The 1,153,433-nt window shown below is 45.4% G+C and overlaps 2 protein-coding genes, 1 non-coding gene and 12 pseudogenes across 4 annotated transcripts; 7 read left to right on the top strand and 8 right to left on the bottom strand.

Annotated features, from left to right (window-relative positions):
* Positions 1 to 167,119: 167,119 nt before the first annotated feature.
* Positions 167,120 to 209,916, bottom strand: LOC143933928 (dual specificity protein phosphatase 8-like). The gene is made up of 7 exons (XM_077457084.1): positions 209,747 to 209,916; positions 186,169 to 186,391; positions 182,922 to 183,051; positions 179,349 to 179,515; positions 175,330 to 175,489; positions 174,612 to 174,735; positions 167,120 to 173,551 (listed from the first exon to the last, which is right to left on the bottom strand). The coding sequence occupies exons 2-7, from the start codon at positions 186,379 to 186,381 to the stop codon at positions 172,777 to 172,779; spliced, it is 1,569 nt and encodes a 522-aa protein (XP_077313210.1). The 5' UTR covers positions 186,382 to 186,391; positions 209,747 to 209,916; the 3' UTR covers positions 167,120 to 172,776.
* A 67,963-nt stretch (positions 209,917 to 277,879) lies between these two features.
* On the bottom strand, positions 277,880 to 277,997 carry LOC143934733 (5S ribosomal RNA; annotated as a pseudogene).
* Positions 277,998 to 278,267: 270 nt separating this feature from the next.
* Positions 278,268 to 278,386, bottom strand: LOC143934736 (5S ribosomal RNA; annotated as a pseudogene).
* A 718-nt stretch (positions 278,387 to 279,104) lies between these two features.
* On the bottom strand, positions 279,105 to 279,223 carry LOC143934670 (5S ribosomal RNA; annotated as a pseudogene).
* Positions 279,224 to 279,501: 278 nt separating this feature from the next.
* Positions 279,502 to 279,620, bottom strand: LOC143934731 (5S ribosomal RNA; annotated as a pseudogene).
* A 66,802-nt stretch (positions 279,621 to 346,422) lies between these two features.
* Positions 346,423 to 346,531, top strand: LOC143934737 (5S ribosomal RNA; annotated as a pseudogene).
* A 589-nt stretch (positions 346,532 to 347,120) lies between these two features.
* Positions 347,121 to 347,239, top strand: LOC143934639 (5S ribosomal RNA). Its single transcript, XR_013263320.1, has one exon. It is a non-coding gene; the product is annotated as a 5S ribosomal RNA (ribosomal RNA).
* Positions 347,240 to 347,554: 315 nt separating this feature from the next.
* On the top strand, positions 347,555 to 347,673 carry LOC143934729 (5S ribosomal RNA; annotated as a pseudogene).
* Positions 347,674 to 347,774: 101 nt separating this feature from the next.
* LOC143934718 (5S ribosomal RNA) lies at positions 347,775 to 347,893 on the top strand (annotated as a pseudogene).
* A 1,595-nt stretch (positions 347,894 to 349,488) lies between these two features.
* Positions 349,489 to 349,606, top strand: LOC143934730 (5S ribosomal RNA; annotated as a pseudogene).
* A 314-nt stretch (positions 349,607 to 349,920) lies between these two features.
* LOC143934728 (5S ribosomal RNA) lies at positions 349,921 to 350,051 on the top strand (annotated as a pseudogene).
* A 97-nt stretch (positions 350,052 to 350,148) lies between these two features.
* LOC143934734 (5S ribosomal RNA) lies at positions 350,149 to 350,267 on the top strand (annotated as a pseudogene).
* A 41,758-nt stretch (positions 350,268 to 392,025) lies between these two features.
* PNKP (polynucleotide kinase 3'-phosphatase) lies at positions 392,026 to 996,002 on the bottom strand. Of its 2 annotated transcripts, none has more exons than XM_077457083.1 (17): positions 995,937 to 996,002; positions 993,160 to 993,328; positions 894,574 to 894,620; positions 824,459 to 824,989; positions 767,743 to 767,822; positions 709,256 to 709,313; positions 701,317 to 701,424; positions 658,481 to 658,552; positions 563,703 to 563,751; positions 563,198 to 563,268; positions 556,676 to 556,768; positions 536,647 to 536,743; positions 438,194 to 438,255; positions 429,298 to 429,407; positions 421,775 to 421,862; positions 421,624 to 421,691; positions 392,026 to 392,529 (listed from the first exon to the last, which is right to left on the bottom strand). In XM_077457083.1, exons 2-17 carry the CDS (start codon positions 993,305 to 993,307, stop codon positions 392,409 to 392,411), a joined length of 1,803 nt encoding a protein of 600 aa, XP_077313209.1. In that variant the 5' UTR covers positions 993,308 to 993,328; positions 995,937 to 996,002; the 3' UTR covers positions 392,026 to 392,408. The 2 variants fall into 2 exon arrangements, with proteins under 2 accessions (XP_077313209.1, XP_077313208.1); XM_077457082.1 differs by having other exon boundaries at positions 995,915 to 995,994.
* LOC143934683 (5S ribosomal RNA) lies at positions 589,286 to 589,404 on the bottom strand (annotated as a pseudogene).
* On the bottom strand, positions 761,283 to 761,401 carry LOC143934695 (5S ribosomal RNA; annotated as a pseudogene).
* Positions 996,003 to 1,153,433: the final 157,431 nt, after the last annotated feature.

Here is a 1,153,433-nt window from a genome sequence, read left to right as displayed (position 1 = left end):
ATTGTCTCCCTTTTATATTGTAAAGTGCTGCGTAAATTGCTGGCGCTATATAAATCCTGAATAATAATAAATAATAATAATATTCAAGTCGGTTGTTGTAGTTCTAACATTCTGTGGCAAATATATCAAAACATCAGACAATGAACAGTGTGTGTATTCTTAAACTACTAGCTTAAGTTGCAGCCTAATCAGGGGGCCAAGGCCCAATAAGCCAAAAACATTCAGACAGACTAGAACTCTGTAGGGAAACAGAGGGGGAAGAGTGGGCGGCCATTCATTATATACAGTGAATTATGTTACCAGTGGAGTATATTGGACTTTAAGGGGGCAGAGGAGGGAGAGATAGAAATAGAAAGTCGAAAGAAGGAGAGAGAAGAAGGCTATAGGTCCGAGTAGGTGGTTGCCTAGAGAAAAGAATTAAAGAGAATACTTATCATCTAGTCCCTGGTTCCCATTTCATTTTAAAGGATCAAGGCTTCAGTAGGCTCGAGTCAAAATTAGGAAGAAGGAATTGCTCAATCCATGGTTGCCAAACTTTAAGATGTTGGGGAATCCTGTGTAGAATTGTAGCATCAATTTTACTGTGGATCATGGCCTGGGTGACCCTATTTTTAACCTCAGTAATATTCAGAGTTGGAGTCCGCCAAGCCCTTGCTATTGTTTGCTTTGCTGCAGTTATAAGTTGGAGAAGTGAAGGGAGGTTCAATATAGCGAAGACCGGGTCAGGGTCAAGTTTTATCTGAGACAGGGCCGAAGCCATTTGCAATATGATCCCCAGAAATTTTGCACCTCCAGGCAAGACCACCATATATGCTCATGTGTGCCTGTTAGGTACCTGGTGATGAGCCCGACTTGATGGAAGAAGACTTCTCTTACAGCTCTGGTTCAGGGACCACTGGAGTGGAGACAGTGGCCCCGTGAGCGCAGTGGGGTAGGAGTGTCTGACTGGAAGCAGTGGCTGGTGGCTTCTGGATGCTGGAACCCCAGAGAAGATGGTACAGGCAGGCAGTGATCAGCAGGCAAGGCAGCGGCAGCAAGGACTGGGTGCAGCACACTTGGACAGCAGAAGAATGGTCAGGCGGGCCGGGTCACAGTGGATAAGCAGACAGGTAAGTACAGCAGGCAGAAGAGAAGTGCAGGCAGGCAGAGGTTCGGCAACGGAGGTACAGTCCAAAGCAAGGTCAAGCAGGCCGGGGTCAGAGCAGGAGAGGTCAGCAAGGTCAGACGGAAGCCGGGTCAGATATCACAACAGCAGGCAGATAGCAGGTAGTTCAGGTACAGAGTTGCAGACAAACAGCACCGAGTAGATGAAGCAGCCTCCTTTAAATAGGGCCACTGGCGCCAAACAGCGCTAACGCGCGCCCCTCGCACGCGCATCCGCCCATTCTGTGCGGGAGAAACCCTGACAGTGCCGCTTTCGCCACATCCCCTGAAGCAATCCGGAGGATAGGATGGAAGGAATGTAGCGATTCTCGCCGGGACCAGATACCACCGCATAAGAACCTTATAGTTTGCCTCTGATGCAATGACATTCTGAGATGAGTTTTTCATATACAACCATATGTCCGACCAGTCTTCTAGCTCAAGGTCTATTGCTTGGTCTTTGGATCATTGCTGGGCGTATGGCGGGAGGGAGGTGGGAGGAGAGGTGAAGTGTGTATAGAGACGGGAAATTATGCCCTGAGCGTGGGGGTCTGAGACGCACATGCCCTCAAATATTGATAAGTTATCCAACTCCTTATTCGGTGAGCGAATAAAATGGGAGATTTGCAAATATCAGAAACATTCCCAGTTCGGGAGTTGTTTCTGCACCTGCAGGGCTGGAAACGATTTTATAGCGTCTCCAGAGACAAAGTCGTGTATGCGACTCAGACCCGCCTGTGCTCAGGCCTCGAAGTAGCTGGGTTCGGATTGGGCTGGATAAAAGAGAGGGTTGCCAAAAATAGAAAGCAGTGGCGAGTGTGGGGAAATTAGTTTATATGGTTTACACAGTTTATCCCATCATTTTAGGGTATGTTGTGTTATTGGATTCATCACAAGGCCACGGACAGAGGCAGGTAGCCAGAGCAGGTTAGTCACTGTGACTGGATGGAGGTCCGACACTTCCAGAGCGACCCATAGGGGGATTTCAGCTTTTGCGTGATAAAGAGTAATTTGGGCTAACTGGGCTGCATGATAATAGCACAGAAAGCTGGGTACTCCCAGTCCCCCTTTTAGTTTGCTTTGGAGCAAAATGAGCCTTGAGATTCTGGGCCTCGTGGTACCCCATATGTATTTGTATACCTGACTCTGCACTGCCCTGTGGAAATATAGTGGGACCGTGATCGGGAGGACTTTATATAAATATAGAAGTTTAGGGAGAAGGGACATTTTTACTGCCGCTATTCGCCCCAACCATGAGACACAAAGAGATTTCCAGGTATTTAATAAGGAGGATAGCTGATTCAGCATCGGTAGATAGTTGGCTTGGAATAGATGGGTGGGATCACTCATAAGTTTAACTCCTAGATAAGGAATGGTTGTGGTGGACCATAGAATGGGGAAATTCGATCTTAAGTGATTATACTCTGTGTGTGGTAGAGACATGTTGAGGGCCCTGGATTTTGCCTGATTTACTTCAAGACCTGAGATCGCCACAAATTTATCTAGGAGTTGGATAAGGTTTGGTAGAGTGGTGTGTGGTGAAGTAATGAATAGCAACACATTATCAGCAAATAAGCATACTTTATGGGACATTGATGCTATTTCTAGGCCTTGAATGTTTGGGTTCATCCTGATCAAGGCCGCAAGAGGCTCAATTGCAAGCGCAAATATTAGAGGGTAGAGTGGACAGCCTTGCCTTGTCCCTCTTTGTATTGAGAAACTTTCAGAACGGAACCCGGAGTATTTCACATATGCCTGGGGCTGGGTGTATGGGGCATTCACCCACTGTAAGAAATGCAGGCCAAATCCCCAACGTTGTAAGATATACTGCAAATAGGGCCAGGAAACCATATCAAATGCTTTCCTTATGTCTAGTGACAGGAGGTGCATGGGTATATTGCGGGATCTAGCTATGTGCTGGAGTTGAATGACCCTGCGAATGTTATTGCTGGCTTGTCGCCTAGGTATGAAGCCCATCTGATCTTTACTGATCAATTCTCCAATGATTGGGTTAAGTCGTAAGGCTAAAATCTTGGGTAGGATCTTTATATCCACGTTTCATAGTGATATGAGCCTATAGTTTGACCAAAGGGTGGTGTCTGTGTTGGGTTTGGGAATCATAGATATTATGGCGGTCAACGTGTCTCGACCAAACGAGTGTTGTTTTAGCAGGCTATTAAAAGATTTGGCAAGAAGGTGGGCTAATGTATCTGCAAATTTTTTATAATATGTGTTAGGGAGACCATCCAGGCCAGGGCGCTTATGGGGTTTACGTGTTTTTATAGCATTAAGGACCTCGTCGACCAAGACCAGACCATCTAGTGACTCGCAGTTGGTTTCTGATAAGTTTGGTATTGAAAGGTTTCGGAACAGTGCGTCTGCCTGGTTAGGGGAAAAAGCGATCTTCGCCTAATAGAGTTTAGCAAGCCGTTTGCAAAACTCGGTGAGCATTCTGATTGGGTTGCTAGTATGTGTGTCGTTACCCACTTTGAGCCTAATAGGGTTAATTGTCCAGTCTGGGTGCCGAAGTCGCAAGGCTAAGAAAGTGTCAAGCTTGTTTGCCTTGGTGTATATGGTATGACCTGACCTACGAATATCCTTGTCTGCGGATTCAGCTAAAAGAAGGTCAAGTTCTAACTTAGTTTTTTCTAGGGTTAGTTTGTGGGCTTCAGTAGGGACTGCTTGAAATTGTAGAAATTGGGTGTGATAGTTCGCTTCTAATTGTTGGAGCCTAATTTGCTTGTCCATTTTTAGGTGGGTCGCGATGGAAAGACACTTTCCCCTAATGACCGGCTTATGTGCCTCCCATAGGAGGATCAGAGAGACTTTAGGGGTAGAATTAAATGTGATGTAGTCCTTGAGGGCCATTTGAATAACTAAGCAGTATGACTGGTTGGCGAGATGGGCTTCATTCATGCACCATGTTTTGTCCCTAGCCCGGGGAATCAGTGACACAACCGTGGTGATCACTGCACAGTGATCTGTCCATGTGACTGGGAGTATAGTGGATTGTAACAAGATCAGGGAGGATACAATTGGGATGAAAATATGATCGATCCTCGAAAAGGATTTATGGGGATATGAATAGTATGTATAATTTTTCTCGTGTAAGGTGATTTGTCTAAATGTGGGTAAAGAGCCAGATTAGTGTCTCCACACATAAATAGGGTGCCTCTACAGTGAGTTTTAACAACCTGCAGCAAATGTGTGAACAAGGGATTTGGATTGGTGTTAGGGGCATAATAGGAGACGAACGTTGCTTCAACATTTCTGTAGGTGGCCGACCAATATAATGTAGCGGCCCTCCAGGTCTTTAATCTCTGAGCCACAAAGTGGGTCTCTTGGAGGGCAACTATATCAGTCTTCAGGGACGTGAAAGTTCGGAAAGCCTTAACCCTCTTATTAGGGGACTTGAGTCCCTTCACATTAAGGGAAAGTTCGTGGGAAGCTGATAACATAGGAAGCAGGAGCCAGACGAGCCACCCGACCAATAGAGGAATAGGTAAAGGAGAAAAAGCTAGGGATGAGAAAGAAGAAGTGAGGAAAGGGGAAGGAAGGGATGTGGTGCGTAGGGCAAATCATTGAAGCTTTAAAGGAAATCAACTAAAACCATATTGCCCGACTAAAGGGCACACAGAAACCGTGACCAAATCAATAGCCAAGGAGTGGGTGTACCGTCAAGTGAGGGAGCAGTGGCTGCTTCCCACTGCATTCGGGAGAAGCGCGTAATCATTTTGACAATGTACAGATAACATTTCTAGTTAAACATGGCTATCTGGCAACTATCTTTGATTCATTGAACACTGCAACCAAGGCGGAAGAGTGTGTGTAACACGAGGAATAGAACTGGAGAGAGTGTGGCGCTGGGTTCAAACTGAGAACTTCGCTGTGGGGTACCATACAGCAGAAGGAAGGGTGAGAGACAGTATTTATGCTGCTAAATCTGACCAGTATCCACTGTGACCACCAATGCCTTGGAGTGAAGTACGCTGTTGTGAAGGATTTGAGTGATTTTGAAGTGCTTTTATTCAAGTTTTGTCCATGTGAGTGCATTAATGAGTGGCTTTTAAAGTTTGCAATTAAAGATATTTTACAGTGTTGCACTATGGGAGGTCTCTCTTTTTCTCTCTGAGGTATTTTGAGGGATAATCTTATTGGAGCCTGAAAATAGGAGAAACACTGACTGAGTGCTGAACATCTACTGTCTTCATTTAAGTGATTTAAACGCCTGTTGAGCTTGGCACGAGAGTGCTGAGCGCTGTAGCTGGTGAGTGCTCCAACAAGGGGGATCACTGTCACGGCTGGTGTGGTGAAGGTTGTATCATTTTATGGACACTGACAAGAACTGCACATGAAAAGGATTTAACGGTCCTTTCTATCTCCCCTTTTTTTGGACTTTTTTTGGACTTTTGCTTCTATTTAAAAATTATACACATTCGCACTTTGCGGTTTAGGGATAATCACAATCGTTGTGTTGCTCACTAATATTTCAAAGGAAGTGTATATGTTTGTTTTTATATATATATATATATATATATATATATATATATATATAGATTTCTTACTTATAAAATAATTTTTTTATTTTTTTGGGTTAAAGCGGAAGTCCGCCGGGACTCCGCGTTTTTTTTTTTTTTAAAGCCAGCAGCTACAAATACTGCAGCTGCTGACTTTTAAAATAGTGACACTTACCTGTCCAGCGCGCCCGCGATGTCGGCACCCGAAGCCGATCTCTAGATCGTCTGTCGGGTGCTGCCGCCGCCATCTTGGGTATGGGAATCAGGAAATGGAGCCTTTTCGGCTTCATTTCCCGGTTCCCTACTGCGCATGCGCGAATCGCGCTGCGCAATAAGGGCGGTCCCCGCTGCCTCTGGGATCTGTGTGTTTCCCAGCAGGCAGCGGGGCACTTGCGGAAAGGGGCGTAATCTACGCCCCTTTCCGCAGAGAGCTATCCCGGAAGTGGGTGCAGAATACCTGTACTGTACAGGTATCTGCACCCCCCTCCCCCCTGAAAGGTGCCAATTGTGGCACCGGAGGGGGGGAGGGTTCCGATGAGCGGAGGTCCACTTTAGGGTGGACCTCCGCTTTAATCACAATTAGGGTGTCATTTATACACATCCTACAATAGTTAGGCTGTCACTTGCACATATTTTATAGAGAATTGTATATATTTTCCCATTCTATTTATTTGACTTGATGTAGTTTTGTGGGAGAAATACAAAATACAGGGTGAGGGGCAGAACCTATATAGGGAGTGTCTGCACTAATTAAGCGCCACAAGGTGATATTGATCTGACAAATTGGAGTTGTTGATTTATATTTACTTTTTGATCTATTTAGTTATTTATATAAGTGGCAGCTGGGGGAGGGTGGTTGCTGGCGCGGTGATGATACACTTGGTGAATTTTGAGGTGTGTATCTGTTTTGGCATAACATCTCTAAACTGGAACTGCTCAGACCTGGCAAAAAAGAGTTGAGTCCCGAAATATACAGGTTATAAGCCGCTGTGTATACCATCAAGCCAAATGGTGCCTAGAGGGTCCATGGGGGATGCTGTGGAACATCAATATACAAGTAAATGCGCAGTGAACCAGATCGCTTAGAATTTTTTACATACACAGAGCAGGTAGCCTGAGATTATATACACATGCTGTTTAAGCAAACAGAGTCCATATAATATAAAGTGTCCATAAAGGATTTTAGTTAGAGATGAGGATCCGATGGCAGGGAGTTCATACACACAGGGCAGCCCCAAAGGAAACAGAAACCATGTTCCAAACTGTAAAAGATACAGTGTAAGCCCGTACACTCACGAAACCGGTCGCAGCATGCGAGACGTCATCATCCTCCGCCTGTGTTCCTCCACCTGCTCTATCCACAGCAGTTTCTTGGATTTGACAGCTTCCAGTGTCTAAGCCGGCAGGATGTGCAGGTCTCAGCCCGTACACTCACGAAACCGGTCGCAGCATGCCAGTGACGTCATCATCCTCCGCCTGTGTTCCTCCACCTGCTCTATCCACAGCAGTTTCTTGGATTTGACAGCTTCCAGTGTCTCAGCCAGCAGGATGTGCAGACTGATCTGATGACTCCCACTCCCTGGATTGTTTTATCCATCGCACTTTTTTAACCTTTGAAATGTTTTTTAACTTTATGTGATTAAAACTGTTTTTAAATCTACACCCAGAGGCGCCTCTCCTTTTGTGTAGAGGAGTTTGGTGGAGCTATAGAAGAAGTCATTACTTTTTCCCTGCTATTTTCCCTTTTTAAGGGTGTTCCGCCTTTGGAGCTCCAGTCCATTGGACTTCCTTTTGGCCTGCACTATCTTTAAAAGGTCGCTGTTACACCTGCACTGTGCTCACGCCACCTGCCCCTCCTTTTTATATTTCTTTATGGGCTTTGAACACTGGCAAAGTTAACTATGTATGTGAGGCCATCTACTGTCTCCTGTTTTTACTAAACAATATTTCTGGGATACTACTAACCCCACCACAAGTGCTGTAAGTACTTTTTGTAATCCCCTTTTTGTAATTAACTGCTTCATCTATGTCTTTGTACTTGTTTGGTTACCTCCTGGATCTAACATCTTGTCCCCTGTTATTTATTAGATTCCATGTAAATGTTGTATCTACACCCCTGAAGAAGGATATGCTTTATTAAGCTCCGAAACGCGTAGGGTGACTATACCTACATGGATTACACTATACATTTAAGTGGTGTACATTGTTATTAACAGTGTTTCTATAATTGTATCCAGAGATATATATTTTTTATGTATACTGTACATTACTTCTCTGTTTGTTTTATGTAATAAAATATTTTTGTACTGTTTTCTAAGTGAGTTGTACGTGCCTTTAAAATCCACCCCCAAGGAATCCCTTTTTTTATTAACTATTTTTCTGGATGTGGCACAACTTATTCACGCAGCCCTGTCATACCATCTGCTTGTTTATTAAATATTTGGTAGTAAATACCGTTCCCCGTTTAATGGTTCGGCAGTCCTGCGTGCCTTTTTTTTGTTCAAGGTTTTTGATCTAACTTTGTGTTATGCTTCTACGTAATCTTTAATTATAGTTTTCTATAATTATTTGGTTTTATTCCTACTAAAAAATATATGTGAACATTTCCAATCTATTGAATCTCAGGGAGCCTACAATGACAGTGTACACAGGCAAGGAATGGGATACACTCGTGGAAGGTTTTCTAAAGGATTTTGGGGACAAGGAACAGGTTTATGCAGAGATCCTGGTTCCATAGACTTTCTAAAGCATTGGAACGTAAATCCATGCTCTTTTGACATATTTGGTTCTTTAACGACTACATTAAGGCCGATATCAACCCGTTGGGACTGTGAGTGCAGATCTTCCCTGCCTTGGAGGGTCTGGACTCGCAGCTTAAGGAGAAATGGGAACAAGTACTGTAAACTTGCTCGCGGGGACTAATGGAAATCCTCGCTGAGGAGTGCAGCAAATGTTCCAAGGCTCTTGATATAGATATTGTCTCTGTCTGTAATCAACTGCAACAGTTGAAATCACAAAGACCACTAATACATCAAGAAAACAAACTTAAGTCACCCTTAGAAGCGTTCAACAGAGACATTCTTAAGAAGAAAAGTCAAAAATTCTCCCGTGATCAAAATGCCTTCCGTGATGGTAGGACCTATAAGTGGACCTCTGCCCCCAACAAATCTAATCTAAGTAAAGGCCACACCCTTTGGTCAACTCTACTCAACTAAATAGAAACACCTTTTCCTTCCCCTGTCCCACATCTAACTCCACGTATCAGTCGCACCCTTCACATTCTCAACCCAATCAGAAATCTAAGACCACACCGAGTACTAAACGTCTATATTCTGACGATTCCACCAAAATACAACAAGCCAAAAGACTCACACTTGATATGACCACACACCCTCACTCTATACCTTCATCTATATCACCCCCGGAGCAGCTGGTTACACATCCCCCAGCTGTTCCAGAAGGTTTCCCTAACACCCACACTAGCACTGCAATGCAAAATCCCACTACCATTACTTCTATAGACACCATTTCCAACGACCCTTCTTTTTTAGAACGAATCCTTGCAGGCATCCCCCCATCATTGGACAGTCTCAACACTTACACTTACTCAACACTTACACTCAATTGGCCCTCTAGCACTATCCCACGAGTTACCGTCTGATTTAACTATAGTTAACCTTTCTTCTTACAAGCTCTCTGTTGATGAAATCAATGTTCTTAGGAAAGGCCTCAATTTTTGCCCCAACCAAGATATCGACGTATATAAAGATCTTCAATTATTTGTTCATAAATTGCTTCTCTAGAAACTCTTTTCCAATAAGGAAGTTTAAACTACACACACTCCCCAAGAAATACAAGCCTTGGACCAATTAGTGGCCCTTTTAGAAGAAAATAATACAGTTGACAGCATTGATCAACTGGATTTGACATCCTTGTTGGTAGATACAGTAGATCCCCAGGCTATCCTTGCAAGATCAGCTAAATCCATTCTAAAGAAGAAATCGGATTTTTGCCCTGCCCCTAGTGCATGCCCTAATGCTGCAGCATTTTTAAAGCTCATCTACAATGATTTGGAAGCGTTGAAAATTCGGACGCATGCCCCAGCCAACCTTAGTAAACAGGAACACATAGCCTCTTGAGTTTTATGCTATTATTGTTTTGGCCTTTTCGAATCAAATTATCACCCAACAAACTTGGGAATTTGTTAAAAATGCATTTCCACGTGTCCCCGTCTTTTATGCTTCACCAAAAATTCACAAGAATGCAAACAACCCTCCTGGTAGGCCAATCATCTCAGGGGTTGGCTCACTGACAACGCTAGCAAATTGGTTGACGAATTTTTGTCAAGGATACCCTCCATTTTCTTCAAATTATTGATTCCTTAACCATTCCGGACCACGCCATCTTTGTAGTGGTGGATGCAGAATCCCTTTACAATTCTATCCCTCATGACAAGGGGATAGCGGTTGTTCAACATTTTCTATCCATGAACCCCGAGATCGACCCGAAATATTGGGAGTTTATTGTGTCAATTTTAGATTTCATTTTATAACACAATGTATTTACCTTTAATGGCTCCCACTTCCTCCAGGTGCAGGGGGTAGCAATGGGGACATGTGGTGCCCCATCCTACGCTAACCTGTACCTGGGGGAGTGGGCAGCAATGGTCCTGGATGATGAAGACTCGTCGATGTACTCGGACCACATACTTTGTTGGTACCGGTGCATCAACGACATCTTCATCATCTGAGATGGCCCCCATGATCTGTTGGAACAGTGGCTCTTGAGAATTAACAAGAATAATTTTAATTTACATTTTACTATGAATTTCGATCCTGATCGGATCACCTTTCTTGATGTGGAGATTTACAGGGGTGAATCTGGTATTTTGTTAAGCAAATTATTTAGGAAGCCAACTGCAGGTAACTCTATTTTATATGCGTCAAGCTTTCATCCTAAACCTCTAAAAAATTCCATCCCGTACAGCCAGTACCTTCATGTCAGGCGCAATTGCTCAGATGAGGTCGTGTTTCGGGAGGAGGCTAATCAGCTCCGCAATAGATTGCTTTTACGGGGTTATTCCTATACCTCCCTGAAGCACGCCTTCAAATGAGCTTACCTTCACAATAGAATTGACCTTATACACCGCAACAAATTTAAAAAGGAAACTGAGGATATCAGAATTATAACTTAATTTAGCAACCAACATGAGCAGGTCAAGAAAATAATTGCTAAATACTGGCATCTTCTTACATGCGATCCGATTCTAGGTAAAATTGTGACACTAAAACCTTCTTTTACTTTCAAACAAGCCACATCTATTGGGGACACCCTTGTGAAAAGTGAATTTTGAGACACTACGAGCTCTACACATTGCAAATACAAGGGTACCTTTATGTGCGGTAAATGTCATTACTGTAAATTTATGTTGACACAAAAAAATCCACTTCTGCCCAATGGCAAAATCTTCCACCCAAAACACTTTGCTAACTGCCGCACATTTGGAGTAATGTATTTGCTCCTATGTGAGTGTAGTTGTTTTTACCTTGGCAAAACCAAACAGGAATTTTGGAAACATGCATATAGGCACATCAACAGTATGCGTACTTGTGATCCGGATCTCCCCCTAGACCGTCATACCAGGCTAGTTCATGGGGGGAAATTCCCCAAAATTAAATTCCTCATTTTAGATAGAGTTCATCCAAACCCCAGGGGGGGCAATTGGAACAAAATTCTCCTGCAGATGGAATCCAAATGGATTCACTCCTTGAAAGACACTCAGGCTTCAGGTCTTACCGACGCCATTTGGTTCAAACCGTTTCTGGAAGGGTTCGTTTCAGGGGGGTAGGGAACAATAGTGAAGTAGCTACTTACTGTTGCTTAGGATATCTATACCACCATTTTCCCTGTCATCTTTTATGCTATACACATACCAGTCACTTATTATGTACTATTATCAATTCCTTGTTGTGATTCTGTGAAATGAATTACTATGTGACTGCGTGATTGTTAAACTTAGCAGTAGAGCTGTTTTGTACTGTTGTACTTGAATACTGTTTCATTTTGCCAGTGTTCGAAGCCTACTTTGTATTTTTTATTTTTTTGCACCTTTAATGGTGAGAGTGGCCCCGTGCAGTTTGTGTAACTGGTCTATATGATCCAATTATACCATACTACATAATATACTCCTTACCCCTTAATCCACAGTATTTCCGTGTTTTATTTGGACTTTTCTGTTAACTTTTATATTGATTACATTTGGGTGCCTTTGGCGGGGTTCGCCCGGCACACCAAGCCGCCTAAATTAACTTCCTTGGGCGGCTTGTGGGATGGGGATGTTGACTGGCATTCCTTATGCCGTCTCTCTCCCATCTTGCTGCACCAGTCTCTCTGTGTCGGTGGGAGGAGTGGGCAGGGCCTCGCTCCGGCGTCACTGGCCTCTGACGAGGACGCCGGGGGCGTGGCTGCGCACGCGGCGCCCAGGCGCCATCTTGCTACTCCGGCGGACATGCTCTGTCCGCCAGGTTGGTTTTGTGATGGCGTCGGGTGCGGTGGGCGGGGCCCCGGTCCGGCGTCCTATCTCTATGGCAGACGTTGTTTTTGGGGGCGTGACCGCGCGTACACCGCCCAGGGGGCTGGCTTTTTCTGGGCTCTTTCTTCTCTGTCAGCTGGCGCAATTATCTTAGCGCCAGCTGATTAGAGTTTCTCCTCTCTTATTTATTAGGCACCGGTCCGTCTGACGTCCTGCAGACTTCACATGCGGTACGCCAGTCGGACGGTTTGCCATCCAACTTTTACTTCTATGCACTATTAAGTAAGTATTTTCTTATAGGTATGCCTTGTTGTACTCACACTGTATAGCTGTGGTCTCTTTCTTTATCTGACCATCCTCCCCTTTAAACTATCTCTATATTGATAAGGGGTTTCTCTACTCCGATATCTGTATTTTACTTTACTCTTAAATATATATATACATATATATATTGTAAGGGATCTTCCCGGGGTAGGGTGTGTTTGGACACAGTTCACAGCAGACTTGGAATTTATAAAGCAGATCTTGGCGTTTATTCGTGGTACAAACAGTCCAGCAAACAAAAATATACAGCAACACTGTGCTTTCTAAGTACAACAAAAATAAAAGACCTAGCCCGGCTGGGCGCTTACTAACAGGTTCTTCTCACCTATCTGACACTTACAAACACAGCGTCTTTCGCCTGGATATCGCAGGGTGGATTTTAGCTCCAGCAGTGGCTGTGCTTGCAGCTTCCTCAAACACACAGACTGTTCGTTTCCCTGGCTGAGAGCAATCACCTGCAGGCCCAGCAGAGCCTTTACCTTCCCAGGCTAATTAGGATCAAAGCTCACCTGATCCAAAACCCAGAACTGGATCGGGGGGTGTGGAATGACAGGTCCCTCTACCAAACCTACCTGCCATTCCATATAAACCCAGGCCCGGCAAAATTAAATAACAACTCAGCAGCATATTGCTGCTGAGAAACTGATCCATCCTGGATTTACCATCTCACACTGTGTAGCAACCTAGGTGAGATGTACACCCCCTCGATCACTTCTCCAGTGACATGTCTACAATATACATATATATATATATATATATACATATATATATATATATATATATATATATATATATATATATATATATATACATACATATATACATACATATATACATACATATATATATATATATATATATACATATATATAAATATATACATATATACTTCAACATGCATGGAGGGGCGCATGCGGGTAGTGACTTTTTTGCCGTTATCATCTTTATATTCCTTTCTATACATATTTTTTATGCTTACTACAATATATATTTTACATTGGTGCATCTATTTTCTTATATATATTCTTGCACCATATGTATTCTGTATTATGAAATCTTTATATATAAAAAATATAAATATATATATATATATATATATATATATATATATATATATATATATTTTTTTTTTTTTTTTCTGTTCTTTGACCCAGCATTCTATTTTCAGCCTCAGTGTTTCTCTGCGGATTGGCTCCCTGCTCATTACTTTTTACAGCTACTTTTTCCCTGCTATTTTCCCTTTTTAGGGGTGTTCCAGGGTGGCCCGCCTTTGGAGCTCCAGTCCATTGGACTTCCTTTTGGCCTGCACTATCGTTAGAAGGTCGCTGTTACACCTGCACTGTGCTCACGCCACCTGCCCCTCCTTTTTATATTTCATTATGGGCTTTGAACACTGGCAAAGTTAACTATGTATGTGAGGCCATCTACTGTTTCCTGTTTTTACTAAACAATATTTCTGGGATACTACCAACCCCACCACAAGTGCTGTAAGTACTTTTTGTAATCCCCTTTTTGTAATTAACTGCTTCATCTATGTCTTTGTACTTGTTTGGTTACCTCCTGGATCTAACATCTTGTCCCCTGTTATTTATTAGATTCCATGTAAATGTTGTATCTACACCCCTGAAGAAGGATATGCTTTATTAAGCTCCGAAACGCGTAGGGTGACTCTACCTACATGGATTACACTATAAATTTAAGTGGTGTACATTGTTATTAACAGTGTTTCTATAATTGTACCCAGAGATTTATATTTTTTATGTATACTGTACATTACTTCTCTGTTTGTTTTATGTAATAAAATATTTTTGTACTGTTTTCTAAGTGGGTTGTACGTGCCTTTAAAATCCACCCCCAGGGGATCCCTTTTTTTATTAACTATAGAAGAAGGTAAAAGGGATAAGGGAAAGGAGGGAAAAGTAGGTAAACCAGGGCAGGGTGGGCAGGGTAGGAAGGAGAAAGAGAAATGAAGGAATAGGGGGAGGGGAGAAGGGGGAGAAGGAGGAATGGTACGGGGAAATTCCGAGAAGGGGAAGAGGCACTGACTCAAACAAAAAGAAAAGTAAATATACATCAGGTATACAGGGGCTGGTGCATGTCCAGGTTTGGAGCCTGAAAACAGAGCTGCCCCAACTTTGAGGCCTGGCTTTAATGTTCTACCAAAGGCATCCAGTTCTGTTATTAGCAACAGTGCCAGGCTAAACTTAACCAGTCAAATAATTTGTACAGTAGCTTAAACAATAAAAAAAAAAGTGCATTCTGTACAGTGTGATAAAGGGGCTTCCCAGCCTTAAGGTCCTCTGCTAGAGTTGAGTTGACATAATAAGCTGACTAATGGGGTAAAACAAGTTCAAGCACATACCCCAACCTGGTGCCGTGGGTTTTGGGAATATGAGGGAAAGAAACAAACGTTCTTGCGTCCTGTGGTCAAACAAGTTCAACCTAGGTAACCAAAACCACATTGCACTGTGGGGTACAAAGAAAAGATATCACAAGCCAGGGATGATCCGGGCTGGGTCAGCAGATAGCACGGGATTGCAGACTGGCATGTGGGATCTCTGAGCGCCGGGATGGGGTGCCCCGCCGGGCTGATGGTGGGCCGTGCAGATTACGTTTCGGTGTGGTTGAATGAGGATGGGGCGTGGATCATGCTGGGGTGCGTGGAAGCATGATCTTAGACTGCTGGACTGGAGTGGTCAGATGGAGAGTTTCCAACAGGTGCTCTAGAGACTCTGGGGAGGAACAGGAATGCTGTTGACCCTGGTATGTGAACTGTAATGTGAAGGGGAAGCGCCAGTTGTATTTGATCTGGTGCTGCAGTAAAATTTGAAGCTGCGGTTTCATAGCGCATCGTTAGAGGCGCCAGGTCAGAAAATAGTTGGCATGAGTGGCCCTGGAATTGGGGAGATCCTTTTTTGCGGGGTTGCAGCAAGCAACTGTTCCGTCATGCGAAAATAGTGCAGCTTCACAATAATATCCTGTTTGGCGACGGGTAAGGGCTCTATGTACCCTGTCAAATTCTAGCCGCGCGATTGATATAGACGGCGATAGCTCCTAGAACGGGGCCATGGAAAAGGATTGGACATCATCAATTTCTTCGGGTATGCCGCGTAGGCGCATGTTAGACCTGCGAGAGCGATTTTTGGCATCCTCTAAATGGGAGAGCAGAGTGGTGTGTTCCTCCCGGAGTGCCGCATGCTCCTGAGCGTGTTCTTGGAGGGTGAGTTCAATGTCATGAACCCTAGTTTCCAAATCAGATGTGCGCTGACCTATTTCTCGTATTTCCTGAGAGAGCCTGTCAGTAATCTGTTCTGAGGGTGCTTTAAAGGCCCTCTGTAGCATTGTCGCCATATGTTTCAGAAAGTCACTCTGCGACATACCTGAAGGGTGTAGGGCTGGCGTGCCACTGAGGTTAAGATCCATGTCGTCCAGGTCTCCTTCCTCTGTTAGCTCTTGTCTGGCTGGCGGCAGTACGTGCTGCTTAGCTTAGGCCTTTGCCGCCATTTTGGAAGTTACACGGGCAAGCGCCTCCTTAATAGGTTTAGTCTTGTGTTTGCCTCTGTGACCTGTAAGCATCATACCGGGTGGTGCTGGTGTGTGTCTGACTAATATCCCCGTATGAGCGGTGGCGGAGGACGGCTCAGACGCCCTTGTAGGTCCCGAAATTGCGGCGGGCAGTGCGAAGCTCTAAAAGGAAGCGTCCTCCATGTCGAGCCTCGCGCATGTGCCCCCTTTATGGACATTTTTGATGGTTTATTTTAATGTGCACTTTACTAATCAGAAACACATTTCATATTTATAATTTGATATACTTGATTTATGCATTGTTTCCTTTGCACCTTTATATATATATTTGCATTGTGTTATTTGTTTCCACTAATTTTAGGTGCAGCATTGGTGTAGTGAATTAATAATTTGTCCATTTGATTTTTATTGTGGTGCCTCAGGTTTCAGTAATGGCAAGTAGGTTAAAGGAATTTGTGCTAAAGAGGTTGTGGAGGTTTGTTACAGACAGAGCGTGCCTTCCAAAGGGCACAGGAGAAGGGGGAGCTGGTTTTGGAAAGAAGAAGAATAAAGACTAAGTTCTGTGGGTTGCGGCTGCTGCCAGAGGGTGTAGGGATTTGGGAGCATTGGGCAAAGACAGATGATGGCGGCCCAGGGTTTGGGGATATGTCACCAGAGGTTAGGAGAAGCAGGAGGGGGAGGGAGGTAATGTGGGAATGTGATTTATATGAAGGGGCATGCCTCGGAGTACTGGCGGTTTTATCAGTATATGGATGTAGAATGAGCAAGAGTTGGTAGGAGCAGTAGTAGAAAGAGGACAGAAGGCAGGGTGATATGTATAAGCAGGGGGGTGAAGGTAAGAGAGTTTGAGGAGAGAGGACACAAGTGTCAGAAGGAGTGGTAGAGACTAGAGAGCGCATGTTAGAGTGGAAGGAGAGCTTACTAGAGAGACAGGGTCACCACTGCAGGTGTTAGGTGCTTTCCAGTGCAGTTTGCTATGTATGTTTGCTTTGTGCAATCGCTGAAGTGCCGAGATTGAAGTGCATATCACTTGTAGAAAGAATCACTTTGAGAAAGAAGCCTTAAGCATAGAAGACCCTGCAATGTGCTCCACCAGCAATGTGCTGACCCCTTAACGGTGCTCAAATTTATACCGTTATAAGGGTGGGGTGGAAGTTCGTTAATCAATCATGAGTGAATATAAGAATGCCTAACAATCATAGTGGACCTTTCGCTTCTAACGTCCTAATAGCAAGAGGCCATAGGCCAAGATAAGATCAACACATAAAACAGGTAAGATAGTCCAGAGCAACAAAAAGCAATATCATGGTTATGCACACAGGGCAACAGATAGAGAAGGCCACACATACCAAAGACACATATACAGAAAGAGCAAGCTGATCCCAATTAAATTTAAAGGTGGAAGATGTGGTTGAGCTGACACATATCAAAGACATACACAGAATGGGCACACTTTTTTAGTTAAACTAAAGGAAATCTTCTCAGTCCTCATATTTGTTCTGCCCATTATTAGTACTCGTTCCATTTTGTGATTACTATTGTGTTGTATAAAGGAACACAGGGGATGCCAGCTACTCTAAATATACCACTGAAATCTCACCCCCTTTCTCTCTCTATCATCCTCCCTCTCGATTTAATTTTATTTGTTAAAAAAAATGCAACCAATTTTTTGTTATAATAAAAAGCCTCACCAAAATTCTCAGCATCAGGCCCATGATGTTCTTAATCCGGTCCTGCGCCTTTTGTGTGGCTATTAGGTAATCTTGCCAAGGGCTGAGTGGTGGGAGGTTAAATGCCTTGTCAAGCTTGTGGTACCCAAATGGCTGGTGCTTTTGCCACGCTTGATGTGCTTGAGACAAAGTTTGCATACACCAGCAGTGCGATCGGCTGCACATGTGCTAAAAAAGGCACAGATGGTTGAGCTGTGGTAAATGGGCCAGGAGATAACAGCTCCACAATGTGATGGAACAGGGTGGCTGCTCTCTACTCTTCCATGAAGAATAAAGGGACAGAAAAGGAATAATGGAGGGTCAGGCATGACAAATGGGAGAAGGAGAGGCAATCAGAGGTTTACGTTTGTAGGAGGAAAGAAAGAGAGGAGACATGGAGTCAGGACGTAAGAGGGAGGAGGAACTGTATAAAGGTGGAAGGCGGGGTTGACTGGGAGCAGAGTGGGAAGAGGACGAAACAAGGAAAGTTTGGACGAGTCACAGTGAGAGGAAGTTGCTGCATTATGGCGGATGTGGACATTTTATTGGCGTGCTTGCATGCGTGATGGAGGTAAGGATGTGGCCTTCCCTTAAGAGATACCCAGATAGGGAGGCGGCTTGAGTTCTCGGGGAAGGTTTTTCGGTTGGTTTCAGGATTCCATGTTCATTGGTGGTGGTCCCTCCGATGGTGTGGAATTTGAAGTCGGCACTACAGAATCCGGGGGTGGTTTCGGAGAAATTGGCAAAGGAGGTGGCTTTGGTGCGGATGTGTGGCCCTCTTTTTGAAAAGCCTATACTGGATTTGGTGGTGTCGCCTTTGGGGGTGGTGCCCAAAAAGGTACCAAACAAGTTTTGCCTGATTCATCACCTCTCATTTCCGAAAGGGGGTTCGGTGAACGATGCCATAGATCCCGAAGCTTGTATGGTTTCTTATACATCTTTTGATGCAGTGGTTGGATGGGTTAGGCATGGGGCACTCATGGCAAAGTCAGACATTGAATCAGCATTTTGATTGCTATCTGTGCACCCGGAGATCTTTCATCAATGGGATGCTGTTGGCAGGAGCAGTTTTATGTCGTCCAATGTTTACCCATGGGTTGTTCCATCTCATGCGCCTTGTTTGAACTGTTTAGCTCGTTCCTAGAATGGGTGGTTTGGGATGTATCGGGATTGGATTCCATGATCCATTATTTTGACGATTTCCTGGTCGTTGGCTCAACTTCCTCCAGTGTGTGTGCGATCCTGTTGGCCACGTTACAGCACATTGCAGAGAGGTTTGGGGTCCCGTTGACGTTGGACAAAACAGAAGGCCCGACGACAGAGCTTAGTTTCTTGGGCATTGAGATTGATACCATTGCCATGGAGTGCAGGTTGCCGAGGGAGAAGGTGGAAGGGCTCAAGGTGGATATTCGGGAGTTGATGGGGCTGTGGAAGGTGCAACTTCGGAAATTGCAATCAGTCTTGGGTAAGTTGAACTTTGCGTGCTGCATTATTCCAATGGGCAGGATTTTTTGCAGATGGCTGTCGGCGGCTACATCGAGGGTGCAGGCGCTGACCCATTTCATTTGATTGAGCAGGGAACATAAGGAGGATTTGAGAGTGTGGTCCACGTTCTTGGAGACTTACAACGGACGATCGGTTTGGATGGATGGGCTGGTAAGTAATTTCGACTTAGAGTTAGTCACAGATGCGCCAGGGTCGACCGGCTATGGGGCCTTTTTCCAAGGGCAATGGATTGAGGAGGCTTGGCCGACATCATGGGTAGAGGCAGAATTCACACTGAACTTGGTACTGCTGGAAATGTTTTCGGTGGTGCTGGAAATGGAAATATGGGGCACAGCTTGTCAGAATTTGAAGATCAGGTTGAATTGTGATAACATGGGGGTGGTACAGGCAATCAACCGCATCTCCACGTTATCTTGGCTGGTGATTCGGTTGTTGCGACACCTTGTGTTGCGGTGTTTACAGCAGAATGTTTTTCTGCACATGGTCCATATTCCGGGCGTTGAAAATAATTTTGCTGATTCCTTGTCTCGGTTTCAGTGACAGAGATTCAGGGAGTTGGCTCCAGCAGCAGAGACGGAAAGGATTCCTTGCCCGGGTTGGCTCTGGGAGATTGCATTGGAGTCGCCTCAGGATGGATCAGGAGGTCGGTAAGTGGATCGACCTGGGCGGCTTATACCAGAGCTTGGAAGGAGTGGGTGGCTTTCACGCGGCTGGCCGAAGCCGAGCTGGGGTTTGTTAGTGTTGTATTTTGTCACTAGACATATGGAAAAAAGGGGGTCAATATCTGCTATTGAGTGGAAGCTGGCGGCCTTGACATTTTTGTTTAAACTTCAGGGCATGCAGGATTTTATGTAAAATTTCTGGGTGAGACAACCGGTAAAAGGGTACCAGAAATGTTATCATCAACAGGATACGCGGAGGCCGGTGCCCTTTTCTATACTACAGTTAATTTGCAATAAGTTAGGAGACATTTGTGTGTCAGGTTATGAGGTGTTTAACGCAGCTTTTTCTATTGTGTTTTTTGGAGCTTTTCAGGTGGGTGTGCTGGTCAGCCGGCAAAACGGGTAGCAGGGGGATTACTGATGCAGGATGTGTAAATAAGGGAAGATAGAGTTCGAAGGTTTGTCCGGTAAGGGTAGTAAGGGAATTTATTAGTGTTCGACCAGTGGGGGGTGGGTCTTTGTTGGTACATCGGAACCTTTTTATCGAGGATCCAGTTTTTGGCAGTTTTTTGGAAATGCCTCGTAGCTGCGGGACTGCAAAGTATACAGTTTGCCTCCCACTCCTTCCGCATCGGGGAGGCTACAGAGGCTGCCAGATGTGGGTTGGATGAGGCTGCTGTAAAGAGGATCTAGGAGATTCCGGTCTAGGAGATTCCAGTCTTATGTCTGCCCTCAATTATTAACTGAAAGAATAAAAAAAAAAATATATATATATATATATATATATATATATATATATATATGTCTTTATAAGTTACCATCTGACAGTGAAAGGATGAGTGGCGAAGGTTTATTGTGGGGTAAGCAGTGTTGGTAATTTTTGCACAGGGATTGTTCTGTTATGTCATTACAGATGGAGGTCAAATACGCCTTGTCTGGATTCTAGGGCATTCTTATATTTTTTGGCTAGGAGAGCGGATGTTAGGCCAGAAGGCAGGCAGCTGGGGATTTCTCGCAGGGAAGTGTGCGTTCGGTGGTTGGGTATCTCGGGGATGGGATGGAGCAGAGTTGTGCCTGAAGTACAACGGTATGCTCACCTTGATAGGCCACCGGATGTGTTGGTTCTACATGTGGGTGGAAACGACTTGGGTGTCAGGTCTACCAGGGACTTGATCTCTGACGTGAAGTGAAATTTTTTGTTGCTTCGGAGGGTTTTTCCGGGGATGATATTGGTTTGGTCCGACATAGTCGCACGGATCACCTGGCGGATGGTGTGATCGGTTTCCAGGATTAACAAAGCGTGGATTAAAGTAAATAAGGCGGTGGGTAGATTTGTCACTGGAAATGAGGGATTGGTAATTCGGCACATGGAGTTGGAGAAAAATGTGGGAATGTACCTGCGGAGGGATGGAGTACACCTCTCAGCTGTGGGCATTAACTTATGGGCTTTGGGCCTTCAAGATGGTATTGAGAGAGCCCTGTGGGTGTGGAGGGGCCCTTAAGGCTAAGGGGGTCATCCTTTGCAGGCTGTGGCAGTGTCTTTGGTCTTTGATGGTGGCAAGAAAACTGACGTGATGGAAATGGTGAGGGGCTCATAGGTGGTATGTGCCCCCTTTTGGTGTATTGCAGTGGAAGGGTAAGTTGGAATACGGGAATGGTTGCACTGCAGGAAAGAGGGTTGTCTCTGGGCTGATAAACGGCCGGAGGCCTGTTATGGTAAGAAGTTGGTCCCACAGTGTACTGGTGGTAAGTGTTTAAGTGGAAAAGGTGAAGTTCAGGGTGCCGTCAAAGACCAACAGACTGGGAGTAAAAAGGTTGTTAATTGAGTTTATTTAATATTGGATTGAATAGTTATTAGTAAAAGGCTGCTATGGCCAGTTATACTCCAAACTCCTATGTGGTCTATTTATTTGGTTAATGAGGAAAAAGGTAAAGGTAAAAGGGAGGAAGGGGTATTTAAGGAAAAAGGAAGGTATGGGAGAATTGAGGATGTCTTGGATACATTGGTTAAGAGAGGCCCGGAATAAAAGGACAGAAAAGGAATAATGGAGGGCCGGGCATGATGAATGTGAGAAGGAGAGGCAATCAGAGGGTTAAGTTTGTAGGAGGAAAGAAAGCGAGGAGACATGGAGGCAGGACCTAAGAGGGGGGAGGAGCTGTATAAAGGTGGAAGGCGGGGATGACTAGGAGCAGAGTGGGAGAGGACGAAACAAGGAAAGTTTCCCACCCACTCTCCCTATATTGGGGGGAATGTCTTACTGGGTTTTTGTTTGCTTGTTTGTTTGTGTTCTTTCCTTACAGTATCCTGGGATTCGGGACGTCATAGCAGTGGTAGTAGCTGTGTCTTTGGTCTTTGATGGTGGCAAGAAAACTGATGTGATGGAAATGGCCGGGGGCTCATAGGTGGTATGTGCCCCCTTTTGGTGTATTCCAGCGGAAGGGTAGGCTGGAATACAGGAATGGTTGCACTGTGGGAAAGGGGGTTGTTTCCGGGCTGATAAATGGCCAGAGGCCTGTTATGGTAAAAAGTTGGTCCCGCAGTGTACTGGTGGTAAGTGTTTTAAGTGGAAAGGGTGAAGTTTGTGGTGCCGTCAAAGACCAACAGACTGGGAGTAAAATATTGCCGTAAAAAGGTTGTATATATGTTAATTGAGGTTATTGAATACTGGATTGAATAGTTGTTAATAAAAGGCTGCTATGGCCAGTTATACTCCTGTGTGCTCTATTTATTTGGTTAATGAGGAAAAAGGTGAAGGTAAAAAGGGAGGAAGGGGTATTTAAGGTAAAAGGAAGTTATGGGAGAATTGAGGATGTCTTGGATACATTGGTCATGGCTGCCTCATTGGGGTTGTGCCTCACCCTCACCCTTACTTTCCTCCTCTGCTCTATCTGACACCAATGTCACGTCATTATCATCTCCTCCATCCCCATTACCACTGGAGACAACTTGGCAATACGCTGCAGCTGGGGGAACATGACTGCCAATTTGTGTACCAGTGTCCCTCTCTGTAGGCTCATGTTCCTGTCTTCCTCAACTTCAGAACCAACATCTGAATCAAGTAATGGCTGTGCATCGTCAAGGAGCAATTTGTTGATGCAGTGTTCAAATAACTTAGCTGACTCCTCCATGCTTGATGCTGGGCAGGAATAGCTGTGGACAAGGAGGCAGGTTTAGCCACTCTGGCAGCTGCAGTGGACTGCACACTAGTCTATTGTTGGGTGACGGTGGATGAGGAGGATGAGGTTGGTTTAGTAAGTCCAGTCCATCACCCCCTCTGCATACTGTGGCTGGATAGCATGGGCAAAATCACTAAACAGAGGAAATGATGCCCTTCCACGGGACTGACCACATCCACCTTTGCCTGTGGACACATACACCGTTTCCCCCTCACAGTGCCATGGGAATGTCTGCCTCTCCTTGTTGTCCTCCCAGACATGATGGGGAGGGGGTTGCTTATTAACAAAATGTAATAGAGATGTGGAAATGTGTACGTGAATACACTTTAACTTGCTACACACACTCCACTGATACACTATAATATACTGCAGTAAAAATGCACTGATGCACTACAACATACTGTGTCAAATGTGCACTAACGCACTGAAATATAGAGTGTTAAACGTGCAATAATGCTCTGAACTATACTGCATTAAATGGAAGGTAACACACTCACTGAAATTTACAGCGTTAGACTTGCAGTAATGCACTGCACTATACTGCGTTAAACAGGAGGTAACGCACTGAAATATATGCCGTTAAACTTGCAGTAACACACTAAACTATGCTTAAAACGGAAAGGTAACACTGAAATTTATGGCATTAGACTGGCAGTAACGCACTGCACTACACTGCGTTAAACGGAAGGTAACCCACTGAAATATATGGTGTTAAACTTGCAGAAATGAACTGAAATACACAGCGTTAAACTTGCATTAACGTACAGAAATATGCTGCGTTAAATGGCACATAACGCACTGAAATATTGTGCGTTAAACTTGCAGTAATGAGTTATAGAAGTTCTATAGATTAGTATAAATGTATAGGATTGTTTTAATGGTTGTTACCTCAGCTAGGGAATGCTCGGAGGCTGTATTATGTAACTCTTTTTCTTTGTTTTATTTTTTTTATGCAAACTCAATACAAATAATAAAAAAAATAAACTTGCAGTAATGCACTGAAATGTACTGTGTTAAATGGCACATAATGCACTGAACTATATGACATTAAACTTGCAGTAACGCACTGAAATATACTGTGTTAATTGGTCACTATTAGGGATGAGCTTCGTGTTCGAGTCGAACATACGTTCGACTCGAACATCGGCTGTTTGCCCGTTCGGCGAATTCCGAACGTTATGGGCCGTTCGCGCCAAATTCGTGTGGCACTCACGGCCCACAATGCACTGCGATGGCGCAGTGCATTGCTGGCTCATGATTGGCCAAGCATGCACTGTGACCCCGCATGCTTGGCCAATCACAGCGCCGGCAGCGAGGAGAGCCATGATTGGCCACAGGCAGGATGCCTGTGGCCAATCATAGCTCAGGCTGTGTAGTACACGCCCCACACTATATAAGGCCGCCAGCGCGGCGGCCTTGTGTAGTGTGTTGGTGTCTGTAGCAGTTAGTGGGTGTTCTGTGTACCTTCAACACAGTATACACTGATCGTTATCGGACGATTTTTTGTTCTTGCTCTTCTGTAGTGGTTGTTGTCTGCGTGCCCTGACCGCAGTATACACCGCTATATTCACCTATATAGCTAGCGATATATCTATCTTTTATAATAGAGCTTGCAGTCAGTGTTAGGAGATTGTGCGTGCTGTCTGCGTGCTCTGAACGCAGTATACACCGCTATATCCACCTATATAGCTAACTATCTTGCTCGATTTAAATAGAGCTTGCAGTCAGTGTTAGGAGATTGTGCGTGCTGTCTGCATGCTCTGAACGCAGTATACACCGCTATATCCACCTATATAGCTAACTATCTTGCTCGTTTTAAATAGAGCTTGCAGTCAGCGGTAGGAGATTGTGCGTGCTGTCTGCGTGCTCTGAACCCAGTATACACCGCTATATCCACCTATATAGCTAACTATCTTTCTCGTTTTAAATAGAGCTTGCAGTCAGCGGTAGGAGATTGTGCGTACTGTCTGCATGCTCTGAACCCAGTATACACCGCTATATCCACCAATATAGCTAACTATCTTGCTCGTTTTAAATAGAGCTTGCAGTCAGCGGTAGGAGATTGTGCGTGCTGTCTGCGTGCTCTGAACCCAGTATACACCGCTATATCCACCTATATAGCTAACTATCTTGCTCGTTTTAAATAGAGCCTGCAGTCAGCGGTAGGAGATTGTATGTGCTGTCTGCGTGCTTTGAACCCAGTATACACCGCTATATCCACCTACATAGTTCTTCTCTATTTGAGCCATCTGCCATCTGCAGGAGTTAGTGGAAGTTGTGTGTGCCTCCAGCACAATATACACTACCCAATTGCTGGTTTTCCCAACTCCCTTCAGGCCATTACCATGTCTGGAATGTCAGCAAGGAGAGGCAGACAGGCGCGAGCCAATAAAAGAGGGCAAGCAGGCTCTGTGTCTAGAGACAACAGTGCTGGTCGCGGACGCGGTGCATTGTCATCATCAGCACGTGGCCATGGGACACGCTTGTCCTTCTTTTCAGCAGCTGGACATGTTGAGCCGCAACATAACAATGACTTGGTAGAGTGGATGATCAAGCCCTCTTCATCCTCCTCATCCTCTCTCACCCAGGCTCAGGGTACTAGCAAAGCAGCTGCCAACGCATCGTCTTCCCTCCTCTCAATGTCATCATCAGTGACTCCTTCCCTAGACCCACCACGTCCTCCTGAGGAGTCTTCTGAACTCTTTGAGCACAGTGTTGGGTACATGCTCCAGGAGGATGCCCAGTGTTTTGTAGGCTCTGATGATGATACTCAGCTAGAGGAAGGCAGTAGCATGAATGCAGAGAGAGGGGGTGCTCAAGAAGGACAGCAATCTGGCAGTCATGTTCCACAAGCTGCAGCATACTGCCAGGTTTGCTACAGCGATGAAGAGGGAGGGGATGATGAGGGCACTGACTCCACGTGGGTGCCTAGTAGGAGAGAGGAGGAGGAGGCAGGATGCCCTCCGGGGGCCAGCTTAGGGGCAGCACACCGACTGAATCACACCGCAGAGCTCCGCCTGTGCAGGGCGCTGCCTCTGCGTGTTATTCTAAAAGTTCTTTGGTGTGGGCCTTTTTTGAGACGAGTGCATCAGATCGCACCGCTGCTATTTGCAACATATGTCTCAAGCGTATCTTGCGTGGCCAAAACATCAGCCGCTTGGGCACCACATGCTTGACCAGACATATGTTGACCTGCCATGCAGCTCGTTGGCAAGTGTACCTCAAAGACCCACACCAAAGAACAAAGCGGACCTCTCTTTGCTCCTCATCAGCTGGGATCTCCAACCCCACTAGACCTTCAGTCCTCTCTGAAACCTGCTCTGAGAGGAATGAAGGTGTAGAATTAGGTGTGTCACAGCCAAGTGCTTCCGGGCACTCTGCTAGCAGTACACCCACGTCCGATTATAGCAGGCAAATGTCCCTGCCCCAGCTGCTGGACCGGCGAAAGAAGTTCACTCCCAGCCATCCACATGCCCAGCGGTTGAATGCTAGCTTGGCTAAATTGCTAGCACTTCAACTGCTGCCTTTTCAGTTGGTAGACTCGGCCCCCTTCCGTGAGTTTGTACAATGTGCGGTTCCTCAGTGGCAGGTCCCCAAACGCCACTTTTTCTCACGGAAGGCGATTCCGGCTCTCTAACGGCATGTGGAAGGCAATGTCCTTGCCTCGCTGGACAGGGCGGTCAGCGGTAAGGTGCATATTACCGCTGACTCATGGTCCAGCAGGCATGGACAGGGACGTTACCTGTCTTTCACGGCCCATTGGGTCACTCTTCTGGCAGCTGGGAAGGATGTAGGACAAGGTGCAGTAGTGTTGGAGGTTGTTCCGCCACCACGCCTCCAAAATGCTACTATTGGTTGTGACACACCTCTCTCCTCCACCCCCTCCTCTTCTTCTTCCTCCATGGCCTCTTCCAGTGCTCTGTCCTCAGAACCAGCGGTGCTCCGTAGGCGTTCCAGGGGCTACGCAAGTACGCAGGCAAAACGATGCCATGCTGTGCTTGCGCTGGTTTGTTTGGGGGACAGGAGCCACACTGGGGCGGATGTTTTGTCAGCTCTGCAGGGGCAGGCCGAGAGGTGGTTGACGCCACGCCAGCTTAAGCCAGGAATGGTGGTTTGCGACAATGGCATCAACCTCCTCTCCGCCCTCCGACAGGGACAACTGACCCATGTGCCCTGTGTGGCTCACATCCTTAACCTGGTGGTTCAGCGGTTTTTGGGCAGGTACCCGGGCTTACAGGATGTCCTGAAGCAGGCCAGGAAAGTCTGTGTGCATTTCCGCCGATCATTTAATGCCTGTGCTCGGCTGGCTGAGCTCCAAAAGGAGTTGAACCTGCCCAAGAACCGCCTTATATGTGACATGCCCACCAGGTGGAACTCAACGTTGGCCATGCTGCAGCGGCTGCACACGCAGCAGAGGGCCATCAATGAGTACCTGTGCGACTACGGCACCAGGACAGGGTCAGGGGAGCTCGGTTTTTTCTCACCATGCCAGTGGGGCATGATCAGGGATGCATGCACTGTCCTGTCACCATTTGAGGAGGCCACAGGGATAGTGAGCAGTGACAGTGCATGCATCAGTGACACTGTACCTCTTGTCCACCTCTTGGAGCATACGCTGCGTGGAATAATGGACAGGGCACTTGAGGCAGAACAGAGGCAGGAAGAGGAGGACTTCCTTGCCTCTCAAGGCCCCCTTTATCCAGACAGTGTTCCTGCTGTGCCACCCATCACACAGGAAGAGGATGAGGAGGAGGAGGATGATTGTGTCAGCATGGAGGTGGAGGCTGGCACTCAGCAGCAGCAGCAGTCTTGTAGGGATGATTTACAGTCCCAAGAAACCCGTGGACTTTTGCGTGGCTGGGAGGAGGTAGCTGCGGATCATGTTGTCCTTAGTGACCCAGAGGACTCCGGACTGAATGCCTCAGCTAACCTACGCTGCATGGCCTCCCTCATCCTGCAAAGCCTGCGGAAGGATCCTCGTATTCTTCAGATCAAGGAGAGGGACCATTACTTGCTGGCCACTCTCCTTGATCCACGGTACAAGGGTAAGGTTGCAGACCTTATCTTGCCATCGCAGAGGGAGCAGAGGATGAGACATCTACGGGAGGCCTTGCAGAAAGGTCTGTGCAATGCGTTCCCAGAGACTGGGAGGTTACAAACTCCTGGTCCTGGACAACGTGTTGCTGAGGCATCGGTCAGAAGGAGCGGTGGAGAAAGTGGCTGTCTGACCGATGCTTTCAGACAATTTTTTAGTCCGCAGCCCCAAGGTATGATCGGTTCCAGCAACCATCGCCAGTGTCTGATTTACATGGTGCAGGAATACCTAGGGGCAAGGTCAGACTTGGACACCTTTCCCACCGAAAATCCTCTGGCTTACTGGGTCTTGAGGATGGATCACTGGCCAGAGCTTGCACAGTATGCAATTGAGCTACTGGCCTGTCCTGCATCCAGCGTTCTTTCGGAACGCACCTTCAGTGCTGCTGGTGGCTTTGCTACCGATCACAGGGTGCATCTGTCCACCGAATCAGTTGATCGACTGACCTTCATCAAGATGAATCAGTCTTGGATCACCCACAGCTACCAAGCACCTGAAGCTGATGTAACCGAATAATCTTTTTTGAAATATCACAGCCCTTCAAGACTGCCTATGCTGATACTGAGTGACTGTCCTGTTATGTTGATTGTCTATCCTCTTCCTCCTCCGCTGGTATGTTGGAAGAACATTTCTGGTTCTGGGTGATGCCATCAGCCCAATTTTTCTGCCCCTGTTTAACAGGGGCGTTTAATTACAATTTTTGATGCAATGCTTTGCAGCAGGGCTAATTCCTGCACTACAATTAGAGTATATGGGAGAGGTTACAGTGTTGTGGCACCAGCACCAGTGCCTAAGGCCCAATTTTTCTGCCTCTGTTTAACAGGGGCGTTTAATTACAAATTTTTGATGCAATGCTTTGCAGCAGGGCTAATTCCTGCACTAAACTAGAGTATATGGGAGAGGTTGCAGTGTCGTGGCACCAGCACCAGTGCCTAAGGCCCAATTTTTCTGCCCCTGTTTAACAGGGGCGTTTAATTACAATTTTTGATGCAATGCTTTGCAGCAGGGCTAATTCCTGCGCTAAAACTAGAGTATATAGGAGAGGTTGCAGTGTCGTGGCATCAGCACCAGTGCCTAAGGCCCAATTTTTCTGCCCCTGTTTAACAGGGACATGTAATTACAATTCTTGATATAATATTTCACAGGAGGGCCCGTTCCTGTGCCCACCCAGAGTAACTGTGAGGACTTATAGTGTTGTGGCACCAGCACCACAACCACCAAAGGTCAATTTTTCTACCACTGTTCAAGAATGGCATGTAATTACAATTCTTGATATAATCGTTCACAGCAGGGCGCTCCAGCACCCACCAAGAGTCACTTTGAGGGCTTACAATGTTGTGGCAAAACCAACACCTTGTTCCGCCATTTCTGCAGAGCACACAGGGCAGGCCCCTACTTTCAAACATCCAACTTACAAACATCTCCTACTTGCAAACGGAAGGAGACAACAGCAAGTGAGATGAAAAAAGATGGACGGCAAAACAAATTATACAGGGGTGATAACCCTTCCCTATGTTTTCCAAAAAGCTTAAAAATATTTTTTTGGACTGGAGCTACACTTTAAAAATGTACCAGTTGAAAATTACAAACAGATTCAACTTAACACAACAAACCTACACAGTCCCTATCTTGTTTGCACCGCCTGTATACTGCTGTTCTGAGTATATAGGGCCTGGGGGCCACACGTATTTCCTTTTTTTAATATGGGTACGGGGTTCCCCTTAATATGCGTACAAGACCCAAAGGGGCTGGTAATGGGCAGGCAGGGAGGGCTACCCATGCCATTTTCTCAATGATTTTCAACCATATTGCAGGAACTAGATATAACATTAAAACCGCAAGCAGTTTTAAATGACATTATTTCCGTTAAATGTCATTTTGTGCAGGGACTGTTCTAAACACGGGAAACACGTGGCACTTCACAGGCATTCTACAGACACCCCCCAGGCACGATATTTAAAGGAATATTTCACTTTTTTTTTTCACTTTAATCGTCATTAAAATCAGTGCTCCCGCCAAAACTGCAGTTTTTAAAACTTTTTTTTGCATTGACCCATGTCCCCTGGGGCAGGAGCCAGGTCCCCAAACCCTTTTTAGGACAGTATCTTGCATATTAGCTGTTAAAATTAGCACTTTTAATTTCGAACGTTCGAGTCCCATAGACTTCAATGGGGTTCTAACGTTCATACGAATTTGGTGTCCGTTCAAAAGTTCTGGTGCGAACCAAAGCGCGGGGGGGGGGGGGGGGGGGTTGTTCGGCTCATCACTAGTCACTACACACAAATTTCACAAAATATGGAATATTTGGACAGAACCCCAGTCCACTAATGCAGATTCAATAGATGTTTAGTAACATTATGCTGAGCACCAGGAATGATGTGGGTGCCATCCCTGATCTCCTAAACATCCATGGGATTCTCATGTCACTATCTATGGGGCGAAGGGGGAGTAAGGCTATGTAAGTGTATTGTACATTTTATCGCATGAACAATTGAGGAAAGTTGCAGGGTATATGTGATTTTGGAGGTTCCTTTCCATATTCTGCATAGGTGGTCGAGCGTACAGTGGTTTTGTAACAATTTATATGTATGACTCTTTTTTTTTTCTTTCTCTATTCTTAGTAGTTGTATAGGAGTGACCGAGCCTGGGTATGGCCATTAGGCTGTTGTTTTGTATTTACCTTGAAATTTCAATAAAAATAACTTAAAAAAAAAAATGGTCACTACACTCAGACTGACTGAACTATCACTAAATTCACACTAATGTAAAGATGAATGGTGGTCACTAAACTCACATTGACTGAACTATCGCTAGATTCACACTAAACTGATATTCTACATTGACAATAGAATCAGAATAGCACACTATAGCACAGTGGTCATCAACCCTCAGGGCCCACAGGCCAGGTGTTATGTATTACCTTGGGGATATGCAGACTAGAATACTGCAATCACTGAGCAGCAAATGATATCACCTGTGCTGTACCGTATGACACGTGCCGGCATATAACACGCACCCCAAGTTTAGGAGGGAAATTTAAGGAAAAAAACTTTTAGGAGGGAAGTTTTAGGAAAAAAACATTTAAATGCCCATCAATGCAGCCTTATCAGTGTCCATCTGCAGCCTTGTCCATCATTGCAGTCTTGCCCAGTGTCCATCTGCAGCCTTGTTCATCATTGCAGTCTTGCCCAGTGTCCATCTGCAGCCTTGCCCAGTGCCTTTGCAGCCTTGCCAGTCTCTTTGCAGCCACTGATTATTTAAAATTGGCGCCGATCTCCGCTGACTGTGAGCGGAGATGAGTGAGCGCCGCCGACATACAGAAAGCCGAGTGTACTCGGCTAGACTCGGCCCCTCTCGCAGTCCCATCAATCTCCACTGACTGTGAGCGGAGATGAGTGAGCGTTGGCGACATACAAAAAGCCCAGTGTATTCAGCTAGACTCGGCTCTGCTCACAGTCAGGGGCGGGACTGCGAGAGAAGCTGAGTCTAGCCGAATATACTTGGCTTTCTGTATGTCGGTGGCGCTCGCTCATGTCCGCTCACAGTCAGCGGAGATTGGCGGGGATCGGCGTATAACACGCACCCACAATTTTTCCCTGATTTTAAGGGGAAAAATGTGCGTGTTATACGTTGATAAATATGGTATTTCAGTTATCTTGCAAACATCGCCTGTTAGTGGGCCCTGAGGACAGGGTTGATGACCACTGCTAGAGCACACTATCTAGTAGCACTGAACAGAGCCCTGTTCTATCTCTCTGCATGCTGATAACACACCAAAAATTGCCACTATTGAAAGAATACTTTTATAGTGTGGGGCGGGACTAAGGGCAATGACATGACAGTGTCCAATCATGGCTCTGACAGTGTTCTGTGCCCTGACTGGGCAAAGCTTTCTGTCATGGTTATGCAATAGAGTTCATCTGCTTACCTGTCTCCGTGTGTTCATCTCTAGAGACCAGCCGACCCTCACCTGAAAGCTTTTGTAATCCATCCTCTGGCATGGCTCCACCCTAGCTCCTATCAGAGAACTCTATATTAACCTGTGCACTACAGGCCAACCCTGCTGATCACCCTTTGTGTGTTAGCTTCCTGTTACCTGCCGTGTGCTCTGCTATTGTTCCGTTACCGACTTTGGCGTGTCCTTGACTATCCCTGTTTGCCTGTGATCCTGACCTTTTGGCGTGTCCCTGACTATTCCTGTCTGCTTGTGGCCCCGACCTTGGCTTTGTCCCTCACCATCCTTATCCTCCTGTTGCCTACTGTGGGTGTGAGCTGGGGGACCCTGGGGGTCGGGACCTGGAGCCAGTTGCAGCCAAGTCCATCCTCACCACTAGAGGCTCTGGTGAACACCTGATGGCTCTTAGACTCCGCGCCCCAGGGAATCTTACGCTCTAACCCCAGTGGGATCCATCTTGGTGTTCTGGCGGCCCTGCCTTCCTATCACCTTGACCCCCGTCCGCAGCAGTCAGCCATAGGGTCCACAACCTTGCGGTGCACTCCTGATCCCTACGGTGTGCATCTGTCACCTGGCCTCAAGGTGACCTGACACTTTCATTGCTTCAGCCAACCAGGGATTCCAATGCACTGTGCAGCTGCGCAGTGCATTGGGGTCATTCTGCGGGCCGAACAAATGGTCGAATGCCCCAATAATTTGGGTGTTTGTCAAACAGGCGAACAGCCAATATTTGGCCTAAACTCATGCTTGAACCGAACTGTTCACTCATCCCTACTTGGAACACATTCATTTAGAAAAATACTTCCAATATATATAGTTTTGTATATATTGAAACCTAGAGAGAGAGCTATGTGTAAAATGAACTATTAGATAGATTAAATTCCTGCTTCAAATTAGCAAATGATTTCATGGCATTGCCAGCAAATAGCTGGCTTATCCGCGTAATCCCCTTATTTACCCATTCCCTAGACACTTTATTTATTTCAATTAAATTCCTATTATCCCACAGTGGAGCCATTTCTGATACCCCCTGATATCCAAGCATGCCCCGCGTCATTTGCCAAAGTTTAGAAATTCAATTTATCGTTTTGGGCAACGTATCGCAAAAGAGTTTGCCTCCAGGGCCTCAATGAGTGTATTATGTGGACATCTCACCATCATCAGCCTGCCACTAGGGTTGCCCCCCTTGGAGTTCCTCCTCCTACTAGATTTTGTAGCTGGGATGCTAAAAAATACAATCTGGGATGTGGGACCGCCAATCCCCCCTCTCCCTGCGGCAGCTGCAGCGTCCGCAACCAAACATAAGGTCTCTAAATAGGGATTCTATTCTCTTAAACCACTTGAGGCCTATCCATAATGGAGCATTATTAAGAAGATATAGAATCTGGGGCAGCCATACCATCTTGATAAGGCTGCAACGTCCCGCCACTGAAAGGGTAAGGCGGCTCCAAATGTCCTCCTTATTTTTCAACTTCAGTAACAGGGGCTAAATTATCCTCAAGATACATATTTACATCTTTTTTTTTTATTCCAATAATTTTTATTGAAGTTATATTTTTCCATCAATAACAAGGTTTCACTTCTATACATATTTAGTTCACTTTCATAGTACAGTTGTGAATCTCAGATCCGTACAAGAGAAGCCATAAGTATTCATATTATAACACGCATCAACAAACTGGCAAATTATAGAACAACCAACCTTCACCTGCCAGGACTATTCATTGAATATCAGGATCAGATATTAACAAAAGCCTTTGTGGCTTACCATAGAAAATTGTCGTGAGGTGGAGATCAGTAAACCGGATCTGAATTGTAGTATTCGTGTAATAGTGAACGCTTGCTGTTATAGACGCTCCACAAAGTCCACTTTTACCCATTTGAAATCCAAACTATGGGAGCAAAGTGGCCCTTTTCGTAAAATATAGAGTAAAAGAAGAAAAGAAACAAAGGAGAAAAGAAAAGAAAAAAAGTAGAGCGGAAAAAGAGGGGAAAAGAAAGAGGGAGTAAAAGGGGGAAAAAAAGAGAGTATATAGACGATCCCCACGCTCCAGCCCACTAACCCCCCCCCCCCCTCACGGTGACTGAAGATATTTAACCCAGGGATTCCATGTCTTTTCAAATCGGTTTTGTTGGTCTCGGAGAATACTAGTCAATTTTTCATTAATCATGATCCAGGAAATTTTATTTTTGACGAGCGCCAGGTTTATTTGAGGAGTTTTCCATGCACGCGCTATGGCAATCCTAGCTGCCAAAAAAATGTAAGAAATGAGGGACCTGAGGTGTTTAGACAGGTTACTTGAGAGGTCAGAAAATAGCGCTGTTTTAACGTTTTTAGGTATATTCACTCCAGTCACCGAATACACCAAATTAAAAATTCTTATCCAGAATCTATTAACTTTTGGACAGGACCACCATATGTGGAACATTGTTCCCTCTTGACCGCACCCTCTGAAACAGAGGGGCGAAGCCTCTGGGTGTATTTTGGCTATCCGCGCTGGAACCAGATACCAACGCGACAGTACTTTATAACCGGCCTCCACAAGGGAGGTGTTCAAAATTCCCCTGTGCACCCCGGCTGACCACTTGGACCAAACATCCCTGTCAATCGTCTCCCCCAAGTCCGCTTCCCAAGCTGCTTGATAAGGAAGCTTAGAATTTCGGACCGTTAGCAAGGCGTACAACTCTGAAATGCCTCCCCGTGCCCCAGGTGCTTTGAGGCATTTATTTTCATAAAGTGTTCTAGTGTTAATATCTCCCTGACTTTGACCAAGTGATTGAATATAGTGAATAATTTGAGAGAATCGAAATGTCTCCGTCAAAGGCATTTCAAGAGTGTCCCGAAAATAAGAGAGTTTTTTGATGCCTCTATGGTCTATGAAATGTGCTATCCTGAACAGGCCCTTATTGGTCCACCAAGAAAACAGTTGCGGGTGTTGCCCTGGGGGAAAGTGCGGATTACCAAAAATAGGGGCCACTGGGATATGCGGTGACCGTAAAGGGTATATTTTGCACATCCTATCCCATAGGTCCAAAGAGTGGGAGAGGGAAGGGCTCAGGATGGCCCTACGCTCTCTAGAAGGTAACCACATTAAAAGATCCATGGGGAGGGGAGAGCACGCCTGAGCCTCTAAATTAACCCAGTCCGGTCAGTAGGTGGTAGAGTAGATGTGGTAAAGCTGTGTCAGTTGAGCCGCTCTGTAGTAGTGTAAAAAGTGTGGAACCCCTAATCCCCCCTGCCCCTTTGCGGCATACAGGGAAGATCGGGCCACCCTGCAACCCCCTTTATTCCAAATAAATTGAAAGATTAATGATTGGAGTTGTTTAAAAAATGTTGCGGGGACTGGGACCGGGAGGGACCTAAAATAGTAAAGAATCCTAGGGAGGGTCATCATTTTAACAGTGCCTATTCTACCCATCCAGGAAAGACCATGGTTCTGCCAATTCTGTAAATCCTCTGATGTGGAAGAGAGAAGGGGGGCGTAATTAGCCTCGTACAAGGTGGACACATTTGTAGTGAGTTTAATGCCAAGGTAGGGGAGAGCCTGTTTGCTCCATCGAAATGGGAAAGAGGCCTGTACAGTGGTCTGGGTTGAAACAGCTAGATTAATGTTCATGGCCTCCGATTTGGACTGATTGACCTTCAGGCCCGATACTGCCCCAAACTCCGAGAGGAGCGATGCCAAATTAGGTAATGTCGTGATGGGGTCCGTAACGAACAGCAGGAGATCGTCTGCAAACAATGCGCATTTATGATCTCTGCCTCCGCTAGTCACCCCATGTATATTGGGATTGGCTCTGATAGCAATTGCCAGTGTCTCTATTGCAATTATAAATAGAAGTGGCGACAAGGGACAACCTTGTCTGGTTCCTGTTCTTATTTGTATTAAATCTGATTTGTGCCCAAAGGCGACGATGTTAGCCGATGGGGTAGAATATAATTTAGATAGCAAGGAGAGAAATTTAGGTCCAAAATTCCATTGTCTTAGGATGTGGAACAGAAAGGGCCAAGAAAGGGAATCAAAGGCCTTGTGGAGGTCCAATGACAACAGCATGCCTCTTCTTGTTCCCAAGCCATCCCAATTAGAATGGAGCAAAGATATTATGTCTACTGCCCTACGGATTTGATCCCCTGCCTGACGACCTGGGACAAATCCCACTTGGTCCACATGGATGTAATGTGCTAGGAAGGTGTTGAGTCTATTAGCATAAATTTTGGTTAACAATTTCAAATCCACATTAATAAGTGATATAGGGCGATAATTTGTTATGTCACTATGGTCTTTGGCAGGCTTTGGTATTAAACATATATTAGCTCTATTTAGGTCTCCCCCCAGATGATCTCCTTCTCTTAAGGCCATGAAAAATTCCAATAGGTGGGGCGCTAGGGTTTGGGCAAACTTCTTATAATAAGAGGCGGAGAAACCGTCAGGACCCGGTGTTTTAGCGGCGTGGGCTTGCTTTATTGCAGACAATACCTCTTCCGTGGTGATAGCACCATCTAGTAATTCCTTGTGGTGATCAGCAAGGGACGGTAAAGACAAGTCCCTGATAAAGTTATTTATGGCACCAGATGATAGAGTCTCCGGCTCTTTGTATAAGGAGGTGAAATAGGAATGGAAGAGTTTTAATATCTTTTGTGGGTTCTGCGTGAGGGACCCGTCAGGTTGCCTAATCTTTGGGACCATCCTACAGCGGGGTCTGGGGGTCAGCTTACGTGCCAACAGTGTTCCCGGTCTGTCTACTTGTGTGTACAATTTTGCTTGTGTCCACCTGACATTTTTCTCCGCCTTGGTTGTAAGACAAAGGTTTAGTTCCAGTCTGACCGAATCAATCTGAGCCCTTAGGTCCAAGTCAGGATTGTCTTTGTGTTGGACTAACAGACTGGACAGTTCGCGACCCTTTTGGTTGATCAGTGACTCGGAGGTTTTTTTCAACCTCGATGCGATCTGAATGAAATACCCCCGAATGGTCGCTTTATGTGCCGCCCAAGTATTCGCCACAGAAGTATCCGTAGGATCATTCTGAGCAAAATATTCCTCAAGCTTTTGTTCAATTTCAATGCAAATCGAGGGGTTGCTAAGTAGTGAGTCATTTAATCTCCAAGGGGCCGGGCCTGAATAGCGTTGTAAAGAGTCACTAGCTGTCCAAACGGCTGAATGGTCAGACCAAGTCACGTCTATAATCTTACTTGTTTGAAACAGAGAAGTTGTCGCTGGGATCGTGAAAAAGTGATCTATTCTAGAATAGGTATTATGGACGTGGGAATAAAATGTATAGTCTTTCCTGGATGGGTTAAGCTCTCGCCACAGGTCAATCAGGTTATGATAATGCAACATTTTAGCCAATTTACAACCGATTTTTGGAAAGTGTCTCCGAGGGGCCGAGGGTCGTCCCGTTCTGTCCAGTATGGAATCCAGGGCTACGTTAGAATCCCCTCCAAACAGAACAGCACCCTGTAGGTCTGGGGTCACCTTGTGTAAGAGTTTCCGGAAAAAGGGCAATTGTCCCTTATTAGGGGCATAATATGATATTAATGAAACCAAGCTACCATCTAATTTACCCACCACCATCATATAGCGACCTTCCGGATCGGTCACAAGCTTTTCCAGTGAAAAGGTCACCCGTTTAGAAAAACAAATGGCCACCCCTCCCGTCTTTCCTGGGCCATTTGCTAAATAAAATTGAGGGTAATAGTGGTGCAAAAAGGTGGGATTATAAGTCGGTGAAAAGTGCGTCTCTTGAAGAAACAGCACATCAGCCTTTAACGATTTGTAATATAGGAAGGCCATTCTGCGTTTAACCGGGGCATTTATACCCTGGACATTGTGGGAGACGAATCCATAAGGTTGACTTCTATTAGTGGTCACCATGATGCACAAGGGAAAAAAAAACTGTCACTTACTTGATCCCCAAGGAGCAGGGGGCAGCATTTCCCGTGAGGAGGAGTCCGTGAGGGGGCCAGAGCCCGGAGCCGCGGAGCCGTAACATAGTGGGGAGCAAACACAAAAGGATCAGTAAAGAAATTAGAAAAGGAGATAGTGAAGAGTAAGTGGCCCAAGGGAGAGCCACCTAATAAAATCAAAAGGTTTGTGTAAAACTGTACCAGTTTTAACAGTAAAAACATCATAAATCAAAGGGGATAATTACCCCAATTCCTTTCGGAAATGGTACAGTGTCAGAAGACACTGCACTCCGTCTGATCTCGGTCCTGTCACACCGTGAGAGGGCCGAAAGCAAACTGGGCGAATGACCGCCACTACTGGCCTCCGCCAATCCCTGCAAAACTATCACACAAATGAACATAACATGTGGTAACGGTAAGGGGAGGGAGCCCCCAACATCAAAGTAGTAAACTATCAGTGCTGCATAGAGAAGTTCAACTTATCGCTTGCATAAGTAGGATAAAAGTACTTTCTTGGGGTCTTCCCGGTGAGTTAGCCTCCCATCAAACTAAGAGAAAACCCCAACTATAAAGTCTCAGGCATTATAGCGATAACCACTGTAAAGTTCCAATTCTTGAACCCGCCTACGGGGCGACAAAAAGTTTCGGAGGGTGACAGCCGTCACAATGGTAAAAGAAAACGGAAGGGCATCCATCACTTCAAGAGTTTTTGGGTTTCAACTTGGCCTTGCTTCTGGTTGAGCGCCAGATTGGCGAAAGAGGACACTGAGGTGACTTGGCCGGCGGGGTACGTTGTTGTGTTGGGCGCGGAGAATCCGCATTCTCCACGGAAATCAGGCCCACATATTTACATCTTTAGCAATCCAAATCCCCAAATATTTTAGTTTTTTCTACCACCTTAAGTTTGGGGATATCACTTGGTATGTGACTGGCACCTGTGTTGATCGGGAGTAACGCCGATTTATCCCAGTTAATGACTGACCCAGAAATTTGACCGAACTCTCCAGCCATCCTACACAGTGTGCATGTTTGTTAAAAATTATGCCTCTAAATACCTTTTTTTCACATCTCTTCTGGCCAGTCACGTGACTCCTTGCTGCTCTCCTACTCAGATCTATGGGCTACAGTGGGAGGGGTAAAGCTCTCCCTTTGACATCAGCCAGGAAGGTCACGTGACTGCAGTTCTGATCACTCAGCCCCTCCCACTGTAGCCCTTAGATGGGGGAGAAGCGTGGCCTGGAGTCACCTGACCGACCAGAAGAGATCTGAAAAAAGGTATTCAGAGGCATTGTTTTCAACAAGCATGTACACAACTGTTAAAACATTAGTAAAAATATTCCCAGTCCAATTACTGAAAACAGTGTTACTAAAACAGCACTAGAAAATGATATTAGTCCAATATGATAGTGTGTAGTCTTCCCCATACAATGCAGTTGGTGAGTGATATAATGAGACAGTTCAAAATGGAGAGATGGTTCAGAGCGTAGACTGGGTACATAAGCATTCAGGCAAACCAACTGTCATAGATACACGTCCTATTTCCTCATCTTAATCACCACAAATTTCCAGAAAAGCACAGAGTGTAATCAAATTTATTAAAGAGAAACCCCCCCGTGCATAACAGGACCCCTTAGTAAAAACTGCATACATCAAATAATAGAATCACAAGCATAAAAGTGAAAATGCAGAGGGAGCTCTATCTACACTTAGCCGTCCACGATGGAAAGCACATTTCCTGTCAGAAGCTGCTATCACTGCCGGTTAGGGCACAGGAGGGCTGTGGAGCGCAGAGCGTCACTGCTAAGCTGTCGTATTGGTCATGCCCTGACCAGTTTCGTCACCACAGACTTCAACAGAGGGCATGGCCACACAAAGTACGAACATACCTAAATATCTTCCACTCCGTCCTTCAACCAATCAGCTCCACTTAGCAACTAATGACGTCACATGTCATTCGGCAGCCAATTGGTCAAAGTGTGGTCCTAAAACTAAATGGGGAGTGGAGGCTGTCAGCAACATATAAAATAATTTCAAATGTGAGAGACTTGTCACAAATACAGTAACAATGCATATACAAACACTGCTGGCCGGCAGGTATAGATTGATATACCTTGGTGGGAGATATGTGGAGCGGAAAACATACCAAAGAAACCCCAATATGCAGTCATGGTATTAGCTATTCAGTTCCTAATGGGACAATCAGAGCATACACATCTCCATATAATGTAAATGCAAATCCATCCAGTGGATCTCAGCTAACGAGTAAATAAAGGTCAATCTAATAAGAAATTCCCAATACATACAATAAATCAGAGTAAAAGAGGGTTTAGACATACAAAGAAGTAGCTTTAATTATGCTGACGTCCCATCCATGTACATTCATGGATAAAGTATAGTAAACAGCTACCTCACTGAGCAATAGGTACTGTTAAGAGAGGGGTGAGTGTTTACAATCCTCTACCAACATCCATCATTATGCTCCCTCACATACCCAGTGGATATCTCAGACTGCATAGTAAAGGAAGTAGAACAGTGCGACTGCAGCAGCACACAGTAATAAGGTGCTAATTCTCAAAAATAAATAATCATAAAAATATATTTTTTTTAAATTATTTCAAAAAACTAAATTAAAACACATTGGGACATATATTTATTTACAGATATTTGTTTTAAGAGTGAAAGCACAAAATGACATGGTTAAAAAGGAGGGGCAGTTATTCATAGAAGGAGAGAGCAGGACATCCAGACGCAAAAAAATGGAGAGGAGCAAGCAGGGAAAAATCTAATTCAGAGTCCCTACCCCATACGAGTAAATGATCAAACCAATATTAGACTAAATAAAGCATTGTTCATCAAACATCGGAAACACAATTATAAAGTCATTATAGGCAGTGATGAGCCTTTAAGAATCGCAGATAAAACAGTTGATGTCAAGAGCCCCTTAGGGCATAAAGTATCAACCAAAAAAATCCAATGGGTTTCACGTTTTGAAAGTTCCCTTACCAAATTAGCCCCCCCTCCAGTAGGGTTTTAAATGGTCAACCCACAAAAATTTTAATCCAGAAGGGTCCTGGCCATGATGTATCTTAAAATGCAGAGACACATTATGGTTGTGTTCAGCGATCCTTATTCTGAGTAGCCTTTTCGTGCGACCAATGTAAATTAGCCCACAGGGACATTGGAGAGCATAGACCACATAAGCTGTAAATTGCAGGTTATAAACTCCTTAATGCTGAAGTCTTTGTTGTTACTAGTAGATGTAAACTTATCCAGCGCTCTAAGTTGAGTTCTCACTTCTCTGCAAGCCTGACACTTCCTACAGGCATAAAATTCATCTTTATTCCAGAAAGAGGGAGGTCTGCTTGGAGGATCCAGCACCTTCTTCCCCACTCTATCTGCAAAACTCGGAGTGCGTCGCTAAATAAAGACAGATTTCAGAGGTAATACTAGGTTTAGTGTTTTGTCCATCAGGAGTATATGCCAATGTGAATCAAAGATACTTTCAACTTCCTTGTACTGTGAGTGGAAGCCAAATAAAAAGCTACACTCCTGAGCACTCCTCTCTTGAAGATATATAGTATCCTTCAGGAGTGTCTCTCTTGATGTCAGGACAACCTCCTCAATAATAGAGTCTAAGTTATCTCCAGAGTACCCCTTTTCTGTAAACCTTTTCTTGATCACCAGCGCTTGTGTGTGGAAGTCATCAATTTCTGTACAATTCCTCCTATTTCTGGTGAATTGTCCCTTAGGGATGTTCCTTAACCACATAGGGTGGTGGCCACTTTGAATAGGTAGGTAGCTGTTAGAATCTGTTGGTTTGAAGTAGACTGAAGTGGCGAGTTTATTCCCTTGTCTAAAAATTTTAACATCAAGAAAATTGTTAACCTTATATTGTTCACATTTGAATTTGATGTATTTGTTCCAGCCCAGGTAAAAAAGAGATCGTTGATGTACCTTCTATACATCAGGAGTTGGTTTCTCTTTATCAAGAAGTTTTATCCTCCCATTTGCCCATAAATAAGTTTGCTATACTGGGTGCAAACTTGGCACCCATCGCTACGCCTCGGCTTCAGGAATAAAAATCACCATTAAACCAAAAGTAATTGTGCCCTAGGCAAAAGTCAAGGGCATTCCTCAAAAATACTTTCTGGTTATGTGATAAATCATCTATTTGACTAAGGGCCCAATTAAGTGCAAGTAATGCATCATCATGTTGGATAATTGTATATAGAGATGAGACATCGGCTGTTACTAAATAAACTTCTTCCGATGTAGAAAGATCAACTTCTTGCAGAAGCTGTAGTAGATTCTTTGTATCCCTTAAGTACGCTTTAGTGCGTACAATGCTTTACTGTAAAAAGGAATCTAAATACTGTCCCATTCTCGAGGAAAGAGATCCTATCCCATTAACGATGGGTCTGCCTGGAGGGCAGTGTGCATCCTTGTGGATTTTCAGTAACGTATATATAGTTGGAATTCTACTATAAGTTTGAAGTAGGTACCTCTTTTCTTTAATGGATAGTACATCCATTTGGTATCCTGATTCGACAAGAATATGTAATTCTTTTTCATATTGGGCCGTAGGGTCTCTATTGAGCTTCTTATATGTATCTTTATTCAAGAGCATCTCCATTAATTGATTGTGGTAAAATTCCTTAGCTAAAATAACCACTCCGCCACCCTTATCTGCTGGTCTTATCACAATTTTCTTCCTTCTTTCAAGCGATTCGATCCCTGCTTGTATATATCGAGGATTGACATCTTTTTTTGGGATTATATTGTCTAAATCTCGCAAAACACCAATCCTTTAAAGACTACAACATGCTGATTGACCCCATTAAGGGGATTAAAAAGGGATTTATCGCGTAGTCCACTGTCAACTGTCACTGACGATAGGTTGGTGACTGGCTGGCAGTTTTTATTTAGAAAATACTTTTTCATGTTAACTTTCCTCATGTATTTATGTATATCAATAAATACATCAAATTTATTAATGGATCTTTACAGGCCACACTTTAGGCCTAAATTTAAAATATTAGTCTCATTGTGTGATAAAACAGTGTCTGTCAAATTAAAAATGCCTTTTAGTCCTGTTCTCTCCTTTTCCTGGACCCTTCGTCCAGCTCTACATCCTCTTGTTCGTCTCTCCTTAGGCCTGGGTAGTGAGATCATTCCCTCTCCCATTAGGGTGGGTCCTTCCATTGTGGATCCCTGTATTCCTGTATTAGATACAGTCTCCCCCTTTGTGGTGCGAATCCTTGACCCCAATTCTACCATCCTCTCTCTCTCCCTAAAAAAGGACGGAGGATTGGTACATTTCTCTATTATCCTGTGGTCTTAGGGCTTCATATCTATTATGGACCGGGACTTGATACTGGTTGTTAGTAGTTCGCTGATGATAGACATTAGAAGGACCACCCCTCATCTGTTTATCTCTTTCATGGTCTATGTTTGTCCTAATTGGGGTAGAATGCCCTACTGGTAGATATGTAGACCGCAAGTTGTTTTCTTAATCTCTTATAGGGGGGTCACTGGTACTGGGATGCTGAGACTCATCCATCTGATTAGTACTGCATCTGGTCTCAATCATCCCAGTATTCATTATAGGATTTTTTTGTTGTTGCCACAGATAAATACAGTTAGAATGAAAATCACCTATATCCCTATGGAATTTCTTATGCCTTGTACAAACGGTCGGACATTCCGACCACAAAATCCGTCAGATTTTTTCAGACGGATTTTGTCCGAAACTTGTGTTGCATACACACGGTCAGACAAAGTTGTTGGGATTTCCGATCGTCAAGAACGTGGTGACGTAAAACGCATACGACAGGACTATAAAAGGGAAGTTCAGCACCATGTGTGGCACCCTTTGGGCTCCTTCTGCTGATCTTGTGTTTATCGTGTGTTAGTAGAAGTTTGGTTAGAGATGATTCATGCTTTTCAGACTTCAGATTGTTACTGCTCTACAGTTTGTGCTTGTCCGTGTGTATCTGCTTATAAGTGCGTGTAGTCAGTTTGCATTTGTTTGTCATTGCGGCCTATATTTATATAGTACGCTTTGATTTTCAGTGCTTATTGTCCGCTAGTTTCTGGTTTTCAGTTCGTTCTTTCAGGCCTTGCTGTTTATCGGTGCTTTCTGTTAGTCCGTTCTGACCAGCCAACCGTTTTGTTATGTTGCGTGTACGTACTCGTCGTAGAGTTTGTGCTGTGCAGGGGCTTGGAGTTGGGCTTTTAGCTTTGACACAAGCCCAGTCCATGAACAGGGTGAGGAGGAGTTCATAGAGCAAGAATTGGTTGCTCCAGCGTGACAAATTTTTCGCACATGCCTTTGCTTCGTGAGATTCGGGAGAATAATCCTGATGTTTTCAGGAATTATCTTAGGATGACGGACCCGGTTTTTCACCATATGTTGGCTTTGCTGACCCCTTATATCAGCTGGCAGGATACCTGCATGAGGCAAGCCATCAGTCCGGAGCAGAGGCTAGTTGCCACGTTGCGGTACTTGGTGACAGGGAGAAGCCTTCAGGACCTCAAGTTCTCTACAGGCATCTCCCCCCAGGCTCTGGGGATCATTATTCCAGAGACCTGTTCTTCCATCATTCAGGTCCTGCAGAAGGACTATATTAAGGTAAGTTTTCTCCTTTAACATCACATTCTATGTATTTAATGTTTGCTAATGTATTGTATTTCTTTCATCATTCCATAATTACCATGATTGGAATATGCTGTAATATGCTATGCCCCTTTGCCCTCATGCATGCTGGAAGCTTTTAAACTTCCTTTTTTGTCCTTCATGCATATTTGCCTTCACTAACCTCCCCAACATGCTCTTCTGCGCCCATAAACACCTCTAGCCTAGTCACTTAGCAATGTATTTTTTCAGCTCCATAGTAGTGCTTTCCCATAAAAATACCCCCTGAAATGTGTACAAATGTTATGTGTGTCCTTAAAGAGGAAGTAAACCCTGATGAGTTTACTTCCTCTTTCATTCTCTGCAAAGGTAAAGCATAATGGACTACTATGCATACTATTAATCTAGGCTTACCTGTAGGTCAAAGTGTGTTGTAGGGGTTTACAGCCACTTTAAATTCATGCAGAGTGCCAGAGGCTTTTTTTTTGGTGTGCCAAACTCATTAGGAACCCCCCTCCCCCAACTGCTAAGTCAGCTTATACCAATCCTCTATTTGCTGACTTTGTCAAACCTATACACACTATACCTACCTCTTTTGTGGTCAGATTTATGGATGAATTCATCAAAGAATGTAGTGCAAGGGCCTGCCAGAATACTTTCAAATGCTACTGTTTTAAGTTTGTTTATCCTATTATTATCTTGATAGGTAATAGCAGAATGTAAAAATGTGCTTCCATTTGTTCATTGTTTATTTTGTTGGATTATGACACTTCTTACCTGTCCAGTGGGCTGCCAAAAGTGTAAGTAAGGAGGGTCTGGCCAAAGTATCATACATTATTCATGCATTCAGCTCTCAATTAAGTGGAGAGGGTTACCTGTCCAAAACACCCCCCCCCCCAATTTTTTGCAAAGGGCCATCAGATGGGGTGAGGAATCTAATAAGGGGACCTTATACTTTTGGCTTTAAATACTAATTTCCAAAAATGTTATACTGATGTTGGCCAAAAATGTTTGTGTCTTATCTGCTTGCAATGTTGATGTGCAAAATTACTATTTTTTTTTCTTATTTGACTCCACAGTTTGCTTCAACGCCACAGGAATGGCAGACTGCGGCCTCCCACTTTGCCACCCGTTGGGACTTTCCCAGTTGTGGGGGTGCAATTGATGGGAAACGCGTCTGCATCATCCCACCCCCAACTCGGGGTCCTACTATTATAATTACAAGGGGTATAATAGTATGGTGATGTTGGCAGTGGTGTCAGGTACCTACGAGTTCCTCTATATGGACGTGGGCAAAAATGGCCGGATGTCGGATGGTGGAGTGATCACGCAGACGGAGTGCTACTGGCGTCTCCAGAGTGGCAGTTTGGGCTTGCCACCTCCAGAGGAGAATGTGGAAGGATTCCCATCCGTCTTCGCCACGGATGAAGCGTTTGCGCTGGGGGACCATCTTATGCAGCCATTCCCGATGAGGACCCTCACCCTGGACCAGAGGGTTTTTATTACCGGCTGGCCAGAACCAGTAGAGTGGTGGAGAATGCTTTCGGGATAGCCGAATGCACCTATTTTTGACACCCATCCACATGCGGAATATAAACTGAACCATATAGTGCTTTCCTGCTGCATTCTGCACAATTTTTTAAAAAAGTACTCTCCAAACTATGTGGCCTCAGTTGGGCCTGAGCTTGCCAACCTGACAGCACTGGAAGCTGGCCGTCCTGGCTTGCCCACGAGGTCAGAAACAGATACACGGAGTACTTTGCGTTACTGACAAAAATATTCCTCATTTTCAGTACCATGACAGAAATGTGTGGAGTCCTGAAAATGGCGTGATTGGGGAAAATTCTAAAGTACTGTGGGTGTTATTTACTAAGGCAAAGCCACTATGCACTACAAGTGCACTGCAAAAGTGCATCTGAAACTGCACTTGGAGTGCAAAGTGGATTTGCCTTTGGTAAATAACACCCATTGTCACAGAAAACAACAACTTTACTACAAATACTGCTTTTGTGCATTGAAAAAGGAAGCCACACATTGTTGATAATTAAACTTTTTACTCAAAGCACATTCACATGTGCGTTTATAAAAGGATTTTACAACAAACCCACATTTTTATTGTATATAACATTATTTTTGGTAACATTAATATAACTTGCCGTTTTTGAGGAAACAGGCATGTATCAAAGCATAACATACAAAACTGAGTAACTTACAAAGTTGAACTTTGAAAAGTGAAGACAATATCAGACATGAGTATGTCCAAACTGCGTTGATATTGCCTTCATCACATGGGGTGTCACCTATGTAAAAGCCAAATTTGGAAGATGCACACAAATTGTGATTGGGCATTTTCCTTCAGATTCCATGCCTAATGTCAACATGTGCTATCTCCCATCATGTACGTGTTTTGGGGGTGCAACCCCTTCATCTCAGCCACTTTAGTAGCAAGGAAGGGGTTGCATCCACAAAATGCGTACATTGATCCCATATGATGGGAGATAGCACATGTTGACACACTGTGTGCATCTTCCAAATTTGGCTTTTGCCAAAATATAAAACTGTTTTTTCAAATATAAAATCGATGCTAGCTAGTTTTGGGTGTTTCAGATTCTCTCTAAAGCATCAATGATGTTCTTCATTTTTTGTTGAACATCATTGATGTTTTTCTTGAGATTTTCTAAATCGCGATTGCATCCCATTATCTCCCCGATGAGGATCTGTGCACTTTCACTGGTAAAATGCGATTCTTCTTCCACAACATCCACATCACCTAAAAATAAACCAAAAAACACACCATAGTTACATAGTTAGTCAGGTTGAAAAAAGACATAAGTCCATCTAGTTCAACCACAAAAAAAACTAAAAATAAAAATAATAATATTATCATACAATCCCATATACCCAATTCTATACCCACAGTTGATCCAGAGGAAGGCAAAAAACCCCAGCAGAGCATGAGCCAATTTGCTAAAGCAGGGGAAAAAATTCCTTCCTGAGGCAATCAGATTTTCCCTGGATCAACTTTACCTATAAATGTTAGTACCCAGTTATATTATGTACACTTAGGAAATAATCCAGGCCTTTCTTAAAGCAATCTACTGAGCTGGCCAGAACTAACACTGCACGGAGTCTATTCCACATTTTCACAGCTCTTACTGTGAAGAAACCTTTCCGTATTTGGAGATTAAATCGCTTTTCATCTAGACGTAAAGAGTGCCCCTTGTCCTCTTTGTTGACTGTAAAGTGAATAACTCAACACCAAGTTCACTATATGGACCCCTTATATATTTGTACATGTCGATCATATCCCCCTTAATCTCCTCTTATCAAGAGTGAATAAATTCAGTTCCTCTAATCTTTCCTCATAGCTGAGCTCCTCCATGCCTCTTATCAGTTTAGTTGCTCTTCTCTGCACTTTCTCCAGTTCCCCGATATCCTTTTTGAGAACTGGTGCCCAAAACTGAACCTCATATTCCAGATGAGGTCTTACTAATGATTTGAACAGGGGCAACATGATATCTCTCTCTCTGGAGTCCATACCTCTCTCAATACAAGAAAGAACTTTGTTCACTTTGGAAACCACAGCTTGGCATTGCATGCCATTATTGAGCTTATGATCTACCAAAATCCCCAAAAATGCAGGCATACATCTATTACCTGAAGCTGTGGTCTCAGACAATTTCACCAATTTCAACAACCTCTCCATCGTCCTCTGCTTCTGGTTTTTGTATTTCCCCTTCTTTGTGAGGTGTGGGGTCCCTGTTGTCCTCAGACATCCAGAGTCTTCTCTCCCCTATGAGAATGTAAAAAAGGGGGGGCGTGACCGGAAGTGCTGGGGAGAGGACGCATCTCGGCTGAGCTCCGCCGGCCGGGAGTTAATCCTCATCCATCCGCCGTTCCAAGGCAAGATTCAGGCCGGCGGGCACCTCAGCCTACTCCTCAAGAGTCCCGGGAACGTTTTTATCCCACTATTACTGCTCCGGTCCGGCCGGAGCCCCGCGATTAGGCCCGAGGCCTGCTGCATTGCCTGGACGCCGGCCGCCATCTTGCGGCCTACAGGGACGCCGGAGCCTCCGCGCTCGCGTACCGCGGGCCGCGCGGACAGCGGTGACACGCACCCACCCAGCGGGTGTCGGAGGAGCCCCCCTGAGGCCTGGGAGTGGAATTCGGTGGAGGGGACTGGTGCTGGCAGCCTGCACACTACCACTGAGGACACACTGCAGACTGAGGTAGGCGGCCATCTTGGTACACCCAGTCCACCATTACAGGCCCCTCACACTTCTTAAGGCACTTTCTGCTCCCCCCCCTGTACTGCATACCATCCACTCAGTATATAGAGGCCCTGGAGGGCCTAGTGATGGACATGTGATAACGTACACCTTAACTGGGAGTGCATACGCGGTAGCAGGGAAAATGGCAACGTAATTCCCTAGCACCGCGCCGTCGGAACTTTACACTTGGCTGATAAGGCATATTCATCTAGCATTTCTTGTCACATCTGCCCCAACTACTGCATGCGCTTTTGGGCTACTGGCGGGTATGTATAATACACCCCGGAACCGTCCCCGCAACAGATCACAGCAGAAATCCTCTCCGGTCCGTGGGAAGGCGAAAGGGAAGGGTAAGATGGCGCCCGAACCCCCGGAACCTGATGACACCACACAGCACTCTGACGATAGCCTGTCACAGTTTCCCTCTAACCTAGCCAGCCCTGTGGACACTAACTCTGATGCTTTGCTACAGAAATTCTGCACCATAGTAAGGGACGAGATCACCTCGGCCTCTCGTAAACTGTCTGCTGAACTGGTGAAGGGTCTTAAGGAGCTAGGCCACCGCACTAATCAGTTGGAGGAACGGATGGACCTAACAACCACGGTACTGGAGGGTCATGAGGAAGAGGTGGAGAAACTGAATGCGGAACTTGTAACACTCCAGGACAAACTTGAGGACTCGGAAAATAGGGCCCGCAGAGGAAATTTGCGTATTCGCGGCCTCCCAGAGACCATTACGGATCTCCAGGGTACAGCTACAGCATTCTTTCAGGAGCTTGCGCCTGATATTCCCACGGAACGCCTGGAATTCGACCGGATCCATAGGTCCCTCGCTCCCAAACCAACTGAGGGCCCCCCCAGAGATGTGATTATAAAATTTCACTTCTACAGAACCAAGGAACGACTTCTCCAGGCGGCCAGGGAATTGCCGGACATTACATTCCAGGGAAACTCCCTCCAATTGTTCGCAGATCTTTCCCCGGTCACTATCGCTAAACGGCGGAATATGAAGCCCTATCTGCAAATCCTGCAAGCCAGAAACATCCGCTACCGGTGGGGGTTCCCCTTTAAACTATCCTTTTATCATTTGGGACGTCAGTTTCATGCCTCATCTTTACCGGATCTGAGACGGCAATTCCAGGAGCTACAGTTTGACCTCCCTCCTTCTCAACCCGAAGCAGCAGTGGCCCGACCGGGTCCCTCTCGGGCCCCACCGAGATCCTCACAATCCTCACAGCACGGATCCCAAGCCCTCCGCACTCTCAAGGCTCAGAGGTTTCATGAAGCCTCTACAGACGGACATCGCTAGAAACATGTTGTCCCTACCTTTTGCAAGTTTGTGCTTTGTTTTTGTTCTTTTTCCCTGCCTTTGTACAGCAGAGAGACCTCAGCCTCTTGAACAAGCTGCGACTAACGCCACCAGGAGACTGGAGCAAGACACCTCCGACCCACGATACTGAGGGGTGGTAAGCTGGTCGGTATTTGATTACAGTCAGACTGTGCTGGTTTTCAACTCTGGACGGTAAAGATCCACCTTGCCAGCTGCTGATGACTGGCAGGGAACCTGTTTTGGTCCTTTTATTTATTTTTTATTTTTTTTGGACAAATGATGCACTTTTGGTATTGACTGCCGCCCCCTCCCCCCCCCCCCCCCCCCCCCCCTGATCGCATATGCTTTTTCAAATCCTCATTCCCTTTTCTACCCCCCCCCCCCTTTTTTTTTTTTCTTTTTTTCTCCTCTTCCCCCCCCCCCTCGCCCCTTATGGCCCTGATCTCTGTATACTGAGGCATTGTTTGGGTTCCACTTAGCTGACACCGGGTTCATGTTGATTATTTATGGACAGGGGGTCACCACATGTATTGACCTGTTTTTTTTTGGGGGGGGGGGAGGGGGATGGTGAAATTTTTCTCTTTTTGTCTTTAGTTATTGTTTTCAGTTTTTTACTAGCTCTTGGGGTTTACATCTATATGCCATTGTTGACATGTTCTTTATATTCATGGTTATGGTTTCAGTTAAGCCAAGTGGTCTCCGACGGACCACTGCACCCTCATGATGTGGTACTTGATCCGAACTAACGTTCGAATCAACACCCGACCAGGTAGTGGGATGGTTAACCCACGACTCATAGCAACCTTAATGTTACAGAGTTATTTGTTCACAGCATTGCATGACTCTACTACCTTTCCTGATGTGATACCTTACTTCTTTCTTCCCTCTCTATCTTCACTGCTTCTATCCCTTTTTTTCCCCTCTGGGTTCGCAGGGCGTGTGCTCTGGTTCAAGGTTGATGGCCATTCAGTGCGGTCCCAATGACGATTAACTGGTTGTCCCTGAATGTTCAGGGCATGAACTCACCCCATAAGAGGGTGAAGATTTTTAAATATCTGCGCAAGCAACAAATTGACATTGCTTGTTTACAGGAGACACATTTTTCCGAGACCTCTCATCCTAAGTACTTCGATGCTCAGTTCCCTCAGGTATTTTTCGCAAATGCTCCCACTAAACAAAGGGGGGTTCTCGTGGCTTTTCGAAAATCTGTTCCATTTAGTTGCACTAAACAGATTGCAGACCCTAACGGACGGTACCTTTTGCTCCAAGGCACCATTCATGACACGGAGGTTACCATACTTACGTACTATGCCCCGAATGTAAATCCGGGGCCTTTCTTGACCCATGTCTGCGCCCTGCTTATGTCACACTGCAGGGGCACCCTCCTTCTTTCGGGTGACTCGAATCTTATATTAAATCCCAAATAAACATTGCTCTCTCACACCAAATAATAGAGTTGATTGCATTAACCCATTGTTCGATTGCTGGGGGATTTTTGGCTTGCCAATTTATAGCTATCAGCCGTCTGGCCTGGTACAAACATCTCAGGACAGGCAGCTTGATTAGAGGGGGGATTCTATCCTCCTCAAAAATCCCCAATAAACACGTCCTAGCTTCTGGTTTCAGGGTAATCTTAAAGATCCTGTTTATTCTGAGTACTATTTCCAGCCAATACCCATACAATTTTGGGCATTTCCATACCATATGGAAGAGGTCCCCCGTTGCCCCACATCTGGGACAGCTGTCGCTGGATTTCCTGCCCATTTTCCATAGCTTATAGGGGGTATAATATACCCTATATATAAGGAATAAGTGTGACACTCACTGCGATGGAGATATGGAGACCAATCTCCCCTGCTCAAGAGTCTTAACCCATTGTTCCTGAGTTATCGGGCCCACATCTCCTATCCACCCCCTCCTGCTCTTATACGGGCCCTCTCCCTTCAGGATCCTTCCCCTAATCTTTGTATATAATCTGGAAATCTGACCTTTTGCTTGCCTGCAATCCATGAGGCTCTGGAGCAGGGGAGCTTCGGTCCGTTCAATCTCAAGTGACCCGTATTGAGCTTGAATACCATGTCTCAGCTGTAGATATTTTTTATTATTAGAGACATCAAATTCCTGTCTAAGGGCCTCAAAAGATTTCATTACGTTCCCTTCGTATAGCTGCACCAACCTATTAATTCCCTGCCTGTCCCATTCTAAAGATCTGTCTATATTGTTTAGTTCACTTAAGTGTCAGTTATGCCATAGGGGCGTGTAGCTAGTTACTCCCACATATCCCATGCTTTGCTTTACATTATGCCATACCTTCCTCATTAATGCATTAGTAGGGCATCTATGGACAAATGAGTTAGCCTCCAAGGCTTCCACCAATAGCTTATGGGGTACCCCGACCATCATCAATTTATGGTTCGGGGACCCTCCCTCTTGGAGCCCTGCCCCCTCTAAATGCTGAAGTTGGGCAGCCAAAAAATATGCTCTCAAATGGGGTACGGCCAATCCTCCCTCCTCTACGGGAAGTTGCATCGTCTGCAGCCCAATCCGGGCATGTCCCTTTTTCCAGATTAAGTTAAGTTCTAAATTTCTGGTTAATCCAGATTGGGGAATTGTGTAGAATATATAGTATTTGTGGTTGCCATATCATTTTTATTAGATTGCATCGTCCCGCTACAGAGAGAGGAAGGCCGCACCACCTATCAAGTTTTTGCTTCAATCTCGTTAATAGTGGTGCTAAATTCTCATTGATATACTGATTCACTTCCCCAGTGATCCAGATGCCCAGATACTTCAGTCTGGGCACTATCTCTAGGCCTGTAATCGCCGGCAACACCCATTGATCCCCAGGTCTAGTCAGTGGCAGGAGAGCTGATTTGCTCCAGTTAATTACAAGGCCAGATTGTTGACCAAACTCCCCCATCATCTGCACTACCCTGTTCATGGTTGAGTCCATATCTCCAATAAAGAACAGGACATCATCCGCGAACAGGGCGATTTTATCTTCCACTACTCCACGCCGGAATCCCTGGATGTCCGGGCATGACCTTGCCAGGACAGCCAGGGGTTCCATGGGCAATACAAACAAGAGGGGAGACAGTGGGCACCCCTGTCTTGTTCCTCTCTCTAGCTGAAAAACCTCAGAAAATTCAGTTCCCATCTTGATTTTGGCCCTAGGCCCATTGTAAAGTAATTTTATCCACTGGATGAAGTGAGGGCCAAAGCCAAACCTCTCCATCACTCCCCACAAGTAGCCCCATTCCAGGCTATCAAAAGCCTTAGTCGCGTCCAAGGCCAGAATAGCTCCCGGCCCATCATTATCCCTGGGTATTTGGACATTAATAAAAACTCTTCTGATATTAGTGCTGGTTGTCCTACCCGGGATAAAACCCGACTGGTCTGGGTGTATTAGTTTATGTATAAATTTATTTAAGCGGGTTGCCAGGGCCTTAGCTAGAATTTTGATATCCGAGCACAGCAGGGATATTGGCCGATATGATGAGACTTCCTGTTGATCCTTCCCCTCCTTGAGTATTAAAGTTAGATTGGCTTCCAGCATCGAGGCGGGCAATTCACCCACCTCAAAGGCATGGTTCAGTGTCTCCAAGAGTTCCGGCAGTAACGCTTCGCCATAACGCTTGTATATTTCTGCTGGCAACCCGTCTGGGCCTGGGGATTTATAATTAGGCATTGCAGCTACTGCATTTTTTAGCTCCTCCAACGTAAGTGGTGAATCGAGACTCAATTTGTCCTGGTCTGATAGTGTTGGAATTGCTGCTTGAAGTAGGAAGTCAGTAGCAAGGCTACCCTGGCCCCGCAGGACCAATCTGTATAGATTGTTATAGTAATCATAGAGTACTCTCATGATCGCAGGGGGGCTAGAAACAAGATCGCCATTTGGCGACTTAATCACCTGAACTGTTGTCGGGGAGCTATTAGTTTGGACCAAAAGGGAGAGGGCTCAACCCACCCTCTCCCCTTCACCAAAATAATGCTGACGTTGAAATATTCGCCTGTTCTCTGCCTTTTTTAAAAGAGCCATTTTATAGACTTGTTGGCTATCCAGCCATATCTTCTGGTTTTCAGGTGATGGAGCTTCTATATATGCGCTCTCTGCCAGAGTAACCATATTTCTTATGGCTGACTCCTGTTCTCGGGCTTTCCTTTTAATTATTGCGATTTGTTGGATTAATATGCCTCTAATATAGGCTTTTAGGGAGTCCCAGACTATTCCGGGTGGAGCTGTGCCCTTGTTTATTTGGAGAAATTCCTTTATCTTGTCCAGAGAGGGGCTAGATCTATCCATTAACTCCAACCAGCTGGGATTTATCCTCCACTCCCCTAAGCCTGTTCTAGCTCCCAGGGCCACAATAATGGACAGGGGGGAATGATCTGAAATCCCCCTTGCCCCGTATTCTATTTCCTGCACCACTTCTGCTGCCTCTTTATTACCAAGGACCATATCAATTCTTGATAACGTATAATAGGTCCCAGAAAAACAAGAATACTGTCTCTCCTGAGGATGACGCATTCGCCATAGATCACTTAATCTTGTTTCGGATAAAAATCCTTGCAGTCGCCCTGCTCTAACCCCATCAGGTTTAGGAAATCTGTCCAGGCTCCCTTCTAGTGTTTCATTGAAGTCACCCAGTACTATCCACGGAACTCCCAGCTTATCCAGGCAAAACGCCAGCAGTTTATACATAACCTCCAACTTAAAGGGAGGGGGTATGTAAATGTTGGCTAAAATATAATATTGCCCTCTCATCGAGCCATATAAAAAGACAAATCTCCCCACCTCATCAATAGAGGACTCCTTACATAGGAAATCCGTACCCCTCCTAACTAAGACACTCACTCCTCTTGAATATGAGGTATGGAAAGAATGGTAATATGCCTGAAATTTCCGATTATTTAACTGTGGAGCTGTACTGGGGGTTAGGTGCGTCTCTTGCAAAAAGAGTAAGCCCGGACCTGCCCTCTCTGTTTCCAACATGACCGCTGCTCTCTTCTTTAAATCTCCCAGCCCCCTCACGTTCCATGAAATGATACTTACTCTACTCATGATCACTGGTGATTGCTAAACTAGCCGGGGACAGGGGGAGGGGGGGAGGGAGGCCCGCCCTCCCTCGACGGGCCCCCCCACGCCCCATATTCCCCCACAGCCCCCACCCCCCCATACCCGCAGTGTGCGCTCGAAGTTCCCCCCATCCCTCCTGCCCTCCCACCCACCCCTGCCCGTTTGAGCAACCCCTAGGGGTCTCTATTGTGGCCCACATACTCCAAAGCTCATCCAAAAGATGCCCAAGCTCCCTCTATCCCCACCCCCCCATTTACCCCGCCCCCCCCAGATCTAATAACCATGTCTAGGTGTCATACTTTACTATGGTATCAGTTAATCTCCCCCTTATTTATAAGGAGGGGGGAGAAAGAAGGGAGGGAAGAAAAAAAAAAAAAAGGGGGCATATATGCAATTATTATATACCATTATTTGTGTCCAACCATAATCTCCATCTCTCCTATCCCATGGTAAGTGCACGTGACTAATCATAAAAAACACTATCCATTGGTTTGTGACTAATTATAAAATTCAAAAAAAAGAGCATATAAGTCATCGCTATGGCGCCCTATACTCAACACCGCCCCCCCTCCCTATCTCGTGAAAAGTACATTATATATAACATCACGCGGATTATCAATCAGATTAATAATGTTTATGGATTCAAATTTACCCAAAAAAAAAAAAAAGGAGGCATATATGCGATTATTATATACCATTATTTATGTCCAACCATAATCCCCATCTCTCCTATCCCATGGTAAGTGCACGTGACTAATCATAGAAAACACTATCCATTGATTTGTGACTAATTATAAATTTCAAAAAAGGAGCATATAGGTCATCGCTATGGCACCCTATACTCAACACCGCCCCCCCTCCCTATCTCGTGAAAAGTACATTATATATAACGTCACGTGAATTATCAATCAGATTAATAATATTTGTGGATTCAAATTCAAATTTACCAAAAAAAAAAAAAACCCAAATCCCCCCCCCCGCACCACCCCTAGTGAGGAAACACTATCAATTAGCTTGGCAAAGACCCTTTCTGCTCTTCTAGCCAATTTGCGGCCTCTGTTGGGGAGTTGAAAAACAAGGTTGAGCCCTGGGCAGACACTCTGAGTCGAGCAGGATACAGCAGAGCATAGGTTAACTTATATTTTTGCAAAGAACGTTTAATAGGAATAAACTCAGCTCTCTGTTTCTGCAGATTCAAAGAGAAATCCGGGTAGAACGATACTCTAGTCCCTTTGTAGAAAATATCCCCTAGTTCACGAGCTCTTCGCATCAAAATCATTTGATCGTTGTAGTTAACAAATTTCAATATTAATGGTCTGCAACGATCCTCTGCTGGCCGGGATCTAGAGGGAACTCTGTGGGCCCTTTCAATAGAAAAAAGGGGGGAGAAAGGGGTATCCCCCAGTAGCTCCTTGAACCAATTTTCCAAAAAGATGATAGGATTGGGGCCCTCACTACCCTCTGGCAGACCAATTAAACGCACATTATTCCTGCGATTATTATTGTCCATGTCGTCTAGTTTCGATGCCTGTATGGTGAATTGTTTCTCAAGTCCTATTATTTTTTGTTGTAAAGGAGAGAGCTCGTCCTCCACTGTACTTAGTCTTCCTTCAAGGGCAGCCATTCTACAAACAGTGTTGCTCAATAATTGACTCATAGAGTGCAATTCATTTTTGATATTACTGAGTTGGTCATCAAGGCCTAAGATGAAGTTCTTGCATTCTTTAAATGCCTGCAATATCTCACGTAGCGTGGGCTCACCGGACCCCCTTGCCGAAAATATCGGGGGGTCCGCCTCGCTATGGGGGACCTTGATCTCAGCAGGGGGTAAATTATGCGTGTTGCTTCCTGAGGATAGAGTAGCAGGATTTGACACCAAATGGCCAGTACTTCTCCTATCGCAGGACGATCCCTGCGATTTTGTTTGCCCTGCTAATTGCTGATGGCCTTTCCTGCCCGGGGATGTTGCATGGGCAAATCGCTCAAGTTTTGCCGCCGCAGAAGCTTGATTTAATTTTTCCTTTGCTGCCCTAGTCTTATGGTTCCCCTCCCCATGTGGTACATCTTCTGTAGCTCTTTTACTAAGCATGGTAATACCAGAGTAATAACAATGAGGTCGTTGGTTCAAAAGGGCTTATGGTATATAATGTTCAGCAAAAAGACCTGGTCATGCGGCAATAATAATCTCATCAGAGTATTCAGAGTATATTCAAAGCAGCAGCAGCCCAGGTAATACAGCCAAATGGCTTTAGCTGGAAACAACTGTAAATCAGCCCCTTGGGGGGGGGGGGGGGGGGTAATAGAAGGGAGGATATTCACCAGGTCAAGAGATACAAGTCATTGTTCCAACTTTAAACGTTTAGCAATGTTAGCTTAGTCTCCCCCTCCACCTCCTCCCCCGGGTTACCATACACCTGGGCTGATGCCACAGGTTGCACTTGTTAAGCCGGCATTTCGCTAATCTCCTCCGAGGCTGTCAGGAATTTGGGTCGGGTTCCCCTCTTGCTCTGAATCAGCAGCCCCACTCAGTAAATGGACTTCATCCACTCGTACTGGCGTCCTGTCTCCCTCCGGTCCGTCCTCGAGCTGCCTTCAGGGCCGCGATCGAGATCTCGCGGTAATCTGAGCCCCCGACGGGAACTCGTTCGGGTATCCTCGGCTAGTTTCGGAGGCGCAGCCTGTGCACGCCGCAACCTCCCCAAAGTCCACGGAGCGAGGGGTCGAAGCGACAACGTCAGCCTGCAAACGGGCAAGTTCCTCAATCAATGTCCATTGCTTGGTCAGGGGAGACGGAGGGCTGGACAGGGAGAGAGCTCAGGCGTCTTCATCTCACTCTCGCTCACACACACACACCGTCATACCGGCCACGCCCCCGCAATCGAAATGTGCTGTACAGTCATACTTAGATGCATACACCTAGACTTTAACACAGTGTTGCTGGGACTTGTAGTCCCACGGAGGAGAATCTAATGGACAGACTGAGTTTAAGCAGGCCTCAAGCCTATTCATCACAATACTATTAGCACTGTGTTACACCAGAGGCAATTACAAGTGTATCACGCTACAGGAATGGTTCTAATATTCATCTCACGTTAACCTCTGTTGTTGCACTGTCGGATTACTGTTGGACTACAATTGTTACAACAACTATAGCTAGTAGAAGAAAAGAAGATCAAATACTGCATCCTTTATTGCAAGGCCTTGCTTCTTATTAAAGTAGGGGGAGCTCCCTAGGGATTGTGTTGTAATTCATTATTGATCCTGCATTTCTATAGCTACTAGGGTGTGCTGGAAGTGGGAAGGTGCCAAGAGTAAGGTGTAGTCCCTCTGAGCACTAGTCCCAATTGGAGACACATTCTAAGGGGTCATTTAAGACAACTGTACAGGTATAATCTGTTGTGAACCTACTGTTCTGTTACATTATGTTTATGTGACAGGGCAAATGTTGTACTTACTATTTTACTTTACTCAATACAAGTTCCAGTAAATATATGTTTCTGGTTAAGTACTTTGGTGTGGAGTGTTGTTCCTTTTTCTCCCAGCAGGTGGAGCCAGTGAATCCTGAGGTTGCATTACATTATATTGTATTGTATTGTGTTGCACCACAGCTGTGTCAAGGGGACTGAGTCAATTCAGGTTGGGGACATTAGCAGGGTGCAGGCCCAAATCAAATTCAGCCGCTCCTTCGGGGGTAAGTGCTACATGTAGTTAAGTGCAAGTGCAGTTAAGTTTCAAAAACATTGTCTTTGAAGTGGGCAAACTAACAATGTTTACTATGAACAATAGAACCCATGAACATATAAGTGGCCATTTTAAACTGTACAACACTAAATAAAAGCACACGGAACAGTATGCAAGCAATAATAATGATATGAACACCCGACAACTACTTGCTTTTTTGAAGAACTCGCTTGATCCTTCTGTACTGATCGTGCTCCCTCAGTTTCAGGTCTGACCAGCATTTTCTTAATTGATCCTTGGATCGTCATTCTTCTGAAGACCCTTCACAACTTTAGTCATGATCTTGGTCTTTCTGATATTTGGGTTTGGGTAAGGTCCATACTTCCCATCATAGTCGTTCCTCTTCAATATGTCCACCATCTCCAACATCTCTACAAAAGACATATTTGAGGCTTTAATTCGCCTCCAGGATCGTGACGTTTCTGGCTCCGGGCTTTCCTCGTCCTCCTCCTCGTTAGTGAAATTATCATGCACCTGCTGTCTCTCTGCCATATGCTCTCCCCACTGTGCTGAAAGAGAAGGGGCGGGGAATAGACTAGAAAGAACGTCAGGGGTGGGCGGAGTTTCACGCATGTGCACTGTATATAAAACGTAACACGCGTGCATCGTACGTACTATCTGTGAGCAGAGGAAGGAGTAGCGGAAGCGCCAATCGTTCGAAGGAAGGTACAATTTTAACTTGGTACATCACTTGCCTATACTGCTTCTAGATTGAGGCTTATATTGGGACAAGATTAGAAGAGTTTAGCCAGACATTAGGGTTTGTCTTGTGTTGTGTCTTGGAGAGAATATGGATCCCTTCAAGGAACCACATTTTCTTGGCATATTCATTGATATGCTCGGGGAGCTGCCCTGCCGATGACAGATGAACCACCCCTTTTTTAAGGACCTAAGAAAGAGGAAGGCAGCACTGGAGAACTGCTTGCTTTAGTGAAGACGATGGTCCTCACGGCAGACATCACCTATGTGAAGGCCAAAATTGGTGGCCTGAGGAGTACATATCTGAGGGTGCGCAAGAAGGTCCAGAATTCCCTGAGATCAGGAGATGCAGATGATGTTTATGTCCCCAGGATGTCTCCATTTTCTGGCAGACCAGAGGGAACCTAGGCCAGCACTCTACAGTCTTCCTTCAAGGCTTGCTTCCCCCCAGCTGAGGCTTCCGAGGTCCAACCTGGGCCTTCCAGGCAGAAACACGTGGAGGGGCCCAGCTTAAGTCAGGTATAGCATTGTTCAACATATTTATTGTCGTACATTTAATGATGTTAACTAGATGTTTATATTGATCAGTAAGTTCTGATTTAACAAAGTGTTTTACATATCAATAGACAGTAGTGACCAAAAATGATTGGGACAAGAATGAAAAATGTTGGGGTCAGAATGATAGTCTGTTCTATTTATTAACATTCAATTTGCAACAGTCATGAGCTGAAAATTGTGTGATTGATGAACAAAAAACTAAAACTATGTCCCATTTACATACTACATACACAGGAAGACCTCAGCTGGGAGGAGGCTGTGGCAAGTGGCAGCTGGGAGGTAAACCATCGCTCTACTCCTCCTCCACCTCATGCCACAACTACAACAGCAGAGCCACAGCCTGGAAGGAAGCCTGGAGGGAAGTGTCTAAGGAAGACCAAAGAGTGATGGCCTGGGTTCAGTCTGGTCTGACAGAAGATGCAGGCTCTTGGATGACCACAGCCTGGGGATGTCATCTGCTCTTCCTGATCTCTTGGACTTCTGAACCAAACTGTTCTCCCTTAGATATGGACTCCTCAGGCCACCAATTTTGCATTAAAATAATTGACGTCTGCCGTGGGGGCCAAAGGCTTTGCCAAATTTACCAGTTTCTCCAGCGTTGCCTTCCTGTTTATTTGCTCATGACACCTAATAAAGGTTTTTTTTGGTTAAAGAAATACTTGCCTATGTGTTTTACTTCAAAAAGGACAGTTTATTTGTGAGTAGGCAGGTACATTTCAAAAATACAAAGTCAAAATAACAAGGGGCGCCAACACCAACCAACCTCCTCGAGATTAAAAAAATAAAACAATAAAATAAAAAGATAATAATGGTGTTGTGGTAAGTTGACACACCAAACACGCAAAAAAATTACGAAGATGACCAACATTTTTAAAAAAGGAGATCTTGATTAAAAAAGCAACCACAAAATGTAAAAAAAAAGATAAAAATCCAAAATTATTCAGGATCTGACGAATAAAAATATTCTATTCATGAAATAGAATATGAAATGAAATCAGGAAAAAGAATAAAGAAATATTTTTTGGAGAAGTCTGTGTGAATATGAGAAGCAAAACAAATTCATTCTTCTAGCATTATAAAGAAAAAGAGAATGTGCTGCATTAAACAATTTTTAAACAATTTTTAACATTGCAGCATCACGAATATGCTATATCCATTAGTTTTACCTGACCGAGCACTTCCGTGTCATAATTTATTCTGAGCATGGGTGGCACTTTGTGCGTCAGACTAGGCTACACACGATCAAAATTGATGCGATCGGATCATGTTGTCCGAAAATTTGAGATCCAGCTCTCAAACTTTGTGCATCGGAAATTCAGACAGAAAAAGTCCAGTAGAGCCCACACATGGTCGGATTTTCCGACAACATGATCGGATCGCACAATTTCCGTCGGAAATTCTGACGGTGTGTACAAGGCATTAGTCTTTTTCTTTAGGTGTCCTCTTCTAGTGTTACCTCTTCTAGTTTCTTTTTGATACGAGTATTAAAATCCGCTACTTGCTGTGAATCTTTAATGGGTTCAAGTTGTGTACATAATTCATTAATTTTGTGACATTTTCATGCGTTTCCTTTTTAATATGAGTTCTTGCAACTTGAAACCCACTCCATTAAAGAATTCCAGCCATTCTTTAGTTGATTCTGGGTCATCAAGACCATCTTGTGGTACAACCAGGGCCGGGACAAGGGATGGGCAGGAGGGGTGGCTGCCCTGGGCACTGTGGTATCATGTGAGATAGGGGGGCACCACAAGGAGGCTGGGGGAGGGGGATTTGTGTTATGAAGGGGAGTCTGGGGGGGTGTCAGGGGGTAAGAATTGTTCTAGGATGGTAAATTTGGGAGGTGTGCTAGGAGTAGTGATTTGGGGGGATTTGTGTTGGGAAGAAGAGGGATGGGAGAAGAGGATTGCTAGAAGGGGGATTTTGGGGGTTTGTGCTAAAAAAGTAATATCGTAGAGTGGCAATATTTTTTTTTTGTGTGTGGAGAGGGGTGGGGGGGCGCAATTTGGCAGGTTTGCCCTGGGCTTTGGATGGCCTTGTCCCACCACTGGGTACAACGTCCCATCTTAAACTTCTATAGATAATGTTTTCCTTCAAATATTGCTCCAATGTACATATATCCCGCCAAGCTCTTACCTGTTTTTCTTTTTTTTTGTTTACAAACGATTTTTATTTGGTACATAGAGGAAGTACAGAGAGTAAGCATAGATATAACATAATAAATGCAATGTATGTCCAGTTAAAGCTAGAAAATCACCATAGATACAAAATTTGTACAAAATTCAGTGCATATATATTGCAATAGTTTGTGATTTAATTTGGCATAGTGATAGGCTAGAGCCGCAATAGTGCAGTAAATTGTAGACAGTCCAATTTCAGGGAGTATTAAAAAAGGAGGTAGAATGGTTAAACCAGGGATCCCATTTCTTACTGTATGAATGTGTGGTATTACCAAGAGCATTAATTGCTCCATTAAAGTTAGCTTGTGCTGTAGTGTGTTTATTAATAGCAAACCAGAAATCAAAAAGCAAAGGTGTATTGAAAGGCCTAGACACAACACCAACTAAGCGCCAATTCAGTCCTTAAACAAATCGGTAGCAGAAGAAACACAATAAGAAATCTTAAAAAATATCAGAATATTCAATAAGAATAAGCAGCTGTTTAGAAAATCAAAAATTTTTTAAAACATTAGTAAAAATATTCCCAGTCCAATTACTGAAAACAGTGTTACTAAAACAGCGCTAGAAAATGATATTAGTCCAACATCATAGTGTGTAGTCTTCCCCACACAGTGCAGTTAATAAATGGTGAGTGATATGAGACAGTTCAAAACAGAGAGATGGTTCAGAGCGTAGACTCCAAGGTGTAGACAGTAAGTACACATGTCACGGAGATACAGTCCACTGCATGCTACACACTCCCCCTGGGGGTCAAACTCACCAGACTCATCTGGGTACATAAGCATTCAGGCCAACAACTGTCATAGATACACATTCTATTTCCTTATCATCATCACCACAAATTTCCAGAAAAGCAGAGGTTCCACAGTATTGTCATAGAATGCAAAAGAATCCGCACATAGTGTAATCAAATATATAACAGGACACCTTAGTAAAAACTGTGTACATCAAGTAGAATCACAAGCATAAATGTGAAAATGCAGGGGGCGCTCTCGCTATACTCAGCCTTGACTTTTGCCTAGGGCACAATTACTTCTGGTAGAACAGTGATTTTTATTCCCAGAGCCGAGGCATAGTGGTGGGCGCCAAATTTGCACCCAGTATAGCAAACTTATTTATGGGTGAATGGCAGGATAAAACTATCTTCTCGATAAAGAGAAACCAACGCCTGATGTATAGAATGTACATCGACGATCTCTTTTTTTATCTGAGCCGGAACAAGTACTTAGAGCGCTGGATAAGTTTACATCTACTAGTAACAACAAAGACTTCAGCATTAAGGAGTTTATAACCTGAAATACAGCTTATGTGGTCTATGCTCTCCAATGTCCCTGTGGGCTAATTTACATTGGTCGCACGAAAAGGCTACTCAGAATAAGGATTGCTGAACACATAGCCAACATTAAAATTGATTTCAAGGACCATAATGTGTCTCTGCATTTTAAGCTACATCATGGCCAGGACCCTTCTGGATTAAAACTTTGGGGGTTGACCATTTAAAACCCTACTAGAGGGGGGCTAATTTGGTAAGGGAACTTTCAAAACTTGAAACCCATTGGACATTTTTAGTTGATACTTTATCCCCTAAGAAGTTAAATATTGATCTTGACATCAACTGTTTTATCAGCGATTCTTAGAGGCCTATAATGGCTTTATAATTGTGTTTCAGATGTTTGATGTACAATGCTTTATTTAGTCTAATATTGGTTTGATCATTTACTCGTATGGGGTAGGGGTAGGGACTCTTAATTAGATTTTCCCTGCTTGCTCCTCTCCATTTTTTGGGGTCTGGATGTCCTGCTCTCTCCTTCTATGAATAATCTGCCCCTCCTTTTTAACCATGTAATTTTGGCTATTATGTTTTGTGCTTTCAATCTTAAAACAAATATTTGTAAATAAATAAAATAATAATAATATGATTATTTATTTTTGAGAATTAGCACCTTATTATTGTGTGCTGCTGCAGTCGCACAGTTCCACTTCCTTTACTATGCAGTCTGAGATATTCACTGGGTATGTGAGGGAGCAGAATGATGAATGTTGGTAGAGGATTGGAAACACTCACCCCTCTCCTAATAATAGCTATTGCTCAGTGAGGTAGCTGTGTACTACACTCCATCCATGAAAGAGAGGCACGGAGCAATGCCGAAGGTATTCGGCGGAGGGCCGGCATGACAGGGGTTAACGGGGGCGGAGCCAGGCAAGGGGTGTATTCCGGGGGACTGGACAGATCAGAGTATGGGCGGGCTCCATACTCTGTGAGGCAGGAAGAGGAAGGGGAGGGGCCAATCTGCACGAGGAGCTGTGAGGGTAAGGAGCTTCTTCCTTCCCTGCTGCCGTGGTTCATTACAGACCCCCCCCCCGTTCGGATCGCCGCGGGGGCACTCGGCGGCCGCGTTAGTCTCCCCACTACAAAAAATAAAATAAAAATTGTTGCTGCTCGTACGGCCGGCCATGGCGGACGTTGAGCGGCTGTTACAACAGCTGCGGGATGCGGCGGCGGTGCACGGCACCAATTGGCTGCATGCCCAGGTGGGGAGTTATTGACAGGAGCCGGAGACGGGGGGGCTGTCCCTGCGCCCCCTGCTGTATCACGGCCTAGGAGGTCTAGGCCTCCGGAGCGCCTCAGCCCGGAAATCTCCTCCAGAGTCCAGCACCGCGCTAGGAGCCCCTCTGAGCGAGCCTCTAGGGACCCTCCGGCGCCTGCACGCAAACACCGTACTCAGGCGGGGGCAGGTAGGCCCGGGAGGAATCCGCTGCCCCGGCAGGACTCACGGGATGGGCCGGGGGGATCGCCCGCAGCCCATTCCTCCGCGGGGGATCAGAGCTGCAGTGCGGCGCTCGGGTCGGCCTCTGAGGACGCCCGGGTGGCTCGGCGGGGGGGAGCTATGGATTCAGGGACCAGCCTGATGCCTGGAACGGCTGGTGCCCCCCCCTTTCAGGAAGGGGCGAGGGATCGGATGGCGATCGGCAGGATTTCAGCTGGGGGCGGCCGGAGTGGAACTACGAGAGGTGGGGAGAAAGCGGCACCGGCCCTGCCAAGTGCCTGTCGGGTCAGTGATGAGGAACAGCCTGGGCCCTCCTGGACTGTGTCGAGGAGTGACAGCACGGACGGCCGCGGCGGCGTCCAGCAGCCGGAAGTTTCGGGCCGGAGCAGTGTTGGAGCTCGGGAGGACGCCCCCTTGTCGGAGGGAGAGCTGGAAGATGGGAGCGCAGATGAGTCCGTTCCGGTGCCGGCAGCGATGGAGAGCGTGATGATGGCTCGTGGAGGTCAGATTCCGCGGCAGCCTAGTAAGCGGCCATATGGCCACCCTTTGTTGTCTTCTTTGTGTGTGCCTGGGGCTGGGGGTGTGAGTGCTGGGGGTGGGGAGCATGGTGTGTCTGTCTCAGGGACAGGGGGGGGGGTTGGATTCTAGAGGGCCAGGGTCCGGTTCACAGGATCTGGCGCTGTTACTGTCAGGTTTGAGGGATATCTTGGGGCGGCTGGTTCCGGCGCAGGGTGCTGCGTTGCCCACGGCGGCTTGGGTTCCGTCCTCGGCTGCGATCGGGAGTGGAACGGGGCTCGGGGGTTCCGGGGCGTTGGGTGTGGTGCCGGTCGTGCCATTGGCAGCTGTGGGGGCGCCTCCTGGCCCGGGGTCGGGGGCACAGGGAGCCAGAGATGGAGTCGCCAGTGCGGCGGATGGCGACCAAGGTAAGTTGAAGGAGAAGGAAGTGGACAGGGTGCGTTTGGCAGATTCTGCCAAATGTGAGGTGTACGTTTGTTTTGAAGGGCCGATGGGAGCGCACCTGAAGCAGGAGGTTCGCGAAAAGATATGGCGAGGGGAGTATGTTGAGATCTTTTCGCTTCTTCCGCTGGAGAAATTTAATCTGGACAGAGGTAAGTTGGATGACAGCAAGAAGGAGGAGGAGGAGAAGCGGAGATACAGGCTCATCCCCAGATCATTTGCTAATTGGCTTCAAGCGTTTGCCATTCTAGCTAGTGTGGTGGGCGAAAGGGCGCTGGAAAACTGCTCCGCGCTTTTTTGTTACCTCGATGCGATAGGGGAAGCTCACCGGGTTTACGGGGGTTTGGCTTGGCTCAGGTACGATGAACAGTTCCGTCAGAGGAAGGCGGTCCGTCCGTCATTGCGTTGGGATCACAAGGACATTAGTCTTTGGATGCGTCTCATGACTTCTGCGCGGCCTGAAAATTCGTTTTTTCAGGCGGGGGCCGGCGGATCTTCTGCCTCGGGACAGTCGGCCAACAAACGTAAGGGGTGTTGTTGGGCTTTCAACGAAGGGACTTGCAAGTTCGGCACCACATGCAAATTTAAACACGAGTGCTCCGGCTGCGGTGGCTCCCATCCCTTTACTAGATGTACACAACGCGGCAAGGGTGAAAAGGGGGAGCTTGCAGGAAAAAGGGAAGATGCCAGTGAGCATAACAAGGATGTGCCTGTTTCTAGGTAGGTATCCACGGAGGGAGGCGGCGGAGCTGCTGGTTTCGGGATTCGTCGAGGGATTTCGGATTCCGTGTAGACTGGCACAACCACCACCTCCTGCAGATAATTTGAAGTCAGCGTTGGCCCATCCAGAGGTGGTATCTGTGAAGTTAGCGAAGGAGGTGGAGTTAGGACGCATGGCTGGTCCTTTTTCTTCCCCGCCGCTGGATAGGTTGGTAGTTTCCCCTTTGGGGGTGGTTCCCAAGAAGGAACCCAACAAGTTTAGGTTAATTCATCATCTGTCCTATCCCAAAGGGGGTTCGGTGAACGAGTTCATAGATGCGGATCTATGTTCAGTTTCTTACACTTCCTTTGACGCGGCGGTGCGTTGGGTTTGAGAATATGGGCGGGGAGCTTTATTGGCGAAAACGGATATTGAATCCGCGTTTAGATTGTTGCCGATGCATCCGGACAGTTTTCGTTTGTTGGGTTGCAAGTGGCAGGGGTCATACTTTGTTGATCAGTGTTTGCCCATGGGGTGCTCCATTTCTTGTTCTTTGTTTGAAACTTTTAGTTCTTTCTTCGAGTGGGTGGTCCGGGAAGTGGCTGGGCTTCAGTCGGTCATCCACTACTTAGATGATTTTTTGTGTATTGGGCCGGCAGAATCTAAGCAGTGTAGGATTTTGTTGGCGACTGTGCAGCACATGGCGGAACGCTTTGGCATTCCACTTGCAGCGGAGAAGACGGAAGGCCCAGTGACGGCCTTGTGTTTCCTCGGGATTTTGATTGATACCGTGGCCATGGAATGCCGCCTCCCGAAGGACAAGTTGACCGACTTGCGGGCGGCGGTGGTTGCGGCGCGGGGTGCTGGTAAGTTGACGCTGCGACAGCTTCAGTCGCTTCTGGGGAAGCTCAACTTTGCTTGTCGAATCATGCCGATGGGCAGGGTTTTTAACCGCTGGCTGGCGGCAGCTACAGCGGGGGTTTCAGCGCCAGGGCATCACATTCGCTTGACGCGGGAGCATAAGGCTGATCTGGGGGTTTGGGAATCCTTTTTGGATTCTTATAACGGCAGGTCTATGTGGATGTCGGAAGCATTGTCCAGTTTTGACTTGGAGCTGTTCACGGATGCAGCCGGATCTGCTGGTTATGGGGCGTATTTTAGGGGCCAGTGGAGTGCGGGCCCGTGGCCGTTGGAATGGCGTGAGGCGGCATTTATCCGGAATTTGGCCCTTCTGGAACTATTTCCGATTGTGCTAGCGGTGGAGCTTTGGGGGTCACAGTTTTGTAACAAGAAAATCCGTTTTAATTGTGATAACATGGCGGTGGTTCAGGCGATTAATAGTGTGTCAGCGTCCTCGCCACCCGTGGTACGTTTGTTGAGGCATCTGGTGTTGGCATGTTTGCGATGCAATGCTTTTGTTTATGCTGTTCATGTCCCGGGGTGCACTAATTCATTGGCCGATGCTCTTTCTCGGTTTCAGTGGGACAAGTTTCGTTTGTTGGCGCCGGGAGCGGCGCAATCGGGAGTTCCTTGTCCGGCGTGGCTGTGGCGGATTGCCTTGGAGTGACCGCGGCGCTGATTCGACGGTCGGTGAGTGAGGCGACCTGGTCCACATATTCCAGAGCCTGGGAAGAGTGGTTTGGTATGGTTCGGACTTTGGGTGAGGGGGTTGGAGTCGGGGACGAGGTATTCTTGGTGTTGTATTTTATCGGACGGAATGTAGAAATGGGAGTTTCGGTGTCGTCATTGAACAGTAAGTTAGCGGGGTTGGCGTTTTTGTTTAAGTTGATGGGTCGCAAAGATTGCACTAAGGATTTTTTGGTGCGGCAAGCGGTTAAGGGATACCGCCGGGGCCGTCGATCGGCGGATTGTCGCCGCCCGGTGTCTTTTGAGTTGTTGGGCGCGTTGTTTTGGGTGCTGCCCGGAGTGTGTTCATCGGAATATGAGGTCCTGCTGTTTAAGACGGCTTTTTCCTTGGCATTTTTTGGGGCGCTGCGTATCGGGGAATTGGTTGCTTCATCGAAAAGGGGGTTTGATGGATTGCAGTGTGCTGATGTGCATTGCAGTGGGGTTTCGGTGTTTTTTTGGATCCGGAGGTCCAAGACTGACCAGGTCGGGCGGGGGGTGAGGGTGGAGTTATTTGGTGTGGACGGGTCTCTGGTTTGCCCGGTGCAGGTGGTGGCTCGTTTCCTGGAGTCTCGCCCAGCTGGGTCAGGACCACTTCTGTTGCATGCGGATGGTTTGGCATTGTCTAGGTATCAGTTTACGGCAGTGTTCAGAAAATGTCTGGGGGTATTGGGGTTTTGCCCTTCCGACTTTGCGTCCCACTCCTTTCGGATTGGGGCAGCTACTGAGGCAGCCCGCTGGGGGTTGAGCGAGGGGGTATTACGGCGCATCGGCAGGTGGGAATCAAGGCGTTTCCGCCTGTATGTTCGTCCGCAGTTGCTTTGAGTGGATATTTGTGGGGTTAGTCGGGGTATGTATGTTGTCCTGTTTGTCCCCTCAGTTATGGTAAAGGGGGGAGGATGGTTTAGGCACCTTTAATACTGGGGATGTGGTGTGTTGTTTTTTCTTTTCAGACAGGGGCTCCTGCCTTTTTTGGATAATGGGCCACTCGTATGTCCACTGGGGAGCGAGAAGAGCGGACGTACGGCCTGACGGACGTCAACTGGGCATTCCCCGGGAAGAGGCTGTGATTCGGTGGATCGGTAGGCCCGGCCTGCTGTGGAGCCGAATTGTTCCGGATTTTGAACATTATGCTAGGCTGGACAGGCCCCCCGATGTTTTGGTGCTTCATGCTGGGGGGAATGATTTGGGGCTGAGGTCCATGCGGGAGCTCATCCGGGACATTAAATTTTATTTTTTGCGGCTGCGCATGGATTACCCAGACTTGCTCATAGTCTGGTCTGACATGGTAGCACGCATGCGATGGAGGTGGGCCAGGTCTGTGGTGGGCATCAATAGGTCCAGGGTCAAAATTAATCGGGAGGTGGCCAGATTCTTGAGGAGGAATGGGGGTTTAGCGGTGAGACACCATGAGCTTGAGGAGGAGCCCTGGAGATATTTCCGAGGGGATGGTGTGCATTTGACCGATGTGGGAATCGACATGTGGTCTCTGGGTTTGAAAGAGGGTGTGCAGAGGGCCCTGAGGGTGTGGAGGGCCTCTCAAACCTAAGGTGTCAGGTTTGAGTGGCGGTGGCGGGGTGCAAGGTACTTGTGAAGGTCATATGGGCACCTAAAGGGCATGGTTTAGGGACCCGTCTGAGGGCGGCTCCCAGTTGGTATATGGGTACCTGCTAGTTGTCTCTGAGTCGGAGGCTTTAGCGACTTGAGGCCTGAGAAGTGGCTAGCAGGTACAGTCATGTGTTATGCCTATTGAACCTTGTGCCCCATGGTGGTGATAAAACGCAAAAGAGATATATAGATATATAGGTAAAAAGGTTATTACGTTATTTATGTTAATTATAAAAGTTATATTTTGGTTAATAAAAAATAAGATTGGCTGTTGTGGCCAATTCAATCCACCCCGTGTTGTGTGATCATTGAAGGGTGGGATGGGCTATTGGTAACGGGTGCAGCCATAGTTAATACCATAGTCATGCACATGGATGGGACGTCAGCATAATTAAAGCTACTTCTTTGTGTAGATGTCTAAACCCTCTTTTACTCCAATTTATTGTATGTATTGGGAACTTCTTAATTGGTTGACCTTTATTTACTCATTATCTGAGATCCACTGGATGGATTTGCATTTCCAGTATATGGAGATGTGTATACTCCGATTGTCCCATTAGTAACTGAATAGCTAATACCATGACTGCATATTGAGATTTCTTTGGTATGTTTTCTGCTCTACATATCTCCCACCAAGGTATATCAATCTATACTTGCTGGTCAGCGGTGTTTCTATATGCATTGTTATTGTATTTGGGACAAGTCTCTCACATTTGAAATGATTTTATATGTTGCTGACAGTCTCTGCACGCCATTTAGTTTTAGGACCACTCTTTGACCAATCGGCTGCCGAATGACATGTGATGTCATTAGTTGCTAAGTGGAGCTCAGTTGCTAAGCTCCACTTAGCAACTAATTGCAGTTTTTACTAAGTAACTAACTAACTAATTGCAGTTTTTACTAAGGAGTCCTGTTATTCATGAGGGGTTTCTCTTTAATAAATTTGATTACACTATGTGCAGATTCTTTTGCATTCTAAGACAATACTGTGAAACCTCTGCATTTCTGGAAATTTGTGGTGATGATGACGAGGAAATAGGACGTGTATCTATGACAGTTGGTTGGCCTGAATGCTTATGTACCCAGAGGAGTCTGGTGAGTTTGACCCCCAGGGGGAGTGTGCAGCACGCAGTGGACTGTATTTATATCTCGGTGACAGGTGCACTTGTTGTCTACACCTTGGAGTCTACACTCTGAACCATTTCTCCATTTTGAACTGTCTCATTATATCACTCACCATTTATTAACTGCACTGTGTGGGGAAGACTACACAATATGATATTGGACTAATATCATTTTCTAGCGCTGTTTTAGTAACACTGTTTTCAGTAATTGGACTGGGAATATTTTTACTAATGTTTTAACTAGGGATGAGCGGAACACCCACCGGTTCGGTTCGCACCAGAACTTTTGAACGGACCCCAAATTCGAACGAACTTTAGAACCCCATTGAAGTCTATGGGACTCGAACATTCGAAATGAAAAGTGCTAATTTTAACGGCTGATATGCAAGATACTGTCCTAAAAAGGGTTTGGGGACCTGGCTCCTGCCCCAGGGGACATGGGTCAATGCCTAAAATGTTTTTAAAAATGATCGTTTTGGCGGGAGCACTGATTTTAATGATGATTAAAGTGAAAAAAAAAAGTGAAATATTCCTTTAAATATGGTGCCTGGGGGGTGTCTGTAGTATGCCTGTGAAGTGCCACGTGTTTCCCGTGTTTAGAACAGTCCCTGCACAAAATGACATTAAACGGAAATAACACCATTTAAAACTGCTTGCGGTTTTAATGTTATATCTGGTTCCTGCAATATGGTTGAAAATCATTGAGAAAAATGGCATGGGTAGCCCTCCCTGCCCATTACCAGCCCCTTTAGGTCTTGTACGCATATTAAGGGGGAACCCCGTACCCATATTAAAAAAAGGAAATGCGTGTGGCCCCCAGGCCCTATATACTCAGAACAGCAGTATACAGGCGGTGCAAACAAGACAGGGACTGTGTAGGTTTGTTGTGCTAAGTTGAATCTGTTTGTAATTTTCAACTGGTACATTTTTAAAGTGTAGCTCCAGTCAAAAAAACAATTTCTAAGCTTTTTGGAAAACATAGGGAAGGGTTATCACCCCTGTATAATTTGTTTTGTCGTCCATCTTTTTTCATCTCACTTGCTGTTGTCTCCTTCCGTTTGCAAGTAGGAGATGTTTGTAAATTGGATGTTTGAAAGTAGGGGCCTGCCCTATATGCTCTGCAGAAATGGCGGAACAAGGTGTTGGTTTTGCCACAACATTGTAAGCCCTCAAAGTGACTCTTGGTGGGCGCTGGAGCGCCCTGCTGTGAACGATTATATCAAGAATTGTAATTACATGCCATTGTTGAACAGTGGTAGAAAAATTGACCTTTGGTGGTTGTGGTGCTGGTGCCACAACACTATAAGTCCTCACCATTACTCTGGGTGGGCACAGGAAGGGGCCCTCCTGTGAAATATTATATCAAAAATTGTAATTACCGTATATACTCGAGTATAAGCCGAGATTTTCAGCCTCTTTTTTGAGGCTGAAAGTGCCCCCCTCGGCTTATACTCGAGTCATCGCCGTCTGACTGCTCGATCAGCGTATCGAGCAGACAGACGGCGGACATACTACAATTCGAAAGCCGCGCCTCCGCCTCCGCCTCCGCCTGTGATAGGCGGAACACTGAATTTCCCAGCAGCCTGTGTTCCGCCTATCACGGACATCGTCTCATCCTCGTCCGTAGTACGGGGATGAGACGATGTCCGTGATAGGCGGAACACAGGCTGCTGGGAAATTCAGTGTTCCGCCTATCACAGGCGGAGGCGGAGGCGGAGGCGCGGCTTTCGAATTGTAGTATGTCCGCCGAGGCGCCGACGAAGAGCGGCGATCCTGGCAAGGCACGGGACGGAGGCAAGGCAAGGCACGGCACGGGACGGGACGGAGGCAAGGCACGACACGGGACGGAGGCAAGGAGGCAAGGCACGGCACGGGACGGAGGCAAGGAGGCAAGGCACGGCACGGGACGGAGGCAAGGAGGCAAGGCACGGGACGGAGGCTCGGGACACAGGCTCGGGACACAGGTAGGCTGGACACACACACACACACACACACACACACACACACGGACACACACACACAGGGATGGATGGATGGAGACACACACACACAGGAATGGATGGATGGATGGAGACACACACACACAGGGATGGATGGATGGATGGAGACACACACACACAGGGATGGATGGATGGATGGAGACACACACACACAGGGATGGATGGATGGATGGAGACACACACACACAGGGATGGATGGATGGATGGACACACACACACACAGGGATGGATGGATGGATGGACACACACACACACAGGGATGGATGGATGGATGGACACACACACACACAGGGATGGACGGACACACAGGGATGGACGGACACACAGGGACGGACACACACACAGGGATGGACAGGCATGTCTCACCCTCGGCTTATACACGAGTCAATAAGTTTGCCAGTTTTTTTGGGGGTAAATTGGGGGCCTCGGCTTATATTCGGGTCGGCCTATACTCGAGTATATACGGTACATGTCTCTGTTAAACAGGGGCAGAAAAATTTGGCCTTAGGCACTGCTGCTGGTGCCACCACACTGCAACCTCTGCCATATACTCTAGTTTTATTGCAGGAATTAGCCCTGCTGCAAAGCATTGCATCAAAAATTGTAATTAAACGCCCCTGTTAAACAGGGGCAGAAAAATTGGGCCTTAGGCACTGGTGCTGGCGCCACCACACTGCAACCTCTGCCATATACTCTAGTTTTATTGCAGGAATTAGCCCTGCTGCAAAGCATTGCATCAAAAATTGTAATTAAACGCCCCTGTTAAACAGGGGCAGAAAAATTGGGCCTTAGGCACTGGTGCTGGTGCCACCACACTGCAACCTCTGCCATATACTCTAGTTTTATTGCAGGAATTAGCCCTGCTGCAAAGCATTGCATCAAAAATTGTAATTAAACGCCCCTGTTAAACAGGGGCAGAAAAATTGGGCCTTAGGCACTGGTGCTGGTGCCACCACACTGCAACCTCTGCCATATACTCTAGTTTTATTGCAGGAATTAGCCCTGCTGCAAAGCATTGCATCAAAAATTGTAATTAAACGCCCCTGTTAAACAGGGGCAGAAAAATTGGGCCTTAGGCACTGGTGCTGGTGCCACCACACTGCAACCTCTCCCAAATACTCTTGTTTAATTGCAGGAATTAGCCCTGCTGCAAAGCATTGCATCAAAAATTGTACTTAAATGCCCCTGTTAAACAGGGGCAGAAAAATTGGGCTGATGGCATCAACCAGAACCAGAAATGTTCTTCCAACATATCAGCGGAGGAGGAAGAGGATAGATAATCAACATAACAGGACAGTCACTCAGCATCAGCATAGGCAGTCTTGAAGGGATGTGATATTTCAAAAAAAATTATTCTGTTACATCAGCTTCAGGTGCTTGGTAGCTGTGGGTGATCCAAGACTGATTCATCTTAAAGAAGGTCAGTCGATCAACTGATTCGGTGGACAGGCGCACCCTGTGATCGGTAACAAAGCCACCAGCAGCACTGAAGGTGCGTTCCGAAAGAACGCTGGATGCAGGACAGGCCAGTAGCTCAATTGCATACTGTGCAAGCTCTGGCCAGTGATCCATCCTCAAGACCCAGTAAGCCAGAGGATTTTCGGTGGGAAAGGTGTCCAAGTCTGACCTTGCCCCTAGGTATTCCTGCACCATGTAAATCAGACGCTGGCGATGGGTGCTGGAACCGATCATACCTTGGGGCTGCGGACTAAAAAATTGTCTGAAAGCATCAGTCAGACGGCCACCTTCTCCACCGCTCCTTCTGACCGATGCCTCAGCAACACGTTGTCCAGGACCAGGAGTTTGTAACCTCCCAGTCTCTGGGAACGCGTTGCACAGACCTTTCTGCAAGGCCTCCCGGAGATGTCTCATCCTCTGCTCTCTCTGCGATGGAAAGATAAGGTCGGCAACCTTAACCCTGTACCGTGGATCAAGGAGAGTGGCCAGCCAGTAATGGTCCCTCTCCTTGATCCGAAGAATACGAGGATCCTTCCGCAGGCTTTGCAGGATCAGGGAGGCCATGCAGCGTAGGTTAGCTGAGGCATTCAGTCCGGAGTCCTCTGGGTCACTAAGGACAACATGATCCGCAGCTACCTCCTCCCAGCCACGTACAAGTCCACGTGTTTCTTGGGACTGTAAATCATCCCTACAAGACTGCTGCTGCTGCTGCTGATGCTGAGTGCCAGCCTCCACCTCCATGCTGACACAATCATCCTCCTCCTCCTCATCCTCTTCCTGTGTGATGGGTGGCACAGCAGGAACACTGTCTGGATAAAGGGGGCCTTGAGAGGCAAGGAAGTCCTCCTCTTCCTGCCTCTGTTCTGCCTCAAGTGCCCTGTCCATTATTCCACGCAGCGTATGCTCCAAGAGGTGGACAAGAGGTACAGTGTCACTGATGCATGCACTGTCACTGCTCACCATCCTTGTGGCCTCCTCAAACGGTGACAGGACAGTGCATGCATCCCTGATCATGCCCCACTGGTGTGGTGAGAAAAAACCGAGCTCCCCTGACCCTGTCCTGGTGCCGTAGTCGCACAGGTACTCATTGATGGCCCTCTGCTGCGTGTGCAGCCGCTGCAGCATGGCCAATGTTGAGTTCCATCTGGAGGGCATGTCACATATAAGGCGGTTCTTGGGCAGGTTCAACTCCTTTTGGAGCTCAGCCAGCCGAGCACAGGCATTAAATGATCGGTGGAAATGCACACAGACTTTCCTGGCCTGCTTCAGGACATCCTGTAAGCCGGGGTACCTGCCCAAGAACCGCTGCACCACCAGGTTAAGGACGTGGGCTACACAGGGCACATGGGTCAGTTGTCCCTGTCGGAGGGCGGAGAGGAGGTTGGTGCCATTGTCGCAAACCACCATTCCTGGCTTAAGCTGGCGTGGCGTCAACCACCTCTCGGCCTGCCCCTGCAGAGCTGACAAAACATCCGCCCCAGTGTGGCTCCTGTCCCTCAAACAAACCAGCGCAAGTACGGCATGGCATCGTTTGGCCTGCGTACTTGCGTAGCCCCTGGAACGCCTACGGAGCACCGCTGGTTCTGAGGACAGAGCACTGGAAGAGGACATGGAGGAAGAAGAAGAGGAGGGGGTGGAGGAGAGAGGTGTGTCACAACCAATAGTAGCATTTTGGAGGCGTGGTGGCGGAACAACCTCCAACACTACTGCACCTTGTCCTGCATCCTTCCCAGCTGCCAGAAGAGTGACCAAATGGGCCGTGAAAGACAGGTAACGTCCCTGTCCATGCCTGCTGGACCATGAGTCAGAGGTAATATGCACCTTACCGCTGACCGCCCTGTCCATGCCGGTAGAGAGCCGGAATCGTCTTCCGTGAGAAAAAGTGGCGTTTGGGGACCTGCCACTGAGGAACCGCACATTGTACAAACTCACGGAAGGGGGCCGAGTCTACCAACTGAAAAGGCAGCAGTTGAAGTGCTAGCAATTTAGCCAAGCTAGCATTCAACCGCTGGGCATGTGGATGGCTGGGAGTGAACTTCTTTCGCCGGTCCAGCAGCTGGGGCAGGGACATTTGCCTGCTATAATCGGACGTGGGTGTACCACTAGCAGAGTTCCCGGAAGCACTTGGCTGCGACACACCTAATTCTACACCTTCATTCCTCTCAGCAGGTTTCAGAGAGGACTGAAGGTCTAGTGGGGTTGGAGATGCCAGCTGATGAGGAGCAAGGAGAGGTCCGCTTTGTTCTTTGGTGTGGGTCTTTGAGGTACGCTTGCCAATGAGCTGCATGGCAGGTCAACATATGTCTGGTCAAGCATGTGGTGCCCAAGTGGCTGATGTTTTGGCCACGTGAGATACGCTTGCGACATATGTTGCAAATAGCAGCGGTGCGATCTGATGCACTCGTCTCAAAAAAGGCCCACACCAAAGAACTTTTAGAATAACGCGCAGAGGCAGCGCTCTGCACAGGCGGAGCTCTGCGGTGTGATTCAGTCGGTGTGCTGCCTCTAAGCTGGCCCCCGGAGGGCATCCTGCCTCGTTGGACATGTGCCTCCTCCTCCTCCTCCTCCTCTCTCCTTCCAAGCACCCATGTGGAGTCAGTGCCCTCATCATCCCCTCCCTCTTCATCGCTGTAGCAAACCTGGCAGTATGCTGCAGCTTGTGGAACATGACTGCCAGATTGCTGTCCTTCTTGAGCATCCCCTCTCTCTGCGCTCACGCTACTGCCTTCCTCTAGCTGAGTGTCATCATCAGAGCCCACAAAACACTGGGCATCCTCCTGGAGCATGTACCCAACACTGTGCTCAAAGAGTTCAGGAGACTCCTCAGGAGGACGTGGTGGGTCTAGGGAAGGAGTCACTGATGATGACATTGAGAGGAGGGAAGACGATGCGTTGGTAGCTGCTTTTCTAGTACCCTGAGACTGGGTGAGAGAGGATGAGGAGGATAAAGAGGGCTTGGTCATCCACTCTACCAAGTCGTTGGCATGTTGCGGTTCAACATGTCCAGCTGCCGAAAAGAAGGACAAGCGTGTCCCATGGCCACGTGCTGATGACAATGCACCGCGTCCACGACCAGCACTGTTGTCTCTAGACACAGAGCCTGCTTGCCCTCTTTTATCTGCTCGCGCCTGTCTGCCTCTCCTTGCTGGCCTTCCAGACATGGTAATGGCCTGAAGGGAGTTGGGTAAAAAAGCAGTTGGGTAGTGTATATTGTGCTAGAGGCACACAACACCCACTAACTCCTGCAGGCGCCTTTATTATAGAACACCAGAGATAAAGGGGTATATACAGATGTATACTGTGCTGTGCTGGAGGCACACACAACTTCCAATAACTCCTGCAGATGGCAAGTGGGCTCAAATAGAGAACAGCTATGTAGGTGGATATAGCGGTATGTACTGGGTACAGAGCACGCAGACAGCACGCACTATCTCCTAACACTACTGACTGCAAGCTCTATTATAAAAGATAGATCACTAGCTATATAGGTGAGGTGAATATAGCGGTGTATACTGCGGTCAGGGCACGCAGACAACAACCACTACACAACAGCAAGATCGAAAATCGTCCGAAAACGATTGGTGTGTACTGTGTTGAAGGTACACAGAACACCCACTAACTCCTGCAGATGCCTTTATTATAGAACACCAGAGATAAAGGGGTATATACAGATGTATACTGTGCTGTGCTGGAGGCACACACAACTTCCAATAACTCCTGCAGATGGCAAGTGGGCTCAAATAGAGAAGAGCTATGTAGGTGGATATAGCAGTATGTACTGGGTACAGAGCACGCAGACAGCACGCATAAGCTCCTAACACTACTGACTGCAAGCTCTATTATAAAAGATAGATCACTAGCTATATAGGTGAGGCGAATATAGCGGTGTATACTGCGGTCAGGGCACGCAGACAATAACCACTACACAACAGCAAGATCGAAAATCGGCCGAAAACGATCGGTGTGTACTGTGTTGAAGGTACACAGAACACCCACTGCTTCAGACGCCAACACACTACACAAGGCCGCGGCGCTGGCGGCCTTATATAGTGTGGGGCGTGTACTACACAGCCTGAGCTATGATTGGCCACAGGCATCCTGCCTGTGGCCAATCATGGCTCTCCTCGCTGCTGGCGCTGCGATTGGCCAAGCATGCGGGGTCACAGTGCATGCTTGGCCAATCATGAGCCAGCAATGCACTGCGCCATCGCAGTGCATTGTGGGCCGTGAGCGCCACACGAATTTGGCGCGAACGGACCAAAATGTTCGGACTTCGCCGAACGGACGAACAGCCAATGTTCGAGTCGAACGTATGTTCGACTCAAACACGAAGCTCATCCCTAGTTTTACAATTTTCTTGATTTTTTAAACAGCAGCTTATTCTTATTGAATATTCTGATATTTTTTAAGATTTCTTATTGTGTTTCTTCTGCTACTGATTTGTTTAAGGACTGAATTGGCGCTGAGTTGGTGTTGTGTCTAGGCCTTTCAATACACCTTTGCTTTTTGATGTACACAAGTGTATTATGGCTCGATAAAAGAGAGTGCTGGCAGTGAAATTTTTTTGAGTTTAATTTGCTACTAATAGCGGCAGGAGGGGGGAGGGTGGAGAGAGCTCACTCACACACACACGAGCTGACAGGCAGGGAGGGAGGGGGATAGAGGAGGCAGGTAAACTGACCACGGTAATCGGGGATCAGGAGCCATGATTACTGTGGTCAGCACACCAAGGGGGACACAGGAACAGGCAGGATCAACCAGGTTTTTTTTTACAGCTTACAGGGGGACAGGTTAGATAGCAAAAGCACTTTGCTGTTTAACCTACTATAAGGGAACTGAATTTTTTTTTTTTTTTTTTTTTTTTTTTAGGGTTTTAGCCACTTTAAAATAGATGATTATGAAGGACCCTGGGATGAAGCCAAAAAATAAGTACTGCAGTATATGTAGCACCTACGGTAGTAGTAAATGATGGTCATGGTCAAGCTGTACCTAACAGTGGGAGCGGCTTAAAGAGAGATGATTAAACAGAAGCTGAGCCTAATTGCTGTATATAGTGCAGCATTGCTTAAACAAATTAACATCAGAAATAAATCTTATCTCAAAGGTCAGAAATATGCAACATAACACTTAGAGCTCATTTACATTAGTTTTTGTAGGGATGGTAAAACCATGGCTCAGCCACAGGGTTTTACCACCTCGCCAAGTGCTCCCCTTTAGCTGCAGAGGCAGGAGCCGGGATGTGCATATGCTGCAGCCGCAATGCTTTGATTCAGGGCTATGGCAGGAGTTGTATCCCCTGATGCGTTGGCAGGCACTACTGCCCACTGACCATGACCCATTCAAGTGAATGCCCTGCAAAGCACTACCTTTTCAAATTGTACCACGCCAAACCGCATAGTACTGCAGTATTATGTCATTTGGTGGCCGCAAACACGCTGCCGTTAACAATTAATGGTTGCATGCAGTGCAGGAAATGCGCATGAAACGTGCATTTCCTACACTGTGTTCCAGTGTGAATCAAACCTTAGGAATAAAGATAGGGAAGGATCATTATGGTACATGGAAGAAAGAAAGGAGTGATCACAATGGTACATGGAAGGCAGGAAGGAAGGATCGAAGGCAGGAAGAAAGGATCACTATGGTACATGGAAGGCAGAAAGGATCACAATGGTATATAGTAGAAGGGAAGGAGGGGTCACTGTGATACATGGAAGGAAGGATCACTATGGCATATAGAAGTCAGGAAGTATCACTATGGTACAGGGAGGGCAGTTAGGATCACTGTGGTACATTGAAGAGAGGAAGGATCACTATGGCACATGGTAGGCAGGCAGCATCACTATGACACATGGAAGGCAGGAAGGAAGGATCACTATGGAACATGGAAGGCAGAAATGATCACTATGGCACCTGGAAGGCAGGAATAATCACTATGGCACCTAGAAGGATCACTATGGCACATGGAAGGCAGGAATAAAGGATCACTATGGCACATAGATGGCAGGAAGAATCACTATGGCACATGGAAGGCATGAAGGAAGAATCACTATGGCACATGGAAGGCAGGAAGGATCACTATGGCACATGGAATGCAGGAATAAAGAACCACTGTGGCACATAGAAGGCAGGAAGAATCACTATGGCACTTGGAAAGCAGGAAGGAAGAATCACTATTGCCGCGTACACACGATCAAACAAGCGGGTGGAAAAGTCCGGCAAACTCAAGTCCGCCGGACAATCCCCCCATGTGTAGGCTCCGGCATACTTTTTTGACCCGAAAGTACGGCGGACTTAGAAAGTAGTTTTGCACTCCAATCTTCCCGCCGGACTCGCATTTCGGCGGACAATCCGGCCGTGTGTGTGCCAGTCCGCCGTACTTTTGAAATAAACGGACTTATCCCGCCCGGATAAAAGTCCGCTCATTTCGAGCGGGTCTCCAGGTAGGCGGGGCCCGCGAAGGAGACGTCGCTGGCCCCGCCACCTGGTATGGACTTAAAGGGGAACCCCAACGCCCAAAAAAAATCGGCGTGGGGGTCCCCCCAAGTCCACAACAGACCCTTGTCCAAGCACGCTACCCGGCCAGCCAGGAAAGGAGGGGCAAGTGAGCGCCCCCCCTCCTGAGCCGTACCAGGCCGCGTGCCCTCAACATGGGGGGTGCCTTGGGGAAGTGGGGGCTGCGCGGCCCCGCCACCCCAAAGCACCTTGTCCCCATGTTGATGAGGACAAGGGCCTCTTCCCGACAACCCTGGCCGTTGGTTGTCGGGGTCTGCAGGCGAGGGGCTTATCGGAATCCGGGAGCCCCCTTTAATAAGGGGGCCCCGGATACCGGCCCCCCACCCTATGTGAATGAGTATGGGGTACAATGTACTCCTACCCATTCACCTGTAAAATAAAGTACAAAAAAAAACAACACACAAGATAAAATAATTTATTGCACAGCTCCGGGGTCTTCCGTCTTCGGGGGTCTTCTCGCCGGACTCCTCCGCTATCTTCTTGTAGCTCTTTTGCTAGCGGAGGAGCCCGGCATTCTTCTTCGTCGCCGCGGCCTCTTCTTCTGACTTCGGGGGTCTTGTCCCCCTCTTCGGTTCTTCTGCCGGGCCACCGCTCCTTCTCATAGCTCTTTTAGCAAAAGAGCTACAAGAAGATAGCGGAGGAGTCTGGCGAGAAGACCCCCCCGAAGACGGAAGACCCCCGGAGCTGTGCAATAAATTATTTTATCTTGTGTGTTGTGGTTTTTTTTTGTACTTTATTTTACAGGTGAATGGGTAGGGGTACATTGTACCCCATACTCATTCACATAGGGTGGGGGGCTGGTATCCGGGGGCCCCCTTATTAAAGGGGGCTCCCGGATTCCGATAAGCCCCTCGCCTGCAGAGCCCGACAACCAACGGCCAGGGTTGTCGGGAAGAGGCCCTTGTCCTCATCAACAAGGGGACAAGGTGCTTTGGGGGGCCCCGCCTACCTGGAGATGCTCTCGAAATGAGCGGACTTTCCTCCGCGTGCATGGGCGAGTCCGTTCAGTAGGGCGGATAGTACGGCGGACTTAGTACGCCTTATTAGTCCGCTGAAAGTGCCGTGTGTGGGCAAGTAGCCCGTTTGGAAAGTCTGGCGGACAGTCTGGCGGGAAGTCCGCCAGCAGTCTGGCGGGAAGTCCGCCAGACTAAGTCCGTCGGATAGACGGCTACGTGTGTACGCGGCATTAGGCACATGGAAGGCTGAAAGAGTATCACTATGGCACATGGAAGGCAGGAAGGAAGGATCACTATGGCACATGGAAGGAAGAGAGAGAGGGGAGAATTCACTCACCCGAGGCTGGTTGGTCTCCAAAATCTTGGGTGGTGACAGTAGGATCACTGTTTTAAAATTTGCAAATACATAACTTCTTCATATCCACAGGACTGGCGGCTGCTAGACATGTGCAGAGTGAAATATTTTGTTTCGTTATTTCGCTTTCTTCCGAAAACTACATTTATTTAGTTACATCCCCGAAATTCGTTTTTATTTATTTAGTTTTTCGTTCAAAAATTGCATTCGTCCGAAAATCCACATGAATTAGTCGAATCTGTCTTTGAAGGCTTATGGTGTCTGTCGAATGGATAAAGAAGATTCGACGGAGCTGCTAAACTCTATATAGCCTATAGGTGGAGCATTTGATTCCTGAAATGTACGATTGCAGTGTCATAAAGTTGCGACGATCCCATCGAATATTATTATAAACGTGTATATTTTAACCACTTCAATACAGGGCACTTAAACACCTTCCTGCCCAGACCAATTTTGAGCTTTCAGCGCTGTCGCACTGTGAATGACAATTGCGCGGTCATGCTACACTGTAGCCAAATGAAATTTTTATAATTTTTTTCCCACAAATAGAGCTTTCTTTTGGTGGTATTTGATCACCTCTACGGTTTTTATTTTTTGCGCTACAAATAAAAAAATACCGAAAATTTTGAAAAAAAAAATGTTTTTTTGTTTCAGTTTCAAAACTTTGTAAATAAGTACGTTTTCTCCTTCACTGATGGGCACTGATAAGGCGGCACTGATGGGCACCAATGATGTGGCCCCAATGAAGTGGCCCTGATGAGGTGGCATTGATGGACACAGATATGTGGCACTGATAGGTGGCACTGATGGGCACTGATAGGCGGCACTGATGGGTGGCACTGATGGGCGACACGGATGGGCACTGATAGGTGACACAAATTGGCACTGATAGCTGGCACAGATTGGCATGGATGGGCGGCACAGATGGGCATGGATAGGTGGCATGGATTGGCACTGAAAGGTGGCACAGGTGGGCACTCATAGGCGGCACAGGTGGGCACTCATAGGCGGCATTGTATTATGTTATACTGTACTAATGGATGCCAATCAGTGCCAAACAATAATGCATGCCAATCAGTGATGCCCATTGTGGGCACTGATTGGCATCCATTATGGGCACTGATTGGCATCCATTGTGGCACTGACTGGCATCCCTGGTGGTCTAGGGAGGTTTACCTTTTGCTGGGCATCCCTGGTGGTCTGGTGGCGTCCCTGGTGGTCCAGTGTGGGCATCCTCGGGGGGGGGCTGTGCTGATAATCGATCAGCACAGACCCCCCCTGTCAGAGGAGCAGCCGATCGGCTCTCCTCTACTCGCGTCTAACAGACGCGAGTGAGGAAAAGCCGATCACCGGCTCTTCCTATTTACATTGTGATCAGCCGTGATTGGACACGGCTGATCACGTGGTAAAGAGTCTCCGTCGGAGACTCTTTACCGAGATCGTAGTTGCCGGGTGTCAGACTGACACCCCGCAACAACGATCGCCGCGATGCACACCCCCGGGGGCGCGCAGCGGCTCATAATCCTGATCACGTCATATGACGTCCGATCAGGATTATGCAACCACTTTGCCACCGTCAATTGCCTATAGGGCGGGCGGCAAGTGGTTAAGTAGCTTTGTTGAATCTGCGTCGTTCATGTCGAATCTGCGTCGTTCATTTCGAATGAATACTCTATGTGCGTCTCCGCCGCAGTGTCCAGGTGGTCAGTGTCGAATTGACAGACTGAGGACGGAGAGCGAAAATGGCGGCGACAGATGCCAATATCTGCTCGGAGGCAGCATCACAGGAGGAGAAAGTCCCTGGGCCATCTACTGTGGCAACAGGGACAAGAAAACCACAGAGCAGGAGGGGGAAACAAGCTGCATCCAGCAGGACGTGTAACATTACCTGGACTCATATTGAGTCGCAGGTCCTTATAAGGGAAACGCTTCCTTGCTGGATGCAGCTGTGTGGCCCCCACTCCAGGGAGACCACGCCTGAGTTAAAGAGGCGTAAGTGGGAGGAGATCGCCAGGAAAGTGGAGGAAATGTACCACCACCAGCGTGACCCGACTGCCTGCCGTAAAAAATTCAGCGACCTAAAACGGTAAGTAACGTGTCTGATTTATTAAAAAATTTTTTTTTTTACATTTTAACCACTTCAGCCCCGGAGGATTTGGCTGCCAAATTACAGTGCCAATTTTTGCGATTCGGCACTGTGTCGCTTTAACTGAAAATTGTGCGGTTGTGCGATGTGGCTCCCAAATAAAATTGGCCTTTTTTTCCCCTCAAATAAATCTTTCTTTTTTTCTTTTTTTTTTTGTCTTTTTGCTATATAAAAAAAATATTAAAAAAAAAGTTTTTCCTCAGTTTAGGCTGATACGTATTCTTCTACATATTTTTGGTAAAAAAAAATCCCAATTAGGGATTATTGATTGGTTTGCGCAAAAGTTATAGCGTGTACAAAATAGGGGGTAGTTTTATGGTATTTTTATTAATAATTATTCTTTTTACTAGTAATGGTGGCGATCAGCAATTTTTATTGTGACTGCGACAATATGGCGGACACATCGGACATTTTTGGGACCATTGTCATTTATACAGCAATCACTGCTATATAAATGCAGTGAAGGGGTTAACCAGGGGGTGGCAGTGTAGGGGTTAAGTCTGTCCCAGGGGCGTGTTACTAACTTTGCGGGGCGTGGCTGTGTGTTAGTGACTGAACACTGATCTCTGCTCCAATCACATGGAGCAGAGATCAGTGTCACTTGTTGCTAGGCAGAATGGGGAGATGCTGTTTACAATGGCATCTCCCCGTTCATCCGCCCAGTGAGACGATCGCGAGTATCCCCACAGCGTTGGAGCCCGCAGGACCCCGACCGGACTCATGGGGGTCCTGACTGGCGGCACGCACGCGATGGCAGGGTGGCATATAGAAATGGACGTACCTGTACACCAATATGCCTGCCCATGCCATTCTGCCAACGTACATTGTCGTGCGCCGATCGGGAAGTGGTTAACTGACAATTGCACCCTCCTGCGATGTACTACCCAAATTAAATGTATGCCCTTTTCCCGCCACATATAGAGCTTTTATTGGTGGCATTAGATCACCACACTGGGTTTTACATATTTTGTTATTGAAAAAAGAGTTAAATATAAAAAATAAATAAAACAAAAAATTTTGTTATGGTGGCTGAACTTAACCAGCTTGCGGACCCGCCACCATATGTGGAGGGGTCCAAATCCACAAGTGGTTAATGCAAAAGAAACAAGAAAGGAAATGTACACCATACACAGTTCAAACAAGCACCTAATTAGAAAGGTGGACTGGACAGTAGACATCTATATTAATATTTACTCGGCACAATCCCAATCCTGTCTTTTATATTTTATTATGCACCAAAAAAGCATACCTTTTTCTTAAAATGAATTTGGTTAATAAAAAAATGTGAACATCTTGGGCTAAATGAAAAAAAATGTGCCTAATCCAAAAATTGCATTTGCATTTCATACTACAGGTTCATTCTACAATTGTTTCATGTGTTGATGTCATTTTCAGATTACAATTGTAGTTTAATTATGGAACCCGTTTCTCTTCTCTTTTTGTTTTGCAGCTCCATTGCACGTAAACGCAGGCAGTCGGGGCGCAGAGGGAAGCAGGTGCCTCTCCTACCCCATGAGGCGGAGCTCTTAGCGGGCATAGGGGAGGAGGAGATAAAGCAGCTCCTGTCTCATCAAGGTTGGTGTCAGCATTACATTGTGCAGGACGGTTTTTTTGTTTGTCAAGCATCGGACATTTACCATGTTGTGTTTGATTTTATTTAAAGATCATATCCAGGAGCGCCGCCTGAAGCGGAGGAGGAGAAGTCCTCGACATCAACATCCAGTAAGTACTGTAGTAGTGACACTAATACAGTGGGTCCTTTTCCATTTGTCCAGCCTTCCATTGTCGATTCCAATGTCATTGCTTCTCGCTCAAGCAGTGACAGGTAGAGCCTCTATGACGTTCTGTCAGGTAACGCAAGCGCTTGTGTAACTTACGTAATCTGACAGAACGTCGCCGCTCTGAACTGAGGCGCCTGATCAGTGTCGTGCACCTAGCACTCGCCGCTGGAACCAGGACAGGTAAGTGCCTCCTTTTTTTTTTTTTTACTGTTTTTTTATTTTATTTTTGGATTGCCATGCTAATGGATAATTTTATCTATATACAGTATTTATTTATAGTAATAATATCTTTGAAGCTTGAACATTGTAACGTTCATCATTTCTCCTTTATTATTAAATAGGTCTCATCATCCAGTCAGAGGGGGAGACTGAGGAGGAGGAGGAGGCTGAGGCGGCAACACCCACATGTAAGTTAGTATAATCTTGCTGGTATCTGCTGCTGAGTGATCATACATGTTTCAATGTTTTTGTACTAATGTGTGTGAGATTGTTGTACACTGCAGATTGTAATCATCTTTTCTATATTAAATTTATCAACAGCTGCTGAGGCTGAGCAGGAGGTGGAGGAGAAGTGCCCTATAGAGGCTGCTGGGGATGCGCCGGAAGGTGACCAGCCAGACGCGGCAGATCCAGGGAGTAAGTACAACTTTTTTAGTATTTTCCAGGCAAATAGTATTTTAAATATGAAATTCTGGTGGCATACCTTGTCTAGAAATGGTTCTGCTTTATTCTGCAAGGCTTTGGTTTAGCTGGAATTATTAATTACATTAGTCCCCCTCTGCAGCCGATTCCAGTCTTCCGGTTAACGTGACCTGTGCTTGTCACTTCCTCAATGTCACTTCCCTGATCACGCCACCTTCTTGCTGCAGTTCAGATTCCCAGTCTAAGCCAATCACTGTTAATCATACTCGTCAATCAGCGTGAATAAAAAAGCAGGCTGGAGGAGGTGTGTCAGACAAGAATCTGCAGCTATTGTCCCTGGAAATGTTCAATCTCTGGCATGCCGCTAATGCATGCATTAACACTTTCCTCATGATGTCTGATTGTCTGGTGCCTCCTCTTTGTCATCATCTAAAGCAAAAAATTGTAAATGATCTTGTGACCTCGTAGATCTTTGTGCAGGCAAATGTCTCTAAAAATTGAGTCTTTAGGCTATAGTTCAGACTCCAGAGTGTATTGTGTTGCACATTGGCAACAGGCTGTTTGTTTTGTTTACTGACATATTTTACATGTACCCTGGAGTTTTTCTTTAACGGATGCTCATTTTTGTCTAGTGGTTTTTGTTTTAGAAGTTTTAGACATACCGATCCTTGGATCCCCATTCCCCAGTGGTCGGACACATTTTCCATGCACCCTCAGTTATTAAGACCTGCATAGGTCTTGAAGGCTCAGGGAGAGACCAGACCACTGCAGTAGCAGAGGGGAGCAGATGAAGCACTGGGATATCGAAGGTTCAGTAATTGTAATTTATGTAATCTCTGTTATACATCCTAGCCTAGACCAAGAGTAATAATCTACCTAGCCTAGAACAGAAGTGGGGCTTATTCAATCAGTGGCCACACGAAATTTATAACCTTTAAAAAGTAGTCTGCTATATTTTATGAAACAACTTTTTTTTAGTAGGTCATCCCTAATGCAATGGCTTCTCTTTGGTGAGTGAGTGTAATGTAACTTGATATTAATAGCTGGTATAGCTTATATGTTTTTCTGCAAGTGCAACTGATCTTCCATATTTGCGACAGTCAGTCTGGATGAGGTAGATTAGTTATGTGGTGGTCATGGTCACTGGTCACCACTTAAGCCTCCATTACACTTTAACATTTTCTCCAGCCGGCCGGCCGTGCGACCAAGCGGATAAAATCTTTGGGAGATTCCCTTTTACAGTTACACTGCTCGGTGTGTAGAGGGGAATCCCTTTGTACTCTGGCTGGGGAGGACACACAGCTCCGCCCCGGTCAGAGTACAGTAAAGTACTACATCTTCCTGCACAGCTCTGCAAATCTGGGATGACGCAGCAAATTGACACAGACACCACTCTTCTACACACAAATTTATTAGGTGCATCTCACTGAAGTGAATATCAAAAATGGAAAACTGGTATATGTAGAAGTGAAAACATCTCAAGATGTTACATGATTGTCTACAAGGGCTGGGAGATAAATAATTGCCTTTATGTAAGGTTAGGGTGAAGAAGCCATGTGTAATGTATGTATTGTATTATCTATCTAATGTATTTGCTTTTCCTCACAGGTGAAGTCTACATCTTTCACCTCCACGCAGTGGATGAGGAGTCCAACCTGCCTGCATCTGGTTGGCCTGACCGTCCTTCCTCCCCAGCAGCTTCTCCAGGGCATGTTCCCTTCCACCCTCCACTATCCTCCCCCCACCTGGACACAGCCATGGGTGCCGCCTCCTCCTCCTCAGTGCCTCAAGTTGAGGTTTCTCCACCCCTCCCCCCTCCTCCAGAGCCACATTTGGATTACGTGCGGCGCAATGGGGAGGTCCAAGAGAGACATTATGCCTTAACCAGGAGGCTATGTCGCTCCTTGGACCTCCACAATCGATATGTGGCTCTGGAGAGGTGCCTAAGGAGCCTTCAGAGGCAACTGGAGGCTACTCGGCACCTTGGTGAGCAGATGGCTGGGATCAATATGTCCCTACAGCGTCTGCTCACCAGGTCGGGGAGGACATTTTGTAAATAGTTACGTTTTATAATTTTATTTTTCTCTATTGTTCTATTTTAGTTTTATTTTTCAAAATTAAAAATTTGCTGTTCAGAACTACTTGTTTTCTTGAGTTTTGCCTTCCTTGTTAGATTCAATATGTATGTGATGTTTATCTAAATTAACTACTCCATTTATTGTTACAAACTTAGTAGAGGCCTTATAATTGTGGTTTTCCATGTGGATTTAACCATCAGGCTGAACTTAGAAAATATAAGAGATTTCTCTCTACACTATTTCACTGTGCAGAGGGTAATCCCATGTATAATGTGTCCAGCAGTGGCGGAATTATCAGGGTCGCAACAGTCGCAAGCGCGACTGGGCCCTGTAGTTCTCCACCACTTCAGGGGGCCCACTGGCTGCCCACCCGAAGCGTGAAGGGCCCACCTGCCTGTCCGGGGGCTTGTGTCTGTCGGGTTCATGCCGCGGGGAGGGGGGCTTTTACCCACTGCGAGGGGAGAGACCGTGAGCTCTTCCCTCTGCGACTGCGACTGCGCAGTGTTTAGGGATGAGATCGGTGGTGGGGGGATGGGATCAGTAAGAGGTCCCCCTCCAGTACCAGTACCACCATTGCCCCCCTCCAGTACCACCACTGCATTGGTGACACAGGCTGCACTGGTGGACACAGGCTGCACTGGTGGACACAGGCTGCACTGGTGGACACGCTGCACTGGTGGACACGCGCTGCACTGGTGTCACACGCTGCATTGGGGACACAGGCTGCACTGGTGGACACAGGCTTCACTGGTATCACACGCTGCACGGGTGACACATGCTGCATTGGGGGACACACGCTGCATTGGGGGACACAGGCTTCACTGGTGGACACGCGCTGCACTGGTGGACACACGCTACACTGGGGACACACGCTGCACTGGGGGACACAGGCTGCACTTGGGGACACAGGCTGCACTGGTGTCACACGCTACACTGGTGTCACAGGCTGCATTGGGGACCCATGCTGCACTGGTGGACATACGCTGCACTGGTGTCACACGCTGCATTGGGGACACAGGCTGCACTGGTGGACACAGGCTGCACTGGGGTCACACGCTGCACTGGGGGACACAGGCAGCATTGGGGGACACAGGCTACACTGGTGGACACAGGCTGCACTGGTGGACACAGGCTGCACTGGGGTCACACGCTGCACTGGTGGACACACGCTGCACTGGTGGACACAGGCTGCACTGGGGTCACACGCTGCACTGGGGTCACACGCAGCATTGGGGGACACCGGCTGCACTGGTGGACACACGCTGCACTGGTGTCACATGCTGCATTGGGGACACAGGCTGCACTGGTGGACACACGCTGCACTGGTGTCACACGCTGCATTGGGGACACCGGCTGCACTGGTGTCACACGCTGCATTGGGGACACAGGCTGCATTGGTGGACACAGGCTGCACTGGGGTCACACGATGCACTGGGGTCACAGGCTGCACTGGGGACGCAGGCTGCACTGGGGACGCAGGCTGCACTGGGAAAGCAGGCTGCACTGGGGATGCAGTTTGCACTGGTGGACACAGGCTGCAATGGTGGACACGGGCAGGTTGCATTTTTTGGGCATGGATAAAGTTGTTGTTCATAAAAGCTTCCTCTTGACAGTTATGGTAAGTTTAAATCAGAAATGTTTTACTTTGTTATACATTGTAAAAAAAACATAGTATCAAAATAATGCTTTTTGGGGGTGGGGAGTTTTAAGAGGGTGCCTTCCTGATTTCTTGCACCGGGGGCCCTGAGGTTTCTAGTTACACCTCTGGTGTCCAGTCACGCTTTTCAGCTTTCCCCCCACCAGAATACACAGCAGATAGTTACAGCAGGGGTTAACCATACAGCCCTTAACAGTTTACAGGGCATAGGTTGAAGGCTTGCAATCACGAGGGCAACGGTTAACTAGACAGAGGTTCACAGGCTGAGGCTAGCGCAATCACAAGGGGCAACAGCTCAAAGGGCAGGCATCATTTCCAGGGCTTGAGTAACATGGCAGCAGGGTAGATTACTCACACCGGTGACTTCAGACAATTGCAGATGGTCATGAAACAGGCGGTGTCATTGTTATTCAGTAATCTTCATCTGTCTGCTTACCTCCCCTCATGTGTTCAGACTAAGAGGCCAGACACTTCCACCTGGTGGTTTTTATAACCTCTCCTCTAAGCATGGCTCCACCCCAGGCCCTATCAGGGAACCCTATATTAACCTGTGCACCGCAAGCTAGCGGTGATTATCAACCACTATCCAAGGTGTGTTTGGCTTCCTGGTTCCTGCTTGCTGTGTGCTCTACGTTTGTCTCTGTTAGTGACATTGGTGTGTTCTCAGCGATTCCTGTCTGCTTGTGACCTTGACTTTTTGGCATGTCCACAACCATCCCTGTCTGCCTGTGACCCGGAACCTTTGGCGTGTACTCTGTTGTTCCTGTCTGCTAGTTGCCCTGAACTCTGCCTTATCCCCTTACTATCATTGTCGTCCCAGCCTGCTGCTTCCTTCTCCTGTAGTCTACTGTGAGCGTGAGCTGTGAGACCCTAGGATCCGCGACCTGGAGCCAGACTGCAGCGAAGTCCATCCTCACCACTGGAGGCTCTGGTGAACACCTGCTGGCTCTTAGACTCTGCACCCAGGGGGAATCTATGCTCCAGCTCCCATTGGGATCTGTGTTAGTGATCCTGTAGACCTGTGTCCTGAATCTCCCTGGGTACAATCTGCAGCAGTCAGTCCTAAGGTCCGCTACCTATACCTAGCGGTGCACTTCTGACTTCTACGGAGTGCATCTGTCACCTGGTCTCAGGTGACCTGACAGGCAGAGGATCAGAGAGGGCCCTGGTGTCCCCAAGGTAAGAGATGGCAAATAGGAGGGGTCATGGGCATCTGGGTGCAGCTCAGCAGTGACCAACTAATCTATCTTGCATAGAATCACGTTTCCAGCTGTATGTTTCTTTGTTCTATGTTGTGTTGGTAACATATTCTGATCCTTGAGTTGACAGTCGCTCCATCAATAATGATCATTGTCTCTTATTTCCAGACCATCATACAAAAATGGTTAAATTAGCACACGTTGCTATTTGTATGTACAAAGACAGCAACACGTGAGCAGTAGCACCACGTCAAGGCTTCAACCCTTGCTACTGTCCATTCACACAACATTCATTCATGGAATCACACACACTCTAGTCACTCTACACATACACATTCATTACAAAAAAGGGTCATGGAAGAATAAAGGGAGTAATTAGGATTGTTTGAAAAAATCTAATTCTATTTAAATCTTGGGGTCACATCGAAGAGAACTGCTATTGTCAATGTCAACTTCAAGTGGTAAGAAAAAAAAAAAGATTTTCCTCAACATTTGGATGGTTCCTCTGAGTCCCATGTATCTTCTTCACATGGTGGCAATGATTTGGGTCTCACAAGTTAAGGGTAGGGTAACCCAGCTTGGGGAGGTTAAATTTGAGGAAAGTTATTTGTTCCATCAAATGGGGTGTTAGTTGTGCACGGTGTGCATTAAGGATGTTCCCAGTAATAGAGAAAAATCTCTCACTTTGCACACTTTGGTTGGAGGACAGGATAGTAGTTTCTGGGCAACCAGGCAAAGAGCAGGCCACACACTTTTCTTACCATCCCAATAGGTCAAAGGGTCCTCTGTAGGAAGCAAAGGGGCTTCATATAGGTAAGCCCTGACCATTTCAGAGGCACTGCTCTCCTCTCGATTACCTGCTGCTTGACCTGCATCCACCAACATGCACATGCTCCACTCAGTTGTTTTTGAGTGATGGTGCCAGGCCTTGGAATAGCAGTCATTGCAGGTGAATGTTCCAAATTGGCCTCATTCAGCATACCTCTTTGTTGCTGCAAATTATGGACTCTTTCAATTCGTTTTTCTTTCCAGTAGGAGAGGATGTTGTCTCTGAGTGCCAGTTTACCTTTGATCCTGGGATCACACAGAGTAGCCAGCATGAGTTCAGGGCTTTTGCGGACACGGTAATTTAGCCGATCTTTTAAATTGTCTTGTAGCTTTCTGATGAAAGACGCTACATCGGCATGAAGTGGGCTGCCACAAACAGGCTCACTGTTTTCTAGGAATGATCCCATCTTATCTATGAGATAGGTAAACGAGGGTATGACCTGTCCTAGGCAGGCATTGCTCTGACTCAAGTTTTCCGTCACATTACGAAAAGGTTTTAAGATAGAAACAAGCTGCCCAATTATACACCAGTCATCACGTCCCAGTGTGGAATCAATCCCAATGCTATGGTGAGATGATAGATTGTGGATGGCTGTCTTTTGCTCCAAAATGCGTTCCAGCATTTCCAGGGTATAGTTCCACCGGGTGCTGACATCTTGTTTCAGGCGATGTATGGGGAGCCCTGATTGTTCTTGCTCCTCCCTCAACAGTTGACTAGCAACTACACTGCGGTGGAAATGCCCTGCAATCTTCCTGCAAAGGTCCAAGATTTGAGCAATCTTGTTGTTTTTCTCCACTGGGATTGCACCCTTGACCATTAAATGCAGTATGTGTGCAGAACATCGCACACCGACAAAAGATCCATCTTGGAGCGCTTTGACCATGTTTGAACCTCCGTCTGTTACTATGAACCCAACAGAAACATTGGTGACTGCCCGCTCTCCAAACCAAATGGCCAACATCGCTCTAATTGCCCGCAATATGTTGGCAGAGCTGTGTCTATCATCACGGACTTCTTTGTGGAGCAGGAAAGCTTGATAACCCTGCTGGTCTTGAGCTGCAGACCTGCTCCCTGATGAAGTTTGAGCTCTTGCAGTAGTGCCACCACCAACAGGCACGGTGGCCTGCCACCAGTGTGCAGTCAAAGACAGGAAAGCATGTTGACCGCTGGGAGCTGTCCACAAATCAGTGGTCAAATTAATTGCCTGACTCTCAGCTTTGGCCATTTTTTCCTTTAAGAATGCAACACATGAATGGTATAGTGCTGGAACAATCTTTCTGCTGAAAGTTGTTCGTGTAGGAACAACGTATCGTGGAGCAAGGGCATGCATCAGCTGTTTAAATGGCTCCCCTTCAATCATGCGAAAAGAGGCTCCTCCAACAGCAATGAATTGGCCAATGAGGCGGGTGATCTTGTTGGCCTGCTGTTTTGACATGCCCTTGGAACTAAAGCCAACAAAACTGTCTAGAGTAGGCTGATAATGTCCTTGGGAGGATGAGGAGCCTGATTGGGCCTGCAGTGGAACTACTGCATGTGGACGGTTTGTCCTAATTGAACCCTCTCTATGGGCTGTGCTCTGAGTCTGTGGTGTGGTTGAGGAGGTACCACCAGTACAGTCAGAGTCTGTTATGCTGCTTCCTGCGCTACCATCTTTTTCTGCCTCTGCCCGCAGTAAACTAGAACTGTGGTGATTTTTGAGATGAAGGTTCATACCAGCGTTGGTTAAATGTCCCAACTTTTTACCCCTGCTGACTTGCTTCGCAAAGAACCCGCCTTCCAATGTTTGGAAGTATTTCCACACATTGCTACGGCGGGATGCAGCCCCTTTACCCTGATCACTAGTAGTAGTAGTATGGGCTGATATAGCTGCATCAGGTAGCACACCAGTGCTGGAAGCTGTTGCCACTACAGTTACACTTGGTGAACTAGTGCTAATTACAGGGGTGCTGGGGAGGTCATCATCACAGGATTCTTCCTCCATAATAACAGAGGGAGAAGGGGAGTTAGCAGCAGATGAAAAAAGTGGACTGCTACCTGTCCTACTCCTCACAGAATATTCCTCTTGCACATTCGCTACGTCATGCTGCAACTCTTGTGGGGTAAGAGTGTATAAAACGTCTGCAGTGGTTGGGGAAAGAGGAGCATCACATTCAGAATCATTCTCTTGGGCCAATGACAAAAAAGTCTCACACTTTGTCTCTGCTGCTGTCTACCTCAATTGCTTCTTTGGGGAGCTGGGCAGTGGCACTGGCTGTGTGATTGGTGGTTGTGAGTGTACAGGCAACTCCACTTGTTTTATACTAGGTTTCTTGCCTATCCCATAAAAATAAGAAGCCATGACACCTGTAGAAGCAGAAGGAACCACTGCACTGGCAGTGGAAGCGGCAGCAGATGGTGGTCTGGCAGGAAAACTCCTAGTAGAACTGGTGGTGGTGGTGGAACTAGCTTTGCTGGTGGCAGTGGTGGTGGCACCCACTGTTGTGGACAGCATGTTTGTGGTGGCAGAAGTGTCAGAGACACTAGTAGCAGAGACCTTGCCACTTTTTTTAGCAAGGCGTCCACCGCGACCACGACCACTACCTCTACCTGCCTTTGTGTTTCCAGTAGAACGGTACACTGCTGTTTCTGTATATATATTATATACTCGTTCAAACAGAAACTGGTGGACTGGTGATAGCGATCACTAATCAGACAGGTAACAAGTCTAATAAAGCCCAACACAACACAGGCAGCCTCTGAGGCTATCACAGCAACACTAGCAGCAACACTAGAATCACTAAGGTTCTCACACTAACACTATAGCATCAGATTTTTAGGAAAAAGCTAAGTTCAACTGTAGCTTGCTTCACTATTGTTCTGCTGCTGTGCTTATGCTTGATTGCTAAATGATTCAGGAACACAAATGGACTAGCTAAGATTGACTGTCTTCTGAAATAATTCAGTGTGTCTCTCTCTCTGCTAGCAAATCGTAAGTGAATGTAAGTTGGCTGTACACGTGTACTGTTAGTTCCGGCTATTTTACTGCTCCTCCTCTTTGGTTACAATCAGCCAATAACATTCATCATCATCATTATTTTTTTTATTTTACTTCCCCCACCCAATTCCAGAATCTTTTCTCTCTGTTGAATCTGTTCTCTCTATGTGGAATATTTACTCTCTGTCAAAGCTTTTCTATATAATCTTGGACTAATAGAGGTAAACTAAACTTAGGCACATTCGACCACAGGTTCAATCGACAGATTGTTATTGTCAGAGTCACGTCGAATCACCTATCTATATCGAACGGTCACATCGAATCTCCTATTCTATATCGAACTGTTGTAACAACGAAAATGGAAAAAAAGCATTTATTTATGTCGGATCTTTTGTTTTTCGGATTCTGCGCTTTCGTTATCGTTTGTCAAAACGAAAATACCTGAAATTCGGACGAAAACGAATGCACATATCTAGCGGCTGCATGCCAGATGTTGTAGGCAGGTGGAGTAGGACCTAGCCAACCTCCTCTCCCATTCTGTAGCCTGTAGAGCGGCGGGTGGGTGACTGGTCAGGGGGGTGGGGGGTTGTGTTGGCTGGGCAGTACTGGAGTGCACCTGACTGAGGGATTAATGGAGCCATGGAGAAAATGTTCTGGCACTGGGTTCTGCAGCAGAACTCTGGGACTTACATGAAATCTCGATATGGTCATGGCGATTCCGGGACGATTGGGAGTGGTATGTAGTGTGCATGGACATAAGTTTCTGGCCTCATGGAGCTTACAATCTAAGGTCCCTAACTCACATTCATACACAATAGACATATGCACATATGCACACTGAAATATTTTGTTTCAGTATTTCGTTTTCGTCCGAAAAATTTAGTTTCTCCCGAAATTCATTTTTATTTATTTTGTTTCGTTAAAAAATGCATTCGTCCCAAAATCAGAAATAATTAAGGTCGAATCTGTCATTGAAGGCTTATGGTGTCTGTCAAATGTTCTAAGAAGATTCGATGGAGCAGCTAAACTGCACGACGCCGCAATCGTACATTTCCAGTCGAATGTTCCGCCTACAAGCTATAGTAGAATTCTAATGTTGTATGACACTAGTAATAATTATATTTATTAATTATTACTGCTAGTCAACCAATATTAGAATTCTTCTATAGCCTATGGGCAGAGCATTTGACCATAAATGTCCGCTCGCGGTGAGTGTTTCGTCAAATCTTCACATCAAATCTTTCCTCTGTATGTCGAATAATCTTGGACTAATAGAGTTAGGTTAGGCACATTCAACCTTTTTTGCTATTGTCTCTATAATGTTGAATCTTTTCTCTCTATATCGAATCTTTTCTGTCTAGGTAGAATAATCTTGAACTAATAGAGCAAAGGTTAGGCACATTCGACCACAGGTTCGATGGACGCAGATCGCTATTGTCAGCGCCATGTCGAATCTCCTATCTATATCGAACTGTTCTAACGAAAACGAAAAATTTGTTTATGTCGGATCTTTCGGTTTTTGTATTCTGCACGTTTGTTATTGTTTGTTAAAACGCCTTAAATTCAGATGAATATTGGGACAGGAGCCAAATAATATACCAGAATGTGTTTGTAGACTGAGAGGAAACACACACAGGAACAGAGAGAATTTGAAAACTTCAGGCAAGTAGTGCTGTGGTTGGGATTGGAACCAACAACCCTAGGGCTGCAGGCAGAAGTTCTAACCCAGGCATGCTCCACCAATGGCCCAGTGAGCCATCTGATGTGGCCTGCAACTTCAAATATATGGCAACACGTACAGCTTGCTTCGGGTGCACACTTCTCTACTGAATGATTGCCAGTCCTCCATAATCCTGTTGGCTGTCTCTGCTTTCCTCTTTCTTTCCTAACACACAGCACGGGGAAAGGAGCCTTTAGCCGAATGTATTACATCTAGTGGCATCATAGGTGTGCGCATCCTATAGCATTAGGGTGTGCACCCAAGGCTAAAACACACATGCCTTTCTCTGCACCCTCAGCTGCATGGGACAGTGAATGATGGGCAGTGTTCTGTGCTGGGCAGCTTCTTGCTCATGCACAAACTGAAGCATAGTAAACATAGTTTACTATGCTTCAGTTATGAATTAACACAGGGAGTGAGTGTGTTCATTTAGAAAAGGAAGGTGCTGGTAAATTACATAATTACTAGCCCTTTCCCCCACTCCACATTCTGAATCATTCCCCACAGCAGCTGGGGTGAGAGGAGGAAAGCTAGCAGCTCTGTGGGGCAGGGGGCCAACACGGGGGTAGCCTGGGCAATAGGGAGAATTGGCCCTGCACATATTGATTAGGGTGTGCCAAGGCACACCCCCTGCATACGTCAATGAGAGCTTGGTCTCATTTCATATCATTAGGGTTGTATTATGTTTTTAGCTTAACCACTACCTGCCGTTGCCATAGCCGAAAGATGGCTACAGCGCAGGCTTACTTTTCCGGGAGGGCCTACATGTACGTTCTCCTGTGATCTCACTGTTCGCGAGCCTCTGCTTGGACGCAGCTGATCACAGATCAGGGTAAAGGGCCAACCACAGCAGCCTTTTACCACATGATCAGAAGTGTCCAACGACAGCGCATGACAAGATGTAAACACAAGCCGTTTATCCGCGTTTTTTTTTTTTTCTCACGATGACAGCATGAGGAGAGAAGAGAGCCAATAACCGGCTCATGTTAAAGGAACATCGGCACTGATTATCAGTGTTGAGATTATCAATGCAGTCCCAACAGTGCTGCCAATCACTGCCCACCAGTGCTGCCAATCAGTGCCCATCAGTGTCATCTACCAGTGCAGCCTCATCAGTTCCGCCTCATCAATGAAGGAGAAAAGTTACCTTTGCAAAATTTTGTAACAAACTATGGGTGTACATACATTTCACCCCTGTAGCATTTGCGGGGAAGTGCCGCACACTGAATGCAACCTATTCAAGTCAATGAGCCATCCATTCAGAGCTGCAGTGTGGTGATGCTGACTTTTAGGGGTTAAAAGAGGTGGTGACAAGGCAATATATTGCATTTTCCTGCAATGACATCGTCTTTAATGAAACTAGTAGGGCAGAGATGGAACACATGTCACTATGCATATGTAATCCCGCCACAGCCATCTTGGATTCTGGAATGGGAGTTGTTTATTAGACATGTGCGCCGTCAATAAATGTGTTTCGTTTTGTACGAAAATGAATTAATATTTCGTAATTTGTGTCAGAAATTCAATTTGGATTCGTACACAATACAAATTTTCGGTAGATTCGTCAACTTTTCGTAAAATAACGAAAGTTTGTTATGATGAATTTATCATTATGAGGGGCTCCCACCATCCCTGTGCTGTGCTGACTTCCTGGGTTTTTAACCTTTAGGTTCATTAACTTTTCGTAAAAATAAAAAATGTTCGTTGTGATGAATTTATCATTATGAGGGGTTGCCACCATCCCTGTGTTGTGCTGACTTCCTCTGATTGGGGAACAAAACACCAGTCACGTTTCTGTTGTAAGGGAATTTGGATCTGAAATTCCGAAATTCGTTAACGAAATTTCGTATAAAATTCATAAGCATAGAAATTCCCACAGGGTTGCCACCATCCCTGTGCTTAGTTACCAGGTCTATACACCTGCTGTGTCTACTATGAGGGGTTCCTACCATCCCTGTGCTGAGATCCCAGGTCTCAGTGTACACCCTGTGTCCATTATGAGGGGTTCCCACCATCCCTGTGCTGACTTCCTGAGGTTTTAACTTTTAGGTAAGTTAACTTTTCATAACAATTACAATTTTTGTTATGATGAATTTATTATTATGAGGGGCTCTCATCATCCCTGTCCTGTGCTGACTTCCTGGGTTTTTAACCTTTTAGGTTCGTTAACTTTTCGTAAAAATAACAAATGTTCGTTATGATGAATTTATCATTATGAGGAGTTCCCACCATCCCTGTGTTGTGCTGACTTCCTCTGATTGGTGAACAAAACACCAGTCACTTTTCTGTTGTAAGGGAATTTGGATCCGAAATTAGTTAACGAAATTTCGTATTTTGTATAAAATTTGTAAGCATAGAAATTCCCACAGAGTTCCCACCATCCCTGTGCTGAGTTCCCAGGTCTGTACACCTGCTGTGTCCATTATGAGGGGTTCCCACCATCCCTGTGCTGAGTTTCCGGGTCTGGGTGTACACCCGCTGTGCCCATTATGAGGGGTTCTCCCCATCCCCTTGCTGACTTCCTGGGGTTTTAACTTTTAGGTTCGTTAACTTTTTGTAACAATTACGAATTTTCATTACGAGGAATTTATCATTATGATGGGTTCCCACCATCCCTGTGTTGTGCTGACTTCCTTTTAGGTTTAATTTTTCGTAACAATTACAAATTTTCGTTTCGAATTTGGATCCGAAATTCGTAAACGAAATATCGTATTTCGTACAGAATTTGTATGCATAAAAATTGGTATTTCGTATTCGTTTAAAATTTTCAATTCCAATCTCACATGTCTATTGTTTATATGATATGGAGTGCCTGGTTGCCATCTCTTAATTGTAAGTGCATTTACCACAATAACCACTTGACCGCTGGGCACTTAAAGAAGGATTTCACTGTGAAAAAAAAATATTAAAAGCCAGCAGCTACAAATACCGCAGCTGCTGACTTTTAATAAATGGACACTCACCTGTCCCTGGATCCAGCGATGTCGGCAGCCGAGGCCGATCAATCGCTCAGCTCTCGGCTGCTGCCGCCACCATTCTAGGTGAGGGAATCAGGAAGTGAAGCGTTGCGGCTTCACTTCCCCCTTCCCTACTGCGCATGCGCGAGTCACGCAGCGCAATAGGAATTGTCCGCGCTGTCTCTGGGACCCGTGTGTGTCCCAGCAGACAGCGCGCAGGGACAGGAAGAGGCATAGACTCCCGTGGGAGTCTATGCCCGGAAGTGGGTGTAAATACCTGTCTTTGACAGGTATCTGCACCCCCCCCCCCCCTGAAAGGTGCCAATTGTGACACCGGAGGGGGGGAGGGTTCCGATGAGCGGAAGTTCCACTTTAGGGTGGAACCTCGCTTTAAAAACCCTTAATAACCAGACCAATTTTCAGCTTTCGGTGCTCTCACATTTTGAATGACAATTACTCAGTCATGCAACACTGTACCCATATGAAATTGTTGTCCTTTTTTTCACACACATAGAGCTTTCTTTTGGTGGTATTTAATCACCGCTGGGTTTTTTATTTTTTGTGCTATAAAAGAAAAAAGACCAAACATTCTGTAAAAAAATAATTTTTCTTCATTTCTGTTATAAAATTTAGCAGATTAGTAATTTTTCTAAATACATTTTGCCCAAAATGTATTTCACTACATATCTTTGGTAAAAATAAGTACAAATTGGTGAATATTATTTGGTATTTTGAAGGTTATAGAGTCCACAAGCTATGGTGCCAATATCTGAAAATTGATCACACCTTAAGTACTGACGGCCTATCTCATTTCTTGAGACCCTAACATGCCGGAAAAGTAAAAATACCCCCCAAATGACCCCTTTTTGGAAAGAAGACGTTCCAAGGTATTTAGTAAGAGGCATGATGAGTTTTTTGAAGTTGTCATTTTTTCCCACAATTCTTTGCAAAATTAAGATTTTGTTTCCTTTTTTTTTTTCAAAAATTGTCATATTATCAGGTTATTTCTCACGCACAGCATATGCATACCACAAATTACACCCCAAAACACATTCTGCTATTACTCCCGAGTATGGCGATACCACATGTGTGAGACTTTTACGCAGCGTGGCCACATACAGAGGCCCAACATGCAGGGAGCACCATCAGGCGTTCTGGAGCACCCAGGACAATTCTGACATTTCTCTCCTACATGTAAAAATCATAATTTATTTGCTAGAAAATTACATAGAACCCCAAAATATCATATTTTTTTTTTAGCAAAGACCCTAGAGAATACAAAGGTGGTCGTTGCAACTTTTTATCTCTCACGGTATTTGCGCAGCAATTTTTCAAACGTGTTTTTTTAGGAAAAAAAACTGTTATGGGCTTAAAAAAAAAACAAAGCAGTAAAGTTAGCCCAATGTTTTTGCATAATGTGAAAGATGAAGTTATGCTGAGTAAATAGATACCTAACATGTCACCCTTCAAAATTGCACACGCTCGTGGAATGACGCCAAACGTCGCTACTTAAAAATCCCCATAGGCGACGCTTTACATTTTTTTACTGGTTACATGTTTTGAGTTACAGAGGAGGTCTAGGGCCCAAATTATTGCGCTCACTCTAACGTTTGCAGTGATACCTCACATGTGTGGTTTGAACACCGTTTTCATATGTGGGCGGGACTTATGTATGCGTTCGCTTCTGCATGCGAGCACATGGGGACAGGGGCACTTGAAATTTTTTAATTTTTTTATTGTTCATTTTACTTTATTTAGTTTAGTTTGACATCCCTTGTAATAGGAATATGGCATGACAGGTCCTCTTTACAGGGAGATGTAGGGTCAATAAGACCCAACATCTCACCTCTAGGCTGGGAAGCCTGAAATAAAAAAAAACAAAAAAAACAAAAAAAACTATTTCTGGCTTTGATCATATTGGCGAGTCGGTAGAAGCACTGGAGGGCGGTGGGAGGTCCCCTCTCGCCTCCTGTAAGAACGATCAAGCAGCCGAACAGCCGCTATGATTTTCTTATGGTGTAGAGAATGGCCGGCTGAAAAAGCTGATATCTGAATAATGCCTGGTCACGGATGCTCTCGAATGTGTGCCCCAGGGGGCGCGCGAGAGCGGAATTCTGGGAGGACGTCATATGACGGCCTCCCAGAGTTAAGTAACCACCCTGTAGCCATCATTCGGCTATGGGTCAGTTGTTAAGTGGTTAAATTAGTGTTTTAATTGGGATTACACTATGGAGAGCCTGTCTTTTTGTTTTTCATGATCCTATGTCCAATTGAGTATGTATGCTCTGTGATTTATTACAACGCAGCAGTACCATCATCTGACATGTGGTTTTGAGGAAAACTGAATATCTTGGATTGATACACCAGTGTTAGTTGACCACTCCTAAGGCTAGGTTTCCACTAGTGCGACTTTTCATGCAATTTGGATCTGAAAAGTCGCATGACAAGTCGTACCCCATGATTTCCAATGAGTAACAATTATATCTGTGCGACTTCAAGACGCAGTGACTTCAAAGTAGTCCCTGCACTACTTTGGTCCCACTTTGATGCGACATGAGGTCCATAGACCTCAAGAATACACAGGCATTGCTTCAAGACGCGGCATTAAATTGCGGTAAAAAAAGTGGCAAAATCACGCGATTCATAATATTTTGGTAAGCCTCCTTCTGTTGCACACTGAGGTGCTGTTTGGTTTATTATAAAGTCCCCATGCACAGGGTGTAATGCCACGTACACACGATCAGACTATCCGGCGGACAAACCGCCGTAAAGTCCGCTGGACTGTACGAACGAGCGGACCTGCCCACACACGGGACTTTTCCAGGTGGCCTAGGTCCGGCAGACATAGTCCGCCGGACTATCCACCGTACTTTTGAAATGAACGGACTTGCCCACACACAGAGGAAATAGCGAAGGAAGTCAATGTTGCCACCTTCGGCGGCGAGATTGACACGTCGCTGGCCCCGTCACCTGGTATGGACTTAAAGGGGAAGACCTATGGTGAAAAAACAGCGTGGGGGTCCCCCCCAGGTCCATATAAGCCGGTCAGGAAAGGGGGTGGGGACGAGCGAGTGCCCCCCCTCCTGAGTCTTACCAGGCCACGTGCCCTCAACATGGGGGGTGCTTTGGGGAAGTGGGGCCGCACGTCCACCCACCCCAAAGCACCTTTTCCCCATGTTGATGTGGACAAGGGCCTCTTCCCGACAACCCTGGCCGTTGGTTGTTGGGATCTGCGAGCGGAGGCTTATCGGAATTAGGGAGCCCCCTTTAATAAGGGGGCTCCCGGATACCGGCCCCCCACCCTATGTGAATGAGTATGGGGTACAATGTACCCCTATCCATTCACCTGTGAAAAAAAATTTAAATAAAACAAAACACACAAGGATTAAAAATAGTTTATTGCACAACTCCGGGGGTCTTCTTCCGTCTTCGGGGGTCTTCTCACCGGACTCCTCTGCTATCTTCTGCTAGCTCTTTTACTAGCGGAGGAGCCCGGCTTTCTTCTTCGTCGCCGCCCTCTTCTTCTGATTTCGGGGGTCTTGTCCCCCTCTTCGGTTCTTCTTGCCGGGCCTCCGCGCCTTCTCCTAGCTCTTTTACAAGTGGTGGCCCGGTCTTTTATCGCCGCTGTCTTCGCCGCCTTCTGTTCTTCTCTTCTTGAGCTGTTGACTCGTCGCTGTCTCTGGCCACAATGACAGGGATGCGGTGTGCGGCAATATATAGGGACATCGCCAGGTGATGTCCCCGCCCATTATGATGTCACAGTCCCAGTGGACTCTGGGACTGTGACATCATAATGGGCGGGGACGTCACCCGGAGATGTCCCTATATATGTCCCTATATATGTCCCTATATAAGTCGCCGCACGCCGCGTCGCTGACTCCCTGTCATTGTAGCCAGAGACAGCGACGAGTCAACAGCTCAAGAAGAGAAGAACAGAAGACGGCGAAGACAGCTGCGATAGAAGACCGGGCCACCGCTTGTAAAAGAGCTAGAAGAAGGCGCGGAGGCCCGGCAAGAAGAACCGAAGAGGGGGACAAGACCCCCGAAGAGGGGGACAAGACCCCCGAAGTCAGAAGAAGAGGGCGACGAAGAAGAAAGCTGGGCTCCTCCGCTAGTAAAAGAGCTAGCAGAAGATAGCGGAGGAGTCCAGCGAAAAGACCCCCCAAGACGGAAGAAGACCCCCCGGAGCTGTGCAATAAACTATTTTTAATCCTTGTGTGTTGTGTGTTGTGTTTTATTTACATTTTTTTCACAGGTGAATTCACATAGGGTGGGGGGCCACTATCCGGGGGCCCCCTTATTAAAGGGGGCTCCCAGATTCCGATAAGCCCCCCGCCCGCAGACCCCGACAACCAATGGCCAGGGTTGTTGGGAAGAGGACCTTGTCCTCATCAACATGGGGACAAGGTGCTTTGGGGTGCCCATGTTGAGGGCACGCGGCCTGGTATGGCTCAGGAGGGGGGGTGCCGCTTGCTCGCCCCCACCCCCTTTCCTGACCGGCCGGGTAGCGTGCTCGGATAAGGGTCTGATATGGACCTGGAGAAGGGGGTTCAGCAGTGTGGGGCAGATGTGCAGTGTGGCAGATGTGAAAGGAGTTGTATTGGTGGGGCAGATGAGCAGGAGGAACAGAGGTGGGGCAGGAGATCAGGGGGAACATATGTGAGCAGGTGGGTACAGTCTGGTGGGGCAGATGAGAAAGGAGGTTACAGTGGTGGGACTGATGCTACTAAAAACACTATTCTGGTCTTTTGTATATTACAGGTGAAAGGATATGGTTGCAGCTGGATCTGCACGCAGTCATGGAGGATATGCGGACAGCAGAGGAAAGGCAGCTGGAAAGAATTGAGAACCTTGCTGGGAGGCGGTTTTAGGCACTGCATCAGGATGCACAGGAAGCTATGCGCCAGGAGGAAGAAATCTCCCGGCAGCAGATGGAGCAGTTGGCTACCTTCAACCAGGCCTTCCTCTGCGTCCTGGGTCAGCTTGTTTAAGTGCTTGGATCCCAGGTCACCACCAAGACAGTAGTGCCTTTCATGCAGCACAGGACCTGTACACTTGTTTTTGTTAAAACATAGTTAAGTTTCTGTAAAAAAAAAATCTTTGTTAATATATTTCTTTCTCGTACATCACGGGACACAGAGACTCAGTAATTACTGGTGGGGTATAGGGTATCACTAGGTGATTGGACACTGGCACACCCTAGACAGGAAGTTCAATCCCCCATATAACCCCTTCCCCTACTGGAGGTATCTCAGTTTTTTCGCCAGTGTCTTAGGTGTTGGTCACAAGTAAAGATGTGCTATGCTGAGCTCCACTGGAATATCCTTACTGGGGCCAGATATGCAACAGGATCCATTCAAAGTGTCTTTTCCAGACCGAATTGGATAGTACCCGGGCCTTGTGTCCGAAGAAACAAGGTTTTACCTATAACGCTTCTCTTTTTAGAGAGCTGGACCCTGGGATCCAGTATTTGTTTTTTTTACCATATTCCTGGCAGGGTGCTTTACGGGCCCAGAACTGCGGATCCCCCTATTCAAGGGAGCCCCAGTCTCTGAAGGTTTTTTTCCTAACGGAGCCCACCGTGAGAGGTGAAGATTGGGTCTGTTATTCAGACCCTGCAGCTGGATAAGGTAAGGGAGACTCCTCAAGAATTTTTCTAATTCTAGTAGGTTTTCTCCTTTAAAGTAAATGTATGCTATGCCTATAGTCGCCACCGGGGGCTTCCAAGAGCACATACCCTTTCATGTCTGATCTGTCTGCTGGGTGTCCACGCTCTATGCTCCTCCAGCCATGCTCCAGGAAAGATGAAGGTAAGGGTTTTTTTTTCCTTCTGGGATTCTCCCTCCACAGATTAGGAGGCTGAGACAGGCCTGGGCAGAGAGCGGTAATATACCCCACCACCCGCTGCCGTCCACCCAGTCTGCCGCCGCCATTACAGGGGCTTCACATCCACTGGCCCTTCCCTCTCCTCTGTCCCAGCCTCCCCTTCATGCTTGCCAGCAGGGTTAGAGCCTCTGCTCACGCGGGGGGGGTGGAAGTGGTCGGAGGGGAGGCGGAGCAATAGGCTACACAGGCTTTAAAGTGCACTCTTTTTCAGATGCGCACAGCCTATGAAGGGACACAGAGCTGACATGCGCATGTGAGTGTGGGAGACACAGGCATTCCCAGGCAGCATTTACTTAGGCACCAGACTGAGTCTTAAGTAGCAGCGGCAGTTGCTGGACTACAGGGCTCAGCAGTCAGTGCATTTTTTTGTGGTACCTCTACCTTTTGTTGCTTTGCACTATGGGTAAAAGAGGTACAAGTACCCTGAAGAATAGGGGTTCTAAGGGGTCCCCTTCAGGCTCTGATGACCCCCCTCTGCAGCACCTTCCCCCCCCCCTGCAGGACCCAGGGAGGCTGACCAGGGAGAACCGTTGGGGTCAGGGGCTGCAGCTGCTTTTGGCACTTCAGCCCCTGTGTACATTACACAGGAGGTTTTTTCCTCAACCATAAACGGTTTAGAGGAAAGATTAGTGGCCTTAATCGCATCTTCACTCAGTGGAAGAAAACGCACTAGGCCCCCCTCTGTCACCCAGGACCCTCAGAGTGAGCAACTCTGGGATAAAGTAGAGGAATCCCCCTCAGAGGATCGGGAGGAAACTGATGATTCCACTTCTGAGGAATCTAGTGGAGAAGGGCCCTCTTCAGCTTCTCAGGATGAGAAAATGTTGGTGCAAATTCTTGCTGGATTGGTCCGTTCCACGTTTAAGTTACCCGTACCTGAGTCCGTTAAAGAACCCACTTCTTCTCTGGGTTCACTGAAACCTCCTCAAACTGCACATGCTTTTCCTGTCCATGGTTTGCTGGAAAGGCTTATCTATTCTGAGTGGGATCACCCAGATAAACATTTTTTTCCTCCTAAAAAGTTTTCTACACTTTATCCTATGGAGGAAAAATGTACTAAGATGTGAGGTATACCGGCAGTTTACGCCGCCATTTTCTCCGTAAACAAAAGCCTGACTTGTCCTGTTGACAATGCTCTGATCATAGTTGCCAACGGTCCCGGGATTAGGACATTTGTCCCAAATTAATTTTGTCCCAGGACATTCGGTTTGTCCCGGGAAATTCAAATTTCCAGTTTTTCTGGATGTCTCCGCCGGCCGCCATTTTTAAGAAGACCAGCAGCTGGTCTTTAATAGAGAACCTGTGGCGCCGCCCACCCCCGCTGCCAGTGTGTGTTTGTAAAGTGCAGTGGGCGGCGCCACAGTTCAAAGTTAGTCTCCATGCGGCAACGTGAACGACGGTATGTCGGGGGCCAGTCTGTGGATGGGATCTGTCAGAGGGGGCCAGTCTGTGGATGGGATCTGTCAGAGAGGGCCAGTCTGTGGATGGGATGTCATGTCAGAGGGGGCCAGTCTGTGGATGGGATGTCATGTCAGAGGGGGCCAGTCTGTGGATGGGATGTCATGTCAGAGGGGGCCAGTCTGTGGATGGGATGTCATGTCAGAGGGGGCCAGTCTGTGGATGGGATGTCATGTCAGAGGGGGCCAGTCTGTGGATGGGATGTCATGTCAGAGGGGGCCAGTCTGTGGATGGGATGTCATGTCAGAGGGGGCCAGTCTGTGGATGGGATGTCATGTCAGAGGGGGCCAGTCTGTGGATGGGATGTCATGTCAGAGGGGGCCAGTCTGTGGATGGGATGTCATGTCAGAGGGGGCCAGTCTGTGGATGGGATGTCATGTCAGAGGGGGCCAGTCTGTGGATGTGATGTCATGTCAGAGGGGGCCAGTCTGTGGATGGGATGTCATGTCAGAGGGGGCCAGTCTGTGGATGGGATGTCAGAGGGGGCCAGTCTGTGGATGTCATGTCAGAGGGGGCCAGTCTGTGGATGGGATGTCATGTCAGAGGGGGCCAGTCTGTGGGTGGGATGTCATGTCAGAGGGGGCCAGTCTGTGGATGGGATGTCAGAGGGGGCCAGTCTGTGGATGTCATGTCAGAGGGGGCCAGTCTGTGGATGTGATGTCATGTCAGAGGGGGCCAGTCTGTGGATGGGATGTCATGTCAGAGGGGGCCAGTCTGTGGATGGGATGTCATGTCAGAGGGGGCCAGTCTGTGGATGGGATGTCATGTCAGAGGGGGCCAGTCTGTCAATGGGATGTCATGTCAGAGGATGCCAGTCTGGAGGGGGATGGTATGTCATGTCAGAGGGGGCCAGTCTGTGGATGGGATGTCATGTCAGAGGGGGCAAATCTGTGGATGGGATGTCATGTCAGAGGGGGCCAGTCTGTGGATGGGATGTCATGTAGGAGGGGGCAAGTCTGTGGATGGGATCTGTCAGAGGGGGCCAGTCTGTAGATGGGATTTGTCAGAGGGGGCCAGTCTGTAGATGGGATTTGTCAGAGGGGGCCAGTCTGTAGATGGGATTTGTCAGAGGGGGCCAGTCTGTAGATGGGATTTGTCAGAGGGGGCCAGTCTGTAGATGGGATTTGTCAGAGGGGGCCAGTCTGTGGATGGGATTTGTCAGAGGGGGCCAGTCTGTGGATGGGATCTGTCAGAGGGGGCCAGTTAGGAGGGGCTCCGCTGATGGACACCAGATGTGAGGAAGGCTCCGCTGATGGACACCAGATGTGAGGAAGGCTGTTGTGATGGACACAGATGCGAGGAAGGCTGCTCTGATGGGGCACCTGATGTAAGGAGGGACTCTGATGGGGCACCTGATGGCATCTGGTGGCAGGCAACGTGGCTAGTGACGCGCTCATGGCTCCCACTGATTCGGCATTTATGGTGAGTTGAATGATTTAATTTCATATTACAATGTAATAATAGAAATAATGCGCTTCAATCATCCTGACACCATAACAATCATGGCGCCGGGATGATTGAAGCGCTAACACCAGGTATTTGTCAGGTATCTTTATCTGCTGATTGTCAAACTCTGGAAAACACATTGCTATTGTGGTGTAGGATCGGGGGACTGCTGTCCCTCCATCCCTCCCCCCTTTCCCTCTCCCTCTCCATCCCGCATTCATCTCAGACACTAACCACACCCTCCGAGCCACGCCCCATGTAAGCCACGCCCACTATTTTACATAAACCACGCCCATATTTTGCCGTTGCGCATTTTATCCTTTTCCTATGCCACACCTACAACCGCATGCCCCATCCCCTAATTAATACACAACTCCGCCTACTACCAAAAAAGTGTCCGGACATTTTTTTTTTACAATGTTGGCAACTATGTCAGATGCTTAGGGATCCAACTGATAAGAAAATGGAATTCCTATTAAAAAATGTTTTCTCCTTGGCAGGTTCAGTAGCACAACCTGCAGTGGCAGCAATTGGAGTCTGACAATATTTGAGAGACCATGTTAAACAGGTGCTTAAAGCTTTACCTGAACAGCAAGCCCAGGGGTTAGATAGCATCAACAGCAAAACACAGCGCTGCTGGAAGGTTATCAGAGATTCTATCCTTCAGACCTCTTGCCTTACGCTTGGATTGGTACACATGCATAGAATCTTGTGGCTGAAAAATTGGTCAGCCAAATCACCATGTAAGAAACTCCTGGCGTGATTTCCCTTTCGTGGTGCAAAACTGTTTTGGAGAGGACTTGGACAATTATATCCAAAGGATCTCTAGTTGGAAAAGCACCCTTTTACCAGTCAAGAAAAGGAGTAAATGTTCCTCCTTTAAACGGGCGCTTTCTCCAGTGTCAGGGTCATCAGCCTCCAAGCAGTTACGACGGCCTCCTCCATCAGGCTCAAAGGTTAAAACTCAAAGTCAACCCCAGGGACAAAAGAAGTCCTGGGGGAGAAGGTCTTCAAGACAAAACGCTAAGACCTCCTTATGAAGGGGTGCTCCCGCTCACTCGAGTGGGGGGGAAGGCTACTAAAGTTCTCAGGGCTCTGGCAGGAGGAATTTCGGGACAAATGGGTGGTCTCCACAATAACTCTAAGTTACAAACTAGAATTCCAAGAATTCCCTTCTCCTCGTTTCCTCAGATCAAATGTACCCAGAAACCCAGAGAAAAAGAAGTCTCCTTCTAGCGTTGTCGCAAAAAGTTATCATGGTAGTTCCCATGCAAGAGCAGGGAATGGGGTTTTATTCAAACCTTTTCACGGTACTGAAGCCAAACGGAGATGTCAGACCCATTCTAGATCTCAAAGATCTAAACCGATTTCTAGAGATACGGTCCCTTCGCATGGCCAGATTAAGGGCCCAAGGTATAACGATAGTAGCATATCTAGACGACTTGCTCTTGATAGACCGGTCTGTAGCCCACCTGGACCAAAATTTGGTCACCACAATCAACTACCTGAAACACCTAGGTTAGGTCCTCAACTTAGAGAAGTCTTCTTTAAAACCAGTAAGAAGACTAGAGTATTTAGGCCTGGTCATAGATACAGCCCAGCAGAGGGTATTCCTACCCCAAGCAAAGATCAGTGCTATAAGAGAACTGATTCAGGTAGTCGGGGCAAAGAAGGGTCCTTCTATTCGTCTTTGTATGAGGTTGTTGGGGAAGATGGTGGCTTCATTCTAAGCAGTTCCCTACGCTCAGTCTCATTCAAGGCTACTGCAAAACAGTATCCTATAGGCCTGTAACAAGAAGGTTCAGGCGTTAGATTTTCTGATGCATCTATCCCCTACAACGTGTCAGAGCCTCAGCTGGTGATTGATACCCAAAAAACTGCAGAAAGGAAAATCCTTTTTACCAGTTACCTGGACAGTGGTAACAACAGATGCCAGTCTTTCGGGTTGGGGGGCAGTCCTAGAACAGTCGACTGTCCAAGGGAGATGGTCCAGGACCGAGAGGGCCTTACCCATCCACATTCTGGAGATCTGTGCAGCGTATCTAGTCCTAAAAGCCTGGACACTCAGGTTGCAGGGTTGCCCTGTCAGGATCCAGTCCGACAATGCCACAGCAGTGGCTTATATCAATCACCAAGGGGGCACCAAGAGTCATGCAGCTCAGGAAGAAGTAAACCAGATCTTAATCTGGGCAGAAAGACATCTGCCATGCATATCGGCAGACTTAATTCCCGGGGGTAGAGAACTGGCAGGCGGACTACTTGAACCGCCAGCAGTTAGTACCAGGGGAATGGTCTCTCCACCCCAACGTCTTTTTGGCCATATGCCAGAGATGGGAGGTTTCCGGATGTAGATCTCTTTGCGTCCAGGTTCAACAACAAGGTTGACAACTTTGTGTCAAGAATGAGGGATCCTCTTGCATGCGGGACAGATGCGTTGGTTACTCCATGGCATCAGTTCATGATTTATGCGTTCCCTCCTATTCTGCTACTGCCAAGACTGCTTTGCAGGATCAGGCAGGAAAAGAAGTTGGTGCTTCTGGTGGCCCCAGCATGGCCCAGAAGAGCTTGGTATGCAGAAATAGTGACCCTACCGTCCCGTCCAGACCTGCTATCCCAGGGACCGGTATTCCATCCTACCTTACAAACACTAAATTTAATGGTTTGGCTATTGAAACCCACATTCTGAAGAATCGTGGGCTTTCGGGCCCTGTGATATCTACCTTGATTAATGCAAGAAAGCCAGCTTCCAGAATGATTTATCATAGTCAGGAAAGCATATGTCTCCTGGTGTGAATCCAGGGGTTGACACCCCAGAAAATGTCATAGGCAGAATCCTCAAATTTCTTCAAAATGGGTTAGAGATGAAACTGGCCTTGAGTACCATCAAGGGCCAAGTCTCGGCCTTATCGGTTCTGTTTCAACGTCCACTTGCTTCACATTCTTTGGTCCGAAGCTTTATACAAGGGGGTAACACGCCTTAATCCTCCAGTTAGGGCGCCTCTGAACCCTTGGGATTTGAATTTGGTTCTGTCAGCTTTACAGAAGCAGCCTTTTGAACCAATACATCAGATTCCCTTAGTTCTGTTGACAAGGAAATCATTTTTCTGGTGGCCATTTCTTCTGCCAGAAGAGTATCAGAATTAGCGGCCCTCTCTTGTAAAGAACCATATCTGATAATGCACAAGGATAGAGTGGTGTTACGGACTCATCCTAGTTTTCTACCAAAGGTGGTCTCAGGTTTTCATCTAAACCAAGATATAGTTCTGCCTTCCTTTTTTCCAAATCCCTGTTCTACGTTAGAGAAGTCACTACATTCTTTAGATGTAGTCAGAGTAGTCAAAGCCTATCTGGAAGCGACAGCTCAGGTTCGCAAAATGGATGTTTTGTTTGTATTGCCAGAGGGTCCTAAGAGAGGACAGGCAGCATCAAAATCTACCATTGCTAAATGGATTCGACAAGTAATTGTTCAAGCTTATGGTTTGAAGCAAAAGATTCCGCCTTTTCAGATCAAGGCGCACTCCACTAGGGCTATTAGTGCTTCATGGGCAGTGCATCACCAGGCCTCCATGGCTCAAATCTGCAAGGCCGCAACCTGGTCATCAATCCATACATTCACCAAATTTTATCAGGTGGATGTGAGTAGGCATGAGGACATCGCCTTTGGGCGTAGTGTGCTGCAGGCAGCGGTACAGGGTCCTCAGGTCTGAGTACACCCTATGTTGTGTGGTTCCCCTCCCCTCAGATAGCATTGCCCTGGGACATCCCACCAGTAATTACTGAGTCTCTGTGTCCCGTGATGTACGAGAAAGAAAATAGGATTTTTATAACAGCTTACCTGTAAAATCCTTTTCTTTTGAGGTACATCACGGGACACAGAGGTCCCTCCCCTCTTCTAATACACTTATATTGCTTTGCTACAAAACTGAGGTACCTCCAGTAGGGGGAGGGGTTATATGGGGGATTGAACTTCCTGTCTAGGGTGTGGCAGTGTCCAATCACCTAGTGATACCCTATAACCCACCAGTAATTACTGACTCTCTGTGTCCAGTGATGTACCTCAAAAGAAAAGGATTTTACAGGTAAGCTGTTATAAAAATCCTATGTTTTCACATTTATACTTTTTTTTTTTTGAGTATGTCTGATTTAATGTAAGACTTTATTAAAAATATAGCAATACCTCAGTAAAAATTTCATGGTAAGAAATTAAACGTTGAGGTGCTGCATCAGAGCCTGACGTATTTCACTGCACTCTTCTTCAATATCCTGCGCTGCTATTACCAATACTGGCTCTTCTGAAGATGTATTCCAATCCTGGTGGAAGTCTTCTCCATGACTTTCACAAAGATTGTGAAGAGCACAGCATTAAGGACCATGGATTTGGCAAGTTTAATGTCATTGTCATTCCTCTACATAAGACACCGCCATCTACCCTTAAGTCTTGCGAAAGCATTTTCCACTACGACCCATGCCCTGGATGTTTTCTTGTATGTAGGTTTGTTGTTCTGGTGTCAGGTGGCCATTGTCAGGAAATGGTTTCAGGAGCTAATTTTGTAGAGTAGGCAGAGTCCCCGAGCACATAATAGCCAACATTTACCCCACAAATGTTCTTCGTGCAAACAGGATACAGGCCTCCCTGGCCAACCCAATCCCAAAATGTGGACAATCATAGAACGCGAGCATCATGCAAACTCCCAGGCTTTCCTACATTCACATTCCAGAACAGTCCTTTCCCATCCAGTACTCCCTGGAGAATGATGGAATGCTAGACTTTTCTGTTGAAGTAGTCAGTGTGGTATTCTTGTGGTGCTATTATTGGTATTTTTGAGCCATCAATACACCAACACACTGTGGAAGGCCCCACCTGTTCTCAAAGTAGTCAGCCATGTCTAAGCTTTTCCCTGGCCGGAAAATGAACAATTTCAGGAGCTAGCAATGTGCAGACAGCCTTACAGAAGTCCTGCACATACCGGCACACTGATGATTTACGGACACCAAAAAGATGACCTATACTTGAGTATTCACTGTTGGTAGCCAGCTTCCACAGTGCAATGGCAACTCTTTTCCTCACAGGCAAACTGGCTCTGAAGTTGGTGTTTTGCTTCTCCATCACTGGACGTAGCTTTGCACAAAGGTATGAAAAGGTTTCCTCAGACATTCTGAAATTGTGCACCCACTGTGTGTGTGTGAATCCTAGGACGGTCACATCTCATCACTCATTGGTGCGGGGGAGAGCCCAAATGACTGGTTGGTGGCGCTGAAGCAGAAGTATCTAAAAAAAACAAAAAAAAACAAACACAGATGGCAACATATCACAATAAATACAATATATATATATATATATATATATATTGTGTGTGTGTGTATATGTGTATATGTATATATATATATATATATATATATATATATATATATATATATATATATATATATATATATATATATATAAATGTAACATATATATATATATATATATATATTACATTTTTCCATATACTATACATTATTATTAAGTGTGTGTGTGTGTGTGTGTGTCAGGTAGATGGGTCTGTGTGTGGTAGGTGGGTCTGTCTGTGTGTGGTAGGTGGGTCTGTCTGTGTGTGTGCGTGCGTATGTGTGTAGGTGTGTGTGTGTGTGTGCATCAGGTAGGTGGGTCAATGTGTGTGCATCAGGTAGGTGGGTCAATGTGTGTGTGTGTGTGTGTCTCAGGTAGGTGGATTAGCTTACCCTATAGCGCTGCAGTCTTTTTCTTTGCTGCCCAAAGGTGTACTTCTTCCGGCTAAATATCCAAGCTAGAAGTTTTCTTTTCTGCTGTGTTTCTCTTTGCCGCTCGCAACCTTCCCTCATACAGTGTGGCATTTATTTTAACTACAAAGAACTAAAAGGCAACTAGAGAAAAGACAAGCTGCTGTATGACCTCCTTTGTTGTTTGTAGCTTCAGGCTTCTAGTCGCACTAGTGTGACGTGACGCTAGCAGTGGCGGCTGGTGCTCCATTTTTTTTTTGGAGGGCACAAAGAATGCCCGAACCCCCCCCCCCCCCGCTGGTCACTCATCCGCAATAGGGCCCACAAATAGTTTGATAAATAGACAGAGAAATTAGATAAATGGACACATGGATGGATAGATACTGGGTGGGAGGGAGGGATGGATGGATAGATACTGTGTGGGAGGGAGGGATGGATGGATAGACACTGGGTGGGAGGAATGGATGGATAGATAAATAGATACTGGAGGGAGGGATGGATGGATAGATACTGGGTGGGAGGGAATGGATTGATGGACACTGAGCGGGATGGATGGACACTGAGTGAGTGGGATGGATGGACAGTGAGTGGGATGGATGGATGGATGGATGGATGGACAGTGAGTGAGTGAGTGGGATGGATGGATAGTGAGTGGGATGGATGGACAGTGAGTGAGTGGGATGGATGGATGGACAGTGAGTGAGTGGGATGGATGGACAGTGAGTGAGTGGGATGGATGGACAGTGAGTGAGTGGGATGAATGGACGGACAGTGAGTGGGATGGATGGACGGACAGTGAGTGGGATGGATGGATGGATAGACAGTGAGTGAGTGGGAGGGATGGATGGATAGACACTGGGTGGGAGGAATGGATGGATAGATAAATAGATACTGGAGGGAGGGATGGATGGATAGATACTGGGTGGGAGGGAATGGATGGATGGACACTGAGCGGGATGGATGGACACTGAGTGAGTGGGATGGATGGACAGTGAGTGGGATGGATGGATGGATGGACAGTGAGTGAGTGGGATGAATGGACAGTGAATGAGTGGGATGGATGGATAGTGAGTGAGTGGGATGGATGGACAGTGAGTGAGTGGGATGGATGGATGGACAAGGAGTGAGTGGGATGGATGGACAGAGAGTGAGTGGGATGGATGGATGGACAGGGAGTGAGTGGGATGGATGGATGGACAGGGAGTGAGTGGGATGGATGGACAGGGAGTGAGTGACATGGATGGACAGGGAGTGAGTGGGATGGATGGACAGTGAGTGAGTGGGATGGATGGACAGTGAGTGATTGGGATGGATGGACAGTGAGTGGGATGGATGGATGGACAGTGAGTGGGATGGATGGATGGACAGTGAGTGAGTGGGATGGATGGACAGTGAGTGGAATGGATGGAGAGTGAGTGAGTGGGATGGATGGATGGACAGTGAGTGAGTGGGATGGATGGACGGACAGTGAGTGAGTGGGATGGATGGACGGACAGTGAGTGAGTGGGATGGATGGACGGACAGTGAGTGGGATGGATGGACGGACAGTGAGTGGGATGGATGGACAGTGAGTGGGATGGATGGACAGTGAGTGGGATGGATGGATGGATGGATGGACAGTGAGTGAGTGGGATGGATGGATGGACATTGAGTGAGTGGGATGGATGGACATTGAGTGAGTGGGATGGATGGACATTGAGTGAGTGGGATGGATGGACAGTGAGTGAGTGGGATGGATGGACAGTGAGTGGGATGGATGAATGGACAGTGAGTGAGTGGGATGGATGGACAGTGAGTGAGTGGGATGGATGGACGGACAGTGAGTGGGATGGATGGACGGACAGTGAGTGGGATGGATGGACGGACAGTGAGTGGGATGGATGGATGGAAAGTGAGTGGGATGGATGGATGGACAGTGAGTGGGATGGATGGATGGACAGTGAGTGAGTGGGATGAATGGATGGACAGTGAGTGAGTGGGATGAATGGATGGACAGTGAGTGGGATGGATGGATGGACAGTGAGTGAGTGGGATGAATGGATGGATGGACAGTGAGTGAGTGGGATTGATGGATGGACAGTGAGTGAGTGGGATTGATGGATGGACAGTGAGTGAGTGGGATGGATGGATGGATGGATGGATGGATGGATGGACAGTGAGTGAGTGGGATGGATGGATGGATGGATGGACAGTGAGTGAGTGGGATGGATGGATGGATGGATGGACGGACACACACAGATCAGTGATGAAGACTTACATGTCTGTTATTGAGGCTCTGTCCTGAGCAAGAATCCATGGCTAGTGACAGACAGCTGCCTGTAACTCCTCCTCTGCCCCATACACTGGCTGTGGTCTTATCTCGGTGTGTAGTCAGTCACACAAGGCTGGTCTCCTTATATCTACAGGATGGGCTGTGTGTTTAACAAGTGCCTCCACTGACACTGCCAAACCGAGACACAGCAACACCAGTGGAGATAATAGAAGCATTGACGATCAGCACTTGTTAAACACACAGCCTGTGTGAAACCTCCCCATCCTGTAGATATAAGGAGACCAGCCTTGTGTGATCGTCAATGATTCTATTATCTCCACTTGCTGTGTCTCGGTTTGGCAGTGTCAGTGGAATTATTCTGCTTTGCCCCCCTCCTGTGGATTTCCTACTAGGTGCTTGTTGTTTTGTCTCTGACAGAGGCAAGTGAAGGAGTCCGCTCCTCCGCTCTGGCGCACTGGTCTGACACAGGGGAAACCGGAAGTGAAATACTAACTAGTCTGTCACTCAAAGCACAAGGCCATAGTAATCCTATGGGCGCCGGGCGGATGCAGATCGGCACTTTTCATTGCGCCACAAGGCGGGTTAAAACCCCGCAAATGAAGCGCCGCGTCTGCAATCTTGTGATTGCATTGCATTGTCCGGCGCTCGAACACAGTGCACTTAAAGCGGGAGTCCGCCGGGAGTTCCGCTGTTTTTTTTTTTTAAAGCCAGCAGCTACAAATACTGCAGCTGCTGACTTTTAAAATAAGGACACTTACCCGCCCAGCGCGCCCGCGATGTCGGCACCCGAAGCCGATCTCTCGATCGTCTCTCGGGTGCTGCCGCCGCCATCTTGGGTATGGGAATCAGGAAGTGGAGCCTTTCGGCTTCATTTCCTGGTTCCCTACTGCGCATGCGTGAGTCGCGCTGCGCAATAAGGATGGTCCCGCTGCCTCTGGGATCCGTGTGTTTCCCAGCAGGCAGCGGGGGACTTTCGGAAAGGGGCGTAATCTACACCACTTTCCGCAGATAGCTATGCCGGAAGTGGGTGCAGATACCTGTACTGTACAGGTACCTGCACCCCCCTCCCCCCTGAAAGGTGCCAATTGTGGCGCCGGAGGGGGGGAGGATTCCAATGAGCGGAAGGTCCACTTTAGGATGGACCTCCGCTTTAACCACTTCCCGACCAGCGCACGACGATGTACGTCGACAGAATGGCACGGGCAGGCATATTGGCGTACAGGTACGTCCAATATTCAATGCCGCCCTGCCATCGGGAGCGTGCCGCCGGCGGCGCGCTGGTCGGGACCCCCGTGAGTCCGGTCGCGGGACCCGCGGACTCGATCGCCGCGGGCATCCCCGCGGTCGTCTCACGGAGCGGCCGAATGGAGGAAATGCTGAGTAAACAGCATTTCTCCATTCTGCCTAGCAACTAGTGACGCTGATCTCTGCTCCATGTGATTGGAGCAGAGATCAGTGTTCACTAAATGAAAGCCCAACCCCCCCACAGTTAGTAACACACCCCTAGGAACACTTAACCCCTACACTGCCACCCCCTGGTTAACCCCTTCGCTGCCAGTGTCATTTACACAGGAATCACTGCATTTATATAGCAGTGATTACTGTATAAATGACAATGGTCCCAAAAATGTCAGATGGGTCCCCCACAATGTCGCAGTCACAATAAAAATCTCTGATCGCCGCCATTACTAGTAAAAAAAAAAAATAATAAAAAATTATTAATAAAAATGCTATAAAACTATCCCTATTTTGTAAACGCTATAACTTTTGCGCAAACCAATCAATAATCGCTTATAGCAATTTTTTTTTTACCAAAAATATGTAGAAGAATACGTATCGGCCTAAACTGAGGGAAAAAAATGTTTTTTTATATATTTTTGGGGGATATTTATTATAACAAAAAGTAAAAAATAATGCGTTTTTTTCAAAATTGTCGCTCTATTTTTGTTTATAGGGCAAAAAATAAAAACCGCAGGGGTGATCAAATACCACCATAAGAAAGCTCTATTTGTGGGAAAAAAAGGACGTCAATTTTGTTTGGGAGCCACGTCGCACGACCGCGCAATTGTCAGTTAAAGCGACGCAGTGCCGAATCGCAAAAAGTGGTCTGGTCTTTGACCAGCAAATTGGTCCGGTCTGAAAGTGGTTAAGCACTTTTTTTCATTTCTTTTTTCTTTTTTTTTTAAAGGGCCATTTGAAGAAAAAACTGAAAATTCCTATCAAAATACTTACCGTAATTTTCCTTTCCTGATGGACTCCATGGCAGCAACGTGTGGGTTAAGTCCGGCCTCCACTACCCTATAGGACACTACTCCCATAAATCTTTGCTCCCTGCCCATGGCCGTGTTCAGTAACTAGCCTACTCCAGCCATTTTGGGAGGGAACTGCTGCTGCCATGGAGTCCATCAGGAAAGGAAAATTACAGTAAGTATTTTGATAGGAATTTTCCGTTTTCCTGACAGACTCCATGGCAGCAACATGTGGGAAATACCTCGCCAAACACACTCAGGTGGGCAAAAATGCTGAAGAAAAATTTATTTAACACTGTCAACTGACAGCACCTTTAAACCAAAATCAACGGAAGATAAACTGGCAGGTTCAACACAATAGGAGTCATAAATGTATGAATGGATGACCAAGAAGCAGCTTTGCAGATAACCTCAGGAGCCACATGACGTGAAGCTGCCCAAGAAGTAGAGAGACTTCTCGTGGAATGTGCCATAACCGCCTCAGGAGGAGCCCTTCTCTTTATAAGCCCACTGGATCGCCTGAACCACCCACGTGGAGATGGATCTAATCGAAGCCCTAAAGCCTTTGCTTTTACCGTGAAAAAGGACAAAAAGATAATCCGATTGAAGCTGTCGCCTCTAAGTATCGTTTCAGAATAACTCCCATGTCGAGAGGATGAAGATCCTGACTCCCAGCAGAATTAAAGGTAGGAAGAGTAATATCCTGATTTTCGTGGAAGACTGAGGTAACCTTTGGTTTCGACCCCAGCATTGGCACTAGGACCACTCTGTCAGGGAAAAATGTGAGGAAAGGTTCCTTTGACCCTAAAGACTGTATCTTAGAGACTCTCTTTGCCGAAGATATGGCTACCAAAAAAGATGTCATTAGGGACAATTCTTTGATTGAAAGTGGTCTGTCCAGTTGTGAGAAGAAGTCAAGAACCAGCGGTAAATCCCACTTGGGGAATCTAGGTTTCCTCTGTGGTCTAAGTCTAATTGCTCCTTTAAAGAATTGCTGAACCAAGGGATGTTTGGCCCAAGATACTCCAGAAAAGGCCGAAATTGCCGAGACTTGAACACGAAGAGCGCTGACAGATAGGGAAATGTCTAATCCGGACTGTAAGAAACCCAAAACATCCTGAACCGTCAGATTACCGTCAGAGCAAGACCTGGAAGACATGTGTCTTGTGAATCTAGACCAAATCCTCTCATACACCTGGTTGGTACTTTTCCTCCTTGCACTCACGAGAGTAGGAATGACCTCCTTGGGGCAACCCAGAGCCTCTAACCTTCCCCTCTCAAAAACCAGACCCTCAGACATAGATGGGCCGGACAGGGATGTAGTTTCGAGCCCTGGGATAGAAGATCGGGTCTGAGAGGTAAGGGAATCGGGTCTCTGACACTGAGGAGCATTAGTAGTGGAAACCATGGCCTGTTGGGCCAAAAAAGTATTACAGCTATAACCTCCACTGCTTCTGATCTGAGTCTCCGCAGGCACTGTAGAATAATAGGAGTTGTAGGAAAGGCGTAAGCTCTGTTGAACCACCATCGATCCGTCAGTGCATCCACTCCGTAAGCCTGAGGATCCCGAAACCTGGAATAACACCTTGCCAGTTTCTTGTTGCAAGGGGAGGCAAACAGGTCGACCTCTGGGGAGAACCACAACGTTAGAATCCAACTGAAAACTTCCTCGTGAAGGGACCATTCGTTGTTGTCCAGACTGACTCGAGACAGGAAGTCCGCCTGAACGTTCTGCGTCCCTGGAACATAAGTTGCTGTAATGTTGACCAGGTTCTTCTGGGCCCAAGACATGATTGGCTCTACCTCCTGAAGAAGGGACAGACTCTGAGTACCTCCTTGTCTCCTTATATATGCCACTGCCGTTGTGTTGTCTAATCTGAGTAGAACCGAGGTTCCTGAGATCAGATGATGAAAAGCTGCCCTTAATTCCAGAATGTTCGACACCATCCTCCTGGAAGGGAAGTCCCAGGTGCCTTGTGCTACTTCCATCAAACAGTGGGCACCCCAGCCCCTGTTGCTGGCATCCGAAGTTATTGTTATCCATGAAATGGGGAGAATGGAATGACAATTGAACAGATTCTCCTTCTGAAGCCACCAGGGCAGAGAGATTCTCATTGAGGATGTGATCCGGATAAGTTGAGTTTTGTCGCCTAGCCATTGGTGAAGAAACCCTTTTTGGAACGGTCTCATCTTCCATTGGGCCCACTTCACCATTGGAATCGTGGCCACCATAGTGCCGATAATTCTCAGACACTGAAGAGCCTGGAGATGGGAGGCTGAGAGGGCCGGACGAAATTCTGTCCCGGATTACCGATACCTTCTCTTCGTGTAATGAGATGGTACCCTTCACTGTGTTGAAGAGTGCTGCTAGGAATACAAGAGACTGAGAAGGGATTAACTGACTCTTTTCTAGATTCAGGATCCAACAGAATTCTTGAAGAGTGGAGATAACCTGATCCTTGTGTAATAACAGACGGTCTCTGTCCTGGGCTAGCAGCAGAAGTTCTCAATAGAGCCACTATGGCTAACAACACCTTTGAGAAAACTCGGGGGGAAATTGAAAGCCCGAACGGGAGACATACGAACTGAAGATGTCGTTTTCCTACTGAAAATCGCAGAAACTGCTGAAAATCTTCTGCCACAGGGACATGAAAATAAGCGTCCTTTAGATCTATTGAAATCATCCAATCGCCTGACTGGACTGACTGTTGTATTGTTGACAAGGTTTCCATCTTGAACCTTTCCCTTTTGATAAAACGATTCAGATGTGTAAGGTCTATGACTGGCCTCCAAGATCCGTTTTTCTTTTGGACCATAAAAAGAGGAGAATAAATTCCTCTCCCTCGTTGATCGTTTGGCACGGGAACGGCAGCGCCTTGAGCCAATAAATATTTCACGTAGGCCAACAGGATCTGCCTTTTTTCTTCTGAGGCCGGAAGGGAGGTGGGAACATACTTTAGTCTTGGGGACCTGCTGAAGGTCCAAGAATGGCCTGAAGAGACCGTTCTGACGGTCCAGAAGTCCTGGATTGAGGCCGCCCAGACATGCCGAAAATGTAGAAGACGAGCCCCCACCTGGCCTATCTGAGCGGGCCCAATCTCAAAAAGATTTAGCTGGTTCCCTCTCTCCTGTCGCACTGCTCTTGGCGGATTTCTTAAAGGAAGACTGCCTTGACTTCCATGACCTGGAATATTCCCGACCAGGTCTATAGCTATGGGCCTCCCTGGCCTCCTCTTGATATTGCTTTTTGGGAAAAAATCTTCTCTGGCTTTTTAAACGTCTATCCTGAGGAAAAAACCCAGACTTCCCGCCAGTGGCCCGGGTTATGGCATTATCCAATTTATTACCAAAAAGGGAAGAACCCTCAAAAGGGATACGGCACCACACCTGTTTTGACGCTGGATCAGCCAGTCAGGGACGGAGCCAAAGAGTCCGTTTGGCGGAGACGGCTGAAAGCATAACAGGAGACACTAAGCGGATGATGTCAATCGAAGCCTCCCCCAGAAAAGCTGATGCGAGCCGTAACTCCTGGATAGGAGAGTTTTTTGCGTCTTCATCCGAAATGTTTCTGAGGGTATCATCCACACCGTCCGTCCAAACTTCCATGGCCTTGGACATTGCCGCTAAAGCCAACGCTGGCTTGCATGCCATACCAGCAGTGAGGTAGACTCTCTTTAAATCGGAATCAATCCGCTTATCCAAAGCATCCTTGAATGAAACTGTATCTTCCAATGGAAGGGTCACATGTTTTACTAGTCTCATCACCGCTGCATCCACGAGTGGAGCTTATTCTAGATACTTGACCTCATCCTCCTTAAAGGGATATAACTTTAAGACTTTTGAAAGCATACTATTCTTTTTCTCAACTTTACTCCATTCATCCGTGATGACCTCACCAAGTTCAGACAGGAATGGAAAGTTAAGACGCTCCCTTTTAAGTTGCTTAAAATACTTCCTTTGTTTAGAAGGACTAGCCACCTCATCTTCCCAGTTCAAAGCCTTTCTGATAGCCTTCACCAAGGGGGAGAGTAATGCCGCGTACACACGGTCGAACTGTTTGACGTACTTAGTCCGTCATACAATCCGACGGACAATCCGGCGTACTTTCCACTGAACGGACTTGACCACACACGGATACACAAACAGTCCGACGAAAGCTTGCGCGATGACGTACAGCACGTACGACGGGACTAGAAATAGGAAGTCCAAGACACAGCAAAGCCCTGTAAATCCTTTCTGGGCATGCGCCATTCTTAGTCCGTCGGACTAGCATACTGACGACCGTATTGTCCGCTGAAACCAAAGTACGACGGACAGATTTTTGGAAAAACCGAAATTCTTAGTACTCCGGACTGAACGCTGAAAAAGTCCGCTGAAGCCCACACACGAGTGGATTGTCCGCTGAAATGTGTTTCAACGGACTAAGTACGTCAAACAGTTCGACCGTGTGTACGCGGCATAAGGCAAAGTCAAACCCCACACAGGGACTATCTTCCTCAGATTCACTGTCTGATGCAGCAGCTGAAAGGTGGCTTGTTAGAGAGGACTCCCAGATCTCTTGAACATGCAACTCCCTCACTGGTGACTGAGGTGACTCTGACTGAGGCACAGGAGCCTGACTGGCCCGATCCCTCTGAGGGATTCTTTCACCACCTTTTCCACAAGGGATCTTAGCTGCTGGTCCGTACCCCCTCTCTCACTAGAGGCTTTGGAAAAGCAGCGGTCACACAGGGATTTCCCAGTAGGAACTTGCAACCTGCATCCCCAGCAGGTACTGACAACTGAACGGCTGGAATGAGCCTTGGAGGAGCGAGATCGATCCTTGCTATGGCGCCCAGATCTTGAGGGTGAGCCGTGATGTTTAGATTTAGAATATGAATGCCGGTGGTAAGATTTAGAAGAATCGCTTCCTCTGTGCGTTGAGCTGCGTTGCTGTTCTGATCTAGATGGGCTATTATGAGAGGGCTGGCCACATACAGGTGGAGGAGAGTCCATATCTCTATGGGTTTCCATAATTGCTCCACAGAAGAAATCCTGGACAAGGGGAAGTCATGTAATAGCCTGCAAGCATGCGCGAACCAAGCCTCGTTCCTGTGCCGCACTCGCGCATGCGCAGAACGAACGCACAAATGAAAAACCAGGAAGTGAGCGGCGGCTGCCATACCTGTAACTATACACATAAACACAGAAAAAACTATCGTCTCCAGGCCGAAGGTAAGAAAAGACACACCGGACTTCTTGGGGCAAAATAGGTCACCTGCTTTTTAGCTGGGCTATCCGACCAAACGCGCAGCCTGCCTGCCAATGGCTAGGTTCCTGGCTTCCTCCAGCGCTTATATCCAATGCCCACTCCATACCCCGCTAGTAGCTAGGGCTTAGCGGAGTCATGCGACAATTCCATCCACAGTCGCTATTCGGCCAAACCAACAATGGAACCGTGTGGGAGCAATCTTCAGGTAGAAAGACCGTAATGGGTCCTACGGAGGAGGACAAAAAAAGAACATGGCCATAGGCTGAGAGCAAAGATTTATGGGAGTAGTGTCCTATAGGGTAGTGGAGGCGGGACTTAACCCACACGTTGCTGCCATGGAGTCTGTCTGAAAAAAATTAATTTGAAAAAAAAAAAAAATTATTTTCCTCTTTTTTTTTGTGACTGACTGCCTGGAGGGGGGCAGCGCCCAGACGAGCCGCCACTGGACGCTAGGCATTTTTTTCTAAACCCCATATGGCCCCTAGCGGTCTAACTTTCAGTGGAAACGCTCATCTGAACAGGCCAGACCATTCCAAGCCTTCCAAACTGTACCAACCTGAACCAATCCGCTCAGTGGAAATGAGGCATTAGGAAAGCAGTAATTTTTGACATGTCAAAAAAACAAAAACAAACCTCTGGATGTGGCTTAATGCTGTACCCAGCGTTAAGCCGCACCAGACTTTCTTACAGCTATAACGCTGGTCTTCAGAACTCGCTGACCCTGGGTTCTTTTTGCAGCATGAAAACACCTATGCCACTTACAGCTCCTAAAAGCCTGTGTGTGCACGATGCCATAGAATAACAGTTTTTTTCTTTTTTGCAGCTTAAAAGCGATCTGACGCTGCTGTAAAAATACCCTGTGTGCGCGCGTGTGGACTAAGACGTTTGGTGGCATTTGGTATATACAATTTGTCATTTCCCTCAAATCAAAAAAACACTGAAGTCACAGTTTTTGGCTTCACACATGGATTGCTTTGTTTTATGGTGACACAATAGTTTTATATATTTGTATTGCACTTACATTTTAATTTTTCTTAGAGCTGCACTCTTGTTTTGTGATTGCATTCAGAGCGTAAAAGGTTTTACAGGGAGACAAGAGTAAGCCCCTGTACACACGGTCGGAGATTCTGCCAACCAAATCCGTCGGATTTTGTCCGTCAGATTTAGTCGGACTAAGTTGTCGAAAAATCCGATCTTTCAGAACGTGATGACGTAATTTCGTTACGATGGGACTAGATTCAGGCTAGTAGCCAATAGCTTTGATGTAGGAATTTCATCTGAGCATACGTGGCACTTGGTCCAATCAAAATTCTCTACACATGATCGGATTACTTCCGACTGGCACAGTTGGTCGGGAAATATTTCCAACATGTTGGAAAATTGGGTCAGACGGAGATTCAGACGGAATCAGTCCGATGCATACCACACACAGTCGGATTATCTGACGACAAGGTCCGATAAGACGCATTCCGACGGATTCTCAGACCGTGTGTACGCGGCTTAAGGGGAATATACTGGACCAGCACAGATGGTAAAAAGGGGGAATCTGCTAGGGAATTTACTATTCCTGGAGTAGTCAAATTTTCAACCAAGTTTAATGGCACATTGCAAGTGAATGAAAAAAAGTCATTAACCACTTCAGCCCCGGACCAATTGTCAGCCTAAGGACCAGAGGTCTTTTTACAATTTCGCACTGCACTGCTTTAACTGGTAATTGCGCAGTCATGCAATGTTGTACCCAAACAAAATTTGCGTCCTTTTCTTCCCACAAATAGAGCTTTCTTTTGATGGTATTTGATTGCCTCTGCGATTTTTATTTTTTGCGATATAAATGGGAAAAAATGAAAATTTTGAGAAAAAAATATATTTTCTACTTTTTGTTATAAGAAAAATCTAATAAAACGGAAAATTTATATCCAATACTTACCGTAATTTTCCTTTCCTGGTGGACTCCATGGCAGCCTATGTATGGGTTAACCCCGCCTCTCCTACCTCATAGGACCCCACTCCCATAAATCTTTGCTTCTAGTCAGAGACCACGTTCCGTAACTTAGCCTACTCCAGCAAATGGGAGGGAACTCCTGCTGCCATGGAGTCCATCAGGAAAGGAAAATTACGGTAAGTATTTAATATAAATTTTCAGTTTTCCTGACAGACTCCATGGCAGCCTACGTATGGGAAATGACTAGCCATACACACCCGGGTGGGCAATTGCTGGTTAAAGAAAAGAAGGTTTAATTGGCACCGTCAACAGATAAAACATTCAAACCAAAATTAACCGAAGACAAGGAAGCCGGTTCTACACAATAGTGTGTCATAAAAGTATTAATCGACGACCATGAGGCCGCTTTACAGATCACTCTCAGGGAAACATGACGGGAAGCTGCCCACGATGTAGAAACGCTCCTGGTAGAATGAGCAGTAACCGCTTCTGGGGGAGCCAGACCCTTAGCCTTATACACCCTTTGGATGGCTTGGACAATCCAAGATGCTATAGTTCTTGAAGAAGCACGTAAACATAAAAGTAGATGAATAAGTGGTCAGAATTCCGGAAAGGAGCTGTGGCTTCTAGGTATTGCTTTAAGACTTCTCCAACATCTAGAGGATGAATATTGGAGTCTTCATCTGCCTGGAAAATTGGAAGGACAATTACCTGATTTTCATGAAAAACGGTTGTTACTTTCGGATTTGAACCTAACATAGGAATCAGGACTGCTCGATCTGGGAAAAAGGTGAGAAATGGCTCCTTGCAGCCTAGGGAACTAATCTCAGAGACCCTTTTGGCCGATGTTATGGCCACAAGAAAAGCAGTGGGATCAGAGAGAGATCAGAGAGAGATCCTTAAAGGATGCTTGTCCCATATGCATTTCTGAGAAAAAAATCCAAAACAAAAGGAAGATCCCATTTTGGAAACTTTGGCTTTCTCTGAGGTCTGAGTCTTCTTGCCCCTTTGAAGAACTGCCTAGTGAGAGGATGCTTGGCCCATGAGATACCTGAAAATGCAGAGATCACAGAGACCTGAACCCGCAAGGAACTTACAGATAGGGACAAGTCTAGACCCTTTTGTAGAAAACCAATAACATCCCGTATCTTCGGATCTCTACATGAGCTGTTGGATGTAGACACATAGTCCGCAAATTTTGCCCAAATCCTCTGATAAACTTTGTTGGTACCTGGTCTTCTGGCATTTAGTAGAGTAGAAATGGCTGTGTCAGGATAGCCTAATGCCTTCAGCCTTTCCCTTTCAAAAACCAAGCCATCAGATGGAGCTGAGATGGGCAAGGGTGATAGGTTGTTCCCTGTGACAAGAGGTCCAACCTGAGAGGGAGTGGAACTGGATCCTGGTAGCTGAGTTGTAATAAGAGAGGGAACCATGGTCTGTTGGGCCAGTATGGAACAACCGCTACTACTTCGACTTCTTCCCATCTGAGCCTGGACAGAAATCGGAGAATAGTGATGGACGAACGTTTCGCCCGGCGGTCGTTTCGCGGCGAATTTCCGACATTCGCGGTCCGCACGTTCGAACGCCTTTTTCCGTCGTTCGCCGCGGCGGACTTACGTGTTTAATGTATACAAGAACTTTAACCTTTGGTGACACGTTTATCATGTGATACAGGACAGCCAATTGAGACATGACAGCACATGGACACTTGGACATTCCCCCTAACCTATAAATACACCCGATCCGGTGGCCATTTTACATTCTTTCTTCTGTTACGATAGGGACAGGTTCCTGTGTGGAGTAGGGAGAGATAAACCACTAGCTATTTGGTACACAAAAGTTCTTTTCAGGACTGGTATAGGTGTTAGGTGTTGATAGGTTTGCTGTGCTGCTGATTCTTGCAGCAGCCTGAGTGTCTTTTGTTAGTTTAGAGAAAGGGAAAGGACGGTGTATGCTACAGGGACAGCCAGATTAGTCTTTCATCATCATCATCATCATCATCATCATTAGCTGTTACTATCAAGGTCCACAAAAGAGCTGTTCCAGTAACCACTAATCGTTCTCTTTTTTTGCCAATTTGTATAGGGACAGGAAGGAAGCAGTGTTGTCAGGCAGTGAGGGTAATTTTAAAGACTTGCTGTTATTATTAGTTCCACAAAGGTTCTTTTCAGGACTGGTATCAGTGGTACAGTAATAGGCTTGTACATGTATAATATTCTTTCTTCCAAATATAGAAAGGATATTATACTTGACTGCTGCCCTTCTGCTGCAGTCTGCTAAACATTCACAACTCACTTGTTCCACAAAAGTTCTTATAAGGACTGGTAACTTGGTATAGGGTGCTACGGTACATAGGCTTGAGTGCGGTACAGTCTGCTGTTCTGTAAGGACCGCTATCGGTCCACAATAGATAGGGTTGACGTGCACCACTGCTGACCGCTGCCCTATACTGCAGCAGTCCTTCAGCGGTATAGGGACTGACGTACAGTCTGCTAATCACTAACACACAACCTGCTTGTTCCACAAAAGTTCTTATAAGGACTGGTAACTTGGTATAGGGTGCTACGGTACATAGGCTTGAGTGCGGTACAGTCTGCTGTTCTGTAAGGACCGCTATCGGTCCACAATAGATAGGGTTGACGTGCACCACTGCTGACCGCTGCCCTATACTGCAGCAGTCCTTCAGCGGTATAGGGACTGACGTACAGTCTGCTAAACACTAATACACAACCTGCTTGGTCCACAAAAGTTCTTATAAGGACTGGTAACTTGGTATAGGGTGCTACGGTACATAGGCTTGAGTGCGGTACAGTCTGCTGTTCTGTAAGGACCGCTATCGGTCCACAATAGATAGGGTTGACGTGCACCACTGCTGACCGCTGCCCTATACTGCAGCAGTCCTTCAGCGGTATAGGGACTGACGTACAGTCTGCTAAACACTAATACACAACCTGCTTGGTCCACAAAAGTTCTTATAAGGACTGGTAACTTGGTATAGGGTGCTACGGTACATAGGCTTGAGTGCGGTACAGTCTGCTGTTCTGTAAGGACCGCTATAGGTCCACAATAGATAGGGTTGACGTGCACCACTGCTGACCGCTGCCCTATACTGCAGCAGTCCTTCAGCGGTATAGGGACTGACGTACAGTCTGCTAAACACTAATACACAACCTGCTTGGTCCACAAAAGTTCTTATAAGGACTGGTAACTTGGTATAGGGTGCTACGGTACATAGGCTTGAGTGCGGTACAGTCTGCTGTTCTGTAAGGACCGCTATCGGTCCACAATAGATAGGGTTGACGTGCACCACTGCTGACTGCTGCCCTATACTGCAGCAGTCCTTCATCGGTATAGGGACTAAGAGTTTTGTCACAGGGTCATTTAAAAAATGACAGGCAGAGGAAGAGGCAGGCCCTTCCGCAGGGGTGGTAGGGGTAGGGCAGGAGCAACAGGCTTGAGCCAAAGTGGGAAGTTGCAGAAGGTGCGTTCAATTACTTTAAAGGATGCACCAGACTTGGTTGAGTGGCTCGCTCAGCCTTACTCTTCTGCACCCTCCTCATCCTCTCGATCTGCACCCTCTTCTTCACTCTCTGCTATGTGCACCCCCAAAGACACTACCACCAACAACACGACCACCACCACCACCACCACATACCTTCCGCTTGAGTCACTGGAATTATTTTCCGATCCATATCAAGAGGACATTTCTGATGCGCAGCCACTCTTGGTATTGGATCAGGAAGAGGAGGTAGCAACAAGCGCTACTCAGCAGTCTGACGACAGTACCCAGATCAGCCCAAGGAGGAGGTTGGTCCCCGGTGTTGCTGCCTACTCCGAGATCTCTACTTATAGCGGTGGGGAAGGTGACGTTGATGATGACGTGTCTAGTGATGTCACGTGGGTGCCCACAAGAGAGGAAGAGGAGGGGAGTTCAGAGGGAGATATGGACCAGCAGATAGGGAGGAGAAGCAGCAATGACTTACATTGCACAGCAGGGACAAAGCAGACTGCAAATGTATCAGGAGCGAGTCATCGACCATGTACGGTCACATCTGGCGCTCCCAGGACACCGGCACATGGCTCCGCAGTGTGGGCTTTTTTTAACGTGTCCGCTGCTGACAATAGCGTTGCCATCTGCAATCTTTGCAGTCAACGCGTTAGTCGCGGTAAGCCCAATACTCACCTAGGGACGACCGCCTTAAGAAGGCACATGAGCAGCCATCACCGAGCCCAGTGGGAGCAACGGAACACACAAAGCCACACTGCAGGCTCTCACCGTCCAGCCTCGTCTTCTACTTCTCCTTCTCCTCTCTCCTCACAATTGTCCTCCACTCCACCTTCCATCACGCCAAGCTCACATTTTTCTGCAAAAAGGCAGGCTTCCGTGGGCCTAATGTTTGAGCGTAAAAAAATGATGACGCCGGATAACCCTCTTGCCCAACGGTTGGCGGCTGGCTTGTCAGAACTCATAGCCCGCCAACTACTGCCATATAAACTGGTGGACTCGGAGGCCTTTCGCAAATTTGTGGCCATTGGAACACCACAATGGAAGGTCCCAGGAAGGAAGTATTTCTCAGAGAAGGGCATCCCAGAGCTATATGGCCATGTTCAGCGGCAAGTGAATGTATCTCTGGCACACAGTGTCGGTGCCAAGATACATCTGACCACAGACACGTGGTCTAGCAAACACGGGCAGGGAAGGTATATCAGTTTTACTGCCCACTGGGTGAACCTTCTGACGGCCGTCAAGCATGTAACCCGTGGCACCCGTGTAGATTTGGTTTTACCGCCACGGATTGCATGCAGGCCTGACTCTTCTTCTCCTCCTCCTACTCCATCCTCCTCCCTCTCCTCCTCAGCTGCCTCCTCCTTTTCCGCTGCTAGCGTCTCTTCCGCTGCACCGCCCAAGCTCCCCAGAACCTATTCCACATGCCAGGTGAGACGTTGCCATGCCGTGCTGCGTCTGTTGTGCCTGGAAGCAAAGAGCCACACTGGCCCGGCACTCCTTTCAGCTTTGCGTTCACAGGCAGATGAGTGGCTAACACCGCTCAATTTGACAGTTGGTAAAGTGGTGTGTGACAACGGTGCCAATCTGCTTAGCGCATTGAAACAGGGCAAAATCACGCACGTGCCGTGCATGGCACACGTCTTAAACTTGGTCGTGCAGCGATTCCTTGTCAAATACCCTGGGGTCCAGGACATCTTGCGGCAGGCAAGGAAAATCTCGGCCCATTTCAGAAGATCTTACACGGCCATGGCTCGCCTTGCTGACATTCAGCGGCGACACCATCTGCCGGTCAGACGTCTTATTTGCGATTGCCCGACGCGATGGAACTCAACCTTCTATATGCTTGATAGGCTGCTCCAGCAGAAACGTGCAGTTAACGTCTACCTGTATGAACTCTGCGAAAGAAACGGTTCTGGGGAGCTGGGTTTTTTTTCACCGCGCCAGTGGCTGCTCATGCGCGACACATGCAGACTTCTGCGGCCATTTGAGGAGATCACCAAACTGGTCAGTCGCAGCCATGGCGCCATCAGTGACATGGTACCTTATGCCTTCTTTCTGGAGCGTGCATTGCGTCGTGTCATTGATCAGGCTGTGGAGGAGCAGGAGCGGGAAGATGAGGAAGTCGCAATGCTGGATGAATTCCCAGGGGGGGCTACTCTATCTGAGACAAGTCAACAACAGGAGTCTGATGAGGAGTCAGAGGAGGATGGTGCCGGGGCGGATGAGCAGGAGCAAGAAGAGCATGCTTTAAACCTTTCTGGGATCCCTGTTGTGCGAGGATGGGGAGAGGAGAATGAAGAGGACGACATTATCCTGGATGATGAGCAGGAGCCAGGCCACCACACCGCTTCCACTTTAGTGCAAATGGGGGCCTTCATGCTCCAGTGTTTTAATAGGGACCCCCGTATAAAAAGCATGAGGGTCAAGGACCAGTACTGGGTGGCAACGTACTTAGACCCCCGGTACAAACACAAAATGGCGGAAATGTTACCGCCGTCGCAGAGGGCTGTCAGAATGCAGCACTTCCAGGCCTTGCTTCGAGAAATGCTGCATTCTGCTTTTGCGTGCGCTGGCAGAGGAGCAATTCCCACTCCCAGAGAAGGATTTGCGGGTACCAATCCAACAGCGCCTGCAAGAAGAGGCCGGTTTGAAGATGTGTTGGTGACTTCGGATATGAGGTCATTCTTTCAGCCGACCCATCGACAGGTGTCATCCGGATCCAGCATCAGGGAACGCCTAGACCGTCAGGTGTCCGACTACATTGGGTTAACGGCCGATGTGGACGCTCTGAGGAGTGATGAACCCCTAGACTACTGGGTGGGCAGGCTTGACCTCTGGCCAGAGCTTGCCCAATTTGCAATCGAACTGTTGGCTTGCCCCTCATCCAGTGTCCTGTCCGAAAGGACGTTCAGCGCAGCAGGGGGGATTGTGACCGATAAGCGTACTCGCCTAGCTCACGACAGTGTTAACTACCTCACATTTCTAAAAATGAATGAGGCATGGATCTCGGAGGAATTCAACACATGTGACCAGTAGACCATGTATATGTCTATAAACTATTTTTTTAATCAAGCACACAGACCTTCTTAATTCATTTGGCTCACTTCCTTGACCCAAAAAAGCACACCGTACTATATGCCCCTACCCTCCTCTTTGAAGAGGTTGAGCGGTGTCATATTTCTACTGGGGCTGCTTATGATATCCCTGTGCTGTGCTGACTTCCTCCTGGGGGTTATTATTATGAAGGGATCACACTATCCCTGTGCTGTGCTGACTTCCTCCTGGGGGTTCTTATTATGAGGGGATCACACCATCCCTGTGCTGTGCTGACTTCCTCCTGGGGCTGCTTACGGTGCTGCTGTCAGTGCTGTATGTCACGGTGCTGCTGTCAGCGCTGTATGTCACGGTGCTGCTGTCAGCGCTGTATGTCACGGTGCTGCTGTCAGCGCTGTATGTCACGGTGCTGCTGTCAGCGCTGTATGTCACGGTGCTGCTGTCAGCGCTGTATGTCACGGTGCTGCTGTCAGCGCTGTATGTCACGGTGCTGCTGTCAGCGCTGTATGTCACGGTGCTGCTGTCAGCGCTGTATGTCACGGTGCTGCTGTCAGCGCTGTATGTCACGGTGCTGCTGTCAGCGCTGTATGTCACGGTGCTGCTGTCAGTGCTCTGTATTACGGTGCTGCTGTCAGATGCCTCTATCACGGTGCATGTGTCATTCCGGTATGTCACGCTGCTGGTGATCATCTCCTGCACCCTCTTCTTTGCCTACCCTGGTCCCTGACCTTCCCTCTCCTCCATTGCCTTCATTAGCTCCATAGTCCTGAATTGTTAGAACAATTTCCCAAATAAAATAAAAATGCTTGTAGTTATCGATCCCAAATTCACCTCATACATGTATTATGTCATTGTCCAGATGGTGGGACTACGTTTTACCCCCTAATAATTACCACGTGGCCGCAAATTCGACATGAAGGTTTGCAAAGTTCGCCTCCCATTGAAGTCAATGGGGCCCGCGGCGAACGTTCGGTTTCGCGAACGTTTGGGTCCGTTCGCATTTCGCTTTCGCGAAACGTCCCGTCGGAAGTTCGTCCATCACTATCGGAGAATGACTGGAACCGGGGGAAAGGCATAAGCCTTGTGGAACCTCCACTGGTCCGTCAGTGCATCCACTCCGAAGGCCTGAGGACAACGACACCTCGTGTAATACTTCTCCAGCTTGAAGTTGCACGGGGAGGCAAACAGGTCAACCTCTGGTAGAACTCCCAGAGACAGAACCCAGTTGAACACCTCGATGTGGAGAGACCACTCTTTGTCCAGGGAAAACCTTGATAGAAAGTCCGCCTGGACATTTTGAATTCCCGGAAGATAGACTGCCGTTAGATTCAACAGATTTGACTGGGCCCAAGCCATGATTGGCCTTACTTCCCTCAGCAAGGAAAGACTGCGGGTGCCCCCTAGTCTTTTGATGTAAGAAACAGCCTTCGTATTTTCCATCCTTAGAAGGACTGAGGATCCTGATGTCAGGTGGAGAAAAGCCTGTAAAGCACGGAAGGCGGCCCGGAGTTCCAGCACATTTGAGACTACCTTCTGGGATGGGAAGTCCCACATGCCTTGGGCTACTTCTGACAAGCATAGAGCACCCCAACCTCTGCTGCTGGCGTCCGTTGTCACCGTTACCCAGGAGACCGGGGCTATTGAATGGCAATTCAGAAGGTTCTTCTGCTGTAACCACCAAGGAAGACTCTCCCTCATTGAAGAGGTTATCCAAACCAGATGATCTCAGGAGTTTGGATCCCACTGTTGGAGAAAGCCCTTCTGAAATGGTCGCATTTTCCATTGCGCCCATTTCACCATTGGAGCTGTGGCCACCATGGTACCTATTATCATCAGACACTGTGAGGCCCTGAGAAGAGGAGATGACATTGCAAGATAGATTCTGTTGCGAATCACCGGAATCTTCTCTAGAGGTAAGGAGATTGTACTCTTTACTGTGTTGAATCGGGCTCCAAGAAACGTTAAGGACTGAGTTGGGATTAGATGACTTTTCTCCTTGTTCAATAGCCACCCGAATTCCGTCAGGGTAGAAATGACCTGATCTCGATGTGACAAGAGATGGTCTCTGTTTTGAGAGAGTAAGAGCAGATCGTCCAAGTAATGGTGCAATCGAATCCCTTTGACCCAGATTAGAGCCACTATAGCCAGTAAGAGCTTGGAAAACACTTGAGGCGATGTTGCAAGCCCGAATGGGAGACATGTAAACTGAAGGTGTGTTTGACCCACTGCAAAGCGGAGATACTTCTGAAACTCCGTTGCGATAGGAACATGAAAGTAAGCGTCTTTCAGGTCTATGGAAATAAGCCAATCGCCTGGTTGGATCGTCTGGCGTATTGTTAGCAATGTCTCCATCTTGAACCTTTCTTTCTTTATAAATGTGTTCAGGTGTGTCAGATCGATGACCGGCCTCCAGGAACCACTCTTTTTGGGGACCATGAAAAGGGGGGAGTAAATCCCTTTGAACCTTTCCTCGGTTGGAACCTGAATGGCGGCTCCTTGGGCCAACAGGGATTCTGTATAAGACAAGAGAATCTGTCTCTTTTCTTCTGGGTGTGGCAGAACGGTTGGAACAAACCGGTGTATGGGCAGGCTACTGAAGACCCAGGAATGGCCCACTGACACTGTTTTGATTGTCCAATAGTCTTTGACTGAGCCTGCCCAGACGTGCTGGAAAAGGAGTAACCGGGCCCCAACCCGCTCCGCCTGGACAGGCTCTATATCAAAAAGACTTGGAAGGCTCCCGTCCCCCAGATGTAACTGACTTTGAGGACTTCTGGCCAGAGGGCTGATTTCTCCTCCAATTTTTTCTAAATTCGCGACCAGGCCTGTAGCGACGGGCATCTCTAGCGCGTTCTGGATCTGACCTATATTGAGATCTCCTCTGACCCAGGAGACGGCGATCCTGGGGTAAGAACCCCGACTTACAACCTGTAGCGCATGTAATGGCAGAATCCAATTTGTTCCCAAAAAGGGAAGATCCCTCAAAGGGAATTCTGCACCATGCCTGTTTGGAGGCAGGATCAGCAACCCAGGGGCGAAGCCACAGGGCACGTTTTGCCGTAACAGAGGAAAGCATAACACGTGCTACAAGGCGAATAATATCAAGGGACGCCTCCCCCAGGAAAACCGAAGCGAGTCTCAGCTCATGTATTGGTGATCTTCTGACCAACTCTTTGGACATACTGCCCATGGTTGCACCAATTTCATCCGTCCAGGCTTCCATAGCTTTTGATAACGCTGCCAGGGCTAAGGCTGGTTTACAAGCCATACCTGCTGTTATATAAATACGTTTCAAGTCCGTATCAATCTTTATTTCTAGGCCATCCCTGAAGGACACAGTATCTTCCAGAGGAAGTGTAACATGTCTCGCTAGCCTCATCAAGGCTGCATCAATGAGAGGGGCCGACTCTAGATGTTTCACCTCATTGCTCTTAAATGGGTACATTTTTGAAATCAAGGAGTTTTTCCTCTCAACTTTACTCCATTCGTCCATGATAATTTCGCCAAGTTCACCCAAAAAGGGGAAGTTTGGGGCGCTCCTTTTTGAGATGTTTAAAGTATTTCCTCTGTTTAGAGGGAGCTTCTACAGGATCTTCCCATCTCAATGTCTCCTTGACCACCCTGACCAACTGCGGAACTAAGGAAAAGTCAAAACCGGCACCAGGTTCCAAACCTTCAGTCTCACTGTTGGAAGAACCGGAAAATGAGGGACTATGACGAGAGGGACCAGGAACCTCTGTATCCGAAATATCAGTGGCTAGAGCCGTACCGGAGGGAGGGATAAACAGTTGATCAGAATCTGCTTTATTCAGTGATTCCTGAACTACTCTCCTGACCAGAGCTTCCACTTGCTGGTCCCCAGCTCCTCTTTCCTTCATGGCTCTTCCATAACATAGCTCGCAGAGGGATTTAACCTCTGGGACCTGAGCATTACATCCCCAGCAGGCTCTTCTCTCTGAGCGGCTGGCATGGCGGTGAGAATGGCGACCAGACTCAGACTTAGACCTTTCTTTACGGTGTCTGGATGGTGACCTAATATGTCTAGAACTTGATGTGGAATGGTGATGTTGTGAATCTTTATGTGCTGATAACTGAGGTTCAGACCTGGAAGGGCTGGAAAGAAAAAACATGCAAAACAAAGTCATCCTGATCCTAACCCAAGCAATACAGGCAGAATGAAAAGAAAAAGATTCATTCCTACCTGCGGCATAAGGGTTGGCCACTGGGGGGGCGGCGATACGTCCATAGCAGCAGACTCAAACAGCTAGGTAGTAAAAAACAAATACAGTGCTTGCAGAGTATAATAAAACAGGGTGGACCCAACTGACCATGAGAAAAAAGGGAGACATACCTTGAGAAAACAGAGCGCAGAAACCGGGATCACAGCCTGAGCTCAAAAGCATCCCAATCAAATAGCTGTCTCTGACAGCTATTTGAATCTGCCGCCGAGTGATGACCTCATCGCGCCCACAGCGTACTTGCACCGAGACTGACGCCGCCGTACAAAGCCCGCGCGTATGCGCGGCCGCCGCCATCTTGCCCCGACCGCGCCTGCGCAAATCAAGCCTCGATCTCAATCGAGACTCGGCAGCTGTGCAGATCGAAGCAGGAAGCAGCGAGATGGAACGCAGGAGCATCCCAGGACCATAACCAGGAAGACCACAGACAGAAAAACGGTACAAACACACAAAAACTGCTGCCATAGATAAAATGTGTGTATGTTACCGGCCTCAAAATGTGAATTAAGAGAGCCGATGATTGTAGACGCGATGAGATAAGGTGATCAGCTTGGCGTGGACTGCAAAGAATCACACAAACAGCATGAGATATGACCACTGACTTTATGGCTGGAAGTAGTTTAATTTTTACATATCAATACATCTTTTACATTTTTATAGTCACATGTTTATAACCATTAACAATATATATAATACCGATTTTAACTAAAGTATTTTAAAACGTAGTTACAACAATGAACATTACTAAATTTAATAACATATATATCCCTGTTATTCAGTGTTATAGATAATTATCTTTATCTCTCTGGTACACTTTAAGTGTGCAATAATCATACTATGCATTGCTTTAATACAAATATTATCATGGTGGTACTCTTTTTTAACCACTAGATGGTGCACATTGCATGTCTGTATGATGCAATACATAAGCTTTACATACAATAGGTTTTTTTCTATATTAAATAACAGAAAACATGTGCTTCTATAAATCTATGCAATTTCCAATAAATCAGGTTTAAATATACCTATTTAGAAAGGTTTAGTGTTTATCATAGACATTTGTTCTGACTAATGCAGTATTTTCATGTTCTTATGCACTTTTCACTTGTTTCTGACACATGCTGTTCTAAACTTCTAATTACAGCAAAACTATAGCATAAAATCTGCTGAGACTTTTTCTGCATCTGCTCAAGATGTTTAGGAATCTTTCTATCACAGGTTAATACAGATTAGGAACAATTTAGAGTACATACCTGCAAAGAATCACACAAACAGCATGAGATATGACCACTGACTTTATGGCTGGAAGTAGTTTAATTTCCAGTCACATGGTGTGTGGCCTTATATAGACTCTGTTTGTGTACCTTCTCTGCCATCTACTGGTTATTAATAGAATAGAAGGGAGATGTTTAGAAATATAAAAAAAAAATGAATATGTACTTTGCTTTGGGGTGTCTGTTTTGTGACCATATAAACCCCAGTCCGTCACATGTACATTACCAGTCCCGCACAACACCTGATCCGACCTGGTACTGGGAGCTTGAAGTACTCATAGTGCACCTGGGGCATCATAAATGGGGGGGGGGGCCTCCCGCTAATAGCAAGGACGTTTGGCCAAATTGCCGCTTGCCAGCCAATGGCTGGTTAGTAAGCTCTTCATGGCATCACATCAAATCGCCCGTGCCCACCCTGCTAATAGCTGGGGAATTTGGCTCCAGAAAGAACCGCCATCCTGAGATTCGTGCACAAACCAGCCGGCCTGGATCCAACTTCATAAGGTAAAACCTTGGTCCTAGGAGGAGGACAAAAAAGGAACGTGGTCTCTGACTAGAAGCAAAGATTTATGGGAGTGGGGTCCTATGAGGTAGGAGAGGCGGGGTTAACCCATACGTAGGCTGCCATGGAGTCTGTCAGGAAACTCAATTTTAGTCATACATTTAGGGCAAAATTTATTCAGCCACATGTCTTTAGTAAAAAAAAATGTCAATAAGCGTATATATTTATTGGTTTGCGCAAAAGTTATAGCGTCTACAAACTAGAGTACATTTTCTGGAATTTACACAGCTTTTAATTTATGACTGCCTATCTCATTTCTTGAGGTGCTAAAATGGCAGGGCAGTACAAACCCCCCCCCCCCCCAAATGACCCCATTTTGGAAAGTAGACACCCCAAGGAAATTGTTGAGGGGCATGTTGAGCCCATTGAATATTTTTTTTTTTTGTCCCAAGTGATTGAATAAAAAAAAAAAAAAGTTTACAGAAAGATATCACTAAATGATATATTGCTCACACATGCCATAGTTATATGTGGAATTGCACCCCAAATTATATTCTGCTGCTTCTCCCGAGTACGGGGATACCACATGTGGGGGACTTTTTGGGAGCCTAGCCACGTACGGGACCCCGAAAACCAAGCACTGCCTTCAGGATTTAAATATAAAACGCTACCAAAAAAACTGTTAGCGATCGCAGGGATCAGGCCTGACTCTGCGAACGCTGCAGTTATGTGTTTAGTGTTTTGTAAGTGACAGTGATCGATCGATACTGCACTTGGGTGGGCTGGGCAGAGGGGCAAAACGCAGGTGCCAGCAGGTATCTGGGCTGATCCCGCTAACAATGCGTTTTTTTGGAACCCTAAACTGCTGGGGGGGTCAGATCAGATATTGATCTGTTCAGATTCTATACCACTACGGGAGGTGTATGCTTTGCGCGTGGGTGTTAGCGCTACTGGCACTAACCTAGCGCTGCCTGGGGCGACGCAGACCCTGACCCTAAAACCTAATTGATATAGCTCGCCGGGTGATCAGGGGGTTAAACCTTTATTGGCTAATAAATGGTGGGTACCCTGATGCTATAAAAAGCAAACTAACTAACCAGAGTCACCCGTAACACTTATATAGGGGCAATCAGGGGGTAAAATCTTTATTAGGTAGTATATGGGGGTCCCTGGCGCTATATAAAAACCTGACGGGGAACCTAAATAACTAACTGGCTAACCAGCATCACCAGTGGCACTTATATGGTGATCGCTGGTGAAAGGGTTAACTAGGGGCAATGATCGGGGGGGGGGGGATTTGTGTGCCTATGTGTACCTACATGTCAGTGTAGTGTTTGGTGCACTTACTTTCTGTGTTCTCCACGCAGTCCGGTCAAAAAGACCGCCCCGAGGAGAATGACATCACTTCCTCCCTGCCTGTGTTTACAATACACAGGCGGGGGAAGCTTCTCATTCGCCAGGAGCGATTGAGAGGGGATGGCCAGAAACCAACAGCCATCCCCTCATCCCGGATCGCTCCTGAAGCGAAACGGACCGCCGCATCCAGTGGGAGGGGGTCCGATCAGACCCCCCCACCCGCTGGAAGGCAAGCACGTACATGTACGTGCTTGTGCCTGTCGGTGCCATTGCGCCGACATACATTGCCATGCGGCGGTCCTTAAGTGGTTAATGGACATAAAACCATTGCAAATTAATCTTAACACTTGATTTTTCTTCTTTATCTACATTGATTCTCAGTTGGAGTCAGAATCTCTTTAATATTACCCTTTACTAAGGATGAGCTCAGGCGTGTTCACAGGGTCCACGTGCAGAGCCCGCCAGGAAGTTAGCGCAGCGCTGCGCTGTTCACAGGCAAGGAGACATTGCCAATCTCTGCAGCCGCGCATTGGGGCAATGTACTGCCTGTGATTAGCACAGAGCCCTGGCGGGCTCTGCACGTGGACCATGCGAACATGTCTGAGCTCATCCTTAGTAGAGTTATATTAAACAGATTCTGACTCCAACTGAGAATCAATGTAGATAAAGAAAAAAAATCAGTGTTAACCACTTGCCGCCCGCCGTATAACAAAATGATGGTGACAAAGTGGTTTTAATATCCTGACCGGACGTCATATGATGTGATCAGGATATTAAGCCGCTGCGTGACCCCGCAGCTACGATCTCGGTAAAGAGTCTCTGACAGAGATTCTTTACCATGTGATGAGCCATGTCCAATCACGGCTGATCACTGTGTAAATAGGAAGAGCCGGTGATCGGCTTTTCCTTACTCGCGTCTGTCAGACGCGAGTAGAGGAGAGCTGATCGGCTGCTTCTCTGACGGGGGGGTTTGTGCTGATCGATTATCAGCACAGCCTCCCCACTGGACCACCAGGGATGCCCAGCACCAGGTATGCCCCCCTAGACCACCAGGGATGCCAGTCAGTGCCCACAATGGATGCCAATCAGTGCCCATAATGAATGCCAATTAGTGCCGACAATGGGCATTACTGATTGCCATGCATTATTGTTTGGCACTGATTGGCATCCATCCCTAAAATACTGTACACTACAATGCCGCCTATCAGTGTCCATCCATGCCACCTATCAGTGCCCATCTATGCTGCCTATCAGTGCCCATCCATGCCACCTATCCATGCCACCCATCCATGCCAATCCGTGCCACCTATTCATGACAATCCATGCCACCTATCAGTGCCTATTTGTGCCACCTATCATTGTCTGTGTTGCATATCAGTGCCACATCATCGGTACCCATCAGTGCCGCCTTATCAGTGCCCATCACTGCAGCCCCATCAGTGCCCATCAGTGAAGGAGAAAACGTACTTATTTACAAAAAGTTTTGTAACGGAAACGAAAAAAAAAACATTTTTTTTTCAAAATTTTCAGGTTTTTTATTTGTTTAGCGGAAAATAAAAATACCAGAGGCAATCAAATACCACCAAAAGAAAGCTCTATTTGTGGGAATAAAATTATAAACATTTAGTTTGGGTACAGTGTAGCCTGACTGCGCAATTGTTATTCAAAGTGTGACAGTGCTGAAAGCTCAAAGTTCGTCTGGGCAGGAAGGTGTATAAGTGCCCGGTATTGAACTGGTTAAGATTCATTTGCAGTGGTTTTTCGTCCATTAATTACTTTTTTTCCATTCACTTGCAATGTGCCATTGAACGTGGTTGAAAATTTGACTACTCTAGGAATAGTAAATTCCCTAGCAGATTCCCCTCCTCCTCCCTTCTCTTTTGGTGAAAGAGTTTCCTTACGGCTCCTATGGCTATAAGATGCCCAGGTCCTCTTGATTATATTAGCTTCTCTGGCATTGCAAAGTTTTCATTAGCGGTTTGTCAACTTCACCTCTTAAAGCAGTGTTCCAGGCGCAATTTTTATTTTTTTTAAAGTCCGCAGCTACAAACACTGCAGCTGCCGACTTTTAATAAGGACGCTTACCTGTCCAGGGAGTCTGCGATGTTGGCCCCCCGAGGCCAATCTGTTCATCAGATCAGGTGCCGGCGCCGCCATCTTAACAAAGGTAAACAGGTAGGGGAGCCTTGCTTTGTGAATGGCCCTGTTGATTTCTGGGACACACACATGTCCCAGAAGACAACAGGGCAGTTCGGCGAAGAGGAGCAAGTGAAGGGCCGCAGAATAGGAAGAGGCAGATTAGGAAGACTGCCTAGCAACAGGGGTTTCTGGTATGTAAGAAAAAAACAAAAAATTTTTTTTGAGAATATTAATGTAATTTTTTTATTTTAGGGTGGACCTCCGCTTTAATAGAACATCCTGTTTTTCCCAAAAAACGAAATTATCACTTATTCAATTATTTGTTAAAATCTATGCTTTAATGAATACATTATTAATTAGATAAGAAACACCTCACTAATTGTACTTTTAATAAAATACACACATTAGATGCATTTTCTCTTGATACCTGGTTTCTGTAATCCCTGTACAGCAGCATTTAAAAAAAAAAAATGTATTATTTATTTTCATTATATCAAAATACATTTGATCTTTACAATTCCCCCCTTGTTTCCCTTTCCCCAATCCCATCCGCTCTCTTTATAGTTTTTAACCACTTGAGGACCAGGGCTATTTTTCAAACTGTTTACAAGTTAAAATCATTTTTTTTTTATAGAAAATTGCTTAGAACCCCTAAACATCATATATATATATAATATCTTTTTTCAGACACCTAGAGAATAAAATGGTGGTCATGGCAAAACTGTGCCTGCTGGTGGAATGGCAACAAAATTTTACCCTTAAAAATATCCATAGGCAACGTTTAAAAATATCTACAGGTTACCAGTTTTGAGTGACAGAGGTGGTCTAGAATTATAGCTCCAACGATCGTGTTGATACCGCACGTGTGATTTGAACACTGTTTTCATATGCGGGCACGAATTGCATATGCATTTGCTTCTGCATGTGAGCTTGGCGGGACAGGGCACTTTAATTTTAATTTTTTTCTTTATTTAACTTTTTTATTTTGACACTGTCCTTTTTAAAAAAAAAAAAGAAAAAACACTTTTTTGGGGCACTTTTATTCCTATTACAAGGGATGTAAACATCCCTTGTAATAGAAAAAAAGCATGACAGGACCTCTTAAATATGAGATCGGAGGTCAAAAAGACCTCCGATCTCATATTTACACTAAAATGCAATAATAAAGAGCATTGGGTGAACGTAACGTTTGACGCAGCTTACGCCCTCAAATGCTATGGTGCCCAGTGTCAGAAATGATCAGAGCATGGTGGGAGGGGTACCCTTCTCCTGCCCCTGCTTAAAAGTGATCTTATGGCGAATCTGCCGCAGAGACCACTTTTATCTGAAAGCGGACTGCCCGCTGAAGAAGAGGACATCTGGGTTATGGCAGCTAGCTGCTGCCATAACAATATTCCTCTTCAAACTGCCGACATATAATGACAGTCCATAAGTGGTTAATTACCTACCCTCCCGTTTCTCTCAGCTCCCCCTCTCTTACCCTCCCGTTTTCCATATATTGTCTTTTCTTAAAGGGTAAGTTCACCTTTGTACACTATTTTTTTTTTTTTTTTTAATCCCAGCTCCCCGATGCACCAATATAGCATTCATGTACCTTTTTATGCAAAATTATCAAAGCTTTCCATTAAATCTACAGTCACTTACTTTTCTTGTCTAAATCCACATTTCCAGATGTTTCCATTAGTAATGTCTTCTTCCTAATCAGACTGTAGGTCTGTAGGAGGACCAGCTGACCTTATTAGCACACACCCTGCATTGATCACCCTCCCATTCCTAGGTGCACGTCTTTTAAAAGAAATGCAATCAGTGATCACCCTTCTGAGTGTTTCTGTCCACTCTCTCCTATGTACTTTTAGAAAGATGACCATACACTATGCAATCTTATTGTGTATTTAGTGAGAAGGGTGATCACTGATTGCATTTCGTTTAAAAAAAACGTACACCTGGGAATGGGAGTATGGATGATGCAGCGTCTGTGCTAATGAAATAAGCTGGTCAACTCCTTCCTGTGTCATGACCTAAAGTCTGATCAGGTAGAAAATACTAATGTAAACCTGGATTTAAAAAAGAAAAAGTAAGTGATTCTAGATTTCATGGAAAGCATTGATAATTTTGCAAAGTTACATGAATGATATATTGGTGTACAAAGTTACCCTTTAAATTTTATCCAATCTTTCCACTTATTAGAAAATCTCTCCATTTCTTCTTCCCCACTACATCTCAGATATTCCATGTTATATGTATCTTCTACTTTTTTTAATCCACTCCCTTATTGTAGGGCTTTCCATTTATTGCCAGTGTCTTGGTATGGGGGTAAAAGTGTCTGGTATTGAAGTGGTTAAAACTAGAGATGGGTCCGGGTGTTCATAGAACAAACGACCATATGGGGCGCTCATGGGATGTTTGCCTGCCTTGGAGCGCCCCATAATACACTGTGAGATCGCAGTGCATTGACGGCTGCTGATTGGCTAAAGCATGCACCTGACCTGTATGCTTTGGCCAAACACAGTGTGATGTGCTGTGAGAGCCATAATTGGCCAAAGGCAGGGTGCCTTTGCCAAATCATGCCAAGTCCATGCCCCACATAATGCTGCTTACATGGCAGCCATATGTAGTGTTATAGTGGAGATAGATTTGGCAAGTTAGTTAGCGCAGTCAGTGTAGAACATATAATACAGTGCAGGCAGTGTAGTGTATATAGTGCAGTATAGAGTATATAATACAGTGTATTGAAATGGTTAAGGGGAACAGCATGGGGTCACCCAGTGACATAACCAGATGACCCAACCCCCTTCCATCATGTGACGTCACATGACATCAGAAGGGACAGGGTCACCTGGTTATGTCACCAGATGGCCCCGCTCTTGCCTATATAAAAACTGTCAAAAGCAAAGAAAGCAGTTGGCGGGAGGCCTCCCATGGAGGGGAAGCGGTTTCATTTTTGACATTTTCCAGTCCATCAGGTGGCGCGATTGATGGTGGATTTACATCACGGGACACTTTTTTCTTTTTAATAAAGTATTTGTCAAATAGTCTCTTGTGGTTTTTACTTAGACTTTTTTTGGTGAATGGGTAGGGGTACGATGTACCCAATACCCATTCACATGGGGAAGGGGGGTGGGATCTGGGGGCCCCCCTTGTTAAAAAAGGGGGCTTCCATGTTCCAATAAGCCCCTTGTCCACAGACCCCGACAACCATCAGGCAGAGTTGTTGAGAAGAGGCCCTTGTCCCCATCAGCATGGGGAAAAAGTGCTTTGGGGGGCACCCCAAAGCACCCACCCCCCATGTTGAGGGCATGTGTCCTAGTTTGGTTCAGGGGGGCTGGTCACTCGTCCCCCCTCTCTTTTCCTGACCTGACAGGCTGCATGCTCAGATAAGTGTCTAGTATGGACTTTAGGGTGGACCCCACACCTTTTTTTTTTCCCCTATTTTCTTCATCTATATTTCCTGGAGCCGACAATACATTACAGCCGCGAAGAAGTTTCAGTTACACTTTTTCCTTTAGAAATGTAATTATTGCTGCAGCATGTTCTATACATCGCACAGATGCCCCACTTAACAGGCAGACTAAGGAGACCCCCCCCAGGCATGTTATTTAACCACTTCTGCCCGGATGTATTTCCCCCCTTCCTGACCAGAGCACTTTCTGCGATATAGCACTGAGTCGCTTTAACTGACAATTGCATGGTAGTGCGTCCTTTTTCCCCCGACAAATAGGGCTTTCTTTTGGTGGTATTTGATCACCTCTGTGTTTTGTTTTTTTTGCGCTATAAAAAAAAAGCGATAAAAATTGTAATAAGCGTATAAAGTTATAGCGTCTACAAAATAGGGGATAGATTTATGGCAGTTTTATTAGAAATGGTGGCGATCTGCGTTTTTTTTTTTTGTTATCATGACTGTGACATGGCACTTTTGACACTATTTTGGGACCATTGTCATTTATATAACGATCAGTGCTATAAATGGGCTTACATAAAAATAAAAGATCACCCCGCAGTGAGTAGAGTAATAAGGTGCAAATAGCAAATCAATAGCATAGCATAAACTATGTAAATAATAGTGAAATTAAGAAAAACACAATTTATATAAAAAGATAGGTGTAAAAGTTCATGTGAAACATGTCATGTAAATCATATATATCTATAAAAATTAAATTTCCTTTAACCACTTGCCGACCAGTGCATGACAATATACATCAGCACAATGGCATGGCTGTGCAAATGGGGAGATGTAAACAAGGCATTTCCCTGTTCTGCCTAGTGACATGACAGATCTACTGCTCCTTGTCATTGGGAGCAGTGGTCGCTGTCATGTCAGTGGTAGCCCCCCCCCAGTTAGAATCACTCCCTAGGACATACTTAACCCCTTGATCGCCCCCTAGTTTTAAACGCCTTCCCTTCCAGTGTTATTTATACAGTATTCAGTGCATTTATAGCACTGAATATAATTATAATTGCGCTACCAAAGAAATATTAAAAAATATATGTGTAGCCGCCAGCATCTACAATGATACAATTGCAAAAAAATTAGTGAACAAAAAATGCAGCGCTTACATAAAAATAAAAGATCGCCCCGCAGTGTGTAGAGTAATAACGTGCAAATAGCAAATCAATAGCATAGTATAAACTATGTAAATAATAGTGAAATTAAGAAAAACACAATTTATATAAAAAGATAGGTGTAAAGGTCCACGAGAAACATGTCATGTAAATCAGAAAAATAGGGCAAATTAATGGAACCTATAGCCTGAAACCAGACCTAGACCCATATAAAGAAACAATTGTCCCTTTAGTAATGGATGATTATTTCTCAGTGGCGGGTAGCCGGAAATAACAACAATGTCAAACATCCAGTGCCTGAAAAGTTGAAGCGATATAAACACCACCGAGTCGACACCCTTGAGTGTTTCTTCGTACAAGTACCACTACACACAGATTGTATACAAGGAAGGTACTCTTACCCGAAGGTGTGGACCCACACACCTTAGTGGTGAGTCATTCAGGCATCAAGTGGCAACTAGCAGCAATCAATCCTCTCGTGGGGATGCTGTAGACCTCAGCTGCATCGAGCAATCCTTCGTACTCTCCATGCTCGGGATGTCCAATATGGGATACCGCCAAGTTGCACTCCACAGAAATTACATGTATTGACACCCAGGTTGGTAAATGGGGGAAAAAATATAAAAAAATGGAAAATAAAAGGCTTCCTCATAGAGCAGATTAATCCTGTAAAAAATGTATTAAAAATAAAAAATCAATAAAATACAAAACACATGCATGTACAAGCCGTCAGTGAAGAGGGGTACAAAAAACAAGGCTATCTTTAAAAAAGCGTGGAAGATATGGCCTGCAGGCTATGTACCCGACATGTTTCGCACTAACGTGCTTCAACTGGGGCATAACGTGCTATAAAATCCCACGCTATATATGTATTATTGTCACATTAACTCAAAGTACACTAGTAGACTCTAGACACTAGTACCTATATATCTTTACCTAGCAATCCCACTAATGTATTTAGAAATCAATTGGTCAATAAGGGTTTCCAATCTGGTATTCTTGATAGGAAAGAGAAAGATTTCTTGGTACCAGTAGCTCCGCGTATACCTATAATGTATTATCTCCCTAAGGTTCACAAAAATGCGATTAAGCCTCCAGGGAGGCCTATTGTTAGTGGAATAGTCTTGGTTACATCAAGGATAGGTAGTTATGTTGATTTTCATTTACAGCCACTGGTGCGCTCTGTCCCATCTTTTTCGAGAGACACGGGCGACACCATACGGTTATTAGAAAGTATTGATTATCAGCATGACTATTTATTAGAGACAAAAAAGGCAGTTGGAGGGGAAAGGGATTATTACGGTGCCTAGATTTATAAAAGACAAGGAAATATATTTAAAAAGAACAATTTTAATACATAATAAAACAAAATACAAAAGTCACAATGGTATCAAAAAGATTTGTACAATCATAAATAAACAAAAGCACATCCAATGAAGTAGGGCCAAGATGATATAGGCCTGGGTGTGCAGAGGGGTCCAAATCCTCCCTACATGTTTTGCCGTACAAACGGCTTCATCCGGGAAAATGGAGTGAGACCACCATATGAAGACAAATTCTAAAGTAAAAAGAAAAAAGGAGAAAAAAACTATTTAATAAAAAATTCAATTATAAGCACCAGTAAGTACTGCATCAATCAAAGTAATCCCAACAGTGCTATAAACCGCCAAATGTCCCACAGTTTCCATCCTAGATGGATAATACATGTAACCCATGGGGGCCAGGTACATACCTCCAGAGCCAGTGCAGAAGGGACAAACCCGGCGCGGAACCAGCGCACAAGCCCCCAAGTGGCAGGACCACCTAGGTGCAACTGCAGGGGGTAGTCTAAAACAAACAAATAAGGTAATTTTATCAGTACTCAATGTACTCTTGTGGGGTATGTACATCAAGAAGCAAAAAACCCAAAGCGGGATATACTCAAACACAGCAAGAGGCCACCAGGGCCTTCTGAATTTACCTACCCTATTAAAAGCAAAGACGAATATAAGATACGGAGGCGCCAATAGAAAAGTGAACAACAGTAGAATTGAAGTCCAAAATGATAAGTCCTAACAAAAAACAAAAAAACATTTATTTATTTTTAAATTTATATAGTTCAAAAAAGAAAAAAAGAAAAGAGAGAAGGGAGAAGGGGGCCTTACCCGAACTTTAAGTTTCACAAACAAGCCTAATAAGGGCTGTTGGAAATATATATATAACCCCTAATGGGACAACGCTGTTGCAAATAAACCAGATGAGGGTAATAAAGAAAGAGCTTCAGTGGGGGGGCGTGTCCGGATGTAACAGGGACTAGACGTGTTCCAGAGGAGCTCCGCTGATCCTGACACAATCAGCAACCATCCTGCACCTACATAGCACGGGGAGGCCTCAAACTTTCCCCACAGGACACCGGACACCAGCTGCACCAGCCCCGGTGAAAATTGCGGTGCTCACCTGTTTGATTCAGCCTTGATAGGGTCGCAGCCAGCGCTGTACTCCGGCCGCCATCTTGGGGCCTACCTGCCTCGGACATCCTCAGGCATCCTCGGGCTTGGTATCAGCGATCCGAGGGAGGAGAGGAGACGCTTCCACACACCTCAGCATCGGTCACCCCCGGGGGTTATAGGACGAAGAGGGAGCCCACGCCATTGAGGGAGATTCGCGGGGCCGCTCCCAGGAGCTTGCGGCCGCCGCCATCTTGCGGCCTAACAATCCACGGCCATCCTTCCACTGCCGCCGCCTGAGGGCTTCCCGGGTTTCCCCCACAGACTCTCGGGAGCCTGCTACATCTGGCCCAGCCTATATTGTGAAGCGCAGACGGCCGATTGCATCCGATCGGGCCTTGGCCGGTCCCACACTGAGGAGAGCTGCCACCATCTTGAGGCCTACCTGGCCTCCGACATCCCCGGGCTCAATGTACAGCGATCCACAGGGGGGTGAGGCGGTGGACCCCCCACACTTTTGGAAGAGGCTGAGTTGAACGGGGGCCTTGAGAGACACCAGGAGATCTATCCAGGCTGTTTACAGGCGCCATCTTGTGGCCTACTACATCAGGCTTCTCCCCCACCTCAAGGTTCAGTGCCAGCTTACTAGACTACCCTCCCTGTGTCCCCATCTGCTCCCTGGAAGCAATACACCCCTCTCCTTATGCCACCAGCTGGATCCCAGAGCTGCTGCTTCCTTTTCCCTGTGCCTTCATCCTCACAGCGGCAGCCCTTTGCCGGGGGTCCTGTCCCTGTGCAGAGGCTCACCACTACCTCTCCCACTGTTCCAGCGGAACCCCGGAACTTGCCCGTTGCCCCCCCAATAGGGAGATTTAGCTCCTGTGTCAGGGTATCAGCCCAGGCACGGGTTTTATTCTACTGACAGACCGCAGGCTCTCAGCTCATACACTCCTTCCAGATTTTCCCCATCCCAAGGGGAACCTCGGATGGGCCATCCCAAGACCCGCTACTCCAAATCCGGCTCCAAAAATCCCAGTGCCTCCCTGCCAATGGCAGCCTCGTCTGCAGGGCGGTCGGCGGCTGAGATGGCGTCCGGTACGCGGGCAGTAGCGGATTCGGGGGAGGTGGGGGCTCCCACAGGGGCAGAGATCCTAGCAGCCATAACATCCTGCAAGGAAACCCTCACAGCAAAGATCGACTTCTTGACTGTGGATGTCGGGCTCATCCGCCAAGATATGGATAAGTTCCGGTCGCGCGTTGTCGAAGTGGGGGACAGGGTTTTCTGCGGTGGAGGACACGGTCCGATCGGATTCCAGGGAGGTGAAGGCCTTTCAGCTCCAGGTGAATGCACTCCAGGAACGGGCAATAGATACTGAAAACCGCCTTAGGCGTAACAATATCCGTATACTTGGGCTCCCCGAGAGAGCTGAGGGCTCCAAACCCGCTAAATTCACTGAGCAGCTGCTATCCACTTTGTTCAATCTAGGGGATGTGCCGCCCACCTTTGTAGTGGAAAGAGCCCACCGGGTCCCACCGCTTCCTCCGAGGCCCGGGGCACCTCCGCGCCCTTTCCTGTTGCGGCTGCTAAACTATCGTGATCGGGACCGCATCCTGGCGGCGGCTCGTACCATGCCTGAAATCAAGTATGAGAACACCAAACTGCTCTTTTTCCCAGACTTTTCTCAGTAGGTGCAGCAAAAACGCAAATCCTTTACTGATGTGAGACGCCGGCTTTGAGAACAAGGAATCCGTTTTGGTCTTTTGTTTTCCAGCAGATTACGGATTACTGATGGTGACAGCACTCGCTTCTTCGATACTCCAGAGGCTGCGGCGGCTTGGCTGGACGCCCGCTAAACATAAGCGATCACAAGGAAGAATGACCAACCACAATCAGTTGGTAAGTATCCCTCTTCTTTTCAACAGGACTGTCTTTTGCTGCTTCCCTGCATTGACTGCTCTCTGCCCCAAGTCCTCTCCTCCCTATTGCATCCCCCTTGTACCCTTACTGAGTATAAAAAGTAACACTTTTTTTTTTTTTTCTTCTGTTGCTGGTTGAAATACCGTTTACTCCTGCTTAAGGAGCTCCAATGACTACCACTGAATTACCTTACCTTTGATCAGAAGCGCCCCCTGTTTACCCCTCTGTTCTCCCCTCCACACTTGGATTCTCCTCCCGCACTAGAGAAGGACTCTCTCTAGAAGGTCTGCATCCACCTTCGGCCCAGTGGCCCAACGTCCAGGGGTCCCAGTGACCTAAAGACTCTATGTTTTTTCTAGTTAAGGGACAAAACCCTGCATCAGGTTATATGGCTCTCTGGCCTACAGTTTGGGCCATTGAGCTTGGTTCTCATGATGTTTGGGTAGGGTGTTTTATGTTTTGGGGGGAGGGGTTTTTCAGTTTTAAAGTAATGAATAAGTACTGTGCTGCTCATAGGCCGCTGATTGTATGTGCTCAATTTGGGTCAGTCTATATTTCTTGGTTGGTTAGGTTCATCCTGTTTCGGTTTCCCCCTGGTGTTCCATGATGGCCCCCTCAGTTGCTGAGTTGCTGACCGTTATATATCGTGGAACGTCAGGGGGCTTAATTCTAAATATAAACGGTCGCTGTTATTCTAATATTTAAAGCTACATAACCCCCACATAGTACTGCTACAGGAAACGCACTTGACTGGCAGTAAGGTTCTGGCTGCGATGGTGGTGTTGAGTATTTTTGATAAGAAATACGTCATTGTGAATGTCTATCTGCCTCCTCCGAGCCAGATACACATTCTGTATACACTGTATGAGAGGCTGGCTCTGCATTGTCCGGCGAGTGTCCTGTTTATGGGTGATTTTAATGCCACACTGTCACGTGATCTTGATAGACCCTCCCCACAATCTGCTTTCAATTCTGATCTTGGTGTGTGGGTCCAGGCAACAGAATTCCAAGAGGTATGGAGGTGGTTACATCCCCAAGAAAGAACGTACTCCTGCTTCTCATCTACATTTAAAACGTCCTCCCGCATTGATTTGGCTTTTGCCAATGATACCCTCCTGGCTAGTATCCGGGAGGCTAGTTATCTTCCCTCTGGCCTATCTGACCATCACCCTCTTAAGCTTATCATTGGGACCTCCAGGACAAGGAGCAAAGCCCTCTGGAGGTTGCAGCCCTACTGGATTAACAATGAGACAGTACACGATAGGGTTTCTCCCTCCTTGCGGGACTATTGGGTGCATAATGCGGGGTCAGCCTTCCTGGAGACAACATGGGATGCTTCCAAAGCCCACGGCAGGGGTCAGTACATCTCGGCCGTGGCGGCGGTTAGGGCGGAACTCGGGGATAAGGTCTCTGACCTTCAGCACAAGGTGGAAGAGGCTCTCAGGCAATACTCAGCCACGGCTACGGTATCTAACTTTGAACACCTTTCATCGCTTCAGCAAGAATTGCATCTCCATGTCTCGGACACTACCAGGCTTGGTATACAGCATAGTAGACAGAAGTACTTTGAACATGGGGACAAGAACAGTAAGCTACTAGCGATGTTAGCACGGCAGGACAGGCCCTTAGCGGTTATTTCAGAAATACTCATGGCAGATGGGGCATTGGTTACCTCTCCGGAGGACATTCTACTTGCCTTCACCGGGTTTTACACCTCCCTATATGTTTCCTCGCTCCCCGATGATTTTGATCCCACACCTATGACCGCCAGGTTGGACACGTTAGCATTGGGGTGGCTCTCTGATGCAGAGAGACTACTCCTTGTCTCAGAGATCACACCGGAGGAGGTGGCGATGGCCATCGGGTCTTTCCCGGCTGGGAGGACCCCGGGGCCAGATGGACTACCCATAGAGTATTATAGAGCCCACGTAGAACTACTTGCCCCCAGGTTGGCTGAGCTGTATCGTGAGTGTCTTCAACAGGGTTCCCTGCCGTCCTCTATGAGGGAGGCCCATATTGTCCTCATCCCAAAACCTAATAAGGACCCCAGGTTGTGCCCCTCCTACAGGCCAATAGCACTCCTAAATTGTGACTTAAAAATACTAACCAAAATATTGGCCACTAGACTCAATAAGGTGATTAAATCTCTGATTGACCCGGACCAAACGGGCTTTATGCCGGGTAGATCCACAGACATCAACATCCGTAGACTATTTTCTAATATTCATGACCCCCATACTAATCAAGGCACTAGGACTATTGCCACCCTTGATAGGGAGAAGGCATTTGACACCGTAGAGTGGGTGTATCTATGGGAGGTGCTCAGAAGAATGGGGTTTCCACTGAAGTTTATTGCATGGTTGTGCACATTGTACACCGGTCCCCTAGCATGCATTAAACTGAATGGCTCCTTGTCTCCTCAGTTACCCCTGTGGAGGGGCACCAGGCAGGGATGCCCTCTCTCCCCATCCTTGTTCGCCCTGGCAATGGAACCTATTGCGGAGGCCCTCAGATGCTCGGCCGACATCCGTGGACTTAGGGTGGGCTGGCTGGAGGAAAGAGTGGCTCTCTATGCGGATGATTTACTGCTTTTTTTAAACGATGCTGGTGACTCTTTGCGGGGAGCACTCGGAATTATGGATGATTTTTTTTAAGGGTGAACTGGCATAAGTCTCAGCTTTTCCCAGTGGATGAGGGGGCCAGGTCCTCCTCTTCCCCCTCTACCCCGCTTCAATGGGTGGATAGTTTCACCTATTTAGGTATCATTATTTCAAGGGAGAGTGGGGATTTTGTCCGGCTTAATCTTGAACCTGTCCTGATAGGGATTAAATCCAAACTAAGGGCATGGGGTAATCTTCCCCTCTCCCTCATGGGGCGCATTAACCTTCTAAAAATGAAAGTCCTCCCCAAACTAACGTACATATTTAGGAATTCCCCACAATGGCTAAATAAAACTTTCTTTAATTCTCTTAAACAACTCTTCCTTTCATTTATTTGGGGATCTGGAACGCCTAGATTCAAGTATACCACTCTGACCAGGCCTGTGGACAGTGGGGGCTTGGCTCTCCCGGACTGCCACAAATACTTCTTGGCTACTCAGCTTGTAACTGTCCACTGGTGGTTGCTGCCAGATCTGACCAATTCTGCTACGGTGTTGGAGGCAGCTATAGTGGGGTCTCTGGAGGCCTTGAAAGGGTTGATATTCAGGGGGCCAAAAACACCTCATTGCCTCACCCCTTCCATGCGCACCACTATGAGGGCATGGAGGGTGGGGGAGGCGCTGAGAGCTTCCCCGCAGAACACCTGGTCTCCTCACACCCCCCGTGGCTAAATCCTAACCTACCACAGTTCACCACTATCCCGGATCCTCAGGCCTAGGCCAGATACAAAATACTGACTCTGGAGCATGTTATCACCAATGGGGAGCTTGCTCCCTTTCATGTATTGTGTACAAAGTTTAACGTGCCTGCACGGGCTCATTTCAGGTATCTCCAGATCGCCCATGCTCATAGATGTCAGTTCTTAGGTCAACCAGTCATAATGGAATACTCGGAGCTCGAGTCCACCCTTCGGGTGAAGGATTTGGAAAACCCCACTTCTCAGATTTATGGGTCCCTGTTGGTTGCTGCCATCCCCGAACTGTCCTCCCTACGCAGGAAGTGGGTGGGGGACATACCGGAACTAGACAAAGATGATTGGAGGGAAATTTGGGTGTTCCCGTTCTCTCCACTGGTCTCGGCCAGGGACAAACTTGTTCAGTATAAAATTATACACAGAGCGCACTACACACCCCATAGAATGCACTAGATGTCGCCGACACATTCCGCGGCGTGCTGGAGATGCTCGTATCAGCCAGGGGAGTTTTTTCACATTTTCTGGGCTTGTCCAGCAATTGGGCATTACTGGAAGGAAGTTCTCCAGGTTATAGTTAACATTACTAAGATTAGAATTCCTTATGATTATAAATGTTGTCTGCTGGGGCTGGTGGAGCAGCTGATAATCCACAGAGCTAGGAAAATACTCATATCCTTATTACTATACTATGCACGTAAGGCCATCACGATGAATTGGAAGCAATCATCTCCCCCCTCTGTCAAGTTCTGGAAGGGTCTAGTGAATGCCAGTTTGCCCCTTTATAGAGCCACCTACGAGGGCAAGGGATGCCCAAAAAAATTTGAAAAGGTGTGGACTTGTTGGTTAGCTGATAGCACTAAGGCGACTGATGCAGTAACTAACCCTTAGACCAACATTAAGGGCATGATATGGTAATAGACTGACCCAGGTATTACTTGTATTTCTATGTTATGACATCGTGTACTTATGCTTTTGAGCACGGATTCTCCTGCTGTTAACCTCTCCCCACATGGGGGTTTAGATACGTTTAGTTTGTATCGGTCTGTCTGGTTGAGGCCTGTTGTTGCTTCAGAGGCAGACCGATCATGCTGTGTTACCTTATATGCCCTGCTGCGGTCTGTAGCCCCTGTGTGGGTACTGTTGGCCCATGTGTGGGCAATTTTCTATGCTATTGAAAAACTCAATAAAAAAGATTTTACAAAAAAAAAAAAAGAAAGAGCTTCAGTGCTCAACATCCAACCTAAGAAACACAAAAAGGATCAAAGAAAATGTGAATCAGAGTGTAATCGTTAAAAAGTTTTTTTTTAAAGGAAAGACCAAGTATCATCTTAAATATTACTGACCTAGTCATGGACGAACTGACAGAGAGACGCCTCCGTGGAACCGGCAGTGGACAACCTGTTCCACTTCCTGATATACCCCCCACCCGTACGACGTGATTACGTCACTGCCGAATGGGAGCGGACGTAATACGATCCGAATACATGCGCACCAGCACCAATCCATAGCCTACAATGCCCATAATGCAACACCAAAACAAGACACACGTGGGCAATGATCGGATAGGTCAACGCGAACGGCCCACAGTGATCAAAGTCAATCCCTTCGATGGGAAGACAGAATGGAAAAAGGGGGAGCTATATTGGGAGAGTGAAATAAACTGTAGAAAAGGGATGATGGAAAATGGGTGGTTACAAAGCGAAGGATCGCTAAAGCGGGCCTGTATCCATTGACAAGCCCTTGGGTGTCCATACAGTTGCAGGTAGTCAATGGGGATCCATACGCTGAACCACAACCGGTCAGCCCCAACGCACCGGCAAAGATAAATAGGGATGCACAGTTAAGGCCCAACAATGGAAACATATAGCAAGATAAAGAAACATGAGAGGGACATCAATGCGGTGCACTGGTGGGAAAAAACCCCAAATGGTACAGCCAAATCTAGGTGCAAAAAAAAGAAAAAAATTACATTTATATATTAATTTATTACAATAGAGTATTGTCATAAATAAATAATCCAAACTGATAAATTCATAAATGCAATCAAGAAAACTTAATTACAAAAAATTCCTTTATTTACAAAACAGAAACAATTCAAAATTATATCTCAAATAAACAAACCAAAAAAGTTTTTAAGCCTGACAAAAAACAGCCAAATGGGCCGAATGATGGAATATCGGTCCATAGGAAACTTTCACTGGGTGGCACTCACACATGAAAGTGGGAGTCCATGGAGAAAAATAAAATAAATCAAATTGTCTAATAGCCAATGTAAAAATGCATATGGTGCCACAAGGTCTACATTAACTCAAATAGTACCATTACAAAAAAGATTTGGTCGATAATTTCAATGCTGAATATTATAGTTTAATCTTTAAGGCCTACCAACGGGGCATTATCGACCTAAGCACTTGGAAGTATCTAAACGTCAAAAATCCTAAAATACCAACCTTTTATTCACTTCCGAAAGTACATAAATCCCTGATACGGCCTCCGGGCCGTCCAATTGTGTCGGGTTGTCAAGGATTAACTGAAAACGCCAGTGCTCTAGTCGACAAATACTTATATCCACATGTAATCTCCTTATCGTCTTATGTAAAAGACACAATTGATCTATTGCGTAACCTGGATGGTAAGCAATTACCTCCTGGTACTTGGCTGCTAGCCCTCGATGTAGAAAGTCTCTATAATTCAATTTCACACACCAAGGGCCTGGAGGTTATTCAATCTCAGCTCAGGGAACGTGGTTCTACTTTTGAAACTTATGGCCAGTTTGTTCTCCAACTGCTGGGGTTCATCCTTACACGTAATGTATTTTTGTTCGGTCCTTCCCACTACCTCCAGGTACAGGGTGTAGCTATGGGGACCAAATGTGCCCCCTCCTATGCTAATCTGTACCTGGGGGGGTGGGAGAGGGAACTATTTTCTAATGACAAACTTTCAGATTTACTACATGTTCTAATTTGGTATCGTTATATTGACAATATTTTATTTTTTTGGACTGGTACTAGGGATGAACTCCTGCCATTAACTCACTGGCCATTAATGAATACAATTTAAAATTTACATTTGAGTGTAGTCAAACTACAATACATTTTCTTGATTTACAGATCCAGGTTGATGATGCAGGGATTATTCGTTCTTCCCTGTATTGTAAGCCGTCAGCTGGCAATACTATTTTACACGCCAATAGTGCACACCCTCAATCTCTCTTGACCAGTATTCCCTATAGTCAATTTTTGCACCTACGACGCAACTGCACCTTGGAGGCTGACTTTAGATCTGCCGCCCGGGATTTATCCACTCGATTACATCAACGAGGATACAGCAAATCCCTATTGAAAAAAACATTTAATAAGGTCGTGAAAATAAATAGGAATGATCTTATTCATTCCAAGAAACCATCTTTGACAGATCAACCTGTTTGCATTATCACCCAATTTTCAAGACAACACTTTCAAATGAAAAATATTCTGACTAAATATTGGTCATTATTAACGGCAGATCAGACTATTAGGAAATATGTTAAATCTTATCCTCTTATCACTTATCGTAGATCACCGTCTATGAAAGACCATCTTGTAACTAGTAATTTCATGCCCAAACAAGCAGATAAGCTGATCAAGTGCGGCACTTTCCCTTGTGGAAGGTGCGATGTTTGTTCTTTCATGTCAAATTCAGTCACCACAACTTTACCAAATGGTTACATTTATACCGTTAAAAAATAATTTTTTGTAATTAAGTTTTCTTGATTACATTTATGAATTTATCAGTTTGGATTATTTATTTATGACAATACTCTATTGTGATAAATTAATATCTAAATTAAATATTTTTTTTTTTGCACCTTTGTACCATTTGGGGGTTTTTCCCACCAGTGCACCACATTGATGTCCCTCTCATGTTTCTTTATCTTGCTATATGTTTCCATTGTTGGGCCTTAACTGTGCATCCCTATTTATCTTTGCCGGTGCGTTGGGGCTGGCCGGCTGTGGTTTAGCGTATGGATCCCCATTGACTACCTGCAACTGTATGGACACCCAAGGGCTTGTCAATGGATACAGGCCCGCTTTAGCGATCCTTCGCTTTGTAACCGCCCATTTTCCATCATCCCTTTTCTACAGTTTATTTCACTCTCCCAATATACAGTGGTGTGAAAAAGGGTTTGCCCCCTTCCTCATTTCCTGTTCCTTTGCATGTTTGTCACACTTAAGTGTTTCGGAACATCAAACCAATTTAAACAATAGTCAAGGACAACACAAGTAAACACAAAATGCAATTTGTAAATGAAGGTGTTTATTATTAAAGGTGAAAAAAATCCAAACCATCATGGCCCTGTGTGAAAAAGTGATTGCCCCCTAAACCTAATAACTGGTTGGGCCACCCTTAGCAGCAACAACTGCAACCAAGCGTTTGCGATAACGTGCAATGAGGCTTTTACAGCGTCCTGGAGGAATTTTGGCCCACTCATCTTTGCAGAATTGTCCTAATTCAGTTACATTAGGGGGTTTTCGAGCATGAACGGCCTTTTTAAGGTCATACCACAACATCTCAATAGGATTCAGGTCAGGACTTTGGCTAGGCCACTGCAAAGTCTTCATTTTGTTTTTCTTCAGCCATTCGGTGGTGGACTTGCTGGTGTGTTTAGGATCATTGTCCTGCTGCAGAACCCAAGTTCGTTTCAGCTTGAGTACACGAACAGATGGTCGGACATTCTCCTTCAGGATCTCTTGGTAGACAGCAGAATTCATAGTTCCTTTTATCACGGCAAGTCTTCCAGGTCCTGAAGCAGCAAAACAGCCCCAGACCATCACACTACCACCACCATATTTTACTGTTGGTATAATGTTCTTTTTATGAAATGCAGTGTTCCTTCTACGCCAGATATACTTGGACACACACCTTCCAAAGAGTTCCACTTTTGTCTCATCGGTCCACAGAATGTTGTCCCAAAAGTCTTGGGGATCATCAAGATGTGTTGTGGAGAAATTGAGACGAGCTTTGATGTTCTTTTTGCTCAGCAGTGGTTTTCTCCTTGGAACTCTGCCATGCAGGCCATTTTTGCCCAGTCTTTTCCTGATGGTGGAGGCATGAACGCTGACCTTAACTGAGGCAAGTGAGGCCTGCAGTTCCTTGGACGTTGTTGTGGGGTCTTTTGTGACCTCTTGGATGAGTCATCGCTGCGCTCTTGGGGTAATTTTGGGCGGCCGGCCACTCCTGGGAAGGTTCACCACTGTTCCATGTCTTCGCCATTTGTGGATAATGGCTCTCACTGTGGTTCGCTGGATTCCCAAAGCTTTGGAAATGGCTTTATAACCCTTTCCAGACTGATAGATCTCAATAACTTTCTTTCTCAATTGTTCCTGAATTTCTTTGGGTCTCGGCATGATGTGTAGCTTTTAAGGATCTTCTGGTGGACCTTACTGTGTCAAGCAGCTCCTATTTAAGTGATGCCTTGATTGTGAACAGGTGTGGCAATAATCAGGCCTGGGTGTGGCTAGAGAAATTGAACTCAGGTGTGGACAACCACAGTTATAGTATGTTTTAACAAGGGGGGCAATCACTTTTTCACACAGGGCCATGATGGTTTGGATTTTTTTTCACCTTTAATAATAAACACCTTCATTTACAAATTGCATTTTGTGTTTACTTGTGTTGTCCTTGACTATTGTTTAAATTGGTTTGATGTTCCAAAACACTTAAGTGTGACAAACATGCAAAGGAACAGGAAATGAGGAAGGGGGCAAACACTTTTTCACACCACTGTAGCTCCCCCTTTTTCCATTCTGTCGTCCCATCAAAGGGATTGACTTTGATCACTGTGGGCCGTTCGGGTTGACCTATCCGATTGTTGCCCACGTGTGTCTTGTTTTGGTGATGCATTATGGGCATTGTAGGCTATGGATTGGTGCTGGGGCACATGCGTTCGGATCGTATTACGTCCGCTCCCGTTCGGCAGTGACGTAATCACGTCATACGGGTGGGGGGTATATCAGGAAGTGGAGCAGGTTGTCCATTGCCGGTTCCACGGAGGCGTCTCTCTGTCAGTTCGTCCATGACTAGGTCAGTAATTTTTAAGATGATACTTGGTCTTTCCTTTTAAAAAAAACTTTTAAACGATTACACTCTGATTCACATTTTCTTTGATCCTTTTTGTGTTTCTTAGGTTGGATGTTGAGCACTGAAGCTCTTTCTTTATTACCCTCATCTTGTTTATTTGCAACAGCGTTGTCCCATTTAGGGGTTATATATATTTCCAACGGCCCTTATTAGGCTTGTTTGTGAAACTTAAAGTTCGGGTAAGGCCCCCTTCTCCCTTCTCTCTTTTCTTTTTTTCTTTTTTGAACTATATAAATTTAAAAATAAATAAATGTTTTTTTGTTTTTTGTTAGGACTTAGCATTTTGGACTTCAATTCTACTGTTGTTCACTTTTCTATTGGCGCCTCTGTATCTTATATTTGTCTTTGCTTTTAATAGGGTAGGTAAATTCAGAAGGTCCTGGTGGCCTCTTGCTGTGTTTGAGTATATCCCGCTTTGGGTTTTTTGCTTCTTGATGTACATACCCAACAAGGGTACATTGAGTACTGATAAAATTACCTTATTTGTTTGTTTTAGACTACCCCCTGTAGTTGCACCTAGGTGGTCCTGCCACTTGGGGGCTCGTGCGCTGATTCTGCGCCGGGTTTGTCCCTTCTGCACTGGCTCTGGAGGTATGTACCTGGCCCCCATGGGTTACATGTATTATCCATCTAGGATGGAAACTGTGGGACATTTGGCGGTTTATAGCACTGTTGGGATTACTTTGATTGATGCAGTACTTACTAGTGCTTATAATTAAATATTTTATTAAATAGTTTTTTTCTTCTTTTTTGTTTTTACTTTAGAATTTGTCTTCATATGGTGGTCTCACTCCATTTCCCCTGATGAAGCCGTTTGTACGGCGAAACATGTAGGGAGGATTTGGTCCCATCTGTACACCCAGGCCTATATCATCTTGGCCCTACTTCATTGGATGTGCTTTTGTTTATTTATGATTGTACAAATCTTTTTGATACCATTGTGACTTTTATTTTGTTTTATTATGTATTAAAATTGTTCTTTTTAAATATATTTCCTTGTCTTTGATGAATCTAGGCACCGTAATAATCCCTTTCCCCTCCAACTGCCTTTTTTGTCTCTAAATATTTGGGGATGAGGTGCCATATCTGAAATGGACCCCATAGCCACACTTCTCCACAATTTTATCACTATTTATTAGTCAGTGCTGACGTTGCCTCCCTTTATACTTGTATACCACATAAGTTAGGCTTTGCAGTAGTTGAATACTTCCTTCGTACTGCAAGTTCTGTTCCGGCCAAACAACAATCATATATCATGGAGCTGCTCCGTTTTGCGACACAGAGCAACTATTTTTGGTATGATGAACAGTTTTTTCTACAAAGAAGGGGTGTGGCGATGGGGGCTAAATTTGCCCCCAGTCTCGCCAACCTTTTTATGGCCGTATGGGAGGAGGATGTCGTCTATGCCTTACAGCGCCCTGAATTGGCGCTGTGGGCACGCTATATAGATGACATCCTCCTGTGGAAAGGAGATGAGGAGTCACTACATGAATTTATGGTTACTCTTAACAATAACGATATGGGTATAACTCTGACATATGATGTGAGCACCACTCAAATACATTTCCTGGATTTGGATATATCCGTTGTGTCGTCGGTTGGTCACTAAGACACATTTCAAACCGACGGATCGCAACGGCTATATCCCGACAGATAGTTGCCATTACGCCCCATGGCTTAAATCTGTACCGCAGAGCCAGTTGCTACACATTAGGCGACATTGTGCAGACCTTTTGGATTTCTTTCAACAGGCCGATATCCTGAAATCTCGATTTTTGGATAAAGGTTACCTCCCTGATGCCATTGATGATGAGATCCGTCGTGTCTCGATTTTGGATAGGTCTACTCTTACTAGTGTACATACTACAAGGAAGGTGGATACCAAATCTAAATGGTCTTTTGTCACCCAATTCTCCATACATTCTAAGCAGATTAAAGGCATCTTCAATCGTCATTGGGGCGTATTGAGGAATGACCCATATTTGGGACCTGTACTTCTAGAAAAGGCAGGTGTTATTTAGAGGGGTGCACCATCTTTGAGAAATCGGATTGCCCCAAATGTGATTGGTCCTCTATGAAAAAAGTCATTTTTTTCAGGAGACAAAGGGCTTTTATCCATGTAAGACAGTGATGGCGAACCTTGGCACCCCAGATGTTTTGAAACTACATTTCCCATGATGTCCAGCTACACTGCAGAGTGCATGAGCATCATGAGAAATGTAGTTCTAAAGCATCTGGGGTGCCAAGGTTCGCCATCACTGATGTAAGAGATGCAATGTGTGCATGCACAATGCTTTATGTGGCAATAGGATTGATGTTTTCGAGTCCTCTACCACCTCGACAGTATACCACATGAAATGTTTCGTCACTTGTGCGACACGTTTCGTTGTGTATCTCATTACTTGTCCCTGTAAGCTGCAATACATGGGCAGCACCATTCGTACGTTTTCAGTGAGAGTAAATGAATATATTACTAATATAAAATTAGGATTGACGAATCATAGTGTACCTAAACATTATTTATACTGTCATAACAAAAATCCATTCGGGACCAAGTTCCAATTAATTGATACCTTTTCTCCACACTGGAGGGGAGAATCTAAAATAAGGGGTGTTTCTAAATTAGAAACTTTCTGGATCTGCCAATTAAAATGTTACTTCCCTTTTGGGTTGAATCTTGACTGGGACATAAACGCATCTATTAATAAAACATAGTAGATTGGTTACTGTTTGATGAGTGACCTGCTCTATGGTTCATTATAGCTTTTTGGTCTCTCTTTTCTGTTGTACATTTATAAACATTTATTTACTTATATTATCTAGGGTCTTTCACCCCTAGATGTTAATATATGGGTAATGGCTGATAATTTTTATTTTTTTTATTTGTATTATTTTTTTATTTCTTAATATGACTATTGTATAGCTATATACATCAGCTGTTGTTTATTTTGGATATGCCTACAGAGATGTATATCTCTTGTTTTGCCACTAGAAGGGTCTGTGCGAACATTCTATATGGAGAGCCCATTGCCATGGCGAGTCTTAGCCACAGCGGTAGTTCACCAGTCGATGTCCATCTGCTAGGCGTCGCTCCTGGCTCCGTTTGTGTTATGGAGTTCAAAGAGAGGCTTGGAGTGCATCCCCCATTGTACGGGGATGCGCGATGACGTTGCACACCGTATATGATGAGGATTTGGACATTCAGGCATGGGCTTTCTAATAGAGGTCGCCGCTCCTCCTTTTGTGGTGATGCGATGGGCGGTTATAGCCGCATGGTTGCGGCCCGCCTCTTTTTGGTTGTTTTACAGCTTCTAATATACGGTTGTGGGCTTGTTTTAATAGGGGGCGGGGTTATGAGCACGGCGTGATAACACGCTCTAGCTCTTCTTTGCTGATGGGGGGCGTGGTTATGAGGACGGCATGATGACGCGCTCACGCTCTACTTTGCTGATAGGTTTATCCCTACCAGTGTCAGCAATGTATGTAATGGGTATCCTACATAGTGTTTGAACTTTGTTTGCCGCCACTACTTGTAAACAACAGCTGATGTAAATTTGAGTTAATGTGACAATAATACATATATAGCGTGGGATTTTATAGCACGTTATGCCCCAGTTGAAGCACGTTAGTGCGAAACATGTCGGGTACATAGCCTGCAGGCCATATCTTCCACGCTTTTTTAAAGATAGCTTTGTTTTTTTGTACCCCTCTTCACTGACGGCTTGTACACGCACGTGTTTTGCATTTTATTGATTTTTTATTTTTAATACATTTTTTACCGGATTAATCTGCTCTATGAGGAGGCCTTTTGTTTTCCCTTTTTTTTTTTTTTTTTTTATTTACCAACCTGGGTGTCAATACATGTAATTTCTGTGGAGTGCAAGTTGGCGGTATCCCATATTGGACATCGAGCGTGGAGAGTACGAAGGATTGCTCAATGCAGCTGAGGTCTACAGCATCCCCACGAGAGGATTGATTGCTGCTAGTTGCCACTTGATGCCTGAATGACTCACCACTAAGGTGGGTGGGTCCACACCTTCGAGTAAGAGTACCGATTACCTTCTTTGTATACAATCTGTGTGTAGTGGTACTTGTATGAAGAAACGCTCAAGGGTGTCGACTCGGTGGTGTTTATATCGCTCCAACTTTTTAGGCACTGGATGTTTGACATTGTTATTATTTCCGGCTACCCGCCCCTGAGAAATAATCATTCATTACTAAAGGGACAATTGTTTCTTTTTATGGTCCAAGTCTTGTTTCAGGCTATAGGTTCCATTCATTTGCCCTATTTTTCTGATTTACATGACATGTTTCACATGGACTTTTACACCTATCTTTTTATATAAATTGTGTTTTTCTTAATTTCACTATTATTTACATAGTTTATGCTATTGATTTGCTATGTGCACCTTATTACTCTACACGCTGTGGGACGATCTTTTATTTTTATGTAAGCGCTGCATTTTTTGTTCACTAATTTTTTTGCAATTGTATCATTGTAGATGCTGGCGGCTACACATATATTTTTTGATATTTCTTTGGTAGCGCAATTATAATTATATTCAGTGCTATAAATGCACTGAATACTGTATAAATTACACTGGCAGGGAAGACGTTTAAAACTAGGGGGCAATCAAGGGGTTAAGTGTGTCCTAGGGAGTGATTCTAACTGGGGGGGCTACTACTGACATGACCGCGACCACTGCTCCTGATGACAAGGAGCAGTAGATCTGTCATGTCACTAGGCAGAACAGGGAAATGCCTTGTTTACATCTCCCCGTTCTGCCCCTCCGTGACAGGATCGCGGGACACCGGCAGACAGAGTCCACAGGACCCACGGCCATGGACTACGTGCCCACAATGCCGCGTCTTAAAGGGGACATACCTGTATGCCCATTTGCACAGCCATGCCATTGTGCTGATGTATAGTGTCGTGCACTGGTCGGCAAGTTACATAGTTAGTCAGGTTGAAAAAAGACACAAGTCCATCCAGTTCAACCAAAAAAAATAAAAATAAAAATAAATAAAATATACTACACATACACACATATATATATACATATATACATATACATACACACACATACACATATATATACATATACATATATATACATATACACATATATACACACACACACATATACCAGCCCATATACCCAATTCTATACCCACAGTTGATCCAGAGGAAGGCAAAAAACCCCAGCAGAGCATGATCCAATTTGCTAAAGCAGGGGAAAAAATTCCTTCCTGATCCCCCGAGAGGCAATCGGATTTTCCCCGGATCAACTTTACCTATAAATTTTAGTACCCAGTTATATTACGTACACTTAGGAAATAATCCAGGCCTTTCTTAAAGCAATCCACTGAGCTGGCCATAACCACCTCTGCAGGGAGTCTATTCCACATTTTCACAGCTTTTACTGTCAATTAAGTGGTTAAAGGAAATTTAATTTTTATTGTATTACTTTAAGCATCATTAAAATATCACGGCTCCTTTAAAAGCGATTGTTTAAAAATATTTTTTGCATTGATACATGTCCCCTAGGGCAGTACTCAAGTCCCCATACACTTTTTATGGCAATAACTTGCATATAAGCCTTTAAAAATTAGGACTTTTGATTTTTCATGTTCGTAGGCTTTAATAGAGTTTGCATGTTCTGCTGCAAACCGACCCAAAACAGTGCAAAGGCCCCAGCGTAGTGTGCATTGGTCCCCAATCTTCTTTTTCTTGCTGGCTGCACAGGGACTCTAAGCCAACAACAGCTGTGATCGGAATTCACCTCCTCTTGCCAAACATAGCCTGCTGTTTATTAGCAGCACAGTAAACACACAAGAATAAAAAAAAAAGATTCATGTCTTTATTATCATTAACCATATAAGCACTAGGGAGCAATGCATTCAACTGCTAGAACATCAGAGCATTTGTGTACCTGCACACAGGAATAAAATACAACAAATAAATATTCTCATGTATAACAGAACAGGGTCAGACTGGCATTTGAGTATCCATGTTTGTACCAATATTAAAGCTGAATTCTACTTTTAAATAGATAATTTTGAGAGAAGGGTTGATTTAAAAAAATAAATAAAAAAAAAGAACCATGTTGGGTTTATGGAGTACCATTTGGCTACTCTGCCTAAAATTTAATGACCCATCATAGCTGATGAACTGCTTTAAACAAGTTGTATAGGTTGCCTAGTGCGCCAAGGACTGTAGCTCTCTAGCCAAGTGCTACAGCTACTCTTGTGAAATAAATGCACTTTGTTTAAAACACATTTCCACAGAATTACAAAATTCTTTGGCCATTGCTTTAGAAAAGATGGTTAGTCTTAAAGCACAAACCCATTTTTTGACAAAAAATAAAAAAAATTGTTATAAAAATCCTGCATACAGTCTTCAAAATAATGTCTCTGATTACTGTATGACCAAGTCTAGATTAACAGCTTGGCAATTTTTTTTTTTTTAATTCCTTCGACAGCCATATGTCCTTCCTGCTGTTAGACACATCCACCAGGGATAATCTTTTCTACACAATATGCTTTTCATTATGAGCACACTCACTGTAAAGGGCTTTGCTATGCAGTTGGTTGGAACCAAAACCACCAGAGTTCTGTGGGACCATTGGGCTCCTCCAGAGGTGGTTAGGGGTTCCTTGATCAATGAGTAATGACAGCCTCTCAGATAAGTAACAACTGATGTAAGTGATCATTTTAGTCATCTGTAAGAGGGAATTTTCCTACTGACTGAAAGGTTAAAGGGGCACTCTTCCCAATGGCCATCATGGCAATTCATCAGTAATTATTAGCATGGATTCCCTGATTCGAAAAAAAAAAAAAAAAAATTATGTCAAGGGTTCTTCAGTGTTAAAAAGGTTGCGAAAGGATGAGCTGCACTATAAGTTATAAGAAAAAAAATCTGACATGTTGGGATCAATAAGGATTAGTAATCCCTTTTCTAGTTAAAATGGGCCCATCTTCAAAAAAAGGGATCCCCTACTTAGCTATTTGGTCACCACCATGTCATCTTTTGTAGAACAGTAGTAGTTAGGGCCATCCAGGGTTAGTGTATGAAGAGTCTATGCAAAAAAGGTGTCTTCGGTAGTTAAATTGGCATATGAGCCCAATGTGCTTGTTCAAAGGATAGGCACGGGTCGTCTATTATTCGCCGATAGTGAGATACACGTGGGAAATATTCTTTACTGGCCACTCGGTGGAATGTAGAGTTTGTGGCAGTGATGTCATCTAGGTGGATCATGTAGGATGATGATGCAGTATGATCCACCTAGATGACATAACTTCTACAAACTTTACAAAAAAGTTTTTTTTCCTCCTGTGGAGCGCACCATCAGCTGATACTAGATGACTCGTGCCTGTCCTTTGAACAACCACATCAGGTGCCTCTGCCAATCGAACTACTTAACGGCCCTTTTTGCGCTGACATTTTCTACCACTTCATTCACCCACCTGGGAACCCCCACAGAGCACTCCGGATGGGAATGCCTGAGGCATAGAAAGAGACCACACTGACCCTGCATGGAGACAGGTTTTCTCCATTTGTGCACTAGGACTAATGCATGTTTCCCACCCCTAGCTGGGTGACTGCAACATCAACAGTTTTAGGTCTAGTTTGACTCCCCCCCCCCCCTTTTTTTATTGTGGAAGTACTGTATCCTTGTTTCTGAATTAATCTTCTAAACTATAAGGGCTCTCCCATCTCCCTCTTATTTTTGTTGGAAACTCTGAACTTTACTAGCTCCTCAAGATCCATTGGTCCATGATCTACCACCACACCCCATAACCTGGGGTTAATTTATAATAATAATAATATTATATATATATATATATATATATATAAAAAAAAATTAAAAAAGGTAGAGACAGAAGCAGGGGAGCTTATTTTGATGGGTTTCACGTGGTCAAGTTTATATTTTACACTTCACATGATTTCACCTATTGGATCCTTCATGAGGATCTCTTCTTACAAACTTTTATCACCAATGACCTTTCGGTACATTTGTTTAATTTGCACTTTATTCTTGCTAGCAATTTAGCCATTTATTTTTTATTATATTCACATGAATATTGTACATTAAATTATGGTTCACATCTGCACCTTTTCTAGTTTGTATATTTGCATTTGACATTTTCTAGTGCGGCACTTTTTATTATATATTCATATCTTTGTGGTGTGGTGTTTTATAGTGGTGGGACATTTAGGTCCCTGTATACATTACTGTGGTCCAAACGTGTGCATCCAGACTACATCAGCTTTAACCCTGGTGGGATGCTTTATAGCTAGGAAAAATAAGGCGAGGAAGACCTTGTACAAAATCTGCATTTACCAGAGCAATCAAGGTACCTTTGTTGCCTATTGCAATTACGAGGGGTACAATCTTTATTTTACCCTAAATGACAAATGGAATCAATTGCTTGCTGTAGGCAACTGTTCTATTAGCCAAGCAGCAGCCTAATTTTTATTTTATGGGACATGCATGATAAGGATAGCCATTTTGGTGGCTTTTTAGTAAATCCATGACATCGTACAAGAGAAAATTTAGATAGTTACACCAGAAGATGATTTATGAAACCTGGCTGCTAAGGGGAACCTTTGCTCCAGAGCCTTCTGCTTTCAAATATGAAACCTGATTAGAAAAATATTGTGTTTGTGATAGTTTATTTTAGTTCAGGAGACACTTTAATGCAATCCAAATTTATAAAGTATTAACATCAGTCAGTAGGAGTATGTAATTTTCTATTTATGGAAAGGACATTTCCCAGCAGCACCTTTTCTAACAGTTACAGCATGTCTGCAATACTAAAGAATGTCTTTAACCAGCTGATAATATTAAGGCTTGTTAAACTAGGGGATGATCAAATACAAAAAGCAATATAGTCCTGAAGTCTACCTCCCTGCCAGTCTCTGACTAGTCTTTCCACTGCTGCTCTCATGGATGGCATTGCATACATCACAGCCATATATTGGAGTCAGAAAAGAGGACTGGAGTATCAGTTGCAGCAAGACCGCAAGGCAAGTTTTCTTCTCTATATTAGTTTTCTTCTCATCCCTCAGTAAAACAAGTGTCATCTTCATCAGCTGGGGAGGAAAGATCCAATGTTATTTATATATGTCTCTAGTTAACATTGAACTTTTTCCTCCTAGGTTTATTTGCCCAAGTTTGTATGAATTACTATTTGCTTTATCAAAGGGTAACTTGCACTTAAAAATTGTAGAGTAAAAATATTACATGCAGGCATCTTTACTATATGAATTAAGTATTTCAAGATAATTAGGTCTCATGTATTAGAACTAATCCAAGGGACAGCAAGTAAGATGATTGCCCTTGGCAACCATTCATACCCTAGCTTTCATTTGTGTATTTTTTTTTATAAAAAAAAAAAAAAAAAAAAAAAAAAAAAACTTTGGCTGATTTAGACAGCTGTAGTATTTCATTTTTCTCACTTTAACTGGTGGCCGTGGATGCAGTGAAGAGTCAAGAGATCTATTGATTCTAGATAATCATCTTTTGATCCTGCTCACAATGCCAACAATGATTGCTTTGCCCATGGATACTTTCTATGAATTCCTATGTAATGACAGATGCTTGAAGGTATGTTTTTCCATACTTCCATACATACTTTTGGTTTAAAAATATTCACCACAGTCCCTTAATAAAACAAAAAAACAAAAACACAACATTAACCTTTTTAAATATCTTATTCAAGAATCAGTTTGATTCCAGCTCATGAACTCTCTAATATACTATACATTATGTGCCAAACATGGCTGTTCTAGGGCTAGCCTTTCCATAGGCACGGTTGGTCTGACTCTAGGCAGAGAGGCGAGTCTATGGTGTTCTTTATAGGACATCAATCCTATATGATGCCTCTATCTGTGCATCAACCAGTGCAGTAAATAAATTAAGTGATGTCAGGCTGAGGAAAGGTACATTATTTGGCTGTAAGACCGTTTAAATATTGTAGAAGCGATGAGAAAGTCATAGCAAAGATCAATATCAATAAAAAGACAGGAGTATGGAGAAGGATTGTCCTACATAGACACCATGCAACAGACACTCAGTCTAGAACCAGCACAATAGCTTTTCAATAAATGGCTATATATGAATAGCTTTTTTTTTTTTTAACACAAAAGTATTTAGAAAAACAAAATCAAGATACATCAAAAAGGAAAAGTCAGGTTAAATTTGTTTTGAATGCACACATTGCATCTGCTTGCTTTGTCTTCGTATATGAACTTTATCTGGTCACAAAACCTTTGGTACGGGTATTTATGCAAATCTGTCAACCATGCACAGTACAGACTGCCATTTTGTAGTTTGTGAAAATACTTCAATTCACTGGGAACTAGCCATGTCTCTTCAGTCAAGTAAAAGTTTAATATTGGTCAAGCAGAGCAAAATGTCTGCCTCAAGTTCTTTGTGAATTAACAGGCTGAATACCAGTTCACAAAATGGCTGCTTCTGACAAGCAAAGGTGATCATTCCACCTCAAGTAGTGAGTACTAGCGGCTCCAATGATTATTAACTTAAGCAATAATAATAATAAAAAGACAACACATATATAAATAAATAATGAAAATAAACAAAGTATGCTCTTACCACCTGCTGGTTAAAAAAAAAAAAAAAAAGGACAAAATATGTCCTTGGCTCCTGAGAGGTGGGGGACATTCTGTAGCTGTATGCAGGAGAGCATACCCAAAGCATGCTAGGGGATCATTAAATAAATTTCACAGCAATAAACTGAGGTAAAAGGGCAGCAAAGTATTGTCACAGACACCGTTTGGCTTCTAGGGCTTACATTCAAGTAGGACCTAGGGGGAATTAGAAATATATATATTTTGCAGTACTACCCTTAATACTTTTCTACATTACACCAAGAGTGAAATTGCATGGACCAGTCTGAGATATTTCAATAATTTTGACAAGTGGACCAAGCTGGATTAAAGAGTCCATAGCTGTAAAGGTCAGAACACACCATGTTATTACTGAAACAAAAAAAAATATATATATATATATATGTCACCCCTTTTGTTTGGTATAGGAAAAAAAAAAATACACTAAAAGACCATGTTCACTCTAAGTTTTTTGTTTCAGCTTTAAGAAGGCTGTACAGCAGCAGCGATGCTACCCCTTCAGGTCAGTTTAGATAATTGCACACAAAAGCATTTAGCCAAAGCCTTCATAAGTCTTAGGCTAAATAATTAAATAAATAGGGCTAGATCTCTGGTTTTGGCAATGTCACAATCACCTAAACCAAAGTCCTGTTTGTTACCCACAACATTTTTTTTTTGTTTTGCTCATTCAATATGAAGAAACATTTAAAAATACGTTAAATTTCTCAACAAGCTATTCAGTTCTGACATGGGTCTTGAACATGCGGAAAAGAAAATCTGGGGAAAGGAAAATAAAAACCAGCAAGACCTATGTTCTGTTCATTTGTTAGATCCCAAATGTCTTTTCAAAAGTTGGGAGTTCCTCACAGAGGAACTGGAGAGATTGTCCTTACTTGCGAGCCAACTTCCAAAGTCTTCTCCTTAAAGAATGTTTGGCTTTTACAGCTGGGAATATTTAGAGTAAATGGACGAGAAGGTCCTTCATCGAGGATTTTTGTGTTTGCTCTTCTTTTTTTTAAGTTTTCTGGAACCTCCCCTTGTTCACAGTTCCCCCTTGGTCTTATCTTGTGACCTAGCATTTGGTTTTCTTGTGCTTCTTCTTCAGAATAGAAGTAAAGGAAATTAAGTCCAAAACCAAGGAAACGATCCCACAGTCCCACTGGTTTAGAGGAGATGGGTTTTGTGGGGACAAGCTGTGACCTGGAAGGCTGATACAAATTTTTGTTTGTCTCTGTTGATAAGGAAGTATATACAGATTTAATGTCCAGGGAGAAAGAACGCTTTAAGCTACCGATTTCATGTCGCTGGTATGAGGAGATCCCCATGGATGTAAACCTGCCAGTCAAAATGGATTCAGACTCCTCTTTTGCCAAGTTATTTTCCAGTTTAGTAGCATCTATGGCCACCTCTATTTCCTGCGATTTAGCGGTGACATGATCATTTTGGCAACTTTGCTCCTTGTTTGTTGGCTTACCATCAGAAGGCTGAACAGTGCATGCTCTATGTGTGGGGCTTTCTAACTGTACCGGACTAGGAAGGTGTGATTGCTGTGAGTTTGCAAGACTCATCTCGTATTCAAGAAGTTGTCCCAAAAAATTAAAATTTGGAGAAATGGTGGGCCTTTTTTCTTTAACAAACCTGTTAAAACAAGAAGTGAGTATCTGTAGTTAAAACAACATCTTTGTTCAATTTTAGGAGAGGTGTGGACTTTCAGAAAAAAAACCTCCATACGCCTGTCCCCTCCATGCTGCAGCATCGGTGTGATGCTGCAGCTGTCCCCGGCTGAGTCTAAGCCCAAGAACTAAGCAATAAAATGACCATGAGATCCGTCAGTCACTGCTCTCTGCCCCTCCACCTGTCACTGGAGCACCGTATGCTTAGCCAGCTGCCGATCAGACATCTGGATGGATCCCAACCATACGGTTGGGATCCTTCTAGAGCAGGGGTGTCGAACTGGCGACCCTCCAGCTGTTACGGATCCACAAGTCCCATCATGCCTCTGTCTGTGGGAGTCATGCTTGTAAGGCCTCATGCACACTCCTGCTGATAAACAAGTGTTTAGGAGCAGTTTTTTTTTCAGCAGGCCCTGAACTCTCCTCTTATCTGTCCATGTACATGGAGTAGTTTATAGTAGTTTAGGGGCAGTAGAGTTTAGTGGCATTTTTTTCAAAAGCAAAAAATTGTGTGCAGGATGGAAATTTATTTTGCATTAGAAACACCAAATGCTTGTAAACGGGGGCAAACACGTCTAAACGCAGTAAGATTTATTAATGCCTTAGGGCAATGCATGGTTTTAGCAAGTTACTGCAACTTATACCAGAGTAAAGGGTGCTGCAGCGTCATTTATTTTGTATTTTGCATTGTTACAGTGGCTGTCCAAACACTCAAACTACTACACAATGCACATGGCATATGTTATTTGCTGCTTTAACACAACACACTACAACATCCAGGAGAAATGTGAATGGCCATTCAGTGACTAAATTATGTGTGTAAGAACTGCGTAATGCTCCATGGGGAAAGTCTTGTCATCTCCACTATGGTCCTTTGACAACTTTTTACAAACTCCAATGATTTAGTGTCACTAAAGTTTTACATTAAATCAAATTATCCATGTTAAAAAAGGAATGAAACTTGCGTCCCTCAAAAGTCCTGCAATAAAGATGGTTACTGCATATGGTGCATTGCTGCTCCTTACCTGTAGGCATCATCAAGAGAAAGCCCCATTGACCTCATGATATACGCAATCGCTACTGCTGCAGATCGTGAGATACCTGCAAGGCAATGGACTAATACTCGGCCATTAGCCAGTTCCACTTTTCCTGTAAACAAACAAAGATCTAGTAAGGCACAGCTTCCATTCTTGTCTAATGTCAGTATATAATACAACCTCAACTGGCTGAAAACACTGGCTATATGTTGTGGCATGTCTTCAGCGATGAAAGTATTGAAAAAAAAAAAAAAAAAAAAAAAAAGAAAGAAAGAAAGAAATAGGGTAAGAAGCCCAAAAACTTTCAGATGCTACTGTAAGGGAAGAATTAAAGCTTTGTACATGTGTCTAGGAATCTTGGCAGGCACGACTAGGCATTTAGCCATTTGGCTGAAGTCAAAATTATCCAAATGTTTTTTGAAACTCTAAAAACAGGAGGGAGAGGAATCTCTCCCCCAATGTGAGGGAATCTTAGAGACAGTTGTCATCTGGACAAAGTGTCTCCATTGACAATTTTCTGTAACGTAAACAGACAGCAACCCCCCCCCCCAAAAAAAAAAAAATACTGATAGAGGTACTAGCTCTTCACCGCTATCAAAAGCTAAAAATTAAAAGTTCAGGCTATAGATAAACTTTAAAAAAAAGCAGGCGATCATAATAATAAATCACAATATTACTACTACTACGAATAAGACTAAGAATGTACCTATGAACTCAACAGCTGCACTCAGCCAGGGCAGGATCTTCTCACAGTAACTGTCATTGATGGGGATTCGAAGAAAGTGGTTATCAGAGATGAAGACTGGCTTTGGACAGCTGTAGCTGACATTCAGAACATGAGTGATGCCATTCTGATTTATTACCTCCTACAAAACATTTAACATTATATAATTATATATGTAGAATTTTTAAAAGAATGCTTTATTTATTTGTGCACAAATGCTTAATACCATGACATCTCAAAATGAGTCAAGTTTTGTAAAAGTGGTGTTCATGGATACTGAAATATTGCTTTGCCCGCAACACTAAACTCTTCCAGAACCCAATCCAAGTGGTGCCATGGTAACATACAAAATCCGTAAGGAGACGCACAGGATTATTTCAAGGTTTAAACAAGTTTTAGTCCCAAAATCCATAAACGTTTTTATTACACTAAATAGAGAGTTAACAGTAAACTTAAATATGATTATATTAGTTACAGCCATGTACATATCACTACTGTAACATTAAAACTATGTCATCAAGAAGTTTGTTTCTCAAAGCCTAAACCACTAATCAGCTGGTTGAGTCAAGCAAAAGTCAAAACATGCTAACCCTATAAAATAAACTGTATAGCACCATATAGTACAGTGCCTTGAAAAAGTATTCATACCCCTTGAAGGTTTCCACATTTTGTCATTTTGGGCTTTTATGTGATAGACCATCACAAAGTGGTGCATAATTGTGAAGTAGAAGGAAAATTATAAATGGTTTAAATTGGTTTTACAAATCAATATCTGAAAAGTGTGGTGTGCATTTGTATTCAGCACCCTTTACTCGGATACCCCTAATTAAAATATAGTTTAGCCAATTGCCTTCAGAAGTCACCTAATTAGTAAATAGAGTCCACCTGTGTTTAATTTAATCTCAGTATAAATACAGCTGTTCTGTGAAGGTTTGCTAGAGAACCTTAGTGAACAAACAGCATCACGAATGTTAAAGACCCCACCTAGACAGGTCAGGAATAAATTTGTGGAGAAGTTTAAAGCAAGGTTAACTTATCGAAAAATATTCCAAGCTCTCATGGAGCACTGTTCAATCCATCATCCAAAAATTGAAAGCATATGACACAACTGCAACCCTACCAAGACCTAGCCATTCACCTAACCTGACAGGCTGGGCAGGGAGAGCATTAACCACTTTCAGACCGGACCATTTTGCTGGCTTAAGACCAGACCACTTTTTGCGATTTGGCACTGCGTCGCTTTAACTGACAATTGCGCGGTCATGCGACGTGGCTCCCAAACAAAATTGACGTCCTTTTTCCCACAAATAGAGCTTTCTTTTGGTGGTAAAAAAAGCATTATTCTTTACTTTTTGTTATAATAAATATCCCCCAAAAATATATAAAAAAACATTTTTTCCCCTCAGTTTAGGCCGATACATATTCTTCTACATTTTTTTTTTTTTTACAAAAAATAAATCGCAATATGTGATTTATTGATTGGTTTGCACAAAATTTATATCGTTTACAAAATAGGGGATAGTTTTATGGCATTTTTATTAATAATTTTTTTTTTTTTACTAGTAATGGCGGTGATCAGCGATTTTTTTTTTAATTGTGACTAACATTATGGCGGACACATCGGACATGTTTGACACATTTTTGGGATCATAATCATTTATACAGCAATCAGTGCTATACAAATGCACCGATTCCTGTGTAAATGACACTGGCAGTGAAGGGGTTAACCAGGGGGTGGCAGTGTAGGGGTTAAGTGTTCCTAGGGGCATGTTACTAACTGTGGGGGGTTGGGCTTTGTTTTAGTGAACACTGATCTCCGCCCCAATCACATGGAGCAGAGATCAGCATCACTTGTTGCTAGGCAGAACGGGGAGATGCTGTTTACAATGGCATCTCCCCGTTCAGTCGCCCAGTGAAACTATCGCGGGTATCCTCGCGGCAATCAAGTCCGCTGGACCCTCGACCAGACTCACGCGGGTCCCGATCGGCACACGAGAGCGCCAGCGTGCACGCGATGGCAGGGCGGCATATTAAAATGGACGTACCTGTATGCCAATATGCCTGCCCGTGCCATTCTGCTGACGTACATCGGCGTGCGCTGGTCGGGAACTGGTTAATCAGAGAAGCAGCCAAGAGGCCCATGTTAACTCTGTAGGTGCTGCAGAGATCAACAGCTCAGGTGGGAGAATCTGTCCACAGGACGACTATTAGTTGTGCACTCCACAAATCTGGCCTGTATGGAAGAGTGACAAGAAAAAAGCCATTGCTGAAAGAAAGCCATGTTACATGTGGCGGAAAGCTAACCTGCACATCACCCTGATCCCATCATCCCCAACATGAAACATGGTGGGTGGTAGCATCATGTTGTGGGGATGCTTATCTTTAGCAGATACAAGGAAGCTGGTCAGAGTTGGTGGGAAGATGGATGGAGCCAAATACAGGACAATCTTAGAAGAAAATCTGTTAGAGTCTGCAACAGACTTGAGACTGGAGTGGAGGTTCACCTTCCAGCAGAACAGCGACTATAAACATACAGCCAGAGCTACAATGGAATGGTTTCGATCAAAGCATAGTCATGTGTTTAGGCCCAGTCAAAGTCCAGCCCTAAATAATTCAGAATCTGAAAATTACTAATCACAAATGCTCTCCATCCGACCCGACAAAGCTTGAGCTATTTTGCACAGAAGAATGGGCAAAAATTTCACTCTAGACCTGCAAAGCTGGTAGAGATATACCCAAAAAGACTTGCAGCTGTAATTGCAGCGAAAGGTGGTTCCACAAAAGTATTGACTCAAGGGGGCTGAATACAAATCCATGCCACACTTTTACTAATTGTAAAAAAAAAATTGAAAACCATTTATAATTTTCCTTCCACTGCACAGTTATGTGCCCCTTTGTGTTCGTCTAGCACAGGGGTAGGCAATCCTGGCACTACAGTTGTTTTGAAACCACAAATACCATCATGCCTCTGCGAGTCATACCTGTGATGGTCAGGGTTTCATAGTTAGTAAGGTTGAATAAAGACACCAGTCCATCCAGTTCAACCTGAGTGAGTGTCTACAATTGTCCATATCCCTGTACATTGCACACTCACATCAGTCCTTACCCTCAAAGAGCCCACAATCCAAGGTCCCCATTCATATACTAGGGCCAATTTTGGACAGAAGCCAACTGCATGTCTTTGGATTGTGGGAGGAAACCAGAGTACCCGGAGGAAACCCACGCAGGCACAGGGAGAACATGCAAACTCCAGGCAGGTAGTGTCGTGGTTGGGATTCGAACCAGCGACTCTTCTTACTGCTAGGTGACAGTGCTAACCAATACACCACTGTGCCGCCCACAAGGGTCTTGTAGTTTCACCACAGCTGGAGGGCCGAGGCTGCCTACCCCTGGTCTAGCACATAAAAGCCCAATAAAAATATATTTACATTTTTGGTGGTAACATGACAAAATGTGGAAAATGTCAAGGCACTCTATATGACAGCAAAAAATCTTCCATGCTATAAAATTACATGTTATGCTAAGGTAAAAGATCAAAGCTATTTTCAACACATCACATATCATAGCTTGATCAATGAGGCTTAGACAACACACTTCTGGAGTGTATGGGCAATCAGCGATTGTCAGAATATCTACACATCTAATCAGAATTTTCCATCCTCCTTTGATTTTTCAAAGGATGTCAGGGAGAGGGCCACCTACAGAGCAAATTAAAATGGCGCATGAAAATTCTGTGAATTTTGCCGACTTTTTTTTTCACTTGGCCCCTTTGCTTTTTTTTTTTTTTTTTTTTTTTAAAGAGCCCTGAATGAGACCTTGGCAATAGCAAAGAACGAGAGGCTTATGTCTTTCAGAATATGTCCAAAACGAAAAAGGGTCTGTTACTATTGGCTACCAACCAGATTCCAGCTATCCTTTTTTTTTTTTTACTTAAACTACATGGTTTTTAACTTAAGTTGAAAACCATGTAGATCATGTGTATTATTGTTTATTGTTCATACCTGATCCATGACATCATTCTGGGAACCAAGGTAAAGGTGTGGCAGGATACGGGTAACCGACACGGTTGAGGTGGAGAGGCAGGGCTGTGATATGCTGGTGTGCAAAAGGTTAGAGGTTCGCCCTTCACACAAATTCGGGAACTGTGAGGAGAAGTTTGCAAACCCCCCTGTGGAACAAAGCAGAAGTATAGGTTACAAAAAAAAGAAAAAAAAATCATGCATACAATAGAACAGGGGTCCACTTCTCAAAGCCTCTTTTAGAAACAGCCATCTTAAAAACAGTAGGCTGTGTTAATAGTCACCAACTACACAATCTCTCCTCTATGTTTACAGTGCTAGAAACCAAATTTGTTTTTCATAGGTATGAAGGTTGTAATATATGTGGGCGTTACTAGATTGCCAATTTATATATGAACTGCTTTGCCATTGCAAAGAAGTGAAAAGGATGGTTTGCAGTATTTTGTAATTTTTAAGACTTCCCATTTTAAAATGATTATTCTAGATTCTTACATCAATTGGTCTATAAAAAGGTAAAAGGTATTTTTGAAACATTACCCAATTTGGTTCAGGTGAGATTGAGAAATATGCATATGCCATTTAAACAAGGGTGACTGCAATACAAACACATAGTTTGCTTGGGAGAAGAAGACTTTGGGGTGAGAATTTTTTTGATTTTCAATGACATTTAAAGCCTACAGCCAATTCCTAATTTATGATGCAAATTTCAGCTAAACTGCTGGACTGCTGAGCAAAAGCGCAAGAGATAGATGAAAAATTTTAGGGGCCCTCTGCTACCCATAGTGACCAATCTGTGACCTTGCTGATAGACCTGCACTGTGTTTACGGAAATTATATATGTAACTTCTTGGTGCATTACACTGCACATTTAAAGGAATGGGTTTCCATAACCTGATGCATGTTAACAGATGGCATAATGTGCATTAACCCGCATGTGCGAACGCACTGCAATTGTGTGTATGGGCCCTTATCTGAGAAAATAAAACAATCATTCCAACTTGTCACTATAGGCCATTTTATTTTCTATAGTTCTTAAAAACATCCCCCCTCTGTGTGTTCCATAGCATAATAAATCAATTCATTTCAAAAGGAACTTTTTTTTTTTTTTTTTCTTTTCTTTTTTTTTTAGACAAGAAAATACTATTACCAAAGTGGAATAATTGTCATCTGTCCTCAAATTGCAAAGAAAAAAAGCAAATCAACTTTCACATAAATCAGACATTTCAAGCTGAGAAAGGCTACCTGCAATGCATCTCATTTGTTTTAAAGGGAAGTCTGATACAAGTTGTAAAATAGCGTCAACCATAACACTTTTACCCAACTTTTTGAGCTCAAATAAGGCTGTTAGATTTCCGTACAAGCTAAACAATTATTTTAGTCCACTTTTATTTTACCAGTTGTTGTAATATGTTGGCCAATTCATGTAGGATATTGTATTAAAGTACCATAATGATCAGACTGCATTTTAACATATCAAAAGGGACAGCTGAAGACCCTTTGATGTGTTAATCTTATGCAAGTCTACCTAGGTGTGTGAGGTATGGCCTGTTAAAGCGGGAGTCCACCGGGACTCCGCGTTTTTTTTTTTTTTTTTTTTTTTTAAAAGCCAGCAGCTACAAATACTGCAGCTGCTGACTTTTAAATAGTGACACTTACCTGTCCAGCGCGCCCGCGATGTCGGCACCCGAAGCCGATCGCTCGCTCGGCTGCCGGGTCCCGCCGCCATCTTGGGTATGGGAATCAGGAAATGGAGCCTTTCGGCTTCATTTCCCGGTTCCCTACTGCGCATGCGCGAGCCGCGCGGCGCAATCCGGACGGTCCCCGCTGCCTCTGGGAGCTGTGTGTTTCCCAGCAGGCAGCGGGGCACTTGCTGAAGGGAAGGGGGCTTGCGGAACGGGGCGCAACGTATGCCCCGTTCCGCAGAGAGCTAGCCCGGAAGTGGGTGCAGTTACCTGGATTATCCAGGTAACTGCACCCCCCTCCCCCCTGAAAGGTGCCGATTGTGGCGCCGGAGGGGGGGGGGGATTCCGATGAGCGGAGGTCCATTTTAGGGTGGACCTCCGCTTTAAGCTAATTGAACATTTCAATGGATACATTGTTTAAGAAGTATTTATTGATGGTAATAAGATTGGAGGGAGGTATTCATGGGAAACATTTGGTTGACCTAGCAGAACCCCCCCCCCCCCGTGTCAGGCCAGTATTTGAGAGGACATTCAAGCTGGCATTCAGGCAGTCTTGTCGGGGTGTGTGTGTGAAGGCATCAAGGATTAAGGAATATGGGGATCTGAATATGTTCTAGATCTGTAAGATATACTCTGTTGGATATTTTGTCATCTGTTGCAAGACTTTGTTCTGTATTGGAAGTCAATAAAGTGCATCTCTCTGGAAGAATTGGGTTGCTGCGGAAGAGTACTTATAATAACGAATTAATCATCTACCCGCCACTATATATACATTATATCACTACACCAGTCATTCAAGATTTGATGGCTGGTAACAAACTGGCTTCAGCGACCCCGAAATTTTTTTTATGCTCATACACAGGTGATGATTTTATGGTTATTAGAGATGATTCATGCTGAAAAAGTATATCCGATTACCGCCTCAACACAATTCCCATTCAGCAGCCTCTGTTTTTTTTTTTTTCTCTAGGGTAATGACCTAAGCCACAGACATGGATTTCAATGCATCATACATTGAAATCCAGTAACCGCATAGTTGCTAGCCTTTTAGAACATGATATAACTCAGAAATAAATTTGTCAGTTGACCAATTTTAAATGAATGGAAAAAGAAAAATCAATAAGAGACCATTTTTTAATGCAACTTAGGTCATTCTACACATGGTATCACCATTCAAAAAAAAAAAAAAAAAAAAATGTATCCAATTCCCCCAGTGCTTTCATTGAAATGGTACATTCAGAAACTTTTTTATAACTGCATTTAAATATTGCCATGAAAGTTATTAGGCAGTAACTCGAAAATGATAGATTTTGGCTGTCATGCGATCGCGCTTGATAGATTAGAAAAAATAAATGCTAGGAGTTTCAAAAATGTTTTTTAAATAATTGTAAGCTTTGCAAAATGACATTTTTTGTGGATTCAGAATAACTACACTTTTAGCTTTTGTTCAGCACCTATTTAGAAACAAGAGAAACTTAATATGGTTTAGCCGTATATTTTTGCTGCAGACTCTGCGTCCTCTATGTTGCACAATAATAACACTCTAAAGTGATCCTGTGCTTTGCCCATACTAAGCAAAAACAGATTTGGTGCCTAGGAGACACCATAGGCAGACTGTATGTACCTTTTCTGTGCTCCACTGTGAGATTGCGGATAAATTCCTGTATGCTAGCATTACACACTCTCCCAATGTTTAAAAAAAAAAAAAAAAAAAAAAACTAAGGTCTGGTGGTGTTACCACCGTAGTGCATACTTTTAAGCGCTTTGGAAGCAGATCAGACAGATAGAGACCAAAAACAACCTAAATACAGCCTGCAAATGGTGCCTTTTATGCACTCTCACTATAATAAAAAGGACTTCAAGAACTGCTTACCTTCTAGAAGAGAAACAGAGCTGTATTTTTTCTCCAGCTTCCCTACAACCAATGAGACAAAATGGCCAGCAGATAACTCTTGACTGCCTTGATCATATACCACAACTTGCTTCTCAAAAGAAGGGTCAATCTGTTTAGATGAACCAAAAAGAAAGTTGAGAAAAAACAAAAAAAAACTATGCAGACGCGGGTTGATTTACTAAAACAGGAGAGCACAAAATCTGGTGCAGTTATGCATGGTAGCCAATCCGCTTCTAACTTCAGCTTGTTCAATTAAGCATTTACAATAAAACATGGACACTTATTGGTTTCTTTGCAGAGCTGCACCAGATTTTGCACTCTCCAGTTTTAATAATTCAAGCCCAATGTAACAAACAAGTCCTATAAAATATCTGACAGAACAAAGCCAAATATGCATACACTGTTCACCAGGATATTATCTTTATTTACTTTAGAGACAATAATTGTATTTGGATTAAATTTCCCCTGAGGTATGACTCTAAAACCTTTGCATACGATATTCAATACTGAAACTATATTGGATTTATAGGAGTATCCTACTGTCACCAACTCACTTCAGTCAGTACACTCAGTTTAACTAGATGATGAAAATGTATTGTTACATTTAAAAACATTACAAAATTTTGGGAATTCAAAAATGTAAGATAATGAAATAATCCTTTGTGCCGATATACCTTTACAAAGTTGTACAAACATACTTTCATTTACTGGGACTTTGCTTTCAGCTCTCCAGGAGACATAGGTATATGCTTAAATCCCCCATCCCTAAATAAAACTAGCCATGATTCCTCCACCATGCTTAACAGCATGGATGGAGGAATTCGCCCTGCCAGCACCCAAGGCTGCTTGAATACCTCAAGAGCGACTGTTCTAAAAAGAAGGCAGTCACTGTTCAACTGACAATTTTAAGCCCAGCTTCTTCAATTTTATAAATCAGGGGTTGTCCAGCTGGATGGTGCCAAAAGGACCACCCAAAACCTACATTTCGGCAGATTCAGAATGTATGTGGCTGGAATGAATAATACCAGCTTACCCCTTACTTTGCTCCCTTGGCCCCTGCTGCACTCTTTAGCATCAGGAGCCAACACAAACACATGGTACAATACTAGGATAATCCATACTGTCACAAGGGGATTTCATAGCCCTGTGAAAGACAAGAGTCTAGTGACTTGTACTATACACAGGAAGATTTATTCTGCTAGGGAAGATCAAGTTAAAGCAGACCTTGCAATAAAAAAAAAAAAAAAAAAGCACTCTACGCAGATTGTGGACTTTGTTTTTTACTGCAAGCTTTAATGTGAACCTGTTGTGTTGCCCTGAATGGGCAAAGATCAGGTTCATGTTAAGGTATACCAAAAATGGAAAAACGATCATGAACAGAACCCAAGTTATTTTGTTGCTGGTGTTTAATCTCCAACAATTTTAAACTAGCTAGCCTATTTTAAGGCTGGATGATTCATAGTAATTTAAAAGTAAGCAGTATCAATGTGTATGGTTTACTGGGGGGGGGGGGGGGGGGACGATAAATGGCAACTTGTTTGTGGGACTTAAAGCTTTATTGCTCTAACCCAGGGACGTGCGGTGAGGTCAGTGGGCTAGTGAGGCACCTGAATCAGGTATCAGAGCCAGATAAGCACAAGTTACTGATGCTGCGAACATTAGAGCGAGAGCAAAAATTCTAGCAGAAGACCTCCTTTAATTCTAAACATGTAAAAAAATTTAAAGCATCGCCTATGGAGATTCAAAAAAAAAAGTCAGATGAACGGTAGTTTTTTTTGTTGTATTCATGAAACCGTTTCTTTCCAAAAAAAAAAAAGAAAGTTTGAAAAATTGCTGCGCAAATACCATGTAACATAAAAAGTTGCAACGACCACCATTTCATTCCCTAGGGTGTCTGCTAAAATTAATATTTTTACATGTAGGGAGAGAAGTGTCAGAATTGGACTGGGTGGCAAGGGGTTAATATCCATAAGTAATATGCAATTCTAGATTGAAAATATAGTAAATTTTAACTATAAAAAACTGAATCTGTACTCAAGCAGGTGGCTTAACAGACAAATTACTGAAGTTTGAAGTTATAACTTCAAACCAGTAATTTCACAGTAAATCGATAAATAATACATTATGTTAGAGCATATAGCACAATGTGATTTAGTGAACTAAAAAAAACAGTACCTTTTCAGCAGTAGAAGATACTCATTCTCCCTCTTCACTGTGTGAGACAAATATGGGATTATGAGGAAATCTTATACCCATAAACCCAAGTTTTTTGCTTCTAGTTAGAGGGCTGGGCTGGAAGGGAGCAGGTGTCTTTTAGACATGCCCCCTTCTATGACACTGCAGTGAGAGGACAGCCTCCACTGCAGCATTTTTATTGGAAAGCTGGGGCCAATGGTACTTTACCATTGGTCCAAGGCTCCAAACTATCCACTGAGCTCAGGGCCTCTGACAAGAAGTGAAATGCACTGTGAGCTCATCCTCTCAGGCTGCTGCAAACAGTGTGAGCTTGTATTTAAACTGGCCACTCTGTATGTAGCTTCTCTTGCATAAAGAGCCTGTATCTCCAGAACCATAGGTCTCATGTCACACACACACACACACACACACACTTTTTTTATATTTGTGTTCATGGCAGCCTTCCCTGACTGCACGTCCTTGCGCCAACCCTTATATAGTTTTGCAAGCAGGGCTTTGGTTTACTGACTGGTGAAGTGTCCTCAAATAAGGTTTACTATTTCTGGGTAGAGAGGACACAGCAATTATTGTCCTGTGGGATTTTAGGAGAAGTAACCAAGAGTTACAAGAGTATGAGATAATGTTCCCCCATCTTGGGGAGGGGCTGTGTACCTAGGGACCATGAAAAAAAATCCATTAAGGGGAAGGTTATTCTAGCAGTGCACCTGCCAGCAAATCAAAAAAGAACCGATAGTGCTAACAAGAGCAGAGCCTAATTAATTTGATCATGCTGAACATTGTAATTTGTACAGCTACAGTTAAGCATATTGATGCATCCACCTCAAAGAGCATTTCAAATTACTCTATCAAAGGAGAGCAAAGGCATCTCTACAAAAAAGCTCACAAGTACTGCGTGCAAAATTGAGGACACTAAAAAGGTGTATGGACCCAGAGGCTGCCAGTAAAGTAAAACGCCTTGGCTCAGAATCAAAAGCAATGTCCCCCAAGAAGCCTTTCAGCTTTACGAACCACTATTAAATATACTACCAACCTTAGGGTAATGAGGTAGGACAAGAAGCTCTTTAAGAAGACGTTTCTTTGCCAGTTTGGATCCGCAGAGATTAACAGAACCCACTACGTGGAGATTGTTGTACTCTGTGAAGGATCGGCAGTCGATTACTAGGACCCCTTCACTGTCCTCTCTTAAGATTCCTGCCAGTCTCTGGGCCTGTATCGCCTGGGGTGGTTTCTTCTCTCCCCCCATGTTAAACAGTCTGTTCAAAAATGTAAATAAAAAAAAAGAAGATGGGACATACATATATTAATTCATACAGATGGATATAGCATGTCTTCTTTGCCAACCTCTTAAAATATTTTTTTTAGTAACACTTTGCAGCTCAAGTTGTGTATCAAAACAAAATCTCAAAATAAAACGGTAATAAACCCAAAACCAAAAAACTAATATATTACTGCTTAATCAGTTTTAGATGTGGTGGCTCCATTAGTTTTCCTTTAGGCTTTTCCCCTTTATTTTCACCTTGTAATCTGGCCACTAATACTCATCCATTCTGGATGAAGGGGCAAATTTGAACCGCAGCATTTTCAGACTAGGGGGAAGGGAGTGTTAGGTGTACTAGCAGCTTAGTTACAATAACATTACAGCACAACTCCACCTCACACTGCAGTTACAGCAAAATGTTTTTTCCTTATGGGATAAAGGTTTTACATGAATAAAAGCTGATCATTGTAAGCACCTCTGCCAGCGGTTAATGGTTTGTTTCAACCCTGTAACTGAAACCATTGTAGGAGAGCTTGTCCTTTGGAAAAAACTTACCTGCAGGATCAGCATGTGAAAATAAAACAAAGCCTAAAAAAGAAAAAACAAATGAAGCCATGACATCTAAGAATTGTTAATCTGCAATATAGTAAGTGTTTGTTTTGGGGTTTAATACCACTTTTAGAATTATAATAAAGTCAAATCAGGTTTATAAAGCAGCAATAGAAAATGTTTCAATGTAAACGGTTTTACAATAATGCTACATACATATACCTCTACATATTCAAAAACATGAATTTATGGCATCCATTTAAAAGCAGAAAAAAAAAAAATCATTCTAAATACAATGAAATTGCTGGCCTCACTGCTCTGTATTATACATAATAAAAAATAACACTAGTTTAAGCACCATGAAAGTAGACGGTACACAAAAAAGCCAGATTGTGGATTTAAAATTTGAGTTACCTAGTTATTCAGGAAAAAAACAAAAACAAAAAAACACACAAGTACATCTAGTTCAAACCAATAAAGTTGTACATATAGTCACAATGGAACAGCAAACTAAAAAACAGTCCCACCCTAAGGCATCTATCAATTGTGTTCCCGTTTAATATTGTTGGGCAGACAACCATTCATCCTGGCTTGCTTTTTCCCACAGGAACTGCATGGTGAATATGCCACTGTTACTAGGTTAAGCAATTAATCTGCATGGAAAAGTTTATTTCCCCTGCCAGACTAAGATCAAGACTATAGATCTTAAACTTGACAACTCAATGCCAATTAAAGTCGAATTATAGACATTGTTCAACAAAATTGGTGTTGCAAAACAAAATTCCAGTCAGCGACAAATCACAGAAATGCAGCAGCCAGCCCACCGTCGCACTAGCCCAGCAAGCAGTCCAGCCAAATCAGCCCCTAAATACAGTGAGTAATTTATTGAGCAGGTATCTGGCACTGGTCATCCTCATTAGTACTGTATTGGTCAGTCTATTTTTATTTTATGTATTGCTATATAGGTTTGCCCTGCATGCCCCGGACCTGGGCCTATGGGCTGCAATTCAAATATATAGACTATATTGTCACAGTCAATGCCTGTAAAAAAAAAAAAAAAAATTATATTTATTGGCGTCTGCCACTAGACCATCCCAAAAGATAATTTTGCATTGCTAGTAAAAATAGGCTCTACTTTAGTTTCATCTCTGCCTGCCAATCATGGAATAGCACAACATAACAGGGCATTTTGGAATTGGCAAAGAATTACTCAAGTTGAACTTGCCCTTTCAGTTGAGCTACCCCTCTCAGTCACAGCATGTTAGGTCCCAAAAAAAAGAAAAAAAGGGTGAACTCCAGTGGTCTAAAGCTTTGCCTTCTCCACTATCAGCCTGTGATGAGTTTCCTGTATTAGAAGTCACCATCAAGCCACGGTTAGCAAATGGGAAAACTATAATTGTCACAAAGTGATAGCTAAACAAGTTAAGACCTCAGAAAAAAAAAACTGCCTCTGCCAGGTAACAGTGATCTTAAGTTGATCACTGTATGCTGTTGATTGTTTGCAATATCGGAGATTTACCATTGGTGTTGCCACCCGTTTGATTGTCACAGTAGCAACTGTGGAACGCAGTTCTGTATACCAAGTAGCATGCTGGATAACAAGACTTTTTCCCTGTATATGAAAAGAGGGCCTGAAATACAGCAGAAAGAGGGCCTGAAATACAGGTGAATACAACATCTTACTTCCTCATGTGGCTAAAGCACCTCATTGTGAAAGCAGTCTGTTCTACACCAGGGTCTCTACAACAGCTTTTATTTTTATCTCCTACAGGTTGCTTTTTAATCTGCAAAATTAGATTACTTGTAAACAGTTTTTCTGTCTAGTTTTTCCGCAATAGGCTCAGATGTGTTGATAATGTAAGTACACGACTGCTACATGGGGCAGGCTCACTTTTTTCAAATTATTTTTTACTGCTAATGGAACAGAAATATATTTTTGCAAATGTGAACTGCTGCTGCTGGTGGCAGGGGGGTGGGGGGCCAGAAGCAAGATCAGCTCATTTTCATAGCTGTATTTTGACCCATCGACAGACAGAATTAAATAAGTACATTTAATAAAGATTTGAAGCTTGTGTAGCGGTCATGCCACATGCTCGGTTGTTTGAATTCCCCTGTAGCGGCTTTATTACCTATTGTTCCTGACAGCCTATTCATTATTTTCCCACATGGTGACAAGGCCGTTAGCGCTGCTGTGATATCACACATGATTGTTGTACTGCAGACTTACCGGCTACCATGGCCTAGAGCTGCACGATTCTGGCTAAAAAAAAAAAAAAATCACCATTTTTTTTTTTGCTTAGAAGATAGATCACAATTTCCGTGGCGCAACATCTTTCACATTAAAACAAAAAAAAAAAAAAAAAAAAAAAAAATTGGGCTAACTATGGTTTTTTCTTTTTTATTTGTTGAAGTGTATTTTTTTTTTTTGAAAGACCGCTGGGCAAATGGTGACCTAAAATATTGCCACAATTGACATTTTATTCCCTAGGGTCTCTGCTAAAATCTATATAACGTTTGGCAGTTTCAAGTAATTTTCTAGCAAAAAATATTGATTTTAACTTAAACAAGTGCCAGGAAAAAAGATTTAAACTTGAATTAATCTTCCTGCATTTAGTTGCTTAAAAACTTGGCAGACTGCCTGGATTTTATTTTTTCACACAGAAGTTTCTCCCTTTGATCTAAGAAAGAAGAGTTGGTTACAATGTTTCATGTTATACTTGGCAGACTGCCTAGATGTTCTTTTGGCAGCTGAGTGAGCAGAGAATTCTCTACAATCGTCAAACTTTGCGATATAGACCGGGAGAAAGGGGTTGAATCGAGATCACGTTTAAACGATTAATTGTGCAGCTCTACCGTGGCCGCATTTAACCAATACCTTACATGAAAACACGACTCTGAATGGGTTTAAATGGCCATAAGCAGCCTTTTATTAAGAAACCATAAACAATTATCTTATTAATCAACACCGACGCTACTGTAGCAGGTATTTGGAAGCGAGCATGGGCTACTGAATCTGCTGTATCAAGCACCAGTTCCATACCACGGCCCCCAGCCGCAAATACACAGACTCGGGGACAATTATTTAACACATTACCATCTGATACAACCCCAATACCATTCTCACCTTACTGACGTCACTTATTCGTGAAGATACCCATACCAAAGATGAGCCCCTCCCATCATTCTCCACAAAAAATTTGTGACCATGCCCACCTTCAAAACCCTGATACCCCTGCCACAGATGCCAAAGTGCGGTGTTCAGGTGCACTCTGTCCCCTTGCAAATAGAGCCAGTTGTCACCCTCCAACTCGGCATGGCATACAGCAAGGCCTCAAAGAATTGTGCCACCTCCTTGTTTAGTTTAATTCTTAAGTTTCGCCACAGAGCAAGCCAGATGCCAAAAGGCTCTACCCACAATGTCGGACCACACTAAATTAGCGTCCGGGAAAAAGGATCTTTGTCTCAAGAACTCAAATTATGTCCCTGAATCAACTCCCGAGTAGCCCAGATCCCAAGATCATTGCCCCCAGCGTGCAACAACAAGATGTCTGGGGGTCTATCCAACCTGGCATACCGATGCACTTCAGGCAATACCCGGGACCACAGCATGCCCGGAACTCTGATCCACCCAACGCTGGCCTCACTCCGTGGTAAGCCCAATTGCCTCCCTTCCAGTCTAACTGAAGCCCTTTTTGCACCCCAAAAAAAAACAAACAACATAGAAGTGCCCCAAGAATCCACACCAAACAGTCTCTGTCTGAAAAACATGAAAATACAAGAATAAGGAATAACAAGGCCATGAAAAGCAGAAACAAAGAAAAAAAAAAACATTACATATGACAGAGGGATACAACTACAAACAAGTTACAGAAGAGGAGGAAGAACTTTTAAACTAAAATGTTGCGATTCCCAGCAACCGATTCGCTGAAGGATTTGGTCACCCAAACCCCATCTGGATGCCTCCGTGGCAGCCCCTGTTCTGAAAGAATGTGAAGCATATGCTAATGGATTAAAACCAACAGACAGGAGGCATTTTATAAAAAACGAAATAAACTGGAAACAGGACAATGCCAACCCGTCAGTGTGTGTCAAAAAAGGCCTGGGCACAGCCGCCGTGACTCCTAACCAAGTGAGCATAGCTGTAACCAGGCAGGAAGATTAAGTTCCAAAAGTAAACCAAACATCCCAAAAGAAAACAGGACGGCGGGAAACAGGCACCGGCCTACCCTTTCTGTAAACCTTGCAAAGTTTTTTTCACCAAAAAAGCACCCCCGAGAGCCGGAAAATTTTTCAAACCAGACAGCTTTTGATTCAGTGAGGAGATCGATACTCCTTCCTCAAAGTTTTTACCAATGTAATACAGTAGTACCTGCAAACGATCTTCCTGAAAACCACCACCCACCAAACTCCCCAATCTGTGCCATTCGCTCCCCAGACTCTCATAAGCTATCCAAGTAGCAGAACAGACCAACTGCCGATTCAAGCCAGCTATGGTGGAAAGGCGACGTCCCGAAAGTGATCGGGGCATGGAATTACGAGCTGCTCCGCCTCCAGTGCCAACTGGCGGAATTTATTCCACTGCAGACAAGCAAGGGCATCAGCCACTGTTTTATTCATCCCAGGAAAATGGACAGCATATACAAAAGCATTTAAAACTCAAACAACACAAAACCAAACACCTTAGAAAACACACAACTGGTGGGGGAAGAAGCATTAACAGTGTTACTGGCCTGTACAACCCCTAAATTATCACAGTGGAACCACACACGTTTGTTTCAGAATCCCTGGCCCCAAATTTCAACCGCCAACACTATCGGGAATAATTCCAACAGTACAAGGTTGCGTAGCAAATCTGAATTATTCCAGGACTCTGGCCACTGCCCCGCACTCCGACTCCCAAAATAGGCTGTGTATCTAGCCAAGCCCACCGCATCTGTGTAGAGGTCCAAGTCGAAGTTGGACATCGCTTTCTCCATCCGCAAGGACCGCCCATTGTACTGGTCAAGGAACATTTCCCAGACTCGAAGATCTTCCTGATGGGCCTTAAGTAGTCGCACATAATGATGCAGGGATGGCAGCCGCCAGCCAAAAACCCGCCCCATAGGCATGAGGCGGCAGGCAAAGTTGAGTTTGCCCAGCAGCGACTGCAGGGAATGAAATTGCAACTCCTTGCAACTCTGGGCATGGGCAACCATCCCCCGAAGATCTTCCAGTTTATCGACAGGTAGCCTGCATTCCATCCTAATCGTATCAATGATGATACCCAGAAACTTCAGTTCCTCAACCGGACCTTACATTTTCAGGCGCCAAGGGCACCCCAAAAACCTCAGACACATGCTATAACGTGGCCAACAAGATCTGGCAAGTCCGAGTCCCCGGAGGGTCGACCACTGAAAAATGAACCAAATAGTGGATAACCGACTGCAAACCTGACAAATCTCACACCACCCATTCCAGAAACTAACTGAAAGTTTCGAAGGAGGAACAGGAAATAGCGCAACCCATGGGCAAACATTGGTCCGCAAAATACTGCCCTTCCCAAATGCAGCCCAACAGGCGAAAACTCTGTGGGTGTACAGGCAGCAATCGGAAAGCTGACTCAATGTCAGTTTTAGCCAACAGCGCACCTTGCCCAAACTTACGCATCCATTTAATGGCATTGTCGAAAGAGGCATAAGACACCGCGCACCACTGGGGGTCAATAGCATCATTGACTGACCCACACCGGGGGTGTGACAGATAAGGCAAAAATTTGTTGGGTTCCTTCTTGGGGGACCACCCCAAGCGGAGAAACCACCAAATCAGCCAGTGGAGGGAAACAAAAACAGGCCCACCATCCTACACATGGACACCTCCTTGGCTAGTTTTGACGAAACCACCTCTGGGTGCAAGTGTGCTGAGCGCAAGTTGTCCCCCACCGGAGGAACAGTAGACAATGTACAAGGAATAGTAAAACCCTCTCTGAACCCCTGAAACAAAAACTGCCCAGCGGCCCTCTCCGGATACCTACCGAGAAAGGACACCATTTTTTCCACCCTAGCTGGAGTTCTCCCTCTTTCCAGCATTGGTCGACTTCCCTTTACCCTGCTTAAAAGCACTTGAACAATGGATGTGAACCTCCGCATCCATGATGATACCAGCAGGATCCCCCGAATCTGCAAGTTCCATCACTGAACCACCAGCAGTACCCCTCCCAGTTTGCGGCCAATGGTGTTGAGGCATTAGCACCCCCCACCCCCGAAAAGGGAAAAAGGTTGTGGAATGGTCCTCGCCTGCCTAGGTCATCAGCTTCATCCACAAGCTAATATTATTGTGGTCTCACCTCTGCTGTTGAAACTGCTGATCATAGAGTAACCAGGCTACTCCTCTGTACACTCTTTGGGCCTCACTAATAGAGTCCAGATAGCAGAACAGCACTCCGGCGCCTTCTCCCCGATCACGCTGAACAAAATAGCGAATGCCTGGAGCCAATTCCCAAATGTCCTTGGAATCAATTGGTATTGCCGCTTTTCTTCCTCCTTTTTACTTTCGTCCGGTTTAACCTCGTCTAACTTAAAACTTTTCCAGTGGCAGAAGTGCAGAAGTGCAAATATCTCAACGTACTCCCCTTTCCAAATCTGTTCTCATCTCTGGTTTGAGAAGCGCACCTAAAGGGCCCTTGAAAGCAGGCGTAAATCTCGCCTTTTGCCGAGTCGGACAAACACACTCCATACAGAATCCCCTCTGATGGCTTGGGCTTCAACGCAGTCTTAGATGCTCCATCTGCAGAAACCAAAACAGGTGCTGGTACAACTGATCCAGCAGCTCTGTCCGCAGCCACAAGGTCACTCGCAGTAGCCTCCTGCATCCAGTTGAGCCCTCTGGTCATGCAAAGTGTCCTCTTCATAACCCGATGCCGCGATTTCTCCTTCCGAACAGTCCTTTTCCTCACGCACTGTGGTGCCCAGGGAAGGGTTAACAGCCAGCCCTAGCAGTCGTCCGCTGATGTCAGCGGCCACCCCACAGCCTGCAAATCTTGTCGCCTCCTTCCTCCCACGCTGGAAGCTCTGCCTAGGATAGCTGGAGGCAAACACTGCTCTCAGCTCCAGAATGGGGGGCGGTGACACGGAGAACTGGCGCCTGGAACCACATCTGTCAGATGGGGTCTCGGCCGTGCCAGGGGACAGGTCAGCACCCGTGGACACTTCTCTCCCAGGCTGGGCTGACAGAAGGGGGAGGCCCCCGGGAGCCGGCCGCCTGGTCCTGTGCATCAGCAAGATGGGAGCTGTGTAAATTAGGTGATTGGTAACTCCCAGGGTCTTGCCGAGGTAGGGGATTCCTCGCTGGCCTGAGAGAGAGGCTGCCTCTTGGCCTTTGGAGCTGAAGGTTCCCTCCCGATTTTTGGGGCTCCTAGTGCGGAGGCCAACCCTAGGGGTCATTTAGGGGCTCAGGAGGGTGAGACCTCCTAGCCCATGATGGCCGGGGGGCAGGTGAAGCAAGAACCTGCCCCGACCCCTGCAGTATACCTGCCATCTGTCACTCGAGCCACTGAGGCCCGTTAGCTGTCCTCAATTGAGAAAGCAGTCCCTCAATGTCCGCCATGGTAAATCCTTGTATAACACCTACTTGGAACCAAAAAGGTCACTTGCTCTGCCTGGCCCCAACTAACTCCCCTTCACGGATTAGACCACCGTTAGCCAACCCATACTGCTCCAACCTACCATGCCTTGCTCTCATTGAATAGCTAAGGCCTACTGCCATTTGAAACATTCATTTTAATCTGCCTAACTACAGCCTTTACTGCAAAGCCAGTCATGTAGGCCTTACACTTAATGCTGTGCATATCATTCCAGGCCTGTACTGTTGTGTTGTCACCTAGTGCACAGCGTAGTGTAAAATGTAGTTTTAAACTAGAATTTCAGGTTTATTTTCACTTTAGTTTGTGTGGGCCATGATTTTTGGCAATTAAAAAAAAAAAAACGCAAGCGTGGCATAACGTACATTTTAAACGTGGGTTACTATCTGTCAAGTTAAATTGTTCAGGAGAGGTTGTAAAAACATCCAATGTACATTAACCACTTACAGACTGGACCATTTTGCTGGTCAAAGACCAGACCACTTTTTGGGATTCGGCACTGCGTCGCTTTAACTGACAATTGCGCGGTCGTGCGACGTGGCTCCAAAACAAAATTGACGTCCTTTTTTTCCCACAAATAGAGCTTTCTTTTGGTGGTATTTGATCACCCCTGCGGTTTTTATTTTTTGCGCTATAAACAAAAATAGAGCGACAATTTTGAAAAAAACGCATTATTTTTAACTTTTTGTTATAATAAATATCCCCCAAAAATATATAAAAAAAACATTTTTTTCCCTCAGTTTAGGCCGATACGTATTCTTCTACATTTTTTTTTTTTTTTTTTAACCAAAAAGATCGCAATAAGCGATTATTGATTGGTTTGCGCAAAAGTTATAGCGTTTACAAAATAGGGATAGTTTTATAGCATTTTTATTAATAATTTTTTATTATTTTTTTACTAGTAATGGCGGCGATCAGCGATTTTTATTGTGACTGTGACATTGTGTCAAAAATGTCCGATGGGTCCCCCACATTTTTGGGACCATTGTCATTTATACAGTAATCACTGCTATATAAATGCAGTGATTCCTGTGTAAATGACACTGGCAGTGAAGGGGTTAACCAGTGGGTGGCAGTGTAGGGGTTAAGTGTTCCTAGGGGTGTGTTACTAACTGTGGGGGGGTTGGGCTTTCATTTAGTGAACACTGATCTCTGCTCCAATCACATGGAGCAGAGATCAGAGTCACTAGTTGCTAGGCAGAATGGAGAAATGCTGTTTACACGGCATTTCCTCCATTCAGCCTTCCCGTGAGACGATCGCAGGGATGCCCGGGGTGATCGAGTCCGCGGGTCCCGTGACCGGACTCACGGGGGTCCCGACCAGCGCAGGGCAGCATTGAAAATTGGACATACATGTACGCCAATATTCCTGCCCGTGCCATTCTGTCGACGTACACCGTCGTGCGCTGGTCGGGAACCGGTTAACCACTTGCCGACCAACACACGCCGATGTACGTCCTATTTTTGAAGAGGGATAACTAGGTAACGGCAGCAGCTGCAGCCGTTATAACGATAACGGTGGTCTCCGCAGCAGATTCGCAGCGAGATCACCGCTATCAGCGGCGGGAGAGGTGCCACCCCCCCTCCCGCCGCTTACCGGAGCCGTCGGTAGCGGCGGAGGCGATCGGGTCCTTTCGTTAGCTGGGTATGGAGACGAGTGAGGCTAAGATGGCCCCCACTCATCTCTATACCATAGGAGGGCGGAAGCGACGTCAAAACGTCACTTCCGCCCATACCTCTTAAAGGTATATTTTTTTTAAATGTTTTATTTTTTTGCATTTTAGCCCATATATGAGATCTGAGGACTTTTTGACCCCAGATCTCATATTTAAGAGGACCTGTCATGCTTTTTTCTATTACAAGGGATGTTTACATTCCTTGTAATAGGAATAAAAGTGATCCATTTTTTTTTAAAACAGTGTAAAAATAAAATCAATTAAAATAAATAAGAGAAAAAAAAAAGTTTTTTTTAAAAACACCCCGTCACGACCTCTGTAGCGCAAAAAATGCAACCTGTAGAATTTTTTAAATATCGCTTATGGAGATTTTTGAGGCTAAAAGTTTGACGCCATTCCACGAGCAGCGCAATTTTGAAGCATGACATGTTGGGTATCAATTTACTCGGCATACCATTATCTTTCACAATAAAAAAAAAATTGGGCTAATTTTACTGTTGTCTTATTTTTTTATTCAAAAAAAGTGCATTTTTTCCAAAAAAAGTGCGCTTGTAAGACCGCTGCGCAAATACGGTGTGAAAAAAAGTATTTCAATGACCGCCATTTTATTCTCTAGGGCGTTAGAAAAAAAAACAATATAAAATGTTTGGGGGTTCTAAGTAATTTTCTAGCAAAAAAAACGGTTTTAAACATGTAAACACCATGTCTGAAAAAGAGGCCTGGTCCTTAAGTCCTTAAAAAGTAGACTTTCACTTGGATCACATGGCTGGCTGAACAGAAATACTTATTTCATTAGTGAAACTGTTTACACATATATAAATTAAAGCTTTTTATTTAGAATTATGCCAGATGTTCTATTTTAATCCAAAGTTTTCACAAAATTCATATTACTTAATTCTTATTGGTTTTCTTTTATCACATTAAAAATCGTGATTTAAACCAAAAAAGTATAGCCAATTTTCAATATATGTTGCAAATTTGTGTGTTTCACAATAATTTGTATTCAAATCAAGCTCAAAGAAAAGCAGGGTTTCCGTTTACTGCATAGTGGATGATGTCTGAAATGAAAGTAAAGTTATTTTATAGGGGAAATACTCTCTCCACATTCAGCAGCAGAAAGAGTAAGAATTACATAGTATAAGCACCAGCGGTAGGCAACCTTGGCACTCCAGCTGTGGTGAAACTACAAATCCCATCATGCCTCTACATCTAGGAGTCATGCTTTTGATTGTCAAGGTCTTGCAATGTATTACGGGACTTGTAGTTTCACCACAGCTGGAGGGCCGAGGTTGCCTACCCCTGGTATACACTGTCAAAACTCAAGAACAAACATGGCTCTATTACTTTTCTTTATTTCCAACTTATGATCTTGCCAATTACACTTCCTGTCCCAGGGTGACGGCGCTCACTCATCTGTATCCAAGAAAAGCAGAGTTGGCACCCTAGGGCACAAATATAGAACACCTCCCTTGTCTCCTATCACATGGGGGGATTGGACTGAAGGCAGAAACAATTATTCTGATAAGAGCGATGTGCAGGCAGAGAGCACAGGAAAGTAGCGCAAAACAGAAAAAAATAAATAAAAATAAAATAAAAATAAAAACTTTCTAGGGTATATTTAACGATCAAAAAAATTACATGCAAGTGAGCCACGTTTTGCGGCGATAGAGCGTTTTTACATCCAGAAAACTCAGAACACACTTTTTTCTTTTTACAGCCCATAAACACCCCTTCCAAAAACAGTTAATAAAAGTCTATGTGTGCATGGACACATAAGATAACATGATTGGGAGTTTGACCGTAGAAAAAAAAAAGTGTGGCGCAAAAAACAGCAGCTGTAAAAGAAGCCTTTCACATGGGTGGATAGAATTCAGCTTTTAGCTGCAGATACGCAATTAAACTCACACAATGCTTTCCTATGGCCCCATTCACACACTGCATTTAGCGACAGATTCGTTTCATGGGGTTTTGTGCGGCTAGAGAAATAAATTTGACTGCATCCAGGACCGATTTAGCACAGCTATCTGCACATAACAGGTAAATCGCAGTGTACTATTGCGGATAGCAGTAGCAACGTGGAAAGAAAAAAAAAAAAAAAAAAGTATGGCAAGAATGTTCGACTGCAGCTAAACGCAGCCGCACGTAAACACTGCTAATCACAATGTACAGCTGCAAGCGATTGCTGTGTCTGGAGTCTTGGAATTTCAAAACAAAACATGCTTTTAACAGAGGCAGAACAACCGTCCATGTGAAAGAGGCCTTCTGGTTTGCATAAACTTTAACAGGGACTCTTGTGTGTTTGAGATGTGTTTGCCAATACCCAAGGCTGCTTTGAATTTATTCATTAATAGAAAGAAAAAAAAAGAAGGAGGAAGAAGAAATAGAATATATATATTATACTGCTTGGAGGACTTTTCTCCCAAATGCTTGGTCTTGCACTGAGATAAGGTCCAATCTATAGTGCTTCATGCAAGTCGAGTAGTTTAACCATGTTGCTGCTCGACAGATTGGTTCTGGTGTCGTTCCAGCTCGCTTTGCCCAGGAGGCCGATAACGCCCGTGTGGAGTGAGCCATGGGGGAAAAGGGACATTCCGTTTTCATAATTTTGTAGGCTTCAACAATAGCTTGTTTAATCCATCTTGCGATTGTGTTTTTTGAAGTTTGGGACCCCAATTTTTTTTCCCGCATGTAAAATAGTGCATTGGATTTTCTAATGCTTTTTGACATTTCCAGATACTGTAAGACACAGGCTCTCACATCCAGTTGGTGGAATTCTATTTCCTTTGGACTGGTGGGGGACCCACAGAATAACGGTAAAACAATTTCTTGAGTTCTATGGAATTTTGTCACTACTTTAGGTAAAAGCCCTGGGTCTGTGCGTGGCACCAGTCAGCCCGTAACCACGTCCATCTAGTGACGAAACGCGCAGGGAGGAACGGCGTGCTGACGTCACCGCGTTCTACGTAGACCCAGAAGTGCGGGCGGTAGCCGAGAGCCGGCCGGCTCGATTTTGCAAATCGTTGGTTTTTACGCTATGCGAGTTTACTTGCTTTTTACTTATCAGCTTAATAAAAGGGTTTTACACTATGCGTATGTTCCCTTGTTTCCTATATACGTTGGGGCATTAACGTTTCAACTGCTTGGAGTGTCTGGAGAGAGTGGCTCGGTGTGGTTCCCAGGACTGACTATCTAGACCATCCTCTAACACGCTTTTTATCTCACTTAACACTGAGATCTTATATTCTGGTAAGCGGCTCTTATTACCCATTGGTGGAGGTGCTTCAGCGGAATCCCTGTTACACGATTTTGGTGTTATTTTTCCTTGCACATTGGACCAACTGATTCACTTTCTATGGGACTTGTATGGACCGTTTTTCTGGCTATATACACACACTGAATGAAATTTATTCATGAAATGTTCATTCTTTTTACTTGCATTTATACTCTTGATGAGTTTTTTTGCCGCCAGACCTCTAGAAAAATAGCCAACAGCCATGCTCTGCATAAAAACTACAGTAAAATGGCCGCGGCCGCCAGAAAATGGCAGGAGCACATTCTGGAGGTAAATTTTACACAGGCACCTCACACACAGAGAAAAGGGACAGACAACAAGCGGACCCAAACAGACAGCGCGGCCCCTGCCAAGGTTCAGAGCCCCCTCGGAGGACCCCTGGCCAAGTTAAATACACCGCACCTCATGCCCAGTCATGCAGCGGCCCCCACGGGGGGGGGGGGGGGAAGAAAAAAAGGGATAGGGAGAGAGGAAAGGGAGAGCATTCACAAATGTCAATTTATAAGTGCTTGAAAATAATCCACGCGATTCAGTGGTTGCTGTAAGAGTGATCCAAATAATAAAGTGCTGTATTCACACTCAGGTGCTCCCCCCTATGTATTGGATGCTCACCTTAGAACATGCGACCTTGCTGTTAAGCTTGGTCAATGCACGCTTTAGAACCACTTATGGGTTCAGTAGTACATCTGGAATCCTGGATTGGTCCTCACTTATGCCTCAGAGTGTCAATAAAATGCCATTTGTGCCTCAGTATGTACCCTACACTATCTGCCAGGAACGATCAGCACACCATCTCAATGGCACTGACGTGCCATGCTATTGTAAGTACCGTGTGGGAGTTTATTGCGTTTTAAAAATAAATTGTTTTACATACTACACCATGAAGTCCTCTTCTCTCTATTAACATACCGAGGCACAAATGGCAATGTCACACGATCTAAGGTGAGCGTCCAATACCTTTCATGTACTGCACAATTATCGCTTTATAGCTATTTAGTACTACTATTTATGATAGCGCAACACATACATATTTTTGATCTATTTACGTGTAACGCTAGCAGCTGATTCAATAGAAGAATATTGGTCCCAAAGAGACTTATCTGGTCTTAAAGTCAGTGGAGACTCACAGGACGTCGCATTATAAATTATTGAAGTTATACAGGGTTTCTTACAGTAGACCAGACAAATCAAGCACATGGCTCTGAAAGCAGCAGTGGTACTGCAGCTGATCGCCACCTGTATGGCTGCCTTTTCAACTTATTGAGTCATTAAATATATTCATTCACTATGACCAGCTATTTTCTACTGTGTGATTAGAAGTACTATAGATAAGTTACTGCCCAGCAACAGCCTTCTTTGGAGTGCCTATTAGGTCACACTTGAGCTCTGGATGAGGTAATGCAGAAAGCTGGGCATGCTACTTGTGATGTAATGGAATACCAAAGTGGTGAGTTATAGCTGTAAATAAGCTTTGCTACACTAGTTAAATATGAATCAGACACTTAGATGTTACAGTCTACCTCTAGAATCCAAGAGTCTCCAGTAAGGTTTTATATTAGGTAAATGAAAAATAATTCCAGGATTTTCTTGAACAAACATCTTCTTTTGCTAGTTTTTCATTATCTACCCTGATCTAGAAGTTAAATGGTTTCATTTTTAGTATGCTTTTAAACTAGCTATTATACACTTTCAATTATGTGCAATATTTAGAAGTACCAGTCCTATTTTTGTGTTCGCTTTATAAAAAAAAAAAAAAAAAATTTCACATAAATGCTCTGTCTTTTTTAAATATGCAAAAAATTATAAATAGAAAGCCAACAGAAAAGACTAAGTTAGACTTACCGGTGACGGTATTTCTAAGAGCCTTTCAGGACAACCCCGGAGAGTGTAGCTCCACCTTGCAATCAGGAAACACATGCCCACTTTAAAAACACCTCCTCTTCCTCCATGGCTTCAGTTATTGTGGCCTTCCGACGCTGGAAAACAAAGCACAGAAAGCACAACACCATGGTAGAACTTAATACATTTACTAAGCATAACCTAGGGAGGGAAGTAACGGTTGTCCTGAAAGGCTCTTAGAAATACCGTCACCGGTAAGTCTAACTTAGTCTTTCTCAAATCGCCTTTCAGGACAACCCCGGAGAGGATAACCGAGAAACTTGCCCTAGGGCGGGACTACTGCCTGCAGAACCTTCCTGCCGAAGGCCTGATCTGCTGCAGACAGTAGATCTAACCGGTAGTGCCGGAGAAATGTCGAATAACTGGACCAAGTGGCAGCCTTGCAGATTTGTTCAGGCGTTGCACCGGCCCTTTCAGCCCAGGAAACTGCCGTGGATCTAGTAGAGTGGGCAGCAATACCTGAGGGAGGTATTTCTCCTTTTGCTTTATAGGCTTCTGTTATAGCCAACTTAAGCCATCTACCCAGCGTACTTTTAGAAGCTTTCTCCCCCTTGCGTGATCCAGAAAATATCACAAAGAGGGCGTTTGATTTTCTAAATTCTTTAGTAACTTTCAGAAACTGTAAAAGACATCTTCTCACATCCAATGTGTGAAAAACTTCCTCTCCTGCATTTGCTGGGGTTGCAGAAAATGTAGGTAACACTATTTCCTGTGATCGATGGAAAGTTGAAGATACTTTCGGTAGGAATGCTGGATCCGTCCTCAGTACCACCCTGTCCTGATAAATTTTAAGGAAGGGTTCTGTAATAGCTAGAGCTTGTAGCTCGCTGACTCTCCTGGCCGAGGTGATGGCCACCAAAAAGATTGTTTTTAAAACCACCTTCTGTAAAGAAGCTTCCTGTAAGGGTTCAAACGGTGCTCCCGAGAGACCCTGTAAAACCGTAGACAAATCCCAACTGGGAAAGTCTTTAAGGGCTACTGGTCTATTTCGAGCAAGAGCCCTAAAAAATCTAGAAATTAAAGTTTCTTTAGATAAAGTCTTTTCAAAGAAAACTGATAAGGCAGCCACCTGAGTCTTCAGGGTACTGGCTGCGAGACCCTTCTCCATTCCTTCATGGAGAAACTCCAAGACGGACACCGTGCTCTTGACCTTGAGTTCTCTAGAACTGCACCAGGAGTTGAACTTTTTCCAGACCTTCATGTAAATTGCCTGTGTAACTGCCTTCCTACTGGACAGCAGGGTCTTTACTACTTTATCTGAGAGACCTTTGGCTTTTAATAGGTCCTCCTCAGAAACCAGGCGGTTAGCTGCAGGAGTTCCACCTCTGGATGACTTACTGTCCCCTGGGATAACAGATCTTTTCTGAGTGGTAACCTCCATGGGGGCTTCGAGGCTAGGTTTCGAAGACCCGCGAACCAGGGCCTTTTTGGCCAAAAAGGAGTGACTAGTATTAAGTCTGTCCTTTCTTCCCTGAATTTCCTCAGTACTAGTGGAATTAGAGGAAAGGGGGGAAAGGCATAGCACAACTGGTAATGCCAGGGGTGAGCGAATGCATCCAACCCTATTGCTGCATCTCCTCGGTGAAGAGAAAAAAACCTGTCCACCTTTGAGTTCTGCTGGCTGGCAAAAAGGTCTACCTGTGGAACCCCCCAGGCCTCGGAGATCATCAGGAACACTTCCTGATTCAGACTCCATTCTGCCTCTAGTAATTTGCACCTGCTTAGGAGGTCCGCAAACAAATTCTGAGAGCCCTTCAGATGCACTGCCGATAGTGAGGCTGTGTTCTGTTCTGCCCAGGCTAACAACAGATTGGCCAGTTCCATCAAGCTCCTGCTTCTGGTTCCCCCTTGCTTCATAATGTAGGTAACCGCTGTTGTGTTGTCTGACAACACCTGGACATGGTGGCCTTTCAAACTCTGCTGAAATGCCAGTAAACCCAGAAAGATCGCCTTCAACTCCCTCCAGTTGGATGATCTTTGAGCTTCCTGTTTGGACCAGACCCCCTGAGATGTCTGACCATCCAGATGGGCTCCCCAGCCCCAGGCACTTGCGTCTGTAGTAAGGCGCTTGTCCACAGGAAAGGTCCACACCAGGCCCCTTGAGAGGTTTGCCTGGTCTCTCCACCACCAAAGAGCCCTTTTCGTCTTTGACGAAATTTTTAGCTGTTTTTCCAAAGGATCTTGATGGGACCAGCTTGACAGAACCTCCCTCTGAAGGGGTCTGGAATGGAACCTGGCCCACTGAACAGCCGGGATTGCTGCCGTAAGCAGGCCCAGAACTGCCATAGCCATCCTGACTGAGACTGTCTGGTTGCTCTGTATCCGCTGTAGAGCTAGCTGTAACTTTTTCCTGTTTTTCCAACGGTAGGAAAACTTTCTGGAGAATCGAATTTAAGGTATACCCCAGAAATTTCATTTCCTGTGAGGGGGTCAGGATTGACTTCTCTAGGTTTAGAAGCCATCCCAGGCCCTCGAGGTGAGACTGGGCCCTCTGGAGATTGACTAGGACCTGCTCCCTGAAGTCTGCAAAAAACAAAAGGTCGTCCAGATAAGGAACTACTGGAATCCCCTTCAATTTCAGGGGTTCCAAGGCCTCTGCCATAATCTTCGTAAAGACCCTGGGAGAGGACGAGAGTCCGAACGGCAGAGCCCTGAATTGGAGGTGCCATACCGAACTCCCCACCTTCAATGCCAGGCGCAGGAACTGCTGCGATGCCTGATGAATTGGTATATGAAGGTAGGCATCCCTTAGGTCCAGGGATGCCATGAAGCATTCTGGGGTCAACAGCTTTGTGATGGAGAAAATTGTATCCATCCTGAAAAGTTTGTACCGAATGAACCTGTTCAGGAATTTCAGATTCAGGATTAGACGGTACTTCCCTGAGGGTTTTTTCACCAGAAAAATATGTGAATAAAAACCCCCGCCCTGCTGGTTTACTGGGACTTGAATCAGAACCTCTTGCTGTATCAGCTCCTGTAACAACAGCTTCATTGCAGAGGCCTTCTCCTGATCCCTTGGCAATGTTGTCACATAAAACCTGCTTGGGGGTAGTTCTGAAAACTCCAACCTGTACCCCTGATCGACAACGCTCTTCACGAACAGATTTGGAGACAGCCTGTCCCATTGTTCGCGAAAAGCTGACAGTCTCCCCCCCACTGGGGAGATATTGTCACTTGTTCTTAGGGGACTGCTCTGGGGGAGATCTAAAGAGGACTCCACCCCTGCCTTTGCCCTTCTGTGAACCCCATCTGCTCTTGTGCTCCTGGTCTTTTTTATGGGACTGCTGAAAAGCACGAAAATTCTTTTTAGCAATCTGCTTTTTCTTAACTGGAAAAGCCTTCTTTTTATCGGCTGTTCTATCCAGCACAGACTCTAAATCGGGACCAAAGAGCAAGTCACCCGAGAAGGGAAGACCACACAGCTTGACCTTAGAAGCAGTGTCCCCAGACCATGTTTTCAGCCAAACTGCTCTCCTGGCTGAATTTACAAGAGCCGAAGACCTGGCGGCCAGTTTAACCGATTCTGCTGATGCATCCGCCATGTATTTGACTGCATTCAGGATCAGTGGAAAGGACTCTAAGAGATCCTTGCGGGGTGTCCCCGCCTCAATATGGCTCTTCAGCTTCTCTACCCAACATTCCAGATTCCTGGCCACCACCGTAGCTGCCATTGCTGGTTTTAGACTGACTGACGCGGCATCCCAAGATTTTTTAAGGATGGAGTCAGCTTTTTTGTCCATTGGGTCTTTAAGGATCCCCATATCCTCAAAGGCTAGATCCGTTCGTCTGGATACCTGTGAGAAAGCTGCATCGACTCTGGGTTTTTTGTTCCAAACCTCTGAGTCCTTATCTTCGAAGGGAAACCTTCTCTTGAGAGCTTTAGAGAAGAAAGGGGCTTTTTCTGGGTCCTTCCACTCTTTTCTCACTGAATCTGAGAGGACCCTGTGGACAGGAAAAACTCGCCGTTTTGTTTCGTCCAACCCCTGGTACATTTTATCATGAACTGACAGTTGTACTTTTTCTTCTTGAATTTCTAGAGTAGTGTAGATTGCTTTTAAAATATCATCTACTTCCTCTAGTGATAGCTTGAATTTGGAGCCCCTGCTATCTTCTTCCTCTTCCTCCTCCTCAGAATCCCTGAAGGAGATGAGAGTACTACCCCCTTCGTCTCCAGACTCTTCAGTTTCCACCTGTCTGGATGACGACGCCCTGGGGCTGGGCGGTAAGTTCTGAGGCTCGGTCTGTGCGGGAGGGTTTTGTATCAGGATGGACCTGACTGAACTCAAGGAGTTTGTCAGCTCTTTAACCGAAGAAAACAAATCCTTATATTGTTGAGATGTTTCCTCTTCCATCAATTCTCTGATACAATTTCTGCACATTGCCTTCTACCATGAATCTCTGAGGGGGGTTTTGCAAGAAGGACATTTTCTCTGACCTGGTCTAGCTTTTCCTAGTGATTTTTCCTGAAACGACATACAGGTTTAACTCACTAAAAGCTCTCAACAACCAGTTGTTTAACACCAAGCCAGTGCAGAGACCCACCACCAAACAGACCACTAGTGAGACCCCAGAACTAGGCTGCAAAAGGTCAGAGCGAAGTCCACCTCAGACCTGCAGCGACAGGCCCCCAAGAGGGGGGAACAAAACAAAGACATAACCCACAGTAAAGCAGAGGGTGCCAGTGCACCTTACGTACCTGGGCTGGACCGGTGCTGGGGGCGCCTGTCTCCGCCATAGCTGGCTTGCACTCTTCCATCGCTTGAGTGAGGCAGCTATTTTACAAACAGCTCTCATTTTAAATTTTCCCGGCCGCCGCGTCATCAAGGCCGGCCGGAAGCGGAAGCACGCGGTCACCTGACCCGCCCCATGACCCCTGCGTTCCAGGCGCTGAACCACGGCGCCACGCCCCCTCAGAGCGCCCGCGCGTCACCGTAAACGACGCCGCCCGGGACCCGGCGCCGAAAACGGAGCCATGCCGCTGACCTGCAGCGGCCTCCGCCAGCAACAGAGCCCTCCCTGTGCTAACAAGCGGACACCGGGCACCCGACGCCGGCACTCCGAGGGTCCTTACTCCCGTGAGATGGCGGGACCAGGAGCTCCAGGAGTCCTCTCCCCGTGGAGATGCTGCTGGGGGTCAAAGAGAAACAACCTGCAACAAAAGGTAAGCCTTACTCCCCTGCAGAGAGTGTAGCTCTCCCTGGTTCAGGCACATGCTTCCTCCAAGGAGGAAACACAATAACTGGAGCCATGGAGGAAGAGGAGGTGTTTTTAAAGTGGGCATGTGTTTCCTGATTGCAAGGTGGAGCTACACTCTCCGGGGTTGTCCTGAAAGGCGATTTGAGAAATTTTGGAATCTACAGAGTTAGAAAACCCCCTGTTTTTATATAATCTATCGCTCCACAAATGCGAACTATAAAATGCTAACTATAAAATAGATTTTTACTCTATGATCGATTATTTATAAGGGTTAAATTGTAAGGCATGAAATTCAATAAACCATAGCCAACAATTTCCGGCCATCTGTTTAGACTATTATGTGAGGGTAGGTTGGGGTCACCAACCTACCCTCACGTTGTAACTAAGTGGATTTAATTTGATCCATCTCGGTGAACGCAGCAGTTCCTTGATCTATCACATAATAGTGGCAGCGCAGGAATAACTACCCTATTAGCCTGTTTAGACTATTGCAAAGCTGTGATGGACAACCTTGTGCCATCATCTAGAAAAAGGCAAAAAGCCATGTTCCCTAGAATATCAGTTCACACCGCTGTGCTTACAAAAAGTATGGTGTGCAGTACTTTTTTCTTCCCATCGCAGGGTGGTGCAAAGCAATCCACACCATCTGATGCTGCAGTCAAGTTTGTGACATTTTAATAAAGTTTTCACAACAAAAAACAAACAAGCAGTTCGATGCACTACTTTCAGCTCATTGCTTTAATAGACAGTCAAAAACTTTTGGATGCTATGGGAAACTGCATATCATGTAAAAGTGCTTATTATATAAGACTGCAGTGTAGGTAGCAATTTTACATAGTTATGATCTTCGGTCTTTAGCCAATATTGGCTCATAAAAGGTTTCCTTCCCTAAACTTCTGAAATACTCATTGGCAGGAATTCCACTGCACAGAGAGTTAATACCCCTTACATAAAGCCAAGCACAGATTTACCAATAGGCAAAGTAGGCCTGTGCTTACCAACAAGCTGCACACTTCCGTGTACTGGCCAATCCACATATAAGCTACAAGGAAATGTTCCGTATAAAATAAGAAGTGATCCTAGCAGAAGGGGGTTCTCAGGCAACAAACATTGTTCATCTTTAGATCTGGTAATGAAAATCTCTACAAATGTTATCTTACATAGCAATAGGCCACAAAAAGGCCCATTAGTACCCAAACACCTTCCCATAGGCTTTTGTGAGAAAACATATCTGGAGTGTAGGCCCCAGAATTACTCCTACTGCTGCACAAGTGTTATAGTACAATTGACTGCATACTTACAAACTGCTGCATAAAGCATTGTGAGAGGGCTCCTCAAAAGGCCCTATTTCACCACATTGCAACCACACATTCTTTTGAGGTCTCTGGTTGTCAAATGAATGAACCCAATATGTCTGAAGTTATTCAGTCATCGGCATTGCCTAGTGACAACCAAGCAAATTCAAGAAACGCCCATAGAAAAATGAAATATGAAAGTTTAATTAGGATTGGCTACTATGAGGCAATACAGTTTTTTTTTTCTTGTTTTTTTAGGCTTTGTTAAATGAGCACCCAAATGGTTTCTCGTCTAGCATCCCAAATGCTAGCCTGCCATTACACTATGGCCACAACACAGGGCTCCGGACAGATTAAGCCAGTCTTTCTTAACCCCAGAGGAACCACTAAAATAATTTTCAGGTAGCAAAAAAGCCTTACTAAAGTCAATTCATCAGGGTCAATGAGAAAAGTTCCCCTGATGTTGGTGGGCAATAGGAAGATTCCAACCTTTAGGCTACTTTCACACTGAGACACTTTGCAGGCGCTATAGTGCTAAAAATAGCGCTGCTTTACCGCCGGTGCCCGCCTGCCCCAGCGTGAAAGTAGCCTTAGACAGCTCAAAAGATTGGCGTGATGCTGCTGGCTTTGCCAAATTACATCGGCCCCAGAATTACGTAGGCACCATCATTTAAAAGTCAATTAGCCATTGCTGAAGGAACCTCAGGGTTCTACAGACCCCTAGCTGTGAATGACATGATTAAATGACTGTCCCTTGATATTGACTGTACTCGCTAATATATCATTATGATTTTCTTCCCCAATATCCGGTTGGTTTATAAACATTTAACTCTTTATTCCTTCTGCTTATTGTGTCACCAGAGGTAAACTTTTTTACCTACTAGGCAAGATTCATTAGAGCTTTTCTATCATTTATTACCCCATGTATCTGCATCACTATTTAACCACTAATTATTATTTATTTTAAATCCAAAACAGTTGTTAGTATTGAAATGAAAATAAAGTAACATCAATGCTGACGAAGACACGCACCTATAATGTACATATTCTGCCATGACTGCTTTATATGTGCTACTTTCAGCAGTAAAAATTAACACATGACCTAAAATGACAATATAAACACCCCTTTCTACTACAGCTTCCAACATCCTCCACAAGCTGCTTCAATTTACTAAGTGTCATGAAAAACCTACCAATGATCCTATGACCAATAAGCACATTCCATTTATTTTAGGATCCCCTTAATTTATAAGCCCCCCCCCCCCCCCCCCCATCATTTGCAATGATGCACGCGCTATTTATGATTTTAGCCATCCCCAGCCCTCCGCAATGCGTCCCTGGCCTTCTTACAGCAGATCAGCCATCAGCCAACCCAGTAGAATACGCAGTTATGAACACAACCCCATTAAGGCACGTTTATAGCATTCCTCTCCTTTCCATTAATGACAAAAGAAATCGAATCCCAACACAATCAGTCATGCACAGAAAAATAGAGGCAAAAATAAAATAAGCACATAGAGAATGTAAAAAAAAAAATAAAGGAAATAATAGACACATTCAATAGCCAATAATGGGGTTGCTGTCACAACGCTGAACACTGCAATGAATAGCTTGCTGCCTGCAAAATGCATACCCCCGGTCAGTGACTGGATAGGAACAGCTGCTGGAAGGGATTACTTCTGCCTTTCTCATACAAATATGACCAGCTTGTCTGCAAAGGCAGAATGGATCAAGCAGCTAGAACCCCAGATTGCCCTATTGCACAAAAGATGGGGGCGATCTGCTGCATAAGCATACACCTGCAATCGGATCAGCACTCATCTCCTACCTTACAGGGTCTTTGGAAGCTGCTGAGCCCCAATGCAGCAATGTCAAGGAGAGAGTAGCAGCACCACCTGCACAAGCCCAGGCAGGCACGGACAGATGTATATACTGACAGACGCAGGGAAAGCAGCAGCGTATTCCAGGTGCTCTGTACTATATTGTTATGGTGACTGGAGCCAGCAGAGAGAGAGGATGAGGTAATGTGCAGGAAGGGAGGGAGGGAGGGGGAGGGGGGGGTGTGGGAGTGTTAAAAATAACTCAGGTTGATGTCATCTCCAGCCAATCAGAATTCCAGCCAGCCAGAGCTGTGATGTCACCTCTTAGCCTGATTAAAACAATCCCCTCGGTGGATTTTCCACTGACACACGGCATTAACCCTTTCCCTGAATCAGCACACAAAGCCTGGAGTCTTGATGAGGGTGGAAAGTAAAAAATATTGACAAGTATATTATCCTAGTGACCAGTTCTGTTGAGAGATGCAATATGTATAATTTTGGTTGAATGTTAAAAAATAGATTGCAACGGTAAATAAGAATACAATTGAAAAACACAATAGATTGTAATGGTGAAAAAAAAAATGGAAAAAAATGGTGTAATGTATGAGATAATGCTAGAGACAGGGGGCTAACCCACAACCATCTCTTCTTTTCCTTACCATATTGTTCTGTCATGGTTCGCAGCTTTAATTGAATTAGCACAATAAAAGGTACAGAATACTTCTGCTTGCTTTCTCTGTTTATATTTTTCAAATCCCCACCTCCATCCTGGTCACTGATAAGAAGACACAGAACACAGCTATTGCCAAAAGATCATCTTTGCTTTGATCCATGAAAAAAAAAAAATGCCTAGAGTGAAAGCTGAAAGTAAAGCAAGCAAACAATGGGGTTAAAGATTGTTCAGCATCTGTGGTCTGGCACAACAATCTGAATCTTCAATCAAACTGTCATCTCCATCTCATTTCATCCAATTCCACAGGGTAGAATAGAGGGCCTGCTGCAGGAATTTATTTTACAAAGATTTTTATTGTGAAGTAACAAGTTTATGAGTCAATACAATAGACTTACAGTTGGATTTCGGTACAGGTAGTTTCAGTTAAGTATAATTCAAGCAGATTTTCTTCTAACCGTGTACACATTCACTGGATCAGGAGAGACCCTAGGTTTCACATAGATGTAACACAGACCTGGCCTGGAGTTTGCCCGAAGCCTATAGTAATCATATCTGATAAAGTGGAAAGAGGGAAAAAAGAGAAAAAAAAAGGGAGGGAGGGAAGGAAAGAGGGGAAAGGTGAAGAGACAAGAGTAGGGGGAATAGAGGGGTCTGGAGAGAAGAGAGGGAGGTCAGAAAGTGGAGGGGGGGGATTGAAGAGGAGGAGGATGAGCCCACGGGGTGCGCACCACTGGGCCCCTACAGCGACAGCAAGGTGACATTGAATCTGGGAGAATGGTGGTACTCTATCCAGGGTTGCCAGACTCTAAGAAATTTGGTATGAGTGTCAGAGAGAACAGAGGACAGTTTTTCATTGACCATGGCATCATTCAGACGGTTTTTGACTGCCTCAAAGCTAAGGGCCGGGGGTTCTCCATGCCCGCGCTATTGTCAGCTTAGTTGCGGTAAAGAGATGCTGCGCCAACTGTCGTTCTGGGCGTAGTAGGTCTGGTATTGCTTTGCCGAGAAGAGCCTCGAATGGATCCTTTTTTAGGTTCACCCGAAGTAGGCTGCGAAGCAACGCGTAAACCCTGACCCATAGTCTGCACACCTTCGGGCACGTCCACCAAATATGGGCCATTGTGCCCTCCTGGTCGCACCCCCTGAAACAGAGGGAGGAGCAGGTGGGAACGAAGCGGGCTAAACGTGTCGGGGTGTAATACCACCAGTATAGGACCTTATAGGCGTTCTCTAGGATCGTGACGTTGCATGAGCATTTTGACAGGGTTAGGGTCATTGCCTGCCAATCTTCTGGATCCAACTTCTTCCCCAGATCCTTCTCCCACTGCAGGTGATAGGATCGCACCGTGGATTTCCTCTTGGCGATCAAGGCTGAGTATATTAACGATATCAGACCAGGAGAGTGAGGCCTGGATCTGCAGATGCTTTCAAACGGAGACAACCTGTAAGGGGTGTCCTGGGATTTGGTAAGGCTTTGAAGGAAGTGATGAATCTGAAGATATCTAAAATACTCCCTTAAGGGTATATCGTGAGACGAGCGCAAGGCTGCAAATGGTAGTATTCTAGTGGGTGCAAGTAGTGAATGAACGTCTACGAAGCCATTCCGGGTCCACCAATTGAATTGCGCAGAATTATCAAGACCCGGGAGGAAAAGAGGGCAACGAAGGAGTCGCAGCAGCGGGAGATGGGGAGAAGCCAACCCTGCAGAAAACTTCACTGAGTCCCAAACTCTCAAAGTGTGGATCATGCAGGGCCCCGTAATCGTGGGGTGGTGTTTCGGCCGGAGCCAGGGTAAAGAGGAAATGGGGATGGGGTCCACTTTGAGTAGGTCGATCGACGCCCACAATGGGAGATGATACGTCTCGTGGAGGTGAGAGAGGGGTGCTATAGCGGCTGCTGTATAGTAGTCTCGTAGATTTGGGACCGCAAGGCCTCCATTCGCTCTTTTAGCAAACATGATTTGTCTGTTGATACGAGGGCGAGACGACCCCCAGATAAATTGTAGGACCCTACGCTGATGAATATTGAGGATATGCGAAGGAACCGGGATTGGGAGGACCCTAAAGTAATATAGTAGCTTCGGGAGATATGCCATTCTGATGGCTGATATCCTCCCGGAAAAGAGAGGGGTGAAGATGACCACGATGTCAGCATATCTGATAACTGCTTGAACAAGGGTGGGTAGTTGGCTTGATATAGGGCCTGGTATGTGGAGGTGATGCGAATTCCCAAATAAGGTAGAGAGGAGACCCATTGATAGGGAAAGGCCGATTGCAAGTCCCTCAGTAGCTCCTGGGACAGGTTGGTCGACAATGCCTTGGATTTGGACGGGTTGATCTGAAGCCCTGAGAGTGATGCAAACGTCCGTAGTAGGGCGTGTAAATTGGGCAGAATGGTTCTAGGGGAAGTGACAGAAAGGAGAATGTCGTCGGCAAACAAGGAGATCTTATGAGGAGAACTGGCAATTTCAATGCCCTTTATATCAGGGTGCGTTCTTATCGCTTCCGCCAGGGGTTCCAGCGCCAGTACAAACAGAAGGGGCGATAACAGGCATCCCTGGCGGGTCCCTCTTCGAATGTCAAAAATGGGGGATTCAAACCCGTAATTTTTTACTTTTGCTCTGGGGGAGTCGTAAAGCGCCGACATCCAGGACATAAACGGGGACCCAAAGCCAAAATGCCGCAGAACCAACATAAGATAGAGCCATGACAAGGTATCAAAGGCTTTAGTCATGTCGAGGGAGAGAAGCATAGATTCAAGGGAGCGAGTGTGAGCTAGGTGTTGTAGTTGCACTATACGGCGGATTGCGTCGCCAGCTTGTCTCTGGGGCACAAAACCAACCTGATCTTTTTTTATCAGACGAGGGAGAAACGAGCTTAGGCATGTCGCCAAGATTTTTGTCAGGAGCTTCATATCGATATTGATAAGTGAGATAGGCCTGAAATTGGCCCAAGATGAGTGATCTTGGTCCGGTTTCAGAATCATAACTACGTTTGCCGTCAGAAGATCCGGGGTAAGAGGAAAGCCTCTCTTTACCGAGTTGTACATAGCCACCAGATGGGGCGTCACAACTGATGCCAGTTTCCTGTAATATAGCGCGGTATAGCCGCCCGGCCCGGGTCGCTTGCCCACCCTAAGTTCTTTTATAGCTTGTAGAACCTCTGAGGGTTGAATGTCCCTATCCATAAGGGCGACATGGGCTCCGGTCAAGGATGGGAGCAAAAGACCCGCGAGAAAGTCCACCGTTCTTTGAGTGGAAGCTCCCTCTGATGCCGTATACAGCTTCGCTAGGCGAAACCCAAACTGTTCTAGAACATGCTTCGGGTTCCCGGAAAGGACATTGTTGCGATCTCTCAGCGTGATTGGGGTTATTTTGGGGGCAAATATTCGGAGTCTGTTGGCCATCATGCGAGTCGGTTTATTTGCTCTCTGGTACCATCGCTGACGGGACCAGCGGAGTACCCGCTCAGCCCCCTCAGTTAGGCACAAGTCAAGCTCAGATCTGGTTCATTCCAGTAGTTTGCGGTTGCCCGGGGTAGGAAACTGTTTAAACCTCTCGGATATCTCTGCCAGTCGGGACTCCGGCTCCTTTTGTTTTCTCTCTCTAGTTTTCTTACAGGCCGAGGCTAGGCCAATTATACATCCATGCAAAACTGCTTTATAAGCCTCCCAGAGGACCACTGGCGAGGTAACTGAGCCCAGGTTTTCCCGAAAGCAATCCTCAGAGGCCTTAATAATTTCCTCTGTAGTTTCTACATGAGTAAGGAGCGAGTCGTTCATGACCCAAGGAGAAAGTCAGGGTCTATCCAGGATAGAGTGGCAGACAATCAAGACAGGGTCGTGGTCAGACCACGGTACGGCCAGGACTGAGGCCGCTACCACCAGTGTTAAGTGTCGTCTAAACATAAACATGTGGTCAATCCGTGAATGCACTTGGTGGGGGTGGGAATAATGGGTGTAGTCTCTGCCCTGCGGATGGCATTCCCTCCATAGGTCAACTAGGTCATGGGACTTGTGACACTAGAAGGAGTACGGGAGTGGTCTTCATTCTATCTTTATTTGCCGCTGAATGTTACTTGATGCCTTTTTATCTCATCATAAATGTGAGTTGAACATCATTTTATTTAATAAAAGGTTATTGACCTATCATTAAATCTGCGCAATGAGACCACTCTTCTTATATTTTCTATGGTTATTGGGAGAATTATTTGTCTGAAACTTGACAACCAGAGGAATACCTGGGAAGTGAAGTGTTAACTAAGCAGGAATAAGAGTTCTTGGATGATTTTCTTTGAGAGGATTACATTCTTGTAGATGAAGGGAAGCCGACATAGAAGATCTTCTTTGATTCATTACATGTGTTTATATTTACAGACTGATGGTAAGAGTCAGTGATTTTGGGTGTTGGTGACGGTTCCCCCCACTTTTACATATGAAATGGAATATGTTCCTTCACTTCTCTACGTTTGAATCTGATTACTTTATTTGAGGATATCCCATTGGAAATCGCTAATTACCGAATTGAACTCTAAAAAAAATTTTTATTTTATATGTTGTTTATATTTTACAAAGAGCGCTATATCATAATTTATATTTAGGTCATGGGATTGTAGGGCTCGGGTGAATAATTTGGCGCTCGACGTCGGGCCGTTTTTCTCCGGCGGGTGTTCGTCTAATTTAGGGTTAAGAATTAGGTTGGAGTCTCCTGCCAGTAGAAGGGTGCCCTTGCCGTGGGAGGCCAGCAGCGCGCAGACATGGGTCAGAAAGGGTCCTGGGCTCACATTGGGGGCGTAGTACGTCAGTATGGTCACTTCCGTGTCATGGATAGTGCCTTGAAGCAGTAAATATCTGCCGTCAGGATCATATCTGTGTAGCGCATCTAAATGGAGCTGACTTGTGGAACGTCACGAGAACCCCGCGTTGTTTGGTTGGGGCATTAGCCAAAAAAACCTGAGGAAATTGAGCATAAAAGTACTTAGGATGAGAGGTCTCAGAAAAATGTGTCTCCTGTAAGCAAGCAATATCAATGTGTTGTCTGCGAAGAAACTTAAAAACTTTAACTCTCTTGTGGGGGGAGTTCATTCCCTGAACATTCAGGGACAACCACTTAATCGTCATTGATAGAGTAGCAGAAAATCGCTTACCTGGAGCCGAAGTGCACACCCCGTGCGGCCGAAGGAGAGAGGGAAAAAGGAAAGAAGTAAAGAGGGGGGTGGGGAAGGGATAGAGAGCATCATTATAGCATGGAAAGTAGAGACATGCAATGCTAGGTACCAATAATTATTACACAGCAAGATTGCTATCGGTCGTGGGACATAAAACCCACTACGTGGTTGGGAGTTGGCTCGAGCAGGAGTCTGAGCCAAGAACCAACACATGGGGGAGTGGTGGTCCGTCGGAAACCACCTGACTTAACATTAACAATTATTGCAAATGTCAAAGAACATGACAACAGTGACATAACTGCATAAACAATAAAACAAACATCAGTAAGAGTAAACAGAAAGAAAAGTAATTCTGACATAAGGAACAGAGAACCCATAAGCTAAGGCCTGAAAAATTGCTGTGGTTAGACGGTAAATCTCTTGTTCCAAAGAGGGAGGGAAAAAAAACAAAAAAACAAAAACAAACCCCCACAGCCAACCTGCAGCTAGTACCGTCTAAGTCAGGCATTAAAAACATATGAACCCGTAAAACCAAAAAACAAAAACTTTGGGACGGGCCGAGGGCCACGCCCTGTCTTAAATGAAACAGTCTACGCATAGGCCCATTGAGTAAGCGTAAGAGCAGGATAATAGTCCTCAGATGGTCACGGTAATAGACCTCCTGGACTAATAGTTCCTGGGTAGCAATGGGGGGCCCTGCTTCGTAAGGTCGTGCGTCATGGGTCACAACCGCCCATTTCTTTGAGGGCCAAAAAAAAATAACAAAAAAAAAAATTTGAGTAAGGCGGTGGACAAAAATCTCAAAAAGAAAAAGGAAGAAAAAAAATAAAATTTGGATTGGGCTGTTGTGGCTGGGGGAAGAAGACAGTCATTCCCTGAGTGACATCAGTCCTCATGGAAATGATGGGCTATAGTAGACCAAAGTTGTGGGTAGCCCTAGTCCATCCAAGATGTAAAGGGGGGGCTCAGCGTGGCTCCCATTTGAGTCACAACAAAGGATATATGGATGCCTCCTTCTTTTAGTCTGGGCGCCCAAGTTGTGGCAAACTTTCTCGCTACCGGCCCGCGGCATGGTTCTGTAGAAATGAAATTTTATTATTACATCCCTGGGCGGACCTTCCGTGGGCTTGGGAGCGAGGGACCTGTGTATGCGATCGAATTCAAGGCGTTCGGTCGGGATATCAGGTGCGAGCTCTTGAAAGAATGCAGTTGCTGTTCCCTGAAGGTCTATTATGGTCTCCGGGAGGCCGCGGATGCGGAGGTTGCCTCTGCGGGCCCTGTTTTCAGAGTCTTCAAGTTTATCCTGTAGAGTAAGGAGTTCCGCGTTCAGCTTTTCTACCTCCTCCTCGTGACCTTCCAGCACCGTGGTCGCCAGGTCCATCCTCTCCTCCAGCTGATTTGTGCAGTGTCCCAATTCCTTGAGACCTCTCACCAGTTCTGCAGATAGTTTACGGGAAGCTGCATTGATCTCGTCTCTCACTATAGTGCGGAACTTCTGTAGCAGGGCGTCGGAGCCGGTGTCCACCGGGTTTGTTAAATTCGAGGGGAATTGGCACAGGCTATCGTCCGAATGTTGGGTGGTGTCATCAGGTTCTGGGGGTTCGGGCGCCATCTTGCCTTTCCCTTTCCCCTTCCCATAGGCCAGAGATGCTTCCTGTTGTGATCTGTTACAGGGGCGATTCCGGGGCGTATTATACATACCCGCCGCTTGCTCAGTAGCGCACGGCCAGGGCAGTAGTGGCAGTGAAATAGGACTGGGTATGCCTTATATGTCAAGTGGTATTTTCCGACGGCGCGACACTAAGGGACTACACTGTCATCCTCCTAGCGTCCGCGCATACATCCCCATACAATTTTGTCAGTCACTCTCAGGGCCCTCCAGGGCCACTGACATGTATTGGGTGCTGTAAGTTGCTGAAGGTTGCTGGGGGGGCCAGGTCTCAGCCCAGGGAGCATAGGGTGCCTGCAGTGGTATGGAGGGTGTACCAAGATGGCCGCCTACCTCTGCCTCTGGGTGTACTTCTTCTTAGCTTGCTTCCCAGCAGAGTTGGGCTGGCACCTCCGCGCTCGGGCCTCAGGCCGAAGGGGTCCATGCTGACCGCGGTGAAACGACCACCGTAGCGTTCGCACCGTTCACGCCGTTCAGTACTCCAGGGCGGAGGCTCCAGCGCCTCCGCAGGCCTCAAGATGGTGGCCGGTACTCGGAGTGCCGAGTAGGCCGCAAGCCTGATCGCGGGCCCCGCGGGTGTAGACAGCGGCCAAAATGTTCCTGTCACCTCCCGCCACTGTCTCCCGACAACGCTGAGTCCGCCACCAGCCGAGAACCAGCCCGATGAGGGCGGATGGCGGTAGATAGAGGATTAGGCCAGCGGAGCTCAGCTAAAGCACGTCCTCCCCTTGCTGCATCCGGCCATGCCCCCTCCTGCTGCAGGAATTTCTATGCAGAGCGCAGGCAGAGAGGCCTGGCTTAGAAGCTACATACAATCTGCCTCCCAATCCATGCAATTCAGGCCTAAATTCATTTCCGCAGGCTTGTGCTGATGGGTTGCCCAGCTCTAACAAGGCAAAAGGTAGTGCCGGTCAGGGCCGTCTTTAAGGCAGGGCAAAAGGGGCAGCTGCCCTGGGCCTTGTCATTGTTGTGGGGCCCAAAACAGCTGCCGCATACTTGCCAACTATCCAGGTTTAAATTCCCTTGTCCCTTGAAGTTTTATTCCTGTGATGTGTCCCAATATCTCAGTGTGAAGTGCTGGTACTAATGCTGCCCAGCTCTGCCCTATTGTTATGTGCAGATGACTCACCTGCAGACCCTATGTTTACATGTAAATAACCGGCATTAGTATGTAAATAGGGGCGACAATACTAAGTAAATAGCTGCGGCTGGCAGCATTGATATGTAAATAAAGGCGGCATTCCTATGTATATCATGCTCCCCTGCTGTGAGGGGGGTGATGTGCTGTAACCTCTAGCAACTAATCAGTGAGCCGTAATGTGTGCTGTAACCTCTAGCAACTAGCTGGTAAGCAGTAATGATATGCTGTAACTGTTGGAAACCAATCGCAATCGCTGCCTGATCTGATACAGAAAACTGATTTTAAGTCTAGCTGCTATTTATTGTATGTCTCAGAGTAGGTGGAGAGGGAAATTGCATGGGGGGGCCCTAAGAAAAATTTTGCCCAGGGTCCAATCTATATTAAAGACAGTCCTGGTGCCAGTTCTTTAAACCCCATTACACCTTCCAGAGCTTCAGCTTATCAGCCATAAATGTCGGACAGGCGCAGAACTACTACTGGCTTTCTGGGAGAAGGTTATCAGAGCAGTGGCGTAGCATGGGGTGGGGTCTAGGCCCTGGGCGCAACATTTGGGGGGCGCAATCCAGCACCAGTGTCACCCTCGCTCCATACATCTAAATTCTATTTTCTGTGACCCCGCTCTCCGGCAGGCCCCTGGCACCCTGTGATTGGGAGAAAGGGGTCATGTGCGGCAGGTGGGGCTGTCCTGTCCTCAATCACGGGGGGGCAGGCTGGCCTTCGCTGTTGCCGCTATCTTCTCCTGCTCCTCCTCTTTGGCCCGGGTCACCAATCATGTTCCCATCGCGGCAGGCAGTCTTTGGCCGCCATCTTCTCCTCCTCCCCTCCGGGCGGGTCACCGATCATGTCCCTGTTGGGACAGGCAGTCTGGCAGTGTGACAGGCAGTGGCGCAGAGCAGATGGAACAAAAAAAGGTAAGAGACACACTGGTCTGGGGAGAGGGAGCAGCTAGAAATTTAGTGTATAGTCAATGTAATGTATAGTGTATTGTATTGGTCTGTGGGTAGAGTATTGTGTAGCAGTGAGTATGTAGTGTATTGAGTAGTGGTCTGTGGGTAGTGTATAGTGTATTGTGTAGTGGTCAGTATAGCAATCAGGTAGGTTAGTGTGGTGTGTAGTGGTCAGAGGTGTGTAGTGGTCAGTGTTGTGTAGTGGCCAGTGTGTAGTGTAGTGGTGTGTAGTGTAGTGGTCAGTGTGTGGTGTGTAGTGTAGTGTGGTCAGTGTGTAAAGTGGTTAGTGTGTGGTGTGTAGTGTAGTGTGGTTAGTGCGTAGTGTTGTGTTCAGTGTGTAGTGTGGTCAGTGTGTAGTGGTCAGTGTGTGGTGTGTAGTGGTCGGTGTTTAGTGGTCAGTGTGTGTAGCGTAGTGTAGTGGTCAGTGTTGTGTAGTGGCCAGTGTGTAGTGTAGTGGTGTGTAGTGTAGTGGTCAGTGTGTGGTGTGTAGTGTAGTGTGGTTAGTGTGTAGTGTTGTGGTCAGTGGGTAGTGTGGTCAGTGTGTGGTGTGTAGTGGTCGGTGTATAGTGGTCAGTGTGTGTAGTGTAGTGTAGTGTAGTGGTCAGTGTGTAGTGTAGTGTGGTCAGTGTGTGGTGTGTAGTAGTCAGTGTGGTGTGTAGTGTAGTGGCCAGTGTTTTGTGTAGTGTAGTGGTCAGTGTGTAGTGGTTAGTGGTGTGTAGTGGTCAGTATAGGATTCGGGTAGGTTAGTTTGGTGTGATGTGGTTTGTAGTGTAGTGGTCAGTATAGGAATTGGGTAGGTCAGTGTGTAGTGGTCGATGTAGGAATCAGGTAGGTTAGTGTAAGGGTCAGTATAGGAATGAGATAGGTCAGTGTAGTGGTCCGTATAGGAATCAGGTAGGTTAGTGTGGTGTGTAGTGGTCAGTGGATAGTGTATTGTGTAGTGTAGTAGTATAGTGTAGTGGTCATTATAGGAATCGGGTAGGTTAGTGTGGTGTGGTGTGTAGTGTAGTGGTCAGTGTATAGTGGATTGTATAGTGTAGTGTAGTGGTTGATGTAGGAATAAGGTAGGTTGGTGCAGTGTACTGGTCAGTATAGGAATCAGGTAGGTCAGTGTGTAGTGTAGTGGTCGATGTAAGAATCAGGTAGGTTAGTGTGTAGTGTAGTGGTCGATGTAGGAATCAGGTAGGTTAGTGTGTAGTGTAGTGGTCGATGTAGGAAACAGATAGGTTAGTGTAAGGGTCAGTATAGGAATGAGATAGGTCAGTGTATTGTATAGTGTAGTAGTATAGTGTAGTGGTCAGTATAGGAATCAGGTATATTAATGGTCAGGTAGGTCAGTACTATAGTAGGAAGGGAAGGGACTCAGGTAGTGTGAAAAGTCCGCAGGTTAGGGGGCGCAAATTACTTGCCTTGCCCCGGGCTCTGACAACCCACACTATGCCACTGTATCAGAGCCAGAGGCAGTGTAGTCAAAATGTATCACCCACTTGTGAGGATTTTAAACACCAGGCCGAGGAGGTTCCTAATCCAGAAGTCAGATGCACATCCCAACGCTGCACAAGTCGGGCAACCACCAGGTAACGGAATTGCCAGGAGACAGAGGCAGGCCCCTTGTAAAAGAGGAACACAGCCCCAGGACCTCGAAGAGATCTAGCCGAGTGGTAAACAGCACTAGGAAAGCAACTATCATGCCTGCAAATCTTCAGGACCAAGCACCTATTTTGGGACAGGAACCAGGACCTTCTTCTGCACTTGGTGAGTGCAATACAGGGGGGCAGGAAGGTATCATTATGCTGTCCTACTATTCCCTAGCTGACAGCCAGTTAACAAAACAGACAGAAATAGCATTTGTATTTTATTCCAAAACTGAATTGACTTCTATCATAGTTTCATAGTTAGTAAGGTTGAATAAAGACACCAGTCCATCTAGTTCAACCTGAGTGAGTGTCTACAATTGTCCTTATCCCTGTACATTGCACACTTACATCAGTCCCTACCCTCAAGGAGCCCACAATCCAAGGTCCCCATTCATATACTAGGGCCAATTTTGAACAGAAGCCAATTAACTTACCTGCATGTCTTTGGATTGTGGGAGGAAACCAGAGTACCTGGAGGAAACCCACGCAGGCACAGGGAGAACATGCAAACTCCAGGCAGGTAGTGTCGTGGTTGGGATTTGAACCAGTGACCCTTCTTACTGCTAGGTGAGAGTGCTAACCACTACACCACTGTGCTGCTCAATAGTTCTGCTATATCAATCAGAGAAACTTAGAATTACAATATGTATTACATGTGACACTTTGCAAATAAGTACAACATTAAATATTACTATACATAAAGCTGATATTTAAATCATATATCAAACACATAACAGTGCAGTCCAAGTGTAAAATGAACTTTAGGAAATAATAAATAGACTTACAGTCTTTTGTGTTTCTAGAGGTAAATTTGAAGACCTTCACTTATCTGCATCAGAACTAAAATGGAATCTGTAACTGAGGTGAAAAATGTATGTTGTTCAATAAAAACCTTTATTCACAAAGGCAAGACTTTCCTGTGAGGATCTGAACTGCAATTGCAACAGGGAGCCACCAGGTGTCCTCAAAATGACTGTAGTGATATGGCTGAACCAGAGTGACTCCATCTTTATAAGTTCATATAAGATTAACCACTTAACAACCGGCCCATAGCCGAATGACAGCTACAGGGCGGTTGTTTAACTCTGGGAGGACGTCATATGACATCCTCCCAGAATTCCGCTCTCCTCCCTGGGGCGCGCACTCGAGAGCATCCGTGACCGCCGGGTCCACAGGACCCGGCGCATCATGGATCACGTGGTAAACGGGCGCTCATCGTGGCCGTTTACCACGTGATCGCTCTGTCAAATGACGGAGTGATCACTTGTAAAAAAAACATGTTATGACGCCGGTTCCTCCCTCCCCTCTCTGTACCAATCGGTACAGCGGAGGGGGAAGAGATCGGTGTCAGCAGCAATGTGGGCTGCATCTGCAGTGCCCACATCGCTGCTCACCGAAATTTAACCCCTCAATTCCCTGCCAATACTCTGCAATACCCCCCAATACTCTACAGTACCAGCAAATACTCTGCAATACCCCCCAATACTCTGCAATACCCGAAAATACTCTGCAATACCCACAAATACTCTGCAACACCCGCAAATACTCTGCAACACCCGCAAATACTCTGCAATACCCACAAATACTCTGCAACACCCCCCAATACTCTGCAACACCCGCAAATGCTCTGCAACACCCACCAATACTCTGCAACACCCACAAATACTCTGCAACACCAGCCAATACTCTGCAACACCCGCAAATACTCTGCAACACCCGCAAATACTCTGCAACACCCGCCAATACTCTGCAACACCAGCCAATATTCTGCAACACCCGCCAATACACTGCAACACCCGCCAATACTCTGCAACACCCGCCAATACTCTGCAACACCCGCCAATACTCTGCAATACCAGCTAATACTCTGCAATACCAGCTAATACTCTGCAATACCCACTAATACTCTGCACTACCCTCCAATACTCTGCACTACCCTCCAATACTCTGCAGTACCCGCCAATACTCTGCAGTACCCGCCAATACTCTGCAGTACAATTCCAGCCAATATTCTGCAATACTAGCTAATACTCTGCAATACCAGCTAATACTCTGCAATACCCACTAATACTCTGCACTACCCTCCAATACTCTGCAGTACCCGTCAATACTCTGCAGTACAATTCCAGCCAATACTCTGCAATACCCTGTCATAAATTGCCATACTCGGAGATACCCAGCCATACCCGGAGATACCCAGCCATACTCGGAGATACCCTGCAATACCCAGCCATAGTCGGTGATACCCAGCCATAGATACCCCCCCCCCCCCTCCCGGCACCCTCCGGTGCTTCTACCGACTCGCCAATACAATCAAAGCCAGAATCTTTTATTATTTTTTATTTCAGGCTTCCCAGCTTAGAGGTGAGATGTGGGGTCTTATTGACCCCATATCTCACTGTAAAGAGGACCTGTCATGCCATATTCCTATTACAAGGGATGTTTACATTCCTTGTAATAGGAATAAAAGTGATCAAAAAATGTATTGTTGGGAAAAAAATGTCAAACTAAAATAAATAAAGTAAAATGAACAATAAAACATTTTTTTTTTTAAAGCGACCCTGTCCCCATGTGCTCGCATGCATAAGCGAACGCATACGTAAGTCCCGCCCACATATGAAAAAGGTGTTCAAACCACACATGTGAGGTATCGCTGCGAACGTTAGAGCGAGAGAAATAATTCTAGCCCTAGACCTCCTCTGTAACTCAAAACATATAACCAGTAAAAAAAAATTAAAGCGTCGCCTATGGGGATTTTTAAGTAGTGACGTTTGGCGCCATTCCACGAGCGTGTGCAATTTTGAAGAGTGACATGTTAGGTATCTATTTACTCAGCGTAACTTAATCTTTCACATTATGCAAAAATTGGGCTAACTTTACTGTGTTTTTTTTCCCAAAAAAAAGCATTCGAAAAAAATTGCAGCGCAAATACAGTGTGAGATAAAAAGTTGCAACGACCACCATTGTATTCTTCTGGATGTTTTCTAAAAAAACATATATAATGTTTTGGGGTTCTATGTAATTTTCTAGCAAATAAATTATGATTTTTACATGTAGGAGAGAAATGTCAGAATTGTCCTGGGTGCTCCAGAACGCCTGATGGCGCTCCCTGCATGTTGGGCCTCTGTATGTGGCCACACTGTGTAAAAGTCTCACACGTGGTATCGCCGTAATCGGGAGTAATAGCAGAATGTGTTTTGGGGTGTAATTTGTGGTATGCATATGCTGTGTGTGAGAAATAAACTGATAATATGACAATTTTGTGAAAAAAAAAAAAGTAAAAAAAATCTTGATTTTGCAAAGAATTGTGGGAAAAAATGACAACTTCAAAAAACTCATCATGCCTCTTACTAAATACCTTGGAATGTCTTCTTTCCAAAAAGGGGTCATTTGGGGGGTATTTGTACTTTTCTGGCATGTTAGGGTCTCAAGAATTGAAATAGGTCATCAGTACTTCAGGTGTGATCAATTTTCAGATATTGGCACCATAGCTTGTGGACTTTAACTTTCACAAAGACCAAATAATATCCACCAATTTGTACTTATTTTTACCAAAGATATGTAGTAGTATAAATTTTGGCCAAAATTTATGAAGAAAAAATTACTAATCTGCTAAATTTTATAACAGAAACAAAGAAAAATTAATTTTTTTACAGAATTTTTGGTCTTTTTTCTTTTATAGCACCAAAAATAAAAAACCGAGCGGTGATTAAATACCACCAAAAGAAAAGAAAAATTTCATATAGGTTCCAGTGTTGCATGACTGAGTAATTGTCATTCAAAATGTGAGAGCACCGAAAGCTGAAAATTGGTCTGGTTATTAAGGGTGTTTAAGTGCCCAGTGGTCAAGTGGTTAACTTGGGTTAATCTGCTAGTTAGTTTAAGTTCTGTATTCACAGACTGTAGCAGTTTTCTATAAAGCATACATATAAGAAAATATAGCTTACATAAGCAGTTTTATTCTGTACTGTCTAAATAAAGAAATTGTGTCTCAATATGTCTGGGCCACCCCAGACATAACATAGGGAAGCAGGACTCATGACTATGAGTCATAAAATCAGATGGCATAATTAATGATATGTAATGATATGTAATGTACACCTCTGTATTAACCCCGTCCATGTTACATATTATAATTGGCTAATGATATCGCATATAAGTTGTAATTATACCTAGCTGGTCAGGTATATAGAAATACCATTTCATTTCACTACAATGACAATCCTATAGACAATTCTATAATAGACAGCACACTCCCCACCTGGTATAAATATACTGTATACCATTACTATATAATCTATAAATTACTGTACTATTCCAACAGGTAAAAATTTTATTTGCACAAGAACAACCAGATTGGAGACAGGCCCGAGATATACTTTAGCAGTTCCTTGTTTAATGACTTTGACCTCCACTTTGCGAATTCTGCTGTCAACACTGGAGATGGTTTTCACGACATTGGCTAATCATTGTGCTTTGCCTGAGAGTCTTTCAACAACACAAAATCTCTTTCTTCAACATTTGGTTTCTCCTCTTTCCACTTTCTTCTTGTTTGGAGTGATGATAAATACTTTTTCCTTCAACATTTCCGAAAGGTGTCAGCAAGGTTGTGAACTTCCTTCCAGTGACACTTGTAAAGATCTTTTTAAGGTGAACTCACCAGGAGGAGATGATGCACAAGTTTTTTTAGTCAGCATTGCTGGCGTAAGAATTTCAGGTCTCTCAGGGTCTGTTGAAATGGAAATCAATGGTCTAGAGTTTATTATAGCTGTAACTTCAGCCATCAGGATAGTAAGCACATCATGTGACAGTCAAGTGTTTTTATTTTGCATCAACATTGAACCTAGAATAGGCCTAGCAATACCAATCATTCTCTCCCACAGTCCACCTATATGAGATGAGTGGGGAGCATTGAAGGTCCAAGTGCATCCCTGACCTAATAGGTACTTTTGGATCTCGGGATCTTCTGAGTTTATTTGTAGTTCCTGACAGGCTCCTACAAAGTTTGTCCCTTGGTCAGATCAGAATTGCATGACTGGTCCACGAAGAGACAAAAATCTTCTTAAGACATTAATAAAACTTGAAGTTGACATGGATTCAATCACCACCAAATGAACCGCTCTAGTATTTAAACAAATTAACATAATAGCCGATTTCTTATTCCCTACAGAGTGTCCTCTAGTATAACAAGACATTACATTCCAAGGCCCGAAAACATCAAGCCCTACATGTGAGAATGGATGAACTACAGTGAGCCTGTCTGTTGGGAGATCTGACATTTTCTGTTCCTGCAGCCTTCCCCTCAACCTCCTGCAGATCACACACTTATGGACAAAACTGGAGATGACCTTTAAGTGCGGCGTGAAGGTGGGGTCAGGGGTGTGATGAAAGTCAATATGGTCTCTCTTTCTTCTCCGGAGATCCAAATCTTTCTGCATCTTCAGGTCTCGGTATGGTTTGTCTTTGTTCGTTGTATGGCACTGCCCCATCTTTGCTGTCTTCCATCTTGTTCTCCCCATCAACCTTCCCAGCTTTTCCCAGCACTGCAGGCTCTTTCCTTGGCACCTCCATTGCTTCTGCATCAGCTGGATTATTCAGCTCCTTAAGGTTCAGTTCCTTGGGGAAATTAAGGTTAGGACTTGGTCTTTGCAGATCTTGGTCCACTGTTTGAACTTTGACTTCTTTAGCTCCCTCTTGAGGTTGGACCTTCTACTGCTCCAAGCCTCCATTTGTTATTTTTACCACCTTATCGACCGGGGTGTGCTGTTCTACAATAAGCTTCTGCTCCGAGGGACTTGACAAGGCCTTGTTCACTTTTTCCTTAAGGTCACCCTCTTGGTTTTCGAGGAGGCTCTTGTCCTGGTTTTGCCTCTTTATACAGATTGCCTGCTCAGCTGGAACTTTGGCTTCTGCTTTTTGCTGTGGAATGCCAACCCTCTGAACAGTGAGATGGTCCTATGTCTTCTTCACCACCAAGACCTCCGGGCCTTTTTCACGATATTCAAATCATTATTGTTCTGCAGGACAGCATTTGCCTGGGCTGCTTTCATCCCAGGTGCGGGCAAGGCAGTTCACTGTGTCTTTTCTCTGCTCTTCCTTCTGTGGGTTTGGTTTCAGCTCCTCATCAATAGCGGGATCTTTATCTTCTGCTCTTCCCACTTTTATCTCTTCTTTACTCCGTGGATCTTCTGGAACAAGGCCGTCAGCCTTGTCACCTTGCTGCTCCTGGTGGATCTCCACGTGCTGCTTCTAGATCACAGCTAACAGCTTCTCCTGTTGATCCAGAAGATGTTTCTGCTGCACCTGTTGCTCTTTAATGACTTGTAACAAGATGGTGCGATCCAGCATCCCCGTCTTCCTGGCTTCTGTTTCCAATGGTGGGGCAGGTTCTGCTTGATCTTCTGCATGAAAAAACAACAAGGGTTGCTGGTGTTCAGCAAACCAATGTGAAATAAATAGTTAAAAATTTAATTAAAACATAATAATAAAAAACATTAATAGCAATAAGATGAAATTAATATAAGACCAGTGTCCAAACAAAATGGATTCAAAGTACTTGGAATGTGGGAAATGTCCAATCACTGGTTCTTGCTTGATGTGTAGGCTTAAGACACATACACTGTCATAAAGGGCTGCTCTTCTCTAGAGTGAAGCCGACTCAGAATCATCCGAAAAAAACAGAAATAGGAGAGCACCACTAAGTTAAAGTGCTTTAATAAATGATAAAACGAAATAGTATCACTTACATATACAATGCAAGGAGCTGTACACAGAAAAATGATTGTAGTCAACAGCGTGTGTACAGGAGTTATTCTTTCCATACTGCAGTAGCTGCAAGAATGCCAGGGGGGACCTGGCTAGGACTCACAGAGGAAAGTGTAGAGTGGCTCGTGGAAACAGCATGTGACGTCAGTACATGCAGAAGAAACACAACGCGTTTCAGAGCATGCGCGAGGTCCGTAAGGCACATGTAGGAACAGGGAGAGAGGGAAGGACGGCACTTAAATACTCCATCTTAACCACTTCCCGACCAGCGCACGACGATGTACGTCGACAGAATGGCACGGGCAGGCATATTGGCGTACAGGTACGTCCAATATTCAATGCCGCCCTGCCATCGGGAGCGCGCCCGCGGCGGCGCGCTCCCGTGCTGGTCGGGACCCCCGTGAGTCCGGCCGCGGGACCCACGGACTCGATCGCCGCGGGCATCCCCGCGATCGTCTCACGGAGCGGCCGAATGGAGGAAATGCTGTGTAAACAACATTTCTCCATTCTGCCTAGCAACTAGTGACGCTGATCTCTGCTCCATGTGATTGGAGCAGAGATCAGTGTTCACTAAATGAAAGCCCAACCCCCCCACAGTTAGTAACACACCCCTAGGAACACTTAACCCCTACACTGCCACCCACTGGCTAACCCTTTCACTGCCAGTGTCATTTACACAGGAATCAGTACATTTATATAGCAGTGATTACTGTATAAATGACAATGGTCCCAAAAATGTGTCAAAAATGTCCGATGGGTCCCCCACAATGTCGCAGTCACAATAAAAATCGCTGATCGCCGCCATTACTAGTAAAAAAATAAATAATAAAAAATTATTAATAAAAATGCTATAAAACTATCCCTATCTTGTAAACGCTATAACTTTTGCGCAAACCAATCAATAATCGCTTATTGCGATTTTTTTTACCAAAAATATGTAGAAGAATACGTATCGGCCTAAACTGAGGGAAAAAAATTTTTTTTATATATTTTTGGGGGATATTTATTATAACAAAAAGTAAAAAATAATGAGTTTTTTTCAAAATTGTCGCTCTATTTTTTGTTTATAACGCAAAAAATAAAAACCGCAGGGGTGATCAAATACCACCAAAAGAAAGCTCTATTTGTGGGAAAAAAAGGACGTCAATTTTGTTTGGGAGCCACGTCGCACGACCGCGCAATTGCCAGTTAAAGCGACGCAGTGCCGAATCGCAAAAAGTGGTCTGGTCTTTGACCAGCAAAATGGTCTGGTCTGCAAGTGGTTAATAGGGGATACAACTGAATACATAACAAATACATAATACATGATCAGGACAAGAAAAACATGAATAATTATAATTGTGCTGCATGTCCTACTGGAGATAAATAAATAGAGATGCATGATTAGTGATTAATTAATAAAACAATACAACAACATCGGCATGGGTGTGTACCCTAAATTGGGGAGCAAAACTGCATCAAAAAGGCACACATATACAAACACGGGCACAAATCAACGCCGACCAGATATAGATAAACCTAAAATGGACATCATGCAGCAATTATTTAAAATAGTAATACATAAAAAATTATTAATAAATAGAAATGTAAATAAAAATGAGAAAAATAAAAAATAAAAAATAATTTTTATTGTAAAAATACATATATGTACACACAAGCACACTAATGTGATCAAATGCGCTGGCACGATCAAATAAATAAATAAAATCTATAAAAAATCTATTAGGAGTCTATATCAAAAAAAGATAACATTTAAAAATTTTAAAAATAATTTTTAAACACTTATCGAGAGTACAATACATGATGTGATCAAATGCGCTGGCATGATCAAATAAATAAAAATAAAATCAATTAAAAATCTATTATGAGTCTATATAAAAAAAAAATACAATTTTAAAATGTAAAAAATTATTTTAAAAAACTTATTAAGAGTACAATGCAGAAATATGTGTGGGAAAACTATACAAGAGACACCTCTAGAGAATGTTTTTACAAGGGGTATATCATGTGACAGCTAAAATATATACGCGTGTGTTCACAGATGCTTAAGCACCAGTACGCAAAAGGACCCATATACTTATATGTGTATGTAATTAAATGTAAAGTTATGCACTTGGGGGCTAAGAATATGCATGCATCATACATGCTAGGGGGAGTACAACTGGGGGAATCCATAGTGGAGAAGGATCTGGGGGTTTTGGTAGATCATAAGCTCAATAATAGCATGCAATGCTAAGCTGCGGTTTCCAAAGCGAGCAAAGTCCTTTCCTGTATTAAGAGAGGTATGTACTCCAGAGAGAGCGATATAATTTTGCCCCTGTTCAAATCATTAGTAAGACCTCATTTGGAATATGCAGTTCAGTTTTGGGCACCAGTTCTCAAAAAGGATATCGGGGAACTGGAGAAAGTGCAGAGAAGGGCAACCAAACTGATAAGAGGCATGGAGGAACTCAGCTATGAGGAAAGATTAGAGGAACTGAATTTATTCACTCTTGATAAGAGGAGATTAAGGGGGGATATGATCAACATGTACAAATATATAAGGGGTCCATATAGTGAACTTGGTGTCGAGTTATTCACTATACAGTCAACAAAGAGGACACTCTTTACGTCTAGAGGAAAAGAGATTTCATCTCCAAATACGGAAAGGTTTCTTCACAGTAAGAGCTGTGAAAATGTGGAATAGACTCCCTGCAGAGGTGGTTATGACCAGTTCAGTGGATTGCTTTAAGAAAAGCCTGGATTATTTCCTAAGTGTACATAATATAACTGGGTACTAACATTTATAGGTAAAGTTGATCCGGGGAAAATCCAATTGCCTCTTGGGGGATCAGGAAGGAATTTTTTTCCCGTTTTAGCAAATTGGATCATGCTCTGCTGGGGTTTTTTGCCTTCCTCTGGATCAACTGTGGGTATAGAATTGGGTATATGGGCTGGTATGATATTATTATATATATATATATTTTTTTTGTGGTTGAACTGGATGGACTTGAGTCTTTTTTCAACCTGACTAACTATGTAACTATGTTATATATAGATGCATGTGCATAAACGCACATGCACCATAGATAAAGAAAACCTATCCATAAAACAGCGTATACACTTATAAAATAGTGTGTACCTCAAGCTCCTCGTTGAGGCCATTAGGGGCAAAAGTGTACAAGGTGAAAATCCACGTTCAACATTTCGCGTTCACAAAGTTTTGAGAACCGTTCTGCCTGAAACAAACCCCCAGGTATGGATTCAATGACTCACACCCATAGGCCCACTGGGGATTGATCATGGTACTCTAAGCCCTTGTACACACGGTCGGAGATTCCGACAACGAAATCCGTCTGAATAATTCAGACGGATTAATTCCGGACGAGGTCCGGAAGTGATGTTGCATACACACGGTTGGACCAAGTTGTCGGAATTTCCAGTTGCCAAGAACGCGGTGACGTAAGCCGCGTACGGCGGGACTAGAAAAGGGAAGTTCAGCACCACGTCCGGCACCCTTTGGGCTCCTTCTGCTGATCTCATGTGTATCGCGTGTTAGTAGAAGTTTGGTGAGAGACGATTCGCACTTTTCAGATTAGTGATTCAGTTCGGTACTGCTCTTCAGTTTCTGCTTGTCTTTGCGTATCTGATAATCAGTGCGTGTAGTCAGTAAGTATTTGTTTCTCATTGTGGACTATATCTTGGTATAGTACGCTTTGATTTGCATTGCTTATTGTCTGCTTGCTTCTGCTATTCAGTTCGTTCTTTCAGGCATTGCTGTTTATCGGTGCTTTCTGTTGTCCGTTCTGACCAGCCGACCGTTTTCAAACCATGTTTCTTCTATGTACTCATCGTAGAGTTTGTGCTGTGCAGGGGCTACCCCTACCTACCCTACCCTCAAGGCGCCTACAATCCAAGGTCCCCATTCATATACTAGGGCCAATTTTGGACAGAAGCCAATTAACCTACCTGCATGTCTTTGGATTGTGGGAGGAAACCGGAGTACCCGGAGGAAACCCACGCAGGCACAGAGAGAACATGCAAACTCCAGGCAGGTAGGGTTGTGGTTGGGATTTGAACCAGCGACCCTTCTTACTGCTAGGTGAGAGTGCTAACCACTACACCACTGTGCCACCCACCCACACCACTGTGTTGGGGTTCTTACTTTGACACAAGCCCGGTCCATGAACAGGGAGGGGAGGCGTTTGTGGACCAAGAATTGGTTGCGCCAGCGTGACCAGTTCTCGCACATGCCTTTGCTCCGTGAGATCCGGGAGAATAATCCTGATAATTTCAGGAATTATCTCCGGATGACGGACCCTGTTTTTCACCGTCTGCTGGCTTTGCTGACCCCTTATATCACCAGGCAGGATACCTGCATGCGGCAAGCCATCACTCTGGAGCAGAGGCTCATCACTACGTTGCGCTACTTAGCGACTGGGAGAAGCCTTCAGGACCTCAAGTTCTCTACAGGCATCTCCCTCCAGGCTCTGAGGGTCATTATTCCAGTGACCTGTTCTGCCATCATTCAGGTCCTGCAGAAGGACTATATGAAGGTAAGTTTTATCCTTTAACATCACATTCTATGTATTTAATAATTGCTAATGTCTTGCATTTCTTTCCTCATTCCCTAATTACCATCATTGCAATATGCTCTAATTCATATACTCTGCCCCTTTGTCCTCATGCATATTTGCCTCACTAACTTCCCCACCATGCTCTTCTTGGCCCATAAAACTATAGTCTACTCACTTACCATTGTCTTTTGTCAGCTCCATAGTATTGCTTTCCCCTAAACACCCCCTAAAATGTCTATAAATGTGATGTGTGTGCTTCACTTCATGCAGAGTGACTTTTTTTTTTTTTGGTTGCGCCAAACTCATTAGGAACCCCCCTCCCCCCAACTGCTAGCTCAGCTGCTAGCAATCCTCTATCTGCTGACTTTACCAAACCCAATACACACTATATCTACCTTTTTTAGGCCTCATGCACACGGACGTTTTTACAGCCGCTTCTTTGAGCGTTTTTTGCAGCTTAAAAAGGCCTGTCCATGTTAGTCTATGGCTTCATGCCCACCTAGGCGTTTTTGAGCTGCAAATGGCATAGGCGTTTTTAAGCTGTAAAAAAAACCCAGGACCAGTGCGTTCCGTGGCGCGGAGCTAGAGCTGTAAAAACGCGAATCGCGGGAAAACGCGCAAAAACGCGCATAAACGCGCAACATATTTTCTTTGTTTTCTGAGTGCTATAGCCAAGAGATGTGTTTCTTTAAAAACGCTACTTAACGCTAAAAAACGCGCAAAAACACCAATGCAAAACGCGGTAAAAATCACGTTTTTAACGCCGATTTTTCCAGGCGTCGGAGCTAGCTTTGCAGCCAGTTTTTTAAAACGTCCGTGTGCATGAGCATGGTCACATTTATGGATAAATTCACCAAAGCATGTAGTGCAAGGGCCTGCCTACAAAACTTTCAAATGCTTTCATTTTTTTATTTTTTTACCCTATTATTATCTTGCTATGTAATAGCAGAATGTCAAAATGTGCTTCTTTTTTTGATATTATGACACTTATTACCTGTCCAGTGGGCTGCCAATAGTGTAAGTAAGGAGGGGCTTCCCAAAGTATCACCCATTATTTAGGCATTCAGCTCTCAATCAAGTGGAGAGGGTTACCTGTCCAAAACATCCCCCCCCTCATTTTTTAGCAAGGGCACATCAGAAGGGGGGGATGGGGGGGTGAGGACTCTGATAAGGGGACCTTATACTTTAGGCTTTAAATACTCAGTTCCTAAAATGTTATACTAATCTTGGCCAAAAATGTTTGTGTCTAATCTGCTTGCAATGTTGATTTGTAAAATTACTAATTTTTGGTCTCGTTTCACTCCACAGTGTCCTTCAACGCCACAGGAATGGCAGACTGTGGCCTCCCACTTTGCCAGTCGTTGGGACTTTCCCAATTGTGGAGGTGCAATTGATGGGAAGCACGTCCGCATCGTCCCACCACCCAGCTCGGGGTCGTACTATTTTAACTACTAGGGGGTTTCATAGTATCGTGATGTTGGCGGTGGTGTCTGCGCCATATGAGTCCATTTGTATGTGGACGTGGGGCAAAATGGACGGATGTCGGATGGTGGATTGTTCTCACAGACGGAGTTCTACTGGCATCTCCAGAGTGGCAGTCTGGGCTTGCCACCCCCAGAGGAGAATCAGGAAGGACTCCTGTTCGTCTTCGTCGCGGATGAGGCTTTTGCCCTGGCGAACCATCTGATGCGGCCTTTCCCGATGAGGACCCTCACCCCGCACCAGAGGATTTTTAATTTCCGCCTGTCCAGAGCCCGAAGAGTGGTGGAGAATACCTTTGGAATACTGGCTTGCCGGTTCCGCCTTTTTTTAACGCCTATCCACATGGCGGAATACAAACTAAATCACATTGTGCTGGCCTGCTGTGTTCTTCACAATTTCCTAAAAAGACATTCTGCAAACTATGCGGTCTCAGTTGTCCAAGAAGCAGACTTGCTGGAAAATGATAACCTCACGGGCCTTGAAGCTGCTCATCCTGGCTTGCCCCCCAAAGTGCCCGTGAGGTTAGAACCCAATACATGGACTACTTTGTGGGTAGGGGGGCCATTGATATGCAGGCAATGTCTGAGCGGCATTTTATGAATACATTTTTCTTTGAAACTCCAATATTTGTTTACATTTACTGCTTGGCTTGGTTTTAGGTGTCTCCTAGGTAAATTTATGTTTTTTTCTTGTTGTGTCTTTTTCACCAACAGTGCAAACCCAAGTTCTGAGCGAGATAAGGGGACAGTCTCTTGTCAGGTCACCTTGAGGCGAGGTGACAGATGCACACCGTAGGAATCAGGAGTGCACCGCAAGGTTGTGGACCCTACGGCTGACTGCTGCGGACGGGAGACAGGTCCCACCGGGGATAGAGCATAAGATTCCCTGGGGCACGGAGTCTAAGAGCCAGCAGGTGTTCACCAGAGCCTCGAGTGGTGAGGATGGACTTGGCTGCAACTGGCTCCAGGTCACGACCCCCAGGGTCCCTCAGCTCACACCCACAGTAGGCAACAGGAGGATAGGGATGGTGAGGGACAAAGCCAAGGTCGGGGCCACAAGCAGACAGAAATAGTCAGGGACACGCCAAAAGGTCAGGATCACAGGCAAACAGGGATAGTCAAAGACACGCCAAAGTCGGTAACGGAACAACAGAAGAGCACACAGCAGGTAACAGGAAGCCAAACACACAAAGGAATGCACAATGGTTGAACATCCCTGATAGCCTGCAGTGCACAGGTTAATATAGGGCTCCCTGATAGGGCCTGGGGTGGAGCCATGCTTAGAGGAGAGGTTATAAAAATCACCAGGTGGAAGTGGCTGGCCTCATAGTCTGAACACATGAGGGGAGGTAAGCAAACATAGGAACATCACTGCATTACCATGACATCTCTTCTTCAGATAATGTTATTATGTTGTGGGTCTACTACACACACACCTTGTTTTTGGTAACTAATGTATGTAGTGCATTACTGACCAAAATCGTGCTCATTTTCAGCACTATGGCAGGAAAATGGCATGATTGTTAAAATTAACACATCACTGTGGGTGTTATTTACTAAAGGTACATCCACTATGCACTACAAGTGCACTGCAAAAGTGTACCTGAAACTGCACTTGGAGTGCAAAGTGGAGTTACCTTTAGTAAATAACACCCATTGTCACCGAAAACAACAATTTTACTCCAAATACATCATTTGCGCAATGAAAAGGGAAGCCACACATTGTTGATAATTGAAATTTTTAATCAAAGCACACTCACATGTGCTTTTAGAAAAGGGTTTTACAACAAACCAACAAATTGGGTGTATCAAAAACATTATTTCAGGCAATTTTTGTTTACTTGGTGTTTTTGTGTAAACAGGCATGTATCAAAGCGTAACATACAGAACACAGGAACTTACAAAGTTCAACTTTGAAAAGTGAAGACAATATCAGACATGAGTATGTACAAAGTGGGCTGATATTGCCTTCATCGCATGGGGTGTCACCCCTGGAAAATCCCAATTTGGAAGATGCACACAGTGTGTCAACATGTGCTATCTCCCATCATGGGGGATCAATGTACATGTTTTGGGGCTGCAACCCCTTCATCTCAGCCACTTTCCATAAAACACGTACATTGATCCCCCATGATGGGAGATAGCGCATGTTGACACACTCTGTGCATCTTCCAAATTTGGATTTACAAAAAATACAAAAGTTGTGGTTTAAAAGCCAAAAAATAAAACCCTAGCTAGTTTGGGCTGTTTCAAACTCTCCCCAAAACATCAATGATGTTCTTCATTTTATTTTTAACATCATTGATGTTTTTCTGTATATTTTCGAAATCCCGATTCCACCCCATTATCTCCCCATTCAGGATCTGGGCACTTTCACTGGTAAAATGTGATTCTTCTTCCACATCACCTACAAAACAAAGCAAAAAAAAACACCATGTATTATAAATATGGTGACATACATTGATGAGCTTACCGGAATCTGTGTTCTCCGACACTCTGTTGTGGTGACAATTTGTCCAACTTCAACGATCTCTCCTTCCTCCTCCTCCTCCTGCTCCTCTGCTTCTAGTTTTGGAATTTTGCCTTCTTTGGAAGGGGTGTGGTCCCTGGTGTCCTCATACTTGCAGAGTCCTCTCTCCCCTATGAGAATGTAAAAAAATAATAATTAGCACACAGCAGAAATAGGAATATGAAACATTGCTTGGAAGTGTTGTACAATTGTGTTTTTTGGCCGAGTTCCAAGGTGAGAACATTATTGTGGACACTTTGTTAAGCTGGAATACTTACCTGCAGAACGATGTTTCTTACGAAAGTGGCCATTTTAAAATGCACAACATGAAATCAAAGCACATGGAGCAGTATGCAAGCAAGAATAATGATATGAACACACGACAACTACTTACTTTTTTGAAGAACTCACTTGATCCTTCTGTACTGATCGTGCTCCCTCAGTTTCAGGTCTGACCAGCGTTTTCTCAGTTGATCCTTGGATCGGCATACCCCAAAATTCTTATGAAGACTCTACACAACTTTAGTCATGATCTTGGCCTTTCTGATATTTGGGTTTGGGTAAGGTCCATACTTCCCATCATAGTCGGTCCTGTTATATGTCCACCATCTCCAACATCTCTCCAAAAGACATATTTGAGGCCTTAAATCTTCTCTTCCTGGAATGGGAAGTTTCAGGCTCCGGGCTTTCCTCGCCCTCTTCCTCGTTAGTGGAACTCTGATTGCGCACCTGCGTTCTCTCCGCCATGTGCTCTCCCCAATGCGCCGAAAGCAAAGGGGTGGGGAATAGTCTAGAAAGAACGTCAGGGGGCGGGCGGAGTTTCACGCATGCGCACTGTATATAAAACGCAACACGCGTGTGTCGTCCGTACGATCTGTAAACAGAGTGAGGAGCTGACGCGACGATCGTGCAAACGAAGGTAAAATTTTGAACTTGGTAAATCACTAGACTAGACTGCTTCTATCTAGGCCGATTTTGGGACAAGATTAGGAGGGTTTATCATGGCATTATTAGTATTTTAGGGTTTGTCTTGTGTTGTGTCTTGCAGAGAAGATGGATCCCTTCCAAAACCCCAATTTTATGGGTCTATTCCTGGAACTGTACAGGGAGATGCCCTGCCTGTGGCAGATCAACAATGTCACGTACCTGGTGGAAGGAGCCCGGAGTGCAGGGAGCGGCCTCTCGTAAGCCTCTGGCTCGAGATCCCCTGAGAGTGGGAACAGGGACTCTAGAGGTCAGAGGGCACAAGTGCCAAGTCCGTGTAGGTAGGCTTGGTCCTGGAGCTGGTGTCAGACAGCAGCGGGTGCAGGCAGGTGGTTCTGGAACAGCTGGAGAGCAGTCAGCGGCTGGCAGCAGGTGCAGGAGGTCACACAGGAATGGCTGGCAGGCGGGCAACAGGCAGCAGCGGTCACAGAAGACAAACTGGATCAGCAGGCAACAGCAGGGTCAGACACAGGCCGGGTCGTCAACAGGCAGGCAGCAGAAGTACCGAAGGAGAAGGCAGAAGCGTGGTCAGGAAGTCCGAGGGTCAAGGCTGGCAGCAGGCAGGGGTAATCAGGAACAAGCCGGGTAGATCAGAGACAGGAACAATCAGGTTTAGCAGAGGTAACTCACAGGAACGCTGTAGACAGAACAGCACCGGGCCACTAGAACAGATCTCTTAAGAAGCCTTCTGGGCGCCAAGAACGGTCGCGCGGCATGCCCGCGCGCGCCCACGTTAAACCGTGCAACCGTTCGTGACCCCGCGCACCCGCGTGCGCACGTTCGCAACCTCGCGCACCCGCGTGTGCCCGATCGTACCTGCTCGCACCCGCGTGCGTCCGTTCGCGCTAACGCGCGCCCGGGAAGACCTATTAGTGCTCAACGGACCAATTCCGTGGATAGGTCTTCCATGGGCCGCTGGGACTCGGGAACGACCATGACATTGCCCCCCCCCCAAGGGGCAGCCTCCGGATGCCCGATTGAGCCATTTTACTAGGATGGGCCCTTTTAAAGGCAAGAATCAGTCTCCTGGCATGAATGTTGGATTCAGGTTCCCAAGAATTTTCTTCAGGTCCGTACCCTTTCCACTTCACCAGGAATTGAACTTGATTCCGTCTACCCCTACAGTCCAAGATAGATTCCACCTCGTACTCGACTTCTCCGTCGATGATTACAGGTTCAGGTGGGGCAATCCTCCGGCTGTCAAAGGGATCCGGGATGGCTGGTTTGAGTAAAGCTACATGAAATACGGGGTGAATCCGGAACGATTCTGGCAGTTTTAGCTCAAATGCTACGTCGTTTATCTTTTTCACAATTGGGAAAGGACCCACAAACCTTGGTCCCAATTTCTTAGGACAGGCCATCTTTAGGTTCAACGTGGAGAGCCAAACCTGGTCCCCAACTTTGAGTTCAAGTTCCCCCCTTCTTCTCCTGTCAAAGACTTCCTTATTATGTCTTTGGGTCCTTGCCATGGTCTCCTGCAGCAGTCTGTTGTTGGAGCTGAAGAAGTCGATACTCTCCTGGACCGCTGGTACCGGGCTTTCAGGCAGGTCTTGGGACAAAAATGAGGGATGGAAGCCATAGTTGGCGAAGAACGGGGACTGACTTGTGGCAGAGTGGATGGAGTTATTATAAGCAAATTCTGCTAACAGGAGCAAGGGAGCCCAGTTGTCCTGAGAAAAGGACGAGAAGCAGCGCAGGTACTGCTCCAGCGTCTGGTTCGTCCGTTCTGTTTGCCCATTGGTCTGTGGGTGGTAAGCAGATGAGAGACAAAGATCAATTTTCAAGGCCCTGCAAAGTGCTCTCCAGAATTTAGACGTGAATTGCACACCCCGATCAGAAGTAATGTTTGCGGGAACGCCATGTAGCCTCACAATTTCTTTAATAAATACCTCAGCGGTTTCTGCAGCGGAGGGGGTGCCCTTCATCGGCAAGAAGTGGGCCATCTTGGTTAGCCTGTCCACAACCACAAAGATTGTGGAATAGCCTTCTGATGGTGGAAGCTCTACGATAAAATCCATTGATATCATCCGCCAAGGCCTCTCTGGAACAGGTAATGGTTTCATCAGACCCCAGGCCCTGGACTTGTTGCTTTTGTTCCGGATGCAAATGACACATGCCTCCACGTACTTCTTACAGTCAGATCTCAACTGGGGCCACCAAAAGGTGCGCTGGACTAACTCAGTGGTCTTGAGGGCACCGAAATGGCCGGCCAGCGGGTGATCATGGCATGCACTGAGGATTGGCACCCGAGTCTCCTGGGGAACAAAAATTTTGCCTTCATACCAGAGAAGTTCGTCTTGGGCCAGAAGTGTGACGTTAGGTGGAGGAGTGGCACCAGCGGAGGCTTGCTTGATCAGAGACAGCAAATCTGTTTGAAGAAGAAGAAAGTTCCCTGAGGTCAGGATGGTATCTGGATGTGGGGAAGTCTCTGGCTCGTTGAACATTCGGGACAGGGCGTCCGGTTTGGTATTCTTGGATCCCGGGCGATAAGTTATATGAAATGAAAACCGGGAAAAGAAAAGAGCCCATCTGGCCTGACGTGGCTTCAACCTCTTGGCGGACTTCAAATACTCCAGATTTTTGTAATCTGTGTAAATAAGGATTGGATGTGTGGCCCCCTCCAGCAGGTAGCGCCATTCCTCAAGGGCCACTTTAATGGCTAATAGCTCCCGATCTCCGACGTCATAATTCGCCTCTGCTTCGGATAGCTTGCGGGAAAAGAATGCGACTGGGTGCAGACGGGCCCTAAGCCCATGTCTCTGGGATAGAATCGCCCCAACCGCAATCTCAGAGGCATCGACCTCTAGGATATAAGGCCAGGTCGGGTCAGGATGCTTGAGAATAGAGGCCGACACAAACCAGCTTTTCAGAGTAGAGAAGGCTTCCTGAGCCTCTGGGGACCATTGAAACTTCAGACTCTGCCTGGTCAGTCTTGTGATGGGGGCTATAATAGTGGAAAATCCTCTAATAAATTTCCTATAGAAATTCGCAAATCCAACGAAACGCTGGACCCCTTTTCTGTCAGTGGGACCGGGCCAATCACGGATAGCGGAGATCTTCTGAGGGTCCATCTCGATGCCATCTACAGAAATTACCAGCCCCAGGAATTGAATACTTTGTTGTTCGAAGGTACATTTCTCCGGTTTGGCATATAGCCCGTGGAGTCGGAGTCGGGATAGTACTTTCCTGACATGTTCCCGGTGTTCTGCCAGGGAGGAGGAGAAGATCAGGATGTCGTCCAGATAGGTAATGACGAACAGGTCTAGGTAGTCTCTGAATATGTCGTTGATGAAGTGCTGGAAAGTGGCGGGAGCGTTACATAAACCAAAGGGCATGACCAGGTACTCAAAATGCCCGAAGCGAGTACGGAAGGCAGTCTTCCACTCGTCGTCATCACGGATGCGGACCAGGTTGTAGGCCCCCCGGAGATCCAGCTTCGAAAACACTGCTGCTGACCCCAGTCTCTGTAAGAGTTCCGGCACAAGTGGTAGGGGATAACGATTCTTTATAGTTATCTTGTTAAGGGCCCGGTAGTCAACGCAGGGGCGCAGAGTCTGGTCCTTCTTCTCCACGAAAAAGATTCCCGCTCCCGCCGGTGAAGTAGAGGGACGTATAAATCCCTTCCTGAGATTATCATCCAGGTAGGACTTCAAGGTCACCAACTCAGTCTCTGATAGTGGGAAAATTCTCCCAAAAGGAATTTCTGCCCCTGGAAGTAATTCAATAGGACAGTCGTATGGCCTGTGAGGGGGTAAGGTCTCCGCACCCTTTTTGCTAAACACATCCAGGTAATCATGGTAGGCAGGTGGTACAGCTTGGCGGGTTTCCGCGTCAACTTCCAGGCAGAGCAACGAAGAGGAAGCCTGGTCGGTTCCCGACAAGCAGTGCTGGAGACAGTAAGGTGAGAGGAATCTTAACTCCCCGGTGGACCAGTCAATAAGGGGGTTATGTGCCTTTAGCCAGGGCATGCCGAGAATGATAGGGAAGAGGGGGGAAGTAATAACATCCAGACAGAGCAACTCTTGGTGGATCCCGGCAATAGAGGTTAATAAGGGCTGAGTCTCCTGGGTTACAGGACCGGACTTGAGAGTAGAACCATCGGCCAGATGTATAGAAAGTCCCCTTGCCCTGGGCCGGAGAGGGATGTTATGTCTTGAGGCAAAAGTTAAGTCCATAAAGCCACTGCAAGCTCCCGAATCAATAATGGCGTTGGTCTGGACGTTCCCTCCTGGTAGCTGCAAGGAAATGGACACAGTCAAATGGGAGGTAGTACTAGGACAGTCTAACGTAAGGGCAGGAGATACGGAGAGACACTTACGGAGCTTGGCAGGGCAATTGCGCACAAAGTGTCCAGACCCTCCACAGTATAGGCAGAGATTCCCCTCCCGACGGCGTTGGCGTTCTTCTGGCGTTAAGGAAGGCCTAAGTAAGCCCAGCTGCATGGGCTCAGGGGGATCCTGACTCGTCGTGGTGACAGCGGGAGAGGTAGGATGAGGAGAGCTGGGGACCGAGGAAGCATCCATACCGGACGAGGAGTTGTTGAGGACCGCTCCAGGCGGCGTTCCCTCAGCCGCCTGTCTATTTGGATAGCTAGCTCCACCAAGGCTTCTAGAGTCTTTGGAATGCCCACTCGGGCGAGCTCGTCCTTCAAGGGTTCCGATAGGCCCATACGGAACTGATAGCGTAATGCCGCATTGTTCCAGTCTGTGTCGGAACTCCAGCGTCGGAACTCCGACACATAGTCCTCTACAGGTCGGCGACCTTGCTGCAGTGAATGCAGGGCTGCTTCAGCGGTGGCGGTTAATTGCGGATCTTCATATAACCGCGACATGGCCTGAAAGAAGATGTCCAGGGTTTCAAGGGAAGGATCCTTCTTCTCTAATAGGCGGTGGGCCCAGGACTGAGGTTCGCCGGTTAGCAGAGAGATGACATAACCCACCTTGGTGGCCTCAAGGGAAAAAGTCCTGGGCTGTAGAGCAAAGAACAGTTCACATGAGTTGCGAAAAGTCCGGAATTTCCCACGATCTCCAGAGAATCTCTCGGGTGTAGGCACCCTGGGTTCGGGTGGCAGCATTACTACAGCAGGAGTAGCAGAAGTTCCCGGAAGCAGCAGGAGAAGAAGTAGACAGGGCCTGGACCCGTTCCTCCAGCTGACTATAGCCCTCTTGTAAACTCTTCACTGCTTGAGTGAGGCCTGCGAGGTGGCAGCAAAGTTCGTCCATAGGAGAGGCTCCCTGCGTGGGCTCGGACATGGCTGTTCTGTACTGTCACGTACCTGGTGGAAGGAGCCCGGAGTGCAGGGAGCGGCCTCTCGTAAGCCTCTGGCTCGAGATCCCCTGAGAGTGGGAACAGGGACTCTAGAGGTCAGAGGGCACAAGTGCCAAGTCCGTGTAGGTAGGCTTGGTCCTGGAGCTGGTGTCAGACAGCAGCGGGTGCAGGCAGGTGGTTCTGGAACAGCTGGAGAGCAGTCAGCGGCTGGCAGCAGGTGCAGGAGGTCACACAGGAACGGCTGGCAGGCGGGCAACAGGCAGCAGCGGTCACAGAAGACAAACTGGATCAGCAGGCAACAGCAGGGTCAGACACAGGCCGGGTCGTCAACGGGCAGGCAGCAGAAGTACCGAAGGAGAAGGCAGAAGCGTGGTCAGGAAGTCCGAGGGTCAAGGCTGGCAGCAGGCAGGGGTAATCAGGAACAAGCCGGGTAGATCAGAGACAGGAACAATCAGGTTTAGCAGAGGTAACTCACAGGAACGCTGTAGACAGAACAGCACCGGGCCACTAGAACGGATCTCTTAAGAAGCCTTCTGGGCGCCAAGAACGGTCGTACGGCGTGCCCGCGCGCGCCCACATGAAACCGTGCAACCGTTCGTGACCCCGCGCGCGCACGTTCGCAACCTCGCGCACCCGCGTGCGCCCGATCGTACCTGCTCGCACCCGCGTGCATCCGTTCGCGCTAACGCGCGCCCGGGAAGACCTATTAGCGCTCAACGGACCAATTCCGTGGATAGGTCTTCCATGGGCCGCTGGGACTCGGGAACGACCATGACAAACAACCAGTTTTATCACGACAGAAGAAAGAGGAACGCAGCGCTGGAGAAACTTCTTTCTTTGGTGCGGATCATGGTCCCCACGGCAGACATGACCTATGTGAAGAGGAAAATTGGTGTAATGAAGAGTATATATCTCAGGGAGAGAAAGAAGCACCTGGAGTCCTTGAGATCAGGAGATCCAGATGCCATTTATTACCCCAGGATGGTTTACTTCCAGAGGCTGCATTTTCTGGTAGACCAGGGGGTACCCAGGCCACCACTCTCCAGTCTTCCTTCAAGGCTTCCTTCACCCCCAGCTGAGGCTTCCAACGTCCAACCTGGGCCTTCCAGGCAGCAACATGTGGTGGGGCCCAGCTTGAGACAGGTATTGCATTGTTGAACGTGTTTCTTGTGGTACATTTAATGATGTTAACTAGATGTTCTTATTGATCAGTAAGTTGTGATTTAACAAAGTGGTTTACATATCAATAGACAGTAGTGACCAAAAATGATTGGGACGAGAATGCAAAATGCTGGGCTCAGAATGATAGTCTGTTCTATTTAGTAACATTCAATTTGCAAAAGTCATGAGCTAAAAATGGTGTGATTGATGAGCAAAAAACTAAAACTATGTCCCATTTTCATACACAGGAAGACCTCAGTCGGGGGGAGGCTGTGGCAAGTGGCAGCCAGGAGGTCGACCAATGCCCTCCTTCTCCTCCTCCTGCCACAACTACAGGAGTCCAGCCACAGCCTCGGAGGATGCCTGGAGGGAAGTGCCTATGGAAGACGAGAGAGTGATGGCCTGGGTTCAGTCTGGTCTGAAAGAAGATGTAGCCTCTTGAAGAACCACATCCTGGGGACATAGATGGCATCTGATTTTCCTGATCTCTAGGACTTCTGGACCAGACCTCTCTCCCTGAGATATGTACTCCTCAGGCCACCAATTTTTATTTTTCTAATTAGTTCCTGTCTGCCCTGGGGGCCAAAGGCTGCGCCAAAGTAACAAGTTTCTCCAGCGCTGCCTTCCTCTTTTTAGTTGTTTGAGACCTAAATAAAGTTTTTTTTTGTTTGAAGAAATACTTGTGTATGTGTTTTCCTTCCAAAAGGACCGTTTATTTGTGAGCAGGCAGGTACATTTCAAAAATACAAAGTGAAATGAACAACAAGGGGCACCAACACTAAACAACCTCATGTAGATTAAAAAAGAAAATAGAAAAAATATAATAATGTTGTTGTGGTAAGTTTACACACAAAACACACCCCAAAAAATTGAAAGATTTGTCAAAAAAGGAGATGTTTATGAAAAAAAACAAACACAAAATTCACCCAAAAACCAATAAACAAAAAATAAAATTGTGTAGATGTGACGAATTCATAAATTGTATTGCTGAAATGAGTAAAAAAGAGTCAGGAAATACGTTCGGGAGAAGTGTGTGTGACTATGAGCATCAAAAGAAGTTCCTTCTTGCAGCATTGTAAAGAACAAGAGAATGCGCTTCATGAAAGAATTTTTAACATTGCAGCGTGACTAATGTGCTATATCGATTACGAGCAGTAGTTTTACCTGAGCGAGCGCTTCCTTGTCCAAATTGGATTGTGAGCATGCGTGGCACCTTGTCCGTCGGAGTAGGCTACACATGATCGGAGTAAAATATTTCCAGCAAGTTGGAAAATTTGGTCCGTCGTAAACAGTCCGATGCAGACCACACACAGTCGGAATATCCGCCAGCACGCTCCGATAGGAAACATTCCGACTGAATTTCCGACCATGTGTACAAGGGCTAAGAAGTGCCGTGGCACACTATGTATGTCACGATCCAATTCCACAAATCGGCGGTGCTTGCCGAACCGCTGCCTGAGTGGACAGATGGTGCGACCTACATATAGCAATTTGCATGGACATGTCAAACAATAGACAACATAATCGCTGGAGCAATTATGAAAATGATCAAACTGATTAGTTATTCCTTTATGAGTGAAACTTTTTTGACCATAACAAACTGGCAAGTTTTACACAGGGGCTTATTGCACCTATATATCCCTTTAAGTGGAATAAGGCACAAAGGATTTTTCTCACGTTTACATTTAAGCTTGCTGGGCACTATTTTATTTTTCTATGTGGGAGCCCTCCTATAAGTAACTTTAGATCTTCTGCATAAACCCCACATCTTTCATCTCAGGTTTTTTTTTTTTTGCAAGAGAACATTGTAGAGCCAGGAATCTTTTCTGTGCCTGCTTTATATTGTGCGGCAGTCTAGGACATGTCAAGTGAAATGGTAGGGGTACTACCCAATCATTTTCTTCATCAGCAAATATCTCTTGTTCAACTACATCAAGGAACATTCTAACTTCAATAGACATAGCAGATTTTTCATCATTTAAAGTTCTAGCAAGCACATTATCACCTAAACTGAGTTGCAGTTCCTAAATAGCACAGTGAGTGGATGCATAGCTGTTTGTAAGCATCAAAAATCTCTTTAACCTGCATATAGTTAGTGCAAGGGCTGAATAGAGAAGTGCTTCTACTAGGCAGCAAATTTATCTTAAAAGGAAGCAGAAAGCAAAGATGTGAAACGCCTTGATCTCTTGACACTGTACTAGCAAAGATCTACAAATTTAATAATGACCGAAAGGTCATATTAATCGGAATGATATAACTGAATTGATTTTATTTGAAAAATAATTTGTAAATAATTTGTAATAAATCTATTTAGTATAATTTTGTTTCATTGTCCTTCTCTGGTACCGCTAAAGTCTGTCATATCAGTTATATCTTCTAAAATATCATAAAGGATGAGGTACCCCCATAGCCCATACAACCTCAAAATGCTGTGTAACCTCAGGTGTTGAAATTTCTGACCTGTCATCGGGTATCATGTCACATTCAATGAGTGTAGGAAGGTTTATGTGTATTTGCTTATCAATAGACTGAACAGTGAAGTTGGACACCCTGTTTTCTCCATGATGCTTGAGCATGCTTTTAGAGTGTAGGAAATGTTTCTGTTAAAGAAACTAGAACATTTCCTCAGAATCTCTAACAAAGACAATCTAAAGTTAAGAGAACTTGGTTACATGTTGCTGGAAGTGGATGCAGCAAAGTCAGGAGGCTACTTGCCAGGACTGGCATACCTGGACACAGCTCATGGGATTGAACCAATAATTGAAAAGCTCCCATATAGTCTGCAGGAAAAGTGGCTTTCTCAAGGGTCCAAGTGTATAGAAGATCATGTTTAGAAAAGAAAAGGTTTCAATAGTTTGCATATTTGGGTTAATTAAAGCATAATTAAAACCAAGAGCAAAAATGTTATATATTGCCGCTTACCAGTCCCTAGATGTGGTCAATAGGGATGAGCTGAACATATCTTTATTCAGTTATAGGCAGGATTCGGTGAACACTACTACATTTTTGGCTCTGAATCCGAACCCCATTGAAGTCATTGAGTATTAGAGATGGGCCAAACGACCCCCTGTTCGGTTCGGAACCAAATAACAAACCCCATTGAAGTCTATAGGACCCCAACTGGAAAAATCAACTGATGATTTTGAAGGCTTATATGCAAGTAATTGAGCATACAATGGTTATGGGGGTCCAGGTACTGCCCTGAGGGATATGTATCAATTACATTTTTTTTGTAAAAAACATAATTTTTAAATGAGCAGTGATTTGCTGATGCTTAAAGTGAAAACAGCAAAATGAGAAATAACAATAAATAACAATAAAAATTAAAAAATATTTTAAATATACTGCCTGGGGTTCCCTTACTCTGCCTGTATTGTGGCACATCTGTACCGTGTATAGAGCCTGCTGCAGACTTTGGATAGTAGTAACGTGTGGAAAAATGTGAATGTTGGTGGTGCCTTCACACTGTTACACTATAGAGGTAGTCTTGATGAAAGCAAGAATTGGCCTTGCTGTCAAAAATTGAAATGATATGCGCCCGTCAAACAGGTGAAGATAAATTAGTCTTTGGGTGTCATTGGTGCCTTCACATCATAACCCTATTGAGATACTCTTGATGAAAGCAAGAATTGGCCTTGCTGTCAAAAACTTAAATTTGATGCCCACTCATACAGTTGTGGAAAAATTGGTCTTTGGGTGTTGCTGGTGCCTTCACACGTAACCCTATAGAGGTAGTCTTGATGAAAGCAAGAATTGGCCTTGCTGTCAAAAATTGCAATGAAATGCACCTGTCAAACAGGTGTGTAAAAATTGGTCCTTCGGTGTTAATGTGCCCATGATACCTACACCAAAAAATTTCTCCCAGATGAAATCAACACCCACAAAGCTAGGCAGCCTAGACGGTCTTTCAGAGATTTGAGATCCAGAAAGCACTTAATCAGTGACATTGGTATCAGAGGCTTGATAGCTGCTGCTAATCCAGAACTGATTCATTTTGATAAATAATCCATGGAGTCTGTGAACAGAGGCGCTCTCTTATCTGTCACAAAACCTTCGTCAGCACTGAATGCCCATTCGGGAAAGCACGCTGGATGCAGTGCAGCTCTATTGCATACTGGGCAAGTTCTGGCCAGTGGTCTATTCTCATGACCCAGTAACCCAGTGGGTTGTGAACTGGAAAGCTCTTCATATCTGTTTTCGCCCCTAGATAATCTCCCACCATGTGATGAAGACACTGCCAATGGGATGTAGAAGCTGACAGCCCTTGGCACCGAGGACTCAATTTTTTAAAAAGGCATCACTGAGGGGCCCCTTTCTTCACCACTCCTTTCTTGACCAACAGAAGCCTCAAAACTACGTTTTCCACCAGACTGTAACCTATCAGAGTCAGGAGAGGCATTACATAAACTCCTCTTTAAGGTGTCCTCAAGAGATTTCATCTTCTGCTCCCTCTGTGGGGAGGGGATGAGTTCTGAGACTTTCTCCTTGTAACAGTGGTCATGGAGGGTCACCAACCAATAGTGATCTTTCTTCTTTGTGCCACATATTCTATTGGAGTGGGGGGGAAAAAAGCCAGGCTGGCCTAAGCCCGCTGTCCAACCCTGGGTACCTATTTAAAAAAACGCTGCTCCACCAAATTGAGGACATGTGCCAGGTATGTGTCAACTTTCCCTGTCTAAGGGCGGACAGGAGGTTTGTGTCATTTTCACACACCACCATTTCTGGCTCCAGCTGACATGGCATGAACCCCCTCTAGACCTGCCCCTGCAGATCTGCCAGAATCTCTGCTCCGGTGTGGCTCCTCTGCCCTAGAAAAACCAGATGAAGTACTGATGGCACCTTTCAGCCTGACTTCTTGAATAGCCCCTTGAATGCTTAGAGGGTACTTGTAGTTCATGGGACAATTCAGCAGAGGAGGGCATGGAAGAGGATGAGGAGTAGGTGGAGCTGACAAATCCTACATCATCACCACTAGCTGTATGGAGACATGGCAGCACAACAAACTGCAGCACTCAGACCCATCCTGCATCCTTCTGAGTTGCAAACAGAGTTACCCAGTGGGCTGTGTACAAAATATATTGTCCCTGATCATGGTTGTTGGACCACGTGTCAGCAGTAACGTGGACCTTTAGGCTGACTGCCTTGCCCAACGATACTACAACATTGCCTTCCACATGGTGGTAGAGCTGTAATAGCTTTACATGAAAAGAAATAGTGACTGGGAACCTGCCATTGTGGTACAGAACATTCTGCAAATTTGCGGAAGGGGGCAGAATCCACCAAACAAAAAGCCAGCAGCTTTGACAAGCTTGAATCTATGACGTCACGACGCAGGTCACGTGGTCCGATGTGTTGCAGTCAGCATTTAGATTCAAGCTTGTCAAAGCTGCTGGCTTTTTGTTTGGTGGATTCTGCCCCCTTCCGCAAATTTGCAGAATGTTCTGTACCACAATGGCAGGTTCCCAGTCAATATTTCTTTTCATGTAAAGCTATTACAGCAGAAAAATTTGCCTGCTGTAGTCTACAGCTGGTGGTGTGGTACTGGCTGATGTGCTGCAAGGACCCGGGACAGCCTGCGCTATACCACCATCCCGGACAGTGGAGGCTGCTGAGAGGTCAGGGCTGGGGTAGACCGGAAAGGTGAGGATTGAGGAGGAGCAGAATTGTCTCCCTTTTGTGTGGCTTTCGGGTGCTTTTGCTAATGGGCTGAATGGCGGGAGGTTAAATGCCTTGTCAAACATGTAGTACTCAAATGGCTGGTATTTTTAAATTGCTTAATTGCTTAATGTGTTTGAAGCAAAATTTGCAAATTGCAACAGTGCGATTGGCTGCACATGTGCTATAAAAGGTCCAAACAGCTGAGCTGTGGGAAGTGGGCCAGGAAATAACAGCTCCAAAATCTGGTGAAATAGGGTGGCTGCTCTACAAGGCAGCCATCAGATATTTTGGGACCCCTTGCACAGCTTTAGGCCTGGCCCCCCCACCCCCCGCTAGTTTTAGTGGTGCTTTACCGTTGTTTTAGCTGCACATTTCAGGCCGCTAGCAGGTGTTTTTAACCCTCGCTAGCTGCCAAAAAAGGGTTAAAAGCACCTGCAAAGCGCCGGTGCTGAATGGCTTTGCAGGCATTTCGGCAGCGCTGCCCATTGTTTTCAATGCTAGGGGCGGTTTAGGAGAGTTGTATTCACCGCTCCTGCACCACTCCAAAGATGCTGCTGCAGGAATATTTTTTTCCTGTCCTGCAAGCGCACAGCTCCATTGTGAAAGCACTCAGGCTTTCAAACTGGGGCTGCAGAGAAGGCAGTTTACAGGTGCTATTTTTAGCACAAAAAAACGCCTTTAAAATGCCTCAGTGTGAAGGTAGCCTAACAGGACAGATTCTATAACATGAAAAGTTACCCGGGGGGGGGGGGGGGGGTGAAAGTGTGATTCAGTCTATTGTTACCATGGCATTTACATATCCAGAGTCTGTGTGTCTTCGCGGGGTACGGACTTGAATACAAGTAACACCACCTCAGGGGTCCCCAGGCATACAGCTCACAAAGAGCACTGTTCCCCCAAATGCGAGGGCCCATAATCACAAGGCAAGAGGCTCGCATTCAGTCCCCTCCAAGAGCCTCGGTCCCAGCAAGCTACTGGGTTAATCCTGCGTAGGATACGGAATAGCCCAATAAACCGAGGTGCAAACTTCAGTGAAGGAACACGAAGCTGGAGGTTGCGAGATGACAGCCAAACCCTGTCCCCAACCTGGTAGGAAGGCGCAGGCAGGCGTCTGCGGTCAGCATGGAGTCTATACCTATCATTAGCATGACGCAAAGCCTCCTGGACTTGTACCCAAGTGGAACGAAGACCATGGAGATGCTCCTCTAATGCAGGAATACTCTGCGGAACAAACAAGTCAGGCAACATGGAAGGTTGGAAACCATAATTCGCCATAAATGGAGGAAATCGGGAGGCAGAATTCAAGGCACTGTTGTGAGCAAACTCTGCCCAAGGTAATAGGTCAGACCAGTTGTTATGATGGTCAGAAATATAGCAACGTAGGAATTGCTCCAAGGACTGATTGGCTCCTTCTGCAGCCCCATTAGACTGTGGGTGATACGCAGAAGAGAACGCAAGCTGGATTCCCAACTGTGCACAAAAGGCTCGCCAGAACCGGGAGACAAACTGACTGCCCCTATCCGAGACAATAACCTTGGGTAGCCCATGTAAGCGAAAGATCTCCCGAGCAAAAATGGAAGCCAGTTCCTTAGAGGTGGGCAACTTCTTAAGTGGAATACAATGACACATCTTTGAGAACTGGTCAACCACCATACGGATAACAGTGCTGCCTTGGGAGTTGGGCAATTCCACAATGAAATCCATAGTCCAGGGCCTCTCTCCATTGGGTATGGGTTGTAGGAGGCCCACTGGAAGGTGTCGTGGAGTCTTACTCTGAGCACACACGGGACAGGCAGCTACGAAGGCAGTAACATCAGCCCATAGACTAGGCCACCAGAATTGTTGGGAGATGGCCCAAATGAGTTGATTCTTCCCAGGATGGCCAGCTGCCTTGGGAGAATGGTAAGTCTGGAGCACTGCAGTACGTAGACTCTCTGGGACAAAGCAGCGGTCACAAGGTTTATCAGGAGGAGCATGGACCTGAACAGCAAGAATTTTGTCACCCAAAGGAGAAGTAAGACTGGTGCGAACCGTAGCCAAGATACGATCAGGAGGAATCATAGGAACCGGAACCGACTCCGACTTGGAAGTTGAGGAAAATTGTTGTGACAAGGCATCAGCCATTACATTCTTAGTACCGGGTAAGAATGAGACAATGTAATTAAAGCTCGACAAGAAAAGAGCCCATCGCGCCCTTCTGGGAGAGAGTCACTTAGCCTCAGACAAGAATGTAAGATTCTTATGGTCAGTAAGAATAAGAACGGGCACAGTGGTACCTTCAAGGAGATGTCTCCATTCTTTCAGGGCTAAAATGATAGCCAACAGCTCTCTGTCACCAATCTCATAATTGCACTGAGGAGGTGCCAATTTCTTGGAAAAGTAGCCACACGGATGCATAGAGCTCCCAGAGTTAGGACATTGAGACAAAAGGGTGCCAACTCCCATCTCAGAAGCATCACATTCTAGGATAAAAGGCAACATAGGATCAGGATGTGCCAACACAGGAGCAGAAACAAAGGCAGCCTTGAGAGTCTCAAAGGCCTTAATGGACTCCGGAGACCAACTCTGTGGGTTACCGTCCTTTCCTTTGGAGCCAGGGGGCCCCAACCCTTATGATTTGGTTTGGGTAGGTGGAGGTCTTCTTGTTTCTCTGGGCATGTCCCAGAGTCACTTTTTTGAGATACCGCAAGCGTTTGTCAATTTTGGCAGGCCATGCGTTAATTCACTGTTTAATAAATCTGGTTGTTAAGCTTTCATCCTACTGGGTTACTTTTGCCCCCTTTTAGGAATACTGACCACATGAACCCGGCACACCTCAGATCTATGTTCTCTGTTGCTCTGTTCCTTTCCTATACTATCCACAGATTGACTCCGAGTACAAGTGTAAGGCTGACCTCAGGTCAGCCTGTGTTTGTAGGAGGAGTCAGGCTGCATAAAGCCTACCCTTTGTCTCCTCCCCTCGTGGTCATAGGCGCTCATGTCCCACCCCCTTTTATTTTTCTTTCATTTTCATTTAATTTCATACTTGGGTATACCCCATTTTAGGCATACTGACCACATGACCCCGGCACACTTCAGGTCTATGTTCTCTGTTGCTCTTTGTTCCTTTCCTATACTACCCACTGATTGACTCTGAGTACAATAAAGTCCAAATAGATTAATCCACCGTGCTGAACAAATGGTGAATTCCAAAGCAATTGGGTTGTGATTGACCACCACCATCCAATATATGTGCTTAGCAAAAAGCAGTACAAGCCTGTATATTGCCTTTCTTTAATCCTCTAGGGCGAGTAGACATGTCTCCACCAAATCCCAGACTATTCTCTTATAATTCTCCAGTTAATATGGTTCTCAAAAGACAAAAATTTCCATGATTGCGCAAAATTCCTACTTTAATGGTTTAAAAGGTCATATAAAAGATTTGCACTCACATGTATGAGTCTCTCCAGCTTTCCAGTATTTGCCTATAATGGCTGTGTGTGACTTGGAGCCAGCGTGCAGTTCAAGCCTTGTTTTCAGTGCGGTACATTCTGCAGGAAATGACGTCAGCATCGCACAACCAGCCTCAACACGTTTTGCATAAATAATGCGTCATCAGGAAGCTGGTTCCACCATCTTGATAATGGTTTTTATACCCTTACTTGATAATTGTTTAACCAAACGGCTGTATCACAGACTGGAAGTGTATTTTCCACCATTTCGTTTACCGGAAGTGTATTTTCTGCCATTTTACTTACTGGTGTCATTTTCCCTTTGTAGCCTTAATGTGTTGTTCAATTAGAGCAGCCAAACCAAAAATGTTTTTATATTTTAATTCTAAACAGGCCCTACTGGAACTCATGGATAGACTCTGAGCAATCTTATTACAATCCTACACATTATAAAATCAGTTAAAAAAAATACCAATATAAGGATATATGCTCTATCAATATTGTCTTGCATTTAATAGATCCGAATTATTTTTTATAAAAAAACGAAAAAATACAAATAATAAAAATGAAAAAAAAAATAAAGATAAAGAATGGAAAATAAAAATAAGAGTATAAAGTAAAGCCATAAACCTATTTCAACATATTAAAAATCTAAAAGTTTCATTACGTGAAACCTCTCTTCTCAAATTAATATTTGACAGAGCAATCCCCACTGAGCAAGCGGATGTTCACGGGTGGATCATCAGGGATCTGTCCCCTGTGAAAGGACCCTAACGAAAAGCTTTCTTGTTGTTCTTCCCATGTACTGGATGCCACAACTGCGCTCCACTATGTAGGTTTCATGTACAGTGCCTTGCGAAAGTATTCAGCCCCCTTGAACTTTTCAACCTTTTGCCACATTTCAGTCTTCAAACATAAATATATAAATTTTTTATTTTTTGTGAAGAATCACCAACAAGTGGGACACAATTGTGAAGTGGAACGAAATCTATTGGATTTTTTAAACTTTTTTAACTAATAAAAAAATGAAAAGTGGGGCGTGCAAAATTATTCGGCCCCCTTGCGTTAATACTTTGTAGAGCCACCTTTTGCTGCGATTACAGGTGCAAAGTGACTTGGGGTATGTCTCTATCAGTTTTGCACATCGAGAGACTGAAATTCTTGCCCATTCTTCCTTGCAAAACAGCTCGAGCTCAGTGAGGTTGGATAGAGAGCGTTTGTGAACAGCAGTTTTCAGCTCTTTCCACAGATTCTCGATTGGATTCAGGTCTGGACTTTGACTTGGCCATTCTAACACCTGGATAAGTTTATTTGTGAACCATTCCTTTGTAGATTTTGCTGTATGTTTGGGATCATTGTCTTGTTGGAAGATAAATCTCCGTCCCAGTTTCAGGTCTTTTGCAGACTCCAACAGGTTTTCATCCAGAATGGTCCTGTATTTGGCTGCATCCATCTTCCCCTCAATTTTAACCATCTTCCCTGTCCCTGCTGAAGAAAAGCAGGCCCAAACCATGATGCTGCCACCACCATGTTTGACAGTGGGGATGGTGTGTTGAGGGTGATGAGCTGTGTTGCTTTTACGCCAAACATATCGTTTTGCATTGTGGGCAAAAAGTTCGATTTTGGTTTCATCTGACCAGAGCACCTTCTTCCACATGTTTGGTGTGTCTCCCAGGTGGCTTGTGGCAAACTTTAGACGAGACTTTTTATGGATATCTTTGAGATATGGCTTTCTTCTTGCCACTCTTCCATAAAGGCCAGATTTGTGCAGTGTACGACTGATTGTTGTCCTATGGACAGACTCTCCCACCTCAGCTGTAGTTCTCTGCAGTTCATCCAGAGTAATCATGGGCCTCTTGGCTGCCTCTCTGATCAGTCTTCTCCTTGTCTGAGCTGAAAGTTTAGAGGGACGGCCAGGTCTTGGTAGATTTGCAGTGGTCTGATACTCCTTCCATTTCAAAATGACCGCTTGCACAGTGCTCCTTGGGATGTTTAAAGCTTGGGAAATCTTTTTGTATCCAAATCCAGCTTTAAACTTCTCCACAACAGTATTACGGACCTGCCTGGTGTGTTCCTTGGTCTTCATGATGCTCTCTGCGCTTTCAACAGAACCCTGAGACTATCACAGAGCAGGTGCATTTATACAGAGACTTGATTACACACAGGTGGATTCTATTTATCACCATCAGTCATTTAGGACAACATTGGATCATTCAGAGATCCTCGCTGAACTTCTGGAGTGAGTTTGCTGCACTGAAAGTAAAGGGGCCGAATAATTTTGCACGCGTTGCACGCACCACTTTTCAGTTTTTTATTTGCTAAAAAAGTTTAAATTATCCAATAGATTTCGTTCCACTTCACAATTGTGTCCCACTTGTTGGTGATTCTTAACAAAAAAATTAAAATTTTATATCTTTATGTTTGAAGCCTGAAATGTGGCAAAAGGTTGAAAAGTTCAAGGGGGCCCGAATACTTTCGCAAAGGCACTGTATACTGCAACATGAAATAAGTTTATTTATTTTATATTTTTTGCATAGTTTTATTCGATTGGAATTCAGTCATGTTTCTTATTACTTTTTTATTTGTCCGTCAGGGCTTGGGTATCTATTTACTCGACGTAACTTCATCTTTCACATTATGCAAAAACATAGGCTAACTTTACTGGTTTTTTTTTTTAAAGCACAAAACAGTTTTTTTTTTTTTAAAGCGTTTGAAAAATTGCTGCGCAAATACCGTGCAAGATAAAAAGTTGCAACGACTGCCATTGTATTCTCTAGGGTCTTTGCTAAAAAAAAAAAAAAATATATATATATATATATATATATATATATATATATATATATATATATATATATATATAATGTTTTGGGGTTCTATATCATTTTCTAGCAAAGAAATGATGATATTGTAGGAGAGAAATGTCAGAATTGGCCTGGGTGCTCCAGAACGCCTGATGTTGCTCCCTGCATGTTGGGCCTCTGTATGTGGCCATGCTGTGTAAAAGTCTCACACATGTGGTATCGCCATGCTCGAGGGTAATAGCAGAATGTGTTTTGGGGTGTAATTTGTGGTATGCATATGCTGTATGTGAGAAATATCCTGCTAAGATGCCAACTTTGTGAAAAAAATCAAAAAAATCTTGAAAAAAATGACAACTTCAAAAAACTCACATGCCTCTTACTAAATACCTTGGAATGTCTTCTTTCCAAAAAGGGGTTATTTGGGGGGTATTTGTACTTTTCTGGCATGTTAGGGTCTCATGAGATTCAGATATTGGCACCATAGCTTGTGGACTAAATTACTGATTTGTACTTATTTTTACCAAAGATATGTATTAGTATAAATTTTGGCCAAAATGTATGCAGAAAAATTACTAATTTGCTAAATTTTATCACAGAAACGAAGAAAAATTCATTTTTTTACAGAATTTTCTATCTTTTTTTCTTTTATAGCGCAAAAAATATAAAACCCAGTGGTGATTAAATACCCCCAAAAGAAAGCTCTGTTTGTGTGAAAAAAAGGACAAACATTTCATATAGGTACAGTGTTGCATGACTGAGTAATTGTCATTCAAAATGTGAGAGCACTCGAAAGCTGAAAATTGGTCTGGTTAGGAAGGGGGTTTAAGTGCCCAGTGGTCAAGTAGTTAAATCCTGTGATAAAGGGTACTTAATTTTGGTCTTGTTTTATCCCTTATGTTTTCCTTAAGCATATTGTCCCTATCTAGGAGTTATATCTTATTTCTAGTATGCTCCACTTCCTCCTCCTGTATCCGTTATCGACATGGGAGAGAATATTCGCTTCAATGGGCACAGAACAGAAATGGGAATTCTTCAAAAAGACTGTTGGGGACCTCACTGCAAAGTATATTCCCATGGGCAATAAGTTTAAAAGGCTAAAAACAAAACCTATGTGGCTCACGGCCAAAGTTAAAAAAGCTATAAACTGTAAGAGAAGAGCTTTTAAAAAATATAAAAATGAAGGATCACTAGTGTCATTTAAATGTTACAAAGAAATTAACAGTATATGTAAAAAGGAAATCAAGGATGCAAAAATTCAAAACGAACGACAGATTGCAAAAGATAGTAGGACAAACCCCAAAAAATTCTTCAAATATATTAATAGTAAAAAGGTCAAGTCTGAGCATGTAGGCCCTTTACAAAACAATCTAGAGTTGGTGACTGGGGACAAAGAGAAGGCTAATTTATTAAACACTTTCTTCAGCTCTGTGTACACAAAAGAGCATGGGGGAGCGCATGTCCATAATGGGGGTGGTAGTGACACAGCCCCAAATGATCCACAATGGCTCAAAAGGGATATGGTCCAGAAATACTTAGACAGAATAAAGGTGGATAAAGCACCTGGACCTGATGGCATCCACCCACGGATCCTAAAAGAATTGAGCTCTGTAATTTCAGAGCCATTGTATCTAATTTTTAGGGACTCATTAATGACGGGAATAGTCCCACTGGATTGGCGCAGGGCGAACGTGGTGCCTATATTTAAAAAGGGATCAAAGTCTTTACCAAGTAACTATAGACCTGTTAGCTTAACTTCTATAGCTGGGAAGATACTGGAGCGTTTAATAAAAGACCACATCGACGAGTTCTTGCTGAACAATAACACTTTAAGCAACAGACAGCATGGATTCATGAAAGACAGAAGTTGTCAGACAAATCTGATTTCTTTTTATGAGGAGGTAAGTAAAACCTTGGACAGAGGGGTGGCGGTGGACGTGGTATACTTGGATTTTGCAAAAGCATTCGATACAGTTCCGCACACACGGCTCATGTGTAAGGTAAAGTTTACAGGTTTGGAAATATCAGTTTGTAAATGGATAGAAAATTGGCTAGAAGACAGAATTCAAAGAGTCGTGGTTAATGACTCTTACTCTGAATGGTCTAAGGTTATCAGTGGTGTACCCCAAGGTTCAGTGTTGGGACCCTTACTTTTTAACATCTTTATAAATGACATTGGGTCTGGCATCAAAAGTAATATTTCTGTCTTTGCAGATGACACCAAGATATGCAGTGGAATAACGTCTTTACAGGATGTCTCCAATTTACAAGCCGACCTCAATACACTGTCTAATTGGGCGACTATGTGGCAGATGAGGTTTAATGTTGATAAATGTAAAGTTATGCACTTGGGGCCTAAGAATATACATGCATCATACATGCTAGGGGGAGTACAACTGGGGGAATCCATAGTGGAGAAGGATCTGGGGGTTTTGGTAGACCATAAGCTCAATAACAACATGCAATGCCAAGCTGCTGTTTGCAAAGCGAGCAAAGTCCTTTCTTGTATTAAGAGAGGTATGGACTCCAGAGAAAGAGATATCATTTTGCCCCTGTTCAAATCATTAGTAAGACCTCACCTGGAATATGCCGTTCAGTTTTGGGCACCAGTTCTCAAAAAGGATATCGGGGAACTGGAGAAAGTGCAGAGAAGGGCAACCAAACTGATAAGAGGCATGGAGGAACTCAGCTATGAGGAGAGATTAGAGGAACTAAATTTATTCACTCTTGAGAAGAGGAGATTAAGGGGGGATATGATTAACATGTTCAAATATATTAGGGGTCCATATAGTGAACTTGGTGTTGAGTTGTTCTCTGTAGGTCAACCCAGAGGACACGGGGGCACTCTTTACGTCTAGAGGAAAAGAGATTTCAGCTTCAAGTACGGAAAGGTTTCTTCACAGTTAGAGCAGTGAAAATGTGGAATAGACTCCCACCAGAGGTGGTTCTGGCCAGTTCAGTAGATTGCTTTAAGAAAGGCTTGGATACTTTCCTGATGGTACATAATATAACTAGGTACTAACATAGGTAAAGTTGATCCAGGGAAAATCCGATCGCCTATTGGGGGATCAGGAAGGAATTTTTTTTCCCCTGCTGTAGTAAATTGGAGCATGCTCTGCTGGGTTTTTTTTTCGCCTTCCTCTGGATCAATTGTGGGCATAAAATTGGGTATCTGGATTGTACGATTATTTTTTATTTTATTTATTTGTTTTTAAGGTTGAACTGGATGGACTTGTGTCTTTTTTCAACCTGGCTAACTATGTAACTATGTAACTATGTAAATCTTTTAATTAGTGTATTCGTTTTTGTATGATAATCCTCAAAGGTACAATTGCACCTTATTCCGATAAATTGTCCTTTTGGTATGGCTTTTTTCCATTGTGGATGATGACAGCTACTATAAGGGATGTATCCGTTCCTGTCGATGTCCTTGAAGTGTGTCTTGGTGTTTAATTGCCTTCCATTTTTGAAAATCTCGAAATCTAGGAAATTGATGGTATGCTCATGTGCATTGAAAATACAAAAGTGTAAGCGCCAAGCATATATGAATATTACCCTTATGATTGGCAAAAAGTAAATAAACAATACTGTGTGTATATATCTATAACGGACAAATACAGTTTGACCAAAAATGCGTAAATATCATATTATGTGTAAAAAATGTGATAATAATAAGTATATAAACAATGAAGCCCATATAGATAAAAAAAACTAGACATATATCATACTAAACAGAAGAAAATACAATTATACTGTGAAGTAATCCCGAAAAAGGAAGAAATAACAAAGATACAGTGAATATCCATGTGAATGTGAAGTAAAATTAAAAATGAAAAAGTTTTTTTAGGGAAACATTGAAGTTCATACGGAGGAAAAAATATATAGAGTGTAAGTCCCAACAAACTTCGGTGTCCACAAGCGTTTCACTTCACTGTGACCAGAAATGACAGAAATGACTTCACCCGGTGAAAATCCCACCACCTTGAGAAGTGCAGGCTTACCAGATGGACGTGACCCACATAGACATATGCCTAGAGGGTCAGAAATGGCTTGTAATCGCAGTTACTGCAACTTTGAATACGGCATTCCACCATGAAGGAAGTTCCACCATAAAGGATTCATTCAGCGTCACGAGTTGCGTGTAATCACCGTTATTATGTATATAAACAGCTCCAGTATCAATTTCCAGCATAGAAATAAAGAGATATGGCCAACATAGCGTAATAACGTTTAAAAAGGCTTTAATAAGAATAAAGTATACAACTCGCATTTCCAGTGTGATCAATAGACATATCAAAGAGAAAACAGGCAGTGGCAGAGTCCTCCCAAGTGCTCATGTGCATTAACTGTAAATTTTATTCCGTAATTATTAGCCCCTATATGTTTAATGAACTCCCTTAGTTCCTCCCAGTCCCTTTTTCCATACTATTAAGATGTCATCTATAAATCTTGTGTATAGCGACATCTGTGGCCAGCTTCTTCCAAAAATGTCCTCTTTTTCCCATTTGTTAAGGAATATAGTAGCCACTAGGGATGAGCCGAACACCCCCTAGTTCGGTTTGCGGCAGAACATGCGAACAGACCAAAAATTTGTGCGAACCAGCAAACCTCGTTAAAGTCTATGGGACTCAAACGTGAAAAATCAAAAGTGCACATTTTAAAGGCTAATATGCAAGTTATTGTACTAAAAAGTGTTTGGGGACCCGGGTCTTGCCCCAGGGGACATGTATCAATTTCAGGAGCAGTGATTTTAATAAGGCTTAAAGTGAAAAAATAAAAGTGAAAAAAAAATCCTGGGGGCTGGCTATAGTATGTCTGTAAAGTGGTGCATGTTTCATGTGTTTAGAACAGTCCCTGCACAAAATTACATTTCTAAAGGAAAAAAAGTAATTAAAAACTGCTTGCGGCTGTAATGTAATGTTGCCCCCCCCCCCCCCCCCAGCAGCCCATAAATGGGCCCTTTAGGTCTGGTATGGATATTAAGGTGAACCCCACACCCAAATTTAAAAAAAAAGCTGTGGGGCCCCCAGGTCATATATACTCTAAACAGCAGAAGTATACAGGCGGTCCCCAGGTTACAAACAAGATAGGGACTGTAGGTTTGTTCTTAAGTTGAATCTGTTTGTAATTTGGAACAAGTACAATTTCTAATGCCCCATATATATGATCGGAATTTTGGTCGGAAAAAGCTCTGATGTTTTCGCGAGGAAAGATTTAGCTCAATCTGTCTTGCATACACACGGTCACTCCAAATTCCAACCGTCATTAACGCGGTGACGTACGACACGTACTATGTGACTAGAAAAAGGAAGTTCAATAGCCAGTAGCCAATAGCTTCCGTCTCGTAGTTGAATCTGAGCATGAGTGAGTTTTTGCGCATTGGAATTGCATACACACGATCGGAATTTCCGATAGAAACTTTTTCTGTCGGAAAAATTGAGAACCTGCTCTCAATCTTTTGCTGGTGGAAATCCGCCCAGCAAAATTCCGATGGAGCATACACATGGTCGCATTTTATGATGAAAAGCTCTCATTGGTCTTTTGCTGGCTGAAATTCCTACAGTGTGTACGTGGCATAAGTGTAGCTCCAGTCAAAAAATCAATTTAAAAGCTTTTTGGATAACATAGGAAGGGTTATCATCACCCCCTGTAAGATTTGGTTTGCTGTCTGTGCCCCTGTTCAGAAGATTTCACCTCACTTTCTGTCCCAATGAGAATTGGATTTTGAAAATGTTGGGTTGTTGTAGAAACAATGATTGGTGATAAAGCATCAGTGGAGACACCTTTTTCCCATATTAACTCTTACAAGAGAGAATTTCCCTTCCTAGGGGTAGATTTCCACTCACTTCCTGTTGTCTCCTTCTGTTTGTAAGAAGGAGTCGTTTGTAAGTTGGATATTTGAAAATGTATACTATACAGCCTGCCCTATACACTCTATACACTGTAAAATTGGGCCTTAGGTGTTGGGGGTAACAGAACACTGTAAGCAGAACACTGTAAGCTCTCACAGTTACTCTTGGTGGGCACTGGAACGGGCCCTGCTGCAAAATATTATATCAAGAATTGTAATTACACTCCCCTGTTAAACAGGGGCAGAAAAATTGGGTCTTAGGCAGTGGTGGTGGTGGTGGCACAACACTGTAACCCCTCACAGATACTCTTGTTGAGCTCAGTAATGAGCCCTGCTGTGAAATATTAGTGCAAATATTGTAATTACATGCCCCTGTTAAACAGGGGTAGAAAAATTGGGCTTTAAGCACTGGTAGTGGTGCCACGACACTGCAACCCCTCACAGATACTCTTGTTGAGCACAGGAACGGGCCCTGCTGTGAAATATTACAGTACATATTGTAATTACATGCCCCTTTTAAACAGGGGCAGAAAAATTGGGCTTCATGCACTGGTAGTGGTGCCACAAAACTGCAACCCCTCACAGATAATCTAGTTGAGTGCAAGAACGAGCCCTGCTGCAAAATATTACAGCAAAATCTGGAATTACACGCCCCTGTTAAACAGGGATGAAAAATTGAGCATTAGGCACTGGTGCTGGTGCCACAACACTGCAACGACTCACAAATATTGTAGTTGAGTGCAGCAACGAACCCTCCTGCAAAATATTGCATCAAAAATTGTAATTACATGCCCCTATTAAACAGGGGCTTAAAAATTGGGCCTTAGTCACTGGTGCTGGTGCCACAACACTGCAACCACTCACAAATATTGTAGTTGAGCGCAGCAATGAATCCTCCTGCAAAATATTGCATCAAAAATTGTTAAACAGGGGCTGTTAAACAGGGGCTGAAAAATTGAGCCTTAGGCACTGGTGCTGGTGCCACGACACTGCAACCCCTCACAGATACTCTAGTTGGAGAGCAGGAATGAGCCCTGCTGCAAAGTATTGCATCAAAAATTGTAATTACATGTCCCTGTTAAACAGGGGCTGAAAAATTGGGCCTTAGCCACTGGTGGCAGTGCTCCGAGAAACAAAAATGTTCTTCCAAGCTATCATGTGAAAAACAAAAGAACAAAAAATATCGCGCTTGGGGTAAACCTAAAAGCTGCAACTACAAACCATCTAATATCAAGATATGGAAAAACTCAGAAAAAATTATATATAAAGTTGCGCTGAAATTACATGAAAGATAAAAGTGAAAAATCAAATGCAAATTATTGAGATTATAAATCAAAAAACATCTTGTGTAAAGTTCAATCAAGAAAGAAAGTCTTTTTGTAATAAAGGACTCTCTGTTTCCAAGGAAAACCAATGGATAGGAAAATCAATCCTTTTTACGAATTCAGTGTAATCTTCTTACAAATCCAAAGCTGAAAAAAGTTTGACCCTTACCACAATGGGTGGACTCCCAGTCAATGGAGTCGTTAGCGCGAGCAGACAGCCCTCTGCGGGGTTCTTTTAAGTGTAATCCGTTCCGTTGTGCTGCTAAACGCGTGGATAGATGCGGATCATTCGGAAGTAATCGGCATAGATTGCAACAATTCCGTACGTCCTACTTCCCTTCTCGAACACCGTAAATAGTGGTAATCCGATCTCTCTGTACGTCTGGAGTTTGTTTATAGCTCCCCAGCGAATCGTCCGATGTCAAGGTTTTTCAATACGCAAACCTGTGGTAAGACACAAAATACTCGGGCCTCTCGGCCACGAGTAGAAGGAAGGGGGAAACAAAGAAGGCCTCCGATCGTGAACGTACCGTTTGACAAGCGGCAATTTTATTAAAAAATGTTTTTATTTTTTTTTCCAAACATACAGCAGACCAAAGATATGACAGAATAGGTCAGATTCTAGAGGAAATTTTTAATATACAATAGACCAATAGACCAAAGGTATGACCGAATCGGTCTGATTCTAACAAATGAAAAAAAATATGTATGCATAAAAAAACGGTTAAAAATAAGAACAAATATACACCCGTGCTAGGGAATATTCTAAGCGTGGTGGTATCAGCACAAACAGCCCAAGCTATCAGCAGGATCATTGAGGAGGAAGAGGATAGTCAATCAGCATAACAGATGTGACATTTCAAAAAAAATTATTCGGTTACATCAGCTTCAGGTGGTGATCCAAGGCTGATTCATCTTTTTGAAGGTCAGTCAATCAACCGAGTTGGTGGACAGGCGCACCCTGTGACCAGTTACAAATCCTCCAGCAGCACTGAATGTGCGTTCCGAAAGAACGTTGGATGCAGGACAGGTGTCACATACCTAGTGGTGAGCCCGGAATGCAGAAGGAGACCTCTCTTGCGTCCCCGACTCACGGCCCCTGATGGTGGTGACAGGAGGCACGGGAGTCAAAGGTAGCACGAGTGCCTGGCAGGATCAACAGCCGGAGGATGGATCAGGCTGACTTCAGGAACTGTAGCTGGACAAGCAGGCCTCAGTGGCAGCAGACAGGAACCAGTAAACAGCAGGAGACCAACAGGAACAGGTAGATCGCTCAGGGGCAGGCACACAGAAGAGTCGGGCAAGCCAGGCCAAACCAGACAGTCAGTACAGGAACAGATGCAGCAGGCAGAGGCAGGAACGTGGAACAGGCTGCGTTGGTAATGGATGAGCATGGATGGACCAGAGGATAAGACAGGTGCAGAGTCGTAGACAAGCCGGAGGTCAGAGGCAGGCAGAAGGCAGGGAAGGTCACAGGTCAGGCCGGGTCAATACACGAACAAGTCAGATTCAGGCAATAGTCTCAGGAACGCTGTAGATCAAGCAGCAAGATCTGAAGGGAGAACTGGGTTTAAACAGACCGCCTGGCGCCGGTAACCGGCACCAGTGCGACCGCGCGCACCTGCACGGAAACGCCCAGGCCTCCGCAGGCGCGCACAGACAGGCGACGGACCACTGTCCCCAGCCAGCTCAATTGCATACTGTGCAAGCTCTGGCCAGTGATCCATCCTCAAGACGCAGTAACCCAGGGGTTTTTTGGTGGGAAAGTTGTCCAAGTCTGACCTTGCCCCTAAGTATTCCTGCACCATGTAAATCAGACGCTGGCGATGGTTGCTGGAACCGATAATACCTTGGGGCTGAGGACTAAAAAATTGTCTGAACGTATCGGTCAGGTAGCCACCTTCTCCACCGCTCCTTCTGTGACTGACCGAAGCCTCAGCAACACGTTGTCCAGGACCAGGAATTTGTAATCTCCCAGTCTCTGGGAACGTGTTGCAAAGACCTTTCTGCAAGGCCTCCCGGAGATGTCTCATCCTCTGCTCTCTCTGCGATGGCAAGATAAGGTCCGCACCCTCACCCTTATACCGTGGATCGAGGAGAGTTGCCAGCCAGTAATGATCCCTCTCCTTGATCCGAAGAATACGAGGATCCTTCTGCAGGCTTTGCAGGATTAGGGAGGACATGCAGCGTAGGTTAGCTGTGGCATTCGGTCCGGAGTCCTCTGGGTCACTAAGGACGACATGATCCGCAGCCACCTCCTCCCAGCCACGTGCAAGTCCACAGGTTTCTTTGGACTGTAAATCATCCCTAAAAGACTGCTGCTTATGCTGAGTGCTAGGCTCCACCTCCATGCTGACACAATCCTCCTCCTCCTCCTCATCCTCTTCCTGTGTGATCGGCGGGACAACAGGAACACTGTCTGGATAAAAGGCGCCTTGAGAGGTAAGGAAGTCCTCCCCTTCCTGCCTCTGTTCTGTCTCAAGTACCCTGTCCATTATTCCACTCTGCGTGTGCTCCAACAGGTGGACAAGAGGTACAATGTCACTGATGCATGCACTGTCGCTGCTCACTATCCTCGTGGCCTCCTTAAACGGTGACAGGACAGTGCATGCATCCCTGATCATGGCCCACTGGTGTGGGGGAAAAAAACGAGCTCCCCTGACCCTGTCCTGGTGCCGTAGCCACACAGGTACTCATTAATGGCTCTCTGCTGCATGTGCAGCTGCTGCAGCATGGCCAACGTTGAGTTCCACCTGGTGGGCATGTCACAGATTAGGCGGTTCTTGGGCAGGTTCAATTCCTTTTGGAGCTCAGCCAGCCGAGCACTGGCATTATATGACCAGTGGAAATGCACACAGACTTTCCTGGCCTGCCTCAGGACATTCTGTAAGCCCCAGTACCTGCCCAAGAACCGCTGTAACACCAAGTTAAGGACGTGAGCCACACAGGGCAAATGGGTCAGTTGTCCCTGTCGGAGGGCAGAGAGGAAGTTGGTGCCATTGTTGCAAACCACCATTCCTGGCTTAAGCTGGCGTGGCGTCAACCACCTCTCAGCCTGCACCTGCAGAGCTGACAGAATATCTTCCCCAGTGTGGCTCCTGTCCCCCAAGCACGCCAGGGCAAGCACGGCATGGCATATTTTTGCCTGCGTACTTGCGTAGCTCTTGAATACCTACGAAGCACCGATGGCTAAGAGGACAAAGCACAGGAAGAGTCCATGGAGGAAGAAGAAGAGGAGAGGGTGGAGGAGAGAGGTGTGTTACGACCAGTAGTAGCATTTTGGAGGCGTGCTGGCGGAACAACCTCCAACACTACTGCACCTTGTCCTGCATCCTTCCCAGCTGCCAGAAGAGTGACCCAATGCGCGGTGAAAGAAGGGTAATGCCCCTGTCCGTGCCTGCTGGACCATTAGTCAGTGGTCATATGTACCTTACCGCTGACCGCCCTGTCCACCGAGGCATGGACATTGCCTTCCACATGCCGGTAGAGAGCCAGAATTGCCTTCCTTGAGAAAAAGTGGCATTTGGGAACCTGCCACTGAGGAACAGCACATTGCACAAACTCACGGAAGGGGGCAGAGTCTACCAACTGAAAAGGCAGCAGATGAAGTGCTAGCAATTTAGCCAAGCTAGCATTCAACCACTGGGCATGTGGATGGCTGAACTTCTTTCGACGGTCCAGCAGCTGGGGCAGGGAAATTTGCACGGACGTCAGTGTACTGATAGCAGAGTGCCCGCAAGTACTTGGCTGTGACATACCTAATTCTACACCTTCATTCCTCTCAGTGTAGGTTTCAGAGACGACTGAAGGTATAGTGGGGTTTGAGATCCCAGCTGATGAGGAGCAAGAAAAGGTCCACTTTTTTCTTTGGTGTGGGTCTTTAAGGGGGCACGAACTGCATGGCAGGTCAACATATGTCTGGTCAAGCATGTGGTGCCCAAGCGGCTGATTTTTTGGCCATGCGAGATACGCTTGAGACATGTTGCAAATAGCAGTGGTGCGATCTGATGCACTCTCTGGGCTCACGCTACTGCCTTCCTCTAGCTGGGTATCATCATCAGAACCTTCAAAACGCTGGGCATCCTCCTGGAGCATGTACATGAGCATACACTGTGCTCAAACAGTTCAGGGGACTCCTCAGGAGGATATGGTGGGTCTAGGGAAGGAGTGACTGATGCCATTGAGACGAGGGAAGAGGCCGCGTTGGCAGCTGCTTTGCCAGTACCCTGAGCCTGGGTGAGAGAGGATGAGGAGGATGAGGAGGGCTTGGTCATCCACTCTACCAAGTCTTCAGCATGTTGCGGCTCAACACGTCCAGCTGCCGAAAATAAGTACAAGCGTGTTCCATGGCCACATGCTGATGACGATGCACCATGTCCACGACCAGCACTGTTGCCTCTAAACACAGAGACTGCTTGCCCTTTTTTATTAACTCGTGACTGTCTGCCTCTCCTAGTTGGCCTTCCAAACATATTAATGGCCTGCAGGGAGATGAGAACACCAGCAATTGGGGTAGCTTTAGGTGCACACTGAACAGATGACACAGTACACCGACTGTAATTACTGCAGCTGCATGCCTGTTGTATAGGATCTAAAGAACATGAGCAATTGGGGTAGCTTCAGGTGTACACTGTGCAGGTGGCACAATACACCGACTAACTGCTGCAGCTGCCTGTGGTATAGGACTAGAACAACACCAGCAATTGGGGTAGCTTCAGGTGTACACTATGCAGGGGGCACAATACACCGACTGTAATTGCACTAGGTTCAAAAGAAATGAAGACACTGTCTCTGCCTATCTGTCTCTATGAGCCGCAACACACTGTGGCCAATTATGGCTCTCCTCGCTGATTGGCCAAGCATGCGGGTCATAGTGCATTCTTGGCCAATCATCAGCCAGCAATGCACTGCGATGCCGCAGTGCATTGTGGGCCATGAGCGCCACTCAAATATGGTGCGAATGGCCCATAAAGTTCTGGTTTCGCCGAACGCCCGGTTTTTTCGAGTAGAACATGCGTTCGACTCGAACACCCAACTCACCCCTAGTGATGTGGCCGTAGGCAAACTCTTTGGGCACCTTCAACCCTCTTGACAAATGCCAAGATGGTCACCATGGGAAACAAGCAAAGAAACAGAGGTCAACGCCAACACAAAATCTCATCCAGGTACTAACCAGGACTGACCCTGCTTAGCCTCCGAGATAAAGAGAGGGAAATTGGGACTTTAAATGACGTGGTTGACTCGTGTAGATCAATGCGTAGATCAATGCAGAGAAATTTTATTGTAGGAGTAAGAATTTGTCAATACATAATGATAATAAATTCCATAAGTAACCATTATCATATGTGTACATATACATTATATAGTATTATCAGTAGTAGATACATTTCATGTGAAAAATTCGTGGGAAGGCTGGCCGTAGGCCAGAGGAGTCTGAGAGACTATTTAACCCTCCTCCTCTGTCAGGGCCAGGGTTGGTGTTTTCTAGGCGACGGTTGGCCACGGCAATGGAGGCCGCCCTGCCGTCTACCCCCGCGGCCCAGGTTCCAGCGGAGGGAGGGTGTTGCCGCCGCCTGTCTCTCCCGGATGCCGGCGTGGGGCCGACCATTCATCCTCCACTACCCACGGCTCCCTTCACAGCGTTTGGTCCAGCATTTCTGTCACACCGTTCTGCTCGGCATTTCTGTCGCACCGTTCTGCTCAGCATTTCTGTCGCACCGTTCTGCTCGGCATTTCTGTTGCACCGTTCTGCTCGGCATTTCTGTCGTACCGTTCTGCTCGGCATTTCTGTCACACCATTCTGCTCAGCATTTCTGTCGCACCGTTCAGTCCAGCATTTCTGTCGCACCGTTCAGTCCAGCATTTCTGTCACAGCGTTCAGTCCAGCATTTCTGTTGCAGCGTTCTGCCCAGCATTTCTGTCACAGCGTTCTGCCCAGCATTTCTGTCACAGCGTTCAGTCCAGCATTTCTGTCACAGCGTTCAGTCCAGCATTTCTGTCACAGCGTTCAGTCCAGCATTTCTGTCACAGCGTTCAGTCCAGCATTTCTGTCACAGTGTTCAGTCCAGCATTTCTGTCACAGCGTTCTGCCCAGCATTTCTGTCACAGCGTTCTGCCCAGCATTTCTGTCACAGCATTCAGTCCAGCATTTCTGTCACAGCGTTCAGTCCAGCATTTCTGTCACAGCGTTCAGTCCAGCATTTCTGTCATAGCGTTCTGTCCAGAATTTCTGGCACATCGTTCTGCCCAGCATTTCTGGCACAGCGTTTGGCCAGCATTTTTTCTGTCATAGCGTTCGGTCCAGCATTTTTTCAGTCATAGCGTTCGGTCCAGCATTTTTTCAGTCATAGCGTTCGGTCCAGCATTTCGGTCACAGCGTTCTGTCCAGCAGTTCTTTCTTAGCGTTTCTGCCCTGGCATGTCTGTCATAGCGTTTCTGCCCCTGGATTTCTGTCTTAGCGTCTCTGCCCCTGGATTTCTGCCTTAGCGTTTCTTCCCCTGGATGTCTGTCTTAGCGTTTCTACCCCTGGATGTCTGTCTTAGCGTTTCTGCCCCTGGATGTCTGTCTTAGCGTTTCTGCCCCTGGATTTCTGTCTTAGCGTTTCTGCCCCTGGATTTCTGTCTTAGCATTTCCACCCCTGGATTTCTGTCTTGGCGTTTCCGCCCCGGATTTCTGTCTTGCCGTTTTTCCCCTGGATATCTGTTGTAACGTTTCTGCCCCTGGATTTCTGTCATGGTGTTCTACCCCTGGATTTCTGTCATGGTGTTCTACCCCTGGATTTCTGTCACAGTGTTCTGCCCCTGGATTTCTGTCACAGTGTTCTGCCCCTGGATTTCTGTCACGGTGTTCTGCCCCTGGATTTCTGTCACGGTGTTCTGCCCCTGGATTTCTGTCACAGTGTTCTGCCCCTGGATTTCTGTTGTAGTGTTCTGCCCCTGGATTTCTGTCATAGTGTTCTGCCCCTGGATTTCTGTCGTAGTGTTCTGCCCCTGGATTTCTGTCGTAGTGTTCTGCCCCTGGATTTCTGTCGTAGTGTTTCTGCCCCTGGATTTCTGTCGTAGTGTTTCTGCCTCTGGATTTTGTCTCGGCGTATAGTCTCTGCATTTCTGTCATAGCATTTCCTGCCCCAGTATTTCTGTTAGTGTTCTGTCTAGCATTTCTGGCTCAACGTTCAGTCTCAGCATTTTTTATCATAGCGTTTCTGCCCCAGGATTTTCTGTCATGACATTGCTGCCTCAGCGTTTCTGCCTCAGGATTTTCTGTCATGACATTGCTGCCTCAGCGTTTCTGCCCCAAGATTTTCTGTCATGTCATTGCTGCCTCAGCGTTTTTTCTGCCCCAGGATTTTCTGTCATTGCATTTCTGCCTCAGCGTTCTGTCATTGTGTTCTGCTCCTGGGTTTCTGTTTTGTTTCTGCCTCAGCATTCAGTTTCAGCGTTTCTGTCATGGCGTTGCCTTCTGTCATATCGTTTCTGCACCAGGATTTATGTCATTTCGTTTCTGCCTCAGCATTCAGTTCAGCATTTCTGTCGCAACATTCTGTCATAGGGTTGCTGTCCTTGCATTTCTGGCCCAGCGTTTCTGTCACTCATGGCATACTACTGTACCTGTTTTCATATTTGTTGGTTGTCATGTCTCATTGTGCCTGTGTTCATGTTTGTACCTAGGGCAGTTAGCTAGGGCTCACACATCAGGATCTGTCACGTCTACAGATCCATACGGGCTGAGGTTTCGTTATTAATGATTGTCTCGCCCGTATACCATACGTCATACGATGCATGTTCATTCACCACACCTGTACGTCTACCCACCACGGTCTGTGGGTACTCTAGCCCTGAGTTTCTGTTAATTACCTGTCTCTGCGCTGCCGGTTACTCGGGCTAACTCACTACTCACACGGGGGGGGGGGGGGGTTCGTCATCAGGCTCATTTATGCTCTGTGGTCTTGACTTTTCTGCTAATGTTCTCATTCTTAGGTAGGCAGAGGGGCGTTGTTGTTCTCATGTGTGGTTGTCTGTCTTTCCTTCTAGTTGCTTTCTTAGGTTGGGCCGTCTTGGCATCCATACCAATATCAACCATGCCTGCTCTCACTTACAGATGTCGTTTCGCCACTGGGCTCACCCTCGGGTCGGAAGCGGACGTCAATTTTCTTCAGTTGACATCCTGTTGCATAGAGGCCCTGGTTACTGCCCTGGGATTTATACTCTCTCAGGGTGTGTCCTAAGCCACGGTCCTTAGGTGGTAGGTTGGGCGACATCGTCATGATTCTGGATTCCACTCTCAGCTCCGATCTCTTGTCTAGGAGGTTGCCTGGAGTACTGCTCAGGGACGTCGGTCCAGTCATCTTTGCTGATCCCCGGTCTGTTCCAGGTGGGGAGGGGGGGCTTTAGTCACTTTGGGCATGGCTGGATCATGTCATGGGACTTATTTCCCTGGGTTGGAGTCTGTTTCTCCTTCTTCAGTTCAGGATTCGGTCTTGGTTGGTAGGTCTCAGGCAGTAGCATGACCTGTTCGCATCCGGTGGGACCAGTCTGTCTTGGTGTCTCCATGTTGATGATGCTCATTGCCATGGCACCTACTTCATCACATCAATCGGGCAGCCAGCTTTTCCTCTCCTATCACTTGTATTTTTGGCACTCACCCTCTCACTTCCTCTTACCAGGTATGGGTAGGTCGGGGGGGGGGGGGTGGGGGTGTTTCACGGTGCTTCTTCTGGTGTCCGTTGTAGGTTTTTTCAGTCTGCTCAGCCATCTTCTTGCAGGGGTTCCTCGGGTCAGCCCTTGCTCACTTTTCCCCACGTATCCTCTCATTCACAAGCAGTTCATTCTCATGTCTGGGTTACCTTGGGCATCAGGCTCATCTTATCCTTCACGGGACGTTCAATTGGGTTTGCGTAGCTTGCAGGCTCTAAGGGGGTTCCTTCTCATCTCCAGGTCAGGAGTCGGTGGGTTCTACTCTCACAGCGGATACTTACCGGTTACTTACGGTTGGCACTTGGGCATATACGTCATTTTATGGATGGGATCTTTACCTTCCCTTTTCCACCTAAACTTGTGTCTTTTTGCCCTCTTTTCAGGCATACTGACCATCCAGGCCATGGCACACCTCAGGCCTTGTTTCTTAAGTAATATCGCATTTCCCACTTGAAGACTCCGATTACAAGTGGGAAGGCTGGCTTGACAGATTCTTACTCCTACAATAACATTTCTCTGCATTGATCTACATGAGTCAACCACCTCATTTAAAGTTCCAATTTCCCTCTCTTTGTCTCATTGAACCCGGGATGCAGGAGCATTATATGCTCCTCATTTAAAGTCCCAATTCCCTCCAAATATTGCAGCTTCCGAGATCGGGCGCTTTCAGGGTGATATTGTCATAGTTACTCTCTTTGGGCACCCTCAAATGACAAATGCCAAGAGGGTTACCATGGGAAACAAGCGACAAAACACAGGTCAACTCCAACAAGAAAAATAGAAGCCTACAGCACCTGGTATTCCCAGACGGTCTCCCATCTAGGTACTAACCAGGCCTGAACCTGCTTAGCCTCCGAGAACAGACGCTTTCAAAGTGATGTGGCTATAGGCAATCTCTTTGGGCAACCTCGATCTTCTTGACAAAGCCAAGATGGTCATCATGGGAAACAAGTGAAAAACACAGGTCAACGCCAACAAAAAAAAAAAGAAGCCTACGGTACCTGGTATTCCCAGGCAGTCTCCCATCCAGGCCTGACCCTGCTTAGCCTCTGAGATCAGGCATTCTAAGGGTGATGTGTCCCAAGGCAATCTCTTCTTCCCTCCCGCACTTCCCTGCCCCCCCCCCCCCCCATCCAATTTTCTCAGCTGCAGGGTCTAGCTGGATCTTCTACACCATCTACTTTTCAACGATTCCACAAAGGATCCAAGGTCATTTCCTATCTGCCAGGGACAGTATCATTGACAGGTAAGCTCCTTTTGAAAAAAAACATGACACCAAACACCTCATGACTGACACCACACAGGCAGAACTAAGAATTAGAATATTATCTAATAACGTCCAGGGCCCAGTAAAAAGACGCAAAATAATGCATCAGTTTCATGCGCTTAAGGCGGATGTTTCATAGTTTCATAGTTAGTAAGGTTGAATAAAGACACCAGTCCATCCAGTTCAACCTGAGTGAGTGTCTACCCCTATCCCTGTACATTGCACACTCACATTGGTCCCTACTCTCAAGGAGCCCACAATCTAAGGTCCCCATTCATATACTAAGGCCGATTTTGGACATAAGCCAATTAACCTACCTGCATGTCTTTGGAGTATGGGAGGAAATCGGAGTACCCGGAGGAAACCCACGCAGGCACAGGGAGAACATGCAGACTCCAGGCAGGTGGTATCGTGGTTGGGATTCGAACCAGCGACCCTTTTTACTGCTAGGTGAGAGTGCTAACTACTACACCACTGTGCCGCCCATGTTGCACTGCTACAAGAGACGCATTTCCCTGCAACTTATAATCCCACTTTCCTCCACATAAATTTCTCTCAATTTTATCTGGCCAATGCAATTAACAAAATCAGAGGGGGGGCAATTTGCTTCTCTAACAAAATACGCTTTTCCTACGCAAAAACCATAAGAGACCCCGAAGGTCGCTACATTCTAGTGACCGGAACAATTAACGAGGAAACATACACGTTTATTTCTTACTACGCCCCAAATACCCACCAGGACAAATTCTTTGAGACAACTCTGCAATCTTTGAAACCTCATCTCCTCGGCGCAGTGATCCTGGCGGGAGACTCGAATACCCCTTTTGATCTCTCCTCAGATAGATCCAACCCCTGCAAACCTAAACCCAAAAGACCTCCTAAACGCAGCCTTCGGGTGGCACAGACCATTCAATCAGCTGGTCTGATCGACATCTGGAGGGAGATGAATCCACGTGCCAGAGACTATATGCACTATTCAGCTCCCCATAATACGCTCACCAGGATTGATCACATCTTTGTCCCACCTCGTTTTATACCCAAGGTGGAATCCTCTAAAATTCACGAGTCTCCCCTTTCGGATCACTCCATAGTCTCGGTGACTATCAGAGGAGGAATGGGCGAGAGGGGGACTTTTCGATGGCGACTTAACGAATCGCTCTTGAATAACCCGGCCCACTGCAAATTAGTTGAAACAGCCTTAACGCAGTATTTCTCCGAAAACAGCACGGAGTCGATCTCACCAGGCTCTCTATGGGCAGCACACAAGGCAGTTCTGAGGGGGAGACTCATAAAATTATCTGCCCAACTCAAAAGGGAACACGCTGCAGATCTCTTAAAGCTCACAGACGATTTTCGTCTGCTGAGTAAGCGCCATAAGCAAAACCCTACCCCGGATAGCTTAGCAGAACTTGACAGGGCACGAGTACAACTGAACCTCTTACTTACCACCTCTGCTGAAAAGCACCTGCGATGGACAGGGGCCCGCTTCTATTACCAGAAAGATAAAATAGGATCCAAGCTGGCTAGTAAACTAAGCCCAAGAATTCGTACCTTGGTCTTCCCCAAAATCAGAACTCAGACGGGCACTTTGACGCAGAACCCGGTAGAGATCCTAAAATCATTCCATGACTACTACGAACGTCTCTATGACAAAATGCCAAAGCTAGAGAACGGTTCCTCCAGAACCTTAATCTACCTCTCTTACAGCAAACACACCGTGAGCTATTGGATAAACCCTTCTCATCAGATGAAATACTGGAAGTCATAAAATCCTTGAAGTCTGCTACTAAAAGAAATTCGGTCCACAGTTGGCTCCCCACATGGCCCGGTTCTTCAACTCCCTCCGGGATGGAGCCCCCCTCCCAAATGACTCAAACACTGCTTTCATATCGGTCATACCCAAGCCTGGTAAAGATACCTGTGAAGTTGGAAATTATCGTCCTATATCATTGATTAATAATGATCTAAAAATTATGACAAAAATTCTTGCCAACAGGATGTCCAGCTTTATACCCAGCTACATTCATAAAGACCAGGTGGGCTTCATCCCGGGGAGACAGGGACCGGACCAGGTACGGAGGGCAATTGATTTAATATCCCTTCTGCATTCCGGATGGGATGGGGGAGTGGTACAGGAGGGCTTCTTGCTATCATTGGATCTACAGAAAGCTTTTGATACTGTATCATGGCCGTATCTTTTTGATATCCTAACGCGTGGGGTTTTGGTACTGGGTTTATAAAAATTATACACACCCTCTATGCACTTCCCTCTGCCCAGGTGCGCCTATTAGGACATTACTCCTCACCAATAGCTATCCACAGGGGCACATGCCAAAATGTTCCCTGATGCTTCTCCCCTTTGTTTTAGAGGTTGTGGACACGTAGGCACGATGCTTCTGGTGGACATGTCCCCGTATTAGAAATTATTGGAATGGGTTTCTTCATTTACTACGAAAAGTTACTAAAGCTGCAATACCCCAAGACCCTACCTACATATTATTAAACCGTAGATTGAAGGACACTCCTAAGGCCACGCAGCAACTAATTTTTTTATGTGCTTGGGAGCCAAAATCACGCTTGCAAAAGCTTGGAAAACCAAAACCTCAAAGGTTTTCATCTCGGCTACCAAACGAAAAATCTCTTGGATTATGACACAGGAACAAACAGTGGCAAAATTAAGGGACACGGTCCAGCTCTTTGAAAGAATCTGGGAACCTTGGGCGTTATACATTAGGGTCCCGCTTTTCCCTGGCCATATACAACCCTGAAGGATTTTACTATGAAATCATATTCCGGTCCCTGCACCCTATCACCTCCTTCCCACATACCCCCTTCCCCTTCTTATCCCACTTCTTCTCTTTCTTCTTCCTCTCTTAAGAATATCCTGCATTGGTTACTAGCCTGATTCCACACGATTTAATCCTCTTTCATCGGATAGACTGCATATCTACTCTAGAGTATTCTATACTGAAAATGGATGAGGGTTACGATGAAAGTCCCATGGACTCCCACCTGGGGGTCACAACTTCAGTGTGTCCCCTGGGGGAGTCGGAGGGCGACAGTCTGGGATCTCCGTAGTGGGGGTTTCCGGAGCTCTCTCACTCCACAGCTTGATCCCATAGGGGTGGAGTGATGATCCCGGGGGTTACCGTATATACTCGAGTATAAGCCGAGATTTTCAGCCTCTTTTTTGAGGCTGAAAGTGCCCCCCTCGGCTTATACTCGAGTCATCGCTGTCTGCCCGCTCGATCAGCGTGTCGAGCAGACAGACAGCGGCCATTCTATGATTCAAAAGCCGCGCCTCCGGCTCCGCCTTCGCCTGTGATAGGCGGAACACTGAATTTCCCAGCAGCCTGTGTTCCGCCTATCACGGGCGTCGTCTCATCCTCGTACTACGGACGAGGATGATACGACGTCCGTGATAGGCGGAACACAGGCTGCTGGGAAATTCAGTGTTCCGCCTATCACAGGCGAAGGAGGAGGCGCGGCTTTTGAATTTTACAATGGCCGCCGACGAAGAGGGCACGGGACGGAGGCAAGGCAAGGCACGGCACGGGACGGGACGGGACGGGACGGGACGAAGGCTCGGGACAAAGGCTCGGGACACAGGTAGGCTGGACACACACACACACACACACACACACACACACACACACACACACGGATGGAGACACACACACACGGATGGATGGATGGATGGAGACACACACACACAGGGATGGATGGATACACACACACACAGGGATGGATGGATGGATGGAGACACACACACACAGGGATGGATGGATGGATGGATGGAGACACACACACACAGGGATGGATGGATGGATGGATGGAGACACACACACACAGGGATGGATGGATGGATGGACACACACACACACAGGGATGGATGGACGGACACACAGGGATGGACGGACACACAGGGATGGACGGACACACAGGGATGGACGGACACACACACAGGGATGGACAGGCATGTCTCACCCTCGGCTTATACACGAGTCAATAAGTTTGCCAGTTTTTTTGGGGGTAAATTGGGGGCCTCGGCTTATATTCGGGTCGGCCTATACTCGAGTATATACGGTACCTCAGGAGATTTTCCTGGAGATTTGGTTCAGATTCTCATTCCCTCACACAGACCCTTATTCACTGTGACACGCTAGGGATTATTGCCAACGTTCATGAGGCAATCGTGAAGTTTTTCCCCGATGCCATGGGGGGTGTGCTCTCTCCAAGCTACCAGAAAAAAGCTTTATATAGCCCATAGGCAAGATTATGGCTGGGGTTGCACACTAAGGAGATTCTACTTATCTAACTTCTCCTTCTTAACCATAGTTAATTTCTTACTTTAGGAGGGGTTCTTAACCCCCTAGTTATATTCTCTCTGTTTACCACGGGGTTGGATTTAGAGTTGTTGCCTTTCAGGGGTTCTTCTTTATATTGTTTTATGTTTCAGCATGCACAAACCCTATAACGGAGGTATACTAGCTGATGCACTTAAGTTGTTAGGCCTTTCTAGCCTCCAGCTAGCCTAACCGAGAAGGGGATAATATGATACTTTGATGTATAACTTCCTGTACCTCTCTTTACGGGCTATGTTTATGTGCCAATTTATCCTCTTTTATGTCATTGTAAAACAGTTACTGTACAAGTTATACTTTGCATACTCAATAAAAATATTGAAAAGAAAAACACAGGTCAACGCCAACAAACAGAAAAAAAGAAGCCTACAGCACCTGGTATTCCCGGGCGATCTCCCATACAGGCACTAACTAGGCCCAACCCTGCATAGACTCCGAGATAAGACAAGATCGGGTACTTTCAGGGGGATGTGGCTGTAGGCAATCTCTTTGGTCACCCTTAACCCTCTTGACAAATGCCAAGATGGTCACCATGGGAAACAAGTGATAACAAACAGGTCAACGCCAACAAAAAAAAAGAAGCCTACGGCACCTGGTATAGCCAGGCGGCCCCCCATCCAGGTGCTAATCAGGCTGGACCCTGATTAGCCTCTGAGATCAGATGAGATTGGGCGCTTTCAGGGTGATGTGGCCATAAGCAATCTCTTGGAGCACCCTCAACCCTCTTGACAAACGCCAAGATGGTCACCATGGGAAACAAGGGAAAAAACAAAAGGTCAACGCCAACAAAAATAAATAAGCCTACGGCACCTGGTATTCCCGGGAAGTCTCACCTCCAGGTACTAACCAGGCCTGACCCTGCTTAGCCTCCGAGATCAGATGAGATGGGGGCTTTCAGGATAATGTGGCCGTAGGGGTTCTATTTGGGCACCCTCAACCCTCCTGACAAAACGCCAAGATGGTCACCATAGGAAACAAAAGAAAAAGAAGCCCAGGGCACCTGGTACTCCCAGGCCATCTTCCATCCAGGTACAAACCAGGCCCGACATTGCTTAGCCTCCGAGATTAGACAAGATCGGGCACTTTCTCTTTGGGAACCCTCAATCCCCTTGACAAATGCCAAGATGGTCACTATGGGAAACAAGTGAAAAAACACAGGTCAACGCCAACAAACAGAAAAAAAGGAAGCCTACAGCACCTGGTATTCCTGGGCGGTCTCCCATCCAGGTACTAACTAGGCCCAACCCTGCATAGCCTCTGAGATCAGACAAGATCGGGCGCTTTCAGGGTAACGGGGCTATAGACAATCTTTTTGGGCATCCTTAACCCTCTTGACAAACGCCAAGATGGTCACCTTGGGAAACAAGCGGGAAAAAAAACAGGTTAACGCCAAAAAAAAAAGAAGCCTACGGCTCCTGGTATTCCCAGGCGGTCTCCCATCTAGGTACTAACCAGGCCTGAACCTGCTTAGCCTCCGAGAACAGACGCTTTCAAAGTGATGTGGCTATAGGCAATCTCTTTGGGCAACCTCAATCTTCTTGACAAAGCCAAGATGGTCATCATGGGAAACAAGTGAAAAAACACAGGTCAACGCCAACAAAAAAAAAAAGAAGCCTACGGTACCTGGTATTTCCAGGCAGTCTCCCATCCAGGCCTGACCCTGCTTAGCCTCTGAGATCAGGCGTTCTAAGGGTGATGTGTCCTAAGGCAATCTCTTTGGATACCCTCAACCCTCTTGACAAAAGCCAAGATGGTCACCATGGGAAACAAGTGAAAAAAAACAGGTCAACGCCAACAGAAACAAAGAAGCCTACGTCACCTGATATTCCCAGGCGTTCTCCCATCCAGGTACTAACCAGGATTGACCCTGCTTAGCATGTGAGATCAGACAAGATTGGGCGCTTTCAGGGTGACGTGGCCGTAGGCAATCGCGTTGGGCATCCTCAACCCTCTTGACAAACGCAAAGATGGTCAGCATGGGAAACAAGCGAAAAAACACAGGTCAACGCCAACAAAAAAAAGAAGCCTACGGCACCTGGTATTCCCAGGTGGTCTCCCATCCAGGTACTAACCAGGATTGACCCTGCTTAGCATGTGAGATCAGACGAGATTGGGCGCTTTCAGGGTGACGTGGCCGTAGGCAATCGCTTTGGGCATCCTCAACCATCTTGACAAACGCAAAGATGGTCAGCATGGGAAACAAGCGAAAAAACACAGGTCAACGCCAACAAAAAAAAGAAGCCTACGGCACCTGGTATTCCCAGGCGGTCTCCCATCCAGGTACTAACCAGCCCTGACCCTGCTTAGCCTCCGAGACCGGGCGCTTTCAGTCTGATGTGGCCGTAGGCAATCTCTTTGAGCACCCTCAACCCTCTTGGCAAACGCCAAGATGGTCACCATGAGAAACAATAAAAGAAAGAAGCCTACGGCACCTGGTATTTCCAGTCGGTCTCCCATCCAGGTTCTAACCAGGCCAGACCCTGCTTAGCCTCCAAGATAAGACGAGATTGAGCGCTTTCAGGGTGATGTGGCCATAGGCAATCTCTTTGAGCACCCTCAACCCTCTTAACAAACGCCGCTCTCCTAAATAGGTACAATGGTTTCCCTGGATGCAGGGGTAAGACGATAAGCCGATTCGAATCACCATGGGCACTAGGAGGTCCATGCAAAGGAAGGATTGGAGGCTTCCCACAGTCACACGGCTGCACAGTACATAAAAAAACTAGTTTTGGGGCTAAGGCCATTAGACCCCTTTAAAGATTGACATAGGTGGTCCAAGGATACTATTTTGGGTATCCCTCTGGAGTTGATGTAGCGCGACTGCGGCTTCAGAAATCTGTAATGGTGAGTGTGTTGAGGGATGTGTAGTACATGCTTTTGGGATTCTCAGAGGAGGAACTGTGGTTAAAATTCTCGTGCCCATTTTAGAACTTTGTGTGGCTGGTCCATATAATATTGTGAAATGCTCTTCTGTCTTTCCCATTGTATGTATGTTTTTTCTATCGCTAAAAGAGTGAAGGCAGCATTCCATTTAGATATTTTTAATTTTGGATTTGGGAACTATGAAATATCTCCCCCACATTTGTATCTAAATGTTTCTCTCATGTTTTATTCTTCTCATTGTTTGTATGTGGTAACGAGAATATGTCTGAACCCACTGTGGAAGCCCTCTTACGCGTCGCGGGTGTTGTATTTTAGTAAGAACGTAAAAGAAAAAGGTTACAGAGGGTTTAGTTATTATGGGTTTTGAGGAATGACAATGTACACGAATGTTGTATTGTTTATGAAGGACAGAGTAATAACTTTTGTGTATAAGTATCTTTTCAGGTCCAAGGAGTTTCTGAAAGTGTATGTACAAGTGTATAAGAAGGTAAAGTATCATAGGCTCTGCACCATTCTAAACCCTGCGTGACTTCCTCCACTTTGTAATGAGGAGGAAAAAAGGGGGGATGAGAGTGGTGAGAATGACAATTTTTCAAACCAATAATACTAACTAATTCTAGCCAAGTTTGTGACAGGTGACTGGATCGTTGTAAAGAAGCTTGAAGAACGACACAAGGGTGAGAAGTATCTTTGTTTATTTATATTTTTAAAGTTTATTTTCCAACTAGCTAATAAAGTGAACAGGACACATGGTTGGGTCTACTCTGAGCCTCCACTGTGCTCTAGTACCCCAGCGATGACAGTGGTACATGATATATAGGATGTTCCTATTGGTGTGAGGAGTTTTGACAAACTAGTAAAATCCAAACAGACACTTGTCAATAGAATTTAACAATACATTTCTAGAGGGTAAAATTAATTATACATTTTAACAATAGCTCTGGTTCTTGCCAGTTTTGGTATCGGGTATCGGGATAACTAGGTAGCCCACAAGTGTGCTTCAACTTTAGGTTGATATTAATGCGGATCTACAGCTTATAATGTAATTCCCCTAAGGGAAGAGGTTCATGTGTGCTAGTGAATCTCGTCCCAACATCTTATGTCGTTGCTGATCGCGCGAGAGAAGGCAGGAATGGCAGGGACAACTAGAAGGGAATTGCTTGTACACGGTGGGGGCTTGAGCTTATGAAACGATTGAACAATTTCTCATCCATTAAGGATGGGATGTTTTCATGTAACTGTTGAGGCTACAAGGAAGTTCCCACAATCCAGGGGGGGTTCCTGGGAATTCATAAGTAAAGATTGTTATTCCTGGATCGAGGATACTAGTGACAAAGTTCAGGCCCATATGGATAAGGCTTAGATCCCTGCAATGCAAAGCCAGAGCTATAGCTAGTGAAGGTTGGAATCCTCTTAAGGATCTGGGAATCTGTGGCTGTGCTTTCCTTTTTATGGACTGTAAAGACTGGTTCATTTCCTGGTGTAAGAGCTGACTGGGGCAGACTGACGCTGGTTGAGACCTGTTAGGTAGTGGTAAACTTCCTGTTTGGAGAGAGGTGTTTGCAGAGTGGGGGTATGTCCGCCAGCGAAAAGGCCCCTGTACATTGCACAGATGATCGTCTGAGGGGATATGTTTGCTCTGCAAAGATCGGTTATGGGCGGATGTACACTCATTGTCTTTGGTGTGTCTGATTAGCACATGTCGAGATTCACAGCGTGCATCTGCAGATAACCTTCCATCCACAAGGAAGGTAGCATAATCCAGGTATTCATTGTTCTTTGGAACAATGTATATTAAGGATTTCTATCAGTGGAATTGTAGTCATCATTCATTGGTTATTGTATAAATTTATTTATTTTGTGTCATGTCTTTATTTGGTCATGTCTTTATATGGTCATTAACATCCTGTGTTGTTCATTTTCCTCTGAGATCACAAACTGTAGGAGGGGTTTAGCTGTTGGAGGCAAACCCTCCAGGGTGTGGCTTCCTGTTTATATCTAAACAAAAGAACCAGGCTGACTACCCGCAGGGGAAGTTAGACTGATGGAACTGAGAACATAAGAAGGATGGTCATGTCTGTTAATTTGGATGAGTGGGTTAAAAGGTAAAGTATTATATCATTGAGACAGAAATGGTGCATAGCATACAGCCAAAATTCTACCACAGGGATGATCAGACACACAGTTTAGGAACAGTTCCACTGAAAAGTATGTAATCTCCCTGCACAATTGAGAATGTACACTTAGGAACACATGCTATACAATGAAACAACACCACATAAAGCATAATATAACATTGCTCAAACATAAAGTTCACATTCTCACCCTGAAAGGTTACCAGACACACAGGACAATGTTACTTGCATGCTCACACCTATCTACAAGTCCCCATCCACGAGGACTCCCAAAAATATTTGAGGATAGCAATCCAGTGGGGAAAGCAAGTCCGACATTTTCAGTTCAGGGCCCTACCATTTGGCCTATTGTCATCCCCTAGGATTTTTACAAAAATCCTGACGGAAGCACTGGCTCCCCTGAGATTGAAAGGGATCTCAGTCCTACCGTATTTGGATGACCTTTTATTCTTTGCCCCCTCTGAGCTCCAATTACAGGGAGATCTGTGGACAGCCATTTCCTTTTTTTAAAAACTGGGGTGGTTGATAAACAAAGATAAGTCAGACTTAATGCCGACACAAGCCTTACAGTACCTGGGTACCTTGGTGAACTCAGTGACGCAAAAGATTTATCTTACAGTGGAGAAGGTAGAAAAGGTGAAGGCGACTGCAATCTTTTTGCAAATCAATCTGACGATTTTCCTCCGCTCAGCTATGTCATGTCTGGGTCTTCTGGTAGCAACCATTCCTGCGAATCCATAGGCAAGGGCCCATTTCAGGTGTCTCCAGGTGTCTCCAGGCCAACATCCTGAATAGTTAGGAAGGAGAGCAGGAATCCCTAGACACAACCATCCCCCTATCTTCAAAGACCAGAAGGTCTCTGTGGTGGTGGAGAAAAGAGGAGAACCTGGTACAGGGTCTATCGTGGTCTTTTCCAGTGTCTGTTCATATCACCATGGATGCCAGTGCTTGGGGCTGGTGGGCCTATTGGGGGTCAAAAATAGCCCAAGGGTGCTGGGAGGAAGCACAGTCCCAAAATGTCAGCCAACTAGAGGGAGTTACAGGTGATCTTGAAAGTGCTAAAAACATTTGTCGAGATCAGAAGGGTCACCACGTACAGGTCCTCTCAGACAGTGTGGTAGCAGTCTCTTATCTAAACAAGCAAGGGGGAACAAGATGTCCTTCCTTATTCAGACTAACATGTATCATCTTGTGTTGGGCTGAGAGAAACCTTAAGTCGGTATCTGCAGTCCATCTGAGAGGAGTGGACAACCACCTGGCGGACTTTCTGAGTCAACACCAAGTGTGCAAGTCAGAATAGTCCTTAAGCAGTGAAATCTTTCAAATGATAGTACAGAAATGGGGTCTCCCAGAGGTGGACTTGTTCGCCAACAAAGCAAATGCCCAGATTCCAGTGTACTTCTCGCTATAAAGAAAAGCAGGGACCAAAGGGATAGATGCCTTGGCCCAGAAGTGGGCCTTTCCCACTTGCTACGCCTTTCCCCCAGTCAAACTTATTTCCCTAGTCCTGAGGAAATTTCTTTAAGAACAGACTGCGATGATATTAGTGGTTCCGTATTGGCCGAAGAGACCGTGGTTTTCCACACTGTTATGCCTGTCAGAGTAGCCTCCCCTCATGCTGCCCGAGAGAAAGGATCTGCTGTCCCAGGGCCCAGTTCTGTTACCAGAAACACAGACTTTAAAATGATCAGCTTGGTGTCTGAAGTATGCCTCCTGAAGTCTAAGGGGCTCTCGGACAGGGTGGTAAACACAATTCTTTCTAATAGAAAGAAGGTAACCCAAGCGATTTATGTTCAATTTTGGAAAGTTTTTTGTTCATGGTTAGATACCAAGAAGGTGTCTGCAGGTATTCCGGCCATCTTAGAGTTTTTACAAGACGGTGCGGATAAAGGACTGGCCATTAGAAAATTAAAGGTGCAAGTTTCGGCCTTATCCATTTTTTTAGAGCAACCCCTGGTGTTAGACCCGATAGTTAGCAGGTTCTTTAAAGAGGAAGTAAAGGCAAAAAAAAAAAAACACACCCTGTAAGGCAAAGGCATAATGAGCTAGTATGCATAGCATACTAGCTCATTATGAATAACTTACCTCAGAACGAAACCCCTGAAGTGGTCCTCCGTCTTCCTCTTCACCGCTGCCATGTATCCCGGAGCGACTTCCGGGTCTCGTGGCTCCGGCGCTGTGATTCGCCGGAGCCACGATGATGTCACTCCCGCGCATGCGCATGGGAGCCGACACTTGCGGCATATCGCCGCCATCTGCAGCCTGCCCAGTGCGCCTGCACGCCGCTGTCTATGGCGCATGCGCCGTAGACAGCAGTGGCTGTCTTCGGGTAAATATCTCCTAAACCGTATAGGTTTAGGAGATATTTCTTGGACCTACAGGTAAGCCTTAATCTAGGCTTACCTGTAGGTCAAAGTTGGTTGTAAGGGTTTACAACCACTTTAAGGGGTTAGCCAGAATTAGACCTGTTCCGTTTAAAATTTTGCCAAAATGAGACCTGTCAACAGTACTACAGGGTTGGATAAAATGGTCGCCAGAAGAAGAGCTTTCCTTAAAATGGGTCACGCTCAAAATGGTCTTAGTGGCCAGATCCACAGCTAGACGCGTTAGCGAGCTTCAGGCGTGCTCCATTAAAGAACCTTTTTTGCAATTTTTTTTTTAGACAGGCTGGTACTACGCACAGACCCAGGGTTTTTACATAAAGTAGTGACAAAATTCCATAGAACTCAGGAAATTGTTCTACCGTCATTCTGTGGGTCACCCACCAATCCAAAGGAAATAGAATTTCACCAACTGGACGTTAGAGCCAGTGTCTTACTGTATCTGGAAAGTTCAAAAAGCATTAGAAAATCCAATGCTCTTTTTATTTTATATGCAGGGAAAAAATTGGACAGACGACTAGAGAAAACTAGAGTTAGACTTACCGCTAACTCTGTTTCTAGGAGTCATCCAGGACAGCATGGATTCCCTCCCTATATGCTGTTATAACTTTGGACGAGTGTTTTTGTTGTTTCAGAAGCCGTTCTCGGTTAAACACTGAAGCAGGGGGATGGGAGCTGCCCTTTAAAGATCTGCTGATGTGTTTCCTGCCTCTGGAGGTGGAGCCTCTCTCTCTCTAGTGCTGTCCTGGATGACTCCTAGAAACAGAGTTACCGATAAGTCTAACTCTTGGTTATTTATGTGCGGTGTGGGCAGTGTGTGTACATCAGTGCTCCCAAGAGGAAGATTTTGCATCACAATTCTGTCCTCTCCTCCATTTTGGAGGAGCTCCACCAATAGCAGCCTTCCCATTCACTTAAAAGGAAGCTGGAAGAGGCGTGATGTCACTCCTGAAAACGCCAATCATGGCAAAACATATGTCGGAGCGGAAGATCCACTACTTCCGGGTCCTAACTTGACATCCCACACTAGGCTTTGTCCACCGGAGCAAGATGTGGAACGCATGCTATCCTCAAGGGATTAGCCAACTTACATTTGCTGATTACACCTAGTGCCAGGCCAAGTACTTTAACATGTGAGTGTAACTGCTATTGCTGCTGCTGTTTTTATTCTACTTATTAAAATCATTACACTATGAGACTTTTACCCATGTTTCCTGTGGAGTAATTTTTTACATTCTAGTTCCATCGTGAGTGGCTAGTGGAGTGGAATTGTGCTATCAGTGGTATTCCAAAAGCACTCAAACATTTTTGGTAAGTGGCCAACCTTTCATTGAGCACTCATGGTGGAAGAACTATAAGTTATATCTCAGTACACTTCGATCTGGTGTTTGGATTTATCACATATGGACCTTTTAGCTTGCTATAATTGCAATTTAATTTGTGTCACATATTTATGTTGTATGTTATTATTGTATACATTTATTTTTTTCCACAGCCTTTCACTGAACATTTATAGCGCTGTGTCCTGTATTTCAATATTTACACAGTTTTCCACACTGCCTTTCTTGAGGAAGTGGTGGCCTTTTGCAGGGCATCTCAACAGAACAGTAACTGCTGTGTGAGCTAGAGTTTGGCTTCATTTTGTTAGTGTATCTAAATCTACTAGTACATCTAATGCCCCGTACACACGAGCGGACTTTTCAACATCCAAAGTCCGAAGGACCGAGTCCGTCAGACTATCCGATCGTGTGTGGGCTGCAACGGACTTTAGCTTCGCAAAAGTCTGACGGACTTTAGAAATGAAGCATGCTTCAAATTTTCCCGACGGAACTCCGCCGGACCCGGTCCCCTTCGAAAACTCCGCTCGTGTGTATGCTACTCCGACGGACTAAAACCGACGCTAGGGCAGCTATTGGCTACTGGCTATGAACTTCCTTATTCGAGTCGGGTCGTACGTCATCACGTTCGAATCCGTCGGAGTTTAGTGTGATCGTGTGTGGCCAAGTCCGTTCGGCCGAAAAGTCTGTCAGAACTCAGTCGGAACTCCGGCGGAACTCCTTTGGAAGTCTGTCGGACATAAGTCCTCTCGTGTGTACGGGGCATAACACTCCCCTGCCCCCAGGCTGACAATGCTGCTGTCTACTCTGCCCCCTGTGCTCCTTCTTCCAGAGGAAGAAAAAAAAAGACTCATGCATCCATCATAGCTAATGATTGGTAAGTTGCAATAGATTACATTTTTGGTTTTAATATCACTTTAAGTGCAAATAAAGCTACTGAATTTGTCAGAAAGCTTGTGAGCTGATAACGTCCATGCGCTGTAAGACCTTGTGCTTAGAAAATCAGAGCTTAAAATACACTACGGAGTTGAATTACTTAAGCTGGAGAGCCGGGGTTCACACAGGGGCAACACGGCTTTTGGAGGCAACTTGGACACGACTTCTCAACATGACTTGGGGCGACTTACAACACGACTTTAAGTTGCCCCAGGCCAGGCGACTTTTGCCATGGCCAATCAGAGAATGAGCTCTCAAGGGGGAACTCCATGCCAAATAAAAAAAAAAAAATGGTGTGGGTTCCCTCTCCGGGAGCATACCAGGCCCTTAGGTCTGGTATGGATTTTAAGGGGAACCCCCTACACTGAAAAAACGGTGTGGGGGTCCCCCCAGACCCATACCAAACCCTAATCCGAATGGGGTGGGGACGAGCCCCCCCGGTCCGTACCAGGCCACGTGCCTTCAACATGGGGGGGGTTGGGGCTCTGGGGAAGGGGGGCGTTCCTGCGGCCCGGCCCCCCCACCCCAAAGCACCTTGTCCCCATGTTGATGAGGACAAGGGCATCTTCCCGACAACCCTGGCCGTTGGTTGTCAGGGTCTGCGGGCGGTGGGCTTATCGGAATCCGGGAGCCCCCCCAGATCCCAGCCCCCCACCCTATGTGAATGAGTAAGGGGTACATCGTACCCCTACCCATTCACCTGGTGAAAAAATGTAAATAAAAAACACAACACAAGTTTTAAAAGTCCTTTATTAAGCTGCTCCGGGGGTCTTCTTCCGACGTTGGGGGGTCTTCTGACGACTTCTCCGCTCTGTTTGGCCTCTTCTCCCGGTGTCCGGTGTCTTCTCCTGCTCTCCAGCGTCTTCTTCCGGGCTCCTCCGCTGTCTTCTTGCAGCTCTTTTACTAGCGGAGGAGCCCGGTCTCCTCCGCCCTCTGTCCTTCTTCTCTCTTCTTCCGATGTTGACCCAACGCTGTCTTCCGCTGTACTGGCTTGTGCGACGTGCGTGGTGACTTATATAGGTATGGGGCGTGGTCACCGGATGATGTCCCACGGTGACCCCGCCCCTTTATGGCGTCACAGTCCCAGTATGCCCCCCGTTTTTAGCTGACACTCTAGAATTCTTCTTCAACTCATTGCAGTCATCTTTACAGGATGCCCACTCCTCGTGAGAGTAGCAGCAGTGCTGACCTTTCTCCATTTATAGACATTTTGTCTTACAGTGGACTGATGAACAGCAAGGCTTTTGGAGATACTTTTATAACCCTTGCCAGCTTTATGCAAGTATACAATTCTTAATCGTGGGTCTTCTGAGAGCTCTTTTGTGCGAGGCATCATTCACATCATGCAATGCTTCTTGTGAAAAGCAAACCCAGAACTGGTGTGTGTTTTTTTTTTATAGGGCAGGGCAGCTGTAACCAACACCTCCAAACTTATCTTATTGATTGGACTCCAGTTGGCTGACATCTCACTCCAATTAGCTCTTGGAGATCGCATTAGTCTATGGGTTCACATACTTTTTCCACTGGCACTGTGAATGTATATATGGTGTGTTCAATAAAAACATGGTAACATTTAATTCTTTGTGTGTTATTAGTTTAAACAGACTGTGATTGTCTATTGTTGTGACTTAGATGCAGATCAGATCACATTTTATGACCAATTTGTGCAGAAATCTATATCATTCCAAAAGGGTTCACATACTTTTTTTGCAACTGTAGTTACATAGTTAGCAAGGTTGAATAAAGACACCAGTCCATTCAGTTCAACCCGAGTGTGGGTGCGTGTCTACAATTATCCCTATTTATTTAAGGTACCCATATAGCGCCATCAATTTACACAGTGCTCCACACATACATCACACACTCACATCGGTCCTACCCTCAAGGAACCTACAATCCAAGGTCCCCACCTCACCTTATATACTAGGGCCAATTTTGGAGTGTGGAAGGGTACCTGGAGGAAACCCATGCAGGCACAGGGAAAACATGCAAACTCCAGGCAGGTAGTGTCGTGGTTGGGATTTGAACCAGCAGCCCTTTTTTTTTACTGCTAGGGGAGAGTGCTACCCATTACACCACTGTGCCGCCCCTAATTTGTGCATATTTACATGCACTTTCGCTTGTTTACGCGCCTGTGTGCATAGGCACATTACAATTAATGGGCTGTATTTTAGCTCAGTAAAAAAAAAAAGCTGTACTGAGGCCTTAGTGTTAGGGTGGAATTCTACTTTAAGGCTGTCAGCAGACCGGCCTCTACAAAGTAGTCAGTGCCTAAAAATATATAGCAACTGCGCATGTGCAGAGCAGGGTGAGACAGTATATTACTGTATATCAAACAGTATGGGCACTTATTTTAAATGTTTTACATAGCTATACTTGCAAAAGGGTAAAGCCTGAAGTGATCTAACAGGACTTAAGTAAAGTTCCACTTTAATTCACGTGATCTGTAAATGAGAGAACTACAAATACCATCACTCACCATTGCAGTCAAGAATGGGGGGAGAGCAAGGGGGCGGGACTTTAAATGAGGCATGTGGTAGCAAAAGAGTAATTTGGTAATAATTGGAATTTATTGGTTGCCATAAATTACAAGTTGGATACATTGAATATAGACATATTGAGGTGATGCATAGGTAATACAGTATCTCAGTCAAAACAGGAATGTCACAAAAAAAAAGCAAGCAACAGCTTTCCAAAGTGCACCAAAACCATGATAAGAGTAAAATTTAAAAATTTGGATAATGCCTGCAAAAACTCGGGCCTCTTGGATCTTGAGTAAGATATAGAATTAGCTGGCAAAGCGAAATGGGTATTGATGAATAACATGGCGTATGGCAGCTCTACGCGTTTCGTATCTGGGGCCACTCGTCAGGAGCCAGCACTTGATGTTTCTAAAAATAGAAATATTGGCATTAACTTACTTAGTAGAATAAATGTAAATATGGGCAGGGGTGATACTGAAACCCCCGTACCAAATACAATTAAACTTACTTGAGTTCAAAAGATGGTGGTGTGGTGCCAGGCGACACTAGCCATCCGAGCTGCAATCCCCACCAGGAGCCACAGAGGGCAGTCCAGTGGAGGCACCCCATAGGCACCGACCAGGGCGGGCACAGAACCGTGGCAACCTAAGTGTAAAGTAAAATATAGGGTGAACCAAAATATTCACATAGGAGAGGTGAAAGGTATGGAGGGGAGTGGAGAAGGGATATGTAGTGAAAGGGGGGAAGAGATGGTGAAAACTAACACTAGAAAAGAAGGGGTGGGGTAGAGCACCAGTGAAAAAAAGTGAAGGGTGAAACAGATGCGGATAAAAAAGTGACTGAATACCTGAGATGGAGACCAAATGATTCAAGAGGAAAGAAAGCCTGAGTTGTGTGTAGACCGGTATAAATAGGAGCATAACAAAAAACATACAGGTTTATATGAAACATTAAAAGTAATTTCAGCAGGAGGAGGGGAAGGGGCAGGCACTGTCACAAGCTGACAGGCAGATGAGGACAGGAGAGCTGCGGATCACGGAGGCACGTAAACTGACAACAGTGTCACGGCTCAGCAGCCATGATAAACCGTGGTCAATTTACAGGGGGACGGGCAGAACCGGGCAGGATAAGCCAGGGGACATTTCAGGTGATACAGGGGGCCAGATTACACAGTACAAGTACTGTGCTGTATAACATACTTTAACCACTTACCGTCGCCGCACAACGATGTACATCCCTTTTTTGAAGAGGGATATCTCGGTAATGGCAGCAGCTGCTGCCACAACCGAGGTATCCATCTTTACAGGCAGCAGTTCGGTAAACGATAATGGTGGTCTCTGTGGCGGATTCGCCGAGAGATAACATTTTTCGGTGGCGGGAGAGGTGCAACGTCCCATCCTACCGCTCTCCGCCGCTTACCGGAGCCGCCGGTAGCGGCGGAGGCGATCGGGTCCTGTCACTTCCTTGGTATGGAAACGAGTGAGGCTAAGATGGCCCCCACCCATCTCCATACCATAGCAGGGTGGAAGCAATGTCAAAACGTCACTTCCACCCTTAAAGGCACATTTTTTCAATGTCATTTTTTTAAATTACAATATTTTTTTTTATTATTGAATTTAAGTCCAAATATGAGATCTGAGGTCTTTTTGACACCAGATCTCGTATTTAAAAGGACCTGCCATGCTTTTTTTCTATTACAAGGGATGTTTACATTCCTTGTAATAGGAATAAAAGTGATCCAAATTCTTTTTTTGAAAAAAAAAAAACTGTAAAAATATATATTTTTTTTAAAGCAGCCCATCCTGACTACGTGAGTAGCGCCTGCATATAAAAATGGTGGTCAAACCACACGTGAGGTATCGCCATGATCGTTAGATCGAGAGCAATAATTCTAGACCTCCTCTGTAACTCAAAATATACAACCTGTAGAATTTTTTTAAACGTTGCCTATGGAGATTTTTAGGGGTAAAAGTTTGATTCCACGAGCAGGCGCAATTTTGAAGCCTGACGTGTTGGGTATCAATTTACTCTGCGTAACATTGTCTTTCACAATATACAAAAAAAATTGGGCTAACTTTACTGTTGTCTATTTTTTTTTATTATTACAAAAAAGTGTTTTTTTTCCAAAAAAAGTGCGCTTGCAAATACCGTGTGACATGTATTGCAATTTTATTCTTTAGGGTGTTAGAAAAAAAAAATGTATAATGTTTGGGGGTTCTAAATAAATTGAAAAAGAGGCCCAGTCCTTAAGTGGTTAAAGAAACAGGATCCATTTTTTTTTTTTTACGGTAACAAATGCTTTAACATGTCAGTATAAGGCTTGATTCACACCTATGCATTTTTAGTGCTTTTTGCATTTTGCAGATTTGCTGTACAGAACGTGTTCCATAGGAAACCATGTTAAATGGGCTGTAGTGCAAATGTGCAAAATGCGAAAAGCCCAAAAAATGCATAGGTGTGAATTAGCCCTAATTTTAAACTGAGAGTTGCTGTCAGTATTTTAAACATGCAGCAGCTTTTATTAAAAATAACTGGAAAGCCTGCTGTGAAGGTCCTTTTTAACCACTTTGCGCCCGCGCTATAACCGAAAGACGGCTACAGTGAGGACGCTAACTGCCGGGAGGGGGGCCCTGGACGTCCTCCTGTGTCCTCTCTCCCCACGCTCCCTCAAGGGCGTGCATCGGGGAAAAAAATCTGTTGCCCGTGCCCTTTGGACACGGCCAATCACAGATCGCTGTAAACGGCCAATCACAGCGGCCGTTTACAGCGCAATCGTATCTGCCAATGAGAGATGATCTCAAATGTAAACATATTAGATCATCTTTCATTGCCGGTGTCCTGTCTCTCCCTCCTCACACAGAGACAGAGTGTGAGGAGGGAGAGCGATCTGTGACATTTGTCAGTGAGTGTTAGTGTATTACAGTGTTTACACAGTGTTACAGTTGCCAGCCCCATCTGCCAATGCCATATTTCAGTGCCATCTGCCAGTGCCTTTTGCCAGAGCCAGCCTCATCTGCCAGTGCCATCTGCCAGAGCCATCTGCCACCAGTGCCATCTGCCAGTGCCACGTATCAATGCCACCTGTCATCAGTGTCAAATGCCACATCAGTGTCACCTGTGATCAGTGCCACCTGTTAGTGTCACCTGCTAGTGTCACTTGCCACATCAGTGTCACCTGTCAGTGTCATCTGCCACATCAGTGTCACCTGTCAGTGTCATCTGCCACATCAGGGTCACATATCAGTGCCATTTGTGATCACTAAGAATGTCACAAAGGTTATATTCAGCCGAGGAAGCATACAATATTCTTGCGGCCGACGAGAGCAACAGGGAGCTCTCCGCTTCAGATTCCTCCTCATATTTAGATTCTGAGTCTGACGTGGACTACGAGCCTGTCCTAAGCAGTGGTACAATGACAGCCTCAGAGGAGGAATATCAGAGTCTGCCCTTCAGACGAAGGCGTACTGGTGAGGAGGCAGTACCATCCACCAGCACTGCAGAGCCATCCACCAGCAACGCAGTGCCATCCACCAGCACCGCAGTACCTCGGCAAAGGCCAAGGACCAGTGGGGTGTCAACTCAGCCCAAAAGGGTTAGGTCCCATGTCAGCCTTCCCTATTCCCTGCAGAACCCCTTGTAGCTTCCTCCTAACTCAGGAGAAGCTAACGTTCCCCCTTTCACTGCCCACCCAGGAGTCCAGGTGGATACAGAAAATGTTTCCCCGATAGACTTTTTCTATTTAATTTTTACTAAGGACTAGGGATGAGCTTCGTGTTCAAGATGAACATACGTTTGACTCGAACATCGGCTGTTCTCCCGTTTGGCGAATACGAACATTATGGGCCGTTCGCGCCAAATTCGTGTGGCGCATACGGCCCACAATGCACTGCACAATCGCAGTGCATTTCTGGCTCATGACTGGCCAAGCATGCACTGTGGCCCTGCATGCTTGGCCAATCACAGCGCTGGCAGCGAGGAGAGCCATGATTGACCACAGGCAGGATGCCTGTGGCCAATCATAGCTCAGGCTATGTAGTACACGCCCCACACTATATAAGGCCGCCAACGCGGTGGCCTTGTGTAGTGTGTTGGCGTCTGTAGGAGTTAGTGGGTGTTCTCTGTGTACCTTCAACACAGTATACACCGTTCATTATCGGCCGATTTTGCGTTCTTGCTCTTCTGTAATTGAGCTGTTAGCAATCTGCAGGAGTTTGTGCCTGTTGTCTGTGTGCCCTGACCGCAGTATGCACCATTATATCCACCTATATAGCTAGCTATATTGCTCTTTTGTAATAGAGCTTGCAGTCAGTTGTAGGAGATTGTGCGTGTTGTCTGCGTGCCCTGACCGCACTATACACCGTTATATCCACCTATATAGCTATCTATATTGCTCTTTTGTAATAGAGCTTGCAGTCAGTTGTAGGAGATTGTGCGTGTTGTCTGCGTGCCCTGACCGCAGTATACACCGTTATATCCATCTATATAGCTCTTCTCTAATTGAGCCATCTGCCATCTGCAGGAGTTAGTGGGTGTTGTGTGCCTCCAGCACAATATACACTACCCAATTGCTGGTTTTCCCATCTCCCTTACCATGTCTGGAAGGCCAACAAGGAGAGGCAGACAGGCGCGAGCCGATAAAAGAGGGCAAGCAGGCTCTGTGTCTAGAGACAACAGTGCTGGTCGTGGACGCGGTGCATCGTTATCATCATCAGCACGTGGCCATGGGACACGCTTGTCCTTCTTTTCGGCAGCTGGACGCGTTGAGCCGCATCATGCCGAAGACTTGGTAGAGTGGATGACCAGGGCCCTCTTCATCCTCCTCATCCTTTCTCACCCAGGCTCAGGGTACTGGCAAAGCAGTTGCCAACGCATCATCTTCCCTCCTCTCAATGTCATCATCAGTGACTCCTTCCCTAGACCCACCACGTCCTCCTGAGGAGTATCCTGAACTCTTTGAGCACAGTGTTGGGTACATGCTCCAGGAGGATGCCCAGTGTTTTGTAGGCTCTGATGATGATACTCAGGAAGGCAGTAGTGTGAGCGCAGAGAGAGGGTATGCTCAAGAAGGACAGCAATCTGGCAGTCATGTTCCACAAGCTGCAGCATACTGCCAGGTTTGCTCCAGCGATGAAGAGGGAGGGGATGATGAGGGCACTGACTCCACATGGGTGCCTGGTAGGAGAGAGGAGGAGGAGGAGGCACATGTCCAACGAGGCAGGATGCCCTCCGGGGGCCAGCTTAGGGGCAGCACACCGACTGAATCACACCGCAGAGCTCCGCCTGTGCAGGGCGCTGCCTCTGCACGTTATTCTAAAAGTTCTTTGGTGTGGGCCTATTTTGAGATGAGTGGATCAGATCACACCGCTGCTATTTGCAACATATAAATACAGAAAAAAATCAGCGCAGTACAACCCCTTTACGAAAAAGCAGCGGAACACCAAGGATCAATTACCAAATCCCAAAATACAATATATCAAACAGATGGTACAGCGCTCTAACTAAAATAAAATGATTACGAACATATTAAAATTAATTTTAAAAAAAAGCTATCTTTGGACTTTTAATTAATTTCAATATGTTAGTAATCATTTTATTTTAGTTAGAGCGCTGTACCATCTGTTTGATATATTTGCAACATATGTCTCAAGCGTATCTTGCATGGCCAAAACATCAGCTGCTTGGGCACCACATGCTTGACCAGACATATGTTGACCTGCCATGCAGCTCGTTGGCAAGCGTACCTCAAAGACCCACACCAAAGAACAAAGCGGACCTCTCCTTGCTCCTCATCAGCTGGCATCTCCAACCCCACTAGACCTTCAGTCCTCTCTGAAACCTGCTCTGAGAGGAATGAAGGTGTAGAAGTAGGTGTGTCACAGCCAAGTGCTTCCGGGCACTCTGCTAGCAGTACACCCACGATTCCGGCTTTCTAACGGCATGTGGAAGTAAATGTCCTTGCCTTGCTGGGCAGGGCGGTCAGCGGTAATGTGCATATTACCGCTGACTCATGGTCCAGCCGGCATGGACAGGGACGTTACCTGTCTTTCATGGCCCATTGGGTCACTCTTCTGGCAGCTGGGAAGGATGCAGGACAAGGTTCAGTAGTGCTGGAGGTTGTTCCACCACCACGCCTCCAAAATGCTACTACTGGTTGTGACACACCTCTCTTCTCCACCCACGCCTCTTCTTCTTCCTCCATGGCCTCTTCCAGTGCTCTGTCCTCAGAACCAGCGGTGCTCCGTAGGCGTTCCTAGGGCTACGCAAGTACGCAGGCAAAACGATGCCATGCCGTGCTTGCGCTGGTTTGTTTGGGGGACAGGAGCCACACTGGGGCAGATATTTTGTCAGCTCTGCAGGGGCAGGCCGAGAAGTGGTTGATGCCACGCCAGCTTAAGCCAGGAATGGAGGTTTGCGACAATGGCACCAACCTCCTCTCCGCCCTCCGACAGGGACAACTGACCCATGTGCCCTGTGTGGCTCACGTCCTTAACCTGGTGGTGCAACGGTTCTTGAGCAGGTACCTGGGCTTACAGGATGTCCTGAAGCAGGCCAGGAAAGTCTGTGTGCATTTCCGCTGATCATTTAATGCCTGTGCTCGGCTGGCTGAGCTCCAAAAGGAGTTGAACCTGCCCAAGAACCGCCTTATATGTGACATGCCCACCAGGTGGAACTCAACATTGGCCATGCTGCAGTGGCTGCACACGCAGCAGAGGGCCATCAATGAGTACCTGTGCGACTACAGCACCAGGACAGGGTTAGGGGAGCTCGGTTTTTTCTCACCACGCCAGTGGGGCATGATCATGGATGCATGCACTGTCCTGTCACCGTTTGAGGAGGCCACAAGGATGGTGAGCAGTGACAGTGCACCAGTGACACTGTACCTCTTGTCCACCTCTTGGAGCATACGCTGCGTGGAATAATGGACAGGGCACTTGAGGCAGAACAGAGGCAGGAAGAGGAGGACTTCCTTGCCTCTCAAGGCCCCCTTTATCCAGACAGTGTTCCTGCTGTCCCACCCATCACACAGGAAGAGGATGAGTAGGAGGAGGAGGAGGATGATTGTGTCAGCAGGGAGGTGGAGGCTGGCACTCAGCATTAGCAGCAGCAGCAGTCTTGTAGGGATGATTTACAGTCCCAAGAAACCCATGGACTTGTACGTGGCTGGGAGGAGGTAGCTTTGGATCATGTTGTCCTTAGTGACCCAGAGGACTCCGGACCGAATGCCTCAGCTAACCTACGCTGCATGGCCTCCCTGATCTTGCAAAGCCTGCGGAAGGATCCTCGTATTCTTCGGATCAAGGAGAGGGACCATTACTGGCTGGCCACTCTCCTTGATCCACCGTACAAGGGTAAGGTTGCAGACCTTATCTTGCCATCGCAGAGGGAGCAGAGGATGAGACATCTCCGGGAGTCCTTGCAAAAGGTCTGTGCAACGCGTTTCCAGAGACTGGGAGGTTACAAACTCCTGGTCCTGGACAACGTGTTGCTGAGGTATCGGTCAGAATGAGCGGTGGAGAAGGTGGCCGTCTGACCGATGCTTTCAGGCAATTTTTTAGTCCGCAGCCCCAAGGTATGATCGGTTCCAGCAACCATCGCCAGCGTCTGATTTACATGGTGCAGGAATACTTAGGGGCAGGGTCAGACTTGGATACCTTTCCCACCGAAAATCCTCTGGCTTACTGGGTCTTGAGGATGGATCACTGGCCAGAGCTTGCACAGTATGCAATTGAGCTACTGGCCTGTCCTGCATCCAGCGTTCTTTCGGAACGCACCTTCAGTGCTGCTGATGGCTTTGTTACCGATCACAGGGTGCGCCTGTCCACCGAATCAGTTGATCGACTGACCTTCATCAAGATGAATCAGTCTTGGATCACCCACAGCTACCAAGCACCTGAAGCTGATGTAACCGAATAATTTTTTTAGAAATATCACATCCCTTCAAGACTGCCTATGCTGATGCTGAGTGACTGTCCTGTTATGTTGATTGTCTATCCTCTTCCTCCTCCGCTGATATATTGGAAGAACATTTTTGGTTCTGGGTGATGCCACCAGCCCAATTTTTCTGCCCCTGTTTAACAGGGGTGTTTAATTACAATTTTTGATGCAATGCTTTGCGGCAGGGCTCATTCCTGCACTACAACTAAAGTATATGGGAGAGGTTGCAGTGTCATGGCACCAGCAACAGTGCCTAAGGCCCAATTTTTCTGCCCCTGTTTAACAGGGGCATTTAATTACAATTCTTGATATAATATTTCACAGGAGGGCCTGTTCCTGTGCCCACCCAGAGTAACTGTGAGGACTTATAGTGTTGTGGCACCAGTACCACAACCACCAAAGGTCAATTTTTCTACCACTGTTCAACAATGGCATGTAGTTACAATTCTTGAATAATCGTTCACAGCAGGGCACTCCAGCGCCCACCAAGAGTCACTTTGAGGGCTTACAATGTTGTGGCAAAACCAACACCTTGTTCCGCCATTTCTGCAGAGCATATAGGGCAGCCCCTACTTTCAAACATCCAACTTACAAACATCTCCTACTGCAAACGGAAGGAGACAACAGCAAGTGAGAGGAAAAAAGACGGACGGCAAAACAAATTATACCGGGGTGATAACCCTTCCCTATGTTTTCCAAAAAGCTTAAAAATAGTTTTTTTGACTGGAGCTACCCTTTAAAAATGTACCAGTTGAAAATTACACACAGATTCAACTTAACACAACAAATCTACACAGTCCCTGTCTTGTTTGCACTGCCTGTATACTGCTGTTCTGAGTATATAGGGCCTGGGGGCCACACGTATTTCCTTTTTTTAATATGGGTACGGGGTTCCCCTTAATATCCGTACAAGACCCAAAGGGGCTGGTAATGGGCAGGGAGAGCTACCCATGCCATTTTTCTCAATGATTTTCAACCATATTGCAGGAACCAGATATAACATTAAAACCGCAAGCAGTTTGAAATGATGTTATTTCCGTTAAATGTCATTTTGTGCAGGGACTGTTCTAAACACGGGAAACACGTGGCACTTCACAAGCATACTATAGACAACCCCCAGGCACGATATTTAAAGGAATATTTCACTTTTTTTTCACTTTAATCCTCATTAAAATCAGTGCTCCCGCCAAAACGGCCATTTTTAAAACTTTTTTTTGCATTGACCCATGTCCCCTGGGGCAGAAGCCATGTCCCCAAACCCTTTTTAGGACAGTATCTTGCATATTAGCCGTTAAAATTAGCACTTTTAATTTCGAACGTTCGAATCCCATAGACTTCAATGGGGTTCTAACGTTCGTACGAATTTGGGGTCCGTTTCTTAAGTTATGGTGCGATCCGAACCGGGGGGTGTTCAGCTCATCCCTACTGTTTACACAAAAACACCAAGTAAAAAAAAATTTGCTGAAAGTCTGTTTTTGATACACAAAATTTCTTGTTTTGTTGTAAAAAACATTTCTAAACGCACATGTGAATGTGCTTGGATTAAAAAGTTAAATTATCAACAATGTGTGGCTTCCTTTTTCATTGCGCCAAACATGTATTTGGAGTAAAATTTTAGTTTGCGGTGAGAATGGGTGTTATTTACTAAAGGAAACTCCACTTTGCACTCCAAGTGCAGTTTCAGGTGTACTTTTGCAGTGCACTTGTAGTGCATAGTGGATGTGCCTTTAGTAAAAAAACACCCACAGTGATGTGTAAATTTGGACAATCATGCCATTTTCCTGCCATGGTGCTGAAAACGAGCGCGATTGTGGTCAGTAAAGCACTACATACATTAGTTACCAAAAACAAGGTGTGTGTGTAGCAGACCCACAACATAATAAGCTTATCTGAAGAAGAGACTGTCCCCTCATCTCGCTCAGAAATTGGGTTTGCACTGTTGGTGAAGAAAGCACAACAAGGAAAAACCTCAATTTAAATTAAAATGTAATTTTAAAATTCAAAATCCTCTGGTCTGGGGTGAGGGTCCTCATCAGGAAAGGCCTCATTAGATGGTTCGCCAGGGCAAACAGCTCATCCGCAACGAAGACAAACAGGAGTCCTTCCTGATTCTCCTCTGGGGGTGGCAAGCCCAGACTGCCACTCTGGAGACACCAGTAGAACTCCGTCGGTGCGAAGACTCCACCATCCAACATACATCCATTTTGCCCCACGTCCACATACAAAAACTCATATGTCACAGACACCACCGCCAACATTACGATACTATTAAACCCCTTGTAGTTAAAATAGTACGACCCCAAGTTGGGTGGTGGGACGATGCGAACATGCTTCCCATTTATTACTCCTCCACAATTGGGAAAGTCCCAACGACTGGCAAAGTGGGAGGCCACAGTCTGCCATTCCTGTGGCGTTGAAGGACACTGTGGAGTGAAACAAGAACCAAAATTTGTAATTTGACAAATCAACATTGCAAGCAGATTAGACACCAACATTTTTGGTCAAAATCAGTATAACATTTTGGGAACTGAGTATTTAAAGCCTAAAGTATAAGGTCCCCTTATGAGAGTCCTCACCCCCCCATCCCCCCCATCTGATGGGCCCTTGCTAAAAAATGAGGGGGGGATGTTTTGGACAGGTAACCCTCTCCACTTGATTGAGAGCTGAATGCCTAAATAATGTGTGATACTTTGAGAAGCCCCTCCTTAGTTACACTATTGGCAGCCCACCGGACAGGTAAGAAGTGTCATAATACCAAAAACAAAACAAAATGGAAGCACATTTTGACATTCTGCTATTACATATCAAGATAATTAATAGGTGGAAAAAAAATAGCATTTGAAAGTATTGAGGCAGGCCCTTGCACTACATGCTTAGGTGAATTCATCCATAAATGTGATCATCAAAAAGGTAGGTATAGTGTGTATTGGGTTTGGTAAAGTCATCAGATAGAGGATTGCTATCAGCTGAGCTAGCAGTTGGGGGGAGGGGGGTTCCTAATGAGTTTGACACAACCCCAAAAATTTAAAAAAAGTGACTGCATTAATTGAAGCACACACATCACATTTGTAGACATTATAGGGGGTGTTTAGGGGAAAACAATACTATGGAGCTAACAAAAGACATTGGTAAATGACTAGACTATAGTTTTATGGGCCAAGAAGAGCATTGTGGGGAAGTTAGTGAGGCAAATATGCCTGAGGACAAAGGGGCAGAGCATATGAATTAGAGCATATTGCAATAATGGTAATTAGGGAATGAGGAAAGAAATGCAAGACATTAGCAATCATGAAATACATATAAAGTGATGTTAAAGGATAAAACTTACCTTCATATAGTCCTTCTGCAGGACCTGAATGATGGCAGAACAGGTCTCTGGAATAATGATCCCCAGAGCCTGGGGGGAGATGCCTGTAGAGAACTTGAGGTCCTGAAGGCTTCTCCCAGTCGCCAAGTAACGCAACGTGGCGATGAGCCTCTGCTCTGGAATATTGGCTTGCCGCATGCAGGTATCCTGCCTGCTGATATAAGGGGTCAGCAAAGCCAGCAGACGGTGAAAAACGGGGTCCGTCATCTGGAGATAATTCCTGAAATCATCAGGATTATTCTCCCGGATCTCACAGAGCAAAGGCATGTGTGAGAACTGGTCATGCTGGCGCAACCAATTCTTGGTCCACAAACGCCTCCCCTCCCTGTTCATGGACCGGGCTTGTGTCAAAGTAAGAACCCCAACATGAAGCCCGTGCACAGCACAAACTCTACGACGAGTACGTAGACGAAACATGTTTTCAAAACGGTCGACTCGTCAGAACGGACAACAGAAAGCACCGATAAACAGCAAGGCCTGAAAGAACGACCTGAATAGCAGAAGCAAGCAGACAATAAGAAATGCCTTTCAAAGCGTACTATACCAAGATATAGTCCACAATGAGAAACAAATACTTACTGACTGCACGCACTGATTATCAGATACGCACACACAAGCACAAACTAAAGAGCAGTAGCGATCTAAATCACAAATCTGAAAAGCGCGAATCGTCTCTCACCAAACTTCTACTAACACGCGATAGACACGAGATCAGCAGGAGGAGCCCAAAGGGTGCCGAACGTGGTGCTGAACTTCCCTTTTGTAGGCCCGCCGTACATGGCTTACGTCACCGCGTTCTTGGCAACTGCAAATTCACACAACTTGGTCCGACCGTGTGTATGCAACATCACTTCCGGACCTGGTCCGGAATGAATCCGTCGGAATAACTCAGACGGATTTGGTCGTCGGAATCTCCGATCGTGTGTACAAGGGCTTACAGTGGAGGAGTTTAAAAAAATTTTGGGCCTCACATTCTGTATGGGACTAAACAGAAAAAATGATTTACGTGCATATTGGTCATCCCGCCCCATCTACCACATGCCCATCCTTTCCTCAATAATGCCCAGGACCAGATATCTCATGATTATGAGATTCCTACACTATAACGACAATACCCAGTGCCCTCCCCGAAATGACCCAAATTTTGATAAACTTTACAAAATTTGGCCAGTAATAAAAAAAAATTCTGAGATCTTCCCCCAGTTGTTTACCCCAGATCAACACATATGTATGGATGAGTCCCTTATCAAATTTTCTGGCAGGCTGGGCAGTTGGTTGAACTGGATGGTCTTTTTTCAACCTGACTAACTATGTAACTATGTAAAACAATTTATTCCCTCCAAAAGGGCCCGCTATGGGGTGAAGATGTATAAATTGTGCGATCGAGACACAGGGTATACATATTCCTTCATGGTATACGAAGGGATGGACACCCGGCTACATCTCCCTAATTGCCCAAAATACATCGGATTGAGTGGGAAAGTCGTTTGGGAACTCGTAAAACCCACTCCTGGAGAAAGGCTACCATCTCTATGTGGACAACTTTTATACAAGTTTACCCTGTTCCGCAACCTTCATAGAAAGAACACTCCAGCATGCGGCACCGTAAGGACAAACTGGAAGGGCTTTCCTCAAAGCCTCGTCAACAAAAAGTTAAGAAAAGGGGAAGCGGCGAGTTTACAGAACGAAGAAATTCTGGCTGTGAAGTGGAGGGACAGAAGGGATGTGTACATGCTTTCTTCGATCCACAACAATACATTCGTTGAGATCACCAGGAGGAATGGCCCAATACAAAAGCCAACATGTATCCATGAATACAACATGTTCATGGGGGGTGTCGACTTCAACAACCAGATGCTCGAACCCTACCTTTCCACAAGAAGAACATACCAGTGGTATAAAAAAGTTTCAATTTATTTCTTTAATTTGGCCATATACAACACCTATGTAATCTATCGAAAATCCACTGAAAGACCCAAACCCTTCATTGGCTACCAGGAGGAAATCACCACTGCCCTTATATACCCGAATGGCCCACCAGAAAACATTCGATCCAATGTGATTAGCAGACGCCACTTTCCTGATAAAATCCCTCCCAGACCAACAGGCCGAAAACGTCAGAAAAAATGCTGGGTGTGCACCAAACGAGGATTGAGAAGAGACACCACTTATCATTGTGCCCAATGTCCTTCCCAACCAGGCCTCTGCATAGGTGACTGTTTTCCGCCATTACCATACTTCAGTGAATTATTAGTGAATGATGGTAAACATAACCCTCACTTCCTGCCATTTACCTTCACACCCCTTATGCCTCTGCTTGCTCTGTAACTAAGCCTGGCTTGTTATTCGACCACGCTTCTGCCTACTGATTCTGTTTATGCCTCTGCCTGATCTGGAACTGACCCTGGACTGTTTGACCATACCTCTTGCCTGCCTCTTGGACTGATCTTGCACCCTCCCAGTGGACTAGTGGGATTCATAACAGGGGTCTCACATATGTGAGGGGCTCCAGAATTGTTTTTCTGGATGAAGATAGCAATTTCATTTGTTTTCTCATTCCTAGATTAGGGTCTGGATACTCGGAGGCTTCAAAGAGATTTGGGTGGGAGAAGCCTCTACCCCTGTCCCCATTCTGTCCTTAACGAGGCCTTACTTTTGCTTGCTGCCTGTAGGACCTATGCCATCATGCCTCTGCCTGTCGCTGACCACACCACATGGATGGACCATGTTCCTGCCTACTACCAGGACCAATATTTTGGTACTGCTGACAATCTCTGCCTGCACTGACTCTGGACTGTATATGGACAGTATCCCTGCCTGCATTGACTATGGACAGTATACCTGCCTGTTGCCTGGAAAATTGTGTTCGCTTTAGCTGACCAAGTCCCTGCCTGCTACCTGGAGCAGTGCTATCATCCTGTGGACAACTGCGCTACTAAAACCACAGGTAATCTTTTGTTTACTCTTTGCTCAGCAGAATGTATTTTGGGGTGTAATTCTTGGTATGTGCATGCTATGTGTCCCTGGAACACCTGATGGTGTTCCTTGCATGTTGGACCTCTGTATGTGGCCAGGCTGTGTAAAAGTCTCACACATTTGGTATCACCATACTCAGGAGGAGTAGCAGAATGTATTTTGAGGTGTCATTTTCGCTGTGTAGAATGTGTCAAAAGATTCAACGTGCCTCATAGATTATAAGTTGGGGTGTTAACTTTCCAAAATGGGGTCACTTTGTGGGCGTTACCATTGTCCTGGTGCTCCAGGGCCTTCAAAAGTGTAATAGCCGGTTGAGAAATGAGATGTGTAATTTATGCTCCTAGAACGCCTGATGGTGCTATTTCAATATTGGGCCTTTGTATGTGGCCAGGCTGTGTAAAAGTCTCACACATTTGGTATTGCCATAGTCAGGAGGAGTAGCAGAACGTATTTTGATGTGTCATTTTTGCTATTTACATGCTATGTGTTGGAAATATCTTATAAATGGACAACTCTGGAAAAAAATGAACCGTTCAAAAGGTTTATATTGTCACAAAAAATACACTGAAACCATTATTAGCAGATAAACACAATTTTACAAAATTCCTGCTAAAATTCTTGCTAAAATTCCTGCTAAATATCAAAGCTTATCCTGTTACTAAATAACGTCCGCAAATGTTTATCAGAACAATGTTTTTTCTAAAAATACAATAAAATCATAAATAGTGGATTTAGACATGGCAAAATTTACACAATTCCTGCTAAATTCCTAGTATATACAGTGCCTTGCGAAAGTATTCGGGCCCCCTTGAACTTTTCAACCTTTTCCACATTTCAGGCTTCAAACATAAAGATATAAAATTTTTATTTTTTGTGAAGAATCACCAACAAGTGGGACACAATTGTGAAGTGGAACGAAATCTATTGGATATTTAAAACTTTTTTAGCAAATAAAAAAACTGAAAAATGGTGCGTGCAAAATTATTCGGCCCCTTTACTTTCATTGCAGCAAACTCATTCCAGAAGTTCAGCGAGGATCTCTGAATGATCCAATGTTGTCCTAAATGACTGATGGTGATAAATAGAATCCACCTGTGTGTAATCAAGTCTCTGTATAAATGCACCTGCTCTGTGATAGTCTCAGGGTTCTGTTGAAAGCGCAGAGAGCATCATGAAGACCAAGGAACACACCAGGCAGGTCCGTAATACTGTTGTGGAGAAGTTTAAAGCCGGATTTGGATACAAAAAGATTTCCCAAGCTTTAAACATCCCAAGGAGCACTGTGCAAGCGATCATTTTGAAATGGAAGGAGTATCAGACCACTGCAAATCTACCAAGACCTGGCCGTCCCTCTAAACTTTCAGCTCAGACAAGGAGAAGACTGATCAGAGATGCAGCCAAGAGGCCCATGATCACTCTGGATGAACTGCAGAGAAGTACAGCTGAGGTGGGAGAGTCTGTCCATAGGAAAACAATCAGTCGTACACTCCACAAATCTGGCCTTTATGGAAGAGTGGCAAGAAGAAAGCCATTTCTCAAAGATATCCATAAAAAGTCTCGTCTAAAGTTTGCCACAAGCCACCTGGGAGACACACCAAACATGTGGAAGAAGGTGCTCTGGTCAGATGAAACCAAAATCGAACTTTTTGCCCACAATGCAAAACTATATGTTTGGCGTAAAAGCAACACAGCTCATCATCCTCAACACACCATCCCCACTGTCAAACATGGTGGTGGCAGCATCATGGTTTGGGCCTGCTTTTCTTCAGCAGGGACAGGGAAGATGGTTAAAATTGAGGGGAAGATGGATGCAGCCAAATACAGGACCATTCTGGATGAAAACATGTTGGAGTCTGCAAAAGACCTGAAACTGGGACGGAGATTTATCTTCCAACAAGACAATGATCCCAAACATACAGCAAAATCTACAAAGGTATGGTTCACAAATAAACGTATCCAGGTGTTAGAATGGCTAAATCAAAGTCCAGACCTGAATCCAATCGAGAATCTGTGGAAAGAGCTGAAAACTGCTATTCTCAAACGCTCTCCATCCAACCTCACTGAGCTCGAGCTGTTTTGCAAGGAAGAATGGGCAAGAATTTCAGTCTCTCGATGTGCAAAACTGATAGAGACATACCCCAAGCGACTTGCAGCTGTAATCGCAGCAAAAGGTGGCTCTACATAGTATTAACGCAAGGGGGCCGAATAATTTTGCACGCCCCACTTTTCATTTTTTTATTAGTTAAAAAAGTTTCAAAAATCCAATAGATTTCGTTCCACTTCACAATTCTGTCCCACTTGTGTGTGATTCGTCACAAAAAATAAAAATGTTATATCTTTATGTTTGAAGCCTGAAATGTGGCAAAAGGTTGAAAAGTTCAAGGGGGCCGAATACTTTCGCAAGGCACTGTATAAAAAAGTTAAAACTGTATTGACTTCATAAATAACAAATATTTGTAAATTTTAACCACTTTTACCCCCTTCCTTACCCAGGCCATTTTTTGCGATACAGCACTGTGTCATTTTAAATGACAACTGCGCAGTCCTGCGATGCTGTACCCAAAGAAAATTTATGTCCTTTTTTTCCCTACAAATAGAGCTTTCTTTTGGTGGCATTTGATCACCTCTGTAGTTTTTATTTTTTGCGCTATCAACAAAAGAAAAGCGTCAATATTGAAAAAACACAATATTTTTTACTTTTTGCTGTAATATCCCCAAACGAAAAAAAAACAAAAAACGTTTTAACCCCCTGATTGCCCCCAGGTAACCCTTTCACCCCTTTTTGCCAGTGTCACTAAGCGATCGTTTTTCTGATCGCTGCATTAGTGTCACTGGTGCCGCTAGGTAGCTAGTTATTTTTTAGATTCACCGCCATGTTTTTATAGCGTTAAGTACCCCCATATACTACCTAATAAAGATTTTAACCCCCTGATTGCCCCTAGAGTGAACCCTTTCACCAGCGATCACCGTATAAGTGTCACTGGTGACGCTGGTTAGCCAGTTAGTTATTTAGGTTCCCCGTCAGGTTTTTATATAGCGTCAAGGACCCCCATATACTACCTAATAAAGATTTTAACCCCCTGATTGCCCCTAGTAAACCCTTTCACCAGTGATCACCGTATAAGTGTTACGGGTGACTCTGGTTAGTTAGTTTGCTTTTTATAGCATCAGGGCACCCACCATTTATTATCCAATAAAGGTTTAACCCCCTGATCACCCGGCGGGTGATATCAATTAGGTTTTAGGGTCAGGGTCTGCATCGCCCCAGGCAGCGCTAGGTTAGTGCCAGTACCACTAACACCCACGCGCAAAGCATACACCTCCCGTAGTTGTATAGTATCTGAACAGATCAATATCTGATCTGATCAGATCTATACTAGCGTCCCCAGCAGTTTACGGTTCCAAAAAAAACACATTGTTAGCGGGATCAGCCCAGATACATGCTAGCACCTGCATTTTGCCCCTCCGCCCAGCCCACCCAAGTGCAGTATCAATCGATCACTGTCACTTAAACACATAACTGCAGCATTCACAGAGTCAGGCTTGATCCCTGCGATTGCTAACAGTTTTTTTGGTAGCGTTTTATATTTAAATCCTGAAGGCGGTGCTTGGTTTTCGGGGTCCCGTACGCGGCTAGGCTCCCAAAAAGTCCCCCACATGTGGTATCCCCCTACTCAGGAGAAGCAGCAGAATTTATTTTGGGGTGTAATTTCACTTATGACCATAGCATGTGTGAGCCATATATCATTTAGTGACAACTTTGTGCAAAAAAAAAAAAGTTTGTAATATTCCCGCAACTTGTAGCAAAATATAAAATATTTCATGGACTCAACATGCCTCTCTGTAAATAGCTTGGGGTGTCTACTTTCCAAAATTGGGTCATTTGGGGGGGGGGGTTGTGCTATTTTGGCATTTTATGGCCTTCGATTTTATGGCCAGGGATAGGTAGTGAGGAGTGAAATCAAAAATTTGCACCCTTAGAAATCCTGAAGGCAGTGATTTTCGGAGTGCCTTACGCAGCTAGACTCCCAAAAAGTCCCACATATGTGGTATCCCCATACTCAGGAGAAGCAGAATATATTTTGGGGTGCAATTCCACATATAACTATGGCATGTGTGAGCAATATATCATTTAATGACAACTTTTTGTAAACTTTTTTTTTTTTTTTTTTTTTGTGTCATTATTCAATCAGTTGGGACAAAAAAAAATATTCAATGGGCTCAACATGCCCCTCAGCAATTTCCTTGGGGTGTCTACTTTCCAAAATGGGGTCATGGGGGGGGGGGGTTGTACTGCCCTGCCATTTTAGCACCTCAAGAAATGAGATGTCATAAATTAAAAGCTGTGTAAATTCCAGAAAATGTACTCTAGTTTGTAGACTCTATAACTTTTGCGCAAACCAATAAATATACGCTTATTGACATTTTTTTTACTAAAGACATGTGGCTGAATACATTTTGGCCTAAATGTATGACTAAAATTTAGTTTATTCGATTTTTCTTATAACAAAAAGTAGAAAATATCGTATTTTTTCAAAATTTTCAGTCTTTTTCCTTTTATATCGTAAAAAATAAAAATCACAAAGGCAATCAAATACCATCAAAAGAAAGCTCTATTTGTGGGAAGAAAAGTACGCAAATTTCGTTTGGGTACAACATTGCATGACCGCGCTATTACCAGTTAAAGCAGTGCAGTGCGAAATTGTAAAAAGACCTCTGGTCCTTAGGCTGACAATTGGTCCGGGGCTTAAGTGGTTAAAAAAAAAAATTTTGATTACTTTTATTCCTATTACAAGGAATGTAAACATCCCTTGTAATAGGAATATGGCATGATCGGACCTACCGTATATACTCGAGTATAAGCCGAGATTTTCAGCCTCTTTTTTGAGGCTGAAAGTGCCCCCTCGGCTTATACTCGAGTCACCGCTGTCTGACTGCTCGATCAGCATATCGAGCAGACAGACGGCGGACATTAAAATTCAAAAGCCGCGCCTCCTTCTCCGCCTCCGCCTGTGATAGGCGGAACACTGAATTTCCCAGCAGTCAGTGTTCCGCCTATCACGGACATCCGTTCATTCTCATACTACGGACGAGTATGAGAGGATGTCCGTGATAGGCGGAACACAGGCTGCTGGGAAATTGAGTGTTCCGCCTATCACAGGCGGAGGACGGAGGCGCAGCTTTTGAATCGTAGAATGGCCGCCGAGAAGAGCGGCGATCCATCGGCACGACACGGGACGGAGGAGGCACGGGACAGAGGAGGCACGGGACAGAGGAGGCACGGGACAGAGGAGGCTCGGGACGACGGCGGCTCGGGACGGAGGCTTGGGACACAGGTAGGCTGGACACACACACAAGGCTGCACGGACACACACACACACACACACACACACACACACACCCACACACACACACACACACAGGGATGGATGGATGGATACACACACACACACACACACACACACACACAGGGATGGATGGATGGATGAATACACACACACACACACACACACACACACACACACACACACACACAGGGATGGATGGATACACACACAGGGATGGATGGACGGACACACAGGGATGGATGGATGGATGGATGGATGGATGGACACACACACAGGGATGGATGGACGGACACACACACAGGGATGGACGGACACACAGGGATGGACAGCCATGTCTCACCCTCGGCTTATACACGAGTCAATAAGTTTTCCAGTTTTTTGGGGGTAAATTGGGGGCCTCGGCTTATATTCGGGTCGGCCTATACTCGAGTATATACGGTATTTACAGAGAGATATGGGGTCAATAAGACCCCACATCTCACCTCTAGGCTGGGAAGCCTAAAAAAAAAAAAAAGTTAAAAAAAGATCACGGCTTCCCAGGGCACCGTTATTTGAATGCAGAGGCCGGGCGTGACATCATAACATTGCGCCCGGCCTCCGAACGGTCCACCGGAAATCTCTATGATCACCATCCGGTGGGTCGGCGGATCCTGTGTCCGACTCATCGATGGAAGCAGTGAGTCGGTAGAAGCACCAGAGGGCGGCAGGAGGGGGGGACGTCCCCTGCCGCTGCCCGTATGAACGATCAAGCGGTGGAACAGCCGCTATGATCGTTCTTATGGTGCAGGGAATCGCCGGCTGAAAATGCTGATATCTGAATGATGTCTGTAGCCTCAGATATACCCCGGAAAGTCAAGGACGTCCCAGGACATACCTTGGGCGCCAAGTGGTTAAAAACAATATATAATAATTGTTTGTATATTACTTATAGTAATTAACCCCTTGCCACCCAGGTCAATTCTGACACTTCTCTCCATGTAATAGTCATCATTTGTTTGCTAGAAAATTACTCAGAACCCCCAAACATTATATATATTGTTTTAGCAGACAACCTAGGGAATAAAATGGTGGTCATTGCAACTTTTTATGTAACATTTTCCTTTTTTACTTTTCAAACTTTCATGAATATCTAAAATAAAAACCAATAAAGATAACCAGATGTGACAGATGATGTTACGCCAAGTAAATAGATACCCAACGTGTCACACTTTAAAATTGCGCACACTTGTGGAATGGCGCCAAACTTCGGTACTTAAAAATCTCCACCGCCGATGCTTTAAAATTGTTTACAGAATACATGTTTAGAGTTACAGAGGCAGTCTAGTGTGTGTATCTGGCTCTGATACTAGCCAGTGCTTCACAAACCGCTGACCTCACCACACGTTCTTGCGATCTAGGTGATATACTTGGAGAAATGAAAGTCAGCTAGCCTGAGAGTCCAGCTGCATCTGCTCTGTCAACACAACAGTGAGAGAAAAACCATACACAAAATTGAGTACAGCACTGATTCATATACATACTTAAAATTGTAATTAGACATTTTAAAAACCTTTATAGCTCATTAAATTAGAATTGACTGACACTTGACTGCCCTAGAATTATTCCTCTTATTCTGGCATGCACAACATTCACATACACACGTGTGGCCCAAGTGCAAGTTTTGTCTTGCATGGGGATGGGAATCCTTTATATTTTTTTCCATTTAATTTTTACACAAACTTTACAATTTTGTGAAATATCTTTATTAACCACTTTTGGAAGATTTTACTTGTTTCATAACCAGGCCATTTTTTGCTTTTTAGTACTGCACAACTTTAAGACCCCTTTAACACTGGGGTGGTTTTTAGACGCTTTAGCTCTAGCAATAGCCTCTGCTAAGCGCCTGAAAACCACCTCCCATTCATTCCAGTGTGACTTTTCAGACTCGGGCAGTGTGTTTGCGTGACGTTACCAAAAGTCCTGCAAGAAGCATCTTTTGGGCGGGTTGGGGGGGGGGGGGGGGGGGCGGGTTGGTCGGCAACTGGTTAATATTATTCATTACTTCCTTCTCTTGACTTTTAATAAGTCTCAAGGCAGTACAAAATCCTGCCACAATATAAGTAGGAGAGGCATTAATTTTTCCCATTTATTATCAACCAAATGTGTTTACTCTTTTTAAATCATAATGGCAACAGAAACAACCCAAATTACCCTGATCAAAAGTTTACATACCCTGGTAATTTTGGCCTGATAACATGCACACAAGTTAACACAAAGGGGGTTGAATGGCTAATAAAGGTAACCGTCTTCACCTGTGATCTGTTTGCTTGTAATTGGTGTGTGTGTATAAAAGGGCAATGAGTTTCTGGACTCCTGACAGACCCTTGCATCTTTCATCCAGTGCTGCACTGACGTTTCTGGATTCTGAGTCATGAGGAAAGCAAAAGAGTTGTCAAAGGATCTGTGGGAAAAGCACCGAGGCCAAGATGCAGAGAGCGGTGGCTGTTGCGACTCAGTGCACACCACCCCTGGAGGTGATACAGGGAGTGGGTTGTACCAAGAGGCACAGACCGGACCAGAAGGTAAGTAGCAAGCAAGTCTGTAAAACAGGTAAGAAATGTGCAGAAACAGGCCGAGGGTCAAACACAAGTAATCAGTCCAGGAGCCAGCAAGGCTGAGTGCAGAGGATAATCCAGAGGCAGGCCGAGGGTCAAACACGGGTATCAGTCCGGGAGCCAGCAAGGCTAAGTGCAGAAGACAGAGGTTAATCCAGAGGCAGGCTGAGGGTCAAACACAGGTATCAGTCCGGGAGCGAGCAAGGCTAAGAGCTGGAAGTCCATTAAACAAGCCAGGGGTCAGGTCAGCAGAGAATCAGTGTAGTCTTCAGGCAATCCGGGTCTCAACAGGAAGTGGTAAACAGGAAGCAGAGGAACACAGGTGAGCTGAGACAAACCAGCATCTTATCTGTGGGCTAAGGCTCCTTTTATAGTCAGGGAATTCACGTTATGCGTGTGCTTGTGCGCACTCGCTCGTGCCGCTCAGTAGGGCCGCGAATGTGCATGCGCCAGAGCGCCGATCCATGGCAAATTTGTGTGCGTCTTTGCGCAGGGAGATGGTGAGCTTGATCCAAATTACTTCCCTGATAGGTGGACTGACAACTCACGAGGGCCCCCGGGCAATTTGAGATCATGGGGCCCCTGTGTCCCCGTCCACACTCAAGCCACACCCATGCAAAGCACCACCTACATACCACCCTGCTAACATTACATGCGTTCATTGTTTCCCCCTTTAGCAGCAGAGGCAGCAGCTGAGGATGTACACATATTGTGGCAGGAATTTTACCCCTTGTTGCTTTTGGTGGGTGATCGTGACCCATTCAAGTTAATGGGGCCAATTTGAAGACACCCTGCATCCATTTGCAATGCATGCAGTTGCAGTGTGCAAGTGTGGGAGCCAAGGGGTTTAAGTAGGTGCTTTAACCGCTTGGTTGCTGTACTGCACAAGGTTGGCATGGTCTTTGTAGTGCGGCCCCATTCACTTACCTTACGCTTGGCAAGTGCTACACCTGCCAAGCATGACGCTGTGTATAATTCCTGCTGCAGCTGCGACATGTGCACACCCTACGCCCCCAGTTAAAGCGGGTGCAGTTGGGGGGAGTAAAAACAGGGCTCAACTATGGGGTTTTACTGCCCCAAACTGAAAATGTAAAGAAGGCCTTACTGTCCTTGTCCTGAGCCCCCTATCACAGGTGCTTTAAGGGAACCCCTTGGATGAAGGCAGAGAGGGACCCTGGGATGAGGGCAGAGAGGTGCCCTGGGATGAAGGTAGAGAGAGGCCCTGGGGTGAGAGTAGAGTGGGGATCCTGGGATGGTGGCAGATAGGGGCCCTGGGATGGTGGCAGAGAGGGGCCCTGGGATGGGGGCAGAGAGGGGCCCTGGGATGGGGGCAGAGAGGGGCCCTTGGATGGGGGCAGAGAGGGGCCCCTGGATGGGGGCAGAGAGGGTCCCTGGGATGAGGGCAGAGAGGAGATATTGGGATGGGGCAGAGAGGGTCCCTGGGATGGGGGCAGAGAGGGGTCCTGGAATGAGAGTAGAGAGGGGATCCTGGGATGAGGGCAGAGAGAGGCCCTGGAATGAGAGTAGAGAGGGGATCTGAGATGAGGGGAGAGAGGGGCCCTGAAATGGTAGAAAAGAGGGGCCCTGGAATGGGAGCAGAGAGGGGGGCCTGGGATGGGGGCAGAGAGGGTCCCTGGGATGGTGACAGAGAGAGGCCTGGGATGAGAGTAGAGAGGGGATCCTGGGATGGGGGCAGAGAGGGGCCCTGGGATGGGGGCAGAGAGGGGCCTTGGGATGGGGGCAGAGAGGGGATCCTGGGATGGGGGCAGAGAGGGGATCCTGGGCTGGGGGCAGAGAGGGGATCCTGGGATGGGAGCAGCGAGGAGATCCTGGGATGGGAGCGAGGAGATCCTCGGATGGGAGCGAGGAGATCCTGGGATGGGAGTAGCGAGGAGATCCTGGGATGGGAACAGCGAGGTGATCCTGGGATGGGAGCAGAGAGGAGATCCTGTGATGGGGCAGAGAGGGGCCCTGGGATGGTGGGGAGGAGGGGGTATGAGGATATGTGTTGGGGGTGCTTTAGGAGGGGAGAGAACCCCACCTTCCAGAAAAAGTTATTTCCCCTCTAAAAACACCCCCAACAGATATGCTCTTACCCCCCCCCCCCTCCATCCATAAACTATGCACAGACCTCAGATATTCAGTGTGGCTCCTGCAATGTAAGATCTCCTAACGTAGCTCCTCCTCCTCCTGTCTGTGTACATCCAAGCCGAGAAGGAGGATCCTCAGAGAGCTCTGTGTGATGTGCAGGCTGAGGGGGAGAGAATCCGGTGCCCACGTTAGCACACCCACCCCTGTCAGTCCAGTAACCGGAGCTCAGTGTTGGATCTTGTTCCCGCACTGGGCTCTGGGATCAGCACAGATTCCTCGGAAAGACAGAGGTACCCGGAGCCTCTTATGGGGCCCCCTACTGGCCCCAGGCCCTCGGGCAGTGCCCGAGTGCCCTAACTGTATAAAACAGGAAAGGGATTTAAAACTATATTCAAGGAAATGTCAATCAGCAGTGTTCAAACTCTAATCAAGAAGTCGAAAATGAGGGGTTCTGTTGAAACCAAACCAAGGTCAGGTAGACCAACTAAAATTTCAGCCACAACTGCCAGGAAAATTGTTCTGGATGCAAAGAAAAACCCACAAATAACTTCAGTTAAGGCTGTTTCAAGATACACAATAAGGAGGCACTTGAAGAAAGAAGGGCTGCATGGTGGAGTAGCCAGAAGAAAGCCATTACTATGCAAAAGCCACAAAATATCCCCCTTACAATACGCCAAACAGCACAGAGACAAGCCTCAAACTTTTCTGGCACAAAGTCATTTGGAGTGATGAGACCAAAATTTTACTTTTTGGCTACAACCATAAGAGGAGTCAACAAGGCCTATGATGAAAGGTACGCCATTCCTACTGTGAAATACGAAGGTGAATCGCTGATGTTTTGGGGATGTGTGAGCTGCAAAAGCACAGGAAATTTGGTCAAAAATTGGTGGCAAGATGAATTCAGTGTTATCAAAAAATACTAGAGGGACATTTGCATCAGCGCATGGGATGTACTTAGACATTCCAACATGACAACTGGATAGTCATATCAAGGCCACCGATAAAGGGCTCAGGCCCTATCGCTTCAACAGGAGTACCAAAGCAACTGACAAGCAAGGGGAAGGCAATCCTGGTTAGAGAGGGCGATCAGTGTGATGAAGGGGGGGGAGCAATTACTGGAAACAATGCCACTGTTGCCTCCCCTACAGTTCAGCCAGCTTCTCCTTCTCTCCCTACCACTGGTTCTGAAGGGAATAGGTTCCAGTAATTACCCTCCCCCCACTGCATCGATTACTTTCCCTGTCCAGGATCTACTTCCCATTTTCCGGCAGCTCCAATTGCCCTAGCATACATTTCACAGCATTTCCCCACACCTCAGGTACGAATATTTGTCTTTGCTCAAATCCAAATAGCTTTATATAGATATATAACCTAACCTATCAGGTGTTAAAGGGGTGTGACCACATAAACACCAAAATATGGGGGCACATGTGTGATGCAATGCAAGCCAGCAGCTCCTCGTAGCAATTCCACCCAGGGCGGCCATCAGGGGGGTACAGCTGATACACCTGTACTGGGTCCGAGCGTCTGGAGGGGCCTGGCAACCAGGAAGTGTGCATGAGAGAGAGGAGCCCGAGGAGAATTAGTGCGGGAGAGGCACCGTAGGCTAAGCACATACGAAGCACAGTAAGCTGGCAGGGCTGGGACTCTGGAGATCTTAAGAGGGCGGGACTTAACAGCCTTTCAGTTGCTCATTGGTTGAGGAGGCAGCAAGAGGCAGGCTGCTCCGCCTCATGCTGCCTCCTTAGCCAATAGTTACACAGGGTGCACTGTCCATCACTGCAGAGCCTCGTGCTTCCTGTGTTGGTGGGAGGGACAGAATTAATCTGCAAAGAAGCTTCTTCAGAGATCGAGCTGAGTGAGAAAAAAAAAGTGTTTCCCTGAAGTTGCTAGACAGACATGTACATGCACAGCCTGTGCTCCCCTGTTAATATCAATTACTGTATTGCCAGCCCTTTTGCTGTCCTTTTAGCAGAGTGAAAGTAACGTTACACATGTGTAGCATAGGTGTCAGCTTATGTCACCATTAGGGATGAGCTTCGAGTTCGAGTCGAACTCATGTTCGACTCGAACATTGCCTGTTCGCCTGTTAAGCGAACAGTGAACAATTTGGACTGTTCACGGAAAATTCGAAAAGCCAGAACGCCCTGTACAAGTCTATGGGAGAAATCAAAAGTGCTAATTTTAAAGGCTAATATGCAAGTTACTGTCCTAAAAAGTGTTTGGGGACTTGGGTCCTTCCCCAGGGGACATGGATCAATGAAAAAAAAAGTTTTAAAAACGGTCGTTTTTTCAGGAGCAGGGATTTTAATAATGATTAAAGTGAAACAATAAAAGTGTAATATTCCTTTAAAATTTGTACCTGGGGGTGTCTATAGTATGCCTGTGAAGCGGCGCATGTTTCCCGTGCTTAGAACTGTCCCTGCACAAAGTGTCATTTCGCAAGGAAAAAAAGTATTTTAAAATCACTTTCAATTGTCGGCTCCCGTAATAAAGAGAACACCCAATGAGTGTTCTCTGTATTACGGAGCGGACAATTCATTCACTGATAAAAAAAAAAAAAAAAAAAGCGTGAGGTTCCCCTAAATTCAATTACCAGGCCCTTCAGGTCTGGTATGGATATTAAGGGGAACCCCGCATCAAATTTTAAAAAAATTGACGTGGGGGTCCCCCTAAATTTCCATACCAGACCCTTTATCTGAGCACGCAACCTGGCAGGCCCCAGGAAAAGAGGGGGGGGCGAGAGAGCGTCCCCCCTCCTGAACCGTACCAGGCCACATGCCCTCAACATTGGGAGGATGCTTTGGGGGTCTGTGACCCCTCAAAGCACCATGTCCCCATGTTGATTGGGACAAGGGCCTCATCCCCACAACCCTGGCCGGTGGTTGTGGGGGTCCGCGGGCGGGGGGCTTATCAGAATCTGGAAGCTCCCTTTAACAAGGGAACCCCCAGATCCCAGCCCCCCCCTGTTTGAAATGGTAAGGGGAACAAAAGTACCCCTACCATTTCACAAAGAAAGTGTAAAAAATGGTTAAATAAGACAAACACACTTTAGAAAAATTCCTTTATTAAAAAATAAAAATAAATAAAGATTCAAGCGGTACTAATCCACTCTTGCTATCCAGCGATGGATGATCATCTCTCCCGGGTCCAGCGATTTTCAGTCCAGCGCTGTCCATACATGCATCCGTCTTCTGTCTGCACTGCGGAGACACTGCGGGGATCCCAGCGCTGACGTTTCTTTCTGTATTATGGGAGCCGACAATTGAAAGTGATTTTAAAAGACTTTTTCCTTGCGAAATGACACTTTGTGCAGGGACAGTTCTAAGCACTGGAAACATGCGCCTCTTCACAGGCATACTATAGACACCCCCCAGGTATGAAATTTAAAGAAATATTATACTTTTATTGTTTCACTTTAATCATTATTAAAATCACTGCTCCTGAAAAAACTGCAGTTTTTAAAACTTTTTTTTTCATTGATCCATGTCCCCTGGGGCAGGACCCAGGTCCCCAAACACTTTTTAGGGCAGTAACTTGCATATTAGCCTTTAAAATTAGCACTTTAGATTGTGAACGTTCGCGTCCCATAGACTTTAATGGGGTTTTAAAGTTCACACAAAGTTTAGGTCTGTTCGCAGGTTCTGGTGCGAACCGAACAGGGGGTATTCGGCTCATCCTTAGTCACCATGTTAAAAAGGACAGCAATATGGGTAGGATTACAATGACTGTTATTAGTCCAGGTTCACTAAACTAGTCAATGCTCTGAAAAGCAATCCATGCTCATTGTTTTTCAGGCCCCTTCCACATGAATGGCCAGATTGGGTTCTCCTGTCCGTTTCTGAGGCAAACCCGATCGGACCACCCAGTGTCATGGCTTTTGGGGCTAAAGCCCCCGAATCTGAGGCCTATAGTCCAGAATCTCTCAGAGATGCCCATGACCATGGCCTCTCTGCAGCTGGGCTGTGAGTGTGGCGGGCAGCATGGGAGAGCTGGGCGGGCGAGAGAGCAGACAGACGACATCTCTCACCATCCGCCCTGCATCACCGCTATTCCGCTCTCACTGTGCAGCTGCGGGCAGCAGAGAGATGACATCATCTCTCACTGCTCGGCCTCTCTCTGGTGACCCTGATGTAAGGAGCGGCTTTCTAGGGACCCTGATATAAATGGGGGGACTCTCTGGGGACCCTGATGTAAATGGGGGGACTCTCTGGGGACCCTGCTGCAATGAGATTATATATATATATATATATATATATATATATATATATATACACACTGTAAGAGTATGACTTTCCTTACTTCACTGTTATGGGCTCTAGTCCCAGATCTTTTGTAGACATAGTAACACCCCTGGCACCACTCATTCACCTCTATGGAATGACAAATTTGTCCCTTTACACCTGCCTACCTCCGATCTGGTAAAAAAAAAAAAAAAAAAGATGGAAGGCCTCCATTCTTCTCCATCTGGCCGGATCAGAGGGCATTTGGGTGTAAACGAACAGCATGAGTGTACAAACCTGTTAGATGCCCGCTCAGCTCAGCAAGGGATCCACGGATAGATCCCTTTCTGAGAAAAACTGTATCGGCCCCTGTGAAGATTGCAGCTAGAGTGCAGATAAGGCCAGCTATAGATGGTTTGAATCTTGGTCTGTTTAGCAGAGACTGGTCGAGATTCAAACTATGTATGGGCAGGCTAAATGCACCCAAGTTGATTGATCAATCAAATTGAGAAAAACCAGCCTCTCAGACTTTACATACAATTATCGGTAGCAGCTCTTTTAGCCGCTAGCAATAATCACTGTGTTCTTCTGGTGGGGCGGTTTTAACCCCCCACTGGGAGAATACAATGGCTCTACAGAAGGGATTCCCCCATCAATACTGTCTGTGTTGATTGGGGAATCAAGCAATTTTTTTCCTGCAACCCGTGGGACACAAAAGGGGGGGGAAAAATGAATGGGGGTTTAACGCTTTAATAATTTGGCCAAAGTGGGGGGAAAAAAGTGCTTGCTTTATATGTACTTTAGTTTCTAGAATATCTAACAGGGTTGTGTCATTGCAAGAGATTTCCCCTCACTTTCTGTCTTGGTGTCACCAGGACAGGAAGTGAGGGAATCTCCATGTGTGGATATAGCCAGCAATTGTTTGTATGTATGTATAATAGGATTTTTTATAACAGCTTACCTGTAAAATCCTGTAAAATGAGTACATCATGGGACACAAAGCCACATTGCTTACTGTATGGGTTATATGGCAACTTCAGGTGAATGACACTGGCATATCATAGACAGGAAGTTCAATTCCCCAATAAACCCCTCCCCTTACCGGGAGTACCTCAGTTTTGTAGCAAAGCAATACATGTGTAACCAGATAGAGGGGAGGGACCTCTGTACCCCGTGATGTACTCCAAGAAAAGGATTTTATAGGTAAGCTGTTATAAAAATCCTATTTTCTTTATCGTACATCACAAGACACAGAGCCACAGTAATTACTGTATGGGATATCCCAGAGCAATGCTATCTGAGGGGAGGGGACACTAACAAAAGTAGGGTGCAATCAGACATGAGGACCTATACTGCTGCCTGCAGCACACTGCGCCCAAAGGTGACATCCTCATGCCTTCTTACATCCACCTGATAGAATCTGGTGAATGTATGGACTGAAGACCAAGTTGCGGCCTTGCAGCTTTGAGCCATGGAGGCTTGGTGATGCACTACCCATGAAGCACTAACAGCTCTGGTGGAGTGCCCTTTTTTGATTTGAAAAGGTGGAACTTTCCTCTTCAAACCATAAGCTTGAATAATTCATTGCCGAAATCCATTTGGCAATAGTGGATTTCGACTAGGTATGAGCTGAACACCCCCCGTTTCGGTTCGCACCAGAACCTGCAAACGGACCGAAAATTTGCACGAACTATAGAACCCCATTAAAGTCTATGGAACACGAACGTTCAAAATCAAAAGTGCTCATTTTAAAGGCTAATATGCAACTTATTGTCCTAAAAAGGGTTTGGGGACCCGGTTTCTGCCCAGGGGACATGTATCAATGCAAAAAAAGTTTTAAAAACGACTGTTTTTCCAGAGCAGTGATTTTAATGATGCTTAAAGTGAAAAAAAAAGTGAAATATTCCTTTAAATATCGTACCTGGGGGGTATCTATAGTATGCCTGTAAAGTGGCGCATGTTTCCCGTGCTTAAAACAGTCCCTGCACAAAATTACATTTTTAAAGGAATAAACGTCATTTAAAACTGCTTGCAGGTTTAATGTAATGTCTGGTCCCGGGAATATGGATGAGAGACAAACGGCATGGGTACCCCCCCAGTCCATTACCAGGCCCTTTGGGTCTTGTATGGATATTAAGGGGAACCCCGCACCCAAATTAAAAAAAGGAAAGGCGTGGGGCCCCCAGACCTTATAAACTTTGAACAGCAGTATACAGGTGGTGCAAACAAGACAGGGACTGTAGGTTGTTGTTAAGTAGAATCAATCTGTTTGTAATTTTGAACTGGTACATTTTTAACCACCTCAATACAGTGCAATTACACCCCCTTCCTGACCAGACCAATTTTCATCTTTCAGCGCTCTCACAGTTTGAATGACAATTACTCAATCATGCAACACTGCACCCATATGAAACTTGCGTCCTTTTTTCCACACAAATAGAGCTTTCTTTTAGTAGTATTTAATCACTAGTGGGCTTTTTATTTTTTGTGCTATAAATAAAAAAACAAATTACATTTTGTGAAAAAAATGCCCTTTTCTTTTCTTTGTTTCTGTCATAAAATTTTGCTAATTAGTAATTTTTCTTCATAAATTTTGGCCAAAATTTATACTGCTACATATCTTTGGTAAAAATAACCCAAATTAGTGTATATTATTTGGTCTTTGTGAAAGTTATAGAGTCTACAAACTATGGTGCCAATCACTGAAAATTTATCACATCTGATCAGGCCTTCAGTATATCAGGTGAATCCCATTTCTTGAGACACTAACAAGTCAGGAAAATACAACTACCCCCCCAAATGACCCCTTTTTAGAAAGTAGACATTCCAAGGTATTAAGTAAGTAGCATGGTGAGTTTTTTTAAGTTGTCATTTTTTCCCACAATTCTTTGCAATATGAAGATTTTTTTATTACAAAATTGTCATATTATCAGGTTATTTCTCACACACGGCATATTCATACAACAAATTACACCCCAAAATATTCTGCTACTCTTCCTGAGTATGGCGATACCACATGCGTGAGACTTTTACACAGCCTGGCCACATACAGAGGATCAACATTGAAGTGGCACCTTCAGGTGTTCTACGAGCAAAAATGGCACATCTCATTTCACAACCACCCATTACATTTTTGAAGGCCCTGGAGTACCAGGACAATGGAATTGCCCGTAAAATGACCCCATTTTGGAAAGCTAACAATCCAATGTATAATCTATGAGGCATAATGAGTCTTTTGAATGGTTCATTTTTTTACAGAAGTCTTTGGAAAATGTGGAAAAAAATGAAAAACCCTACACAAAGTTGTCAATTTATAAGATATTTCTAACACATAGCGTGTATATAGCATGTATATAGCAAAAATTACACCCCAAAAACACATTCTGCTACTCCTCCCGAGTATGGCGATACCACATGTGTAGGAATTTTACACAGCCTGGTCACAGAGAGAGGCCGAACATTGAAGTAGTACCTTCAGGCATTCTAGGAGCATAAATGACACATCTCATTTCATTCCTACCCTTCACACTTTTGAAGGTCCTGGAGCACCAGGATAATGGAACTACCCACAAAATTACACCATTTTGGAAAGCAAACACCTCAACGTATATTCTGTGAGGCATGGGCTGCATATAGGTACTCAGGTACTCTGATGGGCTGCAGATAGGTACTTGGGGACGCTGATGGGCTGGTGACAGGTACTCGGGTACTTTGATGGCCTGGTGGCATGTACTCTGATGACCTGGTGACAGGTACTTGGGTACTCTGATGGCCTGGTGACAGGTACTCGGGTACTCTGATGGCCTGGTGACAGGTTCTCTGATGGCCTGGTGACTGGTATTTGGGTACTCTGAAGGGCGGTGATAGGTGCTCAGGTACTCATATGAACTGTGACAGGTACTCGGGTACTCAGATGAACTCTGACAAGTACTCAGGTCCTCATATGGACTGACAGGTACTCAGATGAACTGTGACAGGTATTCAGGTACTCATATGGGCTGTGACAGGTACTCGGGTACTCTGAAGGGCTGTGACAGGTACTCGGGTACTCTGATGGGCTGTGACAGGTACTCGGGTACTCTGATGGGCTGTGACAGGTACTCGGGTACTCTGATGGGCTGTGACAGGTACTCGGGTACTCTGATGGGCTACCCGAGATTGTTACCACAATCTCCTCCTCACACACGATCGGTGTGTGAGAAGGAGAACCCGGTAACATCTTGTTACCGCGGTTTGTTTACATTTAGTGATCGGCTGTGAAACGTCATTACGGCCGATCACGTGGTAAACAGCCATACCCAATGGCTGTTCACTCCCCTCGGTGGCGAGCAGTGCCTCCGTGACACACCGCCACAGAAGGAACAGGGATGCGTGTGTACATTCGTTGTTTAAATGGGATGCCGTCATATGATGGCCTCCTGCCACAAGAGCCGCGCTGCCTGCCCGTCATTTGACAGCCGGCGGTCAGCAAGCAGTTAAAGTGTAGCTCCAGCCAAAAAATCTATTTGTATTTCTAGCTTTTTGGAAAACATAGGGAAGGGTTATCACTCCTGTAACATTTGTTTTGCTGTCTGTGCACCTCTTCAGAAGATTTCACCTCACTTTCTGTCCCAATGACAAATGTTTTTTGAAAATTAGTTTATTTTTAGTGAAACAAGGATTGGTGATAAAGCATCAGTGGAGAGGAGACACATTTTTCCCATATCAACTCTTACAGAAGAGAATTTCCCTTCCTAGGGGTAAATTTAATCTCACTTCCTGTTGTCTCCTTCCGTTTGCAAGTAAGAGACGTTTGTAAGTTGGATGTTTGAAAGTAGGGGCCTGCCCTATATGCTCTGCATAAATTTGGGCCTAAGGTGTTGATGTTGCCACAACACTGTAAGCCCTCAAAATTACTCTTGGTGGGAGCTGAAAGGCCCTGCTGTGAATTATTATATCAAGAATTGTAATTACATGCCATTGTTGAACAGTGGTAGAAAAATTGGGCCTTTGGTGATGGTTGTGCTGGTGCCACAACACTGTAAATCTCCACAGTTACTCTTGGTGGGTGCAGGAATGGGCCCTGCTGTGAAATATTAGATCAAGAATTGTAATTACATGTCCCTGTTGAACAGGGGCAGAAAAATTGGGCCTTAGGCACTGGTGCCACAACACTGCAACACCTCACAGAAACTATAGTTGGAGCGCAGGAATGAGCCCTGCTGCAAAGTATTGTATCAAAATTTGTAATTACACGGCCCTGTTAAACAGGGGCTGAAAAATTGGGCCTTAGGCACTGGTGCTGGTGCCACAACACTGCAACCTCTCACAGATACTCTAGTTGGAGTGCAGGAATGAGCCCTGCTGCAAAGTATTGCATCACAAATTGTAATTACAACGCCCTGTTAAACAGGGGCTGAAAAATTGGGCCTTAAGCACTGCTGGGAAAACATATAATTTATTAAATAAATACAACCGCCTCCAATATACTATAACGTGCAACCAAACAACCAACAGAAACCCACAAATAGTAACAGACAAATATATACAAGTAAAGGGGAATACCAGAATCATAAACAGGGCCAGGCCAGGGTCGACAACGGGAGGTCAGCAGTTGGGGGAAGGAAGACAAACAGGACAAGGAGAGGATGGATGGGTCACAGGAGGGACGGATCAGGTACAAGGCTCAGGGTCCAGGGTTCCGGAAACAAACAGGAACAGGTTCAGGTTCAGGACTTCACAGGTTCAGGGTCAGGGCGCAAGGAAGATACCAAGGCAAGGCATCAGTGTGTCTGCTGGGTACTTATACACACCTCCTGCAATTACTCAGGTGACGCCTAATTGCAGGAGATGATGTCAGCCCCACACTGCCAGGAACCACCCGCCGGTGGATGTTAGTACTGCAGCCCAAGGATCATATAATACTATTAACAGGGGAAGGCTCCCCAGGCAGTTACAGACTGCCAGGAGACACATGCTGGTGGACCACAGTTCTGCACGCCAAATGTCAGACAGTATCATGAGCAGGTGGAACCTTTCCTGACAGTACTCCCTCTCAAAGGAGTGGCCTCCGGACGCTCCAACTAGCCGTTGCTGAGAAAAGTCCATGATATCAAGCCGGACAACGGATGGAGGTACATCAAGCCGGGCAGCGGGCACATCAAAGCAGATAGCTGACTCCGGGTCCTGAAGCTGGGGAGCAGGCTCTGGGTCATCAAGCTGGGCAACAGGCACGGGTACGTCAAGATGGGCAGCAGGCAGTGGCACGTCAGGCTGGGCAGGAGGCAGAGGCTCATCAGGCTGGGCAGCAGACAGGAGCTCATCAGGCTGGACAGCAAACAGGAACACATCAGGCTGGGCAGCAGACAGGAACACATCAGGCTGGGCAGGAGACAGGAACACATCAGGCTGGGCAGCAGACAGGAACACATCAGGCTGGGCAGCAGACAGGAACACATCAGGCTGGGCAGCAGACAGGAACACATCAGGCTGGGCAGCAGACAGGAACACATCAGGCTGGGCAGCAGACAGAGGGTCACCAGGCTGGGCAGCAGACAGGAACACATCAGGCTGGGCAGCAGACAGATGCTCATCAGGCTGGGTAGCAGACAGAGAATTATCAGGCTGGGCAGCAGACAGAGGATCATCAGGCTGGGCAGCAGACAGGAACACATCAGGCTGGGCAGCAGACAGAGGGTCATCAGGCTGGGCAGCAGACAAGGGGTCATCAGGCTGGGCAGCAGACAGAGGGTCATCAAGCTGGGCAGCAGACAGAGGGTCATCAAGCTGGGAAACAGACAGGAACACATCAGGCTGGGCAGCAGACAGAGGCTCATCAGGCTGGGCAGCAGATAGAGGATCATCAGGCTGGACAGCAGACAGGAACACATCAGGCTGGGCAGCAGATAGAGGATCATCAGGCTGGACAGCAGACAGGAACACATCAGGCTGGGCAGCAGACAGAGGGTCGTCAGGCTGGGCAGCAGGCTCTGGGTCATCAAGCTGGGCAGCAGGCTCTGGGTCATCAAGCTGGGCAGCAGGATCTGGGTCATCAAGCTGGGCAGCAGGATCCGGGTCATCAAGCTGGGCAGCAGGATCCGGGTCATCGGGCTGATCGGCAGGCTCCGGGTCATCGGGCTGGGCAGCAGGCGCCGGGTCATCAGGCTGGGCAGCAGGCTCCGGGTCATCAGGCTGGGCAGCAGGCTCCGGGTCATCAGGCTGGGCAGCAGGCTCCGGGTCATCAGGCTGGGCAGCAGGCTCTGGGTCATCATGCTGGGCAGCAGGCTCCGGGTCATCAGGCTGGGCAGCAGGCTCCGGGTCATCGGGCTGGGCAGCAGGCTCCGGGTCATCGGGCTGGGCAGCAGGCTCCGGGTCATCGGGCTGGGCAGCAGGCTCCGGGTCATCAGGCTGGGCAGCAGGCTCCGGGTCATCAGGCTGGGCAGCAGGCTCCGGGTCATCAGGCTGGGCAGCAGGCTCCGGGTCATCAGGCTGGGCAGCAGGCTCCGGGTCATCGGGCTGGGCAGCAGGCTCCGGGTCATCGGGCTGGGCAGCAGGCATGGGCACATCAAGCAGGGCAGCAGACACAGGCACATCAAGCTGGGCAGTAGGCACATCAAGCTGGGCAGCAGGCACGGGCACATAAAGCTGGGCGGCAGGCACATAAAGCTGGGCGGCAGGCACGAGCACATCAAGCTGGGCAGCAGGCACATCAAGCTGGGCAGCAGGCACATCAAGCTGGGCAGCAGGCACATCAAGCTGGGCAGCAGGCACGGGCACATCAAGCTGGGAAGCAGGCACATCAGGCTGGGCAGCAGGAGTGGGCACATCAGGCTGGGCAGCAGGAGTGGGCACATCAGGCTGGGCAGCAGGCTTGGCACATCAGGCTGGGCAGCAGGCACATCAAGCTGGGCAGCAGGCACTGGGACGTCAGGCTGGGCAGCAGGCACCGGGACGTCAGGCTGTAGTGGATTAGCTGGTGCGGAGGCAGGTTGGGCTACTGGCAGGATCAAATGGGTAGGAAAGAACTTCCGTCTCTTTTTAGGTTTAGCTACTGGAGTCCTATAGGTAAATTCAGGACTGTAGGTAGGGAATGAAGCAGACTGGAGAGGAGGATTGGAATAAGGCAGGGAAGAGGTAACAGTAGCTGGGGGAAGTTCTTGAGGGATTGCAGGCAGCCGAGAAGAGGCAGGTGGGTTAAAGGCAAGATAGGTGCAGGGAGGAGAAACTGGGTATTGATATTTGGTGGCAAGCAGGGTGTACTGAGCTGCCATGGGTGAAGGGGAAAAAGATTTGGGCTGGCAGGTGTCTGATGGCAGAAGTGGTTAGTTTTGGGTTGGCTGGGGCTGATTGTAGCATATCATACCATGCTAAGAGTATTGGTTGCACGAACTGTAGTTTACATTCTGCCTGTCTGACCAGGGACCGAACAGACTCAATGCACTCCGTTATCATTTGTTTTGAGCAGGCCAAATAGTGTTCACAAAAGTATGTGGGATCATAATCCAAAAGCCATACCAGAGACACAACTTGATTAATGTTAAAAGATGGAGAAAAGTCATCACGGCCTTTGGGAATACTGGGCATGCCCAGCTCTGTACATATGTGAATTAAAGGCTGCACATCCCCAAACAGCAAACAACCCTGATCCACCAGAGAGTGAGCTAAATGCATGATTTCAAACAACTGATCACTCGTCCACTCCTTAAGTGTCTGGCGGATATACCACTCTCAGACGCCAGCAGAGCATAGTAACTAATAACATCCAAATTCATTTCACTCTGTGCAGCCACTTCTGGTCAGTAATGGCCTTGGTATACTGTCACATATCTGGTGAGACCAGAGCTGTGTGGACAGCAACAGCGGAACAAACGCAGATAAGGTGATGTCATGGTTATGCAATAGAGTTTGTCTGCTTACCTGTTCCATGCTTTCATCTCTAGAGACCAGCCGACCCTCACCTGACTGCTTTTGTACTCCACCCTAGCTCCTATCAGAGAACTCTATATTAACCTGTGCACTGCAGGCCAACCCTGCTGATCAACCATTGTGTATTCCTTTGTGTGTTTAGCTTCCTGTTACCTGCCGTGTGCTCTTCTGTTGTTCCGTTACCGACTTTGGCGTGTCCTTGACTATCCCTGTTTGCCTGTGATCCTGACCTTTTGGCGTGTCCCTGACTATTCCTGTCTGCTTGTGGCCCCGACCTTGGCTTTGTCCCTCACTATCCCTATCCTCCTTTGCCTACTGTGGGTGCGAGCTGGAGGACCCTGGGGGTCACAACCTGGAGCCAGTTGCAGCCCAGTCCATCCTCACCTCTAGAGGCTCTTGTGAACACCTGCTGGCTCTTAGACTCTGCGCCAGGGAATCTTATGCTCTAACCCCGGTGGGATCTGTCTCTTGTCCGCAGCAGTCCGCCATAGGGTCCACAACCTTGCGGTGCACTCCTGATCCCTACGGTGTGCATCTGTCACCTTGCCTCAAGGTGACCTGACAGGTGAAAATATATTATTTATTAAGATAAGTGAATAAATACAACCGCCTCCAATATACTATAATGTGCAACCAAACAACCACCAACAGAAACCCACAAATAGTAACAGACAAATATATACAAGTAAAGGGGAACACCAGAATTATAAACAGGGCCAGGCCAGGGTCGACAACGGGGGGTCAGCAGCTGGGGAAGGAAGATAAACAGGACAAGGAGAGGATGGATGGGTCACAGGAGGGACGGATCAGGTACAAGGCCCAGGGTCCAGGGTTCAGGAAACAGACAGGAACAGGTTCAGAGCTTCACAGGTTCAGGGTCAGGGCGCAAGGAAGATAAAAAGGCAAGGCATCAGTGTGTCTGCTGGGTACTTATACACACCTCCTGCAATTACTCAGGTGACGCCTGATTGCAGGAGATAATGTTGGCCCCACACTGCCAGGAACCACCGCTGGTGGACGTCAGTACTGCGGCCCAAGGATCATATAATACTATTAACAGGGGAAGGCTCCCCAGGCAGTTCCAGACTGCCATAAGACACCTGCTGGTGGACCACAGTACTGCACGCCACATGTCAGACAGTATCATCAGCGGGTGGAACCTTTCCTGACACTCTAGTTGGAGCGCAGGAATGAGCCCTGCTGCATAGTATTGCATCAAAAAATAGGATTTTGATAACAGCTTACCTGTAAAATCCTTTTCTTTGATGTATATCCGGGGACACAACTATGTAATAACTATGTGGGTTATATCGGACCATCAGGTGCTGGACACTGGCACGCCCCTTAAGGCGTGAACTTCCCGCATATAACCCCTCCCACTACTGGGAGTTCTCAGTTTTGTAGCCAAGCAATCAAAGTGTATAAGAAGGGATGGACCTCTGTGTCCCCTGATGTACATCAAAGAAAAGGATTTTACAGGTAAGCTGTTATAAAAATCCTATTTTCTTTTCTTACATCAGGGGACGAAGACATAGTAATAACAATGTGGGATGACCCATAGCAATGGCAACTGAAGGGGGAGACAGAATCAAGGAAACAGGAGGCCAGAGGACTCATACTGCAGCCTGCAGTATATGCTGTGCCCAAAGGCAATATCCTCATGACCTTTAATATCGTTTTGATAAAATCAAATAAACGTCTGAACCAAAGACCAAGTTGCGGTCTTACAGATCTGAGCCATAGAGGCCCGATGATGCACCACCCAAGAGGCACTAATCACCCTGGATGAGTGTGCTCTTAATCTGAGTAGGAAGAACTTTCTTCTTTAAGCTGAAGCTTGATCAATCACTTGACAAAATTGACAAATCCATTTGGAAAATAGTGGATCTTGATGCTGCCTGTCCATATCTTGGACCCTCTGCCAGTACAAACAAAACCTGTGTTTTGCGAACCTGAGCGGTCGTCTTTAAATAGACTCTGATCGCTCTTACTACATCAAGGGAATGTAGTGCTTTCTCTTCCCCAGATTAAGGCTTCTGGGGAAAAAGAAGGAAGAATAATATCTTGGTTTAAATGAAAACCCACCTTTGGTAGGAATTCAGGATGAGGACATAAAACCACCTCATCCTTATGCATGATGAAATATGGCTCTTACAAGACGGAGCCATTGGTTCCGATACTCTTCTAGCAGAAGAAATGGCAAGCAGAAAAGATTATCTTTCTTGTCAAAGAACCAAGAGAATTTCTCATAAGGTTCAAACGGCTGATTTAACAAAGCCGATAAGACCAATTTTAAATTCTAAGGATTTAGAGGTGCCTTGATAGGGGGAATAAACCATGCTACGCACCAAGAGTGGGAAGCAAGAGGCCATAGGAAAATACATTGACACGGCCTGGATCTGGCTATTGATAAAAGTCAAGGCCAGCTTCATTTCAGATCCCATATGCAGGAATCAGAAATCCTACCTATTGACATACTTCCTGGGATGCCAACCCCTGGATCCATACCAAGAAACCTATGCCTTCCAGACCCTATAGTAAGTGATTCTGGAAGCCGGATTCCTGGGCTTAGTCAAAGTAGACACTACTGAAGGAGATCACCCACGATCTTTCATAGAGTGGGATTCAACAGTCAAACCTGTTAAACTCCTTGTCCGTAAAGTAGGATTAAATACCGGACCCTGTACCAGAAGGTCTGGCTATAATGGCAGAGTCCAAAGGACTCCTACTGCCATCTTTATGATCTCGAAAAATTAAGATCTTCTGGGACCCAGCTGGGGCCACCAGAATCACCTCCTTCTGTTCCTGCTTAATCCTGCGGAGAAGGCGTGGAAGTAGCAGAGCTGGAGGAAATGCATAGATCAGTGAAAACTGATCCCCTGGGAAAACTAATGCGTCTGCTCTGCCTGCCAGCGGGCCCCTTGTTTGACATAAAGTTGTTGACCTTATTAATAGTGATGGACGAACGTTTCGCCCGGCGGTCGTTTCGCGGCGAATTTCCGACATTCGCGGTCCGCACGTTCGAACGCCTTTTTCCGTCGTTCGCCGCGGCGGACTTACGTGTTTAATGTATACAAGAACTTTAACCTTTGGTGACACGTTTATCATGTGATACAGGACAGCCACTTGAGACATGACAGCACATGGACACTTGTACATTCCCCCTAACCTATAAATACACCCGATCCGGTGGCCATTTTACATTCTTTCTTCTGTTACGATAGGGACAGGTTCCTGTGTGGAGTAGGGAGAGATAAACCACTAGCTATTTGGTACACAAAAGTTCTTTTCAGGACTGGTATAGGTGTTAGGTGTTGATAGGTTTGCTGTGCTGCTGATTCTTGCAGCAGCCTGAGTGTTTTTTGTTAGTTTAGAGAAAGGGAAAGGACGGTGTATGCTACAGGGACAGCCAGATTAGTCTTTCATCATCATCATCATCATCATCATCATTAGCTGTTACTATCAAGGTCCACAAAAGAGCTGTTCCAGTAACCACTAATCGTTCTCTTTTTTTGCCAATTTGTATAGGGACAGGAAGGAAGCAGTGTTGTCAGGCAGTGAGGGTAATTTTAAAGACTTGCTGTTATTATTAGTTCCACAAAGGTTCTTTTCAGGACTGGTATCAGTGGTACAGTAATAGGCTTGTACATGTATAATATTCTTTCTTCCAAATATAGAAAGGATATTATACTTGACTGCTGCCCTTCTGCTGCAGTCTGCTAAACATTCACAACTCACTTGTTCCACAAAAGTTCTTATAAGGACTGGTAACTTGGTATAGGGTGCTACGGTACATAGGCTTGAGTGCGGTACAGTCTGCTGTTCTGTAAGGACCGCTATCGGTCCACAATAGATAGGGTTGACGTGCACCACTGCTGACCGCTGCCCTATACTGCAGCAGTCCTTCAGCGGTATAGGGACTGACGTACAGTCTGCTAATCACTAACACACAACCTGCTTGTTCCACAAAAGTTCTTATAAGGACTGGTAACTTGGTATAGGGTGCTACGGTACATAGGCTTGAGTGCGGTACAGTCTGCTGTTCTGTAAGGACCGCTATCGGTCCACAATAGATAGGGTTGACGTGCACCACTGCTGACCGCTGCCCTATACTGCAGCAGTCCTTCAGCGGTATAGGGACTGACGTACAGTCTGCTAAACACTAATACACAACCTGCTTGGTCCACAAAAGTTCTTATAAGGACTGGTAACTTGGTATAGGGTGCTACGGTACATAGGCTTGAGTGCGGTACAGTCTGCTGTTCTGTAAGGACCGCTATCGGTCCACAATAGATAGGGTTGACGTGCACCACTGCTGACCGCTCACCTATACTGCAGCAGTCCTTCAGCGGTATAGGGACTGACGTACAGTCTGCTAATCACTAACACACAACCTGCTTGTTCCACAAAAGTTCTTATAAGGACTGGTAACTTGGTATAGGGTGCTACGGTACATAGGCTTGAGTGCGGTACAGTCTGCTGTTCTGTAAGGACCGCTATCGGTCCACAATAGATAGGGTTGACGTGCACCACTGCTGACCGCTGCCCTATACTGCAGCAGTCCTTCAGCGGTATAGGGACTGACGTACAGTCTGCTAAACACTAATACACAACCTGCTTGGTCCACAAAAGTTCTTATAAGGACTGGTAACTTGGTATAGGGTGCTACGGTACATAGGCTTGAGTGCGGTACAGTCTGCTGTTCTGTAAGGACCGCTATCGGTCCACAATAGATAGGGTTGACGTGCACCACTGCTGACCGCTGCCCTATACTGCAGCAGTCCTTCAGCGGTATAGGGACTGACGTACAGTCTGCTAATCACTAACACACAACCTGCTTGTTCCACAAAAGTTCTTATAAGGACTGGTAACTTGGTATAGGGTGCTACGGTACATAGGCTTGAGTGCGGTACAGTCTGCTGTTCTGTAAGGACCGCTATCGGTCCACAATAGATAGGGTTGACGTGCACCACTGCTGACCGCTGCCCTATACTGCAGCAGTCCTTCAGCGGTATAGGGACTGACGTACAGTCTGCTAAACACTAATACACAACCTGCTTGGTCCACAAAAGTTCTTATAAGGACTGGTAACTTGGTATAGGGTGCTACGGTACATAGGCTTGAGTGCGGTACAGTCTGCTGTTCTGTAAGGACCGCTATCGGTCCACAATAGATAGGGTTGACGTGCACCACTGCTGACCGCTCACCTATACTGCAGCAGTCCTTCAGCGGTATAGGGACTGACGTACAGTCTGCTAATCACTAACACACAACCTGCTTGTTCCACAAAAGTTCTTATAAGGACTGGTAACTTGGTATAGGGTGCTACGGTACATAGGCTTGAGTGCGGTACAGTCTGCTGTTCTGTAAGGACCGCTATCGGTCCACAATAGATAGGGTTGACGTGCACCACTGCTGACCGCTGCCCTATACTGCAGCAGTCCTTCAGCGGTATAGGGACTGACGTACAGTCTGCTAAACACTAATACACAACCTGCTTGGTCCACAAAAGTTCTTATAAGGACTGGTAACTTGGTATAGGGTGCTACGGTACATAGGCTTGAGTGCGGTACAGTCTGCTGTTCTGTAAGGACCGCTATCGGTCCACAATAGATAGGGTTGACGTGCACCACTGCTGACCGCTGCCCTATACTGCAGCAGTCCTTCAGCGGTATAGGGACTGACGTACAGTCTGCTAATCACTAACACACAACCTGCTTGTTCCACAAAAGTTCTTATAAGGACTGGTAACTTGGTATAGGGTGCTACGGTACATAGGCTTGAGTGCGGTACAGTCTGCTGTTCTGTAAGGACCGCTATCGGTCCACAATAGATAGGGTTGACGTGCACCACTGCTGACCGCTGCCCTATACTGCAGCAGTCCTTCAGCGGTATAGGGACTGACGTACAGTCTGCTAAACACTAATACACAACCTGCTTGGTCCACAAAAGTTCTTATAAGGACTGGTAACTTGGTATAGGGTGCTACGGTACATAGGCTTGAGTGCGGTACAGTCTGCTGTTCTGTAAGGACCGCTATCGGTCCACAATAGATAGGGTTGACGTGCACCACTGCTGACCGCTCACCTATACTGCAGCAGTCCTTCAGCGGTATAGGGACTGACGTACAGTCTGCTAATCACTAACACACAACCTGCTTGTTCCACAAAAGTTCTTATAAGGACTGGTAACTTGGTATAGGGTGCTACGGTACATAGGCTTGAGTGCGGTACAGTCTGCTGTTCTGTAAGGACCGCTATCGGTCCACAATAGATAGGGTTGACGTGCACCACTGCTGACCGCTGCCCTATACTGCAGCAGTCCTTCAGCGGTATAGGGACTAAGAGTTTTGTCACAGGGTCATTTAAAAAATGACAGGCAGAGGAAGAGGCAGGCCCTTCCGCAGGGGTGGTAGGGGTAGGGCAGGAGCAACAGGCTTGAGCCAAAGTGGGAAGTTGCAGAAGGTGCGTTCAATTATTTTAAAGGATGCACCAGACTTGGTTGAGTGGCTCGCTCAGCCTTACTCTTCTGCACCCTCCTCATCCTCTCGATCTGCACCCTCTTCTTCACTCTCTGCTATGTGCACCCCCAAAGACACTACCACCAACAACACGACCACCACCACCACCACCACATACCTTCCGCTTGAGTCACTGGAATTATTTTCCGATCCATATCAAGAGGACATTTCTGATGCGCAGCCACTCTTGGTATTGGATCAGGAAGAGGAGGTAGCAACAAGCGCTACTCAGCAGTCTGACGCCAGTACCCAGATCAGCCCAAGGAGGAGGTTGGTCCCCGGTGTTGCTGCCTACTCCGAGATCTCTACTTATAGCGGTGGGGAAGGTGACGTTGATGATGACGTGTCTAGTGATGTCACGTGGGTGCCCACAAGAGAGGAAGAGGAGGGGAGTTCAGAGGGAGATATGGACCAGCAGATAGGGAGGAGAAGCAGCAATGACTTACATTGCACAGCAGGGACAAAGCAGACTGCAAATGTATCAGGAGCGAGTCATCGACCATGTACGGTCACATCTGGCGCTCCCAGGACACCGGCACATGGCTCCGCAGTGTGGGCTTTTTTTAACGTGTCCGCTGCTGACAATAGCGTTGCCATCTGCAATCTTTGCAGTCAACGCGTTAGTCGCGGTAAGCCCAATACTCACCTAGGGACGACCGCCTTAAGAAGGCACATGAGCAGCCATCACCGAGCCCAGTGGGAGCAACGGAACACACAAAGCCACACTGCAGGCTCTCACCGTCCAGCCTCGTCTTCTACTTCTCCTTCTCCTCTCTCCTCACAATTGTCCTCCACTCCACCTTCCATCACGCCAAGCTCACATTTTTCTGCAAAAAGGCAGGCTTCCGTGGGCCTAATGTTTGAGCGTAAAAAAATGATGACGCCGGATAACCCTCTTGCCCAACGGTTGGCGGCTGGCTTGTCAGAACTCATAGCCCGCCAACTACTGCCATATAAACTGGTGGACTCGGAGGCCTTTCGCAAATTTGTGGCCATTGGAACACCACAATGGAAGGTCCCAGGAAGGAAGTATTTCTCAGAGAAGGGCATCCCAGAGCTATATGGCCATGTTCAGCGGCAAGTGAATGTATCTCTGGCACACAGTGTCGGTGCCAAGATACATCTGACCACAGACACGTGGTCTAGCAAACACGGGCAGGGAAGGTATATCAGTTTTACTGCCCACTGGGTGAACCTTCTGACGGCCGTCAAGCATGTAACCCGTGGCACCCGTGTAGATTTGGTTTTACCGCCACGGATTGCATGCAGGCCTGACTCTTCTTCTCCTCCTCCTACTCCATCCTCCTCCCTCTCCTCCTCAGCTGCCTCCTCCTTTTCCGCTGCTAGCGTCTCTTCCACTGCACCGCCCAAGCTCCCCAGAACCTATTCCACATGCCAGGTGAGACGTTGCCATGCCGTGCTGCGTCTGTTGTGCCTGGAAGCAAAGAGCCACACTGGCCCGGCACTCCTTTCAGCTTTGCGTTCACAGGCAGATGAGTGGCTAACACCGCTCAATTTGACAGTTGGTAAAGTGGTGTGTGACAACGGTGCCAATCTGCTTAGCGCATTGAAACAGGGCAAAATCACGCACGTGCCGTGCATGGCACACGTCTTAAACTTGGTCGTGCAGCGATTCCTTGTCAAATACCCTGGGGTCCAGGACATCTTGCGGCAGGCAAGGAAAATCTCGGCCCATTTCAGAAGATCTTACACGGCCATGGCTCGCCTTGCTGACATTCAGCGGCGACACCATCTGCCGGTCAGACGTCTTATTTGCGATTGCCCGACGCGATGGAACTCAACCTTCTATATGCTTGATAGGCTGCTCCAGCAGAAACGTGCAGTTAACGTCTACCTGTATGAACTCTGCGAAAGAAACGGTTCTGGGGAGCTGGGTTTTTTTTCACCGCGCCAGTGGCTGCTCATGCGCGACACATGCAGACTTCTGCGGCCATTTGAGGAGATCACCAAACTGGTCAGTCGCAGCCATGGCGCCATCAGTGACATGGTACCTTATGCCTTCTTTCTGGAGCGTGCATTGCGTCGTGTCATTGATCAGGCTGTGGAGGAGCAGGAGCGGGAAGATGAGGAAGTCGCAATGCTGGATGAATTCCCAGGGGGGGCTACTCTATCTGAGACAAGTCAACAACAGGAGTCTGATGAGGAGTCAGAGGAGGATGGTGCCGGGGCGGATGAGCAGGAGCAAGAAGAGCATGCTTTAAACCTTTCTGGGATCCCTGTTGTGCGAGGATGGGGAGAGGAGAATGAAGAGGACGACATTATCCTGGATGATGAGCAGGAGCCAGGCCACCACACCGCTTCCACTTTAGTGCAAATGGGGGCCTTCATGCTCCAGTGTTTTAATAGGGACCCCCGTATAAAAAGCATGAGGGTCAAGGACCAGTACTGGGTGGCAACGTACTTAGACCCCCGGTACAAACACAAAATGGCGGAAATGTTACCGCCGTCGCAGAGGGCTGTCAGAATGCAGCACTTCCAGGCCTTGCTTCGAGAAATGCTGCATTCTGCTTTTGCGTGCGCTGGCAGAGGAGCAATTCCCACTCCCAGAGAAGGATTTGCGGGTACCAATCCAACAGCGCCTGCAAGAAGAGGCCGGTTTGAAGATGTGTTGGTGACTTCGGATATGAGGTCATTCTTTCAGCCGACCCATCGACAGGTGTCATCCGGATCCAGCATCAGGGAACGCCTAGACCGTCAGGTGTCCGACTACATTGGGTTAACGGCCGATGTGGACGCTCTGAGGAGTGATGAACCCCTAGACTACTGGGTGGGCAGGCTTGACCTCTGGCCAGAGCTTGCCCAATTTGCAATCGAACTGTTGGCTTGCCCCTCATCCAGTGTCCTGTCCGAAAGGACGTTCAGCGCAGCAGGGGGGATTGTGACCGATAAGCGTACTCGCCTAGCTCACCACAGTGTTAACTACCTCACATTTCTAAAAATGAATGAGGCATGGATCTCGGAGGAATTCAACACATGTGACCAGTAGACCATGTATATGTCTATAAACTATTTTTTTAATCAAGCACACAGACCTTCTTAATTCATTTGGCTCACTTCCTTGACCCAAAAAAGCACACCGTACTATATGCCCCTACCCTCCTCTTTGAAGAGGTTGAGCGGTGTCATATTTCTACTGGGGCTGCTTATGATATCCCTGTGCTGTGCTGACTTCCTCCTGGGGGTTCTTATTATGAAGGGATCACACTATCCCTGTGCTGTGCTGACTTCCTCCTGGGGGTTCTTATTATGAGGGGATCACACCATCCCTGTGCTGTGCTGACTTCCTCCTGGGGCTGCTTACGGTGCTGCTGTCAGTGCTGTATGTCACGGTGCTGCTGTCAGCGCTGTATGTCACGGTGCTGCTGTCAGCGCTGTATGTCACGGTGCTGCTGTCAGCGCTGTATGTCACGGTGCTGCTGTCAGCGCTGTATGTCACGGTGCTGCTGTCAGCGCTGTATGTCACGGTGCTGCTGTCAGCGCTGTATGTCACGGTGCTGCTGTCAGCGCTGTATGTCACGGTGCTGCTGTCAGCGCTGTATGTCACGGTGCTGCTGTCAGTGCTCTGTATTACGGTGCTGCTGTCAGATGCCTCTATCACGGTGCATGTGTCATTCCGGTATGTCACGCTGCTGGTGATCATCTCCTGCACCCTCTTCTTTGCCTACCCTGGTCCCTGACCTTCCCTCTCCTCCATTGCCTTCATTAGCTCCATAGTCCTGAATTGTTAGAACAATTTCCCAAATAAAATAAAAATGCTTGTAGTTATCGATCCCAAATTCACCTCATACATGTATTATGTCATTGTCCAGATGGTGGGACTACGTTTTACCCCCTAATAATTACCACGTGGCCGCAAATTCGACATGAAGGTTTGCAAAGTTCGCCTCCCATTGAAGTCAATGGGGCCCGCGGCGAACGTTCGGTTTCGCGAACGTTTGGGTCCGTTCGCATTTCGCGTTCGCGAAACGTCCCGTCGGAAGTTCGTCCATCACTACTTATTAATTCATTTGGACACGAATAGGTCCATGTCCGGAGTGCCCTATCTGACATATTGCTAGGAATATTTTGGGGGTGAGGAGATCACACTCCTGGAAATAATTGTTGACATCTCAAGTAGTACGCCTGAAATATTCAAATTGCCGATAGGCAAGGAGTGTTGTGTTCTGCCAAAGTTGGAACATTGTTCACCTCTTTTTTTGGGCTGCGCGACTTCTCGTGCCTCCCCCCTGGTGATCGATGTAAGTCACCGCCATGGCTCTGTCAGACTGAATACTGTCAGGGCAGTCCCGTAGTCTGACCGCCCAAATTCTAGGGCCAGATGTACTGCCTGAAACTTCCAACAAAGTTGATAGGGAAGGTCCTCTAACCTGGACCATCTCCCTTGGTCAGAATCTTTTTCCAGGGCTGCTCCCCAGCCTAGAAGGCTGGCATCTGTTGTAAACACCTTGCACGATAAAGATTTTTCCTCCTGCAGCCGAATGAAGGAATTTTCCTTTATCCTGGTAAGTTGAATTAGTCCTACAATGGAACCGATTCACGTCTGGGGTAAGAATACCTTCTTCTGTAAGGTTTTAAGGAGAATCTTCCTAGGCTGAGAATCCAACCTAGAGATTTCAGATATCTACAGCTGAGATCAGACTCTGGTATCAGACCTGAAACTGAATGATCTATTAAAAGTTGATCTTTTAATAGGCTAGGACCGTTATGCCTTGAGCCCTTAACCTGGATAAAGGAGGTGCCAGAATCTTTCAGAACACTCGTGGTGCTGTGGCTAAGTCGAATGGCAGTGCCATGATTGAAAAAATATTCTTATATTTCAAACCTCAGAAATTTCTGATAAGCAGAATACTTTGGTACATGGAGATATGCAACTCCCCTCCTTGCAGGATAGACACAGCCGATCAAATTATGAAAGGATCGGATGTTTAAGTGCCGATTCAGATCTCAGAGATCTAGAATGGGTCTTACCTCTCTGTTTGGCTCTGGGACTTTAAAAGGTTTGAGCCAAAAAAAACCTGTTCCACTAAGGGAATCTCTGATATCACCGACTGGGATAACAGCTGATCCAGAGGCCAGAAAGAGAGACATCTCTCTTTTTTTTCTCTGGAACCTTAGGAGCATTCTTTGAGGAGACGGACAGTCTTGCATAAAGACTGGCGCATCAGCAGCCCCAAGGACCACACAGGCAACACCCAAACAAGACCCGAACCCCGGACCCTAAGATCAAAAGCCGACTGGGCCATCCGGGCTTTTGAAACTCTAGATGTAACCTAGAGAACAAAAATCGCAGAAATCCCTCTGCTCTTAACATTGTTCCTGCCAGACTTTAAGAATCAAAGTAACTTTCCCCTCACCCAAACGAGTGGGGGTGCTCCTTCATGAGAAGGCCTTAGCATTCTGCTTTATGGGCTTTCTGCCCCCAAGATCTTGGTGCTGCCCCTGGGAACTTTCTCCTGAACCTGACGATTGAGACCGTCAAGACTGCCTAAAGGCATATACCCCAGGCATAGGAGAGGCTGCACGATTAAAGGAGAACTGTTTGAACCTCCTTTTACTGATAAAGAGAGATTTACTCCTTTTTGAATGTACTTATCCACTCTAAATAGTCGTACTCCAGGAAGGGACACAGACTGGCTAAGGGTTTTCACCTGGTGCTTCAGCTGATCAATATTTCAGCCACGGACCTCTGCAAAAATGCACTAGTCTAAGTATAAGCCATAGGGCTTAAACGATCAAGTCCTTTATAGCATCTGTGAGACACAGTGCGTCAAATACACCAGCCCCTTGCCGGGCCTGCTGATCAGGTAGAACTTTCAGGCATCTCACACCTGTTCCTTAACCCCTTGGAGTCCACATTCCAATGTATTGGCATGACTCAAAATGTGCTCCATCAAAATTGTGGAGCAGACGTTAAAGGGTTAATGGACTGAGCTACTCCAATTGTAGCAAGAGCTGCAAAAGACATCTTGTCTTTAAAAGGAAAATCCAACCTTGACTTGCTGGATCCTTTAACATGAGTGCATTATCCACTGGACATGTGAGACTCTGCTCACTGAGGTGATTGCAGCATTAATGGCTGGAACCCCCCATTTCTTTCATAGAAATGTTCCCATTCAGAATACATAGCTATGCATGAATAGGAAAAACATCCCCAGGTGGGGGAGGTTCAAATGAACCCTATTAGAGGTAGATACCTCAAGAGCTTGTGCTGCAGGCAATAAAAGATTTGAGTAAGGGTTAAGTAAGGGAGTAGACAACCACCTGATTTGTGCGGCTACTCCCTCCCTGTTAGGATCCTCTGAAGAGGAAAAATAAGTATCTTCCAATATTTGGGAAGATCTACCTGATCCCCAGCCTCCTGCACCTCAACAAAAGGGCACAGAGGACTAGATCGGAATCTGCTATGTTTAGTCCTATTATGGAGAGACATCATAGCAATAACCTATTAAATGGTAGAAGAAAAAAACCTGTTTGTATGAAATACACAGGGACAGAAGTGTTCTACCCTTGACGGCTCATCTGACTGGCCGTATTTTTATTTTTACCTCTCAGGGGAGGAAGAGATTCTTTTGGAAAGGTTTTTAGTTTGTTGTATACCATTAACCCCTTAGAACCCTTAGAGGAGTTCCTGGTCCCTTTGTCACTCATAGCTTACAGTACAAAGCAGAGGCAGTACCACCAAAAGAATGTTTCACTTGCTAGGCTATAGTACAGTACAATAACTGCTATTAATCCTAGCTATACAGTGCAATGTTGTCAAAAGGAAACCTGACCAGAAACCACTCTGCTCTGTCCTTCCACCGCCGGGAGCAGCTTCTCTTGCAGAGCTCTAAACTACTTCCTACACGTGTGGCCGATGTCTGATGACCTTTAGCCATGTCCCCCACACGAAAACGCCCCCCCCCTCTCTCAAACAGTGAAGCGTGTCTCCCGCGTGAGCGCCGGCATCATGTCGGGTGGCGGCGGGGGAGGGTAAATCCTCCGCTCAGTGAGCGGCCCCGACTTAAAGATAAAGAGGCAGCTGGCTGGCATTCAAATAGACCAAAATCGCCAATCTGGGGGCCCAGGAAGTGATCAGAACCCCCTTTCTCTTACCTGAGGGTCTGATCTGGCTTGGGCGGAGAGGAGAGTGGAGCTTCTGCTGTTTCCAGCATCAGAATGGTGAGTGCTCAATACAGCCTCCAGTGGTGACACATAGACATGACATGACAACACAATACATGGAAGGAGAGATTCCTGAGAAAATCTCCCCTACCTTATCCTCGCAGCAGGGTTTATCAGAGATAAAAAACCCAATCTTCGCCCTTCACGGTAGGCCCCTGAGACCTTTAAAAGGAAACCTTCAGGAACCGGGGAACTGGTCAGGATGGCTGGCTCTCATCAAAGGATTAGTGCCCATGGATCTCAGTACAACACATCCTTACACATGCCCAACACCTTAGACACTGACGAAAAAAAACTGAGGACTCCCAGCAGAGGGAGGGGTTATATGGGGGAAGTTCACACTTTAAGGGGAGTGCCAGTGTCCAGCACCTGATGGTCCGATATAACCCACATAGTTATTACTATGGCTCTGTGTCCCCTGATGTAAGAAAATAAATTGTAATTACATGCCCCTGTTAAACAGGGGCTGAAAAATTGGGCCTTAGGCACTGGTGCTGATGCCACAACACTGCAATCCCTCACAGATACTCTAGTTGGAGCGCAGGAATGAGCCCTGCTGCAATGCATTGCATCAAAAATTTTAATTACACGCCCCTGTTAAACAGGGTCTGAAAAATTGGGCCCAGAACCAAAAATGTTCTTACAAGCTATCAGCATGATCATTGAGGAGGAAGAGGATAGTCACTCAACATAACAGGATAGTCACTCAGTATCAGCATAGGCAGTCTTGAAGGGATCTGACATTTAAAAAAAAAATATTCAGTTACATCAGCATCAGGTGCTTGGTAGCTGGTGGTGATCCAAGACTGATTCATTTTTATGAAGGTCAGTCGATCAACTGAGTCGGTGGACAGGCGCACCCTGTGATTGATTACAAAGCCTCCAGCAGCACTGAATGTGCGTTCCGAAAGAACACTGGATGCTGGACAGGCCAGTAGCTCAACTGCATACTGGGCAAGCTCTGGCCAGTGATCCATCCTCAAGACTCAGTAACCCAGAGGATTTTCGGTGAGAAAGGTGTCCAAGTCTGATCTTGCCCCTAGGTATTCCTGCACCATTTAAATCAGTCGCCGGCAATGGTTGCTGGAACCGGTCATACCTTGGGGCTGCGGACTAAAAAATTGTCTGAACGCATCGGTCAGAAGGCCACCTTCTCCACCACTCCTTCTGTCACTGACCGAAGCCTCAGCAACACGTTGTTCAGGACCAGGAATTTGTAACCTTCCAGTCTCTGGGAACGTGTTGCACAGACTTTTCTGCAAGGCCTCCCGAAGATGTTTCATCCTCTGCTCCCTCTGCAATGGCAAGAAAAGGTCCGCAACGTTACCCTTGTAACGTGGATCAAGGATGGTTGCCAGGCAGTAATGATCCCTCTCCTTGATCTGACCATTACAAGGATCCTTCCGCAGGCTTTGCAGGATCAGGGAGGCCATGCAGCGTAGGTTAGCTGAGGCATTCTGTCCGGAGTCCTCTGGGTCACTAAGGACAACATGATCTGCAGCCACCTCCTTCCAGCCACGTACAAGTCCACGGGTTTTCATGGGACTGTAAATGATCCCTAAAAGACTGCTGCTGATGCTGAGTGCCAGGCTCCACATCCATGCTGACACAATCCTCCTCCTCCTCCTCCTCCTCCTTGTCCTCTTCCTGTGTGATCGGCGGGGTAGCGGGAACACTGTCTGGATAAAGGGGGCCTTGAGAGGTAAGGAAGTCTTCCTCTTTCTGCCTCTGTTCTGCCTCAAGTGCCCTGTCCATTATTCCATGCAGCGTGTGCTCCAACAGGTGGACAAGAGGGACAGTGTCACTGATGCATGCACTGTCAATGATCACCATCCTCGTGGCTTCCTCAAATGGTGACAGGACAGTGCATGCATCCCTGATCATGGCCCACTGGTGTGGGAAAAAAAAAACAAGCACCCCTGACCCTGTCCTGGTGCCATAGTCACACAGGTACTCATTGGTGTCCCTCTGCATGTGCAGCTGCTGCAGCATGGCCAACATTGTGTTCCACCTGGTGGGCATGTCACAGATTATGCGGTTCTTGGGCAGGTTCAATTCTTTTTGGAGGTCAGCCAGCTGAGCATTGACATTATATGACCGGCGGAAATGCACACAGACTTTCCTGGCCTGCCTCAGGACATCTTGTAAGCCCGGGTACTTGCCCAAGAACCGCTGCACACCCAAGTTAAGGACGTGAGCCAAAGAGGCACATGGGTCAGTTGTCCCTGTCGGAGGGAGGAGAGGCGGTTGGTGCCATTGTCACAAACCACCATTCCTGGCTTAAGCTGGTGTGGCGTCAACCACCTCTCAGCCTGCCCCTACAGAGCTGACAGAATCTCTGCCCCAGTGTGGCTCCTGTCTCCCAAGCACACCAGCGCAAGCACTGCATGGCATCTTTTTGCCTGCGTACTTGCGTAGCCCCTTGAACGCCTACGGAGCACCGCTGGTTCCGAGGACAAAGCACAGGAAGAGGCCATGGAGGAAGAAGAAGAGGAGGGGGTGGAGGTGAGAGGTGTGTCAGAATCACCAGGAGTAGCATTTTGGAGGCGTGGTGGCAGAACAACCTCCAACACTACTGCACCTTGTCCTGCATCCTTCCCTGCTGCCAGCAGAGTCACCCAATGCGCCGTGAAAGATAGGCAATGTCCCTGTCCATGCCTGCTGGGCCATGAGCCAGTGGTAATATGTGCCTTACGGCTGACCGCCCTGTCCAGCGAGGCCACGACATTGCCTTCCATATGCCGGTAGAGAGCCGTAATCGCCTTCTGTGTGAAAAAGTGGCATTTGGGAACCTGCCACTGAGGAACCGCACATTCCACAAACTCACGGAAGGGGGCAGAGTCTACCAACTGAAAGGCAGCAGTTGAAGTGCTAGCAATTTAGCCAAGCTAGCATTCAACCACTGGGCATGGATGGCTGGGAGTGAACTTCTTTTGGCGGTGCAGCAGCTAGGGCAGGGAAATTTACCTGGTACAATCGGACGTCGGTGTACCGCTAGCAGATTGCCCACAAGTACTTGGCTGTGGCACACCTAATTCTATACACTCATTCCTCTCAGTGCAGGATTCAGAGAGGACTGAAGGCATAGTGGGGTTGGAGATCCCAGCTGATGAGGCGCAAGGAGAGGTCCGCTTGATCTTTGGTGTGGGTCTTTTAGGTACACTTGACAACGAACTGCATGGCAGGTCGACATATGTCTGGTCAAGCATGTGGGGCCCAAGTGGCTGATGTTTTGGCCATGTGAGATACGTTTGAGACATATGTTGCCAATAGCAGCGGTGCGATCTCATGCACTCGTCTCAAAAAAGGCCCACACCAAAGAACTTTTGGAATAACGTGCAGAGGCAGCACCCTGCACATGCGGAGCTCTGCGGTGTGATGCAGTCGGTGTGCTGCCCTTAAGATGGCCCCTGGCGGGCATCCTGTCTCATTGGAGATGTGCCTCCTCCTCCTCTCCATCAGGCACCCACGTGGAGTCAGTGACCTCATCATCCCCTCCCTCCTCATTACTGGATCAAACCTGGCAGTATGCTGCAGCTGGGGGAACATGACTGCCAGATTGCTGTCCTTCTTGGGCACCCCCTCTCTCTAGGCTCATGTTACTGCCTTCCTCTAGCTGGGTATCATTATCAGAGTGTTCAAAACACTGGGAATCCTCCTGGAGCATGTACCCAACACTGTGCTCAAACAGTTCGGGGACTCCTCAGGAGGACATGGTGGGGCTAGGGAAGGAGTAACTGATGCCATTGAGCCAAGGGAAGAGGCAGCATTGGCAGCTGCTTTGCCAGTACTCTGAGCCTGGGTGAGAGAAGATGAGGAGGATGAGGACGGCTTGGTCATCTACTCTACCAAGTCTTTGGCATGTTGCGGCTCAACGCGGCCAGCTGCCGAAAAAAAGGACAAGTGTGTCCAATGGCCCATAGCCACGTGCTGATGAGTATGCACCGTGTCCATGACCAGCACTGTTGCCTCTAGACACAGAGCCTGCTTGTTGGCCTTCCAGACATACTAATGGCCTGCACGGAGATGTAGCTGCACAAAGCTGGGACGTATATGCTGATATACTGCAGCTAGCAGAATCAACTGCCTGCTTGTAGTATTATTAGTATGAGAACACCAGCAATTGGGGTAGCTTTAAGTGCACACTGCGCAGAGGACACAGTACACCAACTGTAATCACTTCAGCTGCCTGCGGTAAAGGATCAGAAGAACACCAGCAATTGGGGTAGCTTTAGGTGCAGATGACACAATACACCAACTGTAATTACTGCAGCTGCCTGCCTGTGGTATAGGATCAGAAGAACACCAGCAATTGGGGTAGCTTTAGGTGCACACTGTGCAGATGACACAATACACCAACTAATTACTGCAGCTGCCTGCCTGTGGTATAGCATCAGAAGGACAGCAGCAATTGGGGTAGCTTTAGGTGCACACTGTGCAGAGAACACAGTACACCAACTGTAATTACTGCAGCTGCCTGCAGTATAGGATCAGAATAACACTGGCAATTGGGGTAGCTTTAGGTGCACACTGTGTAGATGACACAATACACCAACTGTACACCAACACTATCTCATCTACCTTAAACCGCCCTCGGGAACTTTTCAAAATAGTCGCTAAATCAATGAACCCTACCCGGTTAGAGCCCTCAGGAAACAAAACTCAAGAATTCTGCAATGAGTTATCAGACTTTTTCATGAACAAAATCGAAAACATCGGGAAGACAATTCACCAGAAAAAAACAACCAACCTCCTTCAACCAAAGCAAAAAGAAGATACAGACATCACAAAAGCACTGAATTTTTCTCTGACACCAATCTCCACCGACACCACTAAAAACATCATCAAAAGCCTCCGAGACAGCACATCACCAATCTACATCATTCCCACAAAACTCCTGAAAGAATGTTCTGAAATCTTGGCACCTACCATAACACACTTGATAAATCAGTCATTCAAAGGCCGCGTACACATGTGGCGGACTGTCTGGCCAACTAAGTCCGTCAGACAATCCGACAGACAGTCTGTCATACTTTCGAATGAACGGACTTGCCCACACACGGCACTTTTTGAGCGGACTAATACGGCGGACTAAGTCCGCCATACAATCCGCCCTACTTTTGAAATGAACGGACTCGCCCACACACGCGGAGGAAAGTCCGCTCATTTCGAGCGCGTCTCCAGGTAGGCGGGCCCGCGAAGCAGACGTCGCTGACCCCGCCGCCTGGAATGGACTTAAAGGGGAACCCAACGCCGAAAAAAATCGGCGTGGGGGTCCCCCCAAGTCCACAACAGACCCTTGTCCGAGCACGCTACCCGGCCGGCCAGGAAAGGGGGGCGAGCGAGCGCCCCCCCTCCTGAGCCGTACCAGGCCGCGTGCCCTCAACATGGGGGGTGCCTTGGGGAAGGGGGGGCCGCGCGGCCCCCCCACCCCAAAGCACCTTGTCCCCATGTTGATGAGGACAAGGGCCTCTTCCCGACAACCCTGGCCGTTGGTTGTCGGGGTCTGCGGGCGGGGGGGCTTATCGTAATCCGGGAGCCCCCTTTAATAAGGGGGCCCCCGGATACCGGCCCCCCACCCTATGTGAATGAGTATGGGGTACAATGTACCCCTACCCATTCACCTGTAAAATAAAAGTACCAAAAAAAAAAAAACACAACACACGAGATAAAATATTTTATTGCACAGCTCCGGGGGTCTTCCCGCCGGACTCCTCCGCTATCTTCTTGTAGCTCTTTTGCTAGCGGAGGAGTCCGGCTTTCTTCCCCGCCGCCGGCCTCTTCTCCCGACTTCGGGGGTCTTGTCCCCCTCTTCGGTTCTTCTGCCAGGCCACCGCGCCTTCTTATAGCTCTTTTACAGGCGGTGGCCCGGTCTTCTGTCGCCGCCGTCGCCTTCCGTTCTTCAAACAAAAAACCAAAAAAAAAAAAAAAAACAGGTTAATGCCAACAAAAAAAAAAGAAGCCTATGACACCTGGTATTCCCAGGTGGTCTCCCATCCAGGTACTAACCAGACCCAACAAGCCTTCAAGATCAGACGAGATTGCCTAAGGCCACATCACCCTGAAAGCGCCTGATCTCGGAGGCTAAGCAGGGTTGGGCCTGGTTAGTACCTGGATGGAAGACCACCTGGGAATACTAGGTGCTGAAGGCCTCTTTTTTTTTTTGACCTGTGTTTTTTGGCTTGTTTCCCATGGTGACCATCCTGGGTGGGAGACTGCCTGGGAATACCAGACACCGTAGGCTTCTATTTTTTTCGCTGGTTTCCCAAGGTGACCGACCATCCTGGCGTTTGTCAAGAGGGTTGAGGGTGCCCAAAGAGATTGCCTATGGCCGCATCACCCTGAAAGCGCCCGATCTTGTCTGATCTTGCAGGCTAAGCACAGTCGGGCCTGGTTAATACCTGGATGGGAGACTGCCTGGGAATACCAGGTGCAGTAGGCATCTTTTTTTTGTTGGCGTTGACCAGTTTTTTTCCGTTGTTTCCCAAGGTCAACATCTTGGCGTTTGTCAAGAGGGTTGAGGGTGCCCAAAGAGATTGCCTACGGCCACATCACCCTGAAAGTGCCCAATCTCATCTGATCTCGGAGGCTAAGCAGGTTTGGACCTGGATGGGAGACCACCTGGGAATTCCAGGTGCCGTAGGCTTCTTTTTTTGTTGGCGTTGACCTGTTTTTTTCGCTTGTTTCACATGGTGACCATCTTGGTGTTTGTCAAGAGGGTTGAGGGTGCCTAAAGACTTTTCCTATGGTCACATCACCCTGAAAGCATCCGATCTCATCTGATCTCGGAGGCTAAGCAGGGTCGGTCCTGGTTAGTACCTGGATGGGAGACCTCTTGGGAATACCAGGTGCCGTAGGCTTCTTTTTTTTTGTTGGTGTTGATCTGTGTTTTTTTCGCTTGTTTCCTATGGTGACTGTCTTGGCATTTGTCAAGGGGGTGGAGCGTGCTAAAGAGATCGCCTACATTCACATCACCATGAAAGCGCCCGTTCTTGTCTGATCTTGGAGGCTGAGCAGGGTGGGGCATGGTTAGTTCCTGGATGGGAGACCGCCTGGGAACACTAGGTGCTGTAGGCCTCTTTTTTTTTGTTGGCGTTGACCTGTTTTTTTTCGCTTGTTTCCAAAGGTGACCATCTTAACGTTTGTCAAGAGAGTTGAGGGTGCCCCAAGAGATTACCTAAGGCCACATCACCCTGAAAGCGCCCGATCTCCTCTGAACTCGGAAGCTAAGCAGGGTCGGGCCTGGTTAGTACCTGGATGGGAAACTGCATGGGAATACCAGGTACTGTAGGCTTCATTTTTTTTTGTTGGCGTTGACCTTTTTTTTTTTTCTGCTTGCTTCCAAAGGTGACCATCTTAGCGTTTGTCAAGAGGGTTGAGGGTACGTAAAAGATTTCCTACGGCCACATCACCCTGAAAGCACCCGATCTCGTCTGATCTTGGAGGCTAAGCAGGGTTGGGCCTGGTTAGTAGGTGGATGGGAGACTGCCTGGGAATACCGGATACCATAGGCTTCTTTTTTTTTTTTTTTACGTTGACCTGTTTTTTTTCGCTTGTTTCCCAAAGTGACCATCTTGGCGTTTGTCAAGAGGTTTGAGGATTCCCAAAGAGATTGCCTACCTCCACATCACCCTGAAAGTGCCCAATCTCATTTGATCTGGGAGGCGCATGTTCTCGGAGGCTAAGAAGGGTTGAGCCGGGTTAGTACCTGGATGGGAGATCGCTTGGGAATACTAGGTGTTGTACGCTTCTTTTTTTTTTTTGGCGTTGACCTGTTTTTTTCCGCTTGCTTCACAAGGTGACCATCTTGGCGTTTGTCAAGAGGGTTGAGGGTGCACAAGAAATTGCCAATGGCCACATCACCCTGAAAGTGGCTGATCTCAGAGGATAAGCAGGGTCGGGCTTGGTTAGTACCTGGATGGGAGACTACCAGGGAATACCAGGTGCCATAGGCTTCTTTTTTTTTGTTGGCATTGACCTTTTTATTTCGCCTCTCCCCCAAGGTGACCATCTTGGCGTTTTGTCAAGAGGGTTGAGGGTACCTAAAGAGGTACTCTGAAAGCGCCAGTTCACGTCTGGTCTCGGAGGCTGAGCAGAGTCGGGCCTGGTCAGCACCTGGATGGGAGACTGCCAGGGAATACCAGGTGCCATAGGATTCTTTTATTTTTTGTTGCCGTTGATCTGTTTTTTTTTTTTTTTTGCTTGTTTCCCAAGGTGACCATCCTGGCATTTGTCAAGAGGGTTGAGGGTACCCAAAGAGATTGCCTATGACCACATTACCCTGAAATCGTCCGTTCTCGGAGGCTAAGCAGGGTCCGGCCTGGTTTGTAGGTGGATGGGAGGCTGCCTGGGAATACCAGGTGCTGTAGGCTTCTTTTTTTTTTGTTGGAGTTGACCTGTTTTTTTCCGCTTGTTTCGAAAGGTGTCTATCTTGTCGTTTGCCAAGAGGGTTGAGGGCGCCCAGAGAGATTGCCTACGGCCACATCACCCTGAAATCGCCTGATCACGGAGGCTATGCAGGGTCTGGCCTGGTTTGTAGGTGGATGGGAGACTGCCTGGGAATACCAGGTGATGTAGGCTTCTTTTTTTTTTTTGGCGTTGACCTGTTTATCGCTTTTTTTCCCAATGTGATCATCTTGGCATTTGTCAAGAGGGTTGAGGGTGCCCAAAGAGATTGCCTACCTCCACATCACCCTGAAAGCACCTAATCTCGGAGGCTAAGCAGGGTCGAGCCTGGTTAGTACCTGGATGGGAGACTGCCTGGAAATTCCAGGTGCCGTAGACTTCTTTTTATTTTGATGACGTTGACCTGTTTTTTTTCACTTGTTTCGGAAGGTGACCATCTTGGTGTTTGTCTCGAGGGTTGAGGGTGCCCAATGAGATTGCCTATGGTCAAATCACCCTGAAAGCATCCTATCTCGTCTGATCTTGGAGACCAGGGGGGGTCGGGCCTAGTTAGTACCTGGATGGGAGACCGCCTGGGAATACAAAGTGCCGTATGCTTTTTTTTTTTTTTTTTTTTTTGGCATTGACCTGTTTTTTTTTCGCTTGTTTCCCAAGGTGAACATCTTGGCGTTTGTCAAGAGGGTTGAGGGTGCCCAAACAGGTTGCCTACAGCCACATCACCCTGAAAGCATCCTATCTCATCTGATCTTGGAGGCCAGGAGGGTCGGGCCTAGTTAGTACCTGGATGGGAGACCGCCTGGGAATACTAAGTGCCGTAGGCTTCTTTTATTTTTGTTGACATTGAACTGTTTTTTTTCGCTAGTTTCCCATGGTGACCATCTTGGCATTTGTCAAGAGGGTTGAGAGTGCCCAAAGAAATTGTCTACGACCACATCACTCTGAAAGCACCAGATCTTGTCTGATCTTGCAGGCTAAGCACAGTCGGGCCTGGTTAATACCTGGATGGGAGACTGCCTGGGAATACCAGGTGCAGTAGGCATCTTTTTTTTGTTGGCATTGACCAGTTTTTTTCCGTTGTTTCCCAAGGTGACCATCTTGGTGTTTGTCAAGAGGGTTGAGGGTGCCCAATGAGATTGCCTACAGCCACATCACCCTGAAAGCACCAGATCTCGTCAGATCTCGGAGGCAAAGCAGGGTCTGGCCTGGTTAGTACCTGGATGATAGAACGCCTGGGAGACCGCCTGGGAATACCAGGTGCTGTAGGCTTCATTTTTTTTTTGGGCATTGACTTGTTTTTTTCCCTTGTTTCCCAAGGTGAGCATCTTGGCGTTTGTCAAGAGGATTGAGGTTGCCCAATGAGATTGCCTACAGCCACATCACCCTGAAAGCGTCCAATCTCGTTTGATCTTGGAGGCTAAGCAGGGTCAGGCCTGGTTAGTAACTGGATGGGATTCCACCTGGGAATCCCTGGTGCCATAAGCTTCTTTTTTTCTGTTGGCATTGACCTGTTTTTTTTCCGCTTGTTTCCCAAGTTGCCTATCTTGCCATTTGTCAAGAAGGTTGAGGGTGTCCAAATAGATTGCCTATGGCCACATCACCCTGAAAGCCACCGATCTCAGAGACTAAGCAGTCTCGTCTTATCTCAGTCTTAGCACGGTCGGGCCTGGTTAGAACCTGGATGGAAGACCGCCTGGAAATACCAGGTGCCGTAAGCTTCTTTATTTTATGTTGGCGTTTACCTGTGTCTTTTTGCTTGTTTCCCATGGTGACCATCTTACCGCCAGGTGTCTTCTTCTGTGGTGGATCGACAGACTACAACTAGTCCCCCAACTAGAAACCCTCATGAGGCGTTATTACCCCCCGAATGAGGTCTCTACCCCTCACAGTGTATGCATACACAAGCGTTTCTGTTGTACGCCCATAAACTGCGTCGCCAGATTAAGCCGTACAGAAAATAGGATTTTTAAAGCAGCTTACATGTAAAATCCTTTTCTTTGATTTACATCAGGAGACACAGAGCCGTAGTACTTACTACGTGGGTTCTATTGGCTTATCAGGTGCTGGAAACTGGTACGCCCCTTAAGGCGTGAACTTTCCCCATATAACCCCTCCCAATACTTTTGTAGCCAAGCAATCAAAGTGTACAAGGAGAAGAAGGGAGGGTCCTCTGTGTCTCCTGATGTACATCAAAGAAAAGGATTTTACAGGTAAGCTGCTTTAAAAATCCTATTTTCTTTTCTTGCATCAGGGGACACAGAGCCATAGTACTTACTACGTGGGATGTCCCATAGCAATGGCAACTGAAGGGGGGGGGGCACAACAAAAAAGGAAGTCAGGGGACTTATACTGCAGCCTGCAGTACGCTGCGCCCAAAGGCAGAATCCTGACCCTTAACATCGTTTTGATAAAATCTAGTAAATGTATGAACTGAAGACCATGTTGCGGCTTTACAGATCTGAGCCGCAGAGGCCTGATGATGCACCATTCAGGAGGTACTAATTGCCCTGGTAGAGTGTGCCTTAATATGAAAAGGAGGAATCTTCCTCTTTAAACCATAAGCCTGCACAATGACTTGACAAATCCACTTGGCAATAGTGGATCTAGATGCTGCCTGTCCTCTCTTTGGACCATCCGGCAGAATAAACAAAATATCTGTCTTACGAACCCGAGCGGTCGCCTTTAAATACACTCTGACCGCCCTTACTACATCAAGGGACTTTAGCAACCTCTCTTCCCTAGATTGAGGCTCTGGGAAGAATGAAGGAAGAACAATATCTTGGTTTAAGTGAAATCCTGTCACTACCTTTGGCAGAAATTCAGGATGAGGGCGTAAAACCACCTTGTCCTTATGCATAATCAGATATGGCTCCTTACAAGATAGAGCCACTAGTTCAGACACTCTTCTGGCAGAAGAAATAGCAACCAGAAATACTATCTTTCTGGTCAACAGAACCAACGGAATCTCCCATAAAGGTTCAAAGGGCTGCTTTTGTAAAGCTGACAGGACCAAGTTCAAATCCCAAGGATTTAGGGGTGTCTTGATCGGAGGACTGATCCATGTTACCCCCTGCACAAAGCTACGCACTAAAGAGTGAGAAGCTAAAGGCTGCTGAAAGAACACTGACAAGGCCAGATTCATCTCTAATCCCATCTGTAGCAATTCAAGAATTCTACCTATAACATATTTCCTGGGGTGCCAACCCCTGGATCCGCACCAGGCAACATATCTATAGTATAGTTGATGATCCTGGAAGCTGGCTTCCTGGCATTAATCAAGGTAGATATGACTGAAGAAGATAACCCACGACCCCTTAGGCTGTGGGTCTCAATAGCCAGACCGTCAAATTTAGCATCTGTAAGGTAGGATGGAATACCGGACCCTGCGAAAGAAGGTCCGACCGTGATGGCCAGAGAACTCCTACTACCATCCTTATGATCTCAGTGAACCAAGGCCTTCTGGACCACGCTGGGGCCATGAGAATCACCTCCCTTATTCCTTGTTCCTGCCTGATCCTGCGAAGAAGACGCGGAAGTAGCCAGGCATGTACTGGCCATTGGGACTACCGGGAGTTTCCCGGTGGGCCGATGGCTCAGTGGGCTGCTTTGAGTGACAGCCTGTCAAAGTAATGGCTCCAACAGGATCACAGGAGGCCCCATTATACTCTCCTGTTCCACCCCCACGTTGTCCCCCTCTGTCCTCCACCCTCACTGTGTCCTCCACCCCCCACTGTGTCCTCCATCCCCACTATGTCCTCCACCCCACACTGTGTCCCCCTGTGTCCTCCACCCCCCCATGTCCTCCACCACCCACTGTGTCCAACTGTGTCCTCCACCCCCCCCACAATGTCCCCCTGTGTCCTCCACCACCCACGCTGTCCCTCTGTGTCCTCCACCCCACTCCCCAACAGTATATATATATATATATATATATATATATATATATATATATATATATATATATATATACTGTTTTTGTGCGTGTTTGCAAAAATAAAGTGGCCCGGTCTGGATGAAGTCCAGGGCCAAATTTTTGTCCCAGTCCAGCCCTGGAAGTAGCAGAACTGGAGGAAATGCATAGATCAGAGAAAACTGATCCCATGGGTAGACTAATGCATCTGTTCCACAAGCTAGCGGATCCCTTGTCCTTGACACGTAGCTGTCGACTTTGTTGTTGAATCTGGATGCGAACAGGTCCATGTCTGGAGTACCCCATCACTGACATATTGCAAGAAAGATGTCGAGGTGAAGAGACCACTCTCCTGGAAACAGTTGTTGGCGGCTCAAGTAGTCCGCCTGCCAATTCTCTATCCTGGGAATGAACACTGCCGTTAGGCAAGGAACATTTAGTTCTGCCCAAGACAAAATGTGATTCACCTCTCTCTGGGCTGCACGACTCCTCGTGCCCCCCTGGTGATTGATGTAAACCACAGCCGTGGCGTTGTCGGACTGAATCCTGACAGGACATCCCTTGAAGGAGGCCACCATCTTCCCCAATAATCTCATGCACAACCGAATTGAAGGCTTTTTCTTTTCCTTGATGAAATGAATTAGTTCTACAAAAGGAACTGATTCTCTTTGGAGGTAGAAATACCTTTCCCTGCCTGGTATCTATGATTAGTCCCAGGTACTGTACTCTCCTTGATGGCCTCAAGGATGACTTTTCTAGGTTGAGAACCCAGCCTAGAGATTCCAGGTAGTTTACGGTTGTCACAAAACCGTGGTCTAACCCGGAAACCGAATGATCTACTAAGAGTAGGTCATCCAAATAGGCTAGGACCATTATGCCCTGAACCCTTAATCTGGCTAAAGCAGGAGCCAGAATCTTTGAGAATACTCGAGGAGCTGTGGCTAGACCGAATGGCAGGGCCACAAACTGAAAGTGATGGTCTTCTACTTCGAAGCGTAGAAACCTCTGGTGAGCAGGAAATATTGACGATATCGATTGAAGCCAAAAATTCTCCTCCTTGGAGGATGGCTACCCTCGTCGCAGGGCTTTATCAGAGATAAAAAAAAAAAACAATCTTGGCCCTTCACCGTAGGCTCCGAGACCTTGAAAGTAAACCTTCAGGAACAGGGGTACACTCGGGTAATCCCGCAATCCTGGACCTGCGAGTAAACTTTTTTTGGCACTGCCAGTAAACTTTTATTGGCCTTACTACCAAACTACTGGATCCCAGGGCCCAGCTTAAAAGCATTCACAAGCAAAACCTTGTTTCTTCGGATGACGAGGCACGGGTACCGTTCATTTAGTCCATTACGGAGCCATCAGAACAGATCCGGTCAGGATGGCTGGCTCGCATCAAAGGATTACTGCCCGTGTAGCTCAGTACACACATCCTTACATGTGCCCAACACCTTAGACACTGGCGAAAAAAACTGAGGACTCCCAGTAGTGGGAGGAGTTATATGGGGGAAGTTCACGCTTTAATGGGCGTCCAGCACCTGATAAGCCAATATAACCCCTAACTTCTACGGCTCTGTGTCCCCTGATGTAAGAAAAGAAAACACAATTACGCCCACTTACTCTACAGAACAACATGGCTTCTCTCTGTACCTAGATATTACAACAAATAATATGGATGCCTCCTCTCTACCCAAAACTGTATTACAGTATAATAATTAGAAAAAACTGAAATTAAAATTTAAAACACTCTTTTAAACACCAATGTTTTCCCATTGTCCTTCCAAGCACAAATCTCATTGCTCACCTTTCAGAAGACCAAGCTTTTCCCGCCAACTTCCTGTTGCATGCCCAGCTCTTCAAACTGGTTTATTTACATATCAATGTTACAGGGGAGGGTTAACCTAGTGTCATATGCAGGATATACAATACAAGCCTAAAAAAAACAATGAATTGCTGAGAAACTCCCATACATTTGTAAAATAGAAATAACACACCGCTGTGTACAAAAACTCATAGTTAAAGCTAGCTTCACTATCCATTGAAACCCTGTGCAAAGCAGAGATTTCAATCAAAACCAAAATTCAATACAGAAAACGCAATAGCTTTAGTTAAAAATATGTAAAATGTCCAAAAATAGAATTCACTTAAAAAGGAAATGGTGCCTAGAGAGAAGGTGACAGCCCAGACCACATAGCTACACACACAAATGAATTGGAGCTTCCACTCTGGGATAATTTACAAGCTGAAAAGCACAACATCCTTAAAACTGCACATCTTAAAATGGCCGCCGACCATGACCTCATGGTGATTACAACAAAAGCCAGGCCACTACAAAATGGCACATTTTCCCCCACCAAAACCAAAATCCAATACAAAAATCGCCACTCTTATACTGAAAAGTTGATAAAAAACACAGCTAACCTACAGTAGCTTACATTCACTTAAAGGAAAACAGAAATAATGCCTATAAACAAGGTGGTGACTCATGTCACATGGTTTCACACACAAGGTAATGGTGTCTGCACCTTCCCCTATAGGAAGACTCACAGGTCCTCAAAATGGCCACCGACCCTAGTCACATGGCAGACTACAAAAGAATATGGCAGACGAATGCAGTTGTTTTTCCCACCAAAAATCAACATTTCTTCACTTAGCTACACAAACTTCTCCCCCCAAAATTACACATTTGAGATACCAAATGAACATTTAACACATAGACAAACACTTTAGGCTAACTCACATATAAAAGTGTTAGCTTCATGAAAAAGCACAACTTAAAACATACACTTCTTTTCTCAACCTAAAATTCATATACTCACTGTGGCATCAGCTTCCATAACATTAGGGTGCCCTTCCCTCAGGGCATAGCCCGTTCAAAAATTTTCCTATTGTAACAACCATGCATTCCCCTCCTCCACTGAAACTCATGGTAGCTAGCAGGCATTTTCTCAAATCAAAACTTTCAATCACACAACACAATGTACGCTGCATCAAATAGTCCCAATTCATACATTTCTCATTCAGTTACTTACACATACACTCAAGCTTGCAATTCCACATCACACACACACACACACACACACACACACACACACACACACACACACACACACAGGCATACGATCAAAATGCCAGCATTATTTCAAAAACACAAAACATTTGTTCTTTTGCAAAGCAGGACCTTCCCAGCACATCGGATCATGGACTTCCCCTGCTGATCCAATGTTTAAAGAGGCCCTGTTCACTTCTATTTTGGCCCGCCATCCCTGGGGTAGAATTTTGGCTGTATGCTATACACACCGCCACATCTATTGTGCTCATATAAGCACCTATTTCTGTCTTAATGATATAATACTTTACCTTTCAACCCACTCATCCAAATGAACAGACATGACCATCCTTCTTACATTCTCAGTTCCATCAGTCTAACTTCCCCTGCGGGTAGTCAGCCTATTTCTTTTATTTATACATAAACAGGAAGCCACAACCTGGAGGGATTGCCTCCAACAGCTAAACCCCTCCTACACAGTTTGTGACCTCAGAGGAAAATGAACAACACAGGATGTTAATGACCATATATGGACATGACACAGAATAAATGAATTTATACAATAACCAATGAATAATGACTACAATTCCGCTGATAGAAATCCTTAATTTACCCTGTTACAAGGAACAATGTATACCTGGATTATGCTACCTTCCTTGTGGATGGAAAGTTATCTGCAGATGCACGCTGTGAATCTCGACATGTGCTCATCAGACACAGCAGAGACAATGAGCGTACAAAAAATGTTTCCCTGGGGCTTTCTTAGCCTTGGTAGGGAAGGCTGCCTTCTTGTCTGCAGTATGATCTAGAACTTTTTCTACAGTTACATAGCTACATAGTTAGCAAGGTTGAATAAAGACACCAGTCCATCCAGTTCAACCTGAGTGAGTGTCTATAATTGCCCCTATCCCTGTACATCGCACACTCACATCAGTCCCTACCCTCAAGGAGCCCACAATTCAAGGTCCCCATTCATATACTAGGGTCAATTTTGGACGGAAGCCAATTAATCTACCTGCATGTCTTTGGAGTGTGGGAGGAAACCAGAGTATCTGGAGGAAACCCACGAAGGCACAGGGAGAACATGCAAACTCCAGGCAGGTAGTGTCGTGGTTGGGATTTGAACCAGCAACCCTTCTTACTGCTAAGCACTACACCATTGTCGACAAAACAAACAAAGATTTCACCGCTCCAAATCAAAACCACTGACAGGCTGCTAGCTTTTGAAAATGGGGTTCCAGGTGCAGGCTGATTGCATAAGCCAAATGTGTAGAAACAGAACGAAACTCTGGATAGCCGCACTCCGGATTGTGTAAAAATTAGATGCCTTTATTTCTTCAAAATGCAAGTGCAAAACTTCATTGAACAAAACGTCACAGCAAAAAGGGAACAAAAAAGGATTTTTGAATAAAATAGCTAACGCGTTTCACGCTACAAACAGCGCATTTTGAAGAAATAAAGGCATCTAATTTTTACACAATCCGGAGTGCGGCTATCCAGAGTTTCGTTCTGTTTCTACACACTACACCATTGTGCCGCCCCAATCCTGTCCAAACCATCTCCTTCAAATGGGATGCCACACAGCCTAACTTTTGAGGCCAGGTCGCCCAACCAGGATTTCAACCACAATGCCATAAGAGAGGAGTTTATAAGGGCAGTGGTCTTTGCCGATAGCTTGACCGACTTGGCAGAGGTGTCTGCCATATAGGCCGCTGCCGTATGCAGCATTGGGAGGGAATCCCAAATTTCCTTCTTGGAGGTCCCACTTTCCAAATGACCTTGTAATTGGTCCTGCCAGACCTCCAAATTACGAGCCACTATTGTTGTAGCCATGGCGAGTTTTAGGTTCACCATGGCTACTTTCCATGACCTTTTCAGCAGTACCTCCATCCTTTTGTCCATGGGTTCCCGAAGGATGCCCATGTCCTCAAAAGGTGAGGTCTGTTGATTTGGCGCACTGGGAAAAGGCTGCATCTACTTTGGGCACCTTGTTCCAAATACAGGTGGAATCCTCACTGAAAGGGAATCTCCTCTTCAAACTTTTGGGAAAAAACGATTTTTTTCTCTGGTTCCATCCACTTTTAATAGAGTCTGTCAGTGTGCTGTGTACCGGAAAAACCTTGGTTTGGTTTGGGTCTGGTACATTTGGTCATGCAAAGAAAAGGAGACTTGCTCTTTAATCTTGAGCGTCTTGTAGATCACCTCCAATAAGGCATCAACCTCCATGGGTGAGAGCCTGTATCTGGGTGAACTTGTCCCTTGGCTTGGAATATCTTTGGATGATGCCGCCTCACTTGTTTCATCCAAAGAATCTGATTCCTCCCCTCCTGATTCGTCACCCACCTCTGGGGCGGAAGCAAAGGGAACTGCGGCTGGTTATTTTGAGGTTTCCAGGTTTGCCAGCATTGTCTTAATGCCCTTCATTTCTTTCTAGACTCCAGAAATCAATTCCTTATAGGCCCCTGTTGCCTCTTTGTAAACCAATTTGTCTACACAGGGCTTACAAAGGGGCTTGTTCCACCCTTCCTTAATTTTGTTCATACAGAACGGACATTTCCTCTTCCCCCCTGACTTCTCCGGTTCTTTGAGCTGAGCCTGAGATTAAGGAAAGAAGGAGGACAATGGAAGGGAAGAAAAAATAAAGACAAGCTACCATTCAGCAAAACCATTTAGCAGATTATGGGTGTCCTTACCAACAATACAGTGCACCCCACCAGCCGTTAACGGGATTCACAGGACTCTTGTCTGTATTCCTTCTAAAAAGAGGAGGGGGGGCAAAAAAACAGGCTCTAAGAGTCCATTACACCCCCCCAGCCCCGTAGGTCTAAGGCACCCCTGTGTCCGCCTACCTGAGCTGGGTCGGCTCCACTGCCACTTGGATTGCCTGCATCCATACTCTGTGCACCTTGCACTGTAAGGTAGACTGTTCGCTTGGTCCCAAACTGGTGCAGCATTGTCCTGTGTGGCTGGTGCTTTTTAAATAAGGTGCCCTGGCTCCATTGTCCACGCTCGCCACGTGACCCGGAACCAGAAGTGGTCCGCCGGAAGTCCCCACCCTCCTCCTGCATTTCATAGGCTGGAACTCGAGGCCTATGCCCTGTGCCTGACCCATCGCCAGATCGTATCATCCAGCAGTCAGACGGGGCACACCAGCCCTCCCCGGGCTATCAGGGAGGAGGGCGTCGGCACCAGCTACATTTAACCTGGCCGGGGGACCCAGAATGCCTGCCACCCATGCCACCAGGAATGCAGACCTCCTTCCCCTTCCCCCATGGGCAGTCACAGTTTCAGGGGAAGGAGAGTTCCTTAGCTAGCCTCCTCCTCTGGTGGAGGAAACACAAATACTGAAGCAGAGGGATGGGAGCCACCCTTTAAAGATCTGCTAATGTTTCCTGCCTCCAGAGGTGGAGCCTATCTCTCTCTAGTGCTGTCCTGGACAGACTAGTAGAGAAATATAAAATCCATCCATGCCTAAAATGAGTTGGAAATGGGAACAGGAGTAATCAAATGTAAAAACTAAAAAATATAGAAAAACTAACAAAGTATATAATGCTGAAAAATATAAGTATGTTTGAATAGGAGCCCTGGTGATTCCAGAGGTCTTTTCTTAAAGTCTATTGCAAACAATTAAAATAGATGACCTAATATAATAACCAATCAATAATCAGTTAAAAAACATTTTGAATCGGTATCTATATTTAATACCATAGGCTAAAGTGATTGAAGTCTATATATCCACAGTGCCTCAATCTGTGACTCTCCAATGTCGGGAAATCCTTATTGTGCACCAACCTAAAATGGTTGGATACACTATGGTGTTTGAACCCTTTTTTTTATATTATCTATATGTTCTTCCACTCTCTTAGCCGTGACTCTGCCAACATATTGGAAATTGCACAGGCAGGTAGGTAACATATCTTGTGTCACGGGTGATGAACTGTCTAATGTCCTATTCACCATCCGTGACCACTGATGGAAAGCTAGTAGCTTCCCTAGTTTTGTCCCTGGTGGTTCCACGTGCTTTACATCTCCTACATTTTTAGAACCCTATGTAATTCAAAAAAGTGGAGGGGTTTCTTGGGGGGCCAGATAACATTTTTAGCTAACATATTGCATAACCCTGGGGCCCTTCTATAGAGAAACTTGGGTTTATTAGGAAGGATCTGTGCAATTTCCAATATGTTGGCAGAACCACCAGAACCATGGCTAAGAGAGTGGGAGAACATATAGATAATATAAAATAAGGGTTCAAACACCATAGTGTATCCAACCATTTTAGGTTGGTGCTCAATAAGGATTTCCCGACATTGGAGAGGCACAGATCGAGACACTGTGGATATATAGACTTGAATCACTTCAATCTATGGGATTAAATATAGATATCGATATAAAATGTTTTTTAACTGATTATTGATTGGTTATTACATTAGGTCATCTATTTTAATTGGTTGCAATAGATTTTAAGAATAGACCTCTGGGATCACCAGGGCTCCTATTCAAACATACTTATATTTTTCAAAGCATTATATTCTTTATTGTTTTTTCTATATTTTTCAGTTTTTACATTTAATTACTCCTATTCTCAGTTCCAACTCATTTTAGGCATGGATGGATTTTTATATTTTTGGCCATATGGATATTCACCACTAGATGGTGCTATCCTAAGTATTTCCTTCATTATTTAGCGTGTTAAGACGAATACATTTAGTTTTAGCTGTTACCCATTTTATCGATTAATCATTGGTTAACATGTTTTTTTCACATATTAGTCATTTAATTGCTTGGTTTTATGGTTGCCTCTTTATGTGCGGTATGGGCAAAGTGTGTGTACATCAGCACTCCCAAGAGGTAGATTTTGCATCACAATTCTGTCCTCTCCTCCATTTTGGAGGAGGTTCGCCAATAGCAACCTTCCCATTCACTTAAAAGCAAGCTGGAAGCAGCATGACATCATTTCCTGAAGACGCCAATCACAGCAAAACATATGTCAGAGCAGAGGATCCACTACTTCCGGGTCCTAACTCGACATCCCACGCTAGGCTTTGTCCTCCGGAGTGAGATGTGGAACACACACCATCCTCAAGGGATGGGAGCACATGCTGAATACACCTAGTGCCAGGCACTTTAACATGTGAATGTAACTGCTATTGCTACTGCTGTTTTTATTCTTCTTATTAAAATGACTACACTATGAGGCTTTTACCTGTCTCCTGTGGAGTCATTATTTACATCGTAGTTTTCATCGTGAGCGGCTAGTGGAGTGGAATTGTGAAAGCAGTGGAATCAATCTGGTATTCCAAAAGCACTTTTTGAATATCCTGTAAAAAGGGGTCAGTGGCCACCATTCCATTGAGCACTTGTGTTGGAAGAACTAGAAGTTATATCTCAGATAGGGATGAGCCGAACACCCCCCGGTTCGGTTCGCACCAGGACTTTCGAACGGACCCCAAATTCGTATGAACTTTAGAACCCCATTGAAGTCTATGGGACTCGAACGTTCGAAATTAAAAGTGCTAATTTTAATGGCTAATATGCAAGATGCTGTCCTAAAAAGGGTTTGGGGGCCTGGCTCCTGCCCCAGGGGACATGGGTCAAAGCCTAAAATGTTTTTAAAAATGGCCGTTTTGGCGGGAGCACTGATTTTAATGACGATTAAAGTGAAAAAAAAAAGTGAAATATTCCTTTAAATATCGTGCCTGGGGGGTGTCTGTAGTATGCCTGTGAAGTGCCACGTGTTTCCCGTGTTTAGAACAGTCCCTGCACAAAATGACATTTAACGGAAATAACATAATTTAAAACTGCTTGCGGTTTTAATGTTATATCTGGTTCCTGCAATATGGTTGAAAATCATTGAGAAAAATGGCATGGGTAGCCCTCCCTGCCCATTACCAGCCCCTTTGGGTCTTGCACGCATATTAAGGGGAACCCCGTACCCATATTAAAAAAAGGAAATGCGTGTGGCCCCCAGGCCCTATATACTCAGAACAGCAGTATACAGGCGGTGCAAACAAGACAGGGACTGTGTAGGTTTGTTGTGTTAAGTTGAATCTGTTTGTAATTTTCAACTGGTACATTTTTAAAATGTAGCTCCAGACAAAAAAACTATTTTTAAGCTTTTTGGAAAACATAGGGAAGGGTTACCACCCCTGTATAATTTGTTTTGTTGTCCATCTTTTTTCATCTCACTTGCTGTTGTTTCCTTCCGTTTGCAAGTAGGAGATGTTTGTAATGCCGCGTACACACGATCAAACAATCCAGTGGAAAAGTCCGGCAAACTCAAGTCCGCCAAACAATCCCCCCGTGTGTAGCCTCCGGCATACTTTTTTGACCCGACAGTACGGCGGACTTAGAATTTCGGTTTGCACAAAAATTTGCACGCCGTACTCGCATTTCGGCGGACAATCCGGCCATGTGTATGCCAGTCCGCCGTACTTTTGAAATGAGCGGACTTTTCCCGCCCGGAGAAAAGTCCGCTCATTTCGAGCGGGTCTCCAGGTAGGCGGGGCCCGCGAAGCAGACGTCGCTGGCCCCGCCACCTGGTATGAACTTAAAGGGGAACCCCAACGCCGAAAAAAAAAAATCGGCGTGGGGGTCCCCCCCCAAGTCCACAACAGACCCTTGTCCGAGCACGCTACCCGGCCGGCCAGGAAAGGGGGGCGAGCGAGCGCCCCCCACCTCCTTAGCCGTACCAGGCCGCGTGCCCTCAACATTAGGGGTGCCTTGGGGAAGGGGGGGCCGCGCGGCCCCCCACCCCAAAGCACCTTGTCCCCATGTTGATGAGGACAAGGGCCTCTTCCCGACAACCCTGGCCGTTGGTTGTCGGGGTCTGCGGGCGGGGGGCTTATCGGAATCTGGGAGCCCCCGGATACCGGCCCCCCACCCTATGTGAATGAGTATGGGGTACAATGTACCCCTACCCATTCACCTGTAAAATAAAAGTACAAAAAAAAAAAACACAACACACGAGATAAAATACTTTATTGCACAGCTCCGGGGGTCTTCCGTCTTCGGGGGTCTTCTCGCCGGACTCCTCCGCTATCTTCTTGTAGCTCTTTTGCTAGCGGAGGAGTCCGGCTTTCTTCCTCGCCGCCGGCCTCTTCTCCCGACTTCGGGGGTCTTCTCCTCCTCTTCGGTTCTTCTGCCGGGCCACCGCGCCTTCTTATAGCTCTTTTACAGGCGGTGGCCCGGTCTTCTGTCGCCGCTGCCGCCTTCCGTTCTTCTTCTTCTTCTTCTCCAGGAGATGTTGACTCAACGCTCTCTCCGGCCACAATGCCAGGGACGCGCTACGCGGCCACTTATATAGGGACATGGGGCGGTGTCACATGGCTTTATGTCACATGGGTTGGTGTCACATGGTGACCCCGCCCCCTTACGATGTCACAGTCCCCATGTGACATCAACCCATGTGACCAACCCATGTGACATAAAGCCATGTGACACCGCCCCTTGTCCCTATATAAGTGGCCGCGCAGCGCGTCCCTGGCATTGTGGCCGGAGAGAGCGTCGAGTCAACATCTCCAGGAGAAGAAGGAGAAGAAGAAGAAGAACGGAAGGCGGCAGCGGCGACAGAAGACCGGGCCACCGCCTGTAAAAGAGCTATAAGAAGGCGCGGTGGCCCGGCAGAAGAACCGAAGAGGGGGACAAGACCCCCGAAGTCGGGAGAAGAGGCCGGCGGCGAGGAAGAAAGCCGGACTACTCCGCTAGCAAAAGAGCTACAAGAAGATAGCGGAGGAGTCCGGCGAGAAGACCCCTGAAGACGGAAGACCCCCGGAGCTGTGCAATAAAGTATTTTATCTCGTGTGTTGTGTTTTTTTTGTACTTTTATTTTACAGGTGAATGGGTAGGGGTACATTGTACTCCATACTCATTCACATAGGGTGGGGGGCCGGTATCCGGGGGCCCCCTTATTCCCCGCCCGCAGACCCCGACAACCAACGGCCAGGGTTGTCGGGAAGAGGCCCTTGTCCTCATCAACATGGGGACAAGGTGCTTTGGGGTGGGGGGGCCGCGCGGCCCCCCTTCCCCAAGGCACCCCCCATGTTGAGGGCCTGGTACGGCTCAGGAGGGGGGGGGGGCGCTCGCTCGCCCCCCTTTCCTGGCCGGCCGGGTAGCGGGTCTGTTGTGGACTTGGGGGGGACCCCCACGCCGTTTTTTTTCAGCGTTGGGGGTTCCCCTTTAAGTCCATACCAGGCGGCGGGGCCAGCGACGTCTCCTTCGCAGGCCCCGCCTACCTGGAGAAGCGCTCGAAATGAGCGGACTTTCCTCCGCGTGTGTGGGCGAGTCCGTTCATTTCTAAAGTACAGCGGACTTAGTACGGCGGCCTTAGTACGCCGTATTAGTCCGCTGAAAAAGTGCCGTGTGTGGGCAAGTAGCCCGTTCGAAAATTCCGACGGACAGTTTGGCGGACGTCCGCCAGACTAAGTACGTCGGACAGACGGCTACGTGTGTACGCGGCTTAAGTTGGATGTTTGAAAGTAGGGGCCTGCCCTATATGCTCTGCAGAAATGGCGGAACAAGGTGCTGGTTTTGCCACAACATTGTAAGCCCTCAAAGTGACTCTTGGTGGGCGCTGGAGCGCCCTGCTGTGAACGATTATATCAAGAATTGTAATTACATGCCATTGTTGAACAGTGGTAGAAAAATTGACCTTTGGTGGTTGTGGTGCTGGTGCCACAACACTATAAGTCCTCACAGTTACTCTGGGTGGGCACAGGAACGGGCCCTGCTGTGAAATATTATATCAAGAATTATAATTACATGTCCCTGTTAAACAGGGGCAGAAAAATTGGGCCTTAGGCACTGGTGCCACGGCACTGCAACCTCTCCCATATACTCTAGTTCTAGTGCAGGAATTAGCCCTGCTGCAAAGCATTGCATCAAAAATTGTAATTAAACGCCCCTGTTAAACAGGGGCAGAAAAATTGGGCTGATGGCATCACCCAGAACCAGAAATGTTCTTCCAACATATCAGCGGAGGAGGAAGAGGATAGACAATCAACATAACAGGACAGTCACTCAGCATCAGCATAGGCAGTCTTAAAGGGATGTGATATTTCAAAAAAAATTATTCGGTTACATCAGCTTCAGGTGCTTGGTAGCTTTGGGTGATCCAAGACCTATTCATCTTGATGAAGGTCAGTCGATCAACTGATTCGGTGGACAGGCACACCCTGTGATCGGTAACAAAGCCACCAGCAGCAATGAAGGTGCGTTCCGAAAGAACACTGGATGCAGGACAGGCCAGTAGCTCAATTGCATACTGTGCAAGCTCTGGCCAGTGATCCATCCTCAAGATCCAGTAAGCCAGAGGATTTTCGGTGGGAAAGGTGTACAAGTCTGACCTTGCCCCTAGGTATTCCTGCACCATATAAATCAGACGCTGGCAATGGTTGCTGGAACCGATCATACCTTGGGGCTGCGGACTAAAAAATTGTCTGAAAGCATCGGTCAGATGGCCACCTTCTCCACCGCTCCTTCTGACCGATGCCTCAGCAACACGTTGTCCAGGACCAGGAGTTTGTAACCTCCCAGTCTCTGGGAACGCGTTGCACAGACCTTTCTGCAAGGCCTCCCGGAGATGTCTCATCCTCTGCTCCCTCTGCGATGGCAAGATAAGGTCGGCAACCTTACCCTTGTACCGTGGATCAAGGAGAGTGGCCAGCCAGTAATGGTCTCTTTCCTTGATCTGAAGAATACGAGGATCCTTCCGCAGGCTTTGCAGGATCAGGGAGGCCATGTAGCGTAGGTTAGCTGAGGCATTCGGTCCGGAGTCCTCTGGGTCACTAAGGATAACATGATCCGCAGCTACCTCCTCCCAGCCACGTACAAGTCCACGGGTTTCTTGGGACTGTAAATCATCCCTACAAGACTGCTGCTGCTGAGTGCCAGCCTCCACCTCCATGCTGACACAATCCTCCTCCTCCTGCTCCTCATCCTCTTCCTGTGTGATGGGTGGCACAGCAGGAACACTGTCTGGATAAAGGGAGCCTTGAGAGGCAAGGAAGTCCTCCTCTTCTTGCCTCTGTTCTGCCTTAAGTGCCCTGTCCATTATTCCACGCAGCGTATGCTCCAAGAGGTGGACAAGAGGTACAATGTCACTGATGCATGCACTGTCACTGTTCACCATCCTTGTGGCCTCCTCAAACGGTGACAGGACAGTGCATGCATCCCTGATCATGCCCCACTGGCGTGGTGAGAAAAAACCGAGCTCCCCTGACCTGGTGCCGTAGTCGCACAGGTACTCATTGATGGCCCTCTGCTGCGTGTGCAGCCGCTGCAGCATGGCCAACGTTGGAGTTCCACCTGGTGGGCATGTCGTATATAAGGCGGTTCTTGGGCAGGTTCAACTCCTTTTGGAGCTCAGCCAGCCGAGCACAGGCATTAAATGATCGGCGGAAATGCACACAGACTTTCCTGACCTGCTTCAGGACATCCTGTAAGCCCGGGTCCTTGCCTAAGAGCCGCTGCACCACCAGGTTTAGGACGTGAGCTACACAGGGCACATGGGTCAGTTGTCCCTGTCAGAGGGCGGAGAGGAGGTTGGTGCCATTGTCGCAAACCACCATTCCTGGCTTAAGCTGGCGTGGCGTCAACCACCTCTCGGCCTGCCCCTGCAGAGCCGACAAAACATTCGCCCTAGTGTGGCTCCTGTCCCCCAAACAAACCAGCGCAAGCATGGCATGGCATCGTTTTGCCTGCATACTTGCGTAGCCCCTGGAACGCCTATGGAGCACCGCTGGTTCTGAGGACAGAGCACTGGAAGAGGCCATGGAGGAAGAAGAAGAGGAGGGGGTGGAGGAGAGAGGTGTGTCACAACCAATAGTAGCATTTTGGAGGCGTGGTGGCGGAACAACCTCCAACACTACTGCACCTTGTCCTGCATCCTTCCCAGCTGCCAGAAGAGTGACCCAATGGGCCGTGAAAGACAGGTAACGTCCCTGTCCATGCCTGCTGCACCATGAGTCAGTGGTAATATGCACCTTACCGCTGACCGCCCTGTCCAGCGAGGCAAGGACATTGCCTTCCACATGCCGGTAGTGAGCCGGAATCGCCTTCCGTGAGAAAAAGTGGCGTTTGGGGACCTGCCACTGAGGAACCGCACATTGTACAAACTCACGGAAGGGGGCCGAGTCTACCAACTGAAAAGTTGAAGTGCTAGCAATTTAGCCAAGCTAGCATTCAACCGCTGGGCATGTGGATGGCTGGGAGTGAACTTCTTTCGCCGGTCCAGAAGCTGGGGCAGGGACATTTGCCTGCTATAATCGGACGTGGGTGTACTGCTAGCAGAGTGCCCGGAAGCACTTGGCAGTGACACACCTAATTCTACACCTTCATTCCTCTCAGAGCAGGTTTCAGAGAGGACTGAAGGTCTAGTGGGATTGGAGATCCCAGCTGATGAGGAGCAAGGAGAGGTCCGCTTTGTTCTTTGGTGTGGGTCTTTGAGGTACGCTTGCCAACGAGCTGCATGGCAGATCAACATATGTCTGGTCAAGCATGTGGTGCCCAAGCGGCTGAGGTTTTGGCCACGTGAGATACACTTGAGACATATGTTGCAAATAGCAGCGGTGCGATCTGATGCACTCGTCTCAAAAAAGGCCCACACCAAAGAACTTTTAGAATAACGCGCAGAGGCAGCGCCCTGCACAGGCGGAGCTCTGCGGTGTGATGTGATTCAGTCTGTGTGCTGCCCCTAAGCTGGCCCCCGGAGGGCATCCTGCCTCGTTGTACATGTGCCTCCTCCTCCTCCTCCTCTCTCCTACCAGGCACCCACGTGGAGTCAGTGCCCTCATCATCCCCTCCCTCTTCATCGCTGGAGCAAACCTGGCAGTATGCTGCAGCTTGTGGAACATGACTGCCATATTGCTGTCCTTCTTGAGCATCCCCTCTCTCTGCATTCACGCTACTGCCTTCCTCTAGCTGAGTATCATCATCAGAGCCTACAAAACACTGGGCATCCTCCTGGAGCATGTACCCAACACTGTGCTCAAATAATTCAGGAGACTCCTCAGGAGGACGTGGTGGGTCTAGGGAAGGAGTCACTGATGATGACATTGAGAGGAGGGAAGATGATGCATTGGCAGCTGCTTTGCTAGTACCCTGAGACTGGGTGAGAGAGGATGAGGAGGATGAAGAGGGCTTGGTCATCCACTCTACCAAGTCGTTGGCATGTTGCGGCTCAACATGTCCAGCTGCCGAAAAGAAGGACAAGCGTGTCCTATGGCCACGTGCTGATGATGATAACGATGCACCGCGTCCACGACCAGCACTGTTGTCTCTAGACACAGAGCCTGCTTGCCCTCTTTTATCGGCTCGCGCCTGTCTGCCTCTCCTTGCTGGCCTTCCAGACATGGTAATGGCCTGAAGGGAGTTGGGAAAAACAGCAATTGGGTAGTGTATATTGTGCTGGAGGCACACACAACTTCCACTAACTCCTGCAGATGGCAGATGGCTCAAATAGAGAAGAGCTATGTAGGTGGATATAGCGGTGTATACTGGGTTCAGAGAACACAGACAGCACGCACAAGCTCCTACTGCTGACTGCAAGCTCTATTTAAAACGAGCAAGATAGTTTGGTATATAGGTGGATATAGCGGTGTATACTGGGTTCAGAGCATGCAGACAGCACGCACAAGCTCCTACCGCTGACTGCAAGCTCTATTTAAAACGAGCAAGATAGTTTGCTATATAGGTGGATATAGTGGTGTATACTGGGTTCAGAGCACGCAGACAGCACGCACAAGCTCCTAACACTGACTGCAAGCTCTATTATAAAAAGATAGATATATCGCTAGCTATATAGGTGAATATAGCGGTGTATACTGCGGTCAGGGCATGCAGACAACAACCACTACAGAAGAGCAAGAACGAAAAATCGGCCGATAACGATCGGTGTATACTGTGTTGAAGGTACACAGAACACCCACCAACTGCTTCAGACGCCAATACACTACACAAGGCCACCGCGCTGGCGGCCTTATATAGTGTGGGGCGTGTACTACACAGCCTGAGCTATGATTGGCCACAGGCATCCTGCCTGTGGCCAATCATGGCTCTTCTTGCTGCCGGCGCTGTGATTGGCCAAGCATGCGGGGTCACAGTGCATGCTTGGCCAATCATGAGCCAGCAATGCACTACGCCATCGCAGTGCATTGTGGGCTGTGAGCGCCACACGAATTTGGCGTGAACGGCCCATAACGTTCGGAATTCACCGAACGGGCGAACAGCCGATGTTAGAGTCCAACATATGTTCGACTCGAACACGAAGCTCATCCCTAATCTCAGAGTACTTCGATCTGGTGGTGTGTTTTTTTTTTTATATCACATATGGACTTTTATCTCCCTATAATTGCAATTTATTTAATCTGTGTCACATATTTAGGTTGGATGTTATTATTGTATACATTTATTTTTTCCAGTCTTTCACTAAACATTTATAGAGCCTTATCCTCTATTTCAATACTTACACAGTTTGGCGATCCATTTACTTTTAAAGGGACAGCTGTTTGTTACATGTTCTTACCCCCACAGGATGCTATTATTGGTTTATATTTTTCAGTGTGGACAACTGTTGGGTCTGGAAGAGTGAAGCCTGTGGAACAAAAATATGAAGCTTTTGGTGGGACATTGTATAACCCCTATAGCAATGATGGCGAACCTTGGCACCCCAGATGTTTTGGAACTACATTTCCCATGATGCTCAACTACGTTGCACAGTGCACGAGCATTGTGGGAAATGTAGTTCCAAAACATCTGGGGTGCCAAGATTCGCCATCACTGCTCTATAGTATTCTTTCTGAGCTAGAACCAGATACAAAGGTTGCAAACATAGCTGCTAGAGATTGGCAAATCTTCCCTGCACAGGAAGGAGGAGCTTGAGAAAAAAAATGCAATTCCGTTTTATTTGAGGTTGTGAACCAGGCGAGTGTTGTGGATAAGGCTCCGAAAAGGAGAAGTAATCTTCTTATTGGTGATTCAATTGTAAGAGGTGTTTCTTTAGGAAATCATGTGGAAGCATGGTGTAGGGGCAGCACAGTGGTGTGGTGTGGTGGGTAGCACTCTCACCTAGCAGTAAGAAGGTTGCTGGTTCAAATCCCAACCTCGACACTACCACCTTTAATAGCAACTGGGATCATCTTGCTAGTTCTGTGTATGTTTCAGCTCACAAATTCCACCTTTAATTGCAACTGGGATCATCTTGCTAGTTCTGTGTATGCGTCAGCTCACAACTTCCCCCTTTAATTGCAACTGGGATCATCTTGCTAGTTCTGTGTATGTGCTTTTGGTGATCTATGCTGCTGTCAAATTCTTTACCTCTGTCCATATCAGAATGATGTTTATTTAACTTTCTTATTGTCTCACTATACCTAAATTTAAGAGCTGTTCTTATCTTTACGGCACTGACCTTTTCTGCTCTCTTGCTGTGTCTTGTAGTGAGCCTTGGTGTGAGAAGTTCATTCTGTTAGCCATGTGTTCCTCCTATGCAATCCTGACTAATTAATTGGCAATACCCCCACCCAAATTCACTATAAATTCAGGCCTTACTTAGGGGATGCCCAGGCAGGGGTTGCATTAGCAACTATCATCTTGGATAAAGTATTCATATTGGATTAAGTATTGTACTCCCGCTCAGCACTTCAGCGATTGCACAAAGCGAAAATACACAACAGACTTCCAGAGAACATTAAACAGACTACAGGTGACCCGATTCTCCAAACTTTTTCTTCTCTCATTCATGCTTCCTCTCAATCTCACCACTCTATCATGCACTCTCTATTTTTCCTTCTCACAGTTGCATCCTCTCTGCTTAAATTCTCACTCCTTCACCCACCTTCTCCCCCCCACAGCTTATATATATATATATATATATCACCCTCACTCCTGTCTTCATCTTATTACTGCACTCATCAGCTTCTGCTAACTCTAAATCCATATGCCAATAAAGCCTGCAGGCCACTGGGACGTGTTCCCCCACATAAGTCACACTCCCATATCACCTCTCTCACCCTTCTACTCCTAACTTCTGGAGGTATTTCCCCAAATCCTGGACCACAATCATTTACCTTCGGCCAACATACTCGGCACAACCCATCCTCTGCTAGCAGCCGCAATCCACACAATCTCATTTCTATTCCTCTTAAGCCTAGAGCCAGCCTCCCCTTCTCCTGTGCCCTTTGGAATGCCCGCTCTGTTTGTAACAAACTCACCACCATCCATGACGTATTTATCACTAACTCCCAGAACCTACTTCCAATTACTGAGACCTGGATTCAAGAATCTGACCTTCCTTTTCTGCTTCTCTCTCCTATGGTGGTCTCCTGTGGACTCCCTCTCCCAGGCCTAGTGGACGGAAAGGAGGTGGTGTTGGAATCCTCCTATCCCCTCAAAGCACTTTTCAGGTTCTTCATCCACCCCCCTCTCTGTCCCTCTCTTCATTTGAAGCTCACTGTATTTGCTTATTTTCTCCAGTTTCATTGAGATCTACCACCCCCCTGGACCGGTATCAAACTTCCTTGACTCCTGTTACTTCTAAGCTGCTGAGTCTAACCTCCTCTTTTGATCTAAAACAATGGACAAGTGCTTCTACTCACTCTGTTGGCAACTGCCTTGACCTCATCTTCTCCTACCTATGCACTCCGCAAACACCCTCTCCAATATTCCTTTGCCTCTATCTGATCACCACCTTATTAGTTTCAATCTCTCCTTGTCTGCCTCCTCCTTGCCATCCAACTACCAAACTATTACCCGTAGAAACCTTCACCATCTTAACCCTTCTCTTCTTTTCTCTGCTACAGATTGTCTCTACGACAAAATCTCATCCTTGTCCTGCCCCAACTTGGCTACTTCTGTCTACAACAGTTCACTGTCATCCACCCTGGATACCTTGGCCCCCCTTACTACACACAGAATCAGGCCCCGACTGCTACAACCCTGGCAGACAGACAATACCAGAAGCCTCAAAAATTGTAGCCGTGCTCTTGAGCATCTGTGGCGTAAAACTAAGTCACAGCAAGATTTCAGCCAATATAAATCTGCCCTCCAAAAATACCATTCCGGCCTGCACCCTGCCAAACAGACCTACTTTATCACTCTCATTAACACCCTCTCACGCAGTCCCCGTCAACTATTTTCTACCTTTACCACTCTACTTCGTCCTCCATTACCCCCACCCACTAACTTACTCACTGCCCAGAAGATTGCTTATCACTTCAAAAATAAGATTGAGACGATTCGTCTCGAGATCTCCGCTCTACAGACATCTCCCTCACCTTACTCTCCCTGTCCTCCTGCACAATCAGTACTTTCCTCTTGTGACCCAGCTACTATAGAGGAAGTCACTAAACTTTTTTCGAATTCCCACCTAACCTCCTGCCCCCTGTTCCTTCTCAAATACTACTGTCACCGTCTGACTCAATACTACACTCCTTAACTCATATCTTCAACCGCTCACTCTCTACTGGCATCTTCCCCAACCCTCTAAAACATGCACTAGTCACTCCCATACCAAAAAAGGCCTCAGACCCTACCAATCTTAACAACTTAACACCCATCTCTTTACTCCCTTTTGCCTCCAAACTCCTTGAACTTTTAGTCTACAACAGACTGAGCAACCACCTCATTGAAAATAACTTTCTCGATCCTCTTCATTCTGGATTTCGCCCACAGCACTCCACAGAAACTGCCCTCCTAAAACTCACTAACGACTTACTAACAGCCAAAACCAACGGTCCTTATTCCATACTCTTACTCTTGGACCTTTCTGCTGCCTTTGATACAGTTGGCCACCCCCTCCTCCTCAAAAAATTAAATTTGCTTGGTCTCCATGGCTGCACTCTCCATTGGTTTGAATCTTACCCATCTCATCGCACCTTCAGTGTCACTTATAACTCCACTTCCTCTTCCCCAACTCCCTTTCCATTGGGGTCCCCCAAGGTTCTGTCCTTGGACCTCTACTATTCTCGATCTACACGTCCTTCCTGGGTCAGCTGATAGCCTACCATGGCTTTCACTACCATTTATATGCTGATGACACCCAAATCTATCTCTCTGTCACTCAGCTCACCCCATCAATCTCCTCACGCATCACTGATCTACTAACACAAAAACTTAATCTATCTAAAACCGAGCTCTTAATATTTCCTCCCCCACGTGCCCCTTCAACTGACTTCTCTGTCAAGATCAATGGCACATCTATCAGTCCGTCCCCACATTCCAAGGTGCTAGGGGTAACCTTAGACTCCGCACTGTCCTTTCAGGCCCACATACAAGCCCTGTCCAAATCATGCCGCCTTAGCCTTCCGCAACATTTCCAGAATATGCCCCTTTTTAACTAATGACACCACCAAGCTTCTAATTCACTCCCTGGTCATCTCTCGCCTCGACTACTGCAACTCCCTCCTCGTTTGATTACCTTTACATAGACTATCCCCCCTTCAGTCCATAATGAATACCGCTGCCAGACTCATCCACCTTACCAGCCATTCAGTGTCCTCCACTGCCCTCTGCCAATCCCTGCACTGGCTTCCACTCACCCAACGAATAAAATTCAAAGTACTAACAATAATTTACAAAGCCATCCATAACTCTGTCCCTAGTTACATCATAGTTACATAGTAGTTACATAGTTAGTCAGGTTGAAAAAAGACACAAGTCCATCCAGTTCAACCTTAAAAAAAATAAAATAATAATCATACAATCCAAATACCAAATTTTATGCCCACAATTGATCCAGAGGAAGGCGAAAAAAAAAACCCAGCAGAGCATGCTCCAATTTGCTACAGCAGAGGAAATAAAATCCTTCCTGATCCCTCAAGAGGCAATCGGATTTTCCCTGGAAAATTTACCTATGTTAGTACCCAGTTATATTACGTACATTCAGGAAAGTATCCAGGTCTTTCTTAAAGCAATCTACTGAGCTGGCCAGAACCACCTCTGGCGGGAGTCTATTCCACATTTTCACAGCTCTAACTGTGAAGAAACCTTTCCGTACTTGAAGATGAAATCTCTTTTCCTCTAGACGTAAAGAGTGCCCCCGTGTCCTCTGGGTTGACAGTACAGAGAACAACTCAACACCAAGTTCACTATATGGACCCCTAATATATTTGAACATGTTGATCATATCCCCCCTTATTCTCCTCTTTTCAAGAGTGAATACATTTAGTTCCTCTAATCTCTCCTCATAGCTGAGCTTCTCCATGCCTCTTATCAGTTTGGTTGCCCTTTTCTGCACTTTCTCCAGTTCCCCCATATCCTTTTTGAGAACTGGTGCCCAAAACTGAACTGCATATTCCAGGTGAGGTCTTACTAATGATTTGAACAGGGGCAAAATTATATCTCTCTCTCTGGAGTCCATACCTCTCTTAATACAAAGAAAAGACTTTGCTCGCTTTGGAAACAGCAGCTTGGCATTGCATGCTATTATTGAGCTTATGATCTACCAAAACCCCCAGATCCTTCTCCACTATGGATCCCCCCATCACTAACCTAGTCCCAAAATACCAACCAAGCCGCTCTCTTCGGTCATCCCAAGACCTCCTGCTCTCTAGCTCCCTTGTCACCTCCTCCCATGCTCGCCTCCAGGATTTCTCCAGAGCTTCTCCCATCCTTTGGAACTCCCTACCCCAATCTGTCCGACTGTCCCCTAATCTATCCATCTTTAGACGATCCCTGAAAACCCTTCTCTGCAAAGAAGCCTAGCCTGCTTCTAAAACTGTTTTACTTCCTCCATCAGCTCATCCCCCCACAGCTATTACCTTTTGTATCAATTGCCCCTTCCTTTTTAGATTGTAAGCTCTAACAAGCAGGGCCCTCTGATTCCTCTTGTACCAAATTGTAATGTAACTGTAATGTCTGCCCTCATGTTGTAAAGCGCTGGGCAAACTGTTGGCATATATAAAACCTGTATAATAATAATAATAATAATACTCTTCTAGCAGAAGAAATGGCAACCAAAAGATTATCTTTCTTGTCAAAAGAACAAAGGGAATTTCCCATAAAGTCTCAAAAAAAGGCTGATTCTGCAAGCCAATAAGACCAAAATTAAATCCCAAGGATTTAGAAGTGCCTTGATAGGGGGATTAATCCGTGTTACCCCCTGAATAAAGCTATGCACCAGAGAGTGGGAAGCAAGAGGTCATTGAAAAAACACTGACAAGGTCGAGATCTGGCCCTTGATAGAACTCAAGGCCAGCTTCATTTCAGATCCCATTTGCAGAAAATCAAGGATCCTTCCTATGACATACTTCCTGGGGTGCCAACCCCTGGATCCACACCAAGAAACATATGCCTTCCAGACTCTATAGTAAATGATTCTGGAAGCCGGCTTCCTAGCATTAATCAAAGTAGACACTACTGAAGGAGATCACCCACAGACAAACCTGTTAAATTTTTTGTCCGTAAGGTAGGATGGAATACCGGACCTTGTGCGAGAAGGTCTGGCCATAATGGCAGGGTCCGAGGTGCTCCTACCGCCATCTTTATGATCTCGGTAGACCAAGATCTTCTGGGCCAATCATCTCCTTTCGTTCCTGCGGAGAAGGCGCGGAAGTAGCAGAAGTGGAGGAAATGCATAGATCAGAGAAAACTGATCCCATGGGAAGACTAATGCGTCTGTTCCGCATGCTAGTGGATCCCTCGTTCTTGACACAAAGTTGTCGACTTTTCTATTGAATCTGGACGCGAATAGGTCAATGTCCGGAATACCCCATTTCTGACATATCGCTAGGAAGATGTTGGGGTGAAGAGATCATTCTCCCGGAAATAATTTTTGGCGACTCAAGTAGTCTGCCTGCCAAATCTCTATTCCTGGAATGAAAATTGCCGATAGGTACGGAGTGTTGTGTTCTGCCCAAGCTAGAACATGATTCACCTCTTTATGGGCTGCACGACTTCTCATGCCCCCCTGGTGATTGATGTAAGCCACAGCCGTGGCATTGTCAGACTGAATCCTGACAGGATCATCCCGTAGTCTGACCGTCCAAGATTCTAGGACCAGACGTACTGCCCGAATCTCCAGAATGTTGATAGGCAAAGTCCTCTCTAACTTGGACCATCTTCCCTGGACAGAATCTTCTTCCAGGGCTGCTCCCCAGCCTAGAACGCTGGCATCTGTTGTCACCACATTCCAGTATACAGGTAGAAAAGATTTTCCCTTTTGGAGGTTGCTGGATATCAACCACCAATTTAGGCTCTGATGTACGTTGAGAGCGAAGCGTATTGGAAAAAACCAAGGCCTGAATCTTTTTGTTCCAGACCGACACAAGGTGGTGTTTTAAAGCAGTCTTGAGTAAAAACTGACTGCGGGACGGTCTCAAAGGAGGCCACCATTTTCCCCAACAATCTCATGCACAGCCGAATGGAAGAATTTTTCTTTGTTTTGATAAGTTGAATTAGTCCTATAATGGAACTGATTCTTGTCTGGAGTAAGAATACCTTCTTCTGTACGGTATCTATGACCAACCCCAAGTACTGTAATCTCCTTGATGGTTTTAAGGAGGATTTTCCTAGGTTGAGTATCCAACTCAGATTCCAGGTAGAGAATAAATATATAAATATACAAAATAATCGCATATTGATAGGGGAGAGTGGGATTTTGTGTGAAGCATATGACAGCAAAAGGGTAATGGATGAACATACAAGAATTTTATTAGATTGAAACAATGTATTATAAAATCACATAATTGAGATAACATTGATAAAAGACAGTGTTAAATTAATGCCTAAACCATTAACACAGTTCATAATACATATGATGACAATAAAAGTAAAAAAGCAAAATAGTAAACATATTGGTGGTAATCTCTTAAGATGAAACATAAAAATTCCTATGTTCACCTCAGATATTGTGAATGTATAACAATGATGCAAGATTAGTATTAGCTGCAGGACCAATGGCCTCATTAAGCCTGTTGGGAATATATATCACGTGAAAACTTGAAAGAATCTTGATACAAGAGGTAGAGATACGACAATCAACGTCTCTACCCCCGTTTCGTGGCTTAACTGTCACTCATCAGGAGAAGCATGTGTACTGTCCATAATAGAGTTATTGAAAAAGTAGAAAAATATAGAATTAAATATAAAAAGACAAGGTTAGGGGTTAGGTAAAGGTAAGTATAGCCAAAGCTTTACTTACTAGGGTTTGATGTGTTGGTGGTGAAAAAATGGGGCCCTACAAGTGGCCCAGATAATAACTCCAACCAGGAGCTGAGGTGGGCAGCCCTACGGATTTGGAAGGGGCGAGACCCAGGGTGGGCACCAATAGCGAGGACATCCTAGGAATGAGGGAACAAGTTGTAATGAAGGAAAGAAAAGGGAGAAAGCAAAGGGAGGGGGAGGGAGGGGTGGTGAAAAGGGAGAGGAAGAAACCGAGAACAAAAGGAGGGTGCAAAATCACAAAGAGGGGGAAGAAAAGAAAAAACAAAACAAACAAACATTATTTGGTTACCCTTTGGCTCACTTGGCTCCTATTGCTCTGGGGTCGCCATCTTTACTAGGTAATTTGCTGCAATTATCACCATTATCACAGTCTCCTCACACTCAACTTCCATGCTTTCCTCCATGGCATCACTTCCCCTCACTCATCCCCATGATATAGTCACTTTCAATCATTCACCTCATCCCCATCATCTAGTCCTCACTGCACAGTGATGTAGTGGTTAACACTCTCACCTAGCAGTAAAAAGGGTCGCTGGTGTGAATCCCAACCACAACACTACCTGCCTGGAGTTTGCAGGTACTCCCTGTACCTGCGTGGGTTTCCTCCGGGTACTCCGGTTTCCTCCCACATCCAAAGACATGCAGGTAGGTTAATTGGTTTCTGTCCAAAATTGGCCCTAGTATATGAATGGGGACCTTGGATTGTGGGCTCCTTGAGGGTAGGGACCGATGTGAGTGTGCAATGTACAGGCATAGGGACAATTGTAGACACTCACTCAGGTTGAACTGGATGGACTGGTGTCTTTATTCAACCTTACAAACTATGAAACATTCCCTTCCGCCACCTTTTTTACTCCCTCATTTTCTTTCTTTCCCCCTTTTCCTCCCTCCCCTTTTCCTTCATCCTTCTCCCTTTCCCTTTCCTTTCATTCTATTTTTTACCCCATTCTTCCCCCCTGCCTCCTTTTTTTTTCTTCTTCCCCCTCATTGTGATTTTACACCCTCCTTTCGTTTCCCGGTTCCTTCTCCCCCTTCCCCACTCCTCCCTCCCCTCCCTTTGCTTTCCTTCATTACAACTTGTTCCCTCATTCCTAGGATGTCCTCGCTATCAGTGCCCACCCTGGGTCTCACCCCTTCCAAATCTGCAAGGCTGCCCACCTCAGCTCCCGGTTGGAGTTATTATCCGGACCACTTGTAGGGCCCCATTTTTTCACCACCAACACATCAAACCCTAGTAAGTAAAGCCTTGGCTATGGAGGTTCTTTACCTAACCCCTAACCTTGTCTTTTTATATTTAATTCAATATTTTTCTACTTTTTCAATAACTCTATTATAGACAGTACACATGCTGTCTCCTGATGAGTGGCAATTAAGCCACGAAACGCGTAGAGCTGTTGATTGCGGAGTCTCTACCTCTCATATCAAGATTCTTTCAAGTTTTCATGTGATATATATTCCCAACAGGCTTAATGAGGCCATTGGTCCTGCAGCTAATACTATCTTGCATAATTGTTATACATTCACAATATCTGAGGTGAACATAGGAATTTTTATGTTTCATCTTAAGAGATTACCACCATTATGTTTACTATTTTGCTTTTTTACCTTTATTGTCATCATGTGTATTATGAACTATGTTAATGGTTTAATCATTAATTACATGCTCATCTTTTATCAATGTTATCTGAATTATATGATTTTATAACACATTCATAGTTTCATAGTTAGTTAGGTTGAATAAAGACACCAGTCCATCCAGTTCAACCTGAGTGAGTGTCTACAATTGTCCCTATCCTTGTACACTCACATTGGTCCCTACCCTCAAGGAGCCCACAATCCAAGGTCCCCATTCATATACTAGGGCCAATTTTGGACAGAAGCCAATTAACCCACCTGCATGTCTTTGAAGTGTGGGAGGAAACCGGAGTACCCGGAGGAAACCCACGCAGGCACAGGGAGAACATGCAAACTCCAGGCAGGTAGTGTTGTGGTTGGGATTTGAACCAGCGACCCTTCTTACTGCTAGGTGAGAGTGCTAACCACTACACCACTGTGCTGCTGTTATTGTTACATTGTTTCAATCTAATAAAATTCTTGTATGGTCATCCATTACCCTTTTGCTGCCATATGCTTCACACAAAGTCCCACTCTCCCCTATAAATATGTGATTATTTTGTATATCTATATTTTTTTCTCTCTCTCTGTTAATGGGATGGATATTCATGACTTTATGGGGTCATGTTATCATTTAAAGTCCCTAGGGATGGAAATACATGGTCTTACCAGACCATGGCTTCCTGAAAGTCCCTAACCATTTTTTCCCCTTAAACTTTATTCAGATTCCAGGTAGTTTACAGCTGTAATCAGACTCTGGTTTAGACCGGAGACTGAATGATCTATTAAAAATAGATTGTCTAAATAGGCCAGGACCATTATGCCTTGAGGCCTTAATCTGGCTAAAGGAGGTGCCAGAATCTTTGAGAACACCTGTGGTGCTAGACCGAATGGCAGGGCCACAAACTGAAAATGATTATTTTTTATTTCGAAGTGCAAAAATTTCTGGTGAGCGAGAAATATTGGCACGTGGAGATATGCATCCCTGATATCGATTGGAGCTAAAAAACTCAGCTCCTAGCTCCTTGCAGGATGGAAACAACTGATCGGATTGACTGCATGTGAAAGTGTTTAAAATGTTTAAGTGCCAATTCAGATCTTTGAAATCTAGAATGGGTCTTACTTCTCAGTTTGGTTTTGGAACCGCAAAAAGGTTTGAATAAAAAACTGTGCCCTGATCCTCTAAGGGAACCTCTGATATCACCAACTGGGATAATAGATAACTAAGGCAATTGCAGCATCCATTGCTGGAACTCCCATTTCTTATAGAAATCCTCTTCCATAGGATAAACAGTGGAGAATGTCTTAGTAGGAGAATATTGTTTATCCGGATGTTCCCATTCAGAATACAGAAGCTTTTTTAGCCATGAATGAATGGCAAAGGCATCCCCAGATGGGGGAGGTTTAAATGATCCCAAACCAGAGGTGGGTTCATTAAGCGCCTGCGCTGCAGGCAGCAGAAAAAGGTTTGAACCAAACTAGTAAGAGAGTGCACAAGCAACCTGTCTTGTGATGCTACTCCCTCTATATTAGGATCCTCAGAAGAGGCTATATTAGTATCGTCCAAATCTTTTGGAAGACCTTACTGATCCCCCTGCGCCTTGCACCTCAATTCGAGGGTCCTGAGCACTGGATGGGGATCTGCTATGTTTAGACCCACTATGGAGAAACATCATAGCATCAATCTTCTTTTCAAAATTACAAATGGTAGAAGAGAAAAACCTCCTGTGTGATATATATAGCAGCTGCAACAACAGTCTCCCCTGACGGCTCAATCTGACCGGCCGCATCACTCTGAGGATGACATTCTTTTGGAAATGGGCTTAGTTTATTGTGAAACCATTGACCCCTTTAGAGGAGTTCCTGGTCCCTTTTCCACTCACAGCCTGAAGCACAAAAGCCGAGGCACTACCAAAAACAATGTACACTTCTAGGTTATAGTTCAGCGCTATAAGCTGCTATTAATACCTAGCCTGGTAAAGTAATAATGTGTCAAAGGAAAAAATGCCTGTGTCACCAACCTGAAGTAAGCCAATCTCCTGCTCATGTGTCCCTCCATGGCCAGCAGCAGCTACACACAGTGCTTTAAAAACATCCTCCACGTGTGGCAGACATCTGACGCGGTTAGCCCCGCCCCCCGCACTAATTACAGCCCCCCATATTTCAAAAGAAAGTGTTTTCCCACGCGAACAGCAGACTGCAGGCGCCTTGTAAAAAGTTGACATGGTGGCGGGGGGGGGGTAAAAACTACTGCTGAGCAGCCGCGCTGCCTGTCTTTTTTTTCAAAAAATTAAATGCTTTTGGGAAATAGGTCCTCCGAAGGGAAAGATTCCAACATTGGGTGCGCAGGAGGGGAACCAGTTCCCCCTTTCTTACCGGAGGCTCTGCTTGTTGTGGCCGGAGGAGAGGAGGCATGAAGGCTTGTACACAGCACTGTTTCCAACATTAGGCGGTGAGTGCTCAATACAGCCCCCAGTGGAGACACATAGGAATGACAACATTTTAACTTAAAAAGGAGAAATTCACAAGAAAATCTCCACTTACCTTTCCTTGCTGCAGGGTTATCTGAGATTAACCCAATCTTCACCCTTCACGGTGGGCTCCGAAACCATCAGAAACAGGGGAACCTAGAGGTAACCCACAATCCTGGACCTGCAACAGCACCCTGCCAGTAAAACGTTATGGCCTTACTACCAAAAAGAATTGGATCCCAGGGTCCAGCTCTCTAAAAAGAGAAGCATTCGCAAGCAAAACCTTGTTTCTTCAGACAAGAGGCCCGGGTACCATTCCTTTAGCCCATGAAAGGACACTGAACAGATCCGGTCAGCATGGCTAGCCCCAGCAAGGATTGCTTCCAGCGGAGCTCACCACAGCACATCTTTACTCGTGACCAACACCTTAGACACTGGTGAAAAAACTGAGGACTCCTAGTAGTGGGAGGTGTTATATAGGGGGTACACTTCTTGCCTTAGGGCGTGCCAGTGTCCATCACCTATCAGTGGCCCTTTAACCCACATAGTAATTACTATGGCTCTGTGTCCCCTGATGTATGAAAAGAGAGGTATTTTTAATTAATAGTGTAAGCGTACTTACTCTTATTGGACCATGATGCCCTTCCAAGCATCCCTGGTAAGCCACATACCTATCCTAACTTTTCTGAGACCATCGACGTGTGAAATGCACACCTCTTCATCCATGGATTCTGCTCTTCTATGCATGTGTGCTGTGTTCTCCATTAATTTCACTGGGAAGGTAATACATTTTCCCAGTAAAATTAAGGTGAATCTGTACTATACTAAACAATAAACATTACACAGAAGAAATCGAATCAGCACGGGGGACAAGGGTCGTCATCAGCTGTCCGAAATATAAAACAGCCTTTATAACTGGAAAAACAAAGATAGTATCTGCTTCCAATAGAACATGTTTTCTCTAGGAATGCAGATGCACTTTAGGATACTGAGCCTATCTTTGTATGACCCAGGGTAAGGATACATAGGCTACTTTAAAATCACTGAAAAAATGTTAAAGATTCCAAGAGAACACTGGGTTACATGTTTCCATCATAAACCTCCAGCCCTCAAAAAGACCCAATTCAAATTAGCCACTTATGTACTACTAGTTGCCAAACAAACTATTGCAAGAGGTTGGAAGAAACAATTCACACATTCAATTAAAGTTTAACAGTGCATTTTTTATCAGTGAGAAACTTTGCAGATACTCTCAAAAATGTTAAAGCGGGAGTCGGCCGTTTTTTTTTTTTTTTAAACTGCAGCTGCTGACTTTTAAAATAATGACACTTACCTGACCAGCGCGCCCGCGATGTCGGCACCCGAAGCCGATCTCTTGATCATCTCTCGGGTGCTGCCGCCGCCATCTTGGGTATGGGAATCAGGAAGTGGAGCCTTTCGGCTTCATTTCCCGGTTCCCTACTGCGCATGCGCGAGTCGTGCTGCGCAATAAGCATGGTCCCCGCTGTCTCTGGGATCCGTGTGTTTCCCAGCAGGCGGCGGGGGACCTTCGGAAAGGGGCGTCGATTCTGCGGAAAGGGGCGTACCTTCTGCAGAATCTACGCCAGAAGTAGGTGCAGATACCTGTACTGTACAGGTACCTGCACCCCCTTCCCCCTGAAAGGTGCCAATTGTGGCGCCGGAGGGGGGGAGGGTTCCAATGAGCGGAAGGTCCACTTTAGGGTGGACTTCCGCTTTAACTGTTACTTAAATGATTCAGATCAAACTAATTTTAATATTACACAAAGATAACCTTACTAAATCCAAGATGCAGGTTTTAAATTATTTCATTTATTAAGGGAAAAAAGCTGTTCAAACCTGCCTGGCCCTATATGAAAAAGTAATTGCCCCTCCCATGCTCTATCATGAATGAACTGTGATTAACCACAATTTTTTGGAAAGCAGAGTTAAATTTCACTTGCCACACCTAGGCCCGATTACTACCAGACCTATTGAATCAAGAAATCACATGAATAGAAGCTGTCTGACAAAGTGAAGCAGGCTTAGACCCCTTTCACTCTGGGCATTTTTCAGGAGCTTTTGGGCTAAAAATAGCACCTGTAAAGCACCCAAAAAACGCTTCCCCTGCAGCCCCAATGTGAGAGCCCGAGTTCTTTCACACTGGGGCAGTGCACTTGCAGGACTTTAGAATACGTCCTGCAAGCTGCATCTTTGGGGCAGTGCTGCTCCACTGCCCCTGCCATTGAAATCAATGGGCACTGCTGCCAAAGCACCTGAAAAATGCTTCAGCAGCGGTGCTTTGTGGGTGCTTTTAACCCTTTATTTGGCCGCTACTGGGGGTTAAAAGCTCCCCGTTAGTGGCCTAAAAGCGCCACAATAACAGCGGTAAAGCGGCGCTAAAGCCCCCCCGCCCTAGTGCAAAAGCAGCCTAACAGATCACAAAAAGCCACACAACATGGCACAAGCTAAAAAAAAAAAAAAAAAAAAAAAAAACGAGAACAGATTAGAAAAAAGTCATGTACATGTATTGGTCTAGGAAGGGTTTCAAAGCCATTTCTAACGGGGGGAGCCATTATCCACAAATGGAGATAACTTGGAACAGTGGTGAACCTTTCCAATGGCCAGCCTACAAAAATAACTCCAAGAGCATGACGACAACTCATCCAGGTCGTCATAAAAGAACCCAGAACACCTAAAGAACTGCAGGCATCACTTTCCTCAGGTAAGATCAGTGTTCATGGTTCAACAATAAAAAAGGAGACTGGGCAGAAATGGCATACATAGAAGAGTTCCAAGGCCAAAGCCACTGCTGACCAAAAAGAACACAAAGGCTCATCTCACATTTCCAAAACGTATTAGCTGCGCTGAAAAAAACTTTACGTAAAATATCTCAAAATACCAATGAATCTAGTGAAATAAATACATGCAATAAAATGACACAATCCCAGAATAAAATGAATTAATGATTGGAACAATAGATAAATAATAAAGTCCTGGAAAAAACTGTCAAAAAGTGAAAGTCCACCAAATAGGTTTAATCCTTAGTGATGTATTAATCGAGGCATCACACCAGAAGCACCCGAGAACAGTGATGAGTTCCAAAGAAAAGATCCTCCACCTCTAATCACACTGTGTCAGGCTAGGTGCAGATAACAAGTAACAGTTCAGGTGTGCTGATTATACAAAGAGTTCAAAGCACATACCATAAGCAGGTCTAAGCAGAGCAGGTCAGCTGGGACTTGTAGTACACCGCTGCAGACGAAGGTAGATGATTGCTGGACCTTGTAGTTCACTGCTGTAGGTGAGGATAGATGATTGCTGGACCTTGTAGTTCACTGCTGTAGATGAGGATAGATGATTGCTGGACCTTGTGGTTCACTGCTGCAGATGAGGGTACTAGTAGAATCAGGCAAAGCGTAGTCTAGGCAAGCTGGGTCATACACAGGTAGATCAGAATCCAAACGGTACAGAATCAGAAGCAAGTAAGAAGGGTCAAACAAGCCGGGTCAAACACGAAAGTCACAGAGCAAATATCAGCTGGATCAAACACGAGTGAACTCTAACACGAGCACTGACTGAATGCTGATACAGGTGATTTTAAACGTGAGCTGGCCAATCACTGTTGTTTCCCAGACACAGGCTGTGTCAGGTGAGTTGTGCTGGGCCCTAAAGGGATTCTAGTACTGACACACTGTCACTTAGCAGATTCCGAGATCTCTTTTTAGGGAGATCTACAAAAGCCTGCAATTCCTTTCCAACCAAGGGTTCACTTTGAGAGTCAAGAGGGTGGTCCGCACTGCAAAATCCCAGATGGTAACGAAATATCGAGATATCCTAGGCAGTATTCCTCCCCCATGTAAAAGACAGAAGACGTCATCTGTGATGAAACGGCGTAGGGAGGAGCGACGTGTTGACGTCACCGCATACCGCGCTGGACCCGGAAGACACCGGCAGCGTTTAGGAGCCGGCCGGGTGTGATTGAATGTCTAAGTGCGGAATTTTATTATTTAATAAATTATTTGTGTGAGAGTTACACTATGGAGGCTCTTCTGTCTTTTACATGGGGTTGGAATACTGCCTAGGATATCTCGATATTTTGTTACCATCTGGGATTTTGCAGTGGGGACCACCCTCTTGACTCTCAAAGTGAACCCTTGGTTGGAAAGGAATTGCAGGCTTTTGTAGATCTCCCTAAAAAGAGATCTCGGAATCTGGTAAGCGACAGTGTGTTTAGAGGTGGAGGACCTTTTCTTTGGAACTCCTCACTGTTCTCGGGTGCTTCTGGTGTGATGCCACGATTAATAGATCACTAAGGATTTAACCTATTTGGTGGACTTTCACTTTTTGACTGGTTTTTCCAGGACTTTATTATTTATGTATTGTTCCAATCATTAATTCATTTTATTTTGGGATTATGTCATTTTATTGCATGTATTTATTTCACTAGATTCATTGGTATTTTGAGATATTTTATGTAAAGTTTTTTCAGCGCAGCTAATAAGTTTTGGAATTGTTTTGGTGTGGGTATCTCACATTTTTTAGTTGCAGCAGTTAATTATTATTTGTTAAAATATTTTTAAGGACAGTGCAGTATTACCCTTTTTTCTTTCTTTTTTTTTCATCTCACATTAACCAAAAAAAAATCTTAAAATCTTGATTATCCCCAAAGCAAATATTCTGTGAACAAAAATTGAACTTTTTTGAAGGTGTGCATCCCGTTACATCTGGCATAAAACAAATACAGCATTTCAGAACAAGAACATCATACCAACAGTCAGACATGGTGGTGGTAGCGTGATGGTCTGGGGCTGCTTTGCAGCTTCAGGACTAAGTATGGCCGAACTGTTCGCCCGGCGGTCGGTTCACGGCCCAATCGGCGGACATATGTGTTTACAGTGTGAAAGAACTTTGACCTATGATGACACATCCATCATGGGGTACAGGACAGCCAATAGAGACATTTCAGCACATGGACAATTGGACAGTCCCCGTACCTTATAAATAGACCTGATCTGGCGGTCATTTTACATTCTTTCTTATGTCAGTTTAGGGACGCTGTGTGGAGCAGGGAGAGACTGTAGTGACACAAATCGCTAGCTATTAGGTCCACAAAAGTCCTTTTAAGGACTGGTATAGGTGTAGTACAATATATAGGGTTCAGTGCACTTCTGCGTTGGTGATTGCAGCAGCCTGTCTTTTGTCAGTGTAGGGACAGGACACTGTGTGCAGCAGGGACAGTCAGTTTAATCACTAGCTAGCTGTTACTATTAGGTCCATAAAGGTCCTTTTTAAGGACTGGTATAGGTGTACAGTATATAGGGTTCTGGTGCACTGCTGTGCTGGTGATTGCGGAGTGCACTGCTGACTGATTCTGCAGCTGTCTTTTGTCAGTGTAGGGACAGGACGCTGTGTGGAGCAGGGACAGTCAGTTTAATCACTAGCTATTACTATTAGGTCCACAAAGGTCCTTTTAAGGATTGGTATAGGTGTACAGTATATAGGGTTGTACACGTATAATATAATTTCTTCCAAATATAGAAAGAATATTATACTTGACTGCTGCCCGATTCTGCAGCTGTCTTTTATCAGTGTAGGGACTGAAGGACAGTCTGCAAATCAGTAGCTACTAGGTCCACAAAGGTCCTTGTAAGGACTGGTATAGGAGTACAATATATAGGGTTGTGGTGCACTGCTGCCCTATTCTGCAGCAGTCTTTCATCAGTGTAGGGACTGAGGGACAGTCTGCAAATCTCTAGCTACTATGTCCACAAATGTCCTTTTAAGGACTGGTATAGGTGTACTATTTGGTGTGCAGTATATAGGTGTGTAATACACGTATAAAATACTTGCACATAGAGAAAGCATAGTATAGTGCATTTCCACTGTGCAGTATTGTGACTGCTGAGCAGTTCTGCAGCGATACTACAAAGAGTGACAAACGCACTAAAAAAAAAGTATTATAACTGGTGTGATAGACCAATGGCCCCCAAAAACGACAGATTGAAGCCGGGTGTTTTATACCTTCTTCCACATACATACTGCACTTCTCTAGAGACTTTTGTCACAGGGTAATTTAAAAAATGACAGGCAGAGGAAGAGGCAGGCCCTTCCGCAGGGGTGGTAGGGGTAGGGCAGGAGCAACAGGCTTGAGCCAAAGTGGAAAATTGCAGAAGGTGCATGCTATTACATCAAAGGACGCACCAGACTTGGTTGAGTGGCTCACTCAGCCTTACTCTTCTGCACCCTCCTCATCCTCTCAATCTGCACCCTCTTCTTCACTCTCTGCTATGTGCACCCCCAAAGATACTACCACCAACACCACCATATACCGCTTGAGTCATAGGAATTATTTTTCGATCCATATCAAGACATTTCCGTTGCACATCCACTCTTGGCATTGGATCAGGAAGAGGAGGTAGCAACAACCGCCACTCAGGAGTCTGACGACAGTACCCAGATCAGCCCAAAGAGGAGGTTGGTCCCCGCTGTTGCTGCCTACTCCGAGATCTCTAATTGTAGCGGTGGGGAAAGTGACATTAATGATGATGTATCTAGTGATGTCACGTGGGTGCCCACAAGAGAGGAAGAGGAGGGGAGTTCCGAGGGAGATATGGACCAGCAGATAGGGAGGAGAAGCAGGAAGAACTTACATTGCACAGGAGGGACAAAGCAGACTGCGAATGTATCAGGAGCGAGGCATCAACCATGTACGGTCACATCTGGCGCTCCCAGGACACTGGCACATGGCTCCCAGTGTGGGCTTTTTTTAACGTGTCCGCTGCTGACAACAGTGTTGCCATCTGCAATCTTTGCAGTCAACGCATAAGTCGCGGTAAGCCCAACACTCACCTAGGGACGACCGCCTTAAGAAGGCACGTGAGCTGCCATCACCGAGCTCAGTGGGAGCAACGGAACCCACAAAGCCACACTCCAGGCTCTCACCGTCCAGCCTCGTCTTCTACTTCTCCTTCTCCTCACAATTGTCCTCCACTCCACCTTCCATCACGCCATCCTCACGTTTTTCTGCAAAAAGGCAGGCTTCCATGGGCCAAATGTTCGAGCGTAAAAAAATGATAACGCCGGATAACCCTCTTGCCCAGCGGTTGACAGCTGGCTTGTCATAACTGATAGCCCGCCAAGTACTGCCATATAAACTGGTGGACTCTGAGGCCTTTTCGAAAATTTGTGGCTATTGGAACACCACAATGGAAGGTCCCAGGAAGGAAGTATTTCTCACAGAAGGGCATCCCAGATCTATATGGCCATGTTCAGCGGCAAGTGAATGTATCTCTGGCACACAGTGTCGGTGCCAAGATACATCTGACCGCAGACACGTGGTCTAGCAAACATGGGCAGGGAAGGTATATCACTTTTACTGCCCACTGGGAGAACCTTCTTAAGGCCACGGATTGCATGCAGGCCTGCCTCTTCTCCTCCTCCATCCTCCTCCCTCTCCTCCTCAGCTGACTCCTCCTTTTCCGCTGCTAGCGTCTCTTCCGCTGTGCCGCCCAAGCTCCCCAGAACCTATTCAACATGCCAGGCGAGACGTTGCCATGCTGTGCTGCGTCTGTTGTGCCTGGAAGCCAAGAGCCACACTGGCCCTGCACTCCTTTCAGCTTTGCGTTCACAGGCAGATCAGTATCTAACACCGCTCAATTTGACAGTTGGTAAAGTGGTGTGTGACAACGGTGGCAATCTGCTTAGCGCATTGAAACAGGACAAAATTACGCACATGCCATGCATGGCACATGTCTTAAACTTGGCCGTGCAGCGATTCGTTGTCAAATACCCTGGGGTCCAGGACATCTTGCGGAAGGCAAGGGAAATCTCGGCCCATTTCAGAAGATCTTACACGGCCATGGCTCGCCTTGCTGACATTTATCGGCGACACAATCTGCCGGTCAGTGGTCTTATTTGCGATTGCCCGACGCGATGGAACTCAACCTTCTACATGCTTGATAGGCTGCTCCAGTAGAAACGTGCAGTTATTGTCTACCTGTACGAAGTCTGCGGCAGAACAGGTTCTGGGGAGCTGTTTTTTTTTTCACCGCGCCAGTGGCTGCTCATGCGCGACGCATGCAGACTTCTGCAGCCATTTGATGAGATCACCAAACTGGTCAGTCGCAGCCATGGCGCCATCAGTGACATCGTACCTTATGCCTTCTTTATGGAGCATGCATTGCGTTGTGTCATTGATCAAGCCGTGGAGGAGCGGGAAGATGAGGAAGTCGCAATGCTGTATGAATTCCCGGGGGGCTACTCTATCTGAGTCTGAAGAGGAGTCAGAGGAGGATGGTGCTGGGGCGGATGAGGAGGAGCAAGAGGAGGATGCTTTAAACCTTTCTGGGATCCCTGTTGTTGTGCGTGGATGGGGAGAGGAGAACGAGGAGGACGACATTATCCTGGATGATGAGCAGGAGCCAGGCCACCACACCGCTTCCAGTTTAGTGCAAATGGGGGAATTCATGCTTCAGTGTTTTAACAGGGACCCCCGTATAAAAAGCATAAGGGTCAAGGACCAGTACTGGATGGCAACGTACTTAGACCCCCGGTACAAACACAAAATGGTGGAAATGTTACCACCGTCACAGAGGTGTGTCAGAATGGAGCACTTCCAGGCCTTGCTTCGAAAAATGCTGCATTCTGGTTTTGCGTGCGCTGGCAGAGGAGGAATTCCTACTCCCAGAGAAAGAGTTGCGGGTAGCAATCCAACAGCGCCTGCAAGAAGAGGCCGGTTTGAAGATGTGTTGGTGACTTCTGATATGAGGTCATTCTTTTAGTCGACCCATCAACAGGTTTCATTCAGATCCAGCATCAGGGAACACCTAGACCGACAGGTGTCCGACTACATCGGGTTAACGGCTGATGTGGATGCTCTGTGTGAGTGACGAACCCCTGGACTACTGGGTGGGCAGGCTTGACCTCTGGCCAGAGCTTGCCCAATCTTCAATGGAACTGTTGGCTTGCCCCTCGTCCAGTGACCTGTCCGAAAGGACGTTTAGCGCAGCAGGGGGGATCGTGACCGATAAGCGCACTTGCCTAGCTCACGACAGTGTTGACTACCTCACATTTATAAAAATGAATGAGGCATGGATCTCGGAGAAATTTAACACATGTGACCAGTAGACCATGTATATCTCTATAAACTATAATCGAGCACACAGACCTGTTTGAAGAGGTTGAGCGTTGTCATATATTTGGGGCCCAGCAGCGGGTTGCTGGTATCAGTGCTGCTGTCAGTACTCTCTATCTCGGTGCTGGTGTCAGTGCACTCAATCACGGTGCGGTTGTCAGTGCTCTCTATCTCGGTGCTGGTGTCATTGCTCTCTATCTCGGTGCTATTGTCATTGCTCTCTATCTCGGTGCTGGTGTCATTGCTCTCTATCTCGGTGCTGGTGTGGTGTCAGTGCTCTCTATCACGGTGCTGGTGTCAGTGCTCTCTATCACGGTGCTGGTGTCAGTGCTCTCTATCACGGTGCTGGTGTCAGTGCTCTCTATCACGGTGCTGGTGTCAGTGCTCTCTATCACGGTGCTGGTGTCAGTGCTCTCTATCACGGTGCTGGTGTCAGTGCTCTCTATCACGGTGCTGGTGTCAGTGCTCTATATCACGGTGCTGGTGTCAGTGCTCTATATCACGGTGCTGGTGTCAGTGCACTCTATCACGGTGCTGGTGATCATCTCCTGCACCCTCTTCATAGCCTACCCTGACCTTTCCTCTCCTCCATTGCCTTCTTGCGCTCTGGAGTCCTGAATTGTCAAAATTTCACAGATAAAAAAGAATGCTTGTAGTTGTCAATCCCAGATTCACTTCATACATGTGTTATGTCAGTGGCCATGTAGTGGGACTATGTGTGCACAACTAGTAAGTATTTTGTGGCTGAAAATATGACCTGTAGGTTTTTAAAGTTCGCCTACCATTGAAGTCAATGGGGCCCGCCACAAACTTTGTGGTTCGCAAACTTTTGGCCGTGTTTGCGAAACGTCCCGTCGGAAGTTCGTCCATCTCTATTCAGGACCTGTGTGACTTACCATAATTGATAGAACCATGAATTCTGAGCTCTACTAGAAAACCCTAAAGGAGAATGTCTGTGATCAGTTTGTGACCTCAAGCTCAAGTGCACTTGGGTTATGCAGCAGGACAATGATCTGAAACACAACAGCAAGTCCACCTTCAAATGGTTCAAAGCAAAATTTAGGTTTTGGAGTCAAAGCCTGGGCTTAAATCCAAGTGAAATGCTACATTATGACCTTACATAGGCCATTTCTGCTGGAAAACCCTCCAATGTGGCTGAATTAAAACAATTCTGCAAAGAAGAGTGGGCCAAAATTGTTCCACAGCAATGTGAAAAACTCAATGCCAGTTATCGCAAATGCTTGATTGCAGTTGTTGTGCCAAGGGTGACACAATCAGTTAATAGGTTTAGGGGGGCAATTACTTTTTCACATAAAGTCAGGCAGGTTTGGACAGATTTTTTGCCTTAATAAATGAAACCATCATTTAAAAACTGTATTTTGTATTTACTTGGGTTATCTTTGTGTAATAATAAAATTAGTTTGATCTGAGTCATTTAAGTGTGACAAATATGCAAAAAATAAAAATAAATCTGAAAGGGGGCAAATTTTCACAGCATTGTATAGTGTACAATCATTATCCATTTAGCTGTATAAAGCAGGTTTGTGTGTCTGTGATGTCATTTCTCCTGGCTGAATTGCTAAGTTCTCCGACTTCCTGTTTCCTTCCTTTTCCAGTTCTTATAGGTATACACTCGGAATAGAATAGATCAGGAAGATTCCCCCCAACTACATCAAGTGTGTGGATGGGAGAATTGATTCAGTGTTTTTCATTCAATTTGCTGTTTGAACTTAAAAAACTGACTCAGCTATGAATTGTCATACACGTGGAGGGCTCGGATGTTCTCCTCCCTTCCCTATGCCTCCCACTCTTGTGTTTTTCATGTACATGGTCATGTCCTTACAATAGTCACAATCTACATTTTATTAATTATGCTGTTACAGGTGTACAACCACATAATTTACTAGGACAATAGATGTTCTTTAAAACCCTTTAATAAAAATGTGTTAAAAAGAAGTTAAAGAAAACTATACTTTTATTCATCAACGAGGCATACAGTATTTCTTTATGATAGAATCAGTAATTTAATATTACCTCTTTAATTTCAATTGTGTAAATTCAAATTGTCAAAATAATGCCTCATGTAGCAAACATATGTTACATAGTAAACAGACTTACTTGATCAAAAAAAAAAAAAAAAACAAGCACAGAAAAGTATTGGAACCAAATCCACCCAATCAGAAGTAGCTTTAATTAGCCTGCCCTACATGGAATTACATATTTTTTTTAATATTTCTTTAATATAGGGTTTTTTTCTTCAGGTCTTCCTTGGTCCTGGATGTCACAATTCTGAGTCCAATTAGCCTTCTGAGAACTGCAGATACAAAGATTTTAGCTCTGGATGCTTGAAGCTTGGTACAAAATTAATTTTCAAAATTTCAGTGAAACCTTCATTTAGAGATGGTGCCACATATTTGCTCCTACACAAATACAAAAAGACATATACACAGTTGAAAACATACAGATTATTTTAGTTAAAAACAATGCATTTTTTTTATAACTGTCAATGCTCTAGTCAGTCAAGGCTTTACTGCTGAGTACAGAACCCTCATATTAATGCTATACTCTTCACAGAAGAGAAGAACATGGTAATGACCTTATTATTGTAATGCTCTTCCTTTATTGCCCAATCAGCAGGCTGGGAGACTAGGTTCCTTGACTGAGGTGGAATGCCAACTTGTACAGAAATGTACCTGGCTATGTTGTCTGGCAAAGTTGGCAACATCTCAAGAGTACCTAAACGGTAATAAAAATATTTAGCTTGCTAATACATTTCACACATTGTATATGTACAGTGCTGTATACAGTCGACCCCCCCCCCCCCAAATTCACAGGGGTTACATTCTTTGTGCACCCTCGAATTGTGAAAATCTGTGAATTTTGGATGCGATAGAAAAAATGCCTAATAAATGCCTTGAGTGGCACCTCTTCTTCAGGTGGGGTGCGTTTGGGTGGCATCTTTGGGCTTTAAGAAGAATAAAACAAAGAACACTCAGTGAAACACTCAAGATTACTACATGCGGTAAACTGTTATGATGCAGTAAAAAAAATCCACGAACAACTGAGGCCGCAAACTCTGAACCGCGACTTCACTGGAGTCGACTGTAGTGGGATTACCGTATAAAATATATTCATTAAAAAAATGTTTTCACATTTCTTATCAATAAACAGAAAAACTTTACCAAACTTTGCCGTAAAAACAGAAACAATTGTTAGGTACATTTGGATACAATTTCTGAAGGAACATGTGTGATAGGTTCATGCTAACTGACTTGATGATATTGAGATCAGGGCTCTGTGAGAATGGTACCATTCATAGAAGGATTCCCACCTGGGGGGGTGGGTGGATGGGGGGTTAAGGTTAATGGATGCGAAATACAATTGTAAGTTGTGGTAGTGATTTATTGGTATTGGTATAATCTGTATTTGTATTTGGTACATGTTTTTTTAAAAACGAAAAATAAAGAATATATAAAAAAAATATATGAGAAGAGCGATGGATCGGCAACCTGTCACACATTAGTCTAATAAAATAGGGTTTTCATAACAGCTTACCTGTAAAAGCCTTTTCTTGGAGTACATCACAAGACACAGAGCCTTAAGTATTTACTTAGTGGGTTATAGCTACCTTCAGGTGTAGACACTGGCACACCCAATACAGGAAGTTGACTCCCCTATACAACCTCTCCTCCTTCCATGAGTTCCTCAGTTTTTGTAGCCAAGCAATATAAGAAATATACTTAAACCCCATAAAAGAAGAGGGGCGGGACCTCTGTTCCAAGAAAAGGATTTTACAGATAAGCTGTTATAAAAATCTATTTTCTTTATTGTACATCATAGGACACAGAGCCTTAAGTATTTACTTAGTGGAACGTCTCATAGCAATGCTACTTGAGGGGAGGGAGACGCAACCCGTAGGGCACCCCCAGACCTTGAGGACTTATACTGCTGCCCAAAGGTGATATCCTCATTCCTTCTTACATCCACTTGGTTAAAGTTTGTGAATGTATGGACCGAAGACCAAGTTGCGGCCCTGCAGATCTGAGCAAAGGTGGTCTGGTGACGCACTGCCCAAGAAGCACTAACCGCTCTGGTAGAGTGTGCCTTAACTTGAATAGGGGGAATCTTACGCCTTAAATCACAAGTTTGAATTATAACTTGCCGAATCCACTTAGCAACAGTGGATTTCGACGCTGCCTGTCCTTTTTTAGGACCTTCTGGCAGAATAAATAAGACATCAGTCTTACGAATCTGAGCAGTTTTCTTTAAATAGATTTTCACTGCTCTCACTACATCAAGACAATGTAGTGATTTTTCTTCCCTGGAAAGATAGCAGGACAATATCTTCATTCAGATGGAAGCCTGAAACCACTTTTGACAAAAAGCCTGGACGAGGCCGTAACACCACTCTGTCCTCATTAATAATCAAGAAATAGCAACCAATTCTGAAACCCTCCTTGCTGAGGATATAGCAACCAAAAATATCAGCTTCCTAGACAGAAGTACTATGGGAACATGCTGTAATGGTTCAAATGGCTGTTTTTGTAACACTGACAAAATTCAAGTCCCAGGGGGTTAAAGGTGATTTAACTGGTGGATTAATCCGCATCACCCCTTGCATAAAATCCCAGACTAAAGAATGCGTAACAAGTGGTCTCTGAAATAAAACAGATAAGGATGAGACATGGCCCTTAATAGTACTTAGGGTCAACTTCATCTCTACGCCCAATTGTAGAAAGGCAAGGATTCTGCCTATAATATATCTCCGAGGGTGTGAACACTTGGATTCACACCAGGAAACGTAAGCGTTCCAAACTCTATAATATACAGCTCTGGAAACTGGTTTCCTTGCATTGATTAAAGTTGAGATAACAGATCTGGAAAGCCCACACTTCTTCAGAATGTGGGTTTCAATAGCCAAGCCATTAAATTTAGCGTTCATAAAGTAGGATCGAATATCGCCCCCTGCGATAGCAGGTCTGTCCTTAGTGGGAGAGGCCAAGGACCCTGCACTGCCATCTTTACAATCTCTGCGTACCATGACCTTCTGGGCCATGCTGGTGCTACCTGAATTACCAGCTTTCTTTCCAGCTTGATCCTGCAAAGAAGTCGAGGCAGCAACTGAATCGGGGGGAAAAGCGTAGATCAGTGAAAACTGATCCCACGGAGTTACCAGCATCTGTTCCGTATGCGAGTGGATCCCTTGTTCTGGACACAAAGTTTACTAACTTCATGTCGAATCTGGACGCTAGAAGATCTATGTCTGGAGTCCCCCATCTTTGGCAAACAGCCCATTCCCCCCCCCCCCCCCACCCGGGTATAACTGCTGGTGACTTAGATAGCCCGTCTGCCAATTTTCTACTCCTGGAATGAAAACTGCAGAAAGGGATGGGACATTCCTTTCTGCCCAAGTTAGGATATGGTTCACCTTTCTCTGAGCTGAGAGACTCTTGGTGCCTCCTTGGTGATTGATATAGGCCACAGCCGTGGCACTGTCAGATTAAATCCGGACTGGACAATTCTTTAACCTGCAGCAAATTCTAGCTTTGTAACCACCAACTGAGGCTTTGAGACACTCTTGGGGACAGCCGCATTGGAAAGTCCAAAACTTGGATCGTCTTGTTCCAAGCAGAGAGCATATTGTTTTGCAACAGTGTTGAATGGAACTGGGCATGGACTGCTTCAAATTAAGCTACCATCTTTCCTAACAACCTCAAGCAAAGGCGAATTAAAGGATTTGCTTTTGACCTGAGCATCCATACCAGCTCTTGTATGGAGGTGATCTTTGCTGGAGGCAAGAACACCCTTTTCTGGGCTGTATCTATGATCAGGCCTAAGTAATCCAGCCTTCTTACTGTTTTTTTTTTAAACATGTTTTTATTGAGAAAATTAACATAAGACATTTATACAGGTTACCATCAGTCTTTTTCCGGGTAGTACAGCAGTGAAGTAAATGAAACAGAGAAAAGCACAAAGGGTATCATCTGAGCAGTGCACGTAAGGACAATTATCGGGACTGGAGTACAAGCCAGAGAAGTTAACCACATAGAAGGATAAATAGCCTGAGTAGCACAAGAAGGCTCATTTAGTGAGACCAAAGTAGTCTTCTTGCGAAAACATAATCAATACTAGAATACCGTATCTAGGCAAATAAATGATGCATAGAAAACTGGATGGATCTGTGTACTAACCATTGAGAAGCGGGAAATGATTGACATGATGGAAAAGGTTACAACTGGGGAGAACAGGGAAGGCAGGGAAGGAAGGGGGGGTGGGGGTTTCCAAATGGAAAAAGTCCTGATGGAGTAGTCCCGAAGATATGCAATGAGTGTTGAAACGACAACCAGAGACAGCAATGGGCAGAGGGAAATATGGGTGGCTGCTATTTTTCAGAGATCGGCTCATCAAAGGAGAAGGATAGAGTAGGAAAGGCTCGTTGGTCGTCTGAAGAGAGGGCTGAAGAAATAAAAGTTTGCCATCGGAGAAAGAAACGGGATCTGGATTTGGTATCTTTAAAGTCCGTAAGGAGACGTTCTCTATACAGGAGGGCAAGAGATTCATGCTTGAGCTGGGAGATAGTTGGGCATTGAGGAAAGATCCAATTCCTGAGGATAAGGCGTCTAGCGATGAGTAGGCAAATCAGGATCCAATCTCCGGAGGAAGTCCTTGGGCAGTTTCAATAGGGTGATCTCCAAAATAAAAGCTATAACCTGATCCCAAAAAGAGGAGATGAAGGAACATGACCAAAATCGCTGGGATAGAGAGGGTCTAGAAGCCGAGCATAGTGGGCAGAGGGTTCCATCCCTTACTGGTTTTAAAGAAGACTTCTCTAGGTTGAGGATCCAACCGAGACTTTCCAGGTAACTGGTTGTAATGCGTATGCTTTGCCTTAAGTGAGTCACTGACTGGTCTATTAACAATAGATCGCTTAGGTACGCCAACACTGTTATGCCCTGTGCTCTCAACCTGGCTAGAGGTGGGGCAAGTATTTTTGTGAATACCCATGGTGCTGTGGCTAGACCAAAAGGAAAGGCCGCAAACTGAAAGTGCCGTTCCACTTCGAATCGCAGAAACCTTTGGTGAGCGGGAAATATAGGGACATGCAGATATGCCTCCCTGATGTTGATGGACACCAGAAGTTCTTCACCTTGTAGGATGGAGACCACTGACCTGATCGACTGCATTCGAAATGAGCAGATTTCTAGCAACCAATGTAGATTTTTTAGATCCAGAATGGGCCTGATATCTCAATTCGGTTTTGGTACCGTAAACAGGTTTGAATAGAAACCTAAACCTTGTTCTTCTGTGGGGATCTGTATGATTACCACTTCAGTCGATAATCGGTCTAATGCATGAAACAGGGATGGTCTTTTCCCTGGATCCTTGGGAACGTTTGATCTCAGAAAGTGTGATGGTGGAAACTCCCAAAACTCTAGTTTGTATCCTAGAGTCACTGTGGAGAGAGCTCATCTGTCCTGAGTTTCCCTCTGCCAGACCTCTGCGAAATGCAGAAGTCTTCCCCCCACCTTGGTGAGGGGAGACGCCTCTTCATGAAGAGGTCTTAGTATTCTGCTTTGTAGTCTTGTGGCTACTGGTCTTCCTTTGAGCCTGGGCCTGACCCTGCTAATTTCCTCTGGAATCCAACAGTGGAAGCAGTTACCACTGCCTAGAGGCAAATGCGCTTGGTGCAGGAGATAAAATCAGTTTAAATCGAGGACGTTTAGATGGATTAAATGGATAAATGAAGGATTACAATACCAAACCTATTGGGCTTTGGAAAAAATACAGAGAAATTTCAAATTTTAAAATAAACCTCAGTAAGTCTGAAATCTCAAATTTCAAAAAATATTACAATGCAGTAGCACTTTCAGGGGTGATTGAATGGACAAAAGAGAGAAATGACAATAGATGGATTAATATTGAAAATATAATGAGTAATATAACCTTAGGTCACGTAATATGGAACCCACCAAAACATAGGACTCTGGGATTGAACACATATGAAGTAACACGTATAACACTTAAAATATGGGATAGCTTGCATACACAAAATCAATCGAAGTGCAATTCCCCTTTGATTTATTTAAAAGAAAATGAGTTTTTTGAACCAGGGGAGGAGGGCAGTGGGGGGAAGTTGATAAAAAAAATGAAATGCACAATTGAGAGAGGAGGAAAAATTTGCACATTTAATGAATTATAATTAGACACAGAATTAATGATGATTGATATATGGAGGTAAAACCAGTTGAGGCATTTTGTGGAGAAATTGCCACAACCAATTTGATTTGGAGAAGATCTTACGCAGTTAGAGCGGCTTTGTTTTTGGGAAAAATCAAAAAATAATATATCACGAATTTATAAAATTTTAACAGATGCAGGGGGACTGGGTGTCCCTCCATATATCAAGAAATGGGAAACTGAATTAGGATCCCGTTGTAGGAAGCACAAACTAGATAAAATTTGGAAATTAACACACAGCTCAGCGAAAGATATTAAAACGGCCGAAACAAACTATAAGTGCTTGTCAAGATGGTATATGACACCTGATAAAATTTGTAATTTCCACCACGAGAAATCCTCTGAGTGCTGGAGAGGATGCGGAGCCGTGGGCACAATGGCCCATATATGGTGGGGTTGCCCTACCATAAAAAAAAGCTGGAAAGAGGTTCTACAATGAATTAAGATTATTACTAAGAAAGAAGTCCCGAAAGGACCCCATATGTTTGTTCCATAGGACAGATAGCCCTAATAGACAATACAAAGCCTCTATAATCTCTACCCTGCTCAATGTAGCTAAAAGTTTAATTCCGAAAGAATGGCAGGAAATAGAGAGCCCCAAAATCCGGGATTGAATAGCCCGTATATGTGCTCTACAAAAACTGGATAGCATTGACGAAAAACAAGAGGAGCAGGGGGAAGGGTCCGAACAAAAGGATAAATGGGAAGAGTGAAATAAGTTTAAGAAAACATGGAGATATGTTGAGGAGATTACTAAATAAGTTGACATTTAATATGCTAGAAGGAAGGTATATGGACAAAATTGGTGTGAATTACTTACCTTGAAGAGATCGGAAGAAGGTGGGGAGGGGGGAGGGCATGGGAAATTGACTTGTGATAACATATGGTGGATGAATTATGTACTGTATATTTTTTTCCTTTTTCCCTTTTTGCATTAAATACATTTTTATAAAATAAAGATTACATAAACAGGCAAAAAAAAAAAAAAGAAGGACGTTTATACTTTCTTTTTCCACTGGAAATTGTCTGGATGTATTCATCCAAATCATCGCCAAATAGTCGCTCCACATGAAATGGGAAACTAAACAGTAGGTTTATGCAGGGTGCTTCGGCAGACCAACCCTTTAGCCAAAGGGTCCTACGCATGTGTACTAGCACAAGTGCAAGGCGAGACACTTGGTGAATAGAATCCTTTATAGAATCTATGGAAAAAAATAATGCTTTTGGTAAATCAGCCAACTCACTGGCCTGTTGTGCAGGGAGCTCGTTAAGGGCCTCTGTGAACTGGTCTTTTAAAGACTGACAGAAGCCTATAGCTGCAATTGCAGGCTGAGCAACAGTACCTGCTAAAGAAAGAGGATTTTAACAGGAATTCCAACTTTTTATCTGTTGGATCTTTAGCATTTGTGCATTGTCCACTGGAAAAGTTAAACTTTTGTTCACACTGGAAATCGCAGCATCTACTGCTGGAACTTTGTTTTTTGGTGAATTTTTCCTCCATAGGATAGAGAACTGAGAATCTCTTTGGAGGGAGAAAATGCTTATCCGGATGATCCCATTCGGTATAAATAAGCTTCTCTAGTAATGTGTGGACTGGAAACACATGCACTGGTTTGTAAATGTTTCAAGGAACCCAAAGAAGAAACCAGACTTTCAGCTGACTCTGTTAGGGGTAAGCATGAAATTGGAGCGAACCATGTCCTTAACCACCTCAATACAGGACACTTAAACCCCCTTCCTTCCCAGACCAATTTTCAGCTTTCAGTGCTCTCTCACTTTGAATGACAATTACTCAGTCATGCTACACTGTAACCAAATGAAATTTTATCATTTTGTTCACACAAATAGAGCTTTCTTTTGGTGGTATTTATTCACCACTTCATTTATTATTTTTTGTAATATAAGTGAAAAAAGAGCGAATATTTTGAAAAAAAACAACAACATTTTCTACTTTCTCTTTTAAAAGAAACCAAAAAAAAAAATCAAATTTTGGCGAAAATTTAGGCCAAAATGTATTCTACTACATGTCTTTGGTAAAAAAAGAATCTGATAAGTGTATGATCATTGGTTTGTGTGAAAGTTATAGAGCCTACAAGCCATGCTATGAATTATTGAAAATGTATCAATCCTAATGCACTGATGGCCTATCTCAGTTCTTGAGGCCCTAAAATGTCAGGACAGTACAATAACCCCCCAAGTGACCCCTTTTTGGAAAGAAGACAGTCTGCGGTATGTAGTAAGAGGCATAGTGAATTTTTTGAAGTTGCAATTTTTCCCCCACAATACTTTGGAAAATTAAGAAATATATATATATTTTTTTTCTTCACTAAATTATCATATTTACAAGTTATTTGCCACACATGGTGCAGGCATAATTGCAATTACACCCCAAAATACATTCTGCTATTCATCCTGAGTATGGAGATACCCCATGTTTTCAGACTTTTCCACAGCCTGGCCACATACAGAGGCCCAACATCCATGTAGCACCATCAGGCGTTCTAAAGGCATAAATTACACATTTCATTTCCTGAGTACCTATCACATTTTTGAAGGCCCTGGAGCACCAGGACAATGGAATTACCCACAAAGTGACCCCATTTTGGAAAGAAAACAGCCCAATGTATATTCTGTAAAGGCATAATGAGTCTTTTGAACATATAATTTCTTTCTACAAGTTTTTGGAAAATGTGGAAAGAAAATGAAAACCTATTTTTTTCTCACAAAGTTGTCACTTTAGAAGATCTTTCTAACACATAACATGTACATAGCCAAAATGACAACCCAAAATACATTCTTCTACTCGTCCTGAGTATGGCGATACCCCATGTGTCAGACTTTTCCACAGCCTAGCAACATACAGAGGCCCAACATCCATATAGCACCATCAGGCGTTCTAAAGGCATAAATTACACATTTCATTTCCTGAGTACCTATTACATTTTTGAAGGCCCTGGAGAACCAGGACAATGGAATTACCCACAAAATGACCCCATTTTGGAAAGAAAACCCAATGTATATTCTATGAGGCATAATGAGTCTTTTGAACATGTAATTTCTTTCCACAAGTTTTTGGAAAATGTGGAAAGAAAATAAAAACCTATTTTTTTTTTCACAAAGTTGTCAATTTAGAAGATCTAACACATAACATGTACATAGCCAAAATGACACCCCAAAATACATTCTGCTACTCGTCTTGAGTATGGCGATACCCCATGTGTCAGACTTTTCCACAGGCTGGCCACATACAGAAGCCCAACATACAAGTACCACCTTCAGGCTTCTAACATATAGCATGTAAACACCAAGAATTACACCCCAAAATACATTCTGCTCAGCAAAGGCTAAAAAAAGGCTCACCTGTGGTTTTAGCAGGCAGGGACACCGTTGCAGTCAAAACATTTTCTAGACAGCCAAAGGAAATGTCCAGGAATTGTCCAGGCAGCAGACAGATACGGAAAATTATGAACATGGTTCAGTACAGTCCAAGGTTTAGCAGGTAGTTCAGGCATAGGCATGTCCAGTTCAGGTGGCAGGCACAGGCATGGCCAGTTCAGGTGGCAGGCAAAGGCAGGGCCAGTTCAGATGGCAGCAGGCGGCACTTTGTACAGTGGGCCTTGGTCAGGTAAGACCTGAGGACAGGGGTAGAGGCTTCTTCCCACCCAAATCTCTACGAAGCCTCCGAGTCTCCAGACCCTAATCCGAGAAAACGAAAAACCTGGAGAAAAATGTTTTCTCCACTCGGAAAACTTTTTCTGGAGCCCCTCACATGTGAGACCCCTGTGCTGTACAGTGGCAGGGCAAATGATCAGTTCAGGAGGCAGGCAAAAAGCATGGTCATTTAACAGGCCGAGGTCAATTCACGTTGAAGGCAGAAACATGTTTGGCAGAGGCATAGTCATTTAACAGTCCGGGTCATACACAGAAATGGCAGAAAGTGGAAACTGGAAAGAAATCATCTTCACTTTACTAATAGTGTAGTGAAGTATGATAGCTTCGATAGCAAGTTCCAATGCAGAGGCCTGGCTGGGAGGGACAGTCTGGACAGTAGTATCGGGTGTCGCGGCGAATTCCTCTACTTGTACACACACAACATGTTTTTGGGGGTTTGCAACCTGTTTGGGTAGGAGGGAGGATGTCGGGAAAGTGCCTTTCATGGAATCTGGATACTGCATCAGAGCGAATTAGTTGAGTGGGTTGGCCATGGGGATAGACAAGGGCTGTGATAACATCTTGGAATCTTAGATAGGTCAGGGAACTTTGGGTGCTCTTAGAAAAAAAAATATATGAATTGAACATGGCCAGTTGCATCAAATAAACGGCGACTTTCTTGTACCAAAACAGTGATCTCCTGGTGGCCAAGTAGGGCTGCATCATCTGGTCATTCATATCCACCCCCTCCCCATGTATAAGTTATACTCATGGATACATTTTGGCTTCTGGATGGGGCCATTTCTTCTCTGCAGTTCCACCAAGGTGTCATTGTGTATTGTGGAAAGGATGTAGACATCTCTTTTTTTTCTCTCTCCACTTCACCGCTAGTACCACGTCAGTCCGCATACTGGCCATTTCCCCGTTTTAATTTCTTGGTGACCAATATCTGTGGGAAGCCTTTGCGGTTGGACCGTGCTGTCCCACAGGCCACAGTCTGCTTAAGGTGCAGATGGCGGAAAAGTGGGAGACTTGTGTAGAAATTGTCTACATATAGGTGGTAACCTTTCCCAAGCAATGGTTGTATCAGCTGCCAGACAATTTTGCCACTTGTTCCCATGTAGGTAGGGCATCCAGGGGGGTTTAGCTGTCGGTCTTTTCCCTCATAAATTATAAAGTCATATGTGTAACCCGTGGCCCTGTCACACGCCTTATAAAATTTTACCCCGCGTCTGGCTCTTTTACTGGGCATGTATTGTTGTATTCAAAGTCATCCAGTGAAGTGTAATAGGGATTCATCCACACAAATATTTTTATCAGGGGTAAACATCTGCTTGAAACTGGTGGAAAAAAAATTGATTAGGGGCCGAATTTTAAATAATTTATTGTAACTGGGATGATTTCGAGGGAGGCATTGGGCATTGTTATTGAAATGTAAAAATCTCATGATCATCTCATAACGGTTTCTGGGCATAATTGATGAATAGACCGGCATGTGGTGGATAGGTTGGGTAGACCAGTAGGAATGGACTTAATTTTTTTTTGTTAGCCCCATGTTGAGGCCAAGGAAAATTTTAAATTCTTCCATGGTGAGAAGTTTCCAAAAAAAAGGACAGGCATAGGAAGAACTTGGATTGTTGGCTAAATGTTGGCTGGCATATAAATTACATTGCTCCATAATGTCGGTTAGGAGATCATTGGTAAAAAATAAATGAAAATAATAAAGTGGGATTACATTTTCCGTCTGTATCTGAGGGCCTGGCAGGGATGTTAAAAGGGGAATTACAAGTTCTACTGCCATGTTGGATACAGTAGAACATCTGGAAGGCTAGTATGGGCACTGCCTCGTTGATGGGATGCTCCATTGCTAGCATCTGGCCTATCTTCAAGGAAGGTTGCAGAACTGCTGGTGGATGCCTGCCTATCCCGGAGTGCTGCGCTGCTGGTGGATGCCAGCATATCATCCTGGAGTGCTGCGCTGCTGGTGGATGTCTGCGCCTGCTCATTTCTCCCGTTTCTCCTTGTTAGGATTCTATCTTCCACAGTTTCCACCTCGGAGCCACTGCTTTCCACTTGCTCATAATCACTATCCGAGTCTGACGGAGAGAGTTCCCCACTACTCTCGTCCGACATACTCTGGAGTATCTGGAAAGCCTCCTCTGCGCTGTACGACCTTTTAGTCATGTTGACGGGCAGATGTCAAATGGCGGGCGGGAGATGTCAGATGGCGGGCGTCAGTTGTGCCTGGTGGCGGGCGTCAGTTGTGCCTGGTGGCGGGCGTCAGTTGTGCCTGGTGGCGGGCGTCAGTTGTGCCTGGTGGCGGGCGTCAGATGTGCCTGGTGGCGGGCGTCAGATGTGCCTGGTGGCGGGCGTCAGATGTGCCTGGTGTCGGGCGTCAGATGTGCCTCGTGGCGGGCGTCAGTTGTGCCTCGTGGCGGGCGTCAGTTGTGCCTCGTGGCGGGCGTCAGTTGTGCCTCGTGGCGGGCGTCAGTTGTGCCTCGTGGCGGGCGTCAGTTGTGCCTCGTGGCGGGCGTCAGTTGTGCCTCGTGGCGGGCGTCAGTTGTGCCTCGTGGCGGGCGTCAGTTGTGCCTGATGGCGGGCGTCAGTTGTGCCTGATGGCGGGCGTCAGTTGTGCCTGATGGCGGGCGTCAGATGTGCCTGATGGCGGGCGTCAGATGTGCCAGATGTTGGCGGGAGGCAAATGTGTGATGGCAGGTGTCAGATGTGCCTTGTGATGGGGGGCAGATGTGCCTGGTGATCGCGGGCAGATGCGCCTGGTGATGGCGGGCAGATGCGCCTGGTGATGGCGGGCAGATGCGCCTGGTGATGGCGGGCGGCTGATGTGTCAGATGGCGGGCTGATATGCCCACTGTTGGCGGACAGATGTGCCCGCTGTTCTGTATGACAGGTGTTTTTGGGGGACACTAGCTGGGTGATCAGTGGGTAAACAGCAGACAAACAGCTATAAACTCACTGATCTTCCCAACTGAAGCACAGATCTCTCTTCCTCTCCTCACTGACAGGTTCTGTGTGAGGAGAGGAAGAGATAAGAGCAGGTACAACCGCTCTCTATTTACATTACATGACGACTGTGATTGGACACAGTCGTCATGTGATCAGGAGGGCCAATCACATGGCCCTCCTGTTGTATACTGCTCTGCAGTCTCCAGGGGTCACAGGCAGATCGGGATCGCGCCGCTGCGTGGGCACGCGATCACCTGTTATCTGCCACCCATCATCCTTTGTTTACCATACGATGGCTGTGATTAGACACAGCCATCGTGCGGATCAGGAGGGCAAATGACATTGCCCTCCTGCCGATCCGAGATGCGGCGTGTGCGGGGATCGCGCAGCTGGGCGGGAGCGCGCCCGCGCGATCCCGCTACTTTGACAGGACGTTCAGGAACGTCCTGTCAGAAGTAGAGAGCTCCCACCCGGCCGGGTGGGAAGTGGTTAAGGAGGGAGGGCAGCACAGTGGTGTAGTGAGTAGCACTCTCACCTAGCAGTAAGAAGGGTCGCTGGTTCGTATCCCAACCATGACACTACCTGCCCGGAGTTTGCATGTTCTCCCTGTGCCTGCGTGGGTTTCCTCCGGGTACTCCGGTTTCCTCCCACAATCCAAAGACATGCAGGTAGGTTAATTGGCCTCTGTCCAAAATTGGCCCTAGTATATGAATGGGGACCTTGGATTGTGGGGACCGACGTGAGTGTGCAATGTACAGGGATAGGGACAATTGTAGACACTCACTCAGGTTGAACTGGATGGACTGGTGTCTTTATTCAACCTAACCATGAAACTATGATTTGTACCTCAGATTGTGAAGCTGAAACTTCAACTGTTGTTTCCTCCGCAGAGGAGTAATGAGTTTGTTTTTCACAATCATTTGAGGGTAATAGATCATCCTGTCCCCACTGTTCCCCTGTTAAGGGGTTTGGAGTGGGAGAGAGGGATCTAACATGCTTCTTATCCCCTTCAATGGAGGATGTGATTAAAGCCACTAATCTTCCTTCTAAGCCCTGAAGGGCAGAGGAACATGCATCTTCAGTCACGTATACAGGGCCTGAAGTGTGGGAAGCAGTTGGAGGAGATGGAAACTGTGGAAGAAAGAATCCTAACAAGTAGAAGCAAAGAAATGAGCAGGCGCAGACATCCACCAGCAGAGCAGCACTCCAGGATGATAGGCAGGCACCCACCAGTAGCGCAGCACTCTGGGACAGGCAGACATCCACCAGCAGTTCTGCAACCTTCCTAGAAGATAGGACAGATGCTAGCAACGGAGCATCCCATCAACGAGGAAGTGCCCATACTAGCCTTCCAGATGTTCTACTGTATCCAACATGGCTGCCCGATACATCAGTAGAACCTGTAATTCCCCTTTTTACAGCCCAGCCAGGCCCTCAGATACGGATGGAAAATGTAACCCCAATTTATTATTTTCACTTATTTTTTTTACTAATGACCTCCTAACCTACATTGTGGAGCAATGTAATCTATACGCTAGCCAACAATCCAAGTTCTTCATATGCCTGTCCTTTTGTTTGGAAACCCTCACCGTGGAAGAATTTAAAATTTTCCTCGGCCTAACCCTCAACATGGGGCTGACAAGAAAAAATGAAGTCCATTCCTACTGGTCTACCCAACCTATCCACCACATGCTGGTCTATTCGTCAATGATTCCCAGAACCTGTTATGAGATTTTTACATTTCAACAACAATGCCCAATGCCTCCCTCAAAATCATCCCAGTTATGATAAATTATTCAAAATTCAGCCCCTAATCAATTTTTTTTGCACCAGCTTCAAGCAGATGTTTACCCCTGATATAAATATTTGTGTAGATGAATCCCTATTACACTTCACTGGAAGATTTGGAATACAGAATACATCCCCAGTAAAAGAACCAGACGTGGGGTAAAATGTTATAAGGCGTGTGTCAGGGCCACGGGTTACACATATGACTTTATAATTCATGAGGGAGAAGACAGGCCGCTAAACCCCCCTGGATGCCCTACCTACATGGGAACAAGTGGCAAAATTGTCTGGCAGCTGATCCAACCATTGCTTGGGAAAGGTTACCACCTATACGTAGACAATTTCTACACAAGTCTCCCACTTTTCTGCCATCTGTACCTAAAGCAGACTGTGGCCTGTGGGACAGCACGGACCAACCGCAAAGGCTTCCCACAAACATTGGTCGCCAAGAAATTGAAACAGGGTGAAATGGCCAGTATGCGGACTGAAGAGGTACTAGCGCTGAAGTGGAGAGATAAAAAAAGAGATGTCTACATCCTTTCCACAATACAAAATTACACCTTGGTGGAACTGCAGAGAAGAAAAGTGCACCCAAGGTTCCCTGACCTATCTAAAATTCCAAGAAGACGTCATCACAGCCCTCGTCTATCCCCATGGCCAACCCATAAATTCGCTCTGATGCAGTAGCCAGACTCCATGAAAGGCACTTTACCAAAATCCTTCCTCCTACCCAAACAGGTCACAAACCCCCCAAAAAAGTTTTGTGTTCAAGTAGAGGAATTCGCCGTGACACCTGATACTACTGTCCCGACTGTCACTCCCAGCCAGGCCTCTGTATTGGAACGTGCTATCGAAGCTATCATACTTCACTACATTATTAGTAAAGTGAAGATGATTTTTTTCCAGCTTCCACTTTCTGACATTTCTGTGAATGACCCAGACTGTTAACGACTATGCCTCTTCCAAACATGTTTCTGCCTTCAATGTAAATTGACCTTGGCCTGTTAAATGACCATGCTTTTTGCCTGCCTCCTGAACTGATCATTTGAACTGCCACTGTACAGCACAGGGGTCTCACATATGTGAGGGGCTCCAGAAAAGGTTTTCAGAGTGGAGAAAACATTTTTCTCTGGGTTTTTAGATTTCTCGGATTAGGGTCTGGAGACTCGGAGGCTTCGTAGAGATTTGGGTGGAAAGAAGCCTCTACCCCTGTCCCCGGTCTTACCTGACCAAGGCCCAATGTACAAAGTGCCGCCTGCTGCCATCTAAACTGCCTATGCATGTTACCTGAACTGCCTGCTAAACCTTTACTGTACTGAACCATGTTTATACTTTTCCATATCTGTCTGCTACCTGGACAAATCCTGGACATTTCCTTTGGCTGTCTAGACAAATGCTTTGACTACTCTGGAACGATATTCCTGCCTGCTAAAACCACAGGTGAGACTTTTTTTTTACCCTTTGCTCAGCAAAGGCTATGTGTTAGAAGCCTGAAGGTGCTACTTGCATGTTGGGCCTCTGTATGTGGCCAGGTAGTGGAAAAGTCTCACGCATGGGGTATCGCCATACTCAAGACGAGTAGAAGAATGTATTTTGGAGTGTAATTTTGGCTATGTACACGCTATGTGTTAAGGTCCATACACACGATCAGACTTTTTGACAACAAACATGCAAATTAGCTGTTTTGGAGCAACATCCGACCATGTGTACGCTCCATCGGACAAACTTTTTTGGTTTTCATCGGACTTTTGTTGGCTGTGCGAACGGACAAACTTTCTGGCAACAAAAGTCCGATGGAGCAAAGTCTGATCGTGTGTACAGAAAGCCATAGGACTTTTGTACAAAGTACAAACAGGCATGCTCAGAACTAGAGGTCGACCGATATATCGGCCGGCCGATATATCGGCCGATATTTGCCGTTTTTTAAATAATCGGCATCGGCCGATTGTGCTGATAAAAAGCCGATTCTACAGCGGGACTTTGAAATGACTTCTGTAAGAAGTCAGTGTGAGTTGCCTGAGTCGTCATAGCAACCCTTTCCTCCTCTCTGGGCAGACTGCCAAGAAAAGAACTAAATGATACAATGTTTACACTTCTGAATGAATGAAGTAATCTCTGTGTGTAGAAGTTCTCAGTTTAACCATTTAAAGACTAAATCTTTTCTGACACTTGTTGCTTACAAGTAAAAATCCTGTATTTTCTGCCAGAAAATCACTTAGACCCCCCCAAAATTATATATATTTTTTTAGCAGAGATCCTAGGGAATAAAATAGCGGTTGTTGCAATATTTTATGTCACACGGCATTTGCACAGAGGTCTTTCAAATGCATTTTTTTGGGAAAAAAATACACCATTAAAAAAATAAAAATAAAATAAAAACAGTAAAGTTAGCCCATTTTTTTTTTTTTTTGTCCAAAAGTTTTGACTACCTGTTTTTATTTAATATATAGGTTTTTTTTTTTTTAATCTAGATCATACATACAAGTAAACTGATTGGAGGTTTGTTTTGTTTAATAAATGTTTAAATGTAAGACATTTTCTGTATCACTTATGAAGGCTGCTTTCACACTGGAGCGGACAGGCGTTGATGGTAAAACGCAAGTTTTAGCGGCTCTTTACCATCATTTTAGCGGTGCTATTTGGCTGCTAGTGGGGCACATATAACCCAGCTAGCGGCCAAGGAAGAGGTTAAATGCGCCCATGAAGCACTGCTGCCAAATCGCATTGCATGCGCTTCGGCAGTGGTGCCAGGTCATATCAATGGGCAGGAGTGGTGGAGGAGCGGTGTACACCACTCCAAATGTGCTGCTTGCAGGCACCTTACAGGCGCTATTTTTAGCCCAAAAGCGCCTTAAAAAACGCCCCAGTGGGAAAGGTGTGTTAGATCAAGGGGGATTAAAAATAAATAAATAAAATAAAATCGGCCTAACATATCGGCCCAAAAAAATCGGCATCGTATATCGGCTATCGGCCGCCATGATTTCTAAATATCGGCATCGGCCAGAGAAAAACCCATATCGGTCGACCTCTACTCAGAACCAATGCAAAAGATCAGACAACAATACAGAAGTTGACCAAAGGTGGCAGGAAAGAGCAGGAAAACCACATGATTTGATGAAAGTTGGCTGAAAAAGTCCTGCTGTGTTTATGCAATACAAGTTCAGGGCCGACACCCTTTGTACAAAAATCTAAAGGAAAGTTTGTACAAAGTCCTATCGTGTGTATGAGGCTTTAGAAAGATCTTCTAAATTGACAACTTTGTGAGAAAAAAAAATAGGTTTTCATTTTCTTTCCACACTTTCCAAAAACTTGTGGAAAGAAATGACATGCTCAAAATACTCATTATGCCTCATAGAATTATACATTGGGTTGTTTTCTTTCCAAAATGAGGTCATTTTGTGGGTAATTCCATTGTCCTGGTGCATCAAGTCCTTCAAAAATGTGATAGGTACTCAGGAAATGAAATGTGTAATTTATGCCTTTAGAACGCCTGATGGTGCTATATGGATGTTGGGCCTCTGTATGTGGCCAGGCTGTGGAAAAGTCTCACACATGGGGTATCTCCATACTCAGGACGAATAGCAGAATGTATTTTGATGTGTAATCGCTATTATGCCTGCGCCACGTGTGAGAAATAACTTGTAAACATGACAATTTAGTGAAGAAAAAAATATATACATATATTTCTTAATTTTCAAAGCAATGTGGGGAAAAATTGCGACGTCAAAAAATTTTGCTATGCCTCTTACTAAATACCCCAGACTGTCTTCTTTCCAAAAAGGGGTCATTTGGGGGGTTATTGTACTGTCCTGACATTTTAGGGCCTCGAGAAATTAGATAGGCCATCAGTGCATTAGGATTGATACATTTTCAATAATGCGTAGCATGGCTTGTAGGCTCTATAACTTTCACACAAACCAATGATCATACACTTATCAGGATTTTTTTCACCAAAGACATGTAGTAGAATACATTTTGGCCTAAATTTTCGCCAAAATAAGATTTTTTATGGTTTCTTTTAAAAGAGAAAGTAGAAAAACATTTTTTTCAAAATATTCGCTCTTTTTTTGCTTACATCACAAAAAATAATAAATGAAGTGGTGAATAAATACCACCAAAAGAAAGCTCTATTTGTGTGAACAAAATTATAAAAATTTCATTTGGGTACAGTGTAGCATGACTGAGTAATTGTCATTCAAAATGAGAGAGCATTGGAAGCTGAAAATTGTTCTGGGAAGGAAGGGGGTTTAAGTGCCCTGTATTGAGGTGGTTAAACAGTGTCTATACACTATTAGTCTCTAGAGGAGTTAAGGCATTTTACAATATAATTGAAAGAAAAGTCACAGGTGGACTTTGCAGTTCCTATGTTTTCCTCTTACCTTTTCTTCGCTGCAGGATACTGTTGCAAGCAGACAGTTACAAACTTCACCCGTCACGGCGGGCAGCGTGGTTAAACCTTCAAAGACTGGGGTCCTTTTAATAAGGGTTATACTCCTTTGGACCATGTATAGCACCCCTCAGGACAGCTTTAGGTAATGTAGCAAGACCAAAGAGTCCTGGTTCCTAGGGTCCAGCCCTCAAAGAGGAGTGTTCTTTTATGCGAGGCCCGGGTACCATCCTGGAGCCGCAGTGGCGGGATGGATCCAGTTGTTGAGGCTTTTTAAATCCAGCATTGATCCCTCCCGGAGCTCCACAGAGCACATCTTCACTCGTGCCAACACCTTTAGACACTGGAGAAAAAATTGAGGTACTCCTGGAAGGAGGAGGGGTTATATAGGGGAGCCAACTTCCTGTATTGGGTGTGCCAGTGTCAACACCTTAAGATAGCTATAACCCACTAAGTAAATACTTAAGGTTCTGTGTCCTATGATGTACAATAAAGAAATCTCTGTATGCAATAATTGAAAGGATGTGTTAGGGGGCCATGGCCAATTGATGGAGGAGTGAGGACGTGTCTGCCTTCAGCTCCACTCTCACTGCAGCTAACTTCAGCCATAACAGGGGCGTACTCAATCGGGAATCGCTTAAAACATGTCTCAGCGATCGCGGGCAGCTTCCCAGACACTGAGGACGGACCGGGCAAAGCATGGCCTACTGGACTCGTTCTTCCCAGTGATCCGTTGGTCTGGGAAGGCAGGCACCAAGATGGCGTTGGAGAAGAAAGGCCCCCGGCACCACGAGGCCACAGCTCCAGAGCCGGCAGCATCCTCGATCCCATTGTCTCGATCGGTGAGTGATACAGCTCCCCATGCCTCACCAAGCTCCCTATCCTCATAGTGACAAGGCCCAGACCTCACAGATCGGATGGGAGACGGCGACCTTAAGTGCCATATTTGGTCCCTCCCTGCTAGAAAGGACCTGGATTCACTGCCAGAATAGAGAAGGCATTTATCCAGGACATTGCTCAATTAAAAGCAGATACCACACATTTGGGGGGCAGGCTGGAGACTTTACAATAGCCTCACATAGTCATGCTGCAGGAGGAATGCACTGCACAGAGCCAGAAGATGGAAGCCCTAATATCCTAAATGGATGATTTTGAAAATCGCAGCAGAAGCGCTAACATACGCATCCGCTGCATGCCTGAAGTTACTGTACCGCAAGATATTATCCCATCCTTGGAAGGAGTGTTTAGGGAAATACTGGGACTTTCAGACACCACCCTGATAGAAATTGCTCGGGCACATGGAGCCCTGAAGCCACCTTTCTAGGACCCTGAATCCCCATGTGACATTATCTGTAAACTTCACAAGTACACTTTGAAGGACCGCATAATGCAGAAGATGAGGATCAAACCTTACTTTGATTTCGATGGGGCAATGTTGTTTTTGTACCAACACCTCTCCAGGCGCACTCTTATGCAACACAGGGCCCTGCGCCCCCTGCTCACACCCATTCAAGAGGCAGGCCTTACCTACTAATGAGGTTTTCCTTTTAATCTGCAAGTGGTGAAAGAAGGGCGGCAAGTTATGGTACGCAGTATAGATGACTTGCCACACTTCCTGTCTGCCCTGCGACTAGGAAATGTGGACTCAGATTTACCAGCTTTCTCCCTCCCACAGCCATGGCAAACAGTGAGAGGCAAAGGACGCCATAGGAGCAACCAATACCGCACTGCCAGTACCTCCTCCGGCCCTGCTTCCATCAGGAACTGAGGAAACCTTACTTCTAAGTGAAGATGACACCACTGTACTTCTCTCCTGAGCCTAACTGAACTTTCATACTTTTGGCAGACACTGGACTTGCATAATGGGCACCCCCTGTTAGCACTTAGACGCCTTATAGAGGCGTTAGGAGTGAAACGGGGTTCTTATCTTCCCCATGCTGGCCTCTGTTCCCCCAGTAGGCTTACACACATTGGGTGTAAACCCTGAACAGGAAGGTGAGTCACGGCCTGGGACCTCTCATGTGGTAGGAAGGCACCCCGGGTTGGACTCGCTGACTACTTTTTTGATGGGTTGGCTAGACTCTGCCAACCCCTCCCACATCATGACCAGCGGCTACTCCTCTGCTCTGATGGAATTCCTGGATCTCCAGGGCTTCTGTTAAGGTAGTTCCTATAATGTCTGGGGTCTTTGCTCTCCACACAAATGGAGCAAGTTATGGCTGAAACTGAAAAGGTTGGGGGCCCAAATACTGTTTTTACAGGAAACACACTTCACCACCCAACCCACACCGAAACTACCCACCCACATATTCAACCAGTGGTTCCTTAGCACCTCTATGGTTCCTAAGGCGAAAGGCACGGCCATAGCCATACACAAATCATGCCCTTTCCAACCTAAAGCACATTTCTTAGATTCCATGGGTAGGTTTGTCTTACTGAAAGGGGAGATAGCTGGGACTCCTTACACTCTTGCTAATGTTTACGCCCCTAACTCCAACCAATTGGCATTCATAGACACAATATTGGATCGCCTGAATGAATTTAGGGAAGGCCACTTTATCCATAACTGCTCGGCTCACTCACATGCGTTTAAAAAACGGTTTAAAAAAAGGCATCCAATCCCATTTTTGTTTGACAGCTGGTGAATACTATCCCCCTCAGCTAGGTACTACAGCTATTACTCTAAAGTCCAAGATGTTTACACCCGTATAGACCTCCTATATGTAGGTTAACACACCCTCAAGCTACTACAGACAGCATCCATAAAGAGCATTGCAATATCAGAATACGCGCCTGTGACAGCTACTTTTACATTGCCGCAAGGCACTCAGCGGTTATAGTCATGACGCCTAAATGAGAATCTCTTGGATGACACTGCAGTGGTGGCGGGGGTCTCAGATGTTAGAACGCATTACTTTAAAGAAAATACTACCGAAGATGTATGCAAGGGGATGATATGGGAGGGACACATAAGTCTGTCATCGGGGGTGAGCTGATTTCACAGGGAGCCAGGTGCAAGAGGGCACGACAGGCTGACTTTCAGAGGGTTTTGAAAACCCTGCGACAAGCGGAGCTCCTTCATAAGCATCACGGAGACCCGGAGGCTCCAAAGAGGCGGCTGGAGCTGAGAGAGCTATTCTCTCGACTTCTAGACTGTAAAGAGTGTCAGCAACTTTGTTACCTTTCTCATAAATACTATGAGCTTGGCAACAAAGGTAGTAGGATGCTGGCTAGAGCCCTCCGGAAACGTAGGGCCCACACTCACATCCATAAACTCCAATCCACTTCTGGTGGAGTGGTCTCCCATTCCTCCAAAATTGCCTCCCTGTTCGGCGTGACTATTATGCAAAACTCTATTCATTAGATTCTGCCGCATCACCTGAGATTGAGGCCTCTAAATGCCATGACATTCAGGAGTACTTGGTAAAGGTTAGAGGAGCAAAAGGTGGAGCTGCAGTCTCCTGTGGTGTCCTAAAACATTGAAGCGATAATACAATCATTACCCAATGGGAAAAGCCCAGGTCCTGATGGGTACACAAAGGCGTACTACACAGCACCTTCCTCCCCCTGCTTGCCGGTTCTATGTGTAGATACTTTAACTCGATAGCCAAGGGAAATCCGATCCCCCCTGAAGCCCTACTAGCTCACATTACAGTGCTTCCCAAAGAAAGCAAAGATCCCACCCTAGCTCAGAATTACCATCCAAAATCACTATTGAACATGGACATTAAAATGCTAGCAAAAATATTAGACAACCGCTTGAAACATCTCATTCCTCACATTGTACACCCCGATCAAACGGGTTTTGATGCAGGCCACGAGGCACGCGACAATTCGCTAAGAGCTATCCACCTAATTCATTGGGCACGCTCTAGTCCAAAACAGAGCCCATACCTGGTCCTATCGACAGATGTAGAGAAGGCCTTCAATCGGGTAGATTGGTCCTTCCTGAGAGCAGTCCTGGAGACCGTAGGACTAGGCCCCTTTGTGCTGACATGGATCATGGCCTCTTCTCCTATAGATTCCAGATAAAAAATGGCACGAGGCAAAGCTACTCTCGCCCCTCCTGTTTGCCCTTACCCTGGATCCTATGTTGAGCAGAGTGAGGGCTAACCAGGACATTAAGGGACTGACGGTAGGAAATATGGAACACACTCGGCCTATGCGGATGATGTCCCGTTCCAACCAACGGAGCCCCTGATCTCGTTGCCGAACCTCATGAAAGAACTCCATCAGTTTGGAGCCATCTCCAATTTCAAAATCAATTGCTTAAAATCTAAAATTTTACCGATAGTGCTCCCCTCTTTTACTCAGGTATAGCTTAAAGGCGGTGTTCCCCTTCACCTGGGCCAAATCCACTATAAAGTACCTGGGTATCCAATTGACTGACAGCTTCGAGACAACAACTACCCCATCTTGCTGACAACGGTCAAAAGCGACCTCAATCACTGGACTAAAACAACTTTCACCTGGCTAGAATGGGTGATTATTAAAATGAAGTTACTCCCCCGCGTACCATTCTATTTGCAGATGTTACCGATACCTCTGCCCAGTACCAGTTTCTCTTCGATCAACAGCATGCTTAAAGAATTTGTGTGGAACACAAAGAGACCTAGAATAGCTATGAGAGTGCTGAAACGCTCCAAGAGGGTTGGCGGCTTAGGTATACCAGATATCCGAAGATATTACAGGGCCATTGTTCAACGGATTCTGAATTGGCGGTTTCATACTCGTACTAGGCTGTTGGTCCCAAGTGTATGGTCGGTAGGGACCTTGCCTATACCCCATGGTTAGCTACGGAAAACAGGGGGTTGTCAGAGACCACTTCCCCCCTAACGAGACAGGCTCTTAAGGTCTGGGATAGGATTAATGGTATATACTCTCTGGCCCCCTGTGTCCCCACTTGGGGGCTTTCGCTGGTTTCTTCCAGGGGAGAAAATTGCATTTTTTAAGATTACCCACATCTGATGATTCCAATGCCCCCTGTGGAAAACTTTTAGAAAACGGGAAATTCCCCAATCCGGAAACTCTTAGGGCTCGCCATGGTAGCTTCCCAGTGGACTTTTGGCACCATAAGCAACTTAGCCATTTCTTTACAGCACGTGGCATACCCATTAGAGCCATCTCTCAACTTACGCCTTTCAAGCTTCTCTTTGCTGCGAAGAAATCAACCCCTCACATGATATCCAAGCTATATCAGCTACTGGGCACATCCACGTCAGAGACCAAGGCGGCCTATATTAGGGGGTGGGAGTGAGACCTAGGAAAGGAGGAGATTTCTGAGGCACAGCTAGCTCCCCTATACCATCTAACTCAGTCTAACTCTATTGAGTCTAGCACACAAGAAACCAATTATAAAGTTACTGACAAGGTGGTATAAGGTGCCGGCTGCGTTCTCCCACATTTACCCTACCATGTCTGACCGTTTCTGGAAAGGCTGTGGCCTCCGCGATACATTACTTCATATATGGTGGGAATGCCCAAAAACCCAACTTTTTTGGAAGGAAATTAAGACACAAATAAAAGCCGTACTAGATATTGATGTCCTCCTCTTACCGATGCACTTCTTCCTCCCTATACCTCCTATGCCGGTTAGCCAACATAGGAAGTGCATGTTACCGCACCTCCTGAATGTGGCTAAGCGCCTGCTTCCAATCTACTGGAAGCAGGCACATATACTTAGTCTGGAAAAATGGACCAGGAAGGTGACGGAGATTAAGGAGGCAGAGGAATGGGTAGCAACATGCAATGGCACTAGCGAGCGCTTTAATACTATTTGGGCTTCATAGCTGCACCACACCTCTGATGCAGGGTTAATTCCCTCCAGTCTAGATACCGCCCTCCTGGAACTTGCAGAGCCCTCCATTTGGGGACGTAAAGGGCAAAGTAGTGCAAACCCTTGAGGCGGAGACCCCAGGCCCATGAAGACCATTACTATAATATACTCTATTCCTCTTTGGTAAGTTGAGTGCTGGTCGTGAGCCAGTAATTGAAAGTGCCTTGTAGTAAAATGGATATATGCCAAGTGGAGGTGGCTCTGTCCTCCCCCTCCCTTTTCATTGTTTTGCCTCTCTTACTCTTCTCATTTTTCTGTTAGGTCATGGGTCCACATATCTTTACCCAGTCTAGGCCACATAAAGACCATCAGGTACCATCCCACGTTCAGGTCTGCTTTCTCTAAATAATGGAAGAAGACTCCTCTCCTTATGGTAATGTAGATGGGACTTGACGGAGAACTAGGCCTCCCCTAACCTGCGTGCCCATGGAATGGATTTCTGCCGGAGAGGGTTTGATGGAGGCTATTTCAGCCCCCCCCCCACACCACCCCACAGAGGGCACAAGGGCAGGGGCACTCCTTCAGAATTGAGACTGTAGACCAGGGGTCTTCAAACTACGGCCCTCCAGTTGTTCAGGAACTACAATTCCCATCATGCCTAGTCATGTCTATGAATGTCAGAGTTTTACAATGCCTTATGGGATGTGTTGTTCCACAACAGCTAGAGGGCCATAGTTTGAAGATACCTGCTGTAGACCCTAGCAAAAACTAGCTGACAAATATACCAGCTGAAACAGAATAAAAAGTCTACAGTCAAATATACCAGCTGGGCGGACTATTCCTCCCACCGTAAGTGCCACAATAACACAGGGAAAAGTACCATGATCTAACATAGTTGATGTGAATCTTAATAATTGAGTTTGGTCTTACTGCACATTGCGGTTAATGTTTGAAATATATTTTCTCATAACTTGTTATGTTTGTTATTCTAAATAAAGAATATATAAACAAAGACGGATGTGTTAACCTCTTACGGACCGCCCGCCGCAGTTTTACGGCAGCTGTTTGAAGGAGGATATAGTTGTTATGGCAGCATAACCTCGGTATCCCCTTCTTCAGCGGGAGGTCCGCTACAAGATAAAAGTGGTCTCTGTGGCGGATTCGCCGTGAGATCACTTTTAGCAGTGGCGGAAGAGGGTCCCCACTCCCACCGCAATCCGGTGCCCTCTGCCGCTTACCGGAGCCGTCGGCAGCGGCGGAGGCGATCGCGTCTTGTCTCCTGCTTGGTATGGAGACGAGGTGAGGGGAAGATGGCCCCCACTCGTCTCCATACAATTGCTGGGCGGAAGCAACGTCAAAACGTTCCGCCCACAGCTCTTTTTCCCCCAAAAAAGCGTGCTTGTCAGACCACTACGCAAATGCGGTGTGAAAAAAGTATTATCATATCATTTTATTCTCTAGGGTGTTAGAAAAAAAACATATATAATGTTTGGGGGTTCTAAGTAATTTTCTAGCAAAAAAAACGAGGTTGGTCCTAAGTGGTTAAGCTGGCCATACTTTTTTCAGTCAGTGAGGTGAACTAAAAAACGGAACCAATTCCATCATTCACACTTTGGAGGTGGATAGGGGAATCCTCCCCGCTGTCAGAATGCACAGATCTGTCAAGTCTGTTCAACCGCAGTGGGCCAACACATTTAAAATAAGTCTGGCCCCAGGTAAATTTTGATCCACGTATGGCCAACTTTACCACCCTCTTGGATAATCCTAATTTGCCTAATCCTCATCCGAGCGTAGCATTGTGATGATTAGGGACAGTACTGGGTTTAAGGACGTACTTACTATTAAGGAGCAAAGAGACAATACTATAAGCACTTCATAGCATGTTTAGCAATGAAATATACAGTATGAGGTGCATTCATAAAGTATTCGGATCCCCTTCACTTTTTTTATTTGTATTATATTACAGCCTGATGCTACAGTTGTTTAAATTCTTTTTTTTTCTCATTAAACTACACTCCATAATGACAAAGTGAAAACAGAATTTTAGACATGTCTGTGTATTTATTAACCACTTAACAACCGGCCCATAGCCGAATGACGGCTACAGAATGACGTCCTCCCAGAATTCCGCTCTCGTGCGCCCCCTGGGGCGCACACTCGAGAGCATCCGTGACCATCGCGTGATCAAATGACGGAGTGATCACTTGTAAACAAACCGGCGCCATGTTATGACGCCGGTTCCTCCCTCCCCCTCTCTGTACCGATCGGTACAGCGGAGAGGGAAGAGATTGGTGTCAGCAGCGCAACACTCTGCAATACCCTGCAACGCTCTGCAATGCCCTGCAACACCCGCCAATACCCTGCAACACCCGCCAATACCCTGCAACACTCTGCAATGCTCTGCAACACCCGCCAATACCCTGCAACACTCTGCAATACTCTGCAATACTCTGCAACACTCTGCAATACTCTGCAACACCCGCCAATAACCTGCAACACTCTGCAATGCTCTGCAACACCCGCCAATACCCTGCAACACTCTGCAACAGTCTGCAACACCCGCCAATACCCTGCAACACTCTGCAATGCTCTGCAACACCCGCCAATACCCTGCAACACTCGCCAATACCCTGCAACACTCTGCAATGCTCTGCAACACCCGTCAACACCCTGCAACACCCACCAATACCCTGCAACACCCGCCAATACCCTGCAACACCCGCCAATACCCTGCAACACCCGCCAATACCCTGCAACACCCGCCAATACCCTGCAACACCCGCCAATACCCTGCAACACCCGCCAATACCCTGCAACACTCACCAATACCCTGCAACACTCACCAATACCCTGCAACACTCACCAATACCCTGCAACACCCGCCAATACCCTGCAACATTCTGCAATGCTCGGCAACACCCGCCAATATCCTGCAATGCTCTGCAACGCAATACTCTGCAACGCCATACTCTGAGATACCCAGCCACAGTCGGTGATACCCTGCAATACCCAGCCATAGACATCCCCCCGCCGCTTCTACCGACTCGCCAATACGATCAAAGCCAGAATCTTTTTTTTTTTTTTTTTTCAGGCTTCCCAGCTTAGAGGTGAGATGCGGGGTCTTATTGACCTCATATCTCACTGTAAAGAGGACCTATCATGCCATATTCCTATTACAAGGGATGTTTACATTCCTTGTAATAGGAATAAAAGTGATCAAAAAATTTATTTTTGGGGAAAAAATGTCAAACTAAAATAAATAAAGTAAAAGTAAAAAAAAAAATATATATATATTTTTATTGTTAAAGTGCCCCTGTCCCCATGTGCTCGCATGCAGAAGCGAACGCATACGTAAGTCCCGCCCACATATGAAAACGGTGTTCAAACCACACATGTGAGGTATCGCTGCGAACGCTAGAGCGAGAGCAATAATTCTAGCCTTAGACTTCCTCTGTAACTCAAAACATATAACCAGTAAAAAAAAATTAAATCGTCGCCTATGGGGATTTTTAAGTAGCGACGTTTGGCGCCATTCCACGAGCGTGTGCAATTTTGAAGAGTGACATGTTAGGTATCTATTTACTCGGTGTAACTTCATATTTCACATTATGCAAAAATTGGGCTAACTTTACTGTGTTTTTTTTTAAGCACAAAAGTGTTTTTTTTTTCAAAAAAAAAGCATTCGAAAAATTGCTGCGCAAATACCGTGCGAGATACCATTGTATTCTCCAGGGTGTTTGCTAAAAAAACATATATAATGTTTTGGGATTCTATGTAATTTTCTAGCAAATAAATGATGATTTTTACATATAGGAGAGAAATGTCAGAATTGGCCTGGGTGCTCCAGAACGCCTGATGGCGCTCCCTGCATGTTGGGCCTCTGTATGTGGCCACACTGTGTAAAAGTCTCACACATGTGGTATCGCCGTACTCGGAGCAGAATGTGTTTTGGGGTGTAATTTGTGGTATGCATATGCTGTTTGTGAGAAATAAAATGATAATATGACAATTTTGTGAAAAAAAAAAAAAGTTAAAAAAAATCTTGATGTTACAAAGAATTGTGGGAAAAAATGACAACTTCAAAAAACTCATCATGCCTCTTACTAAATACCTTGGAATGTCTTCTTTCCAAAAAGGGGTCATTTGGGGGGTATTTGTACTTTTCTGGCATGTTAAGAGTCTCAAGAATTGAAATAGGCTGTCAGTACTTCAGGTGTGATCAATTTTCAGATATTGGCACCATAGCTTGTGGACTCTCACAAAGACCAAATAATATCCACCAATTTGTACTTATTTTTACCAAAGATATGTAGTAGTATAAATTTTGGCCAAAATGTATGAAGAAAAAATTACTAATCTGCTAAATTTTATAACAGAAACAAAGAAAAATTAATTTTTTTACAGAATTTTCTGAATTTTTCTTTTATAGCACAAAAAAAAAAAAACGAGCGGTGATTAAATACCACCAAAAGAAAGCTCCATTTGTGTGAAAAAAAGGACAACAATTTCATATAGGTCCAGTGTTGTATGACTGAGTAATTGTCATTCAAAATGTGAGAGCACCGAAAGCTGAAAATTGGTCTGGTTATTGAGGGCGTTTAGGTGCCCAGTGGTCAAGTGGTTAAAAAGAAAAAAACACAAAAATATCACATGTACACAAGTATTTAGACCCTTTATTCAGGGTGTGGTCTTTTTGGGTTTAAAACTTACTTGTAGCTGTTGATTACCATATCATTTACCGAAACGTGTCCTTTACCCGTGTAAGTCATCTCGCGGAACTGCAAACAGTAAAGTACAGCTTTGTCGTGACATATTAGAGAGCACAGTTCGACTTCATACTGCCAGCTCCTCCCACACTTACCCTATTATTGTGTTTGGCCTGTTCAATGGTGGCAGTAAAGAGGAAACATCGTGCTGGAACTCCTGCTTTCTTTGCACAGCTGATGTACCTGAAATATTGGAATACTAGATTATTCTAAACATTAGCTGCTACTGTGGCTGTTCTGTTGCTGCTAAATTTCCCCCAGATTTTAGTGCAGACTGATTCCCAGAAGTGTCACCAGCTCTTGGACAGGTATAGCCCCCATTCACACTTGAGTGTTTTTCTGCTTGTTTCCCTACCCCCGACTATGCAGAATCACATTCTTTCTAATTGTGCCTGTGCACACTTGTACACTCTGCAACCACATGAGCTTTTTTTGTGTAGTCAGACATTTTTGATCATATAGGCTTCAATGGGAACACCTGTAAATGCACAATACATGCATATTTACAGCTGAAAATTTCTGTTCTTCTATAGAACTGTCCTGTACTGAAGAGTACTGAAGCTTTCAGCACTCTGTGGGAGCTTTGGCAGTGACAGAGTCCCTTTAAAGTGGTTTTAAAGGCTCAAGCTTTTTCACCTTCTGTGTGCACATCCGAGCTCCCTCTCAATCCAGCGATGTGCATGAGAGCTGAGCTTTTCCTGAGTCTCTCATTCCTCATAGGTTGAGACAGCAGTGGGAACCACTGGCTCCTGCTACTGTCAATCACAGCCAATGAGGAGAGTTGGGGGGACGGGAACAGGGGACGAGCTGCTGCTTTGTGTGTCTTATGGATGCATAGAGTGGAGCTCGGGAGCGAGTATGCACCAGTGCCCCCAGAGCAAGCGGCTTGCTGTTGGGGGCACTGGCTGAAGAGCGCTGGCTGGGGACCCGAAAGGAGGAGGATCAGGGCGGCTCTGTGCAACACCACTGCACGGAGGAGGTAACTATAACATGTTTGTTAGTTAAAAAAAATAAAAATAGGATTTTTGTACCGTAAAATGCTTTTCTCTGAAGGCAGAACATGTAAAAACAGCAAAACTGCACAGTACCGCCCAGGGGCGGGCGGGGGGGCGGTCCCTACTGGCTATAACCCCTCACTCTGCTTCCAGCAGCTCAGTTAATCAAAAAGCAGTACAAAAATAAATAGGAGGGTGGGTGTTGTGTCCATCAATGAACTTCAGAGTAAAGGATTTTACGGTGAGTACAAAAGTTCTATTTTCTCTTTTGTTCATTTGACGGATACAGCATCTTTAATCTTGACCTTAAAGACGTTCCCCCAAGCAGTGTCAAAAAACGAGGGATGGGAATAGAAGAAAATAAACTTCACCCATAACAACCAGAACTCCTCAACAGAGGAGTTGCAACCTTAACCACTTAAGGACCAGGCCTCTTTTTCAGACTTGGTGTTTACATGTTTAAAACAGTTTTTTTTGCTAGAAAATTACTTAGAACCCCCAAACATTTTATATTGTTTTTTTTTTCTAACACCCTAGAGAATAAAATGGCGGTCATTGAAATACTTTTTTTCACACCGTATTTGCGCAGCGGTCTTACAAGCACACTTTTTTTGGAATAAATTCACTTTTTTGAATAAAAAAAATAAGACAACAGTAAAATTTGCCCAATTTTTTTTTTATATTGTGAAAGATAATGGTACGCCGAGTAAATTGATACCCAACATGTCACGCTTCAAATTTGCGCCCGCTCGTGGAATGGCGTCAAACTTTTATCCTCAAAAATCTCCATAAGCGACATTTAAAAAATTCTACAGGTTGCATTTTTTTGCGTTACAGAGGGCTAGAATTATTGCTCTCCCTCTACCGATCGTGGCGATACCTCACATGTGTGGTTTGACCACCGTTTTCATATGCGGGCGCTACTCACGTATGCGCTCGCTTCTGTGCGCAGCAAGCTCGTCGTGACGGGGTGTTTTTAAAAAACGTTTTTTTTTCTTATTTATTTTAATTGATTTTATTTATTTTTACACTGTTTTTAAAAAAAAATGGATCACTTTTATTCCTATTACAAGGAATGTAAACATCCCTCGTAATAGAAAAAAGCATGACAGGTCCTCTTAAATATGAGATCTGGGGTCAAAAAGTCCTCAGATCTCATATTTGGGCTAAAATGCAACAAAAAAAAAAAAGAAAAGAAAAAATGACATTTAAAAAAAATATACCTTTAAGAGGTATGGGCGGAAGTGACGTTTTGACGTTGCTTCCGCCCTCCTATGGTATAGAGACGAGTGGGGGCCATCTTAGCCTCACTCGTCTTCATACCCAGCTAACGAAAGGACCCGATCGCCTCCGCCGCTACCAACGGCTCTGGTAAGCGGCAGAAGGTGCGGGAGGGCGGCGGGAGGGGGGGTGGCACCTCTCCCGCCACCGATAGCGGTGATCTCGCGGCGAATGCGCCGCGGAGACCACCGTTATCGTACAGCCGACCGGCGCCTGAAGAGATGGATATCTCGGTTGTGGCAGCAGCTGCTGCCGTTACCGAGATACCCCTCTTCAAAAATAGGACGTACATCATCGTGCGCTGGTCGGCAAGTGGTTAAACAGCCGCCTGCAAAACCTTGCGGCTGAAGCATGCATCTGAAGATGCTCTCACATCAACCTTGTAAAATGTAGTGAAAGTGTGAACCAGGTCACCGCCTTACACACCTGGGAAATGGATGCTTGATGTCGGAAAGCCCAGGAGGCACCGATTGCCCTGGTCAAATGTGCCGTGCCCGGAAAGGGGGGGTGCCCGCCCACTTACGGCATAAGCCTAAACCACAATCTGTCTGATCCACCAAGAAATGGTGGCCGACGAGACCGCCAGGCCCTTCTTTGGAACAGCCACTGATGCAAACAGCGAGTCCGACCTCTGGAAGGGAGCTGTAGCAGATACACCTGCAGGGCCCGGACCACATCCAAAGAATGCAAGGCGACCTCTTTGGGATGTAATGGCCGAGGACATAAGGATGGAAGCACAATGTCCTCATTTAGATGGAAAGTCGAAACAACCTTTGAAAGAAATGAAGGCTGCGGACGCAGCACTGCCTTATCCTTGTGAAGTATCAAGTAGGGAGACTTGCATGACAATGCCGCCAACTCAGAAACCCTTCTGGCAGATGTAATAGCCACTCGAAAGGCTACTTTCTGAGAGTGTGTCAATAAGGGAATCTCCCTAATGTTTACAAATGGCGGATTCTGAAGCACTGATAGCACCAGATTCAAATGCCACAGTTGCAGCGGTGGTCGAACCAGAGGGGCCACATGTCAAGCCCCCTGAACAAATGTACTCACCAATGAACGAGTCGCCAAAGGTCGCTGAAAAAAAAGACAGCCCAAAGCTGATACCTGCCCCTTAATGGTGCTTAATGCAAGTTTCTGATCCACTCCTCGCTGCAAAAACAGCAGGATCTTGGAAACTGAATAAGTACGCGGACCCCACCCCATCTCCTCACACAAGGAGATGTAGACCTTCCACATTCGATGATAAATCATCCCAGAAGATGACTTCCGTGCCCTCAGCATAGTGGATATTACCAAATCCGACAGACCTCGGTCCCTTAGCACCAGGCTTTCAACAGCCATGCTGTTAAAACCAATGATGGTAAAGTACCGGACCCTGGACAGAAGGTCCTCTAGCATCAGCAGCTGCCAAGGAACATCCACCACCATTTGCACATGTCGGCGTACCAAGGACGTCGAGGCCAATCTGGGGCTAGCAGAATCACCGGAATCCCATCAGCCTCTACTCTGCGTAGCAGACTTGGTAGAAGTTCGAGTGGGGGGGAAGGCATAAATCAGCCGATATTGCCCCCATGGAGCCACCAACACGTCTGCCCAGGGAACTTTTGACCTGGCCACAAACCTCTGTACCTTCCGATTGAGTCGAGAGGCCAAGACAAAGGAGCCAAAATACATCCGGATGCAGCGACCAGTCCCCCTGGTCCAGCAGCTGACGACTTAGGTAGTCCGCCTGCCAGTTTTCTACGCCCAGAATGTACACAGCCAACAGAGCCAACATGCACCGCTCTGCCCACTGCAGGATGTGAGCAACTTCCAGTGCTGCAGCCGATCTTCTTTTCCCTCCTTGATGGTTGACATACTCCATCACCGTGGCGTTGTCCGACTGGATCCTGACCGGACACCCCTGCAGCCTCTGTGACCATGCGGAGAGGCACTGCCTGATCGCCCAAAGCTACAGCACACTGATCGACAGGTGGGATTCTTCTTGTGTCCAGTGACCCCGGGCCGACTGTACGAACCAAACTCCCCCCCCAGCTCGAGTGTAGAATTAAGCATACGGTACTACCTCGAAAGTGGTTACCATGAGACCCAGAAGTCACATGCAAAAACGTAGCAACGACCACCACTGGCCGCAATGCTGACCCCACCACTGTAAACATGGACCTGGAACCGCCTCGGCGCTTCTGTAGGCAGGGCCCTTCTATCGGAATCATGGTTACCTTATTTAACCTGGACACGGGGGTTCAATGACCGGAGGAGATGTCTATTTTTTCAGGAAACTCTCCTCAAAGGGGTAACGCACCACTATTCGTCTCGGGACTGAAAAGGCCTGCTGTGGGCTTCCCCACTCCTTGTAAATAAACTTATCAAAATAAGTTAAAGCGGAAATCCACCCTAAAGTGGACCTTCCGCTCATTGGAACCCTCCCCCCCTCCGGCGCCACAATTGGCACCTTTCAGGGGGGAGGGGGGTGCAGGTACCTGTACAGTACAGGTATCTGCACCCATTTCCGGCGTAGATTCTGCAGAAGGTACGCCCCTTTCCGCAGAATCTATGCCCCTTTTCGAAAGTCCCCCGCTGCCTGCTGGGAAACACACAGATCCCAGAGACAGTGGGGACCATCCTTATTGCGCAGCGCAACTCGATTCCCATACCTAAGATGGCGGTGGCAGCACCCGAGAGACGATCGAGAGATGGGCTTCGGGTGCCGACATCGCGGGCGCGCTGGGCGGGTAAGTGTCACTATTTTAAAAGTCAGCAGCTGCAGTATTTGTAGCTGCTGACTTTTAAAAAAAAAAAACGGCGGAACTCCCGGCGGACTCCCGCTTTAAATACAGAAACACCTTAGCAGAGCAGGCCAGCTTGTGGGACCCAAAATGGACCGACACCTCTGCAGATGCGCCCGCCGTATCCTCCATCTTTGGGTATCCCGATAAGTGCTCCTACTAGTGCTTTTTCCTGCACTGACCCAGACACGGAGTCATCCTTGCGGTCCTGGTCCGCGTCCTCTGAAACGTCAGAACAGGGGCCGCCTGCCAGAGCGGGACCAGAGTCTGAATCAGAGCTTTCCCCAGAAGACAGTGGGGGTGTTTTTTTTTTATCCTCCTTGCACACGCACACCACTTCCACCCTGGCAACAAAGGACTCCAGGACCACCGACGTCCCTAGGCACCACAGGTGCAGGGGAACCAGCTGCAATAACAGGGATGTCTGGGGAAAAAGCACTAGCTTCTGACACCATGCTGACACACACTCGCCTGTCACCACTAGGGACCTAAGGCAAGCCACAGAAAATGCCCACCCTCCTAGCTGCCACAAACTGAGGGGGGCCCCCCCGCAGGACTCACCACCCTGACCCAGGTACTGCGCTGTGCTGCTGCCATCCGTTCTCCCCTGTGCCAGCCACAAGGTGTCCTGTGTAAGTTTCGTGCTGTTCCAGAATGATCCAGCCATCCAGCGCTATGGTAAAACAAACAGACTACTCAGCAAAAAACGTCCGAGAGCGCTGGGAAAATGGCCGCCAGACTTAGAGAAAATGGGCAATTAAGAAAACTGTCTGTGGCTGCAGAAAAATGGCCACAGTTCGTGCAGTGGCCAACCCACATGGCATACACACAGATACCCCAACCATAGCCTAAAACCAGGGAAAAAGACGAGCGGACCACCAACCTCCCAGCGCAGGCCCCTGCCAGGACCCAGAGCCCCCCCCCAGAGGACCCCTGGCCAGGTACTTGCACCACATCCCCTCTACCCAGTCACACAGCTGCCCATACCAGGAGGAGGGAAAGGTACAGGGAGAGAAGAAAGGGAGAGGGAGAGACCCCCTAGTTGACCTCCCAGGGAATGCCCAGCTGCTCCCTCCTGCCGAGACAGGTGGAACCATAATTAACCCTCCTGCAGGGACTGCTGGACGCATTCCACGAACAGACCCATCACCCGAGCAGTACGGGGTGGCTGTCGACCACGGCACACTGTGACACAGACAGCAGTAGCTGGCCATATGTGTGCCCCAGAGCATATGTCTCATCGGCCCCACCCCTGGATCAGACCGGGCATGTCGTGGCTGACCCAGAGCATAGCTAAGTTTTGCACACTCTTGATGGCCAGGCTGGGGAGACTACCAGGATCTATATTATCCATCCTGTCACCCAGCCCAGCTGTTGATTGTAGATCACAGGAATCAAAAATCAGAAAAAAGAAAAAATTCCCAGGACCAATGGTCCCCACCGGGAGCCAGGTCCTTCTACACTAGGCAGAAAAAAAATGATCTGCTGGAAGCAGAGTGAGGGGTTATAGCCAGTAGGACCGCCCCCTGGGCGATACTGTGCAGTTTTGCTGTTTTTACATGTTCAGCCTATTCCTCTCCTGAAGGTGGCTATATAACCCCTAAGGTCAAGATTAAAAGGTGCCATGTCCGTTAATGAATGAAAGAGAAAATTAATGCTAAATGTCACTTCAACCTTGTATGTTCAGTGGCTTTATACTCTTGTCTATGACTTTGTATTGTACACATAGGAGTAAGACAAAATACTTCAATGGTGTGCTAAAATCTGATTAGCTGTCAGAATACAATAGCCCGGCAGTGGAATTTGTCCATCTGTTTATAGCTTGGGTGGAGGAATCGATTAAACTTTTCTCTTTCAGCTCACAGGTCGAAAGAAAAAAAATCTACTAGTATATGGTCAGCATTACTACTCTGGAGTGCAGCCTCATTTTGCTCTGTTGAAAAGCTGTGAACTGTGGTTCCTCCCGCTGGCCCCTACATCACTAAGACTGGCCATAAAGGAGTAATTTTTTTCTGGTCAACCAAGGAGTTAAATTAAATACAATGGCTTGATTCCCCTATCTACACATTTGATGTAGATGGGGGAATCCTTCCCACTGAGCTATTAAATTCTAACAGTGTGGAGACTTCCCAGCAGTCAGAATCGACTGATAAGTACCGCCGACTGTAACCGCTGGCACTGATCAAGAAATGACCAGGCTGGTTTTACACTGATAGATCAACTTGTGTAAAACCAGCCTGCTCAGATTTGCTGCTAAAGCAGCTGAATTTCGATCCATGTTGGCTTAAAAGACACAAAAGCACAGTGCCCACAAGCATGCAATACTCCTAAATGTGTAGGGTGCTCAAGATTCTGCTGGATATTAAAGCAAAAAGAGGATGCCCTATTTGCAATGGAGACATTATCGGAAACTTTTATTACAATTATTTTTTTCCAGTGACAGAGTTGCTTTAGGCTGTAGAAAATAGATACATAAACATGGAGATAATATTGAGGATTCAGCAAACATTTCTAAACACATAAAACACCAACTGGTTAAGCCAGCACACCCACCGGCCACGGGACTCCACATCTGGATTGGTATTATCAATAACAATGCTCTTGCCATTTTTCAGTGCTTCTTCACAGGCTGCCACACACTTTTGCCATGTTCCAAGTGTGTCCTAAAAAATACACAACAGGAGTACAGATTAACAGGCCAAACTATGGAATTTTTTTTTTAAACTCACTGTAATCTTTTTTTCTACAAGTTCAATAAAAGGACAGAGAACCCACCTAGCTGACTTACTGCTGTTCGTATATATGCGAATACCTTTATGTTTTTTTCATTGTATTGACATTTACATAAGTTGTTACCAGTGTGGAGGGGATTTTGTCCACCTGTGTTGGATATTATTTTTTCTTTTCATTTTACCTAGCATCAACTGGCACTATACCCAATTGGTGATTATCCTGTGTCCTCCAAGGAATAAAATAGAAATTTAAATTTCTTTGTTGACAGAGATTGAGGGATGTGGGGAGACTAGAATATGGAAGCTGTCGCCACAGACTTTCTTTTTATTGGAGCTCCAGGGCTACTATTCTTTTTTGTTTTCAAATATACTTAACATTTCTGAAAAGAATCATCAAAAATAAACAATCCAACCACAAAGGGAATACAAAGTTATCTTCTGGAGATGGAAACAGTCAATACACAACAGTACTTGCACATTTAGATTTGAAAACCTGACAGCACAATTATGCACTCTGTTTTCAGATTTATTATTGCAAACTGTCAAATACCCTATAAACAAACAAAGCATCTCGCATAGGGATCATAAATGTACTTAGGATGTTATGGAAAAAAAAAATATCTTAGGCCTCTAAAGTGCTCCTCTTTTTGGCTTGTCTTATTTGGAGGCCAGCTCCAGATCTAGAATATGTGCAAGTCTCAGTATTTGCTCACAGTCAACTACAGGATCCAGGAGGGAGCACCCATATAAAAGGTGAGAGAAGGGAAGGCGGTAAAAAGGTAGGCAGTAAAAAAGGAAATGTTATATACAGTCCTTGACTTTTTCCAATTCGGTTATAGTGCAGCATGATATTACAATTACAAACAACTTGGGGGTCTCCACAGAGAGCAGGGATGTGGCTGTTTTTTCTCCTCACAAAACACATTGCTTAGTAAAAGCAGCACATACTACACAGAATACACATTGTTAGGCATACAGTTTTTTTTTTTTTTTTTTTGCCACCTCAGTGAGTTTATTCGGGAGACTCAGTTCACTTTTAGGTTCATCTATATCTCCTCCCACATTACACATCATTGTGGCTTATTTATTCAAATATGTTCTATTGCATAGAGTTAGTTTACAAATAAACAGCCAAGATATCGAGTCTCTCTGCCTACGACTCTTCTTAGTCTAACCACAATGGTTATTTATCTTGTTCTACACCTAGGTGTTTTAATCTACCCGGTTCTCCCCTACCCCCCCCCCCCCCCCTCTTCTCAAACCCACCCCCCCTCTTCTCAAACCCACTCCCACCTCTCATCGCATATAGAAAAAAAACACACACACTTAAACAACAGAGAAAGAAAAAAAAAAAAAAAAAAAAAGGAAGAGAAAAAGAAGAAAAAAAAAGGAAAAGAGAGGAATGTACAGTCTACGAGACGCATGGTTTTTCTCGACTACCTATAAGGGGATCCCTAATTTCATCAATCCATAGCTCCATATCCTTTTAAATTTCTTACTATTACCCTGTTTAGTATAGAAAACCCTTTCATTACTAATTATTTTCCTTATATTCATCAGCCATGTTTCAGGTAATGGACTAGAGTGTGACTGCCAATTTTGAGCAATTAGCCTCCTTGCCTGAAAAAGGCATCTAGTAACTGGTGTAAACAAATTTTTAGGGATTTTATATCCCTCCAGTATAGCCAACAAGCAGGTCCTCACTGTTGCATCCAGTGTCAAGCTAAAGATCTCATTTATATGCTCTATTACCCGTGTCCAATATCTAAAAAGCTTCGGACACCTCCAAAACATATGGATGAAGTTTCCAACCTGACCACATCTAGGACACTGATCATTGTCTCTCCACCCCATTTTAAACATTTTCCTAGGTGTATGATATACCCGGTGAAAAAAGAAAAGCTGGGAGGCTTTCCGTGCCGGGGAAATAGAAACCTTGGTTCCCTGGTCCATTATCCACTCCCAGTCGGGTACGGACACTAGCCCCACGTCCCTCTCCCATTTCCTTTTACTTTTGATCATACCGCTTCGATCTAACAATTTATCCCCCAACCTAGTATATATGAATGAAATCAAGCCTTTAAGCGTATCTCGAGACATGATTTGAGATATCACCGGGATCTGGATCAGCTGTATCTCCTGTGATCTAAATTGGGCCTGAATCGCGTGTCTGACCTGGAGATATTTATAAAATGAGCGGTTTGATAGAGAGAATTCAGATCTTAAGTCAGCAAATGACCTAATAGCCGAACACTGAACAATTTGCGCTAGCTTATGTATCCCTTGAGTTTCCCATTCCTTACATCTTTCAACCTTAAATAGCTCATCTAAATTCCTATTATCCCATAGGGGAGCCAACACGGATATCTTCTGATATCCCAATAGAGCCTTGACTGTTTTCCAGAGTTTAGTAACCTGAGTAGTTGTTGGGCAATGCATATTAAACGAGTTTGCCTCTAGCGCCTCCATAAGCGTATTGTGTGGACATCCTAGCATTAATAGCTTGTGGCAAGGGTTAGCTTCATTTATTGCTATTGCTCCAGCTAAATGCTGCAACTGGGCCGCTAAATAATAGAGTCTAGGATATGGAATCGCCATCCCCCCTTCTTCCGACGGTAGCTGCAATGTCCGCAGGCTAATCCTCGATGGACCCTTTTTCCATATAAGAAGTCTAAATAAGGATTCTATTTTCTTGAACCATCCTTCCCCAATCCATACTGGTGAGTTATGAAGGAGGTACAGAATTTGAGGAAGCCATACCATCTTCACCAAATTGCAGCGGCCCGCCATCGAGAGGGGGAGTCGACTCCAAATATCGGCCTTTTGTTTTAACTTTACTAAGAGGGGAGATAAATTATCTTCCAGATAAGAATTTACATCCCTAGTAATCCACACCCCTAGATATTTAAACTTCTCAGCCTGTTTCAAATTCAGAATATCCTGGGAAGCGCAAATAAGCCCCCGTTCCAGCGGCAACAAAGCGGATTTATCCCAATTTATGATTAATCCTGATATGAGACCAAATTCTCTAATCATCTTCATTGCCACTTTCAATGAGGCCTGAGCATCCCCCAGGAAAAGCAAAATGTCATCGGCAAACAATGCTATTTTTTCCTCTACCTGTCCTCTCCTAAATCCCTGTATATCAGGGCTAGCCCTAATAGCGATGGCCAATGGCTCCACTGCCAGAACAAATAGTAAGGGGGAGAGGGGGCACCCCTGCCTCGTGCCTCGTTCCAGCAGAAACGTCTCAGAGAGCTCATTATTGATTTTAATTTTCGCTCTTGGATCTGTATAGAGCAATTTAATCCATTTAAGAAAATTTGGTCCAAACCCAAATCTAATAAGCACTTTAAATAAATATGCCCATTCAAGGCTGTCAAATGCTTTGGCTGCATCCAGAGCCAAAATTGCTCTGGAGCTTCCATTGTCTACCGGAATCTGAGCATTCAGAAACAGTCTACGGATATTAATACTAGTAGATCTATTCGGGATAAAACCCGACTGATCGGGGTGAATAAGCTTGTGGACACTCCTTTTTAGGCGTGTTGCGAGCACCTTTGCTAATATTTTAACATCTGATCCCAGAAGCGAGATCGGGCGATATGAGGCCGGGTCCATAGGGTCCTTATCCTCTTTAGGGATAACCACTATAGTGGCTTCCAACATCGAGGAGGGCAAGGCTCCACACTCCAAAGACTGCCTCAATGTCTCCAATAATTGTGGCAGCAGAATCTCCCCATATCTCTTGTAGACCTCGATTGGTAATCCATCGGGTCCTGGTGCTTTTAAATTAGGCATATCTGCCACCGCTCTTTGGAGTTCCTCGATAGTAATTGGGGCTTCCAATGTTACTAAGTCTTCGGCTGTTACTGTTGGCATTTTCAGGTTCCCCAGAAAGGCATCTGTAGCTCCCCCTTCACTCCCCCCTTGGGATTTATATAGTGAGCTATAATAATAATAAAATGTGTTATTAATAGTAGATGGTTCAAAAGTAGTCTCTCCCTCTGGGGTCCTAATTGATAGTATCGCTGAGGGGGCCATATTCACTTTAACCAGCAATGACAGCATTCGCCCCACTCTCTCTCCCTCCCCAAAATATGCTTGTTTCTGCAGTATACGTCTGTTATCCGTCTTATGCCTAATGATTGTCTTAAATTCTTGCTGTTTATCAAGCCAGGCCTTCTGTGTAATAGGATTCGGATTTATAATATATTGTCTTTCTGTCTCTAATACCGCCTTAATGGCTTCCTCTTCCTGTTTTTTCATCTCGGTCCTATTTCTAGCAATTTGTTGAATAAAAAGACCTCTTAAAAAGGCCTTTAAAGAGTCCCAAACAACCCCCCCCCCCCGATGCTGTACCCATATTAACCTTAATGAACTCTTTTATGGTTGTCACCCGATCCGTATCTTTCGTTAGTTCCAACCATACGGGGTCCATTTTCCATCGGCCAGAATATTGTTTCTTACCTACACAAAGTGTCAGTGTTAAGGGGGAGTGGTCCGAGACTCCTCTCGGGCCATAATCTACCTCGTCCACTCGTAACATCGCACTACTATTCACCAGAGCCATGTCAAGTCTTGATAGTGTAGAGAAAGTTGCTGAGTAACAAGAATATTGTCGCTCCCCCGGATGGCGAGTGCGCCATGCATCGCAAAGGCCAGCTTCATGTAGGAAGCGAGCTAACCTCGTTGCGTCTTTCACAGTTGATGTATTAACAGTTGGGTACCTATCCAAGAATTTATCCAAAACTTCGTTAAAGTCCCCCACTGCTATCACGGGGATATCAGGTTTATCTATTACGAAGGCTAATAACTCATATAAAATTTCCAATTTAAATGGAGGAGGAATATACATGTTGGCTATCACGTAGGGATTATTTTCAATTTGGCAATACAGGAAAATATACCTACCCTCTACATCTATACAGCTATTATAGCAGGAGAACCGAACCGCCCTATCAACAAGGATGCTAACCCCTCTTGCATAGGTTGAGAATACGGAATGAAACTGGGTCTGGAATTTCCGACCTTGTAGACACCGAATCGTATCACCCGTCAAGTGAGTCTCCTGGAGACATAATAATTTAGGTCCTTTGCCCTCTAAAGCTGACAAGACCACTTTTCTTTTGGTCGGATCTCCCAGGCCCCGCACATTCCACGATACCATCCTAATTCTTTTCACCTGCATCACTACTTAAGAACCTATAAATTGGGCAGTTTTCTTTCTTTAAAAAAAAAAAAAAAAAAAAAAACAGTGTATAAATGTATTAATACCAAAAAAGACCTTCCCCTTTTTTCCCTTTTACATACGTGTGCTCTATATAGTGCATAGTATTTTCTCCCATCCCCTTCTAAATAGTACATCTCCAAATTTGTGTATCCTTGTATTATTTTTGTTGTCATTCCCTTAGCCCACCCTCCCTTCTCATCTCTCCCGCCCAAATTTATGTGTCCTTGTGTTGTTTTTATTATTATTCCCTTTCCCCACCTTCCCATCTCATCTCTCCCCCCTCCCCTTTTACCAAACTCCCTCTCCCACCCCCCTCGCCCCATAGGGCTACCCCCTAGGGGTACAATTGTGGCCTTCTTACAACACTCCCACCACTCACACATACCAATCCTACTAGGTGCTCTCACCCCAATTTTCCACCCACTCATGGGAACCCTTTGTCCCCCACTACAAATACCCACTTGTACTCCACACACCCTTACTGCTCAACCCCTGCCCCCCACCCATATTGTGCATGATACCAATGTAACAATTTTCAACAAACTTACCCCTTATTCCTATCCACCCCCCCCAAAAATATATACCCCGAATCCCTTGAAAACCACCTAACTGCCCTGTAACATATATTTATAGGTCTTTTTTACTTGCATCTAACCATTGGGATGCTTCCTCTGGCGTATTGAAAAAGAGCGTCTTTCCTAATGCAGTCACCCTTAAGTGGGCTGGATAGAGGAGTGCATATTCTAACTTATATTTAACCATTTCTCTTTTGACTGGTATAAATTCAGCTCTTCTTTTCTGAAGGTCAGGAGAGAAATCGGGATACAAAGACACCCTAGCTCCCTTAAACCTAATGTCTCCCCTCATTCTGGCCTCTCGCAGTAGAGACACTTTATCCTGGTAATTAAGAATTTTAAGCATTATAGGCCTAGGACGCTCCTCCATATGGCGGGTTTTTCCCGGGGTACGATGTTCCCGTTCTATTGCGAATATCGGGGTAAATGTTTCCGCCCCGAAAAGTTCTCGGAACCACCCCTCCAGAAAACCTATCAGATTAGTCCCCTCGCAATGTTCAGGGAGACCTAGCACCCTAATATTATTTCTTCGATTCCTATTCTCCATCTCGTCGAGTTTATCCGCTTGTATAATAGCTGCTTTTTTAAATGAATCAATTTCCAGCCTCATAGGCCTCAACTCATCCTCCATTGCACCCATGCGTTCCTCAAGCTCGGTAGTTCTTAGTATAGTCCTATTCAACTCCTGTCTCATGGACAATAGTTCCTCCTTTATATATTTTAGCTGTTCATCAAAATTGGATATCGAGTTTTTGCATTCCTTAATTGCGTTCAAAATGTCTCTTAATGTAGGTTCCTCATCCGCATTGCTCGGCATCACTGCATGGGAGCTACTTAGCGTTGTTTCCGAATTTATTGTTGCTATTGATAATTTTCCTCCCCCCCTCCCTTATTGCCCCCCAATTTAGCAGCTGGTAAAATGGGGTTGGCCAGAGACTGGCCTTGGCTCCTTCTATCAGCAGATAAGTTCTTGGTATCTTTATTATGTAAATCTCCCCGCTGAGTGCTTGAATTACTGGGTGAAGCTGGGCCAGAATGGGCATAACGCTCCAATTTTGCCGCTGCTGACGCTGCCGCCATTTGATTAGTTTTGTCCTTGGCGGCACGAGTAATTTGTTGACCCTCTACGGGTATTTGCTCCTCAGGGGATCTTTTTCTCGACATAATTAGATTAAGTAGCCACGTAAAAACCCACCTTACAAGTTATCAGCTTCTGCTTATCAGCTAGTCAAGTAATAAACAGATAGTAATATCCCACAAAAGAAGAAAAAAAAAAAAAAGGGGGAGAAGGAGGGGGGCAGCAATATTGTGGTGTCTTTCCTAGTATAGATAACACTGCTTATCAGAGGGGACGATGCTGATTAACTCCTAACCTCCAGCCTCAGCAGATGACTCAATAGCGAGAGACTCACCGCCCTATAATGAGTTATTTATATTTGCATACATATGCATATATTCACAGTGTATTCACAATGTATATTCAAAGTAGGGCAAACCAGGTCAGTAGTTCACATCAATAATAATTAAAGACCAGAAGAAGGAAAGGCACTTATCTCAGTTGCTAGTACATAATCCATGGATCCGTAGGAAGAATATACAGGTCATCCAGATCTTCCCCTCACTTCCCCATGAGGTTAGGCAGTCAGTACAATTACATTTAATTGCCTCTCATCTCACCTTCCGTGCTGGCAGGTAAACAGGAGGAGGATAGAAACCAGCGAGTAAGAGGGGGAGAGGGAGCTCTTTACAAGCATCCCCTCTCACCTGCCCAGCCCGCCGTACAGCTCCTGGGGCGCACGACATGCCGCACGAGTCCGCGCGCCTAATTCAAACAGAGCGGAGAGCACAGCGGTACTACGGGAGCCCAGGAGCCGTTAGAAATCTCGCGAGATCTTCAGCGAGATTCTTGGCCCCTGCTCCACCAACCACCCATCAGCAACAACGGCCCCGTACTCCGAGCCCCGGCGGCAGCAAACACATCAGCTCAGGTAAGCGATATCTGCCTAAGCATGAGGCATGGGAGCTATAAAAAGGCAGTGTACAGGGGAGCCTTTAAGCAATGCCAGGTAGCCCGGGGTATACAGGATCAAAGCGAAGAACTCAAGGTAGGCAGGGTGGGGAGCGGGAGAGCAGCTCCATGCTTTCACTCCTCACACGTCTTCACTCCCATTCACATCCGGCCACACCCCCAACTCTGCCAGGCATACAGTTAAACCCTTTGGTTGTCCATAGATCTTAAGCCCTTCCCAGCCAGTGTCATTAGTACAGTGACAGTGTATAGTATTATCATAGTGATAGTGTCACTGGTGATGTCAGTCCCCCCCCTGCGTCAGTGTCAGATAGCCCATCATCACATTCCCACTATAAGTCACTAATCACTGCCAATACTAGTAGAAAAAAATAAGTAAATAAAAATTCCAGTATACTGTATATTCCATAGTTTGTAGACGTTATAACTTTCAAGCAAACCAATTAATATGCACTTATTGGAATTTTTTTTACCAAAGATGTAGCAGAATACATTTTGGCATAAATTTATGAAGAAATTAGTTTTTTTAAATGTTTTTATTGGATATATTTTATAGCAGAAAGTAAAAAATATTGGGTTTTTGTTTTTCAATATTTTCAGTCTTTTTTCATTTATGTAATAAAAAACAGTGGTGATCAAACACCACCAAAAGAAAGCTCTACATGTGTGAGAAAAATGCTATGAATTGAATTTAATTTGGGTACAGTGCTTGCATGACCATGCTATTACCAGTTAAAGTAGCGCAGTGCTAAATAGCAAAAAATGGCCTGATCATGAAGAGGGTAAAATCTTCCAGAGCTTCACATTAAGCAGCCACCTAATTCTCTCAAACATCACTTCAAATATTTTAAATGTTTTTTTATTTTTTACATCTACTTACTCTGTTGGCATATGCATAGCCTTTCGATACCAGGTGTTCTTTTATGAAAGTTGATTTTCCAGCTAAAACAGAGAATGCATTGGTTAGGGGCTAATCTGATTATCTTTTTCATACTTTATAAATATTAGGAATATGAGAAAATGTATGAAAATAGCAAAGTGCTAATAATAAAATCAAGATGCATACATATGAAAAGTTGAATTGCAGTGTACCTATAGCCCACATTCACCTATAGCAACTACTACCCCTTTTTGCTACTTTTGTACACCTAAAATATAATTTACCCAACATAAAAAGTACCATTTACACATACATTTATACATTTTAATGAAATGAAGATATGCACACTAAAGAATAAGTTAACCCCTTGTACTGCTTGTAAGCATATTCCTTTTATTCCTCTACTGTTCTATGAGGATAAAGGGGAACCACCCCTATTTCAGAAGCATGCTATATACAGAGGCCCTGAATTTTGCTTTGATTCTGAGTCTCTCTCTTGTCAATAAAAAAAATGTAAAGGGTAACTCCACTTTTGTGGGGGGGAAGAGGAAATAAACAAAAACAAAAATATATACAATTTCTACACACATTGTTTTGTAATTAAATGTTATAGAAGATTAAGGGCCGGTTCACACAGCGAGGCGATGCGAGGCGACACGGCTCGCCTCGCCTCGCTCCCGCAAGTCGCCCCCGTTCTGTACAATGGAACCGTTCTGAGAGGAGCGACTCGAGTCGCTCCGACTCAGAAAAAAGGTTCCTGTACTACTTCTGGGCGACTTCCATTGACTTCTATACAGAAGTCCTCTGCAAGTCGCCGCTGAGGTCCCCGCAGGTCGCGGCGAGGCAAGTCGGAGACGCCTCACCGCGCCTCGCTGTGTGAACCGGCCCTTACTCTCCTTTACAATTTGGAGAACTATAATTTTCTATAAAATGTAATGCAATATGGTAACCTGGAGGTGTTCTGTATAGAGCTGGTACATGGAATGCCCCCAGAAATGTAATTTCTTGCTTATGTGATGGCTTGCTGATTTTCACAGAAATCTGCACTAAGATACAAGTCATATATTAGCACCTTCTGCAACAAACAAAAATAGGATTTTTGTACTCACCGCAAAATCCTTTTCTCTGAAGTTGACGGACACAGCTCCATTAATTTTGACCGTATGGTTACTACGCCACCTTCAGCAGAGGACTAGGCAGAACATGTAATACATGTGAAAAACAACATAACTGTACAAATCCGCCCAGGGGGCGGTCCCTCTGGCAATAACCCCTCAGCCTGCTTCCTGCAGCTCAGTACGTCAACAAGCAGTATAACGTAAACTAATAGGAGGGGAGGGTGCTGTGTCCATCAATTAACTTCAGAGAAAATAGGATTTTTAAAACAGTTTACCTGTAAAATCCTTTTCTTTGATGTACATCAGGGACACAGAGCCATAGTAATTACTATGTGGGTTATATATCGGACCGACAGGTGCTGGACACTGGAATGCCCCTAAGGCGTGTACTCCCCTATATAACCCCTCCCATTACTGGGAGTCCTCAGTTTTGTAGCCAAGCAATACAAGTGTATACCAAAGAAGGGAGGGACTTCTGTGTCCCCTGATGTACATCAAAGAAAATGATTTTACAGGTAAGCTGCTTTAAAAATCCGATTTTCTTTTCTTGCATCAGGGGACACAGAGCCATAGTAATTACTATGTGGGATACCCCATAGCAATGGCAACTGAAGGGGGGGAGACACAATAAAAAAGAAAGGAAGTCAGAGGACTCATACTGCAGCCTGCAGTACACTGAGCCCAAAGGCAATATCCTCATGACCTTTAACATCGATTTGATCAAATCTGGTAAATGTATGAACTGAAGACCAAGTCGCGGCCTTACAGATCTGAGCCATAGAGGCCTGATGATGCACCGCCCAAGAGGTACTAATCGCCCTTGTTGAGTGTGCTTTAACATGAAAAGGAGGAATTTTCTTCTTTAAACCATAAGCCTGCTCTTCTGTTAAAAAAAAAAAAAAAAAAAAAAAAAACATAAGCCTGAATAATGACCTGACAAATCCACTTGGAAATAGTGGATCTAGACGCTACCTGTCCTCTCTTTTGACCCTCTGGCAGTACGAATAAAACATCTGTTTTACGAACCTGAGCAGTTGCCTTTAAATATACTCGAACTGCTCTTACTACATCAAGGGAATGTAGAGCCTTCTCTTCCCTAGATCCAGGCTCTGGGAAGAAGGAAGGAAGAACAATATCTTGGTTTAAGTGAAACCTGTCACCACCTTTGGCAGGAATTCAGGATGAGGGCGTCACACCACCTTATCCTTATGCATGATCAAATATGGCTCTTTACAAGAGAGCCGCTAGTTCTGATACTCTTCTAGCAGAAGAAATGGCAATCAGAAAGACTATCTTTCTAGTCAAAAGAACCAAGGGAATTTCACATAAAGGTGCAAAAGGCTGTTTCTGCAAAGCCGACAAGACCAAATTCAAATCTCAAGGACTTAGAGGTTGATCCATGTTACCCCCCTGAACAAAGCTACGCACTAAAGTGAGAAGCTAAAGGCCTTTGAAAAAATATTGACAAGGCTGAGATCTGACCCTTGATAGTATTCTAATCCCATTTGCAGGAAATCAAGGATTCTACCTATGACATATTTCCTGGGGTGCCAACCCCTGGATCGGCACCCGGAAACATATGCCTTCCAGACTCTATAGTAAATGACCCTGGAAGCCAGGTTCCTGGCATTAATCAAGGTAGATATTACCGAAGGAGACAACCTACGATCCTTTAGAATGTGGGTCTCAATAGCCAGACCGTTAAATGTAGTGCCTATAAGGTAGGATGGAATACCGGACCTTGCGCGAGAAGGTCTGGCCGTAATGGCAGAGTCCAAGGAACTCCTACTGTCATCTTTATGATCTCGGCAAACCAAAACCTTCTGGGCCACAGTGGGGCCACCAGAATCACCTCCTTTTGTTCCTGCTTGATCCTGCGAAGAAGACGTGGAAGAAGCAGAACTGGAGGAAATGCATAGATCAGAGAAAACTGATCCCATGGGAAGACTAACGTGTCCGTTCCGCAAGCTAGTGGATCCTTTGTTCTCGACACAAAGTTGTTGACCTTGTTGTTAAATCTGGAAGTGAACAGGTCTTCGTCTGGAGTACCCCATCTCTGACATATCGCTAGGAAGATGTCGGGGTGAAGAGACCATTCTCCCGGAAATAATTGTTAGCGGCTCAATAGTCCGCCTGCCAATTCTCTATTCTGGGAATGAATATTGCTGATAGGCAAGGGACGTTGTGTTCTGCCCAAGACAGAACATGATTCACCTCTTTTTGGGCTGCACGACTCCTCGTGCCCCCCTGGTGATTGATGTAAGCCACAGCCGTGGCATTGTCGGACAGGACAGTCCCTCAGTCTGACCGTCCAGGCCTTTAGAGCCAGACGAAATGCCCAAATCTCCAAAATGTTGATAGGCAAGGTCCTTTCCAATCTGGACCACTTCCCCTGGACAGAATCCTCTTCCAGGACTGTTTCCCAGCCTAGAAGACTGGCATCCGTAGTTACCACTTTCCAAGAGAATGGTAGAAACGATTTTCCCTTGAACCTTACGCTTGAGGCCCTTGAGACTGCTTAGAGGCTGATGTGCCTGGGACAGGAGAAGAAGCCCGCTTAAAGGAGAAATGTCTGAATTTTCATTAGAAATCTTTTGTAGGTATTTATCCAAATCATTTCCAAATAGCCATTCACCATGAAAAGGGAAACTAGCTAGGAGCTTTTTACACAGCGCTTCGGCTGACCAACTTTTCAACCAAAGAATTCTGAGAGAATGCACTAGTCCAAGCATAACCCGGGAGATCTGAATGGCCGCATCTCTCATAGCGTCTACTGTGAAACAGCGCATCTGATAAATCAGCGCAATGTTGGGCCTGTTCATCAGGCAGAAATTTAAGCATCTCCTCTAAACTGTTCCTTAATGGACTGGGATACACCCATTGCAGCAAGAACCAGCTGCGCTGCTGAACTTACTAAAGCCATATGATTTTTAGAAAGACGCTTTTTATCTGCTGGATCCTTTAACATGAGTGCATTATCAACTGGACATGTGAGGTTCTTATTCACTGAGGTAATCGCAGCATCTACCTCTGGAACCCCCCATTTCTTATAGAAACCTTCTTTCATAGGATACAGTTTGGAGAATCTCTTAGGCGGATAATATTGCTTATCCGGATGTTCCCATTCAGCATACATAAGCTTCCTTAGCCATGCATGAATAGGAAAGGCATCCCCAGACGGAGGAGGTTTTAATGATCCTAATTTAGAGATGGGATCATCAAGAGCCTGCGCTGCAGGCAGAAAAAAGTTTAAACGAACCAACTTAGTAAGAGAGCACACAAGCAAGTTGTCTTGTGGTGTTACTCCTTCTATATTAAGATCCTCAGAAGAGGATAAACCAGTATCTTCAAAATTTTTGGGAAGATCTGCCTGATCCATGGCGTCCTAAACCTCCAAAGGAGGGTCTTGAGCACTAGATTGTGATCTGCTACGTTTAACCCCACTCTGGAGGGATAAAATGGCATCAATCCTTCTTTTCCAAATTGGCAATGGTAGAAGACAAAACCTATCATGTAACATACTCAGGGGCTGAAACATCTTGTGCGACTGCAAGCAGTTTTCCCTGACAGCTCAATCTGACCAGTCGCAACACTCTCAGAGGCTAACACCGTTAGCCACGCATCCCCCCCACGTGGAATACGCCCCCTTTCCTTTTTAAAAGGAGGGCATTTTCCCACGCAAGCGGCATCTGCAGCGTGGCGGGGGGTAAATCCTCAGTCGAGCGGCCACGGTCTACCTTTTTTTTATTCAAGAAAATGAGGCAGATGCTCTGGCATGTCCCTTCAAGAGGAATAATGCCAATTTGGGGGTGCAGGAAGAGACCAGACCCCCTTTTCTTACTAGAGGGTCTGTTCTTGGCTGGAGGAGAGGAGAGTAAAGGCTTCTGCTGTTTCGCAGCGTCAGGACGGTGAGTGCTCAATACAGCCCCCAGCGGTGACACAAACATGACAACACTATACATAGAAGGATAAATTCCTGAGAAAATCTCCCTTCCCTTATCCTTGCAGCAGGTTTTTTTTTTTTTTAAAGATAAAAAACCCAATCTTCACCATTCACGGTAGGCTCCGAGACCTTAAAGGAAACCTTCAGGAACCGGGGGAACTCTCAGGTTGTCCCACAATCCTGGACCTGCGACAGCACCCTGCCAGTAAAAGTTTATGGCCTCACTACCAAAACGTACTGGTTCCCAGGGCTCAGCTCTCAAAGAGAAGCATCATTAATTTAGCCCATGAAAAAGACATCAGAACGGATCCAGTCAGCATGGCTGGCCCTCATCAAGGATTACTACCCGTAGAGCTCAGCACAGCACATTTTTACTCATGCCCAACACCTTAGACACTGGCGAAAAAACTGAGGACTCTCAGAAAAGAAAATAGGATTTTTAAAGCAGCTTACCTGTAAAATCATTTTCTTTGATGTACATCAGGGGACACAGAAGTCCCTCCCTTCTTTGGTATACACTTGTATTGCTTGGCTACAAAACTGAGGACTCCCAGTAATTGGAGTGGTTATATGGGGGAGTACATGCCTTAGGGGCATGCCAGGGTCCAGCACCTGTCGGTCCGATATAAAACCCACATAGTAATTACTATGGCTCTGTGTCCCCTGATGTAAGAAGAGAAAAGGATTTTACGGTGAGTACAAAATCCTATTTTCTCTTTCGTTCATTGACAGACACAGCTCCATTAATCTTGACCGTAGGGACGACCCCAAGCAGTGTCATAACGAGGGGTGGGAACAGCAAACAAAACTTTACCCACAATCGAGGTGCTCCCCAATGGAGGAGTCACCATCTGAATCAACCACATCAGAACTTGCGGTCAACATATGCATCAGAATGCATTGAAAATCAAAATGTAACTTTCGCTAACAAGAAGAAAGAGTGTAAATTGCAACATTACACGGTCGCTTACAAACCTTTGCGGCCAAAGCAGGCATCAGAAGATGCGCTTACATAAACTTTGAAGAACTTTGTCAAAGTGTGAATGGTCGACGAGGTTGTCACCTTACACACCTGGGAAACTGGTGCTTGATGTCGGAAGGCCCAAGTGGTCCCAATTTCCCTGGTGGAATGGGCTGTGACCGGTTTTTTCAGAACAGCTACCGAAACGAACAGAGAATCTGACTTCCGGAAAGGAAGCCGTGACAGACAGGTATACCCTTAGGGCCCGGACCACATCCAGGGAATGGAGAGCCACCTCCTTAGGGTGTGCCAGTTTAGGACACAGAGATGGTAACACAATGCCCTCATTGAGATGCCGAAAACCACCTTCGGCAGAAAAGATGGTCGCGGACACAACACCACCTTATCCTTGTGGATAACCAGATAGGGCGACTTGCAGGATAAGGCTGCCAGCTCAGAAATCCTCATGGCATATGTAATAGCCACTAGGGAGACCACTTTCTGAGAAACAGTCAAGGGAATTTCCCTGGTGTTCTCAAACGGTGGCTTCTGCAGCGCTGATAGCACCAGGTTCAGATCCCATGGAGGTGGGGTGGGGGGGGGGGGGGGTTGCACCGGAGGGACTACACGTCAAACCCCTTGCACAAAGGTGCTCACTAATGAGTGAGACGCCAGGGGTCATTGGAAAAAAACAGCCAATATCTGTCCCTTGATGGTGCTCAAGGCCAGCTTCTGGCCCACTCCTCGCTGTAAGAGCAGCAGGATCCTGGAAACGGAATAGGTGCATGGACGCCATCCCATCTCCTCACACATGGAGATATAAGCCTTCCAAGTATGATGGTATATCTTCCGAGAAGATTTTTGTGCCCTCAGCATAGTGGAGATTACAGAGTCCGACAGACCTCGGTACCTTAGCACCTGGCTTTCAACAGCCATGCCGTTAAACCCAGCGACGGTAAAGCAGGATGGAGTATCGGACCTTGCGATAGGAGGTCTTCTCACATCGGCAACCGCCAGGGAGCATCCACCACCAGGCGTACTAGGTAGGCGTACCAAGGCCAATCTGGGGCAATCAGTATTACTGGAATACCCTCAGCCTCCACTCTGTGGAGAAGACGTGGTAACAGTTGGAGCGGAGGGAAGGCGTAAATCAGCTGGTACTGCTCCCATGGAGCCACCAACGCATCTGACACGTCCGCCCAAGGTTCTCTTGTCCTGGACATGAACCTCCACACCTTCTGATTGAGTCAAGAGGCCAGAAGAGCCACATCTGGAGTGCCCCACCACAGGCAAAGAAGCCCGAACACCTCCGGATGCAAAGACCATTCTCCTGGGTCCAGCATCTGGTGACTTAGATAGTCAGTCTGCCAGTTTTCTACTCCTAGGATGTATATGGCCGACAGGGCCGGTACGTGTCGCTCTGCCCACCGAAGGATGTGAGCGACCTCTCATGCTGCAGCCAAGCTTCTTGTTCCTCCTTGATGGTTGACATATGCCACCGCAGTGGCGTTGTCTGACTGGATTCTGATCGGACACCCTCGTAGTTTCATCGACCATGTGGAGAGTCATAGCCTGATCGCTTGAAGCTCGAGCGCATTGGTCGGTAACTGGGATTCCTCCCTCGACCAGAGGCCCTGGGTCGATTGTACTCCTGATGGAGTGCAATGACTACGGAGTGAACTGATTCCATTCTGAACCTTTGTACTTTCACAAAGCAATTGAGGGCTTTTAGGTCCAGGATTGGAAGTACCCCTTCCTTTTTGGGGACTACAAACAGATTGGAGTAGACTCCCTGAAACCTTTCCAGTTCTGGAACAGACATTATCACCCCGTGCCTGAGCAGGTCCCTTACTGCTCCAAACAGGGCATGTGAGCCGGGAGTAAGGGTATGCTGAAGGAAAAAAAATCTGTTTGGTGGCCAAGAGTGCTCTTCCCAGCTGTGACATTCTTAACAGCGAAGCTCCAAATAGCCGCTCACCAAGGAAGGGGAAATCCGTCAAGGCTTTTTTAGATGCCTGGTCCGCAGACCAGTATTTCAGCCAGATTAGACGCCGTAGCCCCACTGCTGATACCGATGCTCTGGAGAGCAGTGGGAGTGTATCCAGGGCCGCATCACAGACATACTTAAGGCCGTGCACCATCTAGTCTGCTAGTTCTATGCAGACTGGAGGGGACTGTTGCTTCTCCAATTCCCAGTGCAATAGTTTTGCCCACTCAGAAATGCCGTGGCCAGTACCGCTCGTAGCGCTGACCCCACCACTGTAAACATGGCCCGGGCCACTACCTCAGCCCTCCTGTCGGTAGGGTCCTTAAATGCAGGAGCCCCCTCTACTGGAATCGTGATTACTTTATTTAACCTGGATACTGGGGGGTTCACAAACGGGGGAACATTTTTTAAGGAGGCTCTTTTCAAAGGGGTACCGCACCGCCATTCTTTTTGGGACCAAAAAGGTCCGTTGTGGGCTTCCCTACTTCTTGCATATGAACTTATCAAAATAAGTCAGATACGGAAACACCTTAGGTGTACGGGCTGGCTTACGGGACCCAAAAGGGACCACCACCACAGCAGATGATCCTGCTGAATCCTGTATTTTCAAGGTATCACGCACAGTGGTGATAAGTGCTCTTACTAGCAACTTTTCCTGCGTGGACCCCAGAATCATCCCCACTGTCTAAACGGTCCTGGTTAGCATCCTCTGACACAACGTAACAGTCTGAACCAGAGCTCTCCCCGGAGGACAGGGGGGGCAGGGGGTGTTTTTTACGCTCCTTGCGCCTGCATGCCCACTCCACCCTGGCAACGAACGTTTCAAGGACCGCCGACAAAGAGTCCAAAGGCACTGCACTGTTTGCAGGTGAGCCGGTTGCAATTGGAGGGAGATCTGAGGAAGAAACGCCAGCTTCTGACGCCATGCTAACCCACTCTGTCTGCCACTCTTGGGAACTTAGGACAAGGTGCTCAATCCCACCCTCCTAGCTGCTATAGACTGAGGGGCCTCCACCGCAGGACTCATCACCCTGACCGAGTGATGCGCTGTGCTGTAGCTGATCGTGTCCTGTGTCAGCTCACAAGTGTCCAGGAACAAAAACTGTGCTGTTCTGAGGCACAGGAACCAGCGCTGGGGAGAAAAACCGTGATGAGGCTACAAGAAAATGGCCGCCAGCCTTCCTTGAATAGAAAAAAAACAGGGAAAATGGCCGCCGAACTCAGAGAAAATAGCCGACAGCCATGCTTCTCACAGAGGCTAACAGAAAATGGCCGACAATCATGCTGTACACGGAGAACACACTGAAAATGGCGGCAGTCAGCGATATGGCGGCAGCACATGCAGAGCCCACAGACACCAGCAAAGAGACAGATGACAGAACAGGGACACAGACAGCCAGCACAGCCCCCAATCAAGGATCAGAGCCTCCCGGAGGACCCCTAGCCCAGGTACATACACCGCACTACAGCCCAGTCATGCAGCATCCCCCACGGGGGGAGGGAAAACAAGGACAGGGAGAGAGGAAAGGGAGAAGAGGGACCCCCTAATCAACCTCCCAGGGAATGGCCAGCTGCCTTGTCCTGCTGAGACAGGGAGAGCTGTACTTATGGTCCGGACGAGCAGACCCACACCCGTGCAGTATGGGATGGCTGCAGGCCATGGCACACTGTGACAAAGACATCCGTAGTCCGGTCATATGTGTGCCCCAGAGCATTGTGCTCACCGGCCGCCCCTGGAGCATAAGAGGTAAGTCGTGGCCGACCCAGCACGTAACTAGGGCCTGCACACGCTCGATGGCCAGGCTGCTGATAGAAGATCACATGATCAAAATCTTGCGCAAAAGGCAAAAAAACTGAAAAAGCCCCAGGACCGATGGTCCCGCAGGGAGCCTAGGTCCTTCTTCACGAGGCATAAAAAAACTGAGCTGCAGGAAGCAGGCTGAGGGGTTATTGCCAGAGGGACCGCCCCCTGGGTGGAACTGTACAGTTCTGTTGCTTTTCACATGTATTACATGTTCTGCCTAGTCCTCTCCTGAAGGTAGCGTAATGACCCTACGTTCAAGATTAATGAAGCTGTGTCAGTCAATGAACGAAAGAGAAAATCGTTTTTGGTGTTGTACACTCAAAGGGTTAATCATTTCTAAAAGGGATGCCGAGTTTCCTTATTAGAACACTGCAAGTTCATCAACTGATTAAAAATGAAAATGTTCATATTTACTCTGCTCATAGACAAAAAACAAAAACAGCTTTTTCTTCAGAGCAGAAACAGGTAGGAATCTGCAACCACGTTTGTTAAAATCCCTGCAATGTACATTATTCACCCAGAGGGGATATTTTTGGCAACATGAGTTGGGTAACTCTGCGAAAACCTCAATAACCAATTCAGGTTCCAACAGCTAGAGCAGAGCTTCGACGGGGGAATCGTGCTGCTACGGTGCCCAGGCCTTTTACTTCCGTGGCCGGTGGCTCTCCAAGGACCACGCAGCACCAGGTGAAGTCAGAGGTGTGGAGGAGTGGCGGTGTGAGACCAGCGCCCTTACTGCTCCGGTAAGGTGACCCAGAAATCGGTGGGTGGAGCCGGTGCAAGCAGCCGCACAGATCCTCAGCATCCAGGGCCACTACTCCTGGGTTGCTACCAGACAGAGAAGATGTGGAGGTAGATGAAAGAGAGATCGGAGGGCAAGTTGTCCGCTTTAGAGGGGGAGGAGTCGCATGGACGGCCTGCATTGATGGAGACGGGACCTGCGGCTGGTGGGATCCTTCCTAGGCAGCCTGGTAAGTCTACTACTTCTTTTAAAATGTCTGTGTTTTCTGCTGTTGATGATAATGTGTGTCTAGGGGGGAGTTGGCTGTCTGATTTGCCATCGCTTTCTGCCTATTCTAGTGTGGCCCATGGTCACGCCACATCTAGGTCAGATGAGGGGTTGCAGGGGTTCCTTTTGGGTTTCAGAGAGCTGGCCCAGCTATTTGAACCAGAAACAAAAGCCCAAGCCATGCCATTGTCGGCGTGGATCCCGCCGGTGGGTCGGTCAGAGGCGATGAGGCTTGCTTTGGTGTCCAGAGTTAATTCCCTTGCGTCGGCGGTGCCCGCCACAGTGGCAATTGCAGCGGTGGGCCAGTCTGCGGTGGGGTATAAGTTGGCATTGAGGGACAAGGCTGAGTTATCGGGGTAGGCTGTTACTAAACAGGATTCAGTCAGATTAGCCAACTGCTCTGTGAACTGTGAGGTTTACGTTTGTTTTGAAGGGCCTCTGGGTGTGCACCTGAAGCCAGAATTCAGCGAAAAAATTTGGAAGGGTGAGTATGTGGCTTATCCTGCGGACTTTCCCTAACTGGCTGCAGGCTTTAGCCATTATGGCAAGTGTAGTATGGGAGAAGAATCTGGAACATTGTTCGGTGCTCTTCTATTATCTTGACGCCATCAGGGAGGCCTACAGGGTCTACGGAGAATCCGCATGGTTGAGGTACAATGAGCAGTTCCAGCAGCAGAGAACTATCTGCCTGTCCTTGCAGTGGGACCACAAGGACATTAGTTTGTGGATGTGACTTATGACCTTGGCACGGGCCCCTAATCATTTTTTTTCCAGGGGGGGGGGGGCAGTGGCACATCTACCCTCGGACAACCGGCCACAAAGAAAAGGGGTGTCTGTTGGCTCCTGCAAGTTTGGGGGGGCTTACTGTTACCAGCATGAGTGCTTCGGCTGCGGAGGTATCCATCCCTTTCCCACTGCTTCAAACAGGGGAAGGGCCGTGCCTGCAAGTCAGTTAACAAAAGGGATGACGTTAGTGAGGGTGGAAAGGATGCAGCCTTTCCTCGATAGATATCTGGATCGGGAGGCTGCTTGGTTGTTAGGGGTGGGTTTCTCTGAAGGCTTTTGCATACCTTGTTCCCTGGCCTCTGTTCCACCAGTGTCCCAGAACTTGCATTCGACCTTGCAATATCCTGTAGTGGTTTCTGAGAAATTGCAGAAGGAACTTGCGTTGGGCCCCATGGGTGGCCCTTTCTCCTCGCAGCCTTTAGCGAATTTGGTGATCTCGCTCCTGGGAATCGTGCCTAAGAAGGACCTTAAAGTGCGTTTTCACAATGACAATCTTGGGGTGGTACAGCCTCGTCGCCACCCGTGGTCCGACTTCTTCAGCACCTAGTGTTACACTGTCTACAGTTAAATGTTTTTCTTTATGCTGTTCACCTCCCGGGAGTTGAGAACGGCTTAGCTGATGCAATGTCTTGCTTTCAGTGGGGCAGGTTCCAGGAGTTGGCACCAGCAGTGGAGCAACATAGGGTCTCTTGTTCTGAATGCCTGTGGAGGATTGCCTTGGGGTCATCTCTGGATGGATCAGACGGTCAGTGCGTGACATGACGTGGGCAGCCTATAATAAATTAAGACAAGAGTGGTTGTCTTTGCTGCAGCAGGCTGAGGTGGAGCAAGAGAGCCCGGAGGTAAGGTTGCTGGTCCTTTACTTTGTTTCACAGAACCTTGAGGGGGTGTTGGTGTCAGTTGTGGAGAGTAAATTGGCAGGATTAGCATTATTCTTCAAATTGCAGGGCTGTCAAGATTTCACAAAAGATTTTTTGGTCCGACAGGCTCTAAAGGGGTCTCAGAAGTAGGTCTCAGAAGCACAGGGATTCCAGGCGCCCTGTTTCGTTTGATATTCTGCAAAATGTTTTAGCCCAATTGGTTTCCCTGTGTTCCTCAGCCTACGAGGTCTCTGTTTAAAACGGCCTTCTCTCTGGCTTTTTTTGTAGCATTTTTTGGGGATTAGCGAACTAGTCAGCCCTTCCAAGAGGGTCCATGGGGGTAATGTTGAAACGGGAGGTTTTCTGTGTGGAGGACAGGGTATCCCTGCTTTTGCGATGGTCCCAAACGGATCAGGCTGACAGGGGCAGAAGGGTTCAGATTTTTGCTGTGTTGGCTTTGCCCTTGTGACTGTTGGGTGCTGTCAGAGTTTCTCACAGTTCGCCTGGATTTGGCTGGGTCCTTTTTGTTACATGCAGACGGGTCTCCCTTGTCCAGATTTCAATTCATATCCATTTTCCGTAAATGATAAAGGGCACTGGGTTTGGAGGAGAAAGAATTCATCTCGCACTCATTCCGAATTGGAAGCCGCCAGGCATATTTGTAGGTGGGAATTCGAAGAGGTTCCAGCTATATGTTCATCCTCATCTGTTGTCTGATTGGGGGGGTAGGTGATTTTGTGAGTGTTCTGTGTTGGTAAGCCTGTGTTTGCGTGCTTGTTTGGTGCTATTGTGTTGTTTCTTCTCTTTCAGGTGGTGTGATGGGCCTTGTCTGGACACTGGGCCACTCCTGTGTGTTTTGGGGGGGCCAGGCGAGCAGACATTAGGCCCAATGGTAGGCAACTAAGCATTTCTTGGGGGTACTGGCTATGCTGTGAAGCAGAATGGTGCCGGAAGTGCATCGTTTTGCGCGACTGGATAGACTGCCGGATGTTCTGGTGCTACACGTCAGCAGCAATGATTTAGGACTGAGGTCCATGTTGGACATCATTTGTGATGTCAAGTTTGATTTCCTGTGGCACCACATGGCCTTCCCGGGATATGCTTGTCGTGTGGTCCGACATCATGCTCAAACGACTTGGCATTTGGCTAGGTCAGTGGAGCGGCTCAATAAGGCCCGCAGGAAGGTCAACAGGGAGGTAGGCAGATTTGTAGTTAGGAATGGGGGCCTGGTTAACTGGCATTGGGAACTGGAAACGGATACTTGGGGATAATCAAAATCCACCATGTGTTAACTTGTTTTGCCAGAACATTAGCCCTTCAAAAAAGGTACAAATGAAATAGATTCATTGAGACCCGGATATATTGTGGCCTGAAACCTAAATATCTATTTTTGCTCAATTTGCAGTAATCACTTATTACAGTCACCGCCCCGAATTGGAATATGCACCTATTCTTTTTATTTTATTTTTTCATCTTTAGGTTTTCCTTGGACCTGGCGCTTTGGACGGGCCTCAAGGCATGGGGGAGAGAGGGAGGTAGAGGTCCTTCAGGACCTCCCCCCGATCCTTGTGGCCCACCTGTGGACTACACGGGACTCAATCCTCTGCCGGCAGCATCCTGTGATCGCCTCCATACTAAGGAGGAGGCGCCCATGCGCGGGGTTCGTCTTGCCTTTGCACACGCTGTGCACGATCTTTCACCGTCAGGCGATGATCGCACTTGCGTGGTGGGGCTGCTCGGCCCCTGATGTCAAGCCTTTGCATCGGTGACGTTGGGGGTTTCCCGGGACATCAGTAGTGTCTTCCGGGAACGCAGAGGCGGCCACGATCAGGCCATAGTACTAGCGGCCCTGAGCTCTCCACCGTTTGGACAAGTAGAGGGGCGGTCTTTTCTTACACACCAGGTACTAAATTCATTAATTATTAGTAGAATATAAATTGCCTGCTTTCCGCCTGGATGGCTCAGTTGATCCCTGGCTGAAACAGGACAAACAGCATTACAAGATCAGGTAAGGAGGGCTAGGGGCACTTATTGGACTCTGGTGATTGATCTGAGAAACCATTCCTAGAGTCTAATGAACTTTTTTTGATTAATCTTTACTATTTAGATGTCAGGCTCTCTTGTGAAAAGAAGCTTTCTTATATAGCGGCTTACCAGCAGGTATTTTTCATTGGTTCAGTCATACTTTTGTCACTCCTTTCCTTCTCTCACACCCTTTTCCTTACACCTGCCATTCTGCTTCACTTTAGGACAGTCAGCTCCCTTCTTTTCACTTTTTCATGTCTCACTCATTTTTATTCACACTTTAATTACTGTAAGGGAGGCTTGTTGTACCGTGACTGCTTGCAGGTCCCACAGGGGCTCCGGTAGCATACCCCCACCCTTGGAGGCTTTTTATGGACATGGTTGACAGTGCAGTGAAGTCCAGGATCACCTTTGAGGGAGATTGACGGTTTTAATGCAAGTCTCTGGTTTAAATGCATGTATTTGATGGAAAGGGTAAATATTGTTTTTTCTTTCAATAGATACCTATAAATTGATGACTTAGTGGAGCTTAATATTTAAAATGATCCATTTGCTTTATCAACAGAAATACGAGAACCCCCTGAAGGCGACTGTTATTAGTCCTAGGTTGAAATGCATTGGGGTATTTCCATCCATCAAATGGTTCTCTGAATTATAAATATGGGAACTTACTGTTAAAATCATTAATTTAAGTACAGATAAACTATGTGAGAGATTGTATATTTTTTCATCAATATCTGCATTCTTTTTGTATACACCAGAGCTCATATTTAACTATTTTCATGATGTACAAATATCTCATCATTTTCTGTTAATAAACGTTTCTGCATTTTAAGAAATCTTGTGTCTGTCAAAATGCTGCTAAAAAAAAAACCCACGGGAAATTGTTCCTAACTTCATATTGGGGTGTGCAGCTACTCCAGACCCAAATTGTATGTCCATCCCCCCCCTTTATAAATGGACTGAGATACACCAATTGCAGCAAGAACTGCAAAAAATATCTCGTCTTTACAAGGAAATTCCAACTTTCATTTGCTGGATCCTTTAACATCAGTGCATTTTCCACCGGACATGTGAGACTCTGCTCACTGAGGTGATTGCAGCATCAATTGCTGGAACCCCCCCCCCCCCCATTTCTTCATAGAAATGTTCCCATTCAGAATACATAAGCTACGCATGAATAGGAAAAAAAAATCCCCAGGTGGGAGAGGTTCAAATGAACCCTATTAGAGGTAGATACCTCAAGAGCCTGTGCTGCAGGCAACAAAAGGGTTAAGTAAGGGTGTAGACAAACACCTGATTTGTGAGGCTACCCCCTCCCTGTTAGGATCCCCTGAAGAGGAAAAATAAGTGACTTCCAATATTTGGGAAGATCTACCTGATCCCTCCTGCACCTCAATAAAAGGGCCCTGAGGACTGGATGGGAATCTATGTTTAGTCCTACTATGGAGAGACATTATAGCAATAATCTTTTAAATGGTATGAAATAGACAGGGACAGAAGTGTTCTACCCTTGATGGCTCATCTGACTAGCCGTATATCTCTCAGGGGAGGATGACATTCTTTTGGAAGGGTTTTAGCTTGTTCTATACCATTACCCCTTTATAACCCTTAGAGGAGTTCCTGGTCCCTTTGCCACTCATAGCTCACAGCACAAAGCAGAGGCACTACTAGCAAAAGAATGTAAAACTTGCTAGGCTATACTACAGTACAATAACTGCTATTATTCCTAGCTAATACAGTACAATGTTGTCAAAAGGGAAATGCCTGTGTCACCAAACCTGACCAGCCAACCTCTCTGCTCTGTGCCTCAACCGCCAGGCAGCAGCTTCTCTCACAGTGCTTGAAACACTTTCTGCACGTGTGGCCGGCGTCTGACCCGGTAGCCATGCCCCCCCGTGCGGAATATGTCCCCCCTCTTCCTTTTTCAAAAAGGAGCAGATTTTCCCACACGAGTGTCCTGCAGCATTGGGGGGGGGGGGGGGGGGTGGGGGGGGGGGAATCCTCCGCTCTTCCGAGCAGCCGCGGTCTGCCTAAGAAAAATCTTATTTTTTTTTTCATAAAACAAGGCAGCTGGTCTGGCATACGAACAATAACAACCGCCAATCTGGGGGCCCAGGAAGGGACCAGGCCCCCCTTTTTGTTTCTTACCAGACGGTCTGAGCCAGCTTGAAGGAGAGGAGAGTGAAAGCTTCTGCTTCAGCCCCCAGTGGTGACACAGACATGACATGACAACACAATACATAGAAGGAGAAATTCCTGAGAAAATCTCCCCTACCTTATCCTCGCAGTGGGGTTTTATCCGAGATAAAAAAAAAACAATCTTCACCCTTCACGGTAGGCTTTGAGACCTTAAAAGGAAACCTACAAGAACCGGGGAACTCTCAGGTTATCCCACAATCCTGGACCTGCGACAGGACCCTGCCAGTAAACTTTTATTGGCCTCACTACCAAAAATTACTGGATCCCGGGGCCCAGCTCTTAAAGAGAAACGCTCGCAAGCAAAACCTAGTTTCTTTGGAATTACGAGGCCAGGTACCATTCATTTAGCCCATTACAAAGACATCAGAACGGATCCAGTCAGGATGGCTGGCTCTCATCAAGGATTAGTGGAAAAGAAGTATTCCTGCGCCACGTCAGGGAAATAGAGGGAGATAGGGTACTGCTGCACACACTGAAAGGGAAATATCTGAACCCCGGGGAATAATGAGTAACAAAGGTAGTGGTGCGCTGTACACAAAGAGGATATATCTATTGATAAAAGCAGTATATAAAATTCGCAATGGGGGGATATACAGTAAACAATACAGGTCTGGGTATATCTATGTGACTAGTTTAAACAGCAACACTCATTTCTACTAATAGTCCACAACATAAATACATAAAATAGTGAAAATTCATATAAAATCCAAAGTGCAACGTGTTGCGATCCTGTAGTCGCATAAAAGTGAAAATATTCGACTATGTATGAATGTTAGTCAAGATTATCGTGCAAGCGGGCGAGGGGGAGTGACCGGATGTGAGCGGTGTGTATGGAGGACGCAGAGTGAGGAGTGAGATGACGTGAGAAGGCCGGCGGGCTCTCTCCCTGTGTTCCTGCTGTTTGGCGTGCCCTAGCTGGGAAGGCAGAGCGGAGGCGATAGGAGCGTAGGAGAGAACGACGCGAGACTCCGAAAACACCCGAGGGTCACCGAATGTAACCGGAACCTGCCGAGGATCACCGAAGGTCTCCGAGGTCTCCCGAAGCTCACCAAAGTCGGACGAGAGAAGCCGAGGCAACCAGGAAGTGGAGTGAAGCCGTGACAGCTCAGCGGGACACGGCACAAACGGCTGCGGGCTGAGTATCGCCCTGCAGGACGCTCTGGTTGCCTGTGAACGGGCCGAAAAGGACACCTCTCCCCTCCCTTCTCTGGTGGGACTCGGAAGAAATCTGAAGGCCTCCGAGGTATGTGAGGTGGATGTGGGGGAGACTGGATAAAGCTAGAGGAGGCAGAGCGGTGAGCAGGCTGTATTAGCAAAGGAACATATACCATCTAAATCCTTCATTTGGTCATAGTTGCTCCTGGTAACAAGTCCTCCATGTACCTTTATGCTAATATAGCGCACTAAGGGAACTTAAAAAAAAAAAAAAACTCTTGCATACTGTTAATACGGATACCACGGATGACCCTGACTGAGAGAAACAGGGCTAGGGGCTGTGTGAATATCAGAGTTTCTCCTATGGTGCAATAAAAGTTTTTGAATAACAGCTATTATACGTTAATACGCCATAAGCTCTGCATAACTGCTTATAACAGGACAACGACTCTGTATTGCGTATTGTTGAAGGAAAACCGCTTGATTTATAGACAGTCAGATAACTCAGTACAAGGGGTTCCCTCCCCCTTTATTGCCATCTCCCCCCCTCTTTCGCCCTTTTTTTCTTTCTTCCCCCTCTGTTGCATCTTTTTTTTTTTTTTTTTGTGGTGAATAAAGTTTGTGTCTTTACCCTGAGCAAAAATGTCAAGGTGGCGAGGAGAGGAGCAGGTATCACAGGAGAATGAAGGGACACAGCACCTTCGCTCCTCAAAAGAGAAGAATACTCAGGTAGCGCAAGCAGCTGCAGCGAAATTAGAACGATACGTGCGCACCCCTGGTCAATCCCCAACAAAGGGAGAACAGATGGCACAACAGGCTCAATCTTTACAAGTCAAAATGCAACAAGGGGGGCCAGCGGATAGAAAAAGTCAAGGACATGCAGGCTCAAATGCTGCAACAGCTTCAGGTTTAAAGAATGCAAGTAAACGTCAAGGAGTAATTCAAAGTGAGACTGAAGTTGTTACCAAGGGTAGTTCCCAGGTTGAGGAGGACCCGACACTAAGAGAGGTTCTTCAAGCTGTTAATGTATGTAAATCCTCATTGGGAGAGTTATGTGGCCAATTTAAAAGCATGAAGGAGGAGTTATTACTGATCAGACAGGACATGCAGAAGGCAGCGGAAAGAACAGCAGTATTAGAAACCAGGATAAGCCAAATGGAAGATGACTTGCATCCATTACAACAAGAGGTCAATAGTATGAGGAAACAGCTGACTAGTCAAACCGCTAGAATGGACGAAATAGAAAATAGACTCCGAAGGGATAACGTAAGGATACTGGGACTACCCGAGAGAAGTGAAGGCCCCGACCCTGTAAAATTTTTAGAGTCATGGTTTATAGAACTGTTTGGCAGAGAGAATTTTTCATCTTTCTTCTCAATAGAACGGGCCCATCGAGTTCCCTTTAAAGCTCCACCACCTGGGGGCCGCCCTAGAGCAATGATTTTGAAATTTTTTAATTACACTGATAAAGTGACGTTAATGCGCAGGGCAAGAGACTTGGGAAGTGTTACCTATGATGGCGCAAGGATATCTTTTTACCCAGACTATTCTCCGGATCTGCAGAGGCGCAGAGCCGAATTTTTGGAAATTAAACGTACTCTGCGGTCATATAAAGTCACATATGCACTTTTATATCCAGCGGGGCTGCGAATAGCAGCAATGGGCAGAACCCAGATGTTTGACTCTCCGGCGGATGTAACCTCATGGCTAGAAGCTAATAAGGGGCTATTACAGATGCATTAAGGGGACGGAAATGGGGATGGGCAGTTGGGGGGAGAGGGGAGAAGGAGAGGGGTTTTTTTGAATTTTTTTTGAACACAGGGAGAGAATTGAGAGAGATTCGAATGAGGTTTGGAGCTATGATAGAAAGGGAGAAAGGGGAAAAGGTTTTGCATCTTCTCACTTTTTTGTTATCACTATTGATTTTTGTTCCCTTCCCACTGGAGGAAGGGTGGTATGAAAATGGGGAAATGAAGGAAGGGAGGGATGGAAGGGGAGTGTGCGAGAAGGTCACGTGTAATCCCCCAGGGGAATACCTAGATAGGTGGTGGGTTGGGGGGGATAGTAGGGTAGGGGGGAGTTAGAGTTGCTGGGAGGGGAGGGTGGGAAAAAAGGGTCAAGAAATGTTGAATATAGAGTACTCTAAAAGTACTCTAGAGCACGGGTGGAATGAGACACTATTGGAACCCCTCTTTTAAAATTTATATCTTCATCCCTTCTTGTTTCATTGTTATCCTATGGTCTAGGTATGCAGGATAAAATACTCAATATCGCCTCTTGGAATGTAAGAGGCTTGGGAAGCCCGATCAAACGAGCGACAGTTTTTCCGCACTGGAGAGACATGGGATTGGGCTGGCCTGTCTGCAGGAGACGCACTTAACGAAATCAACGACACCTCAATTTAAAAACAGGAGGTACCAAAATCAGTACCACTCTACTCATACATCTTATTCGAGAGGAGTGAGTGTGATGATAGGAAGGGGGGTGAGGTTTTCCTGCAGACAGGCCAGTATTGATGAACTGGGTCGTTATGTTTTCCTGTATTGTGTTCTGGAGGAAAAACTCTGTGTTGTGACGTGCGTCTATATACCGCCTCCGTTTAAAATGGAGGTGGTGTATAGACTCATGGATTTCATGGCGGATAAGGAGGAGGTACCAATTATGATATTAGGGGATTTCAATGAAGTATTGGACAGCCAGGTTGATAGATTTCCCACTAGACTTCAAACGGGGGAGACAGGGATAACAAGATTAAGTCACTTCCTGAAGGAAGTGGGATTATTGGATTTGTGGAGAGTGAGGAATGTGAATATTAAGCAATATTCTTGTTTTTCAAGTTCGCACTCAACACTCTCCAGAATAGACATGGCCCTGGGCAATGAAGAAGCGTTACAAAGTGTGAGGAACATAGAGTATATGCCCAGAGGGATTTCGGATCATTCACTTTTGAAAATAGCAGTGAGCATAGGAGAAAGAAAAAAAACACCCGGGGGTTGGAGAATAAGCCCATTCTGGCTTGAATTAATGAAAGATGTAGAAGAAGTCCCAAAGAGACTAAAAGAGTTTATAGTGTTCAATACAGATACTGCCCCAACTAGTATAATATGGGATACATTAAAAGCTTATATTAGAGGTATTCTGATCCACCAGGTAGCCAAAATCAAACAAAAATCCAGGAGCTGGGAGGAGAGTATTAGGAAGGAAGTAATGGAGGCAGAGGATAACTATGTTAAGGATCCTACATATGAGAACCAATTAATATGGTTAAATAAACAGCTGGGGTATAAATCGGCAATTAAAGGGAAGAAAACAAGCGACTATTTCAGAAGCAATGCCATTTCGGGGAGGGAGAAGGGGTGGGGAAAATGCTGGCCCAATTGGTGAAAACCAACTCCCCCTCATCTACCATCCCAATGATTAGGTCCATGAATGGGACCGCAATCACAAGTGGGAAGGAGATGGCAGAAATTTTTGGGGCTTTTTACAGGGAATTATACAGTACTCGAGGGCAGAGAAAGGAAGGAGCTATGAGCGCATTTTTGGAGAAAGTGAAGCTTCCAGCCCTCACCCAAGAGGAGAGGGAGGACTTGGAGACCCCTATAACCCTGAATGAGTTACAGCAGGCAGTGGCCGGAATGGCCACTCAAAAATCTCCAGGGCCAGATGGCCTTCCGGTGGAGATATACAAGAAATATAGTGAAATCCTACTCCCAGAATTGCTTAAGACCCTGAGAGGAGCAAAATCCGAGGGGAGATTACCAGCCTCTATGATGGAAGCGATCATTATTGTGATCCTCAAAGAAGGAAAGGATCCCCAAGAGGTAGCCTCGTACAGGCCGATCTCACTCTTATGTTCTGACGTTAAAATACTGGCCAAGGTATTGTCAAATAGGTTAAATAAAATTATTAATAAGCTTATACATCCAGATCAGACAGGATTTATTGCAGGACGATCAACCAGCATGAATATAAGAAGGGTATTTTCGAACATTCAAAAGCCATCGGTGAATGTGGGCTCGAGGGCCATCCTGTCCTTGGACATGACCAAGGCTTTTGATAGCCTAGAGTGGGAGTACTTGTGGCGTGTCCTAGAGGGGTGTGGATTCGGCCCCACATTCATCGAGTGGATAAAAATGATGTATAGCACCCACAGTGCAAAAGTAAGAATAAATCAGGAACAATCTGAAAGAATAGAGATGAGTAGAGGATCGAGACAAGGGTGCCCGCTCTCCCCGTTGCTCTTTGCAATTGCAATAGAGCCGTTGGCGATTGCCATTAGGTCAAACTCCGATATAACTGGGTTCCAAAGGGAAGGGGGCAGAGAGGAGAGAATCGCATTATATGCGGACGATGTTCTCCTTTTCCTGGGGGATTCTGGTCAATCCCTGGAGAAGGCAATTAAACTAGTAGAAGAGTTTGGAGGATTCACGGGCCTGACGATAAACTGGGGGAAGTCGGAGCTGCTCCAAGTTGATACCCCAGGTGCTGTGACTGCATTGGGGATACCGCAATTGGAGGTGGTAGATGTAATGAAATACCTTGGTATATATTTAACAACAGATTTAGATCAGTACGTTGACAAAAACATAGTTCCGTTATTGGGAAAATTCAAGCGGAGCTGTGATGCCTGGAGTCGGCTTCCTTTGTCTGTAGCAGGTCGATGTAGCTTGATAAAGATGATATGGTTGCCACAACTATTATATGCTCTACATAACGCCCCGATATGGATATGTACAAAGTGGTTTAAAAAGTTTGAAACCCTTTTTCGGGAACTGATCTGGAAAAAAGGGCAGGCGAGGATCCGGCTCCGGGCACTGCAGCTCCCAACGGACAGAGGGGGATTGGCGGTACCCTGCCCCAGGAATTACTATCTGGCAGCGCAGTTGCAGCACCTGGTGGGTAGTGATCAGGAGGGGGAAGGTAACTTGTACGGCAGAGCAATACTGACAGAAGCCCCACATAAAACACTGGTGGAAGCACTGGAGGCAAGCTCTTTCCAGCGCAAGGATCCCATAATTAATATGATGAGCAAAGTATGGAAAACGGCAAAAAAGTTGGCGGGCTGCACAGGATGGTCAGAATATACACCCTTGTGGGATAATAATAACCTACAGGAGGTATTATTAATTGGGAAAATTAGCATATGGGAGAAGAAAGGTATAACCAGGCTGCGCCAATTATACGATGGTAGAACTTTGAAGACATTCATGGACCTAAAAAGGGAATATAATTTACCACAGCAGACATTTTTTCGTTATTTACAGATTCGGCATGCTTTGACAACGCAGTTCAGGCCACAGATACCTGAGTGGGATAAGATATCTTTGCCCCAGAAGATACTTAAATTAGACAAGTCTAGGGGATTTATATCCACCATATATGAATTTTTATGTAAAGGCCCTGATACGGAGCTCGGATTAGTAAAATTAAAAAAGAAATGGGAAGAAGATATAGGAGGAATCACAGAAGAACAGTGGAGGAGAATATTGGAATTGGGTCCATCGATATCTGTTTCTCCATCACAGAAAGTATCACATCTGATGCTGATTTATAGGGCTTATTTTACCCCTAAGAGGCTGTACTCTTTTGGAAAGAGGACAGACGCTAACTGCCCCAGATGCCAAGGTTTTGGAGATCTTATACACATGATGTGGAGGTGCCCAAAGCTGTTTCGGTATTGGGAAGGCATAGTCGAAACTATAAATAGGATATTTGGGACCAAGCTGGATCAAGACCCTAAAACATGTATATTAGGATATAGGGGAAGCTTGGGGGAACAGAAGAATATTACCCGTGCAGTTATACGTTGTTTATTTCAAGCACGTAAATTGATAGCGCAGAAATGGCAGTCCGAGAGAGCACCTCTTCTGGGTGAATGGACCCAGGTTATTAATGATCTAGTGTGGAGGGAGAAGACCGTATATATACGTAGGGGAAATATTAGAGGATTTGAGAAAATATGGAGACCTTGGCTGAATAAAATAGGGTATCCGCTTGACCAATAACAGTGGGAGAGATACAGGATAAACAATAAGTTCAGTTGAACACCGTAGAGTGAAACATCTGGAGATAGAATAAAGGAGATATTGTTTAACTTCGCATGTAAGAAATTCAGAGGTGGGCTGGGGGGGGGGGGGGGGGGAAGGGTTAGGGGAGGGAGGGCGGATGGGAGTTAAAAGGGTGTATTATGTAAATACATAAGAAGCTACGAGACAAAATAAGGTAGAAAGTATGGAAGATAACTGTTTAACCCAATTTTATTGTCCTATGTTTATATGGTGTATATTTTTTTAGCATCAAAATTTGTATTATAGAATAAAAATAAATAAAGAGAATTTAAAGTTAAAAAAAAAAAAAATAAATAAAAAAAAAGAAAGAGAGAAAAAAAAAGTGAAAATATTCCAATGTGCCGCTGTGGCTGATAAAACAATAATGCTTGTTGCTATTAGTGTAAAATCTACAACATGAAACCGTGAAACAATAAAAACAAGAAAAAAGAAAAAACACAATATAACATTCAAAAGTGCAGCGTGTTGCGATCCTAAAATCGCATAAAGTGCAGGTGTTCAGCTGTGGTGCACATAGGCAAACCTTCAAACATAAATGATAATTAAGTGACAAAAAATATAAGTGTATCAGACACAAAGTCCGTTTTCAGTGCAAAGTGCTGCGATTATTCTCAAAATCGCATAAGATGTGACTTCTTCAACAAGATATACGATGTGGAGCTGTTGCAACGGAAAGGGCAGTGGTGCTGGTGGAAGGGGATATGGCCTTGGTGGTCCCGTATATACCAGTAATGGATGTCCTCTTACCTTACCGCTGTAAGGTAACAGCGTATATATATATAGAGAGCTTTTTAGGATCCTTTTAGCAGAGTTTTCCCTTTAATGTGGGGTGCCCAGGTCCTGACCAATGATATGGTCCCTTTAAGGGGGTTTCCTCTGTGGTATTGCAGTCAGGGTTCCTCAGTGGTATGGCATATACATGGGTTTAAGCACTGAAACACAGTCATCTGGCAGCACAGTGCTATGTTATGCTTTTCGGGTGTGTTTAGGCCTCTCACATTATGAGAGACCAGGAATAGTCTTTTGTCTAACCCGGAATAGGCCATAATAGAGTAAATGATTGGTTATGTGATTCTAGCTCTTGTGCCCAAGCGATGCTGGATTTCGCGTGTAAAGGTTAACCCAGTTATCTCAGGTATATGGTATAAGATAGCGAGAAGGAGAGAAAAGAAATAGAAAGTTTGAACTCTTATTAAGAGAAATAAGAGTAGTACAAAAAGGATAAGTGGTAGTATACGTCTCTGGTTGGTAACCTATAGAGAGAAACAGGGGATTACACCTCTAGCTAAATTGCCGAGCGTAATCCTTAGGTAGAAGCTGTGGTAGGTGCTACAGCATAAAACCAAAAGTAAATGCAACAATCATCAGTCAGAAAAGTATGATATGTATCTATGACCAAAATTCTCTAAACACCTCCCGCGGCCATTGTGTAAAAAGTCTTAAAGGAGCGAAAGCGCCCCCCTCCAGCCCTGAGTGTAGTGTTAACTAAACAATAAGATGGACAATTGTCCCAGCTTTAAATGGTATAACATTGACATGTAGGAAAAACAGCTAGAAAAACCTGACAACAGTGGTAGTATATGCTGCAATTTCAGCCAGCCCAAGCTTATTATAAAGGTAAAGATCATATAGTCTCTTGTCTAGTTCCTAGCTGACATTTCAAATAGTATATCTTATCTATAATGTTCACAGCAGACCCATGCCTGCTTCCTTGCGTAGGTTAATATCTATTTTCTAGGCAATTCTGTGACATCACTAATTTGTGAAACGGAACAAAGTAATATCTACTGCTTGGGTCGATAAGGACCCATTCCTTTTGCCTTATAAACTTCCTAACTCTTAACCTGCGATTCTCCTGGGTCCAAAGTACTCACAACAGTCTGCTGTGAAATACAAGAAGTCCCGAGCTGTCTCTGTAGGAAATTGCTGCTCGAGTCATGTTCATGAATAAGTGTCTCCGCCAGGTCAGATAACTAATAATCTTCAGTGACGCCATTCTCCAAACAGTCAGGCATCATAACTACTATGGTAACAGAGCTCCTTCATTTAAATGAACACATTTGAGTGCATTACCCATAAGTGTCACTGGGTGTCCTCGGTGGACAAAACTTCCAATACAGGTAACTGTCAGTCTTTCTCAATACAAGCTGGCATTCATTATGGAATGGCAGTTTCTGAGTAGAAGCGCAGATCCAGTAAAGTAAGAAAAGTCATTTAAACGTGCTTATCTAATTGTCATAGGAAGCACTGAATCAAACCATAAAAATAAATTTAGTCTCATAGACATAACTGTAACAGTGAGTGGTTGAAACAAAAGATGCATATCTGCCTCTGTAGATATCCTCTACTTCATAGCAGGGGTAAACTTTCAGTCACAGTTATGTTGTTCGGGTATCTTCCTGAGACCTGACCCCTCTGGCTGAGCATTGGGACTTGCCGTGGTTTGGACCTGAACGTTTCTTAAATTTAGATTTCTTGGATGAAGGTGGCTTTGTCTGCGAAGCCTGAAGGGAGTGAGGTGGTGTTGAGCCATGTGATGGGATCCTGAATACCTGATACCAATCGGGAAGATCAATCAGTGGTAAATGCAGTTGCTTGCAGAATGTCGCTATTTCTTTAGGTGAGCGAAGGTAGTGTTTGCCATGGTATATGACATTAAGGGCGAAAGGAAATTTCCACCTATATGGAATGCCCTTCTCTCTCAAGACCTCCAGCAGGGGACCCAGTGCTCACCTGTTATTTAGTGTGATACGAGAAAGGTCCTGAAATAATGATATAGGTTGATCATTGAAAATGATGCGGTAATTTTTTCTGGCTTTATTTAGAATTTCCTCTTTAACCACTTTCAGACCGGACCAATTTGCTGGTCAAAGACCAGACCACTTTTTGCGATTCGGCACTGCGTCGCTTTAACTGACAATTGCGCGGTCGTGCGACGTGGCTCCCAAACAAAATTAACGTCCTTTTTTTCCCACAAATAGAGCTTTCTTTTGGTGGTATTTGATCACCCCTGCGGTTTTTATTTTTTGTGCTATAAACAAAAATAAAGCGATAATTTTGAAAAAAACGCATTATTTTTTACTTTTTGTAATAATAAATATCCCCCAAAAATATATAAAAAAACATTTTTTTCCCTCAGTTTAGGCCGATACGTATTCTTCTACATATTTTTGGTAAAAAAAATCGCAATAAGCGATTGATTGGTTTGTGCAAAAGTTATAGCGTTTACAAAATAGGGATAGTTTTATAGCATTTTTATTAATTTTTTTTATTATTTTTTTTTTTACTAGTAATGGCGGCGATCTGCAATTTTTATTGTGACTGCGACATTGTGGGGGACCCATCGGACATTTTTGACACATTTTTGGGACCATTGTCATTTATACAGTAATCACTGCTATATAAATGCAGTGATTCCTGTGTAAATGACACTGGCAGTGAAAGGGTTAACCAGTGGGTGGCAGTGTAGGGGTTAAGTGTTCCTAGGGGTGTGTTACTAACTGTGGGGGGGTTGGGCTGTCATTTAGTGTACACTGATCTCTGCTCCAATCACATGGAGCAGAGATCAGCTTCACTAGTTGCTAGGCAGAATGGAAAAATGTTGTTTATACAGCATTTCCTCCATTCGGCCGCTCCGTGAGACGATCGCGGGGATGCCCGCGGCGATCGAGTCCGCGGGTCCCGCTACCGGACTCACGGGGGTCCCGACCAGCGCGGGAGCGCGCCTCCGGCGCCGCGCTCCCGATGGCACGGCGGCAACGAATATTGGACGTACATGTACGCCAATATGCCTGCCCGTGCCATTCTGTCGACGTACATCGTCGTGCGCTGGTCGGGAAGTGGTTAAGAGAGAAACTTTGCAGACAGCATATGATGTCTCTCGGAGGGGCTGAATCTGCAGGGCGTGGGTTCATGCCCTGTGCGCCCTGACAAATTCAATGTCCATCTCTTTGGGGAGCTCCAGTAGCTCATTAAAAATCGTGAAGACGGAGGAGAAGAATTCAATACCTTCGCCATCTACCCATCCTTTGTAACCAGATGTCCTTCCTCATTCTTTATGAGGCCAATATGGTCTGTCCTCCCTTTTTTACTGTTTACATACTTAAAGAATTTCTTGGGATTTTTTTTTGCTCTCCCCCGTGTCTTTTATGTTCTATCTTAGCCGTCCTTATTGCACCCTTACATTTCTTGTTGCATTCTTTATAAAGTCTTAATGCTGAGGATGATCCTTCAACCTTGTATTTTTTGAAGGCCTTCTCCTTTGCTTTCATATGCATTTTTTACATTGGAGTTAAGCCATCCAGGACTTTTGTTCGTACTTTTAAATGTATTACCCAATGGGATGCATTGGCTAATGCCCTTATTTAAAATGCTCTTAAGGCAAACCCATCTCTCCTCTGTGTTCTTTTTTCCTAAGATTTTATCCCAATTTATGCCTTCTAGCAAGGTTAGTTTAGGGAAGTTGGCTCCTTTGAAATCCAGTGTCTTTGTATACCCATTATGTTTCCTATTTGTGTGATTTATACTGAAGCCAATTGACCTGTGATCGCTGATACCTAAATTGCCCCGTATTTCCACATCCATGATCAGGTCTGCATTGTTGGTAATCAGTACATCCAGTAACACTTTATTTCTAGTTGGTGCGTCTACCATCTGACCCATAAAATTGTCCTGCAAGACATTTAGGAACTTACGAGCCTTAGATGAATGCGTGGTTTCCTCCGCCCAGTCTATGTCTGGATAATCAAAATCCCCCATTATGATAACATTTCCCATCCTTGCTGCTAATCCAATTTGTGATAGATCTGTCTCCCCTTCCTCCCTCAGGTTAGGGGGGCTATAGCATACTCCCAGTATTATTTTCCCCTTAGCGTCATGCCTTTGGAGCTCTACCCATAAGGATTCCACCTCCTCCCTAGCTCCCTTAGTGATCGCATCTCTCGCATTCACTTGTACATTATTCTTGATATGTAGGCATACCCTCCCCTTTTTTTACCTTCTCTATCCTTGCAATAAAGGGTATACCCTTGAATGGTTGCCAGCCAATCATGAGAGCTGTTGAACCAGATCTCTGAAATTACCACAAAATCCAAATCCTCCTCGTACAACAGTATCTCTAGTTCACCCATCTTGTCCGCCAGGCTCCTGGCATTGGTGAACATGCCACGTAGTTTAGAGCGGTTGCATTTTATCCTCTTATTGGGTGTTCCAAGATTGATACTAGGACTTGCTACTATACTTACCTTGGGTTTATGTGTTTTGGTCAACCTATTACTAATGCCCCAATACTATTGTCTGGAATATGTTCCACGCTGACTATCTCTACCTCTGGACGCTCCCCCCTGTTGTCTAGTTTAAAAACCCCTCTATAACCTTTTGGCCATCTTTATTCCCAGCTGATCTGCACCCTCCTCACTTAGGTGCAGTCCGTCCCTTCTATAGTACTGGTGATTGACTGAGAAGTCTGCCCAGTCCTCCAGGAATCCAAACCCCTCCCCTTACTACACCAGCTCTTTAGCCACTTGTTTACTTCCCTAATCTCCCTCTGCCTTTCTGGTGTGGCTCGATGTACTGGTAGTATTCCTGAGAATACTACTTTTCCTCAATTTAGCTCCCTAAAAAAGTTTCTTAGGACACTCCATCTGCCTCTGACTTTGTCATTGGTGCCAACATGCACCATGACAGCTGGGTCTTCCCAAGCCTCTCCCAGTAATCTGTCCACAAGATCCATGATGTGTCGAACCCGTGCGCCCAGTAGAGAACATACAGTTCGGCGCTTCAGATCTTTGTTACAGATTGGCCTCTCTGTCCTTCTAAGAATAGAGTTCCCCACCACTAGAATCTGTCTTTACTTTCCCTTCGCTTCACCCCCCACTCTCACTGGAGGAGTTCTTCCCTTGGAGCTGAGGGACACCCCTAGCTGCCAGCAGTGCTGGTCCCTGACTGGTTTCACCAATGTCACTCAATGGAGCATACTTATTGGGTTGTTTAAGCCTTGGATTGGCCTCCCTGGCACTTCCCCCTCTACCCTTCCTGTCGCCCATCTACTCTTTCCTATCGCCTGCACCTTTTTGACTCTATCACCCTCTGTGCTGGCTCTTGCTCGCACCTACGATGTACGTTCCTGGCTCTCCTTTAGTATGGAGGGACTTCTCAGTGCTGACAGTTGCTTCCCCAGATTCAGAACCTGGGCTTCCAGAGAAACAATGTGCTTACATTTTGCACAGCAGTATTCACCCTCGATCGGATGATCAAGGAACGCATACATGCTGTACAAGTTGCCTCTCTACACCCACCTGGCATCGTACCTATTAATTTAATGAGGATTACTTAACAACTAGCTTCCTGACACTAATACTCAAGACAATACACAGATCTACATGCGCTCGCAGACCTACGTGAACCTGCAATACACAAAAATCCTATCGATCCACAAACACTACTCAGACAACACTCAGGTACTCACACTACACAGATACTATGACCCCTGTTATAACCTCCAGGTTTCAACTCTGGTTTTTAACTCACCACTTAGTCCAGTTCCACTTAACTCTGTTTTTTAACTCATCACTTAGTCCAGTTCCACTTGATCTAAGTTCCAGCAGGCTCAAAGATGAGTAGCCTCACAATGAGTGCTACACAAGGTTATATAGGCCTTAAGCACCTGTGACCAATCAACCACTCCCCTTAATTAGTAGGCTGAAGCAAGCAAAAAAATAAATAAATAAAAAAAGCTGTTTAAAAAGTGTCAGAAAAAGGTGTTAAAAAGCTGCAATAAAAAGCCCCAAAAAGAACCTAGAAATGCAACCCAGCAATCACCAGCAGTCAAAAAGCAAAACTTGTTCACTCTCCACTCAAGGTCCCCACTGTTTAGCTTCCAACCAGCAGTCTGGCCTTGTGTCTTTTTTCAACCTCACCTTCTATGTAACTAAGTACGTAAGTATGTATCAATGCAAAAAAAAAGTTTTAAAAACAGTTTTTTTCAGGAGCATTGATTTTAATAATGCTTAAAAGGGAAACAATAACAATTAAATATTCCTTTAAATATCGTAACTGGGGGGTGTCTATAGTATGCCTGTAGAATGGTGCACTTTTCCCGTATTAAGAACAGTACCACAGAATTGTCGGGTCTCGGCAATATAGATAAAATTCATTGAAAAAAAAAATGGCATGGCCTCCCCCCCAGTCCATTACCAGGCCCTTTGGGTATAGTATGAATATTAAGGGGAACACCAAACCAAATTTTAAAAAGAAAACCACACCTGAAGGACCGCAACATACAGGGATATACAATGTAATACCGACATATAATGACACACATAGGTTGTACTTGATGGACTTGTGACTTTTTTCAACCTCACCTACTATGTAACTATGAAGTGTGCCTTGGCAGGAAAAGGTAGAAACTTGTCCTTAAAGTGATTGTAAGGTCTTGTTTTTGTTCTATAAAAATAACAAACATGTTATACTTCAGTGTTGCCAACCAAAGTAAAATTTACTGGCAGGACACCAAAATTTACAAATGGCACCAATTTTTTACTGGCAAAAAACATGAAATTTACTGACAGAACTGCATTTTTTACTGGCACTGCAAAAAAAGTACCTAAAATGCCTGTTTTCAGTGCTAAACAGTGCAAATAGCAATATTTAAATGACATATTGCTAATGCTATTCGCAATGTGTTTAAGTTAAACAAAAGTCAAGAACCATATTTCTCCATTTACATGAAACAGGAGGGGGTCAGAAGCTACGTGGACATGGTACGGGGGGTGGGGGGAGGGGTCAGAGGCTGCTTGGAAATGGCACAGGGGGTCAGAGGCTGCTTGGACATGGCACAGGGGGTCAGAGGCTGCTTGGACATGGCACAGGGGGTCAGAGGCTGCTTGGACATGGCACAGGGGGTCAGAGGCTGCTTGGACATGGCACAGGGGGTCAGAGGCTGCTTGGACATGGCACAGGGGGTCAGAGGCTGCTTGGACATGGCACAGGGGGTCAGAGGCTACTTGGACATGGCACAGGGGGTCAGAAGCTGCATGTGTAGTGTTCTCCTATTGAATGGCTCAGCTCTGCTCTAGCTGTCCTCTCTCCTCGGCTTTGGCTGATCAGCACAATTCAAATCAGTTTCTGACTGCGCTAGAGTGGAGAGTGGATGATCAGTCAGGCCAGTACAGTGGCGCTCTGTTCAGCACTCCCTCCGTTCCAGGCAGAGACAGACCGACCAACCTCCTCCTCTGCTGTCACTGTGGCGAGCTGCCAACGAGAACAGAGCACTTGACATTCAAAAATGGCGCCACCATCACTTCACTGCACATGCCCTGCCGAGCATGTACGAGATTTCCATAGCTTGGCAGGCTTCAGAATGGCGCATTCGCAGTTGCACTGTCGGCCAGCAACCATCTTTTCTATGGGCACAGTGGCCCATAACGCACATTTACGGGTGGCCCAAAAATACTTATCTGCTCTGTGCAGTGGTTTTGCACAAGGCGGTGTAATATATTAAATAATGGTGCTATATTACACTACTCAGTGGGTACGGTTTGACCCACACTTGGTGTTTGCAGCAGTTCCCCCTTTTTTCCTTTCTTTTCCCTATACACAGTAGCGTAAGAATAATCACCCATTACACTTTGCACAGGGCAGCCCAGATCCTCTTCTCGGGTCCCTCTTAGGCGTTACAGGCCCCTCCCTGCTGTTGAGTGCCCCCACAGCAAGCAGCTTGCTATGGGGACACCCGAGCTGAGCCTTAGCTCTGTGTATCCATTCAGACATGGAGCCATGGTTCGACCCCGCCCCCTCTCTCCTCATTGGCTGACTTTGACAGCAGCGGGAGCCAATGGCGCCACTGCTGTGTCTTAGCCAATCAGGAGGGAGAGTCCTGGATGGCTGAGGCACTTGTGGATATCCTGTATAGAGAGGGGACTCAGGTGTGTATTATAGGGGGTGCTGGGGCGGCTGCTGCACACAGAAGGCTTTTTATCTTAAAGTGGTTGTAAAGGCGGAAGGTTTTTTTATCTTAATACATTCTATGCATTAAGATAAAAAGCTTTCTGTGTACAGCAGCCCCCCTCATACTTACCTGAGCACCATCTAAATCCAGTGATGTTGTAGGAATGTGTCGACTGCCCGGGACTCCCCTCCTCATTGGCCGAGACAGCAACATGGTGCTATTGTGAATCAAAGTCAGTTAGCCAAAGAGAAGAGAAAGGGGGCAGGGCCAGGAAGTGGCTCAGTGTCTGATTAGACACAGAAAGCTGTCTACGCCATCTTGCTACATCCCACACTTGTCCACAGTAAGGAGACAATGAGGAAGAGGCAAGTGGACATCTTGTTACACCCACCGGAGTCATGCATTTCACATTTATTTTTACCAGTCAGCTGAGCTTATATAGTCAAATACAGTATTTAAAAGTCCATCTGAATGTGCACGTTTTCATCCGTAAAATAAATTTAGTTACTCCTGAAACTCGTTTTTATCTATTTTGTTTCATTTAAAAATGCATTAGTCCAAAAATCCAAAATAATTAAGCTCAAATCTGTCATTGAAGGCTTATGGTGTCTGTCGAATGTTCTAAGAAGATTAGACGGAGCAGCTAAACTGTACGATGCCACTATCGTACAGTTCCGGTCGAATGTTACGCCTACAAGCTATAGTAGAATTCTAATGTTGTGTGACACTAGTAAGAATTATATTTATTAATTATTATTACTAGTCAACCAACATTAGAATTCTTCTATAGCCTATGGGCGGAGCATTTGACCATAAATGTCCGCTCGCGGTGATTGCTTTGTCGAATCTTCATGTTGAATCTTTTCTCTCTATGTCGAATAATCTTGGACTAACAGAGCTAAGGTTAGGAACATTCGACCACAGGTTCGATGGACACAGATCACTATTGTCAGCATCATGTCAAATCTCCTATCTATATCGAACTTTTGTCGGAACGAAAATGAAAATATAGCATTTGTTTATATCGGATCTTTCGGTTTTCAGATTCTGCACACAAACGATAACGAAAATACCTGAAATTCGGACAAAAATGAATGCACGTCTACTGTTTAGATGTTGAATTTTAAAATCAGCAGCGAGCCTGCTGATGTCACAGGTTTGCCAATATGACAGAACAAAGCTTATTTGAAAAAAAATCAACATCAAAACAAAAATACTGCATTTCACTATATAAGCTGAGTTTTCTATCAAAAATAATTGTGAAATGCAAGACTCCGGTGGGTGTAAAAAGATGTCTGCTTGCCACCTTCTCACTGTACCCTTACTGTGGATGAATGTGGGATGCAGCAAGATGGCGGCAATGTAAAGTTACTTCCATTAAGGGGCCATTGATAGCTGCAGAGCCGGAGTTGTGTGTCTATGTAAATCCAGGAAGTGAACAGGCAACAGCTTCAGCTGCCCACAGTTAAAATAAATGCAGCCAGACTCAGTGGAGAGAGATTTCTGCAGCATATCTGGCAAGTACAGAATTACAGAATATATAAAATAGAGGGGCGTTGCTTGGCGTGCAGCGTGGATGGCCGCTAACTAGAGGAGCGCTTGCTGTTTGAGTGCCCTGGGAGATAAAACAAAAGGGTGACACCGAATCGATCCCCAAGCTCGTCAGCCACCCCAAATGGCAAGAATTTCTCGGCAATCCTCAACAAATATAGATGCAGCGGCAGTAGAGGGGGAAACAAGATGGTGCTGACCTACAGGACAATAGGAGAGGTGGAGGATGATGAGATCTCCCTGCCAGCATCTGAATATTCTGCAAGAGGTAAAGAGCTCACTGACCACCCCTTGACTTTTGCTGACATGACAAAGATCACAGCAGATATAAAAAAAAAAAAAACTCTCTCAGCTGCTATTACAGACTTAAAGAGGAAGAAAACTCTCCCACTCTGATGCTTCTTTTCATTTAGTCCATTATAATAAGTAATTATCAAACTATAGCCACTGTAATCCAGCCCAAATCGCATATTACTTATTAAAGAAACTTTAAAAAACTAGTTTCCAGGGGTTAGGCAGCTCCATCTTAAATATTGTTTTCTGAGTCCACAGTGGAGTGCATTTTCGCCCTTACATTGAGCACTTCCTGTACTGTTAACCAAGCCTCCCTCTCAATCCAACATTTCTATGGCAACCCTGCTTTCCTGTTCATAGCTGACTTGTTTTATTTCATAGTATTTACTTGTGCCATTGTCTAATGTTTGCCTATGTCAGTGTTATCAGCTTCAGCTGATAAGACTGCAGTAATGTCCAGGTTTACACTGAATGTGATGTCACATGGGGTGTAGGAGGAAGCTCTGATTTATGCAGCCTCCTTGGATTTCAGTGGTGTGCCGTAGGAAGTCCTGATAACAGATAGACAAGCACATAGAGAGTGTGCCGTAAATCAGGGGAGATCTGGGCATGCTCAGTGACATCATTCTAAAGAACAAAAAGGATTACAATACTAAGCAAGTAAGGAGATATCTACAAGCAGTGTTCATTAGTGTTTTTTATGCTGATTTACATGGGACAAAGTTGTGGGGGAGAGTTTACAACCACTTTAAAAGCAGATCTACTGATGCTCACAGAGCAAATAGCAGTCACTGAGAGAGCAGGGAAACGGAGGGACAGAGCACTGCTGAGGCTGGATGATATCACAGCCACACACTCACAGCATCTGACTGATATGAACAGGCAGACAGAAGACCTGGATAACAGGGGGAGAAGACATAACATCAGAGTAAGGGGGTAGCTGAAGCTGTAACCACTGATCAAATCAAGACTGCACTTTCCGCCATCTTTAATAGCCTCATAGAAAGACCTGATGAATCTCCAATATAATATGACAGAGCTCACAGAGCCTCAGATAAATCACATCCTAGAGACATTATTTGCTGTCTCCCCAACTTCTGCCTTAAGGAAGAGATTCTCCAAAAAGAAAGATTAGATGAAATAGTCACATTTAAACAGAAGAGCTCTGAAACCTCTTTTAGAAGTCTTAAAGGAAAAAGGCATTACCTATGTTTTGGCCCCGAACTGGAAACAGCTCGGTACCTTGTTACTGTCCCCCTGGCCAAATGAATCCTTAATATAAAGTGTGTACACTTGTAATCAAACACTGACACACACGTACTTCAGTATTCAGATACTTCTGCTTTTTATTTCCTGAACTCCGACTGATATACCATAAGCCGGATATCTTACTATCAAATCAAAAATTAGATAAAAGATAGCGTGTACAAACCACAAATTATACATATTCATTATTGTGATGAAGCATAAGCTTTTTAGCTGGGTCATGTCTTAAAAAGGTAACAGCAAACTACGGTAGCTAAAATAGAGTCTTGTTCCCAGCCCCCTTCCTCTTGGTTGTACTGTCACGGTGGCCGAGAACAGGTGCAATTCTTCTCTTTGACGTTGCTCTCTTTCTTTTAACTCTTGCAGTTTCACATGAAGGGAGAAGCTGGCAGACATCTTAATTATGATTAAATGAGTATGATTAAGGTTGATAACTGATAATGAAAGATAAGCACTTATATCTATAAGAGTACCAGAAATAGGCATTTCACTTATAACACTCATGATCACATCCATTACACCTATAGATAGAAGTGTCCGTTTCATTGCAGGCTACCTTTAATGGCAAACAACACATATTACGTGTTCCCGATGACCTAACAAATTTCTGTCAAAATCTACAGATTGCCCGGTTGAATTGCCAGATTGGTATGCAGAGTTCCGCCTGCCACCAGCCATTTACAACATACTTGCCAGGACCCTCTCCTGCAAAATCTAATTTCCAATCAGGAAAGCAACTAAGGAATGTGAACTGAAGTAACTATAACTCTCCAGCAGGCCCTTCGCGACAGGACAGGCAAACCAAGCAATTGCTTGGGGCCCCAGCCGCTTTCTATAAGTAGGGCTGTCTCTAGCGTAGGGCAAACAGGGAACATGCCATGGGCACAATCTTTGTAGGGGGGGCACGCACTACCCGTGAATTGGGGCCCCCCGGCTTTGCAGAGTGCACAGAGGATACGGGAGGATGTATTCCCGATCCAGCCAGCAAAGAGGGCGGGGTCAGTGGAGCTCCCGACCCCCCTCTATACTGGCTGGGGAATACAGGTATCGGGAGCTACACTGATGCGCCTACTCCAATCACTGCTCTAACTACAGCCGATCTGTTCCGAGTGGAGCTCCTGGCCCCGCCCCCTCTCTGCTGGCTAGCACGCGAATACAGCCTCCTGTGTCCTCTGAACTCTGCAAAGCTGTCATCGGGGCCCAGTTCACAGGTAATCAGAATCTCATGTATGTCAGCAGTCTGGTAATCCCATGCAGTATGTCAGCAGTCTGGTAATCCCACGCAGAATGTCAGCAGTCTGGTAATCCCACGCAGAATGTCAGCAGTCTGGTAATCCCACGCAGAATGTCAGCAGTCTGGTAATCCCACGCAGAATGTCAGCAGTCTGGTAATCCCACGCAGTATGTCAGCAGTCTGGTAATCCCACGCAGTATGTCAGCAGTCTGGTAATCCCACGCAGTATGTCAGCAGTCTGGTAATCCCACGCAGTATGTCAGCAGTCTGGTAATCCCACGCAGTATGTCAGCAGTCTGGTAATCCCACGCAGTATGTCAGCAGTCTGGTAATTCCACGCAGTATGTCAGCAGTCTGGTAATCCCACGCAGTATGTCAGCAGTCTGGTAATCCCACGCAGTATGTCAGCAGTCTGGTAATCCCACGCAGTATGTCAGCAGTCTGGTAATCCCATGCAGTATGTCAGCAGTCTGGTAATCCCATGCAGTATGTCAGCAGTCTGGTAATCCCATGTAGTATGTCAGCAGTCTGGTAATCCCATGCAGTATGTCAGCAGTCTGGTAATCTCATGCAGTATGTCCGCAGTCTCTGGTAATCTCATGCAGTATGTCCGCAGTCTCTGGTAATCTCATGCAGTATGTCCGCAGTCTCTGGTAATCTCCTGCTGATCTCACAGGTTTGCCAATATGACAGAACAATGCTTATTTGAAAAAATCAACATCAAAACAAAAATACTGCATTTCACTATATAAGCTGAGTCTTCTGTTAAAAATAAGTGTGAAATGCAAGACTCCGGTGGGTGTAAAAAGATGTCTGCTTGCCACCTTCTCACTGTATCCTTACTGTGGATGAAGGTGGGATGTAGCAAGATGGCAGCAATGTAAAGTCACTTCCGTTAAGGGGCCATTAATAGCTGCAGAGCCGGAGTTGTGTGTCTATGTAAATCCAGGAAGTGAACAGGCAACAGCTTCAGCTGCCCACAGTTAAAATAAATGCAGCCAGACTCAGTGGAGAGAGATTTCTGCAGCATATCTGGCAAGTACAGAATTACAGAATATATAAAATAGAGGGGCGTTGCTTGGCGCGCAGCGTGGATGGCCGCTAACTAGAGGGCTCTTGCTGTGCTCTGGGAGATAAAACAAAAGGGTGACACTGAATCGATCCCCAAGCTTGTCAGCCACCCCAAATGGCAAGCATTTCTCAGCAATCCTCAACAAATATAGATGCAGCGGCAGCAGAGGGGGAAACAAGATGGCACTGACCCGCAGGACAACAGGAGAAGTGGAGGTGGAGGATGATGAGATCTCCCTGCCAGCATTTGAGGATTCCGCAAGAGGTAAAGAGCTCACTGACCACCCCCTGACCTTTGCTGACATGACAGAGATCGCAGCAGATATTTTAAAAAACTCTCTCAGCTGCTATTACAGACTTAAAGAAGAAGAAAACTCCCCCACTCTGATGCTTCTTTTCATTTAGTCCATTATAATAATTATCAATTATCATTATAATTATCACTCTGCAAAGCTGTCATCAGGGCCCAGTTCACAGGTAATCAGAATCTCATGCAGTATGTCCGCAGTCTCTGGTAATCTCATGCAGTATGTCTGCAGTCTCTGGTAATCTCATGCAGTATGTCCGCAGTCTCTGGTAATCTCATGCAGTATGTCCGCAGTCTCTGGTAATCTCATGCAGTCATTCACCGAACAGCGAATAATATGCGGTGTTCATGACAAATTCAAAAGCCAGTAACATGAAAAATCAAAAGTGCTAATTTTAAAAGGCGTATATGCAAGTTATTGTCATAAAAAGCAATTGTCAGTTAAAGCGACGCAGTGCCAAATCGCAAAAAGGGGCTTGGTCCTTTGGCTGCAAATTGGTCCGGGATTAAGTGGTTAAACATAAGATCTAAACAAACAAGAATAAAAGAAGAATAGAACCCTTTGACTTCACCAAACAAGGACTGGGACCAGTTCTACCACTCCCATTTTGGGCCAACAAAGACTACTTCCTTGACAACTCAGAACATAGCAAGAACTGAACCCAATTCAACATACTTGCTCATTGAATAAGAATGTTTGACTTAGAAATAGAAATAGTCAAAGTTTATGTAGATATGGGTCACCTTATATACCGTATACAGAAAAGACCATCTCTAACGGAGATCCATACTCAATAAAATCTTCTTTAACCACTTGGGATCCGCGCTATTGCCAAATGACGGCATTAGCGCGGACCTACTTTTCCGGGACTACGTCTATTGACGTCGCCCCGTGCACGAGCGGCCTGCGCGCCCCCTGAGGGGCGCGCGCGGCGCGCTCTGTGATCGGCGAGTCCATGAGACTCGCCTGATCACCGATCCGTGCAAGGGGTCGATCCCGACCCCTTATGTGATCAGCTGTCAGCCAATGACAGCTGATCATGTGATAGAACGGAGCTGGTAATCGGCTATTATTCCTCTTCGCACTGACAGCGCGAGGAGAAAAAAAAAAGCCGATCACCGGCGGCCGTGATCGGGACATCAGTCCCGATCACGGCCAGCAATACAAGCGACCACCTGCCCCCTGCCAGTGCCCACCTGCCCCCTGCAGTGCCATCCTGAATAAAAGTAAGTGCCCCCCGTCAGTGCCACCCAGCAGTGCCCATAGTGCCCACAATCTGCCTCAAAGGTGCTGCACCCCAGTGCCGCCCATCAGTGCCCAGCAGTGCCCCCCATCAGTGCCCCCTATCAGAGCCACCTATCAGTGCCACCTATCAGTGCCATCTATCAGTGGTACCTATCAGTGCCCATCCGTGCCACCCATCCGTGCCACCCATCCGTGCCATCTTATCTGTGCCCATCTTTGCCCATCAGTGCCGCCTTATCTGTGCCCATCGGTGCCGCCTTATCTGTGCCTATTAGTGCCGCCTTAACTATGCCTATCAGTGCCCACCAGTGCAGCCTATCAGTGCCCACCAATGCAGCCTATCAGTGCCCACCAATGCAGCCCATCAGTGCCCCCCAATGCAGCCTATCAGTGCCGCCTAATCAGCGCACTTTAATGAAGGAGAAAAATGAACCGTTTGCAAAATTTTATAACTCAGAAAAGACAAAACTCTCAAACTTTCACCTACAACCCACTCACCAGTGCTCCTCCCACTCACCCCCCAGAATAACATTTGTCATTATCGCAGTACAACAACACTTGATAGTTAAGAATCCTTGTGTGTTCTACTTAGTAGAAACACAAACTTGGTTCCACCAGGACCAACCTCACCCCCCCTCCCCACTACCCACCTTCCCCAACCACCGCCCCTTTTCCCCCCCACTACCCCCTTTTTTTCTCTCTCTTCATGGCCTACTCTCTATTAGGAAAATCACCGAACCTTATATCACACAACGTGAATGGTCACTCCTGAAAAAGGGACCAAAATTCTAAAAGAAATGCAAAAATTCAACCCACAAATACTTTTCAAACACATATCAAAGGCCAAAATATCCCGTCTTAGGCCTCATGTACACTGCTGCTGGTAAACGGACATTCAAAGACAGTTGGATGCTTTTTTCAGCTACCCCTGAACTCATCCAATGTCATCTTATGTGTACATGTACACAGGTTAGTTTAATGTTGTTTTTCGGCAGTTGCGTTTAGAGGCTTTTCTTTGAAGACCCCAAACGTGTCTAAATGCGACTAAATGCAGTACGAGCATTTAGCCATGTTTTTGTTTAGAAGCGTTTTTAAAAGGTGCCCTATTTTTTTTACATTACAAAACCTAAAAATGATAGCAAATGATGAAAAACCACGAGTATTGCTGTTAGCCAAAGTAGAATTGGAATTTAACCTATATGTTGTTAGAATTGAACCAGATGACCCCATCATTGAGCTTGACCCTCGACTTGATCAAACATATTTGCATGAAATTTAATAACTGGCTTTTTTAATTTCCTCCATTATGCGATCCATAGTAAAAGCACAGAAATTGAGGTAGAATACAAGTACACTGCTGCTCTCAGTTGCTGCTACTCACTCTGGTCTCACAGAATGGCTGAAATAGTTAAATAATAAAAAAAATTGTGCTTTATGATGCTATCTTAACTACTTCCCAAGCAGCCAATGTACATATTCGGCCGGGTGGGTGCTCTCTCCTTCTGAATGGACATTCAGGAATGCGGTTGTGTCACCCGGACATGGCGCATCTCTGATCGGCAGGAGGGCTCTATGATTGGCCCTCCTGATCACATGACGGTCGTGTCCAATCACAGCCATCATGTGATGTAAACACAGAGCCGGTTTCTAGGCAATCAGCACTCTTCTCCTCACACGGAAGTTGTCAGTGAGGAGAGGAGAACAGATCCAAAAACATGTAGCAGAAAACAAACATTTTGGCTTAAATTTATGACAACATTAGCTTTTATTGGATTTCTTTTAAAATAGAAAGAAGAAAATCGTTTTTTTCCCAAATTTCTGTTCTTTTTTCGCTTATATCGCAAGTCGTGAATAAATACCACCAAAATAAAGCTCTATTTGTGCAAACAAAATGATAAAAATTTCATTTGGGTACAGTGTAGGATGACCGCGCAATTATTATTGAAAGTGTGAGAGCAATGAAAGCTGAAAAATGGTCCGGGAAGGAAGGGGGTGAAAGTGCCCAGTATTGATGTGGTTAAATAAATACTCCTAGATGCAAACACGGGATGCAAACGTGGCTAAACTGGCATTTTTAAATGCAGGTTTCAAGCTGTCAAAAAAATAGTTCAGAAGAGGTTGCCTCAGCGTCCCGTGTACATTAGGCTTTACAAATAACTACTTCAGAAATGCCTTTCATGCCACCAATCCTATAGCTAAAACCAAGGGTGTCACAATCCTAATAAGTGAAAACTTCCCTTTCATTCCCACACAACAACTTATCGATCCTGAAGGCCATTACATGTTCCTAAAAGACACTTGGGATGGAACCCCAGTAACGACCCCAGTATCGACACCTAGACTCCTCCCTGATGCGTTGCGTCACATATCACGTGACTTTCTCAAAGGGTACCCTTTGAGAAAGTCACGTGATATGTGACGCAACACGTCAGGGAGGAGTCTAGGTGTCGATCGTCACTTCTGGCCGAGACCGGAAGCATCAGTGTTTACATCTGTATTTCGATTTTTAATGTAAGTGTGGATATTTCTTATCAATAAAGTGTTTTAACGGTACTACACATTGGCGGCCCCCTTACTCTTTTGTATATGAAACCAGAGTGTTGATAGTGGATGAACTGAGTCTGGGTCCCGGAGGTGTACGGCTAAGAGGTGGAAGACTGTTCTACCAACCACCCCCGCTAAGCGGCATCCGGTCAATAGGGACCTTTATTTGAGGTGAGTGAGAGGCTGGGGGAAATAAGGGGTGCACGTTAAGCACTGAAGCCTGGAAGAAGGATGTAGATTGCACTTTACTCACATTGCACGGTTTAATATTAGCCGTTTGGACGGATTGCACATCATTTGAGTGGACTTTGTTCCATTTACACTTTTCACTGGATATATATAATTTTTATTGTTCTATTTTTGATCTTTGAACATTTGTTTCCATTTTGGCATGCTCATTCTTGCTTTGTACACTAGTTTGCACTATTTGCATGGATTGATTGCTTGATGTCATTTAGTATATTGATATACATTTCCTTGCACTTTAATACGGATACTTTTATGCACTTTATTATCTTACTATTTGTACATTTGTATGTACTGTATTATTATATATTGCGTTATTATTATTATTTATGGTCTTTGAGTAGACACAGGTAGCTTTATTATAGGTAGCGCCACATAAAACACCCCCCCTTTTTTATGTTTGAGTGTAGAGAACACTTTGTTATGTGAGCAGCTTTCTAGAATTTTCATTTAGTCCTTCTGGCAAGGTTGTGAGCAACAGTATTAATTTATTTTACATTGGCTCGCGGCTATAGCTGCCGGCTGTATCACGGGAGCGCGCCCGCAGATGCTTCTCACCATGCGAGAGAGCTCACATGAACGTGAGAAGCACCTGCGGGAGGAAGCCGAGACAGCTACCGAGGGACCCCAGAAGAGCAGGTTCGGGGCCACTCTGTGCAAAACGAGCTGCACAGTGGAGGTGAGTATAACATGTTTGTTATTTAAAAAAAAAAATCACTTTACAATCCCTTTAATATTCATAAATCAGAGAGATTTGGTAACTAAAGCCAAAATAGGCATAATCTCAGTATCAGACCACGCACCCACCCGCATAACTCTAAAACCACAATCACCTAAACTGACAGTTTTTAACTGGAGACTTAATGCAGCATTGTTAACGGACCAAACAATACAAACTGACTTGCATGACTCCATTAAAAACTACTTTGAGATCAACACTGACACCAACCCCCTAAATAGCTGGGAGGAACACAAAAGTGTTATCAGAGGTGAACTGATAAAATGGGGTGCAAGGGAAAAAAAAAGAGAAAGCGAAAAAGAGATCGCAATACTATCCAATAAAATAGCTAGACTAGAAAACACAACAAACAATCTCTCCCCGCCAAACTAGGCAAAGAGCTTATACAATGCAGGAAATCCCTTAAACAGATCCTTGAACTTAAAACCAAAAGATCCCTATTTTTCAAAAAAAGCATCTTCTATGAACATGGAGATAAAAGCGGGAAACACTTAGCCAGAGCCCTTAAAGATGCTAAAGCGGCAGGGTACATACACACCATCCACAATAAGGAAGGGACATTAGAAAACAAACCAGAAAAAAATAGACATCTTCCACAAGTTTTACACCAAACTATATAATATACAACCTCAACATAAGCCCCCACACTTATCAAAAGCAAAAGAAGAAACAATTCAAGATTTCCTGAAAGATATCAAAATCCCTTCTCTTAACACAGGAGATGTAGAAAAATTAGAAGAACCCATTATCACAACTGAAGTGCAGGCAGCAATTAAAGATCTAAAACCTGAGAAGAGCCTGGGCACTGATGGATTCACTTCCCAGTACTACAGAATATACTCTCAACCATTATCCAAACATCTTCTGGTAGCCTTTAACTATTTAGCAAAAAACAATTCAAACTCCTTCTTAATGGCCTACATTTAAGTAATCCCAAAACCTGAAAGAGACCACAAAGATTGCACACATTTTATACCTATTTCCCTCCTTAACGACCTAAAAATATTAGCAAAATACTAGCAAATAGAATGAAATCCTTGCTATCAAAAATCATAGGACCGGAAAAAGTAGGCTTTATGCCAGGCAGGGAAGCCAGGGATAACATAACCAAAACACTGAACTTAATCCACCATGCAAACAACTCAAAGATCAAAGGATTTTTGCTGTCCACAGATGCCGAAAAGGCCTTTGATAGAGTATTTACCAAAACCCCCAAGCCAAAATCAAGATAAACAATATCTCTTCAAATCTAATAAACATATGCAATGGAACCCAACAGGAATGCCCTCTCTCACCCCTCCTCTTTATACTGACTCTTGAGCCCCTCATCAGAATAATAAACCTTAAGAGACGCAATACATGGCTTCCAAGTGAACAATAGAGAATACAAATCTACAGTATACGCAGATGAGTTATTTTTTCTTAACCAACCCCTCTCAGTCCCGAACCTAATAACATTTTTTAAAACCTTTGGTTACATCTCCAACTTCAAAGTCAACCAAAACAAATTTGAGGCATTTAATCTTACCTTAACTCCTGAACAACGACACCTTACACAAATTAATTGTCCTTACAAATGGAATCAAAAAACTCTTAAAAAAAAATATATCTTATATTCAGCTTAAAACCAAACACAGATTCTCTATACAAAACCAATTTTAAACCCTTACTGAATGCCATCACAAAAGACCTTAAAAACTGGACACCTAAACAATTCTCTTGGTTCGGCAGGGCATCAATATTAAAAATGACAGTACTCCCAAGGCTACTGTACTTTTTTTAATGCATTGCCTATCCAAATACCCAATTGAGTCTTTAAAAAGCTATCTGCTCTACAGAGAAAATTTCTATGGGCAGATAAAAAAAAACAGAATCAATCTTCGCTTGCTCACCCTCCCTAAAATTAAAGGAGGTATTGGCGTACCGGACTTTAAAAAAATATTACTTTGCAACACACTTCTCCAGACTTATTGTTTTGCATTGCCATGGAAACAACAAAGACTGGGTAAACCTAGAATTATCTAACAATAGATAAAAGCTTTTATACTACCCTTGGACCCTCCAATCTAAAATATCCAAAACACTAAAACCCCAGTTGATCACAACCACTCTAGATATACAGTATCTCACAAAATTGAGTACACCCCTCACATTTTTGTAAACATTTTATTAGATCTTTTCATGTGACAACACTGAAGAGATGACACTTTGCTACAATGTAAAGTAGTGAGTGCACAGCTTGTATAACAGTATAAATTTGCTGTCCCCTTAAAAAAAACTCAACACACAGCCATTTATATCTAAACCACTGGCAACCTAAGTGAAAATATCCAAATTGGGCCCAACTAGCAATTTCTCCTCCCCGGTGTCACGTGACTCATTAGTGTTATGAGGTCTCATGTGTGAATGGGGAGCAGGTGTGTTAAATTTGATGTTATCGCTTTCACTCTTTAATACTGGTCACTGGAACTTCAACATGGCACCTCATGACAAAGAACTCTGAAGATCTGAAAAAAAAAAAAATGTTGCTCTACATAAAGATGGCCTAGGCTATAAGAAGATTGCCAAGACCCTAAAACTGAGCTGCAGCATGGTGGCCAAAATCATACAGCGGTTTAACAGGCATCGCCATGGTCGACCAAGGAAGTTGAGTGCACATGCGCAGCATCATAACTAGAGATTGTCTTTGGGAAGTAGACGAAGGAGTGCTGCCAGCATTGCTGCAGATGTTAAAGAGAGGGGGGGGGGGGGGGTCAGCCTGTCAGTGCTCAGACCATACACCGCACACTGCACCAAATTGGTCTGCATGGCTGTCATCCCAGAGGGAAGCCTCTTCTAAAGATGATGCACAAGAAAGCTCACAAAAAGTTTGTGGAAGACAAGCAGACTAAGGACATGGATTACTGGAACCATGTCCTCTCTTGAGACCAAGATAAACTTATTTGGTTCAGATGGTGTCAAGTGTGTGTGGCGGCAACCAGGTGAGGAGTACAAAGACAAGTGTGTCTTGCCTACACTCAAGCATGGTGGTGGGAGTGTCAAGGTCTGGGGCTGCATGACTGCTGCTGGCACTGGGGAGCTACAGATTATTGAGGGAACCATGAATGCCAACATGTACTGTGACATACAATAGCAGAGCATGATCCCCTCCCTTCGGAGACTGGGCCGCAGGGCATTATTCCAACATGATAACGACCCCAAACACACCTCTAAGAGGACCACCGCCTTGCTAAAGAAGCTGAGGGTAAAAAGTGATGGATTGGCCAACCATGTCTCCAGACCTAAACCCTATTGAGCATCTGTGGAGCATCCTCAAATGGAAGGTGGAGGAGTGCAAGGTCTCCAACATCCACCTGCTCTGTGATGTACTCATGGAGGAGTGGAAGAGTACTCAAGTGGCAATGAAGCTCTGGTGAACTCCATGCCCAAGAGAGTTAAGTTCATGCTGGAAAATACTGGTGACCACACAAAATATTGACACTTTGAGCCCAATATGGACATTTGCTTTTGTTGCCAGCGGTTTAGACATACATTGCTGTGTGTTGAGTTGTTTTAAGGGGACAGCAAATGTACACTGTTATACAAGCTGTACACTATTTTAAATTGTAGCAGTAAAGTGTAATTTTTTTTTCAGTGTTGTCACATAAAAAGCTATAATAAAATATTTACAAAAATGTGAGGGATGTACTCACTTTTGTGAGATACTGTATTTCACAAGATTGCCATGCCATATAAATTTGCATCCATACCAGGACCCCTAACACCAATATCCTTGATTTCCTACCAGGTATGAAACAAAAAAACCTGAACACAAGCAAAACCTTCCTAGCAACACATTGCCTCCCTCAAAGACAAAATAAAAACACAAGAATTACTGAAGGATGAGTTTGGTGATCCATTTCCTGGCTACTGGTTCTACACACCACTCCATGATTTCCTACAAAATAGCAAACAAAGGAGCATCATACTTCCTTCCCATGACTCCCTTAGAATCAATTTGCTACAAGAGGTCTCCCGTTCATAAAACAACCTCCTTAGCCTATATATGGATAAACCAGATAAACCATAAAGACAATAACAAACATAGGGAGACATGGGAACGTGAACTTAAAAACAAAATCACAGATGCTCAATGGGAAATGCCATGTATCTTAGCACATAAAAAAAAAAAAACTCGGGAAACATCCTATAAAATACTAACTCAGTGGTACATCACACCACAAAAAGCCAGGGGATGGTACCCAACAACTGTTGGAGATGTGGTACAAAGGAACAGTCCTGCACATATGGTGGTATTGCCCCCCAATCCTTGACTATTGGCAAAAAAATTATAAAATGGATAAAACATATCACGGAGACTAAACTGGATCTAAATGCTGCAGCCTGCTTACTGCATATAAACGCTTACTCATTGAGCAAGTCTAAAAAAAACACTCACTAGACATCTTTTAAATGGAGCCAAGATCCTCATTCCTCTTCATTGGAAATCCACCCAAACTCTAAGCCCTTGTACACATGGACGGAGATTCCGATGGAATGTGTCCGATCGGAACGTTTTGTCGGATATTCCGACTGTGTGTGGTCTACATCGGACTATTTCCGTCGGAGTATCCGACGGACCAAGTTTTCCAACTTGTTGGTAAAATTTTTCGACAAAATGCTCCAATCGGACATACTCTAATCATGTGTCGAGAATTCCGATCGGACAAAGTGCCACGCATGCTCAGATCAAATTCCTACACCAAAGCTATTGGCTACTAGCGTGAACATAGTCCCGTCGTAAAGAAATAACGTAATCACGTCAGATTTTCCGACAACTTTGTCCGACCGTGTGTATGCAACAGTTTCGGACAAAATCCAACGGATTTTGTTGTCGGAATCTCCGACCGTGTGTACAAGGGCTAACAGTCAGGGATTGGCTTGACAGAGTCAACACCATCTACAAAATGGAAGAAACCTTAGCAATGAAAAAAGAAACTGCATCCAATTTCCATAAGATGTGGCAACATTGGTGGTTATTCACACAATCCGATGACTTTAATGAAGCAAATGCATAATCTATATATACCTATTCATATGGCGGACTCATTCCTAAATCCTGACGACTTAAAGAGTAAGTAAAGGCTAAAAAAAACAACAACAAAAAAACAAAAAAAAAAACAACACACCCTGTAAGGCAAAGGCATAATGAGCTAGTATGCATAGCATACTAGCTCATTATGAATAACTTACCTAAGAACGAAGCCCCCGAAGCGGTCCTCCGTCTTCATGTCCGCCGCTGTCATGGATCCCGGAGTGACTTCCGGGACTCGCTGCTCCGCTGTGATTCGCCGGAGCAGCGATGACATCACTCCCGCGCATGTGCACGGGAGCCGATACTCGCGCATATCGCCGTGATCTGCGGCCAGCCCAGTGTGCCTACGCGCCGCTGTCTACGGCGCATGTGCCGTAGACAGCAGTGGCTGTCTTTGGGTATATATCTCCTAAACAGTATAGGTTTAGGAGATATTTCTTGGACCTACAGGTAAGCCTTAATCTAGGCTTACCTGTAGGTCAAAGTTGGTTGTAAGGGTTTACAACCCCACTTTAAGCTTCAACAACACACATTAAAAGGACCATTTTTTTTATTATTGTTAGTATTACTTTCTATTATTTAGTTTTTATATTACTTTAGGAATTGTGATTATTTTATCCTTAACATTTACGTTTCCCCACATATTATCCTAACTATAATTTTCCCTCAATGTACCCCTAACGTATATCTAAAAGCATTAAGCTAGATCTTATCTCTTTATTGATGCACACTTTAAATTGATCACCATTCATGCAAACTGACATAATTATTCATGTGTCCTATTCCATATCAGCTACAATGTCATACTGTATGTTATTACACATACTTTCAATAAATCTTGATTGTGAAAAAAATATATATATCAAATAATAAGCAAGGTAGTTGGAGGGAAGCTTCAGAATAGCAAATATGTTTTTATTACAAATTATGTGAGCAGACTGCAGTTCCTCTTTAAATAGTATTTCCACCTTTGCAGGTATATTGGGATAACACCTACTTTACACTTGTTATGTGTTCCCACTCACACAGCACAACTTTAAAAAGAAGAAAACTTTTTTGCCTTTTTACATGCTCTTAAAAAGCAAAATCTCAAAAAATCAGGCTCTGAAAACTGAAAAATTCCTACTTAGAGTTCCCTCTTTATATAAAGTCGATGAGTGGACAGGGAAGTTATGCTTACTGTAATGAACCCTGTAAGACGTAAACTACATATGTACATTGTCTTTCCTGCTAAAGGGTTAAATAACTTGGATTTCTAATTTTTTTATAAAGGTTTGGCAGTTCTGAATTTTAGGTGAATCCCAAAAAAATCCACAAGGGGAGCAGTGGGGAGAATAAAGAGACTTTGGTGATACCCATAAAAGTGTAAGACGGGTGAGTGTGGCCTGGATGGAGACCAAGATGGCAGCTTAAGTCTAGGGCTCCCGTAACCTGGGGTCCGTGATTCCCCTTTTGGGGAGCCTGAACCACTAAATCGCCATGAACAGATCAACCGGGAGCTCCTCTACCTCCCGTGCATCCACTGATACCGGGACAAAGCTGAGCCGAAACATCCCGGAGCTGTTCTGGACCCAGCGCCTGTCGGTGCACGTGGCTTCACAGGCCCAAACACCAAGCTCGTCTGATACAGCATTTGCCTCGCAGATGTCAGGAGATGCCCACCCTCACGCGGACCCCCCTGTCCATGCTGGACCTGGAGGAAATCAACTCAGATATCAAAAGCACCGTTACGGTTGCCATTGCTGATCTCTGTTTGAACATCCAGGCGGTCGCTCACCTCATCAGCGATGTGAAGAAAACCCCACAGGCCCATGCTGCAGCTATCCGCCAAGTCCAGCGGGCTTACGACGCACAGCTCACACACCTTTTAGATCTTCACAGACATGTAGAAAATCTAGACCAGTGGTCATCAACCCTGTCCTTAGGGCCCGCTAACAGGCCAGGTTTGCAAGATAACTGAAATACATCACAGGTGGTATCATTTGCTGCTCAGTGATTGCAGTATTCTAGTCTTCATCTCCCCAAGGTACCGTATTTATTGGCATACAACACGCACCCCAAGTTTAGGAGGGCATTTTTAAGGAAAAAAGTTTTAGGAGGGAAGCTTAAGAGTCCTTTCACACGGGGCCCCGTGGATATCCGTTTGCTCAGCGGGGATCACTCCGTCGATCCCCGCTGAGCAGGGAGATGACAGGTCCGTCTCTGCACACTGCGCAGGGACAGACCTGTCACAGCGCTGCTCTCCCCTATGGGAGATCCGATGACGACGGACCGCAGTGCCCGTCGTCACCCGATCCGATGACGGATGGAAAAATACCTTTTTCCTCCGTTACACTTTTTCGGATCGGAGCGGGTCAGATGTCAGCGGACATGTCACCGCTGACATCCGACGCTCCATAGACCTCTATGGAGCACCCGTTCAGGTCCGCCTGAAAAACTGACAGGCGGGCCTGAACGGGACGTCAGTGTGAAAGGGGCCTAAGGAAAAAAAAAAAACCTTACATTTAAATGCCCATCAATGCAGCCTTATCAGTGTGCATCTGCAGCCTTGTCCATCATTGCAGAATGATCAGTGTCATTTGCAGCTTGCCCTGCATCATTTGCAGCTTGCCCAGCGCTGTTTGCAGCTTGCCAGTGTCATTTGCAGCTTGTCCAGCGCTGTTTGCAGCCTTGCTCACGTTTAAATTTCCTGCTGCCGAGACAGACCGAGCGAGTGCCGCCGAAAATACCGAGCCGACTGTACTATGTACTGGGCTTGGCTCCGCTCGCAGTCTCACCCAGTCTGGGGCGGGACTGCGAGCGGAGCCGAGCCAAGTACACAGTACAGAAAAAAAAGAGAAAAATGCAGTTCGATTAGCACGGACTGCAAAAATAGGTTACTTTAGGTACCAAAAAGTCTCTTCAAAAATAAGGTTAATTCATATAAAAATGTATAATTTATTTAAAATTTTGAATAACTTAATTAATACTTAATCACTAAAAAACCAAGGACAATTCATGAAGAATATCCATATTCCAAATAGACAAAACATATATCATGTAAGACAGACCACGGACAAAACAAATGACACACACAACAAACACAAGAAAATGACGCTGGTCCGGACCCATTGCTGCTGGTTGCCGTAAATAATTGTAGTAGACCAATTAGACCTGGAGAAATGCTCACAATGTCAATACATTTATCAGGCAATCAACAGCAAGCTAGGGGGAGAGACTAATTTTGAGTTGCAGCTATTACTATCAGCCTGATTACCAACTATATTTGCAACGGAGTGTTCATTCAATAATTATAGATATAAAGTTAATTTTCCAGTGACAGTGTAAACTATTTCCGAAGATTATCGGCTTGGATTAAGCTAATTTGTTTCATAAAATTGTTTCCTTCAAAGACAGCTATCAGTACCCGGAGGCCACAAAAAGCTAATATATGACAAATCTTCTGAGTTATTTCAAACCGAGAAGCAGTTCTTTTTCAATAAATCAGTAAGTGCTGCGATATCCCAGTAAATCAACAAGTGGTTTCAAATATCCATAGATATGTATCGCATACATTACCACAGCCCTCCTGGGAACTGTTGTCCGGTTCTCTGAAGAAATTAAGTTGTCCAATCTTTCTGAGGTCACTTCGCGGGCTTATAGTTAGCTCGACAAAGCCATATTTTACAACATCCACAGAATGTGCGCTACTCACAGGCCGACCGCACGTCGGTTGTTGTCATTTTAGATGTAAAAGATTTCGACGGCCCAAGAAAACAGTAGTCCTCAGCTATTAGTGGTTCAGTGCACACAACCCGCTCTAGCAAACCAAGGCTTACAAAGGCACCGGTCATCTGTATAGGGGAATAATGTTGATTTTCTCAGGGCAGAAGAGACACTCCGTATATCAGGCTGTGCCCGCTGTCTCCAACCTATGCAAGGTTCGTCCAGCGTCCGGATGTGACGTCAACGCGTTTCGCTGGCTATTAGCGTAGCTTCATCTCGGACGATTCTTACCACACAGTCACACGTCCTTTTGTAACAGATTGTCCAGGTTTGTTAAATTAATCAATCAACATTTATTTTTGTCTGTTTTTAACAAAATGCTATTAAGTCTGTCAAGAGACCTCCTTTCATAGAGGCTGCTCCTATTGATTTTTTAATATTTCCTCAATTGGACATTCTTAGAGATAAACGTATAGGATACTTAAAGACGAGAACATAGACAAGACAAAAAACACACAAACAGAAAAACCGCACACTCTCACTGTGACGGTTACCAACATTGAAGAAAAAGTCACTATCACCCAATGTACAGTGCCTTGCGAAAGTATTCGGCCCCCTTGAACTTTTCAACCTTTTGCTACATTTCAGGCTTCAAAGATATAAAATTTTAATTTTTTGTGAAGAATCACCAACAAGTGGGACACAATTGTGAAGTGGAACGAAATCTATTGGATATTTTAAACTTTTTTAGCAAATAAACTGAAAAGTGGTGCGTGCAAAATTATTCGGCCCCTTTACTTTCAGTACAGCAAACTCATTCCAGAAGTTCAGCGAGGATCTCTAAATGATCCAATGTTGTCCTAAATGACTGATGGTGATAAATAGAATCCACCTGTGTGTAATCAAGTCTCTGTATAAACGCACCTGCTCTGTGATAGTCTCAGGGTTCTGTTGAAAGCGCAGAGAGCATCATGAAGACCAAGGAACACACCAGGCAGGTACGTAATACTGTTGTGGAGTAGTTTAAAGCCGGATTTGGATACAAAAAGATTTCCCAAGCTTTAAACATCCCAAGGAGCACTGTGCAAGCGATCATTTTGAAATGGAAGGAATATCAGACCACTGCAAATCTACCGAGACCTGGCCATCCCTCTAAACTTTCAGCTCAGACAAGGAGAAGAGATGCAGCCAAGAGGCCCATGATCACTCTGCAGAGAACTACAGCTGAGGTGGGAGAGTCTGTCCATAGGACAACAATCAGTCGTACACTGCACAAATCTGGCCTTTATGGAAGAGTGGCAAGAAGAAAGCCATTTCTCAAAGATATCCATAAAAAGTCTCGTCTAAAGTTTGCCACAAGCCACCTGGGAGACACACCAAACATGTGGAAGAAGGTGCTCTGGTCAGATGAAACCAAAATCCAACTTTTTGCCCACAATGCAAAACGATATGTTTGGCGTAAAAACAACACAGCTCATCACCCTCAACACACCATGACCACTGTCAAACATGGTGGTGGCAGCATCATGGTTTGGGCCTGCTTTTCTTCAGCAGGGACAGGGAAGATGGTTAAAATTGAGGGGAAGATGGATGCAGCCAAATACAGGACCATTCTGGATGAAAACCTATTGAAGTCTGCAAAAGACCTGAAACTGGGACGGAGATCTATCTTCCAACAAGACAATGATCCCAAACATACAGCAAAATCTACAAAGGACTGGTTCACAAATAAACGTATCCAGGTGTTAGAATGGCCAAGTCAAAGTCCAGACCTGAATTCAATCGAGAATCTGTGGAAAGAGCTGAAAACTGCTGTTCACAAATGCTCTCCATCCAACCTCACTGAGCTCGAGCTGTTTTGCAAGGAAGAATGGGCAAGAATTTCAGTCTCTCAATGTGCAAAACTGATAGAGACATACCCCAAGCGACTTGCAGCTGTAATCGCAGCAAAAGGTGGCTCTACAAAGTATTAACGCAAGGGGGCCGAATAATTTTGCACGCCCCACTTTTGATTTTTTTATTAGTTAAAAAAGTTTAAAAAATCCAATAGATTTCGTTCCACTTCACAATTGTGTCCCACTTGTTGGTGATTCTTCACAAAAAAAAAAAAAATGTTATATCTTTATGTTTGAAGCCTGAAATGTGGCAAAAGGTTGAAAAGTTCAAGGGGGCCGAATACTTTCGCAAGGCACTGTAAGAATACCACATAAGACACACCGACCAAACAACATTGGAGAGGAAAAGATCCGAATTTTAAAGTTTTATTGTGGCATATACCTAAATATGTACGGTAATAAGTAAAAAAACAACAATACTGACTCCTTTATCAAAGAATACTGATGTAACGAGTCTAGGTCTCAATGTTCCAAGAACACCTGCAGATTGAACTCATTATTCAAGCCTACTGGAGCGAGCGATTTTAATCGATACACCCACCATTTTTCTTTTTGTAGGCGGATGTGATCAAAATCACCCCTCCTGCTGGGCAATTTTAGGGCATAAATACCCTTTATTGCCATGCCCTTTGGATTGTGGTCATGGTACATAGCAAAATGTTTGGCGAGTAGTTTCTCAGGTGGTTTGCTCTCATCTTTAATTTCACGTATATGTTCACCAATCCTGATTCTCAACATTCTTTTAGTTTTGCCAACATATATTTTAGAACAGGGGCAGGTGATTACATAGATCACTCTTGTTGTTGCACAATTGATTAGGTCACATATCTCAAAAGACACTTGGCCAGTGGCGTCTGTAAAGACTGCTGTTCGATGCACATACGGGCAAATTTGACACTTAGTGCAAGGAAACATTCCTTTAGCGCGTGGATACTCAGACAACCAGTTTGGCTCAGAATCTTTAGTGAATTCAGAACTAATTAGTATATCACCAAGGTTTCTTGTACGTCTTGCTACAAGGCTGGGAGATTGGCCGACAATTTTGGCCAAACCAGGTGAGTTAGTAAGGATACCCCAGTGTTTATTCAAAATTGATCTAACCTTGTCCCATTGGGATCCATAATTTGTTATGATCCTCACTGGCTCCGCTGCTTTTTGTGAAGCTTTCTCTGTCATAGATGGACCTATCAAAAGGCTCTCACGTTCCCTCAATGCTACTTTCTTCTTAGCTTTTTTGATTTGCCTGTGGGAGTACCCACGCTCACGGAAGCTTTCGTACAATTCCTTTCGCGTCTAAAATCATCAGCATTTGCACAATTCCGTTTGGCTCGTAAAAATTGGCCAACCGGGATGCCATTTTTAAGCCAATATGGATGGTGGCTGGTTGCATGCAAAAGAGAGTTTGCTCTGAATGAATGTGCAAGTGCTGAGTCGACCATTTTTAAGAGCTATATGTAGGTCCAAAAAGGACAGCTTCTCCTGATCATAAGAATAAGTTAAACATATATTACGTTGGTTTGAGTTCAACTCTCTCATAAATTGATGTAACTGTTCTAGGAAGCCCCTCCAGATCATCAATACATCATCGATGTACCGCAACCACACCTGGGTGTGGTCGCGGTACAATGAGGATGCATAGACGTCTTCTTCCCATATACCCAGGTGGAGGCACGCATAGGACAGTACAGTCGGGCTCAGTCTTTTTTGGCAGCGCTCGCTCCTGAAACAGCAGGGAGGTGGGACTGCAAGCGGAGCCGAGCAGTCGTTTCGGTCTTTGTCGAGCTCAGTCTTTTTCAGAGGCGCACGTTTTTTTCTGCGCCACTCAGTATTTGTCGGCTACCAGTCTCTCTCAACCCATCGCCGAAAGCCCAATGACAAAGATACAGGAGACATAGGGTGGATCCACCCTCCCCACTAACCCTGGCTCTCCTCCATCCCCATCTGTGAGATGAGACTGCATGGAGGCCTAACAAGTGACACTCTCACTGGAACGCTCCAGATGACGTCTTGAGTAATGAAACGCGTAGGACGGAGTTACAGTTTCGTTTTTAAACCACTGCATGTGATGTGAAACATTATTGTGAGTATAATCTTATACTTTTACTATAAACATTTTAAAAGCATCATTACGCTATGGGCACTTCTTTCTCTTATATGTGATTACCCAGTGGAACGCCACTAGAGCTGCAACTAATGTTTATTTTGTCTGTCGACTAATCTAGCGATTATTTTTTCGATTAGTCATCGACTATAATGATTATTTTTATTTTATTCTTTTTACTTAATCTAGTGTTCTTTTTTTTTGATTAGCTAATTAATCCTTTGGATAACTTTACAAAAAATGATAAGTACATAAAAAAAAGAAGGTAAGATAAAAGAATATAACTAGTACATACATATAATATATAAGTATGTAGTTATATTCTTTTATCTTACTTTTTATGTACTTATTTTTAAGATAAAATAATATAACTACATATACACACACACATATATATATATATAGGTTATATATATATATATATATATTATATATATTGTGGCAGCAGGCAGGTAAAGTCACCTGGTTGTATCCAGGATGGTAAATATGTGTGTCCTAGATTCAGGCTTTATGCAGACTTTTACAATTAGAGGGGAAGAGTTAATGAGCCCAGCTGAATTAAGTGGGCTCATTAAGGCCTCTACAAAAAACCCCAGCATGCATAGGGAGATGCTCCATCCTGGAACCAGTTTTGTGTGTATAGACTGGGGAGTCTGAGATCTGTTCTGTGCGGTGAGTTAACGCCTGTGTGGCAAACCCCTACAATAGAGACAGGGACTGGGGCAGCACAAGGCTGCACCCAGTTGTTAGACAGGGAGTCTACGTGTGTAGTTAGAGGTCAAGCTGACCAGGATTTATTTTCTTGTTTTATTTTGTTTGGCTGTTATATGTATCACTGCATGTAGCCTAAATAAACCGGATCTTTTGTTTTTTTGCACCTATACCGCTGTCTGCTGTGCCTGACTTTGTGTTGTGAACCCATCCAGGGGGTCACACACACCCGCTACCGAGCTAACCCCCTCACAGTTGGTGGAGAATGCGGGCAGTTTTTTTTTTTCAATTTTTTTTTAAAAGGCCAGCATGGAGGAGATACTGAGACAGCTGGCTCTAGCAAATGCAAATCAGCAGCAAGCAAATGCAAATCAGCAGCAAACAAATGCGGCTTTACAAAAGAGCCTTGCAGCTCAACAACAAGCCCAGCAGCAGGCAAATGCAAATCAGCAGCAGACAAATGCAACTTTGCAGCAGAGTTTGGAAGCTCAGCAACAAGCCCAGCAGCAGACAAATGCAACTTTGCAGCAGAGTTTGGAAGCTCAGCAACAAGCCCAGCAGCGATCTGAAGCCCGCTTCATAGACCTGTTGCAGAAGCAAGAGCAGAATTTTCAACAGCAAATAGAGACATTGATACAGCAACGTCCGCAGACCAATGAAGCAAGTGGGTACAATAATACCGCATCCTTTGGTGTGAGCCGTTTACTGACAAAAATGACTGGAGAGGATGATCCGGAGGTGTTTTTGACCACATTTGAAAGGACTGCTGAAAGGGAAAAGTGGCCTAAGGAGCAATGGGCTGGACTGGTGGCCCCTCTGTTAACTGGGGAATCTCAGAAAGCTTATTATGACCTAGAGCCTGACCAAGCAAAAGACTATGTGGTGCTAAAAGCAGAAATATTGGCACGGCTGGGTGTCACCCTGGCAGTCTGGGCTCAGCGTGTGCATAACTGGACTTTTCAGGTTGGAAAACCTCCCAGGTCTCAAATGTATGATCTCATTCACCTGAGCAGGAAGTGGCTGCAGCCAGAGATTTTGACCGCACCAAACATTGTGGAACGTGTGGTTATGGATCGTTTCCTGAGAGCTCTTCCTACTGCCATCCAAAAATGGGTAAGCCATGGAGACCCAGAAAATGCAGATAAACTTGTGGATCTGGTTGAGAGGTACTTGGCTACAGAGAACTTGACCACCTCTTCCAGGGACTCACGGACTTTCCCCCCTAAGACCAGATCATCCCCAGTGGCGGGTAAGATGACTCCAAGGGGTGAGGGTGGAGAGAGTGAGAGGGTGGGAGTTCTACCTAAGGTCTGGCGGGAGCAGCCCAGGAAGCCCATGCTGCAAGAGGCAGCGAAAAAAATTATTTGCTACCGCTACCGGCAAGAGGGACATATTGCAGCCAATTGCCCGGTTGTGGATGAGCCTATGCAATGTGACTTTATAAGGGAGAGACGTCAGTCGCTGTTTGTGACAGTTGCATGCACGGCCATTCGGGGACCTGAGAAACATTTATGTAAAATGTGTATTAATGGTAGACATGTTGATGTGTTGCTAGATTCAGGTAGCCTGGTAACATTGATAAAAGCTGAATTAGTTACTACAGAGGTCTCTGGGAAGAACAGGGTGGCTGTTATTTGTGTGCATGGGGACACCCGAGAGTATCCTGTAACTTCAGTGTTATTTGAGACCCCCAAAGGTAACCTCTCTCATCATGTGGGGTTAGTGTCTCAGTTACCACATGATGCTATTGTGGGAAGGGATTTTCCAAAATTCTGGGAACTCTGGGATTGTCCTGAGGCCCCCATTGGTGCCCCTATAAACCAGGAAGATGACCAGAATTCCTCTGGGAGTGGTGAGGACTCTCCTGAATTTCCCTTGTCGGTATTGGCGGGGGAAACTCGAGAAACTGGGGAGGAGCCAACATCCTCAGATGAAAACATGCCGTCTGTGGAGTTTTCGGATCTTGAGGTTCACAGGGAAAATTTTGCCACAGAACAGTTAAAAGACCCCACCCTAATAAAGGCACGGGAAAATGTGGTGAAAGTAGATGGCGAGTTAGTGAACCCAGATAAGACTTGCCCTTATCCTTACTTCACTATGGAAAGGGACCTGCTATATCGAGTGGCTCAAAGGGCAGAAGAAACCATTGAGCAACTTGTAGTACCCAAACCTTACAGGAAGTTGGTGTTAGAATTGGCTCATGGACACATTCTGGGAGGTCATCTGGGGACAGAGAAAACCAGAGAGAGGGTATTGACGAGATTCTATTGGCCTGGGGTCATGAAGGAAATAGAAAAGTATTGTTCCTCCTGCCCTGTGTGTCAGAAGTCGGCACCTATGCCACATTTCCGTAACCCACTGGTACCTCTTCCTATCATTGAGGTCCCCTTTGAGAGGATCGCAATGGATTTGGTAGGTCCGATAATGAAGTATGCTAGGGGGCATCAGTACATTTTGGTTATATTGGACTATGCCACCCGTTATCCGGAAGCAATTCCTCTCCGAAATACCTCAGCCAAAACCATAGCCAAAGAGCTATCCCTTGTTTTTAGCCGCGTGGGTATTTGTAAGGAACTGCTTACGGACCAAGGTACACCCTTTATGTCCCGGGTTATGAAAGAATTATGCAAGTTGTACAAAGTGAAGCAATTGCGTACATCTGTGTATCACCCCCAAACAGATGGGTTGGTTGAAAGATTCAACAAAACCCTAAAACAAATGTTAAAGAAGGTGGTGGATAGAGATGGAAAGAATTGGGATTGCCTAATACCCTATCTGATGTTTGCCATTAGGGAGGTACCCCAATCCTCTACGGGTTTCTCACCCTTCGAGTTGCTCTATGGGAGACACCCAAGAGGGCTGCTGGATATCGCCAAGTAAACTTGGGAAAATGAGAGTTCTCCTCACAGGAGTGTGATTGAGCACGTCGCCCTGATGCAAGATAGAATTGCACAGGTAATGCCAATTGTAAAGGAACATTTAACCCAAGCGCAGTTAGCACAGCAGAGAGTGTACAACCGTGGGGCCAAGACCCGTACTTTTTCCCCGGGGGATAGGGTCTTGGTGCTAGTCCCTACGGTTGAAAGCAAATTTCTGGCCAAATGGCAAGGTCCATATGAAGTAATTGAAAAAATTAGTGAGGTGAACTACAGGGTTAGACAGCCAGGAAGGCGAAAGCCGGAGCAGATCTATCACGTCAATCTGCTGAAAGCCTGGAGGGATAGGGAATCCCTAGTCGCAGAGACTTTGTCACAAGTACAGCCTGATTGCTTAGTTCCTGAGGTTGGAATAGCAGACACCTTATCGAAACCCCAACAACAGGAGGTTAAAGAGTTTGTACTTCGTAACAAAGAGATTTTCTCTGAGCTTCCGGGACAAACATCTGGCGTAGAGCATGACATTATCACCCCGCCAGGAGAAAGGGTAAAACTAAAACCTTATAGAATACCAGAGGCCCGACGGGAGGCAATACGTGGGGAGGTTCAAAGGATGCTGGAATTGGGTGTGATAGAGGAGTCCCAGAGTGACTGGTCCAGTCCTATTGTACTAGTGCCCAAACCTGATGGGAGCTGGCGGTTTTGTAACGATTTTAGACAATTAAATAAAGTTACAAAATTTTACACCTACCCCATGCCACGTATAGATGAGTTGATTGACCGGCTGGGAACAGCCCGATATATGACAACTCTTGATCTCACCAAAGGGTATTGGCAAATTCCCCTGGCCTAGTCGGCCAAGGAGAAAACTGCGTTTGTAACCCCAGATGGGGCATTCCAATATAAGAGAATGCCGTTTGGGTTACAGAATGCACCGGCAACATTCCAGCGGAAAATGGATACGATTCTGAGGCCCCATCAGAAATATGCTGCAGCTTACCTGGATGATGTGATTATCCATAGCACAGACTGGGTCTCACATTTGCCGAAAGTACAAGCAGTCCTAGACTCTATCCGGGAAGCTGGGTTTACGGCCAATCCAAAGAAGTGTACCATTGGACAGGAGGAGGCCAAATATCTTGGGTACACTATTGGGAGGGGGGTGATAAAACCCCAAGTCAATAAAGTCGAGGCCATACAGAGTTGGCCACATCCCAACAGCAAGAAACAGGTACGAGCCTTTCTGGGAATCGCTGGCTATTATCGACGATTCATTCCCCATTTTGCTTCTCAGGCTGTGCCCCTCACCAACCTGACAAAAGGGAAAGAGTCGGTTATGGTTAAATGGTCCCCAGAGGCTGAGGAAGCATTTCAGTCCTTAAAAACAGCCTTATGTAGCCAGCCAGTGTTGTACTCACCAGACTTCTCTAAGGACTTCGTGGTACAAACTGATGCATCAGACGTTGGGTTAGGAGCAGTGTTATCCCAGGTCTGGAACGGGGAAGAGCACCCAGTCATTTACCTCAGCAGGAAGTTGAAGTCCCATGAGGTAAATTACTCCACGATTGAGAAGGAATGTTTAGCAGTGAAGTGGGCTCTAGATTCCCTTCGGTACTATCTGCTAGGTAGGCACTTTGACCTGGTGACTGATCACGCTCCTTTAAAGTGGATGGCTCAAAACAAGGAGACCAATAGAAGGGTAAATAGGTGGTTCCTGGCCCTTTACAGTTAAGCATCGCCCTGGTGTTAAAATGGGGAATGTGGATGCTTTTTCTCGGATACATGTGTGTCTGACTGCTGGTGTTACAACCCCAAGGTTGAAACAAGAGGGGGGGTTCTTTCTCTTATATGTGATTACCCAGTGGAACGCCACTAGAGCTGCAACTAATGTTTATTTTGTCTGTCGACTAATCTAGCGATTATTTTTTCGATTAGTCATCGACTATAATGATTATTTTTATTTTATTCTTTTTTTTTTTTTTCAAATATATAATTTTATTGATTTCCAGAGGGGTCGAAGCTCCTCAGTACATATAATAAAACATATACACAGGGCAAAGATTACCAAAGAGGCAGTACAAAAATCAAGTCATAAGACAGGTGATAACCAATAATATTCCGTTGTACATGCAACCCAAAGAAAGAAGGAGGATAATTAGTAGCCCCTGTCAACGTTCAGTTGGAAAGCATCGGAGCACAAGTCGACCCCTATGTCCCCCCCCCCTGTAAATAGGGGTGGGGGGGGACGTCCCGAGCTACTAAATAGGGAAGCTCGGGACCAAAAGGTAATAGAAGCTAAAGACATAGAGGGGTCAGAAAAGGAAAGAGAAAGAAAAAGGGAAGAAAAAAGAAAAGAAAAAAAAAAAAAAAAAAGAAAGAGGGGGGGGGGGGGAAGAGAAAGGCAGGGATCAGGCATAAAAGAGATTAGAGGGGAAGAACTAGCATGGACACGACGGTGGCCCCAGCCCACTCCCACTCGGGATGGTGGAGAAGAATCAGGGCGACAATAGACGCTGACCTTCGGTCGAGAATATAAATATGCACCAGATGTCCCAGGTCTTTTTAAAGACTTCTTGTTTGTGTTGCGCTGTGAGAATCACGTCCTCCAGCCTCCGCACGTCCTCCACCCTCCTCAACCAATGTGCCACAGTTGGGGGAGAGCTTTGCTTCCAATACAGAGGGATGCACGCTTTGGCCGCATTGAGAAGGTGGCAGACCAGAGATCTCTTATACTGTTTGACTGGTGTCGGGGAGTGGTGTAGTAAAAAGTAGGCCGCCTCATTTGGAACCTCATATGTCGTAAATTGCTGAGTGATGCGGCGTACCCCATCCCAAAACTCCCTCAGTCTGGAGCATGTCCAAAAGATATGGAGTATGGTACCCTCCTCCTCATTGCAGCGCCAGCACCGGTCTGAGGAGGAAGGGAAGCATTTACTCAGACGAGAGGGGGTTAAATACCAACGGTTTAGGACCTTAAAGTTAGTCTCCTGGATTTTGGTGCAGGACGAGGATTTAAGAGCCAAGGTGACAATGCGCTGCGCTTGTGCTGTCGAAAAAGTGCATTGAAGGTCCCGCTCCCATTTGGATAGACAGGTTAGGCGGAGCGGTTCCCGAGGTGTGGATAGCAAGGCGTAAGTCTGCGAAAGAATGTGTGCCAATGGTTCCGAATCGGAGCATAAGAGCTCGAAGGGGGTTAACCGTTGCCCAAAGTCCCGCGGTCGCGGTAACGAAGAAAGGAAATGGTGTAGCTGTAGTGCTTTCCAGAAGGGGAGTCGATATGTCCCTGCCGCTGCCGAAAGGTCTGTAATAGAGGGCCAGTGTCCATCGGCCATAAATTTGGCCGCATGATCATGACCGGAGTCTCTAAGAGACGCGTAGTTCGTCCGGTCGAGACCCGGTTCGAACTTCGGGTGACCCAGAACGGGGAGCAGCAGAGACACAGGTGACAAGAGGGACGTGTGGGCAACAGCCCGATGACTCTGCGTCAACGTCACCCCAATCAAGGGGTGTGTCTTCAACATAGTCGGAAGGTCCTTGTAGCACCAGAGTGCTCCCGGCAGGGATATACGGGTTTGGGATTGTTCTAAACAAATCCAGAGCTTGGAGGTCTTATTTCTGCGCCAGTCAAGAATCCGTCCGAGATGAGAGGCTAGATAGTAGCGGCGAATGTCGGGGAGTGCCAAGCCTCCCCACTGTTTGGGAAGAGTCATTTGGGAATAACGTAGTCTGGGTTTCTTAGTAGCCCACACAAATTTGGTAAAGAGAGCCTGTACCTGTTTAAAGAAGGAGGGAGGAATATGTATGGGTAACGCTTGGATGAGATAGATAAATTTGGGTAAGATGGTCATTTTGAGAAGATTGCATCTTCCGAACCAGGAATGGAGACCCCCATTCCATGATCCAAGGAGCAAACGGGTAGAGGTCAATAGGGGTGGGAAGTTAAGATCAAACGTCCGGGAGATGTCTGCAGGGATTTTCGTGCCCAGGTACGTGAGGGCCGTGGTAGTCCATTTAAGCTTAAAACTGGCCTGAAGGTCCGACAAAGTTCGGGTGGGGACTGCCAACCCCATGGCCTCCGATTTAGTAAAGTTGATTTTTAGGTGAGAGAGTTTCCCAAATTTCTCAAACTCCTGCAGTAAATTCGGCAATGACACACGGGGGTTCGTTAGGGAGAATAAAAGGTCATCCGCATATGCAGAGATTTTATAGTGGGAGTCGCCGATCTGAAGCCCCGAGACGTCCGGATTATTGCGGATGGTACAGAGAAACGGTTCCAGGGAAATAGCAAAAAGTAGCGGGGATAGAGGGCAACCCTGTCTCGTCCCATTCCTGATAGGAAAGGGAGTCGACAGGACCCCATTGGCTTTAACTTGAGCTGAGGGGATTGAGTAAATACTGGTGATCCACTTCATCATTCTCTCGCCTAGGCCTATATGTCTGAGAACAGAGAACATGTATTGCCAATTAACCCTGTCAAATGCCTTCTCGGCATCAGTATTGACCAAAAGGCACGGGATTTTACGGGAGTTAGCAACCTGGAGCAAGTTCAAGACCTTGATAGTGTTGTCTCTTGCCTCCCTGTTGGGTATGAACCCCACCTGGTCCAGGTGTACGAGGGATTGTAGATGGTGTGCTAATCTAGAGGCAATAATTTTAGAAAACAGTTTCAAGTCCAGATTTAACAGGGAGATCGGCCTGTAACTGCCGCATTGGTGGGGATCTTTCCCCTCCTTAGGGATCAGCGATATGTGGGCTCTCAACGTGTCCCCGGGGAAGCCCGTCCCCGCGCCCAAAGCATTAAAGAAAGACACCAGGTGGGGTCCCAGAATTGGCAATAGGGTCTTATAATATTGTGCGGTAAAACCGTCCGGGCCCGGTGCCTTATCCAACTTCATTGCGGCCACAGCAGCTTGCAGTTCCTCAAAGGTGATCGGCGCTTCCAATACGGCCCGGGCTTCCGTGGACAGCGAGGGGAGTCGAGAATCTGCAATATAACCGTCTATGTGTACTTGTGTGCAATTAGAACTAGGTAGATTATAAAGACCTGAGTAAAATTCGCCGAAGGCCGTGGCAATCTGCTGTGGGGTGGAGGCCCGCTGGCCCTGCGCGTCTAGCACCTGGGGGATGTAGGACGCTGATTTAATCGCTTTGACCGACTTGGCCAACATCTTCCCGCATTTATCTCCCGTTTCGTAGGACAGTCTACGCGAAAATTGTACCGCCGCTTTCGCCTTGTATTGGAGGGCTTCCGTTATTTGTGTACGAAGCAATGTCAATTCTATTTCCAAGGGTTGAGTGGGGGAACGCTTATGGGAGGACTCCACAGAGACCAATCGAGAGAGTAGATGGGCCAAGTGAGCATTCCTCTTTCGTTTCAGAATAGCTCCATGTTTGATTAAAACCCCCCGGATGACCGCCTTATGCGCTTCCCAGAGAATCCCGGGGTCGCCGCCTGGGGTAGCGTTTTCCCGGAAAAAAAGGTCAAGTTCTTTAGAGACATCTGCGAGGATCTCAGGAACCTGCAGAAGGCTTTCGTTCAACCGCCAAAAGAGGGACCTAGGCGAAGGTTGGGCGCTAAGGGTGTAAACTAAAGAAATGGGAGCATGGTCGGACCACGTGATCTGACCCAAGGCAGTGGAACCGACTAAGTGCAGTTGATCGTGGGGGATCAGGAAAAAATCTATCCTGGAATAAACTTTATGGGGAGGGGAGTAAAAAGTATAATCCCTCTCTCCGGGGTGCTGAAGTCGCCAGACGTCTATTAGTTGAGCGTCATGTAGTGTCTGTGTTACCCGTTTCCTACAGCTTAATGGTGCAGAGGACAACCCAGAGGACGTGTCAGACGCCGGAAACAAAGGCACATTGAGATCACCTCCTAAAATTAACTGGCCTGTTTTGATTTCCATCAATTTAGAAAGGGTGTGTCGGAGGAAGGTGTCTTGACGGTCGTTAGGGGCATAAAGCGTGGCCAGCGTGAATTGCGACTCCCCTATCTGTCCTACCAAAAAAAGGAAACGCCCTGCCGGGTCACTCGTAACCGTATGGCACAGCCAAGGTAGCTTACTGGAGACCAAAATAGATACCCCCTTGGACTTAGAGAGGGGGTTAGTGGAGTGATAAACCCTAGAGTAGTGTCTATTTTGGAGTAGGGGGAGTTTATCTGATCTAAAGTGGGTCTCTTGAATAAAGGCTATGTCCGCGTCACCTTTTTTGAGGTCATGGAGGAGCATGCGTCTCTTTTCCGGGGTATTCAAACCCTTAGCATTTAAGGAGACCACCTTGACGGAGGCCACCGCCATGTCTCAAGAATGTGGTAAGAGAGGACAGGAAAGAAACCGCAGGAAGGTGATGTTAGAGACAGACAAGGAGGGGATGGGAGGGCAAGAAAAGGGAGAAAGGGGGGAAGGAAAAGAAAGGAGAAGGGAGAAGAGAAGGGGGAAGGTCAGGGGGGAGTAAAAAGAAAAAGGGGGGGGGGTTCCACCACTCCGGGATTTCTGGAGGTGGCTGGGAGTAAACTAATAAGAAGGCCTAGCCTTCGGTAGTGTACAGCACCGAAGTACCGGGAGTACACAGTGGCCTATGCGGGGTGAGGGCAGACGGGGGACCGGTGATGAGCCCCCAGGCCTCCCCCCCAACCCGGCGCATTCAAAGAAGAAGAAAAGGATGACTCTGCAATTATATAGAAAATTGGACGTATAGCATATATCACATGGAGCAAAAAAGAAAAAATATGAGAGACAGTAAGGAACAATCATACATAATAACAACATTCAACAAATAACATCAACATAAATTGTAACCTATTGCGATCATGGTCCGCGACTCATCGCTGGATGTGGCCTCCAAGGTGAGGGACCAGGATAGAACACATAACCAAACAGGAACCTGGCACCTGTCGTGCAAACCTACGCGGCTCAATATGGGAAGGGTAAGGTGAGAGGAAAAAGGAGAAAGAAAAAAAAAAAAAAAAAAAAAAGGGGGGGGGGGGGGAGGGGGGGGAGAACCAGGGGTGAGGAGAGAAACAGCTTGTCAATTATAGTATACATTTCCCCTCCCCCCCCAGCACCCCACCACTGCAGCATCATCACAGAACCATAGCACGGTACCCAGAACCCCCATGGGTCAGAAGAGTCTCGTGGAACTGCAGCCCTCCCGGCAAAAAATAGAACAGAGAACCTCCCTCTCCTCTTCAGACCATACCGTGCGAGAGCGTCCATTAGGCGGGTGCAGTATTAAAGAGGAATGTCCACATCCGTTCGTCTGGTAGCAGCACTTCCAAGGCGAGGGACCGTTAACAACCGACCCCCATTGCCCAGCCGTGAAGTAAAAGCACCCCCCTCCGCCAAAACGGTGGGCAGTGGTGGTCACCAACGGGGGCAATATGCAGTGCGGGCCACCAAGCCAGGAGAGGAGAAGCCATGCAACAAGGGGACATGGGCAGGAGGGCACACAGGAGGGTCGAGGCAGGGAAACCGCTGCTCCAGGAGCCCTGCATCCGAGCGATCAATCAAGTGGAGTATTCGCCATACAGTGGGCGTCCGCACGCTCCATCAGATCAGGCGCTGCGGCAGACAGAATCCGGGAGGCACGAGAAGCAGGAACCCCCCTCAAAGTTAATGCAAGGGGTAGCGGGGACTGAGGTAGTGGGAGAGTTAATGGGATAAAAAAAAAAAAAAAAAAAAAAAAAAAAAAAAAAAAAGGGGGGGGGGGGGGGGGGGGGAGAACCAGGGGTGAGGAGGGAGCAGGTGCCGGCCAGGCCAGAACAGTAAATGGGAGGTCTAGGTACAGTACTTACGTCTCCCTCTCCCCATCCCGGGATATGGAGCGCAGACGGCGGACCTCACGTGACCTCCTTTGCGGCAGTGGTGCGCTCCCCCCCGGGACGTAGGAGCGAGTCTGCGAGCGGGGGATGTAGGCCAGCCAATCAGGAACATCAATGGGGTCTGCGGCCAGAAAAGCAAACAGAGCTGGAAGGGCCTCCGGAGATCGTAGCAGGAAGGATCGCTGGTTCCGATGAAAGGTAACAGAGAGGGGGAAGCCCCAGCGATATGTAGCGTTACAGCGTCTGGCCAGGTCCAAAAGCGGCTTAAGGAGTGCTCGGCGATGCAGAGTCGGTCTGGAGACATCAGGTAGTATCTTCACCGTAGCACCATCGAAATCCACTGCACCCAGTTCCCATGACTTACGAGCAATCAGTTCCTTATGTGTGTAATGGTGCAGCCTGCACAGGACATCTCTCGGCCGGGCCAGATCCGAGGATTTTGGACCCAGGGTCCTGTGAACCCGGTCAACCTCTAGACGCTCTGGTAGTTGGTCGCCCCCAATCCGCCGAAAGATCGCCGTAACTGTGGCCAGAAGGTCAGTAGCACCAGTAGCCTCTGGGATGCCACGGAGCCGCAAATTATTCCTGCGGCTCCGGCCTTCAAATTCCTCCATGCGGAGTTGAAGGTCCACCGCTGCCATGGAGTGGTCACTGTGTCGGCTCTCCAGCGCGGAGACCCTGCGCTCCAGAGCGGCCATCGATTGTTCCCCTGAAGTAACACGGGCGTCCAAAGAGCTGACTTCTTGACGGACTACTGCCATCTCCTGTCTGTGGGCCGCTTCCACTCGTCCCACGATCGCCTCGATGTCTGCCTTGGTTGGCAGGGACTGAAGGATCGCCTTCAGCTCAGGATCAGTGCGGTACAGTAGCGGTAGGGGAGGAGGTCCCCCGGGGTCAGTCAAAGGTGCCGCCTGTGAATTTGAGAGAGGGAGCGGGTTCTGAGACCCCTCTGGGGTAGTCAACAGATCTTCCTGAGTCAGGGCTGGGGGATGAGAGCCACGCGGCGCCGCCATCTTGGATCCCGAGACACCGGGGCTCGAACGGCCAAAAAGTCTCTGTAGTTCCCCCGCCGCGGGAGTGGTAGGGGTGAGAGCGGTCCGGTTTTTGTGCCTCTGACTTGTCCGCTTTTTAGACGAGTGCATCCTAAGTAAAACCGTGGATAAGCGCCAGGTTAGGAGGAAGGTGGCCGGGAGCTCAGAGCAAGCACTTCTTCACTCGGCCATGTCCAGACCACGCCCCCTATTTTATTCTTTTTACTTAATCTAGTGTTCTTTTTTTTTGATTAGCTAATTAATCCTTTGGATAACTTTACAAAAAATGATAAGTACATAAAAAAGAGAAGGTAAGATAAAAGAATATAACTAGTACATACATATAATATATAAGTATGTAGTTATATTCTTTTATCTTACTTTTTTATGTACTTATTTTTAAGATAAAATAATATAACTACATATACACACACACATATATATATATATATATATATATATATATATAGGTTATATATATTGTGGCAGCGGGCAGGTAAAGTCACCTGGTTGTATCCAGGATGGTAAATATGTGTGTCCTAGATTCAGGCTTTATGCAGACTTTTACAATTAGAGGGGAAGAGTTAATGAGCCCAGCTGAATTAAGTGGGCTCATTAAGGCCTCTACAAAAAACCCCAGCATGCATAGGGAGATGCTCCATCCTGGAACCAGTTTTGTGTGTATAGACTGGGGAGTCTGAGATCTGTTCTGTGCGGTGAGTTAACGCCTGTGTGGCAAACCCCTACAATAGAGACAGGGACTGGGGCAGCACAAGGCTGCACCCAGTTGTTAGACAGGGAGTCTACGTGTGTAGTTAGAGGTCAAGCTGACCAGGATTTATTTTCTTGTTTTATTTTGTTTGGCTGTTATATGTATCACTGCATGTAGCCTAAATAAACTGGATCTTTTGTTTTTTTGCACCTATACCGCTGTCTGCTGTGCCTGACTTTGTGTTGTGAACCCATCCAGGGGGTCACACACACCCGCTACCGAGCTAACCCCCTCACAATATATATATATATATATATATATATATATAGTTATATTTTTTTATCTTAGCTTTTTTTATTTTCTGTTCAGAAGTTCATGAATGTTTATAATTTATTTTTTACAATGCTTTCTTTTTTTAAGGGAGAGGGTGTGTGGGGACAGTGTCAGTGTGTGTTTTGTTTTTTTATAAATTTTTACATTTTTTTTTTATTATTATTTATTGCAACTTTTTTTTATCGGCCCTGTTGGGGGGGGGGGGGGGGGGGCTTTGGTGAGATATCAGGGGTCTTAACAGGCATCTGACATCTCCCATTTGAGGCAGGGAAAGGGACTGGGGACAGAGATTCCCCAGTACCTTTCTCCGCAGCCTCTGCTGCACTGATAATGAATGGAGAGAAGACAACAGCTTCTCTACATTCATTAACTGAGACATCGTAATCACAGGAGGTTACTATGTGAATGGACAGAGTCAGTGGTCACTGACTCTGTCCATTTTGAAAACGAATGAGCCGGATATACCGGCTCCTACCTCCGCTCTCCATCCTGAGATACCAAGGGGCAGAAGAGAGGGGGACAGATGCACGGAGGGGGAAACAGGAGAGAGAGGAGGACAGATGCACAGAGGGGGAGAAGAGAGGGGGGCGGCAGCACGGAGGGGGACAGATGCACAGAGAGGGAGAAGAGAGGGGGCGGTAGCACGGAGGGGGACAGATGCACGGAGGGGGAGAAGAGAGGGGGACGGCAGCACAGTGGGGGAGAAGAGAGGGGGGCGGCAGCACGGAGGGGGACAGATGCACGGAGGGGGAGAAGAGGGGGGGAGGCAGCACAGAGGAGAGTGGGAGACAAGGAGCAAGATGAGAGAAGCACCGTGCTGAAAGCCACGGTGGGGGTGTGGACCTGCAACTCTCACCGTGTGACGCATCGACGCCTTGCACGCACGTCAACGTACTTTCGTAGTCTACATCATCGATTACGTCGACTCGTCGTTGCAGCTCTAAACACCATTAGCTATCCATAATTTGAACAGTGTACACCAGAGTGCTACACAGTGGATTATACTGTGAATGCACAGTACCCCGTGGGGGGAGGGATGAGGCCTTCTGGTGAGTGCAACTATATTACCAGCACGGATAAAAGCATATGCACCATTGTCACTTTAAAACATATAAACAGTATTATTCTGAATAAGCACTGGACATTGTGAGCACAAGTCACTTTACTGATGCATTGTTGGACTAAATGGACTGATATTTAACGTTTGAGTTTATGTATTTTTCCCTCTGGGTCATACAGTGGGATACATTTTTCTTGAACTGTGTTCTATTTTATTTTTGCTTTAGGATTGATTGTTTATTCAATGAGAAGCAACAGCAGAGGGTCAAACACATATACCACTTATAAACATGAGTAGTATTAAGTAGTGTATGGTAACAGATGACTTGCACCTATACTACTAAAAACTTAGAATCAATTCATTAACCTTTTTTGATACTGCAGAGGGTGTAACACAACAAGCACGTATCACTTTAAATTGTTCATATGTTTAACCACTTGCCGCCCGCCATATAGCAAAATGACAGCGGCAAAGTGGTTTTAATATCCCGACCGGACGTCATCGTGGCGATCGTTGTTGCGGTGTGCTACGATCTCGGTAAAGAGTCTCTGACGGAGACTCTTTATCATGTGATCAGCCTTGTCCAATCACGGCTGATCACAGTGTAAATAGGAAGAGCCGTTGTTCGGCTTTTTCTCACTCGCGTCTGTCAGATGCGAGTAGAGGAGAGTCGATCGGCTGCTCCTCTGACGGGGGGGGTCTGTGCTGATCGATTATCAGCACAGCCCCTCCGAGGATGCCCACACTGGACCACCAGGGATGCCCAGGACCAGGTATGCCCTCCTAGACCACCAGGGATGCCAGTCAGTGCCCACAATGGATGCCAATCAGTGCCCACAATGTTTATCACTGATTGGCATGCATTATTGTTTGGCACCGATTGGCATCCATCCGTACAATACTGTACACTACAATGCCGCCTATCAGTGCCCATCTGTGCCCATCCGCACCGTCTATCAGTGCCCATCCACACCGCCTATCCGTGCCTATTTGTGCCACCTGTGTCACATATCAGTGCCACCTATCAGTGCCACTTCATCGGTGGCACATCATCGGTGGCCATCAGTGCCCATCACTGCAGCTCCGTCAGTGCCCATCAGTGAAAGAGAAAAACGTATTTACAAAGTTTTGTAACTAAAACCAAAAAGAAAATGTTTTTTTTCAAAATTTTCATTTTTTTTTTGTTTAGCAGAAAATAAAAATCCCAGAGGAGATCAAATACCACCAAAAGAAAGTTCTATTTGTGGGAACAAAATGATAAAAATTTAGTTTGGGTACAGTGTAGCATGACTGCGCAATTGTCATTCAAAGTGCGACAGCGCTGAAAGCTCAAAATTCGTCTGGGCAGGAAAGTGTATAAGTGCCCTGTATTGAAGTGGTTAAGGGCTAACTGTGCTCAGCAGTATGTGTGATATTTTTTAGCACATTTTCTTCAACATCACTCTGCACGGGGCAGAGGGTGCAACACACATCCCCTTTGTTGTTTCCATTTTTATCATCACTCTGTACAGGACAGAGGGTACAACACTAAGGCACCCTATCACTTTATTAAAAAGGTCTGTTTAACTATTGTTAAAGGAAATTCCAAACTGAATTTTTCAGCAAGCACAAGCTCTTAGCACCGTTACAGAGGGTGTAACACTTTTTGTCCATTATTACTCTGCACAGGACAGAGGGTGTAACACATAGGCACTCATCACTTTACCAAAAAGGTCTCCTTATCCATCAGAGGTAATGTCAAATGGAAACCTATAGCAATTATAAGATTCTAGCACTATTTTGATAAACACGTATATATCCATCTTTTCTTCCTCATATCAAGTATTATATATTAAGGGAACAGCGCCACATCTACACCTTTCAAATTCACATTGCTATACGCCATCTAGGTGGAAGTATTATGTAGGGGCAGCAATCCCCTTTTCTTCTTTTGATTATCAAATACCACACCTTGTCACCTGTCTTCTTTATTCTATGGCGCAGTATCACACACATTTTTTCATTTTTAACACTCTCACTCTGCCTTGAAGCAGCCCTGTCCGCGCAAGTGCTCCTTACACCAGTCTACACTTGTCTCCCCTTTACTTTCTTTATTTTCACCCCGCTCTTTTCCTCCCTGCCCCATTACTTCTCCCTACGTCCCCTTTCTTATTCCGCCTGATAGACATGCTAGACCGGGCCGGCTGCAATCCCCTCTGGTTGGAGTGGAAGGAGCACCTACATGAATATCCTCTGGCCTGCTCACAATCTGGACTTTGCAGTGGCTGTTTGAGAACCTGACACCCGGTTGTCTACAAGTCTGCTACGTACTGCACCTCTGGTAGACAATCCCACTTGGAAGGTAAGCTACACTGAACTCTGCATACACCTCAATAACCTCCAGCTCCCATCTCAAATTTTTAACTAGCACAGTGATGGCTCCCATCTCAAATTTTTAACTAGCACAGTGATGGCGGACCTGTGAGTAGGCGGAATTGAGAGACTTCCTCGTCCATGGTGCCCTGCACCGTATGCCCCAGACATCAATGCCCCCTCCCCCTTTTACAGCAGACTCTTGCAAGTTCCTCAATTACCTCTGTGACATTTTGGTACATATCAACCCCCCCCCCCCCCCCGCCGGAACCCTCATTCATTTTTGCAGAACACTTTTTGTGACCCCCTCGCAAATACATTTTTAGACACCTCGCATGCGCTTACCTAGTCAGTGTGACATGCTTGCCCCCCCAAAACAATTGCCCATTTATAATAGAATTCAAATGCTTGCTATGTCAAGGGAGAATGTGCGTGGCGTCCCTTGCACCATACCGGCCCTAACAGGTTCTGGAATCGCACCTGTATTCATTGCAGACAGGCTGTGCACTTCACATTGGCTGCTGAAGCGTGGGGCACACAGAGAATCCGAGAATGCCCCTTTTGCCCACTTGGAACCGTTCAGACTTTCTCTATTCTTATGTCCGTCAATGACACTCTTCTTCTATATTCCTGTAAACATTTCTGATTGAAGATAGGTAGGAGGAGAACCAGGATAAAGCAGAATCACGGAGGCCAAGGGAGTGTAATTTGCTGAGGAGGAGCAGATGGTCAACTGTGTCAAAGGCAGCAGAGAGGTCTAAAAGTATGAAGTAGTGCCCATTGGTTTTAGCAGTTAGTAGGTCATTAGTGAGTTTTAGTAGAGCAGTTTCAGTAGAATGTTGTGGGCGGAAACCAGACTGTAGGGGGTTGAGAAGGTTGTTGTCCATGAGGTAGCGACTCATTTGGTCACGGACAAGGCGATCGATGAGCTTGGAGGAAAACGGGAGCAGGGAGATGGGTCTTAAGTTATTCAAACAAGCAGGGTCTAGTGAGGGTTTTTTGCGTATGGGGATAACCAGTGCATGTTTGAACAGGGAAGGAAAGGTGCCGGAGGAGAGGGAGAGGTTGAAGATGCGGGCTAGGGAGTTTAGGATAGAGTGGGAAGGTGCTCGCAGTAATTGAGAGGGGACAGGGTCCAGGGGACAGGTAGTGAGATGGGCCATGGAGAGGAGTTTATCAACTTCCTCTGTGGTAACTGGGCAAAAGAAGTATAGTATTGAGTGTGGTGTTGGACCCGATGTGTTGGGTAGGGGAGAAATTTGAATGCTGGATATCTCCTTGCGAATTGTGTCGATTTTGCTATTGAAATGGTTGGAAATCTGTTGAGCAGTAAACAAGTTTGTGGGTGGGGGCAGTGGGGGGTTAAGTAAGGAATTAAGGGTAGAAAAGAGGTTTAGATGAGAGGGTTTTGATGAGTGTTGTAATAGGTTTGTTTAGAAGTATGGAGGTAGGAGTTGTATTTGAGCAGGGCAGATTTGTAGAGGGTAAAGTCTGGAATTTAGATTTACTCAATGCTCGCTCAAGAGCACAGCTTTGTCTCCTGAGACTTCTGGGGTTGTCTGTTTGCCAGGGTTGTGGCAGATGGGGCCTGGTTCTGTGTGTTAAAAGAGGAGCAAGTATGTCTAGGGAGGATGACAACATGGTGTTGAAGATGGAAGTGGTTAGGTCTGAACAGGACAGGGGTGCGATTTTGTCATAAAGGCCATCAGTAGCAGTGTGAAGAAGGGAAGGGCTGAGGTTGCAAATGTTTCTGCGGGTAGTGGGTTGTGGGTAGGCAGCATGGGATGTAGGAGACAAGGAGAGTGTGAAATGGATAAGGTTGTGATCAGAGAGAGGAAAGGGTGTGTTAGAGTGATTGCAGGGAGTGCAGCGATGTGAGAATACAAGGCCAAGAGTGTTGCCGTTGGAGTGGTGGTTTGTGTCCATTGTGTTAGGTTAAAAGAGGAGGTTAGGTTGAGTAGTTTAGAAGTAGTAGTAGTATTAACATTGATTGGAATGTTAAAGTCACCTAGGATGATGGCAGGCACTTCAGATGAGAGAAAGTAGGGTAGCCATGCAGAGAAGTCATCCAGAAAGCGTGACACTGATCCAGGAGGCCGATAAATGACTGCGACCCTCAGACAAGCTGGAGAGAAAAGACAAATGCAGTGCATTTCCAAAGAGCAGAGGGAAAGAGAGGGAGGTGTGGGAAGTACCTGGAAGGTGCATTGTGGGGAGAGGAGAAATCCAACACCACCTTCTTTTCGTCCAGTGGGTCTGGTGGAGTGAGTTCAGAGGAGGCCATTGTGGGACTGGGCAGTTGGAGAGGTAGTGTCAAATTCTTGGAGCCAGGTTTCTGTTATAGCAAATAGATTAAGGTCATTGATATAAGCTAGTTGGTTGAAGTCTGAGCGAGCATTCCAGAGGGCACATGAAAGAGGGGGGCTGACTTTTGAAATCGGGAGTATTGGGATGAGAAGGTTGAAGTTAAGACTATTGTTGGAGGAGGTAGATGGCCAATTTTGGCAATTGGAATTGGGTGTGGGAGGGCCGTGGTTTGGTTCGATGTCCCCAGACAGTAGAAGTAGCAGGAGGGTGAGGGTGGTAAGGCGGGAGTGGGATTTATAGGAGGGCAGATGCTGTGGTGGAATGGAAGTGGTGATACTGTGTGGGCTTAGAATGAGCAGGAGGTGGTAAGTGGAGGAATACTGAGTGGGCAGAAGAGAGGGAGATATGTACAGGTTGGGGGCTGGAGGAAGAGGGCTAAAGACATCCGAGTTTGAATTTGAGGAGAGAGGACGTTATAACAAAGATTAGTGTGAGCATGTTGGAGGGTGAGGAGAGGGGAATAGAAGGAAGGCTGCATAAAGTTACAGAATGAAGAGGAACTTCCTGCAAAATAGCAGTGGAACAATGTCTGTACTTACTTTTTTGTAGCAGTGCCTTAGTCAAAGTGCCTGTGTACAAGTGCCAAACACTTGTTGCCAGCATGACACTTTGTGCAAGGAGTGGCCAGCCTAAACCCTCGACCCATGTGTGTTATGTTTTATTTTTTATTTGTTTCATCTTCTTAAAAGGAGGGAGCTGTGTGTTTTGGGGCGAGTTCTAAATTGATAGCGAACACTTTTTTTTTTTAAATAGCTCTTTTGATTTAAATGAAACATATACATTTAAACATGCATTGGTCTTACATGGCAACACTGGAATCCCCAGGGGGACTCCGTATGGTTGTGTCATAAATAAATAGCAGGCATATAACTAATATTGTGATTATTATACAACAACACAGAACCCTGGGTCACCAGGTACTATCGTTAACCTTTATGTATGTTGGCATATCAGATATACTTGGTGTGCACAGTTGGTACTCATGTGGGAGCTATTTGGAGCCGGTACTACTAGGCGACCTCTGAAGCAGAGGAGGGATCTGCCAACCATTTAGACCAGATTTTCTCATACTTGTTGGGACAGCCTCTATTGGCGTATGTGTCTTTGCAGAGAGGTAGGCTATTATTGATGAGTTGTTTCCACAGAGAGAGAGGAGGGGGGGTTGGTTTGCGCCAGCTGAGGGCTATTGCTTTACGGGCGTAGAACAGCAGGAGTCCCACGAGCGTGGGACCCGCCACCGTAGGGATTAGTTGCTCAATCAGGCCTAATATGCAAATTGCCATTGTCGGGCCAGAATCTCTTTCCAGTAACAAGCAATTGCTGGGCAGGTCCAGAAGACATGGGTGAAGTCCGCAGGAATCCCACCACATTTCCAACACCCGGGAGGGGGAATCGGGGCTCATTTTATGTAACCTGCAGGGGGTAAAGTATGCCCGGTGGACGATCTTGAACTGGATCAGGCGGTCTCTCAAAGAGACCAGGGATTTAAAGGGGGGAGTCCCTGTTGAATGTTGAATTTAATCCAGGCATGGGACTCAGGCAATCTGTAGATGTGCTCTAGAGTTGGGTTTCGCCAGAGGGGGGCACTGGGTGAAATTGCCTGTTTAGGGTATTGTATGGTTTTTATACCTGCTCCCCATGCACGCAACGTGGTGCGCATGGAGGATGTCGGTGGATAGGGGGCTCGGGGCCTCGAAAGAGTAAAAATTTGAGGGCCTCAAGGGATACCAGCACGGTGACAGCGGCCTGCTCCCTCCAGATCCCAGCAATTGAGGAGATGTATTGCCCTCTGGTGAAGGCCTTAAAGGCATCCCAGGTCACAGTTGTGGAGGAGGACCCTGTGTTGAGTTCCCAAAATTCTGTCAAAGGTGGTGGAATGCTATTTGCTAGGTCCACATGGGAGATCCATGTTTCCCCAGGCTTCAAGGGACGAGGAGCGAGAGGATGGTGAACAAATGGTAAGGAGTAGGTGACAGTGGTCTGAGAGACCGCTGGGTAAGTAGGAAGCATTCAATATGTCTGTCAGCATAGTCGAGTTGGCAAAGGCAAGATCTATACGGGAGGAGGTTTTGTGCGTGTTAGAGAAACAGGAATATGCTCTAGTCATGGGATGTTTCCATCTCCACACCTCAGACACACCCAATGCCTCTGCCCATGAGTGCAAGTCAGTGGAAATTTGTTTAGGGGGGACGGGCCTGTCCAGGTCCGGGGCTAGAATGGCGTTGAAGTCACCCATGAGCAACAATTTGGCCAGGCAGTATGGAGTGATTTTTCCCAGAATGGTATATAGGGTGGAGGGGGAGAAAGGGGGAGGGATGTAAACACCCACCACAATATATCGGACACCCCAGACAGTAAACACTATTATCACATATTTGCCCCTTGTGGTCAGTGTGAACATGTTCAAAGGAAGGATTTTCTGATTAATATGGCCTCTGGCATATATGGAGTAAGAGGCGTGGAAGGCTCTCTGGATCCATGTTTTTTTCATTGCCAGTAGTTTGCTGCCCACGAGATGCGTTTCCTGTAGAATTATTATATGTGGGGAATGTAGTTTAAGGTATTTGAAGAGCACTGCTCTCTTAAACTTAGAATTTAGACCCCGCACATTCCAAGACAGTACACTGTAGGTGCGGGTGTCACGTCCCGCCATTGGGTAGGGGTTTAGTGGGGAAAGAGAGGAGGGCCAAAACAGCAAAGACCCAGGGGACCCGCGCCAGGTAGAAGTGCGACCAATGGAAGACCAAAACAAACAATAACAATGACAAAGGGGTCTGACTATCGGTGATAGAGAATTCAAGGTTGCAGCATTTGCAGATGATATCCTACTGTCACTGAAATTGCCCCGCACGTCCCTGCCCAATTTGTTGAAAGACCTTGAATTTTTTGGCAGTCTTTCCAACTTCAAGATTAGCCATTCAAAATCACATGCCCTAAATATAACTCTTCCCACTCAGGAAGTGCTTCACTGTCAAGAGGCCTTTCCCTTTCGGTGGGAGAAGGAGGCAATCACATATTTGGGAATCAGAATTACCACCCGACTGTCAGACCTCTATGTATCTAATTTTCACATAGCCCTTACCAAGGTTCAAAACCATCTCAAAGGTTAGATGGGCCTGTGTGTCTCTTGGTTTGGCCGCTCTGCATTAAGATGATCATTCTGCCAAAATTACTTTATTTAATGCAAACTATCCCTATCCACCTCCCCCCAGCCCTTTTCTCAACTTACTGGAAAGCTTTCCTTCATCTGGAGAAACTCTCCACCTTGTATAAAATTTTCCCACCTTACGTTGCAAAAAATCAGTGGGAGCATCGGTGTTCCAGATTTATACAGATACTACCTGGCATGCCACCTGACTAGGATAGTGGATTGGAACGTACATACAACCAAGGAGACCTGGGTAGCCCTAGAAAAATCACTTATACCGGATCCTTTACATCTACGCCCCTGGTTATCTCCCAAACACTGGACACAGGCTATCTACACACACCCGCTTATTTACCAATCCCTTCTAGCCTTTGCTACAGCGGCGAGGTCTGGGTTATCTGTCTCGATCCTGGGACCCTTGACCACATTAAGAGAAAACCCAGCCTTCCCTCCTAATTTGCTAGATAGCATATAGTTGTGCTTTCGCCAGAATAAACCAGTTCCAATTCTCTTTCCTCTCAGCCCCACTTGCCGATATCCCCTTACAAATCGCTTGTAACAGTACAAGTCGGCTGACTATTCAATGACCTGTCAGTGTTTGTGCATCGGCGTTGCATGGGGACATCGCGATAACCCATATTTTTGTTCATGTTCAGGTGCTTTTAATAGCCTTGCAGGATTCAATGTCATTTTTGCATGAGAGAGCTGTAATCTCTTGTTCCATCTCTCAACATCAACTAGCATATTTCTAATTGCAAGCCTCAACAGGAAATATCGCCTCAAACCACAGATCATGCTTTCATTATTTACAGTACCATCTTTCCATCTATCAACTTAACTTTTTGAAATTATACACCATAGGAAGTATTATTAAGTGACTTAACCTTCTCTGTTTGGGCTAACCAATGGGTTCTTTGTACACTTTTTTAACTTGTTATGTTTTTGTATTGTTGGATCAGTGTGTTTTTAATATGTGTAAATAAAGTAATGTTGTTACTTTTTTTACATGTGCCTGAAAAGTCCATTCTTTCTTCCACATTTCAAAACTTTCTGATATTAACATTTTGTTTGTGAGCAATATTACAATGCGATTCCTGATGACATTGGGTACCAAGCTGACAGATTGCCATTTACAGCCATATTGAATTTTATCATCGTCAACAGTAAGGATATTACCTATTTTATTTGAATCACTTGCTCTCCAATTAATGTGATTTCACTAAGACCCCAATGCATTACAGCATCCAATCTGGACATACTGGGGATTATTTACTAAAGGCAAATCCACTTTGCACTGCAAATGCACATGGAAGTAAAGTCACTGATCCAAGGGGGATATTTAAGGGAAATAAAAAACAGCATTTTAGCTTGCACATGATTGGATGATAAAATCAGCAGAGCTTCCACTCATGTCAGATCTACCCCTTAGATTTAGAGCGACTGAACTTCCAAGTGCTCTTGCAGTGCAAAAAGATTTACCTTTTCTTAAATAACCCCCACTGTGTCGTTGCAGTCTCCATAGTAACAAGTTGCTACAATTTCATTGGATATTAGTATTAATGTGTACAACTATACATTACTAGATGTTATACTGGGAACCTCATCTTGCACAACCACCGGAACTGTTTTTATCATTGTATGTACAGTATGTTTTGTGCCATTTTCAATTTTAGAAGGTATTGACCTATCGACATGGATGTCATTCCATGCAATCTTTTTAACATTTTTTTTCATTAAACTTTGTGTATACTATGCTGCCTGGTCATATTTTTGCCTACTTTTAAGTCCTGTAACTTACAGCTGCTGCTCCCCCCCCCCCCCCCCCCCCCCCCCCGAGGTACCATGGTCCTTTTAGCTGCTTCTCTGATTAATGCTCTCCTTGCCCAGCCTGTCAGTTTAGGTGGACGGCCATGTCTTGGTAGGTTTGCAGTTGTGCCATACTCTTTCCATTTTCGGATGATGGATTGAATAGTGCTCCCTCTTCTAAACTTGGGATATTTTTTAATAACCTAACTCTGCTTTAAACTTCACCACAACTTTATCCCTGACCTGTCTGGTGAGTTCATTGGCCTTCATGATACTGTTTGTTCATTAAGGTTCTCTAACAAACATCCGAGGGCTTCACAGAACAGCTGTAATTATACAGAGCTTAAATTACACACAGGTGGATCCTATTTACTAATTAGGTTCCAATAGATTTTAGTTAGGGTTAGCAGAGTAAAGGGGGCTGAATACAAATGCACGCCACACTTTTCAGATATTTATTTGTAAAAAATTCTAAAAACCATGTAATCATTTTCCTGCCACTTCACAATTATGGACCACTTTGTGCTGGTCTATCACATAAAATCCTAATAAAATACATTTAGGTTTTTTGGTTGTATTATGACAAAAATGTTGAATATTTAAAGGGATATGAATACTTTTTCAAGGCACTGTATAGCACAGCATCATGAGCATACAAAGATATTTCCTTCCAATAAGCCCAACATTAGGCATTAATTTATCAGAGACTGTCTGATCATATGTGCTAGAGGCTCCATTGATATGCCAAATGGGAAGGTCAATAGGGGAAACCTTGGTAGGTGCCCCTCTGGCGAAAAAGCATTTAGAATCTCCTGGTTGGTACAAATATTTTTTCTCATATAGCATATGCCCTTAAAGTGTATGTATGAGCAAAATCTACAGTACTGTACATGCACATTTGCCTATGTTATGTTTAAAAAACGTGTGAAAAGAAATGGATGTACTGATATAATCCAGCAGAGGAGAACTCCTACATAATGTTAGGAGATGACTGCATTTCTGGAAGGATCATCTTGTATTTTTCAGTACTTGTTGCTTTTTTAATAGACAATAACATTGGGAACTGCGCATGTACTGGAGAGCTATGTTGAATACAGGCTATACTCCAAAAATTTGAATATCGTGCAAAAGTTCATTTATTTCACTAGAGCAACTTAAAAAGTGAAACTTATAGGAGATAGACTCATTAAATGCTAAAAAAGATAGTTCAAGCCATAATTTGTCATAATTGTGATGATTATGGCTAACAGCTCATAAAAACCCCAAATCCACAATCTCAGAAAAGTGTCCCACTCTAGGGGAGGGGCGTGGCCAGCGCACAAGCTGAATGGAAGCTCTGTGAGAGAGCTCGGTGACACGAACGGGCATATTAGCGACAATTCACAGCGAATATCGGTAAAAAAGATACGAACAGACGACGGAAGAGTTCCTGAATCCGAAGGTGATGTCGAAAAAGCGGAAAGACGAACGGAAAATGAAAAAAACTAATGACATTCTCCTCTCAGTCAGCGGGAGGGAGAAAAAAAGATGGCGCAGATCCTCTCACAGCTGCTGTACCAGCAACAGTCTCCTCAGGGAGAGCGCACTACACTGCCATGCCTGATGCTGCTCTAGAAGAATCACCTCACAAAACACATCTGGAATCTCCTCATGAGGAAGATTGCCTCAGCCCTACATGTCGCAGCCCGGCTAAAACTCGTATCAAACTGGATTTCACAGGCCAGGAGGTAAGCCATAAAATACCTCATATTAGTCAAGATAACACAGTCATAACTCCTATAGTTTCGCCTATAGCCGCATTCCCCACTAATAACCAGCCTATTCTGGACAGCCAATTAAAAGAAATGCTATTAACTTTACATACTTCGCTTCATACGGATATTTTACAACTCACAAATCAATTCTCTAAAGCAGTGAACTCCTTAGGTGAAAGAGTACACACTATTGAGAACTCTATAGAAGACCGCTCAAGGAAGAACAATCTCAAAATCAGGGGTATCCCTGAAAATATACAGCAGTCTGATCTTAAAAAATATGCCACTGACTTATTCTCCAACTTGCTGCCAGCTATACCACCCTAGAGCTCACAATTGATCATATCCATCGGATTCCGAAACCGTCATTTCTCACTCCACAGATACCACGTGATGTACTACTTCTACCATGTTAAAGAACAAATCCTATATAAAGTGCGACATCTAGGACAACTTCCACAACCATATAATACAATCCAGATTTATGCTGACTTGTCTAAACATACTCTAGATACGAGAAGACAACTTTCCACGATTACAAAAGCTCTGCGTAATCATAAAATTGAATACCGTTGGAAACAACCATCTAAACTACTGATACAGAAGAACGACACCTACCATACAATCACTTCTGTGGAACAAGGCATTAAGTTACTTCACGCATGGGGTATTATCCCCGAACCAACTCCACCTATCGGAGCTAAGAAGAATCCGGAGAAACTTACGCCACAATGACATTAGCTTTCATTGACTAGATCCGGTCAAAATACAATCCTATCTATAGGAAACCGATCTATCAGCTTGCCCGCCGTGCCGTGCGATACTAAATCTTTGGAACAGCTGACCTTTGAACTAATTCCCCATTCTAATGTTGCAGTATACATTGAAATGTTTACCACTGCAAGTTAAGTTTAATGTTTTTGTTTGTGCTTTTACTTTTATTTTTTTCTTCACAGTATCCTATACACAACTCATAGCATTCAAAGGGACAGGTATGTTGTGAACCTACAAAATTTGAATCAAAACTTTTCAGTCACTAAATTTTTGGACATTCATAGTGATTTCAGACTACAGATTGTTCACATGGAAGTAGAGTTTAAATCTATTATCAGGCTAGTATGTACTTACTTTTTCCATCTTATCAATATCCTTTTATGAGTATAAAGTTAATATCTTTAAATACTAATGGTCTTAACCATCCAGCAAAAAGAGCGTTGATGTGGCAAATGGCTAACACCCAGCGATGTCAAATATTGTGTATACAAGAAACCCATTTCAAAACAGGTGCTATTCCCACTTGCACCCATAAGAACTTTCCTCACATATTTACAGCATCAGGCCAACAGAAAAAAAGAGGAGTACTTATTGCCATACATCATTCAGTTAATTTTCAATTACATGAATCTATTGTAGATACCAATGGACGATACCTCATATTAATATGTACCATTGATAATACACTTACTACATTGGTAAATGTGTATGCGCCTAATAAAAGGCAATCCCATTTTCTGAATGGCCTGATGAGAAAAATAGGTAAATGCCGAAAAGGTGCCTTAATAATTTGCGGAGACTTCAAAACAATACACGAACAAGAACTAGACACTTCTAATCCCAAAACCAGAACCAACTGTGCACTTAAATTTTTTTTGAATAAAAGCGATCTCTATGATGTATGGAGATGCCATCATCCTGGAGATCGTGAATACACATATCATTCCCTGGTACATAATACCTATACTCGTATCGATTATATTTTTACGGATAAGTGGTTATTGCAGCGGGTGAGGGAGTCGGACATTGCACCCATCACTTGGACTGATCATGCCCCAATTAGTATGACTATTCTACCTAAACACTCTCAAACGACCCATTTTCTATGGAGAACAAATGCATATCTTATCAAAATGCCTACCTATGCTACAGCTATACAAAACCAGATAACTGAATTCTTTAAATATAATGTGGGATCGGTGTCAGACTCCGCCACCCTATGGGGTGCTCATAAAGCATTTAGTAGGGGAATCCTAATGCAACTGAATGCTCAATTCAGGAAAAATAAAACGAAACTCATTGAGAAACTTACTGCTGACATTAAAACATTAGATTCCCAAAACCAATGTCACCCATCACAACAACTGAAAACGAAACTACAAATATTACGACAGGAACTCAGAACGACTTTATTGGATACATTTGAAAAACATACTAGAAAACTTAAAGCTAAATATTACCACACTAGCAACAAAGCAGGAAAAAACATGGCACTTCGGATCAAAGGCAGATATTCCAAATCAAAGATTCCATATCTATACCACCCTATTACTAGAGAAAAATTGCAAGACCCCCAAGACATAGCGAATGCATTTAGCTGTTATTATAGCTCCCTTTACAATCTTAAAGATGATTCTCAAACTCCCACACCTACCCCAAAGATAATAAGTGATTTCTTAGATACTATTAGTCTCCCATCATTACTGATCAAATCTCTGATCTTAACGTCCCATTTTCAGTGGAAGAAATTGCTAGAACTATAGACTCCCTGCCCAACAATAAATCTCCGGGCCCAGACGGAATGATAGGAGAATACTATAAATTACTTTGAGATATACTGGCTCCCCACTTATGCTCACTTTTTAACGAAGCGGCATCCAAATCAGAATTTCCGGCTGAGATGCTTCAGGCCTTGATCTTAACACTGCCGAAACCAGGCAAAGATGCCAACGCTCCCCAAAATTTCAGACCGATTTCATTATTGAACATTGACATCAAAATATACGCCAAAGCAATAGCGAATCAACTGATGAACTACATACCAGACCTCATTACAAAGATCAATCTGGCTTTACTAAAGGTCGACAATCTTCAGATGCAACAAGACGTCTGATTGATATTATACACTTCACTGAGAGACATCGAACGCCTTCTCTGCTCCTTTCTTTGGATGCAGAGAAGGCATTTGATAGGGTCCATTGGGGTTATTTACAATCAGTGCTTTTAAAATTCGGCTTTCATGGAAATATTTTATCGGCAATTTTTGCACTGTATAAGGGCCCCTCAGCGAGAGTATACACAAATGATATGATGTCTAGGCCCTTTGGCATCTCAAATGGAACAAGACAAGGTTGCCCCTTATCTCCTTTAATATTTAATTTAGCCATCGAACCTCTAGCAGAACGTATACGATCTGACACAAAACTATCTGGTATAAAAATTGGGCAAATAGATAATAAAATAAGTCTGTTCGCAGATGACATAGTGCTTATAGTGTCTGATCCTATTTCATCTCTCCCGAATCTCCAAAATATACTAACGACATTTGGAGCAGCATCATATTATAAAATCAATGAAACCAAGTCCCATATTTTAGACCTAGGATTAGATAACACAACCAGGCAGTTATTGTCTAATAAATACCCCTACCACTGGAAAGACGAGGGGATTTCTTACTTAGGAATCACTCTCACTAACAAAACAAAACAGTTATTTAAAACAAACTTTTTACCATTTAAGAAACATTTTGAAACAGATCTGACAACACTTCGTAAATTCTAATTTACATGGGCTGGTCGCCTGGCAGCTTTCAAAATGATGACCTTACCAAAATTATTATATCAACTCCGGTCCCTTCCAATATGTATCCCTAAATACTACTTTAAATCCTTACAAAGCAGTTTGGGAAAATATCGATGGAATGGCAAAAAATCCCATTGCGCATACCATATACTAATTAAACATAGAAATATAGGTGGTGCGACCGTACCTGATCTACAGGATTATTATGATGCAACTCTTTTGACCCAATTGCAAGAATGGTTCTTGCCTACTCCTAAAACTTTATGGGGACAAATTGAGAAAGACATCACACGTCAGTCTAATATGCAATTCTGGTTACTTAGTAGGAAAATTAAGTCCACAATTACAGCTCAATACCCACCAACGGTGAAAGCGACGCTACACTCTTGGCAGAGAATCATCACATACAAATGGGATAAAACTCCAATCACGGTGTTAAACCCTCCTCTAACAATCATACCAACATTAATTCCTGGCGTACAAATACACGACTGGAATTTGGGTCGGGATATCAAACTTGGTTCCTTCTTCCAACAGGGCTCATTAAAGTATTTTTCTCAGTTAAGTAATGAATTACAGCTTCCGAATTCTGAGCGATCTACATATATTCAAATAGAAAAGTGTCTGCTACACAATCCACAACTCAGAGCTTCAATCCCGGTTAAAATATGGTCTTTCCTCAATAACCATGCCACCTCACAGAAAGGAGTAGCTACAATATACCCAATTCTAGGGGAAAAAAACATACCCAGCAAACTACCTTCCTTCCTTAAATGGGAACAAGATTTGGGGCAAGACTTTTCAATTAAACAATGGATGGCTTCCCTACGAAGCATATATAGGGCCACTGCATGTGTTACACTATGGGAATTGGCACAAAAAATTGTTCAAAGACAATACCTGACTCCACATATCCTAGCAAAATTTAAGGGGAACTCGTCACCTAATTGCTGGAGAAATTGTACCCAATTGGGGACCCTATTTCATATTATGTGGGACTGCCCAAGCTTACATAACTACTGGCAGGCAATCTCCCATTTACTCACTTCTGTAACAGGTATTGTCCTTCAACTTTCACCAGAACTAGCCATTCTGAATATGAATTTACATACGATTCCCAAATAATATCGTAAAGTAGTAACACATATACTTTTAGCTGCGAGACTATCCATAACTAGAAAATGGAAAACTGACTCTCTTCCTACTATGACAGAAGTTATAGAATTAACCCAACTCCACCACTTCTACGAATTGTTATTTCCTAATGACAAATCCCTATATATTAAGGAACAACAACTATGGGAACCTTGGAGTACATGGTACACAAATTATACTTCCACAATTTAGATAATGCTGATTCTTTAATCATATAGAAGAAAGAACTCCTGTGCATTTTAATATTTTTTGGATGGCTTTAAAAATAATTTCATAACAAAGTGACAAATATATCACATGTCTGTTTATCTGAATTGAGCTGCGGAGTAAGAATAGATCTTTATTTTCCTTCATAAAAGATAACTACTGTGTTTGAATTTCCTTTAGGATGTTGGCCTAGGTACTCCCTGTGAGGGGTGTCTTGGGGTCCAGAAGTGCCCATTATCCATATCGCTATTTATAAATCTTACAATAATTATATTACAGACTTTATTATACAAGTTCTAAGAGACTTACTCTTGTTCGAGTCCCTTTAGGACTATGAATATTAGATACTTGGGAATACTACTTTATTCTTTATTGTGGACTATTTGTTTCTATGCTATATTGTGCTGAGAAAACCCTGTCACTACATTATACTGTATGTTACTTTTATTACTATATATTATTTTTTTTTGTTTTGTAACCCTTGTTGTAACTAACTCTGCTAAAAATCTCAATAAAAACATTTGAAAAAGAAAAGTGTCCCACTCTAATAAGCTAATTAAGGCATAACACCTGCAAAGGGTTCCTGAGCTTTTAAATGGTCTCTCAGTCTGGTTCAGTAGGAATCATAATCATGGAAAAGACTGCTGACCTGACAGGTGTGCAGAACACCATCATTGACACCCTCCCATAAGGAGGGAAATCCTCAAAAGGTAATTGCAAAAGAAGTTGGATGTCCCCAAAGTGCTGTATCAAAGCACATTCAAATAAAGTTATGTGGAAGGGAAAAGTGTGGAAGAAAAAGGTGCACAAGCAGCAGGAATGACCACAGCCTGGAGAGGATTGTCAGGAAAGGGCAATTCAAAAGTGTTGGGGACTTTCACAAGGAGTGGACTGAGGCTGGAGTCAGTGCATCAAGAGCCACCACACAGAGACGGACCCTGGACATGGGCTTCAAATGTTGTATTCCTCTTATCAAGCCACTCCTGAACAACAAACGTCAGAAGCGTTTTACCTGGGCTAAAGAGAAACAGACCTGGTCTGTTGCTCAGTGGCTCTGATGAGAGAAAATTTTGCATCTCATTTGGAAACTAAGGCAGAGTATGGAGAAAGAATGGAGAGGCACAGACTGCAAGATGCTTGAAGTCCAGTGTGAAGTTTCCACAGTCTGTGTTGATTTGGGGAGCCATTTCATCTGCTGCTGTTGGTCCACTGTGCTTCATTAAGCCCAGGGTCAATGCAGCCATCTACCAGGATATTTTATTCATGCTTCCTTCTGCAGACAAGCTCTATGGGGATGCTGACTTCATTTCCAGCAGGACTTGGCACCTGCCCACACTGCCAAAAGCACCAAAACCTGGTTCAATGATTGTGGGATTACTGTGCTTGACTGACCAGCAAACTCGCCTGATCTGAACCCCATAGAGAATCTATGGGGCATTGCCAAGAGAAAGATGAGGGACATGAGACCGAACAATGCAGAAGAGCTGAAGGCCACTATTTAAGCATCCTGGTCTTCCATAACACCTCAGCAGTGTCACAGGCTGATAGCTTCCATGCCACTACGCATTGAGGCAGTAATTGCTGGAAAAGGCGCCCAAACCAAGTACTGAGTACATACTGTATGGATGATTATACTTTTCAGGGTCCGATGCAAAAAGCACAAAAAATGCATAGGTGTGAATCCAGCTTAACAAGCCAGGAAAGTACAAATACCCCCCAAATGACCCCTTTTTTGGAAAGTAGACATCCCAAGGTATTTAGTAAGAGGCATGGTGAGTTTTTTTCAGTTGTAATATTTTCCTACACCCCTACATATATTCTATGAGGCATAATGAGTCTTTTTTTCACAAAATTGTCATATTAACAGGTTATTTTTCTCACACACAGCATATGCATACTTGCAACTACACTCCAAAACACATTCTACTACTCCTTCCAAGTATGGTGATACCACCTGTGTGAGACTTTTACAGACAATGAAAGAGTTGGCGCTCACAGATTAACCACTTCCCAGCCAGTGCACACCGATGTATGTCGGCAGAATGGCACGGGCAGGCATATTGGCGTACAGGTACGTCCAATTTTAAATGCTGCCCTGCCATCGCGAGCACGCTGCCGGCGGTGCACTCGAGTGCTGGTCAGGACCCTCATGAGTCCGGTCGCGGGTCCCACGGACTCGATCGCCGCGGGCATACCCGCGATCATCTCACGGGACGGCTGAACTGGGAGATGCCGCTGTAAACAGCATCTTCCCGTTCTGCCTAGCAACAAGTGACGCTGATCTCTGCTCCATGTGATTGGAGCAGAGATCAGTGTTCACTAAAGGAAAGCCCAGCCCCCAACAGTTAGTAACACACCCCTAGGAACACTTAACCCCTACACTGCCCCCCACCGGTTAACCCCCTGACTGCCAGTGTCATTTACACAGGAATCACTGTATTTGTATAGCAGTGATTGCTGTATAAATGACAATGGTCCCAAAAATGTGTCAAAAATGTCCGATGTGTCCATCATAATGTCGCAGTCCCAAAAAAAAAAAAAAAAAAAAAAAAAAAAGGTTAAATACCACCAAAAGAAAGCTATTTGTGGGAAAAAAAGGACGTCAATTTTGTTTGGGAGCCACGTCGCATGACCACGCAATTGTCAGTTAAAGCGACACAGTGCCGAATCGCAAAAAGTGGTCTGGTCTTTGGCCAGCAAAATGATCCGGGGCTGAAGCGGTTACAGCTCTATACATAAATGACAAATTAATTATTTAAAAAACAACTACAGATGTACAAAACAACAACAACTATAGATGTACAAAAAGCAGCCGGGCGTAAAATACCTAGTGGAATGGGATTGGGAGAGGGGGCAAAAGGGGGGGGGGTGGAATAACAATAGGTAAACAGAATTCAAGTCCAAATAATAAGTCCAAAAATGAATCCAAGTGAGGATATATGATGCTGAAATCATAGAGGTCTGCCAGTCAAAAAAAAAAAGCTAGAAGGAGCTCTGCAACAAAGAAAGGACGGCGCCCTCTAAGTGCAGCGTGTACAGTAAAACCATTTATTCACAAGGTTTAAAAACACTCACATTTGAGTAGAATTAAGCCAGCATATCAGCAATAATATTCTGTCACCCGCACGTTCCTGGATGTAAAGAGAGTTCAAGGGCTGGCGGTATTAGTCCTCTGTTATAGATCCTGTGTCCCCGTGTTAATCCTGGTGGTGCTACAGGTGTTTCCATGGTTACAAAATGTTCTGTCCAATCACTATCTAGCCCTAAGCATATATTCCCACTTCCAACATGGCCACCAGCAAAGCCTGACGAAGGAGCATGCATGCTCCGATTGCGAGCACGGCCCGCATCGCTCCAGGAAGTGAGGTCAACAGCGCTGTGCCGTGAATCACGGAGTGTGCCTCTTCTGCGTTCCAACAATCCGGAAGTGTCGAACACCTATAGCATCACCAGGACTAACACGGGGACACAGGATCTATAACAGAGGACTAACACCTGGATGACAGAATATTGCTGATATGCTGGCTTAATTCTACTCAAATGTGGGTGTTTTTAAACCTTATGAGCACCATCAGGTGTTCCAGGGACATAAATTACACATTTAATTTCTTGACTACCTCTTACACTTTTAAAGGCCCTGGAGTACCAGGACAATGGAAATCCCCAAAAAATGTCACCATTTTGAAATGAAACATCCCAACGTATAATCTATGAGGCATAATGAGTCTTTTGAACATGTCATTTTTTTCCTCAAGTTTTTGGAATATGTAGAAAGAAAATGAAAACTTTTTTTTATTTATTTTTTTTACACAAAGTTTATAAGAAAATTCCAACACACAACACGTACATTCCAAAAACGACACCCCAAAATATATTTTGCTACTCGTATGGTGATACCGCATGTGAGAATTTTACACAACCAGGCCACATACAGAGGCCCAACATGCAGGGAGCACCATGAGGTGTGCTAGGGACATACATTTCAAATCTAATTTGACTACCTATTGCACTTTTGTGAGGCACTGATGGGCACTGTAGTGGCATGGAATGAGAACTGATGTGGCATTGATAAGCACTGATGTGGCATGGATGACAACTGATGTGGCATGAATTATTATTATTATTATACAGGATTTATATAGCGCAGCACTTAACAAAATTACAGTTACATTACAATTTGATACAAGAGGAATCAGAGGGCCCTGCTCATTAGAGCTTACAATCTAAAAAAGAATGTGCACAGATGAGCACTGGTGTGGCATGGATGTGGCACAGGTGAGAACTGATGTGGCACGGGTGAGAACTAATGTGGCACGGGTGAGAACTAATGTGGCACGGGTGAGAACTAATGTGGCACGGGTGAGAACTAATGTGGCACGGGTGAGAACTAATGTGGCACGGGTGAGAACTAATGTGGCACGGTAGAGAACTAATGTGGCACGGGTGAGAACTAATGTGGCACAGATGATTACTAATGTGGCACAGATGATTACTAATGTGGCATGAATGAGAACTAATGTGACACTGATGTGGCCCAGATGAGCACTCATGTGGCACGGATGAGTAGTGATGTGGCATGGATGTGGCACGAATGAGGACTGATGAGTACTGACGTGGCACGGATGATCACCGACGTGGCACGGATGATCACCGACGTGGCACGGATGATCACCGACGTGGCACGGATGATCACCGACGTGGCACGGATGATCACCGACGTGGCACGGATGATCACCGACGTGGCACGGATGATCACCGACGTGGCACGGATGAGCCATGAATGGGGATGGAGCCATGGTCGGAGCCATGGTCGGAGCATGGCGGTGCCATGGTCGGAGCATGGAGGAGCCATGGACCGAGCATGGAGGAGCCATGGACCGAGCATAGAGGAGCCATGGACCGAGCATGGAGTAGCACTGATGGGCACTGTAGTGGCCTGGAATGAGAACTGATGTGGCATTGATAAGCAGTGATGTGGCATGAATTATTATTATACAGGATTTATATAGCACCAACGATTTTCGTAGCGCTTAACAAAATGAAGACGGACATTACAGTTACATTACAATTTGATACAAGAGTAATCAGAGGGCCCTGCTCATTAGAGCTTACAATCTAAAAAGAATGTGCACAGATGAGCACTGGTGTGGCATGGATGTGGCACAGATGAGAACTAATGTGGCACGGATGAGAACTAATGTGGCACGGATGAGAAAACTAATGTGGCCCTCACTCTGATGAAGTGTCATGTCTTGCAACACATCAGTGGCTGTGTGTATTCACAAGAGCACAGTCTGCTGGGAGAATTTGTATGGCCATTGCGCCTATCCTTGCTGGGATGACAAGCTAGGTTTTACCACACAGGGGGGACCTTACCCTTGCTGGTATTTATTAGGAACCTCCTGAATAGGTTAGTGATGTTGGTCCCAGGTGATTACTTCATGCGGATTTGTGCCAGTATGCTTGGATTCTTCTTTTTTTTTTTTTTTTACTGCCTTTTAATAAATAGTATGATCTGTGCTATTTGGTGCGCACAGAGCCGTCTTTACTATTGATAGGACCCTGGGCAGACATTTTCTTGGGCCCTCCATGCAATTTCAACTGCTCTGAAAAAAAAAAATGTGGCACGGATGAGAACTAATGTGGCACGGATGAGAACTAATGTGGCACGGATGAGAACTAATGTGGCACGGATGAGAACTAATGTGGCACGGATGAGAACTAATGTGGCACGGATGAGCACTAATGTGGCACGGATGAGCACTCATGTGGCACGGATGAGAACTCATGTGGCACGGATGAGAACTCATGTGGCACGGATGAGCACTAATGTGGCACGGATGAGCACTAATGTGGCACGGATGAGCACTAATGTGGCACGGATGAGCACTAATGTGGCACGGATGAGCACTAATGTGGCACGGATGAGCACTAATGTGGCACGGATGAGCACTAATGTGGCACGGATGAGCACTAATGTGGCACGGATGAGCACTCATGTGGCACGGATAAGCACTCATGTGGCACGGATGAGCACTCATGTGGCACGGGTGAGAACTAATGTGGCACGGATGAGAACTAATGTGGCACAGATGAGCATTAATGTGGCACAGATGAGAACTAATGTGGCACAGATGATTACTAATGTGGCACGGATGAGAACTAATGTGGCACAGATGAGCACTAATGTGGCACGGATGAGCACTAATGTGGCACGGATGAGCACTAATGTGGCACGGATGAGCACTAATGTGGCACGGATGAGCACTAATGTGGCACGGATGAGCACTAATGTGGCACGGATGAGAACTCATGTGGCACGGATGAGAACTAATGTGGCACAGATGAGCATTAATGTGGCACAGATGAGAACTAATGTGGCACAGATGATTACTAATGTGGCATGGATGAGAACTAATGTGACACCGATGTGGCCCAGATGAGCACTCATGTGGCCCGGATGAGCACTCATGTGGCACGGATGAGTAGTGATGTGTCATGGATGTGGCACGGACGATCACTGACGTGGCACAGACGATCACTGGCACGGACGGTCACTGGCACGGACGGTCACTGGCACGGACGATCACTGGCACGGACGATCACTGGCACGGACGATCACTGGCACGGACGATCACTGGCACGGACGATCACTGGCACGGACGATCACTGGCACGGACGATCACTGGCACGGACGATCACTGGCACGGACGATCACTGGCACGGACGATCACTGACGTGGCACGGACGATCACTGACGTGGCACGGACGATCACTGACGTGGCACGGACGATCACTGACGTGGCACGGACGATCACTGACGTGGCACGGACGATCACTGACGTGGCACGGACGATCACTGACGTGGCACGGACGATCACTGACGTGGCACGGACGATCACTGACGTGGCACGGACGATCACTGACGTGGCACGGACGATCACTGACGTGGCACGGACGATCACTGACGTGGCACGGACGATCACTGACGTGGCACGGACGATCACTGACGTGGCACGGACGATCTCTGACGTTGCACGGACGATCTCTGATGTGGCACGGACGATCACTGATGTGGCACGGATGAGCCATGAATGGGGATGGAGCCATGGTCAGAGCATGGAGGAGCCATGGACCGAGCATGGAGGAGCCATGGACCGAGCATGGAGGAGCCATGGACCGAGCATGGAGGAGCCATGGACCGAGCATGGAGGAGCCACGGACCGAGCATGGAGGAGCCACGGACCGAGCATGGAGGAGCCACGGACCGAGCATGGAGGAGCCACGGACCGAGCATGGAGGAGCCACGGACCGAGCATGGAGGAGCCACGGACCGAGCATGGAGGAGCCACGGACCGAGCATGGAGGAGCCACGGACCGAGCATAGAGGAGCCACGGACCGAGCATAGAGGAGCCACGGACCGAGCATGGAGGAGCCACGGACCGAGCATGGAGGAGCCACGGATCGAGCATGGAGGAGCACTGATGGGCACTGTAGTGGTATGGAATGAGAACTGATGTGGCATTGATAAGCACTGATGTAGCATGGATGAGAACTGATGTGGCATGAATTATTATTATTATACAGAATTTATATAGCGCCAACGGTTTTCGCAGCGCTTAACAAAATGAAGGCAGACATTACAATTTGATACAAGAGGAATCAGGGGGCCCTGCTCAATAGAGCTTACAATCTAAAAAAGAATGTGCACAGATGAGCACTGGTGTGGCATGGATGTGGCACGGATGAGAACTAATGTGGTACGGATGAGAACGAATGTGGCACGGATGAGAACGAATGTGGCACGGATGAGAACGAATGTGGCACGGATGAGAACGAATGTGGCACGGATGAGAACGAATGTGGCACGGATGAGAACGAATGTGGCACGGATGAGAACGAATGTGGCACGGATGAGAACTAATGTGGCACGGATGAGAACTAATGTGGCACGGATGAGAACTAATGTGGCACGGATGAGAAAACTAATGTGGCACGGATGAGAAAACTAATGTGGCACGGATGAGAAAACGAATGTGGCACGGATGAGAAAACGAATGTGGCACGGATGAGAACTAATGTGGCACGGATGATTACTAATGTGGCACGGATGAAAACTAATGTGACACTGATGTGGCCCAGATGAGCACTGATGTGGCACGGATGAGCAGTGATGTGGCACGGATGAGTAGTGATGTGGCACGGATGAGTAGTGATGTGGCACGGATGAGTAGTGATGTGGCACGGATGAGTAGTGATGTGGCACGGATGAGTAGTGATGTGGCATGTGGCACGGATGAGTAGTGATGTGGCACGGATGAGTAGTGGTGTGGCACGGATGAGTAGTGGTGTGGCACGGATGAGTAGTGATGTGGCACGGATGAGAAAACTAATGTGGCACGGATGAAAACTAATGTGACACTGATGTGGCCCAGATGAGCACTGATGTGGCACGGATGAGTAGTGATGTGGCACGGATGAGTAGTGATGTGGCACGGATGAGTAGTGATGTGGCACGGATGAGTAGTGATGTGGCACGGATGAGTAGTGATGTGGCACGCGAGGGGGTTTAGGTCGCGCTATGGATTGTGATTCGGGTAAGAGCGGCCCCTATTTTAATTTCAACCCAATGGGGGTGGAAACAAAGAGATAAAGTGGGGGGGGGGAGAAATAGGCTTGGCGCTATACCATTTAGAATTTAAAATTTGAAATTCAGATACGCAATAAGCAAGAAATTTCCAGCGTGCTGGATAATAAAATGAAATAAAATTAAAATTGAAAATAAATAAATATGTGTTACCAACTAGTATAAATGTGCCTGTCAATGGGTGTCAACAAACGATTATTATATTTTAGAGACCCTAAATGTCATAGAAATCATAAATTAATGAGCCATAAATCAATTAAAACAACATGCAGTTTCTAAATGCCAATAATAAAGTGCAAGGTGCCAGTGAACAAATAGTGTTAGTATAAATACAATCCCTAGTATTGTAAAAAGAAACTATAAAGGTAGGAAGTGAAAATCAATAGTATGAAAATTTGAATATAAAAAAAAAAAAAAAAAAAAATTATATATATATATATATATATATATATATATATATATAGTCCGATTATCTATTCCACATGTCGGATCTTCACATGGTGCAACTGTGATTAAAGGTGCGTATAAAAATAATTACATGAAGATAAAAATACAAAAAGTGAAAAAGTGTGATAAAATTTAAAATATAAAAATAAAAAGTAAAAATAGAAAATGAGATAAAAATGATGGTAAATAATGTCCCAAAGTATGGTGTCCTAAAAAATGAAAAAAATGGTGGTAAAATAGTGGGGTATCCTCTATAAGTGAAGGTGAAGGGAAGAGGGAAGGTGACTTCAACTGTTGCTCCCGGTGCTCTGTGACCACTTATGCAATTGCTCTCACCAGAGTTATGACCCCGTCCGGGGTGGATCAGCCTTCACAGTATCAGCCACTGTGTTGCTCTCTGGCTTGCCTCTATTGTGGTTCCGGGAGACCCTCGTTCCTCCGTTCGTATGCCGTGCTCGATTATATGTAATGAGTAAGAGGCATATCCATGGTGTAGTATGTTTTTAAAAATTCGTATTTATTAAATAGACAAAATTACTCACAAACATCCGTTCGTATATGCTTTAAAAGGAAAGGAAGGAAAGATCCCGTTCGGCTGTCTCGCCGTATGAGTTAGAGGTGTATGCTGTCTGGCCACTTTTTGTATTTTTATCTTCATGTAATTATTTTTATACGCACCTTTAATCACAGTTGCACCATGTTAAGATCCGACATGTGGAATAGATAATCGGACTATATATATATATATATATACATATATATATATATACATATATATATTTTTTATTTTTTATATTCCAATTTTCATACTATTGATTTTCACTTCCTACCTTTATAGTTTCTTTTTACAATACTAGGGATTGTATTTATACTAACACTATTTGTTCACTGGCACCTTGCACTTTATTATTGGCATTTAGAAACTGCATGTTGTTTTAATTGATTTATGGCTCATTCATTTATGATTTCTATGACATTTAGGGTCTCTAAGATATAATAATCGTTTGTTGACACCCATTGACAGGCACATTTATACTAGTTGGTAACACATATTTATTTTCAATTTTAATTTTATTTCATTTTATTATCCAGCACGCTGGAAATTTCTTGCTTATTGCGTATCTGAATTTCAAATTTTTAATTCTAAATGGTATAGCGCCAAGCCTATTCCCCCCCCCCCCCACTTTATAGTGATGTGGCACGGATGAGTACTGATGTGGCACGGATGAGTACTGATGTGGCACGGATGAGTACTGATGTGGCACGGATGAGTACTGATGTGGCACGGATGAGTACTGATGTGGCACGGATGAGTACCGATGTGGCACGGATGAGTACCGATGTGGCACGGATGAGCCATGAATGGGGATGGAGCCATGGTCGGAGCATGGAGGAGCCATGGTCGGAGCATGGAGGAGCCATGGTCGGAGCATGGAGGAGCCATGGACCGAGCATGGAGGAGCCATGGACCGAGCATGGAGGAGCCATGGACCGAGCATGAAGGAGCCATGGACCGAGCATGAAGGAGCCATGGACCGAGCATGAAGGAGCCATGGACCGAGCATGAAGGAGCCATGGACCGAGCATGAAGGAGCCATGGACCGAGCATGAAGGAGCCATGGACCGAGCATGAAGGAGACATGGACGGAGCATGGGTGACCCGTGGACGGAGCATGGGTGACCCGTGGACGGAGCATGGGTGACCCGTGGACGGAGCATGGGTGACCCGTGGACGGAGCATGGGTGACCCGTGGACGGAGCATGGGTGACCCGTGGACGGAGCATGGGTGACCCGTGGACGGAGCATGGGTGACCCGTGGACGGAGCATGGATGACCCATGGAGCATAGATAGATGCATGTGTCAGGGATGAGCACATATCAGAACTGTGGGCACTTCAGATCCAGCCAACAGCGCTGCTGCAGCCGCCTCCCCCCTCTCCTCACACACTGTACTGATCGACATAAGGAGAGGGGAGGAGCCAAAACCGGACATCCTTTGGTTCGTTTACAAGGGATCGCGCCATCATTGGATGGCGCGATCACGTGGTAAAGGGCCGCTGTAATTTGACCTTTCCCCTGGATCTGTGACACACTGTGTTTGGGAGACCCGACAGTCACGGACATTCCAGGGTGCGCACGTTTCTGGGAGGTCATCTTAGTACACCCTCCCAGAGTTATCTGACCGCGCTGCGGCAGGTCAGCTACTGGTTAATGAAAAATAGCTAGTGAGTAGCATTTTATGCATGTATTTTATGTATCAAACACCAATTCTGCCACACCATCAGCATGATATCTGTGACAAAGCTTACCTCCAGGAAAGCCAATAGTCACCACAACTTCTGTAGAAGACGACACCAGAGAGGCAGACGGAGGTTCATAGAGTGGACCATTTGGATCCAATTTTTTCTGTTAACAAAACAAGATTACATCAGCAAACTAAAATACTGTATTCATTTTATTTACTCAGAACATTGATATATTTTCTTCAGCACTTTTTTTTCCAAATTTATATTTTATTCGAAGGGCAAGAAGATATGGAGCAAAACATGTAAGTAATACAATGAACCAATAGGCATACAAAATAGATCAATGCAATAACAAGTGAGCTATACAACATGCACATGTGGGACTTCAACCTACGGAACAGAAAAATGAGAACATCTAACATCTCGGACCCATCTAAGCAATTCCTTCCATAGCTCCACAGTAAAGAGCCTATCCCGTCCTGGCGTCTCCAGTTCCATACCGTAAAGGCCAAATACCCTTACCAAGATTATTCCAGAAACACTAATCAGCACCATAAATCCCACCCAGTTTTCAAACTTGTATATAGAGAAGATGTTTTGGGCGTGGAGGACACTCTAACGTTCACTCCAGGCCCAAACCCTTAAACAAGAACAGAGAAAAAGTGTTAGAGAGGGAAACAAGAAATAGCTAGAAAATTAGACACGAGAAAATGTGAGGTGAAAGGTATGAAACTAAAAAAGGGAAGGATAGGATGAGGGGTGGGGTCCATGGGGTCCATGGAGGCAGGACTGCCCCTCTGTATCAAACATCAAATGCCGGGCTCCAAGATCTCCGTGATGGTATGTACGTTCTGTCAGTGATTCATACCCTAGGAATGTCCTCCACCACTCGGGGCATCCCCATCCAGAAGGGCCCTGCCCTCCCTTGAAAATATAAATATATTCCATTTTGACCATGTCTTAATGAATTGCTCGTTCTGTCCCCTGTACGTTAGAATTAAGTCTTCCATTCTCTTAATATTCTCTACCCTTCTCAGCCACATACCAATTGTCGGTGGATGGATGTTCTTCCATCGCAGTGGAATACATGCTTTGGCGGTATCCAGTAGATGCCGAAGCAAGGAGGTCTGATATTTCTTGCGGGGCATATTCGTGGCATGAAGGAGATAAAAGGCAGGGCCATCCGGAAAAGGAATATCAGAAAACTTTGAAATCGTTTCCCCAACTGTCTTCCAGAACCTCTCCAAAAGTGGGCAGGACCAGAAGACGTGGAGGATCGTACCCTCTTCCCTCCGACATCTCCAACATCTGTCTGACGATGTCGGAAAAAGCCGGTGTAGCTTCACCGGGGTATTATACCATCTGGTTAAAATTTTAAAGTTAGTCTCCTGTGTTCTTGAGCAGATGGAGGATTTGTGTGTAAAATATAAAATATTTTGTTTTTGGCGTATCGAAAAACTGCACCGCATATCCCTCTCCCAGGCCCCCAGACAACTCGGACCCCTGTCGTCCGGTGCCGTGATCAGTATGTGATATGTGGCAGATAAGGCATGGGGCATGGCACCTCCCTCCGAGAAATAGGCTTCATAGGAGGTCAAACTTCGATTGTAACTGTCAGGGGGAGCCAGGGACCTCAAAAAATGATTCAGTTGAGTTGCTTTCCAAAAGTCTAGTTTGTACGGGCCCTCCGGGTCCATTAGATCAGTGGTAGTTGCCCATTTGCCCCCCTTAAAAAAGTGGGATGCCTGGTAAATCCCAGACGTCCTAAGAGAACGGAACGCTGGATCCGTGAGCCCGGGGGAAAACTCCGGGGTCCCTAGAATTGGGCGGAGTGGAGAAGTCTGCGATACAAGCCCAGCACTCACAAAGAGAGATGCACAGATGCGTGAGGTTATTCCTATAAGAGGATGGTTTTTCACCCTGTTTGGTAATCTACTGTAGCACCAAGGAGCCCTATTCAGTGCCACCCCCGTTTGGGCTTGTTCCAACTGGATCCACAGTTTGGTATCATAATGTCTGTTCCAGTCTATCAGTCTAGTCAGATGGGCGGCCTGATAGTAGCTACGGAGATCTGGTATCGCTAAACCTCCCTGCTGTTTCGGTCGGGTCAATTGTCGGTAGTTAAGTCTTGGTCGTTTGTGAGCCTAAATAAAGTTAGATAATAACACCCTGATCTGTAAAAAGTAGTGAGAGGGAATATTAACCGGCAACGCTTGCAGAAGATAGAGAAACTTAGGCAGAATGCACATCTTGACGATGTTGCATCTGCCCAGCCAAGAGTACAGACCTTTATTCCATTTAGCAAGCAGGGCACGAATTGTCGACAGTAATGGGGGGAAGTTTAAAGTATAAACTTGGGATATAGTTGGCGGAATATACGTTCCCAAATATTTCAGGGCCGTAGGGGTCCATTTAAATTTAAAGTCCTGATGGAGCCTTGCTATAAGACCCTGGGAAAGACCTATGCCCATTGCCTCAGATTTATGGAAATTAATCTTCATATTGAAGATGTCACCATACTCCCTGAATTCCTGCATCAAATTGGGGAGAGAAATCGTTGGATTAGTCAGGGAAAATAGCATATCATCTGCATATGCAGCGATTTTGTATTGCCTATCTCCCACTGGAATCCCCATAATGTTGGAATTGGCTCGCACCTTACATAGAAAAGGCTCCAGCGACAGGGCGAAAAGGAGAGGGGACAACGGGCATCCCTGGCGAGTGCCATTGTGTATCTCAAAAGGTTCGGACAGAACTCCATTAACCCAGACCCGAGCTGTCGGTTTAGAGTAAATAGAGCCTATCCAATTCAGTAGCCTCTCGCCAAAACCCACATGACGCAAAACAAAAGTCATGAATCTCCAATTCACCCTGTCGAAGGCCTTCTCCGCGTCTGTCCCCAGAAAAACACAGGGGGTCTTGATGTCGTTAGCTATATGTAAAAGATTAAGTACCCTGACCGTATTATCTCGTGCTTCCCTGGTGGGCACAAAGCCCACCTGGTCCAGGTGGATCAGTGACGGGAGAAGGCCTTGTATTCTGGATGCCAATAATTTCGTAAATATCTTAAGGTCCGTGTTAAGTAGTGAGATTGGTCTATAACTACTACACTGTGAAGGGTCCTTTCCCTCCTTAGGGATTACCGTAATGTAAGCAAGCAGGGATTCCCTTGGGAATATCTGAGTTGTCCCCAACGAATTGAAGAATTTAAGCATAAAATTCCCCAATACCGGTAGCAACATTTTATAGTATAGGGCCGTGAACCCATCTGGTCCCGGGGCCTTCCCTGTCTTTGCCACCCCTACCGCCGCCTGCAACTCCTGCTGGGTAACAGGTTCATCTAGTGCCCTACTTACCTCCTCTGACAGCTTGGGCATATCGGAGGCGGACAGATAATCCTCGATATGGGTGTGAGAAAACGCGGGGGTCTGTAGGTTATATAAAGACCTATAAAATTCTTTAAATTCCCCCGCTATTTCTCACGGGAGGGTGGCTTTCCGGTTGTGGGGGGTCTTAATATGGGGGACGTAACTCGCAAGCGCTTGATCTTTTAACGTTTGAGCTAGAATTCTACCGCACTTATTGCCGGACTCGTATGAAATTCGTCGGCATTTTTGTAAGGCTGCCTTGGCTTGGGATTGCATTAAGTCCGTAATTTTATTCCGCAGAAATCTAATTTCCGTTTCGCCTGCTGTAGTCTGAATGTGCTTATGCCTAGCCTCAGCTAGGTGCAGGTCACTCAGTAATGCTTTCACCCGTGCCATGCGTATCTTCTTGATACGCGCCCCATGCTTGATCAGTACCCCCCGAATAACCGCCTTGTGTGTCGAACCACACTATTCCTGGACTACTATCAGGGATGTCGTTAATAACAAAATATTGATCTAATTCCCTGACTACATCCTGGAGCACCTCCTTGTCCTGCAACAAACTTTCATTCAACTTCCACATCCGTGTCTTGGCGGTAACACCGTCCATTAGGGAATAGGATATTAAAATGGGGGCATGGTCTGACCACGTAATTGGTTCAATAGAGGCGTCTCTAAGAGCATGCAAGTAGTCGTGAGGGATAAAGAAGTAATCAATTCTTGAATACTGTCTATGAGGCGGAGAATAGAATGTATAATCTCTCTCTGACGGGTGGAGTAACATCCACGCATCAATCAGCTGTGCTCTATGTATGGAACGTGCAATGCGATGTCTGACACTTGGGGTAATGGAAGAGTATCCGGAGGATGTATCCTCCGTAGGTATCAACGGTATATTAAAATCTCCTCCTACTATCAATTGGCCTGAAATAAACGTCTGTAGAGTAGTCAGCATCTTGGAAATAAAATGATCTTGGCTAGAATTAGGTGCGTATATGTTCGCAAACGTAACAGCTACTCCCCCAATTAAGCCCTTAAGAAACAGGGATCTACCTTCCTGATCCATTTTTACTTCTGAACATTTCCAGGGGACATGTCGAGCAATTAAAATAGAAACACCTCTGGACTTAGAAGTCCCATTGGTGGAGTGATACACAGTCGGATAGAAATTGCTCCGCCAGAAGGGCAGGCTCCCACTTCGGAAATGGGTCTCTTGGATCAAAGCCAGGTCTACCTTAAGCCGGCGTAGATCCTGCAGAAGCATACGCCTCTTTTTCCGGGACATTTAAACCCCTCGCATTCAGAGAGAGGATCTTGACTGCCTCCATGGACCCCGGGAGAAGGTCCCCGATCATAATCCAAGTTCCTTACAAATAACAAACAACCAATTACTTTGCAACATTGTTTATAAACACTGGACCAAATGCCGCTAAGAGAGCCAAAGTGATCCCATCACCCCAAAAATACTCCCGTACTTTAAAAGAAATTTTGGAGCAAATACACCTCTTCCCATCCCCTTCCTTTTTCCTTCTCCTTTTTGCGAGGTATAACCAACCACCTCCCCAGCTTCCCCCACCTTTCTCTCAGGAGACATGACCAAAGCTTCCCCATTCACACATACAGCAATAGACTAACCCCCTTCTGAGTCAAATAAGCAGCAAAGTCTTCTTTCCTCCCAGTTAGGGGGCCTCCCGTCAGACAATCTGATCAAAACCCCCCTATGAAGTCCGCCTCCCCAAATTACTGTAACCGTGAAAGATCCCAATGTGGCCAAGTGCACCATTGGTAAGTGTCCGAGGCAGTTAACAGACAAAGAGGAGGTCCGCGAGAAAGGTGGCCGGAGGGGGAAGCAGCAACACCCAAAAAATAATAATTAATCACAACATAAAAACATAAGGGGGGGGGAAGGGACGGGAATAGGATTATGGATAGGATTATAGATACAGGGATACATCAACACAGAACAGTCCGGCTCTACATCCAGTATAGTCCCGGCAGATTGCAGTTGTAACTGTAACTCACGTGACCCCTCCGCCGACCGTCTCCGTGATCACCTCCTTGCCAGGTCCGGGTCCGGGTCCTGGCGCTGGGATAGATGAAAACGTGGAGGAGCCGAGCCTTGACGAAATAATCGATGTGGGATGGCCTCCAGCCAATCAGGAACAGGTACCGGATCGGCCCCCACAAAGGCAAAAAATGCTGGCAAGTCCGCAGTGGAGTGCAGAGTAAAGGAGCCATTGTCCCTCCGAAATGTAACCGCCAGGGGATAGCCCCAGCGATAAGTGCACCCCTGTCTTCTTGCCAATTCCAACACAGGTCGCAGCAATGCCCTCCTCTGCAGCGTAGCTCTGGAGAGATCTGGCAGCACTTTAACCATCGCCCCGTTGAGATTCACTTCTCCATGCTCCCAGGCCTTTCTGAGGATCAGTTCCTTCTGGGGGTACCTGTGGAGTCTACAAAGCACATCTCTTGGTCTTTCCAGGTCTGTTGATTTGGGTCCCCGGGTGCGATGAACTCTATCCAGTTCAACCGTCGGGGCAGGGGTAAAAGCCAAGATCTTATGAATTATCTCCACCACCGTCCCCGACCAGATCCTCAGCTCCCGAAGTTTCTGGTACCCCCCGCAGTCGCAGATTATTGCGGCGGCCGTGGTCTTCCAAATCTTCCACGTGGAGCTGAAGATCTATGGTCTCAGCCTGTTGCCTGATACGTGCCTGCTCCAACTCTACCACCCGTTGCGTAAGAGATTGCAATGCCACTTCTCCAGACTCGACTCTGCCCGACAAAGCCTGGATGTCCCCCCTTACCTCCTGAATGTCGCGTGCATGAGCCTCTTCCACCCGAAAAATAAGGGATTCCATGTCTGCTTTAGAGGGGAGAGCCTCAAAGTCCGCCCTGGTAGGCAAAGCCTGCAAGATCCTCCGCAGATCGTCAGGCAGGGCGGGCGATGGATGCGATGGATGCAGATCAGACATAGCAGTGTGCAGGAGGTTCGTTGATGCCGGATGAGGGTCCCCGTCTGTAGGCAAGGTAGGAGAGACCGGCTCAACAGGTGAGGGTGTCTCGGTGTGGGATGCACGTGGTGACTCAGCAGTGCTACCGGACACTCCGCTCTGCTGATCTTGCGAGTCCTGTAGGTACTGCTGCATGGACCGCTGCGGAGCTCTCGGGCGGGATCCGCCGGTAGGGGGTCTGGATCCGTGTCGTTTGGCGGGGCACATACCTCTCGGAAACGGCTGTAGTAGCTGTCTATGCTAGCTGGGCGAGGTACGGAGGACCGGAGAGCTTACTGCACGCGTCCTCACTCGGCCATTGCTAAGCCACGCCCCTGAGAACCTTTAACAGTCATTAATTTTCCTTTTTCTATGAAGATGCTTACAACCTAACACTGCTATCAGTCAAACAAATCAAGACCCATTTTTAAGGAAAGCCTGATAATCTATCAGTATGTTTTTGAAGGAACTTGTCAGATAGGTTGTTTCAAACATATTGGAGAACTAAGCACAGATCTTTTGTGGATGTAGGCTGCTTTAAATCCTTCTGTCTCTTCATGTAATCCTAGACAGACTCCATGATGTTGAGTTTAGGGCTCTATGGGGCCAAACCATCACTTCCAGGACTCCCTGTCTGTTTATTAGTTTATGGGGTCAACACAACACAGTGGGTTGATCCCCAAGGAGGGAGATCTGCACTCTATTAGCTTTCCTGGAGAGGAGGTGAGACAGCAGGGTCTTTTAGACCCCTGGTTTCTCATTAAAGAGAACCTATTACCAAAAAGAAGAAAAAAAATGACAAATTAAACTTTTTGTCTACTATGTAAAGAAAGTAGATATAAAGTTTAGTGGAAAAAATGTGGATAAAAAAAATACAGATACACTCAAACACTTTACGTACAAATGTAAATACTTCTCCTGGGGCTCCTATGCACAAAAACACTGACTGTGATACGTTACATATTGTCATGCACGCTGAACTGAGAGCAATTCTAAGCCCAGTATTCATAAGTAACTCTAAATTGATGACCTGTAGGGCTTTTAAAGTGCCACCTATGGAAAATATGGGGTACTAAAGTTTGTAGCCGTTTCACGGGCGCACACAGGTTTCTTTTATTTTTATTTAAACAAACTGCAGAGTACAATAGCATAACAATAACACCATAGGCAGCCAGGGATACAAAACATCACATATTCTGCAGACTCTTAACCGGTTCCCCCCAGGTGACCCCTAGAGGAGGTTCAGAAAAATAATCATTACGCATGAGAAAAGAAGATTAACCACTTCAATACTGGGCACTTTTACCCCCTTCCTGGTCAGGCCAATTTCCAGATTTCAGCGCTGTCGTGTTTTGAAAGACAATTGTGTGGTCCATGCAACACTGTACCTATATGACTTTTTTTTAGCATTTCAAACAAATAGAGCTTTGTTTTGGTGGTATTAAATGAACAATATTTTTTATTTGTTTTTTTGCTAAACAAATCAAAAAAGGACAAACATTTTGAAAAAAAAAAAAACATTATTTATATATATATATATATATATATATATATATAATGTATCTCTTAAAATCCTGATGTACTGTTGGCCTCATTTCTCAAGACCGGAAAATACCAGGACAGTACAAATATCCTCCAAATTACTTTTTAAGACAGTAGTCTGAGGTATTTAGTAAGAGGCATAGCATGCTTTTTGAAGTTGTAATTTTTTGTCACAATTTTTTGGAAAATAAAGGAAAAATGTATATATATATATTTTTTTTTTCTACATTTTTTACATACTGTCAGCAGTGCAGAACAGTTTATTTAAAAAAATTTTTTTTACACATACTGTGAACAGAGCTATACCATAGTAACGCTGTACCACTCTGGGGAGTTGATCAGGGTTTATTTTTTATTTTTTACATACTATGATTGTGTAGACATGTGTATTATTGTGATTAGCTGCGATTGGCCACAGCTAATCACATCACATAGTACACATGGGCTGTGATTGGCGCTGTCTGTACCGAGTGATGATTCACAACTAGCAACACAATTGTATACAATGGATAGCATGAAAGGAAGTAATCTATTCTTTACAATTGTCATGTGATCTGCTGTGATTGGTCACAACGTGACACTGGCAGCAGGCCGGTGCAGTAATCAGTCCATTGTGTACGGTGGACACTGTGGGTGACAGATCGCAAGGAAGCATGGCCCGTTCTCAGGAAGACGTCATACACCGTTGTTCCAGAATAAAAAAAATTTGATTTTTATAACAGCTTACCTGTAAAAATCCTTTTCTTGGAGTACATTACGGGACACAGAGCTACAGTAATATGGGTTATATGGTATCTTCAGGTGATGGACACTCTAAACAGGAAGTTCAATTCCCCATATAACCCCTCCACCTACCAGGCCTCTGTGTCCCGTGGTGTACTCCAAAAAAAGGATTTTACAGGTAAGTTGTTATAAAAATCCTATTTTATTTATCTGACATCATGGGACACAGAACCATAGTAATAAATGTATGGGATGTCCCAGAGCAATGCCACATGAGGAGAGGGGACACAAACAAAAGTAGGGTGCAATAACAATTAGACCTGAGGAGCTATACTGCTGCCTGCAGCACAATGCACCAAACTGCGATATCCTCATGCCTTCTTAAATCCACTTGGTAGAATCTGGTGAATGTATGGACTGAAGACCAAGTTGCGGCCTTGCAGATTTGAGGCATGGAGGCTTGGTGATGCATTGCCCACGAAGCACTAACAGCCCTGGTGGAGTGCGCTTTGACTTGAAAAGGTGGAACCTTCATCTTCAAGCCATGAGCTTGAACAATTACTTGCCGAATCCATTTGGCAATAGTAGATTTCGATGCTGCCTGTCCTTTCCTAGGACCTTCAAGCAACACAAAGCATCTGTTTTCTGAATCTGTGCAGTCGCCTTCAAATAGATTTTGACTGCTCTCACTACAGCCAAAGAATACAGCAACGTTTTCCTTAGAACAGGGTTCTGGAAAAAATTAAGGTAAAACAATATCCTGGTTTAGATTGAAAACCTGAAACCACTTTTGGCAGAAAGCTAGGATGAGGACGCAATTCTACACTATCCTTGTGAACGATTAAATATGGCTCTTTACAAGAATGAACCGGCAACTCTGATACCCTTCTTGCAGAAGAAAAGGCTACCAGAAAAACAAGCTTCCTTGTTAAAATGGATCAAAGGAATATGTCGTATCGGCTCAAAAGGCTGTGTTACCCCCTGTATAAAGCTTCGGACCAAAGAATGCGAAGCAAGCGGACATTGAAACAATACTTATAAGGCCGAGACCTGGCCCTTGATAGTACTCAAGGCCAGTTTAATCTCTAGCCCCATTTGTAGAAAGGCAGTAATTCTACCTATGACATACTCCCTAGGATGCTAACCCCTGGATTCACACCAGGAAACATATGCCTTCCAGACTCTATAATAAATTACTCTGGAAGCTGGCTTCCTTGCATTAATCAAGGTAGGCATCACTGAGCATGAAAGCCCACGATTCTTCAGAATGTGGGTTTCAATAGCCAAACCCTTAAATTTAGCATTTGTAAAGTAGGATGGAACACTGGTCCCTGCGATAGCAGGTCTGGACGTGGTGGTAGGGTCCATGGGGCCCCTACCACCATCTTTACTATTTCTACATACCAAGATCTTCTGGGCCACAAGAACTACCGACTTCCTTTCCCGCTTGATCCTGCGAAGAAGTTGAGGTAGCAGCAGAATAGGAGGAAATGCATATATCAGTGAGAACTGATCCCACAGGGTCACCAATGCATCTGTTCCGCATGCCAGTGGATCCCTTGTTCTTGACAAAAGTTGTCGACTTTGTTGTTGAACCTGGACACAAAGAGCTCCACATCCGGGATCAACCATCTTTGGCATATAGCCAGGAAGATGTCGGGTGAAGGGACCATTCCCCCGGGAACTGCTGGCGACTTAAGTAGTCTGCCTGCCAGATCTCTACCCCTGAAATGAAGATTGCCAATATGCATAGCACGTTTTTCTGCCCAGGTTAGGATATGGTTTACCTCTCCCTGGGCTTCCTGGCTTCTGGTGCCCCCTTGGTGATTGATATAAGCCACTGCTGTGGCATTGTTGGATTGAATCCTGACAGAATTCTGCAACCTGAATGTCCAGGCCCTTAGGGCTAGACACGCTACCTGAATCCCTAGAATGTTGATGGGCAAGGTCCTTTTCGGTTCTGGACCATTTCCCCATGACTGACTCTTCTTCCAGGACTGCTCCCCAACCTGAAAGGCTGGCATCTGTTGTTACCACCTTCCAGGTAACCGGTAAGAAGGATTTCCCTTTCTGTAGATTCTCGGATCTCCTCCACCAACTAAGGCTCTGGTGCACCTTTGCCGAAAAACACATTGGAAAATATAGTGCCTGAATCTTCTTGTTCCAGGCTGATAGGATACCGTTTTACAGCAGTCTCGAATGAAACTGCGTATAGGGAACTGCTTCGAATGAAGCCACCATCTTCCCTAACAACCTCATACAAAGGCGAATGGAAGGACCCTTCTTTGCCCTGACCCCCTGAACCAGCTCCTTTATGGAGCTGATCTTTGCCTGGGGTAAAAACACCTTCTTCTGGGCTGTATCTATGACCAGACCCAAGTACTCTAATCTTCTTATTGTCTTTTAGAAGATTTCTCTAGGTTGAGGATCCAACCTAGGTATTCTAGGTAGTTGACTGTGGTGACCATGTTTTGGCCCAAGCAGACTACTAACCGGTTTAAGAGCAGGTCGTCTAGGTATGCTATTATTGTTATACCTTGAGTCCTTAATCTGGCCAGAGGAAGGGCCAGAAGTTTTGTAAACACCCAAGGTGCAGTAGCTAGACCGAAAGGCAAGGCTAGAACTCAAAATGAAATTTTTCTACTTCGAAACGCAGATACTTCTGGTGAGCGGGGAAAATAGGGACATGCAGGTATGCATTCTTGATGTCGATTGATCCCCCTCGTAGGATGGAGATTATTGATCAGATTGATTCCATACAAAAAGAGCGAATCTTCAGGAACCGGTTTAGAATGGGTCTGACATCCCCATTTGGTTTTGGTACCGTGAAAATGTTTCAATAAAACCCCAACCCCTGCTCTTCCACGGGGACCACCATGACCCCTTTTTGCGACAAAAGTTAGTCAAATGCAAGAAAGAGACTTCTTTTTCTCTGGATCTTTGGGGACATTTGACTTGAGGAAATGAGGAGATGGGAATTCTTGGAACTCTAGTTTGTAACCTAGAGCTATTGTGGGGACCACCCATCTGTCCCAAAATTATTCCTGCCAGACCTTTGAGAACTGCAGAAGTCTTCCCCTCATTCAAGTGAGCAGGGGGTGCCCCTTTATAAAGAGGCTTTAGCGTTCTGTCTTGTGGGTTTCTTCCCCCAGGACTTATTTTGTCCCTGGGGTTGACGCTGATGATGGATTCACAACTGCCTGGGGGCTGATGCCCCTGGCACTGGAAAAAGAGCCCATTTGAATGAGAGATGTTTACTCTTTTTCTTAACTTGCAAATGGGTACTTTTCCCACTTGATATTTTTTGTATAGATTTGTCCAAATCCTCCCCAGTTTCACCGCGGAAAGGAAAACCAGCCAGGAGCTTTTTTTTTTTTTTCAATTTGTTTTTTATTGAAAATATTTTTATAACAGAACACAAAGGTACATTTCCATACATAGTTGACACAAAAGATTGTTTTAAGTGTACAATATCTCTAAATACTTTGATAGTATCGACAATCAGCATTGGATCTTGAATGGCCTAGCAGTAAGGTCACTGATAAGGTGCAAGTGTAGACTCAAGGGTAGCATATTTCAAAATTAAACCTCCAGTATGGACCTATCGTTACATACTCTCTATTGTAAAGCATATATTAATGCCTAATTCATCCCTTGGGAGCAGTGGACCAAATCTAGTGGGCAAACTTCAGTAACTAATAATATATTCCAACGATTACTGCAGGAATTTTTCTTTCCAGCTCTTCCACCTACTTTCAACCATCCCCTTAGAACCCAACTTTACAGACCATAGGGTCTCGCATCTGTAATGTGTTTGTATCATCGGATATATATCTGAAATGTTTGGGGGGACATTACTCTTCCATTTCCTAGTAATAAGTAACCTAGCAGCAACCAATATGTGTGTAACCATCATGCGTAGATCTAGTGGGAACAATTCAATACCCAAATTCAAAAGAGCCAGACTATTCCTTGAATATGCGATCATCCCAGTAAGAGAGGAAATTAAGCGAAACACTTCATGCCAAAAACTAGTTATACGTTTACAAGTCCACATAATGTGCATGATATTCCCCACCTCTCCACATCCTCTCCAACACAAAGAGGAATGGCCCGGAAAGAACCCATGCAGGTGATATGGTGTCAAGTACCATCTTAATGTAATTTTCTGAGTCAATTCCCAGTGATTTACACACTTTGATGATTTGTATACTGTGTTGAGGGCTGTCTGCCATTGGTGGGATGTAAATGTGGTCCTCAGTTCTGCCTCCCATTTCTGGAATGGTGGAGTTTTGATAAACGTAGTTTTGTGTTGAAAAAGCGTGTAAAATATGGAAATCCCCTTTGGGGGAGCATCAGGCGCTGTGAAGAAGTTCCACGCCATCTCCTGAATATAGAAATGAGGGACCGGCAGTGGTCTTAGGAAATGGGAGATCTGATCAAAAGTGTAGCGTTCCCCGTTTGGAAGGCCATATTGTTCCTGCAGATGTGGGAATATTTTTAGGGAGTCGTTTTGGAATATATCAGTTAACTGGGTAATTCCCCTGGATGTCCAATTGATAAGTCGGATATTTGGTATAGCTCCCTCAATTATAATCAAAGGTAGTGGTACTTCTGTTTGCTTATCTAATGGCTTTAAGGTCTCACAGAGATCCCTCCAAGCTTGTAATGAGGCCTGGAGAGTCATGGGCAGGTTTTTCAATGGAACACGGCTCCAACTATCAAGTAAAAGAAGATGTGAGAGGTCTCTGGTGGGGCTTGAGGTCTGTTCTAGTTTATGCCACAGAATGTCCGCTCCACACATAAACCACGTTCTAAGTTGAGTGATCAGGGACGCACGGTAGTAGTCCAGCAGAACTGGGAACCCCATACCACCTGCCACCCTATGTTTGGCTAGAATGGCTCTAGAACACCTCAGTTTTTTTGAGTTCCAAACATACTTTGCCAGAAGGGAGTCCAACGCTTTTAAGTGAGTAGTTTTGAGAGGTATCGGGAGAGTGCGGAAGATGTATAAAATTTGGGGGAGAAGTAACATTTTAAAAGACGCTAGACGTCCAGACCATGTTGGTTCAGTTTTAGCTAGTCGAGTAGTTTGCATGGTTAATTTATGTATAAGGGCATGATAATTAATGTCTGCTAATTTAGAGGGATCTTTAGACATTTGAAGACCTAGATGGGTTATTTGTCCTGTGCTCCATGAGTAAGGGAATTGGAGTTGTAGTTGATTTTGGAGAGCAGAGGGGACATTAATAGGAAGTATAAGTGATTTGGAGAAATTTACTTTATAATAGGAGATTCTACTGAATTTGTTAAGGACTGTATGGGCATTGATTGGGTAAGGAGTGTAAGGGGGAATTAATGAATAAAATGACATCATCGGCAAATAAGTTTATTTTATGGGTATACATTTGGGTAGGAAAATCCGGTGATATTTGGATGGGATCTAATTTTTTCTGCTAGGGGCTCTATAAGAAGGTTAAAGATAAAAGGGGAAACCCCTGTCTGGTCCCGTTGGAAATCATAAAAGGTCGTGATAAAGTGTTGGATGTATAAACCTGTGTGGAAGGCGATGAATATAAAGCTAATATTGCTGATAATATGGGCCCTCCAAAGCCAAACTTTGTAAGGGTATGGACCATGTAACTCCAGTGTATCCTGTCAAACGCCTTCTTCGCATCCAAAGCAAGGAGCAGAGAAGGCGTCCGACAGGAATTAGCATAATGAAGGATATCCACCACTCTACGAGTTGCATCTGATGGTTGTCTACCAGGTGTAAAACCTGATTGATCAGGATTGATCGAAGAGAGAATGATTTGGGCTAGTCTCTGGGCAATTATTTTAGCGTACAGCTTGACATCTGTGTTTAAAAGCGATATCGGGCGGTACCTTGAGGTCTCATCAGGGCTTTTCCTGGGTTTGGGTATAGTAACAACGTATGCCTTAAGCATTTCAGAGGGGAAGAAAGAGTTGTGCATTGCATGAGCAAATGTATAGTAGAAAATAGGATAGGGACGAATGCTTTGTAATAGTCATTTGGAAGCCCATCTGGGCCTGGGGATTTGCCAATCTGTAGGGAATGGATTGCTTTCTGTATTTCTAGTGTTGAAATTGGTGTATTTAAGAACTGTAGTTGTTCCTGGGAGAGGGTCGGGAGAGCCACCCCATCTAAAAATCCTTGTATGTCTGCTTCTGAGGGTTGGGGGGTGTTCCCATCCTGCTGAAGGTTGTACAGGGAAGAGTAATATCTAGCAAAGGCATCAGCAATTCCCTTGGGATTAATGATTATGCTAATCTACGGAAATTCTTAAAATAGGGGATTCTCGTATGGGCCCTTTGTTCTTTTAATCTGTAGGCCAATAATTTACCCTCCCTAGTCTCCAAAGCATAGTGGTTTACCTTAATAGCAGTAATACATTTATCATGGCATTCCAAAAGCATACCTCTAAGATCACATCAGAGTTTGGTCAATTTGTCTGCCAGAGCAACCATAGGTGTGACCTTATTCTGTGTTTCTAGCAATTTAATCTCTTGCAATAGGAGGTCTAGTTGCCTAGTTCTTTGTCTGTTAATTCTCAAATTTAGCTGTATCAGTATGCCTCTTATATATGCCTTATTGGCACACCACAAGACTGTTGGGTCAGAGACTGAGGACAAGTTGGTATCAAAGTATTCTCTCAATTTACCTGAGAAGGTCACATGATTGGGTACCCTGAGCAGACTAGAACTGGCCCTCCAGACAAAGTCCCGCCAATAGGTATTTCCCTCCACCACCGCAACTGACACCGGAGCATGGTCGGACCATGAGATGTCGAGGATGGCGGAGGACTACACCTTCTGCAACAAAACTCTATCCACCAGAATCATGTCAATGCGAGAATACGAATTATGTCTAGCAGAGTGGAATGAGAAGTCTTGTTCTCCTGGGTGTTGACATCTCCAAGTGTCATAGATCTTCTCTGAATGGAAAAGCATTTGAAGTGAAGCCAATGGTCATCTGGACTTAGTGGTAGTGTGAACTGCATAATCAGCAGTAAGATTAAAATCGCCACAAACCATTAAAGCTCCCCTCTTAACAGTGGATACCCTCTTTAGAAGATGTTTCAGGAAGTGCATCTGGTGGGAGTTAGGAGCATAGAGACAGACTATCGTGTAAGTCTTGTTATTTATATCACCTATCAGAATCAAATATCTACCTTCCGTGTCGGAAATTGTCTCTATTAATGTAAAAGAAACAGTGTCTCTAATGGCAATAGCAACTCCTTTGCTTTTTTTGAGCAGCAGATGCAAAAAAGACATGGGGATTTCTGGAATGTTTAAGTCGGGGTTGGTCAGATGCCAATAGGTGAGACTCCTGGATGCATAAAACATCAGCCTGTAGTCATAGAGCCTCCTTCCATAGAGCAGCTCTTTTTACAGGATTGTTTAGGCCGTGAGTGTTAAAGGAAATTATGTTCAACATTTTACCTTACCAACAGACGATTGGTAGTTGCGTTTACATTGGAAGTAGTTACGTCTAGAGAATTCCAATAAGTCCACTTTCGAGAGTACAGTTCCACAGAGTGACGAGAGATATATATGTTCATTACTGGAGTCCATCCTGGAGAGAGTAGAGAAACAAAAACAAAAAAAAAACGAACCAAAAACAGCAAAAACAAATATAGCAGAAACAAATATAGGTCTGTATCCTAAACGGTAGAAATAAAAATGAGGATTACACATTGAATCCTGTAGCAGCATTACTGCCCAACAATACTTGGGGTGTAGTATAATCTCTTAGCCAACTAAGTGGCCATGGGAACCAGTACGTTGCGCTAAAGTGGTAGCGTAGGGTGTTCACCAGTATGCTTTGACTTCTTAGCTTTGTGCTTGCGGGATACCATTTTCCAGGAATTGGTAGTATCCAGTTTAGTGGTGGGAGCTGGGCTAACTGTAGGTGGTTCCGGGATGATGTCCCATGTCCGTAGTAGAGCCAACCCCTCTTCTAGCGTGTTTACCACCTCAGTATGATCATCTTTCAAGATAGTCAGCTTGGAGGGGTATCCCCAGCGATACACAATAGCGTGATTACGCAGTGCCTTAGTAATGGGAAGGAGAGCTTTGCGCCTTTGCATAGTAGGCTGCGATAGATCAGCAAAAAGTTGTATGGACGCATATTTTTCAGGTGGTTGCCTCTTCTTTCTGTATGCTGACATAAAGCGCTCTTTTATATGGTAGAAGTGCATTCTCATAAGGACATCTCTGGGGATGTTGTCAGGTAAATGAGAGGGCTTAGGGAGTCTATGTAGTCTATCAATCACCATATCAGACTCTTCCAGCTCTGGTAAAAATGCCTGTATCAGATCTTGTGCATACTGAAGCAATTGCCCGGGTAAAACTGATTCGGGGACCCCTCTAATTTTTAAATTATTTCTTATGGATCTATCTTCTAGGTCCGCGACTTTAGACTTAAGCCAGGTTACCTCCTCAGATTGTTCATTATGTGCGTCAACTAAGGAATTGTATGAGGAGGCAAACTCCCCCATCTTCTGCTCCACATGTTCCGCCCTCTCCCCCAGCTCGCCCATGTCAGCTTTGAAACCTCTCATGCATTCCATGATGTCCGCATGGAGGGAGCTGCGGAGGGAAACAAGCATGTCCCGCAATGTGGTGTCCAAGACTGGCTGATCATTGGGGAACGTTGTAAGGGATTCCGCTAGTTCCCTGGTGTAATTCCCCGTCACCATTCACCTGATTATCGTCGGCATAGGTGGATAGCGGTGGTTTAGACTTCGCTGGGCTCCTAGACAGTGGGGTGGAGATCTCAGGCGGCTGCCGGTCTACCGCTTTATGGGAGCCCGGGATAGGCGTCGTAGAATCGGAGCTGCTGGGCGAGGCCTCGCAGTCGCCATCTTGATTCAGGCCGCACTCATTCTGTGGGAAGAAATGAGGGAGCTTTTGGAGCTGGGAGGCTCCTTTCCTCTTCCGAGCCATGCCGGAACGTTGAGGGGTCTTGCGGCTGTGATGTAGGGCAGAATTAGCTCGACTGAACACCTCCGTCGTGTCTTGTTCCCTTCTCTGGCGCAGAGCTATCTGCCTATGCGACCATGCAGTAGCTTGGTAGCCACGCCCCCTCCAGCCAGGAGCTTTTTGAATGGCGCTTCGGCTGACCAACTTTTCAAACATAAGATTCTATGCATATGTACCAACCCAAGCACAAGGCGAGAGGTTTGAAGAACAGAATCTCTGATTGCGTAAATTGCAAAACACAAAGCAGCTCATCTAACTCCTGGGCCTTCTGTTCAGGGAACACCTCGAGCACCTGTTTCAAACGGTCTCTCAAGGGCTGACATACCCCAATTGCCACCACTGCAGGTTGAGCCACTGAACCTGCCAAGGAGAAAATGTTTTTTTAACAGGAATTCCATTTTTTTATCAGTTGGATCCCTAAGCATTTGCACATTGTCAACTGGACAAGTCAAACTTGTATTCACAGTGGATATAGCAGCATCAATTGCTGATATACTCCACATCTTAGTAAATGTTTCCTCCATAGGATAAAGTGTTGAAAACTTTCTAGGAGGGAAAAAGTGCTTATCTGGGTCATCCCACTCAGAATAAATAAGCTTTTCTAGTAATGAATGAACAGGAAAGGCACGTAAGGCTTCAGGTGGCTTTAGTGAACCCAAACAGGAAGTGGGCTCTTCAATCGACTCCATCAAGGGTAGCTTAAATGTGGAGCGGCTATTTCAGTAAGAGAACGCACCAGCAACTTCTCAGCATGTGCAGCTGAAGCAGGTCCTTCCCCACTTGATCCCTCGGAAGAGGAATCATCAGCCTCCTCACGGTCCCCTTAGGGGGATTCATCTTCCCCTTGCCACTGTTCCTCCGTTTGAGGATCCTGCGTGGTAGAAGGGGACCAAATGCGTTTTCTTCCACTCTGTGAAGATATGATTAAAGCCACTAATCTTTCCTCTAAACCACTCATAGCTGAGGAGAAAACCTGCTCAGTTATATAGACAGGGGCTGAAGTGTCGGATGCAAATGGCTCACTCTGACCAGCCTCCTTAGATCGAGATGGTGTTGCAGAGGGAGGGTCCTTAGGGCCTGAGGGTGACCCCTTTGTGTCCTTGGTTTTTGGGGCATTTGTACCACCTCCTCTGGTCATAGTGCTGAGCACAAATGAAGAGGTAGTACCAAAAAAATGCACCCACTGCTGAGCAATAGTCCAACAACTGCCGCTGCTATTAATGCTCAGCCTGATGCTTAAGTAAATGTGCCTGGGAATGCTTGTGTCACCCACACTCACATGCCACCCATCCACTCTGTGTCCCTCCTTCAGCTGTATGCACCTGAAAAAAGGTGCCTTTTATAGATATACAGCCCGCGTAGTGGATGCTGAAGCACACCAAGGCCACTAAGCCCCGCCCTTCCTCCAACCACCCACCGCACCCCCTTCATCTATTTCAAATTAGATAATTGTCCTGCGCAAGCGGGCTCCGATCCTGACCGGACCACATGGAGGAGGACTGGGGTGGAGGAGAGGAGGAAAGCTGATAGGAACTACTGTAATGGCAGCGGGAAAGACCACCGACTGATGCCATACTCCCTCTGCCTGGAGTAAAGCTACCCAGGTGGGGGGACATTCCTAGGAGAAAAAAAATACCTTTCCATGTCTTTACCTGGAGCTTGGGCCAGAGGAAGTGTGCAGCTTGTTACACAGAGCAAGACCGACAAGCATGGAACAGGTACGTGTGGTTGACATCCCCCCAGTGGTGATTATAGGCATGACAACATTTACTTAAAGGAGAAAAACCCACAAGAATTAGAAAAATTCCTTAGGAATCTCCCTTACCTTATCCAACTGCAGGGTTCTGTGGTAACAGACCCAATCTTCACCACTCATGGTGGGCTCAGTTTAAAAACCTTCAGTGACTGGGGCCTTCTTTTTATCAGGGGATTTACAGCCCTGGGCTTGTAAAGCACCCTGCCAGGAATATGGCTGAAAAAAACAAATACTGGATCCCGGGGTCCAGCTCTCTAAAAAGAGAAGTGTTACAGGTAAAACCTTGTTTCTTCGGACATGAGGCCCCGGTACCATTCAATTTGGCCTGGAAAAGACACTTTGAATGGATTTGGTTGCATAGCTTTCCCCAGGAAGGAATATTCCATCTTTACTCGTGACCAACACCTAAGACACAGGTGAAAAAAACTGAGGTACTCCCGTTAAGGGGACGGGTTATATGGGGAATTAAACTTCCTATTTAGGGTATGCCAGAATTACTTTCACAATAATTTTTGGTTAAATAAAAAGTCAACTTTTATGATATTCAAGAAGCTCACCCTGAAAAAGACATTAATGTAAGTAACCAATTTATGTTAACTCTAGACACAAATATATACTGTATGGATTCCCGTAATGTAATGCTGTCATAGGTACAAAAGTGTCATAGGCACCCCAGGCACAAAACTCCCAAACTTGAGACTTACTGGGTCAAAGGTGGGAAACTGAAACGAAGCCTTCTTCCATCCAAGAAAAAACTCTTCTGGAGTGTAGAACTGTATGCCAATATTAAGAGCAAACTGTAGAATATTACAGAAATTAGTACAAAAAATAGAATAGGATTTTTATTACAGCTTACCTGTAAAATCATTTTCTTGGAGTACATCATGGGACACAGATCTTTAAGTAATCACTTAATGGGTTATGGGCCACCTTCAGGTGATGGACACTGGCACACCCTAAACAGGAAGTTGTCTCCCAGGAGTAACTCAGTTTTTGCAGCAACGTAATATACGTATACATATACCCCAGAAAAGAGGGGTGGGACCTCTGTGTCCCATGATGTACTCCAAGAAAAGGATTTTACAGGTAGGCTGTAATAAAAATCCTATTTTCTTCAATGTATATCAGAGGGACACAGAGCCTTAAGTAATTACTTAATGGGACGTCCCATAGCAATGCTAATTAAGGGAAGGGAGACACAACCCACATGGTACCCCCAGACTTGAGGACTTATACTGCTGCCTGCAGCACATTGTGCCTGAAGGCAATAGCCTCATACCTCCTTACATCCACCTGATAACATTTTGTGAACGTATGCACTGAAGACCAAGTTGCGCCCTTACAGATCTGAGCCATGGAGGCCTGGTGACACACTGCCCAAGAAGTACTAACTGCTTGGTAGCGTGCGCCTTAACTTGAAAAGGGGGAATCTTACCCCTTTAAGTTTGATATTATAACTTATAAATAATAATTATAAGTTTGAATTTTAACTTACCAAATCCACTTAGCAACAGTGGATTTCAACGCTGCCTGTCCTTTCTTAGGACCCTCTGGCAGAATAAATAAGACATCATTTTTACGAATCTGAGCAGTTGTGTTTAAATAGATTTTCACTACTCTCACCACATCAAGACAATGTAGTGACTTCTCTTCCCTGGAACATGGCTTTGGAAAAAACCATGGTAGGACAATATCTTGGTTCAAGTGAAAACCTGAAACCACTTTTGGTAAAAAATCTGGATGAGGGCGTAACACCACTCTGTCCTCATGAATACTCAAATATGGCTCTTTACACGAAAGAGCAGCCAATTCTGAAACCCTACTTGCTGAGGATATAGCAACCAAGAACAGCTTCCTTGTCAGGACTAAGGGAATGTGCTGTGTCGGTTCAAATGGCTGTTTTTCTAACACTGACAAAACTAAGTTCAAGTCCCATGGGCCCAAAAGGTAATTTAACTGGCGGATTAATCCGCATCACCCCTTGCATAAAACCCCGGACTAAAGAATGCAGAGCAAGCAGTCTTTGAAATAAGATCGATAAGGCTGAGACTTGGCCCTTAATAGTACTCAAGGCCAATTTCATCTCTACTCCTAATTGTAGAAAGGCAAGAATTCTGCCTATGATATATCTCCGAGGGTGCCAGCCCTTGGATTCACACCAGGAAACATAAGCCCTTCAGACTCTATAATATATAGCTCTGGAAGCTGGCTTCCTTGCATTAATCAAAGTAGAGATAACTGCCCCAGAAAGGCCACATTTCTTCAGAATGTGGGTTTCAATAGCCAATAGCCAGGCCGTTAATTTACCGTTCCTAAAGTAGGATGGAATATCGGCCCTTGTGAGAGCAGGTCTGGCCTTAGTGGAAGGGACCATGGATCCTCCACTGCCATCTTTACAATTTCTGCATACCATGACGTTATGGCCATGCTGGTGCTACCAGAATTACTGGGTCTTTCCAGCTTGATTCTGCAAAGCAGTCGCGGTAGCCACTGAATAGGGGGGAATGCATAGATCAGTGAGAATTGATCCCATGGGGTCACCAATGCATCTGTTCCGCATGCGAGTGGATCCCTTGTCCTGAACAGAAAGTTGACTAACTTCATGTTGAATTTGGACGCCAGAAGATACATGTCCGGAGTGCCCCATCTTTGGCAAACAGCCCGAAAAATGTCGGGTGAAGAGACCATTCCCCCAGGTATAACTGCTGGTGACTTAAGTAGTCCGCCAGCCAAATCTCTACTCCCGGAATGAAGACTGCTGAGAGGCACAGAACATTCCTTTCTGCCCAAGTTAGAATATGATTCGCCCTTCTCTGCGCTGAAAGACTCTTCGTGCCCCCTTTGTGAATGATATGGGCGGCCGCTGTGGCATTGTCAGATTCGATCCTGACAGGACAATCCCTTAACCTGGAAGTCCAGGCCTTCAGAGCCAGACACACTGCCCGAATCTTTAGGATGTTGATGGGCAAGGCTCTTTCAGTTTTTGACCATTGTCCCTGGACAGTCGTCTTCTCTAATACTGCTTCCCAGCCTGAAAGGCTGGAATCTGTCATTACTACTTTCCAAATAACTGGTCTGAAGGATTTTCCTTTCAGCAGATTCTGGGTTAGTAACCACCAACTGAGCCTTGGGACACACGTAGTGGCAAGTCCAAAGCTTGGATCATTTTGTTCCAAGCAGACAGGACACTGTTTTGCAACTCAAACTGAACTGGGCATAGGGGACTGCTTCGAATGAAGCCACCATCTTTCCTAACAATCTCATGCAAAGGCGAAATGAGGGACTTCTTTTCAACCTGACCAGCCACACCCGCTCTACTATGGAGTTGATTTTTGCCTGAGGCAATGACACCTTTTTCTGGGCTGTATCTATGATCAGACCCAAATACTCTAGCTTATTTAGCTGTATTTAATGACGACTTCTCTAGGTTGAGAATCCAACCCAGATTTTTCAGATAATTGGTTGTAATGCGTACACTTTGCTCCAAACGAGTCATCGATTGGTCTATTAGCAATATATTGTCTAGGTACGCCAAGACTGTTATGCCCTGTGCCCTGAAACTGGTTAGAGGTGGGGCCAGCACTTTTGTGAACACTCGGTGCGCTGTAGTTGGCCCGAAGGGCAAGGCTACAAACTGAAATGCTGTTCTACTTCGAACTTCAAAGACCTTTGGTGAGCGGAAAATGTAGGGATATGCAGATATTCATCCCTGATGTCAACAGACAGTTCTCCTCCTTGTATGATAGAAACTACTGACCTGATCGACTCCATTGAAAGGAGCAGATCTTCAGGAACTGATTTCAATTATTTGGATCTAGAATGGTTCTGTTGAATAAAACCCCAAAGCTTGCACTTCTGTGCATGTACAGGAAACGCATAAAAAGGCTGTGCAGGTTTTAAGGAACCTGAAGAAGAAATAGAGCTATCAGCTGACTATGCTAAAGATAGCTTTAAAGAGGCACAAATCATCTCTGTAAGAGATTGTACAAGCAATCTTTCAGATTGTACCAGCAATCTCTCAGATTGCGAGGCTGAAAAAGGATCATCTACCATTGTTTCCTCCACAGAGGAGTAATCGGTATACCTTTCTTCCTGATCACCTGAGGGTAACCCCTCATCCTTTACCCACTGTTCCCACGATAATGGGTCTAAGGGGGGGAAGGGGGATGTATCACGCTTCCTATCCTTTTGGATAGTGGATGCGATTAAAGTCATTAATTTTCCTCTAGACCCTGTAGGGCAGAGGAAAACGCATTTTCAGTCATGTATACAGGGGCTGAATTTTCTGTGCCTTGGCCTGACCCTGAGGCTTTTCTCTAGAGTCTGACGGTGGAAGCCATCACCACTGCCTCGAGGTGGATGCCCTTGGTGCAGGGGAAGGAGTCCGTTTAAATGAAGGATGTTTATACTTTCTTTTTGACAAAATCCTCCTCAAATAGGCAATCCCTATGAAAAGGGAAGCTAGTCAGAAGCCTTTTGCAAGGTGCTTTGGCTGACCAAAAATTATTTTTTTTAACCACAGGGTCCTACGCATGTGTACCAGCACAAGCGCAAGGTGGGACACCTGGTGAATAGAGTTGTTCATGGCATCTATGACAAAACATAGAGCCCTTGGTAGTACGGCCAAATCGTGGGCCTGTGTGCAGGGACTTCTTTAAGGGCCTGTCTAAACTGGTCCCTTAGGGACTGACAGATGCCTATTGCTGCAACTGCAGGCCGAGTAACCACACCTGCCAAGGAAAAAAAAGGATTTTAACAGGAATTCCAACTTTTTATCTGTTGGATCATTAAGCATTTGTGCATTGTCTACTGGACAAGTTAAACTTTTGTTCACACTGGAAATCGCAGCGTCAACTGCTGGTATTTTCCATTCTTTGGTGAATTTCTCTTCAATGGGATAGAGAGCTGAGAATCTCTTTGGAGGGAGAAAATGCTTATCCGGTTGATCCCATTCAGCATAAATAAGCTTTTCTAGTAATGCACAGACTGGAAATGCATGAAAAGGCTGCAAGGGTTTTAAAGAACCCAAGGAAGGAACCAAACTTTCAGCTGACTCTGTTAGGGGAAGCATGAAACTGGAACGAACCATCTACGTAAGAGTTTATACCAGCAATCTCTCAGATTGAGAGGCTGAAAAAAGGTTCATCAACTGTTGTTTCCTCCGCAGAGGAATAATCTGCTTGTTTGTCCCTGTGATTGCCTGAGGGTAATACCTCATCCTGTGCCCACTGCTCACTTGGTAAAGGATTTGAGGTGGGAGGGGGATCCAGCACGCTTCCTATCTGTTTAGATGGAGGATGCGATTAAAGCCGCTAATCTTCCATCTAGGCCCTGCAGGGCAGAGGAAAATGCATCTTCAGTCATATATACAGGGGCTAAAGTGTGAGACGCATTTGCACCACCAATTGGTTCCAATGACTCACCCTGGCTTGCCATAACTGGTAACTCCAGAGAGGATGACAGTGTGGAGGCACGACTGGAGTTCCCAGGGGGGTGGAATTTTTGGTACATTTGTTGTAATGCTGGAAGCCATAGTGCTCAACACAAAAGCAGAGGCACTCTAGTAAAAATGTACTACTTGCTGAGCAATAGTCTAGCAAAACAATTTCATCATAAAGATCAGCTTGATGCTGAGTAACAATGTATTTCCTGTATACTGGAAATACCTGTATACATCCCTTATGTGCCCCAGCGCTCTTGTGTGACAGATTTCCTCTGTTCAGTTGCTCTTAAGAGATTTTCTGATGAGAGCATCTGTTTTATGACACACTGCAGGTGTAAACCTGATTGGCGTCCTCAGCTGTGTGCCACGTGGAAGCTGAATCCTGTACACGGTGCCGCCTGCCTGAAGCCATGCCCCTTCCAGTACCTGCCCGTCTCTTTTTTTTTTGTTTTTAATTAATTTTTTTTTAATTAACCTTAGTCCGTGCGAGCATGGCACTCGAGTCTGCAATGCAGACCCGATGAAGAGGGTCTGTGATCCGCGCTGGCGCTTCAGAATCTCTATGATTTCTATATATAGTTACATAGTTAGTAAGGTTGAATAAAGACACCAGTCCATCCAGTTCAACCTGAGTGAGTGTCTACAATTGTCACTATCCCTGTACATTGCATACTCACATCAGTCCCTACCCTCAAGGAGCCTGCAATCCAAGGTCCCCATTCATGTACTAGGGTCAATTTTGGACAGAAGCTAATTGACCTACCTGCATGTCTTTGGAGTGTGGGAGGAAACCGGAGCACCCGGAGGAAACCCACGCAGTCACAGGGAGAACATGCAAACTCCAAGCAGGTAGTGTCATGGTTGGGATTTGAACCAGTGACCCTTACTGCTAGGTGAGAGTGCTAACCACTACACCACTGTGCCACTATATGCAAGAGGTCTGAAATATACAGGCTGGGGAGCCCCATAGGACGCCGCCACCGCACCCCTCCGAGGGGGGTGTTTTCTCAGTAGCATGAGGCAATTAGTGTTTTACACAGGAGCCATTATAGATAATCTGCTGTACACCCAGCCCCTTAGTTCCTCAGGGGGGAGAGGAACACCTCTGTCCAATTAAGAACCCCCTCCTGCTGCTGGGACACACACATGCTGTTTAAAGCTTGACACAGAGCTGCGGAGATTTAAAGGCATTACAATGTTTTTCATATTGCGGTAAAAGGCATAGGTGGACTTTTTACAATTCCCAAGCGTTTTCCCTTACGTTTTCCTCGATGCAGGATACTGCTGAAAACAGACAGATCCAAACCTCACCCATCACGGCGAGCAGTGTTAGTAAACCTTCAAAGACTGGGTCCCTTAGTGGGGGTTCCACTCCTTTGGACCTGTATAACACCCCTCAGGAGAAACTTTAGGTAATGTAGCATGACCAAAAAGAATCCTGTTTCCTGGGGTCCATCCCTCAAAAGAGAGGCTTACAGGCAAAACCTTGTTCTTCTATGCAAGGCCCGGGTACCATCCTTAGGCCTCAGTGGCTTGGATGGATCCGGTGTGTGAAGCTTATTTAAATCCAGCATGGATCCCTCCTGGAGCACACCTTCACTCGTGACCACCACCTAATATACTGGGGAAAAAACTGAGTTACTCCTGGTAGGAGGAGGGGTTATATAGGGAGGCAACTGCCCATCACTTGAAGGTGGCCCATAACCCATTAAGTAATATCTTAAGGCTGTGTCCCATGATGTATGATAAAGAAAATAGATTAGTCTGCTCTGTAAGTTCCTACCAAGCGGTCACTGCATGAGAAATCCTTCTTCTTTCGGTCTGGAGCCCAATTTGCAGGTCTGCCAGCAGCATCTGTGCGGACAACAGAAGATAATTTATCAAACCCCACATGGCAATTATAGTTTAATTAAAATGTGTGCATAGCCAAAGTTTTTTTTGTACTTTTTTTTTTTTTAAAGAGAAGGAAAGGGATGAAACTTGTCAGTTTATTTTTGGCTGTATGTGCTACTTTTGGGAGATTTCCTTTCACTTCTTGTACTGGGGAAGCAACAGTAAGAAAGGGATGATCCTTTATTAAAACAGCACAAAACAGGCTTTCCCATGGCAATTGCAGTGACAACTCAAATGTTTAGATTTCCACATCACTCAGCCCTGGTAAAAAATGGTCACCAGGACAACTTGAAGAGGCTGAATCTCCCCAGTGGAGACACATACAGCAATACAAACTTGATGGGTTTCTAATTTTCCCCTACTCGATCCAAAAGCTATAGAAATAAAAGCATTACCTCCTACATAGATGCAATCTTCTTTCTGTACTTTGATGCCATCATTAGCCTAGAACAGACCACACATTAAAGCAAAACTTTAGCCAAACAACTGAACATTGTTGAAGTACATATTTATGAGCTAGTTTACCCAAGAAAATATATATAAATATGCTCAATCTTGTGAATTATATACTCCTTCCCCATTACCCAACCAGAATTGTGACTTCACTGTACACCACTGCCTCCCATATTACCTGTCTGCTCATGGAATTATGAAACAGAACTGGTCACACTGCTGATGTTCCCTGTTCTTCACCCACAGCACCCACCACACTTTGGCGCGTGACAGATGTCTGATCCATATTGCACACTGTAGTTCTACTTTCCAGCTACTACATTATTCTGCACTCATTGGCAGGTGGAACCACACCATGCAGCATGGACCCAGGCATCCATCACACCCAGAAATACCTAGACTGCTAAAGATTTATAGCAGCCATAGCTCCACAAAAAAGCAAAGGTCAGAAGCAGGACAGGTAATAATTCCTTCCTGTTAAATTGCTTTTTAAATCTGAACTCCAGGCTAAACAAATGTTATTGAAATACAAGAGGCACTTATCACCATTGAGGAACTGACAGATGCTCTGGCGGAAGCACCTAACCACAAGTGTCTGGGCTCAGCCTTCCTACAGAGGTGTACTCCAGGTATGGGTCAGTTCTTTTCCTATCGCTCATGCAGGCCTTATGTGAGGTGGCAAAAACAGGTTATCTACCTGATTCTATCGAGGAGGCCAAAATTTTGGTGCTCCCCAAGCCAGGAAAGGACAGACTCCTACTGAATCATATCATTCCATTTTTTTTATAAAATAAAGACCTTAAGCTCCTTGCTCGTGTTCTTGCTAATAGACTATCTAGGGTAATTGGCCGACTGGTCCATCAAGACCAGTCTGGGTTCATCCCAACACGGTCAACAGCAGACAATATACGGCACCTGTTCCTTAACTTGCAGGTACCAGTGGATAATCCTATAGGTATTGCCATTCTCTCTTTAGACGCTATTATTAACCACCTTCAGACCGGACAATTTTGCTGGTAAATGAACAGAGGTCTTTTTACACTTTGGCACTGCGCTGCTTTAACTGGTAATTGCGCGGTCATGCAATGTTGTACCCAAACGAAATTTGCGTCCTTTTCTTCCCACAAATAGAGCTTTCTTTTGATGGTATTTGATTGCCTCTGCGATTTTTATTTTTTGCGATATAAACGTAAAAAGACCGCAAATTTTGAAAAAAAATGATATTTTCTACTTTTTGTTATTAGAAAAATCCAATAAACTCAATTTTAGTCATACATTTAGGCCAAAATGTATTCAGCCACATGTCTTTGGTAAAAAAAAAGTCAATAATTGTATATTTATTGGTTTGCGCAAAAGTTGTCACATCTACAAACTAAGGTACATTTTCTGGAATTCACGCAGCTTTTAGTTTATGACTGCCTATCTCATTTCTTGAGGTGCTAAAATGGCAGGGCAGTACAAAACCCCCCCAAATGACCCCATTTTGGAAAGTAGACACCCTAAGGAAATTGATAAGAGGCAAGTTGAGCCCATTAAATATTTTATTTTTTTGCCGCAAGCGATTGAATAATGACAAAAATTTTTTTTTTTTTTTTTTTACACAAAGTTGTCACTAAATGATATATTGCTCACACATGCCATGGTTATATGTGGAATTGTACCCCAAAATACATTCTGCTGCTTCTCCTGAGTACGGGGATACCACATGTGGTCGACTTTTTGGAAGCCTAGCCGCGTACGGGGCCCCGAAAGCCAAGCACCGCCTTCAGGATTTCTAAGGGCATACATATGTCATTTTACTCCTCACTACCCATCACAGTTTTGAAGGCCATAAAATGCCAAGATGGCACAAAACCCCCACAAATGACCCCATTTTAGAAAGTAGACACCCCAAGCTATTTGCTGAGAGGCATGTTGAGTCCATGGAATATTTTATATTTTGCCACAAGTTGCGGGAAAATTACAAACTTTTTTTTTTTTTTTTTTTTTTCACAAAGTTGTCACTAAATGATATATTGCTCACACATGCCATGGGCATATGTGAAATGACACCCCAAAATAAATTCTGCTGCTTCTCCTGAGTACGGGGATACCACATGTGTGGGATTTTTTGGGAGCCTAGCCGCGTACGGGGCCCCGAAAACCAAGCACCGCCTTCAGGCTTTCTAAGGGTGTAAATTTTTCATTTCACGCCTCACTACCTATTACAGTTTTGAAGGCCATAAAATGCCAAGATGGCACAAAACCCCCCCAAATGACCCCATTTTAGAAAGTAGACACCCCAAGCTATTTGCTGAGAGGCATGTTGAGTCCATGGAATATTTTATATTTTGCCACAAGTTGCGGGAAAATTACAAACTTTTTTTTTTTTTCACAAAGTTGTCACTAAATGATATATTGCTCACACATGCCATGGGCATATGTGAAATGACACCCCAAAATAAATTCTGCTGCTTCTCCTGAGTACGGGGATACCACATGTGTGGGATTTTTTGGGAGCCTAGCTGCGTACGGGGCCCCGAAAGCCAAGAACCGCCTTCAGGCTTTCTAAGGGCGTAAATTTTTGATTTCACGCCTCACTACCTATTACAGTTTTGAAGGCCATAAAATGCCAAGATGGCACAAAACCCCCACAAATGACCCCATTTTAGAAAGTAGACACCCCAAGCTATTTGCTGAGAGGCATGTTGAGTCCATGGAATATTTTATATTTTGCCACAAGTTGCGGGAAAAGTACAAACTTTTATTTTTTTTTATTTTTTTTTCACAAAGTTGTCACTAAATGATATATTGCTCACACATGCCAGGGGCATATGTGAAATGACACCCCAAAATAAATTCTGCTGCTTCTCCTGAGTACGGGGATACCACATGTGTGGGACTTTTTGGGAGCCTAGTCGCGTACGGGGCCTCGAAAACCAAGAACCGCCTTCAGGATTTCTAAGGGTGTAAATATTTGATTTCACACCTCACTACCTATCACAGTTTTGAAGGCCATAAAATGCCAAAATAGCACAAAACCCCCCAAAATGACCCCATTTTGGAAAGTAGACACCACAAGCTATTTGCCGAGAGGCATGGTGAGTATTTTGCAGCTCTCATTTGTTTTTGAAAATGAAGAAAAAAAAAATAATGTATATTTTTTTTCTTTTTTTCAATTTTCAAAACTTTGTGACAAAAATGAAGGTCTGCAAAATACTAACCATACCTCTCGGCAAATAGCTTGGGGTGTCTCCTTTCCAAAATGGGGTCACTTGGGGGGATTTTGTGCTATCTGGGCATTCCATGGCCTCCGAAACTGTGATAGGCAGTGAGGAATGAAATCAAAAATTTACACCCTTAGAAATCCTGAAGGTGGTGCTTGGATTTTGGGGTACCGTACGCGGTTAGGCTCCCAAAAGGTCTCACACTTGTGGTATCCCCGTACTCAGGAGAAGCAACAGAATGTATTTTGGGGTGTAATTTTACATATAACCATGGCATGTTTGAGCAATATATCATTTAATGACAACTTTGTGCAAAAAAAAAAAAAAAAAAAATAATAATGTATTTTTTCCACAACTTTTGTCAAAATATAAAATATTCCATGGACTCGACATGCCTCTCAGCAAATAGCTTGGGGTGTCTACTTTCTAAAATGGGGTCATTTGGGGAGGTTTTGAACTGTCCTGGCATTTTATGCACAACATTTAGAAGCTTATTGTAATTTTTTTTTCATGCAGCCTGTGGGCTGAACGAAAAAAAAATATTGATCGGTGGGTATGCCCACCATTAGATACCACCCTTCATCCACCCAATTTCTAATGGTGGGCATACATGCACCATTTATATATGCCGAAGCATGGGGGCATCCTCCCGCAAAAGGTAGGAGCAGATCGCTCCTCCACCCCTTATGCCCCCATGCTTCGGCATATATGCTCTTTTTTAACTGTGGTGGTGAAATCACCCCCGACAGTGCTGGAGTCGCGGCTTTATGTATCATGGGAGCAAACGCTGTTGCTGTCAAGATAAATAAATCCGCGCTGCAACTGAATGGCGTACCTGCTAAGCAAATGATGGTTAACAATAAAACAAAGTAACATTACAGTATAACAGTAAGACGTACCATACCTGCAAAGCAAATACAAAAAAAATAGCAAAAAATAACACATTTAACACAATCTGTGCCTAAAATATATATATATGCCGAAGCATGGGGGCATCCTCCCGCAAAAAAGTTATGCCACGTACATACATTCAAACTTTTCCACGGGCAAGCCCTCCGTCGGAATTTTGACTGTATGTACGTGGCATTAGGAGCAAAATCGCTCCTCCACCCCTTATGCCCCCATGCTTCGGCATATATGCTCTTTTTTAACTGTGGTGGTGAAATCACCTCCGACAGCGCTGGAGTCGTGGCTTTACGTATCGTGGGAGCAAACGCTGTTGCTGTCAAGATAAATAAATCCACGCTACAGCTGAATGGCGTACCTGAAAACAAAAAATGGTTAACAATAAAACATTGCAGAATAGAATACAGTACAAAGGAGCAGAACAATAGAGAGAGAATAGAGAGAGAGAGAGAGAACAATAAAACGACAACTATTTTTGGTTTATTTATTTTATATTTTTTTTGGTTTTTTGGTTTTTGTACTTTTTTTTAACACTTTTTTTATGTAACTTTAACACTTCTGTTGTGTCGGTTTGGGTCTCTCAAAATGTGATGGCATCTTGGGAGACCCTGTGAACGTGTGCCTAGCCTGTGCAATGCTGTACCCTACGCTAATACTCAACTAGTTCATGGTAGCGTTCAAAACACTCACCCTGACAAAGACCAGGATTGCCAGGACAGCGGGGACAATAAGAACGGGTGTCACGCCTAAATCCGCGCTTTCTGCAGACACGACATTTTCTTTGGGGGGCTCGTTGGGTAGGGGTACTCGGGAGGACATAAGAATAATGCCTCTCATGCAGCCGGCTTACTGCATCTGGTAGGGGAAGGTGAGGTGGAGCACCGCCTGGATACAGAAGGGCTATGACGATATCCTCCTGGAATTTGAGGAAGGATCCAGTCCGTCCTGAAGCTTTGTGTAGTACATAAGCATTCAGTATAGCCAATTGGAATAAATAAACAGACACTTTTTTGTACCAGCGTCTGGACTTACGGGCAACTAGATACGGCGCCAACAACTGGTCATTGAGGTCCACCCCTCCCATGTTAAGGTTATATTTGTGGACACAGAGGGGTTTCTCCACAATACCAGTCGCCGTAGGAATTTGGACCGTCGTGTCTGCATGAAGGGAGGTAAGAACGAAAACATTCTTATTATCCCTCCACTTCATAGTGAGCAAATTATTACTGCGCAAGCAGGCTCTCTCCCCCAGCCTAAGACGGGACTCTACAAGCCGCTGGGGAAAGCCCCGGCGATTAGGTCGCACGGTGCCACATGCTCCAATCTGCTGATCAAACAAGTGACTAAACAGTGGCACGCTTGTGTAATAATTGTCCACGTACAAGTGGTACCCCTTTCCGAATAAGGGTGACACCATGTCCCACACTATCTTGCCAGCGCTTCCTATGTAGTCAGGGCAGTTCTCCGGCTCTACGTGACTATCTTTACCCTCATAAACCATGAAACTACATGTATAGCCTGTGGCCCTGTCACAGAGCTTATACATCTTGACCCCGTATCTGGAACGCTTGTTGGGGACGTATTGTTTGAATGACAAGCGACCAGAAAACTTAATCAGGGACTCATCAACGCAGACAACTTGATCGGGAGTAAACAAGTCTGCAAAACGTTGGTTGAAGTGGTTTATGAGGGGCCGAATTTTGTAGAGCCGATCGTATTCAGGGTCTCCACGAGGACGACAGAGTTCATTGTCGCTGAAGTGCATGAACCGCAAAATCTGCTCGTATCGTGCCCTGGACATGGAAGCAGAGAACACGCGCATATGGTGAATTGGGTCAGTGGACCAATATGACCGCAACTCACTCGTTTTGGTTATGCCCATGTTGAGGGAGAGGCCCAGAAAGATTTTAAATTCGGAAACCGTAACTGGTTTCCATTGTCTGGCAAGGGCGGACTGGGGAATAGTGGCGATGTGTTGAGCAGCGTACAAATTGGTTTGGTCCACAATAGATCTATAGAGATCTTCGGTGAAAAACAGTGAGTAAAAGTCAAGTGTCGTAAAATCAACTGTTTCCACGTTAATGCCAGGTTGGCCAGTGAATGGGGGAAGTACGGGTTCTGCAGAAGTGGTGGGCACCCAAATAGGATTGGCGAATTCTGCAGGAAGGGCACTATGGGTACGACGGGCCTGTCTTTGTCTTCTTCTTGGTGGCAGCGGGACACTACTTGTGCTTGCCACCTCGCCAGCTTGAACTGCACTTATGGGACTCGCCACGTCACCACGTGTTACTGCAGTGCTGGATGTAGGTCCAGGGTGTACTAGGCCGCTGGTGCTTGCCAGTTCACCAGAAGGATGAGCGGCTCTAGTACGTCTCTGCTCCATACGAGTGGAATGCGGTTTATGCACCTCAACAACAGAATACATTCGGGATCGGGCACACCTGTCCCTAACAGAGGCCTCATCTCCGTCGTCAGAGCTATCTGTCATGGAGCCGCTGTCCTCTACAGGATCGTATTCTGAGCCTGAATCTGACAGATGAGTGACGTCCTCTTCACTATCTGTCATGCTCAGAAACGTGTAGGCCTCTTCACTAGTGTACCTTCGCTTTGCCATTTTGGGCTCTAAATTTAGGGGTACACTAGTGAGACTCACAGGTAAAAAAGCACCTAGCCTGTCAGCGACTGTTTCAAAACGCTACAAAAAAAACTGTTAGCGATCGCAGGGATCAAGCCTGACTCTGCGAACGCTGCAGTTATGTGTGTTGTGTTTTGTAAGTGACAGTGATAGATCGATACTGCACTTGGGTGGGCTGGGCTGGGCTTGGCGGAGGGGCTAAACGCAGGTGCTAGCAGGTATCTGGGCTGATCCCGCTAACAATGCGTTTTGGGAAACCTAAAATGCTGGCAACGCTAATATAGATCTGATCAGATACTATATTACTAAGGGAGGTGTATGCTTTGCGCGTGGGTGTTAGCGGTACTGGCACTAACCTGACGCTGGGGCGACGCAGGCCTTATCTGACCCTCAAACTTATATCACCCGCCGGGTGATCAGGGGGTTAAACCTTTATTAGGTAATAAATGGCGGGTGCCCTGAAACAAAAAAAAAATAACTAACCAACCAGCGTCACCTGTAACAGTTATATGGTGATCACTGGTGAAAGGGTTAACTGGGGGGCAATCAGGGGGCTATGCGGTAGTATATGGGGGTCCCTGACGCTATAAAAAGCTGCAGCGAACCTAAATACCTACCTGCCTAACTAGTGTCACCTGTGACACTAATACAGCGATCAGAAAAACGATCGCTTATTAGTGACACTGGCAACGGGGAGTGATCACGGGGTTAAACCTTTATTGGGGGGGTTAGGGGGGCACCCTAGAGCTAAAGGGGGCTAGCCCTAACTGCCCTAACAGTTATTACAGTCACAAATGACACCAATGCAAAAAAAAAAAAAAAAAAAAAGAAAAAAAAAAGAAAAAAAAATATGCAATTGGTGTCACTGTGACTGGGGGGGGCAGGGGTGATTGGGGGGTGATCAGGGGGGTGAAAAGTGTGTCTGGCGTGCTCTACTGTTAGTGTAGTGTTAGGTGCAACTCACGATCCTCTCTCCTCGGTGCCGGAACGAAAAAGACCGACACGAGGAGAGATTACATCACTTCCTCTGCCTGTGTTTACATTACAGGAGAGGAAGTGATGTCACCGAGCATTTTCATTCGTCGGGAGCGATCGCGAGGGGGTGGCCATGAATGAATGGCCGTCCCCTCGTCCGGGATCGCTCCCGAACGAATACTGACCGCCGCAGGCACCGGGCGGGGGCCCGATCGGGCCCCCGACCTGCGGGCAGGCAAGGACGTACATGTAAGCCCTTATGCCTGCCCGTGCCATTCTGTCGACGTACATCGTCGTGCGGCGGTCGGCAAGTGGTTAAATGAGGGTGTGTATCTATCACAGGGTGGTGTCTGTGGATACACTAAAAAGTCAAGAAAACCAGTTTCCACGTCCTAATCATAGCTTCAAAGAAGAAATTTTAAGGGAAAAAGCGAAGGGGGAAAGAGAGGAACCTTCACACAAAAGACCTCAAGGAAAAGTGTTCGTTCTATTGGACTTTTTAGGCAGAAGAAAAAATTATAAAAAACAATATATTCAAAAATATTATTTGTTGTTTAAAGCAAGGAAAAAAGAAAAAAATTAAAATTTAGAATAAAAACAGAAAAAGAAGGGATTTGTAAATACACATCAAGTCTCGCTTGATATCCTGTTGAAATTAATACAATCTACACATAATTCATATTCATTTCCATATATATCCAAAGATTAGCAGCTTGTACATTAATACAGGATGTAAATGAGTCAGGATATCAAGTATAGAACTAAAACTTAGATATGTTCTGGTGCTCAACATGTTTTGCGTTTTTGAGTAACGCTTCTTCAGGAGCTTTGGCAATTTTCTAAAATATAAAAAATGTATAAAACATGTCAATCAGATCCATAACGTCAAAACATTACGTATATATATTTATTCATACATTACATATATATTTATTTATAGAATCTATCAAAGTGTTAAAATGTTCTAGAGAAGAAAAAAAATAAAAAAAATATGTGTTCTAAGGACTACCCTGACTTTGAAACAATATGGGAACGGATGTGACATTTAGATTTCGTGCAAATAGTGTCAGTATTATAATAAATTTACTTGCGTTTCTTCATGGGTGTGCCCCAAGAGAAATGGGCCGGAAGGGAGAGGGAGGGTGAAAAGGGAGTATTTTCCCAAATAGATAAAACAGCAAAATTTCACTTTGCTGTTTTATCTATTTGGGAAAATACTCCCTTTTCACCCTCCCTCTCTCTTCCGGCCCATTTCTCTTGGGGCACACCCATGAAGAAACGCAAGTAAATTTATTATAATACTGACACTATTTGCACGAAATCTAAATGTCACATCCGTTCCCATATTGTTTCAAAGTCAGGGTAGTCCTTACAACACATAATTTGGTTTATTTTTTTTCTTCTCTAGAACATTTTAACACTTTGATAGATTCTATAAATAAATATATATGTAATGTATGAATAAATATATACGTAATGTTTTATGTTATGGATCTGATTGACATGTTTTATAAATTTTTTATATTTTAGAAAATTGCTAAAGCTCCTGAAGAAGCGTTACTCAAAAACGCGAATCATGTGGAGCACCAGAACATATCTAAGTTTTAGTTCTATACTTGATATCCTGACTCATTTACATCCTGTATTAATGTACAAGCTGCTAATCTTTGGATATATATGGAAATGAATATGAATTATGTGTAGATTGTATTCATCTCGACAGAATATCAAGCGAGACTTGATGTGTATTTACAAATCCCTTCTTTTTCTTTTATTCAAAATTTTTATTTTTTTATTTTTTCCTTGTTTTAAACAATAAATAATATTTTTGAATATATTGTTTTTTATAATTTTTTCTTCTGCCTAAAAAGTCCAATAGAACCAACACTTTTCCTTGAGGTCTTTTGTGTGAAGGTTCCTCTCTTTCCCCCTTCCCTTAAAATTTCTTTTTTGTCTCTTTAGACGCTGCCAAGGCTTTTGACAGTGCTGAATGGCCCTATCACTGTGAGATCCTGTCCCGGTTTGGATTGGGGAAAAATGTTAGTAATTGGGTGCGTGTTCTCTACTCTGTGCCCCCAGCTAGGCTCTGTATTAATCACTCCTTCTCCTCCGCTTTTCCTTTGCATAGGGGTACTCGTCAAGGGTTTTCATTATCCCCCCTTTTATTTGCACTGGAGGTGGAGCCTTTGGCCATAATGATCCGTAAAAACCCTGCCGTTGTAGGCTTCCGTAGAGGTCCCTTGGACAAAAAGGTGCCCTTTTATGCGGATGAGGAGCTATCATATCTGGGAGCTACTGATATTTTTTTACAAAATTTGGTGAATTTTGGCCAAAATCCATTCTTATGCCCTTCGATCCACTGGCATCACCCCTTCCCAGGTGCCTCCCAAATTACTATTGCTACTTCATTCAAATATCTGGGAGTGGTGGTATCTCCAGACCCATCTGGCTACCTGAAACATAATTTAACTCCTCTATTGGACAGAAAACAGATAAAATGCCAAAGTTGGTGCAAGCTACCATTATCAGTAATAAGAGAAAAAAATTACTGGGCTCCTAATATAAAAGATTAAAAAACAAAATCCCAGTTACAGCTGCAGCTACCAGGATGTGATACACATCCAAAATACAATGCATATAAAGAACATAATTAGCTGCACTATCTACCCCCACTGAGACTATTACTGTTTGTGCAAAGAAATGAAAATGAATCAGATAATTCCAATAGATTAAGTGAAATCAGCTAAAACAATTCATATACAATCAAAATTAAAGTGGTTCTTCACCCTAAAGGGGAAGTTCCGCTAGTATTATCCCTCCCCCCCTCCGGTGCCACAATCGGCACCTTTCGGGGGGGAGGGGGGTGCAGTTACCTGGATAATCCAGGTAACTGCACCCACTTCCGGTCAGACCGCCGCATGGCTCCGCCCACCGCCGCATGGCTCCGCCCCCCCCCCCCCTTGTGTTCTGGGAAACACACAGTTCCCAGAGACACAGCGGGGAACCAGCGCAGCTCGCGCATGCGCAGTAGGGAACCGGGCAGTGAAGCCCTCTTGCTTCACTTCCCGATTCCCTGACAGAGGATGGCGGCGGTGGCTGCAGCGAGACGAGCGATCGCTCGTCATCTGCCGCCGACATCGCTGGAACCTGGGACAGGTAAGTGTGATATTATTAAAAGTCAGCAGCTGCAATATTAGTAGCTGCTGGCTTTTAATATTATTTTTTTTTGTGCAGCTCCTCTTTAAGTGATAAATGCTCAAAAATTAAATATGATTAAAATAATATAGTGATTAATAACAGTTGATTATATTCAAAAAGTGAATATATAATTATAAATGAATAAATTCATTATTGACTATAAGTAAATTAATTGAAACATAATCAAATAATTATAAACAAATACAGTGATTATTAATTATAATTAAATAAGATAAAAACCCAGTGACAAATTAATAAAAATTATATCCATAAACAAGATGAACCAGTGAACCACAACCAATGAGAAAAAGTCCAAACAAAAAGTCTTTATAATGGAAGAGATACAGTGGTGTGAAAAAGTGTTTGCCCCCTTCCTCATTTCCTGTTCCTTTGCATGTTTGTCACACTTAAGTGTTTTGGAACATCAAACCAATTTAAACAATAGTCAAGGACAACACAAGTAAACACAAAATGCAATTTGTAAATGAAGGTGTTTATTATTAAAGGTGAAAAAAAATCCAAACCATCATGGCCCTGTGTGAAAAAGTGATTGCCCCCCTTGTTAAAACATACTATAACTGTGGTTGTCCACACCTGAGTTCAATTTCTCTAGCCACACCCAGGCCTGATTATTGCCACACCTGTTCACAATCAAGGCATCACTTAATAGGAGCTGCTTGACACAGTAAGGTCCACCAGAAGATCCTTAAAAGCTACACATCATGCCGAGACCCAAAGAAATTCAGGAACAATTGAGAAAGAATGTAATTGAGATCTATCAGTCTGGAAAGGGTTATAAAGCCATTTCCAAAGCTTTGGGAATCCAGTGAACCACAGTGAGAGCCATTATCCACAAATGGCGAAGACATGGAACAGTGGTGAACCTTCCCAGGAGTGGCCGGCCGCCCAAAATTACCCCAAGAGCGCAGCGATGACTCATCCAAGAGGTCACAAAAGACCCCACAACAACGTCCAAGGAACTGCAGGCCTCACTTGCCTCAGTTAAGGTCAGCGTTCATGCCTCCACCATCAGGAAAAGACTGGGCAAAAATGGCCTGCATGGCAGAGTTCCAAGGAGAAAACCACTGCTGAGCAAAAAGAACATCAAAGCTCGTCTCAATTTCTCCACAACACATCTTGATGATCCCCAAGACTTTTGGGACAACATTCTGTGGACCGATGAGACAAAAGTGGAACTCTTTGGAAGGTGTGTGTCCAAGTATATCTGGCGTAGAAGGAACACTGCATTTCATAAAAAGAACATTATACCAACAGTAAAATATGGTGGTGGTAGTGTGATGGTCTGGGGCTGTTTTGCTGCTTCAGGACCTGGAAGACTTGCCGTGATAAAAGGAACTATGAATTCTGCTGTCTACCAAGAGATCCTGAAGGAGAATGTCCGACCATCTGTTCGCGTACTCAAGCTGAAACGAACTTGGGTTCTGCAGCAGGACAATGATCCTAAACACACCAGCAAGTCCACCACCGAATGGCTGAAGAAAAACAAAATGAAGACTTTGGAGTGGCCTAGCCAAAGTCCTGACCTGAATCCTATTGAGATGTTGTGGTATGACCTTAAAAAGGCCGTTCATGCTCGAAAACCCTCTAATGTAACTGAATTAGGACAATTATGCAAAGATGAGTGGGCCAAAATTCCTCCAGGACGCTGTAAAAGCCTCATTGCACGTTATCGCAAATCCTTGGTTGCAGTTGTTGCTGCTAAGGGTGGCCCAACCAGTTATTAGGTTTAGGGGGCAATCACTTTTTCACACAGGGCCATGATGGTTTGGATTTTTTTTCACCTTTAATAATAAACACCTTCATTTACAAATTGCATTTTGTGTTTACTTGTGTTGTCCTTGACTATTGTTTAAATTGGTTTGATGTTCCGAAACACTTAAGTGTGACAAACATGCAAAGGAACAGGAAATGAGGAAGGGGGCAAACACTTTTTCACACCACTGTATCTCTTTAAGAGGGTGCCAGTCAGTCGTGCGATCCACCTTCACCAAGCCAGAAACCCGTGAGTCAATAGTGGGAATGCACGCTTACCAGGAAGCGGTATGTAAACGCTCATTGAATTTGTCACCCGAACTGCACCAATCTTGACTCCTATTGCGGAAACACTTTCGCATGGACCATGGAGATTTCCACATAAGCAGGCAATGGTTTAGATGGTAACTCGGAATGGTTTAGATGGTAACTCGGAAAACACAAAGAAAGCCTCCCATAGCGTAAATAAAGCAGGATATTTTTATTTAAATAAAGAAAATATACTCACAAACATAGCAGACAAAAGCATGAAATGCCGGCCGGCATGCAAACACCCGTTCAGAAGGTCAATGCAATTGTGTCAGCACATCTGGACCACCTTTTTTATGGATATAATTTTTATTAATTTGTCACTGGGTTTTTATCTTATTTAATTATAATTAACAATCACTGTATTTATAATTATTATATATATGTTAAAGATGATCTGGGCCCAACAGCTCCTATATATCTTCCATAACTCACCTACGTGGAGAGCTTAGAAATTTCTGACCAAACATTCACTCCGACCTACAAGGTTTTTTGGTTGGACTATCTCGGTACTGATACAGAGATAAACTTAAGTAAAAAAAAAAAATAAAAAACGATATAATTTATTACATATAAAAAAAGAAAAACATATACATAGTCTCAATATAAAAGTTCAAAAACAGTATACAAATACTCAAAGTTTTCCCAACAAGTATCTGATGGTAGAGTTTTTCATGGATTAACCAATCATCTACTTTGGGAGGGTTGAAGGGGGGGGGGGGGTTGGAAAAAACAAGGGGGAAGGGGAAGGGAGGGAGAAGGGGGAAGGGAGGGAGAAGGGGGAAGGGGAGGGAGAAGGGGGAAGGGGAGGGGAAGGGAAGGGGAGGGGAAGGGAGAAAGGGAGGGGAGGGAAGGGGGAAGGGGAGGGAGAAGGGAGGGGGAAGGGAAGGGAGAAGGGAGGGAGAGGGGGGAAAAGAGAAGGGGGAAAAGAGGGGATGCTCCAGAAGGATATAGAAGAAAAAGGAAGGGGAATATGGGGGGGCAGATATACATGAGGCTCCTTGCTCTATACCTCACCTAAAACTCCATCAACTGATACAGTTACATTTATTACTAAATACTCTTTCCACCATCAACAACTCAGAATGATACCATCTAGAATTTGCTGACTGACCACATTGTCCTGAATAGACATGTGAGGTCTACTCCCGAACTGGTGTTCTGGAGAGCATCTGCTCTAAGAGACCGTTTGACTAATAGCCATTACCAAACATCCGAACGATAGGTTGCAGGACCAAGTATCACCAGTCAATGTGGGGATTGTCTCCGCTGTACCTGGATTCTTGAGTGGATGAGGTTCCAGCTACCCAACGGAGACATTTTTTCACCACCTACCTTTTCCAGCTGTGGCATTATGGGGGTGATTTACCTTATGTTTTGTAAGTGTAACACCTTCTATGCAGGTAAAGCAATACAAGAAGCTCCGACAGAGAGTTGGCGATCACTTGTATTATTCTGGCAATTAGGCTGACATATTGGACTGCACCATCGTTTCGATGTTAAGGCTGTTAAATTCTTGGTTCTTGAAGTAGTCAAACGGAGCCCAAGAGGGGATGACTGGGATGGGATTATTTTACAACAAGAAACAATGTGGATATAACGCTTCAATGCCACCATTCTCCCAAGGTCTGAATGAGATGATATCTTCTAAACCCTTTTTATAGGGTTCTCTTGTAGCTTGGCAACCTCCCCGTCTCTCTTTTTCTTCCTCTATTCAATTTCCTCTCCCCCTTCCCTCTGGTTTTCCATTGTGTATCCCTGCTGATGCACTGCAGTCCATCATTGGCCCACTATACCTTATGTTAATCTGACCATGCATATCTGCTCGTGAATTAGTTCAGGATGTGTCAAATTTCAGAAATGTTTTGTTTATTAATAATACGTTTTATATATATATATATATATATATATATATATATATATATATATATATATATGGGGCTATTCAGCCTCTCAGTACTTTGCTGTAATCAACGTTTATCCACATATTAGGTTTTGTCTGTATTTAGTGAAATTAACTGGTTTGTTGCTCTTCCAACACGTCTAGCTTGTTTCCTCCTGGTTTCTCTTTTTCTCCCCAGTGGCAGACATGTGACTACCCTGGCGGGGGTGGTTCTCTTTTGAGGGAGCCGCCCCTCTCTTGTACTGCCTAAATTTTGGGCTGTTTTGCCCATTTTGATGTGGGCAGTGCGTGCTTGCGTGGTAGCATGATCTCTCAAGCACATGCAGTGCAGAGAGCCAGACCTGATGATGCCGGGCAGCGTGTACGTCTTCCGGGTTGGGGTGCTCATTTAATTGGATTCGTCCCATCAGTGAGCAGCGCAGACCTGTCTCCGGGGGGTTGTGTCTGACAATTTTGAGGTGAGTCGAGACTGTGACTCCAACAGCTAAACTTTGATGATATGAGCCTCTGACTTCCCCTGTATGGACGCTTCCTTACCAGGACGTTGTCTCATATGATCTGAACTCTCGGCGTACAATTGTCTATTGGTGCTGTAGAACCACTGTGCATTCCAGTTACCACCATTTCAGATATTCTACTGATGGTATTCTTGCCTGCCTCCTCGCTCCTCATTTTTTCTCCCCCTTGGAGTATTGTATATTGGTTTAGTATACTCTCAAAGTTACTTAATTGGGTAGGCCATAAATTCTCTAACCACATTGTGTATCTGCACTTCCCCAACACACACCACCCCCCATTCCTTTTCCTACTATATTCACCCTTTTGTAAATTATTGGTACATGTTTTTGTGTTTTATTTCATTATTTGTTTTATTGATTTGTCCTGATGAAGCAGTCTATGTACTGTGAAACTAGTAGAGAATTGGTTAACCTATGAAAAACTCTATCATCAGATACTTCCTTTGAGTATTTCTATACTGTTTTTGAACTTTTATATTGCGACCTATGTACTTTTATTTTTTTTTATTTTTTATATGTAATAAATTATATCGTTTTTACCTTAAGTTTATCTCTGTGTATCAGTACCGAGATAGTCCAACCAAAAAACCCTGTAGGTCGGAGTGAATGTTTGGTCAGCAACTCCAGCCCTACATTAACAGCTGGTTCCCATCTGGAGATGGATCTCCCAAGTATCCCCCCCCCTTCTTCTCCAAAGGCGGGTACAGGAGAGTCTGGCGGGCAGCTAAGGAGGCATTATCCATTACTGGCCCTATGGAGTTTACTCCTAATTATCCTGAATTATGCAAACTGCAGGGATTTTCTTCATGGAGGCAAAGGGTTTGGTTTTTTTCATCAATTATATAATGGTAGCACCCTAAAGGCCTAATTATCAGCTGTGTACGGAGTTTCCATTAACACAAACAATTCTATCAATATCTCCAACTCAGGCATGCGCTGCAGACGGAAAAGCAACTTACTTTGACTATATCTAGCTTCTCGCTACTGCAGGAGGTTCTGCAAGCTAACACTTGCAGGGGCTGAATCACGAGGTTACTCTGTATTGTTATCATCCCTTCAAGACTCTGTCGTACTAAAATGTGGAGCCCATTGAATTACTGATATTGAAGATATAAATGGTGATCAATGGGATATGGCCCTGGAGTCGCTTCCTGCTGTATCTATATCAGCTTCACATAAACTTTTGCAACTATTCATCTTGCACAGAGCTTAGCACACGCCTGATCAACTACTTGACTGGGGCTGGAGAGACTCTCCTTTCTGTCCGAAATGCAGTGTACAAAGTGGACTTTATACACATGATCTGGCGATGCACAAAACTTACATGATATTGGGAGGAGGTTATACAGCTCTGATCTAGCTCAAACACCTATTCCCCTAACCCCACTGGTGTGCCTATTAGGTGAGATTGATGTGGAAATGTATCCAAAAGGGTATTTGCATCATGGTAACCAGATTATTGTACTTAGCTAGAAAGCTAAATTGCCCGGATTTGGATGGCATCTACAGTGCCTACCAAGAGACAGAAGGTTTTTTATGTTAACTCCCTTTTACTCAGAGAACTAGCATATCGGCATCAAAATGAGTTAAAGTTCAACCTCATTTGGCAGAATCGGCTAGATAAGCCTAGCCTTGCCCCTCCACAGATAGTGATGGATAGACTGTTACAACTTTGAACCCATCAAGAGTTTTAATGGTTTTGGCCTGAGCTTCGGAATTTCTTTGTTTTATATCCAAGAGTAGAAAATATGCCATTCTGTGCAATTGTCCATCAACAAGCTCTGGTTGTTTTGTTTGTATTTTCTTTTTTTTTGTCTTCACACAAATCTTTATATATGAGCTAAATACAATGTGACTGCCTTTATTTTTCTTGTTTACAATTTTTTTTATTTGGTATAAAATAGTGGTACAAAGAGTAAACGCATAATATGAGAAATGCAATTTAGGAAATCAAAGTGAGAATTGAGTAATGGACATTTAGTATTATGTTTTTGAAGTAAAATAAATAAAACAAAATTATATAGCTCAGGTTAGATACAGTTGTTAGCGAAAACTAGAATGTGTACATTTGATTATTCAAAGGTTGAAATACCGTATATACTCGAGTATAGGCCGACCCGAATATAAGCCGAGGCCCCCAATTTACCCCCAAAAAAACTGGCAAACTTATTGACTCGTGTATAAGCCGAGGGTGAGACATGCCTGTCCATCCCTGTGTGTGTGTCCGTCCATCCCTGTGTGTCCGTCCATCCCTGTGTGTCCGTCCATCCCTGTGTGTCCGTCCATCCATCCCTGTGTGTGTGTGTGTCCATCCATCCATCCATCCCTGTGTGTGTGTGTGTCCATCCATCCATCCATCCCTGTGTGTGTGTGTCCATCCATCCATCCATCCCTGTGTGTGTGTGTCTCCATCCATCCATCCATCCCTGTGTGTGTGTGTCTCCATCCATCCATCCCTGTGTGTGTGTCTCCATCCATCCATCCATCCCTGTGTGTGTGTGTATCCATCCATCCCTGTGTGTGTGTGTCTCCATCCATCCATCCCTGTGTGTGTGTGTCCGTGTGTGTGTGTGTGTGTGTGTGTGTGTGTGTGTGTGTGTGTGTGTGTGTCCAGCCTACCTGTGTCCCGAGCCTCCGTCCCGTGCCTTGCCTCCGTCCCGTGCCGTGCCTTGCCTCCGTCCCGTGTCGTGCCTTGCCTCCGTCCCGTCCCATGCCGTGCCTTGCCTTGCCTCCGTCCCGTGCCTTGCCAGGATCGCCGCTCTTCGTCGGCGCCTCGGCGGCCATTGTAAAATTCAAAAGCCGCGCCTCCGCCTTCGCCTGTGATAGGCAGAACACTGAATTTCCCAGCAGCCTGTGTTCCGCCTATCACGGACATCGTCTCATCCTCGTCCGTAGTACGAGGATGAGACGATGTCCGTGATAGGCGGAACACAGGCTGCTGGGAAATTCAGTGTTCCGCCTATCACAGGCGAAGGCGGAGCCGGAGGCGCGGCTTTTGAATTATAGAATGGCCGCTGTCTGTCTGCTCGACACGCTGATCGAGCAGGCAGACAGCGATGACTCGAGTATAAGCCGAGGGGGGCACTTTCAGCCTCAAAAAAGAGGCTGAAAATCTCGGCTTATACTCGAGTATATACGGTAATACATCAGAATTTTTGAACCAAGGGTCCCATTTTTGTAATAGTAGTGTATGTGTTAAATAGTGTGTAGAATATTTTTTACATGAGGGTGATGGTATTTCTTGTTTTCAATTGTGTGTGAGGAACCAATGGTGATTTCCAGTGGTAGGCGATGAGCCAATGTATAGAAACGCTAATAGTGTGACTGAATCTCATGTGGTGAATAGAAATGCCTATGATAGGTTTGAATAGTAAGCAATTAGGAAGCATGAAACATTATAATATGAAATATTAGAAGCAAAGATCTCCAACTTCCTCCATAATTGTGACATTTTTGTTCACAATCCCAAAAATTATATGATAAAGAGCCCAGGGTTGAACAACCCCTAAAGCATGTTTGGGGTATTGAAGGGAAAATGGTATGAAGTTTCACAGGGGTATAATACCATCTTGTAAAAAAGTTTTGTTGCAGTTTCTCTTATTGTCAGGGATTTTGTACATTTATGGAGGCTGTTAATACACTCTTCCCAATCCTAAATAGAGATAGGTTCATATAAAAGTGTGCGGCGCTACCTTAAAATCCCAAACTATGTGAAAAAAACAAAACAACTATCTGAAAACAAAATAAATGTGCAAATAGCAAAACTCAATGCTAAAAGCACATGCTCTACAAATGTGTATACTAGCTGAGAAGTGTAAATCACCTATAGCAATATAGTAAATCACAATCACATATAATGTGCAAAAAAACATATAGCATGTGCAAAGAATCGCAGAATAAATATATAAAAAATATATCCTAGAAATAGTTCAAACTGCTGTTCCAGTGTTTACAAAATAATAAAAAATAAATACAATATAAGATGTGCAAATCACCTATAGCAATGTGATAAATGAAGATCACATACAATGTGCAAAAACGCATAACGTGCAAAAATCGCAAAATAGTGCTAAAAATGTATAGAAAAAACAAAGTGTCCGATAAAGTGTTCAAGCTGATGTTCCAGTGCTTAATAAATCAATACAGTATCCAAACGTGCTGATACGACCATGCAGTATTCACTCAGAGATGGACGTGCTCCACAAACCACCTTCAGTGCTCCACCAGTGCACCCCCGCTTCCCCAGCCTCTCACCTTAATGCTAGACCCCGCAGGGTCAGATACACATGATGTCTATATAAGTCGCCGCACGCCCGGTCCCCGTCATTTGTGAGCGGAGGGAGCGACGAGTCAACATCTGAAGAGAAGAAGAGAAGAACAGAAGGCGGCGACGACAACGGCGACAGAAGACCGGGCCACCTCCTGTAAAAGAGCTATAAGAAGGCGCGTTGGCCTGGCAGAAGAACTGAAAAGGGGGACAAGACCGAAGAGTCGGAAGAAGAGGGCGGCGGCGAGGAAGAAAGCCGGGCTCCTCCGCTAGTAAAAGAGCTAGAGGAAGATAGCGGAGGAGTCCAGTGAGAAGACCCCCGAAGACGGAAGACCCCCGGAGCTGTGCAATAAACTATTTTTACCCTGTGTTGTGTTTTTTTTGTACTTTTTTTCACAGGTGAATGGGTAGGGATACATTGTACCTCATACTCATTCACATAGGGTGTGGGGCCGGTATCCGGGGGCCCCCTTATTAAAGGGGGCTCCCGAATTCCGATAAGCCCCCTGCCCACAGACCCCGACAACCAACGGCCAGGGTTGTCGGGAAGAGGCCCTTGTCCTCATCAACATGGGGACAAGGTGCTTTGGGGTGGGGGGGCCGTGCAGCGCCCCCTTCCCCAAGGCACCCCCCATGTTGAGGGCACGCTGGCTGGTACGGCTCAGAAGGGGGGGGGGGCGAGCGAGCCCGGCTTTCCTGGCCGGCCGGGTAGCGTGCTCAGACAAGGGTGTGATGTGGACCTGGGGGGGACCCCCACGCCGATTTTTTCTGCGTTCGGGTTCCCCTTTAAGTCCATACCAGGTGGCAGGGCCAGCGACGTCTCCTTCAGGGGCCCCGCCTACCTGGAGACGTGCTCGAAATGAGCGGACTTTCCTCCGCGTGTGTGGGCGAGTCCGTTCATTTCAAAAGTAGGGCGGATAGTACGGCGGACTTAGCACGCCGTATTAGTCCACTGAAAAAGTGCCGTGTGTGGGCAAGTAGCCCGTTCGGAAAGTCGGACAGTCCGACGGGAAGTCCGCCAGACTAAGTCCGTCGGATAGTCGGCTACGTGTGTACGCGGCATAAGGACTTCGGTCCTACACTTACATAGGATCCTTCGTGGGCCAGCGCTGACAGTGTCAAATTCACTCACTCAGGTTATAGTGTGCCACACATGGATATTGTTGTTACTGCCGTTATTGTTTTTTTTCTCTTCTTGATCAAACTGCCTGCTGACACACCGTGATACTACCTTTAATACGTTAGTACAGTTCCAGAGGGTGTACCCAGTGACATACTGCATATAGTAGACATACTTTTTGTACTTGTATATCTATTGTATATCTATTTGCTACCCTCATAAAACATAAGTTGTGTACATTGTGAGTGTGGTCTCGCTGCCTTCATCCCCATCCCAGGGCACTCCCCGCTATAATGGCCATAAAGATCTCCTCACTCAATGTCAAAGGCTTGAATTCCCCCTTCAAGCGTAACCTCCTATGGAAAGAAGCACTGTCCCACCACGCAGATGTATTCAGCGTATACAAGAAACTTCACCAAAAGACAATTCCCCAAAATGTACGCACAAACGTTATCCACACTGCTTCTTTGCCAGTGCCTCAAAAAAAAAGGAGTAATGATCGCAGTTAGCTCATCTGTCTCTTTTCAGTTACACCATTGTGTGGCTGACAAGGATGGTAGGTACTTGATTCTCTCCGCAACCACAGAGAACCAACTCCTTACTTTACTGATTCTTTACGAACCTAACACTGGCCAAAATAAATTTTACAATAACCTAATCTCTAAAATGGCCCCTTATAGGTCCAATCCGGTAGTGCTTTGTGGGGATTTAAACAAAATCATTGACAACTCCCTAGATACATCAAACCCAACTAAATGAAGACCATCTGCATTGTCCTCTTTCTTACAAAAGGAATACCTCAATGACTCCTGGAGATGCACAGACGATACGGAGCGAGATTACACTTTTTACTCATAACCCCAGCAATCTTACTCTCGGGATTGACCCGTTCCTCACAGATACATTTTTTCTACAAACAATTGCTGAAGCGCGCATGGGTACAATTTCCTGGTCTGACCACGCGCCTATATCAATCACATTATTCAACATCAACAAATCTACCAAACATACTATTTGGAGACTGAACACATCCATGCTCACCAATTCAGTATTTGAGGGAGAAATTTGATCCAAGATTGAGAACTACTCTTAAAACAACCATGATTCAGTTGATGAGCAATTATGTGGCATGCGCACAAAGCTTTCTTACGTGGCCTTTTTATAAAATTAGGAGCACAGGAAAAAACCCAACATGCAGCCACTACTGAAAAACTATTAAAACAAATACGGGCATTAGAACATGTCAATAAACAAACACCATTCAGCAACGTGTCCCTTGATCTAAAAAATCTCAGGTACCAACTCAGTGAGCATAAAAAAAAAAAAAAAAAAAAAATGTGACTACTAAATAAACCGCCTTAGGCTCAGCCAACAAATAAGGTGAGTTCCTGGCCAAGCACATGAAAAAACAAAATGGCAACAAAAAGATCCAGTTCCTTACAAACTCTTAAGGTAAAAGGATAAATAGCCCTTTAGATATAGCAAACGAGTTTAGTGCATTTTTCGCCAAACTCTACAACCAAGAAAAGGGTGCCCACTTTCCCCCTTAATTTTTGCCATGGTAATGGAACCACTTGCACAGTCCATCAGGTCAACATCGGCAATATCGGGTATCAAAATAGGAGATGTTGAACACAAACTAGGCCTTTACGCGGATGATGTTATCAGATTATATTATCATCACCCTAACAAACCCCACAGCGTCTCTTCAAAGTGTTCAAAAAACCCTAGAACACTTTTCTAGTTCAGTCTCCCTCTACAAAATAAACCACAGAAAATACACTCTGTTAAGCTTAGGGATAGACCATCAGATCAAACAGATTATAACAAGAGACACACCCTTCACATGGTCCACAAGTTCATCACCCCCATACTTAGGAATTCACCTAACTCTCCCGAGCAAGACATTGTTAAAAGTGAACTATGCCGAACTCCAAGAAAAGCTTATGTGCATCTCCAACTGGCTCTTGGGCTGGTAGAATAGCTCAAGTCAAAATGTATCTGCTTCCCCATATTTTGTATATGTTACGTACAATCCCTTTACCCTTTCTACCCAACCAAATAAAACGACTACAAGGGATAATTGATGCATTTATTTGGCAACAAAATAAACGGACTCAAGGACATTATTCTATTATCCCCAGTACAAAATGGAGGAATGGGAGCCCCCAACATCCAGGCATACTATAGGGCAGTGATACTGGACCAACTAAAAGAATGGTGGTCACCTGCTTCTAATAAGACATGGACCCAAATTGAATCCAAGGCTCTTAATACCAACCTGAAACACACCTTGACGGCTGCCTTATTCACACTGAAGCCACAATACCATTTTCTACACTCTGTAACGGCAGCTCTGCGGGTGTGGAAAGCCTTCACACAACGAGCCAAAGGAATACCTAAATCTATCCTTTCCAGACTCCCCATCCAAGCAATGGAACTGATATCACCAGACCTGCCTCTCTGAACGTGGACACAGAAATAGTATTTTTAAAACGGCTTACCTGTAAAATACTTTTCTTTTGAAGTACAGTACATCATGGGACACAGAGCCATAATAATTACTGTGGGTTACAGTCCACCTTCAGGTGCTGGTCCCTGGCACACCCTAAACAGGAAGCTGCCTCCCTATATAACCCATCCCATACCAGGAGTATTTCAGTTTTGTAGCAAAGCAATACATGTGTATACTAGAAAGAGGGGCTGGATCTCTGTGTCCCGTGATGTACTTCAAAAGAAAAGTATTTTACAGGTACATCAAGGGACACAGAGCCATAGTAATTACTATGTGGGATGTCCCAGAGCAATCCCAACTGAGGGGAGGGAGACAACTAAAGTAAGGCACCATGAGATCAGAGGACTTATGCTGCTGCCTGCAGTACACTGTGCCCAAAGGTGACATCCTCATGTCTTTGTACTTCCACTTGATAGAATCTGGTAAATGTATGGATTGAAGAGTTGCGGCCTTGCAGATTTGAGCCATGGAGGCTTGGTGATGCACTTCCCACGAAGAACTAACAGCCCTAGAGGAGTGTGCTTTGATTTAAACCATAAGCTTGAATGATTACTTGTCAAATCCATTTAGAAATAGTAGAAATCGATGCTGCCTTTCCTCTTTTAGGACCTTCAGGCAATACGAACAAAACATCAGTTTTCCGAATCTGAGCAATCACCTTTAAGTAGGCTTTGACTGCTCTTACCACATCAAGAGAATGTAGTGATTGTTCTTCCATAGAACAGGGTTCTGGAAAAAAATGAAGGTAGAACAATATCCTGGTTTAGATAAAGACCTGATAACACCTTTTGTAAAAAGCTAGAATGAGGACGCAATACTACCTTATCCTTGAAAACAATAATACTATGGCTCTTTACAAGAAAGAGCAGCCAATTATGATACCCTTCTTGCAACAGATATGGCTACAAGAAAAAATGGTTTCCTTGTCAAAAAGGACCAAGGGAATATGTTGTTTTGGCCCAAAAAAAAGGCTGTTTTTTAATGCCAACAAAACTAAGTTCAAGTCCCAAGGTTTCAGGGGTGACCTATCCAGAGACTAAGCCATGTTACCCCCTGAATAAAGTTACGAACCAAAGAATGCGAAGCAAGTAGTTGATAAAATAATACTGATAAGGCTGAGACCTGTACTTAGAAAGCACTCAAGGCCGGCTTTATTTCTCACCCCATCTGCAGAAAATCAAGGATTATATCTTTGACCTATTTCCTGGGGTGCAACCCCTGGTTTCATACCAGGAGACATGTGCTTCCCAGACTCCATGATATATTATGGAGGCCGGCTTCCTTGCATTAACGAAGGTAGAAACCACTGAACTTGACAGCCCACGCTTCTTCACAGTGTGGGTCTCAATAGCCAAACCGTTAAATTTAGCGTTTGTAAAGTAGGATGGAATACCGGACCTTGCAAGAGAAGGTCTGGCCATGGCGGTAGGGTCCATGGGTCCCCTACTGCCATCTTTATGATCTCTGCATGCCAAGATTTCCTGGGCCCCGCTGGGGGCCACAAGAATCACAGACTTCCCTTCCTGCTTGATCCTGCGAAGAAATCATGGGCACAGGCAGAATAGGAGGGTAAGCATAAATCAGTGAGAACTGATTCCACAGGAATAGCAAGGCATCTGTTCCGCATGCTAACGGATCCTTTGTTCTTGACACAAAGTTGTCGATTTCTTTGTTGAACCTGGACACAAACAGATCTACATCTGGGATCCCCCATCTTTGACACATTGACAGGATATCGGGAACAACTGCTGGAGACTCAAGTAGTCCACTTGCCAATTTTTTATTCTTAGAATGAAGACTGCTGATAGGCAAAGTACATTGTTTTCTGCCCAAGATAGGATATGATTCACCTTTCTCTGGGCCGCACAACTTCGTGTGCCCTCTAGGTGATTAATATAGGCCACTGCTGTGGCATTGTCAGATTGAATCCTGGCAGGACAATTCCGTAAACTGAATGTTCAGGCCCCCAGGACCAAGTTCTCTTGCCTGAATTTCAAGAATATTAATGGGCTAAGCCCTTTATGATCTGGGCCACTTCTCTTGGGACAGTTGCTTCTTCCAGGACTGCTCCCTAACCTAAAAAAAAAAAAAAAAAAAAAAAAAGTTGGCATATGTTACCATTTCCCAGGTAATTGAAGGAAGGATTTTCCCCTTTGCAGATTTTTGGTTATTAACCATAAACTGAGGCTCCGGCACACCCAGCCTACAGCACCTGGTATTTCCAGGCGGTCTCCCATCCAAGCACTAACCAGGCCTGACCCTGCTAAGCCTCCAAGATCCGACAAGATTGGGTGCTTTCAGGGTGATGTGGCCGTAGGCTTTGGAATCAGACACATTGGGAATCTAGAGCTTGAACCCTTTGTTCCAAGCAGATAGGCTACTGTTTTGCAGCAGTCTCAAATGAAACGGAGTATAAGGAACGGCCTTGAATGAACCCACCATCTTTCCCAACAACTTCATGCAAAGCTGAATAGAAGAATTATTCTTGCTTCGACCACTTAAATCTGTTTCTTTATGGCGCCGATCTTTGCCTGGGGCAAGAATACCCCTTTTCTGGGTGTATCTATGATCAGACCCAAGTATTTTAGCCTTCATGGTTTTAAAGAAGATTTCTTCTAAGTTGAGAATCCGACCTAGATATTCCAGGAAGCTGAATGAGATGACCATACTTTGGTTTAAGCGGGCTACCGACTGATCTATCAAGAACAGATCGTCTAGGTAAACCATAATCGTTATACCCTGGGCCCTTAATCTGGCTAGAAGAGGGGCCAGAACCTTTGTAAACACTTAGGGTGCAGTAGCTAGACCGAAATGCAAAGCCACACACTGAAAATGAAGATTTCCACCTTGAAAAGTAGATATTACTAGTTACATAGTTAGTTAGGTTGAAAAAAGACACAAGTACATCCAGTTCAACCACAAAAAAATAAAAAATAAAATAATATCATACAATCCCATATACCCAATTCTATACCCACAGTTGATCCAGAGGAAGGCGAAAAACCCAAGCAGAGCATGATCCAATTTGCTACGGCAGGGGAAAAAATTCCTTCCTGATCCCCCGAGAGGCAATCAGATTTTCCCCGGATCAACTTTACCTATAAATGTTAGTACCCAGATGAGCGAAGAAATAGGCATATGGAGGTATGCATCTTTGATGTCGATTGACACCAGAAGTTCTCCTCCTTGTAGGATGGAGACAACTAATTGGATTGACTCCATGTAAAAAAAAAAAAAAAAAAGAGTGGTTACATTCAGGAACTGAATTTAGATTTTTGAGATCCAGAATGTCCATTTAGATTTGGCACAGTGAAAAAGAGGTTTGAACTAAACCCCAACCTCTGCTTTTACATGGGGACCACCATGATCACTTTTTGCCAAAAGACGGTCCAATGCTTGAGAGAAAGCCTTCTTTTTCTCTGGATCATTAGGAATGTTTGATCTGAGAAAACGAGGAGACAGGAACTCTTAGAACTCCAATTTGTACCTTGGAGCTACTGAGGAAGTCTCCATTCGTCTCCACACTCTTCTTGCCAGATCCTTGAGAACTGCAGAAGAATTCCCCCTATTAGAACGAGCGGGGGCACCTCCTCATAAGGAGGCTTCAGTACCTTGTAGGTTTCCTCTCCCAAGACCTCTTTTGTCCCTGGGTTAACTATGGGGATTACCTTTTGAACCCAACGGCGGAAGCCGTCATGACTGCCTGGAAGCTGTTGCCCCTGGCACATGAGAAGGAGCTTTAAAACGAAAATACATTTACTTAAATGGCAAAAGGGGTAATTTTTCCATTAGAACTTCTTTGGATGTATTTTTTTTTGTTTTTATATCTGAGTGGATCACCAAGATAAGCATTTTATTCCCTCCTAAAAAAAATTCATACTTAATCTTATGGTGGAAAAAATTCACTAAGTAGGATATACCAGGGAATAACGCTGTTATATCCGCTGTGACAACGGCAGACAATGCTCAAATGCTTAGGAATCCAACAGATAAAAAGTTGGAATTTCTATTAAAAAAAAAAAAACACTTTTTTTTCTCTGGCAGATTGAGTGTCTCAGCATACGCTGACAGTAATTGGTTAATCGTTGAGAGACCAGTTTAAACAGGTGTTCAAGGTTAACCTGCTCACCAGGCTCAGGCTCTGGCAGCTTTATGTTTGCAATAGTTGCTATGAGAGATTCTATCCTTCAGGCCTTGTGCCCTTCGCTAGGCGGCATACAAGAAGCTCCAGGCTAGTCTTCCCTTTTGCGGTGAAACAGCTATTTGGGAATGTTTAATTTGTTTTATTTTATAGTATTTACTTGTGCCGATGTCTGTTTCCCTTTGTCAGTCTTATCAGGTTCAGCTGATAAGACTGCAGTAATGGCCAAGTTTACACTGCATGTCATATCACATGGTCACATGGTGTGTAGGAGGAAGCTCTGAATGATTCTGAAGTCTCCTGGGAGTTCAGTGGTGTGCTGTAGGAAGTCCTAATAACAGATAGATAAGCAAATTGAGAGTGTGCAGTAAATCAGGGGAGATATGGGCATGCTCCGTGACTTCATTCTAAAGAACAAAAAGGATTACAACAATACTAAGCAAGTAAGGCGATATCTACAAGCAGTGATCATTCGGGTTTTTTTATGCTAATTTACATGGGACAAAGTTGTGGGGGAGGGTTTACAACCACTTTAAGCCCCACACTGGGATGCGATTAAAGCTGCTAACTTTTTATTTTTTTTCAATCCTATCCTGGCTGAAGAAAAAATATATTTTTTAATAACAAACAGGGGCTGCAGTGTTGAAAACAACTGCAAACATTTCATGGCCCCAATGCTCACTCTGACCAGTCACCCCCTCTCAGGGGAGGATGTCATTTGTAGAGATGAGTAGGCTTTCCAGGACTTGAGGAAGACCCTTTTAGCTAATTTTTGGGGGTGTTTCAACCCCCCCTTCTGACCTTAGCCCGATGCACAAAGCAGAGATACTACCAGAAGAAATCACATCCACTGCTTGAGCAATTGTCAGCCACTGCCGATGCTATTAATGCTCAGCCTGATGCAAATAGTAAATGTGTCAAATAGGAAATGCTTGTGTCACCAACCTCTTTCATGCCACTCTTTGCTCTTGTGTCCCTCTGACAATTTTTGCAGCCAGCACAAATGGAGTTAAAAAAAAAAAAAAAAAAAAACTCCTGCGTTGGAGGACGCCAAGCCCGCCTTAAGCCACACCCCCTCCGTCGCATCGCACCCCCTCCTTTCTCTTGCAAATAAAGGGTTTTTGCGCGCAAGCCTCCAATCAGACGGGATCAGTCTGTGTGTGAGGGAGGAATGGTGTGGAGGAGACCTGAAAGCCACCACAATGTAGGGGCGGTGAAAGAAAACGGCATCGCAGATAATTTGTTTAACTCTCCCTCAGCTTCGTGAAGAGAGTTCAGCCAAGGTGGGGGGTGTCTGGTGGAAGGAAATTTGCCCAAACTTACCGGAGGTCTGCCCGGTATCCAGAGGAAAAAAGCCTGCTGCTTCTGTGACAGTGTGATCTCTGAGGAAAACATGAGAAGGTACGTGCTCCATACAGCCCCCAGTGGTGACACTTAGGCATGACAACATTTACTTTTTTTAAAGGAGACATTTCATAAGAAAATTAAAAAATTCCTTAGAAAAACTCCACTTACCTTTCCCGCCGCAGGGTTTTCTGTGGTAAAACCAACAGACCCAATCTTCACCCTTCACGCTGGCTTCCATTACCAAACCTTCAGGAACCAGGGACCCTCAGGGAATCCACAATCCTGGACTTGTAATAGCACCCCGCCAGTAAAACTTTATGGCTTAAAATACCAAAGTACTGGATCCCGGGGTCCAGCTCTCTAAAAAGAGAAGTGTTTACAAGCAAAGACCTAGTTTCTTCGGACACGAGGCCCTGATACCATTCAATTTGGCCCAAAAAATAAATTTTAATGGATCCGGCTGCATAGCTAGCCCCAGCAATTATTGCTCCAGTGGAGCTCAGCACAGCACATCTTCACTCGTGACCAGCACCTTAGACACTGGCAAAAAAATTTAGATACTCCTGGTATGAGAGGGGTTATATATGGAGGCAACTTCCTGTTTAGGGTATGCCAGTGTCCAGCACCTGAAGGTGGACTATAACCCACATAGTAATTACTATGGCTCTGTGTCCCGTGATGTACGATTAAAGAAAAGGAATGACCAACCTAGGGCAATTAATGTCCACTTCAGGGCTACACCCATTCTCACAGCTGCAACAATTATTTGACATCCCTACTACAACTTTTTTTCTTATGCCCAAGACTTTGATCAATCCTCCCTCAACTGGATATAATAGATGAGGACGCTCCATCCAATAACATTTTGAATATACAGATTACTGACAACGCTTCCCGCAGACCAAACTTCATCGTCCATCAACTTCTGGTCATTCTTTACAGACTTCCCCACCACCGCCTCCAATGTGGCACAAAGCCTTGACCCTTCCTCTTCGAGCATCACATTATATATCTTACTGGGAATCAGTGCAAAAATTGTTCCACAATGGTACTTCACCCCAGCCAGACTGGCTACAATCTACCCATCAACTTTGCTTCAATGTTGGAGGAATTGTACCAAAAGAGGAACCTTGCAGCACATTTGGTGGGAATGCCCTAACCTTCAAAGATACTGGCAAGAAGTCTCTACCCTTGTCTCCACTGTCTGCAGAGTTCCCTCACCATATCACTGACTCATATACTAATAGCGGCCCGTTTAGCACTAGCGAAAAAATGGAAATCACCACAGCCTCCCACTAGATCAGATCTTATTATCCTGTTGAACAACCACTTCCAACTGGAGTTCTCCTTCGCCACAAAGCTAATTTAACTACTGCATCTTTCTTCCAAAACTGGGAACCCTAGATTGTTGATCCCCGAAGCACAGCACTATAAAACACAATGTCCTAATAGAATTGAATCCTTTCTCCTACCATCTTTCAACTTGAGATACAGAAACATACCCCCAAATCGAATGCACAAATACATTATGCACCCTTCAACTGTTACGCAAGGTCACCCTTCTGCTTGGCGCAATTCAAGCAAGGAAATGTAATCTCAGAGTGTATATTTAGTTTTCTTTGGTTATTAGCTAAGTTATGCATTCAAATGCTATTCTCTGTTGTACATGTTACCCATGTTTTGAGAGACGAGTGCCCATGCACGAGTGCCCGAATTGGGGTGACGGGGTGTGGAGACAACACCGACACCAACAGAGAAACACCAACATCACACCTAGTTCTTAAAGGGGTTGTAAAGGTAAATGTTTTTTCACCTTAATGCATTCTATGCATTAAGGTGAAAAAACATCTGACAGTGACTGCGCCCCCAGCCCCCCGTTTTACTTACCCGACCCCTTGAAAATCCCGCGCTCGCCCCCGTCGTCCTTCGCCACTCAGCCTGGCCGCTGATTGGCTGGAGTGGATGGATGGAAAGCAGCGCAGCCATTGGCTCTCGCTGCTGTCATTCACATCCACTGACGTGGAGCACCAGGGGGATGGGGCCGTGTGATACAGCGAGCGGCTATAGCCGCCAGCTGTATCATAGAAGCGTGCCCGCAGGTGCTTCTCACCATGCGAGGGAGCTCGCATGAATGTGAGAAGTACCCGCGGGAAGAAGCAGAGACAGCCGCCGAGGGACTCCAGAAGAGCAGGTTTGGGGCCACTCTGTGCAAAACGAGCTGCACAGTGGAGGTAGGTATAACATGTTTGTTATTTAAAAAAAAAAAAATTTACTTTACAATCCCTTTAAAGTTTCAACACAATATATATATATATACACACATAACCTTCGATGTAAACCATTAACGAATGCTATAATACTCAGTAAGAAATGTTGTTGATAGAAGGGGAAACATGAAAATGCGTTGGAATGGCCTAGTCAAAGCCCAGACCTCAATCCAATAGAAAATCTGTGGCAAGACTTAAAAAGATTAGATAAATGAGGTATAACTATGGCCTATGGGTCACCCACTCAGCGCCACCTCAATCCTACAGTGCCAGCAGCAGGTAGATGTGTTGAACTATTCGATATCACATGTCGATGTCTCAGACATAAAAAATAAAAAAATTACAGATAAACATATAAAATTACCAATATAAAATAGAGATGAAATCAAAACATAAAATAAGACTAAGCAGCTGTTTAAATAAATATAAATAAAGTATTACAGTGGTATAACCAGAGCTAAAGTCCTCCTTGCATCAGATAAATACTAAAACAGCGCTCAAATGAAAATAAAAATAGAAATAAAAAATTTATGGTAATTTTAATTTTAAATGTAAGCAGCTAGGATTAAGGGGGGTTTCTGCTGTATGGGTATGTTGCATTATAATAAACAGGATTACGCTATGTACATCTATTCTTGTGTTTTATGATACAATCGGAGTACCTATACCAGTGGACCTTCTGGATAAGTGGGGTGTCAGCACAGAGAGGTGTTTGGACACTGATACAAGGCTCCCTTGTTAGCGGCGTCTGGCGAGTTTGTACCCCAGAGGGGTGTGTGCTTCACGAGGTGGATAATTGCATTCTTACTCTGGTGGAAGGTGCACACTAAGAGAAAAGTGTGAGTTATCTGAACTGTCCACATATCCATCTGCTACATAAAGACTGTTGGCCGTGGTGTTTGCCATTGCCCTATGGTTTCATTACCATCAATTTTTTATTTTTATTTTAGTTTGAGTGCCATTTTAGTATTTATCTGATGCAAGGAGGACTTTAGCTCTGGTTATACTACTGTAAGACTTAAAGATTGCTGTTCACAAGCACAGACCATCCAACTTGAAGGAGCTGGAGCAGTTTTGCAAGGAGGAATGGGCAGAAATCCCAGTGGTAAGATGTAGCAAGCTCATAGAGACTTATCCAAAGCGACTTAGAGCTGTGATAGCCGCAAAAAGTGGTTCTACAAAGTATTGACTAGGGGGGTGAGTAGTTATGCACATTGACCTTTTCCGTTTTGTCCTATTTTTGGTTTGCTTCACAATTAAAAAAAATCTTCAAAGTTGTGGGCACGTTCTGTAAACTAAATTATGCAAATCCTCAAACAAGCCATGTTAATTCCATGTTGTGAAGCAACAAAACAAGAAAAATGCCAAGGGGGTGAATACTTTTGGCACTGTATTTTGAGATCATTATCACAGATTGGTCTGTAATTTTGGGGACGTTTATGGTCTTTACCTGGTTTGGGAGTTAAAGACATGTTGGCAAGTAACATTTCTTGTGGGAACACGTCACCTTTCAATATGTTATTGTATAAAGCTGTTCGATATGGGGTAAGAAGAGGGGCAAATTGTGGAAAAGCCATCTGGACTTGGAGCTGATCCTCTTTTTAGAGATTTAATATGAAGTATTTCTTTGTCTGTGCAAGGGGTATTTAATTGATCTATTTGAGTTGAGGTTAATAATGGAATATGATTTTTTTTTTTCCAACCAAGAGTTGAGGGAGATATTGTAGAGCGAGGGGTAGAAAGTAGGTTTGACTAGAACTTTTGGAAAATAGATATTATTTCTTGAAGATGAGCGACTAAGTTTCCAGGCAAACATGGAGGAATAGGAGTTGCTAGACAAAAAAAAATAGCTTTAGACCAGCGACTGTCCAGTGAGTCCTCTGCCTTATATGAAAGGAGTGAATCCAACTCATTACGCTTTTGGAAGATATTGATAATGGTTGAGGCATCATGTGTATTTTTATTATATATATAATAAATATTTTTTTAAGTCTTTTGTAGGAGTGGGAATTCATTTCCATTTTTTTTATTATGGTCTGTAGCAAATTTATTAAGAAGTCTTCAAATGACAGCCTTATATGCGCAAGCCATCAAGTTGTGGGTAAAGTATCCGGGTTGGAGTTGAGCATGTACTACTGCGGATTCTATCTCCTATTGATGGGAAGGGTCGGTTAATAAGGATTCATTTAGCCTCCAAGAGAATGGTGTGATGGTGAAGCCAATAAATTGTGTACTAAAGTGGTAATGTGATGGTTTGACCATATATATTAATATATATTATTAATATATAATAATATATATTAATGCATCACGGGTGTTGGCTAATATAATTGGAGTGCAAAAAACATAGTCCAGGCATGAGTAAGTCATAAGGGTGCGAATAAAAAGTATATTTGTATGCCCATATATTCAGTGTTCTGTATGAGTCCATAAGCTGCAAAGCATTTAAATGTGCACATGTTGACTTGGAAAAAGTCTTAGAATTAGGATTTTGTTTACTACGATCTAAATTGAGTTGTAGGGCCAAGTTGAATCCCCCCCCCCCCAATATCATATGTGTTGAATGGAACCGCTGTAAAATATTGAAGAATTTGGTAAAAAAATATTGTCTCGTTTAGTGCATATACGTTAGCTATTGTTATTTCTATACCAGTCAAGTATCCTTTAATAATAATAAATCGACTATTGTGGTCTTTGTATACCTGTTGAATCTCCACAGGAAAAGAATGATGGAGAAAAATGTACTCCTTTTGTTTTAGAGGAAGAGTATTCAAAGATTGATTAAAGGCTTTATGAAAGAATATAGGATGGTTATCCTTCATAAAGTATGTTTCCTGCATTAGGAGAACTTCCTGTATTGCAAAAAAGCTTTCTTCTTTTTATTTGGGGAATTAAATCCCTAAATATTATGTGAAATGACTGTGATCGTCATGGTGGGTTATTATACCTTGGACATACATCAGGAAACATGATAGGAAGTAATTAAGAGTCCCAATTCTTTTAGTAATATCTGAGTCAACAATGCACACATAAAACGTGAAAATAATGTATTTATTAATAATTGTATACCTGAGGGGCATGGCCTGGTACATTGAGAGGAAAGACGTGTGGGAGACCAGCTCCCGCTCACATTCGCTCTCACAAACGCAGCACCACAGAGACCATCTCGGCTTACCATATGAGCCGGAGAGGGGGCAGCAACACCCCTGCACCTCAGGGAACCCAAAATCAGGGGAAATCCGTAGATATTTCCCCGCAAGGGATCCGGAAAGCAAAGCCACGCCACATTCCAAGATGACGGCAGCAAAAGCAGCACATGCAGCAAATAAGGTACAAGCCCTGCACTCCCCTAACTCCCCCCGGTCCTCAGACCCAGAGCCTGATCCTCCAAGGAGCCCCCCTCACTACAGAAGCCCCTCCCCTTCCCATTACAGCAAGAGGGAACACCGGGACATGGAGGCTTACATCAAAGACCTCCACACAAAGCAGATATAGAATCCTACATAAGCAGGCTAGAGAGGTACAGAAGGGAAATCAGTGACCTCTGCAAAGACATAGGCCAAAGATTAGAAGACATTGAGAATACTGTAGAGCAGGGATCTGCAATTAGCGGACCTCCAGCTGTTGCAGAACTACAAATCCCATGAAGCATAGCGAGACTCTGACAGCCACAAGCATGACAGCTAGAGGCAGAGGCATGATGGGACTTGTAGTTTTGCAACAGCTGGAGGTCCGCTAATTGCAGATCCCTGCTGTAGAGGAATCTGCCTCCAGAATCACTGAACATGAGACCATACTGCAGGAGCAATCAAATTCAACAATTGTTCTATGGTCTGGATGACCAGGAGAACAGAAGCTGTCGCAACAACATCCGCATACGTGGACTGCCAGAAATGGTCGAAAATAAGGATCTAGAAATGACGCCTACTATTATGTTTAATCAGCTCGGCCTACCCCAGAGATGTAATTTGCTGCATACATTTCTTCAATGTGAAAAATGACATCATGCAAGCAGGCCGTTCCCAAGAGCCCATCCTGTTCAATGATACCCCCCATTATGTTGCTAACTGACCTATCGAGACAGACCCTGCTCATGAGATAAGCCCTGAAACCAATAACAGATGCTTTACAAACCAAGCAGATCAAATACTGATGGGAATTTCCGTTTCAACTTTCTACTTCTCAGAATGGCAAATCGGCTGTCTTCCGCACACTGGGGGGACCTAGCTAACTTCAACTTCCTAGGGACTTTTGGACTCCCGCAAATCCAGGTACCAGATTGGCTCCTCTGACCAGCGACCCCAGGCTTCCCACTCTTCCGGATGGGAAACATACTCCAAAAAGAAACGTTCCTGCTCGCGAACTACCAAATCTCCAGCTGGATGAAACTCTATCCCCTCCACCAGCCGGTGGGGATTTTTGTTCTACCAACTCACCTTGGTTTTGGACTTTTTTCCCCCTTGACCCGGATTCTCGGTTTCCAGCATGGGGCGAGTGACCCCCCAAGATTGGTCATTCCCCCTGTTAAATGGGAAAAAAAAGTCTTGACGGTCTTTTCTTTTTTTTATATATATTTTTTTCTCTTCTCCTTTTTTTCAGCTGTCCTCAGGGATAAGTTTGATATTTGCACAGATTATATGCCTTGCATATCAGATGTTCAATGCATTATTATACTAGTTTTTTGTTATCCCTGAGAACCGCACAACCTGTTTGAAGTTATACTACAGTTCGCACATGGTGCTGGTTTCAAGATCGGTACACTTTCTTATTTCTTAAGAATCAGACGGGGGTGCACTATATCAAACTAGCCACGTTCCTCTCAATAGGGTTGGCAGAATCTTTACTGCCTCTGTATTTGATGTTCATTTTAGTTTTTTAGGTAGTGTCCAAGTTTTATTCCCCAATTTGGAAACTAGAGCCACAATGAAGCCTTCTCACACTATGACACTCACTAGCTTGGCATATCACCTCCGGATCCCCACACTATGGCGTCCACCTTAGAGCTCAAGGTATCCTTGCTAAATTGCAGAGGATTCAATACACCGGAAAAGCGCAGACAAATATTATACCACTTCCACAAATCCAAAATACTGATTTTGTTACTACAGGAAACCCACTTTTCGATAAGACTTTGATACCTGACAAACACTTCACAACATGGTACCATACCACTAATCCCATAGCTAAGACAAAAGGAGTTTCGATAGTTTTACATAGCTCTTTCACCCCCGAGGTACTCGATTCAGATATAGACCCTAAGGTTGCCGACACGCCATTCCAGAGCATCAGTGTCGTTAATGAAGCCAGCGGTAGAGAAAGCAAGTGGCTACAGAGCTGCATAAACCAATGGTTCCTGTATAGCACCGCTTTCTGTCACATGCCGAGTGATATCAAATGCACTCTGCCTGGGACATCAACAGCTGGCGATACCTGAATGGAAGATTTAACCAGGTCTCGACCAGTGCACGCCGATGTACGTCGGCAGAATGGCACGGGCAGGCATATTGGTGTACAGGTACGTCCAATCTTCAATGCCGCCCTGCCATTGCAAGCGTGCCGGTCGGGACCTCCGTGAGTCCGGTCGTGGGTCCCGCAGACTCGATCGCCGCGGGCATACCCGCAATCGTCTCAAGGGGACGGCTGAATGGAGGAAATGCCGTGTAAACAGCATTTCCCCATTCTGCCCAGCAACTAGTGACGCTGATCTCTGCTCCATGTGATTGGAGCAGATATCAGTGTTCACTAAATGAAAGCCCAGCCCCCACACAGTTAGTAACACACACCTAGGAACACTTAACCCCTACACTGCCACCCACTGGTTAACCCCTTCACTGCCAGTGTCATTTACACAGGAATCACTGCATTTATATAGCAGTGATTACTGTATAAATGACAATGGTCCCAAAAATGTGTCAAAAATGTCCGATGTGTCCGCCGCAATGTCACAGTCACAATAAAAATCGCTGATCGCCGCCATTACTTGTAAAAAAAAAAATAATAATAAAAAATGAATAAAAATGCCATAAAACTATCCCTATTTTGTAAACGCTATAACTTTTGCGCAAACCAATCAATAAATGCTTATTGCGATTTTTTTAACCAAAAATATGTAGAAGAAAACGTATCAGCCTAAACTGAGGGAAAAAAATGTTTTTTTTTATATTTTTTGGGGATATTTATTATGACAAAAAGTAAAAAATAATGCGTTTTTTTCAAAATTGTCGCTCTATTTTTGTTTATAGCGCAAAAAATAAAAACCGCAGGGGTGATCAAATACCACCAAAAGAAAGCTCTATTTGTGGGAAAAAAAGGACGTCAATTTTGTTTAAGAGCCATGTCGCACAACCGCGCAATTGTCAGTTAAACCGATGCAGTGCCGAATCGCAAAAAGTGGTTTGGTCTTTGACCAGCAAAATGGTGCGGTCTGTAAGTGGTTAAGGTAAGTTTATTACTAAAATCAGTGTATATATGGGCAGATCTCTTCTGCAGCGGTTACTGGGCTGCTTTCAAACTGATCCGCGGGTGCAGCGCAGAACACCTGTGGGTTACTTGCATTTCTGTTATTACCTGCAGGTGTGGTGTGCTTTCAGAAAGTGCCTCACACCTGCAGGATATAATAGAAGTCTAAGGCAAAGTGCAGCTAACCCACAGGAAAGCCACAGGTGTACTGCACTGCACTTGCAGTACAGGTAAACCACAGCACGTCAGTGTGAAAGCAGCATTAGGCCCCTTCGGCGTGATCGGTCCGACCCAATCGGACCCTCCATTCACCTCTATTGAGCCACAGATGTAAACGAACTTGTGGCCATATACACCCACCTACCTCCAATCTGGTCCACAAAAAACAAAAAAAAAAAAAAAACAGAAGTGGGGATCTGTCCCATTCCATTATGGCAGATCAGATCGGAAGGCCCATAGAGTAGAGTGAGCCATGTCCATGGTTTTTATCGCCCAAAGCAGAAACAGCTTTACTTTCTTTCCTCCGTGACAGCCCGCCTGAGGAACTTAATCCTATGAGGAGACCTCAACGTTCCCCTCATCCCGAGACTGGATTTCTCCACTGGTAAGTCACATATCATATCATAATGGGCGAGGACATCATCCGGTGATGTCCCTATATAAGTCGCCGCACACCGCATGTTCTGTCATAGTGAGCGGAGACAGCGATGAGGCAACATCTCCAGAAGAGAAGAACAGAAGACGGCGACGGCGGCAGCAGCGACAGAAGAATGGAAGAATGGGACAAGACCCCCGAAGTCGGAAGAAGAGGGCGGCGACCCTGAAGACGGAAGAAAACCCCCGGAGCTGTGCAATAAACTATTTTAACCCTTGTGTGTTGTGTTTTTTTTTATACATTTTTTTCACAGGTGAATGGGTAGGGGTACATTGTACCCCATACTCATTCACATAGGGTGGGGGGCCGGGATCCAGGGGCCCCCTTATTAAATGGGTCTCACATATTCTGATAAGCCTCCCGCCTGCAGACCCCGACAACCAACGGCCAGGGTTGTCGGGAAGAGGCCCTTGTCCTCATCAACATGGGGACAAGGTGCTTTGGGGTGGGGGGGGCCGCCTGGCCCCCCCTTCCCCAAGGCCCCCCATGTTGAGGGCTCGCGGCCTGGTATGGCTCAGGAGGGGGGGGGGGCTCGCTCGTCCCCACGCCCTTTCCTGGCCGGCCGGATAGCGTGCTCGGATAAGGGTCTGGTATGGATCTGAGGGTTGCCCCCACGCCATTTTTTTTGGCATAGGGGGTTCCCCTTAAAATCCATACCAGACCTAAGGGCCTGGTATGCTCTCAGAGGTGGAACGCATGCCGTTTTTTTTTATTTGGCGTGGAGTTCCCCCTTTAGAGCTCATTCTCTGATTGGCCACGGCAAAAGTCGCCTGGCCTGGGGCGACTTAAAGTCGTGTTGTAAGTCGCCCCAAGTCGTGTCCAAGTCATGTACAAGTTGCCTCCAAAGTCGTGTTGAAAGTCGCGTTGTCCCTGTGTGAACCGACCCTAAAGATCTCCAGCTCACTTCATTCCTGCCTTTGTGGTCACATCACAAGAAACCATCTCCTGCATTCCTGTTTAAAGACTGGCTTTGCTGACATCCCTTCTGGCTCCTTATCCTACTTGCTGTTCCTCTACTTGGATCCCTGACTTCTGGCCTGGGTGATTACCCGATCTGGCTACTGAACTCTGGCTTGGCTGACTACCCGATCCGGTTACTGGACTCTGGCTAGGCTTTGACTTCACTTACTCTATTTACCTTTTTATTTTTATTAATAAACAAGTGTGCTTTTACTGTACTTCGGTCCCAGTCTGGTTCATGGTTCCTGACAATATCACAGTATTGGAAAACTGAAACCACCCCCCCTATAAGCAGATGGATTGACACCATTAATGACACTATGCTCATGGAGGAGCTACAGGTAAAACTGGGAGACATATGGGATAAGCACACACAATTATGGTACCTATGGCTATACCATTCGTTGACGGACCTCCTTCTTAACAGAATTTCTGTATGAGAATTGGGCCCCATATATATGTAATGTGGAGACTGAGAGCTATAAACTATTAACAAAATGTTTCTGACAACCCTATACAGCTTAGTGATAAAAAGCTATTACACTATTATTGCCGAGTCCCCAATTCCCCCCCCCCACCCCCCCCCCGTTTTTATTCCTTTCCCCATAACCTCCCCCATCAGACAGTTTAATTGTAGATTGGATATACCAAGCAGTGTCCCAAGATAGATGACACTGCATGACTGGGTTAAGTATTATTAAAAAAAAAAAAAAAAAAAAAAAAACACTTTTAGGCATTCATGTATATGTAAGATATAACATTTTGTACAAAGGATGGTATGTGACGACTGCCCCCCCCCCCCCCTTCACCTCCCCCTTCTTTCTTTACTATGTACCCCCCTCCTTGCTTTTTTATTGCCAATTCACTTGTGTTACATTTTAATTTGAAAATGAATAACAATTATATTCAAACGTAATAATTGTATACCTATGGAAAGGTAATTGTTCTGTTATTTGAGTGATTCATGGGACCACACATGTAAATTGCCACCATCCCTTGATATTCCATGAAATAAACCTCAAAAGGTTGGGCAATAAAAAATATATACATATAGAAACTTCGCATATAGAAAATGTAATTTATTGTACAAAAATTTTTTATAAAAAGATCTTGATGGTACAAAACATTGTATGAGTAAAATTTGCAAACATTGCACATTTAGCAGATTGGACCATAAAGTGGCAATCCCAATCTACTTGTTGTTCCCTTGAATCGTGATTTCTAACAAGGAATGCTGCAGAGAGGGATATCAAACAAATTTCTAAATTACTGTTATGAATCTTCTTCATACCACTTCTGAAAAAACAGCTTATATTAGTAAAACATTAATACAAATTCATACCTATAAATGTGTATCTGATTTGTCATTAACATACACTTACAAAAAAATGTGCATATTAAGCAGAGACGTTCTTCCAAAAAGCATGGGTGTCCTATTGTGGCCATTGAAGGCCTACCCCAAGTGGATGCCAGGTCTCCAGGTCTAAAGAGTGCCAAATATGGAATATCTAAAAGGCATTAAAATATGGGCACCATGGGCTGGAAGAAAGCAGAAAAAAAAGATAAGTCCACGGGAAGAAAATAAGTCTCAATTCCAGGGGATAAGGGTCAGCCTGGGGCGTTATTCCCCATAAAGCTGGCCCCATATCTAATAAAAAATTGCTTACTTGAGATAAAACAGAAGAAAAGAAAAGCAGATCTGATTTTTTATCTCTTTCTATTGTTTTATGACTCAATCACAATTCAATGTTATTTGTGTATAAATGATTTGGTAAACCATGCACTCTGGAAGTTTATTTTCCATCCCTATTTTGTTTTGGACTCCCTAGATAATGGATTGTGTATTTTGAATGAGACGATTCATCCTTTTGGGTTTGCTTACATGATACTTTTTTATGGCTTTAGATAATCCATATCTTTGTTGTGTATTATATAAAAGTTGTAATGGCAGGGGCATTTTTCTCCATCATGCATGGATGTTCCCCCTTCTCAATTGGGTTTTGCTAAAATTTGCCAATTCAATCTCTGATTTGATCCCCGGGTGTTTGTTTCCGTGGGACCGGATGCTGTACAGGTTTGGCTATGGCGGAGGATACGTGGCTGCATCTACTGACGTGTGCTGCGTCACCTCCGCATTTGTATTACCAACTAAACATAAGCGGAAGTGAAAGTGATGCGGCTGCACCATATGACGCGTATCACGCCACTTCCTCCCACGCATGTGCATTATATCAGGGACGCCATCGCGTCTCTCGGTGCCATTCCTCCCTGGTTTGTTTATTGTGGAGCCATGCTGTCTCGTGTTCCCGGACCACCGACTGTGGGAATCTTTTTTGGTCACTTTCATACCTCAATATAGGACCCTTGAATCTGGATCTGTTTTGATCTATAAAGTCATCTCAGGTAGGCAATTTTTTTTTTATTAGACATGGAGCCAGCCTTATGGGGAATAACACCCCAGGCTGACCATTATCCCCTGGAATTTTCTTCCCGGGATTTTATCTTTATTTTTTGCTTTCTTCCAGCCCATGGTGCCCATATTTTAATGCCCTTTAGATATTTCATATTTGGCACTCTTTGGACCTGGACATCTGCCATCCACTTGGGGTAGGCCTTCAATGGCCATGATAGGACATCCATGCTTTTTGGAGGAATGCCTCTGCTAAATATGCACATATTTTGAAAGTGTATGTTAATGACAAATTAGATACACATTTATATGAATTTGAATGAATTTGTATTAATGTTAATGTGTAGAGGAGCAGAATCAATTCCAATCAGGTTGGGACCGATCTGCCTCAAAAAAATAAAAGGTCAAGACCGAGTGTGGAAAAATCATCGTACCATAGAGGTGGGCAGCCACCTAGATGTGATAAAATATTATTAACTGTGCAACATATATAGTAATATATTTATAGATCAATCATTTTCAACAATGAGCAACTCTCAAAAGTGCAAATTGAAAGAACATGTACTGAAGTACTGAATTATGACACTGGGTGACGTGAAAAACAGGAGTTTTAAAACCGCTTACCTGTAAAAATAGAATTTTTTGTACTCACCGTAATATCCTTTTCTCTGTAGTTCACCAACTGACACAGCTCCTTTCTTAGGCCATTGGGTTGCTATGCCACCTTCAGGAGAGGACTAGGCATAACATGTGATAATAAAACTAGAACTTGCTAGTTCCGCCCAAGGAGCGGTCCCTTAGGTAACAACCCCTCAGCCTGCTATTGCAGCTTCAGTACGTCAACAAGCAGTATAATGTAGACAAAAATAGGAGGGGAGGGTGCTGTGTCAGTCGGTGAACTACAGAGAAAGGGTTTTTACGGTGAGTACAAAAAATCCTATTTTCTCTTACGTTCACAAACTGTGGGAACTAGTATAAAAACTTTACCCACAAAAACAACTGTGTGGGAATAACCAAGAAATTTTTTTACCCACAAAAAACTGGGTGCTCAACTGGGAGTCACTACCTCCAAACCGCATCAGAACTGCGGTAACAAATGCAACAGTGCATTTATTTAAAAGTACTGTATTTTTACCAAAAAAACTGGAAAAAATGTAAGTGCAATTGCAATTATACAGCCACCTGCAAAACTTTGCAGCCAAAACAGGCATCAGCCAATGCACGGACATCTACCTTGTAGTATTTTGTAAAGGTGTGAACAGACGACCAAGTCGCCGCTTTACACACTTGATGTCGGAAGGACCAAGATGTTACGATTGGCCTTGTGGAGTGGGCCATGACTGGAAAGGGGGGCACCTGCCCCTTCAAGGCGTAGGCCTGTACTACAATCTGTCTGATCCACCTGGAAATGGTGGCCGATGAGACCGCTATGGCTTTTTTCGGACCAGCCGAGAGGCCCACCAGGCTGCAAACTCCCGAAGGCGACCCCTCACCCATGTTGCGGGCGAGGGCAAACCTTCATGCGGTAGCACTTTTGCTCACAGGCTTGCGGTTCCAGGGACGCTTTGGTCCTTCAGAGGTTGTCCTGTCCTTAGCCGAAACCCCGGGTGGACGAAAAAAATTTGAGCGTAAAATTAGGGCCCTTACCTACGGCGTGGCTCCTTAGCCTTCCTGGCCTGTGGGAGTAGTGTACTCTTACCACCTGTGGCATTTTTAATAATGTCATCTAAGGAGGCTCCAAAGAGCCGGTCGCTAAGGAAGGGAAGATCTGTCAGGGCTTTTTTAGATGCCTGGTCAGCAGACCAGCATTTTAGCCAACTAAGGCGCCTCAGCACCATTGCTGACACTGAAGCTCTCGATAACAGAGGAAGAGTGTCCAGGGCCGCGTCACAAATGTACTTAAGGTCTTGCACTAATTGGTTTGCTAGTTCCACGCAGACAGGAGAAGCCTGTTGCTCTCCCAATTTGCGGTGCAAAATTTCTGCCCACTCAGTGAGTGTCTGAGACAAGTGTGGATGCCAGTACTGGTCGCACAGTTGACCCCACAAACGTAAACAAGGAACGAGCCACTGCCTCGGCCTTCCTGTCCGTGGGATCCTTAAAGGCAGGAGTTCCCTCTACCAGGATCGTGGTTACTTTGGTCCACTAAAATATGAATTAAGCTTTGGCGCTAAAACCTTTTTGTGCACTGTGAATACTAAAATCATATATGAGTGTAAGATGATCTATTATCTCTGCTGGTGCTCTGAAAAATATTAAAACAAATTGCGGTGGAAACCTCTTAAAACCACTGTATACGTGATAAAAAATGCGTGAAAAAAGAAAAGAGGATGTATGTCTGTTGATTTACACCTCAAAAAATGCACATATGTATTGGAAAAGTGGTGAATCGATCATATAAAAACAATTCTACTGTGCTCGATAAACATACATAAACCAATATCTGAAAAATCATATGCAAATATGTTCAAAGTGATAACGTTTTGTGAAAGTACCCAAAAAAATTTATAATAATAGTAACAAAAAATCTTATAATGTCCAACGGAAATTTTCAAAGTCGCATCAACCAGTTGCTGCAAAAACGCATGGAACTTTCATCAAATGAGGAAGGTAGAGTAAAGTGACTAGTGCAGAAGGGTTAAATACATTCCTCTCCGGTGCGCCACTCTGTGTTAGGCAAAAGGTATGTATATGTGCTCACCAGACAAAAAAACCCTCAATGGGTTAATCGAGCAGCCACAGTATGAGCCACTGTGCAGCTTTCTTTGGGCTCTGCTTCTGCTATGCTGGGGAGATGCTTTACACTTTTCCTTCCACAAGTAGTCCGTTTAGCAATTATGCATGAAGGGAAACAGAAGTACAAACATAGTGCAATACTGTTGTTTGAACGTTTTTTATGTTTATTAAGAAGTCAGGTTACTCACAATATCCAAAGAGACAAAATCGCTTTCAAATTAGCCGCGCCGGCGTTACTGCTTGTATGCCAGTGTAAGGTGCACGTTCTAGGCCACGCCCTACGCGTTTCGTCAGAGCGACGTCATCTGGCATACAAGCAGTAACGCCGGCGCGGCTAATTTGAAAGCGATTTTGTCTCTTTGGATATTGTGAGTAACCTGACTTCTTAATAAACATAAAAAACGTTCAAACAACAGTATTGCACTATGTTTGTACTTCTGTTTCCCTTCATGCATAATTGCTAAACGGACTACTTGTGGAAGGAAAAGTGTAAAGCATCTCCCCAGCATAGCAGAAGCAGAGCCCAAAGAAAGCTGCACAGTGGCTCATACTGTGGCTGCTCGATTAACCCATTGAGGGTTTTTTTGTCTGGTGAGCACATATACATACCTTTTGCCTAACACAGAGTGGCGCACCGGAGAGGAATGTATTTAACCCTTCTGCACTAGTCACTTTACTCTACCTTCCTCATTTGATGAAAGTTCCATGCGTTTTTGCAGCAACTGGTTGATGCGACTTTGAAAATTTCCGTTGGACATTATAAGATTTTTTGTTACTATTATTATAAATTTTTTTGGGTACTTTCACAAAACGTTATCACTTTGAACATATTTGCATATGATTTTTCAGATATTGGTTTATGTATGTTTATCGAGCACAGTAGAATTGTTTTTATATGATCGATTCACCACTTTTCCAATACATATGTGCATTTTTTGAGGTGTAAATCAACAGACATACATCCTCTTTTCTTTTTTCACGCATTTTTTATCACGTATACAGTGGTTTTAAGAGGTTTCCACCGCAATTTGTTTTAATATTTTTCAGAGCACCAGCAGAGATAATAGATCATCTTACACTCATATATGATTTTAGTATTCACAGTGCACAAAAAGGTTTTAGCGCCAAAGCTTAATTCATATTTTAGATTTCTAACCTATTCCTACTCTTAGGGACAGGTCTCAAGCACAGGCAGCTTTAACCCCTTTAGTTCAATCTATAATTTATTTTTAATTTATCTATATTTCACTATATTACATTATATATATATTCTTTTTTCCCCTTGCCTGTGTGGCGAACGGGTGGAATTTGTCCATAGCGCAATCTTATCTATCTTTTGCTCTTACTTTGGTCCACGACCGGAGGAGCCGACCACTTTTTTTAGAAGGCTCTCCTCAAAGGGGTAATGCACCGCCATGTATTTGGGGACCGAAAAGGTCCGTTGTCGACCCCATTCCTTGTAAATGAACTTATCTAAATAAGTCAGATACGGGAACACTTTAGGTGTACGGGCTGGCTTATGGGACCCAAAAGGGGCCGCTACATAAGCAGAGGGATCTGCTGGCTCCTGAATTTATACAGCTGTGATAAGTGCTCCAACAAGTGCTTTGTCACTCACAGACCCGGACGGGGACTCATCCTCTGTCCGAATGGTCCTGGTCAGCGTCATCTAAAATGACAGAACAGGGGTCACCAGCCTCAGCAGGGCCCGAGTCTGCGTCAGAGCCCACCCCAGAGAACAGGAGGGGCAGGTGTCGCTTTTTACCACCCTTGTGCCCACGCACCGCCTCCATCTTCGCAAAGAACGAATTGAGGACCGCCAACAAAGCGTCCAGAGGCACTGCACTGTCTGCAGGCGAACCGGTTGCAATTGCCTCGATTTCAGGGGAAGAAAGACCAGTTTATGAAGCCATGCTGACCCTACTCTGTCTGCCACCTGTTGGGGACTTAGGAGGGTGGGACCATCACTGTCCTAACTGCTGCTGGCTGAGGGGCTCTTTCCTGCAGGACTCACCATCCTGACTGGGTTCCGTGCCATCCAGCTAAGAGTGCCTGTGTCAGCTCCTAGATGCATAGGAAACCACACGGCTGAAACTGACAAAAAACGTGTTCAGGCTTTAATAAAATGACCGCTGAGCGTCCAGTATAAAGGACATAATAACAGGGAAAATGGCCGCCGAACTACAGGAAAATGGCCACAGAGCATGCTGCTCCTTGGTCACACCAAAAATGGCCAGCGAGCACTTTATACCATGAGGGACAGTGAAAAAACAGGCAGAGAAATGGTGGTGAAACAGCAGTACAGCGATCAACAGACACAGCCTTCAGTCACCTCCAGGGAGAGACCTACAAAGCCAGCCAGCGCTGTCCCCCTTCCCAGGTGAGAGCCCCCCGGAGAACCCCTGTCTATGGTACACACACCGCTCAGCAGCCCATGCAGCATCCCTCACAGGGAAAGGGGGGAGAAGGAAGATAGGGACAGGGAGAGAAAAGAGGGGGGTAAGGGACCCCCGAATCGACCTGCCAGGGAATGCCCAGATGCTCGGCCCCACCGAGGCAGGGAGAGCTGTACTTATCAGTCCTGAAGAGCTGGGAGACATTCTATGACAGACCCACTCTCCGATCAGCACGGGGTGGCTGCTGGCCCAGCACACTGTGACGCAGACATCATTAACCCGGTCATATGTGTGCCCCAGAGCATATTTACGCTCACCGACTGCCCCTGGAGCTGGGGCATGTTGTGGCCGACCCAGCGCGGACCTCTGATCTGCACACACTCGCTGGCCAGGCTGGGGAGACTACAACGATAAGAATATCCAGCCTGTCACCCAGCTGGCTGTTGATAGCAGATCACAGGATCTTTAATCTTGCACAAAAAGCAAAGCTTCTTCAAAAAAATCCATGGACTGATGGGCCCGCAGGGTTCCTAGGTCCTTCTCTTTCACTAGGCAGAAAAAAACTGAAGCTGCAATAGCGGGCTGTGGTGTTGTTACGTAAGGAACTGCCCCTTGGGCGGAACTAGAAAGTTCTAGTTTTATAATCACGTTGACATGTTATGCCTAGTCCTCTCCTAATGGTGGCGTAACAACCCAATGGTCTAAGAAAGGAGCTGTGTCAGTCGGTAAACGTAAGAGAAATCCTTTTCTTTGAGGTACATCAGGGGACATTGAGCCATAGTACTTACTATGTAGGTTATAGGGCCACTGATAGGTGATGGACACTGGCAGGCCCTAAGGCAAGAAGTTTACTCCCTATATAACCCCTCCCACTACTGGGAGTCCTCAGTTTTGTAGCCAAGCAATACAAGTGTATACCAAGAAGGGAGGGACTTATTTTCTTTGATGTACATCAGGGGACACAGGATTTAACAGGTAATCGGTTTTAAAAATCCTGTTTTCTTTTCCTACGCCAGGGGACACAGAGCCATAGTACTTATTATGTGGGATGTCCCATAGCAATGGCAACTGAAGGGAAGGAGAAGCAACAAAAAAAAAAAAAAAAAAAGGAGGCCATAGGACTCATACTGCATCCTGCAGAACACTGCGCCCAAAGGCAATATCCTCATGACCTTTAACATCGATTTGATAAAATCTGGTAAACGTATGAACTGAAGACCAAGTTGCAGCCTTACAGATCTGAGCCATAGAGGCCTGGTGATGCACCACCCAAGAGGCACTAATCGCCCTGGTTGAGTGTGCTTTAACATGAAAAGGAGGAATCTTCTTCTTTAAGCCGTAAGCTTGAACAATGACTTGACAAATCCATTTGGAAATAGTAGATTTTGATGCTGCCTGTTTCCCTTTTTGGAACTTCTGGCAGCACGAATAAAACATCTGTTTTGCGAACCTGAGCGTTCGCCTTTAAATAAACTTTGATCGCTCTTACTACAGCAAGGGAATGTAGTGCCTTTTCTTCCCTAGATAGAGGCTCTGGGAAGAAAGAAGAACAATATCTTGGTTTAAATAAAAACCTGTTACCATTATTGGTAGGAATTCAGGATGAGGACGTAAAACCACCTTATCCTTATGCATGATCAAATATGGCTCTTTACAAGATAGAGCCGCTAGTTCTGATACTCTTCTAGCAGAAGAAAAGGCAACCAGAAACATTATCTTTCTTGTCAAAAGAACCAAGGGAATTTCTTGTTAAGGCTCAAATGGCTGCTTCTGCAAAGGCGATAAGACCAAAAATTAAATTCCAAGGATTTAGAGGTTCCTTGATAGGGAGATTAATCAGTGTTACCACCTGAATAAAGCTACGCACCAGAGAGTGGGAAGCAAGGGGTCGTAGAAAAAATATTGACAAGGCCGAGATCTGGCCCCTGATAGTACTCAAGGCTTCATTTCAAATCCCATTTGCAGGAAATCAAGGACCCTACCTATGACATATTTCCTGGGGTGCCAACCGCTGAATTCACACCAAGAAACATATGCCTTTAGAATGTGGGTCTCAATAGCCAAACCGCTAAATCTGGGGTAAGAATACCTTCTCCTGTATGGTATCTATGACCAGCCCCAGGTACTGCAATCTCCTTGAAGGTTTTAGGGAGGATTTTTCTAGGTTGAGTATCCATCCTAGAGATTCCAGGTAGTTTACAGCTCTGACCATAAAAACCTGTGCCCTGTTCCACTAATGCTGTATAAACAATTGTCCGCCGGACAATCCACCTGTGTGTGGCGGACTTAAGCCCCGTACACACTATCAGATTGTCTGCTGAGTTTTTCCTTCAGATTTACACAAAACCATGTAGTAGAAGGGCCTGCCTGATTGCATACACATTGAAACTCCTAAGGTTTGACCTCATATTATATGGTTTTGGTAAATCTGAAGGAAAAACTCAGCAGACAATCCGATAGTGTGTACGGGGCTTTAGAAATAATTTTTTACTCAAAATTGTCTGCCGAACTGTGTGCTAGTCCACCGGACTTTTGAAATGAATGGACTTGCCCACACACGGAGAAAAGTCAGTTCATTTTGAACGTGGCTCCAGGTAGACAGGACTAGCAAAGGAAGTCAATATCGCTGCCTCCATCGGTGAGATTCACACCTCGCTAGCACCGTCACCTGGTATGGATTTAAAGGGGAAGCCCTACACCAAAAAAACGGCGTGGAGGTCCCCCCAAGGTCCATAGCAGACCCTTATCCGAGCACACAGCCTGGTCGGTCAGGCAAGGGGGTGGGGACAAGCGAGCCACCCCCCTCCTGAGCCGTACCAGGCCATGTGCCCTCAACTTGGGGGGTTCTTTGGGGAAGGGGGCCCTGCGGCCCCCCCCACCTCAAAGCACCTAGTTCCCATGTTGATGAGGACAAGGGCCTCTTCCCGACAACCATGACCGTTGGTTGTCGGGGTCTGCGGGCGGGGGGCTTATCAGAATCGAGGAGCCCCCTTTAATAAGGGGGCCCCCAGATACCGGACCCCTACCCTATGTGAATGAGTACGGGGTACGATGTACCCCTACCCATTCACCTGGGGAAAAAAAGTGTACAGAAAAAAAACACAACACAGGTTTTTTAAAATATTTTATTAGACAGCTCCGGGGGTCTTCTCTTCTTCCGTCTTCGGGGGTCTTGTCGCTGGACTCCTCCGCTATCTTCTGCTCTTTTACAAGCGGAGGAGCCCAGCTTTTTCCTTTGTTACCAACGCTGTCGGGGGGTATTCTACCGACTTCGGGGGTCTTGTCTCGCTCTTCGGTTCTTCTTGCCGGGCCTCCACTTTCTTCTTCCAGCTCTTTTACTAGCGTTTGCCCGGTCTTCGGCCGCCTTCTGCTTCTTCTTCTCTTCCTTCTTCCGATGTTGACACAACACTCTTTCTGGCAGTAATGGCAGGGACGCGTTGTGCGGTGACTTATATAGGGACAAGGGGCGGGGTCACCAGGTGATGTCACATGGTGACCCCGCCCCTTATGTCACAGTCCCAGAATCTTCCGGGACCGACATAAGGGGCAGGGTCACCATGTGACATCATTCGTTTGACCCCGCCCTTTGTCCCTATATAAGTCGCCGCACACAACGCGTCCCTGCCATTATGGCCAGAGAGAGCGTCGTGTCAACATCGGAAGAAGAAGAGAAGAAGAAGCAGAAGGCGGCCGAAGACCGGGCCAACACTAGTAAAAGAGCTGGAAGAAGAAAGTGGAGGCCCGGCAAGAAGAACCGAAGAGCGGGACAAGACCCCCAAAGAGCTGGACAAGACCCCCAAAGAGCTGGACAAGACCCCCAAAGAGCTGGACAAGACCCCCGAAGTCAGAAGAAGACCCCCGAAGTCGGAAGAAGACCCCCGGACAGCGGCGGCAACGAAGGAGAAAGCCAGGGCTCCTCCGCTAGTAAAAGAGCAAAAGATAGCGGAGGACTCCTGCGAGAAGACCCTCGGAGCTATCTAATAAAGTATTTTAAAAACCTGTGTTGTGTTTTTTTTCTGTACACTTTTTTCCCCAGGTGAATGGGTAGTGATACATCCTACCCCATACTCATACACATAGGGTAGGGGGCCGGAATCTGGGGGCCCCCTTATTAAAGGGGCTCCCCAATTCTGATAAACCCCCCGCTCGCAGACCCCGACAACCAGCCAGGTTTGTCGGGAAGAGGCCCTTGTCCTCATCAACATGAGGACAAGGTGCTTTGGGGTGGGGGGGCCACAGGGCCCCCTCTTCCCCAAAGCACCCCCCAAGTTAAGGGCACATGGCCTGGTACGGCTCGCTCGTCACCACCCCCTTTCCTGACCGGCTGGGCTATGTGCTCGGATAAGGGCCTGCTATGGACTTTGGGGGGACCCCCACGCCTTTTTTTGGCGTAGGGCTTCCCCTTTAAATCCATACCAGGTGACGGGGCTAGCAAGGTGTCAATCTACCCAATGGGGCAGCGACATTGACTTCCTTTGCTAGTTCTGTCTACCTGGAGCCACGTTCAAAATGAACGGACTTTACTCCGTGTGTGGGCAAGTCCGTTCATTTCAAAAGTCCGGCGGATTGTCCGCTGGAAATGTCCGGTCGTGTGTGGGCAGGTCCGCTTGTTCGGAAAGTCCGGCGGACCTTCACTGCAAAGTCCGGCGGGTTGTCCGCCGGATAGTCTGATCATGTGAACGCGGCATAAGGGAACCTCTGATATCACCGACTGGGATAATAGATGATCCAGAGCTAGAAAGAGAGACTTCCTTTTTTCAGGATCCTTGGGAACATTTGACCTTAGAAAATGAGGAGACGGAAACTCTCGGAACTCTAGTTTTTAACCTAGAGAAACTGCAGAAGCTACCAATCTGTCCGGACATTGTTCCTGTCAGATCTTTGAGAATTGCAAGAGCCTTTCCACCACTCGAGCAAGCGGGGGCGCCCCTTCATAAGGAGGCTTTAGAATTCTGCTTTGTGGGCTTTCTGCCCCAAGGTCTCTCCTGACCCTGGTACTGCCCTTGGGGTCTTCCCCTTGAACCTGACAGTTGAGGCCAACGAGACTGCCTAGAGGCTGATGGTGAGGCAGCACGCTTAAAGGAAAAATGTTTTCACTTCTTTATTGGTAAAAGATAGTTTTTTCCCATTAGAGATCCTTTGGATATACTTATCCAGATCGTCTCCAAATAGCCGTTCACCACGAAAGGGGAAACTGGCTAAGAGCTTTTAAAACGGTGCTTTGGCTGACCAATTTTTCAGCCATAGAACTCTGCGAGAATGCACTAGTCCAAGCATAAGCCGTGAGACTTGAATGATATAATCTTTCATAGCCATCTACTGTGAAACCTAGTGCTTCTGATATGCGAGCCCACTGCTGGGCCTGCTGATCAGGCAGAATTTTAAGTATCTCCACAAACTGTTCCTTAATGGACTGAGATACAGCAAATGCCGCAAGAACTGGCTGCACTACTGAACTTGCCAAAGACATATTGCTTTTAGAAAGAAGTTCCAACTTTTTATCTGTTGGATCCTTTAACATCAGAGCATCATCCACTGGACATGTGAGATTCTTGTTCACATTGCAGAATCAATTGCTGGAACCCATTTCTTATAGAAATCCTCTTCCATAGGATAAAGTGTGGAGAATGTCTTAGGCGGATAATATTGTTTATCTGGATGTTCCCATTCAGAATACATAAGCTTTTTTAACCATGTATGAATAGGAAAAGCACCCCCAGATGGGGGGTTTTAATGATCCCAAATTAGAAGTGGGTTCCTCAAGAGCTTACGCTGCAGGCAGCAAAAGGGTTGAACGAACCAATTTAGTAAGAGAGTGCACAAGCAACCTGTCTTGTGATGCTACTTCTTCCATATTAGGATCCTCGGAAAACAGGGTCCTGAGCACTACATGGGGATCGGCTACGTTTGGCCCCACTATGGAGAGATATCATAGCATCAATCTTCTTTTCCAAAATACAAATGGTAGAAGAAAAAAACCTCTTGTGTGATATATACAGGGACTGTGGTGTCTAGTGCAGCTGAGCTGGCACAATCTGACTGGCCGCATGACTCTCAGAGGAGGATGACATTCTTTTGGAAATGTTGTGAAACCACTGACCCTTTAAAACCCTTAAAGAAGTTCTTGGTCCCTTTACCACTCGTAGCCTGAAGCACAAAGCAGAGGCACTACCAGCAAAAGAATGTACACTGCTAGGTTATAGTCCAGCACTATAAGCTGCTATTAATACTTAGCCTAAAGTAATAATGTGTCAAAGGGAATGCTTGTATCGCCAAACCTGAAGCAAGCCAACCTCCTGCCCATGTGTCCCTCCACAGCCAGCAGCAGCTACACACACAGTGCTTTAACAACTTCCTCCATTACTCTATTAGCCCCGACCCAATGCTAATTACAGCCCCCCTTTCTTTCAAAAGAAAGTGTCTTCCCGCACAAAGGGCGGGCTTTAGGCGCCTAGCGAACAGCTGATATGGCGGCGGGGGGAATCTACCGCTGAGCGGCCGCGCGGTCTGTCTCCTTTTTTTTAAAGAAATGCTTTTTGGTATACAAGTCCCCCCAAGGGAAAAAACAACAACATTGGGGGCGCAGGAGAACCAGTCCCCCCTTTCTTACCGAAGGATCTGCTTGTGGCTGGAGGAGAGGGAGAAATTAAGTCTTCTGACACAGCGCTGTTTCCAGCATCAGGCAGTGAGTGCTCAATACAGTCCCCAGTGGTGACACATAGGCATGACAACATTATAACTTAAAAGGAGAAATTCATTAAAACAATCTCCACTTACCTTTCCTCGCAGCAGGGTTATCTGAGATAAACCCAATCTTCACCGTTCACGGTGGGCTCCGAAACCTTCAGGAACAGGGGAACCTAGAGGTCCCCCACAATCCTGGACCTGCAATAGCACCCTGCCAGTAAAAATGTTATGGCTTTACTACCAAAAAGTACTGGGGGTACTAAAAAGAGAAGCATTAGCAAGCAAAACCTTGTTTCTTTGGACATGAGGCCCGGGTACCATTCCTTTAGCCCATGAAAGGACACTCTTAACGGATCTGGTCAGCAAAGTTAGACCCAGCAAGGATTGCTTCCAGTGGAGCTCATCTTTACTCGTGACCAACACCTTAGACACTGGCGAAAAAACTGAGGACTCCCAGTAGGGAGGGGTTATATAGGGAGTACACTTCTTGCCTTAGAGCATGCCAGTGTCCATCACCTATCAGTGGCCCTATAACCCACACAGTAAGTACTATGGCTGTGTCCCCTGATGTAAGAAAAGAAAGTGACATTTATGAGCTTTGTACAAAAGGCACATATGTCCATACTCTGAAGGCAATATTCTTCTCATCAAGGTAAACAACAGAAGGCGTTTACAGTATGTTCTGGCAGGGATATTGAGATCTGAATTGAGATATTCAGTATCCATGAAATAGCCATGTTTTTATCCTATTCAAGGCCAACATGCCTAAACTTTGAAGAGGACAGGATTTATCCAAAGTAGGTAGTAAGTGGCACTATTGGAACACGTGAGAGAGAACCAAGATTCTGAATCAGAACCCTAGATGTCAGCAAATAGTCAAATATGATCCTAAATCAAGATCAAATACAGCCAAACTGAGAAAAACAAAATGTAAAAACTTTGGACTTTCTTTATGAAGTTTCTTGATTAGTTAGGATTCTATTGTACTTAGGGCTGAAACAACTAATCGATTAATCGACAACTAATCGATTATGAAATTAATCGATTACTATTTTCATAATCGGTTAATCGGCCAGTAACATAATGGGGTTAAAAAAAAATGAGCCCGTTATAGTATAAAAAGAGTAAATAATCGCCACTGTAAATATTACTTTCACTGTTCTACAGTAAAAAAATGAACCCCTTATAGTAGTGATTATCTGCTTTTTTTTTGTACTATAAAGGGCTAATTTTAGTTTTTTTTTTAACTCCATTATGTTACTAAACTTAGTCTTAGACCTGGTTCACATCTATGTGTTTATTGGTGCTTTTTGCAGAAATGCACTACAGTTCATTTACATGGTTTTCTATGGGATACGTTCACATCTGAAAGGGTCAGGGACTTTTAACGCAAAATGGTGCTTTATTGGTTCAATATACTTGAATGGAGAAGCTGCAGAAAAGCATGTCATGTGTTTCTGTAGCAATTTGTGTTTTTTAATCTGCCCAAAAAAAATTCAAAAATGCAAATTGCAGTAAAATCACGTGATCAAAAATCAAAACGTACAGCAAAAAGCACTGCAGAAACAGATCAAAAGCAAACTGCATAGGTGTGTACCGAGCCTTATGCTGGTCACACGGATCAATTTTCAGATGAAAAATCTTTGTACATTCGCTGAACGGAAGAATTTTGATTGAAATTTTCACTTGTTTTTAACATTCTGCTACATACATTGTCTGAAAATTCCTTTGACTAAGAAGTTTTCTATTTTTTTTTCAAATTTTCCAGTCACTGTGGTTGAAAATGAACGTCAATTTGACCCACTTTTTTTTTTAAAAGTTATTAACCGATTAATTGAAACAATAATCGGCCAACTAATCGATTATGAAAATAATCGTTAGTTGCAGCCCTAATTGTACTGCTTCAGGCCTGGTTCTGTGTCTACCGGGTGGGGCGTACAGGGGGTCTGTGGTAGATTGCTCGGATCCAAGAGAACCAATTTGATCAAGATATCTTGTCCCTCTGGAATGGCGGTGGTGATGTATGTGGTCCCATTATGAAAAATAAACACTTTAAAAGGGAAGCCCCATCTATAACGAATCCTAGCTGTAGCAAGTGCAGAAGTGATCTCCTTTATTTTTCTGCATCTAACGTAGCTTATGAAACGTCTGTATAAATTTTCAGAGGTACACCATCAACCATTATATTTCTAGTATTTTTTGCAGCACGCATTATTTCTTCTTTTACTAGGAAATCTTTAATGCATAGGACAATGTCCCTGGGTGGTTTTTCCGGAGGAGGTTTATCTCTAAGGCCTCATGCCCACGAGCGTTTTAAAAAAAACAAGTTGTAAAGCTAGTACCGATGCCAAGAAAAAAGCTGCATTAAAAATGTAATTTTATCCACGTTTTGCATTGGCGTCAATGTGCGTTTAGCCGTGTTTCTCTGCCTCTATTCAAAATCACTGGTTCCCGATGGGAGCTCATTGATTTGAATAGAAATCGTACCAGAAGTCAGATCAAAATGATGCGACTTGCGGTGCGACTTGTCTGCTGAGAATCTTGAAGAGAAACCCTGCCAAAATGTAAAAAAAAATTTGCGTAAGGCCCAGGGCATGATGGGGTGATGAGATCACAAGGGGCGTGGCCTCCAATGTGCATCATCGGGTGGCCCCACCCCATGCTGACATAAGTCATTGCACACGGAGGCGGAGAGAGAGGACAGTGCAGAGAGGAGAAGAACCGGAGAAGGGATAAAGACTGTCAGAGGGAGAAGAAATCGCCAGAAGAGGGAGAAGAGCCAGAACTGCCTTAATAAAATACTTTAAAAACCTGCGTAGTGTATTTTTGACACTTTTTGTTTTAGGTGAATGGGAACAGGTTCCACGTACCCCATACTCATTCACCTAGGGTGGGGGGCTGGGGACCCCCTCGTTAATGGGGGCTTCCAGATTCCGATAACCACCAGGCAAGGGTTGTCCTTTGTACTCATCAACATGGGGACAAGGTGCTTTGGGGTGGGGGCACAGGGCCCCTCCTGCCCCAAAGCACACACCCCCCACTTTGAGGGCATGTGGCCTGGTATGGTCCGGGTGGGCGCTCACTCATCTCCCCCCTTTTCTGACCATCCGGGCTGCGTGCTTTTTTTTAGGTGTGGGGGTTCCCCTTAAAATCTATACTAGACTGAAGGGTCTGGTATCATCTTGGGGGGGAGCCTCATGCAAAAAAATTTTTTTTACATTTTGCCGGGGTTCCCTTTCAATGTTCTCAGCACACAAGTCGCACCGCAAGTTGGATCATCTTGATCCGACTTCTATTCCAATCAATGGGCTCCCATTGGGAACCATTGAGTTTTAATAGAGACAGAGATGCCGGATGAGGCTTAATGCTGTGTATACAGTGTTAGGCTTGTTAAATCACATTTAACACCCTTTACCGGCATCTGTTGTTTTTACAGCTCTAGTGCTGAAGCCTCAAAATGCACTGGTCCTGGGGGTTTTTTGGAGCTCAAAAACGCCTATGCCACTTTACAGCTCCTAAACGCCTTGGTGGGCATGAGGCCATAGGTTAACATGAAGAGGTGTTTTTAAGCTGTGAAAAACGCTCCTAAAAACGTCTGTGGGCATGAGGCTGTTCTGCCGCTGTTAAAAGCATGTTTTGTTATTTTGAAATTCAGAGAATCCTAGCACAGCGTTCACTTGCAGTTGTACATTGCGATTAGCTGTGCTTAGCTGCGTTTACATGCGGCTGTGTTTAGCTGCGTTGGAAAATTCTTGCCATTTCTGATGCGCTTCCTATTGTTTTTCTTTCCTTGTTGCCGCTGCTATCTGCAGGAGAAATAGTACACTGTGATTATCTGCAGTTATGTGCAGATAGCTGCAGTAAATTGTTCCTGGACGCGGTCATCTTTATTTTTTCTATCTGCACAAAACCGCATGTAACAAAACCATCACTAAACGCAGTGTGTGAATGGGGCCATAGAAAAAGCATTGTGTGCATTTAGCTGTGGTAGATAACGTCATCTGTCCGCAGCTAAAAGCACAATTCTATCTGCCCGTGTGAAAGGAGCCTTAAAGCACGATGGACACGGTCACAGTTGTGCTCATAAGTTTACATACCCTGGGAGAATTTATGATTTTGTGGCCATTTTTCAGAGAATAAGAATGATAACACAAAAACATTTCTTTCACTCATGGTTAGTGTTTGGCTGAAGCCATTATAAATGATGTTTACTCTTTTTTAAATCCTAATCCCAACAGAAACTACCCAAATTACCCTGATCAAAAGTTTACAAACCCTGATGATTTTGGCCTGATAACACACACAAGTTGACACAAAGGGGTTTGAATGGCTATTAAAGGTAACCATCCTCACCTGCGATCTGTTTGCTTGTAATTAGTGTGTGTGCGTGTATAAAAGATCAGTGAGTTTCTGGATTCCTGACAGACCCTTGCATCTTTCATCCAGTGCTGCACTGACGTTTCTGAGTCATGGGAAAAGCAAAAGAATTGTCGAAAGATCTGCGTGAAAAGGTAGTTCAACTGTATAAAACAGGAAAGGGATATAAAAAGATACCCAATTCATTGAGAATGCCAATCAGCAGTGTTCAAACTCTAATCAAGAAGTGGAAAATTAGAGGTTCTGTTGAAACAAAAACCAGTCAGGTAGACCAACTAAAATTTCAGCCCCAACTGCCAGGAAAATTGTTCGGGATGCAAGAAAAACCCACAAATAACTTCAGGTGAAATACAGGACTCTCTGAAAAAAAAAAACATGTGGTGTGGCTGTTTCAAGATGCACAAAAAAGGAGGCACTTGAAGAAAGATGGGCTGCATGGTCGAGTCACCAGAAGAAAGCCATTACTACATAAATGCAACAAAGTATCCTGCTTACAATACGCCAAACAGCACAGAGACAGGCCTCAAACCTTCTGGCACAAAGTCACTTGGAGTGATGGGACCAAAATTGAGCTTTTTGGCCACAACCATAAATGCTTTATTTGGAGAGGAGTCAATAAGGCCCATGATGAAAGGTACACCATTCCAACCGTGAAACGCGGAGGTGGATTGATGATGTTTTGTGGATGTGTGCGCTACAAAGGAACAGGAACTTTGGTCAAAATTGATGGCAAGATTAATGCAGTATGCTATCAAAAAATACTGGAGGAACATTTGCATTCATTAGCCAGGAAGCTGCGCATTCCAATAGGACAATGATCCAAAACACAAGGTCAAGTCAACCTGTCATTGGCTACAGCAGAATAAAGTGAAGGTTCTGGAGTGGCCATCTCAGTCTCCTGACCTCAATATCATTGAGCCACTCTGGGGAGATCTCAAACGTGCAGTTCATGCAAGACAGCTCAAGAATTTACAGGAACTGGAGGCTTTTTGCCAATAGGAATGGGCAGCTTTACCATCTGAGATGATAAAGAGCCTCAGTCACAAAAGACTTCAAGCTGTCATTGAAAGGGACAATACACGGTATTAAGAACTGGGGTATGTAAACTTTTAAACATGGTCATTTTGGGTAGTTGCTGTTGTGATTGTGAAAGAAATCATAAATTCTGCCAGGGTATGTAAACTTATGAGCACAACTGTATGAAAGTCTGAATATCTTGGTTTGGCAGCAGAGACAGAGAGTTTTGTAGGATAGATTCTGAGGCACGCCTTATTCTGAGGTTATTCCTTCAGTTTCTATTGACTAAATCCTCTACATGGGACTGTAATTGAATAAATGCTGAGGATAATGCTTTATGCACTCTGGAAAGATCATTGAATGCTATAGCAATCTCATCAGGTTTGCTTTCCAGAAGATCTGTGCCTGAGCCTAATGCTGAGAGAGAGTTATAGTGGATTTTTGTATTTCTGTCTGAAATTTTGTAAGTAACTTAGAGCAGAGTGTGTCCAGGCTAACATCCAGATCTGCTTTGGTGAGAGGAGTGTACTCGCTGTAATCTGCAGATCCTGTACTTTGCAGCTGTTGATCGTGGAGCGAGAGGAAGAAGAAGGAGAGGTGGGCAGGGAGCTGGCGCCATTGTCAGCCATGCTCTGCTGTTCCTGTGATCTGAGGAGGTCGTGTGTGGGAGATTTGTGTGTCCCTACTCACCTCTTCTTTTTGGATGTCTGCATTCACAGAGGTTCTTGAGTGGGGATACAGGTAATTTGTGCTGATTGTGCTTCTTATTGACCCTGGATTAATGGCTAAAAGCCCAGAGAGAACCGGAGCTTTCTTCAATAACGGCCACTCCACTCCATGCCACGCATGCGTCCCTGCCTTTATTTTTCTATATACCTTATGTACAATGTTTGTGCGGTTGGTTGATCTGCATATCTTTTTATTACAATATACAGTCACTTATTATCCTTGCCAATAAAAAAGTTTGGATAAAAAAAAAAAAAAAAAAAAAGAGGCATTTGTATTCTTACTTGAATCTTGGTGTCCTTTGTGTATTTTCTCCAGATCTGTTAAGTAGTCCAGCAAAAAACTATCTCTGCATTTTGCCTCTGTGCAGAAGCTTCCTGTAATACACACCACTCAGCTCTCCCTGAGAAAGGTAACTGGTCTTCTATCTGCTTCCTTCTTTTGGAGGCAGCACAGGTAATGTGCAGTAAAACTCGCAACACTGATTGAAATTCAACCAGTTCAGCATGAACTGGACAAATTCTGGTCTGCGTCTGTCTCTCCTCATGACAGGAGTCAATTGTTTGATTAACGATGATCTGATTAACCTAAGGCCGCGTACACACGGGCGGACTGTTCGCCCAACTTTGTCCGTCAAACAGTTTCGGCAAACAGTCCGCTCAAAATTAGCATGGACGGACATGGCCATACACGACGAACGAACAGTTTGCTGAAACCGTGCGCGATGACGTGAACAGCACGTACGACGGGACGAAAAATACGACGTCCTATACACTGCATTATAACTTTCGGCGTGAAAATCCTTTCTGAGCATGCGCGCAACTTTGTTTGACGAACAAGCCTACACACGAGCGGACTGTTCGCTGAAACAAGGTTTCAGCAGACGGTTTTACGGAATTTCCGAAAAACCTTGTTCGTCAAACTGTCTGCTGAAACTGTCCGCTGAAAGCCCACACACGAGCAGACTGTCCGCCCAAACACTGTTCAGCGGACAAAGTTGGGCGAACAGTCCGCCCGTGTGTACGTGGCCTAAGAGTTAGGCACAAATTAAACACAAAAGATAGGCAGACAAAACATGTACGGCAGCATCAAAATATTTTCTTCATGCTGTCTTTGCTTTTAATTGGGGGGCTTGCTATAAAGTGTATTTAAAAAAAGAGGGGGGGGGCACTGCACCCTGGTGATTTTTGATCTCTTCAATGTTGTCCAGGTAGATCTCCATCTCTCAAAGGTTGCCTACCCCTGGTTAAAGGGATCCCAAAGACCCTTGGAAAGGCAGTGTGCAGTCACGAATGACAGTTAATGTGGTTCAGCGTAGGGAGCAGGTTACAAGATCTGCCACAGGGGGAGTTCCCAAACCTTTCTGGAGGTGAAGATTCTGCAGTATGTAGATCATGCCCAGTGGAGGTCAGAACTGACCGACAGAATCTCTTGACAACTCAGGAACTATCTAATCCAGAGAACCAGACTCAAGGGCCAGGCAAGAGGATATGCCTTTTGGGTTGGGGGTTCCCAGGGTGGGGGGAAAGGGACCATCCTCTCCCAGACTGGAGACTGGGACTTCTTGGTCCAAAAGGGGCCAAGATTTCCAACTCCCCAATCTGGGGGAGAGGTTGAAATGTTATGAGAAGCCCCACATGATAGGTAGACTGATAAATGGGGATTCTCCAACAATTTCCAAAGGAGAGGGACAGAGAAAAGCCTGCTAAACATAAAGAAAGGAGTCAAAGGTCCACAGAGTTGACTTTCTTAACGAGTACTTTAGCAAAAGATCCTCACTCAAAAGACCATCTAGTCTAGACAAGATTTGCAGACAATAGGACCCTCTGTATTGCTTGATGAGCTTAAATCTAGAAAACATCAGTGAGGGTCTCCTAATCATTCCACAATAGGGATGCCGAGAAGCGTAACTAGGGTGGACAGAAGGCCCTGTGTTGTAAGCCTGGGCAGGTGAAGAAATCTGAAGGGTCAAGTCCTTACTAGGGAAATTAGCAGTGGGGCTTGATCCCTGTCAACTTTTTAGGTCAAGGAGGTCCCTTAAAAGAAAGTAAGGGCTTATCAAATGGGATACCTGCTAGACCAGGAATTATATACCACAGGGTGCAGAGAAATAAAATAAACCTAGGAAGGGCGTGGAGTAGCCTGACTCAAGGGTCTAAAATAGAGGCTATAGGAGAAAATCTGAGCACCAGAGGAATAAACTAGCAGAAAATCTAGCAGAATTAACAAACAGCACCCCAGTTTCATAAGTGGGGGGTACACCTTAATGCCAAAGTTTGTGCAGAGGGGATAAAGGAACTCTGACTTTGAAACATGCAGCATCAAAAGGGAGGTAAACTGCTACTGTCTACAAGGCACTTCCGATAAAGAGATAGGGTTACCACTGCTCCAGGTAGGTCTGCTGAAACAAAAAGGTTTTTCCTCCAGGAAATGAAGAGCCCCAGGTGCCAGCTATTGCCAGTGAGTTTATTTCACAGATTGTTTATCACAGTCTTATTTCTGATTATTTTATGCGTTTGATATTCGTCTGGTGATTATTGTCATTAGCATTTCAGTTTATATAGCGCTGCATTTTTTTGCTTTTTATTTTTTCACAATTCATCATTGCTGATGCTGGCTGCTACACCTTTTACTATATTTTGGTAGCGCAACTATATTTATTTTTTTGAATGCATATAGCAATTCAAGGTAAGTATAAAATTCTGGACAGCTGCACTCCAAATGAAATTTCTCGTGCCTTTATTAGAACATCAGGATCACACTGTACATGTCACAGCAAAGCAATACAGAACAAAAAACATTTGACGTGTTTCACACTAAATGTAGTGCTTACGCATAGCTAATGATCACTAAAAATGCTAATATATACCATCTATGTGAATATGTAAAAGTAAAAATTCCACTAATGGCCATATAAAATGGTGATAATGTATAGTGTGAAAATTACCACAAGAGAGTAAATAAATAATAAAATCACGTATAATAAAGATGTTAATTCAAAACTATGTGAAACAGCATGAATCAAATCATGTTAAGAGCATGTAAATAAATGAATAGATACATGCGTTAACCAAAATGGATACACATGTGAATAATGCCGTAAAATTTAATGTTCGTGAATAATGAAAAATTACATTTTAATGAAATAACTGATGAAACTAGCTTTGTATAAAGTGCATGTAAATCCTCAATGTCGTAGACATATCGGTGGTATGCTGTAAATGCAGTTCACCATGCATTTACAGCATGTGCCGATGTCCAAGAATTTAAATGTCAATAAGCACGTATCCCAACATAAATACAAAGAAACATAGTTCAATCAACTATAGCTATTACGCTATAGTTTTACTCAAAATATAAATTATTTTAAAACCAATAAATGTACAAAAATTGTACATACATATACAAAATATAACATAATACAACATATATAAAATTACACCAAGATGTAGACATATATAGTTTGCAAGAAATGTACAACTTATATATATATATATATATATAAACATGTGCATATCTGCACACTATATGTGGTGCCTACTGGGCAGTCCTGCTCTCTAATACCTAAGAAAGTATTTGTTCTTATATAAATTGATCATTTCATCTATTGAATAAGATCTACTGAACGTAGTATGTTAGGTATAACGAAAAAATTACGAGGGCCTCCTGTAAAAGAGACTAGGGGACAATTACCCATAAAATAAAAGTAATCAAGTGAGTATGTTATCAAACTCAAGTGAAACCAATAAAAGAACTGTCACTCTTGCCAGTACAGGAACCATAAAGGCAGAAAGTCAAACAAAAATTGTGTGTATATATTTCAGTATGCGTGTCTAAATATTATACTTGAAAAACATACACATATATAAACACACGGATAGAATGAGCGACTTATGTGACTGAGTAAGGAATGGACAGACAGAGCTGGGCGGTTTGCAAAGTGTGGGAACACACAATGTATTTAAACCAATACACAGCGATCCGAATTGGTGCGTCTATTGTCCTGATATTAATCGGGTAACTAAAATAGTATATATGATGGAATTGGGCCACTGCGCAAAGGCATCCCATGCAAATGTGCCAAGGATGGAAAAGGACAATCAAAAGAAAATATTACTCAAGGTAAAAATAAGGAAATACAAATACAATAGATAACTGTTTAACTGAACAGAGGTTACCAGCTAAACAGTTGATCTAGTGTCTGAGATAAATATAAAGATGGTAATCATGGCGAAGTGTAACTGTTATGCAAAGGCATCCTGTACAAATATACAGAGAGGGAGAACAGTCAGAGGATTATGTTAATCATAATAATGAGACACACCCCACTCGAAGTTTAGTCCCAGCGGGATTCTAGTGTCTAAAGAAAATATCCAGAACACTTTGCACTTGCAAAGTATCTGGAATTTATTACCTCCTCTTTTAGGAGTGACAATTCTCTCTATGCCTTATAGAAAGACTGGTGGTATCTTTGTGACGTATATGGTTCCAATGTCTAACAACGTTAGCAGATCTGTTCTTTTCAATATCGAACAGATGATCGTATAATCGATCCCTTAATTGACATACAGTACATCCTACATACTGAATGTGGCACCCCCCCACCCCCCCTTTCTTACCTCCTTTTCTTTCCTCTCTCCTTTTTCCCTTCTAGTCTAGCCTGCATATCTACATTTCAGTGGGCCTATTTGCCAGTTCTATTTACATCCTATGAATATATATGGACTGATTTGTCTATACATCAAAATGCACATCCATTGTGCACATTGATAAATGCATGGTGAATTTCATGGCGCGATGTCTGTCTGCATTCACACTTTACAAATATACATGGATTGATCTATCTAAACACTAACATGTACATTCATTGTGCACATTAGTAAATGCATGGTGAACTGCATCCCTCTATGTCTGTTTTCAGGCACCATTACACAGAGAGTTGATCGAGCCTGCTTGCATATGTAGACATTGAGTTGTGCACTTCCACTGATTTTATTAGGTCCACTGATATGTTTACGATATTGAGGATTTACATGCATTTACATGCCTTCATACTTTATACAAAGCCAGTTTAGATCCTATGAATATATATGACTGATTTGTCTATACATTAACATGCACATCCATTGTGCACATTGATAAATGCATGGTGAATTGCATGGTGCGATGTCTGTCTGCATTCACACTTTAGAAGTATACATGGATTGATCTGTCTATACACTAACATGTATATTCATTGTGCATGTCGGTAAATGCATGGTGAACTGCATCCCTCTATGTCTGCTTGCAGGCTTTTTAAGCACTACTACACAGAGAGTTGCTCTAGCCTGCTTGCATATGCAGACATTGAGTTGTGCACTTCCATTGATTTTACTAGGTCCACCGATATGTCTACGATATTGAGGATTTACATGCATTTGCACTTTATACAAAGCTAGTTTCACGAGTTATCATTTCATTAAAATATGTAATTTTGCATTATTCACGAACATTAAATTTTACGGCATGTTTTGAATCAACATCTTTATTATACACAATTTTATTATTTACTCTCTTAAATTTCAAAATATTTATTGGTTTTTCAATAAAATACAGACATACAATGAGAACATACACAAGTTTAGAGGATACATCCAAAACTTATCGGCCTTCTGTACGTTACAAATGGATTGGAAACAAAACCAAGACAGGACCCATTGGGCCCAAAGGGCCTGCTGCAGTCTTGGGGAGCAGTAGGAAACCCGAGTTTCCTAAGAAAGAAAAGGCTCATTAGGCCCCGGGGATCCAGCCCAGCACCCCTAATGGGAGCTTGCTATGCTAAACTAGCTCCCTCTGGGCCTCCAGAAACCCTCCGCTCCCTCTATTGACCAAGAAAGAGCCCAGGATACTGAAGGCATGGGAAACTGAAGAGAGAGCCTCAGAGGGAAAACCATTTAACCAACTAAACAGACTAGCAGAAAAGCAACCAAACCAATCCGGTTCAATTATGCAGCCGAGTTACTAGTACACCAACACAAACAAGAAAAAGGATAAGAAGGGGGAAAGAACATAATAGGAAGGAAGAGAGCTGACGAGAGATAAGAGAGGGGACAGGAGAAGGAAGGAGAGACTAGAAAAGTTAATGCCTGCGGGGTCAGGTCACTTTGATGTTGGCCTCGATTAGGGAGACATTTCTTATCCCCTTATAAGCTCTAGAATAAGAGCTTATAAGGGGGATGCTCGGCTCAAGGGCAGGCAGGGATATAGGGAAGAAGAAGAAAGAGCCAGGCGACGGGACCGAATATGGGCACGTAATGCCTAATAATCTCATTTAGGCGGAAGGCCTGTGACGAGAGAAATGCCCACGTGCTGGGCCCAAGGTTCCCATATGGATTCAAACCTTTCTCTACAATCGAGCAATACGCTTGTCAGTTTTTCCTGGGTCATGACCCAAGAAATATTATTTTTGGCTGCCCGAAGGGAGACTCTGGGCTGTTTCCATGCTTTGGCTATGGTTACCTTGGCACCCAGCAAAGTGAAGTGAATTAAGCTGTTAGTAAACTTGCTAGATTGGGGAATGGGGCCATTCAGGAGAGCCACCGCAGGGGTTCTAGGGACATGGAGACCCGTCACCTGATAGATTAAGTTAAATATCCTCTGCCAGAAGGGTTTAAGTTTAACACATTCCCACCAGATGTGGGCCATAGTACCTGCCATTTCACAGCCTCTGAAGCAGAGGGGATTAGCAGAGGGGAACATATGAGCTAATTAGGCCGGGGTCAGGTACCCCCTAGTCATCACTTTGATGTTGGCCTCGATTAGGGAGACGTTTCTTATCCCCTTATAAGCTCTAGAATAAGAGGAGTACCAGGTCTCCAGCTCCCACTGAATTAGGAAATCCTTTTCCCAGGCCAACATGAAAGATGCTTTGCAGTCATTCTGGGCTAGTGCCTGATATATATAACTGAAATTCCCCCTCTTTGGTCCGTGGCCTGTCCGCACCACACCTCATAGTCGGTGAAGCGCGGAGGGCCAGGTTTTTCCTTCCAGATCCTATGGAGATAATGTTGAATTTGAAAGAACCTAAAGAGCTCCGTGTTCGGGATCTCCAGTTTCCGTTTGCAGAATTTTAGGGTGACGGGGCCGGAGGGCCTGAAGAAGTGTCCTATTCGGTACAGCCCCTTATCCAACCACCACTTGAAGGATTTAATGTCTCTCCCTGGAGGGAAGTCACGATTGTTAAAAATATGGGCAAGAGGTTGAGAGTCAGAGACTAGGGATTTGTTGGTTTTTAGTCTATCCCAGAGGGTGAGGAATTGTGAGAAAATGGGTGAAAGAATGGGGGGGACGCTCCTTGGAGGGGATCCAGAGCAAGAAGTCTAAAGTGTATGTAGGGGCAGCCTGTCTCTCTATTTGCAACCAATCAGGTTTTTCCAATCTGGAGTATACAGTTGACAATTGGGCGAGTCTGGCAGCTTGGAAATACCAAAGCATTCTCGGTACTCCCAGTCCGCCTTTCTTCCATAATCTAAAAAGTGTATATCGCGGGGTAGCCTGTGACCTGCTTTCCCCCAAGTGAACTGAGTCACCTTCTTCTGTAAGGATAGAAGGTGATCTGTCCTTATGTTAATTGGGATAGCTCTAAATAAATATAGTAGCCTAGGAAGGAGAGTCATTTTGATGGAGTGAATTTTACCCAGCCATGAGAGGTCGCCTTTGGCCCAATTTTGCAAGTCTGCTTCCAACCTCTTGTAGGTAGGAGGGAAGTTGGCTGAATATAGTTGTTTGATTTTAGGACTGAGTTTGATCCCTAGGTAATCTAAGGAGGTATCCCTCCATGTGAAGTCAAAGCTACTCTGAAGGGTTGCTACCGTAGTTGGGGGAAGTGAAATGTTAAGGGCGTGGGATTTGGCATAATTAACCCTGAGGCCTTGGTGAAGTCGTCCAGGGTTGAACAAAGATTAGGCAGTGATGTGATGCTGGAGGTTAAGAAGAGGAGTAAGTCGTCCGCAAAGAGACCACACTTGTGTCAGGGTTCCGCACAAGACCCCATAGATATCGGGATTAGAACGAATGGCTATTGCTAGAGTCTCAATGGCTATGGCAAAGATTAGAGGGGATAGAGGACACCCCTGTCTGGTACCTCTAGCGATGTTGAGTGGCGGGGAGTAGTGTCCAAATAAGCAAATCGACGCAGTCGGAGTCGAGTATAGGGAGTGAAGAATGCCCAGGAATCTGTTTCCGAAACCGCAATGCTCCATGAGCGAGAAAATGTACGGCCATTCGATGGAATCGAATGCCTTATGTAGGTCCAGGGATAATAGCATACCCTCTTGTTTGGGGCCCCCCTCCCAGTTTGATTGAAGTACGGAGATTATATCTATGGCCCTTGCCGCCCAGGGATGAACCCTACTTGGTCTTTATGGACATATCTTCCAATAAAGGAGGCTAGACGGTTGGCCAAGATTTTGGTAAGTATCTTAAGATCGTTGTTTATGAGGGATATGGGCCTGTAATTCTCCACTTCCTCCGGGCTCTTGTTCGGCTTTTTGGATAATCGTAATGTAAGCGGTATTCAGCTGGGGTCTAATGGGGAGCCTTTAGCTATTGAGTTAAATAATTTTTCTATATAAGGTGCTAGAGAGTCTACAAATGCTTTATAGTACGGCACTGAAAGGCCATCGGGGCCAGGGGCCGATGCCGTTTTGAGAGATTTTATGACTCCCTTAATCTCCTCAGCTGAGAATTCTGCCTCCATTATATCTCTGTGATCAACCGAAAGTCTAGGCATGGGCATATCCTGGAAGAGAGCAGTGCATACATTACGGTTATCTGTTTGGAATGTCTTGAGTATTTTAATGGGGTTGGCAGAGAGCGATTGTCCCGAGACCCTAATTTTGGGGAAGGAGTGAGTATGAATCCGAGGGGTTAATTTGGACGCTAACATGGAGCAAATTTTATCCTTCTGGTTGTAAAATCTGGCGTTGCACCAGCGGATATCTTTCTCCGTCTTAGCGATTAGGACTAGGTTTAGTTCCAGTCTAGAGGCGTCCAATCGGTCCGCCAAGGCCCGAGAGGGACACTTCTTGTGTTGAGATTTCAGGGTTTTAAATAAAATTTCAAGGTTTTTGATGTCCATCATTCGCTCTCTTTTGATACGAGTGGCTATGCTTATTATTTTTCCTCTGACCACTACTTTATGGGTGAGTTTCTGGGGAGATATCCCCTACATCATTAAGGAGAACGTATTCCTTCAAGGAGCTCTCAATGTCCTTGGATATGCTGGGGTCGTTCAGAAGGGATTCGTTGAGTCTCCAGTGTGTTCCCGGCGCCTTTGTTACTACGTTGTGTACCGAAATACATACTAGTGAGTGATCTGAACAGGGAATGTCAATAATGGAGGCTTTGTGGGTGGATGGGATTATCTCCGGGGGTACCAGAATATGATCTATCCTGGGGTAGGATTGGTGTGGGGGAGAATAGTGTGTGAAATCTTGTTTGGTTGGGTTCAACTCTCTCCAGATGTCAACCAGGCTGTGAGCAGGAAGGGATCTGGCTATGGACAGGCTGGCTTTGGTGGGACGTGTAAACTGTGATCATGGGGGTTTGGTCCTGTCAAGTCCTTGATCAAAGGCAACATTTGAGTCCCCTCCAAAAATTACTTTGCCCTCCGTAAGGGGAAGGAGGGTTTTGAGCAGTTCTTGAAAAAATTTTGGTTGACCTTTGTTGGGGGCATAGTAGGAAATTATGGAGTAAAGGTTGCCCTCGATCAAGCCCTTGACCAATATGAACCTGCCCTCGGGGTCTTTATGTGTGGAGAAGGGTTCAAATTTGCAAGTCTTAGCAAAGAGGACGGCAACCCCTCGAGTTTTGTTCTCAGCATTAGCTAAGTAGAAGTTTGGGTAGTGTGGGTGGAGGAATTTGGGGCTGTACCAAACTGGGAAGTGTGTTTCTTGGAGAAATACTATATCAAGTTTAAGGGAGCGGTAGTGCTCAAAGGCTAGTCTCCTTTTTCTGGGGGAGTTCAATCCCTGAGCGTTGTGAGTGGCAATCCTAAAGACCCCATTAGAACTATTTGGGTCGGTCATAGAACCCCGTAGGTGGAATGCTGTAGGTGTAGGCGTCTCTTACCCGTGGAAGTCTTCTTCCGTTGAGGTCTGGCTGGAGGAGGGGAGGCGATCCGGTCCAGGATCAGTGATGTGGTTCAAGCTCAGCCCGCCGGCTGGCTCCGAAGGGAAAGGAAGAAAGAGAAAGAGGAAAAGAGGGGAACAGACACAGACAAAAGGGACATCTTCAAAGGAGATCTACAGCGTCTGGGGGAGGGTACCCCCCAGAGACCAAAGAACTAAGGGCGTCAGCGACCTCTTACAGAGGGCCGACTTCCTGTCCCACAAACGCAGAAACCTGCCTCTGCGGGAAGGGTGGAGGCACATGGGGATCATCCCTACCCCTTGCATGTAAGTAAACTTGTATAAGAAAAAAAGTATACCCATAACACCACAAAAAAAATAAAAAAAATTAAGGCTAACCATAACCAGCTAACAGTCATACAAAAATTGCATAAACCAGTGTTTATCCAACAAATAACTATTCCGTGGCCTAAACAAACACGGGAGCAGAAACTGTCTGATGGCCTTGGAACAGTTCATGGGAGTTGTGGGGGCGCCCGCTACAGGGAGTATAAGTTAGCCAGAACCACAGACTCCTCTGAGGCGTCCATGGGAAAAACAAAGTGTCTTCTGGCGACTCTATCAAAGTGAAGGCCAGGAGGTCTTGATGGATTAGTCTCCCTCCCTCACGTCTGATGGTAGAGTGAGGATGGTTCTAAACGAGCAGGGCCATAGTAGTAAACCCGGCAGTGACCATTAGAGGGTATGCTAGGGGCTTCAGGGGGGGTGTGGGGAAGTATATAAAAAGGAAAAATTAAAAGATAACAAAAATCTGCCAAAAAAAGTCCTGCTTGGGAACAGGTTAGGATAGGAGCTCAAGGCCCCAGCTACCCCGGAAAGACGCGTCCCAGGGACAAGACCAAAACAAAAAGCATGAGGAATGGAGAACCTGGGGGCCTCGTTAGGGGGGTCTACCGTCTCTCGATTTCTTGGTCTTTCCCGAGACCCATAGAGGGGAGACTGGGCTCATCGGTTGTGGACGCTTGGCTGAAGCTGCTGCGTTGGCCGAAACTTCCATGGGTGCTTCCTGGGATAAGAGCTTTAGATGGAGGAGCAGTCTTTTACCTTCCTACAGACTAGAAAATGCGTAGGTACAGCCCTTAAAGTTGAATTTAACTGCGAAAGGGAAGGCCCACCGGTATTTGATCTCCTGGTTGGAGAGAACTGTGAGAAGTGGCTTAAGGGCTCGCCTCTTCTGAATAGTAGCTGGGGACAAATCAGCGAAGATTTGAAGCTGGTGACCATGGCAGGAGACCTGTTGCTGAAGTCTCGACTGCCTCAGCACCTCCTTAACGGCATAGAAGTGTGGCTTCACGATGATATCCCTAGGGGAGCCGTCCTTTCTAGGGGGTCCAAGGGCCCTGTGAACCTTGTCCAGCTCCAGGCGATGCAATGGTATATTCGGAATTAAATCCTTGAAAAGATCCTGAACTACCGTGGAAACATCTGAAAAGGTCGCAGGAAGACCACGGATCCTAAGGTTATATCTCCTGGATCTGTTTTCAAGGTCGTCAATCCTGGATAGGGCCAAGTCCAGATGCTCCTGTAGGGTCTGGATGTGTGCAGCATTTTGGTTGGTGTGTGAGACAGTGATGTCTAGTTTGCTTTCAATCGCTTCCATTCTGGATCCCAGATTGGCGAAATCCGATTTCATATCTCTAGTGATCTGGGCTGCGGTGTTATCTAGACCCCTTTCCAAAGGGGCTGATAGTTTGAGAAAGAGGTCTCCCTGCGGGGAGAAAGAGTCCTGTTCAGGCAAGCATGGAGAGGGTGTAGCTAGGAGGTTGGGAGACGTAGGCAGTGCTGGAGATAGAGCACAGTCCTCCATGTGGTGGCCTAGGAGCGATTCGGTGGAGGCTGGGGATGGTACCTGGGGATAGTGATGCCCTCCCTGGGTCACCTGAGAATAGGTCAGTATAGCAGGGGCGATCACTTGCCTTTGTTCGGGCTTCCTGTCCCCTGAGGCCGCGTGAGTCTGTGAGGCATTCTGTACGGCGGCCATCTTGGTACACCCGTCCCCTCCGGCCTTGTTGAAAACCGGCCCCAGATCTCGTCTGACCGCCGGTCCTGACATCTGCAGGTGTTCCCACCGGGATCCCTGCAGCGGAGAGGGATAGGTTACACTGCTCTGGCTGGATCTGTGGCTTCAGGGACGATCGTGGGGTAGAGGTGATGCGGAGCTCCCGGCTTAAGCGGCCATTACGGAGCGCCCGCGCATGCGCACCTGTGATATTTACTCTCTTGTGGTAATTTTCACACTATACATTATCACCATTTTCTATGGCCATTAGTTGAATTTTTACTTTTACGTATTCACATTTACACACTATTCATTTGTATACATATATTTTTCACTACTTCACGTTTTTCATTCTTATTCACTGTTTATATACATATCTTTTTACTAATTATTTGTGCACAGATACTATATCTTTGTGCTTACATATCGTATGATCACAATTTGGTTTAGTTTGGGAATGATGGTTCTGCAACATGTGCTGAGACCTCACAAAATTGGTGTCATCTGGCAGGACTGATTTTTTTCAGTCAGTGAGTTAGACAAGCAATTAATCAACCATTCAGTCACATGTTTTATCACAAATAGTATATATTTGTTAGCATTTTTAGTGATCCTTAGCTATAAGTAAGCACTACGTTTAGTGTGAAACACGTCAGCTGTTTTTAGTTCTGTATTACTTTGCTGTGACATGTACAGTGTGAGCCTGGTGTTCCTTTTTAAGGGTTTAAATACCTTGTGACATAGTTTGACAAATCAAGGTCAACAAATTCCTTTTCAAAGGGAAAAAGCTTTGTCATATTCTGTTGGAAGGCAACATTGTTTAATATCATATTTCTAGAGTTTCACTTCCTGGTTGATGCAGACAGGTGGCCTTTGGAATGTAACAAGTTGCACATCAAAGCTTTGTATAACAAAAGCTTGGCTCCTGATCGACTGGTGTGATAGCATTATGCAAGCAAGTGGGCCATGGCTGCCAGGATGATTGATGAAGGTGGGTTACAAAGATCAAAGGATCAACAGGACCCAGGGCACATAGACTTGATATATAGACAATGCTGCCAATACAGCAGGATGGACCGAAATAGAATATATTGAAAGGCTTGCATCTTGGCGATATCTCATTGGACAGGAGGCTAGTTGGGTGTGGTTACAACGGGGTCTGAATGCAGGCTAAATGTGCACACAGAAGGAAGATTCATCCCTTTTTGCTCTTGCCCGATTGTTCTATGAGCCTCATGGCTCTTTCTGTTACCATCATCTTGAGCCCAGCTGATGAGACACAGAAGGGAGATTAAGCCCTTTTTGCTCTTGCCCGATAGTTCTATGAGCCTCATAGCTCTTTCTGTTACCATCATCTTGAGCCCAGCTGATGAGACCGCGTCTAGGGGGACAGCCTTGCGATAAGTATCTTTGCTGTTCTTGCGTTATATGCTCTATAGTATTTTCATGTTAGCAGCTTCCTATTTTCTTGGGCAATAAATAAGACATTGTATTATTAAGCAGTGTGTTTGTTTTCATAGCTATTATTGCGCTATCAACAGTAACTATCAGAGTTTTATAAACTAACTCGTAGGAATAGACAAATGAATACATATATGAAATAAATAGAGGGAATTCATAACCACCCTCGAATAATATTTAGTTTAGAAGTTATTTCATATTCTCATTAGGGATTCAGGATTCTCCTTGTCCAATTCTCGTATAAAAATGGTTTAAACAATAGGTTTAGCAGAAAGGTCTTTGCAGTTGTAAGAGCTTTAAAACACCTAGACATAGGCAGAGAACAGTGGGCTAATCCTTTAATTGCATGGGTAGTACGTACTGTATTGAACAAGCCTTTGCCAATCTGAGTTCTATGCAATTTGCACAAAACCAGTCTCTCCAAAGCTAAATTGTAATGACTCTGAACCAGAAATAATAGAGTTCTTAGGCACACTTTGAGATGGAGGCCTGAAAAGGTCAGAGCTAGACTGCCAAAGCTGAAGCACATTGGGCAAGAAGATTGCTCCAGTTATTGAACACACACAGAATAAAGTAGATGCAGAGGCCCTTTTGGACAATAAAGAGGTCTTGGATTCGCATGATGGAGCTGAAGAAGAGGAGGACCCTATAATAGTAGGAGGCCAAGGTTTTAGATTAGAAGCATGTGTCCCTTCTGGGGACCCTGGGTAAAAAATCCCCAGAGCCAGAAGTAGTGGTAGCCACTCCATTAGGGGCGGCGCCCACCTATCCATGCATCCGGGCCCCTAATGGGCATCGTACCCATGGATTGCAATGTTTTTTTTTAAGCACATGATTAGAGCCTGAGCCTCTAATTGGCTTCAAAAATGGGTGTGCTCAGGATGCAGAACACTGTGCCCTGATCCCACCCTGTCGTGTGACAATAGCAAAATAATATTTGATACTGTCACACTGATTCTCCTCCCGGGCAATCCGGAAGCGGGTCCGAGACTTGTTTTCCCGATTGACCAAAATAGAAGTAATCCAATTGGCATAGGAGGAGGAGGGAGTAGAGCACAGCCGCGTAATGACAGAGCAGAGTCAGAGTGGAGGATCCGGGGATGAGGGCAGAGGACAAGGATGTAGTGAGGCGGTGGTGTCAGCTCTCCTGCCCCCAGCACACTATGGACTCATATGGAAGAAGTGGGATGGCTGGAGCTGTAGCCAGAAAGGTGCCAAGGACTGGAGCGGTCTGCGTATGGGCAAGTATCTGAGGAGTACAGAGCAGAACGGGCACGGGGGATTAAGTACAAGGGGTAACTAGTCAGGATCAGGAGGTGGAAGGCTCACTGTGGACACCATGCCTGGATCAGTGTGTGTCTGGGACTGACAGCCATGCCAATAAGTGATGTTGGTGATCTAACCGACATGTGCCCTGGATCGACCACACACTCGGAGCGGGGCTGCCCAACTGGCTCATTCCTCTGTGCTGCCTGGCAAAGTGCCAGCTCTTCCTTCCTCTCACTCAGGGCATTAGGGCTGATCCACTGGAGGGTAATTTAAGCAGCAACCTCCCCTCTGCTATACTTTCTCAGCCCACTACAAGTCCACTTGGCTTTCCAGGTTAGTCTGTGGAGCTGAGCCTACAAGAATGGAACAGATAGTGATTCACATACCACAGTCAGCAGAGACTCAGGGAGAAGTGAATCAGAGCTGCAGGCACAAACCCAGTACATGTTGTGTAACTCGGATTGTGGTTGATTGTTTGCCCCCATGCCCCCCTCCCAAAAAAAAAAAATTAAGAACCACCAGCCGCCACTGGTCAGAAGAGTATGTGCAGAGGTCACCCAGTTCAGTAGTACTGTGTGTTTGTCTTTAAGAAGACATGTTCACCGCATAGCAGAAACCCTCTTATCCCCTTAGTGTGGCAAGGCCTTACCCAAGTAGCTGGTGCTTATGAGTGTTACAGGTGACCGGAGATGACCAAGCGACTGTAGGCAGTAGGTGGAGCAATAGCAAGATTGTGCTTTCTCCAGGCTGAAATGGCAGGAGAAAGCCGCACATTATGTCAGGGCTCAATTCCCTCATTCTCAACCAGCACCACAAGAAGTGACCAACGGTACCATTTGTGAGCCAGCTCCCCATGCTTTAGCCTGACCAATCTTACTCACTGCATGAGTCTTCAAAGACACACCATAGGCTGTGCCATGGCTCTAGATGCGGAAAGCGCACTGCGGCTAACACAGTAAGCATTCCAAAGTCACATTCTATGCTAACCCTACAATTTCCATTCCAGAGAGCTCCAGTTATGGCATCCAAAGCCACTGCTGAGGATACAGTGATCTGGACAGTTGCTATGTAGAGACCAGCAGAAACAACTGTGTGCACAATAGAGAAATACTTTTTCTATGTTGTACACTGGAGGACACAGGTCTACTTTATACCATCACCTACTGGGACATCACAAAGTAGTTCCGTTTATACATTTACCATGTCTTACCAGGTGGATGTGTCGGCATCAGTTTTTGGGTTTTAAATTTTTTAGGGGGCATTTTGACTGGCCTGTCTTATTTTCTTTAAGGATGGTTAGTCTGGTTTTCTGTTTTATTTTTGCCTACCCTGTTGTGGAAACAGGGTAGGCAAAAATAAAACCGAAAACCAGACTAACCATCCTTAAAGAAAATAAGACAGGCCAGTCAAAATGCCCCCTAAAAAATTTAAAACCCAAAAACTGATGCCGACACATCCACCTGGTAAGACATGGTAAATGTATAAACGGAAAACCAAGTGGCCTCCTAAAAAACCGAAGATATTGATGCTTGATGGCGGAAATTCCAGGATGCACTTAGGCCGGCCATAGATAGTCCAATCTCGGCCAGTTCAGCAGGACCTGCCCGAGATTCAAACCATGTGGGCAGGCTGAATTTACCAAGCTGATCGATCAAACAACTTGGGTACAACCAGCATGCCTGATTCATTCGCGATGGCCGCTATTGGCTGCTGAATTCTCCCGCCCCCCCACCGTGCCGGGAGCAGACAATAGCCAACTAGGAGGCATTCCCTGTCAGCACTGTGTTGATGGGGGAACCTGTGGTGCAGGAAAGACATTTGGGATTGACTTACTTCTCTCATGGAAGGCACCAGTACAGAAAATGGTGGTTACCGGCGCTCACACAGTAGTTTGCTGGATCTAGCGTGAGACAGTAGCAGTTGAAGGTACAATAGCCTTACGTGGGACATTTACAACCACAAATAGGCAATCTGACCTAGGAAACCTGGATGGGGCATTTTAGAACACCTTAATCACAACTACACCCAAAGAATGCAAGGGAACTTACGATGGACTGACTTGGGACAAAGTCTTCATTCAAGTGGAAAGCTGATATCACAGTGGAAAAAAAAAGTCTTGAATACACAGTGTGGTGGGTTTTGGCCACCGGTAGGAGCCCTCCTGTGTTGTCTTGTTTATTTTAGTTGTACCTGGTGTCCTGCTATGGCAGGTGGCCCTATACTCAATAGCGCAGTAAATATACTAAAGTGCTGATATGGACATAATTGGTGATATAAAAATATAGTTCCGCTGCATCTATTTAACGTGCTCTGGTGACACAAAAGTACAATTTTTTTTATATATTTGAGGGGTGTGGCTTGGATGGCGGCGGGACCAGATGCACACCACTGAAGCTCCTCGTCTGGCCTGCCTTTATCACCAGCAATTGGTACCCTCGGCCGGCACAAAATGGGCAAATTGAAGCGGCACAAAGAGCTGGGCACACAGGGCTCCAGCACCAGGTCCTCCTCGGCCCCTCCGCCGCTGATTACCAAATACTTTGGTCCGGAGGCCTCAGCGGGACATCATGCAGCCAAGATGGCATCGGCTGCATTCACCGCGGATACTTTACCAGTCCCCTCTCCTGCAGCCATCCTTCCAGGAGCCGGGAACAGCAGGTATGACTCGGAAGGGAACCTAGTGGGAGCAGGAAACTCGGGGCCCCCCTCCGCTCTCAGTCTTGTACCACCATCCTCACCGGCAGCTGCTGCATAGACTATTCGCCCCAGATGCAGGCCCCGTTCCCCATGGTAAAGGGAGCGCTCTCCACAGACGCCCTCTCACATTCACCTCCCAAGGAGCTGGGAGCTGCAGAGATAACTTGGGCTGCAATATAAGGGCAGAAAGCACGGTGGGACTCTCCATCCATCTACAGACGGGGGCACAGACACCTGGCGTGGCGCATCCCCCCAGACACCCTGTTCCAGCCATTCCCCCTGTCTCATGGCGCCCATGTCACCCACGCCAGTACAGCCTGCCCATCCATCCCACCCATCCACTCCATGGGACTCTCCTACAACTGATTGGGACTCCTGTTCTCTTCCCGAGAGATCTCAGGGGAACAAAAAGATTGGCCCTATCGGACTCCCGTCATGGGGACTCACCTCATACTGTGGCCCATTCGCAGCCTCCACAGCCTGTGGGGCAGCCTGAGCCCCAACCCTCATCACGACAAATGCGGGGTCCCCCCGTGAGTGCAAGTGCATCCCCCTCCCCTTAACCACTCGCCCTCAGGGGCCCATGGGAAGCAGGGGTCAGGAGCAGGCTCAATGTGGGGCACACAGAAAGACTTGGATTTTGACAATGACCCTGAACCATACACCTCATGGAGGGACTATGTACGTTGCATGCCTACAAAGCAGGACTTTCGTATGCTCATTCAGGAAGTCCGTGAGACATGCAGATCAGAGATCAATATGCTAAGGATGGACCTACACCATCTCCCCACCAGGGTCTCATCACTAAAGGACGAGAGTGGGGACATCAAGCTTGAGATCCCCCAAATACACTCCCAATGCGCCTCGCAAGCAACCACCCTCTGTGATTTTTACTGCCACCTTGATTACCTGCAACAATAACAGGGTCTGAGGCCTTCCAGAAGCGACCCAGGATGAGGACCTCCCTGTTACCCTAAAAGCTATTTTCAACAATGTTTTGGGCCGTCCAGAGGATGAAAAGGTCAAGCTGGATCGGGCCCATTGAGCCCTCCATCCCTGGGGGACTGGAGCCAGACCATGTGACGTGATACGCAGGGCCTACAACTACATTCTCAAGGAAGAAATTATGAGAAAAGCCTGCAAAACAAGCTCTATTGACTTTGATGGCGCCCCTATCCATCTCTTCCCAGACTTATCGTGGATCATGCTTCAGCAAAGACGCTCTCTACAACCTCTTTTGTCTCTATTAAGAGAACATGACTTCCGGTACCATTGGAGCGTTCCTTTTAGCCTCACAGCAAAGAAAGATGGGAGATCCACCATGCTCAGGTTCCCGGAGGAACTTCAATCTTTTTGTAGGGGCCCTCGACATTCCTGGCCCCCCTACACCTGGCTGGGAACCCCTTCCAGTCCCACCACCATGCTTGACCACCTGGACCCAGGTGATGGGCAGAAAGAGCCCAGGATCCCGCTCAGGCACTGAGCTCAGGTTCTTAGTGTGAACACTGCGCTTTTCTGATGATCCATGGCATAGACTACCTAGAAACTTCCAGCTCCTGGACACTAGACAAACTATGATTGGGTCTATTGGCAATGAGCCCCCCTTCTACGGTGCCCCTCTCAGAAGGCGTCGGATTAGGGGGCTTGCTAGTGCTACTACTTGAGATTCTCCACCCCAACTTCTCTAAGTTTCTAGTGCGAGCATTACATTATCGATAAGATGTGGTCTAGTTTGGCTCATAGTTCCTAGCTTTTGGTCCTTAATGAAACCCATTTTGGGTTGATGTGTTGGAGGTCCCCCCCCCCCGGCAACCCTCTTGGGGGGGGTGTCGGTTTGGCGGACTTACAAGTGACCTATTCTGGGACCCTCAAATTCCGATCCTACTTGTCCCCCAGTGAATATTTGTATTGTTAAACTGCTGAAATGGTTATAGGAAATATTAGGAAAGGGGGAAGGGAAAGCAAGATATTACTTATCCAAGGTCACAAACTTAATTGTGACCAAAAAGTAGATCATTCACCCAATTGGGACATTGTGGCTGTAACCATAAGCATATGTAGAGAAGAAAAGAAAGAGTCAGCCCATTAAAGACAGGCTAACAAGGGGTTACTATTGGTCACAAATAGATCTAAGTTAATTGATTCCAGTTTAAATAACTAAATCAATTTTATTGAAGTATCAAAAATAGAAATAGAAAAAACCTTTGCAATTCATAAAAGTAGTGATTTTCAATTTAAATTAATTATATACCCACAGACAGTTACACAGCTCACTCAACATTGCATTTAGTCCATTGCAACCCATATACTAATTTACCTTTTAGTTACTGCGGGATCACAAGATTCCCAATTCATTCCAATCACTGAAACGGTTAATCAGTGGACTAAGTCAATATCGAGCAGAAGAAGGGGAGGGGGGATGAGGTAGCTAGCTGAAAAAATTCAAAGTACTGTTCAGACAAATCCTATCTACAATTAACACTAACAGTGCTGCTATAGTGGTATTTTTTTCCTCTCTCACAATCCCTTGAGGTTTGGAAAGTCAGGTAATGTGCTGTGAACAAAAGTATAGAGAAGCCGATACACAGTGGGAAATCCCATTCAGTCTGTGACATTTAGTTGTAGCAGCCTTCTAATTAATCAGATCAGCATTTATCCAATGGCAGCAACAAATTAACTTAGTTGTACTATCTAGGCAAATAGAGTAGCAAGGCAACATGACATTACTAATCCTTAATGTAGACAGGCAGCAGCTATTATCAGCTGCTATTTGTAGCGGCAGCTCAGGTTAGATGCTGATCAGCGGATATTGGCATATAGACCACACTGTACATTGCCGCATTCAACTGAAAATTCATACATACATCACATTTATGCCTAATTTCAATGATCAGTCATATGCCATGCAGGTCAGTGGACCTGTGGACAACATGGATGAATTCACTGTCTTTAAAGATGTAACATTGTTCTTGAGGAAAGTTTTTTTACGTTCTCCATATGTTGACAAATATGAAGTGGCACAAACCACCCAATTAATAGATAAAGAGGATCAAAAAGCGTTGGACATATTAAACTCCCTGCTGGAGGAAAATGAGGAGCCTCTGGAAATGGTGGCATCAGTGAAAAGACAGGCACACATTACCTAAAAACAAGTGACTGACCCTTTACTTGGATATGGTCCAAGATGACCTAGAAAAGGTAGATTGGACCCCAGTTGGCTCCTGATAACCTCACAGCAGGTGAGAGATATGCTCTCAATGACTTAAAAAACAGGAAAAATGTCATCATAAGCTCCAACGAGCAGGGCCCTCTGATTGCTCTTGTACCAAATTGGAATGTAACTGTAATGTCTGCCCTCATGTTGTAAAGCGCTGAGCAAACTGTTGGCGCTATATAAAACCTGTATAATAATTATAAAAAAGAGCAACAAGGGTGGAAATGTGGTGCTATTAAGCCAGCAAAGTTATGAGAAAGAGGCAAAGCGTCTTCTCAATGATAAAACAACTTATCGAAAACTTGACACTAATCCCTTCCCAGTAGTTGTAAAGGAATTGAATCAGAACATGACATATGCTAGAGAAGAGGGACTGCTGTCTAACTGGGAATTCCAGCACTTGACCATTCAGGAATTCAATGTGCCGACCTTCTATATTATTCCAAAAGTTCACAAGGATTTGAAAAATCCCCCTGGCAGGCCGATTGTTGTCAGGGTCCTTTGGAAAGAGTTAGTCAGTACTTGAACTCCTAATTACAGGATATGGTGAAAGATTTAAAATCTTTTGTTCAGGATATGAGACATATATTGGCAAAAATTTCTGAATTAGGGACACATAGGCATCCGGAATGGGTATGGTTGGTCGGCATAGATGTCGAATCACTGTATACTTCGATACCCCATAATGTTGGCATTCATGCTGTGGCTAGGTTCCTGGATGTCTCCTACCCTGAATTAGGACCCCAAAATGAATTTTTGGTTGATTTGCTGGAATTCGTGTTGACTAATAATTTTTTTCAGTTCCTACTATCATCAAATACGTGGGACCTCTATAAGGGCGGCGTGGGCTCCGGCCTACGCCTGCCTCCATTTAGGTTTATGGGAGGAGGAGGAGGACGACGTTTTCCCTTCATCGATGTACCGTGTAATGTACATCGATGTTGTTTTGATGATCTGGGGGGTACCCTTTGAGATCTACATGAGTTCATGAGTGAACAATAATCAGTGCAACATATGGTTAACGTACACTTTTGATCAAAAGAGGCTATCTTTCCTGGACTTGCGAATCTCTCTGAGCAATGGGCTACTCAGCACCTGTACGTTCCGAAAAGATATGGCTGCAAATACCCTTTTGTATACTACGAGTCATCACCCACATTGGTTGAAGAATGGGATACCAGTGGGTCAATTTTTACGTATCAAGAGGAACTGCACAGATCCTGATGAATATAGACGTGAAAGCAAGGATCTATATGCGAGGTTCCGTGAGCGAGGATACTCGCACAGACAAATTAAAAGAGCTAAGAAAAAGGCCGAGAACACGTGAAAGCTTATTGGCTAGTGGGCAAGCACCTGGTGATACTTCCCCCAAAAAGAATGATTCTATAAGAATCATAACGGCCTTTGGCTCACAATGGAACACGATCCGTTCCATTTCGGATAAACATTGGGGTATATTAACCCCTTCCCGCCAAGCGTACGCAGATGTGCGTACTCGGCTTCCGGGGGTTATACTGGGATGATGCCCGCACCTGCAGACATCATCCCGGTACCGTTTTTCTGAGCGGGCGATTGGCTTTCCAGCTATGAAAACCGATGTGGCTAAAAGTCGCTCGGCTGTTATGCCGGAGGAGCGGGAGGGGACGTCCCCCCTCCCGCCGCTCTTACCGGTGCTCCCATTCAAACGGGAGCACCGATCTCACATCCGCCGCTTCCAGTGGCTAGGGAGGGACTGGAATGAAGCCGTAAGTGGCTTCATTCCAGTCTCCTAATTGTAAACACGGAAGCGACGTCAGGACGTCACTTCCCATTTATTTGGCTGCCAATGGCGCCCGATTTAAAAAAATATACAGTATTCAGAATTGCCGTTTTTGGCGATTTGAATACTTTGAAGTGTAAAGGAGGGATTGGGGGTCTTTTAGACCCCCGATCCCTCCATAAAGAGTACCTGTCACCACCTATTACTGTTACAAGGGATGTTTACATTCCTTGTGACAGCAATAAAAGTGATCAATTTTTTTTTAAAACAATTTATTTTAAAATTAATAAAATAAATAAGAAAATCTTTTTTTTTTAAAGCTCCACCCTGTCGCCGCAAGCTCACGCAGCAAAGAAAACGCATACAGAAGTCGCGCCCCCATATGTAAACGTTGTTCAAATCACACATGTGAGGTATCGCCATGATCGTCAGAGCGAGAGCAATAATTTTAGTACAAGACCTCCTCTGTAACTCTAACCTGGTAACCGGAAAAAAAATGTAAAGCGTCGCCTATGGAGATTTTTAGGTACCGTAGTTTGTCGTCATTCCACGAGTGCGTGCAGTTATAAAGTGTGACATGTTTGGTATCTATTTACTCGGCATAACATTATCTTTCACATTATGCAAAATAATTGGGCTCATTTTATTGTTTAGTTTTTTTTAAATTCATTAAAGTGTCCCTTTTCCCGAAAAGTTGCGTTTAAAACACCGCTGCGCAAATACCGCATGACATAAAATATTGCAACAATCGCCGTTTTATTCTCTAGAGTCTCTGCTAAAAAAATATATATATAATGTTTTGGGGTTCTAAGTAATTTTCTAGCAAAAAATATGGATTTTAACTTGTAAACACCAAATGTCAAAAATAGGCTTAGTCATGAAAGGGTTAACTAATTCCCCTCAAATGGCTAAAATTGTCAGTACCTCCCCCAAGTTGGTGGCGAGACTTTCCAGAAGCTTGGGTGATATCCTAGCTCGGTCTGAATTTGTAAAAGAACCTGATATGACATGGTTAGCCGATCACCCACATACAAAGTGTATGTTCCCCTGTACAAGGTGCCAGATCTGTCCCTTTGTTCATAGAACTGCTACCTTTAAAGATGCCCTGGGTAAGGAATCATATGAAATTCGTGACCTAACTGCTCCACTACGTGGGTCATTTATCTAATAACGTGCCCGTGCCCCAAAATCTATGTGGGTAAGACTAAGACATCTCTAAAGATATGAATAGGTGAACATTTGCGTGAGATCAATGATAAAGGGAAACCACCAGAGGAACCATTGGCAAAACACTTTGCACTATGCTATGACGGCTCACCCAAAGGTATGACAGTAAAGGGCATATATGCACTAAAATTACCTACTAGAAGGGGGGATTTTGATTGAGTTCTGTTACAAAAAGAAAAGCGGTGAGTGTACAAATTAAAATCTCTTGTCCCGCTAGGGTTAAACACCAAATTAAATTTAAATATTTTTAGAGGCGTAACTGACAGACTGACTTGCATGGCATATGACTGGTCATTGAAATTGGGCATAAATCTGATGACATATTTATGTATGAATTCCCCCTCCCCCTCTTTTTCTTCACTTTTTTTCTTTCCTTTTCTATTTTCTTTGTTCTTTCCCTCCTTTTTCTCTCTTTTTTAATTGTTTTTCTTCCTTTCCCTCTCTCCCTGCTCCCTCTCCTCCCCCTTTTCTCTTTATTCTTTTCTCTTTATACTGCGTCTTTAACGTTTGTCCTGTTTATATGTGGTGTTTGTCTGTTAAGTGACTACTGTTCTCCATCCCCAAATTAATAAGACACGTCTATGGCTAATGTAGCCAAATATATTTTTGCAAGTATTTTCAATTTCATCTTTTATTATACGTTTCATTACAATCACTTTTGGTATGAAACTAGCATTGATGAACTGTCACACAGACAATTGGTGCTGGATACAGGACAATAATCCTTTAAGTCTTTATTGGCTACAAACATTGGAGATTCTGTGATAAAAGTGAATGCAACTTGGAGCCTTTGAACGTCCGAGATGAAGCTACGCTAATGAAGCCAGCGAAACGCGTTGACGTCATCACAGCTCAGTCCGGACATGACGATGTATATGGAGAGAAGTGAGAGGTAGAGCTCGGAGTGGAGAGGCAGTGGCTATGCTTGGGACTTCTTTTACAACTGATGCAGTGCCAGTGTGAGAATATTGGCATACACTAGAGGACACATGACTGGAGGTAACCCCCTCTTTACTTTCTAATACCTTGGAATAATGCTGAAAGGCAGATAGGTGACCCACAAGACGGACTTGGTAGTGGATGCCGACACCATGATTTTCGGTTGAATACGGTAATGTACAGTGTGGTCTATATGCCAATATCCGCTGATCAGCATCTAACCTGAGCTGCAGCTCCAAATAACAGCTGATAATAGCTGCTGCCTGTCTACATTAAGGATTAGTAATGTCATGTTGCCTTGCTACTCTATTTGCCTAAATAGAACAACTAAGTTAATTTGTTACCAGTTGTTGAACAATTACAAGTCGGCCGGCCGCTTTGGAAATATGCATTGGATAAATGCTGATCTGATTAATTAGAAGGCTGTTACAACTAAACGTCACAAACTAAATAGGATTTCCCACTGTGTATTGGCTTCTCTATACTTTTTTTATTAAAGCACATTACCTGACTCAAGAGATTGCGAGAGAGGAAAAAAATACCACTATAGCAGCACTGTTAGTTTTAACTGTAGATAGGATTTGTCTGAACAGAACTTTTAATTTTTTTCAACTAGCTACCTCACCCCCCCCTTTCAGTTATTGGAATAAATTGGGAATCTTGTGATCCCGCAATAACAGGTAAATTAGTATATGGGTTGCAACGGACTAAGTGTGTCCGGACTTGAGCTGTGTTCTGTGTTGTTTTATGTAGTATGTCTTGTTCGTCTAATTGTCTGAGTATATAATTAATTTACATTGAAAATCACGACTTTTATGAATTGCAAAGGTTTTTTCTATTTCTAATACTTCAATAAAATTGGTTTAGTTATTTAAACTGGAATCAATTAACTTAGATCTATTTATTGTGACCAATAGTAAACCCTTGTTAGCCTGACTTCAGCGGGCTGACGCTTTCTTTTCGTCTCTGAAATGGTTATAGATTAAGACTGTGGTTACTAATACAATAATAGAAAGAAGGGCAAACGAGGTGACAGTTGAGGCTGTTATTATAGCCCTCTGTGCTGGCCGGGTGCTGACCAGCTACTTGCAACATATGCAGGCAGGCCAGGGAGCGCCGTGTCTCTCCCTCGGTCATGTATCCTACCCCCCAGGGGCTCTCCGAATGGCCTCCTTTCTGATCATTTCGCCTAGTATGACGACTCTAGGTGAGCATAGCCCCAGTGCTCCACCGGGGAGGCCCTTCGGACATTCCCACTACATCACCTATTTTAGGTGGGTTAAATTGTGAGATGCTATCATTACTTGAATCTCTGGTGCTCAAATATGAGATATATGTTTAGTTCACCATTTTTGGCTTTCCTCTTCTCTCTCTCTTCTATCTCTAAATTTCCTGGACGCCCCTCACTCATGCGATGTACACCTTGACCAGCCGACCCTGGACCCCTGCAACGAACACGCCCGGATGCAACAGCTGATGGATGCCCTGATTCCCCGATCTACGCTGGGCGGGGCAGGTAAGCGAAACCTTTTCATACCCCGGTATCCACCATGATTGACATACTGTCGTTAAATGTGAAAGGCTTGAATTCCAATGTTAAACGTAGCGTGGCCCTTCGTATGTGTGATTACACTCAATCTCCGTGCAGAGCTCCTCCATGGTCATAAGAGGTCTGTGTGAGTTGTTCGGAGGAGGTGGTAGTCCACAGAGGAAGTAGCTGAGTTGTAAGGCTCTCATAAAGTCTAGCTTATATTGGCCATTGGGGTCTGATAGTTCCTTGTATGTCTTCCACGTACCCATTGTGCTAAAATGTGACGCTTGGTAGAGACCTGCGACTCTGAGGTCCTGGAATTTCTTGTCTTTCGGGCCCGGTTCAAATTGTGGGTGGCCAATTACAGTCTTATGGGGGGAGTTACGGGATGAGAGGTTGGATTTCGTCAAGAGTTGCAAGCATACTATAGCTGTGTTGCCAATCAGGGGGTGTCGTTTAAATTTAGGAGGCAAGGTGTTGTGGCACCAGGGGGATCTGTGTAGGGGTATGTCGCATTGGTCCTGCTCCAGCTGTGTCCATAACTTGGTGTCTTTATGTCGGCACCAGTCAAGGAGTCTACTACGATGAGCTGCGTGATAGTATACGTGGGTCTCTGGCATGGCCAGACCCCGTGTGTTTTTGGGAGGGAGAGTAGTTTCCTATTTAGGCGAGGGTGCTTCCCCGCCCAGAGAAAGTGAGTGAAGGTGGAGTGGACTTGTTTAACCTCCCTGGTGGTAATCCCGAGTCTGGCTCGGGTTGGGATTTTAGTAACATAAACGGTAACCCCGAGCCAGACTCGGGATCGCATAGCTGGACACAGGGAGAAGTTACTTACCTTGTCCCCTGGATCCAGCAATGTCCTCCGCGCTGTGTGATTGAGCAGATTACAGTACTGTATAAAAAAAAAATACACACTCCCTTTGTCCCTAGTGGTCTGTGCAGTGCCCTGCATGCACTTTTATATTATAAATACTGTTTTTTCTGCCTGGAATTTGGAGATTGTCCATAGCAACCAAAAAGTGTCCCTTTATGTCAAAAGTGGTTATAGACCAGCTAGAAAACAGTGATAATAAATTATAATCACTTGCAGAATTGAGCGATAGAGATTTGTGGGGAAATTCGTCATCAAACACTAAATCTAATGACAGCGACAATTCTGCAAATGAGCAAATTTCAGTGTTTTTGGATTTGATTACATTATTGAATAATTTTTATTATTATTTATTATATTATAAACTTTATCATACCCGGAATGTCTGCTAGACTCTGGTTTTAACAGATTTAAAAAAGTTATTCCTAAGAATTACAGGACTACAATATAAAACGCCAAATTTCCATGCAAAATAATTGTACCGCTTTCAGCACCTAAAACCAGAACTAATCATACCGCCAGGGAGGTTAAAATAGTCTCAGGGTATGTGAATTGGGAGGGCCTGCAAGAGATAGAGGAACTTGGGCAGAATCAACATTTTGAGGATGTTGCAGCGGCCGAGCCGTGAGTGTAGGCTGTCGCCCCATCCGTCAAGTAGTTTCTGTCGTTTTCAGCAGGGGGGGGGGGGGGAATTGAGTTTGAAAAGTTGGGATATTGAGGTGGGTATGTAAGTGCCCAGGTACCTCAGGGCCATGTGTGTCCATTTTAAGTTGAAACTGTCCTTGAGTCACTTAAGTTGATGTTGTGGTATCTCTATGCCCATGGCTTCCGATTTGGTGAAGTTAATCTTTAGATTGGATAATTGACCGTAGGTGTTAAACTCTTGCAGGAGGTTTGGTAGGGAGGTCATGGGGTTCAAGAGGGAGAACGTGAGGTCGTCAGTGTACGTGGACACCTTGTGTCGTGCCTCGTTAGCTCCTATACCCGTGATGTTTGGGTTCAGTGGGACGTGGCACAAAAAAGGCTCCAGGGTCCGGGCGAATAGTAGGGGAGAGAGAGGGCGGGCATCCCTGCCTAGTCCCGTTGGTAACCGGGAATAATTCTGAGAGTACCCTGTTCGCCATCACCCTGGCAGACGGTTTATCATCCTGCTCCTTAGGCCCACATACGCTAGCGTCTTGAACATGAATGTTCAATTAACCCAGTTGAACGCCTTCTCAGCATCTGTTCCCAGGAATATACTTGGCATTTTTTTTACTGGCTGCTATATGGAGTAAATTGAGGACTTTAGTGGTGTTGTCCCTAGCCTCTCTAAATGGGACAAAGCCCACTTGATGTAGGTGGATAAGTTGTGGGAGATTATGTAGTCTGAAGGCCAGGATTTTGGTGAATATTTTAAGGAGGTATTTAGGAGGGAGATTGGACGGTAGCTCCCGCATTGGGCCGGGTCTTAAGCCTCTTTAGGAATAACCAAAATGTATGCTTGCAGTGTGGTGCTGTGGAAGGTAGATCCTGTTCCAAGACTGTTGTACAGGGTTACCAGGTGTTGGCCCAGGGATGGGAATAGGGTCTTGTAATAAGTGGTGGTAAGGCCATCTGGGCCTGGGGCTTTGCCTGGATTTGCACTTTTCAAAGCTAGTTGAAGATCAGTTAATGAGATTCCTCCAGGAGTTCCTGTATTTCCATCGGTAGTGTGAGCATGTGTGACTGATCAAGGTAGTCCGACATAGCATCGGGTATGGGCGGTGTTGTGGTCAGATTATATAGGGAGCTGTAGTAATTTCTGAACGCCTGTGTAATCTGCTGGGGCAATGATAATTCCTGTCCATTGGTGGTCCTGATATGTGGGATATAAGATGCTATTAGTTGTGTTTTCAAAGTCTGGGCTAGGAGTTTCCCGCACTTGTTACCCGATTCGTATGATTTCCTCAGACAGATCTGTAGCACTGCTTTGGCTTTGAATTGTAGGAGGTCAGTTATTTGTGAACGGACAGTGTCGAGTTCGATCCCGAGGCTTCTGGTCGGTGCTGTCTTGAGGATCAACTCTAAGGCGTGGAGTTTGGTGATCAGTAATTCTAGTTTCTCAGTCCTCAACTGTTTCAGTCTGGAGCCATGTTTTATCAGGATTCCCCTGATCACTGCCTTGTGGGCCTCCCATACCACCCCCGCGTCACTGTCCGGGGTGCTGTTGCTGTTGAAGTAGTGTCCTATTTCTTTGACTACTTCAGTTAGGACCACGGGGTCCTGCAATAAGCTTTCATTAAGTCGCCATTGTGGCCGTTGTCTCGTTTTTGTGTCTGATATGGCATAACGCATGCTGATCGGGGCGTGGTCTGTCCACATAATCGACCCAATGGAGGTGCTCTTGACAGGGTGCAGTTGTCCATAGGGTATGAGGAATAGTCGATAAGCGAGTAATTCTGGTGAGGTTTTGAGTAAAAAGTATAGTCGCGCTCACCCGGGTAAAAAAAGGTGCCATACATCAATCAGCTGTATGGAGTGGCATGTCAGGCCGGTACGTTTGCGGGTGTCCCGTGTGGTGGAGGATGTACCGGAGGAGGTGTCCTCTGTGTGGTTCAAGGGTATGTTTAGGTATCCCCCTACTATCAGTTGTCCCTCTGAGAAGTATATAAGGTGGTCTAGTCGCTTCTTGAGAAACGCATGAAGAGCGTTAGTGGGATAGGGTGTAAAGGGGGGAACAAGTTATGAGGGGAAGGAGGGGGAGGTTAGGAAGCTGTCACTAGGGTGTGCAGCTATAGAAGGGTATCTATTATAGCCTTATTAGCTGTGGCGCTTGTCAGAGAGACCTCTGAATATGGAGAGCAATCCTAAGTGGGGGAGTGGGTATACAGAGCCAGGAGGCGAACCCACGGCTCTCCCCACTCACCCGCGGCAAGTTGTAGTAAAAAATGAAATGAATACCGGCATAGTGAGGTACGTGTATCGCCATGTCCTTATGAGACCAGGCAATCCACGAACCTCTCAATTACAAAAGTTAATAGTTAACTGCTAATAAACCAGAGAAGCAAAACAGTGTTATCATCAACATTCAATAAAACAGGAGAATAGTGCAAATTTTAAACAATGTTCATTCCTCATCCCTAAGCTATAAGAACATGTTCAACCCCCCCATGTTGCAGCAGGTTTGTGAATAGGTGAGGTCTCGTATGGCACAGGGTAGACTGGGAGTTCTCCCTTCTGGTTGCTGCAGGTAAGGATTATGCCCATGAGGGGTAAAGCCAGTCCTCTAGCATTCTTTTTTTGTTTTATTAAAAGCAGATATGTGCTAGTGTCCAGGCTTGTGTAGATCCCCTGTGTCTTCAGGTATTCCCCCGGTGCCCCAAAATGGGTTATGTCCTTCCCTGGCAGTGAATCCAAGTGTCCCGTTCAGCCATCCCCCCCATCACTCCGTGATGAGACCCCTCCGGGGGGGCGTATGTGCAGAGGCGTATTCCAGGTCACAGCCGCACACTACTCTGCGTTTTGCTAGAGCAGTGGTATGGTGCGAGTCCACCTCAGTCTGCGTCCCAGCAAGTGACATGGGAAGCAACATGGCTGAGTCAGTCCCAGGGGGCTATGAGCTGTGCTTTAGTTCAGGGGAGAGCAGGGCAGCAGCCCCAACGGATCTGTTAGTCCCTGACTGGCCACGGTAGCGCTGGCGACTTCCGGAGCAGCCGGTCTGGGAAACTGTCTCAAGTGGCTCTTTTGAGGGTGTGTCCGTGAGGGCTGTTCAGGAGCCTCACTATAGGGGACAGGAAGTCACAGCATGGGGGGCCACTGCCACAAGGTGTCAGGGTCAATGCTGGATGACCCAAATGTTTGGGGTCAGGGAGACAGTATGTTTTACCCCGCTCAGATAGGGGTGCTCGCGGCCAGACAGGTGGGGGGAGTAAATGTCAGGGATGGGTGGCTCAGGGCCTACTCACATGGTGCGCCTCTAGATACAGACTGGTGCCTCCGTCTTTCTCTGTGTTGGTGGGGCTGTAGGGAACCGCGGTTTGCTGAGGCACCCGATCTGCCCAGCTGGCGTGGTAGCAGCTGTAGCCAGTCCAACACCAGTATTGGCTCTGTGCCCATAAAATGGAAGAGCGCTGGCAGGTCTGCGGCGGTTTGTAGTGTAAAGGCTCCTGACTCCTTGCGGAAGGTCACTGAGAGGGGATACCCCCAGCGGTATGTGAAGCCGAGCTGCTTGGCCAAGTCCAGGAGTGGGCGCAGGAGGGCTCTACGTCTTAGTGTATATCTGGACAGGTCCTGCAGGATTCTGACTCGCGGTCCGTCCACCTCCACGTCTCCCCGCTCCCAGGCGCATCTCAGGATGTTCTTTTGGGTGTAGCGGTGGAGCCTACAGATGACATCTTGCGGTCTGTTTGGATTGGTAGGCCTGGGACCTAAGTCTCTGTGTGCTCTATCAAGGATTATTTCAGCCTGTGGGTCATCAAGCCCCATCCAGAAGATATTCCTGACCACCTCCCAGACATTTTCTATCTCTGCTGATTCCGGGATGCCCCGGAGCCGCAGATTATTACAGAGGCTACGGTCCTCCAAGTGTAGCTGGAGTGCGACAGCAGTGTCCTGATGTTGTTCGCGGGATTGTTCCAGCGCAGACACCCGGGCCTCCAGGGAGGACAGCGATGTCTCCTCTGTGGTCACTCGGTCCCCTAGGCTGGATACCTCCCCTCTGATCTCTTGTATGTCTCTCCTGTGGTTTCCTCCAGACGGAGGATCAGCGCTTCTATGGTGGATTGGGTAGGGAGGGCTTGTAACATCCCCCTGATGTCCTGGTCCAGCATGGAGGTCTCTGGTTGCTGAGAGGTAGACATCCGTCTGCCCGGATTCTGTGGAGCCGTCCTGGGAGTAATCTGATGTCATCCCTGTGGCGGGCGGGGAATCACAGGGGCCCGACGCGTGTGCCTTCTGTGTAGCTCCATGCGCTGGGCCTCGTGGTGCCGCTACTCTAGCGCCTGGTGATTTTTCCTGTGGGCACCCGTAGTAACGATGGATCTCACCCAAAAATTTGCCCAGGGGGGTCCCCTTCGTTGCTGCTCTGGCCCTGTATTTCTTGGCAGAGCTCATACCCGTTTGGGAGTGTTTTTTTGCCGGGGTTTGATGGCTCAGGCCGGGAGCTCTTGAAACAAACAGCCTCACTCAGCCATGTCCAGGCCACGCCCCGATCTATTCTTTTTATGCCCCCCAGAGCCATGGAGGACTCGCCTTCCCCAACATAGCCAAATACTATTTAGCAGCCCAACTGCGTCCAATTGCCTCCTGGTGCACACTCCACACCTACAATCGGTGGACCCAAATTGAAAAGCTATGGCTAGCCCCTACCCACCCAAACTCTATGTTATGGAGTACTGATCTAAACCTTGGAAGGTCACAGCAGTTGGGACCAATGGCGCTAGTACGCACGTTATGGCAGCGTGCTAAACCAGTGTATCCACTCACCTCCACTGCATCCCTGGTCACTTCTTTTCTGTTTACTCCTAACGCTCCAGACAGCTTGACATCACAGACATCTCAACATTGGATCAATAGGGCTCTGTTTAGGTATGGTCAACTGGTGGACACTGGGACCAGAGTATTGAGGTCATTTCAAGAACTGACACTTTCGACCTGCCCAGACAAGCTTTTTTTTTAGCTACCTACAAATCCGACACTTCGCACAATCCTTTACGCTGAACCTTCAATTCTCCACTTTAACCGAGTTTCAGAAAAATATGTTTGGAGGGATCGTCCCCCAGGGGTATAATATCATGCACCTACCAAATTGTGGTAACAGACATGTCGCCAGCAGGGGTGCGGCATACCTATATGGACAAATGGGAGCGGGACTTGGGAGAGGCCATACCTCTAAAGACATGGCAGCTCATTTGGTCACAGGCCTCCAAGAGCTCCATATGCACCCTGTACAAAGAGAATCAATATACGATTCTACTTCACTGGTACCAAACCCCTGACCTGCTCCCCTCTATATATCCATCAGCCGATCCCTGCTGTTGGTGATGTCGCGGAGAGGTGGGCACACTATACCATATCTATTGGACATGTCCGCAAATCATCCCTTTCTGAGTAACAGTCCAGTCCCTCCTACAAGCTGTTTTTGATCTGTGAGTGCCACTTGATCCCAAAATGTTCCTACTGGGCCTCCCTCCTACCTCATTTTCAAAATACATCAAAAAACTCCTAGCCCAGATGCTGACGGCCGGATGATGTTTAATAGCCCTGAAATGGAAAAAGAGGGAACCCCCCTCACTGGTTGAACTACATACCAAGATAAGGGACGTCAAAACTAATGGAGTACTTGATAGCCTCCCTGAATAATACTCTTGATAAACAGAATAGGATATGGGAACTATGGGATAGGATCGAGGCTCCCAAACCCAGGGTTGCTCCCCCCCCCCGGGTGACGCAGGGGTTCAGGGTCAGGTAGGCGTCCTCTTCTCTCTTACCCTTTTTCTATTACCTATCCATTTCTCTCTCCTTGCTCTTGTCTCCGATAGCTCTCTCGTCCCTACCTATTCTCCCTACTTTTCTTTACCCCCCCCAGTTTATCTCAGTCACATAAACAAAACAATGTTTGGAAGTGTGGATGTATATTGACTTTAACTTTCGCCTTTAACATGCCTATTTGGATATGTAATGTTTCTTTTTTTTCCTATGTCCCTATTTTGCATTTCATAGGCTCCTGCAGCTCAGGGGGCATTTCTTTGCAAGTGAGATGCTGTATAGCCCAATAGGCATTGTTCCCCACTAACCTTGCTGTGATATTTTATATGTGAAACCCTTGTACTGCTATTTGTTCTTTTTTTTCCTTGTTTTTTTCTGTTGGAAAATTTGAAACTCATTAAAATGTCAGTTTTCAAAAAAATCCAGTGGGCCGTAAATTCTGGGATGAATGGATTTTTGAGGTTGGTACTCTCTCGTTAATGGGGTTGAATATTGATTTTCATTTAAATTGTTTTATTTCTGATTTTTTGGTATTATCTTTGTATAACCTGTAATTTGGTTATTAATTGATTTGATCCCAGCAATTTTGGGTATGTTGAATTTTAACATTAATTTTTATAATTTTTTATCAATGAGTTCTTTATATGGAGTTTATTGAATGGTATATCCAAGTTCTACCACTAGTTGGAGTGCCGTATGACATTGTTATCAAGTGGAGCACTATATATTTGCTTATTCTATTGTTTTTATCAATTATTAAAAATGTAGTACAATGTGTTTTGTTAGGAAGATTAATGTTGCACTATACAATCTGTCCTGTAGAAATGTTTACAAAGATCACTCTGCACTAATCTCCCTAAGAAAATTGTTAACCAATGGAGCAGGCATAAATGTGATTGATGGCATGATGATCCAATGACTCATATGTCACTATGGCAACCGATATACAAAGTGCAGCTTAAATCCCGTTCCGTGACTTGAGAAAGTCACGTGACCTGTGACAACACATCGGGAGGAGCCAGTGACGTTAACCTTGGAGTTCTATTACACCAGGTGTGCAATGAGGAGGAAGCCCACAAGCACCTCTGATCGTTTTAAGAGCGTGTTTTAGCCCTGCTAAATGTGAGTGAATCGGTCCACATTTTCATGGGGGTGTATTTATTCATACAACAATCCTGCGCAATGATATTTTATTTTTGCAAGCAACTCTGACAGCTGGGACAACAGACCCTCTGGAACCACAGGAATCCACAAACCCATCGGAGCGAGGATATAGGACCTAGAGAGTATCATTGTGACTCAGGCTTTAGATTTATTTGAAGGTGGTTTGGGAATATCACTTCTGTAGGCAATGATCTTTCATATTACTGGGACTCTTCATACACTTATTGTGTAGTTTATGTACTTCTGTGTGTAAATGATTGTTTCTATTCACGGAGGATGAAGCACAAATAATTGTTTATTTTTTGTGAATGCAATTCTAGGATTATTGGTATTATGCGATAATATATTATTGTAATTAGGTTAAAGCACACTATACCCAATAGGTGATTAACTAAAGCATAGCTGTACCTTACAATAAATTAAAGAGAAAAGGAAAACATCTATGCAACATGCATTGCACATGGTCTCACCTTTTCGCACAGGTAGTCCCACATTCCAGTGACTGGCTTACGATAGATTCCCATACCAGTTGCAACAAACACCTGAAAGCAAACACAATACTTTTTATCCAGCAATATCAAGAGCCCTGTAATAAACTTCTCAAGTTATCCATGAAAAAAAGACAGGTTAATGTGCAGGCACATTCAGAACCCTTCATGGGTCAGTATTATTCAATTAAGGGCCAAGGCGCATGAGTACAATTCTTTCCGTAGCATTGTTAATAGAGTTGGAACTGGCAACTGAATTCACCAGCTCACTCAAGTTTTCCAATCCAGCTACTGATGAGCATGACCCTACTGATGAGCATTGTAGCTGCAAAGGTGTTTTCTGTATCCATCTACAGAAGCAAACCTGAAGTTAGCTACAAATCACATTCTTGGAGTACTTTAATCTAGGGCTGTTACTGATTAAAATTTTCATGTTTGATTAATCATTTTTTTTTTAAATCGAATAATCTACTAATTTCGATTAATTATAACGCACATACAGATCCAACTACTTTTAGCTGATCTCCCTGCATTGCATTGCAACTCTGCATTAGTCAGTGGTAAATGTGGTATAGACTATATACAATCACCTGCCACTAGTTAGTTTCCACAATCCATGACTTAAATTCACAGTTCACACAAATACGTTTTAAATTCAAACTGTAGCACCGACATAAGTAATTTTTTTTTTCCACAGTAGCGTGACAATACCTCCACCTCCAGTCTAACTAATCACTCTCACCTCATTGCATGGACCCCTGTGCAAACAGGTGGTCATGCAAGCGGGTCTCAAAAGGGTTAACACGGACCATAAACTTCTCTCACATCTCCTTATATCTCAGCAAGGACGTCAGGTCATGGGTAGAAAGAAAAGACCCAAGTGCTTACCGCTCAAGTATAAGATTTAATTTTTGTGTTCAAACAAACTACTCAAATAAATAAAGATGATAATAATAGGATTTTTTAAAACAGCTTACCTGTAAAATCCTTTTCTTTGAAGTACATCAGGAAACACAGATCCATAGTAGTTACTATGTGGGTTATAGGCCACCTTTCGGTAATGGACACTGGCACGCCCTTAATTAAAAAGTGCACTCCCTATATAACCCCTTCCACTACTGGGAACACCTCAGTTTTGTAGCAAAGCAATATACGTGTACATCAAGGAGGGAGGGACCTCTATGTCTCCTGATGTATTTCAAAGGAAAGGATTTTACAGGTAAGCCGTTTAAAAAAATCCTATTTTCTTTTCATACATCAGGGGACACAGAGCCATAGTAGTTGCTATGTGGGATGTCCCATAGCAATGCTAACTGAAGGGAGGGAGAGACAATTGCAAGGCACCAAGAGACTAAAGGAATTATACTGCAGACTGCAGTACACTGCACCCAAAGGCGATATCCTCATATCTTTTAAATCTACTTTATAGAATCCGGTAAATGTATGGAATAAAGACCAAGTTACGGCCTTGCAATTCTGAGCCATGGCTTGGCAATTAACTTCCCCAGATGCACTAACAGCCCTGGTGGAGTGCGCTTTAATATAAAAAGGAGAAACCTTCCTCTTTAGGCTGGGTTCACACCGGAGCGATGCGGGAACGCCGCGAATCCGCTGCGTTTTCCCGCATCGCATGCCTCCCGCCGGCAGTTCACACTGCCCTATGCGGACTGCTGGGAGTGTCAGGGAAATGCTAATGACACCCCCAGATCAGTCCGCATATCGCAGTGCGATCTGCAAACTCGGACAGGAATCGGATCGCATGGTGTGAACACCCATGCGATCAGATTCTGCTGCGGACCAAAAAAAGGGTCCCATGCGAGTTTGCGGCTGAACTCGCATCGCACAGAGATTGGATGTGATTTGCACTGCAGTGCGGTGCGAATCACATCCGGGTCTCCCAGCCGCAGCGGTGTGAACCCAGCCTTAAACCATAAGTTTGAACAATCACTTGTAACTATGTAACCTATTTAGAAATAGTAGATTCCGACAATGTCTGTCCTCTTATAGGATTGTCTGGAAACACAAATAAAAAACATCTGTTTTATGACCGCTCTCACCACATCAAGAGAAGGTAGTGATCTTTCTTCCACAGAACGAGGTTCTGGGGAAAAAAAATGAAGGCAGAACAATATCCTGGTTTAAATGAAAACCCGATACTACCTTCGGTAGGAATTCAGGACGAGGCCGCAATACAACCTCATCCTTATGAGCAACCAATATGTCTCTTTACAAGAAAGAGCAGCCAACTCTGCACTCTTTTGCCGAAGATATGGCAATCAAGAAAAAAAAAATGTCCCCATCAAGAGAACCAAGGGAATATCTCCATATTGACTCAAAAGGCTGCTTCTGTAAGCTGACAAGACTAAAATTAAGTCCCAATGGTTCGGGGGTGACAAAGGACTGGAGGATTAATCCGTGTTACCCCCTGAATAAAGCTACCAACCAGAGAGTGAGAAGCAAGTAGAAACTACTGAAGCGGACAGCCCGTGGTCTTATTTTAGAATATGGGTCTCAATAGGCAAACTGTTAAACTTAGCGTTTGTAAGGAAGGATGGCACACCGGACCTTGCAAAAGAAGGTCTGGCCACAGTGGTAGGGACCAAGGGCCCCCTACCATAATTTTTATGATCTCGGCAAACCAATATCTCCTGGGCCATGCTGGGCCATAAGAATCACCTCCTTCCCGTCTTGCTTGATCCTGCGAAGAAGGTGTGCAAGCAGAACAGGAGGGAAAACATAGATCAGTGAAGACTGATCCCATGGAAATACCAAAGCATCTGTGTCGTATGCCATCGGATCGCTTGTCCTTGACACAAAGTTGCCGTTGAACCCGGACGCCAATAGATCCACATCCGGAACTCCTTATCCTTGGCATATTGACAGAACGATGCTGGGGTGAAGAACCATTCTCCCGGCAACAATAGTTGGTGACTCAAGTAGTCCGCCTGCCAATTCTCCATTCCTGGAAAGAAAATTGCTGATAGACAAGGAATGTTACTTTCTGCCCAAGACAGAAAAAAAATAATTAACCTCTTTCTGGGCCGCACGACTTCTCGTGCCCCCTTGGTGATTGATATAAGCCACAGTTGTGGCATTGTCGGATTGGAACCTGACAGGACAATTTTTTAGTCCGAGTGTCCAGGCCTCAGGGGCCAGGCATACTGCCCGAATCTTCTAGAATATTGATGGGCGAAGGTCATTTCTGATTTGGACCATGTCCCTCGAAAGGACACTTCTTCCAGGACTGCTCCCCAGCCCAAAGGGCTGGCATCTGTTACCACTTTCCATGTAACTGGTAGAAAGGATCTACCATCAAATGAGGCTCTAACGCACTTTGGCAGATAAACGCAATGGGAAGTTCAGAGTTTGGACCTTCTTGTTCCAAGTTGACCGGATACTGTCTTGCAGCAGTCTTGAATGGAACCGCGCATAAAGTACGGTCTCAAAGAAGCCACTACCTTTCTCAATAAACACACGAAAAAAAATTTTTTCTTTGTTTTGACCAACCGAATCAGTCCCCTAAGTCGCACAATTTTCCGCCATGAACTGAAGCTATGCCTGTGTATTCTTGAGGTCCATTTTGGACCACAAGTCGCACCAAAGTGGGATCAAAGTAGTGCAGGGACTACTTTAAAGCCACTGTGACCTGAAGTCGCACAGACATGAACGGCACTCATTGGAAATCATGGGGCATGATTCGTCATGTGACCCTTCAGCCCCAAATCGCATGAAAAGTTGCACCAGAGGGAACCTAGCCCCAAGGAACCGACCCCTTCCTGGGGCAAAAACAGCCTTTTCTGTACCGTATCTATGATTAGCCCTAAAGATGCAATCTCCTTGATGAGTTCAAGGAGGATTTTACAAGGTTGAGGATCCAACCCACGTATTCCAGGTAGCTGACTGCTGTAACCAGTCCTTGGTTTAAATGGGCTACTGACTGATCTATCAAGAGTAGATTGTCTAAGTAGGTTAGTATCTTTCTACTTTGAGCCCTTAACCTGGCAAAGGGAGGAGCCAGGATCTTTATACACACTTGAAGTGTAGTAGCTAGCCCAAAAAGATAGAGCTATAAACAGGAAATTAAGATTTTCTACCTCGAAACGTAGAAATTTCTGGGGAGCGGGGAAGACCGGCACATGGAGATAAGCATCCTTGATGCTGATAAATGGATAATTCCATGCGGAGAGAGATTTATTTTTCTCTGGATCCTTAGGAACGTTTGATCTGAGAGAAAAAACGAGGCGACGGGAGCTCTTGGAACTCAAGATTGGAGCTATTGAGGAAGACCTTCATTCGTCTTCCTGTCTGATCCATGAGAACTGCAGAAGAATACCCCTTATTGAGCTAGTGGGGTGCCTCCTGAAAAGGAGGCTACAGTATCTTGTAGGTTTTCCCCACCAAAACCTCTTTTTGTCCTTGGGGTTAATTCTGAGGATTACCTATTGAACCTGGTGGTGGAAGCCATCGTGACTGCCTAGAGGCTGATGCCCCTGGCACAAAGGATCTTTTAAAAATGAAACTATATTTACTCCTTTACTTAAATGGAAAAAAAGGGGGTACCTTTCTCACTAAAATTTCTTTGGATGAATTATCCAAACTCAAATGGCTGTTCTACCGTAAAAGGAAGACTAGCCAGGAGTTTCTGCAATGATGAAAATAAATTTATCCTCCGCTGATGTGCATTCCTGCACTCAGGCGTTTAGCTGTTTGTGTTTAGTAACAATGTGCACAGAACCGTGTATAGCACCTGGTATTCCCAGGCTGTACAGGTAAAAACCACCATAGGCATCTTAGCAGTTGTGCGTTTGACTAGTTTATAAGCAGGCAACTGCCCGAGATCCTTGTGGAAAAAGGAACTTACCATTATTGCAAGCATAAAGCTGCCAGAATTCTGGGCCTGGGGGGATCCTAGAACACCTAATAAACTGGCCTCACAACGATTAAGCAATTACTGTCAGCCAGGCTGCTCAATCTGGCAGAGAAACATTTGAGTATTGTCTGCCGAATAATAGCTCTTATTCAGAGGATACTGCGTTTAATTGCTAGTATAACGTACTTCCTGTTTTCCTCCACCATAGGATAAAGTGTAAACACTTAACTAGGAGGAAAAAAAACATTTATCTGGGAGATCTTTTCAGATACAGAAAAAAAAAAAAAAAAAGGGCTTTTCCGACAATAACTGGACAGGAAAAAGGGCCTGCACAGTCTGAGGAGGCTTTTAACGAACCCAAACACCTAGTTAAGGGAGCATAAATATGGAGTGGACCATTCAGCAAGATATTGAAACCAGCTGGTTCTACCACATTTAACACCTCAGAAGAGGAGTCATCAGCTGCACCATGGTCCCCTGAGGGGATTCGTCTTCTCCCGTCCCTAGTTCCTCTGTTTGAGGGTCCTGGGCAATGAAAGAAAATCTGTGCAATTAAAGTCGCTAAACTTTTTTTTTTTTTAAACCCATCATAACTGAGGGAATAAAAAGAATCTTTGGTAAAATATTCAGCTGCAGTGCTGACAATTGTAAACATTTCATATCCAGTTGCAGTGCTGAAAACAACTGTAAACATTTCGTGCCCCTGATGCTCACTTTAACCAGTCATGCCCTCTCAGGGGAGGATGCCATCTGTAGTGATGAGTAAGCTTATCGGAGCTAGAGGGGGACTCCATTAGCTCTATTTCTGGGGGTGTTGTAACCCCCCTTCTGACCTTAGCCCGATGCACAAAGCCAAGGTACCAACAGAAGAAATCACATGCACTGCTCAAACGATAGTCCAGCTCTGCTGCTGCCCAGCCTGATGCAATAGTAAATAGGCCAAAGGAATGCCTGTGTAACCAACCTCTAACTCTAGTTTGCTCCTGTGTCCCTCCACAGCTGCAACAATAGATATGGTGCCTTTAAACCATGTCTCCTTGTGTGTGGACGTTTGGGACACCAACACCACATTTTTAGCGCCCCCCTCTTCCCTACCGTTAGCCATGGCTTTCCCATTACCTTCTCTTTTCTTTTAGAAAGAAGCATTTCCCACACGATCGGCATGCTCCTTGTCCCTGGGTCCCACAGGATGAAACAGCATGGCGCAGGGGGGTCTTGTAAGCCACTTAGCGGCGTGCTGATCACACCAGTAAAAAAAAAAAAAAAAAAAACCTAAGCGCTTCTTCCCCCAAGGAAATTGGGAAGACAATCAGCACAGGGGGGGGGGGGGGGCGAATGGTGGGGAGAAGAACCCCCGCAAGCTTACCGGAGGTCTAGTTGTCTGCCTGGAGGAAGAAGCATCTCAGCTCTCCTGACACAGCATGCTCTCTCAGCGTGAGGCGGTGAGTGCTCTATACAGCCCCCAGTGGTGACACATAGGCATGACCCATAATTATTTCTTAAAGGAGACATTCATAGGAAAATTCAAAAGGATTTCTTAGAAAGCTCCACTTACCTTTTTCCACCGCAGGGTTTTCTGTGGTAAACCAACAGACCCAATCTTCACCCTTCACAGTGGGTTCCATTAAACCTTCGGGAGCTGGGGACCCTAGAGGGAACCTGCAATAGCACCCTGTGTCAGGGCTGGCTTAGCTCTTCCTTCTCTGGGCTGGCCGCTCAGCTGTCGGCTAATTTCCAGCTCTCTTCTCTCCCCACAGTTACCAGCTGTTTCCGATGATGCTTGTCTGACCTGACTACTTAAAGCCTCCCAGCTCACTTCACCTTTGCGTTGGTCACATCCCAAGGAACCATCTCCTGCGGTTTGACTGGCTTGCTGACATCCCTCCTGGCTCCTTATCCTGCTTGCAGTTGCTCTACTTGGATCCCTGACTTCAGGCCTGGCTGACTACCCGATCTGGTTACTGGACGGTTACTGGCTATGCTTGACTACGCTTTTTCGATTTACCTTTTTATTTTTATTAATAATCAAGTGTGATTTAATTGTACTTCTGTTTCAGTCTGATTCATGGTTTCTGATACCCTGCCAGTAAAACATTATTGGTCTCACTACCAAAAGTACAGGATCCCAGGGTCCAGCTTTCTAAAAAGAGAAGCATTTACAAGCAAAACCTTGTTTCTTCAGATACGAGGCCCGGGTTCCATTCAATTCGGCCAAAAAGACACCTTGAATGGATCCGGTCAGCATGGCTAGCCCCAGAAAGGATTGCTCCAGTGGAGCTCAGCACAGCACATCTTTACTCGTAACCAACACCTTAGACACTGGCGAAAAAACTGAGGTGTTCCCAGTAGTGAGAGGAGTTATATAAGGAGTGCACTTTTTAATTAAGGGCTTGCCAGTGTCCATCACCTAAAGGTGGCCTATAACCCACATAGTAACTACTATGGCTCTTTGTTCCCTGATGTATGAAAAGAAACACCGCATGTAAAGCCGACAATCGTGTTAGTTCCGTAGGGCAACAGTGAGTGATGTCATGTGTAGCTCCTCCCCCGTGCACGTTATGTTCAATCAGAACTTCAATGTCACCGGACTCCACCCCCCCTTCCCTTCGTTAGCAGACGGAGGCACCTGGGAAAGGGGAGGAGGAGTCCGTGACATCACCAGATCTCCGACGGAACTCCCTAAAAACCCGGAAGCCAGCGGAGAGGTGAGTACCGATCTAAAGAATTTTGAGCGATCAAAAAAATTAACAATTAATCGAGGAATTAATCTTTAATTTTAATCTTCAAAAATGCGTTTACACAAAACTGTAACTTTCTTTAAAAAGAAAAAGGTGTAAATTGCAATTTTTACACAGCCGCCTGCAAAACTTTGCTCCCAAAGCAAGCATCCGAAGATGCGCTTACATCAACTTTGTAGAATTTTACAAAAGTGTGAACGGATGACCAAGTCGCCGCCTTACACACCTGGGAAACAGACACTTAATATCGGAAAGCGCAGGAGGTCCCAATTGCCCTGGTAGAATGGGCTGTGAAAGGGGGGCACCTGCCCCTTCAAGGCATAAGCCTGGACCACGATCTGTCTGATCCGCTGGGAAATGGTGGTCGATGAGCCTGGCAGACCTTTTTTCAGACCAGTCACCTACACAAACAGAGAGTCTGACTTCTGGAAGGGAGCCGTAGCAGACAGATATACCCTCAGAGCCCAAACCATGTCCAGGGATTGTAGGGCAATCTCTTTTGGATGTGTCGGCTTAGGACAAAGGGATGGCAACACAATGTCCTCATTGAGATAAAAAGCTGAAACCACCTTAGGAAGTAAAGAGGGCTGCGGATGTAGCACCGCCTTGTGAATAACCAGATAGGGTGACTTGCTAGACAAGACCGCCAACTCAGAAACCCTCCTGGTTGATGTAATAGCCACTAAAAAGACAACTTTCTGGGAAAGAGTCAACAAGGGAATTTCCCTGATGTCCTAAAACGACGGTTTCTGAAGCAACGATAACACCAGGTTCAGATCCCACAGAGGTAGAGGTGGTCGAACCGGAGGAACTACATGCTGAACTCCTTGCACAAAAGGTGTTTACCAATGAGCGAGATGCCATGGGGTGTTGGAAAAAGACAGCCAAGGATAATATCTGTCCCTCGATGGTGCTCAAGGCAAGTTTCTGATCCACTCCTCGCTGTAAAAACATCAGGATCCTGGAAACGGAATAGGTGCGTGGACGCCACCCCATCTCCTCACACATGGAGATAGAGGCCTTCCACGTACAATGGTAAATCTTCCAAGAAGAAGATTTCCATGCCCTCAGCATAGTGGAAATTACCGAGTCCGACAGACCTCAGTCCTTGAGCACCTGGCTTTCAACAGCCATGCTGTTAAAACCAGCGAAGGTGAAGCAGGATGGAGTATCGGACCTTGCAACAGGTCGTCTTTTCGCATCGGCAACTGCCAAGGCCACCAGGCTTACTAGGTTGGCGTACCAAGGACGCCAAGGCCAATCTGGGGCAATCAGTATGACTAGAATCCCCTCCGCCTCCACTCTACGAAGCAGATATGGTAACAGTTTGAGCGGAGGGAAGGCATAAATCAGCCGGCACTGCTCCCATGGAGCATCCAATGCGTCTGGCGTCTGGAGACCAGGGGTCTCTTGTCCTGGACACAAACCTCTGGACCTTTAGATTGAGCTGAGAGGCCAAGAGATCCACATCTGGTGTGCCCCACCACAGACAAAGAAGCCTGAACACCTCCAGATGCAATGACCATTACCCTGGGTCCAGCATCTGGCGACTTAGGTGGTCTGCATGCCAGTTTTCTACACCGGGGATGTATATGGCCAACAGGGCTGCCACGTGTCGCTCTGTGCACCGAAGGATGTGAGCGACCTCTTGTGCTGCGGCTGAGCTCCTTGTTCCTCCTTGATGGTTGACATATGCCACCGCCGTGGCATATGATTTCCTTGATGGTTGACATATGCTACCGCCGTGGCATTGTCTGACTGGATGCTGATCAGATGCCCTTGTAGCCTTATCGACCATGTGGAGAGACATAGCCTGATCGCTCGAATTTCGAGCACGTTGATCGGTAACTGGGATTCCTCCCACTACCAGAGGCCCTGGGTCGACTGTACCCCCAGTCGTTCAGGCTGGCGTCCATTGTGATCACCGTCCAGTGAAGAGGAAGGAACGATCTCCTGGACCGAAGGGCCGGAGACCGCAGCCACCAGAGAAGAGAGTCCCTGACTAACTGGCTCACCTGAATTTGACGATCCAAGGATAATGGAATTTGTCCCATTTGGACGGTATCTCCCTCTGCAAGACTCGGGTATGAAATTGGGCGTACGGTACTGCCTCGAAGGAGGCTACAATGAGGCCTAGAATTCGCATGCGGAAGCTCAGCGACGACCACCTACGGTTCATCAACATCTTCATTGCGGCTCTGAGAGTCTGCAGATTGTCTGAAGGGATAAAAACTCTTCTACAGAGTCAAGCAGTAGGTCCAGGTACTTCAGGCGCTGAGTCGGGACCAACACCGACTTCATTAGGTTCAGCACCCAAAAACTCCTGTAGAGTTTGCAGGGTGATCGCCACATCCTCCCTCAATTCTGGAGGCGGAAGCTGCTCTCAGAAGGAGGTTGTCTAGGTAACCCACGATTGCGATCCCACTTTGCCTTAACAGCAGTAGAATTGGAGCTAACACCTTGGTAAAGACTCGGGGTGCTGATGCCAGGCCAAAAGGGAGAGCTACGAATTGGTATTGCTCTTCTCCAATTGCAAAGCGCAGAAACCTTTGATGCCTGAGGCAAATGGGTATATGCAAGTACGCATCCTGGATATTCAAAGATGTCAGGAAGTCGCCCTGATGGAGTGCAGCGACCACGAAGCGAACTGATTCCATCCTAAACTTTTGCACTTTCACAAAGCAGTTGAGGGCTTTTAAGTCCAGGATTGGACGTATCCCTTCCTTTTTTGGGGACTACAAACAGATTGGAGTAGAATCCCTGAAACCTTTCCAGCTTTGGAACAGGCACTATCACCCTGCGTAGGAGCAGGTTCTCTATTGCCCCCAACGGGGCATCCCGGCGAGCCGGGAGTAAAGGTATGCTGGAGGGAAAAAAAATCTGTTTAGTGGACAAGAAAAACTATCTTGTAGCCCGATGAATCCAGCTTGCAGACCCAATGGTCGGACAACAATGAGGTCCACCGAGCTGCATACTCCCGAAGGCGACCCCCCCACCTGAGTGTCGGGCGGGGGCAAACCTTCTTGCGGAAGCATTTTTGCTCTCAGGCTTGTTGGGTTTGCGAAACCAGGGACACTTTTGCCCATCGGCAGATGCCCTGTCGGACTGGGAGAGCTTACCTTTTGTCCCGGGCAGTCGAAAAAGCCGTTTCTGAGCGGAAAAGGAGGGCCCTTGCCTACGGCATGATTCCTTACCCTTCCTGGACTGTGGGAGTAATGTACTCGTCCCACCTGTGACATTCTTAATGATGTTGTCCAGCGAAGCTCCAAATAGCCTCTCACAAAGGAAGTGTAAATCCGCAGTGCTTTTTTAGATGCTTGGTCCGCAGACCAGCATTTCAGCCAAATCAGGTGCCGTAGCACCACTGCTGATACCGGTGCGCAAGAGAGCATGGGGACGGTATCCAGGGCTGCATCACAGACATACTTAAGGCCGTGCACCAACTGGTCTGCTAGTTCTATGCAGACTGGGGGAGACAGTTGCTTTTCTAATTCCCGATGCAATAGCTTTGCCCACTCAGTAAGCGTCTGCGACACCAAGGCCGTGGCCAGTACAGGTTATAATGCTGACCCCAGTACCGTAAACATGGACTGGGCCACTGCCTCGGCTCTCCTGTTGGTAGGGTCTTTTAATGCAAGAGTCCCTTCTACCGGAATCATGGTTACGTTATTCAACCTGGATACCGGGGGGTCAACAACTGGAGGAGCCATACATTTTTTAAGGAGGCTCTCTTCAAAGGGGTAACGCACCACCATTCTTCTTGGGACTGAAAAGGCCCGTGGTGGGCTTTCCCATTCCTTGTAGATGAACTTATCAAAAATAGTCAAATACGGAAACACCTTAGGTGTACGGGGCGGTTTACGGGATCCAAAGGGAACCGACACCTCAACAGAAGATCCTGCTGCATTCTGTATTTTCAGGGTATCCCGCACAGCGGTGATGAGTGCTCCAACTAGCGCCTTTTCCTGCGCTGACCCGTACACAGAATCATCCTCACTGTCCGAACGGTCCTGGTCCGCATTCTCTGACACATCAGAACAGGGGCCGCCAGTCACTGTGAGGCCCGAGTCTGAATCAGAGCTTTCCTCAGAAGACGGGGTGAAGGGGATGTTTCTTACCCCCCTTGTGCCCACACACCGCCTCCACCCTGGCAACGAACGTTTCCAGGACCGCCGACAAATCGTACATATGTACTGCATTGTTTTCAGGTAAGTCGGCTGCAATTACAGGGATGTCTAGGGAAGAAGCGCCAGCTTCTGACGCCATGCTGACCCACCTAGTCTGCCACATTTGGGGACTTAGGACAAGGTACACAATCTTACCCTCCTAGCTGCTCACAGACTGAGGGGCCCCAACGCAGGACTCACCACCCTGCCTGAATGCTGCGCCATGCTGCCGCTGACCGCTGTGTAATGTGCCTAGTCACAGGTGCCCAGAGAGAAAAACTGCGCTGTTCTGAGGTGAAATGACCCAGCACTGAAGGTAAAACGGCTCTGAGGCTACAAGAAAATGGCCGCCGGCCGTTCTGTATACAAAACCACCAAGAAAATGGCAGCTGGGCCTCTAGAAAATGGCTGACAGCCAAGCTCTGCAAGAAACTGAGGAAAAATTGCGGCGGCCGCTGTAAAATGGTGCCAGCACATGCAGAGGAAAAATTCTCACAGGCACTGTAGACACAGAGAAAAACAGGGGAGGAGGGAAAACAGGGGAGGAGGGAAAACAGGGATAGGGAGAGAAGAAAGGCAGAGTGAGAGACCCCCTAATCTATCTCCCCGGGAATGCCCAGCTGCTCTATTCTACCGAGGCAGGGAGAGCTGTACTTACCCGTCCGGTCGTAATAGCTGGAAGCATTCTATCACAGACCCATCACCCAAGCAGTATGGGGTGGCTGCTGGCCACGGCATACTGTGACATGTACAGCAGTAGCCCGGTCATGTGTGTGCCCCGGAGCATATAACTCACCTGGATGCCCCTGGAGCAGAAGGGGCATGCCGTGGCTGACCCAGCACGTAACTAGGGTCTGCTCACGCTCGATGGCCAGGCTGGGTAGACTACAAGGATCTAGATTATCCAGATGATATGATAGAAGATCATATGATCAAAATCTTGCGGAAAAATCCAAAAAAGCCCCAGGACCAATGGACCCTACAGGGAGCCTAGGTCCTTCTTCACTAGGCAGAAAAAAACTGAGATGCAGGAAGCAGGCTGAGGGGTTATAGCCAGAGGGACTGCCCTCTGGCAGAACTATGCAGTTCTCCTGTTTTACATGTTCTGCCTAGTCCTCTCCTGAAGGTGGCGTGATAACCCTACAGTCAAGATTTTAAGGAGCTGTGTCCGTCAATGAACGAAAGAGAAAAATGTTTTCATTTTCTTTCCACATTTTCCAAAAACTTGTGGAAAAAAATTACATATCCAAAATACTCATAATAGCTCATAGACTATACGTTGGGGTGTTTTCTTTCTAAAATTGGGTAATTTTTTGGGTGTTTCCATTGTCCTGGTGCTCCAAGGCCTTCAAAAGTGCAAGAGGTAGTCAAGAAACATATGTAATTTATGTCCCTAGAACGCCTGGAGATGCTCCCTACATTTCGGGCCTCTGTATGTGGCCAGGCTGTGTAAAAGTCTCACACGTGGAATCGCCATACTCAGGAGGAATTGTATAATGTGTTTTGGGGTGTAATTTGTGGTATGCATATGCTGTGTGTGAGAAATAATCTGTTAATATGACAATTATGTGGAGAAAAAAAAAATAGGATTTTTAAAACAGCTTACATATAAATCCTTTTCTTGGAGTATATCATAGGACACAGAGCCTCAAGTATTTACTTAGTGAGTTATGGGCCTACCTTCAGGTGTTGACACTGGTATAACCAATACAGGAAGTTGATTCCCCTATATAACCCCTCCTCCTTCCAGGAGCACTTAGTTTTTGTAGCCAAGCAATATAAGCAATATACTCTCACCCCATAAAACAGAGGGGCGGGAGCTCTGTGTCCTATGATGTACTCCAAGAAAAGGATTTTACAGGTAAGCCGTTTTAAAAATCCTATTTTCTTTATCGTATATCATAGGACACATAGCCTCAAGTATTTACTTAGTGGGATGTCCCATAGCAATGCTACTTGAGGGGAGGGAGACACAACCCGTAGGGTAACCCCCAGACCTGAGGACTTATACGGCTGCCTGCAGCACACTGTGCCCGAAGGAGATATCCTCATTCCACCTTAAATCCACTTGATAAAATTTTGCAAATGTATGTACTGAAGACCAAGTTGCGGTCTTGCAGAACTGAGACATGGAGGCCTGGTGACACACTGCCCAAGAAGCACTAACTGCTCTGGTAGAGTGCGTCTTAACTTAAAAAGGGGGAATCTTTCCCTTTAAATCATAAGTTTAAATTATAACTTGCCAAATCCACTTAGTGACTGGATTTTGACGCCGCCTGTCCTTTGTTAGGAGCCTCTGGCAGAATAAATAAGATGTCAATCTTACGAATCTGAGCAGTTTTCTCTAAATAGATCTTCACTGCTCTTCACTACATCAAGACAATGTAGTGACTTTTCTTCCCTGGAACATGGTCTTGGGGAAAAGGATAGCTGGACAATATCTTCATTCAGATGAAAGCCTGAAATCACTTTTGGCAAAAAGCCTGGACGAGGGCGTAATTCCACTCTGTCCTCATGAATAATCAAATATGGCTCTTTAAAAGAAAGAGCAGCCAATTCTGAAACCCTCCTTGCTGAGAATATAGCAACCAAAAATATCAGCTTCCTAGTCAGAAGGACTAAGGGAACGTATGCTGTAATGGTTCAAATGGCGGTTTTTGTAACACTGGCTAAACTAAATTCAAGTCCCAAGGGGTTAAAGGTGATTTAACTGGTGGATTAATCCACATCACCCCTTGCATAAAACTCCAGACTAAAGAATGCGTAGCAAGCGGTCTTTGAAATAAAACCCATAAGGCTGAGACTTGGTCCTTAACAGTACTTAGGGCCAACTTCATCTCTATGGCCAATTGTAGAAAGGCTTGAAAAAAACATTCCCCCGGGAAAGACTGCTGGTGACTTAGATAGTCCGCCTGCCAATTCTCTACTCACGGAATGAAAAATGCAGATAGGCATGGGGCATTCTGTTCTGCCCAAGTTAGAATCTGGTTCACCTCTCTCTGAGCTGAGAGACTTTGGTGCTCCTTTGGTGATTGATATATGCCACAGCCATGGCATTGTCAGATTGGATCCTGACAGGACAATTCTTTAACCTGGAGATCCAGGTTTTTTTGAGCCAGATACACTGCCCGAATCTCTAGAATGTTGATGGGCAAGGCTCCTGCTTTCCAGCCTGAAAGGCTGGCACCTGTCATTACTACCTTTCAGATAATTGGTCTGAAGGACTTTCCCTTCAGCAGGTTCCAAGATAGTAACCACTAACTGAGGCTTTGGGACACTCATGGGTACAGCCACATTGGCAAGTCCAAAGCTTGAACCGTTTTGTTCCAAGCAGTCAGGATACTGTTTTGAAACAGTCTCGAATGGAATTAGGCATAGGGAACTGCTTCAAAATGAAGCTACCATCTTCCCTAACAAATTCATGCAAAGGCAAATTGAAGGATTTCTCTTCGACCTGATCATCCTCACCAGCTCTTGTATAGAGCTGATCCTTGCGAGAGGCAAGAACACCCTTTTTTGGGCTGTGTCTATGATCAGGCCCAGATACTAAAGCCTTCTTAGTGGCTTTAAGGAGGATTTCTTTAGGTTGAGAATCCAACCCAAACCTTCCAGGTAACTACTTGTAATGGCTACACCTTGCTTCAAGCGAGCCACTGACTGGTCTATTAACAATAGATCGTCTAAGTAAGCCAAGACAGTTATGCCCTGTGCCCTTAACCTGGCTAGTACCTTTGTGAATACCCAAGGTGCTGTAGCAAGCCCGAAGGGCAAGGCTACAAACTGAAAATGCTTCTGTTCTACTTCGAACTGCAGAAACCTCTGGTGAGGAGGAAATATAGGGACATGCAGATTTGCCTCTCACATGTTGATGGATGCCAGAAGTTCTCTTCCTTGCAGGATGGAAACGATTGACTCCATGCGAAAGGAGCGGATCTTCAGGAACAGATTTAGATTCCGTAGATCTAGACTTGGTCTGATATCCCCATTTGGCTTTGGCACCATAAATAGGTTTGAGTAAAACCCCAAACCTTGCTCTTGTTTGGGAATCTGTCTGATCACCCCTTGAGCCAATAATCGGTCTAATGCTTGCAACAGGGATTTCCTTTTCCCTGGATCCTTGGGAATGTTTGATGTCAGAAAACGAGACAGTGAAACTCTAGCTTATATCCTAGAGACACTGTGGAGAGAGTCCATTTGTCCTGAATCTCCCTTTGCCAGACTTCTGAGTACCCCAGAAATCTTTCCTCCACCTTGGAGAGGGGAGATGCCTCTTCACGACGAGGTCTTGGTATTCTGCTTTGCAGACTTGCGGCCCCAGGCCTTCCTTTATGCCTGGGTTTGACCCTGGGCTCTTCCCATAGAGTCTGATGGTGAAGGCCGTTGCCCCTGCCTAGAGGTGGATGCCCCTGGCGCGGGGGGAAAAGTCCATTTAAACAAAGGATGTTTATATTTTCTTTTGACCGGCAAAAGAGTACTCTTTCCGCTGGAAATAGTTTGAATGTATTTATCCAAACTATCGCCAAATAATCGCTCTCCCTTAAAGGGGAAACTAATTAGCAGGTTCTTACAAGGTGTTTCAGCTGACCAACCCCTTAACCAAAGGGTCCTTCGCATATGTACAAGTGCAAGGTGTGATGCCTGGTGAATACAATCATAATGCTTTAGGTAGCTGGCCAATTCCTGTGCTTGTTGTGCAGGGAGATCATTTGAGAGCATCTGTGAACTGATCCTTTAAGGACTTACAGATGCCTATAGCTGCAATTGCAGGCTGAGAAACAGTAGCTGCTAAGGAAAAAGAGGATTTTAACAGACCTTCCAACTTCTTATCTGTTGGATCTTTAAGCATAAGCGCATTGTCCACTGGGCAAGTTATTCACATTGGAAATTATTCACATTTATTCACATTGAAAATCGCAACGTCAACTTCTGGAACTTTCCATCTTTTAGTGAATTTTTCTTCCATAGGATAGAGACTTGAGAGTCTCTTTGGAGGGGAAAAATGCTTATCCGGATGATCCCATTCGGTATAAATACGATTTTCCAGTAAAGTGTGGACGGGAAGCGCATGCAAAGGCTGTAAATGCTTCAAGGAACCCAAGGAGGAGACAGGACCTTCAGCTAACTCTGTTAGGGGTAGCATGAAAGCAGAGCGAACCATCTTTGTAAGGCTCTGTACTTCAGATTGTAAAGTAGGAATTTCAAGTATTGTTTCCTCGGCAGCAGAATAATCGGCTTGTCCTTCCTCCCGATCATCTGGAGGGCAATACCCCATCCTGTCCCCATAATTCTTTTGGATCCTCTACTGACTGTAAATAGTCTAAGGTGGGGGAGGGGGATATAGGATGCTTCCTATCCACTTGGATGGAGGATGCAATTAAAGCTGCTAATCTTCCTTCTAAGCCTTGCAAGGCAGAGGAAAATGCATCTTCAGTCACATATGCAGGGGCTGAAGTGTGTGAAGCAGTTGCACCACCGATAGCTTCCAATGACTCACCCTGGCTTGCCATGCCTGATCTCTCAGAAGAGAAAGACAGTATGGAGGCATAACTGGGATTCCCAGCGCCTGTGGGGGGGGGGACACCTTAGGTACCTTTACAGTAGGTCTGGAAGACATAGTGATAAACACAAAGCAGAGGTACACACAAAATATTTGCTTGACAAAAGTTCTAGCAAAGATAATGCCACCAAAATAACAGTTTTTTAGTTGCTAAGTAACAATAGCTTTTCTTTTTTGGAAATGCCTGTTTACACCCTGACGTGCCCAGCGCTCTGGTGCCTCCTAGTGTTACAGACTGCCTCTCTTCAGTTTTGGGTGGGTTTCCTCCGGGTACTCCGGTTTCCTCCCACACTCCAAAGACATGCAGGTAGGTTAATTGGCTTCTGTCCAAAAATTGGCCCTAGTATATGAAAAGGGACCTTGGATTGTGGGAATGAGGGTAGGGACCAATGAGAGTGTGCAATGTACAGGGATAGGGGTAGACAAACACTCAGGTTGAACTGGATGGACTAGTGTCTTTATTCAACCTTACTAACTATGAAACCATGAAAAAGTCTTTCTGAAAATGAAAGTATCTGTGATATAAAGCCTCAAGTGGAACCTGATTGGCATCCTCAGCGCTTCCCCCTCAGCTATGCGGTGAGTGCTGTGTGTGTGGACGTAACATCCATACACAGCGCCACGTGACCTTGCGGACATGCCCCTCTGCGTCCTCAGGCATACCCGCCCTTCTCTTTGAATATGCCTGGTTCGCAAATACGCAAATGGCATTCGGGTCTGCTATTGCAGACCTGAAGGTGACACTGGCCATTCCTTTCGGAAGCTGAACATGCCGCCTGAAACAGGGATCGACATTTACACAGCGCTGCTAGGGACCCATATGGCCAACACAAAGTAAGGTGAGTATCTGTACCTTGTGGACACACTATATACCTCTACAAGAGGGGAGGGGAAGGGGGGGGGGGTTCTTTTAGCAGATTTATAGTCTCTAAAACCACAGAGGCACAGGGAGTTTCCTAATGTTAATGTTGGAAGTGCTGGGTGGTAATTAAACCATGCAGCTAAAGCAGCTGCGTCAACCAGCCACCGCCCATATAGAAGAACTGCTGTATTTTTACCAGATCCCCCAATATTTCTTTAAGAACCCCCTCTGCCGCTGGGACCACACATGTTCTGAGACAGAGCTGCACTAAGACACATACATAGGTAATATAAGTTACTCCCTATAGAGGAGAAATTTTAAGGAATGCAAGTTATATTGAAGGAAAAAGCATAGCTTCTTCCCTTACCTTGTCCTCGCTGCAGGACACTGCTGATTTAACAGATAGATACAAATTTCACCCATCATGGCGGGCAGCGTAGTTTAAACTTGCAAAGACTGGGGCCCTTTTAATAAGGGTTCTGCTCCTTTGGGCCATGTATAGCACCCCCTAAGGACAACTTTAGGTAATGTAGCAAGACCAAAGAGAGTCCTGGTTCCTAGGGTCCTAGGGTCCTAGGGTCCAGCTCTCACAGAGAAGCTTACAGGCGTTCTTGAATCAAGGTCCAGGTACCATCCTATGGCCTCAGTGGCGAGGATGGATCCAGTTGTGGAGGTTTTTTTAAATCCAACATGGATCCCTCCCTGGAGCTCCTCAGAGCACATCTTCACTCGTGACCAACACCTTAGACACTGGTGAAAAAACGGAGAGCTCCTGGAAGGAGGAGGGGTTATATAGGGGAGTCAACTTCCTGTATTGGTTATACCAGTGTCAACACCTGAAGGTAGGCCCATAACCCACTAAGTAAATACTTGAGGCTCTGTGTCCTATGATGTACGATAAAGAAATCTTCATTTTGCAAAGAATTGTGGGAAAAATTTAAAAATACTTACTGTGCCTCTTACTAAATACTTTGGAATGTCTACTTTCCAAAAAGGGGGTCATTTGGGGGGTATTTGTATTTTCCTGGCTTGTTAGTGTCTCAAGAAATTTTATAACAGAAACGAAGACACATTTTTACAAGATTTTCATTTTATTTCATTTAGCGCAAAAAAATAAAAAACCCAATGGTGAACAAATACCACCAAAAGAAAGCTCTATTTGTGTGAAAAAAAGAACAACACTTTCATATGAGTACAGTGTTGCATGACTGAGTAATTGCCATTCAAAATATGAGAGCACCGAAAGCTGAAAATTGGTCTGGTTAGGAAGGGAGTTTAAATGGTTAATCTAAACCATTCCATTGTAACTCTGGCTGTATGTTTAGGGTCCTTGTCCTGCTGGAAGGTGAATCTCAGCCCTAGTCTCAAGTATTTTGCAGACTCTAAAGCAGGGGTCTCAAACTGGTGGCCCTCCAGCTGTTGAGAAACTACAAGTCCCATGAGGCATTGCAAGGTTGACAGTTACAAGTGTGACTCCCACAGGCAGAGGCATGATGGGACTTGTAGTTTCACAACAGCTGGAGGGCCGCCCGTTTGAGACCCCTGCTCTAAAGCCCCTATACACACTATCAGATTTCCTGCTGATTTTTTCCTTCAGATTTACCAAAACCATATAATATGAGGTCAAACCTTAGGAGTTTCAATGTGTATGCAATCAGGCAGGCCCTTGCACTACATGGTTTTGGTAAATCCGAAGACAAAAATCAGCAGAAAATCTGATGTGTATGGGGCTTAACAGGTTTTCTTCTAATATTGCCCTGTATTTGGCTCCATCCATCTTCTCATCAAATTTGACCAGTTTCCCTGTCCCTGCTGAAGAGAATCAACCCCCGAACATGATGCTGCCACCACTATGTTCCACGATGGGGATGGTGTGTTCAGGGCGATACGCAGTGTTAGTTTTCCGCAACATAGCGTTTTGCTTTTAGGCCAAAAAGTTGACCAGAGCACCTTCTTTCACATGTTTGCTGTGTCCCCCACATGGCTTCTTACAAACAGCAAACTGGACTTTTTATTGCTTTCTTTCAACAATGGCTTTCTACTTGCCACTTTTCCATAAAGGCCAGATTTGTGGAGTGCACGACTAATATTTGTCCTGTGGACATATTCTCCCACCTGAGCTGTGGATCTCTGCAACTCCTCCAGAGTTACCATTGGCCTCTTGGCTGCTTCTCTGATTAATGCTCTCCTTGCCCGGCCTGTCAAGTTTATGTGGATGGCCATTTCTTGGTGGGCTTGCAGTTGGGCCATACTCTTTCCCTTTTCAGATCATGGATTCAACAGTGCTCCATGAGATGTTCAACACTGGGGAATTTTTTTATAACCTAACCCTGCTTTAAACTTCTCCACAACTTTATCCCTGACCTGTCTGGTGTCTTCCTTTGCCTTCATGATGCTGTTTGTTCACCAAGGTTCTCTAACAAACCTCTGAGGGCTTTACAGAGCAGCTGCATTAACACAGAGATTAAATTATACACAGGTGGACTCTAGTTACTAATAAGGTCACTTCTGAAGGCCATTGGTTCCACTAGATATTAGTTAGGGCATACGTGTAAAGGGGGCATACAAATGCATGCCACACTTTTCAAATATTTGCAAAAAATGTTAAAAACCATTTATCACTTTCCTTCTACCTCACAATTATGTGCCACTTTGTGTTGGTCTATCACATAAAATCCCAATAAAATACATTTAAGTTTTTTGGTTGCAACATGACAAAATGTAGAAAATGTTAAGGGGTATGAATACTTTTTCAAGGTACTGTATACAGTGTCTAACAAAAGGGAGTACACCCTTCACATTTTTGTAAATATGTTATTATATCTTTTCATGTGACAACACTGAAGAAATGACACTTTGCTACAATGTAAAGTAGTGATTGTACAGCTTGAATAACAGTGTAAATTTGCTGTCCCCTCAAAATAACAACACACAGCCATTAAAGTCTAAACCGCTGCCAACAAAAGTGATTACACCCCTGAGTGAAAATGTCCAAATTGGGACCAAAGCGACAATATTTTGTGTGGCCACCAATACTTTCCAGCACTGCCTTAACCCTCTTGGGCATGGATTTTACCAGAGCTTCACAGATTGCCACTGGAGTCCTCTTTCGCTCTTCCATGACGATATCACAGAGCTGGTGGATGTTGGAGACCTTGCACTCCTCCACCTTCCATTCGAAGATGCCCCACAAATGCTCAATAGGGTTTAGGTCTGGAGACATACTTGGCCAGTCCATCACCCTTACCCTCAGATTCTTTAGCAAGGCAGTGGTTGTCTTGGAGGTGTGTTTAAGGTCATTATGTTGGACTACTGCCCTTCGGCCCAGTCGCCGAAGGGGGGGGGGGGGATCATGCTCTGCTTCAGTATGTCACAGTAAATGTTGGCATTCATGGTTACCTCAATGAACTATAGCGCCCCAGTGCCTTACAATGCCTTGCAAAAGTATTAACCCCCCTGTTTTTTTCTAACTATTTTGTTACAATACAACCTTTAGCTCAATGTTTTTTTTTTATCTGAATTATATTTGATAGATCAGAGCACAATAGTCTAAGTTGGGGGAAGCAAAATTAGAAAAATATAAACATAGAAATTTTTGGGAATAAAAAACTGATATTTGGCATAGTTACATATAGTTAGTCAGGTTGAAAAAAAGACACAAGTCCATCAAGTTCAACCACAAACAAAAATAAAAATAACAATATCATACAATTCCGTATACCCAATTCTATACCCACAGTTGATCCAGAGGAAGGCAAAAAACCCCATCAGTGCATGATCCAATTTGCTAAAGCAGGGGAAAAAATTCCTTCCTGATCCCCCGAGAGGCAATCGGATTTTCCCCCCGGATCAGCTTTACCGATAAAATGTTAGTACCCAGTTATATTATGTACACTTAGGAAATAATCCAGGCCCTCCTTAAAGCAATCCACTGAGCTGGCCATAACCACCTCTGCAGGGAGTCTATTCCACATTTTCACAGCTCTTACTGTGAAGAAACCTTTCCGCAATTGGAGATTAAATCTCTTTTCCTCTAGACGTAAAGAGTGCCCCCTTGTCGACTGTAAAGTGAATAACTCAACACTAAGTTCACTATATGGACCCCTTATATATTTGTACATGTTGATCATATCCCCCCCTTAATTTCCTCTTATCAAGAGTGAATAAATTCAGTTCCTCTAATCTCTCCTCATAGCTGAGCTCCTCCATGCCTCTTATCAGTTTGGTTGCGCTTCTCTGCACTTTCTCCAGTTCCTTTTTGAAAACTGGTGCCCAAAACTGAACTGCATATTCCAGATGAGGTCTTACTAATGATTTGAACAGGGGCAAAATGATATCTCTCTCTCTGGAGTACATACCTCTCTTAATACAAGAAAGGACTTTGCTCACTTTGGAAACCGCAGCTTGGCATTGCATGCCATTATTGAGCTTATGATCTACCAAAACCCCCAGATCCTTCTCCACTATGGATCCCCCCAGTTGTACTCCCCCTAGAATGTATGATGCATGCATATTCTTAGCCCCCAAGTGCATAACTTTACATTTCTCAACATTAAACCTCATCTGCTACAAAGTTGCCCAATTAGACAGAGCATTGAGGCTGGCTTGTAAATTGGAGACATCCTGTAAGGATGTTATTCCACTGCATAGCTTGGTGTCATCTGCAAAGACAGAAATGTTACTTTTGATCCCAGACCCAATATCATTTATAAAGATATTAAAAAGTAAGGGTCCCAGCACTGAACCTTGGGGTACACCACTGATAACCTTAGACCATTCAGAGTAAGAATCGTTAACCACTACTCTCTGAATTCTGTCTTTTAGACAGTTTTCTATCCATTTACAAGCTGATATTTCCAAACCTGTACACTTTTCCTTACACATGAGCTGTGTGCGTGGAACTGTAGCAAACGCTTTTGCAAAATCCAAGTATACCACGTCCACCGCCACCCCTTTGTCCAAGGTTTTACTTACCTCCTCATAAAAAGAAATCAGGGTTGTCTGACAACTTCTGTCGTTCATGAATCCATGCTATCTGTTGCTTAAAATATTTTTTTTTCTCCTGCAAGAACTTGTCTATGTGGTCTTTTATTAATCTCTCCAGTGTCTTCCCAACTATAGAAGTTAAACTAACAGGTCTACAGTTACTTGGTAAAGACTTTGTTCCCTTTCTAAATATAGGCACCACATTGGCCCTGCGCCAATCCAGTGGTACTATTCCTGTCATTAATGAGTCCCTAAAAATTAGATGCAATGGCTTTGAAATGGCAGAGCTCAATTCTTTCAGGATCCGTGGGTGGATGCCATCAGGTACAGGTGCTTTATCCACCTTTATTCTGTCCAAGTGTGCATATGTATTCACCCCCTTTGTTATGAAGCCCATAAAAATCTCTGGTGCAACCAATTACCCTCAGAAGTCACATAATCACTGAAATGATGTCCACCTGTGTGCAATCTAAGTGTCACATGATCTGTCATTACATATACACACCTTTTTGAAAGGCCCCTGAGGCTGCAACACCTAAGCAAGAGCCACCACTAACCAAACACTGCCATGAAGACAATGTTGTTGAAAAGTCAGGGTTAGGTTATCGAAAAAATATCCAACTCTTTGATGATCCCTAGGAGCACCATCAAATCTATCACAACCAAATGGAAAAAACATGGCACAATAACAAACCTGCCAAGAAATGGCCGCACACCAAAACTCATGGACCGGGCAAGGAGGGAATTAATCAGAGAGTAAGCACAGAGACCTAAGGTAACCCTGGAGGAGCTGCAGAGTTCCACAGCAGACACTGGAGTATCTGTACATAAAATGACAATAAGTCATACGCTCCAAAGCATTGGGCTTTATGGCAGAGTGGCCAGAAGGAACCCATTACTTTCAACAAAAAACAAAATGGCACGTTTTTAGTTTGCAAAAAGGCATGTGGGAGACTTCCAAAATGTATGGAGGAAGGTGCTCTTTTCTGAGGAGAGTAAAATGTAAGTTTTTGCCCATCAAAGAAAATGCTATGTCTGACGCAAACCCAACACATCATCCAAAGAACACCATCCCCACAGTGAAACATGGTAGGGGCAGTATCATGCTGCGGGGATGTTTTTCAGCAGTTGGGCTGGGAAACTGATCAGAGTTGAGGGAAAGATGGCTGGTGCTAAATAATGGGATATTCTTAAGCAAAACTTGTACCACTCGGTGTGTGATTTGAGGCTAGGACGGGGGTTCACCTTCCAGCAGGACAATAACCCCAAACACACCGCTAAAGCAACACTTGAGTGGTTTAAGGGGAAACATGCAAATGCGTTGGAATGGCCTAGTCAAAGCCCAGACCTCAATCCAATAGAAAATCTGTGGTGAGACTTAAAGATTGCTGTTCACAAGCGCAAACCATCCAGCTTGAAGGAGCTGGAGCAGTTTTTGCAAGGAGTGTAAAAGACAACAGCGCAGCGCTTAATACAATTAAATAAAAATAAAAAGAATTATCATCAAAATATTAAATGTCCATATAGTGCATATGATCGGTGAGATCTTCAGTTACACAAACTGATAAACTCATGCAAGTGACTTTGTGGGAACACAACCTCCACCAATGGCTAAAATGGCTGCTCACCTCACGACATGGACACTTTAATTATGGAGGGTTAAGCACGCTTTCTCACACAGAGTATAAGACCCGATGGTGCATCCAGAATAAACTTGCTTATGGGTGATTATTCTCATCAGCATCACATGTCCCATAACATATGGATCATGCAAATAAAAGACGATGCATAGTGCTCTCCTTAGATACAATTTTTAATTAAAAAGTAGGTCATTAAAAAACGTACAAAGATAGCACTTAAAACTATGTGCAGCGTGTAAAGAGTGTACGGAACACAAACAACGATGGCCGCGGGTGACGTCACGTGACTTCCGTCCGTACACACCATGTCCCTAGGGGTGGGACTTCATCAGCGGATAGGGAAGTGACGTATCCACCCGCTTTAAATAATGCATTAGACATCGGAGACTGAGTCACATGACACAATGCTGCATCACCTGATCCGGCGTAGGGCAGACCAAGGAAGTGTCTCCATGGACGAAAATACTGAAAACAGGATGTGGCCACAACAGCACTTAGAAGTACATCCCACACAATACAATATACTGCTAAAAAATTACAACTTATATAGTATTATGGGCAAATAGTAAATTATTTTAAAACGTTTGCGGACATGACCAACTACATAAAAAAATGTTTTACACACAAAAAATTTATAAAATCATCTTGTATATAGAATATACATAAAAAACGTGACATCACTTGCAGCCATCAGATAAAAAAACATTATACAATCAGCGTTGAAACAATTGATATCAAAATAAATGTTCAACCTTCCTGGGGATAATACATTGGTCTCATATATCAAGTATGATTCCCTGCGGCTCAACTGGCGAATACAATTTCCCCCCCTCCAGTGCTTAGTCACCCTTTCTATCCCTCAAAATTTCAGACCCTTAGGGTTTTTCTGGTGAAACGGTTTAAAATGGCAGGACACATGATGGGTTTTCAATCCTTTCTTGATGTTGTTAATATGTTCAGCTAAAACGAACATGTAGGGGTCTAGAGGTTCTTCCTATATAATGCAACCTACATTGACACTCTAACATGTAAACCACTCCAACATGTAATCAGTTGCTGGATGTTAGTTTCTTTGTTAGTTGCAGAGGCTAAAAACTTTTTAATACTTACTTTATTATTATATACGATTTATATAGCGCCAACAGTTTACGCAGCTCTTTACAATGTATAGGGGGGGGCAACACAATTACAGTACAGTTCAATACAAAAGCTATTAGCCATTGGTGGAGGTTGGGTTCCCACTAAGTCACTTGCATGAGTTTATCAGTTTGTGTTACTGAAGATCTCTTCCTATGCACTATATGAACATTTAATATTTTGATGATAATTTATTCTTTTTAGATTTATTTTAATGTATCAAGCGACTGCACTGTTGTCTTTTACATTTTTATTCGGGGATTTGAAAGTTGACCTTTGGTGTTAAGCTGCTTTTATGTCAATAGAGATTTTATTGATGATTGGCTGATTTGTTCTGTTTTACAAGTTTTGCAAGGAGGAATGGGCAAAGATCCCAGTGCTAAGATGTGGCAAGCTCATAGAGACTTATCCAAAGCGACTTGGAGCTGTGATAGCCGCAAAAGGTGGCTCTACAAAGTATTGACTTTAGGGGGGTAAATAGTTATTTATATTTATTTATATTTATGTATTATTTATATTTATTTTATTGGGAAGTGTTGTGGAAACAGCAAACAAAAAAAAAGTATTACAAAAAGATCTTCCAGCATCTTCTTAACCACTTTCAGACCGGACCATTTTGCTGGTAAATGACCAGAGGTCTTTTTACACTTTGGCACTGCGCTGCTTTAACTGGTAATTGCACGGTCATGCAATGTTGTACCCAAACAAAATGTGCGTCCTTTTCTTCCCACAAATAGAGCTTTCTTTTGATGGTATTTGATTGCCTCTGCGATTTTTATTTTTTGCGATATAAACGTAAAAAGACCGCAAATTTTGAAAAAAAATGATATTTTCTACTTTTTGTTATTAGAAAAATCCAATAAACTCAATTATAGTCATACATTTAGGCCAAAATGTATTCAGCCACATGTCTTTGGTAAAAAAAAGTCAATAATTGTATATTTATTGGTTTGCGCAAAAGTTGTCACATCTACAAACTAAGGTACGTTTTCTGGAATTTACGCAGCTTTTAGTTTACGACTGCCTATCTCATTTCTTGAGGTGCTAAAATGGCAGGGCAGTACAAAGCCCCCCCAAATGACCCCATTTTGGAAAGTAGACCCCCTAAGGAAATTGATAAGAGGCATGTTGAGCCCATTGAATATTTTATTTTTTTGCCTCAAGCGATTGAATGACAAAAAAAAAAATTTTTTTTTTTTTTTACACAAAGTTGTCACTAAATGATATATTGCTCACACATGCTATGGGCGTATGTGAAATGACACCCCAAAATAAATTCTGCTGCTTCTCCTGAGTATGGGGATACCACATATGTGGGACTTTTTGGGAGCCTAGCCGCGTACGGGGCCCCGAAAACCAAGCACCGCCTTCAGGTTTTCTAAGGGCGTAAATTTTTGAGTTCACTTCTCACTACCTATTACAGTTTTGAAGGCCATAAAATGCCAAGATGGCACAAAACCCCCACAAATGACCCCATTTTAGAAAGTAGACACCCCAAGCTATTTGCTGAGAGGCATGTTGAGTTCATGGAATATTTTATATTTTGCCACAAGTTGCGGGAAAATTACAAACTTTTTTTTTTTTTTTTTTTTTTAACAAAGTTGTCACTAAATGATATATTGCTCACACATGCTATGGGCGTATGTGAAATGACACCCCAAAATAAATTCTGCTGCTTCTCCTGAGTACGGGGATACCACATATGTGGGACTTTTTGGGAGCCTAGCCGCGTACGGGGCCCCGAAAACCAAGCACCGCCTTCAGGCTTTCTAAGGGCGTAAATTTTTGAGTTCACTTCTCACTACCTATTACAGTTTTGAAGGCCATAAAATGCCAAGATGGCACAAAACCCCCACAAATGACCCCATTTTAGAAAGTAGACACCCCAAGCTATTTGCTGAGAGGCATGTTGAGTCCATGGAATATTTTATATTTTGCCACAAGTTGCGGGAAAATTACAAACTTTTTTTTTTTTTCACAAAGTTGTCACTAAATGATATATTGCTCACGCATGCCATGGGCATATGTGAAATGACACCCCAAAATAAATTCTGCTGCTTCTCCTGAGTACGGGGATACCACATATGTGGGACTTTTTGGGAGCCTAGCCGCGTACGGGGCCCCGAAAACCAAGCACCGCCTTCAGGCTTTCTAAGGGCGTTACAGTTTTGAAGGCCATAAAATGCCAAGATGGCACAAACCCCCCCCAAATGACCCCATTTTGGAAAGTAGACACCCCTAAATTTAGGGGTACACTAGTGAGACTAGGTAATAAATGGCGGGTGCCCTGAAACTATAAAAAAAATAACTAACCAACCAGCGTCACCTGTAACAGTTATATGGTGATCACTGGTGAAAGGGTTAACTAGGGGGCAATTAGGGGGCTTTATGCGGTAGTATATGGGGGTCCCTGGCGCTATAAAAAGCTGCAGAGAACCTAAATACCTACCTGCCTAACTAGCGTCATCTGTGACACTAATACAGCGATCAGAAAAACGATCGCTTATTAGGCTGGGTTCACACTGGAGCGATGCGGGAACGCCACTAATGCGCGGCGGGTTCCCGCATCGCATGCCTCCCGGTGGCAGTTCACACTGCCCTATGCGAACTGCTGGGAGTGTCAGTGAAATGTTACTGACACCCCCAGATCAGTTCGCATATCGCAGTGCGATCTGCAAACTCGGATCGCATGGTGTGAACACCCATGCGATCCGATTCTGCTGCGGGCCAAAAAAAGGGTCCTGTGCGAATTTGCGGCGGGTGCGGCGAATGGCTGAACTCGAATCGCACAGAGATCGGATGTGATTTGCACTGCAGTGCGGTGCGAATCACATCCGTTCTCATAAACCGCTGCAATGTGAACCCAGCCTTAGTGACACTGGCGACGGGGGGTGATCACGGGGTTAAACCTTTATTGGGGGGGTTAGGGGGGTACCTTAGAACTAAAGGGGGCTAACCCTAACTGCCCTAACAGTTATTAGTCACAAATGACACCCGCCGGGTGATCAGGGGGTTAAACCTTTATTAGGTAATAAATGGCGGGTGCCCTGAAACTATAAAAAAATAACTAACCAACCAGCGTCACCTGTAACAGTTATATGGTGATCACTGGTGAAAGGGTTAACTAGGGGGCAATCAGGGGGCTTTATGCGGTAGTATATGGGGGTCCCTGGCGCTATAAAAAGCTGCGGCGAACCTAAATACCTACCTGCCTAACTAGCGTCACCTGTGACACTAATACGGCGATCAGAAAAATGATCGCTTATTAGGCTGGGTTCACACTGGAGCGATGCGGAAACGCCGCGAATCCGCGGCGGGTTCCCGCATCGCATGCCTCCCGGCGGCAGTTCACACTGCCCTATGCGAACTGCTGGGAGTGTCAGTGAAATGTTACTGACACCCCCAGATCAGTTCGCATATCGCAGTGCGATCTGCAAACTCGGATCGCATGGTGTGAACACCCATGCGATCCGATTCTGCTGCGGGCCAAAAAAAGGGTCCCGTGCGAATTTGCGGCGGGTGCGGCGGGTGTGGCGGGTGCGGCGAATGGCTGAACTCGAATCGCACAGAGATCGGATGTGATTTGCACTGCAGTGCGGTGCGAATCACATTCGTTCTCATAAACCGCTGCAATGTGAACCCAGCCTTAGTGACACTGGCGACGGGGGGTGATCACGGGGTTAAACCTTTATTGGGGGGGGTTAGGGGGGTACATTAGAACTAAAGGGGGCTAACTCTAACTGCCCTAACAGTTATTACAGTCACAAATGACACCAATGCAAAAAAAAAAAAAAAAAAAAATGACATTGGTGTCACTGTGACTGGGGGGCAGGGGTAATTGGGGGGGTGATCGGGGGGTAAAGGGGGGGTGTGAGTGTGCCTGGCATGTTCTACTGTGTGTGTAGAGTGTTGGTGCAACTCACCGATCCGCTCTCCTCCGTGTCGGAACGAAAAATACCGACACGGAGGAGAGAATACATCACTTCCTCTCCTGTGTTTACATTACAGGAGAGGAAGTGATGTCACCGGGGATTTCTATTCGTCGGGAGCGATCGCGAGGGGGTGGCCATGAATGAATGGCCGCCCCCTCGTCCCGGATCGCTCCCGGACGAAAACCGACCGCCGCAGGCACCGGGCGGGGGCCCGATCGGGCCCCCGACCCGCGGGAGGCAAGGGACGTACATGTATGTCCTTATGCCTGCCCGTGCCATTCTACCGACGTACATCGGCGTGCGGCGTGCGGCGGTCGGCAACTGGTTAAGCAATGCTTGTGGAATGCCTACATTCTACAAAAAAAAGAAAAAAGTGTGACAAGCCTATGATCCATTCTGACTTTATTTGGAAAGATTCCAAACTGATCTACGTGAAACACCAAACACCAATGGCTGTGAATAGAGCTGGATGTTGTGCTGCTGGTGTCAACCCAGAACGCCTGATTGGTTGTCACTTCATGGACTACATCCCACCAACTGAAAAAAAAGTCAGCACCTACAAGGATGTTCATGGTTTACTGCTCAAAGTGAGATGACAGTGGAAAAAAAATCCAAACGGAAACCAGGTTCCATTGTCCCGATTGTGACATCAGACTGTGTGCCGTTCCATGTTTCAAAAATTTTCATACCCGGGATGTTTACTGAACCAATATGACTAGTAATATTGCACCCTTGTTTTTGATTTGATTATAGTATTGACTAAAATGTATTGAATAAAATATATTATATAACTTTTTTTTATTTATAGTTATTATAATTTCTGATTTTGTGTTTCAAACTTTGTCATACCCGAAATGTCTACTAGACTCTTGTTTGGACAGATTTAAGTGAGTTATTCTTAAAAATTACAGGCCTACAATATAAAACTCCAAATGTCCATACAAAACAATGTACCGCTTTTCAGGTTAAAGAAAAGAGACCTTGGGCCTCAAAACAACCTGGTCTTTACGTAGCACAAGAAAGGCCTCTTTCCAGTTTAAGGCCCTCAGTTCAGATTCAACTCACAGAAGCGATGGTTATGACACAGTAACGTAACCAAGGAATAATGTGAGAGACTACCTGTACAAAGGCTTTCACTAAGAAGTCAGGGGCAAGCAGCCCATGAAAAATAACTGCTAAGAATGAGATTTACATTGATGGTACTCAAAGCCAAAAATGTATCAGACTGGAGACTGGAGGAGAACTTGGGCTGGAATTATCTTACCTTGCCCCAAGAGAAATAGAGGTTCCAAACTAACTTTGTGAGAAGTTGATTTCCGAGCTTTCACAAGCATAAAGATAAGCAAATCTGACAGGCCTCAGTCTCCCAGGACCTGGGCATCAACAGCCAGGCTGTTAAAGCGAGTGGCCGAGAAGCAGGGTGGTAAACCAGCCCTTGAGATAGGAGATGAGGACCAAGCCAGGCGGGCCCACTCGCAGTCTGCTGAGGTTTGAGCACCACATCCTCCTGGGCTGATGTGTTGCATCGGATGTGTTTTTATGTATACAGCATACATGGAAATGTGTGTATATGATTTGCATATTTAGTTATATTTTTGTGACTATCCCAGCCTCATATTCGCACTCGCTTGCATCTATCTATAAGGCCTCATGCACACTGGACGTTTGACATTTTTATAGCAGCTATTTTTGGCTGTAGACATTTTTTTTACTAGTCATTAAACTCTCCATCATGTTATCCTACGTGTCCATGCACAGATAGGTTATCAGCAGTTTTGGGCAGTGGCGTTTTTGAGCAGGAAATAAACCCCCCCAAAACTAGTGGGTTTTGAGAGACGTTTTTCAGCTGTAAAAATGCTCTAACACTGATAAACGCCAATAAACACTCGTCGTCGTTTTGTTTTTTAACGTTTTGGTCCATTGGAAAAAAAATATTTTTTTTTCTTAGAAAAACAAAAACTCTAACGTGGAAAAACGCTAAAAACGCTATTGCAAAAACTTTGAAAAAAAAGTTGAAAAACTCACTGCAAAGCTACTGACATTTTTACAACACTATTTTAATGTCCCGTGTGTATGAGGCCTTAAGGTTACTTTGCGGTATAAGCAAGGAAGTTCAGACCTCTGCAGTGTATAAATGCGCTTTTACTATACAAAAATGATTCACATACAAAACTATTACAATATTTATTAGGAATACCATACAAGATTGACAGATATACCTATAATGGAATGCTACCCACTTCCTAGCAAAACTATGGTCTGTATACAATAAGGATTCATTAAAAGGAGGGGTGCACTAAATGGGTTTTTGGTGCCAAAACCAATACTGAAAATGAAAAATACACTAGGCTGAAAACCGAAACAATACCGAAACTGACCGATACCGAAAATTACTGTTTTTAAAAAATATTTTTATACAGATGGTCAGAGACTTGGGACGTGGCACAGGAGATGGTCAGAGACTGGGGACGTGGCACAGGACATGGTCAGAGACTGGGGACGTGGCACAGGACATGGTCAGAGACTGGGGACATGGCACAGGACATGGTCAGAGACTGGGGACGTGGCACAGGACATGGTCAGAGACTGGGGACGTGGCACAGGACATGGTCAGAGACTGGGGACGTGGCACAGGACATGGTCAGATACTGGGGACGTGGCACAGGACATGGTCAGAGACTGGGGACGTGGCACAGGACATGGTCAGAGACTGGGGACGTGGCACAGGACATGGTCAGAGACTGGGGACGTGGTACAGGACATGGACAGAGACTGGGAACGTGGTACAGGACATGGTCAGAGACTGGGGACGTGGTACAGGACATGGTCAGAGACTGGGGACGTGCTACAGGACATGGTCAGGGACTGGGGACGTGGTACAGGACATGGTCAGAGACTGGGGACGTGGTACAGGACATGGTCAGAGACTGGGGACGTGGCACAGGACATGGTCAGAGACTTGGGACGTGGCACAGGACATGGTCAGAGACTTGGGACGTGGCACAGGACATGGTCAGAGACTTGGGACGTGGCACAAGAGATGGTCAGAGACTGGGGACGTGGCACAGGACATGGTCAGAGACTGGGGACGTGGCACAGGACATGGTCAGAGACTGGAGACGTGGTACAGGACATGGTCAGAGACTGGGGACGTGGTACAGGACATGGTCAGACAGGACATGGTCAGAGACTGGGGACGTGGCACAGGAGATGGTCAGAGACTTGGGACGTGGCACAGGAGATGGTCAGAGACTGGGGATGTGGCACAGGACATGGTCAGAGACTGGGGACGTGGCACAGGACATGGTCAGAGACTGGGGACGTGGCACAGGACATGGTCAGAGACTGGGGACGTGGTACAGGACATGGACAGACAGGACATGGTCAGAGACTGGGGACGTGGCACAGGAGATGGTCAGAGACTGGGGACGTGGCACAGGACATGGTCAGAGACTGGGGACGTGGCACAGGACATGGTCAGAGACTGGGGACATGGCACAGGACATGGTCAGAGACTGGGGACATGGCACAGGACATGGTCAGAGACTGGGGACGTGGTACAGGACATGGTCAGAGACTGGGGACGTGATACAGGACATGGTCAGAGACTGGAGACGTGGTACAGGACATGGTCAGAGACTGGGGACGTGGTACAGGACATGGTCAGAGACTGGGGACGTGGTACAGGACATGGTCAGAGACTGGGGACGTGGTACAGGACATGGTCAGAGACTGGGGACGTGGTACAGGACATGGTCAGAGACTGGGGACGTGGTACAGGACATGGTCAGAGACTGGGGACGTGGTACAGGACATGGTCAGAGACTGGGGACGTGGTACAGGACATGGTCAGACAGGACATGGTCAGAGACTGGGGACGTGGTACAGGACATGGTCAGAGACTGGGGACGTGGTACAGGACATGGTCAGAGACTGGGGACGTGGTACAGGACATGGTCAGAGACTGGGGACGTGGTACAGGACATGGTCAGAGACTGGGGACGTGGTACAAGAGATTAATGCAGCCTCACCGGTGCCCATCATATGCAGCCTGCCAGTGCCAAGCAGCCTACCAGTGCCCATCATTTGCAGCCTGTCTGGGCTTCACCAGTGCCCAGCAGTCTACCAGTGCATACCTCCCAACTTTTGAAGGTAAGAATGAGGGACATTTAGGGGGGAGATTGACCTGTGGCAAGCGTAGTGCACAGCGGCAAAAAGTGGGTGTGGTAGCATAGTAAACGATGTTGTCTGTAAACACAGTTTATTATGTTACAGTTAGGAATGGACAGAGTAAGTGATTCGTACAGATAACTGTCATTTCAGGCAGGGAAACTTTCCCTGCTCTCCATCCTGACATATTCCTCACAGCAGCCAGTGGGAGATGGAGGGGGGGGCCTTGCAGGAGACAGTACAGGGTGACAGGAGAATGGCAGGGTAAAGGAGAACAGCACAGGGACCAGAGCAGAGTACAGGGGGATCAGAGAAGAGTAGAGTACAGGGGGGATCAGAGAAGAGTAGAGTACAGGGGGGATCAGAGAACAGTAGAGTACAGGGGGGATCAGAGAACAGTAGAGTACAGCGGGGATCGGAGAAGAGAAGAGTACAGGGGAATCATAGAAGAGCACAGGGGGTCTGGAAAAGAGCACAGGGGGGCCAGAGAACAGTAGGGGGGCAGAGAAGTTGCTGGGCAAGATCACAGAAGGGCCAGGAGAGAGCTGATGGGCCCACGGGCAGCAGAAAAAGCTGGAGAGGAGGGGCAGAATACAGAGAAACCAATGCCCTCCATGTTCTTCCTGCAGATGCTGAATGCCCACTTTTCCTCCTCTCCTTCCCACAAGCATTCAGTGGCTGCAGGAAAAACATGGAAGGCATTGGTTCCTGTGTATGCTACCCCTCCTCTCAGGCTGGGTCGCAATGGTGACCACTGTAGTTATGTCCCTGCAGTGAAGTAAAGAAAAAAAAGTTCTGGCAGAATGAAGGAGCAATGAGGAATGCTGGCAGGATTTTGAGGCTGGGACAGTTGCAGACTAGAGCATACAGAGGGTTAAGAAGACTGGTAGATGAAAAGATTGTGGACTAGGAAATGCTGAGGATGAAGGGGGAGGAGGGGGGCTGCGAGTTTAGTGAGAGCTGGACAAGCAATAAGAGAAGAAAAGTGCTGGGTGTGAGTAGTTATCAGTGTGCAAGTGATGCTGGAAAGATTACCGTACTTCATTTACCTTCTACAAAGCACATTCCGGTCATACAGAGGCACTGGGCAGTGGTACTCAGAGATAGGAGAGGATCACATGGCACTGCACAGTAACAGAAGACCGGAGCAGGAATGGGGTCAGATGTCAGAATCGTCCCACATGCAGGGACTTCTATCACAAATCGCCACGCACAGTGCTGAGTGATGGGAGGAGGGGAGCAAGCTCCACAGCCCGTGCTTCTGATAAACCTGTATATTGGCCACACTTAACATACTGTGCAGGAGCAACTCAGAGTGAGATGTCCGGAGGCGGAGCTGGGAGGGAAAGCCGCTCTGCACAGTTTCCTCCACAGTGCGCACCCACAAAGCACGGTAGCACTCCAGAACGATACTCCCGTAATGGGCGGCACCATTATCGGCAAGAATTTTCTTTCGGCAAATTGACGAAAAGGCCATTTTCAGCCGATATGTTTCGGATGACTGAAATTTCGGTGCATCCTTAATTAAAAGGTTACTTAGCCTCCCTTATAGAAACTTCACAATCTCCTTGGTAATGAGGAACCCAGGGGATTGCAGGAGATTGGGCACAAAAGCATCTTCAGGTTCTGGCAGAGACCTTCTTTGGTGTTACGTCATTACAGAGAATCCTGCTCTCAATCTCCGTTCTTTGCTTTTATTTGGAACGTTTTGAGAAGACAATCCCACCTGTGTATATACTTTTCTGCCCCATTACACTGATGTCAAATATAGCAAATAGTCAAGCTAGATATTTATAGTTGACCAGATAACCTGTATAAACAATGGTAGCAGAGAGGGTATCTTGTGTAAGCACCCCAAGACACCTGTTGGACAAATGTCCACTTGCAGAAAGCCTGAGCAAACAGACAAAGACTGAGTGTGAGTGCGAGGTTGGCAAAGTCACAAGAAAATATATGTATACATATCATATACATATATTTCCATGTATAATAAAACAAATCAGATGCAACACAGATGAGAATCACCAGAATGCCCTCCACCTCGGTCTGGCCGAGTAGGCTGGTAGGCTGGGAAGAAGTTTCATAGGAAGCAAGAAATAGATTAGGTTGAACGGATTTGACGGAGTCACCAGGACATTCACCATCATGGCTAGGGGATCCCTGGATTTGGAGATCTGCTCAGTTTTTTGTTGAGCTTGGAAGCCATGAGGTCCATACCAGTGTGAACTGTGAAGAGTGAAAAGACCATTCTCCAAGGCTATAGACAGATGACTGATGAAGCACAGTCTACAGGGCTGAAACATTATGTTCTGCCCAAGCCAGAATCAAATCCGCTTCTTCAGCTGCAATATTTCTGGTTACTGTGAGATGGTTGATATACGCTAATGCTGTGGCATTGTCCAGCTGAATCATGGTCAGATGACTTTGGAGACAAGAGCTCCTGCATTGAAAGGATAATGGAATAACCCTAAATTCCAGAAACTGATCGAAAGTCAAGCTTGATGCATTTCACTGAAATACCACACACCATAAAGTCCAGTCCAACCAAAAATGTTTTCTTAAAAGTATTAAAGTCCACCAAAAAAAATGCATTAAGGTAAAATCCCCCAAATGATGTGCCTTGTACAACTTGACAACTCAACTTGTGAAGCCACCAATGAAATCGGTCCCTCCACTAACCAGATTTTTAAATAGGGAGGCATACTCGCATAGATTTTCTGTTCCAATCAATGCCACAGCTCTCCCACCTTCCGCTCTAAATTCTCAAAGGATTAGACAGATGATATCCACTCAGTTAAAAATTTAGGCTATTATAGTGTAGTAACTGCAGACACAATTTATTAACCACTTGAGATCCACGCTATAGTCAATTGACGGCTACAGCGCGGATCTCCTTTTCCGGGACTACGTCTATTGACGTAGTCCCGTGTACGAGCGGCCTGCGCGCCCCCTGAGGGGCGCGCGCGGCGCGCTCTGTGATTGGCGAGTCCATGAGACTCGCCTGATCACCGATCCGTGCAAGGGGTCGATCCCGACCCCTTATCACGTGATCATCTGTCAGCCAATGACAGCTGATCATGTGATATAACGGAGCCGGTAATCGGCTATTATTCCTCCTCGCGCTGACAGCGCGAGGAGAAAAAAAAAAAAGCCGATCACCGGCGGCCGTGATCGGGACATGTCCCGATCACGGCCAGCCCTGCTAGCGACCACCTGCCCCCTGCCAGTGCCCACTTATTAAAAGTGCCCCCCGTCAGTGCCACCCAGCAGTGCCCACAGTGCCACCCAGCACTGCCCACAGTGCCACCCACAGTGCCCACAATCTGCCTCAAAGGTGCTGCACCCCAGTGCCGCCCATCAGTGCCCAGCAGTGCCGCCCATCAGTGCCCATCAGTCCCATCTATCAGTGGTACCTATCAGTGCCCATCCGTGCCACCCATCTGTGCCATCTTATCTGTGCCCATCTTTGCCCATCAGTGCCGCCTTATCTGTGCCCATCGGTGCCGCCTTATCTGTGCCTATTAGTGCCGCCTTAACTATGCCTATCAGTGCCCACCAGTGCAGCCTATCAGTGCCCACCAGTGCAGCCTATCAGTGCCCACCAGTGCAGCCTATCAGTGCCCACCAGTGCAGCCTATCAGTGCCCACCAGTGCAGCCTATCAGTGCCCACCAGTGCAGCCTATCAGTGCCCACCAATGCAGCCCATCAGTGCCCACCAATGCAGCCCATCAGTGCCCACCAGTGCAGCCCATCAGTGCCCACCAGTGCAGCCTATCAGTGCCGCCTAATCAGCGCACTTCAATGAAGGAGAAAAATGACCCGTTTGCAAAATTTTATAACAAACTATTAAAACATGATTTTTTTTTTTTTTGCATCTTTTTTTGTTTGTTTAGCAAAAAATAAAACTCCGAGCTGTAATTAAATACCACCAAAAGAAAGCTCTATTTGCGGGAAAAAAATGATAAAAATTTCATTTGGGTACAGTGTTGTATGCCCGCGCAATTGTCATTCAAAGTGCATCAGCGCTGAAAGCTGAAAATTGGTCTGGGACTGAGGGGGGTTTAAGTGCCCAGTAAGCAAGTGGTTAAAGCATAAGTTTACCTTTTCAAAACAAATAAATGCACATTTGTTTGTTTGTTTTTTACCTGCAAAAAGATGTGAATTTACAGTATTCATTTTGAAAAAGGTGAATTTATCCTTTAATAAATTGTGTCCTAAGTTACTAAACTCTATTATCCTTTCTTTTTATTACTGAGTGGATGTCATCTGTCTAATACCAAGAAAGGTTGGGCTGGAAGATGGGAGATATGTGCCATTGGTTGGAACAGCAGATCTATTTGTGTATGCCTTCCTTTGGGGAAAAAAAAGGTAAGGCACTGAGATCCGGTAAGTGCGAAAAGAGATTTCATTGGTGATGGCTTCACAAGTGCAGTTGTCAAGTTGTTCAAGTGATATCAAGTGGGGGATTTCACCTTATTGCATGTTTTTTCTTGGACTGTAATACTTTTAGGAAAACATTTTTTGGTTGGAATTATGGTGTGTGGTGTTTCAATGGAGTGGATTAAAACACTTTATATATTTTATCAGTTTCATGTGGAATTTTTTTTTTTTTTTTGCAAGAGACACATTTATAATTTTTTCTTATTGCACTTTAGCACTGGTCCATTTAGTGTGCAGGCTCTTGAAATTATTTCATGAATTCTGTTATTCACTATTCTCTGAATATTTGCTTTCACTGATTTGAGGAGTAATTAGCGCAACAGCAATATACTGTAGGGATTTTATTCATATTATTATTATTCACGATCTATATAACACCAACAGTTTACACAGCGCTTTACAATGTAGAGGGGGACAGCACAATTACAGTACAATACATAAGGGACAGGAGGGCCCTGCTTGTGGAGCTTACATTCTAAAGGGAGGGGATGGTGGTACAAAAGGTAATAGATGCAGGGAATGATTTGATGGAGTTGTTATCTGGGTGTGGGATAGGCTTCCCTGAACAAGTTTTAGTGTGATCGAAATGGTTCCAATGCTGATTTCTGAAGATTTAGGACCCACCGAATCTCTGTAGGGTCTACACAGTCTGTTCAGAAGAAGGCCGTCCAGATATCCCACTATGGGAATGCCCTGAGAGAGAAGCAAAGAAGTTAGCACCATGGTAATGGCTTGTGATGCAGTGGAAAGGCCAAAGGGATAGGGGCAGCAAATTGGTAATGTTGTGTGCCCACAGTAATATGAAGGTAGTGTTGATGCATTGGGAACATGTAAGTACGCATCTTTGATGTCCATAGAAGCCAGAAGGTCTCCCAGACAGAGGGAAGCAATGATTAACTGAAGTGAATAAAAGGTAGTCTGAGAATGGGGAGTTAGTGTACCCACATAATCAATGCCATGGGGCAATCCCAAAAAGGAGCACAATTAATCCTGTATCACTGCATCTACCAAGGGAGACCAAACTTTATCAAAGTTAAACTTATTCCGGACCACCCACCACACAAATACTGCGGCAGGGCGGCCCAGCGACGTGAAACAAAATACCTGTATGTTGTTTGCGCTCCCTGGTCTGGGGCAAACACGCCGCCAGCGACCCACTCCCACTGTGCTTGGAATGACAGGGGAAAGAGAATGGTGAACTGCCTATATAAACAAGGCAGACTGTCGTTCTGTCACAGAGAAAGAGAGATTCCTAACAATCAGGAACATCGATCTCTCCCTTTGACTAGTGTCAGCATCCCCCACAAAGTTAGAAAGCACACACGGGGAACACAGTTAACCCTTTGATAGCCCCTGATAACCCCTTCCCTGCCAGTGTCATTTATACAGTGTCAATGCATTTTTTTTATCCCTCATTACTGTATTGGTGTTACTGTTCCTACCAAAAAGTGTCACTTAGTGTCCAATTTGTCTGTTACAATGTCGCAGTCTTGCTTAAAATCGCTGATCACCGCCAATACTAGAAAACAAAAAAAAAAAGTCCCTAAATCGATCCCATAGTTTGTAGACGCGATAAATTTTGTGCAAACCAATCAATATACGCTAATCGGGATTTTTTTTACCGAAAATATGTAGCAGAATACAAATTGGCCTAAATTGATGAAGAAATTAGAATTTTTACATCTTTTTATTGGATATGTTTTAGAGCAGAAGTAAAAAATATGTTCGTTTTTTTTTTTCAAAATTGTTGCTTTTTTTTGGTTATAGTGTAAAAAAAAATTCAAATCACAGAGGTGATGAAATACCACCAAAAGTAAGCTCTATTTGTGGTAAAAAAAAAGGACATTGATTTTATTTGTGTACGACCACGCAATTGTCAGTTAAAATAATGCAGTGCTGTATCGCAACAAACGGCCTGGTCATTGAGGGGGTAAATCCTTCCGGGCCTGAAGTGGTTAATGGTGCATCCCCTGCTGTTAAATTTGGCTTTACACAATGAAAGAGTATATTTTATAAGGGATTTCTACTTATTGGGGGTAGGCGGAGCAAGGGACTTTTGAGAAAACAACAATTGTTTTTCTTGCATAATAAAGCAGTAAACCAAGTAACAATCTAGTAGCCTTGCTGTGTGCCAATGGCACCACCAGACAGAAATCTATATCCAGAGGTATCTGAATATTAGCAATAGTCACAAAAAAATGCGAGACCCAAGACCAACAGGATTCTATTCCTGTACAAGTCTAGCAGAGTGAGAAAAGCCTGCATTTGCGCTGGCGCATCTCACAGTTAGTAGCGATAAACAATTTAAATTGTACAGGTTTGTCTCCGGTGGATATTAATTGCTGAAATGGATAATCCCAATCATCAATGTCAAGGTCTGGGAGATCCGATGACTGCTTCTCCCTACATTTAAGTAAATCCTGCAAGGTGGGCTGTTTCAAAGCTTTATCTAAAGTCGAGTTGGCCTTGGACAATGACTCCTCACACATGAGAGTTTATGGTTTTAAACTATACACCTTGAAATCTCTCTTTTTTCAGGACAATGGATTTGACCCCTTGAAAGAGAAATTGCACCACAGCAGCGTGAAGGTGTGGCAAGTTTGATAACATGATGCGTGGAGGTAGAGACGAAAACTCAAATTTGTAGCCACAACGGGCAGCAGACATTCGTACCACTCTGATAACTGGGGGTGCCCCTCATTGTGAGGATGTGTTTGTGGACCTAAAGCACTTGCCTATCCTGGACTTACAGCAGAAAGGAGTTTCAGGCTTTGCCTTGGAGGCTTGGAAGAAACAAATCAAGCTCTTTCTTAGCATCAGGAAAAGGCAAATCTCTGGAAACTTTATCAAGGAGGTCACCATGGAGGGGGGGGGGGAGTGAGCACCCTTTTGCTCCACAAAAGACAGGGTCACCCTGCTCCAGTCATTTCCTCAATGTTATTACCCTGTTTGGCAATTTTCTAAATAAAAGGTGATTTTACAGTAGTGAGGCCGTTCGGACTTCCTTTTTCTTTTATCAGCTGTGAGCTTGGCCGGGGTCTGTTCAGTGCTATCATGGCAGTGTGTGGCTGGTGGACCTGGAGTGGTGTTTTCTATCTTTGAAAGGTTGAGCGAAGAGCCAGCGGAGTGCCCAGAGGAAGGCAGGGAAACAGACTGGGGGTAACTATCTGAACAGAGGTAGTGCCCTGTGGAGATAGGCTAACAACTGGAGCCATTTGCGAAGAGTCTCAGCTAGCAAGCCCATCTGACCCCCTACCCCTGCGATTTGCCATGTGTGGTATAAAAGTATCCCCAGAAGGATAGTCACAACCTATGTTGCTGAGAAGGAAGTGTTAAGCCTTCTATGCCAGGCACTGTAGGCTGCTGCAACCAAGTAGGCATCTGGGGACTGCGATACTGTACCCTGGAGGGAGCCTTGGATTGCTCCTGGTTAGAGAAAGTGCATCCAGAGAAGGAAAATGGCACATTTTCAATGAAGCTGCTGTGATCAAGATCAGACACAACACTGCCAGAGGAGAGAGACTTGCACCAGTTTGGGACAAGGAAATTGTAAAAATGAAATGGTCAGCACTTCCCATTCATAGCTGCAACACGTTTAAAGGGTTTCAGTTTGCACTTCTTAGTGACTGAATCATGGGAGTGGCAGCCCTCCTGGGGCAGACGTAAGGAGAACAATTTCCCTACTTGCCGTGGAAGATTTTTTCACACTCCAGACAAAATACAAGAGGAAGAACCAATCCAAGCTACACCCTCCTAGTGGGCATATCCCCCAAGGGACCTTCAGCTACAGGGCTCTGCTGCAGGCAGACCACGGCCCAAGATCTGTATGGCACTCTGTGGCTAACTCAAAGCAGTGTGCCAAGTGAGGGTTCACGCAGAATCCAGTGCCCAAAGCAACAAACAGGCTGGCCCATCATCTTCATCCAAGCAGGGTCTGGGTATGGTCCCCCCAAGACTCAACAGATCTAGGAGGTACAGTGGCAATGGTGAAGCCAGGAAATCCACAGGAATGAGTTAAGTTTTTTCAGTAAAGGGACAAGGTCCATTGCCTAAGAAAACTAGAGGCTATCTGGTAATGAGAGGGGTTATAATAGGAGGGATGTCCCTGAAGCTCTTTTTTTTTTTACAAGTGTCCAATCAAATGAAGATAGTTGCATATAAAACCATGGCTAGGGAGTAAAGATTTTGTGTCTTGTACTGTATGATTAATAAATACAACATCCCATCTAAGCGTAGAATGTAAAACTTTTGGGTTTTACGAGAAGAGAACACCAAGATAAAATCAGTTTATCAGCATTTTTGGGGTGTTTAATACTGACCTGTACAGGTATATCAAGTTTATCCAAAATTGCTTCAACTTTCGCTTTGAAAACTTCAGGCCTCAGTTTACCACGGCTAATTCCCATCTGATTGGTAAAAAAAACCACCTGACAGAAGAGCAAAAAAATTAATGGGTAAAAAAGGAGGCCTTAGAGGAAGTGGATACCAATAAAATGTAACGTTAGAACGCAGCTGTTCTTTCCATATACAGTAGATGGTCCTATCTATCAACACATATTTGTGAAATGTCTCCAGCTCCAAAGTGAAGTTCTTATACATATTCAATATATCTGTGTTTATAACAATGTGGATAAGCTGAATTCAATTAATGTGCCGAGCTTCTAATAAACTGTTTCCCATGAAAACCACATCCAATCTGAGAAAAATAAAAAATTTATATATAAATGTATAAAATCAATCTGATAAATCACTCAACAACTCTCAATCATAAAATACACAATTCACAGTGATCATGCAACTATAACACTGTGAAAATTGAAGAGAGATATAACCGTGCAGTCCTTCATATATATGATATATAGAACTCCAATTCCTTGTAGCTGTGCTAGTGATCGCCACTCCTCTGTATGCTTCATTAAAGTGCTCAGTGTAATACAGCTGGTGATAACTCGTGCTCCCCTTTGGGTGTGTTCTCACCTTAATGCCAGTGACCTCTCAATTAATGTGATGCTAAAGTCTTGTTTTTTTCCTTTAAAATTAACAAACATGTTATACTTACCTGCTCTGTGTAGTGGTTTTGCACAGAGCAGCCCAAATCCTCCCTTTTCTCAGGTCCTTCGCCAGCTCTCTTTCCCCCTCGCTCCTGTCGAGTACCCCCAAAACAAGCAGCTTGCCATGGGGGCGCTCAAGCTGAGCTTTGTGTCCCCATTCAGACATGGAGCCATGGTTCGCCCCTCCCTCATGATTGGCTAACTGACGTTGATTGTCTTAGCCAATCAGGAGGGAGAATTCCGGACACTCGTGGATCTCATGTCTCTTGTGGATCGAGATGGGGCTCAGGTAAGCATTAGGGGGGCTGTTGCACACTGAAGGTTTTTTATCTTAATGCATAGAATGCAATAAGATAAAAAAAAAAAACCTCTGCCTTTGGAATCACTGTAAGTTTGGTCAACACTCGCTTTTTAGTCAAATCCAGACTAAAAATATAAAGATGTCCTGGTACCCTTTTTCTCCTTTCAAGTACCGCTGTTTCTCACCATAAAATCCATGTATGCAAAAAATAAACGCGCTCCAATATTTCTTATACTGTTTTAAAATCCAAATGGTCTTTATTAAAGTGCAAAAATGATTACTCGCATTTTCAGGGTGCTTAACCACTTTCAGACCGGACCATTTTGCTGGTAAATGACCAGAGGTCTTTTTACACTTTGGCACTGCGCTGCTTTAACTGGTAATTGCGCGGTCATGCAATGTTGTACCCAAACAAAATTTGCGTCCTTTTCTTCCCACAAATAGAGCTTTCTTTTGATGGTATTTGATTGCCTCTGCGATTTTTATTTTTTGCGATATAAACGTAAAAAGACCGCAAATTTTGAAAAAAAATGATATTTTCTACTTTTTGTTATTAGAAAAATCCAATAAACTCAATTTTAGTCATACATTTAGGACAAAATGTATTCAGCCACATGTCTTTGGTAAAAAAAAAGTCAATAATTGTATATTTATTGGTTTGCGCAAAAGTTGTCACATCTACAAACTAAGGTACGTTTTCTGGAATTTACGCAGCTTTTAGTTTACGACTGCCTATCTCATTTCTTGAGGTGCTAAAATGACAGGGCAGTACAAAACCCCCCCAAATGACCCCATTTTGGAAAGTAGACCCCCTAAGGAAATTGATAAGAGGCATGTTGAGCCCATTGAATATTTTATTTTTTTGCCTCAAGCGATTGAATAATGACAAAAAAAAAATTTTTTTTTTTTTTTTACACAAAGTTGTCACTAAATGATATATTGCTCACACATGCTATGGGCGTATGTGAAATGACACCCCAAAATAAATTCTGCTGCTTCTCCTGAGTACGGGGATACCACATATGTGGGACTTTTTGGGAGCCTAGCCGCGTACAGGGCCCCGAAAACCAAGCACCGCCTTCAGGCTTTCTAAGGGCGTAAATTTTTGATTTCACGCCTCACTACCTATTACAGTTTTGAAGGCCATAAAATGCCAAGATGGCACAAAACCCCCACAAATGACCCCATTTTAGAAAGTAGACACCCCAAGCTATTTGCTGAGAGGCATGTTGAGTCCATGGAATATTTTATATTTTGCCACAAGTTGCGGGAAAATTAGAAACTTTTTTTTTTTTTTTTTTTTTTCACAAAGTTGTCACTAAATGATATATTGCTCATGCATGCCATGGGCATATGTGAAATGACACCCCAAAATAAATTCTGCTGCTTCTCCTGAGTACGGGGATACCACATATGTGGGACTTTTTGGGAGCCTAGCCGCGTACGGGGCCCCGAAAACCAAGCACCGCCTTCAGGCTTTCTAAGGGCGTAATTTTTTGAGTTCACTTCTCACTACCTATTACAGTTTTGAAGGCCATAAAATGCCAAGATGGCACAAAACCCCCACAAATGACCCCATTTTAGAAAGTAGACACCCCAAGCTATTTGCTGAGAGGCATGTTGAGTCCATGGAATATTTTATATTTTGCCACAAGTTGCGGGAAAATTACAAACTTTTTTTTTTTTTCACAAAGTTGTCACTAAATGATATATTGCTCACGCATGCCATGGGCATATGTGAAATGACACCCCAAAATAAATTCTGCTGCTTCTCCTGAGTACGGGGATACCACATATGTGGGACTTTTTGGGAGCCTAGCCGCGTACGGGGCCCCAAAAACCAAGCACCGCCTTCAGGCTTTCTAAGGGCGTTACAGTTTTGAAGGCCATAAAATGCCAAGATGGCACAAACCCCCCCCCCCCAAATGACCCCATTTTAGAAAGTAGACACCCCTAAATTTAGGGGTACACTAGTGAGACTAGGTAATAAATGGCGGGTGCCCTGAAACTATAAAAAAATAACTAACCAACCAGCGTCACCTGTAACAGTTATATGGTGATCACTGGTGAAAGGGTTAACTAGGGGGCAATCAGGGGGCTTTATGCGGTAGTATATGGGGGTCCCTGGCGCTATAAAAAGCTGCGGCGAACCTAAATACCTACCTGCCTAACTAGCGTCACCTGTGACACTAATACAGCGATCAGAAAAACGATCGCTTATTAGGCTGGGTTCACACTGGAGCGATGCGGGAACGCCACGAATGCGCGGCGGGTTCCCGCATCGCATGCCTCCCGGCGGCAGTTCACACTGCCCTATGCGAACTGCTGGGAGTGTCAGTGAAATGTTAATGACACCCCCAGATCAGTTCGCATATCGCAGTGCGATCTGCAAACTTGGATCGCATGGTGTGAACACCCATGCGATCCGATTCTGCTGCGGACCAAAAAAAGGGTCCCGTGCGAGTTTGCGGCGGGTGCGGCGGGTGCGACACGAATTCAGCCATACTATCTGTATAGCTGAACTCGAATCGCACAGAGATCGGATGTGATTTGCACTGCAGTGCGGTGCGAATCACATCCGTTCTCATAAACCGCTGCAATGTGAACCCAGCCTTAGTGACACTGGCGACGGGGGGTGATCACGGGGTTAAACCTTTATTGGGGGGGTTAGGGGGGTACCTTAGAACTAAAGGGGGCTAACCCTAACTGCCCTAACAGTTATTAGTCACAAATGACACCTGCCGGGTGATCAGGGGGTTAAACCTTTATTAGGTAATAAATGGCGGGTGCCCTGAAACTATAAAAAAATAACTAACCAACCAGCGTCACCTGTAACAGTTATATGGTGATCACTGGTGAAAGGGTTAACTAGGGGGCAATCAGGGGGCTTTATGCGGTAGTATATGGGGGTCCCTAGCGCTATAAAAAGCTGCGGCGAACCTAAATACCTACCTGCCTAACTAGCGTCACCTGTGACACTAATACGGCGATCAGAAAAATGATCGCTTATTAGGCTGGGTTCACACTGGAGCGATGCGGAAACGCCGCGAATCCGCGGCGGGTTCCCGCATCGCATGCCTCCCGGCGGCAGTTCACACTGCCCTATGCGAACTGCTGGGAGTGTCAGTGAAATGTTACTGACACCCCCAGATCAGTTCGCATATCGCAGTGCGATCTGCAAACTCGGATCGCATGGTGTGAACACCCATGCGATCCGATTCTGCTGCGGGCCAAAAAAAGGGTCCCGTGCGAATTTGCGGCGGGTGCGGCGGGTGTGGCGGGTGCGGCGGGTGCGGCGAATGGCTGAACTCGAATCGCACAGAGATCGGATGTGATTTGCACTGCAGTGCGGTGCGAATCACATTCGTTCTCATAAACCGCTGCAATGTGAACCCAGCCTTAGTGACACTGGCGACGGGGGGTGATCACGGGGTTAAACCTTTATTGGGGGGGTTAGGGGGGTACATTAGAACTAAAGGGGGCTAACCCTAACTGCCCTAACAGTTATTACAGTCACAAATGACACCAATGCAAAAAAAAAAAAAAAAAAAAAAAAATGACATTGGTGTCACTGTGACTGGGGGGCAGGGGTAATTGGGGGGGTGATCGGGGGGTAAAGGGGGGGTGTGAGTGTGCCTGGCATGTTCTACTGTGTGTGGGATGTGTTGGTGCAACTCACTGATCCGCTCTCCTCCGTGTCGGAACGAAAAATACCGACACGGAGGAGAGAATACATCACTTCCTCTCCTGTGTTTACATTACAGGAGAGGAAGTGATGTCACCGGGGATTTCCATTCGTCGGGAGCGATCGCGAGGGGGTGGCCATGAATGAATGGCCGTCCCCTCGTCCGGGATCGCTCCCGAACGAAAACCGACCGCCGCAGGCACCGGGCGGGGGCCCGATCGGGCCCCCGACCCGCGGGAGGCAAATCACGTACATATACGTGCTTATGCCTGCCCGTGCCATTCTGCCGACGTACATCGGCGTTAGGCGGTCGGCAAGTGGTTAAAGTGCACCACTCGGATATCGCTATGTAAAGTATGCAGTCCGTTGGCTCTGTGAAACCAGCCACTCATGTGCAAATCCTCCGCCGTACCATCCTCTTTGCACCTCCCCTAAGGGATGTCAGAGTGGTGCGCTTTAAGCACCCTGAAAATCTGAGTAATCATTTTTACATTTTAACAAAAATCATTTGGATTTTAAATGGTAAACAGAGTTTTTATTAGAAGCACAGCAAATAAATTTGTTTTGCACATAACATGGAATGTAAGAAGTGCCTGCTGCTGACCCTATAGAATGCAATTCAATTGATTTTAGGTCGCTCACCAGGTTTTTGTTTACTTGAATGTGGATAAGCTGTTCTTTTGCATGTCAAACTAAATTTATGAACATAATAATTGTTTTTTTCATAGGGGTAATAGCATGTAGTGGGTCCCAATATTTACCGTATACCTCCAACACTTTGCATGCTCCTCCACTATAGACTGCCAGTGCTGTTAATTATGTGATAATTGTTTGTCAACTGCTACTTAATGGCTTACGTAAATAATAGAACAAAAGTCCCAATCACCAATTAATCAAACAACAAAGAAAGTGTAACATTAAAAAGAACCAGTAACTAATTTGCATCTCAAATACAGTAAACCTTCATTAATGATTTGTTAGAATAGCAGAAGTTTACCTCACAGATAATTTGATTTTAAATTAATTTGACCATATTCTCTACCTTAGAGAACTGTAAATTCAATCTATTTTCTGTCTAAGCTCAGTAATATCACCACTCAAAAACTTCAATGTAACACAAGTGTAGAGGTCAACCGATATGGGTTTTTCTCTGGCTGATGCTGATATTTAGAAATTGTGGCGGCCGATGGCCAATATATGATCCCAATTTTTTTGAGCCAATACGTTAGGCAGATTTTTTATTTTTTTCCCTTCATCTCATAAAATCTAACAGCTAGACCCCTTTCATTTTCCATGTGCTTTTGAGCTAAAAATAGCACATGTAAAGTGCCTGCAAAATGGCTTCCCTGCAGTCTCAGTGTGAGAGCCTGAACGCTTCCACACTGAGGCAATGCGCTGGCAGGATGTTAAAAAAAAGTCCAGCAAGCAACATCTTTGGAACGGTGTATACTGCTCCTCTACCACTCCTGCCCATTGAAATGAATGGGCACCGATGCAAAGCACTTCAGCAGCAGCACTACATGGGTGCATTTAACCCCTTCATAGGCCGCTAGCTGGGTTATAAGTGCCCCACAGAATAGCGCCGCTAAAACTAGCAGAATTTTACTGTCAACGCCTTTCCGCTCCAGTGTGAAAGCAGCCTTAAGTAATAAGTAACACATGTCTTACATTTAAAACATTTATTAAACAAAACAAACCTCCAATCAGTTCACTTGTATGTACAATTTACATTAAAAAAATCTATATCTTAAATATGAAATACATAAAAACAGGTACTCAAAACTTTTGGACGAAAAAAAAAATGGGCTAACTTTACGGTTTCATTTTCTTTTTTCAATCCATTAAAGTGTATTTTTTCCAAAAAAAATGCATTTGAAAGACCGCTGCACCAATACCGTGACATAAAATATTGCAACAACCGCTATTTTATTCCCTAGGGTCTCTGTTAAAAGAAAAATATATAATGTTTAGGGCAGTGATGGCAAACCTTGGCACTCCAGATGTTTTGGAACTACAATTCCCAGGATACTCATCTACACTGCAGAGTGCATGAGCATCATGGGAAATGTAGTTCCAAAACATCTGGGGTGCCAAGGTTAGCCATCACTGGTTTAGGGGTTCTAAGTGATTTTCTAGCAGAAAATACAGGATTTTTACTTGTAAGCAACAAGTATCAGAAAAGATTTAGTCTTTAAATAGTTAAACTGAAAAGTCCTACACAGGAGTTCAGTCCACTGATACATTTTATCTCGTCTTTGCTTTTTTTCTCAGACTTGGCAGGCTACCCAGACAGGAGAGACAAGTCTCCAGGGGAAGACTTGGCAACTTGCATTGACTTCAATTACAGAAGTCATTTGCAAGTCGTGCTGAAGTTTTAAATCTGCCTTTTTTATCAGCACAGTCGGCCGATGCCGATTAATTAAAAAATGTCAAAAAATCGGTCAATATATCGGTGGACCTCTACACAAGTGTTGTGTGTGTCCTTGTGCAGTCAGTCCCACACAGCCGCTGCTCCCAATTTGAAAGTGTGGGCACACTGCCCCGAACACAGTGTGCATTTGGCTTGCATGCCCACACAGCTGTCAAATTGGGAGCAACGGCTGTGGTCTTTTCCCTTCACCAGCAGTCCAGAGTGTGGCTGTTATTCATTCTGGGCTCAGGTAGGTGACAGGTCAGCCTCTGTGTGGTACTTACAGACAGTTATGCAGATAGGGAAAAAAACACAAGCACTGCACATGCACCTATCCCCGAGTGGCAACTCTGAAATAACTTATAACAAATCTTCGCAACAGAAGCGCGGAGGCGACATTTGTCATTCTTCAAATGGTAGTTGTTGTCATTCTAAGATTCTTCAATATCTTCAGTCACTGGGGCAAAATAAGCATGCAAACAGACTTCTTACTTACCTAATATGCATACTCATTGGTCAGTGGCTCATAAAATAGTTCAGTCAAGCAGCTAGCATTTTCAGAAAACGCCAACCTTGACAGTCCTAGTATTTCTCTTAGAGAAATGAAAAAGGATACATTGCCCCTTTATATATTAGGAAACATGTATTAACGTTCACTTCTGTCTACCCAAGGCAGGAATAGCATTTCAAACATGTATAAAGTAAAGTAGAGAAATAACAGGAATAATAACTTGTTATGCAATAGGTTTTGGTTCAGCTTACATTGTATCCATCACCTCTGCAGCCCATGCATGTAAAATTTAAAATGTACCTTATAGCCATCCTTCAAAAGTTCTTTTAACTTTTTTGGTATTTCAGAATACAAAATTCTGCAAAATATAGAAAACAGACGCATATTGTAATGGCAGAAATATATTCTATACATGCTGTCAAAACACAGACAGTGGAACTAGATACAAATTCATAGATTTAAAAAAAAAAATAAAAAAAAACACATTAAAATGTATTTATAGTGGATGAAATTTGACCAGGGTACATGTATTTGTAGCGTTTACTAATCTCTCTCCAAAGCCCTAAATCCTGTGTAATTCTGCTGCTCGGTTCTTCTGTTAACAGCATGATGTGGAGGAATGTAAAGTACATAATGATAATCATAAAAAATGTCTATGTTTTTATGTGTATACATGTTTCTATGCAACTCCTCATTATATAGTAAACAGCTTGGCTCTGCTGTGGAATCAAAAAGATGGTGTCTACACTTTTACATAACAATGACGTATAATCTATTTATTGTGTATAAAACATTAGCACCGCCCTGCAATAAACAGAGATAAGGAAGTGATCGTACTGAGCAAATGTGTCAGAGTGACTGCTTCCAGCGTGCATGCATTTCTCCACTTTATAAAAACAGCAGCAGAAATCTAAATTGAACTCGATTGAAGTTCTTATCCATTACAATGATAACTACTAACAACCGAGATAAAACGAATTTGATACTCTATATCCTCATATAGAGTATCAAATTGAGTTTGAATTAAGTTTATCTTCGAACAAAGGAAATTCCTTTATTCTTTAACCCCTTACGGACCGCTTTAAAATTGTGCCCACTTGTGGAATGGTGACAAACTTTTACCCTTAAAAGTCTCCATAGGCAATGTTTAAACAATTCAGCAGGTTACATGTTTTGAGTTATAGCGGAGGTCAGAATTATTGCTCTTATGACCGCGGCGATACCTCATCTGTGGTTTGAACACCGTTTACATATGCGGGCAATACTCACGTATTCGTTTGCTTCTGCACGCGAGCATGGCAGGATAGGTCGTGTTAACATTTTTTTTTATTTATTTTACTTTTTATTTTTACACTGTTCTTTTAAAAAAACTAAAATTGTGTCACTTTTATTCCTATTACAAGGAATGTAAACATTCCTTGTAATAGAAAAAAAAAAAACAGGGCAGGGCCTCTTAAATATGAGATCTGGGATCAGAAATACCTCAGATCTCATATTGACACCAAAATGCAATAATTAAAAAAATAAAAAGTCCCTTTAATAGCTATGGGTGGAAGTTACCTTTTCATGTCACTTCCACCCTGCAATGGTATGGTGCTGGATGGGGAGCCATCTTCCCCTCACACCATACCCCACACGGAGAAGGATCCGATCGCCTCCTCCACTGACGGCAGCTCCGGTAAGTGACAGAGAGCAATGGAGCGTGGAGGGAGACCCTCCCTCCTGCCAACGATAAAAGTGATCTTGTGGCAAAATTGCCACAGAGACCACTTTAATCTGAAAGCTGACATCCCGCTCTTGAGGAGGATTATGGTAGCTAGCTTCTGCCATAACAATATTCCTCTTCAAACAGCCGACTTATAACGGCGGCGGGTGGCAAGTGGTTAAACAACTTCCTGTATTGCTTTTGCTCCAGTATCATAATCCAATAATTACTTTGATTCGGAATTCTGATTCAACCTTTGTTTTAACAAATATATATATATTATACATACACACACAGTATCTCACCCCTCACAATATGTTATTTTATCTTTTCATGTGACAACACTGACTAAATTACACTTTGCGACAATGTAAAAGTAGTGATTGTACAGCTTGTATAACAGTGTAAATTTGCTGTCCTCTCAAAATAACAACACATAGCCATTAACCACTTGACAACTGGGCACTTAAACCCCCCTCGTTACCAGACCAATTTTCAGCTTTCGGTGCTCTCATACTTTGAATGACAATTACTCAGTCATGCAACACTGTACCCAAATACATTTTTGTTCTTTTTTTCATACACATAGAGCTTTCTTTTGGTGGTATTTGATCACCTCTGGGTTTTTTATTTTTTGCGCTATAAATGAAAAAAACCCACAGAATTTAGGCTGGGTTCACACTGGAGCGATGAGGGAACGCTGCAAATCCGCGGCGGTTTCCCGCATCGCATGCCTCCCGCCGGCACTTCACACTGCCCTATGCGGACTGCTGGGAGTGTCAGTGAAATGTTAATGACACCCCCAGATCAGTTCGCATATCGCAGTGCGATCTGCAAACTCGAACAGGAATCGGATCGCATGGTGTGAACACCCATGCGATCCGATTCTGCTGCGGACCAAAAAAAGGGTCCCGTGCGAGTTTGCGGCGGGTGCGATGCAAATTCAGCCATACTATCTGTATGGCTGAACTCGCATCGCACAGAGATCGGATGTGATTTGCACTGCAGTGTGGTGCGAATCACATCCGGTTCTCGCTGCCGCAGCGGTGTGAACCCAGCCTTATACTGCTACATATCTTTGGTAAAAAATAACCCAAATTAGTGGATATTATTTGGTCTTTGTGAAAGTTAGAGAGTCTACAAGCTGTGGTGCAAATCATAAAAAAATTTATCACATCTGATGTACTGGTGGCCTATCTCATTTCTTGCGACCCGAACATGCCAGGAAAGTACAAATAACCCCCAAATTACCCCTTTTTTGAAATTGGACATTCCAAGGTATTTAGTAAGATGCATGGTGAGGTTGTTGATGATGTAATTTTTTCCCATAATTCTTTGCAAAATGAAGATTTTTTTTTTTTTACACAAAATTGTCATTGTAATAGGTTATATCTCTCACATGGCATGTGTATACCACAAATGACACCCCAAAATAAATTCTGCTACTCCTCCTGTGTATGGCTATACCACATGTAGGACTTTTCCATAGCCTAGCCACATAGAGCAACCCAACATGCAGGGAGCACCATCAGGTGTTCTAGGAGCATAATTTACACATCTAACTTGTTGACTACCTATTACACTTTTGAAGGCCCTGAAGCACCAGGACAATGACACGTGACACTGATATGGCACTGATGACAGATGGCACGTGACACTGATGATGGATGGCACTAATGACAGATGGCACTAATATGTGGCACTGATGAGAGATGGCATTTATACGCGGCACTGATGACAGATGGCACTTATACGTGGCACTGATGACAGATGGTACTAATACATAGCACATGCTGTCTCTGTGTGAGGAGGGAGAGCCAGCGATGAGAGATGATCTCATATGTTTACATATGAGATCATCTCTCATTGGACACGCCTATCGCACTGTAAACGGCAGCTGTGATTGGCCATTTACAGCGATGTGTGACTGGCTTTGTCACAGATTGCTGGGACACAGCCAGCACAGGAATTTCCCCACGTCGCGGAAGTAAACAGGAGGATCGCGGAAGTAAACAGGAGAACGTCCAGGGACGGCCTCCCGCCAATTGGCGTCCACGCTGCAGCTGTCTTTCGGCTATAGCGCAGGCACCTAGTGGTTAATGTATAACCACTAGGCAACAAAAGTGAGTGCACTTAACCCTCTTGGGCATGGAGTTTACCAGAGCTTCACAGGTGGCCACTGGAGTCCTATTCCACTCCTCTATGACGACATCATGGAGCTGAACATAGAGAGGGAGATGGGACTTTGTGTGAGGCAGGGGCAACCAAATAGGGCAATAGAGGAACTGATGGCTTAGCAATTTGTTTATTTATCATAAAGAGGGTATACAATCATGCTCAGTATGAAATAAATAGCAAAGTCATGTTGGAACACTGCCCTGTGGCCCAGTCTCCGAAGGGCGGGGATCATGCTCTGCTTCAGTATGTCACAGTATCTCACATAAGTGAGTATGCCCCTCACATTTTTGTAACTGTATATATATTTTATTTTTTTCCATGGATGTTTTGAAAAATATTTATATTTCTAAAAGTCTGACCTGGGTGAACTAATGCAAAACCTGCAATTCACATTCATCAGGTACTATATAGCTCATCCATAAAAAATAAAAATAAAAATTACAGTTAGGTCCATATATATTTGGACACAGGCACAACTTTAGATTTTTTTCCGGTATTTACCAAAACATATTCAAGCTATAGTTATATAATGGATATGGGCTGAAAGTGCAGGTTTAATTTGAGGGTATGTACATCCAAATCGGAGGAAGGGTTTAGGATAGGGATGCACCGAAATTTCGGCCGCCGAAACATATCGGCCGAAAATGGCCTTTTCGGCATTTTGCCGAAAGAGAATTCTTGCCGATAATGGCGCCGAAAATCGCGCATGCGCAGTAGCGGTGGGAGAAACTTCGGATGACATCACTCGTTCTGTGGGCGGCTTGCACGTTCCTCGCGGTTAAGACGCCGCACTCGTAAGCACGTTCCCTGCTGAGACGCTGGCACCTTCCCCGCGGATGCTCCTCGTGCTTGTGAGACGCTGCTGGGGACCGAGAGACGCTGCTGGGACCCGAGAGACGCTGCTGGGACCCAAGAGACGCTGCTGGGACCCGAGAGACGCTGCTGGGACCCGAGACGACTTCATAGAGGGCTGCACATACTGAAGTACAACAGTGGGCACTGGGCACTGTCCCTCCTGGATGGCTACCATTACTACTATTCGCCGGTGAGCAATGCATTGCCTTTTTGCCTTAAACTGCCAAACAATCCAACTAATTTATTTTACTATACTACTGAAACTGTCATAGCAGTCAAACAACATGTATTACTTTGTGCCTTTTGTGCCATGCAGTATGGTATTAATTAAATGTCTTACAGTACATCGTGATGTAGCAAAAAAAAAAAAAAATGTAAACTGATTTGAAATGGAATGGCATGCTATTTATTATTCTGTAGTACTAGTATACTATAAAATGTATGCCCTTGTTGTCATTGAATTTGTCATTTGGTATAGTATAGCACACTGACATGACATGATTTATCATTTTTTTTAAAACATGACAGACAGTACGCAATATAATAGATTATATTTAACAGCTATATATATATTATATATTTTATTGTACAACAAGCACATGAAGTTATAGTATTATATTATACTGCAGAATAGCGCCCAAAAAATTAAATATAGCATGAAATTGCAATTGCAATTTGCATGCAAGCAATCCATTCCATTTGCAATGAAATTTAATCAGTGCAATTATATTATCTTTTGGTACAAGTCAGGATATATACTGCAGTGCAGACATATTAACTACCTTGCATGGCAAGAGCTGCAGCGTTTAAAAAAAAAAGTGATAGTTTGTTATTATTTTTTAAAGCTGCCTCCTGGGGTTTAGCTTTAAAATTAATTTCGTCCTTTTTTTTCTTTTCCCTCTCAGATTTCACTCCCACTATAGATCATTCTATGCTATTATTCTGCGCTACCAGCAAAGGTGGACCATGTCTGCAGTGTGGAAATATTTTAAAGTTTCTGATAAAGACCCCAAATTTGCAATCTGTAGTCTTTGCTCAGCAGAAATTTCAAGAGGGGGTACAGTGCCAAGGCATTTTTCAACAACAGGTTTGATACACCATCTGAAAACACGACATCCAGTTCAGCATTCAGATTACAAGAAAACAGTGCCACTTCCAAAAAGTGACTCAGGCTCAACACCATCTGTGGCCACGGTCTTTGAAAAGGTTAAAAAATTTGCAAGTGACAGTCCCAAAGCTCGTGCCATAACAGATAAAATTATGGAATTTATTGCATTAGACGACCAGCCATTCTCTGTTGTGGAGGACATTGGATTCCGTAGGCTTATGCAACATATTGAGCCGCGTTACTCACTACCAAGCAGACGCTACTTTGCAGATACCTGTCTACCTGAATTGTTTTGCAGTGTTAGAAAACACATTCAAGAGCTCATGACTACCGACATCATAGCAATCAGTTTTACTACCGACATTTGGAGTTCAGACGTCAGTCCAACGAGCATGCTTAGCCTGACAGCGCAGTGGATAGATGACAAATTTCAATTGCAAAACATCCTACTTAACGCACGTGAGTTTGTTGGATCACATACTGCAGCAGCAATAGCTGACACTTTAAAATCCATGCTTGACACTTGGCACATTGAGAAGTCTAAGGCCGCGTACACACGGGCGGACTGTTCGCCCAACCTTGTCCGCTGAACAGTGTTTGGGCGGACAGTCCGCCCGTGTGTGGGCTTTCAGCGGACAGTTTCAGCGGACAGTTGGACGGACAAAGTCTTTCGGAAATTCCGAAAAACTGTCCGCTGAAACTGTGTTTGAGCGAACAGTCCGCCCGTGTGTAGGCCACTTTCGAAATGAGCAAACTGTTCCCGCTCGGAAAGTCCGCCCATTTCGAGCGCGTGTACAGGTAGGCGGGGCCCGCGAAGGAGACGTCGCGGGCTCCGCCGCCTGGAATGGGCTTAAAGGGGAACCCCAACGCCGAAAAAAATCGGTGTGGGGGTTCCCCCAAAGTCCACACCAGACCCTTGTCCGAGCACGCTACCCGGCCGGCCAGGAAAGGGGGGCGAGCGAGCGCGCCCCCCCTCCTGAGCCGTACCAGGCCGCGTGCCCTCAACATGGGGGGTGCCTTGGGGAAGGGGGGGGCCGCGCGGCCCCCCCACCCCAAAGCACCTTGTCCCCATGTTGATGAGGACAAGGGCCTCTTCCCGACAACCCTGGCCGTTGGTTGTCAGGGTCTGCGGGCGGGGGGCTTATCGGAATCCGGGAGCCCCCTTTAAGAAGGGGGCCCCCGGATACCGGCCCCCCACCCTATGTGAATGAGTATGGGGTACAATGTACCCCTACCCATTCACCTGTGAAATAAAGTACAAAAAAAAACACAACACAGGGAAAAAATATTTTATTGCACAGCTCCGGGGGTCTTCCGTCTTCGGGGGTCTTCTCGCCGGACTCCTCCGCTATCTGTGTGTAGCTCTTTTGCTAGCGGAGGAGTCCGGCTTTCTTCCTCTCTGCCGCCGGCCTCTTCTCCCGACTTCGGGGGTCTTGTCCCCCTCTTCGGTTCTTCTGCCGGGCCACCGCGCCTTCTTGTAGCTATTTTGCAGGCGGTGGCCCGGTCTTCTGTCGCCGCTGCCTTCCGTTCTTCTGTCGCCGCCTTCGGTTCTTCTGCCGGGCCACCGCGCCTTCTTGTAGCTCTTTTACAGGCGGTGGCCCGGTCTTCTGTCGCCGCTGTCGTCGCCGTCGCTGCCGCCGCCTTCCGTTCTTGTTCTTCTTCTTGTTCTTCTTCTTCTTCTCCTGGAGATGTTGACTCGACGAGCTCTCTGGCCGGAATGCCAGAGCCGCGCTGTGCGGTCACTTATATAGTGACAATGGGGCGGTGTCACATGGTATATGTCACATGGGTTGGTCACATGGGTTGATGTCACATGGGGACTATGACATCGTAAGGGGGCGGGGTCACCATGTGACCAACCCATGTGACATATACCATGTGACACCGCCCCATTGTCACTATATAAGTGGCAGCGGAGCGTGTCCCTGGCATTCCGGCCGGAGAGCTCGTCGAGTCAACATCTCCAGGAGAAGAAGAAGAAGAACAAGAAGAAGAACAAGAACGGAAGGCGGCGGCGACGACAGAAGACCGGGCCACCGCCTGTAAAAGAGCTACAAGAAGGCGCGGTGGCCCGGCAGAAGAACCGAAGGCGGCGACAGAAGAACGGAAGGCAGCGGCGACAGAAGACCGGGCCACCGCCTGCAAAAGAGCTACAAGAAGGCGCGGTGGCCCGGCAGAAGAACCGAAGAGGGGGACAAGACCCCCGAAGTCGGGAGAAGAGGCCGGCGGCGGGGAGGAAGAAAGCCGGACTCCTCCGCTAGCAAAAGAGCTACACACAGATAGCGGAGGAGTCCGGCGAGAAGACCCCCGAAGACGGAAGACCCCCGGAGCTGTGCAATAAAATATTTTTTCCCTGTGTTGTGTTTTTTTTTGTACTTTATTTCACAGGTGAATGGGTAGGGGTACATTGTACCCCATACTCATTCACATAGGGTGGGGGGCCGGTATCCGGGGGCCCCCTTCTTAAAGGGGGCTCCCGGATTCCGATAAGCCCCCCGCCCGCAGACCCCGACAACCAACGGCCAGGGTTGTCGGGAAGAGGCCCTTGTCCTCATCAACATGGGGACAAGGTGCTTTGGGGTGGGGGGGCCGCGCGGCCCCCCCTTCCCCAAGGCACCCCCCATGTTGAGGGCACGCGGCCTGGTACGGCTCAGGAGGGGGGGCGCGCTCGCTCGCCCCCCTTTCCTGGCCGGCCGGGTAGCGTGCTCGGACAAGGGTCTGGTGTGGACTTTGGGGGAACCCCCACGCCGATTTTTTTCGGCGTTGGGGTTCCCCTTTAAGCCCATTCCAGGCGGCGGAGCCCGCGACGTCTCCTTCGCGGGCCCCGCCTACCTGTACACGCGCTCGAAATGGGCGGATTTGCCTCCTCCTTACGTGGGCGAGTCCGTTCATTTCAAAAGTTGAGCGAACTGTTTGGCAAACAGTTCGCTGAAACAGTCCGCTCGTGTGTGGGCAAGTCCGCTCATGCAAATTTTGAGCGGACTGTTTGCCGAAACTGTTTGACGAACAAGGTTGGGCAAACAGTCCGCGCGTGTGTACGCAGCCTAAAGTGCATTTGATTGTACGAGATAATGCGCGGAACATGGCAAAGGCAATGGAGGACAGTGAACTTAAAAGCATACCGTGTATGGCACACACGCTGCAATTGGCTGTGAATGAAGGATTGCTGAGTCAGCGCACCATATCTGATATTGTATCAAAAGGAAGAAAAATTGTGGGTCACTTTAAGCATTCTCCACTTGCTTATTCCAGATTACAAGCTTTGCAGATACAGTTTGGAATGCCACCGAAACGACTGCAGCAAGATGTAGCCACTCGTTGGAACAGCACCTACTATATGCTGCAAAGTCTTTTTGAACAAAAGCGTGTTTTAGCTGCATACATTGCAGATTACGAGCTGCCGGCAACACTGAGTGCACATCAGTGGATGTTAGTTGAAAATAGTTTGTCTCTTCTATCTCCATTTGAACAGTTAACAAAAGAAATGAGCTCAACTAATGCTTCCATTTCTGAAGTTATTCCCTTGATTGCCGCACTGAAGCGTCTGCTAGGAAAAGAGATAGAAACAGACCATGGCGTAAAAATGGCTAAAACCACTCTACTGGAGGCTGTTACCAACCGGTTTCAAGACACCGAGTCCAACCCTCTGTACTGCATTGCAACAGTTCTAGATCCTCGATTTAAAGAGCATTATTTTAATGTTGAGAAAAAGCAGCGTGCACGGGAAATGATACAGGCACAAATGGAGGTGGTGGAAGCATCCGGTGAAGGAGTTTTGAGGTGTAGCACAGAGGAACGTGAGAAGAAACGGTTGCATACAAGTGAAGAGGAACACGCTCCCTCCATATCTGATATGTTTGAAGAAATTTTACATGAATGCACCCCGGTCCATAGCAGTGCAACAACAAGTGCAGCTACCCAACAGCTGGACATTTATTTAGCTGAACAGCCTATCGCCAGAAGTGACAATCCCCTTGTGTACTGGCGCATCAACAAACAACGTTTTCCTTTGCTTGCACAGATTGCACACAGATATTTATCTGCCCCAAGCACCAGTACAGAGAGTGAGAGACTATTCAGTCTAGCATCTCATATTCTTGACGAGAAGAGAAACTGTCTCTCCTGTGAGAAAGCGGAGCAACTTTTGTTCTTAAAGCTAAATCTGCCACTTATACTGAAATAGATTTATAAATCCGTAGCATAGACCAATTCCTTTACCATGTTGTTGAACATAGTAAATGAATTGGCATTGGACTGTGCTATTTGGACAGTTGGAACATACAACATAGTATGACTGACTACCAGTATGTTCCAGTTGTCTAGTTGTGCCATACTGCCATTAGTTGTTTGTTCATTGTAGTAGTTCTACAGTTTTTGCACTTCTTCAATTTAAGAGATCTCCAGTTTTAGTACTGTACACAGTCACACACATCATACATAGTTTGTTGCTGTTGGGCCAAACTATATCTCTCTCTCCCTAAGCTTTCAGCCCGCTGCATGGCAGCAAAACTGTATGTCCTGTATTTGTGGCTGTCCACATATTCCAGTACTATACACTATACCACACTGTATTCCAGATATGGGCAGAGACTTCCAGAAACAGACTAGTCTACATTGCTTGCTGTGATTGCCCGAGCACCGCTGCTGTAGACCAGACTGTAGACTGTGTTCCAGGATGTCTCTGCTCATACCCGGGGGCCGGAAAACAGTGTGGTCTACTGTATGACTGTGTATGTAACCCGCAGCTACATATATACACTTTTATCGCACATGCAGCCGCTGACACCTTAGGGAGAGAACTTAGGGGGGAAAAAATAAATTACTACAGTTCTCTCAGGTTGGAAAATATTTATTGCATTTAGCATACTTATATATTACTGTGAAACAGAATAACAGCCTTCTGCCATTGTTATTCTTTATAGTTTGTTGTTGGGACAAAACTGTCAGTCATTTATTGTCTCTCCCTAAGCTTTCAGCCCGCTGCATGTGCAAAACTGTATGTCCTGTATCTGTGGCTGTCTACATATTCCAGTACTATACACTATACCACACTGTGTTCCAGATATGGGCAGAGACTTCCAGAAACAGACTAGTCTACATTGCTTGCTGTGATTGCCCGAGCACCGCTGCTGTAGACCAGACTGTAGACTGTGTTTCAGGATGTCTCTGCTCATACCCGGGGGCCGGAAAACAGTGTGGTCTACTGTATGACTGTGTATGTAACCCGCAGCTACATACATACACTTTTAATCGCACATGCAGCCGCTGACACCTTAGGGAGAGATAACTGAATTACTACTAGTTCTTCTGGTTTAAGTTGAAAATTAATAAAGTCTAAGGCCGCGTACACACGCGGGGACTGTTCGCTCAACTTTGTTCGTCAAACAGTTTCAGCGGACAGTCCGCTCAAAATTAGCATGGACGGACATGGCCACACACGACGTACGAACAGTTTGCTGAAACCGTGCGCGATGACGTGAACGGCACGTACGACGGGACTAGAAAACGACGTCCTATACACTGCAATGCAACCTTCGGCGTATAAATTCTTTCTGAGCATGCGCGGAACTTTGTTTGACGAACAAGCCTACACACGAGGGGACTGTTCGCTGAAACAAGGTTTCAGCGGACAGTTTTTCGGAAATTCCGAAAAACCTTGTTCAGCAGACTGTTCGCTGAAACTGTCCGCTGAAAGCCCACACACGAGCGGACTGTCCGCTGAAACACTGTTCAGCGGACAAAGTTGAGCGAACAGTCCCCGCGTGTGTACGCGGCCTAAGACATTAAGTCTTCTTAGACTTAGTCGTTTTATTTTTATATTATTTTATTTCATTTTTTTTTTTTATTTTGTTATGGTTCAATGTGCACTGACTGCAGTCTACACTGTAGGATATGCGGTAGTAATTTATCATTTAATTTTGTATTTTATTTGATTTTATGATTTTATCTTCTGTGTCCACTGTCCAATTTATTTGGGTTGCTTTATTAAAGTACTGTTATTTTCCATTACTGGACTATTCTTTTATTCATAAAATTAATGATTCAGTTGAATATGAATACTATAATGAATAATACTATATAAGGCGATTTTATATATCTTTTTTTTTTTATATATATATATAAAAAAAGCCATTTTCGGTTTCGGTGCTGTTTCGGTATCGGTTTCGGTTTTCGGCCTAGTGTATTTTTCATTTTCGGTATCGGTTTCGGCACCAAAAAACCCATTCGGTGCATCCCTAGTTTAGGAATTACAGCTCTTAAGAAAAGCCACCCCCCCCCCCTTTTTCAAGGGACCAAAAGTAATTCGACAATTGAATCAAAAGCGGTTTTGTGACCAGGTGTGGGCTATTCCTTCGTTATTTCTTCATCAATTAAAGCAGAAGCAGAAGTTTGGTGGGTGTTGATTCGTGCTTTTCAGTTTGTTTCTGAATGGCCGTTAATCAACCAGCCATGTTGTGGAATTGGAGGAGAGAACGTAGTATTATTGGCCATGGAGTTATTGCTTTGACTCAAGTCCAGTTCAGGAACAGGAGGAGGAGGATTTCTTGGACCAAAAATTGGTTGCTTAATCGTGCCAAATTAAGTCATATGCCTTTCCTGCAGGAGCTCCAGGAGAATAATCCGGATGATTTTTGGAATTATCTCCGGATGATGGACCCCTACTTTACCCAACTCTTGACATTGTTGACCCCCCTATATTAAGAAACAGGACACATGCATGAGGCTTGGCATTACTCCTGAGCAAAGGCTCATAGCCACCTTGCGGTACTTGGTGATGGGGAGAAGTCTCCAGGACCTTAAGTTTACCACTGGGATCTCCCCCCAGGCTCTGGGACTCATTATTCAAGAGACCTGCTCAGCCATTATTCAAGTCCTGCAGAAGGACTATATTCGGGTAAGCTTTCCCCTTTAACATCACATTCTATGCATTTAAAGTTTGCTAATGTATTGTGTTATACCTGAAGGGTTCCACATGTACTGCCACTTTAAGGCTGGCTCCACCCAGGAGTGATGCCAAGGGTCAAGGGGTATAGTAGCCATCTTGGACACATGTAAGAGCCTAATAAGATGTACTGTCCTGAGATGCATGTTGCAGTGTACAGTGAGTACTGGAAATAAACTTCCATTGTTCCAGACCAGAGTCTTGTGTCTCTCACAACACAGAGGATATAACAGTGGCGACGAGGATGGGATTTACAAAGTGTCTATCAGTCTGAGAGAGAGACAAAGACATTGTGGATTGTTACCTGGATAAAAGCAATCACAGATCCCAGCAGGAAAATGTCATTGATCGGGACATTAAGTGAATTTGATGGAGAACAGACATCCTGGAGTTCCTGGGTGGAGAGACTGGAACAGTATTTCAGTGCAAATGGCATCCCAGGTGAAAGGCAAGTAGCAGTATTTCTGACAGTGGTCGGTGCTCAGACATATGACACTCTCAGGGATCTCCTTTCCCCTGTAAAACCAGCAACTAAGACATTGGCAGAGCTCCTGACACTGTTAGAGGGTCACTTCCAGCCTAAACCACTAGAGATTGCAGAAAGATTTCGTTTTTATCAGAGGCAGCAGCAGCCAGGTGAAGAAATGAAAGCTTATGTGCTCGCCCTTCGCAGACTAGCCTCTACCTGTTCTTTTGGGGAGTACCTACCTACTGCACTGAGAGATAAGTTTGTCATGGGACTGAATTGTGACTCTAGCCAAAAGAGACTGTTAACAGAGAAAGACCTTACCCTTGCAAAGGCAATTGATATAGCTTCAATGATGGAAATGGCTGTGAAAGATACAGAGGAATTGAACCCCCAGGGCAGAAGAGAAGAGGTGAAACAAGAAGTTTTCAGAACAGCAGTCAAGCCCACAGTTGCAAACTGGAAATACAGACCTCCACCAAGCCGGGGGTCAGCTTGCTTCCGTTGTGGGAATACAGACCATGATCACAAAGTCTGCAGGTTTAAGGATCAGACCTGTCATAATTGTGGTAAAACAGGACATCTGAAACGAGTTTGCCGGAGCAAGAAGGTGCGAGATAAACAACCTCTGAACCCCAAGACAAAGACCTATATGGTGGGAAGATATACATCATCATCTGAGTCAGAGGATGAGGAAGTGCTCCACAGTTTAGACATACATCATATGCATTCAGCACCCTCTGCAATGACTGTAGAGGTAACCATTGAGGGAAAGAAACTAAAGATGGATGTAGACACAGGAGCAGCAGTTTCAGTTATCACTCAGAAACAATGGAGACAACTTCAGACCCGAAGAACTGTCCGCCCAACGCCAATCAAACTGCAGACATACTCAAAGCAGATACTCCACCCACTGGGTTATGCAAAAGTGCAGGTATTGTACAAGGGTCAGACAAAGAGACTGCCATTATATATACTAGAGAATGGGGGACCCCCTCTCTTTGGGAGAGACTGGATTGCTCACTTTGGTATGCCAGACATCGCCATAAATCCCTGTAACACTGTGACAATTCCATTAGGAGATAATGAGGGATGGGTGGTGTCCCTGAAGCAGCGGTTCCCAAAGATCTTTGATGACCAGTTGGGGAAAATAAAGCATGACTGTGTGAGACTCAAGCTGAAACCCAACGCCCAGCCTAAGTTCTTCAAAGCTCGCACAGTACCTTTCGCACTCCGAGCAGGAGTGGAAGCAGAACTAAGTCGGCTGGAGGAACAAGGTGTCATCTCAAAGGTAGAGCACAGCGAGTGGGCATCATCTGTTGTACCAGTGAAGAAAGCGAATGGGGACTTGCGCATTTGTGGCGATTTCCGCATGGCACTGAACTCCCAACTGGAAATAGACCAGTACCCTCTACCCAGAGTAGATGACATTTTTGCCTCTGTTGCAGGGGGTCAAAAGTTCACCAAGCTTGATCTCAAACAAGCATATTTACAGTTTGAGGTCCATCCTTCTTCCCGCAAGTTTCTGACCATCAACACCCACAAGGGACTGTATGAGTACAATCAGATGGTGTTTGGTGTAGCCTCTGCCCCAGCCATTTGGCAACGGAAGATGGATGAAATTTTGGCGGACATTCCTTTCACTCAGTGCCTGTTAGATGACATGCTCATCACGGGACGGACGGACCAGGAACACAAGCAAAACGTGGAGCTTGTGTTGGAAAGACTCCAAGAGCAGGGTCTGAAAGTGAACTTAGCAAAATGCCAATTCATGATGCCGAAATTGGAGTTTTGTGGCCACCTTGTGGATGCAGACGGTATACACACCACAGAAGCCAAGGTTGATGCCTTAGTCAAAGCTCCTGCCCCAACCAATGTCCAGCAGCTGCGATCATACCTTGGCTTGCTGAATTATAACCACAAATTTCTGCCAGATCTGGCACACACCTTGTTTCCGTTGAACAAGCTTTTGGAGAAACACTCCAGATGGGACTGGTCGGCTGCATGCCAACGCGCTTTTGAAGTCTCTAAGCGGAAGCTGTTGGCGTCACGCATGCTTGTTCACTATGACCTCCAGAAGCCTCTGACCTTGGCTTGTGATGCCCCACCCTATGGTCTGGGGGCTGTACTGTCTCACATCTTACCTGATGGGTCAGAAAAACCAGTGGCATTTGCCTCCAGGTCTTTGACAAAAGCAGAAAGCAATTACTCACACATTGACAAAGAGGCTCTTGCGCTGATATGGGCAATTAGGAAGTTTAATCTTTACCTGTATGGGAGGGAATTCACCATACTGACAGACCATAAACCACTCCTTCAGATCTTTAGCCCTGACAAAGGCATCTCTCAGACTACTGCGGCCCGCCTCCAACGCTATGCCCTGTTCTTGGGAGCGTACAGTTATAAAATCCAGTATGGCGGTCATGATGCCAATGCTAATGCGGACGCAATGTCCCGACTGACAGGGAGGTCAATGGACTCCTCTCCACCGGTCAAAAGTTGTCGTTACACCAGCCTGTCCTCCTTGTCTTCTGGGGAGATAGCATCCCATACAGCCAAGGATACCTTTCTGAAAACAATACTCTCCTGGGTACGGTCCGGTTGGCCTGCAACCGTCACACAGGATTATGAACCTTATTTCCGTAGGCATATGGAATTAACTGTGGCTGGTAACTGTGTTTTATGGGGAGACCGAGTGATCATTCCACAGACCCTCCGGAGACACATTCTGGACTTGCTACATACTGGTTATCCCGGGGGCACACGTATGAAACAAAAGGCCCGAGGCTATGTGTGGTGGCCAAACTTAGACTCGGATATCACAACATATGTGAATGCTTGTGCTGGATGTGCACAAACTGCAAGAGACCCTCCTCGAGGGTGCGTCCAGCCCTGGACTTGGCCCACGGTTCCTTGGTTTCGACTACACTTGGACTTTGCAGGTCCGATCAGAGGACACACCTTCTTGATCATAGTGGATGCCCATTCAAAGTGGCCTGAGGTCATTCCTGTTACTCAGCCAACAACTAAGGCAACAGTTTCCATACTGTTACATCTCGCTGCTACATTTGGATACCCCAGAGAAATCGTCACAGACAATGGTGCACAATTCACCAGTCAGGAGTTTCAGCGTTTCTTGACTGCCCACAACATCAAACACAAGTTGACCGCACCTTACCACCCAGCTACAAATGGTCAAGCAGAGCGGTTTGTGCAGACTTTTAAACGCTATTTCAAAGCTACAGTGGCTACAAGTAAACAGCAGTCCCTGTCACCCCAGCAGCTGGACTCCTTCCTTTCTGCTTACAGAAACACACCGCATGCAACCACCGGGAAAACTCCAGCAGAACTCCTTCTGGGTCGGCAGCCATGGACTGTTTTGGACATGCTCCGCCCACAAACAGTCCAGGAACATGTACTGCAGTCCCAAGACAAGATGGTCAAACACCATGAGATCCCCCGATTCACAGCCCAACAAAAGGTATGGGTCCGATCTTATGGGGCTTCCAACACCCGTTGGCTTCCTGCTGTCATTGCAGAGACTTTGGGACCCAAGATGTATAGGGTCTGCCTGGAAGATGGTTCTATTTGCAGAAGGCATGCGGACCAACTGCGCCCTCGTTTTCAACTGCATGAATCCCTGACGCCGGCTGAACCACCAGTGTTGCAAGGAACTGCTCCCAGCGGATCAGGATGCATGGGAACTGATGATTGGGGGGACTCTGATCTTTTGAACTCAGCTCCAACAGAACCCTCCAGCCCTGGTCCGGAGGTTGGTTCACCCACTGAGCTGGGGGATCCCTTCTTGGCACCGCCAGTGCCCATTCCAGTCGACCCCGTTTCCTCCGATCCCGAGTCGATGGGTGCCCGCCCTCAACGACACTGTCGCCCTCCTGACCGGTTTCAGCTTCAAGACCGGTTACGAGATTTTCGACGGGGCCGCCGAAAGTGATCCAATGACATTGTATCCCCGTAACTGTCCCTGGAATCTTGCTCTCACATCTGGATGCAGGAAAAGTCCTGTGCATCTCCTGTGTTTGGAGGACTGTTATTGGACAGTTATTAGTTAATGTTTTGTGCCTTTTCTCGTTTTTTGTTTTTGTTTGTTTTTTTGTTTTGTTTTTTTAGGGATGGATGGAAGGTGTTATACCTGAAGGGTTCCACATGTACTGCCACTTTAAGGCTGGCTCCACCCAGGAGTGATGCCAAGGGTCAAGGGGTATAGTAGCCATCTTGGACACATGTAAGCAGCCTAATAAGATGTACTGTCCTGAGATGCATGTTGCAGTGTACAGTGAGTACTGGAAATAAACTTCCATTGTTCCAGACCAGAGTCTTGTGTCTCTCACAACACAGAGGATATAACATATTGTATTCATGTTTTGATTATATAATTAACATTATTGTTATATGGGAATGTCCTCTTTGTCCTCATGCATGCTGTAAGCTTTTTCTGCTCTTTTTTTGGCCTGCATGCATATTTTCTTTCACCAGCCTCCCGAGCATGCTATTCTGGGCCCATACACATCAAGCCTAGTAACTTAATGTTTTTTGACAGCTACATTTTTGTGCTTACCCCGAAGAACAGCCCCTAAAATGTGTCCAAATGTTATTTTTGTCCTCCAATTCAGGCAGAGTGCAAGAGGCCATTTTTTTGGGGCCCAAACTCATTTGTAACGCACCCTCCCCCCCAAAATGCTAAGTCAACAGATACAAATACTCTATCTGCTGACTTTGCAAAACCCATAAACTATCTCTGTTTTGTGGTCATATGTCTAGATGAATTCACCAAAGCATATAGTGCAAGGGCCTGCCTGATTAAATTCAAAACGTAAGGTAGAACATTTTTGTCTCCTATTATCTTCATAGATTATTTCTGAATGTCAAAATGTGCTGCAATTTGGACAGTGTGCATATTTTCTGATTATGACACTTCTGTCCACTGGGCTGCCAATAGTGTAAGTAAGGAGGGGCTGGCCAAAGTATCACACATTATTTATGCAAACAGCTGGAAGTGAAGAGGGTTACCTGTCCAAAACATCTACCCATTACCTCCCCCCCACCATAACATTTCTAGAATGGGCCACCAGAGGGGGTGAGGAATCAGATAAGTTGACCTTACACTTTTGTCTTTAAATACCCATTTACGTTTTATACTTATGTTGGCCAAGCAGGTCTATGTCAAATCTGCTTGCAATGTTATGTGCAGAAGATTTATTTTCTTTTTCCTTTTTTAATCCAGTTTCCTTCCAACCCACAACAATGGCAGGATGTTGCGGCCCAGTTCCATCAGTGGGATTTTCCCAACTGCGGTGGTGCTATTGATAGAAAACATGTCTGGGATTGTCCCACCACCCAACTCTGGCTCATATTATTTCAATTACAAGGGCTTTTGCAGTATAGTCCTGCTAGCTGTAGTGTCTGCCACCTTGTTTCTTGATGTTGGGAAGAACGGGTGCAACTCTGATGGAGGAGTCATTATGCAGACAGAGTTCTACAAGGGGCTCTAACCTCAAACTTGCCACCTGCTGAGAAGAATGTTGAGGGCCTAAATTTTGTTTTTGTTGCAGATGAGTCCATTGCTCTGGGGGAACATCTTATCAAGCCATTTCCTATGAGGAACCTCACCCCAGAGCAAAGAATATTTAATTGCCGGCTCTCTTGTGCCAAAAGGGTGGTTGAAAACACCTTTGGCATCCTCTCCAGTCGGTTCAGGCTGTTTTTAACACCAAATAACCTGGCACTATACAAAATCAACCATGTGGTATTGTGCTGCTGTATACTACATTTTTGACTGAGTAAAGCTAGCAACCTTGCCTCAGTGCCAACTGATGCGGACCCTGCACTTGCAGGCTGAGTTGAAGAGGCTGCAGCTGTGGGCATGATGATGGCTCTAGAAACAGGTCGTGCTGGATTGCCCTCCCAAAATGCTAGAAACACACGTCAAAAATATCTTGATTATGAGGGGCAGTGTCTTGGCACTAAATTGGAGCTGAACCAGAATAATATTTTTATTTGATCATAAACTCCTATTTCATTTGAATTACTGTTGTCTGTGTTTATTATCTGTATAATATTTTCTCAAATGGCCTTTATTTTGGCCACTTGCTACAACCGTGCAAACGTACCTTATTTAATACATGTGGGGACAATCTCTTCATCAGCTAACTATTATGGTGTGCTGTGGGTCTGCTACACACACACAATGTATTTGTTCTTAATGGATCTAATGCATGAATTTCAAAAAAATTGCTGGAGTTGGTCACATTTAAGAGCATATTGTCACTGTAACAACTTAACAAATTCACTGGTATTGAGCATTGAAATAATAAGCCACACATTGTTTAATAAAAACATTTTACTCAAAGCACATTCATGTGTGTGTTAAGGTTTTAAAAAAAAACAACATCTTAGTGTATTATGTATGTTTGCCATTATTTTGCCTTTTTTGTGGCTAAACAGGCATGTTCGAAAACATAAGATACACATCCTCAACTCAGGAACTTACAAAGTTCGATATTGGTAAAGTGAAGGCCAAATGAGACATTAGTATCACAGGACTGTGTGGATGTTGCCTTCCTCAGATGGGGTTGATCTCACCCCTCTCAAAGCCAAAATTTGAAGCCACATACACGTAGAGGCTGAACTATTAAATGTCCCTTACGATCCCCTCCCAAAAATGTGTGCAGTTCCAAACATGTTATTTTAGAAACCCCCAAAACACAGTGTGTCAACATCTCCCAACACGGCATATCAATGGATGCGTTTTGGGGATGTAACCCCTTCCTCAAAACAAAAGTAGGTCAGAGGAAGGGGTTGCACCCTCAAAACACGTCCATTGATAGCCCATGATGGGAGCTAGCGCATGTTGACACACAATGTGTTTTGGGGCTTTAGTAAACTAGGTGTAGGGAAAGACACATTTTTGGCATGGGATCATGAGGGAAATAAGAATGTTAAGGCACAATTTGTGGGCAGCTTCAAATTTTGGCTTTGCTATTCTTAAAAACATAGAAATATTACAATTCACATTACTTAGGGCAGTGTTTACCAACTCTCCTTCTCAAGATGTAAACCCAGGTCAGGTTTTCTATATTTGTTGAATTTGGCACAGCTGATGTTGTCCTTTACAATGTTAGTAATTCACACAGTCATTTTAGACTGAGGAAAATACAGAAAACAGGACCTGGTGGTGCACCTAGAGGAGTGGAGAAACACTGAGTTCAGACACTAAACTTTCTAATTTAAAAGACTGAAACACATGGTAAATATTAAAAGTGCAAACAGGCACCAACAAGTGGAACAAGAAACTTCTAACCAGGCAAGAGGAAATTAGAATTTGGCAAGCATGTCTAAAAAAATCACGGATTCTTCGCTGTAAAACTCCAGATCCTTCAAACAATGCAATATGATATCTGCACTCATTCGGCCAATTGTGCATCTTGGTAGATCATGACCTAGTAAGAAGACAAAGTATTAAGGGAATGATGGTCTGAGGCCCTACATAGTGAGTAATGGTCAAGTTACTAGTCAAATTCAGGAAACACTTACCTACCCAGTAGTCTATTGTTGCTTGCCCTTCAGATACCTACATTACTAGGAATGTACACACTGCAACTACTCCGTAATCTTGGCCCTAGTGCCTGGGTCTCCAAAACTAGAGTATCTAGTAAAACTGACAGCTCCTTCCTCCTCTTACTTCTCCATGCTAATCTTAAAGCACTACATACATGTTCAGCTAAACAAACTACATACACATGTTCAGCTAAACAATCAACATGTATACACACTTGAAGTCAGATTCCAAGAATACTTACTTGCACAAACAAGAGGCTCCCAAATACTTTCTTCCTCTTCGGGGTCGCTTTGGCCCTCAGTGTGACTTGCGTCAAGGGATTTGATGTCCACAACGGAGAGGTCTGTGCTGGGTCTAGGAGTCAGATCCCATTCCTCCAAACCAACATCCTGGGTAAGCTGACCACACTCACTTTCCTCTAAAAAGAAACAATACACCATTTATTAAGCCACCCCAGTCCCATGTGTTGTTAGCATCCATTTTGCTACATTAGTTGACCAACCTTGCACTTGGTCTGATGACGTTTGCTCCTGACTAGTGGACACCATGCTGCACTGTTTTTTTTACAGTAAAAAGGGCATAGAAAAAGGGAAGGTGATGTCATTTTACAGAGGGCAAACACTGGATAAGTGCCAACATTGAAAAAGTCCTGCAGTTGCCCCTCCCAGCCCTCTTGTCTCATATGAAATAGGGTGATCATTCTAGCAGGCGTGACTGTGATCCCCGGGGCCTCTCTTCTACCCATGTCTACACTGGCAAGGCTGCATTAATGGGCACTTATGAGCCATGCAGCAACCAAAAAGTGTTCTTTACCCCTTAAGTTTTGCCCTAAGCCCATGGCCTTTGGCCCACCTAGAATCAACCCTATCCGTGGCTAAATGAGTGTGCTTGAAGTTGTTACTTACGTTTTGGGTGAGAAGATGGCCTTGTTGCCTCCCCTGTTGGGGCCTGAGCGAGGGTAGCGTCCCTTCTGGTAGCTTGGCTGTTGCCTTATTTTTTGGTGCCTCCCTGTTGAAAAAAAAGAGAAAAAAAATGGGTACAATAACGTCAAAAAATAGAACAAAATAAGAATGTTCATATCTGCTTTCTATTCTACTTCATCTTTCAAATAACAATTCAGACAAAGATTATATATAATTCTCTTGAGCTACTTGGAGAATACAAATAGCTAATTTATACACACTGGTTAGATACAAATATTGCTTACTTTTTTGGATGATCTTATGTATGGACTCCATCTGGTCTTGCTCACGGCGTTTGAGATCAGACCGTCATTTTCAGATTTTATCCTTTGTTGGTTGCAACCGAAAATTTGCCATGCAAAACGGCAATGGCCTTATCCAAAATGCTGTCCTTTAGGCTGTTGGGCCTTTGGTAATCGCGCAGCTTGCTGTTGTACTTCTCTAGGATGCGCACCATCTCCACCATCTCACCCTTGCTCATGGGGGTTGCTTTGTGCCTCCTCTGAGTTCCACCAGCGCGGGGATGCCTGTAATCTGCCGATTCCCACATGTTGTCCCTGCCGAATGTCCTGCTGTGTGTGTCGCATGCAGAAGAGAGATGGTCCTGCCCCAGCGTCATGATGCACTGAGAGCGTAGTTTGACGCATGCTCAGTGTATATAAAGCCAGAACGCACGGTCGATGGAACGACCATAGGAATGATCTTGGAGGGAAGGACTTTCGCTCGCAAACGCAATAAAGGAGCCATAAAACGAAGGGACAATTTAAATTTGAGGCATAGGTGGTTAGTGGCCTATACTGCTTAGATTGAGGCCTATATTGGGAACAGCTTATGAGTTAAGCCAGACCTTATGGTTTGGCGTGTGTTCTGTCTTGCAGGCATCATATCATTTATCATGGTGGATAAATTTACAGTGCCTGATTTTTTTTAACCACAATTCATCGACATGTACCTGGAGCTGCCCTGTTTTTGGAAGGTCAAGAGTCGCGATTACTCCAATAAAATCTTTAGGAAGGCAGTGTTGGAGAAACTGCTCGAGTTGTTGAAGCCTTTGTACCCCAGGGCAGACATCAACTATGTCCAGAACAAAATTTCCAATCCGAGGAGTGCCTTTAAAAGAGCACAATGTCATGGACTCCGAGATCTGGAGCAGCAGCGCATGGCGAATATGTTCCCAGGCTGTGGTATTACAACGGCCTGCAGTTTTTGACCAACCAGACAGAACCCAGGCCATCGCTGTCAACGCTCCCTTCGACATCTGCTGAGGTCACAACTCCAGAGGTCCACACAGGTCCTGCTGCACAGGATTAAGATGTGGTGGAGCCCAGCTTGACCCAGGTGTAACATATTTGTATCCAAAAATACAATGATGATAACTAGACTTTATAGTTCAACTATTTCTGCTTTAACAAAGTGGTTTTCATAGCAATAGACAGTAGTGCCAAAAAATGATTTGAAAAATGAAAAAATGATGGGGTCAGAATGATAGTCTTTGCTATTTGTCCACATTCAATCTGCAACAGCGAGGAGATCAAAATTGTGTGCGATTGATCACCAAACCCCCCCAAAAAAAAAAAAAAAAAAATTAATTATGTCCCATTTTCATACACAGGAAAGTGTCAGGAGGAGCCCTTGGTCAGCAGCCAGGCAGAGCCCAGATCCCTCCCCTATACCCTCCTGCTAAAAAGGCCAGGAAGAGCAGGAATCTGGACAAGGCCACAGCTTCCTTCCTCAGCCAGGTCACTACTGCCATCTGTACTGACCCAGATGAGTGTGAGGGATTTGGCGTGGTGACAGCCAATAGGTTAAGAAGGATGGCCGGTGACCAGAGGAGAAGGTGCGAGGAGCTCATCCTGCAGATCCTCAACAGGGGTGGGGGGGGGGGTGAAGGGCGAGATCTATACCCACCTATGTGATTTTGTGGGCCCAGATAAACAACCTCCACACTCAGCCCACCCACCACAGCCAATGGCAATACCAACCCCAAGACCCCCAACAAGGCCGCTGGTCTGGGGATTTTCACCCCTTCCACACTTACTAATTATTATTTAATTTTTTGGTTGAATAATGATTTGATTTGTTATATTTTCTATATTTTTGGATGCATAGAATGCACTTTTTGGTTAAGTTCTATTGGCAGATAGCATGTCTAATTTTATTTGTTTTCTTTTTTCAATGCACAATCAAAAAATTGTGTTGAATAATACATTGGCTATGTGTTTTACTTCAAATGACAGTTTGGGAGTAAGCCAAATTTTCAACATTTAAAAAAAAAATACAATGTAAAATTAACAAGGTACACCAACATTGATGTATCTTTGAGATTAAAAAATATAGGATAATTTTTTATATATATATATATATATATATATATATATATATATATATATATATATATATATATATATATACGTTTGCCATAACTTCATCAGTATCACCAGCAAAGCAGCTTTATTATTATCCCATTAAAGAGGAAGTAAACCCTGATGAGTTTACTTAGTCTTTCATTCCCTGCAAAGGCAAAGCATAATGGACTACTATGCATCACATAGTAGTCCATTATGTGTCACTTACCTGACACAGGAGCCAGCGAAGTCGCCGCTGTCCCTTGTAGACCGCCGCATCCATCTTCTTGGTGGGGTCTCGCAGCTCCGCCGCTGTCATTCGGCGAAGCCGCGATGACATCCCTCCCGCGCATGCGCACGGGAGCCGACACGCGCGACAGCTCCGTCGTTGAGAATGCTGCGCTCAGTGCGCCTGCGCGCCGCTGTCTACGGCGCATGCGCCGTAGACAGCAGTGCCTGTTTTCGGGCAAATATCTCCTAAACCATACAGGTTTAGGAGATATTTCTTGGACCTACAGGTAAGCCTTAATCTAGGCTTACCTGTAGGTCAAAATGGCTTGTAAGGGTTTACAACCACTTTAAAGAAGAAGAGAATTGTGCGCTGCATTTTGGCATTTCATAATTTGCCATGTCACGAATGTTAAATTTCCATTACAAACACTAGTTTACATGACCGACCACTTCCAGCTCATCCTTGCTTCCGAACATACGTGTTTGTACTTTGGACTTTTGTGTGACAGACTTGTGTACACACGATATGAAAATCTGACAACAGATCGTTGTCCGCCAAAAATTTACTAGCCTGCCATCCAACATTTGTTGGTGGAAAGTTGGACAACAATTGTCTGAAGGTGCGTACGAACGGTCGGATTTTAGGTAAACAGTCTGTCATTACACAATTCCCTGACAAAAATCCAATCGTGTGAATGAGGCTTTAGTGTGGTATTTGCATGTGGAATCTATTGCTGTGAACCTACATCATGCGTTCAAAGGAGCGGTCCATGCAAGTGAAACCTGCCATTGTAAGGCTTCAAAAACTAAAAACTAATCCATCAGAGATATAGCAGCAACATTAGGAGTGGCCAAATCAACAGTTTGGTACTTTCTGAGGAAAGAAGAATGCACCGGTGAGCGCAGCAACATAAAAAGGCCTGGACGTCCATGCAAGAAAAAACAATTCACAACATCCAGACAAGCAAAGGACACTCTCCAGGATTGGTTAATAAGATATATTTCTCACATTCAGCATGGCCATACTTAGAAATACATCCTAAAACACATTCTGCTACTCCTCCTGAGTAAGGGAATACCACGTGTGAGACTTTCACAGAATAGTCACACAGAGAAGACCAACATCTAAGAACCACCTTAACCACTTCCAGTTTCTGACATTCCTCACCTACATGTATAAAACGTATTTTTTGCTAGAAAACTACTTACAACCCACAAACATATTGTTTTTTTTAAGAGGCCCTAAAATAATAAAATGGTGGGTGTTGCATAAATGTAATTTTCTGAATTTCTACTGTGGTTTGCTCACATGCTAATTTTTTAGAAAGAAATACAGTGCATCTGGAAACTACAGCGCTTCACTTTTTACACATTTTGCTATGTTACAGCCTTATTCCAAAATGGATTAAATTAATTATTTTCCTCAAAATTCTACACACAATACCCCATAATGACAAAGTGAAAGAAGTTTGTTTGACATCTTAGCAAATGTATTAAAAATAAAAAACAATATAAAAAAAAAATCACATGTACATAAGCATTCACAGCCTTTGCTGAATACTTTGTTGAAGCACCTTTGGCACCAATTACAGCCTCAAGTCTTTTTGAGTAAGGTGCTGCAAGCTTGGCACACCTATTTTTGGGCAGTTTCTCCCAAAGCTCTCAAGCGCCATCAGGTTGGCTATGGAGCATCGGTGCACAGCCATTTTCAGATCTCTTCAGAGATGTTCAATTGGGTTCAAGTCTGGGATTTGGCTGGGCCAGTCAAGCACATTCACATAGTTGTCCCGTAACCACTCCTTTGTGATCTTGGCTGTGTATTTGGGGTTGTTTTCCAATTGAAATATGAACCTTTGTTCCAGTCTGAGGTCCAGAGCATTCTGGAGCAGGTTTTAATCAAGGATGTCTCTGTGCATTGGTGCCTTCATCTTTCCTTCGATCCTGACTAGTCTCTCAGTTCCTGTCGCTGAAAAACATTCCCACAGCATGATGCTGCCATCACCATGCTTCACTGTAGGGATGTTATTGGCCAGGTGATCAGGTGCCTGGTTTCCTCCAGACATGATGCTTGCCATTCAGGCAAGAGAGTTCAATCTTTGTTTCATCAGACCAGAGAATTTAGTTTCTCCTGGTCTGAGTCCTTCAGGTGCCTTTTGGCAAACTCCAAGCGGGCTGTCATGTGCCTTTTACTGAGGAATGGCTCCCGTCTGGCCACTCTACCATACAGGCCTGATTGGTGGAGTGCTGCAGAACACTCCACCAGCACTTCTGGAAGGCTCTCCTCTCCACAGAAAAACACTAGAGCTCTGTCAAAGTAACCATTGAGTTCTTGGTCACCTCACTGCCCATCTCACCCAATCACTCAATTTGGCTAGGCGGTCCGCTCTAGGAAAAGTCCTGGTGGCTCCAAACTACTTCCATCTACGGATAATGGAGGCCACTGTGCTTATTGGGACCTTAAATGCTGCAGAAATTATTGTGCACCCTTCCCCAGATCTGTGCCTCAATACAATCCTGTCTCGGGAGGTCTACAGACAATTCCTTGAAATTCATGGCTTGGTTTGTGCTCTGACATGCACTGTTAACTGTGAGACCTTATGAAAATGAATTTACCACAGATAGATAACCAATCAAGATCTAGAAACATCTCAAGGATGATCAGTGGAAACAGGATGTTCGGTCCCCGGCATTAACCGAGGGCCCGCATGGGACAGGGCAGAGGGCTCTTTGCCTGTGCATTTTCTCTCCTTTCTCTCAGCAGGGCTATTGGTGCAATATCCCTTAGCAACAAGCCGTCATTGGAGGAATTTGGCGGGCTGTTTCTTCGCGCCTATGACTGCTTATATAAGCCGGATGCTACCTCAGCTTCACAGCCACCTGAAGAGGACCAGTTTGCGTTCCCACCCCCCTCCCTATTTTTATGATTGTTTAGTCACGGTGATATTCAGTGGGGGTTCGTCTTCCAGTATAAGTCTGGAAGGACATGGTGATTGAGATCTGGTATTGGATCATTTTGTTAATTTTGAAATTGAATTCTATGCTGAAAGCTGATTTTTCAGTTAATGTGAATGTAGCTAATTTGGGTTACCCCTTGAATAAACACCGTGGCCATTTATGACCAAATATACTGTGTGTCAGTTTCATTTATTTATTATTAGCTACTCTGTACTGTCCCATGCACCTGAGCTCAATTCTGAGTGTGAATGCAAAGGCTGCAAATACTTATGTACATGTCTTTTTTTTGTATAAATTTGCAAAGATTTCAAACAACATTCTTTCACTTTGTCATAATGGGGCATTGTTTGTAGAATTTTGAAGAAAATAATGAATTTAATCAATTTTGGAATAAGGCTGTAACATAACAAAATGTGGAAAAAAGTAAAGCGCTGTGAATACTTTCCGGATGCACTGTACACTTTAAAGTAATTGTAGTCTTTTTTTTTTTTGTTAAAAATAACAAACAAGTTATACTTACATGCTCTGTGATGTGGTTTTGCGCAGAGCAGCCCAGATCCTTCTCTTTGCAGGTCCCCCTCCGGTGCTCCTGGCCCCTTCCTCCTGTTGAGTGCCCCCACAGCAAGCAGCTTGCTATGGGGCACCCAAGCTGAGCCACACCTCCCTGTATCCATTCAGACACGGAGTTGCTGCCTGGACTCGCCCTCTTTCACTCCTCAGTGGCTGACTGACAGCAGCAGGAGCCAATGGTGCCGCACTGCTGTCTCAGCCAATGAGGTGGGGAGTCCTGGGCAGCCGAGACACTCCTACAACATTTCTGGATCTAGAGGGACCTCAAATAATTATTAGGGGGGCTGCTGCACACAGAAGGCTTTTTATGTTAATGCACTGAATGCATTAAGATAAAAAAAAAAAAACGTCTGCCTTTACAATAACCACTTGCAGAACGTGTTATAGCCGAATGATGGCAACAGCACAGCTGGGTAGTTCTAGAATCCTGACATATGATGGGGTCCTGTGATCGCGCCCGCTGCTGGGCACAGGCAGCGCGCTTCACGATAGCGGTGTCCTCTGGACACTGCTGATCACGGATTGGGGTACAGAGCAAATCAGCGGCTCTTTACCACATGATCAGCTGTGTCCAATCCCAGCTGATCATGGATGTAAACAGAAGCTCGTTATCGGCACTCCTTTCCTCATGCTGACCGATAACCGGCTTGTGTAAAATGGACATGTACTCTGATAATCTGGGCACTGATTATTAGTGCAGTCCCATCAGTGCTGCCAATCATTGCCTCCTCATCAATGTCAGCTATAAGTGCCACCTACCACTGCTTTCTATCAGTGCTCAAGTTTTTACCCCCCCCCCCCCCCCAATATCTTCTGTCTTTATTTATTTATTTAGCAAAAAATAAAAACCCAGTGGTGATCAAATACCACTAAACGAAAGCTCTATTTGTTTGAAAAAATAGGATTTTTGTACTCACCGTAAAATCCTTTTCTCTGAAGTTCATTGACAGACAGTAATTTTGACAGTAGGGTTATTACGCCACCTTCAGGCGAGGACTAGGTAGAACATGTAATACATGTGAAAAATAACAGAACTTTACAGTTCCGGGCAGGTGGGTGGTCCCTCTGGTAATAACCCCTCAGACTGCTTCCTGCAGCTCAGTATGTCAACAAGCAGTATACTGTAAACCAAGAGGGGGGGAGGGTGCTGTGTCCGTCAATGAACTTCAGAGAAAAGGATTTTACAGTGAGTACAAAAATCCTATTTTCTCTTTCGTTCATTGACAGAGACAGCTCCAGTAATCTTGACCGTAGGGACGTCCCCAAGCAGTGTGATAACGTGGGGTGGGAACAGCAACTTAACACAACCCACAACCAGCGGTGCTCCCTAACAGCATCAGAACTTAGGGTCAACAAATGCAGCAAGCTGCATTAATATTCAAAAGGTAACTTTTTTCTCAACAGAAGAAAGAGTGTAAAATTGCAACATTATACAGCCACCTGCAAAACTTTGCAGCCAAAGCAGGCATCAGACGATGCACTTACATCCACTTTGTAGAACTTTATAAAGTGTTGTGAATTCATGAAGAAATACATTTAATATTCGCTGGCAGAGATGAGGGATTTCAGTAGGCCTAAAAAAAAGATGGATGAACTATAATGTTGATATTATTGAACTGTGACCTCTTGGAGACCTTTAAAGCAAAGTACAAGATCTCGCAGGTTTTTTTTTCCAAATGTTAAAAGGATTAGTTCTTTTTAAACTTTTACAAAACCTGTGTTAAAAAAAAAAAAAAAGAAACTCGCTGAAACAATGGTATTTTCTGTCACCAAACAAAAAGCTGTTTACTTATTTTGTTGGTTAGAGTGAGAAGGCCAAACTTGCATAAGTATTTATCACATGGAAATAACCCTTAACTAGAGAACCCCATTGTGCGTAAGTAAAAAGACTATTTGGACAATATACAACTGTGCAAATAGCTGACGCCTTATCCAACAAAATCTATTGAAGGTCCCAACTAAGTAATTTAATCATTTATTGGAAGCTCAGAGTTCATCTCAAAACATGCTGTAAGATTCATATACCAGTATCATCTATATTTTTCTAAGCCATTCAAATTATACATGGGTCAACAAGGAGATATTGTGGTTTGGTATCTAATGATCTAAAGAACTTTGTCATAAAGAAAGTATATATGAAAGTGTGATTATAAGTAGAAGTGTTTTAGCAACAAATTAGTATTATGAAAGACATATAATCATGATTATAACTGTATAAGAATTTAACCTATGTTTAGATAAACAAATATTGATTGGATACCCGAATTATACGTGTATCCATACAGATAATAATTGTATGTGATTTGTGTGATATATATATATCTAACCTGTGTCCTTCTAAATGGACTAAAGATTAACAGATATACATTGATATACATATATATCACCATTTTATGCAAGTGATTATTGAAAATTATGTTAAAGCGTATTTTATATTATGCCATAATTCTTGAACACTAGAGATATATTCATTAGAACATATATAAACAACGAACGCATATTACAGAATTAAAAAAATATTAACTTAAAGAAATAAAACACCAAACACATGTGAGACACCTGGTGGTTGAAGGTGCTTTTACCTTAAAATCACGAGACTCCCGGGAAAGCTAACGATTACATGTTGCCGGCCAATGAGGAGGGAACACATACCCTCTGGGCAGAACCTAGTATAATTTTATGATCTTTTTGTTTAAGAGGATATTTAAGAAACTAGAAAGATGGCTGGGGAGGAGGAAGAAAGAGGAAAGAAAAGGAAGCTCGGAGGAGAGCTGGGGGGTGAGAGTCAGGGGGAAGCTTAGGGACCCCCCCTGAGAAGGGACCCTGGAAGACATGCATGAATATACATTTTTACATTCATGAAGATCCCTGCTCCTTGGAACTCGGAGGTCACACAAAGTAGTTCCTCTGTAAAAGGATCCATGTTGAAGCCACGGCAGCCATCTTAAAATTCCTGGTAACCAACACTCCACACTAATAGCCATATTGGAAATGGGTAAATATATGTTTATCATCTATTCTATGTTCTCTTAAATATTGATTTTTTTTTAATGTTCTCCCTAATCAATAACCGCCTTTTAGATTTTTCTCTAAATTTAATTTTTCATTATAAATTTCTTTTTGCATAGATACCAATTTTATTGACAAACAAATGTCTAATTTATTTCACATTGTTAACCACTTACTTACCTGCAGTATAGTAACGGTTGGATGTGTGAAATACAGACATTCTGTTTAATTGTCAATTATCAAAAGGTTATTGATTCTACCGAGAAATGATAATGGTGATAATTGTGTCCAAGGTACTACTACGCCCAGTTTTAGGGTGTTCCCAGTAATTGTCAAAATGATCAAGTAATGTAATCTGTATTTTAATATTTCATGTAAATATTTGTTTTTCTGTCAACCAATAAATGTAGCTATTTTGTATGATCACTCGTCTCCGTGAATAAGTTTCACATATATAGACTGTGTCATATAGACTGATTCTGTATCCTAAAAATATCTTCGTTAAAAATTACTTAGTAAATATTGTGCGGGAAATTGTCCTTAAAAAGCACAACAAAAAGGTGTGAACGGACGAGCCGTGCCAGGAAAGGGGGCACCTGCCCCTTCAAGGCGTAAGCCTGTCTGATCCACCTGGAAATGGTGGCCAACGAGATCGCCATCCCTTTTTTCGGACCAGCTACCGAAACGAACAGAGCCTGCCACGGCTCCCTTCCGGAAGTCAGACAGATATATCCCTTAGAGCCCGGACGGCGTCCAGGAAATGAAGGGCCACCTCCTTAGGATGTGTCAGTTTAAGACACAGAGATGGTAACAATATCTTCATTGATGTGAAAAGCCGAAACCACCCCCCCCCCCCCCCCCCCAACCAAGTGCTGCGCAGTTCTATTACAAGTGCCCGTGTCCAGAGCAAAAAAAAAAACGCGATGTCCTGAGCAACAGGGACCAGCGTTGAGGATAAAAACTGCGCTGAGCTACAACAAAATGACCACCAGCCGCCCTGCATAAGGGACAATCTTCAGGAAAATGGCCCCTCACCATGCTTTCCACTGAGACACACAGAAAATGGCAGACAAGCAACTGTACACAGTGAATGAACAGAGATAATGGCGGCAGAACAGTGCTATGGTGACAGCACATGCAGAGCCTCCAGACATCCAGCGGAGAGACCACAGACACCCAGGGAAACAGACACCCATTGCAGCCCCCAATCTAAGGTCAGAGCCCCCTAGAGGACCCCTGGCTCAGGTACACACGCTGCTCAGCAGCCCAGCCATACAGCATCCCCCACGGGGGGCGATAGGGACAGGGAGAGAAGAAAGGGAGGAGAGGGACCCCCTAATCGACCTCCCAGGGAATGCCCAGCTGCTCAATCCCGCCGAGGCAGGAAGAGCTGTACTTACCATCCGGACGAGCTGGGGACATCCCATCACAGACCCACTCCCGATCAGTACGGGATGGCTGCTGGCCATGGCACACTGTGACAAAGACATTGGTAGTCCGGTCATATGTGTGCCCCGGAGCGTTGCGCTCATCAGCCGCCCCTGGAGCCTGAGGGGCATGTTGTGGCCGACCCAGCGTGTAGCTAGGGTCTGCACATGCTCGATGGCCAGGCTGGGGAGACTACAAGGATCTAGATTATCCAGCCTGACACCCAGCTGGCTTTAGATAGCAGATCACAGGATCTTAAAATCTTGCGCAAAAGGCAAAAATCCAGAAAATTCCCTGGGCCGATGGTCCCGTAGGGAGCCTAAGTCCTTCTCCTTCCCTAGGCAGAAAAAAACTGAACTGCAGGAAGCAGGCTGAGGGGTTATTACCAGAGGGACCGCCCCCTGGGTGGAACTGTAAACTTCTATTGTTTTTCACATGTATTACATATGTTCTGCCTAGTCCTCTCCTGAAGGTGGCATAATAACCCTACGGTCAAGATTACTGGAGCTGTGTCCGTCAATGAACGAAAGAAAAAAAAAAAAAATGAAAATGTTGTTTGGATACAGTGTTACATGACCGTGCAATTGTCATTCAAAATGCGACAGCACTGAAAGCTACAAATTGGCCTGGGCAGGAAGGGGTAAAAGTGCCCAGTAGACAAGTGGTTAAGGCATTTTAATGCACAAAAACACAATATAATACCCATTTTTTTTGATGAAAGATAAAGTTACCCCAAGTAAATAGATGCCAAACATGTCAAGCTTTGAAATTGCGTCCGCCTGTGTTATGGCGTTAATCTACAGTACCTAAAAACCCTCAGAGGTGACACATTAAAAGAATTTACAGGTTACCGGTTTACGGTTACACAGAAGATCTGGAGCTAGAATTTTTGCTCTCATTCCGATGCTCCTGGCAATACTGCACAACTGTGATGCAATCACCGCTTATATATGGGTTTACTGGCACATGCGTTCGCACTGGTACATGAGCAGGGGCGGACGGGGGCGCTTTAATCATTTAAAAAAAAAAATTACTTTATTGCTATCACAAGGGACAACATCACTTGAGACCTTGGATCCTGCATGGGCTGCGACAGGTCCTCTTTATGTACAGATATGGCGTCCATTAGACCCCTCCTCTGGCCTCCAATGCAGATCAGTCACAGATCGGTCTTATCTGATCGGTACACCCTAAATCAGGGGTTGACAAATTTGCTTGGAATCTAGGAGCCAGCTAAAAAAGTTAGGAGCCAGGTCCGTGACGGCAATCTGGACCTGTCCCTGGCCTGACATGGAGACGAGTGAGAGGAAGATGGCCCCCAGCCCCCCACCTGTCTCCAAGTCATTGCCCGTAGCTCTTAGAGGGACATTTTATTTTTTTCAAATGACAATTTTTTTTTAAATTGCATTTTAGTGTAAATTGAGATGTGAGGTCTCTCTGACCCCAGATCTCATATATAAGAGGACCTGTCATGCTTTTTTCTATTACAAGGGATTTTTACATTCCTTGTAATAGGAATAAAAGTGACACACATTTATTTTATTTTTTTTAAAGAACAGTGAAAAAAATAAAAATAAAAGTTAAAATAAGAAAAAAAAAAATTATTTTAAACGCGCCCTGTCCCGCCAAGCTTGCGTGCAGAAGCGAACGCATATATGAAAGCGGCATTCAAACCACACGTGAGGTATCGCTGCGATCGGTAGAGTGAGAGCAATAATTCTAGCCCCAGACCTCCTCTGTAACTTAAAACGTGTGACCTGTAGAATTTTTTAAACGTCGCCTATGGAGATTTTTAAGGGTAAAAGTTTGTCGCCATTCCATGAGCGGGCGCAATTTTGAAGTATGTCATGTTGGGTATCAATTTACTCGACGTAACATTATCTTTCACAATATAAAAAAAAATTCGGCTAACTTTACTGTTATCTTATTTTTTTTGTTATTAAATACATTTTCCCCAAAAAAGTGCGCTTGTAAAGTCCGCTGTGCAAATACGGTGTGACAGACAGTATTGCAAAGACCACCATTTTATTCTCTAGGGTGTTAGAATAAAATATATATATATAATGTTTAGGGGTTCTGTGTAAAGGGAAGGAGATGGAGCTTCCCCTGCCTGCCAGCCTATTAGCATTGCTGGTTGTAATTCCAACGGCCACCACAAGAGGGCGCCAGATTCCAGAAGGAACCATAGGATCGTAGAAGGCCTCAAAGCCGGGGGCTCAATTACCGGCCGCCGGCGGCGCGGCCCGACGCGATCACACCAGGGGGGTCCGCGGTGACAGGATACCCCCAGCTGTGATGCCCCAGGCGCCAGGTCGCTAATTCTAGTCGCAAATGCGACCTGGCGCCCGGGTTTTGTCGAGCCCTGGCCTAAATGTACATAATATAGCTAAGTACTAACATTTATAGGTAAAGTTGGTCCAGGGAAAATCCAATTGCCTCTCTGGGATCAGGAAGGATTTTTTCCCCCTGCTGTAGCAAATTGGATCCTGCTTTTCTGGGGGGTGTAGTGATCAGGACGCTGGCATGGCAGTGATCATAATGCTGGTATGGCAGTGATCAGGGCACTGGTATGACAAATGGCGGTGATCAGGGTGCTGGTATGGTGAATGTCAGTGATCAGGACGCTGGTATAGCGAATGTCGGTGTTACTTTGAGCATTGGTGACACGTGATAGGGGGTGGCTGCATTTTTTATTAGTATGACGCTGGTATAGTGTATGGAGGGGTTTAGGGTGCTGATATGGTGTACAGTGGTGATCAGAGGGCCAATATGGCATACGGCATTTATCAGAATGCTGGTATGGAGCACATCGGTGATCAGGACACTGGCACTGGTGATAGATGACAGGGGGTGGCTACATTATTTATTACTATGACATGGTGGTGATCAGAATGCTGGTATGGTGTAGATCAGGGTGCCAATATAGAGTACAGAGTTGGTCAGGGTGCTGATATGGCGTATCTCCGGGTTTTGATATGGAGTATGGCAGTAATCAGGGCGCTGGTATGGTGAACGGCGGTGTTACTTTAAGCAATGGGGACACTGGGACAGGTGACAGGGGGTGGCTGCATTTTCTATTAGCACTACACTAAGGCCAGTGATCAGGGACACTGGGGCAGGTTGGCACTGCAGTCTGTGAGTTTACATGCAGTGTGACAGGATGCTGTATGCCCAGAAGCCGCAGTAATGATTCTCTCTGCTCTCACAGCTGATATGTGTGAGAGCAGAGAACCAATGTTTACATCTGGTTTCCTATGTTTATCATGTGATTGCTGTGTCCAATCACAGCAATCACATAATAAACATAGGAAACCAGATGTAAACATTGACCATGTGATCACCCGGAGACAGCAGTAATGTGTCTGGGGAACACAATGATCATCAGGCTCCCGAGTGTGTGCTCTGTGAGCTGCGCAGGAGCCTCCAAAGCGTACAGCTAAGTTAACCCACAACAGTGCTGCTTCTGTCCCACTGTCTATAGGCTGTGGGCGGACAGGAAGCAGTTAATATATATGAACCCTTCACTCTTTTCTAACTGGTAAGTGAAACATTACAACACTATACAAGCAAGAAAACCACTTTCTACGGTTACCATAGTTTTGAACTCGCCTACCGCTAGTTTGTAGCCAAATTCTGCTACTAAGGTGAGGATGTGGAAGACAGTTTGATGTCACAGGTCATACACCATGGCAAGACTGAGCACAGCAACAAGACTCAACATAGTTATACTGCATCACTAAAGTCTCTCCCAGGCAAAGATTTCAAAACAGACTGGGGTTTCAAGATGTGCTGGTTTGAAGAAGCACAAAGAAATGGGCAACGCTGAGGACCGTATACACAATGGCCAGCCAAGGAAAGTTAATGCAGCAGATGAAAAGTCAAGTTAGACTTACCGGTAACTTGTTTTTCCAGGAGTCTTTCAGGACAGCACCTGAGAGAGTGGCTCCACCCACTAGGAAACACCAACTCCACCAAATTTTAAAAGGAGGCTTCTTCCCACAGCTCGTCAGTTGTAGCAGAATACTTCCGGCACAAGCAGAAACACATAATCACAACATGGTTAGTCACAGCAAATATATAAACAAGAAAAGGGCGGGCCGTTGCTGTCCTGAAAGACTCCTGGAAAACAAGTTACCGGTAAGTCTAACTTTAATTTTCCCTAAACGTCTTTCAGGACAACACCTGAGAGGATAATCAAGACCTACCAACTAGGGAGGGACAACAGCCTGCAGGACCTTTCTGCCAAATGCTTGATCACCTACTGACAGAAGATCCCGTCTGTAATGACGGACAAACGTTAGATAACTTGACCATGTAGCCACCTTACAAATTTGATCTGGGTGGCCAGCTTTTTCTGCCATGTAGTGGCCAGAGCTTTAGTAGAGTGTGCTCGAATTCGCGACGGGGGGAGACAAACCCATCTGGAAATAAGCTTCTGAAATATCTGATTTTAGCCATCTAGCAGTTGACCCCTTTGATGCTTGGCAGCCCTTTCTGTTGCCAGAAAAAAGAACAAAGACCTAAAGTCCCTTGTTACTGCCAAGTAATGTAATAAAATTCTTCTTACATCTAAGTTATGGAATAAATTCTCCTTTTTTCCCAGAAAAAAAAGATGATTTCCTGTGACCTATTATGAACTGACGCTACTTAAGACAAAATCCCAAATCTGTTTTAAGTACAATCCAGTCTGGGTAAATTGACAAAAAGGGTTACTTTACTGATGGAGCATTTTCTGTAGCAGTTCAAAAGGATCTTTTGTGAAGGCTTGCAAAACTACTGACAGATACCCTTTTAGGAAAATGTTTAGTAGGAGCTGGTCTGGACCTAGTAAGTGCCTTAAGGAATCTTGTAACCAAAGGAACTGAAGAAATTTGTCTTTCTAGGTGGGTATACTCCAAGGGCAGGCACTTGCACTTTAAGAGCGCTATTCGCAAGACCCTTGTCTGCGCCATTTTGTAGAAATTTCAAAATTTACACAATGTCTTCTAAGGTCTGGTTTGACGAACACCACCAAAAGTTGTAGACTCTCCAAACTTTAGCGTAAATATCTCTAGTTACTTTATTTCTACTGGCAAGTGGATACAATCCTTTGTTCCTTAACAACTGAACAACTGTTCCTCAGATACCAGACGATAAGACTTAATCTGGCTATATCTGGGCCTTGAAGTAGTAAGTCCTGTATGAGAGGAATAGAATTTGTAGAATGGAGGGAAACCAGGCTCTTTTCGGACAGAACACAGTGATCAGAATTACTGACACTCTTTCATTTTGTATTTTCCTCAATACCAGTGGAATTAGCTGAAAGGGGGGGGGGGGGGGGGATGCATAGCCCAGATGAATGTTCCAGGGATGTGCCAATGCATCTATCCCTAGTGAGCTGCTGTCTCGGTGCAGAGAAAAGAACTGATGGAGCTGAGCGGTTTCTTTTGACGCAAACAAGTCCACTTGTGGACGTCCCCACGTCTTGGTGATCAATGAAAATATTTCCGGATTCAAGCTCCATTCTGCTTTCTGAATTTTCCATCTACTCAAGAAGTGTGCTACTTTGTTTAGCGTGCCTTTGACATGCAGTGCTGACAGGGAGAGTAAATGCTTCTCTGCCCACTCCAGTATTTCTGATGACAGCAATAGAAGAGCCTTGCTTCTTGTGCCTCCCTGTTTGTTCAGGTATGCCACGGTAGTGGCATTGTCTGTTAGAATCTGTACATGGGACCCCTGGAGGTTTGGAGAGAAGGCAGTACACTCATGACTTTGTTTTTCTTTTCTTCTGGAAGAAAAAAAACCTTTTTTCTACAGAATCTATTTGATAACCTAGAAACGTAACTTTCTGAGCTGAACTGAATTTGATTTCTGAAGGTTCACAATCTAGCCCAAGGCTTCCAAATGATTGCAGGCCCTGGCCAGGTCTACCTGCAATTTTTCTCTGGAAGAAGCAAAGAAGACGAGGTCGTCCAGATAAGGGATTACCGCAATTCCTTGCAGATGGAGAGGAGCAAGAGCTTCCGCCATTATTTTTGTAAATATTCGTGGGACGGATGAAAAACCAAAAGGGAGGGCCTTGAATTATAGATGCACCTCTTTCCCCATATTTATTGTCAGCCTGAGGTATTTTTGAGAATAAGAGGCTATAGGCACATGCAGGTATGCATCTCTTAAGTTGATTGATGCCATGAAGCATCCCTTGACTAAGATTTTCTGACCGAAAAAAGTCCATGCGGAATCTCCTGTATCGGACTGACCTGTTTAAAAGTTTTAAGTTGAGAATGAGACGAAAGCTTCTCGACGGTTTCTTTATCAGGAAAATATTGGAATAGAAACCCTGATAACATTCCTCTGGAGATACACGAATCACAACTCCCTGTTGCATCAGATCCCCTAACAGGTTCTTCATGGCTAGGGCCTTTGTTAAGTCTCTTGGCAGGTTTTTTTCTGTCATGCTTCCCCAGTGAGTAAGGAATTTCTGAAGCCTTCCTCTCACTGGCAACGACGAGTCATTGCGATTTATTGCTTGACGCAAGAGGATAGAAAAGGACCTGCCTTTACCCCTTTGTGCCGACCGATTCCTTCTCTTCTCTTGGGGCCTATTGCCCTGTTTCTGAGTTTTTTAAGGTTGAAAAAGCCGCTTTTTCTTTTTATTAACTGTCCTATCCAAAACTGAATCTAGATCAGGACCGAATAAAAGATTTCATATAAATGGCATTCCACACAATTTACTTTTAGAAGCTGCGTCTCCTGGCCAGGTCTTCTGCCATAGGGCTCTCCTGGCTGAATTTTTTAAGGCCATTGATCTAGCTGACATCCTTATTGATTCTGCAGATGCATCAGAAATGTAAGCCACAGCTGCTGCTAGGGTTGAAAAATAATCCATAATCTCCAGCTTGGGTGAATCTGCTATAATGTGGGCTTTTAGCTGATTTAGCCAGAACTCCATGTTTCTAGAAGAGCAGGTAGTAGCCATAGCCAGTTTGAGGTTGCCCATGATGGATCGTCAAGCCTTTTTAAGCTGTTGATCCATCCTTTTGTTCATGAGATCTTTTAATATTCCCAGGTCTTCGAATTCCAAGTCGGTCAATCTGGAAACTTGGGAAAATGCCTTAACCAATTTAGGAACTTTGTTCCAGAGTGCCTCTGGGTCTTCATTGAACGGGAAGAGTCTTTTATGCACTCCTGGGAAAAAAGTTTTTTTCTCTGGATCCACCCATTAATTTTTGAGGGCTTCAGAGATTACTGAATGCATGGGGAAAGTATGACTTTTTGTTTCAATAAGCCCTGTGTACATTCGGTCATGGAGCAATAATTCTCTTTTCTTCACCTAAACCCAATGTTGCATAGACTGCTTTCAACAGACTGTCTGCATCTTCAGCCCCTCCCTCCTCCTCTTCCCTAGAGAGAGAGGGGGAATGCTCCCCTTGGGTAGGAGGACCAGCTTCAGCCTCCACCGCTGGGATTAATTGTGAGCTGAGAGGATCCTGAAGTTGGCTGACTCAAGGATGGTGTTGTAAGAAAAGAGAGAATAGATTGGATAGTAGCATCTAGCTCTTTCTTAACTGATGTGATTAAATTGTTGCATGCAGGAGAAGCTTCTTCTTCAACTAAGGAATCAATGCAAATTTGACACAAAGTATTCTTCCAACCATCTGGTAACTTTGTTTTACATGAAGGACATCTCTTTTTGATTGTTGGATCAGAGCTCTTAGCTTGCCAAAAAAACAATAAAAAAAGAACACCAGAGCATCCCAGAGAGTCAAACCTGCCTCCTAACGGCCTCACCACAGGTGCACAGGTAGTACAACAGCCAACTACCTGTGCCCAGATAGGCCCCAGCCACCGGGGGGGGGGGGGAGGGGGAATGGAAAGAGTGAGGCACCACAGTATACATGGTAGACCCCCCCCATACCCCCTTACGTGGGCCTTGCTGGTGCCTGTCCCACTTGCTGCTGCCACAGAGTTCATCGTGGTGCTGCTTGTTAGTGGCTTAGAACACCAGTTCCGGAGTCCATCAGTGCAGCTGCACCAGACCCAGACTACAGGCACCAGGACCGGTCCCTCCCCTCTCCCCCTGCACGACTTCCGGCAGAAATGATGCTGTGCCTGTTCCCCGGTGCTGCCCCTTGCCGGATACGTAATTTGCAACCGGCGAGTCTCTACACTGCCACCAAAAAGATGGTGGCGGCCTGCAACGTCAACATGCTGGGGAACCCTGCAAACAGCTGCCACCGCCTAGGAGCGGCCTCAGAAACAGTCAAGCTCTCTCTGACCTGAAGAGGAAGAAGGAGCCCACTTACCATCTACCCTTGGTGTGGTATGGGAGAACGGACTCTCTGGAGGCAAAAAGGTATGGTGGGGTAGGCGGTCTGGCCTCTCAGAACAGCACCTAAGAGACCCTGACTCCGACTAGGTGTTCCCTTGCTGGAGGAAACACAAAAACTGATGAGCTGTGGGGAGAAGGCTCCTTTTAAAATTTGGTGTAGTTGGCGTGGAGACACACTCTCAGGTGTTGTCCTGAAAAACGTTTAGGGAAAGACATTTTGCTTAATTCCCTTCAACATCAGAATGTCCGGCAGTGCCATCAGCACAGAGCTGGTGAAAACCACTGGTACCCAGGTACACCCATCTACTGTTCAGAGAAGTATGGCCAGAAGTGGTCTTCATGGAAGGATTGTAGATAAAAAGCCATACCTCGGACATGGAAACAAGACTAAGTGACTCAGCTTTCCATGAAAACGTAGGAACTGGGATGCAGATAAACAGCAGCAGGTGCTCTGGACAAATGAGTCAAAAAGTTAAATACTTGGCTGTAGCAGGAGGCAGATTGCTCACTGAAAAGCTGGAGAACAATAAAAAAAAATAAAAAAAAAGGAGTGTCTGCAGACAACAGTGAAGCATGGTGGAAGTTCCTTGCAAGTTTAGGGCTGCATTTCTGCAAATGGAGTTGGAGATTTGGTCAGGATCAATGGTATCCTCAATGCTGAGGAAAAAAGGACTTTTAAAACAGCTTACTTGTAAAATCCTTTTCTTTAATGTACATCAGGGGACACAGAGCCATAGTACTTACTATGTGGGTTATAGGGCCACTGATAGATGATGGACACTGGCACGCCCTAAGGCAAGAAGTGTACTCCCTATATAAACCCTCCCACTACTGGGAGTCCTCAGTTTTGTAGCCAAGCAATACAAGTGTATACCAAGAAGGGAGGGACCTCTGTGTCCCCTGATGTGCGAATTGGTCCATGTCTGGAATATATCATCTCTGACATATCGCTAGGAAGATGTCGGGGTGAAGAGACCATTCCCCTGGAAATAACTGTTGGCGACTCAAATAGTCTGCCTGCCAATTCTCTATTCCTGAAATGAAAATTGCCGATAGGCAAGGAATGTTGTGTTCTGCCCAAGCTAGAACATTATTCACCTCTTTTTTTTGGCTGCATAACTTCTCGTGCCCCCCTGGTGATTGATGTAAGCCATAGCCGTGGCCTTGTCGGACTGAATCCTGACAAGACAGTCCCGTAGTCTGACTGTCCCAGATTCAAAGGCCAAAATGTTGATAGGCAAGGTCCTCTATCCTGGACCATCTCTCTTGGATAGAATCTTCTTCCCGGGCTGCTCCCCGGCCTAGAAAGACTGACATCTGTTAACACTTTCCAGGATACAGGTAGAAAAGATTTTCCCTTTTGCTGGAGAACAACCACCAATTTAGGCTCTGACTTACGGTGGGAGCGAAGCGTATTTGTAAAAAACCAAGGCCTAAATCCTTTTATTCCAGACCGACAGGATGGTGTTTTGAAGCAGTAAGGGACGGCCTCGAAGGAGGCCACCATTTCCCCCAACAATCTCATGCCCAGCCGAATGGAAGGATTTTTCTCCGTTTTGATAAGTTGAATTAGTCCTATTGCTGATTCTTGTCTGGGGTAAGAATACCTTCTTCTGTACGGTATCCATAACCAGCCCCAAGTACTGTAATCTCCTTGATGGTTTTAAGGAGGATTTTTTTAGGTTGAATATCCAACCCAGAGATTCTGCGATCAGACTCTGGTTTAGGCCTGAGACTGAACGATCTATTAAAGGTAGATCGTCTAAATAGGCTAGGACAGTTATGCCTTGAGCCCTTAATCTGGCTAAAGGAGGTGCCAGAATCTTTCAGAATACCCGTGGTGCTGTGGCTAAACCGAATGGCAGGGCCACAACCGAAAATGATGATTTTATATATCAAAGCGCAGAAATTTCTGATGAGCGGGAAATATTGGCACATGGAGATATGCATCTTTGATATCGATTGAAGCCCAAAACTCCCCCCTCCTTGAAGGATGGACACAACCAATCGGATTGACTCAATGCGAAAGGATCGGATGTTTAAGCGCCGATTCAGATCTTTGAGATCTAGAATGGGTCTTATAACTCCGTTTGGTTCTGGAACCGTGAAAGGTTTGAATCAAACCCTGTGCCCTGTTCCACTAAGGGAACCTCTGATATCACCGACTGGGATAATAGACGATCCAGAGCCAGAAAGAGAGACATCTTTTTCTCTGGATCCTTGGGAACATTTTCCCTTAGAAAAAACGAGGAGACGGAAACTCTCACAACTCTAGTCGTAACCTAGAGAAAAAAACTGCAAAAGCATCCCATCTGTCTTGACATTGTTCCTGCCAGATCTTTGAGAATTGCAGGAGCCTTCGCCCCACCCGAGACAGCGGGGGCGCCCCTTCATGAGGAGACTTTAGCATTCTGCTTTGTGGGCTTTCTGTCCCAAGATCTCTTCTGACCCTGTGCTGCCCTTGGGGACTTCACCTTGAACCTGACGGTTGAGGCCGTCGAGACTGCCTAGAGGCTGATGCCCCTGGCACAGGAGAGACAGCACGATTAAAGGAGAAATATTTGAACTTCTTTACTGGTAAAAGAGAGCTTTTCCCATTAGAGATCCCTTGGATGTATTTATCCAAATAGCCATTCACCATGAAAGGGAAAACTGGCTAAGAGCTTTATACACGGTTCTTCCGCTGACCAATTTTTCAGCCACAGAACTCTGCGAGAATGCATTAGTCCAAGCATAAGCCATGAGAATTAAATGATAGAATCTTTCATAGCATCTACTGTGCGTCTGATACACCAGCTCATTGCTGGGCCTGCTGACAGACAGAATTTTAAGCATCTCCACAAACTGTTGCTTAACCACTTGCTTACTGGGAACTGGGCCCCCCTCAGTCCCAGACCAATTTTCAGCTTTCAGTGCTCTCACATTTTGAATGACAATTACTCAGTCATGCAACACTGTAACCAAATGATTTTTTTTGTCCTTTTCTTCATACCAATAGAGCTTTCTTTTGGTGGTATTTGATCACCTCTCGGTTTTTTATTTTCTGCGCTATAAATGAAAAAAGACCGAAAATTTTGAAAAAAAATGAGTTTTTCTTCGTTTCTGTGACAAAATTTAGCAAATTAGCAATTTTTCTTCATACATTTTGGCCACAATTTATACTACTACACATCTTTGGTAAAAAATAACCCACATTTTTGCATATTATATGATCTGTGTGAAATTTATAGAGTCTACAAGCTATGGTGCAAATCATAAAGATTTGCAAAAAAAGATCACATCTGATGTACTAAGGCCTATCTCCATTCTTGAGACCCTAACAAGCCAGGAAAGTACAAATGCCCCCCAAATGACCCCTTTTTGGAAAGTAGACATTGCAATGTATTTAGTAAGAGGCATGGTGAGTTTTACGATTTTTTTTTTTTCCACAAAATTTTCATTGTAATAGCTTATTTCTCCCACACGGAATGTGCATACCACACATAACACCCCAAAATACATACTCCTACTCTTCCTGAGTATAACAATACCACATGTGTGAGACTTTTACACAGCCTGACCACATACAGAGGCCTAATTTTGAAGAAGCACCTTCAGGCATTCTAGGAGCATAAATTACACATTTCATTTCTCAACCACCTATTACAGTTTTGAAGGCCCTGGAACACCAGGGCAATGGAAACGTCCAGAAAATGACCCCATTTTGGAAAGCTAACACCCCAACGTATAATCTATGAGGCATAATGAGTCTTTTCAATGGTTCATTTTTTTCCAAAAGTTTTTGGAAAATGTGGAAAAAAATGAAAACACATTTTTTTTTTTTACATAAAGTTGTTTATAAGATATTTCCAACGCATAGCATTTACATAGCAAAAATAACACCCCAAAATACATTCTACTACTCCTCCTGAGTATGGCAATACCACATGTGTGAGACGTTTACACAGCCTGGCCACATACAGAGGCGCAACATGCAAGAAACACCGTCTGCGTTCCAGGGACACATAGCCTGCACATACCAAGAATGACACCCCCAAATACATTATGCTGAGAAAAGGGTAAAGAAAAGATTACCTGTGGTTTTAGAAGTGCAGTTGTCCACAGGAGGATATCACTGGTCCAGGCAGCAGGCAGGGACTTGGTCAGCAACAGCGAACACAGTTTTTCAGGGAGCAGGCAGGGATACTGTCCATATTACAGTCCAGGGTCAGTGCAGAGATGTCAGCAGTGCCAAAAATATTGGTCCTGGTAGTAGGCAGGTCCTTGTGGTGTGGTCAGTGCGGCATGACGGCAGTAAGTCCTACAGGCAGCAGACAGAAGTAGAGACTCGTTCAGGACAGAATGGGGATAGGGGTAGAGGCTTCTCCCTCCCAAATCTCTTTGAAGCCTCCGAGTCTCCAGACCCTAATCTAGGAATAAGAAAACAAAGAAAATTGTTTTCTTCTTCCAGAAAAACTATACTGGAGCCCCTCACATATGGGAGACCCCGTGTTGAATCCCACTAGTCCAGTTGCAGAATACAAGATCAGTCCAAGAGGTAGGCAAATATCATGGTCAAACAGTCCAAGGTCAGTTCCAGATCAGGCAGAGATATGTACAGAATCGTTAGACAGAAGCATGGTCGAATAACAGTCCAGGGTCAGTTCCAGATCAGGCAGAGGTATGTACAGAATCGTTAGGCAGAAGCATGGTCGAATAACAGTCCAGGGTCAGTTCTAGATCAGGCAGCGGTATGTACAGAATTGGCAGGCATAAGAGTGACCAAATAACAAGCCAGGGTCAGTTAGAGAGCAGGCAGTGGCATAAGGGGTGTGAAGGTGTATGAAGGCAGGAACTGAGGATTATGTTTACCATACTTCACTAAAAATTTATTGAAGTATGGTAACGCCGAAAACAGTCGCCTATGCAGAGGCCTGGTTGGGAAGGACATTGTGCACAATAATAAGATGTGTCTCTTCTGACTCCTGCTCTGGTACACACCTTACATCTTTTTTGACGTCTTTGGCCTGTTGGTTTGGGGGGGATTTTATCGGGAAAGTGACGCTCGGAGAGTCGACTAACAACGTCTGATCGGATATTTTCTGGTGGGCCGTTTGGGAAAATAAGGGCAGTGAAAACTTCCTCCTGGTAGCCAAAGAAACGTTTGGGGTTTTGGGTGGAGTTGCGGTAAATGACATAGGAATTGTAAATGGCCAATTGAAAAAAAAAAAATTGCTACTTTTTTGTACCAATGGTATGTCCATCTTGTGACAAGATATGGTTCCATCATTTGGTCGTTGAAGTCGACTCCCCCCATGAACAAATTGTATTCGGAAATGCATTTGGGTTTCTTTACGGGGCCATTCCTTCTGGGGATTTCCACAAAGGTATCATTGTGGATAGAAGACAACATATACACATCCCTTCTGTCCCTCCACTTCACTGCCAGAACCTCCTTGTTTCTCAGACTTGCGGTTTCTCCTTTTCGCAGCTTCTTATTCACAAGACTTCTTATTCACAAGACTTATTCACAAGACTTCACAAGAAGTTATCTACATACAGGTGGTAGCCTTTATCCAATAGGGGGTATATGAGGTCCCAAACAATTTTTCCGCTGGATCCCAAGTAGTCCGGACAATTAGGGGGCTGCAGCTGGGTATCCTTCCCTTCGTAACTATGAATGAATATGTGTACCCTGTGGCTCGGTCGCATAATTTGTAGACCTTCACCCCATAGCGGGCCCTTTTGCTGGGCATAAATTGCTTCATTCTAAGCCTGCCGCTAAATTTAATAAGGGACTCATCCACACATATGTGTTGGTCTGGGGTAAACAATTTGGGGAATGTTTCTGAAAAATAATTAAGTATTGGTCGAATTTTGTAAAGCCGGTCATAATTTGGATCATTTCGTGGAAGGCACTGGGAATTGTCGCTGAAATGTAAGAACCTCAGGATCATCTAAGACCTGGTTCTGGGCATTACTGCGGAGAAGTGCGGTGAGTGGTGGAGGGGGTGGGTTGACCAGTAGGTACGCAATTGATTTTTTTTGTTGAGTCCCATATTAAAATGTGAGGCCTAAAAAAACCTTGAACTCCTCCACCGTTAGGTCTCTCCATTCGTAGGGACGGGCATAATAAGAGGTCGGATTTTGCAAAATAAATTGTTGTGCATACAGGTTGCACTGGGCCACAATTGACGACAACATATCCTCCGTAAAAATTAAATAAAAAAAATCTATTGGGGTAAAATTCTCCGTGTCCACCTGGACTCCTGGCTGGGCAGTGAAAGGGGGAACATTGGCCTCTCCTGAATTAGGAGGAAGCCACAAGGGGTTCTGAAGGGCATAGGGAAGGCCGGCATGGCTCCTAACCCTTTGGGGCTGAGATGACACCCCACTGGTACTTGGCTTTTCTTGCCGGGGCACTGCGGTGCTGGTGGACGGCACTGCCTCACTAGAACGCCTTCGTTTGATGGGCCGGATATCTTCCTCCTCGGATTCAGTCAGTGTTTCACTGCTGAGGACTGGCTCATAATTTATGTCGGCTTCAGAATCCGAATCTGAAAAGGAATCTGAAGAGGAGAGCTCCCCGTTGCTCTCGTCAGCCGTGGAAATAATTTGGTACGCCTCCTCAGCGGAAAAGACTCGTTTAGCCATGGTAGCACTGATGGGCACTGATGAGGTGGCACAGATGTGTACTGTTGAAGCAGCACAGAGGTGGCACAGATGGGCACTGATGAGTCGGCACAGATGTGCACTGATTATACAGATGGGCGCTTTTGAGGTGGCACAGATGGGCGCTTTTGAGGTGGCACAGATGGGCGCTTTTGAGGTGGCACAAATGGGCACTGATGGGTCGGTACAGATGTGCACTGATTTATTGCACAGATGTGCAGATTTATTGCACGGATGTGCACTGATGAGGCAGCAGATGGGCACAGCTGAGGCGGCAGATGGGCACAGCTGAGTCGGCACAGATGGGCACTGCTGAGTCGGCACAGATGGGCACTGCTGAGTCGGCAGATGGGCACTGATGGGTCGGCACAGATGTGCACTGATTTATTGCACAGATGTGCAGATTTATTGCAGATGTGCACTGATGAGGCAGCAGATGGGCACAGATGGGCACTGCTGAGGCGGCACAGATGGGCACTGCTGAGGCGGCACAGATGGGCACTGCTGAGGCGGCACAGATGGGCACTGCTGAGGCGGCACAGATGGGCACCAATTGGTACAGATGGACACCGATTGGCACTGGCGGTGCACAGATGGGCACTGGCAGCGCACAGATGGGGCACTGGCGGTGCACAGGTGGGGTAGAGATGGGCGCTGGCAGGGTAGATCTGGGCACTGGCGGGGTAGATCTGGGCACAGATGGCAGAAAATACTTTTTTTGTTCACTCACAGTATCTCTCTCCTCACACACTATCGCTGTGTGAGGAGACAGATTCGGCAATGGGTGATGATCTCATTTGTTTACATTTGAGATCATCACCCATTGGAGGCGGCAATCGCGCTGTAAACGGCCGCTGTGATTGGCCGTTTACAGCGATCTGTGATTGGCTGTGTCCAGGGGACACGGCCAACACAGATTTTCCCCGATGCGCGCTCCCGGGAGCGTGCGGGGAGCTCTTAAAGGGGATGACGTCAATAGACGTAGTCCCGGAATTTGAGATCCGCACTGTAGCCGTCATTTGACTATAGCGCGGATCTCAAGTGGTTAATGGACTGAGATACACCAATTGCAGCAAGAACCGACTGCGCTACTAAACTTGCTAAAGACCTATTGCTTTTAGAAAGAAATTCCAACTTTTTATCTGTTGGATCCTTTAACATCAGTGCATTATCCACCGGACATGTGAGATTCTTGCTCACTGAAGCGATTGCAGCAGTAATTGCTGGAACCCCAAATTTTCTTTCATAGAAATCCTCTTCCATAGGATAAAGAGTGGAGAATTTCTTAGCAGGATAATATTGTTTATCTGGATGTTCCCATTTAGAATACATAAGCTTAGCCATGCATTAATAGGAAAAAACATCCCCAGATGGGGGAGGTTCTAATGAACCCAATTAGAGGTGGGTTCCTCAAGAGCCTGTGCTGCAGGCAGCAAAAAGGCTGAGTAAGGGAGTACACAAGCAACCTGTCTTGTGATGCTATTCAGAAGAGGATAAATAAGTATCTTCCAAACATTTGGGAAGATCTACCCGATTCCCAGCCTCCTGCACCTCAATAAGAGGGTCCTGAGCACTCGATGGGAATCTGCTATGTTTAGCCCCATTATGGAGAGACATCATAGCATCAATCTTCTTTCCTAATTACAAATGGTAGAAAAAAACCTCTTGTATGATATATGCAGGGAAGCTTCCAGTGGAGCGCAGCACAGCACATCTTTACTCGTGATCAACACCTTAGACACTGGCGGAAAAACTGAGGACTCCCAGTAGTGGGAGGGGTTATATAGGGAGTACACTACTTGCCTTAGGGCGTGCCAGTGTCCATCACCTAACAGTGACCCTATAACCCACATAGTAAGTACTATGGCTCTGTGTCCCCTGATGTAAGAAAAAAAATAGGGTTTTCATAGTTTCATAGTTTCATAGTTAGTTAGGTTGAATAAAGACACCAGTCCATCCAGTTCAACCTGAGTGAGTATCTACAATTGTTCCTATCCCTGTACATTGCACACTCATGTCGGTCCCTGACCTCAAGGAGCCCACAATCCAAGGTCCCCATTCATATACTAGGGCCAATTTTGGACAGAAGCCAATTAACCTACCTGCATGTCTTTGGATTGCTTACCTGTAAAATCCTTTTCTTTGAAGTACATCACGGGACACAGGGCCATAGTACTTACTATGTGGGTTATAGGGCCACTGATAGGTGATGGACACTGGCACGCCCTAAAGCAAGAAGTGTACTCTCTATATAACCCCTCCCACTACTGGAAGTCCTCAGTTTTGTAGCCAAGCAATACAAGTGTATACCAAGAAGGGAGGAACCACTGTGTCACCTGATGTGCGAATTGGTACATGTCTGGAATACCCCTTCTCTGACATATCGCTAGGAAGATGTTGGGGTGAACAGACCATTCCCCCGGAAATAACTGTTGGTGACTCAAGTAGTTACTATGTGGGTTATAGGCCACTTTCAGGTGATGGACACTGGCACACCCTAAAACAGGAAGTCCACTCCCTATATAACCCCTCCCACTACTGGGAGTACCACAGTTTTTGTAGCAAAGCAATACACATGTATACTAGGAAAGCGATGCGGGACCTCTGTGTCCCATGATGTACTTCAAAGAAAAGGATTTTACAGGTACGTTGTTATAAAAATTATATTTTCTTATCGTACATCACGGGACACAGAGCCATAGTAGTTACTATGTGGGATGTCAGATAGCAAAGCCAACTGAGGGGAGGGGGAGACAACAGAAGTAGGGCAACATGAGACTAGAGGAGTTATACTGCAGCCTGCAGCACACTACGCCCAAAGGCGATATCTTCATGCCTTTTTACATTCACCTGATAAAATCTGGTAAATATATGGACTGAAGACAAAGTTGAGGCCTTGCAGATTTGAACCATGGAAGCTTGGTGATGCACCCCCCACAAAGAACTAACAGCACTTGTGGGGTGTGCTTTAATATCAAGAGAAAAGAAGGTTTTTTTTGCCATGGCAGTACCAGGGATAGTTGCTTATGCTAATCCTCTAGGTAATTCCCACCCAAAAATAAATGAAAATTGGACTATATCGGTACTATCAAAAAAAACAAATAACATTTAAAATATTATCTTATTTAATAAACATGTATAAAGAACACAAAGGACAAACATCACCCTTGTTAAAATACAGAAAATACATATCGCAATAACAGCGTCTTTAACAATTTCTCCACAAAATTGGGAATTCAAGAGCACATGGGGGTCTCCTCTACTAGTTTTGTGGTATAAAGACCGCTTCCTCCGGAGGATATCTATACAAAACATAATAATTAATACAGAGCAGTTAACGAACAACAGCAATATTTCATGAAATATTGTAATCAATAATAAATCATTATTTTGGAAATAAAAGGGAAGGAATCAGCTCACCCCGAATTCAGAAGGATGGGTTACAAACAACGTGATTCCCATATGTATTCCCCCCACGGTGGACATGGGGGATTGGCCCAATGGCCCTAGAGGAGGAAAGGAGAAAAGACTCCTAAAAGAAAAAAGTTTTTATATTTCCTTCCTACAGAAGGAGACTCTGTGGATCGAACGGCTCAATGCTACCCGCCCCCCGGGCCTGAATGAAACGATCTCCTATAAACCATTTTTGTAAAACTGTTGCAATTATGATTGTACATGTTCGCATAAGTTCCTTTTTTTTTTTTTTTTCCTTGTGAATAATTAAATTTGGCTCTTTAGAAGAAAGAGCAGCCAACTCTGATACCATTCTTGCAGAAGATATGGTTATCAGTAACTAGTTTCCTTGTCAAAAATCAAGGAAATATGTCGTATTGGCTCAAAAGGCTGTTTCTGTAATGCCAACAGGACTAAATTCAAGTCCCAAGGGTTCAGTGGTATGCGTTACGCCCTGAATAAAACTACGAGCCAAAGAGTGTGAAGCAAGTGGTCGCTGAAAAAATACAGATAAGGCAAAACCCCAGTCCTTGATAGTACTTAAGACTGGCTTTATTTCTAATACCATCTATAAAAGGCAAGGATTCTACCTATGACATATTTCCTGGGGTGCCAACTCTTGGATTCACACCAGGAGACATATGCCTTCCAGAATCTATAATATATGACTCTGGAGGCCAGGTTCCTTGCATTAGCCAGAGTAGACGCCACTGAACTTGACAGCCCACGCTTATCCAGAATGTGGGTCTCAATAGCCAAACTGTTACATTTAGCGTTTGTAAAGTAGGATGGAATACCAGACCGTGTGAGAGAAGGTCTGTTCGTGGCAGTAGGGACCATGGGTCCCCCTACTGCCATCTTTACGATCTCTGCATACCAAGATTTCCTGGGCCACAAGAACCCCCAACTTTCCTTCCTGCTAGATCTTGCGAAGATGTCATGGATGCAGGCAGAATAGGAGGAAATGCATAAATCTGTGAGAACCGATTCCACAGGAATAGCAAGGCATCTGTTCCGCATGCTAGCGGATTGTTTGTTCTTGACACAAAGCTGTAGATTTCTTTGTTAAACCTGGATGCAAGCAAATGTACGTCTGGGATCCCCATCTTTGACATATTGACATGAAGATAACGGTGTGACGGAACCATTCTCCTAGGAACAACTGCTGGCGACTCAAGTAGCCTGCCAATTTTCTATTCCTAGAATGAAGACTGCCAATAGGCAAAGTACATTGTTTTGTGCCCAAGATAGGATATGATTCACCTTTCTCTGGGCCACATGACTTCTTGTGCCCCCTTGGTGATTGATATAGGCCATTGCTGTGGAATTGTTGGATTGAATCCTGGCAGGACAATTCCGTAAACGAAACATTCAGGCCCTTAGGACCAAGTGCTCTGTCTGAATGTTAATGGGCAAGACCATTTCTGATCTCGGCCACTTCTCTTGGGCAGTTACCTCTTCAAGGACTGCTCCCCAAACCAAAAAAAGGTTGGCATTTGTTGTTACCACTGCCCAGGTAACTGATTTTTCCCCTTTGCAGATTTTTGGTTATTAACCATAAACTGAGGCTCCGGTGAACCCAGCCTATAGCACCTGGTATTTCCAGGCGGTCTCCCATCCAGGCATTAACCAGGCCTGACCCTGCTTAACCTCCAAGATCCAATGAGATCGGGGGCTTCCAGGGTGATGTGGCCATAGGCTTTGGAGTCAGACACATTGGGAATCTAGAGCTTGAACCCTTTGTTCAGGATACTGTTTTGCAGCAGTCTCGAATGAAACTACCATCTTTCCCAACAACCTCATGTAAAGCTGAATAGAAGAATTCATCTTGTTTCGACCACCTGAATCAGATCCTTTTATGGCGCTGATCTTTGCCTGGGGCAAGAATACCCTTTTCTGGGTGTATCTATGATCAGACCCAAGTATTTTAGCCTTCTTCATGGTTCTAAAGAGGAATTCCTCTAGGTTGAGAATCCAACCTAGATATTCTAGGTAGTTGAATGTGGTGACCATACTTTGGTCTAAGTGGGCTACCGGCTGGTCTATCAAGAACAGATCGTCTAGGTAAACCATAATCGTTATACCTTGGGCCCTTAATCTGGCTAGAAGAGGGCGCAGAACCTTTGTAAACACTCGAGGTGCAGTAGCTAGACCGAAAAGCACATTGAAAATTAAAATTTTGCACCTTGAAAAGTAGATTTTACTAGTGAGTGAGGAAGTGGGTACATGGAGGCATGCATCTTTGATGTCGATTGACGCCAGCTCTCCTCCTTGTAGGATGGAGATAACTGATTGGATTGACTTCATGCGAAAAAAGAGTGGTTATATTCAGGAATTGAATTTAGATTTTTGAGATCCAGAATATCCATTCTGTTTTGAAAAAAAAGGTTTGAACCAAACCCCAACCTCTGCACTTACATGGGGACCACCATGATAATTTTTTGCCAAAAGATGGTCCAATGCTTGAGAGAAACCTCTTTTTCTCTGGATCCTTAGGAACGTTTGATCTGAGAAAACGAGGAACAATCTGAACTCAAGTTTGTACCTTGAAGCTATTGAGGAAGTCCCCCATCTGTCTTGAAACTCTTCCTGCCAGATCCTTGAGAACTGCAGAAGAATTCCCGCTATTCGAGCGAGAGGGGGCACCTCCTCATAAGGAGGCTTCAGTATTTTGTAGGTTTCCTCCCCCAAGACCTCTTATCCCTGGGGTTGACCCTGAGGATTACCTTTTGAACTTGACGGTGGAGGCCGTTGAGACTCCTTGGAGTTTTTAAAATACATTTACTCCTTTTCTTAAATGACTCGGGGGTACTAGAATTTTACACTAGAAAATTCTAGTACCCCTTTCTAGAAAAAAATTTCCACTAGAATTTCTTTGGATGTATTACCCAAATCATCCCCAAATAGCTACCACAAAAGGAAGAAGCCATGAACTTCTTGCATGGTGCTTAGCGAAGGGTGCAAGGCCTGAAGGATAGAATCTCTCATAGCATGTATTGCAAACATAAAGCTGCTAGTAACTTGCCAGATCCTGAGCCTGCTGAGCAGGATAACCTTGAACACCTGTGTAAACTGGTCTCTCAACGATTAACCAATTACTATCAGTGCAGGCTGAGACACTCAATCTGCCAGAGAAAAAAGTTGTTTTTTTTCTTTGTTTTTTATTAATAATAATAGGAATTCCAACTATTTATCCGTTGGATCCCTAAGCATTTGAGCATTGCCTACCAGAAAAGTCAAACTCTTATTCCCAAAGCATATAGCAGCATTAATTGCTGGTAAAGACCACATTTAGTGAATCTTCTTCAAAGTAGAATAAAGTGTGAAAAAACTTTTTAGGAGGGAAAAAATGCTTATCTGGGTGATCCCACTCAGATACAAAAAGCTTTTCCAGCAATGAATGGAGAAGAAAGGCATGCACAGCTTGAGGAGGCTTTAGCGAACCCAAACACTAAGTTAAGGGTACATAAATGTGGAGAGGACCATTCAACAAGAAATTGCACCTCTTACAGATCTTACAGATTGTGAAAGCTGATCCACCCGTAATTGATACCTCAGAAGAGGAGTCATTAACCTCACCACAGACTCCTGATGGAATGCATCTTCTCCCGTCCCTAGTTCCTCAGTTTGAGGGTCCTGGGTAATGGAAGAGAAGCTGTCGCATTTTGTCCCACACTAGAATTCGATTAAAGCCGATATCCTTTTTTCTTTTTTTTTCTTCAATCCTATCATGGCTGAGGAAAAAAAATAAGTTTTTAGTAGGGCTGTGGAAATTAAAGATGAATTCCTTGATTAATCGATGAATTTTGTTGATAGATCAAAATTATTTTGATCGGTACCCACCTCTCCGCCAGCTTTCGGTTCTTCAGGGAGTTCCGGAGATCCAGTGACAATACGGACATCTACGTCACTGGACTCCCCCCCCCCTTCCCCAAGTGCCTCTATCTGCTAATGAAGGGAAGGGGTGAGGAGTCTGGTGATGCCGATTGAACGTAATGTGTATGGGGGAGGAGCCACGCATGACATCACCCACTACTGCCCTACGGAACTAACACGATTGCTGGCTTTACATGCTGCGTTTTTATCATCTTTATGGGAGTAGTTTGTGTTTGAACACAAAAATTAAATCTTATACTTAAGCGGTGAGCACTTAGATCTTTTCTTTCTACCCATGACCTGGCGTCCTTGCTGAGATCTAAGGAGACGTAAGAGAAGTTTATGGTCCATGTTAATCATTTTTATACCCGCTTGCATGACCACCTGTTTGCACAGGGGTCCATGCCATAAGGTGAGAGTGATTAGTTAGACCGGAGGTGGAGGGATTGTCACGCTACTGTGGAAAAAAAAAATGACTTACGTCAGTGCTACAGGTTGAATTTAAAACGTATTTGTGTGAACTGTGAAGTTAAGTCATGGATTGTGGAAACTAAATAGTGTTGGGTGATTGTATATAGTGTATACCACATTTACCACTGACTAATGCAGAGCTGCAATGCAAGGAGATCAGCTAAAAGTAGTTGGATCTGTATGTGCATTATAATTAATCTAAATTAGTGATTAATAGATTTAAAAAAAAAAAGATTAATCGAACACGAAAATTTTAATCAGCAACAGCCCTACTTTTTAGTAATATAAACAGGGGCTGCAGTGTTGAAAACAGCTGCAAACATTTCATGGCCCCGATGCTCACTCGGACCAGTTACCCCTTCTCAAGAGAGGATGCCATTGTAGAGATGAGTAAGCTTTTCCAGAGCTTGAGGGAGATCCTTTTTGAGGGTGTTTCAACCCCCCCCTTCTGACCTTAGCCCGATGCACAAAAGCAGAAGTAATATCAGAAGAAATCACATCCACTGCTTGAGCAATAGTTCAGCCACTGCTGCTGCCATTAATGCTCAGCCTGATGCAAATAGTAAATGTGTCAAATAGCAAATGCCTGTGTCACCTCTTTCATGCCTCTCTTTGCTCTTGTGTCCCTCCAACAACATGCAGCCAGCATAAATGAAGCTTTTACAACACACTGCTGCTCTGGCATTGGAGGACGCCAACGCTGCACCCTGCCCCCCTCCATCGCGCCCCCTTTTCTCTTTAAAAAAAAAAATGTTTTCCTGCGTGAGCACGGACCTCCAATCTGCCGGGATTGGCTTGTGTGGGAGGGATGGCAAGGGGAAGACCTGAAAGCCACCGCGCTAGGGGCAATGAAAGAAAAAATGGCATTGGTGATCATTCTTTAACACTCTCCTAATGTTCAGCCTCGTGAAGAGGGGGAGAGTTCAGCCCAGGTGGGGGGATGTCTGGTGAAGCAAATTCCCCCCCCCCGAACTTACCGGAGCTCTGCGTGCTAGCCAAAGGAAAAAAACTTGCTGCGCCTGCAGCATGATCTCTGAGCAAAGCATGAGAAGGTATGTGCTCCATACAGCCCCTAGTGGTGACTCTTAGGCTTGACAACATTTTACTTTTTAAAGGAGACATTTCATAAGAAAATTTTAAAAATGTCTTAGAAAAAACTCCACTTACCTTTCCTGCCACAGAGTTTTCTGTGGTAAAAACCAATAGACCCAATCTTCACCCTTTCACAGTGGATTCCGTTAACAAACCTTCAGGAATTGGGGACCCTCGGGGAACCCACAATCCTGGCCCTGTAATAGCACCCCGCCAGTAAAACTTTATGGCTCTAAAATAACAAAGTACTGGATCCCGGGGTCCAGATCTCTAAAAAGAGTGTTACAGGTAAAACCTTGTTTGAGCTCAGCACAGCACATCTTTACTCGTGACCAACACCTTAAACATTGGCGAAAAAACGGAGGTATTCCCAGTAGTGAGAGGGGTTATATAGGGAGTGGACTTCCCGTCTTAGGGTGTACCAGTGTCCATCAACTGAATGTGGCCTATAACCCACATAGTAACTACTATGGCTGTGTGGCCTGTGATGTACGATGAGAAATAAAGGCAGATACTTATCCATCATGCCATACCTTCAGGGAAATGTGCGATTGGCTCCAAATTTATTCTCCAGCAGGACAACAACCCAAAACATACAGCCAATGTCATTAAAAACAATCTTCAGCATAAAGAACAACAAGGAGTCCTGGAAATGATGGTTTGGCACCCACAGAGCCCTGATCTCAACATTATCAGGTCTGTGTGGGATTACATGAAGAGACAGGAGGATGTGAGGCAGCCTACATCCACAGCCTAAAATATCTGTTTGTGTATATATACATGTAGATCAGTTAGGGAGCAGGGGCCCAAACCTGGAGTTGGGCTTTAACCGGTTCACAACCAGCGCACGCCGGCAGAATGGCACGGCTGGGCAAATGGGCGTACCTGTACGTCCCTTTAAATCTGCCACCGTGCCATCGCGTGTGCGCCACCGGACTTGATCGCCACCGGACTCGAAGAACGGGGGAGATGCTAATGTAAGCAAGCATCTCCCCATTCTGCCTAGTGACAGTGTCACTGATCTCTGCTCCCTGTGATCAGGAGCAGAGATCAGTGACGTGTCACACGTAGCCACGCCCCCCCACAGTTAGAAACATGCCCCAGGACACACTTAATCCTTAGCCTGCCCCATAGTGGTTAACCCTTTCACTGCCTGTGTTATTTACACAGGAATCGGTGCAGTTGTATAGCACTGATTGCTGTATAAATGACAGTGGTCCCAAAAATTTGTCAAAAATGTCTGATGTGTCTGCCATAATGTCGCAGTCATGATAAAAATCGCTGATCGCCGACATTACTAGTAAAAAAAATTAATAAAAATGCCATAAATCTATCCCCTATTGTAACTGCTATAACTTTTGCGCAAACAAAACACTTATTGTGATTTTTTTTTTTTTTTACCAAAAATATGTAGAAGAATACGTATCGTCCTAAACTGAGGAAAAACATTTTTTTTATATATTTTTAGGGGATATTATAACAAAATGTAAAAAATATTTTTTTTTCAAAATTGTCACTCTTTTTTTGTTTATAGCGAAAAAATAAAAACCGCAGAGACGATCAAGCAACACCAAAAGAAAGCTGTATTTGTGGGAATAAAGGACATCAATTTCGATTGGGAGCCACGTCGCACGACCGCGCAATTGTCAGTTAAAGTGACGCAGTGCTGGATCGAGTGCTCTGGTCAGGAAGGGGGTAAAATGTGCCGGGGCTGAAGCGGTTAAATGATCACCAAGTTAAATTTGACATGCATAAAAATAGGATTTTTGAATTGACCTTAAAAAATTTTTCTCTAACTTAATTGGGGGACACAGCTCTGATCATTAAATAATGTCACCTCCTGGTGGCCAAACCCTCCAGACTGCTAGGGATGATAAATGTTTAACAAAGCCGTACAAACTTCAATACAGACAACTGAGGTGTGAGAGATGCATCTGTCAATTAACTTAGAAAACAGGATTTTAAAGAGTGCAAAAATCCTTATTCAGATGTACTGCAGGGGCAGCTCCAAATTAAATGGTCAGTATTGCAGCCCAAGTTGCTTTTTTTTTTTTTCCCCCCACTGGCTGAAAGCCTATTTTATCATTGGTAAAAATGGTCCAGATTCAAGCTTTAAAGCAGTTCTCCACCCTAAAGTGGAAGTTCCGCTCATCTGTTCCCTCCCACCCTCCGGTGCCACAACCGCCACCTTTCAGGGGGGAGGGGGGTGCAGTTACCTGGATAATCCAGGTATCTGCACCCACTTCCGGGACAGACCGCCGCAGATGCCCTGCCCCCCCCCCCCCCCCGGTTGTGTTCTGGGAAACACACAGTTCCCAGGACACAGCGGGGACCAGCAGAGACGCGCAGCGCGACTCGCGCATGCGCAGTAGGGAACCGGGCAGTGAAGCCGCAGTGCTTCACTTCCCGATTCCCTGACAGAGGATGGCGGCGGGGCAGCAGAGAGACGAGTGATCGCTCGTCATCTGCTGCCGACTTCGCTGGACCCTGGGACAGGTAAGTGCCAATTTATTAAAAGTATTTATTGCAGCTGCTGGCTTTTAATATTTTTTTTTTAAGGTGCAGAACCGCTTTAAGTATCAAATATGATGAATTGTGTTACCTCCAGTCATCAGCATTAGTAGGGAAGACTTTTCCTGACTTTGTTGTGATAATTGTTCCATCGATGTCAAATCCAGCAATCTGAAAATGAAAGATGATTAATAAATAATACTCTCTGTGTGCAGAACCTGCTTCAAATGTTGGCAAATGACTGAGGTGCTTTGTTTTGTTCTTTTAGTAAAAACAGAAAAACCTTTGATTTCATTTTGAACTAGTGATGCACTGGAATTTCGGCTGCCAAAAATTATCGGCCAAAAAGATGCTAACAATGGCTACCGAAAACACCCACGATTTTGCTGCGATTTTACCGTGCTTATGGTTGGTTTTTCATAGATCACGGGACTCAAAAAATGCATCAAAAACACAACACGTGCATTTTTGATGCAATCTTGCTGCATTTTTAATGCATTTCAATTGGGAGGACCAAATATGCATCAAAAATGCAGCAAGCAGGATTTTTAACACTGCTTCAAAAGGTGTCGATAATGGCCGGCAAATTCATATTCATTTAAATTCATGATATTAAATTAAAAAGTTGAATACAATACAATTATTTATAAAAATTTATAGATTTTTTAAACTGTCAATTTTAGTTTTGACATCCTGAAATTTCAGTTTTGGAACCGGAATTTCCATTTCGATGCACCGCTATTTTGAACTATTCTACTTTTAGGGCCTAATGGTACCTATACTTCTGAACATTTGTTTGCAGAATAGGACTTTCTCACATACGTACATACAATGCACATATTATGGAGGAAAAAGATAAACCGTGCTTGGGTGAAAACAGTGAAAAACAAACTAACAATGTGTAGTATAGGCAGCAGCAATAAATGTGATACAAACACCTGACAATAATGCAAAAATACAAAAAGCTGCGCCAACCCTCTAACCAATTCTAAAAAAGGAATAAAATTCTATATAAATAAAATATACATAATTAATATGTAAATAGTTAATACAATCCAAACATTTCAAGTGCATAAAAATCAGAAAATACATAAAAAAATTCAAAAAAATCCGTTCATAGAAAATTCATGAATAAGTCCATATGATCGGCAATTATATTCTTAAATGGAGACACCACAGTGATTGAACACACTGAAATGCGCACAAGTGCCCGTCACCATATAGTGAGTGCGCTTACCAGAGGGTATATAAGTTGGAGCGTTATAATCAGATCGTAGATCACGCCAAAATAATCCTCCTTATAATGGGTCAGCTCTCCACATTACAACAGCATTCCTATGAGAATATTCTATTCCATGATCCCAAAAATGGTACTCAGTGACTTCACTGCTGTGGGTCGGCTGGCACCTGTTGTTCCACTAGCTTGTTTTCAGCTCTGCTGCACTCTGCAGCTATGGGGTGCACATATTATGCCATCTATATATGGCAGTATAGGTAATGATGCGAAACTCTCTGACGGGGGGCACAAAAAATAAGGTTTACTGAACTATAAAATCATTTTTCTTTGAGTACACAGGCTTTCAATAATCACAATTGGTTATATGCTGCCACCTTCAGGTGAGGACACTGGCAAACAAAGTTTACAGTTCATATAATCCCTCTTAATCCAAACAAGCCCCAGTTTTTTAGCAAGCAATAGAAGGATTTTTCTTTACGGGTAAGAAAAACAGAATGACACTAAGCAATACAATTGTGGGGTGGATAACACATAATAAAATGGCAACAGGGCCAAAATAAAGGAATCCGATTCCCAAAGAGCAGCTTGAAAGTGGTTGTTAACCCTTACAACACACTTTGACCTACATGTAAGCCTAGATTAAGGCTTACCTGTAGGTCCAAGAAATATCTCCTAAACCTACATGGTTTAGGAGATATTTGCCGAAAGACAGGCACTGCTGTCTATGGCGCATGCACTGTAGACAGCGGCGTGCAGGCGCACTGAGCGGGCCACGGTCAACGGCGACATGGCGCGAGTGGCGGCTCCCGTGTGCATGCGCAGGAGTGACGTCATTGCGGCTTCGCCGAATGACAGCGGCGGAGCAGTGAGACCCACCGAGAAGATGGATACGTCGGACTACAGGGGACAGCGGTGACTTCACTGGCTCCCGTGTCAGGTAAGTGACACAATGGACTACTATGCAATGCATAGTAGTCTATTATGCTTTACCTTTGCAGGGAATGAAAGAGGAAGTAAACCCATCAGGGTTTACTTCCTCTTGAAGCACCTTATTACTGAAGCTGGCTGAACATCCACCTGGTAAAACTTAAACATATGAGCAGAGGACCAGGAGGTAACCATGAAAATCTGAGAAACAGACACCCGGTGCTGAAAAGCCCAAGAGGTACCCACTGAATAAGTAAAATGAACCTAGACAGGAAATGAAGAACTGAATGAATGAAATACTTGTATAGCGCACAATACGAACTGAATCGCCTCTAGGCACTGGGAACTCCTATCTTTCAAATCATATGCCTTAGATATAACCTGCCTAAGTCACTCAGAAATAGTGGCATGAGACGCAGGACACCGCTTGAGGGAGCAGGCAGGACAAAAAGAGAATTTGAGTTCTGAGTTGGAATCAGTAGCCAAGAGGTAAACCCACACTTTGTGCACCCCATCGAAGCAGTATGGAAAAATCTTTTTGGGATGCTTTGGAGCTGGACAAAGAGAAGGAAGGGCAATGTACTGATTAAGCTGAAGGGAGAAACCCACTTGGGAAGAAAGGAGGCCTGAGGCCTTAACACCATCTTGTCCCTGTAAAAAACAATAAATGGTTCTTTGCAACATAAGGCAGTCAGTTCCAACACCTGTCTCACTAGCATGACAAACATGAAAAAAAAAAAAAACGTTCCTTATGGTCAGGCAGGGGAATACACCATATTGTCTCAAAGGGAGACTTCCATAGAGAAGAAAAGACCAGACTAAGATCTTAAGCTAAGACTGGTGAAAGAACAGGGTATGCTATGTGAGCTACATCCTGAACAAAGGCCTTTACCAGCAAATTAGCGGTCACCGAAAAGGAAAAACTAAGGCCAAAACTTGGTTCTTCAGGGTGCTCAAGGCCAAGTGTTGATCAGCCTAGACTTGAGAAAGGACAAACACATATTAGCACACATCCCACTGAGTGCTGCCTAGCATAAAACCTACATTCCTTACACCATACAAAGTAAGCCTTCTAAGTGCAATGGTAGTACTTCTGAGAGGTCTTGGGCTTCATCAAGGTGGTGGACATAAAGCTGGGTGGCAGATTGCCTATTGAGGCAGCAGGTTGAGTCAGCCAAGAGCTGCTCACGGAATGTTTCTCAGAAGCGAGAGAATTCCAAGTTCCAAGTAATTCTGCGCCAACTGGCCCAGACTTGATGCCTTTACAAACTTGATGCCTTCCTCAATCTTGGTGTGCAACCAAAAGAAGATTCTGTAGCAGACAGGAGATGTATATTCATAAGTTGGACTTTATGGACTTGTGTCTTTATTCAACCTCACCTACTATGCGACTATAAACAGCTGGAGCTAAACCCACAGCGTCAGCAGTCATCCCTGATTCTGTCCAGTTTCTCCCAACAGTGACAGATGTCCCAGAACATTTGAGGGTGAAGAGATCTGAGGTGCTGAAGACTAAGAAAGTCCATCTGCCAATTGACTACCCTGAAGCTGGTCAGTCCAACACAGCAGGGAAAGGGTAATCTTGATGAAGAGTCTGGTCTCCCTTGACGGCCATGTCCCTTTGACTGTTTTCATTCCATGGAGTCCTCCCACCCCAAGCTGGCAGTCATTGTGTGATCCATCCAGGTTAACGGAATAAAGGACTTACCGGATTCAGCACAGGACTGGTCAGCCAACTATGAGGGAAAAAAATTGCACTTTATGTAATGGCCATGCCAAATCATTTGGCAGCAGCCCAGGGACATCAGCCTAGGGAACTCATACCTCCCACCCCTGTGTGCACAAGTAAGGGATCCAGGGTCTAGCTACAATCCCCAGCAAATGCAGTTGGAAGGAAGTGGAAGTGATAAGGTAGTTTGGGGGTCCATACAGAGGAAAGCACCGACTCTTTTCTAGGATAGAACCTAGTAGTTGAAGTCTCCCCGTTTCACCTGTTACAGGAGGGCATACCCCTCTCCACAGGAGTCTTCAGAGACCGAGTCACACTGATGCAGACTGCCACTGCTCTGGACCTGTATGGCTCCCTTCAGCTAACTGCACCTCACTATACTACTGTACCAAGGGTGTGTCACAAAGGAAGTGTCCAGTGCCAGAGGCAACATGACAGAATGGCCCTGCATCTTTGGTGTGGCAGGTTCTGGGCAGTTTCCAGAGGCGCTGCTGAGGGGTTGCGGATTCAGAAGCTGTAAGGATTAACTGCGGTAGCGGGTGCCGGTAGGTAGTGAAAGGACTTCCCTGTGTTAATAGTAGAAATCAGGATTAAACACCAGAGACCTGCCCGCCATAGAGAGAGGCCGTCCATCACCTGAGAACACAGCAAAGAGAGAGAGAAAGCAAAGTTAGCAAAAACTGATGATCGCTTGGAGAGAGAGAGAGAGAGAGAGAGAGAGAGAGAGAGAGTGTGTGAGTGTGTGTGTGAGTGTGTGTGAGTGTGTGTGTGTGTGTGTGTGAGTGTGTGTGTGAGTGTGTGTGTGTGTGTGTGTGTGTGTGTGTGTGTGTGTGTGTGTGTGTAGGAGGGGGTTATATGGACTGTCCTAATGGCTTTGTTTGCCATTGTCCTAATTTGAAGGTGGCAGCACATAATCCATGATCTTGATTAATGGATCAATAATGACATGCACAATACGATTAGAAAAAAAGAATTTATTGTACTCGCAAAATCATTTTTTTCTAGTAAATAATTTGAGACACAGTCAGTCAGTATTGATGGGTATAGCTGCCAATTTAATGGCTATAACGTGGCATGTACTGACAAGTATAGAAGTAGAAGTGGTAGTAACAGAAGAAAAACTTCCTAAGAAAACATTTTGTCGGGGACAACGGGTCATAAAAAACAACAATAAACACGAGAGTAAAGAATGTCCCTTAATAAAACAGTGGAAAAAGGAAAGTACAAAGTCTTTTTCTTCTCCCAGCAGTCACTGGGTGACCTGATTAGTTGCTCTTCTATTGATGGAGTGTCCTAAAACAATCCCAGAGCTGTGTATAAACCAGTGCCAAGGGGACCCCTCAAGGATCATGGACTTGCATCCAAAACTAGAATCTGAAGATCAAAAATCAAAGAACACGCAACTGCCTCATATATATAGTGAGGGAAAAAGGTATTTGATCCCCTGCTGATTTTTTTACATGGTAGGTTTATTTTAACAGTGAGAGACAGAACAAAAAAAAAATATCCACGTAAAACACATTTCAAAAAAGTTCTAAATTGATTTGCATTTTAATGAGTGAAATAATAGGATTTTTTGTACTCACCGTAAAATCCTTTTCTCACCGACCCACACAGCTCCTCTCTTAGCCATTGGGTTGTTATGCCTACCTTTAGGAGAAGGCTAGGCATTACTTGTTATGCAACACTCAGAACTTTTCAGTTCTGCCCAGGGGGCGGTCCGTTGGGCAACAACCCTCCAGCCTGCCATGCAGTCATCAGTACGTCAACAAGCAGTATAACGTAAAGAGAAAAAGGAGGGGCGGGTGCTGTGTCGATCAGTGAATTACAGAGAAAAGGATTTTACGGAGTACAAAAAAATCCTATTTCCTCTTATATTCACCGACCGGCACAGCTCCTCTCTTAGCCATTGGGACGTCCCCAAGCAGTGCCAAACGAGGGGTAGGAAAACAGCATAGAAAACTTCATCCACTATGGCAAGTGGGAACTAGTGAAACTTTACCCACAAAAAACAACAGTGCATGGAAGAATCCACCACAAACCAGGGTACCCTCAACAGGAGTGACTACCCACAACCGCACCAAAACTGCGGAATGTAAAGCAACCGTGCATTAACTTAACGGTAACGCGTTTTTATAGAGAAAAAAAAACAGGAAAAAATTAAATATATTGCATATTCAATTGCAACTATACGGCTGCCTGCAAACCTCTGCTGCCAAAACAGGCATCAGCCGATGCACTGACGTCTACCTTGTAGAACTTGGTAAAAATGTGGACAGACAACCAGGTCGCAGCTTTACACACTTGAGTGACAGATGCTTGATGTCGGAAGGCCCAAGACGTTCCGATTGCCCTTGTGGAGTGGGCCATGACCGGAAAGGGGGGCGCATGCCCCTTCAAGGCGTAGGCCTGCACTACAATCTGTCTGATCCACCTGGAAATGGTGGTCGATGAGACCGCCATGCCTTTCTTTGGAATATGAAGGAGAAGGGATCTCACTGCTCCAGGAGCACACATGCAGGCTGTAAGCTGTCTCTTCGGCTGGGAAACCACAGGTGTTGACTATTACCACTAGCAACAGACGAAAAACAAGCTCGAGACTGCCGTACTCTTCAGTAGACCACTTTCTTTTATTAGAAAATCACATAACAGCTCAACAAACATAGCGAACAAGGAAAAATTGCTGAGGTTCGCATTAGCTGTAGTGCTTATTCATAGCAAACAATCACAGCACAAAAAGTTTATTAAGTACCATCTCTAATTGAATAATTAAAATGATTGGTTAAGTGATTAAAATAATCAAATATTTGAACTAATTGAAACCCCCATGATAACAAAATGAAAATTAAGTGAATGAATAAACACAGTTTTTATAAGACATTGGTGAATATCATTTTGAAACAAAAATAAAGGTGGTAATACTCAATGATAGATAATAAAAAATGAAAAAAATATGTAAATGGGTGGAAATACACGTGACCAGATGTGATTGTGTGAGAAATGAACAATGTAAAGACTTATCAAAATATATTTAAAAAAGTGAAGGTATAAATAAAAAAAGTATAAAAAAAAAAAAGGTATAAATAAAAAAATTCCATATTATAATAAATTATTGAAAAAAGACCAAAAGGGTGAATTTGTTAGCTTGGCTGGGTGTAAAGAAAAAATTATATATAGTGATGAAGTGTCCATGAATGAGTGAATAGATGAATGGTGTAAATGATTAGAGATATTCATGTTACATGCATAAACACCTCATTAAATAAATGAATGCATGGGTAAAAACATAAATAAATATATAAATACCCTTGTCCATGTGTAAATCTTGCTGTGAAACAATTTTACACACATAAACATGTGTATATACCGTATTTATCAGCGTATAACACGCACTTTTTCCCCCTTAAAATCGGGGGAAAGTCATGGGTGCGTGTTATACGCCGATCCCCACTGTCTGTGAGTCTAAAATACTGAGCGCCGCCGAAAAAGACTGAGCGTCGCCGAAAAAGACAGAGCCGACTGCTCGGCTCCACTCGTGGTCCCGCCTCCCTGCTGTTTCCGGAGCAAGCGCTGCCGAAAAAGACCGAGCCCGACTGTACTGTGTACTCGGCTCGGCTTGCAGTCCCTCCCATACTGGGCGGGACTGCGAGCGGAGCCAAGCCGAATACACAGTACAGTTGGCTCGGTCTTTTTCATCAGCGCTCGCTCCAGAAACAGCAGGGAGGCGGGACTACAAGTGGAGCCGAGCAGTCGGCTCGGTCTTTTTCGGCGGCGCTCGCTCGGTCTGTCTCGGCGGCGGGAAATTTAAACATGGGCAAGGCTGCAAATGACACTGGCAAGCTGCAAATGACACTCTGCAAGGCTGCAAACGGCGCTGGGCAAGCTGCAAATGACACTGGCAAGGCTGCAAACGGCGCTAGGCAAGCTGCAAATGACACTCTGCAAGGCTGCAAACAGCACTGGGCAAGCTGCAAATGACACTGATTATTCAGCTTTTTTCCTTAAAATGCCCTCCTAAACTTGGGGTTCGTGTTATACGCCGGTGCGTGTAATACCCCGATAAATACGGTAAAGGACAAACCACTTAATATTTTACCAATGTGAAAAAAGGACTATAATCCTCCTTGCATGTTTCATCGCATGTGTCCATAAAGCTTGTGTAGAAGAATGTATACATTCTATTATACCATAACGTCATAAGACCATAGTCCGTTCATGAACATATGGACACACACGCATGTGTACATGCAGGTAAATTAAAGTCATTCTTCCCCATAATGTTAATTTTCTCATAGGAATTTTTTCTTATTTTATAGAACCCTTTTTTTTATATATTGATTTTAAAATATTCATAAAATATAGACATCATGTAAAAATTCATGATATGAATATAAATTCAAGTCTCAACAGCAGAACTCCTGGTGACCTAGCTATCATAGAATAAAATAGATTAAAATAAACAACCCCAAATACTAATGTTAATATTGGCGCAGAAGGATTAGGCCTCATGCACACGAGACGCAGTTAAACGCGCGTTCAGATGCAGTTGGACAGTTTTTTCAACTGCCCCTGAACTCATTCAATGTTATCCTATGTGTCCATGCACACAGTCTCTTTTTTTTCCGTTTTTATGCAGTTGCGTTTAATCTCGTTTTTCCAGAAGCAAAAAAATGCGTTCAGAAGCAAAAATTTCCACGTTTCAGACGCAAAACGCGGCAAAACGCCGCTACCGCGTTTAGCCGCGTTTGCGTTTATATGCGTTTTTAAAGGTGACCTTTTTTTTACATTAAAAATCTCAAAAATTATTGCAAATGATGAAAAACCATTAGAAAAATATTTTAAACAATTGCAATTGCAAGTGGACAATCCACAACTTGTGGCAAGTGACATGGCAGGTGGCAAGTGACGTGGCAGGTGGCAAGTGACGTGGCAAGTGGACAATCCACAACTTGTGGCAAGTGACATGGCAGGTGGCAAGTGATGTGGCAAGTGGACAATCCACAACTTGTGGCAAGTGACGTGGCAGGTGAAGTGGCAAGTGACGTGGAAAGTGGACAATCCACAACTTGTGGCAGGTGACGCGGCAAGTGACCTGGCAGGTGACGCGGCAAGTGACCTGGCAGGTGACGTGGCAAGTGGAAAATCAACAACTTGTGGCAGGTGACTGGCATGTGACGTGGCAAGTGGACAATCCATAACTTGTGGCAGGTGACGTGGCAAGTGACGTGGCAAGTGGACAATCCACTTGTGGCAGGGGACGTGGCAAGTGACGTGGCAAGTCGACAATCCACTTGTGGCAGGGGATGTGGCAAGTGACGTGGCGAGTGGACAATCCACAACTTGTGGCAGGTGACGTGGCAAGTGGACAATCCAAAACTCGTGGCAGGTGATGTGGCAAGTGATGTGGCAAGTGGACAATCCACTTGTGGCAGGGGACGTGGCAGGGGACGTGGCAAGGGACGTGGCAAGGGACGTGGCAAGTGGACAATCCACAACTTGTGGCAGGTGACGTGGCAGGTGACGTGGAAAGTGATGTGGCAAGTGGACAATCCACAGCTTGTGGCAGGTGGCATGGCAGATGACGTGGAAAGTGGACAATCCACATCTCGTGGCAAGTGACGTGGCAGGTGATGTGGCAAGTGACGTGGCAAGTGGACAATCTACAACTTGTGGCAGGTGATGTGGCAAGTGATGTGGCAAGTGATGTGGCAGGTGATGTGACAAGTGGACAATCCACATCTTGTGGCAAGTGACGTGGCAGCTGACGTGGCAAGTGACGTGGCAAGTGGACAATCCAAAACTTGTGGCAGGTGACGTGGCAAGTGGACAATCCACAGCTTGTGGCAAGTGACATGGCAGGTGGCAAGTGATGTGGCAAGTGGACAATCCACAACTTGTGGCAAGTGACGTGGCAAGTGACGTGGCAAGTGGACAATCTACTACTTGTGGCAGGTGATGTGGCTGGTGACGTGGCAAGTGGACAATCCACAGCTTGTGGCAGGTGGCATGGCAGATGACGTGGAAAGTGGACAATCCACATCTCGTGGCAGGTGACGTGGCAGGTGATGTGGCAAGTGACGTGGCAAGTGGACAATCCACAACTTGTGGCAGGTGACGTGGCAGGTGATGTGGCAAGTGATGTGGCAGGTGATGTGACAAGTGGACAATCCACATCTTGTGGCAAGTGACGTGGCAGCTGACGTGGCAAGTGACGTGGCAAGTGGACAATCCAAAACTTGTGGCAGGTGACGTGGCAAGTGACGTGGCAGGTGACGTGGCAAGTGGACAATCCACAGCTTGTGGCAAGTGACATGGCAGGTGGCAAGTGATGTGGCAAGTGGACAATCCACAACTTGTGGCAAGTGACGTGGCAGGTGATGTGGCAAGTGACGTGGCAAGTGGACAATCTACTACTTGTGGCAGGTGATGTGGCTGGTGACGTGGCAAGTGGACAATCCACAGCTTGTGGCAGGTGGCATGGCAGATGACGTGGAAAGTGGACAATCCACATCTCGTGGCAAGTGACGTGGCAGGTGATGTGGCAAGTCACGTGGCAAGTGGAAATCCACAACTTGTGGCAGGTGATGTGGCTGGTGACGTGGCAAGTGGACAATCCACAACTTGTGGCAGGTGGCATGGCAGGTGACATGGAAAGTGGACAATCCACATCTTGTGGCAAGTGACGTGGCAGGTGATGTGGCAAGTGGACAATCCACAGCTTGTGGCAAGTGACATGGCAGGTGGCAAGTGATGTGGCAAGTGGACAATCCAAAACTTGTGGCAGGTGACGTGGCAAGTGACGTGGCAGATGATGTGGCAAGTCACGTGGCAAGTGGACAATCCACAACTTGTGGCAGGTGACATGGCAGTTGGACAATCCACAATTTGTGGCAGATGACGTGGCAAGTGACGTGGCAAGTGACGAGGCAAGTGGACAATCCACAGCTTGTGGCAAGTGACATGGCAGGTGGCAAGTGATGTGGCAAGTGGACAATCCAAAACTTGTGGCAGGTGACGTGGCAAGTGACGTGGCAGATGATGTGGCAAGTCACGTGGCAAGTGGACAATCCACAACTTGTGGCAGGTGACATGGCAGTTGGACAATCCACAACTTGTGGCAGATGACGTGGCAAGTGACGTGGCAAGTGGACAATCCACAACTTGTGGCAGGCGCCGTGGCAAGTGACACGCTAAATACAAGTACACTGCAGCTCTCACAGCTGCTGCTACTCACTCTGGTCTCACAAAATTGCTGAAATAGTTAATACAGTTTTTTTGAGCTGGGGAGGGTCTATGATGTTAGCTTAACTAAACGCTTCTAGACGCAAACGCGGTAAAACGCCGCTAAATCGCGGTAAAAATCGCGGCAAAACGCGCGTTTCTAAACGCCGGTTTCAACATGTGTCCAGCAGCGTTTGCATCTGCGTCTCGTGTGCATGAAGCCTTACACAAAACACCATGACAGATGAATTAACTAACTATACGTCAGAGCAAATGACACACAATTACAATCTTGGTAAACCCTTAGTATGTACTATAATGTAGTAAAATGTCGAGACTCTGGTCGTAAAAAACTACTCCAAACTAAAATATATTATATAGTATGTATATATAAACCAAAATACACTGGTAGTGACCACCAGCAGCACGCCGATTGGCTATTTTGCTGATGTTCATTGTGCAGATAAAGACAGAGGGTCAAACACTATAGTCCTCACGGTTATGCTCTCACATTGGTGGCCATCTATTTCTACCATTTTCCACGCTGGAATCCTAATAATCAAACAAAGGGACTAGATTGCAGCCCACTAAACTGAATACTGTTCCCATATGGAGAGGAATGAGAGTATCTATAGTTGTAATCAGCTAAAATAATGTAATAAAGTTCCTCAGGGCAATGTGTCACTCACTCCCTCACATGTTTATATAACCTAAAAGGTGGAACAATAAGCATGGGACCAACCTACAGTCCAGTGTGATAATAGAGACCGACCAGAGCAATCATGCACACCATAAATAGAATGATGATTTTACCATCTATGCCTGTTAACCGCTTGAGATCCGCGCTATAGCCGAATGACGGCTACAGCGCGGACCTGCTTTGCCGGGACTACGTCTATTGACGTCGTCCCATGCACGAGCGGCCTGCGCGCCCCCCGAGGGGCGCGCGCGCGGCGCGCTCTGTGATCAGGGAGTCTATGAGACTCGACTGATCACGGATTGGAGCAAGGGGTTGATTACGGATTGGAGCAAGGGGTCGATCCCGACCCCTTACCACGTGATCAGCTGTCAGCCAATGACAGCTGATCATGTGACACAACAGAGACGGTAATCGGCTATTTTTCCTCCTCGCGCTGTCAGCACGAGGAGGAAAAATAGCCGATCACCGGCGGCCGTGATCGGATCGGCCAGCTTATCAGTGCCCACCTGCCCCCTGCCAGTGCCACCCAAATAATAAAAAAGTGCCATCCATCAGTGCCAACAGTGCCACCCATCAGTGCCCACAGTGCCACCCATCAGTGCCCACAGTGCCACCTATCAGTGCCCACAATCTGCCTCAACAACAGTGCTGCACCCCAGTGCCACATATCTGTGCCCATCAGTGTCATCTACCAGTGCCCAACAGTGCCGCCCATCAGTGCCCAGCAGAGCCACCTATCAGTGCACATCAGTCCCATCTATCAGTGGTACCTATCAGTGCCCCTTAGTGCCACCCATCAGTGCCATCTTATCTGTGCCCATCTTTGCCCATCAGTGCCGCCTTATCTGTGCCCACCAGTGCCGCCTATCTGTGCCCACCAGTGCCGCCTATCTGTGCCCACCAGTGCCGCCTATCTGTGCCCACCAGTGCCGCCTATCTGTGCCCACCAGTGCCGCCTATCTGTGCCCACCAGTGCCGCCTATCTGTGCCCACCAGTGCCGCCTATCTGTGCCCACCAGTGCCGCCTATCTGTGCCCACCAGTGCCCACCAGTGCAGCCTATCAGTGCCCACCAGTGCAGCCCATCAGTGCCCACCAGTGCCGCCTCATCAGCGCATTTCAATGAAGGAGAAAAATTACCTGTTTGCAAAATTTTATAACGAACTTCTAAACATGATTTTTTTTTTTTTGCATAAATGAAAAAAAATCCCAGCTGTAATTAAATGCCACCAAAAGAAAGCTCTATTTGTGGAAAAAAATGATAACAATTTCATTTGGGTACAGTGTTATATGGCTGTGCAATTGTCATTCAAAGTGCATCAGCGCTGAAAGCTGAAAATTGGTCTGGGCAGGAGGGGGGTTTAAGTGCCCAGTAAGCAAGTGGTTAAACTAACATCCAAAAACTCTATGGTGTTCATGCACAGATCACCTGTAAATTTCAAGTTAAGGGTATTATCGTTGAGAAAAGACAATACTCTTAACTTGAAATTTACAGGTGATCTGCGCATGAACACCATAGAGTTTTTGGATGTTAGTTTAACAGGCATAGATGGTAAAATTATCACTGGTCTATTTCGTAAACCTACGGCAGGAAACGCTCTCCTGAGAGCTGATTCTGCACATCCAAAACACACGATTCGTGGTGTGCCATATGGGCAGCTTTTAAGTCTTAAGCGTCTTTGCAGCACGCCTGAGGGTTTCGAGAAGGAGGCAATCAATATGAGCAAAAGATTTAGAGACAGAGGGTATCCAGTAAAACAAATCCAAAAAGCTTTCCTTAAGGCAAGTAACATTCCTAGGGAATCTCTCCTTAGGGATAATGCCTATAAGAGAAAATTTAAACAGAACGATCCACCATTTAAGGATGCCCCTATTTTCTCTACTCCATACAGCACAGAATACACTCAGATTAAAAATATAATGACCAAATACCTTCCAATTGTACTTAAAGCGGGAGTCCGCCGGGACTATATACTGCAGCTGCTGACTTTTAAAATAGTGACACTTACCTGTCCAGCGCGCCCGCGATGTCGGCACCCGAAGCCGATCTGTAGATCGTTTCTCGGGTGCTGCCGCCGCCATCTTGGGTATGGGAATCAGGAAATGGAGCCTTTCGGCTTCATTTCCCGGTTCCCTACTGCGCATGCGCGAGCCGCGCTGCGCAATAAGGACGGTCCCCGCTGCCTCTGGGATCTGTGTGTTTTCCCAGCAGGCAGCGGTGCACTTGCGGAAAGGGTCGGGCACTTGCGGAAAGGGGCGTAATATACGCCCCTTTCCGCAGAGAGCTATCCTGGAAGTGGGTGTAGATACCTGTACTGTACAGGTATCTGCACCCCCCTCCCCCCTGAAAGGTGCCAATTGTGGCGCCGGAGGGGGGGAGGGTTCCGATGAGCGGAAGGTCCACTTTAGGGTGGACCTCCGCTTTAATGATTCTGCATATCAGAAGATACTTTCTAAAGGCATCAAGACGGTGTCTCGTAGAGGACCCACTTTGGGTAATTCTCTCTCACCCAGCCTGTTTTTATCCACAGAATCAGGTTGTCAGTGGCTGCAGTTTAAAGGAAACTTTAAATGTGGAATCAGAGGCTGTAACTATTGTCATCACATCAAAAGAGGCAAACAAGTACAGTTTTGCACTAATGGAAAAAGTTTTGACATATTGTCATTCATTAACTGCAACACCCAGTACCTGATTTACCTTATTACATGTGAAGTGTGCCAGGTCCAATATGTGGGTCGGACGACACGTCGGTTAAAAGATCAGTTATATGACCATCTATATGACATTGAAAAGAACAGATCCACCAATGTAGCCAGGCACTGGAATTTGGTCCACTTTAAAGATACACGGAGTCTTTATATTCAGGGAATAGAAAGAATAGCCACGCCAAAAAGAGGCGGGGATAGATTCAGACTACTCTGCAAACGCGAAGTATTCTGGATCTTCTCCTTACATATGAGAATCCCGTTAGGATTGAATTTTGAGTGGGATGTTTGCCATTATTATGATTAGGATCCATCTACACCCTTTCGTTTGGAGGCTTCTTTAAAGCGGGAGTCCGCCGGGACTCCGCGTTTTTTTTTTTTTTTTTTTTAAAGCCAGCAGCTACAAATACTGCAGCTGCTGACTTTTAAAATAGTGACACTTACCTGTCCAGCGCGCCCGCGATGTCGGCACCCGAAGCCGATCTCTAGATCGTCTGTCGGGTGCTGCCGCCGCCATCTTGGTTATGGGAATCAGGAAATGGAGCCTTTCGGCTTCATTTCCCGGTTCCCTACTGCGCATGCGCGAATCGCGCTGCGCAATAAGGACGGTCCCCGCTGCCCCTGGGATCTGTGTGTTTCCCAGCAGGCAGCGGGGCACTTGCGGAAAGGGGCGTAATCTACGCCCCTTTCTGCAGAGAGCTATCCCGGAAGTGGGTGCAGAATACCTGTACTGTACAGGTATCTGCACCCCCCTCCCCCCTGAAAGGTGCCAATTGTGGCGCCGGAGGGGGGGGGGAGGGTTTCCGCTGAGCGGAGGTCCACTTTAGGGTGGACCTCCGTTTTAATAATATTTCCTTTGGAAGATAATTATTCTGGCTTGGTATGTCGATAACTAGGACTCTGAAATTGTATGGTATATGATTGCTCTGGTCGGTCTATTTTATCACAGTGGATCACAGGCTGGTTCTAGGCTTATTATTCCACACTTTGGGTTATATGTAGATATGCGAGCGATGTCACACATTTCACACAAATACTTTGGCTTAGTTTGTTATGCCGATAATTAGAATCCTGTATATAGATGTATATAGGTCCTGATGAGGACCATGGGTACACAGAACCTCAAAGGCATTAGGTTTTTCCAAGGCCATGGCAGGAGCTATGGAGCAGAAATAATGTTTAAATTGGAGATAAGTAAAGAAAGACCATTGTGGAATTTCAAATTTGTTTTAAAGGTCTGGGAAGGACATTAGGTTGCGGGTCACTGGGTGTACCAGATGGCGGAGTTGAAAAATGCCTGCTTGAGACCATGGAGCCATAGCCACAGTAGAAAGGCTGTCAGGTATGTCTGGATTGCAAATAACATTTAAAAGGGGTGGGCATGGGGAAGAGAGAAAACCTCTTGTGGCATTTTTTTCCAAATGGATAAAGTAAATAGCAATGGTTCTAGGCTTATGCGTTTAAGTTGTGTCATAGAAGAGGATAAATCAGACCATAGCATAGAACAAGGATGGATGGGGGTGGTAATGCTCATCTCCAACTCTGCCCATCTACTTGTTGCAAAGCATGATGACCAGGAGACAGTCGCTGATAAGTGGACAGCATAATAATACTTCACAATATTGGGTTCTCCTAGGCCTCCATGTGAGCGCGGGGCATAAACAACTGTGTGGGCAATTCTATGTGATCCGTTTCCCCATATGAATTTAGTGAAAGCCCGTTGAATGTTCCGAAGTTGAGGCATAGGGAGAGCAATTGGCAAGGTTTCAAAAAGATACAGACACTTTTGGAGTATAACCATTTTGAGAACGTTTATCCTACCTAGGAGAGACAAAGGACAGTCCATCCATTTACGGAGTAGACCGTGCGTTTCTGAGATTAAGGAGAGGAAGTTAGCTTGGTACAATGTGCGGTAGGACGCCGTTAAGTGTATGCCTAGATATTTGAGTGACACAGGGCACCAATGATAAGGGAAGTTGTTTTGCAAAGAAGAAAGAAGTGTAGGAGGGATATGAATGGGGAAGGCTTCAGTCTTAGCTGTATTAACTTTATAACCCAAGAGTTTGCCGAACTTATCTAATATGGCGTGTAGGTTGGGGAGTGAAATGTGTGGTTTCGTTAGAGTGAGAAGTATGTCGTCCGCGAATAAAGACAGCTTATGTTCCCTCCGTCGCAAAGAGACCCCACTTACATCCGGGCTCTCCCGGATAACTGCAGCTAGGGGTTCAAGGCATAGAATTAATAACAAGGGGGAAAGGGGGCAGCCCTGTCTAGTGCCATTGCTGTGTGTGAATGTTGGGAGATATAAAGGATGCCAATTGAACTTGTGATGTGGGACGGGAATAAAGGGCCTGGAGGGCCGAATCAAAAGAGCCTGAAAAACCATAACGCGAAAGTGTGGCAAACATGTAGGGCCAACCAAGCCTGTCAAATGCTTTTTGTGCATCTAAGCTGAGTATAAGGGCGGAGCGAGAGGTTTTATCGAGCAGGTCAATTAAATCAATGGTGTGTCTGGTGTTGTCGCCCGCTCGCCTACCTAAAACAAAACCCACCTGGTCGTTATGAAAAATTCTGATAGATTTTGGGACAGTAGTGCCTCAACGATGGGGTTGCGGAGAAGAAAGTAATTAAGTCTCCAGTGGCAGGTTCTAGGCGTGGAGGAGGAAAGTGCGAGATCAAGTTGGACAGAAGCATGATCTGACCACGTAATGGGGTTCAATTCCGACGCTACCGCCGATGTCAGTAAGGGTGCTGTTACAAGGAGGTAATCTAGTCGGTCTAGACTAGTCTAGACTAGAGGTAATCTAGTCGGAGCTCACCTGTGAGTTGAGGGGTCTAAGCGCCTCCTTGCCGGCTGTAATTTGGCCGCGGTCTCCCTGCCCCGTGCGGGGGTAGCCTCCGGAGTGTGCGGTAGACGGATGGGTCAGCGGTGGCCGTCTAACTGGAGCCTGGAGCTTGCGGGACCGGAGGATGAAGGTAGGCCGCAAGTTGGTGGCGACAGGTCTCCTGCTGTGTGGCCGGCCACCCCTGGCCCGAGGTGTGTAGAGAGTGTAATACCGTCCGCAAGGTGTGCCGGACGTCTCCCGTGGTCAGGATGGCACTTTTTAGGGCACTTTGTGTCTGTCCTGGGTGCGGATGGAGGTGGATGGAGAGGGGGATTCACGGAGCTCCTCTCCAATGCGTCCGTCCTCCTCGGCTTCCGTATAGTGTTTGACCTTCTGTCTTTATCTGCACAATAAACATCAGCAAAATAGCTAATCGGCGTGCTGCTGGTGGTCACTACCAGTGTATTTTGGTTTATATATACATACTATATAATATATTTTAGTTTAGAGTAGTTGTTTACGACCAGAGTGTCGACATTTTAATGCATATGTGTGTGTATATATATATATATATATATATATATATATATATATATATATATATATATATGTGTATATATATAATGTTTGGTTACATTTTGGTTACTAATGGAAATGGCCATCACTCCATCGCTTGAGCATGATGTATAGATTGATGAGTGTTTTTCAACTGTGCCGTTATGTACAATCCATTCCTGAGTACAATTTATACTTATCCACTGCCCTTCAGTTGATAGTTTGGTTCGAGGTGCGACTCTTGGTCGCACCGGGCATGGACTGTTTTTCAATCCATTTTTTCAATATAAGGGTTTACCAAGATTGTAATTGTGTGTCATTTGCTCTGACGTATAGTTAATTAATCGGTCATGGTGTTTTGTGTAATCCTTCTGTGCTAATACTTACATTAGTATTTGTGGTTATTTTAATCTATTTCATTCTATGATAGCAAGGTCACCAGGGGTTCTGCTGTTGAGACTTGAATTTGTATTCATATCATGTTTTTTACATGATGTGTATATTTTATGAATATTTTAAAATATAAAAAAAGGGTTCTATAAAATAAGAAAAAATTCCTATGAGAAAATTAACATTATGGGGAAGAATGACTTATTTACCTGCATGTACACGTGTGTATGTCCATATGTTCATGAACGGACTATGGTCTTATGACGTTATAGTATAATAGAATGTATACATTCTTCTACACAAGCTTTATGGACACACGCGATGAGGCATGCAGGGAGATTATAGTCTTTTTTTCCTTTTTTTACATAGGTAAAATATTAAGTGGCTTGTCCTTGATATACACGTGTTTATGCGTATGGCATGCGTATGCGATGGCAACGGCCATCACTCCATCGCTTGAGCATGATGTATAGTTTGATGAGTGTTTTTCAACTTTGCTGTACATGTACAATTTATACTTATCCACTGCTCTTTAGTTGATGGTTTGGTCTGAGGTGCGACTCTTGGTCGCACCGGGCATGGACTGTTTTTCAATCCATTTTTTTGATATAAGCGCACTAGATTATGGGACTTGTAGATCTATTTGTTTTTGTTTTACTTTACATTGTTTCCGGTTCAGTAGTAGACAATCTATTCCCGAGTACTTATTTACTGCCCTCCAGTTGATGTTTTGGTCCGATGGGCGACTTTTGGTCGCACCGTGTATTGATTGTTTTTCAACTCATCTCTTGACATAAGTGCACTGGGTTATGGGACTTGTCGACTTTCTGTTTCATCCTATATTGTTCCCATTTCAGTACTTGCAAATCACTGGATTCTGTGATTCTGTTTTGGTCATTGTTAGTACATACTAAGGGTTTACCAAGATTGTAATTGTGTGTCATTTGCTCTGACGTATAGTTAGTTAATTAATTAATCTGTCATGGTGTTTTGTGTAATCGTTCTGCGCCAATACTTACATTAGTATTTGGGGTTGTTTATTTTAATCTATTTAATTCTATGATGGCTAGGTCACCAGGGGTTCTGCTGTTGAGACTTGAATTTGTATTCATATCATGTTTTTAACATGATGTGTATATTTTATGAATATTTTAAAATATATAGAAAAAAAAAAAAGTGTTCTATAAAATAAGAAAAAATTCCTATGAGAAAATTAACATTAGGGGGAAGAATGACTTATTTACCTGCATGTACACGTGTGTGTGTCCATATGTTCATGAACGGACTATGGTCTTATGACATTATAGTATAATAGAATGTATACATTCTTCTACACAAGCTTTATGGACACACGCGATGAGGCATGCAGGGAGATTATAGTATTTTTTCCTTTTTTTACATAGGTAAAATATTAAGTGGTTTGTCCTTGATATACACGTGTTTATGCGTATAAAATGATTTCACAGCAAGATTTACACATGGACAAGGGTATTTATATATTTATGTTTTCACCCATGCATTCATTTATTTACATTCATTCACTTAATGAGTTTTTATGCATGTAACATTAATATCTCTTTATTTAATCATTTACACCATTCATCTATCATGGACACTTGATCACTATATGTAATTTTTTCTTTACACCCAGCCAAGCTAACAAATTCACCTGTTTGGTCTTTTTTCAATAATTTATTACATTATGGAATTTTTTTATTTATACCTTTATTCACTTTTTTTCAAATATTTTGAAATATCTTTACATTCTTCATTTCTCATACAGTCACATCTGGTCATGTTTATTTCCACACATTTACATACATTATTATCATTGAGTATTACCTTCTTTATTTTTGTTTCAAAATGATATTCACCAATGTCTTATAAACGGTGTTTCTTCATTCACTTAATTTTCATTTTGTTATCATGGGGGTTTCAATTATTTCAAATATTTGATTATTTTAATCATTTAACCAATCATTTCAATTATGCAATTAGAGATGGTACTTAATAAACTTTTTGTGCTGTGATTGTTTGCTATGAATAAGCACTATAGCTAGTGCGAAACGTCAGCAATTTTCCTTGTTCGCTATGTTTGTTGAGCTGTGATGTGATTTTCCAATAAAAGAAAGTGGTCGTCTAAAGAGTGCAGCAGTCCAGAGCTTGTTTTTCATCCCATGCCTTTCTTTGGACCAGCCACCAAAACAAACAGCGAGTCTGACCTCCGAAAGGGAGAAGTGGCAGACAAATACACCTGTAGAACCCGAGGCACGTCCAAAGCGTGACGGGCCACTTCCTTAGGGTGTTTTGGCTTAGGACACAGATATGGTAACACAATGTCCTCATTGATATGAAAAGCCGAGATCACTTTCGGCAGAAAAGTCGGTTGCAGACACAACACAACCTTATCCTTGTGGACAACCAGATAAGGAGACTTGCATGACAAGGCCGCCAGTTCCGAAACCCTCCTGGCCGACAACTAGAAAGACCACTTGCGGTTTTTGAAGCGCCAATAACACCAGGTTCAGATCCCATGGGGGTAATGGTGGACGCACCGTAGGGACTACAAGTCGCACCCCCTGAACAAAGGTACTCACTAAAGAGTGAGACGGCAAGGGTAGCTGAAAAAAAGACAGCCAAGGCTGATGTTTGCCCTTTAATGGTGCTTAACGCCAATTTCTGGTCTACTCCTTGCTGAAGAAACAGCAGGATCCTTGATATAGCAAAGGAGCACGGATGCCACCCTTTCTCCTCACACATGGAGATGTAAGCCTTCCAGGTACAATGATATATCTTCCGGAAAGAAGATTTCCGTGCCCTCAGCATAGTTGGGATCACCGAGCCTGACAGACCTGGTTCCTCAACATCTGGCTCTCAATAGCCAGGCCGTTAAAGCCAACGATGGTAAAGCAGGATGGAGAATCGGACCTTGAGACAGAAGGTCTTCCCATAACGGCAGCCACTAAGGGGCGTCTGCCACCAGGCGCACTAGGTCTGCGTACCAAGGCAGCTGAGGCCAATCTGGGGCGACCAGAATCATTGGGATCCCCTGGACCTTCACTCTGCGGAGCAGACATGGTAACAGTTTCAGTGGAGGAAAGGTGTAAATCAGCTGGTACTGATCCCACGGAGCCACCAGCGCGTCTGCCCAAGGATCTCTTGTCCTGGACACGAATCTCGGCACCTTCCGATTGAAATGAGAGGCCAGAAGATCCACGGCTGGTGTGCCCCACCACAGGCACAGTAGCCTGAATAGCTCCGGATGCAACGCCCAATCTCCTGGGTCCAGCATCTGGCGACTCAAGATAGTCGGCCTGCCAGTTCTCTACTCCTGGGATGTAAATGGCCGACAGGGTCGTTACGTGTCGCTCTGCCCACCGAAGTATGTGAGCGACCTCCCGTGCGGCGGCTGAGCTTCTTGTTCCTCCTTGATGATTTATGTATGCCACAGCCGTGGCGTTGAAATTGTAAAAGAGTAGATTGTGGCGCTAAACCCGAAACCTTTATATTTTATAAAAACCCCATCCACAACGTTGAAGTGCAGGAGAAAGAAAAAAAAAACTTTATAATACTGTATATCTAATAAAAGCCCCAACAAAGGTTGCCAATATAAATGACTAAAATGGACGATAATAACATTAATTTTAAACTGAATAAATAGTGGTATTAGTCCATATAGTAAAGTGTGCAAACAAAAGTAGAAGTGACCAAACGTTATAAAATTCATTCAAAAAACATTAGAAAAATGGCCCATATAAAGATGAAAGAAAGTGACTAGTGCAAAAGTGCTAGTATCTTCAGTGGAGAGAACAGCTTTCCCCGGTGCGTTTCTCAGTGATATGGTAATGTGATTGCTCTCACCAGAATTCATACCCCAATTGGGGTGGATAGGCTTTCACAGTATAAGCCACTGTGCTGCTATCTGGCGTTTGCTAGTAATGCGCTGGGGGATGCTCACTCTTCCAATCGTGTTAAATCTCCGTTGGTGTATGCACCAAAGGAAGAAACATATCCATAGCGTAGTACGTACTAAAATGTGCTTTATTTAGAAAAGAAAAACCTACTCACATATAAGTAGTGAAAGCTCGCTTTGTTTACAATGTCCACCGGTCGCTGTTAGCTGTGAGGAAGATGCACGTAACATGACCACGCCCTACGCGTTTTGTCAGAATGACTTCTTCTGGAGGGGCCATATTGGTGCACCTTCCGATTTAAATAGGGTGCAGTGCTCCACTGCGCTTGCACGAACCAAAAGGCGCCATTTTGGATACGGGAATGTTAGCCCCGTACTACGACACTTAATAGGTATCTGAGGAACCATTTGTGTTTACGATGATGCCCTCCTCCTCTAATATTTAAACCTCCTCATATGGCGCCCGTAATAACACAGGAGGGGGAGGGTTTATGCTAGCCTGTCCTAAGGATTTGATAGGACGTGGAGCGCTGCAACCCATTCCTTTAGGAAACACTTGTAGAAAGCCAGTTTCTTATACAACACTAAAAACATCCTATTCCTATAATTTCCAAAATAGTAATTTCCAAATTAATAAATATGAAATTTACACAAGATACAGAATAATTACAATAAAAAATTAAAAATATAATAAATGTAAGAAAAATATAATAAAAAAATATATATTAGAAAATGTGATGAAAAATGTAATAAAAAAAGGAAATACATTATATTATTAGCATGATTGCTAAATGTAATCAGAACAGGATAGAAATAAAAATGAAAATATGTATATTTTTACTTTATTCCAAAACCTGAAAATATTTTTTTTTAAATATTTTTAAAAACAGGAGAATTTTTTCTTTACTCAGGAGATTAGTCCCCAATAATTATTATATTGACACCTGTAAGCCAGGAGGATTTGAGACCAGGATACTTCTTATTACTATACCTTGGGGGAACATATCATTGTGTGTGCTCATACTATATGTGCACACACATGCCCATAAATGATTGATATAGAAGTTAATGTATTCTGCAGACCATTGGGGGGGGAAAGGGGGGGGGGGGGTATTTTCATTAAAGGGGAATTTGTTCTACATAGGGCAAAAGGGAAGAATTAAAATTGAGGAATGTTGATTTTACTAATGGACTACATAACATTTGACCCATCTGCATCCATTATGGCTAGTATTTTGTGTCCTGCATCCCTAGTCCATAAAGTTGTTAAAGGGATGCATAACATCCAACTCTGGTTTTTCCCCAATCCCGTGGGCTTACTCAAGAATGTGTAGTGGTATTAGAAAGATGCATAACATCCGACCCGTTTTTTTTTTTCCAAAATCCCATAAGCTTACTCAGAAATTAGCCAAAAAACAATTGAGGTCCAGATCGATGTTCATTCCCACTGGTTGGAGGGTATCTAGGTTAAAAATCCATTTTGTCTCACTTCTAGATACTTTAATTATTTTATCTTCCCCTCTCCAGTGGCCCCTTATTTTGTCTACTCCATAGAAAACCATCTGCTCTGGGTCCCGATTGTAAAAGTCCCTAAAGTGTTTAGAGACACTATGTTTTTGGAATCCCTTTTTGATGTTGGTAATATGTTCCCTTATACGGACACGTAGCTCCCTTGTGGTTCTACCCACATATTGTTTGTGGCAGGGGCATTCGATGACATAAGTGACGTGAGTACTATTGCAGGTGATCAACTCGTTTATTTTATATTCTTTCCCATTGGAGGTTGAATTGAAAGTGGTTTTCTTTTTGTTGGTCTTTTTACTGGTTCTACATGGAAGGCATTTACCACATTTAAAAAATCCTTTCAGGTTTTCAAAGATTTTTATTTGTTTTGGTGGGTCAATGGTGTTTTTTACAATTTTTTTCCGTGACGTGGGGGCCCTTCTATAAATGAACAGGTGCTTTTTTGGTAGCATAGTGTGAAGCACACTATCTGCCTGCAGGATAGGCCAATGCTTTTTTATAACATATTCTACATCCTTATATTGCCTATTGTATCCCATGAGGAAGGCAATTTGCAGAATCTTCTGTTTCAATTTGTTTCTAGTTGTACCTTCTATCAGTTGATTTCTCTCCATTCGTTTTACTTTGTTTTTCAGTTCTCGGAGTTCACTTTCTTTGTACCCTTTCATCTTAAATCTTTCTATAATTGTTTCGGCCTGTTGGTCAAAGTCTCCGCTATTACTACAATTCCTGTATAGTCTCATAAGTTGACCTTTGGGTATATTCCCTATCCACCGTGGATGGTGGCAGCTGTTAGTGGGAATATACCCATTACGATCTGTAGCTTTGAAAAAAGTGCGTGTACCCAGATTTCCCTCTTGCTTGTAAATCTGTAAGTCCAAATAGTCCACACTCTGGCTGTTCCAATTTCCTGTAAACTTAATGTGATAGATGTTATCGTTAATTTCATCGAAGAAGTCCTGCAGTTGTTCCAGTGTGCCCCCCCATACGATAATGATATAGTCTATGTACCTGCGGTATAGTTTGAGATTCTCCCTATGCACTCCATATATCTGTTCATCTTCCCACCTATTCAGGAACAAGTTCGCTACATTTGGGGCGTACTTAGCTCCCATCACTACGCCTTTTGTTTGTGCATGGAAGGTTCCTTGATACCAGAAGTAGTTATGACTCATCGCCAACTTTAAGCCCTCCGTGATATATTTGATTTGCTCTGGTCTTAGATCCGATTGCTTTTGTAGTACCCATTCCACGCTACTTAGGCCGTCTTCTTGTTTGATGTTTGTGTACAACGATTCTACATCAATTGTTACCAGTATATAATTTTCATTAATTCTTAAATCTTTCAGCTCTCCGATGAGTTGTCTACTATCTCTTAAATACGACTTCCCTTCCACCACCATCGGTTGCAAAAAAACATCTATATAGGCCCCCAATCTGGAAAAAAGGGAGTCGATACCACTAATAATCGGTCTTGCTGGTGGGTGGGTTTGATTTTTGTGACTCTTGGGAACATAATACATGACCGGAGTCTTTGCTGCATTAGGTGTTAAGTACCTTGCCTCTTTCTTGTTTAGAATGCCCATGTCCTTTCCTTTCTTCACATATTTTCTGAGTTTTTTCATATTCAACTTTGGGATTTTTCTTCAGTTTTTTGTATGTGTTGGGTATACTTAGAAGTTTCAACATTTCTTCTTCATAATCTTGTTTGTTTAATATAACCAGACCGCCCCCCTTATCGGTGGGTCTGATGACGATGCCCTTCTGTTTTTCCAGTTGTTTGATGGTTTTCCATATTTTCCTCCCTTTTGTTTTTTTAATTTCTAATGCTTTCAAATCCCTTTAGACCATTTTTTTAAAAACCTTTATGTTCTCATCATGTTGTACCTTGGGGGTTGAACGTTGAGTTGTTTCTCAACTGTGAGTGTTTGTAAAATGTATCATTCTCTTCCTTTTTATGGTAGTTCTTTGATCCAAAGAATTTCTTGATGTTGAGTTTCTTCACAAATTTTTGGAGGTCAATATATGCTTCGAATTTGTCCAAATCCTTCTCAGGGGCAAATTTCAGGCCCAAATCTAACACTTTTAATTCTTCCTCTGTGAAATTTACCTGGCTTAAATTATATATGCCTTCCCCTAGTACTCTCTTCTTTTTCTTGATGCCTTCTCTCTTCCCTCTGGTGCATTTTCTGTTATCCATCCTGATGGTCTGTGTGTCCAACCCCTCCTCTGGTCCCATTGATTTTCTTGTTCCACATGATTCCTCCTTGTGTTCTCGTCTTGTCCATCTTGGATTCCATCCTCCATTTCTCCTGAATTGTCCCTGATATTGGTTTCTTTCAGGGTGGCGGAAAGGTTTCCATTCCCCCTGGGGGCCCTATCGCGTATCCGCTGATCTTGGGCCTAGTGGTCTGTATTCTTGTCCCCTGTGAAAAAAATCCCTCTCATAACGTCGGTTCCTAGATTATACAGTATTCTGAGGTTTTTAAGTAGAGACAGCTCCTACCAATTTTTCACCAATTTTTTACTAATTTTTTCCAGCTTAGGGTGTAGTCCGTAGCGCAACTTTACTTGTCTTTCTATACAGCCGTGGCGTTGTCTGACTGGATCCTGAGCAGGAGCCCCTGTAGTCTCATCGACCATGTGGACAGGCATAGCCTGATCGCTCTTAGTTCAAGCAGATTTATCGGCAACTTGGATTCTCCCGTTGACCAGGGGCCCGGAGCCGACTGAACCCCCATCACTCCACCCCAGCTGGATAAGCTGGCGTCCGTTGTGATCACCGTCCATTTCAGAGGTAGGAACGACTTCCCGGACAGAAGCACCGGGGACCTCAGCCATCAGATCAGAGAATCTCTGACTGCCTGGCTCACCTGGATCTGCCGATCCAGGGACAAATGAGATTTGTCCCACTTTGTCAAAATCTCCTTCTGCAGGACTCTGGTGTGGAACTGGGCATATGGTACTGCCTCGAAGGAGGCTACCATGAGTCCCAGGACTCGCATGCAGAAGCGGAGCGATGACCACTTGCGGTTCATCAACAGTTTTACTGCGGATCTGAGAATCTGCAGCTTGCCTGAAGGGAGAAACACTTGCGCTTCCCTGGAGTCCAGCAGCAAGCCTAGGTACTCCAAATGCTGGGTCAGTATAATCACCGACTTTTTTAGGTTCAACAGCCACCCAAATTATTGCAGGGTCAGCATGGTGATCGCCACATCCTCCTCTAATTCTGAGGTGAAAGATGCCCTCAGCAGGAGATCGTCTAGGTATCCCATGATTGCGATCCCATGTTGCCGCAGCAACACCAAAACTGGAGCCAATACCATGGTAAAGACTCGGTGGGGTGGATGCCAGACCAAAAGGGAGAGCCACAAATTGGTAATGAGCTTCCCCGACTGCAAACCACAGAAAAATTTTGATGGCGGAGGCATATGGGTACATGCAGGTACGCATCCTGGATGTCAGAGGATGCCAGGGAGTCCCCTTGATGGAGTGCAGTGACTATTGAGCGAACCGATTCCATTCTGAACCTCTGTACTTTCACGCTATTAGGTCCAATATTGTACGTACCCCTTCCTTCTTGGGAACTACAAACAGATTTGAGTAGAATCCTTGGAAACATTCCGATTCTGGAACCGGTACAACCACCCCACGATTCAGCAGGTCCCTTGCAGCTCCCATGAGTGCCTCCCGGCGAGCCTTGACACTGCAAATGCTAAGGTGGGCACAATGTCAACATGGGGCATAAAGACCCAAGGTGGGGGAGAGCAACCAGGTTCAGATCTGGTCAGTGACCTGCGTTATAACAGACAAGATATACCTGTTCTCAAAACCCAATAGCTTGTACATGTATTTGAACTATCAGGTGCTAAAGGGGTGTGACCACATATTAAACAATACAAATTCTGGATGGACCCTCTGCACACTGGATATTTTTGTTGTTGTTTTGTCTCACACTTTTAAAATAAACCTACCATTAAAATGATAGACTGATCATTTCTTTGTTAGTGGGCAAAGGTACAAAATCAGCAGCGGATCAAATACATTTTTCCTCACTATATCTGGGAAACAACTGCCAACGCTGAAAGACTAGGATGCTCTCACTGCCCTGGCAGAGTGGACAGCAACTAGGAATGGAGGTGCTTGTCCCTTAATGCCTACAAATTCAGACAAATATGTCCTCTGAAGGGAAGGCATGGCTGTCAGATAAACCTTGACAGCCCTAACCACATCTAGTGTTTGCAAAGCAATCCTGTTAGGCAAACACAATATCCCCAACTATCATGAAAGGCCATACGGAGAAAAGATGACCTAGATCTCAAGACAACCATGTCCTTTAAAAGAATAAGAAAAGGTGATATATAACACAAGGATTTAAGCCAAAGTGATAGCAAAAAGGAATGTCATTTTCTGGGACATGGAAGACATCACTGATAAGTTTTACTACTTGCACCAACTGGTCCAATAAATGAATCAGGTGCTAGGGAGATACATCATAAACGGTTCCTGATGCTGGATTATAGCTTATGCGGCCACTGCCTGTGAAACCAGGGTACACAGGAAGACAGGCCAGAGAGAACTAGTGGTGGAAAAAAAAAATTGTTTAAAGGAGTCAATTTGTTTTTTCTGTAGAATTTGTAAAGGATGCATACTCCAACAACAAGAATCACTGCCACCCTGTTAATGGCAAGATACTGGCGGGTCCACTATGTGGGTAACCATACACTTGTTAGCCAATTCCCACAGGAATGGATAAAAGGTGGAGGACTGCTTAAGGATAAAAGAAAAAAAAAACATTAGGTAGATTCCGCTCTCTAGTAATAACACTTTCAAATTGTTAATTGGGGATGACCTTAATAGATCGTTTGAGTTTGAAACATAGTATGTTTGAAGAGGTGCTGGAGGATCCTAAGAGTCTGAATTACCACAATGGATTTAAACAGTCTCACTTACCACTACCTTCTGTCCATATCTTGCTTTTCAAGAAGTAGTATCCTCCATCCGCTCCTTGTCACATATTGATGAGGAGGAATCCACAAGAGAATTGTGCATATCAGCTAATTCTTGTAAGGCAGTAAAACTATGTTCTGGAACTCTTAACACGAGGAGCCAATGTATGGTTTAACACCCTGGACAATTAAGTCAAAAAACCCTTCATAGGACCCCGACATAAAAGGGGTTACTATTAAACAAACAATACAGACTAGCTGCATACGCGAACGACATCCTATTCTTCCTCTCAGACCCCATAACCCAGGGGTAGGGAACCTATGCCTCTCGAGCCAGATGTGGCTCTTTTGATGGCTGCATCTGGCTCTCACCTCTCAATCCGTGGATTGCGTGGTGTGCCGATCCATGGATTGAGCCCATAGGAAAGGCCGCAGCTTCGGCCTAGCTCCGGAGCTGCGGCCATCTTGGTACACCCAGCGGCGGCCTAGGTGAGCGGCGCGCTGACGTCATCATCACCCACCTCAACTGCTTGTGGATCTGCCTGCCTGTGTAGTGGTAAGCAGGCAGACAATTGTAGGGGAGATGTGGCTATTACAGTGGGGGAGATGACGTGGATATTACAGTTATAATTGAAATTAGTCGATTAACCGATTGAAAAAAAATTGTTTTAAACATATTGTATGGCTCTCACGGAATTACATTTTAAAATATGTGGCGTTCATGGCTCTCTCAGCCAAAAAGGTTCCCTATCCCTGCCATAACCACTATTCCTAACCTCCCGAAAGACATTACCCTATTTAAACAACTCACCAAACTGCAGATCAATTTTGATCAAATCAAAAGCCCTCAATATCATACTCCCTAATATATTAGTATCCCAATGTAAACACAACTTCCCTTTTAGATGGGAACCACAAGCAATAACACACTTGGGCATTAAGCTTCCTACCAAGCTGTCTGAACTATATGAAATAAATTTCTTGCCAACCTTGCAGAAGATTCAAGGAGATCTGCACAACTGGCATATCGGACACTTTTCTTGGTTTGGCAGAGCTGCTATCTTGAAGATGAACGTCCTCCCCAGATTACTCTACCTCATACAAGCCATTCCCATAAAACTCCCCCCCCCCTTTTCTTTACGTCAAGAAAATGTGCAGAACCTTCATATGGTCCTCCAACACCCCTAGATTGATTTGGGACAGAATGACACTCCACAAACGGAAAGGTGGGATAGGCCTTCCAGACACTCACAAATACTAATGGGCATACCAGCTCAGAAGAATAGTTGATTGGTATGTGCACTCACACACCAAAGACTGGATCCAAATCGATAATGCCTTTGCTCAGACACCAGTCTCTCACCTTCCCTGGATCACCCAGAAGTCAATACCTAAAGAATACTCTGCCCACCCGCTAATAGGTCCCACGCTGCTGAACTTCAAACTAGCATGCAAAACACTCAATATGACCCCCTCTCCTGGGCCCATGACCCCGCTAACTCTAAATCACGGGTCTCAAACTGGCGGCCATCCAGCTGTTGCAAAACTACAAGTGCCATGAGTCATTGCAAAGCTGACAGTTACAATCATGTCTCCCACAGGCAGAGGCATGATGGGATTTGTAGTTTTGCAACAGCTGGAGGGCCACCAGTTTGAGACCCCTGCTCTAAACCCTGATTTAAAGCCTGGTCTTACTGCACATAGCCCACAGGACTCCCTCTTAGCTCCACTGGTTAGAGCCCAGCAACTCTTTCAAGATGGGACAATCTTCTCATACTCAGAAATCCCAGCAGTGCTCCCGGAACTCCACATCCCATTCTTTAAATACCTTCAGATCAGACACTTTTTTCAAAACACACAACCACTCACCCAATGGTGTAGGGATCTTACCCCCTTCGAACACATATATAACAGCTCAAAAGCCCAGAAACAGCTAATCTCAGAGATATACGCGTTACTTTTCTCTGACGAAAACGCAAAGATAAAACAACAATGGGAGACTGAACCAGCCATTGATTTATCCAAAGAAGACTGGGAACACATATTTGAACACATACACAAAGGATCCATTAACATCTCCGCACAAGAAAACAGGTATAAACTCTACTCCAGATGGTATAGGACACCAGATAAGATACACAAATATTTCCCGAGCACCCCATCCCTGCTGGAGATGCAACGTCGCCCACGGGTCATTACTTCACATTTGAAGGGAGTGTCCACTAATACAACCTTTTTTGGAAGGCAATACACGATTTGATCACTGAAATCAGAGCCTACACCCCAGACTTCACTCGAGCACAATACTTATTACACCATACATCCTTTCCCCTGTCATCTTATAAGAAATCCTTTACCCTTACATCTTATCAATGCTGCCACCCAATGAATACCAGTTCATTGGAGAACCACTGACACACCTATAGTCACACATGGATTGTCCGTGTGGACAAAATGGCTGAAATGGAAAAACTCATCCACCAAGCCAAAGAAAACCCCAGCAAAATTCAAACGACACGGGCCTGCTGGACACATTATAGACACTCCACAAGCATTGGAAACTCCCACGCCAATATTTAATCTCTATATTATATGTAATACTCCATTGGTTCATTAGACTACATACCATCCTTTATATCATAGTAGCCACGGAGATATTGGATTATTACTGTCTTTTCACTGTTTTTTTTCCCCCACATATAACTACAGTTGGCCTGCGTGTCGCTATTGAGTCTACTTAAAGCATTGTAATTACAATAGTTAGGGGATTGACTACTCACATTATACATGTTATCTGTACTATTGATTTATTGTACAATTTTGATTCCTATAATATGCAACACTGTAACCATGTTATTCATGCTTCTGTTGTAAAAATGTAATAAAATCTTTTGGAAAAAAAAACCTTCAGGACACTAACCAGAGATGCTATAGCTGCAGCCACATATGAGTGATGCAAAAAAAAAATCAGGTGGGGGTAAAAATGGGAGGAGGACTTTCAAATGTCAAAAGTGACTTAGACTGACCATGACCAAACTTGTGGGTGCAAACAGTGCAGGCAAAATGCAAAACAGGCTGTGGGAGGATTGCTAACATCAGTATGGTGACTGGTCCTATTCCTGGTGTTACACATGTTGCCATAATCAAGTAAGGCTGCATGTGGTTTCTCTTTAATGCTCAATTATCGGGCTATCCAAATACTCCCTGAGAATCAAAAAATCAATACATGTGGCCAGCAGTGCAGTCCTGCAATCTGCTGTGCCCCCAGTGGCTAGGTAAAGCCATAGTAACAAAGTAGAAGAAAAACAAAGAAAAAGGGGAGCATAGATCCTAGCTCAGTTAATCTCTTCATTAGTAAAGAATAAAAAACTAGAAATGATCAAACTCACATTTTAGTGGCAACTGAGCAGTCTCGAGATGTAAAGCATTCCCACACCTGTCAGTTTCTACTGTTTAACAGGAAACTGCAGAGTTCACTGAGCGGCCTCAGCTGCAACTAAGCAAAACTGCAGTGTGCTGAGCCGACTGAGTGAGAACTAGCCGCACTCACAGCTATAGGAAGACACAAGCAGCTAACGGGAGAAGTCAGCTGCTGACCGTCGCACTCTTAAAAGTTTGTTGATTTTTAATTTTTTTTATTACTAATTAAAAAAATAACGGTGTTAGGGTCTGCACCTCCCTTGTTTTTGTTCTCACAGTTTGTCTCTGACCCACAGACTATTGGAAGCTGCAAAATGTGTGCATTATACGTTGCCGTCATGGTCTTACAGTGACTTTTCTATACTTCTTGTACGCATTATCCTATGTGGTGCAATATTAGCGCAACACTATGCTTTACATAATTGTCTAACAAAGTAGAAAATCTATACCAGAGAAAAGGTCCCTTCTGGAAAATGGATAATAAAGAAGGTTCCTCGATGGGGGTAGACAAAGGCAAAAATGGGCAGATGAAAGTAAAATTAAATATTGAGCCCAGGATAGCGTAAATTTTTTTTAAGGAGAAGTACTCCAGGGATTTCACTTCCACAAGAGACACAGCAGAAGCCTCACAATACAGCCTACTTACTACTCCAAGTGTTTTCTCAATCACTGCCCACAATATGGAAGTCTGGCATGAAATAAGCCAGGTGAGCCCCGCTGTGGCATCTTTGACACGTGCTAAAGGAAGGGGGCTGTGCAGTGCATATATAAATCTGGGCATTGGGTACAAACGCTGGTAATGGTCGCTGCAATGGCCATAAGAATCTGGTTCTCCTCTGGAAGCTGGGTTCAGTATACACAGGGGAAGAGAGAATAGATGGGGCTGTGCTCTTTGCGAGCTTAGTGTCAAACCCCCTAGAGGAGCAGCTATAGTAAAAGATGCGTGAGTGCACCATATGAACTAGCACATATTCCAAAATATGACGCCAAAACAATCCAGCATAAGTGATAAAATTGTATCTAAAAAACATATGTAGCGACACCAACACCTGCCTTGCTAAAGTACAGTGTGCTTGATTCTTATTAACCATTTCAATACCAGGCACTTAGACCATTTTCAGCTTTCAGCGCTGTTGCAGTTTGAATGACAATTGTGCGGTCACTGATAATGCTACACTGTACCCAAACAATTTTTTTTTATCCCTTTGTTCCCACAAATAGCACTTTCTTTTGGTGGTATTTGATCACCTCTGCGGTTTGTATTTTTTGCGCAACAAATAAAAAAAGTCAAAAAATTTTGAAAAAAATAATTGGATATTTGTACTCACCGTAAAATCCTTTTCTCTGTAATTCACAGACTGACACAGCTCCTCTCTGTAACTAAATGGGTTGTATAGCCCGCCATTAGGAGAACTAGGCAAAATTGTTACACAATACACAGAACTTTTAATCCTGCCCCAGGGAAGCGGTCCCTGTGCTATCAACCCTCCTCACTGCTCCCAGCAGCTTCAGTATGTCAATAAGCAGTATAACGTAGAAAAAAGGAGGGGTGGGTGCTGTGTCCGTCGGTGAATTACAGAGAAAAGGATTTTACGGTGAGTACAAAAATCCTATTTTCTCTTATATTCACCAACCGACACAGCTCCTCTCTGTAACTTAATGGGACGTCCCCAAGCAGTGCCAAACGAGGGGTGGGAAAAAAACAGCATAAAAACTTCATCTACCATGGCAAGTGGGAACTAGTGAAACTAAACGTACAAAAAAACAGCAGTGTGTGGACAAACTCCACCATATAACTGGGCATCCTCAACAGGAGCGATCCTCAAGACCGCAACATTGCGGAGGTAATGCAACAGCGCATTAACAAAACAGTACTGCGTTTTTATCGAAAAAGCTCCATTGCAACTACACGGTCACCTGCAAAACTTTGCGGCCAAAACAGGCATCAGCCGATGCACTGTCTACCTTGTAGAACTTGGTAAACGCATGGACAGACGACCAGGTCGCCGCCTTACACACCTGAGCGACAGACGCTTGGTGTCGGAAGGTCCAAGATGTTCCGATTGCTCTTGTAGAGTGGGCCGTGACTGGAAATGGGGGCACCTGCACCTTCAAGGCATAGGCTTGGACTACAATCTGTCTGATCCACCTGGAAATGGTGGCCGACGAGACTGCCACGCCTTTCCTAGGACCAGCCACCGAAACAAACAGTGAGTTTGACTTCCGAAAGGGGGCTGTGGCAGACAAGTACACCTTCAGAGCCCTAACCACATCGAGAGCGTGAAGGGCCACCTCCTTGGGGTGCTTCGGTTTAGGACACAGCAATGTTAATACAATGTCCTCATTGATATGCAAAGCCGAAACCACCTTTGGTAGAAAGGACGGTTGTGGACGCAACATCACCTTATCCCTGTGGATGACCAGATAAGGCGACTTGCATGACAAGGCAGCCAATTCTGAAACCCTCCTGGCCGATGTGATGGCCACTAGAAAGACCACTTTCTGTAAAAGGGTCAACAAGGGAATCTCCCTGATATTCTCAAACGGCGAGCTTCTGAAGCGCCAACAAATCCCACGGACGTAACGGAGGATGCACCAGAGGGACTACATGCCGCACCCCCTGAACAAAGGTACTCAGTAATGAGTGAGACGTCAGGGGTCGCTGGAAAAAGACAGCCAGAGCTGAAATTTGCCCCTTGATGGTGCTCAACGCCAACTTCTGGTCTACACCTTGCTGAAGGAACAGCAGGATCCTGGATATAGTGAAAGAGCGCAGATGCCACCCTTTCTCCTCACACATGGAGATATAGGCCCTCCAAGTACGATGGCATATCTTCCTGGAAGTAGATTTCCGCACCCTCAACATAGTTGGAATCACCGAGTCCGACAGACCCCGGTTACTCAACACCTGGCTTTCAACAGCCATACCGTTAAAGCCAGCGATGGTAAAGCAGGGTGAAAGATTGGACCTTGAGATAGGAGGACCTCTCGCAACGGCAGTCGCCAGGGAGCGTCTGCCACCAGACTCACCAGGTCTGCGTACCAGGGCCGCTGAGGCCAATATGGGGCAACAAGGATTACTGGGATCCCCTCGGCTTCCACTCTGCGCAGCAGGCGTGGCAACAGTTTTAGTGGAGGAAAGGCGTAGATCAGCTGGTACTGATCCCACGGAGCCACCAGTGCGTCTGCCCACGGATCTCTGGTCCTGGACACGAATCTCGGTACCTTCCGATTGAGACGGGAGGCCAATAGATCCACATCTGGTGTGCCCCACCTCAGGCACAGCAGCCTGAATATCTCCGGATGCAATGCCCATTCTCCTGGGTCCAGCATCTGTCGACTCAGATAGTCCGCCTGCCAATTTTCCACCCCTGGGATGTAAATGGCCGACAGGGTCGGTGCGTGTCGCTCTGCCCACCGAAGTATGCGAGTGACCTCCCGAGCAGCGGATGAGCTTCTTGTTCCCCCTTGGTGATTTATGTATGCCACAGCCGTGGCGTTGTCTGACTGTATTCTGATCGACTCATCGACCATGTGTGGAGGCACAGCCTGATCGCTCTCAATTCCAGCAAATTGATCGGCAACTTGGATTCCTCCGCCGACCAGAGGCCCTGAGCAGACTGAATCCCCATCACTCCACCCCAGCCAGACAGACTGGCGTCCGTAGTGATGACCGTCCATGTCAGAGGAAGGAACGATTTTCCGTACTGAATCACCGGGGATCTCAACCACCAGATCAGGGAGTCCCTGACTGGTTGACTCACCTGGATCTGCCGATCCAGGGACAACAGAGATTTGTCCCACTTCATCAAAATCTCTTTCTGCAGGACTCTGGTGTGGAACTGGGCATAAAGGTACCGCCTCGAAGGAGGCTACAAGGAGCCCCGGCACTCGCATGCAAAAGCGGAGCAACGACCACTTGCGGCTCATCAGTAGATTGACCGCCGATCGTAGAGTCATCAATTTGTCTGAGGGGAGAAAAACCCTCGCTTCCCTGGAATCCAATAGTAACCCCAAGTACTCCAAACGCTGAGTCGGTACAACCACCGACTTCTTTAGGTTCAATAGCCACCCAAATTCTTGCAGGGTCTGCAAGGTGATCGCTACATCCTCCTCCAATTCTGAGGCAGAAGATGCTCTCAGGAGGAGATCGTCTAGGTAACCCACGATTGCGATCCCGCGTTGCCACAGCAACGCCAATACTGGAGCTAGTAATTTGGTAAAGACTCGGGGGGCTGATGCCAGGCCAAAAGGAAGAGCCACAAACTGGTAGTGGGCTTCCCCGACTGCCAAATGCAGAAATTTTTGATGCCGAAGGCAAATGGGTATGTGCAGGTAAGCATCCTGGATGTCCAAGGATGCCAGGAAGTCCCCTTGATGGAGTGCAGCAACTACTGAGCAAACCGATTCCATTCTGAACCTCTGCACTTTTACAAACTGATTAAGGGCTTTCAAGTCCAAGATTGGACGTACCCCTTCTTTCTTGGGAACCACAAACAGATTTGAGTAGAATCCCTGGAAGCGTTCCGATTCCAGAACGGGTACAATCACCCCCAGATTCATCAAGTTCTTTACCGCCCCTAACACGGCCTCCCTGCGAACCGGGGACACGGTATGCTGGAGGGGAAGAATCTGTTTGGCGGCCAAGAGAGAAACTCCATCTTATAGCCCGTGGAAATCAGATCGCAGACCCATTGGTCGGATAACTGGGAGGTCCACTGGGCTGAAAACTCCCGAAGACGACCCCCCATCCTAAAAGTGGGTGGGGGCAAACCTTCATGCGGTAGCACTTTTGTTCGCAGGCTTGTTAGGCTTGCGGTTCCAGGGACGCTTCTGACCGTCCGTGGGCGTCCTGTCGGGCTGGGGGCGTTTTGCCGAAGCACCGGGCTGACGAAAAAGCCTCTTGTGAGCGGAAAAAGAGGGCCCTTGCCTGCGGCGAGGCTCCTTAGCCTTCCTGGCCTGTGGGAGTAGTGTACTCTTACCACCAGTGGCATTCTTAATAATGTCATCCAACGAGGCTTCAAAGAGCCGCTCGCCAAGGAAGGGAAGATCCGTCAGGGCTTTCTTGGATGCCTGGTCAGCAGACCAGAATTTCAGTGTCAGCACCACAGCTGACACTGAAGCCTTGGATAACAGAGGTAGAGTATCCAGGGCCACGTCACAAACATACTTAAGGCCTTGTACTAGTTGGTCTTCTAGCTCCACGCAGACAGGGGAGGCGTTCTGCGCTCCCAATTCACGGTGCAAAAGTTTTGCCCACTCAGTGTCTGCGACACCAGTGCGGATGCCAGTACAGGTCGCTCGGCTGACCCCACAACCATAAACAAGGAACGAGCCACCGCCTCGGCCTTCCTGTCCGTGGGATCCTTGAATGTAGTAGTCCCCTCAACCGGGATCGTGGTTACTTTATTTAACCTAGATACTGGGGGGTCCACGACCGGAGGAGCCGAACACTTTTTGAGAAGGCTTTTCTCAAAAGGGTAACGTACCGACAAATTTTTGGGGACCGAAAAGGTCCATTGCGGGCAACCCCATTCCCTGTAGATGAATTTGTCAAAATAAGTCAAATACGGGAACACCTTAGGTGAACGCGCTGGCTTGTGGAACCCAAAAGGGACCGGTACATCAGCAGAGGGATCCGCTGGCTCCTGAATCTTCAGGGTATCACGCACAGCTGTGATAAGAGCTCCAACAAGCGCTTTGTCACGCCCGGACCCGGACGGGGAATCATCCTCACTGTCCTGGTCAGCCACGTTTGATAGGTCAGAGCAGGGGTCACCAGCCGCAGCAGGGCCTGAGTCTGCATCAGAGCTCTCCCCAGAGGATGGGGGGGACAGGGGCCTCTTACGTGCACCATTCCTTCCACGTGCCGCCTCTATCTTAGCAACATAGGAGTCAAGGACCACCGTCAGGGTGTCCATGCGCACCGCGCTAACCGCAGGTGACCCAGTTGATATAGCCTGGATTTCGGGGGAAGAAACACCAGTTTCTGAAGCCATGCTGACCCTAGCCTGTCTGCCACCTGCGAGGGGACTTAGGACAGTGAAGGTCCCACTCTCCTGCTGCCGCCGCGTGGGGGGGTACTTAGCGCTAGACTCACCACCCTAGGGCGTTCTGTGAATGCCACTAGCAGTGCCTGTAGTCCCTAGGAGGTTCCCAGTTGCAGAGAGGAGAAAACTGTGTCAGCAGCAGCAGCTATAAACAGTGGTGAAACGTTCTGCAGAGCTAGCTTCAGCGTTCAGCAAAGAGCCATCCAGCGTCCTGTAGACACAGTGGACACAGGTAACAGCAAGTGAGAGCACATGTAATGCTGCCACAAGAGAACAGTGGCGAAAAAAGCGTTCAGGCTTTAAGAAAATGGCCGCCAATGCAACTAATAGGAGATCCGAAAGAAGGCTGCTGAAGCTCACCAGGGGAATACAGATTTTCCCACATCTAAGATGGCCGGCGGACAGCACCATGCGGTGACAGAACAAAAAATGTAAATGTGCTGCCTGCCTACAGCCAGAACAACCTCCACAAACACTGTTTTGGGACCCCCCCCCCCTCGACCGGGACCAGGACCAACGCCAGCCGCACAGAACCCCCCACAGGTGAGAAAAGAGCGAACACACACACACACACACCGCCGCCTGCAGCGCATGCAACCACCCCCCTCAGAGGAGGGAAAGAGGGGTGATAGGGACTTGGGAGAGAAGATAGGGAAGTGAGGTGGCCCCCAAATGGACTCCCCAGAGAATGCCCAGCTGCTCACCCCACCGAGGCAGGGAGAGCTGTACTTACCAGTCCTGAAGAGCTGGGAGACATTCCATCACAGACCTACTCCTGCGCAGTTACAGGGTAGCCATTGGCCCGGTATACTGTTATCCAGACAGCAGTGGCCTGGTCATATGTATACCCCGGAGCATTGAAGCTCACCGACCACCTCTGGAGCTGAGGCATGTTGTGGCCTGCCGAGCCTTAGCTGCGGCCTGCTCACACTCGATGGCCGGACAGGGGAGACTACAAGGATATCATTAACCAGCCTGTCACCCAGCCAGCAGTTGATAAAAGATCTCAGGATCTTTCATCTTGCGCAAAAAACAGCAAACCTGCAGCAAAAACATGGATCGAGAGGGTCCACAGGGTTCCTAGGTCATTCTCCTTACTAGGCAAAATAAAAACTTAAGCTGCTGGGAGCAGTGAGGAGGGTTGATAGCACAGGGTCCGCCACCCTGGGGCGGGATTAACAGTTCTGTGTATTGTGTAACAATTTTGCCTAGTTCTCCTAATGGCAGGCTATACAACCCATTTAGTTATAGAGAGGAGCTGTCTCGGTCGGTGAATATAAGAGAAAACAAGTTTTTGTTTCTGTTAAATATTTTTGTAAATAAGTATGTTTTCTTCTTCAATGATGGGCACTGATAAGGCGGCACTAATGGACACCGATGAGCTGGCACCAATGAGGTGGCACTGATGATGGGCACTGATAGGTGGCACTGGTATGCAGCACTCGTAGGCGGCACTGATGGGTACTTATGAGTGGCACTAATGGACACTGATTGTTGGCACTGGTGGGTGGCATTGCTGGGCATCATATGTTATATAATGGTGCCAGTCAGTGCCCATTTGTGGGCACTGATTGAGCATAATTTGCACATGTTTATGGCCATGGGGTACATAACTGGCCATTCACATGTTGCCCCCTTCCCTGGTGGTCCTGGCTGCTCTCCTGGTGGTCTAGTGTGGGCATCCGAGGGGGTCCGTCAGACACAAGTGAGGAAAAGCCGTTCAACGGCTTTTCCTGTTGACATCATGATCAGCCGTGATTGGATCACGTGGTAAAGAGCCTCCAGCTGTATCAGGCATCCCAAGCTGCGTTTTCAATGCTTTTTATGCTCCCGGGCATGTCATCAGGAAAGGTTTTCTTGATGACGTGCCCTAGAGCATGGAATGCATTGAAAAGGATGCTTGGGGAGCTTGATACAGGCGTTTACACTTACATTTCCAGCTGAGACGCACACCATTCTTCCCGTTTTACACGCTGAATGACGGACCGCCTCTGCCTCATCCCCCAGCTGTGCTCCTATCTGGTGTAATTTTATATTGGCATGCAAGTGCTTTTTTATTAAAGACAGTATTACACTATATTGCCTCTCTGTGGCTCGTTTATGGGGCAGCCAATCTTCACAGATTTACAGATAAGGAGCGTTGGATTGACACTTCAGTGTGTAATACTTTGAGAAATTACCATTCACAATCCATGACTGAATGAATTTTGATCGATATCAGAAATGATTGATTGGAGCTATATCTGGCTTGGAGGATCCCAGATAGCGGAAAAAAGTTTTTTTCTCTCTATTATCTGCCTGGTGGTCACTTTGTGGCCAGAGATATCTGGTGAACAGATTAATATGACACTTCGGGTGAAGCACTTTTTTGTTTAATAAGAATCAAGTACACTGCACTTTAGCAAGGAGCGGTGTTGGAGTTGCTACATATACAGAAGAATTGAACTAATACATACATTTTTTAGATACAATTTTACCACTTATGCTGGACTGTTTTGGTGTCATATTTTGGAATATGTGCTAGTACATATGGTACACTGACGCATGATTGGGCAATTTCATAGTCATATACACGTTTATATGGTTTTGGGTCCAATTTTTCTATTTTATAGTAACAGATTAAAAGCTTGGTGGTCCTTCTACACCAAATTTCTCATCAGTCAAAAATAAAATGATATGGTATATGTCTAACGAAAAACTTGCTGCAATTCAGGTCCTCCTGGATTATATCTCTTTAATCTCAACTTTGATAATTACATTTATTTACTTATTATTTATTTATTTTTTATTACATTTATGATGTACTCTTAGAAATTCTAATACATGTACACATTGAGCCTTCTCATCCTGGTATCTCTCTTACTTTCTCCTCCCTTTTTTTTTTTTTTTTGATTTCTACATTTGTTCTTAAAGTGTTACTAAACCCACAACAGGGAAATCAGTCAGCAGGAGCATCTGGTGGCAGGTGACATGGCAAGTAACAATTCGCAATGTATAACAGGCGTATAAGCTCCTTATCCCGAGGCTAGTATCCCTCTTGTCTGGATATCCCTGGGGTCTGGATAGTTATAAAACCGTCAGTAGCTTTTCCTCTCCACCGAAGATGGATCAGCAGCAGGCAATCCACATGTGCAATATAAGATTAGTAGCAGACAATCTGGTGTCCACCGTGTGCACTCTCTCCCGTTTGTGCCTAGGCCTGTTACCCCAGTAGGGGTGAGGCGCTCTGGTGCACATACAAGAGGGGGAAGTGGAACAAGGAGGGGAGCACTGAAAAAAATCACCTTTTTTCCCTGTTGTATTCTTATGGACTGTGGTTGTTGTGGTTCATGATTTTAAATGAATTTTTCTTGCACTTTGGATATTCACAACTGGAGCATTTTTTATATTGTGGACATTATATTTATCTATCGATTCATTTTTCATGCACTTTATTATTATATACACATCAGTTTATATATAATTCCTTTTTTGGAGAATTTACTGTCAAAAAATAATTTTGCACTGTTTCACCTATATGGTGATGCACTTTTTATATTTGATGCACTTTATTATTTTTATGCACTTTGCACTTTATATTTAGTGTAGTTGTTATATATATATATATATTTTTTTTTTTTATTTATTTAGAGGTGTGGATAGGATACACATACTTCCTAGTGTATATGTAGTGCAACTACTATTTTTTAGAACAACGCCATCATCCCTTTGTAGATTTTTATACTTTTTTTGCTTCACTTTGGTGTAGTTTTATAGGGAGGCTGTAGTTCACTATCCTAAGCGCGGATATTTTTGATTATCTAATGTCTAGAGCCATGACAGGTCCTCTTCATACCCCTATATATGCAGACCATCATGACCTTTAATTATCATGATATAAAATAATGACTGTGGGGGCCTTTTGGTGGGCTTGATTGGGGGGGGGGGGGGCAGCATTTCATTCTTGGTCCCAGGCATCACAATGTCTTGGGCCGGCCCTGGTATGACATGTATACAATGTTTTCTTCTTCTATACTTAATTACTAATAGAATAAATATTAAAGAAAAAAAAAATGACAATTAAAGATTTGGAGTGAGAAACGTTTCCCCACAATAACTGCTGGGGGAAAACTAGAGACTAAACATTCAGATCCTTAAAGGGCGGCTTCTGTCCCTCTTCCCCAGTCTAACTGAGAACTTCCCTGGCATGGCTTCTGAAACAACAAAAACACTCGTCCAAAGTTATAACAGCATATAGGGAGAGAATCCCTACTGTCCTGGACGACTCCGAGTTACCGGTAAGTCTAACTTTTTTTTTTTCTAGTCTGTCCAGGACAGCACTAGACAGGATCAACGAGAACATACCAGATTGGGGGGCGACGGGACTACCGCTTGGATGACTTTTCTCCCAAACAGTCTTGCGCTGAGATAAGGTCCAATCTATAATGCTTCATGAAAGTCGAGTAGTTTCACCATGTTGCTGCTCCACAGATTTGTTTTGGTGTCACTCCAGCTCGCTCCGACCAAGAAGCAGAAGATAGTGCCTGTGTGAAGTGAGCCATGGGGGGGGGGGGGACATTCCTTTTTTTTTTAATCTTGTAAGCTTTCACAATAGCTTCTTTAATCCACCTTGTGACTGTGCCTTTCAAAGCTTGGAACCCCAATTTCTTTCCCAAATGCAAAATAAAGATTTTCTAATGCTTTTCGACAATTCCAGATATCGCAAGACACAGGCTCTCACATCCAGTTGGTGAAATTCTGTTTGCTTTGGATTGGTTGGGGACCCACAGAAAGAAGATAAAACAGTCCTGTGGAATTTTGACACTACTTTAGGCAAAGAAACTGGGTCTGTACGTGATACCACCCTGTCTTCAAAAATTTGCAGGAAAGGCTCCTTAATGGAAAGTGCCTGCAGCTCGCTAATGCGTCTAGCTGTGGCTACAGCCACTAAAAATAGGATTTTTGACACAGCACCTTAATTATGACCTTAGGGTTATATCGCCACCTTTAGGAGAGGAGAAGGCAGAACACAAACACCGCACTGCCCTGGGGGGCAGTCCTACTGGCTATAACTCCACACTCTGCTCCCAGCAGCTCGGTTCTTCAAAAATCAGTACAAACATAAATCGGAGGGGTGGGTGATGTGTCCATCAATGATCATCAGAGAAAAGGAGGATTTTACGGTGAGTACAAAAATCAAATTTTTTCTTTCGTTCATTGATGGACACAGCACCTTAATCTTGACCTTGGGGACGTCCCCAAGCAGTGTAAAAAATGAGGGGTGGGAACAAAAAGAAAATAAACTCCACCCATAACAAAAAACTCCTCTTCAGAGGAGTCGCAACCTCAAACAGCCGCCTGAAAAACCTTGCGGCTGAAGCACGCATCTGAAGATGTGTCCACATCAACCTTGTAAAATTTGGTGAAAACGTGAACGGACGACCAAGTCGCTGCCTTACACACCTGGGAAACGGACGCTTGATGTCGGAAAGCCCAGGAGGTACCAACTAACCTGGTAGAATGTGTTGTGACAGGAAAGGGAGGCACCCGCCCCCTTATGGCATAAGCCTGAACCACAGTCTGTCTGATACACGAGAAATGGTGACCGACAAGACCAGGAGGTCCTTCTTCGGACCAGCCGATATAGAGTCCGACCTCCGGAAAGAAGCGGTAGCAGACAGGTACACACGCAGAGCCTGGACCACATCCAAAGAATGTAAAGCAACTTCCTTGGGATGTGACGGCCGAGGACATAAAGACGGGAGCACAATGTTCTCATTTAGATGAGAGGCCAAAACAACCTTCGGAAGAAAAGAAGGTTGTGGACACAGCACATCCTTATGGAGGATCAAGTAGGGAGACTTGCATGACAAGGCCGCCAACTCAGAAACCCGCCTTTCAGATGTAATAGTCACTAGAAAGACTACTTTCTGGGAGAGCGTCAATAAAGGGATCTCCCCAATGTTTTCAAACGGCGGTTTCTGAAGCACCGAGAGCACCAGATTCAAATCCCATGGGGGCAGTGGCGGTCGTACCAGAGGGGCCACATGCCGAACCCCCTGAACAAACATGTGCACCAACGAGTGAGTCAACAACGGTTGCTGACGAAAGACAGCCAAAGCGGATATCTGCTCCTTAATGGTGCTTAATGCAAGTTTCTGTTCCACTCCTCGCTGCAAAAACAGCAGGATCCTGGAAACTGAATATTTACGCGGCCACTACCCCATCCCCTCACACATGGAGATGTAGACCATCCACATGCGATGACAAATCTTCCGGGAAGAAGACTTCCGTGCCCTCAACATAGTGGAAATTACAGAAGCCGACAGTTCTCAGTCCCTCAGCACCTTGCTTTCAACAGCCATGCTGTTAAAACCAGCGACAGGAAAGCAGGATGAAGTATCGGACCTTGAGACAGCAGCTCGTCCCGCATCGGGCAGCCACCAAGGAACATCCGCCACCATTCGTACTATGTCGGCGTACCAAGGAGTTCAAGGCCAATCTGGGGCAATCAGAATCACCGGAATCCCCTTGGCCTCCACTCTGCGTAGCAGCCGAGGGAGGAGTCTGAGTGGGGAAAAGGCATAAATCAGCAGATAATGCCCCCATGGGGCCACCAATGCGTCTGACCCATCCTCCCAGGGATCTTTTGACCTGACCACAAACCTCTGTACCTTCCGATTGAGCTGAGAGGCTAGGAGATCCACATCCGGCATGCCCCACCTTAGGCAAATGAGCTAAAATACTTCCGGAACCCTCTCTATGGCCCCGAGACTTGATGGCGCACCCCTTTATCTACCCTACGTTAACGATCTTTAGGAAGACCATGGTGCCCTTTCATTTGTCCTCTTACCCAGGCCCCTTGACCCCCCTGCGAGGGAACCCTGACTTTCCCCCTGGTGACTCTGGAGCATTTCTTCAAAGGGAATGGCCTCACGAGGATGTACTGGCACACCACCTTTTTCACAGGGGACGCTTACGTCCCTATGAGGACTTAGTTTCCTCATCACGCACTGAAACGTTCCCTTTCTGGACCTACAGACAGCTACGACACTTCCTCGGGTCGCCAGATCTCTCATCGCAGTGGAACAGACAGTTCACTGCCTTTGAGTCCCTACTTACACGCTCTACCCCTCAAAGACACTTGATATCATTCATATACACCCTACTGCAGGGTAACTGTTCCGCATCTGGCGGAGACGCGTCGCGACTGTCCTGGGAAAGGGATCTTCAGGTGTCCCTTACGGAAGACAACTGGGAAGACATATATACACACATTCACAAAGGCTCATTGAATGTAGCAATACAAGAAAATTGCTACAAGATTGCTACCAAATGGTACAGGACCCCGGCCCTCCTGCACCAATTCTCACCTACAATCTCTAACGTTTGCTGGCGCTGCAGGAGGGCGGTGGGCTCAATGATCCATGTCTGGTGGGAGTGTACCCTAATCCAACAGTATTGGAGAGAGGTGCATGCCCTAACAACTCAAGTCACTACACTCCCCCTAGATTTTAGCCCAGCGCAATACCTTCTACATCACTCGGCCTTGCCTAAGAGACTATACCACAAGTCACTTGCAATGCATATGGTCAATGCCGCTAGGCTTTGCATTCCGGTACATTGGCGATCGAAGGACACACCTTCCATTAAGGAGTGGTTAATGAGGGTCTCGAAGATCGAGGAAATGGAGGAAATGATTCATATTTCCCAAGAGCGCCTCCAAAGCTTTACGGCTACCTGGGCCTGCTGGATTCATTTTAAAACCACAGAGCACTACAAATCCTATTTCGCACCCCCTACCATGTGATTCGGAACTAACTAGTGGGACACCGAGCCCACAAATCCTTGGCGGGGACTGGGGCGGAGAGCGGACACTACCCTCTTCTCCTTCCCTTCCCTCATCTTCCCACCACTTTCCTTTCCTCATCTTTCACTATATTTCTTACTTTCCCCTTCCTGCCCATCCCTCCCTTCTTGTCGCTGCCCGTGACTGGCCCCCCCTGCACTAATGAGTTCTCTGCTCGCCCAGGTCGCGAACTAGTGATTAACCCCTCTGGATCCACATCTTTCATTGCTTGGGCCTGTTAGTAAGGTCCCCATTGACACTGGTTCAGCCGCTGATGGGGGCTAGCCTCGGGCGGCGGCACGAACTGAGAGGAAGCCGCATTGGTACGCTCAAATACAAGACTAGTTGCCTTGAACAATGTATAGTATTATCCCAATGTCATGTTTATCTGTTCAATGCGTTACAAAATGTTATATTGACTGTACTGGATGGCATACTGCCCTTGTAACCTTTTCAAGAATTCAAATAAAAAATATTTTTTGTGGAAAAAAAAATAAAAAATACTTCCGGATGCAGCGACCATTCCCCCTGGTCCAGCAACTGAGGTAGTCTGCCTGCCAGTTTTCTATGTATAGTGCTGCAAGAGCCGGCACGCGCCGCTCTGCCCACAGTAGGATGTGAGAGACCTCCAGCGCTGCAGCTGAGCTCCTTGTCCCTCCTTGATGATTGACATACGCCACCGCCGTGGTGTTGTCCTACTGCATCCTGACCAGATGCCCCTGCAGACCATGTGGAGAGGCACCGCCTGATCACCCGAAGCTCCAGCACATTGATCGGCAGACGGGATTCTTCCTGAGTCCAGCAACCCTTGGCTGATTGGACGCCCCAAATTCCCCTCCAGCTGGTCAGGCTGGCGTCTGTCATGATCTCCGTCTAATAAGGAGGAAGGACCTGAAGTGCTGGAGACCTCAGCCACCAGAGAAGCGAAGCCCTGACTCGCTGGCTCACCCGAATTCGACAATCCAGGGATGTCGGAAATTTGTCCCATTTGGACAGGATCTTTTCCTGCAAGACTCGAGTGTGGAATTGAGCATACAGTACGGCCTCGAAAGTGGCTACCATGAGGCCCAGAAATCGCATGCAAAGACGAAGCGATGACCACCTGCAGGATATCAATAACTGCACCGTGGATTGAAGAGTCTGCAGCTTGTTTGAAGGTAGAAAGACTCTCGCCTCTGAGGAGTCTAGAATCAATCCCAAGTACTCCAGGTGCTGAGTCGGCACCAACACCGATTCCTGGAGGTTCAACACCCAACCAAACTCCAAACCAAAGAGAGTCTGTATGGTGATTGCCACATCCTCCCTTAATTCTGAGGCAGAAGCTGCTCTCAGTAAGAGGCCGTCCAGTAACCCACGATCGCGATTCCTTGTTGTCTCAGCAACGCCAAGATTGAGGCCAGCACCTTGGTGAAGACCATTGGCGCTGTCGCTAGGCCAAAGGGAAGAGTTACAAATTGGTCGTGCTCAACCCCGACCGCAAATCGCAGAAACCTCTGGTATCTGACACATATGGGGACCTGCAAGTATGCGTCCTTGATGTCCAAGGATGCCAAGAAATCCCCTTTATGAAGTGCAGCGACCACGGAACGAACCAATTCCATCCTGAACCTTCGCACCTTCACAAAGCAATTGAGGGCCTTGAGATCCAGGACCTGATGGACCCCTTCCTTCTTCGGGACTACAAACAGATTGAAGCAGAATCCCTGAAACCTTTCCGACGTCAGTACAGACACTATCTCCCCCCGCAGTACTAAGTACTGTACTGCACCAAACAGGGCCTCCCGACGAGCCAGAAAATGATGAAGGTTGGGAGGGAAGAAATCTGTCTGGTGGACAAGAAAGAAAATCTATCTTGTAGCCTGACAACACTAGCCCGCAGACCCACTGGTCGGAAAGGAGAGAGGTTCACCGGACTGCAAACTCCCCAAGGAGGCCCCCCACCCGAGAGTCAGGCAGGGGCAAACCTTAACGCGGCAGCTGATTTGCTCGTAGGTTTGTTTGGCTTGCGAAACCAGGGATGCTTTTGTCCCTCTGCAGGCTCCTTGTCGGACTGGGAGCGCATACCCGCCGACCCGGGCGGACGAAAAAGCCACTTCTGAGCGGAAAAAGATGGTCCCTGCTTACGGCGTGGCTCCTTACCTTTTTTGGACTGTGGGAGCAAAGTACTTTTTCTCCCAGTAACATTCTTAATAATGTCATCCAGCGAGGCACCAAATAGCCTCTCCCCTTGGAAGGGCAAATCCGCCAGCGCTTACTTAGATGCCTGGTCCGCAGATCAGCATTTAAGCCAAATCAAGCGATGCAGCACTACTGCTGATACTGGGGCTCTAGAAAGCAAAGGGCCTATCACAGACATACTTAAGGCCGTGCACCAACTGGTCTGCCAGTTCGACGCAGACTGGGGAAACCTGTTCCTTTCCCAACTCGCAGTGCAACAACTTAGCATATTCAGTAAGCATTTGTGACATCAGGGCCGTGGCTAACACCGGACGCAGTGCTGACCCCACCATCGTAAACATGAAAGAGGGGGACCCTTCCACCCGAATCGTGGTAACCTTATTTAACCTGGATAGCGGGGGATCAACACCTGGAGGAGATGTCCATTTTTTCAGGAAACTCTCCTCAAAGGGATAACGCACCACCATTCGTCTCAGGACTGAAAAGGCCCGCTTTGCCACTCCTTGTAAACGCATCAAAATAAGTTAAATGAGGAAACACCTTAGCAGTGCGGGCTGGCTTGTGGGACCCAAAAGGGACCGACACCTCCGCAGATGCCCCCGCCGTATCTTCTATGTTTAAAGTATCCCGCACCGTTGTGATAGGTGCACCTACTAGCGCTTTTTCCTGCGCTGACACGAACGCGGAGTCTTCCTCTTCACTGTCCAAATGGTCTTGGTCTGCATCCTCTGAAACGTCAGAACAGGGGCTGTCTGCCACAGCGGGACCAGAGTCCTAATCAGAGCTCTCCCCAGAAGACGGGGGATTTTACCCCCCTTGCGTCCGCACGGCGCTTCTACCCTGGCAACAAATGATTCCCGGACCTCCGACAGAGCATCCATAGGCACCGCAGGTGCATGGGAACCGGTTGCTATAACAGGGGTGACTGGAGAAGAGGTACCAGCCTCTGATGCCATGTTGACCCAGTCTAGCCTGTCACCCTTAGGGACCTAAGGCAAGCAACAAAAAATGTCCACCCTCCTAGCTGCCACAGAATGAGGGGCCCCCCGCAGGACTCACAACCCTGACCCAGGTGCTGCGCTGTGCTGCCGCCGTCCACTCTCCCCTCTGCCTGCCACAAGGTGTCCTGTGCCACGCTGTACCAGTGTAAACCAGCCACCCAGAGCTAGAGTATAACAGACCTGAGGCTACCAAAAAATGGCCGCTGGCCGCCTCAGCAAAAGCGTCTGAAAACACCGGGAAACTGGCCGCTAGACTCCAAGAATATGGCCACGGCTACAATAAAATGGCAGCGGTTCCCGCGGCGACCATTCCCACATGGCATACCCACATGGCAGCACACAGAAACCAAAAAAGGCACCGAAAACAGGGGAAAAAAAACGAGTGGACCACCAACCGCCCAGCACAACCCCCCAGGACCCAAAGACCCCCCAGAGGACCCCCGGCCAGGTACTTGCTCCGCACCCCCTATGCCCCGCCACACAGCAGCCCCTTAGAATGGGGAGGAGGGAAATAGGCAGGGAGAGAGAGACCCCCTGGTCGACCTCCCAGGGAATGTCCAGCTGCTCCATCCTGCCTAAACAGGTGGAACCATACTTACCCCTCCTTCAGGGACTGCTGGATGCATTTCACAGACAGACCCATCACCCGAGCAGCACGGGGTGGCTGTCGGATTGCAGTAGCCAGTCATGTGTGTGCCCTGGAACATATAGCTCACGCCCGCCCCTGGACCAGAACGGGGCCCGTCGCGGCTGACCCAGTGCGTAGCTAAGGTCTGCACGCACTCAATGGTCAGGCTGGGGAGACTACCAGGATCTATATTATCCAGCCTGTCACCCAGCCCGGCTGTTGATTGTAGATCACAGGAAGAAAAAAAAAACAACAAAAAATAAAAAAATTCCAAAGACCATTGGTCCCCACAGGGAGCCAGGTCCTTCTAAACTAGGCAGAAAAAAAATGAGCTGCTGGAAGCAGAGTAAGGGCGTATAGCCAGTAGGACCGCCCCCTAGGCGGAGCTGTGTTTTTATGTGCTCTGCCTAGTCCTCTCCTAAAGGTGGCAGCATGACCCTAAGGTCAAAATGAAGGTGTTGTGTCCATCAATGAACGAAAGAGAAAAGACAGTTTTGAGTGCGACCCATTTTAAAGGACAGCTCTTCCCTTTGCGACTATTTAGTCCAACTTTGCAATACTGTTGACAGGTCCCATTTTGGTACAATGGGTCTGTGACCTAGCCGGGACAGAGGCTTTTGGAGAGGACTGAATGCTGGCCTTCTGGCTTTCTGATTATTGGCCCTGGATTTTAAAGGAACAATACTCTTTGCGAGGTGAATGAGAAATCCAGTCTGATCTGTACTAAATCGGACTCAAACTTGTTTATATTGTATATTGTCTCATTTTGTTGTGGACTCTTTGCTGTGATTCTTTTGGGGGGTGGCTGTATTCCATTGTGCTATTGTGGCCGTCTGCCTCAAATATTATGGGATGTGAAAAAGTGTCTTGCTGTGAGGAAAGAGGGAGGGAAGATTCCTCCAGCATCCCCCCTGCGGATAAGACTGTTTACTGAGAAGTTTGAACACATCTGACCTGTGTGTCCATTGTCATTGGACAGTTTAACCCGACCTGTTTTCCAAGGGTGGGAGGGAAGTGTTTTGAAGTGAGATATCTGTGTGTCCATGTGAGATAATAAATCAGTTTGTTGTTTGCTCCTCCAAGACTGGTGTTGTCTGGTGACTGGGTGGGCTAAAGGGTCTTGGATAGTGCTGGTTCTGGATGGAGGAAGTATAGATGACGGACCAAGTTCTGTTTGAGGACAGATGGTTCGGGCTAATCCTAGCTAACCCTTTAAAGAACTTGCTAACTAGCGGGTCAAACGCCAAGGGTTGCCCCAAAAAAAACATCAGGGCCGATACCTGCACTTTTAATGTGCTAATGGCCAGTCCTTGATCCGCACTGTAATATAAAAACTCCAAGATGGCTGGGGTACCTGCAGACACCTTCTTAGTATCTAACCATGAACAGAAAACTTTCCAAACTTTAACATAAATAGCTTGGGTTACCATCTTTCTACTAGAAAGAAGTGTTTTCACCACACTGTCCAAGAGACCCTTAGACTTCAGGAGAATTTCTTCAGACACCAAGCAGACAATTTTAGGGTCTGTATTTTTGCTAATAGAACTGGGCCCTGGGACAGAATATCCTTCCTCTCGGGCAGCATGAGGGGAGGTCCCTCTGTCAGGCATAACAGCGCTCAAAAACCACGGCCTCTTCGGCCAATACGGGACCACTAGGATCATTGTGGTGTGTTCTTTAACAAACTTCCTTAAGACCAGAGGAATAAGTTTGAACGGGGGAAGGCGTAACAAATAGGAAACGCCCACCTCTGGGCCAAGGCGTCTATCCCTAGTACACTGTAACCTTGGAATTTGATTGTTGGCAAACAAATACACCCCTGGAAGGCCCCATTTCTCTATCAGCTGGAACAATTCCCTGTTTAGTGACCATTCTGACTCATACATTTGGTGTCGGATCAGAAAGTCCGCCAGGTGATTGTCCACTTCCTTTAGATGGACTGCGGATATTGAGTTCATGTTCCTCTCGGCCAAGAAAAGATGGCACTCAGTCTGATTAAGGACGGACACCTTGTTCCCCCTTGTTTGCTACCACACTGTCAGATGACTTTTACGTGGTGACTTTTCAGCTCTCTGGCAAATGCCCTTAGTGCTTCCCAGATTGCTTGCAACTCCTTCCAGTTGGCTGATCTTTGAGACTGTGCTTTCTCCCAGCACCCTTGGGCTACTCTTGACCCCCAGCCCCCAGCACTGGCAGCCATGGTGATGCGGACAGACAACGGAAGAGACCATAATAGACCCTGCACAAGGTTCTCTTTGTCCCTCCACCACCACAGAGGCCTCTTGGTCTTTGGAGATAGATAGATGTTCAGCAATTCCTGTGCTCCAGCCCAGCTGTTCAGGATATTAGCCTGGGAGACACCTGAAATGGGCCCTTGCCCATGGTACTGCAGGGATCGCTGCTGCCAGAAAACCCAGACCCAACATAGCTGAACAGATGGAACCTGCCAGATTGTTCTGAAAAAAGGCTGATGTCTCCTTTCTACATTCTTCTCTGTGAGAGAGATCTTCTGCATCACTGAGTGCACCAAGAACCCCAACTACGGTAAGACCTGTGTCGGGGGGTTAGGTTCGACTTCTTCCTGTTTATCAACCACCCTAGCTTTTCCAGAAAGGAAATGGCCACCCGCAGATCTCCTTATAATTGGAGCGCAGAGGGTGCAAAAAAGGTAATCTACTGTAAGTATGGGATGACCGATATCCCTTTCAGTCGTCTCAGGGGGGGCAGTGCCTCCGCCAGAATCTTCATAAAAAACCTGGGGGGTGTGGGCCACACATAATCAGGGTTCCTCTTTGACCTTGGATTAGAGGCCCCAGGGCACTCACCTTACTGACGCCATGGCCAAGCCCTCCTTTTCTCCAGCCTTCCGTAAAATCCGTTCTTTCCTATCCTTATATTATTCTTCTCCCCCTCCATTTTCAAACCTCTCTTCTTCCTCTTCCTTTCCCTTTTCAACCTCCACTCGTGCAGGCATGAACCCACGCAGGCCATCACTGCATGGTCTCGGCTAGGGTTCACCTTGTTATTCCTATGAGTTAGCCCAGATAAGCTAAGGTGGGAAGGAGTTCACTTTTCTCAGCTGGGCTCACAGTAGGTCCACAGCTTCGAATTATAAGTTCTTTACTCTTTGACCACACCCTTGCTATTTTTTATGCACTAAATGATTCAGAAACCTTAGGCAGACTAACCTGGCTTCCTCTCGCACAGTCTGATCCCATACCGGGTGCGGGAGGCGAACGTTTTGTCTAACTGCCTCCACCCCTAAGGATGTGTGTAATGTATTGTTGGCTTATATTGGTCATTCTCTTTTGTATACAAACTAGTTTTTGACTTTGATGTTTGTCCAGTCTAATATTTTTGAATATTTTCAATAAAAACAATTTTCAAAAAGGAAAAAAAAAAATCCTGGGGGATGAGGACAGGCAGAATGGCAAGGCCCTGAAATGAAAATGTCGGACCTGCTTTCCACACTTGATAGCCAACTTCAAAAATGTTTCAGCTTCTTTGTGGATCAGGAAGTGTAAATAGGCATCCCTCAGATCGAGGGAGGCCATGAAGCAATCCAGGGGAAGAATTGACTTCACTGTAAAGATTGTTTCCATCTGAAATTTCTTGTAGGTCACCCGTTTGTTAAGTGGCTTCAAATTCAATATTAGGCAGCATTTGCCCGACAGTTTCCTTACTAGAAAACGTGAAAGTAGAAACCGTGGTTTATTTCTCACTGTGGCACTGGAATATGAACCCACTGGTTTACCAAGTCGCCAATTTGCGACAACAAGGCTGTCATCTTCTGAGGATCCCTGGGAGGCATGGTTACGAATGTCCTTGTGGGCGGAGAGCCTCTGAACTGGATTCGATAGCCTTCCCCGATTATCCTCAGTATAAATGCATTTGGGGTAGTCTTTTCCCAATGTGGGAGGAACTGCCCCAATCTCCCTCCCACGGGAACCAAGTCACTGAGATTTAGTGGTTTTCTTAGAAGAGGAAAACAGGTCACCTTTCTGTTTCCCCCTACCCTCTGTTTCTTAGAGGTTGACCCTTTAGAGGTTTGTCCCTGTGACGCCCCTTGTCTTTGGGGGCGAAAAAAAACATTTCCCTGGGGCTTTCTTACTTTTGATAGGAAAAGCCTTTTTCTTATCGGCAGTACGGTCTATAACTGTCTATAACTGACACAAACAAGAGTTCTCCTTCAAATGGGATATCACACAGCATATACTTTGAGGCCGGATCCCCTGACCAGCAGTCTTTGCCAATAGCTTGACTGACTCAGCAGACACGTCTGCCATATAACCTGCCACCTTGTGCAGCATGGGAAGAGAATTAAGAATTTCCTTCATGGAGGTCCCACTTTCCAAATGGCCTTGTAACTGGTCCAACCAGACCTCCAAATTACTAGCCACTAGTAGTCATTGCTGATTTCAAATTTGTCATGGCTATTCCCCATAACCTTTTCAACAGTACCTCCATCCTCTTGTCCATGGGTTCTCTAAGGACACTCATGTCCTCAAAGGTGAAATCCGTTTTTTTTTAGCGCACTGGGAAAAGGCTGCATCCACTTTGGGCACTTTGTTCCAAATACAGGCGGAATCCTCACTGAAGGGAAATCTTCTCTGGTGAACTTGTCCGGTGGCTCGGAATATCTTTGGATGATGCCGTCTCACTTAGCTCATCCAAAATTCAATTATTATTTGCTGATCCGAAAAATGATCCGATCTGTAAGTCTGATCTGAGGAACGATCCGATCCGTGAGTTTTTTAAACCGTTGCACCCCTACTAAACACCAGAAATCAATTCTTTGCATGTCCCCATTGCCTCCTTGTAAACCAATTTATCAATAAAGGTTTTAAAGAGGGGCTTGTTCCACCCTTCTTTAAATTTGTTCGTACATGACGGACACCTCTTATTCGCCCCCTGACCACTCCGGTTCTTTGGGCTGAGCCTGAGACAAGAGAAGGAGAGAAGAGAAGGGAGGCAAAGGAAGAGAATAAACAAAGACAAGCAGCTGTCAGAAAAAAAACTTAGCCAATCAGTGGGTTTATACCTTCACCAACACCTATGTGCACCCCCACCAGCCACTGTCGGGATTCACATGACTCTTTAGCCTGTATCCCAGAACAAAAAGGGGGGGGAAATGGGAGCTACATTAAGCCATCACCCCCCAGTCCTGTAGGTCAAAGGCACCCTAGTGTTCCGCCTACCTGAGCTGAGCTGGCTGGGCTGCCACCTCGTTCAGTTGTCCTCTGTTTCTTGCTGGAGCACCGCTCTGTGGATCAGGACCGTGCTGTGGCTGGCAGTTTTTTTTTTTTTAAAAAGACCATCATGGCTCCGATGTCCACGCTCATCTTGTGACCCAGAACCGGAAGTGGTGCGCCGAAAGTCCCCAGCCTCCTCCTGCGTTCCACAGGCCAGAACACGAGGCCTATGCCTGCTCCCCGCCTGACTTACGCCGGGATACCATAGTATCCAGATCACCGTGCGAGGAACGCCAGCCCTCCCCGGGCTATCCTGGAGGAGGTACCAACTCCTCTGCAGCCTGACCGGGGGACTCAGATGCCTGCCACCTTTACAACACAAAGAAACAGGGATGAAAGCCGCCCTTTAAAGGAGCCCATCTCTAGTGCTGTCCTGGACTCCTAGAGAAAATGTTTTTCTAGAACAGCAATGAAGGTTATAATTATTTCCCAGTCTATTTTGTACTGGTGCTCTCATTGGAAGAAAGGGGTTGATTTATCACAGGCAAATAAACTATGCACTTTGCAAGTACAGTTGCTCCAGAGCTTATTAAATGTGTTAAAGCTTCACTTTGCAAAGAATACTCAATCAGGTGGAAGGAAAAATAAAATTAAAAAAACATTTTTGCTTGCACATGATTGAATGATGGAAGTCAGCAGAGCGTGTGAACATTTACTAAGCTCTCGAGAAACTGCACTTTGCAAAGTGCACAGTCTATTTACCTTTAGTAAATCAACTCCAAAGTGAAACGAAACCAGGATCAGGTGAGCACACATTAACCTGAAATTTGCTGATCTTTTGTATGGTTTCAGTGGGATAAGACCAGTGATGTAAGTAACTCAGTTAAAATATACAGATACCGCCCCACCCCACCCGCCTATCCAGAGAGAGAGAGAGAATGTAGGGAGACGGGGCTGACACCAATCGAGTGAAGGGGAGGGTCTCTCGCTCTCCCCATGAGGAAAGGCATCCCTGGAGGCATTCAAGTAAGTGACTGTCTGACGATTCGAATTGCAGTGCAATCGATCCATCCCAAGTCCTCCACCACCTCTGCTTCTTACTGATCCCATCCCTAACCACCCACCATCACTTCTACAACAGAGGTGATGGGGGGGATACGGTAGGGATGAGATCAGTGGTGGTGGGGGATGGGATCAGTAAGAGGCAGAGGTGGTGGTGGGAGAGGATGGCACCACCACCGCTGCCATCCCCCCCCAGTACCTCCGCTGCCTGCCATCCCCAACCGCCCCAAGTACCAGTGCTGCCACCCCCCCCCCCCCCCAAGTACTGTACACCACCGCCACTGACAGCCCCCCACACCCCCCCAAGTACCACCGCTGTCACCCTGTCACAGTTACTTTGCTGAGTAACTAATTACTTTTCCAATGTAGTAACCTAGTTACTAATGCAATTACTTTTTGGGAGAAGTAATTTGTAACTTAACCAATTACTTTTTTTTAAGTAAGATGACCAACACTGGATAGGACTACTAGACTCGTACTTTTTTGAGCACCGTGGCTTTCTGGTTTGCGGTAGGATTGGAATCCTGTGTTCAAATTTCACCTGTAACAATATCTTTAAAATGCTTATATGTTCCCTCTACATTTCTATGGATTTATTGGGACATTCAGTTTTTTCCCCCCCACCCAAACATACTGGTAACATAACAGACTTGTGCTATGAATGGTGTGGGTTCACAATATGGGGCAGGAGCTGGTGTTAAAATGTTTCTATGTTGTCTAAAATACATTAACAAATTGACCACAGCTTGAATTATAAACTGGTATTTTTGTACCTTGGAAAAAGCTCTGACACCTTTCTTGTTAAACACCAGGAGCTTTCCATGCTCTTCCCAAGAGTCTTTGCTGCAGGTTCCACCAGTCAGTATGTCTGGAGACTCAGTAGATATTTTTGTATTAGCGCTATTTGCTGCCATATGTTGAAATTCTCTCAGTTTACTAGAAATGTCTTTGTCTGAATCATCACTCTCTTCAGTTGCTCTCAATTCTGATTCCTGACGCTTTGTCCTCTTACTGCTTGGTTCCAATGTATCATCTTCCTCTTGTTGGCTTTTCTTTTGGCTTTTTGATGTAGACCCACCAAAAAAATCTGTTATTGTTGTCTTTGGGGAAGCAGCTGGACCTCGCTTTTTAATCAAAGTTTTGTGTTTTGCAGCCAGCGTGAAATTTTGAGGGCTCTCGTTATTAAATACAAGAGTATAAGGATATACGGAATTCACCATGTAAAGGGTCTGATCCCCATTCATCAGAGTGCTCTCTCCTTGTTTTAAATGTACTTCTCCTACAGTGGTGGGGTTTGGACCCAGCTAAAAGAAAACACAATTATTTATTCCAGCATAAAAACTATCATGATTTAGACTATATCTACATACACACATATACACTGAAACAGACAGCTACAGAATGGAGTGCATTGTGTCACCCAAACCTTTCCAGTGAACAGCTGGAAGGCTAAAGATTTGTGCTGCAGCATTATGTTCTACTAACCCCTGAGAGGGTAGACTGTCATGTTTATTCTGTTCTGCAGATAGATTAAAGCCAGAATGAAGCCCTAAAATGCAACCCGACATGCAGTCTTGTTCCTTACAAACACTCCATTTGATGCGGTTACCAACAATACACACACACATAGATAAGCAGGCAGACATACACAAATGAGCCACAACTTTATGACCACTGACAGGTTAACCACTTAGCCACCGCCGGCCGTCATATGACATCCTTGAGTTTGTGGGGTTATATCTGAATGATGCCTGCAGCGTTGATATTGTTTCTGTGTTCCCTAATTCTGACGAATAGTAGTTCTGCCCACATATTGCTTGTGGCAAGGGCATTCCAGAACATATGTGACATGTGCTGGTGCACGTTATTAACTTTATTTTGTATTTTTTCCCTGTAGTAATACATCTAAAAGCCACCTTCTTTTGTTCCATTTTTTTGCTTTTTTACCTGCATAGCAAGCGCTCTTCTGTAAATGAAAGAGGGTTTATTTGTAAGTAAGTTTCTTAAAATGTTGTCCAACTGTAGAACAAGCCAGTGTTTTTAAGAACCTTTTCTACTAATTTATGTTGTCGGCTGAAACCTGTGAGGAAGGCCATCTCGTCGTACCAATTATTTTTCTCATTCTTCTGCTCTATCATGTTATTTCTGTCCATTGCTCTGATTTAATTCTTTAGGGATTCCAGGTTCTTCTTTTTGAATCCCTTTTACAAGAACCTGTGAATGAGTATATTGTCCTGTTAATCATAGTCTTTGAGGGTACTGCAATTGCTACCCATTTGGGGTGATGACAGCTATTAGTGGGAATTTATCCATTGTGATCGGTCCTCTTTCATTTACGGAAGAGCTCCTGATCTAAGAAATAGGTTGGCGCATCACTAAATAAATCAAGATTTTCAAAGGTCTAAAAGGATTTTTTAAATGTGGAAAGTGTCTTCCCTGCAGAAAAAGCAAAAAAAGGAACAAAAGAAGGTGGCTTTTAGATCTATTACTGCAGGGAAAGAATACAAAATAAAGGAGTTAATAACGTGCACCAGCACACATGTCACATATGTTCTGGAATGCCCTTGCCACAAGCAATGTGGGCAGAACGACCAGACCTTTATTCATCAGAATTAGGGAACACAAACAATATCAAAACAGGCTTTACAAAACATGTGTATCCAGACACTTTAAAGAGTGCCACAACGAGGACTCATCTGGTCACATTTTTTATGATATAGACAAGATAAAGGGACATTGGAGAGGTCATAATAAAAGAATAACAATCTCCCAAAACAAGACCAGGTGGATCTTTACTTAAGACAGCCTTCAGCCTAAAGGCCTGAACATTGACATAGATTTAAACTGTTTCCTCACCAACTTCTAATTTTATCTCCTTTCGTCAACGTTTTTTACCATTAAGGGTAACCTTATCAACTATGGTCTCCTTTATATGTTTATAAATAATTTCTGTATGCATGTGATACATCTGACATATATTTCTCAGAAATTTTAGCTATTTGCGGCTTTATGCGATTTGCAACGTTTTTTTTTGCATTTTAAATCACACTACTAGCAATAGCATCCGCCATGCCGAAGCCTGGACTAACCAAAAATGGCCGTCAATTTAGGACACACCACATACCATATAAAAACCGGATGGTGTAGCAAGATATCACCGCTCCAGGTGATGTTCCTTAAAGAAATGCGTAGGGACGGACTATACAGCATCATTGCATCACTTCCGTTTTTTTGAGCCATGCATCACAGACAAGGATGCACTTGGAGAACACAGGACAGGAAGTTTCCTCCCACTCTACAGGCTACACAGTGGCTCATACTATGAAAGGTGAAATACCTCCTTGTGGGGTGAATAATAGTGGTAAGTGCATTTCTTATGGGGCACCATTTTCCAAGAAGCACAAAACAATTTGAAGGAGCACACTGTCACTTTACTTTTTTATACACCAGAGTTTAAGGACGGTATATACATATTTCTGAACCCAGTTGCACAGCAACAATATAGACCAGTCATTATGTATCATGTATAAGTGGTTAGGAAGTTTACACCGTAGGATTTTTTGTGGATTTTTGAGAATATACAAATATTTATTTTCTAACCATCATTTTTTTTTTAAAGCGCCCCTCCCTGTGCTCACATGCAAGGAAAGGATCTGCCATGGGTGGCTTAATGCCAGATACTACAGCATACCTCCAGAGGTCTACAGTGTCCATGCCAGGTCAAGGCTGTTTTGGTGGCGAAAATTAGACCTATTCAATATTAGGTGGGTGGCCATAAAATTATGGCTGATCTGTGTATATGGAAAGGGTCAGCTTAAAGTTAGCAATAATGTTTAAAAACCTTGCTTGAGAGCAGAGTTTGTAAATAGTTTCATACTTGGTAAGGTTAAATAACCGGTTCCCGACCAGCGCAGGCCAATGTATGTCAGCAGAATAGCATGGCTGGGCAAATGGGCATACCTGTACGTCCCTTTAAATTTACCGCCATCGCGTGCGCGCCGGCCGGGGCCTCCATGAGTCGGTTCATGGGTCATGCGGAATCTATCATCCGTGGGGATACCTGCAATCGCTTAATGGAGAGGAAGAATGGGGAGATGCTATGTAAACAAGCATCTCCCCCTTCTGCCTAGTGACAGTGTCACTGATCTCTGCTCCCTGTGATCGGGAGCAAAGATCAGGGACTTGTCACACGTAGCCACGCTGCCCCCCCCCACAGTTCAAATCACTCCCCAGGACATACTTAACCCTTACACTGATCCCTAGTGGTTAACCCCTTCACTGCCAGTGTAATTTACAAGGAATCAGTGCATTTGTATAGCACTGATTGCTGTATAAATGACAATAGTCCCAAAAAGTGTCAAAAATGTCCGATGTGTCCGCTATAATGTGGCAGTGACAATAAAAATCCCTGACCGCTGCCATTACTATTAAAAAAAAAACATTAATAAAAATGTCATAAAACTATCCCCTATTTTGTAAACGTTATAACTTTTACACAAATCAAACACTTTTACCAAAAAAATGTAGAAGAATACATATCGGCCAAACTGAGGAAAAAAAGTTTTTTTTTATATATATTTTTGGCGGATATTTATTATAGAAAAATGTAAAAAATAATGTGTTTTATTCAAAATTGTCACTTTTTGGTTTATAGTGCAAAAAATAAAAACTGCAGGGGTGATGAAATACCACCAAACTAAAGCTCTATGGGGGGGGGAACGTCAATTTTGTTTGGGAGCCATGTTGCAGGACCGCGCAATTGTCAGTTAAAGCGATGCAGTGCCGAATTGCAAAAAAGTGCTCTGGTCAGGAAGGTGGTAAAATCTTTTGGGGCTGAAGCGAATAAAGACACTAGTCCACCCAGTCCAACCTGTGCACTTGGTGGAGGTGTGTTCATGTCGATAATCATTTCCCATATCTCTGTATATTGTGTTCACCAAGTTACACATCCAAGAGCCTTTTAAAACTATCAATACTTCCTAGAAGAATAAATATTGATTGCGCTCAGTGTCAGAAAACTTACAACCATATGAAACCAATAGACATCAACTTCAGCACTCACTGAACTCCCACATAAGATAAAAACAATAAGCAAAATAATTGTGTTGCGCTTTTAGAATATTACATAAAAATCAATTACTCAAAAGTGTCCAAAGATGATCATTTAATAAAGTGCACAGTGCAAAATCAGTCCAAATAAAAGGTGATCGGTGCAAGAAATAGAATGTGTATATCTCCCCAATCTTACGCAACCGTATGCTACTCCACGCCCAACTTACAAACTGCTTACCATCAGGTAAGGCATCAAACATGGAGGCCTGGCTGCACTTTTTAGGAGAGATACCTGCTGGGATGGATGGCACACTCCATGACACAGAATAAGGGCTCCCACAGCACTGTGCAGAAAAAACTCAGGGGAATATAGAAATAAGGAAGGAACTCAGTGTAGTAGTGTAAAACTTCACCAATTAACCAGTTGCCGACCGCCGCACGCCGATGTACGTCGGTACAATGGCACGGGCAGGCATAAGGACATACATGTACGTCCCTTGCCTCCCGCGGGTCGGGGGCCCGATCGGGCCCCTGCCCGGTGCCTGCGGCGGTCGGTATTCGTACGGGAGCGATCCCGGACGAGGGGACGGCCATTCATTCATGGCCACCCCCTCGCGATCGCTCCCGACGAATAGAAATCCCCGGTGACATCACTTCCTCTCCTGTAATGTAAACACAGGAGAGGAAGTGATGTATTCTCTCCTCCGTGTCGGTATTTTTCGTTCCGACACGGAGGAGAGCGGATCAGTAAGTTGCACCAACACTCACACACACAGTAGAACATGCCAGGCACACTAACACCCCCCCTTTACCCCCCGATCACCCCCCCAATTACCCCTGCCCCCCAGTCACAGTGACACCAATGTCATTTTTTTTTTTTTTTTTTTTTTTTTGCATTGGTGTCATTTGTGACTGTAATGACTGTTAGGGCAGTTAGAGTTAGCCCCCTTTAGTTCTAATGTACCCCCCTAACCCCCCCAATAAAGGTTTAACCCCGTGATCACCCCCCGTCGCCAGTGTCACTAAGGCTGGGTTCACATTGCAGCGGTTTATGAGAACGAATGTGATTCGCACCGCACTGCAGTGCAAATCACATCCGATCTCTGTGCGATTCGAGTTCAGCCATTCGCCGCACCCGCCGCACCCGCCACACCCGCCGCATCCGCCGCAAATTCGCACGGGACCCTTTTTTTGGCCCGCAGCAGAATCGGATCGCATGGGTGTTCACACCATGCGATCCGAGTTTGCAGATCGCACTGCGATATGCGAACTGATCTGGGGGTGTCAGTAACATTTCACTGACACTCCCAGCAGTTCGCATAGGGCAGTGTGAACTGCCGCCGGGAGGCATGCGATGCGGGAACCCGCCGCGGATTCGCGGCGTTTCCGCATCGCTCCAGTGTGAACCCAGCCTAATAAGCGATCATTTTTCTGATCGCCGTATTAGTGTCACAGGTGACGCTAGTTAGGCAGGTAGGTATTTAGGTTCGCCGCAGCTTTTTATAGCGCCAGGGACCCCCATATACTACCGCATAAAGCCCCCTGATTGCCCCCTAGTTAACCCTTTCACCAGTGATCACCATATAACTGTTACAGGTGACGCTGGTTGGTTAGTTATTTTTTTATAGTTTCAGGGCACCCGCCATTTATTACCTAATAAAGGTTTAACCCCCTGATCACCCGGCGGGTGTCATTTGTGACTAATAACTGTTAGGGCAGTTAGGGTTAGCCCCCTTTAGTTCTAAGGTACCCCCCTAACCCCCCCAATAAAGGTTTAACCCCGTGATCACCCCCCGTCGCCAGTGTCACTAAGGCTGGGTTCACATTGCAGCGGTTTATGAGAACGGATGTGATTCGCACCGCACTGCAGTGCAAATCACATCCGATCTCTGTGCGATTCGAGTTCAGCCATTCGCCGCACCCGCCGCAAATTCGCACGGGACCCTTTTTTTGGCCCGCAGCAGAATCGGATCTCATGGGTGTTCACACCATGCGATCCGAGTTTGCAGATCGCACTGCGATATGCGAACTGATCTGGGGGTGTCAGTAACATTTCACTGACACTCCCAGCAGTTCGCATAGGGCAGTGTGAACTGCCGCCGGGAGGCATGCGATGCGGGAACCCGCCGCGCATTCGTGGCGTTCCCGCATCGCTCCAGTGTGAACCCAGCCTAATAAGCGATCGTTTTTCTGATCGCTGTATTAGTGTCACAGGTGACGCTAGTTAGGCAGGTAGGTATTTAGGTTCGCTGCAGCTTTTTATAGCGCCAGGGACCCCCATATACTACCGCATAAAGCCCCCTAATTGCCCCCTAGTTAACCCTTTCACCAGTGATCACCATATAACTGTTACAGGTGACGCTGGTTGGTTAGTTATTTTTTTATAGTTTCAGGGCACCCGCCATTTATTACCTAGTCTCACTAGTGTACCCCTAAATTTAGGGGTGTCTACTTTCCAAAATGGGGTCATTTGGGGGGGGTTTGTGCCATCTTGGCATTTTATGGCCTTCAAAACTGTAACGCCCTTAGAAAGCCTGAAGGCGGTGCTTGGTTTTCGGGGCCCCGTACGCGGCTAGGCTCCCAAAAAGTCCCACATATGTGGTATCCCCATACTCAGGAGAAGCAGCAGAATTTATTTTGGGGTGTCATTTCACATATGCCCATGGCATGCGTGAGCAATATATCATTTAGTGACAACTTTGTGAAAAAAAAAAAAAAAGTTTGTAATTTTCCCGCAACTTGTGGCAAAATATAAAATATTCCATGGACTCAACATGCCTCTCAGCAAATAGCTTGGGGTGTCTACTTTCTAAAATGGGGTCATTTGTGGGGGTTTTGTGCCATCTTGGCATTTTATGGCCTTCAAAACTGTAATAGGTAGTGAGGAGTGAAATCAAAAAATTACGCCCTTAGAAAGCCTGAAGGCGGTGCTTGGTTTTCGGGGCCCCGTACGCGGCTAGGCTCCCAAAAAGTCCCACATATGTGGTATCCCCGTACTCAGGAGAAGCAGCAGAATTTATTTTGGGGTGTCATTTCACATATGCCCATGGCATGCATGAGCAATATATCATTTAGTGACAACTTTGTTAAAAAAAAAAAAAAAAAAAAAAAAGTTTGTAATTTTCCCGCAACTTGTGGCAAAATATAAAATATTCCATGAACTCAACATGCCTCTCAGCAAATAGCTTGGGGTGTCTACTTTCTAAAATGGGGTCATTTGTGGGGGTTTTGTGCCATCTTGGCATTTTATGGCCTTCAAAACTGTAATAGGTAGTGAGAAGTGAACTCAAAAATTTACGCCCTTAGAAAGCCTGAAGGCGGTGCTTGGTTTTCGGGGCCCCGTACGCGGCTAGGCTCCCAAAAAGTCCCACATATGTGGTATCCCCGTACTCAGGAGAAGCAGCAGAATTTATTTTGGGGTGTCATTTCACATACGCCCATAGCATGTGTGAGCAATATATCATTTAGTGACAACTTTGTGTAAAAAAAAAAAATTTTTTTTTTTGTCATTATTCAATCGCTTGAGGCAAAAAAATAAAATATTCAATGGGCTCAACATGCCTCTTATCAATTTCCTTAGGGGGTCTACTTTCCAAAATGGGGTCATTTGGGGGGGTTTTGTACTGCCCTGCCATTTTAGCACCTCAAGAAATGAGATAGGCAGTCGTAAACTAAAAGCTGCGTAAATTCCAGAAAACGTACCTTAGTTTGTAGATGTGACAACTTTTGCGCAAACCAATAAATATACAATTATTGACTTTTTTTTTACCAAAGACATGTGGCTGAATACATTTTGGCCTAAATGTATGACTAAAATTGAGTTTATTGGATTTTTCTAATAACAAAAAGTAGAAAATATCATTTTTTTTCAAAATTTGCGGTCTTTTTACGTTTATATCGCAAAAAATAAAAATCGCAGAGGCAATCAAATACCATCAAAAGAAAGCTCTATTTGTGGGAAGAAAAGGACGCAAATTTTGTTTGGGTACAACATTGCATGACCGCGCAATTACCAGTTAAAGCAGCACAGTGCCAAAGTGTAAAAAGACCTCTGGTCATTTACCAGCAAAATGGTCCGGTCTGAAAGTGGTTAAAAAAAGAATGCTACTCACACAAGGCAGTTGTTATTTACAGCCCACATCAAATTAATTTTCCATTTCTGGTTCTCTTCTTCCATTCTGTATTCTGGGACCATGGCAAAATGGCAACCAATCCAAAAAGATATGGCTGGTCTCTAGTGTTTGGACTTTGGCAATATGACCACCGACATTTTTATTTTAAAAGTCAGCAGCTGCAGTATTTGTAGCTGCTAACTTTAAAAAAAAAAATAATAATCTGCGGATCTCCGCTTTAACCACTTACGGACCGCCGCACGCCGATACACTAACTTTGAAAAGCAATATCGTTGTTATGGCAGCAGCTAGCTGCCACAACCTCAGTATCCTTCTTCAGCCGGCGGCCCGCTTTCCGATAACAGTGGTCTCTGCAACGGATTTGCTTTACTTTTATCTGTGTCGAGAGAGGACCCCTCCCCCCGCCTCACTCCAGTGCCCTCTGCTGCTTACCGGAGCCGTCAGCAGCAGCAGCAGAGGCAATCGGAAGTTGTCCCTTGCTGGGTATGGAGACGATTGAGGGGAAGATGGCCCCCACCCGTCTCCATACCATTGCAGGGCAGAAGCAACGTCAAAACTTCACTTCCTCCCATAGCTCTTAAAAAAAGGATTTTTAAAACAGCTTACCTGTAAAATCCTTTTCTTTGATGTACATCAGGGGACACAGTCCCATAGTAATAGCTATGTGGGTTATATCGGCGTATCAGGTGCTGGAAACTGGCACTCCCCTTAAGGCGTGAACTTCCTCCATATAACCCCTTCCACTACTGGGAGTACTCAATTTTGAAGCCAAGCAATATAAGTGTATAAGAAGAAGGGAGGGACCTCTGTGTCCCCTGATGTACATCAAAGAAAACGATTTTACAGGTAAGCGGTTATAAAAATCGTATTTTCTTTTCTTACATCAGGGGACACAGAGTCATAGTAATAACTATATGGGATGTCTCATAGCAATGGCAACTGAAGGGGGGAGACAGAACAAAAACAGGAGGCCAGAGAACTCATACTGCAGCCTGCAGTATATGCTGTGCCCAAAGACAACATCCTCATGTCCTTTAAAGGGATTATCAAGTGAATTTATTTTATTTTTTTAAATAACAAACATGTTATACTTACCTCCACTGTGCAGCTCGTTTTGCACAGAGTGGCCCCGAACCTGCTCTTCTGGGGTCTCTCGGCGGCTGTCTCGGCTTCCTCCCGCAGGTGCTTCGCACGTTCATGCGAGCTCCCTCGCATGGTGAGAAGCATCTGCGAGCGCGCTCCCGTGATACAGCCGGTGGCTATAGCCGCTCGCTATATCACGCGGTCCCGCCCCCCGGGTCAGTGGATGTGATTGACAGCAGTGCGAGCCAAGGGCTGTGCTGCTTTCCATCCATCCACTCCAGCCAATCAGCGGCCAGGCTGAACGGTGGAAAGGACGGTGGGGGGTGAGCGCTGGATTTTCGAGGGGTGAGGTAAGTAAAACGGAGGGCTGGGGGCGCAGGCATTGTCAGATGTTTTTTCACCTTAATGCATAGAATGCATTAAGGTGAAAAAACATTTACCTTTACAACCCCTTTAATATCGATTTGTTAAAAATCTGATAAATGTTTTTTTTTTATATATATATTCTTTATTTTTTAGTTTTTTTTAAAAAAGACATGTACTAAATACAAATACATATTACACCAATGTCATTATCACAGTTTACAATTGTATTTCACACCCATTAACCTTAACCCTCCCCCCCCCCCCCCCAAAAAAAAAAAAAAAAAAAAAAAAAAAGGCGAGAACCTCCCCTTGCCTCTCCCTTCTATTCCTCTCCCTCCCCATTCCCCTCGAGCCTTTCAAGGCGTACCTTATTCAAAAAAGTTCTCCATTGTTGCCATTTCCTTTGATATTTTTGTCCCGTTTCCTCCAATTTCTGTATAGACTCCTCTATTACCCTTATGTATTCTACTTTCCGCACCCATTCTGATATTGTCGGGACCTGCACCGTTTTCAAGTGGCATGGAATCAAAGATTTTGCTGCGTTCAAGAGATCTGGAATCAATGTGTTTCTATATTGTGTGATCCCTTTCTCTGTGTCGTGGAACAAACATTTCCATGGGGATTTTCCAATCCTTTCCCCTGTCGCTAAGAATATCATTTCTATTATTTTCTCCCAGAAAGGGACTATTTTGGGGCAGTCCCACCATATGTGCTTAAAAGTCCCTGGTGCATTGCATTCCCTCCAACAATAAACCCGGTTGTCTTCTCCAAACCTCTGTACTCTTTGGGGGGTCAAGTACCACCTCGCTAATAATTTGAAAGACATTTCAACCGTTTGAACGTCCATAGGAAGTGAGTGGGTCATTTCAATTATTTTTCCCCTATGCTCGTCATTTCTTAATGAGCCAATCTCCTCCTCCCATTTCCCTAAGTAAGCTGGAAACTCGGAGTCTGCCTCTTGTCTTAGTATTTTGTAAATTTTAGAAACCCTTCTCTCTAAACATTGTGCTTCTTTAAATAATTTCTCTAATGGTCTAAGTAGTGTTTTTCCTCTCAGCGGCTGTGGTAACCCTTGAATAAAATGTGTAATTTGCGTGCATCTCCATCTATCTAATGGCTTCTGTCCCCATTCTTGTGTAATTTCCCTAAAAGTGCTTATCCTATTTCCTTTCATCACTTCCGCTATTGTTATTTCCTCTCTCTTTGCCCACCTACTAAAATATAAACGCTCCTCTTTCCCTGGAAGAAAATAATTTGTATCTAAAAGTGACATTAAAGGGGAGTTAGGCCCCTTTCACACGGGTGGCTGTTCTGCCGCAGTTTATCATGTTTATTTTTTTCTGCAAAATTCAAGGCTCCAGGTACAGCGATCTGCTGCATTTGTACAGTGCGATTACCTGCGTTTACGTGCGTTTTTATGCGGTTGCGTTTAACTGCAGTTTTATTCCCATAGCAACCCTTTTATTTATTTATGTTTTTGTTCCCTGGAATGTACCCATGATGCATTGCGGTCCTCTGTATTTCAAACCTGTTTCTTTGTTCTCTGGCTGAGTGTGTATTGGAGTTTTGCAGGGAGAGGAGTGTTCAGTTTTGTGCCAGAGTTTTTTGAAAAAATTAATGCAAATATGGGTAGTTTGCTTGCAATGCTCATATTGCTGATGATGAGGATGAAGACAAGAAGAGCGATCCAGAGTAGGCGACGTCCTCGTCGTTACTGGGTCCATCCCTTAACGTCCCAGCGCCTATCGATCGGCTACTTTGCCCTCATGTTCGGTGAGATGAGGACTCATGGGGACAAGTTCCAGAATTACACAAGGATGTCGGTGGCGTGCTTTGATGAGCTGTTGGGACTTGTTAGAGGACGCCTGACCAGAACCACGACCAATATGCGAAGAAGCATTAGTCCAGAAGAACGGCTGTTACTTACTTTAACCACTTCCCACCCGGCCAATGCACATATACGGCCGGGTGGGAGCCGTCTACTCCTGATAGGACGTTCAGGAACGTCCATCAGGAGGAGCGGGATCGCCCGCGCAGCGGCGCGATCCCGATGCTCCGTGTCACCCGGACACGGCGCATCTCAGATCGGCAGGAGGGCTCTGTGATTGGCCCTCCTGATCACATGACGGCTGTGTCCAATCACGGCCGTCATGTGATGTAAACAAACAGCCGGTTGCTAGGCAATCGGCTCCTCCTCTCCTCACACGAAAGTCATCGCTGAGGAGAGGAGAGCAGATCGCTGCAGCCGGCTGATGATCAGTGAGTATGAGCTGTTTTTTACAGCTTTTTACTCACTGATCACTAGTCTAGTGTACACACAAATCACCACACAGTAAACACACCACACAGTATAAACACAATGTCCCCACACATGTCCCCAAAACATACATGTCCCCAAATAATAAAAACACATGTCACTAATAATAAAAACATGTCCCCCACATATGTCCCACTAAAATCACATGTCCCAATGATCATCTGCACACATATGTACGTGATCACCTGCACACATATGTACATGATCATTTGCGTACATATGTCCGTGATCACACAAACCAATTATTATACACTTAACGGAATTTTTTTTACCAAAAACATGTAGCAGAATACATTTTGGCTTAAATTTATGACAAAATTTGATTTTATTGGATTTCTTTTAAAATAGAAAAAAGAAAATATTGTTTTTTTTTCCAAATTTCCACTTTTTTGCGCTTATATCGCAAAAAATAAAAAACGGAGTCGTGAATAAATACCACCAAAATAAAGCTCTGTTTGTGCGAACAAAATGATAAAAATTTAATTTGGGTACAGTGTAGCATGACTGCGCAATTGTCACTGAAAGCGCTAGAGCGCTGAAAGCTGAAAATTGGGCTGGGAATGAAGGGGGCGAAAGTGCCCTGTATTGTAGTGGTTAAGGTAGGTTTTCCATATGTTGAACAAATGCTTAAATTCATGTACATGCAGGTTTAGCCAATATTGGCAATAGTGTGTATGTATATATTATATATATATATATATATATATGTGTATATATGTTCTTGCATAATATATTTTATATATATATATATATATATATATATATATATATATATATATATATATATATATATATATATATATAAATCTATGACCTAATCTATATCACAACAGCGATTTTTAGCACATTACTACCATAACCATTATTTTTTATCCTTGAAAACTATCTATCGTGCCTTGCACAGTCAGTTTTTTTCTTGCAAATAGGAAACGTCATAATATTTCAGTAGTTTCTAATTATGTAGGTGAGCTCTGAACACAAAGGCAGAATTTTGCATTAACAAGCAAGGTACCACCAAATAATTTTTTGTACTAGACCAACCCACCACCAGGCTTGCTGTTTGGATGCCAGCACCTACTACCAGAGCCGAGGGATGTTTCATCTTTGGGCTGCGATGTGTTAAAAGTCATCAGCTTATATAGATGCTGATGTTTATTTGTTACCATGTAGAACTCCATACGTATATTGAATTTTTTTTTTTAATTTTATTTATTTTACTATATTTTATATTTTCTGAATCAATTTTGTATTGCAGATACCTTGCCACTGGTGCCAGTTTCACCTCCCTCCATAATCAATTTCTGATGGGAATTTCCACCGTATCCATCATTGTGCACGATACCTGTCATATTATATGGGAAGAACTGAAAACATCAGTCATGCTGGAGCCAACATCCAGTCTGTGGGAGGAAATAGCGGAGGAATTTTGGGAGAAGACCAACTTCCCAAACTGCATTGGGGCATTAGATGGGAAACACATCCGGCTCATCAAGCCTCCAAAATCCGGTTCCCGCTTTTTCAACTATAAGAAATACTTTTCCATTGTGCTTCTGGGACTCAGCGATGCAAATATGAAGTTCATCGCTGTGGATGTTGGAGCGTATGGGAGTTCTGGAGATTCTAGAATTTTCAGAAATTCCGTAATGGGCCGGCGGTTTCAATATGGCGAATTTCAGGTGCCACAGTCAAGTCCTCTCCCTGGTACTACTGGACCGTATCTTCCATTTGTAGTGCTGGGAGATGAGGCATTTGCCTTATCTACTCACCTGCTAAGGCCCTATACCAGGCATCGACTCAGCAGAGCTAGAAAAATGGTTGAGTGCGCATTTGGCATTTGCACTGCCAAATGGCGTGTTTTTATGAAAGCCATGCATCTAGAAGTTGATCATGCCGTCAATGTGGTTCTAGCATGTTGTGTTCTCCACAATTTTTTGAGGGGTAAGGAGATCGTGGCCACCGAAACCCCTGTTTCTGAGGAACCCATAGGTCATGTTACTGGCACTCGTCCAAGTAATGAGGCCCTACAAGTCCGTGAACATTTCACTGATTACTTTTTGAGTGAAGATGTTACAGCTGCCATGGCAATTTGACTATGTGTAAATTTTTAACCGGTGTTGCATGGACCTTACATGTCAAAGTTTGTTCATCACAGTTTTCAAGTTTTTGTGTCAGTTTTCACATTTGCCTTAAATAAAGTAGTTGACAATTTTCTACAATTTAAATTGTTTTTATTTCTATCTTTTGCTACGCACAGGGTGTATAAAAAATAGACAAACCTTAGAAAACATTGAATGCTTGCAAGTATAGAAAACTGTTTTTTAATCCCTTTGGAATATATATATATAAAATTTCCTTTTAGTTTCAAGTATTGAATTTCAAGTGCAACAGATATCGAGTCCCCAAAATATCCCCCACTACCCCCCCCCCCCCTAAAAAAAAAGAAAAAAAAAAAGAATACAGTATTCCTGAAGTGCTGTAAGGTCCCTTTCGATGATCCGCTCGCTCGGCGGGGATCGCTCCGTTGTCCCCGCTGAGCCGGTGGCAGACAGGGCGGTCCCGGCACACTGTGCAGGGACCGCCCTGTCAGCTCTCTGTTCTCCTCTATGGGGATCGGAAGAGCACGGACCGTCTGTCCATGTTCATCCAATCCGCTCTGCAGACTGCTAGAAAAATTGGATTTCCCTCCGTCTACAGAATCGGACAATTGCGGTGGCGGACAATAGCGGGTGTCTACGGATATTCATCCGCAGACATCCGCTATCCCATAGGGATGCATGTATGTCTGTATTTCATCCGCAAACGGATGGATGAAATATGGACATACTGTCCGCATGTGTGTAAGGGGCCTTATACATTTTTTAGACTTTAAAGATGGACACTGAGTGCGGTAAACAGTTCTGAAATATTTGGCTAGATGGAGAAAGTGCAAAAGATGTCTCCATGTACACTCCACTGTGTAGATGGGGTAATCTCCCACTGGGCCAAGGCTCTCAACCTAAACAATGCTAGCACCCAATCAGAAAGTTCAGGTATTGTGAGAGCAAGTGGGGCCAAGTAGCAACATGTATAAGCTTGGGACAGTGGGAGATTTTTCTGTGCGTACAGTTCAGTGTAGATGGAGGAATCTGGGGTTGGTTGTAAACATTAGGTCGTGTAGGTAAAACATTAAGTAACATTAAATTAACACAACAAGAAAAATTGTTCATATGACTGCCATAGGAATAACAAATTAGAAGGACAAAACTATAAGTTTTCATACATTGGATAATTAGGGTTACGCAGGGAAGAATGGCTTGGTTCACTGCCAACATCTACGGGTGATCCTGAATGGGAAGATGAGGGTGAAGACACTGGGTGTGGCTGCACATGCATCCTTTGGTAACCAGGATTAGATGGGTAAGGTGTATACAGTGGCGGGGGTCCTGCATAAGGGTTAATGGCAGATGTTGTGTTATGGCACTGCTGACTGGGCATTGGTCTACTGAAAGAGCCACTAGGTGAATTAAAACCCATAGCCCATGGCTGAAATTTAGGATATGGGCGTTGCTCTTTGCAAGCGGACACGATATACGTTAAATAGGCATGTATATCACCCCTGACCTCAGTGCGCTTATCTGCAGGAATCTCCCTGATTACACAAAGCAACATTCTCAAGAACATAACATCTGAGCTTGAGATGTTGAGGAATTCATCATCTTTGGCCTGGTTTTGTGATTGGTTTCTCATTTCTTCAATGATACGGTTTAAATATTCCTCAAAAGGTGTCTCTTGTTGAGTAAGGCGTGTTCGACGGGTGGTGGAAGTAGACCGGACTCTCCTATCTGGATTTGCCTGCAATAGTTAGAATATATAGATTATGCATCTGATACTGAGGTCACACTTTAGTGAACAGCATATCATGATGATGCTTGTACAAATATTGCAGCACCTGTTTAGAATAGATCAGACGCAGGTACTTGTTTTGCCGCAAAAACCTGATCTCACTGAAGACCTCCAAAGACAGAAGTACAAGTCACACTTTGCCCAAAAATAAGCTGTTGTTGTTTCTCCAACATTTGTACCAACACCAGCTGCCCTTTGAAAATGTAAGTAATACTTTTTTTTGGACAGAGATTGTGACATTTTTAAAATACATACCGCAGGTTCTTGAGTGGATGGATGATATTCTTGGGATGACACTGTCTCTGTGGTTTCTTGACTGGTGTCAGCGTCTCCTGATGGTGATGGTGACGAACTTTCACGCCTTGCGCTTGCTTTCACAGGGACACTTGACACAGTTCTAGGTAACAATAAACATTACACGTTTAAAAAAAAAAAACACGAATACGCCTATACTGGTCACAAATCGCTAAGTAAAATAAATGGATATACTTACGCGCGCATCTCAGTGGTGTGCCTCAAAAATTACAAAGCCTCTGCATGGGGGTTAGGCCTGCGACGAGTTGAGGGTACTCCGCTTCTCTCCGCAGCCTTCTCTTCGTTGACTTCTTTTTTGTACCAGTCGCGCAGGGACCTCCAACGTGTATAAACCTCCTTTCCTGCAATATATAAAAAACATAACACGTTAGGGACAAAAGTCGAGACAGATCTGCCCCCTCCCACCCGGACAACACTATAGGGAAGACCCCAACCATTGAGTTCCCATTCAATTTAGTTTGTTTGCAGCATGGTCAGTGACGCAGTGCTGTATTGCTATAAAATGGCCTGGTCATTAGGGGGTAAAATCTTCACTAGGATGCATGTGTACCCTGCTGCATAGACACAACAAACCTTGCACTCACCTCGGTTATCCTGTTCAGTCGCAGACATCTCGTTCCAGTTCCGTGTGACATATTTGTAGACTTCCTCCCACTTTGCTCTCTTCAGCACTCGGTCTGCATATCCTGGGCATTCCGAGTCCCATAACTCTGGTCGGGCATGCACCAGTGCGATAATGGCCTCGTGCGAGATGTCTCTTGCCGCCATGCTGTCGTCTCCCCTTTCCTCTATCCCTCTCAACTTCCTGTGTCATTTCCCAGGTACACCTGCTGATTAGGATGTGCTTCCGGGTGTTTTTTTTTTCTTTCACGCTGCTGGCCGCAGTTGATACAAAAGACTGCGATTACCTGCGGTTATGTGCATATAGCTGCGCTACATCGCACCTGGACGCATACAATTCTATTTTTTCTATTCACACCGAACCGCACATAACGAAATCGCAGTTAAACGCTGTGTGTGAACAGGGCCATAGGAAAGCATTGTGTGCCTTTGGCTGCGGTGGAAAACTAGAAAATCCGCAGCTAAAAGCACCATTCTATCCATCCGTGTGAAAGGGGCCTTATAGTGCCAGTTGTGCCTTTTATTGATTTTATTCCAAATTTTTAAAGTGTGCCTTGTTAAAGTGCTCGTGCTAATCCCCAAATCCCTGTAATAGGGAGGTATCCATATCATCTTTACCAACTCCGTGCTGCTTAGTGTACCTTCCAACTCTACCCAACTCTTCTCTTGCTTATTATGGCTCCAGTCAGCTATCCTTGAAATAACTATTGCTTCGTAGTATTTTTTAAGGTCTGGCAATGCTACACCTCCTTTATCTTTCTCCTTCACTAGGACGTTATAGGCTATACGCAGATTTTTTACGTGCCCATATGAACGCTGTTATCATAGATTTTAACTTTCTGAAATAACTTGGGGGTAAGGGCCGGTTCACACAGCAGGCGAGGCGACTCCGACTTGCCTCGCCGCGACCTGCCGCGGCCTCAGCGGCGACTTGCAAATGACTTCTGTATAGAAGTCAATGCAAGTCGCCCCGAGGTCGCCCAAAAGTAGTACAGGAACCTTTTTTCTGAGTCGGAGCAACTCGAGTCACTCCTCTCAGAACGGTTCCATTGTACAGAACGGGGGCGACTTGCGAGAGCGATGCGAGGCGAGTCGTGTCGCCTCGCATCGCCCGCTGTGTGAACCGGCTCTAAGGCAACTGGGATCATTTGAAATGTGTAGATTACCAATGGCAATATAAATATTTTTATTGCGTTTATCCTCCCCATCCAAGTGAGTGCTTTATATCTCATTTTATTTATATTATCTTTAATTTTATTCAGCAGGGGTAGGTAGTTAGCACCATATAAATTGGCTATTTGTGCCATCAGTTTTATGCCTAAATAGGTCAGTTCTCCTTTGCACCACTTAAATGGGAGGTGGGTGGCCAGTGCTGTCTGATTTTCCTCTGTTAAATTCAAGTTTAAGATCTCCGACTTGGTCATATTTATTTTAAAGTTGGACAGTCGTCCATACTGCTCAAACTCTTTTAGGAGGGGTGGAATTGATGTTCTTGGGTTAACTATATATAGCAAGACATCGTCTGCAAATGCAGAGACTTTATATTCCCTCTCGCCCACCTGGATACCCCTGACATCTTGGTTCCTCCGAATTGCCATCAGGAGAGGTTCCAAGGCAATCACGAACAGAATCGGCGAGAGAGGGCATCCCTGCTTTGTCCCATTAAACAACTTCAGGGGGCGAGACAGGGAACCATTCACTCGGATTCTAGCTGTTGGGTGTGAATATAGTGATTTGAGCCATCTCATCATCTTCTCTCCTAGTCCCATATATTTTAACGTCTCATATATAAACTCCCAATCCACTCTATCAAAGGCCTTTTCGGCATCTAACGATAACAGTACTGTGGGGATCTCTCTCCTAATAGCTTCCTGGATCAAAACTATGGACTTCAGAGAATTGTCCCTCCCCTCTCGCCCCTGAACAAACCCTACCTGATCTGGGTGGATCCATCTCGGGAGAAGATGGTCAAACTAAAAATAGTCTGTCTGCTATTATTTTCGCGAAAATATTTATGTCCGTATTTAATAGAGAGATCGGACGATAACTCTCTAGAGCTGCTGGGTCCTTACCCCCCTTGTCTTTGTTGCTCCTATGGGTTAGACACATATCTCGTTGGTGTCCTCTCCTCCCCATATTTGCCCGGGGGCTCACACCAGTGACACTCCAAGGACCTTTATACTGGAGGTTTCTATTCGCTGTCTGCAGAGATTACATTTATTCTGTTATCTCATTCAGCCTTAGCTCCTGGTTGTCTAATCTTTCCTCTATCTCCTCCACCCTCCCGAGGACCAAACCTATATCTGCCCTTACTCCTGCTATTTCCACTTTTAAGGACTCTTCCATTTTGGCAAACATCTCCGCTAGCATTACCTTTAATGAGGGTGCTTCCTCCCCCTGAGGTGTAAGTTGCTCCGTCCCTTACCCTCTGTTGTCCTCTTCTGCCGCTCTTATCTCTATCCTGATGGACTATAAGGCTGCTGTATGTGGGAGTACTTACTTCCTTCAAACCCCCCATCTTAGCTCCATTTACCTTTCCCCCTTTACTTTCTTCTAGTATCTTCTGCCTATTTACTCCTGATCTCCGCGTTGTTCCTGACTTGGGGCTGCTTGGACCATCCTCTGTTTACTAGAGTTGCTTGCCATATACCGCTGAATACCCCCTGGGCTGGGTACCGGCAGCATATTTTTACCTGATTTAGCTTTCCCTCTCATTCTTCCCTTTAGGTCTACCCAATTCTTTTCTACTTCTCACACCCCGTCTCACCCTCTATCTCCTTCTATCTATCCTGTCTTTCCGTTCGGGGCCCACCAATTGTCACTTCCTCACTCCAACCTCTCTCTCCCCTTTAGTCTATCTGAGGGACTCGGGGGGTACCAGGTCGACAGTAAAGGTGACAGAGGTAAGGGTAGAGGAGCAACCTTCAGTCAACCAACTACCCCAGAGGATCCTTCTCCGTTAACCGGACCTCCCTCCTTCCTAATGTTGTCCTCTCTCTTACCCGCAGCAGATAGGGAAACAGTCGGGGATGCAAGAAGCTTGGGGGCAACCAGTGCTCTTGTCAGTTTCTGCCTAGGTCAAACTATCCACTACCCACGTCTCTACTTCCTACTCCGAGGCCCCAGGCCCCCTTACTTCATTGCGTTACCCGAGCCCTTTAAACAATATTTAAATGTAAGGAGGCAAGATCTATATGCAAAAAAACAAAACAAAGAAAAACAACTGTAAGTGATGACAATTGTCTGCCAAGTCTTTGTCCGTTTGTCTGTCTACATAGATGAACGTAGGAAAGATATATATACAAGATATATATGCAGACTTAAAACTATGAGTAATGACAATTGTCTGCAATGTCTTTATCCGTTTATCTGTCTCCTGTCACAGGGATGCCCTTTATCTTCCTCCTTCCTTAAGAGCGACACTTCTCCGACTGTTACCACAGTGCCTACTCTGAAAAACTACTGGCCTCCTTCAGAGCGCACTCAGGGAGGTAAAAGTCTGGCCTCAAATACTGCAAAAAAAAAGCTGGAGATGCAATGTTGGTAGGAGGCTATTTGCAGGCCTCTGTTTAAACTGATTAATGTTCTTCAAACTTTAGTCCTTTAATGTTCACCTACAGTGGGGTCAAACTTTGGGGTACCCGTTTACTTTTGCAAAGTAGGTGATCAAATGAGGTGCTTCCAAAGCTCCACTCCCCCACTCCCGGAGTCTCGGAGGTCCTGGATATATTAATGTCTCCGTTAATACCCCTTGCCTGATATTTGTCACAGATATTAACGCAGGTGTTATAATTGTAATTATTAAGCAGCACTACATGCAACACATTTCACTGCTCAGGGAACTCACACACTTCTGCCAGTCCTCTTACAAATCCAATCTCCTCCGTCCCAACATTAACTCACATTTTGTTGATTGAGGTGTTCCAAACCAGGTACTAGCAGCATCGCGCACTGAATCCTCTCCCTCTCTTACCAGATGTGGGTGTCTCTCTCCTAGCTGAGTGGGATCAGTGAGATGTTCTCCGCTATGCAGCTAGATAAGGCAGACCTGCCTCAGGGTAGACCCGGGGTTTCACTCATTTATGCATGAGGGGTGCATGGGATACTCAGCCCCCTTGTCGCCTGAGCCCTCGGAACGGCGTCCGGCGCCTGGTCTCCAAGGCAGGAAATGACCGCCTTCAGTCCCAGCGTTGCTCGTCCTACATCCCGTGGGGGCCGAGAGAGCAGTACGAGCGGTGGCGAGCTCACCTCGCTAGGTCCTTTCCACGAGGCTTAGCGCGGTTAGCGCGGTTGTCCGGTCGTCTCTCCCCTCAGCATAGCCGGCTTATACAGTGTGACGTGGGTGGGAGCGCTGTTACGCGGGGATTCCAGGGGGCGGGGAGGGGTGAGGATGCCCAAAGCGCGCCTACCTCATGGTGCTCCACCCCCGTAAACCTTTCTGGCCTGAGTTGTAAAACATTGCTCAAAATCTGATAAATGTATGAACTGAAGACCAAGTCACGGCCTTATAGGTCTGAGCCATGGAGGCCGGATGATGCATCACCCAAGAGGCACTAATCACCCTGGATGAGTGTGCTCTTAATATATGAGAAGGAAGAATTTTCTTCTTTAACCACTTCAGCCCCGACCACTTTTTGACCAGACCACTTTTTGCGATTCGGCACTGCGTCGCTTTAACTGACAATTGCGCGGTCATGCGACGTGGCTCCCAAACAAAATTGGTGTCCTTTTTTTCCCACAAATAGAGCTTTCTTTTGGTGGTATTTGATCACCCCTGCAGTTTTTATTTTTTGCGCAACAAAAATAGAGCGACAATTAAAAAAAAAAGGAATTATTTTTTACTTTTTGTTATAATAAATATCCCCAAAAATATATAAAAAAAACATTTTTTCCCTCAGTTTAGGCTGATACGTATTCTTCTACACATTTTTGGTAAAAAAAAATCGCAATAAGCGATTATTGATTGCTTTGCGCAAAAGTTATAGCGTTTACAAAATAGGGGATAGTTTTATGGCATAGTTATTAATTTTTTTTTTTTACTAGTAATGGCGGCGATCAGCGTTTTTTTTGTGACTGCGACATTATGGCGGACACATCGGACATTTTTGACACATTTTTGGGACCATTGTCATTTATACAGCAATCACTGCTATATAAATACAGTGATTCCTGTGTAAATGACACTGGCAGTGAAGGGATTAACCAGTGGGTGGCAGTGTAGGGGTTAAGTGTTCCTAGGGGTGTGTTACTAACTGTGGGGGGCTGGGCTTTCATTTAGTGAACACTGATTTCTGCTCCAATCATATGGAGCAGAGATCAGCGTCACTAGTTGCTAGGCAGAACGGGGAAATGCTGTTTACAACAGCATTTCTCCGTTCAGCCGCCCCGTGAGACGATCGCGGGTATGCCCATGGCGATCGAGTCCGTGCGACCGGACTCATGAGGGTCCCGACCGGCACGCGAGCATGCCCGCCAAAGATGGCAGGGTGGCATTAAAGATTGGACGTAAATGTACGCCAATATGCCTGCCTGTGCCATTCTTCGGACGTACATCGGCGTGCACCGGTTGGGAACTGGTTAACCACCTCAATACAGTGCACTTACACCCCCTTCCTGACCAGACCTGCTCTCACAGTTTGAATGAAAATTATTCGGTCATGAAACACTGTACCCATATGAAACTTGCGTAATTTTTTCCACACAAATAGAGCTTTCTTTTAGTGGTATTTAATCACTAGTGTTTTATTTTTTGTGCTTTAAATAAAAAATAAAAAAAACATACATTTTGTAAAAAAAATAAATGCCTTTTTCTTTGTTTGTCATAACATTTTTCTAATTAGTAATTTTTCTTCATACATTTTGGCCAAAATTTATACTGCTACATATCTTTGGTAAAAATAACCCACATTAGTGTATATTATTTGGTCTTTGTGAAAGTTAGAGTCTACAAACTATGCTGCCAATCACTGAAAATTGATCACATCTGATCAGGCCTTCAGTAAATCCAGGTGTATCTCATTTCTTGAGAGACTAACAAGTCAGGAAAGTACAAATACCCCCCAAATGACCCCCTTTTAGAAAGTAAACATTCCAAGGTATTAAGTAAGTAGCATGGTGAGTTTTTTTAAGTTGTAATTTTTTCCCACAATTCTTTGCAAAATGAAGATTTTTTTTATTATTATTATTTTTTTTTTTTTTTACAAAATTGTCATTATCAGGTTATTTCTCACACACAGCATATGCATACAACAAAATACACCCCAAAATACATTCTGCTACTCTTTCTGAGTATGGCGATGCCACATGTGTGAGACTTTTACAGAGCATGGCCACATACAGAGCACCAACATTGAAGTGGCACTTTCAGACGTTCTACAAGCAAAAATGGCACATCTCATTTCACAACCACCTATTACACTTTTGAAGGCGCTGGAGTACAAGGACAATGGAATTGCGTATAAAATGACCCCATTTTGGAACGCAAACACCCCAACGTATAATCTGTGAGGCATAATGAGTCTTTGAAAGGTTCATTTTTTTTCCAGAAGTTTTTGGAAAATGTGGAAAAAAATTAAAAAAGCATTTTTTTTTTTTACACAAAGTTGTCAATTTATAAGATATTTCTTATTTCTAACACATAGCATGCATATAGCAAAAATTACACCCCAAAAAACATTCTGCTACTCCTCCCGAGTATGGTGATACCACATGCATAGGACTTTTACACAGCCTGGCCACATAGAGAGGCCAAACATTGAAGTAGTACCTTCAGGCGTTCTAGGAGCATAAATGACACATCTCATTTCATTCCTACCTATCACACTTTTGAAGGTCCTGGAGCACTAGGACAGTGAAATTACCCACAAAATGACCCCATTTTGGAAAGCAAAGACCCCAACGTATATTCTATGAGGCATGGGCTGCAAATAGGTACTCGGGTACTCTGATGGCCTGGTGACAGGTACTCGGGTACTCTGATGGCCTGGTGACGGGTACTCGTATGGCCTGGTGACGGGTACTCGTATGGCCTGGTGACGGGTACTCGTATGGCCTGGTGACGGGTACTCGTATGGCCTGGTGACGGGTACTCGGGTGGACTGCGACGGCACTCGGGTGGACTGCGACGGGCACTCGGGTACTCTGATGGGCCGTGACAGGTACTCGGGTACTCTGATGGGCCATGACAGGTACTCGGGTACTCTGATGGGCCATGACAGGTACTCTGATGGGCCATGACGGGTACTCGGGTACTCTGATGGGCCAAGACGGGTACTCTGATGGGCCGTCGCGAACCTGAGCGGTCGCCTTTAAATAGACTCTGATCGCTCTTACTACATCAAGAGAATGTAGTGCTTTCTCTTCACCAGATTAAGGCTCTGGGGAGAAAGAAGGAAGAGTAATATCCTGGTTTAAATGAAAACCTGTTACCACCTTTGGTAAGAATTCAGGAAGAGGACACCACCTCATCCCTATACATGATGAAATATGGCTAAATAAAAATAAAATAAAAGAACCAAGAGAATTTCTTGTTAGGTTCAAACGGCTGATTCAGCAAAGCCGATAAGAGCAATTTTAAATCCCAAGGATTTAGAGGTGCCTTGATAGGGGGAATAAACATGTTACCCCCTGAATAAGCTATGCACCAAGAGAGGAAAGCAAGAGGCCATAGGAAAAACTCTTACAAGGCCGGGATCTGGCTCTGATAGAAGTCAAGACCAGCTTCATTTCAGATCCCATATGCAGGAATCAAGAATCCTGCCTATTGATATATTTCCTGGGGTTCCAACCCCCAGATCCACACCAAGTAAACCTATGCCTTCCAGAGTCTAAAGTAAGTGACTCTGGAAGCCGGCTTTCTGGTATTAGTAGACACTACCGAAGGAGATCACCCACAATCTTTTATAGAGTGGGATTTAACAGTCAAACCTGTTAAACTCTTTGTCCATAAGGTAGGATAAAATACCGGACCTTGTGCAAGAAGGACTGGCTATAATGGCAGAGTCCGAAGAACTCCTACTACCATCTTTATGATCTCAGTAAATTAAGATCTTCTGGGACCCGCTGGGGGGTGCCACAATCATCTTTTTGTTCCTGCTTAATCCTGCGGAGAAGGCGTGGGTGTAGCAGAACTGGAGTAAATGCACAGATCAGTTAAAACTGATCCCCTGGGAAGACTAATACGTATGTTCCGCCCTCCTAGCGGACCCTTTGTTCGACAAAGTTGCCGACCTTAATGAATCTGGACGCAAATAGGTCCATGTCCGGAATACCCCATCTGACATATTGCTAGGAAGATGCCAGGGTGAAGAGATCAGTCTCCCGGAAATAATTGTTGGCGTCTCAAGTAGTACGCTTGAAAAATTTGAATTGCCGATAGGCGAGGAGTGTTGTGTTCTGACCAAGCTAGAACATTATTCACCTCTTTTCGGGTTGCACGACTTCTCGTGCCTCCCCTGGTGATCGATGTAAGCCACCGCCGTGGCCTTGTCAAACTCAATCCTGTTAACACAGTGCCGTAGTCTGACCACCAAGATTCCGGGACCAGGTGTACTGCCTGAAACTTCCAAAAAAGTTAATAGGCAAGGTCCTCTACCTGAACCATCTCCCCTGGACAGAATCTTCTTTCAGGGCTGCTTCCCAGGCTAGAAGGCTGGCATCTGTTAACACCTTCCAGGATAAAGATTTTCCCTCCTGCTGAATAACAACCACCAATTTAGGCTCTGACTTATGTTGGGAGCCAAGCGTATTGGAAACAAACAAGGCCTGAATCTTCTTTATTCCAGACAGGATGGTGTCTTGAAGCAATCCTTGAGTAAAAACTGTGCGTAAGGGACGGCCTTGAAGGAGGCCACCATTTCCTCTAAAAATCTCCTGCACAGCCGAATGAAGGAATTTTCCTTAAGTTTGATAAATTGAATTAGTCCTACAATGGAACTTATTCTCATCTGGGGAAAGAATACCTTCTCCTGTATGGCATCTATAACCAGCCCCCAGGTACTGTAATCTCCTTGATGGTTTTAAGGAGAATCTTCCTAAATTGAGAAACCAACCTAGAGATTTCAGATATTTACGGCTGATATCAGACTCTGGTTTAGACCTGAGACTGAATGATCTATTAAAAGTAGATCTTCTAATAGGCTAGGACCGCTATGCCTTAAGCCCTTAACCTGGCTAAAGGAGGTGCCAGAAACTTTCAGAACACTTGGGGTCATGTGGCTAAGCCAAATGGCAGGGCCACCACCGAAAAAATGATTTTATATTTCAAACTGCAGAAATTTCTGGTAAGCGGGAAACTTTGAGATATGGAGATATCACATCACATATCACATGGAGATATCACATATCACATTTCACATGGAAATATGCAACTCCCCTCCTTGCAGGATGGACACAGCCGATCGAATTATGAAAGGATAAGATGTTGCAGATTCAGATCTTCGAGATCTAGAATGGGTCTTACCGCTCTGTTTGGTTCTGGAACCTTAAACTGTCTGAACCAAAACCTCCTGTTCACTAAGAGAATCTCTGATATCACTGACTGGGATAACAGCTGATCCAGAGCTAGAAAGACTTCTTTTTCTCTTTTTTTTTTCTGGATCCTTAGGAACATTCTCAGAGGAGACCGAAAGTCTTGCATAAAGACTGCCGCATCAGCCGCCCAAGGACCCCACAGGCAGCACCCAAACAGGGACCCAAACCTCGGACCCTCAGATCAAAAGCCGACTGAGCCATCCGGGCTCTTGAAACTCTAGTTGTAACCTAGAGAAAAACTTGCAGAAGTCCCTCTGCTCTTGACATTGTTTCTGCCAGACTTTGAGAATCGCAGGACCTTTCCCCTCACCCAATCGAGTGGGGGTGGCTCCTTCATCAGCAGGTTTTAGCATTCTGCTTTATGGGCTTTCTGCCCCCAAAATCCTGGTGCTGCCCTTGGGGACCTTCTCCTGAACCTGACGAATGAGACCGTCGAGACTGCCTAAAGGCAGATGCCCAAGCATTGGAGAGGTGACATGTTTAACCTCCCTTTACTGGTAAAGAGAGCTTTACACTTTTGGATGTACTTATCCACTTTAACCACTTGCTTACTGGGCACTTAAACCCCCCTCAGTCCCAGACCAATTTTCAGCTTTCAGCGCTGATGCACTTTGAATGACAATTGCGCGGGCATACAACACTGTACCCAAATGAAATTTTTATCATTTTTTTCCCACAAATAGAGCTTTCTTTTGGTGGTATTTAGTTACAGCTCGGAGTTTTATTTTTTGCTAAACAAACAAAAAAAGATGCAAAAAAAAAAAAAAAAAAGAAATCATGTTTTAATAGTTTGTTAGAAAATTTTGCAAACGGGTCATTTTTCTCCTTCATTGAAGTGCGCTGATTAGGCGGCACTGATGGCTGCATTGGTGGGCACTGATGGGCTGCATTGGTGGGCACTGATGGGCTGCATTGGTGGGCACTGATGGGCTGCACTGGTGGGCACTGATAGGCATAGTTAAGGCGGCACCGATGGGCACAGATAAGGCGGCACTGATGGGCAAAGATGGGCACAGATAAGATGGCATGGATGGGTGGCACGGATAAGTGGCACGGATGGGTGGCACGGATGGGCACTGATATGTACCACTGATAGATGGGACTGATGGGCACTGATAGGTGGCACTGATAGGTGGCTCTGATAGGTGGCTCTGATAGGTGGCACTGCTGGGCACTGATGGGCGGCACTGCTGGGCACTGATGGGCGGCACTGCTGGGCACTGATGGGCGGCACTGCTGGGCACTGATGGGCGGCACTGGGTCGCAGCACCTTTGAGGCAGATTGTGGGCACTGTGGGTGGCACTGTTGGTGGCACTGCTGGATGGCACTGTGGGTGGCATTGTGGGTGGCACTGTAGGTGGCACTGTGGGCACTATGGGCACTGATGGGGGGCACTGATGGGGGGCACTTACTTTTATTCAGGATGGCACGGCGGTGGGCAGGTGGGCACTGGCAGGGGGCAGGTGGTCAGCTGTATTGCTGGCCGTGATCGGGACTGATGTCCCGATCACGGCCGCCGGTGATCGGCTTTTTTTTTCTCTCCTCGCGCTGTCAGCGCGAGGAGGAATAATAGCCGATTACCGGCTCCGTTCTATCACATGATCAGCTGTCATTGGCTGACAGCTGATCACGTGATAAGGGGTCGGGATCGACCCCTTGCACGGATCGGTGATCAGGCGAGTCTCACGGACTCGCCGATCACAGAGCGCGCCGCGCGCGCCCCTCAGGGGGCGCGCAGGCCGCTCGTATCCGGGACGACGTCAATAGACGTCGTCCCGGAAATGTAGGTCCGCGCTGATGCCGTCATTTGGCAATAGCGCGGATCTGTAGTGGTTAACCACTTGACCACTGGGCACTTAAACACCCTTAATAACCAGACCAATTTTCAGCTTTCGGTGCTCTCACATTTTGAATGACAATTACTCAGTCATGCAACACTGGGCCTATATGAAATGTTTGTCCTTTTTTTCACACAAATGGAGCTTTCTTTTGGTGGTATTTAATCACTGCTCGGTTTTTTATTTTTTGTGCTATAAAAGAAAAAATACAGAAAATTCTGTAAAAAAAATAACTTTTCTTTGTTTCCGTTATAAAATTTAGCAGATTAGTAATTTTTTCTTCATAAATTTTGGCCAAAATTTATACTACTACATATCTTTGGTAAAAATAAGTACAAATTGGTGGATATTATTTGGTCTTTGTGAAAGTTCTAGAGTCCACAAGCTATGGTGCCAATATCTGAAAATTGATCACACCTGAAGTACTGACGGCCTATTTCAATTCTTGAGACCCTAACATGCCAGAAAAGTACAAATACCCCCCAAATGACCCCATTTTGGAAAGAAGACATTCCAAGGTATTTAGTAAGAGGCATGATGAGTTTTTTGAAGTTGTCATTTTTTTCCCACAATTCTTTGCAAAATCAAAATTTTTTTACTTATTTTTTTTTTACAAAATTTTCATATTATCAGTTTATTTCTCACACACAGCATATGCATACCACAAATTACACCCCAAAACACATTCTGCTGTTACTCCCAAGTACGGCGATACCACATGTGTGAGACTTTTACACAGCGTGGCCACATACAGAGGCCTAACATGCAGGGAGCGCCATCAGGTGTTCTGGAGCACCCAGGACAATTATGACATTTCTCTCCTACATGTAAAAATCATCATTTATTTGCTATAAAATTACTTAGAATCCCAAAACATTATATATGTTTTTTTAGCAAACACCCTGGAGAATACAATGGTGTTCGTTACAACTTTTTATCTTGCACGGTATTTGCGCAGAAGATTTTCGAATGCTTTTTTTTGGAAAAAAAAAACGTTTTGTGCTTAAAAAAAAAAAAAAAACACAGTAAGGTTAGCCCAATTTTTGCATAATGTGAAAGATGAAGTTACGCTGAGTAAATAGATACCTAACATGTCACTCTTCAAAATTGCACACGCTCGTGGAATGGCGTCAAACATCGCTACTTAAAAATCCCCAAAGGCGCCGATTTAATTTTTTTTTACTGGTTATATGTTTTGAGTTACAGAGGAGGTCTAGGGCTAGAATTATTGCTCTCGCTCCAACGTTCGCAGTGATACCTCACATGTGTGGTTTGAACACCGTTTTCATATGTGGGCGGGACCTACGTATGTGTTCGCTTCTGCATGCGAGCACATGGGGACAGGGGCGCTTTAAGAAAAAAAAAATGTTATTGTTCATTTTACTTTATTTATTTTAGTTTGACATTTTTTTCCCCAAAAATTTATTTTTTGATCACTTTTATTCCTATTACAAGGAATGTAAACATCCCTTGTAATAGGAATATGGCATGACAGGTCCTCTTTACAGTGAGATACGGGGTCAATAAGAACCCGCATCTCACCTCTAAGCTGGGAAGCCTGAAAAAAAAAAAAAAAAAAAAAAAAAAGATTCTGGCTTTGATTGTATTGGCGAGTCTGTAGAAGCACCGGAGGGCGGCATGTCTATGGCTGGGTATTGCAGGGTATCCCCGACTATGGCTGGGTATCTCCAAGTATGGCTGGGAATCTCCGAGTATGGTGTTGCAGAGTATTGCGTTGCAGAGCATTGCAGGGTATTGGCGGGTGTTGCAGAGCATTGCAGGGTATTGGCGGGTGTTGCAGAGCATTGCAGGGTATTGGCGGGTGTTGCAGAGCATTGCAGGGTATTGGTGGGTGTTGCAGGGTATTGGTGGGTGTTGCAGAGCATTGCAGAGTGTTGCAGGGTATTGGCGGGTGCTGCAGAGTGTTGCAGAGTGTTGCAGGGTATTGGCAGGTGTTGCAGAGCATTGCAGAGTGTTGCAGGGTATTGGCGGGTGTTGCAGAGCATTGCAGAGTGTTACAAGGTATTGGCGGGTGTTGCAGAGCATTGCAGACTGTTGCAGGGTATTGGCGGGTGTTGCAGAGCATTGCAGACTGTTGCAGGGTATTGGCGGGTGTTGCAGAGCATTGCAGGGTATTGGCGGGTGTTGCAGAGTGTTGCAGGGTATTGCAGAGTGTTGCAGGGTATTGGCGGGTGTTGCAGAGCATTGCAGACTGTTGCAGGGTATTGGCGGGTGTGGCAGAGCATTGCAGAGTGTTGCAGGGTATTGGCGGGTGTTGCAGAGCATTGCAGAGTGTTGCAGGGTATTGGCGGGTGTTGCAGGGTATTGCAGAGTGTTGCAGGGTATTGCAGGGTATTGCAGAGTATTGCAGGGTATTGCAGAGTAATGGCAGGGAATTGAGGGGTTAATTTTCGGTGAGCAGCGATGTGGGCACTGCAGATGCAGCCCACAGCGCTGCTGACACCGATCTCTTCCCCCTCCGCTGTACCGATCGGTACAAAGAGGGGGAGGGAGGAACCGGCGTCATAACATGATGCCGGTTTGTTTACAAGTGATCACTCCGTCATTTGACAGAGCGATCACGTGGTAAACGTCCACGATGAGCGGCCTTTTTTTTTTTTAACTAATTTCTCTTTATTAAATTTTTATACACAAAAATACAATGACTTTCACAATTCACAAAGACCGTCATCTCGTACATATGTAATGAAAGCAAAGCCATGTATAACACTCAGATAACCACCGGCTTACCAACATAGCTATCCCCCAACCCCCCACCCAACCCACCTCCCCACTTCGAACACACTCTGTTAGCCACCGCCACCTTGATCGTGGCAGATTATTTGGAAAATGGTGGACGCCAATGGGGTCAAGAAAAAGGGAGAGGGCCGACACAAATAAGAGGCAGTACACCGAGGGTGGTACAAGAGAGAAAGGGCCCCCCCCCCACCCTCGCAACCCCCAGTCGGGCTAGCGGACACTAAGTCTATCTCTCGGGAACCCCACTCAGGGGGTATCCTATATAGCTCAACCAGGGGTTCCATAGAGCCCTAAATTTCTTATAGTTGTTTTGCTTAACCACTTGCCGACCGCCGCACGACGATGTACGTCGACAGAATGGCACGGGCAGGCATAAGGGCTTACATGTACGTCCTTGCCTGCCCGCCCGGTGCCTGCGGCGGTCGGTATTCGTTCGGGAGCGATCCCGGACGAGGGGACGGCCATTCATTCATGGCCACCCCCTCGCGATCGCTCCCGACGAATGAAAATGTCCCGTGACATCACTTCCTCTCCTGTAATGTAAACACAGGAGAGGAAGTGATGTATTCTCTCCTCCGTGTCGGTATTTTTCGTTCCGGCACCGAGGAGAGAGCATCGGTGAGTTGCACAAGCACTACACTACACAGTAGAACATGCCAGGCACACTCACACCCCCCCTTTACCCCCCGATCACCCCCCAATTACCCCTGCCCCCCCCCCAGTCACAGTGACACCAATTGCATTTTTTTTTTTTTTTTTTTTATGCATTGGTGTCATTTGTGACTGTAATAACTGTTAGGGCAGTTAGGGTTAGCCCCCTTTAGTTCTAATGTGCCCCCCTAACCCCCCCAATAAAGGTTTAACCCCGTGATCACCCCCCCTCGCCAGTGTCACTAAGACTGGGTTCACATTGCAGCGGTTTATGAGAACGAATGTGATTCGCACCGCACTGCAGTGCAAATCACATCCGATCTCTGTGCGATTCGAGTTCAGCCATACAGATAGTATGGCTGAATTCGTGTCGCACCCGCCGCAAATTCGCACGGGACCCTTTTTTGGGCCCGCAGCAGAATCGGATCGCATTGGGTGTTCACACCATGCGATCCGAGTTTGCAGATCGCACTGCGATATGCGAACTGATCTGGGGGTGTCATTAACATTTCACTGACACTCCCAGCAGTTCGCATAGGGCAGTGTGAACTGCCGCCGGGAGGCATGCGATGCGGGAACCCGCCGCGGATTCATGGCGTTCCCGCATCGCTCCAGTGTGAACCCAGCCTAATAAGCGATCATTTTTCTGATCGCTGTATTAGTGTCACAGGTGACGCTAGTTAGGCAGGTAGGTATTTAGGTTCGCCGCAGCTTTTTATAGCGCCAGGGACCCCCATATACTACCGCATAAAGCCCCCTGATTGCCCCCTAGTTAACCCTTTCACCAGTGATCACCATATAACTGTTACAGGTGACGCTGGTTGGTTAGTTATTTTTTTTTATAGTTTCAGGGCACCCGCCATTTATTACCTAGTCTCACTAGTGTACCCCTAATTTAGGGGTGTCTACTTTCCAAAATGGGGTCATTTGGGGGGGGGTTTGTGCCATCTTGGCATTTTATGGCCTTCAAAACTGTAACACCCTTAGAAAGCCTGAAGGCGGTGCTTGGTTTTCGGGGCCCCGTACGCGGCTAGGCTCCCAAAAAGTCCCACATATGTGGTATCCCCGTACTCAGGAGAAGCAGCAGAATTTATTTTTGGGTGTCATTTCACATATGCCCATGGCATGCGTGAGCAATATATCATTTAGTGACAACTTTGTGAAAAAAAAAAAAAAGTTTGTAATTTTCCCGCAACTTGTGGCAAAATATAAAATATTCCATGGACTCAACATGCCTCTCAGCAAATAGCTTGGGGTGTCTACTTTCTAAAATGGGGTCATTTGTGGGGGTTTTGTGCCATCTTGGCATTTTATGGCCTTCAAAACTGTAATAGGTAGTGAGGAGTGAAGTCAAATATTTACGCCCTTAGAAAACCTGAAGGCGGTTCTTGGTTTTCGGGGCCCCGTACGTGGCTAGGCTCCCAAAAAGTCCCACATATGTGGTATCCCCGTACTCAGGAGAAGCAGCAGAATTTATTTTGGGGTGTCATTTCACATATGCCCATAGCATGTGTGAGCAATATATCATTTAGTGACAACTTTGTGTAAAAAAAAAAATTTTTTTTTTTGTCATTATTCAATCGCTTGAGGCAAAAAAATAAAATATTCAATGGACTCAACATGCCACTTATCAATTTCCTTAGGGTGTCTACTTTCCAAAATGGGGTCATTTGGGGGGGTTTTGTACTGCCCTGCCATTTTAGCACCTCAAGAAATGAGATAGGCAGTCGTAAACTAAAAGCTGCGTAAATTCCAGAAAACGTACCTTAGTTTGTAGATGTGACAACTTTTGCGCAAACCAATAAATATACAATTATTGACTTTTTTTTTTACCAAAGACATGTGGCTGAATACATTTTGGCCTAAATGTATGACTAAAATTGAGTTTATTGGATTTTTCTAATAACAAAAAGTAGAAAATATCATTTTTTTTCAAAATTTGCGGTCTTTTTACGTTTATATCGCAAAAAATTAAAATCGCAGAGGCAATCAAATACCATCAAAAGAAAGCTCTATTTGAGGGAAGAAAAGGACGCAAATTTTGTTTGGGTACAACATTGCATGACCGCGCAATTACCAGTTAAAGCAGCGCAGTGCCAAATTGTAAAAAGACCTCTGGTAATTTACCAGCAAAATGGTCCGGTCTGAAGGTGGTTAATAAACATTGCTCGTTCACTCCAAATTGTGGAATTGATTGCATTTACCCATGATTCTAATACAGGGGGATTTATCGCTTGCCAATTTATTGCTATTAGCCGCCTGGCCTGGTACAGGCCCCTTAATATAGACGTCCTTGTTGGGAAGGGAACTCTACCCTCCTCTAGAATCCCCAGTAAGCAGATCTTTGCTTCTGGTTTCAAAGTAGTCTTGAAGGTCCTGATTATTCTATGTACAATTTCTATCCAATACCTGTACAATTTTGGGCACTTCCACACCATATGGATAAGATCGCCTGGTGCCCCACATCTGGGGCAATCATCCCTGGGTTTCCTACCCATTTTCCACATCTTTTGGGGGTATAATATACCCTATGTATAAGAAACAAATGTGACATTTGCTGTGAAGGAGATATAGACACCAGACTCCCCTGTTCAAGTGTCTCGTCCCATTGCTTCTGGGTTATTAGCCCTACATCCCCCACCCATCCCCGCCTGCTCTTGTCAGGTCCCTCCCCCTTCAAAGTTTTATCCCTAAGTTTTATATATAGCCTGGAAATCTGGCCTTTTATTTGCCTTCGATCAATAAGTCCCTGGAGCAAGGGGGTTTCAGTCCTTGCAATAACAAGCGACCCATGCTGTGATAGAATTCCATGCCTCAATTGCAGGTATTTGTAAAACGTCTTGTTGGAGATACCAAATTCCTGCCTAAGGTCTTCAAAGGATTTCATTAAAATCCCTTCATATAATTGCACTAGCCTGCTAATCCCCTGTCTCTCCCATTCCAAAGATCTATCTATACTGTTTAATTCAGCCAGGTTTCCATTGTACCATAAGGGGGTATATTCAGTCACTCCTACGTATCCCATTAGTTGCTTCGCTATCCACCACACCTTCCTCGCTAGTTCATTAGTAGGATGCCTATGTGCAAACGAGTTGGCTTCCAAAACTTCAACCAGTAATTTGTGCGGTGCACTGTCAATCATCAGTCTGTGGTTTGGGTGCCCTCCACTATGGAGCCCAGTCTCAGCTAAATGCTGGAGCTGGGCCTGACAAAAAGTATGATCTCGGGTGTGGTATCGCCATTCCTCCCCTCCCGGCGGGGAGCTGCAATGTCTGTAGCCTAATCCGAGCTTGCCCCTTCTTCCAAATTAGATCACGAAACAGGGATTACAGCTTCTTGAACCACTTCTGGTTGATCCAAGTTGGAGAGTTATGCAAAATATATAAAATTTGTGGCTGCCAAATAATTTTAATTAAATTGCAGCGCACCGCCGCGGAGAGAGGAAGGCAACACCAATTGTCAACCTTCTGCTTCAATTTCATCAACAATGGTACTAAATTCTCCTTAACATACTGGTTTACTTCTCCAGTTATCCAGACACCCAGGTACTTCAACTTAGACACCACCTCCAAACACGTAATTATAGGCAGTAGTACGTCCCCGGGTCTGGTCAACGGTAGGAGAGCTGATTTATTCCAGTTGATTACCAGGCCTGATTGTTGCCCAAACTCCCCCATCTACATTACATTGTCCAAAGTAAAGCCCATGTCCCCAATAAAGAACAGGACATCGCCCGCAAACAAGGCAATTTTGTCTCCCCCCCCCCCCCAGCCACGTCGGAATCCCTGGATGTCCGAACGCGATCTCGTCACGACAGCCAGGGGTTCCATAGCCAGAACAAACAGGGGGGGGGGGGGACAACGGACATCCCTGCCTCGTCCCCCTCTCCAGCTGGAACACTTCAGAGAATACAGTTCCCATCTTGACCTTTGCCCTAGGTCTCGTATACAGTAACTTTACCCATTGAATAAATAGAGGGCCAAAGCCAAAACGCTCCAAAACTCTCCATAAATAGCCCCATTCCAAACGGTCAAAGGCCTTAATGGCATCTAGAGCTAGTATAGCTCCCGGTCCATCATTATCCATGGGTGTTTGTATGTTAAGAAAAACTCTCCTAATGTTGGTGCTGGTTGACCTGCCCGGGATAAACCCAGACTGGTCTGGGTGTATTAAACTATGGATACAGTTACTCAGGCGGGTCGCTAGGGTCTTGGCCAGTATTTTTTACATCGGAGCATAACAAGGATATTGGCCGATATGATGAAACTTCCTGGTGGTCCTTGCCCTCCTTAAGTATTAAAGTGATGTTTGCCTCCAGCATGGAAGAGGGAAGTTCACCCTCCTCCAATGCATGGTTTAATGTTTCCAAGAGTTCTGGCAACAACAGTTCGCCATATCGTTTATAAATTTCTGTTGGTAACCCGTCTGGGGATTTACAATTAGGCATTTCAGCTACTGCATTTTTTAACTCTTCTAGCGTAAGTGGTAATTCAAGACTCATTTTATCCTGTTCTGATAAAATTGGAATTGCTGTTTGATGTAAAAAATCCACGGAATAGCCCTGTGTAACTGATTTATATACATTTTTATAATAGTCACCAAGTACCTTCGTAATTGCAGAGGGACTAGAGACAAGGTCACCCTTCAATGTTTTAATTGCTTGTATCGCTGTAGAAGAACTATTCGTTTGGACCAAAAGGGAGAGGGCGCGGCCCACCCTCTCCCCTTCGCCAAAATAATGTTGGCGTTGAAATATACGTCTGTTCTCTGCCTTCTTCAAGAGTGCCATTTTATATATCTGCTGGCTATCCAACCATACCTTCTGCCTATCTAGTGATGAATCCTCTATGTACGCTCTCTCCGCCTGAATAACATCGTTTCTAATTGTACTCTCCTGATCACAGGTTTCCCTCTTAATTGTCGCAATTTGTTGTATTAATATACCTCTAATATAGGCTTTTAAAGAGTCCCAAACCATTCCAGGTGCCGCTGAGCCCTTGTTGTTTTGGAGGAATTCCCTGACCCTATCCACAAATAGCTAGATCTACCCATCAGTTCCAACCAGCCAGGGTTTACCCTCCACTCCCCAGGACCTGTTCTATCTCCCACGCTCAAAGTGATGAACAGTGGGGAATGGTCTGAAATCCCCCTTGCACCATACTCTATATCCTGTACCAGCCCCGATGCCCCGATGCCTCCTTGTTACCAAGTACCATATCTATTCTTGATAAGGCTTCATGCACACGAGACGCAGATGCAAACGCTGCTGGACACATGTTGAAACCGGCGTTTAGAAACGCGCGTTTTGCCGCGATTTTTACCGCGATTTAGCGGCGTTTTACCGCGTTTGCGTCTAGAAGCGTTTAGTTAAGCTAACATTATAGACCCTCCCCAGCTCAAAAATTAACTATTTCAGCAATTTTGTGAGACCAGAGTGAGTAGCAGCAGCTGTGAGAGCTGCAGTGTACTTGTATTTAGCGTGTCACTTGCCACGGCACCTGCCACAAGTTGTGGATTGTCCACTTGCCACGTCACTTGCCATGTCATCTGCCACAAGTTGTGGATTGTCCAACTGCCACGTCACCTGCCACAAGTTGTGGATTGTCCACTTGCCACGTGACTTGCCACATCACCTGCCACGTCACTTGCCACGTCACCTGCCACAGGTTTTGGATTGTCCACTTGCCACGTCACTTGCCACGTCCCTTGCCACAAGTTGGGGATTGTCCACTTGCCACATCACCTGCCACGTCACCTGTCACAAGTTGTGGATTGTCCACTTGCCACATCACTTGCCACCTGCCATGTCACTTGCCACAAGCTGTGGATTGTCCACTTGCCACGTCACTTGCCACGTCACCTGCCACGTCACTTGCCACGTCACCTGCCACAAGTTTTGGATTGTCCACTTGCCACATCACTTGCCACGTCAGCTGCCACGTCACTTGCCACAAGATGTGGATTGTCCACTTGTCACATCACCTGCCACATCACTTGCCACATCACCTGCCACGTCACCTGCCACAAGTTGTGGATTGTCCACTTGCCACGTCACTTGCCACATCACCTGCCACGTCACTTGCCCCGAGATGTGGATTGTCCACTTGCCACGTCACCTGCCACGTCACCTGCCACAAGTTTTGGATTGTCCACTTGCCACCTCACTTGCCACGTCAGCTGACACGTCACTTGCCACAAGATGTGGATTGTCCACTTGTCACATCACCTGCCACATCACTTGCCACATCACCTGCCACAAGTTGTGGATTGTCCACTTGCCACGTCACTTGCCACATCACTTGCCACATGCCACGTCAGCTGACACGTCACTTGCCACAAGATGTGGATTGTCCACTTGTCACATCACCTGCCACATCACTTGCCACATCACCTGCCACAAGTTGTGGATTGTCCACTTGCCACGTCACTTGCCACATCACCTGCCACGTCACTTGCCATGTCATCTGCCACAAGTTGTGGATTGTCCAACTGCCACGTCACCTGCCACAAGTTGTGGATTGTCCACTTGCCACGTGACTTGCCACATCACCTGCAACAAGTTTTGGATTGTCCACTTTCCACGTCACTTGCCACAAGTTGGGGATTGTCCACTTGCCACATCACCTGCCACGTCACATGTCACAAGTTGTGGATTGTCCACTTGCCACATGCCTTGCCACCTGCCATGTCACTTGCCACAAGCTGTGGATTGTCCACTTGCCATGTCACTTGCCACGTCACCTGCCACGTCACCTGCCACGTCACTTGCCACGTCACCTGCCACAAGTTTTGGATTGTCCACTTGCCACATCACTTGCCACGTCAGCTGCCACGTCACTTGCCACAAGATGTGGCTTGTCCACTTGTCACATCACCTGCCACATCACTTGCCACATCACCTGCCACATCACCTGCCACAAGTTGTGGATTGTCCACTTGCCACGTCACTTGCCACATCACCTGCCACGTCACTTGCCACGAGATGTGGATTGTCCACTTGCCACGTCACTTGCCACGTCACCTGCCACAAGTTTTGGATTGTACACTTGCCACGTCACTTGCCACGTCACTCGCCACAAGATGTGGATTGTCCACTTGTCACATCACCTGCCACATCACTTGCCACATCACCTGCCACGTCACCTGCCACAAGTTGTGGATTGTCCACTTGCCACGTCACTTGCCACGTCACCTGCCACGAGATGTGGATTGTCCACTTGCCACGTCACTTGCCACGTCACCTGCCACGTCACTTGCCACGTCACCTGCCACAAGTTTTGGATTGTCCACTTGCCACGTCACTTGCCACGTCACTTGCCACGTCAGTTGCCACAAGATGTGGATTGTCCACTTGTCACATCACCTGCCACATCACTTGCCACATCACCTGCCAAGTCACCTGCCACAAGTTGTGGATTGTCCACTTGCCACGTCACTTGCCACATCACCTGCCACGTCACTTGCCACGAGATGTGGATTGTCCACTTGCCACGTCACTTGCCACGTCACCTGCCACGTCACTTGCCACAAGTTTTGGATTGTCCACTTGCCACGTCACTTGCCACGTCAGCTGCCACGTCAGCTGCCACGTCAGCTGCCACGTCAGCTGCCACGTCAGCTGCCACGTCAGCTGCCACAAGATGTGGATTGTCCACTTTTCACATCACCTGCCACATCACTTGCCACAAGTTGTGGATTGTCCACTTGCCACGTCACTTGCCACATCACCTGCCACGTCACTTGCCACGAGATGTGGATTGTCCACTTGCCACGTCACTTGCCACGTAACCTGCCACGTCACTTGCCACGTCACCTGCCACAAGTTGTGGATTGTCCACTTGCCACGTCACTTGCCACATCACCTGCCACGTCACTTGCCACAAGATGTGGATTGTCCACTTTCCACGTCACCTGCCATGCCACCTGCCACAAGTTGTGGATTGTCCACTTGCCTGGTCACCAGCCACATCACCTGCCACAAGTTGTGGATTGTCCACTTGCCACACCACTTTCCACGTCACCTGCCACGTCACCTGCCACAAGATGTGGATTGTCCACTTGCCACGTCACCAGCCACATCACCTGCCACAAGTTGTGGATTGTCCACTTGCCACATCACTTTCCACGTCACCTGCCACGTCACCTGCCACAAGTTGTGGATTGTCCACTTGCCACGTCCCTTGCCACGTCCCCTGCCACGTCACCTGCCACAAGTGGATTATCCACTTGCCACATCACCTGCCACAAGTTGTGAATTGTCCACTTGCCACGTCACCTGACACAAGTTGTGGATTGTCCACTCGCCACGTCACTTGCCACATCCCCTGCCACAAGTGGATTGTCCACTTGCCACGTCACTTGCCACGTCCCCTGCCACAAGTGGATTGTCCACTTGCCACGTCACCTGCCACAAGTTATGGATTGTCCACTTGCCACGTCACATGCCAGTCACCTGCCACAAGTTGTTGATTTTCCACTTGCCACGTCACCTGCCAGGTCACTTGCCGCGTCACCTGCCAGGTCACTTGCCACGTCACCTGCCACAAGTTGTGGATTGTCCACTTTCCACGTCACTTGCCACTTCACCTGCCACGTCACTTGCCACAAGTTGTGGATTGTCCACTTGCCACATCACTTGCCACCTGCCATGTCACTTGCCACAAGTTGTGGATTGTCCACTTGCCACGTCACTTGCCACAAGTTGTGGATTGTCCACTTGCAATTGCAATTGTTTAAAATATTTTTCTAATGGTTTTTCATCATTTGCAATCATTTTTGAGATTTTTAATGTAAAAAAAAAGGTCACCTTTAAAAACGCATATAAACGCAAACGTGGCTAAACGCGGTAGCGGCGTTTTGCGTCTGAAACGTGGAAATTTTTGCTTCTGAACGCATTTTTTTGCTTCTGGAAAAACGAGATAAAACGGAAAAAAACGAGACTGTGTGCATGGACACATAGGATAACATTGAATGAGTTCAGGGGCAGTTGAAAAAACTGTCCAACTGCATCTGAACGCGCGTTTAACTGCGTCTCGTGTGCATGAGGCCTAAAGTGTGGTGGTAATTAGAGAAGCAGGAATACTGTCTCTCTTGGGGATGTCTCATTCGCCAAAGATCGCTCAACCCTATTTCTGATAAATACCCCGATAATCGACTTATTCTGTTCCCATCCAGGCAAGGGAATCTGTCCAAGCTCCTATCTAGTGTTTCATTAAAGTCCCCTAGTATTACCCACGGGATACCTAGTTTATCCAAGCTAAATGCAAATAATTTATACATAACCTCCAACTTGAAAGGAGGAGGTATGTAGATGTTAGCTAGGATATAATGTTGCCTACCAATCAGGCAATACAGAAATACAAACCTACCCTCCTCGTCAATAGAAGACTCCTTACATAGAAAATCCGTTCCCCTCTTTACTAAAACACTCACCCCCCTAGAATAAGATGAATGGAAAGAGTGATAATATGCCTGGAATTTCCGACTATTTAACTGCAAAGCAGTGTTTGGGGTTAGATGCGTTTCCTGTAGAAAAAGCAGGCCAGGTCCCCTTCCCTCTGCTTCCAGCATGATCGCCGATCTCTTCTTTGGATCTCCCAAACCCCTCACGTTCCATGAAAATATACTCAAACTACTCGTTGACATTAATAATTATTAGACCAAAAATTGAAAGGGGCAGAAGGAGGAGGGACACCACCCACCCCACGTCCACCATTCTCCCAATACATACAGCGCGTGTTCGAAGACCCACCCATTCCCCTCTCCCCCACCCATCCGAGCATCCCCTAGGGGTCTCTATTGTGACCCACTTACTTCAAAACCCATCCAAAAGTGTCCCCGGACTAACCCCGCCCCCCCCCTCCTAGATGGTCCGGCCTCCCCAAACCCAGGAACAATGCTGAGTATCATATCCATCCTGTTACCCCAATTAGTTAATCCCCCCTTGGTAGGGGGGTAAAGGAAGAAAAGAGAAAAAAAAAAAAAGAAGAAGGACCCCAACCACACCTACTTTTTAACATTTCTAAACAATCGTGATATATTCACCTCTCTTACCCCCCCTTCACTCGTTCTAAGTACCCACTAATTGTCTGTGACACAACACTCCCATTTTTTTATTACCGTGATTCCATAGATATATACCTTCTGTGAAAAAAAAAGGGGGGGGAAGGGAGGAAGGGAGAAGGGGAGACCCCCACAACACCCAACCATTTCATTCTATAAGTCATAAACAACCATAGGACATCCACCTCTCCCACCCCCCCCCCCCCCCCCCCCCCAATTTTCAGTGACACAACACTCCCCATCTATTAAGTTAAAATTCAGCAATTTTAATAATATGTACCTTTTGTGCAAATAATATATACCTCTGCAAAACAACAAAAAAAAAGGGGGGGGGGCTATCAACTTTCAATGACATAGTGCTCTCTTGTCCAATAACTTACATAAACCCATTTATTCAAATAACTTCTAGTGATATATACCTCTATGAGGAGAGAGGGAAAAAAAAGGGGAAAAAAAGGGGGGGGGGGGTAGGAGGGAAGGGGGGGAGAGGAAGGAAAGAGGGGAGACCCCCACAGCACCTAACCATTTCATTCTTAGAAATCATAAACAACCCCAGGACATCCACCTCTCCCACCACCCCTCCCCCACACTAGATACCTATCAATTTTCAGTGACACAACACTCCCTATCTGTTAAATTTAAAGTTCAACAATTCTAGCAATATATACCTTTTGTGAAAATAATATACCGTATATACTCGAGTATAGGCCGACCCGAATATAAGCCGAGGCCCCCAATTTACCCCCAAAAAACTGGAAAACTTATTGACTCGTGTATAAGCCGAGGGTGAGACATGGCTGTCCATCCCTGTGTGTCCGTCCATCCCTGTGTGTGTGTCCGTCCATCCATCCCTGTGTGTGTGTCCATCCATCCATCCATCCCTGTGTGTGTGTCCGTCCATCCATCCCTGTGTGTGTATCCATCCATCCATCCCTGTGTGTGTGTATCCATCCATCCATCCCTGTGTGTGTGTGTGTGTGTGTATCCATCCATCCGTGTGTGTGTGTGTGTGTGTGTGTGTGTGTGTGTGTGTGTGTGTGTGTGTGTGTGTGTGTGTGTGTGTGTGTGTGTGTGTGTGTGTCCATCCATCCATCCCTGTGTGTGTGTCCGTGCAGCCTTGTGTGTGTGTCCAGCCTACCTGTGTCCCGAGCCGCCTCCGTCCCGAGCCGCCTCCGTCCCGTGCCTCCTCCGTCCCGTGCCTCCTCCGTCCCGTGCCTCCTCCGTCCCGTGCCTCCTCCGTCCCGTGCCTCCTCCGTCCCGTGTCGTGCCGATGGATCGCCGCTCCAGGATCGCCGCTCTTCTCGGCGGCCATTCTACAATTCAAAAGCCGCGCCTCCGCCTGTGATAGGCGGAACACTCAATTTCCCAGCAGCCTGTGTTCCGCCTATCACGGACATCGTCTCATCCTCGTCCGTAGTACGAGGATGAGCGGATGTCCGTGATAGGCGGAACACTGACTGCTGGGAAATTCAGTGTTCCGCCTATCACAGGCGGAGGCGGAGAAGGAGGCGCGGCTTTTGAATTTTAATGTCCGCCGTCTGTCTGCTCGATACGCTGATCGAGCAGTCAGACAGCGGTGACTCGAGTATAAGCCGAGGGGGCACTTTCAGCCTCAAAAAAGAGGCTGAAAATCTCGGCTTATACTCGAGTATATACGGTATACCTCTGCAAAGGGGGGGGAAAAAAAAAAAAAAAAGAAGAAAAAAACCCAGAAACCCAAACCGCCCCCCTCCCCCCCTTCACATAAACCAATACTAAATAATTCTACAACATCTCTTTATGTTCCTCCAACCAGTTTGTGGCCTCCGACGGGGAGTTAAAGAGGAGCTGCACCTAAAAAAAAATATTAAAAAAGCCAGCAGCTACTAATATTGTGATTAATAAAATCACACTTGCCTGTCCCAGGTTCCAGCGATGTTGGCGGCAGATGACGAGCGATCGCTCGTCTTGCTGCTGCCACCGCCGCCATCCTCTGTCAGGGAATCGGGAAGTGAAGCATGACGGCTTCACTGCCCGGTTCCCTACTGCGCATGCGCGAGTCGCGCTGCATGTCTCTTCTGGTCCCCCGCTGTGTCTATGGGAACTGTGCGTTTCCCAGAACACAACGGGGGGGCGGGGCATCTGCGGGGGTTCTGTGGCGGTCTGCCCGGAAGTGTGTGCAGTTACCTGGATTATCCAGGTAACTGCACCCCCCTCCCCCCTGAAAGGTGCCGATTGTGGCACCGGAGGGGGGGGGGGGGGGGATCAGAATAGCGGAACTTCCCCTTTAGGGTGAAGAACCGCTTTAAAGAACAAGGTATTGCTCAATAGTTGGCTCATAGAGTGCAATTTGCTTTTAATACTGCTTAGTTTGTTATCGAGTCCAGAGATAAAATCTTTGCATTTGTTAATTGCCTGCAATATCTCCCTCAACGTGGGTTCACCAGTCCTCGTCCCAGGGGGTTGTGATGACCCCTCCGAGCTATGGAGTGCCTTACTTTCCCCCAAGGGTAACCCGCCCACCCCCCCTCCAGAGGGTGTAGTAGCTAGGTCTAGGGCCAAATTGCCTGTGCTTCTCCTATCCCCAATTGTCCCCTGCGACTTTGTTTGTTGTATTGGTTGGTGATGTCCTTTCCTGCCGGGAGAAGTCGCGTGGGCAAAACGCTCAAGTTTTGCTGCCGCAGAAGCTTGGTTTAATTTTTCTTTAGCTGTGCGTGTTTTTTGGTTCCCCTTCCCATATGGTGCCTCCTCCACAGCTCTTTTACTGAGCATGATGATATCGACGTGGCATAAGCTGGATCAACAGAATAATAATATTGCAGTATACAGCAAGCTAGCAAGGCATACGCAGCAGGAAAAAACATGGCAATTAATAAATCATAAGTATATAAGCTGAACAATCCACTAGGGGATAAAAAAAAGGGAGAGAGGAATGCAGCAGCCACTACTTTGTTAATATTTTCTACTCTGTTCTTTACTCAGCCCCTTCTCCAGTCAATGCAGTAGCATAGTCATAAGCATATTATGTCCTTTAACTAATGCTCCATCAAGTCGTCCATTAAGGGGAGAGGAAGGGGGAAGAGGGAAACGTTTCACAAGAATGAAAAAATACTGGATTGCTTCCTGTTTTCAGGCACCAACAATGTTCTTAGTCCAAAAAAAAACCAACCTTCGCCTCTCCCCCTCCTCACCCTCCCTGGTTACCAGTGCCTAAGCTGATGCTTTAGGCTATGCTCTGTCCGGTCGTTCCGCTGCTGCTCCCAGTCGGTCTCGATCGTGTGTCAAGCGTGCCTCGTATTTCAAGCCGCGTTGTCCCTGGTAAATGGGCTCACCAGTTCAGCTATATTGATCCCATCTTGCCAAGCGCTGTGGAAGGCCTCACCACGGCTCGCGCCATCATCGAGCCCTTTCCAGCCTGTCTCTCGGGTCCCTTCAGGTACACGCTCGGGGTCTCACGATAACCCGAGTCCAGCCACGAGAACTTGCTCGGGTGCTTTCGGCTGCTTCCGACAGTTTCCGCGGAGATAGGCGGTGACAGCGGTATCAGGCGTCGCGGGATTCGATGCCAAGCGGGAGCCAGGAGATCGAGTTGTGAAAGGCGGCATACATCTTCCCGATCAGGGGGGAGGAAAGGAGGTAGAGGCAGAGAGCCCAGGCACTCTTGTCTCGCTCTCACTCACACGCCTTCATTCCGGCCACGCCCCCAACCTCCGGTGGTGAGCGGCCTTTTTACCGTGATCCGTGATGCGCGGGTCCTGTGGACCCGGCGGTCAGGGATGCTCTCGAGTGCGCGCAAGAGCGGAATTCTGGGAGGACGTCATATGACGTCCTCCCAGAGTTAAACAACCGCCCTGTAGCCGTCATTCGGCTATGGGCCGGTTGTTAAGTGGTTAAATAGCCATACCCCAGGAATGGACATAAACTGGCTAAGGGTTTTCACACGGTGCTTTGGCTGATCAATATTTCAACCACGGACCTCTGCAAGAATGCACTAGTCCAAGTATAAGCGATAAGGCTTAAACGATCAAGTCCTTCATAACATCTGTGAGACACAGTGCGTCAAATACACCAGCCCCTTGCCGGGCCTGCTGATCAGGCAGATTTTCAGGTATCTCACACCTGTTCCTTAACCCTTTGGAGTCCACATTTTCCAATGCATTAGCGTGACTCAAAATGTGCTCCACCAAAATAGTGGAGCAGACGTTAAAGGGTTAATGGACTGAGATACTCCAATTGTAGCAAGAACTGCAAAATACATCTTGTCTTTAAAAGGAAAATCCAACCTTAACCTGCTGGATCCTTTAACATCAGTGCATTATCCACTGGACATGTGAGGCTCCGCTCACTGAGGGGATTGCAGCATTAATAGCTGGAACCCCCCATTTCTTCATAGAAATGTTCCCATTCAAAATACATAAGCTATGCATGAATAGGAAAAAACATCCCCGGGTGGGGGAGGTGCAAATAAACCTTATTAGATGTAGATACCTCAAGAGCCTGTGCTGCAGGCAACAAAAGGGTTAAGTAAGGGAGTAGACAAACACCTGACTTGTGCGGCTACTCCCGCCCTTTTGAATCCTCTGGAGAGGAAAGATAAGTATCTTCCAATATTTGGGAAGATCTACCTGATCCCCAGCCTCCTGAACCCCAACAAAATGGCCCTGAGGACTAGTTGGGAATATGCTAGGTTTAGTCCTACTATAGAGAGACGACATAGCATTAATCTTTTGAATGGTAGAAGAAAAAACCTGTTTGTATGAAATACACAGGGACAGAAGTGTTCTACCCTTGACAGCTCATCTGACTAGCCATATACCTCTAAGAGGATGACATTCTTTTGGAAGGGTTTTTAGTTTGTTGTATACCATTAACCCCTTAGAACCCTTAGAGAAGTTCCTGTTCCCTTTGCCACCCATAGCTTACAGTACAAAGCAGAGGCACTACCAGCAAAAGAAAGTAACACTTGTTAGGCTATAGTACAGTACAATAACGGCTATTAAACCTAGCTATTCAGTACAATGAAAGGCAAATGCCTGTGTCACCAAACCTGACCAGCAACCTCTCTGCTCTGTCCCTCCACCACCAGGCAGCAGCCTCTCTCACAGGGCTTTAAAATACTTCCTGCACATGTGGCTGGCGTCTGACGCCGTTAGCCACGACCCCCCACGCAGAATACAGCGCCCCCCTTCCTTTTTCAAAAAGGAGCTGAGTTTCACATGCGAGCGTCCTGCATCATGGCGGGGGGGGGGGGGGGTAAATTCTCTGCTCCAGCTAGCGGCTGCGGTCTGCCCAAAAAACTTTTGTTTTCTTTTCCAAAAGAATAAGGCAGCTGGCTGGCATCAAATAAGGAAAAAAAACGCCTATCTGGGGGCCCAGGAAGTGATCAGACCCCCCTTTCTCTTACCTGAGGGTCTGAGCTGGCTTAGAAAGAGGGGAGAGTGGAGCTTTTACTGTTCCCAGCGTCAGAATGGTGAGTGCTCAATATAGCCCCCAGCGGTGACACAGACATGACATGACAACACAATACATGGAAGGAGAGATTCCTGAGAAAATCTCCCCTACCTTATTCCTCGCAGCAGGGTTTTATAAAAGATAAAAACCCAATCTTCGCCCTTCATGGTAGGCCCTGAGACCTTAAAGGAAACCTTCAGTAACTGGGGAACACTCAGGTTGACCCACAGTCCTGGACCTTACTATCAAAAAAGTACTGGATCCCAGGGCCTAGCTCACAGCATTCGCAAGCAAAACCTTGTGTCTTCGGATTATGAGGCCCGTGTACCATTTATTTAGTCCATTACGGAGACATAAGAATGGATTCGGCCAGGATGGCTGGCTCTCATTAGGGATTACTGCCCATGGAGCTCAGTACAACACATCCTTACTTGTGCCCAACACCTTACACACTGGCAAAAAAACTGAGAACTCCCAGTAGTGGAAGGGGTTATATGGGGGAAGTTCACGCCTTAAGGGCGGCCGATATAACCCATATAGTTATTACTATGGCTCTGTGTCCCCGATGTAAGAAAAGAAAAGGGACTTTTTTTTTTATGACATTTTTTTATTGCATTTTAGTGTAAATATGAGATTGGGGTCTTTTTGACTCCAGATCTCATATTTAAGAGGTCCTGTCATGCTTTTTTTTTTCTATTACAAGGGTTGTTTACATTTCTTGTAATAGGAATAAAAGTGTCTTTTTTTTTTTTTTTTTTTTTTAAAGAACAGTGTAAAAAGAAAAGGTAAAATAAATAAGAAAAAAAAAACTTTTTTAAACATCCCATTGAGCTTGCGTGCAGAAGTGAACGCATAAATAAGTAGCACCTGCATAATAAAATTTTAATAACAGCTTTCCTGTAAAAATCCTTTTCTTCAAGTACATCACAGGGCACAGAGCCACAGTATTTACTGAATGGTTATATAGGCACCTCTAGGTGATGGACACTGGCACACCATAGACAGGAAATTTAGCTCCCTATATAACCCCTCCCCTTACTGGGAGTACCTCAGTTTTGTAGCAAAGCAATATACGTGTATTAGGAAAGGGGAGGGACCTCTGTGTCCTGTGATGTAGTCGAAGAAAACAGGATTAAAAAAAAAAGCTTACCTATAAAATCCTTTTCTTTGGTATACATCAGGGAAACAGAGCCATAGTAGTTCGTATGTGGGTTATAGGGCCACTGAAAGGTGATGAACACTGGTACACCCTAAGGTAAGAAGTGTACTCCACTACTTGGAGTCCTCAGTTTTGTAGCCAAGCAATACAAGTGTATACCCAGAAGGGAGGGACCTATGTGTCCCCAATGTACATCAAAGAAAAGGATTTTACAGGTAAGCCGTTTTAAAAATCCTGTTTTCTTTTCTTACATCAGGGAACACAGAGCCATAGTAGTTACTATGTGGGATGTCCCATAGCAATGGCAACTGAAGGGAGGGAGACAACAAAAAAAACAGGATGCCAGAGGACTCATACTGCAGCCTGCAGTATACTGCGCCCAAATGTAATATCCTCATGACCTTTAATATCGATTTGATAAAATCTGATAAACATATGAACCGAAGACCAAGTCACGGCCTTACAGATCTGAGCCATAGAGGCCTGATGATGCACCACCAAAGAGGCACTAATCACCCTGGATGAGTGTGCTCTAACATAAGAAGGAAGAATTTTCTTCTTAAGTCGAAACTTGATCACTTGACAAATCCATTTGGAAAATAGTCGATTTTGATACTGCCTGTCCACATTTTGGACCTTCTGGCAGTAGAAACAAAACCTGTGTTTTGCCAACCTGAGTGGTCGCTTTTAAATAGACTCTGATCGCTCTTAGTACATCAAGGGAATGTAGTGCTTTCTCTACCCTAGATTGAGGCTCTGGGGAGAAAGAAGCAAGAATAATATCTTGGTTTAAATGAAAAACCTGTTACCACTTTTGGTAGGAATTCAGGATGAGGACACAAAATAACCTCATCCTTATGCATGATCAAATACGGCTCTTTACAAGACAGAGCCACTAGTTCCGATACTCTTCTAGCAGAAGAAATGGCAACCAGAAAGATTATCTTTCTTGTCAAAAGGAACCAAGGGAATTTCTCGTAAAGGCTCAAACTGCTGATTCTGCAAAGCCGATAAGGCATTTTAATTCCCAAGGATTTAGAAGTGCCTTGAAAGGGGGATTAATCCATGTTACCCCCTGAATAAGCTATGCACCAAGAGTGGGAAGCAAGAGGCCATTGAAAAAACACTGACAAGGCCAGGATCTGGCTTTTGATAGAAGTCAAGGCCAGCTTCATTTCAGATCCCATATGCAGTAAATCAGGGATCCTGCCTGTGACATAGTTCCTGGGGTGCCATCCCCTGGATCCACACCAAGAAACATATGCCTTCCAGACTCTACAGTAAGTGATTCTGGAAGCCGGCTTCCTAGCATAAAAGTAGACCCTACCAAAGGAGATCACCAACAATCTTTTATAAAGTGGGATTCAACAATCAAACCTGTTAAATTTTTCGTCTGTAAAGTAGGAACCTTGTGCGGGAAGGTCTGGCTATAATGGCAGAGTCCAAAAAACGCCTACTGCCATTCTTATGATCTTGGTAAATCAAGATCTTATGGGACCCACTGGGGCCACCAGAATCACCTCCTTTCATTCCTGCTTAATCCCGTGGAGAAGGCGCGGAAGTAGCAGAACTGGAGGAAATGCATAGATCAGTGAAAACTGATCCCATGGGAAGACTAATGCGTCTGTTCCGCTCGCTAGCGGATCCCTTGTTTCCGACACAAATTCGTTGACTTTGTTGTTGAATCTGGACGCGAATAGGTCCATGTCCGGAATACCCCATTTCCAACATATCGCTAGGAAGATGTCGGGGTGAAGAGATCATTCTCCCGGAAATAACTGTTGGCGATTCAAGTAGCCATCTGCCAATTCTCTATTCCTGAAATGAAAAATTGCCAATAGACAAGGAATGTTGTGTTCTGCCCAAGCTAGAACATTATTCACCTCTCGTGCCCCCCCTGGCCTTGTAAGACTGAATCCTAACAGGACAGTCCTGTAGTCTGACCGTCCCAGATTCTAGTGCCAGAGGTACTGCCCGAATCTTCCAAAAAGTTGATAGGCAAGGTCCTCTAACCTGGACCATCTCCCCTGGTCAGAATTTTCTTCCAGGGCTGCTCGCCAGCCTAGAAGGCTGGCATCTGTTAACACCTTCCAGGATACAGGTAGAAAAGATTTTCCCTTTTGCTGGATAACAACCACCAATTTAGGCTCTGACTTACGATGGGAACCAAGCGTATTGGAAACAAACAAGGCCTGAATCTTTTTATTCCAGACCGACAGAATGGTGCTTTACAGCAGTTTTTGAGTAAAAGAGACGTAAGAGACGGCCTCGAAGGAGGCCACCATTTCCCATAACAATCTCATGCACAGCCCGAATGAAAGGATTTTTGTTTGTTTTGATAAGTTGAATTAGTCCTACAATGGAACTGATTCTTGTCTGGGGTAAGAATACCTACTTGGCATCTATAACCAGCCCCAAGTACTGTAACCTCCTTGATGGTTTTAAGGAGGATCTTCCTAGTTTGATTATCCAACCCAGAGATTTCAGGTAGTTACAGCTGTGGTCAGACTCTGGTTTAGACCCAAGACTGAATGATCTATTAAAAGTAGATCTTCTAAATAGGCTAGGACTGTTATGCCTTGAGCCCTTAATCTGGCTAAAGGAGGTGCCAGAATCTTTCAGAACATCCGTGGTGCTGTGGCTAAACTGAATGGCAGGGCCACAACTGAAATGATGATAATATATATATATATATATATATATATATATATATATATATATATATTATATAGGCACACAGAGATTTGCATTTTTGATATCGGAAAAAAAAAACTCCTTGCAGGATGGACACAACCGATCGCATTATTAAAGGATCGGATATTGAAGTGTCGATTCAGATTTTCAAGATCTAGAATGAGTCTTACCTCTCTGTTTGGTTCTGGAACCGTAAAAGGTTTGAACCAAACCCTGTGCCCTGTTCCACTAAGGGAACCTCTGATATCACCGACTGGGATAACAGATGATCCAAAGCCTAGAAAGAGAGACTTCTTTTTCTCTGGATCCTTGGGAACATTTTCACTTAGAAAAAACGTGGAGACGTAAATTCTCGGAACTCTACTCGTAACCTAGAGAAAAAAACTGCAGAAATCCAACTGTCTTGACATTGTTCCTGCCAGATCTTGAGAATTGCAGGACCTTTCTGTGACAGACCTAGCCGGGACACAGGCTTTTTGAGAGGACTGAATGCGAGCCTCTTGATGATCGATTATGGGCCCTGGATTTTAAGGGACACAGGGTGAATGAGAACCCCACTATAATCTGTGTTAGTCAGATTCAATGCTGTATATATGTATATATGATGTGTGTTGTCCATGCTGTTGGGACACACACTGTCAGATGCTAATGTCATTAGCTCCAGCCACCTGCCTGTTGTCTAAATGAGTCTAGTCTGGCTTGTAAGGACATTCCAAATGTTGTTTGTTTATGTTTATAGTAATGTTTATTGAATGGTTAGTGAACTAGGAGCCGAAAAGTCTTATCCCTTCAGTCAAACAAGTCTGAGTGTTGATTAGATAATTAGCTCATGCTAATTAGGTTAGGTTTTAGTCACCTCGCTGTATATATATTTTGTGTGAGATCTCAAATAAAGGTAATTCCTGATGTCCTCTAAGACTGGTGTAATCTAGTTCTTGGGGGTCCCTATAGCCAGATCCATTGGACTTGTGTTCCAGGACTTAGGAAGCGGTATATAGATGGAAGCACTCAATCGGAGTGTGGGATCGGTTCCGTCACACTTTCCCCCCCCACCGAACAAGCAAGGGTGCCCCAAGATCTCTTCTGACCCTGGTGCTGCCCTTGGGGATGTTCCCTTGAACCTGATGGTTGAGGCCGTTGAAATTGCCTAGGTGAGAGAGGTTTGAACCTCTTCTATACTGGTAAAAGAGAGCTTTTTCCATTAGAGGTTTTTTGGCTGTACTTATCCATATAGTCTCTAACTAGCCGTACCCCATGAAGGGGGAAAAAAATAGCTTTTTACACGGTGCTTTGGCTGATCAATTTTTCAGACACAGAACTCTGCGAGAATGCACTAGTCCAAGCATAAGCCACAAGGCATAAACTATAGTCTTTCATAGCATCTACTGTGAGACATAGTGCGCCAGATACACCAGCCCATTGTGGAGCCTGCTGATCAGGCAGAATTTCAGGTATCTCCACAAACTGTTCCTTAATGGACTGAGATACAGCAATTGCAGTAAGAACCAGCTGCACTACTGAACTTGCAAAAGACATAGTGTCTTTAAAAGGAAGTTCCAACTTTTTATCTGTTGGATCCTTTAACATCAGTGCATTATCCACTGGACATGTGAGACTGTGCTGCCTGAGGCGATTGGAGCATTTGCTGGAACCCCCCCATTTTCTTCAAAGAAATCCTTTTTCATAGATAAAGTGTGGAGAATTTCTTGTGAGGATAATATTGTTTATCCGGATGTTCCCATTCAGAATACATAAGCTTTTTTAGCCATGCATGAAATAGGAAAAAAACATCCCCAGATGGGGGAGGTTCTAATAAACCTAATTAGAGGTAGGTTCCTCAAGCCTGTGCTGCAGGCAGCAAAAAAAGGTTGAGTAAGGGAGTACACAAGCAACCCATCTTGTGATGCTACTCCTTCCATATTAGGATCCTCAGAAGAGGATAAATAAGTATCTTCCAAATACTTGGGAAGATCTACCTGATCCCCAGCCTCCTGCACCTCAATAAGAGGGTCCTGAGGACTAGATGGGAATCTGCTATGTTTAGCCCCACTATGGAGACGAAATAGCATTAATCTTCTTTCCAAATTACAAATGCTAGAAGAAAAAAAACTTTTATATGATATATCCAGGGACTGAAGTGTTTTATGCAACAACAGTTTCCCCCGACAGCCCAATCTGACTAACCGTATCCCTCTCACAGGAGGATGACATTCTTTTGGAAATGGATTCAATTTATAGTGAAAACCATTGACTCCTTTAGAGAAGTTCCGGGTCCCATTACCATCCATAGCCTGAAGCAGAGGCACTATACAAAAGAACGTACATTGCTAGGCTATAGTTCAGCGCCATTAGCTGCTATTAATCCTAGCATGGTAAAGTATAATGCGTCAAAGGGAAAAAGCCTGTGTCACTAACCTGAACAAGTCATCCTCTGTCCCTCCACAGCCAGCAGCAGCTCACACATACAGTGGTGTGAAAAAGTGTTTGCCCCCTTCCTCATTTCCTGTTCCTTTGCATGTTTGTCACACTTAAGTGTTTCGGAACATCAAACCAATTTAAACAATAGTCAAGGACAACACAAGTAAACACAAAATGCAATTTGTAAATGAAGGTGTTTATTATTAAAGGTGAAAAAAAATCCAAACCATCATGGCCCTGTGTGAAAAAGTGATTGCCCCCCTTGTTAAAACATACTATAACTGTGGTTGTCCACACCTGAGTTCAATTTCTCTAGCCACACCCAGGCCTGATTATTGCCACACCTGTTCACAATCAAGGCATCACTTAAATAGGAGCTGCTTGACACAGTAAGGTCCACCAGAAGATCCTTAAAAGCTACACATCATGCCGAGACCCAAAGAAATTCAGGAACAATTGAGAAAGAAAGTAATTGAGATCTATCAGTCTGGAAAGGGTTATAAAGCCATTTCCAAAGCTTTGGGAATCCAGCGAACCACAGTGAGAGCCATTATCTACAAATGGCGAAGACATGGAACAGTGGTGAACCTTCCCAGGAGTGGCCGGCCGCCCAAAATTACCCCAAGCGCGCAGCGACGACTCATCCAAGAGGTCACAAAAGACCCCACAACAACGTCCAAGGAACTGCAGGCCTCACTTGCCTCAGTTAAGGTCAGCGTTCATGCCTCCACCATCAGGAAAAGACTGGGCAAAAACGGCCTGCATGGCAGAGTTCCAAGGAGAAAACCACTGCTGAGCAAAAAGAACATCAAAGCTCGTCTCAATTTCTCCACAACACATCTTGATGATCCCCAAGACTTTTGGGACAACATTCTGTGGACCGATGAGACAAAAGTGGAACTCTTTGGAAGGTGTGTGTCCAAGTATATCTGGCGTAGAAGGAACACTGCATTTCATAAAAAGAACATTATACCAACAGTAAAATATGGTGGTGGTAGTGTGATGGTCTGGGGCTGTTTTGCTGCTTCAGGACCTGGAAGACTTGCCGTGATAAAAGGAACTATGAATTCTGCTGTCTACCAAGAGATCCTGAAGGAGAATGTCCGACCATCTGTTCGTGTACTCAAGCTGAAACGAACTTGGGTTCTGCAGCAGGACAATGATCCTAAAGACACCAGCAAGTCCACCACCGAATGGCTGAAGAAAAACAAAATGAAGACTTTGGAGTGGCCTAGCCAAAGTCCTGACCTGAATCCTATTGAGATGTTGTGGTATGACCTTAAAAAGGCCGTTCATGCTCGAAAACCCTCTAATGTAACTGAATTAGGACAATTCTGCAAAGATGAGTGGGCCAAAATTCCTCCAGGACGCTGTAAAAGCCTCATTGCACGTTATCGCAAACGCTTGGTTGCAGTTGTTGCTGCTAAGGGTGGCCCAACCAGTTATTAGGTTTAGGGGGCAATCACTTTTTCACACAGGGCCATGATGGTTTGGATTTTTTTTCACCTTTAATAATAAACACCTTCATTTACAAATTGCATTTTGTGTTTACTTGTGTTGTCCTTGACTATTGTTTAAATTGGTTTGATGTTCCGAAACACTTAAGTGTGACAAACATGCAAAGGAACAGGAAATGAGGAAGGGGGCAAACACTTTTTCACACCACTGTATATATATTAAATATCATACCAGCCCATATACCCAATTCTATACCCATAGTTGATCCAGAGGAAGGCAAAATACCCCAGCAGAGCATGATCCAATTTGCTAAAGCAGGGGAAAAAATCCCTGATCCCCGAGAGGCAATCGGATTTTCCCCGGATCAACTTTACCTATAAAAGTTAGTACCCAGTTATATTATGTACACTTAGGAAATAATCCAGGCCCCCCTTAAAGCAATCCACTGAGCTGGCCATAACCACCTCTGCAGGGAGTCTATGCCACATTTTCACAGCTCTTACTGTGAAGAAACCTTTCCGTATTTGGAGATGAAATCTCTTTTCCTCTAGACGTAAAGAGTGCCCCCTTGTCCTCTTTGTTGACTGTAAAGTGAATAACTTGACACCGAGTTCCCTATATGGACCCCTTATATATTTGTACATGTTGATCATATCCCCCCTTAATCTCCTCTTATCAAGAGCGAATAAATTCAATTCCTCTAATCTTTCCTCATAGCCGAGTTCCTCCATGCCTCTTATCAGTTTGGTTGCCCTTCTCTGCACTTTCTCCAGTTCACCGATATATCCTTTTTGAGAACTGGTGCCCAAAACTGAACTGCATATTCCAGATGAGGTCTTACTAATGGTTTGAACAGGGGCAAAATTATATCTCTCTCTCTGGAGTCCATACCTCTCTTAATACAGGAAAGGACTTTGCTCGCTTTGGAAACCGCAGCTTGGCATTGCATGCTATTATTGAGCTTATGATCTACCAAAACCCCCAGATCCTTCTCCACTATGGATTCCCCCAGTTGTACTCCCCCTAGCATGTATGATGCATGCATATTCTTAGCCCCCAAGTGCATAACTTTACATTTCTCAACATTAAACCTCATCTGCCACATAGTCGCCCAAGTAGACAGAGCATTGAGGTCGGCTTGTAAATTGGAGACATCGTGTAAGGACGTTATTCCACTCTATAGCTTGGTGTCATCTGCAAACACGGAAATGTTACTTTTGATCCCAGACTTAATATCATTTATAAAGATATTAAAAAGTAAGGGTCCCAGCACTGAACCTTGGAGTACACCACTGATAACCTTAGACCATTCAGAGTAAGAATCATTAACCACTACTCTCTGAATTCTCTCTTTTAGCCAGTTTTCTAACCATTTACAAACTGATATTTCCAAACCTGTAGACTTTACCTTACACATGAGCCGTGTGTGCGGAACTGTATCGAACGCTTTTGCAAAATCCAAATATATCACGTCCACCACCACCCCTCTGTCCAAGGTTTTACTTACCTTCTCATAAAAAGAAATCAGGTTTGTCTGACAACTTCTGTCTTTCATGAATCCATGCTGTCTGTTGGTCAAAATATTTTTTTTCCTACAAGAACTCGTCTATGTGGTCTGTTATTAATCCCTCCAGTATCTTCCCAACTATAGAAGTTAAACTAACGGGTCTATAATTACTTGGTAAAGACTTTGTTCCCTTTTTAAATATAGGCACCACATTGGCCCTGCGCCAATCTAGTGGTACTATTACTGTCATTAATGAGTCCCTAAAAATGAGATATAATGGCTTTGAAATTACTGAGCTCAATTCTTTTAGGATCCGTGGGTGGATGCCATCAGGTGCAGGTGCTTTATCCACCTTTATTGTGTCCAAATATTTCTGGACCATATCACTTTTGAGCCATTGTGGATTTGGGGCTGCGTCAGTACCACCCCCATTATGGATATGAGCTCCCCCATGCTCTTTTGTATACACAGAGCTGAAGAAAGTATTTAATAAGTTAGCCTTCTCTTTGTCCCCAGTCATCCACTCCAGATTATTTTGCAAAGGGCCTACATGCTCAGACTTAACCTTTTTACTATTAATATATTTGAAGAATTTTTTGGGGTTTGTCCTACTATCTTTTGCAATCTGTCTTTCATTTTGAATTTTTGCATCCTTGATTTCCTTTTTACATATTCTGTTATATTCCTTGTAACATTTAAATGACACTAGCGTTCCTTCATTTTTATATTTTTTAAACGGGCTTTTTTTTTTATAGTTTATAGCTTTTTTGACTTTGGGCGTGAGCCACATCGGTTTTATTTTTAACCTTTTAAACGTATTGCCCATGGGAATATACTTTGCCGTGAGATCACAAACAAGCTTTTTGAAGAATTCCCATTTCTGTTCTGTGCCCATTGGTGCCAATATTCTCTCCCAGTCTAAGTCCTGGAGAGCAGCCCTCATCCTTGGAAAATTTGCTCTCTTGAAATTAAGTGTTTTTATCTTTCCCGTATGTGATTTTTGCTTACGGCTAACATCAAATGAAATCATGTTATGGTCACTGCTACCCAGATGTTCCTTTATCTGAATATTAGTAATACGTTCTGCATGGTTTGAGATTACCAGGTCCAACAGAGCATCATTCCTAGTTGGGGACTCAATAAACTGGACCATAAAATTGTCCTGTAATAGGTTTACAAATTTTTGCCCTTTAACTGTCCCAGCAGTGCCATTACCCCAGTCAATTTCTGGGTAGTTAAAATCCCCCATTATCACTGTCCCAGCTCTTGCAGCCCTTTCTATCTGTGCAAGGAGCTGAGTCTCCCCCTCCTCATTAACATTAGGTGGTCTATAACAAACTCCAATGATTAACTTTGAACTACGCACATCTGTATGCAGTTCCACCCATAATGCCTCAGACTCATCACACTCTCCGCCCACCAGGTCCTCTTTCTCACTTGCTTTGAGATCACTTATCACATACAGACAGACCCCTCCACCTTTCCTTTTTACTCTGTCTTTCCGAAAGAGTGCATAGCCAGGAATATTAATAGCCCAGTCATGTGAGGAATGAAGCAAAGTTTCAGCAATACCGATTACATCATAGCTCTCCTGATGCACCAGAGCTTCCAACTCACCTATTTTGCTTGGCAGACTTCTGGCATTGGTGAACAAACATTTTAATGTATTAATATATTTTGACCGGTCACATACTATCCTCTTGGGTGTTCCAAGATTACAACTAGGACTTGCTACTATATTTACCTTGGATTTATGTGCTTTGGTTACCCTACCACTAATGCTCCTAATATTACCCTCTGGAATTTGTTCCACGCTGACTATCTCTATCTCTGAACCTTCCCCCCCATCGCCTAGTTTAAAAACCCCTCTAACTTTTTGGCCATCCTTAATCCCAGCTGATCTGCACCCTCCTCATTTAGGTGCAGTCCGTCCCTTCTATAGTACCTGTTATCGACTGAGAAGTCGTCCCAGTCCTCCAGGAACCCAAACCCCTCCTTACTACACCAGCTTTTGAGCCACTTGTTAACTTCCCTAATCTCCCTCTTCCTTTCTGGTGTGGCTCGATGTACTGGTAGTATTCCTGAGAATACTACCTTTGAGGTCCTTTTCCTCAATTTAGCTCCCAAGTCCCTAAAATCATTCTTTAGGACACTCCATCTGCCTCTGACTTTGTCATTGGTGCCAACGTGCACCATGACAGCTGGGTCTTCCCCAGCCCCTCCCAGTAATCTGTCCACCAGATCCGTGATGTGCCGAACCCGAGCGCATGGCAGACAACATACAGTTCTGCACTTCAGGTTGTTGTTACAGATTGGCCTCTCTGTCCTCCTAAGAATTGAGTCCCCTACCACCAGAATCTGTCTTTCCTTTCCCTTCGCTCCCCCCCACTCTCACTGGAGGAGTTCTTCTCCTGGCAGCTAGGAGAATCCCTCAGCTCCAGCAGTGCTGGTCCCTGACTGGGATCACCAATGTCACTCAATGGAGCGTACTTATTGGGATGCTCCAGCCCTGGATCGGCCTCCCTGGCACTTGCCCCTCTACCCTTCCTGACTGTCACCCATCTACTCTCTGCTAGTGCCTGCACCTCTTTGACTCCACCCACCTCTGTGCTGGCCCCAGCCGGCACCTGCCGTGTACGTTCCTGGCTCTCATTTAGGGTGGAGGGTCCTCTCAGTGCTGACAGTTGCTTCCCCAGATTCAGAACCTGGGCTTCCAGGGAAACAATGTGCTTACATTTTGCACAGCAGTATTCACCCTCGATGAGATGATCAAAGAACGCATACATGCCGCAAGATGTACACCGAGTCGCCGCTCCACACCCGTCAGTCATCGTACCTATTAAATTTAATGAGGATTAGAGATTATACTCAGTCCAAATTACCTAACAACTAGCTTCCTGACACTAATACTCAAGACAGTACACAGGTACTCACAGACCAACGTGCACCCACAATGCACAAGTACTAACGATATACACACACACACACACACACACACACACACACTACTCAGACTAGAGGTCGACCGATATATCGGCCGGCCGATATTTGCTGTTTTTTAATTAATCGGCATCGGCCGATTGTGATGATAAAAAGGCAGATTTAGAACAGCGGGACTTGGAAATGACTTCTGTAATAGAAGTCAGTGCAAGTTGCCTGAGTCATCAAAGAAATGTCTTTCCTCCTCTCTGGGCAGTCTGCCAAGAAAAGAGCAAAATGATACAATGTTTACACTTGAATGAGTGTGTAGAGTTCTCAGTTTAACCATTTAAAGACTAAATCTTTTCTGACACTTGTTGCTTACAAGTAAAAATCCTGTATTGTCTGCCAGAAAATCACTTCGACCCCCCAAAAATTATACATATTTTTTTAGCAGAGATCCTAGGGAATAAAATAGCGGTTGTTGCAATATTTTATGTCACACGGAATTTGCACAGAGGTCTTTCAAATGCATTTTTTTGGGGGGAAAAAATACACTATTTAAAAAAAATAAAATAATTAAAAACAGTAAAGTTAGCCCATTTTTTTTTTTCGTCCAAACGTTTTGACTACCTGTTTTTATTTAATATATAGTTTTTTTTTTTTATCTAAATCATACATACAAGTAAACTGATTGGCGGTTTGTTTTGTTTAATAAATGTTTAAATGTAAGAAATTTTCTGTATCACTTATGAAGGCCGCTTTCACACTGGAGCGGGCAGGCGTTGATGGTAAAACGGCTCTTTACCATCATTTTAGCGGTGCTATTTGGCTGCTAGTGGGGCACATAAAACCCAGCTAGCGGCCGAGGAAGAGGTTAAATGCGCCCGTGAAGCCCCGTTGCCAATTCGCATTGCTTGCGCTTCGGCAGTGGTGCCCATTCATATCAATGGGCAGGAGTGGTGGAGGAGCGGTATACATCACTCAAAACGTGCTGCTTGCAGGACTTTTTTTTAAGATCCTGCCAGCGCATCGCCTCAGTGTGAAAGACAGACTGCAGGGGAGCCATTTTGCAGGCACTTTACAGGCGCTATTTTTAGCCCAAAAGCGCCTGAAAAATGCCCCAGTGGGAAAGGTGTGTTAGATTTTATGAGATCAAGGGGGATTAAAAAAAAATCGGCCTAACATATCGGCCCAAAAAAATCGGCATCATATATCGGCCGCCATGATTTCTAAATATCGGCATCGGCCAGAGAAAAACCCATATCGGTCGACCTCTAACTCAGACACACAGGTACTCACACTACACAGCTACTATGACCCCTGTTATAACCTCCTGTTTTCAACTCTGTTTTTTAACTCACCACTTGGACCAGTTCCACTTAGAGTTCTCACAGACTCAAGATGAGCAGGCTCCAATGAGTTCTACCCAAACTTATATAGACCTCAAGCACCTGTGCACAATTAAACCCTCCCCTTAATTAGTAGGCTGAAGGAAGGAAAGGAAAAAAAAAACGATTTAAAAAGTGTCAGAAAAGGGTATTAAAAAGCTACAAGAAAAAGCCCCTAAAGAACCTAAAAATGCACCCCAGCAGTCACCAGCAGTCAAAAAGCAATACTTATTGACACTCCACTCAAGGCTCCACTGTTCAGCTTGGAACCAGCAGTTTGGCCGAAACTGTGGAATCTCTTTGGTAGCAACAGTTTCTGGTCACTTACAATTATTGCATAGGCTCTTTTTACATAAAAATCCTGGAGGCTGGTCCAGAAAGGGTCCTTTAAAGGAATAACATTTTTTTCCAATTTTGGAGTAACACAAAACCCCACGGGGAGTCTAACACACCATCAATAAAAAATTTCACACGATATACAGAAATACCCACAAAAGCTCTATAAATGTCTCCATTTAAGAGACAAACTATAAAGTTATCGCACGCTGGTATCGCACCCCGGCTATCAGGGCCATCTTTAATATTGATTGGGCCCTGGGCAAAAATTTGCTTAGGGCCCCCCTCCCCCCATGATATTTCGCTCTCCACCTTCTCTGAGACATACAATAAATAGCAGCTAGACTTAAAATCAGTTTACTGTATCAGATCAGGCAGCGATTGCTTGCCAGAGGTTACAGCATATCATTACTGCTTACTGACTGGTTGCTAGAGGTTACAGCACTCCTTAAGGCTCACTGATTAGTTGCTAGAGGTTACAGCACATGATTTTGGCTTGTTGATTGGCTGCTAGAGATTACTGTACAGTAATACTGCTGGTTGCTGTAGGTTACAGCACATCATCTCCTCACTGCAGGGGGCATGATATACATATGAATGTTACCTTATTTACATGTCAATGATGTTGGCCTCAGCTATTTACATATGCATGTCACTGCTATTTACATATGAATGCTGGTTATTTACATGTAAACACAGGGTCTGCAGGTGAGTCGTCTGTACACAACAGGACTAAAACATCAAGGGACAAGGGAATGTAAACTGGGATAGTTGGCAAGTATGAGGCAGCTGCTTTGGGCCCCACAACAATGACAGGGCCCAGGGCAGCTGCCCCTTTTGCCTTGCCTTAAAGACGGCCCTGCCGGCTATACTACATAAGTTTGACACAGCATACCCTGATAAGTGCTGGAGGTGCCAAAGTGAGCAAGGGGACCTCATACACATTTGGTGGAAATGTCCCAACATTCAGGTATTCTGGAAACAAGTACACAGTATAATTGAGAGAATTACCACTTATACGCTAGAATACTCACCTGCGCAGTTCTTATTACACCTCCCTAAGACTGACAATATTCCATATTTCAAATCACTAGCCATGATGCTAGTTAATGCGGCTAAAATGTGCATACCACCTCTCCTAGAACACCCTCCATCTCAGATTGGTTCAAAAGAATATGCAGAATCGAAGAAATGGAAGAACTCATCGCAATATCCCGTAACACACCACACAAATTTTCTACGCTATGGGCCTGCTGAACACACTTTAAAACAACTGAAGTGTACCTTAAAAATATGCAACCACCGTAAATGAGAGAAACCACACTATAAGCCAATTAGACCAGTAGAAACTGAAAGATCAGCTGTAAAAATCATCGAGACACTGACTCTCCATGGGGAGAAACTCAATTGAAGCATTTATCAATATACACAAAGACATAACCTGTCAAGAGCTCCATCAAACATAATACACTCACATCAACTTCTGGCAAACCACAAAATGTATCACCTTTATAGCTACCCCTACCCTACCCCACCCCCTCTCTTCCTAAATAACTTCTGACTCAGGACGAAATTGGAAGTTGTGCTGGACATATACACGAACAAACAAACAAAACCATAAGACAGAACTCAATATTACATTCTTCACACATTTTAAGTGAATAGTAGACACCACAAAAGAGATAAATTTAGGTGGCAATATTAAAATGACTGACCTCTACCACCGCACATCTCCCTGAGAGGCAACTCACAACCTTCCTCTCCTCCTTCGGTACAGACATCGAGTTTACCCTCTCTACATACATCACAAACAACGTATAATATCCGCAATGTATACTACTTTTGCCGTAGAGGTCTTCTCTGTTACTGGTTTGTGAAGCCTGTCCTGGTCATATATTCCTGTATTTGTAATACATATGTTCTGTATTGAATTACCTGTTTGTATTACATGTTATCTAATAAAATAATTTTTCTTTGGAAAAAAAAAAAAATTCCTTAAATTTTTTTCAAAAAAATTACTCAAAAAATCTTTTATTTCCTTTCTCCACTTTTCTTTATAATTAAAGGAAGACATATTCTGGTAAAAGCATTCAGACATTTTTTTTTATGGTAAAAGTATTTAGACAGCAAATTTCTCCTTTGGATTTATTAGGGGATTGCGCCACTTCTACCCCCCATTTCTTTCACACGTTTTAGTCACACCCCTAATCCAAGGTAGGAAGGAAGGTATCTTATGTAAGAGCCAGATCACCCTCTTAGGACAGCCCTTTCCCTTTACACAATAGATTTGCACCCCTCACAACTGAATCTTATACCCCACATTGACCTTGATTATTGCCTCAGGAGTTGAGAAAAGGAGGTGAAAGACATTCTATGCATTAAGGTGAAAATATATCTTACATTCCCCATCCCCCCCCCCCCGTTTTACTTACCTGAGCCCTGGAAAGTCCCACATCGCAAACGCGCTCTTCCTTTGCTATGTCTTCTCAGCTCTTCATTGGATAGATTGATAGCAGCACAGCCAATGGCTCGCGCTGCTGTCAATCAACTCCAATGACACAAGGGCCGGAGCCGAATCCTGTAGTCGGTGGCTATGGACAGAGGCTACAGGATTGGGAGCATGCCCACAAGCTAACCCCCTTGGGAGAGTGCTTCCAAGAGGGGGTTATCAGAAACGGTGAGGAGCCGAGACAGCTGCCAAGGAACCCTAGAAGATGGGGATCAGGGCCACTCTGTGCAAAACGAGCTGCACAGTGGAGGTAAGTATGACATGTTTGTTATTTAAAAATAAAAAATTATAATATATATATATTTTTTTTTTTTATATATATATTTTTTTTTCAAACCTTTAGTATCACTTTAAAGGCGAACCCACGCCAAACAGGAAAACTAAAAAGATAAAAGAGGCTGTAGCATGGGGGATTTGAGGAGCAAAAAGGAGTACTAAATTCTGAAGGTATTTTTTTTTTTTTTTTAATAGTGGTGTTTCGTCTGGGGTAAAATCCTTTTCTCTGTAGTTCACTGACGGACACAGCTCCTTTATTCTTGACTTTTGTGTTGTTACGGCACCTTCAGGAGAGGACTAGGCAGAACATGGTAACATGTACAAAAAACAGAACTTTATAGTTCTGCCCCAGGGGAGGTCCCTTCAGTAACCACCCTCCAGCCTGCTTCCTGCAGCCTGAGTAGATCAACAAGCAGTATAACGTAAAACAATAAGAGGGAAGGGTTCTGTGTCAGTCAGTGAACTACAGAGAAAAGGATTTAAGGCGAGTACAAAAATCCTATTTTCTTACGTTCACTGACTGATGCAGTTCCTTTATTCTTGACCATTGGGACGTCCCCAAGCAGTACCATAACGAGGGGTGGGAAACAGCATAAAAGAACTTCGCCCACAAACAGAAGTGCTCCCTAACAAGGGAGTCCCCACCTTATCTGACTGCATTAGAACTTGCGGTAACAATATAACAGTGCATGATACGCAAAAGTAACTATATTTTCTATAAAACAGAAAAAAGTAGTGCAGAATTGCAACATTACACGGCCGCCCGCAAACTTGTGGCCAAGCAGGCATCAGGATGATGCGTGTACATCCACTCTGTAGAAAAAACTTGTGGCCAAGCAGGCATCAGGATGATGCGCTTACATCCACTAGAATTTGGTAAAAGTGTGAGCAGACGACTAAATCGACGCCTTACACACCAGACCAACACTCGATGTCGGAAGCCCGAGAGGCCCCATTGTCCTGGTGGAATGGGCCATGGTAGTCCAATTGAACCAACTTTGGAACTTTGAACTCCCATTACTGGGGAACCTTCCATACTGGTGTACCATCGAGTTGTGGGTGGCACCCCCCCTGAAGGGGGGGGGGGTTGCCCGAGGTGGGGGGGCATGCCAGACAGATCTCTGGCCAGCTTGAAGCAACATGTGATCAAAGTGACTGACCGAGTCCAATAGGGGGGCATCTGCCTCTTCGAGGCGTAGGCCTGTACCACATCTGTCTGACCCACCCGGAAACGGTGATCGACTAGACCGCCATACCTCTTTTTTGGACCAGCTACCGAAACAAACAGAAATCTCACTCCCGAAGGGGAGCTGTGGCAGACAAATATATCCTTATAGCCCTGATCACATCCAAGGAATAAAGGGCCACCTCTTAGGATGTCGATTTAGGACACAGAGATGGCTAACACAATATCATCATTGATGTGGAACACCGAAACCACCTTTGGCAGAAAGGAAAGTTGCTGGTTAACCATATAGGGCTACTTGCAAGACAAGGCCGCCAGTTCTGAAACCCTCCTGGCCGATGTAATGGCCACTAGAAAGATCCCTTTTCTGAGAGTCAACAAGGGAATTCTTCTGATGTTCTTCAAACGGCGGTTTCTGAAGCGCCGATAACACCAGGTTCAGATCCCATGGGGTAACTGTGGACACACCGGAGGAACTACAAGTCGGACTCCCTGAACAACAGTGCCCACTAGAAAGTGAGACGCCAGGGGTCACTGAAAAAAAAGACAGCCAAGGCTGATAATTGTCCCTTAATGGTGCTTGAAACCAACTTCTGGTCTATTCCTCGCTGTAGAAACAGCAGGATCCTGGAAACTGAATAGGTGCACAGATGCCATCCTTTCACCTCACACAGAGATGTATGCCTTCCAGGTACAACGGTATATCTACTCAGAAGAAGATTTCCAAGCGCTCAACATAGTTGAGATCACCGATAGGCCTCGGTAGCTAACCATCTGGCTCTCAACAGCCATGCCGTTAAAACCAGCTATGGTAAAACAAGATGGTGAATCGGACCTTGACACAGAAGGTCCTCTCGCAACGGCAGTTGCCAGGGAGTCTTCGCAACCAGGTGTACAAGGTCGGCGCGTCAGGGACGCCAAGGCCATTCCGGGGCATTAGTATTACTGGAATACCTGGTAAGGACTCGGGGTGCTGAAGCCAAGTCAAAAAGGGAGAGCCACAACTGGTAGTAGGCTTCCCCGACTGCATTTCACGGAACCCTCTGGTGCCTGGAGCATATGGGTATGTGCAGGTATGCATCCTGGGTGTCCAAAGACGCCAGGAAGTCCCCTTGATGGAGTGCAGCGACTACTGAGCGAACTGATTTCACACTGAACCTCTGTACTTAAAGCAATTGAGACTTTTAGGTCCAAGATTGGACATACCCCTTGCTTCTTCGGGGACTACAAACAGATTAGAGTAGAACCCCTGGAACCTTTTCAACACCGGAACAGACACCATCACCCTGAGGTATAGCAGGTACCATACTGCCCCCATGGGGCCTCACAGCGAGTCGGGAGTAAGGGTATGCTGGAAGGGAAGATCTTTTTGTTGGCCAAGAGAGGAACTCTATCTTGAAGCTAAGGAAATCAGTTTGCAGACCCATTGACCAGATAGCCGAGAGGCCCATCGGGCTGCAAACTCCCAAAGGTGACCTCCCTACCTGTATGATGGGCAGGGAAAAGCTTCATACTGTAACACTGTTCTCTCAGGCTTGCGGTTCCAGGGACGCTTTCGTCCCCAAGGGTCGTCCTGTTGGACTGGGAGCATTTTGCCGAAGTCCCAGACAGACGGAAAAGCCTCTTGAGCGGAAAAGATTTTTCAAATTCCTGGTCTGCCGACCAGCCTTTAAGCCAAATCAGGCACCTCAGCACCACTACTGACACTGAAACCCTGGATAGCAGAGGAAACGCATGCAGAGCCACATTCCAAACGTACTTACGACCGTGCACTAACTGGTCTGCTAGTTCCACTCAAACGGGAGTAGCCTACTGCTTCTCCATTTTGCGGTGCAAAAGTTTTGCCCTTCAGTAAGCGTCTGCGACAAAAGTGCAGTATTGGCCGTATTGCTGACCCCCCAACCGTAAATAAGGAACGGGCCACTGCCTCAGTTCATGCCCATGGGGTCCTAGAAAAAAAGGAACCTCTTCTACCGGGATCGTGGTTACTTTTATTTAACCTGGATACTGGGGGTCCACGACAGGAGGAGCCGACCCTTACTTAGGAAGGCTCTCCTCAAGGGGGTAACATACCACCATGCATTTTGGAACCTAAAAAGGTCAGTTGCGGTCACCCCCATTCCTGTAAAATGAACTTATCGAAATAAGTCAGATACGGAAACACCTTAGGTGTATGGGCTGGCTTATGGGACCCAAAAGGGGCCGCTACCTCAGCAGAGGAATCTGCTGTGTCCCGAATTTTCAGGGTATCAAGCACAGCTGTGATAAGTACTAAGTACAATCGCTTTGTCACGCATGGACCCGAATGGGGACTCATCCTTTACTGTCTGATTGGTCCTGGTCAGCGTCATCTGAAACAGAGCAGGGTTGCAACAAACCGGTTGCAATTGCCTGGATTTCAAGGGAAGAAATACAAAAATTACCAGTTTCTGAAGCCATGCTGACCCTAACCTGTCTGCCACCTGTTGGGGACTTAGGACAGTGATGGTCCCACCCTACTAAATGCTGCAGGTTGAGGGGCCTCCACCGCAGGACTCACCACCCTGACCGAGTTCTGCCCTGTCCAGTATAAAGGACATAATCACAGGGAAAATGGCTGCCGAACTTCAAAAAATGGTTTCTGACCATGTTTCTCCCTGGTTACACCAAAAATGGCCACCGGGCACCATATACAGAGAGGGACAGTGAAACACAGGCAGAGGAAATGGCGGCAAACAGTGCTACAGCAATCAGCAGACACAGACCTCCAGACACCCAGGGGAGAGACAACAGACATCCAGGGCACAGCCACCCAGCGCAGCCCCCCACCCAAGGTGAGAGCCCCCCAGGGGGCCCCTGTCCATGTGGCACACACACCGCTCAGCAACCCATGCAGCATCCCCACGGGGGGGAGATAGGGACAGGGAGAGAGGAAAGGGACCCCCGAATCGACCTCCCACCAAGGCAGGGAGAGCTGCATTTACCAGTCCTGACGAGCTGGGGAAACATTCCATTACAGACCCACTCTCCAATCAGTATGCGGTGGCTGATGGCCTAGCACACTGTGACACAGACATCAGTAGCCCGGTGATATGTGTGCCCCGGAGCATTGCGCTCACCGCCCCGCCCCTGGAGCCTGAGGGGCATGTCGTGGCCGACCCAGCGTGGAGCTCTGGTCTGCACGCGCTCGCTGGCCAGGCTGGGGAGACTACAAGGATAAGGGTATCCAGCATGTCAACCAGCCAGCTGTTGATAGCAGATCACAGGATCTTAATCTTGCGCAAAAGGTAAACTTCTGCAGAACAAATCCACAGACCGATGGGCCTGCTGGGTTCCTAGGACCTTCTCCTTCACTAGGCAGAAAAAAAACTGAGGCTGGAAGAAGCAGGCTGGAGGGTTGTTACTGAAGGGACCGCCCCTGGGGCGGAACTAGAAAGTTGTTTTTGTACATGTTAACATGTTCTGCCTAGTCCTCTCCGTCAGTGAACGTAAGAGAAAAAAAAATAATTAAAAAAGTCATCAGCTACATACTACATATACTGTAGCTGCTGACTTTTAATATATGGAAACTTACCTGTCCAGGCAGCTCACGATGTCGGCACCCCAGTCGATTTTTAGATCAGATTCTCGGCTGTCGGGTGCTGCCACCGTCATTTGTCGTAAGGGAAACCGGCAGTGAAGACGTTTCCTGCTGCACTTTTTAATTGGCCTGGCGGCGGAGAAAGAAGGAGGGGGGGCGAACTTCCAAAGGTCGCCACTGCATCGCTGTCTCCCAGAAGTGGGGAAGGGTACCTGTCAAAAACAGTTACCTGTTCCCCTTTCGCACTGAAAGGTGTCAAATGTGCCATCTGGGGGGGGGGGGGGGGGAGAGATCAGATAAGCGGAGGTTGCATTTTTGGTCAAACTCTCTGGACCAGAATTGAGATTACTTATTAAAAGTTTAAAATTTGCACCATCCAGGTAATCACCTGATGCTGGCTGTTGGGGGGAATCTCAATCCCCATTTTCTACAGCACATTCTGAAGTTTACCTGCTGGACAGGGTGCAAACTTCCAAAGTTATAAAGTTCAAAAAAGAGAAGTCAGTTTTCTCTGGGCTCCTGGCTGGTGAGACGCTTTTCACTTAGTTTGCTATGTTCTGGAAGTAAGTCTCCATGTTACCTATGGCACATACTATACCTCACAAATTTTGAACTTAACCATAATGAGGGACACTTGTGGGAGGAACGGACCTGCAGCGCATGTCACTGCAAAAATGGGTGTGGTCAATGCTTAAGAGTGAGAGAAGCTTACAGGGAGCAGTTAAACAAAACCCGGGCTTCCTTGTACCTATAAAAAAGCTGTGATGTCAGGGATGGGAACCGCCCATCCCTGACATCACAGCTTGGATTTATCAGCTGAACTCTCTCTAATTGTGGCCATACCCCTGCCATCTTGCCCACTAATCCCTGGCCGTGCTGGATGTTACATCACACTGTTGCAGGTCCTGCTTGGCTGTTAGCATATAATGGAGTAAGCCCCTGTACACTGGGACCGTGGGACAAAGGTGAAAATGTATGAAAATGTCCCACCCGATCCGGGACTGTTGGGAGGTATGCATAAACTGAAGATGACCGATTACTGACCATTGAAGCTTACACAAGTCGCACAAGTCCTTACACAAGTCCAGTGTCCACTGTGGTGATGCCTGGTGGATATCATACTTTGCCTTGTATTCTTCAACTTATGGTGAGCTTATAGTGCACCTATTAACTACACACTGAATGCACGCTTTTATATAATATGGACTCTTTTATAATTGCATAAATTTGTATCTTATGACCCATGGTTGCAGATTATAGTGGCTTCACAAGAGGAAACAGGAGGATAAGAATAAAAGACTTGCAGCATACACTGTTGTAAACAAATCAGAAACCTTGGCTGCCAAATATTTTTTAATATGTTCCTTCCAATGTATCCCATAGAACTTTGTCAGATTATTTTACAGGAAAAAATACAATAAAAGCTTCCCTTACCTGGGTGACACGCACAATTCTCTTCTCAATATTTGCAACAAGTTCCACTGTAAAAGAAATAGGGATGACATCATCTTCTACTGCAGTTACTCCAGCCATACATAACACATTGTCACAGACAGAACATACCTCCTTTCCACCCACACTATAGCCGAATGACGGCTACAGTGCAGGCTTACTTTGTCGGACTCAGCTGATCAAATATCGGGGTAAAAGGGCCAATCACAGTGGCCTTTTAGCACATGATCAGCTGGGTCCAATGACAGCTGATCACAGGAGTAAACACAAGCTGGTTATTAGCTTTTCTTTCCCTGCGTAAGAAGAGAGACGATAATCGGTTTGTGTTAAAGAGACATCTGCACTGATTATCAGTGTTCTGATTATCAGTGCAGTCCCAACAGTGCTGCCAATTAGTGCCTATCAGTGCTCCCTATTAGCGACCATCAGTGCCACCTATTAGTGTAGCATATCTTTGCCCAAATACCACCAAAAGAAAGCTCTATTTGTGTAAAAAAAATAATAATAATAATTTATTCAGGTGTATTGTTTGTGTGACTCCACAATTGTCATTCAAAGTGCGAGAGCACTAAAAGCTAAAAATTGGCCTGGACAGGAAGGGGGTGAAAGCACCCAGTAGGCAAGTGAGTCATTTGCCCAAACTTGCTCACACCAATTTATATCACAAATTTTAGCCCAGCTTTGGCTGATATTTAGACAATGTGCCTGCCCTTTGAATGGACAAATAAACAGCAATACAGATTTTTCTAGCAGTTGGACAGTATGTGTGTGCAATAACATGCACCTGAGCAGATTACCACTTTAAAATTAACACCAGAAAGAATACTTTTTTTCTTAAGTTCAGAATTGTAAAATATGTGGACAGAGGCCAGCATCAACATCTACATGAATTGTGGCACCAACATCCCGTACAGATAAGTGGAAATGTTTGGGAGATGTGGGACTTTAAGGGTGTAAAACAACAAAATATTGAATCAGAAATATATAAAAAAAGATATACATTTTTTTATAAAATTAACAATGTCATAAAAACAGTATATACGATATAATCATAGTCAAAGATGTGTACAAAAGCATCCTATTAAACGACAATAATTCAGGAAAGAATGTGATGGTTCATTTAACTATGAGAACCTATAATCCGACAACTTTAGTTGTACAAAAAAGACAGAGAAAAATATAAAATGAGAACATCAAATATAAACACATTGTATCTTATATAGTTATGGCTGCACTTTTTACGAAAGGCAAAAAACCCAAAGGAAAAAAACAAGACCTCCCCTACCTCATGATTTGAGTGTGGGAGCCTGGACAGGCCTACAAATGAATGAAGAATGGAATCTGGCAACATACTGCATCCATGTAACCATAAGTCACCAAATAGTGCCAGGTCACCCGTAGGGAGGGGTGAAAGATTATATAGTGTCAGATGGTTAATAGGTAACCTGCCAATCAAGATAAATGTATACTAGGTTCAATATATGTCAAAAATTATATATATATGTATATGACAATTCATGACAGGAATGTAAACCTATACTTCACTCACTTGAATTCAAGTATGTCTTGAATAGATGAATTATAAACTGGGAGCCTCAAACACCAACAGGCAACAGGAATTGTGTCACAAAAGAAAAAGACCAAGTTAGACTTACCGGTAACTTGTTTTCCAGAAGTCTTTCAGGACAGCACCTGAGAGATAGCGACTCCTCCCTCCTTGTTAGGAAACACCTTCTTCCTCCAAACTTTAAAGGGAGGCACCTCCCTACCACACCTCAGTTGTAGAAGAGAACCTCCGGCCCCGGCTGGAACTCAAACATATACGTTGGTCACAGCGTAGCATAATACAATACCATAGGGCGGGATGTTGCTATCCTGAAAGACTTCTGGAAAACAAGTTACCGGTAAGTCTAACTTGGTCTTTCCCAAAGCGTTTTTCAGGACAGCACCTGAGAGGATAACAGAGACGTACCCCTTAGGGCGGGACAACAGCTTGCAGGACCTTTCTGACAAACGCTTGATCGCTGGCCGATGTGAGGTCCAGTTTATAATGTTTCACAAATGTGTGAAAACTCGCCGCCTTGCAGATCTGCTCAGGGGTGGCACCAGCTCTCTCTGCCCATGTAGACGCCAGAGCCCAAAGCTGACATAACCTGTCTTACCGTCAGATTTTGACTGGTCTGCTGTAAAGACACAGCACCGGAAAATCCTGTCCTTTTTGTCTAAGGGAAGGAAGATCTTTTGATCCACCGAATTTATTAGATACCCTAAAAACCGAATCTCCTGGGATGGGTTTAGGGAAGACTTTTTGAGGTTCAAAATCCACCCCAGAGTCTCTAGATGGCTGCGAGCTTTACCTAGATTGATCTGCAATTCTTCGCTGGATGGGGAGAAAAACAGCAGATAGTCTAAATAAGGAATAACTGCGATTCCCTGAAGTCGCAGCGGAGCTAAAGCTTCTGCCATCACTTTGGTAAAAATTCGGGGAGATGATGACAGACCGAAGGGTAAGGCCATGAACTGGAGATGATGAACCACACCCCCCAACCTCACCGCCAGCCTGAGGAACCTCTGAGACTGGGGCGAGATCAGAACATGCAGGTATGCATCCTTTAACTCCACTGACGCCATAAAACATCCTGGCGTCAGCAGATTCTTGACTGAGAAAATTGAGTCCATCTTGAACCTTCTGTACCTGATGGACTCGTTTAAAGGTTTTAGGTTGAGAATCAACTGAAATTTTCCGGTCGGTTTTTTTACTAGGAAAACATGCGAATAAAACCCCTCCTGCTGTTCTTGCAGGGGCACCTGTACTACTACACCCTGCTGCATCAGTTCCTCGAGAGAGGACTTCATGGCCAGGGCCCTTAATGAGTCCCGCGGGGTGTTTGTAATCAAGAACCCTTTTGGGGGGTTGTTGGCAAACTCGAGTGTGTAACCCTGCGAGAGAGTGGTCAGAATAAACTGATTTGAAGTTATCCCTGACCACTGCGGAAGAAACTCTTGTAGTCTTCCGCCCACCCGCAGAGACGAGTCATTGAGATTTTTCCGGCCTGTGTAGGAGGACGGAAGAGAATTCCGCCTCTACCTTTCGGCTTCGGGGAGGACCAATTTTTCTTTCTCCCCTGCAACTTGCTGTCTTGATCCTGAGTTTTTAGAGGTCGAAAAAGACGTTTTGGTACCTGTTTTTTCTTTTTGACCGGGAAGAATCTCTTTTTATCGGCTGTCCTGTCAAGAATATTATCAAGGTCAGAGCCGAAGAGAAGGTCACCCGAAAAAGGGTAACCCACACAGCTTGTTCTTTGATGCCGAATCACCGGGCCAGGTTTTAAGCCATAAGGCTCTTTTTGCAGCAATAGTTAGAGCTGCTGACCTGGCTGGCATCTTAATTGCCTCAGCTGAGGCGTCTGCAATATAAGCAACTGCCGCAGTCAGGATAGGAAAAGAATCTAAGATTTCCTGTTTGGGGGAATCTGCAGCTACTGGTTGATCCAGTATTCAAAATTTCTGGCTACACACGTTGTGGCCATTGCTGGTTTTAAATTGCTCATAACTGATTGCCATGATCTCTTGAGCAAAAGATCCATGCGTTTGTCCATCGGATCCTTAAAAACTCCCATGTCTTCGAAGGACAGATCCGTGGACCTTGAGACCTGGGAGAAGGCGGCATCCAGTCTGGGCACCTTGTTCCACACTGCTGCAGGGTCCTCCTCGAAAGGAAAACGTCTCTTGTGGCCTTTGGAGAAAAAAGGCTTTTTCTTTGGATCCTGTCATTTTTTCCTAATGGCCTCAGAGATGACCGGATGAACTGGGAACGTTTGGCCCTTAGGCTCGTCCAACCCAGCATACATGCGGTCATGGAGTGATAATTCCTTTCTTACCTCACTTAAGCCAAGCATAGCATAAATAGCTTTAAGGAGCCCATCTACCTCTTCAAGGGACAGTTTGAATTTAGAGGGGACCACCTCAGTCTCCTCCAACTCCTCTTCCGAGTCCTTAACGGAAAGAGCAGTGGACTGCTTTTCCCTATCTGAAGGGTCTTCAGGCAGAGATTCCAATACTGGGATAGAGAACGACCCCTGGGAAGACTCTGAAGTGGAAGGCTGACTAGCAGCCGGGTTTACTAGTGAGTCACGAAAATTCTGAATCGTGGCGTATAGCTCCTTCTTTACAGAGGCAACCAGATCCTCACATACAGAGGCTGATTCCTCTTTAACTAAAGAAGTAATGCAGGCACTGGATAAGGTTTTCTTCCAATTTTCTCCCAGCTTGGCCCTGCAAGAAGGGTCTTTGGGTCAGAGCTCTTAGCCTATGAAGAAAAACACAAAAAAAGGGAAAAAAAACAGGGGACCTTAGTGAGACCCAGTCTCAGCCTTGATAGGGATCATCACACAGGTGCACTGAGAAGAAACCAGTCAGCCTCCAGTGCCCAGACAGGCCCCTTGCCACCAGGGGGGAAAGGAAAAAGAGAGAGAGACCAAAAGCCAGGAAATAGGAGAAAAAGGCAGACTTTAACCGCTGCCTCCTACCTGGACTTTGCTGGTGCCTGTGCCTGTCCCCACTGCTGCAGACGCTGAATCTTCCATAGCAGGTGTGCAGAATTCCACTTGTGGCTTCACACGCCGCCTCCGGACTCCCATAATGCATCTGCACTGGACCGGAAGCGGAAATACACACCAGCTCCTGTCCTCCCTCCTCCCCCCTGCGTCCACGCCGGAAACAACGTTTTCGCTGACCAAGTGACCCGCTCTGTCATTTCCGGCACAAGCGCGCAGCCGCGCGGGCCACTGAATCTTCGGCTCTCTCCGAGCACCAAGAGGGGAAGAGGAGCCCGCTTGCTACCGCTGCCGAGGCCTGGGTAGGTCGGGAGGACAGCGGGTCCCTAAGGAGGAAAAAAAGGGAAGGAAGCCTCGTCCCTCAGGAACACCCAAGAGATCTGACTCCCTCCCAAAAGATGTTCCCTCCGGGCCAGAGAAAACACAATAACTGAGGTGTGGTAGGGAGGTGCCTCCCTTTAAAGTTTGGAGGAAGAAGGCGTTTCCTAATGAGGAGGGAGAAGTCGCTATCTCTCAGGTGCTGTCCTGAAAGACGCCTTGGGAAAGTCATTTCATAGTTCTGAAGTTGTAAAAAAGAAAGAAAAGGCCTTAGCATGTAATATTAGTAGCTTAATGAGCTCTTCTGGGAGAATGAAGATACTTGCCTTCCATAGAATAGGACGTGTGTTTTCAGTAAGAGGGAAAAAAGGAGACAGAAAGGGGCCCCAAGAGAAATTGACACACAATGCCTAGATCTAATTAAGAGATTCAAAATAAAAATTGTCTGTTATTGATATTTAATCAATTAAATTAAAGGTAAATATGAACATCATAGAAAAAGAACCAAAACGGTTAACGCTGCGCTAGTAAACAATAAAAACTTAAATTAAAAATTATATTAAATATTAAATAAATCAAAATAAAAGCTGCAAGCACCAAAAAGTCCTAAATACAAAACTCAAATCAGTGAAAACCATGGGGTAGGTGCAGCGCTAATACCAATGAATAATTCCAGATACTAAAAAGCAGAAAATATAAAATTAATATCAAATATTCAGAAATGGTGGAAAACCTGAGATTGAAAGTGGAAAACTAAGGCAGAGTCCCAATAATACAAATTGAGAAACTGCATATAAATGTAATATCCATATTAGTTGCAAAAACTTAATTTGCCAATAGTGAACTCTAGTAATGATAAAATGATGTGCTCATATACCATTAAATAGCAATAAACAAAATACCAAAAAGAATTCCACAAAACTATCTGCATGAAGTTTACAAAAGTACTTGTGTGATAATTCAGTATACCTGTGATCTAATACTAGTAGTGTAAAAAAGGTTCATAAAAACATTAAATGAAAAATGGAAATAAAAATGAAAAAAAATGTATAATGAAAAAAAAAATGAAAAATATATAATAAAAGTAAAAATAATCTGAAAAAAAGTCCCAAATAAATTTAACATTGAATCAGAAGATATCCATGCAGGTGACAAGATGTTAACACGAAATTTGTGGAAAAAAGGTCCCTTCTTCCAAACCGACTCTGCACACTAAGTGAGTATGTAGTCTACTTACCCGCAACAATGACCACAAACGGAGTCTCACAAAGCTCAGAGAATTCGGTCTCCCAAAAACCCGATTGGATGTCCCCAACTGCTGGATCCTTGTCATTCAGAAACATAAGCAAGAAATGCGCCCATAGTGTTGTATTTAAAAGAATGTGTGTGTGAAAGGGGGGATGTACGAGTGAGTAAGGGATAGGGAGTTAAATAGGGTTATAGATTTAATAAAAGAATAACAAAGGGTAATTGAGATAATAATGGTAATAGATACCGTATTTATCGGCGTATAACATGCACTTTTTTCCCCTTAAAATTAGGAGAAAATCGCGGGTGCGTGTTATACGCCGATCCTCTGCGATTTTTGAGCGATTTTTGAGCCTCTGGGCGGCTTTTAGCCGCCTTCGGCTGTTCTCGGCAGCCGAAAAACGCTGAAAGCTGACTAGAATGGCCGAAAACTACGGGGCCATTTTTAAAAATAAAATCTGAAATTAACACTGACAATGGGACAGCGATGCACAAGGCTGCATTAGAAGGCTGCGATGATAGACAGGCTGCAACGATGGACAGGCTGCATGACAAGGCTGCAATGATGGACAGGCTGCATATGACACTGATAAGGCTGCATTGATGGGCATTTAAATGTATTTTTTTTTTCTTTAAATTTCCCTCCTAAAAGTTTTTTTCCTTAAAATTCCCTCCCTTGGGGTTCGTGTTATACGCCAATAAATACGGTATGTAAAGGATAGTTAAGTAAAATAGAAAGTAATCCGACAATACTGTGATGTAGAGAATGGATCTGTAAATGTTGTATGATAAAAATTGTAAAAAAATGTTTTGATAAAGATTCATAAAAAAATAAATAAAAATAAATAATAATAATTTAACCCCTTTCCACCGAGCGTATGCAGATGTGCGTACTCGGCTTCCGGGGGCCCGCACCTGCAGGCATCATCCCGATACCGTTTTGCAGAGCAGGCGATCGGCTATCCAGCCATAACAACCGATTCCGGCTAAAAGCCGCTCGGTTGTTATGCCGGAGGAGCGGGAGGGGATGTCCCCCCCCCCTACCACTGCCTCCCGCCGCTCTTACCGGTGCTCCCGTTCAATCGGGAGCACCGATCTCACTATTCGCCGCTTCCAGCAGCTAGGGATGGACTGGAATGAAGCCGTAAGCGGCTTCATTCCAGTCTCCCAATAGTAAACATGGAAGCGACATCATGACGTCACTTCCCGTTTACTCAGCTGCCAATGGCGCCGGTTTAGACCCCCGATCCCTCCATAAAGAGTACCTGTCACCACCTATTACTGTCACAAGGGATGTTTACTTCCTTGTGACAGCAATAAATATTTTTTTATAAACAATTTAAAAACAATTAATTAATTAAAAAAAAAAAATGTTTAAAGCGCCTGCCATCCCTGCGACCTCTTGAAGCAAAGAAAACGCATACGAAAGTCACGCCCGCATATGTAAACGGTGTTCAAATCACACATGTGAGGTATTGCCGCGATCGTCAGAGCGAGAGCAATAATTGTAGCACTAGACCTCCTCTGTAACTCTAACCTGGTAACCGTAAAAAATACATTTAAAGCGTCGCCTATTGAGATTTTTAGGTACCGTAGTTTGTCGTCATTCCACGAGTGCGTGCAATTATAAAAAGTGTGACATGTTTGGTACCCATTTACTCGGCGTAACATTATCTTTCACATTATGCAAAAAAATTGGGCTAATTTTACTGTTTCGTTTTTTTTTAATTCATGAAAGTGTCCCTTTTCCCAAAAAGTTGCGTTTAAAACACGGCTGCGCAAATACCGTGTGACATAAAATATTGCAACAATTGTAACGTTTTATTCTCTAGAGTCTCTGCTAAAATATATATATATATATATATATATATATATATATATATATATATATATATATATATATATATATATATATATATAATGTTTGGGGGTTCCAAGTAATTTTCTAGCAAAAAATATGGATTTTAACTTGTAAACACCAAATGCCAAAAATAGGCTTAGTCATGAAAGGGTTAATAAACTCAAAAAGATTGCACTTACAGGACAAAGCTCTTATATGCGCAGTGTTGTCAGATCAAAATGGCGGCGTCTCCTTGGGCTTCCTCTGCCTGCTGCTTGCTGCTTGCTGTACCATCAATCTCCGTAGAGACAAAACGCAATGACGTCAGTAACACAGGACCACTCTACGCCTTTCATCATGATAGGACATCGTCGGGGATTGGTTTCTGTGATAGTGTCATCACGCACACCATTTAAATAATATCACAGCGCCATCTTAACTGAGGGCCACTAAAAATATGATGATGGAAGCATGTATGCCAGCACCATTATGACTAATGGCAAACTGACTTAAGCTAAGCACAACGAGGAAGCAATGAATACCTCCGCCATCTAGTTGCGGAATGTGGTATTATAAAGTAAGAGAGCGATAAATACCTCTGCCATCTGGTTGCGGAATAGGGTATTGCAAAGCATATATTAAACAACGGCCACAGCAATAAACAAGAATTGGAAGCCGAGATAGACGCAAGATCCACAGATCCACAATAGATACACAATTAAAGCACACATATCTACAATCACTACAATTTACCCATATATATATAAAAAAAAATTTAAATCATATAAAATCATATTAAAAAATAAAAACTCATAAATTATGCATTGTTGATAAAGCAGTTTATATCCCAATCAACATTTAAGCCAAGAGGCACATAAGATTTCATGTCAAAAATCCATTTTGTTTCAAGCCTGGAAACTTATCTAATCTTATTAACACCCCTCCAATCTGGTTTGATCTTATCCATAAGCAAAAAAGGGTCCCTTCAAGTTTTTTGTCATGATGTTTGGTGTAATGCCTAGAAAGATTATGTTTGGTAAAACCATTTTTAATGTTTCCAACGTGCTAGACGTACATGTAAAGCTCTTTTCGTCCGTCCAATGTACTGCTTGGAGCAAGGACATTGGATAAGATATACCACAGTCAGTAGAGCAAGTGATGAAAGATTCTATATTATAGGATTCATTTGTCTGGGTAGAATGGAAATTTTCACATTTATATGCTCTAAAAGAATTAATTTGGCAAATATTGCATTTTCTGCAAGCAAAAAAACCTGTCATAGTTTGAAAAAATTATATTGTTTTCGGAGGATCAATAACATTAGGAGCAATGCGGTGATGCAAACAGGAAGCACCTCTATAAATGACAACTGGTCAATTAGGAATAATAGGGCCTAATATTTTGTCATTTTTCAATATGCTCCAATATTTGTTACTTTGCTTAACTGAAAAATGCTGGTTAGATAGAATACCGTGATCATAGAGAACAAATTTGCTATCTATCATATGATCGCTATCCATACCAGCAACCTCTTTAATCATCTCATCAATATCCTTTTCCTTGTAGCCCTTATCCAAGAATCTTAATTTTAAAAGCAGAGCTTTCTGATAATTAAAAAAATAGGATTTTTGAACTCACTGTAAAATCATTTGATTTCATTGATGGACACAGCTCCTTTAAATCTTGACCTTATGGTTATATCGCCACCTTCAGGAGAGGACTAGGCAGAATATGTAAAACATGTAAAAACAGCAAAACCGCACAGCACCCGCCCAGGGGGCAGTCCCACTGGCTATAATCCCTCACTCTGCTTCCTGCTGCTCAGTTCATCAAAAAGCAGTACAAACATAAATAGGAGGGGTGGGTGCTGTGTCCCTCAATGAACTTCAGAGAAAAGGATTTTACTCTAAGTACAAAAATCCTATTTTCTCTTTCGTTCATTGACGAACACAGCTCCTTTAAATCTTGACGTCCCCAAGCAGTTTTTAAAAAAACGAGGGGTGGAAACCGCAATAAATAACTTCTCCCACAACAAAGAGGAACTCCTCAACAGAGGAGTTGCCAACTTAAACGGCTGCCAGCAAAACCTGCGGCCAACTTATGCATCCGAAGATGCGTTCACAACAACCTTGTACCTTAAATGAAAGTGTGAATTACAACCTTACAGAGCCGTCTGCAAAACCTTGTGGCCAAAGCAAGCATCCGAAGATGCACTCACGTGAACTTTGTAAAATTTAATGAAAGTGCGAACAGACGAACAAGTCGCTGCCTTACACACCTGGGAGACAGACCTTGATGTCCGAAAGCCCAGGAGGTTCCAATCGCCCTGGTGGAATGTGCCATGACAGGAAAGGGTGGCACCCACCTCTTTAAGGCATAAGCCTGAACCACGATCTGTCTGATCCACCGAGAGATGGTGGTCGACGAGACCGACAGACCCTTTTTCGGACCAGCCACCGAGACAAACGGAGTCTGACCTCCGGAAAGGAGCCACAGCAGACAGATACACCCATAAAGCCCAGACCACGTCTAGGGAATGTAAGGCAACTTCCTTCGGATATGTTGGCTTAGGACATATGGATGGCAGCACGATGTCCTCATTTAGATGAAAAGCCAAAACCACCTTCAGAAGAAAAGAGGGCTGCGGACGTAGCACCGCCTTATCCTTGTGAAGAACCAGGTAGGGAGACTTGCATGATAAGGCTGCCAATTCAGAAACTCTCCTGGCAGATGTAGTTGCCACTAGAATAACTACTTTCTGAGAAAGAGTCAACAAGGGAATCGTACTCATATTTTCAAACAGCGTTTTCTGAAGAACCGATAGTACCAGATTCAGATCCCACGGAGGCAGCGGTGGTCGAACCGGAAGGGCTACGTGTCGAATCCCTTGCATAAATGTATTCACCAACGAGCGAGTCGCCAAGGGACGTTGAAAGAAAACAGCCAAGGCTGATATCTGCCCCTTGATGGTGCTTAAGGCAAGTTTCTGATCCACTCCTCGCTGCAAAAACAGCAGGATCCTAGAAACTGGAGTATGTGAGCGGACGCTACCCCATCTCCTCACACATGGAGATGTAGGCATTCCACGTATGATGATAAATCTTCTGCGAAGATGATTTCCGTGCCCTCAGCATAGTGGAAATTACCAAGTCAGACAGACCTTGGTCCTTTAGCGCCTGGCTTTTTACAGCCATGCCGTTGAAACCAGCGACAGTAAAGCAGGATGAAGTATCAGACCTTGCGAGGTCCTCTCACATCGGCGCACCAAGGACGCTGAGGCCAATAGGCCAATCTGGGGCAATCAGAATCACCGCAATCCCCTCAGCCTCCACTCTGTGTGGCAGAAGATTTAGTGGGGGAAGGTATAAATCAGCCGATAATGCCCCATGAAGCCACCAACGCTTCTGATGCGTCCGCCCAGGGGTCTCTTGCCCTTGACACAAACCTCTGCACCTTCCAATTGAGCCGAGAAGCCAAGAGATCCACATCTGGTGTGCCCCACCTTACATCGGGATGCAACGACCATTCCCCTTGGTCCAGCATCTGACAACTTAAGTAGTTCGTTTGCCAGTTTTTCAAAGCCCAGAACGTATATTGCCAACAGGCTCTGCCCACTGTAGGATGTGAGTGACCTCCCATGTTGCAGCCTGAGCTCCTTGTTCCTCTTTGATGGCTGAAATACGCCACCGCTGTATAGTGATGGACGAACTTCCGAGGGGACGTTTCGCGAACCTCCGAACGCAGTCAAAAGTTTGGCGGACCCCATTGACTTTAATGGCAGGCGAATCTTAAAAACCTCCAGGTCATATTTTCAGCCACAAAATACTTACTAGCTGTGCACACATAGTCCCACAACATGGACACTGACATAACTAAAGTATTAAGTGAATCTGGGATCGACAACGACAAGCATTCTTTTTTTATCTGTGAATTTTTGACAATTCAGGAGCGCATGAAGGCCATGGAGGAGAGGCAAGGTCAGGGCAGGCTATGAAGGTGGTGCAGGAGATGATCAGTGCCAAAGTCAGGGCAGCGCAGTCCTGTGCCAGTGTCCCAGTGTGCCAAACTGTGCTTGAGTCCTTGCTTGTCCCCTCCCTGTGCTTGTCCCCTCCCTCTGCACGGCCCTTACCCCCACCTATGCAGGGCTCCACTGCGGTGGACTGGAGGTGCCAGTCCGGTGCTGATCCTCAGCCATGGTGCTCACACTGCCTGCTGATTGGCTTCTCCGCTGCTATCTCCCTCACTGTATGAAACCAGCACCGCGATAGAGACTGAGCACTGGCACCAGCACTGCGATAGAGAGCACTGACACCAGCACCGAGATAGAGAGCACTGACACCAGCACCGTGATAGAGAGCACCGACTCCAGCACCGTGATAGAGAGCACCGACTCCAGCACCGTGATAGAGAGCACCGACTCCAGCACCGTGATAGAGAGCACCGACTCCAGCACCGTGATAGAGAGCACCGACTCCAGCACCGTGATAGAGAGCACCGACTCCAGCACCGTGATAGAGAGCACCGACTCCAGCACCGTGATAGAGAGCACCGACTCCAGCACCGTGATAGAGAGCACCGACTCCAGCACCGTGATAGAGAGCACCGACTCCAGCACCGTGATAGAGAGCACCGACTCCAGCACCGTGATAGAGAGCACCGACTCCAGCACCGTGATAGAGAGCACCGACTCCAGCACCGTGATAGAGAGCACCGACTCCAGCACCGTGATAGAGAGCACCGACTCCAGCACCGTGATAGAGAGCACCGACTCCAGCACCGTGATAGAGAGCACCGACTCCAGCACCGTGATAGAGAGCACCGACTCCAGCACCGTGATAGAGAGCACCGACTCCAGCACCGTGATAGAGAGCACCGACTCCAGCACCGTGATAGAGAGCACCGACTCCAGCACCGTGATAGAGAGCACCGACTCCAGCACCGTGATAGAGAGCACCGACTCCAGCACCGTGATAGAGAGCACCGACTCCAGCACCGTGATAGAGAGCACCGACTCCAGCACCGTGATAGAGAGCACCGACTCCAGCACCGTGATAGAGAGCACCGACTCCAGCACCGTGATAGAGAGCACCGACTCCAGCACCGTGATAGAGAGCACCGACTCCAGCACCGTGATAGAGAGCACCGACTCCAGCACCGTGATAGAGAGCACCGACTCCAGCACCGTGATAGAGAGCACCGACTCCGGCACCGTGATAGAGAGCACCGACTCCGGCACCGTGATAGAGAGCACCGACTCCGGCACCGTGATAGAGAGCACCGACTCCGGCACCGTGATAGAGAGCACCGACTCCGGCACCGTGATAGAGAGCACCGACTCCGGCACCGTGATAGAGAGCACCGACTCCAGCACCGTGATAGAGAGCACCGACTCCAGCACCGTGATAGAGAGCACCGACTCCAGCACCGTGATAGAGAGCACCGACTCCAGCACCGTGATAGAAAGCACCGACTCCAGCACCGTGATAGAAAGCACTGACTCCAGCACCGTGATAGAAAGCACTGACACCAGCACCGTGATAGAAAGCACTGACACCAGCACCGTGATAGAAAGCACTGACACCAGCACCGTGATAGAAAGCACTGACACCAGCACCGTGATAGAGAGCACTGACAACAGCATCATGATAGAGTGTATGTATGTGGAAGAAGGTATATAACACCCCGCTTCAATCGGTCGTTTTGGGGGGCCACTGGTCTATCACATCAGTTATAAAAAAAAAAGATTTTTATTGCGTTTGTCACTCTTTGTAGTATCGCTGCAGAACCGCTCAGCAGTCACAATGCGGCACAGTGAAAATGCACTATACTATGCTTTCTATATTTGCAAGTATTTTATACATGTATTAACCCCTATATACTGCACACCAAATAGTAAACCTATACCAGTCCTTAAAAGGACCTTTGTGGACCTAATAGTAGCTAGCTAGTAGCTAGTGAATTGTAGACTGTCCCTGCTATAAACACCAAACTGTCCCTCCCTACACTGAGAAATGACAGCTGCAGAATCAGTCAGCAGCACAGCAGTGCAGTGCACTATAATATGCTTTCTATATTTGAAAGAAAGTATATTACACGTGTACAACCCTATATAATGTACACCTATACCAGTCCTTAAAAGGACCTTTGTGAACCTAATAGCAATAGCTAGTGATTAAACTGACTGTCCCTGCTCCACACAGCGTCCTGTCCCTACACTGACAAAAGACAGCTGCAGAATCGGTCAGCAGTGCATTCAGCAGCACAGCAGTGAGCAGCAGTGCACCAGAATATACTTTGTATATTTGAAAAAGTATATTCTAAGTGTATTACAACCCTATATACTGTACACCTATACCAGTCCTTAAAAGGACCTTTGTGGGCCCAATAGTAATAGCTAATGATTAAACTGACTGTCCCTGCTCCACACAGCATCCTATCCCTATACTGACAAAAGACAGCTGCAGAATCGGTCAGCAGTGCACTCAGCAGCACAGCAGTCAGCAGCAGTACATCATAATATACTGTGTTTCTTTGAAAAAGTATATTCTTAGTGTATTACAACCCTATATACTGTACACCTATACCAGTCCTTAAAAGGAATTTTGTGGACCTAATAGTAATAGCTAGTGATTAAACTGACTGTCCCTGCTCCACACAGCGTCCTGTCCCTACACTGACAAAGGACAGAATGTAAAATGGCCGCCAGATCAGGTCTATTTATAAGATAGGGGGTATGTCCAATTGTTCATTTGCTGAAATGTCTCAATTGGCTGTCCTGTACCCCATGATGGATGTGTCATCATGGGTCAAAGTTCTTTCACAACGTAAACGCATATGTCCACCGCGCGAACAGCGCCAGAAGTCCACCGGCGAATTGCGAACGAGCAAAATTTGCCGCAAACCGCAAGGCCATCTCTACCGCTGTGGCTTTGTCCGGCTGGATCCTGACCGGACACCCCGGCAGCCTCTTTGACCACGTGGAGAGGCACCGCCTGATCGCCCGGAGCTCGAGCACAATGATCGGCAAGTGGGATTCCTCCCACATCCCACAGCCCCTGGGCCGACTGTATGCCCAAAACTCCCCCCAACCGGTCAGGCTGGCGTACGTTGTGAGGGAAGGAGCTGTGGTGTTGCACTTGTCACTTCCGGTCGCGGCCGAGACCGGAAGTTCGGATCGTAATACATCTATTCGTTGTTGTCTACTTAAATGTAAGTTGCTACTTTTCGCTATTAAAACGTTAAATCTGTATACTACACATGAGAGCCCCCCTGTCCTTTTGTTCTATACCATACGTATCGTACACCTTAACGGATGAGAGGTGAAGAACTTGGGAAAGAAAGATTCAGCTGGATACTAGCCGCTGGACGAATGTGGATGGATTAGCTTTGGCTTATAAATTGTGCTTCTATATCAAGTATTTGAGGTGAGAGGCTGGGGGAAACAGGTGGTGCACTGGCTTGGCACTGAATTGAACCACTGGATTGGCATACACTTTGGAAGTCACCTTTGTGCATGGACTTTGTTTATTGTTCACGAAGCATTTGCATGAACTGGAATTAATGAGCATTAATTATTTATAAATTTTTTTTTTTTTTTTTTTTTTTGGTTTTGAAAATTTAATTTTTTTGCACATTTTTTAATGTCCTTGGATTTTATATATTTTTTGGCATGTATATATTATGCAAGCACATCTAATATCGCAGTAATTATTTTAGTTGCATCCATTGAATCGCACAGTTTTCACTTTGTGAGGTGATTTACACTTGTTGCACTTTATATATTTTTTAGTTCATTATTTATTGTAAATGTTTTTGTGGTTAGCGCCGCAATTTATTCATTTTTTACCGTACGTTGTGATCACCGTCAAAATGGAGAGGAAGGAACGATTTCCCGGACAGAAGGGCCGGAGACCTCAGCCACCAGAGTAGGCAATCCCTGACAAACTGGCTCACCCGAATTTGACAATCCAGGGATAACGGAGATTTGTCCCATTTTGACAAAATCTCTTTCTGCAAGACTTGTGTGAAATTGAGTGTATGGTACCACCCTGAAAGTGGCTACCATGAGACCCAGGACTCTCATGCATAAACGCAGCGATGACCACCTGCGGTTCACCAATAACCTCACTGCAGCTTGAAGAGTCTGTAGCTTGTCTGAAAGGAGAAAGATTCTCACTTCTGAGGAGTCCAGCAGTAAGCCTAGGTACTCCATCCGTTGAGTCAGCACCAACACTGACTTTTTAGGTTCAGTACCCAACCAAACTCCCGGAGAGTTTGAATGGCGATTGCCACATCCTCCCTTAATTCTGAGGCAGAAGCTGCTCTCAGGAGGTGGTCGTCTAGGTAACCCACGATTGCGATCCCACGTTGCCTTAACAACGCCAGAAATGGGGGCTAACACCTTGGTGAAGACCTGGGGTGCCGACACCTGGCCAAAAGGGAGAGCCACAAATTGGTAGTGCTCTTCCCCAAACGCAAATCACAGAAACCTCTGATGCCTCAGGCATATGGGTACATGCAAGTATGCGTCCTTGATGTCCAAAGATGCCAGGAAGTCCACCTGATAGAGTGCAGGGACAACGGAGCAAACTGATTCCATCCTGAACCTTTGCACTTTCACAAAGCTGTTGAGGGCCTTGAGGTCCAGGATTGGACGGACCTCTTCCTTTGTTGGGACTACAAACAGATTGGAGTAGAATCCCTGAAACCTTTCCAGCGTCGGTACAGGTACTATAACCTCGTGCAGTAGCAGGTCCTGTACTGCCCCAAACAAGGCCTCCCGATGAGCCAGAAGCAGATGAAGGTTGGAGAGAAAGAATCTGTTTGGTGGACAAGAGAAAAAAAAAACCTATCTTGTATCCTGATGAAACTAGTAACATTTTTGCTCACAGACTTGTTTGGGTTCCAAAACCAGGGACGCTTTTGTCCTTCAGCAGGCACCTGGTCAGACTGGGAAAGCTTACCCGCCGACCCGGGCTGGTGAAAAAGCAGTTTCTGAGTGGAAAAAGAGGGCCCTTGCATACGGCGAGGATCCTTGCCCGTCCTGGACTGTGGGAGCAACGTGCTCTTCCCACCGGTAACATTTTTAATAATGTCATTCAGCGAGGCCCCAAATAGCCTCTCACATTGGAAGGGCAAATCCGCCAGTGCTTTTCTAGATGCCTGGTCCGCAGACCAGCATTTCAGCCAAATCAGGCACCCTAGCACCACTGTTGATACTGATGCTCTAGAGAGCAGGGGGACCGTATACAGGGCCACATCACAGACATACTTAAGGCCAAGCACCAACTGATCTGCCAGTTCTACGCAGACCAGGGAATTCTGCTGCTTCTCCAATGCACGGTGCAACAACTTTGCCCATTCAGTAAACATCTGCGGCACTAAAGCCGTGGCCAACACAAGTCGTAACGCTGACCCTACCACCGTAAACATGGACCGGGGGGCCACTGCCTTGGCCCTCCTGTCAGCAGGGTCCTTGAAGGCAGGAGTCCCTTCTACTGGATACGCGGTTACTTTATTCAACCTGGATACCAAGTGGTCAACGACCGAAGGAGATGCCCATTTTTAGAGGAGGCTCGCCTCAAAAGGGTAACGCACCACCATGCTTCTTGGGACTGAAAAGCCCCATTGCAGGCTTCCCCATTCCTTGTAAATGAACTTATCAAAATAAGTCAAATACGGAAACACCTTAGGCGTGTGGGCCGGTTTGTGGGACCCAAAAGGGACCGCCACACCTCTGCAGATGCCCCTGCTGTATTCCTGTATCTTCAGGGTATCCCGCACTGCTGTGATAAGTGCTCCTACTAGCGCTTTTTCCTGCGCTAACCCGGACACAGAGTCATCCTCACAGTCCTGGTCCGCATCCTCTGACACGTCAGAATAGGTGCTGCCTGTCACAACGGGGCACAAGTCTGAATCAGAGCTTTCCCTGGAAGAAGGGGGTGGGGGGTAGGGGGTAGGTGGTGGGTTTTTTTACCCCCAAGCCGCCTCCACCCTGGCAACAAAGGACTCCAGGACCGCCGACACTGCGTCCATAGGCACCGCATTTTGTGCAAGTGAGCTGGTTGCAATAGAAGAGATGTTGTCTGGGGAAGAAGCTCCGGCTTCTGATGCCATGCTAACCCTCACCGCCTGTCACTACTCAGGGACTTAAGGCGAGGTATACAAAATCCCACCCTCCTAGCTGCCTCTTTACCCATGGGGGAAGTGCAGTCCCAAACTTCCAGAATGAACAGCTGTAAAGGACGGAAGTGCAATCCCGCCACCTTACTGCTGGGAGAGCAGACGTCAGTAGACCTAAAGCTGACATGGTCTTTCTTATGGAGATCTGTTGATTGCATTGTAGAATTGCCAAGGCTTTGTGTCAGGGACATGGAGGTCACGGTTCTGGCAATGCTGCCCTGAACACTCATGGATGCCCACAGAAGTCCCAAGACATCAGTGCATATTGGTGTGCATTAGCACACATCGGCACACACATATGCGCAATACTGTGTGTGCGCGATGGCGCACAACTGGCGTGACTAGCGCTGGCACCAGTGGCCCTATTTAAGCCAGCCTGCAACTACAGAACCTTGCTGTATTATCTCCTCAGCTGCCTTGTGTACCTTTTTTTGTTTACAAAAGCTTTATTCGTCAGTTAGAATGTACAAATAAAGTGCATAATATAGGGTTTTACAGTAGATAGAGAAAAGAACATAACAATACAAATTGGGATTTAAACAAGAAGCAGGTGGTACAATTCTTAGATAAGGTGGGTAAAGTGATACAGGTAATAGATTCGTGATTCTATGGACGGATCCTGGAGAGGAAAGAGCAGAATTGGGGGGGGGGAATAATAGAAAATAATTAAGGCAAGGACCAGTATATCCACTTGTTGTTGAAGATATGCATGCTATCATGTAAGGTGTGGTAGATCCTTTCTGAGATCTTGAGCATCTCCATACGATTCAAAACTTGCAGCCAAGGAAGAGAACTAGTTCTCCAATTGAGTGCTATCATCCATTGTATCGAGCTAATTAAAGAGTGAGTCAGTCTAGTGCAAGGTGTTGGGGTGTTTGGAACATTGGCGTACAATATGCATATTTGTGGTGTGAGGGAGATTTTGTGTTTTGAGGATAGTCCCAATCTGGTGGTGGCTGCTTGCCAGATGGGTTTGAGATGGTGGCAACTCCAAAAAATATGAGCAAATGTGCCTGGTTCTGTGCATCCTCTAAAACAATTAGGGGATGTTTCGGGGTAAAAGGAGTGAATTTTGGTAGAAGTCATGTACCATCTTGAGAATAGCTTGAGAGGGGTTTCTCTAAAGGCAATCGCATTATTGCTTTTTTGGAGATTACCAATCATCTCGTTCCATAGTTCTGAGGAAAAAGTAGAGTTAAGTTCCTCTTCCCAGTGTAGCATTGGGGTAGATTTTTCCGGGATAGAAAAGGAGTTTAAAAGGTTATAAAGTTGTGAGATGAGACCTCTGTCTCGTGAGGAATGTAAGCAGATATGTTCAAAGAGTCTCTGAAGAGAGAGTTTGTAGGGTGTAGTGAAGGGCAAAGAATTGTTTTATTTGATTATAATGTGTAAATTCCGTATGGGGTAGATTGTATTTAAGTTGAAGTGTGTTGAATGTCGGAAAGGTTGATTTATAGATAAAGGAACCCAATGTGGAGAGTTTGTTATTGGACCATAAAACATATTGATTGTGAACATCTTTTGATTGTGAAAATCTTATGTCACCTAAATATGAGGCTAGTGGGGAAATGGTAGAGGCAAGGTTAAATGGAACTTTAATCTTTGCCCAAATTTGGAAAAGTTGAGCAACAATCATGTTGGCTTTGTTTATAATGCGAAAATTACATTGATCGGACCACAGAAGGCCTTGTAGATGTAGAGGAAGGATTGAGGATGATTCAAAAATTTTTCATGGGATATTATGTGTAGGGGCATGCCATTGGGAAATTTGTGAGAGCTTGGCAGCGAGGAAGTAGTGCCAAATGTTTGGAAGACCTAGACCGCCAAGGCACTGCGGTCTGTGCATAAGGGAATTGCCACATCTAGGTTTTTTATTTGCCCATATAAATTTGTTTAATTCTCTTTGGAGGGATTGAATTCTAGTTTTGGGAACGTTTATGGGGAGGGCTCTGAAGTAGTATAAAAGTTTAGGGACTATGGACATCTTAATGGCACAGATTCTGCCTAGGAAGGAGATATGGTACATATGGACCATTTATTGAGTAGGGAGCTAATGTGGGAAAATAATGGGGGGTAGTTCTCCTTGTAAAGGGATTTAAATGAGGGAGAGATATGGATACCGAGATACCTAAAGGAGCTCGTGGTCCACGTGAATGGGAAGTTTAGTTGTAGAAGATGTAAAATGTTTTGGGGAATGTTAATTGGAAGGGCTGAACATTTGCTGATATTGATACTTAAACCCGAGAGTTTTTGGAAGTTCTTTAGTTCAGAGAGAAGATTAGGTATAGAAATGAGAGGGTCAGACAGAAATAATAGGGCATCGTCGGCGTATAAACTTAACTTAAATTCATGGGGACCTTTGGTGTACCCTTTAATGTTGATGTTATTTCTTAAAGCTTGGGCAAGGGGTTCTATGGCTAAGGCGAATAAGAGGGGGGATAAAGGGCAGCCTTGTCTAGTGCCTCTGCTAAGTGGGAAGAATTTGGAGTTCATGCCAGGTATTTTGATCCTGGTATTTGGGGAGTGGTAGAGAGCGTTAAAGCCATGTAGAAATTTGTCAGGGATTCCAAATTTGGGGAGGAGGTGATTAAGGTAGGGCCAACTAACGCTGTCAAATGCCTTATGAATGTCTAGGCTAAGGAGACAGACTGGTTTAGAGTGGAGATTGGCATCTTGTATGATGTTGGTGACAAGTCTAATATTGTCGACTATTTGACGGTTGGGAATAAATCCAGTCTGGTCTATGTGAATGAGATTGTTAATGACTGCTGCAAGTCTATCGGCTAACAGTCTGCCGAATATTTTTAGGTCGTTATTTAGAACAGATATTGGACGAAAGTTTTGTGGAAGGGTGTGATCTTTATGTGGCTTGGGGATCAAGGACATGTTGGCTAGGAGCATTTCCTCAGGAAACTGGTTACCCTGGAGAATATAATTGAATAGGTTAGTTAATTTGGGAGCTAAGAGGGGAGTGAATTTTTTGTAGTAAGAAGATGTGAAGCCATCGGGGCCTGGGGCCGTGGTCGTTTTGAGGGATTTAATGATTTTTGTGATTTAAGGAACCGTGCAAGGGTCATTTAATGAATTGATTTGATCATTTGTAAGGGAAGGGAGGTGTAGGTTATTTATCCAGTCAGAGGGTGGGGTTTGAGAATGGGGGCTTGGGTCAGAGAGTAGATTTTTATAGAAAGACGTGAAAATTTCTAGAACTTCTTGGGGGTGTGTAACCAGGTTGCCCTTATTATCGCGTAATTTATATAAATGTGGTGGGTTAATTTCCTGTTTGAGTTTTCGCGCAAACATAGTAGATGCGGAATTGCCATGCAGTAGAAATTTAGCCTTAGAATATCTTAGGGCCTTTTCAGTGTTTGCAGATAGAATAGTGTCAAGTTGTTGACGTTTTTCTTGAATCTGACTATTAATTTCTTGTGATGGTGAAAAATGTATTTTTTTGTATAAGAGATCTAGATAAGGTAAGGTAAGGTAAGGTAAGGGACTTAATTGTTGTAAGTCTTTCTTTATTTTTAGTTGCAGCAATGTGTATGAGGTGGCCCTTTAATACCGCTTTATGTGCCGTCCAGAGAGTCGTGGGAGATATATCGTCAGTAGAGTTGTCAAGAAAGTAATTTTCGATATGGGTAGAGATCTTTTGGATGTTAGAGGGGTCTGTTAGTAGTGAGTCGTTTAGACGCCAGTTAAAAGGGGTTGGGGGCAAACCTATGTAAGAGAAATCAATTGAGACTATATTATGGTCCGACCATGGGCAGGAGTGGATAAGCGCTTTGGATGAGTTTGCGAGCAATATGGGTGTGCAATATATGTAATCGAGGCGGGCATAACAGTTGTGGGGATAAGAGTAGTGAGTGTATTCTCTAATGCCGATGTTATGGGCTCTCCATGTGTCTATCATTTGCAAGCTGTTGAGAGTTCTGTTCATAAATTTAGAAAAGGTTTTAGACGATGGTGCTGCGTTGCTTCTGTCCAAAGCAGGGTGAGCAGCTAGATTGAAGTCTCCAGCTATAATCAAGTGCGGGGAGTTAAATTTCTCCAGGGTGTCAAAAAATTTGGAAAAAAATGCGTGGTGGGATTCATTAGGGGCATACAGTGATGAAATTGTAACAAGGCGATTATTAATCTTCCCCTTTATAATGATGAAGCGGCTATCTTCATCCTTATAAATGTTTTGGATATCAAAAATGATAGAGTTGCGAATAAATATGGCAACCCCTCTAGTTTTGTTGTGGAATGTGGTAAAGTATAGTTGGCTGTAGGATTTATCAAAGAATTTAGGGTGATTTGTGGCTGAAAAATGTGTTTCTTGCATGAGGATAATGTCGGCCTTTAGTCTTTTATAATGTTGAAAGGCTTTTTTGCGTTTGTGAGGGAAATTGAAGCCTTGGACATTGTGAGAAAGTATTTTAAGGCCCATTGGGAAAGAATTGAGTGAGATATGTTAGAGATATATTACCGATAGAGGTGACGTAGGGTGTGCTAATTGTCAGTTGAAAGGGGATACGTAGGAGTTTAGGTGGTGTGAGTGTATCGTAATAGAAACCCACGTTTCGGAGAAAGTTAGATAAGATGGATCTTGTGAGTGTGTTGGGGATAGTGTGATATGAGATGAGGTCAAGAGGTATCACAGGAGTAATGGTGAAGTAGGACCATTGTACCAAAGTAAAGTAACAAACAATATCAATGCATTTTTTGAACTGGGCCGTAAGGGCCAAATAACAACAAAATAAGAAACATAGGATATTCGACAAGAAAAAGGGGGTCAAATGGCAAAAGGCCAAATGATCCAAAAATACAATTGGAAGGACAATTATGTCCTGAACCCGCTCACAGTGCCTAACGGGGCACCCCCTATAAGAGGGTGAAGACGTCTTGCACATGGGCGGGTGTGGGGACAAACCAGCGACGGCGGATAAGCCAAGCGCATAGAAAAACTGATGTTTTTTACTCTTTTTTTTTTTTTACTCTTTTCTACCAACATCTCCTTCCCTCTACGTCCCCACGCAATCGGATGGGGGAGAAAAAGAGGAAAGGGAGAAAGGGAAAGAAAAAAGGAATCCCTCCCTCCCCTTCACAGAACCCTCAGTCCATCTAATACAAGAAAAAATAAAAAAATCTTTCCAGCAAAATCGGACCGGGGTCAGTATACATAACCATTATATAACATTATTAAAGTAATAATACGAGAGAGGAGAAAAACAGACAAATATGTCAATGAAAAAAAAAACAACAGTAGCTCTCACCCCCCAAAAAAAAAAAAAAAAAGGGGGGGGGGGGGAGGTGGGGAGGGTAGAGTAGTCGTACCCATATGTTGGAGCCACTGCCTCAGCAGTCAATCAGGAGAGCTCAGTGAGAAGAATATAAGGAGGTGACGGCACACAAAAAAAAAAAAAAAAAAAGGTTGGTATAGTGATATAAAAAGATAGTGTTCAAGTGTGGAAGTTCAGAATCATGTTATGGTGGATATAAAGTTGACTGAGTAGTGATCCAGTTATAATAAAAATAAAAGTATAGTGGAAAAAGAAAAAAAAGAAAAAAGAAAAGAAAAAAAAGGGGGAAGAAGGGGGGAGAGGCCTGACTATTCCTCTCTCAGACATTAAGTATATGCAAAAACCAGCAGAGAACTTTAGTTAACTTGGTTGAGATTCCAATAGCAACCATAGATATGGTAAAGTGGTTGACAATTCTCAAATGAAGAGTCCTGGGGGGATTGTCGCCATCTTACTTGACCCCGTTGAGGGCGTCTTGAAGCTGGTGTTGACCAGATCGGCGAAGAGCGTGGGGTGGATACAGGTCTGGCGGGAGGCTCGGGGTCCAAAAGGCCCAGTTTAACTAGGAGTTCCTTTCCTTCAATGATGTTGTAGACGGTGTAGGTTGAGCCATTGTGTATTATCGACAATTTGAAGGGGAAGCCCCAATGATATCTTATTCTAGCAGTTTGTAAAATTGAGGTGACCTCTTTCATCCCGCGTCTCCTATCAAGTGTAGCTGGAGATATATCTGGGTATATCTGTATTCTGTGACCCTCAAATACAATATTTGGGGTATTCCTGGAGGCACGCATGACTTCTTCTTTTAGTAGAAAGTCCTTCATACACATGATGATGTCACGTGGAGGTTTATCAGGTGTTGGTTTAGGGCGAAGGGCCCTGTGAATTCTGTCGTAAGTGAATACAGAAATTTGCTTATCTGGTAGTAAATTATGGAAGAGTTTGGAGATAGCTGGAGCGAGGTCGGTGACCGACTCTGGGATACCGCGAACTCTAATATTGTTGCGTCTGTTTCTGTTGTCTAAATCTTCCATTTGTGCCTGCATAAACGCAAAGCTGTCGGCCAGGGTTTCATAATCTTTCCTGAGGTCATTGTGGGAGAGAGAGAGTTCGTCATGTTTGGTTTCTAAAATGTCAGTGTGGCTGCCTATGTTGGCAATCTCTTGTGTCAGAGCGCTGGTAGTTTTATGCAGTTCATGTTGTATTTTGTCAGCTAGTTTCTCATAAATAGCTGTTAGGCTATCATCCAGGTCAGCCTTGGAGAGAGGACTGTACTCACTGTTAGGAGTGTGCTGTGCCAGCGCGGGGAGGCCGGAGACCACGGAGGAGCCGGCGCCATCTTGAAGCTTTTTAGCCTGAGGCTTCTCCATGGTTTGAAGATGGTTTGTGGCGTGTTTGGAGCGGCTAATCCTCCGTTTTTTTCGGTTTGGCATGTGCTGGTGTGTTCCGCAGGGGTGCTGGGTGGTTTTCGGCCGGGATGGAGACGAAAAGCCCTGGGAAATCTGGCTTGGCAGACCGGGTCAGACGGAGCTGATCTCAAGCACGTCCGTCCCGCATCGCGCCGCGCATGCGCCCCCTGCCTTGTGTACCTTGACCTTGCTTCCTGATCTGAGATACCCATTGTGACCCGGCTTGCCTTCGACCTTGCTTCCTGATCTCCTAGTCTGACCCTTGGCCTGTTCCTGGAATCTGCTTCTGCTTCCTGATCTCCCGGCTTGACTTTTGGCTTGTATCTGGACCCTGCCTGTGCTTGACCTTGGCTTGCCCCTGAGTATTCTCTGGACTGATCTATCTGTGCATGACTTCTGGCCTGGCACCTGGTTTCCCTGTTCATCTGAACACAGCAAGTTCCGACAGCTCCGACTGCTCCATCCACCCCGCAGCAGCCAAGCTCATCGAACTACAAGCAAGCACCCGGCCACCCATGCTTCTTTGGGCACCGTGCTTCCTCTTCCCAACTTCAGGAGCGCGCTGCACCAGGTTGCAAGGGGAGTCCTCTTAGCATCTCGATCTCCATACATGCTCCTGACACTTTGTCTATTTTGCAAACTTTCTCTTCTGGAAGGAACACTCTGCTGAGTTGAGTCCAGAACATAACCTAGGAGCGTAACCCTCTGGGATGGAACTAGGTTGGATTTTTCCAAATTTAAGAGCTATCCCAGATGTTCTAGCACACTCCTTGCTACCTGCAAATTCTAGACCAGCTGCTCCGGTGAAGGAGCAAAGAGGAGCAGGTCATCCAGGTATGCGACTACTGACATTCCAAAAAGTCGCAGTGCGAGCAGGCATCCAGCCCAGAATCTAGCTCCATACTGGCTGTCACAAGACGAGGGGAATGCAGCACAAACCGCCCCTACCTCTCTTCAAGGTACTGTAAAGCAAGCACCCTGGCTTCAAAAACTTCCCCAAGATGGGACAGGGTGCGTTTACTACACTAGGCAGACCAAGGTCTCCCCATCCCAGCTGCAGTGCCTTGAGAGACCTCTGTCTCTCCCTTTCAGGAAAATTACGGCCTCAGACTCTCCAGCTGAAAAAAATGGCCCTGGTTCCTAGCATTGTCTCCCTTCCGGAGGAAACACCGAAACCGATGGGCTGGAGGGATGGCATGGCTTTAAACTCTGGTGGAGCCGGTGTTTCCTGAGAAGGGGGGAGCCGAGGTCTCAAGTGTGCTGTCCTGAAAGACCAAATGAGGGAAATTTCACAGCCTCCAAACCATGCTGATGTGACATAACGGTATACAAAGAAGCAACATCTGCGGTTGCCAAAATGCAACCATCTCTCCATTAACAATCAGCCAGTAATTTAATAACTTGGGTGGTGTCCTTTAGAGATGATGGAGTTGTCACAACCAAAGGCTGAAGAAATTCATCCACATATTTCCCTATTCTAGCTGTCGCAGAATCTATACCGCTGATGATAGGGCGGCCCGGAGGATTGGATAGATTCTTGTGAATTTTAGGCAGGTATTTTAGGCATCATTAAAGGGATGGCTGAGACTTAAGGAAGGGAGGTCACCAGCCAACAATATAAAGAGGAGGGGGGAGGGGAAGGAGCAGAGACACTACACATCCCTGAGGGTGAACTATTTGGGGCGGCAAGAAGAGCGGCCGGAGGCAGTGTAATTAAAAAAAATGAGAGGCCGATCCCAAAAAAACTACAGAACCAAATACCCCTAGGGAGAGTTTAAATACAAGTACAAATGCAAGTTCAATCCAGAAATACTTGACAACCAAAGAACGAAACCTCAAAAGCCCAAGTATGGAAAAAAAAACAGCCCAGTCAGCTAAAAGCGCAAAAAAAAAAGAGTTGGCTAAATTAAAGGGGGCTCAAGGGGAGAAATCACAAGAAAACATGGAAACGGATAGAGGTCACAGAAGGGGAAGATCCAAGAAGTGAATCTCAAATGCCCACCAAAGTGGATATGCTCGCAATGTTTGAGAGAATGGAAAATTTGATTAAAAGTGAGGTCTCCAACGTACGTATGGATCTGGGGCACTTGTTAAAGAGAGTAGAGGCGGAGGCGAAAACGGAGAGATACACACAAGAGATCGCTGAGCTAAGAACACAAATGAAAGAACTGCAAAGACAGCAGAGAGAGTGTTTTTATAAAATGGAAGCTCAAGAAAATCAAAATAGGCACCAAAATCTAAGGATAAGGGCTATACCAGAACAAAATGGAGAAAATCTGGAGGAAAAGATGAAGAAAATATTTAACCCCCTACTGGAGAGAGGAGAAGCATAAAAGATAAAAATTGACAGAGTGCACAGAGTGAGGAAACCACCTGGATTGTAGGAGGATGCACTTCGGGATGTGCTCACCAAGTTCCATGAGTATTCAGATAAAGAAAGAATATGGAGCAATCTCAGGAAAGGGCCCCCTCTACAGTACGAACAAAAGACTCTGCAAGTGTTTGCAGACTTATCGGCAGAAACCCTAACAAGAAGAAGAAAACTCAAGCCGCTGTTGGACCAATTAAGAGAGGCCAACATAAGATATAGCTGGGGTTTCCCAGCATCATTGATATTACACAGGGAGGGAAAGACAGCAAGGCTGAGATTCTTGGAAGTACAGGACATGAGAGGTCGACCAATATATCGGCCAGTGTAAGTCAGTGTAAGTTGCCTGAAGACATGAGTGGGCAGTCTGCCAAGAAAAGATCAAAGAGATACAATGTTTACACTTCTGAATGAATTCAACTCAGTGTGTAGAAGTTCTCAGTTTAATCATATAAAGACTAAATCTTTTTTGAAACTTGATGCTTACAAATAAAAATCCTGTATTTTCTGCTAGAAATTCACTTAGAACCCCCAAAACGTATATATATATATTTTTTTAGCAGATATCCTAGGGAATAAAATAGCAATTGTTGCCACACGGTATTTGCGCAGCGGTCTTTCAAACGCAATTTTTTTTGGAAAAAATAGACAGATTAAAAAAAAAAAAAAAAAAAAACAGTAGTTAGCCCATTTTTTTTCATCCAAAAGTTTTGATTACCTGTTTTTGTGTATTTAATATATATAATTTTTTTTTTTTATCTAAATTATACATACAAGTGAACTGATTGGATGTTTGTCTTGTTTAATAAATGTTTAAATGTAAGAAATTTTCTATATCACTTAAGGCTGCTTTCACACTGTGTGAAAGCACTCGGGGCTTCCATAGACTGCAGGGGAGCCGTTTTGCAGGCACTTTACAGGCGCTATTTTTAGCCCAAAAGCGCCTGAAAAACGCCCCAGTGTGAAAGGTGTCCAACTGTTAGATTTTATGAGATGAAGGGAAAAAAAATAAAAAATCGGCCTAACATATCGGGACAAAAAATAAATAAAAAATCGGCATCATATATCAGCCATCAGCCGTGGCGATTTCTAAATATCAGTATCGGCATCGGCCAGAGAAAAACCCATATCGGTCGACCTCTACAGGACTTCTGTAAAAAATTACAGATTCCAATTCCAAATGTCTATGAAGGTTTAATAAGGGAGGAGTTGCCTGGCGGGGAGGGGGGAGGGGAGAAGTGCTGAGATAGCCATTATAACGCTGTAGAAGAATATTGAATTACAGATAAAAAGAGGGTGGTTGTGGGGGGTTGGTGGGGTCTCTCCTGGAAAGCCCCCTCCGGTCTCCCCTCCCCTGGATCTATTGATCTGGGGGGGGGGGAACGGAGGGGGCGGGATTGGGTATCCACCTCAAGGGTTGAGGTGCAGACACCAGGATGGGGATACATCCAGGTTGGAGGCACAAGGGCCGGAGGGGGGCCGCGGGGGCGAGTAACTACAACTCAAGACCTTGCGTAAAAAGGGCATATATATATATGGTACCATTATGTCAATAGTAAACTGTGTGTCGTATAATGTGAGAGGCCTGAATGTAGCAAACAAACGGTTTAAAGTGTTGAGAGAAATGTAACAGCTCAACTCAGGGATTATGTTCCTGCAAGAAACGCACCTAATCCATGAAAGCAAAATAAAATTATATTCCCCAAAGTACCCGGTCTGGTTCTATGGAGGCTCAGTATCAAGCAAATCAAGGGGGGTGGCAGTGGGTATAGGACGGGACATACAATTTACTTTGGAGGACAGGTTGGGGGACCCGGAAGGAAGGTTCATTTTTCTAAAAGGGAAATTATGGGGAATAAATTTTACCCTGGCAAATATATATTGCCCGAATAGAAACCCAACAATATATATGAAAAAAATATTGGAAAAACTCTGGGATTTTAAGGAGGGGAAGGTAATTATAGCAGGAGACCTGAATTTTCCGATGCATTTGATACTGGATAATTCGTCCCATGCACAGGGGACTGGGAACACACAGCGGAAAGAAATGAAACAATGGCTGGCTCAATTACAGCTGATAGATGTGTGGAGAATACAACATCCGAAGATACGAGATTACTCGTTCTACTCCCCTGTGCACGGGACGTACACCAGGATCGATTACTGGTTGGTGGACCACCAGCTATTGGACTAGGTGGTATCCACGGACATTGGAATCAGGACTCTCTCAGATCACGCCCCTTTAAATATGAAAATTTAAATCCCAGAAGTAAAAAAACCTTCATTCACCTGGAAACCTAACAAAGAATTACTAGATGTAGAAGGAGAGGAAACAATAAGAAAAGAGTTGGAGTTTTTTTTGCCTCAAATGGGAACGGAGAGATTGCGAAGAACATGTTATAGGAGGCCCATAAGGCCTACATAAGAGGAATATATATTTCCCTTGGGGCAAAAAGAAAAAGAGAAAGAAATAAGGAAAGGGAATTAAGGGAAGAAATCAGTAGATTAGAACTAAAATAGAATAAAATAATAATAGATTAAAATAGATTAAAGATAAAGTAGATTAGCATAAAATAGCGAAACAGAATGAACAGGGACAGATACAGGATATACAATGTAATCTACCGTATATACTCGAGTATAGGCCGACCCGAATATAAGCCGAGGCCCCCAATTTACCCCCAAAAAAACTGGCAAACTTATTGACTCGTGTATAAGCCGAGGGTGAGACATGCCTGTCCATCCCTGTGTGTGTGTCCGTCCATCCCTGTGTGTCCGTCCATCCCTGTGTGTCCGTCCATCCCTGTGTGTCCGTCCATCCATCCCTGTGTGTGTGTGTGTCCATCCATCCATCCATCCCTGTGTGTGTGTGTCTCCATCCATCCATCCATCCCTGTGTGTGTGTGTCTCCATCCATCCACCCATCCCTGTGTGTGTCTCCATCCATCCACCCATCCCTGTGTGTGTGTGTGTGTGTGTGTGTGTGTGTGTGTGTGTGTGTGTGTGTGTGTGTGTGTGTGTGTGTGTGTGTGTGTGTGTGTCCAGCCTACCTTTGTCCCGAGCCTCCGTCCCGTGCCTTGCCTCCTTGCCTCCGTTCCGTCCCGTGCCGTGCCGTGCCTTGCCGTCGTGTCGTGTCGTGTCGTGCCTTGCCTTGCCTTGCCTTGCCTTGCCTCCGTCCCGTCCCGTCCCGTCCCGTGCCGTGCCGTGCCTTGCCTTGCCTTGCCTTGCCTTGCCTTGCCTCCGTCCCGTGCCCTCTTCGGCGGCTATTGTAAAATTCAAAAGCCGCGCCTCCTCCTTCGCCTGTGATAGGCGGAACACTGAATTTCCCAGCAGCCTGTGTTCCGCCTATCACTGCCTTCGTATCATCCTCGTCCGTAGTACGAGGATGATACGATGTCCGTGATAGGCGGAACACAGGCTGCTGGGAAATTCAGTGTTCCGCCTATCACAGGCGAAGGCGGAGCCGGAGGCGCGGCTTTTGAATAGAATGGCCGCTGTCTGTCTGCTCGACACGCTGATCGAGCGGGCAGACAGCGATGACTCGAGTATAAGCCGAGGGGGGCACTTTCAGCCTCAAAAAAGAGGCTGAAAATCTCGGCTTATACTCGAGTATATACGGTAGTCATTAAAAGAGAGGAGTTAAAGGAAATAATAGAAAATGAAGAGAGAGTATTACAGGATAGCGAAAGAGAGATATTTGTGGGGAAATAAGAATGGCGAGCTCTTAGCCAGGATATTGAGGAAAAAGAAAGCTAAAAACTATATAGAGAAAATATTAGATAAAAATAGTGAAATGAAGTACAAGACCAAAGATATAGCGGAGGTCTTCAGGGAATACAATGAGCAATTATACTTGGTCAAAAAAAAAGAGAGAGAACAGCAAGAGACTATCAGAAGGGGGAAAAAAAGAAATCAAAGAATATATAAAACAAATGCCAAGGTCCCTAGAATACCACAGGAAACAGCACAGGAATTGGAGAACCCCATAACAGTACATGAAGTAAACCAGGCAATAAAGGAAACTATAGAAGGGAAAAGCCCGGGCCCCGATGTTTTTACAATAGAGTACTTAAAGAAATTTGAGGAAATATTGTCACCAAGGTTATGCGCATATTATAATGGACTAGGTACCGGTATAAACTATGGGTTCAGTAAGGAAGCCTCCTTACCGACGATTACTACAATATTGAAAGAGTGGAAAGAGAGTACAATATGCTCAAATTAAAGACCAATCTCATTATTAAACACCGATATAAAATTGTTTGCAAAAGTACTAGCTGCCAGAATTAAAAAAACTAATTCCAAGCTTGGTCCACCCAGACCAGGTGGGGTTTGTGGGGGGCCAGAAGGGAAAGGATAATGGAGTGAGGACACTATTGCTCCTCCAGAAAATACTAGAGAGCAGAATCCCCAGTCTGCGCCTATCGATAGATGCGGAAAAAGCTTTCGATCGAGTAGACTGGAGATTCATGATAGGTACACTGGAAGAAATGGAATTCTGCTCTTGAATATTGAGTTGGATAAAGACACTCTACGATTGTCCAATGGCAGCGGTAAGGGTTCATGGTAATATGTCTGCCCCCTTTATTGTACAACGGGACCAGACAGGGGTGCCCCCTGTCACCCCTACTGTTTGTGCTGATGCTGGAACCAATTCTGGAGACAGTGAGAAAAAACCCTAACATAGGAGGTATAGAGGTTGGGGAAGAGACACATAAGGTAGCCGCATTTGCGGATGATGTCCTATTTTATGTGTCGAAACCCCGAATCTCTATGCCAAACCTGGTAAAGGCGATTGAGCAGTAGGGAGAGCCATCAAATTTTAAAATAAACTCAAAGAAATCAGAAGTGTTAAATGTCAATGTTAGCAATAAAGAAGAGCAGAATATTGAGGGTGAATTCCCCTTCCTGTGGAAGAAGGAAATCAAATATCTTGGTATAAAATTGGTAGCCTCAATGGAGAAAATTTATCAGGTAAATTATATCCCTCTCTTGGATGAAGTAAGAAGACACAAAAAAAATGATGAAACCTCTGTCGTGGATAGGCCGGATAAATGCCCTAAAAATGATTATACAACCAAAAATACTATACAAGCTACAGATGCTACCGATATACATCCCTCCAACATATTTCAATATTAAGTCCTTGATCACCAAGCTTATCTGGAAAAGCAAGAAACCTAGAACAGCCTTAAAGACATTACAACTGGAAAAAGAGGGGAGATTTAAAAGTACCGGATTTTAAGAAATACTATGAATCAGTAGTTTTAACAAGGGCGGTGGAATGGACAAAACTAGAAAATAAAAAAAGAGATGGGTGACAATAGAACACAGTTCAGCAGGGACACGATTAGGAAGGGAAATTTGGATACCGCCAAAATATAGATCACTAGGGGTAACACCACTTGCACTCACAAAAAAACATGTTTAGAGTATGGGATGGAGGCCATAAACATAACAAATGGAAATATAACTCCCCACTAATGGCTTTAAAAGAAAAGTTATTTCCACCGGGGAAGAGCACTTTGGGAGGGCACTGGATTAAAAGAGAAGACACCCGGGAGGGCGCATGCGCGAAGCTCGACATGGCAGACGCTCTCCCTTAGAGCTCCGCGCTCCTCGCTGCAAGATCGGATCAATATCAATCATCTGAACCCGTATTTCGCCACGATATCACCCGGATCACCTTTGAGACAACACTGGCGTCTCTCGGGATGGTACTCACGGGACCGAAGGGCAAGAATAAGCCGAAACCCATCAAAGAAGCCCTGGCCCGGGCTTCCTCCAAAATGGCGGCTAAGGCCCTAGCTAAACACCACGCTGCCTCTCCTGCGGCCTCCGACCAAGCAGACAGCGGCGATGATGATGAATCGGACTCTAACCTTGGTGGTTCCCCACCTCTACCCTCCTCAGGTATGTCTCAAACTGCCTTTTTGAAACACATGGAGACTATGCTCCAAAAGGCTCTCAAGACTACATCGGAACAAATAACGGACAGGCTATCACGGGAAATCCGTGAAATAGGTCAGCGTACGGCTGACCTGGAGACAAGAGTTGATGACATGGAGCTCACTCTTCAAGAACACTCTCAAAACTTTACTGTGTTAAAAGAGGAGAATGCCACCTTACTCTCCCGTTTGGAGGATGCCGAAAATCGCTCCCGCAGGTCCAACCTGCGCTTACGCGGCATCCCAGAATCTGTGGAAGATGTGCAATCTTTTACGACCGCACTGTTCCAGGAACTCTCACCTTCCATTCCAATCGAACGGCTGGAGTTCGACAGGATTCATCGTGCCCTTACACGCCGCCAAACGGACGGTCCCCCTCGGGACATTATTGTGAAGCTACATTTCTTTCGCACGAAAGAACAGTTACTGAATGATGCCCGTAAGAAAGAAGAATTGCTCTTCCAAACGCATAAATATCAGCTCTTCTCCGACCTGGCTCCGCTGACTATAGCTAAACGCCGTGCCATGAAGCCTCAACTTCAAGTTTTAATGCAGCACCAGCTCAAGTACACTTGGAGGTTTCCCTTCGCCCTGCAATTCACACACCAGGGCCAGCAGCATTCGTGCTCAACCCCGGAATCCTTACAACATTTGCTGGAATCCCTTCGTCTGACCTTGCCGGTTCAAGTCTCGGAGACTGCGCTACCCCGTACCCCGGCTCGATCCACGGCTCATCCATATTCGGCTACACCGAAGCGCAACCCGCTGGACCCGACATCTATCCGTAAGGGGACACCTTCACGTCGTCCGGACGATGCCTTTCTCAGCCCGAAGTCCCGCACGCCTCGCTGATATACCTGAGGGTGCTCCCTCTTTTTCCCTCAGTACTCTCAGAGTACCTCCTTGTGGTCCCGACCTCTGGACCTCCATTGTAGCCCTGCTGTTGCAGCACTTCCTTTACTGTTAATCTTTTTCTGTTTGTCACCTCGTGTTTTATATACTTTTTTGTTTTGTTTCTCCATTTTTGCCCTTTTTTCTCATTTTTTCGTTCTCCACATTTTCATTTTTATTTTTTCATTTTTGTTTTTTCCTTTTGTTCTTAATTGATAATGTGCTGCTATCTGGGTGACAATAGCTGGGTGTGCTTGCGACGCCCTTACTTAGGTGTCACACGAGGTCTCTATGTCCCCTAATGGGGATATAGCTCTGGTTCAGTTATTCCTATTTTACATATGTATACTGCTATATACTTCATTGACTTCATCTGTATGCATACCATTTCCACGAATATTTTTTTGTGCTTTTTTTTTTTTTCCTCTCTCCTGTTTTTATTTATGAATGTTTCCTTTTTGGTCGGTCTGCTGGGGGAGGCGGGGGGGGGGGGGGGCTGGGCGGGAGTTGGGGATGTGACTTGCTTGTCTCCCCTCCTCTCGTCCCGGCGCCCTGCCCCTCCCTTTTTCATTTGATGTCTCCTTTCGCACCTCCTTCAGCACTCCACTTAATCAAGAGTGATGTATGTTTTTCAGCCTGCTTCCATTTATGCTACTCGTGGGCTGGCTATTTCTCTCCCTTATTCCCCTCCTTTTACCCTCCCCTGCTTCCCCATCTTTTTCCCCTCCTCCTATTTCCCTCATCCCCCCCCCCTCCCTTTCTTCTCCTCCCCTCACCCTTCCCTTGCTTTCCTCACACCCGCCCTTTCCCCTTGCCTCCCTTCCCTCTGATCCTTTCTTTATCCCCCCCTCCGACCTGCGATAGTTGCAAATCCCTTATATTTAGAAGGCTATGGTTACTGCCGTTTATCTCCTGTTTAGTTTATGTTACTTTTGCTCAAGATGTTGTCCTAACTTTAATAATATGGTTTTCATTGTTAGATCCGCTTGCAGTGGGGAGTTGTCACTGCTCCCCCACCTCCAGTGCTCTCCCTCTTCGGTCGGTCTTCTCTGGCTGAAGAGCTAGCGCACTATTTGGTTGGGCACTACAGATACTTTGTTCAGTTTGTTTTTTAAACCATTGTGATGCCCTACGTTTTGTACACTACTTCCCCTCTTTTCTTCTCCCCCTGCTGTCCTTTTTCTCCTTTGTGCTTCCTTCTTGCTTCTTTCCTTCCTTTTTCTCTCCCTTTCTGGCCAGGTGGCTCACCTTCCTCTCTTCACCCACTTTTTTTATATATATTTACCCTTCCCCGCTCGCATAGATGGCCCCTTTAAATATAATTTCCCTTAATGTTAAGGGACTTAACTCCCCTCATAAGAGAACAAAGGCCTTCCGCACCTTTGTTTCCTTGGGGGCCGACATTGTTGCCCTCCAGGAAACTCATTTCACTGTCCGCAACACCCCCAAATATTTTAGCTCCAGTTATCCGTTAGTGTATACCGCCTCTGCAGATACTAAACACAGAGGTGTTTTACTTGCTTTCCGCCGCTCCCTGCCCTTCACATTACAAACGGAGATCAAAGACCCCTCAGGCCGCTATATTATATTGGTGGGCCTTTTACAGGAAGTGGAAACTACGTTTGTTTCCTATTATGCCCCAAACGTCAACCCGATCCCCTTTTTCACTCACCTCTTACGGGTAGTTAAGACACACACCAAAGGCACGTTATTTATGTGCGGCGATTCAAACTTGGTACTTCATCCACATCTGGATAAGTCTCCCTACTCCCCAGATTATTCCCCTGCCTCACAACTTCGCAGATTGTTGCAACAACACTCCCTTTTAGATTCCTGGAGAGAGTGTAACCCATTGAAGAAAAATTATACTTACTATTCCCCCCCGCACAATTCGTTTTCTAGAATAGACCATATCCTTGTACCAATCGCATCCTCCCCAATTTTGCTGAAATCCTCCATACAACCCATCTCGTGGTCAGATCACTGCGCTGTTGTAACTACAATCTCGTCATTAATACCCCGCCCTGACAACAAATCCTGGTGTATGAATGAGGCCCTCCTTACTAACCAGTCTTACTGTCTCGATATTCAAACTGCCCTTAATGACTATCTTCAATTTAATGCTAGTCCAGACATTTCGCCGACCCTCCTCTGGGAAGCGCACAAACCGGTGATCAGAGGTACTTGTATCTCAGTTGCCACACATCTAAAGCGTGACAAAAGACTCAAATTACAACGGTTGGAGGCTGACTTCCAACGCCAGTTTCTACAATTTCAAACGACCCCTTCTAATGATAATAAGAAACAGCTTGAGGTAACCAGGTTGGAACTGGATCTGCTCTTGGCTGAATCTGCGGAGAAAGCTCTCCGCCGGTCCGGCCACAAGATCTACACTAAGGCCAACAAGCCGGACACCTTACTAGCGCTGAGTCTTCGGCGACCAGACCGTATACATAAACCTATTAGACTCCGGCTGGCTAATGGCACTCATACTAGCAACCCTGTTAAGGTACTCTCTGAATTCCGTAAGCGTCTTGCTAACCTGTATGAATCGAGGGGGTCTCTTCCCTCTTCTGAGGCGGAGATGCTCTTCCAAGATTTACCTATACCTTCGTTGCCTGATGCTAGCCGGGAGTCTATAGATAAACCTATCTCGGTCGAGGAGGTCCTTGGCGCCATTAAATCACTTAAACCTCATAAACGCCCTGGCCCGGATGGTCTTCCTGCTGTATATTACAAGAAATTCGCATCCACTCTTGCCCCACTTCTTTCTAAATCCTTCAACGCCCTGCTAAAGCAACAATCCCTTGGCCGAGACTCGCTGACTGCCATTATTGCCATGATCCCTAAGCCCAATACTGACCACACCCTCTGGTCCAACTATAGGCCCATATCCCTTTTAAACGTAGATGTGAAACTACTAGCCAAAATCCTTGCCCTAAGACTCAACCCGATCATTGGAGGCCTGATACATAAGGATCAAGTAGGATTCATTCCTCGCCGCCAGGCTGCCGACAACATCCGTCGGGTGGTCCTTCTACAACACGTAGCTATGTCTCGTAAGATTCCCATGCATCTTTTATCCCTTGATATTAGGAAAGCTTTTGATACGGTCTCATGGCCCTATCTCCACTACATTTTGGGACGTTGGGGTTTTGGCCCCAACTTCTTGCAATGGGTAAGTGCTCTGTATACTCATCCACAGGCATATGTTAAGTACTCGGGCTTCAGTTCAGAGTGTTTCCCAATTAGTAGAGGGACAAGGCAGGGTTGTCCCTTATCCCCGTTAATATTTGCCTTGGTAATTGAACCCCTTGCTGCCTTGATTAGATCTGATCCCAATATTCATGGTGTAGAGGTCGCTTCTACATCTCACAAAATATGTCTTTTCGCAGATGACGCCCTGTTATTTGTTACATCTCCGCATGTCTCCCTGCCCAACCTTCTACAACTCCTGTCTAAATTTGCAAGAATATCTGGATTAGAGGTAAATCAAGAGAAATCCAAAGCCCTCAACGTGTCGCTCCCTCCAGAGGTCCTCGACCTTATAAAAAGTAATTTTCCCTTTCAATGGTCCTCCTCCTCCATTTCCTACTTGGGTATCAAACTAACTAGTGACCCCGCCCATTTATTTCGTTCCAATTATCTCCCAATGTTTAAACACTTGTCCTCCATGCTTGACACGTGGCTACCTTTACACGTTTCATGGCTGGGGCGGATCGCGGCTGTGAAGATGTCATTGTTGCCGAAGTTGTTGTACCTGTATAGAGTCCTCCCGGTCGCGATTCCGCCATATTTCCACAGGGCGATCCAGAGTCGGGTATACAAATATATCTGGGGCACCCGGGCCCCCCGAGTCTCACGTTCAACCTTGCTCCGCAGTAAGCTCAATGGGGGTCTTGGTGTTCCCAATTTTCTCCGTTACTTTCATGCAGCTCAACTTGCTCAGTTGACCCTTTACCACGCGAAAACGGAGATCCCTCTCTGGGTAGCTCTGGAGGCAATAGATCTACATCCCATACATATCACTAATCTTTTATGGCTCCCCCCCACTGCCCGGGGTCCTATTCATAATCCTATAACCCTACATTCCATGAAAATCTGGGACAAATTACGCAGACCTTTTAAATTGACTTCCCCGCACCTACCCCTACTATCTCTTCTTGGCCACCCACTATTCCCTCCCGCATTTTCTCAGCCTGCCTCTTTTCTGGCCTGGTCTCGTGCCGGACTGGAACGCGTGAGGGACTTCATCTCGAATGGTGTCCTGAAACCCTTTCCATCTATACAAGCTCATTCACACCTCCCCTCCCGGGAGTGCTTTAGGTACCTCCAAATTTCCCACTTTATCCAAACCCTCATGGGCTCCCAAAGGGTGCTGAACAAATTGTCTCTCTTTGAGAATATATGTGACTCAGACCCCCATGCCCCGGGCATAATCTCCAGTCTTTACGCGTATCTCACGTCCCCCTCACCCCTGCCTCCCTCGTATGCTTCTGCTTGGTCCAAGGACCTATCCTTGGACCTGGATGATAGCGATTGGTCAACAATATGGGCAACTACTAAGCTTTCCTCACAGAATGTTGTTGCGCTAGAGGCCAGTTATAAAGTCCTCATGAGATGGTACCTGGTTCCTACCAGGATAGCTAGATATCTACCGTCATACTCCCCCAATTGCTTTCGTGGTTGCGACACTGGTGGCACCCACTTGCATATTTGGTGGACATGTCCTGTGGTGCAACGCTTCTGGGCGACAATATTTCACATGGTTTCAACTCTATTTGATGTGACCCTCCCTCCCGACCCATCTTTGGCCCTACTTAATCTTCCACCGCGAGACTTTACTAAATCACAACTGCGTCTCTTTTTGCAACTCACTACAGCTGGCAAGCAGACAATTGCGAAGGCATGGAAGTCCCCATTTCTGCATATTGCGGAAGTTAAGAATAGGGTTACCCAGGCTATGATACACAGCAAAATAGAAGCCACAATAGTGGACAGGATCCCACAACATCTTAGGGTCTGGCGCCCTTGGCTAGACCATTATCTTCCCCCTGGATTTGATAGTCAACTTTTGAAACCCTAAGCTTGACTCATAAGGAGCCGGGGAGGCTCACACCCCTTTGTGACATCCTTGAGCCACCTGGTCAGTTCCACCTTCCCTCCCAACCCCCCTCTTTCCTTAGTTCCTTTTCTTCTTCTGTGTTGTATCCCTCATTCTGGTTCTTCCTCTTCTTTTCTCTCTTATCTCTTGCTCTGTCTTACCTTTCTCCATTTCCCAATATCCTCTTTTGATAATGATGCTCAACCTACACAATATGTGTATGCTCACTGTTGTCACAGTAATCTGGGCGGAGCTCCGCCCTCCTACTTTTTCTAGTGTTAACTGGACTCTGTCCTTGTGATACTATTGGTAATGTGAGTTGTAGGCCCAAGTTCTAATCCGCGCTTTAGCATGGAGTACATTTCGTATATCTGAATGTAGCCTGACTCTGTATCTATGCTTGATACTTTGATGTAATGTGTTATTTTTTTATTTGGAACATATGTTTGTAACAGTGACTGTTTGTTCCTTAAGCTTGTTATCAATAAACTACTTGAAAGTAAAAGAGAAGACACCCAATTGAGACACATAATAAAAGATGGAAAAATAAACACATTAGAAACACTACAAGAAGGGAATGAATATATAGATATAGATAGATGGCGGTACCTCCAGCTCAGACATTTTGTCTCTGCATTGCCGCAACCGCTGAGAAACGGAGAAGACCTAAATGCCCTTGAACGGATGTGCGAAGGGAAAACAACACGGATAAATATCTCGCAGATATATAAGATACTTGGACAAATGGACGAGATGGAGGTGCCTATCTATATAAAAAAAAATGGGAAGAAGAAATAGGACCACGGGGAGAGAAACAGAACATAGAAAAAATTCTATATCCACAACATGGGACCTCCAAAAATATTAGTTTAATAGAAATGAATTATAAAAGTCTACTAAGGTGGTATAGGACACCAGGATAAGATGAGATATCAAGAAGATCAATCCGGGAATTGTTGGAGGGATTGTGAACAACAGGGGAATGCGGCACACATTTGGTGGAAATGCCCAAAGATTAGAGAGTTTTGGAGAGAAATACTTGGTTTCATAAAAACAATTACAGAAATCCAGATACCAGAAAATCCTTGGACATGTCTCTTCCATGGTACAGATACCCCAATCAAAAAGTATAAAGATTCCCTTATGAGCTGTTTAATAAATACGGCAAAGAGTTTGATTCCAAAGAATTGTAAACAAGTAGAAGCACCGAAATTGAGCGAATGGTTAGAAAGAGTAGACGAAATGTACAAAATGGAAGGATGGGTAGCAGATGAGGAGAGTGGAAAAAGGAAGTGTCAAAAGAAATGGGAACAATGGAAACTGTTCAAATTAATAAATAAATATAGCAAGGTAATAGGGCTGTAGGAGGGTAGAGGGGGGGGGGGGAGGAATAGGTTAGAAGGGAGGGACAGGGAGGAAATAAAGGAAATATACTGGTAGAGTGAAAAAGGGAGAAGGATGTACTGTGTCTATATCTGTCTGGGCGGGATAGAATAGGATAGGGTAAGGCAATAGAGGACCCCCACTGTTCTCCTTGGTTCTGTCCAGGAATGTATACCCAAAATGTAGTCCTTTAAGATCTATGATGTTTCAACTTTTATACCTTGTTTATGTGAATATATAAAATTTGTGAAAAAATACTAAAGAATAAAAAAAAAATAATTAGTAATTGTTTGCAAACAATGAAAAAAAATTAAACAATAGTCAATAGACATTAATGGACTAAAGAGTGACAAATGAGGTTACAAATGTTTTGTTTTTTGTTTTTCCCATTAACCAATTGTCTTTCAGATTAAAATGAGCACTTACTCTTCTCAGGAGAAAAGTCCATGGATGTCTTTAATTAAAAGTTGGGTGTGTCATTGTTTTATGGTGGTTGTCTTGTCATGATGTTTTTGTGTGATAATGGCCAGATTTAAATTTTTTTTATTTTTTTAGTATTTGTTTAGTCGTCTATTTTATTTTTGTTTAGGTGGAAAATTGTTAAGTTTAGTCCACCTGAAAGGGGGGTCATTAGCTGTGCCCTCAATTAGCAGCTTGTCAGTTCACCTGAGACCAGGTGACAGATGCACTCCATAGGAGTCGGAAGTGCACCGCTAGGTAGTGGACCTTGGGACGGACTGCTGCGGATTGTAGGACACAGGTCTACAGGATCACTAATACAGATCCCAATGGGAGCTGGAGCATAGATTCCCCAGGGCGCGGAGTCTAAGAGCCAGCAGGTGTTCGCCAGAGCCTCCAGTGGGGAGGATGGACTTTGCTACAGTCTGGCTCTAGGTCGCGGCCCCTAGGGTCTCACAGCTCACAGTAGACTACAGGAGAAGGAAGCAGCAGGCTGAAACGACAAGGATAGTAAGGGGATAAGGCAGAGGTCAGGGCAACAAGCAGACAGGAACAACAGAGTACACGCCAAAGGTTCAGGGTCACAGGCAGACAGGGATGGTCGGGGACATGCCAAAAGGTCAAGGTCACAAGCAGACAGGAATCATTGGGAACACAAGGTCGGTAACAGAGATAAAACGTAGAGAACACGGCAAGCAGGAAACAGGAAGCCAGATGCACAATGGTTGATCAGCACCACTGGCTTGCAGTGCACAGATTAATATAGGGTTCCCTGATAGGGCCTGGGGTGGAGCCATGCTTAGAGGAGAGGTTATAAAAACCACCAGGTGGAAGTGGCTGGCCTCTTAGTCTGAACACATGAGGAGAGGTAAGCAAACAGAGGAAGATTACTGCATAACCATGACACAGCTGAATATATTTTTTTTCAGGTGGAAAAAGTTCCAAAAGGTTTAGGCTTTTTCCACCTGAAAGGGGGTTAGTGCATACATCTTAAAGATACAGATAAATGCATTGTCTTTTTTGCGTTTAAAATTAGAATTTTTTTTGAGAAGCAACATTGACGTGTTTTTAAAAAAATTTGATCATACCATGGGGAACCATTTTAGAGTGGGTTCAGCCTAAAGAGGTCATGGTTGTTTTGATAGTGTGGTCAGGGTTGCAGAAGCCAGGAATATTAAGTTCCTGGGTTCCAAGGAGGGAACTATGATTGAATATAGTAAGCAAGCAGATATTATGGATAAAAATTTGATTCTGATGTTTTTCACTTCCAGAATCCTGGTGGAGCGAGATTGTTGAGGTTTCTGGAACATGGATGATGGATGATCATCTGGTTGGTAGTTTGTGCCATACCGCACCACAAATTTGTTTTGATAAACATCAGGAGAGATGGGACAAACGAAAAGATTCAGTCTAATGCTTGTTTTTTTTCCTATGGACAATTTAATGCTAATGCTGAATCTGAAAGACTGTGCCTATCAACAAGACTTGTGAAACATTTTTGCCGGAGCCTCTCCTGATGAATGCAAACATATTATTGCTACATGTGCAATGGGTTAGAGGTTGGGGAAGGAAGATAACATATCCAATCTGTCAGAAAATTTAATGTAAAATATGTGTTTTTTGTTGGAAGGAGGAATTAATAGAAGAAAAGGTTTTTTTAATGTATGACATGTATTGCCATAACAGAATTAATATGGTTCAGGTACCCAGGAAGCAGACACTTTTGTATAATAAGGTGTCTGTTGGCCAGACGTCACATCAATGGGGTAAAAATTTCCTTGTATGGGGGAGATACGCCTGGTTGATGTCTCACCTGAGAGGGTGAAACCCTGCACAGATAATGCCAGTGAATACACACGGTAGCATGCTCCGTTAAATAAAGTGAACAAACGCTGGCTACCAGGGTACAGTATGCCTTCACCACATGGCGCTGCAACATCTCACAGTGGTTGATAAAAACCTATTACCCTATATGTGCTGAGTATACATTGAGTCAAGTATGGTCATTGTACCAGTGACTTACTCCCAGAGATATGCGGACACAGAATGAGGTGCATGCAGGACACTTATGTCTGAGGAGTAACTGAAAGAGGAGGGATGTATTCAGCACTATATTGGGGGAATAGGAGTTGGGAACAACCTCTCAGCCATAGCTTAAGCAGGGCTTTGTTACTCAGAGAATTGGGTGGCATCCTTAATAACATTCTAAAAAGTCACATAAATACCCAGGGTAAAGTGGCTCCAGATTTGGTCAACCATGTTGAGAGGTTGGTAGAGTGTGTGAGGGTATAGGACAGAAATCTGTCATTGGCTCCGGCGTGCACACAGTGGCAGGTGGCAATATCAATTAACATCAAGCTGATTGTACAATCTCTGTATCAGGGGCAGTGGCCTGATGAGTTAGCATCACCGCTCAGCAAGAATTTGCCAAAACACATTGCTTACATTAATCCAAAGTTGTGGTCAAATGCCTGGACGGGCGGTACTAATTTGGATTGTGAAAGGTGTTGTGCTGTATGATCTCATATACATAAGTGCAGACTGGGTCTGTATATTTGGTGGCATCAATGGGCTTACTGACTGGGGATTCTATCTAGTTGCATTTGAGGCTAAATTACCCACATGTGATCAAAGATGGAAGCTGGAGGCAGGTTGATACTTCCCTTGGTCGGAAGCATGACCATGATGTCCTTTCTATGCCAGGTCATACATGGTGGTGAACGAAAAATGTTGGGAAGTTATTTCACTCTGTGTTCTGGATGGAGAGGTCATTGCTGGGAAGGAAGCACATTATTTGGGACATAGACGAGTTTGTTTCATTGTCCTAAAGAATACAGGTGTAATGTTAGTCGTGGAACTAGAGGGTTCCTTGAACCAAACCATAGGTAGAGGTGCATGGTATAAACTGGGCATGGTCTCTGAAATCCAGGCAAAAGGGATGGAATTCTGTGGGTTTTGTCATTGTTACAGATTTATGTGTGGTTAGACTCGATATTTATATAGAAGGGTCTCCCATTTGTATATGCAAGTTGAGGGACGAATTGACGGTAGGGTCTCTGTGTACAAGTTAAAGATTTGCTGCCAAGTCAGAGCCCTGCAATACCACTGTGAGCAAGCCTGCCTAATCCGACCAAAATTTACAGTAAAGGGTTATAGGAGGTTGGGAGCGGGATGCGTAATTGGATGGGACACATATATATGTATATATTGTTGTAATAAGTTGATGTATTTTTATGGTAAAGTGTGACCTATGTATATTGTAGGCTAGGAATATGGGCAAGAAAGGCCCTCCTCAAGACTCTGTATTTGAGAGCTGGTTGATATGTTACTCTGAATATGTGCTGGTGAATGAATGCCTGTACTGCCATCCTGAAGATACCGGAAAGGAGAAGATACCAAAGATACAGAACGGTGGCATGGAAGCTGTCGCTGAAGACTGATGGTGGTGTGTCACTCAGTGGCAAAGCAGAACGTGTTGGGAAGCACAACACGGTAAGACCATTATGGACTGTTCCATGGGAGCTGTTTCTGAAGCACATGTTGGAAACCGCAACAAGTTACACAGCTAAGTACTGTTCCATAGGTACTGGTTCGGAAACACATGCTGGGGAGCGACAGTTATGAACAGTTATGGACTGTTCAACAGGAGCCATGTCTGAAGAAGGGTGCTATGCGCCTTTTAGGTGCAAAGAGGCTTATGTTGGAATTAAACCGGAATTAATGTTATATTTCTAAAGTTTCTACACATCTGTTTGTACAACCAAGATACTTGCAGTCCCACACTTTTAAAAGGTACAGAGGAACGTGGCACCAAACAGAATCTGCATTATCTTCAGCCCACCTGTTGTGCACGAAGCTTCAAATAGATTGATGATGAAGATGGCCCAGGGAGCATAGACTGCAATACTGTCCCCAGAAGCAAAGTATGGCAGGACAGTCAGTAATATAAGGAGGATTGTCATGTGAACACTGATTAATCCAAAACAAATGGGACTGGCAGTGGGATGCGGTTTGGATGGTGTGCGATTGTAAAAAAAAAAAAAAAAAAGGATTGTTACAGAGAGCTCTGTCTCTCTCTCTTTGCTGCAAAGCCTGCCATGAGGTTATCATATGCTAACCTGATGACTCGGCCATCTTGAGGCCTTGCTCTAACTGTTGGCTCAGGACAACAGTTAGAGCAAGGATTTGAACCTGGTGCTCTAGGTGCTTCAGAAACTGCAGTTTGAAAACTTTAGGGAGATCCCCCTATTGACACTCTCTCAGAAAGTAGTCTTTCTAGTGGCTATTACATCTGTCAGGAGGGTTTCTGAGTTGGCGGCCTTGTCATGCAAGTCTCCCTACTTTATCCTCCACAATGAGAAGGCAGTGCTGCGGCCGCAGCCTTCGTTTCTTCCAAAGGTTGTTTCGGCCTTTCATCTAAATGAGGACATTGTGCTTCCATCCTTATGTCCTTGGCTGTCACACCCCGAAGAGGTTGCTTTGCATTCATTGGACATGGTCTGGGCTTTGCGGGTATATCTGTCTAATACAGCTCCTTTCTGGAGGTTAGACTCTGTTTGTATTGGTGGCTGGTCCAAAGAAGGGCCTGGCGGTCTCGTTGGCCATTTATCGGTGGATCAGACAGATCATGGTTCAGGCTTATGCCATAAGGGGGTGGGCGCCCCCTTTCCCTGTCACGGTATGTTCTACCAGGGCAATTGGTGCCTCTTGGGCTTTCCGACATCAAGCATCTGTTTCTCAGGTGTGTAAGGCGGTGACCTGGTCGTTACTTTCACTGAATTTTGCAAGGTTGATGTGAGCGCATCTTCGGATGCTTGCTTCGGCCGCAAGGTTTTGCAGGTGGCTGTTTAAGGTTGAAACTCCTGCACTGAGGAGCTCTGGTTGCTATGGGTAGAGTTATTTTCTGGCTGTTCCCACCCCTCGTTATTTGATACTGCTCGGGGGCGTCCCTAAGGTCAAGATGAAGATTCTGTGTCTGTCAATGAACGAAAGAGAAAATAGGATTTTTGTACTAACCATAAAATCCTTTTCTCTGAAGTACATTGATGGACACAGCACTCACCCCTCCTATTTATGTTTGTATTGTGTGCCCCGGAGACTATAGCTCACCGGTCCCCCCTGTATCAGATGGGGCACGTCGTGGCCGACCAAGCGCGTAGCTAAGGTCTGCTCATGCTCGATGGCCAGACTGGGGAGACTACCAGATCTATAATATCGAGCCTGTCACCCAGCCCGGCTGTTGATGGTAGATCACAGGATCAAAAAATTTGTAGAAAAAATAATTCCCAGGACCAATGGTCCCGCCCGGAGCCAGATCCTTCTATACTAGGCAGAAAAAACAGAGCTGCTGTATGCAGTGAGGGGTTATAGCCAGAGGGACCGCCCCCAGGGCGGTGCTGTGCAGTCTTGCTGTTTTTTACATGTGGTACATGTTCTGCCTAGTCCTCTCCTGAAGGTGGCGCGATAACCCTAAGGTCAAGAAGGGCGGCACAGTGGTGTAGTGGTTAGCACTCTCACCTAGCAGTAAGAAGGGTTGCTGGTTCAAATCCCAACCACGACACTACCTGCCTGGAGTTTGCATGTTCTCCCTGTGCCTGCGTGGGTTTCCTCCGGGTACTCCGGTTTCCTCCCACAATCCAAAGACATGCGGGTAGGTTAATTGGCTTCTGTCCAAAATCGGCCCTTGTATATGAATGGGGACCTTGGATTGTGGGCTCTTTGAAGGTAGAGACTGATGTGAGTGTGCAATGTACAGGGGCAATTGTAGACACTCAATCGGGTTGAACTGGATGGACTGGTGTCTTTATTCAACCTTACTAACTATGAAACTATGAAAGAATTAAAGGAGCTGTGTTCGTCAATGAACGAAAGAGAAAACAGTTTTGCCTTTATATACACTTTAAATAATTTTATAAATATAACACAGATTCAAATGAAAAGGCTACCCAGTTTCCAGCAAGCTTAATTATAAGTAAAAGCTCCTCAAAACTGATCCAACATATAAATAATAAGCGTATATCACTTTTTATTATATTTCTCAAATGTACTTATTCAAAGGAGAATGACCATATCCCGATTGTTGTACATAAATATAAATTATTATTTCTATACGTAAAGCTGCGTTCATGCTTAACAGGCGATTATCACGCTTTTGAATGAGCTGCCTCCTATGCACGTTTGTTGCTTGAGAAGTTTCTGCTCCCTTCCGGGCAACAAGCTTCATGCAATTTTGAAAACAAAGTGGGTATACAGCCTACACATTTTTTTAGCTCAATGCATTACTTTTATTTTTAGGTAAAACATGTTTAGGTATCAGTATCCCCCCTCAACCCCTTTTACTTAACCGAACCTTCATTCGAACCAATGCTGTGCATGTCTGCAGCTCTTCTCTCCCCTAACTTCCTGGTCTCACAGGATTTTTTGAGGCAGCAAGAGCCATTGGCTCCCGTAGCTGTCAATTAAAGTTGGGAGGGATGGGGCCGGGTCCCGCTATCTGTGTCAATAGACCCAAACAGCGAAGCTGGGGTGCGATCTCACATGAGTGCCCCCTTAGAAAGTGGCTTTCCATGGGGGCACTCGGCAGAGGGTAGGAGCCAGAAGTGTCAGCGGGAGACCCAAGAAGAGCAAGTTCGGGGCCACTCTGTGCAATTCCATTGCACAGAGCAGGTAAGTATAAACCGGTTTCTTTTTTTTAATCATTGATCCTGCCTATGACATACTTCCTGGGGTACCAACCCTTGGATCCACAAGAAACTTATGCCTTCCAGACTCTATAGTATGTGGTTCTGGAAGCCATCTTCCTGGCATAAATCAATGTAGACACTACCGAAGGAGATCACCCACAATCTTTTATAAAGTGGGATTCAACAGTCAAACCTGTTAAATTTTTCATACGTAGGTTAGGATGAAATACCGGACCTTGTGCCAGAAGGACTGGCTATAATGGCAGAGTCTAAAAGACTCCCAATGCCATCTTTATGATCTCTGTAAATCAAGATCTTCTGGGAATCACCTCCTTTCGTTCTTGCTTAATCCTGCGGAGAAGGCGCGGAAGTAGCAGAACTTGTGGCAATGCATAGATCAGTGAAAACTGATTCCATGGGAAGACTAATGCGTTGGTTCCGCCTGCTAGCGGATCCCTTGTTCTCAACACAAAGTTGTCGACTTTGTTGTTGAATCTGGACGCGAATAGGTCCATGTCTGGAATACCCCATCTCTGACATATGGCTAGCAAGATGTCGGGGTGAAGAGATCATTCTCCCGGAAATAATTGTTGGTGACTCAAGTAGTCCGCCTGCCAATTCTCTGATAGGCAAGGAATGTAGAATTCTGCCCAAGCTAGAACATTATTTACCTCTCTTTGGGCTGCACGACTTCTCGTGCCCCCCTGGTGATTGATGTAAGCCACCACCGTAGCCTTGTCGGACTGAAAACTGGCAGGACAGTCCCGTAGTCAGACCGTTCCAGATTCTAGGGCCTGCCCGAATCTTCCAAAATGTTGATAGGCAAGGTCCTCTAACCTGAACCATCTCCCCTGGACAGAATCTTCTTCCAGGGCTGCTCCCCAGCATAGAAGGCTGGCATCTGTTAATACTTTCCAGGATACAGATAGAAAAGATTTTCCCTTTGCTGGATGACAACTACCATTTTAGGCTCTGACTTACATCGGGAGAAAAGCGAATTGCAAAAAAACAAGGCCTGAATCTTTTTATTCCAGACCGTCAGGATGGTGTTTTGAAGCAGTTTTTGAGTGAAAACTGCGCATAAGGGACGGCCCCGAAGGAGGCCACCATTTCCCCTAACAATCTCATGCACAGCTGAATGGAAGGTTTTTTCTTTGTTTTGATAAGTTGAATTAGACCTACAATGGAATGGTAAGAATACCTTCTTCTGTATGGTATCTATAACCAGCCCCAGGTACTGTAATCTCCTTGATGGTTTTAAGGAGGATTTTCCTAGGTTGAATATCCAACCCAGAGATTCCAGGTAGTTACAGCTGTGATCAGACTCTGGTTTGGACTCGAGACTGAATAATCTATTAAAGGTAGATCTTGCAAATAGGTTAGGACCGTTCTCCTTGCCGGATGGACACAACTGATCGGATTACAAAAGGATCGGATGTTTAAGTGCCGATTCAGATCTTTGAGATCTAGAATGGGTCTTACCTCTCCCTTTGGTTCTGGAACCGTGAAAGGTTTGAACCAAACCCTGTGCCCTGTTCCACTAAGGGAACCTCTGAGATCACCGACTGGGATAACAGATGATCCAGAGGCCAGAAAGAGAGACTTCTTTTTCTCTGGATCCTTGGGAACATTTTCCCTTAGAAAAAAAACAAGGAGACGGAAACTCTCAGAAATCTAGTTGTAACCTAGAGAAAAAAAACTGGAGAAGCCACCCATCTGTCTTGACATTGTTGCTGCCAGATCTTGAGAATTGCAGGAGCCTTCCCCCCATCCGAATGAGCGGGGGCGCCCCTTCATGAGGAGGCTTTAGCATTCTGCTTTGTGGGCTTTCTGCCCCAAGATCTCTTCTGACCCTGGTGCTGCCCTTGGGGACTTCCCCTTGAACCTGACGGTTGAGGCCATCGAGAGTGCCTGGAGGCTGATGCCCCTGGCACAGGAAAGGCAGCACGATTAAAGGAGAAATATTTGAACAACTTCTTTACTGGTAAAATAGTTTTTTCCCCATTAGAGGTCCTTTGGATGTACTTATCCAGATCGTCTCTAAATAGCCGTTCACCATGAAGGGAAAACTGGCTAAGAGCTTTTACACGGTGCTTCAGCTGACCAATTTTTCATCCACAGAACTCTGCGAGAATGCACTAGTCCAAGCATAAGCCATGAGGCTTAAATGATAAAATCTTTCATAGCATCTACTGTGAAACATAGTGCGTCTGATACACCAGCCCATTGCTGGGCCTGCTGAACAGGCAGAATTTCAGGTATCTCCACAAACTGTTCCTTAATGGACTGAGATACATCAATTGCAGCATGAACCGGCTGCGCTACTAAACTAGCTAAAGACATACTGCTTTTAGAAAGAAGTTCTAACTTTTTATCTGTTGGATCCTTTAACATCAGCGCATTATCCACCGGACACGTGAAATTGGCCAATCCCTAGACGACGTCCTCTTGTGATGAAACACCGCGTAGGGAGGTGCTCTGACATCATCACGTTGGTCTCTTTGGAGGTGTAGCTTTGCGGAGGACAGCGAGCCTGATAATTTTACACTGCTCTTTACCGCGACTTTCTTGTAAGTGCAATCTATTTAAATGTATTACATTTTTATTCAAATGCTACACAATGGGAGTTTTAATTGTTTATATCCTCTGAGTGTTACCGATTCAGGATCAGCTACATTGCAACATAGGTTTTTGGGAGACTGAATTCCCTGGGCTTGCTGAGACCATTCTATTGCTCTTTGTAGTTGGTAAGGAGAATATTTGTTGACTTCCTGGGTGTCTGGTAACTTGGAATAAGGATTTCATATTCACAGATCTTTGTTGGCAATTCACTTAAGGACTTGTTTATATGGACTGATTTCACTACACTTTCACTATTTGGGACTCTGCCTTCGTTTTTGACTTTGTTTTTTTTCACAAATTTACTTTAAATTATTTTGGAATTGATGATGTTTATTACGTATGGATCTTGCCAATATTTGGGAATTAAACTTTTGGCTGCGTTCAGGAGTGAGGGGACCAGGGTTCTTAGATATTGGTTAACTGGTGTTTTCTTCCAGTGGAATAAACACTCCCACAGATCTTCTTAGATTTCCTCTTTTGTTATCTCTTATTTTCTGCATTATCTCTCTCCAAAATTGTCTAATTTTAGGACACATCCACCAAATATGAGACATAGTTTCCAGCTTTTTTTCTACCTCCATTACATAGTTTATCCATCGGTCGCAGATTATCTGCTGACCTCACTGGTTGAGGGAAGGAATCAAAAAAAGGTTTTAGATGGGAAAAACGCCAATCACCATTATATTATTTTTTTTGTTTTAACTCTGGAAATGGGCATAAAGCCCAATTACCAACACATCTTTTAATTGTGCGTTTTTTTATTCAATTTCGAAACAAATAACTTTGCCCCAATGGAAAATACTCTGTGTCCTTCAGTGCAATACACGGGGAGTTATAGCTCCATTTTTGTTTTTTGTGTATCATATCCCATGCCTCTAAGGTTTTAAGTGTCATCTTAGGTGATTTCTTTCCTAAATTCCTCAAATGTGCAGGTACCCAAATAATTTTCCTCAACTCTGTCTTACTAATTGTATTTTCCAGTTCCACCCATCTTTTATTTTTATTGTTTTTTGCCCAGTCGATAACCCGCGTGAGGAGAACTGCTTTATAGTAGTTCTTTAAATCAGGGACTCCGAGGCCCCCCTGCTTTCTGTCTCTAGTTAGTACTTGTAAGCTTATTATTGGCTTTTTCCCTTTCCAAATAAACCTAAGGCGGAGTATTGTTTTCCAAGTTTTAAAATACACTTGTGGGAGAGGTACGGCAGCATCTGAAATTGATGCATGATCATTGGCAATAGACTAAATTATACGGATTGTCCCCAGCCAAGACACATGTCTAGATGCCATCCTACTTAAGTCCTTTTTAATTTCATTCAGTAAGGGCAGGAAGTTTGATTGGTAAAGTATGTCCGTGGACTTTGTAATCTTGACCCTTAAATATTTTAGCTCTCTCCAAATGGGAACTTCTCCTGATATACAAGTGCCTCACGAAAAGGGACACCTATATTCAGGATCTCCGACTTAACTGGGTTTATTTTAAAATTTGAACAATCACCATATTGTTTCAGTTCTTTAATCAAATTTGGCATTTGGCATATACTGGAACATGAAACGAAAAACAATATATCATCGACATATGTAACCATCCTATGTTCCGCTTCTCCCACCCTGATACCCCTAATGTCTGCATCATGTCGTATTTTTGCCAGTGATGGTTCAAGCGACAGGACAAACAGAAGGGGGGACAGGTGGCACACTTGTCTAGTGCCGTTATGCATTTCAAAGGGTTCTGAAACGAATCAGTTCACCTTCACCCTTGCTGTGGGACAGTTCTAAAGTGCCCTTATCCACTGCATATATCTAGTAAGTATGCCCATCCCCACTAGGGAATCCTGCATGAACCCCCAGTCTACCCTGTCTAAAGCTTTTTCAGCATCGATTGACAGGAGTAGACCGGGGGTCCCGGACTCCTTTATTTCATGCACCACCAACAATGTCCCGATTCCATTGTCTCGGCATTCTCTACCGCAGGGATATGCAATTAACGGACCTCCAGCTGTTGCAAAACTACAAGTCCCATCATGCCTCTGTCTCTAGGTGTCATGCTTGTGGCTGACAGAGTCTTGCTATGCCTCATGGGACTTGTAGTTCTGCAACAGCTGGAGGTCCGCTAATTGCATATCCTTGCTCTACCGGGTACCAACCCTGCCTGATCGGTATGTACTAGTTCGCTCAATTTCAACCTTCCCACCATTACCTTAGCAAACAGCTTAATATTGTCATTCAGCAAGGAAATTGGCCTATAACTTCAACAAAGTAGTATCTTTCCCCTCTTTTGGTATAATGGTTATGGCCCACTTTGTTCCAATCCCGTTTATGTATGAACATAATTTAGGGATCAGGATATCTTCAAACTTTCTATAATATAACGTTGTCAGCCCGTCTGGACCTGGGCTCTTACCCAGAGGAGTCTTTCTCATCTCTTCCTCTGTTACAGGTTCTTCCAACCCAATCCTTTGTTCCTCTGAGATTTTATTTAGAACTATCTCTTCTAAGAAAACCCAGGTTTTATCCATTTTTATTAATCACGTACAGTTTTGCATAATATTCTTGAAAGATTTTGGCTATCCCTGATGTGTTGTAAATCATAGTTCCTGTACTATCTTGTATTTTTTCTATGTAATTTACAGCCATTTTCTTTTTTAACATCCTTGCCAGGGGTTTTCCTATTTTATTGCCCCACCTTTCCTTTTTGATCTTATTATAGGCTGACTGTGTATCTTGCTCGACTAGTTCTTTCAATTCTTCCCTTGAATATGAATAAGAGTTGCCAGATTGTCCTTTCCTATTTGTTTTTGTGTTGCTGTTCTATCCTCGCTATATATTTTATCAGAGCATTCTGTCTCCTTATGCCCTGCTTTTTTCCTTTCTGTGCCCATCTGGATCAGTATACCTCTAACATAAGCCTTGTGGGCTTCCCATAATGTGGCTTCTGATATTTCTTCCATATCATTCATTTTAAAGTATCCCTCTAATTCCTGCCTGATCTTCTCTTCTGCCTCTACATCCTGTAATAACTTCATTTAGTCTCCAGGGGGGGTTTATATTTGGCTTCTCCTCATGCTTAATTCCCATCATTACCATCACATGATCTGAGAATGTGGCAATTTTAATGTCTACCTTAACAACTATATCGAACAATCTATGACCTACCAAGAAAAAAAATCTATTCTTGAGTAGGTCACGTGCACTGAGGAGTGGAATGTATAGTCTCGGCAGTTTGCATTTTGCGTTCGAAACACTTCTATCAGCTGGTTCTGTTTTAAGATCTTTTTTAAAGCCTTCCGCAGAACATTCCCAGTGCTCTGTGCACTTGACGTACTGTTGATCCCTGGAGTCATACAAAAATTCAAGTCTCCACCCAGGATGGTATATCCTTTCTTAACCACTTCAATACAGGGCACTTATACACCTTGCTGCCCAGACGAATTTTCAGCTTTCAGCACGGTCGCACTTTGAATGACAATTGCGCGGTCATGTGACACTGTACCCAAACTACATTTTTATCATTTTGTTCCCACAAATAGAGCTTTCTTTTGGTGGTATCTGATCACCTCTGGGATTTTTATTTTCTGCTAAACAAATAAAAAAGTCAGAAAATTTTGAAGTGGCACTGATGAGGTAGTATTGATGGGCACGGATATGTGACACGGATGGGCACTGATGGGTGTCACAAATGGGCACTGATAGGCAGCACAGATGGGTATGGATAGGCGGCACAGATGGGCATGGCTAGGCGGCACGGATGGGCACTGATAGGTGGCATTGTAGTGTATTGATGGATGCCATTGCATGCCAATCAGTGATGCCCATTGTGGGAACTGACTGGCACCCCTGGTGGTATAGAGTGGCATACCTGGTGCTGGGCATCCCTGGTGGTGTCCCTGGTGGTCCAGTGTGGGCATCCTTGGGAGGCTGCACTGATAATAGATCAGCACAAACCCCCCCCTGTCAGAGGGGCAGCCGATCGGCTCTTCTCTCCTCGCGTCTGACAGACCCAAGTGAAGAAAAGCCGATCAATGGCTCTTCCTATTTACACTTTGATCAGCCGTGATTAGACATGGCTGATCATGTGGTAAAACATCTCCGGAGATGCTTTACCGAGATCGTAGTTGCGATGTGTCAGCCTGACACACCACACTATCGATTGTGCCCTTGGGGGCGCGCAGCGGCTTAATATCCTGAGGACATCATATGACGCCCAGTCAGTATATTGAAACCATTTTGCTGCCGTCATTCTGCTATATGGCGAGCGGCACGTGGTTAAAATCCATAAACGTTTTTATGATGTTAATTGTATATTTTATTGGATTATTATTGGAGCAATAGATATTTGCCAAAGAGTATTTTTCCTCATTAATTTTATCCTTCATAAACAGATATCTCCCTTCGAGGTCTGTGACTCTGTCCTCTAGAGCAAACCTTACTCCTCTGGAAAATCCTATATCTATCCCTTTAGCTCTTTTTATTGGAGAGTCCCCGTAATACCATACTGGATAGTCTCTTGATCATTTTTAAATCTGAGTCATATGATATGTGTGTCTCTTGTAATAGGACTGCGTCTGCTTTATAAATGTTTAAAGCGGTGTTGTACTCAAATTTGCAAGTTCATCTTAATGAAATCTGTTAGGGCCATAGATGCTCAAATGCCCATTAAAAAGTAAAATAATTTTGCCGTTATTACCTTTTAAGCGTAATTAGTATCTTGACTTCCGGGCTCTCCTCCCGTGGGAGTAGGCGTGTTTATCGCCTTTCCCCAGCTACGCAAAGACCCCTGGAATCTTTGTCGGAGTCTTCCCAAGAATCAGTGGGGAACGCAGTCATGCCGAAATCTCGCGAGATCTCGGAAACGGAGTGACGCTGGTCACGTTGCGATGGCAACCCGGATTTTGACGGCGCTGCTCGTTGTTATCATTGAGCATGCGCGGGATCGAGCGGTGAATGCTGGGAGCACAGCATTCACCGCCTCCCAGAAATAAATGCTTGTAGGCTTCAAATGCCCACAAGCAAAATTACAACGGCCAGGATACATTTTTATAAGTTATTGTTGTTGACGAAAATCGGCAAGCGAGGGAACTTAAAACCACAAAAAGTGAGTACTATCATTAATAAAGTATATAAATGAACCTGGAAAAAAAAAATATATAGGTGGGCGGAATCCCGCTTTAAGTTCTCTTATTACATTATTTCTCTTTATAGAGCGTTTAAACCACGGACATTGTAAGTCATGAAGTTAAGGGAGGTCATGTCTGCACACTGAGCTCAGGGACAGCTCTTCCCCTCTCCCACTTCTGAGAGCACAGTGGGTAGAGACCCCCATCTAAATCTTGATCCTTTCCAGAGCAGATCCCTGAGAGAGAACTCCTTTATTCCCCTCTCCCTTCTACCCCCCGCCCTCCCTTCCTTTGGGGTAATTGGCCTTCCCGTGACCCATGGATCCAAGGCCCTCCTCCTCCTGCTAGGCCCTTTGGTCCCCCCAGAGGTTAGACTCTACCTGTGAGTCCCGTCAGACCAGCTGCCCCCAAAAATAGGGATGACCCCTCCCCCACCCCCTCTCTCCCCGCAGTATTTCACTCACTCTCTTATTCTACCCTCTCCCTCCCCCCGTCACCCCTTCGGCACCCAGTTCTCCATTTCTCAGTTTTTCTTATTTTTCCTTATAATCGGGTGTCATCTCTATTCTTCCATGGTTGAAGTGTTTTGCGCTTCCCACCAGCCTGGTATTTCGACAAGTGGTATGTTATCAGAAAAAATGGCCGTGTCTTCTGGGTATCTCAGGTTAGCTGACCGTCCCTCTTTTCTCCATATTAGGCATGCTGGAAAACCCAATGAATATTGTATATTATTAAGTTTCAGATGCTCCAGTAAGGGTTTCAGTGTTCTTCTTCTGGCCAGGGTCTCGGCTGATAGGCCTGGAAATATCTGCAGAATAGACTCTTCGTATTTAACCACTTAAGGACCGCCGCATGGCAATGTACGTCGGCAGAATGGCACCGACAGGCACAAGCATGTACATGAACATGCTTGCCTTCCAGCGGGTGGGGGGTCCGATCGGACCCCCTCCCGCTGGATGCGGCGGTCCGTTCCGCTTCATGAGTGATCCGGGATGAGGGGATGGCCGTTGGTTTCTGGCCATCCCCTCTCGATCGCTCCTGGCGAATGAGAAGCTTCCCCCGCCTATGTAGTGTAAACACAGGAAGGGAGGAAGTGATGTAATTCTCCTCGGGGCGGTCTTTTTGACCGAACTGCGAGGAGAACAGAGAAAGTAAGTGCACCAACACTACACTGACATGTAGGTACACATAGGCACACAAATCCCTCCCGATCACCCCCCTGATCACCCGCCCCCCCCCCCCCCCCCCCCGCCCAGTCACAGTGTCACTGATCATTTATTTACTGATCACTGCATTTAGTGTCAGTTGTGACAGTAAAAACTGTCAGGGCAGTTAGTGTTAGGTCCAGGGTAGCCCCCTACCTCCCAATAAAGGTTTACCCCCCTGATTGCCCCTAGAGTTAAACCTTTCACCCCCTTTTGCCAGCGTCACTAAGCGATCGTTTTTCTGATCGCTGCATTAGTGTCACTGGTGCCGCTAGGTAGCTAGTTATTTTTTCAGTTTCACCGCCAAGTTTTTATAGCGCTAGGTACCCCCATATACTACCCAATAACTGTTTTAACCCCCTGATTGCCCCTAGTTAACCCTTTCACCAGTAATCACCGTATAAGTGTTACGGGTGATTCTGGTTAGTTTGCTTTTAAAAGCATCAGGGCACCCACCATTTATTACCCAATAAAGGTTTAACCCCCTGATCACCTGGCGGGTGATATCAATTAGGTTTTAGGGTCAGGGTCTGCGTCGCCCCAGGCAGCGATAGGTTAGTACCAGTACCGCTAACACCCACGCGCAAAGCATACACCTCCCGTAGTGGTATAGTATCTGAACAAATCAATATCTGATCAGATCTATACTAGCAAAAACACATTGTTAGCGGGATCAGCCCAGATACCTGCTAGCACCTGCGTTTTGCCCCACCGCCCAGCCCACCCAAGTGCAGTATCGATCGATCACTGTCACTTACAAAACACTAAACACATAACTGCAGCGTTCGCAGAGTCAGGCCTGATCCCTGCGATCCCTAAGTTTTTTTTGGTAGCGTTTTATATTTAAATCCTGAAGGCAGTGCTTGGTTTTCGGGGTCCTGTACGTGGCTAGGCTCCCAAAAAGTCCCCCACGTGTGGTATCCCCGTACTCGGGAGAAGCAGCAGAATTTATTTTGGGGTGTAATTTCACTTATGCCCATAGCATGTGTGAACAATATATCATTTAGTGACAACTTTGTGCAAAAAAAAAAATTGTAATATTCCTGCAACAGTGGCAAAATATAAAATATTTCATGGACTCAACATGCCTCTCAGTAAATAGCTTGGGGTGTCTACTTTCCAAAATGGGGTCATTTGGGGGGGGGGGGGTTTGTGCTATTTTGGCATTTTATGGCCTTCGAAACTGATAGGTAGTGAGAAGTGAAATCAAAAATTTGCACCCTTATAAATCCTGAAGGCAGTGATTGGTTTTCGGGGTGCCGTACGCGGCTAGACTCCCTAAAAGTCCCACATATGTGGTATCCCCGTACTCAGGAGAATATATTTTGGGGTGCAATTCCACATATAACTATGGCATGTGTGAGCAAAATATCATTTAGTGACAACTTTTTGTAAACTTTTTTTTTTGTGTGTCATTATTCAATCACTTGGGACAAAAAAAAAAAAATATTCAATGGGCTCAACATGCCCCTCAGCAATTTCCTTGGGGTGTCTACTTTCCAAAATGGGATCATTTGGGGGGGGGGGGGTTTGTACTGCCCTGCCATTTTAGCACCTCAAGAAATGAGATAGGCAGTAGATAGCCCTAGATAGGCCTAGAGGCGATTCAGTTCGCATTGTGCGCTATATAAGTATTTCATTCATTCATTCATAAATTAAAAGCTGTGTAAATTCCAGAAAATGTACTCTAGTTTGTAGACGCTATAACTTTTGCGCAAACCAATAAATATACGCTTGACATTTTTTTTTACTAAAGACATGTGGTTGAATACATTTTGACCTAAATGTATGACTAAAATTTAGTTCATTCGATTTTTCTTATAACAAAAAGTAGAAAAAATCTTTTTTTTTTTTAATTTTCAGTCTTTTTCCTTTTATATCGTAAAAAATATATGTGTCGCAGAGGCAATCAAATACCATCAAAAGAAAGCTCTATTTGTGGGAAGAAAAGGACGCAAATTTCGTTTGGGTACAACATTGCATGACCGCGCAATTACCAGTTAAAGCAGTGCAGTGCGAAATTGTAAAAAGACCGCTGGTCCTTAGGCTGAAAATTGGTCCGGGGCTGAAGTGGTTAATCGGTTGTTCATTTTTCAAACTTTGCTAGATCTGTTCCTTATCTTGGAAATAATTAAATCTTGCTATTCTATCTTTTGGTATTTCTACTGCCAGTGTAGCTGGCTTTCTTAGCCGGTGCACGCTTTCAAACTTTTTTTTTCAGTCTTTTAGTCCCAGCAGGTGCCCAAATATGTTATCCATTTTTATCTGTAGATCGTCTCCCTGCATATCTGGTACTGCCCTTACTCAAAGATTTTTCCTTCTATTGCGATTTTCCTGGTCTTCTAGCCGATACATTGTATCTGTCTGGTCTCTGTAGTATTACCATCTGCTCTTTCAAATGCTTTGTTACTGCTTGTACGTCCAGTTGCTCTTCTGTGCCTTCCACCCTTCTCAAGATGTGGTTCAAATCATGTAAGGTGGCCATTTCCCCCTTAATAGAGGTTTCTAATTTTGCGAACATCTCTGCCATCTCTCCTTTGAATGGCAACTGTTTTTTTGTCTAGGTTCAGTTGCCAGTTCTTCCTCTCTCTCCTCACAGATGTTCGTTGAGATATCTGGTACTGTATCTCTGGGTCCTTTGGTTGTTTTCTCTGTCTGTTTTTTGTACTCCCTCTGGGGGTTTTTTACTCTTCTCCAGGCTCTCTGGCCCCCATCCTGTGTCATATTTTTTTATAGAGCCAGGGCTTGCGCTCAGTCTGGGTGGATTCGCACTTGCCCCCTTTACGGATTTCCCCCTCATCTTGTTCTTTTATATTTCGGGTGAAAGTCCGATATAGTAATTTTATAAAGAAATCCGCTGCTGCCCACAAAACGGTTCAGGTGAGGTGGGGGAGTGAGTAGCTGCTTAGTTAGTGTGTAACCTTATCCACCTACCCGCTGTCACACAGGATGATACTGGTTGGTACGGGGTGTTCTTGACGGTAATTCCATGATTCACTGCTATCAGATGAGCAGCGCAATGCTTATTATAGCTCTAATATAATGAATTCAGACACTTTTCCTTTGTTAGAGACAAATATAGGAATGGACTGAGAAACTTGTATGTGTTAGTGAGGGGAGGATACCACCATCACTGCTCTCCTGACAGTGTGCCGATAATTTTTGAAGAGATCAGTTGCTGTCCACAAATGGATCCGGTAAGGTGGAGGGGGAAGTTAGGTGACTGCTTAATGTCTAACCTTATCCACCTTCCCGCTGTCACGCTGGTTGTTTCTGATTGATACAGGTGTTCTTACCGGTAATTCAATGATTCACTGCTATGAGCTGAACAGTACAGTGCTTATTATCTTACAGTTCAAATTTATTGAATTCAGACACTTTTCCTTTGTGAGCGAGATGTAGGAGTGGGCTATGAAACTTGTATATGTTGGTGAGGAGAGGCCACCACCATCCCTGCTCTCCCGACAATTTTTGAAGAAATCAGCCGATGGCCACAAATCGGGTCCAGTGAGGTGGGGAGAGGAGGGTGAATGAATGCTTATTTAGTGTGTGACCCAGTCCACCTTCCCACTGTCACACTGGTTGGTACTGGTTAATTCAACAATTCACTACTATTAAATGAACAACGCAATGCTTATTATCTTACAGTTCTAATATATTAAATTCAGACACTTTTCCTTTGTTAGAGACAGGTTTAAGAGTGGGCTGTAAAACTTGGGTATGCTGGTGAGGGTAGGGTCCCACCCTCCCTGCTCTCCAGGAACTCTTACCACCAGACCTTTCCATTTAGTCTCTGCTTCCACTAATTATCCAATATTCTCCTTTATTCAACTGGATTGCCTTGCTTATTTGCTTCCCATACTTTTACAGTTGTACAAAACACCCCTGTGAACACAGTCCAGTCTAGCACAAGACTCATGAACTGGTTTTAAGGAACTTAATCCCTTTCACAGTTTTAGTCCTTGTACCAGCGGAAGTCTCTCTCTATATCCTTATTTTTAATCCATCCAGTAGTACTGCAGCGCAGATTTAGTATATGGAGGAAATACAAAGCAGATCACTCACCCCTCTGTTGGCTCACTCCTGGAGGTTTCCAAAGGGAGTACCAGGTTAGCAGAATATGCGGTTCTGAGGAGGGGGGGAGCCGCCGCGGACCTCTCCTGTCCTTCAATCTGACCCTCCATCCACTTTAGCAGCAGCATGTCTCCTCTCAGACAGGAAGCCGCCATCACGCGGCGGACCGGAGTGTCTGGTGAGCTCCTAGTACACCGTCTCTGTGTGCTCTCACCATCACCACACGTTCTTGCTGGCGTTCCTGCAGACACTGTGGGATCTCTCCGTTGCGTCCTGCACTCAGTCACTCATCCGATCAACAGGCAGCTAAGGAGGGGGGAGAAGACAGGAACATAAAGCGGAGAGGATGTCCATTCATCACTCTCTCATAGCGGGGGAGGGTCGCAGGATTCTCGGGTCATCAGCAGCAGCTGCATCTGTCAGGTTCCCTCATCAGCCCCGCCCTCCCTTCTCTTCTCTTCCTTTCTTTTGACGGCTCTGGCTTCAGAAGAGTAGAGAGAATTCTTTGCATAGCAAGAATCGTGAAACACTTTAAAGAGGAAGTAAAGGCAAAATTTTTTTTTTTAAAACACACCCTGTAAGGCAAAGGAATAATGAGCTAGTATGCATAGCATACTAGCTCATTATGAATAACTTACCTGAGAACGAAGCCCCCGAAGCGTTCCTCCGTCTTCCTCTTCGCCGCTATGTATCCTGCAATTCGCCGGAGCCGCGATGACATCACTCCCGTGTATGCGAGCCGAGATCTGCAGCCTGCACACCGCTGTCTATGGCGCATAGGTAAATATCTCCTAAACCGTATAGGTTTAGGAGATATTTCTTGGACCTACAGGTAAGCCTTAATCTAGGCTTACCTGTAGGTCAAAGTTGGTTGTAAGGGTTTACAACCACTTTAAGATCGCAGCAGAGAAAAAAAAATTGCGATAACGATTCTTGACGATTTATCGTGGAGCTCTAATTTCTAGCAAACGTTTCATTAACGTTTCATTAATGAACAAATCCCTCATAGGAGATGCTTTTTCTGCAGGGCTCATTGACTAGGATATCCATCATACAGCTACATTTTACTCAGTACCAAAGATCCACAATGATGCACATACCCCTTCCAGGTAGACCCATTCTATCCTGTATAGGTCTTTGACTGAAAATGCTAGCAGGTTTATTGATTTTTTTTTTTGTTACCCCACATGTGACACGATTACCATCATTTGTTCAAGGTACACTTGATCTTCTCAAACACATTCAGGATCTTGTGGTCCCTCCCGACGACCTGCTCACGACTTTAGATGTGGAGGCTTTACTTCAGCATCCCTCACGAACAGGGTATACACCTTCCTTAGAGAACTGGATCACCATCTGTGGCCGTTTGGTGAATTTCTTTTGAAACTACTTTTTGCACAATTGGTTCAAGTTTAACTGCTCCCACGACCTCCAGGTGCAGGGCATGGCCACGGGTACTTGTGCCCAGCCTATGCCAACCTGTACCTGGGGTGGTGGGAGCAGGACATCTTTTCTAGGAAATCTCTGGCTAGTCATACCAGCCATGCGTTGGTGTGGCTTAGGTACTTTGATGATATTTTCATCATTTGGACTAATACACAGCAGGCATTGGATAACTTTGTTGAACACCTCAATAACAACACCTACAATCTTAAATTTATGGTGAATAGTGATTTTAATTTTTAAGGATCACAACAATTGTTTGGCTACTACATTATATCGTAAGGAGACCCACCCTACCACGCTTGTCCGTATTATCCCCTACGCCCAGTACATCAGACCTAGAAGGAATTGCACCCATGATAGCGACTTTAAGTACCACACAGATCTTTTGAGGCAACGACTCCTCCTGCATGGCTACTCAAAGTCGCTCTTACATAAAGCTTTCAATAAGGCATTTCAGCAGCCTAGTAATTCATTACTTTACAAAACAAAGGCCAAGTCAGAATTCATTCTTACGGTAAAATTTACTATGCAATATTCATACCAACATCAACTAAGATGTACTGGCCAAAAATTATCATATTTTACATGATGATCCAAATTTGAACAAACATATTTCTGACCGTCCTGAAATTGTTTTCAAACGAGCCGTGTCTCTACATGATAAACTTACCAAAAGCAATGATATCCCTCCCCATGGTCTTAACATCCAGGGCATCTTTAAATGGGGCCATTGTAACTTTTGTCCTTGGGTTTCCATGGGTTCCAGGTTCACACAAATTTTTTATCCTCATTTTCAAGCTGACTGTAGTACTCAGGGGGTGGTATACCTCATGACTTGCAAGTGTGGTGTATTTTATGTCGGTAAGACTATGCGACAACTACGTCAAAGAATCAATAACCACATTTACTCTTCAACTAATGGTCTCCAACTAAATGGTAGGATGTTGAGCCCTTTTAATAGACATTTAGATCTATATCATAGATTTGATACTTCCTACATCACCTTCATAGTCTTGGCAGTGGTACAGCAAGATCCTAGGGAAGGCAACTGGGACAAAAGGATATTACAACATGAAGCCTAGTGGATAGAACACCTTAACGCCACATATTGGCCTGGCATTAATAAAGTACAATCTTACAAATAATGTTTATAAATCATTGGTGACTGTTTGCTTTATTGGCTTCGGTATGACACCTACTGTCCACTCTGGCTTTCATGTATGTGTCTCCTTTGGTTCCTGCCTCCCCCATGCGATCTCCGTTACGAACATGTAAATCCCCCCACCCTCGTTTTTGACTAATGCAATATTTTTTTTTGTGTTTCTTGTTTGCTCATATGTATTCATAGCTCAAAGATTACCTTATATGTCATTTTTTGTAAAAATCTATTCCAGTTTTATGTTTATTGTTATTTTTGTTAATTCTATCCATTTCAACTGTTTAGTATGTTTATCCCATCTCCAGGTTGCAGTGGAACTCCTTACGGCATTGATCCGGTTTGACTCATTGGGATGCTGGTGCTTTGGGATACATGTGCGGTCGGGTAGCCACATTCGTCCCTATTGGGGGTACGTTTTTGTGGCTTTTGTGTTCCGGGACTGTCTTCCCTCCCCGATTCCGATTATCCTGTCCACGATTCGATTTGATTCATCATGATTACAGTGCATGCCTAAAAATGTTTTATCCAAAAAATCAAGCAGTCAGAAAAACTATTTTTCTCCTGTGGCAGAGGGACAGATGGGATCAGAGGCAGAGGGACGGATGGGATCAGAGGGACGGATGGGATCAGAGGGACGGATGGGATCAGAGGGACGGATGGGATCAGAGGGAGAGGGATGGTGGGATCAGTGACACTGGCACTAAGGGTACAGGCATTCACATAGTAGAAAACACTTCTGCCGGGAGGACAAAAGTTTGGAATCTGCTGCTGACAAACGAATACAGTAAACTACTTCACAGATCTCAGTGCTGAGAGCTCAGCTCTTCCCTGTTGCATATGCCAGCACTCTAGGAGTTAATATAGTGGAACGTGTGAACAGGGAAGATGGAACTCTCCCGCGCGGCCAATACAAGTTGTAAGCAGAGCACACTTATATGTACTCTGCTTACTTGTGTTAAACTGTGCCTTATCGAATCACCTCTTATGTACATTAAGTGCCCCATTGTAAATGCCTTTTAAAAAATATGTAGCTATTTAACATACCCTTTTTTATTTAGTTATCAGAACATAAAATAACAAATAAAGACATTAAAGCGGGAGTCCACCGGGACTCTGCGCTTTTTTTTTTTTTTTTTTCAAAGCCAGCAGCTACAAATACTGCAGCTGCTGACTTTTAAAATAGTGACACTTACCTGTCCAGCGCGCCCGCGATGTCGGCACCCGAAGCCGATCTCTAGGTCGTCTGTCGGGTCCTGCCGCCGCCATCTTGGGTATGGGAATCAGGAAATGGAGCCTTTCGGCTTCATTTCCCGGTTCCCTACTGCGCATGCGCGAATCGCGCTGCGCAATAAGGACGCTCCCCGCTGCCTCTGGGATCTGTGTGTTTCCCAGCAGGCAGCGGGGCACTTGTGGGAAGGGGCGGGCACTTGTGGGAAGGGGCGTAAGTTACGCCCCTTTCCGCAGAGAGCTATCCCGGAAGTGGGTGCAGTTACCTGGATTATCCAGGTAACTGCACCCCCCTCCCCCCTGAAAGGTGCCGATTGTGGCACCGGAGGGGGGGAGGGTTCCGATGAGCGGAAGGTCCACTTTAGGGTGGACCTCCGCTTTAAGTATAACAGGATTCACACAGTTACATAGTATAGCGAATGCATTTTTGATAAATACATTAAGTCAGTATAATAATCGAGGAATAATCCTTCAAATTGATATCTTTAAATTAAATTTCTAGCTAGTAAACCTCCAAGAATAAACCTAATCACCCCTAGGGGAGCAAACTGTGAACAGTTCTAGTCTAACATGAATAAACAAAAGAGAGAACAGTAGCTGCTATAGGAATATTCGCCACTAATATTCTGTATTGAAATGGGAACGTGTCAAGGTTGATACCTAAAAGGGCCATAGCAGGTGAGAGTTTTAACAAGTTGTCTGTGAGAGAGGCAATAAAGGTGGAATAAGGAACCAACTTGATCCGTACAACGCCAACATAATTTTTGTAAGGAGTTAGGTACCATCTATTCAATATTTTCTGGGAGTTGTCCCAATGCTCTAAGCAAGATGTTGAAGTTTGGTTTATTCTCATAGTATTGTACCAACATTTGTCCGAAAAGGGTTGTCCTAAATCTTTTTCCCATTTATACATATTAGGGTTTTTCTCATATTTAGGATAGCGAGAAAAAACCTTATAGAAGAAAGCTATACTTTTATGTTTTACAGGTTTGTTAATGGTGAGGTGTGACCAAATTAGAGATGGAATTTCAAAATCTTGATGTGGATTAAAGCTTTGCAGATGGTTAAGCTTATTTAAAGCGGGATTCCGCTGCCATTTTTTTTTTTACCTGTTTCACTGGTGGGCGATTCCTACGGTGTCTTTGCAGTCACGATCGGCGTCTTTTTAACCCCCGGCGTGACGATTTCATTGCCAAGGAAAACTTTTAAAAAAGCAGTCCGGCGGTTTCCATTTTCACTGTGGGCGTTTGAAGCCCACAGGCATTTACTTCCTGGATGCGATGACGCTGAGCTCCCAGCATCCACCGCTCCATCTCGCACATGCTCATTGAGTGTCCTCTTTGTTTTCCTTCCTCTTGCCTCGTGTGCTATAGTGGTTATGGCAGATAGAGCTGCCTGCCCACTTTCAAAATGGCAATTTCGGACATGCCCTCGTCACGTGACCGGCGTCCTCCTTTCGAAATCTGACAAGATTTCGGCATGACTGTGTCCCCCACGGATTCCTGTGAAATAGCTAAAAAAGTTCCCAGGGACCATTGCGAAGCCGATAAACACGCCTACTCCCACGGGAGGAGAACCCGGAAGTCGGCATAAACATTAAAAATAAAAGGTAAATACTGCATATTATTTTATTTCAATGGCCATAACTGCATCTATGTTCCAAAGCCATTTGAATAAGATGAACTTGCAATTTCCTGTACAAAACCGTTTTAACTTATCAAATCGTGGCTTTGTATCCTGAGGGAAGGTTGTACGTAAAAGCCCTCAGCAATCCATTTGTTCATCGAGAGACAAGACAAGAAACTTCCACGCTATCAGGGTAGCTTTAATGGAAAGCAATTTAGGAACTATGACATTAGGGAATATCATGTAAGCCACTGATGGGGCAAATAAATAGTTTCCCTTGGTTATTTCTCTTTCAATGGATAACCACAGCTTATCGTCATTTGGGAAGAACCAGTATTTCATTTGATCCAAAAGTGTTACGTAGTAGTATTTATGCATATCAGGTAAGTTTATACCCCCTTTGTTTTTAGAAGATGTTAAAATAGAGAAAGCTACCCTTGGTTTTTTGTTATTCCAGACCAGGTTTCTCAATTTAGTATTTAGAATCTTGAAAAAGCTTAAAAGGTATTGGAATAGGTATGGCTCTAAAAAAAAGGTAGAGTATTTTGGGTAGGGTTTGCATTTTAAATGCTGAAATTTTGCCTAACCAGGATAGGTGTGTGTGTGTTTTATATTTAGAAAATCTTTAGAAATCAAGTCTAAAATTAGGGAAAATTAGCGGCCTATAGTTTTTTTGCAGGAAATGTAAGGTTGATACCTAGATAGGTGAACGAAGATGCATCCCAATTATAATTATATTTTTCTTTGAGGATGGTAGAGGTATCATTAGATATATTCATAGGTAGGGCAAAGCTTTTCCTATTGTTAATTTTGTAATAAGATACTTTACAAAAGGAGTTAAGTATTGATTGTAGCACGTGCAGGGATTTGTTGGGATTAGTTAAAGGTAGAATGATATAATCTGCTAATAGCCCAATTTATTTTATGTATTCTATCACCTATCTTTATTCCTAAAATATTTTCATTGGACCCAATGGTTTCCGGTAAGGGTTCAATTACCAAAGAAAATATAATGGGTGAGAGTGGGCAACCCTGCCTGGTGCCGTTTGGGAGGTTAAAAGTCTTAGACAACATTCCTGGAGGTGGAAACTTTTGCTGAAGGTTGTGTATAAAGTAGCATAATTGCTTCATGGATAAATCCTGAAAGTCCAAAACTTCTCAAGAGTCCTGGAGATAATTACAGTGCACTCTACCAAATGGCTTCTCTGCGTCCAGACCTAGGAAGGGGTTATTTCTAACAAACGATTGGCCAATATTTTCGAATACATTTTAATGTCCAAATTGAACGAGATTGGTCGATAGTTTAAAAAGGAGAAGTCAAGTCATATGTAGCTATTTAAATACTGCATATCTCAGACGTTCATATGTTCCTCGGCTCACATGTAACTCAGAACCGGCTGGCCACTTGCTGCTCTCCTCTCAGCTCACATCAGCAGGTTTCTCAGCCCCGCCCACTGTAGCTGTTACATGGAGAAGGGAGAGCTGTGCGCCGGGCAGTGATATGAGCACCGATGAACATTCTGATATATGCTTTATATCGCAACAGTGGGACACTTAATGTATTATAAGAGGGGATTTGTTAAGACACATTTCGTTTTTAAACTTGTACGGTATGATGTGGGCACGTCTCCCAGGAGGGGAAGGGCAAGTCGGCATGACGTCACCTGCCAATCGATTATGCTGGTCATAGCATCGATGCTGCATCGTGGATACCCGAACCCTGATATTCGACACTCCTAACATGTATATAAGGCTGACATTTCAACCTTATATCATGGCTATCACACCCACTGATTACCTACTTTTTGTGGACTCATCTATTGCTCAGTCTACCCTGCTGGTAGGTAATCCAGACCTCTTACTCTGTTAGAGTTACAGTACTATCATTCTTAAAGTACTTACTGGTGTCATTTTTTTATCGTTTTAAGATGGCGTGCAATTGAAGCCCTTTGGCTCAGTGTGCTGTTCTACTACAAACTTATATTACCTTTCTTGTATCTCCACGAGTTTGGGTTTAACATGAATGTAATTTTATGATTGTGGCTCGCCCTGCACATACCATCTATAAATAAATAGGTGAGACTACCCTTTTACCACCCTTTGAATAGCTTTCTTTGAATAGGCCACCTTCAGGTGATGGACACTAGCACGCCCCAAGACAAAAAGTGCACTCCCTATATAAGCCCTCCCACTATTTTTTATTTAAAATGCCCATGTCAAAGCCTTTATCGATGAGTTCCTTTAATTCACGTTTAAATCTTGTGGCAGGGTCCATAAGTAATGGGGAGCATGTGTTAGTGTTTATAACCACTTGAGGGCGGAATACAAATATTTAGGCATTCCGTTCGGCCTATATTGCTATATGGCCTTTTTTTTATTTTAGGAAATGAACCCCTGTTCCTTGAGTGTATAGCTCTTCTGGGGTATTGTATTTTAGCCCTTGATAGGGCGTTCGTTTTAGCCTATGGCTGGGCTTCTTTCTTTGCTAATAGACTATAAAATGACCTGGCACAGCTGTGTGGGGTTACCCCGATGTCAGACCTTTGACGAAAAAATCATTGGGTAGCCACGCCCACACCTATTGCGCATGTGCGATCCCAATACAAACTCGCATTGATGAGCTTTTTACTTTGCTAGCAATTTTTTTTTTTTTTTTTTTTTAAACGGCACCCGTACCTTTTGTGACTTGTTGGAGTCCTTTTATTTGTGCTTGAGCATCAGGCTCTAATAAATCCTTTTGTTGAAACCATATCACACGATTTGGCGCACCTTTATATTTTACATGGTGATACACTTTTTGGAAGCTTGCTGCGAGTAACCGTGTGAGTCTGATGATTGGGAAACACCTGGAAGATTGGGACAATCTCTGGCATCTGGACGTCTATGGTGGGATCTGAGATCCAAATCACACTGTTTGACCACCCGTAGCAGGGGGGGTCACTTGGGTTCTGGTAAGCCTCCATCTATAAGTGGTGTTTAGAGGTGATGGGTCCACGTGGTCAAACAATTGGATTAAGCAATCAAGTTTCAGCTATTTTCACATACACATTGGAAAATATATGGACACATACATAAACATTATATTATACTATATATATATATATATATATATATATATATATATTTTTTTTTTTTATATACATTTTCCTAAACACTTGATTTATTCTTATACGAAGTTTATTTATGTTTTTTTTAGCAATATATTTTTGTTACTTAACATCTTTATTAATTTGGTGTTGTACATAAAAGTTATTATATTTGTGCATTGATTTTCACACGGTTTTTGTTTAGCACTTTTGCACTTTAATTATTGCAATTTTTTTTACTAATATTTACAGGTTAAGCGCTGCACTTTTTTCTATAATGATACTAGCCTACTTAGATGATCTACTCTTGGTAGAACAGTCGGTAACCCGCCTAAACCAAAGTTTAGTCACAGCAGTGAGTTACCTAGAATTCCTAGGCTGGATTCTCAACCTAGAGAAATCCTCCTTAAAACCATCAAGGAGATTGCAGTACTTGGGGCTGATCATAGATACAGTTCAGAGGAGGTTGTTCTTACTCCAGGAAAGGATCAGTTCTATAAAGGGGACTGGTTCAGCTTCTCAAAACAAAGAAAAGTCCTTCTATTAAAGCGGGAGTCCGCCGGGAGTTCCGCCGTTTTTTTTTTGTTTTTTTTTTAAAGCCAGCACCTACAAATACTGCAGCTGCTGACTTTTAAAATAATGACACTTACCCGCCCAGCGCGCCCGTGATGTCGGCACCCGAAGCCGATCTCTTGATCGTCTCTCGGGTGCTGCCGCCATCTTGGGTTTGGGAATCAGGAAGTGGAGCCTTTCGGCTTCATTTCCCGGTTCCCTATTGCGCATGCGCGAGTCGCGCTGCGCAATAAGGATGGCCCCAGCTGTCTCTGGGATCCGTGTGTTTCCCAGCAGGCAGCGGGGGACTTTCGGAAAGGGGTGTAGATTCTGCGGAAAGGGGCGTACCTTCTGCAGAATCTATGCCGGAAGTGGGTGCAGATACCTGTACTGTGCAGGTACCTGCACCCCCCCCTCCCCCCTGAAAGGTGCCAATTGTGGCGCCGGAGGGGGGGGGGGAGGATTCCAATGAGCAGAAGGTCCACTTTAGGGTGGACCTCCGCTTTAAGCTTTGCATGAAGTTGTTAGTAAAGACGGTGCCTTCTTTCGAGGCCGTTCCTTATGCACAGTTTCATTCAAAACTGCTGCAAAACAGCATTCTGTCAACTTGGAACAAGAAGATCCAGGAATCTTAAACAGGGGAAATCCTTTCTACCAGTCTCCTGGAGGGTAGCAATGATGGAAGCCAGCCTTCTGGGTTGGGGAGCAGTCCTGGAAGAAGCATCTGTCCAAGGGAAGTGGTCCAAATCAGAGAGGACCTTGCCCATCAATATTCTAGAGATTCGGGCAGTACGCCTGGCCCTCGAGGCCTGGACACTCAGACTATGGAATAGTCCTGTCAGGATCCAATCCGACAATTCCCTCGGCTGTGGCCTACATCACCAAGGGGGCAGGAGAAGTCATGCAGCCCAAAGAGGTGAATCATGTTTATCTTGGGCAGAAAACAGCATTCCTTGCCTATCAGCGATTTTCATTCCAGGGATAGAGGATTGGCAGGCGGACTACTTGAGTCGCCAACAATTGTTTCCAGGAGAATGGTGCCTTCACTCCGACATCTGTCGATATGTCAAAGATGGGGTGTTCCGGATGTGGATCTGTTTACGTCCAGATTCAACAACAAGGTTGACAACTTTGTTCAAGGACAAGGGATCTGCTGGCATGCGAAACAGATGCCTTGGTTTTTCCATGGGATCAGTTTTCACTGATCTATGGGTTCCCTCCTGTTATGCGGCTTCCATGCCTTCGTTGCAGGATCAAGCAAGAAGGGAAGGAGATAATTCTTGTGGCCCAGGAGATCTTGGTTTGCCGAGATCATAAATATGGTGGTAGGGGACCCTACCACTATGGCCAGACCTTCTTTCGCAAGGTCCAGTATTCCATCCTACCTTACATATGCTAAATTTAACGGTTTGGCTATTGAGTGCCACATTCTAAAAGATCGTGGACTGTCAGCTTCAGTAGCTTGGTTAATGCTAAGAAACCGGCCTCCAGGGTCATATACTATAGAGTCTGGAAGATGTATATCTCCTGGTGTGAATCCAGGGGTTTGCACCTCAGGATGTCATAGGTAGGATCCTTGAATTCCTACAGATGGGATTAAAAATGAAGCTGGCCCTGAGTACTATCAAAGGCCAGGTATCAGCCTTATCTGTGTTTTTTCAATGACTACTTCTCACTCTCTGGTTCTTAACTTTATTCAGAGGGTAACACGGAATAATCCTCCAGTTAAGACACCCCTGAACCTTTGGGACATGAATTTAGTCCTCTCGGCATTGCAGAAACAGCCTTTTGAGCCTATACAGGATATTCCCTTAGTCCTCTCGACAAGGAAAATCATTTTTTTGGTTGCCATATCCTCTGCTAGAAGAGTATCGGTGTTGGCAGCTCTTTCTTGTAAAGAGCCATATTTGATTATTCAAAAGGATAAGGTGGTATTGCGGCATCATCCTAAATTCCTAACGAAAGTAGGTGACAGGTTTTCATTTAAACCAGGATATTGTTCTGCATTCTTTTTTTCCACAACCTCAATCTGTGGAAGAGAAGTCACTACATTCTCTTGATGTAGTGAGAGCAGTTAAGGTCTATTTAAAGGTAATTGTTCAGATTCACAAAATAGATGTTTTATTTGTATTGCCAGACAGTCCTAAAAGAGGACAGGCAGCATCAAAATCTACTATTTCCTAATGGATTCGTCAAGGGATTGCTCAGACTTATGGTTTAAAGAGGAAAATTCCTCCTTTTCATGTTAAAGCGCACTCCACCAGGGCTGTTAGTGCTTCTTGGGCATTGCATCACCAGGCCTCCATGTCTCAGATCTGCAAGGCTGCAACTTGGTCTTCAGTCCATACATTTACCAGATTCTACCAAATTGATGTAAAAGGTCATGAGGATATCGCCTTTGGGCACATTGTATTGCAGGCTGCAGTATGACTCCTCTTGTCCCTTGGTGCCCTACTTTTGTTGTGTCTCCCTCCCTTCAGTTGCCATTGCTATGGGACATCCTACTATGGCTCTGTGTCCCGTGATGTACGATAAGAAAAACAGGATTTTTAAAACAGCTTACCTGTAAAATCATTTTCTTTGATGTACATCAGGGGACACAAAGCCATAGTACTTACTATGTGTGTTATAGGGGCCACTGATAGGTGATGGACACTGGCACGCCCTATCAGTGGTCCCTATAACACACATAGTATGTACTATGGCTCTGTGTCCCCTGATGTACATCAAAGAAAAGGATTTTACAGGTAAGCGGTTTTAAAAATCCTGTTTTCTGGGGGGGGGGGCGCATGCGCGAAGCTCTCCATGACGGACGCATCCCGTTAGAGCTCCGCTCTCACCGCCGCGATCCCGAGCTATAATCTTTTAGTCCCAGGTGGCCATCACCTCTGCTGTTGTGGACCCCCGTAGCGGATCCCCTCGCGCTCCTCCCGGTATGGTTCTGACCGGCCATCGGGGCAAAAGCAAGCCAAAACCGATAAAAGAAGCACTGGCGCGTGCTTCCTCCAAGATGGCGGCGAAAGCCTCAGCGGCCGCCCAGCACTCCACCAACCCGCACCATCATGAGAGTAGCGAGGAGGAGGACATTTCGGCAGATTGTATAGATACGGCGCAATCTCCCCCTCCGACAGGTATGTCTCAGACTGATTTTTTAAAGCACATGGAGACCATGCTGCACAAGGCCCTTAAAGCCACATCCGACCAAATCACAGACAGACTCACCCGTGAGATCCGTGACCTAGGCCAGGGCACGGCTGACCTCGAGACTAGGGCTGATGACACTGAGCTCACCTTACAAGAACTGGCCCGTGAACAAGCAAGCCTTCGTGATGACAATGCGGTCCTCTTGTCTCGTTTAGAAGACACGGAAAACCGCTCACGGAGGTCGAATCTTCGCCTCCGGGGCATCCCCGAGACCGTGGACGACCTTCAGTCCTTCACCACAGCACTTTTCCAAGAACTATCCCCGGCGATACCGATCGAACGACTCGAATTCGATCGGATCCATAGGGCACTAACGCGACGCCAACCTGAGGGTCCTCCACGCGATATAATCATAAAACTCCACTATTTCCGCACGAAAGAGCAATTGATCTCTGCAGCACGCAATAAGCAAGATCTACAGTTCCAGGGCTACACATACCAGCTTTTCACCGATTTGGCGCCTTAGACGATTGCGAAGAGGCGTGCCATGAAACCTCAACTCCAAATTTTAATGCAACATCAGATAAAATATGCTTGGCGCTTTCCTTTTGCGCTCCATTTCTCCTACCAAGGTCAGCAACATACCTGTTCTTCATCCGAAACCCTGCAAAACCTATTGGAGACTCTCCACCTTGCCGCGCCGGAACCTCAGGAAACGGCTCTTCCTCGCACACCAGCTCGTCCTGCTCCCTACTCCTATACAGCCACGCCGAGGAGGAATCACCAAGCTACACCGAGCTCCTCTTCCATCAGGCGAGGTACACCTAAACACTCTACCAGTTTGGGCTTCCCTAGCCCGAAGGTATTTGTCCCTCGCTGACGCACGTTATCTACTGTTTTTGTGTTCTTTTTTCTTGCTCTGGCGTCCTTTCACCTTCGAACCGCCAGATTTTGGGACTTAACATATCCTGGTCTTCCTCCTGGACTTTGTTTTGACATTGCCATCTCTACCCATCCTATGACTTTTTGTCTGTTTTACAAGAGCTATACCACAGATTTTTTGGGACCCTTCCCCCCCCCCCTTTTTTTTTTTTTTTTTTTTTCCTTGCCCCGCTGTCCGAGGATGAACATGCTTCTAGATTAGCTGCTGCTAGGATCCCCTTTGGACATCACCTGCGAACTTTGCCTCCTCAGGCTTAACATCTCTTAGTTTGTTTACCTCTAGAAGGCATGATTCTGAAAGCATATTTTTTGAGCTGGGAGATCAGTTGACTACACTGTCTCACTCTGTCCCATACTTTCTCCCACTAGCTTACCTTCTCCTCCTCTCCTCCACTCATCCCCTCCTCATTAACTCCCCCCCTTTTTTCTTTTTTTCCTTTTTTTTTTTTTTCTCCCCGTATACCCTCTTCCTCTTTCCTCTCCCTCTTCCCTCCTCCCTCCTCACTCTCCCGGGGCTCCCTTCTGTATCTTCCCTCCTTTATGTCTTTTGGTTTATTTTTATTTTCAATAATGTTTTTTCATAGCAAAATTTTTTTCAATGTGACCAATATCCGGTAGAGTTTGATAATGTTAAAGTTTATATCTTTTTTGTACTGTTCATTGATCGTTGTACGGTACGCGGCGGTGAGCTGTCACTGCTCCCCCCTCTTGTTGATGCACACTCCGCCTGTCTGGCTTTCGGTCGGGCGGACTGCAACACCTACTAGTTGGGCGGTCCGGTCTTACCCGCACCGCCTCACACTTCTCTTCCTTTCCCCATACAAACCTCCTTTCTTTTCACTTTTTCTATCCCCATGCTTTTTCCTTCCTGCCCTTCTTCATCCCCTTGGGTCGGTTGGCTCGCCCGGGTCCTCAGTGGCCTGTTAAACTCTCCTCTCCTCTCACATTATGGCCCCCCTGAATATCCTGTCCTTGAATGTTAAAGGACTCAACTCACCCCAAAAACGGGTCAAGGCTTTCCGCACTTTTCTTTCGCTGAAAGCTGGTATAGTGGCTCTCCAGGAAACTCATTTCTCCTCGCATTCCACTCCCAAATTTTTTCATTCCAAATATCCTCAAGTTTTTGCAGCCTCCGCAACCACGAAACACAGAGGAGTCCTCCTCGCTTTCCATCATACCCTCCTCTTCACCCCCAAAACTGAAATCAGAGACCCAGAGGGCCGGTACCTTATAGTCACAGGTCTAATCCAAGACACGGAAGTCACCGTCGTCTCCTACTACGCCCCTAACACGAACCCCAATCCATTTTTCTCCCACCTCCTCCAAATCATTCGAGTACACCGGATAGGTACCCTTTTCATGTGCGGCGATTCTAACCTAGTTCTCTACCCACATTTGGATAAGTCACCCTACTCTCCGGAACATCTTGCCCCCTCAATAAAACTTCGTAAGCAACTTCAACAGGTAGCACTAGCAGATACCTGGAGAGAATGTAATCCCCTCAAAAAAAAAAAAAACTTTACTTTTTACTCCAACCCTCATAAGTCTTTCTCCAGAATTGATCATATCTTTATACCCATAACGTCTGCTCCCACCCTCCTTCACTCACGTATACACCCTATCACATGGTCAGACCACTGCGCCACAATCACGACCGTCTCCTCCATTATCCCACTGTCCGCAGATAGAGGGTGGAGTATGAATGAAACTCTCCTTTCCAATCAGTCATATTGCCTAGATATCCAGGTAGCCCTTACGGAATATCTCACTCATAACACTGTCCCAGGCATCTCCCCCACCCTCCTTTGGGAGGCCCATAAGCCGGTCATTAGGGGCACCTGTATTTCGGTCGCCTCACAACTTAAAAAGATCAGACAGGAGAGATCCTGCCAACTAGAGGCTACCCTCCAACAACACTATCTTCAATTCCAATCCAACCCCACTGAATCAAACAGGTTGACACTCGAGAGGACGAAATTAGAGCTGGACCTACTTCTGACTGAAGAGGCTGACAAGCAAATCCGTAGATCTTTCCATATCGCCTATATCAAAGTCAACAAGCCCGACACTTTTTTGGCAATGCGCTTAAGAAATCCCGAGAAGTCTTACAAACCCATTAGACTCCGAATAGCACAAAAGGGACCTACTAGTAACCCCGCCAAAATTCTCACTGAGTTCAGCACTCAATTATCTAAGTTATATGAAGCCAAAACCCCCTTCTCTACTTCCCAAGCCGACGCTTTGCTCCATTCTTTGCAACTTCCCCAGCTATCTTCTGTAAATCATGACCTAATTGAAGCTCCTATCACATTGACTGAAGTTCTTGCAGCCATTAAAACCCTCAAACCACATAAACGCCCCGGACCTGACGGTCTACCGGCATCCTATTACAAAAAATTTGCCGACACATTAGCCCCGCTTCTAACTAACTCTTTTAACTCCCTCCTACAAGACCACTCCCTTGGCAGGGACACCTTGACAGCCATTATTACTATGATCCCCAAACCCAATTCCGACAATACAATTTGGTCCAATTTCAGACCCATTTCTTTGCTCAACGTAGACGTCAAGATCCTTGCTAAGGTCTTGGCGCTACGTTTGAACCCGCTTATAGGTAGGCTGATTCATAAGGACCAAGTGGGGTTCATCCCCCAGAGGCAGGCCAGCGATAATATCCGTCGTGTGATTCTTCTCCAACATATAGCAAAATCTAGAAACATCCCTATGCACCTGCTCTCTCTTGACATACGTAAAGCATTTGATACGATATCTTGGCAATACCTTCACTATATTTTACAACGCTGGGGTTTTGGCCCCCACTTCCTTCGTTGGATAGATGCTTTGTATGCTCAACCCCAAGCCTACGTCAGATATGCGGGTTCGCGCTCAGTGACCTTCCCCATACAAAGGGGGACGAGGCAGGGATGCCCCCTCTCCCCCATTCTATTCGCATTGGCGATAGAACCCCTGGCTGCGCTGATCAGGGCTCACCCCGATATACGCGGCCTCGAACTAGCCTCGACTTCACATAAGCTATGCTTATTTGCCGATGATGCCCTGCTTTTCATTACTGCCCCCCATACTACTTTACCTAATCTTTGTAAACTTTTAGATAGTTTTGCTAAAATATCAGGCTTAGAAGTCAATCAAGCCAAATCCAGAGCCCTCAATGTGTCCCTGCCAACGGACGAGTTCACACGCCTACAAAGTAACTTCCCCTTTTTATGGTCCTCATCCTCTATTCCTTACCTGGGCATCCAATTGACAAGTGACCCGTCCTCCCTCTATCGATCGAACTACCTCCCTCTACTCAGAAAATTTGCAAACATCTTAGCTTCATGGCAACCGCTCTGTGTCTCGTGGCTGGGTAGAATTACAGCGATAAAGATGTCTCTACTACCTAAATTACTCTATCTCTATAGGGTCCTTCCTATCGCGGTCCCCCCATATTTTCATCGTATTATACAAAATAAAACTCTTAAGTATATTTGGGAACCTACTAGACCCAGAATCGCTAAATCCATACTCTTCCGCCACAGGACACAGGGCGGCCTTGGGGTGCCCAATTTCTCACACTACTATCGTGCGGCCCAGATAGCCCAATTAGCTCTTTACCATGCTAAATCAGAAGTTCCCTTATGGGTTAGCCTAGAGGCTGTAGACGTTCACCCTATTACCATTTCTAATCTACTCTGGTTACCCCCTTCCAGGAGAGGTACTCTTACAAACCCTGTTACAGCACACACTTTGAAAATTTGGGACGTGACCCGCAAATCTTTCCCACTCGTATCTACGCACACCCCGTTACTTTCTATTTTTGGTAACCCGCTCTTCCCCCCGGCTTTCATGGAACCAGGTCTATTTGCGGCCTGGTCCAGAGCAGGCGTGGACAAGGTCTCGGACCTCCTGAAAGGTGGTTTACCAAAATCTTTTCAGGATCTTCACGATCAATACCACCTCCCACATACGGAATACTTCCGTTATCTCCAAATCCTACATTTTTTACAATCACTGCCTAAGCCCAGTCCTACTCAGTACCATATATCATCTTACGAAAAGATATGCGACTCAGATCCACACGCCACAGGCATTATCTCACAACTATATGCCCACTTCACACTCGCCCCCTTCCCTTCCAGCTTATGCGACGAGATGGTCGACTGATTTCGCTAGAGATCTAGATGCTGAGGCCTGGAACGAGATTTGGACCAATACCAAAAACGCAACCCAAAATGTTGTTGCCTCTGAGGCCAATTTTAAAGTGCTAATGCGTTGGTACCTAGTCCCAGCTAGAATAGCCAAGTACGTTCCAGGATATTCAGCGATGTGCTTTAGGGGCTGTACGGACATTGGCACTCATTTACACATCTGGTGGACGTGTCCGATAGTTCGGCAGTTTTGGGAGGCAGTGTTCCAAATGGCATCTACTCTATTTAAGTTCATACTGCAACCAGATCCTATCTTCGCTATACTTAACAAATCACCCGAATGCTGTACCCGCAATCAGCTAAGATTATTCCTCCAACTCACCACAGCAGCGAAGCAAACTATAGCACAGGCTTGGAAGACTGCAACCCTACCCTTGCCCGCATTTAGGAATAGGGTAACACATGCCATGATCCACTGCAGGATCGAGGCCAAAATCCTTGACCGCCTCCCCAAGCATAATAAAATTTGGCAACCGTGGGTAGATCACTTTTTACCTCTTGATGTTGATTGTAGACACATTGGATTGTTGAAATAGTCTGATTGACATTATATGAAACGTTACTGGTTCTAAGCCCCCGGACCCGGGCGGGCCGGCCGACCTCCCTCCCTCCTTTCCACTCTTCTCCCCCCTCTCTACTACCCTCAATCCATCTTTCCTGCTTCCTTCTTTTCTCTCCCTTTCTCTCCTATACCCTCCCTTTCTAAAAATAACCCTCTACGCAGTACCAAGATCCCCACTCGGGATCAAACCTCCAATTTGGGAAGGCTCCGTTCCCCGTTCTTATGTACCTCTTTGTCCATAACCTTCCTTACTAAACATTTGTTGTGCATCTTCTCTATAATGCATCCTTCTGCTATCACTCTGTTTTACTGTTCGGGTTTTGACGCCCACTACGACTGTATCGCATTTGTTACTTTGTCCCTATACGGTTTGTAATTGTGCACTCCAACATATGATTTGTACTGTGTAACTGCTATATTGCATGTTAATAAAATATGTTAAAGAAAAAATCCTGTTTTCTTATCGTACATCACAGGACACAGAGCCATAGTACTATGTGGGATGTCCCATAGCAATGGCAACTGAAGGGAGAGAGACAAAAAAAAAAAAAGGAGGAGGCCAATCTGAGCAGTTGCCTTTAAATACACTCTGACCGCTCTTACTACATCAAGGAAATGTAGTGCCTTCTCTTCCCTAGATTGAGGCTCTCGGAAGAAAGAAGGAAGAACAATATATCTTTAGCCCCGTACACACGATCAAACAATCCGGTGGAAAAGTCCGGCGGACTAAGATTGTAGTTTTGCACATCAATCTGTCTGCCAGACTCGTATTTCGGCGGACAATACGGCCGTGTGTCTGCTAGTCTGGCAGACAATACAGGTGTGTGTGTGCTAGTCCGCCATACTGTTGAAATGAACAGACTTTTCCTGCCTGGAGGAAAGTCCGCTCATTTTGAGTGCGGCTCCAGGTAGGCGGGTATGGACTTAAAGGGGAATCCCTACGCCGAAAAAACGGTGTGGGGTCCCCCCGGTCCATATAAGACCCTTATACGAGCACGCTACCCGGCCGGCCAGGAAAGGGGGGTAGGGACGAGCGAGCGCACCCCCACCCCTCCTGAACGAGTGCACCCCCACCCCAAAGCACCTTGTCCCCATGTTGATGAGGACAAGGGCCTCTTCCCGACAACCCCCTGGCCGTTGGTTGTCGGGATCTGTGGGCGGGGGGCTTATCGTAATCCGTGAACCCCCTTTAAGAAGGGGGCCCCCGGATCCTGGCCCCCCACCCTATGTGAATGAGTATGGGGTACAATGTACCCCTACCCATTCACCTGTGAAAAAAAAATGTAAAAAAAACAACACACAAGGGTTAAAATAGTTTATTGCACAGCTCCAGGGGTCTTCTCGCCGGACTCCTCCGCTATCTTCTGCTAGCTCTTTTACTAGCGGAGGAGCCCAGATTTCTTCTTTGCCGCCCTCTTCTTCCGACTTCGGGGTCTTGTCCCCCTCTTCGGGGGTCTTGTCCTCCTCTTTGGTTCTTCTTGCCGGGCCACCGCGCCTTCTTCTAGCTCTTTTACAAGAGGTGGCCCGGTCTTCTGTCGCCGCTGTCTTCTGGCCTTCTGTTCTTCTCTTATTGAGCTGTTGCCTCGTCGCTGTCTCTGGTCACAATGACAGGGACGCGGCGTGCAGCGACTTATATAGGGACATTGCCGGATGATGTCCCCGCCCATTATGATGTCACAGTCCCAGAGGACTTATCTTTCTAGTCAAAAGAACCATGGGAATTTCATGTAAAAACTCAAAAGGCTGATTCTGCAAGGTCGATAAGACCAAGTTTAAATCCTAAGAATTTAGAGGTGCCTTGATAGGCGGATTAATTCATGTTACCCCCTGAAGAAAGCTACGCACCAGAGAGTGAGGAGCCAGAGGGCGTTGAAAAAATACTGACAAGGCCGAGATCTGGCCCTTGATAGTACTCAAGGCCAGCTTCATCTCTAATCCCACTTGCAGGAAATCAAGAATCCTACCTATGATATTTCCTGGGGTGCACACCAAGAAACATATGCCTTCCAGACTCTATAGTAAATTACTCTGGAAGCCAGCTTCCTGGCATTAATCAAGATAGACACTAATGAAGGAGGCAACCCATGATCCTTTAGAATGTGGGTCTCAATAGTCAAGCCATTAAATTTAGCTTCTGTAAGGTAGGATGGAATGTCGGACCTTGAGCGTGAAGGTCTGGCCATAATGGCAGAGTCCAAGGGGACTCCTACTGCCATCTTTATGATTTAGGCAAACCAAGATATTCTGGGCCATGCTGGGGCCACCAGAATCACTTCCTTTCGTTCCTGCTTTATCCTGCAAAGAATAAGCGGAAGTAGCAGAACTGGGAGGAAATGCATAGATAAGTGAAAACTGATCCCATGAGAAGACTAATGCGTCTGCTCCACAAGCTAGCGGATCCGTTGTTCTCAACACAAAGTTGTCAACCTTGTTAAATCTGGACGTGAACAGGTCCACGTCCGGAGTACCCCACCTCTGACATATTGCTAGGAAGATGTTGGGGTGAAGAGACCATTCTCCCGGAAATAATTGTTGGCGGCTCAAGTAGTCCGCCTGACAATTTTCTATTCCCAGAATGAATATTGCCGATAGGCAAGGAATGTTGTGCCCAAGCTAGAACATGATTCACCTCTTTTTGGGCTGCACGACTTCTCGTACCCCCCTGGTGATTGATGTAAGCCACAGCCGTGGCATTGTCAGACTGAATCCTGACAGGACAATCCCTTAGTCTGACGGTCCAAGACTTTAGAGCCAGACGAATTGCCTGAATCTCTAAAATGTAATTGGCAAGGTCCTCTCCAACTTGGGCCATCTCCCCTGGACAGAATCTTCTTCCAGGACTGCTCCCCAGCCTAGAAGGCTGGCATTTGTTGTTACCACTTTCCAGGAGACTGGCAGAAACGATTTTCCCTTTTGGAAGTTGCTGCATACCAACCACCAATTTAGGCTCCAACGTACGTCGGGAGCCAGGTATATTGGAAAATCCAAGGCCTGAACCTTTTTGTTCCAGGCCAATAGGATTGTGTTTTGTAGCAGTCTTGAATTAAACTGCGCGTAAGGGACAGCCTCGAAAGAGGCCACCATTTTCCCCAACAATCTCATGCATAACCGAATGGAAGGATTTTTCTTTGCTTTGATGATTTGAATTAGTTCTATAAGGAACTGATTCTCGTCTGGGGTAGGAATAACTTTTTCTGTATGGTATCTATGACCAGTCACAAGTACTGCAATCTCCTTGATGGTTTTAAGGAAGATTTTTCTAGGTTGAGAATCCAACCCAGAGATTCCAGGTAGTTTACAGCTGTGACCAGACTCTGGTTTAGACCTGAAAGTGAATGATCTATTAAAAGTAGATTGTCTAAATAGGCTAGGACCGTTATGCCTTCAGCCCTTAATCTGGCTAAAGAAGGTGCCATCATTTTTGAGAATACCCATGGGAGCTGTGGCTAGACCGAATGGCAGCGCCACAAACTGAAAATGATGATTTTCTATTTCGAACCGCAGAAATTTCTGGTGAGCGGGAAATATTGGCACGTGGAGATATGAATCTTTGATATCGATAGAAGCCAAAATCTCTCCTCCTTGCAGGATGGCAACAACCGATCGGATTGACTCCATGCAAAAGGAGTGGCTGTTCAAGCGCCGATTCAGATCCTTGAGATCTAGAATAGGTCTTACCTCTTCGTTTGGTTTTGGAACCGTGAAAAGGTTTGAATAAAAACCTGTGCCCTGTTCCACTAAGGGGACCTCTGATATCAACGACTGGGATAATAGATTGTCCAGCACTAGGAGAGACTTTTTTTCTGGGTCCTTGGGAACATTTGACCTTAGAAAACAAGGAGATGGAAAATCTCAGAACTCTAGTTTGTAACCTAGAGAAACTGCAGAAGCCACCCATCTGTCTTGACATTGTTCCTGCCAGATCCTTGAGAATTGCAGGAGCCTCCCCGAGTGAGCCCCTTCATAAGGAGGCTTTAGAATTCTGCTTTGTGGGCTTTCTGCCCCAATATCTCTTCTGACCTTGGTGCTGCCCTCTGGGTCTTTCCCTTGAACCTGATTGTTGAGGCCATTGAGACTGTTTAGAGGCTGATGACCCTGGTACAGGAGAGGCAGCACACTTAAAGGAGAAATGTTTGAACTTCTTCTTTACTGGTAAAAGAGAGATTTTCCCATTAGAGATCTTTTGGAGGTATTTATCCAGGTTGTCTCCAAATAGCCGTTCCCCATGAAAAGGGAAACTGGCTAAGAGCTTTTTACACAGTGCTTCGGCTGACCAACTTTTCAGCCATAGAACTCTGCGAGAATGCACTAGTCCAAGCATAAACCCTGAGGCTTGAATGATGGAATTTTTCATAGCATCTACTGTGAAACACAGTGCGTCTGATACACCAGCCCATTGCTGGGCCTGCTGATCAAGCAGAATTTTCAGTATCTCCTCAAACTGTTCCTTAACCACCTCAATACAGTGCAGTTACACCCCCTTCCTGACCAGACCAATTTTCAGCTTTCAGCGCTCTCACAGTTTGAATGACAATTACTCAGTCATCCAACACTGTATCCATATGAAACTTGCGTCCTTTTTTCCACACAAATAGAGCTTTCTTTTAGTGGTATTTAATCACTAGTGGGTTTTTAATTTTTTGTGCTATAAATAAAATAAAACGTAAATTTTGTGAAAAAAAATGCCTTTTTCTTCGTTTCTGTCATAAATTTTTGCTAATTAGTAATTTTTCTTCATAAATTTTGGCCAAAATTTATACTGCTACATATCTTTGGTAAAAATAACCCACACTGGTATATATTATTTGGTCTTTGTGAAAGTTATAGTCTACAAACTATGGTGCCAATCGCTGAAAATTGATCACTTCTGATCAGGCCTTCAGTACATCAGGTGTACCTCATTTCTTGAGACACTAACAAGTCAGGAAAGTACAAATACCCCCCAAATGACCCCTTTTTACAAAGTAGACATCCCAAGGTATTAAGTAAGTAGCATGGTGAGTTTTTTTAAGTTGTCATTTTTTCCCACAATTCTTTGCAAAATGAAGATTTTAGTAAAAAAAAAAAAAAAAATTGTCATATCAGGTTATTTCTCACACACAGCATATGCATACAACAAATGACACCACAAAATACATTCTGCTACTCTTCCCGAGTACGGCGATACCACATGTGTGAGACTTTTACACAGCCTGGCCACATACAGAGCACCAACATTGATGTAGTACCTTCAGACGTTCTACGAGCAAAAATGACGCATCTCATTTCTCAACCACCTATTACACTTTTGAAGTCCCTGGAGTACCAGGACAATGGAATTTCCCATAAAATGACCCCATTTTGGAAAGCAAACACCCCAACGTATAATCTGTGAGGCATAATGAGTCTTTTGAATGGTTAATTTTTTTCCAGAAGTTTTTGGAATATGTGGAAAAAAATTAAAACGCATTTTTTTTTTTTTTTTTACACAAAATTGCCAATTTAGAAGATATTTCTAACACATAGCATGTATATAGCAAAAATTACACCCCCAAAATACATTCTGCTACTCCTCCCGAGTATGGCGATACCACATGTGTAGGACTTTTACACAGCCTGGCCACATAGAGAGGCCGAACATTGAAGTAGTACGTTCAGGCGTTCTAGGAGCATAAATGACACATCTCATTTCATTCCTACCCATCACACTTTTGAAGGTCCTGGACCACAGGACAGTGAAATTACCCACAAAATGACCCCATTTTGGTATGCAAACACCCCAACGTATATTCTATGAGACATGGGCTGCAAATAGGTACTCGGGTACTCTGATGGCCTGGTGACAGGTACTCGGGTGCTCTGATGGCCTGGTGACAGGTACTCGGGTGCTCTGATGGCCTGGTGACAGGTACTCGGGTGCTCTGATGGCCTGGTGACAGGTACTCGGGTGCTCTGATGGCCTGGTGACAGGTACTCGGGTGCTCTGATGGCCTGGTGACAGGTACTCGGGTGCTCTGATGGCCTGGTGACAGGTACTCGGGTGCTCTGATGGCCTGGTGACAGGTACTCGGGTGCTCTGATGGCCTGGTGACAAGTTGTCACAGATGTTTTTGATTTTTCTGATCCATATTGGAGAGTTTCAGTTGATCACTGCTATAGGCAGTATTTTACAGTAGCTCGCAAAAGCGAGTACACTCCTCACATTTTTGTAAATATTTTATCTATTCATGTGACAACACTGAAGAAATACACTTTGCTACAATGTAAAGTAGTGATTGTACAGCTTGTATAACAGTGTCCTCTTTCACTTCTCCATAGCGACATCACAGAGCTGGTGGATGGTAGAGACCTTGCGCTCCTCCACCACCTGTTTGATGATGCCCCACAGGTGCTCACTAGGGTTTATGTCTGGAGACATGCTTGGCCAGTCAATCATCTCTACCCTCAGCTTCTTTAGCAAGGCAGTGGTCATCTTGGAGGTGTGTTTGGGGTTATGTTGGAATACTGCCCTGCGGCCCAGTCTCCGAAGGGAGGGGATCATGCTTTGCTTCAGTATGTCACAGTACATGTTGGCATTCATGGTTCCCTCAATGAACTGTAGCTCCCCAGTAAAGACAGCACTCATGCAGCCCCAAACCATGACACTCCCACCACCATACTTGACTGCAATGCCGTGTGCACACGACGGGACTTTCTGGCAGACGGAATCAGTCCATCGGACAATCCGATCGTGTGTGGGCTAATCAGATATTTTTTAAACGAAAAACTCCGAAGGACCTAGAAATAGAACATGTTTCAAATTTGTCTGACGGACTCAATTCCTATCAGGAAAACCGTTTATCTGTATGCTGGTCCGACTGAGCAAATACGACGCAAGGGAAGCTATTGAACTTCCTTTTTGATTCTCGTCTTACGTCATCGCGTTCAAAACGAACGCACTTTCAAACAGACTTAGTCCGTTTGTGTGTGGGCAAGTCCGTAAGTTTGGAAGGTCCATCGGAACTCTGCCAAAAGTCTGTCGGGAAGACCATCTGTCCTAGTCTGATGGAAAGTCCGGTCGTGTGTACGTGGTATAAGACACATTTGTCTTTGTACGCCTCACTTGGTTGTCGCCACACACGCTTGACACCATCTGAACCAAATACGTTTATGTTGGTCTCATCAGACCATAAGACATGGTTCCAGTAATCCCTGTCCTTAGTCCGCTTGTCTTCAGCAAACGGTTTTCAGTCTTCCTTGTGCATCATCTTTAAAAGAGACTTCCCTCTGGGATGACAGCCATGCAAACCAATTTGATGCAGTGTGCGGCGTATGGTCTGAGCACTGACATGCTGACCTCCACCCCTTCAACCTCTGGATACGACGCCGAGCATGCATATTCAACTTCTTAGGTCAACCATGGCAAGGCCTGTTCTGAGTGGAACCTGTCCTGTTAAACTGCTGTATGGTCTTAGCCGCCATGCAGTAGCTCAGATTCAAGGTCTAGGCAAACTTCTTATAGCCTATACCATCTTTATGTAGAGAAACAATTATTTTTTTCAGATCCTCAGAGAATTCTTTGCCATGAGGTGCCATGTTGAGCTTCCAGTGACCAGTATGAGAGAGTGAGAGCGACAACAGAGAGAGAGCTTCCTAACCAGACCAATTATGCTCTCACATTTTGAATGACAATTACTTAAGTCATGTAAGTCATGCAACACTGAACCCATATGAGATTTATGTCATTTTTTTCACACAAATAGAGCTTTCTTTTGGTGGTATTTAATCACCTGGTTTTTCTTGGGGGGGGGTGCGCTATGAATAAAAAAAGATTGAAAAAAAAAATGCATTTTTCTTTCTTTTGGTTATAAAATAATGCAATTTTTCTTCATAAATGTTGGCCAAAATTTATAATGCTGTATATCTTTGGTAAAAAAAAAAACTAAAATCGATGTATATTATTTGGTCTTTGTGAAAGTTAACCGCTTAAGGATCGCCTCCTGCACATTTACGTCGGCAGAATGGCACGGCTGGGCACACCAACGTACAGGTACGTTGCTCTTTAAGTGTCCAGCCGTGGCGGTCCAGAGCTCTTTGACCATGGCTGCGGGACCCACGGACCCGATCACCACTGGTGTCCCGCGATTGGGTCACAGAGCTGAAGAACGGGGAGAGGTTTGTTTACACATACCTCTCCCCGTGCTTCCTAGTGTGGCTGTCACTGATCGTCTGTTCCCTGTTATAGGGAAAGACGATCAGTGACGTCACATGCCAAGCCATGCCCCCAACAGTAAAAAAAAAAAAAATACACACGTCACACTTAACCCCTCCCCGCCCCCTAGTGGTTAACCCCTTCACTGCCAGTGTGATTTACAAAGGGATCAGTGCATTTAAATAGCACTGATTGCTGTATAAATGACAATGATCCCAAAATTGTCCGATGTGTCCGCCATAATGTAGCAGTGTAGCAGTCACACACACAAAAAAAAAAAAAAAAAAAAAAATCGCTGATCGCCACCATTACTAGTAAAAAAAAAAAAAAAAAAAAATATTAATAAAAATGCTATAAAACTATCCCCTATTTTGTAAATGCTATAAATTTTGCGCAAAACAATCAATAATCGCTAATTGCGATTTTTTTTTTTACCAAAAACATGTAGAATACGCATCGGCCTAAACTGAGGAAAATTTTTTTATATATATATTTTTGGGGGATATTTATTAATTATAGCAAAAAGTTAAAAAAAATAGCATTTTTTTTTCAAAATTGTCGCTCTATTTTTGTTTATAGCGCAAAAAATAAAAATCGCAGAGGTGATCAAAAGAAAGCTCTATTTGTGGGGAGAAAAAAGGACGCCAATTGTGTTTGGGAGCCACGTCGCATGACCGTGCAATTGTTAGTTAAAGCGACGCAGTGCCGAATCGCAAAAAGGGGCCTGGTCCTTTGGCTGAAAATTGGTCCGGGGCTTAAGTGGTTAAAGAATCTACAAGCTATGGTGTCAATCACTGAAAATTGAGGACACCTGATCACACCTGATGTACTGACGACCTCTCTCATTTATTGACATTAACAAGCCAGGAAAGTAAAAATACCCCCCAAAATGAGCCCTTTTTGGAAAGTGGACATTCCAAGGTATTTAGTAAGAGGCATGGTGAATTTTTTTAAGTTGTATTTTTTTCTCCACAATCCTTTGCAAAATTAAGTTTTGTTTTTGTTTTGTTTTTCACAAAATTGTCATATTAATAGGTTATTTCTCACACGTAGCAAACGCACACTTGGAACTACACCCCAAAACACATTCTACTACTCCTTCCGAGTATGGCGATGACACTTGTCTAAGACTTTTACACAGCCTACCCACATACAGAGCGCCAACATGCAGGGAGCCCCATCAGGTTTTAGAGCATTACATTTCAAATCTAATCCGATTACCTTTTACACTTATGTGAGGCACTGTAGTAGCATGGATGTGGCATGGATGTGAACTGATGTGGGATGGATGAGCACTGATGTGGCATGAAGATGGCAAAATTTAGTACGGATATGGCAAGGGTGAGCATGGATTCATAAGCCATGGATGAGCATGGATGTGCCATGTAAGAGACATGTATGGGCACAGATCAGTGCTGCGGGCATTTCAGATGCAGCCCACAAGCACTGCTGCACCGGTCCCCTTCTCACACATTGTACCGATCGGTGCGAGGAGAGGGACATGGACATGCTCCGGTTTGTTGACAAGTGATCGCTCCGTCATTGGATGGAGCAATCACCTAGAGTAAGGGCCACTGTTATTGATCCTTTACCACGTTCCGTGATGCGTCACGACCATTCCCAGGTGAGCGATTCTGGGAGGACGTTATTGTATGCCCTCCCCGAGTTATCCGACCACGCTGTAGCCATAATTTGGCTATGGCTCTGTCGGCAAGTCATTAAGTTCACCTTTGTAAAAATAATAATAAATTATTATTATAATAATAAATCTTTTTGCAGATAAAAAAAAATATCTTAGTTAGACTTACCGGTGATGGTATTTCTACAAGCCTTTCAGGACAGCACCTTGGAGAGAGCGCAGCTCCACCTCTTCACAGGAAACACTGCGCGACAACGACCCTTTTAAAAAGCAGCTGCTTCCACTATGCCGTCAGTTGTTAGGCCTCATGCACACGAGACGCAGTTAAACACGCGTTCAGATGCAGTTGGACAGTTTTTTCAACTGCCCCTGAACTCATTCAATGTTGTCCTATGTGTCCATGCACACAGTCTAGTTTTTTTCCGTTTTTATGCAGTTGCGTTTAATCTCGTTTTTTCCAGAAGCAAAAAAATGCGTTCAGAAGCAAAAATTTCCACGTTTCAGACGCAAAACGCGGCAAAACGCTGCTACCGCGTTTAGCCGCGTTTGCGTTTATATGCGTTTTTAAAGGTGACTTTTTTTTTACATTAAAAATCTCAAAAATGATTGCAAATGATGAAAAACCATTAGAAAAATATTTTAAACAATTGCAAGTGGACAATCCACAACTTGTGGCAAGTGACATGGCAGGTGGCAAGTGATGTGGCAAGTGGACAATCCACAACTTGTGGCAAGTGACGTGGCAGGTGAAGTGGCAAGTGATGTGGAAAGTGGACAATCCACAACTTGTGGCAGGTGACGTGGCAAGTGACCTGGCAGGTGACGCAGCAAGTGACCTGGCAGGTGACGTGGCAAGTGGAAAATCAACAACTTGTGGCAGGTGACGTGGCAAGTGACGTGGCAAGTGGACAATCCATAACTTGTGGCAGGTGACGTGGCAAGTGACGTGGCAAGTGGACAATCCACTTGTGGCAGGGGACGTGGCAAGTGACGTGGCAAGTGGACAATCCACTTGTGGCAGGGGACGTGGCAAGTGACGTGGCAAGTGGACAATCCACAACTTGTGTCAGGTGACGTGGCAAGTGGACAATCCACAACTTGTGGCAGGTGATGTGGCAAGTGATGTGGCAAGTGGACAATCCACTTGTGGCAGGTGACGTGGCAGGGGACGTGGCAAGGGACGTGGCAAGTGGACAATCCACAACTTGTGGCAGGTGATGTGGCAAGTGATGTGGCAGGTGATGTGGCAAGTGACATGGCAAGTGGACAATCCACAACTTGTGGCAGGTGGTGATGTGGCTGGTGACGTGGCAAGTGGACAATCCACATCTTGTGGCAGGTGACGTGGCAGGTGACGTGGAAAGTGGTGTGGCAAGTGGACAATCCACAACTTGTGGCAGGTGATGTGGCTGGTGACGTGGCAAGTGGACAATCCACAACTTGTGGCAGGTGGCATGGCAGGTGACGTGGAAAGTGGACAATCCACATCTTGTGGCAAGTGACGTGGCAGGTGATGTGGCAAGTGACGTGGCAAGTAGACAATCCACAACTTGTGGCAGGTGATGTGGCAAGTGATGTGGCAGGTGATGTGGCAAGTGACATGGCAAGTGGACAATCCACAACTTGTGGCAGGTGGTGATGTGGCTGGTGACGTGGCAAGTGGACAATCCACAGCTTGTGGCAGGTGGCATGGCAGATGACGTGGAAAGTGGACAAACCACATCTTGTGGCAAGTGACGTGGCAGCAGACGTGGCAAGTGACGTGGCAAGTGACGTGGCAAGTGGACAATCCAAAACTTGTGGCAGGTGACGTGGCAAGTGACGTGGCAAGTGGACAATCCACAACTTGTGACAGGTGACGTGGCAAGTGACGTGGCAAGTGGACAATCCACAACTTGTGACAGGTGACGTGGCAAGTGATGTGGCAGGTGATGTGGCAAGTCACAAGGCAAGTGGAAATCCACAACTTGTGGCAGGTGATGTGGCTGGTGACGTGGCAAGTGGACAATCCACAACTTGTGGCAGGTGACATGGAAAGTGGACAATCCACATCTTGTGGCAAGTGACGTGGCAGGTGATGTGGCAAGTGGACAATCCACAACTTGTGGCAGGTGATGTGACAAGTGACGTGGCAGGTGATGTGGACAATCCCCAACTTGTGGCAGGTGACGTGGCAAGTGACGTGGCAAGTGGACAATCCACAACTTGTGGCAGGTGACGTGGCAAGTGGACAATCCACAACTTTGACAGGTGACGTGGCAAGTGATGTGGCAAGTGACGTGGCAAGTAGACAATCCACAACTTGTGGCAGGTGATGTGGCAAGTGACGTGGCAGGTGATGTGGCAAGTGACGTGGCAAGTGACGTGGCAAGTGACGTGGCAAGTGACGTGGCAAGTGGACAATCCACAACTTGTGGCAGGTGATGTGGCTGGTGACGTGGCAAGTGGACAATCCACAGCTTGTGGCAGGTGGCATGGCAGATGACGTGGAAAGTGGACAATCCACATCTCGTGGCAAGTGATGTGGCAGGTGATGTGGCAAGTGACGTGGCAAGTGGAAATCCACAACTTGTGGCAGGTGATGTGGCAAGTGGACAATCCAAAACTTGTGGCAGGTGACGTGGCAAGTGACGTGGCAGGTGATGTGGCAAGTCACGTGGCAAGTGGACAATCCACAACTTGTGGCAGGTGACGTGGCAGTTGGACAATCCACAACTTGTGGCAGGTGCCGTGGCAAGTGACACGCTAAATACAAGTACACTGCAGCTCTCACAGCTGCTGCTACTCACTCTGGTCTCACAAAATTGCTGAAATAGTTAATAATACTGGTTTTTTTTGAGCTGGGGAGGGTCTATGATGTTAGCTTAACTAAACGCTTCTAGACGCAAACGCGGTAAAACACTGCTAAATCGCAGTAAAAATCGCGGCAAAACACGCGTTTCTAAACGCCGGTTTCAACATGTGTCCAGCAGCGTTTGCATCTGCGTCTCGTGTGCATGAAGCCTTACCGAGAAATCCTCCGACATGCTGGAAAATATAAGCAGTTGCCAAGCCCTATAATTATACATAATAACCTAGGGAGGGAAGTATGCTGCTGTCCTGAAAGGCTAGTAGAAATACCGTCACCGGTAAGTATAACTAAGGTTTTCTCCCTTCGCCTTTCAGGACAGCACCTTGGGGAGGATAACAGAGAAACTTACTGCACGGTGGGACTACTGCCTGTAAAACCTTCCTACCAAACGATTGGTCTGAGGCTGAAAGCAGGTCCAAGCAGTAGTGCCTTATAAAGGTTGAAAAAATGGACCATGTGGCAGCTTTGCAAAATTTGCTCAGGAGATGCCCCAGCCCTTTCTGCCCATGATGCCACTACTGCTCGAGTCGAATGAGGCAGGATACCTTCTGGAGGTTCCAGACCCAAAGAGGTATATGCCTCTTTAATGGCTTGTTTTAACCATCTTCCGATGGGGCTTTTGGAAGCTTTACATCCCCTGTGGGTACCTTCCATTAAAACAGAGTGAAGATGATTGTCTAAAGTCCTTTGTTATCTCCAGATATTTAAGAAGACACCTCCTGACATTAAGAGTATGGAAGGCTTCTTCCCCTGGACCCGAAAGGTAAAGGGCAAAATGTAGGGAGAATGATTTCCTGTGTACAATGCAAGACTGATGCCACTTTCAGCAGGAAGGCTGGATCTGTCCTTAAGACTACCCTATCCGGTACATATCAAAGGGTTTTTTAATTGATAGAGCTTGTCGCTCAATAATTTTGATTCTACAGGCAGAAGTTACTACCACTGATAAAACAGTTTTGAATGTCAAAAACTTTAACGATGATCCTTCTATAGGTTCAAACGGAGTCTTCATCAGTCCCTGAAGAACTAAAAGATAAATCCCATTTGGGAAAATGAATAGGTCTAGGTTTTACTTTAGCCATAAAAAAATCTGATTATTAAAAAGGTTCCCCTGACAGGGTTCTTTCCAAAATAAAACTGATAAAGCAGCTACCTGCCTCTTGAGCGTACTAGCTGCTAACCCCTTCTCCAATCCTTCTTGAAGAAATTCCAAAACCGAAATTGTACTAAGCAAATTAAAGTTTTTTCTGTAACACCAGGTATTATACACCTTCCAGACTTTGAAATAAATGTCTCTTGTCACTTGTTTCCTACTTGCAAGAAGGGTAGTAATAAGTTTCTTTGATAAGCCCTTCCGTCTTAAGATTTGTTCTTCAGAAACCAGGCTGTTAGATTGAGATAAGCCGGATCTGGATGGAGTATCTGGCCCTGACTCAGCAGATCTGTCCTGATTGGAAACTGCCAAGGAGGTGTCACTGAGAGGTTCATTATGATTGAAAACCAGGGTCTTTTCGGCCAATAAAGGAGCTATTAAGATTAGTTCCATGGATTGCAGCCTGAATTTGGCTAACACCCTTGAAATCAGCGTAAGACAGCTGGAAGTCCCACTTGCAGGCCAACGCATCTATTCAGAGAGCTTGATCCTGCCTCTGAAGGGAGAAGTCTGGTACTTTTGCATTTTCTTGTTTTGCAAAGAGGTCCACCTGAGGGAAACCCCAGCTCCTGGAGATCGTCTCGAATAATTCCTGATTTAGAGACCACTCGGCTTCCCTTATTTCTCTCCCGCTGAGATCTGCCAAGGTGTTCTCCGTACCCTTCAAATGGACTGCGGATAGAGAGGTAAACTTGTTCTCTGCCCATCTCAAGATTTGATAAGCTAGCTCCATCAAAGTTCTGCTTCTTGTGCCCCCTTGCTTTGTTAAATATAATACTGCCGTCATATTGTCAGACAATATTTGGACGTGCTGTTTCACTAGAACTTCCTGGAAGGAGAGAAGGCTTAGGAGAATAGCCTTCAACGCTCTCCAATTTGATGACCTTCTTGCCTCTGGTTTGGATCAAACCCCCTGAACCGTTTGTTGTCCTAGGTGGGATGCCCACCCCCATGCGCTGGCACCTGTGGTCAGTCTTCTGGTTATCGGTAAGGACCAGAGAAGCCCTTTTGAGATGTTTCTTTGGTTTCTCCACCACCAGAGCGATCTTTTAGCTCTTGCCCCAATCCAGAGGTTCCTGGTATGACAAATTCATCAAGATATCCACCTACAGTGGACGAGCATGGAACCTGGCCCACTGTACCGAGTGCTCTCAAAACTGACTGCATCTTCTCTATTTTCTTCCGGGGCAAAAACATTCTCTGTTCTAATGAATCTACTCCGTACCCCAGAAACCTTACCCTTCAAGATGGTATTAGGTTTGACTTTTGAAGGTTGAGAAGCTAACCCAAACTCTTTAGATGTGCTTGAGTTATTTGAAGATTGACTTCTACTTGACCCTTTGAGTCGGCAAACAGTAGCAGTTCCCAAATAGGGCACTTTTGGAATCCCTTTCAGCCTCAGGGGCTCCAAGGCTTACATCATCACCTTCGTGAATACTCAGAGGAAGAAAGGCCGAAGGGTAGAGCTCAGACCTGCAGATGCCAAACCCCCCCAGATTAACTGCAAGATGCAGGAAACTTTGTGATGGGGGGATTAGAGTGCTATTGGAATATGGAGATAGGCATCTCTCGGGTCGATGGAAGCCATGTATCACTTGGGGGTCAGTAAATTCCTCACTGAGAAAATCGTATCCATCCTGAATTTTTTGTATTTTATGGATCGATTCAGAACCTTTAAATTGAGAATCAGACAGAAGTTTCCAGATGTTTTTTTGACCAGAAAAATATGGGAGTAAAACCCTTTCCACCTTTTGGGACCTGGGAGATGACTTTCTGTTGCATTAGCTCTTGTAGAAGAGACTTCATAGCCAGAGCCTTCTCCTGATCCCTTGGCAGGTTTGTGATGTAAAACCGACTTGGGGGACTTTGTGAAAATTCTAGATGATAAACCTGTTTGATTAACCCCAGAACAAATGGACTTCTTGTCGTTTCTTCCTAAACTGGCAAGAAATCCTGAAGTCTCCCGCCTACTGGAGATCGTCATTGTTTTTTAGGGGATTACTCAGGTTTCTAAAAAAGTACCCCACCTCTTCCTCTCTGAGGATTCCAGGGTCTTTTCTGTGTCTGGTCTTTTTCCTTATCGGTTTGTCAAAAAGGACTAACATTTTTCCTCTGCTGCACCACTTTCTTTTTCTGTGGGAAAGCTTTAATTTTTGTCTGCAGTCCTGTCAAGGACAGTCTTCAGTTCTGGCCCGAACATCAGGTCCCCTGAAAAGGGAATTCCACGCAGTTTTACTTTAGAAGCCGAATCCCATGACCAAGTCTTTAGCCAGAGGGCTCTTCTTGCAGAGTTAACAAGTGCTGAGGATCTGGCAGATAGCCTGATAGATTCTGCAGAGGCATCTGCCATATATTTGATGGCCTTAAGCAAAGTAGGGAAGGACTCCAATATATCTTTTCTGGAGGTACCTGCTACCACATGACTCTTGTTGGTCTAGCCAACACTTCAAATTCCTAGCTACAACTGTAGCTGCCATTGCGGGTTTCAGATTGGTTAAAGATGAATCCCAGGCTTTCTTCAGTAGCCCATCTGCCCTCATCATTCACACCTTTGAGAATCCCCATATCCTCAAAGGCTAAATCAGTCTTCGTAGACACTTGTGAAAAGGCAGCATCTATTTTTGTTTTTTATTCCACACAAATTCCTCATTTTCCTCAAAAGGAAACCTCCTTTTAATGGCTTTAGAGAAGAACTGCCCTTTTTCTGGATCCTTCCACTCCTTTTTAAGAGTGTCTGTTAAAACTTTATGCACAGGGAAGACTGTGTTTAATCTCCTCCAGCCCTTGGTACATCTTGTCATGTACTGACAGCTGGGTTTTTTCTTCCTGGATCTCCAGGGTAGTATAAATTGCCTTGAGTAGATCATCCACCTCCTCCAGTGAAAGTTTGTATCTAGATGATCTGGCTTCTTCTTCCTCATCCTCAGAATCAATGGTTGAGGGAGGAATGGTTTCCCTTTCTTCCTCAGACTCACTTTCCACCTGTATGGAAGTGGACGGAGGGAGACTAGACTGAGGGCTCTGTTCTTGGCTGGAACTATGACCACGCTTTTTCACAAGGGAACGCACTGTCCCTAGGGTCTTTGCTAATTATTTTCTTACAGAAGATAAGAGCTTCTTGCACTCCTATGAGGACTCTTTTACTAAATCCGCAATGCAGGATCTGCACAGGGGTTCGGGCCAAGACTTAAAGGGGCATTTTCTCCCTGATGTTTTCTCTGACTTGGCAGTAGCTTTCTGAAACAACAGAAAAAACAAAAAGGTCATTCTTTAGCTATAGCCTCTAAAAAGGAGAATGGATAGCACCCACAGCCAACACTTTAAGTGCCCAGAGTCTCACTCCTTGCTGAACTGCTAATGGAACATTTACACCAAAGCAGACAGCTGTAGGTTTTTGTTTAAACAATAAAAAACACCCAGTGATATACAAGGAAAGAGGCACCGCTGTACCTTTCCTACCTGGGGCTGGCCAGGAAACTGGGCACCTGCATCCGCCATTGCTGCTGACGATTCTTCCTCCATAACGAATGTTGCAGCTGCTGCCTGTGTGTTTTTGAATGGTGTCCTCCATGTGCCAAACAAAAGGAAGTCCTGGCCAGAGGACCCGCCCCTTCCTCCTGCGTTCCAGCAGCCGGAACCAATTGCTGCAACGCCCCACCGGAAGCCTCCGCCCACCGGAACTGGCATCACTCGCCATCCAGGATTCAGCACCGCCATGCCGAGGCCTGGCATGGAACGCTCATTCTGAGCACACCCGCGGCCCCCCGAACACCATGGGCGGAACACCTCCAGCAGCCCATTACTCCTGTGAGCCGGCGAAGGAAGGGACACCGGAATACCCCCCTCTCGTGCGGGAAGGTGCTGGGCTGGTCCAAGCATAAAACTTGAAGGTACTGCCAAAACCCTCTCCTTGGAGAGAGCGCAGCCCCTCTGGTTCCCCAGCAGTGCTTCCACCATGGCAAAGGAAACACTAAAACTGATGGCATGGTGGAAGCAGCTACTTTTAAAAGGGGTGTTGTCACGCAGTGTTTCCTGTGAAGAGGTGGAGCTGCGCTCTCTCCAAGGTGCTGTCCTGAAAGGCGAAGGGAGAAAAACGTGCATTTATTATTTTTTATACTGGGAGCCTGTAAAGCATTGCATCCATGATCAGCAGATCGCTGGTACAATGCAGGTACAATGCAGGGCTCTTGCAGACTGTATAAGCTGTCTGCTCATGCCTTGTAAGAGCAGGCAGTTACACACTGACAGGAAGAATCAATGAACTAACTAGAGAGCTAAACAGTGCCCTGGTAGTTTAAGGACAAGTGCATGAGCACGAAGGGATGGAGCGCTTAAAACAATTTTTTCTCTTATTTAAATTTTTACACTATCCCTTTAAATTTTTTTATTTTTGATCACTTTTATTGCTGTCACAAGGAATGCAAACATCCCTTTTGACAGTAATAGGCAGTGACAGGTACTCTTTATGGAGGGATCTGGGGTCTGTAAGGTCCCCAAATCCCTCCTTTGCTTTTAAAATCATTCAAAACGCCAAGTTTGGCTGTTTTGAATACTATCATACAGCTCAGCTAACACATTCATGCATGGTCGTTCCCTGATTTACCGAATGCAGCAGTTACAACTCAAGCTGCATTCATGCAGTCGTACAAAGCCCTGATTAATTTGTTGTATAGGAATGGCTCTTATCCCTCTGAGGGTGCAGGGATTTTAAAATATTCCTATAAAATATTTCACATCTGTAATAAAAGGCTGCGGGGAACTCCCATCAACCTATCCCTAAATGCACCTTTATGGTTTAATCCACATTTAGCTGAGTTATATAAGGTCTGATGCTCAACACGGGGCAAAATTTGGCTATAAATATTAACTATTGGCCATAAATTTTAACTTATAACTAACTTACTAACTTATTTTTTCTACATGCAACATAAAGACAGAGCAATTTGGCTCACAGAATGTTCACCTTCAGCCTTCTAAACTTGAGAGCTTGTTGATTGACAGGGCTCATACTAAGCTAATCTCAAGATACTACTACCTTTTACTGACCGATTCTTTCCCACGGATAAATAAGATTAGGCGACAGCAGCAATCTGATATACCGAATGTAGGGGATGAGGTCTGGGAGGAGTTCATAAGGTCCCAGCTCTCTGAGGTTATAGCAGCAGGGCATAAGCTTATTCAACTTAAAGGGGTTGTAATGGCAGAAGGTTTCAGTGTGCAGCAGCCCCCCCTCACACTTACCTATGGTCCCTTGCTGTCCAGCAATATATCCACGAGTCCCTCAGTTGTCAGATTCTTCTTTCTGATCGGCTAGCTGACTGATTGCCAGCAGCGGGATCCAATGGCTCCACTTCTGTGCCCCAGCCAACCAGAGGAGAGATGTTTGGGCTCCTTGTCTGAATGGACACGGGGAGCTGTGACTCGGTTTGGGTGCCCCCATAGCAAGTCGCTTGCTGTGGGGGCACTGAACAGGAGGGAGGGGCCAGGAGCACATAAGAGGGACCCGAGAAGAGGAGGATCCAGGCTGCTCTGCGCAAATCCACTGAAACAGATCAGGTATGTTTTTTATTTTTATAGGAAGAAAAGAAAAAGACTTTACATCCCTGCCCGGCATTATAAAATGGGCCATCGCCTGAGCGTCATAGATACTATGTGGCTTCCAGAGACTTTTTCCATATGGTTTGGGATTGTCAAAGGGTATGCAATTTTTGGAGTGAAGTTTGTGTGTTCGTTGAGGAGAAATTGTAATTACCTAATATTTGTACTCCAGCTAGATGCCTATTCAGTGATTTTGAGGAGGCTCTTAAAGAATCACAAAAATCCCTACTTAGGATCCTTTTCTTCTATGCTAAAAAAGCTATTGCATTATTCTGGAAGAAATTTTGATCCCCTAGCCTACAGGTATGGATTGATCCGATTAACAAAGCAAATAATGAACTATGAATTTGTACAGTCAAGAAATGACACATAATTAAGTTGCGAAGTATGAAAGTTCGCTTTATTACACTTTTAAAAGTTATAATGCCCATAGTTGTGTTGCTTTTATATTGTGTATCTAATTTTAAACATTCTGATACATATATACTTATTTTTATGATTTCCTGAATAATTACTCACCTTGATTCTTGGAGCATTTCCTGTCAGCGATACAGGTCTGGGGACTTCTTCCCAGAATTACAGCTATACCATTAGGGAGCTCAATAGGACTGTGCTTTTTGTCCACACTTTCTAAGAAGCACTTCATTTCCAAGCAGGCAAAGCTCATGGATTGAGTGTAATCCACTCACTGATAGAGAGAGAGAGAGAGAGAGAGAGATATTACAGGGCAAGAGAAGAAAAAGCAAACACATTAAAAGCGAAAAGTTTACATTCTAAAGTAACACAACCCATGGTACAATGTGGAGTGATGCTAATTATCTTTATAATCCAAAGACAAAGGGGCTCAAACAAGTTCAGAAGCTAATCATGTAAACCACCACATAATTGCTATGGAGTCTATTTATAAAGGATTCCTTATGCGATTTGCATAATGAATATTTTTTTGGACATTCATCTTACTGCATTTTGTGACATTTTCAAAGACAATTTACCCTATGGGTAATGTAAACAATGGGAGAATCTTGATTGTTATTTGAATGTCTCTTTAATGTTGTATAAAGCTGTCCATGGGTGAATCCTCATTGAAAATGCCAGATGAATATTCTTTGAAAATGGTAAACATGATTCAACCATCACCCTGATAATGAAAGCCTGCCATCATTCACCCCCCCCCCCTTTCCTCTGCCCTTCTCCATTCACATAAAGCTTGGTATTCTTTTTAAAGAATGTAAGGAGTTCTATGAATGGACAAGGGGAGATCCTGTCAGAGTTCCACCACCTCCTCTCCCCTTGGCCATTCACAGAACACCTTATTTTCTGTGAAAAACATGCAAGGCTTTTTGTGAATGAATGAAGAGAGAGGAGGTGGTGGGGATGTGACTGAATCATTTCCCTGACATAGTCGCCTCTCACATCCCCCCCAGCAATAGTACTGTGTGCTCGAGCCAGCTGGCAGCAAGGTATGTTTTTTTTATACTATCCAGCAGCTATCCACACACACCATTCCACACACAGTATACCATCAGGACTATGTTACCTCGCTAATACAGTATCTAAAATAAAATTTTCCCCAGACTTCAGTTTTAGCATGCTTATGCAAGGGCGATACAATTGTGATAGATTTATGATGAATTTCTACTAATTTTAAAGGAGATTACGTAGTGGAAAAGAACGAGAGAATATTACAGAAAATGTTAGCCTGTTCCCTCCAGCATCACACATATATGCAGCATCAAGGAGATGGGTCTTGTTCCATAGCACTGCGCATATATATATATATATATATATATATATATATATATATACACACACACACACCTGTGTTTGTGCTGGAAGCGTGCTCCCAACACAGAGGCTGAGCTGTGACCGACAGCTCCTGGCCTAATACTAATGATCAGAGAGGAACAATCCCTGATCAAATGATCAGTGTGACAGCTTGGCATTGGCAATCACAGCACTCATACCCAGTAACGTCCGTCCTTGCACTTTTATACTCTGAACATTGTATCCTTTTTGTCCTAGCCAGAGAGGAATACAAAAAGAAAAAAAATGTCTGTATGCAGAAAAAAAAATAAAGAAAAAAGGAGCTAGATCAGGGCTTGATTTAAGTTAAAGATGGTTTACAATTCTGGCCATGAGTGCCACGGCCCTCAAAAGAGACCAATAGTGGATTACTTTTGAGGCGATATATTTCCTTCTGGACACCTGTTTTAACCTTTAAATGTTTGCAGGACTGTAACTATATAGGCATTATACATGGTTGCATGTGCAGCCCCATTTACTTGAATGGGCTGTGTTTAGCAGTGTTATCCAAAAAATTTACACGGGGCACCAATTATGGTGTAACTTGTGCATCATCCTGCCAAACTGGTATGCAAAGTTAAAAGGGGCCATTGGAGCACAATAAATTTGCAATTCAACCACATATTTTTTACTGCCCCCCGTCTACAAGTTTAAACAAGACCCAAGGCCTGGTTCATACTGAGCCATCTCTGGGAGTTGCGTTTTGTGTGGGCACAGTAGCCTAGAAAGGCAGCAAAAGGTCCCTGCTCCATTTTTGGAATTGCAGCGCTGACTTTGGATGGATTTCCTCTCACTTCCTGTTGTGGCTATGGTATAGGAAGTGAAGAACAATCTCCCCTATGGAACACAGATGGTAAAAATAAACCTTAAAGTGGCTGTAAACCCCAGATTGTCCCTTTTACCTATAGGTAAACATAGAATAAGGCTTACCTATAGGTAGTGGAAATATCTCCTAAAGGTGCACCATTTAGGAGAGATTTACCTCATGTCACGCGGCTCTGGCCAGTCACATTGCCAGAGCCCACGGCCCCGGAAAGAAGAGGTGCAAAGATGGATGCAGACAGCGCAGGCTTTGTTTGCAGGCGCATACTAGCCCATTATGCTTTTACTTTGCAGGGGGAATAAAAAAAAAATAGAGGAACAGGATTTTTACTTCCTCTTTAAGGCTTACACGGGTTATATCACTCCCTTATGCTATCCAAAATAATAAAAAAAAAGTTTTGCGTTTAGCTCTACTTTAATATTGAAATCCTCTATATGCAGTGTCAGAGCACTGTCTTTTTAACTAGGCGGCAGCTCCATTCTGAGAGAAGAGAGGAAATACAACAAACCAGGAAATATCACAGTACTGAGATAGACCGCATCCCCACATAATTTCCAATTTAAGACAGATAATTCCACTGTATGCACAACCCTATATACAGGGGGCCAGTAGAGAGACCCCATCCCATGATAATACAATCACTCCCACCTAAGCAGCTCTCCTCACACACCTCCTCCGCTGATGTTTCAGCTACGGTACTCACTTCCGCACTTTTCGGCTAGCTAGTGTCACATCTCTTACATCCCGCCACCTCAGGAGTACAGAAGAAACGTTCCGGCTTCTAAATGTCCTGGCGAGTTATAGGGGAAAATCATATCTAATCATATATTTCTGTATTCGCATACTTTACAACTGTTTCTTTCTGGCTACCTAACCTACTTTACTCTTTAAATGATTATTTTCAACATGTAATCTTTATATCAAAGCTGGAACTAAGTGGGGAGCTAAAACTAAATGTTACTGCCTCTAAGTTTGTCTTTTACAATAACTATAGGGCAAGGAGGTAGGTACCTGGACGTGTGCAAGAAATGTGTGGGCAAGATTGTTAGAAGAGAATTGCAAAAAATTTGGTAGCTGAAACAGTTCCCATATACTTCAACAGTAAAGGTCTTTTTTTTTTGGATACAGTTAGGGTGTCCCAGATTGCCTGGGATTATCCCTGAATTAAGTGTTCTTGCATAGCAAGACCACTTACTGTTATATTAAATATATGTTATTATTCTTATTATTGCAATTAAGAATTATTATTATTATATGTGCTATTACTTTGTGGAACGTTTCACCAAATGGTTCACGAAATATTGCCATTTTTGTTGCAAAATTAGTCCCATAGGAATGAATGGCGAAATGTTCAAAATTAGTGTGGGAGATGACAAAAGCTGAGAACCCCATGATCAGCTAAAACATTATGTCCACGCCATAATCAGCCAAAACATTATGTCCACGCCATAATCAACCAAAACATTATGTCCACGCCATAATCAACCAAAACATTATGTCCACGCCATAATCAGCCAAAACATTATGTCCACACCATAATCAGCCAAAACATTATAACCACCCGACGATCAGCCAAAACACTATGACCAGCCCATGATTAGTGATGGACGAACTTCCGACGGGATGTTTTGCGAAGGCGGACCCCATTGACTTTAATGGCAGGCGAACCTTAAAAACCTCCAGGTCATATTTTCAGCCACAAAATACTTACTAGCTGTGCACACATAGTCCTACAACATGGACACTGACATAACAAAAGTATTAAGTGAATCTGGGATCAACAACAACAAGCATTCTTTTTTTATCTGTGAAATTTTGACAATTCAGGAGCGCACGAAGGCCATGGAGGAGAGGCAAGGTCAGGGCAGGCTATGAAGGGGGTGCAGAAGATGGTCAGGGCAGCGCAGTCCTGTGCCAGTGTCCCAGTGTGCCAACATGTGCTTGAGCCCCTCCCTCTGCCCGGCCCTTACCCCCACCTATGCAGGGCTCCACTGCGGTGGTCCGGAGGTGCCAGTCCTGTGCTGATCCTCAGCCATGGTGCTGGCAGTGCCTGCTGATTGGCTTCTCCGCTGCTATTTCCCTCACTGTCTGAAACCAGCACCGTGATAGAGACTGAGCACTGACACCAGCACCGAGATAGAGAGCACTTACACCAGCACCGTGATAGAGAGCACGGAGACCACACCAGCACCGTGACAGAGAGCACTGAGACCACACCAGGACCGAGATAGAGAGCACTGACACCACACCAGCACCGAGATAGAGAGAGAGCACTGACACCAGCACCGAGATAGAGAGCACTGACACCAGCACCGAGATAGAGAGCACTGACACCACTCCAGCACCGTGATAGAGAGCACTGACACCAGCACTGAGATAGAGAGAGAGCACTGACACCAGCATTGAGATAGAGAGAGAGCACTGACACCAGCACCGTGATAGAGAGCACTGAAACCAGCACCGAGATAGAGAGCACTGACACCACACCAGCACCGTGATAGAGAGCACTGACACCAGCACAGAGATAGAGAGAGAGAGCACTGACACCAGCACCGTGATAGAGAGCACTGACCCCAGCACCGTGATAGAGAGAGCACTGACACCAGCACCGTGATAGAGAGCACCGTCACTATCACCGAGATAGAGAACACTGACACCAGCACCGAGTTATAGAGCACTGACACCAGCATCGTGATAGAGAGAGCACTGACACCAGCACCGAGTTAGAGAGCACTAACACCAGCACCTTGATAGAGAGCACTGACACCAGCACCGTGATAGAGAGCACTGACACCAGCACCGAAATAGAGAGCACTGACACCAGCACCGTGATAGAGAGAGCACTGACACCAGCACCGAGTTAGAGAGCACTGACACCAGCACCGTGATAGAGAGCACTGACACCAGCACCGAGATAGAGAGCACTGACACCAGCACCGTGATAGAGAGCACTGACACCAGCACTGTGATAGAGAACACTGACACCAGCACTCAGATAGAGAGAGAGCACTGACACCAGCACAGAGATAGAGAGCACTAACACCAGCACCGCGATAGAGAGCACTGACACCAGCACTGTGATAGAGAGCACTGACACCAGCACTGAGATAGAGAGAGAGCACTGACACCAGTACTGAGATAGAGAGCACTGACACCAGCACTGATACCAGCAACTTGCTGCGGGACCCAAAAATATGACACCGCTCAACCTCTTCAAACAGGAGGGCTACGGGCATATAGTACGGTGTGCTTTTTTTGTACAAGCAAGTGAGCTAAAGGTAGAAAAAAGGTCTGTGTGCTCGATTAAATAAATAATTTATAGAGTTATGCATATACATGGTCTACTGGTCACATGTGTTGAATTCCTCCGAGATCCATGCCTCATTCATTTTTATAAATGTGAAGTAGTCAACACTGTCGTGAGCTAGGCGAGTGCGCTTATCGGTCACGATCCCCCCTGCTGCGCTGAACGTCCTTTCGGACAGGACACTGGACGAGGGGCAAGCCAACAGTTCCATTGCAAATTGGGCAAGCTCTGGCCAGAGGTCAAGCCTGCCCACCCAGTAGTCCAGGGATTCATCACTTCTCAGAGCGTGCGCATCGGCCGTTAACCCAACGTAGTCGGATACCTGTCGGTCTAGGCGTTCCCTGATGCTGGATCCGGATGAGACCTGTCAATGGGTCGGCTGAAAGAATGACCTCATATCAGAAGTCAACAACACATCTTCAAACCGCCCTCTTCTTGCAGGCGCTGTTGGATTGGTACCCACAAATCTTTCTCTGGGAGTGGGAATTGCTCCTCTGCCAGCGCACCCAAAAGCAGAATGCAGCATTTCTCGAAGCAAGGTCTGGAAGTGCTCCATTCTGACAGCCCTCTATGATGGTGGTAACATTTCCGCCATTTTGTGTTTGTACCGGGGGTCTAAGTACGTTGCCACCCAGTACTGGTCCTTGACCTTTATGCTTTTTATACGGGGGTCCCTGTTAAAACACTGGAGCATGAAGGCCCCCATTTGCACTAAACTGGAAGTGGTGTGGTGGCCTGGCTCCTGCTCATCATCCAGGATAATGTCGACCTCCTCGTTCTCCTCTCCTCATCCACGCACAACAACAGGGATCCCAGAAAGGTTTAAAGCATGCTCTTCTTGCTCCTCCTCATCCGCCCCGGAACCATCCTACTCTGACTCCTCTTCAGACTCCTGTTGTTGACTTGTCTCAGATAGAGTAGCCCCCCCCTGGGAATTCATCCAGCATTGTGACTTCCTCATCTTCCTGCTCCTGCTCCTCCACGGCTTGATCAAAGACACAGGGCAATGCACGCTCCATAAAGAAGGCATAAGGTACAATGTCACTGATGGCTCCATGGCTGCGACTGACCAGTTTGGTGATCTCATCACCAAAGATTGTACCCAGTGGGCAGTAAAAGTTATATACCTTCCTGCCTGTGTTTGCTAGACCACGTGTCTGTGGTCATATGTATCTTGGCACCGACACTGTGTGCCAGAGATACATTCACTTGCCGCTGAACATGGCCATATAGCTCTGGGATGCCCTTCTGTGAGAAATACTTCCTTCCTGGGACCTTCCATTGTGGTGTTCCAATGGCCACAAACTTTCGAAAGGCCTCCAAGTCCACCAGTTTATATGGCAGTAGTTGGTAGGCTATCAGTTCTGACAAGCCAGCAGTCAACCGTTGGGCAAGAGGGTTATCCATCATCATTTTTTTACGCTCGAACATTTGGCCCACGGAAGCCTGCCTTTTTGCAGAAAAATGTGAGGATGGCATGATGGAAGGTGGAGTGGAGGACAATTGTGAGGAGAATTAGAAAACGAGGCTGGACAGTGAGAGCCTGGAGTGAGGCTTTGTGGGTTCCGTTGCTCCCACTGGGCTCGGTGATGGCAGCTCATGTGCCTTCTTAAGGCGGTCATCCCTAGGTGAGCGTTGGGCTTACCGTGACTTATACATTGACTGCAAAGGCTGCAGATGGCAACACTGTTGTCAGCAGCAGACACATTAAAAAAAGCCCACACTACGGAGCCATGTGCCACGTCCTGGGAGCGCCAGATGTGACCGTGCATGGTTGATGCCTCCCTCCTGATACATTAGCAGTCTGCTTTGTCCCTCCTGTGCAATCTAAGTTCTTCCTGCTTCTCCTCCCTATCTGCTGGTCCATATCTCCCTCTGAATTCCCCTCCTCTTCCTCTTGTGGGCACCCATGTGACATCACTAGACACATCGTCATCGACGTCACCTTCCCCACCGCTATAATTAGAGATCTCAGAGTAGACAACAACACCGGGGACCAACCTCCTCCTTGGGCTGATCTGGAAACTGTCATCAGACTGCTGAGTGGCGGTTGTTGCTACCTCCTCTTCCTGATCCAATGCCAAGAGTGGCTGCGCATCAGCAATGTCTTGTGATGGATGGGAAAATAATTCCTGTGACTCAAGCGGAGGGTATATGGTGGTGATGGTGGTGGTGTTGGTGGTAGTGTCTTTCGGGGTGCACACAGCAGAGAGTGAAGAAGAGGGTGCAGATCGAGAAGATGAGGAGGGTACAGAAGAGTAAGGCTGAGTGAGCCCCTCAACCAAGTCTGGCACGTCCTTTGACATAATCGAACGCACCTTCTGCAATTTACCACTTTGGCTCAAGCCTGTTGCTCCTACCCTACCCCTTCCACCCCTGCGGAAGGGCCTGCCTCTTCCTCTGCATGTCATTTTTTAAATGACCCTGTGACAAAAGCCTCTAAAGAAGTGCAGTATGTATGTGGAAGAAGGTATATAACACCCCGCTTCAATCTGTCGTTTTTGGGGGCCACTGGTCTATCACACCAGTTATAATACTTTTTTTAAATTGCGTTTGTCACTCTTTGTAGTATCACTGCAGAACCGCTCAGCAGTCACAATGCTGCACAGTGGAAATGCACTATACTATGCTTTCTATATGTGCAAGTATTTTATACTTGTATTACACCCCTATATACTGCACACCAAATACCAGTCCTTAAAAGGACCTTTGTGGACCTAATAGTAGCTAGTGAATTGCAGATTGTCCCTGCTCCAAAAACCAAACTGTCCCTCCCTACACTGAGAAACGACAGCTGCAGAATCGGTCAGCAACACTGCATGCAGTGCACTGTAATATGCTTTCTATATTTGAAAGAAAGTATATTATACGTGTACAACCCTATATACTGTACACCTATAAAAGGACCTTTGTGGACCTAGTAGCTAGTGATTTGCAGACTGTCCCTGCTCCAAACACCAAACTGTCCCTCAGTCCCTACACTGATAAAAGACAGCTGCAGAATCGGTCAGCACTCAGCTCAGCAGCACAGCAGTCAAGTATAATACAGTGGTGTGAAAAAGTGTTTGCCCCCTTCCTCATTTCCTGTTCCTTTGCATGTTTGTCACACTTAAGTGTTTCGGAACATCAAACCAATTTAAACAATAGTCAAGGACAACACAAGTAAACACAAAATGCAATTTGTAAATGAAGGTGTTTATTATTAAAGGTGAAAAAAAATCCAAACCATCATGGCCCTGTGTGAAAAAGTGATTGCCCCCTAAACCTAATAACTGGTTGGGCCACCCTTAGCAGCAACAACTGCAACCAAGCGTTTGCGATAACGTGCAATGAGGCTTTTACAGCGTCCTGGAGGAATTTTGGCCCACTCATCTTTGCAGAATTGTCCTAATTCAGTTACATTAGAGGGTTTTCGAGCATGAACGGCCTTTTTAAGGTCATACCACAACATCTCAATAGGATTCAGGTCAGGACTTTGGCTAGGCCACTCCAAAGTCTTCATTTTGTTTTTCTTCAGCCATTCGGTGGTGGACTTGCTGGTGTGTTTAGGATCATTGTCCTGCTGCAGAACCCAAGTTCGTTTCAGCTTGAGTACACGAACAGATGGTCGGACATTCTCCTTCAGGATCTCTTGGTAGACAGCAGAATTCATAGTTCCTTTTATCACGGCAAGTCTTCCAGGTCCTGAAGCAGCAAAACAGCCCCAGACCATCACACTACCACCACCATATTTTACTGTTGGTATAATGTTCTTTTTATGAAATGCAGTGTTCCTTCTACGCCAGATATACTTGGACACACACCTTCCAAAGAGTTCCACTTTTGTCTCATCGGTCCACAGAATGTTGTCCCAAAAGTCTTGGGGATCATCAAGATGTGTTGTGGAGAAATTGAGACGAGCTTTGATGTTCTTTTTGCTCAGCAGTGGTTTTCTCCTTGGAACTCTGCCATGCAGGCCATTTTTGCCCAGTCTTTTCCTGATGGTGGAGGCATGAACGCTGACCTTAACTGAGGCAAGTGAGGCCTGCAGTTCCTTGGACGTTGTTGTGGGGTCTTTTGTGACCTCTTCTATGAGTCGTCGCTGCGCTCTTGGGGTAATTTTGGGCGGCCGGCCACTCCTGGGAAGGTTCACCACTGTTCCATGTCTTCGCCATTTGTGGATAATGGCTCTCACTGTGGTTCGCTGGATTCCCAAAGCTTTGGAAATGGCTTTATAACCCTTTCCAGACTGATAGATCTCAATTACTTTCTTTCTCAATTGTTCCTGAATTTCTTTGGGTCTCGGCATGATGTGTAGCTTTTAAGGATCTTCTGGTGGACCTTACTGTGTCAAGCAGCTCCTATTTAAGTGATGCCTTGATTGTGAACAGGTGTGGCAATAATCAGGCCTGGGTGTGGCTAGAGAAATTGAACTCAGGTGTGGACAACCACAGTTATAGTATGTTTTAACAAGGGGGGCAATCACTTTTTCACACAGGGCCATGATGGTTTGGATTTTTTTTCACCTTTAATAATAAACACCTTCATTTACAAATTGCATTTTGTGTTTACTTGTGTTGTCCTTGACTATTGTTTAAATTGGTTTGATGTTTCGAAACACTTAAGTGTGACAAACATGCAAAGGAACAGGAAATGAGGAAGGGGGCAAACACTTTTTCACACCACTGTATGCTTTCTATATTTGAAAGAAAGTATATTATACGTGTAAAACCCTATATACTGTACACCTATACCAGTCTTTAAAAGGACCTTTGTGGACCTAGTAGCTAGTGATTTTCAGACTGTCCCTGCTCCAAAACACCAAACTGTCCCTTAGTCCCTACACTGATAAAAGACAGCGGCAGAATCGGTCAGCACTCAGCAGCACAGCAGTCAGCAGTGCACCATAATATACTTTGTATATTTGATAGAAAGTATATTATACGTGTACAACTCTATATACTGTACACCTATACCAGTCCTTAAAAGGACCTTTGTGGACCTAGTAGCTAGTGATTTGCAGACTGTCCCTGCTCCAAAACACCAAACTGTCCCTCAGTCCCTACACTGATAAAAGACAGCTGCAGAATCGGTCAGCATTCAGCAGCACAGCAGTCAGCAGTGCACCATAACATACTTTGTATATTTGAAAGAAAGTATATTATATGTGTACAACCCTATATACTGTACACCTATACCAGTCCTTAAATGGACTTTTGTGGACCTAATAGTAATAGCTAGTGATTAAACTGACTGTCCCTGCTTAATACAGTGTCCTTTTCCTACACTGACAAAAGACAGAATGTAAAATGGCCACCAGATCAGGTCTATTTATAAGGTAGGGGTTATGTCCATGTGCTGAAATGTCTCAATTGGCTGTCCTATACCCTATGATGGATATGTCATGGGTCAAAGTTCTTCACAATGTAAACAAATATGGCCGCTACGAACAGCACCAGAAGTCTGCCGGTTTGGTGAATCGCGAATGAGCAAAATTCGCCGCAAACTGACCACCGGGCAAACCGCAATCACATGATCAGCCAAATAATTTATGACCACCCCATTATCAGCCAAAACATTATGACCAGCCCATGATCAGCCAAATAATTTATGGCCACCCCATTATCAGCCAAAACATTATGACCACCCCATAATCAGCCAAAACATTATGACCACCCCATAATCAGCCAAAACATTATGACCACCCCATAATCAGCCAAAACATTATGACCACCCCATTATCAGCCAAAACATTATGACCACCCCAGGATCAGCCAAAACATTATGACCACCCCATGATCAGCCAAATAATTTGAAAAAAAACATTTTTGAAAAAAAAACTGTTCAGCTCTTTCAGCTAATGATGGGACTTTTCAACTTTTTTACTACTATTTATACTTTTTAAAATATTAAGCTTTTTAACACACTTTTTCATAGTTACTCCAACAACACAACAGTTACTCAAGCCACTCCACCCAGTTACTCCACCCACTCCAGTAGGTGAAGGCAAGAACACTTTTTGCTTTTCTAGTTAATATTTTTATCCCGTGTCCCAGGCACCTTCATTCCGGGACAATACAGTGTCCCAGAATGAAAAAAAAAGCACACCACTAGACCGCCACCCTGATAAACATTTGCCGAACTGTCTGGTTGCTAGGGCCACCCTGCCTCGTCTCTAGCAACCAGTGATGACGGCTGACACGTGGGCACCCAATGGCTGAGTCCACTGACTCCACCCACCTCCTCTCCTTCTCCTCCTCCAGCCGTAGCAGCAGAGAGAGAGAGAGAGAGCAGCCTCCAGTATCTCGCATGTCCTCCTTCTGAGTCTCCTGACTGGTAGTGGCACTGCTGGTAAGCCAGAATCCAGCCTGTGCCCAGTGCCAGTACCGGGGGTGCCGCTGACTACTCCTGCAGCTCGGCAGCCTCGGCCTGAAGCAGCACATTGCCAGCCAGCAGCCAAACTTCTCCTTCTGAGCCTCCTCTCGCCCACGAGGGCCACAACCCAACTCAGAGCCACCAGGCAAACTGTCTTCCAGGTATGTGTTTGATAGTAGTCAGTGGTGATGTGCACCCTTTGGTTTTCATTGGGAATTAAATAGGTGATTTTTGTCTGTCTTTACCCAATAAAGGGGAAGGTCTGCTTTTAAACTATTCACTTGAGATTTAATGGAAATGGAAAATCAACATTTAAAATTCCAAGAACATGTACAACCTTTGTAGATGTCTCTAGTTCTGCAAATATAAGCACTGTTTCTTTTGTGGTTTTAAGATCTATTTCCCACAAAATTGTTTTGACATTATAAGCTATGTGTTTTCCATTATATCACTGGAAAAAAGTGGGGCTCTGTTGAAAGAGGAACTGCAGTTTGAAGCTACTTTCATGTGTAGGTTCCTTACTGAAAAAGCTATTAAAGCAGATCTTCACTGCATCTGAACACCACAAACCAAAAATGTAACCATGTCTCCATGCTTTATTTTGTTTAAGAAATCACTTTGAAAAAATATCCCCAGCATTTCTGGTCGTGGCCATCTTGAGTAAGGGCAAATGATTCATGTAGCATTTACTTCCTGGAATCCATCTTCCCTTAGCTCAAGCATGTGGGCAGGAGAGTGTGTTTAGCTGAGAAAACCCCTCCTTCTCTCCTCCCCTCCTGAAGACTCCTGGGTTGTATAACAAAATGTGGCTAGGCAATAAACCAGGAAATAACTGAAGAAATTAGAAAAAAAGTTTAAAAAAAGTAAATGTGATATACTTTCCTATCTATTTACTAATCCTAGCAGCATAAGGATTAAAAATACTCAATGTTAATTGGGAGGGTGAAGTTCCAATTTAAGAAGGACCACAGAGCAATGGGAAAGCAGGACTCAGCAAGGGGCATGTTGAACTTCTGCAGAGAGACTACTGCTTCTACACAAAGAGCAAGTGTCTTTCACTGCTCTACGCAGACCCTAACCACATAATGATTTGCCCCCTTAACCACTTGAGGACCGCCGTATTGCCAATGTACGTCAACACAATGGCACAGGCAGGCACAATCACGTAAATGTACGTGAATGCCTTCTAGCGGGTGGGGGGTCCGATTGGACCCCCTCCCGCTAGATACGGCGGTCCCTTTCGGTGCCGGAGCGATCGGCGATGAGGGGATGGCCGTTGGTTTCCGCCCATCCCCTCTCGATCGCTCCTGGCCAGTGACGAACTTCCTCCCCTGTGAAAATGTAAACACAGGAGGAGGAAGTGATGTCACACTCCTCGTGGCGGTCTTTTTGAACCGGACAGCGAGGAGTGAAGACCTTCAAGTAAGTGCACCAACAGTCCACTGACACATAGGTACACACAGGCACACATTTCACCCCAGTCACCCCCCGATCACCCCCCCGATCGGCCCCCCGCTCCCCCCCAGTCACAGTGTCACTAATGCAGTGTTCATTTATTTATTGATCACTACATTTAGTGTCAGTTGTGACTGTAAAAAGTGTCAGGGCAGCTAGTGTTAGGCCCCTTTAGGTCCAGGGTAGCCCCCTACCCCCCCCCTAATAAAGGTTTAACCCCTTGATTGCCCTCCCAGTTAACCCTTTCACCCTCTTTTACCAGTGTCACTAAGCAATCGTTTTTCTGATCGCTGCAATAGTGTCACTGGTCCCGCTAGGAAGCTAGTTTTTTTTTTAGGTTCAACGCCAGGTTTTTATACCGTTAGGTACCCCGATATATAACCTAATAAAGGTTTTAACCCTTTGATTGCCCCTAGAGTTAACCTTTTCACCAGCGATCGCTGCATAAGTGTCACTGGTGACGCTGGTTAGCCAGTTAGTTATTTCGTTATTTAGGTTCCCCGTCAGCTTTTTATAAAGCTTCAGGTACCCCCATATAAATACCCAATAAAGGTTTTAACCCCTGATCACCCGGCGGGTGATATAAATTTGGTTTTAGGGTCAGAAAGGGTCTGCGTCGCCCCAGGCAGTGCTAGGTTAGTGCCAGCACCGCTAACACACACGCGCAAAGCATACACCTCCCTTAGTGGTATAGTATCCGAACAGATCAATATCTGATCTGATCAGATCTATACTAGCGTGCCCAGCAATTTAGGGTTCTAAAAAAACGCATTGTTAGCGGGATCAGCCCAGATACCTGCTAGCACCTGCGTTTTGCCCCTCTGCCCAGCCCAGCCCAGCCCACCCAAGTGCAGTATCGATCGATCACTGTCACTTACAAAACACAACACACATAACTGCAGCGTTCGCAGAGTCAGGCCTGATCCCTGCGATCGCTAACAGTTTTTTTTGGTAGCGTTTTATACAGTCGCTGACAGGCTAGGTGCTTTTTTACCTGTGAGTCTCACTACTGTACCCCTAAATTTAGAGCCCAAAATGGCAAAGCGAAGGTACACTAGTGAAGAGGCCTACACGTTTCTGAGCATGACAGATAGTGAAGAGGAAGACACTGATCTGTCAGATTCAGGCTCAGAATACGAACCTGTAGAGGACAGCGCCTCCATGTCAGATAGCTCTGACGACGAAGAAGAGGTCCCTGCTATTGTCAGGCGTACCCGACCCCGATTTTCTGATGTTGTTGAGGTGCAGGAACCGCAAGTCCCTCGTATGGAGTATAGAGCCAGTACTAGCGCCGCTCATCCTTTTGGTGAACTGGCAAGCACCAGCGGCCTAGTACACCCTGGACGTACATCCAGCACTGCAGTATCACGTGGTGACGTGGCGAGTCCCATAAGTGCAGTTCAAGCTGGCGAGGTGGCAAGCACAAGTAGTGTCCCGCTGCCACCAAGAAGAAGACAAAGACAGGCCCGTCGTACCCATAGTGCCCTTCCTGCAGAATTCGCCAATCCTGATTGGGTGCCCACCACTTCTGCAGAACCCGTACTTCCCCCATTCACTGCCCAACCCGGTATTCAGGTGGATACAGATGATTTTACGCCACTCGATTTTTATTCTCTGTATCTCACGGAAGATCTCTATAGATCTATTGTGGACCAAACCAATTTATATGCTGGTCAATGCATCGCCGCTAATCCCCAGTTGCCGTCTCTTGCCAGAGATTGGAAACCAGTTACGGTTTCCGAATTTAAGACGTTTTTGGGCCTTTCCCTCAACATGGGCACACACAAATTTATGCGGATGCGGGCTTATTGGTCCACGCATCCGGCTGACCACATGCCCGTGTTCTCTAACTCCATGTCCAGGAAACGATACGAGCAGATCTTGCGGTTCTTGCACTTCAGTGACAATGAACTTTGTCGTCCACGTGGAGACCCTGAATACGATCGGCTCTACAAAATTTGGCCCCTCATAAACCACTTCAACCAACGTTTTGCAGACTTGTTTACTCCCCAAAAAGTTGTCTGCGTTGATGAGTCCCTGGTTAAGTTTACTGGTCGCTTGTCATTCAAACAGTACATTCCCAACAAGCGTACCAGATACGGGGTCAAGCTCTATAAGTGCTGTGACAGGGCCACAGGCTATGCATGGAGCTTTATGGTTTATGAGGGTAAAGATAGTTACGTAGAGCCGGAGAACTGCCCTGATTACATAGGAAGCGCTGGCAAGATAGTGTGGAAATTGGTGTCACCCTTATTCGGAAAGGGGTACCACTTGTACGTGGACAACTATTACACCAGCGTGCCACTGTTTAGTCATTTATTTGATAATCAGATTGGAGCATGTGGCACCGTGCGACCTAATCGCCGGGGCTTTCCCCAGCGGCTTGTAGATTCCCGTCTTAGGCTGGGGGAGAGAGCCTGCTATCGGTGTAATAATTTGCTCGCTATGAAGTGGAGGGATAATAAGAATGTTTTCGTTCTTACCTCCCTTCATGCAGACACGACGGTCCAAATTTCTACGGCGACTGGTATTGTGGAGAAATCCCTCTGTGTCCACGAATATAACAAAAATATGGGAGGGGTGGACCTCAATGACCAGATGTTGGCGCCGTATCTAACTTCCCGTAAGACCAGACGCTGATACAAAAAAGTGTCTGCTTACTTATTTCAATTGGCTTTGCTGAATGCTTTTGTGCTATACAAAACTTCAGGCGGAACATTAACCTTTCTTTTCTTCCAAAGAGAGGTTGTCACAGAGCTTCTGTTTCCAGACGGTTCTGTACCTCACCATTCCCAACCAAATGCAGTAAGCCGGCTGCATGAGAGGCATTATTCTTATGTCCTCCCGAGTACCCCTACCCAACGAGCCCCCCAAAAAAGATGTTGTGTCTGTAGCAAGCGCGGATATAGGCGTGACACCCGTTCTTATTGTCCACGCTGTCCTGGCAATCCTGGTCTTTGTCAGGGTGAGTGTTTTGAACGCTACCACACACTAGTGAAGTATTAGCGTAGGGTACAGCATTTCACAGGCTAGGCACACTTACACAGGGTCTCCCAAGATGCCATCGAATTTTGAGAGACCCGAACCGTTACAGTTACAGTTTACAGTTCAAAAAAAAGTGTATAAAAAAAAAAAAAAAAAGTAAAATAAAAAAACCAAAAAAAATATAAAATATAAAAACCAAAAATAGTTGTCGTTTTATTGTTCTCTCTCTCTCTCTCTCTCTCTCTCTTCTCTCAAATTTTTTATACTTTACTGTTTACTGTGTTATTGTTAACCATTTTTCATGTTTTCAGGTACGCCATTCAGCTGCAGCGTGGATTTATTTATCTTGACAGCAACAGCGTTTGCTCCCACGATACATAAAGCTGCGACTCCAGTGCTGTAGGAGGTGATTTCACCACCACAGTTAAAAAAGAGCATATATGCCGAAGCATGGGGGCATAAGGGGTGGAGGAGCGATTTTGCTCCTAATGCCGCGTACATACGGTCAAAATTCCGACGGAGGGCTTGCCCGTGGAAAAGTTTGAACGTATGTACGCAGCATAACTTTTTTGCGGGAGGATGCCCCCATGCTTCGGCATATATATATTTTAGGCACAGGTTGTGTTAAAAAATGTTTTATTTTTTACTGTTTTTTTTGGCAATTGCTTTGCAGGTATGGTATGGTAAGGTTTTACTGGGATGTTACTTTGTTTTAACGTTAACCATAATTTGCTTAGCAGGTACGCCATTCAGCTGCAGCGCGGATTTATTTATCTTGACAGCAACAGCGTTTGCTCCCACGATACATAAAGCCGTGACTCCAGTGCTGTAGGCGGTGATTTCACCACCACAGTTAAAAAAGAGCATATATGCCGAAGCATGGGGGCATAAGGGGTGGAGGAGTGATTTTGCTCCTAATGCCGCGTACATACGGTCAAAATTCCGACGGAGGGCTTGCCCGTGGAAAAGTTTGAACGTATGTACGCAGCATAACTTTTTTGCGGGAGGATGCCCCCATGCTTCGGCATATATATATTTTAGGCACAGGTTGTGTTAAAAAATGTTTTATTTTTTACAGTTTTTTTTTGGCAATTGCTTTGCAGGTATGGTATGGTAAGGTTTTACTGGGATGTTACTTTGTTTTAACGTTAACCATAATTTGCTTAGCAGGTACGCCATTCAGCTGCAGCGCGGATTTATTTATCTTGACAGCAACAGCGTTTGCTCCCACGATACATAAAGCTGTGACTCCAGTGCTGTAGGAGGTGATTTCACCACCACAGTTAAAAAAGAGCATATATGCCGAAGCATGGGGGCATAAGGGGTGGAGGAGTGATTTTGCTCCTAATGCCGCGTACATACGGTCAAAATTCCGACAGGGGGCTTGCCCATGGAAAAGTTTGAACGTATGTACGCGGCATAACTTTTTTGCGGGAGGATGCCCCCATGCTTCGGCATATATAAATGGTGCATGTATGTCCATCATTAGAAGTGGGTGGATGAAGGGAGGTATCTAATGGTGGGCATACCCACCGATCAATCTCTTTTTTTTCGTTCAGACAACATGACTCTCAGTAAATAGCTTGGGGTGTCTACTTTCCAAAATGGGGTAATTTGGGGGGGTTTTGTGCTATTTTGGCATTTTATGGCCTTTGCACCCTTAGAAATCCTGAAGGTGGTGATTGGTTTTCGGGGTGCCGTACGCGACTAGACTCCCAAAAAGTCCCACACATGTGGTATCCCCATACTCGGGAGAAGTAGCTGAATATATTTTGGGGTGCAATTCCACATATAACCATGGCATGTGTGAGCAATATATCATTTAGTGACAACTTTTTGTACATTTTTTTTTTTTTTTTTTTAGTCATTATTCAATCCCTTAGGACAAAAAAAATAAATATTCAATGGGCTCAACATACCCATCAGCAGTTTCCTTGGGGTGTCTACTTTCCAAAATGGGGTCATTTGGGGGGGGTTTGTGCCATCTTGGCATTTTATGGCCGTCAAAACTGTGATAGGTAGTGATAGGTAGTGAGGAGTAAAATAAAAAAATGATGCCCTTAGAAATCCTGAAGGCGGTGCTTGGATTTCGGGGTCCCGTACGCGGCTAGGCTCCCAAAAAGTCCCACACATGTGGTATCCCTGTACTCAGGAGAAGCAGCAGAATGTATTTTGGGGTGTCATTTCACATATGCCCATAGCATGTGTGAGCAATATATCATTTAGTGACAACTTTGTGCAAAAAAAAAAAAGTTTGTAATATTCCCGCAACTTGTGGCAAAATATAAAATATTCCATGGACTCAACATGCCTCTCAGTAAATAGCTTGGGGTGTCTACTTTCCAAAATGGGGTCATTTTGGGGGGTTTTGTGCTATTTTGCCTTTTTATGGCCTTCGAAACTGTGATAGGTAGTGAGGGGTGAAATCAAAAATTTGCACCCTTAGAAATCCTGAAGGTGGTGATTGGTTTTCGGGATGCCGTGCGCGACTAGACTCCCAAAAAGTCCCACACATGTGGTATCCCCGTACTCGGGAGAAGTAGCGGAATATATTTTGGGGTGCAATTCCACATATAACCATGGCATGTGTGAGCAATATATCATTTAGTGACAACTTTTTGTACATTTTTTTTTTTTTTTTTTTTTAGTCATTATTCAATCCCTTAGGACAAAAAAAATAAATATTCAATGGGCTCAACATACCCATCAGCAGTTTCCTTGGGGTGTCTACTTTCCAAAATGGGGTCATTTGGGGGGGTTTTGTGCCATCTTGGCATTTTATGGCCGTCAAAACTGTGATAGGTAGTGATAGGTAGTGAGGAGTAAAATAAAAAAGTTATGCCCTTAGAAATCCTGAAGGCGGTGCTTGGATTTCGGGGTCCCGTACGCGGCTAGGCTCCCAAAAAGTCCCACACATGTGGTATCCCTGTACTCAGGAGAAGCAGCAGAATGTATTTTGGGGTGTCATTTCACATATGCCCATAGCATGTGTGAGCAATATATCATTTAGTGACAACTTTGTGCAAAAAAAAAAAAGTTTGTAATATTCCCGCAACTTGTGGCAAAATATAAAATATTCCATGGACTCAACATGCCTCTCAGTAAATAGCTTGGGGTGTCTACTTTCCAAAATGGGGTCATTTTGGGGGGTTTTGTGCTATTTTGCCTTTTTATGGCCTTCGAAACTGTGATAGGTAGTGAGGGGTGAAATCAAAAATTTGCACCCTTAGAAATCCTGAAGGTGGTGATTGGTTTTCGGGATGCCGTGCGCGACTAGACTCCCAAAAAGTCCCACACATGTGGTATCCCCGTACTCGGGAGAAGTAGCGGAATATATTTTGGGGTGCAATTCCACATATAACCATGGCATGTGTGAGCAATATATCATTTAGTGACAACTTTTTGTACATTTTTTTTTTTTTTAGTCATTATTCAATCCCTTAGGACAAAAAAAATAAATATTCAATGGGCTCAACATACCCATCAGCAGTTTCCTTGGGGTGTCTACTTTCCAAAATGGGGTCATTTGGGGGGGTTTTGTGCCATCTTGGCATTTTATGGCCGTCAAAACTGTGATAGGTAGTGATAGGTAGTGAGGAGTAAAATAAAAAAATTATGCCCTTAGAAATCCTGAAGGCGGTGCTTGGATTTCGGGGTCCCGTACGCGGCTAGGCTCCCAAAAAGTCCCACACATGTGGTATCCCTGTACTCAGGAGAAGCAGCAGAATGTATTTTGGGGTGTCATTTCACATATGCCCATAGCATGTGTGAGCAATATATCATTTAGTGACAACTTTGTGAAAAAAAAAAAAAGTTTGTAATATTCCCGCAACTTGTGGCAAAATATAAAATATTCCATGGACTCAACATGCCTCTCAGTAAATAGCTTGGGGTGTCTACTTTCCAAAATGGGGTCATTTTGGGGGGTTTTGTGCTATTTTGCCTTTTTATGGCCTTCGAAACTGTGATAGGTAGTGAGGGGTGAAATCAAAAATTTGCACCCTTAGAAATCCTGAAGGTGGTGATTGGTTTTCGGGATGCCGTGCGCGACTAGACTCCCAAAAAGTCCCACACATGTGGTATCCCCGTACTCGGGAGAAGTAGCGGAATATATTTTGGGGTGCAATTCCACATATAACCATGGCATGTGTGAGCAATATATCATTTAGTGACAACTTTTTGTACTTTTTTTTTTTTTTGTCATTATTCAATCCCTTAGGACAAAAAAAATAAATATTCAATGGGCTCAACATACCCATCAGCAGTTTCCTTGGGGTGTCTACTTTCCAAAATGGGGTCATTTGGGGGGGGTTTGTACTGCCCTGCCATTTTAGCACCTCAAGAAATGAGATAGGCAGTCATAAATTAAAAGCTGTGTAAATTCCAGAAAATGTACTCTAGTTTGTAGACGCTATAACTTTTGCGCAAACCAAAAAATATACGCTTATTGACATTTTTTTTACTAAAGACATGTGGCTGAATAAATTTTGCCCTCAATGTATGACTAAAATTTAGTTTATTCGATTTTTCTTATAACAAAAAGAAGAAAATATCATTTTTTTTCAAAATTTTCGCTCTTTTTCCATTTATATCGCAAAAAATAAAAATCGCAGAGGCAATCAAATACCATCAAAAGAAAGCTCTATTTGTGGGAAGAAAAGGACGCAAATTTCGTTTGGGTGCAATATTGCATGACCGCGCAATTACCAGTTAAAGCAGCGCAGTGCGAAATTGCAAAAACACCTCTGGTCCTTAAGGTATTTATTGGTCCGGAGCTGAAGTGGTTAATGAACAGGTCATTTTTTGCGATACAGCACTGCATCGCTTTAACTGACAATTACGCGTTTGTGCGCCGCTGTACCCAAACTTGCCAGATGTATGTGATGTACAAAGTACGCCATTGTCACTAAGTGACTTAGTTAAAGCAGGTGCACATTGCACTTGTCTAAACTGGTTACCACTGTTTGCTCTTTTTTTCCAAAAATTGTCAAAAAAAGTATCAAAAACTATCTATTTTTAGGCGGGCGTGGGTGCGTTGTCCCTGAATGACAGTTTTTTGTTTCGCCATCTGTGTCTCATTGAGCAGATTTCCTTCACTTCCTGTCCCATAGCCAAAAAAGGAAGTGAGAGGAAATCTCCTTATTGGAAGATTTTCCCCTCTGTTCATGTCACATAGTTACATAGTAGGTGAGGTTGAAAAAAGACACAAGTCCATCAAATCTAACCTATGTGTGTGATTATATGTCAGTATTACATTGTGTATCCCTGTATGTTGTGGTCGTTCAGGTGCTTATCTAATAGTTTCCTGAAACTATCGATGCCCCCCTGCTGAAACCACCGCCTGTGGAAGGGAATTCCATATCCTTGCCACTCTTACAGGAAAAGAACCCTCTACGTAGTTTAAGGTTAAACCTCTTTTGTTCTAATTTTAACGAGTGGCCACAAGTCTTGTCAAACTCACTTCTGTGAAAAAGTTTTATCCTTATTGTGGGGTCACCAAGATGATATTTGTATATTTAAATCATATCCCCTCTCAAGCGTCTCTTCTCCAGAGAAAATAAGTTCAGTGCTCGCAAACTTTCATCATAACTAATATCCTCCAGACCCTTTATTAGCTTTGTTGCCCTTCTTTGTACTCACTCCATTTCCAGTACATCCTTCCTGAGGACTGGTGCTCAGAACTGGACAGCATACTCTAGGTGCGGCCTGACCAGAGTCTTATAGAGTAGGGCCGCGTACACACGGGCGGACTGTTCGCCCAACCTTGTCCGCTGAACAGTGTTTGGGCGGACAGTCCGCTCGTGTGTGGGCTTTCAGCGGACAGTTTCAGCGGACAGTTGGACGGACAAAGTCTTTCGGAAATTCCGAAAAACTGTCCGCTGAAACTGTGTTTGAGCGAACAGTCCGCCCGTGTGTGGGCCTGTCCGCTGTACTTTCGAAATGAGCGGACTGTTCCCGCTCGGAAAGTTGCGCGTGTACAGGTAGGCGGGGCCCGCGAAGGAGACGTTGCGGGCTCCGCCGCCTGGAATGGGCTTAAAGGGGAACCCCAACGCCGAAAAAAATCGGCGTGGGGGTTCCCCCCAAGTCCACACCAGACCCTTGTCCGAGCACGCTACCCCGGCCGGCCAGGAAAGGGGGGCGAGCGAGCGAGCGCGCCCCCCCTCCTGAGCCGTACCAGGCCGCGTGCCCTCAACATGGGGGGTGCCTTGGGGAAGGGGGGGCCGCGCGGCCCCCCCACCCCAAAGCACCTTGTCCCCATGTTGATGAGGACAAGGGCCTCTTCCCGACAACCCTGGCCGTTGGTTGTCGGGGTCTGCGGGCGGGGGGCTTATCGGAATCGGAATCCGGGAGCCCCCTTTAAGACCAACCCATGTGACATATACCATGTGACACCGCCCCATTGTCACTATATAAGTGGCAGCGGAGCGTGTCCCTGGCATTCCGGCCGGAGAGCTCGTCGAGTCAACATCTCCAGGAGAAGAAGAAGAAGAACAAGAAGAAGAACAAGAACGGAAGGCGGCGGCGGCGACGACGACAGCGGCGACAGAAGACCGGGCCACCGCCTGTAAAAGAGCTACAAGAAGGCGCGGTGGCCCGGCAGAAGAACCGAAGGCGGCGACAGAAGAACGGAAGACGGCGACAGAAGACCGGGCCACCGGACCAGGCGCGGTGGCCCGGCAGAAGAACCGAAGAGGGGGACAAGACCCCCGAAGTCGGGAGAAGAGGCCGGCGGCGGGGAGGAAGAAAGCCGGACTCCTCCGCTAGCAAAAGAGCTACACACACATAGCGGAGGAGTCCGGCGAGAAGACCCCCGAAGACGGAAGACCCCCGGAGCTGTGCAATAAAATACTTTTTCCATGTGTTGTGTTTTTTTTTGTACTTTATTTCACAGGTGAATGGGTAGGGGTACATTGTACCCCATACTCATTCACATAGGGCGGGGGGCCGGTATCCGGGGGCCCCCTTCTTAAAGGGGGCTCCCGGATTCCGATAAGCCCCCCGCCCGCAGACCCCGACAACCAACGGCCAGGGTTGTCGGGAAGAGGCCCTTGTCCTCATCAACATGGGGACAAGGTGCTTTGGGGTGGGGGGGCCGCGCGGCCCCCCCTTCCCCAAGGCACCCCCCATGTTGAGGGCACGCGGCCTGGTACGGCTCAGGAGGGGGGGCGCGCTCGCTCGCTCGCCCCCCTTTCCTGGCCGGCCGGGTAGCGTGCTCGGACAAGGGTCTGGTGTGGACTTGGGGGGAACCCCCACGCCGATTTTTTTCGGCGTTGGGGTTCCCCTTTAAGCCCATTCCAGGCGGCGGAGCCCGCGACGTCTCCTTCGCGGGCCCCGCCTACCTGTACACACGCTCGAAATGGGCGGACTTGCCTCCGCCTTACGTGGGCGAGTCCGTTCATTTCAAAAGTTGAGCGGACTGTTTGGCAAACAGTTCGTTGAAACAGTCCGCTCGTGTGTGGGCAAGTCCGCTCATGCAAATTTTGAGCGGACTGTTTGCCCAAACTGTTTGACGAACAAGGTTGGGCAAACAGTCCGCGCGTGTGTACGCGGCCTAGGAGAATTATCGCTTTACCTCTGGAATGAATCCCCTTTTTAATGCATGTCAATATTCAGTTTGCTTTGTTAGCAGCAGTCTGGCATTGCATACCATTACTGAGCCTATCAACTACTAGGACCCCCAGGTCCTTTTCCATCCCAGATTCCCCTCAGAGGTTCTCCCCCCAGTGTATAGATTGCATTCATATTTTTTTGCCACCCAAATGCAATATTTTACATTTTTCTACATTGAACCTCATTTGCCATGTAGTAGCCCACCCCATTCATTTGTTCAAATCTTTTTGCAAGGTTTCCAGATCCTGTGGAGAAGTTATTGCCCTGCTTAGCTTAGTATTGTCTGCAAAAAAAGAGATTGAACTGTTTACCCCATCCTCCAGGTCATTTATGAACAAATTAAACAGGATTGGTCCCAGCACAGAACCCTGACCATTCCTAGTACTCCCAGTACTCTCTGAACTTGCCCTTGTAGCTAGTTTTCAAGCCATGTACTCACCCTATGGTCCTTCGCCAATGGACCTTATTTTGTACAGTAAACGTTTATGGGGAACTGTGTCAAATACTTTTGCAAAATCCAGATACACCACATCTACGGGCCATGCTTTATCTAGATCGCAACTCGCCTCCTCATAGAAGGTTCATAGATTGGTTTGACAAGAATAATTCTTTGTGAATCCATGCTGATTACTGCCAATGTTACTGTTCTCATTACTAAAATCTTGTATATATATTGTAGAGGGTCAGCCTGGGGCAGGGTTAAGAGGGGGTTAATTGAAGAAGGCAGGTGCTTCCCCTTCAGACCCGCTTATGGTCAGATGTGCTGAAAGTGTCAGCATGGAGCTGTTGAGTAGGAGAGAGAGACACAGCAGCACACTGTGTGGAAAAGTCCATTGCTGGATGGTGTACCTGCTGGGTGAGGAGCCACAAAAAGACTGTAGCTCTGTTTGGAGCCATGAACTGTTACCTCTAAGCCTGTGGGCTGATGAACTGTGAGCTGTACTTTTGTGCACATCCGTGTGATAAGACAAGTCTGTCTGGTCCTTTGTTTTTTTTGCTGTTTTGCTGAATAAAAGGCACTTTTATTTTACTGTAAAATTTGTAACAGAACACTGCGCTAATCTTATCAAAAAATAGAATGAAACAAACACAAAAAAGAGCTGCTAACACATCACCGGGGTATCAAGTGTAAAGTAAACGATATTGTAAAAAAGTGTAGCGCTTCTCATAACATCAATCAATAGAACTCATAAATCTTTCATGTAAATGTAAGATTACACTGTGGAATAGTGCTCAAAATATGTAAATTTTTAACATAAATGATATATATAAGTGACACAAAAAGTATCCAAGTAAGTAAAAGAAAAAAAGAAAATTAGCCAAATGGAAGGGCAAAGTACCAAAACACAAAGTCTTTAGTGTGTGGTATCTTGGTATGATCCAAAAACGTGAAATCAATTGCACCTCCTTTCTAAGATTCATATATTAGTTGTGTACAGTTCCCATCACCAAACGAATAGGAGGCTTACCAGAGATGTTGGATCCTCACAAATTTACATTTGGGGGATCATACAAGCCTTTGCAACTATATGCAAGTCCTCACAGCAGCAGTTAACCGGGGGGACCCCAGGTATGGATGATCTTGTCACGGGTTATAAGGTGTTTTAACTCCAACCAGATATATCCAAAAAACGGTTTAGGAACATAAGAAAAAGAAGCAGGGACCAAACATAGCGTAATTCCGTTTTTATAGAAATAGATAAAAAATAAAAGTACAAAACTCACATGTATAAAGTGGTTTGTGCGCTTAACAAGGATAAAACAAGGTTGCAGCAGAGTCCCGACGCGTTTCGTCGTATAAGATAATAACCCCCAGATGACGTCTTATACGACGAAACGCGTCGGGACTCTGCTGCAACCTTGTTTTATCCTTGTTAAGCGCACAAACCACTTTATACATGTGAGTTTTGTACTTTTATTTTTTATCTATTTCTATAAAAACGGAATTACGCTATGTTTGGTCCCTGCTTCTTTTTCTTATGTTCCTAAACCGTTTTCTGGATATATCTGGTTGGAGTTAAAACACCTTATAACCCGTGACAAGATCATCCATACCTGGGGTCCCCCCGGTTAACTGCTGCTGTGAGGACTTGCATATAGTTGCAAAGGCTTGTATGATCCCCCAAATGTAAATTTGTGAGGATCCAACATCTCTGGTAAGCCTTCTATTCGTTTGGTGATGGGAACTGTACACGACTAATATATGAATCTTAGAAAGGAGGTGCAATTGATTTCACGTTTTTGGATCATACCAAGATACCACACACTAAAGACTTTGTGTTTTGGGACTTTGCCCTTCCATTTGGCTAATTTTCTTTTTTTCTTTTACTTACTTGGATACTTTTTGTGTCACTTATATATATAATTTATGTTAAAAATTTACATATTTTGAGCACTATTCCACAGTGTAATCTTACATTTACATGAAAGATTTATGAGTTCTATTGATTGATGTTATGAGAAGCGCTACACTTTTTTACAATAACTTTTATTTTACTGGACTGCCTCTGAGCCAGCTCTTCACCCCTCTGATCCACTATAATTTGGTGGAGCGTGCATCGGGCAGTTTGAGGGGTCTAATCTAATCCCATGTCCTGAATTAAAGCTGCACAGACAGTGAAATCTTCTGAACAAGCCATGGAGGATGTGGTTAAGCAGCTGCTACTGGCTAATTCACAAGCGCAGGCCCGCCATCAGGAGGCCCAGCAGGCCCTAGTACAAGCACAGGCTCAGCAGGAGCAGATTCTGGTGCAGACAGTTGCTGTACGACAGGAAACAAATCGCTTATTGAGTGAACAGATAGCGGGATTACAAAAGATGGTGACCCAGCAGGCTGAAATGACGAAAGGTGACCCCGTTGTAAAGAGCTACCCTGGAAGGCAGTGCAGCGTTCCCTGCAAAAGATGACAGCCTTAGACGACGTGGAAGCATACCTAGCCATGTTTGAGCAGGTTGCAGCAAGAGAGGGTCTGCCTGATAAAGACTGGGCAGATGTACTGGCTCCTTTCCTGACCACAGACCCCCAACAAGCGTACTGTAACTTGGCCCCTGAATCAGCATGCGATTATAAGCTCCTGAAATCCTAGCAAGGCCAGGAGTGACTGTCGCTTTAAGGGCAAACCGAGTACATGGCTGGCGCTTTGACAAGGCTAAGCCTGCCCGTGCGCAGCTCTACCACCTGATGCACTTGTTCCAAGATTGGCTGAAACCTGAGGAAAAGACACCCACTCAGATTGTGGAAAGAGTCGCACTCGATCGTTTCCTGCATGGACTACCCAGGGAGCTCCACCGATGGGTGGCCCAGTCAGAGCCGCAGTCACTGGATGAGATGGCTACAGCTGTTGAGCGCTACAGTTGTGCGGAAAAGTTCCAGGAGAGTCCCTCTGTCACAAGAGAGCTGGCCCGTTTCAAAGAAGTGCGTTCCAGCACCAGTGTACCTCCCGGGGATCGCATAGTGGCTACTTGGAGGGATAATACAACTACCAAGAGCACCCCAGGACCTAAGTGTCCAGGGAACCGACAGGGGGAACACCGTGAGGTTCGCTGTTGGTCCTGCATCAACTGGGTCATCTGGTGGCCCAGTGCCCAAGTCAGGAAGAACCAATGGGTCGCCGGGGCTCCATGTATATCCATGCATTATGTGCTGCAACCAACCTAAATCCACATGAGTGTGTGGTGAGGGTCAATGGACATGAAGTGGTAGCACTCCTTGACTCTGGGAGTGCCGTTACCCTGCTCCGATCAGACGGGTTGCCAAGAAAGCTGGTACCAAGGGAACTATCCGGTGGCCTGTGTGACCCTGTGTACATCAGCAGAAATGGCTAAACTAAAAGTGGGGGTGGTCCTGGGACTACCTCATGATTTACTAATCGGGCGAGACTGCCCCATATTTTGGGACTTGTATGAGCAAAAGCTAAAAGGTTCGGGGGTTTCCCCCAAAAAGCAAGAACCCACAGAGGTGGTGAATAATACTGCGTTGCAGGAGGTTGATACTAAGGATCAGTACCAGGTTGCTGAACTTGCAGAAAGTGAGCCCGGTCCCCTGGAGGTGTTTGCGGGATTGGAAGAGGAAAGTACCTCCTCTGAGCCAGACATGTCAGATCTCGGGGGCTCCTGGGAAGATCTCCTTAGTGCTCAGATGAGAGACCCCACTTTGATCCCCGCCAGGGAACAGACCACGGTCTTAAATGGTGAACCACAGCACCCTGGGGCGGACGTGAAGTTCCCCCATTTTGCTGTGAATCATGACTTGTTGTACCGAGTAACTAAGGTCAATCAAGAAGTGTTGGAACAACTGGTGGTACCCAAACCTTTTAGGTCTAAAGTGTTGCATTTGGCTCATAGTCATGTACCTGGGGGTCACCTTGGAGCAGCTAAAACTCAGGAACGGGTTTTACAGTGTTTTTTTGGCCCGGTGTATGTAGAGAAATTAATGACTACTGTGAGTCCTGCCCTACCCGTCAAAGAACCACTCTAATACCCCATTTTCACAGTCCGCTGGTACCGCTTCCAATTATCAAGGTTCCCTTTGATCGCATTGCCATGGACTTGGTGGGCCCCTTACCTAAGTCAGCTAGGGGACACCAATACATTTTAGTTGTCCTTGACTATGTCACCAGATATCCGGAAGCGGTCTCTTTAAGAGATTGCTCATCCAAGGTCATCGCACGGGAGTTGTTTCAGATGTTCATAAGAACAGGGCTCCCATCCGAGATCTTGACAGACCAAGGTACCCCGTTCATGTCAAAAGTGATTAAGGAACTCTGTAACCTGTTTAAGATTAAACACTTGCAGTCTTCAGTGTATCACCCACAAACTGATGGGTTAGTGGAGCGGTTCAACAAAACCTTAAAGGGAATGCTAAAGAAAGCAGTTGAGGAGGATGGTCGGGATTGGGATTGCTTGTTGCCTCCCTTGTTGTTTGCCATAAGAGAGGTACCCCAGGCCTCCACGGGGTTCTCCTCCTTTGAACTGTTTTATGGGAGACACACCCGTGGACTACTGGATATAATGAAAGAGACGTGGAAAAAAGAAGCTTCCCCGTATCGGAGTGTGGTAGAAAATGTGTCTCAAATGCAGGACCGAATAACAAAAGTTATGCCCATAGTACGGGAACTTTTGCAGGCTGCGCAAAACGCCCAGAGTCATGTATACAACCGATTTACCAAGATTAGAGAGTTTAAACCTGGGGATCGGGTGCTGGTCTTAGTGCCTACTGTCGAGAGTAAGTTTCTCGCCAAGTGGCAAGGACCCTTTGAGATAGTTGAGAAGGTGGGCAAGGTCAACTATAAAGTCCATCAGCCTACCAAAAGTAAACCCTACCAGATTTACCACATCAACTTGATCAAACCATGGAAAGATAGACAGGTTTTGACAGTCAGTCTGAAAGTCCCGGAAGACCCTGATGCGCAGATTAAGACGGTAGGGATTGCAGAGGCTCTCTTCCTTTCTCAAAAACAGGAGTCCTGGGAGTATTTGCAGAGGAATCAAGACATTTTTTCAAACCTACCGGGCCTAACCTCGGTAATTGAACATAATGTCATTACATACCCTGGTGTTCGAGTAAACCTCAAACCCTACCGCATACCCAAAAGCTTTCCGGAATATTGTCTCGAGCTTAAGAGCATGTTGGACCTTGGGGTCATTGAGGAGTCTTCAAGTAGCTGATCTAGCCCTATAGTCCTTGTACCCAAGCCGAATGGAACCTGGTGGTTCTGCAACGTGACTTTCGCAAGTTAAATTAAGTCTCCAAGCCAGACGTGTATACCATGCCCCGGGTCGATGAATTAATCGAGAGATTAGGACCGGCCCGGTACATCACCACTCTTGACTTGACCAAGGGATACTGGCAGATCCGGCTTTCCCCAGAGGCTAAAGAAAAAACTGCATTTGCCACACCCGAGGGCTTATGGCAGTACGCCCAAATGCCATTCGGGTTTCATGGGGCCCCAGCCACTTTCCAGAGGGCCATGGACTTCGTCCTGAGACTTCATAAGGAATTCTCAGGAGCCTATCTTGATGACATTGTCATCTTTAGTAAGGACTGGGAGAGTCACTTACCAAAGGTCCAGTTAGTCTTGTATGCCCCCCGAAGGGCGGGGTTCACAGTGAACCCAGAAAAGAGCAAGGTTGGGTTGGAGGAGGCCCGCTACCTGGGGTATGTTATAGTCAGGGGTGTGATTAAGCCCCAACTAAACAAGGTAGAGGCTATTCAGAAATGGCCCCGTCCACTCACAAAGAAACAAGTGCATTCTTTCCTTGGCATTGTGGGCTATTATAGGAGGTTTGTTCCCAACTTTTCCAGTTTAGCAGCACCTCTGACTGATCTCACCAAGGGAAAGAACGCAACTGTTGTTCAGTGGAGTGCAGAAGCAGAAGCAGCGTTCTGCCGATTGAACAAGCTTTGTGCCAGGAACCAGTGTTGGTAGCTCCCGACTTCCAAAAAGAGTTCCTGGTACAAACAGATGCCTCAAAATTGGGTCTGGGTGCAGTACTGTCACAGATGATTGGGGGGGATGAGCACCCTGTTGTGTACTTGAGCCGGAAGCTCACACCAGCTGAGAGAAATTATTCCATTGTGGAAAGGGAGTGTCTCGCAATAATGTGGGCTTTGGAGACACTCCGCTACTACTTGTTGGGCCGACCCTTCAAGTTAGTTTCAGATCATGCGCCCCTTAAGTGGATGGCTCAAAATAAAGATAAAAACTCCAGAATGACCCGGTGGTTCCTTGCTCTACAGGACTTCAGGTTTGTAGTGGTACATAGACCGGGAAAGGTACATCAGAATGCGGATGCCCTTTCCCGGGTCTACTGTGACTGGAGTCGTGGGGTCCAGACCCCTGGCCTGGAACAGAGGGGAGATATGTAGAGGGTCAGCCTGGGGCAGGGTTAAGAGGGGGTTAATTGAAGAAGGCAGGTACTTCAGACCTGCTTATGGTCAGGTGTGCTGAAAGTGTCAGTGTGGAGCTGTTGAGTAGGAGAGAGACACAGCAGTACGCTGTGTGGAAAAGTCCATTGCTGGATGGTGTACCTGCTGGGTCAGCTTAAACCACAAAAAGACTGTAGCTCTGTTTGGAGCCATGAACTGTTACCTCTAAGCCTGTGGGCTGATGAACTGTGAGCTGTACCTGTGTGCACATCCGTGTGATAAGACAAGTCTGTCTGGTCCTTTGTTTTTTTGCTGAATAAAAGCCATTTTTTTTTACTCGACTGCCTCTGAGCCAACTCTTCACCCCTCTGATCCCCTACAATATATATATATATATATATATATATATATATATATATATAGTTCCTCATCATACCCTCCAAGAGTTTACATACTATTGATGTTAGGCTAACTGGTATTAGAAACAATGGTCTGGCAAATACTTGACTGAGTTCCCTAAGTACCCTCTGGTGCAAGCCGTCTGGTCCTGGTGATTTATTAATGTTATGTTTCCCAAGTCTAATTTTAATTCTGCCCTCTGTTTTCCATGGAGGTGCTTCCTGTGATGTGTCATGAGGATAAACACTGCAGTTTTGGTTACTGAAGCCCCCGATTCCCTAGTGAAGACTGAGAAGAATAAATTCAATACCTTCGCCATCTCGCCATCCTTTCTAACCAGATGTCCTTTCTCATTCTTTATGGGGCCAATATGGTCTGTCCTCCTTTTTTACTTACATACTTTTACATACTTAAAGAATTTCTTGAGATTTTTTTTTTGCTCTCCTCTGCTATGTGTCTTTCATGTTCTATCTTAGCCGTTCTTATTGAACCCTTACATTTCTTTTTTTTTAATTGATTACTTTTTATTGAAAAAGATTTTTTTTACATAAAACTTGATTTCCCAAACAAAGGGAAAAAACATATATCACATCAAGAAATACAAATTCTTTCATCAAAAATTTACCTAACAACGCAGGCGAAGTCATACATGACATACTAGTTGTCCCTGACCCGCCTGCTAAACATCCCCCCCCCCCCCCCAAGACCCCATGTTACGAACACGTGCTGCTAACCCTATTTTGGTTAGCCGGCAGGGAGATGGCAGGGCACATCAGGGACAGAAATAAGGAACATCAAGGAGGAAGCTCCCAACCCACACCAAACACAAACCAAGTGAGTGCGCGTTAAATCTAATCCTCCGCTATCCCATCCAGGGAGTAACCAATGTCCTTCAGCCATGGATTCCATAGCTCCTTACATTTTTTTATGTTATTTTGTCTAATAAGCATTGCTCGTTCACACCAGATTGTAGAATTTATGGCATTTACCCATGCTTGTAGTACTGGAGGGCTTTTTGCCTGCCAGTTCATCGCAATTAACCGCCTGGCCTGATACAGGCATCTTAATATAGATGTCTTTATTACAGCAGAAGTTCTACCCCCTTCCATGATCCCCAATAGACAAGTCTTGGCTTCTGGTTTCAGGGTGGTATTAAAGATCCTGTTGATTCTATGTACAATTTCTATCCAGTACCGATACAGTTTTGGGCACTTCCACACCATATGAAGAAGATCTCCTGATGCCCCACATCTGGGGCAATCATCATTAGGTTTTCTACTTATTTTCCACATTCTTTTAGGGGTATAATATGCCCTGTATATAAAAAGCTTATGGGACATACGCTGTGATGGAGAGATAGACACCAGGCTTCCCTGTGCTAGAATCTCGTCCCATTGTTCTTGCCTTATCGGTCCCAGGTCTGCCACCCATCCCCTTCTGCTCTTGTCGGGTCCCTCTCCTTTCAAAACTTTATCCTTGAGTTTTATATATAGCCTGGAAATCTGGCCCTTTTTTTGCCTTCGATCAAGGAATCCCTGAAGCAGGGGGGTCTTCGTCCTCTCAATAGTAAGTGTACCATACTGTGCTTGTATCCCATGTCTCAATTGCAGATATATGTAGAACGTTTTGTTAGAAATACCAAATTCCTGCCTAAGTTCTTCAAAGGATTTCATAAGGTTCCCCTGGTAAAGATGCACTAACCTACTGATCCCCCTCCTCTCCCACTCCAAGGACCTATCTATGCTATTTAATTCAGCCAATTCTCCGTTGTTCCATAAGGGGGTATAATCAGTTACTCCCTCATAGCCCAGGAGTTGCTTGGCTATATGCCACACTTTCCTCGCCAAAGCATTAGTAGGGCATTTACAGGCAAATGAGTTGGCCTCCAAAACTTCAGCTAATGATTTATGATACGCTTTATCAATCATCAATTTGTGGTTTGGACAGCCGCCCCCTTCAAGTTCAGCCCCAGCTAGATGCTGGAGCTGGGCTGACAAAAAGTATGTTCTTGGATGTGGTATCGCTACTCCTCCCTTCTCTGCAGGGAGCTGCAATGTCTGTAGCCGAATCCGAGGTTGTCTCTTCTTCCATATTAATTCACGAATCAATACCTCCAACCTGTTGAACCACTTCTGGTTAATCCAGATTGGGGAATTATGGAGAATATATAAAATCTGTGGCTGCCAAATCATTTTTACTAAATTGCAGCGCCCCGCCACAGACAGGGGGAGACGACACCAATTGTTAACCTTCTGCTTCAATTTCGCTAATAATGGTACCAGATTCTCCTCAACATACTGATTTATATTTTTAGAGATCCAGACACCCAAGTATTTTAGCTTGGGCACCACTTCTAATCCCGAAACTATAGACGATGTTAAGTCTCCAGACCCCGACAATGGCATAAGGGCTGATTTACTCCAGTTAATGACCAAACCTGATTGTTGCCCAAATTCCCCCATCACCTGCACTACGTTATTCAGGGTAGAGCCCATATCACCAATAAAAAACAGGACATCGTCTGCAAATAAGGCAATTTTCTCCTCCTCCGGTCCGCGCCGGAATCCCTGGATGTCCGGGCGTGATCTCGCCAGCACAGCCAGGGGTTCCATAGCCAGCACGAACAGGAGGGGAGACAACGGGCACCCCTGCCTCATCCCCCTTTCCAAGTGAAATGTGTCGGAAAACAGGGTCCCCATTTTAATCTTTGCCCTGGGTCCCTTATAAAGTAATTTTACCCATTGAATAAATAAAGGGCCGAAGCCAAAACGCTCCAATACGCCTCATAAATAACCCCATTCCAAGCTATCGAAAGCTTTAGTAGCGTCTAAAGCTAGTATGGCGCCTGAACCATCATTGTCTCTAGGTATTTGTAGATTTAAAAAAACCCTCCTGATGTTAGTGTTGGTTGTTCTGCCCGGGATAAACCCGGACTGGTCTGGATGTATTAATTTGTGAATATAGTTATTTAGGTGAGCTGCTAGGACCTTGCTAGGATTTTTACGTCTGAGCATGACAGGGATATCGGCCGATATGACGAAACCTCTTGTTGATCCTTCCCTTCTTTTAGAATTAAAGTGACATTGGCCTCCAGCATTGAAGCGGGAAGCTCTCCCGCTTCCAATGCATGGTTTAACGTTTCCAGTAGTGCCGGCATCAGCTGTTCACTATATCGTTTATAGATTTCTACTGGTAGCCCATCAGGGCCAGGGGATTTATAGTTGGGCATACTGGTCATCGCACTTTTTAATTCTTCCAAGGTAAGTGATAAGTCAAGATTCAATTTATCCTGGTCTGAAAGCATAGGAATAGCTGTTTGATGTAAAAAATTAATAGCCAGGCGCTCGTGGTCCTGTATAGTTGATTTATATAGATTTCTATAATAGTCGCTAAGTACCTTCATAATATCGGGAGGCCTGGAGACAAGATCACCATTCTGTGTTTTAATTGCCTGTATTGCTGTAAAGGGACCATTAGATTGGACTAGTAGGGAAAGAACTCGACCCACCCTCTCTCCTTCGCCAAAATAGTGTTGGCGATGGAAAATACATCGATTCTCTACCTTTTTTAAGAGTGCCATTTTGTATATCTGTTGGCTATCCACCCAAGCCTGTTGTTTCCCCGGCGATGGGTCCTCCACATACGCTCTCTCAGCCTGGATAACATCATTTCTAATTTCTTTCTCTTGCTCTCGAGCTTCCCTTCTTGTTATTGCAATTTTCTGTATGAGTATTCCTCTAATAAAGGCTTTTAAGGCGTCCCAAACTATTCCGGGCGCCGCTGTCCCTCTATTAATTTGGAGAAATTCCCCAATCCGATCCACTAGGAGGTTAGAGCTGTCAATTAGTTCCAACCAGGCAGGGTTTATTCTCCACTCTCCCAGTGGGGCACTCTCTCCCGTGTTCAAAGTTTTAACTAGAGGGGAGTGGTCTGAAATCCCACGTATTCTATGTCTAATACCAACCCTGATGCCTCTTTGTTCCCCAAACCCATATCTATTCTTGATAGAGTCTGGTGGGTACTAGAGAAGCAAGAATACTGCCTATCCTGAGGATGTTGCGTACGCCAAATATCATTTAGACCGACTTCTAATAAGAATTCATATAGTCCACCTGTTCTATTCCCAGCTGGACAAGGGAATCTATCCAAGCGCTTATCTATAGTTTCATTAAAGTCTCCGACTATTATCCACGGGACACCCAGTTTGCCCAAGCTAAACATAAGGAATTTATACATAACCTCTAGCTTAAAGGGAGGGGGTATATAAATATTGGCTAAAACATATTCTTGCCCATCAATCAGGTAATGCAAAAAGACAAACCTTCCCTCCCCATCAATGTGGGACTCTTTGCATAAAAAATCTGTACCCCTCCATACTAACACGCTCACGCCACGAGAGTACGATGAGTGGAAGGAATGGTAGTATGCCTGGAATTTCCGATTATGTAACTGAAGGGCCGTGGTTGGGGTTAGGTGGGTTTCCTGTAGAAAAAGCAAACCAGGTCCCCTTCCCTCCGTCTCCAACATCACAGACCCCCTTTTCTTAGGATCTCCCAGGCCCCTCACATTCCATGAGGTTATATTCCACCTACCCATCGACTCTAATGGTTGGTAAGCCCAGGGGAGGGAGAAGGCGAGGGGGGAGGGAAAAAAAAAAGGAAGGGGGCGGGGGGGAGAGGAGAGGGGAGACCCCCAAAAACACCAGGTTATTACATTCCAAAAATTCATAAGAAAATCGTTAAAGCCCCATCCAAATACCTATTGTCAACAGGTCGCACCCAACCAAATATAGCCTAAGTCAATAACATAAAAAAAAAAAAAAAAGGCGCTGCTATGACTTCGTAAACTCAGTGGTTGTAATGATGTATACCCTCAGGATATATATTTCCCCACTCCCCCTACCCCCCCCCCCCCAAGCCGCACCCTCCCACCTCAGCTATAGAACCTCATTTACCACAGCTAATATAGAATTTGTGTACAATTTAATTCGCCATGTGGTATCCTAATACTCTATGACCCATAGTGCTTACCCATTCCCTAATCGATTTGTTATGTCATTTTACCCATCTCTCTCAAGTATCAAACAGTGACTTATAGCTCCCCATCCATACACTAACATGAGTTCATAAGCAGAGTGCTTCTAGTGATATATATACACAAGATATGTGTTCCCCCTCACACCCCCCCCCCCCCTCCCCACCCAACCTCCCCACAACCCCACCCTCCCACCTCAGCTATGACCGCGTCTTACATAGACTTTATACGCAATATGATTCACCCTGTAGTACTCAATAACCCGTGGTACTTAGCCCCCATCCCTAGTCTATTCATTGTGTCCCTCTACTCGTCCCTCTCCCTACCCCACCCTATTAACCATTGATAACATGAGACAAAGCAGAACAAAACAAAACAAAAAAAAAGGGCCCCTGTACTGATACTCTAGTCCCCCTGTAGAAGATGTCTCCTAGTCCCCTAACTCTCTGCATCAAAATCATTTTGATCGTTGTAGTTGATACATTTCAGTATCATTGGCCTGCAGCGTCCCTCTAATAGATGAGATCTAGGAGGAACTCTGTGGGCTCTTTCAATACAAGAGAGCGAGGAGAAGGAGACATCTCCCAATAATTCCTTGAACCAGTTCTCCAAAAAAGTTATGGGGTTAGAACCCTCGCTTCCCTCTGGCAGGCCAATTAATCGCACATTATTCCTGCGGTTCTTGTTGTCCATGTCGTCAATTTTGGATGCTTGTGCGATGATTTGTTTCTGGAGTGCGACTATTTTTTCCTGTAGGGGGGATAGCTCATCCTCCACCATACTTAATCTTCCCTCTAAGGCATTTATTCTATCAATGGTATTACTTAATAGTTGGCTCATGGAGTGTAGTTCATTTTGGATATTTCTTAATTGACTATCAAGGCCAAAGATAGAATTCTTGCACTCATTGACCGCCAGCAGTATCTCTCGTAGGGTAGGTTCACGCCCCCTGCAGATCTTTGGGTCATCTTGATTTCCTCCTGTAGTAGCTCACCTACCCCCCCTCCTAGAGGTAGGGTACCAGGGTCTGGTGCCAAATGACCCACACTTCTCCTATCCCCCAATGTCCCCTGCGCTTTAAGTTGTCCTGGTGGATGATGTTGTGCTTTCCTGCCTGGAGAAGTCGCATGTGCAAAGCGCTCAAGTTTTGAGGCCGCAGAGGCTTGATTTAATTTTTCCTTGGCAGCGCGCGTTTTTTGATTGCCCTCCCCATGTGACATGTCCTCCGCAGCTCTTTTGCTAAGCATGGTAGCGTTTACGTAGAGAGGAAAGACGCTGAGCCAGTAGGGGATAGTTATATGATAGCGTATCTCACTAAGTCCAGTCCCTTCAACAAAAAGCCCACTTTTGACTAAGGGCACTTGGAGAAGAAAAATCGGCCAATCTATTAGCCACACAATGCCGGAGTCATACACTGGTTATGTTATGGAGCTGGACTCTCACCGACTAGCAATACAAATTCAAGAAACAGGGAGGGGAAAACAAGCATTCCATCAAAACAGGGGACACCAATGTGCTTCCGTGCAATCTATCTTTAGCAAGCCCACAATCTCCGTCCTTAGGACTTTAAGCATACAGGTCCTGTCCGGTTTCTCCACTGCCTTCCGACAGACCCACTGGGCTATACAGCATACCTCAAGATTCTGGAGCAGGGATTGCTATTAAATGACAGGGATGGTATACTCTACCGGATACCATCAGTAGTCTTATATCGGTCCGGGTCAGCCACGGAGCTTCCTCTGCATATCCTCGTTCACCGTCGCATGGAATCGTACAGCTTCAGACCTCCTCTCGAGGTCTCGCGATATCCCAAGCCGTCCGCGGGACCCTGCTCGGATAGTCTCGGCAAATTCCGACAGCGTCGGCCGGCAGTAGAAGAGTGAGGATGACAGGCGCTTTCCCGGACCAGGCGCTCAGCACGGAGCCACAGCAGGGGGAGACGACTTACATTCCTCTAATCTCAGGGCGGAGGCAGGGAGCACGGGCACTCACTCTCGCTCCCTCTTACTCGCTCACACCCACCTCTATCCGGCCACACCCCCGGCTTACTTAGAGATTACTATCCGAACCCTTACATTTCTTCTTGCATTCTTTATAAAGTCTGAATGCTGATGAGGATCCCTCAACCTTTTGTTCTCTCTTTTAAATGTATTACCCAATGGGATGCATTGGCTAATCCCCTTCTTTAATATGCTCTTAAAGCAAACCCATCTCTCCTCTGTGTTCTTTGTTCCTAAGATTTTATCCCAATTTATTCCTTCTAGCAAGGCTTGTAGTTTAGGGAAGTTGGCTCTTTTGAATTTCAGTGTCTTTGTATTCCCCTTATGTTTCCTATTCGTGTGATTTATATTGAAGCTAATTGACCTGTGATCGCTGTTACCTAAATAGGCTCTTGAGGTTTTTGGTTTCTCCTGCCCCACTCCCCTCTCTTTTTTGCTATAAAAGCAGACAGTATGACTAGAAAGAAGGGAGAGGAGCAGTCACAACAGGAGAATACCGGACCTTTGGTAACACACTCAGCAAAGGAAAAGGTGAGCCAGGCTGCAGCTGCAGCCAAATTGGAGAGGTTTGCTCATATGCCTGGAAAATCACCCAACAAAGGGCCTCTACAGCTAAGTTCAAAGGCCCAATCAGGAACCTTCCACGATAGAAAGAGCCAAGGCCAGGGTCAGAAAGCCACAGTATTAACGGGTACAAAAATAGCAGATAACAGGGGGGAAGAAAGTGTGATCCCGGTTCCCCCGGCTGAATCTATCCTTCAAACAGCTTCAGCAGTACAGGAAGAACCAACATTGAAGGATATACTTACTGCAGTAAACGCATGTAAATGCTCACTGAATAGCTTATGTGAACAAATTGGGGGAATTAAGGAGGAGCTGCTTGTGATGGGCCAGGATTTGAAAAAAAGTTGGGAAAAGGACAAAAGCTCTAGAGGAGAGACTGAGTTTGATTGAAGATGACTTCTTTCCCTTAAAACAGGAAATTAAAGTAATGAGAGAATTAATGGGCCTCCAGGCTTTAACCACTTAACAACCGGCCCATAGCCGAATGACGGCTACAGGGCAGTTGTTTAACTCTGGGAGGCCGTCATATGATGTCCTCCCAGAATTCGTCTCTCGCCCCTGGGGCGCGCACTCGAGAGCATCCGTGACCGGATCACGGTAAACGGCCGCTCATCGCGGCCGTTTACCACGTGATCGCTCCATCAAATGACGGAGTGATCACTTGTAAACAAACCGGCGTCATGTTATGACGCCGGTTCCTCCTTCCCCCTCTCTGTACCGATCGGTACAGGGGAGGGGGAAGAGATCGGTATCAGCAGCACTGTGGGCTGCATCTGCAGTGCCCACATCTCTGCTCACCGAAATGTAACCCCTCAATTCCCTGCCAATACTCTGCAATACCAGCCAATAGGGATTAGCTTCGTGTTCGAGTCGAACATACGTTCGACTCGAACATTGGCTGTTCGCCCGTTCAGCGAATTCCGAACGTTATGGGCCGTTCGCGCCAAATTCGTGTTTTGCTCACGGCCCACAATGCACTGCGTCATCGCAGTGCATTGCTGGCTCATGATTGGCCAAGCATGCACTGTGACCGCGCATGCTTGGCCAATCACAGCGCCAGCAGCGAGGAGAGCCATGATTGCCCACAGGCAGGATGCCTGTGGCCAATCATAGCTCAGGCTGTGTAGTACATGCCCCACACTATATAAGGCCGCCAGCGCGGCGGCCTTGTGTAGTGTGTTGGCGTCTGAAGCAGTTAGTGGGTGTTCTGTGTACCTTCAACACAGTATACACCGATCGTTATCGGCCGATTTTCGATCTTGCTCTTCTGTAGTGGTTGTTGTCTGCGTGCCCTGACCGCAGTATACACCGCTATATTCACCTCACCTATATAGCTAGTGATCTATCTTTTATAATAGAGCTTGCAGTCAGTAGTGTTAGGAGCTTGTGCGTGCTGTCTGCGTGCTCTGTACCCAGTACGCACCGCTATATCCACCTACATAGGCATCTGCAGGAGTTAGTGGGTGTTTTGTGCCTCCAGCACAATATACACCTGTATCTACCCTTTATTGCTGTTCTCTAATAGAGCCATCTGCAGGGCTTAGTGGGTGTTGTGTGACTCCATTACAGTATACCCCTTTATCTCTGGTGTTCTATAATAAAGGCATCTGCAGGAGTTAGTGGGTGTTGTGTGCCTCCAGCACAATATACACCTGTATCTAACCTTTATTGCTGTTCTCTAATCGAGCTATCTGCAGGGCTTAGTGGGTGTTGTGTGACTCCTTTACAGTATACCCCTTTATCTCTGGTGTTCTATAATACAGGCATCTGCAGGAGTTAGTGGGTGTTGTGTGCCTCCAGCACAATATACACTACCCAACTGCTGTTTTACCCAACTCCCTTCATGCCATTACCATGTCTGGAAGGCCAGCAAGGAGAGGCAGACAGGCGCGAGCAGATAAAAGAGGGCAAGCAGGCTCTGTGTCTAGAGACAACAGTGCTGGTCGTGGACGCGGTGCATTGTCATCAGCACGTGGCCATGGGACACGCTTGTCCTTCTTTTCGGCAGCTGGACATGTTGAACCGCAACATGCCAACGACTTGGTAGAGTGGATGACCAAGCCCTCTTCATCCTCCTCATCCTCTCTCACCCAGTCTCAGGGTACTAGCAAAGCAGCTGCCAACGCATCGTCTTCCCTCGTCTCAATGTCATCATCAGTGACTCCTACCCTAGAACGTTATGGGCCGTTCGCGCCAAATTCGTGTGGTGCTCACGGCCCACAATGCACTGCGTCATCGCAGTGCATTGCTGGCTCATGATTGGCCAAGCATGCACTGTGACCGCGCATGCTTGGCCAATCACAGCGCCAGCAGCGAGGAGAGCCATGATTGGCCACAGGCAGGATGCCTGTGGCCAATCATAGCTCAGGCTGTGTAGTACATGCCCCACACTATATAAGGCCGCCAGCGCGGCGGCCTTGTGTAGTGTGTTGGCGTCTGAAGCAGTTAGTGGGTGTTCTGTGTACCTTCAACACAGTATACACCGATCGTTATCGGCCGATTTTCGATCTTGCTCTTCTGTAGTGGTTGTTGTCTGCGTGCCCTGACCGCAGTATACACCGCTATATTCACCTCACCTATATAGCTAGTGATCTATCTTTTATAATAGAGCTTGCAGTCAGTAGTGTTAGGAGCTTGTGCGTGCTGTCTGCGTGCTCTGTACCCAGTACGCACCGCTATATCCACCTACATAGCTCTTCTCTATTTGAGCCATCTGCCATCTGCAGGAGTTATTGGAAGTTGTGTGTGCCTCCAGCACAGCACAGTATACCTCTGTATATACCCCTTTATCTCTGGTGTTCTATAATAAAGGCATCTGCAGGAGTTAGTGGGTGTTTTGTGCCTCCAGCACAATATACACCTGTATCTACCCTTTATTGCTGTTCTCTAATAGAGCCATCTGCAGGGCTTAGTGGGTGTTGTGTGACTCCATTACAGTATACCCCTTTATCTCTGGTGTTCTATAATAAAGGCATCTGCAGGAGTTAGTGGGTGTTGTGTGCCTCCAGAACAATATACACCTGTATCTACCCTTTATTGCTGTTCTCTAATAAAGCCATCTGCAGGGCTTAGTGGGTGTTGTGTGACTCCATTACAGTATACCCCTTTATCTCTGGTGTTCTATAATAAAGGCATCTGCAGGAGTTAGTGGGTGTTGTGTGCCTCCAGCACAATATACACCTGTATCTAACCTTTATTGCTGTTCTCTAATCGAGCTATCTGCAGGGCTTAGTGGGTGTTGTGTGACTCCTTTACAGTATACCCCTTTATCTCTGGTGTTCTATAATACAGGCATCTGCAGGAGTTAGTGGGTGTTGTGTGCCTCCAGCACAATATACACTACCCAACTGCTGTTTTACCCAACTCCCTTCATGCCATTACCATGTCTGGAAGGCCAGCAAGGAGAGGCAGACAGGCGCGAGCAGATAAAAGAGGGCAAGCAGGCTCTGTGTCTAGAGACAACAGTGCTGGTCGTGGACGCGGTGCATTGTCATCAGCACGTGGCCATGGGACACGCTTGTCCTTCTTTTCGGCAGCTGGACATGTTGAACCGCAACACGCCAACGACTTGGTAGAGTGGATGACCAAGCCCTCTTCATCCTCCTCATCCTCTCTCACCCAGTCTCAGGGTACTAGCAAAGCAGCTGCCAACGCATCGTCTTCCCTCGTCTCAATGTCATCATCAGTGACTCCTACCCTAGACCCACCACGTCCTCCTGAGGAGTCTCCTGAACTCTTTGAGCACAGTGTTGGGTACATGCTCCAGGAGGATGCCCAGTGTTTTGTAGGCTCTGATGATGACACTCAGCTAGAGGAAGGCAGTAGCGTGAATGCAGAGAGAGGGGATGCTTAAGAAGGACAGCAATCTGGCAGTCATGTTCCACAAGCTGCAGCATATTGCCAGGTTTGCTACAGCGATGAAGAGGAAGGGGATGATGAGGGCACTGACTCCACGTGGGTGCCTGGTAGGAGAGAGGAGGAGAAGGAGGCACATGTCCAACGAGGCAGGATGCCCTCCGGGGGCCAGCTTAGGGGCATCACACCGACTGAATCACACCGTGCAGGGCGCTGCCTCTGTGCGTTATTCTAAAAGTTCTTTGGTGTGGGCCTTTTTTGAGACGAGTGCATCAGATCGCACCGCTGCTATTTGCAACATATGTCTCAAGCGTATCTCGCGTGGCCAAAACATCAGCCGCTTGGGCACCACATGCTTGACCGGACATATGTTGACCTGCCATGCAGCTCATTGGCAAGCGTACCTCAAAGACCCACACCAAAGAACAAAGCGGACCTCTCCTTGCTCCTCATCAGCTGGCATCTCCAACCCCACTAGACCTTCAGTCCTCTCTGAAACCTGCTCTGAGAGGAATGAAGGTGTAGAATTAGGTGTGTCACAGCCAAGTGCTTCCGGGCACTCTGCTAGCAGTACACCCACGTCCGATTATAGCAGGCAAATGTCCCTGCCCCAGCTGCTGGACCGGCGAAAGAAGTTCACTCCCAGCCATCCACATGCCCAGCGGTTGAATGCTAGCTTGGCTAAATTGCTAGCACTTCAACTGCTGCCTTTTCAGTTGGTAGACTTGGCCCCCTTCCGTGAGTTTTTACAATGTGCGGTTCCTCTGTGGCAAGTCCCCAAACGCCACTTTTTCTCACGGAAGGCGATTCCGGCTCTCTACTGGCATGTGGAAGGCAATGTCCTTGCCTCGCTGGACAGGGCGGTCAGCGGTAAGGTGCATATTACCGCTGACTCATGGTCCAGCAGGCATGGACAGGGACGTTACCTGTCTTTCAGGGCCCATTGGGTCACTCTTCTGGCAGCTGGGAAGGATGCAGGACAAGGTGCAGTAGTGTTGGAGGTTGTTCCGCCACCACGCCTCCAAAATGCTACTATTGGTTGTGGCACACCTCTCTCCTCCACCCCCTCCTCTTCTTCTTCCTCCATGGCCTCTTCCAGTGCTCTGTTCTCAGAACCAGCGGTGCTCCGTAGGCGTTCCAGGGGCTACGCAAGTACGCAGGCAAAACGATGCCATGCCGTGTTTGCGCTGGTTTGTTTGGGGGACAGGAGCCACACTGGGGCGGATGTTTTGTCAGCTCTGCAGGGGCAGGCCGAGAGGTGGTTGACACCACGCCAGCTTAAGCCAGGAATATTGGTTTGCGACAATGGCACCAACCTCCTCTCCGCCCTCCGACAGGGACAACTGACCCATGTGCCCTGTGTAGCTCACGTCCTTCACCTGGTGGTGCAGCAGTTCTTGGGCAGGTACCCGGGCTTACAGGATGTCCTGAAGCAGGCCAGGAAAGTCTGTGTGCATTTCCGCCGATCATTTAATGCCTGTGCTCGGCTGGCTGAGCTCCAAAAGGAGTTGAACCTGCCCAAGAACCGCCTTATATGTGACATGCCCACCAGGTGGAACTCAACGTTGGCCATGCTGCAGCAGCTGCACACGCAGCAGAGGGCCATCAATGAGTACCTGTGCGACTACGGCACCAAGACAGGGTCAGGGGAGCTCGGTTTTTTCTCACCACGCCAGTGGGGCATGATCAGGGATGCATGCACTGTCCTGTCACCATTTGAGGAGGCCACAAGGATGGTGAGCAGTGACAGTGCATGCATCAGTGACACTGTACCTCTTGTCCACCTCTTGGAGCATACGCTGCGTGGAATAATGGACAGGGCACTTAAGGCAGAACAGAGGCAGGAAGAGGAGGACTTCCTTGCCTCTCAAGGCCCCCTTTATCCAGACAGTGTTCCTGCTGTGCCACCCATCACACAGGAAGAGGAGGAGGAGGAGGAGGAGGAGGAGGATGATTGTGTCAGCATGGAGGTGGAGGCTGGCACTCAGCATCAGCAGCAGCAGTCTTGTAGGGATGATTTACAGTCCCAAGAAACACGTGGACTTGTACGTGGCTGGGAGGAGGTAGCTGCGGATCATGTTGTCCTTAGTGACCCAGAGGACTCCTGACCGAATGCCTCAGCTAACCTACGCTACATGGCCTCCCTGATCCTGCAAAGCCTGCGGAAGGATCCTCGTATTCTTCGGATCAAGGAGAGGGACCATTACTGGCTGGCCACTCTCCTTGATCCACGGTACAAGGGTAAGGTTGCCGACCTTATCTTGCCATCGCAGAGGGTGCAGAGGATGAGACATCTCTGGGAGGCCTTGCAGAAAGGTCTGTGCAACGCATTCCCAGAGACTGGGAGGTTACAAACTCCTGGTCCTGGACAACGTGTTGCTGAGGCATCGGTCAGAAGGAGCGGTGGAGAAGGTGGCCATCTGACTGATGCTTTCAGACAATTTTTTAGTCCACAGCCTCAAGGTATGATCGGTTCCAGCAACCATCGCCGGCGTCTGATTTACATGGTGCAGGAATACCTAGGGGCAAGGTCAGACTTGGACACCTTTCCCACCAAAAATCCTCTGGCTTACTGGGTCTTGAGGATGGATCACTGGCCAGAGCTTGCACAGTATGCAATTGAGCTACTGGCCTGTCCTGCATCCAGCGTTCTTTCGGAACGCACCTTCAGTGCTGCTGGTGGCTTTGTTACAGATCACAGGGTGCGCCTATCCACCGAATCAGTTGATCGACTGACCTTCATCAAGATGAATCAGTCTTGGATCACCCACAGCTACCAAGCACCTGAAGCTCATGTAACCGAATAATTTTTTTTGAAATATCACATCCCTTCAAGACTGCCTATGCTGATCCTGAGTGACTGTCCTGTTATGTTGATTGTCTATCCTCTTCCTCCTCCGCTGATATGTTGGAAGAACATTTCTGGTTCTGGGTGATGCCATCAGCCCAATTTTTCTGCCCCTGTTTAACAGGGACATTTAATTACAATTTTGATGCAATGCTTTGCAGCAGGGTTAATTCCTGCAATAAAACTAGAGTATATGGAAGAGGTTGCAGTGTGGTGGCACCAGCACCAGTGCCTAAGGCCCAATTTTTCTGCCCCTGTTTAACAGGGGCGTTTAAGTACAATTTCTGATGCAATGCTTTGCAGCAGGGCTAATTCCTGCACTAAAACTAGAGTATATGGGAGAGGTTGCAGTGTGGTGGCACCAGCACCAGTGCCTAAGGCCCAATTTTTCTGCCCCTGTTTAACAGGGGCGTTTAAGTACAATTTTTGAAGCAATGCTTTGCAGCAGGGCTAATTCCTGCAATAAAACTAGAGTATATGGGAGAGGTTGCAGTGTGGTGGCACCAGCACCAGTGCCTAAGGCCCAATTTTTCTGCCCCTGTTTAACAGGGGCGTTTAAGTACAATTTTTGATGCAATGCTTTGCAGCAGGGCTAATTCCTGCAATAAAACTAGAGTATATGGGAGAGGTTGCAGTGTGGTGGCACCAGCACCAGTGCCTAAGGCCCAATTTTCGGCCCCTGTTTAACAGGGGCGTTTAATTACAATTTTTGATGCAATGCTTTGCAGCAGGGCTAATTACTGCAATAAAACTAGAGTATATGGGAGAGGTTGCAGTGTCGTGGCATCAGCACCAGTGCCTAAGGCCCAATTTTTCTGCCCCTGTTTAACAGGGACATGTAATTACAATTCTTGATATAATATTTCACAGGAGGGCCCGTTCCTGTGCCCACCCAGAGTAACTGTGAGGACTTTTAGTGTTGTGGCACCAGCACCACAACCACCAAAGGTCAATTTTTCTACCACTGTTCAACAATGGCATGTAATTACAATTATTGATATAATCGTTCACAGCAGGGCGCTCCAGCGCCCACCAAGATTCACTTTGAGGGCTTACAATGTTGTGGCAATGTTTTTGACTGGAGCTACACTTTAAAAATGTACCAGTTGAAAATTACAAACAGATTCAACTTAACACAACAAACCTACACAGTCCCTGTCTTGTTTGCACCGCCTGTATACTGCTGTTCTGAGTATATAGGGCCTGGGGGCCACACGCATTTCCTTTTTTTAATATGGGTACGGGGTTCCCCTTAATATGCGTACAAGACCCAAAGAGGCTGGTAATGGGCAGGGAGGGCTACCCATGCCATTTTTCTCAATGATTTTCAACCATATTGCAGGAACCAGATATAACATTAAAACCGCAAGCAGTTTTAAATGATGTTATTTCCGTTTAATGTCATTTTGTGCAGGGACTGTTCTAAACACGGGAAACACATGGCACTTCACAGGCATACTACAGAAACCCCCCAGGCACCATATTTAAAGGAATATTTCACTTTTTTTTCACTTTAATCGTCAATAAAATCAGTGCTCCCGCCAAAACGGCCATTTTTAAAAACATTTTAAGCATTGACCCATGTCCCCTGGGCCTTTTTAGGACAGTATCTTGCATATTAGCCGTTAAAATTAGCACTTTTAATTTCGAACGTTCGAGTCCCATAGACTTCAATGGGGTTCTAAAGTTCGTACGAATTTGGGGTCCGTTCGAAAGTTCTGGTGCGAACCGAACCGGGGGGTGTTCGGCTCATCCCTACCAGCCAATACTCTGCAATGCCAGCTAATACTCTGCAAATGCCAGCTAATACTCTGCAATACCTGCCAATGCCAACCAATACTCTGCAATACCCGCCAATACTCTTCAATACCAGCTAATACTCTGCAATACCCGCCAATACCCGCTAATACTCTGCAATACCAGCTAATACTCCGCAATACGCGCTAATACTCTGCAATACCAGCTAATACTCTGCAATACCCGCCAATACTCTGCAATGCCAGCTAATACTCTGCAATACCCACCAATACTCTGCAATACCCGCCAATACCCGCTAATACTCTGCAATACCAGCTAATACTCTGCAATGCCTGCTAATACTCTGCAGTACCAGCTAATACTCTGCAATACCCGCCAATACTCTGAAATACCCACTAATACTCTGCAATACTCGCCAATACTCTGCAATACCAGCCAATACTCTGCAATACCAGCCAATAATCTGCAATGCCAGCTAATACTCTGCAATACCCGCCAATACTCTGCAATACCAGCCAATACTCTGCAATACCTGATAATACTCTGCAATACCAGCTAATACTCTGCAATACCCGCTAATACTCTGCAATAAAGGCTAATACTCTGCAATACCCGCTAATACTCTGCAGTACCCGCCAATACTCTGCAGTACCCGCCAATACTCTGCAGTACAATTCCAGACAATACTCTGCAATACCCTGCCAATACTCTGCAATACCCTGCCATAAATTGCCATACCCGGAGATACCCAGCCATACTCAGAGATACCCAGCCATATTCGGAGATACCCTGCAATACCCAGCCATACTCGGTGATACCCTGCAATACCCAGTCATAGAAATCCCCCTCCCCACCTCCCGCCGCCCTCCGGTGCTTCTACCAACTTGCCAATAAGATCAAAGCCAGAATCTTTATTTATTTTTTATTTCAGGCTTCCCAGCCTAGAGGTGAGATGCGGGGTCTTATTGACCCCTTATCTCACTGTAAAGAGTCATGCCATATTCCTATTACAAGGGATGTTTACATTCCTTGTAATAAGAATAAAAGTGATCAAAAAAATTATTTTTGGGGAAAAAAATGTCAAACTAAAATAAATAAAGTAAAATGAACAATAAAAAAAATGTTTTAAAGCACCCCTGTCCCCATGTGCTCGCATGCAGAAACGAACGCATACGTAAGTCCCGCCCACATATGAAAACGGTGTTCAAACCACACATGTGAGGTATCGCTGTGAACGTTAGAGCGAGAGCAATAATTCTAGCCCTAGACCTCCTCTGTAACTCAAAACATGTAACCAGTAAAAAAAATTTAAAGCGTCGCCTATGGGGATTTTTAAGTAGCGACGTTTGGCGCCATTCCACGAGCGTATGCAATTTTGAAGAGTGACATATTAGGTATCTATTTACTCTGCATAACTTCATCTTTCACATTATGCAAAAATTGGGCTAACTTTACTGTGTTTTTTTTTTAAGCACAAAACTGTTTTTTTTTCCAAAAAAAAAGCATTCAAAAAATTGCTGCGCAAATACCGTGCGAGATAAAAAGTTGCAACGACCACCATTGTATTCTCCAGGGTCTTTGCTAAAAAAAATATATATATAATGTTTTGGGGTTCTATGTAATTTTATAGCAAATAAATTATGATTTTTACATGTAGGAGAGAAATGTCAGAATTGTCCTGGGTGCTCCAGAACGCCTGATAGTGCTCCCTGCATGTGGTATCACCGTACTCGGGAGTAATAGCAGAATGTGTTTTGGGGTGTAATTTGTTGTATGCATATGCTGTGTGTGAGAAATAAACTGATAATATGACAATTTTGTGAAAAAGAAAAAAGTAAAAAAAATCTTGATTTTGCAAAGAATTGTGGGAAATAATTACAACTTCAAAAAACTCATCATGCCTCTTACTAAATACCTTGGAATGTCTTCTTTCCAAAAAGGGGTCATTTGGGGGGTATTTGTACTTTTCAGGCATGTTAGGGTCTCAAGAATTGAAATAGGCCGTCAGTACTTCAGGTGTGATCAATTTTCAGATATTGGCACCATAACTTGTGGACTCTATAACTTTAACAAAGACCAAATAATATCCACCAATTTGTACTTATTTTTACAAAAGATATGTAGTAGTATAAATTTTGTCCAAAATGTATGAAGAAAAATTACTAATCTGCTAAATTTTATAACAGAAACGAAGAAAAATTCATTTTTTTTACAGAATTTTCTGTCTTTTTTCTTTTATAGCACAAAAAATAAAAAAACGAGCGGTGATTAAATACCACCAAAAGAAAGCTCTATTTGTGTGAAAAAAAGGACAAAAATTTCATATAGGTCCAGTGTTGCATGACTGAGTAATTGTCATTCAAAATGTGAGAGCACCGAAAGCTGAAAATTGGTCTGGTTATTAAGGGTGTTTAAGTGCCCAGTGGTCAAGTGGTTAAAGATGGATGAATATGAGAACAGGGCACATAGGAGCAATGTGCAAGTGGTGGGACTCCCAGAGATGGTTGAAGGTCCACAGTCTGTGGAGTTCTTGGAAAAATGGCTTAAGCAGACATTAGGGGAAAACATCTTTTCATCACATTTCTCAATAGAGAGAGCCCATAGAGTCCCTGCCAGGGCACCACCATCGGGTGGGCCCCACCAGTCAATCCTTCTAAAATTCCTCAACTATAAGGACAAATAGTTCCTCCTAAGAAGAGCTAGGGAGATGGGGAACATTTTCTTTAGGATATGTATAATATATTTCTTTAGGTTTGGATATCATTCTATCTTGATTATTCATCTACACTACAAAAGCGAAGAGCAGAGTTTATAGAGATTAAACGCTCTCTGTAGAAGCATAACATTTTGTATGGCCTATTGTATCCTGCGCGTTTACGAGTCACGGTAGCTGGGGGAACCCAATTTTTTGATTCACCGATTGAGGCAGCAAGATGGCTTGAAGAAAATCCAAATAATTTATAGACTGTTGGGCCATAAGTATAAAACCAATGGACTGTGGGGGTAGCAGGGGGGAGGGGGGAGGTATATGTATGATAGCATCACAATGTATGTAGCAGGTAGAGTATCTGTTGGAATGTTTTTGAGTTTTTAGATTTTGGTGGGTGGGGGGTGGAGATTGAGAGATTATTACAATACAAAAGACAACAAGGGGGGGGGGGGTAGGAGTGGAAGGAATGGGGAGTAGCTTGGAAAAAGTATAAAAACCCTGGGGTTAGCACAAGTGAGGGGAGAGTGAGAGAAGGGGGGTGGTTGGGAGGGGTGGAGGTGGGTAGAGGGATGAGAGGTGGGTAGGGGGATGGAAGGTGTGCAGTGGGAGGTACATCACTATTTATATAAAAAAGGTATACACAGAATGGGGATAAAGATATAAAGAAAAAGCACAGACACAAAGAAAGTACGCTGTGTAGTCACACAAAATGAGATAAACACAACAACACTTTTTTTTAAGGTATATCTATTGGTAAACAATATTTATGAAAGTATCGAAAATGGTGTAATGCTGATAATTTGGTATGCTCTCTCTTTGAGGAAGGGGTATAAAGCATTTGCCCTCTGCCCCCGCCCCCTACTACTCCAGGAATACTCTAGAGACCCCCTGGATGCAATCTAGTACTCTTAATATAGCCTCCTGGAATGTTCTTTTCCACACTTGAGAAGGGTCAGACGGATTTGGTCTGCCTAAAGGAGACGCACTTAACGAGAGACACGACCGCAGGCCTGTATGGTAAGAAAATTTGTTTCCAATACCATTCAGTGCACTCCTCTTATTCTAGGGGCGTAAGCACAATGGTAAGAACTGGTGTGCGTTTCTTCTGTAGGGAAAACAAGATAGATACAGAAGGACGATATGTGTTTCTGTACTATTAGATAGAAAACAAATCATATATCATGGCCAATCTTTATATTCCACCTCCTTTTAAGATTAAGAGGTTTTATATAAATTGTCAGAATTTCTGGAAGATAAAGAGGACATACCAGTTGTAGTGGAGGGGGACTTTAATGAAGTTCTCAATAAGAGAAAGGATCGATTCCCAAAGGATTGATTCCCTCCGGCGAAACAATCTGATGGTTAGCCCAATTTATGGAAGAGCTGGGACTGTGCGATATCTGGAGAACCCGGAACCCAATGAGGCAGAGTCATGGTTATGCAATAGAGTTTGTCTGTCAGCTTACCTGTCTCCATGTGTTCATCTCTAGAGACCAGCCGACTCTCACCTGACTGCTTTTATAATCCTTCTTCTAGCAGGGCTCCACCCTAGCTCCTATCAGAGAACTCTATATTAACCTGTGCATTGCAGGCCCACCCTGCTGATCAACCTTTGTGTGTTTGGCTCCCTGTTTCCTGCCTGCCATGTGCTCTACATTTGTTTCTGTTACCGACCTTAGCGTGTTCTCTAGTATTCTTTTCTGTTCATGACCTTTTGGCGTGTCCCCGATTATCATTGTTTGCCTGTGACCCTGAAACTTTGGCGTGAACTCTGTTGTCCTTGTCTCCTTTTGGCCCCGACCTTGGCTTATTCCCTTACTATCCCTATCCTCCTTTTGCCTATTGTGGGCGTAAGCTGAGGGACCCTGGGGGTCGCGACCTGGAGCCAGTTGCAGCCCAGTCCATTCTCACCACTAGAGGCTCTGGTGAACACCTGCTGGCTCTAAGACTCTGCGCCCTAGGGAATCTTACGCTCTAACCCCGGTGGGATCCATCTTGGTGTTCCAGCAGCCCTGCCTTCATGAACACTAGGGATGAGCTGAACACCCCCCCGGTTCGGTTCGCACCAGAACTTTCGAACGGACCCCAAATTCGAACGAACTTTAGAACCCCATTGAAGTCTATGGGACTCGAACGTTCGAAATTAAAAGTGCTAATTTTAACGGCTAATATGCAAGATACTGTCCTAAAAAGGGTTTGGGGACCTGGCTCCTGCCCCAGGGGACATGGGTCAATGCCTAAAATGTTTTTAAAAATGTCAGTTTTGGCGGGAGCACTGATTTTAATGACGATTAAAGTGAAAAAAAAAGTGAAATATTCCTTTAAATATGGTGCCTGGGGGGTGTCTGTAGTATGCCTGTGAAGTGCCACGTGTTTCCCGTGTTTAGAACAGTCCCTGCACAAAATGACATTAAACGTAAATAACACCATTTAAAACTGCTTGCGGTTTTAATGTTATATCTGGTTCCTGCAATATGGTTGAAAATCATTGAGAAAAATGGCATGGGTAGCTCTCCCTGCCCATTACCAGCCTATTTGGGTCTTGTATGCATATTAAGGGGAATCCTGTACCCATTTTAAAAAAAGGAAATGCATGTGGCCCCCAGGCCCTATATACTCAGAACAGCAGTATACAGGCGGTGCAAACAAGACAGGGACTGTGTAGGTTTGTTGTGTTAAGTTGAATCTGTTTGTAATTTTCAACTGGTACATTTTTAAAGTGTAGCTCCAGTCAAAAAAACTATTTTTAAGCTTTTTGGAAAACATAGGGAAGGGTTATCACCCCTGTATAATTTGTTTTGTCGTCCATCTTTTTTCATCTCACTTGCTGTTGTCTCCTTCCGTTTGCAAGTATGAGATGTTTGTAAATTGGATGTTTGAAAGTAGGGGCCTGCCCTATATGCTCTGCAGAAATGGCGGAACAAGGTGTTGGTTTTGCCACAACATTGTAAGCCCTCAAAGTGACTCTTGGTGGGCGCTGGAGCGCCCTGCTGTGAACGAGTATATCAAGAATTGTAATTACATGCCATTGTTCAACAGTGGTAGAAAAATTGACTTTTGGTGGTTGTGGTGCTGGTGCCACAACACTATAAGTCCTCACCGTTACTCTGGGTGGGCACAGGAAGGGGCCCTCCTGTGAAATATTATATCAAGAATTGTAATTACATGTCCCTGTTAAACAGGGGCAGAAAAATTTGGCCTTAGGCACTGCTGCTGGTGCCACCACACTGCAACCTCTGCCATATACTCTAGTTTTATTGCAGGAATTAGCCCTGCTGCAAAGCATTGCATCAAAAATTGTAATTAAACGCCCCTGTTAAACAGGGGCAGAAAAATTGGGCCTTAGGCACTGGTGCTGGTGCCACCACACTGCAACCTCTCCCATATACTCTAGTTTTATTGCAGGAATTAGCCCTGCTGCAAAGCATTGCATCAAAAATTGTACTTAAACGCCCCTGTTAACCACTTGGGTACCGCGCTATTGCAAAATGACGGCAATAGCGCGGACCCACATTTTCGGGACTACGTCTATTGACGTAGTCCCGGTTACGAGCGGCCTGCGCGCCCCCTGAGGGGCGCGCGCGGCGCGCTCTGTGATCGGCGAGTCCGTGAGACTCGCCTGATCACCGATCCGTGTAAGGGGTCGATCCCGACCCCTTATCACGTGATCAGCTGTCAGCCAATGACAGCTGATCATGTGATAAAACGGAGCCGGTAATCGGCTAGTATTCCTCCTCGCGCTGACAGCGCGAGGAGAAAAAAAAAAAGCCGATCGCCGGCGGCCGTGTTCGGGACATCAGTCCCGATCACGGCCAGAAATTTAAACGGACACCTGCCCCCTGCCAGTGCCCACCTGCCACCCGCAGTGCCATCCTGAAATAAAGTAAGTGCCCCCCTGTCAGTGCCACCCAGCAGTGCCCATAGTGCCCACAGTGCCACCCAGCAGTGCCCACAGTGCCACCCAGCAGTGCCCACAGTGCCACCCACAGTGCCACCCAGCAGTGCCACCCACAGTGCCACCAAAATCTGCCTCAAAGGTGCTGCACCCCAGTGCCGCCCATCAGTGCCCAGCAGTGCCGCCCATCAGTGCCCAGCAGTGCCGCCCATCAGTGCCCAGCAGTGCCACCTATCAGAGCCACCTATCAGTGCCACCTATCAGTGCCCATCAGTCCCATCTATCTGTGGTACCTATCAGTGCCCATCCGTGCCACCCATCCGTGCCACTTATCCGTGCCACCCATCCGTGCCATCTTATCTGTGCCCATCTTTGCCCATCAGTGCCGCCTTATCTGTGCCCATCGGTGCCGCCTTATCTGTGCCTATTAGTGCCGCCTTAACTATGCCTATCAGTGCCCACCAGTGCAGCCTATCAGTGCCCACCAATGCAGCCCATCAGTGCCCACCAATGCAGCCCATCAGTGCCCACCAATGCAGCCTATCAGTGCCGCCTAATCAGCGCACTTCAATGAAGGAGAAAAATGACCCGTTTGCAAAATTTTATAACAAACTATTAAAACATGATTTTATTTTTTTATTTTTTTGCATCTTTTTTTGTTTGTTTAGCAAAAAATAAAACTCCGAGCTGTAACTAAATACCACCAAAAGAAAGCTCTATTTGTGGGAAAAAAATGATAAAAATTTCATTTGGGTACAGTGTTGTATGCCCGCGCAATTGTCATTCAAAGTGCATCAGCGCTGAAAGCTGAAAATTGGTCTGGGACTGAGGGGGGTTTAAGTGCCCAGTAAGCAAGTGGTTAAACAGGGGCAGAAAAATTGGGCCTTAGGCACTGGTGCTGGTGCCACCACACTGCAACCTCTTCCATATACTCTAGTTTTATTGCAGGAATTAGCCCTGCTGCAAAGCATTGCATCAAAAATTGTAATTAAACACCCCTGTTAAACAGGGGCAGAAAAATTGGGCTGATGGCATCACCCAGAACCAGAAATGTTCTTCCAACATATCAGCGGAGGAGGAAGAGGATAGACAATCAACATAACAGGACAGTCACTCAGCATCAGCATAGGCAGTCTTGAAGGGATGTGATATTTCAAAAAAAATGATTCTGTTACATCAGCTTCAGGTGCTTGGTAGCTGTGGGTGATCCAAGACTGATTCATCTTGATGAAGGTCAGTCGATCAACTGATTCGGTGGACAGGCGCACCCTGTGATCGGTAACAAAGCCACCAGCAGCACTGAAGGTGCGTGCGTTCCGAAAGAACGCTGGATGCAGGACAGGCCAGTAGCTCAATTGCATACTGTGCAAGCTCTGGCCAGTGATCCATCCTCAAGACCCAGTAAGCCAGAGGATTTTTGGTGGGAAAGGTGTCCAAGTCTGACCTTGCCCCTAGGTATTCCTGCACCATGTAAATCAGACGCTGGCGATGGGTGCTGGAACCGATCATACCTTGGGGCTGCGGACTAAAAAATTGTCTGAAAGCATCAGTCAGACGGCCACCTTCTCCACCGCTCCTTCTGACCAATGCCTCAGCAACACGTTGTCCAGGACCAGGAGTTTGTAACCTCCCAGTCTCTGGGAACGCGTTGCACAGACCTTTCTGCAAGGCCTCCCGGAGATGTCTCATCCTCTGCTCCCTCTGCGATGGCAAGATAAGGTCGGCAACCTTACCCTTGTACCGTGGATCAAGGAGAGTGGCCAGCCTGTAATGGTCCCTCTCCTTGATCCGAAGAATACGAGGATCCTTCCGCAGGCTTTGCAGGATCAGGGAGGCCATGCAGTGTAGGTTAGCTGAGGCATTCGGTCCGGAGTCCTCTGGGTCACTAAGGACAACATGATCCGCAGCTACCTCCTCCCAGCCACGTACAAGTCCACGTGTTTCTTGGGACTGTAAATCATCCCTACAAGACTGCTGCTGCTGCTGCTGCTGATGCTGAGTGCCAGCCTCCACCTCCATGCTGACACAATCATCCTCCTCCTCCTCTTCCTCCTCCTCATCCTCTTCCTGTGTGATGGGTGGCACAGCAGGAACACTGTCTGGATAAAGGGGGCCTTGAGAGGCAAGGAAGTCCTCCTCTTCTTGCCTCTGTTCTGCCTCAAGTGCCCTTTCCATTATTCCATGCAGCGTATGCTCCAAGAGGTGGACAAGAGGTACAGTGTCACTGATGCATGCACTGTCACTGCTCACCATCCTTGTGGCCTCCTCAAACGGTGACAGGACAGTGCATGCATCCCTGATCATGCCCCACTGGCGTGGTGAGAAAAAATTGAGCTACCCTGACCCTGTCCTGGTGCCGTAGTCGCACAGGTACTCATTGATGGCCCTCTGCTGCGTGTGCAGCCGCTGCAGCATGGCCAACGTTGAGTTCCATCTGGTGGGCATGTCACATATAAGGCGGTTCTTGGGCAGGTTCAACTCCTTTTGGAGCTCAGCCAGCCTAGCACAGGCATTAAATGATCGGCGGAAATGCACACAGACTTTCCTGGCCTGCTTCAGGACATCCTGTAGAGCCGGGGTACCTGCCCAAGAACCGCTGCACCACCAGGTTAAGGACGTGAGCTACACAGGGCACATGGGTCAGTTGTCCCTGTCGGAGGGCGGAGAGGAGGTTGGTGCCATTGTCACAAACCACCATTCCTGGCTTAAGCTGGCGTGGCGTCAACCACCTTTCGGCCTGCCCCTGCAGAGCTGACAAAACATCCGACCCAGTGTGGCTCCTGTCCCCCAAACAAACCAGCGCAAGCACGGCATGGCATCGTTTTGCCTGCGTACTTGCGTAGCCCCTGGAACGCCTACGAAGCACCGCTGGTTCTGAGGACAGAGCACTGGAAGAGGCCATGGAGGAAGAAGAAGAGAAGGGGGTGGAGGAGAGAGGTGTGTCACAACCAATAGTAGCATTTTGGAGGCGTGGTGGCGGAACAACCTCCAACACTACTGCACCTTGTCCTGCATCCTTCCCAGCTGCCAGAAGAGTGACCCAATGGGCCGTGAAAGACAGGTAACGTCCCTGTCCATGCCTGCTGGACCATGAGTCAGCGGTAACATGCACCTTACCGCTGACCGCCCTGTCCAGCGAGGCAAGGACATTGCCTTCCACATGCCGGTAGAGAGCCAGAATCGCCTTCCGTGAGAAAAAGTGGCGTTTGGGGACCTGCCACTGAGGAACCGCACATTGTACAAACTCACGGAAGGGGGCCAAGTCTACCAACTGAAAAGGCAGCAGTTGAAGTGCTAGCAATTTAGCCAAGCTAGCATTCAACCGCTGGGCTTGTGGATGGCTGGGAGTGAACTTCTTTCGCCGGTCCAGCAGCTGGGGCAGGCACATTTGCCTGCTATAATCGGACGTGGGTGTACCGCTAGCAGAGTTCCCGGAAGCACTTGGCTGTGACACACCTAATTCTACACCTTCATTCCTCTCAGAGCAGGTTTCAGAGAGGACTGAAGGTCTAGTGGGGTTGGAGATGCCAGCTGATGAGGAGCAAGGAGAGGTCCGCTTTGTTCTTTGGTGTGGGTCTTGGAGGTACGCTTGCCAACGAGCTGCATGGCAGGTCAACATATGTCTGGTCAAGCATGTGGTGCCCAAGCGGCTGATGTTTTGGCCACGCGAGATACGCTTGAGACATATGTTGCAAATAGCAGCGGTGCGATCTGATGCACTCGTCTCAAAAAAGGCCCACACCAAAGAACTTTTAGAATAACGCGCAGAGGCAGCGCCCTGCACAGGCGGAGCTCTGCGGTGTGATTCAGTCGGTGTGCTGCCCCTAAGCTGGCCCCCGGAGGGCATCCTGCCTCGTTGGACATGTGCCTCCTCCTCCTCCTCTCTCCTTCCAGGCACCCACGTGGAGTCAGTGCCCTCATCATCCCCTCCCTCTTCATCACTGTAGCAAACCTGGCAGTATGCTGCAGCTTGTGGAACATGACTGCCAGATTGCTGTCCTTCTTGAGCATCCCCTCTCTCTGCGCTCACGCTACTGCCTTCCTCTAGCTGAGTGTCATCATCAGAGCCCACAAAACACTGGGCATCCTCCTGGAGCATGTACCCAACACTGTGCTCAAAGAGTTCAGGAGACTCCTCAGGAGGACGTGGTGGGTCTAGTGAAGGAGTCACTGATGATGACATTGAGAGGAGGGAAGACGATGCGTTGGCAGCTGCTTTGCTAGTACCCTGAGACTGGGTGAGAGAGGATGAGGAGGATGAAGAGGGCTTGGTCATCCACTCTACCAAGTCATTGGCATGTTGCGGCTCAACATGTCCAGCTGCTGAAAAGAAGGACAAGCGTGTCCCATGGCCACGTGCTGATGACAATGCACCGCGTCCACGACCAGCACTGTTGTCTCTAGACACAGAGCCTGCTTGCCCTCTTTTATCGGCACGCGCCTGTCTGCCTCTCCTTGCTGGCCTTCCAGACATGGTAATGGCCTGAAGGGAGTTGGGTAAAAAAGCAGTTGGGTAGTGTATATTGTGCCAGAGGCACACAACACCCACTAACTCCTGCAGATGCCTTTATTATAGAACACCAGAGATAAAGGGGTATATACAGATGTATACTGTGCTGTGCTGGAGGCACACACAACTTCCAATAACTCCTGCAGATGGCAAGTGGTCTCAAATAGAGAAGAGCTATGTAGGTGGATAAAGCGGTATGTACTGGGTACAGAGCACGCAGACAGCACGCACAAGCTCCTAACACTACTGACTGCAAGCTCCATTATAAAAGATAGATCACTAGCTATATAGGTGAGGTGAATATAGCGGTGTATACTGCAGTCAGGGCACGCACACAACAACCACTACACAACAGCAAGATCGAAAATTGTCCGAAAACGATCGGTGTGTACTGTGTTGAAGGTACACAGAACACCCACTAACTCCTGCAGATGCCTTTATTATAGAACACCAGAGATAAAGGGGTATATACAGATGTATACTGTGCTGTGCTGGAGGCACACACAACTTCCAATAATTCCTGCAGATGGCAAGTGGGCTCAAGTAGAGAACAGCTATGTAGGTGGATATAGCGGTATGTACTGGGTACAGAGCACGCAGACAGCACGCACAAGCTCCTAACACTACTGACTGCCAGCTCTATTATAAAAGATAGATCACTAGCTATATAGGTGAGGTGAATATAGCAGTGTATACTGCGGTCAGGGCACGCAGACAACAACCACTACACAACAGCAAGATCGAAAATCGTCCGAAAACGATCGGTGTGTACTGTGTTGAAGGTACACAGAACACCCACTAACTGCTTCAGACGCCAACACACTACACTACAGCGCTGGCGGCCTTATATAGTGTGGGGCATGCACTACACAGCCTGAGCTATGATTGGCCACAGGCATCCTGCCTGTGGCCAATCATGGCTCTCCTCGCTGCTGGCGCTGCGATTGGCCAAGCACGCGGGGTCACAGTGCATGCTTGGCCAATCATGAGCCAGCAATGCACTGTGCCATCGCAGTGCATTGTGGGCCGTGAGCGCCACACGAATTTGGCGCGAACGGACCAAAATGTTCGGACTTCGCCGAACGGACGAACAGCCGATGTTCGAGTCGAACGTATGTTCGACTCGAACACGAAGCTCATCCCTAATTAACACCTTGACTCCCATTCGCAGCAGTCAGCCGTAGGGTCCACTACCTTGCGGTGCACTCTTAATCTCAGCGGTGTGCATATGTCACCTAGCCTCAAGGTGACCTGACAGTTTGATCAGCCATGGACCCGGCTGATGTGCCACTTCCTGCAGTCGATCCTTTGCAGGGCATAGTTCACAGACTTGAGACCCAAGAATCTAATCAGACTCAGGTGATGCGATTTCTTCAAGATCTGGCTTCCCACTTCAAGCAGCTGCAGGCCTCCTTGGGAACCCCAAACCTGCAGCCTTAAGTACAGTCAGCAGCTGCACCTATCATACCAGTCATGGTAACACATTCATTATTACTGCCAGCTCCGTCCCGTTTCTCTGGGGACTACCAAGGCCTGTAGGGGCTTCCTCAGCCAATGCATCATTCATTTTGAGCTCCAGCCCCAAAACTTTCTGTCTGATCGGGGTAAGGTAGCCTATATCATTTCCCTCCTCTGCGGTGAAGCTTTAACCTGGGCTGCCCCCCTGTGGGAGAAGAATTATCCGGTGGTTTCTAGCCTGTCCGACTTCTTGAAGCTCTTTTGTAATATCTTCGAGGAGCCAGCTCGGGTTTCTTCTGTGGCTATTGCCCTTTTACGCCTTCACCAAGAATCTTGTTCAGTGGGAAAACATGCACTTCAGTTCCTTATCCTCACAGCTGAATTGAGCTTGTTGTGGAAAATTTTATTGTATAACATTTTATTCTAGGATGTGTGTTATATAGATTGTCATCTGTCTCCCTGTGTCTGGTTTAATTGAGGAGCGCTCTAGCAGAGCGCACTTGGGTCAAATCGAGACCAGTGGTGTAAAAACAGTCAGTATGAAAACCTTCTCATGGGCTTGGAGACGTGTTCTCTGTGTCTGTGGATGTTTGTTGGTTTGTAGGTACCAAGTGCAATGTGCTGGGCTTCTTACCTTCAAATGACTATGCGCATTACAGAAGCGAAGTCCACATAACGAGATAAACATATTATTTTATCTCTTTGTGGCTACGTTATCCTTTTTGGATACATATCTGCTTTAATAAGAGGACATTGGTATCTGCCTTGTTAATATGCTTGTACCGTATATTAACAACACCAGTAGCAATGTCCCCGCAGATTGTCTTAAAGGGGAGGGCCACCCTGAAAAACAAAAAAATGTTAAAAATTACAAAAAATCTAAAAAAAAAAAATGAAAAAAAATTTTTTTTTTTACTTACCAGAAATGCCTGTTGCTAGGCACTTTATCCTAATCTTCCTCTTCCTCCTCCGCGGAGATCTTCTGTCTTCTCTCTTCGTCGCGGCGTCTTCTGGGTAATGAGTCGCGCTGTGTTCTGGGAACTGTGTGTTCCAGAACACAGCGCGTCCCATTCAGAAAGCGCTGCGGGACTCGCGCATGCGCAGTAGCTGCGGGACTCGCGCATGCGCAGTAGGAAACGGGCAGTGAAGCCATAAGGCTCCGCTGCCTGTTTCCCTTACAAGGGATGGCGGCGCCGGGACCCGAGAGCCGAGGGACGGGTCGGCCTCAGGCGGCCGACATCGCGGGCGCCCTGGACAGGTGAGTGTGTTTATTAAGTCAGCAGCTGCAGTGTTTGCAGCTGCTGACTTTTTTTTTTTTTTTTTTATAACCGGCCCTCCGCTTTAAGCTTTTAGGAACCATTAGAATGAGCTCACTCCATACTGTTTACTTTGAAAACACTAAAGTCTGTGCTCCATGCTGACTAAAAAGGGGTGTGTGCATTTCCTCTTGTGAGTGTCCTCCCCTTTAATGTATGTCATTTCCTGTGATGTCATTTTCTGTACTGAGGAAGTGCTTGTCTGTTGTGGGCAAGCACTTCCTGTTTGTTATTCTTTGGGAGATAATAAAAGGCGATGTTGGGCCCCCAGGGAGGGCCATAAGCATGAAACTGAGAACGTAAGAAGGATGGTCGTGTCTGTTCATTGGGATGAATGGGTTGGAAGGTAAGAAGTATTATATCATTAAGACGGAAATCTTAGAAACAGGAGATTTGGCTGTGTGCTCTGCGTACGGCCACAATTTCGCTGACATCAATGGCGAGCTAGGTAGGAGTAAACGGAACCTCCTTTTTCAATTAGATCATTAAGCTATGTGATGTGTTGGGGAGGTTCTGCTTTGCAAAAAGGACACATTTTTTGTCTTTTTGAGATAATACTGAAAGTCTGATTGCATGTGTGTGTGTATGTGTGTAAGAATGTGTGTGTATGTGTGTGTGTGTGATTTGGATCAGCTTGAGTGTATGTGTAAGAAACTGCATGCTGTGTAACAAGTTTGTAATGCATGTGAGAAATGGATGAATTTTGATTTTCACCTATGTATGGGAAAAGTAGATTGCATGGGCTTTGTAGAGCGTTTAACTGACTATATTGAAGTTGTGTAAGAAACTGAATGAGAAATGAAAATGTTGTGTTGTGTGTGATTTAAAGTTTTGATTTGAGAAAATGCCTGCTAGCTACCATGAGGTTCAGTGGAGTAGAGGAAGGGCAGGCATGGTTGTTACAATAGGAAAATGTTTTGTGTTAAACGGGCTACGCCCTGTAGAAAGGGAACTGATGTTCTGAGCAAACATCACTGTATGTCTCAATGGTTTGTTATGGAAGCTGATGCCACAGCGAGTATATGTACTTTAGGTGGGGACAAGAAGTGTATGTTTAAGTTGTGCTTTTTCATGTAACAAACACTTTTAAATGTGAGTTAGCCTAAAGTGTTTGTCTATGCGTTAAATGTGATGTCCCATGTTTGTCAGTTTGTGTGGGAGAAGGTTTTGCTAGTAGGGAAGTTTGTGCTGGTTTTGGTGGGAAAAAAATGCCATTTTGTCCTAGCCTAGCTTTTGTTGCCTGTCATGTGACCAGGCCTGGTGGCCATTTTTGAAAATCTGTGTCTTCCTATAAGGGAAGGTGCAGACACCATTCCCTTGTGTGTGAAACCATGTGACATGAGCCACCATCTTGTTCCTAGGCCATGTGGTCTGGGCCCCCACCTTCTCTCTAGGTGCCATTACCTTTAAGTGAATTCTATTTTGTAATTTTTACATGATTTTTCAGTTAAGCTATTGCATTTTCTGTAGTGAATTTTGGTTTTCAGTGTAAATCTCTACTTTGCATTGAATTTCAGTGGATGGTGAAACTACAGTAGCTTTAACTGAGTTTTTGTACACAGCGGTGTGTTATTTTTATTACAAATGTATGGAAGTTTCACAGAGGGCAAGTCATTGTTTTTTGTTAGGCTTGTATTGTATAGCACATGGGGCTAGGCTCCCCCTCCCTTTTCCTGTAACATTGATATGTAAATGAACTCGTTTGCTAGGTTCATGCTAGAGTATTCTGATGTATCCACAGTTGGTGGGAGGAGCCGGGGGTCTTCATGTTTGTGAGCACAATGGAAAATACTGGCGTTTGAAAGAGTGTTTTAACCAGTTGCCGACCGCCGCACGCCGATGTACGTCGGCAGAATGGCACGGGCAGGCATAAGGGCTTACATGTACGTCCCTTGCCTCCCGCGGGTCGGGGGCCCGATCGGGCCCCCGCCCGGTGCCTGCGGCGGTCGGTTTTCGTCCGGGAGCGATCCAGGACGAGGGGGCGGCCATTCATTCATGGCCACCCCCTCGCGATCGCTCCCGACGAATAGAAATCCCCCGTGACATCACTTCCTCTCCTGTAATGTAAACACAGGAGAGGAAGTGATGTATTCTCTCCTCCGTGTCGGTATTTTCCGTTCCGACACGGAGGAGAGCGGATCGGTGAGTTGCACCAACACTCTACACACACAGTAGAACATGCCAGGCACACTCACACCCCCCCTTTACCCCCCGATCACCCCCCCAATTACCCCTGCCCCCCAGTCAGTGACACCAATGTCATTTTATTATTTTTTTTTTGCATTGGTGTCATTTGTGACTGTAATAACTGTTAGGGCAGTTAGAGTTAGCCCCCTTTAGTTCTAATGTACCCCCCTAACCCCCCCCAATAAAGGTTTAACCCCGTGATCACCCCCCGTCGCCAGTGTCACTAAGGCTGGGTTCACATTGCAGCGGTTTATGAGAACGAATGTGATTCGCACCGCACTGCAGTGCAAATCACATCCGATCTCTGTGCGATTCGAGTTCAGCCATTCGCCGCACCCGCCACACCCGCCGCACCCGCCGCAAATTCGCACGGGACCCTTTTTTTGGCCCGCAGCAGAATCGGATCGCATGGGTGTTCACACCATGCGATCCGAGTTTGCAGATCGCACTGCGATATGCGAACTGATCTGGGGGTGTCAGTAACATTTCACTGACACTCCCAGCAGTTCGCATAGGGCAGTGTGAACTGCCGCCGGGAGGCATGCCATGCGGGAACCCGCCGCGGATTCGCGGCGTTTCCGCATCGCTCCAGTGTGAACCCAGCCTAATAAGCGATCATTTTTCTGATCGCCGTATTAGTATCACAGGTGACACTAGTTAGGCAGGTAGGTATTTAGGTTCGCCGCAGCTTTTTATAGCGCCAGGGACCCCCATATACTACCGCATAAAGCCCCCTGATTGCCCCCTAGTTAACCCTTTCACCAGTGATCACCATATAACTGTTACAGGTGACGCTGGTTGGTTAGTTATTTTTTTATAGTTTCAGGGCACCCGCCATTTATTACCTAATAAAGGTTTAACCCCCTGATCACCCGGCGGGTGTCATTTGTGACTAATAACTGTTAGGGCAGTTAGGGTTAGCCCCCTTTAGTTCTAAGGTACCCCCCTAACCCCCCCAATAAAGGTTTAACCCCGTGATCACCCCCCGTCGCCAGTGTCACTAAGGCTGGGTTCACATTGCAGCGGTTTATGAGAACGGATGTGATTCGCACCGCACTGCAGTGCAAATCACATCCGATCTCTGTGCGATTCGAGTTCAGCCATTCGCCACACCCGCCGCAAATTCGCATGGGACCCTTTTTTTGGCCCGCAGCAGAATCGGATCGCATGGGTGTTCACACCATGCGATCCGAGTTTGCAGATCGCACTGCGATATGCGAACTGATCTGGGGGTGTCAGTAACATTTCACTGACACTCCCAGCAGTTCGCATAGGGCAGTGTGAACTGCCGCCGGGAGGCATGCGATGCGGGAACCCGCCGCGCATTCGTGGCGTTCCCGCATCGCTCCAGTGTGAACCCAGCCTAATAAGCGATCGTTTTTCTGATCGCTGTATTAGTGTCACAGGTGACGCTAGTTAGGCAGGTAGGTATTTAGGTTCGCTGCAGCTTTTTATAGCGCCAGGGACCCCCATATACTACCGCATAAAGCCCCCTGATTTCCCCCTAGTTAACCCTTTCACCAGTGATCACCATATAACTGTTACAGGTGACGCTGGTTGGTTAGTTATTTTTTTATAGTTTCAGGGCACCTGCCATTTATTACCTAGTCTCACTAGTGTACCCCTAAATTTAGGGGTGTCTACTTTCCAAAATGGGGTCATTTGGGGGGGGTTTGTGCCATCTTGGCATTTTATGGCCTTCAAAACTGTAACGCCCTTAGAAAGCCTGAAGGCGGTGCTTGGTTTTCGGGGCCCCGTACGCGGCTAGGCTCCCAAAAAGTCCCACATATGTGGTATCCCCGTACTCAGGAGAAGCAGCAGAATTTATTTTGGGGTGTTATTTCACATATGCCCATGGCATGCGTGAGCAATATATCATTTAGTGACAACTTTGTGAAAAAAAAAAAAAAAAAAAAAAAAGTTTGTAATTTTCCCGCAACTTGTGGCAAAATATAAAATATTCCATGGACTCAACATGCCTCTCAGCAAATAGCTTGGGGTGTCTACTTTCTAAAATGGGGTCATTTGTGGGGGTTTTGTGCCATCTTGGCATTTTATGGCCTTCAAAACTGTAATAGGTAGTGAGAAGTGAACTCAAAAATTTACGCCCTTAGAAAGCCTGAAGGCGGTGCTTGGTTTTCGGGGCCCCGTACGCGGCTAGGCTCCCAAAAAGTCCCACATATGTGGTATCCCCGTACTCAGGAGAAGCAGCAGAATTTATTTTGGGGTGTCATTTCACATATGCCCATGGCATGCATGAGCAATATATCATTTAGTGACAACTTTGTGAAAAAAAAAAAAAAAAAAAGTTTGTAATTTTCCCGCAACTTGTGGCAAAATATAAAATATTCCATGGACTCAACATGCCTCTCAGCAAATAGCTTGGGGTGTCTACTTTCTAAAATGGGGTCATTTGTGGGGGTTTTGTGCCATCTTGGCATTTTATGGCCTTCAAAACTGTAATAGGTAGTGAGAAGTGAACTCAAAAATTTACGCCCTTAGAAAGCCTGACGGCGGTGCTTGGTTTTCGGGGCCCCGTACGCGGCTAGGCTCCCAAAAAGTCCCACATATGTGGTATCCCCGTACTCAGGAGAAGCAGCAGAATTTATTTTGGGGTGTCATTTCACATACGCCCATAGCATGTGTGAGCAATATATCATTTAGTGACAACTTTGTGTAAAAAAAAAAAAAAAATTTTTTTTGTTGTCATTATTCAATCGCTTGAGGCAAAAAAATAAAATATTCAATGGGCTCAACATGCCTCTTATCAATTTCCTTAGGGGGTCTACTTTCCAAAATGGGGTCATTTGGGGGGGTTTTGTACTGCCCTGCCATTTTAGCACCTCAAGAAATGAGATAGGCAGTCGTAAACTAAAAGCTGCGTAAATTCCAGAAAACGTACCTTAGTTTGTAGATGTGACAACTTTTGCGCAAACCAATAAATATACAATTATTGACTTTTTTTTTACCAAAGACATGTGGCTGAATACATTTTGGCCTAAATGTATGACTAAAATTGAGTTTATTGGATTTTTCTAATAACAAAAAGTAGAAAATATCATTTTTTTTCAAAATTTGCGGTCTTTTTACGTTTATATCGCAAAAAATAAAAATCGCAGAGGCAATCAAATACCATCAAAAGAAAGCTCTATTTGTGGGAAGAAAAGGACGCAAATTTTGTTTGGGTACAACATTGCATGACCGCGCAATTACCAGTTAAAGCAGCGCAGTGCCAAAGTGTAAAAAGACCTCTGGTCATTTACCAGCAAAATGGTCCGGTCTGAAAGTGGTTAAGGAACTGCTCCGGGCGGCCTCAATCAAATACAAATGGGGCTTTCCAGCGGCCCTGATCGCCTCGGCAGACGGTAGAACTGCGATCCTCCTTTTCCGGAGGACCTGGTCAGATTCTGCAAGGACTTAAATATCGCTGTCCCGGACCTGCCTGGCTGGCAGGATGGCATTCAACCCTTACTAGGCGGCAGCGGCCACGGGTGGCAGAGAGCGGGCCATAATCACTGCACCTCCAACCAGGCTCACCAACCTTGAACCCACAGAGAATCACATCGCTTGCTTCTCCAACTGTAGCGGGTTCCTTGGCTGCTACCGCAAGTATACCCCCTTTTTTTTGACCCCCCCTTTTTTACCCGGGATCACTTTGCTGCCCTATGGGAGATAACAACTGTTGTGAGAGTCGCACTCTCCCTGCCCCGAACATGTGCTAAGCTTGGCTTTTCACCGTGGCTAACAAGCCCTACTGCTATGCGGGTAGGTTACTCGCTGACTGGTGTTGCCCATGGGCTCATTTGGGGGACCCTGCCCGGGTTTGGACATTGGGTTCTTTTAGATTTTGGTTTGGTTTTAGTTACTTTTATCTAATTTGTTTCTCTTGATCCGTGCCCTGACTTATGCATTTCTTTTTTCACCTACACTAAGATGCTGTGAGTTTTTTTTATGCGGTGTCGGCGCCGGGCCACTGAGAAGCTGTTCGGACCTCCATGGCGTGGTTTGCGCCTAGTTGCCTGAGCTCCGCCTCCCCCTCTCCAGGCAGGGGCCCTTTGGCGCGGGGTCCCGGTGCCCTAGCCCCGTATGGGGCGATGGGTACGGGGGCACTGGGCCGGACGTGCAGCCCGCTATTGCACTGCATGATTATGCTTACACCAATAGCTGTTGTTAGACCTTTTTTCTGGTATTTATGTTTTCTACTTTCTCTCCTGTTATCCTGTCTTTCTTCTCCTTGCTCTTTTTCATTCTCTTCTTCCCTGTTCCCCTCCCCTTCCCTGTCTCCCCCTATTCCCTCCCCCACCCCCCCTCACCCATTTAGGTCTGGTCCGCCTTGGTTCTGTACTAATGATATTATGTGTTCGTGGTTCCACTCCTCGAGACCCCATGGCTACAGTAAACCTTATATCTTTTAATATCAGGGGCCTACATGCCCCAGGGAAAAGACACAGCCTGTACAGGGAGCTGGATCAACTGCAGGGGGACTACATTCCCCAAAGTACCCCATGTGGTACTGTAGGCTTTCAGATGTTTCCAAAGCTAAAGGAGTGGCCATTGGGCTGCGCAGGGGAACCGTGTTCACACTGGAGTCTATGTTGAGCGATCCTGCTGGACGCTTTTTGTTCCTGAGGGGCACCCTGGGCAGCATGCCATGCACTCTGGCTACTCTTTATTCCCCCAATCGAGATCAAGCGGGTTTCCTTGCCTCTACACTTAACTCCTTGCGGGGTTTTGCTAGTGGCTGCATCCTCCTAGCGGGCGATTTTAATGTTCCATTGGAGCCTACTTTGGACCCCTCTAGGGGTGGCTCGTCCTTATCCGGCAAAAAGTTAAAATTCATCCGAACACGGCTCCATGACCTACAGCTGATAAATGCTTGGAGGATTACTCGCCCGCAGGAGAGAGATTTTACTTACTATTCCTCGGTACATCAAGCGTATTCTAGAATTGATTTATGCTTCATTGATCACCAATAGGGATGAGCCGAACACCCCCCGGTTCGGTTCGCACCAGAACTTTCGAACAGACCCCAAATTCGTACGAATATTAGAACCCCATTGAAGTCTATGGGACTCGAACCTTTGAAATTAAAAGTGCTAATTTTAACGGCTAATATGCAAGATACTGTCCTAAAAAGGGTTTGGGGACATGGCTCCTGCCCCAGGGGACATGGGTCAAAGCAAAAAAAAGTTTTAAAAATGTCAGTTTTGGCGGGAGCACTGATTTTAATGACGATTAAAGTGAAAAAAAAAGTGAAATATTTCTTTAAATATCATGCCTGGGGGGTGTCTATAGTATGCCTGTGAAGTGCCACGTGTTTCCCGTGTTTAGAACAGTCCCTGCACAAAATGACATTTAACGGAAATAACGTCATTTCAAACTGCTTGCGGTTTTAATGTTATATCTGGTTCCTGCAATATGGTTGAAAATCATTGAGAAAAAGGGCATGGGTAGCCCTCCCTGCCCATTACCAGCCCCTTTGGGTCTTGTACGGATATTAAGGGGAACCCCGTACCCATATTAAAAAAAGGAAATGCGTGTGGCCCTATATACTCAGAACAGCAGTATACAGGCAAACAAGACAGGGACTGTGTAGAATTGTTGTGTTAAGTTGAATCTGTTTGTAATTTTCAACTGGTACATTTTTAACGTGTAGCTCCAGTCAAAAAAACTATTTTTAAGCTTTTTGGAAAACATAGGGAAGGGTTATCACCCCTGTATAATTTGTTTTGCCGTCCGTCTTTTTTCATCTCACTTGCTGTTGTCTCCTTCCGTTTGCAGTAGGAGATGTTTGTAAGTTGGATGTTTGAAAGTAGGGGCCTGCCCTATATGCTCTGCAGAAATGGCGGAACAAGGTGTTAGTGTTGCCACAACATTGTAAGCCCTCAAAGTGACTCTTGGTGGGCGCTGGAGCGCCCTGCTGTGAACGATTATATCAAGAATTGTAATTACATGCCATTGTTCAACAGTGGTAGAAAAATTGACCTTTGGTGGTTGTGGTGCTGGTGCCACAACACTATAAGTCCTCACCGTTACTCTGGGTGGGCACAGGAACAGGCCCTCCTGTGAAATATTATATCAATAATTGTAATTACATGTCCCTGTTAAACAGGGGCAGAAAAATTGGGCCTTAGGCACTGGTGCTGGTGCCACGACACTGCAACCTCTCCCATATACTCTAGTTTTAGTGCAGGAATTAGCCCTGCCGCAAAGCATTGCATCAAAAATTGTAATTAAACACCCCTGTTAAACAGGGGCAGAAAAATTGGGCCTTAGGCACTGGTGCTGGTGCTACGACACTGCAAGCTCTCCCATATACTCTAGTTTTAGTGCAGGAATTAGCCCTGCCGCAAAGCATTGCATCAAAAATTGTACTTAAACGCCCCTGTTAAACAGGGGCAGAAAAATTGGGCCTTAGGCACTGGTGCTGGTGCCACGACACTGCAACCTCTCCCATATACTCTAGTTTTAGTGCAGGAATTAGCCCTGCTGCAAAGCATTGCATCAAAAATTGTAATTAAACACCCCTGTTAAACAGGGGCAGAAAAATTGGGCCTTAGGCACTGGTGCTGGTGCTACGACACTGCAAGCTCTCCCATATACTCTAGTTTTAGTGCAGGAATTAGCCCTGCCGCAAAGCATTGCATCAAAAATTGTACTTAAACGCCCCTGTTAAACAGGGGCAGAAAAATTGGGCCTTAGGCACTGGTGCTGGTGCCACGACACTGCAACCTATCCCATATACTCTGGTTTTAGTGCAGGAATTAGCACTGCTGCAAAGCATTGCATCAAAAAAGTTAATTAAACGCCCCTGTTAAACAGGGGCAGAAAAATTGGGCTGGTGGCATCACCCAGAACCAAAAATGTTCTTCCAACATATCAGCGGAGGAGGAAGAGGATAAACAATCAACATAACAGGACAATCACTCAGCATTAGCATAGGCAGTCCTGAAGGGATGTGATATTTCTAAAAAAAATTTCGGTTACATCAGCTTCAGGTGCTTGGTAGCTGTGGGTGATCCAAGACTGATTCATCTTGATGAAGGTCAGTCGATCAACTGATTCGGTGGACAGGCGCACTCTGTGATCGGTAACAAAGCCACCAGCAGCACTGAAGGTGTGTTCCCGAAAGAACGCTGGATGCAGGACAGGCCAGTAGCTCAATTGCATACTGTGCAAGCTCTGGCCAGTGATCCATCCTCAAGACCCAGTAAGCCAGAGGATTTTCGGTGGGAAAGGTGTCCAAGTCTGACCTTGCCCCTAGGTATTCCTGCGCCATGTAAATCAGACGCTGGCGATGGTTGCTGGAACCGATCATACCTTGGGGCTGCGGACTAAAAAATTGCCTGAAAGCATCGGTCAGACGGCCACCTTCTCCACCGCTCCTTCTGACCGATGCCTCAGCAACACGTTGTCCAGAACCAGGAGTTTGTAACCTCCCAGTCTCTGGAAACGCGTTGCACAGACCTTTCTGCAAGGCCTCCCGGAGATGTCTCATCCTCTGCTCCCTCTGCGACGACAAGATAAGGTCGGCAACCTTACCCTTGTACCGTGGATCAAGGAGAGTGGCCAGCCAGTAATGGTCCCTCTCCTTGATCCGAAGAATACGAGGATCCTTCCGCAGGCTTTGCAGGATCAGGGAGGCCATGCAGCGTAGGTTAGCTGAGGCATTCGGTCCGGAGTCCTCTTTGTCACTAAGGACAACATGATCCGCAGCTACCTCCTCCCAGCCACGTACAAGTCCACGGGTTTCTTGGGACTGTATCTCATCCCTACAAGGCTGCTGCTGCTAATGCTGAGTGCCAGCCTCCACCTCCATGCTGACACAATCATCATCCTCCTCCTCCTCCTCCTCCTCCTCCTCCTCTTCCTGTGTGATGGGTGGCACAGCAGAACACTGTCTGGATAAAGGGGGGCCTTGAGAGGCAAGGAAGTCCTCCTCTTTCTGCCTCTGTTCTGCCTCAAGTGCCCTGTCCATTATTCCACGCAGCGTATGCTCCAAGAGGTGGACAAGAGGTACAGTGTCACTGATGCATGCACTGTCACTGCTCACCATCCTTGTGGCCTCCTCAAACGGTGGCAGGACAGTGCATGCATCCCTGATCATGCCCCACTGGCGTGGTGAGAAAAAACCGAGCTCCCCTGACCCTGTCCGGGTGCCGTAGTCGCACAGGTACTCATTGATGGCCCTCTGCTGCGTGTGCAGCTGCTGCAGCATGGCCAACGTTGAGTTCCACCTGGTGGGCATGTCACATATAAGGAGGTTCTTGGGCAGGTTCAACTACTTTTGGAGCTCAGCCAGCCGAGCACAGGCATTAAATGATCGGCGGAAATGCACACAGACTTTCCTGGCCTGCTTCAGGACATCCTGTAAGCCCGGGTACCTGCCCAAGAACCACTGCATCACCAGGTTAAGGACGTGAGCTACACAGGGCACATGGGTCAGTTGTCCCTGTCAGAGGGCGGAGAGGAAGTTGGTGCCATTGTCGCAAACCACCATTCCTGGCTTAAGCTGGCATGGCGTCAACCAACTCTCGGCCTGCCACTGCAGAACTGACAAAACATCCGCCCCAGTGTGGCTCCTGTCCCCCAAACAATCCAGCGCAAGCACAGCATGGCATCGTTTTGCCTGTGTAGCCCCTGGAACGCCTACGGAGCACCGCTGGTTCTGAGGACAGAGCACTGGAAGAGGCCATGGAGGAAGAAGAAGAGGAGGGGGTGGAGGAGAGAGGTGTGTCACAACCAATAGTAGCATTTTGGAGGCGTGGTGGCGGAACAACCTCCAACACTACTGCACCTTGTCCTGCATCCTTCCCAGCTGCCAGAAGAGTGACCCAATGGGCCGTGAAAGACAGGTAACGTACCTGTCCATGCCTGCTGGACCATGAGTCAGCGGTAATATGCACCTTACCGCTGACCGCCCTGTCCAGCGAGGCAAGGACATTGCCTTCCACATGCCGGTAGAGAGCCGGAATCGCCTTCCGTGAGAAAAAGTGGCGTTTGGGGACCTGCCATTGAGGAACCACACATTGTACAAACTCACGGAAGGGGGCCGAGTCTACCAACTGAAAAGGCAGCAGTTGAAGTACTAGCAATTAAGCCAAGCTAGCATTCAACCGCTGGGCATGTAGATGGCTGGGAGTGAACTTCTTTCGCCGGTTCAGCAGCTGGGGCAGGGACATTTGCCTGCTATAAACAGACGTGGGTGTACTGCTAGCAGAGTGCCCGGAAGCACTTGGCTGTGACACACCTAATTGTACACCTTCATTCGTCTCAGAGCAGGTTTCAGAGAGGACTGAAGGTCTAGTGGGGTTGGAGATCCCAGCTGATGAGGAGCAAGGAGAGATCCGCTTTGTTCTTTGGTGTGGGTCTTTGAGGTACGCTTGTCAATGAGCTGCATGGCAGGTCAACATATGTCTGGTCAAGCATGTGGTGCCCAAGAGGCTGATGTTTTGGCCACGAGAGATATGCTTGAGACATATGTTGCAAAAAGCAGCGGTGCGATCTGATGCACTCGTCTCAAAAAGGCCCACACCAAAGAACTTTTAGAATAACGCGCAGAGGCAGCGCCCTGCACAGGTGGAGCTCTGCGGTGTGATTCAGTCGGTGTGCTGCCCCTAAGCTGGCCCCCGGAGGGCATCCTGCCTTGTTGGACATGTGCCTCCTCCTCCTCCTTTCTCCTACCAGGCACCCACGTGGAGTCAGTGCCCTCATCATCCCCTCCCTCTTCATCGCTGGAGCAAACCTGGCAGTATGCTGCAGCTTGTGGAACATGACTGCCAGATTGCTGTCCTTCTTGAGCATTCCCTCTCTCTGCATTCACGCTACTGCCTTCCTCTAGCTGAGTATCATCATCAGAGCCTACAAAACACTGGGCATCCTCCTGGAGCATGTACCCAATACTGTGCTCAAAGAGTTCAGGAGACTCCTCAGGAGGACGTGGTGGGTCTAGGGAAGGAGTCACTGATGATGACATTGAGAGGAGGGAAGACGATGCGTTGGCAGCTGCTTTGCTAGTACCCTGAGACTGGGTGAGAGAGGATGAGGAGGATGAAGAGGGCTTGGTCATCCACTCTACCAAGTCATTGGCATGTTGCGGCTCAACATGTCCAGCTGCCGAAAAGGACAAGCGTGTCCCATGGCCACGTGCTGATGATGACGATGCACCGTGTCCACGACCAGCACTGTTGTCTCTAGACACAGAGCCTGCTTGCCCTCTTTTATTGGCTCGCGCCTGTCTGCCTTTCCTTGCTGGCCTTCCAGACATGGTATTGGCCTGAAGGGAGTTGGGAAAACCAGCAATTGGGTAGTGTATATTGTGCTGGAGGCACACACAACTTCCACTAACTCCTGCAGGTGGCAGATGGCTCAAATAGAGAAGAGCTATGTAGGTGGATATAGCGGTGTATACTGGGTACAGAGCACGCAGACAGCACGCACAATCTCCTACCACTGACTGCAAGCTCCATTTAAAACGAGCAAGATAGTTAGCTATATAGGTGGATATAGCGGTGTATACTGGTTTCAGAGCACGCAGACAGCACGCACAATCTCCTAACACTGGCTGCAAGCTTTATTTAAAATGAGCAAGATAGTTAGCTATAAAGGTGGATATAGCGGTGTTTACTGGGTTCAGAGCACGCAGACAGCATGCACGATCTCCTAACACTGACTGCAAGCTCTATTTAAAATGAGCAAGATAGTTAGCTATATAGGTGGATATAGCGGTGTATACTGGGTGCACAGCACGCAGACAGCACGCACAATCTCCTAACACTGACTGCAAGCTCTATTTAAAACGAGCAAGATAGTTAGCTATATAGGTGGATATAGCAGTGTATACTGGGTTCAGAGCACGCAGACAGCATGCACAATCTCCTAACACTGACTGCAAGCTCTATTTAAAACGAGCAAGATAGTTAGCTATATAGGTGGATATAGCGGTGTATACTGGGTTCAGAGCACGCAGACAGCACGCACAATCTCCTAACACTGACTGCAAGTTCTATTTAAAACGAGCAAGATAGTTAGCTATATAGTTGGATATAGCGGTGTATACTGGGTTCAGAGCACGCAGACAGCACGCACAATCTCCTAACACTGACTGCAAGCTCTATTTAAAACGAGCAAGATAGTTAGCTATATATAGGTGGATATAGCAGTGTATACTGGGTTCAGAGCACGCAGACAGCCCGCACAATCTCCTAACACTGACTGCAAGCTCTATTAAAAAAGAGAAATATAGCTAGCTATATAGGTGAATATAGTGGTGTATACTGCAGTCAGGGCACGCAGACAACAACCACTACAGAAGAGCAAGAACGAAAAATCGTCCGATAACGATCGGTGTATACTGTGTTGAAGGTACACAGAACACCCACTAACTGCTACAGACGCCAACACACTACACAAGGCCGCCGCATTGGCGGCCTTATATAGTGTGGGGCGTGTACTACACAGCCTGAGCATCCTGCCTGTGGCCAAACATGGCTCTCCTCGCTGCCGGCGCTGTGATTGGCCAAGCATGTGGGGTCACAGTGCATGCTTGGCCAATCATGAGCCAGCAATGCACTGCGCCATCGCAGTGCACTGTGGGCTGTGAGCGTAATTTGGCGCGAACGGCCCATAACGTTCAGAATTCGCGGAACGGGCGAACCTCCGATGTTCGAGTTGAACGTATATTCGACTCGAACACGAAGCTCATTCCTACTCGAACACGAAGCTCATCCCTAATCACCAACACTTACCACGCGCCCATCTGACTAACTATCAAAGTAGAGTCGTTACCCCCTAAATTCACTAATTGGAAGCTAAATGAGGATCTTATATCTGAGGAGTTGGACAAAAAATTAAATAGGCGAGGAATTAGAATTTTATTTTAAGACTAATGTAAACCCTGATGTTTCCCCAGGTGCAATATGGGAGGCTCACAAGGTATTTATTAGAGGTAAGCTCATAGAATTAGGGTCTAGGAAAAAGGAGCGTATACTACACCAAACTACACTATTGCAGGAAATTAAACGCTTAGAGCGACAACACAAACTAAATCAGACCCCGACTCTTTTCCACACCCTGACTGAAAAACGAGAGGCGCTGAAATCCCTCCTAAACCTGGAGCAGAAGCAACGCTCTTGGCTGGTATCCCAACAGTTTTATGAATGGGGGGATAGACCCGGCAGGCTGTTGGCCAATTCCGTGAGACAGTGGAAGGCTGCAGTGTTCATTGCTAAAGTCAAAACCCACACAGGAGCTATGGCATTCGACACTCCACACATAGCCAGGACGTTTAGGGAGTTCTATCAACGACTCTACCATGTACATCAGGCTGTTAGTGATAAAGAAGCTAGGGGGAACTCATCCGGGAATATTTGGCCTGTGCTGACCTCCCTAGACTCCCCACAGAGACCCTGGCTTCCTTAGAGGGTGAGTTTACGCTGGCGGAGCTCCTATGTGCCCTGAAAGGTATGGCCTGTGGCAAGGCCCCGGGGCCTGATGGCCTTACAGTGACTTACTATCGCTCCTACACTGACATACTAGTCCCCCATTTGACTTCCTATGCTAACTTGACTGTCGGAGCTCTGCATCCGGAGACTACTCACGCTCATATTACGGTTATCTCCAAAGTGGGGAAAGATCCTAGTGATTGCGCAAGTTACTGCCCCATCTCGTTATTGAATATTGACGCAAAAATTTATGCCAACGCTATTGCAAACAGACTGCTCCCCCTGATCCCGCAATGGATCTTGCAGGACTAAACGGGATTCGTCCCGGGAAGGGAGGCACGGGACAACTCCCTGCACACTCTTTCCTTGATGGTGTATGTACGGCGGACCTCCCAGCCCACCCTGTTACTCTCTACAGATGCTGAAATGGCGTTTGACAGGGTTATCTCACCTCGGAATCGGCCCCTCTTTGCGATCCCAAATTTCGGCATTATACCAACAACCCACTGCGCAAATACAAATTAACGGAACCCTAAGTGACCCCTTCACCTTACACAATGGCACGTGCCAGGGCTGCCCACTTTCCCCAATTCTGTTCGCAATCTCCTTAGAACCCTTTCTCTCCATTGTTAGGCAAAACCCGAATATACATGGTATAACAGTAGACAAGACGGAACATAAATACACAGCATATGCGGATGACATACTATTCTATATTCATAAACCCCTAATTACCCTCCCAAATCTTATGTCTGAATTCTCGGCTTATGGTACAGTCTCAAATTTTAAAATGAATATGTCCAAATCGGAATTATTAAATATATCAGTCCCCACACACTCTGTGTCACACTTGAAATAGGCCTTTCCCTTTACTTGGCAGACGAGAAGCATGAAATACTTAGGTATTTACCTCACGCCCACCCTGCTGACTCTCTTCCGTACAAATTTCCTGCCCCTCCTTTACACACTTAGGTCAGATATCCAGAAATGGTCCCAGCTGCGAAATTTTTGGATGGGGAGAATTGGGATGGTCAAGATGAATCTGCTGCCCAGGGTGCTCTTCATGCTTCAGATGATCCCGTTTGGGACACCGGTAGGTTTCTTTACGATATTGAACTCTATGGTGTATGTCTGGAATAGGAAGAAACCCAGACTCCCTAGATACCTACTTGTCCGCCTTAAATGCGATGGAGGGCTAGCAGTGCCGGATTTCAGGCTTTACTACCGCTCCATTGTTTTAACCAGGCTCTCAGATTGGAAATACTGCAAGGATACCAAATTGTGGGTTGCTCTGGAGGCAGATCTCTGTGGTACCGAAATTTCTACATTGATGTGGATACCGAGGAAGTACCGAACCTTGTCAGCCAATACATCACCATTGACACGATCAACCCTTATGGTATGGGACTCCTTGTGTAAGACCCAGGGATGGGCGTACAACTCACCTTTGATGCCCTTAACGGGGCACAACTATTTTCCGCCTGGTAATATGGATCCCCAAATTCACTCCTGGCATCTGGGAACTAAAACGTATCTGCATCAGGTCGCTGGTCCCTCCGGTGTTTTACCAATTTCTACCATCGTGAACACCTCTCCCATATCTTATATGGACCGCTGGAAGTACCGCCAATTGGTGGCCTTTGCTCATTCACTCCTGCAACCCTTACGTTCCTTCACTGAGCTGACTCCACTGGAGGCCGCGTTCTCTGATGTTCACCCAATAGAGAAGCCAATTACATATTTTTACCATGCATTGGTGTCCCTTACCTCGACCAGAATCCCTACATTCCTACACAACTGGGAATTGGATCTTCAAACGGAACTCTCCCCGACCCAAAAGTCCACTATTCTCACCTTGGCACACACTTCCTCTGGATCTTCTAAAATTTCGGAAGTGGCATATAAACTCTTAACCAGATGGCACTACACACCTGTGATACTTCATAGGTTTTTCCCCCAGATGTCACCGCTATGTTGGAGGGAGTGTGGTGAGAGAGCTACTCACGATCACAATTGGTGGCATTGTCCAAGGATTCGTCCATTCTGGCTCGCTGTCTTATATTTAATCAAAGAGATCCAGGGCTGGGAGATCCCTAACGATCCATGGTATATCCTGTTCCACTGTACGGGGAAACCAACAGGCCCCTATAAAAGGTCAATTATGCCCCACCTCCTTAATGCGGCAAAAACCCTCATTCCGCAATTTTGGAAAACGAGGAAGATCCCAACGCTCCGACGTTGGTTACAACTTCTATGAAGCTTACCCTTTCTCCCCTCGCTACACCACTGGTAGTCTTGGCAATTGATGGCACTGTGCTTTCAGGGGGCCCTAGCTGTTTCCAGAGGCTACATATTAGGAGGTCGGTAGGGATACTCCACCAGGAGTGGATTTCCTTCCTCATCCTACCCAAAGCCTCTATCCCCATTGTATTGGGCCTTCCTTGGCTACAGCTTCACTCTCCACATGTGGACTGGGTCTCTTGGCAGATCCTGGCTTGGGGTTCTTTGCGTTTCTCATCCTGTCTTCTCAAGGTGGCCCCCCAAGGGGATACTTCCCATTGCTACCACATCTGTATTGTCTGATCTTCCCAATTACCGGGATGTGTTCTGTAAGAAGTCTGCTGAGGTGCTTCCAGCCCACAGATCTTTTGACTGTGCTATTGACCTTGTCCCTGGAGCAACCCTGCCATGGGGTTGTACCTACCCTCTGTCCATTCCAGAGACCCAGGCCATGTCTGAGTATGTCACTGAGAATCTGGAGAAAGGTTTCATCCGTAAATCCTTGTCGCCTGCAGGAGCAATTACTCTTCCATTACCACACCTATTATCGCTTTGACCAAGAAGGGTGCAAATGCCAAAGATTGACCTCCCGAGGCTGTCTCTGCGTTTCACAATCTGAAACAGCCCTTTGTCCCTCGACCTCTCTTGAGGAGACCAAATCCTGGGGACCCATTTTTTATTGAAGTAGACGTTCTTCAATGGGGATGGGAGCTGTGCTTCTTCAGTTCTTTGAGAAGAAACGTCAACCATGTACATTCTTCTCCAAAAAAAATTCTTAGGCAGAGAGAAAATATGCCATTGGTGATCGGGAACTTCTTGCAATTAAATTGGCATGGGGGAGTGGCTTCATCTCTTGGAAGGTTCCCCTCACTTCATAACAATGTTTACTGATCATAAGAATCTACAATACCTACAGAATGCTAAATGTCAGAAGCCCAGACAGGCCAGGTGGAGTCTCTTCTTTTCCCGTTTTAAATTCACGATTACGTACAAACATGGTTCCTGCAACAATCGGGCTGATGCACTCTCTAGGTCATTTGACACTTTGGACAAGGAGTCCACCCCTGATCCTGAGCCAATCATTCCGACCTCATGCATTGTTGCCCATTCTACCACCCTGGAATCAAAAATTTCTCCTGGCAAGACCTTTGTTCCCACGGAGCTAAGAGCTAAGATCCTTCATTGAGGACATGATTCCAAGGTGGCAGGTCATGCTGGGTTCCTCCGATCCTTCCTGCTCATCAGTCGTCACTACTGGTGGCCTAATCTCCGCTCGGATGTTAAAGACTACGTTAAGGCTTGTCAGGTCTGTGCTCAGTCTAAATCTTCCACACAAGCCCCTGCTGGTCTTCTCATGCCCTTGCCCATTCCTAAGGAGCCCTGGTCTCACATTGCCATGGATTTTATCACTGATCTTCCACTGTCGAGAATAATACGGCCATTTGGGTGGTAATCGATCGGTTCTCCAAGATGGCTCATTTTGTTCCTCTTCCTAGTCTCCTTTCTACCCCTGCCTTGGTTCCCATTTTTGTACGAGAGATTTTCCGCCTTCATGGTGTTCCTTCCCATGTTTCGGACAGGGGTGTGCAGTTTACTTCTCGTTTTTGGAGAGCCGTTTGCAAATCCCTCTATGTTACTTTGGATTTTACCTCTTCTTACCATCCCCAATCCAATGGCCAGACTGAGAGGGTTAATCAGGAGTTGGAGGTCTTTTTCCATACCTTGGTCTCGGCCCATCACAATGATTGTAATATAAAGGAAACGATCAGCGCACAAAATAATCTAATATACACAAAAATATTGCAAGCTGAACACTATAAGGCAAATCACAAATCCTTAGAAATAGATATAAAATAAACAGAAAAGGGCAGCGCAATAAACAAACTTCATTCAATTCATAAAGTTCATAAATTAATGAAAGGCCAATAAACGCTATGGATAAGCACTCAGTGCAAAGCAAAGAAAACTTGTCGCTCAATGGGTACAGTTCATACAGTTAATATGCTGTTGAGAAGCTGGATAGTATTATAGATACAGAACACCCAGTGCACACCACAGTTTAGTGTTATTTCATCTCAGTGGTAAATCCTCCACCATACAGATAAGGTACTCTTACCAAATATGTAGTACCACTGAATGAACAATTGGTCAGAAAAGCTTATTTCACACATGGGTGAAGATGACGCTCCAATCCAGATTAACCAGCGTTTCAGGAATCAGCCATACAAAAAAGGAGACGCAATCTCAGTGCAGACTGTACTGATCGTTTTTTATTGTAAAAATAGCAGCAAATAAGCAGATAGCTGTGAGAATAAAGTGCTTACTATATGGCTCAACAGAGTGCGGTATTTAAAAACAACGACATAAAAATAACACATACGAAAAGATTTAGATGGTACGCGGGTGACGACCACAATCCGTAGCTCCTCCCCTGTATGTGCGTTACGTCCGAACGGACTTCGTCAGCGGTGGGTGGAGCTACTACTTCACCCAGAAGTACCTATATAGGAGCCTAGGGTCCATGTGTGGTGTCCGCAGTGTAAAGGATGCCTCGACTGGAAGACCATGAAGCAGAAACTTCCACACATTATACACCAGCACCAAAAACATGTGGGGACACCTATAGGCTAGATAGTATGTCATACATTACAAGCAGTGCATATTCACTACTGTCATATTAAATTACTAAAAATAATCATTACAAATCGTAAATCATTTTTATACAGTAGTTCATAAAATAAATAATACAAAAATATTTTTAATATGTATATATCGTGGTTCAATATATACTGCGCTGTGGCGATAAACTTTATCGAGCTGCCGACACAGCTTCTAGACAAGAAAGCGTGAATGACTAAAGAAAAATAAATGTGTAGCGCTATGATAAAGACAACAAAATAAAAATATACGAATCACCATATAAATCGATTCCCAATGTTAATTAAACATAGGAACCAAAACCATATTTAGAAAATTAAATGAACATTAAAATATACATACAAGTGGAAAAATATAAGTGAAAAAATATAAGTGAAAAATAATCATTGACAAATGGTCAAAAAAGAGGTGCTTGTGCCAAATAAGTCTCAAAAATATAATGTCCAATGGTGGATTTGTAAAGGAGTCAGTATTCCCAAAAGCTACTTTCAGAAACAGTGCGTGCTCTTCTAACATGCAACACCACCACCACCATGAAAATGGAGGAGGCTTACCAGAGGACTTGGACTTAGTGAGACATACGTCCTCCAAGTCTAATGGGCTTTGTATATAGGGTCTATCCGATAGGTATGGATATTTCTTGGACTCAGCTTGTCAGAGTGGGTGAGAAAATCTTTACTTTCCGATGCGAGATGGAATGATGGTCTCGTGCATAAAACCTTAAAAGCAGAGACCCAACATATCGTAATATTATCACATAAAAAATGTTTAATAATTAAAAATGAAAAGACTCACATATTGCTGGTATCAAAAAGCGACAAGACTTCAACCATAAGTCGATTAGCCCAAAATATTGTATCCAGCCTTATTTATATGAACGTATCTATCTGGTTTGTTTTATGACTGATTGCGCTATCCAAGCCTCGCTTTCAGTGCAATGTCAGCCAATCACTACCAAATAATCATACCTCGCTTTGAAAGTGAGGCGCGGCCAGCGTCATGTCCGGTCTGGCATTCTTAGCATCCAAGCCTCGATGTGAAGAGGAGACATGGCTCCCTTTCTCCCACAGTCTTACATGCGTGTAACCAGGACAACGCAGTTTAACTGTATAGCCACCATGTAACGTTCGCCCTCATAGGAAAAAAATGGAAAGAAAAAATGTGTTATATAGAAATAGAAACTTTTAAGATACAGGCAGATGTCCTCAAATCTAGATTCCTTGAAAAGGGATATAATCAGGCGGAAGTAGAGAAAGCCTTCATGGAGGTTACTAATATTGACCGTTTCCGGTTGTTAGTTGAAAGACCCCAAAGAGAAGAAGACACCAATATCAAGTGGCCTTTCCTTACGAAATTCTCAATACAACATAAGCAAATTAAAGACATTTTCATTAAACATTGGGACATTTTAAGGAAAGATAAGATCTTGGGGCCTATTATTCCAGCTAGACCTAAGTTGTATATCGGGGGTACCGGCACTTAAAAGCAAAATTGCTTTGTTTGTTATTAATCCCCCCACCAGGCCCTCCTTTTTTCACAACTGGACAGGCTATTTCCCTTGCAAGAAGTGTCTTGTATGTCAATACAATAAATGTGGGTGTAAGACCACAAAAGAATTCAGATCATCCGCTACGGGTCGGTCTTATGAGATCAAACACTTTTGCACCTGTGCTACTAAAAATGTGGTATACATGTTGACCTGCCCTTGTGGCAGGCAATATGTAGGCTGCACAATTAGATCCTTCACTATAAGGGTCTCCGAACATATTAGTCTGATTAAGCAGGGCAGTACTATGCACACAGTCCCATGACACTACCAACAATGTCACGATCGTGGCCCAAAAGGGACACAGTTCCTTATCATAGACAAATACATTGCGCCATGGAGAGGAGGTGCCACTACTAGAGGTGTTTCCAGGTTGGAGACCTTCTGGATTTGAGTTACAGACCCACTTTCCACAAGGAATTAATGTAGAATGGGACATTAACTCTTTTATCAACAGATCATAGTTGAGATACAATTGGACCAAACGATTTTTCTTATCTTTTTGCCTTTTTAATCAATTTTCAAATTTTTTTTATCTTTTATTTTTAATCCAAGTATATTTTTCCATATACAATATCTATAATTCACGAGTAGAACCTCTTTATATGTATAGGCATATTTAACAAGTAAGGATAATAATTCTTTCAATCTTCCCCAGATTACAGATATAAAACCTATGCAATAAATGGAGGTCCTACTTGGTTAACTAGTTTTTAAATCTGCGTGGGGCAGTTTACTAGTACTGTAACCTGTAATTGATATTTGGAAACATTATATGCTGTTTTATATAATATAGTGGAATATATTTTCAATATTCGAGTTAAGTACAGTCTATATATATTTGAAGCTAATTTCAATGATAATCTGAATTCTGATTTTTTATATAATAATTTTTTTTAAAATCAGGTTTACATAGCTGTACATGTTGACCCCAGTCGTTCGGATCCTATTATACCTTCCTTATGTTAATAAAGCTTAATGAAAAAATTTGATATCTAGCCCGAAAATGGGGCCTAAATATACCCCTTTTTTTATAAAAAATAAACAAATTTCTATTTTTTCCCATTTTTGATGTATACTTGCCATGTACTTAACCCTCATACTAATTTTTATTTATATCTCTAGTTTTACTTTTCTCCTTGGTACACAGATATTCGCTATTTCTTCACTAATTTTATTTTATTATTTTTTCTTTTTTATTATTATTATTATTTTTTATATACCTTTACCTTCTTTTTATTTTTAGTTTTTATTTATTATTTTTTATTTTTTATTTCATCATTTATCATTTTTCATTATTTTTTATTTTTTTCCATTTCTTTCTTTCTCCATTTTTTCATTTTTATTTTAGTTTTCATTTTTTTTTTATTCTTTTTTTATTTTATTCTTTTATTTTATTACAGTTTATTTTATTTTCTCTTTCATTACTGTTTGCCACTTTGTGTGATATTTTCTTTTTATTCATTATTTTCCTTCATGCTCATTTTTATTTTTATAATTTTTTTCTTGTTCATCTTTTCTATTTTATTTTTATTTCACATTTATTTTTATTTTTAATTTTAATTATATTTTTATTCGGTTTTGTTTGTTCTATATAGTTTAGATATCATTAATATCATTCCCTCATTTATTAGTTATTTCTTCCAATTTTCTTTTCTTCATTGTATATAATTTTTTTATATAACACATTTTTTCTTTCCATTTTTTTCCTATGAGGGCGAACGTTACATGGCGGCTATACAGTTAAACTGCGTTGTCCTGGTTACACGCATGTAAGACTGTGGGAGAAAGGGAGCCATGCCACCTCTTCACATCGAGGCTTGGATGCTAAGAATGCCAGACCGGACATGACGCTGGCCGCGCCTCGCTTTCAAAGCAAGGCAGGATTATTTGGTAGTGATTGGCTGACATTGCGCTGAAAGCGAGGCTTGGATAGCATGATCAGCCATAAAACAAACCAGATAGATACGTTCATATAAATAAGGCTGGATACAATATTTTGGGCTAATCGGCTAATGATTGAAGTCTTGGAATATTGTTGACCACTTCTGAAAGGGCCACTTAACGGATAAATACGTTTTTTTCCACGAGATAAACATTTCCGGTTTATTACCGGAAGTGACGTCACACAGAAGTTCCGATTTGCGTCCTAAACGACATGGGGGTCACCATCCTTTTATAAGCGGTGATGGCAGAGGGGATCCACACCCCAGATGATGACTTTTTAGTTGAAACGCATTGGGTGGATCCCTCTGTAGACACCGCTATTCTTATATTCATGTACATGTCGCTTTTTGATACCAGCAAAATGTGAGTCTTTTCATTTTTATTATTAAAATTTTTTACGTGACAATATTACGCTATGTTGGGTCTCTGCTTTTATGGTTTTATGTACGAGACCATTATTCCATCTCGCATCAGACAGTAAAGATTTTCTCACCCACTCTGACAAGCTGAGTCCAAGGTATATCCATACCTAAGGGATAGACCCTATATACAAAGCCCATAAGACTTGGGGGACGTATGTCTCACTAAGTCCAAGTCCTCTGGTAAGCCTCCCCCATTTTCACGGTGATGGTGGTGTTGCATGTTAGGAGAGCACGCACTGTTTCTGAAAGTAGCTTTTGGGAAAACTGATTTCTTTACAAATCCACCATTGGACATTATATTTTTTGGGACTTATTTGGCACAAGCACCTCTTTTTTGACCATTTGTCAAGTGTTATTTTTCACTTATATTTTTTCACTTATATTTTTCCACTTATATTTATATTTTAATGTTCATTTAATTTTCTAAATATGGTTTTGGTTCCTATGTTTAATTAACATTGGGAATAGTTTTTCCTCATTTAAATGATTTATATGGTGATTCATACATTTTTATTTTGTTGTCCTAATCATAGCGCTAGACATTTATTTTTCTTTAATATGTATATATCAAAAACATGTACATGGACAAAAAACCCACGACCATCTGAAAGATATCCATAAATAAATAATAAAAAAAAGATATAAAACAAATAAAAAAAGTTTAATATCTTTGCTGCACTAGAAGATAAACGTGGGGGAATGGGGGGGGGGGGGGGGGCAGAAACTCAACCTACTTACCTGAAATAAAGCAATTTAAGTCAAAGTCAACATTCATCCCCCCTGGAACCAATACTCGCATTTCATGGATCCAGAATGATTCACGTCGACTTAGTTGATGTATAAAGTTCCCACCTTGTCACGATTGATTAACCCTTTCCAAACTCTAAAATTGTAAACACTTTGGGTCTCTATTATGAAAGTATCTAAAATGTCTGGAGACATTATGAGTCTTCAGTCCTTTTTTGATGTTGTTTACGTGCTCGCCTGTGCGAACGCTAAGCGGTCTCAAGGTTCTACCTACGTATTGCAAACTGCAATCGCACTCGAGCACATAAACAACACCAATAGTATTACAAGTAATCAAGTTTTTTATGGGATATGTAATACCAGTAGTTGAAGCTACAAAATCTTTCCTTCTCTTCACATTGTGTTTACATTGTTTACAAGGTGGACATCGGCCACAACCGTAAAAACCAGTTAAGAAAAAAAATATCCTGGTTTCCTTCAAAACAGGAGGGTACACAACACTGGGGGCTAAAATGTCCCTAAGAGAGGGGGCTTTCCTATAAATGAACCTAGGACGTCATGTTAAAATGGTACCTAAAATCTGGTCTTTTTTCAAAATTTCCCAGTGCCTCACAATGATTGGGCATCACTACTCCCGTGGGCTGAGTTCTCCCACAATAATCATGTTAACGTCAGTTCTCAGAAAACACCCTTTGTCACTGTTTATGGAAGACATCCCTCTTCTTATGACTTGTTCTTCCGACATTCCAGCTTTGGCTACTGTTCAGGAATCATTCAATTCTATGTGGGCTGACGTTCATGATTCCCTCCAGAAAGCTGCCAACAAATTCAAGAGTTTACTGACCGTCGTACTCGTAAGCCGCCTTCTCTTCAGCCAGGAGACAAAGTCTGGCTCTCCACCAGGAACATCAGACTCTGGGTTCCTTCTCTCAAATTTTCCCCAAGATTCATTGGTCCGTACACCATAACTTCTAAACTGAATCCGGTTTGTTGCAAGCTCCAGATTCCCAAAAGCCTCAAAATCTCTAATGCCACGTACAGACAATCAGACTATCCGGCAGACTTAGTCCGACAGTCAACCCCCCGGACTTTGCAGCAGAGGTCTGCCGGACTTTCCGAATGAGCGGGCTTGCCCACACACGACTGGACTTTTCCGGTGGACAAGTTGCCCGACTATGGCGGGGGTCCGCCGGACTACAATTTTGTGTCAAAACTTCTTTCTAAGTCCACCGGACTATTGGGAAGAAAAAGTCCGCCAGAGCCCACACATGGGCAGATTGTCTGACAGACTCTGGTCCTCCTGATAATATGATCGTGTGTACGCGGCATAACTCCTTCCATGTTGCCCTTCTGAAGCCTTTAGTTCTCAATCAGTTCTCTCGTCCTCTTTCTACCGCAGCAACAGTCTCTGAGGATAATCAGGAGTACGAGGTTAACCACATTTTGGATTCCCGACTCTGTCGAGGCACTCTCCAGTACCTCATGCATTGGAAAGGGGTTGGTCCTGAGGAGAGGACCGTGGATCACGGCTTCCGAGGTCTTTGCACCTCGTCTGTTGAAGTTTCATTTGAAGTTCCCCTCTAAACCTGGTTGCAGGCTGGGAAGGGGAGGCCTCGTAAGAGGGGGGTACTGTCATGGTTATGCAATAGAGTTTGTCTGTCAGCCTACCTGTCTCCATGTGTTCATCTCTAGAGACCAGCCGACTCTCACCTGACTGCTTTTATAATCCCTCTTCTAGCATGGCTCCACCCTAGCTCCTATCAGAGAACTCTATATTAACCCATGCACTGCAGGCCAACCCTGCTTATCATCCTTTGTGTGTTTGGCTCCCTGTTTCCTGCCTGCTCTACATTTGTTTCTGTTACCAACCTTGGCATGTTCTCTACTATTCTTGTCTGTTCGTGACCCTGATCTTTTGGTGTGTCCCAGACTATCCCTGTTTGCCTGTGACGCTGAAACGTTGGCATGAACTCTGTTGTCCTTGTCTGCTTATGGCCCAACCTTGGCTTATTCCCTTACTATCCCTATCCTCCTGTTGCCTACTGTGGGAGTAAGCTGAGGGACCCTGGGGGTCGTGACCTGGAGCCAGTTGCAGCCCAATCCATCCTCGCCACTAGAGGCTCTGGTGAACCCCTGCTGGCTCTTAGACTCCGCGCCCTAGGGAATCTTATGCTCTAACCCTGATGGGATCCGTATTGGTGTTCCAGCGGCCCTGCCTTCCTGACCACCTTGGCTCCCATTTGCAGCAGTCAGCCGTAGGGTCCACTACCTTGCGGTGCACTCATGATCTCAACGGTGTGCATCTGTCACCTAGCCTCAAGGTGACTTGATAGTTTGATCAGCCATGGACCGGCTGACATGCCGCTTCCTGCAGTCGATCATTCACAGGGCATAGAGCCAGTTGCAGCCCAGTCCATCCTCACCACTAGAGGCTCTGGTGAACACCTGCTGGCTCTTAGCCCTTGTACACACGGTCGGAGAATCTGTCGGAATGAGTCTTATCAGACCGTGTCGTCAGATAATCCGACTGTGTGTGGTATGCATCGGACTGATTCCGTCCAAATCTCCGTCCGACCCAATTTTCCAACATGTTGGAAATATTTCCCGACCAACTGGGCCGGACGGACCTAATCCGATCATGTGTAGGGCATTTTGATCGGACCAAGTGCCACGGATGCTCAGATCAAATTCCTACATCAAAGCTATTGACTACTACCCTGAATGTAGTCCCATCGTAACGAAATTACGTCATCACGTTCTGAAAGATCGGATTTTTCGCCAACTTGGCCCGACCGTGTGTATGCAACAGTTTCGGACACAATCCGTCGGACTAAATCCGACAGGCAAAATCCGACGGATTTGGTTGCCAAAATCTCCAACCATGTGTACGTGGGCTTAGACTCCGCACCCTAGGGAATCTTACGCTCTAACCCCGGTGGGATCCAGCTTGGTGTTCCAGCAGCTGTGCCTTCCTTACCACCTTGACTCCCATTCGCAGCAGTCAGCTGTAGAGTCTACTACCTTGCGGTACATTCCTGATCTCAACGGTGTGCATCTGTCACCTAGCCTCAAGGTGACCTGATAGGCAGCAATATTCATGTCTCTCTAGCTCATATGCAACATAGTCAAGAATAGACATGGCTTTTGGAAACAGGGATATGATACAGTTGGTAAAAAGCATAGTATACGCTACTAGGGGAGTGTCTGACCATTCACCATTAACCACTTCAGCCCCGGATCATTTTGCTGGTCAAAGACCAGACCACTTTTTGCGATTCGGCACTGCGTCGCTTTAACTGACAATTGCGCGGTCATGCGACGTGGCTCCCAAACATAATTAATGTCCTTTTTTTCCCACAAATAGAGCTTTCTTTAGGTGGTATTTGATCACCTCTGCGGTTTTCATTTTTTGCGCTATAAACAAAAATAGAGCGACAATTTTGAAAAAAACTTATTATTTTTTACTTTTTGTTATAATATATAATAACTATCCCCCCAAAATATATAAAAAAAACATTTTTCCCTCAGTTTAGGTCGATACGTATTCTTCTACAGATTTTTGGTAAAAAATCGCAGGAAGTGATTATTGATTGGTTTGCGCAAAAGTTATAGCGTTTACAAAATAGGGGATAGTTTAATGGCATTTTTATTAATAATTAATAATATTGCTCAAACATAGGTATATAAGGACCAAATTAATCCACCTGGGCGGCCCATAATTAATGGATTCCAATCAGTAAATGCACGACTATGGGAATATGTGGACAATTTTATTCAGCCTTTGGTACCTTCAACATCAGCCTACCTAAGGGACACAAAAAACCTGATCCAGATATTAAATAATACCGTCATCAAGCCAGATCAAAACTATCTGATTGCTACGGCTGACGTATCATCGCTTTATACTATAATTGATCATGAGGAGGCTATAAAGGCATCAAGGTGGGCTATGGATAAATATAGTAATTTTATATCGAAAAAAAAAGGTTTATTCTATCCTTATTAATAGCCTAGGCCCTTGGTGATAGCGCGGGGATACCCTAATCCACCTTATTCTAAGATGTTTAGCATTTGGTTTGCAACACAACTATTTTTGGTACAATTCGGAATATTACAGGCAGCTTAATGGTATCGGAATGGGAGCTAAATATGCACCAAGCGTGGCCAATATTTTTATGGCAAAGTGGGATGAAAATAAGGTTTATGCAAATACCCCCACTCAACTAGTTTTGTACCGAAGATTTATAGACGATTGTATCATAATATGGAATGGGGATAAAAATTGTCTGAGAAACTAAACAACAACCAAAAAAATATCAGACTTGCATATGAAATTAGTGATACGTCTATAAACTTCTTGGATCTGCAAATAGATGTAACAAAGAATGGAATCATAACTAAAACCTTTTTTAAACCTGTTGAGAGAAACAGCTGCATACCCGTCGATAGCTGTCACTTTGATCCCTAGCTTATCAACATCCCCAAGGGGTAAATGATATCCCGAAAAAGAAACTGTACTAATGACAGCACCTTTATCGCACATGCAACAATGATTGGAGAGAAATTTATCAACAAAGGGTACAATGAGAAATTTTTAGAAGAGAAAATAAAGGAAGTATTACATATTCAAAGAGATGATTTAATTAAAGATAAAAGAAAAAAAGCAATATCTAGAAGTTCCTATGATCCTGGACTATAACATCCAATACCGGCAAGTTGAGCGGATTTTTAAGAAGCATTGGTCAGTGCTTCAAGCGGATAACCAATTGCAGACTATACTACCAGAGATACTGTGTTTTATGTATAGGATGGCACCTACATTAAGAGACATAGTAGCTAAAAATGTCACTGATCCCCCCCAAAAAATCATATGAGTTTACATTTTATCAGAGAAAAGGTTTTTTTTTTCCATGTAAGAAATGCTACGCCTGTAGGAACACCAAACAAGATGGTCAAAAGTTCACAAAATTTATATTTACTAGCAATAAAGGAATATCCAATTAAAGACTTCATATTGTGTAGAACTGAGAGGGCAGTATATATATATTGCAATGCCCGTGCTCCTTACAGTATATAGGAAGAACAAAGTGACCGATGTGGAAAAGGATCCGAGAGCATATACAGAATATAAGAAATGGTTTCCCTAAGCACAGCGTTTCACGTAATTTCTCACTATGCCATGATAAAAATCTAATCGACCTCAAATTTTGGGACATAGAAAAATATAAACCACACTGATGGGGCAGTAATAAGGTGAGAGACATTTTTGAAATGTGTACTCTCTCTCCTATGGGATTAAACATAGACTTTGATTTAAATTGTTTTTTTATCTGATTTTTAATAATTTTTATATGTATTTTAGCTTTGCTGCAATCTATATAATTTGATTGGAGCACTAGGAGCCATCAAAATAGGAAATTTTAATATTATGAGCCACCACCAGAGGAAGTTTCACTGAATCTATAGGTTAAGAGTAAGTGTCTTTTTCCCAATTTTAAACATATAAATGTATTTGGACATTTGTTTTTAAATTATATAATAATTTTTTAAGTTGTTTTCATGTATTAATAAAATTTGTATCTTGTATAATATGCTGACTATGCGGTAATGATCGCATGTGATTGTTTAATAATGCATAATGCTCCTTTGTTACCATGGCAATAGGTATGCCCAACCAGGTATAAATATGCAGCAAGTATCTCACAGGGTTAACCTTGGAAAAGTCACGTGCCAGTGATGTAACGCATAGGAGGAGCCAGTAACCCCGGTGCTGTGTGAGCAGGAACAACCAAGTGAGGAAATTACGGTATCTCTGAATATATGCAACTGATCTTCTTAAATGCGATCTTATTGTGGAGCATGTGTGAGTGCAACTGTGTTTTATTACCCACATGTCGTTTTTAGTTTATTTATTTGCACAATGAGGTACGTCCCCTTCTTTTTTTTTTTTTTTTTTTTTTTTTTTTTTTTAGCAATATCAATCTATGGTTGTCCTTTTGTGTTTTATCTTACAAATGCGTGATAAATTGACTTTTTTCCCAGTATCTCCATAAATCTACAAGCATTTTGGAAGAAAAGTAATTTATATCTAGTGTGGTTTACTGGACACATATATGATTAGTTTATTTATTTATTTTTTGTAGGATCACATTATTTATTGGATCACTGTGCTATATTAAGGTTGATGGCAGCGCTTTATTAATTATATATATATATATATATATATATATATATATATATATATATATATATATATATATATATATATATATATATATATATATATATATATATATATATATTTTTTTTTTAAATCAGCACATAACACAATAATAGCAGTCACTATCATTTGTTCATCTTAATATAATTTTTGGTTCACAATTTGATATAACTATTCACATCAGCGCTTTAGTAATTTTTATACAATTTCAAATTAGACATGCCCTGAAGGCCCACTTTAAAACACAAAGGGTGGAATGGTGTAAAGTACCCCTTATACAAAAAATAGTTATGACAGGATCCTCCAAGGGCTTAATATCAGGGATATATGAACAGATATGTAGTAGAACCATCACTGGGGAAAGACTGGCCAAAAATAAAAAGGGATGGGAAGAGGACTTGGGGGGGGGGGGGGGGGGAATAACAGGAGAACAGTGGAGAAAGATATTGGATCTGAGCTCCTAGGTGTCAGTCTCTACCTCACAGAAAATGTTGCAATTGTTCTTGCTACATAGAGTTTATTATACTCCAAAGCAGCTTTTCTGGTATGGATATAGAGCTGATGATAAATGCCCAAGGTGTCAAGAAACAGGTGATTTGATTCACATGATGTGGAGGTACCCAAAACTAATCAGGTACTGGACAAGAGATACTGGAGGATATCAACCGTAAAGTGGAGGGCCACCCTAAAAAAAAAAAAAAAAAATAGCATTAATATTCTTAATTTTTTTTAAAAAAAACATTTGAAAAACAAAAAACTAATTTAACTTGCCAGAAACAGGAGAACAGTGGAGAAAGATATTGGATCTGAGCTCCTAGGTGTCAGTCTCTACCTCACAGAAAATGTTGCAATTGTTCTTGCTACATAGAGTTTATTATACTCCAAAGCAGCTTTTCTGGTATGGATATAGAGCTGATGATAAATGCCCAAGGTGTCAAGAAACAGGTGATTTGATTCACATGATGTGGAGGTACCCAAAACTAATCAGGTACTGGACAAGAGATACTGGAGGATATCAACCGTAAAGTGGAGGGCCACCCTAAAAAAAAAAAAAAAAAATAGCATTAATATTCTTAAATTTTTTTTAAAAAAACATTTGAAAAACAAAAAACTAATTTAACTTGCCAGAAACCCCTGTTGCTAGGCAGTCTTCATAATCTGCTTCTTCCTACTCTGCGGTGATCTTCAGTCTTCTCTCCTCCTTAAGTTGTCTTCTGGGGAATGGGGCGTGCTGTGTTCTAGGAAATGTGTGTCCCAGAACACAGCGTGCCCCATTCACAAAGCGCCGCGAGACTCGCACATGAGCAGTAGGAAACGGACAGTGAAGCCGCAAGGCTCCATTCCCTGTTTCCCTTAGGGCGGCGCCGGGATGCGATACGAAGGATGTATAGGCCTCGGCGGGGCCGATATCGCGGGCACCCTGGACAAGTAAGGGTCCTTATTAAAAGTCAGCAGTAACAGTGTTTGTAGCTGCATACTTTTAAAAAAAAAGAATTTCTGCTGGAACACCCCTTTAAGTTGGACCTGGGGGGTACTATATGCCTGTTGGGGAAAATAGAGTAAAATAGTGTGCCTGTAAATAGTAAAATTGCAATAAGATATTTATTCCAAGTATGAAATATAATAGCTCAGAACTTGCAATCAGCGAGACCCCCAACATCAGAAGAATGGACTAAAGTGATGATACTACAGTATGGAGGGAAAAAGTGGTATTTATTATACGGAGGAACCTGGATAAATTCTTAAAGATGTGGAAGCCTTGGTTAGATAAAATGGGATGCCCTCCTTAAAGGGAATAACTAGGGAGAGGAGACCATACCTAAGTGGATATGACCAGGAAAATAAGGGGGGAGAAGAGAGGATGAAGAGAAGTGGAAAACAAGAGAGAGAGCAGAGAGAAATAAGAACACATAATATATCTGTGTATTATTTAAATAGACACGGTGTACAGGTGGGACTGGTTACACTTTACTATAAGGGAGAGTATTAGGGCGGCGAAGGGAGGGAGGGGTTATAAAAGGTTAGAGGGGTCACAAAAGGGTAGAAAACCACAGAGGAGATGGATTTGAGGTACTGGTAGTATTTGTGTGTCTTTTTATTTATTTTAAAGGAAGTAAATATGAAGGGTGTGTAATAATGCATTGAAGGTTATTTAAGTTTGAAATCATGCACAACATTGTAAATATGCTATAGTAATATGTATATGATCTGAGGTGCCCCTCGATTGGTGGTATATATTTTTGTAATAATAATAAAAATAAAAGAAGTAAAGGAATTGGTGAACCTTAGATGAATGCATGGGTTCCTCCACCCAGTCTATGTCTGGATAATTAAAATCCCCCATTACGATAACACTTCCTATCATTGCTGATAATCCAAATTGTGATAGGAGATCTTTCTCTCCTTCATCCCTCAGTTCATGTTCTGGTGACAACCAAAAATATGTTTTCATTTTCAGTGATAACAGTAACAGGACATAGAGAGGGTGGATTGCCTTTACAGAGGCAACAGACAGCCAAAAATAATAATACATAGTTAGTAAGGTTGAATAAAGACACCAGTCCAACCTGAGTGTCTACAATTGAGGGGTCTGTCTGTATGTGAGAAATGATCTCAAAGCGAGTGAGAAAGAGGACCTGGTGGACGGATAGTGTGATGAGTCTGAGGCATTATGGGTGGAACTGCATACAGATGCGTGTAGTTCAAAGTTAATCATTGGAGTTATAGACCACCCAATGTTAATGAGGAGGTGGAGACTCAGCTCCTTGCACAGATAGAAAGGGCTGCAAGGGCTGGGACAGTGATAATAATGGGGGATTTTAACTACCCAGAAATTGACTGGGGTAATGGCACTGCTGGGACAGTTAAAGGGCAAAAATGTGTTACAGGACAATTTTATGGTACAGTTTATTGAGGCCCCAACTAGGAATGATGCTCTGTTGGATCTGGTAATCTGAAACCATGCAGAACGTATTACTAATGTTCAGATAAAGGAACATCTGGGTAGCAGTGACCATAACATGATTTCATTTGATGTTAGCTGTAAGCAAAAATCACATACGGGAAAGATAAAAACACTTAATTTCAAGAGAGCAAATTTTCCAAGGATGAGGGCTGCTCTCCAGGACTTAGACTGGGGGAGAATATTGGCACCAATGGGCACAGAACAGAAATGGAAATTCTTCAAAAAGCTTGTTTGTGATCTCACGGCAAAGTATATTCCCATGGGCAATAAGTTTTAAAGGTTAAAAATAAAACCGATGTGGCTCACGGCCAAAGTTAAAAAAGCTATAAACTATAAAAAAAGAGCTTTCAAAAAATATAAAAATGAAGGAACGCTAGTGTCATTTAAATGTTACAAGGAATATAACAGAATATGTAAAAAGGAAATCAATGCAAAAATTCAAAATGAAAGACAGATAGCAAAAGACAGTAGGACAAACCCCAAAAGATTCTTCAAATATATTAATAGTAAAAAGGTTAAATCTGAGCATGTAGGCCCTTTGCAAAATAATCTGGAGTGGGTGACTGGAGACAAAGGGAAGGCTAACTTATTAAATACTTTCTTCAGCTCTGTGTATACAAAGGAGCATGGGGGAGCTCATGTCCATAATGGGGGTGGTAATGACGTAGCCCCAAATCCACAATGGCTCATAAGTGATATGGTCCAGAAATATTTGGACAGAATAAAGGTGGATAAAGCACCTGGACCTGATGGCATCCACCCACGGATCCTAAAAGAATTGAGCTCTGTAATTTCAAAGCCATTGTATCTAATTTTTAGGGACTCATTAATGACAGGAATAGTACCACTGGATTGGCGCAGGGCCAATGTGGTGCCTATATTTAAAAAGGGAACAAAGTCTTTACCAAGTAATTTTAGCCCTGTTAGTTTAACTTCTATAGTTGGGAAGATACTGGAGGGATTAATAAAAGACCACATAGACCACATATTTTGAGCAACAGACAGAATGGATTCATGAAAGACAGAAGTTGTCAGACAAACCTGATTTCTTTTTATGAGGTGGTAAGTAAAACCTTGGACAGGGGTGGCGGTGGACGTGATATATTTGGATTTTGCAAAAGCGTTCAATACAGTTCCGCACACACTGCTCATGTGTAAGGTAAAGTCTACAGGTTTGGAAACATCAGTTTGTAGATGGATAGAAAACTGGCTAAAAGACAGAATTCAGAGAGTAGTGGTTAATGATTCTTACTCTGAATATTCTAAGGTTATCAGTGGTGTACCCCAAGGTTCAGTGCTGGGACCCTTGCTTTTTAATATCTTTATAAATGATATTGGGTCTGGGATCAAAAGTAACATTTCAGTCTTTGCAGATGACACCAAGCTATGCAGTGCAATAAAGTCCTTACAGGATGTCACCAATTTACAAGCCGACCTCAATGCTCTGTCTAATTGGGCGACTATGTGGCAGATGAGGTTTAATGTTGAGAAATGTAAAGTTATGCACTTGGGGACTAAATATGCATGCATCATACACGCTAGGGGGAGTACAACTGGGGGAATCCATAGTGGAGAAGGATCTGGGGGTTTTGGTAGATCATAAGCTCAATAATAGCATGCAATGCCAAGCTGCGATTTCCAAAGCAAGCAAAGTCCTTTCCTGTATTAAGAGAGGTATGTACTCCAGAGAGAGAGATATCATTTTGCCCCTGTTCAGATCATTAGTAAGACCTCATCTGGAATATGCCGTTCAGTTTTGGGCACCAGTTCTCAAAAAGGATATCGGGGAACTGGAGACAGTGCAGAGAAGGGCAACCAAACTGATAAGAGGCATGGAGGAACTCGGCTATGAGGAAAGATTAGAGGAACTGAATTTATTCACTCTTGATAAGAGGAGATTAAGGGGGGATATGATCAACATTTACAAATATATAAGGGGTCCATATAGGGAACTCGGTGTCGAGTTATTCACTTTACAGTCAACAAAGAGGACAAGGGGGCACTTTTTACGTCTAGAGGAGAAGAGATTTCATCTCCAAATACGGAAAGGTTTCTTCACAGTAAGAGCTGTGAAAATGTGGAATAGACTCCCTGCAAAGGTGGTTATGGCCAGCTCAGTGGATTGCTTTAAGAAAGGCCTGGATTATTTCCTAAGTGTACGTAATATAACTGGGTACTAAAATTTATAGGTAAAGTTGATCCAGAGAAAATCCGATTGCCTCTCGGGGGATCAGGAAGGAATTTTTTCCCCTGCTTTAGCAAATTGGATCATGCTCTGCTGGGGTTTTTTGCCTTCCTCTGGATCAACTGTGGGTATAGATTTGGGTATATGGGCTGGTATGATATTTATTATATATATTTTATTTTATATTTTTATTTTTTGTTTTTATTTTGGTTGAACTGGATGGACTTGTGTCTTTTTTCAACCTGACTAACTATGTAACTATGTAATTGTCCCTATCCCTGTACATTGCACACTCACATCAGTCCCTACACTCAAGGAGCTCACAATCCAAGGTCCCCATTCATATACTAGGGCCAATTTTGGACAGAAGCCAATTAACCTACCTGCATGTCTTTGGAGTGTGGAAGGAAACCAGAGTACCCGGAGGAAACCCACGCAGGCAGAGGGAGAACATGCAAACTCCAAGCAGGTAGTGTTATGGTTGAGATGAGAACCAGCAACCCTGCTTACTACTAGGTGAGAGTGCTAACCACTACACCACTGTGCCGCCCTCCAAAGGACTGCAGATGTTCTAATCCCTCCTCATGCTATCCAAAACTAATTTGTCTTTAGTTATACTTTAAATGTGGTCCACCTAAAGGAGAACTCCAGGAATCATCTATTTTTAAACTTTACCCTGTGCCAGCTCAATTACTCTGTAATTGTTGATATGTCGCATTCGGAGGGCTGGAGGGGATTCTTAATCACCCATTGACCGCGTAAAGTACATGTACTTCGGCAAAGTGGCTCTATTGTGCGAAATCATGTACTTGTACATCATTTCATGCAATAGCCTCTAGGGGGCAGGCAAATGCTGCTGGAGACCTGATTGGACAGAGGGGGAGCCAATCAGCAGACCACCCGCATCCATTCGCAAAGCGAGGCAAAACTGCTATTTGCCGTAAAGAAGGTAGATCGCCGTTCTGACACGGGAGAAGATGCCAGTGTTCCTTCCTTGCCAGTGTCAATAGTACAGTGATGCTTTTTTTACTGATCACTGTATTGGTGTCGCTGGTCCCTAAAAAGTGTCAGATTTGTCTGCTGCAATGTTGCAGTCCTGCTAAAAATCGCTGATCACCGTCATTACTGGTAAAAAAAAAAAAAAAAAATTCTATAAGTCTATCCTATATTTTGTAGACGCAATAACCTTTGTGCAAACCAATCAATATACGTTTATTGGGATTTTTTTGCCAAAAATATGTATCAGAATACATATTGGCCTAAATTGATGAATAAATCAGATTTTTTACATTTTTTTTTTTTTTTTATTGGATGTGTTTTATAGTAGAAAGTAAAAAAATGTTGTTTTTAAAATTGTTGCTCTTTTGTTGTTTATAACGCGAAAAATAAAAACCACAGAGGTGATCAAATACCACCAAAAGAAAGCTCTATTTGTGGGGAAAAAAGGACATCAGTTTTATTTGGGTACAGTGTTGCACGACCGCACAATTGTCAGTTAAATTAATGCAGTGCCGTATCGCAAAAAAATGGCTTGGTCATTAAGGGGGTAAAACCTTCCAGGGTTAAAGTGGTTAATCACCTAAAGTCTAGACCCTTTCACCCACTTCCTGCCGAGGCCAATTTTCAGATTTCAGTGCACTCACACTTTCAATGACAATTACTCAGCCATGCAACACTGTACTCAAATTGTATTTTTATAATTTTTTGAGACAAATAGAATTTTATTTTGGTGGTATTTAACCACTTACCCACTGGGCAATTAAACCCCCTTCCTAACCAGACCAATTTTCAGCATTCAGTGCTCTCACATTTTGAATGACAATTACTCAGTCATACAACACTGTACTTATATGAAATGTTTGTCCTTTTTTTTTACACAAATAGAGCTTTCTTTTTGTGGTATTTAATCACTGCTGGGTTTTTTATTTTTTGCTTTATAAAAGAAAAAAAAATCTTTAAAAAATAAATGCATTTTTCTTTATTTCTGTTATAAAATTTTCCAAATTAGTAATTTTTCTTCATATATTTTGGCCAAAATTTATACTGCTACATATATTTGGTAAAAATAACCCAAATAAGTGTATATTATTTAGTCTTTGTGAAAGTTTTATGCTCTGTGCACACGGTCGGACTTTCTGACGGAAAATGTGCGATTTGATCTTGTTGTCGGAAAATCCAATCGCGTGTGGGCTCCATCGGACTTTTTCCATCGGAATTTTCGACACACAAGGTTTGAGAGCAGGATCTAAAATTTTCCGACAACAAAATACGATTGTTTAAATTCTGATCACAGGCTCAGAATAAATTACGAGATGGAAGCTATTGGCTACTGCCCCCTTTATAGTCCCGTCATACGTGTTCTACATCACCGCGTTCTGAACGATTGGATTTTCCGACAACTTTGTGCGATCAGAGTCCACCGGACAATTCGACCATGTGTGGGCTCCAGTGGACTTTTTTTCCCAAAAGTCCGGCGGACTTTGAAAGAAGACTTGACTCAAAATTGCGGACAATCCGCTCGTCTGTGTGCTAGTCTCCTACTCCTCCTGAGTACGGTGATACCACATGTGTGGGACTTTGCCACAGCGTGGCCACATAGACCAACATGCGGGGAGAACCGTCAGGTGTTCTAGGGACATACGTTTTAAATCTAATTTGACTACCTATTACACTTTTGTGAGGCTCTGTAGTGGCATGGATGAGAACTGATGTGGCCTGGATGAGCATGAATAGGGATGGACAAGCCGTGGATGGGAATGGCTGAGCATGAATGAGTATGGCCGAGTATGGCTGTGTACGGATGGGTACGGCTGAGTATGGCTGGGTATAGATGAGATGGCTGGATGAGTATGCTGAGCATGGATGGTTTGATGAGTATGCTCAGTATGGATGAGGATGGATGGATGGATAAGTATGGATGGATGAGTATGCTGAGTATGGATGGGTATGCTGAGCATCGATGGCAGAGTATGGATGGGTGAGAATGGATGGATGGATAAGTATGCTGAGTATGGGTGGATCAGTATGCTGAGCATGAAAGGGGTGAGCATGGATGGATGGATGAGTATGCTGAGTATGGATGGCTCAGCATGGATGGATGGATGAGTATGCTGAGTATGGATGAGTGAGCATGAATGGATGGATGAGTATGGATGAGGCCTGAATGGGCACTGAGCAGCGCTGTGGGCACTACACATCCAGCCAACAGCACTGCTGCCACCGATCTTCCCCCTCTCCTCTTGCATTGTACCAATAGGTACGGAGAGGGGAGAGAGAAACCGGACGTGACGACGATTTGTTTACTAGTGATTGTTCCGTCATTTGATGGAGCAATCACTTGATAAACGACCGCTATCAGCGGCCGTTGTCAGGTACTCACCAAAGCCGAAGTGCTGAGAGCGGCTTCCCTTGCAGCTGGGTGCACAGTACCCCTGAGGGTGGAACAGTGGGTACAGGGCACGGAGAGGCACGGGTTGCCAGCAGGTGACTTGTATGCAGCAGGTCTTCTGAAGGAAGAGATGCCCGTGCAGAAGATCTTGGAACTGGTAGAAGTAAACGCCTGCCAGGGGTTCCAACACCTGGAGTGAAGGCCGAGGGTCATGCACAGGTACAGTCCGTGAAACAGAGGATATTCCGGAGATAGGCCGATGGTCAAACACAGGTACAGTCCGTGAGATAAAGGATATTCCGGAGACAGGCCGATGGTCAAACACAGGTACAGTCCGTGAGATAAAGGATATTCCAGAGGCAGGCCGAGGGTCAAGCACAGGTATCAGTCCGTGAGCCAGCAAGGCTAAGTGCAGAAAGTCCGTTTAAACAAGCTGGAGGTCAGATCAGGAGAGAATCGGAGTGATCTTCAAACAAGCCGGGTCACAACAGGAAGTGGTCAACAGGAACCAGGAACCAGGAACCAGGAACCAGGAACACAGGTGAGCTGAGGAGACAAACCAGCAAATACACAGAGCACATTGATGCCTTTTATAGGACTGTCAGGCCAATCAGGTAAGGCCCATAGCCGTGCGCATAGGTTTGCACATGCGTGTACGACATTGTATCGTACGACGCATATGCATGCGTCGTTGTGCAGCTCTTCCCCGCAGGCGCACGGGGAAGTGCCGACGTTGAAGTCTGGTGATTCTCTGACAGTGCCCCCCCCCCCCCCCCAAGGGGCAGCCTCCGGATGCCCAATCTGGCTGGTAGCTTGGGGTGTCTCCGGTAGAAATCCCGTATCAGGCGAGGAGCGTGGATGTTACTGGAGGGTTCCCACGAACTGTCTTCAGGGGGATACCCTTTCCATTTTACCAGGTATTGGGTCTGTCTTCCCCTTCTTCGACAGTCCATTATGGCTTCCACCTCGAATTCTTCCTCACCTTCGACTTTGACGGGTGGAGGTGGTGCCACTTGTCTTCCGGTGAAGGAGCTTGGAATCACTGGTTTTAATAAGGATGCATGGAACACCGGGTGAATTTTGTATGAACTAGGTAGCGCCAGTTCAAAAGCTACTGGGTTTACCACCCTTTTGATTTCAAAGGGGCCAATGAACTTGGGACCGAGCTTCTGAGACGGGTATGGCAATCTCAGGTTGGCAGAAGATAACCAAACCTTATCCCCGATCTTGAAACTTGGGCAACTCCTTCTTCCTCTATTATAGTACACCTCATAGTCTCTTTGAGCCTTCTTCATGGCCTCCTGAATCTGTAGGAAATTGTCCTGAATTGACTTTACCCGTTCTTGGACTGCAGGAGCGGAGACTTCAGGGACGCAATCTGGCAAGAAAGAAGGGTGGTAGCCATAGTTCGCCCAAAATGGAGTTTGGTTGGTAGCGGAATGTACAGAGTTATTATAGGCAAATTCCGCGCAGGGCAGGAGAGAAGACCAATCGTCTTGGGAGCAGGAGCAAAAGCAACGGAGGTATTGCTCTAACGTTTGATTCGTCCTTTCTGTTTGCCCGTTGCTTTGCGGATGGTATGTGGAAGATAGAGAGGTCTTGATCTCCAGTGCCTTGCAGAGATTCTTCCAAAATTTGGAGGTGAATTGAATTCCCCTATCAGACACGATATTGGAGGGGACACCATGTAGCCTCACAACTTCCTTGATGAAAATATTTGCTGTAGCCGCAGCAGAGGGAGTGCCACACATGGGTAGGAAGTGTGCCATCTTCGAGAGGCGATCTACCACTACTAGGATCGTGGTCAACTTGTCTGAGGATGGCAGATCCACAATAAAATCCATAGAGATCTCTCTCCAGGGACGTTCGGGAACAGGTAAGGATCTCAAAAGTCCCCATGCTTTGGTGTTAGCCCCCTTATTTCGTTGGCAGGTAATACAAGACTGGACATAGTTCCTGCAATCCTTCCTCCAACCCGGCCACCAGAAAGAACGATAGATCAGATCAGCAGTCTTCTGGACCCCAAAATGTCCTGCCATCTTATGATCGTGAAACGTCTGCAAAATCCGGAGCCTTACAGAGGGAGGAATGAATATCTTGTTGTGTGCCCATAGTAAACCATGTTTCTTTTCTAGGGAGGATGCTGTAGTTACGGAAATTTGACCGGTGGCTTGTTTAATGGCTGATTCTAGGTCTGGCTGAATGATTTGGAGAAAGTTGTGTGGAGACAGAATAGTTGCAGGTTCAGATGGCTCTTCTGCTTCTGGAAACATTTCGGGAGAGTGCGTCCGCTTTTCCATTTTTGGAACCGGGGCGGTAGGTGATGTGGAAATTAAACCTGGAGAAAAAGAGGGCCCAGCGTGCTTGTCGGGGTCTGAGGCGTTTGGCAGCTCTAAGGTACTCCAGGTTCCTGTGGTCTGTGAAGATCATGATGGGTTGAGACGCACCCTCCAATAGATACCTCCACTCTTCCAGGGCGAATTTTATAGCAAGAAGTTCTCAGTCCCCGACATCGTAATTCCTCTCTGGAGGACTGAGTTTCCGGGAGGCGAAGGCGACTGGGTGAAGGAGAGCCTTCGGGCCACTCCTTTGGGAAAGAATCGCCCCTGCTGCGGATTCGGAGGCGTCTACCTCCAATACATAAGAAAGACTTGGGTCGGGATGCCGGAGGATAGGTGCTGATGTGAAGTCTCTTTAGTTCATCAAAAGCTTCCTGAGCTTGCTGAGACCACTGGAATTTAACTTGCTGACGGGTTAGTTGAGTAATAGGGGAAATGATCGTGGAGAATCCCTGAATAAACCTGCGATAAAAGTTGGCGAAGCCAACAAATCGCTGAACAGATCTCTTGTCTGTGGGTGCTGGCCATTCTTGGATAGCTTTGACCTTTTGTGGGTCCATTGATATTCCCCCTGTGGTGATGATGAACCCGAGGAATTGGATAGTGTCTCTTTCAAACTCACATTTCTCTCCTTTTAGGTAGAGCCCGTGCTCTCTGAGGATGAGGAGGACCTTCCTGACGTGTGTTCGGTGTGTTTCTAGTGAGTTGGAGAAAATCAAAATATCGTCAAGATACACAATTACAAAGTTGTCTAGATACTCACGGAATATATCGTTGACGAGGTGTTGGAATGTGGCCGGGGCATTGCAGAGCCCGAAGGGCATCACTAGGTATTCAAAGTGTCCGAATCTAGACCTGAAAGCCGTTTTCCACTCATCTCCATCGCGGATTCGGACTAAATTATATGCTCCCCGCAGGTCTAGTTTGGTGAATACCTTAGCAGTTCTTAGGCGTTGGAAGAGTTCAGGGTTGAGGGGAAGCGGATACCGATTCTTAATAGTAATTTTATTAAGTTCCCTGTAGTCCACACAGGGCCTGAGTGAACCATCCTTTTTCTCAACGAAAAAGATGCCTGCGCCAGCTGGAGAAGAGGATGGTCGGATAAATCCTTTTTCTAGGTTTTCATCAATGTAAGAGCGCAGAGCTTCCAATTCGGTTTCCGATAATGGGAAGATCCGCCCGAATGGTATTTCGGAACCGGGTAGCAGATCAATCGGGCAGTCATAGGGCCGATGGGGCGGCAGAGTATCAGCTTTCTTTTTGTCAAAAATGTCCAAAAAGTCATGATAAGCTGAGGGGACATGCGGGAGATTATCAGGACTAGTCTGTATTGTCAAGCTAGAGGTGGACTTGTGGGAGGTTGGCAGGAGACAGTGCTGTGAACAGTAGGGAGAAGAAAAGCGTACTTCCTTCTTATTCCATTTAATCAGTGGGTCGTGGGCTTGTAACCAAGGAAACCCGAGGATGATCGGAAACATCGGAGAATGGATAATGTCGAAGCGAAGAAATTTGCGATGGCCAGAATCAGTGGATGTTAAGATTGGTACCGTTTCTTGGGTCACGGGACCAGAGCAGGGTAGGGAGCCGTCAGCCAGGTGGATTTGAAGATGTTGTTTCTTAGTGCAGAGAGGGATGTGCAGTTTCCGAGCTAAAGTTAAGTCCATGAAACAACTGCAGGCTCCTGAGTCAATGATGGCTCCCAGCCGAACCTCCTCTTCAGCCACCTGTAATGAAATCGGGAGGACAAGATGAGATTGGGTGAAACCTGAAATTTGAGAATTCACCGCAGCATGAGGTCGGCACTTACTGGGCCTTACTGGACAGCTGCGCAGGAAATGACCCGATTCACCACAGTACAGACAAAGATTGGCTTGACGCCGACGGAGTCTCTCATCAGGGGTGAGTGGAGCCCGGACTAGGCCCAGCTGCATGGGTTCACTGTCAGCAGAGGAGGAAGGGACTGGAGCAGGTATAGGCAAGGGGGGTACCCGGGGTAGCATCCACGTGGGTTTAGATGATTGAAAGCGCTCAGAGCGACGCTCCCGTAAACGTCGGTCAAGCTTGGTAGCCAACTGGACCAGGTCTTCTAAAGATGCAGGGGTATCTACCCAGGCCAGTTCGTCCTTTAGGGTCTCAGAGAGGCCTAGGCGAAATTGATATTTAAGGGCAGCCTCGTTCCAGTCAGTGTCCCCAGAGCATTTGCGAAACTCTACAATATAGTCCTCTACTGGTCTTTTTCCCTGGGTTAGTGAGTGCAGGATGGCTTCGGCCGTAGCGGTGCGTTGAGGGTCATCATACAATTGTGACATGGCTACAAAAAAGGTCTCTACGGAATCGAGAAGGGAGCTCTTCTGCTCCAGGAGGTTATGGGCCCAGGACTGTGGTTCATCGGAAAGCAGGGAGATGATGAACCCCACCTTCACTGATTCAGAGTGGAAAGTCCGGGGCTGCAGGGCCAGGTACAGGAGGCATGCGTTTTTGAACGCCCTAAACTTCTTTCGGTTGCCCGAAAAACGCTCAGGAGTAGGGACCCTGGGTTCCGGAAGGGTCATGACTACTGCAGGTGTAGCACTGCCTTGAATCTGCGAAGCGGAAGAGCTGCTGGCTGTAGAAGGCGAAGGATCCGATGGATTGGGAGAGATCGCCAAGTGCTGTAGCCGGCCTTCAATCTGAAAGTAGCCATCCTGGAGTCGCTGCACTGCCTGAGTGAGGGCTACAACCTGCTGGCAGAGAGCCTCAAGAGGTGAGCCAGCTCTGTCGGCTTCTGACATGGCTGGTTTGTACTGTCAGGTACTCACCAAAGCCGAAGTGCTGAGAGCGGCTTCCCTTGCAGCTGGGTGCATAGTACCCCTGAGGGTGGAACAGTGGGTACAGGGCACGGAGAGGCACGGGTTGCCAGCAGGTGACTTGTATGCAGCAGGTCTTCTGAAGGAAGAGATGCCCGTGCAGAAGATCTTGGAACTGGTAGAAGTAAACGCCTGCCAGGGGTTCCAACACCTGGAGTGAAGGCCGAGGGTCATGCACAGGTACAGTCCGTGAAACAGAGGATATTCCGGAGACAGGCCGATGGTCAAACACAGGTACAGTCCGTGAGATAAAGGATATTCCGGAGACAGGCCGATGGTCAAACACAGGTACAGTCCGTGAGATAAAGGATATTCCAGAGGCAGGCCGAGGGTCAAGCACAGGTATCAGTCCGTGAGCCAGCAAGGCTAAGTGCAGAAAGTCCGTTTAAACAAGCCGGAGGTCAGATCAGGAGAGAATCAGAGTGGTCTTCAAACAAGCCGGGTCACAACAGGAAGTGGTCAACAGGAACCAGGAACCAGGAACCAGGAACCAGGAACACAGGTGAGCTGAGGAGACAAACCAGCAAATACACAGAGCACATTGATGCCTTTTATAGGACTGTCAGGCCAATCAGGTAAGGCCCATAGCCGTGTGCATAGGTTTGCACATGCGTGTACGACATTGTATCGTACGACGCATATGCATGCGTCGTTGTGCAGCTCTTCCCCGCAGGCGCACGGGGAAGTGCCGACATTGAAGTCTGGTGATTCTCTGACAGCCGTTTACCGTGATGGCCCGGCAGTCACTGATGTTCTCAGGGGCGCACAAGAGTGAGATTCTGGGAGGACGTTATAGTACGCCTTCCCAGAGTTATCCAACCACCCTGTAGCCATCATTCGGCTATGGGCCGATCGGTAAGTGGTTAATCACCACTGGGCTTTTTATTGTTTGCTATATAAACTCAAAAATTATCCAAAACTTTGTAAAAAAAACAACACTTTTTTTCTTCGTTTCAGTTATAACATTTTACAAATAAATTTAAAGCGGAGGTCCACCCTAAAGTGGACCTTCTGCTCATTGGAATCCTCCCCCCCTCCGGCGCCACAATTGGCACCTTTCAGGGGGGAGGGGGGTGCAGATACCTGTACAGTACAGGTATCTGCACCCACTTCCGGCGTAGATTCTGCAGAAGGTACGCCCCTTTCCGCAGAATCTACGCCCCTTTCCGAAAGTCCCCCGCTGCCTGCTGGGAAACACACGGATCCCAGAGACAGCGGGGACCATCCTCATTGCGCAGCGCGACTCGCGCATGCGCAGTAGGGAACCGGGAAATGAAGCCGAAAGGCTCCACTTCCTGATTCCCATACCCAAGATGGCGATCGATAGATCGGCTTCAGGTGCCGACATCGCGGGCGCACTGGGTGGGTAAGTGTCATTATTTTAAAAGTCAGCAGCTGCAGTATTTGTAGCTGCTGGCTTTAAAAAAAACAAAAAACGGCGGACTCCCGCTTTAAATCTTGAGGCCCTAAAATGCCAGGACAGTACAAATCCCCCCCCCGCCAAATGAAAGTAGACAGTCCAAGGTATTTAGTGAGAGGCATGGTGAGTTTTTGAAATTGTAATTTTTTGTCACTATTTTTTAGAAAGTGGGGAAATTAAAAAAAAATTTATTTTTTCACAAAGTTGCCATTTTTCATGTCATATTTTACCAAGTTATTTCTATCACACAGCATTGGCATACTTATAATTACTCCCCAAAACACATTCTACTATGCTTCCCAAGTATGTACCACATGTGTGAGACTTTTTCACAGCCTAGATGCATAAAGGGGCCCAAAATCCAAGGAGCACCTTTAGGCTAGCAAGGAGCATAAATTACACGTAAATTACGCATTCCAACACAGCGGAAACACCCACAAAGTAAACCCCATTTTGGAAAGCAAACACTCCAAGGTATTTTCTGAAATAGTGAGTCTTGCAAATGCAATTTTTTCCCCAGACGTTTAAATGCAGAAAAGGAAATCACATTTTTTTTTTTTTTTTTTTTTTACAATGAGATATTTCATACACAGATCATGGGTATACTTAGAATTACACCCCCAAAACACGTGGTATCAAGAATGTGGTATCCCCATTCTTGGGAGGCATAACAGAATGTGTTTTGGGGTGTGATTCTAAGTATGCCAATGTTCTGTGATAGAAATAACTTGGTAAAATGGCAACTATGTGAAACAAAGACTTTTTATTTAAAATGTCATCACTTTTTAACCACTTCAGCTCCGGACCAATAAACACCTTAAGGACCAGAGGTCTTTTTGCAATTTCGCACTGCGCTGCTTTAACTGGTAATTGCGCGGTCATGCAATATTGCACCCAAACGAAATTTGCGTCCTTTTCTTCCCACAAATAGAGCTTTCTTTTGATGGTATTTGATTGCCTCTGCGATTTTTTTTTTTTTTTTTTTGCGATATAAATGGAAAAAGAGCGAAAATTTTGAAAAAAAAAGATATTTTCTTCTTTTTGTTATAAGAAAAATCGAATAAACTAAATTTTAGTCATACATTGAGGGCAAAATTTATTCAGCCACATGTCTTTAGTAAAAAAAATGTCAATAAGCGTATATTTTTTGGTTTGCGCAAAAGTTATAGCGTCTACAAACTAGAGTACATTTTCTGGAATTTACACAGCATTTAATTTATGACTGCCGATCTCATTTCTTGAGGTGCTAAAATGGCAGGGCAGTACAAATCCCCCCCAAATGACCCCATTTTGGAAAGTAGACACCCCAAGGAAATTGCTGATGGTTATGTTGAGCCCATTGAATATTTTTTTTTTTGTCCTAAGGGATTGAATAATGACAAAAAGTTGTCACTAAATGATATATTGCTCACACATGCCATGGTTATATGTGGAATTGCACCCCAAAATATATTCCGCTACTTCTCCCGAGTATGGGGATACCACATGTGTGGGACTTTTTGGGAGTCTAGTCGCGCACGGCACCCCGAAAACCAATCACCACCTTCAGGATTTCTAAGGGTGCAAGTTTTTGATTTAACTCCTCACTACCTATCACAGTTTCGAAGGCCATAAAATGCCAAAATAGCACAAAACCCCCCAAAATGACCCCATTTTGGAAAGTAGACACCCCAAGCTATTTACTGAGAGGCATGTTGAGTCCATGGAATATTTTATATTTTGCCACAAGTTGCGGAAATATTACAAACTTTTTTTTTTTGCACAAAGTTGTCACTAAATGATATATTGCTCACACATGCTATGGGCATATGTGAAATGACACCCCAAAATACATTCTGCTGCTTCTCCTGAGTACGGGGATACCACATGTGTGGGACTTTTTGGGAGTCTAGTCGCGCACGGCACCCCGAAAACCAATCACCACCTTCAGGATTTCTAAGGGTGCAAATTTTTGATTTAACTCCTCACTACCTATCACAGTTTCGAAGGCCATAAAATGCCAAAATAGCACAAAACCCCCCCAAATGACCCCATTTTGGAAAGTAGACACCCCAAGCTATTTACTGAGAGGCATGTTGAGTCCATGGAATATTTTATATTTTGCCAAAAGTTGCGGGAATATTACAAACTTTTTTTTTTTTGCACAAAGTTGTCACTAAATTATATATTGCTCACACATGCTATGGGCAGAAGTCAAATTACACCCCAAAATACATTCTGCTGCTTCTCCCGAGTACGGGGATACCACATGTGGGGGACTTTTTGGGAGCCTAGCCACGTACGGGACCCCGAAAACCAAGCACTGCCTTCCGGATTTAAATATAAAATGCTACCAAAAAACCTGTTAGTGATGGCAGGGATCAGGCCTGACTCTGCGATCGCTGCAGTTATGTGTTTAGTGTTTTGTAAGTGACAGTGATCGATCGATACTGCACTTGGGTGGGCTGGGCAGAGGGGCAAAACGCAGGTGCTAGCAGGTATCTGGGCTGATCCCGCTAACAATGCGTTTTTTTGGAACCCTAAACTGCTGGGGACGCTAGTATAGATCTGATCAGATCAGATATTGATCTGTTCAGATTCTATACCACTACGGGAGGTTTATGCTTTGCGTGTGGGTGTTAGCGGTACTGGCACTAACCTAGCGCTGCCTGGGGCGACGCAGACCCTGACCCTAAAACCTAATTGATATCACCCGCCGGGTGATCAGGGGGTTAAACCTTTATTGGGTAATAAATGGTGGGTGCCCTGATGCTATAAAAAACAAACTAACCAGAGTCACCCGTAACACTTATACGGTGATCAGTGGTGAAAGGGTTAACTAGGGGCAATCAGGGGGTTCACATTTTTATTAGGTAGTATATGGGGGTCCCTGGCGCTATATAAAAACCTGACGGGGAACCTAAATAACTAACTGGCTAACCAGCGTCACCAGTGACACTTATACTGTGATCGCTGGTGAAAGGGGGTGAAAGGGTTAACTAGCAGCAATCAGGGGGTTAAAACCATTATTGGATAGTATATCGGGGAACCTAGCGCTATAAAAACCTGGCGGTGAACCTAAAAAAATAACTAGCTACCTAGCGACACTTATGCAGCGATCAGAAAAATGATCGCTTAGTGACACTGGCAAAAGGGGGTGAAAGGGTTAACTAGCGGCAATCAGGGGGTTAAAACCATTATTGGGTAGTATATCGGGGTACCTAGCGCAATAAAAACCTGGCGGTGAACCTAAAAAAATAACTAGCTACCTAGCGACTGTAGCGACACTAATGCAGCGATCAGAAAAACGATCGCTTAGTGACACTGGCAAAAGGGGGTGAAAGGGTTAACTCTAGGGGCAATCAGGGGGTTAAATCTTTATTGGGGGGTGATAGGGGGCTACCCTGGACCTAACACTAACTGTCCTGACAGTTTTTACTGTCACAACTGACACTGAATGCATTGATCAGTAAAGAAATGATCAATGCAATCAGTGACACTGTGACTGGGGGGGGGGGGGGATCGGGGGGGGGTTTGTGTGCCTGTGTGTACCTACATGTCAGTGTAGTGTTGGTGCACACTTACTATTAGTCTTCTCCTCGTAGTCCGGTCAAAAAGACCGCCCCGAGGAGAATGACATCACTTCCTCCTTCCTGTGTAAACAATACACAGTGGGAGGAAGCTTCTCATTGGCCAGGAGCGATCCAGAGGGGGTGGCCGAAAACCAACGGCCATCCCCTCATCACGGAGCGCTCCTGGAGCGAACCGGACTGTCGTATCCAACGGGAGGGGGTCCGATCGGACCCCCCACCCGCTGGAAGGCATACGTGATTGTGCCTGCCTGTGCCATTGTGTTCACGTACATTGGCAATACGGCGGTCCTGAAGTGGTTAAAAAAATGTGACAAAAAATGAAAATTTCAAAAACTCACCATGCCTCTTACTAAATACCTTGCTAAATACAGGAAGCACCTTAAGGTGTTCTAGGAGCATAAATTACACATCTAATTTCCAGACTACCTATCCCATTTTTGTGGGGGCTTGAGCACTACAACAGAAGAAACAAAGTTCCTTAACCACTTGACCACTGGGAACTTAAACACCCTTAATAACCAGACCAATTTTCAGCTTTCGGTGCTCTCACATTTTGAATGAAAATTACTCAGTCATGCAACACTGGACCTATATGAAATTTTTGTCCTTTTTTTCACACAAATGGAGCTTTCTTTTGGTGGTATTTAATCACCGCTGGGTTTTTTATTTTTTGTGCTATAAAAGAAAAAATACAGAAAATTCTGTAAAAAAATGAATTTTCTTTGTTTCTGTTATAAAATTTAGCAGATTAGTAAATTTTTCTTCATAAATTTTGGCCAAAATTTATACTACTACATATCTTTGGTAAAAATAAGTACAAATTAGTGGATATTATTTGGTCTTTGTGAAAGCTATAGAGTCCACAAGCTATGGTGCCAATATCTGAAAATTGATCACACCTGAAGTACTGACGGCCTATTTGAATTCTTGAGACCCTAACATGCCAGAAAAGTACAAATACCCCCCAAATGACCCGTTTTTGGAAAGAAGACATTCCAAGATCTTTAGTTAGAGGCATGATGAGTTTTTGAAGTTGTCATTTTTTCCCACAATTCTTTGCAAAATCAAGATTTTTTTTACTTTTTTTTTTTTCACAAAATTGTCATTATCAGTTTATTTCTCACACAGCATATGCATACCACAAATTACACCCCAAAACACATTCTGCTATTACTCCCAAGTACGGCGATACCACATGTGTGAGACTTTTACACAGTGTGGCCACATACAGAGGCCCAACATGCATGGAGCGCCATCAGGCGTTCTGGAGCACCCAGGACAATTCTGACATTTCTCTCCTACATGTAAAAATCATCATTTATTTGCTATAAAATTACATCGAATCCCAAAACATTATATATGTTTTTTTAGCAAACACCCTGGAGAATACAATGGTGGTCGTTGCAACTTTTTATCTCGCACGGTATTTGCGCAGCAATTTTTCGAATGCTTTTTTTTGAAAAAAAAACAGTTTTGTGCTTAAAAAAAAAAAACACAGTAAAGTTAGCCCAATTTTTGCAAAATGTGAAAGATGAAGTTACACCGAGTAAGTCGATACCTAACATGTCACTCTTCAAAATTGCACAGGCTCGTGGAATGGCGCCAAACGACGCTACTTAAAAATCCCCATAGGCGACGATTTAATTTTTTTTTACTGGTTATATGTTTTGAGTTACAGAGGAGGTCTAGGGCTAGAATTATTTCTCTCGCTCTAACGTTCACAGCGATACCTCACATGTGTGGTTTGAACACCGTTTTCATATGTGGGCGGGACTTACGTATGCGTTCGCTTCTGCATGCGAGCACATGGGGACAGGGGCGCTTTAAAAAAAAAGAAAAACATTTTATTGTTCATTTTACTTTATTTATTTTAGTTTGACATTTTTTTCCCCAAAAATAAATTTTTTGATCACTTTTATTCCTATTACAAGGAATGTAAACATCCCTTGTAATAGGAATATGGCATGACAGGTCCTCTTTACAGTGAGATATGGGGTCAATAAGACCCCGCATCTCACCTCTAAGCTGGGAAGCCTGAAAAAAAAAAAAAGATTTTGGATTTGATCGTATTGGTGAGTCGGTAGAAGCACCGGAGGGTGGCGGGAGGGGGGGGGGGGTGTCTATGGCTGGGTATTGCAGGGTATCACTGACTATGGCTGGGTATCTCAGAGTATGGCTGGGTATCTCAGAGTATGGCCTTGCAGAGTATTGTGTTGCAGAGCATTGCAGGATATTGGAGGGTGTTGCAGAGCATTGCAGAGTGTTGCACGGTATTGGCGGGTGTTGCAGAGCATTGCAGGGTGTTGCAGGGTGTTGCAGGGTGTTGCAGGGTGTTGCAGGGTGTTGCAGGGTGTTGCAGGGTGTTGCAGAGTGTTGCAGAGTGTTGCAGAGTGTTGCAGAGTGTTGCAGAGTGTTGCAGAGTGTTGCAGAGTGTTGCAGAGTGTTGCAGAGGAATTGAGGGGTTAATTTTCGGTGAGCAGCGATGTGGGCACTGCAGATGCAGCCCACATCGCTGCTGACACGGATCTCTTCCCCCTCCGCTGTTCCGATCGGTACAGAGAGGGGGAGGGAGGAACCGGCGTCATAACATGACGCCGGTTTGTTTACAAGTGATCACTCCATCATTTGACGGAGCGATCACGTGGTAAACGGCCGCTATGAGCGGCCGTTTACCGTGATCCGTGATGCGCCGGATCCTGTGGACCCGGCGGTCACGGATGCTCTCGAGTGCGCGCCCCAGAGGGTGGTGCGAGAGTCATATGACGTCCTCCCAGAGTTAAGAAACCTCCCTGTAGCTGTCATTCGGCTATAGGGCGGTTGTTAAATGGTTAAGCAGTAGGAACTGTCAGAGGTATGTATGTATGTATGTATGTATGTATGTATGTATGTATGTATGTATGTATGTATGTATGTATGTATGTATGTATGTATGTATGTATGTATGTATGTGGAATGGACTAAAACCCAGTGCAGCTGCCATCCACTGGAAAATGGATAACAAGGAACAAAAGACAACACAGCAGTGTTCTATGGGTAAAAGCCACGACAACCCAGAGCTTGCGTATCACCACTACAGACGGGCTTCCTGTTTCCCCTTGTTTCTGGTGCAGCCCTGATGTTATCCAGTGCGCCTGGCTGCAGTGGGTTTTATAGTCTCTCCCGTCTCCATCTCCCAGCAGTGGATGTCATACCACGCTGCCTGCAGATTAGTGTGGCTTACTCCCGCAACCGCTTCAGCATCTTGCAGCTTCCAGCATAGTGCCCTTCGCCATTGTGGTCTCCATCCTGGACACCAGCGGAGCTTGACCACCAGCTTAAAGCAGAGGGCTGTCACATACCCCCCTTCCACCGCCCTTCCGTCGTCATCTCACATGGTTCATTACATCTTTTTTCCACACCTAACCAACAAGCCGACTAGATGATGTCAACCAAATAAATGAAAACGAACAAACTCTGGACAGCCGCACTCCGGATCGAATGAAAAGTGAAAAGTGCCTTTATTTCTTCAAATGAAAAAACTCCACATCACACGAATCACCACAGCAAAGGGTAAAATATAGAACAAAATCACTGATGCATTTCACGGTAAAACCAGCGCTTACTCATAGCTAACTTTTTGTTCAAAGTGAGAAACAAATATATACTATACAGGTGTCAACACGTGATAATAAAATCAAAAGTGAAAAGCAGTGACAGCTGATGGACATCATCATGAAATCTCCACACATGTGACTCCTGCACTTAAAGTGGTTGTATAGTCATTTTTTTTACTTTTACCTACAGGAAAGCCTATAATAAGGCTTACCTGTAGGTAAAAAAATATCTCCTAAATCTGTACGGTTTAGGAGATATTCCCCTCGGTATGCGCCGCTGACTGCAGCGGCACATGCGCACAAGGGGATTCTCGGCTGAAAGACCGGCAGTCGCCGGACCCGGCCGGGATGAAATCTCCTGCGCGCATGCACGGGAGTGACGATATCGCGGCTCCGGCCACTCACAGCACCGGAGCCGCGATACCCGGAAGAAACGCTGAGGGAGCATGTCAGCTCCCTCGGCGTGGATCGGGCCAGATGTCGGGGCCCTGTTCTAAGGTAAGTATTTCATAATGAGCTAGTATGTGGTGTATACTAGCTCATTATGCCTTTTCCTTTGCAGGTGGCAAAAAAAACAAAAAACATTAGCGGGTATACAACCGCTTTAATCATTAAATTATTAAGGGTGAATAAAAGTGAAAAGGAAAAAAGGGGAAAGAAAAGAAAAGGGGGGGGGGAGAAAGGGAAGGGAAGAAAAAAGAAGAAAAGAAGAGTAAAGAAAAGGAAGAAGGGGAGAAACGAGGGGGGTGGGGGGAGGAGGGGAGGGAAAGGGAAAAAAAAAGAGGGGGGGAGGGAAGGAAAGGGGAGGGGAAACCCACCAGGTCTGAATCAATTATATAGATGTGTACAGGGCAGGACTTACCATTGGGCTTGACTGGGCTTAAGCCCATGGGCCTCGCCTAATAGGGGGCCCCGCCGAGATACATAGCAGAGTGTACTTGGCTCCGCTCACAGTCACGCCCAGTCCCACCCTATGATGGACATAACATAGAGAATGGGCGTAACTGTGAGCCGAGCCGAGTACACTCGGCTACTCTCGGCTCCGCTCGGGACTGTGAGAGGACCCGAGAGCCGCCAAGAGGACCCGAGAGCCGCCAAGAGGACCCGAGAGCTGCCAAGAGCTGCTAAGAGCCGCCAAGAGGACAGGAGAGCCGCCAGGATACACAGGACTCTGTATCTTGGCGGCGCAATTTTTAAACTTCAAGACTGCAAATGACACTGGACAAGGCTGCATTGATGGGCGTTTAAATGTAATTTTTTTTCCCTTAAACTTCCCTCCTAAACTTGGGGTGCATGTTATATGCCCATAAATACGGTAATGTATAGAAGGTAGGGCCCAAAAGTGACTCAAGCCCAGGGGCCCCCACCACCCTAAGTCCTGCCCTGGATGTGTATGTAAGTAAAGGAGCAATGAATGTATAAATATGTAAATAATAATAATGATCTTAGTCCATACAACTGGTGAATGGATGTGCGAAAACACTGATACACGAAAAAAGGGGGAGGAGGGGGGTGTGAATTGTTTCCAATGGAATATATAGTAATCCAAATAAGAAAAATCTGTATATAATTATTTATATATTTTAAGTATTATAAGGTGCTCATAAAAGCTCATATAGAAAGTGATTCGGACTGGCATAATGGAGTGAGACACGAAAAGAAAATCAAACTCATCTCCACAATGCCGCTCATCAAATGATATACATGTGAACTGTCAAGTAATAATCCTTAATGTAAAAGAACGGTTCAAAACCGTAAGAGCAATGGCATTGTCCTAATAATGAATTGTCTGCATGTATGGAGATCCCAGGACTCCAAGCGGATCACAATCGCCAATCACTAGCAAAAATACACATACATGAGCCGATCTTTAACAATTATCGGTAGTAAATATGATGATGTCAACCCTTCCCTACCTGGATGTCATTGTGGTACCATTTATTTCAATATTTTAATACTACCCTGTTTCCCCTAAAATAAGACCTAGCCTGATTGTCGGTGTTGGCTGCAATATAAGCCCTACCACCCAAATAAGCCCTACTCTGTTTCCTCAAAAATAAGCCCTACCCTGAAAAGAAGACCTACAAGGACTTTAACTAGGGCTTATTTGGGGGGTAGGGCTTTTATTGCAGCTATCACCGACCATCACACTAGGTCTTATTTTAGGGGAAACAGGGTAGTATCTATACTGGCTATATGCTCCTATGACTGTTTTTTGCAACCTCTGCAAGTCCATCTAGTTCAATCATAAAAAAATAATAATAAATAAAATAAAAAATATCATACAATCCCATATACCCAATCCTATACCCACAGTTGATCCAGAGGAAGGTGCAAAAAACCCCAGAAAAGCCAATTTGCTACAGCAGGGGAAAAAATTCCTTCCTGATCTCAGAGAGACAACCAGATTTTCCCTGGATCAACTTTACCTATAAATGTTAGTACCCAGTTATATTATATACATTTAGGAAAGAATCCAGGCCTTTCTTAAAGCAGTCTACCGAGCTGGCCAGAACCAGCTCTGGATAGAGTCTATTCCACATTTTCACAGCTCTTATGCCGCGTACGCATGATTGGAATTAAGGTCGGAAAAAGGTCTGATGGTTTTCCCGATGGAATTCTGCTCAAGCTGTCTTGCCTAAACACGGTCGCACCAAATTCTGACAGTCAAGAACGCGGTGACATACAACATGTACAACAGGACTAGTAAAAGGAAGTTCAATAGCTAGTAGCCAATAGCTTCCGTCTCGTAGGTGAATATGAGCAAGCGTGAGTTTTTGCTTGTCGGAATTCCATACACACGATCGTAATTTCCGATAGAAAGTTTTTCTGTCAGGAAAATTGAGAACATGCTCTCAAATTTTTGCTGGCGGGAATTTGGCCAGCTAAATTCTGATGGAACCTACACACAGTCGCATTTTCCGATGAAGAGGTCTCATCGGTCTTTTGCTGGCTGAAATTCAGATCGTGTGTACGCGGCATTACTGTTGTATGACAGTTGTTGTTCACCTTTCTCAAGTGCAATAAACAACCTTTTTACTTAGCCAATGGTTTATAAGTATTTATGACTTTAACCTATAGGGTGCTGCTCTGTTGACAACAGAAGAAACACTCACCAAATGACCCCATTTTGGAGAGTAAACACCCCAAGGTATTAGGAGACACGTTGAGGCTTTTAAAGACTTCATCTTTTGCCACATGTTTTTTGGAAAAATTCAGTTCAGTAAGATATTTCTCAAACGCAGCATAGGCATACTTAGAGCTACACCCTAAAACACATTCTGCTACTCCTCCTGAATATGGCGATACCAGATGTGTGAGACTTTTTCACTGTCTGGACTGATTATGTAGTGGATATAGCATCTTGTATATTATATAAATGAACCAATTGTGTCAAACCAATTGGATTGTAATGGTCATCTTTGTATGAGTGGTCAGGGAATATAGCTTAGTGTAGCATCACCTATAGTAGTCCCAGTTCCTATAAGTGAAACAAGCCTAGCCTACTGGTATATGGCTGCTTCGAGGAATGCCATGTCCACTGGCCTGGTGTCTTGTAGGAATGTAGTCAGTGGGATGTGCATATGGGTCAGTTCAGGCTGCAGGCAGAAACATGGTCAGGGCTGCCATCAGACTGGGACAGAACATACACATGGGGGGGGGGGGGGGACAGCACATACACATGTAGGGGACAGCCCAGGCCCCAAGCAACAATTTTTTCCTGCTGTTTAGTAGCAAGTACAACTCGTTGGCACAGGCCTGGGCTAATGAGTTGTTAACTTACTGTATAATAACAGCCAGGGCTTTTACAGAGAGGTGTTCCATTACCTCCACCAGATACAGTGAGGGAAAAGCACTCTCTATATACTAGTGCTTTGCAGGGCAGCTGTGGAGTTAGCTGGATGCAGCTCACTTAGTTTTGGCTGCAGCCTGAGAGACCAGATGCTGGTTTGGGTGCAACTCACAGGTTTGACGAGTGGAAGAGCTGTGTTGCGTGTGATTACATGCCTGAATTACTGCTCACTGTGAACTGGAGACAAGTTATTAGACATCATATTTTTGGTAAATTGATTGACAATGTTGCTGGGTTTGGCTGTGACTGAACCTTTGTTGGATTGGTCTGTCTCTTTGCTGGGTGGGGCTGTCTCTTTGCTGAATATATGGGGATGTCTCTGCTGGATTGGGCCATCTATTTGCTGGATTAGGATGTCTCTTTGTTGAATATGTGGGGATGTCTCTTTACTGAATATATGGGGATGTCTCTTTTGGATTGGGCCAACTCTTTGCTAAAAGTATGGGGATGTGTTTTTCCTAAATATATGGGGCTGCCAGTGGGATAGCCAGTGGGCGGTCCCTGGGAAATGTTGGTGATCAGGCCCAGGTGGGTCCAGGCCTAAAGCTGTGTAAGGGCTCCCCAAATGACATGGTCAGCAAAGAGACAAAAGGATCTGTCCAGGCAGCAGAAATGTGGTCAATAAACAGGCCAGGGTTTGCACAGATGGCAGGCAGATGCAATACTGCACAAGTGTGCTGGTAAACAGGGACACTGTGAATGAATGAATGAATGAATGAATAATTTGTATAGTGCACAAAGCGAACTGAATCGCATCAAGGCGCTGTGCGGAGCTTTGTTGTCCAGCTTCTAGAAGAGGTAGGTCTTGGGTTTTTTCCTGAAGACCTGGAGGTTGTCTTCCAAGTGGATGTTGGTTGGTAAAGCGTTCCATAGCCGTGGTCCTTGGACAGCGAATCTCCGTTCCCCCTTTGATTTGTACCGAGATTTGGGAACGAGGAGAAGGTTTTGGTTAGAGGATGGAAGACTGCGGTTGGGCGTGTAGTGTTTTATTTTCTCGAATAGGTATTGAGGAGCATCTCCATGCATGCATTTGTGGGTGAGGCAGAGGGTCTTGAATGTGATTCAATTCTTTACGTTTAGCCAGTGTAAGCTCCTCAGGGTAGGGGAGATTGATTCTCAGGGTTTTTCCCTGTTATTAGCCTTGCCACCTTGTTTTGGATAAGTTGTAAGTGTGCAAGTTAATATTGGGGTAATCCTAAGTAAAGGGAGTTTGCGTATTCAAGTCATGAATTAATGACTGTTCCAACTACCACTGCTTTGTCCTTCTGTGGGATGAACGGGATTAGTCTGCGTAGCAGGCGGAGCAGATGGTGAGAGCCACTGACTACTGCTCCTATTTGGGCATCCATTGACATTTGCGAGTCAAAGATGACCCCGAGACTCTTTGCCTTGGTCTTTGGGATGATGGCCTGCCCAAAAATGGTGGTTGGTGTCCAGGGGATCTTGGTTCGGGACTTATGGTTTGCGTGGAGGATGAGAAGCTCTGTTTTTGATTCCTTGAGTTTGAGGGAGTTAGTGGTCATCCAGTCTTCTATCAAAGCGAGGCAATTTTCTAATTGCTGATGATGGTCATTTTGTCCAGTGATATGAAAGTAAAGTTGCGTGTCGTCAGCGTATGAGTGGAAGCAGAGGTCTGATGATCTGATGCTATTGAGGAGTGTGCGGATGTATATGTTGAAGAGCATTGGTGAAAAGGGCGATCCTTGGGGGACTCCGCAGGAGACTGCCTTGGTTTCAGAGGTGAATTCTCCTAGTTTCGCTGTCTGTGACCGATTTCCTAGGAAGGATGCGAACCATTGAAGATCTGAGCCTGTGACTCCTGCTACTTCTGTGAGGCGGATGAGTAGAGTATTGTGGTCCACTGTATCAAATGCTGCACTGAGGTCCAACAGTACCAGGAGACATGATTCTCCGTCATCCGCTGCTTCGAGGGCGTTGTCCCATATCTTGAGGAGTGCTGTTTCTGTTCCATGGCTCGGGCGGAAGCCTGATTGCAGCGGATCTAGGAGCTTGTGTGTATCCAGGTGGTGTTGTATCTTTTGAACTACCGCTTTCTCCATGATCTTGGAGATGGTGTTGAGGCTTGTAATCGGCCTGCGATTGTTTGGGTCCTGAGGGTCAAGGTTAGGTTTCTTTAGCAGGGGTTTGACGATCCCTTGTTTGAGGGCGCCTAGAACAATCCCTTATTTAAACGACTGTAACTGGTGTGGCAATGATTAGGGACAATATAACTGGTGTGGGAGTGATTAGGGACACAGTAACTGCTTGGCAGTGATCATTGACACAGTAAGTGGTGTGGCAGTGATTAGTGACACAGTAACTGGTGTGGTGGTGATCAGGGAAGTGCCCACCCTGGAATCCGGTGATCGGCATGATGTCCCTCATAGGCATGCGCATGGGTTGTGCCCCGGTGGCACACCCTAATCACCTGAGTGCAGCACGCAGAGTGTCAGCGGGTGCTGACGCTGGAACACTCTCCATGTACCAGCACCCAGCACAGGAAGGAAGATTGCATTATGGGCAGCAGGGCTTTTCATCATCTGGAGCTTCTGCCACCTCCAGCTCTGGCCTCTAGCATCAGAAGTCACCACACACAAAACTCTTGCTGCTCTCCCAGCTCTGCATATACCACAGAGGAGGGGGCGGGGCGGGTTATCTACACAGCTGCTCAAGCCTGTTGCATGTATCAACAGAAGCCAATGCCAGGAGCCTGACCTGCCAATGAGTTATAGATGATTATTTTCTGTGGGGGGAGAGAGCTCTGTGGGGGGTATTGGGTATGCATACTACAATAGCACATGCCTGGAATGTGCACCCTGTACAAAGAATGCGCCTGTAATCTGTACCCTGTACATAGCACATGCCTGGAATGTGCAACCTGCACATAGCACATGCCTGGAATGTGCAACCTGCACATAGCACATGCCTGGAATGTGCAACCTGCACATAGCACATGCCTGGAATGTGCAACCTGCACATAGCACATCCCTGAAATCTGTACCCTGTACATAGCACATCCCTAGAATCTGTACCCTGTACATAGCACATGCCTGGAATAAAGGTGAAAGATGGGACCTATGGGATCATGACAGACATATAATTATTGAATTAATAAAGGTTATATAAAAAAACAAATTATACTTACCATTGATTGTAAGATGATACAACAGTTGCCCAATTAACAGTCCTCTGTCACGAGCGAGGACCTATTTAAAGAAGAGGATGAGTCAGTAAAATGGGCAGACAGCAAGTAGAATATACAAGACAGCTCACCCCCCCCCCCCCCCCCCAATGAAAGGAGATGTTTCATTGAAATTGCTTATACTGTACCTGTCTGTTTATAAGGATGTTGTGTTTGACTTTAAGTAATAGCTCAAGCTTCTATAGCTGAGCTATAGTTATGATAATAGATTATGTTTAATAGACAAAGACATGCTGGTAGGTTAATTGGCTTCTGTCCAAAATTGGCCCTAGTATATGAATGGGGACCTTGGATTGTGGGCTCCTTGAGGGTAGGGACCAATGTAAGTGTACAATGTACAGGTATAGGGACAATTGTAGACACTCTCTCAAGTTGAACTGGATGGACTAGTGTCTTTATTCAACCTTTACTAACTAGTCCGGTATCAATCCAAGGGGGATCGGAGGTTCGCTGTCCAAGGGCCTCGGCTATGGAATGCTCTACCAATCAACATCCACCTGGAAGAAAATCACCTGGCTTTTAGGAAATAAAACTCAAGACCTTCCTCTTTTAGCAGATGATCAAAGCTCGCCACAGTGCCTAGAGGCGATTCAGTTCGCATTGTGCGCCATACAAATATTTCATTCATTCATTCATGAAACTTAATACTAACATGTGCGTAGTGCTTGATTTAATTTTAATTAAATTAATTGTTTACGTTTATTGAAGTTATTGATGATAATAATATTGAATATTTTATTATACCTATAATAAAGTATAGGCCAGGAGCTAAAGTGCAGCATAAGCGTAGGGCCTACATGATGGAGTTTGTCCTAAAAGGCTAGAGTAAGGTGAGGGTTGTGTAAAAAATAAGACAGCTAATAGGAGGGATTATAATTAGGGAGGGGTATGATTAACCTTACCCCATTTGAGGATATTAGAGAGGGACAGGGTGTGGACTGGGTGGTCCTAAGCTGTTGCTAGGTGGGTGGTGTTCTTCTAACAACACTTGGACTTTGGGACAGCAACAGACAATATTCTCTACGTCCTGCAGTGCTTACAATCTAGGATGGAGGATCTCGAGGCTATGGTGGCCAACATTTGCACAGAGGCTGTTGCCAATGGGCTGCAATGACTGCGTGCACAGCTTGTTGGACTATTGCCGGGGTCGGGGCAGGTGAATGCTGCCCCTGAACTTACACGCGCTAGGAGGTCATGGCCTCCTGTGCACCTGAGCCCTGAACTGACCCTAAGGGGTTGACACAGCGCTGGGAGCCCAGTTATGGACCCTTCAGCTTCCACGGGCAAGAAAATGCCTTCTCATTCAGCTGGCAGGACTGGGAGGACTCTCCTTCCTAGGCGTGCCCCCAGGGGGAAGCCCGGGTCCTCTGCCCGCTCCCACCCCCCCTTCAGATGTGCGGGACCATGCGGGTCTCCTGCCCACTGCTAGAGAGGCCCTGCGATGGAGAGTAAGATCACCCAGTGCCGGCCTGGGGTGGCCCGGACTGCCAGCAGGAGAAGCGGAGGTTCTAGTGGAGGAGCTGGAGCCGTGTCTGCACCACAGTGGGACCAGCGCACCACTCCTGTCTGTTCATCTAGGCAGAAAGCGCATTGGTGGAGGAGGAACAAGCGGGAGGAAGGAACGGCGGTCGTGGGTGATGTCATGGGCTGGCGCCAGTCGCCGGGAAGGAGATCGAGAGGCCGCGGGCTGCTGGAGGAGGTCGTCCGTTGGAAGGGGAGCTGACATCATTCGAGGAAGGAGAGGTGGACGCAGAGGATGGCCCGGTGCGGGGCCCTGGTGAGCGGCTGCGGGGATCTGGAGCAACGGCTGTGCTGTCTGGGCAGCCTGGTGAGTACCACCCCTGTGTGTCTCCTATGTCATCTGATGTCCTGTGTATTGTGCCTGCTGGCAATCGTGGGGGGGCGGGGGGGGGTTGCACAGGGACAGACTCTGGGGGGGGCTCTGTTATGGTGCAGGGACAGGCTCAATCTCAGGGGGGGCTCTAGGATAGTTCATATTCAGGCTAGGGGGGGCTCTAGTACAGTGCAGAGCCAGGCTGTTAGGGGGGGCACAGTGGCAGGGGTAACTCAGAAGGTGGTGCCAGTGGCGGCCTCCACAGGGAGTAGTGTCACCAGCTTCCTGCAGGCATTTATGGTCGGGTTCAGCGAGGTGCTTGCTTGGTGCGAAACGGGTGCAGGTCCTGCGGGGGTCATTTCCTCCAGTGTGGATGGCTGCGCTAGCTACAGTGGTGCAATCTGGGGAAGCAGCCAGCCTGGGCTTGCCAGTGGGCCCTGTGGGGCAGGAAGGTGGGATCCTGGCATCATTGTCTCCTCCATCACGAACTGGGCACCAAGTAGTGGCAGCGGCTTCCGAGGAGGCTCCGTCGCAGGCTCTGGACAAGATGGCTGACGAGAGCAAGTAGTCGATGGGGGACACAGAGGGTGTGTGTTTGGCGGATGCGGAAAAATGCAAAGTGCTTCAAGGGACCACTGGGAGCTCATTTGAAACCAGAGAAGCGTGAGCGTATTTGAAAGGGTGAGTATATGGAGATATTCTCCCTTCTGTCCCTGGAAAAATTCACCCTGGATAAGGTTAAGCCAGACGAGAGTAAGAAAGAAGAGGAGGAAAAGCAGCGTTATTGGCTTATCCCCAGGACGTTTAGTAATTGGCTACATGTCTTTTATATACTTGCTAGTGTGACTGGCGAAAAGTCTCCTGAGCAGTGCTCGGTGCTTTTTTGCTATGCGGATGCGATTGGTGAGGCCCAGAGTGTGTATGGGGGTGTGTCTTGGTTGCGTTACAACAAACAATTCAGGCAGTGGAAGGCGCTCAGGCCATCGATTAGGTGGGACCACAAGGATACCAGTTTGTGGATGAAATTGATGACGCGGGCCACTAACACCCCCTTTTTAAGGGGGGGGCTGGTGGTAGTGCAGGAACCTCATTACCATCATCCGGAAAGCGTAAAGGTTTCTGTTGACAGTTCAAGGGGAACTGCAGATTCGGGGGATCAAGTTGTTTCCGCTACGAATGCTCCGTCTTCAGGGATTGTCACCCACTCACGAAATGCTTCAAGCAAAACAAAGGTAAGTCTGGTGAGGCTGACAAGAGGGAGGACCTCGGTGAAGGGCTCCCTTAGTAGGTATCCTGACCGGGCGGCGGCGCGACTTCTTTTACAGGGTTTTTCCCGCAAGTTTTGTGATCCCTTGCACCTTAGCCAGTGTTCCTCCTGTCCCCAATAATTTGTTGTCCACAAGACACCACCAGTCGGTGGTGTCTGTGAAACTGGCTAAGGAAGTCACCTTGGGAAGGATGGCGGGCCCTTTCAATGCACCCCCATTGGACGAGCTGGTTATCTCTCCGTTGAGGGTGGTTCCCAAGAAGGAACCCAATTCCTTCCAGTTGATCCACCATCTTTCCTATCCAAAAGCCATTTCAGTCCATGATGCCATTGACAAGAGTTTTGTTCTGTCTCTTAAGCCGCGTACACACGTAGCCGTCTATCCGACGGACTTAGTCTGGCGGACTTCCCGCCAGACTGCTGGCGTACTTCCCGCCAGACTGTGCGCCGTACTTTCTGAACGGGCTACTTGCCCACACACAGCACTTTTTCAGCCGACTAATACGGCGTAATAAGTCCGCCGTACTATCCGCCCCCTACTGAACGGACTCGCCCACACACGCGGAGGAAAGTCCGCTCATTTCGAGCACGTCTCCAGGTAGGCGGGGCCCGCGAGGGAGACGCCACTGGCCCCGCCACCTGGTATGGACTTAAAGGGGAACCCCAACGCTGAAAAAAATTGGCGTGGGGGTCCCCCCCAAGTTCACAACAGACCCTTGTTCGAGCACGCTACCTGGCCGGCCAGGAAAGGAGGGGCGAGCGAGCGCCCCCCCCCCCGAGCCGTACCAGGCCGCGTGCCCTCAACATGGGGGGTGCCTTGGGGAAGGGGGGCCGCGCGGCCCCCCCACCCCAAAGCGCCTTGTCCCCATGTTGATGAGGACAAGGGCCCCGTAAAAGAGCTATAAGAAGGCACGGTGGCCCGGCAGAAGAACCGAAGAGGGGGACAAGACCCCCGAAGTCGGAAGAACAGGCCGCGACGAAGAAGAATTCTGGGCTCCTCCGCTAGCAAAAGAGCTATAAGAAGATAGCGGAGGAGTCCGTCGAGAAGACCCCCGAAGATGGAAGACCCCCGGAGCTGTGCAAAAAATTATTTTATCTAGTGTGTTGTGTTTTTTTTGTACTCTATTTTACAGGTGAATGGGTAGGGGTACATTGTACCCCATACTCATTCACATAGGGTGGGGGGCCGGTATCCGGGGGCCCCCTTATTAAAGGGGGCTCCCAGATTCCGATAAGCCCCTCGCCCGCAGACCCCGACAACCAACGGCCAGGGTTGTCGGGAAGAGGCCCTTGTCCTCATCAACATGGGGACAAGGTGCTTTGGGGTGGGGGGGCCGCGCGGCCCCCCCTTCCCCAAGGCACCCCCCATGTTGAGGGCACGCGGCCTGGTACGGCTCAGGGGGGGGGGGGCGCTCGCTCGCCCCTCCTTTCCTGGCTGGCCGGGTAGCGTGCTCGGACAAGGGTCTGTTGTGGACTTGGGGGGGACCCCCACGCCGATTTTTTTTCGGCGTTGGGGTTCCCCTTTAAGTCCATACCGGGTGGCGGGGCCAGCGACGTCTCCTTCGCGGACCCCGCCTACCTGGAGACCCGCTCGAAATGAGCGGACTTTTCTCCGGGAAAAGTCCGTTCATTTCAAAAGTACGGCGGACTGGCATACACACGGCCGGATTGTCTGCTGAAATGCGAGTCCGGCGGGAAGATTGGAGTGCAAAACTACTTTCTAAGTCCGCCGTACTTTCGGGTCAAAAAAGTATGCCAGAGGCTACACACGGGGGGATTGTCCGGCGGACTTCAGTTTGCCGGATTTTTCCACCCGCTTGTTTGATCGTGTGTACGCGGCATTACACATCCTTTGACAAGGCGGTTGCAGTACTGTACTAGGCCTATGGCTGTGATAACACCAGCCCGGAGACAACCCGTTACCCGAAGTGCCACCATTACCATCTTCAGATAACCCATGTTAACTGCAAACACCAAGGAGGCCCATACCACCAATGAGTTCCCCACACTTCCATCTCATGGGTTAGTTACCACCATCAAAGACCACCACTGCCACAGCTAACAATGGTGACCCCTTTACCCTTGGGAGCCCCTCCACACTCTCAGTGCCCCCTGTATCCCCTCCTCTAACCCCAGGGACCAGAGATCAATCCCCACCTCGGACAGGTAAACCTGGTCCCCTCAGAGGTAGAGCCCAACATCCTTCTCCAACTCCTTGTGGCGGATCACAAAACCTCCGTTCCAAATCACGAATTGGCCCACTCTTTTGTTTACCTTAATACGGGCCTTATTTAAGCGGTCCACAGACCTTGCCAACCTCTAAGTTGTCCTGGCCACAATATCGGACCAAATGACCAACATACTACGGAAGGAAGTCCTCAAGCGTAAGAAGTAAATTTTAACATCCTTGATGAGCTCCCTGATGGAACGACCCCCCCCCCAAGTCATTACCACCAACGTGAAGCACCAACACATCAGGCGGTCTGTCCAGGTGCGTAAAATGCTGCACCTCAGGCAACACCCTAGCCCACTGCATTCCCGGCCTTCCTAACCAGCGGATACATGGCTAATCTTACTACTTTTTTTGATGCAATGGCTCAATTATACGAAGATCCCCAACTTTCAGCGACTGCAGAAACCGCCTTGCGGGGACGAAGGGCGGTGGAAGATTATGTGGCCGAGTTCAGGCGATGGGGCGCGGATACGAACTGGAATGATGCTGCCCTTCGTCATCAGTTCCGCATGGGACTCTCTGATTCTTTGAAAGATGAGCTTGCTAGAGTCGGTGTTCCACAGACCTTAAACGCACTAATTGACTTGGCGATACAGATCGATCGTCGTCTGAGAGAGAGGAGAGCCGAGAGGGCCACAGGTTTCTCTTGCCCAACCTGGATGCTTCCAAAGGCCCCCAGCCATTTACATCCAGCACCTGCCGCCCGAGCCGGGGCCACGTCTGACACACCTGAGCCTATGCAACTTGGGGTCTTGCGACCATCTCTTACCCCCGAAGAACGTCAATGTCGGCGGAATAACAATCTATGTCTCTATTGCGGGGAATCTGGACATTACGTCAGGAACTGTCCTATTAAGCTCCATAAGTGTCCATCTATGCCTCCTGATCTCTCAGACTCTTTAATAAAGTTTTCATCTCGCCTTATCATTTCTGTCTCCTTTCAGTTCCCAGGAAAGACTTTACAGACGCCCGCCATTATTGATTCCGGGGCATGCAGCTTTTTTATGAATTCATCCTTTGCTGCCCAACATCAGATTCCTCTCCTACCTAAGACCCGTGGACTCTCTATCCATTTGGCCGATGGCTCCGCTATTAAATCTGGTCCTGTAACTCAAGAAACTGCACCTCTATCTACTGTTATCTCTGGTTCGCATCGAGAACTTCTCCGGATGGACATTATCACCTCCCCACTTTTTCCTGTAATACTTGGGATGCCCTGGCTACAGGCCCACAATCCAACCATAAATTGGGCTACAGTTCTGTGGTTCCTCTGGTTTCCTGAGACCAGCAACCTTATTATCTATTGACTCAGAGATCGATTTACGTCAGGCCATTCCCGAAGTTTACCATGAATTCCTGGACGTGTTCAGTAAACAAAAGGCAGAGGTGCTCCCGCCCCACCGAGCTTATGACTGCCCCATTGAGTTACTTTCTGGAGCCAAAATTCAGTTTGGAAGGGTTTTCCCCTTTAACAGAGGTAGAGCAGGAAAAACTCAAAGAATACCTTGAAGAAAATTTAAAGAAGGGGTTCATTCGCCCGTCTACGTCCCCAGCAGGTGTATTTTTTTTTTTTGTTGAGAAGAAGGACCACACTCTCTGACCCTGCGTGGACTACCGTGAATTAAAAAAACATCACTATAAAGAACCGGTACCCTCTCCCTCTATTTCCAGAGTTATTCCAAAGACTGGGAACTGCTACTGTTTTCACTAACTCGATCTCCGCGGGGCTTACAACTTGATCTGTATCAAGGCCGGAGATGAGTGGAAGACCGCTTTCCGTACCCGATTCGGACACTTTGAGTATTTGGTGATGCCCTTCGGTTTGTGTAATGCCCCCGCCACCTTCCAATACTTTATCAATGATGTGCTCCGGGACTTTCTGGACTTTTTCGCTGTCGTTTACTTAGATGATATTTTAATTTTTTCTTCCTCCCTTGAAGCCCATCGCAAGCACGTCAAAAGCGTGTTGGGTCGGCTCCGCCAACATGGACTATATGCAAAAGCAGACAAGTGTTTGTTCGAACAGGAAAGTATACCATTCTTGGGGCTGAACATTTCTAGTAAGGGTATAAAAATGGGCCCCCAGAAGATCGCTGCGATTTTGGACTGGCCAACTCCTGTAGACAGGAAAGGAATCCAACGTTTTATTGGATTCGCCAACTTCTATCACAAATTTATTAAGGGTTTCTCGGCTATTGTCGCACCCATCACACAACTAACTAGACAAGGAACCCGTTTTCATTGGACCTCTGAAGCTCAAGAAGCATTCGAGACTCTCAAGGGACTTTTCACCTCCGCTCCTATTTTAAGACATCCAGATTCCTCCCTGCCATTTGTTTTAAAAGTGGATGCATCCGAAATCGCCGTAGGAGCTATATTATCCCAAAGACAAGGAACTAAGGCCCTGCTCCATCCTGTGGCTTTCTTTTCGCGTAAACTATCAGCAGCCGAGAAAAATTACGATGTTGGAGACCGGGTGCTGTTGGCGATTAAATCTGCATTAGAAGAATGGCGCTATTCGCTAGAAGGAGCTTCTCATCCAATTTTAATATTTACCGATCACAAAAACCTGGAGTACTTAACCACTTCCCACCCGGCCAATGCATATATACGGCCGGGTGGGAGCCGTCTACTCCTGATAGGACGTTCAGGAACGTCCTTCAGGAGTAGCGGGATCGCGCGCGCGCGCCCCCGCAGCGGCGCGATCCCGATGTGCTCGTGTCACCCGGACACGGCACATCTCAGATCGGCAGGAGGGCTCTGTGATTGGCCCTCCTGATCACATGACGGCCGTGTCCAATCACGGCCGTCATGTGATGTAAACAAACAGCCGGTTGCTAGGCAATCGGCTCTCCTCTCCTCACACGGAAGTCACCGCTGAGGAGAGGAGAGCAGAACGCTGCAGCCGGCTGATGATCAGTGAGTATGGGCTGCTTTTTACAGCTTTTTACTCACTGATCATCAGTGTAGTGTCAACACACAACACACCACACAGTACAAACACAGTCCCCACATATGTCCCCAAAACACACATGTCCCCAAAACATACATGTCCCCAAATAATAAAAACACATGTCCCTAATAATAAAAACATGTCCCCCACATATGTCCCACTAAAATCACATGTCCCAATGATTATCTGCACACATATGTACGTGATCACCTGCACACATATGTACATGATCATTTGCGTACATATGTCCGTGATCACACAAACCAATTATTATACACTTAACGGAATTTTTTTTACCAAAAACATGTAGCAGAATACATTTTGGCTTAAATTTATGACAAAATTTGATTTTATTGGATTTCTTTTCAAATAGAAAAAAGAAAATATTGTTTTTTTCCCAAATTTCCGCTTTTTTTGCGCTTATATCGCAAAAAAAAAAATACGGAGTCGTGAATAAATAACACCAAAATAAAGCTCTATTTGTGCGAACAAAATGATAACAATTTCATTTGGGTACAGTGTAGCATGACCGCGCAATTGTCACTGAAAGCGCTAGAGCGCTGAAAGCTGAAAATTGGGCTGGGAAGGAAGGGGGTGAAAGTGCCCTGTATTGTAGTGGTTAAGATCTGCAAAAAGACTAAAACCAAGACAAGCCAGGTGGGCACTCTTCTTCTCCCGGTTCTCTTTTCATGTGACTTATCGCCCAGGGTCTAAGAATATAAAACCAGATGCCTTGTCACGGATGTTCCATAAGTCCCAGGAAATTTCTCCTCCAGATACCATTCTCGCTTCTGGGAATTTCCTTCTGCTTCAGGAAGATCTCTCCCGGCTTAGACAAGCCTCCATGGGACAAAGACCTTTTTCAGAACCAGAACTACAAACCAGAGGTGGGTTACTGTGGTATAAAGACAAGATCTACATCCCCGAAACTCTGCAGGTATCTATCACGACCATGCACTCGCCGGACATTTTGGTATCACTAGAACTATTGATTTGGTACAGCGTACTTTTTGGTGGCCTCAGTTACGGGAGGATTGCAAGAAATACGTGAACACCTGCACTACGTGCATTAGAAGTAAGAACTGTAAAACTAAGGCCTGGGGCCTCCTTAAACCATTGTCTGTTCCGGACAGGCCATGGAAAATGCTGTCTCTAGACTTCATTGTTGAATTGCCTCCGGCAGACGATCATACCACTATCTTTGTGGTGGTTGATCGTCTGTCAAAGATGGCACATTTTATTCCCATGAAGTGTACCCCCTCAGCCTCTGAAACTGCACAAGTGTTCATCAAGGAAATCATTAGGCTCCATGGGGTACCAGCCAATATAGTTTCGGATCGAGGGGTACAGTTCACCTCTCGATTCTGGAAGTCCCTCTGCAAGGCCTTGAATATTGAACTGTCTTTCTCATCCGCCTATCATCCTCAGTCCAATGGGCAGACTGAGAGGACAAACCAAACTCTCGAACAATATTTACGCTGTTTTTCCTCTTTTGCACAAGATGATTGGATCTCCCTGCTTCCAGTAGCTGAGTTCGCGTATAATAATTCTCTCCATTCCGCCACCAAACAGACACCCTTTTTCGCAAATTATGGCTTCCATCCTTCATTTCTACCCAACTCCCTTCCTGAATGCTGTGATTACCTGCTCCACTGAACTTCACCTACCCATCCTTCTCATCTGTTGATCCTGCCAGGCACCTGTACCCCTCCTTACTCCTGTGTTCCCTGTTACATTGGCAGGAAACCGGTAGTGGGAGTTGTAAGGGAGGCCTCTTTCCGCAATCCGGGCTCGCTACTAGAAGGTACGTGACACTCATTAATCATCACTCCTCCCCTTCAAGTTCCAAATCAGTGGGCCGAGCTCTACTCCACCACCAAGTATGGTTGAACGTAGGTACGGAATCTCCGTGAGTCCCATCGTCCGATCCGCTTAACTGCATCTTCATCTAACCCACATTGCACGACCTCTGTGGCTGCCTCAATGCGGAAGGAGTGCGAAGCATAATGTGTGCAATCCAAACGCACTGCCTTCAAGTATTTTCAGAAAACTGACACAAACTGAAATTTTGACAAGGGGGACCCATCTTTGTGCATCAACAACACCCCGCCCGCTACCGGGCGAACTCCCAGGAAGTCCCTCACTGTCCCCGGCGCAGCAATACCTCAATGCTAACTACTTTGAATACAGCATCCTGTGCTCGCAAACCCCCCTGAACCCTCTTGGAAGGGCTAACCAACTCGCTTATCCATAAGGCACCAAAAAAATAAGGACACCTCATATGCCGATGTGAATACCATACCCAACTGACCCCATAAAGCCCGAAGGTTGCCAAAAGTCACAGGCCTCCTCACATCCCTATGTTTTTGTGTCTGATGATAGCCTTTCATCGCTTGTTCAACACAAAAATCTTTTGTATAATCTGCTGCACCCTGTAACTTAAACAAGAATGCCAGACATGCGAGCTTTCGGTCTATAGCTGAAACCGACAACCCTTGCTCCAGATTCCTGGAAACAAAATAGATGACTAGCAACCTTACCTCCACAGCCCCTAGATCCACTCCAACCTGCCTGACCAAAGTCCACCATTCATTCCAAACATTCCCGTAAGCCCCCCACATGGATCCACTCATCGATCCCCTTATCCCACGAGGACTCCAGGACGATCAACTACAGCCATCGGGGACACAGGACTCCCTGACGTTCTGCCATCGGAGCCAACTCCCGAAATTTGTCCCACTGAAAGCGAGACAAGGAGTCAGCCAACGTGTTATCCACCCCCAGGAGATGTACCCCATACAAAAGGATTTTCAGCTGTAGGCAACGCAGCACCTAGTGCCGCAGCAGCTGAACAACAGGTTGTGACGACACTGAGATGCAGTTAATGACCTGTACCACTCCCAGATTATCACAATTCAGTCTCCTTCGAATCCCTGAACGACTCACCCCATATCTCAATTGCCAGCACCACTGGAAACAGCTCCAGCAGAACCAGATATGGCCTCCACCCAAGCACTGGGCCAGGGCTCAGCGCTCTATTGAAGCTAAGAGCGGTAGTCAGACCCTCTGTCTTATCGCCCCCCCCAGCAGAATACCAAATGCACCCACCATATTCTGCAAGGTGAATAACAGTACCACACACACATTCGACGATGGGGGACCAACGCAGAGGAAGTCATCCAGGTAATGAATTATGGAATTCAATCCCGAAATGTCCCGGGCCACTCACTCCACAAAGGAGCTGAAGGCTTCAAACAACGTGCATGAAATTGAGCAACCCATAGGCAAGCAGCGATCGACGTAGAACTCATCCTGCCAGCAGCAGCCTAATAACCAAAAACTGTCAGGATGGACAGGGAGCAGGCGGAAGGCCGATTCGATGTCCACTTTTGCCATTAGCGCACCCTTACCACAGTGGCACACCCATCCCACAGCTGCATCAAAGGACATGTACAATACTGTGCAGGCGTCCAGGTCGATCGCGTCATTGACCGAACCAACCTTTGGAAACGACAAATGGTGTATGAGCCGAAACTTATTCGGCTCTTTCTTGAGTACCACTCCTAGGGGGGAAATCACCAACTCAGGCATAGGACGCACCTGAAAAGGCCCGGCCATGCGACCCAATGCTATTGCGTTCCCCAATTTTTCCCCCACCACCCGGGGGTGAAGCAATGCCGATCGCAAATTCTTCGCAACTTCACAATCCCTCCTGCAAAGCCCAGCGGCCACCTGGTCTGGATACCTGCTTAGGAAAGGTTACATCCTTTCCCCCTTCACTGGTGTCCTCCCTTATGTTACCAAATTCCCCTTTTTAAAACAGCGGGATGCAGGATGAGATCCACCGCAACCGGAGCACTCGAGTTTAAAGCGACAAGCGCCCCCAAACTTACACGTTCCTTCATTGTATTGCCAGCAGACACCCCATTTTTTGGGGGCTGGCTGTCCGGGGGAAGATGAACCACTGCCCCCCCCCCCCTGGAAAAAACTGGTTTGGGGCCCACGCTGAGGACATAAGCTTCATCCAGAGGCTAATATCCTTATGGTCCCAGCGCAGGAATGACGGACAGCCCTGCGTTGCCGGAACGATCATCGTACCTGAGCCACGCAGTAGCCCCATACACTCTGTAGCCCTCCCCTACCCTGCCCATATAGCAAAATGTGAGGTATCATTGGTATCAGCAGTGGTGCTACGGTGCCTGATTTGGCTGAAATGCTGGTCTGTGGACCAAGCATCTAAAAAAGCTCTGGCGGATTTGCCCTTCCTTGGCTATTTGGAGCTTCGCTGGATGACATTATTAAGAATGTTACAGGTGGGAAGAGCATGTTACTCCCACAGTTCAGGAAGGGTAAGGAGCCACGCCGTAGGCATGGGCCCTCCTTTTCCGCTCAGATATGGCTTTTTCACCCACCCGGGATGACAGATAAGTGCTCCTAGTCTGACAGGGCGTCTGCTGATGGACAAAAGCATCACTGGTTTTGCAAGCCCAACAAGTCTGCGAGGGAAAAATACTATCGCATGAAGGTTTGCCCCCGCCCGACAAACGGGTGGGGGGTCGCCTTCGGCAGTTTGTATCTCGTTGGACCTCACTGCTGTCCGACCAAGGATCTGCGAACTGGTTTCATTGGGCAACAAGATAGAGTTTCATCCTTGTCCACCAAACAGATTTTTTCCCTCCAGCATACCTTTACTCCTGGCTCGCCGGGAAGCTCTGTTAGGGGCAGTAAAGGACCTGCTCATATGCAGGGTGATAGTGCCTGTTCTGAAGCTGGAAAGGTTTCAGGGATTCTATTCCAATCTGTTTGTAGTCCCCAAAAAGGAAGGGGTACGTCCAATCCTCAACTGCTTTGTGAAAGTACAAAGGTTCAGGATGAAATCAGTTCGCTCCGTGGTTGCTGCACTCCATCAGGGGGACTTCCTGGCATCTCTGGATATCCAGGATGCGTACTTGCATATACCCATATACCTCAGGCATCAGAGGTTCCTGCGATTTGCAGTTGGGGAAGAGCACTACCAATTTGTCGCTCTTCCTTTTGGCCTGGTGTCAGCACCCCGAGTCTTTACCAAAGTGTTAGCTCAAATTCTGGTGCTGTTAAGACAACGTGGGATCGCAATCGTGGATTACCTAGACAACCTCCTTCTGAGAGCAGCTTCTGTCTCAGAAATAACAGAGGATGTGGGGATCACCATGAAAACTCTACGGGAGTTTAGTTGGGTGCTGAACCTAAAAAAGTTGGTGCTCGTACCGACTCAACGCATGGAGTACCTGGGCTTGGTACTGGACTCCGTGGAAGTGAGAGTGTTTCTCCCTTCAGACAAGCTGCAAACTCTCTGAGTTGCAGTGAAGTTATTGATGAACCACCACGCTTCTGCAATGCGAGTTCTGGGCCTCATGGTAGCCTCCTTCGAGGTGGTACCATACGCCAAATTTCACACCCGAGTCTTGCAGAAGGAGATCCTGTCCAAATGGGACAATTCTCTGTTATCCGTGGATCGTCAGATTCGGGTGAGCCAGTTAGTCAGGGATTCCCTCCTCTGGTGGCTGAGATCTCCGGTCCTTCAGTCCGGGAGATCGTTCCTTCCTATCCATTGGACGGTGATCACAACAGACGCCAGCCTGATGCTGGACCCAGGAGAATGGTCATTGCACCCAGAGGTATTCAGGCTTCTTTGGCTGAAGTGGGGCACACCAGATGTGGATCTCTTGGCCTCTCGGCTTAATCGAAAGGTGCAGAGGTTTGTGTCCAGGACAAAAGACCCCTGGTCGGAAGCATTAGTGGATCCATGGGAGCAGTACCAGCTGATTTATGCCTTTCCTGCACTCAAACTGTTACCATGTCTGCTACGCAGAGTAGCGGTCAAGGGGATTCCAGTCATACTGATTGCCCCAGATTGGCCTCGGCGTCCTTGGTACGCTGACCTAGTATGCCTGGTGGTGGATGCTCCTTGGTTGTTGATGCGAGAAGACCTCCTATCGCAAAATCCGATACTCCATCCTGCTTTACCGTCGCTGGTTTTAACGGCATGGCTGTTGAAAGCCAGGTGCTAAAGGACCGAGGTCTGTCTGACTCAGTAATTTCCACTATGCTGAGGGCATGGAAATCTTCTTCTCAGAAGATTTACCATCCTACATGGAAGGCCTAAATCTCCATGTATGAGGAGATGGGGTGGCGTCCATGCACTTATTCGGTTTCCAGGATCCTACTGTTTTTACAGCGAGGTGTGGATCAGAAACTTGCCTTAAGCACCATCAAGGGACAGATATCAGCCTTGGCTGTCGTTTTCCAATGCCCCTTGGTGTCTCACTCATTGGTAAGCACCTTTGTGCAAGGGGTTCGGCATGTAGTCCCTCTGGTTCAGCCATCCCTACCTTAATGGGACCTGAACCTGGTGCTATCGCCGCTTCAGAAACCGCCGTTTGAGAACATCAGGGAAATTCCCTTGTTGACTCTTTCCCAGAAAGTTGTCTTTTTAATGGCTATTACATCTACCAGGAGGGTTTCTGAGTTGGCGACCTTGTCTTGCAAGTTGCCCTATCTGGTTATTTAAAAGGATAATGCGGTGCTATGTCCGGGACCCTCTTTTCTTCCAAAGGTGGTTTTGGCATTTCATGTTAATGAGAACATTGTATTACCATCCCTTTGTCCTAAGCCGACACATCCAAAAGAAGTTGCTCTACATTCCCTGGATGTGGTCCGGGCTCTGAGGGTATATCTGTCTGCTATAGCTCCCTACTGGAAGTCAAACTCTCTGTTTCGGTGACCGGCCTGAAAAAAGGTTTGGCGGTCTCGACAACCACCATTTCCAGGGGGATCAGACAGATTGTGGTCCAGGCTTATGCCTTGAAGGGGCAGGTGCCTCCCTTTCCTGTCATGGCCCATTCCACCAGGGCAATTGTGACCTTCTGGTCTTTCCGACATCAAGCGTCTGTTTCCCAGGTGTGTAAGGCGTCCGTTCACACTTTTACAAAATTCTACAAAATTAATGTAAGCGCATCTTCGGATGCTTGCTTTGGCTGCAAAGTTTTGCAGGAGGTTGTGTAAAAGTTGCAATTTACACCTTTTTTCTTTTTTAAGAAAAGTTACAATTTTGTTGTAAACGCAGTTTCATTCATACGTTGGCCACAAGTTCTGGTGCGGCCGTTTCAGATGCCAACTCCTCCGTTGAGGCGTGCCTCTGGTTGTGGGTGAAGTTATGTTTTGCTGTTTCCACCCTTCGTTTTGGCACTGCTTGGGGATGTCCCTACGGTCAAGATGTAAAGGAGCTGTGTCCATCAAGGAACGAAAGAGAAAATAGGATTTTTGTACTCACCGTAAAATCCTTTTCTCTGAAGTTCATTGACGGACACAGCACTAGTGATGGACGAACTTCCAACGGGACGTTTCGCGAACCACGGCAGACCCCATTGACTATAATGGCAGGCAAACCTTAAAAACCTCCAGGTCATATTTTCAGCCACAAAATACTTACTAGCTGTGCACACATAGTCCCACAACATGGACATTGACATAACAAAAGTATTAAGCGAATCTGGGATGGACAACGACGAGCATTCTTTTTTTATCTGCGAAATTTTGACAATTCAGGAGCGCATGAAGGCCATGGAGGAGAGGCAAGATCAGGGCAGGCTATGAAGGGGGTGCAGGAGATGATCAGTGCCACAGTCAGGGCAGCGCAGTCATGTGCCAGTGTTCCAGTGTGTCAACCTGCCCCTCCCTCTGCCCGGCCCTTACCCCCACCTATGCAGGGCTCCACTGCGGTGGTCCGGAGGGGCCAGTCCAGTGCTGATCCTCAGCCATGGTGCTGGCACTGCCTGCTGATTGGCTTCTCCGCTGCTATCTCCCTCACTGACACCAGCACTGAGATAGAACACTGACACCAGCACCGCGATAGAGACTGAGCACTGACACCAGCACCGAGATAGAGAGCACTGACACCAGCACTGTGATAGAGAGCACTGACACCAGCACCGTGATAGAGAGCACTGACACCAGCACCGTGATAGAGAGCGCCGACACCAGCGCCGAGATAGAGAGAGAGCACTGATACCAGCACCGAGATAAAGAGAGAGCTGACACCAGCACTGATACCAGCAACTCGCTGCGGGACCCAAAAATATGACACTGCTCAACCTCTTTAAACAGGAGGGTACGGGCATATAGTACAGTGTGCTTTTTTTGTACAAGGAAGTGAGACAAAGGTAGAAAAAAGGTCTGTGTGCTCGATTAAATAAATCGTTTATAGAGTTATGCATATACATGGTCTACTGGTCACATGTGTTGAATTCCTCTGAGATCCATGCCTCATTCATTTTTATAAATGTGAGGTAGTCAACACAGTGTCGTGAACTAGGTGAGTGAGCTTATCGGTCACGATCCCCCCTGCTGCGCTGAACGTCCTTTCGGACAGGACATTGGACGAGGGGCAAGCCAACAGTTCCATTGCAAATTGGGCAAGCTCTGGCCAGAGGTCAAGCCTGCCCACCCAGTAGTCCAGGGGTTCATCACTTCTCAGAGAGTCCACATTGGCCGTTAACCCGATGTAGTCGGACACCTGACGGTCTAGGCGTTCCCTAATGCTGGATCCGGATGAGACCTGTCGATGGGTCGACTGAAAGAATGAGCTCATATCAGAAGTCACCAACACATCTTCAAACTGCCCTCTTCTTGCAGGCGCTGTTGGATTGGTACCCGTAACTCTTTCTCTGGGAGTGGGAATTCCTCCTCTGCCAGCGCACACAAAAGCAGAATGCAGCATTTCTCGAAGCAAGGCCTGGAAGTTCTCCATTCTGACAGCCCTCTGTGACAGTGGTAACATTTCTGCCATTTTGTGCTTGTACCGGGGGTCTAAGTATGTTGACTCCTAGTACTGGTCCTTGACCTTTATGCTTTTTATACAGGGGTAGGGATGAGCCGAACACCCCCAGGTTCGGTTCGCATCAGAACTTTCGAACGGACCGCAAATTCGTACGAACTTTAGAACCCCATTGAAGTCTATGGGACTCGAACGTTCAAAATAAAAAGTGCTAATTTTAATGGCTAATATGCAAGATACTGTCCTAAAAAGGGTTTGGGGACCTGGCTTCTGTCCCAGGGGACATGGGTCAATGCCTAAAATGTTTTTAAAAATGGCCGTTTGGGCGGGAGCAATGATTTTAATGATGATTAAAGTGAAAAAAAAGGTGAAATATTCCTTTAAATGTCATGCCTGGGGGGGTGTCTATAGTATGCCTGTGAAGTGCCACGTGTTTCCCGTGTTTAGAACAGTCCCTGCACAAAATGACATTTAACGGAAAAAAATTAATTTAAAACTGCTTGCGTTTTTAATGTAATATCTGGTTCCGACAATATGGATGAAAATCATTGAGAAAAATGGCATGGGTAGCCCCTCCTGCCCATTACCAGCCCCTTTGGGTCTTGAACGGATATTAAGGGGAACCCTGTACCATATTAAAAAAAGGAAAGACGTGGGACCCCCAGGCCCTATATACTCAGAACAGCAGTATACAGGCGGTGCAGACAAGACAGGAACTGTGTAGATTTGTTGTATTAAGTAGAATCTGTCTGTAATTTTCAACTGGTACATTTTTAAAATGTAGCTCCAGTCAAAAAATCTATTTTTAAGCTTTTTGGAAAAAATAGTGAAGGGTTATCACCCCTGTATAATTTGTTTTGCCGTCTGTCTTTTTTCATCTCACTTCCTGTTGTCTCCTTCCGTTTGCAAGTAGGAGACGTTTGTAAGTTGAATGTTTGAAAGTAGGGGCCTGCCCTATATGCTCTGCAGAAATGGTGGAACAAGGTGTTGGTGTTGCCACAACATTGTAAGCCCTCAAATTGACTCTTGGTGGGTGCTGGAGCGCCCTGCTGTGAACGATTATATCAAGAATTGTAATTACATGCCATTGTTGAAAAGTGGTAGAAAAATTGGGCCTTTGGTGGTTGTGGTGCTGGTGCTGGTGCCACAACACTATAAGTCCTCACAGTTACTCTGGTGGGCACAGGAACAGGCCCTGCTGTGAAATATTATATCAAGAATTGTAATTACATGCCCCTGTTGAACAGGGGCTGAAAAATTGGGCCTTAGGCACTGGCGCTGGTGCCACGACACTGCAACCTCTACCATATACTCTAGTTGTAGTGCAGGAATGAGCCCTGCTGCAAAGCATTGCATCAAAAATTATAATTAAACGCCCCTGTTAAACAGGGGCAGAAAAATTGGGCCTTAGGCACTGGTGCTGGTGCCACAGCACTGCAACCTCTCCCATATACTCTAGTTGTGGTGCAGGAATGAGCCCTGCTGCCAAGCATTGCATCAAAAATTGTAATTAAACTCCCCTGTTAAACAGGGGCAGAACAATTGGGCCTTAGGCAGTGGTGCTGGTGCCACGACACTGCAACCTCTCCCATATACTCTAGTTGTGGTGCAGGAATGAGCCCTGCTGCAAAGCATTGCATCAAAAATTGTAATTAAATGCCCCTGTTAAACAGGGGCTGAAAAATTGGGCTGGTGGCATCACCCAGAACCAAAAATGTTCTTCCAACATATCAGTGGAGCAGGAAGAGGATAGACAATCAACATAACAGGACAGTCACTCAGAATCAGCATTGGCAGTCTTGAAGGGATGTGATATTTCAAAGAAAAAAAAATATTCGGTTACATCAGCTTCAGGTGCTTGGTAGCTGTGGGTGATCCAAGACTGATTCATCTTTATGAAGGTCAGTCGATCAACCGAGTCGGTGGACAGGTGCACCCTGTGATCGGTAACAAAGCCACCAGCAGCACTGAAGGTGCGTTCCGATAGAACGCTGGATGCAGGACAGGCCAGTAGCTCAATTGCATACTGTGCAAGCTCTGGCCAGTGATCCATCCTCAAGACCCAGTAAGCCAGAGGATTTTCAGTGGGAAAGGTGTCCAAGTCTGACCTTGCCCCTAGGTATTCCTGCATCATGTAAATCAGACGCTGGCGATGGTTGCTGGAACCGATCATACTTTGGGGCTGCGGACTAAAAAATGTTCTGAACGCATCGGTCAGACGGCCACCTTCTCCACCGCTCCTTTTGACCGATGCCTCAGCAACACGTTGTCCAGGACCAGGAGTTTGTAACCTCCCAGTCTCTGAGAACGCGTTGCACAGACCTTTCTGCAAGGCCTCCCGGAGATGTCTCATTCTTTGCTCCCCCCTCTGCGATGGCAAGATAAGGTTGGCAACCTTACCCTTGTACCGTGGATCAAGGAGAGTGGCCAGCCAGTAATGGTCCCTCTCCTTGATCCGAAGAATACGAGGATCCTTCCACAGGCTTTGCAGGATCAGGGAGGCCATGCAGCGTAGGTTAGCTGAGGCATTCGGTCCGGAGTCCTCTGGGTCACTAAGGGCAACATGATCCGCAGCTACCTCCTCCCAGCCACGTACAAGTCCACGTGTTTCTTGGGACTGTAAATCATCCCTACAAGACTGCTGCTGCTGAGTGCCAGCCTCCACCTCCATGCTGACACAATCATCCTCCTCCTCCTCTTCCTCCTGTGTGATGGGGGGGACAGCAGGAACACTGTATGGATAAAGGGGGCCTTGAGAGGCAAGAAAGTCCTCCTCTTCCTGCCTCTGTTCTGCCTCAAGTGCCCTGTCCATTATTCCATGCAGCGTATGCTCCAGCAGGTGGACACTGTAACTGGTGCATGCACCGTCACTGCTCACCATCCTTGTGGCCTCCTCAAACGGTGACAGGACAGTGCATGCATCCCTGATCATGCCCCACTGGCATGGTGAGAAAAAACCAAGCTCCCCTGACCCTGTCAAAATGCACACAAAATGCACACAGACTTTCCTGGCCTGCTTCAGGACATCCTGTAAGCCCGGGTACCTGCCCAAGAACCGCTGCACCACCAGGATAAGGATGTGAGCCACACAGGGCACATGGGTCATTTGGCCCTGTCGGAGGGCGGAGAGGAGTTTGGTGCCATTGTCACAAACCACCATTCCTGGCTTAAGCTGGCGTGGCTGGACCATGAGTCAGCGGTAATATGCACCTTACCGCTGACAATGTCCAGGGAGGCAAGGACATTGCCTTCCACATGCCGGTAGAGAGCCGGAATCGCCTTCCGTGAGAAAAAGTGGTGTTTGGGGACCTGCCACTGATGAACCGCACATTGTACAAACTCACAGAAGGGGGCCGAGTCTACCAACTGAAAAGGCAGCAGTTGAAGTGCTAGCAATTTAGCCAAGCTAGCATTCAACCGCTGGGCATGTGGATGGCTGGGAGTGAACTTCTTTTGACGGTCCAGCAGCTGGGGCAGGGAAATTTGCCTGCTATAAGCAGACTTGGGTGTACTGCTAGCAGAGTACCCGGAACCACTTGGCTGTGACACACCTAATTCTACACCTTCATTCGTCTCAGAGCAGGTTTCAGAGAGGACTGAAGGTCTAGTGGAGTTGGAGATCCCAGCTGATGAGGAGCAAGGAGAGGTCCGCTTTGTTCTTTGGTGTGGGTCTTTGAGGTACGCTTGCCAACGAGCTGCATGGCAGGTCAACATATGTCTGGTCAAGCATGTGGTGCCCAAACGGCTGATGTTTTGGCCACGTGAGATACGCTTATGACATATGTTGCAAATAGCAGCAATGTGATCTGATGCACTTGTCTCAAAAAAGGCCCACACCAAAGAACTTTTAGAATAACGCGCAGAGGCAGCACCCTGCACAGGCGGAGCTCTGCGGTGTGATTCATTTGGTGTGCTGCCCCTAAGCTGGCCCCCGGAGGGCATCCTGCCTCATTGGACATGTGCCTCCTCCTCCTCCTCTCTCCTACCAGGCACCCACGTGGAGTCAGTGCCCTCATCATCCCCTCCCTCTTCATCACTGGAGCAAAACTGGCAGTATGCTGCAGCTTGTGGAACATGACTGCCAGATTGCTGTCCTTCTTGAGCATCCCCTCTCTCTGCGCTCACGCTACTGCCTTCCTCTAGCTGAGTATCATCATCAGAGCCTACAAAACACTTGGCATCCTCCTGGAGCATGTACCCAACACTGTGCTCAAAGAGTTCAGGGGACTCCTCAGGAGGACGTGGTGGGTCTAGGGAAGGAGTCACTGATGATGACATTGAGACGAGGGAAGACAATGCGTTGGCAGCTGCTTTGCTAGCACCCTGAGACTGGGTGAGAGAGGATGAGGAGGATGAAGAGGGCTTGGTCATTCACTCTACCTTCGGCATGATGCGGCTCAATATGTCCAGCTGCCAAAAAGAAGGACAAGCGTGTCCCATGACCACGTGCTGATGATGACGATGTACCGCGTCCACGACCAGCACTGTTGTCTCTAGCCACAGAGCCTGCTTGCCCTCTTTTATTGGCTCACGCCTGTCTGCCTCTCCTTGTTGGCCTTCCAGACATGGTAATGGCCTGAAGGGAGATGGGAAAACCAGCAATTGGGTAGTGTATATTGTGCTGGAGGCACACAACACCCACTAACTCCTGCAGATGCCTTTATTATAGAACAGGAATTAAAGGGTAGATACTGGTGTATACTGTGCTGTGCTGGAGGCACACAACACCAACTAACTCCTGCAGATGGCAGATGGCTCAATTAGAGAAGAGCTATATAGGTGGATAATGGTGTATACTGCGGTCAGGGCACACAGACAACACCCACAATCTCCTACAGCTGACTGAAAGCTCTGTTACAGAAGAGCAATATAGCTAGCTATATAGGTGGATATAATGGTGTATAGTGCGGTCAGGGCACGCAGACAACACGCACAATCTCCTACAACTGACTGCAAGCTCTATTACAGAAGAGCAATATAGCTAGCTATATAGGTGGATATAACGGTGTATAGTGCGGTCAGGGCACACAGACAACACGCACAATCTCCTACAACTGACTGCAAGCTCTATTACAGAAGAGCAATATAGCTAGCTATATAGGTGGATATAATGGTGTATAGTGCGGTCAGGGCACGCAGACAACACGCACAATCTCCTACAACTGACTGCAAGCTCTATTACAGAAGAGCAATATAGCTAGCTATATAGATGGATATAATGGTGTATACTGCACTCAGGGCACGCAGACAACACCCACAAACTCCTGCAGATTGCTAAAAACTCAATTACAGAAGAGCAAGAACGCTAAATCGGCCGATAACGAACGGTGTATACTGTGTTGAAAGTACACAGAGAACACCCACTAACTCCTACAGATGCCAACACACTACACAAGGCCGCCGCACTGGCAGCCTTATATAGTGTGGTGCGTGTACTACACAGCCTGAGCTATGATTGGCCACAGGCATCCTGCCTGTGGCCAATCATGGCTCTCCTCGCTGCCGGCGCTGTGATTGGCCAAGCATACGGGGTCACAGTGCATGCTTGGCCAATCATGAGCCAGCAATGCACTGCGATGGCGTAGGGCATTGTGGGCCGTGAGCGCCACACGAATTTGGCACGAATGGCCTATAACGTTCGGTATTCGCCGAACATGCGAACAGACGATGTTCAACTAGAACGTATGTTCGAGTGGAACATCAAGGTCCCTGTTAAAACACTGGAGCATGAAGGCCCCCATTTGCACTAAACTGGAAGTGGTGTGGTGGCCTGGCTCCTGGATAATGTCGTCCTCCACGTTCTCCTCTCCCCATCCATGCACAACAACAGGGATCCCAGAAAGGTTTAAAGCATGCTCTTCTTGCTCCTCCTCATCCGCCCCGGCACGATCCTCCTCTGACTCCTCTTCAGACTCCTGTTGTTGACTTGTCTCAGATAGAGTAGCCCCCCCCTGGGAATTCATCCAGCATTGCGACTTCCTCATCTTCCTGCTTCTCCACGGCTTGATCAATGACACGACGCAATGCATGCTCCATAAAGAAGTCATAAGGTACCATGTCACTGATGGCGCCATGGCTGCGACTGACCAGTTTGGTGATCTCATCAAATGGCCACAGAAGTCTGCATGCATCGCGCATGAGCAGCCACTGGCGCAGTGAAAAAAAAACAAGCTCCCCAGAACCTGTTCTGCCGCAGAGTTCGTACAGGTAGTCGTTAACTGCACGTTTCTGCTGGAGCAGCCTATCAAGCATATAGAAGGTTGAGTTCCATTGCGTCGCGCAATCGCAAATAAGACTTCTGACTGGCAGTGTCACCGCTGAATGTCACCGCTGAATGTCACCGCTGAATGTCAGCAAGGCGAGCCATGGCCGTGTAAGATCTTCTAAAATGGGCCGAGATTTTCCTTGCCTGCCGCAAGATGTCCTGGACCCCAGGTTATTTGACAACGAATCGCTGCATGACCAAGTTTAAGACGTGTGCCATGCATGGTACGTGTGTAATTTTGCCTTGTTTCAATGTGCTAAGCAGATTGGCACCATTTTGACACACCACTTTACCAACTGTCAAATTGAGCAGTGTTAGCCACTGATCTGCCTGTGAACGCAAAGCTGAAAGGAGTGCAGGGCCAGTGTGGCTCTTGGCTTCCAGGCACAACAGACGCAGCACAGCATGGCAACGTCTCACTTGGCATGTCGAATAGGTTCTGGGGATCTTGGACGGCGCAGCGGAAGAGACTCTAGCAGCAGAAAAGGAGGAGTCAGCCGAGAAGGAGAAGGAGGAGGATGGAGTAGGAGGAGGAGAAGAGGCAGGCCTGCATGCAATCCATGGCGGTTAAACCAAATCTACACGGGTGCCACGGGTTACATGCTTGATGGTCGTAGGAAGGTTCACCCAGTGGGCAGTAAAAGTTATATACCTTCCCTGCCCGTGTTTGCTAGACCACGTGTCTGTGGTCAGATGTATCTTGGCAACGATACTGTGTGCCAGAGATACATTGAATTGCCGCTGAACATGGCCATATAGCTCTGGGATGCCCTTCTGTGAGGAATACTTCCTTCCTGGGACCTTCCATTGTGGTGTTCCAATGGCCACAAATTTTCAAAAGGCCTCCGAGTCCACCAGTTTATATGGCAGTAGTTGGCGGGCTATCAGTTCTGACAAGCCAGCCGTCAACCGTTGGGCAAGAGGGTTATCCGGCGTCATCATTTTTTTATGCTCAAACATTTGGCCCACGGAAGCCGGCCTTTTTCCAGAAAAACATGAGGACGGCATGATGGAAGGTGGAGTGGAGGACAATTGTGAGGAGAGAGGAGAAGTAGAAGATGAGGCTGGACGGTGAGAGCCTGGAGTGTGGCTTTGTGGGTTCCGTTGCTCCTACTGGGCTCGGTGATGGCAGCTCATGTGCCTTCTTAAGGCGGTCGTCCCTAGGTGAGTGTTGGGCTTACCGCGACTTATGCGTTGACTGCAAAGATTGCAGATGGCAACACTATTGTCATTAGCGGACACATTAAAAAAAGCCCACACTGCGGAGCCATGTGCCGGCGTCCTGGGAGCGCCAGATGTGACCGTACATGGTTGAAGCCTCGCTCCTGATACATTAGCAGTCTACTTTGTCCCTCCTGTGCAATCTAAGTTCCGCCTGCTTCTCCTCCCTATCTGCTGGTCCATATCTCCCTCTGAACTCCCCTCCTCTTCCTCTCTTGTGGGCACCCACGTGACATCACTAGACACATCTTTATCGATGTCACCTTCCCCACCGCTATAATTAGAGATCTTGGAGTAGGCAGCAACAGCGGGGACCAACCTCCTTGGGCTGATCTGGGTACTGTCGTCAGACTGCTGAGTAGTGGTTGTTGCTACCTCCTCTTCCTGATCCAATGCCAAGAATGGCTGCGCATCGGAAATGTCTTGTGATGGATCGGAAAATAATTCCTGTGACTCAAACGGAGGGTATATGGTGGTGGTGGTGGTAGTGTCTTTGCGGGTGCACACAGCAGAGAGTGAAGAGGGTGTAGATCTAGAGGATGAGGAGGGTGCAGAAGAGTAAGACTGAGTGAGCCACTCGACCAAGTCTGGTGCATCCTTTGACGTAATCGCACGCACCTTCTGCAATTTGCCACTTTGGCTCAAGCCTGTTGCTCCTGCCCTACCCCTACCACCCCTGCAGAAGGGCCTGCCTCTTCCTCTGCATGTCATTTTTTAAATTACCCTGTGACAAAAGTCTCTAGAGAAGTGCAGTATGTATGTGGAAGAAGGTATATAACACCCCACTTCAATCTGTTGTTTTTGGGGGCCACTGGTCTATCACACCAGTTATAATACTTTTTTTTAAATTGCGTTTGTCCCTCTTTTTAGTATTGCTGCAGAACCGCTCAGCAGTCACAATGCTGCACAGTGAAAATGCACTATACTATGCTTTCTATATGTGCAAGTATTTTATACATGTATTACACCCCTATATACTGCACACCAAATAGTACACCTATACCAGTCCTTAAAAGGACCTTTGTGGACCTAATAGTAGCTAGCTAGTAGCTAGTAAATTGCAGACTGTCCCTGCTCCAAAAACCAAACTGTCCCTCCCTACACTGAGAAACGACAGCTGCAGAATCGGTCAGCAGCACAGCAGTGCAGTGCACTATAATATGCTTTCTATATTTGAAAGAAAGTATATTATACGTGTACAACCCTATATACTGTACACCTATAAAAGGGCCTTTGTGGACCTAGTAGCTAGTGATTTGCAGACTGTCCCTGCTCCAAACACCAAACTGTCCCTCAGTCCCTACACTGATAAAAGACAGCTGCAGAATCGGGCAGTAATCAGCTCAGCAGCACAGCAGTCAAGTATAATATGCTTTCTATATTTGAAAGAAAGTATATTATACGTGTACAACCCTATATACTGTACACCTATACCAGTCCTTAAAAGGACCTTTGTGGACCTAGTAGCTAGTGATTTGCAGACTGTCCCTCCCCCCTATATACTGTACACCTATACCAGTCCTTAAAAGGACCTTTGTGGACCTAGTAGCTAGTGTTTGCTACAGTCTGTACCCCATGAAGGATGTGTCATCATGGGTCAAAGTTCTTTCACAATGTAAACACATATGTCCGCTGCACGAACAGCGACAGAAGTTTGGTGAATTGCGAATGAGCAAAGTTCGCTGCGAACCGACTGCTGAACCACAAGGCCATCCCTACACAGCACCCACCCCTCCTATTTTACGTTGTACTGCTTGTTGACAAACTGAGCTGCAGGAAGCAGGCTGAGGGGTTATAGCCAGAGAGACGGCCCCCTGGGTGGAGCTATGCAGTTCTGCTGTTTTTACATGTATTACATGTTCTGTTCTCTCCTGAAGGTGGCGTGATAACCCTATGGTCAAGATTTAAAGGATCTGTGTCCGTCAATGAACTTCAGAGAAAAGGATTTTATGGTGAATCCTATTTTTTTCCCCACAAAGTTGTAAATTTTTAAGATATTTCCAAAACATAGCAAAAATGGCACTCCAAAATACATTCTGCCACTCCTCCTGAGTATGGTGATACCACATGTGTGAGACTTTTACACAGCCTGGCCACATACAGAGGCCTTCTTTTGAAGTAGCACCTTTAGGCGTTCTACAAGCATAAATTACACATCTCATTTCTCAACCACCTATTACACTTTTGAAGGCCCTGGAGCCCCAGGACAATGGAAACGCCCACAAAATTACCCCAATGTGGAAAGCAGACACCCCAACGTATAATCTGAGGAATAACAAGTCTTTTGAACGGTTCATTTTTTTCCAGAAGTTTTTGGAAAATGTGGAAAAAAATTAAAAAGCATTTTTTTCTATACAGTTGTCCATTTTTAAGATATTTTCAACACATAGCATTGTACATAGCAAAAATGACACCCCAAAATACATTCTACTACTCCTCCTGAGTATGACAATACCTCATGTGTGAGACTTTTACACAGACACAGTCTGACCACATACAGAGGCCCACCATTGAAGTAGCACCTTCAGGCGTTCTACAAGCATAAATTACACATCTAATTTCCTGACAACCTATTATTTTTGAAGGCCCTTATATTTCTAACACATAGCATTAACATAACAAAAATTACACTCCAAAATAAATTCTATTGAGGAAAGGGTAAAAAAAAAAAAAGTATTACCTGTGGTTTTAGTAGTGTCCCCAGAGAAGAGAATTGGTGCAGGCAGCAGGCAGCAGGCAGGAATGTGCTTAGAAACAATAGTAATTATCCAGGCAGCAGACAGGAATATTCTCTATAGTCAGCAGAAGGATATCGTCAGCACAGCCAAAGCATTTGTCCATAGAAATTGTCCAGGCAGAGACAGCCAGCACAGCCATAATATTGGTCCTGGTACACGTTACCTCCCTGCACTCATTATTGTACCGCTCTCCAGCCCTTCATAAACATACTGCCTCTTGCTACAACTAATTATTTCCATAGTTCAGGTAGCAGGCAGAGGTGTGGTCAGTTTATGCTGCAGGCAGGGGGATGGCAGCAGAAAGTCAGCAGCAGGCTGAGGGCCGCAATCAGGTAAGATCTGTGCACAGGGGCACAAGGGTAGAGGCTTTGACCCACCCAAATCTCTATGAAGCCTCCGGACTCCAGACCCTAATCCAGAAATTACGAAACCCGAAGACAACAAAAAAGATTGTTTTCTCCATCCGGAAAAACATTTCTGGAGTGCCTCACATGTGAGACCCCTATGTCCTACAGTAGCAGGGCAACAGGTCAGTCCAAGCGGTAGGCAAAAGCATAGTCCATAAAACAGGCCAGGGTCAGATGACGTGCAAATAGTCCAAGCAGTAGGCAGAAGCGTAGTTGATAAAACAGGCCAGGGTCAGTTCACATGTAAGCAGTCCAAACAGTTGGCAGAGACATAGTCAAAAAACAGGCCAGGGTCAGTTCATGTAGAAGGCAGTGGCATGGTTATTTGAGGAAGCATGGGAAATGGTCAGCAGAGATCATGAAAATGGGGAAATGGTTAAGAATATGGGCTAATATTTTAGGGATGTGTGATATAGTCTAAAGCATTCACCTATGCAAAGGCCGGGTTCGGAGGGACACTAGGGACAATGGTAGCTGGTATCTCTTCAAAATCCTTTATTACTGCATACTCAACATCTTTTTTGCCGTCTTCGGCTGCTTCGGATGGTGGAATGTGGTCCGGGAAGTGGTGTTCATGAAGCCAGCTAACCGCATCAGAGCGAAGGTTTTCTGGAGGGGTTCTTTGATGGTAGATGAGGGACATTATAAATGGGCAAATGAATTAAAAAGAGTGCTATTTTCTTGTACCATAAACCGGACCTCCTTATTGCTTAATAGGGCTGAAGCATTTGGTCGTTGAAATCCACCCCTCATGTACAAATTGTAACCTTGTACACATTTTGGCTTTACAGTGGGACGTCGTCTTCTCTGAACTTCAACTGTAGTGCCGTCATGGATGGTGGACATCATGTACACATTCCTGGTATCCTTCCACCTCAAGGCCAGCACTTTGTTGCATCTCAAAGTTGCTCTTTCTCCCCTTTGCAATTTCTTATTTACTATGGCTTGTGGGAAGCCCTTCCTATTCTTTCTGGTGGTTCCACAGGCCAGGATTTGTGCGAGATATACGTGTTTGAAAAGGGGCAGGCTGGTGTAGAAGTTATCCAGGTATATGTGGTAACCTTTCTCCAGCAGTAGGTACGCCAGGTCCCATATAATGTTACCAGTTGTGCCCATGTAGGCCGGGTACTCAGGGGGCTGGAGCTGGGAATCTCTTCCTTCATATATGCGGAATGCATACAGATATCCCGTGACTCTCGCAAAGCATATAAAATGTCACTCCGTATTTGGCCGTTTTGCTAGGAATGTATTGTTTTATTCCTAGTCGGCCTGAAAAGGGTACCAGGCACTCATCTACACATATATGCTTATAGAGGACATAGAGTTCTGCAAATCGTTGGGAAAGGAAATTAATGAGTGGGCAAATTTTATATAATTAATCGTAATTTGGATGATTGCAGGGAGGGCACTGGCTGTTGTCACTGAAATAAAGAAAGCGCATTATCATCTCTTATCGGGACCTGGACATTACGGAAGAATAAATGGGCATGTGGTGGATGGGGTGGGTGGACCAATAGGCATGCCCTTCATTTTTTTGTAAGTCCCATGTTTATGGTGAGGCCCATAAAAACTTTGAGCTCCTCCAGATTCAAATCCTTCCACTCAAATGGACAAGCGTATGAAGATTGGGGGTTGTTGGCAATATGCTGCTGGGCATATAAATTGGTCTGGTCCACAATGAGTTGCAGCAAAGTGTTGGGGAAAAATAAATGAAAACAATACATTTCAGAAAAATTTTGGGTATTGGCCTGCACACCTGGCTGTGCGGTGAAAGGGGGAAATTCTTGATGATCCTGAGTCGGAAGGCAGGCATGTTGGATTGGCAAGACCATCTGGGAGATATGTAGCGGCCCTGGCTCTTGGGGGACGTGGCACTCCAGTGCTGGTAGTTGGAGTTCCTGTGCTGGCATTTGGGAGTGATGCTGTGGCAGTGCTGGTACTGGGCCTGGGCATTTCTTGTGGCCTTTCGCTGGCGGCAGCTCTGGTACTGGGCCTTTGCTTTTGGGGTCTATCCCTGGCAGCAGTACTGGTACTGGGCCTGGCAATTTGATCCTGGGGTATATTGCTGGTGTCTGCCTGGTTTCCAGAGCTTTGTGTTCTTTTAGAAGGGATCCATTCTTCCTCTGATTCATTTTCCTATCGATTGGTTCAAATGCTGAATTTGATTCACAATCCGAATTGGCATTTGAATCTGATGAGAACTCCCCGCTGCTCTCATCAGCCATGGAGAGGATCTGGAACGCCTCCTCACTTGTATAGAATCTTTTGGACATCTTTTCTGATGGGCTGTGCGACGGATGACAAATGACTGTCACTGATGGGTGACGGGTGATGGGTGACAGGTGACAGTCACTGATGGGAATGTGTGACGGTCACTGGTGGGTAGCAGGTGAAGTGCGACAGTCACTAGTGGGTGACAGGTGATGTGTGATGGTCACTGGTGGGTGACAGGTGATGGGTGACAGTCACTGATGACAGTCTCTGATGGTGGCTGGTGCACTTTATGGGACTAATAGGTGACAGATGAGGGTCACGGATGGGTCACTGATGACGATCACTGGTGATGGTCACTGATGGGTGACAGGTGCACTGCTGATGGCAGTCTCTGATAGTTACAGGTGCACATTGTGGGCACTGATGGGTGACAGGTGCACTTTGTGGGCACTGATGGGTGACAGGTGCACTTTGTGGGCACTGATGAGTGACAGGTGCACTTTTATAAGCACCGATGTGGTGACTGATGTGACTGTTGGGTGACAGCTGTAATGGGGGGGGGGGGGGTGATGTGACAGGTTCTCTTTTATGTGCTGGTGCAGTAAACTACAGTAAAAACACAGGTCTGTAACTCACTGCCTCCTGGCTCTTCTCTCCTCACACTGGAAACGGTGTGTGAGGAGAGAAGAGCCGATAACAGCTAGTAACCGGTCTTTGTTTACATTTAGTGATCGGCTGTGAATGGATCACAGGTGATCACGTGGTAAACAGCCACCAGCCATTGGCTGTTTACCCTTGTCGGTGACAAGCCATGTTCCTGGGAACAGGCTGCCACTGACGTGACCGCACTGCGTGCTTCCAAACACGCGCATGTGTGTTCTAAAGCGGGGAATACCCATTTGTGATCGGCCATAATGTAATCACGGCTGATCACATGGTGAACAGCAATGCCCAATGGCTGTTCACCCCTGTCTGTGACGTGCTGTGTCTCAGGGATCATGTGCATGCCTTGTGTGAATCAGCCGCCATCATAACAAGAGCTGCACCACTTCAGCATCATGACGGTGGCTGGACGGGGGCGGCCACAGGTTAAAGAGACGGTATGATTTCTTGCAAAAACATGAAAAATGTCTAGGCAAGACTCTGAGTACCCCTTTGTGGCTGAACCAATGCAGATTCATCATGCCTCTGAATCTGCAGATGTACAGGGAGAAGATTCTGCAGATATTGCCGAACAGAATGTAAGACCAAAACATGCAATAAAACCGACAGAAACTAAAGCCGCGTACACACGGGCGGACTGTATGGCCTACTTAGTCCGTCATACAATCCGACGGACAGTCCATCCTACTTTCGAATGAACGGACTTGACCACACACGGATGCACAAACAGTCCGTCGAAAGCTTGCGCGATGACGTGTACAGCACGTACGACGGGACTAGTAATAGGAAGTCCAATACACAGCAATGCAACCTTTCGCCGTGTAAATCCTTTCTGAGCATGCGCCATTCTTAGTCCGTCGAACTAGCCTACTGACGAGCGGATTGTCCGCTGAAACCAAAGTATGACGGACAGTATTTCGAAAAATCCGAAAATACTTAGTACGCCAGACTGCGCGCTGAAAAAGTCCGCTGAAGCCCACACACGAGCGGACTGTCCGCTGAAATGTGTTTCGACGGACTAAGTAGGCCATACAGTCCGCCCGTGTGTACGCGGCCTCAGAGAAAACTATGAAGCCACTAGAGATGAGTTCTCCAGCAATCTGTGAGGTTCATGGGATGGAACTTCACACTGCATGTCAGTTTTTTCACACTTGAATGATCAACTAGCTGAACACGGCTCGCTTGTCACTTTGCCAGATATATGAGCTCATTAACCATTTACTCCCTTCCTGACCAGAGCACTTTTTCGGCACTGCGTTGCTTTAACTGACAATTGCGCAGTTGTGCAAAGTGGCTCCCAAACAAAATTGACGTCCTTTTTTTTCCCACGAATAGAGCTTTCTTTTGGTGGTATTTGGTCACCCCTGTGGTTTTTATTTTTTTGCGCTAAAAACAAAAAAAGAGCGACAATTTAAAAATAAAAACTAATTTTTTTTTACATTTTGCTATAATAAATATCCCCCAAAAATATATAAAAAAACATTTTTTTCCCTCAGTTTAGGCCAATACGTATTCTTGTACATATTTTGGTAAAAAAAAAATCCCAATAAGCGTTTATTTATTGGTTTGCGCAAAAGTTATAGCGTTTGTAAAATAGGGGATAGTTTTAATTCATTTTTATGATTTTTTTTTTTTTTTACTAGTAATGGTGGTGATCAGCGATTTTTATCATGACTGCGACATTAACCACTTGCCGCCCGCCAATAGCCAAATGACGGCTCCAAAGTGGTTTCAAAATCCTGACCGGACGTCATAGGACGTCCTCAGGATTTTGAGCCGCTGCGTGCCCCTGGGGGCGCGCATCGCGGCCATCGTTGTTGCGGGCTGTCGGTCTGACACCCCGCAACTACGTTCTCGGTAAAGAGTCTCCGATGGAGACTCTTTACCACGTGATCAGCCGTGTCCAATCACGACTGATCACAATGTAAATAGGAAGAGCCGGTGATCGGCTTTTCCTCACTCGCGTCTGTCAGACGTGAGTAGGGGAGAGCCGATCGGCTGCTCCTCTGACAGGGGTGGGTCTGTGCGGATCGATTATCAGCACAGCCCCCAGAGGATGCAGACACTGGACCACCAGGGATGCCCAGCCCCAGGTATGTCACCCTAGACCACCAGGGATGCCAGTCAGTGCCCACAATGGATGCCAATCAGTGCCCACAATGGATGCCAATCAGTGTCCACAATGGGCATCACTGATTGGCATGCATTATTGTTTGGCACTGATTGGCATCCATCAATTCAATACAATGTCACATATCAGTGCCCATCCGTACCACCTATCAGTGCCCATCCATGTCAACTATCAGTGCCCATCCATGCCCATCTGTGCCACCTATCCATGCCCATCTGTGCCACCTATCCATGCCCATTCATGCTGCCTATCCATGCCAATCCGTGCCAGCTATCAGTGCCAATTTGTGCCACCTATCAGTGACGTCCGTGTCGCCGATCAGTGCCACCTATCAGTGCCGCCTATCAGTGCTACATATCAGTGCCCATCAATGCCACCTCATCAGTGCCACTTCATTGGTGCCACCTCATTAGTGCCCATCAGTGCCGCCTTATCAGTGCCCATCAGTGCAGCCCCATCAGTGCCCATCAGTGAAGGAGAAAACTTACTTATTTAGAAAGTTTTGAAACTGAAACAAAAAAAACATATTTTTTTTCAAAATTTTCGGTCTTTTTTATTTGTTTAGCAAAAAATAAAAACCGTAGAGGTGATCAAATACCACCAAAATAAAGCTCTATTTATGGGAAAAAAATGATAAAAATGGCATTTGGGTACAGTGTAGCATGACCGCGCAATTGTCATTCAAAGTGCAACAGCGCTGAAAGCTCAAATTGTTCTGGACAGGAAGGTGTTTAAGTGCCTGGTATTGAGGTGGTTAAGGTGGACACTTCGGACATTTTTGACACATTTTTGGGACCATTGTCATTTATATAGCAATCAGTGCTATACAAATGCACTGATTCCTGTGTAAATGACACTGGTAGTGGGGGGGGGGGGGTTACGAGCAGCGTTCAGTAACACTTTCACTAGGCAGAACGGTGAGGCGATCGCGGGTATCCCTGCAGTGATCGAGTTCACGGGACCCGCGACCTGACTCACAGAGCTTGCCGTGGGCGTGCGCGTGTGCTGCCGCCTGCTGGCCGCCTCTTAAAGGGCAACATACAGGTACGTTAGTTTGCCTGTACCAGCCCTTTTGCCGACGTATATCCGGTCCGGAGAGCTACAGGTGTCAGGGCTGGCTCAGCCCTTCCTTCTCTGAGCTGGCCACTCAGTTGTCAGCTAATTGCCAGCTCTCATTTCTCTCCATAGTTAACCAGTTGTTAACCCGCCAACTTAAGGATCTCCAGCTCACTTCATTCCTGCCTTCGCCTTGGTTTCTTGTGATGTGATCATCTCCTGTGTTTCTGTTTAAAGACTGGCTTTGCTAACATCCCTTCTGGCTCCTCATCCTGCTTTCTGTTCTTCTACCTGGATCCCTGACTTCTGGCCTGGCTGATTACCCGATCTGGCCACTGAACTCTGGCTTGGCTGACTACCCGATCCGGTTACTGGACTCTGGCTTTGCTTGACTACACTTACTCTATATACATTTTTGTTTTTATTAATAAACAAGTGTGATTTTACTGTACTTCTGTCTTGGTCTGGTTCATGGTTTCTGACAGTAGGCGAAGGCCATAAATTCAGAAGATACAGTCAATCCACTTGTTGGTAATATTTTTTCCAGATTGGATAAGCAAGATCACTGCATAGATCAGTTTGCCATGGCGTTACAAATGCTCCTGAGTCACACGGCTCACCTGGAATCCCCCACTGTGGCTGCTCCGGTACAACCTGAGTTACAGGCTGTCCCTGCTGCTGTGTCAATCTGTGTGCAGGCACCTGCCTTGAGTATTACCTCTATAAGAGGTATGTCTGGTTCAACTCCGCTTCTCCAGCAATTTTGGGGGCGATCCAGTTCAATGCAGAGGGTTTCTCAACCAGGTTAAAATTTACTTTGTGATGCTGCTCCAAGTATTTCCCATGGACAGAGGCAATGTAGGTTTTGTGATATCTTTGCTTTCTGAGAAAGCCTTGGCCTGGGCAAACCCTCTATATTGGAGATGCAAAAACCTGTTGTCTTGAGTTACCCTGACTTTGTGACCTCCTTTAAAAGGGTATTTGACATTCCTGCATACTCCGCTTCTACTGCCAAGTGCCTCATGTTCATCAGAGTACGAGAACTGTTGCAGACTATGCCATTGAGTTCCGTAATCTGGCAACAGAGGTTGCTTGGAACAATGAGGCCCTTGTGGCTGCTTTTTCTCATGGTCTCTTGGATTCCATCAAGGGTGAGATAACAGCCTGAGATATACCCACTGAGCTGGAGAGCTTTATCTCGTTTGCCATCCTCATTGACTTCAGATTCAGAGAAAGACTCTCTTTTAAGGAGCGCTTGCGGAAGCCTCCTGTACGTTTTGCCTCCGAGCCTTGTAGGGGCTCTTCACCACAAGATAATCCAATTCCAAGTTATTTACTCACCTAGGTTTCCTCTGGTTATTGGTTATCCTTGGTTACAGAGGCACAACCCCTCTTTTGATTGGCTCAGTGCTGAGGTTCTCTCCTGGTCACCACAATGCAGTGAGACATGCTTCCAGAAGGTAGCCAAGGTCCTTTGCACCTCTTCACTCTCCTCCCTGCCGGAGGAGTACCGCGATTTTAGCAATGTCTTTGACAAAGGTCAAGCCAGTAGTTTGGTATAAAGAGTGATCAGTGCAACTTATTAACAGCTGTGTATATCTTACAATGAATGTGTAAATATTGTTCTGTGAATATTACTGTGCAACCAAATAAGAACCCCCCCCTGATGGGCAGCACAGTGGTGTAGTGGTTAACACTCTCACCTAGCAGTAAAAAGGTTCACTGGTTCAAATCCCAACCACAACACTACCTGCCTGGAGTTTGCATGTTCTCCCTGTGCCTGCGTGGGTTTCCTCCGGGTACCTCGGTTTCCTCCCACACTTGGAGAGGACATTTGCAGACATGGAGGTAGGCTAATAGGCTTCTGTCCTACATTGGCCCTAGTATATGAATAGGGACCTTGGATTGTGGACTCCTTGAGGGTAGGGATTGATGTGAGTGTGCAATGTACAGGGATGGGGACAATTGTAGACACTCTCCCAGGTTGAACTGGATGGACTGCTGACTTTATTCAACCTTTGTAACTATGCAACTAATTCATGTCATGTGATTTAATGCATAGGGAAGTAAATGGACTACAAGAAAACCAGAGGTGACGTAAAGAGGCGCCTGTAATGCCGTGTAAATTACAGATCTGCTGTTTTTAACTCTTAGCCCTTGTACACACGGTCGGAGATTATGACAACCAAATCCATCGGATTTTGTCCGACGGATCTTGTCCGAAACTGTTGCATACACAAGGTCGGACAAAGTTGTCGGAAAATCCGATCTTTCAGAACGTGATGACGTAATTTCGTTACGATGGGACTACGTTCAGGCTAGTAGCCAATAGCTTTAATGTAGGAATTTGATCTGAGCATGCGTGGCACTTTGTCCGATCGGAATTCTCTACACATGATCAGAGTATGTCTGATCGGGGCATTTTGACAGAAAATATTTCTGGCAAGTTGGAAAATTTGGTCCGACGGAAACAGTCCGATGCAGACCACACACAGTCGGAATATCCGACAAAACGCTCCGATCGGACACATTCCGTCGAAATCTCCGACCGTGTGTACAAGGGCTTATCGTTGTAAGTACCCATTTGGCTGTTTAATAAACGCGTGAGTTTTTATATGCTACACTATGGGAGATTCCTTTTTATCCCCTGTTTATACTCACTGTGAATGAACCGCCGTATGGACTGGTTGGAAGCTATCATTCGTAATACACCATTTTGAGAGATATCATCCTTTGTTGCTGGATCCAGAGGAGGCCCCAAACAACAGTGATCTCTGTGGCATTTTTGTACCCATATTGAGGTAAGAATATAGAGAGCACTAAGTGGAGCACAGGAAGTTCGCACATCAGAAACGACCTATTGAAGGCTTTATTTTGATGCTTTGTTGCACATAAGCACTTTTTGCACCTTTATTATTATTTTTCAGAGCTAATGGATTATTACATTACTATTATCATCTGATTATACGGAATTGATTATTTCATTACTCATCTATTGAGATTAGCCCATCATTTACCATATATATATGATTTGTTATTGCACTGCGTTTACACACACTTATATATATATATATATATACATATATATATATATATTTGGGGAAACAGGGTTGGGCTTATTTGGGGGTAGGGCTTATATTGCAGCCATCACCGACAATCGCGCTAGGTCTTATTTTCGGAGAAACCGGGTATATATATATATATATATATATATATATATATATATATATATATATATATATATATATATATATATATATATATATATATATACTTTTTTGATTTTTTGTTGCACATAAGCATTTTTTGCACTCTTGCACCTTTATTTCAGAGTTAATGGACTATTATACCGTAATTATCATCTGAGTATATGGAATTGATTATTTAATTACCCATATATTGAGAATAGCAATCTTATATATAGGATTTGTTATTGCCCTGCGTTTATGCATATTAACCCATATAGGATTACTAGTATATCATTGTTTACTGAAGCTGCACATAGTTATTTGGTCATATACTGAGAATAGCCCATTATTCACCTTATATATGTATGATTTGCTATTGCACTGCATTTACATATATTTACCATATATATATATATACTTTGTTGATACTTTGTTGCACATAAGCACTTTTTTCACTCTAGCACCATTATTTCAGAGCTAATGGACTATTATACCGCTATTATCATCTGATTATATGGAATTGATTATTTCATTACTCATATACTGAGAATAGCAATCATTAACCTTATATATAGGATTTGTTATTGAACTTCGTTTATGCATATTTACCCATACAGGATTGCTAGTATATCATTGTTTACTGAAGCTGTACATAGTTATTTGGTTGCACAGTAATATTCACAGAGCAATATTAACACATTCATTTTAAGATATACAGAGCTGTTAAGAAGTTGCGCTGATCACTCTTTATATCATAACCACTTTAACTAGTTGCTCACGGCCTCCCGTTTAAACAGGGAATGCGCGCGATCATGCGCGCGCATCCCTGTTTCTTCAGTGGTGGCGTGTCACGGAGACACTGCTCGCCTCCGAAGGGGGTGAACAGCCATTGGTTATGGCTGTTTACCACGTGATCGGCCATGATGAAGTCACGGCTGATCACAGATGGTCACACACCGACTGTGCACTGTGCGCGCGATCGTGAGCGCGCTGCGCGTGCACGTCGGTGGCGGCGTGTTCCCCGGGAACACTGCTCATCACCGACGCTGGTAAACAGCCATTGGCCGGCTGTTTACCCTCGTGATCGGCTGTGATCCTTTCACAGCTGATCACTAAAATGTAAACAAACCGCGGTAACGAGATGTTACCGGGTTCTCCTCCTCACACACCGATCGTGTGTGAGGAGGAGATTGCGGTAACATCTCGTTACCGCCTACAGTACACATCAAGCACACTGATTGCCCCCCCAATAAAGAGGACCTGTCACCACCCCTCATAGTACCTGTCAATCACAGTTCATCAGAGTACCTGTCCCAGTCCATCAGAGTATTTGAGTACCTGTCCCAGTCCATCAGAGTATTTGACTACCTGTCCCAGTCCATCTGAGTACCCGAGTACCTGTCACAGTTCATCTGAGTACCCGAGTACCTGTTCCCAGCCCATCTGAGTACCCGAGTACCTGTCACGGCCCATCAGCGTACCCGAGTACCTGTCACGGCCCATCAGAGTACCCGAGTACCTGTCACGGCCCATCAGTTACCGAGTACCTGTCACGGCCCATCAGAGTACCTGTCACGGTCCATCAGGGTACTCGAGTACCTGTCACAGTCCATCAGGGTACCCGAGTACCTGTCACAGTCCATTAGTGTACCAAGTACCTGTCACAGTCCATCAGGGTACCCGAGTACCTGTCACAGTCCATCATGGTACCCGAGTATCTGTCATGGTCCATCAGAGTACCCCAGTAGCTGTCACAGCCCATTAAAGTACCCGAGTACCTGTCACGGTTCATCCGAGTACCCGATTAGCTGTCACAGCCCATCAAAGTACCCGAGTACCTATCACGGTTCATCCGAGTACCCGAGTACCTGTCACAGCCCATCTGAGTACCCGAGTACCTGTCCCATTCCATCTGAGTACCCGAGTACCTGTCCCATTCCCTCTGAGTACCCGAGTACCTGTCCCAGTCCATCTGAGTACCCGAGTACCTGTCACAGTTGATCTGAGTACCCGAGTACCTGTCACAGTTCATCTGAGTACCCGAGTACCTGTCCCAGCCCATCTGAGTACCTGAGTACCTGTCACAGTTCATCTGAGTACCCGAGTACCTGTCCCAGCCCATCAGAGTACCCGAGTACCTGCCACGGCCCATCAGAGTACCCGAGTACCTGTCACGGCCCATCAGAGTACCTGTCACGGCCCAGCAGAGTACCTGTCACGGTCCATCAGGGTACTCGAGTACCTGTCACAGTCCATCAGGGTACCCGAGTACCTGTCACAGTCCATTAGTGTACCAAGTACCTGTCACAGTCCATCAGGGTACCCGAGTACCTGTCACAGTCCATCAGGGTACCCGAGTACCTGTCACAGTCCATTAGTGTACCAAGTACCTGCCACAGTCCATCAGGGTACACGAGTACCTGTCACAGTCCATCATGGTAC

This window comes from Lithobates pipiens, unplaced genomic scaffold, assembly GCF_037356315.1.
Source record: "Lithobates pipiens isolate NorthernLeopardFrog02 unplaced genomic scaffold, aLitPip1_a1.2 Scaffold_27, whole genome shotgun sequence".
NCBI lineage: Eukaryota > Metazoa > Chordata > Amphibia > Anura > Ranidae > Lithobates > Lithobates pipiens.
This window is presented reverse-complemented; position numbering and strand designations above follow the sequence as displayed.

What these genes read in the sequence shown, in the direction of transcription:
- PNKP (XM_077457083.1), bottom strand. Translation starts at nt 993,307, where the DNA reads ATGAGCTTTGCCTGCTTGGAAATGAAGTGCTTCTTAGAAAGTGTGGAC. An exon ending in GAATTGTGCGTGTCACCCAG is followed by an intron (nt 824,990 to 894,573) that starts GTAAGGGAAGCT and finishes GTTTTCTTTTAG; the next exon opens with CTGGGTCCAAACCCCACCAC. An exon ending in TTTTGAAGGATGGCTATAAG is followed by an intron (nt 701,425 to 709,255) that starts GTACATTTTAAA and finishes CTCTTCTGTCAG; the next exon opens with GTGGTTTTTTTTACCAATCA.
- LOC143933928 (XM_077457084.1), bottom strand. Translation starts at nt 186,381, where the DNA reads ATGGGGGGAGAGAAGAAACCACCCCAGGCGATACAGGCCCAGAGACTG. An exon ending in CTCTGTTTCTCTTCTAGAAG is followed by an intron (nt 179,516 to 182,921) that starts GTAAGCAGTTCT and finishes TTTGTTCCACAG; the next exon opens with GGGGGTTTGCAAACTTCTCC. An exon ending in TGCAGCTGTTGAGTTCATAG is followed by an intron (nt 174,736 to 175,329) that starts GTACATTCTTAG and finishes GTTTGTTTACAG; the next exon opens with GAAAAGTGGAACTGGCTAAT.